This window comes from Mesoplodon densirostris, chromosome 4, assembly GCF_025265405.1.
Source record: "Mesoplodon densirostris isolate mMesDen1 chromosome 4, mMesDen1 primary haplotype, whole genome shotgun sequence".
Taxonomy (NCBI): domain Eukaryota; kingdom Metazoa; phylum Chordata; class Mammalia; order Artiodactyla; family Ziphiidae; genus Mesoplodon; species Mesoplodon densirostris.
In genome coordinates this window covers 67,451,498-68,532,550 of record NC_082664.1, presented here as the reverse complement: position 1 = coordinate 68,532,550, position 1,081,053 = coordinate 67,451,498, and the positions used below count along the sequence as shown (strand labels likewise).

General features: G+C 39.1%; 3 protein-coding genes and 2 non-coding genes across 9 annotated transcripts in view; 4 read left to right on the top strand and 1 right to left on the bottom strand.

The window, feature by feature from the left end:
• The first annotated feature begins 202,380 nt into the window (after positions 1-202,380).
• ARHGAP5 (Rho GTPase activating protein 5) lies at positions 202,381-273,984 on the top strand. Of its 3 annotated transcripts, none has more exons than XM_060096328.1 (7): positions 202,381-202,464; positions 215,479-219,366; positions 236,538-236,685; positions 260,345-260,422; positions 263,237-263,368; positions 265,167-265,272; positions 270,575-273,984. In XM_060096328.1, exons 2-7 carry the CDS (start codon positions 215,647-215,649, stop codon positions 270,900-270,902), a joined length of 4,512 nt encoding a protein of 1,503 aa, XP_059952311.1. In that variant the 5' UTR covers positions 202,381-202,464; positions 215,479-215,646; the 3' UTR covers positions 270,903-273,984. The 3 variants fall into 3 exon arrangements, with proteins under 3 accessions (XP_059952311.1, XP_059952312.1, XP_059952310.1); XM_060096329.1 differs by lacking the exon at positions 202,381-202,464 and adding an exon at positions 202,673-202,838 and having other exon boundaries at positions 236,541-236,685; XM_060096327.1 differs by lacking the exon at positions 202,381-202,464 and adding an exon at positions 202,673-202,838.
• Positions 273,985-300,718: 26,734 nt separating this feature from the next.
• Positions 300,719-300,825, top strand: LOC132489891 (U6 spliceosomal RNA). The gene has a single exon (XR_009532259.1). It is a non-coding gene; the product is annotated as a U6 spliceosomal RNA (small nuclear RNA).
• Positions 300,826-301,896: 1,071 nt separating this feature from the next.
• On the bottom strand, positions 301,897-302,003 carry LOC132489880 (U6 spliceosomal RNA). The gene has a single exon (XR_009532248.1). It is a non-coding gene; the product is annotated as a U6 spliceosomal RNA (small nuclear RNA).
• Positions 302,004-406,601: 104,598 nt separating this feature from the next.
• AKAP6 (A-kinase anchoring protein 6) lies at positions 406,602-905,777 on the top strand. Of its 2 annotated transcripts, none has more exons than XM_060096326.1 (15): positions 406,602-406,648; positions 408,388-408,599; positions 523,511-523,868; positions 620,466-620,717; positions 630,429-632,192; positions 654,393-654,515; positions 676,354-676,450; positions 677,568-677,731; positions 763,007-763,155; positions 778,369-778,489; positions 812,372-812,518; positions 815,576-815,800; positions 848,465-848,680; positions 896,114-899,604; positions 904,573-905,777. In XM_060096326.1, exons 3-14 carry the CDS (start codon positions 523,545-523,547, stop codon positions 899,561-899,563), a joined length of 7,032 nt encoding a protein of 2,343 aa, XP_059952309.1. In that variant the 5' UTR covers positions 406,602-406,648; positions 408,388-408,599; positions 523,511-523,544; the 3' UTR covers positions 899,564-899,604; positions 904,573-905,777. The 2 variants fall into 2 exon arrangements, with proteins under 2 accessions (XP_059952309.1, XP_059952308.1); XM_060096325.1 differs by having other exon boundaries at positions 677,565-677,731.
• A 134,440-nt stretch (positions 905,778-1,040,217) lies between these two features.
• NPAS3 (neuronal PAS domain protein 3) overlaps positions 1,040,218-1,081,053 on the top strand; it is an 873,929-nt gene continuing 833,093 nt past the window's right edge. For both annotated transcript variants that reach the window (XM_060098177.1, XM_060098176.1), the window contains exon 1: positions 1,040,218-1,040,288. In XM_060098177.1, the coding sequence (XP_059954160.1) occupies positions 1,040,218-1,040,288 (71 nt within the window). The remainder of the gene's footprint in view (positions 1,040,289-1,081,053) is intronic.

The window sequence follows — 1,081,053 nt, the reverse complement described above, 5'->3', positions numbered from 1 at the left end:
CCTTGTCAGTTCTATGTGTTGCAGATATCTTTCCCCCTCTATGACTTGCCTTTCACTCTCTTAATGGTATCTTTTGATAAACAAAGGATCTTAATCTTAATGTATTCAAATTTATCATTATTTTCCTTTATCATTGTTGATTTTTTTATATATACCTCAAAGTCATGAAGATATTACCCTATATTAACTTGTAGAAGCAATTGAGTTGTTTTGCCTTTTATGTTTTGTTCTGCTGTCCATGTGGAATTGGCCTTTTGGTTATTAGGTAAGGTGGGTGTAAGTTTCTCACCAGGTGCACATCTAATTGTCGCTTGTGAGACTATGTTTCCCTCCACTATTCTGCAGTATGCTATCTCTGTTGTAACTTAAGTGTTTGTGTTTCTGTGGGTCTGTTTCTGGGCTTTGTATTCTTTTCCATTGGTGTATTTGTCTGTCTTTGCACCAATAACTCACTGTCTTGTTTATCATCACCTTGATGTTCTTCAAGAATATTTTGGAAATTCTTGATTTTTTACATTTCCATATAAATTTTAGGGCCAGCTTGTGAAGTTCAAAAACAACAACAACAAAGTACTGGAGAGTTTCAAGTTTGCTTAGGATGGAGAAGACTGGAAAGAACATCATACCCACCCTTACAATAAGAAAAAACTGTATGATCTACAAAATCATAACTTTTAATTAAACTGACCAGAGAACCTAAGTTACAGTGCAACGTAGTAGCCTGAAATGTAAGGAAAGACAGAGCCCTCCAAGGAGAGACAGGATGTAAGGATTTCCCCACCTTTGGCAGAGCACAGACGAAAGACATCAAGCTCCCTACAAACAGGTAAGACAAATTCAGTGAAAAATTTTAACACATTGCTAAAAGTTGAGTGTGGATAACAGGAGAATCTAGAACCCCTGGAAGCTACTAACAGAAGGGGAGTTTACACCCACCTTTAGACTTTTCTCTATGGACTTCACTGGGTACCTAAGAGAAGATTTGAGCATGGGGTAGGGTACTGAAAAAAGCCTTTCTTAGTGTATAGGCCTGGAGGAGGAGAGCAGTTGCTTCTGTGAGAAAAACAGAGCCCTGCCTGACCTCCCTTCCCTGTGGAACAAATACTGTAAGTCACTGGGGGAGGGCAACAAATCTTGTTGTTATCAGATGAAGACCCATTATGACTGGGGAGAGGAAACAGAAAAACCCTCTATTCCTAGAGGAATAGGAAGAGAAAGACATCCTGGCCCCAGGGACCATTAAAAATATCCTATCCTTGGGGAGGAGGAGGACCACCAAGAAAGCCCAATGACCAAGGCTTAGGGACACAGGATTTGCCCAAAGCTGAGACTGAGCCAGGACAACTAAGAACCCACTGCCCCACAGCAAGCTAGGAAGCACTAAGTATCAAGCAACAGCAGTCTACTATTGGAGGAGGGAGCAAAACTGTGAATAGAGAAGGTCAAAAGCTAAGGGTAGAGCAGGAACAATAAGAAAAAATCCTTTGGCAACCCCATCCTTCAACTTAAGCACAAGGTAATACCAGAGAGATCTGAAGCCAGTGGTGCACTTTAACCATAACAACAACAAAACCTAAATAAGATCAACTCCTGATGAAATTGACTCAGTGCTGCACCTTAAGTTTCTAGCAAAATAAGAGGCATGCCCATTTTCTGCTATTTACCTCAGTCTTTACTGTCCTACTCGTGATAACCAGTATTTAATGAAAGAATTATAAAACATAAAAAGCAACAAAAATAAATCCCCTACTTGATAGACAAAACATTTAACAAAACCAGACACAGAGATGACTCAGATGTTGGTACTATCAAATAAGGACTTTTAAATGGCTAATTAGTATGTTAAAGGGGCTAATGGAAAAAGTGAACAACAAGCTTAATTAGATGAGGAATTTCACAGAGAGATGGAAACTATAAGAACAAGTAAAATAGAAATGCTAGAAATTTAAAAACACAGTAACAGGGAAGAAGAATACCTTTGGGCTCGTTAGTAAACTTGACACAAATGAAGAAAGTGTTGATGAACTTGGAAGATAGGTAAACAGGAAGTACCCAAATTGAAGTACGAAGAGTATAAACAGTTTAAAACACGCATACACACAAATAAGAGCTGGGGATAAATTGTATCTCATAAGGAGAAGAGGAAGAGAGGGACCTTGGGACAGAAAAAATATTTAAAGAGATAACTGCTAAATATTCTCTAAATAAAATAAAATTTATTAAACTAGGGAATTAACAAAACTCAGAAAGTTCCAAGTGGGATTTTAAAAACCTAGATATATCATATTAAAACTGCTGGAGGGCTTCCCTGGTGGCGCAGTGGTTGAGAGTCTGCCTGCCGATACAGGGGACACAGGTTCATGCCCTGGTCCGGGAAGATCCTACGTGCCACAGAGCGGCTGAGCCCGTGAGCCATGGCCACCGAGCCTGTGTGTCTGGAGCCTGTGCTCCACAACGGGAGAGGCCACAACAGTGAGAGGCCTGCATACCACAAAAAAAAAAACTGCTGGAAAAACAAGGGTGAGAAAATCTTGAAGGCAGTCAGTGAAAACAATTCACACTTTTTTCAGACAAAAGCTAAGAGAATTCATTAATAGCAGACTTTGCTACAATAAATGCTATATAGGAAGTTCTTCAAGCAGAAGGAACAGAATACCAGATAGAAATTTTGATCTGTACAAAGAAATGAAGATCTCTGAAAATGGTTAAAAATAAATATAAAAAAATACTTATTGACTTGTTTCTGATCATTCTAAAAGACAGTTGACTGCCTACTACTACTAACATTTTTAAAAATTAGGTTAAATAATAAGCCAGTAGTAGAGATAAAATGGAATCCTAAGTACATAATCCAAAAGCAAGCAGAAATTGAAGTATAAAAGGAATGAAGAACAGAATGAATAGAAAACAGCAAGATGAGGATTTTAATCCAAACATATTGATAATTACAATGAATATAAATGTTCAAAACAGACTGATCAGAGATTGTCAGAGTGGATAGAAGAGTGAGACCCAGCTCTGTACTGTCTAAAAAAAATTCATTCTAAATATAAAGACACAAATAGATTAAAAAGAGTAGCTAGAAAAGATATACAGTGTGAACATTCATCAGAAGAAAGGTGGAGTGGCTATAGTAGTATCAGGTATGGCAGATTTCAGAATAAGTAACATTACCAGAAATGAAGGATGCTCACTAAAAAAGAAATAACTTTAATGTAATAAATCACCAAAGGAAATGTATGTTGTAGTTGTAAATTGACAGAGTAAACTCCAGTCCCACATGCCATCACTGGCAAAATCTACCCAACATTTAAAGAAGAAATAATGCCAGTTCTACATGAACTCTTCCAAAATATAGAAGAGGAGGGAGCACCTCCCAACTCATTTTTTGAAGCCAGCATTATCCTGTTACCCAAACCAGACAAAGATAGTACACGAAAACCACAAATACTCCTCGTGGGCATAGATACAGAAATCCTCAGCAAAATATTATTTAATTGAATCCAGCATTATATAGAAAGGGTAAAGCATTGTGACCAAGGGGGTCATTTTCCTGGGAATGCAAGGTTGGTTCAACATTTGAAAATCAATCAGTATAAGCAGCAGATTAAATAAAAAAAGAAACTGAAGAAGGACAGACCAAGGAAGAAACACCATATGTTTCTCTAAAAGATGTAGAAAAAGCTTATGACAAAATAAACATTTAGGATAAAAATTCTCAGCAACATAGGAATAAAAGAGAACTTTTCACTCTTATAGAAGGCATCTACAAAAAATTTGTGCTTAACATCTTAACTAATGGTGAAAGACTGCTTTCCTCCTAAGAAAGGGAACAAGGCAAGGTTCTCCAGGCTCACCACTTTTATTCAATATTGTACTGGAGGTCTTATCAGTGGAATAGAAAAAGAAATAAAAGCATACATATTGGAAAGGAAGCAATAAAGCTGTGTCTTTTCACAAGTAACATGATTGTCTATGGAGAAAATCTCCCAAAATATACACAAAAGTAACTAGAACTAATAAGTAAATTTAGTAGAGTTGTAGTTTCCAAAGTCAATATACAAAAATGAATTTTATTTTTATATATTAGCAGTGAACAATTGGAATTTGAAATGAAAATATTATAATTTATAATAGCACAAAACATTTAATATTTAAATATAAATCTAATAAGATATGTGCAAGATCTGCTATGCTGACATACAAAACACTAATGAAAGAAATCAAAGAAAACTTAAATAAATGGTGGGAGATATCATGTTTATTATTTGGAAGACTCAGTATTGTTAAGATATCTATTCTCCCCAAATTGATCTATATCCAATGCAATCCCAATCAAAATCCCAGGAGACTCGTTTGTTGAAACTGACAACTTGATTCTAAAATTTATATGGAACTAAAGAGGGTCTAGGAGAGCCAAAACAATTTCCAAAAAAGAAAAAGTCAGAGGACTTACACTACTTGATTTAAGATTTATAAAGCTACAGTAGTCAAGACAGTGTGGTATTGATGTAAGATAGATAGATCCATGGAACAGAATAAAGTGTTCAGAAATAGACATATACAGATATGACAACTTGATTTTCAAGAAAAGTACCAAGGCAATTCAATGAGGAATAGATCATCTTTTCAGCAATTGTGTTCAGTTAGACATCTTTTTACAAAGAAATGAACCTTGCCTTGTACCTTACACATCTACAAAAATAAAATCAAAATGGATCATATACCGAAATGTAAAATCTAAAGCTATGAAACTTCTAAAAGGAAAACATAGGAGAAAAATCTTCATGATCTTGAGTTAGGCAGATTGCTTAATTAGGGCACAGAAAATCGCTATAAATCTATAAAAGAAAAAGTTAATAAGTTGTACTTCAGAAATTTAAAACAGCTGTTGGAAGAACATAATTAAGAAAATTAAAAGGAAATTTACAGACTAGGAGAAAATATTTGTAAAACATATCTGACAATTTATATCTAAACTATATAAAGAACTCTTACAACCCATTAATAAGAAGATAAAAACTCCAATTTTAAAATGGGCAAATAATGTGACTAGAGACTTTACCAAAGAAGATATACCATTGAAAAGTAGCATGGGGCTTCCCTGGTGGCGTAATGGTTGAGAGTCTGCCTGCCAATGCAGGGGACACGGGTTCGAGCCCTGGTTTGGGAAGGTCCCACATGCCGCGGAGCAACTGGGCCCGTGAGCCACAACTGCTGAGCCTGCGCGTCTGGAGCCTGTGCTCCGCAGCAAGAGAGGCCGAGATGGTGAGAGGCCCACACACTGTGATGAGGAGTGGCCCCCGCTCGCCACAACTAGAGAAAGCCCTCACACAGAAATGAAGACCCAACGCAGCCAAAAATAAATAAATAAATAAATTTAAATTAAAAAAAAAAAAGAAAAGTAGCATGAAAAATACTCAACACCTTTAGTCATTAGGGAAATGCAAACAAGACAAAACAAAAAACCCACAATGAGATACCACTACACAGCTATAAAAATGGCTACAATGAAAAAGACTGACCACACCAAGTGTCGATGATGATGTGAATCCACTGGAACTTTCATACACTGTTGGTGGGAATGTAAAATAGTACATTTACATTTGGAAGACAGTCTGGCACATTCTTAAGAAGTTAAAGATGCACTTATCGAACTCTTCTGCTCCTAGATATTTATCCAAGAGAAACAAATATATATCTACATGAAGACTTACATACAACTATTCCTAGCGGCTTTATTTTATATTATCCAAATGCTGGAAAGAACTCACATGTCCACCAAGAGGTGAATGGATAAACCAAATTGTCTGTAACTGCAATAGAATACTTCTTAGCAATAAAGTGGACTGAATTATTAAATCTTAAAATGAATTATTAAATCTTGAGAGTGAATTATTAACTCTTAAAATAATAGTGCTGAATGAATGAGGCAGACAAAAAGGGTACAACCTGTGTGATTCTATGTACATACAATTATAGAAAATGCATACTTTACTAGACAAAGTAGATCAGTGGTTGCCTGGAGATGGGTACTGGGAGAGAAAGGGTATGGAGAGAGAGAGAGAGATTAAAAAGGAAATGAGGAAACTTTGGGAAGTAATGGAATGGTCATTAAGTTGATTATGGTGAAGTTTTCACAGGTATATACCTAGATCAAAATTCATCAAGTTGTGCACTTTAAATATGTTCAGTTTATTGTGCATCAGTTATACTTCAATAAGGTTATTAAAAAAAGAATGATGTATTCACGAATTGCTTTCTGATATTGGATTATACTTTCCAGAATAGTATTTTTATAAGAAGATAACCCTTTTTAAATGCCTGAAATGTCACAGTTTCCATGTATAGTTGTTTTCAGATCCCTTTTTCAAAGTCTCTCTTCGTTTTTTTAACTAAAGATACCTTTTTGAACAACTAGATGAGTATTGTCTCTTCCTTGTGCCAGTCTGAGTGACTACTGATGTTTGGAGTTCGGATGGAAACTTGAAGCATAATCAGTTCAATTATTTGCTTTCTTTTCTTACTTTTGCCACGTCTGCTTGTATGACCTGAAGCAGCACATTGTTTTCACATTTAAATCTATTTTTAAATAATTTGGCTTAAAGTCTATATAGAGTATAGTATAGAATTTGGTCATAGACCACTTTTCTAATCAGAAACTCTTATTTGAATAATAACATTTAAACCCAACCTTCAGTTTAAAGTATATCAATGCTTTAAAAACCTTGTTAAAGTCTGAAATTAGATGGCCTATATAAATATTGATGTGCCATACTTTCAACTTATTAATTGAAAAGTAGCTGACTTTTATTCCCAGGAATGTCAGGTTTATAACAACAGATAACTTGATTAATACATAAAGGATGTTTAAAACAAAAAAAAATCCTTTAATTTAAAAAGAAGACAAAAAGTGGTTGTGTTTTTGAAGATTTTTGCAAACTACTTTCCTACTCTTTATTATTTTTAATCTTTTGTAGATATTTTAAAGTTCTGTAGTTGTTATTTTTTGTTTTAGCTCATTTATACCCCATGCCTTTAGTAATTTTAATACTGTAGGTTAGTTTGGATCTCTACAATAACATCAGTTGTCTTGTACAAATTGAATGTATCAAGCAATAATGATTTTTTTGTTGTTATTTATTTTGAAATATAAAATAAGAACAATAAATTATCTTTAACTGTATCTGTTTCAAGCATTAAAAAAAACATTTTGTAGAATATGGGTGTTGCAGCTGTTGAACTGTTGTTTAAACATTATTTCTCACACTGTGCCTAATGGATTTAATTATGGTTCACACAGTTGTTTCTTTATCATCTCTTCAGATGGAGGACTATACAGATACATCGTAAACCACCATGAGAATGTGTTATTAGGCTGTCTTTGCGGATGAAAGTATTTTCTAATTATGTTGTAAAAGTTCCTTGCAAATAAATTCCATTAATTACTGGCTTTCTCTTGTAGTTCACTAATCTAGTTACTCACCGAGATCAAGTACAAAAGAAAGCCAACATATTCAAACTAAAAGGCCTTATTGTGACTGGACCCAAAGGTCAACAATAGTGATTAGTCTAAAATCCATTTAACATTGAGAAGAACCAATCAAAAAGATTTCTTCAACTGTTTCCCAGCCCATACTGTCCATAGGGAGTTTCTACTTTAATTGAGGACACTAAACTATCACAAAGTAAATACTAAAATGAATAAGAGCCAGAGCTCTAAGTACATTAGTAGTTTTAGGGAAATAGGTTGGAGAAAGAAGATCTGGAATCAGATTTGAAGAATAGGGGATTAAATAGGAGGAAATAATATGAGCAAAGAAATGGGTGTAAGTGGGCGGAATATAGTGTCTCCTGGGGAGCTGTGGGAAAACTAGCCTACTTAGAGATGTAGTTTCATATTTGGATGTCATGGGTAATAGGATAATAGGATGGGAAAAACTGATCAGATTACAGAGAGCCTTGAATGACATGAAGTGCAGTTCGACCTTGACACAACAAGCAGTCATAAGATTTTAAAAATATATTTTTATCTATAATACATGCCTTCCAGACAAAATTTTAAAGGTATAAAAAGACATTCCATGAAAAATAATTCTCCCTTTTAATAGAGCCTAACAAACTGATTTCAAAATTTACGTGAAGAGTAAAGATCCAAAAATAGCTAAGAAACTCCTGAAGAAGAAGAAAAATAAGCAGGAAGACGAGGAGGCCAACTTGTCCTACCAGATATCAAGACACTATAAACTGACAGTAATTAAGATAGTGTTAATAAAAGATAGAAAATTGACAAATAGGGCTTCCTTGGTGGCACAGTGGTTGAGAGTCCGCCTGCCGATGCAGGGGCACGGGTTCGTGCCCCGGTCTGGGAAGATCCCACGTGCCGCGGAGCGGCTGGGCCCGTGAGCCATGGCCGCTGAGCCTGTGCGTCCGGAGCCTGTGCTCCGCAAAGGGAGAGGCCACAGCAGTGAGAGGCCCGCGTACCGCAAGAAAAAAAAAAAAAAGAAAATTGACAAATAAAGAACCTAGAAGCAGTGTGTGCATATTTGAATATTTGATTTACGACAGAATGGGTATTGCAGATCATTGGGGAAACAGTGCTGGGACAGAAAAAATTGGATCCCTACCTTATGCCGTATAAAAATCAATTTTAAAAGTAAAAATTTTAAATTTTGCAGAAAATATAGGACTTTGTGACCTTAGGAGTGTAGAATCTCTTAAACAAGATACAAAAGGTACTAATCATAAAAGAAAAGATGGATAAATTTGGCATTACATTAAAATTAAGAATGTCTCTTTGGTAAAGGACGTCATATAGAAATTAAAGAGAGAACTGTAAACTGAGAGAATATATTGCAGTGCCTATAACTAGTTATTCCTAAGAATTCAAGAATTCCTACAAATCAGTAAGAAAATTTTTAAAGGATAGCTTAATTGAAAACTAGACAATAGAAACAAAACAGGCATTTCACAGAAGAGAAAACATGAATGGCCAGTAAACATAAGAGAAGCTGCTCAGTCCCAGTAGTAATGAGGAAAATGCAAATCAAAACCAATGAGAGGCCACTTACACTCACTGGATTGTAAAATTTAAGAAGTCTTATAAACCAGGTATTAGAAGGGACATATCCTAGACGTTGGTGGTAAAATGGTAAACAACCACTTTGAAGAACACTTTGTTATAATATTACAGTCACATAACCTACTACTCTGTTCTTGGTATTTCCTAGAGGATTTCTTGCACATGTGCACCAGAAGACATATAAGCATGTTCATAGCAGCACTGTTTGGAGTAGCAAAAACCTGCAAATAACCCAAATGTCTGGCAATAGAAGAATGGATAAATTCATTGTAGTGTAGTCACACAGTAGAATATTCTGCAGCAATGATAATGAATGAACTACAGCTACTTTTTAAAAATGGATGAATCTTAGAAACATAATGTGCAAAAATGGCAAGTTACAGAAGACTATTTACAGTATGGAGATCCTATTTCAGCAACACCTTTGCAAAGACATCTTATAAAGCTCAAAAACAAGCAAAACCAACTAATTTCTGATTTAGCCATATAAACATATATGATAAAATTTTCTTAGAAACTCATAGGAACGATAAACATTAAAATCAGGGAAGAGGTACTTTTAGGGTGAGAGGGGAGTGAGGCATGAAAGGAACACAAAGGTAAATACAGTGTTGGTAAACTAGTTTTTTTTTTTTAACTTGGGAGGATGAGTGGAGTCACTGATATTGTTTTGTTTCTTGTACATATTCACTTGTACATATTCTTTTGTGTGTATGATGTAACCTTAAAAATATCATTTGTAGAAAAAAATGTATTTCCTCCTTCTACTTAATCAACCACCCATTTCCCTTCTACAGAGCCTTGTTAAATAAGTTGTGGAACATCCCTATAGCGGAGTATCATGCAGCTTTTGAAAGAGAATAAAGCACCTCCCTATGTTCTGAAATGGAATGATCCCTGGGTTATGTTGTTAAAAGAAAAAGTGTACGTGGAAAGCTACAACCTGCGTTAAAACATACACACATGCATACGTGTTTGTGCATGCGTGTGTCAGCTATCTCAGTCAGGTAACGAAGAAACTGGCTCTCATAAGTTCTTGACTCTGGAAGTGACTTATGGAAGCCATGTTTTTAAAAGGTTGATCCAGCCACATGTAGGAAATGAGGGCCGTGGTGATGGGCTGGGGGTACGAGGGAGAGGAATTCAGTAACAAAATCTGGGAAAATAGGGAGACTAGCTGGAAAACCAACACAGGAAGAGCTCCCTAAGGGAACCAGGGCTGGAGAAGGGTGATGGAAGAGCACGAGGAAGTGAAATGTGTATTTTGGCACCGTGAATGATTTAGCAGTTCATTCTGCTTAGTTGCTGTTGCCAAAACCCAACAGTCTAAAAAGTCATGTGAAACTACATTTTTAATCTATTGAATGCAACTTATTTTATTATGCTATTTATGACCTGTTAAATTCAAGGTGTGGTCATGGAATGTCACAGCCCAAATGGATGGTCTTAAGAAGATTTTGTGGAATCACCTTTTACATTAAAGCCACAGAGGGAGAAATCTCAATAAAGTCTGAAGTTCTTCCTGATTTACTCTGTATAAACTATATTTTGATCTTTCATCCTGAGAAGGACTTAATTGATAAGTCTATGGTGGGATTATACAAATGTTTGCCTACTAATGTGCCCTTTGTAGCAATGGCAAAAATACCCTCCTAACTGGATATTCTAAGAAAAAGTACTTTTAAGGCAGAAAGTATTATATTATTCTCTTGATACCTATAATTAAATTTAATGAAAATGTTATAAACTTTTTCTTCTACCCAATCGCATTATATGAATTTTTGCATATGTATCATATGTACCCACAGTTATGAATAGATTTTTCTCAAATTGCCCCATCCATGATTGGCATGCCCATATTTTTACTAATTTTTAGTGGAACCTGCTGGCAATCTAAAATAAAATTGTCCTATCCACTTTTTCTTCTTCCCCTCTTCTTATGCTTCTTTTCTTCTGCACTTCTTGCCGTCATTACTCTTCTTACACTTGCTGTTTTAGCCAAAATGAAGCCAGGAGCTAGTTGTGTGTAGACATATTGATTGTAGTGTTGTGTGTGTGACTCTCTGCTGTCCTGTTTTCCTGAACCTCAGATGGAGTCATCACTCTCACCAGTACAAATCAATTACTTCTTGTTGAAGTATCTGAGTCTTTGAACATCTGTTGTCCTTTACATCATTGATGGGACTCAGAAGAGATTCACTTGAAGTTTTTTTCTCTCACACCACAGGTATTTTCTAAAACTTGTGTTATTTTCTGTGGCCCAGAGATTGTTTCATTTTCCTGCAAGAGGAAGAAAAAAAGGGATCTAAGTGCTTCCTGTGATTGCATAAAGTTTATTTTAGGAACAAGAATCTGTGCTCTTTTTTTTCTATTACGCCCAATTTTCCTTGCTGAAGAATTTATAGGGAATGTTGAGTGATGTTTGCTCCCTTTTTGCACCAAGGAAATGTTTCTTTTACTGATTAGAAAGTTTTAAAATAAATATCCTATGACCCTCTAGTTAAAATGTTTTGTGGAGGGAAAAAACATTGTTCTAAGTCTATCTCTTTACTCTTTAATTAGCGTTCAGACTATTGCTTGAAACAGTTAACATTATTTAGTCTCCCTCTGCACTAACCAATTTTTATAAATAGTATGCATAAAATCACCAATAAACAAAAATATCAAAACTTTTTATTAGTTTATGCCTTTTTATGGTGAGGAGAGAGTTTTTACTGTCTTGAATTAGTGAGTAATTGTTTTCTGTTGAACCGGGAGGATTTCTTATCCTTCCTAGGGAGGAATTTTCATATAAACAAGCTTTTTGTATTTATCTAAAGCTTCCAATTAACTACATTTTACAATGAATATAAAAAATGAAGATTCATAATAACCACCTCCTGTTAGTAAAGAATAGGACACAGGAGCTATTTAGTCAAGTTGCCTTTTTATAAAATGAAATATTGAAAGGATGGGAAAATATGCCATCTAAGTGTTTAGGCTGGAACCTGTATAATCCACTTTTATTTCTGAATGATGGCTTTATTGCCATGCTTTTGGGAATGCTTTAGTGTCCTGAGCCTTTAGAAACAAGTGTGTATGTGACTTGCTTGTACATTTTCTGAGACCATATTTTCCAAATGCAGAATAGCTGCTGCCACTTCAGTTTTGGTTTCACTTCACAACTCTGTTAATAAAACTCCTTGTTGCAAGCTAATTTTCCTTTACAATTCATAGCAACCCTAACATGCTACTATTTTAAACAATAAATGAAGGAGATATCAGTTCCCATGTAAATAAGAACGTTAGTCACCATCTCCAAAACTGGTTTGAGGAAGAAGGAGAGGGTAGATTTCCTGATGATGTGAGAGACCTAACTGGGAATAATTCCTTTTGGTAGTCAATTTATCTGTGCAGGAAAGTAGCTTACCAACATGAATTTCTTTCTCTTTATTTTTTCATATATTGGTAAACCTAAGGTACCCATTTCCTTGGGTTGAAGAAATTGGTTTGGAAAGTTCAATAAATTTGCCTAGGTAAGATTGTTAAAGAAAAATAAACCCAAAGAAACTCAGGAATCATGATAAGCTTTTATTAGCTGGAACAGTCCATAGTATTAAGTGGATATCAACTGATGGAGGTAAGATTCTACTCACATTGCCCTACATTACCCATCAGAATTTCTTTGCTTTACTGTCTGGAATACTAGATATGAATTTGAAGGGAAATTGTAATTGAAACAACTATACCAGATAAATTAGAATAACCATGACATTCTTGTTGAATTAAATATTAGTCAAGGTATAATTTTGACTCATTTCTTTTATTCATTTACTATTACCCTCCTCTGAAAGATTTATTTTAGAGCTTTAAGGAAATATTTGCTTTCTCCCAACTCCATTGCTCTTTTTAAAGAATAAAGATTGGGGGAAGCCCTCGAGAGAAGTAGGCATCTGGGAGGAATAAGGAGTTTGCCTCTTGATTCCCCACTGTGGAGGGTAGTGGGGAGGAAGTGTGGAGTGCTTGAATTGATTAAGTTTGCTAGGCCATCTGGTCATCAGGAAAAGGCTATGTTTTCAATTTCACAGTGAATGAGGAGTTTATTAAAGAAGGAGAGCATTTAGTTTAAGAAAGCAAGGAATCATATTTTGTGTCTGCCACTAAGAGCTTCAGCTTGCTTAATGTAAAAAGAAGGGTCACCCGTGGACAACTCTGCTCATCAGTGTGACTCTGTAATGATGCTGTTGTCTGTATTACTAGGGAGAACTTGAAGACAATGGTTTGGGAAGATGAGCAAACGTGCAAAGGTGGCCACTTGGAATAGAGTTATTCCAGTCCCCTAAGGTCTCTCCCCACCATCATACAGTCTTTATGGAGGGAAGAAAATGAGCCAAAGGGGTGAATTTTTCTCAGACCAAAGAAAGAAATCAGAGCTCCTGGTTCCTTAAAGTTTACTGCCAGAGTCTCTGATCCAGGTATCAGTTGGAAAGCCATGAATCAAGTGTAATTGATTAACATCCATCCACTCTTCTATTTATTAAACTACTTTATGCTTTAAAAGTTAAAACCAGGCTCATGTTTTATTTACCACTTTTTGGATGAAGTACTAAGTTCAAGAGAGGCTGTAAGGGGGGAAATCAAGAATAGGAAAAGAAATCAGGCAGAAAGCATGTCTCTGCACTAAACATTGAGATTTGAAATCTGGCAATGGGCAAGGGCCTGCAGATAATGAAGAGCTTAGAGGTGAGTCCATCTGTTGCCACCTGTTATCATCTTTGCAAGTAATTAATACAGTTCTCTGATGCTACCTGAATTATCAATAAATCTTGAAAGCTCAAATCCTGGGATGTGATTTGGATTGATCAGCCTGAAAGTTTCTTTGTTTTGTTTTGTTTTTTTTGCGGTACGTGGGCCTCTCACTGTTGTGGCCTCTCCCGTTGCGGAGCACAGGCTCCGGATGTGCAGGCTCAGCGGCCATGGCTCACGGGCCCAGCTGCTCTGCGGCATGTGGGATCTTCCCAGACTGGGGCACGAACCCTTGTTCTCTGCATCGGCAGGTGGACTCTCAACCACTGCGCCACCAGGGAAGCCCCAGCCTGAAAGTTTTTAAAGGATTTGTGGAACTTGCAGTTCCACAGAAAAGTGCAGTTTGTTTCATTCAAGGTACAGCTAATTACTGAGTATAGGAAGAAATTTTCCTGACCTTTTAAGAGACTGTTGCCCAGATGATCTTGAGTTTATTAGGCATGCTTGTCAAGGTGAGAATTCTTTTTGATTTCATTTGAAGCTGCCAGTATGAATGGGGTGGGGGGAGGGCGAGGAGTGGATTGCCCTTCCAAGAAGGGCAAGAAGAATGGAATGTGCAAAGGCTTGAAGACTGAGAGTTTAGTCTTCCACACCACGGATGAGAAAGTCAGGGTGGCTGAGGCTGGGCTGGCCTGGGGCTGAGCAGAGGTGAGCCAGCAAGGGGCAAAGGGCCAGGTCATGAAGGGCTTCCTGCCATTCCCTAGAGGTGATAAGGAGCCATTGGAATGTGAGCAGGCAGCCCTCCCTGTCTGCTGGCACCCCGGCTCGCAGTCTTCTCTCTCCATTCTCCCACACTCATTGAGTGCACTGCCTCAGCGTGCATGTGGGCAGACAGCCCACAGACGCACCTGCACCTCATTCTCTGCCTCCACTCTCCTGACTTTGTTCTCATTCAGATCTGCTCTGCATCTGAACTCTGAAACTCCCCTCACTGTGAATTTAGTAATTTACCATTCTTCCTCTTCCCACATTCTGTTACCTTTACTGAACTTGGCTCACATGATGATGGAGGCTGGCAAGTCCAAAATCTGTAGGGTGGGCTGGTAGGCTGGAAACCCATGGAAAACTCTGATGTTGCAGTTCAAGTCCAAAGGCTGTGTATTGGCAGAATTCCTTCTTGCTTGGGGGAGGTCAGTCTTTTGTTCTATTAAGGCCTTCAGCTGATTGGCTAAGGCCCACCCACATTATATAGGGCAATCTGCTTTACTTAAAGTTTACTGATTTAAATGTTAATCTCATCTGAAAACACCCTCACAGAAATATTTGACCAAATAAACGGGCACCGTGGCTCAGCCAAGTTGAAACAGAAATAACCCTCACACCTTCTTTTCTTCTCCAATCTAGACCTACACAGTAAATGTTCATTTGCTTCTCCCTCACTCCCTTATCTTGTATAACCACTGTACCCTACTTTGTTCATGGCAAAGCTTTTATCACTTCTGCAGTTGGCTCCCTCTCCTCCTGAAACTGCTCAGCAGCACTATAGGAAACCACACACTCAAGTGTAAGGCTGCTACAATAAATGTGTGGTTTCCAGCTTCAACGGGGTCCCCGGGGTTGCTGGGTGCTGCTTGTGTGTCCCTGGTCAACCCCCTTTCCATTCCCACAGAGGCTATTTCAGACATCTACAGTTCTGGGGAATCTCTTACCTATCCCAGTCTCTCTTCCTCTGCAGATGAGCTTACCTGTTACAACCCAGTGGAATCGTGGATTTTGAGCATGAACCACCTCACCTTGCTGCTCTGCTCCGTGTCTGAACCATCTGAACGGTCTTGGCTTGCCCAGTAACAGAATACTGGGAGCAGGTAAAGATCCCAACAGGCATTCACACTTTGTTCTCAGAATCCATCCAGAGCAACTCTGCCTCTTCTCACTTTTGACTTTCCTGGTGCTTTGACTCCCTGCCCCACATCTCCATTCTCTAACTCTCATTTTCCAGCTTGTCTCTTTAACCAGTGGCTTAGTTTGAACTCAACTTGCTGGCTTTGACCTTCACACTTCTCACGGTCACGTGTTCTGGTGGCTGCTGTATTCAGGGAGGAAGGAGGTGGCAGTGGCTGGAGAGGCCTGCATTCAATTCCTATACCTGGGGCTCCGCTAGACAGCACAGTAACCAGAACTGCAGAGTCTCTCAGGACTTTGGTGGCGCCACATGGAACATGACATCCTGTAGTTCTCACTACTAGTCTCTCAGCAGCCAGCCAATACTTGGAGCAATTGTCAGTCTCCAAGGGGACTTCCTGACAGCTTCTGGTGTACCAGTGTAACAAGAAGCCATTGAAAAAAAGTATGTCAGTACAGAGGGTCTCTGTGGAGGGGGACATGCAGTTTGGATCTCCTCCAGACACACATGCTCCACCCATATAGGCCGGAAATGGTTAGCTCACTACCTAGGACTCTTTGAAGGACAGAGAGCATTACCACCTCCTCCTGACTTCCCCGGCCTCCTCACGGTGGTCCATTCCATCTTTCAACTTGCCTCACTTGCTAAATGTCCACTTTCAACTACTATATCTGACCCAACAACTCAGGGTGGTAAATCAAATAGGATTTAGAAATGGTAGGACATGGTGTCTAGATGTGCTCGGGCAGATGGCACCAGTCATGGAAAGATGGCAGTAGGAAGAGGAACAGGGTATTTTAGGAGGAGGATGATAACTGGTTTTGGCCATGTTAAGTCTCAGGTGCCTTTGGAGCATGTGTAACCATTGTAATGTCTTGAGGGGTTTTTATTAGGCCTTGATCATACAGCCTGACTTAATCCCTTCCCTCGAGGCTACGTGAGTTCACATTTCATCTTATAGGTTGATAAAGCGAAAGGAACAGTACTGATCACCTAATCCCAGTCATTTAAACGAGGGGATTTACTATGTGTAACTGAAAAGACCCTGTTACAGCAGGAATTACATACACACATCAGAGATAGGTCCCAGCTTGTGGCAGTGACAGCCATCTCTCAGATTTTGTCCTGTAATCTCTCGTCATCTTTGCCCAGCAGTTGGTGGTCTGAGGTTCATCCCTAATGAAGAGACTCAGGTGCTAGTGAGCCAATAGTGAAGTATTGGAATACACCTCTGTAGTTACTGCTACCCATTTTATTCTTTGGGTCAAATACATAGCTTCTGCAGAACTGTTAAGTAAGGTTTCTCAAAAAGACCTCTGCATGTATAGTCATCAGTTAATCTAAGCAAGTAATAAAATTGCTCCTTCAAATGCTAGCCAGCAAGCGGAGAATGTAGTGAGGACAGCTCCTAACTGCACTGCTAGCATCTGGGAGGATCAGAATTGTCATCTGCTATTTGCAACATTGATTGGCATCAGAAACAGGCATGGAAGAAAACATTTGCTGATACAATCTCCTGAGTCTATCTCTAGATGGAGAAGCCGGCTCATTTCCCGTATAGAGGCCCACTCTTAAAAGGCCATTTCAGTGGTTGAGAGTCCGCCTGCCGATGCAGGGGACACGGGTTCGTGCCCCGGTCCGGGAAGATCCCACATGCCGTGGAGTGGCTGGGCCCATCAGCCATGGCCGCTGAGCCTGAGCATCCGGAGCCTGTGCTCCGCAACGGGAGAGGCCACAACAGTGAGAGGCCCGCGTACCGAAAAAAAAAAAAAAAAAAAGGCCATTTCATGAATTCATGATGGCAAATGTGTGTGTGTGTGTGTGTGTGTGCGGGTGTGTGTATGTGGGTGAGAAGACCTTGCAGACCTCTTTACCATCAGAATGATAGTGTCAGGAAGTCAGCTCTGTGTCCAGCCTGGAGCTCAGAAAGGAGACTGGGCTTCAGATAGAGCTTTGGGAGTCATTACACACAGGTGGAGGTTGGAGCATTTTTTTCTTTCTTAGGTACCTTTTGTATTCTTCAGCTCCCAAATTCCTTAATTTCAATATTAGAAATTTATATTCTCCTTAACTGTGCAAAGATTCAGCAGACATGTGACTCTTTAAGGAGTATTGAGTTTTTCTTCCATTATCACAGTTGTGAACAACCACTGCTGTAGGGTATAAGTAACCTTTTTAAGTGGAAAAATAAAGGGAGGGAACATTGTCAACTTTTAAAAGAGGAATCTTTTTAAACTATTTTTATTAATTTCAGAAAGATTAGAGAGGTATCTAAATGTCTCACAAGAAGGAATCCTTGAAAAGTTTGCAGTCACCAAGAGAGTCAATAGAATGCAGAGAAAAATGGACAAGTCAATTGTCCTACTTTTTAAATACTAAAGTAAATCTAAAGGCGCACCCAAGTACAGAATTACAGAGAACTAAATGAATGACTGAATGGATGAATGTATGAGTCGGTAAGTTCTCCTTGAGAGTAAATTAAGCTCTTTGGGATGTCTCTTATCTTTCTCAACCTACTTACAAATGAATGGATGTTGCTTCTTTAGTGCCCGAGGGTCTTCCCTTACTTCTAATCCCAAGGTAAAAAATGATAGGTCCAATATCCCTATTAATTCATTAGCTAATGCTGCATTATTTCATCAAGTGCCACCAAGGAACTGCTGTCAGTCACCCAGTTTTCTTTTTTCTTTTTCTCTAATGTATAGAGCTGCTCTAGATAATATATGCTTTTCATCAGATTATACTGATCTGCAAGAGAGGTAGTGTCCCTGGGCCAGGAGACCAAACTTTCAAGGTTGGTGGCAGTAGATCTTACAATGATGAAACCAAATATGTTTTGCTGAGAATATTGATAAAACCATTCATTTTTACTGAGGGCTCTTCACACTGATAGATGGTCAAATACAAGAAGCAAAATAAATATGGATGATCCTGGCATTACTGCTGCTGGCACTTTTTTATTACTTTAATATTTTTCTGTAGAGTCACTAGGTGTGTATGGGTGCCAAACTGCGTTTAATTTTCCTGTGCCTCCCAGAATTGCACTTGTTAGTTTTATGTACTAATTCTTAAAGGAAAAGATATTTTTCTATATGAAGATGTGGTGCTTCAACTAGATAATGACTGCTGCTTTCTAAATACATTAGTTTAATGAGATAGGCAGATTAATTGAAATTTGGAATTATTGAAACCTTCTTAAAATTTTTATAATTTCCTGCCTTAATAAATTATATTCAGTATAGTCTTTTTATTTTCCTTTATTAATCTGGATTTTTATCTTGCTTCAGGGTATAAAGGATCATTTATACTTCTATTAAAAAATATATATATATTATATATATATATATATGTATATACATACACAGAGGGAGAAAGTAATTTCCCTCTCTTTGTTTTCAGGGTCTAGCCCCAGAATTGCATTTAAAACAATAGCTAAAATCCTTTTTTGTCCATTTGTTTTCTTCTGGTTGTCTCTTTTTTTTTTTTTTTTTTTTTTGCGATACGCGGGCCTCTCACTGCTGTGGCCTCTCCCCGTTGCGGAGCACAGGCTCCGGACGCGCAGGCTCAGCGGCCATGGCTCACGGGCCCAGCCGCTCCGCGGCATGTGGGATCTTCCCGGACCGGGGCACGAACCCATGTCCCCTGCATTGGCAGGCGGACTCTCAACCACTGCGCCACCAGGGAAGCCCTGGTTGTCTCTTTAATCCAAGGGCTAACTGAGTACTGCCCCAAATTCAGTTTCAGTGGGAATTTAGTTATTTAAAAGGTTTTAAAATCACTGTTGATCCTTTTTTCAAATTTCAGTTGGAAGTCGTACATTTTAATAAGATATGCTTACATTGCTGACTAAGCCAAGCAAATGATTGTCCCCTGAGTTCTAGAAAGCAAGTATTTTTAAGCAAAATCCTAAATTAGATTACCTTAGATTTGCATTTATCTGCTGGTGGAATGCTATAATCATCTCCAGTCTTTCTCCTAACTCTTCATTCATTGTTCAGGCAATGAATATTTATCGAGTGTCTACAGCCTGTCAGACAGCATGTGAGATGCTGGGGAACACATAGATGACAATCCACAATCTTGCTTTCAGTGTACTTACAAAGCTAGTGGGACTTCAGGCAGGGATTTCTCTTCAGCATCACTGGCTGATAGAATCAAGGCTAGATTTCAAGTTGATTGTTCTCGGTCAATAAAACAAAATTTTAGCAGCCTTCCTGAAAATTTCAAATTCTCTGGCTGCAAAAGTTTACAGGAGGCTTCAACAGACGATGGAATGAGATCAATGGTTTTCAAACTCTAGCTTGCCTGGAATCACTGGAGGGTTTGTTAAAACACACATTGCTGGGCCCTACCCCAGAGGTTCTGATTCAGTAGGTCTGGAGTTGGAGGGAGGGGGGTGGTTTGCATTTCTAAGAAGTCCCCAAGTGATGCAGATGATGCTGGTTTGGGGGCTACACTTTGAGAACCACTGGTCTAAAGTATTTTCTTCCTTAATAGGCTATCCTTCTGGTGATGACCTTGACGTTAATAGTAATAAAGATAGAATAGCTCACACTTAGTGAGTTCTTGTGTGTGTCAGGTATTTTGCCCTTTACATCCATCATTACATTCATTTCTCACACAACTTAATGAAATAGTTGTGATCACTACCCTCATTCTATAGATGAGGAAACAAATATTTGGAAAAGTTAATTAATTTGCCCCATGTCACAGAGCTAGTAAGTGACCAAGGCCAGGATTTGAACTTAAATCTTTCTGACACACGTCTATGTTCCAGCTGCCATGCTCTTCTGCCTTCCTGTGATGGCCACCACACCTGGGCAGTGACAGTGCAGTCATAATCCCCTTGGGAGACACCAAAGAGACATCTGTCAGATCTGTCTCCACGTGTGCCTGCACCTCGGGGACTCTGAGCAGACAGCTCTGTGAGCTGTCATGGGAAAGAGATAGCAAAACTTCCTTTAGTCATTTATTCTAGTGGCTAATAAGCTTTTTTGCAATGGGAAATTTTCTTTTTAATTGGATGAAATGTTTCCATTTTACAGATTTTAAAAGTCTTTAAATCACCAAGAATTAGATAACCGTAGCACAGTAGTACACTCAATTGAATTGACCACAGCTCTAGATGAAACAGCATTTGACAGTGAGGGCTAGAACAAGGTTCGCTTTTTCCAGAAAGTCATGCACCCCCTTTCCAATCCTCATGCACTTACAACCTATTTCAAAAGGTGTCTGTGAAATTAGTTTGAGCTTTCCTAACCTGTCTGAGTTAAAGTACTTTTTGCATATCTCCTGACTTAAAAATAATAATTATCCAGTATTATTAATTAATAGTTCTCTCGAGGAGGGTCCAGTGATATTTCCCACGCAGTAAGGAGAATCCAAGAATGTGCTGGTGGTTCATCAGCCTACTGGGAAGGGCCACCTTGCTTCCTGCTTGCTTCCCCAACATTGTAGAGGAATTCCTCCCATCTCCTAACCTCACATCAGGCTCTTCTCCCACCCACAGAGGGTGGAGAGCCCTTTCAGGTGGGCTATTATTATAATAATATGATATTATTATTATAAAACACAGATACAGAAAACAACATAAAACAATTGTATGACAGTTATTCTGAGGTGAACATTCTTGTCAAGTCAATAAATAGGACTTTGTCGCCCACTGTGATGGTTAATTTTATGTGTCACCTTGACTGGGCTAAGGGATGTCCAGATAGCTGGTAAAACATGATGTATTTCTGAGTGTGTCTGTGAGGAGGGTGCCTCTGAAAGAAATTAGTATTTGAATCAGTAGACTGAGTGAAGAAGATTGCCCTTACCAATGCTCATTTTAAAAATCTGATGTGTCTTTAAGTCTTTTTCAACTTACAGATTGCCTTTCTATCCCTTTCTTTTCCTTCAAATTTATGTATTCCAGGCCATAAGACCTTTAGAGTTTCCCCCAATCTGGCATCATCCAGTCCATTCAGAGCCTGAATAGAACAAAAAGGCAGAGGAAGGACAACTTTGCTCTCTGCTTAAGCTGAGACATCCATCTTCTCCTGCCCTCAGACGTTGGAGCTCCTGATTCTTAGGCTTTGGGACTCAGACTAGGACTTATACCATCAGTCCCCAGATTCTCAGGCCTTCAGACTCACGCTGGATTACACCAGTGGCTTTTCTGTTCTCCAGCTTGCAGATGGCAGATCATGGGACTTCTCGGCCTCCACAATCACGTGAGTCAATTCCTGTTATCAATCTATAGATAGATAAATAGATAGATAGATAGATAGATAGATTTGTATGTATGTATCTATAAATATCTTGTTGGTTCTGTTTTCTGAAGAACCCTGACTAAAACACCCACCCAGAAGTCCCACCTTCCCCACAAAAGTAACCATATCCTGACTTTATTATAATCACTTCGCTGCATTTTTTAGTGTTCTCCTGCATATGTGCATCTTTAGCACTATAGTTTAGTCTTGCTTATTTAAAAAATTCAGTGTGTCTTTAAGTCTCTTTTAACTTATAGATTTCCTCTCTGTCCCTTTCTTTTCCTTAAAATCCGTGTGGAAGAATCCAGGCCATTTGATCTTTAGAGTTTCCCCAAATCTGGATTGTGCTGATTGCAGTCTCTTGGTGCGGTGCAACATGTTCCCATGTCCTCTGTATTTCCTGAAAATTGACAACTGGATCCAGACCCTGGATCAGACTCACTTTGGAAAGATTTTAGGTGGTATTTGGTAAGATCATAGAAGGCACGTGATATCTGGTTGTCTCTCTTTTAATGATAGGAACAACTTTGATGCTTAATGTGTACATCCTTTAACTCATTAGATTTGCAAAATGATGCTATTTTAATTCTATCCTTTCTTTCCATTTATTAGTTGGAATACATTTATAAAGAGATTCTTCATTATTATTGATTAATCAATGGTATAGTTCATGTAGGGAAAGAAAGATAAATGTGTGTTTCTTTCCCTTCATTTACTAATTCTCATGAATTAGTTCCCTGTCATACCTCAAAGTTGACCAATTCATTTTTTAAGAGATCATTTAAGAACTTATGGATTTAAACATAATTATTTGCTTAAATACATTGCATTTATTATTACTGAAACTCAAATTATCACATCTATATCAAATCATCACATTATACCTGGAATTTACCATTTCTCTAATGAGCCCAAGGTTCTTTTAGTGAGGAATTACATTTTAAAACCATATCTAGTGCTAGGGATGCTCAGTCTTTGTGTCTAGGCCTTTTCAGTGAACACAGCTAGGAAAGGTATGTGTCTGTAGATACATATATACATCTATGCATATATTTTGCATCTACTTTCCCCCATTTTTTCATAGTTGCACTTTGTCTACAGTGTTTCTTAGCCCTCACACAGTATTCGTTCCACAGGTAAAATATACTATATGTAATGTCCACCGTCAGTCCTTATATCAGTGCCGTGCTAGCCATCTTGGTTGTCCGAAGCTCATTCTCAGGAAAGGGTCTTAGGAATAGTATTCCCTGAGTCCTTGCATGTTGCTAAGTTTGTCTGTGCCCTTTATATTTGAAAATGAGTTTTGCTGGATATTAAATCCTTGATTCATACTTTCTTTCTTTGACTATTTTACTCTACTTCCTTCTGGGAAAAAGCATTGCTATGGGGGAAAAAAAAAACTAATGCCAATTTCATTTTCTTTCCCTTATAATTCACGTATTATTTTTTCTAGGTGCCCAAACAATTTTCACTTCCTGTTCATTCCCTCCCCTTCCAGATACGGCCTCATATTGGGTTGATCATTTGGGGTTGATATTCTCAGGTACATAGTGTTTTTTTTTTTCCGTATGTATTTCAAATATATATTTTTTTATTTTAGGAGTTTTTTTTCTTGAGTTATAGTTTTTAGTATTTGTTCTTTGAATCTGGCTTCTCTTCTGCAGGGACTCTTACCTATACATTCAGTACCCCTTGTATATCTTTAATATTTCTCATTTTCTGTTGAACTCTTCAGAGTTTCCCACAATCTGGCATCATCCAGATTCTTTTTGCTTTTTAAAATGTTTCTCCTGGGCCTCCCTGGTGGCGCAGTGGTTGGGAGTCCGCCTGCCGATGCAGGGGATGCGGGTTCGTGCCCCGGTCTGGGAGGATCCCATGTGCCGCGGAGCGGCTGGGCCCGTGAGCCATGGCCGCTGGGCCTGCGCATCCGGAGCCTGTGCTCCGCGACGGGAGAGGCCACAACAGTGAGAGGCCCGCATACCGCAAAAAGAAAAAAAAAATAAAATAAAATGTTTCTCCTAAGCACATTTTGTTTCTCTTAGGGCGTGATTGTGTATTTGCTCTTATATTCCTTCTAGTTTACTCTTCATTTCTGAAATGATTTTCTCTTTTGTTTCTAATTTGTGTGAGTTCTCTCACCTCATTTCTGAGTTTTTCTAACTTTGATTTTTTTTTCAAGTCTTCTATCATCTTCTTAATGTCTTTGAACTCATTGTAAAAGTATTAGGTTACAATTTTGTTCTATCAATATATTGTGGACATGTCTTTCTGGCTTGCTTTCTTTGCCTGTGGGATGCTATTGAGTTCATTATTTTCTTTTTCCTTATGATAATTTGTATGGTATCTACCTTGATATTTTTCTATAGCTCATTTTTAGTGAAATTGGTTTTTCTCAACTTTAGAATGAGGCGGGGGCTCAGCAAAGTGTTTCTTACTTCATAGAGCCCCTCTTTTGTTGATTTTGTGCAGTGTTCAAGTATGTAGCAGCTTGTTCTCTCAGCTTTCTTGGCTCTGTTTCCCTCCCTTACTTTGGTCTGAACTTTGTCTTTCCTTTGTCTCTGTTGTCCCTATTCTGCTCAATTTTGATTGCCCTCCCAGCAGCTCCTCCCTAGTATGGGTCCCGTCTTAGAAGGGAGCCCTGATTTCACAGGGGCCCCTTCTGTCCTTACTTCAGGCCCCTTGCACTCACTTGCTATTAGTGAAGGTAAAACCTCCCAGTTTCAGCTGCTGTTCTCAAATTCGTCCTCCATATTTTCCAGTGATACCTATAGACTATATTGTGGTTTTTCTGTTCTTGGGTCCATAAGTCAGAAGCCCCATTGCTTCCCTCTTCTTCCTCCTGCACAGATGGGCTACTATGCAGGTCTTACTAGTGTTGGTTTGTCTCCACCCATTTATATTTTGGGGTTCATGGGGATACTTTGTTATCTCGTTTTGTTTTAAATGTTGTCCATGGTTGTTTGGTTTTGCTGTTTTCCAGAATCCTGCCCTACCAAGGAGCTCTTGATCAATTTTTCCCCAGTTTCCTTCTCCCTGGGAGCAAGGAGAATCATTTTAACCTCCCTGATGAAGATATTTAAAAGCTTTTGATGGAGGACTCTCTCTTCTCCTCAAGCCCTCTTTATTCTCCCTGGGCAGGTTTCAGTAGGATAGAGGGGAAAACAGGTATGCTTTATAGCTTCACAGTGTGACAGGATACTTGGAACATTTTTCCTGTCTTGCTCTCCATAGGACTGAACCAAAAGGTGACTGAGAGCAGAATGTTTCAGAGATGAAAGCTGTTTCTGTTCCAATTGAAGCTTTAGTGACTCATTCTTAAATAGGAGGAACTCATTTAAAATACAGCTTTTCAGGGGCTGATATTATGCTTCCAGGCAGAGCCAGGCACCACTAGGGGAAACCAGCACTGTGACCAGAGAAGCATTTTTAATGCTTGCATTCACATGGTGAAAATTGGAGAGGTCTACGATTTTAACCCTATTCTGAAGACCAGTTTTGTGAGTATAAAATCGCAGCAGCCCACCCAAGGTGGCTTTCCTCACTCTTGCTTCTGGAAGAAGGCAGTTGTATGACTATGTCAGCTCTCCTTCCTCCCTGCCTGGCCGGCCCCGTGCCCTCCCTGGGTCAGTGAAGGACCGTCGACTCTCCAGGCTCTGCAGTTTTTCTGTGCAGGTGCTGGGCATCCTTGGAAGTCCAAGCGCTGTCCTGCTTGGGGCCATCGCTCACAGCTTGGGCTCCTTGTGAGTTTCAGACCAGGCAGAGGCCCCCTTTGATTGGCATTTCTTTTATTAGCTGGGAACCTGCAAACAATCAGCCCTTCTACCGCATGCCAGCATTCGGTGTTTGGCTGGAAAGTGTCTCTTGGTGACCTTTATTTGCATTGGCCTGTAGATAATAGTAAGTTTCCTTAGTGAGCAGGAGGTGGGAGGAGGTAAAGGGCATATGTGAAGCCTAAGCATTTACTATGAGGACTTAAGTATAGGATGTGCAGCCCGCACTGGCAACCTCAGTTCCGCTGCCCTTTACGAAGGGGACAGTGACTGTATCATTAACCCCACCCTGGCCAAGCACCACCGCAGGGGTCCTTACAAGTTGAAAGAATCTAGAGATCATACAGCCAGTGTCCTTCAAAGGTCCCTATATCAGGAGGCCACACCTGGTAACCGTGGAAGAGAGAAAGCTTTGCTGTATAGGAGAGGTTGCCAACTGGCAGCCTGCAGATGAGTTTTGTTTGGGCTTCAGAGAATTAAAAAAATTTTTTTAATTAGTTGTCATCATTTAAATATCAGGAGACTTCATGTTTGTTTGTTTGATTTTTTAAGTCAATTGCTGACTTCTCTTAGAGAAACCAGAGATCTGGCCGCAATTGGCCGGAACTGAGTGGCAGCTGCCCTAACACGGGGGGCCTGGGAGCATCTTGTTGCCATAGTCCCCTCTCTCTCCTCCACCATCGTTTTTGCTCTTTCTTCTGGATTATTCTCATCAGAATACAAACCTAATGTTATCTCTCTGTTTAAAAAGCCTGTTCTTGACTCCACTTCTCCTGCTGCTGCTCCCTCCCATTTCTTTCCCCCTCTTTGCAGCACAAACTCCTCAAAAAAGTTGCTCACACTCATACTCTCCATCCCCTGCTCCCATTCCCTCTGCCAAGCTCTGCAGTCAAGCCCTGGGCCTTCAGTCTCCACCACAACGCAGCAAGGTCACCAATGACACCATGTCTCATGTTTCCTCCAAGTCAACCCATGAGCCTCCTGTGATGCTGGCCCTCGGTTCCTCTCTCCCTCCAGTGCTCACTCTGCTCACCTGCCCTCCAGGTTCTACAACCCTTGAGCTTTCCTTTCCCTACAGCCTCTTTGCTAGGACAGACTTAGGTCTCTGCCCACGGATCTCACCTCCCTCCACACCCCGCTCATGATTGCCTTCAGCGCCGTGGCTTTAAAAAGCATCTATGTGCTGAGTCCTAAGTGTGTGTCTCCAGCTCAGGCCTTGGCCTGAACTGCAGTCGTAGATGCCCTGCCTCCCTGACCCCTTGTCTTGAGGTCTCATAGATGTCTCTTACTGGCACTTCCACACTGAGCTCTGGTCTTTCTTCTTTGCCAGCTATCTTCCATGTACCTCTCCATGTTCACTCTTCACCTTCCCCCCCTCTCTCCTGCTCTCTGCCCTGTGAGAGTGACTTGTATGGCTATACCATTCTCTGGCTTCTAGTTGGGTTCTACCAAGGCAATCACAGCAAGAGATCAGGGCAGAGAGTTGAGTGACATCAGGGTGTTTATTCCTCAGGGTCACACAGGGCTGGGTACACCCCTCTATCAAAAGCAAGTCAACACACTAATTCAAAAAGATATAGGCACCCCAGTGTTCACAGCGTTATTTACAATAGCCAAGATATGGAAGCAACCTAAATGCCCATAGACAGATGAATAGATAAAGAAGATGTTTTATATATACATATACATATACACACACAATGGAATATTACTCAGCAGTAAAAAAGAATGAAATCTCGCCATTTGTGACAACATGAGTGGACCTGGAGAGTATTATGCTTAGTGAAGTAAGTCAGACAAAGACAAGTACTATATGTGTTCACTGTATGTGGCATCTAAAAAACAAATCAAATGAAAAAATATAACAAAACACAAACAGACTCACAGATAACTAGTGGTTACCAGAGGAGAAAGGGGTGGGGGTGGGAAAAACAGGTGAAGGGCCTTAAGAGGTGAAGACTACCCATTATAAAATAAGTACATCACAGGGATGTAATGTACAGCACGGGGAATATAGTTAACATTTTATAATAACTTGGTATGGTATGTAATCTATAAAAATACTGAATCACTCTTTATATATCTGAAACTAATATAATATTCTAAGACAATATTTTAAGTTAACATTACTTCAGTTTTTAAACTAAGTAAGTCAACACAGACATTTCCACATGATTCTGTCCTTTCTGGCTCTTGTAACTGACGCCTTCAGGCCTAGGGCCAGTCACCGCCCCACTGTTTACTAGGCATAGAGCATCATACTATCGCTGTGTGTTCCCTATACCCTGCCCACACCTTTGTAAACAGTCCCTCCATTAAGCCCTCCGTGAATTACTCTAATTTGAGTATGCCATCTGTTTCCTGCTGGGACCTTGATTGTACCTCCTATTGTTGCCCTTTTTATTTGAAGACGATGTTAATGAGAGTGACCATCCTTTGTGTGAAGACAGAAAGGCAGACGTGTGTCGATTATTTTATTTTATTATTTTTTTAACATCTTTATTGGAGTATAATTATTTTACAGTGGTGCATTACTTTCTGCTTTATAACAAAGTGAATCAGCTATACATATACATATATCCCTATATCTCTTCCCTCTTGCATCTCCCTCCCACCCTCCCTATCCCAGCCCTCTACGTCGTCACAGAGCATTGAATTGATCTCCCTGTGCTATGCAGCTGCTTCCCACTAGCTATCTATTTTACATTTGGTGGTATATATATGTCCAAGCCACTCTCTCACTTCATCCCAGCTTACCCTTTCCCCTCCCCATGTCCTCAAGTCCATTCTCTATGTCTGCGTCTTTATTCCTGTCCTGCCTCTAGGTTCTTCAGAACCTCTTTTGTTCTGTTTTGTTTAGATTCCATATATATGTGTTAGCATACAGTATTTGATTTTCTCTTTCTGACTTCCTTAACTCTTATGACAGACTTTAGATCCATCCACCTCACTACAAATAACTCAATTTCGTTTCTTTTTATGGCTGAGTAATATTCCATTGTATATATGTGCCACATCTTCTTTATCCATTCAACTGTTGATGTACACTTAGGTTGCTTCCATATCCTGGCTATTGTAAATAGAGCTGCAGTGAACATTGTGGTACATGACTTTTTTTTTTTTTTTTGTGATACGCGGGCCTCTCACTGTTGTGGCCTCTCCCATTGCAGAGCACAGGCTCCGGGTGCGCAGGCTCAGCAACCATGGCTCACTGGCCCAGCCGCTCCGCGGCATGTGAGATCTTCCCAGACCTGGGCACGAACCCGTGTCCCCTGCATCGGCAGGCGGACGCTCAACCACTGCACCACCAGGGAAGCCTACTCTCTTTGAATTATGGTTTTCTCAGGGTATATGACCAGTAGTGGGATTGCTGGGTCGTATGGTAGTTCTATTATTAGTTTTTTGAGGAACCTCCGTACTGTTCTCCATAGTGGCTGTATCAATTTACATTCCCACCAACAGTGCAAGAGGGTTCCCTTTTCTCCACACCCTCTCCAGCACTTACTGTTTGTAAATTTTATGATGATGGCCATTCTGACTTGTGTGAGGTGATAGCTCATTGTAGTTTTGATTTGCATTTCTCGAATGATTAGTGATGTTCAGCATCTTTTCATGTGTTTGTTGGCAATCTGTATATCTTCTTTGGAGAAATGTCTACTTAGGTCTTCTGACCATTTTTGAATTGGGTTGCTTGTTTTTCTGATATTTATTGTTTGTTTTTTTGATATTGAGCTGCATGAGCTGCTTGTAAATTTTGGAAATTAATCCTTTGTCAGTTGCTTCATTTATAAATATTTTCTCCCATTCTGAGGGATGTCTTTTCGTCTTGTTTATGGTTTTGTTTGCTGTGCAAAAGCTTTTAAGTTTCATTAGGTCCTATTTGTTTATTTTTGTTTTTATTTCCATTTCTCTAGGAGGTGGGTCATAAAGGATCTGGCTGTGATTTATGTCGTAGAGTGTTCTGCCTATGTTCTCCTCTAAGAATTTTATACTGTCTGACCTTACATTTAGGTCTGTACTCCATTTTGAGTTTATTTTTGTGTATGGTGTTAGGGAGTGTTCTAATTTCATTCTTTTACATGTAGCTGTCCAGTTTTCCCAGCACCACTTATTGAAGAGGATGTCTTTTCTCCATTGTATATTCTTGCCTCCTTTATCAAAGATAAGGTGACCATATATGCATGCGTTTATCTCTGGGCTTTCTATCCTGTTCCATTGATCTATATTTCTGTTTTTGTGCCAGTACCATACTGTCCTGATTACTGTAGCTTTGTAGTATAATCTGAAGTCCAGGAGCCTAATTGCTCCAGTTCCATTTTTCTTTCTCAATATTGCTTTGGCTATTCGGGGTCTTTTGTGTTTCCATGCAAATTGTGAAATTTTTTGTTCTAGTACTGTGGAAAATGCCATTGGAAGTTTGATAGGGATTACACTGAATCTGTAGATTGCTTTGGTAGTATAGACATTTTCACGATGTTGATTCTTCCAATCCAAGAACATGGTATATCTCTCCATCTGTTTGTACCAACTTTATTTCATCAGTGTCTTACAGTTTTCTGCATACAGGTCTTTTGTCTCCTTAGGTAGGTTTATTCCTAGGTATTTTATTCTTTTTGTTGCAATGGTAAATGAGAGTGTTTCCTTAATTTCTGTTTCAGATTTTTCATCATTAGTGTATAGGAATGCAAGAGTTTTCTGTGCATTAATTTTGTATTCTGCTACTTTACCAAATTCATTGATTAGCTCTCATAGTTTTCTGGTAGCATCTTTAGGATTCTCTATGTATAGTATCATGTCATCTGCAAAGTGTGATGGCGTTACTTCTTCTTTTCCGATTTGGATTCCTCTTATTTCTTTTTCTTCTCTGATTGCTGTAGCTAAAGTTTCCAAAACTATGTTGAATAATAGTGGTGAGGGTGGACAACCTTATCTTGTTCCTGATCTTAGTGGAAATGGTTTCAGTTTTTCACCACTGAGAATGATGTTGGCTGTGGGTTTGTCATATATGGCCTTTATTATGTTGAGGTAGGTTCCCTCTATGCCTACTTCCTGGAGAGATTTTATCATAAATGGGTGTTGAATTTTCTTAAAAGCTTTTTCTGCATCTATTGAGATGAGCATATGGTTTTTCTCCTCCAATTTGTTAATATGGTGTATCACATTGATTAATTTGCGTATATTGAAGAATCCTTGCATTCCTGGGATAACCCCCACATGATCATGGTGTATGATCCTTTAAGTGTGCTGCTGGATCTGTTTGCTAGTATTTTATTGAGGATTTTTGCATCTATGTTCATCAGTGATATTGGCCTGTAGTTTTCTTTCTTTGTGACATTGTTGTCTGGTTTGGGTATCAGGATGATGGTGGCCTTGTAGAATGAGTTTAGGAGTGTTCTTCCCTCTGCTATATTTTGGAAGAGTTTGAGAATGATGGATGTTAGCTCTTTTCTAAATGTTTCATAGAATTCGCCTGTGAAGCCATCTGGTCCTGGGCTTTTGTATGTTAGAAGATTTTTAATCACCATTTCTATTTCAGTGCTTGTCATTCATCTGCTTATATTTTCTATTTCTTCCTGGTTCAGTGTTGGAAGGTTTTGCTTTTCTAAGAATTTGTCCATTTCTAACAGGTTGTCCATTTTACTGGCATAGAGTTGCTTGTAGTAATCTCTCATGATCTTTTGTATTTCTGCAGTTTCAGTTGTTACGTCTCCTTTTTCATTTCTAATTCTGTTGATTTTAGTCTTTTCCCTTATTTTCTTGATGAGTCTGGCTAATGGTTTATCAATTTTGTTTATCTTCTCAAAGAACCAGCTTTTATGTTTATTGATCTTTGCTGTTTTTTCCTTTATTTCTTTTTATTTCTGATCTGATATTTATGATTTCTTTCCTTCTGCTAACTTTGGGGTTTTTTTGTTCTTCTTTCTCTAATTGCTTTAGGTGTAAGGTTAGGTTGTTTATCTGAGATTTTTCTTGTTTCTTGAGGTAGGATTGTATTGCCATAAACTTCCCTCTTATAACTGCTTTTGATGCATCCCATAAGTCTTGGGTCATTGTGTGTTCATTGTCATTTGTTTCTAGGTATTTTTTGATGTCCTCTTTGATTTCTTCAGTGACCTCTTGGTTATTAATTAGTGTATTGTTTAGCCTCCATGTGTTTGTATTTTTTACATATTTTTTCCTATAATTGATATCTAGTCTCATAGCATTGTGGTCAGAAAAGATACTTGATACGATTTCAATTTTCTTACATTTACCAAGGCTTGATTTGTGACCCAAGATATGATCTATGCTGGAGAATGTTCCATGAGCACTTGAGAAGAAAGTGTGTTCTGTTGTTTTTGGATGGAATGTCCTATAAATATCAGTTAAGTCCATCTTGTTTAATGTGTCATTTAAACCTTGTGTTTCCTTATTTATTTTCATTTTGGATGATGTGTCCATTGGTGAAAGTGGGTGTTAAAATCCCCTACTATGATTGTGTTACTGTCCATTTCCCCTTTTATGGCTGTTAGCATTTTCCTTATGTATTGAGGTGCTCCTATGTTGGGTACATAAATATTTACAATTGTTATATCTTCTTCTTGGATTGATCCCTTGATCATTATGCAGTGTCTTTCTTTGTCTCTTGTAATAGTCTTTGTCTGATATGAGAATTGCTCCTCCAGCTTTCTTTTGATTTCCATTTACATGGAATATCTTTTTCCATCCCCTTGCTTTCAGTCTGTATGTGTCCCTACGTCTGAAGTGGGTCTCTTGTAGACAGCATATATACAGGTCTTGTTTTTGTATCCATTCAGCCAGTCTGTATCTTTTGTGGGAGCATTTAATCCATTTACATTTAAGGTAATATCGATATGTATGTTCCTATATACCATTTTCTTAATTGTTTTGGGTTTGTTATTGTAGGTCTTTTCCTTCTCTTGTGTTTCCTGCCTAGAGAAGTTCCTTTAGCATTTGTTGTAAAGCTGGTTTAGTGGTGCTGAATTCTCTTAGCTTTTGCTTGTCTGTAAAGGTTTTAATTTCTCTGTTGAATCTGAATGAGATCCTTGCTGGGTAGAGTAATCTTAGTTGAAGTTTTTTCTCTTTCATCACTTTAAATATGTCCTGCCACTCCCTTCTGACTTGCAGAGTTTCTGCTGAAAGATCAGCTATTAACCTTGTGGGGGGTTCCCTTGTATGTGATTTGTTGTTTTTCTCTTGCCTCTTTTAATATTTTTTCTTTGTGTTTAATTTTTGATAGTTTGATTAATATGTGTGCCTCAGTGTGTTTCTCCTTGGATTTATCCTGTATGGGACTCTCTGCGCTTCCTGGACTTGATTGACTACTTCCTTTCCCATATTAGGGGAGTCTTCAACTATAATCTATTCAAATATTTTCTCAATCCCTTTCTTTTTCTCTTCTTCTTCTTGGACCCCTGTAATTCGAATGTTGGTGCATTTAATGTTGTCCCAGAGGTCTCTGAGCCTGTCCTCAATTCTTTTCATTCTTTTTTCTTTATTCTGCTCTGTGGTAGTTATTTCCCCTATATTATCTTCCAGGTCACTTATCCATTCCTCTCCCTCAGTTATTCTGCTATTGATTCCTTCTAGACAATTTTTTTTTTTTTTTGCGGTACGCGGACCTCTCACTGTTGTGGCCTCTCTCGTTGCAGAGCACAGGCTCCGGATGTGCAGGCTTAGTGGCCATGGCTCACGGGCCCAGCTGCTCTGTGGCATGTGGGATCTTCCCGGACCAGGGCACGAACCCGTGTCCCCCACATTGGCAGGCGGACTCTCAACCAGTGCGCCACCAGGGAAGCCCTAGGGAATTTTTAATTTCATTTATTGTGTTGTTCATCATTGTTTGTTTGCTCTTTAGTTCTTTTAGACCCTTGTTAAACGTTTCTTGTATTTTCTCCTTTCTATTTCCAAGATTTTGGATCATGTTTACTATCATTCCTCTGAATTCTTTTTCAGGTAGACTGCCTATTTCCTCTTCATTTGTTTGGTCTGATGGGTTTTTACCTTGCTCCTTCACCTGCTGTGTGTTTCTCTGTCTTCCCATTTTTCTTAACTTACTGTGTTTGGGGTCTCCTTTTGCAGGCTGCAGATTCATAGTTCTCTTTGTTTTTGGTGTCTGCCCCCAGTGGCTAAGGTTGGTTCAGTGGGTTTTGTAGGCCTCCTGGTGGAGGGTCTTGTGCCTGTGTTCTGGTGGATGAGGCTGGATCTTATTTTTCTGGTGGGCAGAACCACATCCGGTCGTGTGTCTTGGGGTGTCTGTGACCTTTTCATGATTTTAGGCAGCCTCTGGTGATGGGTGGGGTTGTGGTCCTGTCTTGTTAGTTGTTTTGCATAGAGTGTCCAGCACTGTAGCTTGCTGGTCGTTGAGTGGATCTGGGTCTTAGCGTTGAAATGGAGATCTCTAGGAGAGCTTTTGCTGTTTGATATTATGTGGAGCCGGGAGGTCTCTGGTGGACCAGTGTCCTGAACTTGGCTCTCCCGCCTCAGAGGCACAGGCCTGACACCCGGCCAGAGCAGGAAGACCCTATCAGCCACATGGCTCAGAAGAAAAGGGAGAAAAAAAGAAAGAAAGAAAGAAAAAAAAGAAAATAAACTTATTAAAATAAAAAATAAAAAAATTATTAAAAATAAAAAAAGTTTAAAGTAATTTTAAAAAAATAAAGAAAGAGAGAAGAGCAGGATTTCTCTCGTGGTGCAGTGGTTAAGAATCCACCTGCCAATGCAGGGGACATGGGTTCGAGCCCTGGACTGGGAAGACCCCACTTGATGCAGAGCAACTAAGCCTGTGCGCCACAACTACTGAAGCCCACGTGCCTAGAGCCCGTGCTCCACTACAAGAGAAGCCACTGCAATGAGAAGCCTGAGCACCGCAATGAAGAGTAGCCCCTGCTCGCTGCAACTAGAGAAAGCCCGCCTGCAGCATCAAAGACCCAATACAACCAAAAAATTAATTAATTAATTAATTAATTTAAAAGAATAAAAGAAAGAAAGAAGAGAGCAACCAAACCAAAAAACAAATCCGCCAATGATAACAAGCATTAAAAACTATACTAGGGCCTCCCTGGTGGCGCAAGTGGTTGAGAGTCCGCCTGCCGATGCAGGGGATACGGGTTCGTGCCCCGGTCTGGGAGGATCCCATATGCCGCGGAGCGGCTGGGCCCGTGAGCCATGGCCGCTGAGCCTGCGCGTCCGGAGCCTGCGCGTCCGGAGCCTGTGCTCCGCAACGGGGGAGGCCACAACAGTGAGAGGCCCGCATACCGCAAAAAAAAAAAAAAAAAAAAAAAAAAAACTATACTAAAGGGCTTCCCTGGTGGCACAGTGGTTGAGAGTCCGCCTGCTGATGCAGGGGACACGGGTTCGTGCCCCGGTCTGGGAAGATCCCACATGCCACGGAGCCATGACTGCTGGGCCTGCGCGTCCGGAGCCTGTGCTCTGCAAGGGGCAGACAAGAACCCTAGGACAAATGGTAAAAGCAAAGCTATACAGACTAAATCACACAAAGAAGCATATATATACACACTCACAAAAAGAGAATAAGGAAAAAAATATATATATATATATCTTTTGGGAAGTCTGAGGTGTTCTGCCAGCGTTCAGAAGGTGTTCTGTAGGAGTTGTTCCCCATGTAGACGTAATTCTGATGTATTTGTGGGGAGGAAGGTGATCTCCACATCTTACTTCGCCACCATCTTGAAGGTCGAGTTCATGTCCATTATTTTAATGTTACACTTTGATGGAAGCCTGAGTGGGAAGCAGAGCAACACAGTCATTCCAATAAATATCTGTGACTAGTCCTTCACCCAAGAGGATAGATAACAATTCAGAAGTAAATGCAAATGAGATAAAAGAGCATTTATCTTAGAAAATGACTCTGCTGCACACTCCAAGCCAGTTGCAGACTTACGTGGTCCATACCATCTGTGAGAATATAAAATTATGATTCATGGAAACCTTCCAGGAAGGCTGAAACCTACATTCCTACACATATCCAAACATTTTGCCAAGATACCATGTAGTGTAGAAATATTGCATCTTCTTGACCTGAAGAGTGGGCATTGATTTAGCTGCTAGAGACAGAGGAAGCTAGAATCATTATTAATTTATCTATAGACACTGACCAAAGCCATTCAATAAACAAGAGTCCAATGCAAGGATTATGTTTTATTGGTGCCATTGTTTACTCTTTTTTTAAAATTTATTTATTTTTGGTTGTGTTTAGTCTTCATTTCTGTGTGAGGGCTTTCTCTAGTTTTGGCAAGCAGGGGCCACTCTTCATTGCGGTGCACGGGCCTCTCACTATCGCGGCCTCTCTTGTTGTGGAGCACAGGCTCCAGACACGCAGGCTCAGTAGTTGTGGCTCATGGGCCTAGTTGCTCCGCGGCATGTGGGATCTTCCCAGACCAGGGCTCGAACCTGTGTCCCCTGCATTAGCAGGCAGATTCTCAACCACTGTGCCACCAGGGAAGCCCCCCATTGTTTACTCTTGGTGTTAATGCTATCTATATGCTCAGCAAAATCTCAATAAAGCAGGCTCCTAGCTTGTTAATGTTTCATGTTCTTTTTGCATCTGATTGAGTATAAAAGGAGGGACTACAGTAGCTCATCTACTGGTGATGGTTGGGACAACAGGAGAAGAGGAGACTTCCCTTGATGTGGAATTCTGAGATAGGCAGAGATCTTATCTCTAATCTCACATCCACTTCCTGTCCCTTTCCCCCCTCTCAGAACTCTTTTTGCCTCTAACTCTCACAGTTTAAATATAGCCCTGTGTTTTCTTTCTGCAAATAAAACAATTTGATAAATATATTAACATGAAGCATTCAGAGAAGAGACGTATGAACTTTTCCGAGTGCATTTTTGTTTTAAAACTACAAGAAAAACAAAAGAAATAGCAAAGGTAAAACATAGATCAAGATGAAATAAGTATCAGTTATTATTTCATTTGTGGGATCAAAAGCTATTTTTAAGGGCCCAGGTAAAGGAAAATGAAAGCAGAAAGGGAAAATAATCAGAGAGGCAAAGATTTACATACAAGAGGTTGATTCTACAATTATTTATTCTAGTAGAAATGACAAAAATGTGTTACAATAAAGAATGGTTAAAGTGTGATATATCCAGGTAATAGTTAAATAAATTGTTGTATGCCCATAAGCACCCATCAAATATCATCTTTTCAAAGTATATTTGAATACTGGGAAACTGTTTAAGATGAAATGTTAGGTGAAAAAAGCAACTATATGTTTAGTATTGTTCCCAATTTGATTATATATGTGTGTGTATTATATATATGTACTCCTATAATAATAGATAAAGAACTAGGAGGGAGTATGCCAAAATGCTAGCAGTGATTATCTGTGAATGACAGGATTTATAGATGATCAATATTTAGTTCTTTATAAGTTCTGTATTTTATAGATTTTTTTTGCAGTAAACAAAAAAATATATAAACATATAATTATAACTGGGAAAGTTACTCTTTAAAGGAGAGGACATTGATTTATAGAAAGGAATGGTGGAATTTCAGGCAGCAAGGAATGGGCATCTTACTGTGTGTGAGAGCCTTCTATTATATCATACATAACAGACAACAATAAGTAACAACAGGTTTCATAGAATAATAATAATGAACCTTTATTGTGTACTTACCATTTGCCAGGCACTGTGCATTGGCATACCTTATATTCATTGTTTGTCTTTCAAACCTCTTAACAGCACTATGAAGGTAGGTACTAGAATTATCCTGAAGAGACAAGTGAGGTTTAGAGAAGTTAAGTATATTGGTTAGAGTATAACAAACAGCTGTAACATAAACCTGAAGCCTCATTGGATTAACAAAAAGGAAGTTGATCCCTTAATCAAGGAAAGGTTATTTCTGAATCATGTAAAATCTCATTGGCAGCCTCAGCTGAGGGTGGGGTGGAGTTCCCACTCCATCCTTGGCTTCCAAGGTTGCCCTGGATATTCATATCAGGCCAGCAGCCAGGGTGATTGAGGCAATGGAGGACTCTGCAGTTTTTCTGTTTTTTTTTTTTTTTTTTTGCGGTACGCGGGCCTCTCACTGCTGTGGCCTCTCCCGTTGCGGAGCACAGGCTCCAGACGCGCAGGCCCAGCGACCATGGCTCATGGGCCCAGCCACTCCGAGGCATGTGGGATCTTCCCGGACCGGGGCACGAACCCGTGTCCCCTGCATCGGCAGGCGGACTCTCAACCACTGCACCACCAGGGAAGCCCAGGACTCTGCAGTTTTTGTGGGCCAGAATTTCCACCTACATTTCAGTGGCCAGAACTCAATCACATGGTCACCTGCATCCCCAGGAGGAAAGGGAAAGGAGTGTGGAGAACGGCCCACTAATTTCTGCCATGTGATATATCTTCCTGGGAGTCACATGCCAAGTAAGTGGCACAGCAGAATTTGAATACAGTTGATCCCATTCCAAAGCTGACATCTTAACCACAGAGCCATACATTCATACTACAGAGGACTTGAAGTTTAAAAGCAGTCTCTCATAGGCATAGGCTTTATAGAGCAGTGGAATCACTGTCTCTGGAAATGAGATATTCAACTTTATATTTTTTACTTACTTTAGGAGATTTTATTTTGCTTTTTAAAAGTTAGACTCAAAATGATAAGAGAGGTTGAGGTATGGCCAATGCTAAATACCCAAGAGTGGGACAAATATCCAAGAATTATAGATAGGATGAGCTATGTGCAATACTTTCAACGGCAATAAGGTAGATTTTAAAAGAGTGTGAAGCAAGGAGAACAGATTGTTATAAACTTATGACGAAGGAAATGAAAAATTGCCTAATGCATACTCTATCAAGAACAGTCTTTAAATAAGAAAGAGCAGGACAAACATAATTGAGAGGGCATTGGAACTGAGATGCAAAACAACAATGACCAGCAGTTCGTTGTTCTATAAAATGAGTTCCAGGACATCTGTTTCATGGAGATGGACAAGGTGCACACATTTGCCTCCCATTACTCCCAAGAACCAACCAAAATGAAAGTACAGACCTACCAAAAAGAATGAACCCATGACAGGGAAGGGAATGGAACCAGGGAAGAGTTGACAGATGAGAGGCAGGGAAAGGTGATGGCCTAGCACCAGTCTCAGGGATGAGGGCGCCCTCTGCCCAGTAGAGAAGGCACTGGGTTGAGAGTCAGCAGGTCCTATGGAAGCAGGTGTAAGCAGTTGCGGGTTGGGGGCAGGAGGTGGTATATCTATTGAAGGTCTATCTATTGAAGAATCTATTAATGTAAAATTCAAAATGTACCTGACACAAGGTAGAATGTGGAAGGGACTAGGAAAGATGGGAAGTCAAGACAGGATGTAAATTTTTATGTAAAAAGAAATAGAGGTTTGAATATTATTTAATGTTACAGTGGTTACTGTTAGAAAAAGTAAAAAAATATAAAGCCTTAGAAAGAGAGGAGAGAAATGGGATAGTATAAGCAAAATCCTTATCTTTCATATCAGAGTCAATAAAATTGCTTTAGTTGAGAAATTAAGAAATAGAAATAATTCTTAATTTTATCCAACAAATTATCCAGAAGAGGTAAAATAACTTCCAAAAGAAAAATATTAAGAAAGTTTGCCCTTTGGGTAGTGCCACTGACAGGTGGAAAGGGGAACAGTAGGTTTTAAAGTCTTCTGCACTATTTGACTTATTCATCTATTATCTTCATGGAAAGTAAAAATCTGTTCAACTCTCTAAATTCCCTTGCTTACTCATACATAATATTTTCCCAGAGAGCCTATTAGAATGTAGATTTCTGCTCTGTTTCCAGATATTATAATTTAGCAGGAGGTTCTGATACAGGAGGTCCATGGATCGTACGTTAGCAACCATGGCTCTAGGCTGTGAGAAATTATATCCAGTGTCCATGCCAATATCACAGGTATGAGAGCTGAACCAGTATTCTCTGCTCTCCCTTTCACCACACTTCTTGTGAAATGTGGTGTTCATGTCTAGTTACTCACTTCCTGGAGATGAAAGTGTCTTCAGGGAGGGGTTTGCTAATCTGCACCCACAGATGAGGCTGAGAAGATGCTGACACCTCGGTGACTTCCCACTTGTCTGTGCCCCCTAGAGAGTCATGCCACTGCACATGACCACAGAGACACTTTAGTCATTTACAGTGAGAAGGTGACTACCACTCAGGCTAGATACTCTGGCCTGACCAGCCCACTTTCCTCTTATGGAGAAAGCAGTTACAGAACCAAAATAGATCTAGAAAGTTGCTTGGTAGATGTGGAATCAGCGTGTATTGGATGAGTAGAATGTTTAATAGAATACAACTCTCATGGCCCACCTAGTAGACCAGCACTTCCCAACCCTAGCTGCACATTACATTCACGAAAAGGAGCTTTTCAAAGTACCAACACAGGCTCCACCCTAGACCAATGAATCAGAATCTCTGAAGGTGGGGTCCAGGCATTGATGTTTATGTTAAGCTCCCCAGGAGATTGTAACTACTGCCAAAGTTGAGAATCATGATGCACAAGAGTCACAGAGCATTGCTGCCAAGTTGCCTTAGAACTCCCTTCCCCCTGATCCACATGGGAGACAAACTAACATGTGTTCCAGGGAAAGACCTAAATGCCTGTAGCTCCACTTTGGTGATTTCCCTTTGGTCCATGACTAGTCCCTTAGCATAACACATCCAGAAACTCAATATTGTCTGTAATGCAAGTAAAACCTTGCTTTATGTGTGTTAATTCATTTAATCATCATAGCAACCCTCTGAAGTAGGTGCTGTAATTATCCACATTTCATAGATGTGGAAACTGAGGAAACAGAGAGGTTAAGTAACTTGCCTAAGGTCACAGTGTTGTTAGATGGGAGAGCTGGGATGTGAACCCTGGTGGCCTGGCCCACAGTCTGGACTCTTAATCTTTCTGTTATATTTCTTTAAAACCCCCCAACTTCTACGTGCTTCCCATTTTGGCTGATGGCCTTGATTATCACTTCACTGGGAAAACCAAAGCAATCAGAAGAGGCCTTCCTCCACTTGATTCTGCAGCCACACCTGCCAGCCTACTGCATACATGACCAGCCTCTCCATTTGTGCAGTAGATCCCATCTCCTCTTGCCAACTCAAGGACATGGTTCCAGCACTTAAACCACTCTCTACTTACCATCAATTATTTTTTCAGTTGGATCTTTCTCACTAGCTGTACACATGTTAGCTGTCATACATATGCTGTTACATCTTTCATGGAAAAAAGAAAATCCCTTCCTTGGTCACATAGTTCCCTCCAGCTGCCACCCAATTTTTCTTCTCTCACCCAATTTTACAGCAGAGCTCCTCAGAAGAGTCATCTGTATTTGTCTTCACCTCTCCTGTTCTGTTCCAGTCAGACTTTAGAGCCCTCCCCACCCCCAGCATACACACGTACCCATGGGAGTCGTGCTTATCTTGTGGTTTCTACACTGCCATCTCCAGTGGTCCACTCTGAGTCTGATCCTTCCCCACTTACCAGCAGGGTATGTCAGCATTAGTAACCTCACCTGGAAACTTCTAGGCCCCCACTCTGTCTCAGGTCTTCTCCACGTTATGGACCATCTACTCCTTTTCAGTCTCATTTGCTGATTCCCCTCACCCCTCCGTTTTCTAAAGCACTGGCATGCCCTTGGCCTGTGTCACTCCATAGGTGACCTTATTCAGTACATTGACGATCCTCAGATTTATATTTCTAAACATCTTCATGACCATGGGGTAGGGAAAAATTCTGAAACAGAACATAAAATGGGCTAGTCAAAATGGGAAAGTGGATTAAGTCAAACTGTATTAAAATATAGACTGTAAATCAAAAAACACTATTCAGAGAATGAAAAGGAAAGCCACAGAGAGAAAGGTATTTATAATGGATATATCTGACAAAGGACCTGTATCTATAGTATATGAATAACTATTACAAACAATAAGGAAAGGATAAATAAAGCAGTAGGAAAATGAGCAAAGGCTTGAACAGCCCAGATATCTCCCCTAAATTCCAAACTTGAGTATACAACTGCATATTCATGATCTCCATTGACCAGGCCTCTTAAATTTAACCCATCCAAAACGCTTCCTGCTTCCTCCCCTCCCTCTCAACCTGCTCCTCCACCAATAAATGGCAACTCCAGGAGCCAGTTGTACAGGGCAAAACCTTTGGAGTCATCCTCTGTCATTCTCTTTCTCTTCTATCCCATCTCCAATCTGTATTAGTTCTCTATTGCTGTGCAACAAGTTATACCTTAATTTTGGAAGGCTGGGAATCTGGGCACAGGTTAGCTGGGTCTCCAGGATCAGAGTCTATAACGAGGCTATAGTCAAGGTGCTGCCAGGGCTGCAGTCATCTCAAGGCTTGACTGTGGAGGCCCACTTCCAATCTCAGTCCCGTGGCTGTTGGCAGGCCTCCAGTCCTCACTGGCTGTTAGCTGGAGATGACAGTTTCTTGCCACATGGGCCTCTCCAAGGGAAAATCGCAATATGCATCTGGATTTCCCCCAAGTTAGCCAGAGAGGGAGAGGGAGAGAGGGCAGCTAGACAGAAGTCACATTTTGTAACCTAGTCTTGAAACTGACATACCATCACTTTTGCCATATTCTTTTCATTAGAAGTAAGTCACTAGGTCCAGTCCACACTCAAGGGGAAGTGAGGATCATTGGGGGCCATCATAGAGGCTGCCAACCACACAATCCAACAGCAAGTTCTGCTCTTTCTACTTCCAAATATGTGCAGGATCCAAGTACTTCTCACCACCTCCGTTGCTGGCACCCTGGTCCACCTGGCTTATTGCAATAGCCTCTTAAATGGTATCTTTCCTCCCTAACGCCTACTACACACAGACTGTTTGACACACAGTAGTGAGAGTGAGCCTTTGAAAAGATAGTGAGATCATGTTAATCCTCTGCTAAAAAAAATCCCTGATGTTCCATAAGGACCTACATGCTCGGCTCCTGCCCCAACCTTTTCCCCTACTGCTCCCTGCTTCGCTCATTCTGCTCCAGACACACTGGCCTTCTTGATGGTCTTTGAACACACTAAGCGTGTACTACCTTAGACCCTTTGCGTGGGTGTGTTTTCTCTTAGATATCTGCAAGGCTGTGTAAATGTCACCTTTCCTTTGAGGCCTTCCCCGAACTCCCTGTATAAAATAGCAACACGCATACCTCCCCACTCCTTTACTCCCTATACCCCTTAACCGGCTTTTATTCTATTCCATAGCACTTACCATCAGTCTTGTTTTGTTTGTTTATTTTCTGTCTCCAGTAGAATTTATTGGCGTGTAATAGGAACTCTATAAATATTTATTAAATACATATGTACATACATGCATACCTTCGATCAGGTTATTCCAAATTCTTGCTCTTCCTATAGCTGGTACTGAACACTTTTTTTTTTTTTTTTTTTTTTTTGCGGTACGCGGGCCTCTCACTGTTGTGGCCTCTCCTGTTGCGGAGCACAGGCTCCGGACACGCAGGCTTAGCGGCCATGGCTCACGGGCCCAGCCGCTCCGTGGCATGTGGGATCTTCCCGGACTGGGGCACGAACCCGTGTCCCCTGCATCGGCAGGCGGGCTCTCAACCACTGCGCCGCCAGGGAAGCCCCTGAACACTTTTGTGTATGTGTGGCACCATTTGCATAGTTAACCTCATCTCAGTTGTGCTGAATTCATCATTTAACTCTACTACAAGTGGAAGGGGTGAGTAGGAATGTGGAAGAGGGTAGGAGGAGAGATTGGCTGCTACATCCCTAGCCCTCCACAGCCCCTTCCAACCCACTGGTTCTTCATCCTCTTGTAAAAACCCTTCCTCCCCTGAGCCTCACGGTACCTGTTCATACTTCTGCCTTCTTGCTGTCATTTCCAGATTCTGTGTTCATCTGAGACCCTAGCCCAGCACCTCCATTCAAACCCAGGGTTCTTGCTCTACCTTTGAAATCCTAAGCTCTGGAATATCAATGTTTGACCCCAACCTTCTACTTTTTCAGTTTATTCCCCGTCTATTTGCCCTTGAAACACACCGAGACCTCCACCCTACGCTCCTCCATTTTCAGCCAAACAATTGTCCCCTTTTGGCTTTATGTCCTCTATCCAGCCTAAACATTTGATTCATCACCTCATTCTGTATAAAGAAGGTGGAGTGTAGTGGTGGAAAACACAGGCTCTGGAGATGCAGACATAGGCTCAAAGCCTGGTTTCACCACATGCTAAATCATGTGATCTTGGGCAAATTAATTAGTATGTCTGAAGCCTACTTTCCTTAAATGAGAATAATAGCTTCCTTATAGGGAGGTTGTGAGGATCGTAGGAGTTTTAAAGAAGCTCCTAGACAGAACAAGAAATGGAAACAATGACTATTGATGACCATTTTTTAATGAGTTAATATTTAGAAATGTTTAGAAGAGTGCCTGGCACATAGTAATTACTATTTAGTGTTTGTTAAATAAATTAATATTTATTTCTATTTCTATCCCATATCGTTCATTTTCTTACCTTTCCCTCACTCGCAGAACGTCCCAGTTTCTGTTGCTCTAACCTGAGTTCTGTTCAGTCATATTGCACACCTGGCAAAATGAGAGCAAAGTCCTGGGCTCCAGCCTCAGCTGTGGCCCAGGGTAGCTCCTAAGTCCCTTCACTGTCCCTTAGCAACGCCCTCTCTCCTTTGCTCAGCAGCTACCTCGGCTCTTCTTTCTCAGATCCAGAGCTCTCCCTTACCATGTCTTCTCTCACATTGAATAGATGTTCTTACCTCCTACTGGGCAGGGGAAAATAGAGGTCTGGTGCCAACAACGTCAACTGTTTGACCCCCTCAGCAATAACTTTCCTTTATTTATACTCGTCCTTACCTCTTACCTTCTACCTGAGGGCTCTGTCTTGTCTGGGCTCCTTGGGAATGCCACACACTCTGCATCTTCGACCTTTTCCTCTCCTCTGCCTGGTTGCTCATCCTGTAGGTGTGGAGTCAGTAAAGCACAGTGATTATGCATGTAACCCTGTACCCAGAACACTCAGGTATGGATCCTGGAGCTGCTGTTGTGACCCTGGACCTGCTGTTGTGATCCTGGACAAGTCATTTAACCTCATCCTTGTTTAGTTTCCTCCTCTGGAAAGCACTGAGAATAATGGTACCTATCACATTGGGTAGTTGAAAGGAATTCATGCATGTGAAACACTTAGAGCAGCGCCTTGCGTACAGCAACTTCGCAATAATTGTATGCTATTCTAAGTCATTCCAATCTAAAAAAGCACATGAAACTTTCGTATTTATGTCTTCCCCTAGCAACTGCCTTTCCTTTCCTCCCATCACATTGAAGTCTCTTGAAAAAAATGTAGCCTTCGATATTTTCTCCCTTATTCTATTGCTTACATTTCCCCCTCTGTTAAAATGCATTGCCCAATTCTCCCATTAAAATGCTTTTGCTTAGGCCTTGCAAAAACGTGTGTGTGTGTGTGTGTGTGTGTGTGTGTGTGTGTGTGTGCGCTTATATTGACCAGTATGAGACATCTGACACTAGACCGCTTCTCCCTTCTTCATATCTCTCTCTTGGCCTTCCAAGGCACCATTTTCTTTTCATTCTCTTATCTCTCTGGCCCAATCTTCTCCTTTTTCCATTCTTGTCTTATAAATAGTTGTTGTCCCTGGGCCTCTATCATCAGCCCTACCTCCTTTTCAGGCTACACATTCTTCTGCAATCCTTCTACCTAAGTCTTCAGTGTTCACTTACATGGAAGGACTCTCAAACTGATTTACAAACTCATCTATCCCAAAGCCTCCTTATAATTTTACTTAGTTGTACTATGGGCTTCTTAAATTTACCATATCCAAACTTAAACTCTTCATCTCCCCCACCAAACACACTCCCCTTTTCTTATTCCATATCTAAGTAAATGGCACCATCATCTACCTGTTGCCAAAGCCAGAAAATGGAGTATCACCCTCGACAACACCCTGATATTAGATGGCCTTATAGTCTCAGAGATTTTGCTTTCTTGTTACTTCTAAAATCTGTCCCCATCACTCCACTCCTGCTTCCTCTTAGCTAATCTCTCAGTGTTCAATATTTCTTGCCAGGATTATTGCAATTCCCTCCTGTTGAAGTCTCCTCTCTTTACTCTCTAGCTGTGCCAATCTACACTTCACAATTCTACAGAGATTTTTTTTTTTCTTTTTTTGCTGTACGTGGGCCTGTCACTGGTGTGGCCTCTCCTGTTGCAGAGCACAGGCTCTGGACTCAGGCTCAGCGGCCATGGCTCACAGGCCCAGCCACTCCACGGCATGTGGGATCTTCCCGGACCGGGGCACGAACCCGTGTCCCCTGCATCGGCAGGCAGACTCTCAACCACTGTGCCACCAAGGAAGCCCTGCAGAGATTTTTTTTAACATACAAATCTGCTTATATTATTCCTTTGCTTACAATTTCCAGTAACTCTTATGAACAAAACTCAGATTGCTTAGCCTGACGTAAGGCTGTCATGAATGTGCCTCTGCCTGCCCTTCTATCTTTACCTCCCAGATTTCCCCTTTGTGAATCTTATGCAGTTCTCTGAACACATCATTCTCTCTCTTCCTTACCTTCCTGGCTTTGCTGAGAATGTCTTTTCCTGGTTCTCATCCTTTAAGATTATACTCATCCTTTAAGATTCATCCAAGCTTTATCTTCTCCTGGAAGCCTTTCCTGACCAGCTCCAGCCTATGTGAAGTATCTCTTTGATTCAATTAGGAATTAGTTGTAGCTAACGATCTATTCAGCTAGCTTTAAAAAAGGAAGAGGGGGGTAACAGGTGCTCATAAAATGATTGGAAGGGTTAGAGGAGCAGGCTCTAGGCTGAGTTTCCAGGGGTGACTCCAAAATTATCACTGCAGAACTGGCCCACCAAGGGATCACTGCCTCTGCGAAGATCTATGTCAGTTGGAAGCTGGTACCCAGGAAGCTGGGGACTGCCACTAAAAAATAAAAAAGCCTCCACACCCATGTTTGTATAAATGATGGCAGCAGTAACATGTAACCTCTACATCAGGTACACCTGTGTTCCAAGTCGTTCAGTCTTTGCTTTTGTTTGGCAAAGGCTAAGTCCATGTAAGGAAATAGAGCAACAAGGAAGCTGGGAGACGTAGTCCTTAGCTTTCCAGTCTCTAATGCACAGTAAGGCGTACTGGAAGGAGGGTGGAATAGAGTAGAGGGAGGCAGCTTGTATATCTGCCTCTCATTCCTTTATGCCCTCATACCATCATGTATACATTCTGTAGACATACTTACTACTCGTGTTCTACTTAACTGACTACCAGTCTGTCTCTGAACAGGCTGTCACCTTCTTGAAGGCAAAAAACTATTCTCGTTCATCTCTAAATTGTGCCCAGCACATAGTAGGTTCTCGGTAAATGTTTGTTAACTGAATGAGTGAATAAGAAGCTTTAGCTTTATCTTAGAAGTCTCCTTTAATCCACCAGCCAACAGCTCCTACTAATTCTGTCTCCAAAATGTCCTTCCAACAAGCTCTTCTCATCTCACCCAGTGCAACAACCTCAGTATTAATTTCTACCACTTTGTTCTGTTCTGTGGTGTAAACTCCCTATCACCATTGTACTTACCTTTCTAAAATGCAGATCTTTTCATATCATTCCCCAGTCTAAAAGCTTCCAATGGCCTTTCCTTTAAGAAAAGTACAAATTCCTTAGCATAGCATTCAAAGCCTTCCTCCCTCTGTCCACAGTCTGTTTTCTAGCTTTGGTTCACAACACTCCCTTACACACACTCTCTGTGCTAATCACTCCCTCAGTGCAGCCAATGCCAAGCTTCCGTCCTTTGCTCTAGCTGCTCAATCCTGTTCACCCTTCACCATCTAGCTCAGGTGCCACTTACTTTAGGGAAGTTTTCCATTACCTACTTTTTATACCTTCACCCTCCACATCTGACCAGCAGATTATATTCAGATTACCTTCTCTGAAGTTCTAGAGCCGTGGTTGTTTACACTGTGTTGCATAGGGCTCTGGAGCTCCACAGGGTGGGGGTGTTTCTAGGGCCTCTGAAGGGAGCAGAAGGAGGCTAAGCCCTCATCTCACTTCACCCTCAGCAGCTCTGCTCAGTCTGACCCACGTATAGTGTTTCATATAAGACTTTGTTGAGAAAAGGTTTACATTGCTATGGGGAAAAAAATCCCCCAAACTTTAAAAGGCAGTTTCTAAAGGACTTTATACTGTGGGTATGGCAGTCATCCTAATGAATTAAGTTTAATTACGTGTGTGCCTGGCCCTGCATCCTGCTCATTTTTGAATCCCCTATGTTCTTAACCTGATAGAGGCAGCCAGTAAGACTGAAGAGATAAGGCTTAGAGAAGACGTTATGGTGGACACCAACTTCATGCAGAGCTGTAAGAGAGAAGAAGGTTAGACTTCTACTTCCTCAGAAAAACAAAAAGTGAAAACCGAAGGGGAATATTAGAGAGATGGAAGTTTTAGATCTGTATGAATAATTGCCAATTTGACCTAAGCAGCGATGGACTACCTTGCAAAAGCCTCTCTGCCAGGAATGGCATAGAAGTGCTCTCAGAGTGAGGATGGTCATCCCACTAGAAGACCTTGCAGGCCCCCTTGACTTCTGGGCCTCCCTGATCTGTTTTGTGTTCCCACTGAGAATACAGATGGCTCGGTGTCTGCATTTTTTGAGACTGTAATATCAGCAGTATTTTTTTTTAAGTTGTAAATGAATTGGTTTGACACTTTTATATTATCAAATTGATTGCTGTCTGTTTCTGACTAAAGAAAGTCCCCTAAGGCCATTTTAGAAAGGCAGCCCCGGAACTGGTGTCAGGTGGGAGAGCCAATGCTGTGGCTGAAGCAATGCTGTTGGCATCTTCTGGCCACAGATTTGCTAGGGCAGCACATTTAGAGGAAAATTTATAGCTTCTGCTCCTGAGTAGTAAATGGAAATTCACTTGACTGAGGTAATGGATTGTAGGGGTTCTGTAATTGTCTCTGTGGGTGGCCAGCAGCCGTTTGTCAGCAGCATTAGGAGTCAAGGGTTTACTTTGCTGCCTATTTTATGTTATACTTTTATTGCAGTTTGATTGAGTTTCCCCACTTGGAGGTTGGGTAATGGTACATTTTATTCCCAGAACAACTAACTTTTTACTAGAAAACAAGAAGATTACTTATTATTTCCACGCCTTGAGATCTTTTGTGTGGTGTGTTTTGGAACATATTGGCAAGCGAGATGAACAAAGACCCTGGGACTGCCATGGTTCTCAGAAAATTTTGACACAGAAACTTACAAACGTGGAAAGAATTTGTTTGCTCACTTAACTGGACCAAATACCTATCGTTTCTAGGAATGTTTTGTAAGACGGAAAAGTACTAGATGTAGTTTGATAATTCTGTTTTATTAATATTATTCTAATTAATTCTTGAAACCCTGGCTAATGTCCTCAGGGAAGAATAGTTAGCACAAATAATTAATTGCACTTCTTTTTACCTTTCTATTTCCAGAGGTGGTTGTTTAAGTACAGGCTTATGGCATAATATTTTTCTTTAATAAGGAGAAGTGTTTGATTTCATAAACCTCATAAGGAAAGACTCAAAAAATAAGCTTTGAAGAACATATCTTCATATCAAGACAGGATATCTCCTTGATCAGTTACTCTTGTGAACAGAAGACTAAGAAGTAAAAATCTGTGAATTATATTATAGATATCAGCTGACACTGATATTAATACTAAACAAGGGCTGGCTTACAGCACAGTACAATTTGTGATAATCACCGTATTTTCTTCTATAGCTTAATTGATCCTATATCCTTTAGCCTCTTGTACATATATGCACATGCTCCATGCCTGCTTTCTGATTCTGTTGGCACCATGTTACCTCCAGTTGATAATGGGGCAAAGGAGAAATAACCGTATTTGAAATGCTAGCTGCTGACATGCATATTCTCTCACATCAAACCATTGTCCTGTAGCTAAAGATCCTCTTTGAAATTCTGGCAAACTCATAAAGTGTCTTATTTTCTTAAATCTGATGCTACGTTAACAAGATAGTTTAGCTATTCATCATTTTCAACATGGTGAATAAGAAAGGAATTTATATAATTGTCCATGGCTGAAACTAACAGGATTAAAAACCCAGATAGTTAAGTGTTAAAAGCATATGGCCTGTTTTCACGACTAATCACTTGAGATATGTAAATGGTGTCACCGTAGAAGCAGAAGAAGGAAATATAAAAATATGTGATAATAATTCTATTCAGAGACAGAATAACCAATTATGTTACACAGGATCAGCTCTAAAAGGATCAAGGAACTCCTTGTGTATGGCTAAGGATCAAACAGTGCTTTATTTTATGGACTCAAACAAATAGGTTCAGAAACCAAAGTCCAGGATTAAAAGGACTGTCGTAAGGGATGCAAAATGCTTAGCACAGACACAATCTTTGATGCAAATGTCACAGTTCTAAAAATCGCCTGATAGTGCTGGGCAGCCTTTGAAATTTGGTTCATATGTCGAGCTTGTCAATACATTACCCATTCTGCCAGAGGCTTAAAATTGGTTCTTTTCTTGGTTCATTTGGGGTGGGGGGAGGGAATGCAAAATTTGTTGCTCATTCATTATACATACAAGGCAACATCTGTTCCCTGCTCATTTTTTTGTCTGCATTTCTGCCTTCAGAGTATGTTAAATAACCACAGAAATGAACTTTGTGGTTGAAACTTGCTAACCCAAAGGTGAAAATAGATAGGTAGGCCCATTACCCAGGCTGATGTTCAGCTGGGATGCACCAGCTGTTAAAATGCTAAACCCTTTGGTGTTGGTTGGTCAATAGCTACAATCCTGACAGCACCCCCTGCAAGTACTTTCTGCCCTGGCTGCCCCAGCCCCTCCCTTGGGATGCTCTAGGCCTTTCCATAATCCAGCAACTAAAGGGATAATGCCTGGTTCAGCAGGGCCTCCAGGACCTTGCTGGAGCACCACGTTAAAAGTTTTGAGTAGTTGGGCTTTCCTGGTGGTGCAGTGGTTGAGAGTCCGCCTGCCAATGCAGGGGACACGGGTTCATGCCCCAGTCTGGGAAGATCCCACATGCCACAGAGCGGCTAGGCCCGTGAGCCATGGCTGCTGAGCCTGCGCGTCCGGAGCCTGTGCTCCACAACGGGAGAGGCCGCGACGGTGAGAGGCCCGCGTACCGCAAAAAAAAAAAAAAAAAAAAAAAAAAGTTTTGAGTAACATCTCTGCATAGTAAGTCTTTGGAAAGCAGATTTTCAAAATAAGACTGCAGTGTTTCTCCCCGCCCCCATATTGAGCAATATAATATTACCCAGTTAGGGTCCATTGTCCAGTTAGCAAGAAAGAGATGGCACACCAAATTAAAATAATCTGTTGAGAGTCTATTTATAAGGGAGCTATTTACAGAGATGTGGGTGTGTGTTGGGGCAGGGTGCAGAGGTCGTGTGGTAACCCAGGACTAGAAGCAGCAAAACTGCCCTCACCCTGGGCCCTAATGGGTGGAGGAGGGGTGGCCAAAATACAGATAGAGAAAGGTGCCTTGAAAGAAGTGACCTTAGGTCAGGGACACAGTCAACCTGAAGGGGTCCTGAAGACAGAGATTCTGATTTGCCAGGGACAGCTTGAACAGGGGCCCATCTCCTGCGAGTTCCCCATTGGCAGAAGCCAACCGGAAGCTGGGAAGCACAAGAGCCCATTGACACGGTCTATAGGTTGTGCGCCTGGGGCGACAGTCAGACTGGAGAGGGTGGTGAGTGGATCTGGAGGAAAGACAACCCAGCCCGCTGTCAATCACCGTCCTTCTGCGGAATTTCTCAAAATAGTTCTCATCCCACAGCAAGTGCTCTTTACAAGGAGAAAGACTTAGCTTGTTTATTTAAATTTATTACATTAGATCAGGAAAGGTATCTCTTTTTGTTGTTAACTGACTTCATGCTCCATGGTAATGCTTAGTGCCACATCAAAGCCACAACTCTCAGGTGGATTTTTCACAATAGATCAGGTTTACACAAAATTTCAATATTAGAATGATAAAAAGCAAATAGGTGTGCAACTGTTCATCAGAGATTCTTGAAAATAAAGTGACAGAAACTCTAACAGGTGTAATTGCTCCTGACCTAGGGCAGGTAATTGTTTATTCTCAGTAAGATTCAGCTGATCCTTGTGACGTCTTCAAGTGTGCAAACACAACTCTCTTAGCAACTCTGTGGGCGAAAACATACTATCTTTCTTAGAGAGGTCACAGTTTTCTCTGAGCAAACTGACTCATGTTCTTTCCCCATGTAAGAACAGATCCATATTATCTACATATTAAAAGATCAAAAGATAGATTATAGGACAAAGAGAAACTGTACTTTTTTTTTTTTTTTTTGCCTTTGTTCCTTTCCAGCTTCACCTCTAGAATGTTGAGTACACAGTGGTCTTGGTAGGAATTGGATTTGCACTGCTTGCTATATGCTTCCAGGGTCCCACTGTTATTGCCACATCTACCCGCTTGGTACTTTCAGACTTGAGCAAGCATTAAGGTGGTGGAGCACATGCATGATTAGCCAGCGGTGGGAGAAATGACTGCCAAGGTGTGAGACAGCAAAAATCCTACTGCCCTGAGGACATAGTCAACTAGGAAGTGTTACCACTGCCTAATCCATGTGGGACCCCTGGCCGCACTGGGTTGCCTGGACCAGCTACTCCCAGGAGTAACATCCTTATCCCCACAGTTGGTGACACAGAATAGCTGAGGTCTAGATTCCCTTAGGCAAATTGCTTACCCTCTTGCATGATCATATATGACTTCAGAGGACTTTTGTGAGGACCATTCAGCATGGTGGTGGCCTGCCCCAGCCAGAGGAGCCACTGTTCTTTTAACCAACAACCTGAATGGCCATTTCTACCCCTTTGTCAACTGTAGCTTCTGCGCTCATGATGATGTCGGCCCACCTTGGCACTGAATTAAGGAAATTATAATGTCCTCACCTCCTAAGGATATAATCTAATACAACAATATCTGAACAGCTTTGTATCTGGAGACGTATTCTATCCAAAGAGGAGCAGAAAGAAAGTGAGTTTTAAAGTTCTCTGAACATTGGGGTTTTTTTGTTTTTTGTTTTAAATGATATGCATCAAGTAGGCAGCAAGAAACTTGGATAGTGAAAAAAAATGATTAAGTCCAAGTTCATTTATTAAGTGCCTACTGAATGCTCAGCACTGTTCCAGGTGCTGAAACAGTGATAGACTATGTCTACCTTGGCCTCAAGAAGCACATGGTCTGATAGGAGAGTACATTTAGACTTAGGAACACTAGGGGTAGAGAGTACAGAGGGTTTAGCTGCTAGAGGGAGAGTGGAAACAGGGAAGGTGTCTTAGAAGAGGTGACATCTGAGCTGGACTTTGAAGGATAAATCCTAAGCAGAGGAAACAACCTAGGCAAAGGCATGGGGTGTGATCAACAGCATGGTAGGTTTGGAGAAGGCATAGTGGGAGGGTCTGGATGGGTGGAGGGCCTGGTGCCAGGAGCCTGGACTTTATCCAGTACACAATGGGGAGCCATTGTAGGACCTTAAACCAGGCAGGGACATGGTCAGATTGGCATTTTATAACCATCAGCCTTGTGTAGGTGTGAGGGATGAACTAAATATTTCTGTTCCAGACATCTGTATTGGACCTTAGCATATATTAAATGGCTTTCTAATTTTTGCTTTAATTTAAATTAACAATGAAATTAATTGTGTATCAGTCAGGGTCCAGTCAGGAGACAGAAACCACATCTGTTATTTTAAGAGAGAGAATTTTAATATACAGAATTATTAACTAAGTGTTGCAGGACTGAGAAGACTAAGACTACATTAGAGTGTCTTGGGGGTGGTCACTGAAGGAAGTAGCTACCAGCCCAAAGCTTAGAGGAACAAGGGAAGGGGTCAGAATTATTAAAACCTAAAAGCTTTTGATGGTGGTGGTCATGCATTATGAGGCCAGTTCTGTGAGTACTGGAAAAACTGCAAGCTAGAATCAACTCCTGCTACTGGAATGAATTGCCACTGCCAGGGTGAAGAAGTGAGGCTGGGGAGGCGCTGAGAACTGGGAGGCAAGCAGAAAGCAAACAGGAAAAAGCAGCCTCCTTCCTTCTCCAGCCTTGCCGTCTCCATCTAGCGCACTCCTGGTGTGTTTCCCGCCACCTGCAGGGCCTAATAGGGAGCAGCAAGCCATAGGGTCCCAGCCCAGAACCACCAGGCAGAGCACCAAAAGTTGAGTTTCTAGCTTAGTAACTAGCACAGTGGCCATTCCCAGAGTAAACCCCAGTGGACGCCAGGAAAGAGGACAGACATCCTAGAAGCTAAAGATTTCCTAAAACATTCGCAGGTCATCAGTCACCTTTCAGGCTTATTTTCATCGTTACCAGTGAGTTCTGTTTGCTGTCTTTGTGACCTAATTCACATTTTCTTTACTGTCTTAGGATTTTACTTTTCATCTGACATCCCCCACCCTGAGTCTATTATCCTATAGACCGTGGAACTTTAGGGAGAAGGTGTGAGTGGGCCCAGGCCCCTCAGAAGGTGGGCCTACAGCCTCGTGCCCATCTTCTCAGTCATCTTGCATCATCTGAAGCATTTATGTCACTGATAAAAAAATCATGCTTCCTTTGGTCCCTTCACTAATGTCCCTTTGCTCAGGGCCCTGATCTTTGTAGGCATTTATACTCGTTTATAGAATTGGAATCAGGAGTCCCGATCACGTGAATTGTAAGCATTTGATTTTGTACTGCTGGTATTTTTCTCCAATGGATTTCTACGTGTAAGCCTTACCTTACCCACTAGATGACAGTCTTCTCGAGGGCAGATCTGTGTGTTAGGTGCGCCTGGATTTGGAGTCCACAGAATTAAGTGCACATCCCAGCTCTGACACTTATTAAGTAATTTAAGCAAGTTATTTAATCTCTCTCAACCTTTGTTGCTTCTTCTGCAAAATAGGTGATAGTATCTATTCTTACTGGGTTGTGATGGTGAAATGAAGTGGTATCATAACATAGAATCTGGTATTTAATAGATGTTTAATAACTTACTTCCTTTCTCCTCCCTTTATCTTATATAACTATTTTAACATATCTCATTATGCTAGGAATGCAGTAACACTGGTGACCTGACTTAACCGAAATAGAGAAGTTGTGGAATCCTTTTAGGAGAGAATCTGAAATATCTTTATACAATTTCCCTCCTTTCCAGGCATCTAGAACATTGAGTATCCCAATAACAATTAAAAATATTTATAATGACTGGAAGTTATTTCTAGAGAGGAAGGTCGTCTTCAGTGTGTGTGGATGTGAGCGGCCGGATACAGTGTCAGAACAATAGCTATTCATTGTGTCGGTTTCAAAGCTGGCACCGGCAAGCTAGTGTTCTGGTGTTATTCCCACACAAATAAATCTCAAGCAAAATTTCCATGGCCCAATGCATTGGTGTAAACAGCTCATTGCAAGAGCTTTTTACATCTATCCCCATGTCACTCATTTAAACATTCAGTGCTTCTCAGAGAGTCTTGTAAGCACAGCTTACAAATTAATGACTTTTTTTGTTTAAACAAATGTTCATCAACCCCTACCCTCAGGATTGTGTTTTGTTGCTGAGTACACATGGTAAACAGCTTGGTTCCTTCCACCAGAGCTGTCAATGGGAGATTCAGCCATCAGATAACCCAGGCTGAAGGAAAGTCCTTTAAAGGTGCTGAAGCGATAACAGGCTGACCGAGGCCTGCAGGCGGCCAGAGGTCCTGACTCCTGGGCCAAAGAATAATGACAGGCTTTTTATTTTTAAGTAGTGGTTAGTATTTGATAGCACTTAATATTTGCAGTGACCTTTACAGCTATTGTTATTAGTTATTCCTCCCATTGGCTCTGAACTAAATGACAAAATTATTTTTACTCAAGTCCGCCAACCCCCTCTCCTTCCACTCCAGTCACAAGATCTGTGTGGTTCTCAGCACGTTGTGCAGACCTTCGTTTAGGTGTCAGCTCCATTTCCTCATGAACAACGATCTCAGTGATAAAGAACATTTTGAAACAACCTAAAATGCCGTGCATTTTAATATACTCGTGTAAGTCGGATCATGTCACTTCTCTGCTTTCAACCCCACAGCAGTTCCTCAGCTCACTTGGTATCGAAGCCGACGTTTTGACAATGGCCTGGAAGACCTGCCACCCCTCCGCCACTGACTGGGCCTCACCTCTTCCCCTTCACCCTTTCCCTAACCTGCTCCAGTCATGGGGGTCTCTTTGCAGTTCCTCCAACCAGGCAGGCTCTTGTCCTGGGCTTTTGCATTGGTTGTATCCTCTGCCTCAAATGTTTCTCCTTCAGATATCTACATGGCTGACTGTCTCACCTCCTTCAAGTCTCTGCTTAGATGTCAAAGAGGTCTCCCCTGCCAGCCTAATTTAAAACTGCAACTATGATCAAGTACTTAAAGCCTTTTAATATACTATATAATTTACTCAGCTATAATGTTTACTATTTTCTCTACCCCCATAAGACTGTAAAATCCACGCAGGCAGGGATCTTTGTCTATTTAGTTCACTGCTATGTACCAAGCACCTAGAACAATGCACATAGAAGGCATGTAATAAATACTTGGTGAATGAACAAATACTACTCCTCTGAAGACCATTGTAATGCAATTTGACCTACGGACTTAGAATGCATCTCAACATGTGGCTTATCTTTATATTCCTTAGCAATATAGTTCCTATGCTTATTTTCCACTCATAACAAACAATTCATTTTGATAGCAATTCTGTAGAGATAAATGAAACACACAGATTCTTAAGGTTGCAAGGAAGTGTAAAATCTCAGTGTTGCAACAAGGAAAGGAGTTTATGGGTATTCTAGCCCAAACACTCATCTATTCTAATCCCATCAGCTCTTGTGCCATGCTGTATTACACTCTCTTTCCATGTTTATAAGGGGATAGAAGGATATAGGGGTTAAAAGTATAGGCTCTGCGATTGGGAAGCCCTATCGTCTAATTCTTGTTCCGTCAACGTCTACTGCGTGAACAAGGTATTTTAGCCTCTCCCCCCCTCAGTCCCCTCATCTGTAAAATGGTGATAAAAAGTAGTCTCCATCTCATGGAGTTTTATGAGGATTAATGAGCTAAGGCATAGAAAGATATTGGCTTATAATAAGTGTTAAATAAATAGTAGCTACTAGTACTAATTCTGATTTTTTTTAAGATTTATTTTATTATTTATTTAATTTATTTTTGGCTGCGTTGGGTCTTAGTTGCGGCACACAGGATCTTCGTTGAGGCCTGAGGGATCTTTCGTTGCAGTGCGTGGACTCTTCGTTGCAGCACGCGGGCTTCTCTCTAGTTGTGGCTTACAGGCTCCAGGGTGTGTGGGCTCTGTAGTTGTGCTGTGCAAGTTCCAGAGCAGTGGGCTCTGTAGTTTGTGGCACACGGGCTTTCTAGTTGAGGCGCGTGAGCTCGGTAGTTCCGGTGCGCGGGCTTAGTTGCCCTGGGATCTTAGTTCCCTGACCAGGGATCGAACCCGCGTCCCCTGCATTGTAAGGCGGATTCTTTACCACTGGACCACCAGGGAAATCCCAATTCTGATTTTTAGAAAGTTCTTAATGTTGAGCTTAATCAAGTCTTATTGAATAAATACAACTGATTTAACCTATTTTACCAGCTTGGCATGGGGATTAAATATAATAGATATATCTTTTTCCCCCTGTTAGTTGCCGGAATATCTTCCTGCTCACACCAGTAGGAAGTCCAAAATATCTCTCTTAACCCCTGCACTTCCTACCTCTTCTAAACATATAAGAACACCAAGAACACTCTTCATTCATTCCACAAGGGTCCCGGTTCCAAATGCAGGCAGAGAAAAACCTGGGGAGTCTGCGTGGTCTGTTGGTGTTGCTGCCTCTCACCAGGTGGTGACAATGAACTCTGGCTATGCACGGTCCAGCACCACTGCCCACTGCTGCGGGCATTCTCTTCTCACCCTAGAGCCTTTGTGTGGTATGTGTGCTTGGGCTCCAAGGTGGCAGCTCTTTTAGTTCATAGTCTCAGTCATTGTTCTCAGGTCGCTCCCACATCAGAAGGGTGTCTAGTTGCAGCCACGGGCTGTGTTGGAACAAGCCCCCCACACCCCTGCAGGAGTTACCCTGCAGCCCTGCTGGTAAGCCAAGACCATATCAGACTAGACTGCTCCTTTTCTCACAGTGCGTTTCCCTTTGAGATCTTTGGTTCCTTTCCTCTCAAAGGATTTCTTACGGGGTCTATCCTAACCCATGAGGGAGATTCTAATAACATCTCCTCCCAGGAGGCTCCTGACCTTTGTGCAGTTGCTCCACCTCTCAGAGATCAGCTCTGCATAACAAGGGGTGTTGCTCGAAGGGGCAGGCTTTGTCAGGCCACAGGTAGCTTTACTAGACTCTCCCTCCAGGCCAGTGGGGCACGGCATCTTACAGCATTGAAAATAAGAGTGACCACTTAATGACTCTTTACCTGAACCAGGAGAATCTGTATTTACTTTGGCAGAAAGTAACTGACATTACCTAGCTAACTAATTTCAGGCTGCGCCTTACCAAACGCCCTGTTACACTTATGTTCACTGGGTCTGGTTCTACTTCTTTAAGTCAGTACAAGCCTCCCCCTCCTTCCCTTTGACAGACTTCACCCCCTAGAAAGTAACTAGGATTCTTCTCCACTGGTTCCCCAACTTACGGGGTGATTTTAGGCATATTTTCTTAACAATAATATCTGATCTTTATTGAGCTTACTAAATGCTAAGCACTGTGCTAAGTACTCTGATGTATTAACTAATTTAGTCTTTGAACAATCCCTTGAAGTAGGTGTCATACCCCTCTTCTGTAGATGAGGAAATTGAGGCTTAGGAAGACTGAGTAGCATGCCCAAGGTCACACAGCTGCTAGAATTTGAACCCAGGCTGTCTGGCTCCAGAGTCCACAGTGATGCAATGCTGCTTCCCTAATTCAACTTCACAGAACCGTGGTTCTACAAAACAGAGATAATGCTCATCTTGGAATATCATGGTAAGGATCAGATGTGATAAAGTATGAAAAAGGGATTAGTGCAGTGGTTCCATTAGTGCTCAAAAGATGTTCATTTGCCACCTTTTCCCTCCAGTCAAATTGAGCATCTCATATCTTAACTACTTCACATTTTTAAAGTGCCTGACACAGAATGGGTGCTCAGTGGGCGGTAACCCCTCCTGCCATTACAGTCTGTGGTTTGAAGCCCCCTCCCTATCCTGAGTGCTCCTCTAGCTCATTTAGATCTTAGACTGTGGCACCCAGAACTACACATGATACACCAGGTGGGCTTGGATAAAGCAGAGTGCAAGGGACAGTCTGCTCCCACGGAGAGCGAGGTCCCTATCAGGCGGTCCCTAAATTATGTCATATTACCTGAAGTTATTCCTTTTTTTAATTCGTCATTTACACTGTCAACAAGTATTGAAATTGCTGGCAGTCAGATCCTGGACATCTCTTTACTTAGGCTGTAACGGATCCACACCTCACTTGGCCTGTCCCTGGGTAATTGATTTTTTCTTTTCCAAAAATGTCCTCTTTTTCTTTCTGATTTCTTAAATACTACATGTTTGTTGGAAAAATGCAGAAAACCACAAAGAAGAAAATTAAAGTCACCATGAATAGCACGATCCAGAGATAACCACTATTCATTCTTGCATATACATCTTCCCAGCATATGTATATGTGTGTATTTCTTTTTTACAAAATTAGGGTCATACTATTCAAAATATATTTTCAGTCTGCCACTTCTCACCATTTCCTCCCAACTAAGCCACCATCGTCTTTTTCTTAAAATACCACATAGGGGCTTCCCTGGTGGCGCAGTGGTTGAGAGTCCGCCTGCCGTTGCAGGGGACATGGGTTCGTGCCCCGGTCCGGGAAGATCCCACATGCCACGGAGCGGCTGGGCCCGTGAGCCATGGCCGCTGAGCCTGCGCGTCCGGAGCCTGTGCTCCGCAACGGAAGAGGCCACAGCAGTGAGAGGCCCGCGTACCGCAAAAAAAATAAAAATAAAAAATAAAATACCACAAAACTGAGGACTTCCCTGATGACGCAGCGGTTAAGAATCCACCTGCCAATGCAGGGGACACAGGTTCGATCCCTGGTCCGGGAAGATCCCACATGACATGGGGCATCTAAGCCCATGCGCCACAACTACTGAGCCCGCGTGCCACAACTACTGAAGCCCGTGTGCACCTAGAGCCCGTGCTCTGCAACAAGAGAAGCCACGGCAATGAGAAGCCTGCGCACTGCAACTTAGAGCAGCCCCCGCTCGCTGCAACTAGAGAAAGCCCGCGCACAACAAAGACCCAACGCAGTCAAAAATAAAAAATTAAATTAAAAAATTACCACTAAACTATTAAATTATTATTGCCCAAAATAGGTTCCCCTACTTCCTTTCCTACCCCCCTACAGTCTGTTCTCCAAAAAGTAGCCAATGTGACCCCTTAAAATCTTAACTCTCTCCTGCTCACAATCTCCAGTGGCTTCCCATGTCACATAAAATAAAGCCCCAGAGCTTCCCTTGGCTGGAAGGACCCTGCATGGCGAGGCCTCTCCAACCCCATTTCCTTCTCCTCTCCACATTGCACACTGTGCTCCAGCCTCATGTGCTTCCTTCCAATCCAAGCCCTTTCCTGCTTTAGGGCCTTTGCTCTTCCCAGGGCTGCATGGCTCCAGCCTCTCATTTCAGTCCCTGATTAGTACCATCCCTCAGAGACCACCTTCCCCAAAAAGTACCTCGGCCTCCATCACCTCATCTCCCTAACCCTGATTCATTTTCTTCATTGCCTTAATTATTCTTCTTCATGACGTTCATGGCCATGATATTCCGTCATACATATGTACTATCAATTCCCTATTGTTAGACTTTTAGGCTGTTTTCCTTATTTGGCATTAACATTTATTATTAATATTTTCTCTTCATAGCTTTCATTTTATAAGATTCCACCATTTCAGCCAGACAAGATAGTTGGGCCCTTGATAACTTCTCTAATCAGGTACTCTTCTAAATGCTTTAATACATACTAATTTAATCTACCTCATCTAGTGAGGTTGATACAGTTATTCCCCCCATTTTCCAGAGGGGAAAATTGAGTCAGAGAGTATAAGTAACTCTGTAAACATCACACAGCTAACAAGGGGTGGAACTAGGATCCAAACACAGGCTCTTTGCTTCCTCAGCTGCCCTCTCAACCCCTCTTCCACCCCACCACTGCCTCCTGGTCTTTCTCCCAGCAGATGTCAGCAAACTTCCTTTGTTCTGCAAGCCAAGACCCCTGTCTGTATAGAGAGGCACTGAAGACCAAGTTCTGTGACATTAAAATCCCTCTACAGATGGATGCTAACCTGTTCTCCAGTCCTCTCTGAGGATTATAGTTGAGCCACTCTGAGTTCTTACTTGTACTGTCACAGAGTCTGTACTTTTCTACCTGGTTCACAAAGAGATTGTGAAGCCTTGTTTGTTACCATTTCCTAAGTGGATAATGTCTGTGGCACAGAGTTACCATTTGAGGAACCCTGTGAGAGGGATGAGGTTGGTGTGACCAGCATTCATCTTCCTGGGTCAACACAAGGCATCGAATCTGTGCTAGAATTTTGCTAACAGTCTCTGGTACTTATATTGAAACATTTGCCCCTCTGCAAGTTTCTGGAAGTTCTTCCATGCTTCATAAACTCATATATTATCATAGTGCCATTTTTCAGATATTATAATCATGAACTCGTGTTCTTTGAGCATCCTGGGGCTGTACATCTTGCCATCCCTGTTGCAGTACATATTTGGGAGCACTTAGAGATGCTGCCGAGTCAGAATTCATCGGAGCCTGGAGACTTAAATACGGTGGCAGGTACTCTCCTCCTATCTCCTCACTATCTCAGACTTTAATTTCCCCTTGGCCATGTTTGTGTTCTTCATTCTGACTCACAGATCATTCTTCTTGATAGAGAAGATGGAAACAAACTAGGAACTGAGTAATTCTGTATTCACTATATTATGTCTAAGTTAATGGTGTCATCTGCCCCAAGCAGTAGGCGAGCCCTTCTCTTGTTCTTTTTCTTGTTCTAAAGCGTTGCTGTTCTGTGTGCATTAATCCCAAACCCAGCCTTCCACTTCCCTGACTTGATTCTTTCATTTTATGCCATTCCTTTGTGTCTGCTCTTGGCTGCAAATTCCTCCTTCCTGCCTTTGTAAGTGTCCTTGTAAATACAAACTGATTGGAGACACAGTGATTTCTTTGGATAACTCCCTCTCTTCTTCCTCTCCAGAATTAGGTATGAATAGATAATCAGAATTATATTATGTGGAGCCTTCAATCTTTTCAGAATCAAGCTCTATATGATTAGAGTCTCTGACCATGGGATCAAAAAGCATCTAGCCTAGTGCCTTACACATAGGAGGCCTGCAAGAGTGGTAACAGCACAGTAATGGCCACCCTTTGAGTGTTTACCATGATTCAGGCACTGTGCTTTACATATCTTATCTCATTTAATTCCCATAATTGACATATGAGGTAGGTCTTGTTATTCATGATTATAGTGAGGAACCTGAGCTACGGGGAGGTGACATTTGCACAGCTGTGGGGGCAGAGCTGTGAGCCTGACTCAGGTATGTACAGATGCCTGAGTGTGTACTTTAACCTCCACATTATGCTGCCCTCTGGCTTTGTTAAGTCCATAGAACCACACCTTCTTTTCGCCGGACTTGTGGAGTTCTGCTTTCCTACAGTCACAGGAACATTAGCCGCTCATATTCCCTTCTTCGGCTCTTACAAATCATGTGATGGCAAGGCCCCTTTCTCTCCAAGTGCCAGTCAGCTCCATTCTGTCATCCATTTAGTTCTCCCTCATTGGCCAAAAATAGGTCCAAGCAGCAGCTCTCGTCACCGTATCTTTGTCTTTCTATGATATGAGCTTGTCAGCAGAGCAAGGCTTGAGTGAATTAAATGCTCTGCTTCTGGCAGAGTGGGGCTCCTAACAGACTTCTGGATGGCTCTTCCATCATTCCTCAGCCTGCAGGGAACAGGCCCTGATGAGGGAATGACAGGTGTGCCTGGCCAGGTGGGCCTGAGGGGAACCGACCCTGCATCTTGCTGCCTCCTCACTGAACTTTTCATGCTCTGGGAATATTACATCAGTTTGAAGGGTTTTCTTCAACTATGATTTACATGCCACCTACTCTCAAAAAGAATGTGTGAAGTGGTTTACAATAAAACATGTCACAAATAGAGTTAAAACACATTTTTAAAAGTAGAGGCAGTCAGAGAGAGGTCAGAAATCACTCGGTTTGAATCCCTGACAAGAAGTTTTATGCCACATGAATATATTTGATTAATTCCCGATACAACTGTCTAGGTGTGTGGGGATGGGGAAGGAACTCTGCAGATGGGGAAAACCTAGAACCTCAAGGGCCTGTTCTATACACACAGTCAAAATCAAACGGCATCATGCCTAGTGATGTCCATGGAAATACTCATTAATACCACCTCGTCTCAGGAAGCCTCAGGGGAAGGCAGCAGGGGGGCAATTGCATGGGTTAATCCTAAATTTAGAGTAGCTAATCTGCCCAAGGGTCATAGCCAAGATAATTCATCATTGTCGTTGACCAAGGACCACAATAAATGTGTCTTTAAATTTTAATACCTAATTCACATATTACACGGATAGAAATCACACTATCTGTTTATCTCTCTGTTATTATCTTTAAGCAGAGAATTGGTATGAATCATAAAGGAACCTTTTAAAATTACCACACTTCTTCAAGGGAAGCTCATGCTATGGCTTATCTGCTGAACAAGATTTCCAGTAGAGAATGGATGAGAGAGGAATGAATGAATGAATGAATGAGTGCCCACATGGACCCACAACACCATGAATCAGTCTCATACTGGCTGTGCCACAAAGAGTTCATTCATTAAGGCTGGGCGTGTCCCCTGGCAGTTCTTCCCATTGTGACAGAGGCTGGCACAAGGGGAGTTGTGAATCAGACTGGCGGGCAGCACTGTGACGCAGGACATTGTAGGACAGGGCAAGGAGCTCAGGTACCTTGCTGACCCCCTCCAGACACACACCTTCAACCACCTTGATAGTTTTACTGTGATCAAGTTCATTCTACAGCCAGATGGAAACATAGAGAAGGATCATTGGCAGTGGAGGGTGAATTCATGAATTTCTGTGCCATCAGAGGTGTGACAGCACTCAAAGCTACCAAATGAACCTGAGACCCCTGGTGGGCCTTTTCCTGGTCCCCTACAATTCTATAGGGGCATTTCTATAGTTCACTAAATGGAATCAGTATGCTTAGACAACCTAGAAACTGAGTGCTGGCCAGGTTTGGTTAAAAACCAAAACAGGCTGAACAATGAAATATCAGGCAACAGATCTAACTAAAACTATTATTTTAGTTCTTTCTGTTTCCCTAACGTGAAGATTCTAAGTATAGAGTTATTTATGGGAGAGGTAGTGGTTATTTGTTGTAAGCAAATACTGATACTCTCCTGGGTACAGGAAGTCATTACAAATGGGGATAATTAGACAGGGGAAATGACATTGATAAGTCTGGGTGTGGCTATTTTTTTGTCAGCTTGATGGAATTTGGTGAGTAATAATTTTTAAAAGTATCTTGTAAGTTTGGATGAAAATATATAATGTAAAAACCTTTAGAGTATTATAGCAAAACCAATCTTCACAAGTGATTGTGTAAATTTACTTGATTTACCTAGTGTTCGTTGACTACCTAGTTGTTCATCCATCCATCCATCTATTCATCCACCCATCCTTCCACCATTCACTCATTCAACACTTACAATGGGCTGATTTGTGTCCCCCCAAAATTTATATGTTGAAGTCCTAACTTCCAATATCTCAGAATGTGACTGTATTTGGAGATATGGTCTTTAAAGAGCTAATTAATTTAAAATGAGATTATTAGGGTGGGCCCTAATCCAATATGACCTGTGTCCTTTTAAAAAGAAGAAATTTAGGGGCTTCCCTGGTGGCGCAGTGGTTGAGAATCTGCCTGCCAATGCAGGAGACATGGGTTCGAGCCCTGGTCTGGGAAGATCCCACATGCCACGGAGCAACTAGGCCCGTGAGCCACAATTACTGAGCCTGTGCGTCTGAAGCCTGTGCTCTGCAACAAGAGAGGCTGCGATAGAGGCCCACGCACCGCAATGAAGAGTGGCCCCCACTTGCCACAACTACAGAAAGCCCTCGCACAGAAACGAAGACCCAACACAGCCATAAATAAATAAACAAAATGACGGAGGAATTATGTTTAAAAAAAAATTAAAAAAAAATAAAATAAAAAGAAGAAATTTAGACAGAAATGTACAAAGGGAAGATCATGTGAAGACACAAGGAGAAGGTGGTCACCTGCAGGCAGAGGAGAGAGGCCTCAGAAGAAACCAACCATGCTGACACCTTGATCTCAGATCTCTAACCTCCAAAATTGTGAGAAAATACATTTCTGTTGTTTAAATCACATATTTCTGTTGTTTAAGTACTACTTTGTGGCAGTTGGTTATGGTAACCCTAGCAAACTACTACGAGCATCTATAATATACCAGGGCCCTGTGCTAGACATGAATAAGATACCTTTTCTGCCTTCAAAGAGCTCCCAGCCTGCTAGGTGCAAAACACTGCTAACTGTTAGGGAAACTATAAGGCTACAGTGATGAATCAGATACTTAGTTTTGTGAGATGTTAACATTCTATAAACCAAAGCTCTTGCTCCCATCAGTCTGACTATTGGGGCTACTAATTGGCATGCACCTTCATTTTATTTTGAATTCTGACAAAAAAATTTCCAGGGTGAGGGGTCAGCTGGGAGTTAAGTGAAATTTATATCAGCCACAGGAACTAAATACCTGCAAAGGTATGGAAGGTTGTTGTGTTTTTTTTTTACATTCACGTGGGATCATTTAGGTATAAAACAATCTTCAGACCATTTCTGCTGCTTTAAACATGTCAGAAAGCTCATTTTCACAGTAAAATCCTATCTTCCTGGCAGATCTATTTACTCCCAGCTCCCAGGGCTTTAGCTGATCTCCAGAGTAAGCAGAGGCTACAACAGTGACAGCTGGCACCCTGGTTCACTCAGATTCTGTTTGTGCAGTTACTGTTTACATGGAGCCTCTAACGTAGGGAACAAATCATGACTCAGACCAACGTGGCGGACACAGAGCAGGATTTGGAATAGAACACAGTCACACATTTTAACAAGCAGCATGAACAAAACTGTAGAAACATGGAGTTTTTAGAGCTTTAAGGACTTCGGATGTTGTCCAGTCTAAAAAAGAAAATTCCTTGTTTTATAGAATTGGAGTGAGAGACACAGGTGAAGTGTTAAGTGACTTACCTACAGTCAAAAGACTAGCTAGTATCAGCAGTCATGACAAAGTAGTAGTTAATATGTTCTTGTAAGTATTTGTGTATGTGTGTGTGTGTGTGTGTGTATATAATTCAAATTTTCTTGAATAAAAGTGCTTAGGAAAAAAAAAAAAAAAGACTACCTAGTAGCAAAAATGGGATGAAAACCCTTGTCTCTTGCTCCAAGCCCAGATGTCTTTTCTGCTACTGTACGTTCAGGTTTGGGAAATTATGCTCCACAGCTGATCACTTCACAGACACCATGTCTGTGATTCAGGTGCATTGTTGTCGAATAGCGCTAGCTAGTCCTTGGTTTTGGTCTGAGCAGCTGGGAGTCCTGTTGGTGTGGGAAACCGAGTCAGGCAAGTATAGCCCTCTTTTCTATTCAAAAATAGAGCTGTTTTTTAACATAACACATGTGAAAGAAATGGGAAGAAGAAACAAATGCTTATTAGGCACCAACTGTGTGGCAGGCCCCATGCCGGCGCTTCACAGCATCCTTGAGGCAGGTATGGTTATCCCCATATTAAGAGCTCACGGTACCAATGGACAGTTCCAGGATTTGTTCTGTTCCACAGCCTGCAATTCTCCCGCTATTCTACACTGCCTTGCTCGTCATGATCAATAAATGTTATAAGGGTAAACTAAGTTATATTAAGATGTAAAGACACACAAACAGAGTAATATCTGTTAACCTTCAGCTTTTCTCAATCAGTCACTGTTACTACAGCACTGGTTCAAACTCCAGGCTAAAATAGAAACACCATTGAAGCTCATTTAGAACTTCCCTTGGCCAGAAATTTGCCCAGAGTTATATAACTTTGGGGCAGCTTTGCATCAAGAGCCATTGCTGGAAGCTTTCACTTAACCCTTATAAGGGAGGAGATTCACCATCTGCATGGGGCCTCTTCTCTTGCTTAGCAGGTCTGGCTTCTTTCTCAGCAGAGATGCAGATGCCTTCTATGAAGATCATTTTTTTAATCCAGAAAAGTCCTTGGGTACCATGTCCTGCTCTCATGATCAGAAATCTGACTGCCTAGGTCTACTGTATATTATTTTTTCTTTCATAGACACATGGCAGAAAGGCAACAGGGATATACAGTGAGTGTGTCAGTCTGGCTCACTTAGATTCTGTTTATGTAGTGAATGCTGACATACCAGGCACCGTGTGTTCTCCCAGTCACCATATTAAGTCTTTTCTGTAGATGGTCTCCATTAAAACTCAGAAAATGTTATGTTGCACTGACCTATTTTGCAGAGGTGTAAACTCACTTAGGAAGATCAAACACCCAGCCAGGTTCACACTGCCATCAAGAAGCAGAGCTGAGCTTCGAAACCAGACTGTCTGTGAAAAGCCCTGAAATTCCTTTTTATTTATTTTTTTAACATCTTTATTGGAGTATAATTGCTTTACAATGGTATATTAGTTTCTGCTTTATAACAAAGTGAATCAGCTATACATATACATATATCCCCATATCTCCTCCCTCTTGCGTCTCCCTCCCTCCCGCCCTCCCTATCCCACTCCTCTAGGTGGTCACAAAGCACTGAGCTGATCTCCCTGTGATATGCGGCTGCTTCCCTCTAGCTATCTGTTTTACATTTGGTAGTATATCTAAGTCCATGCCACTCTCTCACTTTGTCCCAGCTTACCCTTCCCCCTCCCTGTGTCCTCAAGTCAATTCTCTATGTCTGCATCTTTATTCCTGTCCTGCCCCTAGGTTCTTCAGAACCTTTTTTTTTTTCTTAGATTCCATATGTATGTGTTAGCATATGCTATTTATTTTTCTCTTTCTGACTCACTTCACTCTGTATGGCAGTCTCTAGGTCCATCCACCTCACTACAAATAACTCAATTTTGTTTCTTTTTATGGGTGAGTAATATTCCATTGTATATATGTGCCACATCTTCTTTATCCATTCATCTGTCCATGGACACTTAGATTGCTTCCATATCCTGGCTACTGTAAATAGAGCTGCAATGAACATTGTGGTACATGACTCTTTTTGAATTATGGTTTTCTCAGGGTATATGCCCAGTAGTGGGATTGCTGGGTCGTATGGTAGTTCTATTTTTAGTTTTTTAAGGAACCTCCATACTGTTCTCCATAGTGGCTGTATCAATTTACATTCCCACCAACAGTGCAAGAGGGTTCCCTTTTCTCCACACCCTCTCCAGCATTTTTTGTTTGTAAATTTTTTGATGATGGCCATTCTTACTTGTGTGAGGTGATATCTCATTGTAGTTTTGATTTGCATTTCTCTAATGAATAGTGATGTTGAGCATCCTTTCATGTGTTTGTTGACAATCAGTATATCTTTTTTGGAGAAATGTCTATTTAGGTCTTCTGCCTATTTTTGGATTGGGTTGTTTGGTTTTTTGATATTGAGCTGCATGAGCTGCTTGTAAACTTTGGAGATTACTCCTTTGTCAGTTACTTCATTTGCAAATATTTTCTCCCATTCTGAGGGTTGTCTTTTCGTCGTGTTTATGGTTTCCTTTGCTGTGCAAAAGCTTTTAAGTTTCATTAGGTCCCATTTGTTTATTTTTGTTTTTATTTCCATTTCTCTAGGAGGTGGGTCAAAAGGTTCTGGCTGTGATTTATGTCATAGAGTGTTCTGCCTATGTTTTCCTCTAAGAGTTTGATAGTGTCTGGCCTTACGTTTAGGTCTTTGATCCATTGTGAGTTTATTTTTGTGTATGGTGTTAGGGAGTGTTCTAATTTCATTGTTTTACATTTAGCTGTCCAGTTTTCCCAGCACCACTTATCGAAGAGGCTGTCTTTTCTCCATTGTATATTCTTGCCTCCTTTATCAAAGATAAGGTGACCATATGTATGTGGGTTTATCTCTGGGCTTTCTATCCTGTTCCATTGATCTATATTTCTGATTTTGTGCCAGTACCATACTGTCTTGATTACCGTAGCTTTGTAGTATAGTCTGAAGTCAGGGAGCCTGATTCCTCCATCTCCATTTTTCTTTCTCAAGATTGCTTTGGCTATTCGGGGTCTTTTGTGTTTCCATACAAATTGTGAAATTTTTTTTTCTAGTTCTGTGAAAATGCCATTGGTAGTTTGATAGGGATTGCATTGAATCTGTAGATTGCTTTGGGTAGTATAGACATTTTCACAATGCTGATTCTTCCAATCCAAGAACATGGTATATCTCTCCATCTGTTTGCATCATCTTTAATTTCTTTCATCAGTGTCTTATAGTTTTCTGCATACAGGTCTTTTGTCTCCTTAGGTAGGTTTATTCCTAGGTATTTTACTCTTTTTTTTCAGTGGTAAGTGGGAGTGTTTCCTTAATTTCTATTTCAGGTTTTTCATCATTAATGTATAGGAATGCCAGAGATTTCTGTGCATTAAATTTGTATCCTGCTACTTTAACAAATTCATTGATTAGCTCTAATAGTTTTCTGGTAGCATCTTTAGGATTCCCTATGTATAGTATCATGTCATCTGGAATCAGTGACAGCTTTACTTCTTCTTTTCCAATTTGGATTCCTTTTATTTCTTTTTCTTCTCTGATTGCTGTGGCTAAAACTTCCAAAACTATGTTGAATAATAGTGGTGAGAGTGGACAACCTTATCTTGTTCCTGATCTTAGTGGAAATGGTTTCAGTTTTTCACCATTGAGAACGATGTTGTCTGTGTGTTTGTCATATATGGCCTTTATTATGTTGAGGTAAGTTCCCTCTGTGCCTACTTTCTGGAGGGTTTTTATCATAAATGGGTGTTGAATTTTGTCAAAAGCTTTTTCTGCATCTATTGAAATGATCATATGGTTTTTCTCCTTCAATTTGTTAATATGGTTTATCAACTGATTGGTTTGCATTTATTGAAGAATTCTTGCATTCCTGCAAAGCCCTGAACTTTCAAACCACTGTGCATGCTGCCTCCTGACTCTCTGTTTCTTTGCACATTTCTCTAGCCAGGAGATTTTCTCCCCCTGACCATTTATTTTCCATATTTCTTGCTCTTGGAACAGATAATTTTCAAGGTCCCTTTGAGTGTTGAAATTCCATGACTGATTAAAGTTATAATTTATGTAGTTTGATTCATTTGCACTAATGCCTGGGTTCATTTATTACATTAATTCCTCTACTAAAGGTTCCAACAGCTTTTCAGTTGACTTACAGATCTCCTGATGCTATAGAACTCATGCTGCTTTTCCCAGAATAACTTTTAAAACCTGAATTTTAAAAATGTAAGGTTTAAAAACATATCCAAAAGGATTTTATCATGCACGCAACACATCGATTTTCCATATGGACCAAAATAGTCATTTTAAGCCCCGTTCTCTTGGTTGTCTTCCCCTAGTCTCACAGATGCAGTGCTAATTGCTTGCAGCTTCGGGCTCTTTTTAACATGAGGTAACAATTTGAGCGTCTTGGGCTTGAGTGCCGCATTCGTTAGACATGCCAGGCCTGGAACTGGCCTTGGCTCGTCAGGCTGCTGAATCTGCACAGAGGTCAGCTCCTCTGAACTTCAAGGAGCTTCCCGGAGAACCTCCTGTTGTGCTCCTCTCAGACACGGTATGAGAGCCAGTGGTGTCACTGGTTCTGCAGGTAGGGCATCTCTTATTCGGACCTGGCAGCTTTTGGTGATGGCCCTTTTAGACCAGCTCCAGCATCTAAGTCCTTCTAGTCAAGCTGTGCTTGTAGAGAATGTTTCTGGACGGGGACGTTTATTCACAGACCTACTGGCTGGACTTGCTCCAGTGTCTGAGTGGCTCTTCGCAGCCAAAGGCACACCCCACTTGGGACACATGTAAGATTCATTCTGACTGGATTGAGAAAGCAAGGAAGACGGAAAAGAAAGGAAATGACAGGATTCTACAGTCACATCTGTAATGAGGGAGCGTCAGGGCATAACTTGGGAGAATTTCTAGATCTTGTTTTGTTTGTATCTTATCTGTAGTTCTGGTCATTGGAGTCAGACAAGCCTGGCTCCAACCAAGCTCTGCTATTGATGGCTGTGCAGTAATGAAGACATCATTTGACCCCCAAGCCTCAGTTTCCTCATCTGTAAATTGGGATGATCGTACCTCCCCCGTGTGTATGTTTTGAGGACAACATGTAATGATGCTGCTAAAGCTCCCAGGCACCCTGTGCTCCACTGTGCAGCCAGTGCACAGGCAGCAACTACATGACGCTGTTTTTACTCCCCTCCTCCCCTCCCCTACACAGGACACATGCTAGAAAAATAAAGTTCATGCAAACTAGCATTTTAGGAGCACTTACACAGGTGTGTGCCATGCGGTGCATGTGTGCTTGATGAGGTTTCCGTAAATCTAACTTTAAAATCATATTTTAGATATACTTAGGGAGTTACAGAAAGGTACCCCAGGGTAGGCTGCTTTAGAAAGACAATAATAACTTTATGAATTAATTTGGGCTTTTTACATATCGTATTTTCACCAAATTAGACAACCCCCTCCCCACCTCATAGCTCCCTAGAGGAACAAAAGCACATCCCTCCTGGGGATGCACAGTCCCTCCTTCTGGGGTTTTCTCCTAAAGATCACCCCATTCAATGAAGCTGTCAGGGGCTTGCTACTCTTCCCTTTTGATAAGGAGACGTAGACCCAGGTCCTAGGCTGGCTAAGACATGAGCAAGAATGTTGAAGTTGGAGAGTCAAGACGAGTCTGTGTCGGAGGCTTAGCAGAGGGCAAGGAAGCTGCCTGAGGCCACCTGACTCAGGATGGTCCTCGCCTTGCCCCACAGATCATATTCCTAGTAGATCCATGTGAAGATTAGAACTGTACCCGGCACAAAGTAAGTGATGCTTGTTAACCATCATTATTACTGCTACTACTATTATTACAGCGCTTGTTACGAGGCTCTCGGGTATTTGGCTTGGGTTGTCTTTCCGAAATGGTCTTCAGTCTTACAGAATCGAGGGGTGGATTTGGAACCAATAGTTTCACAGCATATGAAGGAGCAATTTGACAGCCTTGGGATTGATTCCACAAGTCATGTGAGACCCTCTGTGTCCTCCTTACTCTCCCTAAATAGCCAGGACTAGCTGAGCCCTGGCTGGGCTGTTCAGGTTTACCTGCACGATTGCCGTCTCCTGAGCTGGGTGGAAGCGCCTCATTGTGTATTCATCGGATGGGCTGATGGAAATGGGATGCAGCCAGACTGCTAAGACCACACTGTCCTGCATTTAGGCCACAGAAATCTGATTCCAAGAATGTACATCTTGGTTGGCCTCGGATAGCCGGTCCCCTGTCGTCCCCGCCGGCGGGCTGCCGCCCACGCCCCCCGGGGCGTGGCGCAGCGCACGCCGCCGCACGTTGGGACCGGGGTCCGGTGCGGAGAGCCCTTCGTCCTGGGACACGGGGTGCGGCCGGAAAGGCAGCCGCCCCCTCGCCCGTCACGCACCACACGTTCGTGGGGAACCTGGTGCTAAACCATTCGTAGACGACCCGATTCTGGGTCAGAGTTTCGTACGTAACAGAGCAGCTCCCTCGCTGCGATCTATTGAAAGTCAGCCCTCGACACAAGGGTTTGAAAAAAGAGGAAAAATTTAAAAAAGAAAAAAAAAAAAAAAGGAAAAACAAGAATGTACATCTTGCATTGCAATCTAGATGTCCAGAGGAAAGTTTTGGACAAAATAACCCAGACCCGTGTCTTGGTAATTTAAAGCCTGGGTGAAATGGGGCACAGAGAACCCAGAGGAGCTGGCTGGGGAGATGTGGAAGATTCGAGGTGCCAGACGGTCGGCTTCTCTCCAAATGTTTACCACCCTGGTGCCATGGGGCTGTGGGTAGCCCATGTGCTCATTCTCTCCCCTTCTCTCCCCCTCCCTCCTTCTCTCCCCCTCTCTCCTTTTCTCTCCCCTCCTCCTCAGATTTTCCATAGGTTGGAGAAACCGAGGAACCTACTGACCCAGAGGGAGGGTGATGAGACAAATGAAACAGAGGAATCAGACTGACCCTTCCTTGGCTGAGGATACCATGAAGTTTAAGGGCTGGCCCTGGACTTTGAACCCCAGCCTCACCCACCTCTGCCTGGGTGTGCCTTTCTTCCCTGGAAGCCTTGGTCCTCTGGATAGAGAATGGCATGAGGCCTAGGGCCAAATCTCCAGGAAGCAGGAAGACTGTGGCTGCCCCTGATTCAGACAGAGCCCACGAGAACAAGGGCTGCTCTTTCCTCTTGGGCTCATGCCCCACCGCCACCCTGCCCTGTGGTACCCAGGCTGCCTGTACTGCTTGGATGCCACAGACTTGCCGGGGGCCTCCTAAGAGACCTCAGAGGCTTGCAGCTGGTGGGGCCGTTAGTCAGCGTGTCTCTGAGTTCACCTCTCAGAGGAGAAAGCATATGCTGCTGGGGCCAACGGCGGTCCTCACTGATGTGTCCGCTGCCCAGGCAGTAGTTGTTCGGTCTGGCATTGCTTTCTCTTCTTCCTAAAGCAGAATATCACACGGAGTCCTGAGCCCTGAGCCCAGTCTAGCCTCTGGGACAGAAGAATTTGTGCTTTTGTAAACCCACAATACTGCAGGTACTGCACAGGGAAGTGTTTCTCCAATTCCTACCCTCCCCCAACAACTATGTATCAAACCAGAGGAACGACCTTACGGTGAAAGGAAGGTGTCTTGTGACTGTCATTGCTCCACTTCCTGGGGCCAGCAGCCTGTGGATGGATGACACCAGAGGCCAAGAGGGTGGCGAGTTCCAGACGTGGACACCAATCATGTGGGGCAGGGGGGCAGGCACACCCTCAAAGCCCCGACTTCTCTCCTGTGTCCCCCGACCCACCCCAGCACGCTGCTACTGGGCTCCCAGATGCTGGCCAACCCCCATGGCTCAGTTGCCCCCAGCCACACTTAGGACCCCTTTCCAGGGGTCCTCTTGGACCTATTCCAGGGGCACATGGCAAAGGAAGGCCTTTCATCCAGGGATCTCACACTCACCAAAGGCTTCAAATTTGGATTTAAGAAATTTTATCTTCAAAGATATGCTAATAGGACTAAAAGAAGGAAATGATCATCGGCTTTAAAGTTCTGCCAGACTTTGGTACCATGCCCATGAATTTTAAAAATAAATTCTGCTATTTTATTGTGAACAGGATGATCACACTGCCTTGTGTGTGTGTTTTAAATTTTACACGTGTCACAAGCCTTCATTTATTAAATGTAAATTTCTAAAATATATCACAATTGTTGAAACCCTATTTGGACATGTCTGTTTTCACATGCCTGGAGCCTCAGAGGATGAAAGCATCCCGGGCCTCTCTTGACCATCATCCACTCTCCTCTTGGTGGACTGTGGGAAAAGCTGTTCCCCTTCCACATTGTCATTTTAACCTCAGAAAATCTAAGGTGCATCTCCCTGTTTCGTTACAGCAGCTGACCTATAATGGAAGAGGCCTTCAAGGTTTAGGCATGTACAGTTCAGCCCCTTTCTCACTCCATTTTAAACACTGTTTTCTTCTGTACAGTAAGGCTGCCTTACTCACCTGCTTACCAGCTCTGGGGGAATGGCTGGTAATCTTGAATCCCTTACCCTTAGACGACGGGGTTCAACCATGGCTGCACATTGGAATCAAGGCTGGGGGAATTCAAAAAACTGATGCCTGAGTCCCACCCCTAGAGATTCTGATTTACTTGACATTGGATGTGATCTGGGCATTGGAAATTTTAAATCCTCCCCAGGTGATTTTAATATATTGCCAAGTTTCAGAAACACTACCCTAGGACATGCAAGTATTAGCATGCATCAGAATAACGTGGAGGAAGGTTTGTTAAAAATCAGGTTGCTAGACCCCATCCCCACAGTTTCTGAATCAGTTTCTGGATTGTGCCTGATAGTTTGCATTTCTAACAAGTTCCCAGGTGAAGCGATGCTGCTAGTTCAAGGACTGCATTTTGAGAACCACTATCCTAAAAGAAAGCAAGCCAGGGAGATGGGCTGGGAGGGAAATGTGAGTGAATGCACAAAGATCCAGCTCTTTCTTATCCTCAGACTCTGCTGTTGGCTTCAGAGGCGGGAAACCCTAAGCACCATAGCTGCTGCTGTGCAGAAAACCCATGTGGGGTTGAGCTGAGTCCAGAAAGCCTGAGTCTCGGTTGGATAAAGCATGGACCTGCAACAGAGAGTCTGGAGGTCTGGATCAGCTCTGTCCAATGAGAATATCATGCAAGCCACAAATGTGAGTCACATACATACTTTCATATTTTCTACCCACATTAAAAAATTAGATATGAATTTTAACTATGTATGTATTTAACCTAATTATTCCAAAATCTTATCATTTTGACATGTCATCAACATAATTATTAGTGAGATAATTTACATTCTTTTTTTCACCCCAAGTCTTTGGAACCAGGTATGTGTTTTACAGGAGCACATCTCAGTTCGAACTAGCCACCTTTCAGTGGCCACATGTGGACAGTGCAGGTCTGGATACACCAAGTACTGGGGCCATCAGCTTCTGAAGAAGGGCTGATGCTTGGAGGTCAGCAGGCGGACCCCTCCTTCCCACCCCTCCTAGAGCCCATGGAATCTGTTCTCCGCATCTGAGAATCTTCCTGTGTTCACCATCAGTGCTTCTGGAGAGCGTGAGAGGTGAAGAGGGCCAGATCAGGTCTGCAGGGCTTGTTTCTTCATGTCTGTGTGTCTGAGGTCAGACTCTAAGAGGCTTTCACAGCCACCTCTCCCCGTTTCCAGACTTAAGCGTCGACAGATACGAGCAGAGCCCCTGGGTGTTGGTGGGAGAAGCTGAGGCTTTGGTTAGGGAGAAATGGGTGTCTGAATTAGACTGAGGACGAGAGCGAAGGGAGAGCTGTGGTTGGCCTGAACAGCCATGAGTGTTCGTTTGAATGCTGCAAGCAGGCGTGAGCTGACAGCTCCAGTGCTTTCACTGGCCAGGGAGCCCAGAGCACTGTGGGTTTTTACAGCACTGGGTCGACAGCCATTGTGCTCTTCCCGTGGCATGCCGCCCTCTGTCCAGCTGCAGTCATTAACCATGCTAGTACTGAGTGCCTACTGCCTGTGCCAGTATACCAGGAAGCCAGTAGAGTGTAGTTATTGGGATCACATGTTTTGGAGTCAGGCAGGCCTGAGTTCGAATCCCCACTTTTGCAGTATGATCTTAGGAAGTTTTTAAATCTCTAAACCATAGTTTCTTCATTTGCAAAATGGGGATAATAACACCCATACCTGAGAAATCTTGTGAGGATTAAGTGAGGTGATATATGTAATTTCTGAGCTCAGATCCTGGCTCACAGGCACTCAGTGAACGGCGGCGGTCGGGACGAGGTGAAGTGAGCAAGGTGCACCGTAGCTCTCATCACCATCACCATTGTTGCTCTTGAGTTATTACACCATAGTCGGTGCCCCAAGAATTACCAAGCTGCACAAGGCCTGGTCCTTTCTCACCAGGGGCAGAGGGTCTGTAAGGGGAGAGAAGATGTACAGATGAGTCGAAGATGAGCTAGGTGTGATGAGTGCCTTGAGAGAGGAAGGAGGAATCACTTCCACCCAAGGGATTTAGAGACTGTGCCCTTGAAGAATGGACGAGAAGTCTACTGGCAGAGATTGAGGGGAAGGACAGTTTATGGGGAGAATGGCTTGCTCAAGAGCCCCAAAGGTGAAGGACTGTGCTCAGGGAGTACTGAATGGTTGTGACACTGGTGCATGGAGACAGCTAAAAGGGGTTTGTAAGAGGCTGGTTGCAGCCCATTTGTACGGGACTTGTGTGCCAGGCTAAGGAGTTTGGACTGTGTTTGGTAAAAAATAGAAAGCCATAGACGGCAGCCCAGGAGGGAATGACAAGAGTAATGATGAATACTTTTTCCTTTGGAAACAGAGGGGTTTTGAGAGTCAGAGTTTACTGACACTGCCCCATCAAAATTGAACACAAACTTTCATGCCTTGAGACACAGGTAACTTGTCAATCATGTTATCCATTACCACCCCTTCCCAATCCCACTCCCCAAAGGAACCCTTGTTACCAGTGTGGTGGGTAGCCTTCCAGACTTTCCTCTGTACAAAGACAACATATAGAGACTAAAAAGATTTTAACCAAAATTGGAGCATACTATACTTACTGTTCTGCCATTTACTTTTTTATTGTAACTAACTCCCCATTCCCCCTCCTCCAGCCTCTAGTAACTACCACTCTTCTTCCTATTTTTACAACTTTGGCCACTCTAGTTACCTCATATAGATGGAATCATACATTATTTGTTCTTTTGTGACTGGCTTATCTCATTGAGCGTAATGTCTTCAAGGTTTCTCTATGTTATACTATAGAATGTGTCAGAATTTCCTTCCTTTTTAAGGCTGAATAATATCCCATTGCATGTATATACTACTTTCTGTTTGTCCATTCATCCATTATTGAACACTTGGGTTGCTTTCACCTTCTGGCTCTTGTCTGCTATGTACTTTTAAAATAATATATTGTGGGCATGTTTCCCTGTGAGTTCCTATAGAGCCAGCTCATTCTTCAAGGCTGCCTAATATTCCATTGTATGGAAGTGACTAGTCTAGAATCACAATCAGCTAGTGGTGTAGTGGGGATTTGAAAACAGTTCTTTCTGGCTCCAAAGGCTGAGCACTTTTCACCACTCCAGGAGACATGATGGATGTGCACGTTTTGAGCCACCGCATGGCCTGCATGGTGTTAGGCAAGTATAAAATAATGTGATACAAGTTGATTGAGTTCTGAGAGGATTCTGACAAATGAAGTGATGGGAGTGGGTAGAGGCCAGATCTAGCCCTGAATTAGGAGTCTTCCCACAACAGAGTTATGGCCAATGACACTCAGATTGATTTTCCATTGCTGGAAGGAAGAGAAGGAAGTAAAAGTGATCAGAGAACATAAATAACTTTTAATAAAGCCAGGCAAGACTCTGTGTCTTCCCAAGACACAATTATGGCCAATTCTCGATCAACGCTGACTTGGGTCCCTCTCAGAGTAGCTCTGGAACAGTAACAAATAGTAGCACATTTAAGCCAGAAAGGGCCTTGGAATTCATCTGGCCCAACCCTTTGTTCTAGGAGAGGAGAAAACTGGAGCCTGAGAGATGGGCCCCACTACATGCCTGCACCTCAAGGTTGTGGCTGCTGCCTAAGCAAAGTGGTAAGATGCTCCAGAGTGTGTCCCATCCCAATTTTATTGACTCATACTCACCCTGTTGTTGCTGGAAACTTGTGCATTATTTTTGTTGTTCATTTCTCCCGTACACATGCAGGCTGCCAGGCTTTATTAAAAGTTATTTATGTTCTCTGATCGCTTCTACTCCCTTCTCTTCCTTCCAGCAATGGAAAATCAATCCGAGTGTCATTAAGAGGATATTCCCTGAAGAAGATTGCTGGCGACAGTGGATCTGTCACCCAACTTACTTCTTTTCACTGAGCAACTGGAATTTATTCCACAGGGGATGAGCCCCAGTGTTATTTCACTGTCTGAATTCAGGCAGGCCTCGCGCTGACTTACCAAGTTTTCATCCCATTGTCTCACTGTCACTGGCTGATCTGATCTCTGCACTGATTAATTAGTTTCAAATCCCTTCATATTGGTCTAGTAAAATTGGCTGGTTTAATTCGTGATGGGAAATCCTGAGAATGTTTCATTTCGACTCTGATGAGGGGCACCTTTTTATAATGTCCTGTTGGAGACATCCCTTGGGAGAGAGACATTGTCCTCCATGCAGTCTCCTGAATTACACAGAGCAGACGCCGAAACGGTGGTGAGACTCTCCCTGCTGCCAGGTCTGGGTGCTTTTACAACAAGCACTTCTGCCTGTTAATGGGGCAGTTTATCGTGTCCTCTCACCACATGCAACTTGGACCACCATCTTTCCTCTAGAGGTTGTCTGAGCTGCTTCTAAGCATCAACACCTAGCCTGTCCGGGTGGGGCCTGCTTGCTGTCCACCCCTGCCGTCCGGGGCCAGAACAGAGCCACGGCCACTTCACCAGCCCCAGTGGCATGCTGCTTGATTTATAAATACCTTCTTTTTTTCTACTGGCTGTGATTCCCCCCAGGAGAGGTTGGAGTAAAAGTCCCAAAGTTGAATATTTTCTGTTCTGTCACAAAGAGAAATGGATGAGCAGATATAAGTGGCCTTAAAGGGGAGAAGAGAATTCAGCTAAGAGCCAACCCCATCCTGGATACAGGACTGACTCATGGCACTCAGCAAGATGCCTTCCGTGGTGTGGTCACTCACTGGCTGGAATTAAATTCTAACAGCTGCTTTCCCAATCAGCAGCCACGAGGATGCAAGGAGCTTGTTTATTTAACACGATCAGACCACTGTGTCCAGCTAATCTCTACTTGCCTATATCCCCTAAGATAGCTTTCACAAAAATGTGTAAGCACATTCTAATAATCTTCTTGAAGTCCCTTAAAATCCCCCTGCGAGGCCTGCCCCAATGGCCAGGCAGTGGCTGAGTCGCCCCGTGGTGGAAGGGTTCTCGTACATCTCCGTTAGGCAAGGCAAGAGCTGCAGCCCAGCCAGAAATGAGCTTCCCCCACAGAGCAGCCTCCCTGCGAGGCAGGGCCCTGGGAGCTGCTGTGCAAGTTGCAGCATTTGGCTCATTCATTTGTCTTCATTAATGTTGCTTATAGCAAGGCCTTTGTCACATATACGATTATGGGAGATTCAATTCTCCTGAATGTGTAAACACAGAGCACCAGTGAGAGGCTCCAGGCAGGCAGCAGCCTGAAAAGGAGCTTTTCTGCTATTGGAGGGATGACATATGCTTTCGGTCCCTAGGGATGGGGGCCACACTGGAGGACTGGGTCTTAAATATCAGGGACTGGGTCTTGCTCCTCGGTCCTTGGCCCCAGGGGCCCACCTCTGCCCACCCGTCACCTCGCATGACCTCATGTCCTTATCCATTCCTCCCTCCCCTCAGCCACATTCACCAAGTCCACTCAGGTTTCCACCTTAACATCTCTTTACTCAATCCCTTTCTCTTTCCTCCTCCAGGGTCCTGTCCTCATCTAAGGCCACCGTCGTCTCATGGCTGGATTCCTGTGACAGCCTCTTAATCATACTGCCTACCTCTAATCTTGTCCCACTCTCCTCCATTCTCACCCTGCTGCTGTCCTCATCTTTCTGAAATGCAAGTCAGTTTGGGCCACTCTGCTTCTCTGGGAGAAGGCCAAACTGCTTCACCTGGTCTGCAAGCCTCTTCAGAACAAGGCCCCTGGAACCTTCCAGGCTTCAACCCCATCCCCTTTTTGGGTTATACTTTGTTCCAAGGTTCCAAAACAATTCTACCTTGTGCATAATATCTTCGGGCTTTTACCTAAAGCAATTTTTTAGGTTTTTTAAAAAAATTATTTTTATTAAGGTATAATTGACATATAACATTAGCTTCAGGTGTACAACCTAATGATTCAATATTTGTATACACTGTTAAATAATCACCACAGTAAGTCTAGTTACCATCTGTCACCATACAAAGTTACAAAAAAGTGTTTTCTTGCTGCGAGAACTTTGAAGATTTAGTCTCTTAGCAACCTTCAAATAAGCAGTACAATATTATTAACTATAATCACCATGCTGTACATTACATCAACATGACTTACTTATTTTTAGCTTTTAATTCACTTACTCTGCCATTTCTCAGATTAAGCCAGGAGAACATGGGGAGCTGGATTAAATAAAATGTCCAAATCACTGCTTTACTAAGTATCATTCTTCTCCAGGGATTGATGTTTCTGTTCTGAGCTGTCATACTCAGGCCACTTTAGGTGCAAGAAAGAGAACAATCGAGTTACCAGAGGAAAAAAGGGGGAATTTATTAAAGGATATACATGAGGGAACCCAGCGAAATCTGGCTTCGGGAAGGGTAGAAACAAGACAGCCCTATGGCCCTGCCAGTCTTTCTCTGTCTCTCTGTCTCTGTGTCTGTCTCTCTTTCTGTCTTTCTCATCAGCTTCACCTCTCTCCATTCTCTTTACTTTCTCTTGACCAGCTTACTCATCTTGTACACAACCCAAAATGTCACCCACATGCCAGGGTCTCCATGGGCTTCCAACTTTAGCACCCACCACCCACTACAACTTCCTTTTATTGGAGAGGGCACGGGCTGGCCCTGAGTCATCTCTCTGAGCCGGGCTGCAGCGGTCCTGGGTCCTGGTGAGCCTGGGGATTGGTTGTCCTTGGCTCAGAACTCTTTCCCGCAATTCTTCCCCATAGCTTTGACCCAGGGCAGGAGGTTACAAGGGTATCCTGCTTTCTCTGTCAGGGGCAGGGAGCAGAGGCAGATTACCAATGGGAGGCTGTATTAATTTATTACATTAACTGTATTACTAACAAAGTACCATAAAAAAGTAATAAAGGAGGCTGTGTTAGTAACAAAGTACCACAAACTGGGTGGCTTAAACAATAAAAATCTATTGTCTCAGTTCTGGAGGCTAGAAGTCTGAGATCAAAGGGTTGACAGTGTTGGTTCCTTCTGTGAGGGAAGGATCTGTTCCATGCTATTCTCCTAGTTTCTGGTAGCCTTGAGCATCCCTGGCTTGTATATTGCATTCTCCCTGTGTCTTCACATCATCTGCCTTCTGTACATGTCTGTCTCTGTGTCTTAAGTCTTCCCTTTTATAAGGACACGAGTTATATTGGATTAGGGTCCACCCTAATGACCTCATCTTAATTTGACCTTCTACAAAGACCCTATGTCCAAATAAGGTCACATTCACAGGTACTGGGGGTTAGGACTTCAACATCTTTGGGGGGGGGGGCATAATTCAACCCATAACAGAGGCTAAGGGCAGGGCCAAGAAATATCCCTACTGTTCCTCTCAAGGGCCCCCTCAGGAGCTCCCTGGTGAGCCCACTTTGCCAGTCTTCCAGATACAACTAGACACTGGAGTAGAGAGAGACATTAGGTGCAAATTGAGGCCCATGCTACAGACAGGAAAAGCCTTGTAAACCCCAAGTAAACACCTTCTACAGGTAAACAATGCCCCACTGAACCCTGGTCAGGAATATAGCTTTTTGGTTTTGTAAGACCTATAGGGAAAGGTTATTTATAACCTGGATAGGTTGGTAGCTCTGATGGCAACTGTTAACCTGGTCAATAATAAGTACAACAGTAATGCTAATACTGTATACCATGTGTGGTGCCTTAGAATTGTCAAAGTGTTTCCATATCCATTATTTTATTTGTTCCTCACAACAACTGTGCGAAGTAGGAAAAAGCAGATTTTCTTTTCTTTTTTTTTTTACAGCTTTATTGGAGTATAATTGCTTCACAATGGTGTGTTAGTTTCTGCTTTATAACAAAGTGAATCAGTTATACATATACATCTGTTCCCATATCTCTTCCATCTTGCATCTCCCTCCCTCCCAACATCCCTATCCCACCCCTCTAGGTGGTCACAAACCACCTAGCTGATCTCCCTGTGCTATGCGGCTGCTTCCCACTAGCTATCTATTTTACATTTCGTAGTGTATATATGTTCATGCCACTCTCTCGCTTTGTCACAGCTTACCCTTCCCCCTCCCCATATCCTCAAGTCCATTCTCAAGTAGGTCTGTGTCTTTATTCCTTAGATTTTCTTTTGTTTCATTTTATTTTACTTTTTTATTGAGGAATAATTGACATATAACAGTATATTAGTTTCAGGTGTACAAGATGATTTGATATTTGTATATACTGTGAAATGATCACCAGCATGGGTCTGGTTAACACCCATCACCATACTTAGTTACAAAAATGTTTTTCTTGTGATGAGAACTTTTAAGATCTACTCTCTTAGCAACTTTCAAATATGCAGTACAGTATTATTAACTATGGTTTCCACGCTGTACGTCCCCATGAATTATTTATTTTATAACCATAGGTTGGTACCTTTTGACCCCTTTTACCCATTTTGCCCACCCCCAGCCTCTGTCTCTGGCAACCACCAATCTGTTCTCTGTACCTATGAGCTTCTTTTTTTCTTTTTTTTTTTTTTTTGCAGTACGCGGGCCTCTCACTGTTGTGGCCTCTCCCGTTGCGGAGCACAGGCTCCGGACGCGCAGGCTCAGCGGCCATTGCTCATGGGCCCAGCCGCTCCGTGGCATGTGGGATCTTCCCGGACCGGGGCACGAACCCATGTCCCCTGCATCGGCAGGCGGACTCTCAACCACTGCACCACCAGGGAAGCCCCTTTTTTTTCTTAAAGATCATATGGTATTTATCTTTCTCTCCTGAAGTCTTTAACTTAGCATAATGCCCCCAAAGTTCATCCATGTTGTTGCAAACGGCAAGATTTCGTTCTTTTTATGGCTGAATAATATTCTGTTCTGAGTAAATCACATTGTATTTATCCATTTACCCACTGATGGACACTTAGCTTGTTTCCATATCTTGGCTATTGTGAATAATGCTTCAATGAACATGAGGTTGCATAAATCTTTTTGAGTTAATGTTTTCATTTTCTTCAGATAAATACCCAGGAGTGGAAGCGCTGGGTTTATATGGTAGTTCTATTTTTAACTTTTTGAGGAATCTCCATACTGTTTTCCATAGTGGCTGCCCCAACTTACATTCCCACCAGCAGTAAACAAGAATTCCCTTTTCTCTACATCCTTGCCAACACTTGTTACCTTTTGTCTTTTTGATAATACCCGTTCTGACAGGTGTGAGGTGATAGCTCATTGTGGTTTTGATTTGCATTTCCCTGATTATTAGTGATGTTGAGCATCATTTTATGTACCAGTGCAGATTTTGGTTATATTATTTCTTTGTGCCTCAGTTTCCTCATCTGTGAAATGAAGATAGCAATAGCTGCTCGAAGGATCATTGCGAGAGTTAAATGCATTAATAAATTTGAGCACTGGTACCCTGTAAACATGATATAATGGATGATGTTTTCATCACCATCATTCATATCACAGTCAGAGAAAGGAGACATGGAGGGTAAGAGTCTCAGCTAAGACTCTCAAACCCACTACCAAGCCAGGGCTGTCCCTCACAGCTCAGGGGCAAGAGGATCAAATGGGTACCTCTGTTAACCCAGAAAGAAGATGCCTCTGCATTCCCACCACCTCTTTCCATCATACCCTAGAGTTACTTTGCTAGAGGCTCATATAATGTCACTTCTTTTAACTGTATTTTCATTTATTTTATTTCCTGTCAGAGCTGTTTTGTTGTTACCCAAATTAAGAAAGCATAAAGAAAATATATTTTAGGTTAAAATAACATGCAACTCTTTAGTTATGCCTATAATATCCAAAGGGCATGCAGTGCAATTCTTTGACAGAAAGAGAAAGGGGAAAGGAAAATCATACACCACATGTACACACACACACATATTAGAAGACATGTGGGATCTGGAAGATTGTACAAAATTTATCTTTAGTTTCGGTCTAAAAACTGTCTAGCCCTTTCTATCAAGCCCTCCTCTCTCATTTCCATCCATCCACATCTCCGGGTCCCAACTGTTGGAGACTTGTTTTTCTCTCTCTCCCCTTTTTGCAGCCTCTCGGCTTCATCCTGGGATGTCTTAAGTTGGGCTCCTCAGAGGCTGCTGCTGAGATAAGGATCATGTGAAAGAGATTTATTAGGAAGCATTCCCAGGAAAAATTGGCAGGGAGGTCGATCAGGAAGGGAGGTATAGGAAAATATCAAGCGAAGTCCCACAGAGTTGCTCTTGGAGAGAGAGGAGGTCATACTTCAGAGCTGTCTTCATCAGGAAGGGATGGGCAAGGCACTGGAATATTTTCCACCTAATCAACTGTCATTGGTTGTTAAGTCCTACCCGTCCCCCTTTCCCTCCCCAGGACAGAAATTCCCCATCACTTCCAGCTGTCTGTGTGCAGTCCTGAGGGTGGGCCTTTACATGAGAAGCAGGTGCTTGCTGTTGGGAATGAAGGCACAGCTGGTGTGTATGAAGATGATAGAGAGATCTGAGGGGAAAGGGGGCAGCTCCATTGGGCGGTTCCTGACTCCATCCTGTAAGAGACTGCATGAAGTCCCTCCTGAGCCGGGCTGAGGCAGCTTTAAATCCTTGAGTGGAAAGTCTGCAGAACGATCACCTTTCTGTTGCTTGTGTGCACTGTCTCTTTGGAGAAAGCTTTGATGTTTCATGCTACACAGGGTCTGGTTTTTTATTTGTTTTACTAAACTCAGTGAAGGTAAAGAAATGCCATGAGAGAAGGTGGGAGAAAATCCCACCAGTCCGCAAACATGTTTTAGTTCCATGTTACTGATTTTTAAATGAAAATAAGAGACCCCGTGGCCCTGGGGTCTCAGCTGTCCTTGGACGTGTTCCCGATTCAATGTCAGGTGCCCCCTGTAATCGAAGACTCACTCCACATCTTTTTTTTTTCTCTTTGTCTTCGTCACTCTTCCTTTTCTGTCCAAAACTGGGCTTGGTTTCTTTATTTCCTTCTCCTTTTTTCTTCTTTGAAAGCTATGGCTTTGCTAGTAAGGGGGAGATGCTGAGAATGGTGGGTTGAACCCCCAGTCTAGATCCTTTTTGGGATCAGAGTTTTGAGGTGAGGAGAGTTGTGAGGTAACCCTCCATGGCACGGATGAAAGGAAACAGGGAGGAACGTAGAGAGCGTGCTGTCCGAACTCCCCGTGTCAGAGGTAATTTCAGAAAAGGCATTCTGGGCTTCCCTGGTGGCGCAGTGGTTGAGAGTCCGCCTGCCGATGCAGGGGACACGGGTTCGTGCCCCGGTCTGGGAAGATCCCACATGCCGTGGAGCGGCTGGGCCCGTGAGCCATGGCCGCTGAGCCTGCGAGTCCGGAGCCTGTGCTCCGCAGCGGGAGAGGCCACGGCAGTGAGAGGCCCGCGTACCGCAAAACAAAAAAAAAAAAAAAAAAAAAGGAAAAGAAAAGACATTCTCCCTAATGAGGGAAGTTGGGTTTCTGGCCTACAGGTGGAGGGTGAGGTGCTTGGCTGGGGCGGGGCGAGTCGGGGGCTGCTGGCAGCTGGCGCCTGAGGCAGGGAACTGAGCCACTCACCTCCAGTGCCTCTTGGCAGAAAGGCAAGGTACTTCCTAATGGAGACTGATGAAGCCGGAACTCTGAGAGATAATGAACTGAAACAGGATTCCTCGCTGAAATGAAAGTCAGGACTGGTGATAATAAACGCAGCTGTCTCTATTGAGCCTAGAAGCTGCACTCTGCGTGGAACTTTGTGAAATGAGGCCTTCCTTGTAGAACAACGAGGAGCGGACTCCATGTTTAAATTGCTGTTAAACTGAGCTAAGCAAAGTCAAGCCATAGCCTTCCAACTCAACAGATTAGTCCTGCAAGCAAGGTGCTTGGAAATGTCTAAGAGGCCTGAAGCCTTCTCAAATCTCCTGGCAACCTTTGAAAAGAAACAGTTGTAAAATTCCTCCTGCCAGGTAGGAGCTTAAGCATCTCAAGGGTAACCTGCGACTATTGTCCAAGGTTTTTCTCTGAATGGAGGGACATCCTCAAGTCGGAAATTTGTGATATTATGGGTAAACAAAAGAAGACAGAACCCTCTGGTGCAAGAACTTTGGAACTCTAGAGAGACATTTTCCCGGGCTGGGAAGTATCAACAAAATATCCCAGACTTTGGGACACAGTAAAGAAGGAACTGAAGGAATGTTTATTCCATAACAAGGTCGGATAACAAGTCTACTGCTCCTGAACTCCCAGTATGACTCCCAACATCACTAGCTTTCCTACTGTGCTGAATGGAAAGAGTTGGGTCTGGATCAGAGAGATGTGCTCCTGAGGTAGGATATTTTATTGATTTTTAAACTGATATTTATCTGTATAACACTTGATATATGCATTGTCGTTCACTAAATTTTTAACTTCTGCCCTACATGACTGCCCATAGTATGTAGTCTGTACTTCAGGAAATTTTGTGTAGGTTGGATTTTTTAAATCAATCATAATTTTGATGGTTTAAGGCAATAATAACACCATACATCTATAAATCACTTCTACAGTTTACAGGGCATTTTAGTATATTTGGTATCAACTGCCACAACATCTTTGTGAGGAAGTGTTGTCATCTCCATCTTCCAGATGCAGGAACTAAGATTCATGAGGGTGCAGGGACACACTCAACCTTCCAGTGCTTCCTGGCTTCTGTTCAGGAGTCAGTTCTCCTTACTGCAAATCTTATATTCTTTTTTAAAATTCAGTACTCACTAATTAAATTAATTCCCTTGTAGAATAAATGCTCATTATGCCAGGTTAATTTTTCTGTTTAATATGTATAAGGTCAACAAATGTTTCTTTTTATTTATCATATTATTGTAAAGTGAGGTATACCTGTAGTGGGTCAGCATTGAATGAGTATCAACTAAGACTGAAAGAAGGATTACTTTCCCCATGTTGTGGGTAAGAGAATGAAACAACAGTAAGGTTAAGTGAATTTCCTAAAGTCTTGGTGAAATGGTAGTATCAGTACTGAGTGTTTCAGGTCTCCTGGTCAGCCCATAAAACACCCCTATATCTTCTATTCTTGCTTTGATAGACCAGTTATTTGCAATACCCATAAGAACACTTCCAGTAGAAGCATAATACGTGACCTTACACAAGACTCAAGGGCAGATCCATATGTCTGTGCTTTGAAGGTTACCCAGTTTAACAGAACAATTTTAAGAAAAAGAATACAAAATTAGTAAGGGACTCTGAAGATTAAGCTTCATGAGCTTCACAGTAAATCCACCTCTGCCAATAGCTGGTGGGAATGCTCCAGGCTCTCACCACACTCCACCTCCCAGAGTTATACTATCCCCATGAGCAGGAATGAATTGATTTTTATCTCCCATCATTGGTGAGGACACATCCTAGAAAGATGAGGTAAAGCCCCAATTGAGGACAAAGATATTGAGAGCAGCTGGCCATTTGAAATGCATTCAGGTCTCCAAGGCCAGATAAATTACTTTCCAGGGAACCAAAACAATTGAAATATGTGATTAAGGAACAACTTTTTAACAGTTTTTGAACAAGTTACCAAGGAATGAATAGCCACAGGTCAGAGGGAGAAATTGGTACCCCCAAATTTCAGAGGTGGACTCTGCAAACTGCAGACTGGTGATCTTAACATTAGCCACTGGCAAATTTCTAGAATGGGTTATCTAACAAATAGTTTGTTAAAATGTATACAGGGGAGACATGATTACCAGGTTCTACGATGGATTTAGTAAAAAGAAATCATCACAAATCAAGTTCATTTCCACTTTTTAAACTGAAATATTAAACCCAAAGATCAGGGGAATATGTTTGGGTCTTAGAAGGCTTTTTGACAGGCTTTTTCATGATATTTTTTCAAACAAGTTGGAGAAATGTGGATTGAACTATGAAATAGTTAAATAGATTAGTTTGGTTGACCAATAGAGTGAGATGAATTAGTGCTGAAGTGAAAGAATTGCCCATTTCTTTTCAGCTCTTGTTCAATGGGGATACAAAGATGAATAAGACAGGGCTACTGCCTTCAAGACTTCAGCAGAGGAAAATGATTTATAAGCAACTAGCTATGATCATTCTGGAGAGGGCTGTACCAAGGATATATACAGGAAATGGGATGACTGAAGTAGAATCACTGGGGTGGTGGGTGGGAGAGCTCTATGGCAGTTAGCAATGTCAACTGATACAGAGACCATCTTGCAAATTAGTGAGGATTTCAACTGGAGAGGAGATAACTTGGGGAAGGTCATTGAACTAAACGACTTTCAGGTTCTCTTCAAAGGCTAAGGTTCTGAGTTTGTTCATGATTAAATCATAACAGCTGGTCTCAGCACAGCCAAGCCTGGCCAAAGCTCTTAGCTTACGTCTCCACAGCCAGACTGTGGGGCAGGGGAAGCAGAGCTGCTGAGGTAGGTACCAGAGTCAGCTCGGAAACCACATTTATGCTAGGAGCAAAGGACAGGGAAAGAAAGCTTGTTAGCTTGTTCAGATTATTGGGATCCGCCTGAAAGGGAACATATTTGTCTATTTAAAAAATTACAAGCTAGGGCTTCCCTGGTGGCTCAGTGGTTGAGAGTCCGCCTGCCAATGCAGGGGACACGGGTTCGTGCCCCAGTCCGGGAAGATCCCACATGCCGCAGAGCAGCTGAGCCCGTGAGCCATGGCCGCTGAGCCTGCATGTCCGGAGCCTGTGCTCCGCAACGGGAGAGGCCACAATGGTGAGAGGCCCGCGTACCGCAAAAAAAAAAAAAAAAAAAAAAAAAAAATTATAAGCTAAAGGGTCCGGGAATTAAAGGAGGCTTGTGGTCTAGCAAACGAAAGCTGGCAATAGCAGGGGGAAACCCTCCACTCAGAGAGATTGAATTTATGCTAAAGAGTGCAGAAAACCTCCACATTCTCCTCATTTCAAAGCTTTTTCATGCCACTGAAAAGACTGATTCTGCTTTTCGAAAGAACAGTGTGGGTTATTTATTAATGTTCATAAGAAATATTTCTGTAATGCTACCTCAGGGTTTGAAACCAATCTGGCTGGATGAGCCACATCTGAAGTCTAAAAATCCTAGTAATGTCAGCCTTGTTTCCTGTGCAGAGCATGGTTTAAAATGAAATATTAAGTCATTGAGTCATCTAAGTAAGTACCTGGAAACGATTCACATCTGACTGGGAAGAATTTATTAGAAAAACACATCCCAGTCCCCCAGCACAGGAGCCCACAGCTCACCATGCACAGTTGTCAACAGCAGAGTTCTGTTAGGTTCTCTCACTGGCAGCTGTCCTGGCCTAAATCTAAACTCTGACCAGGAATCTTCTCCACACCCCAAAGTCACCGTAACAAGATAGCCACCCCTCCTCAAAATCGTTTATAAATGTCTCTCCCTAGGGGCTCACCCTTTCTCAGATTGACACCCTCCTCTAAGGACAAAAACTGGGCATGTGGTATGAGCAAAGCCCTTTTCACCAGGCGGTCCCTAATTACGCACGGCCTTTCTCCAGCGCATTCAGCGGCAAAGACCAGCCAGACAATGAACCCATGTTCAGGGCTCTGGATAATGCCGGGCATTTAATGCGGTTGAATATTGCAGCCAGGGCCTTCCTGTTTCCAAACCAGTCAATAGAGGTGCGGGGCCCTGAGTGTGTTTCCCAGCCTTTTGCCATCCAGTGGAAAACAAAGAGGAGTTTGATGTCTGTGCCCTGAATACTTAGCACAAGATGCTGAGGTCCAGCCATCCCTCTGCACGGCAGTGGAAGGCTGTGGTGCTTGGACAGATCAGGGTAGAGCTCAGTTTGCTAGGCAGCACCACGCGCTGTACTCACAGGTCCACAGAGAGGGTGGTCTCAATGTGACTGAAAGGATCTTTGGTCACAAAATAGTATCTATTTTCCCACATAAGTACACAAACATTATACTTCTTTCAGGAACAAAAATATTAGTTGAATTTACCCGTCCATTTTCATACCCTGGCATTCCATGTTTTATTGGTAAAAACCACCTGTGTTCTTTGAAAATTTAATGAAACAATATTAAATAAATAATCCAGAAGTAGCATAATAAAATGCCAGTACATCCAGGCTGTGACTCTGTTCTGAGAGATGGGTGATGTGTAAATCTTGCTTTCTTTCTATTCAAGGAACTACCCTGCTAGTCTGAACATGTGAAAATCTAGCTGGGATGGGCCTTAGACCTTTGGCTCTTGGTAATAGAAAGAGAATACAGATTTGTACATAGGCAGTCTCTTCATTTTATCCATAATAGCTTGGCAGTCAGATCATTCCCACATTTTGGATGAAAATGGAATGCTATGAATAGCAATAAACTGCGTGAAACCAATGGGCTGGAGTGTTCTGTAAGAGGGAGCTCAATCCATCCCTCTCCCATCCCCCTCCCTCCCCACCTTCCATTTGTAAGAAACACTATCCCAAACATCTCAGGCAGCTAAGAATGAAAAGCTACAGAGATGCTATAAAGTATGTATGCTTGTGCTCCTCCCCAGACCATGTCTAGCAAGTACAAAGGACTTGTGTGTTCTTGGCTAGGAATATATAGATGGATGGATAGAATCGATAGATCAGTAGATACAGACAGATAATTACGTTATCATTTAATAACTATTTATGGCATAGGGGCCGTTTAAGTAAATAGAGGAAAGCCAAGGTGACAATCCTAGAAATGATCAAGCTACGTTAAATCTTTCAGTTCTTTGAAAATACTCGTCTTTCATTCTCCCTAGCACCCATAACCAGCTAACTCAAGGTCTTATTTTAAGAAACACCAACGATGTGACGCATTCCATGATCTCCCAAGCCTAGGAGAAGAGTTGCCCTCGTTCTGTACCCTGTAGCATGCTACTCTCTCCCCGTCAGAGGGTCTTCACTGCCAGTCTGTGTTGTAACTGCTTGTTTAACTATGTTTCCCACTGGCCTATTAGTTCCCCATCTTTCTCACACTTTGATCTCCAGCGCAGATCGTGACACACAGTAGGTATTCAATAGGCATTTGTTGAATGAATGATCTCACTGTAATTCAGGGTCACCCTACTTTGTAGAGCCAACAGGTATGAATTGTGCCCCTTTTATGTGTGAACTCCATGCTCTGTCCTGGTTCTCCTGAGGTCATTGAAGGATATGAGCAGTGGCCCTGCTCTCAAATCCCTTGCAGATGAGCCAGACAAATGAGACAATCAGAAGCTCATCAAGAGCCTCTTTGAGCTGCTGATTTCAGCTGAAATTCAGAGGAGCGAGAGAGCATGGGGGCCTAGGAAGTCCTGTAAGGCAAGGAGTGAAGGGGACTGCAGCTGGGCTGGAAGGAGGGGGGGACTTTGATTAGGCAGAGAGGGTGAGGCAGGCACTGCGGAAAGGAGGAGTAAGAAATGGAGGTGGGGATGAGTCTGGCATGAACAGGAAACAGGGAGGAGGCTGGCTTAGCTGGAACAGAAGGTCCAGATTCTCCACGAGCTGTAGAAGCTGGAGCTGGATTATGGAGGATTTGGAAAGCCAGGCAGGGGGGTCTGAGCTCTAGATACTGCATGACAGGATATTGATGTAAAACTTGGAGTGGGAATTTCGTGATAGAAAAAGTCGTGAAGGAAGAAAGTCTTCTGGTCATGGCAAGGAAAACCTGAAGGGGAGAGAACTGTGCTGAGAAGGCCACACTGTAGCCATTGCAATTACCCAAGAATGAGATGACATGGCCTGGGCTAGGGTGATGCAGGAATATGGGAAGAGGGGAAAAGGAAAACATTTTGGAGAAAGGAATGGCAGGCTGGCCTCAGCTAGAGGCATCTTATGCTTTTCAAAAGCCACAGGTCTGATTCTTCTGAAGGTACAAGTGGCTGCACCCTGGGAACCAGTGGCCAGGGACTGGATGGCCGATGAGGAGGAAGGAGATGGCTTTGGGGGTCATCCTGCTGTGCTGGCGCCCCTCATGGAGGTTGCCAGCCAACCTTCCCTCCCCCGGGGCTGTGCTCCTGTGCAGCTCTTACTCACTGCCCCGGCAAGCACAGGAGGGTAACCTTCTTCTCTCCGCACCACGCTTCTGTCTTCCAGGCGGGAGTTCAAGGACAGCTACCTTGCAGAGCTTCGAGTGCCTCCAGGACAAAGAACCCAGGCTGTACTGGAGGCTTAGCTGAGGGCAGGACTGTACCAGGGGTCGCTGGGGAAGAATTCGTTTTTAAAAATATGCCAGCCTTTGACTGCCTTCTCTAAGGCCTCAGGGTTCTGCTTTCACACTTCCCTCTAATGGCTTTTCATCGTGGTCTTGACAACCGTCACATGAACGTATTACGTGAAAAGAAAAGGTGCCACTTTTCCGGAATGTGCTCAGGAGGAGTAGCCGTTTCCCTTGTGTCCCCACTCGCAGCGAAGCTCTTGGTCTGGAGAGAACTCAGGGCCTGGTTGCCATGATTTATCATCCTGGTGTCTTTCCCGGAGAGCCTCCCTGCTCCCCCAGTTCAGTTTTTCATCATCATTTCGGGGCTGTTTGCTCAGCCTTTACTATTGCTGTTGCAATTGTGTTTTGGACCTGACCTCCTGGCAAGCCGTGGGCTTGGCTGAGGGAGCTGGCAGAGGCTGAGCCCAAGCTCCTGAGGGTGGGAGGAGACAGAGACACAGGTGTGTGTTTTCTGAGCCAAGAAGGGGATTCATTGAGCAACCAGCTTTGGTGCTCTTCTGGAGCATTCTCCGGTGACCAGGGTCCTCTGTGGTGTGGCTCCCTGCTTCACCTCTCCTTAATTCCATCTCCCCCTTCAGACTTCCATGCTTTTGTCACCTCCCCAAAAGATGATTATAATTCTCTCCAAATGGTGCTTCGTTTGAAATAAACTCAAAAGCAGCCCTGAGGGCAGGACACAGCTGCCTGCTTCCATTTAGGAGCCAGGGCCCTGGGAGCCAGAGTCCACTCGATCTCCTCCCCGCCGCCCCCTTCACCCCTGGCCTGAGCCTACGGGCTGGCGAGGCAGCAGAGAGATGGAGAAGAGGAAAGAGCTTTGGCCTGGACGTCTGGACATCCCGGAGTCCAGAACCATCTCTAATCACCTTCTCCTGTGCTGCCTACTTTATAAGAACAAAACCACCAGCCTCTGTCTTGACCTAGGAGGGATGGATTTAGCTTTACTGATCATGTATTATGTGTCAAGCTATTTACATACCCTGTTAATCCTCAGGACAGCCCTTAAGAAGTAAATAGTTGTATCCTAAATTTATGGTTGCTCAGAGAGTGAAAATAACTACCTAAGGCTGCACAGCTATTAAGTGCTAAAGCTGGAATCGAGGTCTTCCTAACTTCTCTTATTCCCCACTGCCTCTGAGAATGGGTGGGCCAGCCTGTACACTGGCTCTTTCTGATCCGTACTCAAGCATCCATATTAGAAGGCTGTTATTGACATAAAAAAATATATATACCTTTTGAGTCTCTTCAATGTAAAGCAAGAAAATGCTTCTAGCTTCTCAGAGGGAAAATGCCATAGAAAACTCAACTTAGGTTCATAGTGGTTCTTGTCCACCTCTCTTCAGGGCTATTTTGATAACCTTATGCTATGAACCATGGGCATCATGTTTTCTACTGTCAGCTCAGTCAAGTCTTGAACCAGAGGAGCCTGAAGGCTGATCCTAGCTGTCTCCCGTGTGTCAGAGAACTCATCATGCAGCCTTGTCTGGGTTCCAGTTCCTCCACCTCAAAGGAGAAACTGAAACCCATGCCCTACAGAGCTTTGCTGTGAAGATAGATGCAAACATTTCAGGTTTACAAAGGTGCCACTGACAAACAAAAAGCTATACCCAGGTAATTTTCTGTTGTCCCCTCCTGGGAAGACAGGAAAAGAGAAATTTTTCCTTTACCAGCTTCCCTTTACTTCTGAAACAAATCCTTCCTTCCTTGTCCCCATGTCACCCCTAACCCAGGAGCAGAAGCAGTTTGCTCCATCAAATTGTATAACACTAGCATTTTCCACATGGGCAGGCGATCTTGGGGTACAAGCAGCTTATAGCACAGGCATGTCTTCTGGGCAGACTCAGTTATTCATGGGGCCTGGTGCAGAATTAATGCTGTTTCCTTCCTCCTTCAATAAACTGGCTGCTCTTCTGGACTCATGCTTTGGGATAACAGACTTTGCCAGGTGATTTGACTTCTTAGCTTAGCCTCTTGGGCCTCTTGGGAAACAGGACCTTTTTCTGTCTGGGTCTCGGATCCAGCCCCAGGACATTCCTTGAGTTAGGCTGAGACTGTTCTACACGCACCCAACAACCTACATAGAAGGCTTGAGCCACACCACAGATCTCAGCCATCTGTTGGGGCTCCTCCCGGGCCCTGTTCTCATCTTCCTTAAATGACCTCACACTCTTTCACCGCCCTGTCCTTCCTACGCTCCAGCTCAGCCATAACTAATGGCTTATATTATGTCTATCAACACCCACCACCCAGTAATGACCGCATGAAATACAGTGTTGACAAAGATTCTGAAGTTAAGCCTCAGTTTGGTGGGAAAGAATAGCCTAGACTTGATTAGCGGTGTATGTGACGGGCACAGGAGGAAGGGGGTCAACATGCATGTGAGGTACTTGCTGTCTCTGCACCAGCATTTTAAGAGCTTGTTTCCCTGGCCTCACATCAAGTGTTTTTGCTTTGCTTTGTTTTATTCTTTATTCAGCTCACATATTTTCCCCTTGGATGTGCAGTACCATTTTTTTCCCCTGATAAGAGTAGCATATTTAAAAGCACACATTTACATTTTATCATAATTGCCCTCCTCAATGCAGTGATTCTTGGAGAAAGGGTACTCTTTTTGCCATTGAGTTCTGTAGAAAATTTTGCTCCTAGTAGTTCCCTCCTATTTCCTTGAGAAGTTAGAAAAAAAAAATGGGAACATATATTTTATGGAGACAGGTACTAGAAATTTATTCACTCACTAAATAAGTCTTTATTGAGTGGTAATTATGGGCCAGAACTTCTAGGCACTAGGATACAAAAAGGAAAATGACACCGACTCTCTCTGCAAGAAGCTCACATTCTGGCCTGGAAAAGCCACATGTTAACAACTGACTATAAACAGATCACAAAGCCTTGCCGCCTCTTCTAAGGGAAGCCGCCATGATGTTCCTGGAACTGGAGAATTGTTCTCACCATCTTTCATTTTCTAAATGGGTTAAGCTGTTGAAGAAGGAAGTTCAGAAGGAAGAACTAACCTCCTCCACGTTGTTATCTATCAGTGAGTCAGTTCCCAGTGTCAAAGTTCCCGTGGTGCCTTTAAAACAGTCTTAGGCAAAAACTGCCGAACTGGGCTAATAAATCTGAGTGAGGTAGCAACCAGCTATTTGGCAGTAGTCCTCAGAACCACCCTGTTCAGCCTGTACAGATTCCGGTGCTCAGGAGTTGGCTGCCCATCCTGCATCCTGAATCAGCTCTGCCCTGGGCTTGAGATCTTCAGGCTGTGCCTCCTACTCCCAGTGTAACCTCACAACCCGGGGCTTCAGATTTCAGACCTCTTCCTAGAACAGCACTTGATGTTTCCTCATGTGAAGTCCCGTGGCTGATGCCACTGCCCATCTTCAGTGCTGCCTTTTCAGACCAAGCCTGACCTCCTGTCACTGACCTGGCATGCCCCAAATTCCATTTCCGCTAAGAGTCATTGCACCAGAATGGGTCACCCATGTAGCTGCTAAATGGTGCTAGAGCATGGGATAGGCCTGAATTAGTTTGGCGATATCCAGGTATTTCACATTTGCTTTCATTGTGATTCTGGGCTGAATTTCAGAGCTCATCAACATGTTTGGCAATCCAGAGACTCAGCCTTGGCCTGGAGAAGGCTGAAGCCATCTGTTCTTTTAAGTGATAGAAAGGATGAGACTGAATTAGTTAGAACCAGGATAACACAGGGAATGCTTTCTGAAGAGCATGACCGGGTAGACATTTTGCTTTGTGTGCTTATGCAGAAATACATAAAACTGTGGAACGCAATTATCAGAAAACTCTTGTCAGAGACAGAAACTGAGTTAGTGGTTGCCAGGGGTTGAGGGATAGAGGATAGGGAAGAATGGCTAACGGTTACAGAGTTTTGGGGAGAGGTGGTAAAAATGTTCTCAAATTAGATAGTGGTAATAATTGCACAATTCCGTGAATACACTAAAACCCACTGAATTGTATACTTTAAAAGGGTGAATTTCATGGTTTGTGAAGTATATCTCAATAAAGTTGTTATTTAAAAAAAGAAATCTATGATGTGTAGCAAAGACAACAACCAATAACCTGGTATACATTTAACAAACACTTGCTCAGCATCTACTATATGCATCAAGCTTTGTCTGAAGCATGAGAGGCATTCAGAAATTAGACAAACAAGGAGTTTGTAGCTACAAGCAACCCATAGATGCAACTGAAACTCCTCCTTGCCCACATCTAGGGCTCACCTGGATATTGGTAGCCTAGAGTCAGGTGTAGATACCCGTCCAGCCACAGTGGTCACCTTTGGACTTTCTACCAAGGAAAGACTGCCTGTCTTGGCAACCCTGAAGCCCTTTCATCTCCAGGGAGTGTTTCACTGATGAGCTGGCTTATCTCACTCATTTGTTAGTAATCACAGGAACAGAACAGTTTGTAATGAATTTTTATCTTTCCCTATGCTTGTGGGAGTCATCCAGGCCTTTTTCTAGGACTCCATAATCAGAGCCCCAGAGCTAATACAAGAAGGAGAATGCTAATACAAGACGTCCTCCCAAGTGGGTGCACTCCTGCAAGGTGGGATTGCCTGGCAGTTCCAAGTCCTTAGTAGGCCACTGTACCCAATTTTCATCCTCACCTTGAGAGGCTAAGTCCGTGGAGTGGCAGTCATGCTCCTGGACAAAGATGAGGCCCTACCTCCACTTCCTCTCTGGGAGACCATGTCTGCCTTGGCAGGGACATAATGTTATTTATGTGAGATCATTCTCAGCCATGGTACCCAACCACACCTCCATCCACGACCAAAATTAAAAGAGCTTGGAAGCAATCTTCCTGTCCTCCACAGCTTACATTTTCTAACTTCCAGAAATGTCCAACATCTGGCCCTCGGCCTTCCCTCCAAACCAGAGCAAGGCCAGGCCTTGACTGACCCCGCCTCTGCCCTCCCCATACCAAATACAACCCACTGTCCAACACCCACCTCTTTCCTGTGGAGCAAAACCAATTATAACCAGATGAGAATTTCCATTTGTGCCAGTGAGCTCCCAGACAGGAGAAGAAAGGGACAACTTTAGAAAGATGTCACCTAGTATGGAGACAGTTACGAGTTCACATTCTGGGAGCCAACTGGCTGTAAACTGAGCCTAGACTCCTGCTCTGAGATACATGCGTACATCCCTCAGGGATGGGAAAGCTATGCAGACAAGCACAGCCCTAGTGGTGTACTTGGAAACTCTAGGAACAGAGAGGAGGGGGCCTGTGGGATGACAGAAGGACTCAGGGCATCTAGAAACTAGACACTTCCAGTCTGGGGCTGTCTGGGGAGTTGGGTGGGGCTCATTACTTCTTCTTTAAGGACTTGGACTAGGTGGGAAAGCTTACTTGGCAGAGGAGATAGAAATACGAAAGTTCATTTTTATTTTTGATGAAGTGAAACTTCAGCTTAAAAAAATTCTGTCGTGACCAGAGCCCTTCTCACAGATAAACACAGAAAAGCACCGTTGGCTATTGCCATCTACCCTCAGGAACTGTGCCTTCAAAACACACTAAGGGGCAGTTTGAAGGTCATGAACAGGTCCCGTCCAGCTGTCTCATAGGAGAAGAAAACAGGAGAGCAGAAGGCGAAGAGTTTAAAATAAGGGGGCTCTTAAATAGAGCCATAAAACTGGGTGGCAAACCTAGTCCAAGGGTTAAAAACAAGCTTTTCCTCCAAAGTTTCTATGGCAACTAGATAAAATCTACAGCAAGAGTGTACTTAATGAAATATTCCTTCTAGATCAACATGTAGCAATAGCTAGTGAAGGCCGACTTTGTGCAGGGATCCAACACAGGTTACATTTTTAGCTGCTTCTGTTTTTTTCCGGCAAGAATTAGGTATGGAGTTTGGTGAGACTCCATTTGCTATACGCCCTGATATCTCTTTCTCACAGCACAGAGTCTAGAAAGCGGGGGCAGATACGCTGGTGTGGATCCAAATCACTTGGACTGGAGAGAAACCTTCTCCCTCCCTCCTTCCCCGCCCCCACCAGCAGTTTGGATTCCTTTGACACACACTCACAGTGTTAATTTGGACATTTAGCATAAATGCTCGTGACTGACTAATTTTATCTGTACATAAAGAATAAACACAGTCTGGTGAGGTTAGTTGGGGGCTACTTATGTTGTACATGATGAAGAAGCAATGAGAATGCTTGGACTTGGAGGCCTTGAAATGGTATTTTAACCTGGTCAGTTATTAGCAGTGGGACTTTAGGCAGATTATTTACCCTGTGTCCCAATCTCCCATAAAATGGACCTGAGGGAAGTGCCCACCCAAAAGCTGGTTTGAGGATTAAAAGAGGTTAAAATGTATAAATGTGCCTAGCAGCAACTGGTATAGAGTAGGTTTTCAATGACAGCTTATTGAATCTAATTAAATTTCTTTGGCTACAAATCACTTTAGGGTTCCAGAGGAGCTCCACTATGTTTCTCACCAAAAAGATTGAATCCTAAATCCTTTCTATTAAGGTGGCTTCTCAGAGAACAATTTTGAGATATGAGATTATTCTAAAAATGGAACACATAATTGGATAATAATAAAAGTGGCTAACACTATTGACACTAATTTTGTATTAGGCATTGTTCAAAGCATGGTATATGCATTTGCTTGCAATCCTCACAGAACACTATGTGGTAGGCAATAGTATTATCTGTTTAATTGATGAGGAAATCGAGGCACAGAGAAGTTAAATTCTGGATAAAGTCCTAGATTATTTAAGTTACCACCACTATGACCATTGCTGTCAACACTAACATCTCATGAGCCTGACATTGTGCCAAACACTTTATGTGTATTATTTCATCACATCCTCATAACTTGGTATGACCACCTTACAGATGAGGACAATAAGCCTGTTATACTAAGTAATTAGTCCAAGATCACAAAGCTAGTATGTGTTGTAGTCACCGTTCAACATAAGCCATCATGCCATCTGTAAATAAAGACAGTGTTGTTTTTTCTTTTCAGATCTTTATGCTTTCCATTTCTTTTTCTTGCTTTATTGCACTGGTTATGACTTCTTTGTTCAATGATGACTAGAAATTGTAAGAGTGGACACTTTACCTTGTTCCCATCTTAGGGGGAAAGCAGCCAGTATTTCACTGCTAAGTATATTTGCTGTAGGTTTTTATAGATGCTGTTTATTCCACTCTGGAAAATTCCCTTCTAGTTCTCATTTTTTGAGAATTTTTACCACAAATGAATGTGGAATGTCAAATGCTTTTGTTCCTCTATTAAGATGGTGATATGGCTTTTCTCTTTTATTCTGTTAAAATGATGAATTTCAATGATTGATTTTCAAATATTATGCTAACTTTCAATCTGGAATAAACCCCACTTGGTCATGATGTATTATCCTTTTTGTATTGCTGCGTTTGATTTGCTAGCATTTTATTATGAATTTTTGTGTCTATAATTCATGAGCTATATTGGTCTGTAATTTTCTTTTCCTGCATGTTATTGTCAAGTATTAGTATCAAGGTTCTTCTGGCCTCAAAAAGGAGTTGAGGAGTATATGCATTAGGGTTCCAGCAGAAAAGAATCTAGTAGGGTAAATATATGTGTATATACATATGTATGTGTGAGTGTGTGTGTGTGAGGAAAGAAAGAAAGAAAGAAAGAAAGAAAAAAGAGAAAAGAAGGAAGAAAGAAAGATGGCTATATTGCAAGTATTGGCTTATACTTATTGGGTGCTGGGTAGTCAAGTCCAAAATTTGTAAGACAGGCCATAAAGAAGGGCAGGTTGGAAACATCTGGGCAGGAGTTGAAGTTTCAGCCCACAAGTAGAATTTTTTCTTCTTCAGGGAAACCTCAGTTCTGCTCTTAAGGTCTTTGTAGCTGATTGGGTCAGGCCTATCCAAATTAGTGAAGATAATCTCCTTAAAATCAGCTGATCATAGCTGTTGATCACATCTACAAAATACCTTCAGAGTAACACCTAGATTAGTGTTTGATTGAATAACTGGGGACTATTGCCTAGTAGAGTTCACATAAAACAGATCATCACAGTCTATCCCTTATCAATGTGACGCTCATATATATCTCCTTAAACTATACTTAATTTCCAAATAAAGACAATAACAAAGCCCTACTTTTGCCTAACGTGATACAACTATCCTGTATATAACCAAAAATGCACTGATCCTTTCTCCAAAAGAGGATGAAAAGGTCTTGGGTGATGTTCACTCTTCTCCCTGATAATCCTATAATTTAAATACTGTTATGTAAAGTTCACTATTAATATATCTATGTTAGATGATATGGGGATAAGAGAGGGGAGAAAACAAACAAAAATATATACACACATATACATAAACATGTTTAATAAAATAAGCAAGAAATACTCATAACAATTATAGACCTCATTTCTGTAACTGGTCACGTGGTTATAGCTGGTATTTATAATTAGCTTCTTACACTACATTTCCATATTCCTTTTGTTTGCAGCAAGCACCTTAGCTGATTGTGGTTCCTTACCTCATAGTGTGATCCAAATCTTCATTCCTGAAGGGTCTGTCTGGACCATTAGCAGTCCTGCTTGAATTGGATTGTTCTAGTTTTCCACTGACTTCAATCATACAGCATGGTAGTACTAAGAGACACCCTGAGGGATTCTTATATTCCAGAAATTCTCTTCCTTATATCCATTGTGTAGTACCAGCCCAGTTTCCCCTTGATAATCAGGATCAATAACTCTAGCCAATATAGTAACCCTCTTCTTTGCCTTTTGACTCAGAGGCATGAGGAGTCCAAAGTGGCTGAATGGCAGTTATACCTTCCAGTTCAATAGAATCATTGTTGTGTCTCCTGGTAAAAGCATTTCTCCCTTTGGAACAAAGATCAACAGACCAACAAAGCATTAAATCACAGGGATGGGAAGCAAACATTTTACACTGGTGGATCACTAGAGGTAATAGTGAGTGGTGCTACTCCCATTTCCACCCCTTGGTTCTTAGACTCATGAATTCTGACTATGGGAGAAACGGCACCACATACTCTATGCTGATTTAAAGCATACATAGCCTCTTGGAGGATATTGCCATAGTCCTGCAAGGTATTGCCACCTAGCCGTCACTGTGACTAAGTTTTCAAAAGGCCATTCCACCACTCTGTCAAGGCAGCTGCTTCAGGATGATGACATAGTTTGACCAGTGAAATCCATGAGCATGGGCCCATTGCCACATAGCCCATCACTGGGAAGTGAGTCGCTTGATCAGAAGCAATGCGGTGTGGAATACCATGATGATGGATAAGACATCCCATAAGTCCGTGGATGGTAGTTTTGGCAGAAGCATTGCACAGAGGTAAAGCAAATCCATTTCCAGAGTAAGTACCTATTCCAGTAAGAACAAAGAACTGCCCCTTCCATGATGGAGGTGGTTCATTGTAATCAACTTGCCATCAGATAGCCAGCTAATTAGCCTGGGGAATGGTGCCATATCAAGAACTCAGCACTGCTGCTGGCCGATTGGGTCTTCAACAGTAATTGTATTCAGGTGGGCCTTGGTGAATGGAAGTTCATGTTGCTGATCCTGTGCATAATCTCCTTCATTGCTACCATAGCCACTTTATTCATGAGCTCTTTGGAGAATGGCAGGAGTGGCTGGAAAAAGAGGATGACATGTATTGCAGAAAGGGTTATTCTATCCACTTGATTATTAAAAAATCCTCCTTGCTTAGGTCACCCTTTGGTGAGCATCCACATGGAACACAAATATATTCACTTTATTTGCCCATTCAGAGAAATCTATCTACATACCTCTTTCTCAGACTTTATTGTCACCAATTTTCCATTCATGTTACTTTCAAGTCCTTACCCATGCAGCCAAACCATTGGCCTCAGAACATGAATTACCATAGACTTGTACCTCTGACCATTTTTCCTTCCAAACAAAATGAGCAACAAAGTGCACTGCTTGAAGTTCTGCCCACTGGAAGGATTTCCCTTCACCACTGTCCCTCAGGGATATCCCAAAAAGAGGCTGTAGTGTTGCAACTATCCACTTTTGAGTGACACCTGCATATAGTGCAGAACTAACTGTAAACTAGGCATGAGTCTTCTCTTTCTCAGCCAACTTATTGTAGGGAACTCCCCATGAAGTCATAGGTATGGGCTAGGGGAGAGAAGGTAATGTGGCAGGAGTGGGGACCATGAGTATTTGTGCCACTTCTTCATATAAATTACTTGTGCCTTCAGGATCTACTCAAACCCAATCTTGTATATACCACTTCCATTTGATAATGTAGTGCTTCTGTGCAAACCCAACCTTGGTAGGTCAGACAACACCCAGTTCACGATGGGAAGCTCAGATTGCATAGTAACTTGGTGGCCCATAGTAAGACCAGTGTGATGTCTTCTGGAAGGGAAAGGTGATCAAGGTACTGTGGACTAAATTATGACACAGGACTGGAGAGTTGCTATACCACTGAGGTAGGACAGTGAAGGTGTATTGTTGGCTTTGCCCCTGAAAGCAAACTGTTTCTGGTGTTCTTTACTTAACAGGGTTTGAGAAACAGGCATTTGCCAGATCAATGGCTGCCTATCAGGTGCCAGGGGGAGTGTTACATTTGCTCAAACAATGAAACTACATCTGGAACAGCAGATGCAATTGGAGTCAGCACTTGGTTAACTTTACAATAATCAGTTGTCATTCTCTAAGATCCATTTGGGGGTTATACTTCCTGCTCTGTTCTTTTCCCACAGGATTGCCTTGGCAATTCTGGGCCTTTTATGATACCATATGAATTTTGGGATTATTTGTTCTAGTTCTGTGAAAAATCTCATGGGTAGTTTGATAGGGATTGCATTAAATCTGTAGATTGCTTTAGGTAGTATGGCCATTTTAACAATATTAATTCTTCCAATCCAAGAGCATAGAATATCTTTCCATTTCTTTGAATCATTTTCAAATTCCTTTATCAATGTTTTATAGTTCTCAACATATAAGTCTTTGACTTCCTTGGTCAGGTTTATTCCTAAGTATTTTTTATGTGATTTTAAAAGGGATTGTTTTGTTACTTTCCCTTTCTGATATTTCATTGTTAGTGTAAAGAAATGCAACTCATTTCTGTATGTTAATCTTGTATCCTGCTACTTTGCTGAATTCGTTTATCAGTTCTAGTAGTTTTTGTGTTGAGTCTTTAGGGTGTTCTATGTATAGTATCATGTCATCTGTATGTAACGACAATTTTAGCTCTTCTCTTCCAATTTGGATACCTTTTATTTCTTTTTCTTTTCTGATTGCTATAGCTAGGACCTCCAATACTCCATATGCTCTTGAAGAGAATGTGTATTCTCAGTTGTTGAGTGTGGTGTTTTCTAAATGGCAACTGCATCTAGTGAGTTGATAATCTTGTTTAAATCTTCCTTGTCCACTCTGATTTTTTAAATTGTTTTATCAATTGCTGAGAGAAGGGTATCAAAATCCCCAACTATGACTGTCTATTTCTCCCTTTAGTTCTGCCAGTTGTTATTTCATAAATTTTGAAGTTCTGTAATTAGGTAAGTATACATTTAGAGTTTTTTTTTTTTTTTTTTTTTTTGCTGTACGCGGGCCTCTCACTGCTGTGGCCTCTCCCGTTGCGGAGCACAGGCTCCGGACACACAGGCTCCGCGGCCATGGCTCGCGGGCCCAGCCGCTCCGCGGCATATGGGATCCTCCGGGATCGGGGCACGAACCCGTGTCCCCTGCATCGGCAGGCGGACTCTCAACCACTGCGCCACCAGGGAGGCCCACATTTAGAGTTTTTATGTCTTCCTGATTTCTCCTTAAGAAATATCCTTTTAAAAAATCTGTGATAATACTCTTTACTTTGTCTGATATTAATAAATCACAGCAGTTTTCTTTTGCTTACTGTTTCCATAGTATATCTTTTTCCAACATTTCACTTTAAGTTATCTCTGTGTTTATATGTATCAAGTGGATGTCTTCTTGACAATATTTAGTTGGGTCTCACTTTTTAATCTCTCCTTTTTAATTGGAATATTAGTTCATTTACATTAATATGATTATTAGTTTCAAGTATATCATCTCATTTTTTTTTCTAGTTGCCAAATCTGTTTTTTGTTCCCCCTTTCCTGACTTCTTTTGGATTAAAGAAATACTTTTTTTAGTATGTTAGACCACATGATTGTCTCATAGATCACTGAGTTTTGTTCATTTTTTAACCTATCTTTTATCTCCAGAATGGATAATTTCTATTTGTCTTTCTTCAAGTTTACTAATAATTTTCATTTCATATATTTGTACTTGTCAGTTTTAGAATTTCCATTTTATTCTTTTCTGTATTTTTCATCTCTGCAGAGATTTCCCATCTGTGCACTCATTTTAACCATCTTTTAAGTCCTTTAACATATTTGTAGTAGCTCTTTTAAAGTACTTGTCTAATAATTCCAACATCTAGAATATCTTGGGTTTTTTTTCCTTTTTTTCTCTCTATTTCTTTAGTTTAGGTCATATTTATCTTTTTCTTTGCATGCCTGGTAAATTTTTGTTGTAGCCTGGACATTATGGATGATACATTATAGAGACTCTGGATTATGTGCTGAGTGTTGGGTGTAAAGAGTGTTGAGTTTTGTTCTTATGGGTAGTTAAGTCACTGGTAGATACTTTTTCGTTCTGTCAGACTCAGTTTTGTTTTTTGTTAGGGGAGGACTGTTTTGGTTTTGAAGTTAGTCCTTACTCTATGATATGATTCTTACTCTTAAAGTTCTTATTTCTCAAGTAGGAACTGTAATCCTAAAGCACAGTCTTTCTCAGGTCTCAACTGAATTCTACTACAGCCCCACCCATACCAAGGACCCATGGTGAATCCCCACACAGACTTTTGGGACCTCCCTTTGCACAGGTTTTTCTCTAGCATCTGATCTCACACACTGTAACTGTTTCAGCAGCCTGGAATTGTAATCTCTGCCTTATCTGCTCATTCTGCTTTGTCTCCATCTCCTCATATTATGGCAGAAGTATGCCCAGGGCAGAAAACTGGGGCAATTCTGGGGTTCATTTCATGCTTCCCTTCTCTCAAGAATTGCAGAATTGGGCTTCCCTGGTGGCGCAGTGGTTGAGAGTCCGCCTGCCGATGCAGGGGACGCGGGTTCGTGCCCCGGTCCGGGAAGATCCCACATGCCGCGGAGTGGCTGGGTCCGTGAGCCGTGGCCGCTGAGCCTGCGCGTCCGGAGCCTGTGCTCCGCAATGGGAGAGGCCACAACAGTGAGAGGCCCGCATACCGCAAAAAAAAAAAAAAAAAAAGAATTGCAGAATTACAAGAATTATAGTCCTATGCTCCCTATTGTTCTTTGCCTGAAAACAGTTGTCTCATATGTCTTGTTCATTGTTATAGTTTATTGCAGTAGGAAGACAAGCCAGGTATCAGTTACTCTGTCATTGTTCGATGCTGAAGTCTCTGAACACATCATCTTAAAACCATTTTGAAATATGGAATGCTTGTATGTGATGTTTGCCAATGAGAAGACCAAGCTTTGGTAAAGAAAAATATGGCTATTTTCTATCTCTTTTAAATGAATATTCATCCATCCAATGGCTTAGAAGTATTTACACTTTTTACTTGGTGTGTACCAAATAAAAGATAAAATCGGGCTTCCCTGGTGGTGCAGTGGTTGAGAGTCCACCTGCCGATGCAGGGGACACGGGTTCGTGCCCCCGTCCGGGAGGATCCCACATGCCGCAGAGCGGCTGGGCCCGTGAGCCATGGCCGCTGAGCCTGTGCGTCCGGAGCCTGTGCTCCATGATGGGAGAGGCCACAACAGTGAGAGGCCCGCGTACCGCAGAAAAAAAAAAAAAAGATAAAATCAGTTCAACCAATATTTTTGCTAACCCACATATAGGGAGGGCCCTGAGAGGTGGAAGACAAAAAAAAAACCCAGAGCCCTAATGTCAAGAAACTTTTACTGTACTAGGAAAGACAAGTTAAATATGAAGACAAGGCTGAATACAATTACATACTAAGACTTGTTGGAACAAATAGGTGAGACAAGTCTGATTTAACTTCCCCTTCTAGCTGCAGGAGCACCTCAGCATCACACATGCTTCCTCCCCCACAACTAACCTAAGGGTATCAATCTACAGATAGTGCTTCGCCAGTGAGATTTCCCTCTGAGGATCTGAATTAAGAGACTCAGCGATTGCAGTCAAATGGTGCTCTATGAAACTCTATGGAATTATGTTTACTTTCACTCCATCCTGGCTGATCCCCAAGTGGGTATTTTACGCCTCTAAGATGTAGAATCATTGAGGGTAGCACCAGCACTAAATGAAAATCAGAATACTAGGTTTAATTCCAGCTTAGCTAATTCCCTTGTGGCCTCCCAGCACCTTGCCTCGCTCTCCCTGTCTGTATAGAGAATGAATATTGAAGGTCTTAGTCCTTGTTTCATATCAGACTATCGTTATAAGAATTAATGAGATCCTGTTCATAAGAGGATTTAATATCTGCATTGTGGTAAAATATCAGATTGTAAATCCACCCAGCAATTGTTGCCGTAATAATTATAGTAAGCAATAGAGAATCTGAAGAGAGAAGTGGTTTTCTACTTTTGCTGTAATTGTGAGGAAGGTTGGGAAGTGAGAAGGAGGGGGTAGAGAAATAAAAGCTAGCCTCACTTTGACTTAGATGGCATCTGACTCCCCCTTGGAGGTATATGGAGATAAGAAGAGTCTCAGAAGGAGTAATTTCCTAATCCTTTACTCTGCATCCCCACAGCCTTCTCAATGTCCTCTTTGAGAGAGCTGAAAACATCTCTGTCCTTAACTAAAGCTTTCCTATTTGTTGGGATGAATGGTGACATTTGGTGTAATGGTAGCGCAGGTCAGATTGAATAATTGCTTTGCTGTAAAGGGATCCTGCAGTAGAAGGCAGAGCTGTAAGAAACACAAGACAGGAACAGTATTAAATTTGCAATGACCAATGAAATTAGGGCTCATTTTGCATGTTTTGGATGATTCGTGTTAATGTACAGGCAGCGTTCTGACATACATTGGCAGAAGTATCAGGCAAGCCTGCATGAGGTGATAATGTTCCCCATGAAGGAAAAAGTAGGGGCCAGAAGGCAACCAACTATCATAAAAGTAATTAATTGTTTTACTTTATAATGGTCTGGCAAGGTTGCCTTTAAAAAAAATGAATCAGGGCTTCCCTGGTGGCGCAGTGGTTGAGAGTCCACCTGCCGATGCAAGGGACACGGGTTCGTGCCCTGGTCCGGGAAGATCCCACATGGCGCGGAGCGACTGGGCCCGTGAGCCATGGCCGCTGAGCCTGCGCGTCCAGAGCCTGTGCTCCGCAACAGGAGAGGCCACAGCAGTGAGAGGCCCGCGTACGGCAAAAAAAAAAAAAAAAGAAAAATGAATCATACAAATGGGACCATGATGTCACACAGGCTGTCCACTGAGACACAAGAAACTAGTTCCTGCTATAAATTATGATAATGAGTTAGTTTTTTAAATGTTTTATGAGGTTAAGAAGTGAAACGTCAAATTATTTTTCCTCCATATCTCATTGCTTTGAATGCCTTTCAGAAGACAGAGGGTAACATTTCCTTTCAAAAATTCCTTCCAAGTTTACTGCCTGTTGCTTTACCAATCAGGTCTTTCTCCAAGGATGGTTTTAGTGCATGATTTTCATGACTCAGCTTAAAATGAACAAGACCCCATTGTTAGCTTTCTTGTTTTTGGACCAGCATTATTGACAAGATCTGCATAACTCTTGGGAAAAGGTCTGTTGTCTAACCAAGCTACTATGGAAACCTGATCCAGGCCATTTAGAAGCCTAATGCCTTTTCCTCTTGAATTTGTGAAAAATTTTGAGGCTGGTAAAACTTCACTCAGAAAATATTCATCAGGGCAGAGGGGTACAGCTTGTTCATTACACTTTGCTTTTCATCTTAAATCAGCTTTGCAAATAGACTCACTGGCCCAGGGTGAGAGACGGGCAGCGCTGCCCAAAGGGTCATTGTAAAAAAGCATGCAGCTTTCACTTATTTTATTCCTTATGTTCTGACTGGGCAGGAGCAGAGAGAAGCAAGGGCTTGGCTTCTTTTTTTTTTTTTTTAAAGCACACCTACATAATTGATAGCTGGAAAAAAAATGTAGATACCTACTTTATATCAATAATTAGCTCTATATGTAAGAAAAAGAGTTGAAACTTTACCTTAAACTTCCAGGTTCTAAAGAGGAGCCCAGAAATGTAGTCTATATCCTGCTCTCTCAGGAGAATCTTCCTCTTCCCACCCCCTTTCTCTGGGTATCACCTGAGAAGGGAAAGAACACACTGGAAGCCAACACCAGGAGTGCCCCAGCTGTGGCTGGTCAAGGACTTTCCTCAATAAATTCTTCAGGCTATTTCCTTTCCCTGTCTATTGCTGAGTGTCCTGAGGCCTTAAAAGGGTGGAGGGAGGCTTTACTTTCAGTATCTTTAGGTATAAATCTCATCTCTGTGCAACAAGGCTTGCAAAATTTATAATGTGGTTATTCATCATTATTTATGATTCATATACACTTGAACTTTATGACAACCCTGACCACAGTCATCTCTCCTGGAACATGGGCCAGAGGGAGAGAGCCATGGGAATGTTTCATGTGAACACTAACAGGATTCCTCACAATGTGACAACCAGGAACCGAGTATCTGTGAGTAACAGTCTCCTTCTTGGGATGTGAGATGCGGGATGAGCCCATGCTGTGCCGGGCAGGGTACAGAACCTGAGGAGGTCGGAGCCATTTCATATTCTCCTTTCCTCGTCCTCAGAGCTGATAATATAATCGCACCATTATCTGAGGTAAATGGGATAACTCAATGCACAGAGTCTGCCCCTAATTCTTGCCAATATTTCAAGCTCTTTTTCCTGCCAGATCTTTTATACAGGCTGGAAATTCAGTGCTATTGAGGTTTATGTTTCCCCTACCCTTTTGCTCAAGTTCTGCGATCTTATCAATAATACTGGTGCACAAACAAAGCGAGGGAAAGGGAAAAAAAAAGCAGGAGTTTGAACAGTCCAATGCTGGATTATCTGCCCTCGGTGAGGTCATTCCTGGCCCAGAGGGTATAGCTGAAGTTGGGGTGTGGTTTGGGCTCCCTCAGATTCCCCTGGGGAGAGTTTCTCCCGCAGTTCCCTTTATAGAATCTAAGATACTGGCACAGAGACTTCAAGAAGGTGGTCAGCTTCCTGGCAGATTCAATGAGAGGTAGATTCTGAGATGGGTGGAAAGACTGTTGGATTATGACATATTAGATTATTAATTGGTTCAATCAAAAACTTTTATTGAGTACCTACTATGGGCTGGCCACTGTTCCAGATGCTTAGAATACATTGCTGAACAAAAATGACAAAAAATCCTGCCCCCATGGAGCTTACATTCCAGTGGAAATAAAACCAATAAAAATAGGCAGAATCAATCATCTTTAATGATAAAGATAAGGGGGACTGGAAGCATTGAAGGGTGCAGTTCTGATTTTAAACAGTATTAGTTAGCTAGAGTGACCAGGATAGATCTCATTGAGAAGTGAAGTGTTTTTTTTTTTGTTTGTTTTTTTGCAGCACGCGGGCCTCTCACTGTTGTGGCCTCTCCCGTTGCGGAGCACAGGCTCCGGACTCGCAGGCTCAGCGGCCATGGCTCACGGGCCCAGCCGCTCCGCGGCATGTGGGATCTTCCCGGACCGGGGCACGAACCCGTGTCCCTTGCATCGGCAGGTGGACTCTCAACCACTGCGCCACCAGGGAAGCCCCCAAGAAGTGAAGTTTTGAGGAGAGTTGAAGGCGGGGAGGGAGTTCTCCATGGGGCTATTGGAAGGAAGAGCATCCAGATGGAAGGGACAGATCAGAGGAAGGCCCTTGGGCAGGAGCCTGTTGGTGCATTTGAGGACAGCAAAAGGCCTTGTAGCTGGAGCAGAGTGAGCAAGGGGGAGAGGAGTAGGAGAAAAGGTCAAAAGCAGTGGGGTGGGGCAGAGCAAGTAGCGACTTGCAGGCCATTGGAAGGACTTGGGCTTTACTCTGCATAAGGTGGGCAGCCACTGGACAGAGGAGTGATATAATCTGACCTTGTGCAAGGATAACGCTGGTTACTGTACTAAGAACAGGCTATAGGAGAACGAAGGAGGAAGCAGAGACTGTTGCAGTCATCAAGGTGAGAGATGATGGTGGTTCAGCCCAGAGCGCTAGGAATGGCAGAGTGAAGAGAGAGAGAGAAAGGGAGGATTCTGGATATATTTGGCTATAAAGGTAAAGCCAAAAAGACCTCCTAATGGGTAGGAGAGTGAGTGAGTGGCTTCTAGTTCTTGGAATAAGTATTATGATAAACATGAGCAGAAGAAAAATCTCAGTGCCCAGTGAGAGTCCCCCAAGACTTGGTTGGCCCTGGGAGCAGCAGTAGTAGTAACAGCAGCAGCTCGTGGTTGGTCTGGCTCTGCTTGGTCCTGACCCCTCTTGGACTTCTGGCCTGTCTTTTCCCTTTCTTTCATTGGCTACTCCACCCCAGACACCTTCAGGGTGATAGGCCAAAATAATATTAAATGTGCACTCTGCAGTTTATTCAAGTATTTATCCTGCAAATACATACTTAGCACCTGTTCTGTGCCAATTACTGTGCCAGATGCTGAGGATAAGAGACTCACAGTCATGCCTTAGTTTACTCAGCCAGACTGGGATCTCAGCTCAGTGCCTGCTCATCCAATTCCTCCCAAAGATCCTTTGGGATAAGGACTGTTTTTGTCTCTGTTTTACAGATAAGGAAAGTGGAGCTTAGAAAGGTTAAGCTCACCCTTAGTTAGGGGTGAGCTATTATTTGACCTAGGTGTGTCTGACTTAGATGGTTACTTACAGCCTCTATGTTCTAAAGCAGAAGCTGGCAAACTTTTTCTGTAAAGGGCCAGAAAATAAATATTTTAGGCTTTGTGGATCATGTTGTCTTTGTCACAACTACTCTGCCATTGTAGTGAGAAAGCAGCCATAGACAGTATGTAAACCAGCGGTCCCCAAACTTTTGAAACCAGGGACTGGTATCGTGGAAGACAGTTTTTCCATGGGGACGGCAGGGGGATGGTTCAGGCAGTAACGTGAGCGATGGGGAGAGATGGGGAGCAGCAGATGAAGCTTCACTCGTGCTGTGCGGCCCGGCTCCTAACAGGCCAGACGGGTACTTCCTCGGCCCTGATGCAAATGATCGAGCATGGCTGTGTTAGATAAAACTTTACTTATGGACACTGAAATCTGAATTTCATATTGTTTTCATGTCATGAAATATTATTTTTCTGTTGATTTTTTCCGACCGTTTGAAAATGTAAACCCCATTCTTAGCTCACAGGTCATTAAAAAACAGGCAGCAAGCTGGATTTGGCCCATGGACCATAGCTGTCTACTCATACTCTGAAAGAGAAAGTCCCCTAAAATTGTGGAATTTTCCACACACAATGTGTCCATTCGATTTTGATCCTCATAATTCTGAGATTCAGAGCAGGGGAAACTGAGGCCCACAGGGGCTATTACTTGCTGAGGGCCACAGAGCAGTGGTGACTGGCCCTGGGTCTGCTGAATGCATTCATGGGCTTCTAGAAGGGTCACTGTCCCATTGCTTATGGCTGCCTGCTTTCCATAGAAGGCTGAGGGTAGCAGTCTCCCAGGAACATCATCAGGGTCCATGCAGGCCTCAGTCTACTTAGCTTAGGGTTCTCAGTAGTAAAATCTTGAGATCAGAAAGGAAAACAAATCCTGGGCTTGACAAGAGACTTAAAAAGGACATGAGAGAGATTAATTACACACCTTTCAAGAGCTTAGCCTCCAGCATCTGAGCCAAACAGAATGATTGTCACCTGCCAGTCCCTTTGCTGTGAATTTAGTTGTCTCAGTTTGTTCCCTCTCCAAGTTCAAGCAGTCCTCCCTACTGGTAAGAGAAGCAAACTCCCTAATACAGCATTTCTGGTCTCTGCCCAGGACCTGCCACACAGGATGCCCTTGTCAGATCTAGAATCTGCCCAAGACAAAAAAAAAAAAAAAAAAAGCTTGTGTGACTTTTGATTCCACATGAACTGTAACGTCTTTAACACGTGTCATGATTTTTAAGACATTTTTGGGTAAAACTAACTGATTAAAAATCAATCAAATAAAAAATTGAAATGAACCTCCTACTGCCTTTAAAGGGGAATGTAGGAGGTAAAAGAGCATTCTTGGAGAAGGAGGAGGATAGTATTTGGGAGGTCAATGGCCTGATCCTTCTAGAAGCTGTCCCTCGAGTGATTTCTGCTGAATGGGGAGTAGATCAGACAATACCTGCATTACATTGTACATGAGTGGAGCTGGGGAGGGCATTGGCTCAACCAGTAGAAAAGCCAGAGAGTTAGGAACTATTGACCTGGCTTGAAAAGATGATCTGAGATCATCGGACTCCTCTATGGGTAAACTGTGACCGAGAGAGTTGATGGAGGTAAGGCAGTAAACTCAGACCCAGAGCTGTCACGTGGCCCAGTACAAGCTGAAGTGATGATGAAATCAGGAATCTCTGAGGAGGGGAGAAGTGAAGCGTGGTCGTGATGGAGTGCTGGAGTCAAGGTCTTCCCAGCCCTGCCATTGAGGTCCTGGCCACCTGCTCCAGTTCTTGCCTCCAGGACACCCAGCCCCAACAAGTAACCTACCAACATTCCTATTGTTGGGTTTCTGTAAGACTCCTTCTTATTAAGGCAAATCCCCTTTACTTGAGATTGCTTGAGTGAGTGTCTGTTCCTATCAACCAGAGGAGTGATACCTAAAACACATGTTCATCTATTTGCTCATTCACTCAATCAATATTTATTTTTAAGTTCTGGGGATCCAGCAATGAGCAAGACGAAGCTGCTGCTCCTGTGGGCTCATGTTCTAGTTGGGGTCGGGGAGGGATAAAGAGGCTAAACAGATAAACAAGTGGATATATACTATATCAGATGCTGGTAATTACAACGGAAGAATGTGGAGGAAATGACAGAAGTCCTCACTGATAAGGTAACATCTGAGTGGAGACCTTAGGAGGTGGGAGAGCCAGTCCCACAAATATCTAGGGGGAGCATTCCAGGCCCAGAGTACAGTGAATGCAAAGGAAGCACATGTTTGGTGTGTCTGAGTATCAGCCACGGGACTCGAGTGGCTGGGCTGAGTGAGTGAGGGTGAGAGCTGCAGAAGATGGATCAGAGTTTCCGATTATTATTATTCATTCAATAATCTTTGCTGAACTCTACTATGTGCTAGGTCTCCTGAAAGTTCTAGAATTAGGAATTAGGGCACAAATGTCTTTTGTCTTCAAAGGCTCCCAGTTTCACTCCAGCCATCTGACACTAAAATAATCTGCAGCTTGTATTTTCCACACTCGAAAATGAAACAAATATATTAGGAGAGATAAAGCGGTCAAGTAATTTGCTTACTTCCTCGGACGAGTATAACGCGTGGGAAAAGATACCGAACTGCAGGGTTGAAACAAGGCTTTAAAGTTTTATTCATCTACTTCTGCCCCTGCCTCCACGGCGTGGGGTGGGGGGGGGCGGTGGTGTGCTCCCAAGCTGCCCCAGAAATGCAGCCCCCTCTCCTGAGCTTTGGAGAGATTCCAATGAGGACTTTCCAAAGCTGTCTTTGGAAATGCCTTCTGCAAACCCAACACTGAACTTGTGCAGTGCTGCATGAAAACATAAAGGCTTTCCCCACAAGGTACTGCTGCTACCAAAAATGTTACCAGGTGACCCAATTCCTTCATTCAAATGTTATTTTTAGTGAATGTCAGATAAAGGAAGAGTATCATTATGAAGCCGAGAACAAATCCCCTGCACATGCCTCCTCTTTTCATCTGTACCACCCATGGAGGATAAGAGTGACACCTGGCCAGTCTCTCTCTCTCTCAAGATGATATCTGACCAGATCCCAAAGTAGTCATGCTTCAGCCGAAAGATGAGTCTGCCTTTTCTCTTCCAAAGAAAATCAAAACTGTCCCCCATTTAAGTTCCTAAATGCATAATAACTCTGCTAAGTAACAGACTTGAATATAATTTACCATTTCCCAGAGACAGAAATAACATTAATAACTATCATTTGGATACATCTGCTCCTCAGATTTACAATCAATCTAAAAGATTGTATATTTGTTTCTGTGTCTTCTATGAAAAGTCTAAATGTTGACCTGTGCTTCCTTAAAGAAAATACATGAAAATGAAGTATTACTAAATCTCCCATCCTGCTCTCATTATAGACAAATCACTATCACTCTTGTGTTTGCTGTACTGCTGTGGGTGGCTCTGTGTGTGTGTGCATGTGTGTGTATGTATATATTTGTGTGTGCAGTTGTGTGTGTTGGGTGTGTGTGTGTGTGTGTGTGTGTGTGTGTGTGTGTGTGATGGTGTATGTGTGTAGGGTTTGGACAATCCACATTAGAAATCTGCCTTCTGTTTGTCCCAGTGAATTTCCATTTTCTATTCCTTTCTTCTTGCAAGCCAAGAAAGGCAAAAAAGAAAGTTTGCTCAATTGTCAGAAACACAGATTCTTGCCATCTGTTTACTAGGGTACAAAAAATGGAATTGCTCAAGATAACAATTAGGAATTGATGAGGGCAATTGGTTTCTTTGGATGAAGTGCAGTGCTAATGTGACCAGGGCACAGGTTCAATCCCTTATGGACCACCTCGAGTCACACACAGATGAGACCTGGCTTCACAGTGTTTCTTCCTCCTGAACCTTGACCAGTTGTCCTTTCAGTGTTCACTGTTGCCCACAAATAGGAAACCACATGCAGTGAGTAGAGCTCCATGAAAATTACTACAGAGGAAATAGCTCAAAGAGCTGGCCCTGCCAATGGGAAATACCATCTATATGACATAATGACTAAATGACAGAATATTGCCAACACTTGGTGCTTATGTAAATGTTAAGAGCTCAACATCTGTACACTGATGTCTGTTTTTTCAGTATGATTAATTTCTTTATAAAACCAGTAGAGCCTAATGATTAAGATCTTGAGCTCCAGAGTCAAAGAATTTTTTTTTTGCATTTTTTAAAAATTTAGTTTTTATTTTATGTTGGGGTATAGTTGATTTACAATGTTGTGTTAGTTTCAGGTATACAGCAAAGTGACTCAGTTATGCATATACATGTATCCATTCTTTTTCAGAGTCTTTTCCCATATAGGTTATTACAGAAAATTGAATAGAGTTCCCTGTGCCATACAGTAGGTCCTTGTTGATTATGTATTTTATATATAGTAGTATGTCTATGTTAATCTCATTTTATATATAGTAGTGTGTCTATGTTAATCTCAAACTCTTAGTTTATCCCTTCCCCCAGCCTTTCCTTTTTGGTAACCATAAGTTTGTTTCTGAAGTCTGTAAGTCTGTTTCTGTTTTATAAATAAGTTCATTTGTACCATTCTTTTTAGATTCCACATATAAGTGATATATGATTTTTGTCTTTCTCTGACTTACTTCACTTAGTATGATAATCTCTAGGTCCATCCATGTTGCTGCAAATGGCATTTTTAATTCAAAATTCTCCTTCACCTTTTACTAGCTGTGTCATCTTGGACAAATTAATGAACCTCTCTAAGCCTCAATTTACTATCTGTTAAATAGAGGTTAAATAGTAGCCAGCTCATTATTAACAGGATTATATGAGATGCATATAATACACTTGGCATACTGTCCCCCACAATCAGCATTCAGGAGCCGTTAGCTGTTGTTATCAGTATTATTTGTGTCTACAGATAATAATGATAGTGCCTACTTCATCAGGCTGTTGCAAGCATTAAATGAGATAATCCAGGTAAAGAGCTTAGCACAGTGCCTAATTCATAGTAAGGTCTCAATAAATGGAGGCCTCCATAATAGTGATAATGATGACAATGACCAGAGAGGTGAAGTGACTACCTCAAATTTACATAGTTGGTTAGTGGGTGAGTGGGAAATAGAATCTGAGTGCAGTGTCAGTTATGCACTATGCCTCTATATTAAAATGTGAGCTAAGGGGACTTCCCTGGTGGTCCAGTGGCTAAGGCTCCACATTCCCAATGCAGGGGACCCAAGTTCGATCCCTGGTCAGGGAACTAGATCCCACATGACACAACTAAGAGTTCACATGCCACAACTAAGAGTCCACATGACACAACTAAGAGTCCACATGCCACAACGAAGATCCCACGTGCCGCAACTAAGACCTGGTGCAGCTAAATAAATAAATAAATAAATAAATAATTTTTAAAATGTGAGCTAAGAACTGGTAATGAATATAATTCTTCCTGAACCTTAATTTCTGTCACCTTAGCACCAGTAGACAGCTTCTTAATATTTGAAAATGTTGTTTCTCTTTACTTTGAGGAATCCACGTTTTTCTAGAACCACATTTCAAACAAAAGTCTCTTGTCCCATCTTTCATATTATGAATTAATCAGCTTTTCAATTTTCAATAAATTCAATGGCCATTTTTCATAGAGAAAGAGTTTATCACTTCTGGAGAACAGTAGAGAACAACAAAGTCAGGCTAAGACGAGATTCAAAATGACAAATTCCTATGTATCATAGAAATCCAGAGTCACTTACAAATAGCAGAAATGGCAGATTGTAAACACGCCAGTGTGAAATCCTCAAATGCCAAGGGTCTACCCTCCCCATTCATTTCCCAAGATCTTGTTTTAGGAAAAATCTTTGGAGAATTTGGAGAAAAGCCTGAAATAGTTTCAAAGAACATTAGCTTTAAACTGTCTCTTGGTATGCAAGTTTCTTACAAGTTCAGATTTAATCAAACTCATTTTAAAAAATTTAAATAAAAAGATATGATAAAGAACACCTATTATCATAGTCGGTGGTAAAGAAAGAGTTGTTTTAATCTCACTAATCCATCATGATAGTTGAGATAGTTGAAGCTGGGAAAAGCACATTTCTTCAGTGACCTGAAAGATTTTTCTTTTCTTCAACAAATCTCATTTGGAATTTTAGATTTCATCATAATTTCTTATATTTAATTATTATTACTTTAGATTCAGACCAATTAATTATTACTTCAGATTCAAGCATTTTTCAAAAGCTATTCTACCTATACTAAGCTGGGTCTTATAGGAGGGCAAGAATAGATTTCATAGGTGGTAAATCTGGGCCTAAATGTCTCTGAGTATTATGGGAATAGACATATTTCTCATTTTGTTCTCAGCAGAAACTTTCTCTCATGTTTCATGATAATGAAAATTATTCAAGGCATTATAAAGAATGGGAGAGGAGGATAATGGGAAGGGTTGAATGAGAAATCAAGACTTGAGTGGTATCAGATACCAATGAAGTATGTAGCCCGATGGTTGTTTCTTACTATGATTAGATGTCATGGGAGATCAAAATGAAACCCATTCCTCATGTGCACGGTGCACCCCACACTATCCAAACTTTCCTAGAGTTTGGGTAGAGGAGGAGGTGGGAGGTGACACCCCTGCTCTTGATTCCTGTTTCCAGTGGAGTAGTTTATGGGTCATCTGAGCACCTACGTGTGTATTTCTTACTCACTTGGTACTTTCCCACACATGAAACTCAGCACCTTTCACTGCTTGGCACAAAGCAAGTAAAACAACAAAAAGGCCTTACTTGTGACCCTTGTGTGTACAGCAGACTTTATATAAATATGGGGAGATGAAGGGATTTTATAACCCTGAAACATAACTTCAAATTGAATTTAATACACCCCTGAGCTTAAACATCTCTGCTCCTGCCTCCTGAAATGTTTAACCCTCTCCTCTTCCCTCTCTCCCCTCTTAAAAGCTAATTTCTTCCATTTGCTATGTATAACCATTTAGCTTTTCCTTTGTTCTGCCTTGCCCTTCCAGATGCTGTATTTAGTCTGTGTAAATGGTCCATCAGTGTTTTTTATGCATTCATTTTTTTCCAACAAATATTTATTGAGCACCTATTATGTGCCCACCACTGAGCTTAGGCCCTGGGTATCCAAAGAGAAGTAAAAGAGATATAGTTCCTATCCTCATGGAACTTAGCAGTCAGTTCTCTACACAAAAGGAATTCTGGTAGCAAACGTTCTGATAGTAATTCTTTTTAAATCTCACTACATTATAAATTGGCATCTGAACTTCCTAATTCATCATGTCACCCAATATTCTGTAATCGTGATTATAATTTGGAAATGTGTTAAACCCTCGTGGGAACATGGCAGTGGGCTATTCATGTCCCAAGTAAGTTTTAGTACTTTAAAGTCAACAAAAGGCGAACAGGTCCAGAGAGATATTTAAGATGCTAAATCCACTCCTCTGCCACTCCTCTTTCTCCTCCTTCTCTTCCTCCTCCTTCTCACCTCGTCCAGTCTCTGCGCTCCCACTCCGGAACCCACAGCCTTCCCCAGACCATGCCAGGGCCTCGGACCCCGCACCCTGAGAGTCTTTCTTAATGGATGTGGTGGCTCGAAGCACCACGACCCAGAGGAGCAGGTTGAAAAAATCCGATAGCAGCACCACTCTGACAAGCTTCATCCTCAGACAGGAGGAAGACAAAATGTAAAAAGCCAACATCTGCTTCCAGGTCAGCTGAGGGCCGGACACCAGAGAGGCGGTGCACCAGCCCTGAGTGACAGGCGGAGCCCCAACAACGTTGGAACAGCCCTGGGACTGAGTGGAGGTGAACAACAGGCTCAGGGAGTTTTGGGCTGTGCCTGGGTTCACAACCAGCAAGTGCCTGAGGCATCACTTCATCCAGTTCTTCTAACTTTAAACGCTTCTGCTCTCTCAAGTGTCGGATGCCTGCCACAACCATGTGGCTGACAGGGTCTTGGTGCTACGGCCGGGTGTCAGGCTTGAGCCTCTGAGGTGGGAGATCCAAGTTCAAGACATTGGACCACCAGAGACCTCCAGGCCCCACATAATATCATTGGCAAGAGCTCTACCAGAGATCTCCATCTCAACGCTAAGATCCAGCTCCACTCAATGAGCAGCGAGCTCCATTGCTGGACACCCCATGCCAAACAACTAGCAAGACAGGAACACAACCCCACCCATTAGCAGACTGGCTGCCTAAAAACATAATAAGGTCACAGACACCCCAAAACACACCACTGGACACGGTCCTGCCCACCAGAAAGACATGATCCAGCCTCATCGAACACAACACAGACACCAGTCCTGTCCACCAGGAAGCCTACACAACCCACTGAACCAAACTTACCCACTGGGGACAGATACCAAAACAACGGGAACTACGAACCTGCAGCCTGCAAAAAGGAGACCCCAAACACAGTAAGTTAAGCAAAATGAGAAGAGAGAAAAATATGCAGCAGATGAAGGAGCAATGGAAAAACATTCTCCAGGATAGATCATATATTGGGTCACAAATCAAGCCTTGGTAAATTTAAGAAAATTGAAATTGTATCAAGTATCTTTTCTGACCACAATGCTATGAGACTAGATATCAATTACAGGAAAAAAAACTGTGAAAAATACAAATACATGGAGGCTAAACAATACGCTACTAAATAACCAAGAGATCGCTAAGAAATCAAAGAGGAAATCAAACAATACCTAGAAAAAAATGACAATGAAAACACGATGACCCAAAACATATGGGATGCAGCAAAAGCAGTTCTAAGAGGGAAGTTTATAGCAATACAATCCTACCTCAAGAAACAAGAAAAATCTCAAATAATCAACCTAACCTTACACCTAAAGCAATTAGAGAAAGAAGAACAAAACAACCCCAAAGTTAGCAGAAGGAAAGAAATCATAAAGATCAGTTGTAAATGAGAAAGAAATGATGGCAAAGATCAATAAAACTAAAAGCTGTTACTTTGAGAAGATAACCAAAATTGATAAACCATCAGCCAGAATCATCAAGAAAAGAAGAGAGAAGACTCAAATCAACAGAATTAGAAATGAAAAAGAAGAAGTAACAACTGACACTGCAGAAATACAAAGGAACATGAGAGATTACTACAAGCAACTATATGCCAATACAATGGACAACCTGGAAGAAATGGACAAATTCTTAGAAAAGCACAACCTTCCAACACTGAAGCAGGAAGAAAGAGAAAATATAAACAGACCAATCACAAGCATTGAAATTGCAACTGTGATTAAAAATTTTCCAACATACAAAAGCCCAGGACCAGATGGATTCACAGGCACATTCTATCAAACATTTAGAGAAGAGCTAACACGTATCCATCTCAAGCTCTTTCAAAATATAACAGAGGGAGGAACACTCCCAAACTCATTCTATGAGGCCACCATCACCCTGATACCAAGACCAGACAAAGATGTCATAAAGAAAGAAAACTACAGGCCAATATCACTGATGAACATAGATGCAAAAATACTAGCAAACAGAATCCAGCAGCACATTAAAAGGATCATACACCATGATCACATGAGGTTTATCCCAGGAATGCAAGGATTCTTCAGTATACACAAATCAATCAATGTAATATACCATATTAACACACCGAAGGATAAAAACTATATGATCATCTCAACAGATGCAGAAAAAGCTTTCGACAAAATTCAACACCCATTTATGATAAAAACCCTGAAGAAAGTAGGCATAGAGGGAATTAACCTCAACATAATAAAGGCCATATATGACAAACCCACAGCCAACATCATTCTCAATGGAAAAACTAAAACCATTTCCACTAAGATCAGGAACAAGACAAGGTTGCCTACTCTCACCATTATTATTCAACATAGTTTTGGAAGTTTTAGCCACAGAAGTCAGAGATGAAAAAGAAATAAAAGGAATCCAAATTGGAAAAGAAGAAGTAAAGCTGTCACTGTTTGCAGATGACATGATACTATACATAGAGAATCCTAACGATGCTACCAGAAAACTACTAGAGCTAATCAGTGAATTTGTTAAAGTAGCAGGATACAAAATTAATGCACAGAAATCTCTTGACTTCCTATACACTAATGATGAAAAATCTGAAACAGAAATTAAGGAAACACTCCCACTTACCACTGAAACAAAAAGAATAAAATACCTAGGAATAAACCTACCTAAGGAGTCAAAGGACCTGTATGCAGAAAACTGTAAGACATTGATGAAAGAAATTAAAGATAATGCAAACAGATGGAGAGATATACCATGTTCTTGGATTGGAGGAATCAACATTGTGATAATGACTATACTACCCAAAGCAATCTACGGATTCAATGCAATCCCTATCAAATTACCAATGGCATTTTTCACAGAACTAGAACAAAAAATTTCAGAATTTGTATGGAAACACAAAAGACCCCGAATAGCCAAAGCAATCTTGAGAAGGAAAAATGGAGCTGGAGGAATCAGGCTCCCTGATCTCAGACTACACTACAAAGCTACAGTAATCAAGACAGTATGGTACTGGCACGAAGTCAGAAATATAGATCAGTGGAACAGGATAGAAAGCCCAGAGATAAACCCATGCACATATGGTTACCTTATCTTTGATAAAGGATGCAAGAATATACAATGGAAAAAAAACAGCCTCTTCAATAAGCAGTGCTGGGAAAACTGGACAGCTACATGTAAAAGAGTGAAATTAGAACACTCCCTAACACCATACAGAAAATAAACTCAAAATGGATTAAAGACCTTAATGTAAGGCCAGACACTATCAAACTCTTAGAGGAAAACGTAGGCAGAACACTCTATGACATAAATCACAGCAAGATCCTTTTTGACCCGCCTCCTATAGAAATGGAAATAAAAACAAAAATAAACAAATGGGACCTAATGAAACTTAAAAGCTTTTGCACAACAAAGGAAACCATAAATAAGACAAAAAGACAACCCTCAGAATGGGAGAAAATATTTGCAAATGAAGCAACTGACAAAGGGTTAATATCCAATATATACAAGCAGCTCATGCAGCTCAATATCAAATATCAACCAACCCAATCCAAAAATGGGTGGAAGACCTAAATAGACATTTCTCTAAAGTAGACATACAGATTGCCAACAAACACATGAAAAGATGCTGAACATCACTAATCATTAGAGAAATGCAAATCAAAACTACAATGAGGTATCACCTCACAGCAGTCAGAATGGCCAGCATCAAAAAATTTACAAACAATAAATGCTGGAGAGGGTGTGGAGAAAAGGGAACCCTCCTGCACTGTTGGTGGGGATGTAAATTGATACAGCCACTATGGAGAACAGTATGGAGGTTCCTTAAAAAACTAAAAATAGAACTACCATATGACCCAGCAGTCCCACTACTGGGCATATACCCTGAGCAAACCGTAATTCAAAAAGAGTCATGTACCACAATGTTCACTGCTGCACTGTTTACAGTAACCAGGACATGGAAGCAACCTAAATGTCCATTGACAGATGAGTGGATAAAGATGTGACCCATATACACAATGGAATATTACCCAGCTGTAAAAAGGATTGAAATTGAGTTATTTGTAATGAGGTGGATGGACCTAGAGTCGGTCATACAGAGTGAAGTAAGTCAGAAAGAGAAAAACCAATACCGGATGCTAACGCACATATATAGAATCTAAAAAAACGGTACTGATGCACCTAGTGGCAGGGCAGGAAAAAAGACACAGACGTAGAGAACGGACTTGAGGACATGGTGGAGGAAGGGGAAGCTGGGACGAAGTGAGAGAGTAGCACTGACATATATACACCACCAAATGTAAAATAGATAGCTAGTGGGAAGCTGCTGCATAGCTTTGTGACCACCTAGGGGGGTGGAATAGGGAAGGTGGGAAGGAGGCTCAAGAGGGAGGGATTATGGGGATATATGTATACATATAGCTGATTCACTTTGTTGTACAGCAGAAACTAATACAACATTGTAAAGCAATTATACTCCAATAAAGATATTTTTTAAATAAGTTAAAAAAAAATAAAAGATGCTAGATCCAGAGGAGATTATTATGAACCCTCCCTAATGGCCTGGATACAGCCATAGCTGACCTCAGAGCCATCATGAAGATGGAGCAGGAGAAAGAGCCCTGTCATCACTGCCTGCCTTCTTCTTTGGAAAAATAGATACAAGGGAAGTACCCAGGATGTTCCTAACAGTGTGGGTCAAAATAAACAATGGATTGTGGATGCATGAAAACAGCATTCTTTAAACATGTTTAGTCCTCAAATTAGAGATCCCTGGGACGTATGAGAGTGCAAACAAGTGTGAGGGCCAAGAGTTTGAATTAGCTCAAGGGAGCCCTTTTTCTTCTCTTACAAGTGCCATGCAGGTGCAACTGAAAGCATCCAACTGGGGACAGCTAAAGACATGCAAAATCAGAGTCTAAGCCAGGAGACTCTGGTCCTTGGGGCTGGAAAGAAAGGCAGCAGTCAATGGGCAGATTGTGCTGCCTTCTTATCAGGCCTCAGAAGCTAAATAGTGCAAGACTTGTCCAATATGCAGATGGTGAAAGAGCAGATTCTTGTTTTCTACCAATGGCCTCATAACTACCATCAAGTGAGAAGCAATAGCAACGGGCAGACGGTCGGGATTTATTTAGAGCAAGAGGGGTGGGATGGCTCCTTTGGGGCCAGGCATCACACAACCAGCCCATACAGCAGCATGCCTGGGTCAGCCCCGCCCAAAAGGACCCAGCTGCTGGCCAGCCTCAGGACACAGATGTGGTAGGTAGTTTTGTTAAATACAGCAGCTTGTGCTTCTCGAATGTTTCTGCTCAGGCATCCTACCTGCCAGAGCACAGGCATGCTACTCCCTGGAAGCCTGGCCTTGAGCAAAATCCTCACGGACGTTGGAAGAATTTGTTTCACTCTCTCCTTTTATGTTAAAATTATATTAGAATATTATACTCTACTCATATCTTGCTTTTTTGAAATAGAAAACTATTTAAATTACTAGTTAAGTTGCTTTACATGTCCCAACCCCCAAATCTTTGGGGAAAACATTTGTATTCTGGGAAGATGGATTTGTTTATCCCTTGGCTACCAGTAGCAGGCACATGGCTACCTATTTCCCGGAAGAAGGAAGGTGTATATTCTGGTTTGAGAAATAGAGCAGAGTGGAAATGAGTAGCAATGCTGCATATGCTGAGAGAGGGATGACATTGCTTCAAGGTCATCCCTCTGCACTGCCACCACCACCCCTGTTCCTCCTTTCCATCCTATGTCCTCATGTTGGTGTCATTTGAAAGTCAGTTCCTGCCAATTCTCAGTCATTTAAGTATGATAAACAGCCAAATAGCCACGTCCTTAAGAGACTGAAAAGCTGTGCATTATTTAAACCCGCTTGTCTCGGTCTTTCACAGACAGAATCAACACAGCCTCTGTCCTCTCTGGGTAAAACTGCAAGAAATGTTCTGAGAACAGAGATGATCAACAATGTTGGGTCATTAACTTCTTCCTTTTTCATTTGGAGTGGAAATAATGGGCATAAAAGAAGATGTGTAATTTCCATCTTTCCTAAAATAGGATAGAAGCTGAGATGAAAGTAAAGGAAAATCTAATCCCTTCTCAACTTCATAATATGGCCACTTTGGCACAGGTAATCCATGTGAGAGAGAATTGAGAGATTGCAGTTCTACCTAAAAATACAGGTCTCCAGAGTAAAACAGAATGTGGAGGTAAGTATCCAGGTAAAATTCTAGCCTGTTCCTGAATTAATCTAGATTCAGACGCAAGTGAGATTTTGCCTGAACTGCCCATGGCAATTGAGATTGTGAGAGGTTGCCCCAAAACAAGAATGTGAATACAACTGTTTGAGACATACCAAGGCCAGAAGAATAATTGAGCAATTCCTTGAAAAACTCGGTGGCAGAAGAAAGGAATCATGACTGTGTTCCGCATTCCATTACTTTTCTCCTCTCTAGTTGGCAATGCCACTTGACCCACCCAGCAAAATGTGGGAGACATTCCACCAAGAAAGAGAGACTACATCTGCATGTGGTAAACATCCCAAGGAAATCACAGTATCTGCTAAAGCTGACGAAAAATGGCTGTTCTTTAACCTAGAGATTTGTCTGCAGCTGAGTGCTAGGCTCTCTCACTTTTTTAAATGAAGCGAGAGATCTCATGGCTCAGGATGGGATTATTTCAGTTTGAAATGTGTCCCACCAGGGGTGGGGCTAGCAGATGAAAATGGTGTCATGAATAGCTGACTTGCCAAAATCCACAGAAAATGAGAACCGGGCAATCAAACTTGAAATCACTTCTGAAATTCCAGCCTTAAAACTGAGAAGAGAGACTTCATACCCTGTGTTTTGGAAGTTGCCAATGGGACACTGTATTATCAGGAATTGGAGGTATAAAGGAGGCTCCCAGCCCATGCAGCCTCTTCAGGACAGAGTGGGTAGGGGGCTAGTAACACTTAACACTGTAAAGGTAGCTCTACCAATCCTCACCCAAAAGGTAGCTGGGCAGGTATCAACTTTCCTTTTTCCCTTTTGAAACCAAGCTTTTACTTTCAGAGAGAATTTCCAAGGTAACCAAATAGATTCTACTCACCTAATTTGACATTATACCCAGGAAAACTCTGGGCTGAAAACCTAGAGCTGCTGATCAAGATTGTGAGGGGTCTGTTCTGAGAGCAGCACTGTTCTAAGTGTGTGTGCAAGAGATATGCCAGCCCAGCAGGCCAGTGAGTCAAAACAAGTTATGGGGTCTTAAAAACCCCTGGCAAATATTTTATGATATTGCTTATATGTAGAATCTAAAAAAAAAAAAAAAAAAACGGATACAAATGAACTTGTATACAAAACAGAAATAGATCTACAGACATAGGGGAAAAAAAAGTTATGGTTACCAAGGGGGGAAGGAAGGAGGGATAAATTAAGAGTTTGGGATTAACATATGCACACTACATATATAAAATAGATAACCAACAAGGACTTACTGTATAGCACAGGGAACTCTACTCAGTATTTTGTAATAACTTATAAGGGAAAAGAATGTGAAAAGAATATATGTATAACTGAATCGCTTTGCTGTACACCTGGAACTAACACAACATTGTAAATCACCTATACTTCAATTAAAACGAATTAAAAAAAACCCACTGGCTGGACCAAGGAGAGAAGACTGGGCTGCCTGCTCCAGCTCGCATCCCCTTAGACAGGGCTTGGGCAGCATTGTGAATGGAAGAGCTCCCGCTGCCCCCAGCCCCGCTTCCAGAGGGAGTCATATGATGAACAAATTCCCACCGGCTTGTTAATGATTCAGTGTGTGGTTTGTTGCCTTCTCCCAGGAGACAAGGGCAAGGAATCTCTAATGATGGAATTCCACAGATGCTGTTGAGCTGGGAGGGCATGTTGGCTGGGGATGGGGCCTTTTCCTCTCCCCTTGGTCCCCACCACCTTCTCTGAGTATGGGGTCAGCCCACACTCTCAGCTCCAACCTTCTGTTCTGACTTGGGGCTGGCCGTCTGTTTCCCTGACCCCAGGGAATGCCAGTCTTGCCTGCTGAGTGTCTGTCCTGTATGAAAGAATCCTGTGAGTCTTTGCAAAGGTAAACAGTTACGTAAGGAAAGATAGACTTACTTTAGTCCTAGATCTTATTGAGTGGAGCCTGCAATACCACATGGGGTATTAAAAAATAATGTGGGGATTTGTGCCGTCTCTTCTCTGTTTGTTCTTCTGAGTCATGCTCTAGTTTAAGCAGCAAGAAAGATGATGACCTTTCTCTTCACTCTAAATTAAAGAGCAACTGATACCTAATGGAAAATTTTGAGAAAGTTGTCACTATGAAGCAATTAAATGGCCAGAGAATTTCCTGCAAGGCTTTTTTTGGGGGGGAAGAAAGAGAATTTCAGGGTGAGACACCTGGTGTTGGAGGATGAATCAGGAGGTCCAGGGAAGTGTTAGAACCACAGGGGGACCAACAACAAGCTCCCCTTTGTGGCTGTGGTTCTCGGAAATTCCTTGAGATTTTTCTGGACTTTTACCTTGAAGACATGAAGGATACTTTGGACGGTGGGCGGGACAAGAAAGTTCAAGTTCAGACACGGGAGGTTTTTCCTGGCTGTGCTGATAACTTGCTGGGGAAAGGCACATTCCGGTTTCTTCCCTCATGTGGAGGTGATCATTCGTGCCCTATATGAGTCTTATAAAACTGTTTGGAAGAGTATGTGGTCAATTTGGGGGTGATAATCTAGGCTAAACGCTAAAGAAATATGCAGTTAATTCCCAATCTGTAATTGTTTTATTGTGATTCTCTTCCCTGTGCCTGGTTCATGATGCTGCGCACGAGGATGTGTTAGGAAAAGGCAGCAGAAGCAGGTCTCATTGTCTATTTAGTTCTTGTTCAAAGCCTTCCTGGAGAGGAGGGGGAGGAGACGGCTAATGAATAACCTAAGAGGAAAGAGTATCAAGGAATGTACTGTCCAGAAGATGGGTGCTAATTAATCTCCTCCGCTGAAGCTGCAGAGAGAGGGAAAAGGAAACTTGTATTAAAGCAAGAGAGATACAGGTTAGACATAATGAAGAACTTGCTGTTAATGAGTATTTTAAGTTGCTGAGCAGGGCAAATAAAACCATAATCTTGGCCTTGGCCAATATAGAAAACAATGAAGGGACTTCCTGACAGCCCAGTGGTTAGGACTCTGTGCTTTCACTGCTGAAAAAAGGCAATGAAGTGGGCCAGATTTCCCACAAGGAAAGAGTTCATATCTTCTGAACAAGTTAAGTCTGCTTTCTGGCATAAGCAGGCTTCCTTTCCTCACAAACAGCACTCTAACCTGTGGGCTTGGCAATTTTAGGGTCTCTCCCTTTTTGGAAATGAGAGCCTTTCTTATCACTGTGAAAGTGAACTTACAGTTTCAGGAAAACTATAGATTTTTTAACTGGGAGGGTTTTTTCTTCCTCCCTCCCTCTCTCTTTCTTTCTTGCTATCTTAAATGTTGTATTCAGTCCGTTATACCACCACAGACACAGACTCTTCCCAGGGGGCTATTTCTGCCTCCCACTTATGGAGACTACCAGGTCATATCACTTGCTTTCCATTAACTCAGAGCTCTCAGAAGCTGCTATTACGCCATTAACTGCTTTACTAGATGCCAACTCCCAAGTCTTCCTCCTCTTCCCTCCAGTCTGGCTACTTCACTGCACTTCCTTCCTCCTATATGCTCCACTGTCCTGCCTGCTTCGCTACATCTTCCTTTTTTTTACCCTTTCTCTCTTCTCCTGAGAGCAAGCGAGCTTCTTTCTTTCTTTCTTCCTTTCTTCCTTCCTTCCTTTCTTTCTTTCTTTCTTTCTTTCTTTCTTTCTTTCTTTCTTTCTTTCTTTCCTTCCTTCTTTCCTTCTTTCTCGCTTTTCTTTCTTTCTTTCTTTTCCTCCCTTTCTTCTCTTCTTCCTTTCTTCCTTTCCCTTTCTAAAACATGCTTACTGTACCTTCCAGAGTCATGATTGGAATAACTAGATTGCTTCTGGAATCTACAATAGGAAGCTTGGCTGAAAATCACTCCTGTGAGGTCCAGGAAAGCCAGAACAGGCACTCAGATTTGTTTATTCATTCAACAGATACTTACTGAGCAGCTACTATGTGCCACATCCCTGAGATTAAAGCTCTCGGCAATCTTTAAACTGAGAGATAGTCTTGCTCATCTGACACATAGGCTTAGTCGAAGATTAGAAGATAAAAAGCCCTTGTGTTATTCCCCAGCTCTGTGTTCATAATCAGTGATTATTGCTACAAAAAAAGTGCAACCAGAGCCTTTTACAAATGTTGCAAACATCCCAATGGCCATACTGGTTTGCCTTGGAATGTCACTAGGATTATGTGTGGTAATTAGTTTCCTTTTTCCCAGCCAAAGACCCCTTCAGCATAGCAGTGTCTGGCCCTTTCAAACTCTTTGAGCAACCGGTTTCTAGATCATTGTAATCAATTGTTTCCTATGGGCAAACCCTTCTCAATAATGAGCTCATCCTCCTATCAGGGGAAAATACAGCAGCACAATTAATATTGGGGGATAAAAATCGATTACTGTTTTCTGAGTAATGAGCCCTGAGTCCTGGTTTAAAGCTGAATATGCAGTGCAAGAACAAAATATAATTCTTTTCATGAGAACTGACAGACTTTACTTCAAACCAACTATACTTCATGAAAGCTCTGATAAGAGTCTGCAAAGCAGCACAGAAATCTTGCAGCTGTGGGATCTCGGAGAGAAGGAAAGAATCCTTATATTGTTCAAGTATGACACAATGAGTTTGTTATGGAGTCACTCCATCCCAGATATATTCGGATTCAATGCATTAATTCTCCTCGTCTGCCACCAGGGTTCAGCTAATGGTGAAGGGGAGGCAGCATCCAATTCTCTTACCTGCTTTAGGCTGTAAGTCATTGAGCAACAGAGTTGGAGCTGGGGGGAGGTGCAGAAGCATAAGAAGGGTAAATTCCCTCTGAATAAGAGTGTGGGACTAGGAACAACAGTTTGGGCCAATCACATCCGGCCAAGATATGGAGGAAGAAAAGGGACTGGAGGCTGGACAGGCCTCCTTAGAGGTGGAGGAGGTGACCACCCTTTGTGACTGTATTAGTGACCCTGCCTCTGGACTAGGGATTGGGGGTCAGAGGTCGCTCAGAGAACATCTCCTCCAGGAAGTCTTCTGCAATTCCTCAGGCCAAGTTAGGTGACTTCTCTGTGCTCCCCAGGTATCGTTTACAAACTCCTTTATAGTTCTTACTACCTTCTACTGAAATTGTCTACATTTTCACAGTGGTTGCGCCATGGACTTTGGAGAAAGGCTGTTTGGCTCTTTCACCAATTAGCTGTGTGACGTTGGGCAAGTCACTTAACCTACCTGATGCTTGGCTTCCTCATGCATAAAGATTAGAGGTAATAACACTTCATAGGAAAGATGTAGTAAGTTAGTAAAGGACCTGGCATATACTAATCATTATCATCATTATCATTAATAATATCATCTTTCTCACTTTATCAGAAGTTTCATGTTCAGGGTTTGTATACTAAGAGCTCAGCACATAGGACACTCTCAGTAAAAATCTGTTTGATGGATTTCACAGCAATCTGCCAGCATCTAGTAAGAGGCTAGATGTGCCTCTCATGGGATGGTGATTAAGCCTGGAGAGAACTAAGAGTCAACAGTGACACAGAGGGGGTCACTTGCTGTTCTATATCTTTGCAGTGGTCGAGAAGTGATAGGAATGGCCTTTGCAATGAGGGTTAGGATAGGAAGGACTTCCTGCTGAGGAGGTAGTATGCTAAATCCAGAGAATCTTGCACCAGGTACAAGCTCTCTGCCACACTTCAGGTGTGTCCATTTAGAAGGGAGTGACTATCGGAGCATGTGTCCCAGGAAAAGGTCCTTAATAAAGAGCCCAGCATCATGAATGTAGGAAATGGAGCTGTGGGTAACTTTGTACCCTTCTCCATCTCTACTGCCTTTTTTTTTTTTTTTTTTTTTTTTTGGTATGCGGGCTTCTCACTGTTGTGGCCTCTCCCATTGCGGAGCACGGGCTCCGGACGCGCAGGCTCAGTGGCCATGGCTCACGGGCCCAGCCGCTCTGCGGCATGTGGGATCTTCCCGGACCGGGGCACAAACCCGTGTCCCCTGCATCGGCCTCCAAGGTCAGTGGGGGTCCTCTGGTCCCCTGTGCTGCCCACAGTGTGCCTGTGTGTGGCGTGTACTCCTACAGCGTTCACACTTAGCAAGAATTACTGAAGGGCACTCCCAAGGGAGGAGTCCTCTGTATAAACAGTCAGATTTCCTTACATCTGGGATGTACAGGTGTGATCATGTCTAAGGTGAACAAACTAGATAACTTCTCAGGCTCTTTTGCAGCCCTTTGGGTAAAGAAAATAATCTGTGTGGATGTGCGTGCGTGCATGTGTGTGTGTGTGTGTGTGTGTGAGAGAGAGAGAGAGAGAGAGACAGAAAAAGACAGAGACAGAGACACAGAGAGATAGAGAGACAAGCGGGTAAGAGGCAAAAAAGAAAATCATGGCATTTGTAACCAAATTGTTTCTACAATATTTTCTCGCTTAAATTAGCATAGCTAGTGAAATGAGGAGGTGCTGCTGACTTGGAGATATTTCAGACAGCAGTGTTTCCACCAATTGATCAGAAATGTCATTAAGAAAGAGAATGGGGCTTCCCTAGTGGCGCAGTGGTTGAGAGTCCGCCTGCTGATGCAGGGGACATGGGTTCATGCCCCGGTCCAGGAAGATCCTACATGCCGCGGAGCAGCAGGGCCCGTGAGCCATGGCCGCTGAGCCTGCGCGTCCAGAGCCTGTGCTCCGCAACGGGAGACGCCACAGCAGTGAGAGGCCCGCGTACCGCAAAAAAAAAAGGAAAGAAAATAAACAGAATGACTAGAGTCTGGTGGTATAATTACTGCTTTCAGCAGCCTTTTTCGAAGAGAGGGACTGGCTCACCTCTGGAACAGGGGACTTCAAAATTAAAGGGGGAGATGTTCATGTGACACGGTGACAAAAGTACAGCTAAGGAGAGGGCATGGTAACTGAGCAGGGAATAGAGGGGAAAAACGCCTAATGGGAGTTAGGACATCTGGGTCCTAGTCCAGAATCTGCTACTAACTAATGTGTGACCTTGGGCAAGTCACTTTATTTCTTCAGACTTTAGTTTTTTAATTTGGTGGGTCTCTTCCAGCCCTAACATTCTAACTTATTAAAGCATGAGTATGTACATGTGAAGTAGCAAATAAGACAGAGCTCTACTCTTTATATATTCTTGCACATTGGAATTCTGATGCTGCGTTAGTCCATGTTTATCAATGTCTAGACAAATATTCAAATGGGTTATATATTGATTCTCTTTCAAAGTTTCTTACAATGAAAATTGCTCTATCATCAAAAAAAGTACAGTTCCCCAGCTCATGGCATTATTTCAAGTAATTATTTCTACGTTTAATTCTTTCATCCAGTTATTTAATAAGCATTTTTAACACCAACTGTGTGCCTGATGCTGTCCAAAGGAAGATGACAACAAGATTCCTGCACTTAAGAAGCCACCACAAAATGACGGCCCAGTAAAACATTAGCAGCATCTTGGAATATGTCTCAGGACCTGACCTGCCCACAAATTTTGAAGTGATTATTTACATGAGTATTTCAGCTGAAGACAGCTAGTCCAGGGTGTGCCTACCTGCAGCATCAATACTGTGTCAGCCAGGTTTGAATTGACTAACTTGAATCGTGGCTGGCATACAATGCCACTTCCTTTGTCCAAGGAACAAATGGAAGCTTAAAGAGGAAGTTCCCACCCAAAGTCTGAGAAGACAGGGTCTGGAATCCTGATAGCTTTACAGGGGATGATGGACTTTGCCTTGATCTGGGATCATCCAGAGTTCCAGCTCCTGACAGGTGGCGATAGTGGGTGATGACTGGAGCCCTGGCATGGAGGATGTCCACTGCACGTTTTCCTGTAAACACTTCTCTGCTTCCCTGAGGCGTTTATCAGGCTTCATGGTCTCTGTGTATTGCAGAAGAGCTCAAATATTTTAACTCAAGGGGTACCAAAAACCAACAAGGAAGTGATCAGCAAAGGGAGCATGATGGCAGAGGATGCTATGCAGGTACAAGCTTTGTAAATATTTAATAGGAGTTTTTTTTTTTACGGCTTCCAACTTAAACCTTTAAATCACTAACCTGATAGTGTGTGCATAGGAGATGTTTGCTCTTTCTCCTTTCCTAAGGATTAGGGAGCCCTAAGGGATGGGCAAGAGCTAAGGGTCAGATATGACTAGTGAGAGGAATTGGACAAACAGTATCTCCCAGCCCTCAGTAGTCCTGGTTCACAAGAATCTTCAGGAACCTCCTAGGCAAAGAATTTGAAGTGAGTCCTTTAGCAAACTGGAGGAAAGGGATTTGGAAGAGAAAGATGTATCAAATACTAAAGTGCAAGAGCTGTACAGTCCCTGGGAGAAAACCTCTCCTTAGGGGAGGAAAAATTCTGGCACAGCAAGCTGGACTTAGCAAGAGAACTTAAGGATCAAAGAGTAATGACTCTTGGTTGAGCACAGAGGCCATTATTTGAAGCCACCCTGGCCCAATTATCTCGGTGTTGTATGCTAGCCCTAGAGAGAAGAATAAATAAAACTGGAAAAGCAGTGTCACCAAAGTGTAACACTACAAAGCCCAGACAACTCCACTGCAGAGTGAGGCCTCTCCCCCAACAGAGCTTAACACAAGGAAGGACACCATCTCCTTTCTGTGTGGCCAGGGCACTTGGCAATGCTCTGCCCCCCAAGCAGAACATCGGCATTGGCAGGGCTGTTAGACTGCAGTGGCAGTGGCTGCCAAAGTTGGGACGCGATGCAGAGGCGTGGTCGTCACAGTGAGCACTGCCCGATGGAGTCTCAAACACATCTGAGACATTCCCCAGATTCCCAAGAACACCTACAGGGTGAGGGGCTCTGGAGAGGGAATAATGCAAATGGAGCCCTACACAAGCTAGTAAAATTCCATATTAAGGACAAAATTGGTTCATTGATTCCTGTAGCCTGGAAACAGTCGGGTCACACTTCTTTGGAAATGTGCTTTTGAGGAGTGTATCAAACACATCATGTTCTACTTCAGTTATTCTCAGCCTCACCTGCTTGTTGCAGCTGCTTCAGAAGTAGCCAGCTCTGCATGGACTCCAATGGGCTTCACACAGCTGCCACCTGACACTGTCTACCCTCATGACTGCACTGTAAGCTCTTCACATTCCTGGTGCTTCCCTATTGACACAAGGTATGGGACCCCCACCCCCCAGGTGCCCAAGCATGAGCAACAACCTAGAAGTGCAAGAGAGTTAACAATCCCATGGGTCATACCTTTGACCAGTGGGAAATGGGAGTTCTCCACCAACGGTGGAGAAATTCTTCCGTCTTTCTCTCCCATCCCAACACAACATACAATCTTTGAGGTAAAGTTTATGCATATTCTTGGAGGATGGTCCCATCAGATGGAGCAAGGAGGTGTGGAGAAGAGACACATAGCTGGACCTATGTGACTGGGCACAAAGTGTGCAGATCTTTGTGTCTCATATTAATGATCACCAAAGAGTATCCACCACAGAGGAGGATTTCAATAACCAGGAGGACCGCTGATTTATCCTGTGGATATAAGCCAGTGTCTCTCATCAGCTACCCAGTGCTTGAGCAGTGATCCCATAGACAGTGTGGCCAAGGTAGGAAGGAGCCTATGCATGGGCCCAAAGTATGGGCTCCCCCTTACCAAGGCTGCTCAAGGCTTCTTGGCAGAAGCAGAGACCAGTGTTGATTCCTTGCTATGACCCCATTCTTCAGTGAGGCAGCTGGCTACGTCATGGCAGGGCAATCATATTGGTCCCTTCTACCCTGATGGGCGGCACTTCAGGACTGATACCTACTCTGCATACGGGTTTGTTTTCCCTTCCCGTCGTGCCTCCACCAATATAACCATCTGAGGCCTTTCAGAATGCCTGATATATTGATGTAGTAGCCCTTACAACATTGTATAAGACCAAGAGACCCATTTTACAGCAACAGCAAAAGAGGTGTGACAATAGGCACCTAACTACAGGGTCTACCATGTACCCTGTCATCCAGAGGCAGCCAGTCTCATAGAATGGTGGAATAGGCTAGTAAAATCTCAGCTAAGTTGTCACCTTGGGGAAAACACCCTGCAAAGTTGGAGTACTTTCCTCTGGGCACACAATATATGTGTTGAACCAGCAGCCAATATATGGTGTTATGTTCCCAGTAGTTAGAACACATGGGTCTGCAAAGGAGGCATGGCCTGTCTTATCAGTTCCAGAAACCTTAGTGAATCTATTTTATGTTCCCACAAACAGAATTGTCCAAGTTTAGAGGCCCTGGTATTCGGAGGTTTCCCTTGAACTTGAACGGCAGCTACAACTGGCTCACTTCGGGCCCCTTACGCTGGTGGATCAGCAAGCAAAGGAAGAGGAGCTGTGGTTGTCCTGTGCAGTGTGAACAGGGAAGAGTACTTCTGAAACCCACAGGATTCATGAAGATGTATTTTGTTGCATCCATAGAAAATGGGTAATGACAGCAATCACAGCCCAAGGGCAAAGCAATAAAGACCTCAGATCCCTTGGGAGTGTAGATCTTGATTATGCTACTAGGCAAGCAATGCAGATCAGTGGCAAAGTGCTGGCCAATGTGATAGAAATCTAAAACGGGAGGTGGAAGAGGGGGATGGTGAATGTCAATTATAGCCTCAGGACCAGCTGCAACTGTAGTACTACATCTTATATCATTAACCCTCTTGCTTTAGAGCTTTTTGAAAATTTCAACTGCCACCACCTTGAGGGAAATTCTGTGACTGATTAGATTTAGACCTCCCCTTCAGGGAAGAAAAATGAGAGCATCTTGCTCTTAGGAAAACGGAGGTTCCAGAGTAAACTAAGTGAGCCAGATGACAGAGGGCACAGCAGGCTGCTTGGTACAGGGGTGGGCTGTACTAGACCATTCTTATCCACCACTTTAGATTTCTCAGCTCCAGCTGTCAAGCAGTGTCACAAAGGCACAACCTGACAACACTTTGCCTCACGTGCAAGCTGTACACCATTTGCCTGTTACTCTGGGACTTCTTTGATACCAAGACATAGACATAGAAATTCACAGCAACCTTCACACCTGTACACCTGAGTGTGCAGGAGAATTGACTCTATGGAGTGAAACTTTTGACCAATGGACTGTGAGAGCAGGGGATAAATTCTTCCCCTACTCTTCCCTAGAGGTACATTGCTGAGACATCGTTTACATGGCTCCATGGAAGATGGTCCTGTGATATCAAACAATCAGTTGTGTGCTCAGTGGTCGTCAGCTCAGTACACAGCTGGTCTGTGTACTTGTATACTGTGTACTTCATTGTATGGGTTCTATCTCCTTTTCTGCCTCACTTCCCTTGTCCTTCACTCCTGATCCTTCGTGTACCCTCCCTAATAATATAGTAGCACATGAACCCTTGCCTCAGGCTCTGCTTTCTAAAGAAACCAGGCTAAGAAAGTGTATCTGATGATAGAAAAATACATAAATATACAAAAGAAATCATCCTCCTCCATGGAGGAAAGATAAGTCAAAATTTAAGCCCAACCATAGATGAACAGTCCACTGTACCAAGTGTCCCCAGTGGGGCTGAGATTTAGACTTGAGTCCTTGGTGTCAGGTAGCAAGAGCTATAGAAGAGCAGTTTATAAGCCTTTTTAAATTGCCATGGGGTACTTCCATTGGAGTTTCAGGATATTTTTATATAGAATTCAAGAGCAGCAAACACTAATATCAGATTTGGGTTGGCCCAGGGTAACCTTGTAAGAAGGTGAAATTGATCTTCAATGCCTCTGCAGATATATTTTCAGCATCTTGCACTCATGTCCTAAAACCTTCAGTGCTTATGTTTTCTTTTCTCTCTCCCTTATCCGAACATTTTTAGCTACATATTATTTGGAAGTGGTCACTTAAGATTTGCAGTTGAATGTTAATAACTAATAGAGTTTAATCTGGTAGTCCTCCTAGCACCCCAGGAGGTTTATATAGAACAATCCCTAAACTCAGAAGACCACGTTTGTAATGGTAGAATTTCTGGCATCAATACTTGGCTGCTATAGATAGATTTGAGGGTTCCTTAAAAAAATCACATATACAATTCTTACTTTTCATTTTGTCTAGGACTTAGTCCAAGCTATTTTCTTTCTGTGTCCTTTCAGATAATGATCTTTAACTATTAGAAGAAAGGGCAAGAAAATTAAAAAAGCAAAGCAAAACCTTGACTCAGGGGCTTCCCTGGTGGCGCAGTGGTTGAGAGTCCGCCTGCTGATGCAGGGGATGCGGGTTCGTGCCCCGGTCTGGGAGGATCCCACATGCTGCGGAGCGTCTGGGCCTGTGAGCCATGGCCGCTGGGCCTGTGCATCCGGAGCCTGTGCTCTGCAATGGGAGAGGCCACAACAGTGAGAGGCCCACGTAAAAAAAAAAATAAATAAAAATAAATAAATAAATTAATTAATTAAAAAAAAAAAAACCTTGACTCAGTTTTTTACCACAATACTATTATAAGCTGTTTAATAATAAAGTTGAAAGTTAAAAAATTTTACATGAACGTGCTTATACCTACCACCTAGATTTCTTCCATTAATATTTCACTATACTTGCCTTATGACATGTCTACATATCTATCCATCCCTCTACCCAACCCAATAATCCATTTTATTTTTTTGATGCATTTCAAAGTAAATTGCAGGCACTCTTCCCTCTAAATACTTCCCTGGCTTGATTACCTTCTTAAATAGTCTGCAGGTCAGGACAAAGCAAAGAATTCAGCAACTGCTGCTTAAAAACTCATTCATTACTTTGGGAATCAAGGCAAAGTGATATACATGAATGGAATGAATTCAGTTCCTCCTCCTATTGTGCTTCTAGCAAGGAGATGACTAAAGCCGTGAATGTGCGTTTCCTGGAAACTTAAAGTCCTGACTTGTCATCTTTGTAGTAAGAAAGAGCCATCAAACAGTTCTTACATAGCCACATGCCATAGTAAAACCAGCTCTCAACTGTTTATTTTAAAGACTCAAATCATTTTGCAGTGTCTTTGTGTTTATAGGTAAAAGTGTTTGAAGCTATAAATCAGACCTTGAACTAAGTACAAAGTTTGAGTCAGACCAACATAAGTTGTCTGATTGCATTCCTGACCCACACAGATACTCTTTGTGGATAAAAACAAGTTGCCCCATCACAATCCTTTCTAAATTCATCTTCCTGAAAAGGCACCAGCCACTGGGTTGGTGGCTTCTCCACAAAGTGTTCCTTTACAGCTTCAGGCCCAGGGCTCTCCCATGGCCACCTGGCACAGCTCTACTTATTACCACACAGTTGAGCACTTAACTGTTTAACTATCAGTTGTTTAACTATGGGATGATCGTGTCTCACTTCCTGTGTCTAAGTTCTTGGAAGATAAGAAACCTGTCTTCTGAATCTTCTGCATTCCTAGGGGGTTGGCATAGTGCTAGGCACACACCTAGGACTATAGATCTTAAAGCCTTCAGATAGATATATAGATATAGATTTTCTTTTTTCATCTCATTAAACTCCATGCATAGTAGACTGCTTGGCCTACTTGCTTCCAAAAAACTGGCTCTGAGTACTTTCAAAGTGCTTCCCCGGGATACATGATCACGGCAATTAATATCGGCCAGAATACTTTCCAACAAGTCCGCAGGCAGTCATCATGAGCAGGGACTTAGAGACAGGGTTTTTCTGTGTCGGAGCCAGAATTCAGAAATGCTCTGCTTTTCTTGTTTAAAAGAGACCCAGGGTTTTTCTTTTCAACACCGACTTGCACTGACCTCTTTTTCTGGCTTCTCAGTAAAAGGATTAAGGACTCAGGAAGCACTGGGGGTGGGGGGGATGCCTTGTTTAGCTGGAGAGGGGGCTTAGGTAATTCTGACAGTGTGGAGTGGAAAAGCCATGAAGGAGCTTCCTCTATGGCTGGCAGTTCTACAAACCCAGGTCCCTGTCCAACGCTGGGTCATCCCAAGATGTGCATGGCAGTACGTCTGTTACGTGTACATTGCATCAAACTATTCCCTCAAGTAAGCACATCCTGGGAGTTAGCAGGACACAGGGTGCTGAAGCACTGGGGCAATTCATCAACTCATACCTTAACAACCTAAATCATTTCTGTTGGCTTCTGGAGGGTCCAGTATCTTCTAAGAATGTAGCCCATGGCAATGTGTTGATCCTTACACATAACACCTTGTGGGTTTAGCTAAAAAACAAATACCCTCATATGCTTAAAAAATGAAAACAGATTCCAGCAATAGATGAATGTGCTTTTCTTTCTTCTAAATTTCCCCAGAGAAACTTCCTTCTCATTCTGACTTTTATGTGATAGAAAAATCATCTATAAATGCACTGGAAATATTGAAAATAATTTCACTGAGGCCCCATGATAGGTGACAGAAACTGAGTCTTACGGCTTGTTCCTGACCTGAGCTGGATTTAATTCCAGAACACAGGTGGGCTACAAAGTGACCCACTTTTCATTATCCTTGCTTTTACTGTGATTTTGCAGTAGTTTCAGCGATGTACAAGCTGAAAGAAATCCTTAGGGGCTTATCATCAAAGTTGGATATAGAAACAGAGATGTAAGGCACCCAGCAAGAAACTGATTATCTAGAGAAGAGTGAGTCCCAGAGCTTCTACTTCTGTATTTCTTCCTTCCTCTGTCATTCTACAATATCATTGCCTTCAGTGTTTTTCATAATAGTCTTCCCAGGAGTGGTCTGGAAAACAAGGAAGCATGGAGAACAAACTTTGCCAGAAGAAACATAACCACACTGAGGGAGAAAAGGTGGGGCAGCTTTATAGTGATCTTGGCAAAGAAGCACCATGTGATATTCAGAGGCCGCTCAGTTCTCCCCACCATGTCCACACATGGGGTGGTCTTGAATTCCCATCAGAGCCTACACGCCATGGTGCCTAAAGATTGAAGAGACCCGTAGGCCACCTCAGACACAGCCTGTGAGTTGCCAGATTGGGACCCCTGCAACTTATTAAGATGTTTGCATGCAGTGGCCAGCCCTGCAGGAGCCAGGAGTGCCTGTGTATTTTACAGCTCTGATCTTGCTCAGATGAAGTAGAGTAATGGGTTAATAACTCCCCCTCCCCATTTAAACCCTAATTCCCTCACAGGAGGCTGTTATCAAGCCCACAGTCAATTTAAGAGAGCTCCCAGAGAGGATTCAAGAGAGTCAGTCTCAGACTGTCAGGAAGGACTATCCTAAAAGATTTCCACCAGAGGAGGAAGCAGTACATGGTGAACAAAGCCAGAAGAACAGCTGGAAGCAGAGATGGTAGGGCTTAAACCCTGGATTAAATAGTGACAGTATTAGATGGAATTGTTCAGTAGATAGTCACAGAAAATCCACTATGAGAATGTCTATTGTTTACGTAAGAAAACCTTGAGCTAAGCTTTCCAGGTTTGTGTCAGCATCTTCAGAACTCAAGGGTTCTGAGTCAGTCTTTGCAATTCTTTTGACCTCCCCCTCAGGATCACAAAATGGTTGCCGTAACTCCAGGCATTGTGACCTCACAAAGCAATTTCCAAAGGCAGCTAGCAGAAATGTTCTTCGTGTGCCTTCTGTCATTTATTAATTATAATCATAACCAACATTTTTAAACATTTACTATATTTCAGGGACTATCCTAAGTAATTTCTATGTGTTAACTCCTTTAATTCTACAGCAGTTAAGAAAAACCAAAACAAAACAAACCAAAGCACAAGAAAAACCAAAGAGAGTACAATTAACTTTATCAGGGTCACACAGATAAGACGTAGTAGAGCTGGGACTCACCCTCTGACAGTTTGTCTCCAGAGCCCTTACAGTGTCAAACTAGCTCCCAATAAGGGAAGAAGAGATTTTCCAGAATCCCCTCAGCAACCTTACCTTATGCGCCATGGTTTAGACCTGGGTCACATGACCACCCTGGCTGCAAGGGAGGCTGGGAATACAAGTATCTGCCTACTTCAACCCATAGCAAGATGGGGGCTGTGAAGGTCAGTTACATAGCCAACCAAAAGTGTCTGCCATGGTTGCAAAAGGAACAATGGCCTTTGTCATAGGGGAAAGATCCTAGTGCCCTAAGGGTGTAGGTGAAAGCCTGAGGTCACAGGGTCATTTGGTTTACTGCCGCTGGGGAAGAAAAACAAGCTTCTGGTCAAGACCAGCCAGAAATAACAAAAATGCCAGCAGCCTGGTAGTCTTATCTTTCAACCAATCACTGGAGTGTCTGTGCATGAGCAGTTCTTATTAAATTATTCATCCTGATTTAATGGGGAGGAAATCAGATGCCACAGGTATGGCTCTTCCTGCTTGTTAAATGGCTTTAAAACAAACTTCCAGATATTGGTCGCCTTGGGGGAAAGCAGCAGGAGGACAAATCAGCTGTATTTTAAGCTAATTACCAAAGTGCTACACTAGTACCTGTCAAAGAAGGACATTTGTTCCGGTGTCAGTGGTCATAAAATAAAAATCTGGAAAGAAAAAGAGAGTAGTACATAAGCAATATGCTTTACATGTACTTTAAAAAAGCCTCTCAAATGCAAGATGTAGTCACATGCCAAGTGTTATTGTACCTGCTTGTAAACTTGCGTAGAATCTCATTTTAATAAGCTTGAAGAGACTTCCAAATTGCTATGTTAGATCCAAATCTCATTAAACTTGAACCCTATTGTTATAATATACTAAAATACACTCTATTGTTTCCTGGATTTAAAATTCACTTGCACAAAGCAAATGTTAGCTATACAATTCATTTGCAAATGACATGTGGGTGGAGGGGAAGAGATGGGTGCCAAAGGACTTGCGTGCCTTGTGCCAACCCGTTAGAGCCAGAGAAGGTAAATGATGCTACATCTTTCTGCAATGACTGAGGTTGAATGCAGCACAACATCTTAATGAAATATGACATGTGTTTCAAATGTTAGGTGGTTATGTTTCACAGTTTTATAAATTGTGGTTGTTCGGTTTTGCCTCAATTTTTCTTTCTCTTTTTTGGTCATGAGCTCATTGTATTGGTACTAACAGCTAAAAAAGGATGTAAAATGAGCAAGGTTTTAAAGTGCTGTTATCTATTCAGAAAATAATTAGAGGTTCACTAAATACAGTCTGTAACTAGAAGATGCTGAGAGCTCACAAAGCAAACCTCCCCTCTTTTTTCTCCCTGGCCCTGCAGAGAACCATCACCTCCACTGTCCCTCATCTCCCTGAGCCTTAGTTTTCTCATCTGCAAAATAGGGAACTGAATTCAATGATCTCTTGGATTTTTGAAGTGCTGAGGTTGTAAAGTTCTATGATTCTGCACACCCTGGGTCAAGATTTAACAGAGACACCAAATTTGATAAATGTCACTAAGCCACAACTGACATGCTTTTTCATATGCTGCTAAGAATATTTAACCGAGTAATAAGGGATACAGTCAATCACACTGTAATAATTTTATATGGTGACAGATGGTTACCAGACTTGTTGTGATGATCATTTCATAATATATTTGATTGTCAGATCGCTATGTTGTACACCTGAAACTAACATAATATTGTATATTAACTATACTTCAATAAAAAGAATGTTTAACAATGCAAACAAAACACTATATGAAAAGGAAATATCTTCATTCAAAAAATAGATGATTAAGAGGATACATATTTCTAAATGCTTTGTTGCACTGGGGTTTTTTCCTCCACACCATTCCCTGTAGGCACACTGACAAATAATGCTAATACACAAAGCACACTTAAGGCATGGAAATAGCCTTGTTCAGTTGGATGTTAAAATGGCATTCTCGGGCCTCCCTGGTGGCGCAGTGGTTAAGAGTCCGCCTGCTGATGCAGGGGATACGGGTTCATGCCCCGGTCTGGGAGGATCCCACATGCCGCGGAGCGGCTGGGCCCGTGAGCCATGGCCGCTGGGCCTGCGCATCCGGAGCCTGTGCTCCGCAACGGGAGAGGCCACAACAGTGAGAGGCCCGCATACCGCAAAAAGAAAAAAAAAAAAAAAAAAAGGGCATTCTCCTTACATTTTGCTTTATGAATGGAAGGTTAATGAAATTGTGCATGTTTCAGTTTTCACTCTGCAGGTTATTCTGTAATAAGGATGAGACTGTCTTACCTTTAATCTAGTGTTTTATTAAATTAAATGCATTTCAAAGGAAGGGCCATTTTATTCTGCTATTCTGTCTTATATATTCACAAGCAAGAGGGCATGCTAAATGCTTTCTCTGTTGGTTCTTTTAGGAGTCTCCTGTTTCCAGTGAATGTGATATAAGCCCATATTTAGCACATAGAAGAAAAGTAATATTAATTTCTTTAAATCAAAGGTCTTTAAACTGAGTCAGGAGTGTCCTTTTGGATTTTTATGATTTGTTCTCATCTCACCTAAAAAAAAGAAGACTTAAACATAGGAATCATTGGGACTTCCCTGGTGGTGCAGTGGTTAAGAATCCACCTGCCAGGGGCTTCCCTGGTGGCGCAGTGGTTGGGGGTCTGCCTGCTGGTGCAGGGGACGTGGGTTCGAGCCCTGGTCTGGGAGGATCCCACATGCCGCGGAGCAGCTGGACCCGTGGGCCACAACTGCTGAGCCTGCGCGTCTGGAGCCTGTGCTCCGCAACGGGAGGGGCCGCGGCGGTGGGAGGCCTGCGCACCACGATGGGGAGTGGACCCCGCTCGCCACGGCTGGAGAGAGCCCTCGTGCAGAAACGGAGACCCAACACAGCCAAAGATAAATAAATAAATAAATAAAATGTGACACCTTTATTAAAAAAAAAAAGAATCCGCCTGCCAATGCAGGGGACACGGGTTTGCTCCCTGGTCCGGGAAGATCCCACATGCTGTGGAGCAACTGGACCCATGTGCCATAGCTGCTGAGCCTGTGCTCTGGAGCCCACGAGCCACAACTGCTGAGTCCACGTGCCACAACTACTGAAGCCTGCGCACCCTGGAGCCCGTGATCTGCAACAGGAGAAGCCACTGCAGTGAGAAGCCCACGCACCACAGCGATGAGTAACCCCCGCTCGCCACAGCTAGAGAAAGCCTGCGTGCAGCAATGAAGACCCAATGCAACCAAAAATAAATAAATAAATGAAAATAAGAAACATATGAATGGTTAACTCAATGGTTCCCGACTAAGGGCTTAACATATCCTTTAAGTCAGTGGTTCTCAGCTGCGGGGTTATTATTGTTGGTGGAACAATATTCGATTTTCATGACTGACCATGCATTGCAAGGTATCTGGCATTCCTGTCTCCCACCCACTAAATGCCAGAAGCACCCTCCTACCATTTCGACAACCATACTTGCTCCCCACACATTACCTAATGCCAACTCCTCTGAAACAGTCCAAAGTAGAAGTGTCCCTCTGCAGAAAGGAGGTCTGGTAATAAGAAGTTAGTTTCCAAAAGCCCAGAGAGGGTCTGTATCCACATGTGGAGAATGTGACATTTCATCATTTCAGTCCTTGTCTCCAGTTGACATACCTTGGTGACTTCATTGCTCCCCAGATGATGACACATATATTAAGAGAAAAAGCATAAGAGAGGATGTTTGAGAATCATATGACTTATAAAACATCGTACACTTTTCCTCGATCTTAAATAAGAATCGAAGCTGGCAACATGTAACTTTATAGAAGATGTAGACTTATTTCTCTTTCATACTCTATGAAGTAGACTGCATGTGGTCCACTGTAAAATGAGAAGTAAAGATCTTGCATAATGAGAAACACAACAAGAGAATAAGTGGATTTTGTTTCCATATTTCAGATTCCTCTGTGGTGTCAGCATTTTGAATTCCAACAAAATTCAACATTTCTGGGTATTGCGTGCTAAATGAGAAGGATCCTCTCTTGGGCCCTGGGAATGTAAAAGATGAATCAGACATGTTCTCTGCTTTTGAGGCTCACAGCTGTGCCTGGGAGACTGACTCTTGGAAAACCAGGATGTAAAATAATAAACACCACCATAGAAGTGTGTTTACATGCTATCGGAATCAGGAAAAGGAGTCGCTGATTTCACCCAGGCATAGGGGTGTGGTGGTGGTGAGAGAAGGCGGAGACTGGCAGCTCCAGGGAAAGCTTCAGAGAAAAGGGGTCAGGTGAGTGGGCCTTGAAGGAGAAATGGGCATTTGCCAGGTGGTGATGAGGTAGGGAACAGAATTGCTAGCAGAGAACAGCATATACGTGGTCACAAAAGTGTGAAAGAGAATGGAGAAAATCCAGCGTGTTGAGGCCTTAGTGGAAGGATGGTGGAGGGGACGGTATCAGCATCTAGAAGGCCTGATATACCAGGCTAAGAAGTTGGAGCTTAACTCATAGGTAGAAAGAAAGCAATTTAGATTTTTAAGCAGGAAAGTAAAATAATCAGATTTATATGGGGACAGAACTCTAATGGCAGTACAGAAGATGGATAAATGTAGACAAACTTCAACCAGGGATACCAGTTAAGTGAATTGTCTGAATACTTCACTATTAAGCATTCATTCATAAGATTTGAGAAACCAAGTTAATCCACAGCAAATTGAAGGCAAATAATAAATTTGAAGATTTTCACCAGGGAAAATGTTCATGATTTGCCCTATTTTCATACTCTGAGTGCTGGCTCCAACCACAGTTTCTTCCTTTCTAAACAAGGAAGCATGAAACATTTTCTTACACCAGGCCACCATGTTTGTATGATATATTCCCACTGCCAAAGACATAGATGACTGAGTCAGAGATTCACTGTAGGCACCATAAAAAGCCATTGATAGCCTAGGTGGACTGGCTCTGGGTTCTGACCAGTGATGGGTGCCCTTTATTGGGTAAGGGGTACCTAACAGATCCTCTCAGGCTGTCTGAACACAGACATAGACAGAGACTTGCAGAAAACACAATGGTAAAGAAGCCAAGATACATAGAGAACAGCTCACACAAGTAGTGAGGAAGAAGAAACCAGGAGGTGCTGAGAAGAACAGAGAGACCATCAGAAGCAGCAGGAAAGAAAGATGCGGGACCAGTGAGGAGGTGAGCCTTGTGGGTGGGGCAGCCAAAGTCCCTCCTGAGAGGTACTCCTGAGCTTCCAGGAATACTGCCCCCAATTCGAGTCCTTTTCATCACCCATGTGATGTTCTAGCTCAGGTTTTTTCCTGCTCTTTCATGTTTCCTTGTATCTCTTTAAAAAATTCAAATGAACTGAAATAACTTGTATATGTCTCTGTTTCTTTCAAACTGAAGGAAACTTTCACATCTTACTGAGTGAGATGGTGGCATTTTTTCCACAGTTAACAATGAAAACACCGTTTGCTGATGGCTCACTAAGTGCTGGGCACTGTGACAGGAGTTGTGCGTGCATGACCTTGCTTGAACCCCATGACAAACCTGTGAGACAGATTCTTCCATTATCCCCATTTTACAGAGGAGGAAAGCATCTCAAAGGTGACGTAGAGTGTTCTGCCTTTGTTTTCCTCTAAGAGTTTGATAGTTTCTGACCTTACATTTAGGTCTTTAATCCATTTTGAGCTTATTTTTGTGTATGGTGTTAGGGAGTGATCTAATCTCATACTTTTACATGTACCTGTCCAGAAGCAGCCGCATAGCACAGGGAGATCAGCTCGGTGCTTTGTGACCACCTAGAGGGGTGGGATAGGGAGGGTGGGAGGGAGGGAGACGCAAGAGGGAAGAGATATGGGAACGTATGTATATGTATAACTGATTCACTTTGTTATAAAGCAGAAACTAACACACCATTGTAAAGCAATTATACTCCAATAAAGATGTAAAAATAAATAAATAAATAAATAAATAAATAAATGCTATCAACTTTCTCACATTAAAAAAAAAAAGTGACATAATGTGCCCCTGTGTACATGGCTAGTGAGTGGTAGAACTGGGGTCTGGATTCAGGTCTGTTGGGCTCTAGAACTGGCATTCTTGACAACTGTACCTCTGTGGCAGAGATGGCTGGCTGCCCCCGCCAATTTATATTCCACATTTCCTAACCTCCTTGTCCGGGGGGGGGGGCGGAGCCATGTGACTCGTTCTTGCCCGTGGAGTATGAACTTTGGTTCTGAGTGTCACCTGTGGGCAGAGAGAGCCTTCTGCACACTCTCCTCTTCTGCCAGCTGAATGCAGATGACAGACGGGGCTCCAGGGAACAACAGAGCCACAGTGTGGAAGAGCCCAGGTCGCTAAGTCATAACATGGAAGAAAATTGCTGAACCGAAACCCTTGTATTGTATTATTGCATAAACAGGAAATAAACTGAGACTTTGGGATCTGTTGGTTTCCCCAGTCTAACAGCCGTGCTGCCTCGCCTTCTTGCCTTAGGGGTCAAGAGCGGGGCGGTAAGCTTAAAGCTTGAACCTCTCGTGCCCTGGTAGGTTAACCAGTGTTGCTAAAGGAGCGTGGTAACAACCTCAGATTGCACTGCTTTCCCACACCAAGAGAAGCTCCCTCTTTTTATTCAGCATAACAGGAAAACCAGAAGGTGTCAAAAACACGGAGTATGTTTGTAAACACATTGTTCTTACGACTTCTCAAAATCCTTGAAAACTCAGGAAGAAAAAAACAACAGGGCTTTGAGCCTTGGAGCACCTCTCATCTGTTAGAGGCCTCCATTCTAGTCCAACTTACATTTAGATGTCACTCCCTCTTTTACACTTCCGCCTGCTAGATCGCAGCCACCTTTGATGTGAAACCTGGCACCTGTTTGATGAGCTCACAAGAGACGACACAGCTGTTTTCAATAGTAAGCAAAAGCGTACCGGACCTGGGGGAGTTCGCTGGTGGAGCGGTGGTTAAGAATCCGCCTGCCAATGCAGGGGACACAGGTTCGAGCCCTGGTCCGGGAAGATCCCACATGCTGCAGAGAAACTAAGGCCATGCACCACAACTACTGAGCCAGCACTCTAGAGCCCACAAGCCACAGTACTGAAGCCCACGCACCTACAGCCCGTGCTCCGCAACAAGAGAAGCCACTGCAATGAGAAGCCCGTGCACTGCAACGAAGACTAGCCCCCACTTGCCGCAACTAGAGAAAGCCCGCATGCAGCAATGAAGACCCAACGCAGCCAAAAATAAATAAATAAGCTAATTAATTAATTAAAGAAAAAAAGTAACACACCTGGGAAGAGGCAGCATGACTGGAAAGGAGGAAAGCTAGGAATGTGGAGAGTTCGCCTGTACTCCTATCCAGTTGTGGACTATGCCACTGATATGGGCGCCTGGGATCCACCCCACAGGGACACTCAAGGGAGACATACAGACCACACCTCAGAGTTATCTGTCTGGGCGGGTGGAAAGGGAAAGCACTTACCCATGAGTGACCATCCCCCATTGGTCAAGGGTTGCTCAGTGGGGTGTTAATCCCTGAGAACTTCCAGGTTACACATTCCTGGGGCCAGTTCCAATAGGTATACCACCCTCAGGTGTCAAAAGCAGCCTCACTGAGAGAAGAGAGGCTATGAGGTGGGGCACCAGCAGTGTCTGATACAGACCTCAGTGTTAGACAATGCAGGTGGGATTTGAATCCAATACCTTCTAATTCCAGAGTACAATGTCACTGCCCACACACTGGCCTAGGGGAGAGAATGCAGGCCTGGAACTTGTAACATTTGCTTCTAGTTTTGGAATTGCTGCTCCTGGCTACTTCACTTAGGCAAACCCTTTAATATCTAGACCTCAGTTTCTTTACGTCTAAAATAGGGATACTGGGGCTTCCCTGGTGGTGCAGTGGTTGAGAGTCCGCCTGCCGATGCAGGGGACACGGGTTCGTGCCCCGGTCCAGGAAGATCCCACATGCCGCGGAGCAGCCGTGAGCCATGGCCGCTGAGCCTGCACGTCCGGAGCCTGTGCTCTGCAACAGGAGAGGCCACAACAGCGAGAGGCCTGCGTACCACAAAAAAAAAAATTAAAAAAAAAAAAAAAGGGATACTAAACTAATTCATTATTTCCCAAAGTGTGTTCAATGTTACAATAATGTTGCAGAATATTAATTAACAGGTATAGTTGAGAAGAGGGGGTTTTGCGGCCAAATAAGATTGGTAAATGGAGCCAAACAAAGTTATACAAATTTCTTCCCCGAAGGCTATTTCAGAGTCTTTACAATATATATTACACAAGCTTCTTTATTTGAGAAACATTTCAGAGAACTAGGTTGGTTTTTATGCTGATATTTATTGAGTACTTACTATTTGCCAGGAATCATGCCAAGAACTTCTCTTGTGTTCTTTCAGCCATTCATTTCTTCAGAACAACGTTGGCGAGCTCCTGCTATGTGACCACATTGTTCCTGGTACTGGAGATACCTCCATGAACAAGCTAAAGTCCCTGATTTTTACTTGGGAGTAAGGTAAAGAGAAGACAGAGAACAGGTAACCAAATATGTGAACAAAAAAATCGGCATGCCTCTTCACATATTCTCAACTAGTGCAACAGGGACTATTTTTATCGTGTCCATTTTATAAATAATGAGACCAAGGATTAGAGAAGGTCACATTTAAAATCATAGGGGTGGAAATGCCAGAACTAGGACTATATCTGCATTAAAGTCTGCTTTAAAAATGTTGTTGGCATCAGGTGAACAGCACTGGATCAATCAGTATTCTGAGTCCAATACACTCCTTGTCATAATCCACATACAGATCATGCCCATACCCACTGAGGTTGCCACCACTGTGCTGTGTGGTCTTGTCCACCATCCTGAAGGTCAGTGTTCTGCAAAACACCATTTTGAGAAACAATGCACCAGATAGTCTGGAAGGAGAACCTCTGACCCTAAAGAGATGAGAAGCAGCAAAAGATTTTGCTCATATACCCAAGTAGAGATTTGGAACTCAAGTGAATGAGAAGTGACAGTTTTGCAAAATACTGCATAGTGTCTTGTGAGTTATGCCTTTCAACAGTTCTGAATAGACTTACGTTATTATTCTCTTCTTACCGTAACAAATTTTTTCTCTATAAGAAGTAAATGATGTTTGTGGAAGTTCTTGTGTCTTTAATAATCTAAGGAGTGACTTGTCGGTGATAAGCTGATTTAAAAAGCATATACTTTCTCTTGACACTTTTCTCTGAAGAAAATAAAAAATCCAGGGCCTGATTAATGATCCTTTGGTCTGTGATATCACTAACAGAAAAAATAAAATAGGGAAAGGAGGATTGTATTTTCTGTGCATGGCCTAGTGAAATGGTCAGGATTGTTGAATGTTAGATACAACGAAATATCCTTTGAAGATATGAACTGTTCATATGTAGATAACATTTCCTTAAATGCTTTGCTATTTTTACCATTGAAAGACCCCTCTTAAAGCTCAATGTAGATCTAATCTGACTTTAAAACTTCCCATATGAAAAGAGCTTCAGAGAGTTATAATTTATATAAAATCCCCTCAGTAGATGGAAACATCACTTATACACAGCATTATGTTTAAACAATTAAGTGACCAGATTTGAAAAATGAAAAAAAGGAAACATTGTTCTTCCTGGAGATTTGCACAGTAAAGAGTTACAAACATAAAAACAACACAGGATAATCTTAGAATGATGAGACCTCAGTCATCTGAGGCCTTTAGGCCACATCCCCACTGGATCTGAAAACTGTAGCAAAATAGTTTCCTCTGCTTCCACTGGTTGACATTCAGCTGGGCCATTTTCTTTGGATGTGCATTAGGGAAAAGAACGGGAATAGGAAAAGGTACAAGAGAGTCAATGCAGTGATCATTCACCATACAGCATGTGGTTTTAAAAGTATATCATCTTGGGCTTCCCTGGTGGCGCAGTGGTTGGGAGTCCACCTGCTGATGCAGGGGACACGGGTTCGTGCCCCGGTCTGGGAAGATCCCACATTCCGCGGAGCGGCTGGGCCCGTGAGCCATGGCTGCTGAGCCTGCGCATCCGGAGCCTGTGCTCCGCAACGGGAGAGGCCCCAGCAGTGAGAGGCCCGCGTACCACAAAAAAAAAAAAAAAAGTATATCATCTTATTTAACAAGGTTGAGGCAGGGATCACAGATCTTTGACTTCTGACAGAGACACAGTGAAGGTGACTTAGAATGGGTTAGAGGCTGTGCTGGGAGAATGTCAAAAGCCCCAACATTTTTATGTTGGGGCAAGCCTCAAAACCTAGTTCTCCACTTCCATATAAGAAAATATGGTCATCTGTGTCCAACCTTCCTAGAATAACCAAGGCTTTCATCAAATGTGAAGTAATTATATAATATTCAAGTAGATGATCAAGGGAAATGCATCCACTGTTCTAAACAGGTCATAGCAGAAAACTAATTACAGATGATTGAAAAAAGAAAAGGGCAGGGTGTGTGGATAATGAGACAGAAAAACACATTACAAAGCAAAGTCCATCTCATCTGGTCCTTGAAATTTGATTCAGGATTCCTGAGTCCTCGTTAAGAGGAAGTAAGTGTTAAAGCTGTAATTCTCATCTAGCACAGAAGGAGTCCATTTGCCACCTCTACAAGAATTCTTTGGATACTCATGCAAAGTCAGAAAGAAGAGGACAAACCTTTGCAAAGGAAACACTTGCCTATCTTACTAGAATAAAATCAGAATTAGAACTGCTTTCTAGCAATGACTGGGATAGTAAAGTTCTGGTGTTCTCTCTTTTAGAGGGGATTTAGCCCAACTAGTCCTCCTGCGCTTTGATCCTTTCTACCTCATCATCACCAAGCTTAGATAACCCCAGGGTCAGAAACCTACCTCTGGTCTGACACAGCCTACATTTTTATGAGGATGACACAAACAGAACACGACCTACTCTGAAAGTCCAAAGGTGGTCATTAGAAGGAACTACTCATGATAGGTATGGGTGGCTAATTTTTTCCCTTCATTAATTCATCAAACCTATGCTGAGCAACTTCCATGTCTCTACTAGGCCTTGGGAACACCAAAGCGAATTACACCTTGTTTTTTGAGAGCTTTCAGTTTAGTGTGTGTGTGTGTGTGTGTGTGTGTGTGTGTGTGTGTGTGTGTGTGATAGATAGGATAGATCAGTCACAGGAAACTACAGTATGGTAGTTAATGGGGGAGATACATGGTCTAGGAGCACAGAGAAGAGATGCTTAAGAAAACCTTGGGAAGTTAGTGACACCTTCTACAAGTTGGCAAACAATAATCATTAAAAGGGGATTATGAAAATTGAGTAAAACTTTCCCATATGCGTGCTCTTCTCTTGGTATCCAAGCACACAGAAACCCCTTTTATTTTTTTAAATTTTATTGAAGTATAGTTGATTTACAATGTTGTGTTTAATTTTTGCTGTACAGAAAAATGACTCAGTTATACATATATATATTCTTTTTCATATTCTTTTCCATTACGGTTTATCATAGGATATTGAATATAGTTCCCTGTGCCATACAGTAGGACCTTGTTTATCCATCCTATATATGGTAGTTTGCATCTGCTAATCCCAAACTCCCAATCCTTCCTTCCCCTAGTTGATCATCCCTTGGCAACCACAAGTCTGTTCTCTATGTTTGTGAGTCTGTTTTTCTTTTTAATAAATTTATTTATTTTATTTATTTATCTTTGGCTGTGTCGGGTCTTTGTTGCTGTGCATGGGCTTACTCTAGTTGCGGCAAGCGGGGTCTACTCTTCGTGGCAGTGCGCAGGCTTCTCATTGTGGTGGCTTCTCTTTTTGCGGAGCACAGGCTCTAGACGCGCAGGCTTCAGCAGTTGTGGCTCATGGGCTCTGGTGCACAGGCTCAGTAGTTGTGGCGCTTGGGCTTAGCTGCTCCTTGGCATGTGAGGTCTTCCTGGACCAGGGCTTAAATCCATGTCCCCTGCATTGGCAGGCAGATTCTTAACCACTGTGCCACCAGGGAAGCCCTGTGAGTCTGTTTTTGTTTGGTAAGTGTGTTCATTTGTGTCATATTTTTCCACATATAAGTGATAACATATAGTATTTGTCTTTCTGACTTAACTTCACTTAGTATTATAAGCTCTAGGTCCATCCATGTTGCTGCAAATGGCATTATTTCATTCTTTTTTATGGCTGAGTAATATTCCATTGTGTATATATACCACATCTTCTTTATGCATTCATCTGTCAATGGACATTTAGGTTGATTCCTTGTCTTAGCTATTGTAAATAGTGCTGTTATGAACATAGGGGTGAATGTATCTTTTCAAATTATAGTTTTGTCTGGGTATATGCCCAGGAGTGGGATTGCTGGATCATATGACAGCTCTATTTTTAGTTTTTTGAGGAACCTCCATACTGTTTTCCATAGTGGTTGCACCAGTTTACATTCCCAGCAACAGTGTAAGAGGGTTCCCTTTTCTCCACACCCTCTCCAGCATTTATTATTTGTACTTTTTAATGATGGCCATTCTGACTGGTGTGAGGTGGTACCTCGTTGCTGTTTTGATTTGCATTTCTCTAATAATTAGCCATGATGAGCATTTTTTCATGTACCTACTGGCCATCTGTATGTCTTCTTTGGAGAAATGTCTATTTAGGTCTTCTGCCCATTTTTTGATTGGATTGTTTGTTTTTTGTTATCGAATTGTAGGAGCTGTTTGTATATTTTAGAAATTAAGTCCTTGTTGGTTGCATCATTTGCAAATATTTTCTCCCAGTCCATAGCTTCTCTTTTCGTTTTGTTTATGCTTTCCTTTGCTATGCAAAAGCTTATAAGTTGATTAGGTCCCATTTGTTTATTTTTGCTTTTATTCCTATTGCCTTGGGAGATGAAACCACTTTCAGAAGTCTACCATATTTCTTTTCCCTGAATGCTGTCACCTTGTGCTGTGGTGGGTTGAACAGCTCTGAGGACCTATTGGTGCCCTGTTAATAGAATGAATGTTTGTGTTCCCTCAAAATTTATATGTTGAAGCTGTACCCCACATTGTGATGGTACTAGGAGGTGGGGCCTTTGGAAGGCTATTAGGATTAGATGAGGTCCTAAGGATGGAGCTTTCATGAATGGGATTAGTGCCCTTAGAAGAGTCATAAGAGAGACGGCTTCGTCTACTCTCAGCCATGGGAGGATACCGCGAGAAGGTAGCTGTCTGCAACATGGAAGAGATTTCTCACGAGAATCTGACCATGCCCACACCCTGATCCTGGACTTGCAGCTTCCAGAACAGTGAGAAATAAATTTCTGTTGTGTATAAGCCCCCCAGTCTCTGGTATTTTGTTATAGCAGCTTGAGCTGAATATGACATGACCCCTTGCTTACCTTCATTTAGTCTTACAGGTCACGTTGGTCACATGCTGTCTGAATCCTTTTCCAGGCTTGGTACAAAGGCAGTGCTGGGCACAGGTCCAGATGAAGAGCTTGGCCTTCATCATTGTATTTTAACCAAAGCACAGTGTCAGCTTTGTCTCTTTTATTATGCTGATAGCCTGCACTAATCAAATTTAACATTTTGCCCTTCTATTCATTTTCTATAGCTATCATTCCTTTGATACTTCATTACTTACTTTTTCAGAGGAAATAGTTTTTGTCCAATGTGACAGGGGTATGCTGGAGAAGAAGCTGATTGCAAAAGATTTATCTAAGTAGAGAGTCACATAAAATCAGTTCAATAAAAAATTGTGTCTATTATGTGCCAAGTATAGGCAACTTAAATTTGGGGTATATAACTTGACATATATGCAAATAAATTAGTGGATGGATGGATGGATGGATGGATATGGTTGGAAGAACAGTCAAACTGATAAGGCAGGTGCCTCTGTCCCCTAGAATATCACCAAAAGGAAAACAGTTCACACTCCTAGTGGGATATATGCCATAATTACAGTTGCCATGCTGTCTAAACCAAGACTGCCAAGTGCTGGCATCCTTGTGTAGATAAACTGACAGAATATTTGAAACTGAGATTGCCAGAGAGCTAGAACTTAAGTTCACTCTACGTATAACATAAGACAAAAATAAAATCTTAAAAGAACAAATCAATTCTGACCAGGAAAAGAGGGATGTTTACACAAAGGAGTTGATATATGGGTTGGCTCTGAGGGGCGAGCAGGGTTATTCCATCAGGTAACCAAGAAGGGCAAAGTACTGAGGCAAAAAGAACACTGTGCAAAGGGCACAGGGCTGGGTAAGCTGTTATCCAGTGTGCCCGGATGGTTGGGGTTCTGCCCTGAGGTGCTGGGAGATGGAGCCTGAGAGAGGAACTAGGGTTGCTGGTGAAGGGGTTTTTTGCTCCATAGGAAATGAGGAGACAGAGATGAAGTGACACTTTAAACCTAAAATGGGAAGGAGGGCAAGGGAGTCTGACCACACATATTGAGCTCCAGAAGGCCAAAAACCATGTCTCCTACCTAGTTCAAAAGAATTCCACCAGTAAACATTAGAGCTTAAAGGAAGATTAGAAGTGTCCATCGACAGATGAATGGATAAAGAAGATGTGGCACATACATACAATTGAATATTACTCAGTCATAAAAAGAAATGAAACTGAATTATTTGTAGTGAGGTGGATTGACCTAGAGACTGTCATACAGAGTGAAGTAAGTCAGAAAGAGAAAAATAAATACCGTATGCTAACACATATATATGGAATCTAAAAAAAAAAAAGGTTCTGAAGAACATAGGGGCAGGACAGGAATAAAGACACAGATGTAGAGAATGGACTTGAGGATACAGGGAGAGGGAAGGGTAAACTGGGACGAAGTGAGAGAGTGGCATGGACTTATATACACTACCAAATGTAAAATAGATAGCTAGTGGGAAGCAGCCGCATAGCACAGAGAGATCAGCTCCATGCTCTGTGACCACCTAGAGGGGTGGGATAGGGAGGGTGGGAGGGAGACACAAGAGGGAGGAGATATGGGGATATATGTATATGTATAGCTGACTCATTTTGTTATAAAGCAGAAACTAACACACTGTAGTAAAGCAATTATACTCCAATAAATATGTTTAAAAAATAATACAATAAAATAAAATAATGAATCAAAAAAAGGAAGATTAGAAGAGCTCTAGCATCTAGTCCACCAGCCCTCATCTCCAAATGAGAAAACCCAGTGACTTAAATGACTCACGTAACTACTCAAATGACTGATTTACTACTTAGTGATAAAATCAAATTTCTGCTTTGCCCTCACTATCTCTGGCTTTAGGCAAATTACTTAACCTTTCCAAGTCTTAGTTTCCTCACCCATAAATGCATGGTTGTTGTGATTATTCAGTGATAATACATGTAAAGTGCTTAGTAACATGCCTGATATGTAGGAAGAACTCAATATTAACAGAAATTATTATGAACAACAAAAATAATAACTACAATATTATCAAAGTTCCCTGATTCTGTCCAATGCTCATTGGCCAGTAGGGCCCAATGCTGGCTGATCGTCTTAATCACCTGGGGTGTTTTAGACAGTTATAAATTTTCTGGCCTACCCCAAGCCTACTGAATATGAATCTTGAGATGGTTGGGGAACCTGAGCTTTTGAAAAGCTCCCTAAATGTTTCTGACAATAAGACTAGGATTAGAAACAATTGTCCATATTTACTGCTGTTCAAATGCTGCTTTATTTTCTTAGTCTCAGATAAGAATATGGAATTATCTTTCATGGTTCAGTCCTTTAAAGGTAGGTGTAGGAGCAGGGGGTTGGGGGAGGGGTATTGCACATAATGCTGTGTTCCCAGGAGGATAGAAACACACATCTCTGCTCCCAAGAAAGGAGGGATTGGACTGCAAGGTTGGAAATGGGATATTTATCACTGGTGGAAATGATTAATTATGCCCAGTTTTGCACATACATTAGCATGCCTCCTAATATAACATATGCAAATACAACTTTAATAGCATGAGTTGTTTGCCAATGTTGAATGCTAACTGTAAATAATTTCTATTTTTTGTAGTGTTTAGGAAACTTCAATATGGCACTTGCTGGCAGACAGTTGCTGTCTCCTGGATTTAGCAACATATTAAGTAATCATTACAGAAACATTTTTTCACTTAGTACTAACAAAAGAAGTCTAGACAATTTGTGGTTGTCTATGGAAACAGAAGATAGGTAAAGCAGAAATAACTTAAATTTATGAAAAAAATTTAAAATATGGCCTATAGTTTCCATTTTTTTCCCCTCACTAAGTTTTGGCTAGTACAGAGTAAAATAGGCCATTAGACATTTCACCCCTTCTTTTAGGATCCTAGTTAGTTTTTCTGATGTCATCAACAGCCAACATAAGGTGGGCAATAGAATAGAGAGAGAAAATACCCAGGCGCCCTGCTAGCCAGTACTTGGAAATATTAAGCCCTGAATAACTACCTATTAATGTCCCCCTCTCCCTGACTTCCTCTCCCCCATGCCATCCCCCAACACCCAGTGCATTGTTCTTAGTCTGTATAGGAATCATAGAAACGCTTGTTTGACCTGCAGATTCCTGGGACCCCACTTTCAGAGTTTTTGATACAGTATATCTAGGGGGTGGGCCTAGAAATCTGCAATAATAACAATACCCTCCCTCCCCAACCAGCCCTGTGATTTTGATGTAGATGGTCCTCAGGACATACTTCGATAAACACTGTCCTGGGTGACGTAGAGCCTTGAAACTACGTAGCTCCTGGGCCAGCAGTGCCAACATCACCTGGGAGTTCATTAGAAATGAAGAATCTCTGGACCCAGTCCAGGCCTCCTCAGTCAGAATCTGCATTTCAACAAGATCCCAAGGTGATTCATAGGCACATTTAAGTTTAAAAAGCATTGTTGTAGAGGAGGCATCTTCTTCCTTCTTCGTATGTATGAACCTCTTTGTTTTACTGAGTCTTCCTCTCCTAAATTACCTGGGATTGCTGGGTTCTCAGGGTGGATGCCCAGACCTACTGAGTCAGAAACTCTGCGGGGAGGGCCCAGCAGTGTGTGTTCTAGCAAGCCCTCTGGTCGAGGTCCAGGTGATTTTGATGCATGCCAAATTTCGAGAGCCACTGGCATAGTTGATGTTATTGGTCTACATTTTAAAATGAAGTTCACTGGAATACACAGTGTCTTCAGTCGTGTATAACAAATAGGCCCGTGTCACCTGAGGTAGAGCACATCTCACAGACTTTTTTTTTTTTTTTTTTTTTGCCATATGTGGGCCTCTCACTGTTGTGGCCTCTCCCGTTGCGGAGCACAGGCTCCGGACGCACAGGACCAGCGGCCATGGCTCACGGACCCAGCCGCTCCGCGGCATGTGGGATCTTCCCAGACCGGGGCACGAACCCGTGTCCCCTGCATCAGCAGGCGGACTCTCAACCACTGCGCCACCAGGGAAGCCCCCATCTCACAGACTTTTGCTTTGCATTGTCAATACCCCAGAATCAGTCAATCCTGCAGTGTCTCCTACCTCCTGCTTCACTTGTGAAGAGGATGCTTCAACTAACGCAAGTGTTGGAGGCGATCATCTCCTGTAGTAATTAGTGAAATGCTGGGATCTGCAAGCACCCTGGGCAGCTAAGCAGTATAATGGTATCAGGGGATGAGTCGCTCAGACCCTTTGAGTTTCAAATAAAAAATTACTCCCTGATCCAAATACCTTGGGGATTACAAATTAGTATTCTCCACTTTCTGGTGACTGACTCAACTTGGAACAACCTGAGTAAAAATACCAAGGTTAAATGATGCTCAAAATAGAGACCCTGAACGTGACGTGGGGGCATGATGTGGAGGAAAGGTCAGGGATAATATGATTGGACCACAGAGCAAGTCAATTTAAGTTGAATACGTCCACCTTCCTTTCACTCTTGTTTGGACTTTCCAACAGGTATACTCAATGCCTAACCTAATATCAACTAGCTCTGAATTAGAGGCTTTTGTTTCTCTCTCAGCTTCTAGCTCTATGTCATCTGTCTTGGGCTCTCTCTCTGTCTCTCTGTCTCTCTCCATGTCTCTGGGTCTCTTCCTCTGTCTGTATCTCTTCATCACACTCTCTTTCTTTCTGTCTCTGACTCTCGCTACCTTCCCATCTCAATCTCTTTAATGAAAAGATGGAGCACACCTCCCAGGGGATTGTGGGAGCGGGAGGGAATTTCAATATGAGCAAAAGCAAAGAGGCTGCCAATAGGTTTTTGTTGATACTGTTGATTATTTTTTCTGATGTTGGAGAGCTGCATGTTATCCTGATATCTCTGCTCCTTTTTTTTTTTTAATTTGCAAGTGTTTGCTATAGATTATTATCATGCCATTTCTCCATGGGACTAGAGTACTAGTTTATCAAAATGTCAGCATAAAGACCAAAAGTCAAGCAAATTTGCTGCAGTAAGGAGAGGCTGTAAATTTGCTGTCAGTTAAGAAATCCTCTCAAATTCAAAGTGCAAGTCTAGCTGAAAGCATTTTTTAATAATTGTGACTGAATGAATGTGAGGTTAACCCAGTGTGTGCGCACTTTGATCTTGTGCCTTGTTAAATTTCTCAGTTTTAATAATAGGGGCCATTATTTATGCTATGATTCCAGGAGCTATGCTATCAGGGAATGACAAAAATATAAAATCAGTTTCATTTTGCTAATTCATTTGTTGAAACTCATATCTATCCCCCTTTTATTCTTTTTGAATGTTAATAACGATGCACCCAGGAATAACTTTCTTCTTCAAGTCTTAATTACAGTTTGAGTGAAATAGTGAACCGTTTTAACATTGAAAATATTTGGCAAATAAGCCTGACAAGAGAAATTTTTATAAAAGTTCTCATTGTATCCTGGATATAAGCACAAAGAGATGAAGCATGTGGAGAAAGACCTTTACCTCCTTGGAATTTTAAGTCTTTCTGTAATACACAAAGCAGTCACAGAATAGCAGTCCCCAACCTTTTTGGCACCAGGGACCAGTTTCGCGGAAGACAACTTTTCCAGGGCCGGGGGTGGTGTGGAGTTCAGGCGGTAATGCGAGCCGTCGGGAGTGATGGGGAGTGGCAGATGAAGCCTTGCTTTGCGGCCCGGTTTGTAACAGGCCATGGACTGGTACCGGTCCGCAGCCCAGAGGTTGGAGACCCCTGTCGTAGAAGACCAGAAAAAAAAAAAGACTTCCTCAAATCTAATTATCAAAAAGCAATTCATCTTGCTTAAGTATTTCAATGAACACATCCCTGAAACCACTTTCTCAGTTTGCTCTCCCGTCTGATGTGTGGATTTGTGTGTGTGTGTGTGTGTGTGTGTGTGTGATCATTTGGAGAAACCTCTTCGCATATGGTGGAAAAAATGCTGTTTTGTTAATTTTATGTTTTATTTCTTAATAGCCTACTTCTCTGCAGCAGCTTTAGTAGAATGGTTTAAGCTCAGTCTGACTTTTTTGAGAGTCATTTACTCTGTGACAGTGACTCAGCTGGGTTAGAGCCAAGATGTTTACATGATTGAGGTGTGTGCATCGGCTTCAACTTTTGCCGCTTTTGCAGAGAGCTTACAAATTGTAGGCACTCAGAAGAGGTGGCATCATTAGTGGGCACAAAATGCCCTAAGGGTATGGGAGTGATTTAGAACTCTAGGATTCAATGGAGAGAAAGTAGGCTAGGGGCTCAGGTGTCTGAGGGAACTGGATCCAGTAGTAGTGCTGAAGTGTGACCCTGGTTATATCACTTGACCTTAATTCTTTACCTTTAAAATAAGGTGAATACATGCATTTTTCCTTTTATTGAAATGCTGCAAGTTATCAGGGCAGTATTTGTCAAGCACGAGGAAGTCTTTTCACTTTAAGACAATTATTTTAGGTAATGATTTGCAAAATATTACTTAAAACAGTCAGCTTTAATCTAAGATTCTGTGAAAATTGCATGTGTCACAGAGGACATCAGCTCATAACCAAAGGGGTCATTGGCAGAATAGCTATTTGATTTCCCTCAAAAGGGAGAGATGAGCAGGCTCTTTGGAAATTTGGTCTTTTGAACCAAAAGTTGAAATTGTATAAGTTGTATAAATAACTGAATCAACCATTATTTTGTAGCCGAGGTCAAAAGATCATGCCTACATTAGTATTCCCATCAAATGTGCATACCCTTGGTAAATCAATAAAGCAAAACATAAGTGCTCAACTGAATTTTTCCTATGTAATCACTGTGTTATGCACTGCTGGGTTTCCAGAACCTTAGCTATAGTCCTTACCCTCCAAAGGTTTAGATTTCAGACCTGCACTCTTTAATAGAACTTTCCATGATGATGGAAATGCTCTCTACCTTTTTGGATGGGCATTTTAATCAAAGAGAAAATTAATGCCCATAAAATCATCAGTGACCACACATAAGGAGGTTTATAAAGAAATGTTGTCTTGGACGGAGGGAAACTTGAGCTGAGCCTTGTTGGCTAGGGTAAGACAGAGATGGAAAAGAGAAGAGTGGATGTTCTGGACTAAAGGGATAATAAACCAGTGACCTAGAAACAAGAAGAGCCTGACGCTGTTACTGAATAGTTAGGAGATCACCTTGATGGGAGCTGAAGGTTCCTGCTAGACCTGAAGGGGAAAGCACACTGGAAGGGGTGGGAGAGAGGGCACAGAGGGAACACCTATTCTGTACTGGGCACCTTTACATGTGTAATATAATTTAATCCACACAACCAACTGATGAATAGTTGCTGCTATTATCCTTATTTAATGTCAGGGAAAAGACTCAGGGAAGTTAAACAATTTCCCCCAAGATCACCAGCTACAGTAGTGAGCCAAGCTTCAGAACCCAGGCAGGTTTCCTCCAGATGCCATACTTTTTAACCGCCTCACTCCACCGCAGTGATTGAGAATTTGTTTCTGGGATCATCACACTTCTTTCTCTATTAGCATGTGACAATGGGCATCTATAAATTGAGGACATTTAAGACTGTTGTGCTAGGATTACGTAAGATATTTCATGTAGAGCACCTAGCAGTTCCTGGCATATAATAAGGGCTCAGTAAACCTTTGCCCAATCTTATTATGTCAGCAATAGACTCGAAAGGCAGCAAAGAAATTAGGGTTTGCTTGAGTAGGCATTAGGCAACCACTGCGTCTTCTTGAACTGAGTGTTGACATGTTGAAACTATTATAAAGGACAAAGGACAGAAGGGAAGGAGGCCTGGAATGAAGGAGGCCTCCAAGAGGCAGTTGCAGTCAACTAGATCTGGAGGCTCACATTCAACAGATGAAAGGAATGCAATTTTATTCTTCCCCTAGAAACAAAAATAATATATACTTATTGGGGATAATTTAAAAATTTTAGAGGACAAGAAAGCAAATTAAAATCACCCATAATACCACATCTAAGAGATAATCACCATCAGTATTTTGGCATATATCCTTCCAGGTTTTTATGTTTGTGCTTGTGTGTGTTAATTCATTTTTTAAGTTTACCGTATTCACCTACAGTAAAATTCACACTTTTGGTGTAATGTGGAGTTTTGACAGACACACACTGTCCTGTTACCACCAGCACAATTAAATTACAAAACAGTTCTAACAACCTCAAAAAAATTCCTTTTGTTGCCCTTATAGTCAACCTCTCCTCTTACTCCCGTCCCCAGCCCCTGGTGACCACTGATCTGTTTTCTCTTCCTATAATTTTGCCTTTTCCGGAATGTCATGTAAGCAGGCTTGTACAGGATGTAGTCTTTTGAGTCTGGCTTCTTTCACTTAGCATAAGGCATTTGAGATTCATCCATGTTGTGTGAATGAACAGTTCATTTCTTTTTATTATTGAGTAAGATTTTATTGTATAGATAGATGTACCACAGTTTGTTTCCATTCACCAGAGGTACATTTGAGTTGTCTCCAGTTTTCAGCAATTTGAATAAAGCCAATTGGAAATAAGTTTTCATTTCTCTTGCATGAATACCTAAGAATGGGATTGTTAGATCATATGTTAGGTAAAGGTTTAATTTTATAAGAAAATACCAAACTGTTTTCCAGACTGGGGATGAGAAATTTCCAATCCACACAAATTAACTCTTCTAATTAGCTGATAACCTTTGAAAAGGACTATTTGCATCTTTGATGAAATATGAAGAGAAAACTGCTGTAAATTTTGAAAGCCATTATAAAGGCTGAGGCAAAGGAATGGTCCTAGAATCCTGAAGTCAAGCTACTCCTCAGGAATCTGGGGAATCGAAAATTTCTATCTTATGATAGTAACAGTAAATAACTTTAACATACAATAGAGTTCTCTGATGTTTGTAAAGAAAGTTCTCTTTCTTCAATTAAAAAATACTTGTGTAGATAGCTATAGATGCAGATTTACACATGCATATACATAGGTTTGAGAAGAGAGAGTCAACAACCTTTTGATAAATTTTATTCTGAAGCATTTTTTATTTTGAGATGTTTTTTCCCTGGATAAGTAAGTTTTTCATTTAAAAAAATAGAAATGTGAGTGTTTTCGACCCTAGAAACATGCATTCAAGAGTAATACACACTAAGTACCCACTTTAGTCTTATTTTTAGAATTCCAAGAATCTGCTTTTCTTCCAAGTTTTATTTTGGAAAATGCAATCTAGTTACTCTTCAGATGCTCATTAAAAAAAATGTCATTCATTGCTTTATTTTATATGTGAGTCAGAGCTCAAGATAATGGTAAATCTTGCCCGGAGGCCTCAGGGATACTAAGCATGAAGTTTGGGAGGAATTTGGTTTTTGTTGGTGTCCTTCTTTCCCAGTCTGGGGTTCAGATGAGACTGTGTCTTTCAAAATGTTTGCACGAGAGGATGAACTTCAATGTTTGCATCGTTTCCCCTGTTTTACACTCTCCTCGCATAGACCACAGCTGAGAGTTTTAGAGAAAAGGCGCTTTCGGCAAGTGCAAAGTGGGATTGTCATGTTGCTACTGGAGCTGTCTGTGAGAGCCAAGAAAATAGGACAGAATAAAAAGGAAGTAAAATAAGTCATAGTGAAACCCTCTCCCTCAGAGGAAGGAAAGCAAACGTTGAAATATTGCTTTTTCCTGGCTGCTTATTAAAGGGGAAATTTGCCTACTGTGTTGGAAGAGTCCTTTATTCATCGTTCTGTTGATGTGAAGCTTCCAACTTGAGGTTTGTTTTTGTATGCACAGCCCATTCTGTTTCTTAAGGTGAACTCTACTGACAGTGAGTATTGAACAGATTCAACGTTTCTCTGATTACAAAAGATGTTGTTTTGTTTTCATCCTTCAATAATTTAAACTAGTCCAATTCTCTGAAACAGTTCAGTTTAAACATTTGCGGCAAAGTCCCTTCAAATTTCTGAAATATATGAAATCATTATTTATATGAGAGTGGAAGTCTTATTTTCAATACAGATCAGTTTGTTTGAAATAAATGCTATTTGGTTATCTTGTGAAACTTACATAATTTTGTCACTTTCAGAAATGTTTAGGTACAGGGTATTGTAAATTAATTAATATAAAAACCTCGAGTTTATAGATATAGAATTTTAGTGCCACATTATGCAATTAAATACCCGATGTTCTATTTTCTTAAGTCCAAGTCATTGGTCTAAACTACAATTATATAATTTCTGTTATGATTGCTGGTGATTGGTATGATTCAACTAATTATTGTCTAAACAATGGAAGTTGGCTGGGACTCAAACTGCAACAAATGCTTTTTTATATGAGAAGAGCAAGGAAACTTAATACTTTTTCCTTTTGTCATTCATTATGTTAGGCTGCAACTAATCATAAATATTGTACTGGAGGGTGTAGAAAGCTTTCCTTATTTTTCAGGATCATCTTTCTTGAGTGGGATGGAAGGTAACCCTCCAGAGAAAAATAAATGATTATGTTTAGGGAAACATCACATTGACTGACTAATTGGAAGGATAGTTTTGCAATTGCAATGCTGACTAATTGGAAGGATAGTTTTGCAATTGCAATACAAGGAAAAATCCCACAGGAAACAGTCTGAAGCCTGTGACTTTTACAGTCAATGCTCTTCTTAGACAGAGCAAACATTCCTTTTAATGGCATGAAAATCCATTTAAATTGAAAGTACCATCTGCCCAACCTTATTATCTGACCACAGGGTCAAGAGTAACCATTGACAGATAAGGAAATAATAAAATAATAAAATGTCATGAAATATGGAATGAACTTGGGTCTAAATAATAAGAGTGCGATTACAAATTAGGGGGCTGCCTTTTGAAAAGGCACTTGTACTTTGGGGCAACTTAATATATTACATCATTTATTAAAACCTTCTTAGCCTTTCCAACCTTTTCCAGTAATTTCTTTGTCTATTTTGACCACAAGCTTTGAATGAATTGGTGATGAGAGAACTTGGTCATTGTCACTTTCCAGAGGCATAGAGAGTTGTGTGAGTACAGATAATACAGAACCGCCACAGCTGAGAATAGAAAAGCTAGGGAAGAAAATAGTGTGCACGATTTAGCTGTGCACCCAAAGATGTTAGGAATTGCACAGGGTTCTTGGAATTCCTTAGCATCTCTACTAGAGCTGAGGAACCCCCTGGTCTCTGGAGGCGAGGGGTATACTGTAAAAGTCTACTGCTGAGGAGGCACTGTGGGGACATCCCAGGGGCTCAGGGTGGGCAACAAGTTTTTTCCACAAACCTCAAGGCAATGAGGTTTTCCCAGTCAAAGTGACAGGATTGAGAATTCCATCTGTCTTCTGGTCACTTCCCACAAATTCTAGGTAGAGAGTTGCCCCTTCTTCCCCAACCCCTTGCAAAGTGCTTTATAACTTGGAATATGTTCACAGAGGCTATTAACGCCATTTCCCCACATGTTGTATCCTCAATGTCAGAAAATTCCTATTGAAAAGAATAATAGATTGGATAGGGTAAATCTTCCATGCTAGTATCACATTCTAAAATTAATGGTATGACTTCTGAAGTACTAAATGAAATAAATTCCTTATTTAAATCTCATTTGAACGTTTTATGCTGCTCACCTTAGAGACTGTCTCATTTCCTTGGCAACTAAGGACAAGTAGGCAGAGACAAGCTGACCGTTGTGGAGCTGGACCTTCTGGAAACAAAAGAGACCTTCTGGAAGGCCATAAAGCACACCGTTTAAACATGTCAGGTCTGGAACCCAGTTGCCTGGCTTAAATTCTTATTCTGCCACTACTAGCTATGAATCCTCAAGCAAGTTGCTTAACTTCTGTGGATCTCAGTTTCCTCATTGGTGCAATGGAATATATAATTATACCTACCTCAAAGGATTACTGTGAGGATTCATCAAAATCATTCATGTCAAACACTTATAAATTTTAGCTGCCATTATTATGAATTCATTTCTTCTACCTCGATATTCCTTCATCTGGCATTTCACACACCAGGATTATTCAGAATTATTATTGAGAATGCTTTAGCCTACCAAAATTTTAAATGCCTAAACAACAATCCTAGAGAAAGTTATTTATTCTTTAGATACAGTATAGACAAATTTCCAAAAAGCCCTGATCTCTGGGTTTCCTCAACACTGATAGAATATCCTTAGACCACAGTTACACCCAAAGTTATTTAAGTGAGCCCAGAACCTCTAAAAAATTAGGCAAATGCAAAATTTGCAGGCCAAGTAGCATTCCAATGATTCTGAACATCATGATTATAGAAGTTTCTGATCCACTGGGGGCACACTCTTCTCATTTGTCTCAGTAGCGAGAGCTCTGTAGTTCCACCACCCCCTTTTTAGCTCACAGAACTATTTCTTCATTTTTGAAGATGCAGTAAAATGTGAAGGGGGAAGGTGCTTGAGCACCTGCATAGCCTGGTGCCCACCTGGTCTTTGATGGTTTGTCAGGGGTTTCGTTCTGGAGTTCATATTTTGAGTTATGTGTGGATTAGAGGTTATTGGCTGGAATTTTTTCTAAGCCAGAAAAAATAGTTACTTTGGTTTTTTAGGTCATAGCAGTCATGAATGTTATTAAAGATTAGTATGGAGTATAAAAAAATTGTTTTCCTTAGAATTCTTGACCTAAAAAAGTAACCTTTTTATTTTAACCTCTGAGCTTACCTTGCAATACAAGTAAATAGACTGCAGCAATATTATACTCCTTAGCTGCAGCAGCAAACATTTCATCTTTCTAGGATGCTGCAAAATCAGAAACTGAAGAAGTCAAAGTCAATTTATGAACTCTCCAAGATCTTATTAAGGAAAGAGCTAGAAAATAGATAGAAAACGTATATTTATCCTTATAGTACATGTAAAATAATCTCAGTACACTTCCCTAAGTGCCTCTACTATGCTATGTAGGCTATGTAAGATTATGAATGCATTGAGTTTACTTAATATGATGCTTTTGGGAATGTGGTATAATTGAAAGCTTCAGAGATAAAACTAGCATCAACTGAGTTGAAAAGTTCCTTTTTAAATAAGAGCTGTTAAATTATACTGCAAAATGCTGGAGAAAATATTACACACTATCTAAATGTGAAATTAATGTCTCCCTTAACATTGCTATAAGTAGTGCATCTCAACTTAGTTCATAATTGAGAGAATTGTTTCCTTTGTTTCTGGTGATTCAGATTTCCCACGTAATAATATATCTTTTCCTTGTCTCTTTCTGTAACCAAATTCTGCTGCTAGAGTAGTCTGTTTGAACAAGAAAATTAGTGCCTTAGGAAGGTGTTAATAAGTCACAGAGCTGAGAGGAATATTTCAAGGTAAATATATTACACAATTTTCTGAAAGTGAGCAAGTTTGCTTCATGATTTTCCTCACTGACTTAGAACCATAGCTCTTTCACCGTGGTCTTCCTTCTCTTTTGTAACTTGTGGCTTCATTTGAGTGACTTATTTCACTTGTTAGGTTTATCTCCATGGACACTAACCATCCAATAAGCCATACTTTGGGCATTTAAAAACAAGATATAAATCAGCACTTCTCAACCTGTGTTTTCAATATCCAAGGGTGTGTTGATGTAAATCAAGGGTTATCTTTAGTTCTTTAAAAGCTAACTCAAAATAGCTTTGGACTTCAAGATGCCACTGAAAACTAGAATGAATGATTGTGCAACAGCTTGTTTTCTAAGATATGAAATACAGTTGACCCTCAAACAACATGGGGGTTTGGGGCCCCATTCTCTGCTCAGTGGAAAATCCTCCTATAACTTTACAGTTGACCCTCTGTGTCTGTGGATCTGTACCCACAGATTCAACTGTGGATCATTTAGTACTACAGTAGTTACTATTGAAAAAATCCACATATAAGTGGACTGGCACAGTTCTAACTCATGTTGTTCAAGGGTCTACTGTATATATGCTTAAAGAATTCTTAGTATAGCTATAACTACTTGATTGAAGAAATCAGTTGCTAAGCAAACAACTGAATGGTCTTAAAAATATAACTTGTGGGCCTCCCTGGTGGCGCAGTGGTTGAGAGTCCGCCTGCCGATGCAGGGGATATGGGTTCGTGCCCCGGTCTGGGAGGATCCCATATGCCGCGGAGCAGCTGGGCCCGTGAGCCATGGCCGCTGGGCCTGCGCATCCGGAGCCTGTGCTCCGCAACGGGAGAGGCCACAACAGTGAGAGGCCCGCATACCGCAAAAAGAAAAAAAAAATATATATATATATATATATATATATAACTTGTACTTGCTTCCATTTTTGGATTCCCATTCCCTTCCCTCAAATCCATAATATTTGGAGGCACTGTGTTGATATTATAAAACTTATAGAGAAACTAGACTCTGCTTATTAGATTTCACCATTGAAATGTTTAGGATCTAGAGGTCATTATCATTTTAAAAATTGGCTTTCTTCAGCCAAATAAAATCATAGATGCATGATCTTAGAAACTCCTCATTTGTAAAGGAGCAAAGGCCCACAACATTCAAAGGAATTGTTTGAGTTTACCCAACTAGTTAGCAACAGAGTTCTACCAAGAACCTAGGACCCTTCCCACCAATATTTTATTTTTTTCCCAATATACCAGACTACTATCTCATTGGCACATATCCATACATTTTAGAATAAAGTGAGTGACAAGGCAAGGGAATAAGAACTTGAGAATTAGAAATTTGGTGTAGGGTCTATGACATTGTGTCTCAAAGTATAATCTGATGATCACCTGTATTAATTACTTGGATGCCTGTTTAAAATGTAGATTCCTGGACCCTACCCCAGACCTACTGAATTTCAATCTTCCAGGGTGGAACCCAGGAATATGCAACTTAAACAAGCTCTCTAGGTAATTTTTCCATACCCTAATGATATCCTACCTGTTTCACTAGAATGTTATTTTAAATGTTTTAAAGTGTCATAATAACATAAAGATTCCCATTTGAGAAATATGTAAAATTTTGCAGTGGATTCTAAGGAGTGGTGCAGAGGAGACAGGGTGAAAGGGAAGGGCCTTGAGTTTGGGTTTCAGTCCAGGCTCTTCCACGTTTCTATGTGAGCCTGGGCAGGGCACTTAACTCTCTGAGTTTCCAACTTTTCTTCTTTAAAATAAGAATAATGCCACCCTTGCAGGATTGCTGAGAGATAATGGATAGAAAATACCTGGCAGATACTGGGCCTAGCATAGTAGAGGCATGCAGCTATTAATTACTGTCATTACCTAAGCTAATATAGCTGTTTTTTTCCATGCCTCTTCCCTTCCCATGCAAAGTAGAAATATATTGAATTCGACATTGTTTTAGACTTAGCTACCATCTGTGGATTACTTCTGTCCTTCACTCCTCCTCCTGTCCTCTGTGGCTTCCTGCCTACCTCTTGGCCATTTCACTGTCCACAGTCACCTCCACCAAGAGGAAAGGGAAAAAAAAGAAATTCAATTCAAAACACCTATTTTCCTTATATGTTATTACTTTTACTAAAAGGTTTGGTTTGAGTGAAAGAGGCTGAATCACTGGCCAAAATAACATTTTTTTAGTTTTTTTGAGACTTGAGTTTATATATTTTTTAGATAGTTTCTGTTCCTGCTCTTGTAATGGATAAGTGGTAGTCATCTACTTGACATGCCCTCATTTGAAAACAGTGATTTTAGTCAACATTGCATGATAAAGGGATATTTCTAAATGAATCATCTGAATCTTGTTTCCTTCCTTACATTTTAGGGAAACTGAGAAGATTTGGTTTAGTGAAACTCATTAAGATCCTACTGAGAAGGAAACCGAGTATGAAGTAGGTCAAATTCAATCTCCTAGTCATGCCCTTCAGGCACTGCTGACACGAGTCTCTAGCATGGCAGAGGTGGATTGCATGTGGATGGATTCCTAGATCACAGAGCTGCTCAGTCAGTATAGCTCATACCTAATGAGAAGGTGCCTGCACAGGGCAGGCAGCCAGGAACCTAGAGTTTCATGTAAAATGCCCTCGGTTCCTTCAGATCTTCAGGTTTTTCCTCATGAAAAGTTCTTGGTGATAGGCATCTGTTGGTTGGAAAGGAGAGCCACAGTCTCAGCTGCAAGAACTGTGAGCCTCCAGAGGTGGTAAAACCCAAAGCGTCACACAAAGGTGAGTGTAGCAATATGGAATTTTTTTCTTAACCATGCTGGTGTGTAGTCAGACTCTGGCAGGAGGGTGGGGGTGGGGTGTGGCTGTCTGGAGGCCTGGTCTTTTCTTCTTCCCACTCTTTACCTATTGCCAGTCCTGGGTCCTGACAGGGTGTCCGATACTGGCCCTCAGGTGGACCAGTGATATGGCTGACATGTGTGGCATGAGTGGTCCACTACAATAGCATCTTCTTGAGGGTAGGTATTTTTTTGTTTTGTTTTGTTTTTTGTTTTTAATTAGTTTCTTTTTGTAATTTTAATTTTATTCGAGTACAGTTGATTTACAGTGTTGTGTTAGTTTCAGGTGTACAGCAAAGTGATTCACTTATACAAATATATACATTCTTTTCCATTATGCTTAATCACAAGATATTGAATATAGTTCCTTGTGCTGTATGTAGGACCTTGTTGTTTATCCACCCTATATATAATAGTTTGCATCTGCTAATCCCAAATTCTCAACCCATCCCCCCCACTCCCCCTTCCCCTTGGCAACCACAAGTCTGTTTTCTATGTCTGTGAGTCTGTTTGTGTTTCATAAGTAAATTCATTTGTATCATATTTTAGATTCCACATATAAGTGATATCATATAGTATTTGTCTTTCTGCTTCTGACTTACTTCAGTTAGTATAATCTCTAAGTCCATCCATGTTGCTGCAAATGACTTCGTTTCATTCTTTTTTATGCCTGAATAGTATTCCATTGTATATATGTACTGCTTTTCTTTAGCCACTCGTCTATTGATGGACATTTAGATTGTTTCTATGTCGTGGCTATTGAGGGTAGATATTTTTGACTGCTTTTTTCACTGCTCTAATCCCAGCACCTAGAACCAGGTCTGGCATAGAGTAGGCACTTAATAAATATTAATTAAATAAATGCATGAATTAATCATCAGGGTTAATAAATGTTGAAGGAAAAGAATGGGGGTGGGGGCCTTCAAGATGGCAGAGGAGTAAGAAATGGAGATCACCCTCCTCCCCACAAATACATCAAAAATACATCTACATGTGGAACAACTCCTACAGAACACCTACTGAATGCTGGCAGAAGACCTCAGACCTCCCAAAAGGCAAGAAAATCCCCATGTACCTGGGTAGGGCAAAAGAAAAAAGAAAAAAGAAAGACAGAAGAATAGGGACGGTTACCTGCACTTCTGGGAGTGAGCTGTGAAGGAGAGAAAGTTTCCACAGACTAGGAAGCCCCTTCACTGGGGGTTAGGGGGGGAAGCTTCGGACCCATGGAGGAGAGAACAGCAACAGGGGTGCAGAGAGCAAAGCGGAGAGATTCCCACACAGAGGATCGGTGCCAACCAGCACTCACCAGCCTGAGAGGCTTGTCTGCTCACCCATTGGGGCAGGGGGATGCTGGGAGCTGAGGCTAGGGCTTCAGAGATCAGATCCCAGGGAGAGGACTGGGGTTGACTGCATGAACACAGCCTGAAGGGGGCTAATGCACCACAGCTCACAGGGAGGGAGTCCAGGAAAAACTCTGGACCTGCCTAAGAAGAAAGAGACCATTGTTTTGGGGTGCATGAGGAGAGGGGATTCAGAGCACCCCATAAACGAGCTCCAGAGATGGGTGCAAGCTGCGGCTATCTACTCGGACCCCAGAGACAGGCATGAAGTGCTAAGGCTGCTTCTGCAGCCACCAAGAAGCCTGTGTGCAAGCACAGGTCACCACCCACACACCCGCCCCAGGAACTTATTCAGCCCACCACTGCCAGGGTCCTGTGACCCAAGGACAACTTCCCCAGGAGAACACACAGCTTGCAATGTCACGCTGGCCTCTGCCGCCACAGGCTCGCTCCACATTCCCATTATAACTACCGTACCCCTCCTTCCCCCTGGCCTGAGTGAGCCAGAGCCCCCTAATCAACGGATGCTTTAACCCCATCCTGTCTGGGAAGGAAGAGAAGCCTGAGGGCAACCTACACACAGAGATGGGGCCAAAACCAAAGCTGAACCCAAGGGGCTGTGCGAACAAAGAAGAGAAAGGGAAATTTCTCTGTGCAGCCTCAGGAGCAGCAGATTAAATCCCCATGATAAACTTGAGGTATGCTGCATCTGTGGAATACCTGAATAGACAATGAATCAACCCATAATTGAGGCTGTGGAATTTGTGAGCAACTGTAGACTTGGAGTTTGCTGTCTGAAGCTGACTTGTTTCTGGTTCTTGTTTTCTTAGTATAGTTTTTAGTGCTTGTTATCATTTGTGGATTCGTTTATTGGTTTAGTTGCTTTCTTCTTTTTCGTTTTTATTACTTTTTTATTTTAATGCTGTTTTCTTTTTAATTTTAATTGTTTTATTTTATTTTACTTTTTAATTTTTTTTCTCCCTTTTCTTCTGAGCCATGTGGATGACAGGGTCTTGGTGCTCTGCCCTGGTGTCAGGCCTGAGCCTGTGAGGTGGGAGAGATGAGTTCAAGACACTGGACCACCAGAGACCTCCTGGGCCCACATAATATCAATCAGCAAGAGCTCTTCCAGAGATCTCCATCTCAACGCTAAGATCCAGATCCACCCAACAGCCAGCTAGCTCCAGTGCTGGATGCCCCATGCTAAACAACAAGCAAGATAGGAACACAACACCACCAATTAGCAGAGAGGCTGCCTAAAATCATAATAAGTTCACAGACACCCGAAAACACACCACCAGATGGAGCCCTGCCCACCAGAAAGACAAGATCCAGTCCCACCCACCAGAACACAGGCACCAGTCCCCTCCACCAGGAAGCCTACAGAAGCCACTGAATCAACCTTATCCACTGGGGGCAGACACCAAAAACAAGGGGAACTACAAACCTGCAGTCTGCGAAAACGAGACCCCAAACATGGTAAGTTAAGCAAAACGAGAAGACACAGAAATACGTGGCAGATGAAGGAGCAAGGTAAAAACCCACCAGACCAAACAAGTGAAGAGGAAATAGGCAGTCTACCTGAAAAAGAATTCAGAGTGATGGTAGTAAAGATGATCCAAAATCTTGGAAATAGAATGGAGAAAGTACATAAAACGTTTAACAAGGACCTAGAAAAACTAAAGAGCAAACAAACAATGATGAACAACACAATAAATGTGATTAAAAATACTCTAGAAGGAATCAATAGCAGAATAAATGAGGCAGAATGTATAAGTGACCTGGATGATAAAACAGTAGAAATAACTACTGCAGAGCAGAATAAAGAAAAAAGAATGAAAAGAATTGAAAACAGACTCAGAGACCTTTGGGACAACATTAAACACACCAACATTCGAATTATAGGGGTCCCAGAAGAAGAAGAGAAAAAGAAAGGATCTGAGAAAATATTTGAAGAGATTATAGTCAAAAAGCTCCCTAACATGGGAAAAGAAGTAATGAAGCACAGAGAGTCCCATATAGGATAAATCCAAGGAGAAACATGCCAAGAGACATATTAATCAAACTATCAAAACTTAAATACAAATAAAAAATATTAAAAGCAGTAAGAGAAAAGCAACAAATAACATACACAGGAATCCCCATAAGGTTAACAGCTGATCTTTCAGCAGAAACTCTGCAAGCCAGAAGGGAGGGGCAGGACATATTTAAAGTGATGAAAGAGAAAAAACTACAATCAAGATTGCTCTACCCAGCAAGGATCTAATTCATATTTGACAGAGAAATTAAAACCTTTACAGACAAGCAAAAGTTAAGAGAATTCAGCACCACCAAACCAGCTTTACAAGAAATGCTAAAGGAACTTCTCTAGGCAGGAAACATAAGAGAAGGAAAAGACCTACAAAAACAAACCCAAAACAATTAAGAAAATGTTAATAGGAACATACATATCAATAATTACCTTAAATGTAAATGGCTTAAATGTTCCAACTAAAAGACATAGACCAGCTGAATAGATACAAAAACAAGACCCATATACGTGCTATCTACAAGAGACCCACTTCAGACCTAGGGATACATACAGACTGAAAGTGAAGGGATGCAAAAAGATATTCCATGCAAATGGAAATCAAAAGAAAGATGGAGTAGCAATTCTCATATCAGACAAAACTGACTTTAAAATAAAGACTAGGGGCTTCCCTGGTGGCACAGTGGTTGAGAGTCTGCCTGCCGATGCAGGGGACACGGGTTCGTGCCCCGGTCCAGGAAGATCCCACATGCCGCGGAGCGGCTAGACCCGTGAGCCATGGCCGCTGAGCCAGCGCGTCCGGAGCCTGTGCTCCGCAATGGAAGAGGCCACAACAGTGAGAGGCCCGTGTACTGCAAAAAAAAAAAATAAAATAAAATAAAATAAAGACTATTACAGGAGACAAAGAAGGACACTACATAATGATCAAAGGATCGATCCAAGAAGAAGATATAACAATTGTAATTATTTATGCACCCAAGATAGGAGCACCTCAATACATAAGGCAAATGCTAATAGCCATAAAAGGGGAAATCGACAGTAAGACAATCATAGTAGGGGACTTTAACACCCTACTTTCACCAATGGACAGATCATCCAAAATGAAAATTAAATAAGGAAACACAAGCTTTAAATGACACATTAAACAAGATGGACTTTATTGATGTTTATAGGACATACCATCCCAAAACAACAGAATACACTTTCTATGAAAGTGCTCATGGAACAGGCTCCAGGATAGATCATATCTTGGGTCACAAATCAAGCCTTGGTAAATTTAAGAAAATTGAAATCATATCAAGTATCTTTTCCAACCACAACGCACTGAGACTAGATATTTTTTCCTGTAAAAAAAACTGTAAAAAAAATACAAACACGTGGAGGCTAAACAATATGCTACTAAATAAACAAGATATCACTGAAGAAATCAAAGAGGAAATAAAAAAATACCTAGAAACAAATGACAATGAAAACACGATGACCCAAGACCTATGGGATGCAGCAAAAGCAGTTCTAAGAGGGAAGTTTATAGCAATACAATCCTACCTCAAGAAACAAGAAAAAGCTCAAATAATCAACCTAACCTTACACCTAAAGCAATTAGAGAAAGAAGAACAAAAAACCCCCAAAGTTAGCAGAAGGAAAGAAATCATAAAGATCAGATCAGAAATAAATGAAAAAGGAATGAGGGAAATGATGGCAAAGATCAATAAAACTAAAAGCTGATTCTTTGGAAGATAAAGAAAATTGATAAACCATTAGCCAGACTCATCAAGAAAGAAAGGGAGAAGACTCAAATCAACAGAATTAGAAATGAAAAAGAAGTAACACCTGACCCTGCAGAAATACAAAGGATCATGAGAGATTACTACAAGCAACTATATGCCAATAAAATGGACAACCTGGAAGAAATGGACAAATTCGTAGAAAAGCACAACCTTCAGAGATTGAACCAGGAAGAAATAGAAAATATAAACAGACCAATCAGAAGTACTGAAATTGAGACTGTGATTAAAAATCTTCCAACAAACAAAAGCCCAGGAGCAGATGGCTTCACAGGCGAATTCTATCAAACATTTAAAGAAGGGCTACACTCATCCTTCTCAAACTCTTCCAAAATATAACAGAGCGAGGAACACTCCCAAACTCATTCTACAAAGCCACCATCACCCTGATACCAAAACCACACAAAGATATCACAAAAAAAAAGAAAGCTAGAGGCCAGTATCACTGATGAACATAGATGCAAAAATCTTCAACAACAGACTAGCAAACAGAATCCAACAGCACATTAAAAGGATCATACACCGTGATCAAGTGGGGTTTATCCCAGGAATGCAAGGATTCTTCAATATCCACAAATCAATCTGGGTGATATACCATATTAACAAACTGAAGAGTAAAAACCATATGATCATCTCAATAGAGGCAGAGAAAGCTTTTGACAAAATTCAACACCAATTTATGACAAAAACCCTGCAGAAGGTAAGCATAGAGGAAACTTTCCTCAACATAATAAAGGCCATATATGACAAACCCACAGCCAACATCATTCTCAATGGTGAAAAACTGAAACCATTTCCTCTAAAATCAGGACCAAGACAAGGATGTCCGCTCTCAACAATATTATTATTCAACATAGTTTTGGAAGTTTTAGCCACATCAATCAGAGAAGAAAAAGAAATAAAAGGAATCCAAATCGGAAAAGAAGAAGTAAAGCTGTCACTGTTTGCAGGTGACATGATACTATACATAGAGAATCCTAAAGATGCTACCAGAAAACTACTAGAGCTAATCAATGAATTTGGTAAAGTAGCAGGATACAAAATTAATGCACAGAGATCTCTTGCATTCCTATACATTAATGATGAAAACTCTGAAAGAGAAATTAAGGAAACACTCTCATTTACCATTGCAACAAAAAGAATAAAATACCTAGGAATAAACTTACATAAGGAGACAAAAGACCTGTGTGCAGAAAACTATAGGACACTGATGTAAGAAATTAAAGGTGATACAAACAGATGGAGAGATATACCATGTTCTTGGATTGGAAGAATCAACATTGTGATAATGATTATACTACCCAAAGCAATCTATAGATTCAATGAAATCCCTATCAAACTACCACCGGCATTTTACCAGAACTAGAACAAAAAATTTCAGAATTTGTATGGAAACACAAAAGACCCCAAATAGCCAAAGTGATCTTGAGAAACAAAAATGGAGCTGGAGGAATCAGGCTCCCGGACTTCAGACTATACCACAAAGCTACAGTAATCAAGACGGTATGGCACTGACACAAAATCAGAAATATAGATCAATGGAACAGGATAGAAAGCCCAGAGATAAACCTATGCACATATGGTCACCTTATCTTTGATAAAGGACACAAGAATATACAATGGAGAAAAGACAGCCTCTTCAATAAGTGGTACTGGGAAATGTAGACAGCTACATGTAAAAGAATGAAATTACAACACTCCCTATCACCATACACAAAAATAAACTTAAAATGGATTAAAGACCTAAATGTAAGGCCCGGCACTATAAAACTCTTAGAGGAGAACATAGGCAGAACACTCTATGACATAAATCACAGCAAGATCCTTTTTGACCCACGTCCTAGAGAAATGGAAATAAAAACAAAAATAAAGAAATGGGACCTAATGAAACTTAAAAGCTTTTGCACAGCAAAGGAAACCGTAAACAAGATGAAAAGACAACCCTCAGAATGGGAGAAAATATTTTCAAAGGAAGCAACTGCCAAAGGATTAATCTCCAAAATATACAAGCAGCTCATGCAGCTCAATGTCACAAAAACCAAACACCCCTACAGATGAACCAGTTTGCAGAGCAGAAATAGAGACACAGATGTATAGAACAAGTGTATGGACACCAAGGCAGGAAAGTGGCGTGGGGGGAAGGGTGGTGGTGGTGGTGGTGTGATGAATTGGGAGATTGGGATTGACATATATACACTAATATGTAAATTGATAACTAATAAGAACCTGCTGTATAAAAAAATTAATTAAATTAAAAAAAAAAGCAACCCAATCCAAAAATGGGCAGAAGACCTTAATAGACACTTCTCCAAAGTAGACATACAGATTGCCAACAAACACATGAAAAGATGCTCAACATCACTAATCATTAGAGAAATGCAAATCAAAACTACAATGCGGTATCACCTCACACCAGTCAGAATGGCCATCATCAAAATATCTATAATCAATAAATGCTGGAGAGGGTGTGGAGAAAAGGGAACCCTCTTGCACTGTTGGTGGGAATGTAAATTGATACAGCCACTATGGAGAACAGTATGGAGGTTCCTTAAAAAACTAAAAGTAGAACTACCATATAACCCAGCAATCTCACTACTGGGCATATACCCTAAGAAAACCATAATTCAAAAAAGTCATGTACCACAATATTCATTGCAGCACTATTTACAATAGTCAGGACATGGAAGCAACCTAAGTGTCCATCAACAGGTGAATGGATAAAGAAATCGTGGCACATATGTACAATGGAATATTACTCAGCCATAGAAAGAAACGAAATTGAGTTATTTGTAGTGAGGTGGATGGACCTAGAGTCTGTCATACAGAGTGAAGCAAGTCAGAAAGAGAAAAACAAATACCGTATGCTAACACATATATATGGAATCTAAAAAAAGATTTTAAAATTGTTCTGATGAACTTAGGGGCAGGGCAGGAATAAAGACACAGATGTAGAGAATGGACTTGAGGACATGGGGACAGGGAAGGGTAAGCTGGGATGAGGTGAAAGAGTATCATTGACATATATACACTACCAAATGTAAAATAGATAGCTAGTGGGAAGCAGCTGCATAGCACAGGGAGATCAGCTCAGTGCTTTGTGACCGCCTAGAGGGGTGGGATAAGGAGGAAGGGAGGGATACATAAGAGGGAGGGGACATGGGGATATATGTATACGTATAGCTGATTCACTTTGTTATACAGCAGAAACTAACACAAAATTTTAAACAATTATACTCTAATAAAGATGTTTAAAAAATAAAAAAATAAAAATAAAAATATGTTAAAAAAAAAAGAAAAGAAGAATAAGGTGGAAAAATGGAAGAGGGAAATTGTGAGATGATGACTGGCCTGGTTGAGTCAATCTGATCATCTAAAGAGTGTCCTTTGCAGAAGAAAGAAGATACTTCTTTGGTCAAAGGCCCATGAGATTCCTGCTACTGCTAGATCCTCCAAAGTTTTAGGGTCTACCCCTGATAGTATTAATGCTGATGATTGTGTGGATTGGAAAAGATAATGATAATAATGATGATGAATAACAATAACAGCAGCAACTGACATTATATAGCACTTACACCATGTGGATTATATTTCCCAATCCATTTGTAAACAGTGAATGATAATAAAAGTATAATGGCATTTTGCCGCAGCAGTGTGAGAGCTTAGTATAATATGGTATCAAGTCCATTTAGTCACTGGAATGCAATGATACAAACAGGTCCTAAGGGCAGCAGGCAAGCCTAGTTTCTCTAAAGAGACACTTTGTACGTGTATGTATGTGTGGGTGGGTGCATGCATGTATGTGCATCTAAATACACACAGCCTACTCAAAATCATTTTAGTAATAACCTTGATTCTGGAAGTTGGGTTGCTAGGTAAAGCTAAGTATAATTTTTACCTTAAGGCCACATCCTTTTATTCAGAGGATGGTTTTCTGGGAAGTTTCCAAAACCATAAATGCAAATGAACAAGCGTCTCTAGAAATTTCCCTTTTAGGTGAATGGCAGTATGCCCACAAACGTGATGCACCGAGTGTACTTTTTTTTTTTTTTTTTTTCTTTTTTTTGCGGTATGCGGGCCTCTCACTGTTGTGGCCTCTCCCGTTGCGGAGCACAGGCTCTGGACGCGCAGGCCCAGCGGCCATGGCTCACGGGCCCAGCCGCCCCGCGGCATGCGGGATTCTCCCGGACCGGGGCATGAACCCGTGTCCCTTGCATCAGCAGGCAGACTCAACCGCTGCGCCACCAGGGAAGCCCCAGAGCGTAGTTTTAAAAGGAGCCCCTAACCTGGTCTGTATTTTATAGATCTGCTCTGTGATCTTTATTTTGTCATCTTTGTTTGCTGCTTTAACACTTTGGCTCTCGAAGGTACTTTAGTTAAATTCAGTGAAGGCAAACCGAAATGAATGGAACCATTAAATAGATTGTAGTGTCCTTCAGTGTGTCCTTTGTGAAAGGCCAAGAAGACAGGCTTGGGTGGTTTGGATTCCAGCTTTGCCAGTGGTCACTTGAATGATGTTAGGTAACTTTCTTAATAATCAGAGTTCTCCACAAAATAGAGAAAGAATTAACCTCTGAGGGTTGTTGTGAGGATCAAGTGAATAATACATAAAAAATGCTTAACATAATAACATCGTATGTGTAAGGTGTATATATACTTACTTCCCTTATTACCTGCTCTTATCAACCCCCTCAGCATCCTGCACAGTGTTGGCTGCTTGGATACCTAAACATCCACAGAACTAGAGTAAATTAAGAAAAAACCCAGTTTTTCCTCCTGTCTCTTTCTCCTTTATGTTCACACAGAACACTTCACTTCTGGTCACCAAAATGGTCACCAAATGCATGGAGTGTTTTTCCCCACAACGAGGAATTCTCTGCTGTGACACTCAATTCTGGCACTGTCTTCCTGGAGATAGTGTCGTATCCCACAGGTTAAGGGCTCAGTCCCACAAGACAGCTCTCATCTCATTTCAGATGCCAGGCGCAAATAGTCGGTCCCCAGCTTCTGTGGGGCTTGGCTACGAATCAGAGGTTCCCACTACTTCCATCTTGGCTTTGATTATTAATTTGCTAGAGCAGCTCACAGAACTCAGGCAAACACCTATTTACATTTACCAGTTTATTAAAGGATACAGATGAACAGTCAGATGAAGAGATATATAGGGCAAGGTCTGGGAGTGTCCCAGATGCAGGAGCTTCTGTCCCTGTGTTGCTGGGTGCATCACCCTCCTAGCATGGATGTGTTTGCCAACCTGAAAGCTCTCTGAACCTCATACTACTGGGATTTTATGGAGGCTTCCTCATGTAGGCCTGATCAATCATTAACTCCATTTCCAGTCCCTCTCCCGTCTCTAGAGAAGTGGAGGTAGGAGCAGGGCTAAAAATTCCATTTCTAATCATGGCTTGGTCTTTCTGGTGATCAGCCCCCATCCAGAAGCCCACCTGGAGTCACCTCATTAGATCAAAAGATGCTCCTAGTTCTCTTATCACTTAAGAATTTATAAAGGTTTTAGGAGCTTTGTGTCAGAGACTGGGGATGAAGTCCAAATATATATTTCTTATTATAAATCACAGTATCACATGGAGCCTCAGGGCAGCCCCTTCTTTCCCTCATAGACTGTTGCAGTTACAGCTAGACATTGTACTTCCAGCCCACCCTCTGCATTGCCACAAGCATTATCTTAAAGACACACACACACACACACACAATTTTATTCTACTTCCTTCTTAGTTTTCTGCTGCCTTCAGGATAGAGCCTAAGCTTCTTGTTGAAGCATGCAAACCCTGCTCGTCTAGCTGTAGGTCTGTTGACTCATTTCTTGCAGATCCTGAACTGTTTCTTCAACCTTTCCATGCCCTTTTACATCTCTGTGTCTTTGCATATTTTTTTTCCAGCCTAAAATGCCCTTCCACTCTTCTCTACCCAGTGAATATCCACTATGTCTTCTTTCAAGGTAGAGCTCAAATGTTATCTCCTCTGTAAAGCCTCTCTGGACTGCCTGAAGCCAAGTCGGTCACTCCCCTTTATGCCTTTCTGACTCCCACAGTTCTTTAGGTATATCTTTATTTTAGCAGTGTCATGCAGTAATTAAAATTCAAACACACTTAGCAATGCCACTTTCTGGATGTGTGACTGGGGGCTCTGTTAGCCTTGTTGTTTTCACTTGTACGATGGAGACAATATTAGTACCTATCAGACAGAGTTACTGTAAGTATTAAATGAGATAATCCATGTAAACCACATAGTACAGTTCCTAGAACATGGTCTTTACAGGGCTATCCTTGTTAGGCTGTGAGCTACTTCATTTTTGTATCCCTAGTACCTAGCACAAAGTCTGGATCACAGTAGGTATTTAATATATGTTTGTTGGAAGAAAAGGAGGAAGCAAACAAGGTACCTTTCATCTCTATTAACAGAAAACAGAAAGTGTTAAACTGTATTTATGAGGAAGGCTCATTAGCTGTTCTTTCCTTCAACCTTCAGCCAATACTTGGATCTTCAGTTTTACCAGCTATTAAATGCCTGCTTCCTCCCCTCCCCCAGAAAGCTTACAAAATATAATATGTAAAAATTACACAGCCTTAATTAAGTCTTCTAGGTACGTCTTAGCTATAGAAACTGCTCCAATACTGTCCCCAAAAAGGGAAGAGAAATTAAGAATGCATTTAAACTGTGAAATTAAGGAAACTTGGTAAAACGGAGGTCAGATAAGCCATTCGTAGCATTTCTAGAGTCCTCCATTTTCTGTATATAGTGTCAATACTTTTGTTTTCAGAAAACTTCACTCTCCCAATTATCAATCCTTTTTAAATTAATTGTTAATAAAATGATACTGTTGTCTTCCTTTACTTAAAATTCGAAACATAATTTTTAAAAACAAATGCCAATTGAAGACGCGGGAAGGGGGAAGGGTAAGCTGGGATGAAGTGAGAGAGTGGCATGGACTTATATACACTACCAAATGTAAAATAGATAGCTAGTGGGAAGCAGCTGCATAGCACAGGGAGATCAGCTCGGTGCTTTGTGACCATCTCGAGGGGTGGGATAGGGAGGGTGGGAGGGAGACACAAGAGGGAGGAGATATGGGAACATATGTACATGTATAACTGATTCACTTTGTTATAAAGCAGAAACTAACACACCATTGTAAAGCAGTTATACTCCAATAAAGATGTTTAAAAAAAAGCCAAGTTTCACTGTAATGAGGTATAGCAGCCCATTTCTTTCTGTCTGTCTAAAAGTGAGCTTTGGCAGTGGGTGGCAAGATTTTTGGGTTCTAGTTCAGGGACAGGTATTAATAAGTGAGTTAATCTGGCCAAGTTTATAATTTACCATCTTAACAGCACTGCTGGTTATTTCTTAGATGCTTTGACATTTTTAATATTTTTTAATTTTTCTGCAACTCAAGTTCCTCGTTTGCAAAAAGAAAGTAAAAATACCTATGGGAAGATATGAAGGTTAAATGAATAATGTAGATAAAACATCTAACATGGTTCTTTGCATGTAGTAGATGCCTGATAAATGTTATTTTCTTCTTCGTCAGGATTTTGTTTACAGCACCACGTTTTATTCAGACTAACCTACTTAACATATGGTTTACCTCACTATACTGTAAACTCATTCGTGGCAGGAATTATGTCATACTTATCTTTGGATTCCTAGCACCCAGCACACTACTTAACACATAAGAGGTGTTGAATACATAATTATGGAAGGCAGGAAGGAAGGATGGGAGGAAAAAAAGAAAGAAGAAAGGGAGGAGAAGGTGAGAGATGGAGGGAACTCAATACTAGGTAGAGTTGAGTACCATGGAACAAAAACCCCTATATAATTATTCAAGTTATTGTGTTTTAAATATTTGTTTTATCATACTAATTGTAAAAAGTCTAAGAAATTACCAGCACTATAAAAAATACTTGAATGCTACTTCATACTTTGAAATGAAAAAAAAATATATGTATCTCCTTTTGTTTTATGCCAATGTTCATGAACAATCATTACTGAATGAATTGATTGTCAAAAGTGTAACAAATGTGAGGTGGGCTGTGATTTTGATGTCACGTGTCACTTAGGCCAGCAAAATAAGAGTGTCACCATGTTTCAAGGCTCTTATGTGGCACTTAGAAAACTCTGCAGTTTGCCATCACTTGTTCTGTGACCTAGTCAAGGTGATTTATCACAGGTAAAAAGCATATGTTTTGTGCCTTTTTAGTGATGTGCTTGGCACATCCTAAGAACTGATACAATCTGTATAGTATAAAGTTGTAGTGCATACCAATCAGGGATGTTATGCTTTGGGCTTACATAATTCACTGTTTGAAAATACCTTATCTGAAGAAAACAAAAGAACAAGAATCTGCTACCAAGATAGTTTTCAGTCTTCTCAAATAGACTTCTAGTACCCCTTCTCTAGTGTGTGCTATGGCCCCTAACTTTCTTTATTTTAGACTTTTTGTTGCTGTTGCTATTCTTTTCTCTTGGTTGACAGTTGATACATACTGTTTTCTTTTTAGTTTTTTAAAAAGTTTTAATCATAAAATGTAAACAACATAAAAGTGTAAGTAACGAATTCCTCTTTGCCGTGTCCTTACCCCCCTTCCCTTGCACTCCATCCACTTTCTTCCACAGGTACACATCTTTCCAAACCTTTACCGTATATTAAATGTATAGATATGTGTACATATACATACACATATATTTTTCACACAAATGAGATCCAGCCATATATATGTATGTGTGTGTATATATATATATATATATATATATATATATATATATATATATATATAAAATTAAGTGACATGCTTTTTTCATTTAATATCTTAGACACCTTTTCATGTTAGTACATATAAATACATCTCATTCTAATGGCTGCATGGTATTCCATGCCATGGTTCTAACATAATTGATTTATCTATTCTTCTTTTAATCAAAATACATTTGTTTTCCCTCTTTTGCAATATAAATAGTATAGCAATTGACATTCTTGTCTATTTATCTTTCCATGGGGTAGAGTCCTAGAAGTAGAATTGCTGTGTTAAAGGGCACACCATTTTTCTGAGTGCCACTTAGAACAGTCTATTGCAACATTTAGTAACCATTGCTATTTGTTTTTTCTTTCCTGTTTTATAGAGGTTGGAAATCTACTCTGGTTTAACTGATCCTTCAAATACATTGAGATGTCAGCATAAAGAAGCTTTTGCTTCTTAAACAGAAGGGGGAAAGGAAAGATTGTGCCTCTTATGTTAATTTAATCAGGAAGCTTTAATGATGTCTTAATGTTTGGGTTTTCACCATAACAAAGTTTCTTTTAAAGTTGAGTTCAGTTTGTTTTACCTTATTGTTTTATCTTATGCCACATCCAAGAGGAGTTTAACCATTTAAATTGGTAGTCACTTAAAAAAGTTATCTCCCCACAGCATGGATTTGAGGGGGGCAGGCAAATATGGAGTGAAGTGCTTCTCATTAGATTATACAATTGCAATCCAGTTCTACTGAAGCCCTGCAAAATTATTGCTGCCAAATTTAATGTACATTTTCTGTTTTTTGGTTTTGGGGGAACAAAGGCTTTCATTATTTCTTTTGTATTGCAGAAAGGGAAGAATATAAGAATTCTGAAATTTTAAGTGTTGAAAATGAGAAATGTAGGCTACAGCTATACGGATCGTGTTTTGAGCTATCTTTTTAAAACGTTATGGAGATTTCTAAGAATGGGGTTATATCACAGCCCCTCAAATGGGAAGTTATGAATAACACTCACAGAGGACTGAGGAACTAGGGCCATAGAGTTTTGGGAAGCTATTGGATGATGGTGTTTTGGGGCTGTTTGGTCATGCCTCCTGGACTCCCTTCTAGAATCTCCTGATACCCTCCTCCACCTATCCTGACTGCTGTGGTCACAAGTGAAATGATTTTCTTTATCATCTTATTGTTAAGCTTCTGCTACAGCTTCAAAAATCAGAAAATTTTAAAGTGGAAAAGGAGTCCTTGGAGACCACTGACTTCTTTCTCTTGTCCTGAAGCAATAAAACTGAGCTGCATTCTAGTGTAATCACAGGTCATCTGTCTTTCCAAATGATTCCTATTGAATTTCTTTCACTTTTTTTTTAACTAAAAAAAAAAAAAAGTGATGACTAATAAGAACAGAATGAGCAAATCAAACATCTGCCTCTCCATGGCCTCAGCACATGTGCCCATTCCTTGGCCTTTCCCTACTCCGTTCAACATTGCAGTTCCTCCTCCTCATTCAGACTCTGGTTGGTTATCACTTCCTTGGTGATGGAAGCCATCCTTTGTATACCCTCACTCCCAGTGGAGAGCATTCTTCTAACATGCTTATCACTATAATCCAATATTTTTCTCCTGTTTGTCTCTCCCATTAAACAGTGAGAATAGATTTGTCTTTATCTTCATATCTCCAGCACCAAGCACAACATCCAGCACTCAGTATATGTTGGTTAAATGAATGGACGAATGAACAACTGACTGAATAAACCAATTTGATAAACAGTCCTTTCTTAGATGTCATAAATATATTTCAATCTAGAGGAAGAAGGATGGATTAGAGATCCCCCTCTACTTTCTGAGTCCGTAAAAGCTATAGTCATTTTACTTAGATGCTTTAAAATATTTGTGTGTGGATGATAATCACCTACTTTGGAGAATGACTAGTGCATGATTTGGTGTTTGTTAATGTGCCAAAAGCCATCATGACAGCAATTGTTCATCCATCATTTGGTAATTTGCTGGATTCTTACTTAGCCCATGGAAAGGATTCCAGAGCTTTGTTGTAGAGACCTCTGATCGTCTGGACTGGGCCAAACTGATTTATAAAAATCTGAAATTTTCAGGGGCATATGTACCAAGAAACATTCCAAAATTTGTGTGTGATTGTGTTTAGATTTGATTGCCTTTTAAAAATTTGTCAGATGATGGCCAAAATGACAAGACCTGTATCAAAACAAAATACGCTGTGAAAACTGCTAAACAGTGGCATTTGGGAAACATGGTTAAGTGTGTGTGCTTTCGTAAAAGTGATTAAAGTGAATCAGGATTAGCAAAAGTTTAGGGTTCAAGATTAGCATAGAAATTAATTTCTGAACAAGCAGGTTGTCTTGTTTCATTTCATTGCTTCCTGTGTGATTATGTAAAGCTGAAATTAATTTCTGAACAGTTCTTTAGCCATGAAACTATGCTAGTATTTCTCAACTTTTTATTTGTGTCTGTGTCTAGATTCCCATTTTGTGTCCTCCCATCATGCAGTGGCTAATCAAGGGCCTAGCTATACCCTTGTGAATTTCTGACTAGTTGCTTCTGACCCTACCTATCTCATGTAGCACTTTTCAGTTTGTATCTGAACCATTCCTTAATCAGTGTGTTTCTGAGGAAGATCTTTATCCCGCCAAGAACCTGGGATAACTTCGTGAAGAGATTGCTCACCAGCCTAGAATTTGCAAGTGCTTAATAAGGGTGTAAAGCTTGCTTAAGGTTGGAGAGTTAGTTCCCATGAATGCATCTATACCCACACAGCAGAGTGACTCTGAAGGGGGCCAACCCCTAATAGGGGCCTGCAGTGTGGACCAGCCATCCCACTTTATTCAGGAATGAGAAGGATAAAAAGAGGAAGAGTTGTGGTGACAAAAGTCTTAATGCCATACTCCTTAGCCCTATAGAAGTTTTCTGGGTTTAAGGTCCTTCTGTTTTAGGCTCTATTTTTCACTGCCAGCTAAACCGCTGAAACTTTATCATGCTTATCTTGACATGACCTCTTAGATTCTTACTCAGTATAATTCTTTATACCTGGGTGAAATGTAAACATACTAAATCCTCTTTAAACTGGTACTGGTTTGTTCTGGACAGTAGTGCTATTGCCCTAAGTTAAAAGCTACTCTTCTTCCCAGTACATTAGGTACTTAGTTACTCTTAAAACATTGGCTATCCCAAGTTTCTTGGAGTAGAAATCTCTTTATTTCTAGGCTCCCAGTATTTTAAAATAAAAATATTTCCTGTAATTAGACTTTAAAATGCTGGAACAGTTATGCATAAAAGTTATTCCTGTGACTACCTAAAACATCCACTAAGAGTTCAAAATGATTAAGAAGAGGAAGAGATGTGTGCTTGGCATTTAAATATCATATGTTTGTGTATAAAGTCATATTAGTTTTATACATATACTCACTTTAGGAAAAAACATGGTCAGAAGAATAAAATAGGGCTTCCCTGGTGGCACACTGGTTGAGAATCCGCCTACCAATGCAGGGGACATGGGTTTGAGCCCTGGTCCGGGAAGATCCCACATGCTGTGAAGCAGCTGAGCCCGTGAGCCACAACTACTGAGCCTGAGCTCTAGAGCCTGTGAGACACAATTACCGAAGCCGGAGTGCCTAGAGCCTATGCTCCACAACAAGAAAAGCCACCGCAATGAGAAGCCCACGCACCACAACAAAGAGTAGCCCACACTCACCACAACTAGAGAAAGCCCGCATGCAGCAAGGAAGACCCAACGCACCCCAAAATAAATTAATTAATTTAAAAAAAAGAAAAGTAAAATAAATGTTAAAGATAATGCTACAATCACATTATTGAAGAAAAGTGAACATTAAATAGATCTATAAACATTAAAATTAAAATGTGATTTGATATTTTAAAATTAAAAAGTATTATCATTTGTTGAAATTTACTAGGAACAGCACTTACAATTTCACTAACTCATTCACTCAAAATTTTCCTGAAATGCTATTTACATAAGCAATAATAATATTAATATTAGCCATTTTAAGGTATAGTTCAACTTCAACATTTAAAAAGCATGCACAAACCCTGATAGAGTAGCTTCACAGTCTATTAATCAATTACAGTCAAATAGCACAAACCAGAAAAATACTGAGTTAATAGTTATCAGCAATTAGGATAGTGATAGCTTTGGAGAAGAAAATTTCCTACAGTAATTATTTCCATAACTTACTCATTGCTGTGAAGAGAGCATTAACACATACTTTTAGCATTCTTTGCAGAAATTATCTTCTAAAGACAGCTCTGTTCTAAACTATGTCACTGACATACTATGTGATTCTTTGGACAGATTTCAATGTTTCCATCTACAATACATGGATAAATATGTTGAAACCTAATTTTGAAGATCCACTGACTAAATGGAATATAAAAAATAAAGCAATGTTTGAAAATAGGCATGCTGGATATTTTTAATGGGTTTACTGAACATAAAAGTGCAGGAATATTGAGAAATTTTTGGTAAGAACAACTTCCCTAGCATGAAAAGCATATTAATATTGCCACATGTTGACATTTACAGCCACATATGACATTTAAATGCAGTTGCATATGGTTGCTAAATCAAGGATCTGATATCATCAAAGTTTTAAAGCTCAAAGGATTCTTAAAGAGCAGCTAGTCCAAGCTCCTTATTTATTTATTTATTTTGTGGTATGCGGGCCTCTCACTGTTGTGGCCTCTCCCGTTGCGGAGCACAGGCTCCGGACGCGCAGGCTTAGCGGCCATGGCTCACGGGCCCAGCCGCTCCGCGGCATGCGGGATCCTCCCGGTACGGGGCACGAACCCATGTCTCCTGCATCGGCAGGCGGACTCTCAACCACTGCGCCACCAGGGAAGCCCCAAGCTCCTTATTTTATAGATGAGGAAATTAGGTTCAGAATGGAAAACGCACTTGCTGATGTTTTCACAGAGTGACTGCACATCCAGATCTCCCCTGCTCCAGTTGTTATTTCCCTCAGAGGGCTGACTTTTGTTGGGACCTTTGAAGGTGCATACCAGTGTCTGGAAGCTTAACATATAGTGTCCCACAGGTACAATTTTTCAAATGCACATAAATCCCACTGGGATTAACAAAATACATTCATTTTTAAATAATAAGAAAATTCATGATAGTTTTTTTTTTGCTGTTGTCATTTTGTATTTGTCTCATCAATAGATTCTCAAAATACAAAATATCACATGGAAGCCACTGAAAAATTTTGAAGAGAATATGAAAATTTTGGGAACCATGACACAGTATCCCTTCTCCTATCTATTTATTAAAATTTTGAATTGCTGGAAAGGATAATGATTTATTCATTTGTTATGATGATGATAATGATGATGATGATGATGATGAACTGGGGGAACAGAGGCCCAGATATACTGATGCAAAGATGAGCCTGAAACCAAGGGCTCAGATAAGCATGCTGATATTGGTATGTACCCTGTGCCACTGGAGCATTATTTACCATGCACTCACACCAAGTGAAAGGCAACCTCCTTGTTTTATAGGCATGTTAAGACACACAGAACATTTGATTTTAATGGCATTTTTCACTTGACATAAGTAGTATCATAATAATATCCACCTAGTCCTTTGTCCTGACTTACTAGCAATACTCCTGATTCTGGTTTTCAAGCATCTCTGGAGAAGCCCAAAAACCCCTAAGGTATCTAGCACTGTCAGGTCTTCCTTCTTTTTAACCTTACGGCAGTGTAAGCTCATTCCCTTTTGTTCATTCTTCACTGCTTCATTTATATGCTTAAAAATAGTTTTCCTTTTCTCAAGCAAAGGAATTCAAGTTACTTCAGCTCTTACGGAGTTTATTTTCCATAAATTAGCACACTCAGAAGTACTTGTATTAAATTGCGCTCTGTTGAGGAGACAGTGAGTAGCACATCACTAGAGCAAAACACTCTGCCATGAGTCTGCACACAAGCAGGGTTCAGGAAAACATTCTGAGGCTTTCCCAGGAGAAAGGAGGATCCAGAACACAGCCCTTATTACAATTCCACAAACCAACTGTGCATTTGTAGTCAGAATGTTCTCAGAGTCTCCTCTATTATATTCTCTGCGTTCCATGTTTGTTTTGATGTATGCACCTCATCCCCATTAACTTTAATGAGTTTTACCCTCAATCAAGAGACTGACCCTTGTATGTGGGGAGTTACCATTCTCTGTATTTCTCAGGAAACAAGATGCCACAGGGGTAATCTTACATGGGAAGATAACCAAGGTCTTCCTTAAGGCCTCCTCTCCATAGCAGAATCTGTCTCTGTTTCTCTTTGCATTTAAGGGCTCGGAGTCTAAATACACTTTTGCATTTAAAAGAAAAACTAAGATTTTTAGGTTAAAAGTTTGGCAACCCAGAAAAACCTAGTTTTTGTTTAAACAATTTGAGAAATAACACACATTGCTAAAGAATTGTGACTATTATTTGTGTTGAATCAACTAATACATGTACAAAATGTTGATATTTTTAATTCTTGGATTTTCAAAATTTATTTAAAAGGGTTAAAGTTTAATTATGTTTATTATTTTTCTATACTACTATTACTACTGCTCTTGCTGCTACTACTATTAATATTACCAAGAGGACTTGCTGAATAAGAATTCTGTGTTTTGCTTGTCTTAAAACATCTCCCTTTATCACTTTTCTTGGAATGTCCTGCTAAAAGTTTAGTTACACTGAAGGAAATGGAAACAGTATACGAAGGAGGGATGGCTTTTATGAAATGGAATTTGCGGAATGCCCTCATTTTGGATGAGTTGCAGACTCAAATTCCATAGAAACCCAAATAAAAACAGTTATATGCCAGTTAAAACAAGACTTCACTTGGTCTTGGAATGGCCTCTATGTCATTTGGTGGTATGGCACTAACCTAAAAACTGCAAAAAAAAAACCAACAAACCCATGAGACTACAAATTTGACAGTAGAAGAGAAAAATGGGTTAGAGTACCTCTAATGATCAGAATCTGAAAATACTGTAATTGCAAAAGTAATTTGAACAAGTTGGTTGTTTAGTTAGATTAAGGTGAAATTATTGTCCATTCAAACTTGTCATTCTATAGAAGGTTTTATCTATCTATCTATCATCTAACAATCTATCTATTTATCTGTCTATACTTGTCATGTTTAAAAGGAAAAATTGTAAATGATGAAGTTATTATAGAATAACAGAAATTGAAAGACTTATTTGATCTTCACAGATGTAATATATGGACCTAGTTCTCAGTAAAGATCCAATCCTAGGACATGAAAATGAGTTCAGTGCAGGCAGGGGCCATGCCTTTCATGTTTATATTTCTGGTTTGAGCACAGTCTTTGGCACATAGTTGGTACAAATTGATAGTTGTTGAATGAGAGAGTATATCAAAATAATATTCCAAAGAGATGGTCTACTTAAGTTTCAAAACTCTTGTTGATTGTATTCTGTCTGCCAGACAGTGTAATTTTAAGGAACGTTGTGAATGAGAAGACATGATTAGTATGTGCAGCATTAAAAAAAGAATCCTCTTTTTAAAAAGTCCAATAAAGTATATGGATAGATAAGAAAGTATATAAAATGAATATGCAAGAAGTATAATGATAAGTATATTTTTTAGAAAATTACCCAGAGATAGCCACTGTTCATATTTTTATATATTTCCTTTCAGGCTATTTAAGTATTCATATGCTTTTTATATTTGAACAAACTTGGAATCATATTGAATTTCCAAAATATGTCAAACTCCACATATATCTCATATATAAAATAACCCAGAGTAAACTAAAAATAATTACCCTATAACCAGCTTACACTTAATATATATCACTTTCAAACAATGAGTTCTCAACAAATTTAAACTAAAAGCAAAAACTAAATAAGATTTAGACCAATGTAACAGGACTAGGGGGACTAAGGAGATTTCTAGTTGTCAGCACTCCTAGAGTGTTTCCCCTTTGTGTGAAGACTTTCCATTTTCAAATGAGGGCATTTTACTTTAGCAGCTTATAGAGTATTTATTCTCAATATCTTAGGAGAGTTTGATAGGCAAGCATTCCCTCTAAGCTGCAGGTGTACATAGTGGCATCTGATTTCTGAAAACACCTTGGCAAATACCTATTATTGTGATGATTTAGCTAAAAATACTTACCTGAAAGATGGGCTGTGGTAGCCAATTACAGCAAGTTAACTGATGAGATGACTGGGGAGGGTGAAGAGTTTTACCCTCAGGTAAATTCAAAGAATTGTCAGCAGCCTTTTCCAATACAAGGTGAACATACAGAATGCTGTCAAAGCCAGAGCTCTTTTATTAGAATTAGGGTGACACTTGGGATGCTTACTACAGTAGCATGAACCCACAGGCCACACTGTAGATGTACACATAGTAAATCAAAAGAGAGTATCCAAACTGCAGTAGCCTCTTTTCTTTCTAATCCCTAAATTGCTGTGGCACATGATTTCTTTGAGGCCAAGAAGTTGCCTTGCACTGCAAAATATTAAAAGGCATGGCAGTATTTCAAGGTATCAAATGAAAAGATCACTTTGAAGTGCTTTAAAATTGTATTCCCTTGGCTTAAAAGAGTTAACTCACTTTCAAAAACACTTACAACTGAAAGTGAATTAGGCACCAAGGAGAAGAAGGTTAGCTGTAGTAACTCACTTTTGATCAAAATGCCTCAAAAGTTCTGCCCAAGGCTCATGCTATTGAGATAGAGATCCCAGTTGCCATGGATCAGGAAGCATATGGCTCAGAGTTTAATAGTCCTTCACCCAGATTTTCTGATAGAATGTGTGTACTGTTTCTACAACAAAATCAAATAGGATAACTGGCATGAAGCCATCCTGTATAAACAATGAGGAAGGGGAAGAAAAGTCTAAACAACAGCTATGTATTGCCAATTAAGCAAACTGATTGTAAGAATACCCTAGAAGAGAAAATATTTTATTCAATGATATTGTATCTTTTACAACATTTTGCAAGCTGGGAGAAAGAAGCATTACAAACATGCAAGGAAGTATTGGGAAATATTAATAAAGTCATTGTTGCATTAAGAAAAAGTCTTGGGGCTTCCCTGGTGGCGCAGTGGTTGGGAGTCCACCTGCCGATGCAGGGGACACGGGTTCGTGCCCCGGTCCGGGCAGATCCCACATGCCGTGGAGCGGCTGGGCCCGTGAGCCATGGCCGCTGAGCCTGCACGTCCGGAGCCTGTGCTCCACAACGGGAGAGGCCACAACAGTGAGAGGCCGGCATACCGCAAAAAAAAAAAAAAAAAAAAAAAAAAGAAAAAGTCTTAAGGATTTTTATGGGGAAAATTCAATCAGAGAATTTAAGATCCAGGGAGGCCCAACTCAATTGTAAGACTCACAACCCGATTTTAAAATAGGCAAAAGATTTTAATAGATATCTTATCAGAGGAGAGATACCAATGGCTAAAAAGCACATAAATAGATGCTCAACATCATTTGTCATTAGGGAAATGTGAATTCAAACTAGAATAAGATACTATTTCTTACCCATTAGAATGGCTATAATAAAAATGACAGACAATAACAAGTATTGGCCAGATTGTGGAGAAACTAGAACCCTCATACACTGCTGACAGAAATGTAAAATGGTACAACCACTTTGGAAAATATTTGGCATTTTCTTATAACATTAAACATAAATTTATTATATGACCCATCAATTTTACCCATAGGTATCTACCAAAGAGGAATGGAAACATATCCTTGCCAACATTTGTGTGTTCATAGCAGCATTATCCATGGTAGCCAAAAAAGTGCAAACAATCTAAATGCTAACTGGTGAATAGATAAATAAATGTGGTATATCCATACAATAGACTACTATTCAGCAATGAAGAGGAAGGGATTACTGATGCATGCTAAAATATGAATGAACCTCAAAAATATTATAAGTCAAAAAAGCCAGATACATGAGACCACATATTGTATGATTCCATTTATATTAAATGTCCAGAATAGGCAAATCCTTAGAGGTAAAAACAAGATTAGTGGTTGTCTGGGGCTGAATGTGGAAACAAGACTGATTGTAAATGGGCACAAGGGAGAAAAAACATGGGTGAGACCATGAGCACCTGAATAGATTACTAAATAGGATTGTGAGGACCCAGGATTGGCTACTGGATGCCCAGGATGGTACTGCTGATTGGGGGGTGGGGGACAGAATGATGAATAAATTGTGGGAGTATAAAGAACTATAAGCTTAGAAACTACAAAGCAACCTTTTGTCAAAGAAGGTTCAGAGAAGCTGACCTTATAACAGGAATGTGGCTGGCTTGTTCTAGGAAACCCGGAGGTCCAAACCTAATGAAATAGATTTTAGAGATGGGTTTCGGAGGAATGTAATTAATTTAGTTTCATCAGGATGAAGTTTTTTTTTGTTTTCTCTTTGTGGGGAGGGATGAGGTACGGGACCCAGACAAAACCCACAGGGAAGCTGAGAGTAACAACTTTGTCCTGGGTGTGATGGTGGGTGTAAATTAAGTGTGAAACAGGAAGAAGTGAAGCCTGGTCTATAGGCTAACCCTGCAAAATAATTTCAAACTCAATAATGTTAAAGTGACAAAGGGACAATTTTATGGATATGGAAACTTCAGAGAGATTCAATTACTTCTGAAGGTCACACAGAAAGCAGAACCTGAGATAACAAATTCAAGTCTCCTCATCCCCAGTTTGGTGGCCTTTCCACTACAGACTAATTTGTGCCCCAGCACTCCTTTGTACTATAGTTAAGACCATCTTTACCTTTCCTTTAAACTGGTAATCGATTGTACTGTGCTGAGGATATAGTGGAGGAGGAACTCTGCAAGATAAATGTCTGACTTAGAAAAGCAACCCTCATTTCCTTAGGGGTGATAGGAAGAAAAGGTAGCCTAAGTGTCAGCAAATCCACATGGGAAACCATCCAAATGGAACACATTTTATCATAAACCTTGTGCTCCAAAGGGAAATACCAGAGCATGTGGAAAGATCAGTTCAGCTTTATCAGCATTAGAGAAGCTACCTATTGTCTATACCTGAAAGCTTTTGAGCAGTCTTAGTGTAGAAATAGAGCTTAAAAATAGAATCTGTGCCATGAGACCATCAACAATAGAGGCAATGGTATTGGCAGATTTACATAATTTAAAATAAGTCATTAGGGACTTCTCTGGTGGCGCAGTGGTTAAGAATCCACCTGCCAATGCAGGGGACATGGGTTTGAGCCCTGGTCCAGGAAGATCCCACGTGCCGTGGAGCAACTAAGCCTGTGCACCACAACTACTGAGCCTGCACTCTAGAGCCCACGAGCCACAACTACTGAGCCCCTGTGCCACAACTACTGAAGCCAGAGCACCCAGAGCCCATGTTCTACAACAAGAGAAGCCACCGCAATGAGAAGCTTATGCACTGCAACGAAGAGTAGCCCCTGCTCGCCTCAACTAGAGAATGCCTGCGTGCAGCAACGAAGACCCAATGCAGCCAAAAATAAATAAATAATTTTAAAAATAAAATTAAAAAATAAGTCATTAAATATAATAAAATGTATGTTCTTTGCTTGATTTGGTCTGTAAGAACTTTAAAAAAAATTCATCAAAGACAATACAATCTAGTAGTGGAAATAATAGGTTTGCCTAGACCATTTCATTCCCTTACATCAGAGACTGCTGCAGACAGAAAGAGACAATGCCCAAGGTAGCTTGTAAAAAGCCCAAGAGAAAGTTAAGGGAGAAGGAAAAGAAGATGGAGAATCAAAAAATAAAAAGAAAGGAAGAAGGAGGAAACATCTAAAGTAAGAGTAAGAGGGGGAAAAGAGTGAAGAAAAGAAAAGGGAAGAATAAAACAAAAAACAAGTAGGTATATATATTAGGCAGTTCAATTGCTTCAAGACAGTTTACCTTATTCTGCTTTATACATTGCCTTTTTCTCAATTTTCAACACCAGTATAATCCAAACTTTTATTGCACAAGAAATAATAGGTTCATTTAAAAAAGTTTTAATTGCAGAAAAAGCAAAAAGAATAAAATAAACATTAGCTGTAATATCACCATGTAGATTAAATCTCTAGTAACATGTTAGTCAATAATATCGCCATCTTGTTTTCAAAACATTTTTTTTTATAAAAATAGAACTGTGCTTCCTTCCTCGCTTTGTAGCCTGATTTTTTTCACAGAAAATAAATGAATATCTTTCTACCTCAATAAATACATACTTTCAAAGTATTTTAGGACTTCCCTGTTAGTCCAGTGGTTAAGATTCCACACTCCCAATGCACGGGGCACGTGTTCGATTCTTGGTCAGGGAAAGATTCCACATGCCACACAACGTGGCCAGAAAAATAAATAAATAAAGGGTGTTGAAAAATATTTTAAATATTTGCCTCCATTTAAATTTAATTTTAAAGAATTTGATTTATAGGACACATAGAGCTTTTACAAATTTATGAATTTTTGCTTTTACTTTTTTATCATGTTTGTAAAATCTCAGAATTCTTTTTTTTTTAATTTTTTTTATTTTTGGCTGTGTTGGGTCTTCGTTTCTGTGCGTGGACTTTCTTCTAGTTGCGGCGGGCAGGGGCCACTCTTCATCACGGTGCGCGGGCCTCTCACTGTCGTGGCCTCTCTTGCTGTGGAGTACAAGCTCCAGACGCGCAGGCTCAGTAGTTGTGGCTCAGGGGCCTAGTTGCTCTGCGGCATGTGGGATCTTCCCCGATGAGGGCTCGAACCCGTGTCCCCTGCATTAGCAGGCAGATTCTCAACCACTGCGCCACCAGGAAAGCCCTCAGAATTCTTAATGTAAACACTTTTGGGAGAAAGAATAGAAAAGAGTTACTTAACGTCTACTTTTAAGAGAACCAAAGCTAGAAATAATAAAGTATATGCTAGAACCCTGTGCTGGGCTGTGCTGAAGAGAGATGGGAAGACTATTTGGGGAAAGATGAGTATTGTTATTCCTCACTATGTAATAGGTGTGTATGAAAGAAGCTGTGCATCCATCAGAAAAATCACATTGTTATTTGTGAAGCTTTTTGAAGAAAATGTAGAAGCATGGATTGGTGAGACAAACATTTGCCATCTATTGCAGTTTATAATAATAGAGGAAAATGACAAAGCCTTAATTGTGAAATAATTATACACCTTATCATTGATTTCAGAAACTGCTAGCTGAATTTCTTTAGAATGTTCTCTGATGTTTCAGATCCATGGTTACTTGTTGCTAGTAACTCACATTTACCTACCAGAGAGATGTAATATGGAGAAATGTGGGTTGTACTTAGGGAAGGACATCTAACTCAACTTTCACAGGCTAATTCAGCAATTTCTTTAAATGATTTGTACTTTCCAAAGTAACTATCTCAGCTGTATTTCAAAATATAATCCAAAGCCTCCACAGAAATCCATAAAACCTAGAGTGTTTCATATTATTACTATCAAACATTTATTGAGCTTTCTACTAGTTGTATTCTAGTTATTGTATAGGACCAAACATTCATTTGTGATCCCTACCTAGAGGGGCTTACAATCTAAATTTGGCCTAAAGAGAGTGGGAATAAGGGATATTCACAAAAATTATGTGTATGGTTAAATAGTCAAGCAATACAAGTTCCTGTTTCCCATTGTAAAGATTTACAAATTACAGTGGCAACAATCTCAAAGAGAGAATTCAGTTAGCAACCTTTGCAGTTATTTTTTATCTTTATGGGGTTAACCTTATTGGGGTTGATTAAATTCAAGCTGCGATCTTTCATGAAAACTCAATGGAGGGTCCAGATGGTCCAACATTACCTCCTTTTGTGAGAGGAAATAACTTGAAAATTTTTGTCTAATTAAAGTATTTGTGCTGGTTATTCCTTTAAAAGGAGTCTGCATTACAAATAATCTTTATAAAATACTAATTAGTCAAAGCTAGAGCTCTGATTTCACTCTTTCAGTTATGTCTGAGAACCAGAGAAGCATGAACATGACATTTTGAAACTAGACTCTGATACCATCTTTGGGATTTCAGTCTGAAAATACAATTCTGAAAAATCAACAGAACAAGGTTCTGTGGAACAAAATGCCAGGAAGGTCAATGCATTACTTTCCTACTGTTCTAGTCCCATGCTCACAATTACCTTAACTCTTGTCAAAATATTTTCTATGGTCACAGCCAAGACATAATTAGCACCTTTTCTTCATGCTGAAAATATCATTGGTAGCCATAAAACAAATTTGGAGAAAGCTTTTCAGCACCTCAACTCAGCAAATGGCTACTATGGTTATATTGTGGTCATTGGTTATTGGTATTTGCCTGCTAGTGGAAGAAACACTCCATCTTACTCTGCCTTCCTTCCTTCTAATAGCCCTAACTGTATGAGATACAGAGAAAGAGAAAAGTCTAGGGAGAAGGTGGGGATTAGGTGGGTATGGAAATAAGTTGTGACATTCTGTAGGAAATTAGGCAAGAAACAACATTACCATGCTTTGGTTATTTAGTTATTTGCCTTTGTTATTTTCCAACTTCTTTGGGTATTTTTTCTGTAATCAGGTTGATATTCTGAGACAGTTTGTTCTCCAAAAGCCTGTCTTATGTCAGACAGGCAAAAAGTGTGGGTCAATTTTGTCATGAATGGAAAGGCCCTTTATTTGGCTTTTCCTATGCTCTTGGTTCAGCCTACAAAAGCCAAAGTAGTTATGATCAGAGATTTCCAGCAGGGGGTGTACCTGCTTCTATAGGGTAAGTTCATTGAAGCCAAATGACATCAAGCATCTCAATATAGTATGTAGTGTTACCACTGATGGTAGAAGGTGGAATTTTGATAACATTTTTTATGGCTGTCATCTCTTTTGATCCTAAAAAGACCATGCATATTAATACTTTATTAGGATGTGTTAAAGAACTAGAAACTTGTGGAGAATATTTAAACTAAAAACCTAAAATGCCTGACTGAAATCTTATTCTGCTAATTTTTAAAAAGTAAATGAAGAACAAAGCTTTGGGTGATTTTAATTATCCAGTACAGCAGAACAAGTGCTTAAATTTTTTTTTAAGATAAGAAGAGTAGTTGATTTGAGAGGGGTTGGTAATATTTACTCTATCTCTCCTGTGTGTGTGTGTGTGTGTGTGTGTGTGTGTGTAAATGATAAATTACTTATTTTCTCAAAGTTTTTGTTTTGGGTGGGGAGGGTTGGTGTTTAAAGCAATTTCTCTGAAGGCATGGTTCCTGATCAGTTTTAAAATATGCCATGTTGTCCTTGGGTTTTGTTTTATTTTCTGCTGTTTATGCCTTTTATTTATATATCTGTAAGCATTTTTAACCCTAGAACTTTTGCCCCTAATTCCTATTTTCAGATTTTTATGTGTACAGAAAACTGTATGCTTTCTTTTTTGAGAGGAGGCAGGTACTAACATAAAAATGATACAAATTTGTTAGTTATTAAGCAGTTTACCAGTATATTAGTGTTAATAAGAAGCAAAGTTGTAAAGTTCCAGACCCCTTAAATCAAGATGGATGATGCAGGAGGACTAAGAAGTAAAAACAATGCCAGCGGGCCTCCCTGGTGGCGCAAGTGGTTGAGAGTCCGCCTGCCGATGCAGGGGATACGGGTTCGTTCCCCGGTCTGGGAGGATCCCATATGCCGCGGAGCGGCTGGGCCCGTGAGCCTGCGCGTCCGGAGCCTGCGCGTCCGGAGCCTGTGCTCCGCAACGGGGGAGGCCACAACAGTGAGAGGCCCGCATACCGCAAAAAAAAAAAAAAAAAAAAAAAACAATGCCAGCTATGAAAATTATCTTTTGAAAACCATGACTTTTTTCCCCTTACACTTTCTAGTGTCTTCGTTATGAGAAAATGAGATTTTAAAAGTCATTTTTTTCCTCCTGTATTATGTCCTGATTCTTCAGTATCATGTCCTGTTTTAAAGAAAACAGTATTATGTAAAGAAAGTAACACCTTTAAAAGCCCTGATTTGACTTTGGTTTATATTGATACATGTCCATGGTTATGAAATTTCTGATTATTTAGGAAACAATTTTTAAAATATCTTTAGGACACCCTATAGTACTTAACATTTCAACCTCAAAATTATGGCTTTGAATTGGCTTCTTGTACTTTTAAGGACTTTTAGTACAAAGGTCAAAAAATGCATTTAAATGCATGAACTTTCCAACCTATACAAGTGGTGTGGCTATGTAAGGCATTAGTACCATGTTTTGATGGATCCACTCTCCGAAATTTCCTCCTCTCCTCTTTTTTCTTCCTTTTCTCTGTATTTTCTTTCATTGCAAGTTTTCTTTAGTGTCCTTTTTCTCTGCCTATAGTTTGTAACTGAAAGAAATAAGTACCTATGTACCTTACTTATCTGGTACCATTCAGATGCGAGGGAGTGACTGGAGTAATTTTAGTCACACCTTTTAAACTTAGGGAGGAAGAGACATATAGAGAAATTAAACATCCCTTCTGTTTTTGTCTATTAAGTTTACCTTAGAGAAATATGGAGAATAGAGGGGCAGGGGTGTGGAAGAAATGAACAGAATTTCTGCTGGAATATTGTGACAGATTTACTGACAAATATTTTCTAACAGATTTTTACCAAAAGGCAGTTTTTGTTTTTCTTTACTGACAGACCGGAAACGTACTTCTGGTTGGAAGCAGCTGCATCATTATAACACTAAAAAGCAACCTTGGCTAACTTCAGTACCTTATGTAACATAAGAAATACAGAATAATTTTAATTTAAAAGACTTTTTTATTTATATGTTAACTTTACTGATGACGAACTGTTTTCAATGCAGGAAATCTATCCCCAAAGAGAAATTCTCCCCCACATTACTTCTTTCTTTTAAACTTAACAACAAATTGGGGTAGATTTATGTTTTTGCTCATTCATTCTTTCATCTGCTGGCAGCTATTTTAAGACCTCTGTGTAAGACGGATTCTGATGACCTTGGGAAAGTCACAAGACCTGTTTCTTCAATGGTAAAAGAAAAGGCATTCTTCCACCGTCCTTTCTCCACCATTCAATGCCAATGCCCAGATGAGAGATACACCGAAAGCTCAGTGTACCCCCAAACTTGTGAGATTTCCACAAGTCTCAAAAAATATTTAATATATTTAAGTCAGTGTAATAAAAGCCGGGTGGCCGATGGTTCCTAAGGTTGGGCTGGTAGTGATGTGAGCAGGGGTCTTCTGGGCCACCCCAAAATCCGCCCCATGTCTTGGCATCTCGCTCAACTTCCATAAGAACGGACTAAACCGAGGGCCTGCCTCCGTCCCTGTGCGGTGTCGACGGCGAAATGGATTCTTCTTGCTCCCATGGAGTTTTTGCCTTCTGGGTGAGTATGGCACCAGGTCCTGGGCGGGTGATGTCTGTAGTTCGCCAGCGATCCCAGGCAGAAAACTGGCTGCACACACAGGAGCATACAGGCAAGTATGTCCCTGAGAACGAGCTTGGGCGCATATTTTCATCTCTTGAATTCTTTAACGCTCTGGGACCATAGGCTGATTTATCGAGAATCATTCAGTGCCCATGCGATGTTCTGCAACGGCTAACACAATATCAGGTTCCTTTTCAGTATTGTGGTTTGCTCTCAGTTACGGCCAGAAACCGGAACAGAAGGAAAGGGAGAAAGCAGGAAAGGTTTGGAGACGACCGTGCTCAGGGCGGCATGGTCTGCAGCTTCTAAAGCGTGGAGGATGGGACGGAGAAGGAGCAGAATACGGAGAAAGGGGAAAGCAGAGGAAAAACACTCACGCCAATGGGTAAAAGGGAAAAGGTGAGAAGGAATGGAGTAAGAGAGGGAACCAATGGGTGGGAGGGGCGGAGGAAGAGGGGGGAGGGGCAGAAGCCAATGGGGGAGCCGGGACGCGAGCGAGGACGCGGCCCCGCGCGCTCGCTCCCTCCCTCCTTCTCGGGCGCTCGCGCCTTCCCAGGCTCCCGGGAGACGAGGGCAGGGGCGGGGCCCAGCCGGGCTCGCGGCGCGGGAGGCGTCGCGAGGTGAGGGCGGCGGGGGCGGGGGATTGTGGGGAGGGCGCTGTGGCTGCGCGCGCGCGCGCCCCGTCGAGGTTGCGCCGCCGCTCCGCCCCCGGCCGGGTGTGTGGCAGCGCGCGCGCGCGCGCGCGTTCCGGCGGTGCGCGCCGGGAGGGATGCTGAGGTAAAGTTCGGGAGAGAGGGAGAGATCCGTCAGCGCGAGGGAGCCCGAGTGGCCGCCATTACTGAGCCCGGCGCGGCGGAGGGCGCAGGGGAAGGGGGGAGGGACGGGGCCGCCGCTGGTGGAGGGGAGGGAGGGAGGGTGGGTTACCCGGCCGCGGGAGCCGTAGGGCTTGAGGTTTCGGGGCGTGTGTGTTGGGGAGGGCGGGGGGAGGTGGCTGAAGGGACGCGGCGCACGGTGAGCGCGCCGGGAAAGAGAGACGAGCAGAGAGTGGAGGAGGAGGCGGCGGCGGGAGCGCTCCCCAGGAATGTCGCTGCCGCCGCCACCGCCGGGGCCGCTGCCGTTGAGGAGGAGATGGAGGAGACCGACGGTGTTAGGTAGGACCTTGCGACTCCCCGCTCCTCCGGGCCTGCCGGCTCGCCCCCTCCCCGCCGGGAACCCTCCAGCCGCCCGCTGCCCTCTGTCCCGCTCGGTCGCCGCCGCCGGTTGTAACCAGTTCAAGGGGCTGAGGCCCCGCAGCCGCCGAGGGGAGCCTGGCGCCGCGCTCGGTCCTCGCAGGCCGGGGCGGGAGTGGCTGCCGCGGGGAGGATACGGGCGGCGTGAAGGGCAGAGAGGCCGTGGGGGGGGGCGGTTTCTCCACAGGTGACGGGGCAGGGGTCGGCGGAGGCCTGGTGGCGGCCGGGGATCGCGCGGGCCCCGCCGGGTGTCCGCTCTCGTCCGCCGCCCTCACTTGCTCTGGTCTCGGGTGGTGCGTGGGGGAGGAAGGTGGCCGTGTCTGTTGCCCGGGTGGCTGCTGTTAACGAGTTCCACCTGGAAGGGGGAGAGGGGGTGGGCGCATATTCTCGGAGACACAGTCCTCGTTGCAAACTTGAGCGTCTTTCTGGGGGATCAGCCCTTTCACTTTTCTCCCCTAGCTCCCCCACTCCTCCCTGGGTTCTGTTCACCAATTTCCCGTCTGCTCCTAAAGCTCGGGGTAGGACATGAGAAGTTACGCTGCGCAACCAAAACACAAGAGTCCTAAGGGTTGACTGCGACTGGGTGAGCCTTTGATACTGAGTTCTCGCTAGAATAACCTCTAGATTCTCCCTGTTTCCACTAAAGAAAAGTATAGGGGTGGGGGTGGGGAGCTGCGCGGGAGCGCGCGCGCACTTATCCACACATAAATACACTCACTCCTTCACACCCTCCCTCTCCAGCGTTACTAGAAATGCAAGTGAGGTGGACGCTCTGGGTGCAGCTGAGGCTGAAAGGTGCTCGGAAGTCAAGGCAAACTATCAGGACGTTTAGTAAAATTTCGAGAAAGTTGTAGGGGAGAACCTTATGCTTTTACAATATGATAGAAATCCAGTCTGGGCCCATGCTGAATATATAGGAATTTAAATGTTCAAATTTAGGCCAAAATAGGCATGCAGATGGTGTGTACGCGCGTTTTTAACTTTAAATTCCCAACGATAATTTGCTTTTGCCTTTGTGATTGGTAGGAAACGACATCATTCTTTAAAAAGTGTTCAGGTATAAAACAGTGAAATACATCGCAATATTTACTGATTTTTGCTTATGCTGTCTTCTACAGGTGTTGGGTGGGGGGCGGGGTTTGTCGACTCCACTTAAATCCAAAACCAGTATTCAATTTGAATAGTATATTAGGGAGTGTTTATTTACATTGATGTTCTCCTTCCTTTCAGGGCATATTTCTCTAAGTCTCCATTTAAGATGGTTCTTTTAACAAAAATGTGATCTAGATTCAACTCTTAAGAAAAATATTTAGTTAAGTAAGATATGTTAACAAAATCTGTTTGGAAATGTTTTGCTGTCAATTCCAGTTTATTTGACTTTAATGTGATAAAACTGTACTCTTCCTTAGTATTTTTAGATAGACATACTGACCATATAGGTAACCTGCTAGACAGTTTCCAGATTAAGGTTTTGCTTCCATTTTAAATTGCTTTCTCATTTTTGGCTTTTTTCATGTGTTCTTTGTAATTGACTCACATTTCTTGTATCTGTAGTATCAATAGATCAGAGGAAGAGACTGGTAAATGCAGATCACCAAAAGCTTGCATAGGCCTTGGAGCATATGACTAAACATACATGACTGAAAAGCTGGGAATACCTGTGCATTTAACTTTCAAGAAATAGCACTATTGATCAGATGGACTTAAAGCAAAAATTAGAGCAATACAGGTGACTAGATAACAATCGATTTGGTTGTCATGTGTAGGCTACATTTTTTTTTTAACCCACCTCAGCATGTCTTATTTTACCATTCTTTGTATGTTAATTGTAAGAGCACTGGGGAATGGGGTGTGTTACACTTGGATATGAAAAAGAATTGTCACAGAATCTGATATCTTTTATCAATTTTTTAGCACCCCTCCCCCACATTTAAATTACTTTAGCCATTTAGAAATTGTATTTCAAAATTAATCTCTTACTTCTGTCACATGGTACTTATCCTAAATGTTTTCAAACCATGCCCCCACCCCTATCTTTTTATGTTTGAAAGGCAGATTTAAATCTGCACACTTGCTCTTTGGGAGAAAATTATTTTGACCTTGAAAGTTAAGATTTTTTAAGGAATAAAATACTGTACTTGCATTCTTTTTTTGGAATTGAAGTTGTGGCACAGCTTAGAATAATAGTTTTGTAACTCACTTTTAAATTGAAAAAATTATTTCTCAAGAAGAGCTTACTAAACTTTTACTTTTTCATCATTAGCAGGACTTAAGGTAAGTGTTGCCTTTAGTATTCACTTCTTAAATATGAAATGGCATAATAGAGATTTTCTTGATAGCTACAGAATGTTTTAATTTTCACAACTTCAGTTTCCATAGATATTATTTTTTAGACTATTTATTTGGGCTGATTTTTTCTTTGCCCACCAAGGAAGGATACAGGTAATATAGTTCACTCAAGAAACGCTGTATAGTGTTCTGTTTTAGTAATGTCTTATGTTCCTAAAGGATGTTTGTAAAATACATTTGAAGTACACCAAGGGAATTCGGCTTTTTAAAGAACTGTGAAGAAACTTTATAAAGTGATCCATTATTTGGTGACTTGAGTAATCAAGCTCCTATTTGTTTACGTGAAGGTTGTTGATAATTTTCTCAAACTCGGAAAATTAAGAAAAAATAGTTCAGTGCTAAGAATTTTAAGTATGAACTTTAATTGGTTTTCAAATTCTGTTCCTTGGATCCCTTATGGATTTTTGCTGGATGTCTTGAGACTTCCTCTGATACCCCACCCTTCAAAACCAGGGCAGCCTTTATTTTTGTCTATTAAATATATTGTATCGATACTTAAATATAAAAAATTCCTTTGAAAAAAGAAATCATCTGCATTAGGAATTTTTTTGAAAGCCTCCAGTTTGTATTCATTAATTCAGATTATCTTTTTTGGCACTTACTATGTGCCTGGCCTTGGGGGTACCAAGATAAGTTAGTAGTAACTTTACCAGGAATAAATAGTTACAAGTACTAAGAGATGCGGAAAAGAGAACCACTGTTTCTGTCAGGGCCTCTTTGGGAAACCTTTACAGAAGAAGCATTTGAATTTGGATGTTTTGACGGCAAATAGGAGTTTGAATGTAAGAGAGACAAAAAAGGTTTTTGTTTTTGTTTTCACTGTATTTTGGAGGTTGACCGCAATTCCTTAGATTTGCAGTCAGATAAAATAGGTTGTTAATATTTGGTCATGTCTGTGTTTTACTCCTTAGAATTAGACTGTTGGGAAAAATTATGCATAACTTTGTAATTTTAGGGTTAAAATATGACTGGTATGTTCCATTTGGTTAGATTCTCAAGCTTTTCATCATAAAGAGTTAATGGAAAGGTGAACTTTTATTTTTCTAGCTTCGTATTCGCTTTAGTCTATTTTATTATCCCTGACCAGTATTTTATGGAGCAGCTAGGCACTGTGAGTGATACAAGGAAATATAAAATATTGCTCCCTTAAAAGAGCTTACAGCTTTGGTGGGGAGTAAGCTTGACAATTTAGGAATAGTTAAATGCCAGTTAAAAATAAAGTAGAAGAGCCATATACAAGGTAGTACCTATTGATTTAAAAATTGGTGTAAAGGAATTTAGATAAAGGAGATGTCATTTGGAAGTTGCCTAGGATTGGGATGAGTGAGAAAAAAAAAGACATTTAAGTTAATGACACTGTGGACCCAAAACACAGGGGAAGTTTGGATGAATTGACAGGTGAGGGGAAAATATAAGGTAAAAATGTAAGAGCATCAGTTTGTATGTTGTGAGCCAAATTGAAGGATTGGGGGAAAGTGTTAACACAAGGTTAATAGGAGGAGTAATTGGGAAATAAACAAATTACATCTGCATTACTGTCCTTGTTATTGTATTTGGCATTGTCAAACAACCTTGGAAAACTCATTCCTTGGCTTCTGTTAAGGTATATAGTTTGTTCATTTTCTTTCTAGTGATGCAATATTGTGATCCAGTATTTTGCGTTTCTTTCTATACTTGCCTTTCCAGAGTCAGGATAATGTATCTCTTTTTATTTGCTCCTTTATTTTTATTTTGGTTGATTACTAAAGAGAAGGTAGAAAATTAACATTCCTATGATCTGGGAAACTGAGATCCAGATTTCTACTCTTCTCTGTAAGTTTGTAAATCTTTGGATGCTTGTTACAAAGGGTATTAAATCAAATGGTCTCTTAAATAATTTTCTAAAGTTTATGATCTTGAAATTGATGTTACTGATCTTGACTTTGCCTCATTTCATTTCTGTATTTTCATTTGTCTTGGTAATACTGTTACCTGAAACTCAAGTGATAGCACCATCTGTTGCTGAGGCTGATTAGTTTTTCTTTAAGAAACATTGACTCATTTGTCTTTATTTCTTTTATCTAGCAGCCAGTCACCAAGATCTTTGTCTTGGACTGCTGTTTTCAGTTCTGTGATAGTTCAGGTGCTTTCAAGCCTCTAGTATATGTCCATCTCTTGGGCATTGTGCCCTACCAAATCCAGTTTTGTATTCTACGTCTAATCTGGAATGGCTTCTTATTGCTCGTTACAAAGTCTAACTCGTGTTTGCCCTTGAAGACCTTCTATAGATCTTATATCTTCAGAAATAAATAAGAAATAAGTTTCTACTTTCCAACATGGCAGCTGTGTTCAACCACTCCACCCTAATCACACACCAGGAAGAACTTCTTTTTAAAATCCAAATTCAGTCTGTTTTCAGAGTTTACTCAGATCCTTTAATCTGTTGCAGCGGTCTGCAGATTATAGCCTCTGGGCCAAATCCAGCCTGCTGCCTGTTTTCATTTAATGGCTTTTTACATTTTGAAATGGTTGAGGAAACAGTTAAAAGAATAATATTTTGGTATATGTGAAAATTATATGGAATTCAAATTCATTGTCCATAAATAATCAATGATCATTTTTGTAAGTATTGTCAATGGCTGTAATATTTACTGTCTGGCCTTTTACAGAAAAAGTTTTCCAAGCCCTGACCTATACCAATTTTGTACTGATTTTTCATTTCTTTGAATTCCTATTACATTTATCAGTTCCGTAGTATAGCATACTGCCTATGACTCCTCAGCTATGGTACTATATATAAAGCTTCTTAAAAATAGTGGGGAAAGTGTTTTTCAGTCTTCTAAAAAAAAAAAAAAATCCATACCTCCTTTTTAGTCTATACCCCTTTTTGAGATTCTTATTTGACCACCTAATGTTCCCATAATTAAGAATACTGTTAAACTTAATACAGTTTGTTTTCCCTCCTGTGTAGCATTACAATAACAGACGTTAAATTATGCCCTCTCCCCCTGCTTTTCAGTTCTTCAAAGTGAGAAGAAAGGACTCAGACCCTGGAAGGGAGCATATTCATAGCCTGGCTTAGTGGACTTCCCTATACATACCTTTGTACCCTCAAAACTTCTGACATATGGGCTTCCCTGGTGGCGCAGTGGTTGAGAGTCCGCCTGCCGCTGCAGGGGACACGGGTTCGTGCCCAGTGTGGGAAGATCCCACATGCCGCGGAGCGGCTGGGCCCGTGAGCCATGGCCGCTGAGCCTGCGCGTCCGGAGCCTGTGCTCCGCAACGGGAGAGGCCACGACAGTGAGAGGCCCGAGTACCGCAAAAAAACAAAACAAACAAAAAAAACTTCTGACATAAAGCTAAGCAAATAGTAGCTAAGCACAGTATGTACTTAATGGGTTGCTTACATAGGTTGATGTAAATGAGGTTACTGTTGGTTCTTCTGTTTTCATCACAGAATAAGGAAGTGGACTAGGAAGAGTTTAGAATAACTTTGACACCACGTCCTCAGAGACAGCATGTTGTTAGAGGAAAGTGTGGATTAAAAACAGGATAGGCAGTTAATCTATCTAGGGAATAGTTTACATCATTGCTTTTCAAATATTTTCTACAGTGAAACTTTTTCAAACAATAAATCCTTGAAATATCAAAAGATAAAAATGGATAAAAGCAGAATTACCTTTGCTGAGTAGGTTTTGGGGAGATCTCAGAGTACTGCCTACTGAGATCCTTCTGGAAGGTACCCTTCAGGCTTAATGTTTATAAACCCATAATTTGTTAATGGGCAGACTAAAGATCTTGGAAAAAATACTGGACTTTTTATATTAGAATATTCTGCGGTGCTAAACCTTATGGACCCATAATAGTGTGTGATTTTTGTTAATTGTGACTACGAATATGACTTCAAGGTTGTCCAGTGGTTTGGGATCCGAGTCTGGAGATTGATTCATTCAGTCATCAAATACTTGGGCACCCACTGTGTGTCAGGCACTGATCTGAGTGCTAGGAATATGGTAAAAAACAAAACAAAATCTCCATCCTAGCAGTTTACCCTGAATCTTACCAAGATATGCTTCAATAAAGACTAATTCATAGGAATGATGACTTTAGCATTCCTTTCAGCCTTAAGATAGTGTGCTTATGTGGTACAAACCTTGGTCAAAGAAAACATGGAATATGATTGACTCTCCTACAGGTGTTAACATTGTTTACTTAGCTATCTTTTATATGTTAAAATGACTTTTCCATTTCCTCTTCTAATTTTTACGGCATGTATTTGTCATTGAGAATTAGCAACATTAAGAAAAGTATATTTTAAGGCAATATCATGCCATATTCATCTTTTAGTATACAGTTGATGTTTTTATTCTCAAACTATTCTAGATAAGTTTACCTAAGATTGTGGAATATATGATCACCTTTGGGCTTGAATCTGCATCTGTCTTGAATATTTGTTTATTTAAGGGATATTTTCTCTATTTGACTTAAAGAAGATGGAGCACATAATTACAGAGCTGCTTCTGCGTAATTAGGTCTTTGAAATGTTTTCTGTAGTAAATAGTTGTGATTTAAAAAAATTTTTAGGTGTCAAAAATAAAAATTAGATGATTATTCTGGCTGAGTACAGGCATACATTTTATTGTGCTTCGCAGATACTGTGTTTTTGCTCATTCACGGTTTTTGGCAACCCTGTGTAGAGCAAGTCTATAGATGCCATTTTTCCAACAGCATTATTTTTTAATTGAGATATGTACCTTGTTTTTTTAGACATAATGGTATCGCACACTTAGCAGACTACAGTATAGTGTAAACATAACTTTCATATGCACTGAGAAACCTGAAAATTCATGTGACTTACGTTATTGTGATACTTGCTTTCTTGTGGTGGTCTGCAACCAAACCTGCAATATCTCCGAGGTATGCCTGTACAGTATTATAGATTATAGTTAGTCTTTATTCTGATGGCTTAATTTTTGACAAAAAATTTTGGGACCTTGAATATATGTATATTTTCTCCATAAATAGCTTTAGAAAATCTTTTAGATTAATAAATCATGGCACCTATTTAGTAAACCTAACATGCTTTACCTTTGTTTTTTTAAACCAAAGATTTAAGAACATTTGATTTTAATATTTATTAGCATTCATGCATTTGTTGAATAGCTACTATGTGGGAAGGACTGTTCTGGGCTCTTGGGAGCCCAGATGATAGAATGAACAGATTTGTGCCTTTGTGCATCTTTATTAAACCTGGAGTGGGGCAGGGAGAGGGATAGAGTTAATGACAGATAATAAAGAAGTAAGTTGTATAGTAAGTTAGGAGGGTAAGCAAAGGGGAATTTGGGGAGTATTAGGAAAAGTAAGTGCAAAGGTAGGAATATGTTTAGCTTGTTGAGCAGCAGTTCAGGGTTTCTCACTGTGACTGGAATAGAATGAGAATGGAGAGAATAGTATGAGAGTAGGTCAGAGAGTAAGATAGGGCTGGAGAAGGTAGATCTTGTAGAAAGCCATTTAAAGGACTTGGCTTTTACTTTTAGGAGCCACTGGAGAGTTTTGAGCAAAAGAAAGGAAGGGTCTGACTTACGTTTTAAAAGAATTACTCTGGCTGCTCTATGAACAGACTTGGGAAGGGGAGCAGGAGTGGAAGCAGAGAAATTAGTTTAGAAGCCTTTGGAATAATCCAGAGCCAGAGATGACAGTGGAATGAGATCAGAATTATAGCAATAAAGGTAGTGAAAAGCAATAAATTCTGGATGTATTTTGAAGATAGGGCCAGCAAGAATTTCCTGACACAGTATGGTAACTTAAAAGTGTGAAGTAGTTTTTAAAATATACTTTTTATTGATTAATGAGTGCAACAGTTTTGTGAAAAGGTACAAAACAAAATTTAGTTTAAGTCCAGAATTACTAAGAATCTTTTCAGATTCCTAGATCCCTTATAGAACTTAAAAACATTTTTTTTTTGCGGAAAACTACTTCATGTTATTAAAACTCCATTAAAAGGAGCATGTTACGTTTGAATGGCTTAAAATAGCTCAGAAAACTTAGTTGTAGAGATAGCTTCATTGCAGCAGACAACTGTAGGACAGTTCCACTCAAAAATTGTACCTTGTCATTAATTTATGTAAGAATGCTTAATCTAAATATTTCCTTGAAGTGAAAGTTTATAGGATAATCTTAAAGGCAGGATGAGAAACTGCATTGCAAACTATTAAAAGCAGCGCTACTGCTTAAGAAAGTAAAGATTGGTCATCAAGAGACTCATCTTAACCCTGTAACTTTGAGTAGGTCATTGTTTTTATCTTTGTTTTTTCATGAGCAAAAATCAGCATGATAGTAGATATTAGAGAAAACGAGGTATTTTTAGTTATATGAAAATAGTTGTATCAAAAATAGAAAAGATATGTCTGGATTGACATAGTCAAATATTACCATTAAAAATGTTTGAAAGGAATTTTCAAATTAAATCAAACAGCCTGCCTATAGACACTGGCCATTAGCTTATTAGTGGGAACTCAAAACAAAAAAAAAAACAGAAGGCATTCTTTTTTTCTCAGCACAGAAGAAAAATTACGTTGGTTAGTTAATGAGGGCAGTTTTGACTTGGATAGTGAGGGCCAGTGGATAATTCATGTATGTATAAACTATCCAAGTGTCTGAAAGTAAATTTCTTTATAACCTATTACAGCCAATCTCATGAGAGCTGTCTTTCTCCCTTGAGGTGGTAATAGCATACGCACTCAAACAAATGGCGAATTTTGAGGGCAGGATGGCAACACTTTTTTTTTTCTGGTCTAGGATTTCTGAAACATTTTGAAAATCTGAAAACACTTTTATAAACTTTAGTTTCTGAGTTAAGTAAACCTGTAAATCAAATAAAGAAGACACTGCTCTGATGAAGAGTTGGAGAGAGCAACTATTTATTTGCCCAGTGTTCTTTTCCACCTCTAGATGAAAGAATTTTCCCACCAGAATTTGAAAATCACTGTATGGTGACTCATGACATAAACTCTGGATCTGACTTCAGAATACCAGCAGGTAGCCTGCCTGAGAGCATCGTTAGAAAAAAGAATGTGGATGTTCCTCACTGTGTCTAATTGGTAGTTTACTGGGAATTTGGTTTGTTAACCAGAAATGTCACACAAAGCTACCTTATTTTTAATTTAAACTTCAGTATTTGTAATTCAGAGACTGCCACTAACAAATTAATTAGGATGTGTTGAAGCCTTAATATTAAAAATTATCCTCAATATAATAGAGGGTTTTTTTGGTCAGATAAAAAGCCTTCCAGTTTTCAATGATGAAAGAGTGAAGACTTCATGCCTCCACTCATCTTCATTTACTTTTAAGGCCTTTTTCTTTCTGAAACTTTAAAAATTGATTTTGTGATAGTGTTTTTATTTCTACTTTTTTTTTTTTTTTTTTTTTTTTTTTGCGGTACGCGGGCCTCTCACTGTTGTGGCCTCTCCTGTTGTGGAGCACAGGCTCCGGATGCGCAGGCTCAGCGGCCATGGCTCACGGGCCCAGCCGCTCCGCAGCACGTGGGATCTTCCCGGACCGGGGCACAAACCCGTGTCCCCTGCCTCGGCAGGTGGACTCTCAACCACTGCGCCACCAGGGAAGCCCTATTTCTACTCTTATACTCTATAACTTTAGATAGAAAAGTATCTCAGTCTTTTGAGGTTTATGCTCTAGGAGAGCATGAATGATTCTTTTCATATGTTTCGATAAGTATATGTAAAAAATATTAACAAAGATGTGACCATTATGACAAGGATTAGATTTGTAGTTGAAATTTTTCTGCAATATTCAGGTCCATATGATGTTGAATTGTTACCTTTCTATTAACAGCTTTGTGTCTCTTAAGCTGGAAAGCAGGGGACAGTCTTAAACTTCTTTGAATTGCTCTTAGTTTTCAGAATAGATGTTTGTCTACCAAAGAGTTAATAAAGAGCTATATGTAGTTCCAGTGTTTGTACTGTTTAATGTAAAAATTCCCCAGAGTAATCACTGGTTATGTTTTCTTTTGATGTACATTTAAAAGGATATCTTCTGCAATTTTTTGCTTGCTTAGTAAGAAAGAAGGATAGACCTTATATTCCACTGTTTTCAATTTTTTTCTTAATTGTTAGTTATGAATCACTATGCTATTTTCACAAACTAATTTCCCTTTTATAAATTTGTTATCCAGTTAGTTCACTGTTGTCTTTCCAGTAAATATCCATTAAGTAGCCCAATTGTTCTTTTATGCGGTTTAGGTAAAGAATGTTAAACTTGCTAAGTGCAAATATTCAGTTTGATCACATTAAGATTTTTAAAAATTTTTACTTAATGAAAGAGAGTTAAGAGCATTGGGTGGGACTGCCCTAATTTCTTATACTGCTAGTTGTTGTATATACTGCTGCCAGATAAATATTTGTAAGTCACCAGTCTGATCACATCATTTTTAATAAATCTTCAACAGCTTCCTTGGTTCTAAGAATCAAATTTTAAGAACAGAACTTAGTATTTATTAAGCATTTTTTTCTTTGCTAGGCACTTAACATTAAAGAAAAAATTAGTTCTTAAATTTGTATAGATAGGCAGCCCCATTTTATAGATGGGGGAACCATGTCTCGAGGTTTAGAGCTTTACTATTGTCATAAACTAGTAAATACTAGGAGTTGAATTTGAAATCAGTTCTATTTACTCATGGTTTTCTACTACTTATGTTGCTCTTTCAACATGGCAATATTTTATTTATTACCGAATTGAAGCTAATAAATATTTTGCTTGAATATCAGATGGCTGATATTGTTAAAATTAATATTTGGTTGAGGCTGATAGGAGAAACTTAGAGAATATGAGAATAAATTTGAAATTTTATTTTAAAATATTATTATACTAGAAATATTAGAATTTTAAATTTCAAGAATAATTTCTCTTTACCATTAGTTGTTAGTATAGCAGATGTGCAACACAACCTAAATAGATGTTTACTTGCAATTTTGAGGGTAGTGGAGAAGCCACATATTGGGGGCAGGTAGTGGTTCTTTTCTTACCTTTCTTTTATTTTTTTCCTCATGGTCTTTTTATTCTTTTATTTTGTCTGGATTGAAGATAATTTTCACATATGTTGATGTACATGACTGGATATTTTCCTTGTGAAATTTTGATGTGGTAGAAATGATGCATTGCTTTGCCGTCAACCTCAAAAGAATGTGAAGAATCTCCAAATAAAACCTTCATAAGAGACTGACTGAGTCATTGCTTCCACACAAATAACCTAAATTAAATTACATGCAATTCTTAAAGTTTATTTGATGTTGTTGGTATATCAAATAATTCTAAAAGATTTTCTCAAATATATAATAGTAAAATTCTTTAGCTTTGTGCTACTCAAAATGTGATCTCTGAGCTCTTTGTAAATACTCAGAGGGAATAAATGCAGAAATCAAAAACATTGAGAAACAATTTGACAGTAATTTTGTGTCTCTTGAATCTAATAAGAAACTGGGACCTAGATTTTTTAAACATTTCATTCATTGTATTTTTAAAAATTGACTTACAGATATGAAATAAAAGTTGGTCCTTAGATCGTTTGAGAAGCATTGATCTAGTTAAACGCTGTCATTATTTGTATTAACTTCATTTATTTCTATTTCCTTGTTTAAGTATATGAATATCCTTAACTGGTTTTAGATATAAAATTTGATAGATTTCACAGGAGTATGTTGAAACTCTTGAAAATTTTTTTTAATTCTAAAATCTTGCTAAATTCATATGAAATTCCATTTTAGGGAATAAGTTTTGAGGAACCATGTTATAGAAAGCAGATAGTTTTTTTAAGTTGTGAGAGAGTTGTTAACGCAACTAGTATGTTTTAGTTATCGTCAAACATAGCCAGCCTCCAGCCAGAAAAGGCAGGAAAATGAGGGAGGGGAAAGGACTAGTTGTTTCCTCAAACTCATAGGAAGAAGTAGAAACAAAATGCACATTTGGTTAAGAGGGTTTTATTTTAAAGTTTGTAAGATCACATTAAAATTTGTATTTAGTTTTTTTAGTTGTTAGATTTACCTTAAATTTTGAGGTCATCTTGCATTTATAACAGTAAATCATAAACTGTCTTTGCTGATTTCTTAAAATACATGTAACATTGTTAACTTGTCTGGTGCTTTGTTATGAACATCTTTAATATGTATATAATTTGACATGTGTAATTCATGATTAAGATTTGTCTTTTTTCTCTTTCTAGGAAGATGATCCATATGATCTTGAAGACCTTTCTGCACAGAAATGAGGGAAATACAAAGAACCAAATATAGTTCTGAAATTCGGGATCTGTATTTTGAGATGATTTTATTTTCAGAATGAGAAGTATATCTGGTTATCTTTATGAATGTAGAGACATGACAAGAGAGTTATGATGGCAAAAAACAAAGAGCCTCGCCCCCCATCCTATACCATCAGTGTAGTTGGACTCTCTGGGACTGAAAAAGACAAAGGTAACTGTGGAGTTGGAAAGTCTTGTTTGTGCAATAGATTTGTACGCTCAAAAGCAGATGAATATTATCCAGAGCATACTTCTGTGCTTAGCACCATTGACTTTGGAGGACGAGTAGTAAACAATGATCACTTTTTGTACTGGGGTGACATAACACAAAGTGGTGAAGATGGAGTAGAATGCAAAATTCACGTCATTGAACAAACTGAGTTCATTGATGACCAGACTTTCTTGCCTCATCGGAGTACGAATTTGCAACCATATATAAAACGTGCAGCTGCCTCTAAATTGCAGTCAGCAGAAAAACTAATGTACATTTGCACTGATCAACTAGGCTTGGAGCAAGACTTTGAACAGAAGCAAATGCCTGAAGGGAAGCTCAATGTAGATGGATTTTTATTGTGCATTGACGTAAGTCAGGGATGCAATAGGAAGTTTGATGATCAACTTAAATTTGTAAATAACCTTTTTGTCCAACTATCAAAATCAAAAAAACCTGTAATAATAGCAGCAACTAAATGTGATGAATGTGTGGATCATTATCTTAGAGAAGTTCAGGCATTTGCTTCAAACAAAAAGAACCTTCTTGTAGTGGAAACATCTGCACGATTTAATGTCAACATTGAGACATGTTTCACTGCACTGGTACAAATGCTGGATAAAACTCGTGGCAAGCCTAAAATTATTCCCTATCTGGATGCTTATAAAACGCAGAGACAACTTGTTGTCACAGCAACAGATAAGTTTGAAAAACTTGTGCAGACTGTGAGAGATTATCATGCAACTTGGAAAACTGTTAGTAACAAATTGAAAAATCATCCTGATTATGAGGAATACATCAATTTAGAGGGAACAAGAAAGGCCAGAAATACATTCTCAAAACATATAGAACAACTTAAACAGGAACATATAAGAAAAAGAAGAGAAGAATATATAAATACTTTACCAAGAGCTTTTAACACTCTTTTGCCAAACCTAGAAGAGATTGAACATTTGAATTGGTCAGAAGCTTTGAAGTTAATGGAAAAGAGAGCAGATTTTCAGTTATGTTTTGTGGTGCTAGAAAAAACACCTTGGGATGAAACTGACCATATAGACAAAATTAATGATAGACGGATCCCATTTGACCTCCTGAGCACTTTAGAAGCTGAAAAAGTCTATCAGAACCACGTACAACATCTAATATCAGAGAAGAGGAGAGTAGAAATGAAGGAAAAATTCAAGAAGACTTTGGAAAAAATTCAGTTTATTTCACCTGGGCAGCCATGGGAGGAAGTTATGTGCTTTGTTATGGAGGATGAAGCCTTCAAATATATCACTGAGGCAGATAGCAAAGAGGTGTATGGTAGGCATCAGCGAGAAATAGTTGAAAAAGCCAAAGAAGAGTTTCAGGAAATGCTTTTTGAACATTCTGAACTTTTTTATGATTTAGATCTTAATGCAACACCTAGTTCAGATAAAATGAGTGAAATTCATACAGTTTTGAGTGAAGAACCTAGATACAAAGCTTTACAGAAACTTGCACCTGATAGGGAGTCTCTTCTACTTAAGCATATAGGATTTGTTTATCATCCCACTAAAGAAACATGTCTTAGTGGCCAAAACTGTACAGACATTAAAGTAGAGCAGTTACTTGCCAGCAGTCTTTTGCAGTTGGATCATGGCCGCTTACGGTTGTATCATGATAGTACCAATATAGATAAAGTTAACCTTTTCATTTTAGGGAAGGATGGCCTTTCCCAAGAACTAGCAAATGAGATAAGGACACAATCCACTGATGATGAGTATGCCTTAGATGGAAAAATTTATGAACTTGATCTTCGGCCCGTTGATGCCAAGTCGCCTTACTTTTTGAGTCAGTTATGGACTGCTGCCTTTAAACCACATGGGTGCTTCTGTGTATTTAATTCCATTGAGTCACTGAATTTTATTGGGGAATTTATTGGAAAAATAAGAACGGAAGCTTCTCAGATCAGAAAAGATAAGTATATGGCTAACCTTCCATTTACATTAATTCTGGCTAATCAGAGAGATTCTATTAGTAAGAATCTACCAATTCTCAGGCACCAAGGGCAACAGTTGGCAAACAAGTTACAATGTCCTTTTGTAGATGTACCTGCTGGTACATATCCTCGTAAATTTAATGAAACCCAAATAAAGCAAGCTCTAAGAGGAGTATTAGAATCAGTTAAACATAATTTAGATGTGGTGAGCCCAGTTCCCACCAATAAGGATGTATCAGAAGCTGACTTGAGAATTGTCATGTGTGCCATGTGTGGTGATCCATTTAGTGTGGATCTGATTCTTTCACCCTTCCTTGATTCTCATTCTTGCAGTGCTGCTCAAGCTGGACAGAATAATTCCCTAATGCTTGATAAAATCATTGGTGAAAAAAGGAGGCGAATACAGATCACAATATTATCATACCATTCCTCAATTGGAGTAAGGAAAGATGAACTGGTTCATGGGTATATATTAGTTTATTCTGCCAAACGGAAAGCATCAATGGGAATGCTTCGAGCATTTCTGTCAGAAGTTCAAGACACCATTCCTGTACAGCTGGTGGCAGTTACTGACAGCCAAGCAGACTTTTTTGAAAATGAAGCCATCAAAGAGTTAATGACTGAAGGAGAACACATTGCAACTGAGATCACTGCTAAATTTACAGCACTATATTCTTTATCTCAGTATCATCGGCAAACTGAGGTCTTTACACTGTTTTTCAGTGATGTTCTAGAGAAAAAAAATATGATAGAAAATTCCTATTTGTCTGATAATACAAGGGAATCAACCCATCAAAGTGAAGATGTTTTCCTGCCATCTCCCAGAGACTGTTTTCCCTATAACAACTACCCTGATTCAGATGATGATACAGAAGCACCACCTCCTTATAGTCCAATTGGGGATGATGTACAGTTGCTTCCAACACCTAGTGACCGTTCCAGATATAGATTAGATTTGGAAGGAAATGAATATCCTATTCACAGCACACCAAACTGTCATGACCATGAACGCAACCATAAAGTGCCTCCACCTATTAAACCTAAACCAGTTGTACCTAAGACAAATGTGAAAAAGTTGGATCCAAACCTTTTAAAAACAATTGAAGCTGGTATTGGTAAAAATCCAAGAAAACAGACCTCCCGGGTGCCTTTGGCACATCCTGAAGATATGGATCCTTCAGATAACTATTCAGAACCCATTGACACAGTTTTCAAACAGAAGGGCTATTCTGATGAGATATATGTTGTCCCAGATGATAGTCAGAATCGCATTATTAAAATTCGAAACTCATTTGTGAATAACACCCAAGGAGATGAAGAAAATGGATTTTCTGATAGAATCTCAAAAAGTCATGGGGAACGGAGACCTTCAAAATACAAATACAAATCTAAAACCCTATTCAGTAAAGCCAAGTCATACTACAGAAGAACTCATTCAGATGCAAGTGATGATGAAGCTTTCACCACTTCTAAAACAAAAAGAAAAGGAAGACATCGTGGAAGTGAAGAAGATCCACTTCTTTCTCCTGTTGAAACTTGGAAAGGTGGTATTGATAATCCTGCTATCACTTCAGACCAGGAGTTAGATGATAAGAAAATGAAGAAGAAAACCCACAAAGTAAAAGAAGATAAAAAGGTAAGTTTAATTTATGGTTCATAATGTTTCTAAAGATGTTTGCTTTTGACTTTTTAAAAATTATTATTTTTTAAGAGAATGGATTTGACATCAATGAGAACTTAGGCTGCCTGTGTCATTCAGTAAATATAATTGACAGCTCTTTTAAATTTTCTGAGTATTTTGTGAGGGCAGATTATTTTTTGTTACTTATTACATTTTATTGTGCTTTATCTTATTTAGAGTGGAAGTTTGATTTCATATTCTTCAGCATAAAAGTTCTAGCTGAATATGTGTATTCTCTCTGCAGAAACTCAGATATAAAGTGATTTTGTTCATTTTTTTCTGTTTGTCTGTAAGCATCCCATTTGTCTGTTTTTCCCTTTTGATCTACCAGTTTTGCAATATTAATTTGATACATTGACATAGCTTGTTTTATTGTGCTTTGCTTTTTGCGCTTCTCAGATACTGCATTTTTTACAAATTGAAGGTTTTTAGCAACCCTGCAACAAGCAAGTCTTCATCAGCACCATTTTTCCAATGGCATTTGCTTAATTCTTACTTGCTTCCATGTTACATTTTGGTAATTCTTAGAATATTCCAAACTTTTAAATTAATATATTTGTTACGGTGATCAGTGATCTTTGATGTTGCTGTTGCAAAAAGATTACAGCTCACTGTAGGCTCAGATGATGGTTAACGTTTTGTAGACTAGAAAATTATAGACAAAGATCTGGCAAGATGGATCAAATAAAAAGAGAAGGCATAAATCCTGAGAATGAAAATGGGAATATAATTACAGATAGATCAGATTAATAAGATAGTAGAGAATACTATCAACAATTTTATGTCAACAAATTTGAAAGTTAAACTCCTTGACAAGAAAGCTTAGAATAATCCTGTAACTATTAAATAAATTATGAAGTAGTAGTTACATCTTGCCACAAAAATACCAGGCCCAGGTAATTTTACAGGGAACTTTTTAAGGAACAGATCATTCCAGTGTTCTACAAATCCAGAAAATAGAATAGGAGAATACATTCTTTAATTCATTCTCTGAAGTTATCTATTCTTAATTCCAGAACCAGTCAAGGGTAATATTAGAAAAGAAAATTATAGTCCCATTTTACTTATGAGTGCACATGCAAAAATTCTAAATAAAGTTCAGGTCTACAGACCCTTAACTGCAATTTTGAAATCCAATAACCTCTGAGAACCAAAAGTTTGTTTAGAACTTGGCAGCATAATCTGATTTACCCTGTTCTTGGTGGGAAAACCTGACTTGAACTAATGTGTGAGGCTACATATAAGCATTGTCTTATTTAGAGTGAATATCCATATAGTTCACTGCAAATGTATTAATGTATTTGCATACAGGTACTGACCCACAGTTTGTTGGGGTTGTTACCTAATACACGTTTTTTGTACTGTACAGTAGGGATGATGACTAAAATTTTCTGAATTCTAAAATATCTTACCCTAAGGGTTTTACATAAGGGATTGTGAATGTAAAATACCAAAAAAAAAAAAAATCCAACAATGTATATAAAAAGCACTTGATAAAATTTAATTCATGAGAAAGCTACTAAATTATGAACAGATGAGAACTTACTTGAGAAAAGATATCTATATATATGCAAACAAGTGAAATCTGCAATAAGCATCATCCTAATTAGGGAAATGGATTCCCTTTTCAACCAGGAACAAGACAGAATGTACACACCATCACCACTTCCAGTTGGTATTATACAGAGATCCTAGTTAAAGCGGTAAGTTAAAAAAAATTAAAAGGATGAGTATTGGAAAGGAAGAAACAAAATTGTCACTCTTGGCTGATGATATGATTGCTTATGTAAAAGCCAAAAAGGATCTACAGATAAATTATTAGTATTAATAAAAGAGCAAAACAGCTCCATATAAGATCAGTAATCGTCAGTTGCATCTCTATACGTCAGCAGTAAACAACTAGAAAAAATAATCAGAGAAGACACCATTTATAAAAGCATGGCAGATTATCAAGTGCCTGGGAGTAATTGTAACATCATGTGCAAACCTCCGTGTGGAAAAGTATAAAACTTTATTGTGGGCTTCCCTGGTGGTGCAGTGGTTGAGAGTCCGCCTGCCGATGCAGGGGACACGGGTTCGTGCCCCGGTCCGGGAGGATCCCACATGCCGCGGAGCGGCTGGGCCCGTGAGCCGTGGCCACTGAGCCTGCGCGTCCGGAGGCTGTGCTCCGCAGCAGGAGAGGCCACAACAGGGAGAGGCCCGTGTACCGCAAAAAACAAACAAACAAACAAACAAAAAAACTTTATTGTAAGACATTAAAGAAGATCAAAATAAATGGGGTAACTATTGCCTTCCTATCCATGAATATGGCTTATCATAAAGAAGTTATTGTTGTTCAGACTTATCTCTAGATTCAGTGTTTCATTCAAAGTGTCAAAGCTCAGATCTGCTGTAAAAAAAGGCAGGCATGGACAATATGTAAATGAATGAGTATGGCTTCTTTTTATTTATTTTTGGCTGCGTTGGGTCTTTGTTGCTGCGTGCGGGCTTTTCTCTAGTTGTGGTGAGCGGGGGCTTCTCTTGTTGCGGAGCATGGGCTCTAGGCATGCGGGCTCTAGAGCGCAGGCTCAGTGGTTGTGGCACAGAGGCTTAGTTGCTCCGCGGGATGTGGGATCTTCCCAGGCCAGGGCACGAACCCGTGTCCCCTGCATCCGCAGGCAGATTCTTAGCCACTGCGCCACCAGGGAAGCCCAGTGTGGCTATTTTTAAAAACAGGCAGCAGGGTGGATTGGTCCCCTAGGCCATAGTTTGCTGATACCTGATCTATGGGAGAGAATAATACAAAGAGAGATTTGAGACTAGGGACTAGATGCAGATCTTTTTAGCACTGTTAGGAATTTTTGTTATTTAGCCTAAGAGTAAATTGAAATTAACAAGAGTTAGTGGATCTGAAATCACTGGGTTTCAGTATGGAGTGTGGGTTGAGTGATACAGAAGACCAGTAGGCATTTACAGTAGTCTAAGCGAATCATGATAAAAGCTTTGAATAGTTGGAGTGGGGAGGGAGAGTGGTGGCAATGGATAGAATGGGATGGATTTGAGAAATACTTAAAATACATAAGATTTGATAATATATTGAATATGTGGGGAAAGAGTAAAGATGATGAAAGAGATAGGAAAGATATCTCCTTGGTTTCTAGCTTGTGCAGCTTAATCAGTGATGATGCTGTTCCTGATGTAGAGCATTGGACATTTGCCAGGTTTGGAGTGGAGGGATGGAAATTAAAACTTTTAGAGTTCAAGTGGAGATGTCAAATAGGCAGTTAGATATATAGGTCCTCAGAGAAGAGGTCTGAGTTGGAGATATGTATTTAGGAGACAATGAAGTAGAGATGGCAGTAGATGAAATGACCTAGGGAGTGAATACAGAGGAGTGCCTAACACAACCTAGACCAATGTTGAATGGCCAAGGAGCAGAGAGGATCCTTAAAGGTAGGGAGAGTCAAAATAGACGACTTACCCTTTCTTAGCTCATTCCCTCACCTGTAAATTAGGAATGATAATGTTTCCCTTGGAATTGTGGTAGAAATTGGAACTGTGTGTCTCAAGTGTCTGACATACAGCAGTGCTCAATAAATGCTATTATAGTATGCTTCAGGCCTGAAATATCCCAGTATACTCTGTCTGTATTTCAGAATAGTCCTTTGACCCATTTGTTGGATTAGTCTCCTGACTCATTTTTAAATTAAATACTCCTGTGATTTCTGATCCTGAATTTATGTACTTCTTTTTTTGTTTGTTTTCCTCTCTAAGAGAAAAGTTCATTCTCTTTACCTTCATTCTTTGATTCCAACATGGGAGCTATAGTCTAGGAATATTTTCTCAGGTTCCTTGACATTGGAAAATTATAACTTTTGGGCATTAGTGGCATCTAAGGAAGGCTCAAAGATCTGTTTCTCTTAATGTGGGCTTTAGTTGTCATTCCTGCCAAGCAGAGAAGCCTTTATGCTTAATTATCTTTTGTTCTATACCCCCAAATGAGTTTAATATTAGTTGTGGGAACAAAACCTCTAAGACGTTTCTTGATTTGCAAGGATTTTCTTAAGTCATGACCCGTTATAGACATAAATATTTCTATGTAAAGGAAATCTTGCAAAACAATACCTACTTTATAAGTTATTTTGATTTTCTAGTCTATTGCAGTGAAAAAAGAGGTGCTGGTTGTGACCTACTGAATTGACTTCATAACTTAACAGGTGCTTGAAAAATAGTGCTTAAGAGAATGAACTGAATGAGAAAATTTGAGTTGTATTGATAAAATTGACAGTTTTAAACATCCATTCAATGAAGTGAGGTATACTTGTGTTTAAGCTAGTTTGTTTTTTCTTCAGTATCCATTTCAGCGCTGTCAGCTTGATTCAGATAGTAAATAGTAGAATACGTTGAATTTTGTGGTGCATTAGAATAAGCTGGTATTCTAATGATTTTTCTTTTTGAGCTTTTCTTTAAAATTGTTTTCCTGTCTTATTTCCAGGTCATGAATCTTTTCATTCTCTTATTTATATTAGCAACTACCAACTCCTATTTTACTCTCAAATGTTCCATCCAGTCCTTATTATTTTCTCTGTATTTTATTGGTCCCTTCTTATTAAACCCCTCTATCAGATAGTATCTTAGAAGATTCTGCTGCTTTAGCCATTATACTAGGGTTTGGAGCCTGTTTAGGGAAGAATACCAAAATAGGTATGTTTTCTTCAAAAAACTGAAGAGATATCTATGTGTATATATTGAGTCGAATATGTTAATTTAGTATTAGTAGATAGTGAACTGATACCAAGCTATTAATAGGGTAGATCCTTTAGAGTATAGTAAATCTTAAGTTTAGAATTATTTGACTTCTGACTTCTAGAACCTACAGTCTTTATTAAGTAAAATGCCTTTTGAAAACACTGTCAGCCAAACAGTGGTGACCAGAATTTTCTCTTGATTTATAGATTGTTCATTCCAGATACAAAACTAATGAAATATATGAAAGTATGTCTGTGTTGAACTGCTGTTTCTCTGTATCAAAATGTATAAGTTGTAGGGTAAGTTTGCTTTTTATTTTTAGTGTATATCACTTAACCTCTTGACAGTCACTTAACTGTCAGTGTTCACATCTGAGGTTCTTGAAAGAGTTATAATTAAGGCTAAATAAAAATTGGATGCTTAAAGAGCTTACTGTAGGAAGAGCAATACTTAGAGATCAGATACAGAGAGTAGTTTGTACTTTGTTTAATGAGTTAAGTCATTTAACAAAGTCTTGAACTGCTCGATAGTTTCAGGTTTTCTATTTTTCACCTATTTTGGGGGGAGTACCTTGGTTAGATTTCTGGGCGGTTGATAATAGGGTGCCCATTATATATGTTATTACCTTGCAGACACTTCCTTAGGGGAGAGAGTGAGGGTCACTTTTATAAAGGAAGTATGATCAGAAGAATGAGAAAACTGTTTTCCCAGATTCCTCAACCAGCATCTTTTCCAGCCATGAGTTGGGTCTTATATCCATTCCTGACCAGTAAAGTCTGGCCAGGGGTGGAGAATTATGCTGTTGAATGTAGGCCTGAGCCTTTAGAGCTCTGGGTGAGGTTGGCTTCCCCCAAATTAGGGTAATTTCTAAGGGATGAAAACTGCAGTGTCTAATGCAGGCTAGATTTATATGTTGTTTATAGTTGATCTCCATGGCCTAGCATAGTATGTTGTACTATGATCAGTTGAAGTCAGCTTTGTTTTTGTAGTGGTAATGAAAGAACCATTTATGGGTTTTTAAAAATAATTACATTTATTTTGACTCAAGGAAACTGTTGTTTTATTCAACAAGCATCTTACTGAATGCCTTCTATGCCTGAACACTGTCCAAAGCTAAGGATACAGGGATGACTTGGTCATGGGCTCTGCTCTCAGGAATTCAGTCTAGTACATTTGATTTTGGTGAAAATTAAACATATTTTATATTTTCATCAAGGTTAGTAAAACTGGTTCTTTCATATCTCTCATTTCATTTGGAAAGCATTTACTTAGGAGTCTTAGTAACGATTTTTATTGCTTTCATATTGATTGATTAGTTCTAAGGTGTTTCTGAAATTTCTCATAAAGTTAAAATTGGTTTCTTTAGTAGCATTTCTGGTGCTGGTGACATCAATTTATGGTATGACGTAAGTGTGGATATATAATGTGAGTATTTCTGCCTACATTTCACTATTTGCTGTTTCTTTGAATTTGTTCTGTGCTGTTGGGTTGACCATGATCTGTTACTCTTCAAATTCAGAATGAAGTGTAATGAGATGGTTAGTTTTTAAAGCATATTTTGACTGATGTGTTCTAATAAGACTCAATTTAAATGATTGTGTCAGTGGTATGCTTGTTTTCACTAATTTAAAAGCAAATGTAAATGTCTTCAGTGTGGCTTTCTATTCAAACTTTGTGTTTTTTCTTAGCTTTCATAACAACATGTTGAATGTTTAGCAAAAACTGGCATAGCACAAATTATTGAAATACTCTTCTGCAGCACATTCATTATATTAATTGTTAGACTATATTTAGTTAATATATCAAGGAGGCACTTTACCTCTATAACATAGAATACTGTGTTCTTACTATAATTTTATATCAATGGGCAATTGTTACTATTCCAAGACTTATAAGTGAGTTGATAGGGTTGTCAATTTTATGTGCTCCAAAAATTTATATACTACAAATCATCCCATTCAAACCTAGAAGAGTTATTTCCACAGTAGGTATAGTTTTATGATTTTCAGCTCTGTAATGTTTTTTTGTCATCTCAGCTGATGGGTTGAAAGAGTCCTCAATAGGGCTTAATCTATGACTGTGTTAAGAGAAACCTCAACAGAAGGAGGACTGCTTTTTAAAAGTAGTAATATCTGATGTTTACAGTTCTTACAACAGAATATAAGGGTGTGACAAAAGTGATCTTGAGTTAGTATCTAACTTTGTCCATATAAAGGTATACCTTGCATATGTTCGTGTATGTGTGTGTAGTTGTTTTGAACTTTTTGGAAATTGTTCTTAGCCTTTGAAAATTTGAGGAAAGGTTTGGATATTTTTCCTGGAAAAATGCGTGGTCACAAAATTTTAGTGGCATTTTAAGGGTATCATATACACTTTCTAAAGTATATATGGACTCTAGAACCTCTGTTGATGTAAGAGAAGAGAAGAACACACTTGAATTTGTCTCATTCTTTACTGATGCTCTGATTGGCAATCTTTAGAGTGACAGAAAGAACCTAACAGATGACATGGGAAGCAAAGGGAGAAATATGGTTTTAAGAATGAAATGCTGGGTATAATATAAAACTTATTTTGATTTGAATACACTTGAAAAAATATTTTTAGGGAAGTTGGGAAGAAATCTACTCATCCTTAACTTGAATAGCTAGGTGTTTTGCTAGGACCCTCTCCAGGTGACTCCAGGTTTAATTTTTTGTTAGTAAAGTTGTTAATGGCATTAATGAAGTACCTGCCAGGTAGATAATATATGTTGAAATGCTTTATAGGAAGGTATCATCTTAGAGATGAATCAGTGCAAGAATCAGTTTGTCTGATACATGTATACAAGAACCCAGACCACATTTATTTGCTCTCAGTTATTTTCTCTTCCCTCTTTTCACCTAGTGTTAGGTTAAAGGGTCTGAAAGAGCATTCACAACATCCAGCACCTAACAGCTTTTAGAGAATTAAAAAAAAAAAAAAAAAAAAAAAAGGATTAAGTAGACCTTCATGGAGTACTGACTCTAAAGACTTCTTTCTTATGTTGATATGTTATGCTATGGTGTAACACTTATTCTTCCCACATAAAGTAATCACTTTATAGTAGTTTTACTGCTTTGTAGTTTAATAAGTTTTGTTTTTCTTACTACATTGTAAGCTTTTTGAAGGCAGTTATGATTATCATTCATCTTTGTGTACCATACCGTAGTGATTCTCTATCTTTTTTTATATATATATAAATTTATTTATTTATTTTTGGCTGCGTTGGATCTTCGCCGCTGCACGCGGACCCCCACCCCCCCGCCCGCCGGCCGCCGCGAGCAGGGGCCACCCTTCACTGCAGTGCACGGGCCTCTCACCACGGTGGCCCCTCCCGCTGCGGAGCATGGGCTCCAGGCCCACGGGCCCCAGCAGCTATGGCACGCAGGCTCAGCAGCTGTGACCCCCGGGCTCAAGAGCGCAGGCTCAGGAGTTGTGGCGCAGGGGCCCAGCCGCTCCACGGCACGCGGGACCCCCCCCGGACCAGGGCTCGAACCTGCGTCCCCCGCATTGACAAGCGGACTCCCAACCACTGCGCCACCAGGGAAGTTCCTGATTCTCTATCTTGAATTATGTATTGACTTTTTTTTTTAAAGTTAAAGTCTCAGACTTCCCAGGGCTATATCTGTAGCCATCTCCCAAACTTGAGTTCTTAGTCCTTGATTTTATTAGCCTAGCGTAATGGTTCTCAACCAGGGTCAATTTTGACCTGCAGGGAGCACCTGACAATACCTGGAGACATTTTTGGCTGTCACAACTCAGGTGGGGAATTGCTACTGGTATCTGTTGGATTGAGGCCAAGGATGCTGCTAAACACCCTGCAATTCAAAATGTCAATAATACTGAAAAAAAAAGTTGAGAAACCCCGTGTAGCCAAATGTGGTCTTTAATGAAATTCCTGTGAGATTCTAGAAGTCAGTCATACAAGGCTTGTTTGTACTTGCTCATTAGGAAAGGCAGGTTTTTCCTCACAGGTCATAGATATTTCTTCCCTATCCTCACCATGATTGGGTAAGAATGTATTTTCAGGAAGGAGGTACTGTGGGTCAAAGCTACATGCTCTTGCTATTTATCTTGTCTGATCTTTATTCTGCTGTAAGACATGTTTCCATTTCATTGTCACAGTCTTAGTCGAGGTTATCATAACTTCTTACTTGGATTATTGCAATGACCTTTTTAAAAAAAATCATTTTAATTTGAGGTAATTGTAGATGGACATACCATTGTAAGAAATAATACAGAGAGATTCCATGCACCCTTTGCCCAGTTTCCCGCAAAGGTAACATCTAGCAAAACTAGTAAAATATCACAAACGGGGTATTAACATTAATGTGACCCACAGATTCTTTAGATTCTCCCAGGTTTGCTTGTACTTGTGAGTGTGCACACACGCATGTGTGTGTGTACTCTGCAGTTTTTCACACGTGTAGCTTTGTGTATCCTATCCTGCACAATACCTAGCATGATGTTACGCACATGGTAAATGCTCAGTTCTTACACACTGTTGAAAGTACATTACCTTATATCCAAATGAATTCACATAGAGTTGGCTATTTAATTCTTGTAGTTTTATGATAAGAATCATTATTTTGTCTGAATCCTGATTTTATTAGGTTCAGATGCTTAAGCTTAGGTATGTCTATATAATGACTCCAGTAGGAAAAAAAAAATAGGTATAATGAAACTGTTTGCACAACTGGTAAATAAACTAACAGTATTTTGTATGTTTATTAACAGAAATCTTATATGGTAAAGGCTTTCTCTGGTTCCTGTTTATAATTTTGTTTGCTGCTGTTAGTGTTGACTGAGCACCTACCATGTGCCAAGTTATAGTTACTAAAAAGGAAAAGTGGACAGTTTCTAGAGTATTTTGGAAGTCATACCAACAGGGCTTCTTATGCATTCGCTGTGGAGAGTAAGGGAAAATCAAGGCTGATTCCTAAATTTATGGTTTAAGCAACTGGGTAGATTTAGATTTACTGAGATAGTGAAGAAGGTTAAGGGTGAAAGGTTTCAGACCAGAGAGACTCAAGACATCTGTTTTGTGCTTTTTATATTATGTTTAAAATATCTATGTTGACATCCCAGTGGAAGTATAAAAGTTAGATTATGAATCTGGTATTCAGAGGAAGACTTATCAGGTTATTAAAAGGATTGAAAGTTATGAGTTTAGATAAATTCACGTAAGGGCAGAGAATAGCTAGAGAAGAAGGGAGGGGCTCAGAAGTGAGTTTGGGTAGACCAGGAAGACTTGTTGGCAGGTGAAACCGATCCCACTACTGGGCATATACCCTGAGAAAACCATAATTCAAAAAGAGTCATGTACTACAACGTTTGTTGCAGCTCTATTTACAATAGCCAGGACATGGAAGCAACCTAAGTATCCATTGACAGATGAATGGATAAAGAAGATGTGGCACATATATACGATGGAACATTACTCAGCCATAAAAAGAAACGAAATTGGGTTATTTGTAGTGAGGTGGATGGACCTAGAGACTGTCATACAGAGTGAAGTAAGCCAGAAAGAGAAAAACAAATACCGTATGCTAACACATATATATGGAATCTAAAAAAAAAAAAAAAAAAAAAAAAAGGGTTATGAAGAACCTAGGGGCAGGATGACAGGAATAAAGACACAGACATAGAGAATGGACTTGAGGACATGGGGAGGGGGAAGGGTAAGATGGGACAAAGTGAGAGAGTGGCATGGACTTATATATACTACCAGATGTAAAATAGATAGCTAGTGGGAAGCAGCCACATAGCCCAGGGAGATCAGCTCCGTGCTTTGTGACCATCTAGAGGGGTGAGATAGGGAGGGTGGGAGGGAGACACAAGAGGGAGGAGATATGGGGGGATATATATGTATATGTATAGCTGATTCACTTTGTTACAAAGCAGAAACTAACACACCATTGTAAAGCAATTATACTCCAATGAAGATGTTAAAAAAGGAAGAAGGAAAAAAGAAGAAAGAAAGAAAGAAAAATGAATCCCTGGTGAGAAAAGAGGAAAAATTGGTAGAGTAGTGACATGGGAGCCAAGAGAGCAAGTGTTTAAGGAGGAAGTGATCAAGAAAGAATGTTGCTGAGAGCTCAAGAGGAATGAAAAGTTTCTTTTTGATTTGATAGTGTGGAAGTATCTGATCTTGACAAGCAGTTTAGTGGAATGGGAGAGAAAGCCAGATGGAAGCAGGGTGAAGAATGAATGGGATGTGAAAAGTAGAGATAGATGTAGATGATATCTTCAAGAAGTGTTTCTATGAAAGGGAGCAAGATTTGGGTCAGTAGCTAGAGTTCAATATGGGATCAAAAGAGGGTTTTGTTTTCATGTTTGTTTTTAAAAATGAGAGATATTTGTATGTTCATAAGAATGACCCAGGAAAGGGACAGATTGATGCTATGAAAGAAGAGGTGATGGGATGTTGGCTTGTATGAACAGGGGATACTACAGTCATAGGAAGGAAAAGATGAATCAGGGTAGAGATACATAGGTGGGTTGGTTGTAGGTATAAATGAAGAAAAGGGAATTCCTATGTGTCTTTTCCAATGAAATGTGAGTTGACATTAGGAAGAGAGAGGGTAGGTAGTGCTTGTAGTTACATGAGTTTCTTTAATTGCACAACTTCTCAGAATTTTTTAGCATGCTGTGATATGTTGACAATCTCTTGAGTGGGACAGAGTATATAGGGACCAGAGAAAACTCAGATTGGAAGCCATTGGGGAGAAATTTGATTTCCTATTTCTTTCCATTTTGAAAAGAGGATTAAAGTTTATATATCATAGACATAAATTTTTAAATTAATTAATCTGTTTTTGGCTGTGTTGGGTCTTCATTGCTGCATGCAGGCTTTCTCTAGTTGCGGCAAGCGGGGACTACTCTTTGTTGTGGTGCGTGGGCTTCTCATTGTGGTGGCTTCTCTTGTTGCGGAGCACAGGCTGTAAGCACACGGGCTTCAGTAGCTATGGCATGCGGGCTCAGTAGTTGTAGCTCGCAGGCTCCAGAGCGCAGGCTCAGTAGTTGTGGTGCATGGGCTTAGTTGATCCGCGTCATGTGGGATCTTCCCAGACCAGGGCTTGAACCCATGTCCCCTGCATTGACAGGTGGATTCTTAACCACTGTGCCACCAGGGAAGCCCAATCCATTTACATTTATTTTTTAATTTGCTTTTTTCTTGTTATCTATTTTTATTCCTCATCAGCAAAAAAAAAAGAGAGAGAAATAAAGGAACTACTAGTTATCCTTTTCCCTTGTAGATTATTACAAAACATTGAGTATAGTTCCCTGTGCTATACAGTAGGTCCTTGTTGGTTATCTATTTTATATATAGTAGTGTGTATATGTTGATCCCAAGCTCCTAATTTATCCCTCCATGCCCCGTCTCTACCCAATGATGTTTCATTATGTGTTTAGGATTTCTAAGAAGGCAGTTCGAGAGTGCTGTAATTTAAATATTAACTATTACATATTTGAGAACTTTTAAAAATCTGTAGTTGCTTGTTACACACATTTGGATGACATACTGGCTAAATGAAGAATCTTTGCCAAATCTTTTTCCCATGAACATTCACATAGAAGAGTTTTCTGACTTCCCAAGTTTTCGTGAGAACTTTGAGGCTAGCCTGATATTTTCCCTCCTTTGTTGGTCATTGGTTTCTTCTGCCTAGATGCTTTTAAGATTTTTGAAGCTTACTGAGTTCAGCAGCATATGTCTGTAACTTGATGGTTTACTCCTATTGTTTATCTTTCCTGGTGCGTGGTGAGATCATTCAATCTACAAATTAAATTCATTATTTCAGAAGAGACCTCGACTATCTTTGCACTTTTCTCTTTCTCACAAGCAGAATTCCAGAGCATTGGAGTATGTTAATGAACAAAGCAGATAAAAATCCGTGCCCTTGTGTGGAGCTTAAATTGTAGCAGGCATACACCAAATAATAATGATGATGATGATGATATATGAGAAAATTTATATAGTGTTGTGGGTAGGAAAAGCAGTGTAAGGGGGATTAGAAGTACTGGGAAGTAGTTAGAGAAAGACAGGCCATAGATTACAATTTTTAATAGTCAATGTAGGCCTCATTGAGAAGGTAAAGGGAACAGCCAATGCAAAAGTCCTAAGTTTGGAGCATGTGTCACATGCTAAAAAAGCAAGTAAGCTGTGTAAATTACTTGCACAAGGAAGGAAGGGGAGTAAAATGATGGAGAAAGTAGAGGAAAATGAGGTCAGAATATATAGAAGCCGAGTTCAAAGCATGCTAGATTATATACGGCCTTGAAGGCTGTTATTTTGTGGGTCACTATCATTCTTGGTGCTTTATTGAGAACAGTATGTAGAGAATGGTGGTAGAAGCAGGGAGGATTGATTGAGTAGTCAACGTAGTAATCTACATATGTGAAATGGTGATAGCTGTATGGACCAGGGAATTAGCAGTGAAGGTGGTTAAGATCTTATAGATTTGGAAGTAGGGTGTAAGAAAATAAGAGGGATCAAAAAATGACTCCAAGATTTTAACCTGGCAGCTGAAAGGATGGAATTGCCAGCAACTGAGATGTAGAAGGCTGAAGATGGAGCTCATTTTAAGGAAATCATCAGGAGTTCAGTTTTGCACATTAAGAAAGAAATATCTCTTAGACATTCAAGTGAAGAGTCAGGTAGAAGGTTTCAGATGAGTCTGGAGTTCAGGAGAAAGAGCTCAGCTGGCGGTATTAATTTGGGTTAGCAGCATATGGATGACATTACCAAGAGGGTGATTATAGATACTGAGAAGAAAAGGCAGGGACTGAGGCCTGGGGTATTCACAGTATTACAAGGTTGCCGAGGAGGCACAAGCTAAGGAGACTAATAAGGGGAGAACAAGTGAGATAATAGAGGTCGTCTCCTGAAGTCCACTAAAGAGAGTGACTGCTGAAAAGTTAAGTAAGATGAGAGCTGAGAACTGACTATTGCAAAACAGTCATTCGTGAACTTAATAAGAGCAGATTTAGTGGAGTCATGAGAGTGATAAACTAGTATAAGTACATATAAGAGGGAATGGAAGGAGAGGAATTGGAGACAGCTAGTATAGATGATTTATGTAGAGTTCTGCAAAAGGGAGTAGAATTCTGGAGCAGTAGCTAGCAGAGAGAAGAAGATTAAGACTTCTTTTAAAAATGGGAACAAAAGTATTTTTTGGCGTGTGTCAAAGAAATGATACAGTAGAAAAGAGAACTCTGATGATCTTTTCCACTTTATTCTGATGTTTTCAATCATATTTAATCTTTTATTAAAGAGGTATTCATTTCTTTAATGGTTTTTTTTCTTCACTTTACATTTTGCCTCTGGTTGTCTCATTTCTTCTTTAATCTTTTATTTCAAGAATCCCATAATAAATTTAATAGAGAAATCCAAAATTTCTTGTTTCCTGGTTTTATTCTTTGAAAGCCTCCTCAACTGTTTTTTGCTACTTAAGTTTTCTGCAGTTTGTTGGTTACATATGAGGCAATTGAGGTATTGGTTTTTCCAGTGTTATTGATTGTATCGATAGTATTTATTGAATATTTGAGGATGTTGCTTAGATGCTCTCCTTTGTTGTGTTGCTGATATTGCGGAAGTGGAAGAGCAGATTCTGTAAAGAGCTATTTATATGCCTTTTCCTGGTCCTGTTTACTTATACTAATGATAGTTTTTAATATCCACTGGACACTTAACTGATAACATTGTTTATATTATTTGTGAAGTAGAATGTTTATTTTACTGGATATGCTTTTGCAGACATGAGATTTGCCTAAGTGGCCAGGAAGAAAAGACCATGGGTATTTGCATTTAAGCAGAAATTAAGATTTGTATGAATGTAGTAATGAATCAGAAGTTGGATTATCATAAATCAGATCCTGTTTTCCTGCTGGCATAATTATTTATTGGGACCTGCCATTTCTGACTATTGGTTCATCAAAAGCTATAGATATAAATGACCAAATAACCATATGCCTCATCTTTTTCTTGCATTTCAGAGAACCTTGATGGAATTTTATAGCAGTTGTAATCATCTAGCCTTAGTTTAATTTATGAAATAGATTTTAAATTATATAAGTTAATTTGAATTGGTATAAATTTGTAGCTATAGATTAGCAACTCTTAACTAAGGGTTGTATGTTAGAATAATGTAGAGTTTTTCAAAATTCACATTTTTAAAGAACTCCCTGAAGTGATTCTTATGCTTAAGAACTATCACTTATAGAAAAAAAGTTATATATGTTTTTATTCATCATAAAAGCTAATATAGGAATGTCTAATTCAAAACTATTTTCCTACATAGAGTTTTCTTTTGCACCAGTGTAAATTAGTAGGAAAATTGGTAAAGTCACATAAGCTTTTTATGCTTTTTTCCCCCATATATGTGAACTATAACTTGACTGTCAGGGCAGTTATATGTTAGTAAATTATCCCTTTATACTTTGCCAGAAATTCCATGCTATAAGCCACTTAGCATTTCATTGCCTCAGATTACTGGTGTAATCTGATCTTGGAGTAACTGCAGAATTAAATAACTTGCCCTTGTAACTTTATGGACTTTGGGGGATGGATATTCCCTGAGCATAAGCCAGAGAAATCTACCCCCAATTTTAGTGAAGTATTCAGAGCTTAGTTTGGTTCCTAAAGGGTAATATGAAAAGAGAATTTCTTAAGAGTTGATTGGAACAGTTAGGACTAGCTAGCTTACTTTTCTTACAACTTTGTTTTTTAGGTGTCATTGCAGATTAAGATCTTTTATTCCTGTTGCTCCTGCCATAGGCTAGGCATTGCTGTTTTCATTAATTTGCTTAAGTGTAATCTTTTTCACCACTGTATTATCTCTCTAAACAAAACGTCCATCTTTGCCTCAGTTTTCACTTTTGTAACCAAATGGTGCAGCTAGTAGTTTGCAGGCTGGAAAGCACCTTAGTGCCCCTGAGAAAGAAGAGGACCCAGTCGCTGTATCCCTACCTCAGCTTTGAAATTACAATTTCTTCATTTCTACTTTCTTGCACATTGTTCTGTTTTGGTGGTGGTGGTAGTGGAAGGATTGTTTAAGGAGTAAGGAAGGATCCACACTACTTGACTTGGTGGGCTAGGTCTTGAGCCAGACCAAGTATTCCAATGCTTTGTTGGTAACATTTCAGACAACTAGTTATATTGTATGTAATCTGTACCTACCAGAGTTTATGTAATCTGTATCATCAGAGTGATAATATATGAAGACTTAGAAGTTGGATTTCATGAGATCTGGAAGTTTGCTAGGTAGAGCAGCCTGAAATTGAAATGAAGAAAGGACTTGATTGATTATGCAAGGTTGCATAACTTGGAACTTGGAAGAACACATTGAAAGATCAGTCCATCCAAAGAAGAGACTCCTCTGGGAAGAACTGGAAATTAAAATGAGGACTGTTGCTTTAAGCATTGAAAGCTCTGCCTGTGTTCCCTCCCCTGCCCCCACACACACTTTTCTGATTAGAAATGGTATGTTTTTATGTGATTTGTAAGTCAGTAACAATACTTATGACAAATATAAATACACCCTACTTTAAGGAAGACTGACTCAGAATCTCCTTAAGGGTTGAATTCCAGGCAGTATTTCCTTAGGTTTTTGAAATGTTCGCTCCCTGGTTAAGAACCCATTTACTCCCAATGCAATATTGAAATTAAACTTTGAAAATTCTTACATAATTTTGTTTTTTTATTATTGTGAAAATGTTTTGTTCATTACTTATAAAAATCATCTTTTTGGGGGTGCTTAATAAAACATTTTTAATAGACTAAATTAACATCTCCTTTCCCACTAGGATGTTATTTTCTTTTATAAAAATTACCTTAATATTTAAGAACTAGAGTCAATAGATAGGAAGAAAATGGGGAAATGATGGGGTTAAAACTCCTGGAGTTGCATAGCTTCATTGTATAATCAATAATTAAAGCTATGTTATATTCTTACTAATATAACTGTGCACAAAAATCTCACTTGGAACTTCCCCAAAGACCAAATAACAAATGCACCAATCAACAGACCACACTGAAACTGAATTGAGCATTGCTTACTCCTAGTTTCTCCTTTTCACTTGGCACTGAAAAATGATCTTTTCTAATTTCCCTACCTATCCAGTTTTCTATTATTTTCCAAAGGGAAAAGTTTCTTCTATTCAGCCATTTTTTTGTCTGTTCACTTTTGTCTCTTTCTCTTGGTCACGTTGCTGCTTCTAGCAGAATTTATTTAATGAACCGGTATTGATGGGCATTTAGGTTGGATATGGCTTTTAAATGTATCTTTTGATACAAAATGTTTATTTACATTGCTTAATACTAATGTTTTTCTGAAGGAAATTAATTTTAATAGTTTTAACTTGAATATGTTTTCTTATAGCAGAAAAAGAAAACTAAGAACTTCAACCCACCAACACGTAGAAATTGGGAAAGTAATTACTTTGGGATGCCCCTCCAGGATCTGGTTACAGCTGAGAAGCCCATACCACTATTTGTTGAAAAATGTGTGGAATTTATTGAAGATACAGGTAGGATAGAAGTATCATTGCAAGAGGTTTGATATAAAGTTTCACTTTTGCTACACCAATAGTTTGTCAAATGTTCCTGATTCAAGCTAAAATTTGAAAGAGGTGTATCGTTCTCATTAGGATTGATTATCTTGAGTATTAATTCTAGATGTAACCATCTGATATTTGAAAGCAGTTTTGTTGTTAGCCAGTCATGCTTTGGTTGGACTTCTCTTTATTAAATGGCTAAGTCAAATACTAAAATGTTAAACTTACCTTATTCTGGAATTTAGAATAACTCAGTTATTAAATTAAGCTACTGTTTAATCATAGATATGATTTAAATCAGTAATTTGAATATTTGCAACATTTTAAGTCTAATTCTATTTTTTAACTCATTTTACACGTGAATTTTTCTTTTAAAAATTCATAGCAATATTTGTGAATGTGCAAGAGGTAGCTTGTTTGTGATGTTACTATTTATTCAGCAGCACTAGCTTAATATGGTTTGTATGGTTTGAGTTGTATTTGTAAGGAGTGTGTAGATATCCCACTGTTTTAAAAACAAGCCTGCTCTTATGTTTACTTTGTCTGATGAAACTATTACTGAGGGTTGGACTAGTCAGAGTTGGGTTATAAAGGCAGAAGAATATTATGTTTATGTGCATTTAAAATGAATACAAGTTAACCATGAAACTTCAGTGATTTGAATGGACTCCAAAATTTAATGGTTTGAAAACATGAGCTAATTTCATTTTAGCTTTATTTATTCTTAATGACCTTTTTTGATAAACAAGTATTGTTTAAAGAATAAACAAGTTAGGATGCCCATGTCCTATCTAAAAAATCAAGCTCATTTTTACTTAGGTGTATGTACGCCATACCATTTAATCTGGACTGTCAGCTAAGTTCTATACGTACATATTAGGTTGTCTGGTGAGAAGTGCTAACTTTCAGTTTTAATAACAAGTGGAATATGGGGCAATACCTGTTATCCACTGGTATTAGAGTTGAAATAGCCTATCTTCTCCTTTAAGTTAATAAATTTTAATTTATAGAGCCTGTATTTGGATATGCCTTTAATCATTTGTTTTTTCCTTCAACAGAAGTATTAGGCAAATTTCTTTATGTATTTCTGTCCATCTTTAGCATAGTAGAAATGCAGAGGTTCTTATAATATTAGCTATCTGCTTTGAGGTTAAAGAAATCTCATTTTCTCTAGTAATATAATTAGGCCTTGTGGATATGACTGAGCAATTCAAAAAGACTTTTCTTTAGTGATTAGAAAATAGCAATAAAGAAATAATGGATTGCATTTTGTACATTTATTTTTATAATTAAAAAGTCCCACTTCTTGAATATTTTCATTGTAGTTGAGTGATTTGGCTTGAGGAAAATAAATTCCAAGTGTAAGATAAAATGAAAATTCTAGTTCAATTCTTAGCAACATTTGAGTTAGTTCAGTCAACTGGCAGGTAATTTATATATTTAAGTGCTTTGTTAGAAGTATACTTAGGTACCATAAGACCATAAGAATACTTATATAAAGATTAAAGCTAGTTCTTTTGATGTAGTAGTATGTATTATTTTGTTACTGATTAATGCTAATCCATTTTAGCAGAAATTCTCAGTTGTCTAAGAATTGAATATCAGATTCTCATTATGGACTGGAGCAGCCATCTCCATATTTAAGGTTTAACTTGTAACGTAAATATAATCAACACCCTTGTTTAGAGGACTAACCTTCTTTTAAACAACCCTGAAGAAAATATGGTGGAAGTTTTAAAAATCAGCTTTACTGTCATAACTTACATGCAATAAAATTTACCAATTTTAATTATACAGTATGAGTTTTAATAACTCTATAGTCATATAAACACCACCACAATCAAGATATAGAACATTTTTATCACCTCAGAAAGCATCTAGTCTTTTGTCAGGTATGTTAGCTCTTAGTTTTTTGTAGATATTCTTTATCAGGTTGAAAAGTATCCTTCTATTCTATTTCTTTAAAGAAAGCACTGGATCTTTTATTTTTATTTTTATTTTTTAAGATATTTATTTATTTATTTATGTCTGCATTGGGTCTTAGTTGAGGCATGTGGAGTCTTCGTTGAGGCACGCGGGATCTTTCTCGTTGCGGTGCTCGGGCTCTTCGTTGTGGTACTTGGGCTTCTCTCTAGTTGTGGCGTGCGGGTTCCAGAGCGCCAGGACTCTTTAGTTTGCAGCATGCTGGCTCTAGTTGGGGCACATGAGCTCAGTAGTTGTGGCATGTGGGTTTTAGTTGCCCTGCGGCATGTGGGATCTTAGTTCCCTGACCAGGGATTGAACCCGCGTCCCCTGCATTGGAAGGTGGATTCTTTACCACTGGACCACCAGGAAAGTCCCAATCCTTCTATTCTTAGTTTGCTGCATTTTTATCCAAAACGGATGTTGATTTTGTCATGTGGCTTTTCTGCTTCTGTTGATATGATCCTAGAGTTCTTATTAAAGTCTGTTTATGTGGTGAATTATATTAATTGATTTTTTTTGAGGTTTTTTTTTTTTTTTTTTTTTTTTTTTTGGCTGTGGGGTCTTCATTGGGTCTTCGTTGCTGTGCACGGGCTTAGGCTCTAGGCACGCAGGCTTCAGTAGTTGTGACTCATGGGCTCTAGAGCGCAGGCTCAGTAGTTGTGGTGCACGGGCTTAGTTGATCCGCGGCATGTGGGATCTTCCCGGCCAGGGCACGAACCCGTGTCCCCTGTATTGGCGGGTGGAATCTTGACCACTGTGCCACCAGGGAAACCCCATTAATTGATTTTTAAATGTTGATCTTTAAACTCACCTTGTGTTCCCGGGTTAGTCATACACCTCTTGGTCATAATGTTTTATCGCTGGATCCAGTTTGCTAAAATGTTAAAGATTTCTGCATTCTAAGAAATATTGGTCTATAGTTTTCTTTTCTTACAGTGTCTTTGGTTTTGCTATCAGGGTAAACCTGGCATCATAGACTGAAGTCTATTTTCTGGAAAAGTTTGTATAGAATGGTAATATTTCTTTATTAAATTTCTGTAGAATTCACCCGGGAAACTATTTGGACCTGGAATCTTGCTTGTGAGGAGGCTTTTAACTATACATTAAATTCCTTTAATAGATACAGGGCTGTACAGATTTTCAGTTTCTTCAGTAAGCATTGATTGTTTGTGTCTTTCAAGAAGTTTGTCCATTTCATTCAAGTTGGCAGAAGTGGTTTATAAAATTCCTTATCATACTTTTAATGTCTGTAGCATCTGTCTTCTCTTTTGTTTTTGGCATTACTGATTTCTTTTTTTGTCCTCTTGAGAGAGGTTTATCAATTTTATTGATCTTTCAAAAAACCAACTTTTGGTTTTATTGATTTTCTTCTCGTCCTTTTCTAAATTCATTGAATTCTTTTTTTCTGTTTTCCTTCTTTCTGCTTTCATTTTGTTTATTTATGGTTTCTTAAAATGGAAGCTAGATAATGATTTTGACCAGTCTTCTACTATAATGTTAAATGTTTAAAAATTTCCTGTAAACATTATTTTAGCTGTGTGTCACTGATCTTGATATGTTTCCATTTTCATTCAGTTCAAAATACTTTGTAATTTTCCTTTTGACTTTTTAATTTAACTCATTGATTATTAAAAGTGTTTTATTTCTAAATGTTTTCCAGATATCTTTCTGTTATTCATTTCTAGTTTAATTCTGTTGTAGTTGGAAAACAGTTTGATTTCAGTGTAAGTTTATTGAGACTTGTTATTTATAGCCCAGAATGTGTCTATTCTGAAGAATGTTCCATGGAGCCTTCAGCAGAATGTTTTTTAAGCCATTGGGTGAAGGGTTCTATAAATGTCAGGTCAGGTTCTTGAGAGTATTCGACAAGTCTTGTCTATCCTTACTGGTTTTCTTGTTGACTTGTTTTTTTAATTGAGTACTATTGAAATCTGAAATCATGATTGAGATTTGTCTGTTTCTCCTTTCAGTTTTGTTAGTTTTTGCTTCATGTGTTTTGAAATTCTTTTAGTTGCACATACATTTAGGATTATGTCTTTTTTTGTGAACTGACCTATTATTATTATGAAGCATTCTCCTTGTTCTGAAGCCTCATTCGTCTAAAATTAACATAGCCAATGGTATTTTCTTTTGAATAGTGTCTATGTGGTATATCGTTTTTCATCCTTTCATTTGTATCTTTATATTTAACATAGTTTCTTGTGGATAGCATATCTGAATCTGACAATCCACTTCTTTTAAGCGGAGCGTTTATTAGATCATTGGCTTTTCATGTAATAATCAATATAACTGGTTTAAAATCTGCCATCTTGTTTTTATTTTCTTTTTGTCTCATGTGAACATTATTCCTTTTCTCTTCTTTTCCTGCCTTCTTTTGGATTAACTGAATATTTTTTATTCTATTTTAACTCTAATGTCAGGGTTATTAGTTATATTTATCTGTTAGGATTTTTTAGTGGTGCTCTAGAATTTGAAATAATAAAAAGTTCAGAAAGTTAAAAAGGCATCAGTTATCACTTTTATACCATCCTAGTGACTTTGCTTTTTAAATGAATGGACAACGATGTACAGTTTTCACTATGTGGCCACTGGTTTAAAAGATGCTGACTTTGTTTTTTCATTCATTTTTACGGGAAAAGGGGACTTGTACATAAGGTCAGTCCTGCTCCTTCAGAATCATGTTAAATGTGGCTAACAGTGTAGGTACAGAACTGTAGTTAATTGTGCATTTGTGATTTTTATCACTCTGTTTGTTTGATCACAGTTCATCTTCAGGCAGCATTACACCACCATGATATGTAGCTTAAGAACCTTGGAGCAGTTCATTTAACCCTCCTATCCCTTGTTCTTTTGTTGTACATTTTAATTTTACAATATGTTTTAAACATCACAGTATATGTTCATAATTTTTGCTTTACACAGATAATTATCCTTATTTTTGAAAGATATCACATACTCTACAATTCACCCATTTAAATTGTACAATCCAGTGGTATATTTGTATATTCATAGAATTGTGCAGCCATTGGCAATTTCAGTTTTAGAGCATTTTCATCACTCCCAAAATAAACCCCACCCATTAAGCAGTCAGTCCTTCTTCTCCACACCCACCCCCCCTTAACTTTCTGTCTCTATAGATTTACCTGTTCTGGTCTTTTATGACTGGCTTCTTTGCTTTAACATAGTGTTTTATAACATCAGTGTTAGCATCTATCAGTACTTCATTCATTTTTATTGTTGAATAATTTTCCATTGATGAACATTTGTGTTGTTTGCCACTTTTTGACTATTGTGAATATTGCTGCTGTGAACCCTCCTGTAAAAGTTTTGTGTGGACACGTTTTTCACTTCTTTTGAGTATATATACCTAAGAGTGGAATTTCTAGATCATATGGTAGCTCTATGTTTAACCTTTTGAGGAATTTACCAGACTGTCTTCCAAAGTGGCTGCACCATTTTACATTCCCACCAGCAATATGCAAGAGTTCCAGTTTCTCCACATCTTTGCTAACACTTATTTTCTGATTTTTTGATTATAGCCATCCTAGTGGGTATGAAATGGTATCTCATATGGTTTTGATTTTCATTTCCCTGATGACAAATGATGTTGAACATATTTTCAGGTGTTTATTGGCCATTTGTATATCTTCTTTGGAGAAGTATATATTCAGATACTTTACCATTTTTAAATTGAGTTGTTTGTCTTACTGTTGAGTTTAAGAGCTCTTTATATATCCTGGATACAAGTTGCTTTCAATATGACTTGCAAAAAATTTTTCCCCAGATTCCTTGTTGGTATCGTTTGAAGCACAAAAGTTGAAAATTTTGATGAAATCCAGTTTTTAAAAAAATTTTGTTACTGTGCACATGGTATCATATCTAAGAAGGTTTTGCCAAACCCAAGATCACAAAGATTTATTCCTATATATTCTTCTACGAGTTTTTTGGTTTTAGCTCTTTCATTGAGGTCTGTGATCCATTTTGAGTTAATTTTTGCATATGGCACAAAGAAGGATTCCAGCTTGATTCGTTCGCTTCTACGTATCCATTGTCCAAGCACCACTTATTGAATTGCCTTGGCATTCTTTTTGAAAATCAGTTGACTGTAAATATGAGTACTTCTGCACTTCCACATTTATTCCATTGATCTATATGCCTATCCATTTTTTAAAAATATTTATTTGGTTGCACTGGGTCTTAGTTGTGGCAGGTGGGCTCCTTAGTTGTGGCTCATTGGCTCCTCAGTTGCAGTATGCTGGCTTCTCAGTTGTGGCATGCGAAATCTTAGTTGCAGCATGCATGTGGGATCTAGTTCCCTGACCAGGGATTGAACCTGGGCCCCCTGCATTGGGAGCATGGAGTCTTAACCACTGCACCACCAGGGAAGTCCCTATGCCTATCCTTTTTTGCCAGTACCACTTTGTTTTCATTATTTTAGCTTTCTAGTAAGTTTTGAAATTGAGAAGTGTAGTCCATCAACTTTGTTCTTCTGATAGTTCTAGGCTGTTGATGGATTTCTTTTTTCTTTTCAGCTTTTTTATTTTTTATTTATTTATTTTATTTATTTTTGGCTGCGTTAGGTCTAAGTTGCTATGCGCGGGCTTTCTCTAGTTGTGGCAAGCGGGGGCTACTCTTCATTGCAGTGTGCGAGCTTCTCATTGCAGTGGCTTCTCTTGTTGCGGATCATGGGCTCTAGACGCGCGGGCTTCAGTAATTGTGGCACATGGGCTCAGTAGTTGTGGCTTGCGGGCTCTAGAGTGCAGGCTCAGTAGTTGTGGCACACGGGCTTAATTGCTCTGTGGCATGTGGGATCTTCCTGGACCAGGGTGTGAACCCGTATCCCCTGCATTGGCAGGCGGGTAACCACTGCACCACCAGGGAAGCTCTTCTTTTCAGCTTTTTAAAGACTGCTTCTTGTCTTCTGCATGATATTTAAAAGGAAATCTGCTGCTATTCTTAGCAGTATTCCTCTGTATATGATGTGTTCCCCTTTCTCCCTCGATTCCCAGCTGCTTTTAATATTATTCTCTCTAGTTTTTAGCAACTTTATTAAAAATGTATTTTAGTGTGTGCTTTAAAAAAAAAACACTTCTGCTTGAGGTTTCTGGAGCTTCTTAGATCTCATGGTTTATAATTTTCAAATTTGCGGCCATTATTGAAATATTTTTTCCTGTTCTATTTCCCAGTTATGGACTCCAGTTACATGGTGTTAGACATCTTAAAATTGTTCCACAGCTTACTGAGACTTTTCATTTTTTTAAACCTTTTTTTCTTTCAGTGTTTCATTTCACCTAGACTGTGTATCTATTGCTATATCTTCTAGTTCACTGATTTTTTTTTTTTTCCCTGTATGGTCAAATCTAGAAGTTCCATGTTAAGTCTCTTTTTTATTTGTTTCATTTATCAATATCATGTTGATATTTTCTTTTACATCTTTAAATATACTTATAAAATTTATAATAGCTGTTTTAAGGCCCTTGTTTTATGGATTCTGTCATATTTTATTTCTCGATCTGTTTATGTTTCTGTTGGCTTTTCTCCTGATTATGGGCTGTATTTTTCTGCTTCTTTGGCTGGCGGTTTTGATTTCACATCAGACATTTTGAATTTTTCATTTTGCGCGGTGAATTTTCTAGTGTTCCTTTAAAGAGTGTTGGATTTGTTTTTTCATGTGTTAATAAGCCTTTTGTGTATCAGTCTGGTCCTTTCTAGGCTTGCTTGTAAGTTTATTTTGGCAGAGCCACGGCAGCTTTTATTCTAGTATTTATTTAGACCTACTTTAAGGTGTGAAGACTTCACTTAGTGCCCTGCATATTAGAGGGTCTTAAATCAGCTATACTTCAATTAAAAAAAGAAAACAATACTTAAAAAAAAAAAGTCTTTTGAGAATGGAACTTGGACTAGTGTCAGCCCCTGTCCTCAGAAAGTTTCCTCTCACACACTTGCAGTATTCAGCCAAAGACTCCAGTGTCTTTTCTGCATATCTCTGAGGCTCTTTCTCTATATATCTCTCCCTCTTTTTTTGGTACTCTACCTCACAAATTCTAGACATCTCATCCTTTCTGAACTCCTGTCTCCATATTCTCAACTCTGGTGGGCCATTATGATTCCACCTCTCTGCACTGCTATCTCAAATCTGTTTCCAGGCACTAAATCGGGGCATTCAGACATTTTAATTTATTTGCTTCTTTTTCCTTACAGATTAGTTTTGAGCTGCCTATAGTTCAGTGTCTGAAAACTGTTGTTTCATATAAATTTTACAGTTTTTAGTTGAAGTTGTGCTAAGTTCCAGTTAGGAAATGACCCTTGAAATATTAGTATACGTTTTAAGTAGACAGAAAGTGTGGTGGAGAGAGATTGAAAAGAAAGCGTAATAGTCCTGTCTCAGAAACTATTTAGGATAGATAAGGAGTTGAAATAGTCTCAAAAATGCCTCTCAGATTCTATATTAGGGTGACTATAGGTGGTACACCATTAATGAAAACAGGAATTATGGTATGAAAAGCAGATTTGACAGTTTGATAATAGATTCATATTATGTACATCTTAAATCTTAAGGTGCCTGTAGGGCAGTGGTCCCCAACTTTTTTGGCCCCAGGGATCGGTTTTGTAGAAGACAATTTTTCCACAGACTGGCAGGGGCACGGGGCCTCTCCCATTGCAGAGCACAGGCTCTGGAGGCGCAGGCTCAGCAGCCATGGCTCACGGGCCCAGCCGCTCCATGGCATGTGGGATCTTCCCGGACCGGGGCACGAACCCGTGTCCCCTGCATCGGCAGATGGACTCTCAATCACTGTGCCACCAGGGAAGCCCAGTTATTTGGTCTTAAGATGTGACTTTGGTAATTGTCATTGTATAGATATTAATGTAAACTATGTGCTGATGAAATTCAGGGTGAGCATAGAGAGTGAGAAGAAAAGGTCACACAAAAGAATGGAGCCCTAAAACAGTAAGAAGAAAATTTTTAATAAGAAGGAAGCATGGTTATCAGCTTTGAAGTTACAGGGGTTAGATGACTGAGAATACTTTTTTTTTTTTTACATTTTTATTCAGGTGAAATTCATATATTATAAAATTAACCATTTTAAAGTATACAGTTCAGTGACATGTAGTACATTTACCATGTTGTTGTACAACCACTGCTTCATCTAGTTCCAAAGATTTTCATCACCCCAAAGAAAACTATACCAATTAAGTGGTTATTCCCTTCCCTTTTCCCCCCTTGCTCCATCCTCTGCAACTATAAACTTACTTTCTGTCTTTATGGATTTACTTATTCTGGATAGTTCATATAAATGGAATCACACAATGTGTGACCTTTTGTCTGGCTTCTGTCATTTCGCATAATGTTTTTGAGATTCATCTGTTGTAACGTGTCATTGTATGGATACATACCACATTTTGTTTATTTGTTCAGTTGGTGGGCATTTGGTTTGTTTCCACCCTTTTGCTGTTGTGAACAGTGCAGAAGTGAACATTCATGTACAAATATTTGTTTAATACCTGTTTTCAGTTATTTTGGGTACATACTTAGGAGTGAAATGGTGGGTTGTATGGTAATTCTATATTTAACTTTTTGAGGAAATGTCAAACTGTTTTCTACATTTTACATTTCCATCAGCAATGTATAAGGGTTCAAATTTGTCCACATCCTCCTCAACACATGTTATATTCTGTGTGTGTGTGTGTGTGTGTGTGTGTGTGTGTGTTTTATTTATTTTTATTTTTTTATACAGCAGGTTCTTATTAGTTATCTATTTTATACATATTAGTGTATATATGTCAATCCCAATCTCCCAATTCATCCCACCACCACCACTCCCCCACTTTCCCCCCTTGGTGTCTATACATTTGTTCTCTAAATCTGTGTCTCTATTTCTGCCTTGCAAACTTGTTCATCTGTACCATTTTTCTAGATTCCACATATATGTGTTAATATATGATATTTGTTTTTCTGTTTCTGGCTCACTTCACTCTGTATGACGGTCTCTAGGTCCATCCACATCTCTACAAATGACCCAGTTTCATTCCTTTTTATGGCTGAGTAATATTCCATTGTATACATGTGCCACATCTTCTTTATCCATTCATCTGTCGATGGGCATTTAAGTTGCTTCCATGTCGTGGCTATTGTAAATAGTGCTGCAGTGAACATTGGGGTGCATGTATCTTTTTGAATTACGGTTTTCTCTGGGTATATGCCCAGTAGTGGGATTGCTGGGCTCATGTGGTAATTCTATTTTTAATTTTTTAAGGAACCTCCATACTGTTCTCCATAGTGGCTGTATCAATTTACATTCCCACCAACAGTGCAAGAGGGTTCCCTTTGCTCCACACCCTCTCCAGCATTTATTGTTTGTAGATTTTTTGATGATGGCCATTCTGACCGGTGTGAGGTGATACCTCATTGTAGTTTTGATTTGCATTTCTCTAATAATTAGTGGTGTTGAGCAGCTTTTCATGTGCCTGTTGGCCATCTATATGTCTTCTTTGGAGAAATGTCTATTTAGGTCTTCTGCCCATTTTTGGATTGGGTTGTTTGTTTTTTTAATATTGAGCTGCATGAGCTGTTTATATATTTTGGAGATTAATCCTTTGTCCATTGATTCGTTTGCAAATATTTTCTCCCACCCATTCTGAGGGTTGTCTTTTTGTTTTGTTTATAGTTTCCTTTGCTGTGCAAAAACTTTTTAAGTTTCACTAAGTCCCGTTTGTTTATTTTTGTTTTCATTTCCGTTACTCTAGGAGGTGGGTCAAAAAGAATCTTGCTGTGATTTATGTCAAAGAGTTTTCTTCCTATGTTTTCCTCTAAGAGTTTTATAGTGTCCAGTCTTACACTTAGGTCTTTAGTCCATTTTGAACTTATTTTTGTGTATGGTGTTAGGGAGTGTTCTAAATTCATTCTTTTACATGTAGCTGTCCTGTGTGTGTGTTTTAATTCTAGCCATCCTATTATTCCTTTTTGATAGGGATTGCATTTTGATCTGTAGATGACTTTGGTAATATTTCCATCTTAACAGTATTAAGTCTTCCAATCCATGAACACTAGATGTCTTTCCATTTATTTAGGTCTTCTTTAATTTCTCTCAACACTGTTTTATAGTTTTCACTGTACAAGTCTTGCGTTTCCTTGGCTAAGTTTATTCCTAGGTATTTTATTCTTTTGGATGCTGTTATAAACGGAATTATTTTCTTAATTTCATGTTCGGAATGTTTGTTTCTACTATATAGAACTGATTTTTGTGGGATTATCTTTTATCCTGCAACTTTGCTGAAGTTTTTTTTATTAGCTTATTAGTTTTTTTGGTGTGTGGGTGTATTTGGGATTTTGTCTGTATATAAGGTCATATCCATTGTGAATAGGGATAGCTTTACTTCTTCCTTTGAAATTTGGTTGCATTTTATCTCTTTGTCTTGCTCTGGCTTGAACTTCCAGTGTAATGTTGAAAAGCTGTGGTGAAAGCAGGCATTGCTGGTATTCCTTACTTTAGAGAAAAACTTTCATTCTTTCACCATTATGTTAGCTCTGAGTTTTTCATAAATGCTCTTTATCGCATCGTGGAAGTTCCCTTCTGTATTAGTTTCCTGGAGTTGCCATAATGAAGTCCCACAGACTGAGTAGTTTAAAACAACAGAAATTTATTTGCCAACAGTCTAAAGGCTGGAAATCTGAAATCAAGATGTCAGCTGGGTCACACTTCATCTGAGACTCTGGGTAGAATCTTTCCTTGCCTCTTTCTGGCTTCTGGTGGTGGCGGTCAATCCTTGGTGTTCCTTGGCTTGCAGCAGTGTTAACTCCAGTCTCAGCCTTTGGGGTTCTCCCTGTGTCTCTGTCTTCTAAGAAAGACACTAGTCATTGTATTAAGGACTCACCCTACTCCAGTATGATGTCATCTTATCTTAGCTGATTACATCTGTGATGACCCTGTTTCCAAATAAGTTCCCCTTCTGAGGTCTTAGGGGGTTGTGACATCAACATATCTTTTGGGGAGACAGAGTCAACCCATAAAACCTTTTATTCCTAGTTAAGTATTTTTTATCATGAAAAGGGTGTTGGATTTTGTGAAATGGTTTTTCTTTCTCAATTGAGATGATCATGTGGGGTTTTTTTCTTTCATTCTATTGATGTGGTGAGTTGCATTGATTGTTTTTTTCTTATGTTGAACCACTTTTGCATTCCTGTGATAAATCTCACTTGCTCATGGTATGTAATCTTTTTAATGCTGTTGCATTCAGTTTACTAGTGTTTTGTTAAAGTTTTTTGCATCTGTATTCATAAAGGATATTGGTCCATAGTTTTCTTTTATTTGGTGTCTGTCTGGCTTTAGTATGGGGTAATACCTCATACTGTGAGCTAGGAAGTGTTTCTTCCTTTATCCTTTTATCCTTTAGAATGATATTTTAATGAAAGTTTTCTCTGGTATTAAAAACGTGCTATCTTCAGAATCTTTTGAAGCATTCCTATGTTAGAGACTTTCTAAATTTTTTTCTAGATTTTATAGTTTTTCAATTTCCTGCTTTGTTGTCAGTGTACCTCCTTCTGCTTATAATCTTATTTTGCTTTTCCAGTTTGCAACTTCTAATCTGCTGTGAGTCAGGAAAACATATGGCAGAGTTAGTTGTGTTTTTGGTTAGGTTAAATAGAATGTGTGGAAAAACAGGAGGTATTCCTCCTATAAAGGAAATAATATATTTTAGTGCAAGGGCTTTGTACATCTTTTTGGCTATTTATAATCCTTTTTGTTTCCATTATTTTCAATTATGACAGGTTAGGTGAGCCGATGACCAAGTTCCAGATAGGGGAATAATTTCTTTACCTATGTATCCTAAAATTTATACTTGCATGTAGATGTAGTTAATCTGGAATGCCCCCACTATTACAAATGAATTATAAAGAAATAAACTATCTGTATAGCTTAGAGGTTATTTTTTCTGCTAAGACTCTGTTAGAAGGATGAATGTCTCAGTAAGTTTCTTTAAATATTGGTCTAAAAATTATGTTGTTCCAACACACCAATGATGGATGAAATAAATGAAGTGAAATGGGTAAAACAAATCTTTGTTTTATTGCTAAAATAAAGGTCAGTATAACTTTCTTTTTATTTAAATATATAATTTTCTTTTTATTTTATTTAAAAGCATTCCCACTTGCTTTTTTGAAGAACTGCTACTAATTTTCATTATTCTGACACTTTTTCACTAAATGTCATTACCTAATGTCTTCTGTACTTCCTTGTCTTACCTATATATATCTCAATCCATTTTTATATTCACTCCTTTGCATACCTTCTCAACCCCCACCATGTTATTCTCTTGGCAAACCTCAACTTTGGTTAAACTAACTCCCTGTCTACTCTGTGGTTGGACCAGAAAGTAGATTATAGCTGTAGAAAAACAAAAACCATGCATTTCATGTTAAATATGTGACCACAAATCTGAAGTAACTATCCCATATTTTCTTTATTTCTTCACATTTTGAAAACTTTTGAACCTTCAGAAATGTTGCAAGAATAGTATGATTGAGCATCCATATACCTTTCATCTAGATATACCAGTTTGGATGGGGGGCTGGGTTGCCACATTTCTCCCCAACTTTTTTTTTTTTCCCCCCAAACCATTTGAAAGTTACAGACATCATGGCACTTTGCTCTTAAATCTTTTTGGCATGTGTCTCTTAAGAACAAGGACATTTTCTCCACATAACCACAGTATAAATACCACCTTCGGGAAATATAACATTGATAAAATACTGTTATTTAGTATTTTATTTATAATAAAATTTCCTTCATTGTCCCAGTAATGCCCTCTTACAACTTTTTTGTTCTTTCACTTTAGGGTCCAGTCAAGGATCGTGCATTGCATTTCTTGTTATGTTTCTTTAGTTTTCTTTAATCTAGAATAGTTCCTTACCCTTACGTATGTTTTCCTGACACATTCTTTGAAAATTTTAAGTCACTTTTTGCAGAATGTTCCTGAATTTTGTCTGATTCCTGGTCAGATTTAAGGTAAACATTTTTGGCTGGAATTCTACACAGGGCTGTTGTGTCTTTCTTAATGCATCACACTAGGAGACATATTATTTCCTAAAGGACTTTTTATGTTGCTTTTGAAATTCTAGGCTTTTAATAACCTTATCCGTGTCAGATAATGCTAAAAGTTGGTATCATTGGCATCTGAATTTAATGATTCAAGTGTGACTTGTTTATTCTTTTTTTTTTTTTTTTTTTTTTTTTGCGGTATGCGGGCCTCTCACTGTTGTGGCCTCCCCCGTTGCGGAGCACAGGCTCCGGACGCGCAGGCTCCAGACGCGCAGGCTCAGCGGCCATGGCTCACGGGCCCAGCCGCTCCGCGGCATATGGGATCCTCCCAGACCGGGGCACGAACCCGTATCCCCTGCATCGGCAGGCGGACTCTCAACCACTTGCGCCACCAGGGAGGCCCTATTCTTGATCTAGCAAAGAGGAATTATAAATTAGACCTTAAAGCCTTTCTTTAGATAATTTTAGTATGCCTATATCTAGCAGAAATTCCTTAAGATTTTTTAGTATGTTAATGTTACCTTTTGTGTTTTCCAGTTTTGAAATAAATTTTTATCTGTTAGCAAGAACATTTTCTTCTTTGAAGTAGTTGGTCATTGGGTTACAGCCAATGCTTTGTTTTGTTTTGTTTTTTAAACACTACAGCCATTAGACCATAATCTCTAAGAGAGGAGGGACCCCCAGCTTCTAAAACTAGGAGGACATGTGAATAAATCCTTTTTTAATAAATGTTTAAAAAATGAACCCTACTTATTTTTAATAATCCTAAGTGTGTGTCCTTGTGCCAGTAGTTATACATGAATGATATCTCTTTAAGTCTTTATTTAACAAACTAGAATTAACATTTATTATTTTTTCCTACAAAAATGCCTGACCTTTGCAAAAGATGAGAGAATGGAGGCATTTGTGCTACAATGTGACTTTTATAATTTACATTTATATCAATTGACTAATTTGTATTGTGCTGAGCTGTTATATCATTAAAAACCCAGGTTTTACATTGTGATAATAGTGGATGATGAAGGTGATACACAATATGCAAGATGCTCTGTGGTTATGACAGGGAAAGAAAGGCTATTCTCAGGAGAAAGCTATGTCAAATACTTTGTTTTTAAGTTAGATTGAAACATATGGAATTGTCATTTTTTGTTATTGACAACCAGGTGATTATACCTGTAGCTCTTTTGTGTTTTTAATGGTGAAATTCCGGCAGGAAAATGAATGTGGTGCAAGTCTGAAGAAACACTCTAGCCCTTATTCTTTTTATCCCCAAGGTGAAATAATTAGTAATGTATTCAGCTTTTACTGAATGCTTCCTATTTGTGTAGTAAACTTTCGGTATGCTATAAAATAAGTGTGTTGTTTATTCATTTAATTTTTTTAAAGTATTTATTTGTTTATTTAGCCGTGCCGTGTGGCTTATGGGATCTTAGTTCCCCAACCAGGGATTGAACCCTTGTCCCCTGCAGTGGAAGCATGGAGCTCTAACCACTGGAATGCCAGGGAATTCCCTGTAGTTTATTCATTTAATTTTCACACCTCTGTGGCATGGGTGTGCATTTACTATCTCTGTTTTACAGAGCAAGAAACTGAGGCCCAGAGAAATTAAGTAATTTGTCTGAGGTCACACAATTGGATTCTAGTCCAGGCTCCACTACGATTATCGCTTACAGGTGATTTTTGATAGCCAGGGTTTTTTTTGTTTGTTTGTTTTGATTTGTTTTAAGGAAAGGAACTATCTATTTCATTACAGCAGGAAAAAAAAGTACAGATGAGTCCATAAGGAATAGAACTGAAAAAAATCACCTGTGATTTCATGAGCAAGAGATAAGTTTTTCTTCTTCTAAATGTTTACACATTTAAACATATAGCTTTTTCAAAGAGGGAAAATTCAACATGGTTTTGTAATATTTTTAATACATGAGCAAAACTTCATTCCATTTGATAAGATACTTTGGAATTATTTTTTATGACCTATATTTCATATCTAACATCTTGATAATTATGGTTCAGTAATTCCTTATTTCTGAATATGTCTTGATACAGTCAATAATGGCAGTTATCCTTTTGTTTACATCTATGCTCGCATTTTTTTTTCTAGGAAAAATGACTAGACATGAAATTGCTATGCCCAACCCCAGTGATAGAAATCATGCAGAGAGAGGAAATCACCTAGCATAAAACAAATGAGGTAGCATGTCAAAAATATTTCCTTTTGTATATTGAATGAGACACACTAATGACCCTGGCTTGCCCAGTTTCTGATTTTAGCAAGTCACTTCACTTTTCTAAGTCTGTTTCCTTATCATTAACATAAGGCCTCTTGTCCGTTATTTTGAACATGGAATGAAAACAATGCATGTCATGTTTACGTTATGTATTTTTAAGCATTATATGTAAAGAAAGTAACAAAATGAAAGATTGGAACACTGTTGTTGCTTTTTCTTAGATATTAAAGAGATACATATATCTCTCTTTAATATAACTTCCCCCCCATATTTAAAAATACTGTTTTTGATTGAGGAAAAAAAATACTGCCTTTAGCCTTCTTATTTCTGTAGCATTCTTGTCCCTGAAGTGTCACTTATCATTGCTAAAAGACTCTCGCTCCATTGATGTTACTTCATCCTTATAAGCTTTGATGTATCTATATATGTCTATATCTTTTTATTAAAAGAAGTTTTAGGTTTATAACAAAATCAAGAGGGAGGTTTAGAGATTTCCCATATACCCCCTATCCCCCCACACATGAAACCCTCCTCACCCCCAATTACCAACATCACTCACCAGAATAGTATGTTTTTTGCTAAGGATGAACCTGCATTGACACATGATAATCACCCAAAGTTCATAGTGTACATTAGTGTTCACTCTTGATGTTGTACATTCTGTTGGTTTGGACATATGTATAATGACATATCCATCATTATAATAGCATACAGAGTATTTTCATTGCCCTAAAAATCTTCTGTGCTCTGCCTATTCATCTCTCCCCACCTCCCCCACTCCTGGCAACCATTGATCTTTTTAGTGTTTTCATAGTTTTACCTTTTCCACAATGTCATATAGTTGTAATCATACAGTATGTACGCTTTTCAGATTGGCTTCTTTCATATAGTAATACGCATTTAAGTTTCCTCCATGTCTTTTCATGGTTTAATAACTCATTTCTTTTTTGGCATTGAGAAATATTCCATTGCCTGGATATACCACAGTTTAATTATCCATTCACCTCCTGAAGAACAGCCTGTATGCTTCCAAGTTTGGGCAGTTATGCTATAAACATAGCTATAGCTATAAAATAAATGTTGTAAACATTTGTGTGCAGATTCTTGTGTAGATATGTTTCTACTTCCTTTGGGTAAAATAACAGGATGATTGCTGGATGGTATGGTAAGAGTACATTTAGTTTAGTTTTTTTGTTGTTGTTGTTGTTTTTGTCCACACTGCACAGCTTGTAGGGTCGAACCCAGGCCCCTGGCGGTAGAAGTGTGGAGAGTACATTTAGTTTTGTTAAGAAACTACCAAGCTGTCTTCCAAAGTGTACCATTTTGCTTTCCCACCAGCATTGAATGAGAGTTCCTGTTCTCCACATCCTTGTCAGCAATTGGTGTTGTCAGTGTTCTGGATTTTGGCCATTCTAATAGTGGTATCTCATTGTTGTTTTAACTTGCAATTCCCTAGTCACGTGTGATGTGGAGCATCTTTTTATATGTTTATTTGCCATCTGTAGATCTTCTTTGATAAGGTATCTGTTTTTGCCCCATTTTACAATGGAGTTGTTTTCTTATTACTGAGTTTTAAGAGTTCTTGGTATATTTTGGGTAACAGTCCTTTATCAGATGTGTGTTTTGTAAATATTTACTCCCAGTCTGTGACTAGTCTTCTAATTCTCTTGATGTTGTCTTTCACAGAGCAGAAGTTTTTAATTTTAACAAAGTCCAGCTTATCAATATTTTTTTCACAGATTGTGTCTTTATCTAAAAAGGCATCATCATAGCCAAGGTCATCTAGGTTTTTTACTGTGTTGTCTTCTAGGAATTTTATAGTTATCCATTTTACATTTAAGTTTGTGATCCATCTTGAGTTCATTTTATACATATATATATATATATATATATATATAATTTATATATATAATATATAATTTATTAGGCTGCGTCGAGTCTTAGTTGCAGCATGCAGGATCTTTTCGTTGCGGTGCGCATGCTCGCTCTTCGTTGCGGCGTGCAGGCTTCTCTCTAGTTGTGGTACACAGGCTCAGTAGTTACAGCATGCAGGCTCCAGAGTACACGGGCTCAGTAGTTGAGGTGTGTGGGCTTAGTTGCCCCACGGTGTGTGGGATCTTAGTTCCCCAACCAGGGATCAAACCTGCGTCCCCTGCATTGGAAGGCAGATTCTTAACCACTAGACCACCAGGGAAGTCCCCAGTTTGAGTTCATTTTGTCAGGGGTGAAGGTCTGTGTCTAGGTTCATTCTTTTTCATATGAATGTCCTATTTTTCTAGCACCATTTGTTGAAGAGACTCTTTTTGCTCTGTTCTTATTGCCTTTGCTCCTGTGTCAAAGATTAGTTGACTATTAATGGGTGTTTATTTCTGGGCTCTCTTTTCCATTGATCTATTGAATATTTGCCTCTTTTTTCCTCAATACCATATTGTCTTGATTACTGTAGCTTTATAGTAAATCTTAAAGTCATGTAACATCAATCCTCCAACTTTGTTCTCTTTAAATATTGTCTTGGCTTTAAGTCTTATCCTCTCTATATAAACTCTAGAATCAGTTTGTTGATAACCATAGAATTATTTCCTGGGAATTTGATTGGGGTTGCATTGAATCTGTAGATCAGGTTGGGAAGAACTGACAACCTGACTATTTTGTCTTCCTATCCATGAACATGTTATATCTCTCCATTTACAGTTAGTTGACCCTTGAACAACGTGGGTTTGAACTGCATGGGTCCACTTATACCTGGATATTTTTCTAAAGTAAATACTATAGTACTACACAATCCATGGTTGGTTGAATCCGTGGATATGGAGCAACAGTGGATACAGAGGGCCAACTATAAGTTATACATGGATGAACTACTGCATTGTTCAAGGGTCAGTTGTATTTAGTTCTTTGATTTCATTCATCAGTTTTGTAGTTTTTCTTATATAGATCTTGTACATATTTGTTAGAAAAGTTTCATTTTGGGACATGCTAATATAAGTGGAATTGTGTTTTTAATTTCAAGGTCCACTTATTCCTTGGTATATAAGGGAAGAAGTTGATTTTTGTATCCTGCAACCTTGCTATAATCACTTACTAGTTCAAGGATTTTTTTGGCAGATAGATTTTCTACATAGACAATCATGTCATCTGTGAAAAATGATAGTTTTATGTCTTCTTTCCTAATTTGTATACCTTTGATTTCTTTTTATTGCTTTAACAAGTACAAGAACTTCCAGTACTTTCAACCAGATGTTGAAAGGTATGGTGAGAGGGGACATCCTAGCCTTGTACCTGATCGTAGTGGGAAAGCTTTGAGTTTCTTTGGGTACTAGACCCTTATTAGATAAATGATTTGCAAATATTTTCTCCCATCTTATAGATTGTCTTTCTTGATAATGTCCTTTGATGCCCAAAAGTTTTAAATATTGTTGAAATCCAATTTATTTTTATTTTGTTTCTCATGTGTTGGTGCTGTATCTAAGAATCCATTGCCAAACCCGCTGACCTGAAAATGTACTCCTGTGTTTTTTTCTAAGAGTTTTATGGTGTCAACTCTTACATTTAGTAAGTATTGTCATCAGCAATTAGGACTAATTTTACTTAATTCTTTTATGCTTTGGATTCCTTTTATTTCTTTTTCTTGCCTAATCTAGCTAGAACTCCAGAACAGTGTTTATTAGAAGTAATGAAAGCAAACATCTTTGTTGATTCTGGTTTTCTACCTTTTTATTTTGTTTTCTACTTTTTATTTTGTTTATATCCATTTTACTTTTTATTATTTCCTTTGTTCTATGTAGCTCTCTTTGAGTTTATCCTGTTTTCAGTTCATTGAACTTCATGTATAGATTTGTAGGTTTCTTTTTCATATTTGGAAGTTTTCAGCCATTATTTTTTCAGATACTCTTCTTTCTCCTTTTCCCCTCTGGGAAAGTTTTTATGCTCGTGTTGGTATGCTTGATGGAGTCCCAGAAGTTTCTGTTCATTTTTCTTCATTCTTTCCTCTTTCTGCTCCCTAGACTGGATGATCTCAATTAACCAGTCTTTAAGTTCATTGTTTCTTCTGCCTGCTAAAATCTGCTATTAAACCTCTATAGTTTATTTTTCATTTTAGTTATTATACTTTTCAGCTCCAGATTTTCTCTTTAGTTCTTCTAATAATTTCTCTGTATTTATTGATAGTCTTCATTTGTTAAGTCATCACTCTCTTGGTTTTCTTTAGTTCTTTGTTCATGGTTTCCTGTAGCTCTTTGTGCACCTTTAAAGATTGATTTAAAGTCTTTGTCTAGTAAGTGCAGTGTCTGGGTTTCCTCATGGACAGTTTCTATTAATTTCTTTTTTTTCTACAATGGGCCATACTGTTCTGCTTCTTTCCATGCCTCTTAATTTTTTTGTTGAAAATAAGAGGTTTTGAATATTTTAACATAGTGAAACATAGGCAAGCCCTTGTGCTCCTTCTTCTGGTAACCACCAGACAGGTCAACATATGCAACTACAGTTCTTTGAGAATAAGATCTGTGTTGCTCCCTCTGGCACTTGAAACCTAAACCCAGAATGCAGGCTGCCTTCCTTATGGTCGTTGCCAGTCTAGAGTGGCAACGGGAATGGTAGGTCGGCAGCTTAAAGCTTCTTTCTTCAGCAAGCCTTCTAATGGTGGTTGTAATTTTTTTACTAGATTCCAGAGGTTCTGCAGAAGTTGATTCTGATACTTTTTGGCTGCTCATTAGTTGCTTTTATGGGGGAACCAAGCCCCAAAATTCCTTTCTCTATCTCTTTTGCTGATGTCACTTCCCATGGACATATTAATCTAATTTGTGGATTATCTACACACCTTACTTCTCCTTTACCATTTGTAATCTGTTTTATGACTTCAGTGAAACTCTTGTTTTGTATCTATTAGCAACTCAAAGAGAACTTAGACCATTTTAGAACTTCAGATATCAAGAGTTCTGTGTAGTGTAAGGATTAGTTACCTTTCTAATGAAAGAAAAAAGGGTGATGATACTTGGTTCAAACATATTTTAAATTTAGTTTTGGAATATTGGGATAGATTTTTAATACCTATATTACTTGGAGGCCCAGGATAGATACTTTGGGTGATATAAGTCAAAGTTAAACTTGGATAATTCACATCTAGATAATTGAGTTGGCTTCTTCTTTTTTTTTTTTTTTTTTTTTTTTTTGAAGTCACTCAGTTATTAGTGAATGGAAGGCAAGATTTTTATCATGGATGATTAAGCACCTTATAATTTTCATTTAGCAAATAAATGCTTAGCACTATGTCAGGGTTTCTCAACCTCAGCATTATTGACATTTTGGACATTTTAAATTCTTTATTAGGCAGACACTTCAGGATCTAATCTAGGTGCACTGCTTTTAGTAATCATGTCTTTTTTAACACCTTTAGTTGGGGAGAGTTGCTCAGCTTCTTTTGTTTTTCTTGACTTTGAGACTATCAGACTTTCAGCCACTAGTTTTAGCTTCCGTTGATGATTTTTTTTTAGTCTCTCATTTTTTGTATGTTTATTGGTTGGCATTTTACTGTACAAATGAACTTTTTCTTTCTCCTTCAATTTGAGGTTGCTGTTTCCTCATTATTAGATTCAAATTATGCATTTTTTTAGAAATACCACCAAAGTAATGTTGTATCCTTCTAAGTGCATCATATCTGTTGGGATAGGATGTTATTTTGTCCCACTGTAGATGATAATAATTTTGGTTATTTGGTGGTGTCTGCCATGCTTCACTGAAGTTAAAACTTTGGATTTAATAACTTTGACACTTTTGTCAGTGGATTTTTGCTACCTTTATGATCATGAATTTCTGAATATAAAAAATTAGAATTAACATACTGTCCCATACAAGCGCCTTGACATTTGTCCAGGAATAAATTTGACAAATTCTACGTTTCTGTTGATTCTTTTTTTCTCCTTGGGATCAGAACAATAACAGTGCCTTATCAAATTGAGTCTCTCCCAGAAGTGCTTTCAGAAACTTCCCATTGAACATAGAGATAGGTTTTCGGCTGATGACACAAAATTAGATCTTTTGTTATTGTCCCACAAATCCCTGAGGCTCATCATTTTTTTTTAGTCTAATTTCTTTATGTTCTTTAGATTGGGTAATTTCTACTGATTTGTCTTCAAGTTCACTTATTCATTATCATTACTCTGTCATCACTTTTCTATTATTGATCCCATTCAGTGAATTTGTTGTTTCTGTTACTGTATTTCTAGTTCTAAAATTTCCAGTTAGTCCCTCCTTATATTTCTGTTTCTTTGCTAAAACTTTCTCTTGGGAAGTTTGTTTCAAGTGTGTTTTTAATTGTTCACTGAAGTATTTTATGATGCTTTAAAATCCTTGTCAGATAATTCCACAACTGATATCTTTGTATTGGTGTCTGTTAATTGTTTTTTCTCATTCAGGTTGAGACTTTCTTGGTTCTTGGAATGATGAATGATTTTAGTTTTATTATTATTGTATTCTAGACATTTTGGATAGTATGCTGTGAAACATTGGATCTTATTTAAATCTATTTTAGCAGGCCTCCTCTGACACTGCACCAGCAGGGGAGGTGCAGCTGCCACATTACTACAAAGTGGGGCTGGAAGATTGGACTCCCCTCCCCACTTGATCTCTACCAGCCTCTGTTGACTACCGTGGTGAAGAGGGGTAGGGTACCTCTTACCTCAAGGTGGTAGTAGAAGTTCAGACTTGCCGTTCAATCCTTGCTGACACTCTAGAGAGGGGAAGGGGCACCTTTGTTACTGCTGGCAGAGGTAGAATTCTAGTCTCCCTACTTGGTTCCACTGATGTGGATGAGGAGTGGCTTCCATGGTGTTTGGCTGGAGTAGGGCAGTAACAGTAAAAAATGCTTTTGCTTCTTAGTCTGCACCTTTCCCAATCCTTTCACTAGAGAGAACTGGCTTTTCTTGTTGGTTTTCTGAGTGGTGTTTTGTTTTCATTTTTATTTTTTGCCTGGGCTCATTGGTATTTCTGGGTTGCAGGCTTCTCTGTTGCCTGGACTAAGATATGTAAGAAGCAAAAGGAAAACCCAGGGAACTCACTGTCTTGTTGTTCTTCAAATTCTGTGGTTGCTATTCAAATTCACTTTCTCTCCACCTTTCAGAGTCTTTTGAGTTTTTTAATATATTGCACTCAGGAATTTTAGCTGTATTTAGTGGACTAGGAAGAAATGTATCTTATTTTACATGGAACTGGGTAGCCTAAATGGTTTAAAATTAAAGTAGTCCATTAAGAACTTACTTTAAATGAAATGCTCAAGAATATTTTATTCTTAAAAATATTTTACCACCATATTTTCTAAGTCACTAAAATGTACATAAGGTTAAGTATATTCTTTGTTGTAGCCATATATTCATGTGTAAAAGTCTATTTATTTCTTTATTCTTTTAGGATTATGTACTGAAGGACTGTACCGTGTTAGTGGGAACAAAACTGATCAAGACAATATTCAAAAGCAGTTTGATCAAGGTAAGAAGATAATTATAGATATATTTATATATATATTTGATCAAGGTAAGAAGATATATAGATATATATAGATAGATAGATATATTTGATCAAGGTAAGAAGATAATTATAGAAGATAAAATAAAATCATTGTTTTACTATTTCCCTCATTGAAATTTCATATGAAAACCTCCTAAGAATATGGATGTTTAGGGAAGAAAGTTTTGAAGTAGTATTTGAAGTATTTAATGGAACAGATACCACAGTCAACAAATGGGAGAGCTATAAATCCATTACCAGAATTAGAGAAGCAATAAATTGAGTTATGATGCATCATTATCTTTGTATATCACAGATTGCACCTATTTAAAGTTGCGATTTAAAAGGTTTTTTTTTCCTTCATGATACTGGGCCAACTAACTAACCATTAGGAATTTTTAAAAAGCTGAATTTCCTACTCATATTAAAGGAAATCTGTATGAGATCAAAGGTTTAAATGCAAAAAATGAAAACTAAGTTCTAGGGAGAAAAACGAGTGAATATATTTATAACCTTGGAGTAGGGAGAGGCCTAAACTTGACATGAAACCTAGAAAGCATGAAAAAGATGATAAACTAGACTGCCTAACAATGTAAAACTTCTGTATGAAATAGTGTATAAAGCAAACAGAATCAGGAGACAAACTGTAAACTTGGTGTGGCTGTGGAATTTCTTTGCTAGATTAAGCAATTCATATCAGAAGAAAGCAACCAACAAATATATGAAAATATGCTCAGCCTCTGTCAGTTATAAAGAAATAAAAATTAAAACAAAAAAGGTTGTATTTATTTTATTATGTGAGTGGTAACGATTGTTGGTAGGGTGTAGGCAGGCAGGTATGTTGTATGCTGTTGGTTATGGGTGCTTCAGGTAGCTTTGCTGGAGAAATTCCATTTGTAAATACATATGTTACAAAAGTCTTTGTGTAAGCATACCAAGATATTTATTGCAGCATTGTTTGTATTTTGTTTTAAAGGTAGGGGGACCAATCCTGTTTACAAGTAGAATACTAGATAGCCGTATAAAATAATGAAGATTATATGTGTTGAAATGGTAAAATGTTGAGTGGTAAATGGTAAAGTTGAGTGGTGGTGGGGTGTTTGTGTGTGTGCCTTGCTTTGAAAGACTATTGCATGGTATTTCATTAAAAAAAAATTGTTAGAACTGTTTAGACTTTAGCAAATTGGTACAGTTTCACTTCAGGTAATGAAGGAAGAGTAGTTGTCAGTACCAGGGCCTCTTGAATTAGAGTTTCTGGTTTTGTTTTCTGGTTCTGCCACTTACTGTCTTTGTGGCCTAGGGAGGTTAACCTTTCTAAATCTCAGCTTTTTCATATCTAGAATGGGAGTGATAAGAGTAACTGAGGAATAATGAGATAATGCATATGACGAGTCTTCTGTGCCAGGCACCATGTTAAATGTTCACTGGGTAGCTGTTATTACAAGGAATATAGCCTGCCTAAGGACCTAAGCTTTAGTACATAAAAGTTGTTATCATAACATCTTTATAATATTTTTAAATGAAATAAATCTAAATGTTCAGTAATAGAATATTATGTAAAGTTTTATATCTGGGAGCATGTTTTATAGCCATTAGAATTGTTTATGTAGGGCAAAATGTAAGGATTGATGATTCTTGGTTAAGGATATATGTGAGTTCTTTGTATTTTTATTATTCTTGCAAATTTTCTGCAAGTTTGAAATTACAGTGAAATGTTACCTGCCCCCCAAAAAAGTTTTTAAAAGTTGCTTGTGAAATTTTTATTAACCTTGGATAATGCCTTAAAAATTAAATCCAATATAAAATCTATCTATCTATCTATCTATATATATATTTTTTTAATGAGCAGAAAAGGGCTGAAAGGAAACATGCTAAAGTATAAACAGTGATTATCTCTTGGTTATAGGAGTAATTTTTTTATTTATCATAAATATTCATTGTATTTATAATAAGGAAAATGTGACTTTTTAAATAGCAAATTAACCTTATGATATACCTTTAATATGTTACATTCTTATTTTTTAAGTCAGAACTTCACTGATAAGTGTTTAAAGTGTTTTATATTAAAATTTTTAAAGTATAAGTTATAAGTTCCCCACCAGGGAACTAGTGGATTTACACTACAGATTACAATATATATTGGCTTGCAGTATAATATTGTAGAAAAAACACACAAAAGTAGTCCTGTGATGTGAGAATGATAATGTATTTTGAAACAATAAAATTGTGTTCACCTTTTACCCCTTTTATGTCCAGTTAAGCATACTCCATGAGGTATAGTGATTTTGTTTTTTCTTTCAGTTTTATTGAGATATAATGGACATACAGTACTGTATAAGGTGTACAACTTAATGATTTGGCTTACATATATCATGAAATGATTACCACAGTAAGTTTAGTGAACATCCATCATCCATCAAAACTTGAATATATATGCATGATTCCTATCTTTTGTCTTTCTGCTTCCTTATGGCCTCTTTTAAATAGTTTATGTGAACAAAATGTTTCAAAAGAAGAGAGATGTCAGTAGTATTGCTCATATACTGACAAGCCTAATAGCATTTTTTATTGTCACAGAAAATGCTTCTTACTTGGTTTTCTCTTTCCTTTTCTATAGTTTGTCAGGCAAACTTATATTAAAACAATGGGGGAGGGATGAATCAGCCTGTGAAGAAAGGTGGTCCATGAGAAGACTTAAATGTCTTTGGATCTACAAGTACCCATTTAGCTTACTTCTCCTGTAATAAATTTAAATTTATTATAGTTTTTAATTTTTATTTTTATTTTGTCTTATAGATCATAATATCAGTCTAGTATCAATGGAAGTAACAGTAAATGCTGTAGCTGGAGCTCTTAAAGCTTTCTTTGCAGATCTACCAGATCCTTTAATTCCATATTCTCTTCATCCAGAGCTATTGGAAGCAGCAAGTAAGTAAAAGCCTCCTTTTTTTTTTTTTTGAGAGGGATGATGATAGTGGGGTTTGTACATTGATTGCTTTGTGTTAAAATCAGTCATGCACTAGAATATGTAGCTAATAAAAATTCAGCTTCTAGAACTGTTTATTAAAGCTCTTTCCCTTTAAATAAATAGTTTTAGCTAGGCTCCCAGACGACTAGGTGCTCCTAGAAGTTAGATCATTATATTAGAAGTTGGAGATTTGTGTTTTTAATTCAAACTCAAAGGCATTATAAGAAAAAGAAATTAAGACTTCAAATGAATGTGTCTGTAATGTACTTTAGTAACATACTAACTTCTGTATGGTCTGTACACATGTGTAAATAAATTTTTTTTAAGTCAAAGAAATTAACTTTGGCCTCATGTCTTAATTCAGTTTTTGGAAAAGTAAGACAGGAAAATGGGTACTCATTCAGTATTGATTCCTACTTGGCATCATCATTCATCCAGATGTTTCTATGAAGCAAATACTCATTTGTTATCTGTAAAATGAGACCAAAGGTCTATTTGAGTATTAGGTAACCTAGTGCTTAATCCACATTGTGTTCTCAATGGCTAAATTTAATGTAGTTTCTAAATATTTCTCTTTAATATTTCCTTTTGATTACAAGTCTTCAAGCTCTGTAGCGTGAGACTACTTATAATACTGATTGTTAAAGTTCTCAGTTAATTTTCTTTTCATCGAAATCCACTTCAGTATATTGTCACAAGATACAGTTGCCTTATACATTCTCTCTTATGAAAACTGGGAAAATAGTCCAATTGATAGCTTAGATTTTCTTACTTTTTGGCCATGATCAATAGCCTCAGAACTTTCCTACTTAGGAAATATTGAGGGCTGATTTAGAAGTAATATGTGGCAAATGAGAAATTTGTTAGTACTTGGTCTACTACCATGAGTTGGTTGGCAGACTGGCCTCCTCCAGAGGAATCCATTGTTATTTTAGAAGAATGAACTGAATGAGGAAGAGCAGCAGTAAGGCGCTCTCTCCTCTCCCATTTACAGCAGAGCCACATTTCAGTTATCCTGTTTCATAATTTGTGTAAATTTGGAAAGTAACTGAGCTAAATGCTTGTACTGCTTGTGCTACTTGTGAAGAACAATGTTTTATAAGCTAAGTGGATTATAAATAAGTATAATGCTTTAAATCAGGTGTTGTCAAACTGGCCTGTGGGCCAAATTTAGCGTGCCATCAGTTTTCGGAAGGCTTGCAAGCTAATAATGTTTTTTTACATTTTTAAATGGTTGAAAAAATATTAAAAGAAAATTTTATGAAATATTAAAATTATATGAATTCAGATTTTTAAAGTTCTATTGGATCACAGCCACTCTTGTTACATATTGTCTGTGGCCACTTTTGTACAACTGCAGAGTTGAGTAGTTTTCACCCACAAAGCTTAAAATACTTACTCTCTGTAGCATGACTATTAAGAGCCTAACAGATTTTTAAGTAATTAGTTAATTCTAAATCAGTATCTAGTTATATAAGTTGCTTAAAGAAATTACTAATATACCATTTCCTATTTTACCACCCCCAGGTTACTTTGATCTTCAGTTATTAGCTTTACTTGGGAAAAGGCTATTGTAAATAGATGGTAGTCCGTTTATTAGCAGGTTCTTTACAACATTTTCTTTGTTTTTCTTTCCCTCTCCTGATATGCTTTATATACATTCTTGATTGTCTCACACAATAAGCATAACAGGAAGCTTTATCAATATTTTTTAATGTTTGTATTTCACACAAATTCCTCGCTACTTTAATTTTACAGAAATCCTGGATAAAACAGAACGTCTTCATACACTGAAAGAAATTGTTAAGAAATTTCATCCTGTTAACTATGATGTATTCAGATACGTAATAACACATCTAAACAGGTATTTTTATTTTTCGTTTTTGCAAATAAAATGCACTACGGATTTCAAACACGTAACTATAAATTGGGTAATCATAAAATAGAGAAAGAGAGACTAATTTAAACATACAGTTCAATTTTGGTTCTCTAAATTATTTTTTCTGTATTTTTAAAATAGATTTTTCATCAACTTGTTTAAAGAAAGGTATATGACCCTTTTAGTATCTAACATTATTATATAAATAGTAAGTGTGGTGAATACTTTTTTTTTGTCACTGCTATTCTTTAACAATTCTCTTCTATAGAATCTTAGAATTTTAGTTATGAAATGACACTTAGATAATTAACCAGATCACCCTATTTGAAGTTGGAAAGATTGAGGTTTAAAGAGAGAAATCATACGCTCAAGTGACACATCTTATGACTAGAATCCAAGTTTTATTAAGTGGTTTAATTGCCTCTTCTTCTGTACTGTGTCTCTTTTGTGTATCTTGCTTGTTTTGTTTGGATATTCTTCATAGTGAAATTGTATTAGAAACTTGAATTCATATTACTATCCACCTTGACTGTTACTGAAATGCAGGACATTAATCCCATATCAAAAGCCTTAAATATGTTAAGCTTCAAGTTTATACTTTTTTCTATAAAGATACTCTTCCCAATACCATTTCTTAAATGAAAGGCAATATTAATATTGTATAATAGCGTAAAGCTCAAGACTGTGGAGTTAAATAGGCTTGGTTTTGAAACATTTTTAGTTCTGTGGCTTTGGACAAATACTTCACCCTGCCTAAGTCTTGATTTTTCTCAACTATAAGAATGAGAAGAATAACAGCTCACAAAGTTGTTATTGAGACTGAATAGAATTATTAGTATTTGTACTACTTTTTTCAAAAATCTACTCTTCACAGTATTTTCTACTAACATTTTAACAAACTGAGGTTTGGTTTTTTTAGCTAACAATGTCAGTGTCCAAAACAAGTACATTTCAATCTGTACCTCTTAAAAGAGAGTATTCAGCAGTGTTTAAAGTTTTTTTGTTGTTATCAATGTAGCATAAAATTATATTAGCACTTCTAGTCATTCTTCCCTGGAGTCTCCCTCTGTGAGAAAATACCAACATACATAGTATTGCAGTATAATTAGTGGAATTTCCTCTTTTGAAAATTACCATGCAACGTGGTTCATGATTTAACAGATGGGTACAGGGTACTACAGGAGACCTTACCCAATATGGAATGTAGGGATGGTATATGAACATATTATTGTATTGCCTGATTAAAGTGCTGAAACAAAAATTGGACTTTATTAAAAACAATAGGGAAAAGAGACAAAGGGAAGAGCATATGCAAAGAATCACAGTGCTAGCCCACCATCAATGTTATATTAAGACACTTAACTGTGTTTGACTCCAGTGATACAACAGTTAATGACACAGGCATATTTGGTGTGTTGAGGAACAGCAAAGAGGCCTGTGTGGTTTGAGCAGAGTGAAGGATAAGGCAGTACTACTCAGAGTGTAGCCTACTGATTAGCTTTAGTCCTCAAAATATTTTACTGACAAGGAGGTTGCTTTCATGTCTATCACTAAGTGCACTGTTGAGTTCAGCTGACATTTATGGGGGGTGGGGTGGGGAGCAAGACTTTGTCAAAGAAAAAAACATTGCATGATTGTTACTCTGAATGGTATGGGGAGCCACTAGAGAGTAGAACAGAGAAATAGTATAATCAGACTTAAATTTTAGAACAAACACTCAACTATTGATTATAATGGATGTACTCTTTGTGCCAGGTAGTCTTGTAAACGCTATACAGACATAGCAGTAAATAAAATAATCACATTTCATGGAACTTTACATTTCAGTATAGGAAATAAATGATAAATATATATTGGGTGATTGACAGATTGCAAAAATTAATCCATGGAGCTGTTCTTTGGATGTATTTTCTCTCACCTTCCATATTCAGTGAGTTATTGTGTCAAATTAGTTTTTTCTCCTGATTATTTTTCCTTTTCATTCCTCTGCCACTGCTTTAGTTTAAATTTGATCATTTCTCATTTAGGAAACTCTAGTTTATCATTGAGCTCTCTCTTTGCCTATTTTTCTTCTTGATTCTCCCTTAATCCTGATGCCAGAATGATCTTTCTAAAAGCTCTTTGTGTAAAGATCACTTATATCCTAAAGGAAAAAAAATCTAAATTGTTTATCATTAAGTGGCCTAGTTCTAACTTACTCTGTTAAATCTCCTTTCCTTTTCCACCGTGCAACACCAAGTGCCACTGTATTAAACTAATAGGACTTAACCGAAAGTATCAATTTGTGCCTGGTCCCTTATCACATCTTAACATGACTGCCTCAGTCTTTCTCAAAATTCAGTCCTCAAACCAGCAGCATCAGCATCACCTGGGAACTTGTTAGGAATGCAAATTATCAGGCCCCACCCCAGACATAATTATCAATCTGTGTTTTAACAGGCCCTCCAGGAGGTTCTGATACACACTGAGAATCACTGGGTTGGGGGGCGGTGTTTGTTCGTTTGTTTTTTATCGAAGTATGGTTGATTTACAATGTCATGTTAGTTTTCAGGTGTACAGCAAAGTGATTCAGTTATATATATTCTTTTTTTAGATTCTTTTCCATTATAGGTTATTAAAAGCTATTGAATATAGTTCCTGTGCTATACAGTATTGTTTATTTTATATATAGTAGTGTGTATCTGTTAATCCCAAACTCCTCATTTATCCCTCATCCGCCCTTTCCCTTTTGGTAACCATAGGTTTGTTTTCTGTGTCTGTGAATCTGTTTCTGTTTTGTAAATAAGTTCATTTGTATCTTTTTTTTTTTAGATTCCACATATAAGTGATATCATATGGTATTTATCTTTCTCTTTCTGCTTTACTTTGCTTAATATGATAATCTCTAGGTCCATCCATATAGCTGCAGATGGCATTATTTCATTCTTTTTTGTGGCTGAGCAATATACCATTGTGTGTGTGTGTGTGTGTGTGTGTGTGTGTGTGTGTGTGTGTGTATATATATATATATATATATATACACACACACCATATTTTCCATGTCTTAGCTATTGTAAGTAGTGCTGCCATGAACATTGGGGTGCATATATCATTTCAAATTAGAGCTTTCGTCTTTTCTGGATATATGCCCAGGAGTGGGATTGCTGGATCATATAGCAACTCTATTTTTAGTTTTTTAAGAAACCTCCATACTGTTCTCCATAGTGGCTGCACCAATTTACATTCCCAACAACAGTGTAGGAGGGTTCCCTTTTCTCCACAGCCTCTGCAGCATTTATTATTTGTAGACTTTTTTTTTTTTTTTTTTTTTTTTGCATTACGTGGGCTTCTCACTTCTGTGGCCTCTCCCGTTGCGGAGCACAGGCTCTGGACATGCAGGCCCAGCAGCCATGGCTCACGGGCCTAGCCGCTCCGCGGCATGTGGGATCTTCCCAGACCGGGGCACGAACCCGTGTCCCCTGCATCGGCAGGCGGACTCTCAACCACTGCGCCACCAGGGAAGCCCCTATTTGTAGACTTTTTGATGGTGGCCATTCTGAGCAGTCTGTGATGGTATCTCGTTATAGTTTTGATTTGCATTTCTCTAATAATTAGTGATGTTGAACATCTTTTTATGTGCCTGTTGGCCATCTATATGTCTTCTTTGGAGAAATGTCTGTTTAGGTCTTCTGCCCATTTTTTGATTAGGTTGTTTGTTTGTTTTTTGATACTGAGCTGTTTGTGTATTCGGAAATTAACCCCTTGTCAGTCACATCGTTTGCAAATATTTTTTCTCCGTAGGTTGTCTTTTCATTTTGTTTATGGTTTCCTTTGCTGTGCAAAAACTTATAAGTTTGATTTGGTCCCAGTTGTTTATTTTTGCTTTTATTTCTGTTGCCTTGGGAGACTGACCTGAGAAAACATTGCTATGATTTATGTCAGAGAATGTTTTGCCTATGTTCGTTAGGAGTTTTATGGTGTCATGTCTTATATTTAAATTTTTAAGCCATTTCGAATTCATTTTTGTATACAGTGTGAGAGAGTGTTCTAACTTCATTGATTTACATACTGCTGTCCAACTTTTCCAACATCATTTGCTGAAGAGACTGTCTTTTCTCCATTGTATATTCTTGCCTCCTTTGTCAAAGATTAATTGAGCATAGGTGTGTGGGTTTGTTTCTGGGCTGTCTGTTGTGTTCCAGTGATCCATATGTCTGATTTTGTGCCAGTACCACGCTGTTTTGATTACTATAGCTTTGTAGTATTTGAGAACCACTGTTTTGACTAAATTACTCTTTCTTCCTACTGTTTTACTAACACCCATCACCCTTGGCTCAACCCAAACATTACCTCTTCAAGGACCCTGACCACCCTCATCTAACTGATTTACTACCTTTCCTTTGTACTTTTTGACTCAACAATTAGACTTGATGCCCATATTCATGTCTTTCAAATCTATAGGTATTTTCAGAACCTATACTTGACTACCACATAGACACCCCTGACTGGGCCCCGGTTGATTTTTTTCTAATTTAGTCTCTTAACAAATAGTAATAACTTTTACCACAGAACACATGTTTTTAGAGCACTTATTTTACCTCAGATGAGCAACTCCTGTGTTTGGGGATGTGGGTCATTTGGTTTAGATTTAAAATTTTTTGATATACAAATTCAAATAAAAAATTTTCCTGCTACCTTGCATATTGGGCTGTTTCTTCATGTGTGAATGAGAGGATTGGATAAAATACCTAAAATTTCCTCCCAATTTAATAATTTTGAGTTAAAATTCAAGATTTGCTTCTTATGTTTCTTGCTTATTACAGACAATGGTAGTAGTGCTTGCTCATATTTAAAAGACTGGATGCAAAATAGTTAATATATGGTCATTTGTAAATTATTTATTGTCAGATTAAAAGAATTTTAAGGTAGAATGTGCTCTGTGAACTGTTGTCATTGAAATTAAATTTGTAACGATATACAAGGTAGTTAATGATTAAAAAGATTGTTTTTTGGAATACTAGAAACTTGAGTTTTTCGAAAGTTGAAAAGTCTCCCGGTTGGAGGATATAATTTTTCCAAAGTAAAAACCATCTTTGGTTCTCATAAGGAATGGATTTTACTGCTTTTTTCTGTTATTAGAATATAGTTGAACATGGAATGCACAAGCAGGAAAATGTTTTAAATTTGAAGTTAAAATTTTTAAAAAAGGTAAAACCAAATCATCTGAAATAATATCCAGCTCTCAGATTCTTTAATTGCGATGAGTTTTGACTGGTTTCTAATTGTTTTTTTCCTATCATAATTTCAGGGTCAGTCAGCATAATAAAGTCAACCTAATGACAGCAGACAACTTATCCATCTGTTTTTGGCCAACTTTGATGAGACCTGATTTTGAAAATCGAGAGTTTCTGTCTACCACCAAGATCCATCAATCTGTTGTTGAAACATTCATTCAACAGTGTCAGTTTTTCTTCTACAATGGAGAAATTGTGGAAACTGCGAACACTGTGGCTCCCCCACCACCTTCAAACCCAGGACAGTTGGTGGAACCAATGGTACCGCTTCAGTTACCACCACCATTGCAACCTCAGCTGATACAACCACAGTTACAGACGGATCCTCTTGGTATTATATAAGTAGGAAGTGATTGCAGACTGCCTGAAATTGGACAAAAGCAAATCTAGGCATGCATGTTTCAGGGTTCAGTAGTATACTTCATGTTTCTTACAGATAATTCACATTCAAAATAATGAGACATTTTCTCTTTGAACTATATGGTATTCCTTATTCATTTACATTACAAATCTAAGACCATGTGATAAGCATGACTGGAGAGGTTTAATTTTTATAAACAAAAATAGCTATAAAATACAAAGCTGCTGTTGCATGCAACCTTATTGCAATCAGTATATCATTCCTGTGGCATTTTCTGTCACATTATATTGTGAATAAAATTTTTCTATAGAAATTAAATGATTTAAAAAGTCACGTATATGAAACATTTAATGCTTTCCAGCCTGCTTTATGGCTGGTTTTGTTATTTGATGTGCTAATTTGAGCAACTTAGTTTACTTTTATCAGTCTATATAGATAACTAAAAGCCCAGTTAAGTATTTTATAATTTCAGGCTACTTATGCCATGCTTGGGATGTTGTTTGAAAGAAAGAAAAATACACTTAACATATTTCTGCACCTTCATTTTCTAAGTAAACCTGTGGATGATTTGATGGGGGTAAACGGATATATTTCTTGTACACACATACCAAGGACATGCTTGTGGCTAAAGTGAGTTGATAATGTTGTGCAAAGGATAGTTGTCACCAACTCATTTCTTTATAGTCCATGATGAAACAAACATCTTGTATACTGTTAATTCTGTAAACAGATGCATGTTCAAAAGATCTATTATGGTCTTGTAATCTTAATCTAATATATTTTAGATATTTTAATTTTTTCCCTCTTGGGAAATACATTTAGTATAGTGTAGAAAATACTTCATGACATTTTCATATAAGGTTATATAACTTTTCATACATAAACATGAAATTTGTTGTAGAAAATTCTTTAAACCAAACATTTTAATCTAGGACTTCAATTTAATCTGTCCCTTGAATCTATTTTTATGTGGCCCTTAAAAACATATCCAAAAATCCATTGCTAATATAGCAATAAGAATACTTTGGGTACTGACAGCCTCTTTGGAGTATGTATATATAAAGTTGCATACTTGTATTCATATTCTTTTCTGTGATATGTTGTACTAAAATCCAAAGTGGCTTTTGCACCATTTTTTAAACCAATTTTTTCCTTTGATGTTGGTACCATATTTGCTGTAAATGACTGCTGCTTTGGAGGTTAAACATTTCGTTAGTGAAGTTACAACCAGAACACGAAATTATAGATAAAATTTTCAGAATAAGTGGCATAGGTAAATTTTGTTAGGCTTTATTCAAAATTTGTTCATTATCAAACCATGCCGGGTTTTTTCCCAGAAAGGGAAAAAATGTTTTTTTTGTTGCTAGGTTATATTTTGTGTAGTAAAGAAAAAATTATTTGGTCCACATTGTAATCTTCATACTGCAATTTTAAGGTTGTCTTATGTGTACTGTAGTAAATAGATGATTTTGAGATTTGAGGCTCCTAAGAGTTTGATTTGCTCCATTTTTTCCTAAAATAAATATTGTCTTTCCCACCTGTTATGTCCTAGGTATTGTACTTCTAATTTTAACTTCAGAATCAAGATGTTGACATGAACCAGGCTGCTGTTGAAGTACATGTATATTATAAATTATCTTATTTGTGTTATACTCTTACATGTTATTATCTTTTCTAAGAAAACAAAGTCCCTATTATTCCTATTGCAAAGCACACAGGAATTAAGAAAGTACAGTAATTTTTAAAAAGAAAAATCTGGTAAATGTAGTATTCTTAACTTGTTCTATATTACTTATACCTACTGTCTATATAGCTTTAATTTATAGCTGTCAGTTTAACATCGGCATGTCTGGCAAAGAAAATTAAACTTTAAGAGTTTTATAAACTGTTTCTAGGTTGCTAAAGAATTTATTTTTCTACTATATATGGTATAGACAAAGCTCAAAACTATGTACAGGAAAAAAGCCTGACTATTTCTTTTGGAAGTAGGCTGAAAAGAGAATTTTCAGAACTGTTCATGTCTTCAGTTCATTTGGTCATAACTTTGCTATTGTAATATGTGAATCCCAGTTTATTTAAGCTATTCTCTTTTATACTGTGTTAATTTAACTTTCATGTGCATTTAGTACAACTTTTGTTATTGAAACTAGCATTTACCATTTTCCACATTTATTACCTTACACCTTCCCAAAAATTATCTCCACTTTTCTATGCATTCTATAATTGATTTGAAAAGCTTCATAGTGGGTCATTTAAAATTCTACTTTTGGTTCACTTAACAGATAGGTTACAGTTAATTGAAAATTAAAATACAGTTTAAAGCTCAGTCTGTTACACTGAATTGATTGCGTTTGTTTTTGCCAAGGGTTTAGATATGTTTTTAAATATTAGAAAAATAATGCTAAAAACAAAATAATATGATTAAACTTTTTTCTGGTAAGTTACTGGAAGGTTTCACTGTTTAGGGAACTATCATATATGAAACTTCTTAAAGGATGAAAAGAATATTAGGTAGTCTCGTAATTATGCGTAAACATTAAGGCATTCATTATATTTTACAGTTTTAAATAAAATTCCATCTACACACATGTTGCCATCGTTTCATTTAAGCTTCAGTGCTTGTAGTTATTACAGTATTGTACTTAACAGTATCTAGATTAGCAGTATAAAGAAGCATAGTGGAATTCTCAAATTTTCAGTAGATTTATGGGAAGTCAAATTCTATTCAACAGACACTTATTAGGATATACAATTAATTTTAGAACAAAATTCCAGGCACAATATATTTTCATTTGAAATGGTATTTGTTAGTAGTGCTTATTTTTCCCAACATTTACAATGTAAATAATGTAGGTAGCAGCAATCTAACTTAGCCAAAAAGCAGCTTTTATTTTCCATACTGTATGTAAATAATGTAGACTTTTCTTTTTGAGGTACTGCAATTTAATTTCTAATATCTCTTAGATAGGAACAAAAAGGAACAATTGGAATAAGAACTTAGGCCTTAGCTTCCATGTGATTTTTAGTTTTTTATACAGTAATAATTGTGATGCTATTTGTCAACTGGATATAAATATATATATATAATTTTAAAAAGTCAAAAGTGCTTTGTTTCTTCGTTTATAATTAACGTAATTTTGTGCTTCACCAACAGGATGCTGCAGTAAATTAAATATCAGTGAAGCTTCTTCTGTATGAAGAATGCTGTGAATAAAACATTAAGAAGCTGTGTAATTTTAAGTTATAGTTGCCTCTAATTTTACCATTTTATTAGTAAAAATCAACTAATATTTTTTCATAAAATAGGAAAATGTTTTTAAAATTATGAAAATTTTATTAGGGAAGTGTTTTATTGAGCTTTTACTGTACCATGAGAGGAGATCTAAAATTTATTCTGGATGTATACATACAGATGAAAATTAATTTTAAAATGTTTAGGAAAACAGGATTGCACAGATTTCTAAGACTCAAATGTTACCTGGAATTCCGAGCTGTGGCTAGACATATTTTGAGCCACTGGAAATATTTTGAAGCCTATTCTAGTTTATAACAGAGGTGCTAACATTGAACAACATAATATTTTTATTTTCTTCATGGTTTATGAATATTAAGTCAAACTTCTATAGGTATATGTTGTCAGACTCTATGGATCTGGTGAGGTCGGTTTGACCTGAATCATTGTATTTGTTTATCTTGAGTTTAATCCTTTTAATTAAGTACCTTAATTCTTAGGCTGAACAATTTCTGATTTGTTTCAGAACTTTATGGGACACTTAAAATTTTTTATTGTGTCTGAACTGTTAAAGTTCTTAGCGTTTTCAATTTATCAAATGTCTGAAAATAAAATTTTCTAAGGTTTAATAAGAGAAGGAACTACTCTTCAAAATTGATTTCTTATGGTAGGATCTGTGTGTAGTTGAGAAGACTGTACAAGCATTAATGACATCTCATATCCAATATCCAGTCGTTAGATGTGATCCAAGTACCATGATCTTTTTTTGTGTGTGTGTGGTACGCAGGCCTCTCACTGTTGTGGCCTCTCCCGTTGCGGAGCACAGGCTCCGGACGCACAGGCTCAGCGGCCATGGCTCACGGGCCTAGCCGCTCCACGGCATGTGGGATCTTCCCAGACCAGGGCACGAACCCGCGTCCCCTGCATCGGCAGGCAGACTCTGAACCACTGCGCCACCAGGGAAGCCCACCATAATCTTTTTAAAGCAGTTAAAAATCTACTAACTAAGGAACTTTGGGAATATCCACTCTTCAGTTGGTCCTCATCATCATCCTATAAGCATGAGTCCATTTTTTTTCCCTTACAATATTAGTTTTAACTCTTGGAGTGTGTTGGGGGGTTGGCACTGGGTGGGAAGGATCCACAGTTCTCACATCGTTTAAGTCTTAAAGTGTTCAATATTAGTCTTCTGTAGAAATTTTGCAGGCAGTAGGAATGATTTTGAAAAGCTAATCAATGGTAGTCAAAGGTAGGATTTCAGTTATAACTAAGTTTAATGTATAAAAATATAAACCTTGAAATTAATGCAGTGCTGGAAGTTCTGGTTTAGTTATTTTTTACTCATCATTAGAAGAGTGCCAAGACCTGCAGTATACACACTTCTGCTGTAAGTAGTTGTCAAGGAATTTGTACTTTAGAAACGACCTAAATACTTGTTTATTCCCACAGTATAGTTTTTCTATTCAGCTTTATTTGCCTCATAAAATTTATTCATAAATTTATTATGAACTATTTAATAATGGCTTTCTTGTTCTAATAGTTTGTCTGATAGTTAAGATTCCCTTAGTGTTAAAACCTATTTTTTCAAATTTCTATTTTGTGTTAAATCTTATTCCAGCACAAGTGATGTTGGATTAGCAATTGATATATTTACTAATTGCTTTACTAATCATCAAAATTAGTTTTAGTTATGTATCTGTACTCACCAGATCATTTTCTTTTTTTTCTGTTATCTATTTTATACATAGTATCAATAATGTATATATTACTGATATATATATATCACCCCCCCCGGATCATTTTCTTATGACCTTGAACTAAATGTTCTGTCCTAACTATTTAGTATTTTTTAGGTCCTTACCAGTTTTTAAACTACCTTACCAGTTTCAAATTTGGAGCTCTTAGTTTTCCTTATCTTTAGATTCTTGGTATTTCATTTTATCCAAATAAATGTCTTTGTAGGCTTAGTTGCTCCATGGCATGTGGTATCTTCCCGGACCAGGGCGTGAAACGTGTCCCCTGCATTGGCAGGCGGATTCTTAATCACTGCATCACCAGGCAAGTCCCTATCCAATTCTTTATTGCAAAATGGCTTGTAAGTTACTTTAAAATCCACTTAGATAATTATGAACATGGTGAGCAAACTTTTTGGTGAAAGGACAGACAGGGTCTTAGACTTTGTAGGTCATGCAGTCTCTGGCACTACTCAACTCTGCTGTGGTGCAAAAATAACCAGAACAATATAGAAATAACACGACTGCATTCTAATAAAACTGTGTTTATAAAAAAAAGAGGCTGCAGGCTGGATTTGGTCCACAGAGCCGAGTTGATTGATCCCTGCCTCAGATGGTTAGTAGAATTAGTATCTTCCAAGTTTTATCCATGTGGAATAATGTATGATAGAGTAACACAAAGTAAAATTTTATGAAGGGTGAAGACCGTTGCCCGCTGTTCATGCTGCCTTTTTTCCTAAAGGGGATCATCTTTTTTTTAGTTTTAAGTAATGAGAGCTATGTGGAATAGTTTTTTGAAAGATCATAATAAATTATTAAAACGTTGCATCTAGAAGGTAGGAATGGTGATATAATTTTATACATCAGAACTGAATTGCTTTCACAACTTTATTTCTCTTAAGGATAACAAAGTAATATTTTTTGAGGGCAGTAATTGCCATCTCCACACACTATATATTAATCATGATCATATAGTAAGTATGTCAATAAGTTGTTGTATAGGTTAATGAAGTGGTTAATATCTTTAAAGTGCTAACCCTAAAATAAAATCATGTCCACAATGGATCTAGAATTATGTGACCATCATTTAATGGATGATCTCTTCAAACTGTAGGTCTCTACTTCTGAAATCTTTTTGGTTGTTTTTAGTCTATATTCAAGTGCTATATGAAGCTTATAATGGCAAATCCTAATAGATTCATAAGTTCAAACAAGTTCCTTCAGGTAAAAATAACCTTTCTCAAGTTTTAAAAATGTGCTGGCTTTTGAGTGTTTTTCTGTTTATAGCAGTGGTTTCCATACATCAGAATCACATGTGGGAGCTTTTTAAGAATCAGGCTATCCAGAAGCTAGCCAACTATACAAATCTCTGAAGTGCAAGTGTAAGAGATTTATTCCCAGTCATGTGCTTTTGTATTCCATCTAGGGAGGACAAAATGGAGTTTCCAGAAGAAAAATTTCATATGGTAAGGGTTAATTACATAGAAAAAGCCTTGGTATTCAAATTTAAACTCAACTATATCATGTAGGCTTGATAGTTACTGAGCAATTTCATAATCATCCATTGTAATAATCTAGTCAAAACTAAGCTTTGGGCTTCCCTGGTGGCGCAGTGGTTGAGAGTCCGCCTGCCGATGCAGGGGACACGGGTTCGTGCCCTGGTCTGGGAAGATCCCACATGCTGTGGAGCGGCTGGGCCCGTGAGCCATGGCCGCTGAGCCTGTGCTCCCGGAGCCTGTGCTCCGCAACGGGAGAGGCCACAACAGTGAGAGGCCTGCGTACAGCAAAAAAAAAAACAAAACCAAAAAAACAAAACAAAACTAAGCTTTTTAATGGCAGAGATCTGGGCTTGTTAGTAAGGAAATTTTAATGTTATTTCCTAGAAAATTCAAGTATTTACAATTCCTTCTTCCCCTTTTTGTGAATAAAAGGGTTCTATCAAAGAAATAGAGAGGAAAAATTATAGGGAATAGGACAAGGAATTGGAGGAAAAAGTAATTTGCACTGTAGAACGTTTTTTAGTGTTCTAACTGTATACATCCTGAATTTTCCAGTCATCATTTTCATTTTTATACCACTTTAATATTTGCCTTACAAACGATGTAGAGGTTCTATTTTCAATGGGATGTAGTAAGTCACAGCAGGTAAAACTACACCATCTAACAACATATAAAAGCAAGATAATTTTCGAAGGCCATATTTTTAAAGGCATCAATGTGATATGGAAATGACTAACTATAAAATAGACTTCAGTCTCACAGAGGGGAGAACTATTCAGAGGTTAGTGGAAGATCAAAAAACTTTTTTTTTTTTTTTTTTTAATTTCCCTGATTTCTTTTGCAGTATCAGGGCATAGTCTGGGGATCTGGATTTGGCCCAGGCAGAGGGCCACGTTAAGGGAAAAAGAAGCCAGCTATGCTTTTAATGATTGCATAGGGCTGGAGTTACAAAATTGGAGGTTTGAAAGAATAGCCAGTCTTCCTGTCAAGATATTAATTAAATGTTGTAGCTTAGAAAGGCTAAAAAAGCTAAGCGGAAAATTTCTGACAGGCAGAGCTGAATCCCTTGCAGATGTAATAAGAAATATAGTAAGTGGGTTTTTTTGAGAATTCTGTAGGAGGTAGCTGAGCAGCTGAGCAATACTTCTGATGGTCTCCTGTAGGCATAGGTGGGTTTTGAGTTTGGGGGTAATTTACACAGCAATAGATACTAGAACAATTGCACATCAAAGTTCATAGTGGGGGTATACTTTGTGAATGCGGTGATTGTGCATTTCCTTCACTTCCAAGTCACAATTCCAAGTGTAACAAAATTCACACAGTGAAATCATATATGTGTACTGAGTGAGAAAGCACTAAGTGCTAGAGTAAATCTCAGTAAATGTCAGAAAACTCCCTGTAATGAAAAATTATATTTGTACCAGATAAGAGAGAGCCTTTGTAAAGAAATCTTTAAAATACATGTCAGAGAACCTGTACTAGACAGAAATTTTATGAGTGTGCTGACTGTGGTAGCTCCTCTAGGAAATATCACAGAAGCAGTGGAATCCAGTGGCTGCTGGACTCACAAGGGAAAGAAACTGTGTGTGTGTGTGTGTGTGTGTAAGAAGGCTTTTCCAAACAGTGTTTGAATATGACCAGAGTAGTCATGCTTGAGTCACCGTTAACGCAGTGACTGTGGGAGGGGCCTTGGAATCAGTTCTAGTGTATATCAGAATTTATAAATGAAAGAAAATCTGTTTCTTCAAAGTGAGAAAGTCTCACAGAATCAGGTGAAATTGCACATTACAGATTTTATATAGCCTAGAAACTATATAAATATATTTGTGAGAGGAACTCTGAGGAGAACAAAATGAAGGATGCATTGAGGAAAGGGCATCTCATTTCACTTAAGTAATAATTCATAATGAGGGAAATCCTACCAGTTTGAAGTATTAGGGTGTGGACCAGCAAACTTACAAAGGGCCAGATGGTAAATATTTTAAGCTTTGTAGGCCAAGAAGCTAAAATCAAAAATCTTATATAGATAACTTAAGAGAAAACAAATGTCCACAATATTTCTACTGACAAAAATTAAGGTCATTGCATCGCAAATCATTTCCAATTGAAGTTTGGAAATTCCACAATTGCACAAATATATTTTTAGATATAGAAATTTCCCTTGCAATTTCATAAAAGTCCGAAAAATCCTGCTGGAATTATAGTGTAAGTTGGGAAAGTACATCCAGTGCAAATTTGGAAATGAAAGATTCACTTCTTGTTTTAACTTCTGATAGTACTGAAAGTGTATAAAGCAGCTTGACATTACTTTTTTTTTTTTTTTTTTTTTTTTTTTTTTTTCGGTATGCGGGCCTCTCACTGTTGTGGCCTCCCCCGTTGCGGAGCACAGGCTCCGGACGCGCAGGCTCCGGACGCGCAGGCTCAGCGGCCATGGCTCACGGGCCAAGCTGCTCCGCGGCATATGGGATCCTCCCAGACCGGGGCACGAACCCGTATCCCCTGCATCGGCAGGCGGACTCTCAACCACTTGCGCCACCAGGGAGGCCCCTTGACATTACTTTTGATTCAAACAATGTTAATTGTCATCGAAATGACTACTGCAGCATAGATTTTGCATGTAAGAGCTATTTTGCCACCCTCCACAAGAGAAAGAAAAGCATTTTATGTGAACATAACACTCAAGTGGAATTTAGTATATGTGCTGCCGAAGCGAGCACTCTCAAGTGGAATTTAAAGGGAAAAAAAAAAAGTTATACAAGTTTGTTTCGTTTTGTTTTACCAGTTCCCACATATCTTCACCCTTATCAAGCCACCTTTTTTCTTACAAAAAGTCAGGTTCCTATATAGTTAGAATATAAATGGCTTCAGTAACAAGAAGGGATTTCCATTTATAATAATGCCAGGTAAGGTCATTTGGACCAACTCTTCAACTTAGGACACTTAGAAAGAAAAAAATGGACAAAATTATTTCAAAAAAATCAATTTGAAGGCCATCAAAAAAACCTAACAAGATAGTGAAGATTTGTAGCCAGGAGTCTGGAAGGAAAAGATGCCTAGATAGATAAACCTGTGTTTGGAATCACTTCCCCCTTGGTTGTTTTTGAGAATTCTGTAGGAGGTAGCTGAGCAACTGAGCAATACTTCTGATGGCCTCCTGTAGGCATAGGTGGGCAGAAGTTGGAGTTCAAGACCTCAATGTATTTCACAAACAGTTGCAAATTTGGTGTCAATTACAAAATAAGGCGTGTGGAGATAAGGCAACATGAATTAAAAGTAACAGAAACACAGAATTTAAAATATGCTAACTGAGCCCAAGGAGATAAAAGTCAAGATGGAGATTGCAGCAGATAACTGGGAAAGTACAGAAAAGTACCAAATGGAAGTTAGAGAACCAAAAAGTATATTAATTGAATTTAAGAACTCAAAGGATGGGCTTACAGCAGATTAGACACAGCTGACAATAGAATTCGTGAAAGACTGGTCATAAGAAAATAGGATAAAACGAGAACTGAAAGAATAAAAATACAGAGAAGAGAGTTTTGTGATAAATTTAATGAACTTCCCAGAAAGAGGGCAGAAAGAGAAAGGTAGAAGCATTATATGAATGGATAATGGCTGAGATCTTTGCACAGCTATCTGAGAGCAAGCAACTGATTCAAGGTTTGTGAATTAATCCCATGCAAGAAAGAAAAATCCATACTTAAGCATATCATAATAAAGCTGCTGAAAACTGGACAAAAAATTATAAAATTATAAAATTTATAAAATTATAAAAGCAACCAGAGAAAAAGAATCACCTTTGAAAGTACTGCTTAGACTAAAATCTGCTTTCTTAATCAAAATATTAGAAGCCAAACAACAGTGAAATTATCTTTACCTAAAATTCAGTAACAAAAAAATTTAGCCTTTAAGGAATCTCCAATGGAATGCTGATATGTAGGAAAGAGTGAAAAGAATGAAAAGCAATGAAAAATACCTTGGTAAGTCTAATGTTAACAATCATAGTAAAAAAGTATAACATCAAAGTCAATAGAAGGGGGAAAATGGAATAATAAAAAATGCTTAATAAAAAAGGGAGAAAAAGAAGAAAGAATAAAGAGACAAATAGAACACAAATGTATTATGGTACATTTAGACCCAAATATATTAATAAGTACATTGAATTAATAAAAATGTTCTAAATGATATGAGAATCAGACTGGATTAAAAAAATGACAAAATCGCAAGCATTTACAAGGGCCCCACCAAAAGTCATAAGGATCAGAAATATTAAAAGGAAAAAGATTATAAACAACTGATATCTATTAAAATGAATCTGTAACTTCAAAGTTCATGACACACATAGGCCTACATGGCTTTGCTGGTGAAATTCACCAAATAAGGAGAAATAACACAAATCTTATATAAAGTCTTTTTCAGAACTGAAAAGGAGGAAATACTTTAACTGATTTTATGAGGCCAACATAATCTTGATAATTAAATTCAACAAGGACATAATTATGGGGCAATCTCATGAATATAAATGCAAAAATCTTAAGTATTTGTATTTAGCAAGATATTAAGAGGAAGAAATAGAGTTGGTTCAACTTTCAAAAATCAGTGACTAATTTGCATTTATGGAATAAGAAAAATATATGGTTGTGTCAAAAGATAAAACATTTTATAAAAATATATTATGCAAATACTAATAGCTGGTATTGCCACGCTATTATCAGACAGTAAAATATAAGGCAAAAAACATTACTAGAGAGAGAGAACATTTAATAATGATGAAGGGTTTATTCAGCAAGAAGAGAGAGCAATTCTAAATTTGGAAGTACCTAATAACATAGCATTAAAATAAATAAAGCAAAAAAGAAATACAAGGAGAGAGAGAAAAGTTTACAATCCAAGTAGGAGATTAGCACCTCTCTTTCATAACTGATGGAACAAGCAAATAAAAAAAATATCTGAAGGTATCAAAGATTTGAACATGGTAAGCAAACATGACATAATGGACCTATATTACACATGGCACCTAATAACTAGATATTTACATGAAGTTGTTACAAAATTGAATATATGCTAAACCACAAAGGAAATCTCAATAAATTTCAAAGGATTAAAATCACACAGTTTGTTCTCCAGTTACATTAGAATTAAGGTAAAAATCATTAACAATAAGATAAGAAAATCTCCAAATGTTTGGAAATTAAGCATATACTTCTAAAAAGTTCATGGGTGAGAAAGAAATTGAAATGCAACAAATATTTTGAACTAAAAGATAATAAAAATAACATCAAATCTGGTGGGATGTTAATTGTGGGAGGTTGCTTAGGGCCATGCTTAGAGGGAGATTTATGACTTTGAATGCGTATATTATAAACAGGATTTATAGCTTTCAATGCATGTATTAGGAAACCTAAATTATCAGTAGGGAAGAAGAGTAAAAAGAAGTAGAAAACACAGAGTAAAGCCACAACTCATATCTTTGTTTGCTTTTTTTTAATCTTTCCCCAATGAAATTTTTTTAAATTTTATTTTATTGAAGTATAGTTGATTTACAGTGTTGTGTTAGTTTCAGGTATACAACAAAGTGATTCAGATATATAGATATATAGTTATAGATATATTCTTTTTCAGATTCTTTTCTCTTATAGGTTATTACAAAATATTGAGTGTAGTTCCCTACGCTATACAGTAGGTCCTTGTTGGTTAACTATTTTATATACAGTAGTGTGTGTATGTGAATCGCAACTCATATCTTTGAAAAGACAAATATGCAGAGTTACCTATTTTTTTAGGTATGTGATGGGAAAAGACAACATGTGGCATTTATGGTATCATTCCCCAACAGAAGAATCACAACAGAGTTTCTTAGGATTTTGAAGCAATCCATGTCATCTGCAGCAGAGAACTGCATACTTTTCAGAAAGCTCTTGGCATGCTTATGGGCCATGGAAAAGACAGAAAGCATGATCATGGACTATTAAGTGACCATGTGGCCAGAACTATTTAAGATGAGGTAGGTTCTGTCAAATCCATCAAGTCATCCTGAGGTCAGACGGACCCAGCAGGAATCTATCATAAAATGGAAGTGGTACATCTGTGATTGGGCCTTAGTGGGGCTGGAGGACCCAATTAAGTTGCACAAGCAAGTCATTGTGATCCCCATCTCATCAACTTGTGTTGCCCTAGTGCCTGTTTCTCAGTTCAAAACCATGTGCATATGGCAGCCATGGAAGTGCACTGCTCAAATCTTTCAAGAATTGCCTCTAGGATTGCACTCAGCTGACAGTCCTAAGCTGCAGCACTTTCAGAATCCACTGCAGCATTTAAATTCAAGACATACTATCTCTGGGTACCTATAGCCAATGACCAAGTACTGGTGGGGTTGGACAGATATTAGTATCTAAATATTCCTGCATTCACCAAGATCCTGTGACTTTGCATTCATCAAGACCATCAGGAATGTTCTTGTGAGAGGAGCACCAAGTATCACTAAAGAGTATAGTGGTGGCTCCTCTCATCTACAGGCTGGAGATGATGGTAGGAAAGGTAGTCACAGAACTGAGCTAATTAATAGCAACAGGAATGATGGCATCCCAAAGCAGGTGGCACACTAAACTGCAAGAAGTCACAAGGCCATAATTACAATGACCTGCAAGGTTGGAGGGGTAGTCTCAGAGGCTTGACCAGGGAATTGTGGAGAAGGCTAATAGAACATTTCACCTCCAGGGGCAAAACAGATGGACATTCAATGAGGATGCTGTTTAACATCTAAAAAACATTTTTTTAACCAAGTATGGAGAAACAAGTGGCCAAAGGCAGCCAGTCCCAAAAAGTTGAAATCCCTTGCTTAGTTCCCTGACCTGTATTCACAACCAGAACCAACTGACTAAAAAGGCGAACAGGTCTCCAGGAGGAAACATCTCAGCTAGTATATATTATAAGATCTCCTGTCTTTTCCCAAAACGACTGAGGCCCTTTACTCAGATGATTGTACACTGGGGAAAGAGGAGAACCTTGCATTTCAAAGAATATTAGACACAGGGTCTGAGTTGACGTTTGATACCTAGAGACCCAAAGCATCATCACCACCCCTTTGTTAGAAATTCACTAGTCTGTCCTCCGAAGAAACCAGATGGATCCTGGAGAATGACTGTAGACTATCATAAATTCAACCAAAGGGTGTTATGTAACATTACATAACAGATGTAATGTTAGGCATGATATCATTGATAGAGTATATTAAAAATATACATGTCATGTGGCCATTGATTTGGCAAGTGTAAGAATATATTCCAATTGAGAAAGAGAATCAGAAACAGTTTGCTTTCATGAGGAGCAGATGATATTGATTTACAGTTTTACCTCAGAACTCTGTCAATTCTCTTAACATCTGTTATAATACATTGTGAAGAGATGAAAGTGTCTGGGCATCCCATGATCCATTAGACTGATGTCACACTGATTACGCAGGTAGAGTCCTTGATGAGACAATGCACTCCAGAAGAGGGAGATAAGCCTTTTAAAGATCAGCGAGCTGACACTTCAGTAGAATTTTTAGGGGTCCAGCGGTCAGGCACGTGCCAGTATATTCCCCCCAAAGTAAGAGAAATTTGCTGCATCTTGCATCCCCTTCTACAAATAGGGAAGTACAGCACCTGGTAGGCCTCTTCTGGCTCTGAGTGCAACACATTCTACAGCAGGATTTTTCAACCTTGGCACTATTAGCACTTTGGACCAATTAATTCTTTGTGTAGGGAGCTATATTGTGCATTGCAGGATGTTTAGCAGTATCCCTGGCCTCTACCCAAGTTGATGCCAATAGCACTCCCCCTACTCCAGTCATGAAAATAAAAAATGTCTACAGACTTAGCAAATGTTCCCTGGGGAGCAAAATCATCCCTGATTTAGAACCATTGTTATATACCTAGGAATTCTGCTGTCCCATGTACCAAGTGACAGGGAAAGCTGCCAGATTTCAGGGTAGTCCAGAATACAAAAGAGCCCAGCAGAAGGTACAAGCTTTGGTAGAAGCAAATATACTATACTATCCAGTAGACCCTCTGGTCTTGGAGGTGACAATAGTGGAAATGTAGAGTTTGTTGAAAGTCCTAAAGGGACAATCACAGTGCAGACCCTTGGGGTTCTGGAGCAAGGCCATGCCATCTAGAGTGGAAATTCCTATATCTTTTGAAACACAGCTTCTGGCACATTCCTGGGCTCTGGTGGAGAAAGGAATATTTGACTGTGGACACCAAGTGTCCACACTCTGTTGTAGGGAGGAAGGTGGGACACTAAGGGAAATACTGGATCACCATATGACAAAGGAGGAAGAAACCTTAAAGAACCTCAACATTTCACCATTGAGGAAGCTGAGTCCAGAGACATAACTTTGCCTAAAGTCATCACGAGGTTAGTGGAAACCAAGTTAGGAGTCTTCTACTCCATGTAAGTGAGTATCTCACTTCATAAATTGAAAATGATTGCATTTTCCCTGTGGAATATTCTTACACACAATTCTTGGGTTGTTTAGTACTGTGGCTACAGTGCATTACAGGTTAAAGAGAATTTTGTGGGCCAGTTTGATGTCTTTCTCTTACAGAATGCATTCTGAGTCCCCAAAAACTGACTTACAAAACAAACTTGAACACTGGGAACTGCTTGGTATGTGTGTGAGGTATGTTGTGGGCTCTCAGGTTTTAGAACAATAAGAGGGAATCTTTCCCCCTACTCCTGCCCCTGCCCCATATACTGGGCAACAAACCTTTCTGCCAGGTTACATGGAGCAGCAGTTTTCAATTCTCATTTTGACCAAGACCCAGAGTAAGAAATATTTTTCACATCATGACCCACTCTGTGTATGTGCACACATACACACTCACACATACAACACAGATATGAAAGTTTCCCAAACAGAACTTGCCCTTACCATATATAATGCTTTCAAATATTTCCTCTGTTTTTTTAGTATTGATCATAACCAGCTAATCATAGCTACAATCCTACTGAGCAGGTAATTTCACAGCCCAGTAATAAGCTAGGTCCCAAAGTTAAAACAAAAACAAAAAACACCAATGTTGAGAGTTGTAGGCCTAAAAATTCTAGACTCTAAATATAACTTGATAATAATATGTACTCAAAGATTAATTTTTGGGGACTTCCCTGGTGGCACAGTGGTTAAGATTCCACAATCCCAATGCGGGGGTCCAGGTTCGATCACTGGTCAGGGAACTAGATCCCACATGTATGCCCAACTAAGAGTTCACATGCTGCAACTAAGACCCGGTGCAACAAAATAAAATTTTAAAAAAAATTAATTTGTCAAATATAAACACTTATTGGAAGTTGGCTGTTTGGATGGAAAATACATTTCTCATTGGGAAATATATCTTTTAAGGTATAAAGCAGGCCAGTCCACAAAACTTTCTTTCCATAAATGTATACACAGGAATAGGACACCAATTGGGCAGCATCTTGGGGTGGGCAGTCAGCCACTTCACTGATGCCCTTATGTCTTCTACAGCCATTTCAAAAACAGGACATTCTCTTTTATAATATAACAGACAAAAAAAAAATGCTAACCAGCCCCTTGGAAATTATGATAACCCAAAATGCAAAATTTCTTGAAATGGATTTTTTTGGTCCACACAATAGGATTATTAAGTACGTGATGTTTAGAACTTCCTAAGCCAGATTCTAGGAGAAGCATTTTCATTGTGTATGAGTTATACCCACTTAGAAACATGTTATCCCTAACACTGAGTAGGAACAGGGACAAGAACTACATAATAGAGCACCTAGAGGCTCTACAATAAACACTTTCTATACAACACTGTCTGTATTGGGCTTAGTAATTCTATGAACAATATTTTTATTCGGCAGCTGAGGAAACTGAGATGCAGATACTTTAAATGTAATTTTCTCAAGACCATGCAAGCTTTATGGTGGATTTGAACCCTGGTTGTTCTGACTTCAAAGCCCATGTTCTGCACAGTCTCATCTGCTTCTTAGTCATTTGATTTGTTGATTGGGAAGAAGTGGCCATCCTTTGACAGTCGGTCCTTTGAAGAAGTCCATAGTGCTATGAGTTCTTACTGCACCAGGAAGTGTCAGGTAAGCCTGAAAAGCTGACTTTGCTCCAGTTTTGATCAAGTTGGAAAAAACTGAACTCCTAAGTCAGTGCTGTATCGCCTGAAACTTGAATTTCTGAGATTAGACATAATAATATAAAGAAAGTTAGGGAATTCCCTGGCGGTCCAGCATGCTTTCACTGCTGTGGGCCCAGATTTGATCCCTGATGGGGGAACTAAGATCCTGTAAGCTGCATGGTGCAGCCAAAAAAATAAATAAATAAAAATAAAAATAAAAATAAATAAAAATAAGGTCAGAATTGTAAAAATATTTTTTAAAAAAGAAAGAAAATTAACAATGGTTTCAATAAGAACTCTAACATAATTTCAAACCTTGCATTTTCTTCCACTGTTGATAGGGTACTGATGTTTAGGCATTTCCCACCCCACTCCCACCCCCAAGTAATATTTAATATGTCTCTCACTATACCATCAGAGGCTTAGCATGAAATATGAGAGTTCAGACAATCCTTCCTTTTCTGGTCAGGAGGAATCCAAACAATCTTGGGAGGATCATCTAAAAGATCACCTCTCTTTGGTGTGAGCCTGAAATTTTTTAGTGAATTTTCAATTTGCACCATTCCATAACCACATCAATCTAATATGATTGACAATATTTTTCTACGACCTTGTCTTGTTCATCTAAACTTTCAAATTTATTGACACTAGTTGTTCATGTTTATTACCCTTTTAATTCCTGCTGTATCTGTAATATCCCTTCCTCTACATTTTAAACATTGCTTATTTGTACCTCTTCTCTTTTTGTATTGATTAGTCTTGCCGAAGTTTGTTAATTTTATTAGTTTTTTTTCCCCAAAAATCAACTTTTTGTTTTATTGGTTCTTTCAAAAATAGGGTCTTTGTTTTTTATTTCATTAAATTCTGCTTTTATCTTTATCATTTTCTTCTGGGTTTATTGTGTTGTTTTTATAATTTCTCAGATTGCTTACCTAGATCATTAGTTTTGGAGTTTTTTCATTCCTTCAATGCACATTTAAAGCTATAGGTTTTCCTATATGTAGTACATTAACTGTATTCTACAAATTTTGATATAGTGTAGAGTTTTTATCATTGTTTATTTTGAAATATTTCCTAATTTCTGTGTATTAGAAGCATTTTTAATATTGTATATACAGAAGATTTATAGTTATGTTTTTGTATGATTTCTAATTTAATTGAAGTTTTTAGAGATCATAGTCTTTCTAAAATTTTTCTTGTCTTGTCATAAAATATGAATTTTATTTCATCATAATGAAAGTCAACAAATTGTCCTCTGATTTTTTTAACTAAGAGAAACCGTTGATGAAAAGAACTTCAGTTGGGGCAGTTCAAAAATGGGATCCCAGCTGGTGCAGCTCACACATGGTAGAATCCTAGAAATCATAGTCTTTCTAAAAACACTTTGAAATTAGTTGAGATCTATTTTATGGAGAGTACGTGATCAGTTTTCTTTCCATAGGCACTTGGAGAGAAAAGGTGAAGTCTCTAATTCTTGGGTACAATTCGTGTTCTATACCTGCCCTAAATTACACTAAGCTTAGTAAATTGTTATGCTTTCGATCCTTAATATTTTTACTGATTTTTTTTGGTCTGTTGCTCTCAATTACTAAGATAAGTGTGTTAAAATCTTTCATATGATGTAGAATTTGCCAGTTTTTCCTTACGTTCTGTCAATTCTTGCTTTAGATAATGTGAAGTTCTTTTTTATGTTCATAAATATTCATGATTATTAAACTTTCTTGGTGAATATCATCATCATTGTATAATGTCTCTTTTATCCCTGTTTATGCTTTTTGCCTTAACATCTATTTTGTTCATTATTAATACAACTCTGCTGCTTTCTTTGTGTTAGCATTTACTGAGTATGTCTTTTTTTGATCCTTTACTTTCAATCATTGTGTTGAAACTTCATCTCAAACTTTAAATATTTCTCCTGTAAATGGCATAGGGATGGACTTCTCTTTTTTTTTTTTTTTTTAACAAATTAATTAACATGCTTGGCTTTACTTTCAGCCTTAATTTCTACTACACTTTTTTTTTTTTTTTTTTTTTTTTTGCGGTACGCGGGCCTCTCACTGCTGTGGCCTCTCCCGCCGCGGAGCACAGGCTCTGGACGCGCAGGCCCAGAGGCCATGGCTCACAGGCCCAGCCGCTCCACGGCATGTGGGATCCTCCTGGACCAGGGCACAAACCTGCATCCCCTGCATCGGCAGGTGGACCCTCAGCCACTGCACCACCAGGGAAGCCCAGATGGACTTCTTTTTAACTTAGGGCAACAGTTTTGTATTTCAGTTGGAAAGTTCTATATACTTTTTGTAATCATTTATATACTCGAATTTCTTTTTGTCATCTTATTTTGTGTTTTCCATCTGTTCCACTTTCTCTTCCTCCTTTGTTTCTATTTGTTTCTTGCCTTCTTTTGGCTTTGACTGAGTATTTCTTCTAGCCTCAGACAAGAATGTGACCTCAAACAAGTCTTTTCATATCTTTGGGTCCAATAGAAGAAGTTCTATCTGGTGAACAGTGTGCCACCTGTTTGAAAACAGTGATATGAAACACCCTAAAAATGCAAGAAGGTACATATTTTTTGTTTGTTTGAGACACACACACACGCACACACACACCTCACTTTAAGCCTTGTCCATTGTGAAATATAACACACATACATAAAAAGTGCATAAAATAGTAATGTATACCTTAATCATCATAAAATCAAACCATGTAGCCACTACTCAGATCCAGAACACTGGCAGCTCCCAGAAAACCCCTGAATGCTCCCCACCCGTCCACCTATGATAATTGCTTCCTTGCCTTCCTTTTCAAGGTAATTGTTAGTCTTTTTTTTTTTTCTTGGCAGCCCCACACAGGGCGATTTCAGTTCCCCAACCAGCAGTGAGAGCTCTGAGTCCTAACCACTGGACCACCAGGGAACTCCCCTTCAAGGTAATGTTTTTATTTGTTTGTTTCAAGATATTATTCTTGATGAAATTTACTGTGACCAAAGTTCTTACAGCGTTTTGACTCAAAGGTCTTTGGAATGTCTGTGGGCTCAGAGAGAAGGGGATTGGGAAATTCCTTACTAGATTGTTGTTGAGAACTCTCCTTTCTCCTGAAAGGGAAACTCAGGCTTAGGCTGTGCCTTGAATGGCAATATCAGCTGCCCAGCTGCCCCACTTCCAGCCTGTACTGTGCGGTGGGTGCTGTTTTGGGCATTGTATATATTTACATCATTTCATCCTTGAAACAGACTTGTGAGAAAACTGAAGTAGTCTCTAAGGTCAAAGAGCCAAAGAGAAAGATAAAGGAAAGAAAAGTTGTACTTAATTCCTAAATATTCAAGACTATTATTTTATTTACATTTTTTCCCAAGGTAAAATGTACAAGGCATGGCCCCAAGTGACTGATTTGAATTTACCTCTTTAAAATATTTGCATAATTGCCATTTACTTTATCTATGGAGAACTTGAAAAAATAAATTTCCGTGGATCAAAGCATTTTGAACACACTTAGGGCTCACCAAAATTCTTATGAATTATTAAAAATGTATCATGTGTACCTATAGTCAGCTGTACTGTAAATTGCAGCTAATCAATGTTTAGTTGACAAAAGGTGGAATAGTTTGGCTGATTTACTCCTTGGGCTCCTCCTGTTTCACTGGAAAACTCCTCTAAACATGCATGTCACAAACTAATTTCAAGACAAAAGCAAAGCCTCAGCTGAATGGTGAAAACAGATAGCCCCATCCAAAATAGATAACCCACCTTCCCAGGTAAGACTGGGAAGACTGCCTGTCTGAAGGAAACAGCCATCAATCTAAGTGAATGTTCCAGAAAGACACTTCTAAAAATAAAAGCAGCCTCTCTACAGGAGAAAAGAAATATCACTAGACATTTTTACTGTGGTTTTATTTCATTAAATTGCTGAGTGTAAGCTGAGTTACAAGAAGTAAAATTCAATATATAGTTTCCAAGTTCTTCCTCTGTTTAAGGCACTATGTGGTGGGCGCCAGAGGAGGCAAAAAGGAATGATCTGCTATCCTCACTATTGAGGAGGTTATAATCTAAGGAGGGGTAAACAGCAAGATAACATTATATGAGCAATGTGTGATAAGACTTATGAGAAAGAAGCAGAGGGGAAATGAACCAAGTTATTTTAGTACCTTTCATAGGCCAGGCATGTTTCATACATCAGCTTATTTTAATCTTGCAATAAGGTAATGAGGTTGGTATTATTCCTAATTCGAGGAACTGTGGGAAAGTACAACCAAACAACTAACCCAGGATCACACTAGTAAATGGCACAGCTGAGATTCAAATCCAGATATGCCTGCCCCCAAACTTGTGTTCCTAACAACCCCACAGGCCTTAACCATGTGATGGATAGAAAAGAGGTCCTTACTGACCATGACTCTCAGAATTAGAAAGGAGCCAGGAGGATAAAACATATTAGGGTGACTTCAAACACCATTTATGTATGCCCTCCAATACATGATTGTATGATTTGGCATTGTTTTCTTAGCCTAGAATGTAAAACACTTCGGATAGAAGGCATGGAGTGAGATTTGATCGCAGGCATTCTTCTGTCTCCGCCATCAACCTCACTCTGCTCAAAAAGATAAAACAAATTGAATTTTATTATTTATTCATGTGAACACTAACACTGTGGATATATTTTCATAAAATAAGAAAAAAAAACATCCTCAGCCTCACCATATAAATTGTAGGAGTCCATTTTCACTCTTATTACTATTTATCATTTTGATTCTTAATTGTCTTTTGTTCAGGTGACTATGCAGCCCCAGTTGTCCTTCTCTTTAATTGCTTGCTTTCGCTTGAATACCTGCTTCATGGTTTCTCAATAGCTATCATCATCGTTATCATCATTATTTTGAAAGGTGAATGAACATAAATGTCGATTTTCATCATGTGTAGACTCCACTGACAATCAGCAAAAGTTTTTCTTTCATATGAATTGTGTAGCTTAGAGGGGATGCTAGAAGATTAGCCCAAAATGGACAGTTCAGCACTCTCTGGTTTAATTTCAGTTCTGCCAGTGAGCCACTGGGCAGACCACAGTGCCCTTTGGCACGGTCTCTGTTTCTAAGCAGGTGACATTAAAGATGCTTGTCACCCATTGTTTTCCCTGAAGTGCTAATAGGGTTTACTAATGAAATAAAACACCATTTCTCAAAATGATACAAAGCATCATAGAAACTAAAATTATAGGAAATAATTTCACCCACATTTTGGCTTGCACAGGCCTACCTGACTTTGGGAAAGTTGTTTTTATGACAAGGGTTGATCTACCGTAGTTGAGACTAATACAATTTTAGCTTTTCATCAATGTCAAACAAAGCTAAAACACCAATGGCTAGAATCTCTTTCTGTTCCTCCACTGATGAGAACCAAAATAAACTTTAAGACATCAAAAGCAACAATACTATGGTGTGGTAACAGATGCTTAAACTGGTGAAATCCTGTGGCTCAACTGCATGACTCTAGAACAATTCCAGTGAACTAGTTGCTAAGACTTTGGAGTCTGAAACTTTAATTCCCTATACTGTACATGTTATATGAATGAGGGCTTGGTATGTAGTATGATTTTCATGGGTCATTTCAAGCCAGTAGGTTTTAGAAATCCCCAGTCGCTTACTAGTATACCTTCTTAAATATTCAAGCCTTGAGGAGAAAGTGGGAGTTTCCAGTGAAACTGAGGGATGATAGTGGATCTTAACAGTGTGGTATTCTTTACTTAAATGCACAGTCCATATGCTTTTAATTTGTGTGTAATGATTTGGTGAATTGTCAATCTGTCCTTTTTTAAGAGTGTGTGAGAAAATGTACATAAATGTGCAACAGTGAAATAGGCCTTCATGTTCTCATGTTTTGAAAATGTGTTTTCTTCATAGAGTGAGAGCAAAAGTATTTGAGAATTGATATTTGAAATCATAACAGAACTAAATGTGACATGCAGTTTGACAGGCAAATATGTGATTCACACACCCTGCCTCAGAAATGAGTAAAATGTGGTCAAATATTTCATTTTCCTCATTGCATTTATCACCATCTGAAATTACCCCATTTGTTTATTTGAATACTTTTAAAATCTCTGTCTCTTCCACACTCAAGTGAAACTCCATGGTCACTGCTCTACCCCTGGTGCCTAGAACATTACCTGCCACACAATAGGTTCTCAATAACTATTTATTAAATAAAGGAATTAACGTAAGTTGAAAGGTATTCAGTGCACTACTTTAGAAGTATATTTATCTATTTCTTTTTTTTTAAATTTATTTATTTATTTTTGGCTGTGTTGGGTCTTCCTTGCTGCATGTGGGTTTTCTCTAATAGTTGCAGTAAGCAGGGGCTACTCTTTGTTGTGGTGCGCGGGCTTCTCATTGTGGTGGCTTCGTTTGTTGCGGAGCATGGGCTCTAGGTGCGCGGGCTTCAGTAGTTGTGGCACACGGGCTCCAGAGCGCAGGATCAGTAGTTGTGGCGCATGGGTTTAGTTGCTCCGTGGCATGTGGGATCTTCCTGGACCAGGGCTCAAACTTGTGTGTCCTGCATTCGCAAGCGGATTCTTAACCACTGCACCACCAGGGAAGTGCCGAAAGTATACCTATTAATTTCTTAATTCATCTTGATGAGGCCACCACAAAGGCAGTATCTACCAGCTTTACTAAGTGCCTTGTTATTAGATGGGATCAATATATGTCTAGTAAGGGAGTATAGATAAAGTTCCAGGATCACTGGTTAAAAACAGCAAACCCGGGCTTCTCTGGTGGCGCAGTGGTTGAGAGTCCGCCTGCCGACGCAGGGGACACGGACTCGTGCCCCGGTCCGGGAAGAGCCCACATGCCGCAGAGCTGCTAGGCCCGTGAGCCATGGCCGCTGAGCCTGCGCGTCCGGAGCCTGTGCTCCGCAACGGGAGAGGCCACAACAGTGAGAAGCCCACGTACCGCAAAAAAACAAAAAAAACAGCAAACCCTTCGGCATTGGATTTCAGCAACAATTCTTTTGTTCTTGCTGCTTTCTTCTTTTTAATGGAAACATGCTTTTTTATTGCAGTATAATTGATAATGGTGAGATGCACACGTTTCATGTGTATAGTTGATATGTTTTGACAAATGTATACACCCATATAACCCACATACTGATCAAGCTATAGAACTTTACATCATTTCAGAAAGTTCCCCTGTACCACATTTAGTCCATTCCCCATTTCCCTCTCCCCTCTAAGCAATGGCTGTTCTGATTTCTATTACTATTAGGTTAGCATTGCTTGTTCTTAAACTTTATATGAAAGAAATCACACAAATGTATTCTTTTATGTTTGGCTTCTTTTGTACAATTTACCTGTAAAATTCATCCAGGCTGCTATGCATATCAGTGATATGATCCTTTTTATTGCTGAGCAGTATTCCATTGTATTTAATATACTACAATTTATCCAGTTTCCTGTTGATGGAAAACATTTGGGCTGTTTCCAGTTTGGAACTATTATGAGTAAAGCAGTTGCAAACTTTCTTATACAAATCTTTGTGGACATATGTCTTAATTTCTCATGGACAAATACATAGAAGTGGAATTGATGGTTCACAGTGTCAGTGTATGTTTATCTTTATATGAAACTGCCAAGCAGTTCTTTGAAAGTTGTATCATTTTATACTCCCACCAACAATGTATGAGAGTTCTTAGTTGCTCCACATAATTGCCAATATTTCATATTATCAATCTTTTACATTTTAGCCATTCTAATAGGTATGAAATAGTATTCATTGTGTATTAACTAACAGTTCGCTGATGATTAATGATGTTGAGCATCTTTTATTTGCTAATTAGCCATTTGTATATCTATTTTTGTGAAGTGTCTGTTTAAGTCTTTTGGCCACATTTTAGTTGGGTTGTTCTTTTTATTGTTGAGTTGTAAGAGTTCCTGATTTATTCTAGATACATGTCCTTTTCCTGATATCTCATTGTTAAATTTTCCTGAATATTTTCTCCCAGCCTCTAGATTACCTGTTTTTTTTTTTAATGGTGTCTTTTTATGAGCAAAAGTTTTTAATTTTGATGAAGCCCAGTTATCAACTTTTTTTTTTTTTTTTTTTTTTCGGTATGCGGGCCTCTCACTGCCGTGGCCTCCCCCGTTGCGGAGCACAGGCTCCGGACGCACAGGCCCAGCGGCCATGGCTCACGGGCCCAGCCGCTCCGCGGCATATGGGATCCTCCCAGACCAGGGCACGAACCCGTATCCCCTGCATCGGCAGGCGGATTCTCAACCACTGCGCCACAAGGGAGGCCCTATCAACTTTTTAATGGTTTCTGCTTTCTGTGTCCTATCTTAGAAAGCTTTGCGAACCTTAAGGTTGCAAAACTATTTTCCTATTTCCTTTAGAATCTCCATCTCTAATTAATTTAGAGATGTGTTTAACAAATGTGTGTTTAACAAAAAAACCCCTGCGTTTTACCTACCTTTTTAGGAGCTCTCAGAAATGCTAGAACTCTATGTGACTCTACTGAGGTTCATTAATGAAAAATATTTGATTAAAACAAAAGCTTACTACCTAAAACAGAAAGCTGATTTTAGTTGATAAAACATGCATTCAAATAATTGAGTTATTATTTATTTTATTCAATTATTTTTCAAAAACTGAATTTTATTTTATTTTGCTTAATTTTTTTTAAAGAACTGACCACTAAAGGCAATTCTGAATCGCTTATTTTAACGGAGGACAACATGGGCACAAATCCTGGCTTGGGCCATTTTATTATTGTTTTTTATGGTCACAGGCTTTTTTTCTTCTGTTTTTTTTTTCTTGACCACAACAATTATATTACCTTTAATTCATAAGTTACCTTCAGTGGTCTAAAAAATATAACCCAGAACACTTTGGAAGATAAAAATAAGCTGGGTTGAGACAATTTTTTTCCTTCATAAGCTAGAAACAGAATACCTAGAGTTGACTGAAGTTTTTCCTCTTATTATGATCTAGGTATTGATTGCCCAAGAATTTTAAAATAGTTTATAAATATTTTCCTGGTTAAAGCTATATTAGGATTCCTCTAATGTTAAATAAAATTACAGAATAAGAAGGAACGTGGATTTGGATTCTGAGGAAACTGAATTTGAATTCTGGCTTCCCCCAGTCCAATATTATTACCCATATGAATTTACCCAAGGCACATAATTCCTTTGAGCATCAATTTCCTCAGCTGTAGAATGGGATAATACCTACCCCTCAGAATAATTGCAAACATTAAATGCAATCTTGTATGTAAAATGCCTTCCAAGTAGTTGGTGCTCAATAACTATGATCCCCTCCTTTTCTATTTCTAATTCTTGAGTTGTCCTCTCAAGAAAAGAACACATATAAAGCTACACAAACTCCAGAAAGTAGATTTTTCTATATCAGCCTATACAGTGTTTCTCAAACTAGGATCTAGAACCTCTTGGAGACTTCAGACAGATTCTCAGGGGTCAGAGGCTTTTCTACAGGATTTTCAAAAGAAACTGTTTATATTTGGATGATTATCCTAAAATATTAAAATAAGCAGAGTCTGAAACTTCTGAATAAGTTATCTTTAGCTTATAACTAAGCATTGCCATAAGATTTCAATATGAATTTGCATTTACCTTTGCCATTTCAGCTTACTGAACTAAGGGACCATCAATGTGTCAGTGCTGTTTGGTTGGCATGTCCTACTATCTAAATGGCAGCAATGGCCAGTGTCTGCTATTATACTCATGTTGTCTGTGAAGGCAAAATTTCTACTTCCTAGTAATAACATACATATGAATAACATTTTCAATGATGAAGACTTTAGTTTCTTATCTTTTTAATAAATCAATACTTTGATTTCTCATCAAGAAAATGACACACCACTGAGTACTTACTATTTTGTAGAGGCTAATGAGAAATGAACAGAGGTAGACTGAATAATATAAATGATACACTTGCACCAAGAGAAAGCCAAATGCTTTCAGGACATTCTATACAAATAAAGATTTAATGGTAATTTGAATATTCTAAATTGAAAACAGAGTGGAAGCAATCATGATAAAATCTGATTTATGATCCATTTTGAAATGGTGTAAATGAGGCATTTTCAGTATCTAATTGTCTCTGTGAAATTCTGCATTCTCAAGCCTCATTCATGGTAAACATGGCGCTGAGCCTGTTGAAAACCCACAAGGCTTGTGATGCTTGTGTCAGACTTGTTTCTCTGTAGGAACCTGTCTGCCTTGTTTTGGGGGTGAGAGGGTAATTTTGATTATACAGCCTCTCTGTTAATCCTTTTCTCTCTTGCCAACAATTGTTGAAATATTGTCCAAATGGAGTCCCAAGCAGATATAAACAAAACACTGTGAGAAACCTAGTTCCTTCTTTGCCTTCAACAGTCTATGAGCTCAGGGCTGAAACGGAAAAAAAAAAAGTTTAAAAAGTATTTCTAGGAGTTTAAAACTAACTTCACATAATCTTGTTCTAAATTTCAGCAAAATTTGATTATGCATTTAGTGCTGATTTCAATTATACTGTTATGCCAACTCCATGTTGAAATAAGTAATACAGCTTTACAGAGTCATCAAGCAAGGATTGCTCACTGCAGAATGTTAATTAGGAGGCCTAATTTTCCGAAACTACCTTATTTCATAGAGTCTCAGCTCCCATCTATTGTGTGCTGTGTCCTGATTTCAAAAATGCTACAATATCAAAAAAGTATGTTCCAGTATCTATATAATTTGGTAGTAAACAAAGGTTCAGTTTTTCAGAACATACTTATGTGAACTGGCATTCTCTGCATTAGTCAAAACACAGAAACAAATTAAGTATAGAACTGAACCTGAGGCTACATCTTTCCACTATCAAATCCAACAGTGGTTATTCAGTTTCAGCCAAACACATTATCACTGCAATAAATTTGAATTGTATTGATTTGCAGTTGTGTGTTTAATTTGTAAATCTGCTTTGGTTTTAGAGTATGTAACAGCTATAAGCATGAGTTTATACCCAGTTTTATGTTTACACATATTTAAATAACAATATAATAGAAGTAATTTTGGGAATACTGGGAGCCTAGAGAGAATTTATTGTTTTAAAGGGGGTCGTGCATATATCACCTGTGAGAAATTCTGCTCTAGTTCTTTAACAGCTCATTGTTCAAAAGTGCCACGACTCTAAAACCATGCGTTTTTGCTATTTCTGTACACACCTGATAATTTAAAGCCATTATAAAGATTTTTCCTCCAAAGGATTTGATCTTTAGTCAACTTTCAAATCTTTTTTTCTGTCTGTGGTAAACATTTTTCCTCTTTTCAGAATATAAACATTTTTCCTTTTCCTGGCTTAAACATGGTCGTCCAGAAGTGTAGCTGACTGAAGGAGCTTACAACTTGTTAGACATCAAGCTCATGTCCCTGGAACTCTGACCATCCTTCCAACTATAGATTCCTCTAATCATGTATCCTTTAATAAAATGGTTGTAGGGTTTCTAAAGAGAGTAAGAACATGAAGGGGTTTTGATATATTTCTTCAAATCATAAAATTGAACATCAATTTACTATTTCTTAATAGCTTTGAAGTCAGAAATGCTTATTGGAAAGACAGGCTATTAGAAGAAATACATCAAAGCATATTTTATTTGTAATTGGGCAATTTAACTCAACAGGCTGTCATTTTTTGCCTAATTTGGGGGGGTGGGAAGAGCAGTATATTTTATTACTTTTCAAAAGCTGTGAAAGTAAAGAATTATAGCTATAAACACTGAAAAAGAAAGGTTGAGCAATAATCCCTATAGGCTTTCTGTTCCTTTCTCTATTTTTGTTTCAGCAATACCAGAAACTCTTACATGGTTTCACACTACTTTCTTTTTGTACATCATAAAATTGGATACCAATTTTAAAACTTCTCAAAATTACTTATCTTTCACAGGTTTTTACTTCAAACTATTCTGTTGTGGAAAGGATAGGACGACCATAGGAAGGAGAAAAAAGAAACAAAACTTCACTTATTCTATAAATATGCCATATTCCTTGTTAAGGGTGCCATTTTAACACAACGCAGGCAAACCTATGCCCTTCACTTTACTTCAGTATATGGAGGCTTTCACCTTTGGCCCTCAGTTCACTATGTGTAAGGCTGTAACTTGAGCAGCAGTTAATATCAGAATGTTTTAACACTAACATTCCAGTATTTCTTGCAGGTAGATCTGTCCTGCATGTTTGTAGCGTAATAGGGCTAGGGTTAGGGTGTGGGGAAGTATACTTAAGTACAAGAATGATTCTCCAGTTCAGCTCTAACAGTTTAATTCTTCGAATCCATCTCTCAGGCCGAACAGGTGCGCTTCAGCATGTTCTTCAGTGTTCCAGTGGGTTGGAGGCCAGGCTCGAAGGCGGCCTAAGGGATGACACCTGTGAAGGGCGTGGTCACCCATGCTGGCTCCTCCCCCATCCCAATGACGCCTGCGCAGAATGGACTCAGGTCGAGACACTGGTGCAAATACTCGAAGAGCCCAGGGCGTCCTAGAATGTGGTGCTGACGGTCAGATCTGAGTGGTCAGTCGTTGGGAGTAATCCCCCGGAGAGCTGGACGCTGGGCTCCGCCATTTCAACAAAGCCTCTGGAACTGGCACAAGGCTCCTATGTCATGGGTGAAATATCGGTGACACGTTCCATATTTTGCTGGGAGGACCCGAGCTCGATCCAGAACCCTTGTGACCCAGCGTCCTGGTTGGTGGCCCAGCAAGCCAACCGATTCGCAAACCTTAGAGAGACTTGGGAGAGGCGCCGCTTGTTCCAGGCAGGCCGCCAGGGTCGCCTCAATCGCGCCAGCCGGGTGGCCCACTCCGCATCGCGGCCGCCTCAGAGAGCGCGTGTCCAGCTCGCTAGCCGGGTCCTCGAAGGCGCCGCACTCGCCACTCCCGGCATGCTCCGCGAGCCTGCGGGAGGACCCACAGCCCGGGACCTGGGGCCCGCGATGGGGCCCCTTACCCAAGGTGCCCCGGGCGCTCATTTGCATGTCCCTCCGAAAGGTGAACTTAACATGCCTCGCGGTTTAGCAGTCATAGCACCAAAAGTGCGAGCCTGCTCAGTGGTTGCGAGGCATCAGATTTCCCTAAATGTTCGGCTGTCGCTGGGAAGACGCGCAATTCAGTCACCGTAAATGAAAGAAGTGAGAAACTCCCGTGCCTTATATAAGCTGTGGACGAAAGTAGCACTGTGCTCGCTTCGGCAGCACATATACTAAAATTGGAACGATACAGAGAAGATTAGCATGGCCCCTGCGCAAGGATGACACGCAAATTCGTGAAGCGTTCCATATTTTGTGCCCTTCCACACCATCCGGACACCCTTTGTTCATCAGCTCCAAAGGAAAAGCTATGGGTCAGAAGCACAACGTCTGGCACTTAATGCTGAAATTAAGTGATTTTCACTATAGTGAAAATAGTGAAAATCATTTAGTGATTTTTCACTATAAAAATATTCGTGTAAGGCAATGTGTGAAACGTGAATGAAGCCGAGTTGTACACCTGGGAATTTATGTGCAAATATGTCGTTTCTACGTATCTTGGAAATGAGAAAATGTCAACTTGCATTTCCTTCATAGAACTTGAAAGTTCTGAAATCGCCTTATTTATGGTCTGTCTCCCTTAACAACACAAACTCCAGAGGCCCAGGTGGGTTTAGCTCTTATTCACTAAAGACTGACACATGAATCCCTCGATGAGTCCTTACCAAATCATTTCTAAATTATTAAATCACTGAATTATTGGGAAGTTAATGAATCCTTGCTAAAGGAAGTAAGCAACAGCAGTGCACAAATCTTGGGCCTACTTTGTGACATTCTTTGGTCGTTTTAGGCCGGAGTTCGTACGCTCTCAGACTGAGCTACACAAAAGCAGGTACTGTTACCAAGGAGTGGTTGTACCGGATGAGATCAATGTTGGCCGGTGCCTGTGGATCCTAGAGCTCCAGCACCAGGTGAAAACTGGCTAGAAGCAGCAAGCCCATTCTGATCTGCTTTCCTAAGAAGTCATTTTTATCTGACTTCTAAGGAGCACTCAAAATGCCGCTTTACCTAAATCGGGTGGATTCTGTGATGGGAAATTTAAGAGAAAAGTTAATTGCCCAAACCAAAAGCAGATTTTAACCAATAGTAACAAGCATTCGACTGCAGACAGCAAGGTTATCTAGGTAATTTAATAATAGAAATGAGACAGACAGGTCGGCCACGGGCATGCCGGGAGGCCATCGTGCTAGAATCGACCCTCGGAGGAAAGAGTATCCGGTGGGAGAGCCATGCAGGCGGCCTGAGAGCAGGCTTCCAGAGCTGCCTCTCAAAACCGCACTGTTCTTTGTGTTAATCAGCCAAGGGGTCGGAACGGTGTGGAAGGGCACAAAATATGGAACGCTTCACGAATTTGCGTGTCATCCTTGCGCAGGGGCCATGCTAATCTTCTCTGTATCGTTCCAATTTTAGTATATGTGCTGCCGAAGCGAGCACAGTAGTCGTTTCGCTCACAGCTTATATAAAGCACGGCGCCTCTTGCCTCTTACACTTACGGTGACTGAACTGAGCGTCTTCCCGGGGATCTCCGAACGTTTAGGAACTTTGATGTCGAGCCCCACTCATGAGGCTCGCACATTTGGTGCTGTAGTCGCTAGACTGCGAGATGTGTCGGGTTCATCTGTAGGAGCGCTATGCAAATGAGCGCCCGGGGCACCTTGGGTAACTAGCCCCGTCGCGGGTCCCAGGTCCGGGGCGTTGGGTCCTCCCGCTGGGGCGCTCGGCCCGCGGAGCATGCCGGGAGTGGCGAGCGCGGCGGACTACCCTGCGCGCGGCGCACTGCCTTAGGCGCGGCGCCCTCGAGGACCCGGCGAGCGAGCGGGACCCGCGCGGTGCGTGAGGCGGCCGTGGTGCGGGGTGAGCCGCCCGGGTGGTGCCGCACTTCAGAGCACGTCCTTTCCCACTTAAACTTCCTTTGACGAGTACTTGGAAAAAAAAAAAAAAAAAGTAATCACCCAGCCATTATCACACCTCGAAGAGTTAAGGTAATTCCTTAATGTCACCTAATATTCACTCTACGTTCCAATTTCCTTGATTGTTTTAAAGATGCCTTTTATTGGTGGTTTGTCGTAAGGATCCAAACGAGGTTCAGTCCTCCCACATGGTGTTTGGTTGCTATGCCTCTTAGGTCTCTATTAATCTCCTAAAGCCCCTCTCCACACCCACCCTCCCCCCACCGCCATTTTTCTTCACGCTCTTGATTTGTTTGGGAAACCGGATACTTGCACCATGAAACGTCACATTTATTTCATTTGGCTCATGTATTACTGATGATGTCGTTTAACTTGTTTCTCTATCCTCCATGTTTCTTGAAAGTTTGTAGTTAGATCTAAAGCCATAATTAGGTCCTGGTTTAATTTATTTCTTAAGCTTTAGAGGCCCATTGGTAGGGCCTATCCTTCCTATTGCATCTCAACATAAGGCAGGTAATGTCCGGCTGCACCAGTGGGTTCAGGTGAGGTCAGTAGCCTGATCCCTCCATTATCAAGTTTCCCATACATCTTTCACTTAATGATTTTAGAATACACTGATGAACGTTGCCCAGGTAGAGGGTCTGGCGGTCTGTTTGTTGGTTTGTTTTTAACCCTTGGCTCATGAGCTATAAGGATGTAAACCCAAGACCCTTGGTGTCCAACTTCTGTACCCCAAGGAAGAAATTGAGAGAAAAAGACCAGGAAAAGAAATGAAGGAAGAGTGTCATTGGTCGTTCAGTCCTTTCCGTGGTTTGGTTACATGAGCTAACAAATTGCCTTTCTTGCTTTAGGCTGGATTGGAGCCCAGTTTCTGTCTCCTCACTGCTAAGAGGCTCTTATGGAGCCAGCAACGGGTCTCCAGACACCACCTCCCTCACACAGTCTGCTTTTCTTTAGCTACACTTTTCTTGTGTAGAATCAATTGGGTAAGAAAAATAGCCCCACCCACCCATATCACTATTTGAAAGCAGGCTGTTTCTTTTATTTTATTTTTTTTCCTTTTTGCGGTATGTGGGCCTCTCACTGTTGTGGCCTCTCCCGTTGCGGAGCACAGGCTCCGGATGCGCAGGCCCAGCGGCCATGGCTCACGGGCCCAGCCGCTCCGCGGCATATGGGATCCTCCCAGACCGGGGCACGAACCCGTATCCCCTGCATCGGCAGGCGGACTCTTAACCACTTGCGCCACCAGGGAGGCCCCAGGCTGTTTCTTTTCTGGACATTTTCTGAATGTTTTCTGTCAGGCTATACATTTATTGAAGGCCTCACCCAGGAGGACAGTTGCTGGGGTGTTCAAATTAACATCTTAGATTTCCTTACTCTGTTCTCTCCTTTCTGTTACACAGCTGTCTTCCCCCCACCCCCAAACTCTTGTGTTCGCCTACTCTTCTCCTCCTGTTTCTTCTTTATCCTGTCCCTCCTCCCAGCTACATCGAATACCTCACTAACTGAGCATATTTACCCAGTTCACCTTATGCCTTTGTAATCACCCTCATGTTTTCACACTACGCATTTGCAGCATTGAAACCCTATTGGCTTCTGCCAAACTACAGAATATTTAAGATCCCATATTTAGATTTTGACGAAAACAATTCTTGTTCTTATCACCGGTTAAGTATGTGTAAGTCTCCAGTTGCTTTTTTACGGGGAGATAGTGATCTTTAAACATATCTTTTGGAAGTCATATAGGAAGGTTCTGAGGAAGGTGGCTTTTTAGTTAGATAATCTTTTGTATCTTAAGATCTCACATGAGGAGTCTCACTAGGCATTTTTTAATAAACAGACTTTAGAAAAGGTTGATTTAAAGGATTTTTCTCAATTTATCCGATTTTTTAACAAGAAAAAAAGCATTTTATTTTTATATTCTGGAACATTTGGACTCAGTTACCAATAAATGCTGTCATCATAATAATTCTAACTATTTACATTAACAGTGGAATAAAACAATCATCTACGTTTTCTTAGTGGTATGTAAAACTATGGAGCATCTTACAATCAGTGGCATTATAGATCCAAAGAGATGGAAAATCTCATTTTTCAGAGAAGGAAACTGAGGCTGAGGTAAGTGTGTAGTGATTTCCCTGGGCAGTACTGGCACTGGTCCTGCCATCTTCTGAGGCCAAATTCATTTCTCTTTCTACTGTACCACTTGTAGTATTACTAGGTCATACTCTTTGCAATAGCTTAGAAAAGAATAAAGACTTCAAGCCTGTCATTTTACAGCCACATTTCTGAGTCCTGCTCATTTTACTGCAACAACAGGATAGCACACACTGATAAGCGGAAAATCTACCTTATTCTTTTTCTTTTTATTCACAGAAAGGGAACACTCAGTGATGTGACTCAGTTGAAACAGGCAAAACCCACAAGTCATTTCCTCTTTAGGAATTTTTCTCTAATTAAAAAGAAGAGGAAGCTCAACCAAAATGCTCACATCCTCTTGAGCAGGGAACAGATGAGTCACTTAGAACCACAGTATCAGTGACCAGCTTTACCTGGTGTGAAATTGGTGAACTTCAGCTGGGGAACAGAGGTTATCAACCTGGGCTGCAGTTTGTAGTCACCATGAGAGCTTTTTAAAATACCAGTGCCAGAGCCCTCCCATGAAGGTTCTGATTTAATTGTTCTCTATTTCTCTGAGTCTCTCTACTGAAGAAGCTCGTTGGAGTTCCCCACTAGCCCCCTTCCTTTGCTATTCCTTCCCTTTTATGGCCATTCCCCCTTCCCTCCTGTTGCACCCATTGACTCCCCAGGACACCTCCTAAATATCCCACCTAGAAAGAACTCCAAGGACCTTTCAGAACTTACTAGTCCTGGGTTTCATCTTTTCAGGGCTCTTCTGGCTAACTCCATAAACTAAAAGGTAATAGAGCAGGGTTTCCCAAACTTGCCTAGAGATAGATTCCCAGAGGATTGGCCAGTGCCAAGGCAAAGGATGATACAGCATATCTCCCAGATGACCTATCTGTGTCTTAAAGGCTACTTTTACTGAAATGAGAAAGTCACTGTGGTAAGGCTGGTGTGAGATATTTTTGTGCATGGAGCCCTTGCATAGCAACCAGCTCCTTTAATTTGTAGTAGCAGATAATCTCATGTTTTGTTTTATGGGGGGAGTGGGAAGGGGGAAGAGGGGAAAGCATGCACAAGAGACTTATCAGAGATGAGCTTCCTTAATTTCTTGTCCTTATTACAGATTTACTTATATTCACATACATCCCTGTTTCTTCTGTTTTCATGGGAGAGGTGTCTCTTATATGGGAAAAATTTGTGCCCAGGTGGACAACTGCATTATCTAGAATCTAGACAATCCCCCAGGGTTATCTGATTAGGGTTATCTGATTCCAAATCTATGGAAACTATCTTAAAACTCTGTAAATCGTAGATAACTGATAGCAACACAAAATAATTCTTGTTTATAGACATGCAAAATCTGTCCTTACCAATAGAGGTTCAGTTGACTTCTCTCTACCACTGTGGAAGAAGCTTGTTTTGCTTCCATTTGCAGATTCATTTTAACATTCCTTTACTCTATATAAGTTTGTGGTTTTTGATTTCTCCTTTGAGCTGGTTACAATGTCTACCTTGTTTCTTCATTGATTAATACATTCAATACAATCTTTAACACATGTTCATTTTATATCTGTATGAGAGGCATGGTTTTTACCTTTTTTTTTTTTTCCCAAATGTCTTTTAACAGTTTGGAGGTCTTCTACTGAGTTGCCCAATGGATTCACCTAACAAAACTAGGTATAGTTCTGACCAGAGAAATGCAGCTCATGGGTTGCTTAACACCCAGACACATCTTTTTTTTTTTTTTTGCTCTCAAAATGACAACAACTTCACTTTGCTCTCTGTTTTTCTAGTTTTAATATTGTTCTCTATTAATTTTGTGGTTTGTCTTTGTTGTGCTTACAGCAATGTCATTGCCCACTCTTGGTAGCAACGATTAGGAATTTGGTGTTATGTTCTGACCAGAACATGTGAACGGATTAATGATTTGTAGAGATCTTTTCTCTGTTGGGTGAGAGACAACAGAGAAACTAGTTTGTTTGTCTTGTTTGTTTGCTTATTCATTTATCTGGGCTCAAATAAATTAAGAATGTTGTATTCCACGAAGAAGGAGAACAGCTCTTTGATATCTGAACCAGTAAATTTTTTGTGCTTCTGTGTTTACTCTTGACTCATGACTGAAATTTTAAAACTGAAACTATAAACTCTGTGTCTGTATGTCTCTATGTCTGTAATTCAGAAAGGTCTTTATGTCTCATTGTATGGATGTGTAACGCTTTCCTGAATCCAGATGGTATTATTAGATTATAAAATTTCCTAAATTAAAGAAGTCCTGTTCTGATTGACTTATGAGATAAATAAGTGCTTATTTAAATATAATATTCCTGTAATTCTCAGACAATAAGGAAGTGGAATTTCTGAGATTTAAAATGTGCCAGATTGAAAAACTATTTTAAAAGAAATCAGCTCAGAATCATTTACAGAATTCAAGTTCACATAATTTAGGTAAATCCTTGGCAAACTAGACTTTTTTAATGGTAAGATCCGTGAGGCAGTGTATCAGGATGGACTTCAGACATTTCTTTAACAGAAAGAAGGTCAGGCTCCTCTTCTGAGAGCAGAGCAGGAAGAAACAAGAATGAGAGCAGATGCAGGTGTGCTTTCAGGGGTGTGTATGGAGTGGAAAGATACAGGGAGATGCTTGATGGATTTCAAGTCTGATGGATTCTCTTTTTAAGAATCTAGGAGGTGAGGGAGCCTGCTGAGGATGAAGGGCTAGGTTTGGGTAGAAGGCCTGGGGAGGGTAGCAAAGGCTTAGGAAAGTATTTCACAAAGTGGAGGAGCTAAGTCACTGATGTACTTGGAGGCGATTTTTGTGGGTACATAGGCAGAGTTGTTTTTAAAAGTTTAATAGTTATGAGTTTATTTTAATGCAGAGGTTTTTTTTTCATTTTAATAGTTTTGTTTTTAAATGTGAATTGGGAAAAAACAATTAGCACATCAAACCTAATATTTTATGGATATTACTTATAAAGCAAAAGTACTGTTTAAAAATTAAGGTAGGGCTTCCTTGGTGGCACAGTGGTTGAGAGTCCGCCTGCCGATGCAGGGGACACGGGTTCGTGCCCCGGTCCGGGAAGATCCCACATGCCGCGGAGCGGCTGGGCCCGTGAGCCATGGCTGCTGAGCCTGCGCGTCCTGAGCCTGTGTTCCGCAACTGGAGAGGCCACAACAGTGAGAGGCCCGCGTACTGAAAAAAAAAAAAAAAAAAATTAAGTTAATTTGAAGAAAGGGATTCAGTTACTATTACCTCAGGTGCTACTTTGATATGGCAAAAATCCCAAAGGTGGTACTCAAAAATTTGGGAAAGTTTGATATAAATAAGATATCCAATAGGGCACTTGGGAAAAGAGGAGCACTGTGGATGAAAAGACTGGTGAGTCGTTCTGAGACCCTAGCCACCTGAAATCACAGCTTTTAGCACTGGCTCAGGCCATAATTCTTCCCTGAAAAGCCCTCGTGCTTTCATGGGGATGTTGCCAGTAACCGCTGAAAAAATAGGATTTGTCAGAATCAAGATAAGCAACAAACTGAAGAGTAAAACAGTGCATTCTTTTTTTTTGTTTGTTTGTTTAAAACAACAAATTTGGATTAAGAGTGCTGCTTAAAGGAGCTCCAGAGATGGGCGCGAGCCGCGACTAACAGCGCAAACCCCAGGGACGGGCATGAGACGCTAAGGCTGCTGCTGCCGCCACCAAGAAGCCTGTGTGAGAGCACAGGTCACTATCCACACCTCCCCTCCTGGGAGTCTGTGCAGCCCGCCACTGCCAGGGTCCCGGGATCCAGGGACAACTTCCCCTGGAGAACGCACGGCGCGCCTCAGGCTGGTGCAACGTCACGCCGGCCTCTGCCGCTGCAGGCTCGCCCCGCACTCCATGCCCCTCCCTCTCCCCCGGCCTGAGTGAGCCAGAGCCCCTGAATCAGCGGCTCCTTTAACCCCTTCCTGTCTGAGTGAAGAACAGAAGCCCTCCGGCGACCTACACGCAGGAGCGGGTCCAAATCGAAAGCTGAACCCCGGGAGCTGTGTGAACTAAGAAGAGAAAGGGAAATCTCTCCCAGAAGCCTCAGGAGCAGTGGATTAAATCGTCACAATCAACTTGATGTACCCTGCATCGGTGGAGTACCTGAATAGACAACGAATCATCCCAAATTGAGGAGGTGGACTTTGAGAGCAAGATTTATTATTTTTTCCCCTTTTCCTTTTTTGTGAGTGTGTATGTGTATGCTTCTGTGTGAGATTTTGTCTGTATAGCTTTGCTTTCACCGTTTGTCCTAGGGTTCTGTCCATCCGGTTTTTTTTACTTCTTTTTTTTTTTTTTTTTTGCGGTACGTGGGCCTCTCACTGTTGTGGCCTCTCCCGTTGAGCACAGGCTCACCGGCCATGGCTCACGGGCCCAGCCTCTCCGCGGCATGTGGGATCTTCCCAGACTGGGCAAGAACCCGTGTCCCCTGCATCGGCAGGCGGACTCTCAACCACTGGGCCACCAGGGAAGCCCTTTTTTTACTTAAAAAAATTTTTTTTTTCTTAATAATTTTTATTTTAATAACTTTATTTTATTTTATCTTACTTTATTTTATCCTCTTTCTTTCTATCTTTCTTTCTTTTTCTTCCTTCCTTCCTTCCTTCTTTTTCTCCCTTTTATTCTGAGCTGTGTGGATGAAAACTGTTGGTGCTGCAGCCAGGAGTCAGTGCTGTGCCTCTGAGGTGGGAGAGCCAACTTCAGGACACTGGTCCACAAGAGACCTCCCAGCTCCACGTAATATCAAACGGCGAAAATCTCCCAGAGATCTCCGTCTCAACACCAACAGCCAGCTTTACTCAACGACCAGCAAGCTACAGTGCTGGACACCCTATGCCAAACAACTAGCAAGACAGGAGCACAACCTCACCCATTAGCAGAGAGGCTGCCTAAAATCATAATAAGGCCACAGACACCCCAAAACACACCACCAGACGTGGACCTGCCCACCAGAAAGACAAGATCCAGCCTCATCCACCATAACACAGGCACCAGTACCCTCCACCAGGAAGCCTACACAACCCACTGAACCAACTTTAGTTTAGCTACTGGGGACAGACACCAAAAACAATGGGAACTACGAACCTGCAGCCTGCAAAAAAGAGACCCCAAACACAGTAAGATAAGCAAAATGAGAAGACAGAAGAGCACACAGCAGATGAAGGAGCAAGGTAAAAACCCACCAGACCTAACAAATGAAGAGGAAATAGGCAGTCTACCTGAAAAAAAATTCAGAATAATGATAGTAAAGATGATCCAAAATCTTGGAAATAGAAGAGGGAAAATGCAAGAAACATTTAACAAGGACCTAGAAGAACTAAAGAGGAAACAAGCAATGATGAACAACACAATAAGTGAAATTAAAAATACTCTAGAAGGGATCAAAGCAGAATAACTGAGACAGAAGAACGGACAAGTGACCTGGAAGATAAAATAGTAGAAATAAGTACTTCAGAGCAGAATAAAGAAAAAAGAATGAAAAGAACTGAGGACAGTCTCAGAGACCTCTGGGACAGCATTAAACGCACCAACATTCGAATTATAGAGGCCCCAGAAGAAGAAGTGAAAAAGGTACTGAGAACATATTTGAAGAGATTATAGTTGAAAACTTCCCTAATATGGGAAAGGAAATAGTTAATCAAGTCCAGGAAGCACAGAGAGTCCCATACAGGATAAATCCAAGGAGAAACACGCCAAGACACATATTAATCAAACTGTCAAAAACTAAATACAAAGAAAACATATTAAAAGCAGCAAGGGAAAAACAACAAATAACACACAAGGGAATCCCCATAAGGGGATTCACCTTTTCAGCTTCTAGAGGTCACCTGTATTTTGTGGCCTGTGGCCCCTTCCATCTTCAAAGCCAGCAATGCCATCTGAGTCCTTCTGCTGCCATCTCTCTGATTCTCTCCTGCCTCCTTATTCTCCCAGTCGATTCTAGTATTCAGAAATTCCTGCCCATCTTGTTGGGCTTAATGTATATGGGAGAGGAGAGGACAACATATATAATTATGATAGGTCATAGCACAGTCATAAACTCTTGCTATGGAAACAGGTGAGAGTTGCTAACCAGGAGAGCTAGAGAAGATACTTTTGAGGTGACATTTCACCAGGTGGGCAGGGTTGATGACAAGCCAAGGGAAGTCACACCATGAAAGCTCAGAGGTGTGGAAGGGCGTGATGAGTAGAGGGTGTATGAGATGATCCAAAAGGCCTAACTCAGATGAACTCTTCCTAGCCTTGATGGCTGAATGTTTTTCTAGTCACTAGAACACTGCATTTTTACTCAAATTCTAAAACATCCTTTTTAAACTGTGATACCGTTTCTAGGAGGACTAAGGCAAGAAGCTGTTATCATTGCTTGGGTTTATTTTTAACCCAATCTGTGGGTTAAAAATAACTGAGTGTGGGTCCAGAATAGAGGAGGGAACTTTCCATAAGAGCAGCCAAGTATCTGGCACCTGTGGTTGCCTCTGTGGAGTGTTCTAAGGGGATGTCCTGGGAAAGCAGAGGCCACTGATTAATTAGGGAGGGAAATGAGCGGTTTCTCAGACAGGCTGACTCAATGAGGACCATTCACATATTCATTCATTAAATATCTGTGTCTAGTCTCATGAATGTAGGAAATTCATTTAGTGGTCCACCTAATCCTTTACTTTCTATGTCTAATAAATTTCAGAACTCATCAGTGGAAGATGATGATGATGTTTTTATCGAACCTGTACAGCCTCCCAACCTTTTGCACTAGTGATAGCTGATCAAAGAACTGTAACATTTATATCATCAAAAAATTAGGAGCTGCAATGAAATGATTCCACAATCCTTCCTTCCTCAGAAGAATTGGCTTCTCAGAAGGGACGTGTGAGACAATTGTCATTGGTGATGAAGAGGACATGGAAACAAATCAAGGGTGAGAGAAAAATTCCTCCAATATTATTGAATGGAGACCTCCTGAAACTAAAACTAGAACCCATGATGTGGATTTCTCCACTTCCAGTTTTTCAAGAAGACCAAGACTGCAGTAGGACCTTTTAATCCTGGTAGAATGAATGTGGCAGGAGACTATTTCAAAATGTAGATTCTGAAACTCATCATAATCCTGATTCTTGGATCTCCCAGTCAGCATCATTTCCCTGTAATCAGAATCAGCCAGGGGTAGAGTCTTTATCACCAGTAGCCTTGCTTCCTAAACAGATTTTCCAGTCTTCTGCCCACTAAACCAGTTAAAGTCTCTTGCGCAAACTGCAAAAAAAGAAGGGATAGATTAATAAAAATAACTATGTCTTCTCTGATTTATCAGTATTACATATAATGCAAGTATACATTTTTTTTTATACTTGGGTATGTTTTTTCTAAACTTATACATGTTTACAGGTCAGGTAAGCTAGCATTACATTATTTAATGCTTTGCTTATGAAAAATGTAAATTTGTGTTTGACCAAATTAAATCCTTATTCTGATGTACTTTGTTTAATTAGTAATTATATCAGCTTAAAGATAAATTTCCAAGATCTAGGTAAGTTAAATCTTGGATTGGCATTAGATTGGGTTAATTAATGGAAAATCATTGGATACCTAGATCATTTGCAAGTAAGATCGAACACTAAAGTATTAATTATTAAGCATAATAAATTTATAATAAATTAAAATTTTATATACCTTAGCTTCTTATTTTTATATACTACAGAAAAACTATATCTTTGGTTCATGTTAATGAACACATTCATTTCTACCAGTTTGAGAAGTTGTATATGGAATATTAGTGACTGTAGAAAGTTGTGTTATGTGAATTCATGAGCTCTGCTAGTCTGATAAAGTGCTGGGGTGTGACAGTTCACATTATCCACGCCCCCAATCTTCTATGCAAAATAGAAGTTATTTTGGTTAAAAGTTATAATTATTATAAATGGTTGAGACTACACTGAGAAGCAATAGTTTCAGAGAATTATAACTGTGTACATGCTTCTGTGTTTTCAGGAAAAGGCTAGTTTTGTCCTAAAGTAGCAGCATGAAGTTTTTCGTAATATTACCTTGTTTTTCTTTTAATCTCTCTAGTATCTGTAATGAGGTCTCCTCTTTTGTTCCTGATGTTGGTAACTTGTGTTTTCTCCCTTATTTTCTTGATTTGTCTGGCTAGAATTTTATTAATTTTGTTTTATTTTGCCAAAAACTCACACCAGTTTTGGTTTCATTGTTTTTTCATTTCTATGTTAATTTCTACTCTTTATTTCCTTCCTTATATTTACTTTAGCTTTAATATACTCTTCTTTTTCTTGTTTCTTATAATGGAAATTTGGATTATTAATTTTAGACCTTCTTTTCTAATAGAAGCATTTAGATTTACTTCTAGGCAATTTTAGCTGCTGTAGCTGTACCCCACACATTTTTTTTCTTTTTTCTTTTTTTTTTTTAAATTAGTTTCTGCTTTATAACAAAGTGAATCAGTCATACATATACATCTGTTCCCACATCCCTTCCCTCATGCATCTCCCTCCCTCCCACCCTCCCCATCTTTTTTTTTTTTTTTTGGTACGTGGGCCTCTCACTGTTGTGGCCTCTCCCGTTGCGGAGCACAGGCTCCGGACGTGCAGGCTCAGCGGCCATGGCTCATGGGCCCAGCTGCTCCGCGGCATGTGGGATCTTCCCGGACCGGGGCATGAACCCGTGTCCCCTGCATCGGCAGGCGGACTCTCAACCACTGCGCCACCAGGGAAGCCCACACATTTTTTTTTGAATTAAAAAAATTTTATTTAAGTATAGTTGATTTACAATGTTGTGTTAATTTCTGCCGTACAGCAAAGTGACTCAGTTATACACATATATATTCTTTTTCATATTCTTTTCCATTATGGTTTATCACAGGGTATTGTATATAGTTCCCTGTGTTATACAGTAGTTATATCCATACACTATACAAGTGTATGGATAATCCATACAAGTTATTGTAATCCATACAAGTTATTGTTTATCCATCCTATATATACTAGTTTGCATCTGCTAATCCCAAACTCCCCATCCTTCCCTTCCCCACCCCTCCCCCTCCCCCTTGGTAACCATAAGTCTGTTCTCTTTGTCTGTGGGTCTGTTTCATAGATTTGTTCATCTGTGTTGTATTTTAGATTCTACATATAAGTGATATCATATGCTATTTGTCTTTCTCTTTCTGACTTACTTTGCTTAGTGTGATAATCTCTAGGTCTATCCATGTTGCTGAAAATGGCATTATTTCATTCTCTTTTATGGCTAATAGCCCACTGTGTATATACACCACATCTTTATCCATTCATCTGTCAATGGACATTTTGGTTGTTTCTGTGTCTTGGCTATTGTAAATAGTGTTTCTGTGAACATAGCAGTGCATTTATCTTTTTGAGTTATAGTTTTGTCTGGGTATATGCCCAGGAGTGGGATTGCTGGATCATATGGAAACTCTATTTTTAGCTTTTTGAGGAACCTCCATACTGTTTTCCATAATGGCTGCATCAATTTACATTCCACTAATAGTGTAAGAGGGTTCCCTTTTCTCCACACCCTCTCCACCATTTAGTATTTGTAGACTTTTTGATGATGGCCATTCTGATTGGTGTGAGGTGATACCTCACTGTAGTTTTTTTTTTTTTTTTTTTTTTTTTGCGGTACGCGGGCCTCTCACTGTTGTGGCCTCTCCCATTGTGGAGCACAGGCTCCAGATGCGCACGCTCAGCGGCCATGGCTCACAGGCCCAGCCGCTCTGCGGCATGTGGGATCTTCCTGGACTGGGGCACGAACCCCTGTCCCTTGCATCGGAAGGCAGACTCTCAACCACTGCGCCACCAGGGAAGCCCTCACTGTAGTTTTAATTTGCATTTCTCTAATAATTAGTGATGATGAACATCTTTTCATGCACCTCTTGGCCATCTGTATGTCTTCTTTGGAACAGTGTCTGTTTAGGTCTTCTGCCCATTTTTTGATTGGGTTTGTATTTTTGTTACTGAGTTGTTTGAGCCGTTTGTATATTTTGGAAATTAAGCCCTATCAGTTGCATTGTTTGCAGGTCTTTTCTTCCATTCTGTAGGTTGTCTTTTCATTTTGTTTATGGTTTCCTTTGCTGTGCAAGAGCTTGTGAGTTTGATTAGGTCCCAGTTGTTTTTTTTCACTTTTATTTCTGTTGCTTTGGGAGACTGACCTGAGAAGACATTGCTACGATTTATGTCAGAGAATGTTGTGCCTATGTTTTCTTCTAGGTGCATTTATCTTTTTGAATTATAGTTTTTTTTTTAAATTTTATTTATTTATTTATTTATGGCTGTGTTGGTCTTCGTTTCTGTGTGAGGGCTTTCTCTAGTTGCGGCAAGTGGGGGCCACTCTTCATCGCGGTGCGTGGGCCTCTCACTATCGTGGCCTCTCTTGTTGCGGAGCACAGGCTCCAGATGCGCAGGCTCAGTAATTGTGGCTCACGAGCCTAGTTGCTCCGCGGCATGTGGGATCTTCCCAGACCAGGGCTCGAACCCATGTCCCTTGCATTGGCAGGCAGATTCTTGACCACTGCACCACCAGGGAAAGCCCTGAATTATAGTTTTGTGTCTATAAGACACATACAGTGTCTTATAGACACTATATATAAGACATATGGTGTCATGTCATATTTAAGTCTTTAAGCCATTTTGAGTTCATTTTTTTGTATGATTTGAGTGTCGTAACTTCATTGATTTACGTGTGGCTGTCCAACTTTTCCAACAGCACTTGCTGAAGAGACTGTCTTTTCCCCATTGTATATTCTTGCCTCCTTTGTTGAAGATTAATTGACCATGGGTGTGTGGATTTATTTCTGGGCTCTCTATTCTGTTTCATTGATACCACGCTGTTTTGATTACTGTAGCTTTCTAGTATTCTCTAAAGTCTAGGAGGGTTTTGCCTCCTGCTTTGTTCTTTTCCCTCAAGGATCGCTTTGGCAATTCTGGGTCTTTTACGGTTCCATATAAATTTTAAGATTACTTGTTCTAGTTCTATGAAAAATGTCATGTGTAATTTGATAGGGATCACATTAAATCTGTAGGTTGCTTTGGGTAGTATGGCTATTATAGCAACATTAATTCCTCCAATCCAAGAGTATGTTTACCCCACACATTTTAATGTGCTGTGTTTATATTTTCATTTAGTTAAAAATATTTACTTTACTTTTTATCTTTTTTTTTCTTTGTCATATGGATCATTTAGATGCTTACTTTTAGTTTCCAAATATTTGGGGGATTTTCTAGGTATCTTTGTATTATTATTATTGTTTTTTGTGGTACGCGGGCCTCTCACTGTTGTGGACTCTCCTGTTGCGGAGCACAGGCTCCGGACGCGCAGGCTCAGCGGCCATGGCTCATGGGCCTAGCCGCTCTGTGGCATGTGGGATCTTCCCGGACCGGGGCACGAACCCATGTCCCCTGCATCGGCAGGCGGACTCTCAACCACTGCACCACCAGGGAAGCCCCTTTGTATTATTTTTTAATTTAACTCCCTTGAGGTATGGTTTCAATTATTTTAAATTTATTGAGACTTGTTCTACAGCCCAGGTTCTATGCCTAGTGAATGTTCCATGTGGGCAGAAAAAGAATGTGCAGTTGTTGGCTGTATTGTTCTATAAATGTTAATAGGTCAAGTTAGTTGATAATGTTGTTCAAATCATGTATATCCTTGGGACTTCCCTGGTGGCACAGTGGTTAAGAATCTGCCTGCCAATGCAGTGGACACGGTTTTGAGCCCCGGTCCAGGAAGATCCCACATGCTGAGGGGCAACTAAGCCTGTGTGCCACAACTACTGAGCCCATGTGCCACAACTACTGAAGCCCATGCATCTAGAGCCTGTGCTATGCAACAAGGGAAGCCACCGCAATGAGAAGCCCGCCCACCACAACAAAGAGTAGCCCCCACTCACCACAACTAGAGAAAGCCTGCGTACAGCAACGAAGACCCAATGCAACCAAAAATAAATAAATAAATGAATTAATTTAAAAAATGTTTTATAAAAAAAGAATCATGTATATCCTTACTGATTTTTTATACTTCTTCCATCAATTATTGAGTCAGGACTGTTGAGGTCTCTAGCTATAAATATGGAGTTTTCTACTTGGTCTTTCAGTTCCAACAGTTTTTGCTTCATATATTTTGAAGCAAATGTTGTTAGCTATATACACATTTAGGATTGCTATGTCTTCCTGAGGAATTGATCCTGTTACCATTATGAAATGTTCCTCAGTGATCACAACTAGTAAAATTACTCTAGTGGATTTTTGTTGATTTATAGAAACATTTAAAATGGACACACAACTTGTGTTTTGTGAAAGCCACATCCCCTGTATCCTGCTTCAGTTTTTTCCATGGCATCTGTGTCCATTATACAATTTATTTGTTTGTTTTTTTCTATCTTCCCCCACTAGAATAAAACTTCCAAAGAGTAGGACTTCATTTGTTTTGCTCACTGCTGTATCCCAACTACCTGTCACAAAGTCTGACCTCAATAAATACTTTCTGAATGAATTAATGTATAAAAAAGCTGCAACAGCTATGAGCAGATAATATTCCCATGACTCTATCCCATTTACTCCATGGTAAGAAGGCCTCTGCTCACACAGGGGCTATTTCAGAAATAACCTCTACACTCCTGTGTGCTCTCATACTGCCCTTCAGCACAACTAGTGCCACAAAACAGTGTTGCTTTGGGTTCTTAGGGTCTCAGGGAGACGTTAGTAAGGTAATTCTTTGTTTTAATTTGCTCTTTGTATCTTTAGTCCTGAATCATTCCAGAATGGTGATTCCAGAATGACAGACACCCAGACTCTGCCCCCCACACCCTGGACCTGTATTATATGCCTCCAGTCACTCCTTCAGGAGGTCATTCAGGCCCTCATGTAAGGTGGACTTTTGGGGTAACCTCACTGCTTCCAGGAGTGGCTCTATATATCCCTGGATTGTAGGGTGAGTAGGAGTTTGGTTCTTATACCAAGACCCCAACTGTATAAAGCATTTACATTTCACACCTCCTTAGCCACACCGTGGTTTCACTTCCCCCACCGACTCTGTTCCTTCACGCAGCTGAAGGGTTTTGTTTTCCCAGGAAATTTAGGCTTCAAGTTCATGAGGAAAACTGAGCCTACCCTGATTGAAGTATTTGATAATGTAAACTGCAGATAAAACATCAATCAAGTATTCCTCTCATATTTACTTCTGAAGAGAAAAAAAACCCTTTTTAAATTAATTGTGTGTTTCATGTATCATAAAAAGATCCCTGAGCCTGATGGTCAGAGTTCAAATCCCAGCTCCATCCCTTGGACATACACCTACCTGTGAAGGGAGAAAATAATAGTGTCTGCTCTGCTCGCCTCTGAGGGTTGATGGAAGAATCTATGAGAAATGCTTGGGAAAGTGCCTTGTGCATTGCAAAGCTCTGCAGGTGTGTAAATTGCTGTCGTTGCCATGAGAAGCTTTTTTAACTTTAAGCTTTGCAGTGATTGAATATTTTTTGCTCATTAATTCAAGAAGAGCATTTGGGTATTTGGATCAGAGGCCTTCACTACATCCTGAACTGCACCTGCCTGCAACTCTTAAACTGGGAGGAATACAACCCAATATCCATTGGCTGTTACCTTGGAAACTAGGACAATTTAAAAACACTGGAAAGGAAATACTATAACTGGGAGGAGAAGCACACTTGGGGCCAATCACCTTTTTTCTTCCAAAGCTTAAAATATTAGACACCTGTGTAAACATTTCTTAATCATTTTTTTAAACCCTTAAGTTATTGTTAAAATACATGATGAAAATGAGAGACATAAGATCTTTTCTTACTTTGGGGAAGTTAAGACTTAAAAGTCCTACTACTTGTATCTACTGTGTACCTACTATTAGCCTATTGGTTTTTCTTACTGTCTAGGATGCTATCAGCAGGCTCAAGCTGTATTCTTTTTTTTTTTTTTTTTGTATGCGGGCCTCTCACTTTTGTGGCCTCTCCCGTTGCGGAGCACAGGCTCCAGACGCACAGGCTCAGCGGACATGGCTCATGGGCCTAGCCGCTCCGCAGCATGTGGGATCTTCCTGGACCGGGGCACGAACCCATGTCCCCTGCATCGGCAGGTGGACTCTCAACAACTGCGCCACCAGGGAAGCCCCTCAAGCTGTATTCTTGGTCAGCTATAGGAGTCCCAATGTAATTATCTAGGACTACAGAGGACAGAAAAAACCATCCAAGCACCCAGTAGAACTTTCTCCACAAACTCCCTCATCCTTGTGATAATGTATAATTCTGGTTCCTGCTAAGCTCACAAACTCCTTTCTTTGTGTATCCTTTGTTGGCTACTCTTTGTGACCCATAACTGTTGAGACCTCCTCCCCCCTGCCCCCTTCCCCCTATGCTTTAGTGCTTGGATCCTGCTTTCCTCTTCAATAACTTTGGGTAAGCTCAGCCACTTGGAGTTTGGTCTACAGAGTATACATATCTTATCTCTGGTTCAATGGGGGGACACTCCAGTGCCCTCAGTACCTCCCTCCTCTAAATTCATTTAATCCAGATTCCTGGGATTGTGGTTTTAGTAGGTCTGGAGGGGAGCCCTGAAATCTGCATTTTAATAGGCACACAGGGGATTCTGATGCAGGGCTCTAAGGGCTACTGTTTGAGTATCACTGTATTCAAATGCTGGCCTGATTTTTATCTTTGATCTTTATCTTTCATCATAAATTTAATGAGCCTAAAACTAACCTCCACGAATAGATACAGGTTTCTCTTGCCTGTCATCATGCCTGCACCAGTTTTGTAAATGTGATCAGTGTAATCTTTGTTCTTCCATCTTCCCTTCTTTCCTCCTCCCTCCTCCTCCTTCCTTTTTTTCCTCAATCTTCCAGTCATTCCCTGTCTGGTTGGCTCCTCCTCCCCAGTCTTCATTCACATTAAATCTCATTCTTAGGGCCATTCCTGTAAATCCCCACCCTCATCAACTCACGCATGGACTATCCAGGTCTTCTAGCCTCTCTCTTTCTGATCTAATCCTTCTTTCACGTTTTCACCATGTCACTTAGCTGTTCAAGACTAAGTAGTATTCCCTGTTTGCCATGTCAGAACTGAACTTCTCTCCCTAGTATTTTATGTTTTCCTCGTTACTCCAAAATTATGTATTTTTATTTTCTGAACTAGTGCCTCAGTCCATTATTTAGACACAATTTCTTTTCTCTTGCCTTTGAATGTGTAGTCTCAAAATATATTCATTGCAAACTTCCATGGACATAGAATTTATTTGTTAGAGAGGCATTTTGATATACTGACTGCATATTATAAATTCCTTCCCATAGGCGAGGTCTAGAGAGGAAACCAAGTGGACTGGTGGACTGATTGAATGAGAACGTTACATTCCTCTATTTTACGGCAGAGTTAAATTTCATTTTTGTGGTTTCCTTAGATTAAATGAATTCTCTAGTGCAGTGAACTTTGAACTTTTAAAGGGAGTAGATTACCTTTTAGTAGGTTGTCTATTGGTAAAATTTTCCTAAAGCTGTTCAGCCAAGATTTTAAGTCAATATATAGATGGTTTTGTACACCTTAAAAACTATTTTCTGTCCTGAGGAGCTGTATATTTAGTTAAACTGAATCTACTAAGACAAAGCTCTGACATGTTTTGAAAAATAGAAACAAGTACTCAGAAAATCAGGAGAGGTAGCTGGTCACTCTCATAACAGGTTTTTTTGTTCTTATTCTAGTGCTTTGATGTCTCTGGTACCCATGCAGAAGCTTATGTTGGAAACGGTTTAAGTACTTGATAAATCACAAATGTTCCTTTTCAGGGCGCTTATCATTGAGGTTGGCCACTGTCCAACACCTTGAGAAAGACTTAACAGTTCTCAACCTCTTTTTACCACAACATAACATCCCTAAGCGATCCCCCTCTTTCTGACAGTAACAGAGGTGTACTGAATTAGTTCTCAGAAGATCTCTCCTTTTCTCCTCTCTGGGTAACGTATTATTTGAAAAAGTTCCTCAGGTGGTTCTGAAACCCCCACCCATTCTGCATTGGGAGTCACAGCTTTCAGATCTCCTAATCGCTCCTTCTTTAATATAACTAAAATTTATTGGCTTGATTTATCAGTTTCTGAAAGATGTGTGCTGAAATTTGCCTCTGAATTTATAGTTGTGAAGAAGTTTTCATTGTAGTTCTGTCACATTTGCTTTATATAATTAGGTGCTTACAAGTTCAAGATTGTTTCATCTTCCTGGGGTGTTTTCTTTTTCTCCTTATGTAGTATATTACTTTATCCCTGTTAATGTTGATGCATTACCTTTTTTTTTTAATTTTTTTTTTGCAGTACGCGGGCCTCTCACTGTTGTGGCCTCTCCCATTGCGGAGCACAGGCTCCGGACGCGCAGGCTCAGCGGCCATGGCTCACGGGCCCAGCCGCTCCGTGGCATATGGGATCTTCCCGGACTGGGGCACGAACCCGCGTCCCCTGCATCGGCAGGCGGACTTTCAACCACTGCGCCACCAGGGAAGCCCGATGCATTACCTTTTATATTGTCTGATATTAATATTGCTATGTATTCTTTCTTTTGGTTAGTATTTGCTTGACATATCTTTATCCATTTCCTTATTTGCAAACCTTTGGTGAGATTTTTAAAAAGTATGTTTTCTGGTAAATAGCATTATTTGAATCTTTAAAAAGTGACTTGCTCTCGGGCTTCCCTGGTGGCGCAGTGGTTGAGAGCCCGCCTGCTGAGGCAGGGGACACGGTTTCGTGCCCCGGACCGGGAAGATCCCACATGCCGCGGAGTGGCTGGGCCCGTGAGCCATGGCCACTGAGCCTGCGCATCCAGAGCCTGTGCCCCGCAATGGGAGAGGCCACAACAGTGAGAGGCCTGCGTACCACACACACACAAAAAAAAATTGGCTTGCTCTCATCCTATTTTTTAATAAATGGGTTTAATTCAGAGGTCAGCAATCTTTTCCTATAAAGGACCAGACAGTAAATATTTTTGGCTCTGTGACCCATATAGTCTCTGCTGTAACTACTCAGAAATAGCCACTGACAATACATAAATCAATGCACAGGGCCAGATTTGGCCTGCCAGGTGTAGTTTGCCAACCCTTGGGCTTAGTCCATTTACATTTTTGTGATTGATAATATACCTACATTATTTCTGTCAAATTATTTTATGTTTTCTGTTTACCATCTTTATTACTTAGGGTAGTGCCAACTGAGGTTACAGATGAACCTGGAAATCTCAGTGGCTTAAAATAATAGAAGTATGTATTTTGTTATGTAAAAATCCAATCAGTGGCACAGAGGGTATGGTCTGCCCCACACAGTCATTCAGGAATCGAGGTTTCTTCCATCTTGTGGTGCTGCCACTCCCAACATGTAGGTTCCAAGATCACCCTAGAAAGGGAAAGAAAGGGTTAGGCTGCTTCTTAACCACATCAGCCTGAAAGTTATTTATATCACTACTACTCACGTTTTGTTGATGAGAACTAGACATATGGTCCTACCTAGAAGCAAGAGGGGCCTGGGAAATGTAGTTCTTGGCCTGACAGGCACTTCACAGCAGCAGTTCCTCACTATGGTAGAGGATCACAAATCTTTGGCAGACATCTGGACACTTCTGCTGCAGCCACCCTTTTTCTTTGCTGCTTTTTTTTTTCTTTTCTGCTTTCTGTGTGGTTGATTTTTTTTTCTATTTTCCTTTATTCCCTTTGTTGCTTGCAATATATATGATGCATTACTTTTATTTTAGTGGTTGTCCTTACAGTTGTAACATATATACATAATTTAAAAAATTTCTATAAAGCCTATGTTTATTAAGTATATCTCTTCTCTTCTGGATAAGAAAATAATTTCTTTGTTCCTCTCTTCCCCCTGTACCTACACTGCACATATCTTTCTTCATAATTACTGTCTAGGGTTTTATTTAAACCTACCCCCCCAAATAGTTATTATTTTTCTGGGCAAGGATTAAATATACAGTTATTATATTTTTATCAGTTTCTATATACATTCTTCAGTTTTTTGTTTGTTTTTTTCAGTGAGTCTCTAGGTAGTAAGCTCCCCTAGTGTATTAGTTTTTTAAGGAACCTCCATACTGTTCTCCACAGTGGCTGCATCAATTTACATTCCCACCAACAGTGCAAGAGGATTCCCTTTTCTCCACACCCTCTCCAGCATTTATTGTGTGTAGATTTTTTGATAATGGCCATTCTGACTGCTGTGAGGTGATACCTCATTGTAGTTTTGATTTGCATTTCTCTAATGATTAGTGTTGTTGAGCATCCTTTCATGTGTTTGTTGGCAATCTGTATATCTTCTTTGGAGAAATGTCTATTTAGGTCTTCTGCCCATATTTGGATTGGGTTGTTTGATTTTTTGACATTGAGCTGCATGAGCTGCTTGTAAATTTTGGAGATTAATCCTTTGTCAGTTGCTTCATTTGCAAATATTTTCTCCTATTCTAAGGGTTGTCTTTTGGTCTTGTTTATGGTTTCCTTTGCTGTGCAAAAGGTTTTAAGTTTCATTAGGTCCCATTTGTTTATTTTTGTTTTTATTTCCATTTCTCTAGGAGGTGGGTCCAAAAGGATCTTGCTGTGATATATGTCATAGAGTATTCTGCCTATACTTTCCTCTAAGACGTGTATAGTGTCTGGCCATACATTTAGGTTTTTGATCCATTTTGAGTTTATTTTTGTGTATGGTGTTAGGGAGTGTTCTAATTTCATTCTTTTACATGTAGCTGTCCAGTTTTCCCAGCACCACTTATTGAAAGGCTGTCTTTACTCCATTGTATATTCTTGCTTCCTTTATCAAAAATAAGGTGACCATATGTGTGTGGGTTTATCTCTGGGCTTTCTATCCTGTTCCATTGATCTATATTTCTGTTTTTGTACCAGTACCACACTGTCTTGATTACTGTAGCTTTGTGGTGTAGTCTGAAGTCCAGGAGCCTGATTCCTCCAGCTCTGTTTTTCTTTCTCAAGATTGCTTTGGCTATTCGGGGTCTTTTGTGTTTCCATATAAATTGTGAAATTTTTTGTTCTAATTCTGTGAAAAATGCCATTGGTAGTTTGATAGGAATTGCATTGAATCTATAGATTGCTTTGGGTAATAGAGTCATTTTCACAATGTTGATTCTTCCAATCCAAGAACATGGTATATCTCTCCATCTGTTTGTATCATCTTTAATTTCTTTCATCAGTGTCTTATAGTTTTCTACATACAGGTCTTTTGTCTCCTTAGGTAGGTTTATTCCTAGATATTTTATTCTTTTTGTTGCAATGGTAAATGGCAGTGTTTCCTTAATTGGTACTTTACCAAATTCATTGATTAGTTCTAGTAGTTTTCTGGTAGCATCTTTAGGATTGTCTATGTATATAGTACCATGTCATCTGCAAAAAGTGACAGTTTTACTTCTCCCTTTCCGATTCGGATTCCTTTTATTTCTTTTTCATCTCTGACTGCTGTGGCTAAAACTTCCAAAACTATGTTGAATAATAGTGGTGAGACTGGATAACCTTGTCTTGTTCCTGATTTTAGAGGAAATGGTTTCAGTTTTTCACCATTGAGAATGATGTTGGCTGTGGGTTTGTCATATATAGCCTTTATTATGTTGAGGTAAGTTCCCTCTATGCCTACCTTCTGGAGGCTTTTTATCATAAATGGGTGTTGAATTTTGTCAAAAGCTTTTTCTGCATCTATTGAGATGATCATACAGTTTTTCTCCTTCAATCTGTTAATATGGTTTATCACATTGATTGATTTGCGTATATTGGAGGATCCTTGCATTCCTGGGATAAACCCCACTTGATCATAGTGTATAATCCTTTTAATGTGCTGTTGGATACTGTTTGCTAGTATTTTGTTGAGGATTTTTGCATCTATGTTCATCAGTGATATTGGTCTGTAGTTTTTTTTTACGACATCTTTGTCTGCTTTTTGTATCAAGGTGATGGTGGCCTCGTAGAATGAGTTTGGGAGTGTTCCTCCCTCTGCTATATTTTGGAAGAGTTTGAGAAGGATAGGTGTTAGCTCTTTTCTAAATGTTTGATAGAATTCGCCTGTGAAGCCATCGGGTCCTGGACTTTGGTTTGTTGGAAGATTTTTAATCACAGTTTCAATTTCAGTGCTTGTGATTGGTCTGTTCATATTTTATATATCTTCCTGGTTCAGTCTCAGAAGGTTGTGCTTTTCTACGAATTTGTCCATTTCTTCCAGGTTGTCCATTTTATTGGCATATAGTTGCTTGTAGTAATCTCTCATGATCCTTCGTATTTCTGTAGTGTCAGTTGTTACTTCTCCTTTTTCATTTCTAATTCTATTGATTTGAGTCTTCTCCCTATTTTTCTTGATGAGTCTGGCTAATGGTTTATCAATTTTGTTTATCTTCTCAAAGAACCAGCTTTTAGTTTTATTGATCTTTGCTATCATTTCCTTCATTTCTTTTTTATTTATTTCTGATCTGATCTTTATGATTTCTTTCCTTCTGCTAACTTTGTGAGTTTTTTTATTCTTCTTTCTCTAATTGCTTTAGGTGTAAGGTTAGGTTGTTTATTTGAGATGTTTCTTGTTTCTTGAGGAAGGATTGTATTGCTATACACTTCCCTCTTAGAACTGCTTTTGCTGCATCCCATAGGTTTTGGGTCGTCGTGTTTTCAGTGTCATTTGTTTCTAGGTATTTTTTGATTTCCTCTTTGAGTTCTTCAGTAATTCTTGGTTATTAAGTAGTGTATTGTTTAGCTTCTGTGTGTTTGTATTTTTTACAAATTTTTTCCTGTAATTGATATCTGGTCTCATAGCATTGTGGTCGGAAAAGATACTTGATACGATTTCAATTTTCTTAAATTTACCAAGGCTTGATTTGTGACCCAAGATATGATCTGTCCTGGAGAATGTTCCATGAGCACTTGAGAAGAAAGTGTATTTCTTGTTTGGGGATGGAATGTCCTATAAATATCAATTAAGTCCATCTTGTTTAATGTATCATTTAAAGCTTGTGTTTCCTTATTTATTTTCATTTTGGATGATCTGTCCATTGGTGAAAGTGGGGTGTTAAAGTCCCCTACTATGATTGTATTACTGTCGATTTCCCCTTTAATGGTGGTTAGCATTTGCCTTATGTATTGAGGTGCTCCTATGTTGGGTGCATAAATATTTCCAATTCTTATATCTTCTTCTTGGATTGTCCCTTGATCATTATGTAGTGTCCTTCTTTGTCCTCTGTAATAGTCTTTGTTTTGAGGTCTATTTTGTCTGATATGAGAATTGCTCCTCCAGCTTTCTTTTGATTTCCATTTGCATGGAATATCTTTTTGCATCCCCTCACTTTCAGTCTGTATGTGTCCCTAGGTCTGAAGTGGGTCTCTTGTAGACAGCATATATATGGGCCTTGTTTTTCTATCCATTCAGCCAGTCTATATCTTTTGGTAGGAGCATGTAATCCATTTACATTTAAGGTAATTATTGATATGTGTGTTTCTATTACTATTTTCAGAATTGTTTTGGGTTTGTTATTGTAGGTCTTTTCCTTCTCTTGTGTTTCCTGCCTAGAGAAGTTCCTTTAGCATTTGTTGTACAACTGCTTTGGTGGTGCTGAATTCTCTTAGCTTTTGCTTGTCTGTAAACGTTTTAATTTCTCCATCAAATCTGAATGAGATCCTCGCCTGGTAGAGTAATCTTGGTTGTTGTTTTTCCCTTTTATCACTTTAAATATGTCTTGCCACTCCCTTCTGGCTTGCAGAGTTTCTTCTGAAAGATCAGCTTTTAACCTTATGGGGATTCCCTTGTATGTTATTTGTTGTTTTTCCCTTGCTGCTCTTAATATTTTTCCTTTGTATTTAATTTTTGATAGTTTGATTAATATGTGTCTTGGCATGTTTCTCCTTGGATTTATCCTATATGGGACTCTCTGCGCTTCCTGGACTTTATTGACTATTTCCTTTTCCATATTAGGGAAGTTTTCTACCATAATTTCTTCAAATATTTTCTCAGTCCTTTTCTCTTTTTCTTCTTCTTCTGGGACCCCTATAATTCAGATGTTTGTGTGTTTAATGTTGTCCCAGAGGTCTCTAAGACTGTCCTCACTTCTCTTCATTCTTTTTTCTTTATTTTGCTCTGCAGTAGTTATTTCCACTATATTATCTTCCAGGTCACTTATCCATTCTTTTGCCTAAGTTATTCTGCTATTGATTTCTTCTAAAGAATTTAAAATTTCATTTATTGTGTTGTTCGTCATTGTTTGTTTGCTATTTAGTTCTTCTAGGTCCTTTTTAAACATTTCTTGTGTTTTCTCCATTCTATTTCCAAGGTTTTGGATCATCTTTACTATCATTACTCTGAATTCTTTTTCAGGTAGACTATGTATTTCTTCTTCGTTTGTTTGGTCTGGTGAGTTTTTACCTTGCTCCTTCTACTTCTCTGTCTTTCTCTGTCTTCTCATTTTGCTTAACTTACTGTGTTTGGGCTCTCCTTTTCGCGGGCTGCAGGTTCGTAGTTCCCGTTGCTTTTGGTATCTTCCCCCAGTGGCTAAGGTTGGTTCAGTGGGTTGTGTAGGCTTCGTTATGGAGGGAACTAGTGCCTTTGTTCTGTTGGATGAGGCTGGATCTTGTCTTTCTGGTGGGCAGGACCATGTCCAGTGGTGTGTTTTGGGGTGTCTGTGACCTTATTATGATTTTAGGCAGCCACTCTGCTAATGGCTGGGGTTGTGTTCCTGTCTTGCTAGTTGTTTGGCATAGGGTGTCCAGCACTGTAGCTTGCTGGTCGTTGAGTGGAACTGGGTGTTAGCGTTGAGATAGAGATCTGTGGGAGAGCCTTCGCTATTTGATATTACATGGAGCCGGGAGGTGTCTGGTGGACCAATGTCCTGAACTCAGCTCTCCCACCTCAGAGGTATAGGCCTGACACCTGGCCAGAGCACCTAGACCCTGTCAGCCACATGGCTCAGAAGAAAAGGGAGAAAAAAAGAAAGAAAGAAAAAAGAAATAAAAAGAAATAAAGTTAGTAAAAAAATATATTAAAAGGTAATAGCAAAAAAGGAAAAGAAAGAAGGAAGAGAGCAACCAAACTAAAAAACAAATCCACCAATGATAACAAGCACTAGAAACTATATTAAAAAAAAAAACAAAACGGACAGACAGAAGCCTAGGAGAAATGGTAAAAGCAAAGCTATACAGACAAAATCACACAAAGACGCATACACATATGCACTCACAAAAAGAGAAAAAGGAAAAATATATATATATCTATATATTAAAAAAAAGGAAGAGAGCAAACAAATCAATAAACAAATCTACCAATAATAATAAACTCTAAATACTAAACTAAGATAAATGTAAAACCCGAAACCAGTCAGTCGCATACAGCAAACCCCAAGTTTACAGTTGCTCCCAAAGTCCACTGCCTCAATTTTGGGATGATTCGTTGTCTATTCAGGTATTCCACAGATGCAGGGTACATCAAGTTGATTGTGGAGCTTTAATCCGCTGCTCCTGAGGCTGCTGGGAGAGATTTCCCTTTCTCTTCTTTGTTCACACAGCTCCCGGGGTTCAGCCTTGGATTTGGACCCGTCTCTGCGTGTAGATCGCCTGAGGGCGTCTGTTCTTCGCTCAGACAGGACGGGGTTAAAGGAGCAGCTAATTTGGTGGCTCTGGCTCACTCAGGCCGGGGGGAGGGAGGGGTACGTAATGCTGGTCGAGCCTGTGGCGGCAGAGGCTGGCGTAACATTGCACCAGCCTGAGGCGTGCCGTGCGTTGTCCCGGGGAAGTTGTCCCTTGATCCCGGGACCCTGGCAGTGGCGGGCTGCACAGGCTCCCAGGAGGGGAGGTGTGGATAGTGACCTGTGCTTGCACACAGGCTTTTTGGTGGCGGCAGCAGCAGCCTTAGCGTCTTGTGCCCGTCTCTGGGGTCTGTGCTGATAGCCCTGGCTTGTGCCCGTCTCTGGAGCTCTTTTAAGCAGCGTTCTTATTCCCCTCTTCTTGCGCACCAGGAAACAAAGAGGCAAGAAAAATTCTCTTGCCTCTCTGGCAGCTCCAGCCTTTTCCCGGACTCCCTCCTGGCTAGCTGTGGTGCACTAGCCCCTTCAGTCTGTGTTCACGCCGCCAACCCCAGACCTCTTCCTGGGATCTAAGCTCCGAAGCCCGAGCCTCAGCTCCCAGCCTCGCAGACAAGCCTCTCGGGCTGGTGAGTGCTGGTCGGCACCGATCCTCTGTGCGGGAATCTCTCCGCTTTGCCCTCCGCACCCCTGTTGCTGTGCTCTCCTCCGCGGCTCCGAAGCTTTTCCCCCTCCGCCACCCGTGTCTCTGCCCGCGAAGGGGCTTCCTAGTGTGTGGAAACCTTTCCTCCTTCACGGCTCCCTCCCACTGGTGCAGGTCCCGTCCCTATTCTTTGTCTCTGTTTTTTCTTTTTTCTTTTGCCCTACCCAGGTGTGTGGGGGAGTTTCTTGACTTTTGGGAGGTCTGAGGTCTTCTGCCAGCGTTCAGTGGGTGTCCTGTAGGAGGTGTTCCACATGTAAATGTATTTCTGATGTATTTGTGGGGAGGAAGGTGATCTCCATGTCTTACTCCTCTACTGTCGTGAAGGTCACCCCTTAAAACATTCTTTTTATATTTTATCTGTTGCTTTATGTTTGGAGTAGTGGTGAGAGGGTTGTGGTCCAATTCTTCTTCTTTTAGGAATCAATCCCCCCTATTTGAGACCTTTCCCCTATTCCTTTTGATTTCTTCATTGTGATAATACTGCTTGGTCCATTTTCTGTACCTCACATCCCTGTTGGATCCCCAAATGCACTCTTAGCAAGCAGGCATGAATTGTTCTAGATAAATTTCCTCTGAGACAGATGGTGGTTAGTGAGCCTGATGACGGGAGTGGGTTGGGTCTCAGTGGCTGTGTCAGAGTGAGGTTAGGACATGGCTGGCTTGAGTGTAAGTCCTGGCAGGGCCACCATATTTCTTTCACCCTTGCTCCTCCTAACATCTCTGTCCTTAGCCTGGCATAGACCGATGTCCCAACATGCAGAAGGGTGTGAGAAGCCTGACCCAGACATGACACCTGCCATCTTTTCTGACACTCTGCCTTGAACCTAATTATTTCTAACCCCTGAGCTATGGAATGGGACGGCTCTGTGTTGCTATGCGTTGTGCACTGTACCTGAGCACAAATCATGCCCACGTTTCACCCAAGCTGTGCACCCACAGGTCTCTATCTACTCAGAGTGAGGGAGGGCCTTCTCATTTACACAAAGATGTCAGTTAGACTATGTTGGCCATACAAGGACTCCTGTATAGCCTCTCTCTGGGCTTCTTGTCATCACCTCAGATAAGATGCTCAGGCTCTAAACTCCTTGTTTATCACCCTTATAGACAAGAGTATTGATGAACCCCATCCTGGGGATGCTTTCCTACTAGGGTATGGTGAAGGGAGGGCCAGGGCCTGGTGCCAAGTTGTTGTGTCACCTGACTGGCAGCTGGAAGAAACTCCAGAGGCTGGGCTTTTTTCTCATATTTCAGTATAGACCTGGCAGGTGAGGTACCATCTTCCCCTTTTATCTGGGTTAGACCTCATTTTATCCAACAAGTGACACCCTCAGACTGCCAAGGGGCCAAGGCAGTTCCTGGCCTTTGTTCCCTCCAGGGGCCAGCTTTTTGTGCACACTGCCACTGACCCCCTGGGCCTGGATCTAATCCTGTCTCCCTCTGCACCCCACCCTCCCTCGCCCCAGTTGGGCAGTAGTTTCTGGCCATAAAGCTATTAGAAATTGGCACCAGCAAATGGGTCGCTGGAAACCCAGCCCTTGGTACAAGGAAAGCCATGGTAAACATCACCTTGCAGTGCTGCTGAGATACTCAATATTAAGTAATGTTATAGCCTGACTCCATTTCAAGGGACCCTTCTGCGCTAGTGCCTAAGGTAGCATAGAAGCATTTGTCTTCCAGAGCCAAAAGTGTGCTTCCTTTAGCTTTTTTGTGTTTTGCTTTTTTGTTTGCTTTTTTTGACTGGTCTTTAGCATTCTTGCTACTTTTGCCAGAACTTACTAAAGAATTCCTTCAGGGAAGTTTAGGAGATGACAGAAGGAAGGAGAGGTTCATTTGTAATAGCAGGAAGAGCAGTAATTATGAAAAGCACAGAGGAAGCTAGAGAAAGAAAATCAAGGAAAAGAGACTGGGAACAAGTCCAATCCGAGGGATTCATGTTGTGGTTGGTAGATTTGGGTTGGGAGTCTCTTTCACAGGAGTGCCTTGTGCCAGCCACTGTCCCTGAACCCAGTTAGTAGGGACAGGGGAACAGGATTCAGGGACCATGAAGAATCTGTCTTACAACCAGGGTGCAGGAGCATGGTAGTCAGCCTAGCAAAGCTAATGTTTAGAATTATGGAGGCTTTTGATGCACTTTTCTTCTAGGAAGCATTTTACTAGGCCAGACAGAGTTTACCAATGCAGGGGACAGGAGAGCTGCATTGCTGTTTGGAGCAGGACAGTTCTTCCTTGTGTCCCCTTGTGTGGGGCACTGTTTTCAGCTAGGCACTGAGAGCATTTGAAAGGCTACAGATGTCGTCCGTGATTGTTACGAAGAAAATACCAACCATGGACCCTTGAATACAACAGAGCAGTTGTAGGTACAATTCCTAGAGAATTAAATGGGCATGGGTTCCAACATCATGGAATTTATCAAGTTATCTGTAAGACAGAATCTCAGGTGGCTGTTTCCACTCAGATCAGAGAAATCAAAGGTAGAGATATGAATGTCTTTGGTACCATGGGAGAGATGTAGGAATTACACGTAAGAAACTAGGGAGCAGAGAATGTGTTCTTATGATGGCAGCATTCAGAGTGCAGGAAGGGGAAGTTTGTAGGTGGATTATAGACTGTAATGAGGATGGAACTTGAGACCCACTAGAAAACTTTGTTCCCATGAATGTGGCCGTTTGGGATGCTGAGAAGGCAGAGTCTGGGAGAACTTTCCCACATTATGCTCATGGTTTATTCCACATTTGTTTCCCTTTCCTATCTACTTATACATTCATTCCTTCTGTCCTACCCCTACCATTTTACCGTGTATTCACAGTAATCTTTCCTATCATCATCAAGAGAGCTTCGGCAGTGCTGCCTTCTCTAAGGCATCTTTCTCACCCACTGGAAAAAATAGAGTTCCTGTAATGTGCTGGGGTTTGTGCAGTTCGCATGCATCATCTCATTTCATGGTCCCAGCAAATCCATGAAGTAGTTATGAGAAAACTTTCTGGAAATCTCCAAGTGGGGTTTAAGATCCCTGGGTCTGACTACGTAAAGGTGTTTCCATCCCATAGGCACAGAGGGTGTTAGTGAATTGTGAGCACTGTTTTTAAACCATATTGACAAGGGTTGCTACAAGACGATTTTACAAAATCTTCTCTCGCTAGGGGAAAATGAGTAACACATGCTTTATTTAGGCTCCTTTTAGTAAGCAAACATGTCTGGGAGTCAGGTTTGAATCAATGAGTGTCAATAGCAAGTCAGGGAATGTTGGTACCTTTCTAGGCAGGTGTAATGAAATAACATTCCTTGCCAAGGAGGAGCAGGGGTTGAGATTGTTGTAGTATTGAATCCACTGAACAACATACACTGGCTCAGGAGAGACATGAAAGGCTGAGCAATTGATTTCTCAGTAGTGGACCTGAGCTGGCCAATTTGTAGCAAACTTGGTTATGCAAAATATATTTTCCAGCTAAAGACAGATGGACCCTTTGATGTGAGATGTTTTGCTGTGCTCAGAGAGCTCATAGCCAAGGCACAGCCAGGCACGGTGAGCAGAGTCAGTTCATTTACCAGAAATCACCCTGATGAAGTTATGGAATCCAGAGCATATGGATTACAGGGAAAGATAGGGGCAGTAAGGGAGCATAGAGATCCTAGGCCTTCTGTTAGGGGTGTTAGAAGATAACTAGTGGGATGTGGGAGTAGGAGATGGAGTTGAACATTTGATGCCCTTCATGTGGGGCTGATTGGAGAAAGAAATTCTCCCTGACCAAATGATTAAGCCGTAGATTCATAGAGCTTGAGTGATAGGTGGAGCATAAGCAAATAAGCCTCTCATTATGCAGTTGAGAAACTGAGTCCCCAAGAGATTTGTCCAAGGCCACGCAGCTAGGAACGAATAGAATGGGATTCCAATCCATGTCTTCAGACTCTAACTTTACGTCCTGTTATATAGAGTTAATTTATTTTTTAAGGCTCCTGATTCAGTCTGATATGGCCAAATGAGTCTCTTGCTTCTTTTTATGAAGACAGAGACTATAGATCTGCTATTATTTCCTTATTAGCAGCAATGTCAGAAGCTCATAAGAAGTTTACACCACAGATAACAAACTCCCACTCATGGTCTGAGAGAAAGATTGAAAAAAATTACACAATAAATATCAAAATCCCAAACTCATTAATGGGTCCTTCTTACTAACATTCCTTTTCCCTACTACTTCTTTTTATTTTTATGATGGTTTTGGGCTTCCAGGAGTGAATGATGATGTATCTTGAACAAAATAGAATTTGTTCTTGAATCCTGCTGGTGTAAATGCTAAGCTAAATAAATGGAAATAGATAGAAGTCTCAGGAATAAATCAGACTCCTTGCTTAAAAAGCAAGCATGTAATTCAGCCCTTTCTTTTTGGTAGGTAAGAAAAAGCCACAGGACTAGAAGTCCATCTCCTTGTCCATATGTAGGCCCTCACTCAAGCTTTTTGTTCATTTATCCATTTGTAGCAATACAGGGTTTTCTTCCTCCCTTGCTTCCTTCTTTCCTTGTCTCCATTATCACTCATTCTTGGGAGGGGTCTTTGGAAAGTCAGAAAAAAAATAGAGACTTTGTCAGCACAAAAATATATTGAAGTCGTGCTATGAAAGGTTGTGAATATTAGCAAGGAAGGATATGTTAGAGGTGGTGTTCCTCTGAGACTCTGAAGGACTTAAAATAATCAGAACTCACAGGACACAGAGAGGCTGACTCATACTCCCCACCCCAGGGGTAGAGCCAGGACTCATGAAGGAAAAACAGGGATGGAAGAAATAAGGGAAACATGGGCGAAGAGATAAAACGGGAGACCAGAGAAAAAAGGGCCTCACAGGGCTTCCCTGGTGGCGCAGCGGTTGAGAGTCCACCTGCCGATGCAGGGGACACGGGTTTGTGCCCTGGTCCGGGAGGATCCCACATGCCGCGGAGCGGTTGGGCCTGTGAGCCATGGCCGCTGAGCCTGCGCGTCCGGAGCCTGTGCTCCACAACGGGAGAGGCCACAACAGTGAGAGGCCCGCGTACCGCAAAAAAAAAAAAAAAAAAAAGGGCCTCACAGAGTCTACCAAAGCCAGGCTCTGCAAGGACTGAGGAGTGACTTGGTTGAAAAAATAAAGGACCCCAGGTGTATTTGTGATCATCTAATCAATGGAAAACATTCATTTTGGTGACAGACTATATACCTAAAGTAAAATATAATTTGCTGTCCAAACTGATACTCTTTTGCAAGTAAAAGGGGCCATTACTGATTATGCAGATACAACAGGTATAGTCTGGGATTATCAGGCAAATCAGGACATACGGTTACAGACTCTACCTCTACCCCTTCCAGACCTCATGGGCATAGCTAAGAGGTTAGACTTTCACTCGTTCAAAGCACAATCATTAAGCCCTGCTGTGTCCGGCATCGTGCTTGGCACTGAGGGTACAGAGTTGAGCTCTTCTGCTTCTGCAACAGATGAGTAGTTCTTTCTGTGGCTGAGACCTTCATGACTAAAGATCAAGGCAGAACCTTCACAGTCCAGTTAACCAGTCATGATGCTTCTCAGCGGGGCTTGTGTATGTGGCTCCCACCTGGTCTCCGGCGTGGTGACGGCTGCACACCCTGAAGCTTGGAGTGAGTGGTGTGGTTTTGCTCTGCCTCTGCCCTGCATATGCTGCTTTTAATCAGATGAGCGCTTAATCCTGTAGCGAGTCTTATTACGCCCTTTGCCCTTTCCCATTCCATCTGTTACATGTCTCATTGTCTATCCTCCAAATGGAATAAGCTGTATTTTTTCTCAGACTTATTTTCTTTCCGTGTTTGATGTCTTTCAGAAATAGGCCTGGAGCCAAGAATTACAATCAAGCTGAAGTGGGTCTGACTGAGGATTTTCAGTACCTTGAGTTACCTTCTCTAATGCTGCACTTCTCTTACCAGCAAAGCCTCCCACTTTGATGGCTTTTAATGCAGGGTACTGGGGAGCTCTGCAGTTGGTTTCACAGATCTTCCTCTTAGGACTGCCATTACTGTCTCCCCAGGGTGTAAAAGCCCCTTGGGGCACCCAGTTATGGTGGCATCCAGTTGGATCAGTAGGTCTGTGTTCCAGCCATGCTGCAGAGCCCAGATAATCTGCGGATGGATGGATCATAATCTTGTCTCAGTGGGCCTTTCTAATCCTTTTGATCTCTTTGGCTATTTGCTATCTTACTGACCAAATCATTCATATACATCAAAACATGCTCAACTTGAAAATAGACCTCAGGGCCTCTGTCCTGGGATTAGTAAAAGAATATAGACAACTCTTCCTCAAGGAGCATATTTCTGTTTATTGTAGTTTCTCTCCTTGGCAGGTATGATAAGGTTTTACTCTGGAAGAATGAAAAATATTTAAAAGGTGTTGATGGTATGGCAAGTTCCAAATTTGGTTCTCTTTCAGCAAGCACAGCCCCATACACCTGGGCTCTGTCTCTCTTTTATATTATTTATTTTTGTGTCTGTGTGTTTCCCCCAATTTTAAGGTCATTTGAGGGGAGGCTTCTTGTCTCTCATCTTTCAAGCCCTTCTTCACCCTACCCTACCCCATCCTAGTGCTAAATCCCTTGTTTTCCATATGGAAGGCAATTGATAAATGTTTCCAAACTCAATAAATATTTCTGGCTTGTAAATCAGTAATTTCCTTATTTGATACTTCTTTAGACTGAAAGGCTTACTGATAGGTTCTTAGATGGAATGCAGGGGTTAACGTCCTTTGAGTAATAAGGCCAGACCAGAGATGTGGAAAATATGAAAGTCATTCCATGTGCAATCCTATGGGGGAGATTTTGCTACCCCAGATGCAGAATCTTCAGAGTTCTAGGGATGCAAATAAAACATGAGGTTGATGCCGCATCCAGTCTTTTTCGACTCTCCTGTTTACTGCTGTTGCTGTCTGACAGACACTCAAACTTACTTTGCAATAGATGGAAGGAAAGGTGTTTTAGACCTAGGAACACAGGTAAACTAAGGCCCAGGACCTGCCTTAAAAGTAGCATCCAGAATCCTTGGTTGGTTCCCAAACCAAATTAGGCTAGTACACGCCCCACCTTGAACTAGACAGGAATCAATCCAGCCTAAAAAACCAAAAGGAATAAGACACAGGGCAAACGGCCACTTGGTTCTCTACATTCTGTTCCTAATTATTGAGTGTTTCAACCCAGGTATAGCATGCTCCCTGTCCTATTTGACACTTTCTTGTTGCTTCTCTCTATTAATAGTCATTCGGCTTCTGGTCAGCCAAGGATAATTATGCTTCATTACCACCCCTGGGTAAAACTCTGGTTGCCAGAAATTCTCTTTGTGTTGTATTTGAGAACAATCCAAATTTCTGCCTCATCGAGGGGGGTTGGAGGGGTGGGTCAGGACTGTCCATTATGAACAAATGATGAAAGTTTAAGGCACTAGGAATCTTCACATGAGTTTCCAAGTAGAGAAGTATGGAAAATGTATTATAGTAACTTTCTGTGTTTTGAAAGTGGACCCCCTCTTGTTCAGGGCTGGGTGGTGAGAAACCTGAGAGAGTATCTCCCATTTATGTAGTGACAGCCATGAATTTGGAAGGCAGAGAGGTGCCATCCAGGGCCAACCACACGTGGACATGCAGTGCATGCCCTGCACAAAGCCTGCCTCCAGTCAGTCAGGAGGAGGGTGCGACTTTTTGGTCACTTGTCTGCCCACAGAGGGGATGCCTTTTTGAAATTTTAGTAATACTAAGCCTTCTAGTCATCTACCTACCAAGAAGAAGGAAAACTATCACTAAGATTGTGTCTCCATCATAAAATCACGTTCTAGCTCGGCAGAGACATAGAATATAGTCTTTTGATTTTAGATAGTGTTCTTTGCCTAGCTCCATCATTTTGCTGTGTGTGTGCTCAGGGGCAATCCAAAATGCTATCTATTAAATTTCTTCAGGATGGCTCTTCTCTCTACTCCTTTCCTGAGCTCCAGTATTTTAAACTTAAAACTCCTGTCCTGACTGATGCAACACCACACATAGCTACTAAATGCTGGATTTCAGGCTCCTGGGAATCCCTGGTGATCAATGCCAATTAGAGTGCCATAAGCCACAGCTGAAAAAGCCAACAGAAACTTCGAGCTTTCTAATCTAGGCATAAACAGCCGGGTAATGCTTCTTTGAAGTTCAGAGATTGGGAGACGGTATGTGGGCCCTGGATTGGGAGAGAAGGGGGTGAAATATTCTGGTAAAAGTGAATATAGGCACAAGCCAGTTGTGTCACGAACAGATAGTTTCTTAGCATGCCTTGAACTTAAGTTCGAGGAAAGGAACTACATTTCAGGAACTTGAACTTTTAAACTCAGGGTTAAGAGAAGCAATGAGATTGCAAGTTCCATAGACATGGGTTATGTCTTACTTATTAAGTGTCTTTGCAGCTGCTACGGTAGTATTTTACCCTTGGTGGGCACTCAATAAATGTTTATTTAATTGGATTGAGTTTTCTGCAGATAAGGAGGAAATTGATTGATAGCCCCGATTTGGGTATTTTTCAGTCCCTTTTCTCTGTACAATTCTGTGATTCTAGGAAGGCCAGCAGGCAAGAGAACAGCAGGTTTGAAGGTCTGAAAGAGATTCTGTGGGGCTGGAACATGAAATGTGAAGGAATTCTGGTGAGAGATGCGGCTGGAGAGGTATGTGGAGACCAAGTTATGCAGGATATCTTCAGTTGGTTAAGGCATTTGAACTTCATCCTGAAAGCAGAATTTTCAGGAGGATTTTTAGTGAAAAGCATGACATGCTTAGATATACATATCAGAAAGATCACTGGGCTCAGCATAAGGAATGGATTGGAAGAGCTCAAGTAGGGTCAGGAGACCAGTTGGGAGACTTATCTCAACTTTGGGAAATAATGATTTTTACCTGAACTAGGCTGGTGGTTGTGAGAGTAGAGAAAAGTGGATGGATTCCAGAGAGGATAATGACAGTGCTTGACACTGATTGGATGTGAGGGACCTGGGGTGGGGAGGAGCAAGGAGTGAAGGGTGAGTCCTGGGTCTCTTATGTGGGCAATGATAGAAGACGGTGCCGTTAACAAGAGAAGAGAGAAAGAGAAATGGCTGTGAGGAGGTGGTAGAGAGAGAAGATGATGAGTTCAGTTTTCTGCCGATTGAGTTTGAGGTGCTTGTGGGACATCACAGAGATGTTGGCAGTTTCATGAACGGGGCTGAAGTTCTGAAGAGAGAGATCAGTTGAAGTACAGGTTTGGGAATATATGCCGTGTCCATGGGAGTAGATGAGTTTGTTCAGGGAAATACCAATATTTAGGGCTTGGCAGAGGGATACATAAAGCAACCTAACCAGGAGTGGTCAGAGAGACACAGGGAGGTGTGCATAGGGGAAGAGAGAATTTAAAGAGAGAGGAAAGGTCCAACTTCCTTACTTTTAAGTCATCCAATCTCTAGGTTCCCAAATATTTCAAATTACTTTTGGCCAGTAGGCCCTAGATTAGAAAAAAATGCATATCCAGCCACTCCTGTGTGAATGATGTAGCCTAAGGTCATTGGCCTATTTTATTTAAATATATCTAGGTTCTGCTCCCTCTGAGGATTTTACCTAATGCTAAAGAGAAAGAGAGGAAGTCCTCATCATACACTGTACAACCACACTAAAAGTAGCCAGCAGGGAAATTGACCTATAAATACTCTGAGCACATTAAGGTAAGTACATTTTTAAAAACGGTGTGTCTTTTGGCTATGGTCTAATGTGATGATCGGTGGAAATGGAACTGAAGAGTGACAGGATATATTAATGGAAGGTAGCACACAGTCTTTCGGCCTTAGAAAGAGCAATGGGCTATATCTGTTCCCAGAGGGAAAGTTTGATGAGTAATGATCCTGATATACGTTTTAGACATTCTGATGATGACATAATGGGTACTGCGTTTACTCTTTGGACAGCAGATTCTCCTCTGCTATAGTCGGGTCTATGACTTCAAGTCTGTTTAGAGGGCCACCTGAGGGTACAATGGAAGCATCACGACACCTATATACCTGTTCTAGACAGTGGGTGCTGTAAAAGGCATGCTGTAAGAGGCTGTAAGTGGGTGCTGTCACATCAGGGCTTGCTTCCCCTGCAGAGGGAAGAGCGCCAATCCAAGGTCTCGCAGGCGCGCTTTCCCAAAACTTCCCACCCCCCAGGTTGCTGATTAAGAGCTGATGGTTCACATTTAGATGCCCTTGCACCTCCACTCCCTTTCTAACCATACAAAATTTGAGTCAAGCTTGAACCTTGCTAAGAAAACAGATTTGCCCTTTTTAGTCTTAGCAGCACTGGAGTCTAAAGAGAGACTATGTGGGAAGGCAGATCCTTAGTTCCCTCTTCTCCAGGCTGTTGGAGGAATTTCAGACCTCTGCTTGCCAAAGCACTTTTATGGAGTTCAGATTTTTTTTGTGTGTGTGTGGGGTGAGGGAATGCCTTCAGTGACTCACTCCCCTCCCGTCTCTGAGCCTCAGTTTTTTCCTCCTAACAGAGGGGTCTGCATTAGGGGATCCTAGAGGGCCCCAAGGCCTAGCCTGTGTCCCCACCAGCTGTCTCCACCAGCAGAGAGCTTGTTCTCAGAGAGGCCCTTTCCTGGTGAGCTAAACTGGCCCGAAAGGACTGCTCTATATTTGGACAAGGCAAGTCACAATATGTCAGTTTGCAGAAAGGGAGCTTGTTTGGAGTGGGAACGCCACGGGAAGGGCTTCTAAGCTGAAAATGCACACACCCTGTGGGATGGGGGGAAGACAGAGAACCCCAGTTGCTCTAAGGGGTCTAGAAATCAGAATGGTTAGAGTTTGCCTGGCCCCGCCAGTGCTTTGCTTGATTCCCTGGCCTCTTCATTTTGTGTTCACCTGTGAAGAGGCCCCTGGCTGAGAGAAGGGTGTCGGAGGTGGATGAACCTAGCTCTGTCCCTTAGTCGTTGTATGATCGTGAGTTGTTGGACTTTCTGCACCTTATTTTCTTTATCTGTTAAATGGGGATGCTTTATAGACCTGGATGAGGAATAAATGAGATGACATACATAAAACAGCCGTACAGAGTCTGGCATGGGGGGCAGTTACCTCCTTCCGTCCCCAGTCCTCTTCCTCTTTTACCTTTGCTCACATTATTTCCCCCACCTGGACCATTCTCTCCACCTCTCCAAATTTAACTCACTTTCAGTGCTCAGCAAGATCTTTCTGCCTGTCGGAGTGCTCGAGTTCTCCTGCTGCCCCAATCACGTATTACCTGACTTCACATTCTGGTAACTGCCTTCTTTCTTGATACTGTTTTGCTGATTTTTCCCATCTAAACTGCTGCTCCCTGAGGGAAGAAATTTGTCAAATAACAGTTATCTTTCTATAATATCTGGTAAGATGTTGGGGACATAAGCAATATTTGAATGAATGAATACAGAAAGAACTAAGTTACACGGAGAATGCGGTGGGGGGCAGTGTGTACTGTGGTTAAGGCCTGGATGCTGGAATTAGCCTGCCTGGGTTTGAATCCTAGTGTTGCCAGTTATGAGCTTTGCAAATTTAAGAGTTGTTGCATCTCTCTGTCAGTTTTCTCCCTGCATAAAGGTAGTGGCAAATATAGTTCTTCTCTCCTAGGGTTGTTGTAAAGATTAAGGTTAGATTTGGAGAGTGTTTAGATCAGCGCCTGGCACACGGTACTATATAAAGACCACCATTATTATTATTATTATTATTATTATTATTATTATTATTTTTGCGGTATGCGGGCCTCTCACTGCTGTGGTCTCTCCCTTTGTGGAGCACAGGCTCCGGACGCACAGGCTCAGCGGCCATGGCTCACGGGCCCAGCCGCTCTGCGGCACGTGGGATCCTCCCGGACCAGGGCACGAACCCGCGTCGCCTACGTCGGCAGGCGGACTCTCAACCACTGTGCCACCAGGGAAGCCCCCACCATTATTATTTTAAAGAACATGAGTTTAGGATTAGACAGGCCTGAGTTCAAAGGCTGCTCTACTGCTTACTAATTATGTGACCTTGGACAGAAGTTATTCAGTTTCTCTGTGCTCCAATTTCCTTATCTGTAAAATAGGGATGATACACCTGCCTAATAAGTTGTTGTGAAGACAAAATCAAGAGCCTAGAACACAGTATATGCCTGAGAACTGGTGGCTATTAGAAGCCTGCTTTAGTCTTCTAGAAGCAAGAGTTTGAGGTGACTGCATGAAGAGTCATTGCGGTGGCCTGGGCCCCATTTAGGAAACTGAAAACCTGGGGCTTGCCTTGACTGGGAAGAACTGAGAGAAGAGTTGAAACAGGGGTTGTGGGTGCATTGTAGGAAGGGATAGGGAAGCCACTTTGTGCTGGTTGCTAAGCTGTATCACCAAAATCCTGACCAAATTAGGCCATTACAGATACATTTGGAAGGAGCTAGAGTCTTTTGCCTGAGTGAAATTCCGATACAAGTCCATGCATGTCACCTTTCTGCATATCTTTGATTATGTAAGGTGTTTCTCGTGTTTTGTCCTTACGTAGCCGGCTGTGTTACTGTCATGGTGATGCCACAGGCGTGGGTGAGTGGGGACACGCCATCCTCTGCTGGCCAAGCGGATCTGTGATTCTTGTTGTCCGGGAAGGTAAAATTTGCCAGTTCAGAGCTTGTGTAACTGAGGGGTACCATTTAGCCTCTTCTGACCCCAAGTTGGGACTCTGAGAGTCCTAATTTCTACAGTTTAGTCTATTGATTCTCACTCCCCAGATCTTATTTGGTGTGCTGAGTGATGGTTTAGGGCCTTAGGAAGTCTATCTCCCCTTAACTTCTGCCAGAAGTGAGAGGCTGACTGTTCTGTGCTGTTCAGGGCAGAGCGATCTGAGTGGTTTCAGTCAGGAACCCCACTAGGTCCACTGGCCTTGAAGGGAGGTGTGGGAGAGGAAAAAAAGCAAAGAAGAGGCAGGCAGGGAGGCCTCGGCATTGCTGGCTTCTTCCCCAGATGGCTTTGCTGTGTCCACACCATAGGACTAAGGGTTTGAACCTCTCTTCCAGCACCATCTGGATATAAGTTTAGACTTTTCACGATGCTGGCTTCTCACATCCCTTTCTTCTCTGTCCCTCTATTGCTTCTTTGTTTGAAGTTAATGCTAAATTCTGCAATGCAATAAATCCTTTGGTAAGGAGATGTAACACATTTATACCTCAGGATTACAGATTTGCTACCTATTTGCTATATTATCTCACCATCTCATCAACATCTTGTGGCTTCAGTGTTAGCAGTGCCAACAACTGGTTTTAAATATCAAGATAAAAGTACCCACTTCCTTTTTTTTCATTACCTCAAAGTTCTTTATGATTACAGTCTTGTTTTTACTCTCTTCTGGTGGGAGGACTCTCGATTAACTTCATTTTGCCGAATAAAATTCAGATATGGGGAAGTTCAAAGAAGGCGGTAAGTTACATTCAGGTGGTGGGCCTGGATACCCCAGCTCAGTGGTACTCAACCTGACCGTACACCTGCGGATTTTAAAAAGGTACTCTGCTCTGGACCCACCCCAAGCGGATTAAGAATGATAGTCCATTGAGGCGGCAAGGGTGGTTTAATCTTTTCAGGTCAATCTGATGGGTAAGCGTGGTTGACATCTCTGCTGCATTTACTAAGGAAGCAAGACTTTCACTGTTTGGATTAGGAAATCACAGGAATGACTGTGAAGCAAATTTAAAACGTAGCTGACAATGTAAAGTTAAAACTTGCTTCTGCTATTACTTTTCAAACTAGTTAGCATTTTGCATATGAAGGTTTTTGGTTAACTATAGATTCACGGCTCTGTCTTTGGGTTTTTCATTTTAAAGAGTAAAACTTCAGGGTAGGACTGGAGGTACTCACCCATTGTTCATCAGTACCTTAAATCATGAATATGTGGGTGTTACCCACCTGTGTTCTCTCTCTTTGCTTTATGATCGTGTTAAATAACGTAAGTGATTTCCAATGAGGTTAAGCAGAGTCCCTTCAGGGGCCTCTCCAGTCACTTTTTCAGAGTATGCGTTTTCAAACTATACCCCACGTCTCATCCCCCAGCCTCCTCCTCAGTCTGATCTGTTCCCTGCGGTAGACAGCCTCGGTAACTAATGGGAGTATATCTTTTGGGTATGTGAGGGCAGAAGTTAGGTTAAGGGCTACTTTCTTAGAAGTTACCCCAGCACTCTATTAAGTATGGTATATTTATCCTCGTCTTTAGAGCTTTATGTGGAAATGTCAAGCTAGTTATTGCAAAAGACCTGGTACTGGAAATTCCTTGCATTTAATGTGAAAGTGTGATGCAGCTGTAGTTGGGATGGTGTCTTTTTTAGGGATGGAGTTCAGAGCAAAAGGAAAATGTTCTGTGTAAGACTTGCCCTAAAAAGGCACCTCTGACTGGCTGAGTCCCTCTTGAACCACTTTGGGATCCTTCAAGTTTCTAGCTTGGCTGGGTTGCTTTTGGAGCCAAGGAGAGTTCTAGTCATTAGCATTAGTGAATTGTTGCTCATTAGCATTTGTGTGGAGTACCCAAATCACTGCAACAAAAGTGTGAAACCCCAGCTGGTGGTGGGGGGAGGGTGAGCTTGATTGTTTCTTCTTGGATTAATACCAGAGTTATTTCCCTTGGTGCAGATCCATTCTTCCCTGTGTGGGAATGTTTAACGTTCATACTGTTAGGTGAGAGTCTCATTCAGAGAACTTTAAAAAAAATACCCGTTTTTCTCAGTTTATCTTAAAAAACCCACAAACCCAACGAAAGTATACTTTCTCTGTACGATGACTTGTTCAGAAATTTGAGAAGGCCTTCTGCTGCGTGAGAGAGCTTTTCCTGCAATGCAGGTCCACCAGTTATTCAAGCAAAGAGTTAACCGAGGCCAGGGAGGCTTCTCTGGCAGCCTGCAAGCTTTGTGCAGTAGCCAAGCTGGGGGCTGAGAGAGACTGATATTCATTTGTTTGCGTATGAAGCTTTCATTCCCAAAGTCTTAGACATCACATACCAGGAAAGATGATTGTGAAAAGCACGGGCAAACTCAAGTGTTTCCTGGCTGTTCTGGTTGCCTTTGATACATCTCATCCTGCCTGACAGTGTTTGCCGCTTGGTTGTCCAAACAGAATTGTCTTCTTCAGTGGTGAGTGAGAATTAATTATTCACATCCAGTCGTCATCATAAATACTCTTATGTGAACCTGTGTCCCTAAATGAGTCTTACAGTAAAATCTTTAGTTTGGAAATCTTCAGTCCTCCCATTTTATTGTACCATGTGTAAGCTTCACCCTGGAATTGCATAGTTTGATGAGGTGTAATGGTCTTTGGTTCTGAGAAACTGTGCAGCGTGGTTGTGCAGAGAGGCCCAGCTAGGAATGTCTCCCAAGAGTCTGAGAGCTGTCACTTCCTTTTTCTCCACGGCTCCAAGTTCCCTGGGCCTGGATATAGCAACAGCACCCTCTAGTGTGTGATAGGGTGAGGATGGGCTCCTGCTTAATAAGGTGAGGTGCTTTGGCTTCACTGAGTGAGGTGTGGGAAACAAGGGGCTTGGCATTTATTGAACAGTACAGCTGAGCCTAAATACGCAAAAGCAGCATGTCTTCTAGGTTTTGACAGCTGAGAAAGGAAGTTAGAGACAGCAGGAAGATAGGGTTTTAGATTATTTTACAAAGATGTGAAAGCTAAGGAGAGCCAAAGGAGGGAATCCGGAGGTCACTGGGGAAAGGAACTGTTCCTATGAACAGTTTGCTGTTCTTCCAAAGAATTCAAAGCTTGTCCATGTGCACGGGGAGGAGGATGGATAGGGCCTGGCCACAGAGACCTTCCATTGCTGACTGAGACTGGGCCTGCAGAGGGGCCAGAGCTTTTTTTAGAAAACTGAAATTCCAAACACTCCAAGCAGTGGTTTAAAGGCTACTAAAATGTAAATGACTGATAGGTATTACCTGACAACAGAGTTTTGATTAAAGGAACTAGACTTAAGTATAACAGGGAGCAAAAACTGGGTAGAGGTGGACTGAGTGTAGAGAGAATGGAAGAGGGATGCTTCCATCCTTCATTTTGTTCATCTAGCAAATATTTATTGTTGAGCTGCTATTCAGTGACAGCTTCTGTTGTAGGTACTGGGTATGAGTTCACACTAGGTGTAAATAAAAGAGAGTCCCTGCCCTCATGGAGCTTGTGTTCTTTACAGTTGCCAAGGGGTTCCATAGCTCAGTCCTCCATGCTTACATTTTTATAGTGTGGTCTGTTTACAAGCAGAATGTGATTTGAGGACATGGAAAGTACCCACTGCTCAAAATTGCGTCTGCTCCACCTGGTCTTTCCTGCAATTTCCAAACCAAAACCCCTTGTTCAACAAAGATCTGTTTTCTGAGAGAAGTAACGATGAAGTCAGACACTTTGTCCCCACGCTTATTGTCTGGTGAAAATGAACGATCTGATGAGACCTGGAGGGTCGGGGGTAACTCTGGCACCAGCAAATTGTGGCCTGGGGGAGTGTATTTTTCAGAGCCAAGGTTTCCTCATCAGTGGAAGCAGCTGTATTAATTCCTGTGTCAGATCCTTTCTGGATCTAACATTCTATTTTGCATGGCAGGTAGCATCCTGGAAAGCACAGAGTGTGGTACATCCCTGGGAACACTGGGTAATTGTGTTCTGGGGGCAGGACCAGATTAGACACTGTAAAAAAAAAAAAAAAGGAGGAGAGCATGGAGAAGGAGCATGATTTGACAACCAAATTTAGTCTATTTAAAAAATGTTTCTAGGGCATATATTCCTGGGTCCAATTTCTGACTAGAAGTTGCCTGCAAGGGAGGGTGGTAGTGTAGGTATGGTTGTTGCAGATTTTTTGGAAGCTCAATTACTGGTACTTTTGAGGATGCTAATGAGTTTTGAAAATTATCTACAAAACTCATGGCCATAGATCTGACCCCTGAGCTGCAGCTGCTGCTATAAAGAGCTTTGTGGTGAAGATGTTCTTGTGGTGTGGAGTGCTTTCCTTTTAACTGCAGATGGAGTACCACAAACTGATATTCTTTGAATCCTAGAGAGCAAGTGACCTACTTACTTACTATTGTGTCTGAAATATTCAGTTAGAGCATATTTTAGGAAAACCGTTTTCAGCTTGGAACATGGTTTTGCTTTTGTGAAAACACACACCAGTAGAGGCACAAGATTAGTTTTCTTGGCTGTTCTGACCCACTGTGTCAGGAATAACTTTGGATACTGTATGACTTCTCTCATTGGAAAGAGGCAATGTAAAATCCATGGGCTTCTTTAGTAAAGACTGTTCATAACTATACCTTTATAGGCTCGTGTGATGAAGATTAATGAAAGCTTTCGGTTGAGAATGAAAAAATGCACGAGTTATTTGCTAGGCTCTCTAACATCTCGAAGATGTTGATCCTGGTCTTTGCAGTTTATTGGTCAGGCTTTCTTTACCTTGTGGCTTTTCCCTTTGGAAAGAGTTTCAGCCTCTCTGTGAAGTACTGTGTAAATAGGTTTCTGGGTGGAGTGTGGGTGGGACTTTTTTTGCAAACTTTCTTCTTTCAAGACTTTTAAAGAAATCATACCCGGGACCAATTGAGAGGCAGAAACCTTGGGTGGCTTTGGAGTTTTCTATGTGTGTGTTCTGCCATCTGCTGGGAAAGGATCATCAATCTTGGAAAGCTGACCGGCAGTGTGGAAGACGGTGTGCACTCCTGGTCCCTCCATCCCTCTCTCAGGGCTGGGCAGAGTACACAGCAAAGCTTGTAAAATGCCACGATGTACTTGGTTTTCTGTTGGATCACCTTAACTCACAACCAGAGTTATCTCACAGGGATTCCCTACCAGTCTGCTGAGCTCAGGTCCAAGTTGCTTTGGGAGCCTCCATCACAGTATCATCTGGCCTCATTCTTCTGGGTATACAGTATGTTGATTGGGATTACCTTGAAGTAGTTTTCATTGGTTTAAAGTGGAAACAAAACAAAACATTCAATCCAAGTCCGGGGCAGGGTGGCTGCCTTCGTAGTGATGTTAGTATAAGAGGGCTAACTGATCTATTCAGGAAAGATCAGCCCTTTTTCTCTGAGATCATAATCTCCCTCCTTTTTGGTGTTAAAATGCCCTTTTACAAAATGATAGTAATAGATGAGCATTATCATGTTAAGCATATATTTGCATGGCAAAAGTAAAAGTTAGCAACTGTGAGTCAGTTTCCTAATTCTTGTAAAAAACATTTTCTTGTCTGTGAAATCCCTAAGTCTGGGTTTGCTACTCCCTGTGGTCTCACCTTTTCCTTCATGTGACAACTCGAGTAGAAAAGTAGGGTCAACAATCCTCAGTTGTAGCTTCCATATTTTCCCTGGCAAATCCTCCGTGGATTTTTCTGTGCTATGACCCACATAGAAACACAAAAATAATAGTCTGGTAGAATGAGGATAATGTCTCCTTACTAACTGGGTCACTGCTTTATAGATGGATTTTGGTCTGTAGTAAATGCTTGGCCTGGTTTCGCACCCCTTTGCATCATTTTCTTCCTCTGGAGTTCTTGATGGAATGTGACCTTCCTGTCTGGATGTGTCTGTGGGACTCCCATGGGGAAGACTTAAGATTTTTGGCAGGCGGACCCTCAAGGCAACTGGGACAGGATGTGAAAGGCCAGCATCCTTGTTTCTTCTTAAAATTTCTCAGAGGCTTATAATCCTTTCGAAAGATTTTAAAATGGTAATATGACATTTTGATATCTAAGATTAGTTAAAAGTTTCTAGTAACTGAAGTAATGAAACTGACTTTCTTCTTTATTAAGGGTTATACTTACAGAAACATATGATTTTTTCCCCAAATGTTTTAAGGACTAATTCAAATAAAATAATAAAGATTAAAGAAAAAAATACAACTGGAGTTACTCTGATTGAGGTAGGTTTGGTATTTGGCTCTGTGGAACCTGAATTGAAAATTGCTATTGTATAAAAACTGAATTGAAATTTATTTCCGAGAAGATAATTAGCTAAGAGGGCAGATATTTGAGATCTGAGTAGGTGGAGGCTGGGAAGATAAGTTTGTACTGAAGCCAGAGCACATGGTGTCTTCATTGGAAATATCAATAGATGTTCCCAGAGAATAAATGTTCTTGTATATTTATCTAATGATAACAAGGGCTTCTGAATGAGCAAGGACATTCAAGATTGCAGGGTATGAGTTTCATATGGGCACACGCAGAGGCTTGTGACCTAAAGGCCATGTGAAGAAGGTGGAAAAATTCTCCCCAGTTAAATTTTCATGGGCCAGATTGTTAGAAACATGTCCAAGAAGTGATTTCATAAAACTTTTGAAACTTGGCTTAAAACCCTGGCAGATCTGTATCATCTGGTAAATATTTAGGACTTTGTGTATATTATTTTCAAGGAATGGCAATAAACTATAGAAAAAAAATTCTTCAGCAAAAACAAAACACTGCAGGAATGTTAGCGTTTGAATCAGAATTTTTTTTTTTCAAGACTGGGGGTGGGGTGGGGGAGAGGGAAAGAGGTCTTATTTCTGATAGAATTAGGTCAGTTTAAATTCTCTTTCATTGAAGGTGACTATCAATGTTTACTATGATTTGCTTGTTAACTTAGCAACACTGGGCATATGATAGCTTTATTTTTTATCACTGGTAGTTTTTTGTTTTTATTTTTATTTATTTATTTTTAAAAATGTTCTTGCCTGAAAGAGCTTATGAGATTTCACCATTACCTGCACCTTAAAATCTCAGTTTGTAACTCAACAGCAATTGAAAATGTGAATTTTCCTATCTAGTAGGAGAATTAAAAAGCAGAAATGTAGAGTTCAGGAATAATACTCCCAAAAGGGAACAATCAAACATCAAGGCCATGTTCTAGTTTCCTCAGGTCATGGCCTTCTGTTAACGATACCATCTTATATTTCTTTTCCAATGGGATTCACATCTGTTTGTCTTTCACATATCTCCTAAGGCAAATGGCTATAATAATCATGCCCCTATTATATAATTTGGGAAACAGAGTCACAGATGAGGAATTACTTTCCTGTCTCTCTTTTCCTCGATACATTGTTCTATTGTAGTGAGGAAAACACGGATGTCAACCAGTTATATATGCCAAGCACTTTACATGTATTATCTCATTATTTCCTATGAGGTAGGTGTATTTCTATTTTTTTTCCTTCAAATGAGGAAATAGTGGCTTATAGAGATTGAAAAACTTGCTAGAATTTATATAGCAAGTATGTGGCAGAATGGGGAACAGAAACCATTACACCATACTGCCTCTCCAGTAATATGCTACAGAGAAAGCAGCTTCCATAGCCCAGTTGAACCCAGCTGTCTATTCCCAGGCTCCCAGCCTGGTACCTTTCTTCATGTCCAGCATTCAGTGAATCAAGGAGTTGATTTAGACCTCCCGGGAAAGGGGTCTGGAGAGGCAACAACGTCCTGCTCTCTAGCTTAGAGTTAGCTGTCACTGATAAGACCTCTCTAAGATGTTTTAAAACAACATGATAAAGACGTAGTAAATGAATATATGTTCTATGCAAAGACTCATGAAACAGCAGCTCAGTAATTGCCCAAGGCCTAAGCAGGCAAGCAGGAGGCCTCAAACTGGACATGCCTCCCCAGTGTGTAGGCAGACATCTTCTCACAGGCTGTATTCCCATCCTGGCCTCTTCCCTTTTCTGTTGACTTGGGCAGAGTCCCAACTTTTCCTTACAAAAGATCAAAACTAAGACTTCTTGGCTGTCCAGATCAGATCGTCACTAAGGTTTGGCCGTCTCTCAGAAAAGACAGGCTGGGTTGGCCTGAACTTTCCTCACTTGGCATTCCAGGGAGTTCATACTCCACTGAAGGACCTTAAAACCAACAACTGTCTCCTTCATACCGTAGTAATGGCTTTGACTCAAAAACTGAATGTAGCTGATGCCAAATAAATGGCAACTCAGACGATGCTATCCAGACTCGGCAGCTTTTAACCCATTTATCTTTAGAAACCTAACCCTTCTCTTTCAGACCCAGGCCTGTAGAAATGAAATTCTATTTGGGTATAAAGTTTATTCTAAAACTAGCTTTTTGGACTGCTACTGCTTTTGGATACTAATGGCCATCTTTGTTACTTTTTTGATTATGAATTTTCTAGAAGGAATAATTTTGTACAACACAAATACTCTGGACCCTGTTTGTGCAGAATTCACTTTAAGGGAAGGTACCTTAAATGCCTGACTGTACACTATGTTAAAAGGAGAAAAGACATCTAAGCACTACATTTCTTCCTTTTTTCTTAGTTCTGTGAGCCTGTGAGACTTAACTCTTCAATTTCTCCCATGCCTCGAAAATTCAAATCTCAGGGACTTCCCTGGTGGTCCAGTGGTTAAGAATCCACCTTCCAATGCAGGGGACACGGGTTTGATCCCTGGTTGGGAAACTAAGATCCCACATGCCATGGGGCAACTAAGCCTGCGTGCTGTAACTACTGAGCCTGCATGCTCTGGAGCCCGTGTGCCGCAACTACTGAGCCCGCGTGCTCTGGAGCCAGCGTGCCACAAGAAGAGAGCCCACGTGCTGCAACTACTGAGCCTATGTGCTCTGGAGCCCACGTGCCACAACTAGAGAGAGGCCCGTGCGTCACAACGAGAGAGGAGCCCGTGGGCTACAACGAAAGATCCTGCGTGCCGCAACAAAGATCCTGCGTGCCGCAACTAAGACCCAATGCAGCCAAAATAAATAAAATAAATTAAAAACAAAAAAAGAAAGCAAGCATTAAAGTTTCTTTAAAAAAAAATCAAATATCTCATCTACCCACCACAACAAAATATCACAAGTGCTTTGGGAATTTCAGAGGAGGAAGGGTGTGGTCAGAATGCTGCCTTCTTTTTCCTAACACAGTCAAACAGCATCTGCTCACTTTCTAATTCACTACAGAAAAACTGACCTTTCATTTTAGCCTCTGCATATTAAGAACATGATTCCTAACATTCCATTCATTACAACAGAAGCTCATTATTGTAAATATCTGGCCTCAGATGTTCATTATAATGCTGTGTTTCCTCTTCTGTTTTCAGAGAGGGAGGTAGTGTCACTTACATCTGGCATATGGGAAAAGGTTAAATAAACAGGGACTCATCAACCAGTTCAGCCCTGGCCCCAAGCAGCAGGTGGTTCTTTTGCTCTCTCACTAAACAGGGACTTATACAGGAAACAGCCCTTGAGGAAGGCAGGTTAAGTAACTTAGCAGTTTTGCAAGCAACATGCATGTAAACCAGAGGATAATCCTTTCATGCCCCAAACATCTTATAAAATAGTGGTGGAACCAGATGTACAGGGGATCCCAAACATGCAGTTTCTGCACTGCAAACATGGTCCAGTCATGAGCTGTAGAAGTGTAGTTGATGATGCCTTGCTTATGTCTTAAACTGAAGAGAATGAGGGGCTCTGCATTTAACAGGTTACATATGCTATCAAAGAAAACTGTACCCCTTGGCAAAGCGCATCTTCTTTGGAGAACAGGACCTCTAACCCTACAGAGCCGAGAGTGATAAGGATGGAAAACACAAAATCCCCCCGTGGGTCATTGAGAATGATGGAAAAGTGGGGCCACTCCTGCTTCCATGCCTTTGTTCGCAGACTCATGAATTCTTCCTATTGGGACACAGCACCATATAGATTCAATACTTACACTACATCCTTGGAAGATGGCACTCCATCCTTGCAGAGAATTGCTTCCAAGGTGGTATTTCAGCTATACCTTCAACAGGGCATTCCAACGCTCTGTCATGCCAGTGACTTCTGTATGGTGCGGTGTGTGATATGACCAGTATATTCCATGGTCATGGGCCTGCTGCACATGTCCTTCATTGTGCAATGGGTTCCTGGTCATATACTGTGTTTTGTGGCCTTCCATGTCTGTGGGATAGGCACACTGTGATCCCTGATAGTGGTGCTGCTTGAGACTCTGCAGATAGTAAAGGCAACCCCATACTCAGAATAGGCGTCTACTCCTATAAGAATGAATCATTGGCCCTTGAAGGAGTATAGTCAGCTTGCTGCCAAGTGGCTAGTTGTTCTCCTCAAGGAATAGTGCTATATAGGATGCTCAGCTTTCATCTCTGAGGTTGAAAGTTCAGAGATGGCAGTAGCTAGATTGGCCTTGATAAATGGGGATCATGTTGTTGGGCCCAGGTATACTCTGCCATTGTGGGCCTGTGCCATCTTGTTAGTTCAGCATGGTTGATGGCAAAGGCTGACTCATGTCAGCTGGCCAAGTCATTTTGCCTATTTAATTGCTCAGTGCCTATTCCGTGGTGGCACTTATGGCATTAACATGATACAAAAATCTTCACACTTCATTCTCACAACTATATGTCCTTTTACCTGTATATTTTTGTCTCTGATCTTCTGGTATCTTTTCCTTGCAGGTCCCTGACCAGTCAGCTGTCCCTCTAGCCTTGCCAGTCACTGCAATAATTTTGTTCTCCTGGCTTCTGTGCTGCCACCAGGGCTCAATTGCTTTGGGGTCCCATCAACCCCATCGCTATCAATAAGCCAAGCTTTGTGACTGCTTCTCTCACCATAGGCTCTGGCTTGCAGAGTAGAGCCACTACTGAAGTTCTTAGTGAAGCTGGTTCTCCTCTTCCTAGCAAATTCCTGATGGCCTTGGTAAATGAAGCATCCTCTTGGCTCTCCTAAGAAATATAATCCTCTGGTGAGTCTGTGGCATCACATAATGCATCCATTCCAGTATGCCAGCTTCCCCCAGCCTCTTTATCCCTTCTTCTACTGCTTGCTGTGGCAACTCAAGCATTTCCACTTTCTTTACAATAGGCTATAGTTTTCTCCAGGCTTCTAGGAGCCGCCTAACCGCAAGTTTGCTCCTTTGCTGGCGTCCTTGCCAGGATGTTAAATCCCATGTCCCAAGAGAATGCCCCGAGGCAATTTATTCTTGCTTACACAGTCTTACATTCCTCCTCCTTTGATTAAGCACCCGTAAAATCCAGCCACAGAGGTCCTTCCCCGGACTGTCGGGACATGCTAATTCTGGCAGCTCTTTGCTCTCTTATCAGCCTCAGCACGTCACCACAGATTATGCCGGAATTTATCTCTAGTTATCAGTTTGGCAGGCAGGGGACAAGTGCGACTACTCCTGAAGGTGGCATGTACTTCCTGTGGCAGAGAGGCTTCTGTAGTGTCTTTCTTCATGGGGGATGTGCTAGCTTCTAACACGGAGTGGTGGGCTCTGCAGGCTCTGAGGGTTTAGGAGAGCATGTAGAGCCATAAGCCTCTGGGGCTTTAACCCAGGTTCCCCCATATGGGTCTCAGGTTTTTCTAATTAGGATTTTTGCATAATAGACCTGCCTTGGCTAAGCATTTAAATATTTCTGGAGCTTTGGACTATTCAGCCATGTGTTTGCTCCTCAGTTGTGTCTGTTCTCTCATTATGGGAGAGAAGGGTCTCTTTGTAAACTACCAAAAAGGTTTTCTGATTGTTATACTCAACTGTACTTATACTTTGTTAGAAGGTGCTCTCAAGTTGTTCATTATCCCTCTGCAGGACAATACAATTTAGTAATAACCAACTGACTCTACTGTCCTTTTATACATTGTTCCCCCCTTACCTTTCAAATGCCTGCATCTTATCAGCAAGGGCATTCCCCTCCAATGGGATGTGTTCCCACATCTCTACCAGTAACATCTTCAGCAGCTGGCCCACCACCTTGTGCCAGGGACTGTCCGTGCCCTGCAAACCACCTGGGGTATGCTTTTCTTTTTTTTTTTTTTGTATGGTACGCAGGCCTCTCACTGCCGTGGCCTCTGCCGTTGCGGAGCACAGGCTCCGGACGCGCAGGCTCAGCGGCCATGGCTCACGGGGCCCAGCCGCTCCGTGGCATGTGGGATCTTCCCGGACCGGGGCACGAACCCGCGTCCCCTGCATCGGCAGGCGGACTCTCAACCACTGTGCCACCAGGGAAGCCCTATGCTCTTCTTTAGATGAGGGGTGGATGATCCAGTCTAAAACTCTCACCTTACTGCCTGCTTCCTCAGCCCACTTCTGCTACCGATTGTGTCAGTTCATGTTCTCTGGATGTAGATGCCAAAATGGAATTAGAAGTGCAAGGGATTTATAGAGGGAGACACCCGTGAAGGATAAAGGGGAGTAAGAGCCAGAGTAGAAGGGAGAGCCTTTGGATGGCACTGTAAATCTGAAACCAGTGAAAGAAGGGAGGGAAGAAAGGAGGAAAGGGTAGGAAGAGCCTGAGACTCAGCACAGCTCTGGGAAAGCCTTAGGGGGCAGGTAAGGAACCAGAGCAAAGATTGCTCTTAGAGGCATCCTGCCCGGGCTGGAGTGGGCCTGCCCTAGTGCCCTGCTGTGCACAGTCACTGGCTGAGAGCAATTCAGGCAGTCTGTGGCCTTGGCTTGAATGCTGCCTCAAAGCCTGGAGGTGTATCTGCTGGAGACTGGCAGCTAACCCCATGCTGCACAGCAGGGAGATCTGAACAGTGCACCTCATGGCTGCCATCTCCACTTCTCTGTCTGTAGTCTTCCCTATCTTCATGGCAACATATCCTGTTCTTAGGCCAAAATCATGGACTTATCCTTTATTCTTTTCTCTTTTACGTTCTCCACAATCTGTCAGGATAACCTGGGGCCAGACCTTCATATCTTAACTAGAATCTGACCACCTCTCATTACCTTCTCATTACATTCATTACCTCTCATTGACGTGAAGAGACACAGGGAGAAGACAGCTGTCCGCAAGCCAAGGAACACCTGAAGCTACCACAAGCTAAGAGCGAGGCCTGGAACAGATCCTTGCCTAGGCCCTTCAGAGGGAGCGTGGCCCTGCCAACACCTTGATCCCAGACTTCTGGCCTCCAGAACTATGAGACAATGAATTTCTGTTGGTTAAACCACCCAGTTAGTGGTACTTTGTTTGTGGCAGCCCTAACAAACGAATACAAATACCATCTCTCATTTGGATTACTGCAAGAGCCTCCCTGTTGATCTGTTTGCTTCAGCCTCTTTTAACAGAGTAGTAAGAAGGATCTTACTTAATGTAAATCAGATTATGTCACTCCTCAGTTCAGAAATCATCCAGAGGATTTCTATTTTAGAGTAAAATCCAAAGTCTTTACACAGGCCCACATTACATGTGCTTCCCCTTGCCCACTCTGCTCTAGGTACCTACCTTTAGTTTTCAAGCAGGCCAGGCTCTCTCCCGCATAACGGCCTTTGCTAAAGCTGTTTCCTCAGACTGCCCTTCCTGCAAAGGACAAGGCTCATTCTCTCACTTCTTCCAAGTCTTTGTTCAGTTGTCACCTTCTTTAGGAAGCTTACCTTGACCACGTTGCTTAAAATCACAATCACTCCCTCTGTACACCTGATCCCCTTTAACCTGCTCTATTTTGTTCTTTTTCCATAGCACTTATCAACTAACATAGGATATTGATTATTTTAATTATTTATTACCTGTCTCCCTCCACTAGAATGTAGGCTATGAGGGAAAGGAATTTTTGTTTGTATCCCAAGCAAAATAACAGTGCCTGGTTCCTGGAAGATGCTTAATGTTTGCTGGATAAGGAAATGGGCTTTCCAGGATAGGAAACAGAATAAAATATTAAACCTGATAGACTGGTAGCACAACAAATCCCTCCACAATTTAATACGTGGCTTGCATCTTGTACCGAGAACTGACCTATCTCTATCCATCTAAGATGTATCAAAAGGATCCTGTGTCAGGCGCAAGATCAAAAAGGAGTAATGTTTGGTCTGTGCCTTCAAGGACTCAAGAGTCTAGTGGCTGGAGGCAAGCAAATGTGTGCCCTAGATTATCTTTTTGTCATCTCTCTTCTCTTTTTTCTTTTTTTTAAATATATAGTAGAAGTAAGGCAAAGGGTACTAGTGAGTGATGACAGCCTGGTAGATTTATTTTGCTTCATGTAGTCCAAACAGGCTTTCTTTGAGGGGAACTTGAACCTTATTTCAGGTATCACAGTAGCATTAAAATCTTCCCTCTCCCACCCTGTGTCTAACAAAACAGTATAGATTTCACATAAAAAAGATGTCATTATCTGGACTATAATGATTAACCTATTTTAAAATGCAGAGACATTTCTATTAATGAAAAATTATGATCATTATGCAAGTTTCTGACTAATCCTAATTGCTTCCAGGCCAATTTCATGAAACCTTGTAAATAAAAAGTGCCGCTGGCACCGTTATGCAAAAAGAAGCCTTTAAACATGATTTATTTAAGTCTGGTTAATGCAGTGAAAGATAAAAATAAATTAATAATCTGTTCATAATCTTAGGTAAAAAAATAGGCACTTATAGTCCTATTCAAAACTTTAATTCTCTGAAGTGTCTTTTTATGATCTGTCAAAAGATAAAATATTTTAAAAGTGTGTTTCATTTTTTATTATTATTTATTTACTTTTTTATTGAGGTATAGTTGATTTATAGTATTATATTAGTTTCATGTATATAACCTAGTGATTCAAAATTTTAAAGAATTTTTAAGAAGCAAAATTTTGAGAAGCTTTGCATTTTAATTGAATTATTTTTCTTGAAGGAATATTTTTAGTAGTTCTCGATGTCCTGTCTTTGATGTGACTTAAAAGTCTTGAGTGATTCCTCAAGGAAAAAGCAGTGTTTTTGTGTGTATGTATATTTTTCTGTTCGTCATTTCCTCCTTTATTCAATGTTTCTTGAGTGACTACTAATCTGTAATAATCTAGACCAGTACATAGTATTCACTCAATTTTATGGAGATCAGAGTTCTCAGATCTTTCCTGAACTGGGCAGAAATAAAAAGAATTGTCTACTTTATATTAATTGCAGTGACTTTAAAGGAAATAGTTTTTGTATCTCTTTTGGCTTAAAATTCTTAGTCTGCAAGAGGGAAAAAGCCTTGTACATAATTGAATGAGGAAAAGAGTAAACAATGTCAAGAGTTCAAGGTTTAAGAAAAACACCTATATTTCCACCTCTAAATGACAATTATTATTTGATTTAAAATATCAATTTCTCTATTTGTATTCATTTCTGTTTTTTTCCCAAAAGAAGAATTGTTACTTTCTTCCTTAATGTGAAAATTTTCATTGATGTTCTTTCCCTCTCTTCAAGATAATTTCTGAAAGCATTTTCTTCGTGTATATTTCCTCCTCTTATTTTGTGACATTTCCATGTTTTCTATTTTCTAATTAGCTTTTCTATGTGCAAACTGTATTTGTTCACTTTTAAATTGTTTATTACCTATATAGTTATTTTCATTTTTCAACTGCTATACCATTTTTTTAACCATTTTTTTTTAAGAAAATAGTTTGGGTATATTGATTTGGGATGGAATACATTACAATTTTTTCATTTAAATGAATGGAAAAAGTTTTTAAACTTAATGGCTTTTCAGTTTGCAGTCTGTTTTTTAGGAATGAACAGAAGTTCCTAACAGGTATCAGTGTATCAATTTGTGGATCAATATAAAGCATGTCTGTGGAGTAGATTTGGCCAGCAGAATACTAGTTAGTGACATTCAATGAAGAATGGCTGCAAAAGTACTGTAAAAATGTTAGCGTGCTGAACAAGCTATGGGGGTTATTATTCTAGGCCTTTCAGTGTGCAGGGTGGAGGGTGGTGCTTTTTTCTTTTTAACATCTTTATTGGAGTATAATTGCTTTACAATGTTGTGTTAAAATCCTCAACAAAATACTAGCAAACAGAATCCAACAGCACATTAAAAGGATCATATACCATGATCAAGTGGGGTTTATCCCAGGAATGCAAGGATTCTTCAATATACACAAATCAATCAGTGTGATACACCATATTAACAAATTGAAGGATAAAAACCATATGATAATCTTAATAGATTCAGAAAAAGCTTGTGACAAAATTCAACACCCATTTATGATAAAAACTCTCCAGAAAGTGGGCCTCACATAATAAAGGCCATATATGACAAACCCACAGGCAACGTCATTCTCAATGGTGAAACACTGAAACCATTTCCTCTAAGACCAGGAACAAGACAAGGGTGCCTACTGTCACCACTATTATTCAACATAGTTTTGGAAGTTTTAGCCACGGCAGTCAGAGAAGAAAAAGAATTAAAAGGAATCCAAATCGGAAAAGAAGAAAAGCTGTCACTGTTTGTAGATGACATTATACTATACATAGAGAATCCTAAAGATGCTACCAGAAAACTACTAGAGCTAATCAATGAATTTGGTAAAGTAGCAGGATACAAAATTAATGCACAGAAATCTCTTGCATTCCTATACAATAATGACAAAAAATCTGAAAGAGAAATTAAGGAAACACTGCCATTTACCATCGCAACAAAAGGAATAAAATACCTAGGAATAAACCTACCTAAGGAGATAAAAGACCTGTATGCAGAAAACTATAAGACACTGATGAAAGAGATTAAAGACAATACAAACAGATGGAGAGAGATACCATGTTCTTGGATTGGAAGAATCAACATTGTGAATATGACTCTACTACCCAAAGCAATCTACAGGTTCAATGCAGTCCCTTTCAAACTACCAATGGCATTTTTCACAGATCTAACTAGCTTTTAAAAAGCTCTAGAAACTCACCTCAAAATCCCTTGAGTAAATCAAGTTATTCTCAGATTATTGCCCTAGTCCCTTGCCTTTTTTTTTTTTTTTTTTCTTCTTTGGCCTTTTTCTTCAAAGATATCATCCTATTTTTATCTCTCTTTCTTCTGAAATATAGCTAACCTACTTCTTTTTTGAAATTTTCTGGATCTCATTGATTTTCTGGATTTGAGAAGTCTTTTAATAGATTTCAGAGTGCTGTCCCATTCATGTTATGAGTCTAAGAAAGGTATTCTTTACTCTAAGAAACTTTCTTCTTTCACATTTATGGATGTTCCCTTTATTTCAGTTCCATCTTGTTTTCCCTTCACTTTTTTGTCTTCTTCCTGGAAGACGCAAAAACTTCCTCTTACTGAATTATCATTGGTTTATTGGTAGAGTGATTCCAAGACAAAATGTCAGATTTTTCCTTTCATGTTAGGGAGATACTCCCAACATCTCTTCCTCTCTGGTCCTCTGGTAGGTTCATTTTCATAAATGCTATTTTCTAGTTTTCCTTTAAGAGTATATAAACAGTCAATTCTGTGATTTTCCAAAGTTTGCCTCATCTTTTAAGGGCACCAGATGGCTTACTCCATATTCTCATGTTAGACTCACTTACTTATGTACCATATTCAAAATGTCAAAACCAAGTGGTCTTGAATTGTTTACTTTTGTTATTTTAATTTATCTGTATTAGACAACTTACCTCCTTCCAGTTAAACTCAAACTCTTAGGCTTCCCCGAATGTTTAATTAAAATTTTTTCTCCAGGTCCTTTTCCAGCCTTTTAGCACATCAAGACATTACAGTTAAGTTTATGGAATTCTCTTCTCTAGCTAAGTTGAGGGCTTTGGTGGTGTCTCTTTTCCATGAAAGGCTAGTCCAGTCTCAGACTCCTCAGTTTCAACTTTAATAAAAATTGTTCCAGGGGACTCCCCTGGTGGTCCAGTGGTAAAGAATCCACCTTCCAATTCAGGGAATGCAGGTTCGATCCCTGGTCAGGGAACTAAGATGGGGCAACTAAGCCCACGTGCCACAACTACTGAGCTTGCACGCCTCATCAAGAGAGCCCACATGCCACAAACTACAGAGCCCACACGCCCTGGAGCCTGTGCGCCACAACTAGAGAGAAAACCCGCACACTGCAACTAGAGAGAAACCCGAGCAGACTGCACGCTGTAACGAAGACAATCCCACATGCCTCAACTAATATCCCATGTGCCGCAACTAAGACCCGCTGCAGCCAAAAGGAAAAAAAAAAAAGAAAAAAAGGAAAATAAATAAATAAAATAACTAAATATTAAAAAAAAAATTGTTCCAAAACACAAATGCTACCCCCCTTCCTCTCTCCTTTCTGTTTGTTAAATTCAGGAGTTGTCTGCTCATTTTGACACCGTTTGATTGAAAAACCAGTTCTTGGGAATAAAAGTTTTTATTCACCATAATGTTTAGGGGTCAAATTATCAGTCAAAATGTGACCAAAAAACATAATGCTCCATCTTCTCATGTTCTTAGCTTTTTCCTTCTTTATAGGATTTATCCTTTAGTATGCTTTTTATTCCCGAAAACTGGCTTGAGAGTCCCTCACAAAAAAGGATTCATCTTATTATTTTTTGAAGTGTGAATCAACTTGTTCTCATTTCAAAAGGATCTTTTCTCCTCACTTTGAGTGATAAAGGTTCAAAAAAATAATTTCTCTGCACACTAAAAAGTTGTCTTTAGAAATGTAAATGAAAACCACAGTGAGCTTCCACTTCATACCCACGGGGATGACCCAGGCTGGTGGGGAGGGTGTAATGGGTATGAGGCTTCTTTTGGGGATGATGAAAATATTCTCAAACTGTGGTGATGGTTGTGTGTATCTGAATATGTTAAAAACCATTGAAGTGTGTATTTTAAATGAGTGTATTGTATGGTATATGAATTATATCCCAATAAAATTATTTACTTTTCAGTGATCAATACCACTTTCTCATGAAATGCTTACATATGAGAAATGTTCTTGTGTCTTCTCACCTTAAATTGTTCTCTTTCGCTTAGAAGTCAGGCTCATTCCTCTGGCTAATAATTGCATCTGACAGAATCCTGTCATTGTTTTTGCTTCTTCCTTTATTAGCCAGACTACTTCCAGTTTAAAGAAAATTTTGCCCTCAACAACCACTAGGGTTCCCTAAGGTATGATTCATAAAGGAAAGGCAGGACAGGTGCTTGATTCTTTCTTTCTGTTTATCAGCTTTACAGATAGTAAGTGGTTCCCTAGCGTGCAACAAGGACCAGTGCTTTTTAGGGTCATTATGAACTTAGGGATTTAAATGCATGTGATATATTCTAATCCATTGCAGGCATTATCCTTATTGGTGCTTAAATTCTCCCATATTTGCCCAGTAGGAGCATTCATGTTGACTCCTGGGTCTTCTAGATACAACTCGAGTAATGTTTGATGACTTCTTTATTTTCTGGTGTAAAAAATAGCTCTTGGCTCCTCTTTTACATTTTCTGTTCCAGACATGAATCTACCATTTCTCCAAGAAGCCCTGGGGTATTTTAGAGACCACTACCTGGATGCTATGGGTGCTTATTGCTTCTGGTTTCGTCATTATTTCTAGGTCTTTTCAGTAGACAGATACAAGAAATGTATATATATATTTTTTCTTGCGGTACACGGGCCCTCACTGTTGTGGCCTCTCCCGTTGTGGAGCACAGGCTCCGGACGCGCAGGCTCAGCGGCCATGGCTCACAGGCCCAGCCGCTCCGCAGCATGTGGGATCCTCCCGGTCCAGGGCACAAACCCGTGTCCCCTGCATCGGCAGGTGGACTCTCAACCACTGCGCCACCAGGGAAGCCCAAGAAATATAACATAAAATAAATTATGAATTCATACTGATACTTCTAATTCAAAAAAGAGGGTTTTTACTTAATTTCATTGATCTTAATCCATACCTTTCTTCTACATCAAAATCTCTTCTTAACACCAATTACTCACTTTCCTTATCCCCCACTAAACACACAGTAGTCCAAGTGTAGCATTATTAATGCTACTCTAATAATGTGATTAGTTGAAAATGTTAGAATTGTTTGAAGTTCTTTTTTGTAATGAGGGTATATGCCAAAAGAATGAATAACCAGACACATTACTGTGATTTCAAGTCACTTGGCATGATTTATTTCTGGTAGTTATACCACCAACTAGACACACATTTAGGTTCTTTTTTTTTTTTTTGCTTTTTATTATTAAGGATATTTTATACTTCTTTTAATAAGGTATAATGTATATACTGTAAAATTTATCCTCTTTAATGTATAGTTCTGCATATTTTGATGAAAGCATAAAATCATGTACCCTGCACTAAAACCAAGATACAGAACAGTCTTATCATCCCCCCAAATTGCCCCAAGCTCTGTTATGGTCAGCCCCCACTCCAGTTCCCAGCAATTTGAATCTGTTTTTTTGTCCATGTAGTTTTGCTTTTATTCAGAATGTCATATGAATGGAGTCATATAGTATATAGCTTTTTGAGTATGGATTCAGCATAAAAGTATTGCTTTTTAAAATTTAATTTTGTTTTATAATGATATAAAATATTTACATGATTCCACAGTCTAATCAACAAAAGTATATGTAAAGAAATTTGGCTTTTATCCTGTCCTATTCACTTTATGCCTTTCCTCCCTCTATAGATAGACATTTTTTTAACATAAATTTATTTATTTATTTATTTATGGCTGCGTTGGGTCTTCATCGTTGGGCTTTCATCATTGGGTCTTCGTTGCTGCATGCGGGCTTTCCCTAGTTGCAGCGAGCGGGGGCTACTCTTAGTTGTGGTGTGCGGGCTTATTGTGGTGGCTTCTCTTTGTTGTAGAGCACGGGCTCTAGGTGCACAGGCTTCAGTAGTTGTGGCACGCGGGCTCAGTAGTTGTGGCTTGCGGGCTCTAGAGCACAGGCTCAGTAGTTGTGGCTCATGGGCTTAGTTGATCCGTGGTATGTGGGATCTTCCTGGACCAGGGATCGAATCCATGTCCCCTGCACTGGCAGGTGGATTCTTAACCACTGTGCCACCAGGGAAGTCCCTAGATAGCCATTTTTTATTTTTTGATATCTATCTGTCTACCAATCTCATATTTCCCTCTCCCTTCTTAAACAGTTAACATAATATGCACACTTTGCTCAGGTGGGGCATTTTAGTTTAAATTAATTTCAAGGACTCAGAATTAAAAGGGCTTAAGGATAATAATATATTTGACTAGTCTCTAGTTTTAAATTGGAATTGTATTATAGGTTTGATAAAAAGTAGTAAATCACCCTTTTTTTTCTTTCTTCCCTCCCTTTTTTTACCCCCAAATTTTGTTAGGGCCAGTGATGTGTCTGCTGCTATGGATTTGGAGGGTGGTATTTGTGCTGCAGTTTAGGGTTGGCTAGGATTTCCCCAGCCCTCTATGTCAAAGTGGGTCTTGTGCAAGCTTATGCAGCAAAGAGCAACAGTTATTACTGAGTAGCTACTTGTGCCAGGCATATTCTAGATCTGGGGGTTAAGGCCGGAAACAAGTCACTTTCTCTGACTTAGGATCTTACAGTTCTCTGAGAAAGGAAGACAAAGGGTGAGGAATGTTTGCCCTGTGTAAGAGATGGGAGAAGCTGGGGGTTCCTATCTCCTGTGGGGTGGCCAAAGCTTGTCATAAGAGTAGCCAAATGAGGCAGCCACCTACCTTAAGGCCCTCTTTTGCCTTCAAATACCTCACTACCAGGCCTGGTCGAAATTTCCATATCTGCAAAACTCATTCCTTGGGGCTACCATTATCTTCAGAAACTTTTGTTTAAATGTAAAAGGAAGGGGCAGCACAGTACTATATTAGATCTCCTTCCATTCTTGCTCAGGGTGTTTAATAGATTTCTAGAAGGTGGAAGGGCCCCGAGGAGTATAAATAGAAAGAGTATGGGGAGGACAGCCAGGCGTTAGATTGTAATGAAGCTTAGTTAGCTAACATACAGAATGACAGATAAAATGATCTCGATAGGTTGGGAGGATGGGCCAGGTAGCAACAGGATAAAGTAATATATGGATAAAAGTACATTTCGAATTCTTCATTACAGAGCTAAACATACACACCTGGCCCAGGAGTTGGAGAAGCTTGGGAAGATCCAGGGGAAAGTAGAGCAAGTTGCAGGCCCAGCTGCTTCCTCATGCAAACGAGGTGAGTGAGCAAAAATAAGCAGCAACCTGTGTGAGCTGCAGTATGGTTGCTGCATCATTTCTGCCCAGCAAATCTCCCACAAGAGTATTTCTTGTGGCTGACCCTCATCAGAAATATATAGGAAAGGGAATTCTGGAAAATGTGGTTCAGCTTAGTTAAGCTGACACATTAAAAAGACACCACAGATATGTACTATTGTGATTCCGTGGTGGCAAGTAACAGACTCCAGTCAAGATTAGCTAAGGAAAAAATAACTTGCAAAATACCATGAGTGACTCACGTAACACCGAGCAAGAATGTAGCCAGGCCTCTGGAGGGCCTAGGATCAGGTGTGTCTTGCCATAGGCCTGTTTCCTCTGCCCCTTTGACCTTTGGCAAGTACAATATGGTCAGCCTACAGGTTCTAAGCTACATCATGGTAACTGGATGAGGCATCCCAAGAGATTCAGCCTGTTTCTCTGTCTTTCCCTTCTTTCTTCTTCACTATTTCAATTCAGATATTGGTAAATGGACTTTGATTGGTCCAGCTTAGACTTCATGCCTGTTCTTGATCCAATCAGGATAACAGAGTCACACTATACAAAGTGGCTTCAAGACCAGGACCTGCCACTGTGAGGGAAGCAGACAGTTAAGGCGAGTTCACTCATCAGCCAAATTTGTTCTAAAATTTGTCCCTAAGCAAGGTGTGATACCACAGGAGATGCCTAGAGCTCCCTGTGGTTCTGGGTAGTGCTGTGCATCTTTGTTTTCCTCCTTTCTAGTCTTTTCGCTTTTCCCCCTTGCACCACTCAGAGCTCTGATACCCCAGTCCCTCCAGGCCTAGGAAAGCAATCAATGTGTGACTTCCTCACTCCCATTCTGAACTAGAACTATATGCATTTTTAGAGAAATAGGAAAGGGCAATGTAGTATTTAACCTAAGGGAATTAAGGGTAATGCCTGGACCCAAAACAACAACAACAACAGAACCCAACCAACCAAACAAAACTCCAAAAACCTTTTTAGTAACCAGCCACTCACTTTGATTCTGAGTCAGACAAGCCTTGGATTTTGGAGAAACCAAAGGGGCAAAATAAGGCATGGAGACTGGGCCAGCAAGAAATCAGCATTGTCATTTGGTTTAGTCCAGATGGCAGTCCTGAAAAGGGTCCTAACATTGAGGCAAATACAAAGATACTATTCACCCTCATCACCACCAAATACTGCTTGTTAAGCAGTTCATTGTTTTGTCTTTACTGAAAGATTGCGTGGAATGATGAATAGCTAGAAATGTTATGACCACTGCTTGGAAACCACCTGAGGAGTAACAAAATAAATTCTGTTCCTCTCTGTGAGTTGTGGAAAGACTAGGGTGAAAAGAACCAATTGTATTATCTGGACACTAATTCTTACTGATAATTCTGAGTGATAATTGTACTGCTAGTGTTTTCAGGCCTGTTTCTACAGGCCGGATATGCCTATTAAAGCATTAACAACATGAGCAAGCTGTGAAGTAGATGAATTTTGCAGTCTGTGTCCTATGCCTCCAAACCCAACTCACTCAAGTGAGTTAAGTGCCTCCTGTATGGTAAGCATTGTACTACTTTCTAAAACTCTCACTTAAAAAATAAACCCATAAAGCCTTAGATTTAGATGAGATTTTAGAAGAGAATGAGACCCACTCTATCTAGGACTCTCTTCCAGTGACATCAAGTGCTGTACATGCAAAGGCAACACCCTCCATCAGTGATCGTCTCTGAATGATAAAAAGCTCTTCCATATATTGTGATGAAACTTGATTCCTCTGTTTCTACCCATGCATTCTAATGTGTCCCATAGAGAACAGTCTCATTCCCACTTACACATCCCAGCCTCGTAAGGTTTGTAGTCTTCAAGTCTCCTCTAAGGTGAGCATCCTCAGGGTTCTTGGCTGTTTCTGTTCTATCACGTGAATGCTCTAGTTGCAACTGTTCCTCTTTGAACATGATGCTGGAACAGGACATGGCAATCCGTAAGTGACAAGTTCAGTAGGAGTGTTACACTGGGCTAGTAACATGCTCTGCATTTGTTTTACTAATTATTTTGAACATACTGGGTTTGAGTTAACTAAAACTCCAGGGGGAAGCCAGAGTTCTCCTACTCCTGCCATTGATTTCTTGAGTTCAAGTGTATTAGCATTATAGTCAAAGAGGGCTCTATTAATTTCTTATTGCTGCTTATTAGCACAAATTTGTTATCTTACAGTTCTGTAGGTCACATGTGCCACCTGAGTCTCACTTGGCTAAAATTAAGATGTTAGCAGGGCTTCTTTGCCTTCTGGAGGCTCTCGTGGAAAATCCATTTCTCTGCCTTTCCAGCAACTAGAGACTGCTCACTTTCCTTGGACTCTGGCCCCCTTCCTCCATCTTCAAAGTCAGCAACGTTCCATCTCTGTGCCTTTATTCCATAGTCACATCTCCCTTCAACTCGCCTCTTCTGCCTGCCTCTTTCATTTCTAAGAACTCTTGGAATTACATTGGGCCCACCAGGATAAACCAGGATAATCTATTTTAAGGGTTAGCAATTTTAACTCTATCTGCAACCTTAATTCCCCTTTGCCATGTAACCTAACATATTTACAGGTTCTGAGGATTAGGATATGGACATATTTGGAGGGCATTATCCTGCCTACCATAAGGGCTACAGCAGCTCCAGAAACCATCTTCCAGCAAAACAACATCCAAAGATGTGAGAAGGGTCATCTCTTTTGCATGTCCCCTTGTAAGAAGGAGGGGGGAAATTTCCTAAAACCTCTTTGCACCCAACATATTTCCCTCATCAACTGGCCAGAATTACGTCACATGCCCACTCCTACCCCAGTCACTGGGAAGGAAAATAACTGACCACGATTGGCTTGGGCTACTCAAGATGCATCCTCTGGGGCCGAGGAAGGCCCAGCCTCCCAGGAGGCAAGCAGGCCTCTGACGCCTGAATCAAATTGGGTTTCTGCTAACAAGAAAGAGATAGAAAATGGCTTTTGGGTGTTCTTTATCCTATAATGTCACCATGTAATGGCTTTTAGTTATGACCTAGTTAACTGAAGTGGGGGGGATGTTTTAAAATCATTTTTGCCTTTTCCCTTCTATGTTGAAGAGAGCACAGAGAAAAGCAAGAGAAGTATCAACATATTAAGTATATGGGTGTGTATCTGTAAGGGTTCATCAGATATATATATCCCCAGCTCCCACAATAATATAAGGTCTCATACCTGTAACAAATCCCTTCATATATGTACGTATATATATATGTACACATACAGACACACAGGGATTTATTGTAGGGGTGTGACCTTATGTAACTGTGGGAGCTGGTCAAGCAGTCTCTATAATGCTGTCATCTTCACATTTGAAGTTGGAGCTTGTGGACACAGAGCAGGCAGGGAAGGGAAGATGGCTGTAAAGTAGCCAGTGCAGGAGAGCAAGAGCAAACTGGAACCATAAGCATAAGTGGGATCCCACAAGGATGGACTGAACCCATTTGAATTCTGATTGTCTCTTTTTTTTTTTTTTTTTTGGCGGTACGCGGGCCTCTCACTGTTGTGGCCTCTTCCGTTGCGGAGCACAGGCTCCGGACACGCAGGCCCAGCAGCCATGGCTCACGGGCCCAGCCGCTCCGCGGCACGTGGGATCTTCCCGGACTGAGGCACGAACCCGTGTCCCCTGCATCGGCAGGCGGACTCTCAACCACTGCGCCACCAGGGAAGCCCTGATTGTCTGTTTCTTTAACATGGACTGAATCTTACTTGGATTCCAGTATTTAATCTACTCAGGATTTGTTGCTACTACTGACTTTTCTTCCCTACATTTGAACTTTTTCCCATTTAGGAACACTGGCAAATTTAAACATTAGAATAGGTAATGTGCATCGATTAGAGGCCTGTATTTTAAGGGCTTTGTTTTCTGGCAGCAGAAAGGGGAAAAGGGTAGTATATTTCAGGTATTATGTCAGGTGGTTCCCTTTGTTTTACCTTTCCTTTGCTGTGCTTATGAGTGATTTAAAAACAAACTCTCTGAGACATTTGTTTCTCTTCAATAAGCAGGAGCCATATATTATCCTTTAACAGTCCTGGTTACAGTTCATTTTAGGTTTGGCATTTCTTTTTGGTCACTGGATTGAAAGGTTAGAGAGGAGTTTTGATATCCTCAGTATAAATTCTCTTGGTAAATGCCAATTATAGTATTTAAGGCTAAGTGGCTATATACTTAACTAGCAGTAATGGTCTCATGAGATAAATAATAGTAAAAAATGGAAAATTATGTTTTGTAACTTTATTAACTGTTGTTGTTTATTAATAACAGTACCATGTATAGCTTAGGAAGAATTTTGCATAAATTATTCATGTTTGAATTAAAGGGAAGATAATCAAATTTACTGAATCCTCAGAATTTGTCTGGTGCATGTATGTGTTCTCATCTCACTAATTCACACTACAGCCCTGTGGGGGAGTAACTCCATGTACAGTGGAGGAAACCGTGCCTTAGAGTGGTCATTTATTTATCTCAAGTTCTCTGAATTGTAAATGGTGGAGCCAGGATTTGAACACAGTTCTATGTGATTCTGAAGCCCATTTTTGTTGTTGTTGTTTAATTAAAAAATTAAGACTGATCTAGTAAGCTTAGGTTTCCTTCATAAAGTTTGTTATTAACATACCGTAAGATATACACTTGAACACACTGATTTAAAATTACATGAAACAGCAGGATGTCTGTATGTGTGTATATACACACACATATGCACATGTGGACTCATGCTTATACATTTTCCTGTTAGGTAGAGTGATTATCTAATCTGACTCTACATTAAGAATAATAATTCTACGTTAAAAGGGCATGGTGAAAAAACGGTGCTTTTCTTTCTTTTTTCCTTTTTCCTTTTTTAAAAGGGAATTACTTATAAGGTGTGTATTTACATACATGAACTATTATATTGGCATTTTATGGTGATATTGTCTGATGATGGCATTATTGCAACCATTATTATCAGCATTCTCATATAATTCTTTTTTTTAATTAACTTATTTTATTTATATATATTATTTGTTTTTGGCTGCGTTGGGTCTTCATTGCTGCCCGTGGGTTTTCTGTAGTTGCGGCAAGTGGGAGCTACTCTTCGTAGTGGTGCACAGGCTTCTCATTACAGTGGCTTCTCTTGTTGCGGAGCACAGGCTCTAGGCATGAAGGCTTCAGTAGTTGTGGTGCGTGGGCTCAGTAGTTGTGGCTTGCAGGCTCTAGAGAGCAAGCTCAGTAGTTGCAGCACGTGGGCTTAGTTGCCCTGCAGCATGTGGGATCTTCCCGGACCAGGGATCGAACCCGTGTCCCCAGCATTGGCAGGTGGATTCTTAACCACTACACCACCAGACAAGTCCCAGCATTCTCGTATAATTCTTATTTCAACTCCAGAGAGCTTCTTAATTCTTTGTATCATATTTAGAATTTGAGAATGAAGAAAAGAACTGACTACCCAAATCATCTTTTTCAAAATTAGTCTATTCACTCTTAGAGGTTTCCTTTCCTTGTCCTCTTTGATTTTTTGTTCTGTTGTCTTCAATTACACAGGCCTTTGATACAATCAGTAGTCATTAATTTTGAATCACACTTAACAAAATTTAACTTGTAGATAGAAGAAGTAAATATTTTAAGGCCATATGAATTCATATTGCTATTTTTCAAACATGTCCATAAAACATGTTACTTTATTCTGTTTCCCTCTTATTCAGACACAAGCTAGCACTTTTTATATTCTACAAAGACTGAAGCATGTTTAGTTAAGAATGGACATGCCGGGGCCTCCCTGGTGGCGCAGTGGTTGAGAGTCCGCCTGCCGATGCAGGGGATACGGGTTCGTGCCCCGGTCTGGGAGGATCCCATATGCCGCGGAGCGGCTGGGCCCGTGAGCCATGGCCGCTGGGCCTGCGCATCCGGAGCCTGTGCTCCGCAACGGGGGAGGCCACAACAGTGAGAGGCCCGCATACCGCAAAAAGAAAAAAAAAAAAAAAAGAATGGACATGCCCATTTCTTCTTCCCTTTTGACATTTGTCTCCAGTGACGTCAAAAGCTCCCATGCCGACCTCTGTTAGTCACACACACCAATTTGGGATTGAATTCAGGCTAGTGTGTATTGGGGAATGGGGTTCAACAGTGACTTAGGAAAGTGAGGATACAGACCTGCTTCATTGTTTATGGGGCAAGGGAAGTTGGGGAGACAGAAAGAGATGGATTTTAGGTGAGTTGCAGAATTGTGACCCCAAAAGCAGCAGTTTGGGGGGTAACTCTTTTGGTTTCTCTTCTCCATCTGTTACATGCAAGGACAGAGGTACCATTGATACCCCAATCCAGTGTTCAGGGCAGGGACATCTAGCATCTACTTAAGAGAAGTGTGTGTCAGGCCAGGGACTTTCCTCACTCCACCCCTTCATGCCATGAGGACTGTGGCACTGGGTATTAGACTCTTTCCTTATAGACCCTGTTTCATTTCTAGTTTCCAAACTACCCAGGACTGACTTTCTTGTAGAAACATGAAGAGATTCAAGATTTTTACTTTAAAAGAAGTTAATGTTGTACAATTGTGTATAATTTCCAGGATTGGAAATTGAATGTAAAATTGTTCAAATGACTTGTCTGTTCACAGCTTTGTCTATCTTCGGTGAATTCTTTGCCAACTATTTCCATAGCCACACTCCTAGATTTTGAAAACAGTTAATTTATCTAGGCAGGAACTTTTCTGGTAGCTTTGTTTCATGGCCAAATCATTCAAACAACTCGCCTTAAATTTGTTTTGGAAGCTTATTTATAATGAACAACAACAACAAAAAAGTTACAACTTGGCAACGTCTATTAAAATCTACTAAAATAAAAAAAATACAGTAAACTAGAATATCTAGTAATCACTATATCAGGAATTTATTCTACTAAAATACTCTGAAAAGTATGCAGTGATACTACTCAGTAAAAGATTGGTGAAATAAAGGCATAAACTTAAAATGGAACACTATTCAGCTGTTAAAGCAAATGAGATAGATCTATCTCAGCAACTGGAACTACAGCAACTGTAAAAAAGCAAGAGACAAAGAGTGTATAATACGATCAAATTTTCATCTTAAATATCTACATTTATGTACAAATAGCACACAGGTACCTTTGTATGTCTATAAGAAAGCTAAATAAAAACACTAAATTGTTATCCTCTGGGGAGATAGGTCTATGGGCCACATTTTCTTTTTTTGTTTTGTATTTCAAAACTGTTTCAATTTTTAATAATTATCACGTGTTCCTTTTGAAATAGAAAACATACTTTAAAAATACCCTGTTTCTTTCCTCTTCACCCCTTCAAAACAAGTCAGGAGGCCCAGTCAGGGCAAGTATTGAGTCTGTGATCCTAAGAGACCTGATGTATGAAGACTTGGGCCTCCCTTCTCAGTATGATATTTTGTCTCAAAAGTCTTATCCTGACCGAACCAGCAAGCCTAATTAAAAATGGAAAATTCATGGAAGGATAGGCCTCCCTGCACACCCCAGGGGAGCCATTCTTTCCTGGCTCCCTCTGGATCCTTCCAGTTCATTAGGTAAGAAGGAGTTAGAGGAGATGTCTCTGGCCACAGCTGCTGCCTTCTCGAGTGTCACTCTGATCTGGTGAGCAAAACCCCCCGTGGGAAGCAGCAGGCTCTCAGCAGCCTGCCAGCCCAGCCCGCTGGCTGCCTCCGAAGCAGGCCTGCTGGCTAGGCCTGCCCTCCCTCCACCTACCCCCTCCTTCCTCTAAGCCACTGTGGTACGGATAATCATTAGGAAACAAGGGAATTGAGGGGCTTTATTCGTCCAGGTGGGTGTGCCAGGAGTGTGGCACTCAGACCTTGGGGATTTACTGTGGATACCCCAGACCTGAGATCTTGGAGATGACCAGAGCCAGTGGCCATATTTGGGTGAGGAACCCTGTGTGCCCCCTGGCAACTGTACTCTGTACTCTGAGGGATGTTTAGGAAAGAGAACTGTTCTTTGCTGCTCTTCCCTGTGAACCTGAGGCCCCCTTTGTGGGGATGCTCTCGCCCTCACTGTGGCCCAGGAGAAACCCAAGGAAGGACACAAGACTGAGGACAAGAATCTCATTAATTCGAAGGTGGCAGGCAGGATGAGTCACATAGCAGATAATGACATCAGGAATATCTGGAGCCGGTTCTGCTGTGGCGGCAGCCCACCTGACAATGGAAATGGAGTAGGAAGATAGCGAGAGTCCAGCGGAAGACAGAAAGTTCTGCCCAGAAGGGTCCTTCTCTGCTCCTTAATTCCAGAACTGTGTTTCCATAGATCACGTTCCATCAAAGAAAATCGCAGTTTGGTCATTTCCTGACCATTTACACTAGAGTTTCTGTAGTCTTGGTTCTCTGCCTTCTCTTCCTTCCCCCTTTTACTGATATGATTATATTGACCACAGGGCGGGCAAAACCAAACTAGTTCTATGGAAATAGCCCCTTTTTCCATCTGAGGCCTAATCATTCAACTTTTTTATATCCTAGTAAATTTTTTGCTTTCATTTTTTAATACGAAATCTTGCATATCTTGATTACTTAGATAATTTTAGTGCTTTTCTTGTGTCATTGTAAAATGAAGTATTTTCACATCATATCTGTGTGTAGCTAATTATTCAGGTAGGGCAATCTCTGTATTTAGATAGACATAAATTACACTAAAGAAATTACTGTCAGATTTTTAATTTTCTTTCAAGTCCAGGAATTTGCTGCTTGTGGTAGAACCCACTGGAACTCACTAATAAATGTGTTCTTTCCTTCCCGGGCACAAAGCTAGACCTCATTTCTCAACCTCTTATGCTCCTCCTTCAGGCCTGACCTATAAAAGTCTCCTATCGCCAAGCCCTATTCTCTTCTCCATTTGTCTGCTGAATGGAGAGATTCAAAGACTAAAGAAGATCAGAATAACAAGATGGAAGAACCTGAGTTCTTCCTGAGTTTATTTAGAACCTGAGTCCTAAATAACTTTGTGGAGCAGAGTCCCTCTAATGACCCACATTGGACTGCGCTATGAACAAAAAGTCAACTTTTTATGTTCTAAGCCACTGAGTTTTTAAATTTAATTTAATTTTTTTTTTGCTACAGCAGTGTCTCTTCTAATATCTTATTTAAATGAGCTACTTTAAAAAGAGTTCAGAGGTGCTTTCAGTCTACTTTAACTTATTTCCATGATAGGAAATACTGTAGGAGTATTAATATTCTATGTTGTTAGGTCTCCATTTATAGGCAGAGCTAGTTCATGGCATCAGTAACTCTTTAAAGCAAGTTTTGTTTCTTTTTTTTAAATAGCAATATCCTATGAAATATTTATGGGCAAGCCCTCAGACACTGTTTACATTGGAGTGCTGTTAGTTTCAAGGACAAAAAATTGACTTTCCATGTAGCAAGACTAAACACAAATTAAAATACTCACTTTCTTCAACTGCAACATAGTGGCTGGAGGTGAGGGAGCATTGTTGTTAAGTCATTTCTAAGATGCCTTCCAGATACAATGTTCTGATCCTCTAAGTTTGCTTGTAACAGAAACTGACTAACTTTTAGTAAAAGAAAAAAAATTTATTGAATAGATTTGCCTAGCTCACACAATAACAGAAAATTAGATCTCACAAGTATAGAAGCCATGGGATCTCAGTCGGAGTAGCTCATGGAAAGTCTCTTTAGCGGCCATCGGAATGATTCAGCTCCATTCATCTTCTATCTGTTCCTCCCTTGCCCAATATTCTGTTTCCTGGTGGAGAGGGTCAGATGTAGATTGTTTACATGCCTGCCTCTCAGCCAGGATAGGGTGTCAAGACTGAGAGACCCAGGAGTACCACAAGGAGGGTCAAAGAAGAGCACACCCAAAAGAAAGGCAGGACTCTGAAATACCCCTTTAGAAACACAAAAGGTGGTAGCAGGAAAAGTAGAAGGTTAGATGGCTGTCACTCTCTTTTGCCTGATTGTGTCCTCTGGAGGATCTGGGTCCTCTTTCTTGTCTAATAAATATCTGAAAAGATGATGCCAGGTCAACATATAGAACTTTTACAACTAAAGGCATTATTTTTGTAACTAAATGATTGAGTTACCAATCATTAGAATAGTAGTAGGCATTATCACCTAAAAGCCTAAAATATTTTACTTTATTTAGTTGCTTATAATATGAATGAGACTCTTGGGCGTCTATTCTGAAAATGTGAGGTATAATCATTAGAAGCACGTGGCACTGTGGGTAATGGCAGTTTTTAATACTGTGCTTAAATTAGCAACATTAACAGGGTACAGCCAAATTGAATATTGTATCTTCAGATTGACAGCAACTTTTAAAGTAATTACTTCATTTTAGTAAGAAGTAACATTTGGGCTCATTAGCATCTGAGGTCAAAAGGACAGTGAGTAAATCATGTGAAGCTTGGTTATTGATCCTCGAATCACTGGGCTCTTAATCCAGAGCATCGCTAGCTCCTTGTCTGGGTTACATGTGCTCTGTGAAATGCAGTTACACTCATTTTAAAAAATTCTATTTGGAAATAATGTTAGACTTACAGAAGAGTTTCAATGATAGTACAGAGAGTTCCCATATACCCTTCACCTAGCTTCCTCTAATGTTAACACTTTATGTGTCCGTAGTTACAGTCATTATTTGTGGTTAAACATGAACACAGTCATTTAGACTTAACAGAGACAGATTGATGCATTTAAAAACATGGGGTTTTGGATTCTAACTTGGATTTAGGTGCTGTATCACACTTACTAGCTACTAGACAATGTCAGACAAGTTACTTGTCTGTAAAAAAATGGGGTGCCTTCTTTCTTACAAGGTCCTTGTGGGCATAAAAATGGAATCATAAAGTTTTAGTACATGGTAGATCCTTAATAAATGTTCATTTCTTCCTGCATCTCTCATCAATCTTTTTGCCCCTCTCTAAACCTTCCTTCTCCTCTTTCTTTGTTCATATCATTGGATAATGTCACTTTTTTCCTGGCTTTGTTTTCTGCTTTTGTGTCTGTCCCCAAACAGACTGCCTTCCCAATCCTCCAGTTCTGGCATTTTCTGGTGCTGGGGGAGGAGATGGCCTTTTTGACCTTAGTATTGACCAGCCTCTTGCCAATTTAGCTTTAACACTCACCAAGCTGAATTCGAAGTACAAAATGTTTCCACATCACTAACAAGGACATGGAGAAATTATAAGGAAAAGAATGAAACCAACTTCCTGTTGCAAAATGTTTGTGAATGTATTGTGTGTGTGTGTGAGTGTGTATAGATGTGTAGGGGGGCAATCAGACAATCAGACAACAATATAAACTCTGAAAAACAACTCAAACTCCCCTTCACTTTAACACTAGAAGGGATTCCTAGTATGTGAAGTTCAACACCCTGGATCCAAATAATCTATTTTAGCCAAGTGGGACTCAGATTCTTAAAGGGCTAATCTACTCTCGTCATTTACTCTGATGAATGCCCACAGGGAAGGGAAACAGTACAACACTGGCACCATTTCACCTCTCAAAAAAATCTGCTTAAAACCAGCTGCTTGGTAGCCATATGACAGACGCTCCACCCTGAGGAGGGGGCTCCCCTCAGGGACCCAGGAGAGGCACGGGTGATTATGCTGTATGCCTGCTTCTAAGCCTAATGGGCAGGCTGGGAGGGAGAGATGGAGCCCTTAACATCTTGGAGGTGACACCCTCTCAGCCATAAGTGCTCCAAACAGGATTTAGTCTCAGCTCAGCAGCTGTCCCATGGATGCAACCTTTTTTTGCCATATGGGGGAGCCGTATTTGGCATGGACTCGGGATCCTCAGGCTGGTAGAAACCCCATTATCCGTGTGAGAGTGTGGGTCAGAGGCCTAATTTGCGAGTGAGGGAGAGAGAGGGGAATAGGCACTGTCACTCTCTAGTTGCCTCTCTCTCTTTTTTTTTTTTTTTTTTTTGTTTAAATTTTAATTCCAGGGCTGTTGTTTTGGTCTCCAGCCCACAATAGGAGAGGGGCATGAGTGTTCCTTTGTCACCATCAGGGACTATAATAAGGAAAAAACAATAATTAGTGTTGGGCTGGCAAGGAGTTTCTCCAAGAGGAAATGCTTGCCCATGGTGGGTTTGTTCGGAAGTCTAGCATGGGTCATTGGCAGGATCACAAAGTGAAAACATGACCATTTGGTAAAGCAAATGGAAGCCAGATGTGAGGCAAGTAGCATTTCTGTAGCAGCTACACACTGGGATTTGTAGCAGCGCAGGAAGCTCAAAGGCTGAGGTCCGGCAGTGTTCTTGCTTGTGGCGGCTGTGGCTGGGACATAGGAGCAGGGGCGCCTGGGACATAGGACCAGGGGCGCCTTCTTTTTTTTTTTTTTTTTTGCGGTACGCGGGCCTCTCACTGTTGTGGCCTCTCCCGTTGCAGAGCACAGGCTCCAAACGCGCAGGCTCAGCGGCCATGGCTCACGGGCCCAGCCGCTCCGCGGCATGTGGGATCTTCCCGGATCGGGGCACGAACCCGTGTCCCCTGCCTCGGCAGGCGGACTCTCAACCACTGCGCCACCAGGGAAGGGGGGCGCCTTCTTTTACTGAGTGATGTGGGGAGGGAGTGGGCAGAAGAGGGATGATCAGTGCCTAACTTGTTATGGTTAAGGATTGAATCATTAGCAAAAAACGTATTGGATAGTTGAGCTTTGCAGAGGTAGCAGAAACATAATCATTTTGACTAAGAGATCAGTGTTAGGAATATTCAAGTTTGTGGAAATATGATATGCAGTCTTTCAGAAGAAAAACACTAACATGTCATATCAGTACAACTATGTGACCTAGTAGAAAAATGGTTGACAAACAAGAAACCTGATTTATTGTCTAGGTTCTTTGGCTGATTTGCTTCAGTTTCTTTTATGTATCAATGGGAATGATAATAATGGTTAATACCTTATAATGATTAGCCAGGTACTTTCTAAACACATATAGGTACTGTTAATGTCCTCTTCATTTTATCATTAAGGAGCTGTGACCTGAGTTAAAGAACATAGCTAGTAACACAGAGTCACCATTTTGATCCTGACTCCAGAGCCTATACGTACAACTTACACACCATACTGTCTACTCTATTTACCCCATAGGGTTTGGCAGTGATGAAATTAGGTAATTGAAAGGAACAGACTAGTTTTGAGATGGCTGATAGAATGGAAAAAGCCTACACTTTGGAGCCTGGTAAAAGTGGATTTGAATCCTCTTATCACCTTGTGACTAGCTGCAAATGACTTAATCTTAATTTTGGGTTCTGTCATTTTAATTGGGAATGGTAATGACTATTTTGCTGATTGTTGGAAGGTTAGAGATGATGTATATGAAGTGTTCAATTTGTAGTAGGAACTCAAAACTTGGTAGCTATCATTGTTTGCTCCTATATTAGTCTTGAGAACCAGGACCATGCACATATTTTTACATCCTGCTTTTGTTATAATGGGGCTGAGAACAAAGCTGTCACTCAGCTATCAATAACAAAGGCTTGGGCTTCCCTGGTGGCACAGTGGTTGAGAGTCCGTCTGCCGATGCAGGGGGCACGGGTTCGTGCCCCGGTCTGGGAAGATCCCACATGCCGCGGAGCAGCTGGGCCCGTGAGCATGGCCGCTGAGCCTGCACGTCTGGAGCCTGTGCTCCACAACAGGAGAGGCCACAACAGTGAGAGGCCCGCGTACCGCAAAAAAAATAAATAAATAAATAAATAACAAAGGCTTTTGTTTACTTGGGGCTTACCATGGGCTAGGTGCTATTCTAGGTTCTCTACATATATTAACTGATGTCACCACCACAAGGTGAAGAAGTTACTCTTGGTGCCCTAATTTTGCAGATGAGGAAGTAACTTGTTCAGAGTCACACAGTTTGTAAGTGACAGAGTTGGGTTTTGAAACCAGGAGTCTGGTTCTTAATTACTATGCTATTAGTTATAGCGTCATAAGATCATAGAGTTGGAGGAAGAGATAGAGGTTTTATAGTTCAACCTTATGCCCCACAGTGTGAAATACTTGCTTGATATTTCTGAGAGATGCTTATTCAGCCTCTGCTTGTTTATCTTCAGTAATAAGGTGTTCCACGGCCCAAGGAGGCAACCCTTTCATTTGCTGGGCAACTCTTTGTGAGCGCTTTGTAACGTTAAACTGAAACCAGCTTTACCTTTTCTTTCTCCATTGATCTTCTAGTTTTTGAGTACGAGAACAAGGTTAGCTCACTCTTCAGCATGACACCTCTTTGGTATTTGAAAACCACTATGTCCTCTTTTGCAAGCCAGCAACTTCAGTTTCCCTCAATGGTGACTCATTGGCCAACTCGTCCTAGTTGGCCCTCTGACTGTTTCTTTTTATGTGTGGTAGAATAAAACATGACAGTTACTGTCCGTCAACAGTACATTATTATTTTCTTAAGTAAAGATTGCATTAGCTTTTTGCACAACCTTCTCACACAGTTTGCTCCTACTGGCTTTAGGTAACTGTAACCTCCTGTTTATTAGTCTGCTCAGGCTGCTATAGCAAAATATCATAGACTAGGTGGCTTAAACAACAGAAATTTATTTTCTTACGATTCTGGGGGCTAGAAGTTCAAAATAAAGGTTCTGGCTGATTTGGTTTCCGGCGAGAACTCTTTTCCTGGCTTGTAGACAGACGCCTTCTCACTGTGTCTTCACATGGCCTTTCCTTGGTGCTTGTGTGTGTGGGGAGAGAGCAAGAGCTCGATGTCTCTACCTCTTTTATAAGTCCCATCGGATTAGGACCCACCCTTATGACCTCATTTAACCTTTATTACCTCCTGATAGGCCCTAACTCCAAATGCAGTCATATTGGGGAGGGGGGTGATTAGGGCTTCAACATACAGATTTTGGGGGACACAGTTCAGTCCATAGCATCCTATGACCACAGGGTGTAGCTGTGTGCTGGAGACCTGTGATGGAGAACTGATGGAAGGGCCATGGCCACTTAATCTTGGCTGCAGGGCAGTGTGGAAAGAGTCAAAACTGCCCTTCTGTCTTCAGGGCTTGTACTCTCTGTCTCCGTAATTCCACTGAGCCACTGAGGTTTCCTTTTCTTGGTTTTGAGTAGCTGTGATATGACAAAGTGGTAAAAGAAAGGGAGACAGCTGAAATCTGTTATTGCATCAATAACTGAGTTTCAAGCCCAGGGATTTCCCCCTCTATCTCATATTGGGCATTTTGCCTTCCTGCCATAGGAAACAGATGCAGGGAGGGCAGGTTGTAAGCCGGAGCCCTTAATCATAGGTCAAAGGAAGCTCTCTCAGGACCTTCATTGCTGATAGAATGACTGTGGAGACCTGCCAGAGAAATTCCAGCAGCCTTATAGAGAGGCTTAAGGTAGGGAGACCCACTGCTCCTGGGACCCAGCCTACTTCAGCCTGGAGGAGAGTAAGGACAGGGCAAGCAGGGCATGTCCATTAGGATTCTCTAGATTGCAAGCACTAGAAAAGCCAACCTAAAGTGCCTTAAGTAAGATGAGAAAGTATTAGTTCACATAAAGTACACAGGCAGGCTGAGCTTACAGTGTGGTCTGATCCAGTGCTCACATATTATCACCATGATCATTCTCTAGGCTTGCTTCGTTTGGGTGTCAGCTTTACTGGCTCACTTTGTGGTTTTATATACTCTCACTACCAATTCCAGAGGAAGACTAAACATGTTTCCTTGGCTCTGACTGGTTGATGTGCCATTCTGGAAGTAATCAGTGTAGCCACAGGGGTGGGATACGTTGTTTTTTAAAGCCAGTCAGGGACTCCCCTGTAGCTAGGGTTGGATTCAATTCCATGGAAACCACATGACTGGAGAATAGTGGAGGGTGGTTTCCCAAAGGTAATTTTGGATCCTCTTTCCCAAAGGAAAAGAAGCTTAAGAGACAAAAACTTTGGATATCTCAGAACTTTTGGAAATGGCTGTTGGGCAGAAACAACAGCTGTTAATTAGAGAGCATTTCTGACATGGTCGCCAAAACAAACCTTCACTCAGTTTTACTGGAATGTCCCAGAGAATTGTAATAAAGTGTCATCTTTTCTTCATACTCTTATTACAGCAACTTTATGTTTTTATATGCTGGAGGTTAGGACTATAGTCCTTTCAAATTTTCTCCCATTTATTTTTTATTTTTATTAATATTTTTAACATCTTTATTGGAGTATAATTGCTTTACAATGGTGTGTTAGTTTCTGCTTTGTAACAAAGTGAATCACTTATACATATACATATGTTCCCATATCTCTTCCCTCTTGCGTCTACCTCCCTCCAACCCTCCCTATCCCACCCCTCTAGGTGGTCACAAAGCACTGAGCTGATCTCCCTGTGCTGTGCGGCTGCTTCCCACTAGCTATCTATTTTACGTTTGGTAGTGTATATATGTCCATGACACTCTCTCACTTCTCCCAGCTTACCCTTCCCCTCCCCGTATCCTCAAGTCCATTCTCTAGTAGGTCTGTGTCTTTTTCCCGTCTTGCCCCTAGTTTCTTCATGACCTTTTTTTTTCTTAGATTCCATATATATGTGTTAGCATACGGTATTTGTTTTTCTCTTTCTGACTTACTTCACTCTGTAGGACAGACTCGAGGTCCATCCACCTCACTACAAATAACTCAATTTCTTTTCTTTTATGGCTGAGTAATATTCCATTGTATATATGTGCCACATCTTCTTTATCCATTCATCTGTTGATGGACATTTAGGTTGCTTTCATGTCCTGGCTATTGTAAAGAGAGCTGCAGTGAACATTGTGGTACATAACTTTTTATGAATTATGGTTTTCTCAGGGTATATGCCCAATAGTGGGATTGCTGGGTCACATGGTAGTTCTAGTTTTAGTTTTTTAAGGAACCTCCATACTGTTCTCCATAGTGGCTGTATCAATTTATATTCCCACCAACAGTGCAAGAGGGTTCCCTTTTCTCCACACCTTCTCCAGCAGTTATTCTTTGTAGATTTTTTGATGATGGCCATTCTCATTCCTGTGAGGTGATACCTCATTGTACTTTTGATTTGCATTTCTCTAATGATTAATGATGTTGAGCATTCTTTCATGTGTTTGTTGGCAGTCTGTATATTTTCTTTGGAGAAACGTCTATATAGGTCTTCTGCCCATTTTTGGATTGGGTTGTTTTTTTGATATTGATCTGCATGAGCTGCTTATAAATTTTGGAGATTAATCCTTTGTCAGTTGCTTCATTTGCAAATATTTTCTCCCATTCTGAGGGTTGTCTTTTGGTCTTGTTTATGGTTTCCTTTGCTGTGCAAAAGGTTTTAAGTTTCATTAGGTCCCATTTATTTATTTTTGTTTTTATTTCCATTTCTCTAGGAGGTGGGTCCAAAAGGATCTTTCTGTGATTTGTGTCATAGAGTGTTCTGCCTATGTTTTCCTCTAAGAGTTTCATAGTGTCTGACCTTACATTTAGGTCTTTAATCCATTTTGAGTTTACTTTTGTGTATGGTGTTAGGGAGTGTTCTAATTTCATACTTTTACCAGTACCTGTCCAGTTATCCAGCACCACTTATTGAAGAGGCTGTCCTTTCTCCACTGTACATTCCTGCCTCCTTTATCAAAGATAAGGTGACCATATGTGCGTGGGTTTATCTCTGGGCTTTCTATCCTGTTCCATTGATCTATATTTCTGTTTTTGTGCCAGTACCATACTGTCTTGATTACTGTAGCTTTGTAGTATAGTCCGAAGTCAGGGAGACTGATTCCTACAGCTCCGTTTTTCTTCCTCAAGATTGTTTTGGCTAATCGGGGTTTTTTGTGTTTCCATACAAATTGTGAAATTTTTTGTTCTAGTTCTGTGAAAAATGCCAGTGGTAGTTTGATAGGGATTGCATTGAATCTGTAGATTGCTTTGGGTAGTAGCGTCATTTTCACAATGTTGATTCTTCAATCCAAGAGCATGGTATATCTCTCCATCTATTTGTATCATCTTTAATTTCTTTCATCAGTGTCCTATAGTTTTCTGCATACAGGTCTTTTGTCTCCTTAGGTACGTTTATTCCTAGATATTTTATTCTTTTTGTTGCAATGGTAAATGGGAGTGTTTTCTTAATTTCACTTTCAGATTTTTCATCATTAGTGTATAGGAATGCTAGAGATTTCTGTGCTTAATTTTGTATCTTGCTACTTTACCATATTCATTGATTAGCTCTAGTAGTTTTCTGGTAGCATCTTTAGGATTCTCTATGTATGGTATTATGTCATCTGCAAACAGTGACAGCTTTACTTCTTCTTTTCCGATTTGGATTCCTTTTAATTCCTTTTCTTCTCTGATTGCTGTGGCTAAAACTTCCAAAACTATGTTGAATAATATTGGTGAGACTGGACAACCTTGTCTTGTTCCTGATCTTAGTGGAAATGGTTTGTTTTTCACCATTGAAGATGATGTTGGCTGTGGGTTTGTCATATATGGCCTTTATTATGTTGAGGAAAATTCCTTCTATGTGTACCTTCTGCAGGGTTTTTATCATAAATGGGTGTTGAATTTTGTCAAAAGCTTTCTCTGCATCTATTGAGATGATCATATGGTTTTTCTCCTTCAATTTGTTAATATGGTGTATCACATTGTTTGATTTGCATATATTGAAGAATCCTTGTATTCCTGGGATAAACCCCACTTGATCATGGTGTATGATCCTTTTAATGTGCTGTTGGATTCTGTTTGCTAGTATTTTGTTGAGGATTTTTGTATCTATGTTCATCAGTGATATTGGCATGTAGTTTTCTTTCTTTGTGACATTGTTTTCAGGTTTTGGTATCAGAGTGATGGTGGCCTCGTAGAATGAGTTTGGGAGTGTTCCTCCCTCTGCTATACTTTGGAAGAGTTTGAGAAGGATAGGTGTTAGCTCTTCTCTAAATGTTTAATAGAATTCGCCTGTGAAGCCATCTGGTCCTGGGCTGTTGTTTGTTGGAAGATTTTTTTATCACAGTTTCAATTTCAGTGCTTGTGATTGGCCTGTTCATATTTTCTATTTCTTCCTGGTTCAGTCTCGGAAGGTTGTGCATTTCTAAGAATTTGTCCATTTCTTCCAGGTTGTCCATTTTATGTCATAGAGTTGCTTCTAGTAATCTCTCATGATCCTTTGTATTTCTGTAGTGTCAGTTGTTACTTCTCCTTTTTCATTTCTAATTCTATTGATTTGAGTCTTCTCCCTATTTTTCTTGATGAGTCTGGCTAATGGTTTATCAATTTTGTTTATCTTCTCAAAGAACCAGCTTTTAGTTTTATTGATCTTTGCTATCATTTCCTTCATTTCTTTTTCATTTATTTCTGATCTGATCTTTATGATTTCTTTCCTTCTGCTAACTTTGGGGTTTCTTTGTTCTTCTTTCTCTAATTGCTTTAGGTGTAAGGTTAGGTTGTTTATTTGAGATGTTTCTTGTTTCTTGAGGAAGGATTGTACTGCTATAAACTTCCCTCTTAGAACTGCTTTTGCTGTATCCCATAGGTTTTGGGTCATCCTGTTTTCATTGTCATTTTTTTCTAGGTATTTTTTGATTTCCTTTTTGATTTCTTCAGTGATATCTTGGTTATTAATTAGTGTATTGTTTAGCCTCCATGTGTTTGTGTTTTTTACAGTTTTTTTCCTGTAATTGATATCTAGTTTCATAGCGTTGTGGTCAGAAAAGATCCTTGATACGATTTCAATTTTCTTAAATTTACCAAGGCTAGATTTGTGACCCAAGATTTGATCTATCCTGGAGAATGTTCCATGAGCACTTGAGAAAAATGTGTATTCTGTTGTTTTTGGATGGAATGTCCTATAAATATCAATTAAGTCCATCTTGTTTAATGTATCATTTAAAGCTTGTGTTTCCTTATTTATTTTCATTTTGGTTGATTTGTCCATTGGTGAAAGTGGGGTGTTAAAGTCCCCTACTATTCTTGTGTTACTCTTGATTTCCCCTTTTATGGCTGTTAGTATTTGCCTTATGTATTGAGGTGCTCCTATGTTGGGTGCATAAATATTTACAATTGTTATATCTTCTTCTTGGATCGATCCCTTGATCATTATGTAGTGTCCTTCTTTGTCTCTTCTAATAGTCTTTATTTTAAAGTCTATTTTGTCTGATATGAGAATTGTTACTCCAGCTTTCTTTTGGTTTCCATTTGCATGGAATATCTTTTTCCATCCCCTCACTTTCAGTCTGTATGTGTCCCTAGGTCTGAAGTGGGTCTCTTGTAGACAGCATATATACGGGTTTTGGTTTTGTATCCATTCAGCCAGTCTGTGTTTGGTTGGAGCATTAAATCCATTTACATTTAAGCTATTTATCGATATGTATGTTCCTATTACCATTTTCTTAATTGTTTTGGGTTTGTTACTGTAGGTCTTTGCCTTCTCTTGTGTTTCCTGACTAGAGAAGTTCCTTTAACATTTGTTGTCAAGCTGATTTGGTGGTGCTGAATTCTCTTAGCTTTTGCTTGTCTGTAAAGGTTTTAATGTCTCCATTAAATCTGAATGAGATCCTTGCTGGGTAAAGTAATCTTGGTTTTAGGTTTTTCTCCTTCATCATATTAAATATGTCCTGCCACTCCCTTCTGGCTTGCAGAGTTTCTGCTGAAAGATCAGCTGTTAACCTTATGGGGATTCCCTTGTGTCTTATTTGTTGTTTTTCCCTTGCTGCTTTTAATATGTTTTCTTTGTATTTAAGTTTTGCTAGTTTGATTAATATGTGTCTTGGCATGTTTCTCCTTGAAATTATCCTGTATGGGACTCTCTGTGCTTCCTGGACTTGATTAACTATTTCCTTTCCCATATTAGGGAAGTTTTCAACTATCATGTCTTCAAATATTTTCTCAGTCCCTTTCTTTTTCTCTTCTTCTTCTGGGACCCCTATAATTCAAATGTTGGTGCGTTTAATGTTGTCCCAGAGGTCTCTGAGACTGTTCTCAGTTCTCTTCATTCTTTTTTCTTTATTCTGCTTTGCAGTAGTTATTTCCACTGTTTTATCTTCCAGGTCACTTATCCCTTCTTCTGCCTCAGTTATTCTGCTAATGATCCTTTCTAGAGAATTTTTAATTTCATTTATTGTGTTGTTCATCATTGCTTGTTTCATCTTTAGTTCTTCTAGGTCCTTGTTAAACGTTTCTTGTATTTTCTCCATTCTATTTCTAAGATTCTGGATCATCTTTACTATCATTATTCTGAATTCTTTTTCAGGTAGACTGCCTATTTCCTCTTCATTTGTTAGGTCTGGTGGATTTTTGCCTTGCTCCTTCATCTGCTGTGTGTTTTTCTGTCTTCTCATTTTGCTTAAGTTACTGTGTTTGCGGTCTCCTTTTCGCAGGCTGCAGGTTCATAGTTCCTGTTGTTTTTGGTGTCTGTCTCCAGTGTCTAAGGCTGGTTCAGTGGGTTGTGTAGGCTTCCTAGTGGAGGGTACTGGTGCCTGTGTTATGGTGGATGAGGCTGGATCTTGTCTTTCTAGTGGGCAGGTCCATGTTTGGTGGTGTGTTTTGGGGTGTCTGTGGCCTTATTATGATTTTAGGCAGCCTCTCTACTAATGGATGGGGCTGTGTTCCTGTCTTTCTAGTTGTTTGGCATAGGGCGTCCAGCACTGTAGCTTGCTGGTCGTTGAGTGAAGCCGGGTCTTAGTGTTGAGATGGAGATCTCTGGGAGATTTTCATATTTTACATGGAGCTGGGAGGTGTCTTGTGGACCAATGTCCTGAACTTGGCTCTCCCACCTCAGAGGCACAGCCCTGACGCCTGGCTGGAGCACGAAGAGCCTTTCATCCACACGGCTCAGAATAAAAGGGAGAACAAATAGAAAGAAAGAAAGAAGATAAAGTAAAATAAAATAAAATAAAGTAAAATGAAATAAAGTTATTAAAATAAAGACTAAAAAATAATAATTATTATTATGTTTTTAACATCTTTATTGGAGTATAATTGCTTTACAATGGTGTGTTAGTTTCCGCTTTATAACAAAGTGAATCAGTTATACATATACATATGTTCCCATATCTCTTCCCTCTTGCGTCTACCTCCCTCCTACCCTCCCTATCCCACCCCTCCATGTGGTCACAAAGCACCGAGCTGATCTCCCCATGCTATGCGGCTGCTTCCCACTAGCTATCTATTTTACGTTTGGTAGTGTATATATGTCCATGCCACTCTCTCACTTCTCCCAGCTTACCCTTCCCCCTCCGCATATCCTCAGTCCATTCTGTAGTAGGTCTGTGTCTTTATTCCCATCTTGCTCCTAGGTTCTTCATGACCTTTTTTTTTTCTTTGATTCCATATATATGTGTTAGCCTATGGTATTTGTTTTTCTCTTTCTGACTTACTTCACTCTGTATGACAGACTCGAGGTCCATCCACCTCACTACAAATAACTCAATTTCGTTTCTTTTTATGGCCGAGTAATATTCCATTGCATATATGTGCCACATCTTCTTTATCCATTCATCTGTCGATGGACACTTAGGTTGCTTCCATGTCCTGGCTATTGTAAATAGAGTTGCAGTGAACATTGTGGTACATGACTCTTTTTGAATTATGGTTTTCTCAGGGTATATGCCCAGTAGTGGGATTGCTGGGTCACATGGTAGTTCTATTTTTAGTTTTTTAAGGAACCTCCATACAGTTTTCCATAGTGGCTGTATCAATTTACATTCCCATCAGCAGTGCAAGAGGGTTCCCTTTTCTCCACACCCTCTTCAGCATAAGTAAAAAACAAACAAACAAACAAAAACGGACAGACAGAACCCTAGGACAAATGGTAAATCCAAGCTATACAGACAAAATCCCACACAGAAGCATATACATACACACTCACAAAAAGAGAAAAAGGGAAAAAAGTATATATATCTTTGTTCCCAAAGTCCACCTCCTCGATTTGGGATGATTCGTTGTCTATCTAGGTGTTCCACAGATGCAGGGTATATCAAGTTGATGGTGGAGGTTTAATCCGCTGCTCCTGAGGCTGCTGGGAGAGATTTCCCTTTCTCTTCTTCGTTCGCACAGCTCCTGGGGTTCAGCTTTGTATTTGGACCCGCCTCTGCGTGTAGGTCGCCTGAGGGCATCTGTTCTTCGCTCAGACAGGACGGGGTTAAAGGAGCAGCTGCTTCGGGGACTCTGGCTCACTCAGGCCGGTGGGAGGGAGGGGTACCGATGTGGGGCGAGCCTGTGGCGTCCGAGGCCGTCTTGACGTTGCACCAGCCTGAGGCGCGCCGCGTGTTCTCCCGGGGAAGTTGTCCCTGTATCACGGGACCCTGCCAGTGGCGGGCTGCATAGGCTCCCGGGAGGGGAGGTGGGGATAGTGACCTGTGCTCGCACACAGGCTTCTTGGTGGCTGCAGCAGCAGCCTTACCGTCCCATGCCCGTCTCTGGGGTCCGCGCTGATAGCCGCAGCTCGTGCCAGTCTCTGGAGCTTGTTTAAGCTGTGCTGTTAATCCCCTCTCCTCATGCAGCAGGAAACAAAGAGGCAAGAAAAAGTCTCTTGCCTCTTTGGCAGCACCAGACCTTTTCCTGGTCTCCCTCCCGGCTAGTCGTGGCGTACTAGCCCCCTGCAGGCTGTGTTCACGCCGCCAGTCCTTTCCCTGCGCTCCGACCGAAGCCTGAGCCTCAGCTCCCATCCCCTACCCGTCCCGGCGGGTGAGCAGACAAGCCTCTTGGGCTGGTGAGTGCTGGTCGGCACCGATCCTCTGTGCGGGAAGCTATCCGCTTTGCCCTCTGCGCCCCTGTTGCTGCACTCTCCTCCGCGGCTCCGAAGCTTCCCCGCTCCGCCACCCTCAGTCTCTGCCCGAGAAGGGGCTTCCTAGTGTGTGGAAACCTTTCCTCCTTCACAGCTCCCTCAGCGAGGTGCAGGTCCCATCCCTATCCTTTTGTCTCTGTTTATCCTTTTTTCTTTTGCCCTACCCAGGTACGTGGGGAGTTTCTTGCCTTTTGGGAGGTCTGAGGTCTTCTGCCAGCGTTCAGTAGGTGTTCTGTCGGAGCTGTTCCACATGTAGATGTATTTCTGATGTATTTGTGGGGAGGAAGGTGATCTCCATGTCTTACTCTTCCACCATCTTGAAGCTCCTCCCTCCCCCATTTTTTTTTGAGATTTCCCCCATGTTACTGTCATTTGTGTCCATCCATATGAAAACAAATACTTGTAGAGTGTCTACTGTGTGCCAGGGGATGCTAAATGCTGGGGATGTGCAGTGAACAAGAGAGAGAAGGTTGCTGCCCTCATGGGGCTTTCAGTCTAGTGTTCCAGTCTCCTCATCAAGCCTGTCCATTGCATTATGTGGTACAGGCATCTCTTATCTCCCTCAGGCCATGGCTGCCCTCACTACTGCACCAGCCTTGCCCTATTCTTGGGTACAAAGATCAGGATCTCCCCTTAATTCTGCACAGCATGGGAGAGACTGCTGAATGCTGTCATATGTATAGGATGGCACTTGTTACAATTGTCATGAATTACCTATATATTTATTTGTTTAATATCTTCCTATCTAGACTAATTATAAAGGTAGTGTCTGTGTCTACCTTATTTGTCATTGTTTTCCCTTGCCTAGCACAGTTTACAGAGCATATTAGGCATTCAAATACCTTGAGAGATCTGCTAGACTGTCAGGTTTAATAAGACTATTTAAGGTGAAGGAATAATGAAACAAACAAACAAAATTACAAAAAGTATCCTAAAAGTTACTAGGTATCTGTCTTGGTCGGCTCAGGCTGCCATAACAAGATATCATAGATTTAGTGGCTTAAACAACAGAAATTTGTTTTCTCACAACTCTGGAGGCTAAATCCAAGATCAAGGTGCTGACCAATTCAGTTCCTGATGAGAGCTCTCTTCCTGACTTGTAGATGGCTGCCTTCTTGCTATGTCCTCACATGGCGGAGAGAGAGAGAGACAGAGAGAGAGAGAGACAGAGAGAGACAGAGAGAGACAGAGAGAGACAGAGAGAGAATGTGCTTGCACTCTCTGGTTTTTCTTCTTATAAGAACACTGATCCTGTTTGATTAGGGTCACACCCTTATGACTTCATTTAACTATAATTACCTCCTTATAGGCCCTATCTGCAAATATAGTCACATCGAGGGTTCAGGCTTCAACATGGATTTTGGGGGGGGACACAATTCAATTCAGAGCAGTGTTGTTATCTTCAAAGTACATAGCTCCAGGATACCTTCAGGGACCTTTCAGTGTACACCTGCCTAGTTTTCTGGACGCTTCTATGTGGCAGAGGCCAGCTAACCATACACTGGAGTGCTCTACTTGTAAGAATCTAAGCAAACCACTCCCAAGGCCCAAAAAGAGAACAAAGTTCCTCCCCTCCCAGTCTATGGTTGGCTTTCTCTGTCCCTATTTTTTGTCCAAGTCTCTGTCTCATCCTAGTATTGGGAATATCCACTCCCTTTAGATGAACCTTTTTTTCAGTCCATAGCTCCCTTATGACAAAAAGGAAAAAAAAATTTCTAAAGACTGCTCAAGCTCAACCAAAAGTGAAAACCTTCTCTACCAAAAAGAATACTTATGTTGTAAATTTGAAACACCTACATTTAGGTTATTTCACATTGTTCTCCAAGGAAAATTGGGAGATGTAACCAAGGTACATTTAGATGTTTTTTTCAAAACAAAGGTTCTGCCCACTCTGAAGGGAATTCAGGTCCCTGTATCTGGGCAAATAGAAGTATTTCCAGCACTTAGATGGCAGCCTCTCTTCCACTACCTCTTCCCTTCAGATTTTACCCATCAAGGCTTGGAAAATTTCAGGAGTGGCCAGAACTCTCATTATACTTACACTGAGTCTGGTACTAAATCACACAGTGCAATATTTTAGTCTTTGAAGCTAGACCTCTGTATCTCTGAACCTTGATGGCTAGAGTAAAGGAAAACTCCTATTCTAAAACTTCCAGAAATGTGTTTTCTCTGTATGTAATGGGTGGAAGCAGGAATAATATATGGAGCATAGTTTTTCTTTTTTCTGAAAGTCCTCTAGTTCAGATAGCTGTAACTAAAAAACCAACTCCGGGTTGCATGAAATAGCCTTGATTACTGGTAAAGTCAACCAGGTTGACCCTGGAACAATGAGGGGGTTAGAGGCACTGACCCTCAGCACTCGAAAATCTACTATAACTATAGTTGGTCCTCCATATCTGCAGTTCCACATCCATGGATTCAACCAACTATGGATCATGCAGTACTAAAGTACATATTTAGTGGAAAAAATCTGCGTGTAAGTGGGCCTGTTTAGTTCCAGCCCATGTTGTTCAGGGGTCCACTGTACTTCAGGCTGAGTGATGTTTTCTTTAATAACAGAAAATAATGTTTCTTGAAGAAAAGGACAAATTTTTGAAAGTGCTTTTTTTTTTTTTCACTGCTATCCTCATTGATTGATTTGTCTAGAATTTCTGCGGAGAATACTTGACATGACTAATAAGTGCTCTAAAGTTCATTTAAGAAATCATCTAGGGGGCTTCCCTGGTGGCACAGTGGTTGAGAGTCTGCCTGCTGATTCAGGGGACACGGGTTCGTGCCCCGGTCTGGGAAGATCCCACATGCTGCGGAGCGGCTAGGCCCGTGAATCATGGCCGCTGGGCCTGCACGTCCGGAGCCTGTGCTCCGCAATGGGAGAGGCCACAACAGTGAGAGGCCCGCGTACCGCAAAAAAAAAAAAAAAAAAAGAAAAAAAAGAAATCACCTAGGGGCTTCCCTGGTGGCGCGGTCGTTAAGAATCTGCTTGCTAATGCAGGGAACACAGGTTTGAGCCCGGGTCCGGGAAGATCCCACATGCCGTGGTAGAACTAAGCCCACGCACCACAACTACTGAGCCTGTGCTCTAGAGCCTATGAGCCACAACTACTGAAGCCCGCGCGCCTGGAGCCCATGCTCCGCAACAAGAGAAGCCACTGCAGTGAGAAGCCCTCGCACTGCAATGAAGAGTAGCCCCCTGCTCACGACAACTAGAGAAAGCCTGCAGCAACGGAAGACCCAATGCAGCCAAAAAAAAAAAAAAAAATTATAAATAAATAAATAAATAAATAAAATCTATTAAAAAAAAAAAAAAAAAGAAACCACCTAGACCATTAGCAGCTTAAAAACAAGAAATAAGAGTAAAATATAATTTTCAAATGGTGGAGTTCTGGATATTATCTTTTTGGTAATAATAGTAAAGATAACATTTATATAGTGCTTTAGAGTTTACAAAACATTTGCTAGGTTACCATTACGTCTGTTTTAGGGCTGAGCACTCTGCTTAAGCCCAAGCTGGTAACTCTGAATCTCATCGTTCAAATAACTAGTGGGTATTTGTGGTGGAGGTGGGAGCATAGTTTTGGTTTTTCCCACCTCCAGCGCTGCCTCTGCTTGTGCTAGGTCACTCCATTCTCTCTGCCCTGCGACTACCTGCCCCAAGCATTTCTAGAGCTTCTGCTGCCTCTGGGACCAAAAAAGGATGAGGGAGTCTTTGCCACCAATGAAGAAACAGCTGACTGTGAGATAACAATGTTACTTGATTGAACACAAAATTATTAGCTCAGTCCTTGTACTTCTGTATTCATCCTGGCTCACCATCAGCCACTTGGTGGATATTTGCTAGTACACACCCGTTTGATGCCACCAGATTCTGTATTTTTCCACTACCTAGCTGAGGGCTGCTGTTGGCAAATGCTGAGCTTGGCAAGTTAGGAATCTAGAGTCAAGAAATCCGTTCCTGGGTGAGCCAAGGGAAATTTCAAGACCTGTAAGCCCAGACCGGCCTTGGAGATGTGGTGATGAGATAGGTGATGGATTTTAAACCATGGACACTTTCTTCCAGTACCATTCCTGGAATTACTGCCCACATGCATCCCCTGCAGAGCAGAAGAGAACCTAAGCTTTCTACCCCTGGGGCTCTCTGCTCAGAAGGCTCTGAGCAAAATTGCTTCTCCCCTTGGCATTCAGCCAAATGGAACCTTCTTTGTGACCTCTGATTTCCTATCACTGAGGAAAGAGGAAAATGCTGGGTTATGGAGAGCTCATTAGGCCTCTACAGAAAAAGGCTCCTGACTTGTTTGTTCTCAAAGGGCAGATTGTTGTCCTTCATTCCCACGTTAATAAAAATACTGTCTAGTAGTGGTAAGTGAGAGTCTTCCTGATATATCTTATTTTAATTCCTTTGAGTTATTCCATTAGGATGTTTATTTCTTGTTGTGTTGTCATTTTGATGTGCTGTGTTTCTTTGGCTGTACCGAGTCTGTATACATGTATTTGGATAGGTGTGCTTGTGTCTTCATACATGTATTTGCTAACCAGAGAATGTGTTTTCCCCTTTGGAATTGCTCTTATTGGAAGGATGTTTCTTTATATGTGGTTCTTGGTCAAGCTTTGCCCGCTTTTGGCTCTTTTGTAATTGTTTTCTTTTTAAATATATACCATGTATATATTATTAAATAAACTTAAATAAACTTCCTCCCCCATGTTCCCCAAGGGAAGCCAAGCATTAAAAACAAGGGCAAAAAGGAGGAAATTCCAATGCATCTATGCTTTTGGTTACTTTATCAAACAATACTTAAAATCTTCACCACAGAAAGAAAACCTAGATTGTGAGGATGGATGGGGGAATCCATCTGGTGTTTTAAGTTTATTTTCTTGGCTTCACTGTGGTCGCTCTCCCAACCTCTTTGTCCTTTCCCCCAAAGTACCTGGGACAGACTTGGGCCTCTCTTTCAGGTAGTTATCTAAGCCTTTCTGCTCATTCCCTGATACCTGAAAAACTGACTTCGAATCTGCAGGACTGGAGCCTCTTAAGATGTTGGGGTTTTGAGAGTCAGAGCAGAAGGTTCTAACCAAGGCTGAAGTTTGAGAGCACAGGTGCCTAGGATTCTTTCTCCTGAAGTATTGAATGAATCAGGCTCACCACTGTTCAGAATTCTCCCAGCTTCTTTCTTTAGCATCTTCCCCATTTAACAGTAGCATAGAGTTGCTGCATCTTATAACAGATGACAATTTACAGGACTAGTATGATGAAACCTGTATTTAACATCCATTAGCATTTGAGCTTCCTCAGCTTGCAGGGTTTGCTTAATTTCTTTTGACTCAATGCCTAAAAATCAGTGCTTATTTGCATGGGAGACTTTATCTTCTTAGTATGGGTCTAGATGATCCACAGTAGAAGAAGGCATAGGCTGGGACAGCATTGCAGTGATTACTATTGCTGCCCTTACTACTATTGCTCTATTATTGTTGCTGCTACCTGCTGCTCTAACAGTGATCTAGCTGATGCTGCTGTGGCTGATTTTGCTTCTACTAGTATTGCTTCTTCTGCTGCTGCTACTAGTCACCATTCACATATTCAGTTCTATGCCAGATGCTGTAGGGATTTTTAAAAATTCATTATCAAAGCCTTGAAGATGTTTATAGTCTACATAAGATTAACCTGAGAAATAATGGCTGGCAAACAAGCACAACATTTACCATTTATTTAGCATTAATATGTGCCAGATGCTTTCTATAATTAGCTCATTTAGTTATTTTGACTATTCTAACAGATAGGTCTTACTATTAACTCTTTCCAAGAGATGAGAACATTATGTTTAGAGAGGGCAAGTAACTTGCCCATGATCACACAGTTAGTGAATGACAGACCTGGGATTTTTTTTTTTTTTTTTTTTTTCTTTTTGTGGTATGTGGGCCTCTCACTGTTGTGGCCTCTCCCGTTGCGGAGCACAGGCTCCGGATGCGCAGGCCCAGCGGCCATGGCTCACGGGCCCAGCCGTTCCGCGGCATATGGGATCCTCCCAGACCGGGGCACGAACCCGTATCCCCTGCATCGGCAGGCGGACTCTTAACCACTGCGCCACCAGGGAGGCCCCAGACCTGGGATTTAAACCTAGGTCTGTTGGGTTCTAAAACCTTTGCCATTTTCACTGGGCTGGCCTGTAGACTTTAAATACAGAAAGCACATTCCCCGTTCTTTTTTTCTTTTTTTTTTTTTTTTTTTTGCGGTACGTGGGCCTCTCACCGTTGTGGTCTCTCCCGCTGCGGAGCAGAGGCTCCGGACGCGCAGGATTAGCGGCCATGGCTCACGGGCCCAGCCGCTCCATGGCATGTGGGATCCTCCTGGACCGGGGCACGAACCCGTCTTCCCTGCATCGGCAGGCGGACTCTCAACCACTGTGCCAGCAGGGAAGCCCATTCCCCATTATTATCTCAGGGAATTTCACAGTAGTCCCCAGAAATGGCAGGGCATGTATCGTGACAAAAACTGAAACACAGAGAAGATGAATGACCCTCAGAGCTAGTTACCAGGACTGAAACTCAAGGCTCCCAATTCCCAGCCCTGTGTTCTGCTTCTCTCTGGAGCCACAGTGTGTTTTACTGACTCTCTTTATAAAGCAACCCTTCAAATTAGCACAGACCCAAAGCCTGAAAATTAGGCCAGGGAAACAAGAGTTCTAGCAGTTATTGAGCTTGTACATCCTTGTAGCCTTGCCATGCCATGTACCTTGTGCAGCCACACTCTTTGATCAGTAGCATTGTCTTTAAGCAGCTTTGTTCCTTGAGCAGCATAGGCACTATAATGTGGAAATAAACACCTGGGCTGTTCATATTTTCTATTTCTTCAGTCTTGGGAGCTTGTGTCTTTCTAAGAATTTGCTCATTTCTTCTAGGGGGTCCATTTTGTTGGCATATATATATGCTTGTTGTAGTAGTCTCTTATGATCCTTTGTATTTCTGTGGTGTCCATTGTAACTTCTCCTTTTCATTTCGAATTTTATTCATTTGCACCCTCTCCCTTTTTTTCATGATGAGTCTGGCTAAAGGTTTATCAATTTTGTTTATCTTTTCAAAGAACCAGCTTTTAGTTTCATTGATCCTTTCTATTGTTTTCTTCATCTCTATTTCATTAATTTCTGATCTTATCTTTATGATTTCTTTCCTTGTACTAACTTTGAGTTGTGTTTGTACTTCTTTCTCTAGTTGCTTTAGGTGTAAGGCTAGGTTGCTAATTTGAGATTTTTCTTGTTTCCTGAGGTAGGATTGTATTTCTGTAAACTTCCCTCTTAAAACTGCTTTTGCTGCATCCCATAGGTTTTGGATTGTTGTGCTTTATTTTCATTTGTTTCTAGGTAATTTTTGATTTCATCTTGATTTCTTCAGCGGTCCATTGGTTGTTTAATAGCATATTGTTTATAGCCTCCACGTGTTTGTATATTTTACAGGTTTTTTTCTTGTTGTTGATTTCTAATCTCATAGTGTTGTGGTTGGAATAGACGCTTGATATGATTTCAATTTTCTTAAATTTACCGATGCTCACTTTGTGGCCCAGCATGTGATCTATCCTGGAGAATGTTCCATGTGCGCTTGAGAAGAATGTGTATTTTGCTGCTTTTGGATGGAATGCTTTATAAATATCAATTAAGTCCATCTGCTCTAATGTGTCATTTCAGGCCTGTGTTTCCTTATTGATTTTCTGTCTGGGTGATCTGTCCATTGATGAAAGTGGAATGTTAAAGTCCCCTGCTATTATTGTGTTACTGTCAATTTCCCCTTTTATGGCTGTTAGCATTTGCCTTATGTATTGAAGTGCTCCTATGTTGGGTGCATATATATTTATGATTGTTATATCTTCCTCTTGGATTGATCCTTTGATCATTATGTAGTATTCTTCTTTGTCTCTTGTAACAGTCTTTATTTATTTTAAAGTCTATTTTGTCTGATGTGAGTATTGCTACTCCAGCTTTCTTTTGAGTTCCATTTGCATGGGATAACTTTTTCCATCCCCTCACTTTCAGTCTGTATGTGTCCCTAGATCTGAAGTGTGTCTCTTGTAGACAGCATATATATGGGTCTTGTTTTTGTATCCATTCAGCCCACCTGTGTCTTTTGGTTGGGGCATTTAATCTGTTTATGTTTAAGGTAATTATCAATCTGTATGTTCTTATTGCCATTTTGTTAATTGTTTTGGATTTGTTTTTATAGGTCTTTTTTCTTAAAAAATAAAATTAGTATCTTACCATATACCAAATAGGGTATTTGACCAATAATCAGTGACAATATAAATGTCCATCAACAGGAAAATGGATTAATGAATTTTGGGCTTCTCATGAAATGAAATACTTTACAGCAGTTAAAATGAATGTCCTAGAGCTATTTCTGTCTACCTGGATAGATATAAAAAATGTAATGTTGAGCAAAAACCCCCAACTTTATGCAGGGCCACCATTATATAAACTTTAAAACCAAATTTACAATACTGCATAATGTATATGGATGCATCAATATCTAGTAAACTTGTGGAAACATGCATAGGAATAATAAAAACTGAGTTTGTAATAGAAAAATGTCTGAGCTAGTGGCTGAATAGTTTAGATCTGGGTATTGCTTTGATCAACAAGAATTTATTGAAAACTTAATACATGCCCATGAGTGTCAGATTGTACCAACAAAGTTTTGTTAGGCAAGACTTTTGCAATTGGTAGCCTCTAAAATGTGAGGGGTCAATTGGAAGCTCTTTAAGGCATAGTCTCCTCTTCATGATTTATACACAGCTAATTTATATTGTGGATTATTGGAGTGAGCATGGTCTCTCTTTTCCACTGCTGACTGAATTCTGGGTTGCTGCTGGGGAACCACGTGGTCAAGGCAAGATGCCTGGAAAGGTCTGTTAATGAGGGAACGTTTGTGTTCCAGAGATAAATATAAACATTTTGGGGATTATATTCAATATGCTGTGTCTTGGAGGTTAAGAGTACAGGCTCTGTCCAAAATATACAAACAGCTCATACAACTCAATAACAAAAAAGCAAACAACCCAATCAGAAAAGGGGCAGAAGACCTAAATAGACATTTCTCCAAAGAAGACATACAGATGGCCAATAAGCACATGAAAAGATGCTCAACATCGCTAATTATTAGAGAAATGCAAACCATAACTACAATGAGGTACCACCTTACACCAGTTAGAATGGCCATGATCAAAAATCTACAAATAACAAGTGCTGGAGAGGGTGTGGAGAAAAGGGAACCCTCCTGCACTGTTGATGGCAATGTAAATTGGTATAGCCACTATGGAGAACAGTATGGAGGTTCCTCAAAAAACTAAAAATAGAGTTGCCATCTGATCCAGCAATCCTCTCCTGGGCATATATCCAGAGAAAAATAATTATATTATTTTCATATAATTTGAAAAGATATATGCACCCCAGTGTTCATAGCAGCACTATTTACAATAGCCAAGACATGGAAGTAACCTAAATGTCCATTGACGGATGAATGCATAAAGAAGATGTGGTATATATACACAATGGAATATTACTCAGCCATAAAAAAAGAATGAAATAATGCCATTTGCATCAACATGGATGGACCTAGAGATAAATATACTAAGTGAAGTAAGTCAGAAAGAGAAAGACAAATACCATATGATATTACATATATGTGGAATCTAAAATATGATGCAAATGAACTTATTTACGAATAGAGACAGACTCACAGATATAGAAAACAAACTTATGGTTACCAAAGAGGAAAGGGGAGGGAGAGAGATAAATTGGGAGTATGGGATTAACAGATACATATTATGTAAGTAAAATCAGTAAACAATAAGGATTTACTGTGTAGCACAGGGAACTATATTCAATATCCTGTAATAAACCATAATGGAAAAGAATATGAAAAATAATATATATATATATGTATAGCTGAATCACTTTGCTGTATGCCAGAAACTAACACAACATTGTAAATCAACTATACTTTAATTAAAAGAAAAAAGAGTACAGGCTCTGTAGTCAGTCCACCCACCTGGATTCAAATCCTGGTTCTGCCACTTACAGCAGCAAGATCTTGAGCAACTCTTGGCGCCTCTGTTCCTTATCTGCAAAATGAGACTCAGTACCTTTCTCACAGGATTATTTAATGATTAAATGAATTAATACATACCCTAACCATGCCTCTCACATAGTTAGCTATTATAAGAATAAGTATTATAATTTTTTCTCTCATTTATTCTTCCTTATTTCCCAAAAAGTAACTCATATTTGTCTAAAATATTTGTATCCCTTACTCTGTATACCTTTGCTGTATATATGTTTCCTTAGTAATTTAAGCTGAGAGTGTATTTTTATTTATTTATTTATTAAATACTTATTTATTTAGCTGCACCAGGTCTTAGTTGTAGCATGTGGGAGCTTTGTTGCCATGTGCAGGATCTTCGTTGTGTCATGCGGGATCTTTAGCTGTGGCATGTGAACTCTTAGTTGCAGCATGTAGGATCTAGTTCCTCGACCAGGGATCAAACCCAGGCTCCCTGCATTGGGACCGCGGAGTCTTAGCCCCTGGACCACCAGGGAAGTCCGAGAGTGTATTTTTAAAAGATAGCTTTTAGATACAAAAAAAAAAGGGGGAGAACTATACCAGTTTAGAGATTAATAAAAGAGCCCGTTTCTAAGAATTCCAGATGAGGACGTATTATAAAACTCTTAGAAGGATAGCATTTAGAATATGCCTCTTCCTAGTTTAAAATTCTGAGTGGCTCCACATCCCCCTCACCCCCTAGACTGAGCCCTCTTTAAGGCACATTCAAGATCCTTTCATTCTACTTCTCTCATCTTGCATACTCCCCCTCACCTTCTGTAAGTCAAGTGAACAAGTAAAGTGTGGATCAGAACGAATATGTCACCCTTAGTAGAAAAACTCAAAAGTTCCTGTTCTAGCCACAGGAAGTGCATAGCAATCCTTCATGTACATTAATTATATACTTATACTTCACATAGTGCAGCAAAGTTACTCTTAATTATTCACATATGAATTTTTTAGTTCAGCAGTTCTCAATCCTGACTGATCATTAGAATAACCTGGGGGGCTTTGAAAAATACATGTAACATCTCAAATATTATAGTAGTATTTTTCTCCTCATTTAACAGTCCACAGTGGGTGTTTCAGTCGAAGAGCAGTTTTCTTCAACTGATGCTGCAGGGTGGTGCATCCTGGGCACACAGGGGTTCCACCTCAGTCTCTCTACCTGGTACCATCTGGTTTGCCGGAACTTTCTTCCCTTCCTCATCAGAGTTTCCCTCTTCTAAGTTCCGTTTCTCCATAGAAATGGAATCTGGCTAATCTGATTAATTTGAGCTAATAATAATATTTTACATTTTATAAACACCATACATTGTTAGTATCAATGAAAATGTTAATTAACATCTACTGAGTGTCTGGTATATGCCAAGTACCATGCTAGACACTTCAATTCACACTAGAATGTCAGCTCCCCAAAGACAGAGAGTCTGGTCTGTTTGTTGACTGATGCATGCCAAGCACCTAGAATGGTGCTCACTAAATATTGGTTGAAAAAATGAATAGATAATCTTAATAATAACATTGAAAGGCAGAATTATTATCCCCATTTCCCAGAGGAAAAATGTGGAGCTTAGATAAATGCTTTGCCCAAGGACATACACTTAGGTGGGAGCAGAGCCTAGAAGAATTCAGGCTCCAAAGCCTACATTCCTTCGCACCTTTTCCCTTCCTCTGTGCCGCTTTCCCTTCCTGTTGCTTCTCCCCTTCCACTTTCCCCCATTTCCCTTGCTCTTTTCCTCCCCTCGTTTTTTCATTCCTCCTCCCCTTTTCCCTGCCCTTTTTTCTCTTCCTCATTCCCCTGTCCCTTTACTTACCTCTCTCCCTCTTTCTTTTCCTCTTTTTCTTCCTTCTCTTTTCCCTTCCAACATTTTTTTCCCCTTTCCCTTTACTCATTTCCTCCTTTCCCTCTTTCTTTCTTATAACACTTACAAATACGGCATTTGCTTCCTAGATTCTCATAGCATTGTTAGGTAAGCAGAGCAGTTACTCCTCATTTTGCAGTTGAGGACTCTGAGAGAGGTTAATGCCTTGCCCGATTTCCTGTGGCTGTTAGTGGTGGGGCTTCAACCTATTTGTCTTCCCACTCGTCTGCTTAGTGCCTGTCCCACAGCACGCACTGCCTTGCGGGTATCAGTGGCTGGGATGGCAGATGGTGATACCTCTCCTCCAAGACACTCATTAGCTTCCAACTGAGTGGAGTGGATTCTGAGGTAATTTAGGAACCAAAGCAGGTTTGTGAGGGAGACCATGAGGCAGGTGGGACTTAGACTCTCCTCAGGTCCCACCGTCTGCGTGACAGTTACTCATAAGGCTGTCTCCTAGTAAGGAGACTCCAAAGCTGATTTCAAAGCCCACCAATACATGGGAGCCCACACAGCATCAGAAACAGTGCCTCAGAATGGTGCCACTTTGGTGGGGGTGGGGGAGGGGTGGTGGTATTTACTTATTTTAAATCACCACTTGAAGTCCCAGATAGATAAATGGTGCTGGCTCATTTTTACTGTGACACATCATCTTTTTGTTCAGTCTGGCTCATCTCTTGTACTATTCGTGATACTCTGCAGCACACCACTAACATTTTAAAACCTGAATGGCACATTATTAAAGTGCTGACCAACTACAGCAGGTACTATCTACAGTTATGCCACACTTCTTGGGTGTTTTAAGACATTAAGCCAAGGGCCAGCACACCAACTAAAACAGGTCCTGAAGTATTTTGATCTTATATTAGTTAGGAAACATACAAGATATGGTTGTCTTTTTTCTTGTTGGCTAAATTCCATACAAGATCTGGGTGTCTTTTTTCTTGTTGTTGTTATTTTCTCCCTCTATCCCCCAGCTTTATCAAGGTATAGTTGACAAATAAAATTGTAATATATTTAATTTGTACAATATGATGACTTGCTATACATATACATTGTGAAATGATTACCACAATCAACTTAATTAACACATCTATCACTTCACATGGTCACTGGGTTTTTGGTTTCTTTGGTGAGAATGCATAAGGTCTATTGATACACTCTCAGCAGATTTCAAATATACAATACAGAATTATCAACTATAATCACCATGCTGTACATTACATCCTCAGAACTTACTCATCTTATAATTGAAAGTGTGTACGCTTTGATCAACATCTTCCCCAAGGCCCTGGCAACCACCATTCTGTTCTCTGTTCTATGAGTTAAAATTTGTTTTTTCAGATTCCACTTACACCATACAGTATTTGTCTCTTTCTCAGGCTTATTACATTTAGCATGATGCCCTCCAGGTTCATCCATGTTGTTACAAATGGCAGTATTTCCTTCTTTTTCATGGCTGAATGTATTTTATATATATACACACACACACACACTTATATATGGAATGGGAGATATAAATCCCATATATAGATATCTTCCACAGATTATATATGTCTTCCACATTTTCTTTATCCTTTCATCTTTTGATGGACACTTAGGTTGTTTGTATATTTTGGCTATTGTGAGTAATGCTGAAATGAACATTGGAGGGCAGATATCTCTTTGAGGTAGTGATTTCATTTCCTTCGGATATATACCCAGAAGTAGGATTTATGGATCATACGGTAGTTCTATTTTTAATTTTTTGAGGAACCTCCATACTGTTTTCCATAGTGGCAGTCAGTACCAGTTTACATTCCCACCAACAGTGTATAAGGGCTCCCTTTTCTCCACATTCTGGACAATATTTGTTATCCATTGTCTTTTTGATAACAGACATCCTAGTAGGTGTGAAGTGATATCTCATTGTGGTTTTGATTTACATTTTCCTGATTAGTGAGGTTGAATATCTTTCATGTACCTTTTGGCCATTTGTATATATTCTTTGGAAAAGTGTCTATTTAGATCCTTTGCCCATTTTTAAATTGGATTGTTTTTTTGCTATGAGTTGTAAGAATTCTTTTATATTTTGGATATTAAACCTTTATTGGATATGTGGTTTGCAAATATTTTCTTCTTTTCCTTTGCTATGCAGAAACTTTTTAGTTTGATATAGTCTCATTTATTTTTGCTTTTGTTGTCTGTGCTTTTGATGTTGTATCCAGAAAATTACTGCCAAGACCAATATCAAGGAGATTTTCCCCTATATTTTCTTCTGAGAATTTTATGGTTTCAGGTCTTTTCCTTAAGTCTTCAATCCATTTTGAATTTATTTTTGTGTATGATGTAAGATAAGGGCACAATTTCATTCTTCTGCATGTGGATATCCAGTTTTCCCAGCTCCACTTACTGAAGAGGCGATCTTTTCCCATTTTGTGTTCTTGGTGCCTTTGTTGAAAGTTAGCTGACCACATATGCATGGGTTTGTTTTGGGGCTCTCTATTCTATTCCATTGATCTATGTGTTTATTTTTATGCCAGTACCACATTGTTTTGCTTTCTATAGCCTTGTATGATAGTTTGAAATCAGGAAGTGTGATGCCTCCAGCTTTGTTCTTCTTGCTCAGGATTGCTTTAGTTATTTGTGATCTTTTTTGGTTCCATGCAAATTTTAGGGTTGTTTTTTCTATTTCTGTAAAAAATGCACTGGCATTTTGATAGGGATTAAATTGAATCTGAAAATTGCTTTGAGTAGTACGGACATTTTAACAATGTTATTTATTCTAATCCATGAACATGGGCTACCTTTCCATTTATGTGTGTCTGCTTTAATTTCTTTCATCAGTGTTTTATAATTTTCAGTGTACTGATCTCTCACCTTCCTGGGTTAAATTTACTACTAAGTATTTTATTCTTTTTGACTCCATTGCAAATAGGATTGTTTTCTTAATTTATCTTTTGTTGTAGGTATATAGAAACACAACTTAGTTTTGAGGAGCTGGTATCTTAATCTGTTTGGGCTGCTATAACAGAAATACCATAGACTGGGTAGCTTATAAAAAACAGATATTAATTTCACACAGTTGTGGAGTCTGGGAAGTCCAAGATCAAGGGGCTGGAAGATTCTGTGTTTGGTGAGAACCCACTTTTTGGTTCATAGACAATGTTCTTTGCTTTGTCCTCATATGGTAAAAGAGGTCAAGGGAGCATTTTGGGGCCTCTTTTGTAAGGGCGCTAATCCCATTTATGAGCGATCCACCTTCATCACCTGGTCACGTCTCAAAAGTTCCATTTCCTGATACCATTACCTTGGGGGTTAGGATTTCAGCATGTGAATTCTGGGGGAATACACATATTCAGTCCATAGCACCGAGCAAACACTATAAACATAGAGCTAGGTAAAGCAATGCTTTTATTACTTGACTTTATTGTTTTGTATGTTATCTCAGTGTATTTATTATGGTATATGTTCTTTTTGTGACATGTATACTTACGAATATTTTAGATTTACTTTTATGTTTGTGTCTGTGTAATCTTTTTCAAAAGAATTCCATGAAGCAATAATATTTTGTATTATGGTGAAATGTTTTTACAATAAATACATTTTGATAGAATGTTTAAACCAGCAGTAAATTAGTACATTTAAAAGTAAAATGTTATCACTGGCTAGAATAAGAGGGAAATATTGGTATTATGTGCAAAAACTCATTCTCACCTATGTTTTTAAATCTATATGTGTATGTGTTTATATGCATGTATATTTGTGTTTGACTGGTGGTTTGGGAGTTTCTAATTGCATGTCTTTAGCTGGCCAGGATCAAGTCTCTGAGTTTGACAAACTCATGTAAAGAAGCATTTACTAGGCAATGTACACAACAAGTGTTTGCTACACAAACTACTCTGCTCTGGAAGACTTAGTCTTTGCCCTGAAGATGCTTGAAGTTGTTTCCATGATAGACATGCATCCAGTTAATGGAATATAAGGCAGCCTGATATAACGACTCAGTTAGATGTAAAGTAAAATGGATACTTGTAATCGGCTGAACATTTCAGCTCTCTTGTTTGTTTCATAGCACTCTAGCCAATGAAGATAACTTTACCAATGGTGTGTAACTCTGTACTTTATATAGAGCTGATTTTTAAGAGTACATTTGCTAAATTGGATTATTCACTTAAAAAAATGTTTGTACCTTGTAAAACAAATCTCTTTTATCAGAGCTACTTGTAACTTTGATTTAGTGAGCCCTTTAACGTATTATTTACTGTAGGAATTTTACATATGAAGGTATGATGTAATTTGTTTCTTTTCCATAGAAAAGAATCACTTTTTCTAACTAAAGTTATCTCGGGAAACTCCATCTTTCTAGAATGCATTATGCTTCTGCAGGGTTAGTTATTTTAATGTAAATGAGGATTAGTTATTTTATTCATGATTTTTCTCAGGTAAGGGGAGGAATCTAGTTTTTTAAAAGACCGTGTGGGCTGAAAATGCTATGTTAATTAAAAGACTCAGTTGTAAATAACTTGAAACGGGTATCAGGATCACTATTCCTTCTGTCTCTGATGACACATATTAAATGTTTGCTGGCTTACGTTATCATTTTTGGTCAGATTTTCTTAGTAGCAAGTTACTTTTTGTTATTTTAGGCAGCAAAAGGAAGGGGAAAAGATTTACACATGTAAGCCTTAGTAAAATCTTATAACATTTCAAACTCTGCTGTGATAAGGAGAAAGCTGTTAGGAAATTTTTATTTGCCTGGAATGGAAACGACGTTACTTTAACAAAAAAGAAATTAAGAAGGACTTGTTAGGGGATTACTTATGCCTAGGAGTGCGCTAAAGGTTATGGGGGAATCAAAAGTAGCACAAGACCTTGGTAGTACCCTAAAGAGCTGTTTACTTGAGTAGATAAGATTAAGACCTATGAAAAAATTGAGTACTACAACAGGAAAGCCCAGAAATGCCACTGCAAAATTTAAACAGCACATAAACCCTCATCATATGTTGGTTCTGACATATATAGGTATTTCCTTTACCTATATAACTCAGCACAACTGGACTTCCACCAGCACATTAAAGCCACTTGGTTTTATGTCAAATGTTTTTGTTTGGCGTTAAATCTAGTGAAGCAGCAAACCATATTAACTCTAAAGTTGGGCAAGAGAAAATCTTAAATTCAGAAGATGACAGGGAGACCTTTGAACAGGTTGGGGCCAGTTTCTTTGGCGAAAATCACCCCAAGGTTTGCTTCAGGTTCCAAATCGAGGTGTTCATTCAGGAACTAATCTATCCTCCCTGGGCTTTTGGAGGCTTTTTGGCCTTTGCTGATGGGAATTTTGCCTGGGAAAGGACAGAGGAATGGGGCTTAAGCTGATTGGAGTCACTGTCAAGTCTGGGAATGTCCAGGAGAAAAGATGAATAATGCATTGCACCTTCCTTGTGAGGGGGTCTTGCCAGCTCTGGCCCTGACCCTAACCCTTTGAGGGGTCTCACTGTTCAGTCTCATGCACCATTCCAGAGCCCAAGTTTTTTTTTTTTTTCCTTCCAAGTATGCTTCATGCTAATGGTGCCACTTTATGCCTTACACAGTTTCTTCAATGATTGGATCAGTTAGGGCTCTGTTTACTGTGACTGAAACCCCAAAACATACTGGCTGAAGCAGAAAAGGGGCTTTTTGGCTCTTATAACCTACAGAGTCAGAGTAGGGCTGATTTCTGGCCCAAGCAGTGTCATCAGAACTCAGTTTCTTTTCTCTCAACTCAGCTCAGCCCTCCCTCTGTTGGCTTAGACAGGTTCTTCACTCATGAATACAAAATGGATGAGCTACTTCAGATTTGACACCCTTTCAAAACCAGGAGCCACAGTGATTTCTTTACAATGTCTCACTGTATCTTATTGGCTTCAGTGGGGTCTCATATCATCTCTGAACTAATTTCTGTATGTCTGGGGATGGAACAAGCTTATTGGCTTAAGACTGAGTGGCATTCTGCATTCCTTGGTTGGATTCCCACCCAAAGCATATAAGTTAGAATGTGGAAGAGGTAATGTCTGAGAGGAAATAATAAATCCAAACATTAGCTAACTACAATAATAACTGAGCTTATTATTAATATTATGGTTGCAACTTCTATTCTGATCACCCATGATTAATAATAATATCTGCACGGTTATCTAAAAAAAGTAGAAGGGATGGTGTGCGTTTGACAACAGTAAGAGCCACACATGACCACTGTAATTTGGTGTCCAAATATTTTTGGCCAACACATGTTCTTAGAAAGTATATAGTGTACTGATTAAAACAGCATCTACAGCCAGCATGGGTATATGGTCATGTAGGCCTGTGGTTAGAGTGCTTGAGTACTTGTATATTTTGTGAATGAAGGTCAATTTTGAAGCCGGAATTCCAGAAGTGGACATTGTTGGTAAAGGATTAACTAAACCCCTTCTCCTTCTGCATAAGATTTCGACCTTTGGTTAATTCTGTAGCTCTGTTCTCCTGGAAACCTGAAAATAATAAAATGTCAACAGTATAGCCAAGTAACATTGCTTAGGGTAGAAATGACCCTTGGCTAGTAAGAATGGCCACCTGGAAGTAGGAGAGTTTCCTTGGTATGGCCCTGACTCTGTTCTCCAAGAGGAGCTGTTTATCCATTCTGCCCATGGCCCTGGCTCTGTCCCCTGGGAGGACCCCTTGTCCATTACCTTCCCTGAAGTGAGTAGTGAGGGGTAAGCCCGCATTGGTAGCTGTGCAGACTTTGTAAGCCATTTCCTAACCATCTTATTCCAGAGTCCAGAATCTTACTGGACCTACAGGCGAGAGCTAAATAGCCTCCCCTGACTGGGGTGAGTGGGCTGTTAACGACAATATTAACAAAGGTTCAATGTTTCTGACACTTTTGGTTTCCAAATGCTTTTGTAAACATTAGCGCATGCAGTCCTCAAAACAACACCACAAATTGAGGATTTGGGGGTAGTGAGAAAGGCCATTGGGAAATGCAAGGTGAATTACTACAGCCCCATTCACACAGCAAGAAAATACTTCATGACTTGCTTCTGCTTTATGGGTCCACTTTTTAAGCCAATCCAGGCCATTTTGGGGGCCAGTAATTCAGCCACTTCAGGTTGTTAAAAGTCTGACTTGGCCTCAGATTTGATGAGACATCCATCCTTTCCCACCAAACCAATGACTTTTTTCTGGCAAAGGAAACTCATACTGAGAAGCCATATTCAAGTCTGGAACACCTGATCCCACCCTCTTCTCTCCCTTTTATAGAACCGTGGATTTCAGTTATGGAAAGGCTGATAATATTGTCATAGAGCCATGACTTTCACTCCATCTTCCCCAGTGGCTGAGGGTTTCATCAGAGTGCCTTCAGAGGTCAGATCATAGCAGGTGAGATGGGGGATGGGGTTGAGAAGAGCTTGTCAAACTTGGCTCTGGGCTTCTTATACCCTCTCAACCAGGGCAGCCCAGCTTTGGTCTGTATCATTAGAAGATAGGGTTCCACTACTAACAAAAAACTTGAAAACCATGGTTATTAGCTAAATCCATCATCTCTGCAGATGGAAAACTTGAGGCCCAGAGAGGTTAATTGATTGACCTGATGTTACACAGATGCTCACTTGAGGAACTGGCATTAACACTTGGGTTTCCTGAATCCCAGATCGGTGCTCTTTGCACTGGAGTGGCTGCCTGTTACTTCCCTTGGTGTGGCATGTGGCCTAAGATAAAGGGTGGGAGTCAGGCTCTACCCATGACTGAGAGCATGGATGACTTGAGCAGGCAGGTTCACATCTTGCTCTTGGCCTCCCAATTCCTCATTAGGTGAAGCAAGAATAATCCTGGCTTTGCATCAGGGAGGGGATGCTCTGTGCATAGCTGATGGTGCACCCTGCTAGGATCTTGGCATCTTTCAGGCATTTTATCAGCGCCTATTTACCAAGCCACTGCCTGAATTCCTTCTGCTATTTCATCTCCCCATCCCCCATGCTGCTGGTTAACAATGCCATTTAAAATCTCAAGTAGGAGGGGACGACATAATTGTCTCATCAGATTTGGGGGTTTTAGAATGTTGTTCTTCCCCAGAGTTGTGCAGATAGAGTGGATGTATGTCGGTCAGCTTGATTCTCTCTCTATCCATGGTCTGAGAGTATTAAATATGCAAGAGATGGCTGCTTTGTCCATGTCTCCTTCTCCCCAGTTCGCATCACATAATGTTTGTTTCTGCTCAGGAGTGGAAAGAAATGATTGCTTTAGATTTGCTTTTCTTTTAGGAACTACAGAAATACCTCACTATGTCTTATCTAAATGTGGCTTTTCACGCAGTTTCAGCTTTTGTGGGGGGAGGGGTGTGAGTAATTTTCTCCTGTGTGTCTCATTGCCCCATAGAGAGGAAAACAGAACCCCGATGTTTGGAATGCCAATGATTTAGGAAGTTTCTAGCAGGTCTGCCATTTGTTCCAGCTACAAGGTTTGGTCCCAGAAAAAGACTCTTGCCTTTTGTCCCTGAGTGGTAGGGGTTCTCTGCATGTCAAGGGAAGGGGCCCGAGAAGTTGAAGGTGATGTGGTGTGCCTCCTAGATTCTAAACCTCCTTCCATGTGCCTATCCAATGCTCAAGTGAGAGCTGGGGCTAGTCTGCATGAGAAGGTTCTGTGTCACGTGTCATGTGTCTGGGTTGGTGTCCATCAGTGGAAATGATTAGGATAGACTTTGTTGGTAGGAGTTTGTCCATATTCTGAGAATTAAAGCCTATTTTCTTTAGAATTAGAGTCACTTTCTCAGCTGTTTATATTCCATTTTTAATTTTTTTTTCTGTTCTTTTGGTCTTTGACAAATGAGAAAAATTCTTTTTAGTAACTTTTAAAAAAAGTAATTGAAATGCTGTCCAGAGAGGAAAAAGTAATCAAATTGCCTAACAGAGAAACATTGTCCATTTGAGTTTTTATTTGTTTTAGCACCAAATCTCATTCCATCCCCCCACTTTTTCTAAGTGTGTAACAGCAAAGTAGGAGGTAATTTTTATTTTTTCCAAAATGACTTCAGGGAAATCCCTTTTAAACCTATGGATTTTAGCCCAATGAGGGATCCTCTTCCTTTGATCTAAATTTTGCATATTGTCTGTTTCTTACAGGGCTTCCGTATTGTCTCAGGCTCCACTGGAAATGCAGCAAGGATTCCTAGCACATCCCAGTTGCCATAGCAACAGCAGTCTTTCCCATAATGAGCTGCATCATCTGAACTGATGTCACAGCATCATGCAGCAGGTCAAACAAGGCATCTCCTAGTATTGCATCCTACAGATGTGCTGTAAACATCAAAAGAAGGCGGTGGGAGCAGGAGATGGTGAGTGTTAAATGTCTGGGCCTTAATTTTATGGCTGTTTTCTTGGTTAGTCGGTGTCTGCTAAGGCGGTGATGGGGGGATGTTGTCTGCTTAAAATGGACTAGGGAAAGAAGGGCTGTTTTACCTAAATCTGTTTTCAGGCTGCTGGGTTAAGACAAAGGCCTATAAGAGTCACAGAGGGATCAAAATATGTGGAATTATTCTTGTTCTATCTCTGCCTGTTATTTTTAGTGTTCTTATGGAATTTTTCATAAACATAAGATATTTTTCTATTGCAAAACCCCAAATAGGCTCTAAATTGAGCAGTTCACAGTATTTAAAGATTGTAAAGATATCTATTTCTTTTTTATGGGGAGAGCTCATTGGTCCCCTATTTGTTCTTGTGATTTATGAAATATTAGGTGATTTACAGTATGAAATTCAGTATTTACCTCGGTTGGGTTTCAGTTTCTTCATGGCAAGGAATGAATGCTGAATAAGCATTTGACATAACCCTGATGTGAAAGGGGATCTCTTGAATGTTCAAGACAGAATTTTTTAAAAACATAGAGACCCAAACAAAATGAAATTACTTGAGCCTATTGATTTATATGATAGTCCTTCGACCCGTGTCCTTCATAATTAGTTGAAAGACTGCCACAGTATTTTTTCATCTCTAGCTAGTCCTCAAAATAGCTGGAGTTATCTGCAGGCTGACTTGTAACAAGTCTCCTCTCTGCGGCAGTTGCAGTGAAGGGTAACCCTATGGAGAGCCTCTGCAAGTGGCAGTGGTGTTGCTACCTCTTGCTTAACTTTAACCAGAATCTGATAAGATGAATAAATAGCAGAGTCCTCAGTGATTGTGGCAAATACAGATCTCTGGGCTCAATCATAACCTCAACTCAATTCTGAAACTCTATGTAAACACGTATGGTGCTTATTTCAACTCCTAGCTCTGTCTTTAGGCCTCTTCATTATTTTTTTTTTTCCTAAAAAATATGACCTGACATTATCAGATAAGGAGCAGTGAGTTGCCTTTTGTTTTGGGCAATGGATTTCCCCGGTGCTGCTGATTGCTACTAAGGGAAGGAAAGGAGGAGGCGCATGTCAGTCCAATTGATCAGTGTGTCCACTTGGGATCAGGGAGTGGTCTTTGGCTCAGTGCTGCCAAGCTGATAGTTTTTATTTGAAAAGTCGTACAGGAATGAATGGCAACCCTTGAGTTCCTCTTCTTTGAGGCTGTTTATTGAGCCTAAAAGAGATGTATCACAGGAAGCAGGAAAAGCAATACCTCTTGCTAGCTTGGAGTGATTTGTTTTTTTTGTTGTTTTGTGGCTTTTTTTGCACAGAGTCGAGCCTATTGGTCCCATTAGGTGCTAGCTGGGATGAAAGACCTTGGATTTAATTAGTTTGTTTATACACATCACACACATGCTGCTCTTGGTCCTTTAAGTTTATGTGCCTGACATGCAGCTGTTTGGGATGGGAGAGGTCAGCTCAGCCTGGCTGGCTTTATCGCAGGCACTTAGGAGCATGGTTTCATTGCCTGCTTTTTTTATGTCGTAAAATGTGAACAGAAAGCTCTGCTGGGACTTCTGGGTGTGAATACAGCTAAGTCAGAAGCTCTAAGGTGACAGGGAGGAGTGCTAGATGGTGATGGGGGAGGGGAAAGTGCATCTAGTGGCTAGATTATGGGTCTGGAGAAAATCACTCAGTGGCCATTGGAATTCATTTAAAGTATTACTTGCAAGGAAAAGCAATGAAGAAAGACTTGCTTTGGTAACATAAATTGCTAGGAATAAAAATAACCAAAGGCAGCATTTTAAGGAGTTTCCTATTTGCTTAATTTTTGTTTCTTTTGTCTAACAGTGCTCTCAGCTGCTTCATCATGGGTGATTTGTACCATTACTGGAAGTCGCAGAAGCCAGATTCCTTAAAGGCAATGATAGGAAAAGTGGAGTCATGCTTTGAGGGTGGGGAAGGCGCTGGAGGGTGTGGGCTGACGCAGTTATTTGGTAGAATCTCCTTCTAGTTTAGAGGGCCTGTGATCTCTCCTCACGTCTGCAAATGTTCAAAATGCTTTTGCAGTTCCCCAACTTTATGCTTTTGTGCTCTTTTTGCTCTAGGAGAACAAAGCCCTAGTAACGGGAGCTGTCATCCTGGGTGCTCGGTTTCTTTGCAGAGAGCCACAGCCTGTGCTGCTCTCTGATTAGCTGTGTCTTAATTACTGGCTAAGGCTATTTCAGTTGTCTTAGTTTAATATATCCCCAAGGGGTGGATGGGGTGTGCGTGTGTCTGGGGGAAGGGAGAGATTGCTCTATGGCTGCATTTTGTGGTGTTTCACTGAAACTTTCTAGAATTTAGAGAATTTTGTTTCACAGTGATTAGTGAAAGATCATTAAGATCATATTTATTGTGTGGCCAAGATTAGACCATGGAAGCCTGACAAGAAACTAACTTCCTCCATGCTTTTGGTTATGGCTTTCTTCACTGAATTACAAAGGTACAAAGAAGTTAATTCTTTGTAGATAACTAGGCCATGGTGGGGTGATAAAAAGAAAAATCATAGTAACAACCACAGCTCTTATTTATTCAATTCTTATTATGTATTGGCACTGGACTAAACATTGTATGTAACTTATTCAGCCCTTATAATGACATTATGAGATAGAGAGTAACAATCTCATTTTATAGGATTAAGTTATTATTATTTACATTTTACAGAAACTAAGTTTTAGCCAGGTTACAAATTTGGCTAAGGTCACATAGTTAATAAGTTATTAGACCAGGATTCCAAATCAATGTGATTTGACTGTGATGCCCACCTGCTTACCCACAGTCATCTTAGTTTTATAACATCTTAACTGTGTATACCATAAGAGCAGTCATCTTTACTCTATCAAACTCACCCCACCCTTCTCACTGTAATTGGAAAATCAGATTTCACACATAGAATGAAATCTCATGTACAGCACTAAGATCCATTTTACTACAGGGATGAGCATGAATCTTGGTCAGATCCTACTCTGATCCCAGAGATTAAAGTAATGCAGACTTGATGCTCAGACCTTTTGCCAGTACCCTTGCTTGACATATCTTTCTAGCGGGATCTGAGTATGGGAAATGCTACACGAATGAGTGTGGGCCTGATGGAGTTATAATAAAAGCAGGTCTTACCTGAGTCAGTAATGATTCAAGTCTGTTGTACCTGTCTTACCAGCTACGTATGTAGTGCTCTGCTAACTTGAAGACGTTTGAATTCCTTGCCAACACCAGCAAGGAATAGACGAGTAGACTTCTCTTACAGTCAGGAAGGTGTAATCCATCTCATGGGTTAGGAAGATAAAAGAGAGTTATTTTGCTGAGTATTATCAGTGGCTGAATCTAAATGCTGCCTACCTCTGACAAAGTACAAGAATGACCGTCTTGTGCAACATCCTGGAAGCCTTGTGTTTGAGGAGGGCTGCTATAGTCATCTCTGCATCATCTTGCCCATCCCCAGCTATCCACGCCCAGTGTCATTATTGGGCCGTAAGGGCTGTTCTTTGTTTGACTGTGGGACTAATGCACACACTGACAGCACATTGATATTGATTCCGGTATGATGAATACTTAGAAACATTATTCTACAGAGCTCATTAGCCATTACTAGGTTCTGGGAAGAAGTCAATCTTTGTCCCAGCCTGTTTCAAGGAGGTCCAAGCTCGTGTCTGCATGAGCTACAGGAATTAGAGGCTGACCAGAAAGCAACGGAGTTGCTGGGTGCAGTGACCACAGGAGTTAGGTTCTATTTAGGGAATAAAAAAGCCAGTGGAAGTTAGGGAAGTTGGTAGTCCTGCTACATGTCTCAGGTTTCCTTCTATTTCCAATCCTAGAATCAGGGAATGATAACTTGTTTTGATCCTATGTATTGAATTCAGTTTAACACCTATTTATTGAGTATCTACTATGTGCCAGGCAATGTCAGGAACATAGCAGTGGAACAAGACATGCAGATCTCTTACCCCACTGCATTCTAGCGGCAGGGGTGGTGGTGTGGAGATAAAAATAAACAGATAAATTTACAGTGGAATAATTTATTCTCTTTGATACTGTAATACTATTTCCATTTACTTCTATTCCAGAGATACACCCATTATCTCTGCACATATGCATATATGGTCTACATGTGGAGGTAAAATCGCTGCATTGAATAACAGGTTTGGTTTTTTTCTTGCTTTTTTTTTTTTCTTTTTTTTGCGGTACGTGGGCCTCTCACTGCTGTGGCCTCTCCCGTTGCAGACGTGCAGGCTCAGCGGCCATGGCTCACGGGCCCAGCCGCTCCGCGGCACGTGGGATCCTCCCGGACCAGGGCACAAACCCATGTCCCCTGCATAGGCAGGCGGACTCTCAACCACTGCGCCACCGGGGAAGCCCCTTACTTTTTTATATAACATTCATTTTTATTTAACAGCTACCTTCATTAGATATTCATTGAAAAGAGGTTCACTGTAAGCAAGAGATAAGTGCGGGAAAGAGGTTGAGCATCTAGAATTTTCTTATATCAAACTTTCAATACAAATTAAAAAATAAAAACTATTTTGTTCCAGTCAGCAAAGAAAAATAAACTGTGGGCACATCAGACTAGGAAAGAGGAAATACAATGTTAAATGAAAATGAAAAAAAAAGGGGAGCGGTGTGAACTAGCAGAATAGTTCAGTCCAAACTTTTTAAAGATCCTGGAGTTGTTTTCATTTTTCTACCTTGACAGGCTTAAGCCCTGTGATTTTTGCTTGATTTCCATAGAGCATCTCCATCACTTTGGCTTTGGTGGAGTCAAGTAGCTTTGGTTTTTTTCTTCTTGAGTTTGGATTAGAATCTGCTGGGTGTGAACAAAGCCAATTTGGTGATTAGCATTTTGTTGGTATTAAGCTATTCTGAAAAGTATAATTGTAATTAAACAAAAGGCACATGTCTGTCTCAATTGACATAAACCTGACATACGGAAATATGAAATGTATATGACAGATCAGTTTAAGGAGTTTTTTTCATTTTTATGAAAGATTTTTTTTTTTTTTTTTTGGTATGCGTGCCTCTCACTGTTGTGGCCCCTCCCGTTGCGGAGCACAGGCTCTGGATGCGCAGGCCCAGCCACTTCACGGCATGTGGGATCCTCCTGGACCAGGGCACGAACCAGTGTCCCCTGCATCGGCAGGCGGACTCTCAACCACTGCGCCACCAGGGAAGCCCTGAAAGATATTTTTAATCTTTAAAAACTGTCCAGTAAGCCCTCTAAATGGAACATTCCAGCTAGCCTGCTGGTAGAGGTATGTGCCAGTCACCTCCGGCTACAAGCAGCCTGTTTATTCACCCTAGTATGCCTTACAAACATCACTTTAAATGGGAAGCATTTGTCTAAACAATCATATTAACTAATGTATTCAAAACTATGATTGTGGGACTTCCCTGGTGGTCCAGTGGTAGAGTCTGTCTTACAATGCAGGGGACGTGGGTTCGATCCCTGGTTGGGGAACTAAGATCCCACATGTTGTGGGGCAACTAAGCCCGTGATCTGCAACTACCGAGCCCACGTGCTCTGGAGCCTGTGTGCCACAACTACGGAGCCCATGCGCCGCATCTAGAGAGAAGCCCATGTGCCACAATGAAGACCTGACATAGCCAAAAAATTAAATAAATACATAAACATGAACAAAAAACAAAACTATGATTATTATTTTTTAAATGTTATTTATTTATTTTCCTTATTTGTTTTTGTTTTTTGGCTGCCTTGGGTCTTAGTTGCAGCACTCGGGATCTTTGTTGAGGCATGCTGGATCTTTTTGTTACAGAGCGTGGTCTGCTCGGGTTTCTCTCTAGTTGCGACGGCGTGCGGACTTCTCTCTAGTTGTGGCGTGTGGGTTTTCTCTCTGTAGTTGTGGCGTGTGGGCTCCAGGGCACGTGGGCTCTGTAGTTTGCGGCATGCGGTGCATTTTGAGGTGCATAAGCTCAATAGTTGTGGCACGTGGGCTTAGTTGCCCTGCAACATGTGGGATCTTAGTTCCCTGACCAGGGATCAAACCTGCGTCTCCTGCATTGGAAGATGGATTCTTTACCACTGGACCACCAGGGAAGCCCCTCAAAACTATGACTGTATTTTCATGAAATTTTTTATCCTTGACACGCGTGTGTGAAGGATGTCTGACTTGTGACAATCACTTGTGGATTGACTGTTCCTCTTTGATGGCAATTGCACATACCCAACTCTATAGATGGACCATGAATGGGAAAGTTTTTCAGGGGAGTATCACTTTTTATAGGACTTTGGCTATAGCAACAGACTTCTAGGTATTTCGAATTAATAGGGCTGAAGATTTCACTTCCACAAGCACATAACTATCAACAGCTGAATCCTCCAGTTGGTTTTAAGACTTGGTGAAGACAAAGGAGAGACTTTTTCCCTTGTAAGCCACCAGCCATGTTTTTCTCTGTTCTTTAGCTGTAGGCCATGCTCCAAACTCTTCCAGCCATCTTGCATTTGTTTGCTTTGAGTCACAAGGGGAAGTGGGAAGAGAATGCAGAACCTTTAGAGCAGGGTCTCAAACTGGGTGATTCCTGAGCTTGTTTTGTATAGCTGCAGGGCAGGCTTCGTGGGCTGGCAACCTATGTTGCAGCATAGGGCCCTGCGCTGAGAGGGGTCCACACTTGGTTTAATGCTCTGCTATTGCCAGCTTGCAATTCTTAGTAATTTTTGAGCAAGGGGTTCTTCATTTTTATTTTACACTGGACCCTGCAAGTTACCTAGCCAGTTCTGTATGGCCCTTTTGATATAAAAAATTGACACACAAATCTGAGTTTTAAGCTTCTCTTTAAGAATTAGATGATGTGGCTCACTTGGCAAGAGTTGACTGCCTTAGATGGAGCAGTATTCTCCAGTTCATCACGGTCTCCCCGCTACTCCCATCCATTTACCCCCACTGCTGCTGCTTGAACCCTGTGGGTATTTGAGTTTGAGACTGCTATTCTGGAATAATTCAACTGGCAATTATAGAGCTTAAAAAACACAGAAGGACCATTGTCAAACAACCCAGAGAAAAGATGCCATGCATAGTAATTTAGAAGCATCCATGGTAATTCACCACCACGCACAGTAGTTCAGTGGCATTTCTTTTATAGGCAATGGGGGGACATATTACATTGTACCTGAAGATATTTGATAGGTCAGGCTTATTTGTCACCACCACTGCTTTCAGGGGAGAAATCAAATGTTCTTTGCAAAGCAAGCTAATTAACCATCCTGTTGGTTCATTGTTTGTCTTAATTTTCCCACCCTTTGTTTACTACTTGATTACTTTTATCCCCTGCTTTGTTTAACTTTATTTAAATTACACAACATTTTTATGCTGACTGGGTATTTTTTTAGCACTGTTTTTTTCCCTCTATTCTTTCTTTCCAGGAGGCTAGGGGCCTATAATTTGAGATTATATTACTGTAGGAAGAGTTCACTTTTTTTTAGTTAAAAAGGGAATTGCAGTCAATATTTATAATGAACCCTTCTCCAGCAATGCTAATGTTAATGTTCATAAGTCCAGATCTGCCATTACTACTTATAATAATGAGATGCTGGTGACAGACTCCTGGACCTTATAGTAGGTGAAGCATTCTCACCCATCATGTCACAGTGAAAAGATACTGTATTAATCTACAGATGTGCAGAGAAATGTTAGAGAATTAACATGAATGATGGTATTTGCTGCACTGGAAAAAGGTTAATTTTTTTTTTTTTTTTTGGCTGTGTGACAGTAAACAAGGACCTGACAAATCCATGAGGGGCTTTTGTCACATCTTAGAGATGGAGTCTTCTCTAAGGATCAAGCCCCAAGGACTCACAGCTTTACTCTGTACCCTGTAACAATCCTAATGCCCACTATGTCCACCACTGTACAAGCTGTAAAGCCAGCTGTTTCAGATAATTTCATCAGCAGTCAACAATCAACAGATGTGTCAAATGTCTACCATGTGCAAGATCATGTGCTGAAGAGACACTTTATAAATTAGGACAGCCAAAGGCAAGCACATGTATATTACTTGGAGAGCTTGTCATAGATTTAACACTGTTGTCTGGGCTCTGCTTATAGACAATTCTGATTAGTTCTTCCCTTGCTCTAGAGGTACTCTGAGATGGGGCTCCAGGTATATCTGGGGCTGCCATCTCATCTTCTATTCTTTTCATTCAATTCCTTGATTTAAATGTTTTTTCTTAAATAACTCATTACTTTTTCTGGCCCACTCAAAATCTTTGTTTCCCACCCACTCTCAGCTTTTTCAGTTCTTAGTGCTCATCCTTTGTTTCTATCCCACCAGTCTCCAATCACTGAAACCTTCTGGGATAGCTGTGAATCCACCAAAATCCTCCCCACCAGCAGCCCCCCAGGCCCCCATCTTCCCTGCTACTGTTTATTCCCATTATATTAGCATAAAAATAGCCCATCTAAAACCAAATGACACTTCAGCTCCCCTTGTGAAGTAATCTGCTTACATTTAGCTTTAAATATTTAATTCAAATATTGCACTGTATTTAACCTGTTTTTTGTTTTGCTGTGAATTAAAAGAGAAGGAGTGTAAAACGCATATTAGTCACTCTTCCAGGCAATCTATGTGGGGCATCAACTAGAAATTACCAAAATAACAGGGCCTTATGTGGTAGAAGGATACATGCAAAATTAAAACAGGTGTACAAATGTAGTTAAAAATTTTTGTCCTTCAGTGTTCTTACTACATTGCATTTTCAATTAAAAATAAATAAAAATGGGGGGAGGGGATGGTGAGAAGGTAGGCATCACAGCAAGGCTCCAGAGAGAAACACATTTCTTCAGCCTTGGCTAGGAGTGGCACGCAGCTTATAGAACACTGAGAATATCTATCTCAGAAGAGCAGCTGCTTGAAAAGAAAGGACAGACCTGAAAATAATGGTAAAAAATAAAAACAACCACAAAACAGGCATGATTGCTCAGAGAACTAATAAAGAATCAGAGTGGTGAATTAAAATATTACAGTTTTCACTAATTTATTATTAAATAATTGATAACATGATTTTTAAGCATTTGAATTTTGACTAAACTGAAAATGAATACGCTAAGAGGCAGAGGACCAAGAAAAAGATAACGTAACGAGCTTAAGAAGAGACATGTTTCACCATGTTATTTTTTACTTAGAGGGTTTTTCCTTTTGGTCCTTGCTCTGGTTAGTATTATTAGTTTTTTTTGTTGTGAAGGTGAATAAACCCATATATTTTGTTTTAATTTAAAAAAATATTTTCTTTAAGAAAATAACAAAAATCATGGTCTCTGGCATGATGTTTTTTTCTGGTTCTCAGATGCTAAATCTTAACTCCATCCTTTTGTAATTACTACTTATGCTTAATACCCAAATACGAAGTAGTAAAATGAGTGCTGTCAACCAATTTGAGGGGAAAACAAAATGCTCCTTTTCAGAGATACTCTAGAATCTCAAGTGGTGGTGGAAAGGCCACATTACCAATTTAAAGTGAATTTTTGCAATGGCTTGTACCAAATGAGAGATCTCTATTCTGGATTTTGGAATCCTAAAATCCAACAATGTACACATATGTATGTAGACTGATATTCTCTGTGCAGGAGATTAGTGGTGGGGGAGCTGGGCAGGGGTGGATGGTCCCAAGAAGGGAGCAATAGCTTGCTTCCCTTTTGACTCGTTTGATCTCCTGACACCCTAAACCTAAACAGTAAACAAGAACAGAGCCTGGCAGGGTGGGTTTTGGAGCCGGGCATATTTACATTTGAATCAGCTCTAACATAAGATGATAAGATCTGTGATTTTGTCTTAGAGTGTCATTTTCCCCATATGTAAAATGAGGAGAATATCCATTTTACAGAATGACATGAAGTATTTTTATGTAAAGTTACTAGCACAGAGCAGGCATTTGATAAATAAAAGTTATTATTATTTCACTATCCACAGGTAGTGGGGTAAGATTATTACTCCCCCAAGAAGAAATTTAATTTCTCAACTTCAACCCTGAAACCAATGAAATACTTTTTTTTTTTAAAGATGTTGGGGGTAGGAGTTTATTAATTAATTAATTAATTTTTGCTGTGTTGGGTCTTCGTTTCTGTGCGAGGGCTTTCTCTAGTTGTGGCAAGCAGGGGCCACTCTTCATCGCGGTGCGCGGGCCTCTCACTATCGCGGCCTCTCTTGTTGCAGAGCACAAGCTCCAGACGCGCAGGCTCAGTAGTTGTGGCTCACGGGCCTAATTGCTCCGCGGCATGTGGGATCCTCCCAGACCAGGGCTCGAACCCGTGTCCCCTGCATTAGCAGGCAGATTCTCAACCACTGTGCCACCAGGGAAGCCCCTGAAATACTTTTCAGAGCTTTTATTAATGGAAAGAAAACCCCTTTAATATATTTTAAATGCTATAATATATTTTAAAGGCACATATATTATCTCACATAATTTCTTTTTCCTGCTTAATTTTTCTCCATGGCATTTATCATCATCTGCAAACTACACATTTTACCATATTGTTTGTCTCCCCTTAGTACAAAGCAAGTTGCACGAGGGCAGAGATTATTGTCTATTTTTTTTAACATCTTTATTGGAGTATAATTGCTTTACAATGGTGTGTTAGTTTCTGCTTTATAACAAAGTGAATCAGTTATACATATACATATGTTCCCATATGTCTTCTCTCTTGCGTCTCCCTCCCACCCTCCCTATCCCACCCCTCTAGGTGGTCACAAAGCACCAAGCTGATCTCCCTGTGCTATGCGGCTGCTTCCCACTAGCTATCTGTTTTACATTTGGTAGTGTATATATGTCCATGCCACTCTCTCACTTTGTCACAGCTTACCCTTCCCCCTCCCCATATCCTCAAATCCATTCTCTAGTAGGTCTGTGTCTTTCTTCCCGTCTTACCCCTAGTTTCTTCATGACCTTTTTTTTTCTTAGATTCCATATATATGTGTTAGCATACGGTATTTGTTTTTCTCTTTCTGACTTACTTCACTCTGTATGACAGACTCTAGGTCCATCCACCTCACTACAAATATCTCAATTTCATTTCTTTTTATGGGTGAGTAATATTCCATTGTATATATGTGCCACATCTTCTTTATCCATTCATCTGATGATAGACACTTAGGTTGCTTCCATCTCCTGGCTATTGTAAGAGCTGCAATGAACATTTTGGTACATGACTCTTTTTGAATTATGGTTTTCTCAGGGTATATGCCCAGTAGTGGGATTGCTGGGTCATATGGTAGTTCTATTTGTAGTTTTTTAAGGAACTTCCATACTGTTCTCCATAGTGGCTGTATCAATTTACATTCCCACCAACAGTGCAAGAGTGTTCCCTTTTCTCCACACCCTCTCCAGCATTTATTGTTTCTAGATTTTTTGATGATGGCCATTCTGACCGGTGTGAGATGATATCTCATTGTAGTTTTGACTTGCATTTCTCTAATGATAAATGATGTTGAGCATTCTTTCATGTGTTTGTTGGCAATCTGTATATCTTCTTTGGAGAAATGTCTATTTAGGTCTTCTGCCCATTTTTGGATTGGGTTGTTTGTTTTTTTGATATTGAACTGCATGAGCTGCTTGTAATCTTGGAGATTAATCCTTTGTCAGTTGCTTCATTTGCAAATATTTTCTCCCATTCTGAGGGTTGTCTTTTGGTCTTGTTTATGGTTTCCTTTGCTGTGCACAAGCTTTTAAGTTTCATTAGGTCCCATTTGTTTATTTTTGTTTTTATTTCCATTTCTCTAGGAGGTGGGTCAAAAAACATCTTTCTGTGATTTGTGTCATAGAGTGTTCTGCCTATGTTTTCCTGTAAGAGTTTGATAGTATCTGGCCTTAACATTTAGGTCTTTAATCCATTTTGAGTTTATTTTTGTGTATGGTGTTAGGGAGTGTTCTAATTTCATTCTTTTACATGTAGCTGTCCAGTTTTCCCAGCACCACTTATTGAAGAGGCTGTCTTTTCTCCACTGTATATTCTTGCCTCCTTTCTATTTTGTTCATTGATGTTTCCTTAGCTCCTAGAATAGTGCCTGGCATGTGGTGGTGCTCAGTAAATTCTTGTTGCACGAATGAACGAATCCACATAACCCTTTGAGAGAGGCAACTTGATTGTATTCAGTATGTAGAAAATGAATTCTCTTTTTCAGTGATGCTTTTCAAGTTTCTGAACACCTTTGAGTGATTCTTGCTATTCCAGATAGCATGTCAATAAGCCCTTCTGGCTGATGGTTAAGCCATCATACTCCATCCAGTATTCTAAATTCTTCCATTGAAAGCAGGGATATTGACCAGGCAGCTCTGATGGGCTTCTCCTCTCCATGGGGTTTCTAAGAGGGAGCTGGAGTTTCCTTGGTCATTTGAAAGATACATTCATTCTTCTACCAGTGGTTGTCTCTTTCTATCTCTTTAGTGAATTTGAGACTCCTTCAGGATCACTTATTTATTCTCCTTGAAATCATGAATTCTGAGCTGTAAATCTCAGATTGATTGATGGATTGGTGGGTTTCAAAGGAATCTTCAAGGAAAGTACCAGATAGGGAGAATGATAAGCCATGGCAGTCAACCCTTTCCTATTGCTATAAAAATGCTCTAATGAGAAATAAAGCAAAGCACAGGCACATAACAATACACTTGCTTGGCCAGAAGAACATACCACTTCATAAATGAAGGAAATAATTAAGATAGCCGATTTCTGCTATATATTTTGAATTAGAGGCAAACTATCTTTTAACAGTGGATATCTATAGCTGAATTTTGTACCAAAGACATATTCTAAATGTCATGCTTTTGAACTGTTTCTCAGCCAACAGGTGTGAGATTTTTTTCTTGAAATTCAAACCATTTTGACAGCATCCTATTTTTAGAATGCCTTCCTCTTTTAAAAGGCAAAACAACATCCAAAAGCAATTAGAAAAACATCTTGAGAGAAGGCAGTGTTCTTGTTATACCATAATAATAATGGGCTAAATAAGAAAAGGTAATGCTGTTAAATTTATAGTTCACAGTGTTTTTATTAATTTTATTTTTCTAAATTTTATTTATTTTTGGCTGCGTTGGGTCTTTGTTGCTGCGCAAGGGCTTTCTCTAGTTGCGGTGAGTGGGGGCTCCTCTTCGTTACGGTGTGTGGGCTTCTCATTGCAGTGGCTTCTCCTGTTGTGGAGCATGGGCTCTAGGTGTGTGGACTTCAGTAGTTGTGGCACACGGGCTCGGTAGTTGTGGCTTGCAGGCTCTAGAGCACAGGCTCAGTAGTTGTGGCACATGGGCTTAGTTGCTCTGCGGCATGTGGGATCTTCCCGGACCAGAGCTTGAACCTGTGTTCCCTGCATTGGCAGGTGGTTTCTTAACTACTGCGCCACCAGGGAAGTCCTATATAGTGTTTTTATTTTATGGTTATGAAACATATTTAATATATTTACTTTTAGCAACCTCATCATGCTACAGGATAAAAATTATGCCTTATGAAAGTTTCCTTACATCTGCAGTACATGCCATGGCCAGTTGCAGTACACAGGGACATTATTGTGTTCATATAGCATGCTATTTTGATCTATTTCAAAGAGCCCTGGACTGGAAGTCAGGAACCTGAGTTTTAACTCCTGCTAATATAATCTTCCTGAACTGTAGTTTCCTCCACAGTAAAACAAAAGGGTTAAAATAACTGATTTTTGTTTCCTTTTATCTCTAATATTTTATGCCTCACTTAAAGGGTTCTCCCTTTCAATTGTTCAGCTTTGTCATTTTTCCAAAATGATATTCCATTAGAATATTTTAAATTTGCTTAATGCCCTCATATAGATGAAAACATATTTTAGTTTATACACCATTTAAATTTCACACTTGTGTGTTTCATTAGCTTGTGTTTCACAGTACTCTTGGTGGTTAACCTATAGTCGATACATAAGGTTTCACTTAAACTAACAAATTACTGTCTTTCACAACAAACTTAAAAATTTTTTTTCCAGTTTTATTGAGAAATAATTGATATACATCTCTGTATTAGTTTAAGACATAGAACATGATGGTTTGATTTGTATATATTGTGAAATAATCACTACAGTATATTTAGCTAACATCTGTCTTCTCATATAGATACAATAAAAAAAGAAGAAGAAAGGAAAAAAATTTTCTCCTTGTGATGAGAACGCCTAGGATTTACTCTCTTAACTTTCCTATATATCATACAGCAATGTTGGCTATAGTTGTCATGTTGTACATTACATCCCTGGTACTTATTTGCCTAATAACTGGATGTTTGTACCTTTTGACCACCTTCCTCCAATTCCCTCTCTTCTTACCCCCCTCACAACAAACTTTTAAACAGTTCCCTTATCTTGCGAATTCAAATATTTTCTATTTATTCTTTCTCCCTTTTAGCCATAACATGTATTTTCTGTTAATGAGTTGAGTGACATATTTGGTGCTCCTCTACCCTTTCTATTGGGTGTGGAATTTCTTTAGAAACTCACACTGCTGCTCCAGACATTCCCCCCAAATACCTGTGTATGTGCTTTTATAAGGTCAAACCATATGGAATTCCCATTTTTGTAGGTCAAAAATGGCCAAATATTTACAGTTTCATGTGGTTCAACCTAATACTTTGTTAATTATCATAACAATATCTTTAGTATTTTTATAATGCAGTGATGAAATCAGTCCCTAAATGAGTTAGGGAAGTAGTGCAAAGAGCATGCAGGGGCTTTAATGAAAGACAGATCAGGGACTGAATTCTGCTTTTCTGCTACCAACGATGTGCCTTGGGCAAGTTGCTCAACTTTGCTGAGCTTCCATTTCATTTGTAAAATGGAAATGCCGATGCCTGCCTCATGGGCTTGCTGAGCAGAATGCTCATGGCTCCTAGAATGGTGCCTGATACATGCTTCAAACTCAGTAATGGTCATGATGTTGTTACTAGTAACCATCGTTGTACTCCCTCAATGATAAATATCTAAATGTTTAGCTAGAAAAACAAACAAATTGACCTAAATAGATTAAATGAGAAATGGTTACAAGAAGGAGCAGATTCCTGGGAAGAAGAGTCCTATCTTCTAGGGCCATGTAGACTTTTAACAAGATTTCCAAGGGACATTTTAGGGGAGAATGAGAAGGTTGTCTTTCATGTCATCCTCAAATAACTATTTCTGGAGCAATAATGCCATAATTCATGTGGCATCTGCAAATTTCAAATGTTTTCCTTTTTATATTTTGTTTTTTGAGAGTAACAGTAACAAAGTTCTCTTATGGAAACTATGGACTGTAAAATTGTATTTATTTATAACAAATAGATTTAAAATTTTATTTGTAAAATTCTTTGAGCCAAAAAAAGTCACAGAGTTTAAATGTTCACTAGTATTACATATGTTTTAATGCCCACTAGGTAAGTGAGTTTAATGTTTTATTTAGCCTAAAACAACTCCCATGAGACGGTGAGTCTGGTCCCAGAGCAGAAGGGACAATCTTTAACTCTCCTCCTTTCCTCTGAATGATCCTGTGCTTGTCGATGGCTTCTCCTGTAGCCATGTGCTGATGACTCATGAATTCAGATTTTTACCCTCTGATTATTTTCCCTGAGATTCAGACTTATATTTCTCCTGCCTTCTGTTTGTGTTCTCCCAAATCTTCCTTGAGTACCTTCACTCTGCACAGCTAAAATCTCATTCTCTTCCCCATTCCAAACTTGTTCCTCTTTCTGAACTCCCTGTCTAGAATAAAGCCTTTTCTTCAATCCCATCCCTCAGGGCAGAGACTGGGTGTCATCCTTAGCCTTCTGTTTCACCTCTCCCCTCACCCAAGTTCTGCTGAGTCACCAAATCCTTCTGAGTCACCAAGTCCTGTAGAGTTTCTAACTCTATGCGATTTGGTGAAAATGATCTTAGGGTCACCCCAAATATATATATATATTTTTTTGCGGTATGCGGGCCTCTCACTGTTGTGACCTCTCCTGTTGCAGAGCACAGGGTCCGGACACGCAGGCTCAGCGGCCATGGCTCACGGGCCTAGCCACTCCGCGGCATGTGGGATCTTCCCGGACCGGGGCACGAACCCGTGTCCCCTGCATCGGCAGGTGGACTCTCAACCACTGCGCCACCAGGGAAGCCCCCAAATAAGTTTTTATTGTCTAATAGACTTAGGTCATGCTTCCCCACCTCCTGGCTTCCCTTTTCTAAACTATAGACCTGATATTTTTAGACTTTCTTTCATGGAAGGCCTTTCCATCCCCATGATCTTTCTAGCTGTGCTCTGAACCTTTTCCAGCTCTGTGAAAGCCTATGTCCAGGACAACCTCAGGTATCCAGTATGGCTGGTGTGCTGTGGTGAAGAGGGGGAGAAAATGCACAGTGTGAGCACTGGATGGGGACTCTAACAAATAAGAAATGTGCTATTGTAGATGAAAAAAGTGTGTTATTTTTTTTTCACTTTGGAATAAAAATTTATCTGATCAGAGGGTTTCAAAAATTGATACATAAAGTTACTATATCCTGACTCAAGAGGATTACACACTGCTGACTTTAGCACCAGAATGTATTTCTTTTTTGCAGGCGTGATTCTCATTTGTCTTTTGAACTAATTCCAATGGACAGGAGCCAGTTGTTTTTTTTTAAATTTTTTTCTTATTAGTCATCCATTTTATACACATCAGTGTATACATGTCAATCCCAATCTCCCAGTTCATCACACTGCCACCCCCACCCCCTGCCGCTTTCCCCCCTTGGTGTCCATATGTTTGTTCTCCACTTCTGTGTCTCAATTTTTGCTTCACTTCACTCTGTATGACAGTCTCTAGATGCATCCACATCTCTACAAATGACCCAATTTCGTTCCTTTTTATGGCTGAGTAATATTCCATTGTATATATGTACCACATCTTCTTTATCCATTTGTCCATTGATGGGCATTTAGTTTGCTTCCGTGTCCTGGCTATTGTAAATAGTGCTGCAATGAACATTGGGGGTGCATGTGTCTTTTTGAATTATGGTTTTCTCTGAGTATATGCCCAGTAGTGGGGTTGCTGGGTCATATGGTAATTCTATTATTAGTTCTTTAAGGAACCTCCATACTGTTCTCCATAGTGGCTGTATCAATTTACATTCCCACCAAAGTGCAAGAGGGTTCCCTTTTCTCCACCCTCTCCAGGAGCCAGTTTTAACTCTGTGGCTCACAACACTGGCATTGTTCACAGTAATATTCACAAGAGAGCAAATCAGCAACCATTTTTCCCATTGAAGACAACTATTTCCCATGAGGAAGGCAGGTGGCATGTTGGTGAGCTGTGCTTGGGGTCAGTTAGATCTTCTGAGTTCAGGTCCCAGTCATATACTAGCTCTGTGCCTAAGGAAAGTTGCCCTTCTGGGCTCTGTTTTTCTTCATAGTACCTACCTTGTCAAGTATTGTATAGTTTAGGCACAATGTGTAGTTTAGGCACAAGGCATCTAGCACAGTGCCTGAGATACTGAAGACTCTCAGGAGTGTTTAGTGGGGGCTGGAGCTATTCATAATGTAAAAGTATGACTAACTGGTGGCCAGCCTTGCTGCCTGACCTTGTTTTAGGAGAATTTCTGTTCCAGTCCCAGACCTGTGAGATTTCAGTGGTCAAAGGAGTCTTGTATCAGCATCTTATCCAACTACCCTGCTTCTTCCCTGAATTGGACAGGAACAACCATATCATATGACTGATATTTATACAGATCTTCCTCAACTTATGATGGGGTTACCCATTGTAAGTTGAAAATATTGTAAATCAAAAAAGAATTTAATACATATAACCTACTGAACATCATAGCTTGGCCTAGCCCACCTTAAATGTGCTCAGAATACTTACATTAGCCTACAGTTGGACAAAATCTTCTAACACAAAGCCCATTTTATATTCAAGTATTGAATATCTCATGTAATTTATTGAATACTGTACTGAAAGTAGTACAGTAGAATACTGTACTGAATTCAGTACAGTAGAATACTGTACTGAAAAGCAGAATGTTGACTGAGTATAGAATGGTTTTAAGTTTATCAGTTGTTTATCCTCTTGATAGTGTGGATGACAAAGCTGCTGCTGCTCACCATCAGAGAGAGTGTCATACTGCATATCACTAGCCCAGGAAAAGATCAAAATTCAAAATTTGATGTATAGTTTCTACTGAATGCGTATGCCTTTGCACCATTATAAAGTTGAAAAATCATAAGTTGAACCATCATAACTTAGGGACAGTCTGTATATCAAATTTTATTTTCCTTATGCTTCCTTTCTACACTAATTTGGGGAAAATGTTTCCATAGAAAATTGTTTTGGGCCCAGTGAATAATAACATTTACTGTTAAACTCTCATAATCTTGTCAAGGGAAATTCCACACTTTAAAATGTGCATTTACTTTTCTAATACAGATTCAGTTCACACAATCTGTTGCACCCTCAGGTATTAAAATACTCTAAATACTCAATATTAAATGTTGATTTCACACTTTTCCCACAGACATTGAATAAGTAAGCAGACACAGAGATTATGCATCCACTCTCAGGGGACACGATTGCCTAGAGAGGTTTTCCCAGTACAGGTAAAGCTTTGCCTTGGAAATGATTATGTGATTTAGCAGTGAGGGGTTAATATTCCTTACACTGTCAGATGTGGTGTAGGCTGGAGCTTTTCAGCTTGAGTTGCCTCCATCACTGAGCTCCAGACACGTCTGGGCATGTCTGCTGAATGTCTCCCCTATGTTGCTGATGATTTAGTGGTCTGTTCCATCAGTGGACAGAGTGTATTGGCACTAGGGTCAGAAGAGATTTCTGAAGAGAACTCATCCTAAGAGAAATGGAGTCTGCCATGATAAGCTCTAATTTCCAAAGGGTGAAGTGACTCTGAGCCCAGTTTGAGGTGGGACACAAGTTATCCTCTCTTGGGCACTCCCTGGACTCAGGGCTGCGACCTGTAAAAACTGGGGAGGGGCAAGTGTAGTGTACATAAGAGCTATTCAACTAAAGAATCTGTATCTGATTTGAGCATAAGACCACTGCTTCAGCAGCCTTAGGCAGAGTATATTGTGTAAGAGGGAGAAAGGTGTGTTCCCATCTATCTACAGATGCTCTAACCAGAGGTTTACAAATTCTTTTGATTGACAGCCTTATGTGTTATAAAATGTCTAAGCTCTCACTTGTATTAATATGTATTTTATAAAACATACACAAAAGTAAAAATTAAAAAGGATGAGACAGAAATTAAGCAGAAATCTTAAATTTTCTTCATATTTCCAAAGGTTTGTCTTGCATCTCCCATGGGGTGAGCCCCCAACCTGTAGATTATTGCCTAGAGCATCAGTGAGAGGGGCCTGCTTAGTGCCTGGAAATATCAGCTCTTCCTGGCAAATGTGCCCATGCTGTAACGAGTGTGCACACACATTTCATGCTGAAACATCATGAAATTCTACCCAGTGCTCTTTTTTCAGGGAACTAGACTCTGGTGAGGCAGGTAAGAGAAAGAAACTGGTAAATGTAAGACATTACCAATAATGTGACTCCATCTGTACCCCTGAGCTGGCCAGCCCTGGAGAATCTTGGGTTGTACAAATCAAAAACATTTCTGAGACAGTATGTTTGTACTGGATTTTAGAGTTTACAGTCAGCTTTTTTACACGTAACTCCTCAACAACTCTGTAGGATATGAAGGATGGAAATTGAGAATTTCCTTAAACCAATTTGATCACACCCAATTCTCAGGTTCTTTTTGGAAATCATAGTAGCTACCTAAGAAGTTTGAACTGATAATTAACTACTCTTCCACAACCTTTACCAAGTTGTAATGAATGCAAGCCTCAGACCAAAATTTACCACGCATACAGGTATTTATTAGACAAACATTTATTAGCAAAGTAGGCACAAAATATTTCATACAATCCGTTTGATAGGATTAATGAAGTTCCAGCTCTATTTCCTTTTAGGTGCTCCAACTGTATAGTAAAAGCTTTACTTGAGGTAGGATTCTGTGCCCTTTAGTAAGCATCACACAGTCAGAAATTCTTCTGAACCAGTGGTTGAAGACAAAGACAGATTAGGGATTGAGCCTCAGACAACATCACTAGGGGCACATCTGAGGATTCTTATTCTTTTCTTCCCGAAAGTGTTTCTACAGTATTTTAACTAACTCACATGTCTTGAATACCTTTAGTTTTTCCAAGGGAAATCCATTTCTAACTTTCAGCTTTCTAAATGACAAAGCAGTGATTATTGATTGAGGTAGGAGTGAGGCTACCCCCTTTGTGATATAATGCTGGCTGGCACATACCCGCCACCCTCGACTATATTTACCAGATATTACTTTAGCTGACTAAGTCTAGAAATGAAGCTTAAATTAATTGTCATATGTATATCACACAGATTATACTGAAGTATTTTAAAGTAAATTATAGATTTTGTTAACACTGGGTTACCACCTTACGTTGAAGCTTATAGTCTATGATTTGCTTGAAGTCTCTTTGCTGGTGAGGGGTGAGTCGGAAACTGAACCCAGGTGTAAATGATTCTCAATCCTGCTCTCTCTTTGTAATACCGATGCATCTGACTGTATGCACTTCCAGTGCTGGCCTCCTGGGATTGAAGCCTTCTGACCCGTGGCTACTTTTCAGTAAAGTCTAAAGTTTAGTTAATAGTCATAACCCAATGTTAGAAAGTAAGGAATTGCTTCTGCTGCTGACCTGGTCCCTCCTGTACTTCTTCCTGAGGAGGGGAAAGATAATCCCCACCAGAATTATTAGGCTTTGCTTCCATTCCCAAAAGGTGGCTTTGGTTGCTTTGGTTCTTATAACTCTTTTCCTCAAGGATATTGGGATATGTTTTCCGGGGCCTGGAGGACATTTGTGTGAAGCCACATGGTGCCTGAGGGCCATGACCCAAGGGCAGGGGCTGCTCTGGACAGTGAGATAGAGATGGACTGAGCAGTTTAAGGACCTGGAAGAGACAGCTGGGCGGGATCATGTTGGGAGCAAAAGCAAGAAGTTCAAGGTAGGCCAGACCAGAAATATTCTAGACAGGAGCCAGGGGATTTTACAGGTTGCAGCCTATGGTAGGGATCAATTAGCCTTGCTCAGAAGAATATAGACCTGGGTTAGACCAAGAAAAAAAAAATTAGTACATTCTGAGATACCAAGAGCAAAAAGCAGTTATCCAAAAGCTAACAGAAACCCAGAATGTTTAGGAAGAAGATTGTGGATGCTGAAAAACTGAGAAGAGTTTTTTCTTGTTGGGAAACTTCTGCTTCCTTTTATCTCCTAGCATTCCTCCTGCAATGCTTTTACCCTGCACTCTATGAGGCTTCTGATATATCCTAAAGCAGGGTGAATTTTCCACAGTACTTCCCACCCAGCAACTCTGCAGGGCCCAGGTAATGCCCTGAAAGGTGCGAGTGACTATATATATATATATATATATTTTTTTTTTTTTTTTTTTTTTTTTTTTTTTTTTTTTGCTGTACGCGGGCCTCTCACTGTTGTGGCCTCTCCCATTGCGGAGCACAGGCTCTGGACGCGCAGGCCCAGCGGCCATGGCTTACGGGCCCAGCTGCTCCGCGGCACGTGGGACCTTCCCGGACCAGGGCAGGAACCCGCGTCCCCTGCATCGGCAGGCAGACTCTCAACCACTGCGCCACCAGGGAAGCCCCGACCCTATATTTTTTAATCATTCCTATTCCTGTGTCCTGAGCCTGCCCATTGGTCTCAGGATCTGTGTCTCCCAGGACGCCTCTCTGATTCTCATGACCAGAGGACACCTAGTGGCCACTCTAACTGGCCGGAGTACTTAAGGTAGAGGTTCCCTTTAAGTCACCCCCTTAGAACTCTTGCTATTGGTTATTTAATTCATAAAAGGGACTCTCTAGTACCTGTTGCTCAATAAGAATGATGGCATTTGTGGTTTGACACAACAGGAATTGTTTGAAGGGATTTTTACAGATCTGTTGGACAATAGCCATTTCCATTCCAATGACATTGCAGTATTTCTGAACAACAGTTATTTGGGGCAGGAATTCAGAACTGCACTCTATAGATCCAAAGTGAGTTTGACTTGTATATGGGAGCGATTCTTTTTTAACTGCCCTTGAAATGTTTCATTTAAACTTAAAAATTAAGGGACATCTTTTTCCACAGAAGTCTTTCGATTTTATGGCTCTGTGTAGATGCTAGGATAGGAAAGAAAAAATGTCTTATGGTCAAAGAATGTAGAATCCTGGGCCAGGGGTGGAGGAGTGTCTATTTCTTGGCCTTACGTGTTCCTGAGTCTCAGAAATGTAGAAAGATTGGTAGGCCTATTGGTGCTTGATCTAATGACTAATGGGATATGATTTTAGTTTAGGATTTGGAAGTTCCAAATTTATTAAAAATGTACGTAATAGTAATAATAATAATAACAATGACAATAATGGCTTTCTTCTGTTTATTGGGTGCTAATTATGTGTCAGGCTCTATGTTAAGAAGTGCTTCACATATGCTAACTTATTAAATCTTCAACAAATTTATTAAAAGGTAGTTGAAAGGACACATTCAGTGCCCAGAGCTTGGTTTCTAAACACGCTTCTTCAATAAAAGGAATAATTTTCTAAGGCTAGGACAGGGAAAAGTTTAAGATGAGTGTGAACATCATGTAGTATGAGGAAGTAAGGAAGTGCTCACAAAACAAAAGCAAAAGGATGGGGCATGTTAGGGGCACAGGAGGCAAGCTGCAAGAGCTTTTTTTTTTTGGTCGAGACGCACAGCTTGCAGGATCTTAGTTCCCTCATCAGGGGTTGAACCGGGGCCCCTGGCAGTGAAAGCACCGAGTTCTAACCACCGGAACCATCAGGGAATTCCCGAAAGAGCTTCTAATAGCCAAATTTGGAACACTCTGAGCAATAAAATAAATAAATCAGATAGTATTGAGTTATAATCCAAAGTATAAAATAAATATACATGAATGTATGTTAATATAAATAAATGATTGAATAAATAAACAAACGTGAAAAGAGGCATGTCTTCCTTACTGAAGAATTCAAAATAATGTACATTAATACTACTATCTCTAGGAGTAAGAGCTTAACCCACCCCCCACCCCCCACTTAGGGTGGCCTAGACTTGATGGCTCACTTCCAAGGAACAGAGTATAGAAAAAGAAAAATATGCAGTAAATTTACAGGGGAGAAGTCTGGCAAACACCACTATAGGCAAGTGATGAAGTAACCTTTGCCAGTGATATCATGCCAAAGTCATGTACCCCTGATACTGATGTGATGATAAGGGCACTTTATCTCCATGATAGTCTATCCAAAAACCCATAACCCCATTCTAACCATGAGAGAAACATCAGACAACCCAGATTGGGGGACATTCTATAGAGCAGCTGGCTTGTCTTCTTCAAGACTGTCAAGGTCATGAAAAACAAGGAAAGCCTAGGAAACTGTTACAGACCAGAGGAGACCAAGGAGATATGACAACTAAATGCAATGTGGTACTCTAGATTGGGTCCTGGAACAGAAGAGGACATTAACGGAAAAACTGGTGAAATCCACATAAAGTCTGGATTTTCATTAATAGTAATGTACCAAGATCAGCTTTATAGTTTTTACACACGTACCTTGATAACGTAAGATGTTAAGAAAGGAGGAAACAGTGTGTGGTTGTTGTGGGAACGCTCTGTACTATCTTTGCAGCTTTTCCGTAAATCTAAAATTTTTCCAAAATAAAAAGTTTACTAAGATAGATAAATGAATGAATAAATAGGTGAATAAATAGTCAAAAGTTTAAAGAAATACAGGCTTATTTTTTTTTTAAATCGGAGTATTGTAGAAAATGAAAAGTAAAAATTCCTCCCCTCTCTGAGTAGGAACTCCAAGCCCACTCCATCGCAATCCCAGAGGTAAATATAGTTTAACAATCTGGTATAAATTTTTCCAGATGTCTGCTGTGATCTATACGTGCGTACTTTAAAAATGTGTAACTGGAATCTTGCTTTTCATTCTGTCCCATGATTTATTTTTTCTCTACTAAATACAAAACCATGGAATTAGCTTCAAGACAGAATGTAATGATTTTCCGGGTGACTTTTAAATATTCATGAGAGTATTGCTTCCACAGAGGCATTAGCTATCAAGTCTACATCTTACCTAATTTTAAAGCCTTTTAGATGTACTTCTTGTAGATATCTTAGGCCTTTCTAAATTTTAGTCATATTACCCAAGATTATTACCTGCTCTGCTCTAAAAATAGTATTTGGTAATCATGGACTTTTAAGAAACAAAGACTAAGAAAATAAAGTTATTAATGATTTAAAAAAATAGAAATAGGAAAGATGTTGCTAGTTGACCACATTTATGTCATAACTGTAGACGGATGCTAACTGAAGTTGTTAATGATAGAAATTGAATATATTCCTGTATATATGTGTGTATGTGTGTGTGTGTGTAATTTTAAAGCATTACTTTACTGCTGCCTCGGGTAGGATAAGAATAATAATCTCTGAGCTCAGAGCCAGAGAAATTACTGATCCGAATAAGCTTTTCTTTATTTTTACCCTTCTTCTTAACACAGCCAGAGCTGGGACTTGAGCATGGTTCTGTCTTAGCATCTTGCTGCTCTGCCTCCACCCCCACTGGGTAGACTTGCTGTAGAAGCTGTAGAGGGTTACACAGCCATGGGCAGTGGTTCCTGTGCAACCTCGGGGAACTGTGTGTGTGTGTGTGGGGGGGGTGTAGGGGAGTCTTCAGCATGCTCCTCAGGCCTTTTCTCCTATCATATGTCTGTCCCATTTCCAGCCCACATTGTAACAGTCCTTCACTGGTCAGCCTCACTGTGCCATTCCCAACCTCCCATTTCTTAACTAATGGCTGCTATATCCTGCAGAGAAAAGAGAAGATTAATGATGGGAATCTCTCCCATGTCCTACCTGCTTAATACAAATCTATAAGCTGGTACCCCCCCTTTTACCTACTTTCTCTTCCTACTTTTACAGGAAGGGGCAAAATATTGTTAAAAGCATGGATTTTGGAGTCAGAAAGAAATCTACCTGTTCTCTGCTCTGCCACTGTAGCTGTGTGACCTTGAGCACTTTACTTAAAGCTTTCCACACTCAATTCCCCATTCTCTGAAATGGGCATAATTACAGTACCCATTTGGTAGTATTAGAAGATAATGCAGGAGAAGCCTCTTTAGCCTGGTGTCTGGCACAGTAAGTACCTGGCGTGATAAATGGCAATAGTAACTTCTTTCTCTTCAGAAGAAATCCATCTTCCGGGGCTCACCCAGATCTTAAACTGCCCCTATTGCTCTGACTCCTTCCTCTATCTATAAATGTGGTCAAGTCGCTTCTAGGTTAAAAGTAAACAAGAACCAAAAAACCCCTCCTTTGATCCTGCTTTTAGTTTCTACTGTTCTATTTCCCTTTTCTCACTGACATGCTTTTTAACAAAGACGGATACCCTGCTTCACTTTACTTCGGCTCCTGGCCTAAAGTATTCTGGATCCCATGCCCCTTACACAGAAACTGTTCTCACTCAGGTCACCAGTGAGACCCTTGGAAGTGGACATTGGCTTTTGCTCACCTTGCGTGCTTTCCCCTTCTGGTACTGGTGTGCCATCTTGGGAACTGCCTTCCTCTGTGGACCTTGGTGTAACTGTCAGTTCAGGTGCCCTGCTCTCTCCCAGCCCGAGGAGTGGACACAAGACCCCAAGCCAGGCCAAACGGGTAAGCAAATCAGGGGAATTGTAGATGGTGGCATTTCCTGCCTGCTACCCTGATCCCCCTGGACATTCTTGTTCCCTGTCTTTTCTATGGACAAATTCTTCAATTTTTCCTTGGAGTCTGTGATCTTCCTCATATTCTTTCAATGCATTTCTTTTTGCTGACATGAGATAGTTGGTTCTATTTCTTACAGCAAAATAACCCAAACTGATACAGGTTCTTTGAAGCGTCTTTGGTACCTCATATATAGTTAATGCCTCCCACCTCCTTTCGTCCTTGAACCTAGCATATGTCCCCAGTAAAGTTCATATTACTTTACTAGTTTGGAATACATGATTTACAATCATGTATCCATATATTTCTCTTTTCCACTAAAATGTGAAGTTCTTGAGGAAAAGGGCCATATTTTATTCGTTTATGTATTTCCAGATCCTAGCATTGTAAGAGCTCTTAGCATATAGTCATTGTTCCCAACAAATATATGTTGACATATGTAGTGTCACTAAAAAAATAAAAATACCACTATGTGATTCACCCAAGGAGTAAGTTTGTTTTAGGGGATGAGAGCAAATTAATGAGTCTCTCCCATTATAAATTTAGGACAAAATTTTAGCCTCACTCTGTAACATAATTGGACCTCTCTAGTGGAGAAACTAGGTCACGGTACAGTTGTAGTGCTGGGAAAGTGAAATTTTTAGGCATTTAAAAAGCTGGTATGAGTTTCTGTATATAAAAGCTCAGCCAACCATGTCTGTTTTAAGATACTATTTTAGCTAGATATATTATTGTTTTGTATGAAATTGTTCTTTTTCCCCATATCTATAAATGTTTATCTGAGTTGAGGTTAGATTTACTGCAAGTGAAAACTCTTAGAGAAATAGCCAGAAAGTCAGAAATATTTGTGAGTCCTTACTGTGGACTGGTGTTTTAAGAATTTAGAGACAGAATTACTGGTTGGAGAACAGTCTTACAGCATGAAATAAAATCATAGCTGCTGCTAGCCCATATGGCACCTTTATGCAATTTAGAAAAAGATATCCCTTCCTCAAAACACTTTACTTCCACATTTAGGGAACTGTCATCATATAGTGATTTTTATGGAATAGGGTGCTTTCCTGCCATCTTCCAGAAAACCACACTAATAAATATGCAAATCTTGATATTTGTGATGTGAAGGGCCCCCCTAGAAGTGGTGCCCTTGTTTAATGCGCAGCCTGCATTGTGGTATATATAGCAGCCTTAGCTATGGGATTTTATTTAGCAGTTTCTCCTTGTATGCAGTTTTGCTACCAATTACTTATTGTTCAAAAGATGTTGAAAGTTTGCAGATGAAAAACAAAAAGTCTCAGCTATACTTCACTGAGGGGGAGAAGAAGCTGACTTTGGGCATAGCCAGGTGACTCTCAGACCATTTTCTCCTACAGAACTGAATCAGAGCACCGAAGAGCGCTATATTTAGACTGTTGCTTACCTGGCTTGGAAAGTATCATAGCCTCAAGGGTTCTGAAACATCCTGTGCATTAGCTATGGCTCCACAAAGGGTATACCTTCAGTTGCCAACTTCCTGTTCTAGAACTCTGAGACAGATTTCCAAGTATAAATTTTAGGTTTATGGTAAAGCACCACAAATTATGGCCACCATTTGATCTTTGCCACTTCTTACACTCCCTTGCTGTAGAATTTAGAATTCCTGTTCTTAGGCAAATCCTGCAGTTAATGCTCAACATATGAAGCCAGGGAACTATTTGTTCCTTGAATAAAAATGAACATTTGCTTATTTTCTCATAAAGAATGAAGTTTTGGATCTAAAATAATTTGGATATACTTTGTATCCTGTGTTTTTTCCCTCTAGGTTTGTTCTCTGACATGTGTTTTGGGTAGGGGCCTGGGATGCAGTGAGCCACAGCAGTTTACTTTAGGTATATTCTGGCTTTTAACCTCCCAAGAGGACCAGCATAACAGGACAACCATGGTCCCAATAAAGCTGGAAAGTGAACAGAACATTTTAAGGATAGGTACAGGCTGTAGGAGAGCCTGTTTACTTTGGAGCTGGAGTGATGGGTGGGGTTCCCAAGGGGACAGTGGAAAGGGAGAAAAGCTGTGAGATGTGAGTGAGATGGGGAGATGCCTGGGCCAGTTTGTAAAGCCCACTGGGTAAGGATCAATGATCATACAGGCTGTATTTTCAGTGGTGACCAGGGATGGTAGAAATTTGAAGTGTCCTGGGACTGATTGGTCTCAGAGCTCTGATTTAACATTGCATCAGAGCAGACACCTGCTGAGGCCCCAGGTGCAGAGAAGGTCTAGAAAAACAGCAGCTGGCAGGCCAGTCCTGAAGGTAGGGTTGGCTCAGGGACTGTCCCTGGATGGATGGAGGCTTCCTTCCTGCCAGTAGCTCCGCTGACACTCACTGGATTCTAAGTGCTGGGTGGGATTAAAAGGGCCCTTGCCTCCATAGAGCTGCTAAGAGGAGAGACACATAACAACTATAAAAAAAGCAAGAATGAACTGAATGCTGCAACAGAGTCTCTGAACAGACAAAATCCTAAAGGAATGCAGCATAAAGAGCAATTTACCCTCCTGAGAGGAGCTTTCTCCAAGAAGGTGGCCTTACCGTTTTTTTTGTTTTTGGACCGTGCCATGCAGCATGTGGGATCTCAGTTCCCCAGCCAGGGATCAAACCCATACCCCCTGCGTTGGAAGCACGGAATCTTAACCACTGGACCGCCAGGGAAGTCCAAGAAGGTGGTCTTTAAAAATGAACATCTTTCTATTTGTTTCTGATTTTTCAAGGAAAACATGCTCGTTTTAGAAAAATGGAAGTATAAAATACATACAAGAATAAGAAAAAGAAAAGGTGTACTTTAAAAAACTTTTTATTTTGAAATAAACCTAGATTTATAAGAGTAGCAAAGATAGTACAAATGTCCCCATATAACTTTTACCCAGCTTCCTCTAGTGTTACCCTCTGACATAACCATGATACATTTATCAAGACCAAGAAATTAACATTGATACACTACTATTAACCAAACACTTCTTTTCCTCCAGATTTTCCTGTTTTTTCCTTAAATGCCCCTTTTCCAGGATCTGATCCAAGACCCCACATTGCATTAAGTCATCACATCTCTTTAGTCTCCTCTAGTCTGTGACAGTTTCTCTGTCTTTGCTTGTCTTTTGTGACCTTGATACTTTTGAAGACTAGTCGTCAGGTATTTTCTAAAATGTCCCTCAGTTTTAGTCTGGCTGGTGTTTTCACCTGAATAAAACTAAGATTATGAATTTTGGGGAGAATACCACAGAAGTGATGTCCCCTTCTCATCATGTAAATCAGATTATCAGGTTATCTCATGATAACCGCACAACTGATTGCTGGTGATTTTAACTTTGATCACATGGTTAAGGTCGTGGTTGCCGGTAAAGTTACTGTTTTTTTCTTTCCAAGCTCTATGCCTCAGAAACAAGTCTCTAAGCTGAGCCACACTCAAGGTGAAGGGACTTGAGCTTCATCTCTTGGAGGGAGGTCTGTCAGAGGATCTGTGGGCATCTGTTAAAAGCATCACAGTCATTAGTAAATTTGGGAGGTGCTATTTTGAGGCTGTGCTAATATCGGTTTTCTCCTGAATGGTTTCCCCACTGATTTTAGCATTCATCAATGGATCTTGCCTGTAGCAATTATTACTGTGGTATTATAATGGTGATTTTCTATTTCCCTACATTTATTGAGGCTGACATCTTTTTTTTTTTTTTTTGCTTTATAACAAATTTAATCAGTTATACATATACATATGTTCCCATATCCCCTCCCTTTTGCGTCTCCCTCCCACCCTCCCTATCCCACCCCTCCAGGCGGTCACAAAGCACCGAGCTGATCTCCCTGTGCTATGCGGCTGCTTCCCACTAGCTATCTACCTTACGTTTGGTAGTGTATATATGTCCATGCCGCTCTTTCACTTTGTCACAGCTTACCCTTCCCCCTCCCCATATCCTCAAGTCCATTCTCTAGTAGGTCTGTGTCTTTATTCCTGTCTTACCCCTATGTTCTTCATGACATTTTTTTTTCTTAAATTCCATATATATGTGTCAGCATACAGTATTTGTCTTTCTCTTTCTGACTTACTTCACTCTGTATGACAGACTCTAGGTCCATCCACCTCATTACAAATAGCTCAATTTTGTTTCTTTTTATGGCTGAGTAATATTCCATTGTATATATGTGCCACATCTTCTTTACCCATTCATCCGATGATGGACACTTAGGTTGTTTCCATCTCCGGGCTATTGTAAATAGGGCTGCTATGAACATTTTGGTACATGTCTCTTTTTGAATTATGGTTTTCTCAGGGTATATGCCCAGTAGTGGGATTGCTGGGTCATATGGTAGTTCTATTTGTAGTTTTTTAAGGAACCTCCATACCGTTCTCTATAGTGGCTGTACCAATTCACATTCCCACCAGCAGTAATTGGAGTTTTTGGTAAGGAACGTCACTCTTGCCTTTATTTCATTATTCAAGCATTCATTTATATCAGTATAGACTAATGGATGTTTATTTTATACTTTAGGTTATAATTCAATACTATGGTTATTTGTTACATTGTTCAAATTGTTTCAGCTTTGGCCATTGAATATATATTTTTGAGAAGCTGGGGAAGGTCATCACAGGCTGAGAACAGTGTGAGTAATGATCTGGTAGGGAAAGAACCTGGTGGGATCAGGGAATGGAGGTTAGGCTCTGCTCTACATGGCAGAGGATGAAGGGAATTGGGGTGAGAAACACCAGCCAGGAGGCCAGTGAGGCCAGCACTGGAAAGAAGGCAGGAAACAGACTAGTTGGCAGCTATTTCAAAGTACAGTAACTAATGAATCGCTGGACCTTTGAAAGGCACGCCATCTAGAGTTTTGTTTTGGATTCTGCTGGGTAAAGTGTGATGTGAGAGACTAATTAGTTTTCTTCATTGTTTCTGAAATCTTTCTCCTTCCTGTAGGGGATATTTCCAACTGCCGTTGTAATAAGGATTGGGTTCTTATTGGTTTTTATTAAGTTTTACACTTTATATGGCTCAATCTCAACAGAGACCAGGGCTCACTTAAGCTACAGGGAAAACCATTTGATTTCTGCTTGTACATGTGTTATCTTTGATGGCTCTTTCCCATTCATTAGGGCCAGTGGGGCGCTGCTGTACTTCAGTGCTTCGAAAAGTTCGATTCCTTCTGGCCAGACTTGTCTTTGAATTTCACATCAGTAGGGGGCTTTGCTGTTGGCTGGCTGTAGGAACTTGGGCAAGTGTTTTCTCTCTGAGGTTACCTTTCTTCAGCACTGAAAAGGAAATAATTTGCTTACCTTACAGGTTTGTTGTGAGAGATAGATAAGATGCTTGATTTAAAAAAAAAATCACCAGCATAGTGCTTGGCCTGTTGTACTCAGTAAATGCTCTGAGAATCAGACTAGAATTGAGAGGGTCCTTGAGGGATTATCTAGTCCATCCCTCTGCCTGGGGACCAGTGTGTGCCCCCAGCATTCAGGTTAAAGTTTCGTATTTTCTTTTCTAATATTTCTAGACATGTGGACTCTACAGTCATCTTCAGCAGTGGCGAAAACATTTATTAATAACCTCCTATATGTTGTATTATATGGCTTGTGTGCATTACAAAGATGAATTAGATATGTCTTGGGCACCAACAAGTTACAATATTGTAGGGGACAGAGCCGTGTAGACAGTATTAAAATTCAGTACATTAAGTGCTATACTAGGGGTATGAACAAAGTAATGTGTGGGTGCAGTGTGAGAGAAACGAATGAATTCTGGCAGACTTGAGAAAAGCTTCAGGGAGAAGTTGATATTTGAGCTGGGCTTCTATCCCAAATAGGAACTTGCCAGGAAAAGGTATGTGTGTGCATATGCTTGTGTGTGTGTGTGTGTGTGTGTGTGTGTGTGTGTGTGTTTGGGGAAGAGAGGGAATAGACAGGTGATGGTGGTGTTCCAGGTAGGGTGGAGAGCACATGCAAAGACATGGAAGCAGGAACAAACATGGCATGTACCAGTTTAATGTGACCCAAGCGTAAAGGGAGTAGATGGCTGGTTGGGGCAGGTCAATCACAGAGAGGTAGGAAATGGGACTGGAGAGGTGAGTTGGAACCATGCTAAGGAATTGATTTTATCCTATTGAATAGAGAAGTTAGACCTGTGTTTTAAAAAATCACTTTTGCAACAGCTTGAAAGGTCAGTCAGTGGTGGGAGGGCTGAAAGTGATGAGCAGGTTGCTGTCATAGGCCAGGTAAGAAAAGACAAGGGCTGGGATGAGGCTGTGACCATGGGGTTGCAGAGCAGAAGAGGGGAAGCCAGTGACTCAGAAGTGTACGTCAGGACTTCGGTGGAGTAGGGCAAGAGAGAAAAGGATGAACCACAGGTGGTCCTGAGGTTTGTAGTGTGATGGCTGAATGGATGGAATATTATCTGAGGTATGGACTGTATAACAGTTTTACTTGTTTACTGCTAGATGCCATGCTCTTCTGGGCACTGGACTTACCGAGAGAAAATGTCATCCCCTGTCTTGAGTAATTTACCATCCTAGTGAATAGACAGAAACACAAAAATCATCAACCAACCAACCAACCAACCAACCAAACCCTACAAGTAATAGGTTGATTATATGCTATGTGCTGTGCGAACACAGGAAAGCAAGCATTTAAGGCTACCTTGGGGAGTAGAGAAAGATTTCACAAGGGAGGTACCATTTGAGCTTCTACTAAGAGGATGAATAGATGGTTGCTAGGATGATAGGAGGGAGGAACATCTGGTAGGTAAAAAGTAATGAGAGAGGATTGCAGTGGAGACAGATGGCTTGCCCGTTAGATTGTAAGTGGGGTGAGGGCAGGGGCCATGTCCTTTTTGTTCAACATCATATCTCAAATCTGAGTGGTAGAGAAAATAGGAACTGGAGGAAGGGTGGTAGCAGGAAGTCTCTTTACCATGGGCTGAGGATGTAGAGGTAATGAATCTGGATTGTTCTTTGGGAAAAAAGCTGAGGAGGAAAAGGAAGGTGTGAGAACGGAGGTGGCAAGTTTTGAGAGAAATAAACTGATGTGGAGAAATGAAGTAGATTTGGACCAGTTTAGTTCAGTCCTCTCTAGGATTCTTCTAGATATTGATGCAGAGAGGCCTTCACTGTAAGCTCCCTCGGTCCCCCTTGCTTCTTTTTTTTTTTTTTGCGGTATGCGGGCCTCTCACTGTTGTGGCCTCCCCCGTTGCGGAGCACAGGCTCCGGACGCGCAGGCTCCGGACGCGCAGGCTCAGCGGCCATGGCTCACGGGCCCAGCCGCTCCGCGGCATATGGGATCCTCCCAGACCGGGGCACGAACCCGTATCCCCTGCATCGGCAGGCGGACTCTCAACCACTTGCGCCACCAGGGAGGCCCCCCCTTGCTTCTTAACACAATCAGGGCCCTTGGAAAATCTGATTGGATTGTAGGCTATGGATGCTGCCTGGTGGGCAGGACAGAGTGGTGTACCCCATCTGCTGAAGGGTGGGTGATGGGGGTGGTGGGGAGGAGTGGGATTGTCTAAGTAACTGCTTATCTCCTTTGGCTAAGGTAAGTAGCCATAATTTCTTCTGATCTTTCACACGGGAGGTATTTTCAGCTTTTTATTCATTTGGACCATGTCCCCTGCTCTCCATTCCAACACTTCCCATTTCCTATCTTACCCCCACCTCCCAATGAAGTATAGAAATTTCAAAGGAAAAGAGATAAGATTTTCACTTCAAAGAAAAAGTGAAAAGGGGGCTTTTTGAATCATTTCCCTCAATTTATATTTCAGAAGTCCCAATTGGGAAGATGACTTTTCTAGATGATAATCAATGACACAAACAACAAATTATGACAGGCACATTGGTGTCCCAGATTGTTTCCCATTCATTTGTTTCTAAGTGGTAGATTTAGGTTGCCAGAGATGCTCGGACTCTGGCATCAGGTGTTTAAATTATAAGTAGAATTAATGGTAGAATTATAAGGAATAATAGAACCAGGGAACAGCTTAGAAATCATCTAGATTCTAGGACAAACTCCATACTTCACAGATGCAGACACTCAAAATGTCCAAGTCACGTGCTCCCGTTATCGCAGGAGCCCAGCTAGGCTTGCCTCAAGTCTCCGGGCTGGACTCCCTGCCCGCCTGGCATGTGGCTCTGCTGCGGGTGACTGGATGCAGCGCTGCATTCCCCTTCCCTGATTGCTTCCAGCTGCTCTGATCTCTCCCTTGATTGTGGAAGCTACAACGTGGCAGTACCTGAGTCAAATGAGTCATCTCAGGACGGTAGAGTGGGTTATCTAATGATGAAGTCATGGGACAGTAGGGAGAGAGATTCTCTAGGTGCTAGTCTTCTGCAGTTCAGTAGGCATTTCCATGCTGCTTCTTCCTCCTGGGACCTAGTCTTTGCCTTTTGTAGAGCACTCACATGCACACTGCCATCAAGAGGGTCTAATGTTTCACCAGGACTTACTGATGACCCCAGGACCTGTTGAGCCTTCTTTTGAAACCGGCCATATAATGTCCACCTTTTATGGTCAGTTAACCCTCTTGACTACTGATTCCAGTCCTTTCCCACCTCCTCTGAACAGCTTCCTCCAGCTGCCCTGGCCCTCATGGACTCTACTCTCTTCTGTGATCTCCCGTGGGGGCTACTCCTGGGGCACCTGTACCCAGGCCAACTGTCAGGAGGGCCTCTGGGCCATCAGTAATCCTCCTGGTCAGCCTTTCCCCTGTCTTCTCAGAACCAGTCCAAACTTTTGCCTCATGCCCCCCAGCTCCGCCAAGAAGTGGTTGATCATTGGGTAAGAACCCCTCAGCTTCCACACCCAGGCTTGCCTACCACTATTTGCACTCACTGTTTCCTCCTTCCTCGGGGGAGAGGTGTCCCTGCCCTGTCTGCAGTTAGTCTACCCCTTCCCCCTTCCTGGGGTCCTTGCCCACTGATCATCCCCTGCCTATTTCCTCTATCTTCAAACCTCTCTTTCTTTGTTGTCTCTTCCCCTTAGGACAACAGTCCCCAACCTTTTTGGCACCAGGGACCAGTTTTGTGAAAGACAATTTTTCCACGGACCGGGGGTAGGGGGAAATGGTTTCGGGATGATTCAAGCACATTACATTTATTGTGCACTTTATTTCTATTATTATTACATTGTAATATATAATGAAATAATTATACAGCTCACCATAATGCAGATCAGTGGGAGCCCTGAGCTTGTTTATCTGCAACTAGATGGTCCCACCTGGGGGTATTGGGAGACAGTGACACCTGAAGTGGGTTGCTTATGTCCAGTCTAATTCGTAAGATGCAGCTTAATTGTCACTTGCCACTCGCTGGTAGGGTTTTGATATGAGTCTGCAAGCAATTGATTTATTATGGTCTCTGTGCAGTCAAACCTCTCTGCTAATGATAATCTGTATTTACAGCCGCTCCCCAGCGCTAGCATCACAGTCTCAGCTCCACCTCAGATCATCAGGCATTAGATTCTCCTAAGGAACGTGCAACCTAGATCTCTTGCCTGTGCAGTTCACAGCAGGGTTTATGCTCCTATGAGAATCTAATGCTGCCACTGATCTGACAGGAGGTGGAGCTCAGGTGGTAATGTGAGCAACGGGGAGCGGCTGTAAATGCAGAAGCTTCGCTTGCTCACCCACCACTCACCTCCTGCTGTGCAGCCTGATTCCTAACAGGCCATGGACTGGTACCGGTGGGTTGGGGACCTCTGCCTTAGGATATAAATACCCTCAAAGTCTCTCCCATTAAAAGAAACAGACATGAGCAAAACCACACACAACAAACAACGGTCCATTGGTCCTGGTCTCCCCCTGCCATCCTACCCTTCCTTGATTGCCCCCCTCATGAAGAGCTACCTCTGCTCAGCCTTTATGCCATCACCCCACATCCTGCTCCTGCCCACTTGCAGTGGCCTGATGACTGATCACCAGACTTCGTTATTTTATTTGCTAACAAGTCTTTCTTTAGTTAAAACACAGCACTTGAACTAACCTTGATGCCAGGGGTCCCCAGGAGTTAATTCTTTGTGGGGCAGTCCCTTCTGGGGTCAGAATCCTCTCTGGATGCGTTGTCAGACTGTGGGCTGATAGTCTGTGGCCGATTGTGACTGTGGGTGGAGTAGGGGGATGGCTGTGATCCTTGGCAGATACTCTCTGACTTCAGTCCAAGGTCTTTAGAAAACCACTGTGAGAGCAAGACAATCTGTCCTGAGAATGAAGCCCTTTAACTTTTAGAATGTTGACTTTAACTGGCATCACATATTTTATCTCTTGCTCTGTTTCTTTTCTAACTAGAGAGTGATATCTTTCTCTCTTTACATTTGGATTAGAAAATGCTGCGTGTGTGGGGGGTGGGGTGGTGTGCTGGGGAGTAGTGGTGGCAAAACTGTAGCAAGCATTTCTATTTACATTTAGTCTGTTTAGTCAAAATGTCAATTATGAACATTGAGGTGTTTAACTCTCAAATTTGTCCCCTAGGAGAAAGAAAGGCTTGTGCAAGGTCATAGCGCAACTCAGAGGAGGCCAGGGGAAAGAAGTTCCAAGGCACACACCAGGGTGCTTTACAAACCAGCCTGACCTCCCTGAGTTCCGGAATAGGTCCTTGAAATGGGCCTGCATGGTAGCCAAACATAAGGGCATTCTAAAATTCCCTGCAGTGGGCTGCTCCAACTCAAACCATGAATAATTCAGAAGATCTTTTGGAAGGCCTCCTGGGAACAGCGGTCCCACTCCCCTGGGACAGGCTCTTTTAAATGAGAAGGCCTATCTACTTCTTCTGACTTGCAGCTGGGAATTTCTTTCCTGTCCCACTAAGTCCACAGATCAACAGGGCCTCCAAAACAGAGATCAGTGTCATCAGTTTGTCACCTGGAGTCTTATCTCAGAGCCTGATAAGACATGCATGTTTACACCAGTGACTTGAAGGTTGGGTTAAGGATATGAAGTGGTCAAAAGTATTATGTTCATGGAATTAAGTGGTCGAAAACTCCATCTCCTTGCTTGTTTGTTTTTTAAATTATTAATTACTCAGGAGCTATGAACACAAGTGTTATTAGTTATTATTTATTATGAAGATCAGATTTTTCTTTCTCTTTCCCTTGAACTAAAGTGAACAGCTTTTTCTTTTTCTTGTGTTTATTAAAAGTTGACTACTGATTCCAATATCTTCCTGTATATTTTTGTTGTATTTTTAAACAGGAATGGATTACCATCAACCATTTAATTTTCTCCTCAATGACTGTACTACCTTTAGTATCCTGCTCTTAAACCTTGCTTCTTATCCTACTTGAGCAAGCCTGTTTTTCTTCACAGGTGTGTAGAGTGGGGACAGGGATGAATTCCCAGCCAGCTGAGTGAGGTATGCATAGGAGTCTTTTGGGGACTTCCCTTCTAATCTGACCAACCTGCTTTAACTACTTCAATCTCTACTATTTTTTTCTTTGCTACTTATGACTAAAAATAATCTAGTCCAATCTCACACCCCCCGCCAAGTCACAATTTGCCTATAAGGAATGCCTCACAGACAACACATTTATTTTCAGGTAGCTTTGACTGCTAAAAAAGCCCAAGCCTCTTGTTCTCTAATTCCTTTCATTGATCCTAGCAGGGACATACAAAACATGTTTAATATTTCTTCGTGAAGGCAGTTCTCATTTCTTTGTTTCCTCTTTCCCTCTCTTTTCTAGGCTGAACTGTCTCAGTTTCTGTGTTGTAGTCTGTTAACGTCCCTGATTGCTTTCCTCTGAGCAGGCAGGGGCTATGTTTATATTAACAAATGGTATGCAGGACTAAACCTCATCCACTGCAGTGTGAGGCAGACTGTCATCCCATTTTATCTTTATACTGTACGTTTAACTAATTCAACAGTAATTTATTAGCTGCCTCTCATGTGGTAGATATTGTATTAGGTGCCTGGGTGCCAAGAATATGTATAAATGCTATCCGGAAGCAAACAGATTAGGAAAGAAGGAGAGAGGGAGAGAGCAGGCAAAAATACTTAACTGGAAAGTAAATATGATGAGTATTAGCTTAGGAGAAGTACAGAGAGGTGTGGGCATAAATAGTTGGGGGACATTTCGTAACCAGAGGGTTAGGGAGGGCCTCCTAGAGGAAAGGCTTTAAAGCAGGGCCCTAAAGGAATTGGGCTAGAGATTAGGGGGAAGAGAGAGTTAGAGCTGGCGGAAGGAGGGGAATGTACCAGGCAGAAGGAAGAACGTATGCAAAGGCCTAGAGGTGAGAAGGAACTGAAAGTAGTAAAATCTGACTGAAGGTTAGACTATAAAGAAGAGAAGGCAGAGCTGAAGTAGGAGATAGAGGTAGTGCCCACACTGTGGGTTCCTTAAAAGCTAATCAGTCAGCACATGTTTGAGTATATACTATGTGCCAGGCACTTTTCTGGTCCCTGGGGTCATGGCAGTAGAGAAAACAGACCAAAAAAAAAAATCCCTTCCCTCATGATATGTACAGTTTAGTGGTAATAAGAAGTTAAAAAGCCTTACCAAAGAATTTGGACTTTAAGGGCAAGGGGAAGCCACTGAAAGGGTTAAGTGGAGGAGTGATGTGGTTAGAATTATGCTGTTTTAAAGTTAGGCATATGATTTCACCCACTGGGGGGCACTTTTGAGAATGAAAGTAATTATTAATAATTATGATAGAACAATAGGTGTAAACTGGGCAAAGCAAGCAAGAAAGATAGGCACCCTTTTAAAATATGGGCAAAAGACCAGAGAGAAGCAAGACTAAAGGCAGAGATTGGCTATTGCGGGGACCAAGGTGAAAGATAGCCAGGACTGGTACCAAGATGTGCAGTGAGGTGGAAGGAAGTGCATGGGTGAGAAGCACTTAGAGGGAGAGACCTGTTGTCCAGAACAGGCAAAGCACAGGAAATGCAGGGTGGCACCAAAAGCCTTCTTCCAAACTGATTAGAACTCAGAAACCAGTAACCGTTAGATAAGGTCATTAGATCTGTTACTGATCTCCTGTTGTCCTGTTATCTTGTCTACATCTTGACCAACTGAGTCAGAATTCTTGATGGAGTCTATATAGGTATACACATCTATTATTTTTTTCTGAACTGTTTGTTCAGTAAAACTGTTTAAAAACAAATAATTTAAGGGATGGTTAGCCTCATAGAACTTGTTCATAGTGAATGGCCTCTTGATCCTGAGATTGTTGCTTCCTTTTGTTTCAAGTGTTGGCTTATAGTTAGTGCACTAAGTTAATCAGGGTTCTCCAAAGAAACAGAACTGATAGGAGGTGTGTGTGTGTGTGTGTGTGTGTATATATATATACACACACACACACACATATATATGCATACATATAAATATACATATATAGATATACATATCTATATATAGATAATTCTTATAGGAATTGGCTCACACAGCTACAGAAGCTGAGAAGTCCCACGATCTGGTGTGTACAAGCAGGAGGAATAGGAAAGCTGATGGTGTGACTCAGTCTAGGTCCTAAGGCTTGAGAATTGGGGAGTCAGTGGTGTAAGTGGCAGTCTGAGTCCAAATGTCCTTGAAACAGGAGCACTAATGTCTGAGGGCAGGAGAAGATGAATGTCCCAGCTCAATCAGAGAGAGCAGTTTCACCCTCCCTCTACCTTTTTGTTCTATTCAGTTCCTCAACAGATTGGATGATGTCCACCCATATTGCTAAGGACAATTTTTTTTGCTCGGTCTACTGATTCAAATGCTAATATCTTCCAGATACACTGTCACAGATATACCTGGAAAAAATGTTTTACTAGCTATCTGGGCATTCCTTAGCCCAGTCAAGTTGACACATAAAATTAACCATCACATGCACAATACATGTATAAGATTAAATTAAAGAATCTTTTCCTTGATAGGGAGAGAACAATTCATTTTAAGCACCAAGTTTATCTGTTTAGTGGTTGACTTGCTCCAAATATAAATAACAATTCTTTTAGTTGTTCTCAATCCCTTTTTTCTTTTTCTTTAGGTGTATAAGTTCCCTTTAAATCATAACTCCCTAGAGCAGCTTAACATCAGGCCATTACATGACCATTATTTCTAAGCCAGTATGTTTTGCTCCACTTTGGCCACAGAGAATGTGATGCATGGCATTTTCAGGACAAGGTCAGAAGTTCTGAAATATTGCTATCCATCAAGAGAGGAACTAGTAAAAGACTGAAAGACTGTGGAAAAATCAGCACAAACCAGAAACTGCTGTTAGAGAAGCAAGTTGGTACTTACCCTCAGGGGAGAAGCATCCCTTTCATGCAGAAGGGAGGGACTTTCTTGGTCCCTGACCACCATAACTTCGTGGCTGTAAAAATTGTTGCTGAACATGCTAAATATGCAAAATGCTATTTAACTGCTTAATTACTAGAAGTGAACCCAAATAATGACTGAGTTTGATTTCCTACAGACTAGAACTGCTGCTCCCATGCATGACCATTAGCAGAGTTCTGCAGTGTCTCTAATTGCACAGTCCTGAGGCTTAGCCATAAATAACTTACTGATCGATCAGGGAGGAAACCACAGGCCCTATTAGTGCTGGTGAAATGGAAGGTCTAACTTGCGGAAAGAAATCTTTTACTTTACTGTTAAATGATGGGGGGAAAGGAAGATAGTCTCTTAAAGCTAAAATATATTACTCTTATAAAGGCTCTCAAATTGTAAACAAACGAGTAAGTGGTTAAAGGTCTGTTTGGGGTTTGTATTTTCTAGGTTTACTGGCATGCAGAGACTGGGGCAGGTTTTATTACCGGAGGGACCTGCTTCATCCTCTGTGTGCAATCCATTCTGTGACTGCATCCCTTTTCCTTGTGCAAGAGGAGTGACTCATGATGATTCCTGGTTTTAGTTTCAGTGAATTCCTGAAGGTGCAAAACTGAGTCAACAAATCGTCTCATTTAACTTCACTCTGGTTTATTTCTTTTGAGGGGATATATTTGCTAGTTTAAATATTAATATTGAAAAGTAGATTATACATTAAACTATGGCGAGAACTCCAGAAACATGAAAATTAACTAAGTCCTAGGAAAAAATGCTCATCTTGTTTTCTATGACCTAAAAGATGTCATAAGCAAGACACATGAGCCATAATCCCTGCCTCTCCTTCCTTCCTGTCAACACAATGTTTACTGAGCACTGACTTCATTCCTGGCACTATAGTATGTCCTGGGAATAGAGAATCCACCCCCCCACCCCCCTTGTTGTTGCCTCTCCTTGAGGGGGTGACTAACAAACAAATTGCCTTAAGGGAGGATGCATGTGTGCCTGAGGTGGCCAGCATGCTGGGGGAGCGGCTAACAGCCTGGGAAGCAGGGGAGGCTTGTTATGCAAATTAAAATTGTCAGCATTTTGTAAATGCTGTTTATTAACATTTTTCTTTTACTTTTGATGGGTCCTTTGTGGATTTCTGTGATGGTGGAGGAGTTCTGAGTCACTATTGAAGATTTCTGTAAAGAAATACAGCATTGCCAGGCAGAGGAGGGGGCGTTTTAATTCAGTGAACCTTTGCACAGTACAAATTTAGTGGATCAGATGTAGTGTTTGTAATGGGTAAACAGTACTAGTCATCCAAATCAAATGCCATCACAGTGAACCCAGAAACTGTCACATTCTTTTCACTAGAGTAAAACTTCTTTATAATAAATGCATTTGTTAAAAATCATGTTTTTGGTTTTTGGACACTAGAGACAAAGTAGAGGAAATGGCAAGACTCAGATTTTTGGAATCAAGCATTTACTTGTTACATTGACAAGAATTTTCCTGAACACAGTGGAAGGAGGGGTTGGGCATGCCCCAAACAAGATTTTGTGTAGTTTGGGGGCTGTTTCTTATGAGAACACAGAATGATTAGAGGGAAGTGAAATGAGAGGTTGGCATGTTATTACTAATTGTTGCCTGTTAAGTTTTAGGGGAAGATAAGAATGTTAGATGCAAACTTTGGTAAAAATTCTGAGGGACTTTTCTTTTTCTTTTTAATTAATTAATTAATTTATTTTATTAGTTTCTGCTTTATAACAAAGTGAATCAGTCATACATACACATCTGTTCCCCCATCCCTTCCCTCTTGCATCTCCCTCCCTCCCACCCTCCCTATCCCACCCCTCCAGGCGGTCACAAAGCACCGAGCTGATCTCCCTGTGCTATGCAGCTGCTTCCCACTATCTATCTACCTTACGTTTGGTACTGTATATATGTCCATGCCTCTCTATCGCTTTGTCACAGCTTACCCTTCCCCCTCCCCATATCCTCAAGTCCATTCTCAAGTAGGTCTGTGTCTTTATTCCTGTTGTACCCCTAGGTTCTTCATGACATTTTTTTCCTTAAATTCCATATATATGTGTTAGCATACGGTATTTGTCTTTCTCTTTCTGAGTTACTTCACTCTGTATGACAGACTCTAGGTCTATCCACCTCGTTACAAATAGCTCAGTTTCGTTTCTTTTTATGGCTGAGTAATATTCCATTGTATATATGTGCCACATCTTCTTTATCCATTCATCCGATGATGGACACTTAGGTTGTTTCCATCTCCGGGCTATTGTGAATAGAGCTGCAATGAACATTTTGGTACATGTCTCTTTTTGAATTATGGTTTTCTCAGGGTATATGCCTAGTAGTGGGATTGCTGGGTCATATGGTAGTTCTATTTTTAGTTTTTTAAGGAACCTCCATACTGTTCTCCATAATGGCTGTACCAATTCACATTCCCACCAGCAGTGCAAGAGTGTTCCCTTTTCTCCACACCCTCTCCAGCATTTATTGTTTCTAGATTTCTTTTTTTTTTTTTTTTTTTTTTTTTTTTTGCGGTACGCGTGCCTCTCACTGTTGTGGCCTCTCCCGTTGCGGAGCGCAGGCTCCGGATGCGCAGGCTCAGTGGCCATGGCTCACGGGCCCAGCCGCTCCGCGGCATGTGGGATCTTCCCAGACCGGGGCACGAACCCATGTCCCCTGCATCGGCAGGCGGACTCTCAACCACTGCGCCACCAGGGAAGCCCTAGATTTCTTGATGATGGCCATTCTGACTGGTGTGAGATGATATCTCATTGTAGTTTTGATTTGCATTTCTCTAATGATTAATGATGTTGAGCATTCTTTCATGTGTTTGTTGGCAGTCTGTATATCTTCTTTGGAGAAATGCCTATTTAAGTCTTCTGCCCATTTTTGGATTGGGTTGTTTGTTTTTTTGCTATTGAGCTGCATGAGCTGCTTATAAATTTTGGAGATTAATCCTTTGTCAGTTGTTTCATTTGCAAATATTTTCTCCCATTCTGAGGGTTGTCTTTTGGTCTTGTTTATGGTTTCCTTTGCTGTGCAAAAGCTTTGAAGTTTCATTAGGTCCCATTTGTTTATCTTTGTTTTTATTTCCATTTCTCTAGGAGGTGGGTCCAAAAGGATCTTGCTGTGATTTACGTCATAGAGTGTTCTGCCTATGTTTTCCTCTAAGAGTTTGATAGTTTCTGGCCTTACATTTAGGTCTTTAATCCATTTTGAGCTTATTTTTGTGTATGGTGTTAGGGAATGATCTAATCTCATACTTTTACATGTCCCTGTCCAGTTTTCCCAGCACCACTTATTGAAGAGGCTGTCCTTTCTCCACTGTACATTCCTGCCTCCTTTATCAAAGATAAGTTGACTATATGTTCGTGGGTTTATCTCTGGGCTTTCTATCCTGTTCCATTGATCTATCTTTCTGTTTTTGTGCCAGTACCACACTGTCTTGATTACTGTAGCTTTGTAGTATAGTCTGAAGTCAGGGAGCCTGATTCCTCCAGCTCCGTTTTTCGTTCTCAAGATTGCTTTGGCTATTTGGGGTCTTTTGTTTTTCCAAACAAATTTTGAAATTTTTTGTTCTAGTTCTGTGAAAAATGCCAGTGGTAGTTTTATAGGGATTGCATTGAATCTGTAGATTGCTTTGGGTAGTAGAGTCATTTTCACAATATTGATTCTTCCAATCCAGGAGCATGGTATGTCTCTCCATCTATTTGTATCATCTGTAATTTCTTTCATCAGTGTCTTATAATTTTCTGCATACACGTCTTTTGTCTCCTTAGGTAGGTTTATTCCTAGATATTTTATTCTTTTTGTTGCAGTGGTAAATGGGAGTGTTTTCTTGATTTCACTTTCAGATTTTTCATCATTAGTGTACAGGAATGCCAGAGATTTCTGTGCATTAATTTTGTATCCTGCTACTTTACCACATTCATTGATTAGCTCTAGTAGTTTTCTGGTAGCATCTTTAGGATTCTCTATGTATAGTATCATGTCATTTGCAAACAGTGACAGCTTTACTTCTTCTTTTCCAATTTGCATTCCTTTTATTTCCTTTTCTACTCTGATTGCTGTGGCTAAAACTTCCAAAACTAAGTTGAATAAGAGTGGTGAGAGTGGGCAGCCTTGTCTTGTTCCTGATCTTAGTGGAAATGGTTTCAGTTTTTCACCATTGAGGATGATGTTGGCTGTGGGTTTGTCATATATGGCCTTTATTATGTTGAGGAAAGTTCCCTCTGAGGGACTTTTCAATGTTTCAGTGTCTGATGGTTCTAGTTCTTTATAATACAAAATTTCATTTAAACCTTAAGGGTTAGTTGTTGTTGTTGTTAGCACTTCTAGAAACAGAGCAAGCATCAGCTAGTTGTAAGTGTGTGTCTCCTCTCTTGCATGTTGAGGTAAAAGTCTTTATAGGAGGAAAAAAAACCTTATTCCTTAATTATAGAAAATAGACTTGAAATGTGTGCAACCCATCTGAATTAAGATCGAACAGCTATATATCCTGGTATCATAGTTATTCCTGGTTAAAGATGAGGGGTGATGAGAACAGCTGTTTAATGGAACAGAGGACAGAGAGATTGCTACTGCGTGAGGTGAAAGGCTGGGAGAGAGCAATTTACAACTTCGTATAAGAAGTAACACACTTCTTAGTTTGGTGCTCAGTTTAACTCAGAGACATGTTTTGAGGGCCTATGCTGTTGGGACATGTGTTGGGACTATGCTGGATATCGTGTATACAAAGATTGAGAGACATAGTCCATCCAGAAGCTCCTAGTATGGGTAGGAAAAACACCAACCACAGCTCAACCGTAACTTATTGATACAGGGACCAGTTAATTTTGTCTAGGAGGTCATCTGAGAGGAGATGCTTGTGCTAAGAACAATTAGACATTTGCTAGTTAGAGAAATAATGGAAGGGTCTTCCAGACAAAGAGAAAAGGATGATAAAACCTTGGCCACAGAAGAGTCTATAAGGCATTAGGGCCTTTGACTCATTTGTCTAGAACATAGGGTACAAATCAGGGGGAAGAATGGGAGTCTGGAGTGGTAGATAGGAACCCAGTTGTGATGGGCCCACCTAAGATGTTTGGATGCTATCCTCTACATCAGGGGTCCTCAATCCCCAGGCTGTGGACAGGTACTGGTCAGCGGCCTGTTAGGAGCTGGGCTGCACAGCAGGAGGTGAGCGTCAGGTGAGAGAGCGCAGCTTCATCTGCCGCTCCCCACTGCTCCCCATTGCTCGCATTACCACCTGAACCATTCCCCCACCCCGCCAACCAAGTCTGTGGAAAACTTGTCTTCCCTGAAACCGGTTCCTGGTGCCAAAAATGTTGGGGACTGCTGCAGATGACAGGGAGCCTTCATGATCCTCTGGCCACCAACATTTTATTATGAACAGTTTTAAGACATACAGCAAAGTTGAAAGAATTCTACAATGAGCACCTGTATAACTATCATTCAGATTGGTACTATAAACATTTTACTATACTTGTTTAATCACCTATCTATCCAACCATCCATCCCTTTGGAATCCATCAATCCATTTTATTTTTATGCATTTCAAAACAAATTACAGATTTCAGTACATTCCTCTCTGAATATTTCAACATGAATATCACTAACTAGAATTTGTTGTTTAAGGCATTTAATGTAAAATTATATTCTTTATAGGTTTTAAAGTATGAGAATAAGATAATCAATTTTGTATTTATGAAATATAATGTGAAGAATCAATTGGAAGAGGGAAACAAATTAGAAACCTGCTTCAAAAATCTAAATGAGAGATGCTAAGAATGTGATGAAAGCCTGTAGTAGAAATGGAGAGGTACCAGTTAATTCAAGGGCCAGTCCAGAAGTGGCGTCAATGGATCAGTTGATCAGCTGAATGTAGGGAGGGGAGGAGTGGAGGGCAAAGGCTGGGTTGGGGAAGTATAAAAAGTGAAAGAGGGATCCAAGGTTTTCTAGTCTGGATAACTGGGTGTTTGATGATGGGATGTGTAATACAGAGGGGAAAAGAGGTTTGGAAGTAGAACAAAAGATAAGTTGAGGCCATCTCTCAAGGAGAGCATTCAGAATAAGTAGAGAACAGGGGCTAAGGTGACCACTCTGGGGAAAGCCAATATTTAAGGAACAAGAGGAAAATGCTGAGCCCACACCAGAGGCAGAGAGGAATAGTCAAAAGGCTAGGAAGGAAATCAAGCCTCAGGTAGATAGACAGACAGACAGACAAAGGTTTATTATGTGTTCACTATGTTCCAGGGTTCCTAAGTGGTTTATATTCATGGACTCATTGAATCCTCATAACAGCCCTATTTTATAGATGAGGAAATAGGGGAACTCAGGGACAGAAATGTCAAGTAATTTGCTGAAGGTTTTGCAGTTAGTAAGTGGCAGAGCCAGTTTTGAACCAAAGTCATTCAGATTTGTCTTATCATGGTGACCAAGGAAAGGGGGAATTTCCAGGAGAGTGTAGTCAGAGAGTCACGGTCCTCCATGATCTGAACCCTAACCTACATTTCCAACTTTGTCTTCTAATTACTCTTCACTTACTCGAGACTGGTCAACTTGAAATGCTCCATGTCTTTGACACAAGCTCAAACTCTTCTAGAGCTTCCCAAAGTGTTTTGTAGACCACTAGTTCCATGAGATGCTCTGTGAAAAAAAGTGTCTTGTGGTCAAATAAGTTTGAGAGATGCTGCCAACTTTATTATCTTGGAATTCTTCGAGTTATGTTAGCCCATCAAAGGTATTGGGAAGTCCTGCAGTAAAGAACCTATTCTAACTTTGTCTATCAGTGTCTCCCAAACGTATTTGAACTTATTTGACCTTGGGACCCATCCCTCTTTTCCTCATAGAAAATCTGTAAACTCCCCTCAGAACTAGAATTCTGAAACCCTCCTAGTGAAACAAGACTTTACTTTTCCTCAGTGGTTTTAAGTGAGATACATGACGTAGCTTTATCTGCCTCTCACTCTTGATGGCCATGGAACACATTCTCCCCTGAAACATCATTATTTGTGCCCTGCACTCCTCCCAGTGCCCCAGGGGAATGGCGTCCTGGTCTATTTCATCTTAGGATCTTACGTGGGACCTAGCACAGTGCCTTTCATACATTGTTCCATCAAAGTCTATTTGTGGATAAATAAAATGCACAAAACTCAGAGGAAATTAGTACTTTTTCTCTTAAAATAAAAGTTTTCTTTTAAAAGGACTTTTCTGTTCAAAACATGGATGCAAATTTGGAGTCAAACCAGGCTTTTCTTTGAGAATAAGGAGAATGTATGTTTCGAGTTTCAGTTTTCATTTGAGCTGTTTGCTCTTGGGTTCAGTTGAGGAATAAACTGAGGAAAGTAACATTTTGCTCATTTCAGTCCTAACTGCATAATGAGTATACCGTGAGGTCTTTGGAACCATCACTTTTCTTGAGCAGTATCTGGTCTTGTCAGACTTAGATTTCTTAGTTAAATCAGTGTGTACCTATACCCTTTGAACTTCCTTACTGGTTTGATGTATTATTTCTCTTGTTGTTGGTAATCATAATCATAGTGTTGCTGATAATCATAATTATTGTTTTAGAATGAGTCTGAGATTTTTTTTATGGAGAAGACAAACCCTACTTGGAGTATATTTTTATTTTCAGAGTCTCTTTAATGCCACAAAGAGCAAGTTTTTTGAATTTGCGTATGTTCATGTGGTGATGGTACCTTGATAATCATCATTCAGAGAAACAACAGGCCCAGGGGCCACTTTACAGAAAGTTGTAAATTTATTATAGTAAATGATTTGAACTTTAGGAGAGGCGGAGAGACCCAAGAATCAGATCTGGCTCTGTATGATAAAAGAACATTGTGCTATCAAGAATAATTCTCATCATTTTCCATAGTGACATTATGATATGCAATTAAAATGGCAATATTTTACATGGAGTGACAAAATTGTATTGTCATGACCACCATTATCATAGAGGGAGAAAACTAACATTTAGCATCACTGTTAATAATACTGAAATATTTAGGTCAAGCTTTAGAATTTTTTTAAAGAATGAACTATTATGATGTCATCAAAATGGAAAGTGTTGCAAAGGGAAGAAAACACACTTTTGGCTGAATGCACAGGGAATGCTGATGGTATTCATTAAGCATGAAATAATAAGAGGAACAAAATGTCCATCTCCATCCCCTCCCCTATGAAATATCTTTTGTGTTTTCAGTGCTCCCTTTGAAGTCAATATATCTTTGCTTTAATCCATTTTTAAAGCTTCCTTTGAAATCAGTGGGAGCTCATGCCTGGAAGAGAGGAAAGTGGCTGAGGATTGGATGCCTGCTGGGGAAGAGGGACCAGCCTAATCGTCACTGGAAAATAATATTTATTGATTGTCCTCATGTGCATGGTCTGTTAGGCTCCACACTAAAGTGACTTTGAAACTGGTCTGATCCATTTCTAATATTACAAAACTAATAAGATGACCGAAAACAGTTACTTCTTTTTAGGGTAGGGTTTTTGTTGCAAATGATTGGAGAAAAATGAATATTTTAAATGGAAATAATTCTTTTATCTTGACACTCTCACAAACACTGTTTCACCTAAGTGACTTTTCCAGATAACTGAAACTAATAATTGTCTAATAGAGTAATTCCTTCAAGGACAATTGAAGAGTGTAGGATTATTTTCTCCTCTATGCAATTACTTCAGACTGCTTGGCTTTAAAAAGAATTCTCATTAAAAACTTTGGAGCAACGTAAAAGTAATTTATTTCTCATTCTTCCTGCCTCTTCCTTTACTGCTGCCAGTTGTCCTCTGTAATATAGGTCATGTGTTCTCTGTTTCTATTCTGCTGTCTTACTTTTACATGGAGTTTCCTGAAGAAGGGCCTGGAGGCGTGAAGTAGCTCTATACCTTTCCTACAGGGTGAAACATAAAGATGGACCCTTCTCTCATTTCCTTTTTCTCTCCCCTTGTCTTTTCCTGCTCTTCATTTTCTGTCCCTCCTCTCCTTGGACCACCTGCCTCTTTTCCTTTCCCTTGTGATCCACCCCCATGATGTCAGCCCCATCTATGAGCAAGGGCGGGGGGCCTCTGTCAGTGTCTGGCCTGTGTACTTTGGTCACAGGCTTGAGCTTTGCATCTCCGATTGGATCTTGACCTGGATGCCTCTCGGGGCCTCAAACTCAATACTTCAAAGCTGAGCTCAGCAACTCCTGCCAATATCTTCATTTTCAGTCTCTGTGAGTGGTATCACCTTCCAGCTAGCCTCAGTCTAGCCTGAAAATCTGTCAGTTGCCCTTGACAGTGTCTCCTCCCAATCCCTCCACCTCTAATTATTTAGCAAATCCTGTCATGTCTGCCTTGGGAGTCCAGGATCTGCTCCTTCTCCACTCCTCCCTGCCACTATCTCATCTGGTCCCTCAACACATCTTGCCAATGACAACAACTGCCTTCTCTCTGGTCACTTCCTTCTGCAAACTTGTCTTCACATGGTTGCAACTTTTCTTCCTCAAGTTGGATGCTGGCCATGTCATTCTCAGACTTAAGAACCACCCCCCGCCCCTTTGCCTCAGCTGAGCATGTAAAGTCTTTTGTAATCTGTCCTGACTCTCTAGCTCCTTTTCGTGTAGTAAGCCCATTGCTCCTGCCACTGAAAAGGCTTCTTGATTCACTTGGCTAATGTCTGCATATCCTTCAAGAGTAGGTGGAGTGTCTTTTCTATGAAGCCTTCCCCAGTGTCTTCAGACAGTCTCTTCCTCCTTCTTTGGGTTCCCACCCTCTCTTCTTTCGAGGTGACCTGTGATGATCTGTTTTCATGTGTCTCCTGCTCCAGAATGAAAGTTCCTGGAGAGTGCAGTTTATAATTTGTTTCTCTGTCGATTCTCATCCCAATGCCTACCTCAGATCAGGTACAAATCAATAAATACTTGGTGAGTGAAGATTCTGAGAAGTCTTTTTCACTTACATTTGGGCTTGAAGTTATTTTATGCTATTGAAGATGCTGGTTCAGACATTAAAATAATAAAACATTTTAACAGATTCTCCCTTCAAGAGGCATATGTTAGAGAATATATAAAATTTTTTATCTCTTAGAAGGGAAGACAGTGCCCATACACTGAGTATGGTCCAGCAGAAGGACAGAAAGTTCGGGTCCATAGGGATGTCCTTAAAACCCTTGTACCATCTCCAGAGTAACCTGTTGCTGGAGTCCTTGTTACATGAGAAAAGTAAGCCCCTATCATTAAAACCACTTTTAGTCAGGTATAGAGAGAAGTCATCTGCTTCAGAGTTTCCACTCTCAAGATTTCTGAGAAGATTTCAGCTAGGAGCCTCTAGTGAGAGAGTTTTTTCTTGGTGTTTTCAGCAAGACCTATAAATCAAACACACAAATCCTCAAAATCTTATTTAAAAAAAATGATAGTACAGTGGGAGAAACATCCAGCCAAAGTACCTAACTTATGGTAAAAATGAGAAACCGGGCCTCCCTGGTGGCGCAAGTGGTTGAGAGTCCGCCTGCCGATGCAGGGGATACGGGTTCGTGCCCCGGTCTGGGAGGATCCCATATGCCGCGGAGCGGCTGGGCCCGTGAGCCATGGCCGCTGAGCCTGCGCGTCCGGAGCCTGCGCGTCCGGAGCCTGTGCTCCGCGACGGGGGAGGCCACAACAGTGAGAGGCCCGCATACCGCAAAAGGAAAAAAAAAAAAAAAAATGAGAAACCTTTTTTTCTTTTAAAGAAACATAGAAAATATAAATAAGGTCCCCTTACTTGGAGAAATTTGGTTTTTATTTCAGCGATGTTTCTGAGCAATGGTAGAGATAGAAAATTGTCTAACAATTTAACAATTGAGTGAGAGCATCTGACTTTATTAAATAAATATATAAAGTAGAAGTCTGTTTCAGTTTCATTGTTTGGGCAATTAAAGGAGAGGGAAAATAGGTAAGAGTGATCTGGGGGCAGAGCACAGCCTGCATTAGAGGAAGGGCTGGGAGGATGGAGCGAGTCCAAGAGAAGAGGAGGTTGTTCCCCCCGTTCCCCCCATAACCTTCTCTTTGAGGTCTCTACTTCATCGTCCCTCCCTCCTTTCTAACTTACCTCATCTGGCCCAGACCATCCTCCAACAGCATGTCTATCCAAGGCACTTCAAGTTCTTCTCTCGCTTTCTAATCACTCTCTTTCCCCAGCCTCTGCCTCCAGACCCTTACCTGCCCAGCGTCTATGGTCCCACTTGCTGTGGGATCTCATCTCCTCCCTCCTTTCCGTAGGTGGATGAAATTTCTGCCTGCTCATCTGCAGCTCAGCAGAGTCCTAACTTACCTTTTGGTAAGTTAGGTAGGGCCCTCTGGGCCTCAGTATCCTCTTCTGTGAAAAGAGAATTAGTAACACATAACTGACAAGATTGTGAGTTGCCCAGCAGGTCCTCAACAAACATTCATTTCCCTTCCCTGCTTTGCTTTTTGCTGCTCTTCCCACTTTTTGCTGCTTCACTTCTGCTCTGCTGATACCAGTGCTTTCCAGTCTTCTCACCAACTAAGCCGTCAGCTGGGAATTTGTCTCTGGAATTCTGCCTGAAGTCTATGCCTGAGTCTGAGAGTAAGGGTTTCAGAGGGAGGCTCTGAGGTACGGACATCTCTGCACCAGCTGCAGAGTCAGACATCACAGATTCAGGTCCTTGTCCCACCATGTACTACTGTATGAGCTTTGGGAAGGTTGCATATTCTCTTGGTGGCCTAGTTTCCTCATTTGTAATTTGGGGATAATAATTATTTCTGTTTCTAGGGTTATAGGAAGGATTAAATGAGCTACTTCATGAAAAGTGTTCAGTGTAATACTCAGCACATTGTAAATGCTTACTAAATGTTATAGGTAACCTCAATGTAGAAAATTGTACTGTGCCTTGTGACCAATGGCATGATGTCCTCAATGCTCCAGCTTCATTATCTCATCTCAGAAGGAAAGCATGGCGGGATTCAAGTGGCAGTTACCAGGGCACATCCAGAGCAGGCCCTTGGTAGATGCTTGATGGGGTCCACTGTCTGTGGTGGGTGTGGGAGTGTGCACCAGCTTTGTTTTGTATGGGAAGGAAGCTGTATCAATAGGGAAGCAACTTCTGCATGGATTCTGACCTAAAGCCTCCTTCACTACACAGAACTCACCACCTCTCTGGGCTACAAGCAGCAAGTGTCCGTATATTGCTGATGGGAATCACCTGATGGGGGTGGAGATTACTTTTAACCTATTTCTGGGTGAGCTTAATCAGCATAAATTAGTATTCATGCATGAAAGACTTCATCATGAATCTTATGCCCAAACATAGCTCAGTAACTTTACTAGCTTTCTGATCGTCAGCTGTGTTGCTCTGCTCATGCCATCTGTGAGTGTGCAAAAGAGAGGGAGAGAGAGGAAAGAGGTAGAAAGGAGAAGCGTTGGGGTGGGCAGGATGAGGGCAAGGGGATGGGGCTGGGGAGAGATTGAGAGAGAATATTTATTTGAAGGTTTCACCTTCTGCTGGATTACATTCATATATAATTGGGGAGTTGGCCCCATAATTCAACCATGTCACTGAAAATGAAGATGATACATTTCAACTGCATTTTTAAAGACAGAAATATATATGCTAGACTTTTAGATATACCACAGGAGGAATTTGGCTATATTCCAGAATGTCATTAAAGTGCAGAAAATATCTCTAGAATTCTGGCATCAGAGCTGGAAAAGATCTCAACTTAGCTTTTCATTTCCCAGAATCAGAAACTGAAGTATAATGATGCTAAGAGACTTTGCCAGAGCTCACCAGCTGATCAGAGGCAGAGCAGGAACTAGACACAATTCTGCTGACTGGTATTCTGAGGGCTTTCTGCTGCACCCCGGACAAGTGTGCATACATAAAATGCCAGAAAACTAACAATACCTGAGAGCCTACAGAAAAAAAAAAAAGGAATGGTTGGAATTGAGTTGGAAGCGAAGGCAGGAGAGGCTGCCCTGTTCTGCAGTAGGAACAAGACTGAGGTGAAGATTTTGAGGGAGGGGGGCTCCCTCAGGCAGCCTGTGATGGAGCAGGGTAGAGTCTTAGTCAAGCAGAGGACTCTAGTGAGAAGAGATACTATCTTCCGCAGAGAAGAGACCTTTGTGGTGACCAAAGGAATGCTAAGTGTACATGGCTGATATCCTTCATATCTTGACTCGTCTGGCTAATGGGAGAGAGAGAGCTGGAGAACACCAGGCATCTCGATGAGGGTGGTTGAAGGAACTGCAGAGAAAGAAAATGCTGGAGGTGCCTGAGATTTATCATTTTGACTCTCCAGTCTTACCTAGTGTTAGTTCTTTGCTTGCCAGCTGTTTGTAGATTTTTAGGGCAGTTATATTTTTAGGGCAGCAGCTTCCACACAGACTTTAATGGGGATGTTGTCATTGATTGACACCAACAAAAGTATGATTCACAAAGTAAAATGCACCCATGTTACAGACCTAAGAACAACCTATGTAAATATTTGGAGAAAGTTCTTCCTGGCATCTGTCTATGCATATTTACATGTACAAACACACACATTTATTTTTATACAAATGTGATCAAACTGTACATCTTGTTTTGTAGTTTGCTTTTATAATGTTTTAAATCATTTTTATTGAATTTACGGATTGAAGAGGCAGGTGAAAATCCTTCTTCAAACTTAAACTTTACTTTTATTTTTTTTAATCAACTTTATTGAAGCATAATTTACATAAATAAAATACATTCATTTAAAATATACAGTTCAATGAGTTTTGATAAATATAAAGAACTCTTACAATTCAATAATAAGAAAACAAACAACCCAATAAAAATGGGCAAAGAAAGGACACTTTATAAAAGAAGATATTTCTCCATTTAATTCCATCAATTTTGGCTTCTCATAAATTGAAACTCTGTTAGTTTGAAATTATACAGGATTGTTATATCATCTTCATGAATTGACTCCTTTTTCATTATCATAGTCCCTTTTGCTCCTTGGCATTATTCCTTCTTCTGAAGTCCACTTTGATACTGAAATAGACTCTATTAATTTCTTGTGGTATATCTTTTTCATTCTTGTGATTTTAGCCTGTTTCTATGTTTTATTTTGACAGTATGTAGTTGGGTCTTGGTTTTAAATCTTTGCCTTTTAATTGGACTGTTTAACCAATTTATATTCACTGTAATTATTAATATGGTTGTATTTAAGGTTTCTATCTTCATACTTGTTTTTTTATTTTTCAGTTTGAAACAAGATTTTATTTATTTATTTATCTATTAAAAAAATTTTCTTTTTGCGGTATGCGGGCCTCTCACTGTTGTGGCCTCTCCCGTTGTGGAGCACAGGCTCTGGACACGCAGGCTCAGTGGCCATGGCTCACGGACCCAGCCGCTCCATGGCATGTGGGATCTTCACAGACTGGAGCACGAACCCGTGTCCCCCGCATCGGCAGACGGACTCTCAACCACTGTGCCACCAGGGAAGCCCGAATTTTTTTTCTTTTTAAACATCTTTATTGTAGTATAATTGCTTGACAATGGTGTGTTCGTTTCTGCTTTATAACAAAGTGAATCAGCTATACATATATATACATCCCCATATGCCCTCTCTCTTGCTTCTCCCTCCCCTCCTCCCTATCCTACCCCTCTAGGTGGTCACAATGCACCGAGCTGATCTCCCTGTGCTATGCAGCTGCTTCCCACTAGCTATCTGTTTTACATTTGGTAGTATATATTGGTCCATGCCACTCTCTCAGTTCGTCCCAGCTTACCCTTCCCCCCACCCCGTGTCCTCAAGTCCATTCTCTACATCTGCATCTTTATTCCTGTCCTGTCCCTAGGTTCTTCAGAACCATTTTTTTTTATTTTTTTTTTTTTTACTTTCCATATATGTGTTAGCATACGGTATTTGTTTTTCTCTTTCTGACTTACTTCACTCTGTATGACAGACTCTAGGCCCATCCATCTCACTACAAATAACTCAATTTCATTTCTTCTTCTGGCTGAGAAATATTCCACTGTATATATGTGCCACATCTTCTTTATCCATTTATCTGTTGATGGACACTTAGGTTGCTTCCATGTCCTGGCTATTGTAAATAGAGCTGCAGTGAACATTGTGGTACATGACTCTTTTTACATTATGGTTTTCTCAGGGTATATGCCCAGTAGTGGGATTGCTGGGTCGTATGGTAGTTCTATTTTTAGTTTTTTAAGGAACCTCCATACTGTTCTCCATAGTGGCTGTATCAATTTACATTCCCACCAACAGTGCAAGAGGGTTCCCTGTTCTTCACACCCTCTCCAGCATTTATTGTAGATTTTTTGATGATGGCCATTCTGACTGGTGTGAGGTGATACCTCATTGTAGTTTTGATTTGCATTTCTCTAATGGTTAGTGATGTTGAGCATTCTGATGTTGAGCATTCTTTCATGTGTTTGTTGGCTATCTGTATATCTTCTTTGGATAAATTTTTGTTTAGGTCTTCTGCCCATTTTTGGATTGGGTTATTTGTTTTTTTTTTTGATATTGATCTGCATGAGCTGCTTGTAAATTTTGGAGATTAATCCTTTGTCAGTTGCTACTTTTGCAAATATTTTCTCCCATTCTGAGGGTTGTCTTTTCATCTTGTTTATCTTTTCCTATGCTGTGCAAAAGTTTTTAAGGGTCATTAGGCCCCATTTGTTTATTTTTGTTTTTGTTTCCATTTCTCTAGGTGGTGGGTCAGAAAGGATCTTGCTCTGATTTATGTCATAGAGTGGTCTGCCTATGTTTTCCTCTAAGAGTTTGATAGTATCTGGCCTTACATTTACATCTTTAATCCATTTAGAGGTTATTTTTGTGCATGGTGTTAGGGAGTTTTTTTTTTTTTTGCGGTACGCAGGCCTCTCACTGTTGTGGCCTCTCCCATTGCGGAGCACAGGCTCAGGACGCACAGGCTCAGCAGCCATGGCTCACGGGTGCAGCCGCTCCACAGCATGTGGGATCTTCCCGGACCGGGGCACAAACCCGTGTCCCCTGCATTGGCAGGCGGACTCTCAACCACTGCACCACCAGGGAAGCCCAGGGAGTGTTCTAAATTCATTCTTTTACGTGTAGCTGTCCAGTTTTCCCAGCACCACTTATTGAAGGGGCTGTCTTTTCTCCATTGTATATTCTTGCCCCCTTTATCAAAAATAAGGTGACCATATGTGCGTGGGTTTATCTCTGGGCTTTCTATCCTCTTCCATTGATGTATATTTCCGTTTTTTTTTGCCAGTACCATACCGTCTTGATTATTGTAGCTTTGTAGTATAGTCTGAAGTCAGGGAGCCTGATTCCTCCAGTTCAATTTTTCTTTCTCAAGATTGCTTTGGCTATTTGGGGTCTTCTGTGTTGCCATACAAATTGTGAAATTTTTTGTTCTAGTTCTGTGAAAAATGCCAGTGGTAGTTTGATAGGAACTGCATTGAATCTATAGATTGCTTTGGGTAGTAGAGTCATTTTCACAATGTTGATTCTTCCAATCCAAGAACATGGTATATCTCTCCATCTGTTTGTATCATCTTTAATTTCTTTCATCAGTGTCTTATAGTTTTCTGCATATGGGTCTTTTGCCTCCTTAGGTAGGTTTATTCCCAGCTATTTTATTCTTTTTGTTGTAATGGTAAATGGGAGTGTTTCCTTAATTTCACTTTCAGATTTTTCATCATTAGTGTATAGGAATGCAAGAGATTTCTGTGCATTAATTTTTTTTTTTTTTGTGGTATGCGGGCCTCTCACTGTTGTGGCCTCCCCCGTTGCGGAGCACAGGCTCCGGATGCGCAGGCTCCGGATGCGCAGGCCCAGCGGCCATGGCTCACGGGCCCAGCCGCTCCACGGCATATGGGATCCTCCCAGACCGGGGCACGAACCCGTATCCCCTGCATCGGCAGGCGGACTCTCAACCACTGCGCCACCAGGGAGGCCCTGTGCATTAATTTTGTATCCTGCTACATTACCAAATTCATTGATTAGCTCTAGTAGTTTTCTGGTAGTGTCTTTAGGATTCTCTATGTATAGTATCATATTATCTGCAAACAGTGACAGCTTGACTTCTTCTTTTCCAATTTGGATTCCTTTTATTGCTTTTTCTTCTCTGATTGCTGTGGCTAAAACTTCCAAAACTATGTTGAATAATAGTGGTGAGAGTGGGCAACCTTCTCTTGTACCTGACCTTAGTGGAAATGATTTCAGTTTTTCACCATTGAGAATGATGTTGGCTGTGGGTTTGTCATATATGGCCTTTATTATGTTGAGGTCAGTTCCTTCTATGCCTACTTACTGGAGGGTTTTTATCATAAATGGGTATTGAATATTGTTACAAGCTTTTTCTGCATCTGTTGAGATGATCATATGGTTCTTCTCCTTCAGTTTGTTAATATGGTGTATCACATTGATGGATTTGTGTATATTGAAGAATTCTTGCATTCCTGGGATAAACCCCACTTGATCATGGTGTATGATCCTTTTAATGTGCTGTTGGATTCTGTTTGCTAGTATTTTGTTGAGGATTTTTGTATCTATGTTCATCAGCGATATTGGCCTATAGTTTTCTTTCTTCGTGACATCTTTGTTTGGTTTTGGTATCAGGGTGATGGTGGCCTCATAGAATGAGTTTGGGAGTGTTCCTCCCTCTACTATATTTTGGAAGAGTTTGAGAAGGATAGGTGTTAGCTCTTCTCTAAATGTTTGATAAAATTCTCCTGTGAAGCCATCTGGTCCTGGGCTTTTGATCGTTGGAAAATTTTTAATCACAGTCTCAGTTTCAGTGCTTGTGATTGGTCTGTTTATATTTTCTGTTTTTTCCTGGTTCAGTCTTGGAAGCTTGTGCTTTTCTAAGAATTGTCCATTTCTTCCAAGTTGTCCATTTTATTGGCATATAGTTGCTTGTAGTAATCTCTCATGATCCTTTGTATTTCTGTAGTGTCAGTTGTTACTTTTCCTTTTTCATTTCTAATTCTCTTGATCTGAGTCTCCTCCCTTTTTTTCTTGATGATTCTGGCTAATGGTTTATCAATTTGGTTTATCTTCTCAAAGAACCAGCTTTTAGTTTTATTGATCTTTGCTATTGTTCCCTTCATTTCTTTTTCATTTATTTCTGATCTGATCTTTATGATTTCTTTCCTTCTGCTAACTTTGGGTTTTTTTTCTTCTTCTTTCTCTAATTGCTTTAGGTGTAAGGTTAGGTTATTTATTTGAGACGTTTCTTGTTTCTTGAGGTAGGATTGTATTGCTATACACTTCCCTCTTAGAACTGCTTTTGCTGCATTCCATAGGTTTTGGGTCATCGTGTTTTCATTGTCATTTGTTTCTAGGTATTTTTTGATTTCCTTTTCGATTTCTTCAAAATCTCTTGGTTATTAAGTAGTGTACTGTTTAGCCTCCATGTATTTGTATTTTTTACAGTTTTTTTCCCTGTAATTGATATCTAGTCTATAGCGTTGTGCTCGGAAAAGATACTTGATATGATTTCAATTTTCTTAAAATTACCAAGGCTTGATTTGTGACCCAAGATATGATATTTCCTGGAGAATGTTCCATGAGCACTTGAGAAGAAAGTGTATTCTGTTGTTCGTGGATGGAATGTCCTATCAATATCAGTAAAGTCCATCTTGTTTAATGTGTCATTTAAAGCTTGTGTTTCCTTATTTATTTTCATTTTGGGTGATTTGTCCATTGGTGAAAGTGGGGTGTTAAATTCCCCCACTATTATTGTGTTACTGTCAATTTCCCCTTTTATGGCTGTTAGCATGTGCCTTATGTATTGAGGTGCTCCTATGTTGGCTGCATAAATATTTACAATTGTTTTATCTTCTCCTGGATTGATCCCTTGATCACTATGTGGTGTCCTTCTTTGTCACTTGTAATAGTCTTTATCTTAAAGTCTATTTTGTCTGATATGAGAATTGCTACTCCAGCTTTCTTTTGATTTCCATTTGCATGTAATATCTTTTTCCGTCCCCTCACTTTCAGTCTGTATGTGTCCATAGGTCTGAAGTGGGTCTCTTGTAGACAGCATATATACGGGTTTTGTTTTTGTATCCATTCAGCCAGTCTGTGTTTGGTTGGAGCATTAAATCCATTTACATTTAAGCTATTTATCAATATGTATGTTCCTATTACCATTTTCTTAATTGTTTTGGGTTTGTTACTGTAGGTCTTTTCTTTCTCTTGTGTTTCCTGCCTAGAGAAGTTCTTTTAACATTTGTTGTAAAGCTGGTTTGGTGGTGCTGAATTCTCTTAGCTTTTGCTTGTCTGTAAAGGTTTTAATTTCTGCCTCGAATCTGAATGAGATCCTTGCTGGGTAGAGTAATCTTGGTTGTAGGTTTTTCTTCTTCATCACTTTAAATATGTCTTACCTATCCCTTCTGGGTTGAAGAGTTTCTGCTGAAAATCAGCTGTTAGCCTTATGAGGATTCTCTTGTATGTTATTTGTTGTTTTTCCCTTGCTGCTTTTAATATTTTTTCTTTAAATTTAATTTTTGATAGTTTGTTTAATATGTATCTTGGTGTGTTTCTCCTTGGTATCCTGTATGGGAGACTCTGTGCCTCCTGGACTTGATTAACTATTTCCTTTCCCATATTAGGGAAGTTTTCAACTATACTGTCTTCAAATATTTTCTCAGACCCTTTCTTTTTCTTCTGCGACCCCTATAATTTGAATGTCGGTGCGTTTAATGTTGTTCCAGGCGTCTCTGAGACTGTTCTCATTTCTTTTCATTCTTTTTTCTTTATTCTGCTCTACGATAGTTATTTCCACTGTTTTATCTTCCAGGTCACTTCTCCGTTTTTCTGCCTCAGTTATTCTGCTTTTATTCCTTCTAGAGAATTTTTAATTTCATGTATTGTGTTGTTCATCATTGTTTGTTTTCTCTTTAGTTTGTCTAGGTCCTTGTTAAACGTTTCTTGTATTTTCTCCATTCTATTTCTAAGATTTTGGATCATCTGTACTATCATTACTCTGAATTCTTTTTCAAGTAGATTGCCTATTTCCTCTTCACTTGGTTGGTCTGGTGGGTTTTTACTGTGCTCCTTCACTTGCTGTGTGTTTCTCTGTCTTCTCATTTTGCTTAACTTACTGTGTTTGGGGTCTCCTTTTTGCAGGCTGCAGGTTCATAGTTCCCGTTGCTTTTAGTGTTTGACCCCATTGGCTAAGATTGGTTCAGTGAGTTGTGCAGGCTTCCTGGTGGTGGGGACTGGTGCCTGTGTTCTGGAGGAGGAGGCTGGATCTTGTCTTTCTGGTGGGCAGGATCGCATCCGGTGGTGTGTTTTGGGGGTGTCTATGACCTTATTATGAGTTTAGGCAGCCTCTCTGCTAATGGGTGGGGTTATGTTCCTGTCTTTCTAGTTGTTTGGCATAGGTTGTTCAGCACTGTAGCTTGCTGGTTGTTGAGTGGAACTGGGTCTTAGTGTTGAGATGGAGATCTCTGGGAGAGCTTTCGCCATTTAATATTATGTGGCGCTGGGAGGTCTCTGGTGGACCAGTGTCCTGAACTTGCCTCTCCCACCTCACAGGCCTGAAACCCGGCTGGAGCACCAAGACCCTGTCAGCCAGCCACACGGCTCAGAAGAGAAGGGAGGAAAAAAAGAAAGAAAGAAAGAAAGTAAAAGATAAAAGAAAATAAAGTTATTAAAATAAAAAGTAAAAAATAAAAAAGTTATTAATAATAAAAAATTTAAAAATAATTAAAAAAGAAAAAGAAAGAAGAGAGAAAAAGAAATCCACCAATGACAACTAGCACTAAAAACTAACTATACTAAAAAAAAAACACCAAAACCAAACAAATGGACAGACAGAACCCTAGGACTAATGGTAAAAGCAAATCTATACAGACAAAATCACACAAAGAAGCATACGCATACACACTCATAAAAAGAGAAAAAGGAAAAAAACATATATCGTTTCTCCCAAAGTCCACCATCCCAGTTTGGGCTGATTTGTTGTCTATTCAGGTATTCCACAGATGCAGGGTACATCAAGTTGATTGTGGGGATTTAATCCGCTGCTCCTGAGGCTGCTGGGAGAGATTTCCCTTTCTCTTCTTTGTTCGCACAGCTCCTGGCGTTCAGCTTTGGATTTGGCCCCGCCTCTGCGTGTAGGTCGCCGGAGGGCGTCTGTTCCCGCACAGACAGGACGGGGTTAAAGGAGCAGCTGATTAGGGGGCTCTGGCTCACTCAGGCCGGGGGAGGGAGGGGTACGGATGCGGGGCGAGCCTGCGGAGGCCGGCATGACAGTGCAACAAACTGAGGTGCGCCATGTGTTTTTCTGGGGAAGTTGTCCCTGGATCACGGGACCCTGGCAGTGGCGGGCTGCACAGGCTCCCAGGAGGGGAGGTGTGGATAGTGACCTGAGCTTGCACACAGGCTTCTTGGTGGCTGCAGCAGCAGCCTTAGCATTTCACACCCATCTCTGGTGTCCATGCTGATAGCCGTGGCTCACTCCCATCTCTGGAGCTCGTTTAGGCGGTGCTCTGAATCTCCTCGGCACCCAGAAACAATGGTCTCTTGCCTCTTAGGCAGGTCCAGACTTTTTCCCAGACTCCCTCCTGGCTAGCTGTGGTGCACTAGCCCCCTTTAGGCTGTGTTCACGTGCCCAACCCCAGTCCTCTCCCTGGGGTCTGACCTCCGAAGCCTGAGCCTCAGCTCCCAGCCCCCACCCGTCCTGGCAGCTGAGCAGACAAGCCTCTCGGGCTGGTGAGTGCTGGTCGGCACCGATCCTCCATGTGGGAATCTCTCCGCTTTGCCCTCTGCACCCCCTGTTGCTGCTCTCTCCTCCGTGGCTCCTAAGCTTCTCCCTGCCATCCCCCTGTCTCCACCAGTGAAGGGGCTTCCTCGCATGTGGAAACTTTTCCTCTTTCACAGCTCCCTCCCATACGTGCAGGTCCCGTTTTGTCTCTGTTTTTTCTTTTTTTTCTTTTGCCCTACTCAGGTACATGGGGAGTTTCTTACCTTTTGGGAAGTCTGAGGTCTTCTGCCAGCATTCAGTAGGTGTTCTGTAGGAGTTGTTCCACATGTAGATGTATTTCTGATGTATTTGTGAGGAGGAAGGTGATCTCCACGTCTCAATCCTCCCCCCATCTTGAAGGTCTCCCATATTTATTTTTCTATTTGCTCTAATTATTCTTTTTTTTAATTGAAATATAGTTCACATACAGTATTGTGTTAGTTTCAGGTGTACCGTGTAGTGATTTGACATTTGCGTGCATTATGAAATGATCACCATGATAAGTCTATGTTCTATTTATCCTTTGTTACTTTTTCCCTATTTTCCTGCCTTCTTTTGGGTAGAGTATTTATTATTTTAATATTATTATTTAATGTTATTTAGTAGTGAATATTTATTATTTACCACCTCTATCTCTTCTATGTTTGCTATACTGCTTTATTGCTCTAAAGTTTACAATATACATCTTTAACTTACCACAGTTTATCTTCAGAAAATATTATAGTAGTTCATGTGTAATGTAAGATTCAACAACCTTCAGTTTCTCCCCTCTGACCTTTATGCTATTGTTCTTATACATGTTGCTTCTGTATATGTTGTAAATCGCCAAATACATTGTTACTATTTTTCTTTAAGCAGTCAATTATTTCTTAAAGACGTTTTTAAATGGGAAAAATACCTTCTATATATGTATATATGTGTGTATATATATATACACATATATATACACACATATTTGCCATTTTTAATACTCTTTGTTTCTTTGTATAGATCCACATTTCTATTGAGTTATTTACCTTTCACCTAAAGAACTTCCTTTAACATTTCTTATAGTACAAGGTTGCTGGTGATAAATTTTCTCAGCTTTTAGTTGTTTAAAAAAATTTTTTAATGCCACTAAAAAAAATTATTATTATTATTTTTTTTTTTTCTTTTTGCGGTATGCGGGCCTCTCACTGTTGTGGCCTCTCCCGTTGCGGAGCACAGGCTCCGGACGCACAGGCCCAGCGGCCATGGCTCACGGGCCCAGCCGCTCCGCGGCATATGGGATCCTCCCAGACCGGGGCACGAACCCGTATCCCCTGCATCGGCAGGCGGACTCTCAACCACTGCGCCACCAGGGAGGCCCAAAATTATTATTTTTGAAAGATATTTTCACTGGTTGTAGAATTCTGGGTTGATGATGTTCTTTTACACACTAAAAGTGTTATTTAGCTGTCTTCTGCCTTGCAGATTTCTTATAAGAAGCCTATGACCATTTTTTATTTGTTTCTTATTATATAAAGTATCTTTCTTTCCTCTGATTGATTTTAAGATTATTGTTAAAATCCATGTATACATGGATTTTCATCAATTTGATTATCATGTGCCTTTGTGTTTATCCTGCTTGGAGTTCATCGAGTATTTGGGATTTGTGGGTATATATTTTCTGTAAGAGAGAGAAAATTATCATGATGTCATTATTTTTTATTGTGTTCCAGTCATTATGAAACTTATGTTGTGTGTGCTGGATTTTTTTGTATTGTTTGAAGAGTGTTGAACTTTTTCTAGAAGAAGTTAGAGGATTTGCAAATCATTTCAACATTTTAGAGTTTTATTCATAAGCTATTATAGTGCTGGTCTAGAACAGCCTTTACCAAATAGGTAGTTTAGTCCTATTACCAGGGTATGACTCTTTTGGAATCTCCTGAATGCCCTGTATATTCAAGAAAGTTTCTGTACTCTGGCTAGTGGAAGATAGAATAATTTGCAGTTCTATGTGAGCTTTGGGAATTGTTCAGCTTACATCTCTCTTTAATTGTTGTTTCCTAGGAAGTTGACTGACCTTGTGGGGTTTCATCCTATGCATACACAGATTGCATTCAACTAAAAACTCAGGGAGTTCCTATTCATATTTCTGGAGCTCTTTCTCCTTGTAGTTTTCTCTTCTTTTGTATTCTGCCCTGCGAATTTAAGCTGCCATGTCCTCTCCAAATTCCCATTTCTGTCTCCTTAATTCAGTGAGAGACCATCAGCTCTCTTTGGGTTCCCTCTCCCTGCAGTATGGTCTAGAATTTGCCCCCAAGCAGAAATCTGGGCTTACTATAGGGCTGATTATCATTTATTTCCCTTTTTCCAAGAGTCAGAGTCATGTTGATGCTTGCGGGCCAATGGCTATAAACCAGGGCTGAGATGAGGTTGAGGAAAGGTACCAAGGGTACAGAATTTAAGAAGGTACTCTCAGGGCCATGAAAGTGCCTCCTAAAATTTTGAACCCTAAGCATCTTTCCTGCCTCACTCTAGTCCCAGCTCTGATGAGAACAGTTGTCTTATATATTTTATCCAGTTTTCTTGTTATGTATGCTGGGAAAGTAATTCTGAGCTCTGCCAATCCCTCATTGCCCAAAGTGCAAGTCTCCTGTCATCTGCATATTTAACTCAACAATGTGTCATGGACATCATTTTACATCAGAGAATTTAGATATTTACCGCTCTTTAAAATAATTGCCTTGTATTTCATTGTGTGGATAGATTTGAGAAATTATGGAAATTAAAGCTCATTTCTTAAAAAATCTCCTTATATCAGATGTGACATTAATGTATTGCTGAAAATAAAATATGTGAGTATACATAGTTTTTTTCATTTAGAAATATGCTTTGTACTGAGTATGTTAACTAAGAAGCAAGAATAACAGATGGTTTTTCTGTACACCTCTTGATTTGTTTCCTGGATGTGTTGTTAATTCACAGTAGTGGCCTGGAATAAAACTTTTCACTGTAGCAATGTTCAGCATTACATTCTGGAGGGTGGGGTAACCTTAATGATGAATCAAAACCACAGTTTTAAGAGATTGATAAGACATAAAAATTACTATCTTTAGGATGTCACTTAGCTGTTTTTCTTTCTCATTTAAAAAAATTTTAACAGAGGTAAAGGTGAAATAAAAACACTAAGGTCTATCTAGTATTTAAAACAAATATAAACGGAGGCTAGACTGTCTGATATATATTATCCTCTTTTCAGATTAACAACAAACTAGGTATCCAAAAATCATAGTTTGTTCTAACAACTATAAAAGAAATATAGTTTCCTTTTAACTGTCATTTGTAGCTTTCATGGTGCCTTTTAATTTCTGAACCAGATATAGAAATTTTATCATTATCATTATAATAATTATTAGAAATTATGTAAACCCAATAAAAAATACCAGAAGGCTATATGGGGAAATGATAAAACATTCATTTGTTTAGATGGTAGCATTTGGGCTGGTATTTCTTTCTTTTCTATTTTATTCTGTAGTTTCCACACTTTTAGAGTAGAAAAGTACATTTCTATATCAAAATTCAATGCAAAACAAAATGGTAGCAAGTTGGATCCAACAATGTATAAGAAGGATTATACACAATGACCAAATGGGATTTATCTCAGGTATGCATGGCTGGTTGAACATTTGAAAATCAATTAATGTAGTCCATCACACTAACAGGCTAAAGAAGAAAAATCATATCATATGATTTTTCTTAATAGATGATCATATTAATAGATGCAGAAAAAGTATTTGACAAAATGCAACACTCATTTATGATATTAAAAACTCTTGGTGAACTAGGAATAGAGGGGAGCTTCCTCAATTTGATAAAGAACATCTACTAAAAACCTATACCCACATTGTAATGGTGATGGACTAGAAGCCTTCCTGCTAAGATCAGGAACAAGACAAGGATGTCTCCTCTTATCACTCCTTTTCAACATTGTAGTAGAAGTCCTAGCTAATGCAATAATGCAAGAAAAGGATAGAATAGGCATGCTGAAAGGGAAGTAAGAAATAAAGTAGTCTTTGTTCATGGGTGCTATGATTGTCTATGTAGAAAATCTGAAATGATTTCTTGGAGCTAATAAGTGATTATAGCAAGGTTGCAAACTACAAGATTAATATACAAATGTCCATAAATTTCTTATATACCAGCAGTGAACAAGTGGAATTTGAAAATAAAAATAAAATATTGTTTATATTAAGCACCCCCAAAATGAAATTATTACACATAACTCTAACAAAATATGTACAAGATCTGTATGAGAACAAAGAAGAACTAAATAAATGGAGAGGTCCCATGTACATGGATAGGAAGACCCAATTTTGTCAAGATGTCAGTTCTTCCCAACTTGATCTGTATACACAGTGCAATCCCAATCAGAATCCCAGCAAGTTATTTTGTAGATATTAATAAACTGATTCTAAAGTTTATATGGAGAGACAAAAGACCCAGAATAGCCAAAACAATATTGAAGGAGAAGAACAAAAGAGAACTGACACTACCTGATTTCAAGACTTACTAAAAAGACCTACTGTAATCAGGACAGTGTGGTATTGGTGAAAGAATAGACAAGTGGATCAATGGAACAGATAGAGACTCCAGAAACAGACCCACACAAATATAATCAACTGATCTTTGACAAAGGAGCAAAGGCAATACAGTGGAGCAAAGATATTCTTTTCAACAGATGGTGCTGAAACAACTGGACATCCACATGCAAAAAAAAATGAATCTAAACACAGAACTTACACTTTTCACAAAGGTTAACTCAAAAATGGATCATAGACCTGAGAGGTGGCTTCTGGTGCAACTCAGAATAAACTTCGCCCAGAGCTTAAAAAAAAAAAAAAAAAAAAAAAGATCATAGACCTAAAAGTAAAATGTGAAACTATAAAACTCCTAAAAGGTAGCATAGGAGAAAACCTAAATGACCTTGGGTATGGGGATTATTTTTTAGATACAACACTGAAGGTACAATTCATGAAAGAATTGATAAGCTGGACTTTATTATAATTAAAAACTTCTGCTCTACAAGAGAATGAGAAGATAAACTACAGTCTAGGAAAAATATTCACAAAAGACATTTCTGATAAAGGACTGTTATCTAAAATATACAAAGAACTCTTAAAACTCAACAATAAGAAATGAGTGACAAAGTGAGAGAGTGGCATGGACATATATACACTACCAAATGTAAAATAGATAGCTAGTGGGAAGCAGCCACATAGCACAGGGAGATCAGCTCGGTGCTTTGTGACCAACTAGAGGGGTGGGATAGGGAGGGTGGGAGGGAGGGAGACACGAGAGGGAAGAGATATGGGAACATATGTATATGTATAACTGATTCACTTTGTTATAAAGCAGAAACTAACATACCATTGTAAAGCAATTATACTCCAATAAAGATGTAAAAAAAAAAAGAAATGAATAACCCAATTTAAAAATGGACAAAAGACTTGAACAGACATGTCACAAAAGAAAATATACAGGTGGCAAATAAGCATATGAAAAGATGCCCAACATCATCATATGTAACCAGGGAACTGCAAATTAAAACAATAGTAAGATATCACTACGTACCTGTTAGAATGGCCAAAATCCAGAATGCTGACAACACTGCTAAATACTGATGAAAATATGGAGCAACAGGAACTCTCATTTGTTGCTGGTGGGAATGCAAAATGGTACAGCCACTTTGGAAAACAGTTTGGCAGTTTGTTAGAAAACTAAACTTACTCTTACCATATGATCTAGCAATTGGCTCCTTGATACTTACTAAAAAGAGCTGACAACTTAAATCCACACAAAAACTGGCATATGGATGTATATTACAGCTTTATTAATAAGTGACAAAACTTGGAAGCAACCAAAATGTCCTTTAGTAGATGAATGGATAAATAAATTATGATACATACAGACAGTGGATTATTCAGTGCTAAAAAGAAATGAGCTATCAAGCCGTGAAAAAATATGAAGAACCTTAAATGCATATTACTAAGTGAAATAAGCCAATCGTATGATTCCAACTATATGACATTCTAGAAAAGGCAAAACTGAAAGGATCTCAGTGGTTGCCAAGGGTTAGTGGGGAAGAAGGTATGAATAGGTGGAGCATAGAGGATTTTTAGGGCAGTGAAACTATACTGTATGATAGTATAATTGTGGATACATGTCATTATACATTTGTCAAGCTGGTAGAATGTGCATAACTAAGAGTAAAGCCTAATGTAAACTATGGACTTTGGCTGATAAAGATGTGACAGTGTAGCTTCATTGGTTGTAACAAATGTACCACTCTGGTGCAAGATTTTGGTACTTGAGGAGATTGTATATATGTGGGAAATCTCTACCTTTAGCTCAATTTTGCTGTGAACCTAAAACCTAAAATAAAGTCTATTAAAAATTCAGTGTAACACTGCATAACATTTCTAAGTATTATAAGGCTAAGTGTAAGAGTCTTTGCTTAGTTTCTCTAGAAAGCAGAGCCTAAAACAAGAATTTAAGTGCTTTATGTGAAGGTGCAAACCCAGGTGGTGAGGATTGAGAGTAAAAGGGAAATGAAGCAAGGAAAAATGCCAAGCCGTGTGAAGCAAAGCATTATTGTATTGGCTAGCACTTAACAGTGAGGAACAGGTCACTCAGCAGGCAGGTGTCCTTAAAGACTCCTCCAGAAGAGATGCAAGAAAGACCTGACCTTTCAAGTATTCCATTGAATCTGAAAGTGAAGGAGCAACCCAGTGCCACTAACCAAGAGAAAGAAAAAAGGAGGTGGTTAAGGGAATATGGAGACATGTAAGTTTTGAGTATCTTTGCCAATGCATTAAGCAAGAAAGAATGAGGAAAATGCAGGAAGAAATGGCATCAAAAAGTCAGGAAGGGCAGTAGGCAACTGTTTCAAGGACGCATGATGGAACAGGACATTAATGCTGGAGTTATACCTGGATTTAAATCCATGTTCCATCATGTAGCAGTTGTGTGATCCAGGGGGAAATTAGATCACCTTTATAAGCATGTTTTCTTCATCTCTGAAAATGAAGTGAATTATCACTTCATAGGGTAGTTTTAAGAAATAAATATATTAACTTAATGAAATTGCCTGGCACTTAGTATACATTACTTTCCTCTATTCCAATTCTGTTATTTCATTTCACAAAAGTCCATCATGCCAGTTTTTCCCCAGAATTTGTTTCTAGGGAGATTGGGGCATTTGAGAGGGAAGGACTCGATGTTGTTCCCCAACTTTATTGGGAAATGACCCAGTAAATTTGAATTCTCCATAGCTTCTTTTATTCTCAGCCTGGTTAATGCCAAGGGGAAGTTTCCTAATTTTACCATATCATTGGAAAAAAAGACCAACATGCCTCCTCTTGAAAAGTGAGTCATTTATTCTCAGATTATTTTCTTTAGGTCCAATGTTACAGTCTCTTGACAAAATGGTTTTTTTTGGGGGAGGGCTTAATTAGCTTGTTTGTTAGCTTTTCTCTGATAGTAAGCCATGAGTAACATAGCTAAATATGGTTCAAAGCTAGAACATTTGGTGTTTTACTGCCTTGGAAAGTGCAGCTGCAGTTTTATCATCAGTGAAGATAGTTTTCTTTAGTAGTCCAGCATGAGGTTCAGCATTGTCAAAGATAGCTAACTTTACTAGGTGGCCGTTTCTAAATGCTGTGGAGTCTTATTAATGCATAACATCTATTTTCATTTATTCCTAATTTATACCTGAATTATAGTTTATTTTTTACTTTCAGTGGTTAGCTGTTTGCTTTCCTTATGCTTTTTCTCTTATTTGTTGCAAAGTAGTTTGACACTCATTTGGTTCTCAAGTCTTTTCATTTTCATTTTGGAGATGGAAGAATTTTATATACAGGAAAACGGCATCATGGAGAATCTTAGAGCCTACATTCTCAATAGAGGCACTGTGACACCCCTGCCCCAGGGGGCGAAAATTGGTTCTTGAAAGGTAAAAAAAAAATCGTATTCTTTTGATATTTAAAGCACAGATATACCTAGAGTACATGTAGAGTATATCTGTGGTAGTAAAATTTTATGAGGGGTGATTACAAAAATATGTCTAAAACAGCACCTGAGGGGTGTTGATAATGAAAAACAGGTTGAGAAACACTGATCTAGAGCCAGAAAAGATAATTTTTAAGAGATAAAACTGTGGTATGAACTGAGGGATTCAGAAAAACTGCCTCTGTTAACACTGTGTTATCTATCTTAGTGATCATCACACCATGGAAAAAGCTGACCATGTGTAAGTTTGGTTATTATTTACATCTTTCCTTTTGCTTTCTAACCTGTTAATGTTTCTTTTGTTTTTGTTTTCTTTCTAGCCTATTAGTTCTTAAACTTAGTATTCATTATTTTCCAGTGATGATTAAATTATATAAAAAGATCAGAGTTGGGATCCATTGAGTTGTTGGGTAAAGTTTGGAGTTTAGAATTGCCTGTTATATTACATTCCAACACAAATGAGTGCTTTCTCCTTTTCGCTTATTTCTCAGGCCTATAATATTTCATTAGTTAAAAAAAAAAAATTAGAACCATTGGTAACCATCTGTTGTGTCTTTAACCATTCTTTTGAACAGGACTCTCTCATTCTGAATCTCCAGGGCATTTTTTACCTCACTTTACTGTCATATGGCCTCGCTTTATAGCCTTTTCCTTAGTTCTATATTACTGTATTTCTTAGCTTCCTAGCTGTATTGTCTTAGGTCCATAGTAACTGGCATTTGGAAGGTGCTCAACAAATATTCAATAATACTTCATTAATTTACCAGATAGTTAAAATATAACACAAAAGAGAGATAGTAGAAATGATGACATTATTTAACATTTATGTGGAATATTTTTCTAGGTGAGATGCTTTACTGTAGGTGAGTGAGGAGCAGTTCTGTGCAGTAAAAGGAGGAATCCTGCCAGGTTTAGGTATGCTTATCTCTGCAACTGGTGTTTTTAGAAACATTTTCCTCTAGGAAATATTAGTTCAAATATTCCAGAATTTGAACAAGCTGTCATATAATTTTCCTCCATCCTTCTGGAGAAAATTTCATCCCCCAAACAAAAGACTTAAACCGTAATCTCTGTGAACTGCTATAGAATGGTTTCCTTTATATAATAAGTGAAAAAAGCAAAGTGTAAATGACCATCTATAGTATGGTGCCTTTCATGTAAGAAAGACAGGCAAAAAAGAAAATATTCATTTATGAAAGAAGAAATACAGGGTGGATAAACCAGAAACAAATGAAACTGGTTATATAGAGAGGGAGGGAGGGAAAAAGTGTGTGTGTTTTGGGAGGCATAGGGAGAATGGAAATGGAGTAGATGAAGTGGGGATTGACTTCTCTGAATATACCTTTTTCTATAGTTCTGATTCTTAGAACCATGTTAATGTTTTATTTACTCAAAAAATCATCCAGTACATGGGGAAACTCAAAATAGAATATAAATAATAACAAACAAACCTAACAGTTACACATGAATAATATAACCAGAGTGAATGGGATGGAGAAGGAGAGAATTAATCTAAGCAACTGTGGAAAACCGGTTTTGACTATACATTGTAAGGTAACAGACTAAAAGGACTGCACACAAATAATGCGCTCTGTTAACAGCTTGTTTTTTCACAGGGGTGCAGGTTAGCAATTTTAAATCATCAATGGATGCTAAAACTAGTAGACAGAAGTACTTGCATAATCTCAAAGTATCTCTCCACGAAATACTTATTAATTTCAAAGAGAAAAATAGTAGCTTTATAGTGGAGAAACCCAGTAGACACCCTTTAACCAAATGATCAAAGTTAACGTCATCAATAATTGTTGACCTATTGACATCATGTCTCCTACTATCATACATTGAGAAAGGTACAATATCAAATCTATGGTATTCTTGCCAAAAATGCATATCCTGAATTTAATAATGAGCAAACATCAAACAAACCCAAACTGAGGGGCATTCTGCAGACTAACAGGCCAATATTGTCATGGTCATAAAAGAAAAAGACTTAAGAACCACTCCAGGTTGGAGGAGACTCAGGAAACATGACAGATAAATGCATTGTATGATCTTGAAATGGACCTAGACTGGAAAAAGGACATCAGTGGGGCAAATGGCAAAATTTGAATCAGGTTAATTGAATCAGTTAATAAAATTTTATCAATGTTTATTTTCTGATTTTGACAATTGTACTGTGGTTATATAAGATGTTAACATTTGGGGAAATGAAGGGAAGAGTTTACTGGAATTCCTTGTACTATTTTGAAACTCTTTTATAAATTAAAAGTTAAAGTTAAAATTTTTAAATTTAAATTTAAGAAACTAAAAAGAAAATTGTAGCAAGGAGAGACTTAAGGACAAATATGGTTTCTAGTTCTCTTCTTGGCTATTGTTATTTCTGGGTATGACTAATAATGAAAAAAAGGAAGAAAGTGCTCTTTAAAAATAAGGTACATTCATAAACACTTGAGATTTGTCATGTATTTAAAATTTTAACTGGCAGAGTGGAATATATGTTTGTTTGTTTGTTTGTTTGTTTTTCTGGTATGCGGGCCTCTCACTGCTGTGGCCTCTCCCGTTGCGGAGCACAGGCTCCGGACGCGCAGGCTCAGCGGCCATGGCTTACGGGCCCAGCTGCTCCGCGGCATGTGGGATCTTCCCGGACCGGGGCACGAACCCGTGTCCCCTGCATTGTTAGGCGGACTCTCAACCACTGCGCCACCAGGGAAGCCCCAGAGTGGAATATATGAATAAATAATAGAATGAGGTGTGGAAATTAAGTGGAAAGGAAATTTTTTAAAGAGAAAAGAAATCCTGTAGAAAATGTCTACCTTTAACCAGGTTCCTCAGGTTTCAATGACTGCATATTTAAAATCAATAATAACCACCAAGCACTCTCATCTACAGTCATGTTAAATGATTATACTTAACACAGGTGCATGAATTCTGCTTATTCAAGTATGAAACTGACAGTTGGTAGTATAACATTTATTAAAGTGATCTTTGAGCAGTAGATGAAATTGAAAGCCATTTGATAGTGGAATTTCAAGAGTGTTTCTGATGCTCTTCTTCTGAGATCATTTTCTACTATTATCATCAAGAAAGTTTACTGAGCATTCATGTTGTGTTGTGTGCCACCCACAAAGGATACAGTCTTTGCTTGCTTGAGGCAAATATTCTAAACTTCCAAAGATTTAGGAGTCCAAAGGAGTCTGGCAAATATGTTATAACATTAGGGAGATAAGGGTCCAAAACTGGGACCGTGGGGTGGTCTTATAGTTCTACAGAGTGAGATGGAATGTCAGAGTCAGAGTTTCAAAAAGAATAAAATAAAAAATGTTGTAGGACAGGAAATGTGGGGTCACTGATGCATGATAGCAAACAGACTAAAAAACAATCAAGGTGACCTACTCTTGGAGAATTTATATTAACATCACCCAGTAGTTCTCTTTCCTTCTCTCTTCTCTACACCTGAATGCAAACACATACACATACACACAGATACCCCTGAACTTGGCTGCACCGTATTTATTTGTTGCATGTGTCTCTTTTTGCTGGGGTGACTTTTGGTTCTAGTCAACTGAAACATGGAGTTTTCTTCTGTTTAGTTGGAGAAGCAGGTCCTGTAGATATGGCTTTATTTTTATTTAAAGTGTCTATATTTGCCATTCTTAGAAACTAAAGGAAAAGGAGGAAAAAGACCCCTGTCTCTGAAAAGTTGTGAGGCAGAATGACTTGCACATGTGAAAAATCAGGTGTCTGCTGGATAGCATCATTCATTATAGAGTGGACCCTGGTACAAGTTAGGGCCACTTTAGTTTCCTTTCCACGGCCTTGGTTACCACAAGTTAGGAGTTGACTTAAGGAATTAAGTAGTAACGGCATTAACCTAGAGCTGCTCTCCTCACCTTTTCCAAGCAGGCACTCAGACAGATCCAGTTCATACCTACTATATACAATCATAGGAAACCCAGGCATATGTTCTGTCCCCATTAGGCTAAATATAACTCCATTCCCTTTCTTCTCCACCTCTGAAAGCACATGAAAAATGATAGTAACAGGCTTATAGTGATAACTGTGAACCTGCTCTCATTTATTAAGTGGTGAATCATTTGCATATTCTAGTATTTTATTATTAGTAGCAAGTTACTTTCAAAATATCTCAAAGCTGTTGTGTTTTGAGGCTCCACACTGAAGTGGAGCATTCTGCCCTGGGCAGGTCTGCTGCTTTGTTATACAGATGAAATGCTGTGTTATCTATGTTAACTTCTAAGGGTTGGCCAGAAACTTAACTTTCTTCCCCTTATTTATCTTTTAGAACCTTCCTGGAGTATCACTTCCATCCTTCATATGTCAGGTGGATTTCATTGCTTTGGTGTGTAGTACATTTACAGTGTGGGCACATGTCTATTACTGTCCACTGCATCCTGCATTGTGTTCATTTGTTCACATATCTGTCTCTCCATTTCACTGTGGGTCCTAGAGATGAGGACCCACCCTCATTGTATCCCCTTTGCTTAACACTGTGCCTGGCTTAGAGTTGCTGCTCTAAGTAATGTCTAGTAAGCTATGGAAATAGCTCCAGGTTACATTATTTGTGAGTCAAATATGTCATTAATCATCTATTTATACAATGTGTATTCATATCACATTGGGGAAATGGCCAGAAGAGCTCAGCTATGTTATAGAAAATTGTATTATTAGGATTGGGAGAAGAAACAAAAAGCAAATAGTTTCTGTTTTTCACTCAGCTCCTGAGTTTGCCTGTGAGATTTGATAAATTTCCCTCCAGACTAATTACCATTCAATGCTAAGGGCTGGAGTTTGTGGTCTTGGCTTGCCAGCCTCATGATATTTAGCTTTAACTGCCACGTGGAGAACAGATAATTTCCCTTACTAAGAGGATGTTCTTGGAAATGAGTTGAAACCTATCAGTCATTCCTCCTTTCTCCTCCCTAGCTGAACCTTGATTTCTTTTTGACATCCACCCTCTACAGGGGGGTGGGGGGAGCTGACCCTACCCCCAGACGCAGTAATGGGCCTGATTGGTCAATCCTATCCTTCCTGCCAGTAATTGGTTCAGGAATGACTTCATGTTGCAGTTTGGATCCGTGATGAAAGAGAAGAAAGGTGTGTTGGAGACTTCTGGGAAAGCTTTCCCTCACTCTTTTGGGAGTTGCCAGAGGTGAGCCCTCTCTCTTCCACGAGAGGTTTTTGGGTACCGATGTGAGAGTGGGCTGCCACGCCATCTCACTGACAGCCTCAGAGGAGGGCAGAATTAATAGAATTCTGGGGAAACCAGGCCAGGGCTGGTGGATTAGATCAACCAGGGAACCTGCCCTATGTTAGTTTTCCAGTTACATGAGCCAATAAATGTTCTCATTGTTTAAGCTAGTTTGATAAGTGTCTGCTGTGACTTGCAGCCAAAAGTGTTATAACTTGTTAACAAAACAAAACTCTCTAGTTTTGAAAAGGTGGAAAGTGAAAACAATGCAAGACAGTTTGGCAGGAAGGAGAGCTTTAAAAAAGTAGTTCCTTTAGACCAGTGCTCCTCAAACTTGAACATACATTAGAACCACCTGAAGAACTTGTTAAAACTGCTGCGATTCAGTCCCAGAGCTTCTGATTCCTTAGCTCTGGGTGAAGCCTGAGGATTTTCGTTTCTAACAAGTTCCCCAATGGTGCTGATGCTTCTGGTTCAGCGACCACACTTAGAGAATCACTACCTTAGACTTCCAAGTATTCTGCCTTTTCTGCCAGGATATCCGAGAGTCGGGGGCAGGGCCGTGGTGCCAAGAAATGAGCTCCAGCTGTTTCTTGGGGGAGCCACCAAGTGCCTCAAAGCAGGTAAATCCACATAATGGGACAACTTACAATTGTAGTTGTCTTTTCACCTGTTTTTTTCCTTCCAGTTTTATTGAGATATAATTGAAATATAGCACTGTATAAGTTTAAGGTACAGCATAATGATTTGACTTACATACATCATGAAATGATTATCACAATAACTTTAATTAACATCGTTCATCTCATATAGGTACAAAATTAAAGAAATAGAAAAATATATTTTTCCGTGTGATGAGATGATTGTCTTCCTAAATGAACCATATACTTCATGTGGAGAGGGTTTGTGACTTAAGTATGTTTGTTCCCCAGAGGATTTAACACACAGCTCTGAACAGGCTGTAGGCACTCAATAACGCTTGATTTAACTTACTGGAAGGAAAGCGCTATCTGCCAAGTGTTTGTGGTTGGATGTTTTAAGAGGAGAGTATGTACAATACAAAGCTAAAACTAACCCAGGATAATGATTATGTAAATAAGAGCTCACCTAGTTGCTAAGAAACTAGCAACTTGTCCTTTAGGGAAACAGCAGCTCCGAGGTCTCCTCTTTTGAAGCCTTGGGCTTCTGAACAGGAAAACTAATCACCTGTCACTTTCTACTTTTCACACTAACCACAGAATAAATCTCAGATACTGCTCTACTAGTTTAGCAGTGTTTCTTGTGCCTTCAAATATTTACTCCCTCTGTAGACACATCTACTCCCAGTTTATAATAAAGGAGACCTTTGTGTTGCAGACAGATAACAAACTCTGACTTTGTAAGAGAAGAGAACCTTCCTGCTCTTTCCATTGCTTGCATTCAAATAACTGTTTCTTAAATAAGGAACATAATTGGTGATTGTGCAAGGGCCAGGAGTACTTCTCTGCTTTCTTTCCAAGCAGCAAACGGTGGTCCCAAATGCAGTGAGGCTCTGCCTCTCTCCTGTGATGGAAGGAAATCTGCTGTGGGCAGGTGTGAAGCCTTCTCCCTGGCAGGGAGGGAGTCGCTCCCTCCTCCAAGCCTCTGTTTAAAACAGGTGTTTGTTCTCCCTGAGGCAGGGTCAGGCAAGGGCTTCTTGGCTTTAAGTAGCCTTTTGCGGTTCTTTTGGCGTCAGGTTTTGCCAAGTGATTCACACATTCTGGAGATGCAGGGAGGAATGTGAAGGAGCCGCCTTTCCCTTAGCCAGAAATGGATTAAGACAGAAACATCAAATTTGATGAACATGGTTTGACGCAAACCCTGTGCTTTCCAGCTATCCACTTGATATATACAGGCCTCTCCCATGGTTTCAGGCTTCTGCTAGGCCTGGCCAGCAGAAGGGGTGTGGCAATCTTTGTGAATAAGTAAGTTTATGATGATTACTAAACTGCAGGCCTTCACAACAGTGTTTCTCCAACACTGAAATTGAATTTGTATTTGGTACAGATTGATGGTACTCTGCAACTTGTATTTTTCCCTTTTTATATTTCTACAAGTTATTAGAAATAAATTTTAAAGGAAATGCTCCTCATTTAGGGAGGCAGAGAAAAAGGCTATAAGTTTGATAAAGAAGACTCACTCTGATAAAAAGAGGTTTGAGTTTAATATGGTCCTTTTGAAATGTTTGCCTTTGTTGTGAAATACCATAAATATAAAATTAAGTTCTAAGTTTAAACTCTGATAAAGAATTCTGCAGAGCAAGGATTTCACAAAGCTTTTCATCAAACGTTCCCTCCATATTCTCACAAACATCATTACCAATCATTTAACTATTGCTCAGCTTCTCACCCTGTTACAGCAGGGGACAAGGATGAATCTCTCCATGTCATGGTAGGCATAGACATTGGATACCATTTTGGTGATTTTAGTGATTCCCTGCTTAGATCCTCAAATTACAAAATGCTTTATGGGGCGATGAGATTAACCTTAAGCTTCCCTAGCTTCTCTAACAACTTCTATTGCAACCCAGGATGATTTCTGAACGAGGTCATACATTTCTTATTAAGAATGATAAGAGGTTGGAAATTTCCCTATTGTATATCTTTTTCAAATCTGCTTGGTTCTTTTATTTTTTGATAGTACCTTTTTCCTTTCTCATATTTTTAAGTCTTTCTCAACATTTTTTTTTTTTTTGCGGTTCGCGGGCCTCTCCCGTTGCGGAGCACAGGCTCCGGACGCACAGGCTCAGCGGCCATGGCTCACGGGCCCAGCCGCTCCGCGGCATGTGGGATCTTCCCAGACTGGGGCACGAGCCCGTGTCCCCTGCATCGGCAGGTGGACTCTCAACCACTGTGCCACCAGGGAAGCCCTTTCTTGACTTTTAAAAATAATTTAGGGCCTCCCTGGTGGCGCAGTGGTTAAGAGTCCGCCTGCCGATGCAGGGGATACGGGTTCGTGCCCCGGTCTGGGAGGATCCCATATGCCGCGGAGCGGCTGGGCCCGTGAGCCATGGCCGCTGGGCCTGCGCATCCGGAGCCTGTGCTCCGCAACGGGAGAGGCCACAACAGTGAGAGGCCCACATACCGCAAAAAGAAAAAAAAAAAAATAATAATAATAATAATTTAAAACCTCCGGTCCTGATAATTCTATTATGTGAAGTTCATATTTGTTGTTTCTGCTGACTTTCAGCCATGGTGACATGTTCCTTCAGGTTTTATGATTTAGGATTGTGAACTCTTGTCTGTGAGAACCCCGTGTGACCTGAGATGAGGATGTGTCTTTACAAAGAGGCTTCCTGTGTTCTTCAGCCAGGATCTCAGGGGCAGTGACAATCTGGAAACCAATTTTTATGTTACTTTCTCTGCCTGGGATTTATCATCCTTGCAGGTAGTGTAAACCCATACCTCAAACCCACATGAGGGCAGACCTGTTGTTACAAATTATCAGGGGAGATTTTTTTTTTCCCCTTAGAGTTCAGCCTGAGGTAGAGGAGGTTCCTTGTCCTCCCTCTGTAGATAGATCTGTTTTTTAGTCCACCTGTTCTCAGAGAGTATAGCCCTTCTAGGGCCCTGGCTCAACATAAGAATCTTAGTTCTATCACCCCATCTTGTGGCCTCCTCATGTATCATTTACATACAAGCCCCTTTGTTCTTGAGAATGGCAATGACCTCTATCTAGAGTAACAAACTTGAGTACCCGTTTTTAAGATTTCTCTTTATTTTGGGACTTTGGGGGTTTCCTCTCCATTTCTGAGAGAAAAAAGTATCTGTTGTATTTCTGGGCCACCTTTTCAGGCTTGGTTGACTCTGGACTCTAAGAAGCAGTTAGGAACCCTCCTCAGGGAAGCCTCACAACCTGGAAATTCCTTAGAATTCCCGGACCCTAGAAAGACTGTAGATTTGAGGATATTTCTCTGGTCAGTCTTCATTTTTTTTTTTTTTTTTTTTTCTTTTTGCGGTATGCGGGCCTCTCACTGTTGTGGCCTCTCCCGTTGCGGAGCACAGGCTCCGGATGCGCAGGCCCAGCGGCCATGGCTCACGGGCCCAGCTGCTCCGCGGCATATGGGATCCTCCCAGACCGGGGCACGAACCCGTATCCCCTGCATCGGCAGGCGGACTCTTAACCACTGCGCCACCAGGGAGGCCCTCAGTCTTCATTTAAATGTGAATATCAAGGAGTTTAGAGCCTCCCTAGAATATAGAGGTATGGACTTGGGCAGCCTCTGTCTTTCAGCTCTGGCATAATGGAATGAAAACTAGATTTAGAATCAGAAGACCTAAGTTCAGATCTTGACTTTGCTATGTAAAATTGGATGAGTTAACTTAAATTGCCTGAGCTTCCATTTCTTCATCTGTAAAATGGAGACAGTAATACCTGACAGAGATGCTGTGTAGAGGTAAAGGGTATAGTGAAGGTAAAAAAAAAAAGTTGGAGTGGAGCAAGCATTCACAAATACTAGTTGAATATAACTCTTTGGTCATCTTAATGGTTGTGGTCTGCCTCAATTGCTGATTCCTCCACCAGTGTCCTGGTCATTGTGGTTGGGAATCAAACACCCATTCTACTCTAGTCTAAACCAGTGGTTCACAAACTTAGGTGCATCTGAATCACCTGGAATTCTTGTTAAAACACAGATTGCTGTGCCCCAACTCAGGAGATTCTGATTCAGTAAGTCTGGAGCTAGTCCTAACAGTTGCATCCTTTCCAGGTACCACTGATGGTCCGGGGACTGCACTTTGACAACCACTCATGGTAATCCTGTTCTTCCCACTGGTGCTTGGTTTAGGAAGGGGCACGTGATCTAAATCTGCTGGAAGAGATGTAAGGGGAAGTCTGCTTCAAGCTTCCAGGAAAGATTCCCTCAATCCTGAGAAAAAGACACAGGAAAGGCTGGTCCTATTTTTCCTCTGGCCACTGTGTCAGGACATGATGTCTAGAATTACTATAGGCATCTTGCTTTCATCCTGAGGATGAAGCCAATCTAGGGTAGAGGGCAGAGCCAAGAGAATCCCAGGGCAGCAGAGCTGGAATCCTGATAGCTCCTCCTTGGCTAGGTACTACCCTGCTTCTGTTATTTATTATGTGTGGTATTGTATAAATGGAAAAAACTTAAAAATTTTAAATACAGTTTGAGTCAGAGTTTTCTGGTTGTTTACAACACCAAGTATTCTAAGTGATGAAGCCATTGTGTTAGTTTGTTAGGTCTTATTCTTGCTACCCCCAGCTATAGAGTGTCAAAGTATGAGTTCATTTAAAATTATGCTTTCAGTTCTTTTTTTGATCTACTAGTTTACTGTGATACTTTTTTCTCCACTTTACCTCACCCTCCCACCCTCCAATTTTACCCAGTCCTCTGGGGATATACTGTAACACTGTCAAAACTATGAATCTCTTGAAAGGAGGCAACTGCTCCAAACCTGCATCTCCTTTGCACATGTAGGACTGCGGTATCCATTTGTGGTTGAATGCACAATGACAGTCTTACTGGATGTCTTCTTCCTTGTATTCTATTTCTATACATTGTTATTTTTTGGCAAGCCTAGGTAATTAGTAACTTAACCTGTCTCCTTTCAGACTTTTTTCTAATTTCTAGAATTCCCCAATCAAATCAACATTGACTCTACCAGAATTTCAAATATACCCTGTCCTTCTATGTGGAATTTTTGCTGGAAAGAATTGCAGCAAGAATCAAGGCCATGTGATGCAAATTCCTGAATCCTGAATCATGACCAGGGTTGCAAAGAAAAGAAAAAGGGAGCTGTCTAGGGAGCTGAGTCAGCTCAGCACCTCCACATGGCGTCTGAGAAAAGGAACAGTAATTTTTCCCCCCTTCTTTTTAATCCTAGTTTGGACAGCTTCTTTATTCAGAACATCAAGGGCTGTTCAAGTTGAATGAAAAGAGTAGGGGCTCATGGGATTGCTAATGAGTTAGAAAGCCACCTCAGAATCAAAATAAATTGCTATCTGTTGGCTTCTCTGGCCACAAGGGGATGAGTTAATAGCTGCAAGCCAATTTCTATTGACAAGTATCCTTATCCTGGTGAACAGTGTGATGCACCGTCTAGTTGGCTTCTGAGAGGAAAGGCCAAGGGCTACCAGTTGTGTGCTGTCCTCCTAGCAGATAGCTGGGCCGAGGTGAGCACATTGGTACTGATGTGGCAGGAGGCACAGTATCTGGTAGGAAAATAAGGTTCTTCACAATTATAGCTAAAACATAATATTTCTCATAAAAGTAATTTTCTTAGCCTACAAATTCAAGCAGGTGTTAAAAGGAAGAATTCTATTATTTTCTGATATCAAATGCCATTTCTCACTTCCTCTCAAGTCATAATCATTTCTCTATACCACATCATATTCCAAGTCTTCTTTTAAAGCCTTGCCTGACAACCCAGGCTAGAAGTAATATTCTTTCTTCTGAGTCCCTAGAGAAGTAATGACCATACTCTTATCTTATCTTATCCTGTCTTATTTTGCAAACTTGACTATGCAGCTCTTTGAAGGCAAGGATATAGAATGTCTTTTCTTATATTCTCCACACAAGATTCAGCACAGTGCTTTGAAAGTAGAAGTCACCTAGTAAATATTGGTTTTTTGGTTGATTCTTTTTTTTAAAAAAAAATGCATTATACAGCAATGTAGACATAGAATTCATCTAAGAAGAGAGTTTTCTCACCTAGGGTCTATGCATGGGCATCAGGGCTTCTGCAAACTCCCTGAAATGGAATGCAAAGTAAATGTTTTCTGGGGAGAGGGACCATAGCTGTCAACAGATTCACAAAGGGATTCTTGATTCCCTCCTAAATAATGAGAATTACTGATCTAGTTTATTCATTTTCCTTTCTCCTGACAAAACTAGGTCTTAATGTCATGTCTATGACTTCACAAATGTTATGGTAGTAAGAGTTCTCTTGGGATACCTCAGTTCCCATTTTTAGTTGTTGTTCCTGAAAGAGAAGCAGAAATTAAATGGAATTCATGTACTGTGATAAGCTGATTTTATTTTTTTTAATTGCACACCAATAAAAGGATTGTTTTCCCAAGTTCTAGTAGAGATGGTATGTCTTGGTGGTTAGATGTATAGGCGCTAAGCCACATGGCGTACACTTGAATCCCAGCTCTGTCAGTTACTAGCTGTGTCACCTTGGACAAATCACTTAAACTCTCTGAATCTCAGTTTCTTCATCTGTAAAATGGGAATAGTAATAGTGATCTAATTCCTGAGATTGCTTTGAAGATTAAGTGAGTGAATGCATGTAAAACATTTAAAACAGTGCCTTGCACACATAGTAAGCATGATGTATTAGCTGTTTTTATTGCTATTGTTGCTGTTGTTCAACTCTACCTCTCATTTTCATCAATTCAGATTAGTTATGGTAATTGTGTCTTCAGTGGCCCTCTCCACCACCAGATTCTCTCCTGAGTAATCACGTTAAAGTCAGATCAGATTGATGAATTGCTTTGCAGAAATCATGTTTTACTCTTTACTAGGTAGAATTCTATTTTCCTGCTTGAGTTTGCTTGGCACTCTGAGGTCAAGTCCTCACACTATGAGAGTATTTCAGTCATGGTAAACATTATAAGGCAGATAATAGAGATCCTTTGAATTTCAATGAATGTGCCTTTTCTCCCATAAATTTTTTTGAAAATTATTAACAAAAATGTTCTTCATTCTAAGAAAAACTTACTGTAGAGTCTTTTAGTCATGATTTTAAGTGCTGTTAACTTAGAAATGGATGAAATGAAATGCAGAGGATGTGGACAGATTAAAGGCAGTACTGCCTGGAATTAATTCTTCCCGATAGCTTTAAGATTAGCCCTTTTAAAATGATGAAAGATTTTGATTAATCCCAGAATGTATAAATTTAATTTTTAGAGATGGTATGACTGGTGAGTTCTTAGTTCCCACTGTTAGGAGAAGCAGAAAAATAATAAAGTGATTTTTGTGGAGGGAGGGGTTGTGCTAAATGAGGCAGTTTGTCCAGTGTTATTTTTATGAGGTGACTGGTAAATATTTGAGAAGGGAGGTGATATATAGAGGCTGTGCTGCAGCGATTCCTCAGCTAAGTGCACATCTACTTTTCCCTGAATAGTGAAACTGTAATTAAACAACTGATATCAACTATTCCATTCCCAGGATCCTAAGACCCTATGGAATTAGAATATACATAGTTAAGGAGGAGAAAAATTTCCATTTGAGGTTTAGGATAATGAAGAATTGTGATGGAAATTGGGGTTATAAGGAATAAGAGTACATATTAGTTAGGGTCTTAGCAGGAAATAGGTGATTTCTACAAACTGGGTAATTTTCAGAGAGTTTAAATAAAACTAAATTTAAAAGGCATGGACAGGGTATAGGGAAATGACAAGGGATAGTATAGCATCCTCAGGCTACTAAGGGATGAGAGCAGTGCCTGTCCACCCCTGGGTCTGAATTGATAAAATGAGCAGATAATAATCATAATCCAGAGGGAAGGAGAGGGAGAGGGAGAGAATGAGTGGTGGGTGGGGAGAGAGAATGACTTTGGCCAAAGACAAAGGATGGTGGGAATGTAAACTGGTATAGCCATTATGGAAAACAGTATGGAGGTTCCTTAAAAAAAAAACTAAAGAGAGAACTTCCATGTGATCCAGCAGTCCCACTTCTGATATATATCTGAAGGAAATGACATCACTATAGCTGTACCCCTATGTCATTGCAGCGTTATTTACAATAGCCAAGATATGGAAACAGACTAAATGGCCATCTGTGGATGAATGGATAAAGAAATGTGGTATATTGGAATACTATACAACGGATTATTATCCAGCCATGTAAAAGAAGAAAATCCTGTCATTTGTGACAACCTGGATGATTCTAGAGGACATTATACTAAGTGAAGTAAGCCAGACACAGAAAGACAAATACCGTATAATCTTACTTGTAAGCGGTATCTAAAAAAACTTAACTCAGAAAAAGAGTAGAACTGTGGTTGTCAGGGCCAGGGAGGTAGGGAAATGGGGAGATGTTGGTCAAATATATAGTACTAAGTTTCAGTTATGCAAGGTGAATAAGTTCTCGAGATCTGATGTACAGCATGGTGACTATAGTTAATACTGTATCATATACTTGAGAGTTGCTAAGAGAATAGATCTTAAGTGTTCTCACCACACACACACACACACACACACACAAAGTAAATATGTGAGGTGATGGGTAGATAAATTTGCTTGATTGGAGAAATCATTTCACAGTGTATACATATTTCAAAACATCATGTTGTGCACCTTAAATATATACAGTGCTTGTTTGTCAATCACACTTCAATACAGCTTGGGAAAAAAGTTAAAGGATGTTGCCAGACTGGGGCAAGCCTGCAAGGAAGGAAATTGATGAATACCCCAATCTCATTCTTCTGCTTTCCTAATCCCCACCAGTGGTCCTGTAAGAACCCAATCAGAAGCCAGAGAGCAAGGGAGACTGTTTCCGTGCTCCAAAGAGGTAATGGTGTACCTAGCATTTTTGACACCCAGAACAGATAATTTTTAATACCCTTACCCTTGCCCATATAGGACAAAAATTATTTTCAATAATAATCATGCAAATAATCAGTCATAATTATCATTTTATTGATTCACCCTTACATTTTATGATACATACAGTTAACAATTAAAAAGAATAAATTACAATTTAAAGTTATTTAAATTCAGTAAAATAGTTCATGTATGATCTTAAGTTTGCATTTATCAAACAAAACATTACAGTTGCACTCTGTTCTACTGCTTTAAATTTTAAACATGAATTAAAAATTCCATGTGACCACACAGAATGGTAGAATTGATGTAACTCAAGTTTTGGTTTTCCTCTCGACAATCACTTTTTCTAATCTACTGTTTGAACAAGAGATAGGTAGTACTCTGGGGGCTTGAGGCAAGAATGCTCTTGTAGCACACACCACTGATTCTAGACCCCTAGAATTTAACTCTGGAAAGAAGTGCCTGTAGCTGGGTCTCTGTATGTCGAGGCTGACAGTATGACTGGAGGCTAATTGAATTAGCTTCCATGTCGAGTACGATGTTTAGTAAAGTCAGAGAGAGAGAGAGAAATAGAGAGAGAGAGGGAAAGGGAGAGGAAATTTAAGGCCTATCTACATATTATTAAAACTGTAGCAATTCTTGGTTTTAGATATTTAGCCATGTGTTAATAAAATGCTGATTGACTTTTGGTTGGTTTATTCTTACTTTCAAATTCTCCAATTCTCCACCAACAATTCACCCCCTTATTGCCTATACCGGGGAGCAGGATAGGAAGTGGATCCAGAGTGGCAGCAGGAAGGCATCTTGCCCAGGACATTAAGGTATGAATCGAGAGCTTTCTAAGCCAGAGGTAGTGAACCCTTACATCCATGCTGTTTCTCTCCAATTGGTTTTCTATTCCTTGTGTGTCTACATGAGATTGTCAGGCGTGTTAGTCTCCTATCACAGATTTTGTGACAGCTGTGTATTTGAGGTGAGTGGCTGAGTGGAGTGATTATAACAAAATGGAGGAAGGACCCGATCTCAGGTGGCCTCGGCCTGCAGCGGCTTGAAGCAGGGTTTCAGTTCCTGGCCAGTGATTGAGGTTGGGTCGTGTCAGTGAGAGCACCAAATCCTAGCCACTAGACCAGTGGTCAGTGACAAGGCTCTGGCCCTACAGCTTTGCAGAAAAAGAATTCCCACAAAGACGGAAAGTAGTAAAACAGTAAAGTATTTATTAGGAGAAAAAAAAGAGTACGATACATGTGGATAGACACACGGGCGGGCTCAGAGAGAGCTGTGACCTCGTGGCAGTTTGAATCACTTTTATGGGGCATATCTTCTGGGTTTCCTTTGGCCAGTCATTTTGATTTGCCTGGTTCAAAGTCCGTATTTGGTATATCTCAGATCTTCCCATGTGTGCGCACGCATCTCTTAACCAAGATGGATTCCACCGAAGAGGCCTATGGTGGTTAGCGTCGTTTAGCATCACTCCCCTTTTGACCTCCAAGGAGTCTTTCTGTGCATGTGTAGTCGGGGAGGTCTCCTGACTTCAAGAATGAGAAATATGTGATCTCTTATCTTCTGTCTGGGCAGGGCCCAGCCTCCTCTCTCAATTGTCCTGCTATTTTCATCTCGGAGTATGGTCCACAGAGAATAAATCTCTAATTGCTTTACCCTGGGGGCGCCCATCTACTTCCTGCCTCAGACCCATTATTCTGTATAACAAGTAAAAACCTTAGAAACTCTTCTCTTTTTGCTGCAAGACTGCTTCCAAGAGCCTTTGGAAGATGCTTTTCTGGGCTTTGTATGATCATATCTGCATATTCTTCTCTGGGAGTCTCCATCCCTCACCCAAGTGCCTCGCATTTATCTGCCTTCCTCTTCTTCCTGCTTCTGCAGATTGCTGTTTCCTTTCGCTCTCTTGGCTTTCTTCTCCCCACCCCCTTCTTGGCTACCTCTGTTTCCTTCTTCTTTCTTCACTGGACCAGACCTGAATTTGTCCTGGGAACTTTTAGTAATCTATGGAAAGGTTGTAAAAGGCTTCACGTCCGATGTTCAGTTGCTTAGTAACTCAAAGAACCTCCTGCCAAGTTTATGTTCAGAGAATTAGACAAACCGTCCAGCCCCCGCTGTTTTCGGGCCTGGGCAGCATCAGTTCACCAGCTTAGCTATGTGTGAAGAGATCACCACACAGGCACAGAGAAGAACCTCAGCCACCACAGAGCACAGAGGGTAGGAGCAGAGGTTGAGCCCACCTCGCCAGGCCTGAAGAGGCACCTGGGGAGGCTGCAACATTGTGGAGTAAGAAAAACTAAATAATCACTGCATGTCAAGGAGGTGGTTTGAGATTCAGTTTCTCTACTTCTTCTTTTATTCTACTTTATAATCTATCATTCTCATTTTACTTCCTAGTAGTTTTCAGGAAGCCCATAGTTTTAGATTTAGAGACCCTCTAATAAATGGTACCAGGTAACCTTAGAGCAATGGCAACCTCCACAGAAACACAAAAAACAAACAAACAAAATCTAGGATTCTGGGTTGTGAGATACCAACCTGGAGGAAACAAAGCTTCCATAGTGGTAGGTAGGATGAATCTGGGTAAAATATTTGTTTTAATGCCTATTAGGAGCTGAGGCACCAGCAACACCCCAAGGTCCTAACAAGAATTCCTTGCTGGACTGCAGATGATACCTACTGTCTGATGATGTGCAGAAAAGTGCTAGAAGAGTGGGCCTCTTCTGGCTGGTGTCAGGAACCTCTGCTACCAGCGTAAATCACTGGCCTTGTAACTCCCCCAAACTGTAACACAGAGGAGGAGGTAAAGCTTCTCAGAAGAGAGGAGCTGCCACAGCATGAGTAAAAAGTAGTATCTGGCACACCATGGTTAGCTGCGGGGTAGGGGAGCAGACTGTCTGGCTGGGAGCCAGGATTAATCAAGTGGATATGAACAGGGAAGGAGGGGGAAAGAACAAAAGTCTATTGAAAGGTATGATAAAAAATTTAATGAGTCTTCCACTGTTGCATTATCTTGTAAAAGTCATTGCATCATTTGCAAATTTAACTTTGAAATGATTGACTTGAATTGGGCTGGAGATTTAAAAATTTACAAAAAAGGAAATGGTCTCAGATTAGCAAAAGTATTTATACTAGAACATTTTCAGCATTCAGGGTAACAGACAGGATGGATTTTGGTGATGGTTTTAACTGTTGGGAGCTCATTGGATTTTCACTTAGGTGAATGAGAAGTCTCTCTAAAGATAAGAATGAGAACTTGGGTGTCTGCTGTACAGTTTTTCCTAAGATTACAAGTAAATTGAGTGTGACGATTTTAGCCTCTTTCATAATCAGGGATATTAATTATACTCTGCTATAGTTTAAAGTATCTCCAGATAGGTGTATGTAGGGGAGGAAGATGACATTTGTGCCTTTACTCCCATGGCCTTAGAGTAGGAATAAGGATCACTCCTTGGTGAATGGATATTGGTGAAGGGTAGAAGCTCATGTCCATGTGTCCATGGAGAGAGGATGATGCTGGTGAAAGGCTGCATGATTAGTTGATACAACCAATCTTACACAGAGTCCTTCCTTTTTTTTTTTTTTTTTTGCGGTATGCGGGCCTCTCACTGTTGCGGCCTCTCCCGTTGCGGAGCACAGGCTCCAGACGCGCAGACTCAACGGCCATGGCTCACGGGCCCAGCCGCTCCGTGGCATGTGGGCTCTTCCCGGACCGGGGCACGAACCCGTGTCCCCTGCATCGGCAGGCGGACTCTCAACCACTGTGCCACCAGGGAAGCCCGAGTCCTTCCCTTCTGAAAATGCTAACTACCTAGGTGACTTTGGGTGGGTTTGAAAGGAGTTAGGTACAGGTGGGAAGGGCTTTGGTGGCATGGGTGTGCTGTCAGATGTCTTAGGAAGCTTGTTCTACTTCATTTCCTGACACTGCTGAGGCTTAGGGATATTTGGGTGCTTCAAAATACATGGATGAGGGAGGAGCCCAGAACTTTTGAACTGAAACTGATGAATTAGAGAGAAAAATACTTTTTTCTTTAAAGGTTAGACCTTTAAAAGAAGGTTATAAAAGTAGATTTGGGTAGCTTTCTCATTGATTCACAACTGAACCATCTTCTTAAAAAAACAGCAGCGCTTTATGCTTGATCATGTTCCAGGAATCTTGATGTGGTGATTCTTTCCTGGGATAAGAGGTTGACAGATGGCTCCTGAGGTTCCTTTCTACTTTGAAATTGTATGGTTCTCATAAAAGTGTTTTTCTTTCTTTTTTAAAAAAATTTATTTTATTGAAGAATAGTTGTGTTAATTTCTGCTGTACAGCAAAGTGACTCAGTTATACTGTACCCATATATATACATTCTAAAAGGATTTTTCTTACATGCACAGTGTACTTCACATACTGATATAGCGTAATAGCAAAGGTTTTCTTCCTCTGTTAATTTGAAACTGACATTAAAAGTAGTTAACAATGTGAAAGGTAATAACATTCCACATGTTTAAACTGATATTAGATGCACATACATCTCTTAAAGGCAGCCGGAACCTCAGAGGTATCCTCAGGAGAATTCACCTGACTTTCTCACCTCTCTTGATCATGTATGATGAGATTTTTAGATGATGATGATGATGATTAAGCTAATAAATGTTCCTTGAGTGAGAAAGAACAAACTGTTTAGAATTTTGTAAAATAAAGTAAACCTCAGTTCATCTCTCATAGATAATATTAATAGTTTTTGTTTTTAATTTTTAAATTTTGGGGGGAGGGATACATTTAACTTTAGATGGTGTTTTTTTAGAAAGTTTTTTTACATTTAGGTCTTGTAAAGAACAAAATAATTTTGGTTGAGAAGAATCAAACTACACTATGCTTCCTAAATGGTTAATTAATTCAAAAACAGATTACAAGAGTATCTATATTCACCCATACATAGTTTCAAAATATTTAAGGTGATTTGAAGCTCTGGGTATGTGGGAGGGGCATGTCAACTGTGAGTCTCAATTAAGGCAGTGGTTCTCCACTAGGAATGATTTTTGCCCCTAGGAAACATTTGGCACTATCTAAAGACATTTTGATTGTCATCACTGGAGAGGTGGGAGTGCTATTGGCATCTGGTGGTGAACATCCTACAATGCACAGTTCAGCTCTTTTTTTTTTTTTTTTTTTTGGCTGCGTTGAGTCTTCGTTGCTGTGCACGGGCTTTTCCATAGGTGCGGCACGCGGGCCCTAGAGCGCGTGGGCTTCAGTAGCGGCGCATGGGCTCAGGAGTTGTGGCACACAGACTCTAGGGTGCACAGGCTTCAGTAGTTGTGGTGCGTGGGCTCAGTAGTTGTGGCACACGGGCTTAGTTGCTCCACGGCATGTGGGATCTTCCTGGACCAGGGATCGAACCCATGTCCCCTGCATTGGCGGCAGATTTTTAACCACTGCCACCTGGGAAGTCCCAGGTCAGCTCTTTATAATAAAGAATTATCTGGCCCCAAATGTCAAGAGTATCAAGGTTGAAGAATCATGCTACAGGGTGATGTGAGCTGTTTACTGATGGAATATCCTCCCTCAACAGTATCTTTCAGTCTTTCCTTTGGATCTGATCAGATTCCAACCTCCTGACTAGAGGGTTAAGGCCATGCTGATAGCATTCTTGGATCTGAGTGGAAGAATAGATGAGATCTAAACATTAAATAAGTATATGTTGACCTAATTCTTCAGCGTAGGGTATGGTACCTCTGCCTTCAATTGTGTTTGTATCCTCTAGTCCAGAGACTCTTCATTTTACTCTCTCTAGAGAGAGGCAGACTCCCAACAGAGGGAATCTGGGGTTCTAGCAGCTTCTTAAATGGCAAGTATAGGATTGATTGCCTTGTTTACAATGAAAACCTCCAGATTCAAGATTAAGACAAACAAAAGTGCATTGTCTACACCTACTCTCAGCCCATCCTACCATCTTTTTTCTTTAATCAAAGGCATTTGTATTCGTTAAGAAATACAGGACCAGACTAAGTAAGGCAGGTTGCCATTTTATACACAGTGTCTCCTGGATTTCTACTGTGGAGGCTATCTAGAGGGCCTTAGGATTGGATATACTGCTTTAAATTGCCTGTCTTTCTTTTTAACAGCTTCTTGTCCTGATCACCCAAAGGTATCATGTAAGGATAGCATTAAGCAAGTAAGGGATAGTCATAGGGGCCCAAAATAAAAGTTTCAGGGGAAACCATTCTTAAATCTTGTAATTATACAGCCACAGGATGGGGAAATTTCATAGTTATTGAACCACAAATTTCTCCCTTGCTTTCTGCTCCAACTCATCCCCAAACATAACTCAAAGTGAAGTGCCCTGCCAGTGTGCTTTCTGCTGAATTCGCCACAACTCTTGATGAGAGAAGGAGCTCTTCAAGTGTTTCCTCATTGACTGATGGATGAATCCAAGCTACAAAAACATTGTTGGATTTCTGTGTCTTTATGGAGCACATTCTCATTGTCACAGTTTGGGGTTTACCTTTATTGATTTTGTCACAGGCAGAAGGATGAGCCCCAACTAGAAACCTAATTGACATGTATCTGCAGAGGATCAGAGGGAAACCTAGACACTGAGCATAAAAAAACGCCAGAAGTTAGTCATAGATTTGGCTAACCAGAATCTAGAATGTCAGATTAAGGGTCCCGGTCTGAAACTAAGAAAATATCAAAAGGGACATACACCTATCAAATGCAGAATGAGAGATTCAGAGTTGAAATTAAAAGGTAAATAAAATAGAAAACTAAGCAGGACTTGTAGTCTTTTCTTCTTTTAATACTGGTAGATTGCAGTTGGGTCAGGCTGGGCAGACAGAGGAAGGGACTGCTGAAGTCAAAGGACAAAAGGCTTCTTGCTTTTGACTACATGAGGTCTGGAATCCACACTCTTTGTATACAAAGAATATTTGAAGTTTTCCAGAGTAGTGTTCCCCAAAGTGTGTCCCAAGGAGCACAAGTTCTGTTAATGCAGAAAAATGTTTGGAAAATACTGGATTAAACAAAATTAAGTTTCTTTCCGAAGACTCCCAGGAGCTAATGTGTGCTGTGTATCTCCCCTAGGGGAAGTGTGTAAACAGTGTTTCCCAGATGTATTCAACCTCTGAACCCTTTCTTACAAGGACTTTACAGGACCAGTATTACGTAGACCATGTTTTGGGAAATCATGTTCTGGTCACTATCTCTGTTCATATAGAATCTCTATGTCTTCTGTTCAGAACATTTGTTCTGCTGGCTGTCAGAGCTTACCTTGTCAAATTTTGCCACTGAACGAATATATTGATATATTTTATCCTTATTCTCTAGGCATTGTTTATGAAGATGACACAAAGCATTGAGGAAAAACTGAAGCCCTTTTACTTTATAGCCAAGTTACAAATGAGAGTGACAAAATGAACTTCTGGTAGTTTAGATCTCTAATTAATCTTACTCTAGGGAGCAGATGACCTTGAATAACTTACCAGACTAATCCACTCACTATGTTAAACTTGCCTCTGTTCAGATAATTAAATTTGGATTATGTTGAGTTTGAAGCAGAAGTAATTATTTTATGTATTTTTAACCCCTCTCCCCAGTTGAATTTTGAATGGAGGTAATTGATCCAATTACACCCTAAGAATGAGATTTTAAGATATTTTTCTCTGTAAATATTTCATGGACACAGAAATATCTGGTGATACTGGAAAAAGAAATAAAGACAAGAAGACAAAGGGGTTCAATCTGCATGATGTTGAATTCTTTGGGAGGTGTAATGCAATATATGGGTGTAGAAGACTCTCTGTTAGCCATCGGATGATGTCATCCTACAGTGTTATTGTATGCAATACACAAGCCTTTCCTAAGGTTTTTAGGGTGATGATATTTTTGCACATGTGCTTATCCCAGTGCCTTAACTGAGCAGATACTCAAGTGTTTAAGAATTACCATTGTTATTTTAAGACTTTTGATTACTTTTAGAATAATAAAAAACAATGTTATTTAATTCAAATGACTGTTTCATAGTGTGGTCCCAAGATGCTATTTTAAAATGTTCTGCCCTCATAAAGATAATTATTTTAAATTTCATGGTAAAAGTATGCATGATCACAGAGATCATGTTATAATATAAACCTTGTTATATTTAAATATATATATAAATCTTGTTATATTAAAAGAAGTTTAAATATATAAGTGTAAATGTAAAAGGTTATAAGAACCCTGGTAATGATAGTCAGATACCTTTTTTGTGTGTGTGTACTATAGACTGAGAAACCTAGTTTAAAAGTATAGGGGAGAGGGGCTTCCCTGGTGGTGCAGTGGTTAAGGATCTGCCTGCAAATGCAGGGGATGCAGGTTTGAGCCCTGGTCCGGGAAGATCCCACATGCCGTGGAGTGGCTAGGCCCATGAGCCATGGCCGCTGAGCCTGTGCATCCGGAGCCTGTGCTCAGCAACGGGAGAGGCCACAACAGTGAGAGGCCCGCGTACCGCAAAAAAACAAAACAAAACAAAAAAAAGTATAGGGGAGAGGCGCAAGAGGGAGCGGATATGGGGATATACGTATGCATATAGCTGATTCACTTTGTTATACAGCAGAAACTAACACAACACTGTAAAGCAATTATATTCCAATAAAGATGTTTTTAAAAAAAAGTACAGAGACATGACCAGGTAGGAGATACTCTCATCTGTGCCCTGGAGATCCTGAAAGGGCCTTAGACTAGGCATTAGTCCCTTGCCAGCCACAATCCATGAGCAGGCCTGTTGGCATAGGAACCAGGCAGGAGAAACTCTCATCTGCATCCTAGGAGAACCTGAAAGGGCCTTATATGTGGCTTTAGCTTCCTCACAGCCACAGTCTGCCAGTCTGCCAACAGTCCTGAGGCTGTAGGGTCCCAGCAGGAGACATTCCCATCTGTGCCCTCAGAGATCCTGAAAGGGCCCTTTACTCCAGTCCCTTCACAGCCTCAGTCTGCTAGCAGTTTTGCTGGCACAGAGATCAGGCAACAAACACTTCTGTCTGAACTCTTGGAGATCCTGAAAGGGCCCTATACTTGGTTCCAGGCCCTCCCAGCCACAGTCCATGAGCAGTTAAGCTGGCACAGGGACCAGGTGGGAGACATGTCTGTGCTTCAGGAGATCCTGAAAGGGCCCTACACTTGGCTTTATCCCCTCTAGTCACAGTCAGGGGCCAGTCCAGCCTGCTTAGGGACCTGGTGGGAGACACACTGATCCATGCCTCCAGAGGCAGGTCTGCAGACTTCAGCCTTGGCTGTGGAAACTGAAACAGTCCTGGGGCTTGCTTTCAGCCTCTCTCAGCCATGGTCCAGGGTCAGTGTTGCCCACACAGGGACCCATCCAGTGACCAGGCAGCAGTCGTCCCGGACACTACACCTGCCACACACCTGGAAATAGATCCACTGTCTGAAGACCCCACTGTGGACCCTGAAGTGGACACTTATCCCAGCACCACCTTACTGAATAAGGCACTAGAGGCAGTTTAGCCACCTGGGCACCAGGCATGATCCATATCCATCTGAGACCCTGACAACAAGCCTGCCAACCATAGATCTCACTACATACCCAGCAACAACCTCATAACCAGCTCCAACCCAGCATAACTGTGATTCCATAGGTAATCCCATCAACCCGAGGAACAGACAGGAGAAGGTATTTTCTTGCTGAAACCAGTCTGTAAAGCCTGGAAGAGGTGTTTGCTCCTTTAAATGCACAAAAAACAATGCAAAGCTACATGGATCATGAAGTCAGGCAATATGACACCACCAAAGGAAACCAAAAAAGCTCCAACCACAGAGAAATGAAGATCTATAATTTGCCTGACAAATAATTGAAAATAATCATCTTAAAAAACAATGAAATGCAGGAGAACACAAATAGACAACTAAACAATCTCAGGAAAACAATGCATGAACAAAATGAGCTTAATAAAGAAATAGAAACCATAAAAAAGAATGAAACGGGAATCCTAGAGCTGAACAATGCAATGACAGAACTGAAAAATTCAGTGAGAGCTTCAGCAGCAGACTTGATCGTGCAGAAGAAAGAATCAGTGAACTAGAAGACAGGTCATTTAAAATTAGCCAGTTAGAAAACTTTTGTTTCACTTATATATGTATACATATTAGATAAGTGTGTGTTCGTTGGGTTGTGATATAAAATGTATTTTTTAGATCAAAAAAGTTTTCAGGCCATTGTAGTTAAGTTATACTAGCAAATAAAGGCACAATTAACCTCAAAAAAATTAGCCAGTTAGAGGAACAAAAAGGAGAAGAGATGAAAAAGACTGAAGAAAATCTACCTGAATTATGGACATCATCAAATGAATGAACATTTGCATCATGGGAGTCCCAGAAGAAAAAGAGAGAGAAAGGTCAGAAAGATTAAAGAAAGACATAACAGCTGAAAAATTTCCAGATCTTAGGAAAGATATGAACACTCAGTTACAGGAAGCTCCAAGGATCCCAGGTGAGATCAACCCAAAGATTACTTTGAGACACATTACAATTGAATGTTAAAAGTCAAAGAAAGGAGAGGATTTTGAAAGCAGCAAGAGAAAAATGACTTGTCACATACAAGGGAAACCCCATAAGGTTATCAGTGGATTTCTCTACAGAACTGTGCATTTCAGGAGGGAGTGAGATGATGTATTCAAAGTGCTAAAAGAAAAAAATCCTACCAACCAAGAATACTATATCCCTTTTGCCTTGTAGGCAAAAACTGTCCTTCAGAAATGAAGGAGAAATAAAGACATTCCTCAACAAACAAAAGCTAAGGGAGTTCATCACCACTAGACCTGCTTACAAGAGATGCTAAAGGTAGTTCTTCAAGCTGAAATGAAAGGGCACTAAATAACAACATGAAAATGTATAAAATTCACTGATGAAGTTAAATATATAGTCAAATTCAGAATACCTATTAATGTGATGGTGGTGTGTGAAGCACTTTTATGTCTCTAGTATAAAAGTTAAATAACATTAAAGATAACTATAGCTACAATAATTAGTAATGGATGTACAACATAAAAAGATGTAAAGTGTGACATCAGTAGCATGTCTGGCTAAAGGTTTATCAATTTTTTTTTAATCCTTTCTTAGAATCAGATCTTAGTTTCATTGGTCTTTTCTATTGTTTTTTTAGTCTCTATTTTATTCATTTCCACTATCTTTATTATTTCTTTCCATCTACTAACTCTGGGTTTTCTTTATTCTTTTTCTAATTCCTTTAGGTGTAAGGTTAGATTTTTTTATATGAGATTTTTCTTGTTTCCTGATGTAAGCTTGTGTTGTTATAAACTTCTCTCTTAGCTTTTGCTGAGTCCCAAGATTTTGGGTTGTTGTGTTTCCATTTTCACTTTTCTCCAAGTATTTTTTGATTTTCTTCTTTGATTTCCATTGGTTGTTTAGTAGCATGTTCTTTAGCCTCCACTTGTTTCTGGTTTTGCAGTCTTTTCTTCCAGTTTATTTCTAGTCACATATTATCGTGGTTGGAAAAGATGCTTAATATGATTTCAATCTTCTTAAATTTACTGAGACTTGTCTTGTGGCCTAGCATGTTATCTATCCTGGAAAATGTTCCACGTACACTTGAAAAGAATGTGTATTCTGCTGTTTTGGATAAAGTGTTCTGTATATATTTATTAATTACATCCGGTCTAATGTGTCATTTAAGGCTAGTGTTTCCTTATTGATTTTCTATCTGGATGATTTGTCCATCAATTTAAGTGGGGTGTTAAAGTCCCCTACTATCATTGTATTACTGTCAATTTCTCCCTTTATGTTTGTGGATATTTGCTTTATGTATATAAGTACTATGTTGGGTGCATATATATTTATAATTGCTATATCTTCCTGTTGTTTGATTCCTTTATTATTATGTAATGTCTTTCTTTGTCTCTTTTTGCAAAGTCTCAGACTTTGTTTTAAAGTCTGTTTTGTCTTATATACGTATTGTTACCCCAGCTTTCTATTCCTTTCCATTTGCATGGAATACCTTTTCCATCCCCTCACTTTCAGTCTGTGTGTTTCTTTAGATCTGAAGTGAGTCTTTTATAGGCAACATATATATGGGTTTTGTTTTTTTTATCCATTCAGCCACTCTGTCATTTACATTTAAAGTAATTATTGATGATTATGTGCTTCCTGTTATTTTATTAATTGATTTCTGGTTGTTTTTGTAGTTCTTTTTGTTCCTTTCTTCTTTTGCTGTCTTCCCTTGTGATTTGATGACTGTCTTAATGGTATGCTTGGATTCCTTTCTCTTTTGTGTTGTGTGTGTGTGTGTGTGTGTGTGTGTGTGTGTATTATAGGTTTTTGGTTTGTGGTTACCATGAGGTTCATATATATGATTATTTAAAATTGATGATCTTTCAAGTTTGAACACATTCTAACCATCCTACAGTTTTACTACCATCTCCATGTTTAATGTTTTTGACATCATATTTTACGTCTTTTTATTTGTGTATGCCTTAGCTACTTACTGTGGATATAGTGATTTTACTATTTTTGTGTTTTAACCTTTCTACTAGCTTTATAACTGGTTGATCTAGTACTTTTACTGTATGTTTGCCTTTACCAGTGAGATTTTTCCTTTCACAATATTCTTTTCTTTTCCATTTAGAGAAGTCCCTTTAACATGTCTTGTAAAGCCAGGTTAGTGGTGCTAAATTCTTTTAGCTTTTGCTTTTCTGTAAAACTCTTTATATTTTCTTCAAATCTGAATGATAAGCTTTCCAGGTAGGTTTTAGGTTTTTTCCTTTCATTTTGAATATATTGTACCACTCCCTTCTGGCCTGCAAAGTTTCTGCTGAAAAGCCAGCTGATAGTATTATGGAAGTTTCATTGTGTATAGCTAGTTGCATTTCTCTTGCTGCTTTCAAGATTCTTTCTTTATCTTTAATTTTTGCCATTTTAATTTGAATGTATCTTGGTGTGGACCTCTTTGAGTTGATCTTGTTTGGGACTCTGTATGCTTCCTGGACCTGGATGTCTGTTTTCCTTCCCAGGCTAGGGAAGTTTTCAGCTATTTCTTCAAAGAAGTTCTCTGTCCCTTTCTTTCTCTCTTCTCCTTCTGGGACCCCTATGATATGAATGTTAGTATGTTTGATGCTGTCCCAGAGGTCTCTTAAACTATCCTCATTTTTTGAAATTCCTTTTGCTTTTTTCTGTTCAGCTTGGGTGGTTTCCACTATCCTGTCTTCCAGATTGCTGATCTATTCCTCTATATCATCTAATCTACTGTTGATTTCTTTTAGTGTATATTTTTATTTCAGTTATTGTATTCTTCAGCACTGTTCTTTATATTTTCTAACTCTGTTGAAATTCTCACTTGTTCATCTATTCTTCTCCCAAGTTTGGTAAGCGTCTTTATATGATCATTACCTTGCACACTTTATTGGATAGATTGCTTATCTCCACTTTATTTAGTTTTTTTTCTGAGGTTATGTCTCATTTCTTTGTTTGGAACATAGTCCTCTGTCTCTTCATTTTGCTCAATTCTCTGTGTTTATTTCAAGGTGTTAGGTAAGTTGGTTACATTTCTCAATCTTGGAGAAGTGGCCTCATGTAGGAGATGTCCTATGGGGCCCAGAAGCACTCCCCTCTGGTCACCAGAGCTATACACTCTAGTGTTGCCCTCAATGTGGGATGAGTTTGCCTTTCTATTGTGTTGGGGCTGATTACTGTGGGTGCACTGGTAGGCCAAGCTGGCCCCTGGGCCGATTGGCTGCAAGGTCATGCCTCATGTGGTGGCTTCAGGGTAGGCTTCCTGTGCAGTGGGCTGTGTGGCCTGGGTGTGGGTGGGGCTGGGTCCCTTTGTGGCTGTCTGTGCAGCCCAGAGGGACTAGGGCCCATTGTTGGCCTGCTGGAGGGTGGGGCTAGGTCCCGCTGCAGCTATATTCATGTCCTTGGGGGCTAGGGGCTGGTGCTTGCTCACTGGAGGGCAGACTTGAGTCCCCATGTGGCTGTCTGCACAGCCTTGGAGGGGGGCCAAGACTGGGGCTGGTGCTAGTCCACTGGTGAGTTGAGTTGTGTCCCTGGTGCTATAGGCTAGAGAGAGGATTCCAAAATGGCACTTGCCAGTGCTGTGTTATTGTGGTAGAACAGACTCCCCAGAATGGCTGCTCTAAGAGTCTCTGTCTTAAGGGGGAGTCCCAGTTGCCTCCTGCCTCTCCAGAGGGCTCTCCAAGATCAGCAAGTGGATTGACCCAGACTCTTTTCAGACTATTGCCTCTGTGATGGGACTCAGAGCGTGTGAGATATCGTGTGTGCCCTTTAAGAGCGGAGTCTTTGTTTCCTGTAGCCCTCTTGCTTTCCCAAACAAATCCCACTGGTTTTCAAAGCTAGATGTCCTGACTTTGTCTTCCCAGTGCAGGAGCCCTGGCTTGGGGAGCCTGATGTGAGGTTTGGACCTCTACATGAGGACTCACTGGGGGTCTCTACAATTATGATGTTCCTCCCGTTTGTGGGTAGCTGACCCAGGTGTCTGAGTCCTGGCTATACTGTGTCTGCTACCCATCTTATGGTTCCTTCTTTATGTCTTTGGTTGTAGAAGATCTTTTCTGCTAGTCTTCAGGTTGTTCTCATAGTTGCTTTATAAGTAGCTGTGATTTTGGTGTGTCTGTTGAAGGAGGTGAGTTCAGGGTCTTCCTACTCTACCATCTTGGCCACCTCTCTAATATTAATAAAATGTCCATATTACTCAAAGCCATATATAGATTTAGTGTGATCTCTATTAAAATTCCAATGGTATTTTTCACAAAAATAGAAAAAAAACTATCCTAAAATTTTTATGGAACCACAAAAGGCTCTGAACAGTCAAAGCAATCTTGAGAAAGAAGAACAAAGATGGAGGCATCACAGGTCCTCATTTCAAACTATACTACAAAGATATAGTAATCAAAACAGCATGGTACTGGCATAAAAACAAACACATAAACCAATGGAATAGAGCATAGAACTTACAAATAAAACCATGTATGTATGCTCAACTCATATTTGACAAAGGAGCCAGGAATTCTCAATTGGGAAGAGAGAGTTTTTGCAGTGTATGAAATAGGAGAAAATATTTGCAAACCGTATATTAGATAAGGAGTTAACATCCAAAATATGTAAGAAACTTATACAACTTGATAACAACCCACCCCCTGCAAATAGTCCAATTTAAAAAATGGGCAGAGGACCTGAATAGAAATTTTTCCAAAGAGATAAACAAATGGCCAATGGGTACAAGAAAAGTTGCTCAATGTTACTAATCATCAGGGAAATACAAATCAGAACCACAGTGAGGTATCACTTCACACTTATTAGAATAACTATTCTCAAAGAGACAAGTGGCAACAGGTGCTGGTGAGGAGGTGGAGAAAAGGGAACTCTTGTGCACTGTTGATGGGAATATAAATTGGTGTAGCTACTATGGAAAACAGTATGAAGGTTCCTCAAAAAATTAAAAATAGAGCTACCATATGATCCAGCAATCCCACTTCTGTGTATATATCTAAAGAAAATGAAATCACAATCTTGAAGAGATATCTGTACCCCCATGTTTATTGAAACACTGTTCACAATAGCCAGGATATGAGAAAAATCTGTGTTTATCAACAGACAAATGGATAAATAAAAGGTGACATATATATATATATAAAATCCATGAAAAAAGAAATACTGCCATTTGTGACATGGATGGACCTGAGGGCTAAGTGATAAAAGTCAGACAGGGAAAGGCAAATACTGTATGATTTTACTTTTATGTGGAATCTAAAATAAAGCCAAGCTCATAGAAATGGAAAGTAGAATGGTGGTTGTTAGAGAGAAAATCTTCCAGTTATAAGATGATTAGTTTCTGGGAATCTATTGGACAGCCTTGTGACTATAGTTAATAATACTGTATCTTAAGTGATCTCACCACAGACACACAAAATCATAATTATGTGAGTTGATGGATGTGTTAACTAACCTTATGTGGTAATCATTTTGCAATATTTGTGTGTATCAAATCATCACATGCACTTAATTGTACACAATTTTATACATCAATTATATCTCAATAAAGCTGGTAAAAAAGGAAAAAAATGGAAAAAAAGTACAGACTTAAAGTATGTTCAAGATTAGTTTTTCTCCAACCGATTTCTCTTTATAGTTCAGTTGAGAAGTAAGTACACACAGAAGCTACTAGTTCTTCCTTTTCTGGACCTGAAGTTCCTGGAAGGTGGATGGTAAACAAGTGTTGACTCACTTGTTTTCCATAGCACAAGGAAAGTGTCAAAGTGAGATGCTCATTAAATTCCTTTTTTCCTTAAACTATGGTATACATAAAACTGTCAGGCCAATATATTCCTCTGCTTCCTTATAAATCCGTCTAAACCTGTTTTCTTCATGTTATTTTGTGCATTATGGTGGAAGCAGAGAAAAACCATATTCTCTCAGCTGCTTGTGTTACATTATTTAAAAAATGAAACAAAACTCTCACCTTGTAGACTCCAGTTTAATTAAAGGGTCATTCCAAATACTCTTATTTTAAAAATTGTCAGCTACATATTGAAGAAATATTCTTGATTGTTCATTTTCAAGCGTATGAAGTAACATTTCTTGTTGAAGAAATTCATTCAAAAGACGTTAAATATCCAGATCAAGGAATCATATGGAACTATTAAGAATGAGAGGATCAGGGCAAAGGGCACAATGAATAGAAGCTATGACAAGCAGAAGTTGTCTGAGGTTCATTTGTATTTGGCTGCAAATGACTAAGTAAGACCCAGAATAGCTGTGTCATGTGATGTATGATATGATTGTGAAGCATTAATTGAAAAATTATAAACGGATGATTTTCTGAGCCTATTGGAGAAGGAACTACTGTTTCTGAGTGTCATATCAATTTTAACTATTGGTAAGGAAGATATGAAAAATTAAAATAAAAATCTTAGTCAGCTTTAATGCATCTGAATCACTCTTGGATGACTGCCAGGTGCTCATGTGCTTGATGATAAAGTCTTATCCAAGACTTACCTAAGGAGAGCAAGAAGTGAAAGCCTCAGAAATGATGACCTCTCTGGGAAACTGCTGCTCCCTTCCCACACCACAGCTAGACTTGGTTGGTGGTAAGTGATAAAATCTAATGGCTGGAGGGTTTTTTATTTCAACTTAAGCTTTAGCTGTCTTACAGAGGGGAGAGAGTATGGGTTGATCTGTTATAGTATTCATCATTTTGTCCCTCTTACCCCTATGATTTAGAGGAGCCACCTAAATTTAAAATATAAAATATTTTTTTCTGTATGCTGAAAGGCAGATCTGTCAAAGCATTTGGTAATATTCAATCTAACAATTTTTAGGGTTGGTGAAGGATCTGCTAGGTTCTTTTTAGAGGCTTTTAAGTCATTAGCTCTTACTCAGCACTTTCTATTATTGCTATTTATTTTCTTAGGCAAGAGAATAAATAATTTATTAAGAAAAAGACAAAAATTCAATGAATGTGAACTTATGCTAAGCTAGTTCATGCCCCATGCTTTTATTGTCTACCAGCATATACGGAACAAAAATAAATATGGGCTTGTACTATGTATCTACTTTTCATTAGAAAATATATATATTTTATTTTTCCTTGAAGGTCCATGATGTACAATTTTTATTTATTATAGGAATTATTTTTTAAAACACCAATTCATGTTGGAGCAAGTCATACTTTATCAGACACCCACCTTCAAGTTAGATGACTGGATGGGCAGAAACGCTTGACAGTATCTAATGAACTTGATTCAAAAATTTTAAAGCAAAACGATTGTGAAATATTTGAAATAAATAGATTCTACCTTGCTGAAATTGTTTCTTTGAAAAGTAAATATAGTACCAGACCTTTAATTATTCTTTCTGTAGACGAGCATTCAGAGGGAGGATCTCTGATCACATCAGACCTTTGGATATTAAGAGCCTTTGCTGTCTCCATTAGTATTTTTAAATCTGACATCAGAATCTTCTAAAGAAAATCTTTTTTTGCATGTCTGGGAGGTTAGGGTGAGTAGGAAATAATAGTGAATAGGAAATAATGCTTTTGAAAATCCTGGTCTTTATGAGAGTTCATCATCCGTAAAATGCTTTCTGTTTATGAAAGAACAGCAGTGTGGGTAGTTATTTGATGTGTTCTCAAGTTGCAGCATGAGTAGCACAAACAAATGTAATATTAGTTGAAAGATTTGGCTTAAGTTCATTATTTTGTATTTCAGTCTGATTCAGTTGTCTTCAGAAATAAAAGTTATTCACTCCAGAACAAATCTACTCATGGGACAAACAATGAAATAACCTGTAAACTCGGTCACTTAATCACCTGTGGCTTTCATCATATCAGATTTAGTTCATAGGAAGACTTATTTCTTAAAGGAATTATTGGACTGACACAAATACAACCTTATTATTGAACTGAATCATAGTAAGCATTTCGTATTTAAAAATATAGTGTTTAAACAAGTGGGTAGGTACAAGTTTAAATTTAGCATTTTAACTGAGTGCCCCATCCAGTCTGGTGACATTCTCTACCCAAAACAAAACAAAACAAAAATAATCATTTTCATAGTCAAATAAGTTTGGGAACTAAGGCACCAAATATTCCTACCCCTTATTTGGAGATTCTCAATGTATCTGAGAGTATTAAAACCCTGTCCTGCAATTAAGAAACACTTTCATTTTTTAATCTAGATATTTTAGTTATGTGTTTATACACAAATAGTTGAGAGTCAAGTAGTTTTGGGATTTTAGACAAACAACAGCCCTTAGACCTTCTTTTCCATTTCCCATCCTCCAGAGGCAACCATTTTTCATCTGTTAGCTGATTCTTTGGTAACTACTTTCATCTTAAAACAACAAAATGGTATGGCTACCTCCTGAGTATTTTTTCTGTTTTTTTAATCTATTGACTTCTCACTATGAAAGATGGGAGTTTATTTAGCTTGTTCCCCGATCCCATCTCTCTCTCTCTCTCTCTCTTACTTTTCTCTCGCAGGGGCACACGTGCACATGTGTGCACACTCACAATTCTTACCCCCCCAGTTCTTCCTGTAAAATTATGTTGTGATTTGGATTATACCAACATCTAGTGTTTATATTAAGAATATGTAAATGCAATTTTTAGCTAAACCACATAGAATAATATAATTCCTATTCTATTTTTGTATACCTTTTAACTTTTTTCTAGAGTTTATTGTTGTTATTTGCTTAGTTTTCTATGTGTTTAATTCAACCCCAGTTCTCCACTAGATCAATAAATCTCTTCTTGGTATGTTCATTTGCATCAGGTTTTCTTTCAGTGTCATCTGTTTCAAGAAGTCTTTCTGAGAGCCTTGTGACCTGTTCCAATCTGGGCTGGATGCCTTCCTTGCCTAGGTATATGGCTGGCATCCTTAGATTTCTCTTCCTCACCACCCTGGGGTGCTAGATCTCCTGTTTGCTGTGTCTCCTGACTTCCTCTTTCTTGGTTTACTCTTTTTTTTGGTAGAGTATCTACCAAAGAGACTCTGGTATCTCTTGAGAAAATGTCTGGAAAATAGTCTCTTATTCTATCCTCACATTTGATTTTTTATCAAACTATATTATTCTCAGTATTCAATTATATGCTAGAGTTCTTTTTCCTTACTTTTTTTTTTTTTTTCTTTTTGCGGTATGTGGGCCTCTCACTGTTGTGGCCTCTCCCGTTGCGGAGCACAGGCTCCGGATGCGCAGGCCCAGCGGCCATGGCTCACGGGCCCAGCCGCTCCGCGGCATATGGGATCCTCCCAGACCGGGGCACGAACCCGTATCCCCTGCATCGGCAGGCGGACTCTTAACCACTTGCGCCACCAGGGAGGCCCTTTTTCCTTACTTTTTAAAATTAAAAAAAAAAAAAAAAAAGTTTTGGCCATGCCTTGTGGCATGCAGGGATCTTACTTCCTTCATCAGGGATCAATCCCATGCCCCCTGCAGTGGAAAGACTGCCAGGGAAGTCCCCTCTTTTTCCTTCTTGAGGAAAACAATTGTCTTTTAGCTTCCAATGTTGCTCTTATGGAAGATCACACTCCTGTGTGTCTCTTCCGCTCTCGGTACTCTTCTTCACTTTTGGCATTTCTGATCACCAAATGTGTGGTGGTTTTTCCCACACCAAGCGACTCAGTGATACCAGCTTGGTGTCCTATAATTTAACTGTCTGCCTGAAAATAGTGTCAGATCCCACCTGTTAAGGGCTCAGTCCCACAGGACTGTCCCCCTCCCCCTACCCACTTCAGGTACCAATTGCAAATCCAGATTGTTTCCTGTGGATATGACTGACTGGCTGTAAATCACCCCCCTCCTCAGGTTCAATTAATTTATTAGAGCTACTCACAGAACTGAGGAAAACAGGTTACTTACTAGATTACCAGTTTGTTACAAAGGATATTAAAGGATACGAATGAATAATCAGATAAAGAGATATATAGGTCAGGGTCCAGAAGGGTCCTGAGCATAGAAGCTTCTGTTTGTGGAGTTTGGGGCATACCACCTACCCAGCATGTGGATGCATTCTTGTTCACCAATCTTGTGGCTCTCCACAGCCTGTCCTTTTGGGTTTTTATGGAGGCTTTATTGCACAGGCATGATTAATTAAATCATTGGCATTGGTGACTGATTCAACCTCCAGCCTCACTCTTCTCCCCAGAGGTTGGGGAGTGGGACCAAAAGTTCCAACCTCCTAATCAGGGTTGGCTTCCTGGGCAATCAGCCCCCGTCCTTTCTGGAAGTCACCTCATTAACATAAACTCAGGTGTGATTGAAAGGGGCTTATAAGAATAACAAGACTCCTTTCACCATTATTGCTCTGGAGCTATTTCAGGATCTAAGGACAAAAGAACAAATACTATAACAAAAGATGCTTTCATTGCTTTTGTGCTTTGGACTTTCCAAGAGTTTTAGGAGCTCTGTGCCAGAAAGGGGACAAAGACCAAATATATATTTTTATTATAAATCACAGTATCACAGTTACTGTTGAGAAATCCAAAGCAATCTAATTTATAATTCTTTGTATATACCTCTGCTTCTAACCCAAATCTTATTTTCCTAATATTCTGGGATTTCAATAAAGTGCCTTAGTGTGAGTCTATTTTCATACACTAGATGGGTCTTTTTAAAGTAGAGACTCATGTCCTTCATTTCTCAAAAGATCTTATTAATGATATTTTCCTTTCTCTTCCCTTTTGCCTTCAGGGACTCCTGTTCTTCAGGTGTTGGACCTCCTGGATTGGTCACTAATTATCTTTCTCTCCTCATTTTCGTCTATTTATCTTTTTCTTTACTTTCTGTGAGATTTCCTCAACTTTATTTTCAGCCATTGTATTGAGATTTCCCTTTTTGCTATCATGTTTTTATTTTGCTGAATTTTTTTTTTGTTCTATAAATATTTCTTTTAAAAAATAAAATTCTGTTCATGGATACAAAAGCTTATCTCTGATAATTTTTCTTTTTCACCAAAATCATCTCCTTGCATAATCTTTCCTCCAGGTTGAGGTTTTTTGTTTGCTTCCTTTGGGCCTGTTATCCAAATTAGAGTTTTCCCTTAATCTCTGCTAATCCTTGACTGCCTGATCATATTTAAGAGTAGGAGACTAGAAAGCTGATTGAATGCTCTGAGTGTGTGGGTAGGCCTATTGACTGAATGTCATTGTAGGGTGATCTGGATGTGCCAATTTTCAGTATCATGTCTTCTTGGACTGATCAGATCTCCTTGGGGGGTTGGTTTCTAGTCTGCTAACTAGAGGATAAAGGCTTTGGAGAGTCAAGTTGTGGAAGAGAACTGGGGGTGGTCTCAGCACTCAGAATGCCTATGTTAACTTAATTCACCTATTTTCAAGGTACCTCTATACTCAACTGCCCAGAGTCCCTAGGTCCAGAGACCCTTTGATTCTTTCTGGAGAATAAACCTCTAGAATTGGAGTGGGTGCACCTACCCAGCAACACAGAGTAAGGAAAAACCTAGAATTCTAACTGCTTCTAAACATTTTTAAATTAGAATTAATCTTCTTTCTCAATGTATCATTGCCCCTTTACCCAGAGTTAGGCCAAACTTGAGGTTAAGGGTACAGTCCTCCAAGACTGTCTGGTTTGCCCAAGACTTCTGACACCAGCTGCAAGTTCAGGGGTCTCCAGGGCTGTCCTCACATGAGACTAGCTAATGATAAATTTGGAGGTTCTCACAGATTCCTTCAGATTTGATAATTTGATAGATCAACTCACGGAGCTCAGGAAAGTGCTGTACTTATAATTGTAGTTTTATTATACCAAAAGGGTACAAATCAGAAGCAGCCAAAGGAAGAAACACATAGGGTGAAATCTGGGACTGAGAAGTTTCCCAACACAAAGCTTCCATGTCCTTAGGGATGCATTACCTCTTGCCCTTGGTGTGTGACAATACTCATGGGGTATTGCCAACTTTGGAAGTTTGCTTGAGCTTCAGTGTCCTAGTTCTTATTGGGGCTTCATTACTTAGACATGAATGATTGAATCTTTGCCCATGTGGTTGCTCAAAGCCCCAACCCTCTAATTACATGAATGGTCTTTCTGTCTGGCTAGCCCCCATCATGCATCACCTTGTTAGTACAGACTATTAGGTGTCATCTGAGGGGCCCACCATGAACAACAACAATAATCCTATCACTCAGGACATTCTGGAAGTTTAGAGGTTACCTCTTAGGAGTTGGAACAAAGGCCAGACTTTTTTTTGGGGTAAAGTTAATTTTTCACTACATACTTTTCCATCTCCAGTTGCAGAGGTATCTGGTTCCAGCAATTTCAAAAATACTTAAAGAATTCTGAAGTAAAATCAGGTTGGTTCTTTGCTCTCTGTGCCTTTGGTTTAGGATTTTGTTTTCTTGGGTTGGCTAAGGCATTTATCACTTGTTCATCTGATTTTCAGCTTCCAAAAATATTACTATTTTTCCTCCCATTCTTGAGTGTTTATACTTAAGAAAAAACAAAAACAAACTTCAAACTATAACCACTCTGCAGTAGTGTTAGTGAGGTTTCTGAAGGGAGCCAAATTAGACACATATATTCAGTTGGCTGTCTCTTCCCAGAAGTTGCCTAGCACTCTCTCAATTTATTTGTCAGTGGCAACTTTTTGTAGAATACCTATTAATACCTGGTAAATAAACACTGCATTAGCAAACACTTCTATATTGCTTCATTAGTAGAGGTAACCAACTAATTTAGGCTTCAGAATCTTTAAAGACAACTTTTCTTTTAGGGCTCATTTCCTTTCTACTTTACATATTGAGGGCACAAAAGATAAATAGCCCCTTAACACTTATTGACTGGGGATGAGAATATTGGGATAGAGGAGGATCTTTTAACTTCAGTGTTGTCTATTTTTACAATGTTTGAATTAATATATATTACTTTTTAATTAATTAAAACTTTTTAGAGCAAGAAAAAACATGAAAACATTGCATAAAATGATCCTAAAATTTTTTTCCACTTCAAATCTATGATGCTAGGGTTAATGGAGAGCTAAAAATGGAGAACTCTTTTTATATTTAATGGAGTAGGTAGAACAGAGCACAGCACTCCTTTAATCACTCTGATCTAAAAGTCAGACTTCTAGATCTGTATCAGGCTTTCTTTCTGTTTTTTTATGGGCTATAAAGAAGTTTTTAGCCTTACATTTTATATTGATGAAGTCTGCCTGGAAAAGAAGATGTTGATTCTCTCATAATGCTGATTTCTCATTTCATTTTCTTGGTAAATAAGAGTTTGTATATTGATTTTTCTGTCTCATTCTAGCAAACAACTGTAATTTTATTTCTCTTCTTTTGCAATCTTTTTAGAGTTCCTGATGCCTGTGAGACTCATTCCAACCTCCATAGAATGGTGTTCAAAGCCCTCTTATAACATGGCTGCAACTTACCTTATAGCCTTATCTGCTTCTGGTTCCCATCAAGCTCCCAATTCCTCTCAACACTGAATTATTTGCTGATTCTCCCAACTTCTTGGTATCTTTGTCCATGTATTTCTCCCAGCCTGGAATTTTTTTCCCCATCTCCCTTCTCTTTCTGCCCATCTAAATTATAGCCATTTTTACAAGCTCATCTCAAAATTTGTTTCCTTCTTCAGTAAAGGTTCTTATCTTTCCTCCATCCAGGATTAATGCCATTCCGCTGGGGCCTTACAGGGCTTTGTTTGCCCACATCCTGCCTATGTAATAGGTATCAGTAGATGCGTGTGTGTGTGTGTGTGTGTGTGTGTGTGTGTGTGTGTTAGGGGAGAGTGGAGGGAGGGAAATTGTCCCCATTAAATTATAATTTCCTTGAAAGTAAATCTGATGAGTCATATATATACATAATGCCTTATATATAGTTGATTCTCAGTAATGTCAGTTGATTTGAAATGAATCTTGTTCCATTTTCTTTGTATCAATAGCATTGACAAAAGTAACAACTGTATAAATTATGTATTAGTTTTACAAATCCAGTTCTTCCCAAGACATTTTCTTGAATGACAGAAAGGTGGCTGCCTAATGCTCAAAGGTGATTATTAGCAACCTGGGGTGGGGGTAAGAAATGTGAATGCTCATTAGCGTCACTGAGTCCAGATCCACACATTCATGACCCCAGGCACCATTTGCAGCTGATGAGTGTTCATATTTCTTACCCCCACCCCAAGTGGGGTGATGCAGCCAAATGAGTCTCTGAGTGACAGGAGCTGACCACTGTAGTGGTGGAAGGAAGACATGGGAGGTGTGATGACTGAGTTAATCTGGGTGTCCACTCCACAGAAGGATCTGAATAATGCAGGGTGGGGGAGTGCATAGTAGGAGGACGGACGGCTTGAGCAAGGAAGATGATTGATGAAGTGTGTTATGGGTGACAGAAGACCCTATGCTCTGGGCAAGGGAGTTAGCAGTGATTTAGGAGAGACCCAGGAGAGGGTGCATGGTCTATGTGTGATTAACTAGATGTAATCAGCCATTTGCCCGAGGGGACAGCCATACAAAAGGATATAGTAAAGGGGAAAAGTGTTGGGGGGAACATCAGTGATAACACCAAGGTCTTTTAAATTGTAGAAATCTGTCTGGGCCCCTGTATTTACATGCTGTTTTCACTCCCTTCTCTGCTCCCCAAGCCTGTGCACTTAAACCTTGAGATTTTTCTTCTCACTGACATCCACTTGCAGGCTGCTCTGTTATGGCAGGAGGATTAGAAAGTGAGCCTAATCTGGGGTTACCACAGTGATCTCACTTATCAGTGTTACTCCAGATGAGTGCTGGGGGGCGTAGGGCTGGGAGGACAAGAGGGCCAAGGAGAAGGAGGAATCAGTGATTATGGAGACTTCCTTAGAGCATCTTACAAAAGCCACTCACTCTTTTTTCCCTTAAGTACAAATTTAATATTTTGTAGGAATTCTTTGGCTCTCTTCTTAAAAAGCTTAAAGCCATTTAAAGTTTCCCAACCCTTGACCTCACAAGAGGCCAGAGAGTAAGACAGGCAGCAAGATTTAAAACTAGGTGATGAATTAGAGCCTCATTCATCTGGGTAGACTGCAACATTTAATTAAGCAATTTATTAAGCTTGTTTTTGTGGGGTTTTTTGTAGAGCCCGATTCTAGAGTCCTGGAATCGGATATAGGGTTCACCTCTTGAGTTCATTTAGTTTTCCTTAATGCAGTCAAAGCATGAGAGCTAGCCAGAGACAAAATTCAAAACATTCCAGTGGAACTTTTCTTTCCCTTTCAAAATTCAGTCTCTGTGAACAGGTTCTGTGAAGAATGATTATGAGAATATGAAAGAAAAAAAAGAAGCAAGAGAAAAAAGCACTTAGTGATGCCTAACTTAATTTTCTCTACCCCAGTTTTGTAATGTGTCCTTTGTAGCAAGCAGATCCGTTAATTTGGCCTGAATTATGCTTTAGTCTCTCATTTTGGGGGCAGTAAGCAGAGCACAGAAAGATTGAGAGTAAGTATTTAGGTTTGGGGGTGATTCACATGATGATAAGACTACCTCTCAAACTATACACATGAAGATGCTCTTGTTTGGAAAGAACAGTTTCTTCCTAAGAAAAGAGAGAGGGCTTGAATGCATTTAGCTCAGATTGACTTTGTCAGCTGGTTATGTTACTATAGTACTATTAATTTATTTATACATTTTAAAATTTATCTTGCTTTAGGATTTGCTCAGTTTTGGGGTATACAGTCTTGGTTCTTCTGAACTGTGCCTGACTGTGCTCTGTCTACCCAAACACTCTTTTCCATAGTGATCCTTGTTTTGGCAACTGTCTCCTTTTTCTCAACTCACTTATCACCGCTGCAAAAGCCCAGCCTATAACCTCACAAGCCTGGAGCTTATAGATTAGCTTCCAAATAGGGACAGTGTAGTAGCCCTCTCTTTGCAAGAGATTTAGGCCACTAAGGGCATTTGAAGCTGGTGCCTTACAGACTCACCAGTGTCCTGCTGGCATGAAGCAGCCCTGATACCGGCCTTTATCTTGTTTGGCTACAAGAAGAGAACCCGAGGTGGGGAGAGGAGGAGGAGCCAGGCACTTAATCCTGAAGGACCTTTAGGGACAAAAGCATTTACAGTGAGTACAGTCAGCTGATTTCCAGCTTTTCTGTCCTTTTATTTAAGAGAGACAATCACAAGAGGGAGAAAGAGGGGGCAGTTTTGATGGGTGTGTAGCTGCATTTTTTGCTTCCTAGTTTGGTCGAAGAACACGGTCCTGATTTAAATGTCTTATTCAAATTGAATGTATTCTGCTAACGTCAGGTTTCGACTGAAAATTTGTGGATTGTCAGGGAGGTAGCAGCACCAGCCCTTGTTTAATACGCAAAAGCCATGATGCGTTTCTTCTGTTTCTGTAGGATGATAAACAGTGGTGAGAAGAGCCTTACCACAATTTTTTTTTTAAAAAAACCTTTAAAATCTTTACTGCTTTTGGCTTTTGCACTTTAAATGTTGAATCTTCTTTGGGTTTGTGGAAAGGAAAGGATTTGATCTATGTTATTTTTAACAGCAGCTGGGTTAAAGGTGGTATTATCTCTAATGCTGGAGACGTGGCCACAGATAAGCATTTGATGGGGGCAGAGGGGTGAGTGGGGAACAGGAGGTCACTGGGTTCCAAAAAGCTAGTTGATCACTCCTCTCATGCAGCTTTGCAGCCAGAGATATAACTGCATGGGTATCTGTATATACTTGAATCAGTGCTTCATTTGCATCGTCAGAAGTTGTTGTCTGCTGGCCTTTTTTTTTTTTTTCAAATTTCTCTGTGACTAGAAAGGAATCTTATTGCATGGATCCTTGCATAAAAAAAATAGAAAACTTAGAATTTAGAAGAATATATAGAGTTGTGTTGAATTTCCTACTATTTGTTTGCATTCAAATGGAGTAATTAATTTGATGGGAAAGCAAGCTTGAATAGTCACGATAAGGGCAGGAAAAATACACACAAAGATTGTTATTGTAGATCTCTACAATATGAGGCAGTTTTCCTTTAAAGTATAAATTTATCTTGGAAATCAGATGTACTTTTGTGAAAATCAGAAATAACAGGTTGGTTATCCATGGGTGGTACATCTAAATGTGAACTATTGAAATTGAAAATTAAATGTTTATAGTAATTAGTTTCCATGAAAATGGGTAATTAATCAATTTTATGCCACTTCCTGGGCTTGCTATGCTGTTTTGACACATACGGTATTCCTTCCCCAGGGACAAAGCTGTATGTGAAGAAAAGTAAATAGAGAGAAGTTGAAATAAAACTTGAGTAAAGCGTTGCTTTGCTTCACTGTTTTGGGTTATGGAAATTCTCTTGTTTACAGTCTGATCAGCTAAATATGGAAACATCACATGCAGGTTGAAATTTTGTAGATGCAGGTAACTTTTGCCTTGGCAGCTTGAATATAAGGTTTCCTTGCCCTTTACTCATGTGTGATGCACACCAGCTACATTTTTGTTTAATGTTTTTATTTTATTCTATTTGTCCTCTGCATATATAACCACATCTGTGTTATCAGTCTTAAGTGCAAACTCCCAGAGGGAAGAATCTCCCATATTTATTCCTCTGGAAAGAATTAGCAACATATAATGTGTAAATAATGATTTACAAAATATGTTTGCATGGTAATAATTTATTTCTTTCCATTAAGTAGGACAAATATTGATGCTGTTTGCCTGCTTTGGTGAAATGGAGGTCCATCATTTAGTATCTACATAGCTCTCAGTATAGGTAGGATGCTTCTAATAGCTTAGAAATCTCTGGATAAATAACCCTAGAGCTTAGAAATCTCTGGATAAATAACCCTAGGTAATTACAGATTCTTATGGTCAGATGGAATCTTATTGATCATTTAGTACAATTTTGTCATTTTACAGATGAGGAAACTGAGACCCGCAAATGTGGAGCATCTTGCTCCAAACCACACAAAACTGCACTGTGCCTGCCTGCTGCACAGCCTGATAGTATATATAGAAATGTATGTTGGGATATAAATTACATTGAGCCAATTCTTTGATATGTCCTTTAGTTTACAGTAAGATATGTATTTCAGAGGAGGCCTTGCCTCGATTTAGGGGTTTCAGAGAAAACACAATGACCAAGCACTGTTTTTCAGTTGTACAGGGCTCTTTGGTAGGGGCTTGGAGGTGAGCGAGTGTATGGGTGAAGGTGAAACATTTCATTTTACACTGCCCTGGCACTTAGTTTTCTGGTTTGATTGAGTCTGGTTTCTTAGAAGAGGGAACCACTGTGACGCCAGTGACTTCTTCATTGCTAGTTCTTTGACCTTGCACTAAAAACCTTTATTAACCTTTGTGTATCAGATTCCTTCTCTGGGACAGTGATTCTAAATAGTGATTCACCACCCCAGAAGGCAGTGAATTGATTAAAATTTTTAAAGTGCTTTTGGAAATCAGAATCAGAGACTGAGACTGGGGTATAGTTTATTAAGAAGTAGTGTGGTAGCTCACTCTTCCTGGAGTTTCATCCCTCCCAGTGAAATTTTGATATCTTCTAATTGGTTTCAAAATAGTCAAGTCTAGTATTATTGTTATTTTAAAGGCTGTATGAAAGGGTGGTTAAAAATGTGGGGGTGTAGTGGTAGAGAGTCCGCCTGCCGATGCAGGGGACACGGGTTCGTGCCCCGGTCCGGGAAGATCCCGCATGCCGCGGAGCGGCTAGGCCCGTGAGCCATGGCTGCTGAGCCTGCGCGTCCGGAGCCTGTGCTCTGCAATGGGAGAGGCCACAACAGTGAGAGGCCTGTGTACAGCAAAAAAATAAATAAATAAATAAATAAATAAATAAAGTGGGGCGTGGATTTCTCCCTCTTGCAATCAGGTGTAGAAAGCTGTTGAAGCCTAAAACCATTCTCTAAGGCAGGTACCGTAGTGATAAACTTACCTTATGACATAATATTTTGCTCTTTGCAAATAACTTTGTTTTCAAAAATTCATCTGTAAACCCCCTTATCACCTAATTTAAAAATAAAATGCTCAAGAAATTGGGGGAGAGGCAGTATGCTACAGCATTAGAAGGTTTCTGAAATAATATATCATGAGAATAACTTATTCTTAAGGCTTTTGTCAATTCAACAAGTCTTTTTATTCCCTGTGCTCATTCCTGTATGGAAGGTTACATATTCCTAGTCAAACTGGGAGCTTTCTTGACTTTGCCCTTCCACATTTGTAGGTAAAATAATTTTGGTTTTGTTATTAAGTTAATCTTAAAAATATAAAGAAATATAGCTACTTTCTGACAATCACATTTAATTTCATATTTTGATCAGCTGCCTTTCATCTTTGGAGGAATGGGGCTATAAACTAACTTGAATGTATAGAACTAGAAAAAGACTTAGAAAAGGAAAAGAAACCCATTGCCTTGAGTAGAAGAAGTTTCTCCTGAAACTAAAAATAATGTCTACTTAAAGTGTTCAAAGTACAAGATCCTAAAGGTTGTTATTTTATATCAGACTGGTTACAGAAGAAAGATAAATTACATAGCTAGATCATTAGTAAACTAATCAACTTTATCTTAAAAAGAAACCGTACACTTCATTGGTCAGAACTTAGCCACATGACCACAGTGAGCGCCGATGGAGATAGGGAATGTAGTTTTAAATTCTTGGCAGGAATATGCACAACTGAAAATCAGGAATTTGTTATTAAGGAATGAGGTGAGAATGGATGTTGGGATAGGCAGTACCACACCGTTTTGTATTCCTATTGAACCAGTATAGGTAGGACGCTTCCAATAGCTTAGAAATCGCTGGATAAATGCTGGGTCTTGGGTCTAGTTGGTAGAAACTCAAAACACCTCTTTCTGTTTTTGTTACGAGCTATGGTTTCTTAATTTAGAAACTTGGCTTAATTTAGAAATCTTGTTTCTTCTGCGAAGTACCATTCCTTTATTTGGGAATCTTGTCTGACTTTTGCTTTCTTTTTTCCTCTTGCCTTTCAGCTGTTTTGGAAAGAAGTAAGGCTTAGACTTCTCCATGTTAACCATGAGCGTGACACTTTCCCCTCTGAGGTCACAGGACCTGGATCCCATGGCTACTGATGCTTCACCCATGGCCATCAACTTGACACCCACTGTGGAGCAGGGTGAGGGAGAAGAGGCAATGAAAGACATGGATTCTGACCAGCAGTATGAAAAGCCACCCCCACTGCATACAGGGGCCGACTGGAAGATTGTCCTCCACTTACCTGAAATTGAGACCTGGCTCCGGATGACCTCAGAGAGGGTCCGAGACCTAACCTATTCAGTCCAGCAGGACTCGGACAGCAAGCATGTGGATGTGCATCTAGTTCAACTAAAGGTAAGGAAGGTCTCTGGGCTCAGGTCCATTCCAGACAGAAGTCTAAAGGTGGCTGTGGCGCCTAGAGCCTGAGTTCTGTAATTCTCAAGGAGAAAGCATCCGAGAAGAAAAACAGAATAACAGGTTTGAAACCATTATTTTTGTAGATAAACATGGGTGGAATTCTTTCCTGGTTTTACTTTGTGGGCTAAACATCTAGAATAAAACTGACCTCAGGGGATAATGCGGAGAAGCGAGGAAAAATGGGGGGTGGCATTTTTGTGCAATGTCATAGAAATCAGTAGTAAAGAATAAAAATATTACAAAAGGCTTAATAAAGACTCTCCTAGGTAAAAAATCAAACTGAGCAGTGATTGTATATGTATGTGATTACTAACTTCTGTTGAAATTGATGCTGCCTTTGTGGCAAACAGTGGGTTCTGGCATGATGGAGAAGGGTGGTGTACAATGCATCATGCAGAACAAAGGTGCTTTTATAACAGCTCATCTAAAGTTTAGACATTAAAAAAATGTGTGTGACTTTTAGAGAGCCCTTAAAAAGCCTGACCGTTGATAATAATGAGACGGAGATGCTAGTAAAGAGGGCTATTAATAGAGATTTTGGCCTAGGGACCCCAAAATACCGTGAATCTTGCCCTGCCATAGCCACTCCTCTCTTCTGGGTCCCTGAGGGAAATACATGCTCAGGTCAATGGTGGGTAAAGCAGGGCAGATTTATAACCAATTAGGACATTGGCCCCAAACCCCAATGTTAATTTCTGGTTAGTTAGATGAGATCCTAAGGAGAATTCCTCTACCTCAGCTGGTTCATTTTAAATGATCTGAAACCAGACAGATTCTTGCATCTTAATACTTAAATGACTTATAAGATGCAGCCATCAGCGTGAGAGGAAAGGACAATTAAGAGAGCTTTATGTGCCCCAAAGCCTAGAGCAGAGCTGGCTTAGCCTTCCCAGGCTGGTTCAGCAGATCCTGGGCCCAGCTGCCCCATGAGAGAGAGTGTCCAAGAAAGGGAAGGAGGGGGTTGGAGAGAGAGAGAAAAAACAAAAGGGCCAGAATGCCAAGGTGGCTGGGCTTCTCCCAGGTTGAGCAGGGCTGGGTGGCCTCCTTTCTTTGGGTTCTTGGGAAGGAGCAAGCATGAAAGGTATCAGAGGTGGCTAGGAGCCCGCTTTAACGGAATGCCAGCCCGACTGGTTTCCCCACCGTGGCAGCAGGGAGTGGTGTCTCTCAGTTCCTGCAACACAGTCCCTTTAATCAGAGGAGCAGCTCTCCAGCTCCTCCAGGCCACAGTGAGATGGGAGTCAGGGGGCTCCGCAGCACTCCACCCCCTCCTCCGTTCCCTCTAATGTTGCACTTACTTATGTGGCTCCCAAAAGGAAATAATAGGATTGGGTTTGCAAGGAAAGATGACTGTTGCTCTCTAAAATCTTTCAGATTTACACAGAAAAGGTGGTAAACGATAAAGGAGAATGGGGGGAATGGAAATATCTTTAGAAGATTCCACTAAAAATGCTAAGGGCACCTGAAAACAGTGTGTCAACTAACTTCATTTAATTACATCAGTAGTACTTAAGTGAAAACTTAAATTTTAATTCCAAATAGGAATGTAAAAGTTTTTGTACAGTCAACCAGGATTATGTTTAGTGTTGAGAAATCCCCTGTAGGGCAATTTGCTTCTTTTTCTCATTGGAACTGCCTATCACCTTCTCACTTTACTCAAAAGGCATCTCACTGCCTCTTTTCAGCTCTGTCCCACAGTGTGGTCTGTTCTCCCCTGTTGAGAAAGGAGCCCCAGGAGGACAGGAAGTCAGCATAGTAGTCACATAGTAGTTAATCAATAGCAGTTAAAGGGATGAAGTGAAATTGTCTTATGTTAATTTAATTCTAGGATTTCTATCATTCCTTTTTTTGATGCTTATTTCATCAAGTGACTTAACCAACATTCTCTGAATGTTTTAGAATATTCTATAATAATAGAGCCCTTCCACATTGAGGCCAAAGTCGACAAACTCCGGTCAGTGAGCTATGGCCTTGTTAACACAAGGGCTTAGTTTTGGCCTCCTAATCTGCTTATTTAAGTTTTCCCTTTATTTGTGTAACATTTTTAAATTTAACCAAATAAGTACTTTGAAACACTAAAAAAAAAGATTTTAAATACATGTCAGTTCTTCAGATTTCCACACTGATCCACAAGAATAAAGGAAAACTGGGTCACAGAATTTTATATGTGGAATCAAAACAACAACAAAACAACCTTGTAGAAGCAGCTCTTAAGTTAGGTGTATGGAAAAGCAGAGGGGCAGGCCCAGCCGGGGAAAGGCCAGCTATCTCCTGTGGGGCATCCCTGCTTGGCTCCATGCCTTGGTGAATTATTCAGTTTATTAATTTACTATGAAAAATAACCATCGCAGGGATGGGAATGCCATGGTTTTAAGGACCATCTAGGCGCACGTAATTTCTAAATTTATATATCCATCCCAGTGTTCTCCCAGGAGCCCCAACTGCCTAAGAGACATCTTGTATCTCTAGTGAGCATCTCAAACTGATATGCCCATTGAAAAGCTCTGAATGCTTCCCCGACCCCGTCTTCCCAATTTCAGTAAAAGGCACCACTTTTTTGCCAAGCCTAAGTGTGATTCCATGCCCCACATATATGTCTGTTAACAAGTCCTGGGCATCCATCTCCAAAATATGCCCTAAATCCATTCACTTCTCCCCTATACTACTGCTGCCCCCCTAGTCAAGCCACATCACTGCTTGCCTGGGCTACTTTTAGAGCCTCTTCTACTACCCTGCAGTTTATTCTCTACACAGCAGCCAATGGGATCTTTCAAAAATGTAAATCCAGTCATGTAACTCCCTTGCTTCCTGTTGGCTTACGATAAAACCCAAACCTCTTTCTGTGGTTCTGCCCCTGCCTGCTTCTCTTGCCGTGTCTCCTGTTACTTTCCCCTTGTTTATAAAGCTCCAAGCGGATTGAAAGTTCGAAAGGAATGTTAGTCTAGTTCTTGCCTCACAGCTTTTCCTGTTTCCTGTGCCTAGCTCTAGCTTTGCCTCGCAGATTCTGGATCCTCATCAAGCAGTCGGCCAGAGGCGCAGCCAAGTTCTAATATCTGGAGGCACAAACCTGGGAGAAGGTTGAGCAGGGGTTGGGAGCGAGGAGGGGCCTGTGCTCTGCTCCGTGAAAGGCAAGCACAAAAAAAGGAGCTACCCTTACCTAACTCGTCTACACGCCTCAGACTCCCTTTCACATTGCTTGTTCTAAATCTTGTCATCACAGTTTTCTCTGTCATCCTGTTGATGTAGAACTTAAAAAAATTAGTTGAGAAATGCTTTTGGAAAATGCTCAGGGTGGGCTCCCCCCTCTGGTTTTATATTTAATGTCACTTTCTCAAAGACGCTATTCCTAATCCCTACTCTTAAAACACCCATCTCCTCCCCCAGCAATCATCTAGTCCATTATTCAGCTCAGTTAATGGCAAAAATTCTTCAATGCTATTACCATATTTGAAAAAAGGTCTGTCAGTTACTCAAAAGTTAAACATATATATTCCATAAGCTCAGAAATTCCATTCCTAGGTATTTACCCAAGAAAAAGAAAGCATATGTTCATAGAGACTTGTTTAAGAATTTTCATATCAGCTTTATAAATAATAGCAAAAAACTGTCTGAAGCTCAGGTATCCATCAAGAGGAAAATAAATAAGAAAGTTGTGTTATATTTGTACAAATGGATTGCTATTTAGTAATAAAACAGCACAAATTGCAGATATCTGCAACAACATGGGTGAAACTCAAAACAAAATGTATGCAAAAGAGTACATACATCCTGTATCATTCCATTTATATCAGGTTCTAGAACAGGGAAAACTAATCTGAGGCTAAAAAGAACCAGAACAATGTGATGAGAGCAAGGAAAAGCAACATAAAAGAATTTGGGGGAGGTGACGGAAATATTTTATGCCTTGATAGATTTTTTAAAAATTTTATTTATTTTTTATACAGCAGGTTCTTATTAATTATCTATTTTATACATATTAGTGTATATATGTCAACCCCAATCTCCCAGTTCTTCCCCCCATCCCCCACTTTCCCCCCTTGGTGTCCATACGTTTGTTCTCTACATCTGTGTCTTTGTTTCTGCCTTGCAAACTGGTTCATCTGTGCCATTTTTCTGGATTCCACATACATGCATTAATATACGATATTTGTTTTTCTCTTTCTGACTTACTTCACTCTGTAAGACAGTCTCTAGGTCCATGTCTCTACAAACGACCCAATTTTGTTCCTTTTTGTGGCTGAGTAATATTCCATTGTATATATGTACCACATCTTCTTTATACATTCGTCTGTCGATGGGCATTTAGGTTGCTTCCATGACCTGGCTATTGTAAATAGTGCTTCAGTGAACATTGGGGTGCATGTGTCTTTTTGAATTATGGTTTTCTCTGGGTATATGCCCAGTAGTGGGACTGCTGGGTCGTATGGTAATTCTATTTTTAGTTTTTTAAGCAACCTCCATACTGTTCTCCATAGTGGCTGTTATCAATTTGCAATCCCACCAACAGTGCAAGAGGGTTCCCTTTTCTCCACGCCCTCTCCAGCATTTGTTGTTTGTAGATTTTCTGATGATGCCTATTCTAACTGGTGTGAGGTGATACCTCATTGTAGTTTTGATTTGCATTTCTCTAATAATTAGTGATGTTGAGCATCTTTTCATGTGCCTCTTGGCCATCTGTATGTCTTCTTTGGAGAAATGTCTATTTAGGTCTTCTGCCCATTTTTTGATTGGCTTGTTTGTTTTTTTAATATTCAGCTGCATGAGCTGTTTATATATTTTGGAGATTATTCCTTTGTCTGTTGATTTGTTTGAAAATATTTTCTCCCATTCTGAGGGTTGTCTTTTTGTCTTGTTTATAGTTTCATTTACTGTAATGGTTCTTATCACTAGCTTTAATTTCCTTATTTATTTATTTGTATCAGCTCCAAGGACCTCAAATGTCTGATTTTCCACTGTATCCCTGTTGCCTAGGGCAAGGGCTGGGCATTTGGTGGAAACCAGTTCATATCTGTGGTTGGATAGATGAGTCCAAATCTGTATGGTCAGTGCCTTATCTCCCCATAGGCAGGCTTGCACTGGAATTCACAGGAGGAAGTCTTCATGGTGAGGATTGAATTAGGACAATGGTGTTGGATGAATCAGGCCCAAGTGCATTTGGGACATTACTCTCCCGTTAGGGAGAGTCTGCAAGTGATTCAGAATCTTGGACATCTTGTCTGGGGAGTCTGCCTGGGAGAGTCTATTCTGCCTAGGTAGCTGTACTGGTCTTCCTCCCACCCCACTTTCTGTTTGACTCCTTCTTTGGCAAGGATTTTGGTCAATGAGCTAGAGGGCCTGGGACTGCTCTTTTTCTTTAAAGGTAACTTTGTTTATCTTCTGGTCATTGTGTTGATCTTAAAGTTTGTTTATCAGAGACTATTCTTACCAACCTTATTTCCAAGTTCTTAGGGGAAGTTTTATTGTAACCCCCAGGATGAACTACAAACCACTATTGTAAAGTTCCCAAAATTGGGATGGGGGTTGGTGATTGTTCTAGAGAGTGAATAAATAAAAACATTTCAGTTTAAGATTAAAATATGGAAACAATGCGATATATTACACTGTGTAGTTTTTTCCATTATTTTTTAAATAGAAAATGTAATCCACATATTTTGCTTCTTAGCTTCCAGATATTCTTTAGGAATAAGTATGAGAAGCCAGCTGAACCATTTTTAGAAACTTTCCTTCTCCTCCTCCCCCTTGTCCTTTGGATTCAGAGGCTGTGCTGTGCAGGAAAACCAGACCAAGAACCTAAAAGGGTTTGACTTTAACTGCAACTTCTGGTCTGGATGAATGTATTTGGGTGCTAAATAGGCAAATTAGATACCCATGCTTCCTGATTAACAGTCTTCTTAGAGAGAATATTATTTGTATTCCTGGAAACATGATAGCAGGAAAGAGGCAAGACTTAGACTAAAAGATGTGGCTGGATGACAAATAGAAGTCTTGAAGTGACTTTGCTGGAATCAGCTCCCCAAATAACCCCCTTGAGATAAATTCCACTCTCCATGTGAAATTTGTGTCTGTATCTTCGATTTGCGCCTGATTCTCAAAGATAGAACGTTGAACAGAGACTCTGTTTACAAGACATTCTGACTGGGCTGTACCCAGACTGAGATGTGCCTGACATCTGGAGTTAAATCCAGATACCCAGTGACTCACATGGGGTCTGAAGGGCTTCCTGGGGAAAAGGCTTGAATCCTCTCCACGGTTGGAGTTGTCACATCAGATGTACCTGACGGACTGAGGACTATGGAAGTCCTGGGATGATGGAGCTCTTGAAAGAGGGTTCACCTTCATCCTGGGGCAAGGAGTCTGCCTCAGAGCAGAGGGGAGGGGAGTAGTGGTGTGTGGTAAAGTGTGTTCCCGGTTCTGGAACCCATCTTGAGCAGCCACCTGGGCAGTGTGGGTACCCAGTGAAGGGAAAGGGCTGTGGGTGTAACTCGGGGGACCTGTCTCAGCTGTCTCTCCCCCTGGACTTCTCCCCTCCCCTTGTTCCATAAGTAGGAGGGAAAGAATGTTCTCTGTCTCCCACTGCTGGAGCGTAACAAGCTCTGCCTGCAGTGGCAGAGGAGGTACCAAACTGGCAACTGTAGAGTCCAGGGTCTGGCTGGCTGTGACAGTGAGCAAGAACTGGGGTTGATCCTTGGGTACATCCAAAACTCACCCTAGGAGTTTCAGAAATTCTCGATAATGGGGACTCTGAGTGGAACTAAACTTCTGACATCAACAGTTTGGGGCTTGGAGGATCTGATCTTAATGTTAAGAAACTGTGTGCTAAAGCCTGGAACGTTCAATTTATAACATCTTTGAGTAGTTTTCAATTTGTAACGTATCTTAGGTTAAATAAGTACCAGTTTAGGATCAAATACCAAATATCTTTGTTTCTGGGAAAGAGTAAATATTTTCCTCTTTGCTCTTTAGATGGCTGTTTTTCAAGAAGTAGCTCTCCGTGGTTAGTGGTTAGTTGTTGTGAAATCAATTTGATGAACTAAAGAGCTAAAACAGTAAAATAGAATTACATGAAGTAAGGATAAATACTATTTTGTGAAACTTGGTTTTAGTTATATACATACATACATATATATATATATATATATATATATGATTCGTCATGATGTAAAATTTATGTCTTTCTCTTCTGAGTCAAGCCAGAACATTTTGATAGTTACTGCTTTAGACCGCTCTCAACTTTCCTCAATATCTTTGATATGTATTTTAATTTTGGAACGTACTATGCAAGTAAGTGTAACTTGGTCCAGTTTTTGCAACATGATTTTTTTGTATTTATATGGGATCACATGACAACCCCCCACAGTATATTCCAAATCCCAGAAAACTGGAAAATGAAGCCGATTTCTCTGTTGGTGGGTATGAGGATGTTAAATTTTTTTATTTTCCCAAAGCCCAGATTTGTGGCTGGAATCTCTTTTTTAGCTGCTCTGTCTTCCTCAGGGTGTATCTTCTCAGGGAATCTGAATACTAGCTGTTAAGTGTCCTGGGAGTATGGGTCAGTACGGTGATTAACAGTGGAAAAGTTTTTCCTATTATTAATGCCTAGGTTGTGTAAGAATATTTGGTATCATGGACCAATAAAAATGGATGAAATAAAAAGAATGTTTAATGTTTGGAAGGCTAATTGTAGATATGTAAGAGAAACAATTATGTGAAAAAAATCGATCTTAATTACTGAGTAATAATCTCTCCACCCCTCCCCCTCCCCCCACACACACTCCAAGTGCTAAATAAATACTTTTTGATTGTTGAATGATTAATATATTTTCATTATGATTTTGGGAGATGATCTAAAAATCTCAAATCAGGCACATGTTTAAAAATATTTACGTGTGATTAAGACTTGGTTAAGACTTGGGAAGGGTGACATGGAAAAAATAACTTTGGTAGTTTATGACACATATTTTGGAAGATCTTTGGGTATGCATGAACCTTAGCCACATGTGCTAATGTATTTAGAGCTCAGGATGGGAGCATTAATTTTCAAGGTGGCCCAACAAGTCTACTAGATTGTCCAGCTGTGTAGTTTTTAAATAACAATAATAGCATGGAAAATGAGGATTATCATAGACATCACAATTTGAAGGAAACCATGAAAACAGGGTTTAGAGAAAAGTAATAATATTATTAAAGAATTTGAAAATGAGTTCAATGAGAAAAGTCTGAAGAAAACAGCATTTTGATTAGAGAAGTGTTATTGGGATTCATTGCTTTAAAAATGGTTTTAAAATAATGTCAGCATGAACTATCACTGAGCAACAGTAGCCATCAGTTTTTATGATCTCAGGGAGTTAGATATTTCTAGGGGCAACCCCCAGAGGTAGGATATGAGTTAACTCTTCCCTTGCCTAGAGAGTTTTTAGTTCAGTAGCATTCACTGAATGCCTGATATGTTCCAATGTCCTCACATCCTTCTACAGGTGTGAGAAATTTTATTGGCTATAAAGTATAAGATAATAGTTCTGCTCTTCTTATATTAGATGGTTAAGATGAATTGATGTGAGGGTGGGAGTGCTTTTTTTTTTCTTAATTAAGGAGAAGATCCAACCTATGTGTATTTTAATTCATCACAAATAGGAATGTGAGGTTTTGGAAGTGTGGACGTAAATGAAACCCTAAAGTCCCTTTGAGTAGGGCTGTAGAGAGATGTTCCGTTTCCCTCCATTACTCTACTTTGCCCACTCTCTTCACATCAAAATTTTACATCTCAAAAGAGGGAAACGTGATCTAATTAAAGTGAAATTGTACTAAGGTGTGAATTACTAGAATCCTAACATGGAAGAGGGTGGAGCAAGAGATGAATACCTTTAGTGAAAAATGTTAACAAATCAATTGATTTCCAGGTATGGCATGTGTAGAGATAGTGGTTCTCATCCTTGACTACACAGTAGAATCTCCTGGGAAGCTTTAGAAAGCCCATTTCCCAGGCCCTGTTGTAGACCAGCTACATCAGAATCTGGGTTTGGACTTAGGCATCAGTACTTTTAACTCCACAGGTGATTCCAGTGCACAGCTAGAGCTGACAGCCACTGAAAGGAGACATTTTTGAGCAGAGGGCTTTTGGATACATCTTGCTTATTCCATGCATTTTTCCTTTCCTTCCAAAATGACAGCAAGGGATATAAAGTCACTTATTTAGGAGCAAAGGCTGCTACATGACTCTTTTGAACTTTTTCAGTTTCCCAAATGACCTTATAAATAAGTAAAAATTGTGGGAAGGGAGTAAGTCCATGCCAGACACCAGCCTATATGTTTTAGATGTTCTATCTTATGTTACTCTTTTAAAATTCTTACATACAAAAGAAAAACCAAATCCAGAAAAAGTAAATGTTTCTCTCACTTAATTCTCACAACAACTTTTTGAACTAGAAATTATTCTACAGAGAGGTCCAGGCTCAGGGCTGCCCACCTATAGTTGTGCAGGTTATATATGAATGGAACCTTCTGAGGTTGTGCAGTTTACCTGCACGGCTTTCTGTGGCTGCCTTGTATAGGCCTGGGAAATAGCCTGAGCAAAGGGTGCTTTGAATATGAGAGACGAAAGGACCTTTTCCCCTGGAGTCAAGGAATGAAGAATGATGTATATCACTGAGCTTAGAGGAGACACATTTTGAAGGACCACAGATACTTTAAATGCCTCAGAGGAGTCTGGGCTGGATCCAATAGTTATAAAGACATCTACAAACAAAGGAATAACATGGTAAAAGCCTGGGTCTTAGCATGAATTTGTGGTATGTGCATGGTAATCTGAGAAGGAGGGAGATGTGAGACAGTTATGAGGATGTTCAGTAAATGACATAGAGTGGCTAGGCTTGGCTGATGGAAATGGGAAGCAAGAAAAAGCCATCAGACCAGGCTGTTGAGGCAAACACAGAGAGGCCTCTGGGGATTCAGAGGCAACTGGTTCTCTATGGCTTCATTTGCCCTCCTCAGCCTCAAATGGAACTGATATGGCTATTGTCACTTGGTTTTAAGGCTGAGGGCTGTATTTCTTTGCGTAAATGTGAATAGGATAAAAAGGAACAGAAAAGAGATTTCTCCTATGTTCATTTTAGCAGGATGGCTGTTATTCGTGGGCTTTTAGTATAAGCTCCTTCTATTGTTCTGTGATACCTGAACCACCAATTTTATTCATTTTTTGAATGAGGTAAATTTGCCAAAATCATCATTTAATGGACAAGGAATATGTGAAATGAAAATGGAAAGTGATCTACTCTTCTCCCAAGGAGGAGGGAATGGGTATAACATCCACTGGAGAACTGGTTCACGAGGAGGGAACTGGCCTGAATGAAATTACGAAGAAAGTCTTCAGTGCGCGTTGTAGTTTTCCCTCTTCCCAGAAAACTAATTTCTATCAGAAGATCCTATAAAGGAATTCAAACAATAGTGTTAAGAATGACTGCAACTCAAACTTTTGCTGCTGCAAAGGGAATTAATATTATCACATTGGCCGAAGGAATCCACCTCTGTAATTGTGGGAGTCAGGTATTAGTGACAAGATGGGGAGAGAGTCCTCCAAATAACACCACATAGGAGACTACCTCTTTTATGTGTATGTCTGTGTCCCCATCCTAGAAATAGCAGGAGTGAAATGTTGTTTTAAAAAATATTTTAACTGCAGTGTTTACCTCCCTTAGCTTCCAGCTGCCCTCCCAGATAAAGTCCAAATGGGCATGGCCTGCAGGCTCCTTCACAACCTAGACCCAGCTGGCCTGTTGTTCCTTCGACATTTCCTTTCCTGCACCTCTAAAAAGCCAGGCCCTTTCAGAAATTCGTGCCTGGAAACATGGTTTCTCTATCCCTGGGATATCACCTCATTCTTTACCCCAAACTTCTGTTTCTGGGAAAATTGCTATACATCCCCCAAATCACAGCTAAAATGTTACCTGCCTGGTGAAATTATCTCAAATTCGGTCAGTCCTTCTGGGGATTCTCCCCATATTTTCATATGATGCCTACTGTAGCATGGTGGTAGACACAGCATCCAATTTGAGTTATTACTACTTTAGTTGTTATGAGGAATCCTGTTTTATTCTATTCCATAACTGTGTATCTCTGATGACACATTTGTGTGACTTTGAAATCAGGACAGAAGAAAACAATCAGCATAAAATACATTTCCTTTGATTATTTTGTTGATCGATTACAACCCGATAAACTTAGGCTTGTGAATAATTAGCAGATCTTCCTCAGGGAAAGTTAGTTCACATTTATGCTGGAAATGTGAGGGCATGCATGTTTCTATGTCTGCCACAAGATCATAAATAAGAATAAATATTTCATAACTGTTTAATGTGGTTACCCTAAAATTCAGTACATCTTTTTTCTTAACATCTTTATTGGAGTATAATTGCTTTACATTGTTGTGTTAGTTTCTGCTGTATAACAAAGTGAATCAGCTATACATATACATATATTCCCATATCCCCTCCCTCTTGCGTCTCCCTCCCACACTCCCTATCCCACCTCTCTAGGTGGTCACAAAGCACCGAGCTGATCTCCCTGTGCTATGTGGCTGCTTCCCACTAGCTATCTATTTTACATTTGGTAGTGTATATATGTCCATGCCACTCTCTCACTTTGTCCCAGCTTACCTTTCCCCCTCCCTCTGTCCTCAAGTCCATTCTCTACGTCTGCGTCTTTATTCCTGTCCTGCTCCTAGGTTCTTCAGAACCACTTTCTTTTTTTTTTTAGATCCCATATATATGTGTTAGCATATGGTATTTGTTTTTCTCTTTCTGACTTGCTTCACTCTGTATGACAGACTCTAGGTCCATCCACCTCACTAAAAATAACTCAATTTCATTTCTTTTTATGGCTGAGTAATATTCCATTGTATATATGTGCCACATCTTCTTTATCCATTCATCTGTCGATGCACACTTAGGTTGCTTCCATGTCCTGGCTATTGTAAATAGTGCTGCAATGAACACTGTGGTACATAACTCTTTTGGAATTATGGTTTTCTCAGGGTATATGCCCAGTAGTGGGATTGCTGGGTCATATGCTAATTCTGTTTTTAGTTTCTTAAGGAACATCCATACTGTTCTCCATAGTGGCTGTATCAATTTACATTCCCACCAGCAGTGCAAGAGGGTTCCCTTTTCTCCACACCCTCTCCAGCATTTACTGTTTGTAGATATTTTGATGATGGCCATTCTGACTGGTGTGAGGTGATACCTTATTGTAGTTTTGATTTGCATTTCTCTAATGATTAGTGATGTTGAGAATCCTTTCATGTGTTTGATGGCAATCTGTATATCTTCTTTGGAAAAATGTCTATTTAGGTCTTCTGCCCATTTTTGGATTGAGTTGTATGTTTTTTTGATATTGAACTGCATTAGCTGCTTGTAAACTTTGGAGATTACTCCTTTGTCAGTTACTTCATTTGCAAATATTTTTTCCCATTCTGAGGATTGTCTTTTCGTCTTGTTTATGGTCTTCTTTGCTGTGCAAAAGCTTTGAAGTTTCATTAGGTCCCATTTGTTTATTTTTGTCTTTATTTCCCTTTCTCTAGGAGGTGGGTCAAAAAGGATCTTGCTGTGATTTGTGTCAAAGAGTGTTCTACCTATGTTTTCCTCTAAGAGTTTTATACTGTCTGGCCTTATATTTAGGTCTTTAATCCATTTTGAGTTTGTTTTTGTGCATGGTGTTAGGGAGTGTTCTAATTTCATTCTTTTACATGTAGCTGTCCAGTTTTCCCAGCACCACTTATTGAAGAGGCTGTCTTTTTTCCATTGTATATTCTTGCCTCCTTTATCAAAGATAAGGTGACCATATGTGCATGGGTTTATCTCTGGGCTTTCTATCCTGTTCCATTGATTTATATTTCTGATTTTGTGCCAGTACCATACTGTCTTGATTACCGTGGCTTTGTAGTATAGTCTGAAGTCAGGGAGCCTGATTCTTCCAGCTCTGTCTTTCTTTCTCAAGAGTGCTTTGGCTGTTTGGGGTCTTTTGTATTTCTACACAAATTGTGAAATTTTTTGTTCTAGGTCTGTGAAAAATGCCTTCGGCAGTTTGATAGGGATTGCATTGAATCTGTAGATTGCTTTGGGTAGTATAGTCATTTTCACAATGTTGATTCTTCCAATCCAAGAACATGGTATATCTCTCCATCTGTTTGTATCATCTTTTATTTCTTTTATCAGTGTCTTATAGTTTTCTGCATACAGGTCTTTTGTCTCCTTACATGGATTTATTCCTAGGTATTTATTCTTTTTGTTGCAGTGGTAAATGGCAGTGTTTCCTTAATTTCTCTTTCAAATTTTTCATCATTAGTGTGTAAGAGTGCAAGAGATTTCTGTGCATTAATGTTGTATCCTGCTACTTTACTAAATTCATTGATTACCTCTAGTAGTTTTCTGGTAGCATCTTTAGGATTCTCTATGTGTAGTACCAAGTTATCTGTAAACAGTGACAGTTTCATTTCTTCTTTTCTGATTTGGATTCCTTTTATTTCTTTTTCTTCTCTGATTGCTGTGGCTAAAACTTCCAAAACTATGTTGAATAATAGTGGTGAGAGTGGGCAACTTTGTCTTGTTCCTGATCTTTGTGGAAATGGTTCCAGTTTTTCACCATTGAGAACAATGTTGGCTGTGAGTTTGTCATATATGGCCTTTATTATGTTGAAGGAAGTTCCCTCTACGCCTGCTCTCTGGAGAGTTTTTATCATTAGTGGGTGTTGAATTTTGTCAAAAGCTTTTTCTGCATCTATTGAGATGATCATATGGTTTTTCTTCTTCAATTTGTTAATATGGTGTATCACTTTGATTGATTTGCATATATTGAAGAATCCTTGCATTCCTGGGATAAACCCCACTTGATCATGGTGTATGATCCTTTTAATGTGCTGTTGGATTCTGTTTGCTAGTATTTTGTTGAGGATTTTTGCATCTATGTTCATCAGTGATATTGGCCTGTAGTTTTCTTTTTTAGTGACATCTTTGTCTGCTTTTTGTATCAGGGTGATGGTGGCCCTGTAGAATGAGTTAGGGAGTGTTCCTCCCTCTGCTATATTTTGGAAGAGTTTGAGAAGGATAGGTGTTAGCTCTTCTCTAAATGTTTGATAGAATTCGCCTGTGAAGCCATCTGGTCCTGGGCTTTAGTTTGTTGGAAGATTTTTAATCACAGTTTCAATTTCAGTGCTTGTGATTGGTCTGTTTATATTTTCTATTTCTTCCTGGTTCAGTCTCGGAAGGTTGTGCTTTTCTGAGAATTTGTCCATTTCTTCCAAGTTGTCCATTTTATTGGCATATAGTTGCTTGTAGTAATCTCTCATGATCCTTGTATTTCTGCAGTGTCACTTGTTACTTCTTCTTTTTCATTTCTAATTCTGTTGATTCGAGTCTTCTCCCTATTTTTCTTGATGAGTCTGGCTAATGGTTTATCAATTTTGTTTATCTTCTTAAAGAACCACCTTTTAGTTTTATTGATCTTTCCTATCATTTCCTTCATTTCTTTTTCATTTATTTCTGATCTGATCTTTATGATTTCTTTCCTTCTTCTAACTTTGGGTTTGTTTTGTTCTTCTTTCTGTAATTGCTTTAGGTGTAAGGTTAAGTTGTTTGTTTGAGATTTTTCTTGTTTCTTGAGTAGGACTGTATTGTTATAAACTTCCCTCTTAGAACTTCTTTTGCTTCATCACATAGGTTTTGGGCCGTTGTGTTTTCATTGTCATTTGTTTCTAGGTATTTTTCGAATTCCTCTTTGATTTCTTCAGTGATCTCTTGGTTATTAACTAGCATATTGTTTAGCCTCCATGTGTTTGTATTTTTTACAGTGTATTTCCTGTGATTGATATCTAGTCTATAGCGTTGTGGTTGAAAAGACACTTGATACGATTTCAATTTTCTTAAGTTTACCAAGGCTTGATTTGTGACCCAAGATATGATGTATCCTGGAGAATTTTCCATGAGCACTTGTGAAGAAAGTGTATTCTGTTGTTTTTGGATGGAATGTCCTATAAATATCAATTAAGTCCATCTTGTTTAATGTATCATTTAAAGCTTGTGTTTCCTTATTTATTTTCATTTTGGTTGATTTGTCCATTGGTGAAAGTGGGGTGTTAAAGTTCCCTACTATTCTTGTGTTACTGTTGATTTCCCCGTGTATGTTAGCATCTGCCTTATGTATTGAGGTGCTCCTATGTTGGGTGCATAAATATTTACAATTGTTATATCTTCTTCTTGGATCGATCCCTTGATCATTATGTAGTGTCCTTCTTTGTCTCTTGTATTAGTGTTTATTTTAAAGTCTATTTTGTCTGATATGAGAATTGCTCCTCCAGCTTTCTTTTGGTTTCCTTTTACACGGAATATCTTTTTCCATCCCCTCACTTTCAGACTGCATGTGTCCCTAGGTCTGAAGTGGGTCTCTTGTAGAGAGCACATATATGGGTCTTGTTTTTGTATCCATTCAGCCAGTCTATGTCTTTGTTTGGAGCATTTAATCCATTTACATTTAAGGTAATTATCAATATGTGTGTTCCCATTACCATTTCCTTAATTGTTTTGGTTTTGTTATTGTAGGTCTTTTCCTTCTCTTGTGCTTCCTGCCTAGAGAAGTTCCTTTAGCACTTGTTGTAAAGCTGGTTTGGTGGTGTTGAATTCTCTTAGCTTTTGCTTGTCTGTAAAGGTTTTAATTTCTCCATCAAATCTGAATGAGATCCTTGCTGGGAAGAGTAATCTTGGTTGTAGTTTCTTCCATTTCATCACTTTAAATATGTCCTGCCACTCCCTTCTGGTTTGCAGAGTTTCTGCTGAAAGATCAGCTGTTAACCTTATGGGGATTCCCTTGTATGTTATTTGTTATTTTCCCTTGCTGCTTTTAATATGTTTTCTTTGTATTTAATTTTTGATAGTTTTATTAATATGTGTCTTAGTGTGTTTTTCCTTGGATTTATCCTTTATGGTACTCTCTGTGCTTCCTGTACTTGATTGAATATTTTCTTTCCCATATTAGGGAAGTTTTCAACTATAATGTCTTCAAATATTTTCTCAGTCCCTTTCTTTTTTCTTCTTCTTCTGGGACCCCTATAATTTGAATGTTGGTGCATTTAATGTTGTCCCAGAGGTCTCTGAGACTGTCCTCAATTCTTTTCCTTCTTTCTTCTTTATTCTGCTCTGCGATAGTTATTTCCCCTGTTTTATCTTCCAGGTCACTTCTCCGTTCTTCTGCCTCAGTTAATCTGCTATTGATTTCTTTTAGAGATTTTTAAATTTCATTCATTGTGTTGTTCATCCTTGTTTGTTTGCTCTTTAGTTCTTCTAGGTCCTTGTTAAACGTTTTTTGTATTTTTTCTATTCTATTTCCAAGATTTTGGATCATCTTTACTATCATTACTCTGAATTCTTTTTCAGGTAGACTGCCTATTTTCTCTTCATTTGTTTGGTCTGGTGGGTTTTTACCTTGCTCCTTCATTTGCTGTGTATTTCTGTGTCTTCTCATTTTGCTTAACTTACTGTGTTTGGGGTCTCCTTTTTGCTGGCTGTAGGTTCATAGTTCCCGGTGTTTTTGGTGTCTGTCCCCAGTGGGTAAGGTTGGTTCATTGGGTTGTTTAGGCTTCCTGGTGGAGGGGACTGGTGCCTGTGTTCTGGTGGATGAGGCTGGATCTTGTGTTTCTGGTGGGCAGGACTGCGTCCGGAGGTGTGTTTTGTGGCATTTGTGGATTTTTTATGATTTTAGGCAGCCTTTCTTCTAATGGGTGGGGTTGTGTTCCTGTCTTGCTAGTTGTTTGTTATGGGGTGTCCACCCCTGGAGTGCTGGTCGTTGAGTGGAGGTGGGTCTTAACGTTGAGACGGAGATCTCTGGGAGAGCTCTTGCTGATTGATATTACGTGGGGCTGGGAGGTCTCTGGTGGTCCAATGTCCTGAACTTGGCTCTCCCACCTCAGAGGCTGAGGCCTGACACCTGGCCGGAGCACCAAGCCTCTGTCAGACACATGGCTGTGACAAGTTTCATGAGCCATTAGAAGGGATTTTCCATCCTCTGCAATATCTTGCTAGTACTCCCCTTGGTGCTCTGTGGCATAATCAGGAGAAAACTCCGAGCTCCTGGCTTCTCCCTAGGGAGGAAAAGACTGAAGTATTCATGCAACTTTCAGACTTTTGGCGGAGGTACACGAGCGGCTCAATACATGTTTTAAAATGCAATTCCATAAATGTGTTGCAGGTTTCCAGAAGAAATGTATTGAAGCTTAAAGCACAAGGCTTAATAAAGAGTATGTATTTATTTAATAGAATTTTATGGTCTCTGTTTTAATTTTATAAATCAAATGTGGTAATTTTTATTTATCATCAAACTTGGGTTCTGTTGTTTGTTTTATTTTGATTTTTATAGATTTATTAGTCAAATATAGTAAAAAAAAAATCTTATTCCAAACTGAAGCTATTTAAGAAGATGAGTATGTTTTCCTTATATCATGACCCCAGCTAGACATTACAGCACAAATTCTAGACTCATAACTATTCTCATTCACAACTAACTTAAAGCCAGTGACCCAAAGCCTAGCACACATCTCCTCTCTCAGCTGTAAAGCCTTCCTGGATGATCCCAGTCCTCCCTGCTCTCTTGATCCATGATTTAGCACCAGTGTTTGATATCTTGTGTTCTTATTTGCTTTTTCATATGTTGTTCTCTAATATTCTCAAACAAGTTTAAAAGCTTTTTCCCCCTTTTTATTTCATTAAAAAAATTTTTTTTTTACAGTAGGTCCTTGTTGGTTATCTATTTTAAATATAGCAGTGTATACATGTCAATCCCAAACTCCCAATCTACCCCCCCCCAAAAAAAAGCTTTTTAAGGGAAAGTTCTCCTACTTTTTTGTATAAAACTGCAAACATTTTTGGTCAGCTGATTGACTGAATCCTCATATTATCATTTTAAACTTTCCCTACTGCTCTGAGTGGCATTAGCATGCCAGGGAAAACATAACTTCCTGAGGATATTTCAGTGAAATAGTAAAATGTATTTATAAGCATTTTAAGGTTCGTATAATTGTTCATGGTAGTTTTGGGGTTAGGTCTTGGCCAGAAACAAGCAGAATTTTGTTGGAATTAACTCAGAGCAAAGTTTGACATTTTTCTTAATAAGAATGAGGTGATGAGTAACCTTAATTAAATCCCCTTGAAAGACAAGATACTCTGGTTAATAAAACCCAAAGTTTGGGCCAGATTAAATTTGTAAGTCCTACTCAAATCCTTTACCAGTTCAGTTCTTCTAAATCTCCATTGTAACACATATTCATGTTTGAAAGGAAGTGGAATTATGAACCAATTTCATCTTTGACTACTTGGCAGTTTAATGTTCCTTTACACCCATTCTGTGTCCAAGTGAGAGCTGGTATGGAAATGTGCTCACTCGTGACCTTCTCTCTAACAGTTCCTAGTGGAAATCTTGGTTTCAAAGGTTAAAACAGGTACAATGACATATTTAAATCTATCAGAAATCTACCCAAGCACACTGCTTTTTCTGTAGTAAGGAGAGCAGAGGGGGAAGAACTAGAATCGAAATGCACTGACATCTTGATTAATGATGCCCAGGACCAAAGGTCCTCTTGCAAGGGAGGAAAAACATCTGTAAATCAGGTGAAGCTGAGTGGTTTTGTTTGTAGTTGGATAACAGCAGTATGTCAGTGGCAGCTTCTGTTTGTTCTTGGCTGCCTGGAGTAGGACCAAAATCCAGTGTCCAAGTTCTGTCTCTAACCTTATGATATGGCAACACCTCTCTTTTCTGGGTCGCATCTTCTTCATTTATAAAATGAGGGAACCATAGGGCTCCTTCCAGCCATAACATTTTGCAAGGATAACTAGGTATACCCTAAGCAAACTGTAAATTCTGCCAAGTTTGTGGCTTTGATCCTCAGTCTCCTCTTTCTGCATCTGGATAAGAAAACTTCCTTCCTCTTAAAGTTCCTCTAATCCTTTTCTCTGCTAGTAATAATACTAACCAGCTACCTAGCATTTATGCTTTGCTTTCCTCAAAGTGATTTGTATGTATTATCTCAGTTAATCCTTACAATAATACTTGGACCTCTGGTGAGGGAAGTGAGGTACAGAGAGGTTAATTGACTTGCCTAAGGTCACACAGCTAGAAAGTGGTAGAGCTAGGAATAAAAACTAGGTCTTTCTAATTCTAAAGTCTGTGTTAACCTTTTTTAGATTAGTAATTTCTTTGAGAATGTTCTGAAAACGATAAGTCATCTTCACAAGGCATTGCACACACATGCCTATAATATTTTGCATACTATTTCAAGACACCTTTGAAACCCATTCATGGGGACTCCAAGTTAATTCCTGTAGTATACTATATAATGCTGCTTTTTCAGTTCACTTTTTCCTAATTTCAAAATGGGAAGATTCTGAAAGAGAAAGAGATATATTAAAAATGCATACTTGAGGGCTTCCCTGGTGGCGCAGTGGTTGAGAGTCCGCCTGCCTATGCAGGGGACACGGGTTCATGCCCCGGTCCAGGAAGATCCCATATGCTGCAGAGCGGCTGGGCCCGTGAGCCATGGCCGCTGAGCCTGCACGTCCGGAGCCTGTGCTCCGCAACGGGAGAGGCCACAACAGTGAGAGGCCCACGTACCGCGCAAAAAAAAAAAAAAAAAAAAAAAAAAAAGTAGAATAAGGGGAAGATCCAATCAATTGAGGACCTTAATTAGTTATAGTTTTATTGTTAAGAATGCTACAATTTGGGCCAATTTGTTCTTTAAGAAGGCTTTTTAAAACCCCAGATGTAGAAAAAAAAAGCCTTCTACATGAATATGTTTATTATAGCTTATTTATAATAGCAGAATATTAAGAAAAACACAAATCGGGAAAGTGGTTTCATTATTATATTTCATCTACCTAATAACCTGGTAGTGGAAGAAATTAATTGACTTGAGGGAAAATGTTGCTTTAGTTTGCAAATAGATTGGAATTTGGAAATACCTGTGAACGAACAAACATCCTTCCTGCTTCATGCAGGTCTTAAAAGTCAAGTTAGCCTTTAGCTAGTTTGCATGATTCCCTAAGACTAAGCTTTTTACTGGCTGGCATTTGAGAAAATAAGGTATTTTGTTGCTTCATTACATTTCGATATAATCAAAACTTGTAAGTAGAAAGCATGAACTTCCTAATCACTACAGATCTATTCAATGAGTCGAATAATTTATCATCCTTTCAAAAATCTGGCCCTGCTTTCAGTGCTCCAGCTTTTATTTTCTGCAGTCTTCCATTTATCACTCTTTCTTTCCGGTCTATTCACCAGAGCTAGCACAAAGGATATAGCTTTCTTGGCATAAAGCTATTTATTTGCTGGTATGTGAAGTATCTAGGAAACTTGCCAAATTAGCACAATCATGCCCAGGTTTGGAAACCATGCATATAAAACATGGATTGGGATCTCACTCTGCAAGAAGAGCAGCTCTTTTGATAAACCTGCTGTGAACTAATTTATTCCTATATTTTATGGTTGTTTCTTAAGTACAGGTTGGTTGATCTGTTGTTGCTATTGATGTTTAAACAAAACATTTAATATTTTTTCTGATTATAAAGCAACACACAGTCATAAAATAAATATCAGTGTCTGCTGTGCTGTCTGAATCAATAGCCACTAGCCAAATATGGATATTTAAACTTAAATTAATTAAAATTAAATAAAACTTTTAAAAATTCAGTTCCTTAGCCACACTTTAAGTGTAGTTGGTGGCAACTGTATTTGACAGCACAGACGAACATTTCCATAATTGCAGAAGTTCTATTGGACAGTGCTGATTGATGTTTTAACCTCTATTTCCTCCACTCCTTTTCTTTAATTCATGGGTAAGTTGTGGCCTTATTTCCATTTAATTAACTATATAGCTCTTTGCAATCTTGTTTAATGTTGTGTAGTAATCCATTGCCTGGATGTGCCTTAACTTATTTGCCTAGTCTGCTATTGATGTACATATAGGTTGCTTCAATTTTTTCACTGTTATAAAGAGTGTTGTGATTATTATCTTTGAGCATATATCTTTTTGTACTCATATAAAAAATATTTAAGATTGGTCCATATTGCAGAGCTGCCCTCCAGAGACTGCATTAATAAGTATTCCCTTGGTTCATTATGAGAGACGCATTCATATCTACTGGGGCAAGTCACTGAACTTCTCTTAAGTCTCATTTAATTTTCCTATTCAAGATATGAATAATAATACTTACCACTTAACTCACTAGATAGTTTTTAGAGATGAAATAATATTTATGAATACTTTAAACAAATAAAAGGAAAGTGCTACTGTCATGTATGATATTCATATTATTAAAACATCTATTGGTTGTAAGGATGGAAGTCAAGAGACCCTTAATCCTCTACAATCTAGTTTAACACCTAAGTAAGGACTAATGATGGTGGTAGTGGTGGAGAGAACATGACTTGGAAGACTTCATCATGGGAAAGGGACCCCTGGCTTCAGAAACATTTTTTTTTTGTAGGCATAAATACATAAATACAAAGGTCGGATTTTCTATACAAGGACATTTAGAGAAGTGGAGTAATTTTTGTTTTAACCTTACAATGTGATGAAACCTGAGAGATCATGCAATCCCACTCCTCATTCTACAAATGAGAAAGCGGAGGTCCAGGGAAGTTAAGTGAGTTCTCAGATTCACACAGCTAACAAGGGGCAGAATCTGGGTGAGGCCCTGTTCTTCTGATCCTCCACCCAGCATCCTTTACTCTACATCCTTAAGCTCTAAATGACAAGTCAGGTGGTGGCAGGATTTATACTGTCTGTCAGATGAAGTTTAAGCCAGTGTTACAATCCGGTTTGATAAATAGTATTTATCTAGGAGTTTATTTTGAAGTAAATGCTTGTATAGGCTGACAAGCCATTTAAAAGTCAGGTTGCCAAATGCTAATTATTAACTATTTCAAATTCTTGTAGTGATAATAGAATTTTTCAAACTGACTCTAAGCCAAATTACAAATCAAATCTTTTTCTTGTGAATGGCGTCCAAGTTAGGCAACGTTCTTAGAAGTGAAGGTTCTTTGAGTTTGGTGAAGCTGTCAGTCTCTGTCTTTAGCTCATCTCTGAAACTTGAACTTAATACCTTAATTTACTTTATGACTTTGCATAAGAAACTGTAAGGACGGACAGCTTCAAGTTATGCATAAGGTTTTCATCAGCCTGCAAAACTAACCAGATGGCCACGGCCTTCCCGCAGTTTGAATATGCCCTCAAAGTCATTTTCTTGAGTGTTTATGTGTGATTGCCTTCCTCGGGATCTCTCTTTTCACTGGCATTTTTTGAACGTCCAGTGGCTGCTAGCAAAAAATAACTTGGAGAAATTAAGGTTGCTGGACTTCCTTCTATTTCATCTGGGTCTTCTAAGACACGTAAGAGATCTTAAGTTTAGAAAGGGCATACGCCTTCCAGTGAGTCATGTGCTAGATATCAACTCTTTGAGAATGCTTTTCTCCTTCTGTAGGAACCAAAGACTTGCAAGGTTTCTGGTCAGAGCACAGCTTCTTATGTGGCCAGCTCTGATACCTATACCACAAGGATTTCCACTCATGGCAATACTTGGTCTTGTACTTGCTGATGTAAAGCAGTTGAAAATGAGGTGACACAATGTAAGGACCAATGGTTTGCTGGGGCAGACCAAAAGGAAGATAAATTATAGTGAAAACTTGATCTTTTTATGAGATGAAAAGATGCAGATAATGCACATTTTTAGATGTTTAAGGAGTTGTTTTTTATTTCACATTTCTTTTTTACAATATAGTTAAAAAGGCATATAATTATAGATTTGGAATGATAGAGTTATTTCCCCAACATAAATCCTTTCTTGTATTAAATTGTTTTCTTTCTTTTATTCATTTAAAAATTTGGTTGTGTGTTTTTCTTGAATATACAGCAATTGGATGGTGTGTTTTTCTTGAACTTGTAGCAGCTGAATGATGTTAATATGAGAATTATCCATTGGAAGAGGGTCTCAGTGTGTTTGCCAAGTTGTCATCAGACATGGTTTACTCAAAGTCCCAAGAAGTACTTCCTTGACAATAAATTTCCTTCTCCTCCCCTTTTTATTGAAGCAAAATTTGTTCGCTCCAAAATCTTCTTTTGTGATATTGACACTGGGAAAAAACAATGGTAAGCCTTATAATCCCTGTCCCTTTTATTGCCTTTAGAGTGACTCTGGTCTGTTTTTATCAGTGCTGTCCTATTTTTAAATTACATGACATTTGTAACTTGCCCCAAACCTACTTTGGAAGTACATGAAGTATAAATCCCAAACAAAGATTGAGTTACTGTCCATCTGCCTATATAAAATGGGTTGGTGGGGGAAGGTGATTGGTCAAAGCAGGACAATCTGGAGCAGCCACATTGATGAGAGGAAGGGATAGAGGAAGGGATTTTGTTGTTGCCTTTGCCTCATCATTTTTTAAGGGCTGAAGTTTTGTGGGGTTTTGGTTTGTTGTTTTAAGTGGTGGAACAGCATATGTAGAAAAGGGCAGAAATACATGTATTTCAAAAATTTACAAGGGGGTAAGGATTAACATTTTTTTTAAGATGTGATAAATGCATGCGACTATTTGATTATAAAGCAGATACAATAATAGTGCTAAGGACAATAGGATCCATGGAAATTGGTCTAGATATTATCACAATGCCTTATATGAAAAGCAGCATTCAATGGTTTCATTTTAATGCTGAGCAGTCTTTGAATGACATAGTATTTAATTTAGCAAATCTTTCAAAATGAAGAAAAAAGAGAAATATTGTCTTCACAGAAATGTAGTTCAGTTTTGACTTTAGAAAGAACAGAAAGCAGAGAACAAAATTCTTTTTACAAAAACCAAAACCCAGGGCCTCCCTGGTGGCGCAAGTGGTTGGGAGTCCGCCTGCCGATGCAGGGGATGCGGGTTCGTGCCCCGGTCTGGGAGGATCCCATATGCCGCGGAGCGGCTGGGCCCGTGAGCCGTGGCCGCTGGGCCTGCGCGTCCGGAGCCTGTGCTCCGCAACGGGAGAGGCCGCGGCAGTGAGAGGCCCACATACCGCAAAAAAAAAAAAAAAAAAAAAAAAAAAAAAAAACCCAAAATACAGAGGAAAAAACTATCATACACTGTAAGCAAATCACCAAATACAACTGTTTTCAGAAATAAACTTTCAAGATTTTTTTGTTTCATTATCAAACAACAAAAATAAGTAGCTGGTAGCAGTACTTATAAAATAATGTTCTCAAATTGAAAGAAATAATTTTGATAGATGTGAAATCTAAATCAACCAAGATTATATTATAGTTAAAAATGGCTTGTCAGGGCTTCCCTGGTGGCGCAGTGGTTGAGAATCCGCCTGCCAATGCAGGGGACGCGGGTTCGTGCCCCGGTCTGGGAAGATCCCACATGCCGCAGAGCAGCTGGGCCCGTGAGCCATGGCCGCTGAGCCTGCGCGTCCGGAGCCTGTGCTCCGCAACGGGAGAGGCCACAACAGTGAGAGGCCCGCGTACCGCAAAAAAAAAAAAAAAAATGGCTTGTCAAATGGCTGAGTCAAAATATCTATTTCAAGGGACTTCCCTGGTCCCTACGCTCCCAATGCTAGGGGCCTGGGTTCAATCCCTGGTCGGGAACTAGATCCCCAAAGCATGCCGCAACTGAGAGTCTGCATGCCGCAACTAAAGATCCCACAGGCCACAATGAAGATCCTGCGTGCCGCAACTAAGAGTCGGTGCAGCCTAAATAAATTTAAAAAAGAAAAAAGTTATCTATTTCAAAATAGGTACCTTAAATTGTCATGTATTTGCCGGTGGCAGACAGGGCTGGTCATGACAAGAGTTAGAGAATTGGACCATGTTCATGGACCTCAAATATAACTCTTAATGGACTTGCTACTTCTTTAGTGCTAATAATTATATGCATTTTAAGCAAAGAAAGATATTGTCTTACCCAAGAGGAGGGAGTAATACATATTAGGAGAAATAATTTTAATATGAAAAAAATCAATAATCTTTAACCTATGATATTGAAAAAAAATGATAGTCTTCAAACTACTTTGGAAACTTCAAAAAGCTTAATAGATATTATACATTTATCCATGATATGGTTTCAGAGACTGACATTTTTTTACTGCTTTCTGTCTGAAGTTCTATCAACCCATGAGGTAACTAACATCTCTTATCTCATATTGGTTAGGGAGCTCTGAGAAGCAGTTGTATTTGTCATTGAATAAATGGAAAAATAATTTCTAAATAACTTTAATTTTTCCAACAGGCACAGTCTTTCAGAACATGGGGTTTATGGTGGGAAAGGATTGGCTATAGTGAGATAGCTCACAGAAGAGGTTTCTTGGTGAAGACTGGGTTGAGGGACCATTGAATTAATCTACAGAATAGGGCCTTATCATCTACTGAGTAGGACCTGAGGAAATGTAATATAGAATATGCAGGTTTTGATCAAATGGGGGAGGGGATGGGCCTGAAACTTCCCTGCCAGTGAGCATTTTTAGCAATATCAGATGAAGTCATGAAGATTCCAAACTTCATCTGCTTCACATTTTGGCCCTCAAATGGCCTTGGTGTAGAGTGGAGGCAGCTCGAAATTCGAAACTTGTCTATACTGCAAATATGGTAAAATACCCCTTCCCCTCATTCTTAGCACTAGGCCAGGGCAGGCAAAACTCCAAAATCCCAAACTACTTATTAATCTAGGATCAACTTTAGGACTTCAGCACAGTACTAGATGAGAGTGAAACCAAACAGAAAGATACTTGTGTGATGACTATACTGGAAATTCTTTCCTGTGTGCTGCAGGGGCTGACATTCTGATGAAGTTCAGACGCCTGGTGAAGCTGCAAAGACAGGGCCCGGTCTCTGGACCACATGCTTCTTGTCTACATCATAAACATGCATTTCTGAATTGTTCCTGTTGACATTTTCATCTCTGTTCAGAGACCATAAACCTTAATTATATAATGGGACCCAAATTACAACAAAATAGAAAATTTAAATGTTTCCCTTATGTTCAGTTGCCTGAAACCTTCCTTTCCCAACTTTTCAACGCTGACCTGGTCATTATTTTAGAAAATCACAATAATTTACTTTGCGAGGTAGGGATTCCATCCATTTTGCTACAGATATTCACCAGTGATCAAAGTCACATCTTGTTCAATCTGCCTCCTTGATAGCAAGTTAGTGTTAATGAAAACCCGTGGCAGATATATGTTAGTGTATAAAAGAAAGTTAACTTGTTCAAGATGACAATTCTTTTACTACCCTAAAGCTGTATTAACAGTTAAAAGTGTATCAAATTTGTTTTCGTTTTCTAAAAGGAATCTAAAGCAGAGAAAAGTCTACTTAGAAAAGACAGTTCTTCAGATTAGTATAATGAATCTTCGTTTCAGTTATGTACATCTTCGTATATAGGTTGATAATTAGGAGCTTAGAGTTGTAATATTGCCCTACTGTTAACTTGAAGCTTATAAATTTCAGGTGTATCACTTTCTTCTTCAGTAAAGTAAGGATAAATACTGACTTCATAAAATTCATAGACAATAGTAAAGTTAGCTACTCTCGACAGTTGATGGAAGCTGTATAATTATCTGCGTTGCTGACGACATACTTAGTTTTGTATACTCTTGGATTAGGAAATTTTCCTATATTATATGTAATTGCAAATGCCCTTAAAAGTGTTATTAATAGCCACAATAGTAATAAAGAAAATGAGCAACAGACAAGGTTGATTACCATACAAAATTATTATTAAAAAAAGAGAGATGGGGGCCTCCCTGGTGGCGCAGTGGTTGAGAGTCCGCCTGCCGATGCAGGGGATACGGGTTCGTGCCCTGGTCCGGGAGGATCCCATATGCCGTGGAGCGGCTGGGCCCGTGAGCCATGGCTGCTGAGCCTGCGCATCCGGAGCCTGTGCTCCACAACGGGAAAGGCCACAACAGTGAGAGGCCCGCGTACCACAAAAAAAAAAAAAAAGAGAGATGAAGGAGCAGAAAACAAAACAAAGAAACAAATATAACAAAATAGCAACAGATACAGAGAACAAGCTAGTGGTTGCCAGAGGAGAGAGTGGGGGTGGGGATGGGCAAATTTGGTGAAGGGGATTAGGAAGTACAAACTACCAGTTATAAAATAAATAAGTCACAGGAGTATAATGTATAGCACAGGGAATATAGTCAATAATATAATAATAACTTTGTATGGTGAGCAATCTGTAGAGATATTGAATCACTATGTTGTACATCTGAAACAAATATAATATTGTTAAGTCAACTATACTTCAATTAAAAAAAAAAGATAGGAGAATAAGGAGCAGAATAACATCTTTGCTGACAGTGAAAGCATGCCAGAAAGATATGCCCACAAAACATGAAACTGATACCTAATATTTCCAACTGAGCCAAGAGCAATTAAGAAAATAATAGAAGCTATGAAAGAAAAACATGAATCAGAATTACAAAACTCAGAAGTTTGACTATTGAAGAGAAGGAAGATTTTAACAGAGGTAAAAAACTCAGGAAAGAATTAGAAATAAAGGAAAAATAATTTCAGGAATAAAGACTTTAAAGAAGGAACACAAGGGCAAATAAACACAACAGCTAATACCTTAAGAAATATGGAATATGGAAAGGAGGAAAGACATTCCTAATAGCCCCCAAACAGAAATAACCCAAATACCCATTAACTGGTGAATAAAGAAATTTTCATTTATCCAGAAAGAAATAGTACTTACCAATAAAAAAATGAACTAATTGTACATGTATCAACATGAGTAAATCTCAAAAGTATTATGCTACATGGAATAAGTCAGACACAAAAAAGGCTACATGCTGTGCAATTCCATTTAAATGACATTCTAGAAAAGACAAAATATAGGGAGTGAAAACAGATCAGTGGTTTGGGAGTTTATGTATGTGGGGAAGGGGGAAGTGATTGACTGCAAAGAGGCATGAGAAAACTTTTGGGGAGATGGGAATGTTCTATATGTTGGAAACGCTCCCAGTTACATTTGCCAAAGCTTGCCAAACTGTATATATAGCTGGCCTTGAACAATACGGGTTTGAACTGAGCAGGTCCACTTATTTGCAGATATTTTTCACTAGTAAATGCTCCAGTACTACACCAACCATGGTTGGTTGAATCCGAGGATGCAGAGGAACTGTGGTTATGGAGGGCTGACTGTAAGTTTTAACCCCCTTGTAGTTCAAGGGTCAACTGTCCTTAAAAAAGATTAATGTAATTGTATGTAAATTACAACTCAGTAAAAATAAAGAAATAAAGAGTTAAAAAGGATTTGAGAAAGAGTAATAGATACAGGTAGATTGCCAAGCAGATTAAACATGCACAGTAAGAATCTCCAAGGAAGAAAATTAAAACATTTGAATAGAATGAATATTAACATCTCTATTTCATGAAAACTTCCTTGAAATAAATTTTAAAATGATTTAAAATTATGTATTGGAAAGGAACTACACATATGAGGGGAAAGAACTCTACCCAGAAAATGAAAAGCCATTGGACTATAAGAAGGAGGAAAAAAATCCTATGGTCATCCAGGCTAAACAACCAAGTCATTAATAAGGGAAAGAATGTGATTGTCACTAGATTTTTGTCAGCTGATTTTTAAATTTTTTTTTGCCAGAAGACAGTGGAGTAACATGTCTAGGATACTTGGGGAAAGAAGGATTCAGCCAAACAGAACTTCAAGTATAAAGACCACAGATAAATTTGCAAGAAATCAGGGTATGTTATTTCCTGAGTAGTTACTAAGGAATCTACTGGAGAATATGTGTTAGGTAATCAGAATGACTGGACAAAGGTCCATGTAAGAACTGCTGGCAGTGATTTTCACTGGCTGATAAAAATCACAAAAAGAAAGACAACCATATGTAACTCTTTACAAAGCTGTACAATACCATACATAAATTAGTCTTGCCAAATGAAGAAAAAAAAGAAAGAAAGAAAAAAACCGGAATATGATCAAGACTTTAGATCTGACTGTCAATTTCCAGGAAACATGGGGGAGAGGGGGATGTGTTAAATAATACCATGGGGTTGCAATCAGCAAAACCCAGACTATGTGAAATGTGAAGCTCTACAGATAACGCTACTTCTTCAACAGAATTTCCAAGACAGGGAGGGAGATGGAGAGAGAAAACCTATAGATTAATAGAGGTATTAGAGCCATATTAACCAATCAGTGTTGGAACTTGCTTGGATCCTGATTCAAAATTCAAGGCATACAAACAAGATATATATAAGACAATTGAGGAAATATGGACACTGATTGGATACTTTATAATATTAAGGAATTAATTTTTCAGGGTAAAATAATGGTGTGGTAGTTAGGTTTAAAAAGAGGGGTCCTTGTCTTTTAGCAATAAAAGGCAGTCCTTATGAGGTAGGAACCCAAACAATAGCATTTAGAATCTAGGAAGACATGATTTTTCTATTCAGCCACTAATATGAGAGGAACCCTAGTGCCTTGAACAAAGTAGGCACCCCATTAATATTTACAGATGATGTCAATGAAGAGGAAATGAAATGACATACTCAGAAGAGTTAGTTTCATGACAAAAATATTTCCTACTCTGTGCCTTTTGAGGGGTTGGACTCAGTTTTCATCCCTGTCTGCCGTGCTTTCCATATCTAGGAAACGAATACGTCACAGCCTTGTCAGACAATGCCTTGCCCTTTTGTGGACTGAAGGTCAGCTTACCCCATCAGTGTAGCACAGAAACACTAGATTGGGCATTCCTCGAGGGCAGGGACTTCGTTGATTAAAGTTTACATCTCTGTGCTTAGGCATCCTGTAATTATGGTGTGTTGCAGGATGTCATCTCTCTTGTTCGGATGGAGGTCTCTGCTAGGTCACACACCTGTGTTACCATGACTTAAGGCAAAACCTGTAGAACAGGACTTTTGTTTATGGTATGTTTTGTTGTCCTCCCATCTCCCATCTTTGTTGCTCCATTCTGTCTTCATGGTACTCCACACCCTCATGTTGTTTTCCCTGATCAAAGCCCTCCCATAATCACAACAACCTCTAGAGACTTGCCAATCCCCAAGTGCCCTGCATTCTGATTGGACTTGTCCTCTGCTCTAAGAATCCTAAACCACCTTCATCAACATCATTATTTCTAGGATACTGATCTGAGATTTGTTTAAAGTGACTTGTAATAAGATGTGAATAATAGGCAGGTTTAGTACAAATTAATCTCTGTTTAGTGGAATGTGTAAAACAGATTGTCCTAAACTCTATAGTGCCGCTGCTGGAAGAGGTATTAGTTAAGCCTCTACTAGAAAATTTGCTGATCCTTCTAAAGGACTGCTTTGTCACTCCTTCCTGCCTCATGGGGTTTACCATGAGAACTGGTGCAGCTTTGGGGAAGTACTCTCCTGTTCTGCCATGAGACCTAGTGCCTGGAAATCATTTTTAGCCATTGTCGGTAAAGTTCATCAACTTTCTTTGAAGCAGGCCTATGAAACTAATCCAGGAAATCAATAGAGGGTTTTGTGTTGCCCTTAAAAATCTCTAAGGGAAGAGATTTTCACAACTTCCTTTGTATGCCAATGTATCACAAACTTTGTGACCACGAAGATTCTCTCATGTAATTTAAGAACAATTAAAAAACATATGCATACAAATGTTCATAAATAACTATTAGGTTATGTGACATATTAAACTATCAGTAGATTGCTATAGTGTTCCCTAGAAGTAGAAAACTTTTGAAACATGTCCATTAATCTGTATAAGAAGCTCAAGATCAATTTTGAACTCGATCTGTAAGAAAGTAAGCAAGATTTAATGATAAATCATTAAGAATTGAATCCTGGCAGGGGAAGGGACTTGCTGTACATTTACAGTTTACTTGTATTGTAGCACCACCTAGCGTCAACAGAGAAACCAGTTCTCTGCAGCTTTTTGAGCTTTCCTTGCCTTGCTATTTAGCAGAAACAGATGCCTAAAGCATACTCTTGGTCTGTCAGCCAAAGAAATGCTGCTCAAAGATGTCTCTGAGTTATGAAATACAGATTGCATCGTATGTTTCTGAAATGAAGGATTATGCCTTCAGTTACCTAATGATCAGAATGGACATATTTACTGACATGCATATATGACATTTTAACTCTTTTAAGCCTAATGTCTATCTTTTTATTTCCTAAGAAAATAGCCTGTAGATGTTGGGAAATTATTGATTTGCTTTAACTTCTGTTGCTCTTTCAACAAACAAATCTTTGAATAGTGCAACATCAATTCCTGCAAATATATTAATACCATATTAGGTCCAGGGTTAGTACTTTGCACCGCCACTCCCTTCCTGCTACTCCTGACAGAATCTTCACCACTAAAAAGGCTACAAAACATCAGCTGGAGTACTGACGTTTAGAGCTTTGCTACCCAAAGTGTGGTCTGTGGACTGGAAGCTTAGTCAGTGCCTGGGAACCTGCTAGACGTGCAGAATCTCTCCTCCTGCCCCAGACCTACTGAATCAGAGCCTGCAGCTTGGCAAGATCCCCAAGTGACCCGTATGCTCTTTAAAAATTAAGCACTGTTTTAGAGACTTAACTCCCGCCTGCCTGCCCCCGACCCCCGTGAGAGATTGTGAATCAAAGCAAGACTAAGGACTTTCATTATAGTTTTGGATTTACAATATTTTGTTTTTGGAGAAAGTTACATGATTTTCTTATCTGACTCATGATTTATTCCATAGAAATTGTATCATTGCTGTTGTTGGGACTCACATCAGCAACTGAACAAAGAAGGCATAGTTCTTTCCTACCAAATTCTTCAGCTTCATCTCTTGGGAAACATAATTAGGGAGCCATTTAAAGCAGCTGAGAGGAAAATTGCCCTCTCTGAAATTGGAGGGCATGTAAACGCTAACAAAATATTTAAGTTTGCTGTGATAGAAAGATTCATAGTTTGAACAGACAGTAGGAGGTGAGGCTTAAATAATTGCTGACAATTGATGTAGAAAGGAACACTTAGAAATTGCATTATTAAAGTTGAAAATTTTAAAGCTTGATTTTTCTTAAGCGTTTAAATAGTGCAACATCAGTTCCTGTATCAATTCCAACTATCAAGTAATTTTATACTGGAAACTTATCTAGTAAGTTTAGTATAAAAATAAGATAACTTTTTGGTTAATGTTCAATTAGCTCTTAAGTTTAGCAAATTATATCTTTCACAAATTCAGTTAAATTTCCTAAAACATTTTAACCTATCAATCTGACACCTTAAATGAATAATAGCATAGACTTAGAAGCTTAACTAAGCCAATCTTTCTATGCACTTAGGCAAATTAGAAAATATAATAAACCAAACTTATAACCATAATAAACTAGATCCTTTTATATTAAAAATTAATCAAATTTTAAATTTTATTAAAATCACAGCAGGTATGAAACACTTCAAATTAAAACCTTAAGGCAATATTATATTGCAGATTCTTTAAAAGATTTCAAACACTTTAAATAGGGCTTCCCTGGTGGCGCAGTGGTTGAGAGTCTGCCTGCCACTGCAGGGGACACGGGTTTGTGCCTCGGTCCGGGAAGATTCCATATGCCATGGAGCGGCTGAAAAAACTTTAAATAATAAATAGATATTATCTCGATAATTACAAAACTTAGTACTAAATCTAGCACAAAGTACCATGACATGTTATCATCCCTATACTCATTTCTACATTTTCCTAGTGTTTCGTAGCCACACACATAAAGGAAGCAGAAGTTATTTGATCCATGACCAGTTTTTCAATCCAGTTATGGACACGTATAGTACAGTAACACACTGGTCCAGAATGCAAACCCTGGGGGCTACTTTGGAAACCATAGATTAGCATGCTGAACCTTCTCATACATAGTTTAAATCTTCCCTGCCAGTGGGGCAATCCAAATCCATGGCCATCAGCTGGGATTTAGTTTCACAAGCCAGTGCATCACTTGTCCCTGAGGTATATTCTATCTTTATTCAATTTTTCTTGTAAACTCTTTCAACATTCTCTCACCCAGTTGGGGTAGATAGAATTGTGTACCCCCTACCAGGGCTGCAGCTAACACCCTCATTGCACAATTAACGTTAATTGAAACCTGCACCCCCATCCAGGGTATAAACTGTCTTTATAGTTTCTTATCTGTTTCATCTGCCTCCATTTTACCGTCATTCTATTGATCTTGCTGACTGGAGTTTGGCCAAGAATGAAACACTGGACATTGCCTTGCTGGACTCCACTGAGCATGCACGTGTGTCATGCATTCTGGGTTATGACGTGTGCTGGCACAATTATTGTGAATAAACCAAGAAAAATAGTCCTAATGAGATTTCTTTCAGACTTCAATATGTGGAGGCTAAGGGGGTTGTTTCTTAAAAGAAACCAGAGTTGGTTTTTTTTTTGCGGTAAGCAGGCCTCTCACTGTTGTGGCCTCTCCCATTGCGGAGCACAGGCTCCGGATGCGCAGGCCCAGTGGCCATGGCTCACAGGCCCAGCCGCTCTGCGGCATGTGGGATCTTCCCGGACTGGGGCACGAACCTGTGTCCCCTGCATCGGCAGGCGGGCTCTCAACCGCTGCACCACCAGGGAAGCCCGAAACCAGCGTTCTGAGAATGTACTTGTCCTAGTAGGTTGGGTTCCTAGGAAGCAGATTCTGAGGCTCTGAGATTTGCATGTTGGAGGCTTATTGGAATGAACCATTGGGAAAACACCTGAGGGAGGTGAGAGACATCAAATCAAGCAGAGGGAGGAGGTGAACCTCAGTGCAGCTGCAGTAGAGGCCTTAGTCATCCCTGTGGGGAACTCCATAGAACTGTACCCACTCCTTCCCTGCCACACTTTATACCTCCCCGCCACGGAGCAGACATTGGATGTGGAAAGCTCCCAGGAAAGGGTGTGACCTTGGGTGAGGCAGCTGAGGGCAATTCCCAGAGGGTCTCAGCTGAAAGCAATAAGCAGCCAACGCTCCTTGCAGCTGGGGGCATAAGTGCCTTAATCAGAAGTGGTAGGGGAGTATAAATGCTTCCCACAGCTTTTCTCTGTTGTTGTTGTTATTATTAAAGGGCTTGGCCCAGAAAAGATCATGGTCTTTAGCCATGGAACTTAATTCTAGGAGAGGCAATGTAACAGCAGACTGATCTCCATAATGCAAATGAAAACGCCCCCCCTTTGCTGAGAGGCATTGTGGAGAACTCATGAAAACATGGCAGTGATGTTGGCAGGGAGACGGCAACGAAGTTCTCTGAACCAACTGTCTCCTGCAGCTGTGAAAAGACACACAGCCTGGCTGCCAACTGTTGGGCTCACTGTGCTTTGGCTGAATTTAGTTCCTTCTTATGTCAACTTGCAATTTTGTGTTGAAGAAAATTGGTCTGGTCTGCCACCATCTTCATCTCTTAGCAACTGAGAGAGGCTGAAACAACAGCTGGGTAATTTGATACTGGAAACTTAAGGGTTGTGAAATGGAATATAATGGCTGTTGTATTAAAGGGAAAAAAAGATAGAAAATGATGTAACTAATGCATAGAAATGTTGGGAATACCACATGGGCTACAAAGAGTGAAAATCTAGTTTAAACTGGTTGGACTATTCCTCTCTCAGAATGATTAAAGTTGAGTCCAGAAGCACTCCCAAACACCTATATTTGCCTAAATATAAATTCCTGTGAAATGTTGGAACTGCAATGTGAAAAACAGTTTCTATATTCTGCATTTATTTTCTCTAAGGTTGACCTACTGCTTTTTTTACCACAAGTTTTGAAACAATATTTCCAGTATAACATAGATGACAGTTTAGAGTTATATTATATTTTGCTTTTGGTGGGCAATGGGATGAGGACCAGGTGGAGATGGCAGATAATGAGGGGTAGTGCTCAGAGGCAGTGATGTGCTGGAAGCCTGCTTTATAGACTGTTCACACTGTCTCCAGGGTGCACACATAACAGGTAATAATGGAATTATGAGTTTGAAAACTAGAAAATGAAAAGCCAAGCACAATTGTTGATAACAAGTTGTTTTCCCTCTTCCCTGGGGCCAGTAAAGAGACCATCTGATTTTCAAATTAGTAAAGCCAGAATATACAGTGTTTGCTCTCAGAATAAGTCCAATGTCATACTTAATGAAAATTCCGAAGCAGAAAGAGAGAAAGCAAGGGAATGGGGGAAGAAGAGATTTAAATGCCTAATTAATGGGGCAATCTGCTTTCTGCTTATGTTCCTATAGGTTCATAATTCAAGCATTTTGCCATTGTTTAGTAAACCTGCCTGCACAAGGTTCATTGAAGGGGTGTGTATTATAGGTGAGGGGACTGAAAATCTAGCGCTCTACATGGTAGGTAACTGCCTGGTCTTGTTTCTCAGAATAACTTGTTCATCCACCACATGTACAGCTTTCATCCCAGCGCAGGGGGCAGAAAGTCATTGTTTTCTTTGTTTGGTTAGTGGTTTACTTCTTTGTTACCTTCTCTACAGTTGGGTCATGGGTCTACTGCTGCTGGCAACATGAGCAGCCTTGTCTTTTTCCATCACCACTAAAAGAATTTAATTCCTTCCACGTGAAGTGGTTCCAGTTCCTCAACAAGTGTTTGGTTTTGTGATACGACAACTTTGAAAAGGTGAAGGTGAAAAGGTGAAAAATTGGTTGAGAAATACATCCCTTCTTCTTATTCATCCACTTCCTTACCTCCCAGCTCCCCCAAAACCACTTCCATCCAGTTTACAACAAATGAAGCGGAACCATATGAAATTGCTTTTTTTGTAGGTCAAAGCCAGTTAAATATAGGTAATTTCACATGTTTCAACTTCTGCATATACAAACAAGTTCTCTGGTTAAAAATATACTGACTGTGAATATCGTCCTTAGAATTCTCTGAGGAGAGAAAAAAGGCTTCAGGGTAAACAAACTGACAGACAAACTTACTTGTAAAGAACTAAATTCCAGATGGGGCTGGCTTCTAGTTCACAAACAGAAAAGAAATAGGAATTGCATCTTGCAGGAAACTAGTGCTTCTCCCTGAGGGAGATGAGGATCGAAGTTCTCTATGAGGGATATGTTTCCAGTTTACTTGTTCTTGCATTTAGCTTAAAAATTCTGCTTGGTATTTGCATGTCACTCATTTTCCAAAATTTGTTCTGATTCCAGATCTCTGTTACATTTCTATAAATTTGTTTATATGTTCTTTGATTTGGAAGATAGGAAGTATATTGGTTCTTTTAGATGAAAACTAACTTTCCATTCATTTGGGAAAGAATTGTGCATTTGTTCACTTCCACAGCTCTGGAACATGCATTCTCAGCCTTATATTTTTATTCGAGACATAGGAAGTATATTTGTTTACATTTTCTCTCGGAAAATGAAGCCAGAGCTACAGCCTGTTGAACATTATACAAAGGAATAGAAATCTCAGTGTAGTATTCTTTTATACTTTACCTTTAATGGTCCATGAATGTATAATTCATCATAGTGAACTTTTGTTCAGCCCTTACTATATGTCAGATACTATGCATGTACTATCACATTTAATCCTCATCCTATGACATGGGTCCTAGTCCTAACTTAACAAATGAGGGAATTGAGGTACCAAGGTTAAGTTTCTCTCCCAAGGAATTGAAATTGTTAATAGCAATGCTAAGACTGACTTTCAGGCTATCTCTAGACCTACTCTCTTAATTTACTATACCATTCTGCCCTCACACTGACTGCACTGACTCAGACGTCCCCCCAGTTCATCATTTTTAGTGAATACTTTTGATGTTGGTTCGTATTTTGAAGGTGACATTTGGACCAGGTGTCTTGAAGGACTGATGGCAGGTGCATATTGACTATTCTTTGAGGAGCAAAGCTTTAAAGGAAGCATCTTGATGAATTTCCTCAGTGGGCGATTCAAGGAAAACCAGCTTCTGTTTGCAGCACTCGCTTACAACCACTTGCTCACCTGAATCCTTACATCATAATCTGTGAGCCGAGTCTGCAGCCAGAAATCATTTTTAGCTCTTTCAACTAGCCATAAAAATGTTTTAAGCCCACTTTTAACTGCACGGTATTGTAATTATTATCTACTTTGTGTCTTTAGATTGTACTATTCCTATGCTGAAACAAAAGTTCAATATATTGTTCTTAAACATATTTATATGCTGTATTTCCTGGTATCTTATATGATATTTATCAATTCAACAAATACTGCGAGCCTACCATATGTCAGACATTTTTCTTGGCATAACAATGAACAAAACTTGACCAAAATTCTGACCTCGAACACTGAACATTCTTGCAGTGATTAGTTTTTAAAAGGGTTATCAACGGAAGGCGAGGGAAGGAGGGTGGATCTATAGAATCAACTCCTTAGATAGGGTTGAGAGGTCTGGGGAAAAATGCATGGCGCCTCCTTATTCAGGAGCCCCTAAAACCAGCTTCAGATTCTACTCAGACAAGAGCAAACAACAAAATGGGGGCTGGAAGAGGTTTCAGTTGAGCTCCCCCTGTGTAAATTACCTCGAAGATGCATTGTATTAAGATACTTGCATAGCAGTCTAAGTCTCCTACTGGATTTTAGCCTTATTTCCTATACATAGAACTTAATCTAGCCATGTCTTAATTGTGCAGATAAAGATTAAAACCCTTCGATGTTGGACCGCAAGTTGAGGATCATTCTGAATCACAGAGTTAAAAATAATAAAGAGAGAGAAAAAATATTCCATAAGTAGAAGCAGCTGAAAAAGGAAGTTGAGGGTGGGGTTCACAGTTCTCCCGAGGAGTGGCTGAGGCTGGCTGGTTGAAGCTCAGCTCCAAGGCAACTTGGCTTCCATATGTGTGTGAGTGTCTGTCCTGACAAACTAATTTAGTGCCACAATTCAAGACAAGTGTGTATCACAGACTTGCAAGAATGCCTTGTGGCATATTTACTATTTTGGTTCCCAAACTCAGAATTTAGCCAGATCTTTTCAGTAATGAAGATTTTTATTTATAGAGCTCTTGCTACATATGAAAGACCATTTAGAGTGGTGGTTAAGAGAGTTGATTCTTGGAGCCCAACTGTCTGGGTTCAAATTCCAGCCCCACCTCTTACACAGCTACAAAAGGCAGTTCACAGTGCCTCATTTTTCTTTTCTGATGGTCATAATAATAGCGTCTACCTCATAAGACTGTAATGAACATAAATTAAATAGTATCTGTGAAATGCTTAGAATGATGCCTGGCCATTATAAGCACCATATAAATGTAGCTAGTATGATGAGAGTTTTAGATTTTTCAGTCAATAGGCATGCCTGGCTGGGGTTTAGCATCCACAGTGAATCTTTCACATAGCTGGGCATGACAGATCTAGTGGGCATCAGCCCTAAAAGCCAGAAGCAAACATGAGACTCAGAGCAAAGACATTTACTGAGCATTGCCATGTATGGAGTTTTGAGTTTTCATATTTAATGATTAAGAGCCAACATCAGTGAATGTTGTTGCCAAGAAGCATCTCTCTCTCACACACACACACACACACACAAGCACACACACATACACACCCATGTGCCTGCAAGCCAAGTTCCTATGTGATTGCTATCAAATGTGCCAAGAAGACATCACACTCAGATCTGTGAAACCAAGGGATAGATGTCAGGAAGATGAAGGTCCTTCTGCTAAACAGATGGCTGAACAGTTAAGTAAGTGAATTGTGAGGAGGAAAATTCCAGCCCCCACATGGAGTCAAGACGTGAAGCAGCAGCAGCTAATAGACCATGGCGACAAGGATTAAAGATGAACTGAATGTCCTCAGAGGGAAAGACAACTGAGATAGAAGACACATCAGAGGAGACCTGTGCCGTCAGAAAACACAAAAATGTAATTTGATGCCAGAAAGAGATAATTAGCATGTGGAAAACCGGATTTAGCCTGAAGTATATGTCTGCTCAAGGTGCAGGTCAGGGAAAGAAAATGAACATCTCAGGGTAGGTTTTATGGGGAGCTCCCAGGAAACACAAACTCCATTGTGATGACTGTGTATGAAGAAAGATGATTATGGCTCTTTTAGAGAGAGAATAGTTGGATTAAGAAAGAGAATAAGATAGCGTGAACAAGTCTCCTTGGTACTAATGGAGTTCACCATTCACCAAAAGAATTCCTGATTTCTACTATGTTGTCTTTGGTTCAGAATAAACTTAGTATACAGGAAGAAGGAACTAGTCTCAAGTTAGAGAGCGTTGAAGAAAATATATTGGGAGGAGAGGAGAGGATGGGGCTGCCCACTCCTATTTCCATGAGAATTTGACATGTTAAAGGATGCCCCAAGGACATGGGGAAAATGCCTTCTGAGAAAGAATTCCATTGGGTTTAGATTTAGGAACATGTAGCTTATATCAGGCAAACATCCACTTCCCACTTTGATTTATTTTTAGCATCACATACAATTGCTTTTAAAAATCACTTCTATTGGGGCTTCCCTGGTGGCGCAGTGGATGAGGCCGCCTGCCGATGCAGGGGACGCAGTTTCGTGCCCCGGTCCGGGAAGATCCCACATGCCTCGGAGCAGCTGGCCCCGTGAGCCATGGCCGCTGGGCATGCGCGTCCGGAGCCTGTGCTCCGCAACAGGAGAGGCCACAACAGTGAGAGGCCCACGTACCAAAAAAAAAAAAAAAAAAGTTACTTCTATTATTTCCCCCTGATTATATGAATAATACATATTCTTATAAAAATGAGAAGAAAATAAAAGTCATCTGTGGCCCACTAGAGATACCCACTATAATTTTGATGTATTTCCCTTTCCCAGTTTTTATTTACATGTGTTCAAAAATTGGACTCAGAATCCATCACAATTTTATACATTGTTTCTTTAACTTAATATTATATCCTGAACATTTTCTGTATCATATAGATGGGCCCATATGTTTAGCTTTTCTCACAACTCTTGTGCTCAGGGGTTTCTAGAGTTCTTTACCTTCCTCATGCTGGCACTGTGGCCGTTTAGGCCTTGTGAGGCCAGTTTGGGATTTGCAGGGTGTCTTGAGCTGTGAGAGGAAAAAACAATCTTTCTGCAAATGTAAGAGAATTGGACCTTGGTGTTGGGGTTTGTGTCTCTTAACAGTCTTCCTTTGAGGAGCATATTCTGACTAAATGTATAGTCGCATTTCAACAGATTCAGACAAGGGATGGGCAGCTGTTGGCTGAGAGAAATATTGGTCATTATATCAGATGTTTAAAAGAAAGAAGCAGTTGATCATAGCCCCCACTAAGAGAACATTGGAGTCATCTTCTAAGAGGACAAAATTCACAACTGACCTGATAGTAAATTCTCCTGTGTGGGCTCTTGCATTAATGAAAGATCTGTATTAAGCCCTGAAGTCTTGTGATTGAAATAATAGCACAATATGCAGAATCCAAAGGGCTCTCCTCTTAAACATTTGTGTCCTGTTCATAGTCAGGGTGCCTATTCATAGTTGGTCATGCTTTCTGACATTGGATTTCTTTCCATGATTTGTAGATATTTGTGTGAAGTGACTCACATATCTATTATGAAGGAAGGAAGAAATGGTTTCATGATTTAGTATAAACCAGTGTGGAGCCCAAATATTTTAAAAAATCTATTTTCATTTATCGTTTGTTTGAACTTAAGTGTCACTGTGGTAGGCATGGTTTGGTATGTAAAGCAATGCAACACATTCTCTCAGGAGCCAGAGTTCAGTACACTTTTACTCAATCAGCCCAGGTCTAATTCTTCTTATTCCCCCTCAGCCCCTACCCCATCTACTCATGCCTGAAGACCCCAGTGACCCAGAAAAGTATCTAGTTGGTCTTCTTGTTGCTTCAGCACACAGAGGATTAATTCATATTTATAGATTCATATATGGTAAAGATACTTTTAAAATATGAAAAATATATGTTTCCTGATATACAAGATTGTTGTAAAAAAATAAAACAACAGATAAGTGAGAATTCTCCTTTCATATTTATTTGAGATAACCTCTGTTGACAACTTGGTATATATTTTTCTAGACTTTTAGTCCATATTTATATTTGTACTTATATAATTTTAAAAAACATTACTGGTTACTATTATTTAACCAACTCTCTTACCTCACAAAATATTTTAGGATCTCTTTCTGTGTCAATATTATAAATATCTACTTTATTGTTCCACTTTGTTTATTGATTGATTTGTGATTAGGTAATGCATGCAAAGGTACAAAATGGTAAACACTGATGCCTCCCTCCTACCCTTATTATCTGGCCTTAAGTTTCTGCTCTTCAGGGGCAATCATTGCTATCAATTTAATATAGATTCTTCCAAAACAAATATAAGCTGCATTAGTCCCTTCAGTACACAAACAAGCAGTAACATAGCACAGCCTGAAACAGGAAGAACTCTTCCTTGACTTGTACATTCCCTTTCAGCCACTACCTCATTTCTTTGCTCGCCTTACAGCAGTAATCCTTGAAAAATTGTCTTCAATTACTGTTTCCAATTCCTCTTCTCCAGTCCTTTGATGAACTCACTGAAATCTCCATTTTCATGCTACATTTAAGCTATGTAGGGCTATAACGGCCTGGGCCCCCCCCCCCACCCATTTCCCTACTTGGGACAATTTGAAGAGCATTCTCAGTTTCAGAGTTCCATTTGGGGTGGACTGATGCATTAGTTGAGACTGCTTTACAGCCCAACTTGCCCAACCCCTGCCTCCTTCCTTCCCCTTCCTCAAGAGTTCATCCCAAGAGCACTCCCTAAAAAACTTCTTGGATACTAATCTTCGTTGTGGAGTCTGCTTCCCAGGACACCATCCTGTAACACTCTCCAGTGGTTTTCCATCTCAGAATAAAAGCCTTAAGTCCTCACAATGGCAACATGTGTCCTTCCCTCCACACCACCAACCTTTCTGGCTACACCTCCTACACTCTCCCGCTTGTTCAGTTCTAATTAGTTTTCCCCTAGATACACTAAGCATACTTAGCACTCCTAAGCCTTTGCACTTGCTCTTCTGACTTCTTGGGATGCACTTCCCCCAGATGCCCTCCTGTCTCAACCCTCATTTCCTCGATGTCTCTGTTCAAATACCACTTTATCAGAAATTCTTTCCTGACCACCTTATATAAAGCAGTGTCCCCACTACCACCTAAGTGCTCTCTATTCCCCCTATTTTGTTTTTCTCTTCCTTCAAAGCACTTACTACTAACACACATACACTATATAGTTTTTCTCATTGTCTGTCTTTTTCTGGTTTGTCCTCTGATATTTTCCAAGGGCCTAGAAAAGTGCTTGGCACAGAAAATATGTTCAAGTAGTGTTTATGGATGAATGAATTATTCATTTTCTTTTTCATGCAAATGTTGCAACCTTTACAAAAGTGTTTTGCACGTATGAGAACAATACATATCTTGGAGAACATTCCAAATCAGAATAACGCCTGCATAGTTTTGCACTATATGTATAAACAATTTATTTAATCAGTCCTCTATTAATGGACATTTATGTTATTTGCAGTACTGAAATGAATATCTTCATAATGTCATCTTCTATTATGTGAGTATATCTGCTGGAAAAGAATCTCTAGAATTATAATTTGCTGGTCAAAGGGTATAAAATTTTTATTGGTAATTTTGATAGATAGTACCAAGTCATTTTCTATAAATCTTATACAATTTATATTCTCACCAGCAAGATATGAGCATGCCTCTTTCAACACATACTAACTCTTTGATTATGCTAACCTGATAAATGAAAATGGTATTTCACTGGAGCTTTAATTTTCAATTCCCTTATAATGAGTGAGGTTGAATATCTTTTTATATATTTAAAAGACAATTGTATTTCTTTTCGTATAATCTTCCTACTAATACCTTTTCTATAAACTTTGTTGGGTTGTTGATCTTTTATTTGTTGATTTATAGATAATGTGAATATTTGTGAATACTCTTCTTGGCTTTCCATTTATCTTTTAAAAAATATTTATTTATTTATTTGGCTGCATCAGGTCTTAGTTGTGGCACATGGGATCTTTGTTGAGGCATACAGAATCTTTCACTGCGGCGCATGAGCTTCTCTCTAGTTGTGCCATGCGGGTTTTCTCTCTCTAGTTGTGGTGCATGGACTCCAGAGCCCATGGGCGCTATAGTTTGCAACACGTGGGCTCTCTCCTTGAGGTCCGTGATCTCAGTAGTTGTGGTACACGGGCTTAATTGCCCCCCATCATGTGGGATTTTAGTTCCCCGAGCAGGGAACAAACCTGCATCCCCTGCATTGGAATTTACTACTGGACCACCAGGGATGTCCCTTCCATTTATCTTTTAACTTTATTTATAGTGTTTTATTTTCATATAGAAGTATAATTTCTTTTTATAGTGGAATATATCAAATTTTTTCTCTTATAGGTTTTGTGTCATATTTAAGTCTTCCTCACTTTGAGACTGTAAATAATTTTTCCATGTACTTTCCTTCAATACTTTTAAATTTTGATTTTTAAAATTTTAAATCTTTATTCTTTGAGAATTTATATTGACGTACATCTTAAAAACAGGGGCATAAAAGTTTTTTTAACCAAAGATTAAAGGTTACCTTGGGGCACTAAGGTAACCTTTGATTATTTGTTGAATAAATGATCTTTTCCCCACTTACACCATCTTCATCACATTTCTGGTTCTAGCTTTATATTTCCATTCATCTATTTATTCATGTATAAGTACTACATTGCTTTATATAGTATAGTTTTATGTTTCATTTGTTATCTGGTTGTTTTTGTCTCTACCTCCAACTAAAAGAAAAGTTCTGAAAAGAATGATATTTTCAAAAATTTGCTGCCTTTCTAGCTTATTTTTCCACTTAAAATTTATAATCAGCTTGTCTGGTACCAAATAAATTTCTGGTTTTTTTAAATTAGGCTTATGTTACATTAGAGATGAATTTAGGAAGAATTGACATCTTCATAATCTTGAGTCTTCTTATCCAGTAACATAGTATCTTCTCATAGTTTCTTTATCCATTCAAGTCATCCTATATTCCTATCAGTATCTATTTCCTTTTTAAAATTGCTGTAGTTATATATATATATATATATATATATATATATATATATATATATATATATATATGTATGTATGTTTTTGATTTGAAAAACTTTAAAGCAAACATTTGACTTATTACTACCTACCTTAAACAACAAAAGTAGAACTTTGCCAGTAACTTAGAAACATCCCACATACTCCCTCTGATCTCAGCCCCTTCATCCCTTCAGAAGTACCCAACATTCTGACTTTATGATAGTCATGTCATTGCTTTATAGTTTTGCTGCCATGTAAGCATCTCTAAATAATATAGTTTAGTTTTGCCTGCTTTTGAGCTTAAAATAGTCATTCTAGATATATTCTTTTGTATCTAACTTCCTTTGCTCAAAATATGTCTATGAGATTTATCCATGAATGTTGCCTTTTTTGTGAAATTTTTTTCCCTGAATTGAGATCTTTATGTGATTTTTTAAAATTTCTTTTTCAAACATTAAAGCAACATTGCTTTCCTGGAATGAATCAAACTTGGTCATGATATATTATTCTTTTTTATGTATTGCTGGATTCATTGGTGAGGACTGGCCTATTCCTGATTTACTGTACTCCTCTGGAGTGGTCCTTTAGAGGTTCCCCCTGAAAGCCTGATTTTTGTGTTTGTTTTGGTGTTGTGTTTTTTTTTTTTTTTTTTTTTAATGAGGGCTCCTTCTCCTTGCTGCGTTCTGAGCTCCAGTTTTTGTCCCTCCAGCACTGAAAACTGCTAGAAGTTCAGCCCACCTTCTCAACCTCTTAGCTCTGCTTACAACTCTGCAAAGGGCTTTAAGGGGAAAATGGTGCCAGATATCGTCTCTCTCTGAATTTCCATTCTCTGTGGGATCTTAGTTTCTCAAATCCCTGCTGCCTTCGTAATTCTCTTATGCCTTCAAACTGATACTTTTTTGTTCAGCTTATCTAGTTATTCTCAGTGAGATGGTTGGTCTACATAAGCTAGTCTGCCATAACTAGAAGTAGAAATCAAGAAATGATAAAAATGGAAGTTTAAGATACAAAGTATAATGGTATTATCAGGGAATGGTAATTATGATTTATGTCCATGCCTCTGGGAGCCACAAAGGTAGTATGAACTAGCTCAAATACCAAGAATATAATTTAGTGTCCCATGGGATGTGAAGGTGATCTGGCTGTGACATCTGTCACTCCACTGATCTCAGGCTCATTCTGCTCATCTCAAGGCTAGGTGACATCTCCTTTCTGCATAAATACTTCATGTGCATCCCATTAGATACCTCCTCCTGGTTTACTTAGTTACCAATGCCAGGAAACAAGGAGTTACCCATGCTCAACATCTCTGCTTCTTTACCCACAATGTCCAACTGGTTACCAAATAATGTCTATTATATCTCTCTATTTTTTCTACAATATGTTCACTCTTTTCCATCCCCACTGTCTTTGCTTAGGTCCAACTATCATAATTTTTTGTCTGAGTTATTGAAAAGACCTCTATTCTCACTCCCCTTTCGAAATAAGGAGTGATCCTTCTAAAATACAAATCTCACCCAAGCTTTTGCTGCTATGTTTAAAATCCAACAATAGCTCTCTGTAACCCATAAGATAAAATTATATGTATTATACTTATCCTCCCCGCCCCCCTCCCCACTACAGCAAATACTGAAGGCAGGGACTGTGTGCTGTAGGATACTCATAGATCTCCGTCCTTATATAGGGGCTGCCCCTTTCTAGCATATGACTGGAACAAGTGACAACCTCTCTGGACCATGGTTTCCTCCTCTACAATAAGAGGAAATTGAACCAGAAGATTTCCAACCCCAATGATTTTGTGATTCTGAATCATTGCTTTAAAATGTATTAGGGCTTCCCTGGTGGCGCAGTGGTTGAGAGTCCGCCTGCCGATGCAGGGGACACGGGTTCGTGCCCCGGTCCGGGAAGATCCCACATGCCGCGGAGCGGCTGGGCCCGTGAGCCATGGCCGCTGAGCCTGCACGTCCGGAGCCTGTGCTCCGCAACGGGAGAGGCCACAGCAGTGAGAGGCCCACGTACAACAACAACAACAACAAAAAAAAAATGTATTAAGTGTGCTTTTAAAAATAAAGCTTATGTTTATAGCTACATCCATATCTAGGTTGTAAATACTACATAAAGAGTAAGATCAAACATCAATCATGCAATTTTTATGCAACAACAATTGATTTTATCTACATGGATTCATGACTCAAATGGGAAACTAAACCATGACTCAATTGAATTGTTTTAATTGAAGTCCTCTACCACAAAAGGCCCGCAGAAGCCCCTCAGGATCAAGGTGCACTGAAAGCCATTATCCTAGACATCCCTTCCTCTGGGCTGGCCTGCAGTGTGACAAATTATCTTGTCCTCTGGTTCCATCTCTTGCCTCTCTGCTCACTCCCACCCTTGCATGCTGGGCTCTTCTCATACTGACATGTTTTCTGCTCCCTTAACAAAAGTACCTCATACTCTGCTGCTTCCAGGTCTTCTCATAGGATGCTTTCTTTCTTTGAATGCTTCCCCACAGAATCCATGTCTGACTCTCTCTTACTTGTTCTTTGGGAAAAAGCTTTACCTCACCTCTTTTTTTTTTTTAAGATTTATTTTTTATTTATTTTATTTATTTTTGGCTGGGTTGGGTCTTAGTTGCGGCATGTGGGACCTTTCATTGCGGCGTGCGAGCTCTTTGTTGTGGTGCGTGGGCTTCTCTCTAGCTGTGGCATGCGGGTTTTCTCTCTCTAGTTGTGGTGTGCGGGTTCCAGAGTGTGTGGGCTCTGTAGTTTGCGGCACGCTGGCTCTAGTTGAGGCACGTGAGCTCGGTAGTTGTGGTGCGTGGGCTTAGCTGCCCCGCGGCATGTGGGATCTTAGTTCCCTGACCAGGGATCGAACCCGCGTCCCCTGAATTGGAAAGTGGATTCTTTACCACTGGACCACAAGGGAAGTCCCCTCACCTCTTTTTCTTTTTTTGAAGGTACAATATTTTATTTTATTCATTTATTAAAAAATTTTTTTCCATTAAAAAAAATTATTTTATATTAGAGTATAGCTGATTAACAATGTTGTGTTAGTTTCAGGTGTACAGCAGAGTGATTCATTTATACATATACATGTATCTATTCTTTTTCAAGTTCTTTTTCCATTTAGGTTATTACAAGGTATTGAGCAGAGTTCCCTGTGTTATACAGTAGGTCCTTGTTGGTTATCTATTTTAAATATAAAGGTATGTAGATGTCAGTCCTAAACTTCCAATCAATCCCTCCCCCGCCCCCCATAACCATAAGTTTGTTCTCTAAATCTGTTTCTGTTTCGTAAATAAGTTCATTTGTATCATTTTTTTTTTAGATTCTGCACATAAGTGATCTCATATGATATTTGTCTTTCTCTATCTGACTTACTTCACTTAGTATGATAATCTCCAGGTCCATCCATTTTTCTGCAAATGGCATTATTTTATTATTCTTTATGGCTGAATAGTATGCTATTGTATATATATACCACATCTTCTCTATCCGTTCATCCGTCAGTGGACATTTAGGTGGCTTCCATGTCTTGGCTATTGTAAACACTGCTTCAGTGAACATTGGGGTGCATGTATCTTTCTGAATTATGGTTTTCTCCAGATATATGCCCAGGAGTGGGATTGCTGGATCATATGGTAGCTCTATTTTTAGTTTTTCTAGGAACCCCCATACTGTTTTCCATAGTGACTGTACCAATTTACATTCCCACCAACAGTGTAGAAGGGTTCCCTTTTCTCCACACTTTCTTCAGCATTTATTGTTTGTAGACTTTTTGATGATGGCCATTCTGACTGCTGTGAGGTGATATCTCATTGTAGTTTTGATTTGCATTATTTGTATTTCTCTAATAATTAGCAATGTTGAGCATTTTTTCATGTGCCTCTTGGCCATCTGTATGTCTTCTTTGGAGAAATGTCTATTTAGGTCTTCTGCCCATTTTTGGATTGGGTTGTTTGTGTTTTTGATATTGAGCTGCATGACCTGTTTGTAAATTTTGGAGATTAATCGCTTGTCAGTTGCATTGTTTACAAATATTTTCTCCCTTTCTATGGGTTGTCTTTTCATTTTGTTTATGGTTTCCTTTGCTGTGCAAAAACTTCTGAGTTTAATTAAGTCCCATTTGTTTATTTTGGTTTTTGTTTCCATTACTTTAGGAGATGGATCCAAAAAATATTGCTGCAACTTATGTCAAAGATCATCCTGCCTATATATCTTCCTCTATGGGTTTTATAGTATCTGGTCTTACATTTAGGTCTTTAATCCATTTTGAGTTTATTTTTGTGTATGGTGTTAAAGAATGTTCTAATTTCATTTTTTTACACGTAGCTGTCCAGTTTTCCCAGCAACATTTATTGAAGAGACTGTCTTTTCTCCATTGTATATTATTGCCTCCTTTGTCATAGATTAATTGACCTTAGGTGTGTGGGTTTATTTCTGGGTTTTCTATCCTGTTCCATTGCTCTTTATTTCTGTTTTTGTGCCAGTGCCATACTGTTTTGATTACTGTAGCTTTGTAGTATAGTCTACAAAGGAAGTCGTAGTATAGTCTACAAAGGAGGAAGTCAGGGAGCCTGATTCCTCCAGCTCTGCTTTTCTTTCTCAAGATTGCGTTGGCTATTTGGGGTCTTTTGTGTCTCCATACAAATTTTAAGATTTTTTGGTTCTAATTCTGTGAAAAATGCCCTTGGTAATTTGATAGGGATTGCATTGAATCTGTAGATTGCCTTGGGTAGTATAGTCATTTTGACAATATGGATTCTTCTGATCCAAGAACATGGTATCCCTTTCCATCTGTTTGTGTCATCTTCGATTTCTTTCACCAGTGTCTTATACTTTTCTGAGTACAGGCCTTTTCCCCTCTTAGGGAGGTTTATTCCTAGGTATTTTATTCTTTTTGATGTGATGATAAATGGAATTGTTATTTTAATTTCTCTTTCTGAACTTTTGTTGTTAGTGTATAGAAATACAACAGATTTCTTTGTATTTATTTTGTATCCTGCAACTTTAAAGGTTCAATATTTTAAATTAACTTCATGAGATACATTTTTAAAATACTCTGTCTTTATTTTGGTTTTCTAATCAGTAACTAAAAAGTAGCCTGTTAAAGTTTTCACTACTATACTGTTTCTGCCCATCTTTTCTTCATATATTTCCAATTGTCACTTTTTATAATTTGAAGCAGTATTTCATTTCCTTAAGTGCTTTTTCTTTTTTTTTTGGTTTGTTAATTAATTAATTTTAATTTTTGAATTGTATTTTATTTATTTTTTTATACATCAGTTTCTTATTAATTTTATCAATTTCATCAATTTTATACATATTAGTGTATACATGTCAATCCTAATCACCCAATTCATCACACCACCACCCCCAAACCCCCGCCCCTTTCCCCCCTTGGTGTCCAAATGTTTGTTCTCTACATCTGTGTCTCAATTTCTGTCCTGCAAACCGGTTCATCTGTACCATTTTTCCAGGTTGCACATATACACGTTAATTTACGATATTTGTTTTTCTCTTTCTGACTTACTTCACTCTGTATGATACTCTCTAGATCCATCCACGTCTCAACAAATGACCCGATTTTGTTCCTTTTTATGGCTGAGTAATATTCCATTGTATAAATGTACCACATCTTGTTTATCCATTCATCTGTCAATGGGCATTTAAGTTGCTTCCATGACCTGGCTATTGTAAATAGTGCTGCAATGAACACTGGGATGCATGTGTCTTTTTGAATTATGGTTTTCTCTGGGTATATGCCCAGTAGTGGGACTGCTGGATCATATGGTAATTCTATTTTTAGTTTTTTAAGGAACCTCCATACTGTTCTCCATAGTGGCTGTATCAATTTACATTCCCACCAACAGTGCAAGAGGGTTCCCTTTTCTCCACACCCTCTCCAGCATTTGTTGTTTGTAGATTTTCTGATGATGCCCATTCTAACTGGTGTGCGGTGATACCTTGTAGTTTTGATTTGCATTTCTCTAATAATTAATGATGTTGAGCAGCTTTTCATGTGCTTTTTGACCATCTGTATGTCTTCTTTGGAGAAATGTCTATTTAGGTCTTCTGCCCATTTTTGGATTGGGTTGTTTGTTTTTTTAATATTCAGCTGCATGAGCTGTTTATATATTTTTGAGATTAATCCTTTGTCTGTTGATCCGTTTGCAAATATTTCCTCCCATTCTGAGGGTTGTCTTTTCGTCTTGTTTATGGTTTCCTTTGCTGTGCAAAAGCTTTGAAATTTCATTAGGTCCCATTTGTTTACTTTTGTTTTATTTCCATTACTCTAGGAGGTGGATCAAAAAAGATCTTTCTGTGATTTATGCCAAAGAGTGTTCTTCCTCTGTTTTCCTCTAAGAGTTTTATAGTGTCTGATCTTACATTTAGGTCTCTAATCCATTTTGAGTTTACTTTTGTGTATGGTGTTAGGGAGTGTTCTAATGTTATTCTTTTACATGTAGCTGTCCAGTTTTCCCAGCACCACTTATTGAAGAGACTGTCTTTTCTCCATTGTATATCCTTGCCTCCTTTGTCATAGATTAGTTGACCATAGGTGCATGGGCTTATCTCTGGGCTATCTTGTTCCATTGATCTATGTTTCTGTTTTTGTGCGAGTACCATACTGTCTTGATTACTGTAGCTTTGTAACATAGTCTGAAGTCAGGGAGTCTGATTCCTCCAACTCCGTTTTTTTCCCTCAAGACTGCTTTGGCTATTCGGGGTCTTTTGTGTCTCCATACAAATTTTAAGATTTTTTGTTCTAGTTCCATAAAAAATACCATTGGTAATTTGATAGGGATTGCATTGAATCTGTAGATTGCTTGGGTAGTACAGTCATTTTCACAACATTGATTCTTCCAAACCAAGAACATGGTATACCTCTCCATCTGTTTCTGTCATCTTTAATTTCTTTCACCAGTGTCTTATAGTTTTCTGCATACAGGTCTTTTGTCTCCTTAGGTAGGTTTATTCCTAGGTATTTTATTCTTTTTGTTGCAACAGTAAATGGCAGTGTTTCCTTAATTACTCTTTCATGTTTTTCATCATTAGTGCATAAGAATGCAAGAGATTTCTGTGCTTTAATTTTGTATCCTGCTAGTTCACCAAATTCATTGATTAGCTCTAGTAGTTTTCTGGTGGCATCTTTAGGATTCTCTATGTATAGTATTATGTCATCTGCAAACAGTGACAGTTTTACTTCTTCTCTTCCATTTTTTATTCCTTTTATTTCTTTTTCTTCTCTGATTGCTGTGGCTAAGACTTCCAAAACAATGTTGAATAAGAGTGGTGAGAGTGGACATCCTTGTCTTGTTCCTGATCTTAGAGGAAATGCTTTCAGTTTTTCACCAGTGAGAATGATGTTTGCTGTGGGTTTGTCATATATGGCCTTTATTAATGTTGAGGTAGGTTCCCTCTCTGCCCACTTTCTGGAGAGTTTTTATCATAAATGGGTGTTGAATTTTGTCAAAAGCTTTTTCTGCATCTATTGAGATGATCATATGGTTTTTCTTCTTTAGTTTGTTAATATGGTGTATCACATTGATTGATTTGCATATATTGAAGAATCCTTGCATCCCTGGGATAAATCCCACTTGATCATGGTGTATGATCCTTTTAATGTGTTGTTGGATTCTGTTTGCTAGTATTTTGTTGAGGATTTTTGCATCTATATTCATCAGTGATATTGGTCTGTAATTTTCTTTTTTTGTAGTATCTTTGGCTGGTTTTGGTATCAGGGTGATGGTGGCCTCATTGAATGAGTTTGGGAGTATTCCTTCCTCTGCAATTTTTTGGAAGAGTTTGAGAAGGATGGGTGTTAGCTCTTCTCTAAATGTTTGATAGAATTCACCTGTGAAGCCATCTGGTCCTGGTCTTTTGTTTGTTGGATGATTTTTAATCACAGTTTCAATTTCATTACTTGTGATTGATCTGTTCATATTTTCTATTTCTTCCTGGTTCAGTCTTGGAAGGTTACCCCTTTCTAAGAATTTGTCCATTTCTTCCAGGTTGTCCATTTTATTGGCATAGAGTTGCTTGTAGTAGTCTCTTAGGATACTTTGTATTTCTGCGGTGTCTGTTGCAACTTCTTTTTCATTTCTAATTTTATTGATTTGAGTCCTCTCCCTCTTTTTCTTGATTAGTCTGGCTAATGGTTTATCAATTGTATTTATCTTTTCAAAGAACCAGCCTTTAGTTTTATTGATCTTTGCTATTGTGTTCTTTGTTTCTATTTCATTTATTTCTGCTTTGTTCTTTTTGATTTCTTTTCTTCTGATAACTATGGTCTTTGTTTGTTCTTCTTCCTCTAGTTCCTTTAGGTGTAAGGTTAGATTGTTTAGTTGAGATTTTTCTTTTTTCTTGAGGTAGGCTTGTATAGCTATAAACTTCCCTCTTATAACTGCTTTTGCTGCATCCCGTAGGTTTTGGATCGTCGTGTTTTCATTGTCATTTGTCTCTGGGTATTTTTTATTTTCCTCTTTGATTTCTTCAGTAATCTCTTGGTTATTTAGTAACGTCTTGTTTAGCCTCCATGTGTTTGGGTTTTTTACGTTTTTTCCCCTGTAATTCATTTCTAATCTCTTAGCCTTGTGGTCAGAAAATATGTTTGATATGATTTCAATTTTCTTAAATTTACTGAGGCTTGATTTTTGACCCAAGATGTGATCTATCCTGGCAAATGTTCTGTGTGCACTTGAGAAGAAAGTGTAATCTGCTGTTTTTGCATGGAATGTCCTATAAATATCAATTAAATCTATCTTGTCTGTTTGTCATTTAAAGCTTGTGTTTCCTTTTTAATTTTCTATTTGGATGATCTGTCCATGGGTGTAAGTGAGGTGTTAAAGTCCCCCACTATTATTGTGTTACTGTCACTTTCCTCTTTTATAGCTCTTAGCAGTTGCCTTATGTATTGAGGTGCTCCTATGTTGGGTGCATATATATTTATAATTGTTATATCTTCTTGGATTGATCCCTTGATCATTATATAGTGTCCTTCCTTGTCTCTTGTAACATTCTTTATTTTAAAGTCTATTTTATCTGATATGAGTATTGCTACTCCAGCTTTCTTTTGATTTCCATTTGCATGGAATATCTTTTTCCATCCCCTCACTTTCAGTCTGTATGTGTCCCTAGGTCTGACGTGGGTCTCTTGTAGACAGCATATATATGAATCTTGTTTTTGTATCCATTCAGCATGCCTGTGTCTTTTGGTTGGAGCATTTAATCCATTCACTTTTAAGGTAATTATCGATATGTATGTTCCTATGACCATTTTCTTAATTGTTTTGGGTTTGTCTTTGTAGGTCCTTGTCTTCCCTTCTGTTTCCCACTTAGAGAAGTTCCTTTAGCGTTTGTTGTAAAGCTGGTTTGGTGGTACTGAGTTCTCTTAGCTTTTGCTTCTCTGTAAAGCATTTGATTTCTCCATCGTATCTGAATGAGATCCTTGCCGGGTAGAGGAATCTTTGTTGTAGGTTCTTCCCTTTCATCACTTTAAGTATATCATGCTACTCCCTTTGGCTTGTAGAGTTTCTGCTGAGAAATCAGCTGTTAACCTTATGGGAGTTCCCTTGTATGTAATTTGTCATTTTTCCCTTGCTGCTTTCAATAATTTTTCTTTGTCTTTAATTTTTGCCAATTTGATTACTATGTGTCCTGGCATGTTTCTCCTTGGATTTATCCTGTATGAGGCTCTCTGTGCTTCCTGGACTTGGGTGACTATTTCCTTTCCCATGTAAGGGAAGTTTTCGATTATTATCTCTTCAAATATTTTCTGTGGTCCTTTCTCTCTCTCTTCTCCTTCTGGGACCCCCTATAATGTGAATGTTGTTGTGTTTAATGTTGTCCCAGAGGTCTCTTAGGCTGTCTTCATTTCTTTTCATTCTTTTTTCTTTATTCTGTTCCGCAGCAGTGAATTCCACCATTCTGCCTTCCAGGTCACTTATCCGTTCTTCTGCCTCAGTTATTCTGCTTTTGTTTCCTTCTAGTGTAGTTTTCATTTCAGTTATTGTATTGTTCATCTCTGTTTGTTTGTTCTTTAATTCTTCTAGGTCTTTATTAAACATTTCTTGCATCTTCTTGATCTTTGCCTCCATTCTTTTTCTGTGGTCCTGGATCATTTTCACTATCATTATTCTGAATTCTTTTTCTGGAAGGTTGCCTATCTCTACTTCATTTAGTTGTTTTTCCGGGGTTTTATCTTGTTCCTTCATCTAGTACATAGCCCTCTGCCTTTTCATCTTGTCTATCTTTTTGTGAATGTGGTTTTTGTTCCACAGGCTGTAGGATTGTAGTTCTTCTTGCTTCTGCTGTCTGCCCTCTGGTGGATGAGGCTATCTAAGAGGCTTGTGTAAGTTTCCTGATGGGAGGGACTGGTGGTGGGTAGAACTGACTGTTGCTCTGGTGGGCAGAGGTCAGTGAAACTTTTATCCATTTGACTGCTGAGGGGTGGGGCTGGGATCCCTCCCTGTTGCTCATTTGGCCTGAGGCAACCCAACACTGGAGCCTACCTGGGCTCTTTGGTGGGGCTGATGGCAGACTCTTGGAGGGCTCATGCCAAGTACTTCCCAGAACTTCTGCTGCCAGTGTCCTTGTCCCCACGGTGAGCCACGGCCACCCCCCGCCTCTGCAGGAGACCCTCCAACACTAGCAGGTAGGTCTGGTTCAGTCTCCCCTCGGGTCACTGCTCCTTCCCCTGGGTCCCAATGCACATACTACTTTGTGTGGGCCCTCCAAGAGTGGAGTTTCTGTTTCCCCCAGTCCTGTCAAAATCCTGCAATCAAATCCCACTATCCTTCAAAGTCTGATTCTCTAGGAATTCCTCCTCCCGTTGCCGGAACCCCAGGTTGGAAAGCCTGATGTGGGGCTCAGAACCTTCACCCCAGTGGGTGGACTTCTGTGGTATAAGTGTTTTCCAGTCTGTGAGTCACCCACCCAGCAGTTATGGGATTTGATTTTACTGTGATTGTGCCCCTCCTACTGTCTCATTGTGGCTTCTCCTTTGTCTTTCAATGTGGAGTATCTTTTTTGGTGAGTTCCAGTATCTTCCTGTCGATGATTGTCCAGCAGCTAGTTGTGATTCTGGTGTTTTTGCAAGAGGGAGTGAGAGCACGTCCTTCTACTCCACCATCTTGGTTCAGCCCCTCACCTCTTTTAACTGGCTTCTCTATCTTATTCTGACTATGGTGCCCCTCCTCACCTTCCTGTTCTCATGACACCCTCTGCAGGTACCATCTCTGTGCTTCTCAAACAACATTGTGATTATCTACTTATCTATTTCTCTAAATTCTAAGTTCAATGAGGATAGAGGCTATGTTCTTTTCGTTTTTAAATTTCTGAGAGCTGAGCACAGAACTTAATATATAATGTATATTGAACAAATTTATTTTTAAATGAATGAATATATTTCTCAATGAGAGCCATTAAAGAAATACATTTCCCTTATCTCATTTTAGAAGAACCTCTTTTTTTATAGCTTTGTTGAATGTCTCTATTGGCTGATCTATCTATCTATCTATAACTTGTGGTGTGTGCTAGACTTATGGAAAGTTATGTATGGATGCTTCTTAAACTCACTGAGAAGTATGTAAATTCTCAGATAAGTATAGATTTCCAGACCAATATTAAAACTTGGTTCTGGTCAGAAAATCTCTTGATTTTGTCATCTTTCTTCTTTTGTGTGGGCAAGAGCTGACAGCTATTTAAATGAGAATTAAAAATAGGACCCTGTGAAGTACATGTTCTTTTTTTGCTGCCAGGATATAACTGACCACAGAACTGGGGTTATATATCTCTCTCTCTTAAAAAAAAAATGCCACAGGCTGTGCTATCAAGTTCTAGAAAAAAATCAGCAATGAAAAAATAACTCCTAAGAGATATTCCAGTGGTACAAATACTTTTCATTACTCCTAATAGAAAATATGTTTTTTTCCTCATTCTTGAAAGATATTCAAAGAATTTGAAGATTAAAGTGCCACCAGTTTATAGCCATTATAGTCTGTGATTCATCCACGTCGTGAGTTGGCTTTGACTGCTGGATGTGTCTTCCCTTTTTGTATCATCATCACAAATGGAAGAACTTCAGATTGTGGGAAGTTTGAGCTGGGGTGTTAGAGAAAAAAGGGTAATTCCATGTCAGAGAGGGAACTGTGTGAAAGCCTTTTGGCTTTGGGAAGGTGGATTCTTATTTATCATTGGCGCTAACTGACTAGAGCAGGCCTGGCTTAAGACTGGAACTGGGAACGGGCTCTAAGAACACTTTTACTAAAGATGTGACGTGTGGTTATTCATTTGTTTGCTCCTTCATCAGACAGTCATCCGGTTTTATCGCGAAGTCTATGATACATCTATTGTGCTACCTCAGAGCTGCTGGTCACCCTGAACTAACAATATCTCAGGAGAGTGGGAATACAGTGGGAATGGCCTGTTGAACCCAGAAGCAGGCCATGTGTGCTCCAGTGATTCTAGAACATCCCCCAATTTGTTCATTCAGCAGACATTCATTGACATCTGCTAAGGGCCCAGTGCTGATTTAAGCCTGCTCTGCAAAGATGAACATGGCACATCGAGTGCCAAGTAGAGTTCCCTGTTTGGGGTGCTAGGAAGAGGTAACAGGACCATTAAAGAAAGCACTGAGGAGGGGGCATTAAGCTAGCTAAGGGGAATCATGTAGCTTCCAGAGGAGGTGACCACTGAGCTGACTAGCAAGGAGTTTGAGAGAGCAGTAACCAAGGAAAGAGATGAGACCTTTAGACTTTACCCATTTTGTTGTTCTCTCTTTAGGGAGGCCATGGCTAACCATTCCTAACAGATTTATCAACTCTTTTATTTAAACATCTCTTAGAATGAGGTTTGACTCATTCTTTCTACAAGTAGTTCTCAGCAAATCTCCAACTGAGGAAGTTCTTCCTTATGTCTAATTTATAGCCACCCCTTCCTGGGAGTTCAAGTTCTCTCTTTGAGTTCTGACTTCTGTGGAAACCATGAGAAGGGTGTTGATGAGGAAGTTGAAAGGTTTGTGAATTTATCCCATGTTCCCCTGGGAGTCAGAATGTTCAGTGCTACATGGAGGGGCTCACTGGTAAGGTACACAGTGCAGTTTCCTGCTACTGTTTTCTTCTTTTGGTTATTTCTCCCATGAGACAGTGTCTGCAAAACAGTCATATTAGCCAGTAGGTGGAGTACTTTATTAGAAATAGGAGGACCTAGTAGGTACGTATTAGTTTGTAGAGGGGAACTAACTTTCATAATTATGAGAAATGTTTATAGAGTATTTTGTATTTCTAGCTTTCTCTATGAGAGCCTGGAAGGGAATCAATAATCTTGATTAGATAGATTCTGGGTAGTTTACTTTTACTGGGACTTCCTGTGGAATGACACACCATGTGACTAAATACTGCCGGTCAGAACTTAAAACTATTTCATAAAAAAGCTGTCCAAGTCGCTTGCATGCCTCTGTTGAATTCTTATTATTCATGATGGGTCTAAGCTCTCTGTGGGTATTAAATATAGGTGTATAATTTCGGTGTTTCTCCTCAGCTAAAGTCAAAATACATGTAGTGGGGTGTTGAGGAAGTGCGACACACAGATTGTGAGCTTCTCGAATGAGCTTTCTATTGTAACCAAGCAGCTTGACACATTAGACTCCCCTTCGCCATCAGCTTACATTCTCTGAGAACTTAGGTCAGTGCCTAAAATAACCCTGCTCATTGTGAGGGGCACATGTGGACTGAAATTCCAGTTAGCAGTCTGGGAGCTGGGGACTGAGGATTTGAAAGCTTACTATAGTTAACAGTTCAAAACACGCCTCTAGGCATTTAGGCCCAAAGCATGTAAGTGTTCAGGTATGGAAAGAAAGTTATATGATGTGTTTTATACTCTCAGTTTGTAAAGCTGGTTGCCAGTGACAGCTGGTTAAAGACCAAGTCTAGAGTTATAAGATCTGGGCTTTCGGTGCCCTGCTTTCAATCTGTTGGTCAGTGGTGGAGTAACTGACAGAAGCGGATGCCTTGGCTGAGGGACATGAAACTTCCGCAGCCTGTGTAGGACCCCACGGTGCTTTGGATCTCTTCTTGCAGTGCAGTTCAGGTAGGCTGTTGTTTACGTGGAATTTTTTTTTATCAGTTGGACAGAGATCATAAAACTGTTGAGTTCCAGAGTTGGACATGGGATCTCAAATGCCTCTTCTGCACAAGGTGTGTCTGTATTGGTGGGCACATTATTTCACTCCCTTCCTTGACATTTTGCAAATGAAAGTCTTCATTTTCTTACTCAGGTGCATGAAAATTCTAGGACATAAGGGAGATTGATGGAGTTCAGACAAGGTACAATTTATCTGGCATGTGGTGAAATGCCTCTTTAAAATTTACCTTCCTCTTTTCTGTTTTATTTCTCTTATCCTAGCTCCAAAAGACAGGCTTTATATTTGTGAGAAACAATGGGAGAAAATGTTAAGCCTCTTAGTGTAATTTTCATATATTTTAAAAACCACTTAAGAGGGTCTAGGTTTTTATCTTTAGACTAAGATGAAAATCAACACTACTCTTATCCAAATAACCTCACTTAGCCTTCTGTCTGTGCTCTGTATCAGTGTAACTAACATAAAATGCTGCAGTATTTTGCTCTTCTTGCTCCAATGTTGACCTATATTATAAAGTATCGAATTTAGTTTTGGCTTCCAGATATCTGGCACATAAAATAAGTATGTAAATGCTGTAAGTGATGCTTTGGAACTTCTGCCTGGGTGGGTTATTTAATCCAGCAGTTATTCAGATTTAAACGTATACCTCATATCATATGACAGACGTATTTCTGAAAGATATGTGCAAACAGGTTCTGTAATTGGAATAATTTAACACATACTTCAAAAGCTGATCATTTTTAAGGAATCTATGTATAAAATGAATAAGAAGTTATAACAAACTATGTTTAGATGGTTCTTTTTGTGCATCAGGTTCATAAACTGAGATACACTGATATTGCATGAACTTGGATAAATTTCTCAGGAGCAAAAACTGTCCTTTCATTATCAAGGAACATACAGGTGTATATATATGATCACATGAAGCCTTTTGGGTATCCCTAGAAGGATGTCTGTGGGGTTGGATTTGGGGGTGGCCTATTGGATATATTGGATATTAAATTGTAACCTTGGTGGGTAAAGATTTTCTAGAGACAAGGGTCATGGTCTGAGACTTAAGAAATTAAAAAAAATAATAGTCGAAAAGAGTATTATCCTGCTTTTTGTGCATTATGTCTATTTAATAACCTTGAGAAGCTGCAATATTATTATTGCTTTTCTAACATTTATATCTATTGTAGTCTCAGGAATTATTACCTTGAACAATATGTAAGTGCCAGTATTTGATAATTTTGGACCTGTAAAAATGGCACTTTTGTGTGGCTTATTCTAAGTGATTTATGAACATTAACTCATTTTAATGAAAGTTTAGCCTTAAATCCCCAACAATAGTAGCAAGAGTGAAATATTCTCCTAAAGTATGAGAGCTATCTTGTTAAAAACATGCTCATCAAGGTTACTTCCTGTGAATACATCCAGTATGTCTGTGTTATATCGTTCTTTCAATTCTTAACTTCTCTGTTTGGTCTTCTAAAAAGAACTTACTGTTTCTGCTAAGTGCTCCCTGCAGTGTTTGTCAAGCCTGGTGACTGTGGGCATACATCCTCAGTGGCTGAGAGTTGATATTTAGCAGGGATATCTTTGAGAAGGTTCATCCTTGGTAGCTTATCAATGACCAAATATATATTATAGTTTTAGGGTTTCTCTACATATACTATCTCAGTGCTCTTCTTTTTCTGACTTCCTATGGTGGAATCTGAGGTCATTGATTTGAGTCTTTTCTTCAGTTTTCATATAGGTGTTTAGTGCTATAAATTTTTTCCTAAGTACTACTTTAGCAGCAGCATAAGAATTTTTATAGGTTGTATATTTATTTTTATCCATTTAAAAATGCTTTCTAATTTACTTTTTGATTTCTTCTTTGACTCATGAATTATTTAGAAGTGTATTATTTATTTCTCAAATATATGGGGATTTTCCAGAGGTCTTTTTGTTATTGTTTTTAGTATTCTAATTTAACTTCATTGTAGCCAAAGAGCATAATTTTTATGGCTTAAATCTTTTAAAACTTACTGAGACTTGTTTTCTAATATGATCTATCTTGGTAAACATTCTATGGGCACTTGAAAAGAATGTGTATCCTGCTCTTGTTTGAGAAAGATTTGTAAAATGTCAATTCTGTCAAGTTGGTTGCTAGTGTTGTTCAAATCTTCTCTGTGTATGTATCCTTACTGATTTTATAGCTATTGGTTCTATCAATTATTGAGAGAGGGGTGTTGAAATATCCAGTTATAATTGTGATCTATTACTCGTTGCAGTTTTATCAATTTTTGCTTTATGTATTTTGAGGTACTCTCATTAGATGCATTGACATTTAGGATTGTTATGTCCCCTTGATGAACTTATCCCTTTATCATTATGATTCTTTATCTCTGGTAATATTCTTTGCTCTGAAATTTACTTTTTCTGATATTAATATAGTGACCCCAGCTTTGTTTTAAAGGCTTTTCTCTTTTAGGGACTTGCTGTCTAAGGTATTTATGCAAAAATAAACAGTATAACTATTTTACTTATTAATATATTTATTTTATTAATTACGGTACAAGTAGAATTCACTAACAGCTTTCAGATGTCCTTCTACAATTCCGTTTTCACAGTAGCAGGGTTTCTATAGCCATCCCTCCTCCACTGTTATGTGACTGTCATTTTACAGTAAGTAGCCTTCTTTCTATATAATGCATGATATTAATATGTTTAACATGTACCATAAAATGAGCACTGGCCAATCATAACTGATGTCAGCTATAAGCTATAAGCAAACTAAGGTGTGGCCTTAGTGCTGGATGCTGCCTGAATATCAGTCCTGAATATATAACAACTGATGACCCTTGAATTAGGTGCTGGAATCATTTTTCCAGTCATGCCTATAATATTCTACCTTCTTTTTTTTTAACATCTTTATTGGAGTATAATTGCTTTACAATGGTGTGTTAGTTTCTGCTTTATAGCAAAGTGAATGAGCTATACATATACATATATCCCATATCTCTTCCTTCTTGCATCTCCCTCCCTCCCACCCTGCCTATACCACCCCTCTAGGTGGTCACAAAGCACCGAGCTGATCCCCCTGTGCTATGTGGCTGCTTCCCACTAGCTATTGGTTTTACATTTGGTAGTGTATATATGTCCATGCCACTCTCTCACTTTGTCCCAGCTTACCCTTCCCCCTCCCCATGTCCTCAAGTCCATTCTCTTGCAGGTCTGTGTCTTTATTCCCATCCTGCCCCTAGGTTCTTCAAGACCACTTTTTGTTTTTTTTTTTAGGTTCCATATATATGTGTTACCATACGGTATTTGTTTTTCTCTTTCTGACTTACTTCACTCTGTATGACAGCCTCTAGGTCCATCCACCTCACTACGAATAACTCAATTTCATATCTTTTTATGGCTGAGTAATATTCCATTGTATATATGTGCCACATCTTCTTTATCCATTCATCTGTTGATAGACAATGTAGGTACTTGCATGCCCTGGCTATTGTAAATAGAGCTGAGAAAAAGATGTCACAAAGAAAGAAAACTACAGGCCAATTACCACTGATGAACATAGATGCAAAAATCCTCAACAAAATACTAGCAAGCAGAATCCAGTAGCACATTAAAGGGATCATACACCATGATCAAGTGGGGTTTATCCCAGGAATGCAAGGATTCTTCAGTATACACAAATCAATCAATGTGATACACCATATTAACAAATTGAAGAAGAAAAACCATATGATCATCTCAATAGATGCAGAAAAAGCTGTTGACAGAATTCAACACCCATTTATGATAAAAACCCTCCAGAAAGTAGGCATAGAGGAAACTTACCTCAACATAATAAAGGCCATATATGACAAACCCACAGCCAACATCATCCTCAATGGTGAAAAACTGAAACCATTTCCACTAAGATCAGGAACAAGACAAGGCTGCCCACTTTCACCACTCTTATTCAACATAGTTTTGGAAGTTTTAGCCACAGCAGTCAGAGACAAAAAAGAAATAAAAGAATCCAAATAGGAAAAGAAGAAGTAAAGCTGTCACTGTTTGCAGATGACATGATACTATACATAGAGAATCCTAAAGATGCTAGAAAACTACTAGAAACTACCAGAAAACTACTAGAGCTAATCAATGAATCCGGTAAAGTAGCAGGATACAAAATTAATGCACAGAAATCTCTTGCATTCCTGTACATTAATGATGAAAAATCTGAAAGTGAAATGAAGGAAACACTCCCATTTACGATTGCAACAAAAAGAATAAAATACCTAGGAATAAACCTACCTAAAGAGACAAAAGACCTGTATGCAGAAAACTATAAGACACTGATGAAAGAAATTAAAGATGATACAAATAGATGGAGAGATATACCATGTTCTTGGATTGGAAGAATCAACATTGTGAAAACAACTATACTACCCAAAGCAATCTACAGATTCAATGCAATCTCTATCAAACTACCACTGGCATTTTTCACAGAACTAGAACAAAAAGTTTCACAATTTGGATGGAAACACAAAAGACCCCGAATAGCCAAAGCAATCTTGAGGAAGAAAAACGGAGCTGGAGGTATCAGGCTCCCTGACTTCAGACTATACTACAAAGCTACAATAATCAAGACAGTATGGTACTGGCACAAAAACAGAAATATAGATCAGTGGAACAGGATAGAAAGACCAGAGATAAATGCAGCACATATGGTCACCTTATTTTTGATAAAGGAGGCAAGGATATACAATGGAGAAAAGACAGCCTCTTCAATAAGTGGTGCTGGAAAAACTAGACAGCTACATGTAAAAGAATGAAATTAGAACACTCCCTAACACCATACACAAAAATAAACTCAAAATGGATTAAAGACCTAAATGTAAGGCCACACACTATAAAAGTCTTAGAGGAAAATGTAGGCAGAACACTCTATGACATAAATCACAGCAAGATCCTTTTTGACCCACCTCTTAGAGAAATAGAAATATTCTACCTTCTGTTGATACTTTTTGTTTGTTTGGTTTTGTTTTTTTGACCTTGCTGCGTGGCTTGTAGGATCTTAGTTCCCCAACCAGGGATTGAACCCATGCTCTCGGCAGTGAAAACACGGAGTCGTAACCACTGCCAGGGAATTCCCTGTAGATACTTTTTATTAAAAAAGAATCTTTTTCTGTTTAGAATCCCTAGAGCTATTCAGTAATCAAGTTAACATGTATATCAACATATTAAGGCATAACTTCTTTATATAAGGGAAAATTCCATAAGGGAACTTTTTTTTAACTTTTATTTTAGATTTTAGCTTAAGTTTCAGGTAGCAAATACTTGTTCATTAATTTACCACTTATTTATTGAGGCCCTCCCATATGTCAGCCAATGGGAATTGGAGGATGAATGACACTATGTGGTCCCTGCCCTTAAGAAGCTAGTGCAGTCAGGAAGAGAGGCCTATTGCATGTTCTAGCACACCTAGGCTGTGGTGCAGCAGCGTGTGGCCATTGGAGTGTAAGAGGGCACCCTCTGGTCTCATAGGATCTCTTAGGATAGAAGAGCCCAAAATAAATTAATTCACCTATTTCCAAAGAGGTAGCAACTATTTTATAATATATATCCTACTTCCTTCTTCCAGAGATTTTTACCATTTACCTTGTAATCAGTGTATCTTCAATGATTACATTTTTTGTCCATGTCCAGGTTTTTACTAGAGCTCTTACTCTGCTTACTATACTTCATGTCGCATATATTACCTAATGGAGTGCCTTACACAGTCTTGGAGCTCAATGAATATTTGTTGAATGAATGAGTATTTACCTCTGTGTATGGAAGATATAGGAAGAAATTGGAACTTTTGTTCAGCGCTGTCATGAGCTGGGTGTTACCTAAAGGAAGTGATTATCACCAGAAGGCACTCCATGTCAGCACTTGGTGAGAAAGGTGTCTTCAGGGACCAGGAATGAGCTATCATGATATGCCTATGGGACTGAAATCAGAGCAACAAAATGACTTTGTGTGTAGAGCTGTTAGCGTACTGAGGACAGAGTTCAGAGAAAAGCAGCTTACAGAAGCTCAGACCCCAGGTGGGATTTACCTCTGTTCCCTTCCATACAGTATATATAGCATCTGCAATTTGGCCATGGGAATAAATTAGCTTCAGTCACCATCTAGGCCAGGGCAGCTCCAAGGCCCTGGGGTCAGGAGGTCAGCCTGGTTTGGTTGTATTACCGGCAAAGATGTTTAGAGGCTCTGAATTACCAACTTAATAATAGTTGGTAGTTAAATAGTTCTACATATCTTCCCTCCTTTTCTTTTTTTGTGAAAACATTTTGGAAACTGTTAAGCAAACCCAGTTTATAAATGACAGAAATTTCTAAAGCTGGGTGATGGACACATGAGTGTTCATTTTATTATTATTCTTTATACTTTACATATAAATTATATATTCTTCTATTTTTAGAACATTTCTTGTGATAGAAAACACACAGGATAGGAAAAAATCTTTTAAACTTAATGTCATATGAGAAAAGCAAGATGAGAATACACACTATATGATTACATTTATATAAAAATCAGAAACAGGATAAACTAAACTGTTTATTTAGGTGCCCATACTAACTAGGTAAAATGATAAAAAAAGAAGGAAGAAATGGTTAAAATAAAGTAATAGGCTTAATCACCTCTAGACAAAGGGTATATGAGGAACATCTTGGCTGTTAGCAATGTTCAGTTTCTTCAGCACAGTGATGGTTACATGTATTCACTTTGTGATTATTAGTTAAAATTTAAATTTATGATTTATAAATTTTATCTTTGCAAGCTGTATTTCACAACACAAAAGTTTAAAACACTTGAGAAAAATAAAACTTAGTGCAATAAAAGGAGAGAGAGAGAAGGAATTTTCATTCTTAATCACTCATTTAGACCTCTCATTCTTTATACAATTAGGAAGCTGCCCCTTGCTCAGCTTTTAGATGATGTTTGATTTTGATCTTACACACTCAGGTCTGTGTATATTATAATGTGACCTGTTCAGAAGATGAATGTGGTAGATAATGCAAAGCCTTGATATTGATGCTTAGAATAGAACTTGGATAACATTTTTTGATACAGTAGTAGTAATTAAATAAATATCACTATTAATATATTACATGAAGCTTGAGATATTACTATATGTTTATTATCATTTTTAATTATATATTTGATATTATCACATTTATTATCAAACTAAAAATGACATTGAGTTTTACATATTTCAAATGTTAAAGTTTTTCAAACATTAATCAAAAAGAGAGACTAGACACAGTCTTTGTTACATGGTTTTTAATCTGAAAAATCTCACAATTGCAGTTAATTAATCCTCACTCATACCAAATACCTATTATTAAAAGTAGAACTTATTGAATAAATTTATATGTACATGATAAAAAATTAAAGCTTTTCAGTAAGAATTTGTATGAACTGGAACAGTGTATCTATATATAGCTATTATTTATAACAGTTTAACTGTAATTGACATGTCCAAGAAGTACCTGAGGCTCTGATTTTGCTCCTTTTCTTTAGTACCTTTGTGCTTGGTTCACTTATAAAAGATCTTTATGTTCAAAGAAAAAGAGACAAAAAGAGGGAGGGAAAAAATCACTAACATGGTTTATCAGCTTGAACTGTGGAATTATCAACAGGAAATATAAACAGATTATTCTTAGCAATGATCTCGCTTACAAAAGACTTGTGTGGGCTTTGTGAAGAAGTAGTCGCCCACATACATCCCGTGACCTGACCATTTGGCAGATTGCTACAAAGCATTTACTTGGTAAGATTTTTTGTTGTTATTATGTGAAAATGAATATTGCAATATGTCTGAAGGAAAGAAGAAAAATATCATACTCAACCAGTGGCTGTTTCCTGCACTTGTGACACTGAACTTCTCTCAAGCCTCTGGTAGGAAGGAGAGCACGCTCAGCGTCCAGGGTGCACAGGTGCCGATGGTTAAAATTGCATTCCTGTAATGAATCTACTCAGGATTGGTATGGTGGTGTCATTGTGGGGTGCCTGTACTAGTTAGAATGGTGAAGCTTTGGATGGGCAAATAGAACTGAGCAGTTCTGTACTTTAGTGCTGATCACCACCTATGTGGAGAAGTCTCTATATCCCCCAACTTTTATCCCTTCCTCTACCAGCTTTGCCAAATGTTTTCCAGAGTCTGAATGTATAATGGTCATAACCACGTCATCTCATAAGATACTCTTCCCCCATCCCTTTTACCCTTGGTGTGAACAAATATCTTTCCTTTAGCTCAGCTGGAGCAGGTATGCATACAGGGGACATAGGTTGAACTCCCAAAGGAACAAGGGTTGAGCCCTGCAGTTTCTTCTTGCAAAAGCATTCTGGACTGGTGATGGCACAGCACTGTAGTGGAGCAGTTCTGCTCTTTGCAGTCATTCAGGGATCAAGGCTCCTAACATCTGGAGCAGCGTTGTCCAGTAAAAATATAATGTGGGCCACAAATGTGAATCATGTATGTGATTTTAAATTTTCTAGTAGCCACATTTAAAAAATAGGCAAAATAAATTTTAATAATATTATTTTATTTAACCCAGTTTGTCCAAAATATGATTCTAACATGCAATCATTATAAAAATTATTAATAAGCTATTTAAAACTTTTTTATACTAAGTCTTCAAAATCTGGCATGTATTTTATATTTACAGTACGTCTCAGTTTGGAGTAGCCACATTTCAAGTGCTACCATATTGGACAGTGCAGTTCTTGAGACTTTGCCATTTTTCTATGACCTCAGATTTCTCCACTGGATCTTTTGAATCCAGCCAGAAGACAAGGAAGAGAGGTCCTAGAGTATCCCAAAGGAAGTTTTGGGGATTAGGCCTGGCAACAAAGTATCACTTCCACCCACATTCCATTGGCCAGTACTCAGTCATATGACCCCACCTAACTCCCTGGGGCACCTGGGAAATTAGCCCTGTGCCCAAGAGGAAAAGGAAATGGGTTTAGTGAGCATATAGCAGAGTCTCTACCATAGCAAATAGGGTGTTGTTATCCACATTTTACAAATCAGGAAACTGATGTCCAAGCAGACTGAATGATGGGCTAGTTAATGAGGAAATATAAGTAGAATGCAGGTCCCTAGAGTGATGTTTCTTCAATCAGACTGCCCAACCTTCGTTTATTTATCCCTCAACCTACCCTTTAATTCTGTCCATGTAGATACAGTTCTTGCAGAAAACCTGATGTCTTCAATATTTTGTCTCATCAGTTCTCCTAGGCTGCTCTATGACTTAATGACAGTATCCTATTACTGCTGTTTTGGAAGATGACAGGCACCCCAGTATATGAAGCAAATATGTCTTATTACTGAATGGTTCAACTAATCGTACTATTCTGAGCACTGCATTATCATTTTGAGTGGGCCTTTTCCTTCCTACTGAAGTTCCTCATTCAAAGCAGAGGATTATTAAGGTCCTCATCAAGCTGTTTCAATCAATGTATAAATTGCATTTTATGTTATAATGAGCAGTCTGTTCAATTGAAGTTTTCAGCTTTTTAGAAGTGCTTAGAAGAATAGTAACAGAAGTGCTCTTAATGGTGAAACTGTTGAATTGAAGTGCTTGAATAAGCCGCTTTATTTCTTAGATGGAAGGGGATATTTTAGATGAAGAAAAGAGGTAATATTCCTCAAAACAGACTAGTAGTAAAGAGTGATGGCTCTCCATGGACTGCTGATTATAGCACGAGTCCCTTAGGTAAGGTTTTATTGAAGATAATATAATTAGACCACTGACTGCCCTTTAGCTTTAAATTACCTATAGCAAACTAGTTTGGAGTTTTTGGTGTTGCCTTAAATTTTTGAATATGAAATACATTCACAGGCTTCAAAATTTTTTAAATATTAAAATATATATATTGCAAGGTGCCCCTTGCATCCTCCAGTGCAGAGGGTTGGCCCTTCTGCCAAGCTTCTCCCTTCCCTACCCCAACCAGGTAGGTACTCATTCTTATCTGTTTCTTATAGATCCTTCCTGAGTTTGTATATGCATTTATAAGCAAATATGAATATATATTCTTTCTTCTGTGTTATTCTATACACACTATTCCAAACCTTGCTTTTTAAACTTAATGGAGGTCTTTCTGTGTCAGAATATAGAGATCCTTTTTATCATCACCATTCTTTTTGTATAGCTGTGTAGTATTCTACTGGATGAATGTACCATAATTTACTTAACTAGTCACCTATTAATGGACATTTAGTCTGTTTCCGATATTTTGGTATTATAAATTGTATTATAATAAATAGGCTTGAACATGAGTCATTTCACAAATAGTGTAAATATATTAGAGACGTAAATTCTTAGAAGTAGGATTCTAAGTCAATGTGTGTATGCATTTGGAATTTGATAGAAATAGCCAAAGAGCTCTCTACAGTGGTTGCAGTAATTTACCCTCTAACCAGGAATATATGAGTGTCTATTTCCTACACCTTTGCTAATAGTTTGTGTTATCAAATTTTTGAATTTTTGCCTCGTAGCTGAGAAATGATATTTTGGTGTAGTTTAAATTTATATTTCTCTTACTCTGAAAAAGGTTGAGCAACTTTTCATATGTTTAGGACCATTTGTATTACTTTTTCTATGAACTGTGCTCATTTCCTTTGCTTATTTTTCAGCTGTGTTGTTGGTCTTTTCTTTATTGATTTGTAGGGGCTCTGTGTTGATTAGGGGTATAAGCCCTGGGTTATGAGCCACAATATTTTTTTTCTGGTTTGTCATTTGTCATTGACTATGCTTCAGGTGTACTTTTTCACCATTATGCAGAACCTTTCTTTTTTCATTTTAGACAAGTTTATCTTTCTTTTAATAGCTCTGGATTTTGAATCCAGAAGGGCTTACTCATTCCAAGGTTATAAGTAATTTAGTTATTTTTTCCTAGTAATTTTTACATTTTTATTTCTTTACATTTAAATCTTTGATACATTTGGGATTTATTCAGGCATATGGTGGATCCAGCTTAAACTTTTTAGATATTTATCTAGTTGTTACTTTTTTCCTCACTTTTTTGAGATGCCCCATTTATCACATGCTCAAATACCCATGTGTATTTGGGTCTACTCCTGGACTTGTTTTGTCCATTTCTATATGACAGTATTACACAGTTTTAATTACTGAGACTTTATAACATATTTTGATATTTATTAGGCTAGTCTGCCCTTATTGTGGTTTTTTTAGGTTTTCTCTGGTTATTCCTGTTTATCCAGTTTTATGTGAGAATCAGACTGCCTGTTTTCAACCCCAACCTTTAACTCCTCCCCCACAATAAAAAGGGCAATCTGTTGTTATTTGTATTGGGACTTGTATCACATTTACAAAATAACTTAGAGAGGGCTGCTATTTAATGATGTGGAATCCAAGGACATATTTTGTTGCTCCACTTGTTTATCTTTTTTAAAAAAAATCGTCATTAGTGTTTTAAAGTTTTCTTCATTTAGGTCTTCTACATTTTTCTTAAGTTCATTACAAGGCACTTTATCTTCGTTGTTGCTATATTGTTAATGAAATCTTCAGTTATAGCTTCCAAGAGCTTACTATTTGCAAATATGATAGCTATTGACTTCTAGGTATTAGTTTTTTACTCTACTCACTGATAGAATTTTCTTGTTTGTTGCAACTTTCCAGGTATGTAATCATATCATCTTTGAATAGTAGTAGGCTTACCTTCTCCTTCCCAATAGTCACTTTCCTGGTTCTGTTGGCTTTCTCCAAGTTATTTTGTGGCAAGAAACAACTCTCAGATCTTTTTTATAAGTATAGTTGATTTACAATATTATATTAGTTTCAGGTGTACAGCATAGTGATTCAGTATTTTTACAGATTATGCTCCATTAAAAGTTATTACAAGATAATTGCTATAATTCCCTATGCTATACAGTATATCCTTGTTGCTTATCTATTTTTACATAGTAGTTGTATCTCTTAATCCCATACCCCTGATTTGCCCCTCCCCACTTCCCTTTCCCTTTTGGTAACCAATAGTTTGTTTTCTACATATGTCAGTCTGTTTCTGTTTTACATATATACTAATTTGTATTACTTATTAGATTCTACACATAAGTAATATCATGCAACACTTGCCTTTCTCTGTCTGACTCATTTTACTAAGCATAATATTCTCTAGGTCCATCCATGTTGCTGCAAATGGCAGACTTTCATTCTTTTTTTTATGGTTGAGTAATAAACCACTGTATATATATACCACATCTGCTTTATTCATTTGTCCGTTGATGGGCATTTGGGTTGCTTCCATATCTTGGCTATCATAAATCAACTCCCAGATCTTCATGGTTTACAACAATGTGTGAACTCACATTACATGTCCATCATTACATGTCCATCACAGACTGGGCTTCAGCTCTGCTTCATGTCTTTATCATCTGAGATCAGGCTGGGAGTGGCTCTTTTGGTGATATTCAGGTCTCCTGAAATCAGAAAGGAAAGAGTGATGAGAGAGTCACTCTATGGTTATTAAAATTCTAACTACTTCATTTTGGCTCACATTTCATTGGCCAAAACAAAAGTCATATGACCAAGCCTGTTATCAATGGGGTGAGGAAGTATAATCCTTTCACAGAGAAGAGCATTAACTATTAGAAATCAGTAATACAATCTACTATAACTTCTCATTTATTTTTCCAGATAAGCAGTGAATTTTGAATAATATAATCGTAACTCTTAGAGTCTACTAGCCCCAAATACTTAATCTGTATAGACCTATAATTGTCATTGCTGTATCAGTTAGCTCTTGCTGCATGAGAAGCCACTCCACAATTCAGTGCCATATGGCAGCAAGCATTTATCTAGCTCATGTGTCTGTTGGTTGGCTAGTGGTGACCAATGTAGGCCTGGCTTAGCATGGGAGGTTCTGTCATCTTCCTTAGCCAGTAGGTTAGCCAAAGCAGAGCTGAGATTAGTGTGAGGCAAGTGAGGGAATTGCCTCAGGCACAAAATTTCAGAGGGTGACAAAGAAACTTAGTAATCAAGATAAATAATATTTTAATGAAATATTTTAAATAACCAAAATCAATGTAGACAAATCATGATGAACAGAATATCAAAATTTTAAATAAAGATGTGATCAATAACACTGCTGTGTCAATAACACTGATCCTGTACTTAGGAACAATTATTGAAAAAGTATATTAATTGAGTATTATGTACAAGGCATTCTGATACATGCATAATGTATATGCATATCTTATTTATGAGTTATATGTAAATATGAATGATTCCATTTAGTTGCTCAGTCATAAGGAATTTGTATCAAATGTACTCATTTTCACAATCATAGTCCAATAATATGCACAGTTGTTTGAGAATCCATTTTTTAGAATCTCCTTTAGAGACATCTGCATACTTCTTTGAAAGTCCTTAGTGGTGTCTAATTCTCAAACTTTTTATAGTAAATTTGATTTTTGGAAACAGGCAAAAGTTATTTAGGGCCAAGTGTAAGGTGAGTAAGCTGGGTTACTAAGCTGGGTATTATTGGTCAAAATAAGAAATGAATGTGAAGACATGACATTCATTTTACTGTGCAATTTGTGAACTTGTCCTGAAGGCTGTTCTGAAAGTGGAATTTTAGAAATTTCTATTTTAACTGTACTGTTGAAAAAGGCAGATAGCTCCACAGAGTGACGACTTTGAGAGAAAACATTACTTTTGGATGTATAAACTCTAGCATTAATCCTCCTCCATATCAATGACTTGAAGGAATGTCCTAAAGTCCTGACGAATGGAAGGGAATATAATTGTCGGAAACTTAATAGAATTATCCTAAGAACATTGAATCAGCTTTGTAGATAGAGTGTAAAACAAAAGTCATAGTTCTATTTGTTCTGCCATGGTGTAGAAAGTGAAAATAAAAATAGACTGCAACGATTATGGTAAATGCTCTACTATGAAGATACCAGCTCCTACCACATCCACATAACCTGCACTTCCTCCCCCAACCCCTCCAGAATTTCAGTCATGCCATGGCTGTAAGATCTGGCCTTGATTTTGTGTGCATATGTGGGTATCTAGACATATGTAGATTTGTTGGCCAATAGTGGGGGATGGTCCATTCACACATCAATAAATCTGTGAATGGATCAATTATCCATTCCCTGATTCAGAAATACATAAAGAGACATTAGATCCCAAACTTGTGTATCAATATTTCGATAACAAATAACAGTTTTATGGCATATGTAATGGCCATATATGTATATCTCATTTTAATTCTTCAGTCTAAAGGAAGTTCCCTATCTCTTTTCCTGTGTGCATATATCATTATACACACAGCCCCCCACACATACTTCTTAGGAAGACCTTAAGGAAAAGAAAAAAATTGTCTATGCGTGGTGCCTAAAAAGCAGTACTTCCCCTGAGTTATGGTATTGGTATAAGAATAGACAGTGGTGACTCGAATAAGGTAAATTAACTGTATTACAGGGTTTTGTTTGTTCTTTGGCATAATAGTAACTATAGTAAAATTTTTTGACCATCTTCTTTCCATCTTGGTCGGTATTGTGATTATCTATCCAGTAATTTCTCATTACTTGTCAAAAATATTAATCAGGGGATCATACCATAGCAAATCTCAATTTGGGCATTTGTAGAATTACTTATAGAAAAGTAATCAGATTTGTTCCAAAATTTGTAGTCTAATGCTTTGCACAAGGCGCTATTGTGAATACTAAAATAAGTAAGGCACAGTTGTTCCCCTCGAAGGTCTTACCATCCAGTGCCTCAAAGTATAAAAAATAATCTTGCCTTGAAGGTGGAAGTCTTTTGCAGAAATTAGCAAACCAGAAACACTGGCCTTAAATTAAGTTCCACATTTAAAATAAGGAAGGGTGAAAGGAAGCATCAAGATGTAATGCCTAGGGCCTCCCTGGTGGCGCAAGTGGTTAAGAGTCCGCCTGCCGATGCAGGGGATACGGGTTCGTGCCCCGGTCTGGGAGGATCCCATATGCCGCGGAGCGGCTGGGCCCGTGAGCCATGGCCGCTGGGCCTGCGCATCCGGAGCCTGTGCTCTGCAACGGGAGAGGCCACAACAGTGAGAGGCCCACATACCGCAAAAAGAAAAAAAAAAAAGATGTAATGCCTCGGTGGCTGTGCTTATTAAGTGGCCTGCTTCCAGCATCAGAATGTATTTGGCTGGCTCAGCACATTGTATGGTGTTTTTTCCATTTCCACCATTCTTTTCCTTCTTACACATGCAGTAAGCTACTTCACTCAGCTGTGAAATATTTCCCATTGCGAGGCAATGTATAATTAAGTGCTGGAATGAGTGGGGCAGGCACGTGCTATTCGAGATCAGAGGACTAAGAATTGAGCTTGGCCTGGGAAAAGAATTGTGGAGGAGGCAGGGCTTGAACTGGGCCTTGAAAAAGATTAGATCAGGCACAGAAGCCAGACAGGAGGAGAGTTTAGGCAATAGTAATACTCTGAGCAAAAGGCAAGAGCCAGGCGAGTCAGGCTTATTTCAGAACAGTCTGAAAACTGTCTCCTCTGAAGTGAGGATCTGGGTAGGAGATGAAGCTGGCAAGGTAGCCTGGGACACAGCTGACATGGCCTGAAGGAACAAGCCGTGGCCTGCCAAAGACCTGGGTTCTACCACTGGCCAGCCATGTGTCCTTGGCAGGTCATTGAAACCTGTAAGCTTCAGTTACCTCAAATGTGAAATGATGGTTTCAGACTGAAAAATCTCTATGGTAGCTTCCCATTTTTAAAGTATTCTGTGATTATTTTATGGCGGTCCCTGATAAACTAGAATAAAGACTTATGAATTTATCCTTGCATTGCAGAGACTTTAAGGTTGTTCTGAGCAAGGGAATCACATGATGAAAGGGGGAATTCATCACATAATTAAAGGGGCATGTATTGGTATTTAACTCAGTAAAGGAATTAGGGAACGTGCCTTAGGAAAGGTGGTTAGACATATTAGAAGAAGGAAACCAGCTTGAGGGCTTTGCCAATGGTTCAGACAGGAGCAGGGCCATTGAAATAGGAATCAAAGGAAGAGGACAGACAAGTGTCATTGCTTATTCATTCTTTATTGATCTTTAGAAACTGTACTAGGTTCTGGAGATCCAGTGACAAGTAAGACAGGAAAGGTTCCTATTCTCATGGAACTTAATATTCTACCAAAAGGAAAAATCAGAATTTAGTGATTGACCAATAGGATATTTGTGCTGTTAAGAGAATGACACTCCAAGGCCAACATCCAGCTACAAAGGATTGATTCAAACAATACTCTGTTTTCATAAAAGGGAATGCTGTGCAGCCATAAAGAATTATGAAACATATTTATTGACATGAAAGAATATTCATGTTATGCCACTGAGTGAAAAACAGCACAAAAATAGAATACAATCTAGAAAGTTATGCACTACTTTGTATGAAGAGTAGGTTATTGGAGATTTATTTAATCTTCGTTCAGTGATTATTTACTTATTGAGAGCCTACTATGTGCCAGGCGTTGTTTTGGGACCTAGGGATAAATGGTCAATGAGACAGACATGGTCCCTGATTAATTATTTTGTCTTAGCTTTTCTAACTTTTTTGCAGTAAACTTCTGTTGAACAATAATTTTTTTTTTAAGTTTTAAAAAATCCTTTAATTGGCCATTTGTGTGGTATATAAGTGTATTTTATGACTCCTTGGCTGTATAAGTGAAGTGCAGGTTGCGCTGTTACAAATGACACTGTCCTGGCCTGTGTCTCATCGAGGCGCTTACACAAGAGGGGAGGTGGCTCCAGGACACCAGCCTCTTGCTTGGGCTGGATCAGGGCACTGCCTGCTCGTCGGTGGCTGGAGTGGTCACAACTCCCAGACTCAGTCTGGCTCCAAGGCAACTAGAGTCCTGCTGATGAGATGTGCAACTCTGCTGGCTTTTTATAGTCCATCTGAGGGCTGGTCATTCCAGCCTTGGTGTCAGTTTACACTTGCTGTATGTTACTTGACACTCTTTTATTCTCACTGAGGTTGCCTCTCCCGGAAATCTTTGTCATTCCATAAGCCCTAGCAGCTGACCTCCCACAGTTTGAAAAACAAGATGTATTCTGGCTACATTTAAAGGAAGTTTTAGGGTGAGTTCATGGGTCAGGACTTGGCTGTAATATCTTTGTGGGCAGAACACCCTGAGGGGGATCTGGCACTGGTCATCACCTCGGTTCCGGGGCCCTCACACAAAAGGCTTTGTGTTAGTTTTTCCCTCCTTCTGCCCAGCTCTTCTCCCATGACTACTGCTAACCATGTCTTTCTGCTGCAATGCACTTATTGCCTCCTATTTTTAAAAGACAGGATCTTTGTGTATATGCTGAAGAACAAACAAGCAGGCAAAAAGACCACCAAATGATTATTTTTTGAAAAATATTCCATGTTCCTTACGCTAAATTGTAATATAAATAAACATATGGATACATATAAAGAAAAAATTACCTACAATCCTGTTTCCCAGAGATATTTTGATACTTATTTTACATTCTGCTCACATAGTTGTTGTCAGCTTTTGTTCTGCCCCTTTCATAGCCTATTTATAGACCTTAAGCTGTATCCATGCTAATATTTCCACCTAAGACTGACCTGTTCTATAGAGAACGAATGCTATTATAATTAGGTGCTTAGCTGCTTTTTCCAACATCAAGATGGCCTTTTTGCTCTCATCATATGATGACAGAATGTTTGTCAATTTCAGGGAAGCATCTGTTTATTTTCTCATGTCAGCCCCCGATGAAGGAAATCACTGGAGTCAAGCTGACCTGTCAAATCCTCATTCTTTGTTGCTCTGTGATGAAACCCCAGGGGCATTTTGATATAGAGGGCTCCTCGGGGGTCACTGGTGATCTTGACCTTTGTACCAACCTGTGGGAGAAAGGAGGAAAAGAGGTCCCTCTGGATCACATCTTCCTGCACATACCTTCTACCCTCTGCTTGGAGTGTGAGAACCTTCTTGATGTTTGTGTGAGCAAACCTGGAGAACAAATCCTCTATAGAGTATAAGTAGACAAACACCGTGGACAAAGTTTAATTATAGAATCCACTTTTCACTAGTTGCAGAGATAAATTTTCCTTAGGAATTTCCTTGTTGTCAATGTTCTCCCTCTGATTTCAATTCAGCCATTTCCAGTCTAGGTAGGCCTCTCTGCACCTGACTTTCTCAGTTAAACTTTGGTTCTGCTTTGCACTCAAAGTCTGAATTATTGCCAAGAAGATGTCGTGCAATTCCAAAGAAGCAGGATCTTCCATGTTAGGTTGTTCTAGGTCCTTAGTTCACTCTACTCACAGAAACCATCTACTGCCACCCTCTTGTGTTAACTATTGATAATTCCTTTATGTCTCAAATTTCCCACACCAGGTCTTTTTCTTCAGCCATCCACTTCTGGTCACACACCTCCTCCTTCCATAGAGCTGAACTGAGTGCTTGAATGCAGCAACTATATCATTTTAAGTGTCTTATTTATCTTTCTCCCTCCTGTCCTTTTTCAAACTTTAACAGTAAACTTTACTATTTGTAAGCTACCTTCCTCTCTCCCCCTTTTTTGGGCAAAGGTAAGACCTAAATCATGGAGAAACAATCTAAGTTACCTTATCCTTGTAAATCTCTCTTATAGTCTTTCCTTACTCTTATTTTCTGATCTCCAAGTCATTTGCCCCTTTTATTTTATTTCTTTAATTTTATTACTCATTATTAATTTACTTGTACACACCAGAATTTTCACTAGACATTCACAAGACGGTTTCTGTCTGCAATTTGGTAGGGGTAGAGGGGCTTAAGAGTTAGGATACTAGAGGGAGGAGCTTTTTAATCATGGATTAAATGTTGAAAGGAGTACCCTGAGGTTTGGTTGGTCTTTGTGCTTGCTCAGAGCTCATTTACTGGTCCTGCTTTTCCTTTTGTGTGCTTTCTGCTCCTTGTGAGATATGAATAGAATTCTGTGTGTGTGTAGTCAGAAAAAAGAAAGTTCTTCCTCACTAAGTTTACAGTCAAACTAAGTAAGCAGTGAGGTTAAAATGATTTTATAGGTAAAATTAATCTGGAAGTTTGGAAAGTGCAATTGAAATTGAATTTATTTCTCAATTGGTTGCTGATTTCAAAAGTAAAGTACAATGTCCTTTGAGGAGCCTGAATCAGTGTTATAAGACTATTTGAATGGATCCTTCGTCTTTCATTTTGGTGTGTCATTGGGACATTAATAATGGATGGTTTCTGTACTTGGTGGTCAGATATGTTATTTTGATCCATTTTTATTTCCCAAAGGGCCTCTGGAAAAGGGCAATGAGGGTAGATTTAAAACCACATTATTGGAATTCAGTAACTTTCATCTTGCTTCGTATGTCTAGTTCTTGCTGAAGAGTAGTTCTGACACAGAGTCAGTCAAGCATGACAGAGCAGGCAAAATACCAAAATGGATTTTCTTAACTAAGATATAAGCTGAATTCTATGTTTTCATTTAGGCTTTGATGCTCAGCATTAAATTTTTCAGAAAATGTGCTAGATGTATGCTTTTTGCTCTTTGTGGTTCTGTGGATGTAGGGATGAGCATAGGAATAAAACAAATCCACCAGTACAAGTTATTTACATTTATGGAAATAAATAAAAGTTTATATAAATCGATCAGCAAAAATTGTGTATTTCAATAATTCCTAAGCAATTGTGAAGAACTGTTACTTTAGTTATGTAAAGTATACCCCCAAGGGAGCGCTGAGTTCTCTTTAGATGTCTTCACTTCTCCAGTAATTACTCAAAGGCTGTAGTAGCTTGAAAAAGTGGAAGATTCTGAATCCTAGGATATTGAGGTCACTCCTGGAGATAAACACGGTCTTACTTTGTCAAGTAATGGAATCTTTCCCCAGAAACATCCCTCCCTTATGGGTTTATATGAAAATATAGAAGAGGGTTAATGATCTATGCAGTCATGCTCTGGGACAAATCAATCAATCAAATTAGGAGAGAGGATGAGTAATACATACATTCTCACTCATTTCAGGTGATTAATGTCTTTCCCTCACCTGTATCTTTATATCAATTCTGTTAAACTTTAAAAAAGGCAATCAAAATGAAAACAGAGCTGAAAGTCTTAATAACCACTGATTAATGATATGTTATTTATCTGTTAGTACTTGGCTAGTAACACCTGGCCATCTGACATAGAGCCCTAAGAGAATGCTGATAGGATATCTGTGAATGAAGTGACAGGTCTATCCCTACACAAAAAGAATGCCAGGCGTCTGGGATCCTGTTGCTCTGACATTGATCTTCTTCAGTAAATGATTTTGACTCTATTGATATTGTACTCTACATATTACTTACTCTGCATAACTGTGCATTCCTTGACATGTTGCCATAGAAACTAACTTCTTCATTGTTGTTTACTTTTTACTTCTTTTTTTTCACAAAAGAAATGAATCTCTAGTGGAGAAAAACAGTACATTAAAAATCATTTGCAATGCTGCCACCTAGAGAGTATACTATGAACAGCTTTAACATATTTTTCAGTTCTTTCCCTATGAGTATACATAACTATAATTTTTAATAGAACTCCTATATAACTTAGTTTTTCTCAGTTAACAATATATCTCAAACATCGACACGCATATTGTAGTATCTGTCTATTTTTTCATTGTATGGAACACCACATCATGTTAAACCAGTCTCCTCTCTTTTGATCTTTTGGTTGTTAGATTTTCTTCACAATTTAAAAAACAACTCTGTGATAGCATTTCAGTAGGTAAATGCATTCCTGCCTTAGGAGAGTTTCCTGGAAATGAAATTATTGGGTCCGTGGGAGGCAGTGGGAGTTTTTCAGAAGGTTAATTGATGACCTGCGTTCCCATCTACCTTACATAAAAGGGTAGTATTGGCTTCAGAATATGGATTTGTTGTTATCTCATTCACAGGGTGTTAACCATGGCCCCTAAAATTAGTTCTTCACAGGACTCTAATCCTATGAGGTTTCATTTCCTGTTCCGGACTCTCAGATGTGAGATCTAAAAACTTGTGTCTATAATGTTAGCTTCCAACAGGCATGCTGTAGGTGTTTAAATACAAATCAACAGCCAAGCTAGTTGCTGTGGATATATTTATGTGGGGGAGGAAGACATAGAAACACATCCTTAGAAGCTGTGCCATGTTCTTAGTGATCTAAATATATAAAGAGTGCATCTAAGAAAGAGGTTGACCTTTCCAAGGTCACATCATGAGTCAGCAATGAAATCCCAAATAGGACTTTCATCCTCTTAACTTCTTTCTCCCAGTATGAAGAGCATTTATGAATAGGTCAAGAGAAAGCATTTACAGATGAACTTATAAGACCATTTATAACTTGAAATGCTCCAAAATTTCAAGAGAGTTACTAGAAAATTTCCATCTCAGGTAAATAAATCTAAGTTGCTAAAAATTTTGATAAATTTTTAGAAAATAAAATCTTAAGTGACTGGAATGAAGAGGTAGTAGTGGGTGGTATAGGCAGATGGGAATGAGCCTCAAAGGAATATGTGTACACGCACAGGCGTGTGTGTGTGTGTGTGTGTGTGTGTGTGTGTGTGTGTTTGCAGGAATGGGGGAATAGGAAAGTGGAAGAATAATGGCCTGAGTCTATCATGGTGACTAAGGAAAACACAACCAAAGGGGCTCCTCAGGACATTAACCCTGGGGTGGAAGTGTAGGGGTCTTAGCTCTCATTTTTAATTAATTATAGATCTTTCCTCCTCAGCCTGCTGGTATGGATCAGTGCTGTTATTTCAAATCTTATGGGAGGGTCACCTGCAGAACCCAGAGAGATACTTTTCAATGTCCCCAGGACTGGAACTCAGGTCTCCTGATTCGTAGTCTAGTGCTTGTTCTACTACTAGAAGGAAGTAGCAGTCATGTTACAAGGATTTTCAGAGATACACAAAAACTTCTGGGTAATGAAAATTCAGGCTATGTATTATGGGAGGGCTACACAAAATAAAAGAAAAAGAAAACAAAAGAAAATTTTAGAGCTTGATGGTGGTGGATGGAACACCATCCAGCTTGGTGGATGGTATTCCATCTACCACTTTATTGCAGATGAGGAAACTGAGACTCAGTGATCTACTGGGACAAGGATAACCTGGACACAGCAAGACCAAGAACTAAGACCTTCTAATATTCATCCTGGTGCAGAGTAATCTAGATACATATTATGATTCATTTTTTCTTTCTCATGATCATCTTACAAGCTCCTATTTCATGGTTCGTGAATTAAGTATCACTAACATCAGCATGTATTAAGAATCTATTTGCTTGTGGTACTATACTCTGTAAAGCAAAATAGACAAATGCAGTGCTTGCCACACAAGAATTTTCTAAGGCAGACAGACCTCATAGAAATAGACAGAAATAACCTATAGATCACTGAACAAACAAAGCAAATATGTGAAGTGCACAACTTTGGCCATGTGAGATGGAAAATGAAGAGATCTTCACAGTCCATGGCTTAAAGAGAAGATCCATCTTCATCTCTGGTCAGCCCTAAACTAATAAGTAATAAGAATCACCCTATGCTCTGTAGGTGTTGTACTGGAAAGGAAAAGAAATAGTGCTTTATCTGGCAAACCCAGCACTCAAGTTCATGTAATGGTGCAGTCTCTTTGGAATATTGTTGATTACCACTTTCATTGATTTTTGTCCTTTTGCATATTCTGTGATGATCTGCAAAGATTAGAAGGGTCTGCTGAGGCAGGAAGTCTCTTAAGGCATGCCTTCTAAAAGCAAAGTCTTGTCCCTCCTTGTAGGAAAACTAATGGTCATGTGGTTATATTTTTATTGAGGCTTTTTTTCCCTTCGAAAAGGACCTTGATTAATGTGGGAACCTACAAAACCCACAAATGTTTATTTAAACTGTATAATATGAACAATCATGAATGTGAGACTAGGGTATAAGTTCTGTTCTCTCAAAGACCAGTTAAAGACAAACCAAAGGTGACCCAGCTCTCTTCTGTGGTAACAAAAGCCACCTTGACCAGATTTTTTTTTCTTTTTTTTTTGTTCCTATTAGTTTTAATTTTGTTGGTTTGGACACTTGACCAGATCTTTTACATGCCTATCTTAGTCATTTGCTTCAGGGCCAGTATTAATAGTAGTATTAGCATTAGTATTCTGAAACTGTCATATGTATAATGTGAGATAAAACAAATGAGTAATTATGGGATTCTCTAATTGCATCACCCCCTGTGTTCTTGAGAATCAGAATTCTTGGTGTGGAAGAAAGGAGATAGAGATGTCATATAGAAGATATTAGGTTAAAACCCTGTGGTCATGAATTTGAATTGGAAATATCAGTTATGAACTCATAAAGTGTTTTTTTAAAAATATACATATCTACTAGCTCTGTTAATTAAAAAAAAAAAAGCCTAGAAACAATCACTAACCTAGAAATAATGAGCATCCCTACTGTCCAGATGGTAGTCTGAAAAAACTTTTCTCATTAAAGGAAACCAAGGCTTATTAGAAAAATAGCTGATTTCAAGTCTGGAAATATACAAGATGAGCAAGGAAGCTATCAAAGTCTACTTAGAATAGCCAACCTGAAGTCAAATTGAAGGGGATACTACTGGCCAAAGATGGGCAGTTTGCCCTTCAATAAGGTTGAGAATTGCTATGGATCAAAATCCATCGAATATGTTTAAATCCATGAGTACAACATGATATTAAAAACCGACTGGTTGGTTACCTTCTGAATGTAACAGAGAACCAGTACATTGTCTTGAAAACCAATTCATTATCTTGAAAACTGGTAAAGAAAAGGAAAGAATCAAGCATATATCTTGACTTTCCTTTATGAATTATATCACTGTAACCAAATTTTCCATAAAGAGAAGCATCTTCTATTCCAGCTAGTAAATGAAAACAAATTGATAGAATATCATCATTTTACAATCCCCAATACATTAACAGTTTTAGGTACAGAGCATCAACTGTCAAAATAGTTGATAGCATCAACAATCAAAAAAGAGCAAAAACCAAAGTTAAATTCCTCTTGATGAAAGAACACAATACTACTGATGGTTTAGTCAAGGACATTGTACCTTAAACTAATCAGGCCTTAGGATCCAGCTGCCAGTTTGTAGGAAGAGGACCAACACACTGACTGTTTTCACATGGCTGCAACCAACAAATCCAAGTTATGGGAAACTCTGCAAGTCTAATGCCCTAGGACTTTCAACAGGTGAATTGTATGAAAAAAAACAAAAGGAATAGAGATGGACTCTGTAGACTTAAAAAGACTTACAGACACAGCAAGTGAAAATATGGGCAACAGTAAATTTTAGTACCAGGCGTGCATACTTGGGTGATAAAACCGTAAAGAGATGCAGGAAAGTGATTGCTCTTCAAGTCAGGATAGTGATCACTTTTTTGAGGCTTGGAGGGTCTGTGATGGGGAGGGGGCACATGGAGGCACTTCTGGGGTGGCTGGCAAAGTTCTAATTTTTGACCTGGATAGTTGTTTGCCTTATCATAATTCATTAAGCTATATATTTTCATGTGTGATATTTTGTATCTGTTTTATTATATTTAAAAAGTGTAAAAAATCAGAAAAAAAAGCATGTTAGAGAAACCTGCAAACCTGATGCTACCCTAGAGATTATCACAACACTGTAAGCAGTAGATAAATAAGGTTGTGGAAAATTGTGTTCTGGAACACAGAGAATGTAAATTCTCTGGTAGAGACATCTGTGTAATGTCAGTGGCAGACTGCCTTTCAAGTTGCTGGGTTTTGTTCTTAGGGTTGTGTAGCAACAGGCTTGCATGTAGCTCCTGTTTCTAGACAGATGACCCATCTCTGGCTCAGTGTTTTTCAATTGTGGTTGGTGCTTAGAACACAGGCATAATGACCACTGCATGCTTAAGAAAATGCAGATTTCTTCATCCCATCTCTCTTCAAAAGGAGCAGTCCTGGAATCTGCATGATTAACACATGATTATACTGCACACTTCAGTATAAAAACCGCCACTGACTTCTCTGTCAATTTCTACCTGAAATCAGTTCTATAAAGATGTCCTGGGGAAAGTACAGACCTTCCGAGCAATTTCCAGATGAGCTATCGAGTGTTGAGGCCATAGCTGTGATTTTCACTAGTGAATGAACTTATATTTTGAACCTTTATCTAGAACACTGAATATGAATGTGACTAAGCATAGCTCAGTTAGAAAAAATGGTTTTTCCAGTGTGCAATAGCAATTATCAATTTTCCTCTTGTCTTTTTGCTCAGGATTTTTTCCCTCTTGAATAAGTCAGAGCCTGGGATTAAGAATTTAAAGTGGAATCTTCATCAGTGAACTCTCTGACGCTTTTAAAATAACAATTTTAAACCAAAAAAATTTCAGTAATGGAAAGCAGAAGAATCCTGATTTGGATATGGCCAGGTATGGCCAAGCAGAACTTTTAATTGGTTCTTTCTCAATTTAAGGCAAAGGAGGCTTTCAGATCATGGAAGCAGAAGTGTGCAGGCTTTCAAGTCTGTATTAAGCATCTTCATCCTCCTCTTTCTGCAATCTCTTTCACTCTCCCAAATCCATGTGCTTTCTTCATCACCTCTCCTAATCAAAACAGCAGGTGATGTCAGTTACTTACATTTGCAGATTGCATACTGATTAGTGTGGATATACTTGGAAGAGGAAGCTAAACTAGTACTTGCTTTTTAAGGATTTTACATTGATTTCTGAAATACAGTATTTTATCCAATTGAATCCAATTCTACAGGCATCCTTTGGACACTGCCCACATGTATGGTGGTGTCCTAGCAGTGCAGACGAGTAAGATACATTTCCTGCTTCCAGAAAGGTGCAATCTAGTGAGGGAGGTAGATGAGTACCAGCTAACAATAACAGAAAAATCACTTCTGCATAAATAATCTCATTTCAGTCCTCATACTTGCAGAATTTTAGTAATTAAAAGGATAACCACTCTTTATAATCATAAAGTTCTTCAAACTTTGGAGAGAAGTACTATGATGATCATAAAAGTCTCAGCATCCCTCCCACCAGTCTTCATCACAGTCATTCTCAATATGACAAAGAAGAAACTAGGACCATTAGAAAGTGAAGAGGAATAGGACTTCCCTGGTGGTCCAGTGGTAAAGAGTCCGCCTTCCAATGCAGGGGACGTGGGTTTGATCCCTGGTCAGGGAACTAAGATCCCACATGCCACGGGGCAACTAAGCCCATGCGCCACAACTACTGAGCCCATGTGCCTCAACTAGAGAGACCACGTACGGCAAACTACAGAGCCCACGCGATCTGGAGCCTGCGTGCCACAACTAGAAAGAGAAAACCTGCACGCTGCAACTAGAGAGAAGTCCATGCGCTGCAACGAAGAGACCACGCGCCACAACAAAAAGATCTTGCATGCTGCAATGAAGATCCCACATGCCACAATAACGACCGGTTGCAACCAAAAATAAAAATAAGTAAATAAAATAAATATTTTAAAAATACAGCTATAATTAAAAGAAAAAAAGAAAAGTGTAGAGGAAGGGAAAAAAGAGGGGGTAGTCTACTTTTGGGGAGATAAAAATACCTTGTCATAGGAACATCTATTAATCTGTCTTTTGGAGAAAGTACAGTTTTGAAAGTCAACTGAAGGTGACATCAATACTCTACAATATTTTTTATATGAGGTTGCAAGTTTTAGTTCACATGGTTCACTTGCAAGTTTTTTTAAACAAGTAACTGCTATTCCCTTGATCTGTATTTTAAAATACAAAGTACATGTATTAGGTGAGAATCTCTTTTCAGCTTTTTCTAATGAACACACACATATGGTGAGCATATGGGTAAAAGACACTTTAATCATTCATTTCTACAATTGCTAGTAAACAAAATGAGCAGTCATGATGACGTGGTATTTTGCAGTAAGACTAAATTATGTACACAAAGTACATCTTATATTTACTTATCTCTTGCTTACTGACTTTAGAACATAAAAACTCTTTATTTTAAATGTAATGGTATCCTCTGGATAAGATAAGGGCTCAAGGTTTTTGAAACTCTGATAGGGAAAAAGATGGAAGCGGGAGTGAGGAGACCTATCCTTTAAAAGTAGACTTTAATTCATGTTTGTTTTAGAAAAACCATCTGAATGTGTCCTGCAGTTATACAAATGTAACTCAAGAGTGTTTCAATTCTACGAGGCCACCATCACCTTGATACCAAAACCAGGCAAGGATGTCACAAAGAAAGAAAACTACAGGCCAATATCACTGATGAACATAGATGCAAAAATCCTCAACAAAATACTAGCAAACAGAATCCAATAGCACATTAAAAGGATCATACACCATGATCAAGTGGGGTTTATTCCAGGAATGCAAGGATTCTTCAATATATGCAAATCAATCAATGTGATAAACCATATTAACAAATTGAAGAAGAAAAACCATATGATCATCTCAATAGATGCAGAGAAAGCTTTCGACAAAATTCAACACCCATTTATGATAAAAACCCTGCAGAAAGTAGGCACAGAGGGAACTTTCCTCAACATAATAAAGGCCATATATGACAAACCCACAGCCAACATCATCCTCAATGGTGAAAAACTGAAAACATTTCCACTAAGATCAGGAACAAGACAAGGCTGCCCACTTTCACCACTCTTATTCAACTTAGTTTTGGAAGCTTTAGCCACAGCAATCAGAGAAGAAAAGGAAATAAAAGGAATCCAGATTGGAAAAGAAGAAGTAAAGCTGTCACTGTTTGCAGATGACATGATACTATACATAGAGAATCCTAAAGATGCTACCAAAAAACTACTAGAGCTAATCAATGAATTTGGTAAAGTAGCAGGATACAAAATTAATGCACAGAAATCTCTGGCATTCCTGTACACTAATGATGAAAAATCTGAAAGTGAAATCAAGAAAACACTCCCATTTACCATTGCAACAAAAAGAATAAAATATCTAGGAATAAAGCTACCTAAGGAGACAAAAGACGTGTATGCAGAAAATTATAAGACACTGATGAAAGAAATTAAAGATGATACAAATAGATGGAGAGATATACCACGCTCCTGGATTGGAAGAATCAATATTGTGAAAATGACTCTACTACCCAAAGCAATCTACAGATTCAATGCAATCCCTATCAAACTACCACTGGCATTTTTCACAGAACTAGAACAAAACATTTCAAAATTTGTTTGGAAACACAAAAGACCCCAAATAGCCAAAGCAATCTTGAGAACGAAAAACGGAGCTGGAGGAATCAGGCTCCCTGACTTCAGACTATACTACAAAGCTACAGTAATCAAGACAGTGTGGTACTGGCACAAAAATAGAAAGATAGATCAATGGAACAGGATAGAAAGCCCAGAGATAAACCCACGCACATATGGTCAACTTATCTTTGATAAAGGAGGCAGGAATGTACAGTGGAGAAAGGACAGCCTCTTCAATAAGTGGTGCTGGGAAAACTGGACAGGGACATGTAAAAGTATGAGATTAGATCATTCCCTAACACCATACACAAAAATAAGCTCAAAATGGATTAAAGACCTAAATGTAAGGCCAGAAACTATCAAACTCTTAGAGGAAAACATAGGCAGAACACTCTATGACATAAATCACAGCAAGATCCTTTTGGACCCACCTCCTAGAGAAATGGAAATAAAAACAAAGATAAACAAATAGGACCTAATGAAACTTCAAAGCTTTTGCACAGCAAAGGAAACCATAAACAAGACAAAAAGACAACCCTCAGAATGGGAGAAAATATTTGCAAATGAAACAACTGACAAAGGATTAATCTCCAAAATTTATAAGCAGCTCATGCAGCTCAATAGCAAAAAAACAAACAACCCAATCCAAAAATGGGCAGAAGACTTAAATAGGCATTTCTCCAAAGAAGATATACAGACTGCCAACAAACACATGAAAGAATGCTCACATCATTAATCATTAGAGAAATGCAAATCAAAACTACAATGAGATATCATCTCACACCAGTCAGAATGGCCATCATCAAGAAATCTAGAAACAATAAATGCTGGAGAGGGTGTGGAGAAAAGGGAACACTTGCACTGCTGGTGGGAATGTGAATTGGTACAGCCACTATGGAGAACAGTATGGAGGTTCCTTAAAAAACTAAAAATAGAACTACCATATGACCCAGCAATCCCACTACTAGGCATATACCCTGAGAAAACCATAATTCAAAAAGAGACATGTACCAAAATGTTCATTGCAGCTCTATTCACAATAGCTCGGAGATGGAAACAACCTAAGTGTCCATCATCGGATGAATGGATAAAGAAGATGTGGCACATATATACAATGGAATATTACTCAGCCATAAAAAGAAACGAAACTGAGCTATTTGTAACGAGGTGGATAGACCTAGAGTCTGTCATACAGAGTGAAGTAACTCAGAAAGAGAAAGACAAATACCGTATGCTAACACATATATATGGAATTTAAGGAAAAAAATGTCATGAAGAACCTAGGGGTACAACAGGAATAAAGACACAGACCTACTTGAGAATGGACTTGAGGATATGGGGAGGGGGAAGGGTAAGCTGTGACAAAGCGAAAGAGAGGCATGGACATATATACAGTACCAAACATAAGGTAAATAGATAGTGGGAAGCAGCTGCATAGCACAGGGAGATCAGCTCGGTGCTTTGTGACTGCCTGGAGGGGTGGGATAGGGAGGGTGGGAGGGAGGGAGATGCAAGAGGGAAGGGATGTGGGAACAGATGTATATGTATGACTGATTCACTTTGTTATAAAGCAGAAACTAATAAAAAATAAATAAATAAATAAATAAAATCTCTTGAGACTTGGGGGAAAAAAAGAGTGTTTCGAGAGAAACAGTGAAATTATTTGGGGGAAGAGAAAGAAACATTATTTGGGTAGTAGAAGAATGCAGAAATGACTGTTGATGTCTGTTTGTCCCATGGAGAGGCAGTTTGTAGGTACTGGAGTGATTTGCTATGTTTTCTCACTTGGAGGTTGCACGTAGGGAAGCAAGAAACAAGAGAGAAGTGGGAGCGGCTGCATTTGTGGGACTTAGTGAAACTGGGGTGCCCAGTGTTGCTTTAGGACCTGGGCGAGAAAGTTGCTGGAAGGGCAGGTTTCCCTCCACATTCTCATGGAGCCCTTGGAGACTGGTAATTTGGGGCACTTTGGCAGAATGTTGATCCACAGATACTTGTAATTTCATGAGGAAACCTTCAAGATGTTTTGAGAATGGTTGGAAATGGGCATGGTGGCCTAATGATGAGGCAGCAAACAGATCCCCTCCCAGGGACAGTTAGCAGGAGCTGGGACAGTCATACTTAGAGTTATTAGAGTAAGCAGTCAGAGCGCTCACGGGAAGGACACCTCACTTCTATCTCACTCTGGTGAAAACTGGACATACTGGTTAAATACATAACAGGTATCTTTTTTTTTTTTTTTGCGGTACGTGGGCCTCTCACAGCTGTGGCCTCTCCCATTGCGGAGCACAGGCTCTGTATGCGCAGGCTCATGGGCCTAGCACTCCGCGACATGTGGGATCTTCCTGGACCGGGGCACGAACCCGTGTCCCCTGCATCGGCAGGTGGACTCTCAACCACTGCGCCACCAGGGAAGACCATATAACAGGTATCTTAAAAGCCCTATATCTGTCTAGAAGAAATAAGATACAACTGGAAAATACATACACAAAAATCTTACCAAAAAAAGACACCTCTCTCACATAAACATACAACTAAATTAAAGGAAAAATACTGACCCAACCAGCTGGAGTTTATTTGTAAACAGTCTCAGGTCCTCAGTGTTTGTATCAGCTGCTAGGTAACCAGAGAAGAGTCCTGTTTCAGTGACAGGCAGCAGCAGCTGCAATTTTGAGACCACAAGGTGTCATGAAGGTTGAGTGAAGTGGGCAGTTGGCAACATAATGTATTCAGTGCATTTTGTGCTGTGAGTAATACTGAATGCCACAGGGGCTACTGTGCTTTATGTGAATTAAACAAGAAAATAACATCACTTTCCCACATTAATGCAGTAATACCTATGGGAAAACTTTTCATGCAACTTTTGAATATACATTGTTTCCACTGTCTTTTGCTTTAATTCACTTTGAGATGGGCTCCAGATGAGCCTCATTTTCCTTTATACTTGCCAGAAACTAATGTGGAAGCTACAGAATCAGAGATGATGATAGTAGTGCCATGACCTTAAGGGCTGTGCTATTTGTCATTTCCAAGAATATGAAGGGAATGTGTGACCCCAAATTAATTTTTACATGCATTTTACTAAGAGACTATAAACTGGCTTCCTTTTGTTTCATTAGTTTTAAAATTATCATACAGCAAAATTGTGGGGGGTTTTGATGTACTGTTCTACAAGTTTTAACCCATGTGTAGATTTCTATTACGTTCTCCATAATCAGAATTCAGAACAGTTCCATCAGCCCAAAAAACTCCCTCATGCTATCAGTTGATAGTCATTCCCTCTCCACCCCCAATCCCTGGCAACCACTGATATATTCTTCATTGCTGTAGTTTTGTCTTTTGAGAATGTTGTATAAATGGAATTATACAGTGTATACCCTTTTGAGACTAGCTTCTTTCACTTAGCCTACTGCTTTTGAGGTTTATCCAAATTGTTGCATGTATCAATAGTTCTTCTTTTCCCTGATTGATGTGTATTGTATAGATGTACTGTAGTTTGTTTATCCATTTATCCACTGAAGGACATTTAGGTTTTGGTTTTTATGAATAGAGCGTCTTTTCATTTTTGTGTGTACCTGAGTTATCATTTCTCTCGGATAAACACCCAGGAGTGGGATTGCTGGGTCAGATTGTAAGTGTATGTCTAACTTCATAAGAAACTGCTAAACTGTTTTCAAGTATGACTGTACCATTTTGCATTCTCATCATCAGTGTAGGAGAGTTCCAACTGCTCTGGAACTCCTCAGCACTTGGTATTGTCAGCAATTTTTTATTCTAATCAGTCTAGTAAGTATAAACTGGTATCTCACTATGGTTTTAGTTTGCATTTCCCTAATGGCTAATGAGGCTGAAGATTGTTTCATGTGCTTATTTACCAACATTATATCCACTTAGGTAAAGTGTTTGTTCAAGTCTTTTGCCTATTTTAGAATTGGGTTGGTTGTTTTCTACTGTTGAGTTTTGAGAATTCTCTATATGTTCTGGATATAAATCCTTTGTGGGGTAAGTAATTTGCAAATATTTTTCTCAATCTGTAGTTTATCTTTTCCTTTTCTTAAAAATATCTTTCGGGCCTCCCTGGTGGCGCAAGTGGTTGAGAGTCCGCCTGCCAATGCAGGGGATACGGGTTCGTGCCCCGGTCTGGGAGGATCCCATATGCCGCGGAGCGGCTGGGCCCGTGAGCCATGGCCGCTGAGCCTGCGCGTCCGGAGCCTGCGCGTCCGGAGCCTGCGCGTCCGGAGCCTGCGCTCCGCAACGGGGGAGGCCACAACAGTGAGAGGCCCGCATACCGCAAAAAAAAAAAAATATCTTTCATGAGCCAAAGTTTTAAATTTTGATGAAGTCAAAATTTGTTCTTTTATGGACGGTGTGTAATATGCCGTGCCTAAGAAATTGGTGCTAAACCCCAGGTCCACAGTTATGGAGGCAACATTGACACCTGCTACTTCCTGGAATGTTCTTCTCTGTCTCATCCTCCTGGTTGTCTTCTTCAAGACCCAAACTTTACTTCCTTTGAAAAGCTCTTGTGCCCCTTTCCTCTTTGCCCCTGTGGACACAATAATTTCCTCCTCATCTGTGAACCTTTTGTGAACACTTAACTTTCCTGACTATAATTTCTAATTATATGCCCCCTCCCACCAGGCAGGGAACTCCAGGGGACCAAACCCTGGCATTATTCACCTTTGTTTCCCCAGCACATGGGTTAGTACATAGTAGGTACTCAATACATTCACTGAAAAAAACAGAAGTAATTAATTCCTAAAGACATTATCCTTCTATCCTTAATTGTGCTGGGGACAATTTGAGTAGCTATAAAAAATGTTATTGCTTTAAGGACATTTAAAAACTATCTTCAATTTAAAATTAAAGTTTGTTATTCTTTGAGACATCTGTTGATTTAGTCATTTCAATGAGCTTGCTGGAGAACATCTTTTCTCAGAGGAAAGGATATAAGAGAATGAATGAAATTCATGTTAGAATTATGGGAGATTTTAAGTAGCTAAAGCAGGTGATACCAATTGATGATATTGAAAAATAAACTAAGAAATTTTATCTACTGAAATTAAGTTTTTGTTCATTATTAGTCTGTTAAAGTAAGATCCATATCATCAAAATTCTTGACTGTCCAATTTAATGGTAGCCACTTATTATACAAAGAGGTCCTGAGGAACCAGTCCTCTACTTGGGGAAAACATTCACATGCTGAAATAAATCCTCTGGGAATGAAGCTACCTTCTGATGATATAAAATCTTCATTAATTATGTGAAACAGCCTCCTGTTGCCAAATAATAATATTCATAGGAAGTTAGATTTTTACCTTTCCTTTGTCTGTAACAGAACAAGATAATGGGACCAACTCCAGGTGAGCTTCTGAAGGTAAACAGTTTGTCTTGGTATCCTTGGCCCCTCTCTCTGGATCTGCCTTTCCTCCACCTCTACATTCTCAGAGTCCTCCAGCTCTCTGTGGACTTGGTTTACAAGGAGTGCGAGCTGCCTTTAAGGGCGATAGACTGAATCTAGAGTGCTAAGAGTGTGAGAAGTCTGGGCTGGTGGATCTGTCCATGGTTGCATCATTCCAGATGATGCATACTTGGGAATCAGGAGAGGAGTCTAGAAGTCAGAGAAGAAAGGTCTAACACAGACAACATTGGGGAGAGGGACTGGAACTGTTGGAAATAGTGACCAGAATTAGGTGTGAGCAGGAGAAATGGGATAATTTCAGGCTATGACTATGAAATCAGAGCCTGGAATACATTGCTTTATAGAAGATGGACCAGTGGACCTAACCATTTTTCTCATGGATGCTGGAAAGGGCTCCTTGGCTGTCACTCATAGAATCTTTAGCATCCTCATCCCTTTCTTGACCTTACCTCTTCTGTAGACATTCAATTTTCTGCCTACTAACACCCTCTATCAAAATAGGAAAGAATCTGAAATCAAACATTAACATTTTTTGGGCAATTACACTTCACTATGAATCTTAGTCACTGTATCAGCATAACTAGTCATTACCATGTTAAGTGTTTTAAACCTCCAACTATGAATGAAAGATTTTATTTCCTGTTAATACTCTTAGTAAACAGATAGGGAGAAATATTTTTGCTTATAGGTTCTTCAGATATATATTATGTATCTCCAGTCCCAAAGGGATCGTTTCTTTTCATACTCCTAAAAAACTGTGAATTTATTCTAAAGTTACCACTTTGTTTCCACCAAGTAGCACTGAAGTGCTCCAAAGTTTGTTATACACTGAGCAGTTCAGCCATGTGAGTTGAGTCCAGTTTGCAGTTGCTATCTGCTCAAATTAAACATCCGGTAGAAGCTGAAACGCCAGCGATTCCTTACATGCATCAGTTGGGCTCCAATCCAACTCCACACCCAAGCTTCTACTTCATCTTATTAATCTAGTGCCCACAGGGCCTCCAACAAGTCAGATCTCTCAGTGCCTTTTAATTCCAAACAATCTCTGCTGGGAGGAAGCCATTCAGCAAATCATTTTTTAAAGTTTCTGATACCTGGTTATCTGACTGAATGTCCGTAATCTTCAGCTTGTTTCATATAACATCCAACAAACTGGCAGTAGTTAAGGGCCAAAGCACCAGAAGCTTCAGACTGAATATTTTAAAAAATATTTGTTTGACATTTATATAGAGGGACAGGGAAAAGCAGATCTTCTGTGATTAAAACCTAGATATAGATTCAGAATTAGTTACCTTTCTCTAAACAAACATCTCATCAAGTGTTCAAAGCACAGTCCCCGTTTAGAGGGAGAGGGAGTATATACACTCACACACTTGAACATACAACCTACACATTTATCTGTAGTTCTTTTTTTTTTTTTTTTCTTTTTGCAGTATGCGGGCCTCTCACTGTTGTGGCCTCTCCCGTTGCGGAGCACAGGCTCCGGATGCGCAGGCCCAGCGGCCATGGCTCACGGGCCCAGCCGCTCCGCGGCATATGGGATCCTCCCAGATCGGGGCACGAACCCGTATCCCCTGCATCGGCAGGCGGACTCTCAACCACTGCGCCACCAGGGAGTCCCTATCTGTAGTTCTTGTTCTATAATTTGTGCGTGCATGTAATTTTGTCAAGCCAGACAACCAGTGGCAAAGTAGAGGGCATAAAAGTAATTAAATAAATTAATAGACTCCAGAAAATTGCACCATGCTATGCATTTAGTTTTAGAATTTCAGCAGATCCTTCGTGTGCATATTGCCAAAATACTCAACAGAGTGAGGTCAGCACTTGCGGGGAGGGTGTTTCTTTCTCCTCAGGGCCCATCTGCTTCTGTGGGAACAGGGCTAATTCACATTTCACAGTTACTAAGGAGGAGCGTATAAAAACCTAAGTTAACTGGCACCATTGATGCTTTAGTGCCCCTTACACATAGTTTCCCCTGGATGGTTGCCTGACATCTTGACCCATGAACTGGCTCTGACTAGATTCCTGCATCTATTATGAAGGAGCCAAATGTGTGTAAATAGAGTGGATGACATGTGCTTTGGCATGAAGTTTTCATGGTACCAAGGCTATACATATAACTTTCTGTATTGGGGGATGAGCGTAGGATGGTGTAGAAATGCCTATTTAGCTCTTCTGAGCAGGTGGCAGAGGGTTACTCAAACCTTTTTCTCTCTTAGGTATGTCATTTTTCTGCATAGCTAGATTGCAGTGGGGCCTAAGAGACAGAGACTCACAAATTCTGAGTCATGGAATCAAGAGTGTGAGGCAGTTGAGCACACTGCCGAGAGAGTGGTTGAAGTAACCACTGTGGAAGCTGTGCTAGGAGACGGGGTGTATGAGGAAAGCGGCTGGAGGGGATGGTGGCCTGGAGGGGGCTGAAAAGCACCTGTAGTGGGGGAATGGGAGTAAAAAAGTCTGTCAAAGAGAGGTTGGGGGCACAAGGGACTTTCTGTTATTGTTCCCCAGGTGAAGTGACGACCAGGTCCAGAGTGGAGCGATGGCAGAGGGTCATCCCGGTAGAATGGCGTGAAGGTCTTAGGAGTAGTGAAGTAAAGGAAATCCGAGGCTAGAGTGTTGGCTGGCTCCTCAGTGTGACTGCTGAAATTACCTAAGATAATGGTGTGCTCAGCATGGAGAGGAAAACCATGAACCAGATGCATTCTTCAGTGCAGAGGAGTGAGAGAGAAGAATGTAGATAACAGTAGTAAGGGAGGATGACAGGAAGGCTTAGCAGACAGTAGGCACCTACGAAGAAAGAAGGCAAAAGAGTAATGATCAGAAAGTGACAAAAAAGCACTGAGGTCTGCCCTTCCCCCATCAGCTCCCCTCCTTCCTCCACCCTTCCCCATCTCTCAGCTGAGGCCTGGGAGAATGAGCAGCTTCCCCTGGGAGAGCAGTGGAGGAAGCAGAAGCCTTGGGCAAAGTCAAGTTTGGGTAGGAACAGGAGGTAGAGGTAGCATTCGTGAAGAGGTTAGGGCACGTTTTTACAATGGATTGGGGATATTAGCCAGGAGAGTACTGAGAATTTGGAAGAGGTCAGCAGTGGGAGGAAGGGCATTTTCCAAGGCAACACAGTACTACATAGAAATGAGCATCCTAATAGGACAAAGCATGGAGGGCATTTGCTTTGGGGTGGTGGTTGAGGCATCAGGAATAAAATGCATGGGGTAAATGGAGTAGATGTCCAAACAAGCATCAGCTAAGACCCCAGGCTACATAGAATACCTGATGGTAGTTAGAGGCCTGCTCTTTTCTGCCTAAGGTCAGCAGAGACTAGCTAATCTGGCTGTGATTGGTTCTTATGTACTGGTTAATAGGGTATTATAATTTTTGCCCCAAGTCTCTATTGGACTGCATAAGCCCATGGGCCATATTTTTTTCTAAGAAATTTACCTAATCAGAACTCCAAAGTCTATTTAGTTTAAACTTTTAATCTGGTTCAAGTTATTATCACCAATTTATTACCAGTTAGGTCTTGGATTTCAAGAACTAATGTTGGAGCATGTATTGGAATTGTACAATAATTTTTGTTCAGAATTCAGCACAACTTTCTATCATTATTCAATAGTTTTTTTGGCTTATTATTACACATTGTCAAATACAGGCTACATTTTAGTTTTTCTTTGAAAACAAGTAATTGAACTGTATGAAATCAGAAGGTTATGTTTCCAGCATAGAATGACTGTTTTGATACTCAAGATAGGGCTCAGAACTCAAAGGCTGTCTTAAAATTTTAGCTTTAACAAAAATCATAAATAAAAGCTGCACTTAAAAGAAATCACTGATACATAACTAAAAGTGAGTAACTGAGCACTTTTTGCTGACATCTGCATCATTTTGATGCTTAATGGATTCCAATTGCTCAAGTAAGTATTACCAGTGATGCTGCCCATTTCATGCTGCTGGCCTCTGACAGCACAATGAAAATGTGGGAACTTGTAAGGACAAGTGACACATCAGATAAAATCTGCCTACCTAATAGTATGTGAGGAGGACATTGAAACTTTGATATAGTAATGGTTTTATTTTAAATGTCTGAGTCTTAAAAACCAAACCAAACTGTACTTTGTTTTTGTTCACTCTTGGGGTTTCTCTGGTTTTCCTTCTTAAGAGTGATTTTGTTTGCAAAGTGTGGATATCCATTAAGAATTTAAATATTAAATTGTGTCCCTGTGGGAAAGTGACAATTATCCCTTACCTTGAAGATCCCATGGCTCACTGAGAATGGCTAGGAGTTCCAGTGCAGCACACATTCTAGCCCATTTTTCTTCATGCTACATGTCTGGAGGATGCTTCTATCCTAAGATATTATGTGTTCGGTGGAGCTCACCAGTAGCAAAGAGAAGAGCCATTGGCTCCCTTTCCTAAATCCCAAACTAACAGTAAATAAAGAGAACAGAGAGCAGATTTGTGAGGTAACCTCTCACCTTGGATGAACTTTCAATGTGAGTATCTGAAAAATAGTAGGATTTTCGTGGCTTAGAAAGAGATCAACTTACCTGTGTGCACTGAAGGCCCAGTGCCCAGGAATATGGCCTGTGACTCTATCTGAACTGAAACAAAGGCCAGCTATCCAACATGTGCTCACCTGACCTGTTGGCCCTGATCATTGGTGTCAGGTGAAGGAGTGACCTTTCTACCATCCTCTTCCCAGGTTAAGGCAAAGGAGTCATCGTATATTTGCTTTTCTTTATTGCAGGACATTTGTGAAGATATTTCTGATCATGTTGAGCAAATCCATGCCCTCCTTGAAACGGAGTTCTCCCTGAAGCTGCTATCCTACTCCGTCAACGTGATTGTGGACATCCACGCGGTGCAGCTCCTCTGGCACCAGCTCCGCGTCTCAGTGCTGGTTCTGCGGGAGCGCATTCTGCAAGGTCTGCAGGACGCCAATGGCAACTACACCAGACAGACGGACATTCTGCAAGCTTTCTCTGAAGAGACAAAGGAGGTGGGTGTTTTCCTTGAAGCCAAATAGTGCATTGTCAGGTGTGATTATTTGAGGATGTTTTCAGTTCAGAGGTGTGGGATAGGAATTCTTTATAGGTAAATAAGCAGGTCCTAAGCCAGGTGTTGAATCTAGCTATAGTGACTAGAGGCTAGGGCACTTCTAATGTGAATGAAGCTAAAAACCAGAGTTCATTCACACCCGGTAGTTTGCACAGATACCACCCGTAGCTGTTGGTGCTAACCTGGTTTCCTGTTCCTCGTTCAATTATTTGATAAATATTCATTGAGTGCTTATATGGGCCAGGCACTAGGTGCTAAGAGTGTAATAGTGATCAAAACATGGCCTTTGCCTTCAAAGAGCTGAGACTAGTGGGGAGTGGAGGCAAGTGGACAGACATTAAGACCAGACTGTGATCTGCGTGATCTACATGCAGATACAATGGTCTACATGATGCCACTGGAGGACAGAGAAGGGGCACCTAATTCAGACAGGGAAGCCTTTACAGGAGGAGTGAGTCTAACCTGAGACCTGAAGGAGAAGCAGGATTAGACTGATGAACAGAGGTAGGAACTGTCCTAGACAGAAGGAATGGCATGATCAAAGATCCAGAGGTAAGAGAGAGAATGGCAGCCTCAGAGAGGAAAAAATTCAAGGGACCAGGAAGCAGGATTTGAAGTAATATGTAAGCAGAGGTTAGATCATGAAGATGAAAAGCCATATTAAAAAGTCATATTGGGGCCTCCCTGGTGGCGCAAGTGGTTGAGAGTCTGCCTGCCGATGCAGGGGATACGGGTTTGTGCCCCGGTCTGGGAGGATCCCATATGCCGCGGAGCGGCTGGGCCCGTGAGCCATGGCCGCTGAGCATGCGCGTCCGGAGCCTGCGTGTCCGGAGCCTGTGCTCCGCAACGGGGGAGGCCACAACAGTGAGAGGCCCGCATACCGCAAAAAAAAAAAAAAAAAAAAAAAAAAAAAAAAAAAGTCATATTAAGAGAAGTGGACTTTATTTTGAGGATAACAGAAGAGTTTGTTCAGGGAATTGATGCAATTCAATTCATGGTTTAGAAAAATCATTCTGGTTTCAGTGAGTCATATGGACTTTAGAATTTTGCACAACCAGTATATTTAGATTTTTTTGTACTCATAGTAAGCATAGTTTAAAGAGTTTGTTGCTGTTAATCTTGATTCATAGCTTAAGAATGAACACTGTAAAGTTAAGTCCAAGTGAACTTTCCTATTCCCAAATAAAACTGACATATATGTCAGAGCGAGAGAGAAAGAGAGAGAGGGAGAGGCATTGTGCTAGCTAAGTAGGGGCTATATATACGTGTGTGTGGATGGATGGATGGATAGATAAATAGATAGATAGATAGATAGATAGATACCATGTATAGATACATAGAGTGTGTGTGTATGTATATAGTCCCTTGGCTCTTGAAACCCAGTTTAGTGCTCTACTGTTGATTTTGTGGAAAATATGTATTATACAAGTTTAGAAGGCATTTATATAAATGTGGATTAAAAGGCCTTATAAAGAGTGTTGCATCTCATTAAGTTATTAATGTTTCAGTGGCTCCAACATTATCAACAGCACAAAACAAATCTGGGCTGCTTCTCATAAATGATTTATATTTGTTGATTATTGTTTTTGTAATAATGATGCTCTTGCTGTGGCAAATTCCCTGCAGGCCCTGGAAGTTTCTGGGAATGAAAATCTACTGGGCTCACTTCTAACTTTAGGTCACAGTCTTTGTTTTCATTTAGCTTTTCCTAATATTGTGGCAATGAGGGAGGTGATACAGATTTTGGTAGAGTTCCTTTTAAAATTGTAGAATGAGTATGTAGGTGTGTGAGATAGTCCTCAGGTGCCATCCATCCCAAGTGGGATCCCTAGAAGGTCCCTGATTGGGACCCTTGTGGTTATGGGAAAATACACAGAATCCCAAACTAGTCAACTCTGCCCTAAATCTGGTGTTTAGGAGGAGGTGTATGCTAATGAGGTGGGAGATCAGAGATGGGGAAGGTTTGTCTAAACTCTGAAGAGACAGTACTTTAGATATCTACCTGGTATTTCCAATCTGTACATTCTTTTTTTGTTTCTACCCATGTGTTCTCCTGGCTCTGTCCAAAATCCAGTATTGATCAGTCATCAGATCTGCCCACTTCCAACCACTTAGCGGCGGCATTAGAAATCATTGAGTCAAACCAACTCATATTACATATTTATTTATTCATTCAATAAACATTTACTGATCACAACTCTGATTAGAGCTGGGGATAAGAAAGTGCTCTAGGGTTTATTGTTATTGTTGTTATTGTTGCTTTGTGAAATATGTTCATCATGTGTTTATTTGAACTTGTATTATTCACAAAGTGGTAGCCCAAGAAAGATGAAAAGCCATTGAGACTAACTAATTGTTACTGGCCACTATTTTCACAGCTATGTAGCGAGTTTATATTAAGTAGTACCCATCATGGGTCTCACAATGTGAGCTCAACAATTACTTACAGATTAGATTGAAAGCAATTTAGTGCATTTTCATGTTTGAAGTCAGTCTTTAGTCCTGTTGTAGAGATGCAGGAATACGTTGTATGACGGGTAAAGGAACAGTGGATTCTCAACCATCTGCTTTGTGGACATTTCTCTGTGAATTGAAGCACTGTCTCCATTACCATCTTTCCTGAAGCAATGGATTCCTGATCCTATTTGTTAGTGTTATTTGTTTCTGTCAGCACACTGGAACTGGGGAAAGTAGGAAGAGAATTAGGATAAAATTCTCAGCTTTATCAGAATAAATTCAGCTGTGAAAGATTTATAGAATGAAGAGGGAGATGGCGTAAAACATGCTGATAAACTAGAATAGTAAATGTCCTTCCAGTGAAGGTAAATTCATTTTTCTCTTTTTGGAAGTCAGTTGAGTTTCATAGTCCATTAGATAATAGGTTTGGAAGTCAAGAAAGTGTCAAGTTCTCTTTCTGTCTGTACAAAAACAAAGTGAGTTTTATTCCTTTACTTAAATATGGAACAGACCATATCTTGTAAACAAATTGGCAAATGCCTTACTGAAACAAAACCAGCTGAACAAACAAAAAATACTTTAGGGCAAAGCTCCACTTTGTGTAAAAAATGTGTTATACTGAAATTTTCTATATTTCAGATACTGTGATAAGCAATTTATATTTATTGTTTTATTTAGTAAGGAGAGTAATGGGTATTAAAAGTAGTTCCATTTCGATATTACTCATCCATAAAAAAGAATGAAAGATTGCCATTTGCAGCAACATGGATGGACCTAGAGATTATCATACTAATGAATTAAGTCAGACAGAGAAGGACAAATACTATATGATTATCACTTATATGTGGAATTTAAAAAATAATATAAATGAATTTATTCACAAAACAGAAACAGACTCAGAGACATAGAAAACAAACTTATGGTTACCAAAGGGGAAAGGGAGGGAGGAGGGATGAATTAGGAGTATGGGATTAACAGATACAAACCACTGTATATAAATTAGATAAAACAAGGATTTACTGTATAGCACAGGGAAGTATATTCAGTATCTTGTAATAATCTATAATGGAAAAGAAACTGAAAAAATATATATGTAACTGAATCACTTTGCTGTACACCTGAAAATAACACAATATTGTAAATCAGCTATACGTCAATTTAAAAAAATAGTTCCTGGCTTCCCTGGTGGTGCAATGGTTAAGAATCCGCCTGCCAATGTAGGGGACACGGGTTCGAGCCCTGGTCCAGGAAGGTCCCACATGCCGCGGAGCAGCTAAGCCCGTGCACCACAACTACTGAGCCTGCTCTCTAGAGCCCGTGAGCCACAGCTCCTGAGTCCATGCGCCTAGAGCCTGTGCTCCACAGCAAGAGAAGCCACCGCAATGAGAAGCCCGTGCACCGCCATGAATAGTAGCTCCTGCTCGCCACAACCAGAGAAAGCCCGAGCGCAGCAACGAAGACCCAACTTAGCCAAAAATAAATAAAATAAATAAATTTTTAAAAGTTCCATTTTATAGATAGAAAAACTGAATTTAAGAGAGGCCAAGTGAATGCTTAAGGGCATAAACCTAAGAATAATTAAATAAAACAAGCAAAACCAGCTCTTAACTGATCTCTTTGGTAAAAATAATAATAATTGTTTCCTTCTTCCTTTCCTTCCTCTTTCCTTTCTACCTCCCCTAAATATTTATTGATTTCTTACTCTTTATAAGGCACTAGGCATTCAAAGATGAATAACACATGCTATTAAATGTTAGGAATCACTGTCATAATTTTGTTAGATCCTCAAACAGTTCTGGGAGGTTGGCAGGGCAAGTGCTATTATCCTTATTTTACAGATGATATTATTGTATCCGTCTTACAGGTAAGAAGACTGAGGCTGAGAGAGGTAGTCACACAGGTAGTGATAACTGTTAATAGTAGTAACACAATAGCGAACATTGATTAAGAACTTACCATATGCCAGATGGTGTGGTAAGCACTTTACCTAAATGATACTCACCCTCTCAGTGGGAACACATTGGTCCTTCCAGAGTACTCACATCATTGCACTTTGTGTGTTCTTCCACGAGCACTTATCACAGGGCAATTTATATTACGACAAAGTGTGTGCTAGATTTGAACTTCGTGATTGTTGACACCAGATTATAATCATCTCTGTATCTCCCACAGCACCTAGTATCGCTGTATATAAAAGTCGATGACTTGAACTGAAGTAAATAATGCAGATAATAGCTGCTTTAAGTGTGGAAGAGGGAGATATCACTGTAGGTTGGTTGACTGGGATTGATCATGGAGTTTAGTTATTTGACTCATAATTTCAGCCTGTAGAAAATGGAAATTGTCAAGAATTATTACTATAGTATAAATAAAAATATTGAAAGACTTTGTCTATTTTCCCTTTTCCCATCAGAAACTAAACTTTGCCTTGCTTCCCATTTCCCTATCATTGCTTGTTCCTCTTAGTCCACTGCTGCTGTCTGGAAGGCAGTCAGAATCAGAGCACCAACATGGGAGTGCTGAAAGGAATCTGAGCAAGGGCCTCGACCTTGTGGTCTGAGGACTCTGGGGGGCTGTAGCCTTCTTGTACAAGGTCTATGAATTTATATGTTAGTAATTGAAGCATAACAAACACCATGTAGTGAAATTAGGGGAGGAAGGGAAGAGAGAGGCATACAAAATTTTTTGCCGTAACCATAATTAAAACAATGAAATTCTGTTTTCAACTCTTCTGAGTAAGGTCACTAAATCAGGGCACAAAGTCAACTCTGAAATGGCAGTGGACACTAATATAAACCTTGGGGGCATTTCAGTAGGGAGATCTTCAAATCTCTAAATTAGAAGTATCAAATCTCATGTTCCGCTGGTGACAGAATTCACTGTTAAACAAAGAAAGATCTGAGAAGGCATTTGGAATTAGAACTTCACTTAACTTATTTATGGGCAAGGAGCAAAGCAAAATTTCTTGTTTCAAATTAGGGAGGAAAAAGGGTTTCCTTGATGTCTGAGACAATATTGAAGCCAGCAGTAAAGTGAATAAATTGCTCATCAATAAAGTGAATAAGTTACCATCTCCATAAAACATAACCTTCATCTGAGAAACTGCTTCATAACATATTAAATGGGGGCCTGTTTGAGTTTGGACATTGCTAGGCTGCCATGATGCAGCTAAAAGCACTACAAAATCAAATGTGGTATTTCTAAAATAAAAAGGCCAGTAAAAACAACATGCACTCTTCCCCCACCTCCATATCCACCTGTGACTTTATTACTTACATGCATTAGAAAACTATCTGGGAAGGTGGTCCAGTAGAAAGCAGTGGGACTAAAATATTAGTATTACTAAGCAATATTTTAAGAAATGAAACTCATTATTTATCGGCTCTGAGAAACTTCAGAGAACTTTATGTTTTTTAAATTGCCTCTGCACTGTGAAATGTAGAAAAATACTTTTGAGGAGTGCTCTTAAATAATAGCCAACTGTGTTAAAATATATGGGTAGATGCTTGCCACTTGGTCTTTAGGATATGAAATGCATATGCTATGTGCTGTTTTTTGTTTTTCAGGGAGGGATTTTTTTTTCACATTAAAAAATGCAGTATGAATTAAAACTAGTTACCCTTGAATGACAGTCAGCCATGCACAGCAGTAGTTGGCCTTATTGGGAACAGAACGGGAGAGGGCTCCCTTTGGAGCATTAAGTGTTTTTGAGTATGGTATTTTCTTTTCCAAACGAAGGACTGGCTAGGGAAGGGATCTTCAGGGGAAGACTTAATTAGGAAAAGGCATCCATACCCTATTATCTAGATGTCTCATGCCATATGTTCAGCTAACATCATTTATTGAGTACCTGTTATTTTTGAACAAGACAGTATCCCCTGGTCTTAATGTTCTGTGACCACCAAAATTGGGATCAAATACTTTCCCACGGTTATGGTATTCCTTGCCTGTCCAGAAGCAGGTAGCTGACATTTTCATGGGTCTAATTTTTACCTGAACTCTCACATCTCTTTTTTTCTATTCATCATAGGAACATTTTTCCTTAATGCCTCTTTGACCTCACTTAAGTAGGTACAGTGCTGTAACTTTGTGATAAAAATGATTAAAAATAATGTAAATTTCAAATAGTTAATAATTTAAATACTAATTTATGGGATAGCTTTGGAGCTTAATCGCTATTTATAGTACTATTTTTGTAAAGGAGTAAGTTCTGAACATTGAACAACCAAATAAAAAAAATTTTAGTAAATACAACCTGATTTTAAATTGGAATTTCCTCTATTATCCTCTTGAAAATTGCATGAACTGTGACTTTTGTTTGACTGGCTCATTCCTTGGTGTTTTGGGCTTCTGACTTTTTTCTTTAAAGATCCTGTTCCAGATATGAAGCATAAAAGCCAAACAATTCTAGTTTAGACCATTTTTTGTTGATATTGGCAGTTAATATTGGTTTCCTACTTTGTGCAGTATATTTTAGCATAGGGACACCTCTCATTTTGATGAAACTTCCCCCCTTGTTATATTTGATTAGTAAAAAAATACATAATAAGTCATAAGAGTAAGCATTCATTGAGTACCCATCCATGTGCCAGACTTGTGTCTTACATATTCTGTCTTCTTTAAGCCTCACAACAGCCCTATGGCATGGCTTATTGTTTCATTTTTACAGATGAGGGAAATGAGGCTTAGTGATATCAAGCTACTGGTTCCTGATCACATGAATAATTAGTGCTTGAGCTAGAATTTAACTCTGAGGTTTGGGCTTTTAATTACTGGAATCAATGAAAACTATATAATCAGAGGAATAAACTTCATGAAGGCATAGAGATACATTCCAAAATGTCTTCATTCATTCATTCATTCAACAGATGTATCTTTGAATTCTGTGTAGCTCACTATGCTAAGTGTTGCAGGTATCCTGGAAAGTCAGCCATTTTCTATGTGATTTATACTCTTATGGTGCTTACAAACTATTGGGATAAACAGATTAATCAAATAATCACAATAATATGTATTTAAAGCTTTAGATAAATATTTAAAGGAAAAAAACATAGTTTTGGGTTTTTTTTGCTGTACACGGGTCTCTCCCTGTTGTGGCCTCTCCCGTTGCGGAGCACAGGCTCCAGATGCGCAGGCTCAGCGGCCATGGCTCACGGGCCCAGCCGCTCCACGGCATGTGGGATCTTCCCGGACCGGGGCACGAACCTGTGTCCCCTGCATTGGCAGGCGGACTCTCAACCACTGTGCCACCAGGGAAGCCCAAAACAGCGTAGTTTTATGAGCACTTATAAGAAAAGATTCTGACTTAGGTGGGTGTTTGGAATCTTGCAGAAGTGAAGCTTGATCTGAGGTCTGAGGGGTGAGTAAAAATTAACTAGTTAAGGGTTTTATAGGTGGGAAGCTTTCTTGGCAGTGGAAATAGCATGTGCAAAGGCTCTGGGGCAGGAGGAACACATTCAAAAACTGGAAGGATGATACCGTAGCCGGGTACAGCCAGCGAGGGGAGAGTGGCTTGAGAGAGGCCTCTTCATATCTGTTCTTAAAGGGTTTGGGTTTTAACCTAGCAGCAGGAAGTTAATAAAGGATTTTAAGCAGAGAAGTAATAGCTTCAAGACTTGAAATTTGTAAAGGTTACTCTGGTGGCAATGTGCAGGACAAACTGGAGGAGAGGGTATGTCCGTTTAAAATAACATCCAGTGAATCAGAGAAAATTATGGCACAGGGGTCAAATTATGGGTCAGACAGCCTTTGTTTAAGGCTTAGCTCAGCCTTAGTCCCGAGGCTATGTCCTAGTTATGCACCTTCTTTTGGCTCAGGCTCCACTTACGTAAAACAGGGACAATCGTACAGACCCCAGAAGAAAATTGTTTTGAGGATTAAGTGAAAAAGTAGTAGTGGTAATCAACCACCCCCATTTATAAGATGAGGACATTGAGGCCTAGAAAGGTAAAATGAGGTTTTTCATCATTATTATTTATCTGGATGTTGTGGAATAAGAGTGAAGGGAGTAGGAGGTAAAGGCAAGGTAAAGGTCTGAAGGGAGAGAACAAAGCAAAACAATTGACCCCCAAAACTTGATGTAAGGTCCTGGAAAGGCCAGATCTTGGGATAACCTGGTTGAAATGATACAGGGTCCTGCTCACCCCATTCCTCCTCCAGGAGAGCAGAGATCAGGGGATATAGCCACCCTTTACATTTCAGTTTTCTTCCTTCATCTCCTGAGGGCCTCAATTAGACCAGCTATCCTTCAGCCTGGTAGGCATGAAGGATTCCAGGGGCCCTTCTGCCCCGAACAGATCATCAAGTAAAAGTCTCCCCATTTGTTGTGTGATACCAGCACCTGCATTAGTAATGAGAAAAGAACCTGAATTATACAACTAAAGATTAAAAAATTAAAAACACTTACTTATAATACTATTTTTTAGCATAGGGGAATTTCAAATCAGCCTACCTTGAAGGAAGGTGGGCACTTGGCATCTAGCACACACAAATGGAAATGGGGGTGGGGGTGGAGGGTAGGGGAGAGTGCACACAGAGGGCGGGGATGGGGGCTAAGATGATACACTTTTGACTCATTAATTTTCTCCAGGATTTCCTCTGTTTACCTTTAAAAGGTGGGGACAAACAGAAGTTGGCCTTGAACTATTTTTGTTATGTATGCAAATTCAATATTTCATCTTCTTGTGATTTGTGAATATATATTTAACACAACAGACTTACTATAATTAATTATTCTACTTTAAAATATTTACTGAGCATCTACTATGAGCTCACCACTGTGGTAGGTGATGGAGTGATAAGCAAAAGAGACATCCATGGAGATTTTACTCTCATATTATTTTGTTTTCAGAAATGTTGTTACTTAAGGCATCACTTAAGAAATGCTTACTAAATGAAAAATATACCATTTTAAAATAGAAAGTTAGGGTAAGAATGGTTATTTTTGGCTTGGCCTTGACCATTTCTATCAAGGCTCTGTTCTCCAGATTAAAGAAAAATCCTTAAATATTTAAGAACAGGATACTATATAAAGCAATATGATAATTAATTGAATATGCCTTTCTGTATCTCAAACCAGAAGCAATTGAGATTGATGCATTTTTGACCTTTATAGTGGCCTCTGCTGAGATTTCATGTGAGCAGCAGTTGAATATAATGTTGCATTTACTGAAACCATTTCCGTTGTCTGTTTCAGGACCGGCTTGATGCTCTAACAGAAGTGGATGACTCAGGACAGTTAACTATCAAATGCTCTCAGAATTACTTGTCTCTGGATTGTGGCATTACTGCTTTCGAACTGTCTGACTACAGTCCAAGTGAGGATTTGCTCAGTGGCCTGGGTGATATGGCCTCTAGCCAGGTCAAAACCAAACCCTTTGACTCTTGGAGCTACAGTGAAATGGAAAAGGAGTTCCCTGAGCTTATCCGAAGTGTTGGGTTACTTACGGTGGCTCCTGATGCGGTCCCTTCCAACTGCAGCGAAGCAGTTAGTGAGGAGGTGTCTCAGGTGTCTCTTTCAGCAGATGACAGAGGTGGATGTGAGGAAAACAGTGCGGCCACAGCGGAGGAGCAGCCAGGCTTAACGCGGGGGCCGTCATCTTCAGGGGAAGCTCTGACAAATGCTGGACAACCCTCTCTGGAGACTGTGAAGCAAGCATCTGATTCCTCTTCCCAACTTGGGGCAAAGAATCAACAGCCTCTTCCTTGTGAAAATGCAACCCCCAAGCGATCCATCAGAGATTGCTTTAATTATAACGAGGACTCTCCCACACAGCCCACGTTGCCCAAAAGAGGGCTTTTCCTTAAAGAGGAGACTTTTAAGAATAATCTGAAAGGCACTAGTGGAAAGAAGCAGGTGGTTGATCTCAAGCCTGAGATGAGCAGGAGCACCCCTTCCCTGGCGGACCCTCGTGACAGAGCTAAACTTTGCCTGGTGTTACAGTCTTCTTACCCCAACGGACCTTCTACTGCCAGCTGCTCATATGAGTGTTTGCACAAGGTGGGGGATGGGAATCTTGAAAACACAGTCACAAGTCACATTAAGGAGATCTCCTCCAGCCTGGGGAGGCTGAATGACCATAAAGAGAAACTTCAACTTAAAAAGCCTCACAAGACCGTAGAAGAGGTGCCTTCATGCCAGACACCTAAACGGGACCCCAGTTCAGGCAAGCAAGCCAAAACCACTAAGGGCTCAGTAGTGCCGAATGGAATTCCTTCTAGCACTTCCAAGGCCATAGAGGGGCCAGAAACAGATTCTGCTTCCATGTCCTCACTTGAGCCATATAACCAGAGTAGTTGGAATGCGAAATTGCCAGTGCAGTCAGAAACATCCAGTTCACCACCTTTTAGTCAAAGCAGTGAGTCCTCTGCTGGCTCAGACAACGTCATGTCTCCGGTACCCCTTCTTTCAGAACACAAAAGCAAAAAAAGCTACACCTCCTCCCCAAGTCACGTCACCAGGAACGGTCAGGTTGTGGAGGCCTGGTATGGCTCTGATGAGTACCTAGCACTGCCCTCTCACCTTAAGCAGACAGAAGTATTAGCTTTGAAGTTGGAAAACCTAACAAAGCTTCTGCCTCAGAAACCCAGGGGAGAAACCATTCAGAATATTGATGACTGGGAACTGTCTGAAATGAATTCAGATTCTGAGATCTATCCAACATACCATGTCAAGAAGAAGCATACAAGGCTAGGCAGGGTGTCTCCAAGCTCATCCAGTGATATAGCCTCTTCGCTCGGGGAGAGCATTGAATCTGGCCCCCTCAGTGACCTTCCTTCCGACGAGGAGTTGTGCGTGCCTCTCTCTGGCATGAAAAAATACATTGATGAGAAGTCAGAGAGAGCTTCATCCTCTGAGAAAAATGAGAGCCATTCCACTACAAAGTCTGCTTTAATTCAGAAACTGATGCAAGATATTCAACACCAAGACAACTATGAAGCCATATGGGAAAAAATAGAGGTAAGGGTGGTCTTCTTAATCTGAATGATTTCTTACCTGATTTTTGGAAGTATTGCTGGGAAAAGGTGAACTCTTCCCCACCCCATGATAAAATGTGTTGCTATTTTTGATAAACATAACCGATTCCCTAAAGAAAGAAAAGAAAAAACACACAATGATCACTGAGTTGTAACACTGGCATTACTAGGAACTGCCCTTGTCCGTGCATTAGCTTGATGTGTCCCTGCTGGTATACATCTCTCTGTTGATATTGCTCAAACCTAACATGGCTCCTGATGAGTGGTGGACCCCCTTGAACAGAATACAAAATAAGGTAGAACAGTAGCTGTGCACATGCCAGTACCTCAGGAATACATGGATGGAAAGTTCCAGTTACCCTCAGTGCTTTTTTGATTTGTTGGTTCTAACCCCAGAATAGCTCTCACATCTCCAATATTAACTTCTTGTAGAAAAAGACCAGATATTTCTAATTTATCAGGAATTTTTTTCTTCAGTCTTCCTCCTCTGGCTAATAACCATGCTACCTATACTGTGTACCATCTATGGGCTCTGAGATTGGGGAGTTGATATTTTGGGTAAATCTGTACTTTTAGAACCAATTGTTATGTGATGAAATCTTTAAGGACAGACATCAAAATTCTCAGAATTCAGCTCCTTAATGTAAGCTGTGATTTAAGATACTGGATGAAAGTATAGTACATATGGACAGAATGACCTGGAAGAAGAAAATGAAGGTACATAAAACAAAGAGGGTAAAGCTAACAGCAATATATAATAATCGTAACATATGTTAATAATTGTTTACTAAGTATTTATGTGTCCAACCCTCACAACAACCCTAATATTAACCCCATTTTACGTAGAGGAGACTGAGGCTGAGAGAGACCAGGCAGTCTGCTCTACAACACATACTGTTAACTAAATGCTCCCATGCCTCTCCATTAGGAAGTGACTAGTACATACTACATGTAAATACTGTAGTATTGTAGAGAAGAAATAATATCAGTAGAGCTAGGATTTGCCTGGGAAGTTCTTGTGAAATAATAAACCTTCATTGGGGCTTTGAAGGATGTGCCAGGATTTAGAGAGAAGGAAGGTGGGCATTTCAGGTAGAAGGAGCAAAAACCAAAACGCAGAGGTGGGTATTGGGAATGAGCATGGTATTGGGGTCCACAGCTGTCTTGACTGGAAGGTCAGTGAGCAGAGAGCAATAAAAGTTTCCATACATTTAATAGACCTGGTAGCTGCAAGGCCCTGATGGCCAGACCAAGGCAGTTAGGATTTGTTTACCAGGCATCCATGGTAACTTCTCTGAAAGGGACTGAGAATCGTTATACAACTAACAATAACTCATGTTCCTTGGGCTCTTATTTTGTGCTGGTTCTGTGCTAAGGGCTTTACATGCCTTATTCTACTTAAGTCCTGGGAGGTAAGAACTTTTCAGATGAAGATGCTAAGGCAGATTGTGGTTAGGAAACTTGCTCAAGGCCTCACAGCTAGTGAGTGCAGAGCCAGGATTTGAACCCAGAGCCGGCACACTTAAAACAGTGTGTGCCATGGCCTCCAATAGCCTTTCTGGAAGGCCTAATTGGCAATAACAGGAAAGACGGTCATGGCAGCCATGGCGGTGACCAGTGCAGAGATGCCTGTGGCAGCCAGTGTTAGGGGCTGCTGTGATGGGGGATGGGCGAATGGGGGGCGCTGTTGATAAAGTGAATGGGATCCAGGAAACTGGTTCCAGCCCTTGCTCAGTCATTAAAGCCAGGAGTGGCCCACAGCTAATGCTGCTCCATTCTGGGCCTCGTTTCTTTTTTGTAAATAGAGATGTTTTAAGCAGATGATGGCTATTATACCAACTTCCAATGGAAGCATCCTTTTATTCCATAGTTGTACAAAGATGAAGCTAAGTTTTCAGTCTCTAGGGACTGGTGTAGTTTTGTTTGTTGTTTTTTTGTGTGTGTGTGTGGTACACGGGCCTCACACTGCTGTGGCCTCTCCCGTTGTGGAGCACAGGCTCTGGATGCGCAGGCTCAGTGGCCATGGCTCACGGGCCCAGCTGCTCCACGGCATGTGGGATCTTCCTGGACCGGGGCACGAACCCGTGTCCCCTGCATCGGCAGGTGGACTCTCAACCACTGCGCCACCAGGGAAGCCCTGTAGTTTTAATAGAAGGAAACATTTGGATGGGTAGCTGCTTGAGGTGGAGGTGAGGCAGGTAATTTTTAAAAATGCATGCACTGATATTGAGTATACGATGAAACTTTTAAGAGGAAATGTAGGCCATTGGAAATACTGTCTTAGAGTTGGGATATGAAATGAAGCCTAAAAGGGCATTAAGCCCCTTCCTCAGCCCAACTTCCTTTCAATGCTTCAGGCAGGGGTGACTACAAATCCCCATGTTAGTTGACCTTGGGTATCACATTCTAGCTTTGACCTCCTCCATATAGTGACCCAGAAAACGTATTCAACCAGGAAAATATAACATAATAAGAGAGGGTATTATTTAACATCTTCCTTGTATCAGGCAAATACTTGGCACTTTACCTGAAGTAGTGCTCTCATAAGATTCTCAAAACAACCCTACAAGGTAGGTTTTATTATCTTACATTGACCACTTCTCTTCCTCTCCAGTGCTCCCGCTCTGGTCCTAGCCACCATCACTTCCTGCCTGGATTACTGAGGTAGTCTCCTAACTGGTTTCCCTGCTTCCATTCTGCTCCCCTTACAGTCTATTCCCAACAAAGCAGCCAGAGTGATCCTTTTAAAACATAAATCAGGGATTTCCCTGGTGGTCCAGTGGTTAAGGATCCACCTTCCAATGCAGGGAATGCAGGTTCGATCTCTGTTCGGCTGTGGGGGGCGACTAAGATCCCACATGCCGCGGGGCAGCTAAGCCTGCACGCCACAACTACTGAGCCCGCGTGCTTCGATTAGAGGGCCCGCAAGCTGCAAACTACAGAGCCCACACATTCTGGAGCCCGTGCGCCACAACTAAGACCCAACACAGCCAAAAAAAAACAAAAACATAAATCAGATCATGTCACCCCTCTGCTCAAAACTCTGCAACAGCTCCCATGGCATTCAGAGGTCCTACATGGACTGGTCCCCTGATTTCCTCTCTGACTCATTTCCAACTGCTCTTCCCCATGCTCACTTCACTCCATTCCCCCTGGACCCTTTGCCGTTCCTGGAACAAGCTGGGTGCACCCCTGCCTTTCAGACCTTTGTCAGCTCCCTCTGGCTGCACATTCTCTGTCAGATACATTTTTTTTCTAATTCCTCCACCTCTTCTGAGACTTGGTCAAATAATAATTTATTAGGGAAGGTTACCTTGACCACCTTTTAAAAAGTGTGACCTAACTTCTTTTTCTTTTCTTCTATGGCTTTCACCATACTCTGTAATTTTATATAATTCTCTTATTTAGCATGTGTATTATTATTAATTTTTGTCTCCCCTTGCTAGACTGGGAGATCTGTGAAGGCAGACATTTTTATCTGTTTAGCTTGCTAATGAATCTCATGTACCTAGAACATTGCCTGCTACATAGTAGGTGCTCAATAAAGGTTGTTGAATGAAAGAATGAATGAGTCCCCATTTTGGAGTGGAGGAGTTCAGGGAGATGAAATCACCTCTCCTAAGCTGCACAGCTAATAAGTCATAGAGCCATGCTTCAAGCCCTATCTGCTTTGCTCTTCCCACTAGATAAAGTCTTGGGAATAGAAGAATTCCCTGAGAGACTGAGGATAGATGGAGAAGAGAAGAGGAGGACAACTGACTTTCAAGTTTTAGCCCAGTTACGAGGCAGGAGTAAGGAAGAGGCCTAGTTGTGGGGACCAGGAAAGAACAGGATTCTCAGGTATTAAGTAAATGAAGGGAGAAGAGATGTTTAGTATGATGAACACTAGCTTCATTCTTTGCAAAATGGAGATCAAGAAGAATAAGGATAAAGAAAAAAAATAACCTTTAGATTTGTTTTAAAGAGTCAGTGAGGACCTTAGAACTCATCCTGGAAGACATGGCTCCATTAGGTTGGACTCATTGGTACCAAGTTAATGGATGCATGACGTAGCTGATTCCTTTTCTCCCCAGAGATATAAATGTCTTCAAATGCTAGATTATGGTGTCCCAGCTATAGTTCAGTGACTCAGCTGTTTGTTAGCATTTTATCTCAGAGACATCTATAACCCAATTTAAAAACTTCTTTGGTGCCAGCTAAGAATGTCCTTGCACATAAATTATTTCAGATTCATTGCAGCAAATATTTGTCTGAGTGCTTGATCTTTGTAACTAGGCTATGTAAAATTGCAGTCTAGTCTGTGGTAGCAGCACAAAGGCAGTCACCCTTGCTGCTGCCTAGAGGTAGAGCTGGGATGTGGTCAGTAATACCAGGTTAATGGGAATATAGAAGAGGTTTGGTCCCGGGATTAACTTGGCACTGATTTCTGCATTTCTTTTTCCAAGAGGTAAAATGGTCCAGATAGGATCCATCCTATCTTTCACCCTCATTTCGACCATATGTTGACACATCAATGATACCACACTGATGATGGCAGTCATTAAAGAAATATCATGTTGTCCTGTGTTCTCTTTTCCTTCTTCTTCCATTGTGGTAAAAAAACATAACATAAAATTTGCCTCCTAACCATTTTTAAGTGTACAGTTCAGTAGTAAGTGTATTCATATTGTTGTGAAACAGATCTCCAGAACTTTTTCATCTTGCAAATCTGAAACTCCATACCAATTAAACAACTGCCCTTTTCCCCTCTCCTCCAGCCCCTGTTAGGCACAATTCTACTTTTTGTTTCTATGAATTTGACTACTTTAGATGCATCATATAATTGGAATCATATAGTATTTGTCTTTTTGTGACTGGTTTGTTTCACTTAGCATAATGTCCTCAAGATTCATCCATGTTGTAACATATGACAGGATTTCCTTCCTTTTTAAGGGTGAATAATTCCACTGTATGTATATACCACATTTTTGTTTACCCATTCATCTGTGGAGGGATATTTGACTTGCTTCCACTTCTTGGCTATTGTGAATAATGCTGTTATGAACATAGGTGTGCAAATACCTCTTCAAGACCCTGCTTTCAATTCTGTGGGTATATACCCAGAAATTGGATAGGATTGCTGCTGGACCATATGGTAGTTGTACTTTTAATTTTTTGAGAAATCACCATACCATTTTCCGTCATGGTTGCTCCATTTTACAATCCCAACAACAGTGCACAAGAGTTTCAGTTTCTCCATATCCTCATCAGCAACTGTTATTTTCTGTTTTTTTTTTTTTTTTTTTTAAGATAGTAACCATCCTAATGGGTGTGAGGTAATATCTCATTATGCTTTATTGGAGTATAATTGCTTTACAATGGTGTGTTAGTTTCTGCTATATAACAAAGTGAATCAGCTATACGTATACATATATCCCCATATCCCCTCCCTCTTGCATTTCCCTCCCACCCTCCCTATCCCACCCTTCGAGGGGGTCACAGAGCACGGAGCTGATTTCCCTATGATATGCGGCTGTTTCCCACTAGCTATCTATTTTACATTTGGATTTGGTAGTGTACATATGTCAATGCTACTCTCTCACTTTGTCCCAGCTTACCCTTTCCCCTCCCCATGTCCTCAAGTACATTCTCTACGTCTGCGTCTTTATTCCTGTCCTGCTCCTAGGTTCTTCAGAACCACTTTCTTTTTTAGATTCCATATATATGTGTTAGCATAAGGTATTTGTTTTTCTCTTTCTGACTTACTTCACTCTGTATAACAGTCTCTAGGTCCATCCACCTCACTACAAATAACTCAATTTCGTTTCTTTTTATGGCTGAGTACTATTCCATTGTATATATGTGCCATATCTTCTTTAACCATTCATCTGTCGAGGGACACTTAGGTTGCTTCCATGTCCTGGCTATTGTCAATAGAGCTGCAGTGAACATTGTGGTACATCACTCTTTTGAATTATCTCATTATGATTTTGATTTGCGTTTCTCTGATGATTAGTGATGTTGAACATCTTTACATATGCTTGTTGGCCATTTGTATATCCTCTTTGGAAGAATGTCTATTCAAGTATGTTGTCCACTTTTTAAATTGGGTTATTTGATTTTTTGTTGTTGAGTTGTAGGAGTTCTTTATATTCTGGATCTTAACCTTTTATTATATATTTGATTTGCAAACGTTTTCTCCCATTCCTTTTCGCTCTTTTGATTGGGCCCTTTGACGCACAAAATTTTTAAAGGATGATGTGGCCCCATTTGTCTATTTTTGCTTTTGTTGGCTGTGCTTTTGGTGTCATATCCAAGAAATCATTGCCAAGACCCATGTCATGAGGCTTTTATTTTATGTTTTCTTTTAGGAGTTTTACAGTTCAAGTCTTAGGTTTAAGTCTTTGAGTTATTTTTTATTTTGTCTCAGTGTGATTACCTCTCGTGCTTTAAAGATCTCACCCCTAGCTTTTTCGTGTGGTAGGACACAACTTCAAGAGACAAGATTCGTCTTTAGGAAGACACTTGGGAGTCACTCTTTTTAAAAAGTCCTGTCTGCCATTCTTTACTTGATTTGAAACACAGCTGTATTTTTCTTTATTTGTCCCCAGAGTAACTTATAATCAAGATCTGCTGTAAATTTAATTTTCACCTGCCTTTGATGTTTCTTTTATACCAACCACATAGCAGTTTTCCTAGAGTTGGTGGAGTGGTAGTCTGCACTTTGGTGTTTATAATGATCTCTTAAGAGCATCCTATCAGATAGGAAGCATTTTAAGGTTATTGGATTCCACTGTTCTTCACTGGCATTTCGTTTTGTATGTGCCTTTCCCTTATGCTAACCTTTTCCCTCACAGTTGCTAGTCTTCCTCCTATATCTGAATTCTCTCTCTTCCTTATATCTTCTCTCCTATTCTTTTTCGTTACTATTCTTCTGGAATATATAGTTTTCACTCTCTGGCACCTATTTTCCCTTTTAATTTCCTTCCCCAAGAGTATCTTCTACTTTCTTCCTCTGATGTTGTCCTAGAGATTCTCAGATTCCAAATATGAGAGGACTATGAGTTGGCTCTTCATCACCATTCGAGCTTGAACCCTTGATCTTCTCAGTACATTTCTTAGTCTTAGAAATATGTATCCAGAGGGTTGAGGAACTGTTTAGATGCAAGAATAAACAATTCAGTTTAAATATCAAGGAAGAAGCCACATTTTTAAAGAGTTGGGAAGGCTCAGCTTTGTAATTAAAATTGGAAGATTCAGGAGTCCTAAAAGATCACAAATTGAACATGAATTGATAGTACAGATTATTATTCAACAAGCGGTGTTAGTAGCAGAATGCTGTAGGAATCTGAATATTCTTCTTTATGCTATGAACAATCTAAAATTTTGTTTTAAATTCTGGACTTAGAATTTGAAAGAGGTAGGACAACATAATTCTAGGCTCTGTTTATTAAAGAAGATAATATTTGATAAGTCTCAAGTGGAAAGTTAGACAATGGGAGAGCGAGGAAGGAAGATAACAAGTGTACCTAGACCAAGCATCACAGAAGGTGGACTACTTGAGCTGGACCTTGAATAATGAGTAGAATTTAGAAGAGATGAGAAGGCAGAATGTTAGTGACAGAAGCTTTGGTATAAGCTAAGGTTGAGGGCAAGAATGTTTAAGGTATATTTGGGAAATAGTAAAGGGTGTAGGCTAAACTGCTATAAACAAAGAGATCCCCAAATACAATAAGATAGAAGGCTTTTTCTTTCTCACATAACAAGAGGTAGGCAGACAATCCAGGGAAGATAGAGGCCATCTAGGGATTCAGGTGCTTTCTCCCTGTTGCTCTTGTACTGTGGTGCACCAATGCTGTATCTGTGTTCCATCTCACCAGAAGGGGAACGTGGAGAGCACCCAGCTTTCTTCTCACAGAGAGGACTTGGAAGTTGTACACATTTCTTCTGTTCACATCCCATTGGTCCAGACTTTGTCATATGGCATCACCTAACTGCAAAGGAGTCTGGGAAATTAGCCTCTAGACTATGAACTTTAGGAGGGAGATGTTCTCTTAAACCAATTGCTGGTTAGAATAGAGTTAGTTGAAGGGAAGGGGAATATAAAGTTAGAAAGAAAGGACCAAAATATGAACTTTGAATTCCAAGTGTTTACATAGCACAGACACAAAATAAATACCTGTCTAATGAATGCATGAATAAATGAATAAGTGAGTGAGTGAATGTATTATTCAGATTGAACTTTTTCCTTTAGACCAGGAGTTACAAACTAAAATGACTCTAAGAGGGGCAGACAGATAATATAAATGAGTCATACAGCCGGGTGGAAGTGGGGAGTGAAAGAGACTGAGTAACGGAGGGTAAGTGCCAGGTCTAGAGGGCAGCCAACTGCTCAGTTCCAAGTGATTGTTGCACGGGAGTGTGGGCGCTGTGTGGCAAGATCTTGCAATTTTTAAAAAGAAATAGCAAATCTGGGGCTTCCCTGGTGGCGCAGTGGTTGGGAGTCCGCCTGCCGATGCAGGGGACACGGCTTTGTGCCCCGGTCCGGGAGGATCCTGCATGCCGCGGAGCGGCTGGGCCTGTGAGCCATGGCCGCTGGGCCTGCGCGTCCGGAGCCTGTGCTCCGCAATGGGAGAGGCCACAACAGTGAGAGGCCCGCGTACCGCAAAAAAAAAAAAAAGAAATAGCAAATCTGGGTTGTATGTGACATCTCCCAATTTGTTAATTTTTGGTCTGAACATTTAAAAACGGGCCAAATAAAACACATCCATAGGATAGGTTTAGCCTTCAAGTCACTAATTTGCAATCTTTCTGAAGAGGAGACATTACTTAAAATTTTTGGCTCAGGTGGTTGGTAGTTTAAGGTTAATCTGGCCATGGTGTGCTGGATACAGCTCTAGGGAAGTGGTTCTTGATTGTGGCTGCACAGTATAATCACTGGGGTACTTTGAAAAAAAATTCCAACTTCAGCCTCCACCCAGAGCTATTAAATCAGACTCTTGAGGGATAGGTATTTTTTAAAGCTCCTTCATGCATTTCTGATGTACAGTCAAGGTTGGTAGCTAATGCTCTAAGACTAATTTTGAAGGTTATTGCTAAAAGGGTCTGAACTGTGGTTTTGGAAGCCAACTAAGGAAAATAAAGAAACAGAGGTGGGCTTCCCTGGTGGCACAGTGGTTGAGAGTCCGCCTGCCGATGCAGGGGATTCGGGTTCGTGTCCCGGTCTGGGAAGATCCCACATGCCACGGAGTCGCTGGGCCCGTGAGCCATGGCCGCTGAGCCTGCGCGTCTGGAGCCTGTGCTCCGCAACGGAAGAGGCCACAACAGTGAGAGGCCTGCGTACTGCAAAAAAAAAAAAAAAAAAAAAAGAAAGAAAGAAAAAAAAAAAAGAAACAGAGGTGGGAGATGTTATAAAAGACAAATCAATACAATTTTGTGGCTTTTAAAAAATGAGATAGTGGAGGAAGGGGGTCAAAAGAGTTGAGATTTCAAGCTGAGATTTGGGGCAGGGAGATGTAAGGACTTTAATAAATGGTTCCAAGGGACATAAGAAATTAAGATACACAGTTGATGAACAGGGCAAAGGTAAATGTTATCTTATATGCAAATGCTGTGGCCAAATCCAAGTTGAGAATTCTCAATAACATTAAAAAATAAAGCTACACAGTTCTTTTTAAGGGTAATATTGTATATATTTGTGTATAATTTATTTGTTGCAATGCCAGGAAGAAAACTGAATTAACATTACTAATGGATTTGTTGGGACAGTTGTCAAGGTCATTGCTCAAGGTTGCTGGAGAAGAACCATAGGGATCCAAAGCAAATACCTTCCTGGTTAACCCAGTAGGAATGTTTCAATCCTGCGTCAGTTTGGTTTCTGCAGAGCTTTAGCTGGGTCTCGAGCCTTTATCAGTGGTGATTTAGCACCACCGTGAGGCTGCATCCAGTCAGTGCGTCTCGTTTTTACCTTCTGAAATGTATGCGGAAGGTGCAGTTTTTTGTTTGCAGTTTTAAACATTAAGATGAAAATAATTCTTTGTTATTTTCTTGGTGTGAAAAAGCTATGATTAAATTACATTTTGCTGTGTCAAGATGATGAAAGTTTCTAACTGCATTTGACAGCAAATATTTCTATGATGATGAAAATCAAAAGAGGAATAAACTTAGTGTTGTATTTTTAAATTCAACTAAAATTATTATTAGGATATTAGTGAATTCTTCTTTATCCTTAAGCCTAGAGTAATGACTCTGTATTAGCTGTAGGATGTTTTAGAAAGGTAGCAATTAAAAAAACAAACAAAACCTTGACATATATTGCCTACTTATAACATGTCAGGCAAAAGATGCTAAAAGAGTTTTATTCATTTAACACATTTAATTCTCAAGAAAAAAAATCCTTCTTTGATGAAGACACTTTTATTATATCCTCATTTTACCAGTGAGGACAGAGATATTATACATAGAGAAGTTAGTTATTTACTTAAGGGTACAAGACTTAAAAGCAGGAACTTTGGGCTCAATTCACAGCCACCTACTGTTTAATTATGAAAGCTAGAATAAGTTGCTGAAAGTTTACTGTTTAAATCTCCTAGTCTTTAAAATGGGATATTAATTATGTTTGTTACGCCATTACACAGATTATTGTATGAAATTACAAAGAGCAGCAGTTCGTTGTAAACTCTAAAGGCTACATACATACTAGTCTTATCACTATTGTGACTTTTCCTATGAATTCAGGGAATAGCATCAACAATAATAGAAAGAACTAGAATAAGAATCTTAATTCTGCCCCTGTGTAGCATTGTGACCTTGGAAACTTAACTCCCAAGCCTCAGTTTCGAAAAATAAACATTAGTAAAGAAATTGAATTGGCTGACCTCTTAAGATACATCTCAGTTCTGAAATTTTATAAGAGACTAAGAGGCATAACTAAGAGATGCAGCCAGTTCTCTGCAAAATATTCACTGGAATATATCACTTCAACATGGAATTTCTTTCTGTTGCCTGGAATTCTGGGTGAATCTCCCTTAGAAGACTGTAATGGTGAGTGAGTGTGAAGCTATGGCATTAGTGAGCCTGGAGGTATGCAGCTATCCATGCTGCCTTCCCAGCACTGTAATGTGAGAAGAACCAGACATCCTAGAGGAATTTGGGGCCTGGCTAGTGCTTGCTAGATGCCAGGAGACCATGGACAATGGTGAACGGCAAACAAGTGAGTAACCCAGTAAGAATTAGATATGGATTGAGGTCAGCTAAATGGAGCAGATGGGAAACATTCATCTTGGCAGATTTGCCGTTGTGATGTCTTAAAATTAACTGTCAGCACTGCTGTTTGTGCTCTGTTCTGACAATATGGGGGCAGATCATTCCAAGAGTGTGGATTCTGCGTCCGGCTCACTCATGATGTCAGATCATGTCTGAGGCTCTTGGTCTCATTCTATAAAGATGATTGGCGTGAGATTTGCATGGTGAATAAGCAACTTTACCCAGGAAAGGTGCTGCCTGCATGCTGAGGCCCAGGTGCTTTCCATCTTTCAGGTAGATGAGGTTCTGTGTATTATCCCCTATGTTATCTTGAGCAAGTGACTTGATCTCTCTTGCCCCAGTTTCCTCCCTTGCAAAATAGGGTTAAAAGTGTATCTTCCACATAGAGTTTTTTTTGTTTTGTTTTTTGTTTTTGGACCATTAAATGTGTTAAAATGTGTAAAGAGCTCATAATAGTACCTGGCATGTAGTAAGCGTTCAATAAATGTTAGCTCTTGTGGTTGTTATTATTATTACTATTATGGGAGGGGAGGGGCGAGGCCTCCGCAGCTCTTTGTATGTAGATGGCTCTGGCCTTTTGGGATCAAATGCTACCACCCTATTTTCTCCTCCTACCTTCAGGCATCTTGGTCATTATGAAGCTTCAACCTTCTACTCACCCCCAACCCACAATGGTTAAGGCCGCCTGTCCTCCTTCCTGGGACCTGTGATAGTCGCCCTAGACTCCTGCACCCCTCTTCCCTGTGAGACTCTGGGCCTTCTGCCTTGACAGATGATTCTTATGTTGTGTTAGAGAGAATTCTTCTCTAACTGGCCCAATAATTTTAGTTAATGCACTTCTCTGACGTCTTAGAAAGTTTATGTAGGGGAATTTATGCTATGAATGTGTGTTCAGATAAACACAAACAACCTTCTAGTTTATAATATTGTCACACAACAACTTATAAATAATATGTACTTATTTGTGTATAATTTGTATTTATACATATTTATAATACATATTTATAATTATGTACTTATAAATAGTAGTTCCCACAGCACTCTAACCAGAGGAATCTCATTACAACGTATTATGGGAAGAAAAAGGAAGGGACTACAATAAGTTTACAATTGCCCCTGAGACCCCTGACTACTAAAGATGGAAAAATTAAGCAAGTGTGTTGAAAAGGTAGCACTAGGTTGGGATCATTTGCTGGGAGAGGAGCCCTGAAGCTGGGTTCTGAAGGATAGATATGGTGAGAGGATAGAAGACATTGGGAAGGTATATGGAAGTCACCAAAGATCAGTTCCCTGTGTAACTAAAAGAGAACAGGTAAATCATCTGAACATCTCTGGCTTTGAAGGAGGCTCTATACGCAAGAACCACAGATGGTAACAGTAAGAAAGGCATGAGACATTGTCCAACTTAATTCCCTCAGTTTACAACTAGAACATGCCTCTCTCAGGAGTGCTTCCTATTAGCACATCCTATTTTCTGGTTATACCAGATTTTGCGAGCTTGTCACAAAGGGGCAGCAAGTACTTTTTTTTTTTTCAAGATCAACATGAATATGTTCCTAGTGCCCCTCAGCTGTTGGCTTTTTATCTTTGTTGCCCTGATGGACTTCGAAGCAGATTTCCCTTCTCTGAATTTGGTGTATGTTTCACAGTTTAATTTAGGGACACATCCGGTGTCAAGAACCACTGAGACAGACACAGGATGAGGGACTGGGGTGAATAAAATTGAGTGCTTTGCACTGTGGGGCCTCAATCTGTAGAAGACCCAGCGGATATGCCCCTACACACTGTTCCTAGGTTCTCTCCGTGCCCATGGTCTCCAGTACCACCTGTATGTTGCTTTCTCCAACCTAGATCTTGCTCCACACCTCAGAAGCCAAACTCATGCTATCTAATACCCTGTTTATTATATACCTGCAAATTACTTCTTCCTTCTGAATATCTTATTGCTTCTTTCAGAGAATAGTACCTCCAACGAAAATTGAAAGCTGGCAGTCATCTCAAATTGTAACAAATTTCTCAAATTTTTTAATCCATCACATTCAACTGGTCCTGTCCATTTTAACTTCTGTCTCTCTCTGTAGTCTTGCATGTTCCCTCCATGTCCACTGCTGCTACTCAGTCTAGCCCTCATCGACTTTTTCATGGAGTAGTGTAGCAGCCTCTTTACTGGCTTTTCTGATCTCAGCCTGACACCTGGCAATCCACTCTCCACACTGCAGTCAGAGCAAGTCTTCTTAGATGCTAATCAGATTCTCCCTCTCTTCTGCTTCAGACCTGCAGTGACCACCCCCATCGTTCTTAGGATAAAGTCCTAACTCCGGAGCGAGGTGTATGTGCCTGGCTCTTGGCCAGACTCTCCAACCTCATTTCTCAGTTTCCCTATTTGCCTCCAGAGTGTTAGCCATCGGCTACTTAGATTTCTCAGAATGAACTGTTCTCTACTGGATTTTATCTGCCAAGGATGTTCTCTGTTCCTTTCAGTGCCCTCTATTCTTTTTCAGCTGGTCCAGTGCCACCCAATCTAGTTACTATACCCAATTAGGTAAACCAACAGTACTCAGGAATTTTACATTATTCTTTAAAACTCTAATTCTGTCCTTTTTTTTTGAACTCTAGAAATTTTGTTCAAAAGATGTCCACGGGGCTTCCCTGGTGGCGCAGTGGTTGAGAGTCCACCTGCCGATGCAGGGGACACGGGTTCGTGCCCTGGTCTGGGAAGATCCCACATGCCGCGGAGTGGCTAGGCCCATGAGCCATGGCCGCTGAGCCTGCGCGTCCGGAGCCTGTGCTCCGCAATGGGAGAGGCCACAGCAGTGAGAGGCCCGCATACCGCAAAAAAAAAAAAAAAAGATGTCCATGAAAACTTTAAAGTGAACAATTAGAGTTCTATACTTAAGGACACAGCACCTGAGTTCTTCTGCCTCAGCTACCAACTGGCTGCCTGTTACCAATCAAGTAGTTAACCTTTCTGAGCCTCGGTTTCCACACCTGTAAGATGGGGGCATTGAACTAGATGGGATGTAAGGGCCTTTTGAAAATCAGGTCTTTGCTTCTAATCTGCATGGGAATGCTTCTCCTTTTAAAGCAGATGTATTTAGTAAATGCTGTTTTCTATCTTCTTGGCTCCAATGATAGTGCAGTGGCTGAGCTGTTACCCTTTACTGACTCACGGCCCTGAACTTCTCTGGTAGAAAGTTGGTTATTTTCTTGCTCATTCAATGTGATAAACTCTCCGCATTGAATTCCATTTTTTTCATAAAAGTATAACTTTGTTATTACTGAGGAACTGTATGTCCCCTAGAAAAAAATTAGAATATTTAGATAAATAAGACTCAACAATCACAAGTAATGTTTTTAATACTTTCAGTATCTACACACACTCCCATCTTGCTACATGCATTCTTGTTCCAGTTATTAGATTTACAAGGAGGTTTTACTAATCAGGAAAGTATTTATATCTAAACACAAGATTATAACAACATTTCAGCTCTGTACTTCAGTGTCAAGGAGACAGCCCTTTTCATTAAAACTGTATGGACAAGTGAGGAAATGTTGTTTGTTAAAAAGTGATTGATTAGCTCCAACAATCAATTGTTGGGGGAGATTTTGAGCTATAGAAAAAAGAGAGAAGGAAGAGGAGAGGAGAGGAAGGGAGGGGAGTGAAAGAAAGGAGAGAGGAGTGAAGAACAAGGGAGTGAAGGGACTGGGGGAGAGGAAAGAGAAGGAAAAGGCAAAAGAGAACAGTAGTCAAGAAAGAAAGGAGAAAAGGAAGACGGAAAAGAGCGCAGAGTAGGGAGAATTACCTAGAACACAGGCGGCTGTGATGGGAACGTGGAAGTCGTGTGGCACAGGCTGGGCTTCTCACAGAGGCTTGGGAAGTAAGAATGGACAACAGTGCATGTTTCTGTCCTTTGTTTTTCTCTGTGAACCTCAGGGTGAGTCTGCTTAGAAAGACGGTGTGGTGTAGCAGTTCAGAGCTTGAGCCCTGGAACAAAACTACTTAATAGCTATTTAATGGCTTTATGACCTTGAATAAATTGTATAACTCTTCTATGCTTCAGCCTCTTCCTCTGTACAGTAGAGAAATTTGTGAAGATTAAAGGACTACATAAATTATCAGAAGAATAGTTGGTAGATAGTCAGCACCCAAATGTTTAGTACTGTTATTTACAATACTGGATATAAAATACCTATAAGTAAACTATTAAATGATCATCATCCTAAATTCTAAAGTGTGAGCATCTTAGGTCCTTGTTTGGGATTTAGAGGGAGATGAAGATGATCTGATATGCTCATCCAGTGCCTCTGGAGGATTGGGGGTGCTTGAAACAAGGTCTTACACAGAGCCAGTGAGCAAAGCTATGTGGGAGAATCCCCAGCTTCACTGCTGACAGCCGTTGAGTATTTGAGCTTGTCTGTGCTTCAGTTTTCTCCTCTGTAAAATGGAGAGTGTGGGAATCTTACAGCATAGAGTAGTTGTAAGTATTAAATAAGTGCCTGACATATCATTGGTACTCAGTTAATATTATTATTAGTTCCAGTTTATTCCCAATTCTTTTATTCATTCCTATTTTTATTAGACTTTGATGATATACATTCCAAACTTGTTTTTCCCTTAAAATGGTCGATTATTTCTTCTTAGAAATCAATAGGGAGCAACTGAAGTCAAAGCCTCTGGATTTGTTGGAGGAAATCCTTTCCCATTATGAGAGTCAGGGATCTTTCTGGGCTCTTCTTTTCCCAGTTGAAACCACTGTCATTAGTGTTTGAAGAAATTGGGGATTCAGCTCAATTTATCCCTTCCACATGATACTGAGTTCAGAATAGAACTTCCTACCTGGTCAGTTTTAGATAATACCATTCGATGCCCTTTTTATTCTCTCTTTCCAACTGACAGCCTTTATTCTGGGATAATTTTATCAGAAATATTTTAAAATTCTAAAGACATTCCATTCAACCTTTAGAAGAGAAGCTAAATATTTCATAAGACATTTCAGTATTTGAGTTTTCTTGTGGCAACAGAGTTAAAACTGCCTTAAACCATTTCATTTTCTCTTCAGTCTTTCTTCTAAGAGTACACACCATACCCTCCCTTCTGTCAATTACTTGTACTGCGTTGCATTTTATAGGTAAGGATGTGGGTAAATGTGTGAGTTGGTTGAGTCCAAAGTACCACTTTTAACTCGCTTTGATTTTATCTTGAGCCTCTGTCTTGGTGGCACATTAAGTACACTGATATGTGGTTAGGAAAGGTAAATTACATTTGAGTGCTATTGTGTAAAAAGCTTAATTAGTCGTTTCATATAGGAATTAGGTGTATAAGAATTAAGCAAAAATGGAAGATTAAATATATATGTTGGTAGATGTACATAAAATCTCAATGCATAAGTTTGCTTCTAAGGGGAGTTCTAATTTTACCAGCTGTCAGAGCCTAAATTAAGCTTCCTTGTGGGTAGGGTAAGAGGATTGCAATTACTCATTGGTAACCATTACTAATGTAAAGGCTGGCTCCAAAGCATGTGTCCTGTTTCGAAAAATTAAGCCAGATTATTCTTAAACTTGTAGCTGTTTAATAGAGAAATGTGATCCCCTTCGGACTTGCTGGTGGAATAAGGAGGTAGGGAAATCTTTGCTAACCTGCAGGTTCAGATGCTGCCCCTGCCACACCGCCTCATGTGATGATCTGAGACAGAAGTCATGACTCCCTCCTCTGCACCCCCAGAGTGGTTGGTGCCACCTCTCATATTGTGGCTGTGAGAAGACTTTTCTCTCCATTTTCCCTGGACACCTAGCAGAGTGCTGTATGCTTAGTGAGTAACCAAAAGTTTTGAGTGAATGACATAAAAGATCAAATTGGAACCTGTTAATTAGGAATGGTTTTTAAAAATCATTTATCAAGCCAGTCTTTAAAATATAATTTCTCTTGAAATCCTCACATAAACCCCAAATGGATATCCCTGTCCCTGTCTTGTAGATGAAGAAACTGAAGTTCAGAGACATCAAGTAGCTCATTTAGTTTATACTGTTAGTAAGAGGTGGATGGAGCCTGGAATCAAATTCAGTTTCGTCTGGTTGTAGCAGCTATTCTCTTATCATTATCCACACTGGTTGATGATAAGCATGTTTTATTCTCTTTTACTATACCCTCTTCTGCTGCCACAATTAGTCCTCATTTAAATGTTTTTCAAGTTCTAATTTCTGCCAGGGACTTAGACAAATTGTTAGATCAGCTGGCCCAACTAGATCATTTGAGTCTCATAAAGACCCTGTGAGGTGGGTACTACTGTCACCCCATTTTACAGATGAGAAGACTGAGGCCCTGAGAAGTAAGGAGACATGCCCAGTGCCATGTGCCCAATACCTGGCACATAGTGAATGTTGTATGAGGATTACTTATTGTTTCATCTAGCATTGTTCAGATGAGGTCATTCACTGAATCCTTTAATCTTGGAATACTAAGAAAGGGGCAAATACTTTTTTTGAATGGTTTAAAAAGTTCAACAGCAGAGGCTGCCCTTTTTTATTTTCAAAAATACAGTGAAAATAGTTCACTTGATGATATTCAGCAGGTCCCTCTCTGAAGGCAGCTGACTTGATCTGGACTAGGTCAGATTTCACATTTGATTTCTCTGTCCACTGAGAAATGTACATCCTTCGGGGGCTGAACACACACATGTTCACACACACAGCCAAACAACAAATACTGAGAGGACATTAGCAGTTGAGCCCATTGGCTAAACTATCTCCTGAGAACCAGGGACCATCTCCTCTGTGATTAAACTGAGTCAAACTCATCTGTAATTAAGGCACTGTTAGAATAGGCTTGCTTAAGCATGTAACTGCCTTAAAGTTTTGGTTTAAATTTTCTATAAATTGGAAATGAAATTTACAGAGATTTTTGCTTGCTTTAAAAAAAAAGTTTTTGTTGTGTCTAACCTTATCACCCATCCCCTTTCAGAAAAATTAATAGAAAATAGTGAATGTGAAGGGGGAAGGACTTAGAACATAGAGAGTTTTATCTCAGCGGTAAGAATGTGGGAGTGGCAAGAAATGTTTCTTCGCCCTCATCTGGGTCAGATAATGTGTCTCTAGGAGAGCTGTTTCTAGAGGACACCGTGGTACCATGAGAGGAATAGACTTTGGAATGAGATATGGGTTCAGATCCCAACGCTGCCAGTGAGCTAGTCACCTTCTTTGAGCCTCAGTTTTCTCATCTGTAAAATGACCATAATCAGTACCACTTCACAGAATTGTGTTGACAAGTGTCTACTTCCTGTTGTATACTTCCCCTTTTAGAGGAATAGTTTTCAATTTCAATTTGTTCTAAAAATCATGTAATTCTATAAAAAATTACCCCTGGGCTTTTAACTCCATAAGGCAGGGACCATGTCTTGTTTCCTACTATGTCACTGTTTCCTGGTCCCATGTCTGATACAAGGAAGGCCCTCCTTTTTGTCCCAGCTGCACATGACAGCTTTGTCAAAGGGCAACAGTAATCACCCACACAGTTTCTAGTTAACCAGACTAGGTTTGTCATAGAAGAGAAATAGTTAGGAAAATAAAAGAAATAATGAGTATTCTTCTTTAAATTGAAGCATAGTTGATTTACAACACTGTGTTAGTTTCAGGTGTACAACAAAATGATTCAGATACATATATATATATATTTTTTCAGATTATTTTCCATTATAGGATATTACAGGATATTGAATATAGTTCCCTGTGCTATACAGTAAATCCTTATTGTTTATTTTATATATGGTAGTGTGCATCTGTTAATCCTGTACTCCTAAGTTATCCCTGCCCCCCAATTTATGCCTCCCCCCTTTCCCCTTTGGTAACTATAAGTTTGTTTCCTTTGTCTGTGAATCTGTTTCTGTTTTGTACATAGATTCATTTGTGCTATTTTTTAGATTCCATATATAAGTGATATAATATTTGTCCTTGTCTGGTTTACTTCACTTACTATGATTATCTCTAGGTCTACCCATGTTGCTGCAAATGGCAATATTTCATTCTTTTTCATGGCTGAGTAGTATTCCATTGTGTGTGTGTGTGTGTGTGTGTGTGTGTGTGTGTGTGTATACCACTTCCTTATCCATTCATCTGTCGTTGGACACTTAGGTTGCTTCCATGTCTTTGTAAATAGTGCTGCCATGAACACTGGGGTGCATACATCTTTTCGAATTAGAGTTCTCTCTTTTTTTTTCTTTTTTGGATATATGCCCAGGAGTGGAATTGCTGGATCATATTGATATTTTTTAGCTCTTTTTTTAGTTTTTAAAGGAACCTCCCTACTGTTTTCCATAATGGCTGCGCCAGTTTACATTCCCACTGATAGTGCAGGAGGGTTCAATAATGGGTACTTAACCTGTTATGAGAGTGTAGCTGTTTGCAAGACTAACTTTATATTTTCCTTGCAAATATAATCTTCAAATGTATGTTAACCAGCTGAGGGCTCTAGCAAATTATTTTTCACAAACCTGAAAGTGTACCTTTACGTACGCTTGCACTGTGCTTCTTAGTCTTTAAAGAGACTGATGCTTTAGAAAGTTTAAGAGTAAGATTCTTTAAAAGCACCTCATTAAGGAACTTTCAAAATGCAAATGATTTGATTCCTCCAGCAAATGATTTGGAAGTGGGAAGTGTGCTGTCAACTGATGGTAGTAACAGGCTAACGGCTGTTCCATTTTCTCCCAAGTTGGATGACCAAGGTTTCTTCCAGGCGTTGAATCCTGGCTTGACTCCAATCATCAGGCTCTCAGAACATGTATCAAATATGAGTATGGCAAGGGGCCCACCGAGGAGGAAACAATTAAGGGGGTAGCCCAAGAGGACTGGGACCTGTGGACTGGTCACCCTCAGTGTGCCCCTGGAGAGCTCGGCAGGGAGTCAGAGAAAGGTAATGGAAGAGGTGCAAAAAGGGACGAGAAGGACACCAGTGGTAGAAAGTGACAGGAGAGAGACTGAACAGATGAGATACAGGAGTCTGAATGACGAAGGCTAAAATGTGGCCTTTCAAAGGTTTGTAATTCAGCCTGTAGCAGTGAGTCGAACGTGTGTAAAATGTGCTTTTTATGTAGTACAGCATTGAATTGTGCCGTGAAGAAAATGTGATTTTTATAGTTGTCTTTGACTCTTCAGGTAAGTACGTGTGAACTCAGAATATTAGAGAAACAAACAGACAGGTCAAATACTAAAAACAGAAACAAATTTGGGTATAGACAGAATTCTGATACGGACAGAGTACATTTCACAGGAAAATCCGGGAGCGTGTCCCAACTCTTTATTGCTTATAAAACTTTTTCTAATGATTAAAATTACCTGAATTCAGTAGACCAGTGCTTAGACATGCTTTATGTTCAGCTGAAATTTTTACTTCAGTGATATTTATCATTTTATTCCCAGTTATGTCCAACAGTGTGCTTTACACAGAGTAAGTGCTTAATAAATATTTGTTAAAAGAATGAATGAGTGACCAGTATATCTCTTGTACTAGGATTTGATTTATGTTACAAAATAAGTAAAATTTTGTATTTTTTTCTCATTTTCCTATGTTGTTACTTATGTCAGCCTCATTTTCCTTCATTCACACCACAAAGCCTCTAGCAGAGCTTCTGAAAATGAGCATCAAATATTCATTGTCTGCGTCCAAATGTGAATTCTGCACATTGCATGGTTGGGTATATAGAGTGGAGACTACTTGGTTTCTCTAGGAATAGCTGTCTCATGATATGGGGATAGTAGTCAGTACACTGTCCACTACACAGAACACTGGTGACAGTACACACAGAAGGGGGCTGGGAGAGGTGGAGAAATAGCAGGTGACAAAGGTATCAAGAATCGGATGGACTACCGTTTCACTTGCTTTCATGATTTCTGTTTATATTTTTGTGGCTACACATGCAAGCAGGAGGGGAGGTGGAAAGCTAAGATTCCCCCTGATAGGGAGGAGTGTTTAGCTTTTTATTACAAGTTGACTCACAAGTTGAGCATTAAAATATTAACCAAAATTAATCAAAAGGTAAATCTGAAAAATGGGTTAAGTTCAATAGGGAAATAGCTCTCAAGCCATCTCAATGAGTTCAAATGTAGAAGCCTGTCCTTTCTCCTTTCGACCTCCAGGTGGTGCTGTTTACCCAGCCATGGCAAGCAGGTGCCCAGCCCCGTTTCCTTCCCCTAAGGTTCACAGCTGGGCTTTCATTTTTTCAAAATATTTTCAGTTTCCACAGATGTGTTCTCTTAAATGGTCAATAAATTTTTATAACCACTATTTTAAAACTTTCAAGATTTTTGTGAATTGTGTTTCTTAGCCAAGAATATTTTTTTTTATGTCCAGGACACACCCAGAGTTAGGCGTTTACATTTGTTCATTGGTCCTCTACCTTTCCTTGCTTCTTAGAACCCAGATTCAGTCACAGACATTTGGGCTGTTAGTAGAACTCATCACTCATCCAAGTCCCTTTAAACACTTTTGTAATTTAAAAATAGATTTCTATTTCAGTTAAGGCACCTCAACTCCATGGGCTTCTGAGTAAAGAACACCATCTTTATAGGAGTACTTTTATCCCCCAGAGCCAATGAGTGTTCCTAGCAGACCTGACCTGATTTTTTGGTGAGGGGGCGCTTGCCAGACACCCAGAAATGTTTTGATGATTTGAGGTCACCTTTCCAATGACACCCTGCAGTCCAATCCAAGTTCCTCAAAAAAAGTGTTCCTAGGAAAGAACTAAGAGGGAGTCATGGACAGTTTCTTTCCATTTTAATAGATTTCAGTGACAAGAATGGTGGGAATTTTGTTGTACAACGTGGACATAGGATGGGAGTGCAATGGTATCAATTTTACCATCGACAAGGTTTGGAATTTTTAAGATTGGCTTTAAAAAAATAACCAGTTAACATGCTTTTCTTGTCCTTTTTTCCTCTTTTCTGTCACAAGGGGTTTGTAAACAAGCTGGATGAATTTATTCAATGGTTAAACGAAGCCATGGAAACCACTGAGAATTGGACACCTCCCAAAGCAGAGACGGATGGCCTTAAATTGTACCTGGAGACACACTTGGTAGGCAAGATTGTGCTGCTCTTGCTGTTAGTTAGGGAAGGATTTTAATGTGCTACTTGTTTGTTTATGGAGAATATCAGTTTTACTTATCAGAAGTCATTATATGCTAATAAACCAAGTTTTAATGGGGTAAACTGCAGAAGCTGAAAATTAACAGGCATTTCAAGTAATACTATGAAATCTAAATCCTCCATATTTCAAGCTATTTTTTCAAAACTTTTTCCAGAAAGGTAAGTAATTATTTTTAAAAATACCTTAGAAAATTTTACTAGACCTTTGCTCTCTAAAGTGACAATTGAAGGTTTTCCTCTTCTTAAAAAAAAAAAAAAAGAAAGAGGTAATTTTGATGACCATTCTAAGTTTTCTAGAATTCTTGTAAAATTAATGAACCTCTCATTATCAAGAGAGTCTACTTTATCTGTTCTACATTGGGTTATTTTAATAAAATATTTAAAACGATGATCTCCATCATTTTTGCTGCTATGTGGGTTTTTCAGCATATAATTAATACAACTGTCATTACACTGGTCCCTGTGCACAGGGAAATCCATGGAGAGGAAGTAGAAAACACTTGGATGAATATGCTTCTGAATATGTTAGAAGCAAGAATTATAGACTGGGGGACATTTGATGAACCTCATGAGGTTTTTACTGAATGCTTCAAATGGCCGATATCAATTATGAAGGGGTGGAAACCAAGTAGTGGAGTGTGATAAAGCGTGAAGAAAAAGCACGTTGTCATAGGAAATGAAAATTCAAGCTTTAAGGATCTCATCTTTATTCCTTTCACTGATAGCATAAAATCGACAAAGGCAATGAACACGAATCCTTGGGTACCCGACTGTGGGGCTGATTTTCTGCCCCTCTTACATACTCAGAATTTGGATTGAGTAAACAGTGTGTGGGAGTCCTGCATGTATGTTAGTTCACAGGGTTCCAGAACTGTTCCCTGTGATATTAAGTGAGAGAAGGAGAGAGAGGGAGAAGAGAGAAGGAGAGAAGAGGGGGAAGACAGAGAGGATGTTTTAGTTTTTTGCTGTTTGCATTTTGCAATGTATTTTATATCATTGCAAGAAAAACAGCCTCAAAATCCTATTGCTGAATGCAAATAGTCTTGTGAAAGATTAAAAAAGAAAATCACAAAACTGGTAGAGGATGCTTCTGTTTTTAGAGACCTGGGTTGATGGTGTGTAAATATGCCAGTGACCCTAACCACCTCTCTTGTACGTGGGTTTTTAAATACTGCCCTTAGTATTCAATTCCCTGTTGAGTAGAGCCTTGATTTTTTTTTAAAGAGGGCATTTCATAATAGCAAGATAAAGATATTCAGTGCTTTATAATGTAAATTGTATTAATTAGAATGTCAACTTTTCACTGGCATTGTTCTGACAGAAATTCTAATCTGTGTTTAAACAGGAGTATATGAACTTTATTTCACATTAAGTGTGCTGTCTTAATTTCTCTTGGTTTAATATTTTATGGAAAACACACATTTAGTTTTTGAGGTCCCAGAGGGCATGGGGACACAAAGGGCACTTTAACGCTAGACTATTTATTGAAATGAAAGCCAGGCTAGGAGAATATGAACCAAGGTCTCTCCTCTCTTTGGGAGTTGAGTGACACAACCTCTTTGTAACCAACGTGCACTCCTGGTCTCAAATCCGTACTACAGAATTCTTTACTTAGCATCCCTGTGTTGGCCTCTGTCTCATTCTAGCCCAACACTATCCACTAGAGCTTTCTGTGATGATGGAATATTCTATATTGCACATCCAATGTGCAATAACTAACCACACCTATCTACTGAGCACTTGAAATGTGGCTAGAGTAACTGAGGAAATGAATTTCTAACTCTGATTAACTTACGTTTGCATTTAAATTGCCACATGTGGCTTGTGACGACTGTATTCTAGTCCTGTAAATTGTGGAACTCTTTACAGAAGTAATGAATGGCAAGTATCCAGTACCTGCCTCATAATGACATTCTCATTCAAAATGTGAAAATCATTATCCCCTTTGCTGTGGATCTCTACCTCAGATCCACAACAAACAGCCCTTCTTGAAATGTTTATCTCTTAAAGAATAACCTTATTCCCGCCTAATGGTCAACACTTTCTTGAATGAATTTTCTCCACCATCATGTCTGTATTAGTTGGACTAGAGATAACATGGGAACATCTTTACCTCTGCTTTGCGAATAGTGAGGGACTGTAATCTCCAGATTTTTTTTTTTTTTTTTTTTTTTGCGGTACGTGGGCCTCTCACTGTTGTGGCCTCTCCCGTTGCGGAGCACAGGCTCCGGACGCGCAGGCTCAGCGGCCATGGCTCACGGGCCCAGCCGCTCCGTGGCATGTGGGATCTTCCCGGACCAGGGCATGAACCCGTGTCCTCTGCATCGGCAGGCGGGCTCTCAACCACTGTGCCACCAGGGAAGCCCTGTAATCTCCAGATAATTTCAGGGGCTGAAATTATGAATAATACTGTTTAACAGTTACTGAAGACCTACTGGGTGTGGATTACCATTGAATGATACTTAAAGACAATTATTGAGTCACTCTTTTACTGCATGCTGTGTCTGCTAGTCTAGATACAGCCTGTTGTTTAAACATCTTTCAAACTCTGAGTTACTGTCTATATGAGCACAATGTCTGTCTACATATCTCCTGAGCAATATTGTCATTTATATTTTTTATTGTATTTCCTTACTGTGGTGCTGAGTTAATATTAGGTTATTCTTCTCAAAAGAAGGCATAAAGGGCTTCCCTGGTGGTGCAGTGGTTGAGAGTCCGCCTGCCGATGCAGGGGACACGGGTTCGTGCCCCGGTCCAGGAGGATCCCACATGCCGCAGAGCGGCTGGGTGCGTGAGCCATGGCCACTGAGCCCGCGTGTCCGGAGCCTGTGCTCCACAACGGGAGAGGACACAACAGTGAGAGGCCAGCGTACAGCAAAAAAAAAATTAAATAAATAAAAGAAGGCAAAAAATATCTACCTTTCCATAAAGAAAGTATACAACTAAGTCTAGAGATTTATATTTCTTAGTTCACACTGTATAAGTCATTACTGCTCCTTAATGAGTGGGCAAGAGGTATTTATTTGCAAGATTATCTAGTATGTAGACTTAGCTACATGAGTTTCATTACACATCTCTATAGAGTCTATAATTTAAACATTAAACCAACAGATGTACAAGCCTCTGAGTCCGGTGTCTCCCCTGAGTTAATAATGTGTTAGAATAGTTGGCACCCTGCAATATTTATTATAAACAAAAGCAAATAAACAATAACAAAAGTTGTACATTTATATTTTGATACTTAATTCAATTCTTTTCCATAACAGTAACCAGGGGTTTTCACCAACACAAATCAATTAAACCTTCACAATACCTTTATGAGAGATATGAAGGAGCTTTATTCTAACTGTAAGAAATACTGTGAAATTGCAATGATACATCAATGATTTTCCATGATAATTAATCATCTGCTTGCAACCTGGCTGCTCCTTCAAAAATACAATTCCTATCTTTTTAGAAAATGACATTTGCAGGAAAATGTTTGAATTTTGCAAGTATTGAGCATATTGGACATTGCTCTTTGAAAACCACTTTTAAAATAGCATTGTATACATATCTTCTTGAATGGATTCCCTTCTTCTTCACTTCTGTCCACTTTTTTTTTTTTGTTTGTTTTTTTGTTTTTTGTTTTTTGCTGTACGTGGGCCTCTCACTGCTGTGGCCTCTCCCGTTGCGGAGCACAGGCTCCGGACACACAGGCTCCGCGGCCATGGCTCGCGGGCCCAGCCGCTCCGCGGCATGTGGGATCTTCCGGGATCGGGGCACGAACCCTAGTCCCCTGCATCGGCAGGCGGACTCTCAACCACTGCGCCACCAGGGAAGCCCCTGTCCACTTTTTTAACAGCTTCGTTGAGGTATAATTGGCATACTAAATTGTATATACTTAATGTAAACAATTTTGCATGTTTTGACAAATGACAAATGTATACACCCATGAAACCATCACCACAGTCAAGGTGGTGAACATACCCATCACCTCCAAAAGCCTCTTCATGACCCTTTGTAATTGCTCCCTCCCTTCCCTCTCAGCCTTTCCTTCATCCCTAAATAATCAAGGGTCTACTTTCTGTCACTGTTAGATTGTACTTTCTAGAATTTTGCATAAATGGAATCAAACAACATGTTCTCTTTCTCTCTCTTTTTTTTTTCTTTTTTGGTCTGGTTTCTTTCACCCAGCATACTTATTTTGATGTTGTATGTTCCAATTGTTCATTCATTTTTATTGCTGAATAGTATTCCATTGCATAGTTATAACACAATTTGTTTACCCATTCAACCGATGGTGGACACTAAGGTTGTTTCCCTCACCACCATTTTTATTGGCTAAAGAAGCAAAAGTCACCAAAAGATACATGTAAGTAGAAGCATCATAAATAGTTCTTTGTGGGCTATTTAGATTTTTTTCCTTTGAAAGAATTTATATTATCTTCAGAGTTAGACTGCTGAAGAGTAAAGCAGCAGAGCATGACAGCAACTTCTCCCTCAAGAGATTACATTTCATGTCCGTTTGCTTCCGAAAAGATAACTGTCATCTCCCAAATAGTTTTTATACATGCCTAATTCACAAAATGGTACCACATCATATGCAATCAATTGCAGGAAAACAAAGCAGAAGTTTTTTTAAAAATCTGTAGCCAATCAGAGTATCTAGTAGGAGAAAGCAAAGTCAAATGGACACCAGACATCTGTGCGATAATTAGGAAAAAGAGCCAAGCATAAAGGCCTGGCTTAAACTTGGGAGATAAATTTGCATAGGTAGCACCATGTCATGTTGGGCAAACATTAACCAACCACATAGAAATAGCCTTGGAAAAACAATATTCTTAATTCAATTTGATAAATGAGAAAATGGGGGTAATGGTGATGATGAATTCATATATGTTAAGCACCTGCGAGTGCCAGGCAGTTGTTTATGTGTTAGGAATACATGATGAATGAGTTTCGCTTCTTTCTTCTAGGGATTTGCAATCTAAGGGAGATGACCATAGATTAAATATATTCATCTGTGGACCCATAAATGATGAATGTAATAAAATTTTGAGCAGTAAATTTCTTGTAGGATAAGCAAAGTACTGTTTGGAGCACAGAGCAAAGTTTTATTGGTTCTTCCTCAGAGTAGGGAAGGCTCAGAGAGGTAATTTGACGTAGACCTCACAAGCCATATATGATTTGTTGGATAAAGAGGGAAGGAGAGGAGATGGGAGGACATTTTATGGGCAAGTAAGGGAGGTGGGGTGAGCCATCTGGTGTGGCTGAGGCTAAGTTGTGTCCTGCAGGTTAGGGCTGGGTGGTAAAAGAGATTGAATGTCCTTTTAATGGATTGAACTTTTCTCTGGGGGCAATGGGGACTCATTGAAGGTTTGATTTTATTTTAAAACAGGAGAGTGACAAGAATCAACTAAATCCCATGGGGGAAGGGTCAGCTTGCCATAGATTAACTGGATAAGTCCATGGCTTAAATGAGAGAATAACAATGGGCATAATGGAAAATGGATATGAGTATAACAATCTGCCCTTGAAGGGTCTGAAATTTTTTCCTCATTCCTTATTGTGTCATTACTCTAAGTACTTATAAAAACAGACTGAACTAAACTAATAATACGACTGGCTAACAAAAGCTCAGTACAGATGTTTTCCTGCCTTTACCATCTATATTTAGGTATTTGTATCATTTTTTTAAAAATAGCTTTCATTTGTATCATAAGAAAAACAATATACTTCTCACAAAGTTTTTAGTCATACCAGAAAATTTCCCAAAATACATTCAGCTGTGTTTCTTTTGCTTGCCCTTCTGTGTCTACCTGTGTTCCATTTCTCATTGATTGAAGTGAAGAGATGACAGGCTCTCCGTTTTCCCACTTCCTGGTGCCCAGCTCTCCCTGCCTACCCTCCTCTGCTGAGAGGACAGGCAGCTCTGGTCCAAGAAAGCTGAGCTTCACAACACGAGCAGCTACCACATGCCTGTACTCTTCAGTTAACAACAGACACTTGATTACGCTTCAAAAGCCTGAGCTGTCTCAGTTTGGCTGCCACCTCCCCTCAGCCTTGCTGAGTAGGGCTGGTGACCTCATAGAAGCTTTGAAGTTCCATTTGCTTGTCCCCCTTGATTCCTGTCAGTTTAAAGTGAGTAGCTGAGAGTTTAGCAGGCAGAAGCATTACTTCTGTTTGAGGGATTTGAGATACTCGACTCCCAGCCTTGAGTTACTTACTTTGGTAGCTTGTGGATCTTGTGGATGGAAAGATCTGCTGGAAATTTATAGCACTTAGGCATTTTGAGGTTGATGCCTGGGGACAGGAGGCTCATTTTGGACATGTGAAAGTCCTGGACCACATTCTTTTGCTCATATAACTTATTCTATGCATCGAGGAGACAAATAGTGTTGTCTTCCTTTTCAGTTAAAAAGGATCCCTGAACTGTTCCAAGCACCTGGGAACGTACTTTTTGCCTGACTCAGTTTAGGGACTCTTGTTCCCATCATTTTAAAAATTGCTGTCGGAGATTGGTTCAAGGTGGCGGAGTAGAAGGATGTGCGCTAACTCCCTCTTGCGAGAGCACTGGAATCACAACTAACAGCTGAACAATCATCGACAGGAAGACACTGGAACTCACCAAAAAAGATACCCCACATCCAGAGACAAAGGAGAAGCCACAATGAGACGGTAGAAGGGGCGCAATCACAATAAAATAAAATCCCATAACTGCTGGATGAGTGACTCACAAACTGGAGAACACTTATACCACAGAAGTCCACCCACTGGAGTGAAGATTCTGAGCCCCACATCAGACTTCCCAACCTGGGGGTCCGGCAATGGGAGGAAGAATTCCTAGAGAATCAGACTTTGAAGGATAGTGGGATTTGATTGCAGGACTTCTACAGGACTGGGGGAAACAGAGACTCCACTCTTGGAGGGCACACACCAAGTAGTGTGTGCATCGGGATCCAGGGGAAGGAGCAGTGACCCGAGGGGAGACTGAACCAGCCCTACCTGCTAGTGCTGGAGGGTCTCCTGCAGAGGCGAGGGCGGCTGTGGCTCACTGTGAGGACAAGGACACTGGCAACCGAAGTTCTGGGAAGTACTCCTTGGCATGAGCCCTCCCAGAGTCTGCCATTAGCCCCACCAAAGAGCTGGGTAGCCTCCAGCATTGGGTCGCCTCAGTCCAAACAACTAACATGGAGGGAACCCAGCCCCACCCATCAGCAGAGAAGCAGATTAAAGTTTTACTGAGCTCTGCCCACCAGAGCAACACCCAGCTCTGCCCACCACCAGTCCCTTCCATCAGGAAACTTACACAAGCCTCTTAGATAGCCTCATCCACCAGAGGGAAGACAGCAGAAGCAAGAAGAACTACAATCCTGCAACCTGTGGAACAAAAAACACATTCACAGAAAGATAGACAAGATGAAAAGGCAGAGGGCTACGTACCAGATGAAGGAACAAGATAAAACCCCAGAAAAACAACTAAATGAAGTGGAGATAGGCAACCTTCCAGAAAAAGACTTCAGAATAATGATAGTGAAAATGATCCAGGACCTCGGAAAAAGAATGGAGGCAAAGATTGAGAAGATGCAAGAAATGTTTAACACAGACCTAGAAGAATTAAAAAAGAAACACTAGAAGAATTAAAGAACAAAAAAACAGAGGTGAACAGTACAGTAACTGAAATGAAAAATACACTAGAAAGAATTAATAGCAGAATAACTGAGGCAGAAGAACGGATAAGTGACCTGGAAGACAGAATGGTGGAATTTCTGCCACAGAACAGAATAAAGAAAAAAGAATGAAAATAAATGACGACAGCCTAAGAGACCTCTGGGACAATATTAAACACAACATTCACATTATAGGGGGTCCCAGAAGGAGAAGAGAGAGAGAAAGGAACTGAGAAAATATTTGAAGAGATTTTAGTCGAAAACTTCCCAAACAAGGGAAAGGAAATAGCCACCCAAGTCCAGGAAGCGCAGAGAGTCCCAGGCAGGATAAATCAAAGGAGAAACATGCCGAGGCACATAGTAATCAAATTGACAAAAATTAAAGACAAAGAAAAATTATTGAAAGCAACAAGGGAAAAATGACAACATACAAGGGAACTCCCATAAGGTTAACAGCTGATTTCTCAGCAGAAACTCTACAAGCCAGAAGGGAGTGGCATGATATATTTGAAGTGATGAAAGGGAAGAACCTACAACCAAGATTACTCTACCCGGTAAGGATCTCATTCAGATTTGACGGAGAAATCAAAAGCTTTACAGACAAGCAAAAGCTAAGAGATTTCAGCAACACCAAACCAGCTCTACAACAAATGCTAAAGGAACTTCTCTGAGTGGGAAACACAAGAGAAGAAAAGGACCTACAAAAACAAACCCAAAACAATTAAGAAAATGGTCATAGGAACATACATATCGATAATTACCTTAAACGTGAATGGATTAAATGCTCCAACCAAAAGACACAGGCTCGCTGAATGGATACAAAAACAAGACCCATATATACGCTGTCTACAAGAGACCCACTTCAGACCTAGGAACACATACAGACTGAAAGTGAGGGGATGGAAAAAGTTATTCCATGCAAATGGAAATCAAAGGAAAGCTGGAGTAGCAATACTCATATCAGATAAAATAGACTTTAAAATAAAAAATGTTACAAGAGACAAGGAAGGACACTACATAATGATCAAAGAATCAATCCAAGAAGAAGATATAACAATTATAAATATATATGCACCCAACATAGGAACACCTCAATACATAAGGCAACTGCTAACAGCTATAAAAGAGGAAATCGACAGTAGCACAGCAATAGTGGAGGACTTTAACACCTCACTTACACCAATAGACATATCATCCAGAAAGAAAATAAGGAAACAGAAGCTTTAAATGGCACATTAAACAAGATGGACTTTATTGATATTTATAGGACATTCCATCTAAAAACAGCAGATTAATCTTTCTTCTCAAGTGCAAACAGAACATTCTCCAGGATAGATCACATCTTGGGTCACAAAGCAAGCCCTAGTAAATTTAAGAACATTGAAATCATATCAAGCATCTTTTCTGACCACAACACTATGAGATTAGAAATCAATTACAGGGAAAAAAACGTAAAAAGCACAAACACATGGAGGCTAAACAATGTGTTACCACATAACCAAGAGATAGCTGAAGAAATCAAAGAGTAAATTAAAAAATGTCTAGAGACAAATGACAATGAAAACACGACGATCCAAAACCTACAGGATGCAGCAAAAGCAGTTCTAAGAGGGAAGTTTATAGCTATACAAGCCTACCTCAGGAAAAAAGAAAAATCTAAAATAAAAATCTAACCTTACACCTAAAGGAACTAGAGAAAGAAGAACAAACAAAACCCAAAGTTAGTAGAAGGAATGAAATCATAAAGATCAGAGTGGAAATAAATGAAATATAAACAAAGAAAACAATAGCAAAGAACAATAAAACAAAAAGCTGGTTCTTTGAGAAGATAAACAAAATCGATAAACCATTAGCCAGACTCATCAAGAAAAAGAGGGAGAGGACTCAAATCAATAAAATTAGGAATGAAAAAGGAGACGTTACAACAGACACAGCAGAAATACAAAGCATCCTAAGAGACTACTACAGGCAACTCTATGCCAATAAAATGGACAACCTGGGTGAAATGGACAAATTCTTAGAAATGGGTAACCTTCCAAGACTGAACCAGGAAGAAATAGAAAATATGAACAGACCAATCACAAGTAATGAAATTGAGACTGTGATTAAAAATCTTCCAACAAACAAAAGCCCAAGACCAGATGGCTTCACAGGTGAATTCTATCAAACATTAGAGAAGAGCTAACACCCATCCTTCTCAAACTCTTCCAAAAAATTGTAGAGGAAGGAACAGTCCCAAACTCATTCTATGAGGCCACCATCACCCTGATACCAAAACCAGACAAAGATACTACAAAAAAAGAAAATTAATGACCAATATCACTGATGAACGTAGATGCAAAAATCCTCAACAAAATAGTAGCAAACAGAATCCAATAACACGTTAAAAGGATCATACACCATGATCAAGTGGGATTTATCCCAGGGATGCGAGGATTCTTCAATATACACAAATCAATTAATGTGATACACCATATTAACAATTTGATCATCTCAATCGATGCAGAAAGAACTGTTGACAAAATTCAACACCCATTTATGATTAAAACTCTCCAGAAAGTGGGCATATAGGGAACCTACCTCTATGTAATAAAGGCCATATATGACAAACTCACAGCAAACATCATTCTCAATGGTGAAAAACTGAAACCATTTTCTCTAAGATCAGGAACAAGACAAGGATGTCTACTCTCACCACTGTTATGCAACATAATTTTGGAATTCCTAGCCACGGCAATCAGAGAAGAAAAAGAAATAAAAGTATACAAATTGGAAAAGAAGAAGTAAAACTGTCACTGTGTGCAGATGACATGATACTATACATAGAGAATCCTAAAGATGCTACCAGAAAACTACTAGAGCTAATCAATGAATTTGGTGAACTAGCAGGATACAAAGTTAATGCACAGAAATCTCTTGCATTCCTATACACTAATGATGAAAAATATGAAAGAGAAATTAAGGAAACACTGCCATTTACTGTTTCAACAAAAAGAATAAAATACCTAGGAATAAACCTACCTAAGGAGACAAAAGACCTGTATGCAGAAAACTATAAGACACTGGTGAAAGAAATTAAAGATGATAGAAACAGATTGAGAGGTATACCATGTTCTTGGATTGGAAGAATCAATATTGTGAAAATGACTATATTACCCAAAGCAATCTACAGATTCAATGCAATCCCTATCAAATTACCAATGGCATTTTTCACAGAACTAGAAGAAAAAAATCTTAAAATTTGTATGGAGACACAAAATACCCCGAATAGCCAAAGCTGTCTTTAGGGAAAAAAACGGAGCTGGAGGAATCAGACTCCCTGACTTAAGACTATACTACAAAGCTACAGTAATCCAGACAATATGGTACTGGCACAAAAACAGAAATATGGGTCAATGGAAGAGGATAAAAAGTCCAGATATAAACCCACATATCTCGTCACCTAATCTATGACAAAAGAGGCAAGGATATACAATGGAGAAAAGACAGTCTCCTCAATAAGTGGTGCTTGGAAAACTGGACAGCTACATGTAAAAGAATGAAATTAGAACACTCCCTAACACCATACACAAAAGTAAGCTCAAAATGGACTTGAGAACAAAATGTAAGACTGGACACTATAAAATACTTAGAGGAAAACACAGTAAGAACACTCTTTGACATAAATCACAGCAAGATCTTTTTCAATCCACCTCCTAGAGTAATGGGAATAAAAACAAAAATAAACAAATGAGACCTAATGAAACTTAAAAGCTTTTGCAAAGCAAAGGAAACTACAAACAAGACAAAAAGACAACCCTCAGAATGGGAGAAAATATTTGCAAATGTATCAACTGACAAAGGTTTAATCTCCAAAATATATAAACAGTCCATGCAGCTCAATATTAAAAAAACAAATAACCCAATGAAAAAATGGGCAGAAGACATAAGTAGACATTTCTTCAAAGAAGACATACAGGTAGCCAAGAAGCACATGAAAACGTGTTCAACATCACTAATTATTAGAGAAATGCTAATCAAAACTACAGTGAGATATCAGCTCACACCAGTTAGGATGGGCATCATCAGAAAATCTACAAACAACAAATGCTGGAGAGGGTGTGGAGAAAAGGGAACCCTCTTGCACTGTTGGTGGGAACATAAATTGATACAGCCACCATAGAGAACAGTGTGGAGGTTCCTTAAAAAACTAAAAGTAGATTTACCTTATGACCCAGCAATCCCACTCCTGGGTATATACCCTGCGAAAACCATAATTCAAAAAGACACATGTTCCACAGTATTCATTGCAGCACTATTTACAATAGCCAGGTCATGGAAGCAACCTAAATGCCCATCAACAGACGAATGGATAAAGAAGATGTGGTACATATATACAATTGAATATTACTTAGCCATAAAAAGGAACGAAATTGGGTCATCTGTAGAGACGTGGATAGATCTAGGGACTGCTGTATGGAGTGAAGTAAGTCAGAAAGAGAAAAACAAATATCGTATATTAATGCACATATGTGGAGCCTAGAAAAATGGTACAGATGAACCAGTTTGCAGGGCAGAAATAGAGACACTGATGTAGAGAACAAACGTATGGACACCAAGGGGGGAAAGTGGTGGTGGTGTGATGAATTGGGAGATTGGGATTGACATGTATACACTAATATGCATAAAATGGATAACTAATAAGAACCTGCTGTATAAAAAAAATAAAATAATTTTAAAAAGATAAAAATTGCTGTCATCCAGACATTTTACTGATTTATTACTTTATTCTTTTTCTTTAGAATGTGATGACTGTTTTAAAGTAGAATGACAGAGAAATACTGGATTTATTGAGCACTTGCTATTTAGGGTGGTGGTATGCTAAGCACTGAAGAGACAGTTTGCAGACTGCCTTGTACTATGAGGGTTTATGCACTATCGAAGGACACCATGTATGGACAAGAGCCAGTGCGTGACCTAACTCACTTGAGCCAGGATGCTGTCACCCACTATCTGTCTCCCTGTGTAGACCCATGTGCAGATCTTACTTATCTACTGTGTTACATGGAATTTTGGAATCTTGAAGCAATTCACCTGGCATAAATGATATTAAGATAAAAGTTTCAGGCCTGAAACAGATCTTTACTCTAGCCAGAAAAATGCCTGTCGTATCTACTGAAGGTTGTTGTGAAGATCACATAAACCTGTTGTAAGTGAGGATGCTTTGTTCATTTTGGAGGAGTTTTGTGCACCCCTCGGAGACCCTGAGAACAGGTGGTGTGAGAATCTCGGGTGTTCCTAGAGAGGTTGAATCTCTCCCCACCTACCCTGCCCTAATGATTCACCTGTGACTGTCACCTCCTTGAGGGACTGCTTGTGTCTTTTTGGTGTCTGCTCTGACCTCTGCCCTGCACATGCATAATAAGTACTAAACAAATCTGTTAAATGAAAAAATGAGCACTTGTAAAAGCAATGTTATGACCATTACAGCAGCAAATTATAGCTAATATTATAAATCATCAAACAATAACTGAGAATGTCTGCAAGGTAAATTATTTCCTCTACAGTTTCCAAATCAAAATGAACTCTGGTCACAGAGCTTTCGGGGTATTGTCTGGTATATTTGTGAAAAGAAAAACACCTATAGAGGGAAAAAATAGGATAGTTTCTTCTGCTTTCAGGGTGTAATTCATCCCCTTTGGCAAAAAACACATAGAAAATAAAATGTTAACTCAGATATTAGAAAGGCTAAGAAAATTCCACAGGTTAACATTACTATTTCAAAAGATGAAGACTGTATGACTACACAGGATGTTAATGACTTGACATTACGAAATTTATTAAACTTATTTTTAAAGCAATTTGGTTCCCCCTCTCAAATGTATGAAGCATCTGGGAGTTGGAATAGATCTTCCCCAGGCTGCCAAACAAATTTTTAATGAAACTGGAGTCCTTCAGGGATTGTCCTAAATCCACATAATATTCTTAGGTCTTGGTGTTTGCACTGGGACCTGTATATTAACAGATGTACGTGTGAATAATATACTTATATCCATCCATCACCTTGGTGACTCCACATCTGTAGGGGCTGCTGCACATCAATTATTCCACCACAGCGGGTAGAGAGATATTTGGGCCAGCATTGACCTCTTTTTCAATTAGGGCCTCAGAGCAGTGTGTTCTGGAAGTCACATGGTCCCTTTAGACAGAACCTCTGCAAATCCATTTGGCCTAATGTGGCCATGCTGGGAAGTCAATGTGATTACCTGTGCCAGGTGTGGAGGTAGCATCCAGAAAAGCAAATGAAAATTTGGTCACTAAGAGGCACCATCAACGTTCAGGCTCTCTCCCATCTATCTAATCCTTGAATAAGATATTAGCATGTCTATCAAAAAAAGAATGCCAGCCTTAGTAAAATATATTTACCTTCCACAAAAAAATGCAACTGCTTGTTTGAAAGAAATTGTGATTTGGTTGAGGAGCTAAATTCACTTTCGAATGCTTGGAAATGTTTTTATTATCTGCGGTTTCAGGAAAAAAAATTTCCTCAGGAAGAGCAAGGATTTTTGTCTTTATATCTTACTGCCTTTTTTTAAAAAAGGAAAATAATGTTTTTATAATGCTTTGCTTTTTGTTCATGAACTTGGAACATCTTTCTCAAGAGTACATAGTGCTTTTCATTTTTTAAAGCTTCTGATATTATACGTGGTGGTGTGGTGTGTTGCATATTGTCGTAACTAATAAATCAATGACAAATGTAGCCACTTCATTTTGTTGGGGAGATATATAATTGTGGTGGTGGCTGATCATTTATTTAATTATGTGGTAAGCACCATATGATGAGAGGGTAAAGTTAAATGGATGATTTGGGCTATCTCAGCCAGGGTACAGTTTACATGGCAATTACACCAGGATCATCTAAGTGTAATTGGCAAGTAATTTTGTAAGCGAAGGAACATGACAGCTCATTTACATGGTGTTCAATGAGTAAAATTTGGGGACATTTATCAACCACTTCCAAGTGAAGAGTGATTGCACCAATATAGCCCAAAATACTATAGGCAGCATTTTGAAAGCTTCGTGGAAGGTTTTTGGTACGAATCTTCATTCATTTGCTTCTTGAACATTTATTAGGTGTGTGCTGTGTGCCAGGCACTGTGCTAGGCATTGAAGATACAAGCACAGATGAAAAGTGAAGTTCTACTTTCAACTCATGGGTGGGAAGCAGACCATCATCAATAGTTATACAACAGTGTAGTAAGTAGAGGTTCGAGCTCTGCAGTTACTGTGGATGCTGAGGAGGGGAAACCAGGAGGCTGGAAGATGGTCAGGGAAAACTTGCTAGCAAGGGTGACACCTGAGATGAATTTTAAAGGATGAGTAGGGCTGAGCCAGGGGAGGGGAAAGAGGACGTTTCAGGCAGAGGTGCAAGCAAGAGCAGAATCTTAGATGAGCAAGATGACTGGTGTGAGCTGGTACATTTCAAGGCAGACCTGGGACCCAAGAGGCAGACTTGAGTGGGATCCCAGAGGCTCTGTAGGTCATGCTGGAGGCTGGACCTTATCCTGCAACCTGGGGAAGCCATCGGAGGCATTTAACAAGAGTTGTTTTGTAGACAGAACATTCTGTGTAATAAAATGTTTTTATTGAGCTATTGCAATATGCCAGGCTCTGTTCTACAGGTATCAAGGCATTTCATCCTCACAGCAACCCCATGAGATAGGCACTAACGTATCCCTCTTTTTACCTATGAAGAAACTGAGTACAAAGAGATTGCCCTGAGCTACACAGGGGGTGATGGAGGAGCCAGGATTTGAACCCAGCTTGTCCAGCTCCAGAGCCCATGCTTGTCCCCAGCACCCACACCATGTCATTAGTCCCCTTGATATAATCAACTGCAACCCCCTGTTTTTAAGATACACATTCCCCACCTCCTGTCCCTGCCGCTAGACTGTGAGCTCTATGAGGCCAGGAACTATATTTATCTTGCTCACAGCCACATCCCTCAAGTTTAGGATGATGCCTGCACCTTCATAGGCATGCCACAAATAAAGAAAAAAATGTAGTTTTGAGGGGGTCATGACTGGAGGCTGTTGAAGTCAGCCTGGCAAGGGATGATGATGAGGGCCTGAATCTAAGGCAGTGTTAGTCGATACAGAGAGGTGAGGATAGAGAAATAAATTGTCAGGGCTTGGTGATTGACTGGACGTGTGGATTTTGTTGGCATATTCTCACAGTGTTTCTGATCTCCAACTCCTACGCTGGAGAGATGACTTGGCAAAAGAATCCGAAGCTGAGGGAAGCTTGTGCTCCTATTCACAAAGCTCTCAAATTCCTGAGAAGAAACGTTGCGGACTCAGGATGAGAAGTTAGAAGAAACTTCCCTGGAGATAGTTAAAAATAGAATGAACACATCTGCCTGGGATGTGGAGGGACAGAGCTGCCCTAGGGTAGATGGATAGTTAGATGGCCTTTGGGATTCTTCCCGCTTTGAAAATTTTCTGCTTTAGAATAAAAATTCTCCTGAGCCACCTGTCCTTAACTGTGTGGCTTAACGATAAAATCGAAGTGTCCAAGAAATGGAAAATATTGAGTCCAAATGCCTGGATTGTAGATAAGGAAACAAGCCCAGAAGGGTTAGATGACTTGTCCAAGGGCACACAAAAGGAAGACTCAGATCACTGGTCTCTCAGTCCCCTGTTCCCTGGACTCTCAGAGAGCAGCATCTGTGTTTGGGTGCCCCCCTGGGCTGGGTGGTGGCCCAAAAGCAAAGAGAACCTGGTATCTGTACTTGAGGAGTTCAGAGAGCCTCAACAGTAAGTGCCACTTGTCACCTAAAAATGTCATAAAGTACCACTTGCTACACAGAACATTTGGAAAATAGAGAAAATGAATTTAAAAGTCTATAATGATTTTTCTTTAGCCCCACTCATTGCCAAGCACTGCTTCAATGCTTTACAATCATTATCTCTAATTCTTACAACTTGGAAGTTAGATAGTATTACTTTTCATTTTATGTTTCAGAAAGCTAAAGCCCTGAGAATTCATTCCATAAGAACAGGCTAAGTCCTACCCTGCACAAGTGGTGTTAACCTTTTGTTGCATTTCCCTATAGTCTTCTTTTTCTACACACTGGGACTAACCATTTACATAGTTACAGTTTAATCATGGATACAATTTGAACTTTCATTTTTTGGCTTGTAATGTGTTCTATCTATTTTTCATGTGATTTCATAGTCTTCATTTTAATGGCTGTATAATGTCTTATCAAGTTTTTCGGAGGTCCTTAAACAAAAATGTTTACTCATGAGAATCTTTCCATTTTGGGCACATGTGGCATTTGGAAGGTATATTTTATACTTTGAGTACCATTTGACCATCCTCTATGGATGGCATTGGGCAGAGCAGGAGAGAAACTGCCAGGCTGTGCACAGACGATCGTGGCTTTCTTCCCCACCAAGAGCCCCTCTGGGAATGCAGGATGGTGCTGGGCACAGCTCAGATGGAGCCCGGCTGGAGATGGCCTAAGGCAGATAGCAGGTGACTTTTCGAGCCTCTGCTTTTCTGACTGAACACATATGCCTCCTCCTGCCCTTGTGAAAAAGCAAGTTTTCATTTTCTTAGGGTAGTAAAAATCTTTTGTGGGAAGAAAAAGTGTCATCAAGTGTCTTATTCATCAGCATATATAGCATCTCTTTAAAATGACAGTGGGAGTAAAAGTTCATCAGTTCAATATGTCTTTCACATTTGGAGACTCCTGACTAATAAACCTCTGGTATTTATCATCAGAACAGCCAAAGAACTAAAATCTGGCACATGCTGTTCTCACGCACTGAGAAAAACTTAAAAAGACAGAAGATTTTCTCCATTTTTCCTTCTTCCATTCATTTAGAAGAAAAAACATACCTTTTTTTAATTAAAAAAAAATATGAGCATACAGAAACATCTGGCCTCCATTACCATAGCAGCCTCCTAAATGGCCTCCTTGTCTGCCCTTCTAAAGTCAACTCTGTATAAAAGCCAGAAAGATGTTTCTAGAACTGTACCGGTCACCCTCCCATGTTGTTGACCTCTTCTTCCATGACTCTTATGTCTCTTGGAGTTAAATACCATGTGTAGCTGCAGCTCCCACATCCCCTGCTTCCACCTTGTCCCAGCCATACCAAGCTGCTTCTGGCTCCTCTATTCCTGCTGTGGTAAAGCGTGTCTCCAGCCCCACATGCAAGTCAGTCCTTTCTTCACAAGTTCCCTGCCAGCCTCTGCAGAACCTGGTTCCCAGTTTGAGCTCCCACAGCATCTATCTAGCACTATCACGCTCATACGGAATATAGCCTACAATCTTATTTTTACTTGGCCTGCATGATACTTTAATTTTAAAAAATTAAATCTCATTGGGCATGCATATCACTGTTCAGTTTAAGGCCCTGCCACTCTCTGTTATACATCAAACCCCAATTACATATTTATTCTGTGCTGGGTCATATAAGGCTACTTGCTTTTGATCTCTTTTACCCAACAGACTATAAGCGGTGTGTGCTGGAATTGGGTATTGTTAATTTTTGTATCTATAGGCCTGGCAGAGACTGCTCAATAAATATCTGTTGTATTAATTTATGCTTTTTTTAAAAGCATAAATTATGTTGGGAAAGATGCAGTAACTCTTTTTGGCCTCTCTGTTCACAAACATTATAAAATTCATGGACCTCCATGGACCTGGCAGACACTAACAGTATTCCATGGGGATGGCAGAAAGTCTATGTTCATGATGTGATTCTGCTAAAACCTAGACATTTTGGATCTTTAAGCCTCTGAATGTGATTATGGTCTTTCCCACTATTTCCTGTACCAGGAGATTCATATCAATTCTTATGATCCCTCATGAGTAACTATCTTCATGTTTGTCATAGTTTTGTGCATCAAGGTGTACATTTCCTTGGTTTCATTTCATATCCACATGATCTCCATACTTCCATCAAACTGGGATCTTGAATGGAATAGGATAAGATGTAGTTTTTTATCTACTTAGTAAGGTGTGATCATGATTAAAGTACAATCAGTGTGCTTACCTGACAAGGAGTAATGCACCCATATCTATAGATGCTGGTGAGGCTAGGAATACCCATTGGTCAACCTGTGAAGTATCATCTTTTTGATAATCTAGTCCTTTGTCTCAGCCACTGTATTTTTCATTTCCTTAGTTATTCTCATCTAGATGTTCAGTTTCATGCAGCTGTAAAGACACTAAAAAAAGATGGGGTGTCTCACAGGTCCAAGATTACTCATATTTATGGAATTTCACATAATCATCAATGATGTAGATCTGTGGTACCTGTCTATGGCCATGTTGTTGCCATAAATTAAATCTCCAGAGAATGCCCTGCATTTTCAGGGACTGCTATGGATGTTGCAGAGGGACTATATGCCATAAGACATTGCTGAGGAAACATGTTAGTAGCACAAGAATGGAAATGTGTCCAGGTATCAAGTTCAAAAAAAAAAAAAAAAAAAGAAAAGAAAAGAAAAAACTCTTTCGCCTAAGCTTCCTTCCCTAGGGAAGAAGTGGGGGCAGAATGGGGAGAGTTTATTATAGAATCCTTTAGCAGCCAGAAATTTCATTGACAATTCTGTTAATGTGCCTGCTTGCCTGCCTTCTCAAGAGGCCCATTGTGAATTCCTTACTTGATATTATTAATGGTTAATGGATGCACCTGAAAATTAAGCAATATTGTACCATTTGGGTAATAGTTATATTAAATGGTTCTTTCCTATAGCATAAAGCTTATCTTTTTTGTAATAATGAATACTTCATCTTTTCCAATGTCCTAATCAAATGCTTCCACATCATCCTGAGGCAGAACCAGATCCAGCTGCATCTATTCTATGCGATTGGCTTCAATTATGTAAAATTGTCCAACCTACCCACAGGTCCTAAGGTTCTCTTTTGCTGAGACATAGGCCTGATGCACATCTTCGGAAGCTCATGATTACCAACCATTCAGCACTAGTCTGTTGTAAGTAAACAGAGAATCAAAGAGAACACTAGGCTAATTTTACAGTTATGAGGAAATCTCTAGAATAGATTTCTTCCTAAATGTTGGCATTCTCGGGTTGATCTCAAGTATTTTTCTTTTCCATGTCCCTTCTCCCTGAAACACAAACATGTACCTCAATCAGCATGGCATTGCTTCAGAGTTGATGATTTCCACTGCAGTGGCAAAAAGTAAATAACAGTCGTGTTTTGGCTATAAATAATAATTATTTAATTTTTAATAGCTATTATATCGTTTGAATTGACCAAAAGCATCAGGCTTCTGATACATTGCCATACTTTATTTTATTTAACCAAATACCTGTAGCTGAAAGAGGGCAATACAAGAAATAGTGAACAACCCTTGGGGAAACCAGTAAGTCTCTTTCTGCCATATTATGCTGAAACTTTACTGTTTCTTATGCTTCTAGTAAGATAAAATGATTCATCATTTTGGAGTAATTTTTTTTAGTCAAAATTCTTATCTTTATACTTCAAGTTCTGATCTGCCTGTCCCTATCTCCTTCATTTTCAGCTTATTTTGACTGTTGTGCTTTTTCTTTTGAGCTTTAAAAGACCCCTTTTTTCCACTAAGAAAAAGACTCACCAATGAACATCCAAGGTGATTGAGGATGCCCTTTGATGTTCAGGGGCCATGCCTTATACCCCTTAAATTGCTATTACCCTGTCCAGTGTACAGAATAGGCATAATACATGGTTTCTGAATGAATGAATGAGTGAAAGAATGGAAAAATTAATATCTAATTTCATAATTTATGGTTGTTTAACCTCTTTCATCCAAATTACATTCCAGCTGAGACTATCAGCTTGAATTTCTGTCAAATATTCTTATTACTAAGTTCAGTGTATAGCACATGCAGCCATTGCTCAGTGAGTGTTTAGCGAGAGCAAAGTATATTGTATACTTTGGAGCCCTATTATGGAGAAACCGAAATGTGGCACACAGTCTTTCAAAATCCATACTTTTTCAAATTAGTCAAGCCAAGGAATGGATTTTCACCCTGAAGACTAACCATTGATTCAACAGATTGGTCACTATGATTACTCTCCATTGGACCTCCTGTGTTTGGAACACCTTATAACATTCCAGAGACGGAAAAATCTTTGGAAAACCATCTGTGTTTCTTGAAATATTTAAATGGAAACCTTCCCCTTGAGAGAGTCCTATTGATCCAGTTCAGCAGATATCCACTATTCCCGCAAACATTTATTGAACACCTTGTATGTGACATGAGTTGGAAATAAATGTGAAACTGGCAATTCTTTCGATTGTAGTTCTTTCTTGCTTATAGTTTGGTAGGCAAGTGTAGGAATAAAGCAGAATTCAGTATGATAAATTCTACAATAGAAGCAGGTATAAGGAGCAGAGGAAGCCGAGAGAGGGGAGTAATTAATTCTGTGTAAGGCATTAGGGAAGGCTTCCTGAAAGAAATGGCTCTGAGCTGGAATTCATCCATAACAGTCTTTGTCTTTTGGATGACTATCATGAGTGAAAAATGCCCCTCATGTACTTGATGTATTCATTTATAACTCAATGTCATATTGTAAGGAATAAACTTAAAATTCAAACATTTGAAAAACATTGGACTCCTCACTACAGCACCTGAATCCACCTCAATATCCTGTGGTTTGTGTGATATCTAAGAAACAGCTGAATCAAACCCCACTATATTAATGGATTTACATATGTGCATATAAGGCTAATATAATTTATGTTGCCAATCTTTTTATGGTTTCATAAATAGTGCTATCAGTAACATTTCTAAAAAGTGACAAAATGAGCTCATATGTGCTGGTAGGAATTCAATAGAACACTGCTACTCTTGATATAGCCTACGGGATGTGACTTTTCATAAAAACCTAATGAATTTCTAGATTTGTCAGCTGTTTCCAAACAGATGCACTCTGCTAATCTAATGGAAACATTCTGAGCCCAGATCGCAAATATCAATAGCTTTTAGTATTGCAAATTAGTTTGTCTATTGGGTAAATTGGACTGTGTGGCTCTTGATAAAAAGTCGCAAGTAATTTTGTACGGATGTTTTAACTGCCTTGCCAGGCTTTGATGCTCGTATTTTTCCTTGCAGAGTTTTAAGTTGAATGTAGACAGTCATTGTGCTCTCAAGGAAGCTGTGGAGGAGGAAGGACTCCAACTTCTCGAGCTTATTGCATCTCACAAAGCAGGTAAATCCTCCTGAAATATTGCAAGTCTTTATGTCTCCAGACTATTAAGAATGAAGAAGCATTGCTGTAAATTACTGCATATATTCACTTCCTTATGTATTATTAATATTTACATTATCAGATTGACCTTCAAGATTTATAAATGTTTCATATACTGCATACAATGCTGTGATACTTGTAAGATGAAATACTGCCTCCAAATGGTCTGTTCATTTGGGGCTTGCTGTTCGCCTGAGTTTCAATTGAAATCACATTCCTGAAAACTTCACTGACATGCTTTTTGATGGAGGTGCTCTGGAAATAACATTAAGATAATGAATGAGAATTGTGCATATAGTTATAATGCATATGCATTCAGGTACTTATAGATATCATTACAGATATAAGGCAGGCAGTCTAGAGATACCTGCTTATTTCCCTGCCCGTTCACACACATGAACGTTTTGCATGTTCTTTGCTGGTCATTGCATTAGCAGAGTTTTGGCCTTAGACCAATTCTTACTCCAGTATTAATGTATTTATGAGGAACAGATTATAAATAAAAAATAGTTTTGTCATTTGGTTATACTTATCCTGGTAGTAAAAGACCATAAGACAGGATGAATTACAGTTTGGCACTTGTTTTGAGCTTACCACAGCTAAATAAGAAAAGAGCAGCATTAATCTGATGTGCTAATACTAAAGACTGCTGTCTTAAATCTGGCCCATTTACTATAGTTCGGGCTGAATTAACTTTACCTATTTCCATACATTTTCTGATCATTATAAAGTCTCCACACAGATACACACAGGGCCTTTTATTTGGAATGTGAAGCTATAGTGTTAATAATTTTTATGTATCGTGATTTTTTGTTCCATATACATTTTTTTAGTCAATATATTAAATCTAAGTCGATTCCAAACCGTGCATCTATGTGGTTATCCCATTTTTGTGTACTTATGCCTTCTGTCAAGTCAAAAATCCCCAACCTCTGTTTTGAGTGGCAGGTGATGGTAATGGTTGCTTAAAATTATGTTTATTGTTAGAAATATCCATCTAATTTGCTAAATGAAAAACAATAATGGGTAAAAATGCAGTTGAGTTCGTAACTTGTGCTTTCTCCTCCTTTTGGAGAAGGACTTAAGGACATGCTGCGGATGATAGCAAGTCAATGGAAGGAGCTGCAGAGGCAAATCAAACGGCAACACAGCTGGATTCTCAGGGCTCTGGATACCATCAAAGCTGCGATTCTGGCTACTGATGTGTCTGTGGAGGGTGAGGAAGGGACGGGAAGCCCCAAGGTAAGTGGCTTGAAGTTTGTCTTATTTCCTCTTATTTCTGTCTTCTTTTGAACTAGGCACCACTGAAGTTTTCTTTCTACCCCTAAGGCTTTTCGTTTTTACTGTGTAAACTTTATATATCTCTCTCTCTATAGGTATGTATAAACAAAATGAAATGGTTAAGTTTAAAACAATAAAAAAGCCTACAACTTTCAAGTTTTCCAGGAAGGGGTCTTTTTGTGAAAAGTGGCAGAGTAGGAGGGGGAAAGTACTTTAGCGGTAGGAGAAAGGGGGACATAAAACATTTAGTAAACAAAACATAAAGCATCTTTAACATGAATAATCAGAATGGTTTTAAATTGTTTTGTTGCAACTATAAATCACTATAATCAGTGCAATCACTCAGCTCTGACATCCATTAGCCGCTTGGTTACAGCAAATTAACAAAGAAGAGAGAAAGTGATTCATTATCTCATTCCTGTTAATGACTATCAGATGCATTGCCTAATTAGGGGATGGTCATTGTAGTGGGAAGAAGGTCATATGCTTTGCTACAAATCTTTTTGCTCTGAGTGTAAGTTCTCCATAATGGTGCATGCACCGAATGCATGTACTTTAAGAATGAATATTGACATGTTTTGGTTATCTACTTTAGTTTTACAAAATAATCCGTAAAGCATATGCAGTTAAATTTTAAATGAGGTACCTTCTGATACAGTGCACCACTGTTCTAAAGGTATCTTTGGACTCATGAGGTGGAAGATAATGGACTCATGAAGTAGAAGATAATTTTATTAATTTGATATTTTCTTGCAATCTCTCTTTTCTTTTGTATTTGTTCTTTTGTGAAAGTTGATGCAGAAAACCAGTCTCATAATAGACTAAGCATGGAAACATACTGTAACATGGGGGGAAACAGATTTAAGAGTTCATGGCTTCTATTCCTGGCATGGACAAAGTAATTAAATCATCATCAAGTCACATTTATTCAGTCCCCATGTGGATTGGCATTGGGCTAAATGGATACAGAGCAAGTTAAACAAACTCTCTGCCCTCTGAGCCTCACATTCTCAAGTGCAGGCAAGGAGAAACCCAATCTGCCCTGCAGTGGTGAGGCCATGCAGCCAGTGAAAAACTTAGGTGGTTTATAGCTTTGGAATCTCGAACAACAACCTTGAACTTATTTGTTGGAAACAGAGGGTGGAATGATGAGCTCAGTTCCCTTTAAAGAAGGTTCCATGGAGGAGGTCACATTTCAGGAAATACTTGAAGGAAGGAAGAGAGGTGGCTTGGCACATGCACACATATTTTAGGAAGTGACGTGATGAAAGGATCAAAGCTGGAACTAATCATAGGGAATGGAGAGTGTCTTCAGCAGACTTCTCAGGGCAGAAGTGGAGCCCTTTCAAGGAGCAGACTGCAGGAAGAAGTTGATTGGGCTAATACTTTGGCTGGGGTAGCGGGCAGTGATGATGAGAAAGGACACAACTAAAAACTTTGTTGTGTTTTATTTATTTAACAAAAATGAACTGAGTGCTTACTTTTTAAAAGCTATCCTGTATTGGATGCATTCCACATGCCAGACACGGTTCTACAGTACTTCTGTGTATTCTCTCATTTAATTCTCACAACAGTCTATTTAAACCTTATAAATAAGGCAGTGCTATTCTAATTTCCAGTGGAAAAAATGAAGGCACAGAGAAGTTAAGTAACTGGCTTACGGTCACACAGGTAGTAGGTAGCAGAGCTAGGATTTGAATCTGAGCCCTTTGGCCCCCGAGGCCATTTTCAACACCACCTAGAGCACTGCCTGTTACTGGCACTGCTCAAGGTGGGGCATGGTGGTGAACAGTCAGCCTCAGTACCTGTCTCACGGAGCTTGTGGTGAAGTGGGGTAACAGACTTAAATCTAACAACCATGCTTTTATAAACCATGATGGGCTGTGAAAGAAAAGAAAAGGAAGCAACCAGAGGTTGGGCTGGGAGAAGCGATTTAGATCAGGGCATCAGGGAGTGCTTCTTTGAGGAAGTGGCATTCTGTGAGCAGGCTGTGCAGCTAGAGGGGAGGTGGGGAGTGTGCAAGGGAGCCTGAGTGGCTGTGGGCACAAAGGGGAAGGTTTGGGAGTGAGCAGGGAAATGACATCATTGATCTGCAGCCTAAAAACTTGTCCTTGTCTTTGGTGTGGAGCGTGGGTGGGTGAGTGCAGTGAGCCTGGGTGAGGGTGGGGAGGCACCAAAGTGGAGCTGCAGAGATGGTGCAGTCACCTGCATTAATAGAAGGCCTGTGTTGAAAACGAGTGGCTCTATTCACCAGGGCCAGTTTGAACTGGACACTTTTAAATGAGCTCATTTTGTCGGGAGATACTGAGATGAAGTAAAGAGGATAACTGAGCCAAATGGGGAGAAAGTATTATTAAATGAGAGACAATGTCAACATTTCTCAAAAAGAGGACCACCTTCCCCAGGCTCCGCCTCAAATGAATCAGAGTCTCCTGGGAAGGGCCCCAGAATCTGCATTCCACAGGCTCCCAGAAAACCACCGTCATAGGCTCTAAGAAGGCCCTTTTCCTACAGTGCTATACGATCCTCACATAATGGGGATCCTCACACAATGTGAAAGAATGTCTGTCTTGTTGTTACTTATAATACCAAGCAATTGGTATCAACCAAAATGTTTAAAACAGGGCCTGTTTAATTAAATTATGCTACATCTTATCGTAATGAAAGGTTACATAACCATTAAAAATAATGTTTTAGAAGAGAATTTTTAAACATTGGAAGAGACCTATAAGATGCAATTATATATTTTAAGATATCTTTGAATTTTCTAAGTCTCTACAATGAGTAAGAATTATTTTAACCAGAAAAATAAAGAATATATATAAAATGCAAGAATTACAAAGTGATTTAAAAGGTAGAATATATGCCATTGATCTGAAGGGACTTGAGATGTGAATTTAGATATTAGGAGGAAAAATAGATACATCTGATTCTTAATGATTTGGGTGTCTCGGTTCTAAACAAAACAAAACAACAACAGCAACAAAAACCCTCTCTGTTTGAATCATCTCCAAAGTGAAAATGTCTTTCTTGAGTCACATCTGTCTACAAAGAATAGCATAAGTAGTTTTTCTGGTTAATAGTATTACTGTTCCAAAGCATTTCATGTCACACTATGTGCACAGTGTGGTGCATCTAAAAGCAGCCTCGAGGAGAGGCTTCTGTGGGCGTCTACAGATGTAGAACCTGAGGGAGGTGTGAGAGTCTAAGGCTTGGATGTGACAGAGCTGGCCACACCCCAGGCCTTCGCCTCCCAGCTAGTTCTCTCTTCCCCAGTTTGGGTTGAATTTTCTTAGGACAGATGAACTCATCCATAGTCAAGGGTGAAGGTAAAATCAACTTAAGACAAAGAAAATATATTTCTAAATTTAAGCTTAGGAAACTGAGGAGAAATCAGAATGGTCATTCCTTCTATTTGCTTAATGTTTATGAACTGCCTTCCTTAGTCCCTTGGGCAAGCACGAGGAATAACAGGAGGGGCTCAGACTATGAATGTCAGACTGTCTGAGCTCAACTCCTGACACTTACCTAGCAATGACTTAACTTCTCTGTGCCTCAGCTCCCTCATTTGTATGACGGAGGCAATGCTAACATCCACCTCAAGGAACTGTGATGCAGAATAAGGAGTGCCTGGCACATAGTAAGTCTGAGATGAGGGTAAACATGCAAGACTTCATACTCTAGTGGTGGAGACAACAGACAAATAATTCTAATAGAATCTGACAAATACTCTAGTAGAGGTAGGTGCAAAGTTCTATGAGTACAAGGAGAAGGAAATAACTACCCCCAAGTGGGAGTATCAAGGAGAGACTTGCAGAGGAGTTGATGTTCTAAATGGAGGGTGGAGGGAAGGATTTCTGCCTGGGTGAAGTTGATGGGCACAGAGAACAGATCTGGGATCTTCTGGACCATGATTAGGCCAGTTTGCTGCAATCTACCCAAGGCTCACGATGTGACAAAAAATGACCCTTAATGATCAGTGATGTGAGCAGTAATTCCTCGTATGTCTCTAATTCCTTGTATGTCTCTAACTGACACTATCCAAGCCGAGTGAGGTCCCTAAACAGAATGTATCTAATCTGTCCTGTTTAAACAGAATTTTTTCTTTCCATATTGCACCAAATAGAGCAAGTGTAAACCCTGGAGTTCACCAAGACTGAAAGCTGGATTCAACTTTTTATCTATCATGTCGACCCTTTTTCTGTGACGTGACCTTGTGCAGGTCATGTACAAATTGTGCCATGAAATGCATCTCCTAGCACAGCAGTTATGATCATCTATTTCATCTTAGTCCTAAACGAGGAACTAAAATTAAAACATAATAAAAAAATAACTCCAGAATTCATCTTAGGTTTACTTCAGAAGCTACTGGGAACTTGAGAAGCATAATAGAAAATCTAAGGAATATATCTAGGGGGTATTTTTCTTTTTTACCTTGTTTGAGAGACTGCAGAAAAGGACTTGGTCTTAGAAATCTTATAAAGAAGGAGGATAGGAGGGAATTCAAAGACTCTGGGAAACTTCTCCCCTAGGACTCGGCAGCATGCCTTATTTGTTGTATTTCATTTTAAAAAAAAGTGTTTTCCCAGGATTGTGAGATCTTTTATACATGGAAATAGAAAACAAAATTCACCAATTCTAGAAATAGAGCTTCGGTATGCATATCCAAGGATTGAAAGTATGCTTGTAATTATATATTTTATTTTAAGATAGATTGGTGAAAGTTTATCACCTTAAACTAGGCTTTTTCAGTATGTTAAACTTCTGAATGGTGTATAGCTGGACAGATTTCAAAACACAGTGAATATCTAACTCCTAACAAAGGGTGCATTCTTTTTTTGACCTCTCAATGCAAAAAACAAAAATCCTGAAAGGAAAAAAGCATTCTTAAATTTTGCACATTGCCTCCTTTAAAATGTTCTTATCCTCTGTTTTTACTTTTTACCTATAGAGCTTGCCATCATTACAGATGTCTTAGAATCAAGGCCAGGATTTCCCCACATGACATCTCAAACTTTGCATCATAGAAAGCACACAACAATGGTTCTTTTGTCCTCTTTAAGGAAATCTATACATTTCCAAAATAAAGAATATTTGAAGACTTGATTGTAAATTCAGAGAACTTTATAGCTACTAGAAGGGTGACCTAGCCTGGGTTCCAACCAAGATCTTCACTTCCTGAGTGAAAGGAGATAGAGGGTTTAGCTGCTTTGAACTCTAGGGTTGTGCTTATTTTATCTGGCTTCTCTGAGGTTCTTAGATTGAAGTCATCATCCCTTTGGAAATGGATATCAGACTGTGAAGGTCACCAATGTTATCTATTCAACAATAGCACAAGAACAACTGATGCACTTTGTTATAAAACAGAAACTAACACACCATTGTAAAGCAATTATACTCCAATAAAGATGTAAAAAAAAAAAAAAAAGAACAAGCTTAAGGACATTTCTTAAATATGTTTGCTCAGGCCTACGAATGACAGTTTCAGATATTGGCTGAGAAGGGACGTTTGTGGGTACTCTAACTTGAGTATGTCACTGACCACCTAGCCTTTCACTGAATGTCAAGAGTGGGCAAGTCTAATACTAACACATATTTTCTGTTTGTTTGCCAGACACCCAAGTCTTAACCTAGTATTTATGCTAATGAGTTATGGGTAACTTTCTTTAACTGAAGGGGGAGAAAGAGGCTGATTTAGGGAGGACTTTATATGATAATTTTCTCTGTGTTATATAGTATCTCTTGGGTAATAGTGCAGCTGGATATTATTATCCTGGAACGGAATTTGATCCTGATTCTTCCAAAGCATTGGTGAGACAAAGCATTGTCTCTGCATTCTTTTCTTTTCTGGCTCAAATGCTTTTGTAGTTGCATGTTGTTTAATATAGGATCTTCAGAAACAGCTTTAAGATATTGAATGGGAATTGCATTTATATATGGTTAGTCCCACATACACTTGGCACTGACATATATAAAGAATTACTTAAGATACTTTTCTCTTTTCCTCATGCAAAAAAAAAAAAGGAGCACAGGTATATGTTGTCAAAGGAACCAGAAATGATATCATAAGGTTAAACTGGGCCTAAAGTAGTAGAAACAAAGACAACAGGCAAAGGCCTGGCCATTATTTATTGAGTGCTGACAGAGAGCTCTGCCCAGTGTCGGGTCAGACATGAGGGAAGACACGCTTTTCTGCTCAGTGGGCTTATCATCTCAGTGTAAGCACACAGTGTAACATCTTGTCTAATGTAGATTGGGCTATCTTAGATCTAGAATAATAGATCACCTAAGATTTAGATTATCTTAATTAGAATGTTGGCAGATTGAAATGGAATGGAGTTCTTGATGCAAGCAAATGAGTAGTAAATGCATTACCAATTCCACCTCTTCCTTGCAGAATTCTTCCTAAAAGCCAGTATCCAGTTCCTTTCCTGCTGAACTATATAAACAGTACTGAAATGCAGTACCTAAGGAGAGCTCTTTCTTCTACTGTGGATTCTTCAGTAGTCCTTTTTTTAATAGAAAGGCAATTTTTCTTCAAAAGTATTTGTGAAAGACAGAAACAAAAGTGAGTTATTTTTTTGAAGATCAGTTGTGGTTACTAAATTTGTGATGGAATCGAATAAAAGATAGTTCTTCTAATCTCCTTGAGGCACTTAAATTTGCATATTATCAGATGTGTGGGTGGGCCCAAGATGAGGAATTTTTTTAGTAGTCTGCCACTGTAACTAGGTGACTGAAAAAATGATTGAGATGATATAACATATATTAGGTCAAAGGACAGCTAATGGTCAGCCCTATTATGGTCTATATGATGTATAAAACCATGGCTTATCTTGATTTTTCGTACTGTGTTTCCATTGCTGGATGATTCTGGGAGTGAAATTCTTTGGTGTCTCTAATCAACACAGGGAAATGTCATTGGCAAGAGCAGGTAGCCTATTTTTTTTTCCCTATTTAGTCAAATAGTGCCTAATCTCTGAATCCATAACAACTAGAGTTGCAGAGATGCATGGTATTAGATACAAAGTTACATTCTACAGAAAGCAACACTCTTTTATTGGCAGAACTCACATTTTGTAACTCAGCCTGATCTATTTTGAAGATAAAATATAGTTAAACACATTAGGGGTACTTTTTGGTCTATAGTGGAGGTCAACATTTTTTTTTAAATCTATAAGTATTTAAGCACAAAACAGAAGGCAAGATACAGAATTGCTTCTAAAAACCACTTTAAAATTAATAAGTAAATTATTTGAAAGTGTGGAACAATTGCCTCAGTGTGTGATTTACACTTTTTCCCCGGAATGTGTTGTTTCTGGCAGGGGAACGTCTGAGCTGGGAGAGCCTGCTAAAGGGATTACGTTGCTCTGGCTCTTGTGTTTATTGAGTCACCTAGGACTTCTTATAAAACAGCAGTTTTCAAATGTACACACACCTGCACTCGACACCCTGAATACTCCAAAAGTTTGTTTAACTGTTCTCACACCCAGAGTATCTCTCCCATCCGGTGAGGTCAAAAAGCATTGAGATGTCCACATTCTGGTTTTTCCTTCTCCTCGGAAATTACTTGGAATATAGCCATTTATGTGGTTCTGACGCTAACAGAGACAGAGATATTTTTTCAGTGTACTGTAGTGCTCTTTGCCACCAGGCCTCACAGAACATCACCAGTCTTACCTCCCAGTGTGCCAAAATGAAGGTTAACGTTTCTCAGGAAACATTAACTAGATTAGAGGTCCTGCTGGGCCAGAGTCCAGGGATCCATCTCACTGCAGCTTCCAGGCCATTTTGCGTTGGATGGGAGTGGTGACTTCTCATCTTTGTACTTATCTGGCCTGCAGAGGCCAACACTGGTTTAGCATTGCCCCCTGCAGGGCTAAGCAAGGCCATGGATCTTTCTGTGTGAGAAAGGGGAGAGGGAAAAAGGAAGCCTAAAGCAAGAGGCTAAGACAAAGGAAAAGAGAGAGGGAAAGAAAAGAGAGAGAAGGAACAGAAAGAGAAAGATAAAAGAAGTAAGTATGTATCCAGTGAAGCTCATCTGCCTAAGTTGCTTGATGAACATTAATGCTTTCATGTCTCTTGCTCTTTCTATCTTATTCTTTCCTTTCTCTAGCTCTGGAACTCAACGCCAGAAAAACTGTCTTTATTTTTAACATCTTAGACATTATTGTCTAACCATTGTGTGTGTGTGTGTTTAACATATTCTATTAATGGGGTTAGCATAGTTAGCAGGCTTACTATGGTCTAGGTTTGTATCAAGCCTTTTACCTGGATCGTCTCATTCATTCTTCCCAACAGTATAGCAGTTGTAGCTTCTGTTGTCATTTTTACTTTACTGATAGAAAACGTAGGCTCCAAACACATATTAGGTATTCAGGCTTATTCAAAGTCTTTTTAAAATCCGTATGTGACAGCGTAAAGGCCAGATTCCTTACCCTGTCATTTGACTCCACCTGCTTAGTCAAGATTCATGTCACTGTTTAATTTCGTTAATGTTCTAGTTAATTCACCATCTTCCAAATGCCTTTTCCCTTTCTTTTCTCTTTGCTTTTGCTCAGGGTTTTTCCCATTCCCTCTACTTACACTGCTCTTATCCATCCTTAAAATCAATAGATATTGAATATGTAACTACATTGTGATGTCATAGCTCTGGACAGGACACTGTTCCTCTCCATGCTCACTGCCCAGCAGTAGAGAAAGACACACACATATATAATTCTAAATTAAGGCAGACTGTGTGATGAATACTATAATAAGAGATTGGAACGTAAGAAATAGGGAAATTGGAAGGGACATTATTTCAATCTGATGGTGCCTGGGAAAGCTCTTTGCTCTAAGAAAAGATGGATTTTTGTGGAGGTCTCTAATATTCTGACAAATTGTTACTAGGAAGATATTGAAGGGAGAGCATTCCAGGTAGAGGAAATAACATGGTAAAAAGCATGGAAAAAGGAAAATATGAGGGACATCTAGAGAATGGTGAACAGCGAATAGTTTGGATCTTTTGAACATAGAGTGTCCATGTGTTTATGGGAAGGGATGAGGACCTAGTGGAAAATAAAGCCTGAAAAGCTTTGAGCTATGTACTGGAGAGGTCTGAATATCAGCTGAAGAGTTTGTGTTTTCTTAGTATGCCTTTAGCGTTTTTAATCAGTGGTCCCCAACATTTTGGCACCAGGGACCGGTTTCATGGAAGACAATTTTTCCACAGACAGGGGGAGGAGGGGGATGGTTCAGGCAGTAATGTGAGCAAGGGTTCAGGTGGTAATGAGAGTGATGGGGAGCAACAGATGAAGCTTCTGTGTGGCCCGGCTCCTAACAGTCCATGGACTGGTACCGGTCTGTGGCCCAGGGGTTGGGGACCCCTGTTTTAATGATTGGATTTAGCCACAGAAAACAGATGGCAAAAGTAGGATGAGAGCGGAAGGACTGACAATGAATTAGGAAACTAGTATAATAACTAAAGGCAGCTAAAGTCAAGCAGTGGCCGTGATAATAGAAAGAAAAAAATAGAAGCGATATTATAGAAGAAGAAATATTAGGATTTGGCATCGAGGGAATGGAGGTCTGAGGGAATAGTTAATGATGACTCAAAGGAATTGAGCATGAACAGTTAGGAGAATGGTGTTACTATTAACTGAGGTAGGACAGATGTCTAATTAATAAGAATATCTGGATGTATAACCTGGACAGAGATATTTTTGTAACCTCTGCAGGTGATTCCAAAGTGCAGGCAAGTTTGAGAACAATGATTTAGAGATGGGAGAAGCCAAAAAATTATCTGTATAGTTATGTGCAACACTCAGTTGAAAATGTAAGCCCGAAGCTTGGAGCGGGGATTAATGCTGAGGTTACAGGTTTGACAGTACACATAGATTTTTAAAAAAAATTTTATTGGAGTATAGCTGATTTACAATGTTGTGTTAGTTTCAGGTGTACAGCAAAGTGAGTCAGTTATACATATACATATATCCACTCTTTTTTAGATTCTATTCCCATGTAGGTCATTACAGAGTATTGAGTAGAGTTCCCTGTGCTGCACAGTAGGTTCTTATTAGTTATCTATTTTATATATAGTAGTGTGTATATGCCAATCCCAATTTCCCAATTTATCCCTCCCCTGCCTTTACCCCCTTAAGTTTGTTTTCCATATCTGTGACTCTATTTCTGTTTTGTAAATAGGTTCACTTGTACCAGTTTTTTAGATTCCATCTATAGGTGATATAGATGTCTTTCTTTGTCTGACTTTTTGTCTTTCCTTGTCTGACTTACTTCACTCAGTATGACAATCTCTAGGTCCATCCATATTGCTGCAAATGACATTATTTCGTTCTTTTTTATGACTGAGTAATATTCCATTGTATATATGTACCACATCTTCTTTATCCATTCCTCTATTGATGGACATTTAGGTTGCTTCCATGTCCTGGCTATTGTAAATAGTGCTGCAATGAACACTGGGTTGCATGTATCTTTTCAAATTATGGTTTTCTCTGGCTATATGCCCAGGAGTGGGATTGCTGGGTCATATGGTAGTTCTATTTTTAGTTTTTTAAGGAACCTCTATAGTGTTCTCCGTAGTGGCTGTACCAATTTCCATTTCCACCAACAGTGTAAGAGGGATCCCTTTTCTCCACATCCTCTCCAGCATTTGTTGTTTGTAGATTTTTTGATGATGGCCATTCTGACTGGTGTGAGGTCATACCTCGCTGTAGTTTTGATTTGTATTTCTCTAATAATTAGTGATGTTGACCATCTTTTCATGTGCTTTTTGGCCACCTATGTCTTCCTTGGAGAAATGTCTATTTAGGTCTTCTGCCCATTTTTTGATTGGGTTTTTTGTTTTTTTGATATTGAGCTGCATAAGCTGTTTGTATATTTTGGAGATTAATCCCTTGTCAATTGCTTCATTTGCAAATATTTTCCCATTCTGAGGGTTGTCTTTTCGTTTTGTTTGTGGTTTCATTTGCTGTGCAAAAGCTTTTAAGTTTCATTAGATCCCATTTGTTCATTTTTGTTTTTATTTTCATTACTCTAGGAGGTGGATCAAAAAAGATCTTGCTGTGATTTATGTCAAAGAGTGTTCTGCCTATGTTTTCCTCTAAGAGTTTTATAGTATCCAGCCTTACATTTAGGTCTTTAATCCACTTTGTTTATTTTTGTGTATGGTATTAGGGAGTGTTCTAATTTCATTCTTTTACATGTAGCTGTCCAGGTTTCTCAGCACCACTTATTAAAGAGACTGTCTTTTCTCCATTGTATATTCTTTCCACCTTTGTCATAGATTAGGTGACCATAGGTGCGTGGGTTTATCTCTGGGCTTTCTATCCTGTTCCATTGATCTATATTTCTGTTTTTGTGCCAGTAGCATATTGTCTTGATTACTATAGCTTTGTAATATAATCTGAAGTCAGGGAGCCTGATTCCTCCAGCTCTGTTTTTCTTTCTCAGTATTGCTTTAGCTATTTCGGGTCTTTTGTGTTTCCATACATATTGTAAGATTTTTTTTGTTCTAATGTTCTGTGAAAAATGTCACTGGTAATTTGATAGGGAAGTCCACATAGATTTAATAGCTGTAGCCCTGGAAGTTGATATTGACAAGAAAAGCCTATTGTGTGAGAATGAAGGAGAAGTATGATAGAACCTTGAGGGATGTCTAGGGTAACTGAGAGCAAGGACTGGGGATTAAGTGAGAATATACATGCTCAATAGTGAAACTCCCAGCTCTTGCCTCCCAGAATGCTGTTAACCAGTGGATAGTAGGGGTGTAGTTAAAAGGAAATTTTCATGGGGTAGGGGTGACCTTAGCATGTTTATAGGTTAGAAAATAGGACTAGTTAAAAACGGATGGTTGAAGAAGATAGTTGCAAGAAGGATGAGAAGGAAGATGAATTGGCACAATGATTCAGATGTTGGAGAGGAAGTGAGTCAGGTGGAGCTGTGAATTTCAGGAAGGGAGGGTATGTCTTATGAGATAGGAGAGAAAGAAAGAATATTGAATGGTAAGCAATGGTAAAGAGGGAAGGAAGCCAAAGGATTTAGAACAAAGGCAAAGTCAATGTGCTTAGTCAGTGAGGCAATTATATGAATAGAGAGAGGGTTGAGAGTGAGGAGGGACTGGAGAACAAGAGTGGGATACAAATCCCACCTTCTCAATAGAGATTTCCTGCAACTTTCCAGTCCTAGGTGATTGCTATCCCTTCTAAACTATATTGTATTTACTATTTGTACCATACATTTGGTGATTAATCACACACAGCCTTGTGACTCATTTCCATTTTTGTCTTGAGCTCTCATTTATACCTTTTGTAAGTTAACTTTTAAGGTGATTATACTCCGTGACTAAAAAGTCCTCAGGGCAGCAACTACATCCTAAACTTCTTTGTTTTGCTCACTTTAAACTTTATTTGAGCTAAAAGTATATATTTTAAAATTTTTAATTGGTTGATATAATATTATTATTAAAGTTAAAGACAGCACTCCACTTTATCTTCTCATCTTTTTATCTTAGCTGTGTAAATAATGGCACAACCCTATCTTACCATCTGATCTTCCTCTCTACAGTTCTCTCCCATTTCCTTTGCCTCTTGCTTTTTACTGTAAATAAAACAGTCTTTAAAAGAGCTGTTTCACCTATTTCTCCCCAAATAACTAGTAATTTATATGATAAAGAAGAAAAAAGTGTGATTTTATTTACTTTTTTTTTTTTTTTTTGTATTTCCTTGAATCACTTAGTTAATTGTTTTAATAGGCTGTTAGTTTTTTTTGGTTTTTTTTTTTTTTTGGTTTCTATTTGAACAGACTTGCTGAAAAAATATATTCTGAGTTGCTTTGAAAAAGATTAAAAGCATCTAATGTGACTTAGCAGCTGACCAGCACACTGGTTGATGAAATATATAGTCTTTGCTCGAAAGCTCTCTAACAAGATTAGGTGAGATTGAACCTGAGAAGGTAAAGGTTTCTAAATTGACATAAACTCAAAAGACAGAACTAAATCATACTAATATTTGAATCTCTAACAAAGTCTAATCTTTGACATATTATATTTGGTACACTATAATCTGTGTACATACACATCCTTCTAGTAAATGATGAATGAGGTTTAGCTAACATAATGTAGTTTATTATATTCTTTTATACTCTTCTAGACCTTTGTAGGAAATTTAAGGTTGGAGAGGTCTGCTTTGTAAAATGTCCCAGATCACTTCTCTGGAACAGAGTCTCTATAGAACACACATGCATGCGTTTTTCCAAAACAGCTTGGTCAAATGTATTTCCCTACTGTCATTCATTTGATGCCTTGTCTGGCTGCCATTAGATAGATAGGGGGAAATATTGAATTTCACTGGATAGTTCCGTCTGGCTAAAACCGGTAAAACCAATACTTTCTGATGGGAATTTTTGGTCCAGTTGTGAAACCAGAAAGAAATTAGTAAAGTTTCATCAGCATATTTGACCTTCAGTACTTATCTGAACCTTCTCAGATTCATCCATAATTTGAGGGCTATGCTTTTTGAATTATGTAGAATTTTGAAAAACTCTGTCTCAGATTTTTTCTCCTTTTCAGTCCCTCATCCCCAAAGCTTTTATTTATTTCCTATCTGAAAGTAACTAATAACCACATGATGTAAACTTGCCATTCTAATGCTGAGCAGGCTCAATAGTATCAGTGAAATTGACTCTTGTAGGACAATGCCTACCAGCTTAATGTGTTGGAATTTTTCCCATTACTTAAGACTTCAGAGGTTCCAGAACCTGGCCTGTTGTATACTTAACAAGTGCTTTATACTGACCCACTTTTCTGATCACACACTGTTTCTCCTCTTTGCAAACTCTTCTGAGAATTACATATTTATAAAATAGCAGCTTGGGCTTCCCTGGTGGCGCAGTGGTTGAGAGTCCGCCTGCCGATGCAGGGGACACGGGTTCGTGCCCTGGTTCGGGAGGATCCCACATGCCGCGGAGCGGCTGGGTCCGTGCGCCATGGCCGCTGAGCCTGCGCATCCGGAGCCTGTGCTCCGCAACGGGAGAGGCCACAGCAGTGAGAAGCCCACGTACCACCAAAAAAAAAAAAAAAAAAAAAATAGCAGCTTTCTGGACCCCACTGCCCGTTCTCATTAATGAAGTTCTTGTGTCACGAGTTTTTTCTTTCAAGTAAATTAGATTAACATGACAACAGAAAACAAAATGTATTTTTTCAAATTATCATTAAATAGTGCTAATAATAATGTTGCATTTTAGAATGAAATTAAATCATCTCATTTCCGAATAATTGAGAATTTTATAACTGTTACTGTAAATCAGTAATTGAAAATTTCCCCCCTTTTTTGGGGGGGGTTGAAGGCTAAGAATTATTAACTGTGTAATACAGAACAAAGAGAACAGTGATGTGAACAAAGATATCACTGGATAAAGGTAAACTTGATGTTCTGAGTGTTTTTTCTTCCCTTGTAATTACTTTTGTATTTTATCCAATTGTGAAGTAGTTTTCAGTTGTATTCCTGCTTCAGACCTTTGACAAATATCATCTTCTGTTGTTATCTGCAGATTTCTTTTGGTCTCAGTTGTACACAAAAAGCTTAATGACTATTCTCCTTTGGCTAACGCACAAAAGGAAATCAAGTAAAAGAGCTTGAAGATAGAATTTCTTTGGAAATCTTGCGTTTTAAGCAGTCACTGTCTTACAACAGCTTCTTTCAGTGAATACCTGGAAATGGAAACTCCTGTTGTGTGTACTTTTCCTAGGCAATCAATAGTTCTCTCTCTTCCTGTAAATGGGAAAACTGGATATTAGGAAGTATAGGCACACTTCTCCTCCTAAAAGGGAAGTGGGTTGGGGATGTTACACTAATGATACAATCATCAGCAGCAGCATCAAACAATGGTTATTAAAGTCATCAAACAACGACTACATGATGACTTTAGCCACAGTCACTTTATTGAAATTATCCTCATTGGTGTTCACTCATGACTTCTTGGTTATCACATAAAACAGTCCCTGAGCCTCAGCTCCCTAATTTATAAACAAAACATTTGATCCTGATTAGTGGTTTTAATTGATAAATTATTAGCCAATAATTTTTTTCAAAATAAATGTTATTCATAATCCCAATATAGAAAACAAACCAAAGTGAAATTTCTTGCTTGACTCAGAACCTGGAGGCTTTGTCCCCTGCTTGCTACCACCTGGACCTTCTATAGCCCTCCCTGTCCCCAACCTCTGCAGAGCTCGCAGGTTCCATAGGACGAAGTTCTGAAACTAGCCTCCCAATTTGACCTTCTTGTTGGTGCCTCTTTTCCATTTGCACCGTGACTGTCCTACACAGGATGCTTCAGTGGTTTTCCATTGCCTGCCTATAAAGTTCCTTCCTTTGAGCGTTGTTCCTTTGAGTCTCTTGTCTTCCTTTGCAACATGGGCCTACTTCTAGCCTCCAGAACTGCTCAACTTGTCCTTCTTTCTATGCTCTTCTCATTCTGCTCCTTATATCTTTGCCCATCTCTAACTGTTCAGTCCTTTTCACTCTCACCCAATACCATCTAAGTCAAATGACTCTCAATTTTCTCAACGTTCCTATAGCATTTGTACCTCAATTATAGCACATATCACATTCTGTCTTTGAATTTTCTATTAAAGGTGTCCCTCAGGCTGTTTGCTGTCAGAAGGTAGGGAACTATTTCTTGTTAATCGTTCTGTACACTGCAGTGCTCAACATATGTCCTTTAAAGTCTACTTTCAAAAATGCTTGTCAGTGAACAAAACATTTACAACAGAAATCAAAGTCCTTCAATTATGTGGGTATTCTTTAGATTATTTATTTCTGTTAGTCCCTTATTCTGTTAGTCTGTTAGTCCCAGTTTTGTAAACTGATCTATATTCTCTGAGGTTATGTAGATTAAATTGATTAAATTTAATCGATATGATGGAATCTAGGCCAGTTATATAAAAACTAAAGTGAAGTATCTTTTTAATGCAAAATGTTTTATAGCTTTTCATTTCATAGTAAAAAGAAAAAGGAAAAACAAAGCAACCTACTATGTGTTTGGAAATTTGCCTTTTCTTGACATGTTTTTTTTCTTGACATTTTAAATAGGGTTATTTATGAGTTAGTTAGCTCACTGACATCCTAGACATACCAGTTATATATTAATAAGTGTGGCATCTGTACTAACACTATAATTTTTAATTTTCATTTAAATAATTGTTATTGAGCTCCCAGGGAGGACAATGAAATATGTAACTTCAATAAAGTATATCTTTTTGTATTTACTTTTCTGTTTCCTGTAAGTTCTATAAGATTATCATCCCTTAATAGAATATGTCTGAGAATTCAATTAAGTTTAATGAAAGTTACAAAAGCTGGTAAAGGAGAGAATGTACCACTGTACAACTATTTAGTTTCTATTACTTCATTTTAGTTACTTAGTGCTTCATAATTTTATTAATAGTTTTGGGATAAGGAAAGGTATGCTGATTTGGTAAAGTTTATATTGATATTTCAAACAAACTGTAATAAGAATATGTCCTATGATATAGTAGTGATAGTATAGTGATTAATATGCTTTGGAGGAAAAAGCCCAAATAAATTTAGTAGGTTTTTTTCCCCAAGACTAATATTATCAATTATTTTCATAACTGGGGAAGAACTGACATTGAGACTAGAAATACTAATGGAGACAAATAGATATATTTCAGAATTAGAAATCTGAGGGCTTGATATAAGTCCATATATCCATAAACCACAGACAAATGGAAGGTACTTTCCCCAGGGATCATTAATTCAGAGAATCCCTTCTCTGCACCTGTGTGATCATCTGCAAAGGAGGAGTGATAACGCTACCTCCCTCCCTCACAGGCTTGTTGATGAGATCAGATGAGATATATGGAAGTACTGTCAGAGTTGGATGGTTGACTAATTCATACGTATTAGCTAAGAAGACCAGAGACATTTTGTACCCTTCTAGACTCTTATAGTTGCAGCCAGGGTAGGAGTCTGACTCCCTGTTCTCTTGCAATGGTGGGTGCGTGGGGCTGGGGCCTCACTGGGTTACAGTGAGGAGCTTTGAGTGGGACATGGAATGGAGGAGAGTCACCTCAATCAGGGAGGAGGTGAACAAGTAAACCAAAGACAGTCGTAAGCAAGGACTAAATCCACAAGTGGAGTCAGAAGGAATGGATGTGAAAAGGAAAACAGGAAGTCATACCTGAAAATAGCCACTTTGAGGCACCAATACTCAGAGCCAGATGCTTCACAATAGGGACCCTGGGTGGTACCAGAGGCAGTGGTGGTTGGAGCCGTTAAGGTGCCAGAAAAATCAGTCCTAGCACAGGCCATGCCTTCCACACACCATCCCGTGGTTCCTGGAATTTCTCTTCAGTGCAGAAATACCGGCCCTATAGACCCCACAGATTCAGTGTGTGACATCTTCATACTTTTGAACTCTAGCATAATACCCTTAGGTGACTAAATCCTGAGATTTAGTGATACAGGATCTGAACTCTTGAGTTATGATTTTATGTTTGTTATTGGAAATAATTAGTATGATATCTTGTCAAGTGTCTTTGATGTTAAGATTATATTAATATGTATCTAGAGCTCTAGAGTAAATTGCTTCTATGACTTATATTCATTATTTACTCTTGGTAGGTCTAGTATTCATAGGGTAACATTTAAAACATGCCAACCAGGGCTTCCCTGGTGGCGCAGTGGTTGAGAGTCCGCCTGCCGATGCAGGGGACACGGGTTTGTGCCCCGGTCCGGGAAGATCCCACATGCCGTGGAGTGGCTGGGCCCGTGAGCCATGGCCGCTGAGCCTGCGCGTCCGGAGCCTGTGCTCCGCAACGGGAGAGGCCACAACAGTGAGAGGCCCGCGTACCATACAAAAAAACCCAAAAAACAAAAAACATGCCAACTGGCATTGAGCACTAATTTAGCTGCTGATCCCTTTCCGCTTCCCACATCCCCTGACTCTTTGCCCATTAATTCTGTGGGACTCAGTTTAAATCAGGAAAGGAAAAAGTGTTACATTAAATGAGTGTAGTCAGGGAGAGGCTCTGGTTCTTATGGCTTTGCCCTTAGGAGCCTCAGTAAATTCCTTTCTGCAAAGTATTTGACTCTTGCGGCTTAACTACCAGTGATGCCTCAGCGGGGTTAGCCCTGGAGATGAGAGAACTATGACCACAGTTGCAGACAGAGAAGACTCAAAAGAGGGTTAGATCAGGAAGTTATTTCCAAGTAGCTTCACCTGTTTCAGCATATGTGGCCTGGTCTTTAAACTCCAGCCCATAAAGCAGTATTTCCTGTCCTAATCATTTTCATATCTTGGTCTGCTAACAAGCATGGAGCAGTAAGTGGGCTTCACTGTCTGTCTGCATCTGACTGCCCCGACTGTGTTAATCATCATCTGCTCGTAGAAGCATGGAAACCCTGGGAGATTAGTGCTTGGCAGAGTCAGTAAATTGGTCGGTTTGTGCAAAATTTTGGGAGAAGAGAGTGGAGCGGCAAGGTGAGTTGACTTTGGAAATATGAGTAGAAGTGGTGCTGAAAGTGCAGAGGGACAGCCTCCTACCTAATTGTATTGTGCTTTTCTAAAAAAGAAATTGAGGTATAGTTGATGTACATAATTGTTTTGTAATTTTGAATAAAAAGATCTTTAAGTACAAGCTATTTTAGTTCTTTTCAGGGCTAGTAGGAAGCTATTTCATCTAGTGTGAATGAAAAGCAAGCCTTTGGGTTTATGAGTCCAGGGCCCCATACAATTGCAGAGAGTATTGGAAGATACTTGTGTTAGTGGCCATAAATGACGACGAAGCACAGGACTAATGGGACAGATGAAAATACGCTGTTCAAGAAAAATAGGCTCCTTTTCATAAAACACATGACATTCCTGCATCCTGCATCTACCATAATATAAGGACCCCATTAACAGAAAAGAAATGAAAAATAAGGAGTCAGCATGCTTGTTACCTAAACCCATCTTAACATTTAAAAATGCTTAAATTGTCTTTCCTAAAAAGAAATTACAGCCATTGAGTGGCCGTTTTGGCTACTTGGCAAGATCTGTAATTCAAATGGTTCAGGACTTAATTCTTAGGGAATTTTGTTCACTTTTCCTATGTAAAAGGGTCACAGCATTTTATATATTACAGAAAATATGAGATGAGTAAGGCCAGAACAAATAGGCAGGGAAAAATAAGAAAACATACCTCTTTCTCTGTTTCATAAAACTGTGGTAGAGTACTAAGTAAGACAAACAACCTTATAATTAGAAAGAAAATTATAAGAAGTTATTTTTATTCTAAAATTCACATTAATGGCTTTATCTGCAGCAGTTATTACCAATTGCGATCAACTTGTCGGCACAAACAAGCTTAAAATTTATTTCATATTCTGTAGTCCTAATAATTTTTTTGAAAAAGGGTGGCATTCAAATGGTGTAATTAAAACAAGTAGAATAATAAACGTATTTATGAAGGGTTGTATATGTATTTGTTTTAAGTTGAACAGGTAATTTTTAGTGATTTTGTGAGTCATACAGTGAATAATTAAAATAAATTTAAATTCAAATATTAACATTTCAATTTCCAATTTGGTGAACATAAGCAAATTATTTATAAGTTTGTTTTCAATTCCTGCAAAGCTTATTAAAATTAACTTTTCCTCCATTTAAGTAAACTTCCTTCCTACTGTGAAACAGTTTCATTTATTGCTATTTGTAAACTGCCTAGGATAGATGCAGAGTGGATTGGGCTTGAAACTCCTTGAACAGTTTCTTTTGAAATAACACTACATACGTTAAGCTCAATTACACATCCAAACAGCCACAGCTCACTTTTGGTAATTTATTCATTGATTTAACATAGTACCCAGAAGAGCCATGCCTGCTGTCATTTTTGTAATATATTATGTTTTAAATATACTCATGCTCACCCATGCACACCATTAAGGTGTGCATAAACCTGTGTTTTTCTCTCTTGACAGCTATAAATGTTTGTTATTATTACACAAAACATATGTTCATGTTGTTTTTGTCTAAATTATTCTATCTGGGGCTATAAAGTTTTAATGTTATTAGTTGCCCTTAGAATTTTAATGTTTCACTGCTGTAACCTTCTTAGGATTTCTGTGCAATTAAATAGAAACTATTTCACTGCAGCCTTGAAGAACAATATATTTTACAAAAAAAACCCAAAAAACAAAAACCTTCTTGTTCCATTTTCTTTCAGTGTAATAAAAACGTTTGGTTGACAGGTTTTATTTTTGGTCTATGGAAACCTCACCTGTGATCATACCTGAGCCCCAGCTGTGTGCAGAACATAGACCATTGCTTGTCCTGCCCCTGGTATCTGCTGGAAAGACATGAGTTAAGCACTGTTTCAACCAAAGGGACATTTCACCAGCCCTTCAGGGGTCATTCCAGGTGTTATTTAGTTGGGCCTGCTTCCACTTGGGCCTGGCTTTGGTCTAATATGTACAGAGACCAATAGGGATGAAATGAGAAGTCCGTTATAATACCAGGTATGTGTCTAACTTGGTTTGTTTCGCCAGCATGGATCAAGGAGCATTTTATTTACAAATCAGTGGAGACACTCACATTCGGTTGAGTCATAGAGATGCTTTTCTGTTATGTCTCATCTCCTTTCTATCCCCAATCACTATACTTGGTCTAGGCCTCATTTTCCAGCCAAACTGATCTTGAAATCTAATTTCCCACAGACAGAATCAGTGAATTGCAAGTAATTTGTATTTTACAGATGAGGTTCTAAGGGTATCCTGACTTGTTTGCCTGTAATTCTATGGTATTAACTTGGTGGTGCCCAACCCACCCCAAGTCTCCCCGCCCAGTGCTGGGGATGAGTAATGTCACTGACTTTTAATTAACTCTGAGGCTCAATTTTATGTCTGTGAACCAGTCATTGTACTTCCATTGTCCTCTTCCTAAAATACATGTTGGATCACATCAAACTTCAGCTCAAAAGCCTTGCCACGTGTAAATCTGAACTCCTTAACAAGGCATTCAGAATTGTCCTTGATCCAGCACCAAATCACTTCTCCAGGCTCATTGGCCCTTAGTTCTGTTGCATAGCCCATACCTCAGCCCTGCTTTTCCAGCACCACACTCAACCATAGGTGCAAGACTGTTTCCTTGGAGTGTTCTTCTTTGCTTTCTGTCCATTCAGACTCTATTTCTCCAAAGTTCAGCTAAAATACTGCTTCATCTGTTAGGCTCTTCCTAATTTTCCCCCAGTCAAAATTAATCACATCTGCTACATTTCTTCAGCATGTTGCTTCTGTGTGATTTCTCATATATTCCATTCTGTCTTATTATTGTTCACTAGATTATAAACTCCTTGAGGGCAGGAACTATACCTCTTTCATCTTTGTTTTCTTACCAATACCTTGCATAGTATATAATAGGTACTGCTTTGTTGGTGAATGGAGGAACAATATTTCTTTTTTCTTTTCTTTTTTTTTACCCTGAACTAATTGGAAATCGCTGAACTATTAGGCTGATATTAACTGAAGTTTTATTCAATTTCCCTGCCTTTGTTCAGGCTTTATGGACATGAATATAGACCTAAAGTCTGACAGACTTATAGACAAAGGGATTATATATCTCCTCAGAGCGACACACTACATTAGCAGAAAAATCCTCGTTAATAAATTCTTTTGCTTACATCTGAAAGTACCATCAGATGCTTAGTTCATCTTCTGTCCTCTGAGGAATCAAAGATTACCTGGCCATCATTCTTTGAATAATCTCCTGCTGCAGTAAAAAACTCAATGCAAAAGTCAGAGAAACACAATACATGAATTTTGAACGAAGAGTATCATATATATCAGCACTACTTGACTTCAATTTGAAGTCCAGTTTGACTTGGAATAAAATTAGTTATTTAGTACTCTGTATTTGGTACTATTTTAGTTTTCTAGTTTGTGAGTTTGAGTTGCCACAAAAATTGGATTTGTTTTCTGCCAACTTGATCCATTCTTATTTAAGGGGTAAAGTTTCAGAGCATTATAAGGAGCTTATTATTTTTCCTTAAACAGTGCCCCTAAAATAACCTACATTATGGAATGAGAATTTCTCAACGTTCTCAGGAGCTGAACCTACTAAGACGTTATTTTAACAGAAAATTGGGTTAGTGTCCCTTCTCTTTCTTCTCTGGTACTACCCCCTGGTTAATGGCAGTCTCTGGAAGAAGGAAAACAGGAGATGAAGTTCTTCAAGGATTTGTGGAAGTCTCTCTTGTTAAATCACCCTTTTGGACTTCTCTTCTTTTTTATCTCCCACATTTTCCAGTTTAACACCATTTGCAAAGCCCAGTTGGAAAGAGACTTAGAAAGCCACATTTAACTGTTTTTTAAGTCTTCATTTTTTTTCTTCTTTAGAGTGATCTCAAATCGTAGAGATTAAGGTTCTTAACAGGCAGCCATCACTCCTCACGAATAGTAGACCTCCTCTAACTTACACCATTTTAATTACATTTGAAGTTTTTACCAATTATATGGTGAACCTCTGCAGGGCAAAGGGAGGTGGACGGATTGGTGTGGAGCCTGAGCAGCTTTCTCTTTTAGAAACAGAAACATCTATAATGGAAAAACACAACATTTGTCAAAGAATGGAGATATGCTAAGTCAAGGTGCTTGGTTACCCAATAATCCCCCATAGAGAGCTCATCACTGCTAAGTCACTGACTGTGTTACCAGAGGTTTCTCAGTGAGGAAAGGATCAGGCAGTCAGTTATCTGGTGGGTATTAAGAGGACATTAATGCTACTGAGAATAGAACTCTAACTTTTTATTGAAGTTTTTAGTTAAATGATATTAACTTCAAGTTTTAACTGAGGTGCAACCATCCAGATTCTACAGCCAGGCTCCACGAAGTAATGAACATAAAATTACATGTTCTTCTGATAGGTTGATGGGTCTTTATTAGAATTTCAAGGACCTCCACAGAGCTGTTATTAGACACAAACTGCTCTAAAGTCTTCTATGAGAATTAGGGCTGGCTGATTGATTCCAGGAAATAATTTCGACCTGGACCACTGAAAAGAAAAAAAGGTGGAGGGAAGGAATGATATAAGGAAAGAAGTGTTTTGTTTGTTTTTGCCTTTTTTTTTTTTTTAATTGAAAGGGTCTATTTATATGGCTAGGTTTGGATGCATTTGCCAAGCCTTTAAAACACAATACACATCTCCCTTCTTTCCTCTCTTTATTTATTCCTTCGATTTCTCCCTTTATCTCCAACTACATGGGAATAGAAACCCGCCCCCAACGGAGTTTTTTCTTCCTGCAAATTTTAAGGAAAGCTCATCTCTCTTGAGAATTCCATACATCTGTGTGTCACTGGTTCTATCAGGGTAGCAGTACCTGTGAGAAGTCAGAATAAAATAAACACTTTATTAAAATATTTAAGTTGAGCCAAACAAAAGTAAAAATTAATGCCAGAACTTTGCCATCCGTGATTTATAAATAAGCTGTCTTCTAAATAAAAACTTCAACTACCTGCAGTTCAGATCTCATGGAGAAATGGGAGGGATGTGCAGTTTGAGGAGGAAATCTGCTATTACTCCTTCTCTAGGAACAAAAGAGAGAGATGGCAATTTCAAGGTTCATAATTTTACCTCTTTGAGCCAAGAAGGAAAGAGCTATGGGTAGTGAACAATTTCATAAACAAAATCATCCATACCTAAAACCCTTTGTTTCGTTGTTATCATAAACTTTGTGAAGGTTTGGTATTAAGTTGGTTGGCTGCCATTTTACAGCAAAGAAATTTGCTAAAGGAATTGATAATAGCCTTTTCTTCCTTTGGAAAGGATTTAAACTACTTTACATTTTTGGTAGATAGCCAGTGTTTTGTCATTTAGACATGTCACATTACTATGAAAGCATCATGCATCATAACACAGCATAACTATGTGATTTGCTGAAGTGCTAGTTTCTTGAAAAAAAAAAGAAAAAAGAGAGAAAGAAATGAAAAAAGGCAGGCATATATATATTTATATAGTTTATATAATATATAAATGTAATATTTTATATTTTATATATATATATAATTTTTTTTTCATTGTGAAAGCCATACAGCATAATTTTTCCCCAGGAGCCAGTAGAAGTAAGCTCTTTTTAAAAATTTTTATTTTTATTTTTTAAATTAATTTTTATTGAAGTATAGTTGATTTACAATGTTGTGTTAGTTTCTGCTGTACAGCAAAGTGAATCAGTTATACATATACATATATCCCTTCTTTTTTAGATTCTTTTCCCATATAGGTCATTACAGAGTATTGAGTAGAGTACTGAATAGAGTACTAAAAATGTAAAGTAATTTAAATCCTTTCCAAAGGAAGATAAGGCTATTATCAATTCCTTTAGCAAATTTCTTTGCTGTAAAATGGCAGCCAAGCAACTTAATACCAAATCCTTGCCTACCTATACAGTAGGTTCTTATTAGTTATCTATTTTATATATAGTAGTGTGTGTATGTCAATCCCAATCTCCCAGTTTATCCCCAGCCCCACTTACCCCCTGGTAACCATAAATTTGTTTTCTACATCTGTGACTCTATTTCTGTTTTGTAAATAAGTTTATTTGTACGATTTTTATTTTAGATTCCACATATAAACGGTATCATGTGATATTTGTCTTTCTCTGTCCGACTTACTAGAAGTAAACTCTGAAACTAGTCCCATGTCTCTGGATGCCCAGGTGTAAGTGGGCTTCTTTTGTAAATATGAGAAGACAATCTTAAGCTTTTTTTCTAATCAGAGAACATTCATGTAAGGTTATGACATGTTCCAGTGTAGCTAGTTGCCTGTGAGCATTCATTTACCAGGAAGCTGGAAGGGCTAGACCCCAGATTTTTAAACACAACCAAACTTCTTCAGTGACTTGAAATTGTCTTTTTAAGAATGGTAATACTGTGCCATATTACACTGAACAACCACAGTATTAGTTTGGAATGACCTATGCGTGAGAGGGAAAGAAAACTGCTTCCCAATAGCTAGGTGATTATGACCATTTCGTTGTGATTCCTGGAGATTTATTATTCTAATATGTGGATTTTTCTTCTCCTGTGTATAAACCAAGGCTATAGTTCTCATCTGCCTCCTTATGTCTCCATTAAATAAAGTTGTCAAAATATAACAAGTAAATTTTTTACTTGAAGATCTCACCTCATTTTAAACTTGGGTTTTGAGAAGATCTTGTTTCATAGGCCCATTTAATTTACTTCAAACCATCTTTAAACTGAAATTAGAAATAAGATTCCAGATGAGAATATAAGCAAGCAGATTATTGTATTGCTCAACATTTAGGAAATGAAAGATTTTTTTTTCAACTCTAAAAAGAATATAATGGAAATTACCTCATGTTGCTACTATGGAAAAGAAAAGCAATATAATGCATTACTTGTAGAATTTGATGAAAAACCTGTAAATGCAATGGAGTTGGGTATCAGCATTGATTTTATTTTCCAAGACATATTTGTAATAATTTAGTTCAGGGAAAAAGGCTAGATGGTTTTGGACCAGAGAGAAAATATTCCTATCAAAGGGAATGTGTTACCTGCTAGGACTCAGATGCAAGCAATAACACCAACAGAAGTGAAATTATAACCTGATAATGTACGCCTCAAATATTCTTTGAAATTTAAAGTAAAAGGTAAGCCCTTCTATGTAGAACGCATAAAGTCTGCTTAACAGTATAACCCTTTCTTGATTCAAAGGGGCTATTTCTTTAAATGTTCTAGACAATTTATTATTCCTTCTGATATTAATAGTAATAGATGTTCATTGAAGAAAACATGGAAACTACAATAAACAATAAAAAAGATATAAAGTGATAACTACCTTACCATTGAATTGTAAGGATGGCTAACATTTTTACATATAATATTTCCTTCTAGTCTTTTTTCTATTTCCAGAAATTTTGGTGAATTTTTAAAAATTCACAGATTATATAGAGATTTAAATTAGATCAAGAGGGGCTTCCCTGGTGGCTCAGTGGTTAAGAATCCGCCTGCCAAGGCAGGGGACATGGGTTCAAGCCCTGGTCCGGGAAGATCCCACATGCCGTGGAGCAGCTAAGCCTGTGCACCATAACTCCTGAGCCTGTGCTCTAGAGCCCGTGAGCCACAACTACTGAGCCCTCGTGCCACAACTACTGAAGCCTGCGTGCCTAGAGCCCATGCTCCACAACAAGAGAAGCCACCGCAATGAGAAGCCTGCTCACCACAACAAAGAATAACCCCTGCTCACTGCAACTAGAGGAAGCCTGCACACAGTAATGAAGACCCAACGCAGCCAAAAATAAATAAATAAAATAAATAAAAATTTAAAAAAATAAAATAAATTAGATCAAGATATTTTAAATACGGTTTCCATGACTCATTTTCCACAAATGGCACTTCATTTTGTTTGAGAGGTTTGTTCTCATATCTATTTTACTAAAATCTCACATTGTGCGTGAAATACCCCATCTATTGTTTACCATGTTATTTTAAGAAAATTATTCTTTGTGCACCCTATGTTTGTGTGTAAGATTAGGATTAGCACCACTTCCGTGCTTATGCAAATGAACTCATGATGTTTTAATGACAGGTTTTATATTTACCAATTTTCCACTTTTCAGAATGCCTTCTTGGATAGTTTATGATTTCATGATTGGATTTCATGATTGATTAGTTTATGATTTTTTAAGATTGAGATTGGTTAGATTTTAAATAGGTTTTACAAATGTAGCAAAACAGAGTTAGTAAACACTATATATTACAGTTGTACAGTTGTACAAAACTAGGAGAAATACATTTATTGATCTCCTGAGAGCAGTAATTGCAGCAAGAAGAGATGGGATCCTGTTCATATTTTTCCAGTGCTTCAAAGTTTGTAGCTATGATTGAAGCCAGCCCTCCAGCATTTCACAATAAGATGCAACTCAAGACTATTTGAGCTACTGTATAGAAAGTAACCTTAGAATAAGCAGTTGAAGTTGCCACATAAATGAGATGTTTCAAATGATTTAAAAATTTACAGCAGCATTTTGATTGTCAATTTAGGTAAAGGTCTTTAGAAAGCAAATATAATATACTCTAGATGTGGTTATGCTGTGAGTTGTCAATGTTCTTTTATAAACATGGTTACATGTAATAGATCATTATAATACAAAAGAAGACTTCTTAGACCTTGATGACATTCTAATAACATTCTGTAGTATTTAGGAAATGGCATTTTAGACGATGGGGAGTGAGACAACTTTCTCTTCCTAACGTTAGAATTTTCAGCGTTATATTCATTCCTCCCCTCCCCCCAACCTGCATGCCCAGGACCTAAAAAGGTTTGTTTAAAAAAAGAGGGGGGGCTTCCCTGGTGGCGCAGTGGTTGAGAGTCCGTCTGCTGATGCAGGGGACGCCGGTTCGTGCCCCGGTCCGGGAGGATCCCACATGCCGCGGAGCGGCTGGGCCCGTGGGCCATGGCCGCTGGGCCTGCGCGTCCGGAGCCTGTGCTCCACGGCGGGGGAGGCCACAGCAGTGAGAGGCCCGCGTACCGCAAAAAAAAAAAAAAAAAAAAAAAAAGAGGGGGAGGATGGGAATTGACGTGATGGAACATCTGTTTTGCTATGAACTATGGACTATACTTTTTCCTTCTTGTCCTGGTAAACAACGATAAATAATTATTGAGCATCTTATGCAAAAAATATATTGAATTCTCTTTAAATCCCTTTAAATAAAAGTTTAGGAGATTTTGCTATATAAGAGAAGCTTAACTGCTAGAATGATCAATCAATTTATTTTTCCATTTACAAATATTTATTAAGTACTTAATATCTACTGCACATCCCAATATGTTGTCCTCCCTAGACTTTCAAATTGCATGTTCTGGGAAAACTTGGGCTCCCCTTAAAAGATTTGGTAGGATTTGCAAGAAAGGAGAGAGACAGACCATTTTCTAATGGAATGTCAGGCAAAATTGATTTTTAATGGGAATGTTCTGGTATCAGCAAACTTTATGCTCAGGTGAAGTGATGAATTTGCAGAGACATGCATCTCTGTTTAAGAATTCAAACAGGAAAGCTTGATGTGCAGCTAGGAAGGGGAATCAAAGAACCAGGCTTTGGGGGCTTCCCTGGTGGCGCAGTGGTTGAGAGTCCGCCTGCCGATGCAGGGGACACGGGTTCGTGCCCCGATCCCGGAAGATCCCACATGCCGCGGAGCGGCTGGGCCCGCGAGCCATGGCCGCGGAGCCTGTGTGTCCGGAGCCAGTGCTCCGCAACGGGAGAGGCCACAGCAGTGAGAGGCCCGCGTACAGCAAAAAAAAAAAAAAAAAAAAAAAGAACCGGGCTTTGAACCAGGTAAACAGTGACCTTTTGGAATGACCTTGGAAGCTATAAATGATCAGTGGGGACAAGAGACTTGACTGAGAAAACCAAATAGTGTAAAGCTAAGGTTCAGACTTAAGTTTTATAGGTTTAAAAAATTCCAAAGAAAGGCTTGGAAATGACTCATTCTAAGAATATCATGACATCATTTTTATTTGATTTAATGATCTGCATATTTGGGGTGACTTGTTTAGCGCTGTTAAATAGAAATTCAACTGAGTAAATGTAAAGGTCAAATTGGTTTATTAAATGATTCATTTAATAAATTGGGCAGCATCCTATCTAGCAAACAGAAAGGAGCTCCACCAAGGTATAGAAAAGAAAAGGTCTTTAAGAGTGGAAAGGGGGCAAAAAAAGAAAATATTAGCAAAGAATGCATTGCTTCAGGGAAGGTTGCCCTCCTAAGTGGTACAGCAAGGCCTATTGGGTGGATTACCTCACTAGTGCTGACCGGATAATTCCTGTCTGACTGGTTAAAGGTTACATTCCTGGGGGGAGTTGAAAACGCAGCTAGGTTAGGTATTAAGTCTTGGTTTGCTGACGTGGGGTTTAGCACAAGTGACTCCATTTTGGGCCTGCTGTCTCCTTTTTAACAGCACCAAAATGTATTTAGGTTAGTTCATTTTTAACTATCACTCATTTGCATCACATATATTTTGTACACAACTGGAGTCGTTTATTAGGTCAGCAGCCTCAGAGTCAGTAGGTAGAATCGTCTTAATTATAATGCCACCTAGGATAGAGAATCAAGACAGTATAGACACATGTTAACTGGGTCCTTTCTCTGTTTACCTTTCTAATTTAATTTAATTGTAATTGTAATGAGACAGAGTATAAAGGATTCGTATCCACCCCATCAATTCATATAAACTGTCTTTGATTCATTTTTCAGTCTTTGACAGATTTTAGGCACAGGCTGATAAAATCATACAGCATAAGACTTTTACATCTGCAAATATGGAAATAGAACAGCAGTTGTTCTCCTTAGGACAGAGCCCTCTATCTGGGGAGAACAAGAGATTTCACCCGCTTCTGCGAAGTTTACTCATTTCAGTCTGTTGCTTTAATTTACAGCGACAGCATCTGTAAAGAGCACAGGCTTCCTCTGGTAGATTGCATTATTGTTCCCACGATTCACTCCCCTTTCCTGTAAGAGGCTTATACACCCTGCCTTCTACCATGTGACTTGCAGGCCTCCTGTGGAGGAGGATGCACCCCTGTCCCATCGACACTGAGCTTGAGCTTGGCTGTGTGACTTGCCTTTGACAAAGGTAAGTGAGCAGATGTTTTAAGAGCCATTGCATATCTTCGTCAGCTCTCTGGCTGTTTTCCTCTGCCACAAGAATAGCATGTCCAAATAGGGGCTGCTCTTTCAGCCTGGATCCAGGAATGAAGAAGACAGATGGGGAAAACTCACAACTCACTCACAGCCATCCTTAGCAGACATGTAACTTAAGTGAGAAGTAAACATTGGTTTTTGTAAGCCAAAACATTTGGTGGTTGTTACTAAAGCAAACCTTACCAAGTACAATTACCAAAGGCCTGACCAAGTGTTCCTCCATCCTCATCAAACCAGTCTGCAGGTCTCTGCAACTCTAAGTCTTCCGCCAGCACTGCTGTCTTGCTCACAGACCTTCCATGGCTCCTTGTTTCAAATTCAAACTTTTCTATTTCTAAGGCAGCCTACAATCTAATTCATATATCCAACATTTTCTGCATTTACTCCACATAGCCTCCATCACTAGTTGGGTCAGTTTCTTCATTGTCCCCCAACCTCCACACATATGTTTAGGGCACCCACCATCAACTGACAGGGTGACCTTAAACAAGATACTCAGGCTATCTTAAGTTTCAACTTCCTTATCTACAAAGTGGGGACAATCAAAGTACCCAACTCATGGGTCTGTAGAAATAGCAATGTTAAGCTTGTAAAGTGATCACTGGGGTCCCTGTCACATAGTAAATGCCCAATAAATGTTAACTGGCTTTATGTAGTTTCCTTCACCTGGAATGCTTTTCTGACTTCTCATTTACCTCAATCACTTCTAACCAAACTTCAGGTTTGAGTTCAAAGCCTACTTTCTCTATGAAGTCTTCCCTGACAGATTTTTTTTGGTACTGTCTTTTACTTGCTCACTATTGTTTCTTCCTGGTTTTAAGCTTTTTGAAAATAGCGATGAGTTAAACCTGCTTTGAATCCTTCTATAGGCTGAGGACATCATGGCTGTCCAACTTAATTGATTGATAGTAATTCCCTTGAGGTTATTCATCTTGACAGCTAGTTATTTGGGGGTGAGGTGGGGGGTAGAGTTAGTATAGCAATGGCCATAGCTTTAATGCATTACTACTTTCAGACCATTCTGAAAATAGTTGACATCTGGCATATCATCCAGTTCTCTTCCTAAATACACCCAAACTTGAAAGAGTCATGTAGCCATAGCAATAGGTTTGGTGTTGAGATAAAAACATGTCAAGAATTCAGAGCTAAAAGAAGTGAGACCCAGGCACTAGGGTTAGTTTTCAATACAGAGCTCAAGAGTGACCTCAACACTACTGAATTTAATCAGAGGAGTTTTGAAAGGGAAGATCATTTCTAGCTCAATGAAGTGTATGTCTGCCAAGGTTAAGTTGTCTTGTATTATTTGGGACTCACTGCCGAGTGCTTTATTAATTGTTTTCAGGTTGGAAAATCAAGTTACAGCCTTTCCAGGAAACTCTAGGAGTCGATTTATTTTAGTGGGGGAATAGGGGCATGGAAAACTAGCTTGCCAATTCTATACAACTGTGAAGAACAAGGAATTATAGAAAGCTTGCTGTATGAGTCGTGATCAGAGTAAAAGTCTTTGCTGTAAGGCTTAAAGTATGTATAAAGTTATATACAAAAATAAGTAACCGGGGCTCTGTGTTTGGATGTTTTATTGTCCACTTTAATTTGTATCATTCACTACAAAAAAATCACATAAAGCAAGTACATCCTCAGTCCATCTCTAATTATTAAATTGAAAGTAATTTTAGAAAGTACTACCCTCAACTCTATTATTAATTTAGCTTTGGCTAAGAAGCTGTCTTGAAGCTGGGAGCTAGTGTTATAGCTAAGCTAGATGAATGAATTAAAACAGAATAGGATTGAAGGACACCGGTAGAAATAGACAAGGGTTACATTCACGGTATTGATAATTATAGTGGGGGGAAAGAATGTCAAGCGTTTTTATGGGAAAATGATTTTGTTTCACTGGTCATATTTTACTAAGCACATAAAGAATGTTGAAAGTTAGTGATTAATTATAGTAGTTAATTTTTTTAAAGTGTGGATACATATGTGAAGGTTGTAGGAAAATATATGTTAAGCCAAATAAAGGTAGAAGAGGAGATTACTTCAAAAAACAGGGTGTTATGAAGCCATGTTTATTAGCTTTTGTGAGAACAATGTGGTACCATTCAATTTATTCATTGCTTTATGTTAGATAGTTCTCAAGAGATCTGGAATCTACTACTAAGCTTACTGATTTACATGCAAATAGTGTTCTTCTAGCTCAGTTATATATGTATAACTAGTGTTTGTAAGGACTTTGCACTTACTTTAAAAATTATTTAAAATAAAGGTGTCCTGGTATCTGTTAGACATTTTAACCCCAAAATCTATATACCTTTAAAAATAACGGACTTTGAAATGTAGTAAATGGTGCATGTGCTGAAATATCTATACACATATAACATAATTGCTGGCAATCAAATGACTTGCCCATCAAAACAAGCAAATGATACCTGTTTTACTCTAAACTCATGGACACTGTCTTCATTAGGAGTGTGAATTTATCAAAACATCATTTGTTGCACTTGGAAAATGATAAAAAATATTTCCTTAGGTGTATGACAGATTTTGAAAAACATTCTTCCGGTGTGTGAGTTCAGATCAGGACAGCTAACTTAGAAAGAAGATACTGAGAAGTAAATGTTTGAGTTCCTGTATATTGATAGGCACTGTGAGTGGCACTGGTGGTTCAAAGTTGAGAAAATCACAGTCCTGCTAGCCCAGCAGGAGACCATAGTTGAGTGTGGGAGTGACACGTAACCGTGCTGTGAGTGCAATACAATAAGTCATGGTAATGGAGCAGGGCACCTACACTAGGCATCACAAAGACTTTTTGGGTGGACTGTGCTGAGTTTTAAAGAATGAATAAAAATGAATCTGATGCGGGCTTCCCTGGTGGCGCAGTGGTTGAGAATCTGCCTGCTAATGCAGGGGACATGGGTTCGAGCCCTGGTCTGGGAAGATCCCACATGCCACAGAACAACTGGGCCCGTGAGCCACAGCTACTGAGCCTGCGCATCTGGAGCCTGTGCTCCAGCAACAAAAGAGACCTCGATAGTGAGAGGCCCGCGCACCACGATGAAGAGTGATCCCCCGCTTGCCACAACTAGAGAAAGCCCTCGCACAGAAGTGAAGAACCAACATAGCCAAAAATAAATAAATAAACAAATGTGGGTTTAAAAAAAAATTTAAAAAAAAACAGGAAATAATAACAGTCCTTTAAAAAAAAATGAATCTGATGGAAGTGTACTTCAGGGAGTGTCCGCAGTGTGACACTGTCAGGGAAAAATAAGTGATTCCACCTGGGTATGGGAGGACGAGGAATGGCATGAGTAGAGTGCCAGGGAGGCTGGCCAGGGGCAGACTGTGAGCAGACTTGTGGAATAAGTGTGCCCCCTGAGCTTTAGTCTGACAGTTAAGGGGCAGCTGTGGAGGTATTTAAGCAAGGGGGCATCACTGCTATATTTAAAACAGATAACCAACAAGGACCTCCTGTATAGCACAGGGAACTCTGTTCAATACTGTGTAATAACCTAAATGGGAAAAGAATTTGAAAAAGAATAGATACATGTATATTTATAACTGAATCACTTTGCTGTACACAACAAAACACAACATTGTTAATCAATTATACTCCAATATAAAATAAAATTTTTTTTAAAAAGCAAAAAAAGCCAGGGGGTGACATGATCAGCTGCAAAATTTAGAGGGGTCTCTAGCAGCAATGGAGAGCATGGATGGAAGACACAAAATGGAGCCAGGGAAAGTACTGAGGAGGGGAGCCTCTTGATGAGCTGGAGCAAGGCAGTATCAGTGGGGAAAGAGAGGAAAGGATGGATCCAAGAGACGTTAAGGAGGTGGAAGGATGTTGGCTTAGCCTATCATCTCTAGTGATAGTTTCCATCTCTATAAAATGGGAATAATGGTAGTACTGTGTACTCCATAGCATTCTTGTGAGGAGTAAATGTAAAGCACTTAGCACAGGCCCTGGCACATAGCATAAGTTCAGTGAATGTTAGCTTATGACACATCATAATACATCAGCATAATTTGGTAACTGATGGGAGAGAAGGGGGAGCATAAGCAACTGCTGGCTTTTGATGAGGCAATGTGTGAAGAGCAGTGTATTCTGAGATAGATAATTGTGGAAGAGGCACCGATTCTGAAGGACAGAAGCCAGATTACACTGGGTTCAAGAACAAATTCAAGGTGAAGAAATGTAGAGGAGACTACTCTAACAAGATATTTGGGAGGGGAAAGAAAAAAACAAGATCATAGCCAAAGGGAGATGTTACATAAAGATTTCTTTTGTTGTTTTATGTTTTGGGGGAGTTATTTGTAACATATGTACAAGTATGTCCATTTGAGTCAAGAGTCAGGAAACAGTGGTAAGGGGATGACTGATATAATGATTAGGTTGGAAAAAAAACCAGGAAGATGAAAGAGAGCTGATATATGGGCATGGATTACAATTATTTAAGACATGTCTGGAAAAAGTAAATGCATTAACAGTTGAGGGTGAGAGGGGAGGGGAGAGAGAAAGCACTAGGGGAATCAGAGAGATTGTGGTCAGAGAGTGGAACATGGCAGTTTACATTCACATCCTAGATATGGCAAGAATATGGTTATGGGAGTGGATTGCAGAATGGTTAGGTTATCAGAATCAAAAAAGCCAAGGAACTGGACTATGGGAAGAGCTACCCTCACAGACATTGGAATTGTCCGAAGCAGCTGGAGATGGTGGGGAAATAAAGATCCTGAGCCTGGTGCCACAATCCTCACCCAAAGGGTGGGAAAAATCCAGGAGTAATGAGCCACCCGGAGAGATCCAGCATGAGTCTCCAGGGACATTTTTAAATTAGGGTAAAGGAGCAGTGATCTGGAAAAGGCTGTAGGGAATAGGAAGACTGTCTTGTGCACATTGTGGTTAGTGGAACGGAGAAGCTGAGCAGCCCCCACTGAGGAAAAGGCTGGTGGGGACGTCAAGAGGAAAATGAGTTGGGAGCAGAATTGGGGTAAGAGTAAGTGAAGAGACAGAAAAGGAGTCTCTCCTTTGAGTAAAGAATGGCAAGCATAAGAAGCATGGTAGGATCCACTTGTCCCAAACTTCCATTCTGACACAGGCAGAGGCACTGGAGGGTGGCCTCCAGTGTGTTCAACTCTGTTTTATAGCCTTCGCTTTGTTTCCTTTTCTCTTCTGCATCCAACGTTTTGACTGTTTCACTGTGTATTAATGTTTTAGCCAGATAATTGAGGGAGAGAGATAGTGAGAAGGAATGAAAATCTAATCATAGATGATGGCATATTGTGATGAAACCTTAACGATTGCTGAGTTTTTTGTGAAATAACTGCTGCAAATAGTTGATATTATATCTAATGGCCTGAGCCAAGCAAAATGGTATCATCAATGGAAAGACCACCATTTGTATCCATCTCCTTTTCCCCCCTCTCTTTTCCTCTTCTCTCTCTCTTTAATTGTTTTTCTGCTCCCTCCATTTAAAACATATGTATTGTGTTTTAACTAGGAAAGCACTGTGCTTGGTTGTTGGTTGGATAAAGTGTTGGAGGTGGCATACCATGAACAAAACTTGGTTTCTACTCCTAAGGTCATTATAGGTGAGGAAAGGGACTGATAATATACAAAATTATAACTATAATACCAGCAAAAAACATGGACTAAAATCAGAGAATACATGATACCTTATGGAAATATAGAGGAAGGAGCAATAAAGAATATGAAATGCTTTATGAATTTATGTGCCTCAGTGGGGATTTTGGTCCTGATACAGCAATAACACTGTCTAAATTTCAGTCTAGATGGTTTCATATATATAGGATTTACTTTGGTTCTCTGCCGTCAGCATGGATAACTGACATACGTGCAATATATAATAGTATTTAAATGCTATTGCCATTGAACGGTTCAAAATAAATTAATGTTATGATCCACTGAGGCTTACCAATAAGCCCTGAAGATGATTAAAGGGACTGTTGGTGACCCAGAAATATCTAAGTTGTTTTTGCATATGTATACATGATCTTATGACTTGTGGCTAATCATTTTTGTGCTCATAGAACAGAGATATTTACTCTTGGAGAAAAGGTTTCAAGTATATATCAGATTTTTACAGAGAGGATGCTGCATCCATCTTCATTTATCTCAAGAGTAGAACTAATTTCTATACAACAATAATCATTCCAATGAAAAGTGAAAATCACTCATTCATTCACTTGTCAAATGTTCATTGAGTGTCTTCCATGTGCTAGAAATCACACTAAGTTTTGGGGAAAATGATAGCAAAACCAGATAGGATTTGTCCCCTCATGAGGCTTGAGGAAGATGGGATGTAGTCAAATATTTGCAGAGATAAAAATAAAATTGCACCCGTGAAAAAAATAGCACAAGGGAGAAGTCTAGAGTGTTAGGAGAACTTGCAGTTGTTTTGATCTAGTCAGGGAGGTCGGACACGTGTTCACCAAGGTAGCAAAATGGAATGGAGATCTAAGTAATGATTAGATACTAAATAGGTAAAGGTGCGGTGGAGTGAGAAACTGAAAATCTTTTATGGCTGAGAGAGTATTGGTGATTATGCTCCATAGTGGCTGGAGCAGAGAGTGCAAAGAGGGCCATGGTGTGTGTATGTTGGTGAGGGTGGGGGACTGGGGGTGGGATTTGGGAGGGAAGGAGCAGCCAGACTGCTCAGGCCTTGTAGTTCTTCTTTGCTGTGAAGGCAAAAGATACAGCAAGTAAACTTAATTTTATTCATGTCATTTACCTTAATGTAGATATATCTCAAGGCAAATGTCTTTTCTAAGAATAAAATGGAGAAGACATTATTGTCATGAGAGAATATTTTAATAAAATGTAAAGGCAGTAATAGTCTATTTTTTCTTTCCAGTAAAGACAAGATAGCTTACCTTTTCTTCACTCAAAATTAATGTATAAATAAGAGGAAAAATAAGGTCTCTAGCTCCTATCTTGTTTATCCTAATCAGGATTAGCTTTATCCTAATCAACAATCTTATATTCAACCTTAATGATATTTCATTAGCTTCTCAGAACCACCTTTCCTGTCTAGGTCTAATTATATCTAATGTAATGTATCTCAACTCACTATATTAAATCATTTCTTAAAAAACATTTTAAAATCACTCCAGAGCTTTGATTTAGGCCTTAGGGAGGAATGAACCCTCTTATTTCTTTTTGGGGGTCCATGACCTTCCAGTTTTCTCCTCAACATATCTTCTTTATTATCCTCATGTCTAATCTAGGGAGATGAAAAGAAATAATTTTATTTTTAACAATTCATAATTGTCTACATAAATAAAATGCAAACATAAGCATATGTTCTAATCAATCCTTAAAATTAATGAGTTTTTCTGTATGCTTCACATTGTGAATAGAGACCAACTATCTCTTACCTATGCTCACATTAGCCCTCACAGGTAACCTTTGATTGATTCAGAGTCTTAAACACATCTAGTGGTATATTTTAATATCCTATCATTCCCCAAAGAGATCAGAGTTCTAAAACATGAATGCTAAGCTTCAAAGAATGTGATTTAGAAACAACACAGAAACACTACCTCAGAGAATCTGTGTAGTAATGGCATAGGACTCTTTGTTACAGAAAAATACAAACAAAAAAATGTACAAACAAAAACGTAGAAACAAACAGAAGTGTACAAACAGAAATCTAAAGATGTGAAATAACGAGGAATCATTAGCTGCTGCCATTTTCCTTTGATGACTTTTTGGTGGCATGTTTCCATAAACTATTGCCACTGGATGTTCCACCCAGAGAATCCCCAGCTTTCTTTGAAGGCATGTCGCGGATACCATGTTTAGTGGGGACGCAGGAGAAATAGATGACTGCTCTTCCACTCCCTGGGGGGTTCTTTTGAATTTGTCCTTCACTAAAAATAATGTTTTGAGGGGCTTCCCTGGTGGCGCAGTGGTTGAGAGTCCGCCTCCCGATGCAGGGGACACGGGTTCATGCCCCGGTCCGGGAAGATCCCACATGCCGCGGAGCGACTGGGCCCGTGAGCCATGGCCGCTGAGCCTGTGTGTCCGGAGCCTGTGCTCTGCAATGGGAGAGGCCACGTCAGTGAGAGGCCCACGTATCACAAAAAAAAACAAAACAAAACAAAATAATGTTTTGAGACTAATAAAGAAAAATATGCCCATCTCCTCTCTGTGACGGTAATGAGTAATCAGGTAATATAATTTGATTAAATCTGGCATGCTCCGTGTATAGAAGGGTAGATCTGAGTGCAAAAAGAAGAATACAAATTATATAAATGGAAGAAGTGGAAGATGTAATAATATACTCTACAATAAAGAAAATCTGAAAGCTAGGATGTTCAGGCAAAGAGAAAGAGAACTTCTGTCTTCTGGGTGAAAAACTAAAGGACTTATATTAACCAAGCCTGCTCGACTTGACCTTTGGGGTTATTTCTAAGATTAATGGACAAAAACGATGACCTCCACAGGACAAACCTCAAAGACTCCTGATGGAGATTGGTTAAATTCAGTGTGGTCCCTACATTTCACTCTGTGAGAAATAACGGAGAGCTACAATTAGAACTTGAGTAAAGGGGAATTTATTTAAGGAGACTAAAAATGGTGTAATCCATAGGTTCATGCTCGATAAAATTGTAAATAACAGGGTGCAAGCGTTCCATTAAAGAAAGCGAGGAACATTTTGTTTTTAGGGTATTGCATTTTAACCTGGCAAGAGAGAGAGAGAGAGAAAAAAAGCCAGTGTTCTTACGCTGAAAGTTGTTTTTGAAAATGTTCTTAGTAGCTGAAGATTTGGAAATGGCAAATCAGCAAATGAATGAAGGTATCTTTAAGGAGAAAGACTGTTAACATTGTTTTTTCAGAAATGCAATATCATTTACTGAGAGGAACAGAAATGATTAATGTAGTCTTTTTGTTCATGGAAGCTATTCCACAAGATAAAAAGCTAGTAATCTAATAACTAGCATATCAGTATTATTTTATTTGCTTTTTCCTGTTTGCAAAATAACTTCGGTGCTATCTTGTTATTGCTGTTATACTTGGCTAGTTATACATCTCCGATAAGAGAACATAATTAATGTGAAAAATTATACTGAAGTGGCTGTGTTTATTTTGTGTCACTTTAGCAATGCCCCCTTCAGGAGTGCTATTCTTATTTTCCACTTGCATTCAATAATACGCTTGCAGCCAGTGGCATTGTAGTTACACAGTTTTTGTCAAAACAATTTTATCTCTAATAGATTTTTATCTGCATTGACTGAAAACTTCTGTTTCAGTTTAAAACTTTAATGTAATTTCTTGCATATCTATTTCAGGCAATAGAAAAACTTTTGAACTTATATATACTTGGCAGCTATACATGTTTTCTTTCACAAAGTTGATTTATTTTTTTAAATAGGGGGAAAATGTCCTTAAAATTAGGCATCTCAGTTTTCAATGGGCTTTGAGGAAAGCAACAAATTTTAACATAGTTTATTCTATTCATTCACCACAGAAAGAAGCATTTAAGAATTACTCCAAATGCTGTGACCTTCAAATGATTAGAACTGGTTACAAATATAAATGAATTCCCCACAAACATTAAATGAACCCCCAAGAAACCTTATTTGAGAATATGTAGAGATGTATTTTCATTTCAATGCACAAGGATTTACATGTGTGGCTCCCTATTAGCATTACTCAGGTAAATCCCATTAAAAAATTCATATGCCTCTGTGTGTATAAATTTATACATGAAGCACAGTTAAAGTATATCAGTGTTAATACTGTGCCATGGGAATACAGTATGACGAGGAAATTGGAAATACAATTAAAGTTCACATAGTATTAGAATTTTTTCACTAGGATAAAAAAGTTTTTATGACAATATAAGAGGATAAATCGAGACTTGCTAGTACAACTAGAACCAATGTGTACATTTCAGTATAACTCTGAAACACATAGAATAAGGAAGATTAATGCTCTGAATCTCTTGAAAGGGACTATCTTATCAATGTGTTACCCTAATGACTGTTCCTAATCTTCTAACCCTGAAAGGAGAAAGTAGGAACCAATGGTGAAACCCACCTACAAGGATGCATATTATGTAAAGAAAGGTGTGTCCTGTTTGCCTCCCTCCACTCTTTTGTTTTTCTTTCGTTCTTCATTTTCTTTCTACATTCTCTTTTGATCTGCTTTTCTTCTCCCCCCGCCCCCGCTTCTTTTTCTCCTCCTGATTTATGAGCATGAGAATGTTTCCTTTTTTTAAAACATTTTTTTGCTGTTGAAGAAAGGTTACAGTGTTGCCTTTTGCCAACTATGTGTCATGGGGGGGAAACATAAAGGCAAGAGACATGTCCTTTAAGAAAATGGACATTTGAGCTGTAATGGACTTGGTACTTAGTCTTGATTCTCTGCCCAGACTAAAGCCATCTGAAGTAGAAATGAAAAATGCATGTTTCTCCATCTTCAGTTAGGATTCAATACGTAGGCTTAAATATACTCATAATGCTGACTTTGGTTATTTGCCTCTTTCCTCTATTTCTCATAGATATATTCACCTGACATATTGAAATATTAATGAACCCTACATTAATAGATGCTCATATATGTACACATATAGAGAGAGCACACAATTTTGACTTACGAAAGGTACTCAGTTGCAGACCCTTGAGGATGTGACATTTGCTAGAGTAGATCATTTCCAACAGATCATTTGATGTTAAATGGTCTGATTTAGTTTGGTGATCTATTTGCCACAGAAGGATACAGAGGCATTGTAAGCCCAACATCTACAGAGATCTTAGTGCAGGTGGAGTTGGGATTGCACTTCAGCAATTTGAAGAGGTGGTAAGGATGGGAAGTTGCTACCCTCCAAAGCCTGTCAAATAATGTCCAGAGAAGTGGCTTTCTCTGTGAGGGTCATTTCTTCCTCCTATCAAGTGTTTCCAAGCCAACATCAGAGAGGAAAGCTGTCAGTAATTTGTAACCTGGCAGGGTTTTATCTGGTGACCTTGGAGCAAAGAAACTGTAACGGGCTGGTTTCTGGAGACATTCATTTGATCTCTCTGTAAATACTGCCCAAGGGGTTTTGTTTCCAGGATGTTCCCAAGAGTTCTACTGGCCTAGGAGCTAAAAAGGGTTTTAAATACTTGAACTATTTTTCTACTTTTCTATAAAGTGACACAAAGTCTATATAACAAAGCCTTGGATTGCTTTTAAGTTCCGTATGGTATTTTGGGAACCAAGATTTTTTTAATCCCATAGCTTCTCTCTGCCTCTGTTTCCTTTGCTCCATTCTTTATACTCACCAACTCTCACATACTGAAACATTGATATTTCTCCACACATATAAATTCTTTTTTAGCTTCCTCACTTAATCTCTCCAATTTCTTCCACAAAGAGTGCAGGAGTTCTTCATATGATTACTCAATAAAATTCCCTTTTGTTTTTGTCAAGAGAGGGCTACTTTTTTTAAAGGAAAAACTGCCATGTCATGATTCTTCTGGTCTTTGACTAACAGGTGAGTTTACTGTAATCAGTGGATCATTCATGCACAAGAGTTACAAACCAGCCACCTCTCAGTTACAGGTTTATTTCTGTGACAAACCTAAATCTTTTGTTATCATCTTTGCTGTGAAACATGCTTCAGTATGTTGTTTAGGATGGTGCTATTATCCAGCTAAAGACAAATAGTATTTATATTTGATAGTGACCTAATCTCAAAAGGTTAGGCTCTACTCAAATTCTGACTCTGTGCATAGAAAAATTGTCATTAAATAAAATCCCACTTAGTTATTTTTATGTATAGTATCAGAGAAAACTATTTCATTCTAATAGGTGCATACTTAAAAGAACAAGGTAGCACTGAGGAATTTTTCAACCTTGAATATTTTATTTAAATTCCATTAAGCTATCAGGAATGTTTGCTGCATTTCCTTTCCCATCATTGCAGATTGCTAATATATTCGTGGGTAAGCAGACAATCTTTTTTATAACTGGTCTCCTCCTACCTTGTATGCTTCTTGATGGCAGTCTAGTGTGGGTGACAAAGAAGCTCACTCCTGTGTTGATGAGCTCCCAAGCCTCAAACAGGGCTGTGCTGAATTCAAGTTAATCTGGCAAGAGATGCAGGAGGATGGTAAGGGAAGCAGACACTGTTTATGTATAATTCTTGGGAACCTGGCAGGAGGATCAGAGCATGGCAGGGAAAAGGAGTCTTCAAAAATATCACACAAGGCTCAATAACACTTTTTTAATGGGAAATTCCTGTTTTGGTTCTAATTTTATGCTTAGATGCTTTTAATTTGATCCACATTTAATTTTCCATTCCTTGGAGAAGGCATTGATTATACAAGAAGCTATCTGCTCTACTGCTAACAAAAGAGGATTGGTTTCAGGGGCTACCATGATGGCATTGTATTTTAATTGTGCCCACTTGGAAACGTTGATGCACACATCTTTGGAATCACTCTATCAACCCTAGGCACACTCTTCTGGTTGTGATGGCCTAAAAGCTTTGTTAAAGTCACAGTTCTAAAGAAAAATGGGTCAAGATGTGTCTTGAAAAAGCAGAAAAAAAGCCAAGATTGGACATTTGAGTTATAAATCATTGTAAAGGATCATAAAGAGCTAAATGGCAGTTGTACATGTGAGAACACATATAATAGATATATTTACATGTATTGGGATTTCCCAAAACCCAATCACTTTGACACTGTAATGTGTCAATGATGGCATCCACTGCTGGTATGACAAGTTCCAGAGAAATTCAGATAGAGATTCTGGGTTTAGGCTAAGCAACTGCATGGTAGCACTTATTTTTGTTAGAAATCTGAAGCTGCATACAAAATCTACTAGAAGCATTATTTCAGAAAATTCAAGTCTTCTACTTTTTAAAAATTAGGCTACCATTATTTCTGAAATTCTAATGGCTGAACTAGCAACAGTAAAGATGTCCAGGTATCAATGAAATACATTTCATAAATTAGCTTATCATTGCACTGATTTAGCATGCCTAGCAGGTGAGAGACAAAAACATGTGTTATCTTCCCTAGGGAACCTTCAGTGAATGTCATTCTGGCTTCATATGTCTTTCTTCTCTCCCCTTCTTGAACTGATATAAAATTCTAATGTGTGCCCCCTAGTTCCATCTTCACTGAAACCTAGCAAAACCGCTGAAGGTAAGATAGTGGCAATGGTGCATGAAAAGAGGGAAAAGGAATACAGTGATTCATAGCATACTTGAAGAAAGTTGCAATTGTTAACAGCACTACTTTTGTATGTAGACAAATTAAAATATGTCATATTAGTGATACAAATAAAGTTATTCATCTTGGCCAGTTCTTAAAGTTCACGGGAAAGGCACTAAAACTATATTGGCAACTTGAAAATATTTCTGTATGTGTCTGAGGGCATACCAAGTCACCCTCTCCCAAAACAGTAGTCAAAAAAGTAGATGTACGTGCTAGGATTATCAGTAATCTTGACAAGTGGTTGTTGTTTAAATACCGGAAATGGTAGGTGTTATGAAAAACCCTGCTCCTATTATTATGAAAATGAAACAGGACACTTTTCAAGTATAGTAGCTCAGGCCAACATCTCTTATCTCTCTGTCTTTGTTCTTCTATGCAAATTGAACCACTGATACAGTTATCATTTTACAAGTGGTATTCATTGGTTTTTACATCTACAGATGCCAGGGCTTTCATGAAGGCATAATCCTTTTCCTTAGGCATTATTCCCATTTGCTAGAAGAGAAAACTGAGGTATAAGACCAAATATGTTTCCTTTTACTGGTAAGGAAAATAGGCTCATGGAATCCTGCTTACTTTCACTTTTTCTAGTCCTCTTTTTTAATGAAAATGTATAAACCTTTTTCCTTTTTCCTTATCTTTTGCTTAGGAAGCCTGAGCAGACTTTAAATATCATCCTTAGTTTTAAAAAATTATTATTATTTTACTGAAGTATAGTTGCTGTACAATATTATGTTACAGGTGTGCAATAGAGTGGTTCACAATTTTTAAAGGTTATACTCTATTTATAGTTATTATAAAATATTTGCTATATTCCCCATGTTATACAATATATACCTTTAGCTTATTTTATATCTAATAGCTTATACCTCTTACTCCCCTACCCCTATATTGCCCCTCCCCACTTCCCTCTCCCCACTGGTAACCACTAGTTTGTTCTCTATATCTGTGAGTCTGCTTCTTTTTTGTTATATTCACTAGTTCTATTTTTTAGATTCCACATGTAAATGATATCATACAGTATTTATCTTTCTCTATCTGATTTATTTCACCTCACATAATGCGCTCCAAGTCCATCCATGTTGCTGCAAATGGCATTCATTCTTTTTTATGGCTGAGTACTGTTCCATTGTATATATACCATATCTTCTTTATCCATTCATCTGTTGATGGACACTTAGGTTGCTTCCATGTCTTGTCTATTGTAAATAATGCTGCTATGAACATTGGGGTGCATGTATCTTTTTGAATTAATGTTTTTGTGTTTTTCAGATAAATAGCCAGGAGTGGAATTGCTGGGCCATATGGTAGTTCTATTTTTAGTTTTTTCAGAAACCTCCTACTGTTTTCCACAGTGGCTGCACCAATTTACATTCCTACCAATAGTGTATGAGGATTCCCTTTTCTCCAAATCTACCCCAACACTTGTTATTTGTGTTCTTCTTTTTTTTTTTTTTTTTTTTTTTTTTGCGGTATGCGGGCCTCTCACTGTTGTGGCCCCTCCCGTTGCGGAGCACAGGCTCCGGACACACAGGCTCAGTGGCCATGGCTCACGGGCCCAGCCGCTCCGCGGCATGTGGGATCTTCCCGGACCGGGGCACGAACCCGTGTCCCCTGCATCGGCAGGCGGACTCCCAACCGCTGCGCCACCAGGGAAGCCCTATTTGTGTTCTTTTTGATGATAGCCATTCTCACAGGTGTGGGGTGGTATCTCTTTGTGGTTTTGATTTGCATTTCCCTGATGATTAGCAATGTTGAGCATATTTTCATGTGCTTGTTGTCCATCTGCGTTTCCTCTTTGGAAAAATGTCTATTCAGTTCTTCTGCCCATTTTTTAATCAGGTTGTTTGGTTTTTTTTTTTTTTTTTTTTTTTTTGTGGTACGCGGGCCTCCCACCGTTGCGGCCTCTCCCGTTGCGGAGCACAGGCTCCGGACGCGCAGGCTCAGCGGCCATGGGTCACAGGCCTATCCACTCCGCAGCATGTGGGATCTTCCCGGACCAGGGCACGAACCCGTGTCCCCTGCATCGGCAGGCGGACTCACAACCACTGCGCCACCAGGGAAGCCCTGTTTGGTTTTTTTTATGTTGAGTTGTATGAGCTATTTATATATTTTGGATATTAACCCCTTACCTGTCATATCATTTGCAAATATTTTCTCGCATTCAGTAAGTTGAATGAAGCTGTCTGGTAAAAGCTTTAGCCAAGATTTTGTTCTGATAATAAGAGAGAATGAAGATATATCAATGACTTGTAACAATCTTTGAGAAAATCCACACAGTTTAAATTAGGCTGCTAAAATCTGGCTAATAGATGTTGGCACCACTAGTATAATTTAGGTATATGAGTGCTAAAAGTTACTATTCTTTTTAGCAATTGAAGCTCTGAACTTCCTGTCAGTGGAGCATTAGCCACCACCATCTACGCTGCCCAGCTCTATGAAATATACCTTTTTATTCAGAGCACAAACATATTCAAAAGCCCTTCTGGAATTAACTGAAGAATTCAAAGAATTATATTATCAGTATGACTATACTTGCCTTTTTCCATCAAAAGAGAAACTATGCAAGTATGCCCTGAGAAGATATACCTGTAAGCTATAAAATAAATTTAAAAAAACACCAAAATAGTGATATATGAAAGTGTGCCAAAATGGGAATTAGTCTAGAGTCTTTAGATCACTATTTCTCCGTTTACTGTCTTTCCATTTAAAATAATGCAAATGGCTACTTCAGTTCTTGAAGCTTCAGCAGTCATGAACATGAGAATTTCATGTGTTCTCATTTCTGTGACTTCAGCAAGCTAGGACTATGCATTAAGGCCCAAACTTAGCTAGAGGAGAATTTAGGAAGAGTTGTTTAAAAGGCAGACATTTTAGAAAATATGTTGATTTGAGCTGGTTTTGGTTTGAAAGCTACAACAAAATATCTCAGTCTTGAGTAAGATTTGGTTTCCATTAGTTACTTCTTTGGTTGTGGTTTTCTTATGAATTACTATTCACCTATGTAGAAATTAGTTTTTTAGCACTGTTTCATAAATAATAATGGTGATCATTTTTAGAATTCCCTTTTTGAGGAACAGATAGGAGTACATTTCCTTTTGGTCAAGTGCCTTAAGCAAGAAGGATTGGGCCTTCCTTTCCTGTTTATTACGCTTCCCACTTTGTCATTATCAGGTCTGATGTTTAGCAAAAACGGTTTCCAGTTGCCTGGATGTGCTTTGACAGAACTGACAGTAGAAACTGTATCTTAACGTACTTGAATCAGTGCTGTAGAAAAGCACCCAAGCATGCTGAAGACAGCTTTTATGAGGTACATTTTGTCAGTGTAAACACTGTGAAATCCAGCACATTTGGAAGAGCATACTCTGTATTTGTTAGAATGAATGAATCACTAATAGATTAAAGAGCACAGCCAAATAAACCTAGACTCGTCATAAGCATATGTGGCCTAATATTCAAATGTAGGAAATCCAATTAAGCTCCAGCTCTCCTTAGTTTTTCATTCATGAGGCAGTATCTCTACCAAAAAAAAAGCAAATAACTAAAAAGTTTCTTTTACCAAAAAAAAAGGCATTGCATTTTTAAAATATAAGTTTGAAGTTAGTCTTCCACAGATAGCCAATTTAATTATGCTAAAAATGACATTTTTAATTAAACACCAAGGTAAGCATAAATGGATTTCAAAATAATTAATCAAACATCAAAAAATTGAAACCTTTTTCTGCTTGAGCAGCAGAAATGAAAGAACCAGTCTTTGGGTCTCATAGAGATTCAATCTAATTTAATTCTCTGTCTTCTCTAAATAAACATTCCTAAAACCTTTTTTTCATCTGGGGGAATAAGGATGAGAGGGGTAATCAATATTTCTAGCATTTTAATTAAAACCGTTAGTGGAATAAATCCATTTAATTATCAGTTAATGAAATACAAGGTCATTTACCTGACAGGAACTTTGAGGGTGGATTACTAGCTGGAATAAAGCAGAAGAACCCAATGTCACAGCCATTTAACTTCTGCCAAATTTAAGGTTAAAATCCTTTTAGACTGTTTAACCTATTCTGTACCATTTTTCTATTACATATGCCAATTGGCAGGAGAAATGCATGTTAAAACTTATTTTGCATTTAATTGTGCTGAAAAGTTTTCATTAAATTTCTACAAATATCTTTATATTTCTAAGACATTAACTGAAAGGCGACAATAGATTCCAGTGTAATTTTATTTTTATTTTGTGCTTACTACTTATACAGTTAAAGAGACATTTGTTTTTTTCTTACTGCAAGTCAGGCATTATTTCTGCTTTTTTATAAAAATGAAATAATTAAATATAAGTTTTAGCAGTCTGAAAATTTAGGATGCAAATACAGAACAAATATGCAATAGTAAAGAAATCACTTTAAATAATTTATGGTAAATTTTATACAACACCTTTTTAAAGGGAGTTATTTATTTATTTTTGACTGCATTGCGGTGCGTGGGCTTCTCATTGCAGTGGCTTCTCTTGTTGCGGAGCATGGGCTCTAGGCACACGGGCTTCAGTAGTTGTGGCATGCGGGCTCAGTAGTTGTGGCTTGGGGGCTCTAGAGCGCAGGCTCAGTAGTTGTGGAGCACAGGCTTAGTTGCTCCACGGCCTGTGGGATCTTCCTGGACCAGGCATCAAACCCATGTCCCCTGCATTGGCAGGCGGATTCTTAACCACTGCGCCACCAGGGAAGCCCACAACACCTTTCTGAAGTGACCTGGATTTCATAAGAATGATATAAAAAGGTAAGAGCTGGTTGGTCACTAAGCTAGTTTTGCAGAATGGTTTGGTAAATGATTTTCAGCTGGTTTAACAAATGAAGAGAAGGCAGAAAATGTGTTGTAGAGAAAACTTCCTGGTCTTTAATGGAGACACAGGGTTTCTCTAAGCAGCACACAGTGCTCACATTGTATATAGATCACTTTTAAAAGTAGGCCTTAAGAGGGGCTCTTGTTCTCTCTTACTTTAACATAGATGCTGAACTAATTATGTAGGGTTTGGGATTTTATTTGAATTTTGTAGATCTGAGTTTGTCTCATAGCCATAAATTTCAGAGTTAGAGTTTAAAAAGATAACTTATTATTGGTGTCTCATTCTTCTTTTCTCAAATGAAACTCCCTAAATGTTAAAGTCGTGTGCAATGCAAACAAGTATAAGCAGTTTACTCTGCGGTAGTTCATCCTGAGGCAGCTTAGCTGTGTACTGTGCAAGAAGCCCAACACAATTTAGAGTAGTTTGCCTTTTAAGGACATACTGGTGACCTATTCTAACTTCTAAATGCTACATGTTACATGTTTGGCCTCAATTTAGGTATTCTACCATTGAAAATGTAATTACCATGTTTGGCCATTTTTTTCCCCTCCTCTTTCTGTTGTTAATCTATAAATATGGCTTGTGTTTCAATTTCCTCATCTATGTAATAGGAATGATGATATTTATCTTTAAGAACATAATGAAATTGTTGAGTAGTCAGTAACAGGTGTGTATTTGTTCATTTGCTCTTTCTGGTCTCTGTGTTAGCAAAACTAGAGCAAATGAAAGATTGCCTCATTTTTTTGTTTATGGTCATGATATGTTCAAGAGAAAAATGCAAGAATTGATTTCTATCATTTCATGTTCATGCAAGTTGAATGAGTGGCAACATATAGGTTTCTGACCATTAAAAACCTGTGCAGACTCATAGTAACAAATTAGAAGACCCATGTCTTGGGCCATTTGGGTTCTTCTGCCATGTGCACAAGTCTAATTGGAAACCATTGTACCTTAAACTCTTACTAATTGCTCAAACTTAAAGTCATTATTTCAGACCATTATTAAAAATCAGTTTTTTCCCTATAAAATGCCCATAATTTTTAGCAGCTATATATCTGCTGTGTAATTTCCTCTTTTAAATAATGTCATGCTCAATTTAATATTGGTATGTCATTTGCAAGTGGCTGGGGGACTTTGCGAGGCCATTACAAACTCTGGTTTCACAAAAGTTGGACTCTGAAGCCTGCACCACTGACATTCTGGGTCTGTTTTCCTGACACTGTCCTACAACATATTTTTCATACCCTAAAGGCTCCCCTAGGGGATGTTCTATCATGGAATGAAATGGCTTTGACTAAAATGAGAATTTTCTCCTCTATGAGAAAGTGAATTAGGAAGAACCCAATCACAAATGCAACAAACCAATTAAATCAAAACAAAACACACAATTTTGTGGGCTTATTACTTAAGAGTGAGACATATCACACTATAGTATTTTAGGAAGCTGCCTTGTACAGTTAGAAATATTATTAAGTAGCTATTTTTATACAATAAAAAAGGATACAAAAGAATCATATTCTAAGGACTTCTATAAATTAACAAAATAACATATGTAGGACTTGTAGTCTCAATCTTATTTATTACTTAAATTTTGGTTGTAAAATATTTTGATGATGAAAATGCAAACTGAGAGTTGAATTCAGGGCTTCCCTGGTGGCGCAGTGGTTAAGAATCCACCTGCCAACGCAGGGGACACAGTTTCGCGCCCTGGTCCAGGAAGATCCCACGTGCCACAAAGCAACTAAGCCCATGCGCCACAACTACTGAGCCTGTGCTCTAGAGCCCATGAGCCACAACTACTGAAGCCTGCACATGCCTGGAGCCCGTGCTCTGCAACAAGAGAAGCCACCACAATGAGAAGTCTGTGCACTGCAATGAAGAGTAGCCCTGCTCACTGCAGCTAGAGAAAGCCAGTGTTCAGCAACAAAGACCCAACTCAGCCATAAATAAATAAATAAATAAATTTATTTATTTATTTATTTTTAAAAAAGAGTTGAATTCAGAAAAATTCATCAACACAAATACTGTATCGATGGGTAAAATTGATTATCGAAATAGAAATAACTATCAGGAAAAGCATGAATATGCAGCAGATTAAGAAACAGTTAACTGTTAGAGATTTCTATCTCATCAGAAAATGAGTTTTATTGGAATACTTTAATTTGAATTAAGATATAAAGTCCATTTTTGTAATAAAATATTTTATAAATTGGTAAGCATAAAAACCACTATGGTTTTACCATAAAGCTTAATTTTAATGTTCAATTAAGAACAGAATTCAAGTTTTAATTCATTTTATATATTGTAAAATATTCACCTATGATTCTTCTTGATTTTTAGGAGATCCCTACGAATTCCTTGAAGGGACAGAGTATCTCACTGATTCTGCCATATTTTGCCACAGAAACACATACTCTTTATCTGAATGATGTTATTTGTTCTCTGAGGAGAGAGAAAGGGAGAGAGAGGGCAGAAGGTAGAGAGAGAGAGTTAGTGGTTATGAAACCAAGCTACTCAGATTGGGACTTGAACCCACGGTCTTTTGAGATCACACAGCTGGTCTTAGGACTTAATAAAGCTCAGGTTCTTGATGTCTAGGGGCAGAAAGAATTCAGTGAGAGACAAAGTGCTGAGTAAGAAGTAGATTTATTTAGAGGGAAACACACTCCACAGACAGAGTGTGGGCCATCTCAGAAGGCGAGAGGCCCTGAAATATGGGATGGTTAGTTTTTATGGACTGGGTAATTTCATAGGCTAATGAGTGGGAGGATTATTCCAACTATTTTGGGGAAGGGGTGGAGATTTCCAGGAATTGGGCCACCACCCACTTTTTGATCTTTGATGGCTGGCCTTGGAACTGTCATGGCGCTGGTGGGTATGTCACTTAGCATGCTAATGTATTACAATGAGCATATAATGAGGCTCAGTGTCCACTGGAAGTCAAATCTTCCACCATCTTGGACCTAGGTGGTTCTAACCAGTTTTTGTCATGTCCTATGTCTATGTCATTCTTTTAAATGTTGTACCCTGCTCCCTTCCCTCCTGTTTCAGTTATAATTGGGTGAGATCCTTTATTATCACCCTTTCTTTTCTCATCAATTACCTTCTACCCTGATGATACTATTCAATTCAATGGTAATGCCTATTCATTCATATATTTTCATTTTTGAGAGGAAAGGGAAAAGATGGGAGAGAAGAAGAAAGAGAAAGGAAAGGAAAAAAAGAAAAATAGTCAGTAAAACTAAAAATTGTTCCCTAAAGTAATTGTCTATCATTCAGAAATATGTGGGGGATAAATACAAAGTAATATTTAGTTTTAAAAGCCAGAGTGATGCTGCTATGTTAATTTATACCGTGTGGATGGATGGATGTCAGAAGTAATCATACTTTGTATTTTCAGTGTCTTTACTGTTTGTCTTTCACTTATCTCTAGTTTAGACAATATTGATATTTCTGGGTTACTTTTATTTTATTTTTTTTTATTTTTTATTTTTTCGGTATGCGGGCCTCTCACTGTTGTGGCCTCCCCCGTTGCGGAGCACAGGCTCCGGACGCGCAGGCTCCGGACGCGCAGGCTCAGCGGCCATGGCTCACGGGCCCAGCCGCTCCGCAGCATATGGGATCCTCCCAGACCGGGGCACGAACCCGTATCCCCTGCATCGGCAGGCGGACTCTCAACCACTTGCGCCACCAGGGAGGCCCTGGGTTACTTTTAAGGAATGGTAGATAGAGCTGACACTTTGAGGATTGTATACAACTGTATATCTGTATACCTTCTACTCAGTACAATACTACAGATTGCAACTGTGGGAGAGCAGAATATGCCACCCCAGTGTGCCACTTTGGCATGTGGATTGTTTTGAGCAGAAGGCCATTAAGACCCAACAGACTCAGAAAAACTTCTCCCTTATCTGCCTGAAAGAATTTAGAAGGAGGCCAGTACCAGGAAGCCAGCTCTTACCAGAGATAACTTTTTATATCAGAAAGACTTGTCTGCATGGCATGGTAAACATTTGTTTACCAAACATTTGAACTCATCTTCCTGTGAATTGTCTTCCTCCCCTTTGAAGCCCCAAGACCCTACCCGCTTCTCCTTACCTCAGGATGGTATTTAAGCCTCAATGCCTGACTGCCTTTGAGTCTCATGTCTTTGTGGGGCTCCTGTATGTACATAATTAAATTTGTTTTCCTCCTGTTAATCTGTCTTATGTCAATTTAATTATTAGGCCAACCAAAGAACCTAGAAAGAGAAAAGGGAAAAATTTTCCTCCCCAACACAATAAACACATCATTACTGTTCAGAGTTAGGGGTAGATAGTAAAGCACTTTTACTTTTGTGTAGTTTTCCTCAATAGTAGCTATTATTCTGAAACTATTTTTCAGAAATTGAGTATTATAAAAAAGTTGAAGTCAACTCCAACTGTACCAGCCTATGATGCTGCTAATTTAACTTCTTTCACCTCAGTACTTACCTAGTCACTAACATTCTATTATTCTTCTTCTACCTTGGTGACATCTGTGACCTATGTGAATCTATATCTGGTTCTCATGTGGATTGTGGGTGAAAAATGTTAACTATAACTCAAACTAAAGGATAAACCCTATACCATATTTGAATAATTTATTATTGTATCTTTTAGTAAATCTTTTTATTATTCATTTATTTGATTTTAAGGTATTCTTTATTTTTCTAGATTTATTCAGATATAATTGACATACAAAATTGTATAAGTTTAAGGTGTACAACATAATGTTTTCATATATGTACATATTGCAAAATGATTACCACAATAATATTAGTTAACATCCATCACCTTACATGGTTACAAAGGTTTTTTTCTTTGTGATAAGATTGTTAAAGATCTACTCCTTTAGCAACTTTCAAATATACAGTACAGTATTGTTAACCATAGCCATCATGTTGTACATTACATTTCCAGGACTCAATCTTTTAAAATGTTGATATCAAGCTTTCAGGTAACTCTGATGTGCGAGGCAAGGTTCTAAAAGCTTTGGGAGATTCCTTGACTATAAGAAGATTGTGATTTAATTGGGAAAAGAAGACTTACACACCTGAGCAAATAGATCTTTACCAGTGCAGGGTGGCCAGTGATACATAATGGAAGAATAGAGGCACAAGATTTGGAATTGGGGAGGTGTTAGTGTTGATGTGGACCATTTTTAAAGTCTTTATTAAATTTGTTACAATGCTGCTTCTGCTTTATGTTTTGGTTTTCTGGCCACAAGGTATGTGGGATCTTAGCTCCCTGACCAGGGATCAAACCCTCACCCCCTGCATTGGAACGTGAAGTCTTAACCACGGGACCTCCAGGGAAGTCCCAGAGGACTTTTTGGTTTTATCTAAGTGAGAGAGAAGACTAAAGAAAGTGTTTCATGGAGGAGAAATGTTGCTTGCAAAGACTCAGGAGTAGAAAGCTTCTAGTTAGGAGCCATGATGAATAGACAAATGGCCTGGGGAAGAAGATTGTGTAGAAGGTAATGGGAGATAAGAGTGAAAAAGGAGATTAGGGTCAAAATGGGGAAGACCTTTTCTGCCCTCCTAACCTTTTTGTCTAGGAGGGTGAGTTGAACCTATTTTCCCAGATTTGTGGTGATCATGTCTTACGGAGTATAATCAGAAATCTAAAGAAAGTCAATGTATGTTAAATCTATCTCTTTTAAGATTAGTCTGTTTCTCTCAAGATAAACCTCTTTTAATTATTTCTGTGAAAATCATGAGGAGTTGGTTGATATGAAACATGATAAAGATTCAGCCATCTACTGGTGAAGTAAACGTAATAAAAGTAGAGTGGAGCTAACTTTGATTTTTTTTTTTTTAAGAAATGTATTTGAAAACTCCATGCTTAAAATGTGTTTATGAAGCAATATCTATATCTACAGCAGAGATGACTATAAAAATATGTTCAAAGTGAACACAAATATTTCTATTTTTATGTGACTTTTATTATCTGCCCATCAAATTTTGTAAATTGTCAAAAGTGACTCAATTTTAACAAATCTTTCCCCTAAAAACTTATTTTTTTCTTCCACATTAATCTATTTGGAAGTTACACAGCTAGATATGGGATTATTTTGCTTATTTTCAGGACCATCTCCTGTAATATGATAAGTAGGGGACTGTGGTTTCTCTCTCTCAGTGGTTCTCCAGATTTACTCTGAGTAAGCATTACCTGGATGTGTTGGTTAAAAATGACCCACCCCCAGAAAATAGGATTCATTTCCTCCTAACTGGGCCTCAGAATCTGCATTTTAGTGAGCCCACAGGCTGATTTTGAAGCTGGTGGTCTAAGAAACATTACTTCAGAGTGAGGAGAAAGAATCGATTCAGTGGAGAGTGAATTTTCACTGTTAGGCCTTTGTCTTAAATGTTGATATGCAGTTAAACAAATGGCTCAGTGCTGGATGCAATGGGTCCACTCTTGGAACACTGGAGGACTTCTCTAGGAAAGACCTCGGAACTTAAAACCAGGAAGGATGTTTGTGAAGATCTGTCACACATTTCTAAATCAGGGTTCTGTGCTTATGTCTCTCCTGCTTGTACCTTTCCTGCGTGAAAGCCCAAGTGAATTTAATGGGAAGAGCATAGGTACTACTGATATATGGCCACCCTGTATAAGGAATTTTGTCATAATCTCCAGAACAGAGGAAGAATTTGATAAAGGCTTTTCAAATTCACTTAAACAGAATTGAGAGGTGCCCTTACACCTGTTTCCAGGCACTGCCCTCAGCACCAATCCAGGGAGGACACCCGGCTCCTGCATGGTCTCCCGGGAGCCCAGACCCTGATTTACCATAGGAGAAGGGGGCAAGGAATTCACTGTAACAGCTTGGAGAACAGCTTGGAGAACCCAAGAAACATTCATTGCCCAATTTGTCAGCTGAAAAGGAGCTCAGAGAGTGAAGGGTAAAAATACTGACTTCTGCTGACACTGTGTGGTAGGCTGTGGTGAAGTGGCCGATGGTGGGAACAGACCCAACTCTCTCTGAAGTCACTGGGAACAAGCAATTTCAACGTTAGTAACTGCTTAAGACAGCAGATGAGCCTACAAATCTAATAGTGGAGGCCGCTGCTTTTTCTCTCATTGCGCCAACTTTTACCACAATGGCTGTGCTTTCTGGTATTTTCAGTTTCAGATTTGAATGTAAGCTCATGAGGGACACTTTTGTCATGGTCACTTGGGCTTTTCTGTCTAAAATACTGCCTTACACACAGTAGGAGATCAGTAGGGACAGTTATTTTAATTTTGTGCAATATTATTCATGTTTTTCTTAATGCTTAATCAGGATATGATTGCTTTTTCTGTAAATGTGGGTTTTAAAAGGCTTGTAATGTTTTTACTATAATTTTAGTATGTCTTGGGACAAAAGAATACAATGGTGTGTCACGTGGGTACCATTTATTCCATATAAAGATGAAGCTGTTTTCATTAAAATAAAAAAATAGGTAATGTAGAATATTAACGGAATATTAATAGTACTTGAAAATTGGCACATCTACTTGATCATAGTAAAGAAATAACATGAACATCAATTTTGTGTTTTACAAAAATATGTTCTTAGTAAGTAATTATTGGTGGTTTAGTACATGGTAGGTTGACAATAAAGAACTATTCCAATGCATGTGGCTCTTTAAGATAAAACAAGGCAAGATAGGTTGTTTTAAAAATGAAATTTTTGCTAGTTTGAAACCTTAGGTATTAGACGACATTGCACCTGATGCTTTCTTTGGTCCCTGGAAAGGATAAGAAGAGGTTAGGAGGTAGTCACATTGTTAACTCTATTATAGTCATTTGTTTATTTAATATAAGGCAGATAACAGTCTATGGGGATTCTTTTAAGTCAAAGTCTTCTGCCCTCCAAATGATCATTGAAAGATTATAATGTAATTCATGTTTAAAATGTGAATGCTGTTGGCTCTATATTTTCTAAAGAACATTCTTTTTCATTTTGATAGAGTTTTCACTCATATTATATATATCTCCCTGTTTAATATTTTAAATTTGGTGTGTACTTCAAAAGTGATTGCTGTTTTGTGATTTACAGCCTTGGAGAAAAATAACATAGTAGTCATAACTTTGCAGTTTTTTGTGATGCACCAAGATCAGATTTTTTAATGTTAGTTAATGCTTTGCTAATTAAAGTGTGCATGTTAATTAAAGCAGAGGCTAATGTTAATTACCTATATTAATGGAATCTCATGTAGCACCTGCCTGAAGCAATGGGTTCAGTTTTCAAAATATCTCAATTAAGGCTGAAACTTTTGATTTGCATCTAGTAGGGTTTCAATTAACTGCATTGAAAACTTAAATAACACTCTTAGGGGTGCAGAATATCAGTGATTATATGAAGTACAGTGGAGTTTGGTAGGTTCATTTCTGAAGGCTCTTTTTAGCCTAACTGTATTTATTTCTTGTCTGCTGGTCAAAATTCTGTTCAACCACTAAGACCCAGTGGAAATACCATCTCTTCCATGTATTTCCAATGTACTATTAGCTCCTTTTTGTTGCTCTTATTTCTTTTATGCCATCCTGCCTTGCATTATAATTACCTGTGACAATCTGTGTCTTTTGCTAACTAGAAACTCCTTAAAGGCCTTATCTCCATCCCTTACAAGGCTCAGCACACCTGATAAGATGCTAGGATGTTTTCTAAGTTGAAGATACTCTTTGAGTGTTTGCAAAACAACTAAATACCTTTATTGACTGAAGTGGAAATGAGTGAATTTTTAACTTTCAGCCAGACAATTGCACTGTTGCTACATTTATGACTGCTTCAGGTAAAGCATGAAGTTGCTGTTTGGGATCTTATTGCTTTGTCAAATAAAAGATCCATGGCTTTGTTAATTTCAGTTAAATATGAGCTGAAATGGGGAAGAGGCTTCTTGTTCAATATAAAATAGTCAGTGTTATGAGATCAGAGGACTTGTGTTTATGCTGGCAGGGATGATGTGAACACCCTCTTTTAGTCCCAGGTTTATAATCTGACCATTTTGCATGCAGATCTGGCTTGTGACCCCATAAGCACAAATATTGAATACTTTAAATAAACTATAAATTTAAGAGAGCCATAGAAGGCTTGTGTTATCTTGGAAGATAACGTGTTATCATGTAGTGGGCCGAAATTTTAAATTAATGAATTAAAGATATAGATAGATGCCTGTAGACAGGTACATTGTAATTAGTATGCATGTCATTTCTCCGAAACTTAGTGTTATGTTTGCTGGAGTCCCAGTAACAACCATTCCCAATGGTCTTGGGAAAGGATTATGAGCTAATGGTGCTAACCTTTTTGACATCTAGTATAATCATGGTTTCAGAAAAATAGTTTCCATTACTCTACATAATTGAAGGGAGCAGTAATCTCCTCAAGAAGTATACACAAATAGATCCCACACTGATTTACAGGCTCTGGAAATAAGCACCAGTTACTGCTGTTCCTTGGCAGACTTTGACTCTAACTGACTGTCGATCTCAGAGGACCAGGATTTGTCTTCATTCAGCTGTGGAGAATATCAAATGAGCATAACATTTCCATGTGTAAGGTATAACCGGAAAGGTGACAAAAAGGCACGTAACTGCTTACCGTCCTGCTGATTTAAAAAAAATTTTTAAGGGAAAAGTAATAGTACTTTTTGGGCAAGAAGATGTCAGGTGTCATCTTGATGGCAGGACATATGATTGCTGGAAATGAGAAGTGAATGTGTCCATTAATGAAGAGTGATACAGGCTTAGAGGTGATAGTGAGTGCTTACATACTTCATGTCACAATTGGCTCAGTTGCAGCTGAGATAAATACAACAACTATTTGGAGAAATGTGACAACTATGCAGATCAGATTTCTCATGATGAGGCAATGGGCCAGGTCTTTACAAGTCTAAGAGTAAAGTCACCAAAGCATCTAATCTCCATTGTGGCACCATTAAGGTGGCAGATGGCAGAGCATTAGCAGAAAGACATTGGGAACAGCTGGGAAACATCTGGTAGGAAGTGACGACCTGAAGGGTATACTGGGCTTTTCCTAATTGTGAGGCAATCACTCAAAAAGCCTGGAAAGAAATGTCAATGTTTTGGTGGTGGGAGAAAGGAGTTGGCTGGAAGACTAGCTTCCAGCCCAGGGGTTTGAGGGGATTCTGAAAATAAGTGATTTTAGCGCCTGGTAAAAAGCTTACAGGGAAAAAAAGATTATAGAAAATAAACCTGCTTTTCCTCAAGCACTAAATAAGAACATACTTTTTAGAGGTGTCAGTGAGGCTTACATGAACCTGGAATCCACTTTAGGAAGATAGTTGATTCATCACCACCTTGTGAATAATATTTAAAACATACGATTTTGAGGGTATATGGAAAGGTTATGTGTTCGCAGAGAATGTGGAAACACTAATTAAACTGTAGTGAGGAAGGTGAACTATTTAATGACCTAATTCACCATACATCTTTCTTAATTTACTATCTCATGATTTTTCTAGAACCTACATGAAATATAAAAAGGCATTTGGGCTATTTCTGTCACTGTATTTCTTCTTCTTTTTTTTTTTTTCACTCTAGCCATTTGTCCTGACTGTCTATGTCTCAATGCTCACTCTCCCACTTTCTCACAAAGATCACCTAACTTTTCATAATTGCTAGCTTTCAAGACTCACCATAAAACAATAAATGCTCAAGAGGGTGTGGAGAAAAGGTAACCCTATTGTACTGTTGATGGGAATGTAAATTGATACAGCCACTATGGAGAACAGTATGGAGGTTCCTTAAAAAACTAAAAATAGAACTACCATACGACCCAGCAATCCCACTACTGGGCATATACCCTGAGAAAACCATAATTCAAAAAGAGTCATGTACCACAATGTTCATTGCAACTCTATTTATAATAGCCAGGACATGGAAGCAACCTAAGTGTCCATCGACAGATGAATGGATAAAGAAGATGTGGCACATATATGCAATGGAATATTACTCGGCCATAAAAAGAAACGAAATTGAGTTATTTATAGTGAGGTGGATGGACCTAGAGACTGTCATACAGAGTGAAGTAAGTCAGAAAGAGAAAAACAAATACCGTACGCTAACACGTATATATAGAATCTAAAAAAAAAAAAAGGTTCTGAAGAACCTAGGGGCAGGACAGGAATAAAGACACAAACGTAGAGAATGGACTTGAGGACATGGGGAGGGTAAGGGTAAGCTAGGATGAAGGGAGAGAGTGGCATGGACATATATACACTACCAAATGTAAAATAGATAGCTAGTGGGAAGCTGCCACATAGCACAGGGAGATCAGCTCGGTGCTTTGTGACCACCTAGAGGGGTGGAATAGGGAAGGTGGGAGGGAGGCTCAAGAGGGAGGGAATATGGCGATGTATGTATAAGTATAGCTGATTCACTTTGTTATAAAGCAGAAACTAACACACCATTGTAAAGCAATTATACTCCAATAAAGATGTTAAAAAAAAAGTCACTATAGAGAGACTGACGTTTCATCCGGAGAACTTATTATTTTCTACAGAATAGAACAGTGAGGACAACATGCCCTAGGGGACCGATAACTAGAATTGGGGGAGGCAAAGGCCACTGATGCTGCAAGACTAGGACAGATTATCTCATAGGTTACCAGATAAGTCCTTAATTGCTCCATGAAGCCAGTGTTGGTATGTGCAAGCCTCCATGTGTTGGGAAAGAAAGAGAAGTCTGAGTAGGTGCCAAGGGATCCATGACCAGCAGGGAGCAAGAGGTCAGAAGGGAACAGGGATAATGTCTCCAAAAAGGAATAGCAGGGGGACAAAATGAATGTAGGAAAGTCAAGAGCTCAACATGTGCTGCAACCCTGGCCCTAAATTTCTAAGTTATCACAGGACCCCTCTGAACACTTCATATCAATACATCATGATAATGATAACAGGTTGTTACTAGTTGGGGATCAGTCATCAAAATTGGCAAGAAAAATTCCTTGCAGTGAGGCTGCATTGCTCACAATATGCAGGGTGTGTGAAGGGAAGGAGTGACAAGGTGGTCAAGAGGGGAGCTGTACCAGGGCCAGGTAATCAGAGTGTGCAGGCACTGCAGTGGTGCACAGCCACTAAAGTTGCATAATCAGTATCATTTCTGGAGGTAAAGGAGCAGAGAGTTTTGACTGAGTCCAAGAATCACAGGCTCAATTACAAGGCTCAATTACATTGAGCCTTGCAGAAATTTACTGATGTGCATACCTTACGCAAGGTATCTTTGTGCCACACCCCAGCTGTTTTAGTTGCCTTAGTCAGAGACTGGTTAGGGATTGGAAATCATGGTTGCAGGACTGCTGGCTAGAGAGGATACCTGGGATAGTTAGTAGAAGAAACACTAGACTTAGAGCCAGAAACCCCTGGCTCTTCCTCTCGTTAGCTATGTGATTTTGGACAATCTAATTTATTTGATCTCTGGCGTCTGCATCTGTTCAGTGGGGATAATAATACCTGAGCTACCTGAGCATGGTGCAAGATTGTTATAATTGCCAAATGAAGAAATATATGTGAAATCACATAACCATGAAAGTATAAATGTATTATCAGTGTATCAGTATCCTGTCAGCAAGTGATTCCTGATTGAGCACAACATTATTCTCAATGACGGTTTAAGCATTTATCCAGATAGCCAGTGAATAGTGAACTGATATAGGTGAGAGATAGTAAACCCAGGTTTACCACATATAATAAACCTGTTAATTTGCATACTGGTTCAAGTAACAGGACAAAATCAATATTTGTTTCATAGAAGAATAGATTATTTGGGATGGAACTGTTAAAATAATCTAATTATATAAAATATAAAATTTTATATTTCTTTTTTTTTTTTTTTTTTTGCGGTACACGGGCCTCTCACTGTTGTGGCCTTTCCCGTTGCGGAGCACAGGCTCCGGACGTGCAGGCTCAGTGGCCATGGCTCATGGGCCCAGCCACTCCGTGGCATGTGGGATCTTCCCGGACCGAGGCACGAACCCGTGTCCCCTGCATCAGCAGGTGGACTCCCAACCACCGCGCCACCAGGGAAGCCCCCTATTTCTTTTTAAATATCCAATAAAATAGTGGAAAGTTTCATTATGTATATAGGATTCTGACTAAAAGCAAGATGTTTATCATTAGAAAAATACAGTTCTCTCTTAGGGATGGTTCTCAAGCTTCAAAGTAACACATTAAAGACAGCAGTGCATTTAATGCTAATGTAAAATGACTTTGCTCCTCACTGTCATCTTTTATTTCAACATGTTTCTTTCTATTTCAGAACTCCACAAAAATATTTGAAAACCATATATATGATAAAGGGTTAATATCTAAAATATATAAGGAACTTATACAACTCAACAGCAAAAACGAAAAGAAAGACCAACCACAAATAACCTAATTAAAAACTGGGCAAAGACCTGACAGACATTTTTCCAAAGATGATATGTGAAAGGCAAGCAGGTACATGAAAAGATGGTCAACATCACTAGTCATTTATTAGAGAAATGCAAATTAAAACAACGATGAGATATCATCTTACACTTGTTAGAATTGCCATCAAAAAGACAAGATAACAGGGCTTCCCTGGTGATGCAGTGGTTGAGAGTCCGCCTGCCGATGCAGGGGACACAGGTTTGTGCCCCGGTCTGGGAAGATCCCACATGCCGTGGAGCGGCTGGGCCCATGAGCCATGGCCACTGAGCCTGTGCGTCCAGAGCCTGTGCTCCGCAACGGGAGAGGCCACAACAGTGAGAGGCCCGCATACCACACACACAAAAAAAAGACAAGATAACAAATGCTGGCATGGATGTGGAGAAAAGGGAACCCCTGTGCACTGTTGGTGGGATTGTAAATTGGTACAGCCACTATGGAGAACAGTATGGAGGAGCCTCAAAAAGTTAAATATATAGCTATCATATGATCTAGCAATCCCACTTCTGGGAATATATCCAGAGGAAATGAAAACACCAACCTGAAAAGGTACCTGCACACCCATGTTCATAGCAGCATTATTTACAATAGTCAAGACATGGAAACAACCTAAGTGTCCATCAGTGGATGAATGGATAAAGAAGTTCTACAAAATAGAATATTATTCAACCATAAAAATGAGGAAATTCTACCATTTGTGACAAAATGGATGGACATTAAAGGCATTATGCTAAGGGAAATAAGTCAGAGAGAGAAAGACAAATACTGTACTATCTTACTTATACATGTAATAAAAAAAAACTCATAAAAAAAGAGATCAGACATGTGGTTCCAGAGGCACAGGGTGGGGGGAGGGGGAATTGGAGGAAGGTGGTCAAAAAGGTACAAGTTTTCAGTTATAAGATAAATAAGAACTAGAGACATAATGTACAACATGATGACTATAGTTAATACAGCTGTATGATATATAGAGAAGTTATGAGAATGACTCCTGAGAGTCTCATCACAAGGAAAGTTTTTTTTCTTTTCTTTTTTCTTCTCTTTTTTTTTTTTTTTTTTGTGGTACGCGGGCCTCTCACTGTTGTGGCCTCTCCCGTTTGCGGAGCACAGGCTCTGAACGCGCAGGCTCAGCGGCCATGGCTCACAGGCCCAACCGCTCCGCTGCATGTGGGATCTTCCCAGACCGGGGCACGAACCCGTGTTCCCTGCATCAGCAGGCGGACTCTCAACCACTGTGCCACCAGGGAAGCCCTTTTCTTTTATTTTTATTGTATCTATAGGAGATGATGGATGTTGGCTGAACCTATTGCAATAATCGTTTCACAGTATGTATGTAAATCAAACCATCATGTTATACTCCTTAAACTTATACTGTGATGGAAGTCAATTATTTCTCAATAAAACTGGAAAAACAACTCCAGTCAAATTGAAGTCCCAGAAGCCTTTAAATACCAATTTGAAGGAACAGGTGAATCATTATGTGAAATGTTTTATGTTCTAGATTTGTCTGATTACTTCCTCATGGTGTCTTGTAACTTTTCCCCCTAGCCCCTATTTCCTATAACCTATAAATTTGGTCCAGAGGCTTCCTTGGATTCAGGTTAAATGGTTTTGGCATGTATACTTCATATGGCATCTCATCAAGTTGTATTATCCACTCTCTGTGATGCTAAAGTGGTGACAGCCAAATACCTTCTTCATAGACATCAAATTGTCCTTATAATTAGCAGGTAATCTGTAGGACAGTGTTTTGACATCATGTGAATATTTAGTTCTTCATCAAAGCTTTGCTTAATGGTTTTAGAATCCATTGATGATTCTTGTTGGAATCAATGATTTCTTTGGGGATTGTGAAAAGCTGGCTTTCTAATTCTGTTATTTCCTTCCATTTTTTTTTTTTTTTTTTTGCGGTACGCGGGCCTCTCACTGTTGCGGCCTCTCCCATTGAGGAGCACAGGCCCCGGACGCGCAGGCTCAGTGGCCATGGCTCACAGGCCCAGCCACTCCGCGGCATGTGAGATCTTCCTGGACCTGGGCACAAACCCGTGTCCCCTGCATTGGCAGGCAGACTCTCAACCACTGCGCCACCAGGGAAGCCCTCCTTCCATATTTTTAACTGGCATTTCTTTTCTGTAGAGCTTCCTCATATCAACCTCAGATGAACTACAGTTTCTGTTTTAAAAAGCAAGTGAAATGCTTTTTACTTACCAATTTTGTGGTAATAGTCATCTTAAGTAGTGACACTTTTTCTTTTCTCTTAGTTCAACTAAGTATTTTATCTCAGGGTTAAAGTATCATAAGACCTGCTAAAATTAAGCATCATCACTTTAAATTAAAATGTGTAACACAGAGGCTTCATTGCTCCCACAAGTTTTCTTGTTTGCAATTCTTGGACAATCCCAATCTATTTTAAACTGAAGGAATCTCAGGAGACTTTCGTGAAAGCATCAGTTTTAAGGATATTCATCCTGCCACAGCTCAGGAAGTCTTTAAGTGCCACCACTTATATCTTACCACTCAGATTGGCAACCTGAGGTGTTTGCAGCACTGGCCAAGGATCTCTGCTTTCTACCAGGACATTGCCTCTCCTTCAAGCTTCCTTGAAGGATTGTTCATGAGCCTTCACTCAACAACCCATTCATTTATTCATTCATTCATTCAATCAACACACAATTTTCTGACATTGAGGATACAATTATGAAGAGGAAAGATAAGGTCTCTGCCCTTGTGGAATTTACATTTCACTGGGATATGGATCAGAAAAAGCAAGTGTGTAAATAAGCAAAAAAAAATCATTTAGTCCAATAACTATAATTGTAAGATATAGTAAATTTAGGAAGAAAATAAATACGACCTGAGAAAGAGAATAATAGGAGATACCTACCTGCAGTGAGATGATCAGGGAAGGAAGTAATATTTAAATAGAATTAAAGGATATGAAGATGATAGCCATATGAAGAAGGAAGGAGGAAAATTCTAGCATGGGAAGGAGCTAGTGTTCATTCAAGGAATTGAAAGAAGCTTAGTATAGCTGGAATGTGTGGGCGAGCGTGAGAGCAGCTTGGAAGGAATGACAGGACAGCAAAGGCCAGAAACAGCAGGCCCTTGAAGACTCTGATACCCAAGGGAAAATATGTCTACACCACACTGGTTGAGGCTAGGTCAGATCTTTCCTTTAAATAGATTTTGAACATAATATCTAATATCTACTATTGTGTTATCGATAAGGGGGAGATACAGAATAATGGAAATATAAAATAATAATAGAGCAGTCTGTTGTAATTTGTCAGCCGTGGACAGAGCTATGTTTAGAAATTCTTTTTATAACTAGTCTTTTGGCTTAGGAGATAACAATAGTTCATTTTTTTCACTCTGGTCCTAATAATCAGAGAAAGAGTTAAGCAAAAGTGAGGAGAAAGAAGGAGGATAAAATTTTGCTTAATTTATCCCTTACTTAGAACAGCGGTATGCCTGATGGGTAGGAATCAAGCCTTTGAAGAGGAAATAAAAATGTGTATTTGTATTTTTTTTCAGTCTCTTCCAGATAAAATAGCAATAAGCTAGTGAGTATTTTCAGAAACATCTAAGCAGCAAGCCCACCTTTATAAGCTGTAAGCAGCAGTGGTGATCAATCTATGTAGTAATAAAGATGATATAAATGCATGGGAGCTACTGTTGCAAAGTTTTGTGCAAGTGTGTGTGTGTGTGTGTGTGTGTGTGTGTGCATGTGAGTGTGTGGCTCTGTCACAGATTTACCAGAAAATAGCCCCAGTAGCTCTTTTTAAAACTTGTAGAAAGGAGGGAAGAATTATTGGATATTGTCTTAGTCTGTTTGGACTTCTGTAACAGAATGCCATAGACTGGGTGGCTTCTAAGCATCAGAAATTTATTTCTCACAGTTTTGGAGGCTGGAAAGTCCAAGATCAAGGTGCTGGTAGATTCAGGGTCTGGTGAGGGCCCACTTCCTGGTTCACCGTGGCTCACATGTCAGAAGGGCGAGAGAGCTCTCGGTTTCTTTTATAAGGACACTAATCCAATTCATGAGGACTCCACCCTCATGACTTAATCACCTACCAAAGGCCCCACCTCCTAACACCAGCACATTGAGGGTTAGGTTTCAACATATGAATTTGGGGGGTGGACACAAATACTTTAGTCTATAACAAATTGAGTTTAATTTGGATTCTAGAGTTTCATTTTTAAGCATATTACAACTTCAGCCTATGAAAGAATTTTGTTTAAGTCAAGATTTTATTTAAGAACATTCCATTTTGGATTTGTAATAACCATTCTTCACACTCATCATACACACTTGCTTTTTTCCCTTGCTCTTCCACTTGCCTTTATTCTCCTCATACTACTTTCCTCCTGTTGGGTCTCCTTCCCTGTTGACAAGATAAGCTAATTTCTGAGGCTCTGAGGTCTTTTCTGGCTGCGCAAATTGGGGCACCAAAGGAAACCCAGCTTCACGTGATTTCCTCCTGCCTGATACCCAGACCCCTGGGAGCAGGGCCAGGATGATTCTTAGGTCGAGATGACGGAGGTGGACACTCAAGACTTGGGAGTCTTTTGCAGGCTCTCCTCACCGCTGCTGCGAAAATAGATTTCTATCCATTAGCCTTTCTTAAAATTATCTTGTAGATCAATGTATTTCAATCTTTAAGTGAAGAATATTGAAATTCATGAACTTAGAGATGGGTACTATGTTCATGTTAATGGCTGTGAATATTTGATATGTACTAGTACATTAGATACCTTTCTAATTCAATAGCTAACAAGAGTAGGGATGGGGATCATGGACAAAAGTAGTGAGAGTTTTTTTATGGAGGCTTTTTTTTTTAACATCTTTATTGGAATATAATTGCTTTACAATGGTGTGTTACTTTCTGCTTTATAGCAAAGTGAATCAGTTATACATATACATATGTTCCCATATCTCTTCCCTCTTGCGTCTCCCTCCCTCCCACCCTCCCTATACCACCCCTCTAGGTGGTCAAAAACCACCAAGCTGATCTCCCAGTGCAATGTGGCTGCTTCCCACTAGCTGCCTATTTTATGTTTGGTAGTGTATATATCTCCATGCCACTCTCTCACTTTGTCATAGCTTACCCTTCCCCCTCCCCATATCCTCAAGTCCATTCTCTAGTGGGTCTGTGTCTTTATTCCCATCTTACCCCTAGGTTCTTCATGACCTTTTTTTTTTTTTCTTAGATTCCATATATATGTGTTAGCATACAGTATTTCTTTTTCTCTTTCTGACTTACTTCACTCTGTATGACAGACTCTAGGTCCATCTACCTCACTACAAATAACTCAATTTCATTTCCTTTTATGGCTGAGTAATATTCCATTGTATATATGTGCCACATCTTCTTTATCCATTCATCTGTCGATGGACACTTAGGTTGCTTCCATGTCCTGGCTATTATAAATAGAGCTGCGGTGAACATTGTGGTACATGACTCTTTTTGAATTATGGTTTTCTCAGGGTATATGCCCAGTAGTGGGATTGCTGGGTCGTATGGTAGTTCTATTTTTAGTTTTTTAAGGAACCTCCATACTGTTCTCCATAGTGGCTGTATCAATTTACATTCCCACCAACAGTGCAAGAGTGTTCCCTTTTCTCCACACCCTCTCCAGCATTTATTGTTTCTAGATTTTTTGATGATGGCCATTCTGACCGGTGTGAGATGCTATCTCATTGTGGTTTTGATTTGCATTTCTCTAATGATTAATGATGTTGACATTCTTTCATGTGTTTGTTGGCAATCTGTATATCTTCTTTGGAGAAATGTCTATTTAGGTCTTCTGCCCATTTTTGGATTGGGTTGTTTGTTTTTTTGTTATTGAGCTGCTTGTAAATTTTGGAGATTAATCCTTTGTCAGCTGCTTCATTTGCAAATATTTTCTCCCATTCTGGGGGTTGTCTTTTGGTCTTGTTTATGGTTTCCTTTGCTGTGCAAAAGCTTTTAAGTTTCATTAGGTCCCATTTGTTTATTTTTGTTTTTATTTCCATTTCTCTAGGAGGTGGATCATAAAGGATCTGGCTGTGATTTATGTCATAGAGTGTTCTGCCTATGTTTTCCTCAAGAGTTTAATAGTCTCTGGCCTTACATTTACGTCTTTAATCCATTTTGAGTTTATTTTTGTGTATGGTGTTAGGGAGTGATCGAATTTCATACCTTTACATGTACCTGTCCAGTTTTCCCAGCACCACTTATTGAAGAGGCTGTCTTTTCTCCACTGTACATTCTTGCCTCCTTTATCAAAGATAAGGTGACCATATGTGCGTGGGTTTATCTCTGGGCTTTCTATCCTGTTCCATTGATCTATATTTCTGTATGTGTGCCAGTACCATACTGTCTTGATTACTGTAGCTTTGTAGTATAGTCTGAAGTCAGGGAGCCTGATTCCTCCAGCTCCATTTTTCGTTCTCAAGATTGCTTTGGCTATTCGGGGTCTTTTGTGTTTCCAAACATATTGTGAAATTTTTTGTTCTAGTTCTGTGAAAAATGCCAGTGGTAGTTTCATAGGGATTGCATTGAATCTGTAGATTGCTTTGGGTGGTAGAGTCATTTTCACAATGTTGATTCTTCCAATCCAAGAACATGGTATATCTCTCCATGTATTTGTATCATCTTTAATTTCTTTCATCACTGTCTTATAATTTTCTGCATACAGGTCTTTTGTCTCCTTAGGTAGGTTTATTCCTAGATATTTTATTCTTTTTGTTGCAATGGTAAATGGGAGTGTTTTCTTAATTTAACTTTCAGATTTTTCATCATTAGTGTATAGGAATGCAAGAGATTTCTGTGCATTAATGTTGTATCCTGCTACTTTACCAAATTCATTGATTAGCTCTAGTAGTTTTCTGGTAGCATCTTTAGGATTCTCTGTGTATAGTATCATGTCATCTGCAAACAGTGACAGCTTTACTTCTGCTTTTCTGATTTGGGTTCCTTTTATTTCTTTTTCTTCTCTGATTGCTGTGGCTAAAACTTCCAAAACTGTGTTGAATAAGAGTGGTGATAGTGGGCAACCTTGTCTTGTTCCTGATCTTAGTGGAAATGCTTTCAGTTTTTCACCATTGAGGATGATGTTGGCTGTGGGTTTATCATATATGGTCTTTATTATGTTGAGGAAAGTTCCCTCTATGCCTACTTTCTGGAGGGTTTTTTATCATAAATGGGTGTTGAATTTTGTTGAAAGCTTTCTCTCCATCTATTGAGATGATCATATGGTTTTTCTCCTTCAATTTGTTAATATGGTGTATCATGTTGATTGATTTGCATATATTGAAGAATCCTTGCATTCCTGGAATAAACCCCACTTGAACGTGATGTATGATTCTTTTAATGTGCTGTTGTATTCTGTTTGCTAGTATTTTGTTGAGGATTTTTGCATCTATGTTCATCAGTGATATTGGGCTGTAGTTTTCTTTCTTTGTGACATCTTTGTCTGGTTTTGGTATCAGGGTGATGGTGGCCTCGTAGAATAAGTTGGGGAGTGTTCCTCCCTCTGCTATATTTTGGAAGAGTTTGAGAAGGGTAAGTGTTAGCTCTTCTCTAAATGTTTGATAGAATTCGCCTGTGAAGCCATCTGGTCCTGGGCTGTTGTTTGTTGGAAGATTTTTAACCACAGTTTCAATTTCAGTGCTTGTGATTGGTCTGTTCATATTTTCTATTTCTTCCTGGTTCAGTCTCGGCAGGTTGTGCATTTCTAAGAATTTGTCCATTTCTTCCAGGTTGTCCATTTTATTGGCATAGAGTTGCTTGTAGTAATCTCTCATGATCGTTTGTATTTCTGCAGTGTCACTTGTTACTTCTCCTTTTACATTTCCAATTCTATTGATTTGAGCCTTCTCCCTTTTTTTCTTGATGAGTCTGGCTAATGGTTTATCAATTTTGTTTATCTTCTCAAAGAACTAGCTTTTAGTTTTACTGATCTTTGCTATCATTTCCTTCATTTCTTTTTCACTTATTTCTGATCTGACCTTTATGATTTCTTTCCTTCTGCTAACTTTGGGGTTTTATTGTTCTTCTTTCTCTAATTGCTTTAGGTGCAAGGTTAGGTTGTTTATTCGAGATGTTTCCTGTTTCTTAAGGTACGATTGTATTGCTATAAACTTCCCTCTTAGAACTGCTTTTGCTGCATCCCATAGGTTTTGGGTCATTGTGTCTCCATTGTCATTTGTTTCTAGGTATTTTTTGATTTCCTCTTTGAATTCTTCAATGATCACTTGGTTATTAAGTAGTGTATTGTTTAGCCTCCATGTGTTTGTATTGTTTACAGATCTTTTCCTGTAATTGATATCTAGTCTCATAGCGTTGTGGTCGGAAAAGATACTTGATGTGATTTCAATTTTCTTAAATTCACCAAGGCTTGATTTGTGACCCACGATATGATCTAGCCTGGAGAATGTTCCATGAGCACTTGAGAAAAATGTGTATTCTGTTGTTTTTGGATGGAATGTCCTATAAATATCAATTAAGTCCATCTTGTTTAATGTATCATTTAAAGCTTGTGTTTCCTTATTTATTTTCATTTTGGATGATGTGTCCATTGATGAAAGTGGGGTGTTAAAGTTCCCTACTATGATTTTGTTACTTTTGATTTCCCCTTTTATGGCTGTTAGTATTGACTTATGTATTGAGGTGCTCCTATGTTGGGTGCATAAATATTTACAATTGTTATACTTTCTTGGATCGATTCCTTGATCATTATGTAGTGTCCTTCTTTGTCTCTTCTAATAGTCTTTATTTTAAAGTCTGTTTTGTCTGATAATGAGAATTGCTACTCCAGCTTTCTTTTGATTTCCATTTGCATGTAATATCTTTTTCTGTCCCCTCACTTTCAGTCTGTATGTGTCCCTAGGTCTGAAGTGGGTCTCTTGTAGACAGCATATATACGGGTCTTGTTTTTGTATCCATTCAGCCAGTCTGTGTCTTTTGGTGGGAGCATTTAATCCATTTATATTTAAGATAATTATCAATATGTATGTTCCTATTCCCATTTTCTTAAATGTTTTGGGTTTGTTATTGTAGGCGTTTTCCTTCTCTTGTGTTTCTTGCCTAGAGAAGTTCCTTTAACATTTTTTTTAAAGGTGGTTTGGTGGTGCTGAACTCTCTCAGCTTTTGCTTGTCTGTAAAGGTTTTAATTTCTCCATCAAATCTGAATGAGATCCTTGCTGGGTAGATTAATCTTGGTTGTAGGTTTTTCTCCTTCATCACTTTAAATATATCCTGCCACTCCCTTCTGGCTTGCAGAGTTTCTGCTGAAAGATCAGCTGTTAACCTTATGGGGATTCCCTTGTGTGTTATTTGTTGTTTTTCCCTTGCTGCTTTTAATATGTTTTCTTTATATTTAATTTTTGATAGTTTGATTAGTATGTGTCTTGGCGTGTTTATCCTTGGATTTATCCTGTATGGGACTCACTGTGCTTCCAGGACTTGATTAACTATTTCCTTTCCCATATTAGGGAAGTTTTCAACTATAATCTCTTCAAGTATTTTCTCAGTCCCTTTTTCACTTCTTCTTCTGGGGCCTCTATAATTTTAATGTTGGTGTGTTTAATGTTGTCCCAGAGGTCTCTGAGACTGTCCTCAGTTCTTTTCATTCTTTTTTCTTTATTCTGCTCTGCAGTAGTTATTTCCACTGTTTTATCTTCCAGGTCACTTATCCATTCTTCTCCCTCTGTTATCCTGCTATTGATCCTTCTAGAGTATTTTTAATTTCATTTATTGTGTTGTTCATCTTTGCTGGTTTCCTCTTTAGTTCTTCTAGGTCCTTGTTAAATGTTTGTTGTATTTTCTCTATTCTATTTCCAAGATTTTGGATCATCTTTACTATCATTATTCTGAATTCTTTTTTAGGTAGACTGCCTATTTCCTCTTCATTTGTTAGGTCTGGTGTGTTTTTACCTCTCTCCTTCATCTGCTGTGTGTTATTCTGTCTTCTCATTTTGCTTATCTTACTGTGTTTGGGGTCCCCTTTTCACAGTCTGCAGGTTCGTAGTTCCCGTTGTTTTTGGTGTCTGTCCCCAGTGGCTAAGGTTGGTTCAGTGGGTTGTGTAGGCTTCCTGGTGGAGGAGACTAGTGCCTGTGTTTTGGTGGATGAGGCTGGATCTTGTCTCTCTGGTAGGCAGGTCCACATCTGGTGGTGTGTTTTGGGGTGTCTGTGGCCTTATTGTTATTTTAGGCAGCCTCTCTGCTAATGGATGGGGCTGTGTTCCTGTCTTGCTAGTTGTTTGGCATACGGTGTCCAGCACTGTAGCTTGCTGGTCGTTGAGTGAAGCTGGGTGTTGGTGTTGAGACGGAGATCTCTGGGAGATTTTCGCCATTTGGTATTTCATGGAGCTGGGAGGTCTCTTGTGGACCAATGTCCTAAACTTGGCTCTCCCACCTCAGAGGCACAGCACTGACTCCTGGCTGGAGCACCAAGAGCCTTTCATCCACATGGCTCAGAATAAAAGGGAGAAAAAATAGAAAGAAAGAAAAAAGAGGATAAAATAAAATAAAGTAAGATAAAATAAAATAACATTATTAAAATGAAAAATAATTATTAAGAAAAATTTTTAAAGTTAAAAAAAAAACAGACGGACAGAACCCTAGGACAAATGGTGAAAGCAAAGCTATACAGACAAAATCTCACACAGAAGCATACATATACACACTCACAAAAAGAGGAAAAGGGGAAATAATATATCTTGCTCCCAAAGTCCACCTCCTCAATTTGAGATGATTCGTTGTCTATTCAGTTATTCCACAGATGCAGGGTACATCAAGTTGATTGTGGAGCTTTAATCCGCTGCTTCTGAGGCTGCTGGGAGAATTTTCCCTTTCTCTTCTTTGATCGCACAGCTCCCGGGGTTCAGCTTTGGATTTAGACCCGTCTCTGCGTGTAGGTCGCAGGAGGTTGTCTGTTCTTCGCTCAAACAGGATGGGCTTAAAGGAGCAGCTGATTCGGGGCTCTGGCTCACTCAGGCTCGGGGGAGGAAGGGGCATGGAGTGCGGGGCGAGCCTGCAGCGGCAGAGGCCTGCATGACGTTGCAGCAGCCTGATGCACCCCGTGCGTTCTCCCGGGGAAGTTGTCCCTGGATCACGGGACCCTGGCAGTGGCCGGCTGCACAGCTTCCCGGGAGGGGAGGTGTGGATAGTGACCTGTACTCGCACACAGGCTTTTTGGTGGCTGCAGCAGCAGCCTTAGCATCTCATGTCCGTCTCGGGTACGCGCTGTTAGCCGCGGCTCGCGCCCGTCTCTGGAGCTCCTTTAAGCAGCACTCTTAATCCCCTCTCCTCGTGCACCAGGAAACAAAGAGGCAAGAAAAAGTCTCTTGCCTCTTCAGCAGGTCCTGACTTTTTCCCGGACTCCCTCCCGCCTAGCCGAGACGCACTAGCCCCCTTCAGGACGTGTTCACGCAGCCAATCCCAGTCCTCTCCCTGCGATCCAACCGAAGCCCGAGCCTCAGCTCCCAGCCCCCGCCCACCCCGGCGGGTGAGCAGACAAGCCTCTCTGGCTGGTGAGTGCTGGTCGGCACCGATCCTCTGTGCGGGAATCTCTCTGCCTTGCCCTCCGCACCCCTGTTGCTGCGCTCTCCTCCGAGGCTCCAAAGCTCCCCCGCCGAGGCTCTGAAGCTTCCCCCTCCGCCACCCACAGTCTCCACCCGCAAAGGGGCTTCCTAGTGTGTGGAAACCTTTCCTCCTTCACAGCTCCCTCCCACTGGTGCAGGTCCCGTCCCTATTCTTTTGTCTCTGTTTTTTCTTTTTTGCCCTACCCAGGTACGTGGGGAGTTTCTTGCCTTTTGGGGGGTCTGAGGTCTTCTGCCAGCATTCAGTAGGTGTTCTGTAGGAGTTGTTCCACATGTAGATGTATTTCTGATGTATTTGTGAGGAGGAAGGTGATCTCCGCGTCTTACTCTTCCACCATCTTCCTCCCTTCCGTTTATGGAGGCTCTTACATATGGCTTTGAGATTTACTCCAATGTTCTTTTTTTTTTTTTTTTTCCTTTTTGCGGTATGCGGGCCTCTCACTGTTGTGGCCTCCCCCGTTGCGGAGCACAGGCTCCGGATGCGCAGGCCCAGCGGCCATGGCTCACGGGCCCAGCCGCTCCGCGGCATATGGGATCCTTCCAGACCGGGGCACGAACCCGTATCCCCTGCATCGGCAGGCGGACTCTCAACCACTGTGCCACCAGGGAGGCCCTACTCCAATGTTCTTATTCAGCATTTGGGGTCCTTGCCTTACTCATGATAAGCATCCTCTGCTTTTATTAGAATTTCCTAATTAAACACTATTATCTGCCTTTACATTTTTATTATGACTTTAGTAAATTGATTAATAACCAATATATTGAAAAGCAAAGCGTTTTCCCTAGAAAATTATTTTTATATTTCCTACAAATATGGTTTTAAATAAAATATCTAAGTTTTTAAATGACTTCTGGTTTTCTTTCCTTTCTTCATCTTCAAATATTTCTCATTTATCAGTGAATCACATCTCAGTATAATATCTAGATAAAATGTGTTTTCTCTCCTTTTAAATACTTTTATATTCTCATCTGTTTTTATGGCATGTTACTGCATGTCTCCAGAGGCACACAGCATTTTTATTTTCAAGTAAATTTATATTAGTTACAGTCTCCAGCTGTTTTAGATATAGGATCATTTCCTGTCGGTACTGTTTCCAGGACAATTCTTTTTTTCCCTCGCAAAAATGAAAAATGTAATTTAACAAAGACATCCTATAATTGCCTTCATATCTAGCAAGGTATCTAGCAATCTAAATACTTATTTTATTTAAAACATCTGTCTACATAATATCTAGTGATTGTCCAGGGCTAGATCATCCTTGGGAAAAGCAGCTGCTGCCATTTTTATTTAATTTATAAGGCACCACCAAAAATGTCTCCTTAATATTGAATCTTCTGCCACTATGTCATATGTGAGATTTTTTTAAAAATGAGAATAGCTTACCCTTTTGGTGTTTGCAGTTAGTCTTTTTCAAATTAGGAAAGACTATTCTTTTAAAAATCACTATGGAAACATTCTGCAAGAATAGTAAGCTTTTGTTACATATATCAAGGTATCATAATAAAAATGGTGACATGCTAGTCTACTCATATAACTAGACTTACATTGGAATCACATTTTATTTATTATTTATTTATTTTTAAGATTTTTTTTGATGTGGACCATTTTTAAAGTCTTTATTGAATTTGTTACAGTATTGCTTCTGTTTTATGTTTTGGTTTTTTGGCCACGAGGCATGTGGGATCTTAGCTCCCCAACCAGGGATCGAACCCGCACCCCCTGCTTTGGAAGGCGAAGTCTTAACCACTGGACCGCCACGGAAGTCCCTGGAATCACATTTTAATTGTCAAGTTTTTTTAGACTTATTTGTAGTGCATTTTCTTTTTATTTGTAATGAAAATGTAAAGTTTTTTTTATTGTGAAGTTGGTCTGCTGATTAGAGCAACTAGTCGATGTGTTCTTGTTATTTTTCAGAAAATGCACGAGAAAGATGACAGCTTCTATAAAAGCTCTTTGTCTTGGGGGTGATACTGAATATTACTTGTAGAGGAACCAATTGGAAACTCTATTTATTGTGCAAGATCCTTGGAGCCTAAGATAAAGTGTTTAACTTTTAATAGATTGTATCAATTGAGGCTCAACCAAATGCCAAAATCAACAGACACCCAGGCTCACAATAGTGTGTCTAAATGAGAAAGTTTACCTTTTCCAGGGATGTAATCAAAATATTCCTTTTTGGAACACTAAGAGTATGAAAGGGAAATGATTATGGTTCCCTACTGACATACTGTTATGATTGACAGGAAAAACCAACATGCATGCCACCTGAGACATCTTGTTCAGGAACTTTCTGGAGGGTAGTAAATTGGTGTTGGCACAAACACAAAAAAATAAAATGACTTGATTCAGCACTTTTCAATTCTAAATCCCCAAACACTAAAGAAAGAAGTAAATATGCATCAAATGATCAAAATTTATATTGATTTTTATTCTACATTAGCAGCTCAAAGTCAAGACTCTTGACAGGGTGGATGTCGGTTTGAATGATTCTCTTTGAAATGAGGATACAGGCACTGAGCTGAGTGCTACCGTGCATTCCTGAACCATAGGCCCTGATTATTAGAACCCTAGGAGGCTAAATTTTTAAAAGAACAGTATAAAGGCAGACTTGTTCGGTTCTGTTTTGATAGCTAAATTGTTATTATTAGTATGTAAAGTAATTCTTGTTGTTCCTGCTTCATTCCTTCCTTTCTATCACCATCTAAGGACAACTATTTTATAGAATTTCAAAGGAACTGGAGTGCTCATTGTAGTCATAGAGTTAATAGCAGCATTTGCCAACATAATTGTACTTGGGAAGGAACTGCCAGTCCTGCAGGGCAAGAGAAACTAAGATTGTATCTTCACATTATACATCTTTAATTTTTAGTTTCTGCCAGAAAGTACATAAGGATTTGCTGTAGTGGAATTTGGAAGATGGGAATAAGGATACAGCTGAAGAATATAAACACAGACTTGATGCCTGTGTCATCGTGCAGAGATTTGCTAAGGAAACAGTAATGGAGAAACATCGAAATTCTAATCATCCCCTCCAGTCCACACAGTGTAATCACATTCCCTTCCCACCCTAGTTCATGACATAAGATGCTGAATTTTTAATCACTTTAACTACTTCCATTGCAAAGAGGAGGAGGGTGGTGGTGGATAAGGCTATCCACAAATGCGATTGTGTGATATATTTGTTCTTTATGTTTGTTAGGTGGAGGCGTTATTGTCGTTGTTTTTAATAAACATCTCATCTATCATTAACATGGAGGAAGGAAACATTTTTCTTTACACACAAATGCAGAAGAAATAATGAAAATAGCATTCATGTTAATTTTTCTGCTTTGTTTAAATGCTTACCATTTAACAAATATCATTAAGGACATAGCTTTAAAATTGAATTTCTTAAACATTACAGTGAATGGTTTTAATGGTTTGCAAATAGCACCAAGTCAATAGAAATAAAGATGACCTTTTAAAGATATATTTTTTACTTAAATTAGTTATCTTTTGCAGTTGTCCTGAGTTAATTATCCATGAATATAAATATAAGTAAACCTTGGGAACCTAAGGCTAGTTTTTCTGGGGCTGCCAATATGGTCAGAGAAGTTTTATATCCTAATGTACAGATCAGTATATACAGTAATCTTTGCTAAGTATAATATTGAAATAGCTTTGAGATTCTTGTTAAATTTTTAATGTATATTTAACTTTAAATGGGAAAATATTTATATATTTAAATACTTTTATAACTTTCTTATCCATTGATAAAAAGAATATTCTAACGAACTTACTGTTTCTTTGACAACATTTTCAAAGTGTGATATTGGTCATATCCTTGAATAAATATTGTAGCTCCTATTATGCAACATAATTTTCTGTAATTCTAGGTTTAGGTTCCCTAAGGACAGGCACCATGTCTGACCCAGATTTGTATCTTGTACAATGTCTTACATATAAGAGACTTCCAAAATATGTTTGTCAAATGAAGAAATGAAGACCTTTAATCAGCTTTACTCCGAAGAGACACATTGCTCCTTAGTCCTATGACTCCCTGCTCCAACTCTGTAGGAGAAGGAGGCTTTGTTACTCCATTCAGTTGTGCACACAGGGCTGAAGAGAGACTCTCATCCTTTATAATGCCAAATATTCTTTGTACTTAGTTAGAATGTAGCTAATCATGGATGTGTGATAAATGTCTTCAGAGAGTTCATTTCTAGACAAAGGAAAGGCACTTTGAATTCAGTTCCAAAGATGAGTTATTTCAGGAAACTATGAACCTCCAACAGTGATGGCAAAAGCAACAACGCACAAAATAACTGGGATCTTGGGGGAAGAAAACACTGTAGAGGTGACAACGCTAAATCCTGGAGTGAGTATGAGGAATTCTGCCAAACAAAAGCATGGAGATTTCCAAGTGTAGATTCTAATCAACCCTGAAAGTCCTTGTCAGAGCCTGTGGGGATCTAGAGACTGAAGGTGTTTCCAGAAGGATGAAGCCAGTTGGGCTAGTTGCATGAGAAGGATACTATGGGGAGGCGAGAGGGGAGGCATAGTAAATATTTGTCTAAGGAATAAGAGAAAAAGGCATGTGATTAGAGACAGTGCATCAAAGGGTAAAAAAACAAAACAAAATAAAACTAGTAAAAGTAGGAAGATACTCCCAAATGACAAAATTATTGTCAGAAAAAGTACAGTTCCCCTCCATTGTATTGATGGATCCCTATGGTCTTCCTGAATTGGTGTGGATTCTTCCAAACTGTGACATTGCTAATGTTTCTTCCAAAAGCTCAAATGACTCTTTTTTAATGGGAAATCAGATTTTATTAAACTAAAACAAGTTCTTACCCAGAAGACTTAAAACTTCATTTTGAAATGGATTGTACAACTTACTGCATGATGACAATAGCTGAAATTTTCATTCTGTAAGTGTGAGACCATCGTGGTTAGTTTCTAATATAATATGTGACGTATAGGATCACTCTATTAGCTGAATAAAATATTACCAAATGACTCAAAATGAGCTTTTCTTTTCTTCTTCCTTTTTTTCCTAGATAAAAGTAAACAAGTTGTATATTACAATAATTTTCTGTCAAAGAAAAAAATAGTCTCCTTTCTAAGAGAAAATGAAGCCAACTATTTTAAAAATCAAGCTGAGGCTACAGCCTTCAAACTATCTGTTTTATTTCTTTGTAGACTTTAAACGATTTTAGATTTTCAAACTCAGTAAAATCTATTCAGCTAATTTGTATAGAGTGCCTATCACATACTGTGTGCTGTGCTGGGCGCTGGAGATGCAGCAATGAATACATAGATAAAAGTCCCTGTCCTCATGTGGCTTCCAGTCCACTGGGGGAAGATGGACAATACAAAATAAGTTACATATTTTAGCTACACATGGTGAATATGTATAAAGGATGATAAGGATTGATGGGGATGGGGGTCAGTTGAAGTATTAAGTAGAAGATCAAATAAGACCTGAATAAGAAGATGACATTTTCAGACAAGACCTGAGGGAGGTTAGGGACCAAGCTAGCATGCAAACAAGACCAAATGCCCCTAGAGCATGCCCACAAGCCATGCTGGAGCATGTCCGGATAGGTTGAAGACTGAGGACTCAACTGGGGAATTTGGACAACAGCCTAGTTGGAGTGTATTCAAGAGAAAATAGGAGAGGGATTGGACATAGTGAGTATAGATAATACATGTAAAAGTGACTTTGCTGTAATGGAGAACAGAGAAATGGGGCTTTAGCCAGAGGATAGATTGGTATCAACTGATGACTAGAGATTATTTTTCCTTTTTTTTTTTTTTACCATGGGAGAAACAGCATCTGGGGGTGGGGTAGTAATGTGCTAATGAGAATAATTATAGTAGAGAGGAAAAACTTAATGAAGGGGAGAAGGGTGGTTTGCTGCTGGGGTGATAATCTTTGCATAGATAAGAGGGGGTCTAGTGCCTAAGTAGAGGGGATTGGTCTTGGATAGAAATACGGACTGTTTCCACAGAAACAGGAGAGAAAGCAGAGGATGTGGACCCAGATGCAAGTGGGTGGGTAGATGTGGTGGGAAGCTATGAAGTACAATATGAATGAGCAGGCAGACTTGCAATGGCATGAGTTAAGAAAGAGTAAAATTAATTATTTAACATTCTCAGGATACTTAACCCAACAAAGGATGCTGTGACATGCAGTGATAATGAAATAATTGATATTTCTTAACTAAATCAGTGCTTTTTAGGGCAAGGATAAGGCATATGTCTATATGTGATTATAAAAGTAAGTATGTGTTTAATCCTTAAAGACTGTTAGAATAACTGGAACTTACCTCCCCACCACCAAATTTTTCATGGGCTAACTATTTTGTCGTTAGACACAATATCAGAGGCAGGTAGATGGTTGAGTAATTATTCAGGCCCTGGAGAAGACCGTTGAATTTGGATCACCACATACCAAGCCAAATTTAAATAAAATATTTTAGAACACTGTCTTGTGTTCTGATTAAATTATTAATTTGTAGTCTAAATTTGAAGGAGTATCTGTAGTGATTTAAGCTATAGGTGCATACAAAATAAAAGGGGAAAACATACTAACAATGATAAGCAGCAAAGCAATTGTATTAAACCTCAGATGAGAAGGCACTGTTTCTAACTTTATTATGTGTATTAGTCTGCTAGGGTGGCAATAACAAACTACCACAGACTAGGTGGCTTAAACAACAGATTAATTTATTTATTTCTTACAGTTCTGGAGGCTGGAAGTCCCAGATCAACATGTTGGCAGGTTTGGCAGGTTGGATTTCTGGTGAGGCCTCTCTCCTTGCTTGCAGATGACTGGCTACCTTCTCATTGTGTCCTCACATGGCCTTTTCTCTGTGGGACGGCTCTGCATCTTCTTATAAGGACACCAGTCCTGTTGGATTAGGGCCACACCCTTGTGATCTATTTAACCTATTTAAAGACCCTGTCTCCAAATACAGTCACACTGGGGTTTAAGGCTTCAACATACAAATTGAAAAGTTATGACATTATGTGTCCTGAGTCTATAACATTATGTTAAACGTTTACTAGAGAGATATGAGTTAATAGAATCTCATAGGCATTCCCCCTGTTTGGGATGCTGGGCTTCTGGCCTCTTGGAAGCTGTTGATTCCCTTCTCAATGCAATGTTCTCAAAGTACACCAGGAGGTAGGAACTTTATGAGCATGTTTGGACTAATCCATCAGACAGCTATGTTCCCATGACAGAAAAAGGAGATGGAGGAAGATAATGCCATCACAGAAACAATGTCATCTTTTGTTGGCAGGTCATTGGATAGGGTTCCGATTCCCTAACCTGACATCCTCCATAGCCTATCCCCTTCTACTTTAGCCTCTTCATCCAAATGCCCCCAAAACTCCAGCCACCATTCTCTGAACATGCCACATCCTTTCATAACTCTGGGCCTCTGAACAAAATGAGGTACTCTGCCTATGCCTATAAAGATACCCATCTGCTTCTTTACCTGACAAAGTCATAGCCATACTCCCAGATCTGGCTCAAATGCCACCTCTATCAAGCCTTTACTGCCTACTTCTCACCTTCAGGCAATTAGTTGTTTTATTTCCCATCTTCCCCCACAATCATTTCACTTGGCACACTTGTAGGTATCTGTTGGCATGGCTCTTTCCTCCACTACACTGCAATCCCTTGAGAAAAGGGGCTATGTTTTGTTATTCTTTGTACCCACAGTCCCTAGTGCAGTTCCTGACACATGATAAAGGCTCAGTGAATATATGAGTAATAAATTATTTACTGAGCCCCTATCATGTTCCAGATACTGCCAAGGTGCTGGGAATACAAAATGGCTGAGGAGAGAGACAGACAGTGTCCCTGTATGGAGCCTAGAGTCTGGAGGCAAAGACAGAAAAAGTGTAAGCCAGCAAATGTAAGAATTTTAAGTTGTGATATGTGCTGTGAAGGAAATGAACACTTCCGAAATGGAGAAAGATAGAGTGGATCTACCTTTGATAGGGTGGTGAGGGAAGGCCTCTCTGAGAAGTAACATGTCAGCTGAGAGCTAAAGGATGAGAAGATGTTAGCAAGAGAATGTTCCAGAGAAAGGGAACAGTATATGCAAAGGTCCTGAGACAGGAAAGAGCTGTTTAAAGAACTGGGAGAAGGCAAGCATGACGGTGCATAGTGATCAAGAGGGAGACAAGTAGGAAAGGAGGTCTGAGACAGGCAGGAACCAAACCTAATGAGCCATGAAAGAAGTTTGTGTTTTAGATCTGATTGCAGTATGAAACCAGCTCAGTTTTATAGAGACCACTCTGGTACTGTAAGGGAAGAGATTAGAGGGACAAGAATAGGTGAGGGGAGATACATATTAGAAGATAATTGCTGTACTACAGGGGAGAGATGATGAAGGCTTGGACCAGTCTGGCAGCAGTGCAGACTGTGAAGACAGACTGGAGAGACATTTTGAAAGAGGAATCAACAGAATTTAGGGAGTAACTGGCTGTGGAAAATGAAGAAGAGGAGTCATGGAAGACTCAAGTTTCTGACCTAAGCAACAGATGGTGCCATTTATTTAACGGGAAAGTCCTAAGAACAAAGTTTCGGGGCACACGATAAGGATGAGAATGGAGAGTGTTTTAAACAGTGTTTAAACAGTGTTTTAAAGTAAATTCAATTAGCAATGTCAGGTGATTGATTGGGTAGGTAGTTATGGCACTCAGAGGAGAGAATAGGAGGCCATTACTACGTAGATGGCATTGAAAACCATGGAAGAGAGTATAAAAGAAAAGAGATCCAGAATTAAGCCCTGAAATAACAACAACCAGTGATCCCAGATGCAATTCAAAAAGATCAATGAACTATCTATAAAATAGATTTGGGGATGGTGGAGAAAGAGGGAGGGAGAGTGTTTGAGAATCCATTGCATTAGGTCAGCTAAGGTGTAATACAGGCCTAGATTAGAATAAGTGAGAACTGATTCTTTTTCTCTTCTCATCATACACCATCTCCCATGGCATTCTCATTTCCTCTCCTAATGTCAACCATAGCCTCTGGGTTTATATTTCAGTCTTAATATTTCCACTTGCTTGCTGAACATCTCATTTGGGGAATCACACCAGTACGTCAAACCAAAAGACTCAATTCCAGCTCATTTGTTCCCTTCACCTGTACTGCTGTTTTTATATTCCTACTCCCATTGACGGCACCTACCAGAAAGTAAGAGGTGGATCTGTCACTGAGTCTGTTCCCTCTTGTTCCTTTTTATTTTCCTTAATAGGTTGCTAAATCCCATTGATTACGATCAATCCCACTGATTGATTAGTAGGATCAGTAATATTATTTAATGTCTTAGTTTCCATTTGTAAAATGTAGTCACTTTTAAAAGTATCCACAATTGTCATAGATGCTAAGAAATGAAATTCTTTTAATCAAAGATTCAGTGTTACTATTTTTTTAAGAACTATAGTTTCTTCAAATCTTTTTCTTAAAAATTTACCTTTGGACTAAGATACAGTATGAGAAAAAGTTAAGACAGTTTGCAGAGAGATTTAGACTGGCAAAGTCATTCAACCTTAGCAGAAGAAGCAACTTTGGTTCTATTTTTATCATCACGTTTAGGAATGAATCACTGAAAGCAGAGATAGAAATAGAGATGGATAAGAAAAGACCTGGGCCATCTAATTCATCTCCTTGTTAGTACAGGGAAGTTTCCTATGTCAAATGCCTTTGAGATATTGTGCAATAAAAGTCTTAGATTAACGACATTTCAATCACTTTTGTAAGGTGGCTAATTATTTTTCAAGTTGCTCTCAGCATTGTTCTCTGAGCTCCTTTCCATGTATCCCTGTCATGAGAGGTGTTTCCCTCTGTGCACAGAAATGGCCTAGGATCTCAAAGGGATGAACTTCAATTATTCTTCTATAGTAGTGATGAGTCTGTATTAAGTTGGCCTCCCTCTTGATGATGCTTTTTGTGACCAGTGGCACACATTTGTGAAATCTTTACCCAGAACAAGCAGTGGTCTAATTTGCTACCTTAGGGTGGTTAAAAATTAATGGGAACCTGTAGGGATCAGACATGCCCCTTGGCATCTGATGGTGTAGATTCAATATTTTAATGGGGTTACCAATAGAATACTTTGTGTGGGATGTCCTCCTCAGTATCCCTATAGCGTTGAGGAGGGGAGGGGTGTGGGGGGGTAGCATTTGGAAAGATTGTTTTTAGGTTCTTTTTTAAAATTATTATTACTGTTATTTTACTTAAGTAGAGTTGATTTACCATGTTGTGGCAATCTCTGCTGTACAGCAAAGTGACTCAGTTATGCACACACAGACGTTCTTTTTTTATATTCTTTTCTATTATGGTTCAGGATATTGAATATAGTTCCCTGTGCTATACAGTAGGACCTTGTTGTTTATCAATTCTAAATGTAATAGTTTGCATCTACTAACTCCAAACTCCCAGTCCATCCCTCTCCCTCCCCCTCCCCCCCCCTTGGCAACCACAAGTCTGTTCTCTATGTCTATGAGTCTGTTTCCGTTTTGTAGATAGGTTCATTGTGCCATATTTTAGTGATATCATATGGTATTTCTATTTCTCTTTCTGATTTACTTCACTTAGTATGATAATCTCTAGTTGCATTAAATTCTTTGACTATTGTTCAGTATCTCTCAGTTATCTCCTATTTAGTTACCTAAGAATATTGTATGCTCTTTTGAAAGATATATTCTGTTGTTTTTTTCTAATCATTGACTCCCTCTATTCAGTTTCATGTACCTCCCCCCAACTGTTAAAAAATATTCTTAGGTCTGTAGGTATCATTTCTCCAAATTCTATGATATCTGCAAACCTCTGAGTTGGCACTCTTCTGTGTTGCCATTAATATGCTCCATACCTTCTCTTTCACTATCTATTAATAAATATGCCAAATAACACTAAATCTAGTATTTCCTTTGTGCTTTTCCATCAGCCATACCCCTCTTCCCATACTGAATGTACTCCATGTAACATTATCCTTTGTTTATACTGTTTGACATAACTCTTAATCCAGTTGAGTCTATTCTTATTCAAGCCAATTTGGGCAAGAAGAGTTTACATGAACCAATACATAGATTGCAGTTCTTCATTGATTTCTGAAACTTCAGTTATATGAGTATAGTAATTTTAGCATTTTTAAAGTTCTTCCTCAGTATCTAGAACATTCATAATTAACTGCTTGTGGAAAACAACAAAATACGAACTCTAGAGTGGTTTGAGATCTTACATTTCATAAGCTATCCGTTTCCTTTACAGAGTCCTGATTTGCCCTTTTAAGCAGCTGCTACTTTGCAACACTCTCTCTTTTTCTCCATGGTTGAGTCTATAAAACCAGAGACCAGGCAAAAGGCCTTGGTTGGCACTGGACACAAAGAGTAGGAGGTCATGCCTGACTTTGCTTTTCCTACATGTTGTAGAATTCTGGCAACTACCCAACAGCTCACCCAGATCTGTTTTTTTGTAGGAGAATATATAATTAAATTATAAAGAAGTAGAAGTGTTCAGGCTATTGAGAAATGTTAACGGACGTGTTGGATTTAGTGAAGCGTGCCAAAAGAAAATAAGAGCTCCTTTGGTCCACAGTGCACATAACTCATCATTGCCCTTTCCCTTCACCATAGGCAAGCATGCCACCAAGAAGACTTCATTCCCCGTCTCATCTGGTGTTCTAGGGAACTCTAAAGCCACAGGGATCACAACAGCTGCAATAAATAAAGCATCTATTCAATACATTTCCATGCCAAATATTATTCAGCATTCTTTTGGCCTTGGTTTGATAGAAAACAGCATGGTGAACTTACTACCTCTCCCTGTACTACAGTGAGCCCCAAGTATCTATGAAAGATTTAACAATTCAAGCCTGCATGTAAGCAAAATCACTGTTCTCTCTATTTTAACATTATTAAGACAAAATACAGAGAACCAAAAAAAAAATGTAATACAGGAAGTCCGTTGTCACTATTGGAAAGGTATTGAATTAATACTAGGCTTTTTTATTCTCCTCGGGGAAGATAATGAGAAGCATTCAGAGTATGTGTCCATGCAAATGTATGGGTCGGAGGGGGAATCTTTAAAAAAATAAATGTTACATATGTGGCAATACGAGGAAGAATATTATTAAGGAATTTCACAGAATTTTTATGTAAAGTCTCATCATACAGTATTATGATCTCAGGGATATTTTGTGATATTTACTGAGTCTTCTGAGAATTCATTTATTCAGGTCATATTTTAAGGAGGAACTTATAAGATTCAAATCTAAAATATAATTCTGTAATATGCCCAGCTGATCCCATTAAATCCAACCTGAAAAGGAGCAGTATAATGATGTGAACAATTCCCATTCTTTGAGTTGTTACACCTCACTTGAAATGCATTCCTTCTGGATTAAAACAGCAATTCCTGTTTTTTTCTCTCTCCAGGCTGAGGTTCAACTATGCTACCTGGAAGCACAAAGAGATGCTGTTGAGCAGATGTCCCTCAAGCTGTACAGCGAGCAGTATACCAGCAGCAGCAAGAGGAAAGAAGAGTTTGCTGATATGTCAAAAGTTCATTCAGTAGGAGGCAATGGGTAGGGAACTATTCTTTTTGTTGTTTTATTCTCACTAATCTCTACTTTTTCAGTGATGTTCCACTGGTAGGTGTTAGGCAGGCATTTCATCCCTAGATAAAAAGAGAAGCGCAATAGACGAGGCATTTATGTTCTTTTCCATTCATTTCAGAATTGAAGACTGTGGATTTTATCAGTGTGTCATCTCAACCAGAACTTCCTAACTTTGTTATTATTGTTTTCAAAACAGCCTTGTGACTTTATGAGTATTTCTGTCACTACACTGTGCCTGTAAGTTTTTTCAGTGTATTTCCCCCTCTTTAAACTTCACCGTTTATTTTATTTTATTTTATTTTTTTAATTTTTATTTATTTATTTATTTATTTATGGCTGTGTTGACTCTTCGTTTCTGTGCGAGGGCTTTCTCTAGTTGCGGCAAGCGGGGGCCACTCCTCATCGCAGTGCGCAGGCCTCTGACTATCGCGGCCTTTCCCGTTGTGGAGCACAGGCTCCAGACGCGCAGGCTCAGCAATTGTGGCTCACGGGGCTAGCTGCTCCGCGGCATGCGGGATCCTTCCAGACCAGGGCTCGAACCCGTGTCCCCTGCATTGGCAGGCAGACTCTCAACCACTGCGCCACCAGGGAAGCCCCACCGTTTATTTTAAAGTCTATAGAAGCAACTTTTAAATACCAGAACCTCACTGGAAACTTGGTAGAACATAATTTTTCTGAAAAATATAGATATTTAATAATTGTTTAGGGACTATGAGCTAACCAGTTTGTCACATAAAGTCAACTGGAATAATGGACTAGCGCTTATTGTCTATGGTATGTGAAAAGACCCAGCAATTTCAATGACCCACCAACAATTTCATTCAGCCTGAGACTAATGGACTAATGGCTGTCTTTATATTGTACTAACTACCCATGCTATTGAATAGTTAAGTCATGCATTCAAATATTTCCAAATTACTTTAAAGTTATGCGAACATTGTGTGTGTGTATATATAAATATGTATGTATATATAATACATGTATAGAATTTTTTAAAAACGTATATTTAAAAAATTTTTTTCTGGCTCAATTTAAATATTTAGTAGGTGATTATTAAAGAGTAAAAGAGTATAATGAAATTTAATTATTTCATAGTTTTAATGACTTGATAATAATTATACTCATAAAAATGGAAACAGTAACCTATTTCGCTTTTATACTTGAGCCAGACAACACGGCAGAGAAACTGTTCCCCCAAGTTCTATTAGATGTTAATAGCACAGTATAAATCTATGGGGTGTAACTCTAACCAAAATATTCCTTGAAAAGGCAGGAGGAAAGAAGTAAGTGCTTATGGTTCTGACGTGACTTAAAATCCAAATTCAAATTTGGGGGATAAATTAAGAACACAGGTTACAAATTCTGTCTTGTGATATAACCCAAGGTCTAAGAATGCAAGAAAAGAATCAGAGTCATAATTCTTTTTTAGGAAATGGGAGAGGACTTTTGAAATTTTAAAATTTACCTATCTATATAATTTGTTGCTCTATTAAGATATTTTTTATACATAGACATGTTATACATATATTTGATTCGTCTTATACGATTCAGAAGACATTTATTCACAAGAGGACAAGCATAGCAGCAAATAAGAAAGAAAAGGTTAAATCTTGGAGCATGAACAATAAGCTGTTTTGAGGCCTTAACGTGCTTTAATTTTTCTAAATGCCTAAATAGTCTCTGGTGTACCCACAACCACAAACTTTAGGTCACATTTTCATGTTTTCTAAAAGCGCTGGGGGTTGAGCAGGCACCATGTGCTTCTGACCTCGGATTCCAAGGGCCCAACCTGAGTACTTACTCTGGGCTCCACAAATCATAAATCTGCCCTGGAAATTGCTTAGTTAACAACAAGCATTGTTCTGTAAAGTGGGAGTACGTGAACTTGCCTGATATCCTTTGTTTATGCTCCTTAGGGTGCTGAAGGCTGTGCATTGTGCAGAAATTTAACAGTATGCTAAAGAAAAGGCAGCTATTTAATACTAAGGACAAAAAGCATATCCTCCTTTCTATTTTCTGTATATATACAGAAAACCGTTGTTTGAGAAATGTATGTGGGTGAGGTTATCTGGGGTGTCCTGCCCCTAAGACTCTTTGCTCCCACAGTTGAATCCTTAATTCTGAAGCCTTAAGAACACAGCCTTGTAAAATTATCTGCTCCAATGATACATAAACTTCATTAACCGTTCACTTTGTTACATAGAATGAGCATTGTTTCTGATAAGCAATTGTGGGAATAGTGTGGGCTTTCTAGGGTCTTCATTCCATATGCAGATAGATATCCAATCTACTAAAGAGAACATTAAGTTAGTGATACAATTTGTATATTTTCATTTCCTCCCCGTGCCTACATGCATGTGAAGAAGAGTATGTAGTTGAAAAATGTATAAGATTACTCCAGGGAAGACTCAGCTGCTAGACTGAATGGAGATCTTAAATTTCTAAGAATTTTGCATAACCAAAGTATTGTTTAGAAATGAGTTTATAACCTTTCTGGCTTGATGAAAAGGTGTGTGTCAAGGTGATTTAACACAGCTTATATACAGCTGTGAAATGTGTGTTTAGCAGTCTTGAATATGTGCGGTGGGAAGATTTCCCCAAAAGTATGTGAACCTGTGTGAGCTGTAGTAACAGAGTGTGCCCCTCTGTGGGAGACTCTGGGCACTGGCTCCTGCATCACAAAGTGGGAAACCATGGCTTCCTGTAGGGACATAACAAATGCGTGAATCACTGGTGATTCTCAGTGGGAGCAGGTTGTTACTTTTGATTCTGGCTGATTTAAATGAAAGCTTATAGATTGTTTTGTTTCTTTCATCCAGTCAATATCCACTGAAGACCTACTAAGTGCATGGCATGATGTTCTGAGGAGAGTTTGTCAAGAACACTTATAATTTGTGTACTTTGTAAAGTATAACCATCTCTTTTTGTAACACCTCTTTCTATCAAGGAGTTATCTGATTTCAATTTTGTAAATGAATTTCAAAATCTTGTTTAATTCATTAAGTAGCATCCGTGTCAAGACTTAGTGTAGATTAAAAACCATGTCTTTTGTTCAGCTTATAAATGATAGCACTGGGAGGCAGAAAGGCGGGGTGACTGGCTTGTCCAGCACCTCAACTCAGAGTCCTGGGTCACGATGCAGTGGACAACCCATGAAGTCACACTTTGCCCTCCCTCTGAGAATTTCATTCAGACCCTTGATAAACATTTTCCCCCCTAAAACACATGTTATGCATATTCCATACTGTATAAAATTTAAATTATGATATCTTCCTACTATGGAAAAATGGAAGAGTCTTAAGGCAATTTCATTAAAGCCACAAGGAAGTTTGGGCAAAAACATTGCAAAGCAGGCGGTAAGTGAAAACAAAATTGACTTCATTCATTAATTTGATGAATATTATTAAATACCTCCTATATGAAGTGCAGAGATGAAATGGTCCCTGCCCTTGAGGGACTCACAGTTTGGTAGGAGGAGCCAGATCTGTAAACAACATGTAGTAAAGGATCACAAGTGCTGAGTTAGAAATCTGCTTGGAGTCAGGATCAGGGCTCAAGGAAGGCGAAGCTCAGTGCTGACTGCGGTAGGGGGAGCTGGAGCAGATCAGGAAAGACAGCAGAAAGAGAGGACTCTGGAGATGATTTTCGAAAGACGCCTAGGTCAGAGGAAGAGTTTTCCAATTTAATCTGAACAAACATTTATTGAGCACTTACAAAGATAGACCATAGTCCCTACCTTCATGAAACAGTCTAGCAAGAGAGTGCAGCATTAAGCCAGTATTTGCCTGTGCAATGAGGAAGAAGGGGAAGCAGAGGGTGCCAGGGAAGCTCAGAGCAAACAATGTGGACTCCATGAGGCAGGGTTGTGCCTGTCATGTTCACCACACTCAGCCCTGCACCCTGGAATGTGCTAGGTGCTCGGTGAACGCATTGATGCATAAATGAATAACTAAAACGGATCTGGGGGTCTGAGAGAGGGAGCAAAGGTCTGGAATCATTAGACTACCTGCTGTTCCATATGACTGGAGAGGAGGGTAGAAAGTTGGAGGGGGGTGGTGAAAAATAAGGCTTAGGAAGAAAGTGAAGTCCAGATCCTAAAGTTAATCACTGAGTTTATGGTTCTTAACCAGGATAGTCCATCAGGATTACCTATGCAGCTTTTAAGCCAAAAAATGCCTGCCTGTCTCACCTCCCTAAAAATTCTGACTCAGTAGGCAGGAGTGGCCCAAGATGTATTTGATGCCCTCTTCCAGTTGAGAACCATTGCCCTAGTGGTTTTCAAAGTGTGGTCTCTGGACCAACAGCATTAGTGTCTCCTGGGAATTTGTTAGACATGCAAATTCTGGGTCCCACTCCACATGTACAAAATTGGAAAGTCTGGGGGTGGAGACCAGTAATGGAAAAAGTGGAGACTGGATTGGAGGCTAAAGCCAGAAAGAGTCGATAAACCTTGGATGAGGGGAATGAGGGAGAAAAAAGAACCACTCTGATGCTCCAGTTGCTGGCTCAAGGGGGAGAAGGAAACTAGGAGGATTTGGATTCAAATGATTTTCGTGTCATTCAACAGTTAATAACTCTTGAGCAACTAGGAAGTGCAGACTCTACTAGGCACTGGGGATGTAGAGACAGTGGGACCCAAAGGGTGGCAGGGGCATGTCAGTCAGGAACGCCTGCTAGGAGAAGTGTCATGGGGGATGGCCCGGGTCAGAAGTGACAGCCAGAGTGTCTCCCACAAAGGAGACAGTGTGTACACACAGCTGGAACCAGCCAAGGATCCCAGCAAGACCAGACTGGCAATTTTCAAACAGTATTCTGTCAGCAGTTGGGAGAATACGTTGCCATGGGCAATACTAGACAGCGATCCGTTAAGAGGCTATTCCAGTTATCCACGTGAGAAATAGTTAGGGCCTGAGCTAATAAGACAGCAGGAATGGAAACTGAAAGAAGGAAGTTGAAGACAGGCCCTGGTCACTGAGTGGATGGGGGGCATTTAAGACAGCTCCTCCCCTGCAGGGGAGGAGCCGGGGGGCGGGGAGAAGCTGAGTGTTTGGGACATAGTCCTTTTTATGATCTGCGTAACATCTAAGTAGAAATGCCCAGGAAGCAGGTCTGGAGCTCAGGAATGTCTTGGGCTCCTCAACCATCAACACGGACAGTATGGTAACTATGAGGTGGTAGAGGCTGAAAGAGCTAGGAGCTTACCTTGTGGTAGTCTATCCCATAAAATCTACCCCAGGTAGACATAACAGTATCTCTAAGAATGCTCGTTTTAAAAGATATGGCTAATAGGAACGTTTTTCTTTCAGTTAGACTCTTTCAGGCTCTATTATAGAAGTCTTCTAAAATAAAAACTACACCGTTGAAAATTCCATGTGATATCTTGATTAGCAGGAATTGAGGACTACAGTTGACTATTATTTTCTGTCTTAAAGCTGCAGGCAACATGTCCTGATCCTAGATATTAGAATGCATTAGGTCTGCTCTGATTGCTTCCAAATGCACAATAAAATTTATTTTTAGGGATAGTCATACATTCACTCTAGTCTAATTTCTTAAAGGAGGAGAGAGAGCATACATGATTAAAAATTAAAGATTGGAATTCAAGTTGGCACTCTGCTACTTTTTAGCTGTGTGACCTTGATTGGGACACTTAACCTCCTCAATATGCAATATCTCAGTCTGTAAAATAGTAATATTTTATTATTCCGATTATTATTGTTATTTTATTATTCCTATTATTAAGTAGGCTGATTATTATCCCAGTCTACTTCCCATGCTTTTTGCAGCATAGAACTACAATAATCAATAAGAAAATGTCTAAAATACCTGGAATGTAATAGCTATGTGAAAAATTAGTTAATGAAATATGCATCAGAGCAACTACTATGTTGCAGGGAGTTGTATGAGGTGCTAGGAATGGAAAAAATACATATGACTTAATCTCTACTGTCTAGTGAGGGAGAAAGACAGAGACACTCAGATACAACCTTATGAAATGATGGTCAAAATTCCAGATAGACAGTATTATGGGGAGACTTAGGAAGCTTGCCTAATCCAGCCTGGCTAGAAGGAGTCAGGGAGGTTTATGGGAGGAGGGAACATCTGAGCTGTCTTAAAAGATGCATAGATACTAGCCATTAGGAAAAGGTTGGGTAGAATGAGGGTGAGGATTTCAGGTGTGTATGTAGGTGTGTGTGTGTGTGTGTGTGTGTGTGTGTTTGTGTGCATGCATGTGTGAGTGTGCATGCACGCACATATTAAGGGTTACCATAAATAATAATTTGAAGCAGAAGGGCATGGAGATGTTTCCTGACTCTGCTTACTGGGAACAGGAGGGAATCCCAAGGGAGCTCTTAGAGACTTCTGTTCTTGTGGTAAAGTTCTAGAAAATACCTCAGTCTCAGTCATATGCCAGGCTTCCTCTGGTTGTAGGGGAATTTGGGCAATGTCTACAGATGGATATGTAGTTAAGGTTTATGCTCTGTGTGTAAGAATACAAGAGTATTCACCCTGTAAGGTTTTAGCATAAATTTTACTTCCAAATGCAAACAATATATATAGGTTATTTCCAAGCACAACAGGCTGAACTCAGTGAACTTTAATTAGACAAAAGGCTAAACGTTCAGCAGGAAAGATGAGTCCATTTTCCTTTAGGAAGAGAAGTATCCCTGGATCAGTGTGAAAACATACACAGATATATATATATATATATATACATACACCATATATAAAAAACACTCCCAAAGAGGAATGATATTGACAGATGAAAACAAATATATCACTATTTAAAACATTGCTTGATTAAAGATCAAATTTGACTCTAAATTAATTATGCAATAAGATACACTGAATGACTGTAACTACCTGAGAAGCGATATAATCACCCCTGGATTTCACTGCAGCAGGGTGAACTTTCTAGTTTTCTGTTGAGCAAAAGGCCAAAAATATCTCTGTGCAGTGGGATGAACATTCATGCTCACTCATATTCTCTCTCTCTCACACACGCACACACAAAGACACACACACACACACAATGACAATTTGGAATTTCTGCTCAATGGGTGTTTTTGGAACATTGCTACATAAATGTTTTCTTTTTGGTACACACCAGCCATAAAATGAAGTACTATCTCTTACGTGTGCCAATGTTGAGAACACTTTTGCAGATATATCACTAGACAGCCCAAAGAGACCTTATGTCCACCCTGCATTTCTATTTTCTTCCCCTGATTCTTCCCCTGTCTTAAACTAATGAACAGCTGCTCAGTGTTCAGTTCCGGTTCTTTTTGCACCTTCTCTTGTGCTGTGGTGTTATTGAACAGTAAGATCTCAACACAGCCTGTAGTCAAAGGAGCCAAAAGGGCCTGACTACCTTCTGAAAAACTGATATTCTAGGTACTATGTGATTATTAAAATAGGTCTTTCTGGGCTGAAAAAAAAAAATCTCACCAGTATAAATGTATTCATTTGGGATCATGATATTATATCCTTCTAATGTGCAAATATATTAAACTAATTTTAGACCTAGACAGTCTTCCACTTCAGTAATCTAATGCCATCCATGCCAGGAGCCAACAAAGGGTAAACCAGAGAGGTAGTGGCATAATTTCTGGGGAAGTAGTATTTCAAAGTTAACAAAGTTAACGGTAAAGTCAACAATTATATATATATATCCTTTCCATCTTAATAATGTTCAAACAATTTCTGTACTGCTTTGGAGAGTTTATGGGGTCTGTTGAAGAAGGAGAGAGGTATGAGGGAACCTAAGACAAATCTAATCTACCTCATTTTAATGTGCAGAGCTTAATTATTTTCTTCAAAATTTATTCCTTTATGCATTCCCCCACGTCTTTCACAAAGGATTTAAGTCAACTTACAAAAATATTTACAATAAAATAGAATAAATATTTGACTGAAGTAAGTTAAGCAAAAGTAAAATATGTGTAAGAAAACAAACAAATGCATATTCTATGCATGTCCTCAAGAAGGGCAATGATTTGGCTCTAAGCTTTCCACATCCAAAGAAAAGGGTGAAATCTCTTCCATCAGAAAATTCATAGTGTCCTAAGATTAAAAATAATATATAAAGCTGGGGAAACACAGCTGCTTATGCCATTGAGTCCTGAGAGGAATTTCTCCTGTAGTTCTTCAAGGAGAAGATAGGCATCTGTGAGACTACATCCCTATAAGAGAAAACAAATTCCCAAGGCAGTTTTTTGATGTAGGCTGCAGAAGTGATGGCAAAGCACAATTCACTAAGAGCCGTTCTACAAGTAACCAGAACCCTTTAGTCTGAGCATAGCACTCTGTGGCCAGGGTCAGCCTTGATGGAGGAGATAGACAAAGTCACTTTGGGAGAGGTCTCCATATTAAGTCTGCCACCAGGTTTTTGTTAGGGATTGGGTGGCTGAGAGTTATTTCTAGGTTATTTACCTCCTACCCTAACCCTGAGGGTAAATATTCTCTGTTGCTTGTTAAATCTTTGAAAAACAGGGAGGCCTAGGGTGGAGTAGACCTTTTACCAAAGGCTGAGCTGCCCAATGCTCACCAGTGTGCCAGTAGCAAGTCTGGATCCAGCCCCCTCTAACACGCAGACAATGACATAGGAAGGTTTATATCTTTTTTTTTTTTTTTTTTTTTTTAAACAACATCATCTCTTGCTTTGTCTTTGGACGTATGGGTTCTCCCATTTGTGTTAGAATCACTACTGATTCTAAATTCTTCAGAATGTTTTCAAGCTTTTTGGCTAGAACTTAGTCCAGTGTATTATCTGAAAATTTAGAGAAAGATTTGACTTCCTGACAGCCTAACAGAATCCTCTAAATATGTCTAGAAATTTACATTAGTATTTCTAATTTTATGGCTAATCCTGGAGGTTAGAATTTTTTTGCTTTATGGCTTTTATTTTAATAGCAAGTGTTTATGGACAGACTGTCCATGAGACCATGAGAAAGTGGGGCCAGTCATTAACAAATCTGTAGGGTTGATCTTATTTTTCTTAGACATTTTCATATGTACATGGGTATATATGAGAATTGAGAAAATTACTGCTGGAAAGAACTCCATATTCCTTTTTATTTATTAATGGCAAAGGCAGGCTGCTTTTCTCATGAGGAAGTGGCTCATGAATTTTCATTCAAAATAGTAAATTAGTGTCCACACTTTAATATGTTTAGAGTGGAAAGGGATTCTACATGCAACTGTGCATATCAGATTTCATGTCTGGAAAGCTAAATTTTATTCTTTAATGATATTATGATTGGGCTAGGTGCCACTCTTGTATCTCCCTTCTGTGCTTATGTGACACATGGAATAGAGGATGATGGGAAATTCTAATCTATTATTAGTATTTTACTTCAGTAATATTCTTAAACTATTTTTTTACAAGATTTTGTTACCATTACCTTTAGTGTCATTTTTGAAAACCAGAGGCAAACTTCCTTGAGCAAATAAAGTGAACAGTGAACACATAATGAATATTTGGGGAAAGAATCAATATGCTAAAGAAGCTAGGAAAATTGGATCATTTAACAGAAGTTCCAACATAGACAAGCTGGTATCTCAGGAACCTGTCTTGTGTTTTTGGATGTGTTGGTGTGAAATGAACCATTAAGTTTACAAAAGATGGATTCTTAAATGCTCCAAAATATGTATTACTCAGCCTTAGGTAGGAAAACTTCCAGGGCTTTTTAGTATTATTTTTTCTTCAACTAATAGTTGCTCTATTTTGATGATTTCTTCATTTGGTGTCTGGTTTAATCAAAATTCCTTAGTGGACCAAGCTGGAACCTCATATATTCACACACACCTCCCATTGATTTCACTTGGGTGAAACTTTATCTTTTAAGCAAAGTTTAAGTTGAAATGTTGAGTTAATGATGCTCACTTTAAATACCAAAGGCTGAATGCATTTATGTATTCAAACACTTAGCTGGTCAAACATAACTCCCACCAGGGTTTAGAGGAAGGATCATTTCTTAGACTGTGCCAGCCTCACAAATAATACATTGCTATCCAATCTGCAGAAAAAATGATACTGAACAGGCTTGTTAGTATTTTATTTCTATGGTGAAAGGCCCTGGAATCTTTTTTTAACCTTAAAAAGAGAGAAAATGGTGGACAAGATGTTGGGAAATACTTTTAGCAATTACCATAGTAGTTAGCCCAAATTTAGAAATAAACTCTAAAGAAAAATTTGCACATTTATTTTTCCATAGCCTTTTCTCTGTCTCTATTAGAATTTCTGACCATGAAATAAACACATAATTCTGTATTTGTCTAACAAAATCTGACTTTGATTTAGAAGACTTTCTCCTCATACCATGATGAAACTTTTAAAGCTCCGAAACTGGTTATATCATACCTACAATAGAATGTCCAACTCTTTAGTTGTGAACCCTTCAGGTATATGGCAATTTAAAGGAAAAATATCCGGAAGAATAGCAGTTTGGTCATGTGTTTGATTTATAACATCTTCTTAGAGTATTATACAAGTCTGCCTCGTAACATTTTCATAGAGAGTATAACATATTCATAGAGTACTGAAAAGGTGTGCTTTGAGACCTTTTAACATCTAGGAGATTATATATTTGAGTGAATGAGTTGACATGAACCCAAGCACATTTACAAAGAAAAGTTTATAAGGAATATCCCTCCAAAAGAGTAATTCCTGTACTTGTAGCCTTTATAAGATTCTGAACTACTTGCCACAATTTGTCACCTCTCTCTCCCTTTTAAAAAGAGGGCGTTTGTCACCAGGACTTCAAAAAAAATACCTGGTTCTGAATTCAGTTGATTGAATCAGCATATTCTTCAAAGGGATGTAGAACTGTTAACTAGTTCTATGCTACCCCTGATAAATTTACTCATCTATGATCTTTTTTGTTTTCCTGTATAGTAGCTGGCATTTTCCCTGGAAAACATCTTTTATAAAATTACTAGTATACAGCACACCTTTGCAGGTAATAAACATAAGAAAGTAAGCTACTTCCTTTACCCAAGGATTTTCCTAATATAATGAGCACGTTAAATTATAGTCATTTCAGAAGGTTTCAAAAAAACCAACAAAGAAATTCTAGTAATTTATTTCTGATTTGCTACAAAGTTATGTATTTGATTTCACTAATTTTGGAAAACTGTCAGGTTTTTTTCTAAGCTGTGAATTAACACATGGCAAAGAATCTGAAATCAGGCACAAATGCTTAAAAAATGTTTTTGTCTTCAGTATTAGGACCTTATGAGAATTTGTTGTTTAGAAAACACTAGCGCCAATTCTACACTTAATGAAACAAACTATAGAACCAAAGCATTTGCCATATTTAACAAACTCAAGCCTAAATATTCTCAGCTAGGATGAAAATAGACTAGACTGGAGGAAGTGTATCTGTGTTAGGTTCATTCACCACTCGCTGGTCCCCAGTGTAGACCATCCGAGAATGAGCCTGAGGTACATTTAACTAGAAGAAATGGCTTTTGTTCTAAGTTCTTTGATAGGGAGAATAATAGGAGAGAACAGCTCAATGGATATAAAGACATGTTAAAGAGCTAGTAAAAAAATTCCATGATTGTGAACATTTTATCATCCCATATGCAGTTTTCATCTATTTAAAAACTACTCATAAATCTCCTTTAATTTTTAATATAGAAGCAGGATGTGAGAGGAATGGGAAGGCAACTCACATTAATTGAGAATATACTGCATATAATCATTTCAAGTAAGCAAATGTACCATTGTACACTGAAGGCAAAATCTCACCTTCAGAATGAATGAAGTCTGTCTATATTGCACTGGTTGGTATTGGCATTTGGGGATGAGATATTATCTCTATTACATACTGCTCTTCTGAAGTCATTCTGGTCCTACTAAAAGTTTTTGGTTTCATTATCTACATTCATTCATCATCATTTCCCAGGTACTATCCTGGGCATTAGGGATACAAAGATCAATTCATACCTTGCCCTTGAATTGTTTAGTCATAATCAAAGTTTCTTTTTAAATCATACACGTATAGAAAAGAAAACAGGCTTCCTTATTATCTCTTACTGATTGATAATTTATGAGACTTCCTAAATACAAACTTCCCTGGTACAGCAAGGGAAAAAAACCTGGTTTTAAGATCAGAGTTGAGGCTCTTACACAAAATGCTTGTAGCCTCTCCTAACAAATTAACCTTCTCTTTAGGGAACAACTTCTTGGGATAAATGCTGTTTTTCAGATTTCCTATCCCTCTCCCTTCTTTTGTGCAGGATGACATCTGAGCATATAGCGGGCTTACATGACCTTGTGATCCTGGGGTACGGTGAGGCCCCCAGGCTTAATGTGGCCCCTGGGTGCAGGCTGGGTGCGTTCAGTGAAATGGGTCTTGCCCCTGACATTATGAGGTTGCTCCCCACAGAGGGCTATGGCTGTGCTGTTATCTCTTGGCTTGGTCAGGAGGTATTTCCTGCTGACTAAGCCTCATCTCAGCCTTCACTGGCCCAGCCAACTCCCTGAGGTCTGGCTTCAGAGGCCACCCTGGCTCTCCTTGCAGTGGGGGTGGGGTGGTCATTGTGTCTCTGTTGCCATGGCAACACCTCTGTCAAGCTCACCAGCTGAACTCCAAGAAACCTCATGGAAGGATGAGAGAAGAGTCTCCTCATGGGGGATGAGAGAACAGGGTAGCAAAGGGAGTCCTGACCACAGCTCTCTGACTACAACATCCCCACTTCAGGTTATTGTGAGGACATTGTTTAAGGCAATCTCCCAGACTTCCTAGCAGGAAACAGAGCTGACATCCTGGTGCTTTTGGCTTTCCCTTCAGGTCTTAGGCCAAGAGAGGGGCGGACACACATTTGAGCACCTGCTCCTCTTACCTTTATTTTGTTCTTAGTCTCCAAATCCGCTGAGATGGAAGGGGTGAGTTTTTTCCTTCCTTTACCCTTTGCTTTTATTATTCCCCTGGATATTATCTCCTGTATGCAAGTATTAGGATCATACTCTCCTAATTTGGGGGATGGCATTCCACCTTTCCCCTGTCTTTACGGTCAAAATGTGGGAGGGTGCGAGGAGAGAAAAACAATGAACATAATTCAGGAGGTATTTCTAAATGACTGTGCCCGTCGTGTGAGCAAATGCTTGTTAGTCATTCCTTATTAGTCACTCATAGAGTGAATAAAGAAAGCCTGATGGTTTATGTGTCCCTGTTGCAGTGGTTTTGGCTTGTTTGTTAGTATTTTGAAATGGGATACTATTTCAGATTTCACACGTATGCTGTAAGTCCTTGCTACTCCAAGTGAGACCCAGGACCAGCAGCGTTGCTAGTTGCCAGCACTCATTAGAAACACAGAATCTCAGCCCCACCCTAGAAGTACTGAGTCAGTATCTGCATTTCAACAAGCTCCTCAGCTATGCCGTGTGCACATTAGAGTTTGAAAAGTACTGCTCTAGACCACCTTAGCCTTACTAAAGGTTTTGGCTACATCACCTATACCCATCATTGGCATTCAGTAAGCATTTATTATATTATATTATATTAATTATTTATTGTTAATTAATTATTTATTTATATTTATTTATATTATTTATTATTATTATTATTATTATTTATTTATTTATTTATTTTTATTATATTATATTTATTATATTATATTATATATATTATATTATTATATTATATTATATTATTATTATATTATATTTATTATATTATTTATAATTATTTTATATTTATTTATAATTTATTTATTTATTTATTTATATGTATTTATTTATAATTATTTATAATTATAATTATATATTATTTATAATTATTATTATAATATATTATATTTATTATATTAATTAATTCTATGTGTTAGCCAGTGATAATCCTTGTCCTGGGCACTTATGGTTCTAATCAAGAAGCTTTATAATTATGGTAAAGTAATTAAAATAAACTAGACAATTCTAGATCTCGTCTCCTTCATCACCAGACACACCTTAATTTTTTTTGACAAATCTATTAATATTAAATTGTAAGTTATGAAAAGTGGATATTCATTTTCTTGGAAAGCAGTCATTTCATGTATAGAGACAGGAACAAGGTGGTAATAAAATGCTCACTTGATAAATTCAGATTCATACCTGAGGCTGCTGCTTCATTAGTGCTGATAGGGTTTTGCTCAGTTAGAGTTTGACAAGACTCTAGGATTTCTTTTAGGGGGATGATTTTGGGGGGAAGGACACAGTCATAGTTTTTCATTCTGTGCTTTCATTTTCTGATCACAGTGTTTTAGAAGAATCTGAGCTTTACTTATTCACCAAGCTTTCAAGAGAGAATCACATTAATCCTTTTAAGCTCCTTATTCTAATGATTTATTTTGTTGAAAACCACAGTGATCCTCCTTTGAATTTTAATGATTGCTGGCTATTCAGAGATTCATTGTTTTGACTTCCTGTCCTTACCTTTGTTTCCTACATGTCTGTGGGGAACACCTGTCTCATACTGTATCTGCCCCTGGTTCTCACTGGCTTACCAGAGTCACTCAAGCCTATCCCTGAGTGTTAAGCTGAAATGCTGGCTACTCATCCATGACAATATATGTAGGATATATGTTTGCAGAGATAGGCAGGTAGACAGCAGAGGGACAGATAAATGATTGAGTCATTTCCCAGTGAAAATAATATTTTGGATATGATAGTACATTGTGATCATTTTAGAGAAATTAGTTGAATTAGTATTCTTAATCATGAATGTATTGGGATGCAATATCTGTGGAAAATCTAGTCATAGAGAAAGGGGTTTGAATGTTGAGAGTGCTGTTTTTACCCCAAGTTCTTGACTGTGTAACCTTCACAAGGCACTGACCCTCCATTTCTCATTCTGTTAAATATGGCAATGCTCTTTTTCAAGGACATAGTAGTAATCATTTTGTTCAAATGCTGCAAATCCTCAGAAAGGGTGAACAAATGGAAATAGCCATGGTATGTCTCAGGTATGAGCATCAGAATTACATGTTACGTTTTCAAAATCTAAGAAATGGCTATGTCACAAGCTTGAGTTCCTGTTTTGCCCTCTGTTTAACCACACAGAGAATTTTTCCTTCTCTTTTTACAGGTATCACCTAGGAACATCATAGGTTTTCAAGAATATATTATTGTAATATGAGATTTTAACAACTACACTGTATTTATGCATAATACATTTTGTGCCTTATCTTCAGGCTTCTGGACTTTGATTCAGAATATCAGGAGCTCTGGGATTGGCTGATTGACATGGAGTCCCTCGTGATGGACAGTCACGACCTGATGATGTCAGAGGAGCAGCAGCAGCATCTTTACAAGGTTAGAGCTACCCTTCTTGTCTTTACCTTGCTGTGGAAGATCTGATTAGCCTGACAAGTCTTTCTCTCAGGATATCTTTTGCGTTCATTGTATGTATCATGGTGTCTATTAGAATTCCCTTCCCTGTCCCCAAACTCATTTCCATCCCTTGTGTGCTGACAGGCTGCATGGACATCATAATTGCAAGAAAGTTCCCTTTATCACATTCTATTTGGTGTAATTCTATAGAAGGACAAAGATTTATCTTCAAGATGAATAGCAATAAATGAAACTGCATTAATAAGTAGACTAAAACAAAATGAAGGATAAATGGATTGGTAACATTTAACAAAATGTGTTTTGATTGGAGCACTCAGGTGGATTCTATCCACCCCTCAGACCTTTCCAGAGATAAAAGAAATTTGCCTTCTGTTTGGCTTGCTGCTTCCGGGGTACAGGCCTTGTCCAATTTAATGTTTATTGGTGTTACGTAGTGCAGACGTTGTCAAATTAAGTCAATATATTTGCATGTGATTTAAGAAAACTGGCTTTGTACTCACATATTGATTGTAGGCAGTCCATCTAATAACTATCTATATTGTTTTCCATGTCTGTTAATTCACCCCTAGCTTAATGTGTTTTACCAATTCTATTTAAATAGTCTTAGAAGTTCTTACAAAACAACCATGTGATTTTGACAGAAAAAAATGGTTGTAAGATTCAGTGTCTGAAAAAGCAGTTGGGGAGGGTAGAGGGACTTTCCACTGAAATATCAGACTGCAGTAAATCTTCCTCATTTAGGCAATTTTTATTGGAGTAATTCTGACAGTTGTCATCCTTGAATTGCTTTGAGCATATGGCATATTTCAAAGAGCAGATTGTGAATCATAAAAAATAAAATTAATAACTAACCACAGAATCAGCAATAGTATAATGACAAGAAACAACTACCCTCTAGCTTTTTAAAATTTCTTATAGAATAAGAAGTACATTCAAGGTCAAATAAAAGTTGTCTTCTTTCTTCTCCAATTTTTATCCTTTTAAGTTACCTTTCTTTAATATATTATTTTAAATTTTACCTCCTCTAAAGAGAGATTTATTTTCAAGGGTCTGGTAGACTTTAATTAGTGTCTCTCGGGGATCATCTTAGTTAAGAGAAGATATAAGCTCCCTAGGGACTCAGCAAATGGTGATATTTTACTCCCTAAAGAATTCTGTCCAACATTAATCAAGTTTGTTGACTACTAGCTGTTTCCTATATGGATAGCTGTCCACATTACCCACAAAGCTACCATCTTCTGGCCTCACATATTGTTAGAATAACAATTTCAACCTAATGTAACCAAAGCCAGGTGATTTCGCATTTCATGCCGGGATCAAGAATTATGTGTGAAAAGTGCCTATAAATCTATATTAATTTAATGGTACAAAAATATTTGTTTCATTCCTAAGACCTAAGCATTAAAAGTCCAGCCAAAAAAGAAAAAAAAATACTAAAGTTATCTAATCATAAGCCATTATCTCAGATTTTATTTCATCCATGATGCCAAATAACATTTCTTTTCTTCTTGATGCATTTTGTATTTTGCACATAAACCACTATTTTTTTTAGAAACAGTGCTATTCTTTGTCAAAATCACATTCATATAATTTACATCACAATTAATAGGAAAACATTGAACAAAAAGTGCAGTCTTCCTTTACTTGTGGTTTCCTTGTAAGTGCTCTGCCTGAGAATTCCCATTCTGGCATATTGCAGGCCATTATTCCACCCAGTCAGTACTTCTGGATTATAGTATTTTTCCAAACATTTTTATACTGGGACTCTTCATTTGTGACTCATGTCCTCTGTTTCTTCTTTCAGATGCTCAGCATATCTAAGCTCACTAGACTAGCACTGATTTTGCATTAGGCTTGTAAACAAATTGAAGATTATGTTAGAAACCAAGGACAGTGCTATAGGTTTGTAGAGTGTCTCTCTTTATATAAGCTCCCAAATTATTCCAGAGGTTTAGAAACCTCCAAAGCAATCCTGAGGATATTGATGAAGGAGTCATTTAGAACTTGGGGTGGCTCCTGAATTAGAAAACCTGAGGGAAGAAAATTAATTTCAGGTCTTTGCCAAGAATCCCCAGGGATTCTTAGGTTAGGTCAACATTTTCAGAGTCCCATTTCTCTGTTCTAATCTGCTTTTCTAGGAATCAACAAAACTAACGCCTTGGGAGAGGGAGGTTTGGAGCCGGTTGATCACAGAGACCCCTAAAGGACTAAAGCTTTTCAGTTGGTCCCTGGCCTTTCTAGGCTTTCGATACCATTTGAGTCTACCTTAATCATCTTTAATCTTAAAATTTGTTGGCCCTAAAAATTACCAATGCTTCATCAGCATTTTTCACCAAGGGCACCATTGACATTTGGGACAAAGCAATTTTTTATTAGTTTGTGCAACCTTTCCTTCCACTACAGGACATTTGTTATTCATGTTCCTCTAGTCATTGTGACAACTCAGTTGGACACCCAACTCATTTCACAGCATTTTCAATCTATATCAACTTATCTACATCATCTTCATTTCTTAAAATGCTTGTATAACAGCAAGAAAAATGCTTTGCCCTTGTATTCTTTGTTATTAAGCAAAGCACCTTACATGGTTGATATTGAACTAATAGCTGTTGAGTTAAAACAATTAAGGATGGGGTTGAAGCTCATGATCCCTGCTATTAATGTAAACAATGAGGGTGAAAAACTTTTAAGAGAGACCTTCAACTGAGTGATGGTAAAATTCCAGGAACTGTAGATCAGGACAGAATCATTATTCCTGTTATCACAGAATCTGAAACTTTTGTTCTCCTTTCCCTGGGGTGGGGCTCTCTCTGTTTCGTCATTCAGCTGATTTCCTGGCATGGATAGGCATGCCCCGACCCCAGTTCTGCATTACTCAGTCCTAGGTTGATGCCTGAAAATCACCTTTGGAAATGTTAGGTTAGAGAAAAGATAGTAAGAGGGTCGTCAGTGAGTGTGAAGATTTTTTAGCATTTTCAACGTTAGACACCACCTTTCCTGACCTTACCTGTTTATTTTATATTCTTGTCTCTGCTAGAAAATCATGTGACCTTAACTCCTAGATATGGAACTTCTGATAAAGACCCCAGACTATTCATTCAGCAGACCTCCTGAGTGGAGCACCTGTTATGATATCTTGGTTACCCCAAACCAGCAAAATATTCAAGGAACTTTTAAAGGAAGAGAATTAGGTTTAACAGGCAAAGAATACATAGATACAACCTCACATAATTTAGAACCTTAATATTACAGTGGGCTGTAAAGTGGATTATCTGTTTAAAACATTTCTTGTTATTTTCAGATTGTTAGGAATTTAAGATTCGTTTTCTGATTAGTTTTAAACTGCAGGGCCATTAGAACAACATGATTCTTATTAAAAAGTAACCACTCCCTTAAATATGTTTTCTTCTTTGTTTGGAGACAGTGAGACATACTGCCAGTGTCTTTCCTTCCCCCTTCTAGGTCTGGATCAGCCTCAGAATGGGGACCTTCTGAAGCTATTTTCTAATAAACATTGGCAGTATCATCAGCTTAGAAAACACAAATGTAGTCTTTTCTCGTTTTTTTCTTCCTCAATCTGAGAATCAGCTCCAAGGAGAATTTACTCCCACTCTCTCATTTTCTTTCTCTTCATTCCTGCTACCTTCCTAAGTAGGACAATTTAATTTGTCAGAAGTAACACCATGATTTTTGAAAGTTCAGCTCCTATTTGGACTAGCGTTACGAAGCCAGAATTCATAATCACAGGGAGCTGTCTGCATGTGCATTAACTATTAATGGAGAAATATTTAAAACCCACTTGCAAAGGAAAAGCTTCATATTTTCATATCTGCAGATCAAAGGTGGCATTTTTCTTGGGTTCAGGGAAGCTCAAGACACCTCCTCCTCCATCCTATATATTTTATAGACTAAGTGACCTGGAAGCATCTCCATGATGGGAGAGCTGGAGGCCAGGCGGCGGCTGTTGCTGCCGCCTTGCCCTCTGCAGCAGGCGCAGCTGGTTCTGGAGTGCCGTGAGGCTGTGCCCTGTCATGGGCTTCTTTCCTTGCCACAGGGAACTGCTGTTCTCTGCCACCTGCAGAGCACAGGTGACAGAGCCCCTAGCCATCCTGGATTGGTGTGGGGTTTCAAGGGTTAAGTTCAAGGGCCAAATTCAGAAGTTGTAGGCTGGTGATTATTGTTATAATTAAACGAGCTGTTTTCAGGTCGTGTGAGGCTCACTAAAACACCACATTTATAGATTTGTTCCTCGAGTGAATGGCTTAGCTCCTCCTCATCAATAAAATATTAGATTATATTACTTCTCAGAGGTTAAAAATAACCCTTCCAGCTTAAAAAAAAAATAACAGTATTAACACTCACTTCAACCAAGACCTGTATCCTTGCAGGGAATTTACACTGAAGATGCTATACTTAATTTAGAGGGTTGGTTACTCATGTTTTCTGCTTTTATGGGTAAAATGCAAGTGTCCTCTATCTTTCTCCATTGGCATATCTGTAAAAATATATCCTGTGTGAAAAAGGAAAAGAACCATTCATTCTATATGATACAATGCTCACTCAACATATTAATTGCATTTTTATTTTGTTATTGGTTTGAGGTTGTAAGAACTTATAAGAATTCACAGGGGAATAATAAAAATATTTTTAATATGTAAGTACAGATCAGAACTGGGCAAATATATGTAAGCTGGATTCTATTTCTGTGAGAAGAGTTAATATGTAGGCACATAGACTATAAGGTCCTATACAATTACTAAAAGTTTATTCTGGGTTTCCTGGTAGTGAAAGCAAAGAGGGAAATGTGGTCAAATGCTAAATTTACATTTTCCACGAGAAAAAACATTATACTTCCTTTGGAGAAATTGTTTATTTTGATACTTAGAAATGAAGATATTTTCTTTTAGGATTTTTTTATATAAGGGGTTAGAATGGTATAGTAGAGAAATGCCTAACCACAATATTTCTTACAAGTAGATTTCTGAACTTAATACTTCTGACAAATGAGTTAGTTATTTTTTCTCTGATTCTATTGCCAGGTAATGTTTAGAGATTTTGAGCATAGCTCTCGCCCATAGGTAGCTCTTTTCAATGATAGTGTGACCAGATGGAATTAATGAAAGGACATTGTTATTATATATTGGAAAAGAAGAGGTTATTAGTAAAATGAGAAAGAAACATAAACATTGAAGAGATGGAAAAGCAGTTGAAATTAGTTAATTCAAAGTTAACCAAAGAAAACAAGAATAAAGGAGTAAATTAAAATCATGGGTAGATGAATGAATAAATAAGAAAATGCTAAAAAATCAAATACAAACAAATTTTTAAACCAAAACATTGAAAGAAGAATTGTTTCAGGAAGAAAAGCCATATACAAGAAAGGGCTAAATTTTAAAGGAGAAAATGTTACTTTAGAGAATTTGGGTATGTATTATAAGACAAGCATTATGACTTTTAAAAGAAACATGTATGGAATGGGATAAGAAATTCTGGGGAATAAGAAATACAGTGTAAAAGAAGAAAAATGGGACATAGTTGACTTGTTATTTTATAACTATTGATGCCAAAATGATGCCAAACGATGCCATAGCTATGAACCAATCATAGAAAACAGATTAATCATGCTATTCCTATGTTTTATAAATTCAACCCTCTACAATAGTTCTCTTTCATTTTGTTCTGGACTACATTGATCTAAATAATTTCAGATGTGACTTGATACCTTTGTGACTGAACTTGAGCTCTTAAAAATGTAATGGTAGGCTGGTCCATAGTCCAGGTCATAGTAGCTAGGATTAAAATAGAAGAAAATCCATGAACTTTTAAAAAAAATTTACAAGAATAGAAGTACATGTCAAAAAATTAAATTCTGTTAATTAGGCCTTATATTGGAATTTCAGTACCAAAATTTTCTTCCTTGATTGTTCAAAATGAAGCAACTTACTAGTTATTGAAGCAGTCAAGGTAAAAATGTACCAGATATATCAGGCACAAGAACCTAATGATAATTTTTTACCTCTTTCCCAGTAGATTATTTGTAGAGCTTAATTGTATGTCAGATTAAAACTCCATTAAGATAAGAAGAATATGCTTAAAATCATTATAATATTTCAAAAAACATTATCTAATCTTTTTAAAAGTGATCAGAATGGAAAAACCTAGGCCACCTCCACTGCTATCTAGAAGTGAATTTGTTGTTCCATTTTTATTAAAGTTCAAAAAGTACTTAGATTAGCTGTCATATTAATTTGAGCTTTGATTAATCAATGTTTTCTTTGAATACTTGAATATATGTGTATGTTTTTTTTCTTTCCTTTTCTTTTCTTTTTTGAGAAAGGGCAAAACTTATCCTGAAAATGTTTAGAAGAAAAAGTAGATGGATGTGGTTTCTGAACAATATATGAAACACTATTTATGCTAGAGCTTATAATACCTATTTTCATTGCTTTTTTAAAAGGAAAAAAAAAAGAAGGATGTTAAGAGAATAGTATGCCAAGAAATAGCTGGCTCTGTGTGCAGAGGGGCAAGGAAGGGAAGCCCCGCCAGCAGTTTTTGTCTCTGGCGGGTGAGCCACTGGCCGGAAGGTGCGTTGGCTCTCTGGGCAGCCTCTGCTGTATTGTGCTGCTCCCTCTCTCCCTGGCCTGGCCTGCTCTGGCCTAGAGTGGATCAAACAAGCCGTGGGGAAAGTTCCCCTCATTTGCATCACTTCTAGACAGCCCTGTCTTACTCTTTGCTGACAGGAAATCACTGTCTTTGTCACCTTTTCTCAGGGCCCTCCTTTTGGCAGAGATGGGCCATGTGACCACGCTTAATCACAACAACAGGGCTGGCTCAGGACTCAATGACATGTTTTCCTCAGCACTTCAGTAAATGGGGTAGAGGAGTCAGTAGGAAATGACTACATTAATTTTAGAGAGAAAAGATAATTAACACTTGAAGGACTAATGCTACAACCTATGGAATTATTATTCAAATTGAAGTTAATTCATCAAAAACTTGTGAAAACTGTCTTCCCTAATGCAACTGTTTTAAAAAAAATAAACCTTGAATAGTAAGATTTGGGCATGTTGGAGGGAGAGTGGGAAGAAGGCGGGGGAGAGAGGGGCTTTGGGTGGAGAGTGGAGAGAGAAGAGGGGATAAAGGGAAAGGGAAATCATAGCAGGCATTAGCTATGTTTGAAAAAGCAACTTAAATGGGCTAAAACTTCAACATTTGGGACTGAAGGCTGGAGCATGTAAAACGCTTACTTAGATGATATGAATAGGACACTGGCAAACAAAAGCAGCAGTGTGCTCCTAGAAAACTGTGCTTAAAGGAGTTTCCTTGGCAACAGAAATGCAGTTCCAAAAGTAGACAGAACTTTCCTCAGAAAACATACTATTAATAACAACCTTCCGGAACAACTTGGAGCAATTTGACAACTTGGCAATAATAATGCCAAGTGTTCTGCAAATTAATCTAACACATAACTGTTATGTTTCCCTTGCCCATAATTTTGCTGGACTCTACCTAGAACTCATTGCTTTTCAGTGGCACAAGTGTGAAAATTATTTCTAAATGTTGTCATGGAAAAAAGAAAACCAAAAGAAGCGCTAGTGGCCAACAGTGGCCAGTGATTGTGTTCAGCCTTTTGGAACCTACCAGAGAACTTGGTTTAATGAGATGAGTTTATTCCAATTAAAGCTATTACATTTAATATCTCATTCCAACAGAGATACTTTCACAAACAAAACTTGGTAAAGGGTTAACAGCCTGAGATTTGCTGTGATGTGAAGCACATCTTGAGGCCATTGGTTATATAAATGTAACACTTCACTAGATACGTGCTGGGTGTTATTTTTAAAAGCATCATCATTTCTTGTCAGCCCAGAGAATGAACTAATCTTGGATCTGCTTGGCCAATGGGAATCATTTGAATTCTCCTGAAGGCTATACATTTGCCAGCCAAGAAAGAAAGAATGTTCCCCTATTCTAACCTTTCTTGAGTCCTTGGATCTAAAGGTTAAAAGTAATCAATATCTCATTGTGCTACTTGGTTTCATGGTAATAAGTAATAACCATCATGTTAAAATCCAAATGATTACAGATAGCACTTAAATGAGTTGACCTGTTTGGGAGATTTTATTAATTGCAATCAGGATAATCATTAGAGTTTGCTAATAAAAATTTGGATTAAATTGTGAAAATTTCAGCCTTTAGCTTTTGAAAAATGACTTTTACTTAATTAGATGTGAATGTGCAGTGTTTCCTTCCCATGTTAAGCTGAGATATTTGGCTTTAACTCTACATATTTGTAAATTTCTTTCTGGTTTTTATAAAATAAATTAGAGGAACATTTAAGTTCCTTACAAGAAAGGGCATTTGGTTCACTGCCACCTTTGGCTCCTGAACTGCTCAACACTATATAGATATGTTTCAGATCAGTGACTTAATGGAAATGTCCCTCACCTACTTTTTAGCATTTCCTTTTTTTTTTTTTTTTTAATGTTGAGCCTTCTTTTAATTTATTTATTTTTATTTTTTGGCTGTGTTGGGTCTTAGTTTCTGTGCAAGGGCTTTCTCTAGTTGTGGCAAGTGGGGGCCACTCTTCATTGTGGTGCGTGGGCCTCTCACTGTCGTGGCCTCTCTTGTTGCGGAGCACAGGCTCCAGACGCGCAGGCTCAGTAGTTGTGGCTCACGGGCCCAGCCGCTCCGCGGCATGTGGGATCTTCCCAGACCAGGGCTCGAACTCATGCCCCTTGCATTAGCAGGCAGATTCTCAACCACTGCGCCACCAGGGAAGCCCAGCATTTCCTATTTTTAAATTACTTATTTGTAGTGGTTATATTCATATGTAAGCTAATCTGGTTTGAAGCTAGAAAAAAAGTTATGTGTGATTCAACTTTACAGACAACCATGATAAGAACTGGGGGTTATTTATTTTGTCAAAAATAAGTACCAGAGTTTAAAGATGAAAACCAAGTATTGTCATTGACAAAGGGGTCTTAATATAAAAGGATAAATGTTAGGTTTAATATTTCATGTAATTACATCAGGAAGGCATTTGTTATCATAACTGTAACTACAAGGAAGTGTATAAGATATATATGCTATTGAATCCAAATATTTCACCTTTATTATCATTCTAGTTTTTACAGTTTGTTAGGATTTCATGCATATATTCCTAAAGCAGGGAGGTGGGGCTAGAAGGGTGCATAAATAATGTTTTAGTTATTTCAAAGGGAGTCCGGGTACCTGTTCAGAATAGGCTGGTGAGCCCTGGCTGGGGGTGGGGCAGGGGGCAGGCAAAGCTCAACCATAGCACTTTTACAGGTAAACTCACTAACCTCCTTCCTTTCTGTCCTTGTTTTACTACTATGTCTAACTTTAAATCCTATCCTTAAGATTCATTTCTTTGTGGTAAAAAAAGAGTGTACTCTACCGGATGCAGATAATCTATAGGCAGGGGGAGAATAATATTGAATTAAATGCCAATTTTAACATCTAGTTTAAATGGAAAGACACTGAGAAGAGAAGATGGAGTGGGGAGTGGGGAGAGGGAAGAAATCCAGAAAAGGGACCAAGGACGCAGATGTTACCTACTTCACCATTTGATAAGAAGGGAAGTATTTGTGTGTGTGTGTGTGTGTTATGAGATAGGAGTAGGATAGAGGGACAAAAAAACTAATATTGGACAAATCTTAGTATTTGACTATGCCAGTGCCCTATGTACATTATTGTATTTAATGATCATGGATTATTTTCCCCACTTCATGTACTCTGAGCCTGAAATACAGTTAAGTGGCTAGCCTGAAAGACACAGAACTAGTTTCTCAGTCAGATTAGGCTAGGGTTTGCTGAGATAACAAACAACCGCCAAATCTCAAAGGTTTAAACCTGCAAAGATTTATTTCTCATGTACTTATACTACATGTCCATCACAAGTTGGCTGTGAGCTATCCTTCACATTGCTATTACTCCAGGAATCATGCTCATGGACCAGCCACCCTCTTAAAGATTCCCTCAATGTGGCAAAGAGAAGAGAGACTTCTGGAGGGTCTCACTCTAGTCACTAAATCTTCTACTTGGAAGAAACACATGTCACTTCCTCTGAATAATTGGCCCAAATGAATCGCATGGCTCCACCTTACTCCAAACTGAATGGGGAAATGCATTCCTACTATATGCTGGAAGGCAGAAAACTAGAAATATTTGTTGAGCTGCACCAATAACTACCACAAGAAATAAGTAAATAAGTCAGGGTTTGATCCTTGCCTGCTCAGTGTTGCCCCATATCCTCTTCTCTACAACAGGTAAAATTCTTGCAAGAACATTATTTCCGCCCTCTTCATGAACTTTTTGTGCTAAGATAGAAAGAAGAAAGTCCTAAATATTTAGATGGTACATCTGCAGAGAAAACATGATGGGTTTGGGCTGGTTCTTTAGCCACTCATCAACCTTTCTTAAGCACCTCAGCACCCTGGGGAAGTGTTGCCATAACAGGAGCCTCCTGTTATATTCTGTCAGATTCAGGAAAGCCAAGGCTGAAAATATTTATGTCATTTTGGGAGATGCACTAAAGGCAGCATTGCCTGAGGAAGATTCAACCTCATGGATTCTGTTATTGCCAGAGGGAGTCATTGAAGAAGTGTCCCCATGGAGAGATGCTCTAGAGGAATATCATTTACAGAAAAATCACCTTCCAGTCCTGTCAAGGAAGCAAATGCATTTCTCAGAAACAAGGGCATTCCAAGCATATTTTTAATAAAGTGGGCATTTGTGAAGCTCATACATTCTTAAAATAGACACTTCTGTGACACTCTGTCCCTAAGGAGGCGCACTGGGAAGCTAAGAGGGAAGAGTGGTCTTGCTGCTGAACCTTGATTCATTTACCTAAGACACAACACACACACACACATACACACACACACACATTTTCTTTTTCTAAAGCTAGGAAAGAGTCAACCAGACTAAAATCCTTATTGCTTTTGGGGTTGATTTCAATTTTTCTTTCAAACTTTCTCAGACCACAACTTTCTCCAATAGGATATCTATATACCCCTGAAACTCGTCTGAATTTACTACTTCGGCTGCTTCTTAAGTGGTTGATTCCATATGCTCATAGACATTTGCATAAAGCTTTGTGATTTGTGATATTCCCCTTGTCACCTCATTTTAGCCATTGAAAACTAGGAAGTCTGTGGAAGAGGTACACACACACATATTTATGCATACATTTATGTGTGTTTACACATATGCACACATATACAAAGTATTAACATGTTGAATTAAAAGAATCTTTCATCAAGATTGAATCTGGATGAAGTCAGATTCCTTGGACCAGACATGCTGGCTGTCCCAAGACGTTTAAATCATGCATATATAAGTAACTATACAAACTCCTTTCATATCTGCCAAGTTTCAGTCTGGAGCTCATTTCTATGTTATAAATTTTGGCATACTGGATTTTGCTACCTTCATTACAATAGAATTATTCCTTTCAATACTCACAGGTGCCTCCCTGAGAGAACCCTCCTTGAGAATAATTTAGCCATGAGTACTTTGTTATTAATAAAATGCATATTTTTAAATAATATGATAGATTTAAACTTTGTGGACTAAATTTGAGAATGAATGATTATAATTTTTGTTAGATTTCACATTCCAAGGGCAGGATTCATGTCTGTGTTGTTTATTGATATAGCTCCAGTGCTTAGCACAGTACCTGGCACAGTATAGAAACTCAATAATTATATGGTGAGAAACATTTTTCCAATAAGGCTTATTTAATAATCTATTAATTAGATCCTATTAATCAGAGCTATGCTATCAACTCATTACTTTTTCAAGAAAACAATCCTATTTTCATGCTGTGGTAATTGAGTCTAAAAATTCATGGCTTCCTCTTACATTATATATAAAAAGAAAAACAGGGCTTCCCTGGTGGCGCAGTGGTTGAGAGTCCGCCTGCCGATGCAGGGGACACGGGTTCGTGCCCCGATCCCGGAAGATCCCACATGCCGCGGAGCGGCTGGGCCCGCGAGCCATGGCCGCGGAGCCTGTGTGTCCGGAGCCTGTGCTCCGCAACGGGAGAGGCCACAGCAGTGAGAGGCCCGCGTACAGCAAAAAAAAAAAAAAAAAAAAAAAAAAAAAAAAGAAAAACAAAAATTTCTCTCCTTGAAAAACCAATGTGCATTAAGGATAGTTCTTAATACTCAGAGTACTCAGATTTGGCCAGATTGATATCAGGGGAAAAAACAAGGTGATAGGGAAAAAAAGAGGGAGGGAGGAAGGGAAGGACAGTGACATCCATGTCTGAGACAAATGGTACAAAAATGTACAACTAATCACCATAATTCTATGGCTAGTTTCCAACCTTTCAAACCGTAGTATTCACTGATGTATTCTTGATTATGTAGACAATCTCAGTAGGATTGTTTATACATGTGAGGATAACATGAACCGTGCAAATGCGAAGCCTAATAATAGAATAATAAGTATAGGTAAACATGAACAGTCATTTGAAATGTGAAGTATATCAGCACAATTTGTTCTTGTACCATAGTTACCAGGAGATTTTACTGACACTTTCATTGTAGAAAATCTGGTTTGACTTCAGATGAGTGTGTGTCTAAAAATTTAATCATGAAGGGGTGAGAAAAATAATAGGAGATTTGGACTTGGGCTGGCTCTTTAATCCAAGTCCGTCATGATGAGGGTGAAGAGGGGAGAGAGTCTAAAAGACTGACTCATCTTTCCAAAGCGATAGCAAGCCAATTCAGAATATGAAATTTAAAAAACTAAATTTCACTTCTATAATGTCAAGGAAAAGCTGAAATGTAATTTTGAAACTTACTCCCACTCTTGGATTTAAAAATTTTATACTCTTCATTATTTAAAAAAATAATCCTCACATATGGTCATTTATACTTTTAGTGATTAATTGTAAGCTTTAATGATTTTAAGCAATAAAGAAAAGGTTAAAAGATGAGCCATTTAAAATTAGAATTTGATAAAGATTTGTGATAAATTCACTTCTTGCCCCTCTTTGTGTCTACTTTGGCACCCTTTTGGGTTTACTGTCTTCCCATTGAACTTTGTCCTTCCTCCTCAGCTTTCCTCAGCTGGGACATGCTGAGATTTGAAATAATCATGAGGAACATGTCTCTCTGTATGGTTGTTCTCTCCTCTTCTTCACTCTCTTCAGGCTGGTGATACTAAAGACCCATTCCTTGAATCTCTGGTTTTCTTATAAGCCACGAACAAAAATCCTCACGTTCCTGAAGACTCAAATATAAATGAATCTCTAGAGTTGAGCTAATTGAATTTTTTCTCTACAACAAGGGAGTATAGCACAAGAGCTCAGATTTAGCTAGTATTTTATAACCAGTGTTTTGATGATAGTTTAAGAGGCTCCATCCATCCAAGTTTGGGTTAGAAAAGGAAATAAAGTATAGAAACACTGTCAGAGCCTTTTCTGTTTACAAAAAGATCCAGGGATACCATGAATAATGCCAGAAATTTCATGTGACAGCCAGCTCTTGCAGGATTTTTGAGCTCACCAAGTTCAGGAAATAGTTACAGAAAGCTGCCTGGAGCTCAAAGATTTTTTAAAAAATTAACTGAAGTAAATAATTGTGTTCCCTGTCCATTGTCCACACTGCTGCTCAGACATGTGCCCTCCTGGGGTGGACATCTCCCCAGAGTTAGGTAATATTTGCCACTCAATAAATACTTTCTGAATTGAATCACCTACTTAACAAGTGTTTTCTCCTGAATCTTCCAAAGTGAATCCCTTAGAGGTTTTGTACAGTTATTTACCCATGGGAAGTGAGAATTTTACCTGGAGTTTCAGGACTGCAAGTGACCTCCAAACGACCTTCATTTCATTTCCTCTCTTTCAGAGATTGTTTTTTATCCATTCCAGAAAGGAGGGAATTTGTCCTCCATTAAAGACCTTTCCAGAGGGAATTCACAACCTTCCATTAAAATGTTTAACAATTCTCACTGCCCTGAAAGTCTTCTTATATCTAGTGTAAATCCCTTCTGTTGTTAGGTTTAATTGTCAAATCAGCCAGAATTCATGCTCCATAATTAAATCTCTTCTATTTTCTAATATCGTCACATATCTGAATCTTTTGCAGTTTTCTTTTCAAGTGAAAAAATCTTTTAAATATCCTTTATTTCAGTTTTGTCTACACTCCATCTAACTGAAACCACTTCAGTCCTCTTTTGTAGGAGAAAATATGCTAATATTGAGAGACTGCTGGTAAATTCATGTATTTGAGGGGTTTTAATGAGCTCTGTGGATTTCTGCATCAGGTATTTCAACTTTCTCTTATTAACAGTTAATAAAATAGTTCATGGTTAGTTTGGAAGAGGAATGTGGTCTGTCTGAGATGGTATGACTTAACAGTGTATACCTGGGGGAAAAAAGAGTTTAAAAAGAAAAAGAAAATAAGATAAAAATGGACCCCAAAAATCCTCTTGCCATTTAGGGACAGAGCTGCTTCTTCTCCCAGTGGATGTGTAATATATTATTTATGTAAGAGTGAGCATCATGTTTTTGTCTCACATTCCATTTGGAACATATATGGTATGACAGTTTCTTTGGCTTATTGTTGTATATGTGGCTATCTATTTTTAATACATTGCTTTTGTCTTTTTTCTGTGCTTGCTTGCATCTGTTGTTATGAAAACTGACATAAAGCTGTTAAACATAAAAGAAGTGATGGAGAAAGAGATGGTAAGAGACAACATTTCAAGGGAACGTGAGGTAGAGAAACAGGAGCAAAGTCACCATGGAGGGAAACCAAAAGCAGCCTCTGCAGGATGAATGAGAGGGAGGGTCAGAACAGGTGTCAGCAATCACAGAGAAAAATGGTCAGGAGGCTACATAAAGCATTTCTAAGTTAGAGGGAGCAGAGTACATTTTACACCAAATTATTTAAACTTTTTAAGCTGCAGTTTTTAAACCTGTGAAATGGGGATAGCACCTACCCTGAAAGGTTGTTAGGACTCATTGAGGTATGTAAGGGGTTCAGCCCTGTGCTTATAGTAAATAGTATGCGCTCAATACATAGTACAGAATCAGGGGTTTACAAACTACAGCCTGAAGGTCAAATCCAGACTGTAGCCTGTTTTTTTTCAAATAAAGTTTTATTGGAACACAGCCAGGCACATTCATTATGAATTGTTTGTGGCTGTTTTTACACTAAAATAGCAGAATTGAGTAGTTTCAGCAGTGACAATATGGCTCACAGGCCTAAACTATTTACATGCTCACATGCCTAAACTATTTACAGTTGACCCTTGGACAGTGTGGGTTTGAACTGCATGGGTCTACTTATACGTGGATGTTTTTCAGTAAATAAGTACTACAGTACTACATGATCCACAGTTGGTTGAATTCATCGTTGCTGAATCTTAGGTGAGAGGGTCCACTGTAAAGTTAAACTTGGAATTTTGACTGTGTGTGGGTCGGTGCCCCTAACCCCCGAGTTGTTCAAGGGTCACCTCTACTATCTGGCTCTTCACAGAAAAAGTTTGCCAGTCCCTGGTATAAATAATAACTATTATGGCAACATTTTAGGAATATACGTTATTCTACAGACTTGAATGATTTTCCAATTCAATTTTCTCTCTGTTGTATTGCAATAATACATGTTGACTATCAGCTTTTTGCCCAAGGTTCTACTTTTTCTTTTTTAACAACCCAAAATCTGCCTATTTTGCTTGCTTTTCAACGTAATATTAAATGGTTAATTGGTTCATTTCACCACCAGGTGGCCTCCTATACTCTAGCGTGCTTGTGGGACCCAAAGGAAAGCAGAGAGTGGCTCTAACACACTTCTTTCAACTTTGGCTGTTATTCTGCTTTTATTAGTATTTCTCTGGCGCTGGACTGCTCTGAAATCATTCTATGAACCCTAAATTTCGTGTCTGACCCTGAAACAGAAATTTACACTGACCTTTTTAGAAAATGAATTATCAATCAGACTTAGAAACAGTAAAAACAAAATAAAAGTATTTAGCTGCACACTCTCACATACACACATACAACAAAGTGGAGTTTTTTAAAAAGTTTGGCTATTACTCCAAGAGCTTTACCACAACTCAGTCACACTCTCATATGCATACTATCAGGATTAACTGATCTTGAGGCTTCCTCAGGAAAAGGAAAAGGCCACTGTCACTCAGATCTCCACGTATTAAATTCTCTTGAGGATGTGAATGGACTTCATTTCAGTGCCTCAGTTTCTTTATGTTATTTTATAATCTAGATCCTCTTTTGAGTGTTCTTTGATCTTATTTTTAAGCTTCACTAAAGACCAGTGATAAGAAAAAAAGATTGGAAAGCCCTGTGATAAAGCACAAGGAGGCCGGATTCTCCCTAGGCTCTGACACTCATGCTCTCAGGTTTCATTTTCTTCATCTGTAAAGTGAGGGGGATGGACTAGGTAGCTCCAAGGTCCATTCCAACTTCAATATTCTCTCTTTGGTTAAAAAGCAAAGATTGTTCTAATTAGTAATTGATTTTGCTTATAGGCAATCTGGCAAAAATCAGGATTTTAGGAACAATTTCAAAGCTAAGGAAACAATACATATTTGAATTAATATAATTTTTTTTGGAAAACTACCATAACAGCGGTAATTTCTAACTTTTTTAAAATAAATTTATTTATTTTATTTATTTAGTTTTGGCTGCACTGGGTCTTCATTGCTGTGAGTGGGCTTTCTCTAGTTGCAGTGAGCGGGGTTACTCTTCGTTGTGGTGCACAGTCTTCTCATTGTGGTGGCTTCTCTTGTTGCGGAGCTTGGGCACGCGGGCTTCAGTAGTTGTGGCACACGGGCTCAGTAGTTGTGGCTCACGGGCTCTAGAGCACAGGCTCAGTAGTTGTGGTGCACGGGCCTAGTTGCTCCACGGCATGTGGGATCTTCCCAAACCAGGGCTTGAACCTATGTCCCCTGCATCAGCAGGCGGGTTCTTAACCACTGCGCCACTAGGGTATCCCAACAGTGGTAATTTCTAAATGCCATGTTATTTTTAGTTCATCTCAGATAGTAGTCATAAATACATATTTTATGAGCCTTCTTGGACCCTTTCCTTTCCATTTTACTTTTATTCAGTAGTAGATAACTATTCTTTTTTTCAGATTTATATAAAATTTCATTTGTTTTTAAATGAATTTTTATTGGAGTAGAGTTGATTTACAATGTTGCATTAGTTTCTGCTTACAGCAAATTGAATCAGTTACACATATACATATGTCCACTCTTTTTTACATAACTATTCAATCAGGTTCTCAACAGTGTCCTTTGCTAAATCTGTCATGGAAGTTCAGCTTTCTCTTTGACATCTTATTTTCCACATATTTTAATTTCCCTACCGTTTTCTTTAGGCAGAGTTACCAAATGTTCCTCAGATTTCTTGACAGCGTAGAATAGTTATATTTACTTATATTTCCATTGAAAATGGGTCACTTCACATCATATGAACAACCTGTTCTTACCTTCTGCTTGTGTTACGGTATGTACACCCCTGGTTTGTATTTCATTCGTCACATTGGATGTCATGGCAAATATGGCTAAAGGCATTTAGCTGTCTATGACGAAAAGACCAGAATGGTCTCTAGGGTATTTTGGTAGAGAATAGGCTCACATTTGAATTCAAAGTCAACCCTGAGAGACCTAGTGACAGACGATCACTCTAATTCCAAATTCCCTACTGGGGCTACTTCTCTGGAGAGCTATCTGGTTAAAGGCAGATTCATATTTACTTGGGGAAAAATTGATTTCAAGTTTTTTCTACTTTCCAAACTGTACTAATTAGTATCAAGCCCCACTAATAATTTATGAAATTTGCATCACTTTCTGTGTGCCTACGCACAATGATATTTCCTACCTTAATTCTCTTTTCTCACATATATTTTTAAAATTACATATGTCCATATGTTCTAATACATGTATTAGGAATTAATGGTTGAATAATTCCACCCTTACTTTAAAAAGTAGGGAAGAGTAAGGAATGATGCTGTCTAACTATGAAGTTGAGGTAATAAGCATTTGTTAGGTATTACTATATTCTATGGAGAACAAACTAAAAGGAAGGTTATCCTTTTCCATAGTAATTTATAATCCATTTAGAAAAATAAAACCAAAAAACATGAAATTACAGCCAAGATAGCACATTTGTGTGGTATAAAAAAAGTGCTGGTCTTAGAACACCTTTGTAGAAGAAATGAAATTTGAACTGGACCTTGCTAGATAGAATTTTAATAAGTCGAATGGAGATAGGTGCATTGCAGAAGAATGCAATATGGGAAAACCCCTCAGATTTGGGAATTAGTTTGACATGCTCCTAGGCCTTTACCAAAATCAGGAAGACACACTGGGGAAGAGTAACAAACCAATGGCAAATCACAATAGCTCTCAGCCATGTGTCCAGTGGAAGTCAATAAAAGGCAAAGTTTTTTTTCCTACTGAATTTTGATTCCTAGATTCAGTGTTTTATTTAGTGAAGGGAAGTTTTACATAATTATACAAACTAGGGGCATAAAAGAGATGAGAAAAGTTATGCCAAAGGTTATTTTTTTAAGCATGCAGCATTTGGATCAAGTGTGAACAAACACTTGAATATAGTGCTCATTATTAATAGGAATTGTCTAGGACATTGCATATATTAGCACATTCAGTCCTCAGAGCAACCTTATGAAAGAAGTATTAATATTATCCCCCGATGAGCAACTAAGGCGTAGGGAGTCACACAGCTAGTAAGCAATGCAAGCAGAGTTTAAAAATGGGCAATCTGATTCCAGGCATATATTTTCTTTTTTTTTTGGCCTAACTCTTTGAAACTCATTAGTTCACAAATTAAAATGTTTGGCGTGGGTCCTTTTCTGTTTCCATGTTTATAGAACTCGGTAATTAAATGGTCATGTGTGTATAGATTTTGAGAAGTAGTATTACTGGGTAATATCAACATGTTCCCTCCTCCCTTCATTAAGGGTAGAGAAAAATAGTAATGCTTTGTTGATATATTTCCTAAAAGATCAGGGAAAAAAATATATATATAGTACCTTTTCAATGACTCCCCTCCAATGTGTTATAGTACCTTATTTCTAAGACATATAAGAAAAATGAATGGGAAATTTGCATTCTTACTTGCAAATGGGTAACATGCCAAAAAAATCTTATTACAAAAGTCATGTTATTAAAAGTAGAGTGGGAGTGGTTGGGAGTCTGCCTGCCGATGCAGGGGACACGGGTTCGTGCCCCGGTCTGGGAGGATCCCACATGCCGCGGAGCGGCTTGGCCCATGAGCCATGGCCGTTGAGCCTGCGTGTCCGGAGCCTGTGCTCCGCAGCGGGAGAGGCCACAACAGTGAGAGACCCACATACCGCACACACACACAAAAAATAATAATAATAATAAAAATAAAAGTAGAGACTTTTTTTTTAATGATGCATTTTCCACAGAGATTTGAAATTTTGTAGAAACATGACCTATTTACTTCTTAAAATATATCTGTGGTGGGTAAGTGGCAAGTATATCATTGTCCCTGTCTTAAATGGAACAGATTTTACACAGAAATATGAAATGGCATCCCTTGGACCATGTAGCAAGCCACCAATATAGCAAAGGCAGAAGTAACAGTCAGGGGGAAGATGGTGCCCAGTGAAGGGGCTCCCTATCGATGGTGCTTAGATAAAATCCTCGAAATCACAAATTTTAGTACCTATTTATTCTTGAAAAGTTATCCTTTATTATGGATGTAAGCTGTACTAAATGGCCACATCCTGGTACTTCTGCCTCTTTTTGTTCTCATCTCCTCTTAGTGAATTTTTGCAGCCCTTACACAATTTTTTTAAGCCATCATTATCATATTCTTTCATCTGATTATTTCAGGGAAGTCATTCACTGAAGACCTTCTCTCCAGTTGTGATTTCCTTCCTCTTCTGCAGTACTTTTATTTTTAGGTAGTTGTTGTGGTTTATTCTCTGCAGACTAGTTATTGTTTCCCCTATCTGTTTAAACCTTTATAATTTTCCCTATTTGCTTATTACTTTCTCTCCATCCATCTATGCATTTCCTTCATTTTGTTCTCTAAATCTTCTCTCCATCCTCTTCCTTACTTTTATCACTTGTGTGATTGGATACACATACATACACATACACACAAACACAGTATGTTTCTCTTTGATGCGCTGTTTTAGTAAACTTACTTGAATGTTTATGGTAGACTCCCTTACATAACTGGAAAAATAAATGGTTAAAAGCAGTTGTCACAACCAAGGTTTGCTCTTTATAGTCTCAGTTTATACTAATAAATTTTTACCTGTACCCCAGAGCTCCTGGGTGACAGGTATGACTAACAGTAAGAACTCTCCTATCTGCCCTTTTAGCCTCAGCCTCATGCTGTTGAAGATGTATGGAGGTTTGGAAGACGAGCCTACACCGAAGTGAATCTGGCTGTAGAAGCTATACGGGTGGGGTTCTTAACTGTGTTTTGACTACTCTAAAGTCACTTTGGATGGCATTCTTGGCTTTATTTACATTATACTCCCAGGGCCCACCAATTTCTTCAGACTTCTGGACTGATATCTAAAGACGCATTTTCAAGAATAACAGAACGGCCTAGCAAACTAAGCTGAAATTCTTCCAGAAAAAAATCTGTTTCTGGCTTTTAGCATGGTCTTATTGACCTTGGGCAAGTCACTCAACGTCTGTGTATCAATTTTTAACCCGTAAGACAGAAGTGATATTACTAACTTTCCCCATGGGTTTGCCACGTAGGAGAACAAAAAAGAGAAAAATCCATTGAAATGACAGTCAAGCTTTTTGAGGCTGAAGCAAGACACAGTACTTAAAGCTTAAAGCCTAAAATCTTTAAAGTTTATTTTCTTAAAAGCTCTCTCTGGTAAATATGGACATGTACCCCAAAGAAACATAAAAGAGAGGCTAGAACAGAAAGGTTTTTAAGTCTATAGCAGTCTCATGTTAGAACTAGAAATTGGAGCCAGCCTCTTGCATTCTGATCAAATATTATTGCTGTGAGAAAACACTGAACTCATAAAAGGTGTCCTTAAATATTTAAAGAGCTGCTGTCACCTTCCTCTTTTCTTTGATACATTTTATAGGAGCTTTTCTTATATTAACCATTCCTGGCCATGGGAAACAATTAAATTTGTTCACTGTTTCTAAAAATTCTATACAGGATGCTTTAACCAAATAAGTTTTACTGAGCATTAAATTCAAAGAGAAATAAGGCAATCACCTGCTACCCATTTCTGTGTACTATATAATTTTACCTGGCATATATTTCAACAGCCTGATACAGGCTCACCTGGTCTTTTAGGAGAAATTCAAATGAATAAATATTTTCCCACTACCTTCTATATCTAAACCATAATGCTTAGAGTTATAGCAGATAAAGGGTCAACAAAACATGGTCCCTGACCTTATATACTCCATTGCAGGAGCTTATATCCTAATTCTGAAACAACATTCATCCTCATCTGATGTGAAGGCACCCAGAGTACTCTCAAAAAGTGGCCTAAGAGATCAAATATTTTATTATACATGGACTCAGGCAGTCACCAAGAAAAACCTCACGGCATTATGGATCTATTAAGATTATAGGTGTTAAAACCCTTTGAAAGGTTAAAAACTCCCAACCAAAGAAAAGTCATGATGTGAATACATAAAGGTACGATGGCGTTTCTCTTGTGTTTTCAGAGCAGACAACCCTGGAAATGCTTTGATTGGCTCTGTCTCAGCACCTTCATGGTGAGTTCTGGACATGCTTCTCAGTGCTGGAGTCCATGGTCCCTAGGGAATGCCCATTTGCACTAAACTTGAAAAGATTGTTTTTGATGATGACACTATGGGGGACAGTGCTTTCAGCCTCCATTTAGGCCACTGATTTTCGCAGATTTTCAGTTACCATGTTCGGCAGTAATATCTTTTTGATACACTACAATGCCTACAGTGTTCTACTTCTCATTTTTCTTGTCATCCTCAAAGAGAAAGCAGGATACTCTCTTTGGAGAAACATTATCAACAGAGTTAACCTAAGAAATATATAGTTTCTTCCTTATGAGATTAATTTGGCATTATTTTTGAGGTGAGCAACATCTTGGCAACTGCTTTGGTTTAAAACTCTATGTGATTTGGGAAAAGCACGTTTCAGAATGTTTAATTCAGTGATACAAAAGGCACTAATGAAATATGCATGTATGAATTTTATATCATATTAGTTCCCTCTTTCTTGAAATCTGAATAAAAGCCAAACATCTGGATTACGTTTGAAAAGCCTGAATTTCCAATTTTCAGAGAGATTCAATCTATTTTGACATTGCACACTTAGCCTTAACATTTACAGTGTGTTATTAACATTACTTGCAATTGTAAAAAAAAAAGTCCAGATTTAAACAAACTTAGTCCCTCCTAATGCTAAAAATATATCTATATTTGAAATGGCTGCTGCTGCACAACTGTACACATCCATGCTTTAGGCTTCATCAGCATTTCTATTATAAATGCATTGAACGGGCCTGTAATTCAGCTATAAAGATATGGGGTAAGCTTTGATATATAAATTCTCCCATGATTGTATATTAAAACAACAAAAAGCAGTTCATGTATCACTTAGTTTGAGAAACTATTCATTGACTCCGTGTTTTCTGAAGGCCTCAAATGTTCAAGATACTCCATGGTTGACCAAAAAGGCATGCCCTCATCCTTTGAGAGTTTATTCTTCAAATTTATGACAAATGACAAGATTTCTATTTTTATAAATGTTTGGGTATATTTTGGCAGCTGAACTAAAGGCAAGTGAATACTTATGGTCATAATTTAGAGAAGTAAATATGGATGCTAATGCTTTATCTCATTTCATTATCATAGTTTTTTTTAAGACAGAGCTGGTCAATTGAGTTTTAGGAGATGAGGCAAGAAATTCTATGTGCAACAAGAGATCAAGGGCAACAGAAGAATGTGACGTTGTATTTGAAGTTTGCATAACAGTAAGCCTCAGTGGGCTTTAATTTATTACACTTAAATATTTACTGGATTTCTTGTCGCATATATTAGGTGAATCTTATTCTTTTGTGACATACAGAGAACAGCTTACAGTCAAGGACTTCCCTTTTCTCTTCTTATTTTGCTTTATTAAAAAAATTAGTCCATTTAATTATATAGTAGTATCCAATTAAACAAAAATAAATGTGTTTGAAGGCGTTTGTTTAGGTTGGGAGATGGGAAACAAAAGAAATGGTACTTTTAAATTAGAAACTTTTTTAAAGGAGAAAACTGAGTTTCATTACATTAACTGCTGCTCCTCATGTCTTTTTTCTTTTTTTTTTCCATTCTACACTGCATACTCTAACAGATATTACATAATTGCATAACTATTCTTACTATGTGCTGACATGACATTACAACAGCCCTGATAGGGTATATCATAATGAAACTGTAATTAGAACAGTCATGATGTATTATGGCAATGATCCACATCGTCACTGAAGTGCATTGGAATGAACAGAAAACCCATTGAGATGTGCAGATTTTCGACCTAATACAGCAGAACCACGAAGTTTCATAGCATGTAGGAGAAATTGCCATTATGCCCACACTGCTGGCAGCAAGAGTTATAACACATTTCCTAGATATCTGCTAGAGAAATTTCTGATATATATCAATGGAAGAAAATTTTTGAGAGTGGTATTTGTGAAGTTTGTCTTTAAAATATCTACAGGAAGGACTTCTTGAAATATGGGCCTAACTTCATAAATTGTATAGTGGAAGTTTCCTATATCCTAAAAATATTTAGTCAAAAAAAGGACCCAAAAGGTTTCCTTAAGTTAAGGAATTCATCAAATATGCCTCTAAAGTAGGACAGATTGAAGATGATTTGAGAATTTTTCAGTCAACCTTGCCTTTTCTTTTTGTTCTCTGTATTTGAGCTTAGATTGTATAGCTTACATTTTATGTGGTTGTGTCTTTGCTCCACTGTTGTTCTCCTGGGTTTCTCTGCATGAGTATCTTATATCTGAGTCTCTTTCCAGCAAGTGACAGCTTCTCCTTAACTTGCTGTTTTTCAGTCTTGGCATTTCTTCTGCACATAATAACATGATTGTTATGGATGATCTGGTGAATGTGGGCCCAAAGAAGCTCAACTTTCTAAAATAGAGAGGAATTCTAGACTATCTTCTAGACCAATCCTCATTCAGTGCCTCATTATCCCATAAAATATCCCAAATGGGTAGACTTCTGGTCTCTGCCTGAATAACTCTGGTGAGTGAGAACTCACTATCGCCCAAGCTTTCTTTCTTCTTGTGCTTCAGTCTTTGATCCCAGGCTTGACCTCTGAGGTCAGATGAAACAAATTAATGTTTTTTATTTAGTCCTCTAAATATTCCAAATCTACTAACATGTTCTTCCCTCTCTTCTGTCATCTTCAACTCTTACTTACCTCTCGGCTGAATATCTATCTCCGGCTTCTTCAACAGCTTGCTCCCTGGATAAGTGTTTAATCTTCTCCCTTCCTTAAGTGCTCTCCTTTGGATATTTAATACATTGCTTAGGTCCCTATTGGAACATGGAACCCAGTGAGAACCAGGACTACAGGTTTGGGCCTAGTAAACCACAGTCAAGCTGACCTATCTGCTACCTTTCTTTTTTTTGAGCCTGGATTTGTCTCAGTTCAGTCCCGAATCATATTTCTTTTTTTTTTTTTAACATTCCTTCCACTGTCTGTTGACTCATTGAAAAGACAGTTGAAACCTAGTCACCTCCATTCTTTGTGCAGTTTCTGTATTTCTGTTTTTTTTGTATGAGGGGAGGGGATGGTTATTAACTCTGTCTGGCTTGATATTTGTCCTATCTCCTTCTTTGGTTTCATCTACTATGCCAGCATGTTGTGTTCTCTTTGGAGTCTAGTATCATCGTCTAAAATAGACACTGCAAAATAGTTGCCTGCAAATTCAGATCTAACTCAGAGACATAGGTTGACGTGTACAGTGTTAAAAAGTTTTAATTCAACATATAAAAATTATAAGATTTCACATAAAAATATACATTCTGTCTTCTCTTCAGATGTGTACCTGGCCATACAGAAGCCATATCGAAGCCATATTTCCACACAGGAACAGTTGGCAGAGCTGAGTAGAGAAACTTGTGCTCTCCTATCCTCCGTAATCCACACTACTTCCTCTTATTTCCCCTTGACTGGAATCAAATGTTAGTTATCATCACATTTATGCATTTTCTTTTAGTAGAGAAAAATATTAATAGTTCTCTTTTTCTATGACCCTAGCAATAGTTAGAGTATGAAAGATAGAAGATGACTTATCTATACTCAACTCCTGTACATTAGATGCCAGGTAGTGGGGTGCTGGACCTGGTTAGTTCTAGCTTTTGAGAGCTGATTGTCAAATATTCAGGAATTTTGCCATCAGTAGCAACCATTGGTAGCTTGGAAACCACCATGATGGAAATATTTTCACCAGGGAAATCACTCCCCCAGGGAGCCAGTTTACTAGTATACCACTACCTGTAGGTGCTTGAGTTTATGATATCTGAGCTAAAATATTTATTCTTCTTTATTGATAAATGAGATTAGTATAATCTGGCAATCTAATCAACATGCCATATACAAATATGTTCACTAATAAAAATACTGAATAAGACTAAACCAAAAAAAGGGCCCTATGGCATGACATATCTATTAAGCAGTGATCTTTACAAATGGCTGTTCAACAGGTTCTTAGCAAAATTCCTTGTACTTCTGTACTTCTAAGTGATTGCATCCTTCTGCTCACTTTATGTTTATGAAAATCTAATAGAAGCATATATACCTGATCCAGGAATTCACATCCTTGCTGTAGGGATTTAAGTCATTAGATTTGGGGTGTATGTTCTTAGTAATTTAATTATGTTTAAAGTCTGGTTAGTGTACTAAATAACTGGTATTGCTCCAAAATTGCATTGAGAAGGTAATAGGATTGAATTTCTGCACAAGTTGACACTCAATTAAAATTTCCGTATATCCAATGAGTTAGCCAGTCCTTGGCTGGGGAGCTAGAACAAATGCCTTCCTCCTTAAGCCGATCACTTCAAAACACGCAAAATTTACAATAAAGTCAAATCAAGACTCAGTGCATCAACTAAAATTTGAGTTTGGCTTATCAAATATGGACCAAAAGCAAGGAAGAGACTAGAGAGCATTCACAATATTTCTTTCTTAAATTCTTCTATTTTTTATTGACACTGGAGGAAAAATAACACATTAAAACCTCCTTACTGAATTACTGTCCTAAACCAATAGATCCATGGGGCTTGTTCAGCTAAAAGCCACAACAGACTTTGTAATGCAATGATGTAATCTTGGCTTTGTGTCATTTATATTCAACCTAAAAAAACCAATTTTCCTGAATAGACAGGCTGACAACAATATTGTTCGGTGTGGGTTTTTATTTGGATTCTTTCCAAATGGTTCACATGCCTTCACCGTAACACATCATGCCTGCTTACATCTTTTTTTTTTTTTGCCTGAATTCCAAAGTTTTCCCCTTTTACTAGCTCTCTATTTTTCTTTTAAGGTCTCAGTTATGTTTGTAAAACTAACCAGCTCCACCACAAAATTAGGATGTATCTTGCAGAGTGCATTCATTTTACTTTTTGCATATTTTTCCCGAGGTCATGTCAAGGTTAGTTTGAATTCCATCCTACATTAAGACTTCTTTCACAGCTATTTAGCTCGGCAACCCACTCCCCGCTGGGGTCTGCCCCTTGGGCACGTCAAAGCTTCAGACCTGACAAATCACACGCAGATGAAGCTGTACAGTTTTTTAAACAGTTTCATCAGTAACTTTTTTTCCTTTTTCACTATCCTTATTCATGTTGAGATTTTTTTTCTCTGAATTACCATTTCAGGAATGTCGATTTCTATTTGAGACAGTTTGTTTTTACATCAGACTTTCAAACAAGCAATATCAGTTATTTTATAGTAAATCATACCAATAACCTTCTATTCACCGAGACTGCAGACCGAAAGACCTACAGACCATTCTTGACTAGTATAACTCTAATTCCATTATTAAAATCTATTTGTAGCAGGAAGCTTAGTGTTGTGAAAGGTGGCTGTATCACAGAGTCTACGGGAATCAGAAAAAAATGTCATCCATAAAAATGCATCCAGTTTATAACATATTATAGGTTGAGCCTGGAAATGTTTCTCAAATGATCAGCAGTATGCTCTTATCAGTATTTTAGCAAATTGTGACTAACGGTGCAACTCCATTTCCTGTTTAATTGATGAACTTAAAATGCTTGGTTGCTAATGAGTGTATTAGCAAACAATGTTCCCTTCACAGGCTTAAATAGATCAGGATTTTTTAAAAGCAGCTTACTGTCCTTATTTTCATATAAAGAAAAATATTGACTGCCACAAAATTGCTAGATCAACTGAAGAAGTGGTGTAATTATTGCTGTGTAGTCATTTTGGCAATGTCAAACAACCAGATTATAGTTTTCTAGTTCTCATGCTAGAAAATAGTTATTTTCTTTTGCAAACCATGGGCTTTTCATTACACTTTTATTCAGGACAGACAACACCTGAAGATCTTAACTGCAGACCAAGTAGAAAACTTAGAAATAAGAGGGAAAATATGTATATTTGAATGATTCTCCTCTACGCGATCCTCTTTTACACTTAGCTCAGTATGAAAGTACCCATGGAAGGGTCTATAAAAGGTGGCTGGTTGAAACTAATTAAAGACAGGTCTAAATAGAAAAAGAAAAGGAAGGGGGATCAAAGGAATTACATTAGGTGTCAGGACATTGTTTGGAGATATTTCATTTAGATTTTTGTAATTATATTCAGGGAAAAAGCTAAATTCTAAAAATATCCATTTTGTGCCATAATTTCATATTTACGTTATTTTTGCAATAAGATACATGTCAACAGGCAAACATCTTGAAATCATTTTGGCATTGGCGCATTAACACATTATGGTGAAAAGAGAGGCTTGTGCTTTTCACGCAGCGCATTTCAGTCTTCAATTAATGTGAAAGCACTACAATGCCTATGCAACTTCTCTTGCCTAGTGGTGTACCATTTATCATTGCAGTTTTACATTGACCTTGACACCCACTTCATTAGAATAAAGATTGTCTACCATTTAGGTTACATTGTTCCTCTGCACAGAGACCCCATGCAAATTTCTGTTCAGATAGAAGAGCTGCGAGGCTGTCAGAGGTCATCTGCATTAAATGATTGCAGCTATTTTCCAACTGCTTCTTTTCATTCTACTCAATTCAGGCTAGGAGGATCAATCAAGTCCTCTGCCTGAAACAGTGGGACTGCTGGGAATATAACTGTTTTTGGTAGTAGTGGATATGCCCTAAACAGTATTAAATATTTAATATAAACTCATTAAAGGCCATGCAAAGACTTCAGAAAGACATCAAATTTATAGAAAAATCTAAGGGGCTAGAGGACCTTTTAAGAAATAAATAGAAGAATAATAATCAATTTTATAATTTCAGAGTATGATTACAGTAGTTCTTAAACTTAGTAAATCTTTTCTGTAGGAGACTTTTTTCTCACCCTAGACCTGGGTAGGGAAGGGACAAGACGGGCAGATTTGGTGTTCTTATGCAGTATTTTACTTAAAATTGGCATTGAAAAGTTTTAAGTCATGGTTGTTTTTTATTTTTGTTCTAAAACAGTGAATTTTGCTCTGGGTATTTATTTTAAAAGCCTTAGGTATTTGTTATGTAAAAGGAATGATTGGAGAAATAAGTTGCCAGGTTTCCTACTTAAGTTTTCTGAGTGATATAATTGGAATTAAATTATTAATGGGGGATACTTTAAAAAAGATTGTTTTATGATCTTCTATTAGGGAATTTGCAATTCATTTTAATATTTGTAGTTTGATTTATATTAAAGGTAATGCAATCTATATCCAATTAACAATACATGGCCAATGTAATGTGATTTCCAGATCATGCAAATGAAATAAGCTAGAAGAGGGGGGAAAACTCAATTCTTAACCTCAGATGTAATTTGCTATGTGAGTTCTGGCAATTTTAAATGACATTGCACTTTTTAATTTTTCCGAAGGCTCAGCAGCAGATTTATCCCAATCAAGAAAGCCTATTATCAATTTACAAGGACAATTGTAGGAGTCTTTATAATTTCTCTGTGCAGTTATTCGCCATAAATTGCTAATGGTAAAATACAAGGAGTTTGCAAGAAATAAAGACTTTTGACAAAACAATAAGACAAACTTATTGTTTGTCTTGGGCTCGAACCCTCTTCTTCAATCTTGAACATCTTCCCTAAGTGTTGGTGATATTGGCTCCATGTGAAACATCACATGCACTGTGAGATGCTGGACGCTGGTGCTCTGAAAAAGGGGGCAGTGCAAGAACTGCTGCAAAGGGGACACTGGCCTCTAGCAGATTCCTGCACTCAGCATGTACAGCTGAGCTGTGGACCCTGGACTTTCATATAAAAAGGCTCTTTGTTCACCACTGAATGGCATTAGGCATGGACTTGCTGAGGGGCCACCATGAAGCCTCGCATGAGGAGGGCAAACACTAGCCCGAAAACACAATACGGGAGTCATAGACGGATACATCCCTGCATTTTTGTGCAAAAATGCATATTTTCACGCATAATTTTACCAGTGGTTTGGTGTTTTGGTGTGTTCCTAGCATAAGCTTTCTTGTTGATAGACTATAATACATTTTATTTTCTCAGTGTATTTTCTCTACCTGTTGTGTGTTTATGGGAAAGGGGATTATGCTGGATATACAGGTGTTTATGGTATTACTTTGCACTGGGAAAGATAATCAAACTGTAATTATAATAACTAGATCATTTTCCTTGCTTTTACTCTTCCTCATATAAAATCACATGAAGCCCAGTTAAAAAACAGTGTAAGATGTAAATACTCAAACCCTGAAGATACAGCATCTGACAGCCCTATTCTAATAATCAAGAAAATTCTTTGGTTTAATTCTTGTGTTTTTCGTAGCCAAAACTTCACTCTCCGCTCAGCAATGTCTGGTCTCTTTTCAGCATAACCAACAGAAGCACCATACAAAAGTCTTACAATGGATGTCTTAATCTCTCTGTGTGCTTTTTAGAGCATTATTTTGAATTCCATCATGCTGCCTTTTTTCTTTCCTCTTCTGAAGTTTTATTACAACAGCAGAATTCCCAGGGAGCTTTGGGGGCAAGGTTCACATAATATAGCCCTGAAGTTTTGCTTAGGTGGAATCCATCCCCCAATCCTGGCCATCTTTTGATGATCTTTGTATTTCAAAAAGATTCACTGGGTAGAGTCTTGTAGCATTAGCTGTATGTAGTTTATTTTTTATTTTTTTACTTACTAGACGGTGAGCATCGACATCCCTTTCATGACGCTTTCTTTCTCTGACCTCACAGTGACAAGGCATCTCGTTCTTTAACATTGAGGGAGGCAGAAAAATGCTTGAGTTGCTCAATGTGTGCCTTCTATACCAGTTTCAAAATGGCTTATTCTTCTGGTTTCCATGGTGACAATTAACACTGTTTCAAGGCATTGTTCCAGTCTCCATTTGGGCAGAATTTTCGGTGTGATTTTTAACAAAAAAAAAAAAAAAAAAAAAGGAAAAAAAAGGTTTGGGGGGAAAAATCCCTTTAGCATAACTGTCAAAAAAGTTATCTCAATCAAGTCTTCATGCATTTCTAATTTTATTTACTTCAGAAGTCCTGTTTTGGCCAACTTTGTTTTATAATTCAATTTTAGTATTTGTGCTTTTAAAAAGGAAGCACTGAATAAGAATTTTCTAAAAACTTCTTTAATTCTTAGCTTTAAAAATGAGCTAATGTTTGTGGTTATTTTTAATTCAGTTTTTAAAGGTTTCTTTATATATCTCTATATACACACAGGAGTGACATTTAGAATAGGAGTGGCCTGTGTCTTTAATTTAGATCATTCACATATCTATTAGGAGGCTTCATTAGTCAAAATTGAATTGGCCAAGCAAATACACTTAATAATGTAAATACGCCCTTTCAATAGAATATATTTTATTTTTGACTAGACAGGCCCACAGCAGGTGCTGTGGGGAAATTAAATACTGGATGTTTATTTACCTTAGCACTCAAGAAAAGCCATCTGACTTTAACTTTGTTAATCTCGTTTTTGACTATTGAAGAGTAGTCTATATCATAACATCCCTAGACTACAGGGCACAATGGGGCAACCTCTGCTCACTTACTGCTGTGGACGGAATGAATATGAAGGCTAAATTATTTTCTCACCACAGGCTAAAGTAGCCCTACTTGATAGAATGACCGAGAACTAATAGAGCTGGCAGTTGATTGTCCCTCTCTAATGCTTCTGAAAATGTTGGAGAGAGAAAAGCAAAAACATACTAACATCAACAAAAATATATCCCTCTGGCATGATGACATATACAGCTTGAGGCCCTAAATTATATCAGATTCAACCTTCAGAGTGCTTCAAAAATTAAAATAAATATTTTCATCTTAAATTACATGACATTCTATTACCTCTCATGCACATACCAATATATCTAACAATTAGCTGTATTCTCTTAGCTTTTATAGTTTGAAGGCATTGTCCATCAATCACATCTTTCATCGGTCTGTTTATACAGTAGGTTACATGGTGACAAAGACAGAGAGCATACTTAAAGACAAGTTTTTTAATGTAATAACCTTTTATAATAGCTGTTGCAGTGACTACCGGTACTAGATTTCACAGAGAAAATTATTTTATTATGTCTAAAATTAAATTAATTGTTTTTTATATTTTTATTATTACAAGACTATGATGTTTATGGGACACATCTAAACTGTTGTCTTTCTTGACTGATCTGCTGTGTAGGAGCTGTTCAAAGTTGGGGTAACGAGGGGGGTGAGCTTGTTACAAGTGAAAGTGATAACTGGTCGAGGCTGATCCCGGGTGGCACAGCTGGAGGACCCACTCTGTCAATTAACGCACATGACATAAGCAAAAGATTTGAATAGGATTCTTCTGCTTGCTTGAAATGCTAGTTCCCCCAATATTATGTCAAAGAAGTCTTACCAAATTAATTATGTAAATCTTTGTCAGCCATATCATCTTTAGATGGGACTCTGATTACATAAAGCAGATTGCCCTCTCCTCCAATCATTACTCTGATAAATAAAACACTATTTAGGTTTCTAGAATACGTGTTTGAGTGTTAAGTCCAGAAAACTCGAGTGGACAGCGTGTTTTATAAATGTTGGAGTAATGTGGTCTTGGTAATTGCCTGCCATTAGAAAATACAATCAGAATTCCCATGTATCACAGGCCAAATTCTGAAAGAGCTCTAAAGCAACCCTTGATTCTTTTCGTTATGCATATTCATGTAATTTTGGATACTCTGACACCCTGATCAACATTCATTAATACTACGAAATGCTTTAAATCACCTCATTTAAAACATTTTGTTCTGTGATCCACAAATAAGGAACATTTGGAGAAGTTTACATAATACAAATGATGTGCATGTTTAGTGTAAATGAAAGATTAAAATATGAAACTAAAAGTATGCAAACATATGCAGGAAAATGCTGAGGGCCTATTAACTGAAACAGGGATTTTACACCTTCTTTTCCTTTAAGCTGCTTCCAATTGTATTTTAGTTTGGGATCTTCATAGTATCATGTTTTCAAGGTGAATAAAATCACCCAAGTGCTTGCGCATGTTTTGAACGTGCTGATTTCCTACTTTGCCCAGACAAAAGCATTTCTTATTAGATCTGGTAAGGTGCTCATCTTAGCTCAGTTAGGACAATGGTGTATTATTACCAAGGACCCCAGTAACCTAACTTTTATGCATTGAAGAAAGAAGTTTAGGGATTGCCAGTATACATTTGGAAATGTGCTAAAGTTGTAAAATATGTTTAATACTCTAACCAGAATCTAGTTTTTCTATTCAGAGTTGTTTTTAGGTGCACATTTTAAAAATACATCCATAGTCATATATAGTTGTCCATAATATAGGACTTTCTAACTATGAAGTTATCCAAATAGAGTTATTTGAAGAGAATCACCCTAGTTAACTGTCACATTAAATAGCACTTATTATCACCAGCAAAACATCCTTTAGGAAACACCCACTTGGCAGTTTGTTAGAATACAATGTATATTGCCGGAAGAGAGCTCTGTAATCGATTGTGATGTTTGGGACATTTTACAACAATCAATAAGGAAGCGTAGATTTGTAACCATTCTCAAAACAGTGTTTTTTTGTTTTTTCCTCTCTATATGTACCTCTTCTCCAAGCCCACACAGAATTTTTAAGTAAAAGAAAAATGAAAAAAAAAAGTTAACAGAATTTAGGGGACTTATAGGATAAGGAGGAAGTTACACACTTTTTAGGGATCATTTTATTTGTACCACTCTGAGACCAGTCCTCTGGGAGGCAGAGATGAGTGATGGGCAGTACTCTGGAGCCAAATGTTGGCCAAAACTAATTTTGATATTAAATCCCTCTAGACCAGGTATGTTCCTATTTGGAGTATTTTAAGATAAAGATCAAATGTGTGTACAAACTTTCATTTGGAAAGACATAAATCGTAGTCAACTAAATGGAATACCTTGGATGTTTGTGTATATGTGAGAAATTTGTATATTTTTAACTGTTTTCAGCAATTTTTCTCAACAACTCAAATTTCTTGGTTTAGCCTCCCCATTAATTTTATTGGAAACACAAACTTTTAACACCCATGAGCCTCACTAACTCTGTGCTCAAAGATTTTCTAAGAACACCTCTTTCCCTAATGGTATCTTTTTTTCTCTTCCCGATTTAGCGATACAGTGTGGAAATGTCCATCAGGGACCTGAAAAAGACGGAGCTGCTTAGTAAGGTTGAAGCTTTGAAGAAAGGTGGCGTTTTACTACCAAATGATCTCCTTGAAAAAGTGGATTCAATTAATGAAAAATGGGAACTGCTTGGGGTATTTGCATTTTTATTACTGTTTGTAGGTTATGTGTACATTTTTTGTGAAGCACCCTGTCTGATTTCTAATTTGAGGCACAAATATCTCTCTCTTTCAATTCACTACCTACATTTCAAACAAGCGATTCATGCTATTATGGGGGAAGAACACAGCTTTTCCTCTTCTGTTGTTTTTTTTTTTTACTCTGAACTTGTCTTCTCTCAGATTTTTAATAATTTTGGTTCTTTAATACGTAAAAAAGTAAGTAAAATATGCCATGTATTAGGGGTATGCACCAAGTCGACTATAATACAGTATATCTGATATACACTGACTGTCATGCTTGAATGAATGTTAATAGAATTTATTCTGAAGGTACATGTTAGAGACATCCGCTGCTTAACTATTTACTGTACCCTTCAGATGAAAAGTGGAGTTGTCACTATAGCTTTCAAGTCACACTAAAGCCACAAAAACAAAGAGGCAAACTTGACCCAAATCTGAATTGCAGAATTAAATCGGCCTCTGTTTTGTGCCTCAATTTCCAGCTCACTTTTAACAAAAGCCAAAAAAAAAAAAAAAAAAGTTTCATGTAATTCATTTCACGCAATGATGGGCTGGGTCTCAGCCAAAGACTGAGATGCAAGAATCTGGCAAAAAGGCAATATAGAGATTCTGTTACCCAGAGACCAGGATGGCACTGTGCAGGAGACAGTACTGTCCTTTTGTTGGAAGACAGCTGAGAGAGAGAGGTTAAACTGTATTTTTTCATCAACTTCTCTCCTAAATTGCCTTCACTTCAAATCAAGGGTAAGCTAAATTTGTCAATTACTTAAATGATTAATTATAACAGCTAAGTATGGGTGGTGTCAGTTATGGAGCATGATTTTGCATGCCTTCCCTTTCCTGCCTTTTAATTTTTAAAGAAATAATACTCCAAAAATATTTTGAATAAAAAGCTCTCCATGTACCTTGATGACTTGGAGGAATGCCAGTGTTCAGTTTATGCCATGCTTAATCTAGGTGATTAAAAAACTGCAAGTTTAAATCCTTGCTTTCTCATTTAAATTCACCACACTCTGCAATCGTGCAAAGTAACTTAAAACGTTAAAAGTTTTTACTCTGACCTATTGTTACATTACTTTTCAATAGTAATTAATGGCTTTCATTTTATAATATGGTGATTTAAATCAGAACCTACTAAATTCTACAGAATTCATTGATCTCATACAGGAGAAATGTGGTTAGTGTCTGACATTTTAAAAGACTGTTTACTATATAGATGAGAGCAGCAACTTTATATGCTTGATAGATAAAGCGATAGTCTGCCTATGCTGTATTTTCACATATCTATTTCTAATTAGGTAATTAATTAACAATAATCTTTTTGGAAAATTGTTGGAAGTATGTCATGTATATAGCTCCCTAAACAAAAATTTTAAATCAAGATAACATTAAAAAAAGAAACAGAATATTTAGCTATCCTTTATGAGCCAGATACCTTAAAAATGGTTGTCATTTTAACAAAAATATCATTCGAATGCAGTATGCAGAGTTTTGTAATGATTTCTGGGAAGAGAAGGCTGCTGGGAAGATTTTAACAAAACCTGTGCTACACTACCACCACCAGGCATACTGCTTTAATTGGCATGATTACATTTTAATTGGCATGAAAAAAATTTAAAGACAAGGATTTTAACTTCTAACAATAGTAAAATAGAGGGATATGGTTTTTAATATTACTTTCATCTAAGGTGAACAGTGTGGAATGGAAATACATTAGAATGAAATGTCAGTGGTGCGTACAGTTTAATCTGTGAAATTTTGTCCCCTGTGCTGCATATTACTCTGTCTCAATTGCATATTAAACAACCCTATCAAGGCAGGCATTGGCATCTGCTGTGCTGACACAAATTGTGAATTAAATGAAATTGATGTCCTCTGTCGTATATTTATGAAGATGGACCATTCTCTGAAGTATTCTGTTTATGAAGAATTTATGATTGCAAACTGTTCCAGAACAAAAAAGTGGCAATAAATTCTTTTTTGTGACCCTACCCTCCAAGGGCATTGATTTCACCTCCTGCTGCTACTTTTGTTACAGCATAAAAACAATAGCTAAATCTGGATTCCACTGAGGGTCTTCAAATTATCAATATTTGCACCATGAAAATACAAGGGTGTTGCCAAGAGAGGCTATTTTTCTCCTAAAGATAACTATTTACAGAACACTACACAGCAGATGAATGTTTGTTGACTTAATTTTACTTGTGTTTTAAAGCCTATTTTTGTAGCTTTAATTCATCATTATAGATTAACTCATCCTGATTCTCCAAAGAGAGTGTTTTCCACCAAAAAAAAAAAAAAAAAAAAAAGCCTTTCCTGACTATACCTTCATGCCATAGTGGTTCATCTAAGCAGGCTTCTAGCATAGTGGATTGGGGCTTATTTTAACACATATTTTAGAAAGTCTAGCATCCACAAATGCAAAGTGGGAAGAATTGAAGGGTTGAACAATTTCTAGGTCAGGTAAAATCAACAGCACCAAGGAGGCTACCCCTTCTTAACAGTCCTGTGTCATAAGGTTTAGGGAATTGTACTTCACAAAACAAAAAAAAAACAACAAAAAAAAGGAATTTAATTCTCCATGCACAGTCTACTCTTGGCTTCCTTAGTATATTGATTAAACTCAAACTTCTACCTCCTGAAAATTTTATGCAGAGAATTTTTACTGTAAACTCCTGTCATGAGAATTGAAATGAGTTTTTATCAGTAACCATGGTGAACTTTTGGGTCAAAGCTCCTTTCTGTTAGAGGAAATTAGAAGTGAATGACGTCTTCGTAAGCCTCCAGTGGTAGTCAGAACAACACCCATGGCTCGAGAATCGAATCCTAAATGGAACATTGAGCTAATCTGAACTGAATGTCAGTTGTGAGGTGGGAGGTGCAGCAGACACCTTCCAGGTGGCTCTTGTCACCAGCCAAACTGTGATACGTATTTGGTACCTACACTAATCAATGTTTTTGTTTTTTGCTGTTGGTGTTTTTGTTTTTGTTTTTAATCTGATGCATTAGAAAACCCTAGGAGAGAAGATCCAGGACACAATGGCAGGGCACAGTGGGTCGGGTGCACGTGACCTGCTCTCTCCTGAAAGCGGAAGCCTGGTAAGGCAGCTGGAGGTCAGGATCAAAGAACTGAAAGGGTGGCTAAGAGATACAGAGCTTTTCATCTTCAATTCCTGTCTGAGACAAGAAAAGGAAGGAACAATGAATGCTGAGAAACAACTGCAATACTTTAAGGTAATAAAAAACAATCAAAGTTTATAAAAAGCTTTCTTTATGGTAGGGATAAAATATTTATCAAGTACGTAAAGTATTATACCCATGTATCTATGTATCACTGTGCACTTAAATGTTTCCTTGAATTTATAGGCACCCTCCACATTTCTTATATGCCAACCACTGTGTGTGTATAAAGATGAACATTAAGCATATCAAATACACATTGTATAGGGGAAATCTCTGCTGCTTGTGTGTTTTGTGCAATGCCTGTTGAAGGAGGGGGCTTTGATAAATTAAAAGCAGACCAGCAAACACTAAAGATTACTGAGGACTTTGAAAGGCAGACCTAAATGTTCTATAAATAATGTGGCTAAAAATACTTCCATAAATTGATATGATAAAAACACATGATTTAATATAAGACCATTAATGCTAACAAAAAGAAACATAATTTTTACATATGAGAGAACCAACTATTTATGGAAGGAAGAAATAAAATAAAAGTGTTTCCTACATTAGAGGTATTTTCCACTATAGAAAAATGTCAAACTTAGCAACATGGCTGTGTACATGTTCATTGTATGATCATGAAGAAGAAGTGTTCCCCTCATTTGTTCCCATGGTTTACTCAATATCTTTTCAAAAGCAGTTTAAAATTGAAATCTTTGTTCTCATTGGCCACACTAGCCTGTACTGCTTGAACCCTCCTGTAAATGCAGTGATTATTTGAACTCTGGCTGGTGTCAGCCTAAGGGGTTGCAAACATGAATTTGCTGGCTTAACAGGTCTGAAAGAGGAGAAAGGGGAGAATCAAGAAGGAAAGAACTTCTTGAGACCAAGCAACTATTCCTTCCCAAAGCCTTCTAGGACCAGGTTTTATTCATCTCACATTCTGCTCTGCAGTCTTCCAGCAATCTACATATCAGAGAATGTAGTCACATGTACTTCACCTTCCCTCTGCCAGACAGACAGGCCCCCCTTGCTCACCTGCATAACCCAAGAGGAGGCCCCCTCCAAGGTAAGACCACAGTACTTCTCAGTAAACTGTCTGCATTACACATCTACACATTGTTTTACTTGAACTCCTTGTCTACCACTGAGTTGAAGTTAAAACCAGAAGTTAAAAAGTCTCTTGCCAAGGCAAATGGGTTTCACTATCTAAAATCTAACATCCAGATGATTTGTTACTTGACCTCCTCTTGTTTCACTCTAACCCCCCATTGCAGGGAGATGGAGTCTTCAGATATTTCCCTCTGTGTTGTTTGAACTTAACAGGTACCATATAAAACATCCCGGTCATCAGTAGGCTAGATGTTGTGAAATTTATTTTCTCTCTATAGTATCTATATTGCAGCTTTAGTGAACTGGTTAATGGCCCCAGTCAGTTGTGTGACCTTGGTCATATTTCTTGTATGATCCCTGGTGCCTCAGTTTCTTCATCTATAAAATGGGATGCTAGTAATATTTATCTTATGCGGTTATGAGTTCATACATGTAAATCATTATTTCTACTTTTTGTAATGGTGCATTCATAAAGGATAGAAATCTCAACATTATAAGCCCAAAGATGTTACATAATAATTGGGTGCTGCCAAATGACATTAGCTTTATGCTTTAGGCTTATACAGTGTCATCAACATTATCTTCAGCTAGGTCCTTGTAACAAATTTAAAAGAGATTAAGAGACACAGAGAGAGACAGAGAGAAATCTCTAGGCTTCCAAATCATTGAATAATTCCTAAGAGTTCTAGTCGTTTGCTAACAAATACTTTGTAGCCACTAGGGAATATTCACTACCCCTAATTCATTACTTACCATGTACATCTTAGTGCCTGAAAATAATCATAGAATTTTTCTTTCAAAAGTACCAGAGATTATCACATGCTCTTTGCTCTTTTATTTCTTCAAAGACATTTTTTCCTTAGAGCATGTTTATGTTTTCAGTATCACCATTCATTAAACTCACTACATTTATGCCTGACTCTTATTTATTTAGCTATTTTTAAAGTAAGATAATAAATAGAGACTTTCCTACTCCAAACAACAGGCAGGATCTTGATGGTGATGTACACCTCATCATGTGTTTTTCCCAGCCCTATTCCATCCCCTGCAATCCTTACCTAAGATAATCATGATCCTGAATCCCATGTTCTTTATTTCCTTGCATTCCTCTAGGAAGAAGGAATATTTTTAATTTTAGTTGTTTTTAACCTTATTAAAAGGTAATCATGCTGTATGTTATCTTTAGGACTTCTTTTTCATTTAACATCATAATGCCAAGATTCATTCATCTCATTGCGTATGGCTGTAATTCACTTACTTTGACATTGTGTAATATTCCTTTGTGAGTATATACATATAATGCTAATAGCAACTTATGAGGTTGGTATTAGGATCCCAATTTTGCAGATATGGAAACAGGCACATGGAGGTTAAGTTTTGTGTGTCCAAGGCCACATATAATGAGTGGTAGAATTAGGTTTTAAATCCAGAACTGTCTGACTCTAAAGCCCATTCTCTGAACTACTATGCAAAATTGGTATTTATTGGTATTTACTGGATGCCCTTACATGCCAGGTGACTCAAAGGGAAGAGCAGGACAGAGCTAAATATCATTGTTTCTTTGTGGAAGGTTTATTAGTCACAATCTTCAGCAATTTGGCCAGAATAGCAAATGGCTGTAGCTATTAAAGATCTGGGGAGGTGAAAATATTTGTGTTTTCATTTTACATTTTTGTACAATATCAGTGTAAATTTCTTTGCCATGTGTCACTTTTTATTTTATTATTTTATTTTTTTAACATCTTTATTGGAGTATAATTGCTTTACAGTGGTGTGTTATGTGTCACTTTTTAAATTGGAAACTTTTTAAACTTTTTGAGAATATGGAGCCCTGATGATTTTTCTGAATGACCTGAAACTGTAGTCCCTTCTAAAGTTTTGGCCTTGAGGAGTTTGATCGGATAAGCTAAGTGGATCTAGCATGACAGCACTTTTTTTTTTTTTTTAAAGAAAGCTTTCTGTGTGTCAGTTGAAGTAAACGTCTTTCCTAGCCAGAATTATGAATATTTCTGAGCTGTTTACTCTTTAGTGCTTAGTATATGATTAGTTAAGTGTTCTGTATATTACCACATTCATTGGAAGAATGAAACCAAATGTTTGTAACACAATAATATTGTAATATAATGTTTATAACATGTCAAAAATCATAACTGGTAATAGGCATATGCAGAATAAAAACTTTTTACTCGCCACAAATCCAGAAAACAGATAACATCTGCCTTTCTAAGTGATAAAACCACTGAAATAAGAGAGTTATTAAAGAACCTTTATGTGTCAGAAACTCTATGCCATGTTCTGCCTCTTGTGGGTTCCCAAATGTCTTCTGCTGTCATTGGTCACACAGAACACAGAAGACAGGCTTTATCCACAGGGTTTAGCTTTATGATTCTCCATTCTCTAAAATCTCAGGCTTTTCATAGAATGAATTTCTTTAGATGACACCCAGAGTAATGATAGATAAGCTACAGTGCACTACCCAGGAGAACAGGGAGGGAGGGTGCTGCATATAAAAAGGAAAATCTGTCACTTTATAGACACAACTGTTTCCTTCTCAGAGTTTGGTCTGGGATGAGAGAAAGGACCAGGATCTTAAGTTTTCAGAAAAAGAGAAAAAGCAATTGTGGAAAATATTCTTTTTCTCTAAGACAGTAATGTGATAAGTGTGGGATTAGACGAGGCAAAATTCTACCTAAGGAAGAGTTAAAGCCCAGGATGGGAGAAACACGAAGGTGTGAACCTAAGAGCCCTGGGACAGAAATGCAAAAGTGTCCAAGAGTGAACACACCATGACAACAAAACTCAGAGAGCACATCAGAGATTTAATGAGGCCAGCTGGCAAAGGGCCCCTTAGAGCTGTGTACGGGCAGCTTCAATGCAATTGGCTGGAAAGCATTACTTTTTAATGATGATCCTTCAGAGAGAAAAGAAAATAATTACTTAATCATATGTTCCTTGTATCCCATAACAAAATTCATTATTCTGAAGACTCAAATTGGGGAGAAATTATCGGTTACCAGCTAAAGGAGACTGCCACACTGGACTGGGCCCAGAACCAGCCTGGGAAGGACAAGTTTAGACCAGCCAAGAGGCTCTATCATAAGAAGAATGAATGGGATAGATTTGGTAACCTTCACAATGACTAATGTACCAAATCTGCTTACCAATTTAAATTTGACCAAACACTGATTGGTTCAAAATGATGGAGTAGAAGGACATGCACTCACTCCCTCTTGTGAGAGCACTGGAATCACAGCTAAGTGTTGAACAATCATTGACAGGAAGACACTGCAACTCACCAAAAAAGATACCCCACATCTGAAGACAAAGGAGAAGTCACAATGAGATGGTAGGAGTGGCGCAATCACGATAAAATCAAATCCCGTAACCGCTAGGTGGGTGACTCACAAACTGGAGAACAATTATACCACAGAAGTCCACCCACAGGAGTGAAGCTTCTGAGCCCCATGTCAGGCTTCCCAACTTGGGGGCCCGGCAACAGGAGGGGGAATTCCCAGAGAATCAGACTTTGAAGGCTAGTGGAATTTGATTGCAGGACTTCGGCAGGACTGGGGGAAATAGAGACTCCACTCTTGAAGGGCACACACAAAGTAGTATGCGCATTGGGACCCAGGGGAAGGAGCAGCGACCCCACAGGAGACGGGACCAGACTTACCTGCTACTGTTGGAGGGTCTCCTGCAGAGGTGGGGAGAGGCTGTGGCTCACCATGGGGGCAAGGACACTGGCAACGGGAGTTCTGGGAAGTACTCCATGGTGTGAGCCCTCCTGGAGTCCACCATTAGCCTCACCAAAGAGCCTGTAGCCTCCAGTGCTGGGTCGCCTCAGGCCAAATAACCAACAGGGAGGGAACTCAGTGCCACCCATCAGCAGACAAGCAGATTAAAGTTTTACTGAGCTCTGCCCACCAGAGCAACACCCAGCTCTGCCCACCACCAGTCCCTTCCATCAGGAAACTTACACAAGCCTCTTAGATAGCCTCATCCACCAGAGGGCAGACAGCAGAAGCAAGAAGAACTACAATCCTGCAACCTGTGGAACAAAAAACACATTCACAGAAAGATAGACAAGATGAAAAGGCAGAGGGCTACGTACCAGATGAAGGAACAAGATAAAACCACAGAAAAACAACTAAATAAAGTGGAGATAGGCAATCTTCCAGAAAAAGACTTCAGAATAATGATAGTGAAAATGATCCAGGACCTCGGAAAAAGAATGGAGGCAAAGATTGAGAAGATGCAAGAAATGTTTAACAAAGACCTGGAAGAATTAAAGAACAAACAAACAGAGATGAACAATACAATAACTGAAATGAAAAATACACTAGAAGGAATCAATAGCAGAATAACTGAGGCAGAAGAACAGATAAGTGACCTGGAAGACAGAATGGTGCAATTCACTGCCATGGAACAGAATAAAGAAAAAAGAATGAAAAAAAATGAAGACAGCCTAAGAGACCTCTGGAACAACATTAAACGCACCAACATTCGCATTATAGGGGTCCCAGAAGGAGAAAAGAGAGCAAAAGGACCCAAGAAAATATTTGAAGAGATTATAATCAAAAACTTCCCTAACATGTGAAAGGAAATAGCCACCCAAGTCCAGGAAACTCAGAGAGTCCCAGGCAGGACAAACGCAAGAACAAACATGCCAAGACACATAGTAATCAAATTGACAAAGAAAAAAAAAGACAAAGAAAAATTATTAAAAGCAACAAGGGAAAAATGACAAAGAGCATACAACGGAACTCCCATAAGGTTAACAGCTAATTTCTCAGCAGAAACTCTACAAGCCAGAAAGGAGTGGCATGATATATTTAAAGTGATGCAAAGGAAGAACCTACAACCAAGATTATTCTACCCAGCCAGGATCTTATTCAGATTCGACGGAGAAATCAAAAGCTTTACAGACAAGCAAAAGCTAAGAGAATTCAGCACCACCAAACCAGCTCTACAACAAATGCTAAAGAAACTTCTCTAAGTGGGAAACACAAGAGAAGAAAAGGACCTACAAAAACAAACCCAAAACAATTAAAAAAACGGTAATGGGAACATACGTATCGATAATTACCTTAAATGTGAATGGATTAAATGCTCCAACCAAAACACACAGGCTCGCTAAATGGATACAGACACAAGATCCATATATATGCTGTCTACAAGAGACTCACTTCAGACCTAGGGGCACATATAGACTGAAAGTGAGGGGATGGAAAAAGATATTCCATGCAAATGGAAATCAAAAGAAAGCTGGAATAGCAATACTCATATCAGATAAAATAGACTTTAAAATAAAGAAGGTTACAAGAGACAAGGAAGGGCAGTACATAATTAACAAGGGATAAATCCAAGAAGAAGACATAACAATTATAAGTATATATGCACCCAACATAGGAGCACCTCAATACATAAGGCAACTGCTAACAGCTATAAGAGAGGAAATCGACAGTAACACAATAATAGTGGGGGACTTTAACACCTCACTTATACCAATGGACAGATCATCCAGACAGAAAATTAATAAGGAAACACAAGCTTTAAATGACACGATAGACCAGATAGATTTAATTGATATTTATAGGACATTCCATCTGAAAACAGCAGATTACACTTTCTTCTCATATGCACACAGAACATTCTCCAGGATAGATCACATCTTGGGTCACAAATCAAGGCTCAGTAAATTTAGAAAATTGAAATCATATCAAGCATCTTTTCTGACCCCAACGCTATGAGATTAGATATCAATTACAGGGCAAAATACATAAAAAACACAAATGCATGGAGGCTAAACAATACATTACTAAATAACCAAGAGATCACTGAAGAAAACAAAGAGGAAATCAGAAAATACCTAGAGACCAATAACAATGAAAAGATGATGATCCAAAGCCTATGGGATGCAGCAAAAGCAGTTCTAAGAGGGAAGTTTATAGCAATACAGTCCTACCTCAAGAAACAAGAAAACTGTCAAATAAACAATCTAACCTTACACCTAAAGGAACTAGAGAAAGAAAAACAAACAAAACCCAAAGTTAGCAGAAGGAAAGAAATCATAAAGATCAGAGCAGAAATAAATGAAATAGAAACAAAGAAAACGATAGCAAAGATCAATAAAAGTAAAAGTTGATTCTTTGAGAAGATAAAATTGATAAACCTTTAGCCCGACTCATCAAGAAAAGGAGGGAGAGGATTCAAATCAATAATATTAGAAATGAAAAAGAAGAAGTAACAATGGACACCACAGAAATACAAAGCATCATAAGAGACTACTACAAGCAACTCCATGCCAATAAAATGGACAACCTGGAAGAAATGGACAAATTCTTAGAAAAGTATAACTTTCCAAGACTGAACCAGGAAGAAATAGAAAATATGAACAGACCATTCACAAGTAATGAAATGGAAACTGTGATTTAAAATGTTCCAACAAACAAAAGTCCAGGACCAGATGGCTTCACAGGTGAATTCTATCAAACATTTAGAGAAGAGCTAACACCCATCCTTCTCAAACTCTTCCAAAAATTGCAGAGGAAGGAACACTCCCAAACTCATTCTATGAGACCACCATAACCCTGATACCAAAACCAGACAAAGATACTACAAAACAATAAAATTACAGACCAATATCACTGATGAATATAGATGCAAAAATCCTCAACAAAATACTAGCAAACAGAATCCAACAACACATTAAAAGGATCATACGCCATGATCAAGTGAGATTTATCCCAGGGATGCAAGGATTTTTCAATATACACAAATCAATCAATGTGATCCACCATATTAACAAATTGAAGAATAAAAACCATGTGATCATCTCAATAGATGCAGAAAAAGCTTTTGGCAAAATTCAACACCGATTTATGAGAAAAACTCTCCAGAAAGTGGGCATAGAGGGAACCTACCTCAACATAATAAAGGCCATATACGACACACCCACAGCCAACATCATTCTCAATGGTGAAAAACTGAAAACATTTCCTCTATGAACAAGACAAGGGTGTCCACTCTCGCCATGATGATTCAACATAGTTTTGGAAGTCCTAACCATGGCAATCAGAGTAGAAAAAGAAATAAAAGGAATACAAATTGGAAAAGAAGAAGTGAAAATGTCACTGTTTGCAGATGACATGATACTATACAAAGAGAATGCTAAAGATGCCACCAGAAAACTACTAGAGCTAATCAATGAATTCGGTGAATTAGCTGGATACAAAATTAATGCACAGAAATCTATTGCATTCCTATACACTAACAATGAAAGATCAGAAAGAGAAATTAAGGAAACAATCCCATTCACCATTACAACAAAAAGAATAAAATACCTAGGTATAAACCTACCTAAGGAGGTAAAGGACCTGTGCCCAGAAAACTATGAGACATTGATGAAAGGAATCAAAGGTGTCAGAAACAGATGGAGAAATACACCATGTTCTTGCATTGAAAGTATCAATATTGTGAAACTGACTATACTACCCAAAGCAATTTACAGATTCATTGCAATCCCTATCAAATTTTTTTACAGAACTGGGACAAGAAATCTTAAAATTTGTATGGAGACACAAAAGACCCTGAATAGCAAAAGCAATCTTGAGGGAAAAAAACAGATGGAGGAATCAGACTTCTTGACTTCAGACTGTACTACAAAGCTACAGTAATCAAGACAATATGGTACTGACACAAAAACAGAAATATACGTTAGTGGAACAAGATAGAGAGCCCAGAGATAAACCCATGCACCTGTGGTCAACTAATCAATGACAAAGGAGGCAAGGATGGACAATGGAGAAAAGACAGTCTCTTCAATAAGTGGTGCTGGGAAAACTGGACAGCTACATGTAAAAGGATGAAATTAGAACACTTCCTAACACCATACACAAAAATAAACTCAAAATGGATTAAAGACATAAATATAAACTGAACACTATAAAACTCTTAGAGGAAAACATAGGAAGAACAAACACTCTTTGACATAAATCACAGCAAGATCTTTTTTGACCCACCTCCTAGAGTAATGGAAATAAAAACAAAAATAAACAAATGGGACCTAATGAAACTAAAAGCTTTTGCACATCAAAGGAAACCATAAACAAGATGAAAAGACAACACTCAGAATGGGAGAAAATATTTGCAAATGAATTCAATAGACGAAGGATTCATCTCCAAAATATATAAACAGCCCTTGCAGCTCAATATTAAAAAAACAAACAATCCAATCAAAAATTGGGCAGAAGACCTAAATAGACATTTATCCAAAGAAGACATACAGATGGCCAAGAGGCACATGAAAAGCTGCTCAACATCACTAATTAGTAGAGAAATGCAAATCAAAACTCCAATGGGTTATCACCTCACACCGGTCAGAATCGGCATCATCAGAAAATCTACAAAAAACAAATACCAGAGAGGGTGTGGAGAAAAGGGAACCCTCCTGTACTGTTGGTGGGAATGTAAATTCATACAGCCACTACGGAGAACAGTATGGAGGTTCCTTCAAAAACTAAAAATAGAATTACCATATGACCCAGCAATCCCACTACTGGGCATATACCCAGAGAAAACCATAATTCAAAAAGACACATGCACCCCAGTGTTCACTGCAGCAGTATTTACAATAGCCAGGTCATGGAAACAACCTAAATGCCCATTGACAGATGAATGGATAAAGAAGATGTGGTATATATATACAATGGAACATTACTCAGCCATTAAAAGGAACGATATTGGGTTATTTGTAGACACATGGATGGACCTAGAGACGGATATACAGAGTGAAGTAAATCAGAAAAAGAAAAACAAATATCATATATTAACACATATATGTGAAATCTAGAAAAATGGTACAGATGAACCAGTTAGCAAGGCAGAAATAGAGTCACAGATGTGGCTATGGACAAACTATGGACACCAAGGGAGGAAAGCGGGGGGTGGGGCATGGGGATGAATTGGGAGATTGGGGTTGACATATATACATTAATATGTATAAAATAGATAACTAATAAGTACCTGCTGTATTAAAAAAATTAAATTAAAAAAAAAAGAAATTTGACCAAGCACTTTTTGCATGTTATTATATTTAAACCTTACCCTAATTATATAAGTTGAAAATTGTGGTCACCTTCTTTTTTTTTTTTTTTTTTTTTTTTTTCTTTTTGCTGTATGCGGGCCTCTCACTGTTGTGGCCTCTCCCGTTGCGGAGCACAGGCTCCGGATGCGCAGGCCCAGCGGCCATGGCTCACGGGCCCAGCCGCTCCGCGGCATATGGGATCCTCCCAGACCGGGGCACGAACCCGTATCCCCTGCATCGGCAGGCGGACTCTTAACCACTGCGCCACCAGGGAGGCCCTGTGGTCACCTTCTTATATGTGTTTTTATTTATTTTCATGAATGAAGAACTTGAGATATGGAAAGTTAATGTGACTTGTTTGAATTCACACAGCAACCAGCAGCAGAGACAGAGCGAAACCATAGTCTTTGGGTTGAAATTTTAGTATTCTCCCATTCTGTCATTTGCTGACCCTTTGGTAAACATTGAAACCTTGTTTTACTCTAAATCAACGGTTGGCAACATTTTCTATAAAAAGCAGGTAATACAATCTCTGTCGCAGTTATTCAGCTCTGCTGTTATAGTGTAAAAGCAGCCACAGAGAATATGTAAATGAATAAATATTGTGTGTTTAATAAAACTAATTTACAGAACTATTTACAAGAGCCGGCAGTGGCTAGCAGACCTTAGTTTTCTGACCCTGCTCTAGATTACAAAAATTATCATAAACATGGGAATGGGTACCATCTACATCTCCTTTAAGGAAAGGAGGCCATGCAAGAATTGCATTAGGAGGAAGAAAACATTCTTTTAATAATTGTAATAGTGACAACCAGTACTTATTGAGTGCTCATTAGATGTGAGTCACAGTTTCTAAGTTTCTCTATTCACTTATTTAATCCTCATCACCATCTTGAGGCAGCTGGTTTATTATCCCCTACTTATGGATGAGAAAACTGAGGCAGGGAAAATTGAAGTTACTGAAGTTCATACAGTTAATAAGTGATAGAGCCGATAGTCAGGTCTAGAAAGTCTTTCAGAATCTGCCACTACTTTGTAGACTCAGTAGTCCTTGGGTCAAAGATCTATTTTCTGGAAAGAGAAAAAGATGTTAACTCATAACTTACTCTATTGTTCCTCATCCCTTTTCTGATTCCTTGGATAGCCATCTAGAGGACGTTGGGTTGTAACCTCCTCAGGAGCTTCCCAGGTATAACCTGAAACCAACCGTCACAAACAGAGGGCAGGAAGAGACTGAAGAAAGAGGCAGACCACTCCAGATTGGTAGGTGGCAGGTTTAATAGGAAAGGGAACTTAGGAGGCTTGTCATGGGCAGACACAAGACAAGAAATTTCCCCACCTCCAGAATCTTAAAGGTTTATATAGAGGCCTGAACTGGGTTCAGTCATGTACACAGTCCAGATAGTCTCACCACCACACTGTTATCTCAAGGCTGTATCCTTGGGGCAGCTTCTGATGGCAGGGAAGGCAAGCAGAACACACATTCCAAGGACAGGGGAGGAGAAGAGGAGTCCAGTTGCCCGGGTTCAGCTTGAAGGTCAAACTGATAGTCATATCTTCTTGGTGACCACCACCCCCCTCAATAGAGGAAGTCAGCAAGTCAATGTTTTAAACCTTGGACATTAAAAATTTTAGAGTAGGGTCTTTAACAGGATTTCAAATTAACTATGAGGTATGCAGCATTACTAAGTAATTACTCTGAAAGGGAATATCACTGATATACTTTTACAAAATAGATAAATAAAAGAGCTAAACACAGTTCACATGCTTTAAGAAGTATTTTCCCAAATCTCACTGTGTGATTTCCAGAAATAAAAATAGAACCAATCTAGCCAAGACATTTAGAGGGAATTTCCCATGTCCACTATAATCAATCTCAAATGGCACCATAAATAATCACATGTCCTATGTCCTTCAAAACCTGCATTTTTAAGGAGATAAGGTTGAAAGACAGAAGAGAATATGTTGGAAGTTTTGAGATATGAGAGAGGAGGCCATGGTTCCTACAGGTCCAGGATCATCTCTGCTGCTGTGTCCTGGAGCCATACAAACTTGGTAATGATGCTGTTGGCAAAGCTGCAAACAAAGAATTACAGTAATTCAATCTGGCTGTAACAAAAGCGTGTAAAATGCTTTCAAAATCAACAGATATCAGACAGGATTTAATCCTTTCAATGTGTCTTAAATACATTTTTTTAAAAAGCTATTATATTAACCATGTATGTTCATCAAAAAGTAAGTACTGAAATCAGCTTTTATTAGATATTTTCCCCACTGTATATAAAAAAATCCATTGCCTAACACTTCTTTGGAAGTAATTTTGAGTAATTGGATACAATCTAGAGCTGCCTTGTAAAGAAAAAAACTGGCTGGGTTAAGGTTGAAATTCAAAGATAGATTTAAATAAATGTTATTCACAGTACCATCTGGGGGTAGTGGGAAGACCCACAGGAAATTTTTATAGGCAGTCCCGTTGTAAGCCTTCTAAAGTAAAAGAAAATGGAGTAACAAAGGCCTAATTCTTTCTGAGTACACCTTTTTCTAGAAGATGCTGAATGATTCCTGAAGTGGGGCAATCTGCCCCTGAATTGAGGATTCATAGAGGTAGCCATATGCTCATGTCATATGTGTCGTTTGTATTACTGCTCTCAGGTAAACCAGATTCATGGAAGTTAAAGGCTGCACTGCTAATCTAGAAAGATGACAGAGAGAGGTCACCCATCCTTACTTCACTGCTGCCTCAAAAACCAGACAGAACTGCATTTAGGCTCTGAAACCACAGTGATGAATATTTCTATTCTTACTTGATTTCTTAACATTATTTAAATGTTATTTTAATTGATAATAAGCTCAAATTAGGAAGAAACTGGGAGTACGGAATTGCAAAGATGTCTCCATGCTCTTCATGTAGATTGAAGCAGTGAATCTGATCCACCATAATGTAGAAGCTTAAGCCTGTAGGTTCAAGACGCTTGAGTTTATCCTGTCTCTACCTATTTCTAATCCATGATTTTTCTTAAAGCCCCAGGTTTCTCATCATAAAAATAGGCATAGTAATAACACTTACCTCATAGAGTGGCTATGAGTATTAAATGAGATAATATATATGACAGCTCCTTAAAATGGAGCCTACCTAGTGAGAACTCAGCATTATAATGCTATCAGCATTATAATTACTATAGCATAAGCTTGTCCTTTTAAAAAAGCATTTATTTGTAACACAGTAGGGCAAATGGATAAAGTAAATGATAAATAGTAATCAGGGAAAATTCCATGGGCTTCAATTACTTCAGGATTAGTTGTAGGATCTTTAAGAACTGAACTATCTGTTAGTTGGATCATTGGCCTATTACTACCTAGGTCAGACCACAAGAGAATTGTTTTCCTCTCAAGACTAGAAAAAAAGGAGATAGTAGACCTCCTAAGTTTGCCCTTTGACCTGTGGATTGGACAGCTTTTCTGGGGTGCAGAAAACTAGGTACCAGATTATCAAAGTGGGTCTCCACATTAGGCTGCTTTACAGCTTTTGAGCAAGGTGGTAACACTTGGAGGACATTTTCTTCCCTACTTTCTGTCTCCCTGACTCTCTTTTGTAAACACCCCTTTATAGCTTCATCATATTTCTCACAGATTATTGCTCTATACAGATACATGTATACCACACACACACACACATGCACACACACACAAAATTAGACCATAAATTAAGGAAACAAACAAATCTTTTTTTTCAGTGTTCATATTGAATTGTCTGTCATTTTTCTGTAATTTTACCACATCATTCTTTTATATTTAACTAATTAATGGTATTTATTGAATATCTCTCACTAGGTTCTGTTAGTTGGCAACATTATGATCTAGGATTTTCAGCTGTGTAATCTCAGCAAATAATTTCTCTTCTCTTTGCCTGATATTTTTTATTTGTAAATTTAGACTCTTGGATTGACAGAATTCAACTCTAGCATTCTGTGATTCTGTACTAGCCATCTTTTTCTATCAGTAAATGTATTCAATTGTAGATGCTGTTTAATTCCTCTAAACAATACTTTTGGTTTGGCACAAAATTTCTGGTATATAATCAACTTTATATGCCAGGATTCATGTTTACTTCATTGAAAATGATGCTTCAGAAGGACAAAGGCATCTTTTGAACCAAAGTTGCAATGTTGTTGCCTTTGGCACCATGATAGCTTTCTCTTCATACCCATTTCCTTTCTAACATTATAGTGTCTTTATAATTTGAATAGAGATGTTGTATAAAATGTAAATGAAAAGGTCTTCCTAGCTATGAATTTCAGTCAGGATGGTGGCACAGGTAACATGTTTTGTTTCATCAGGACTTGGTTGATTTAAAAGTAGAAAGAAATATGCCAGTTAATTATTGGTGCAGCTAATATTATTATTATTTTATTAATATAATCCCATTCTTTCTCATACTTTCAATAGTTTCTTTTGACATTTGCATTTATTTTATAAGAATATGAAAAATAATTCAGAATTAATTCTTTATATATTTTTTATTCCTCAACATAATTTTTTATACCATGGTTTTCCATTTAAAAAAATTATTCTTACTACTGACTATTGGATTGTCTTCTAATAATTTTTATAGAAAAAGTACTTTCCTGGTATATTCTCCAAATCATTGCATGTCTGAAAATGTATTTTTTTTTTTTTTTTTTTCGGTATGCGGGCCTCTCACTGTTGTGGCCTCCCCCGTTGCGGAGCACAGGCTCCGGACGCGCAGGCTCAGCGGCCATGGCTCACGGGCCCAGCCGCTCCGCGGCATATGGGATCCTCCCAGACCGGGGCACGAACCCGTATCCCCTGCATTGGCAGGCGGACTCTCAACCACTTGCGCCACCAGGGAGGCCCTGAAAATGTATTATTTCTTGACCTCACATATAAACAATAGCTTGCTGAACAGAAAACTTTGTTATGGGGAGTATAACCTTTTGCCATCAAAACTGCTAATGATTCTTTTGGCATTTGGAGATGCCAAAAAAGAAGTCTAATTTTTGTTGCCACATAGAACTTTGTTTTTCATTTGTGTGTGACTGGGTGTTAGTCTCTTTATTTCTTTTGCTGGGAACTTGGTGAGTCCTAATTGATTTTGAGAACTTAAACCCTGCTTTAGATCAGGAAAGTTTTTCGTACTATTTGATTATCATAAGTTCTTTATATGTTTAGTTCCCTCCTTTTGAAAGTCCTATTCAATACATATTGATGAGCCTATATTGACACATCATACACCCAGCATCCATAGTTTATGTTACCCTTCACTCTTGGTTTGTACATTCTGTGGGTTTGGACAAATGTATAATGACGTGTCCATCATCATGCCTAGTATTTCACTGACCTAAAAATCCTCTGTACTCTGCCTATTCATTCATCATCCCGCACTCACCACCCCAACCCCTGGCAACTTCTGGTCTTTTTACTCCCCATAGTTTTGCCTTTTCCAGAATGTCATGTGTTTGGAATTATAGTATGTAGCCCTTTCAGATTGGCTTCTATCACTTAGTAATATGCATTTAAGATTCCTCCACATCTTTTCATGGCTTAATAAGTCATTTCTTTTTAACACTGAGTAATATTCCACTGTCTGGAGGTACCACAGTTTACTAATTCATTCACCTACTAAAAGACATCTTGGTTGCTTCCAAGTTTCGGTAATTATGAATTAAGCTGCTATAAATATCCATATGCAGGTTCTTGTGTGAACATAACTTTTCAACTCCTTTGGGTAAATACCAAGGAGTGCGATTGCTGGATTATATGGTAAGAGTGTGTTCAGTTTTGTGAAATTCCCAAACTGTCTCCCAAAGTGTTGGTACCATTTTGCATTCCTACCAGCAATGAATGAGACCTCCTGTTTCTCCCTAACCTTGCCAGCATTTGGTGTTGTGTGTTCCAAATTTTGGCCATTCTAATAGGTGCATAGTGATATTTCATTGTTATTTTAAGTATATAAACTTGTTAAGACTAGGAACTATATATTTTTTAAAATTTTTATTGAAGTATAGTTGATTTACAATGCTGTTCTAATTTCAGGTGTACAGCAAAGTGATTCAGTTACGTATATATATATATATATATATATACTATATATATAGTATATATATATATATATACTATATATATAGTATATATATATATATTCTTTTTCAGATTCTTTTCCCTTATAGGTTATTACAAAATATTGAGTATAGTTCCCTGTGCCATACAGTGGGTCCTTGTTGGTTATCTATTTTATATATAGTAGTATGTATCTGTTAATCCCAAACTCCTAATTTATCCCTCCCCCCATTTCCCCTTTGGTAACCATAAGATTGTTTTCTATGTTTGTGAGTCTGTTTCTGTTTTGTAAATAAGTTCATTTGTATCATTTTTTTAGATTCCACATATAAACGATATCATATGATATTTGTCTTTGTCTGGCTTACTTCACTTAGTATGATAATCTCTAGGTCCATCCAGGAGTAGGAACTATCTTGAAGTTGTCATTTTTTGCACGCCCTTCACAGTAACAAAGACAATGCCTTAGAGTTGCTAGATACTAAAGAAGTACTTAGCAGATTGTAGAATTTCATCACAAGATGGTATTTGAGGTCATTTGGCTAGCTCAACCTCCTTATTCCAAAGAAGAGAAAACCAAGTCTCTGATAAATTAAGTGACTCACCCAGGACCATACAACCAGAGCCAGATGGCAGCCCATATCTCCTGAATCCTAACCCAGGCTATAGTCCAATAATACCAAACCGATGATTTTATGTGAGTCATCACTGATGCCTTTGCAATTTTCACATCTTGATTTTTCCTCTATAAAATAGAGATAATAAGCCTATCATTTGATGAATAGAAATTAAAATTGATCATCACAAGGGACATTGTGATCAATAGGAAATGTAGAAATGCTTACTAATACTATGAAGTACTATTTTAAACAGTGTTAAAAATAGATATGACAACAAACCAAGGCTCTTCTGGCATTGGAACTCAGAGCCTAACCATGCTGACCCTGCATCTTCTCATTTCAGGGGTCTTACTCTCAGGAGTTCAACTCAGTATGGAATTTGCTATCATTTTTCACCTTGTGTTTATGTTGTACCTCCATATGAGGAGCTTAAGGAGCTTTACAGACATTAGCTCATTAATCCTCCCAAAAACCTCTCTAAGGTAGGGCAGAGGCATAAATTATTATTCCTATCTGGAAAAAAAATGGCCTAACTTATCTCTCTTAATTTTACTGATACTCTAAACCATTGATTAAATCCTAACTTATACCCTGTACACTTAAAATATAATATTTTCTTCCCCAAGGATATTTTTCTTTCTTTTTCAATGTAATGTCATGAAGATAAGTGTGAAACCAGAATGACAGGTCTGGTGTTAGAAGCTCATTTGCGAAGCACAGGACAGGCGATAGGTTCCTCCTTCCCCATATGCTCTCCTCATTTTCTAAAAAATATCCTTTATTGCCCCTCAGTCATGACAGGAGAAGTGACTTTTAGGATTTGGAGGGACGTTTCAAGACCAATTCACTCCTTTATCTGTAAGCCAAGACCACCAGCAAGAGAACCAATGGATCCATTCAACCATGCCATACTAACTCTCTATAAAACACTGGTGCAACAGACTTCAAAGCTTTACAAAAGCAGCAATAGAAGTTAAATTTTCAGTCTTGTGTGCTTTGCTTAGGCATGTGGTTCTCACTATAAAGATATTTGGAGTTAGACTTTGAGGATGTTAGAACATGACCAAGACATGAGAAGAATCTGAGGCCAAGCAAGGTTGTTTCATGTAAACGATTGCAACAACACACTTGTCCAGTTAGAGCAGTTACCCACAGTTCAGGCCAGTGAAAAGGAAAATGAATAAGAATGATAAAGATAAAGTGAAACTAGTACCCTATCACTCCTCAAAGTTTATCAGAGAGGGTAAGAATCATCTTGCAACTGATTTGAGAGATATTCCATGTTTTATTATTTTTTAAAAGACCATCTCAGACCGCCATATGATATTTTTCCTGTCTCATAACAAAATAAAGTTATGTAATAATCTGATGCCAGAAGATGGTAAAGGCTAAAGAATCATTGCATTTTAGAGAAGGGGTATTGAGGGCACATAAATGTTACATCATTTACTTGAGATCACGTAACTAATTATTGCCAAACTAGGTAAAGGCCCTAAGTTGTGTTTCTTTCCCTCCCTCAATCCAAGTTGCTTCTCAGATGTTCAATTAAAATACCTTTATGCTTAGATGACTTATGTTCTACCTTGCTGCCAGATGAAGGAGTTTAACGAGAGGACTTCCCCCCAGTGTATTGAATCTTGTTTTGGGGAACAGGCAGGAGAGGGGTGCGGCGTCTTTTCTCAAAAGAAAAGAAAACATGTTCTTCTAAAAGGAAAATTAGCTTTTTCAAGAAACTGCTCTCAAAAATTTCTCCTGGACCTCTGCTTTGTTTAAGCTATGGGAGTGTTTAAAGAATGAAGTTCTTATTACATTTCCTTTTCACAAGGTTGTGGAATATTGCTTTGAGCTAAGTAATCATCAGAGCAATTTACCAGTTGGCTAATATTTAGTCAGCATCTCTCTACTACCTGATATAACAGTTAAAGAGTGTTCTGCCGTTATATATTAGTTAAACTTCTAAGAGAAGTTTACTAACCTGAGAGTGTGGTTAGTATTACTGCACATCTGGGAATACTGAAAACTAGCAAAAAAGGAGTTGAATTGCCCTGGGCTTCCACCCCAAAAGCAAAGGAAAGAGCTAAGAAGCAAATTCCCAATGGTCCAGACCCACAGGAAAATGTCCTGTTTATTTTAGGTGCTATGAAAATAAAATCAGAAATATGAAGTTTATAGAGCTGGCTATACCTCAGCCTCTTCCAGGTCAGGGAAGAATAAATGAAAAAAACAGAAGCGTCTTTCTAATATTGACTTTCTGTCCTTAGTATCATTTTCCTCTTTTTTAGTGGTGTTATTCCCCACAGCCTAACTTTCTTCCTGCATTCTTGCTGTGTCCCTAGAGTTCTTGAATTCATTTACTTCCCATCTGTAGGATTCTTGAATAACAGTAATACTTCCCTAAAATACCAATTCCTAGCTGTTATACTTCAAGTAACGCTATGAGCTTTGTGATGAGTTCCAGGAGTGGCTTCATAGGAAATAACAAGTAAGTTAGCCAGAGATAAGTCTGGAAAAATACGGTTTGATGGAGGAGGCGGGTGAAGAATAGTCAACTGTGTATGGATGAGAGAGTTAGAAAATACCACGCAGCAGAGTTGAGTGATTCATGAAACAAATTAGTCCAACAATCTGTCCTCTCCTCTGTGTTCCACATTATCCCTGGGAATTCCTTTTGTGTCATCCTGGCTCCCGTGTTCTCTTGCTTTCCTTCTTAATGCTATTTCATCTCCCAGGTGTTGTCTTTATGATGGTTCTTCTTTCATCTGAACTCACAGATGAGTTCAGGTAGTTGGGATCCACAAATAATCCAGAGAAGAAAATCACCTTCATTCATTCTCCAGAATTACTTGTTTTTAAAAAATATTTATTTATTTTTGGCTGCATTGGGTTTTAGCTGCGGCATGTGGGATCTTTCATTGTGGCGTGCGGTGGTCTTTGTTGTGGCACGCAGGCTTCTCTCTCTAGTTGTGGCGTGTGGGCTCAGTAGTTGCCGTGTGTGGGCTTAGTTGCCCCGCAGTGGCATGTGGGATCTTAGTTTCCCAAGCAGGGATTGAACCTGTGTCCCCTGCACTGGAAGCTGATTCTTAACCACTGGACCACCAGGGAAGTCCCCTCCAGAATTACTTTGAATGGAATCAGTAAGAGTTAAAAAGCACAGTGGGTATTGTAAAAAGATTTCAAAATATAATAATTTAAAAATAAATGGCAATTAATGCCTCATCTGCTTATGAAAAGACTGATTGTGGGATTTTAAGAAAAGGTATAGTATAATGGCTAAGTTGCATTTATATCCAGCACCCTTTCCCCCTTATTGCTAAAAGTTACCTTTCTGTAATTGCAGACTAGTTTAGCATCTTAACAATAATGGACATGTTTTTAAAGTGCATTCTTTATTCCAGGGAGACTCTGTAATAGATACCAGCATTTTAGTAATGATACAAGCAATCTGTAAGCTATTACAGTTTTCTTTAGAGTATCGTAGTCTTCATATTGTTTTGTATGTCTGGAATTTTAATCGTGTTTTTAATTTAGAAAAGGAAGTATATAACATATTACTAATTACATGTGAATATGAACTAAGCACATGACCACTGAGCTTGATTCTTAAAAACAAACATGTTTAAAAGTACTTAACCTAGTGTAGGGTAAGTCACAAAGAAATTAAAGAATGCCACACAGGGCTAACAGCAGCTTTCATGGAATAACACAGTGAGGGTCTTCATTTTTAGAATGGTTATTAATTTTGGTCTACAGCTAAAAAGTAGCTAAGAGGAATAGAAATACTCCTTTCCAAATATAATTAATGTTTTTTGAACAGATGAAGGTACAAAAGAATTAAAACATAAATATGAGTGTATTAAAAGAATGTTTAGTTTTTCCCTTGATGACACCATTCATTGAAGAGTGTCCAAGAATTTGTAGTATTAGTAGTCCTGGTGGCCCTTAATGATTCAACTTGATCGGTGAGGATACTAGATTGCAAGAACAAGTAAGATCTTTTTCTAGGTCAAAGGTCAGGCTAATTAGGCCTGGAGGTAAAGATGACACCTCACTTATCTGCTGCCTAGGTGAACAGAGGGTAGATGATTTTTCTTAAAAAATGAAAGTGTTCGCTGAAACTATTTTGATTTTAAATGGTTAAAATAAATCATTTAGTGTTAGAATCTAGATTTATACTGTCATGTACAATTTAAAAAGTATTTTGGCACACATCCCAGACCCTCTTCAAGGAGCTGATAGAGATGTGCTTGGTGAATCAATTCAGGGGCCTTTACTGCTATTTTTAAAATCCAGCTTTTACATTAAATAAACCAGTTTGTTATTTTGCAAGAAGTTATAATCTACTTAGAACTGTCATTCTCTGTTTCTGACTTGCAGTTAGATGGTATTTCCAAAATGTCAGACCTAGATTCTGCTTCTACCGTCACCATAATACAATGTGACAGCCAAGATATTATATCAGTACCTTTTCCATAATTAGCAATAAGGATCCTGCCAAGGGTTAACTAGAAAAGTTTCATAAATGTTTTTCTACAAATGGTCCTGAAGGCAGTATTACGCTTTTAAAATCTGCTAATGTAGCAAAGACTCATGACAACCAGGAGACAAATCTGTGAGCAAAACTGTTTGGAGAGAATAGTTTTGTACTGTATGATGTATGGTATGTAAATGAGCTTATTAGGACTCTCATCTATTTTATTATTGGTGACCAATTTGATAGAGGCATTTAAAAAACAATATTTCTGCCTGACTCCTAGAAATGAAGAAGATACATTGATATAATTGAGAGCAAATGATTGCATGTCGTGCCATTTAATCATGTCGTTTTTCAATTGCTATTTTTTGCACTTCACTGCATGCTTATAGAATATTTAGCTCCAATATAGATTAAGTCCCAGAGTTTGCAACTGAGCTGAGTTCCTATATTGGCTGACATCTTTTAAGTTTGGAATCAGGTAAAATATGAAGATGTCTTTTGTCCATATTTTCTTTAAAATATGCAAGTTGTCATTCCTACCTCACTTGAGGTGTTTTAATTTTTTTGGCTGTTTTGAATTACTCCTTCACAATTCCAGGTTGGAAACTCTTTTTCCTTTTTTTTTTTCATATTTTTTAAAGTTTTATTTTTATTTTATTTATTTATTTTTTGGCCATGCCGCGTGGCTTGTGGGGTCTTAGTTCCCTGACCGGAGATTGAACCAGACCCTCAGCAGTGGACGCATGGAGTCCTAACCACTGGACCACCAGGGAATTCCCTAAAGTTCACTTTTAATAGAATCATTTTTCTGATATTCACTTCCATTTTGGTTTGGGGCTAGATTTATTTCTTTTTCTTTTTTTTGACTAGATTTATTTCTGACATCATGTCTGTTAAATTCATGTTTGCCAAAAGAGCCAAAGTTGCCTGCTCAGCCCATTCCTTATCTGTGATGACCACCATCTCCTCTACCAGAACAAGATGGCTCACACAGGTCAACACACAACAGGTTGTTCACCATTCTTTTCAGTGGGGTTTTCAGGAAAATATAGATATGTGTGTGCATATTTAGAAAAAGGGTATCTTGCTTTAATACTTCCAATTTCGTTTCCCTGTTTCCTTTTTTTTCTCTTCCTATCAAAACTTTTAATCTTGCTAGGTCATTTTATTTTTTATTTATTTATTTTTTAAAATTTTTTCTTATTTGTAACATACACTATACACTAGGTATAGTTAAGTTAAACACATAATTGGCTCAAGAATGGAGATGTCAGGACCAAATCTGCTGATCCCTTGCTGGAAACTTTGATAATCATTTGCCTAATGAATGTTTCTTACTTTTGTTAAATCTCTTCATTATTATTTATATGATTTACGTCTTTCTCAGAAAAGAGATTATCTCCCACTGTCTGCTAGAATATGAGGTCCTTGAGGGCAGAAAGTTTTGTTTTGTTCACTGATGTATCTCCAACACTGAGAACAGTGCCCATTATAAAGATGTTTAATAAATATTTGTTCAATTAATTAATTAGTATTTTTTCCACCTCTGCTATCATTAACTACCCTGGGCTTAAGAATTGCATAGGTTATAAATTCTTATCATATTTGCAGGCTTAGGAATGGGTATAAGATAGACCCCTGACAGGTATATGGAAGAAGTTGTTGGCTCTCTGATCAACAGTAACTTTATGGCTGTGACCACTTCTGGTTAGAACTCAGGGGCAGAGGTGGTCTGAAAATGTCAAAAATTTCCAAGCTTCTTCAGCTCTCTTATGAAAGGCAACGTACCATAGTGTTTTCATGAATTGACTCTGGGTTCAGGTTGCATGGGTTAAAATCCTTTGCTGCTTATTTGCTGTTACTTAACCTCTCTGTGTCTCCATTATCTCATTTGTAAAATAGGTAGATGACAGCAATGTATGTCTCAGAGTGCTGTTGTGAGGATTAAATGAGTCCATACATATAAAGTACCTAAAAAATGCATAGCACACAGGAATACACAAAAAAATTTGTCATTAGTGTAGGAGATTAGTGAAAAATAACTAAGAAAATACTACTAAGAAAAGAGCTCTAGCAAGTTATGGCTCAATGATTGTTGGTTATTATTTTGCATTCAAGTAAATCTTGATTATTTGAAGCAAACATAGCATTATTTTTATTTTGTTTTGGTTCAGATACATATAGTCAACTCAGAATCATCTTTGGTAAAGTCTGTGAAGTCTATCTGACATGTCAGGTCTCTCATTCTTGCACAGATACTAACAACACAATAGATTACAATTTCATAAGATATGTCTAAATATATATGAAACTCATCACTGCAATAATTACACTTAACTAACATTCTTCAACTCCCACATTTTCTTCAACTCCTTTTCCAGGCATGCTCTTATATATATACTTTTCTGTTACGTTTTATGATGTCTCTAGAAGTTAGGACAGCTATACTTAAAAAGGAACTGTATTTTTTTATCATATAGCAGAATGTTTTATCCGTTGACTGAGATTTATAGGTCTGTAGTTGTAACTGTATCCCAGGAAATTTTATAGCCATTACTTTAAAAATAAATAAATAAAAGTTCTACATTTGCATTTGTAAGTGTATTAATCAGTGTATTGATCCATGGTTGCAGAACCATGGTGACTGACTGGATGGTATTGGTAATATCGAGTCTGTTGTCATAACACACTCTAAAGGAATGGAAAATTATCTGATTATATCATCAGTTTTGTGGTTGACAATATATACCTGCCCTTAACTGAGAGATTTAAAAAAATAACAACTTTATTGAGATATAATTCACATACCATAAAATCTAATTTCAAAATGTTTTTACCACCCTGAAAAGAAACCGTTTACCTCTCAGCAGTCACTCCCTATATCCCCCGACTGCAACCCCTGGCACCTACTAATATACTTTCTGTTTCTATGCATTTGCCTATTCTGGCCATTTCATATAAATGAACTCATACAACACGTGGCCTTTGTGTCCAGCTTATTTCACTTAGCATAATGTTTTCATCCATGCTGTGGTATGTATCAGTACTTCATTCCTTTTTATTGCCAAAAAATATCCCATTGTATGGATATACTGGTTTTTTTAAATCTATTTCTCTATTAATGGATGTTTGGGTCATTTGCACCTTTTGGCTATCATGAATCATGTGGTTATGAATTTGTCTACAGGTTTTTGTGTGGCCATATGTTTTCAGTTCTTTTGGGTATATACCTAGGAGAGAAACTCCTGGACCATATGGTAATTCTGTTTAACTTTTTGAGGAAATGTACTGTTTTCCAAAGTGAGTACATCATTTTGAAATCCCACCAGCAACAGATGAGGGTTCCAGTTTCTCTGTCTCCTCGCCAACATATATTGATATTTTCTGGTATATTTATTTATGTTTTATTTCCAGCCTCACACCACTGCCACCCCCCAACACAGAGATAAATTTGCATATAAGTTCCATGAGAGCAGAAATCTTGTTGCCCACCGTTATATCCCTACCAGTGAGAACAGTGCCTGGAACATAGGAGGCACTTTCAAGTACATTTAGATGGATAGGTGGATAATTGAATTATTATTAACATAATATTCCACTTGAAATTCCTTGCTTTTTAAAATGTTGCAAAAGTTATGGTTTCTTGGGCATTCCCTGGTGGTCCAGTGGTTAGGACCGTGTGCTTTCACTGCTGAGGGCATGGGTTTGATCCTGCAAGCCGAGTGGCGTGGCCAAAAAAAAGGAAATCTGTGGTTTCTTGACCTTTTCTTATGTGAATCTCCCAACTGTAATGCCTGTCCTTCTTCCCCTCCACTTTTTCAAACTTCAGCAACTTTTATGGCCTAATTCTAGTCCTATGAATCTTTATCTACTCCAGCTAGTAATGTCAATGCCCATAATTTAGCATGTATATCATGCTAAAGTCAATGCCCATAATTTAGCATGTATATCAATTGCACATTACTTTTGGGTCACAGCCTCACTATTCACATGGCACATTCACCTCACTTACCTCATTTAAAACCTACAACAACCTGATGGGTTAGGTCTTATCAAAAACCTTTGCCTTGTATTGATAGCTCTCATTTTGAGTAGCCAGAGGCTTCTCTTTACAGCCAGATTACAAGCCCTTAAGATCAGGTACCACATCATATTATATGCCTCTTATCCACCAGTGCCATTCCTGTAATGAAAATTACGGTGTTTGGCACATAATTGATACCCAATAAATGTTTATTGCTATAAGAAATATCATTCATGTGATCTTTGCCAACCTTGCCCCCAAATTATGATTCCGAACCAACCAGTCAAAAGCATCTTCTGGAGAATCATAGAGGTACCAGTATAGCCTCTCATTTTTCCCACCTGCTATACATTCTTCTCAGACCATGGCTGTAGGCAGTAGCATTACCTGATGCCCTTGTACCTTCCAAACAGTCATCAAGGTTTTGATTACTATGTAAACTCCCTGAGAGCAAAGCTTCTATTTAATTTAGCACAATGCCAAATATGTTAGAGTCATTAATTAGTAAATGACTTACTTGATAAAAATAACCAAAAGGAGTAAAATCCCCAAATACAGTACTCAATCAGCATTCTTTTTTTAAATTTAATTTAATTTATTTTATACAGCAGATTCTTATTAGTTACCTATTTTATACATATTAGGGTATATATGTCAATCCCAATCTCCCAATTCATCCCACCACCAACCCCCCTCCACTTTCCCCCCTTGGTGTCCATACATTTGTTCTCTACATCTGTGTCTCTATTTCTGCCCTGCAAGTCGGTTCATCTGTACCATTTTTCTAGGTTCCACATATATGCGTTAATATACAATATTTGTTTTTCTCTTGCTGACTTACTTCACTCTGTATGACAGTCTCTAGATCCATCCACGTCTCTACAAATGACCCAATTTCATTCCTTTTTATGGCTGAGTAATATTCCATTGTATATATGTACCACATCTTCTTTATCCATTCGTCGGTCAATGGGCATTTAGGTTGCTTCCATGACCTGGCTATTGTAAATAGTGCTGCAAGGAACATTGGGGTGCATGTGTCTTTTTGAATTATGGTTTTCTCTGGATATATGCCCAGTAGTGCGATTGCTGTGTCGAATGGTAGTTCTATTTTTAGTTTTTTAAGGAACCTCCAGGCTGTTCTCCATAGTGGCTGTATCAATTTACATTCCCACCAACAGTGCAAGAGGGTTCCCTTTTCTCCACACCCTCTCCAGCATTTGTTGTTTGTAGATTTTCTGATGATGCCCATTCTAACTGGTGTGAGGTGGTACCTCATTGTAGTTTTGATTTGCATTTCTCTAATAATTAGTGATGTTGAGCAGCTTTTCATATACTTCTCGGCCATCTGTATGTCTTCTTTGGAGTAATGTCTATTTAGGTCTTCTGCCCATTTTTTTATTGGGTTGTTTTTTTTTTTTGATATTGAGCTGCATGAGCTCAGCATTCTTAATTATATTAACATTCTGGAGATCATCAAACAAATACTAATAATATAAAGTTATCACTGGCTGAAAAGACCTATTCATTGATTGATTCATTAATTTTTTTAGCCATTCAATAACAATTAAAAAATAATTGGGGGTGGGAGGAATTGGGCGATTGGGATTGATACATATACACTATCGATACTATGTATAAAATAGGTAACTAATGAGAACATACTGTATAGCACAGGGAACTCTACTTAATGCACTGTGGTGACCTAACTGGGAAGGAAATCCAAAAAAAGAGGGGATATATGTATATGTATAGCTGATTCATTTTGCTGTACAGTAGAAACTAACATAACATTGTAAAGCAACTGTATTCCAATAAAAATTAATTAAAAAATAATTGATCACCAATGGGTGTGGTCTTTAGGCTCTTGGCTACAAGTGTGACTCCAGAATCAGAACTTACAACTTCTATTTTTATACTTCTAAAAAACTACTCAACTAGATTAATTTTCTTATCTGGAAAACTAAGTTCCTCTGTTTTCTGTAGAGCAATGTTCTCAAACTTTAACATGCATTTTAATCACCTGTAGGGCTGGTTGAACCATGACTCATTGGGGCCCACCCCAGAGTTGCTGATTCACAAGATATGGAGTGGCACCAGGGAATTCTTGTTTCTAACAAGTTTCCAGATAATGCTAATACTGCTTGGCCCAGGGAACACACTGAGAAATTTTGCTCTAGAAAATTTGGTCACAGGTAGCAGACTAAGAGAAGACAATTGCTCACCTCATGTAATTAGAATGGTAAAATACAGAAAATGCAAAAAAGAAGAAAAGCACATGAAAAAGTGTAGAAAACCCTTGCAACAAAGAGATGGAGCTGTCTGCTTTTATATGATCCTATTTAAACTAGAAGAATGTGCCTATCTTTTCACTTCTCTCTTTTCTCTCTGTATATTTCCTCACGCCAACTACATTGAAGGCAGGTACATATCACATACATATACAGATTGAAGTTTCTTTGTTGTGCTTGCCACATAGAAGGCATATTCAGTAGATAGTGTTTAAACAATTGATTCATCTAGAAGGTAAAGTCATGTTTGACTTTATAAATGGAATTGCTTCATAAATAATTTTTTATTTTGACACATTACCTAAAGTCCCACCACTTTGTTTCTATTGACCGACCTAATGATGTTACATTAACTGCTAAATAAAATTATGTAAGAGATATGGAGACAAATTTCTTTGGAGTTTCTCAGCTAGATTTAATTTTTTTCTCTCTGCGTTTACCATATACTTGGTTTGGGTATTTTTTGAATTTCATTTTCCTCCTCATGTGTTTTTTCTCTATTTAGTTCTTACATTTTATTTATTGTGCATTTTGGTTCTTGGTCTAATTGTAGTTCTTTAATTGTAGGCTTATTTATATCCTTTTGTAATAGGAGATGACAGTATTATTTAATGTCAAGAATATGGGTGTACATTTGACTCTTGAACAACATGTGTTTGAACTGTACAGGTCCACTTATACTCGGAGTTTTTTTCAACAGTAAATACTACTATGCTCTGTGATGAGTGGGTTGGTTAAATTTGCAGATGTGGAACCCTGGATACAGAGGAACCCTGGGCTGGACATAAATTGTAATCAGATTTTTGATTGTGCTGGGGGTTGGTACCCCTAACCCCGCCATTGTTTAAGGGTCAACTGTACAAGTAAATATAATCATTCTATGCAATATGTGTGCATAAATACATAAATTTTATGTATAATGAAGAATAAATTACCAATATTGGAAGCCTTACGTTCAGTGGTGTTAAACTGAAGCCAGTGGCAGGAATGATGTTACATCACATTTGGCTCCATAATATGAGTGGTTTCAACAGTCAGAGAAGTTCATAAAGCAAGTCAGGAGAGGAGAAAAACCCCACATAAACCAAAAACGCCCCTTTGTATCACCACTGGTGAATTGAAAATCAGATTGATCATTTATAAGTATAAAGTAAAAATCTTCCATCTGTTGGCAGCTCTCTTACAACATGTCCAAAAAGATATGTTTAAAGGGTTGGAGATTTGTAAAGGAAAAAACAAATTAGAAATTTTGATTTTCACTTTTATATACTTCTCAACTTTTATAGCAAATATGCTTTTTGAGTAACATGAGGAAGTTGAGTAGAGGTATAAAATAACCAAATTATATAGGTCATTAGAGACTTAAAAGTAGAACACCGAACTATATTCTAACAATTGGATTCTGAAGTGATACTAAGACAATGACCTACATACTAACAGAGGTAGCTTTGTAGGAAAAAATTCCTAAAGATTACCAAATAATAATGATACTAAATGTATAACAAAATACAAAAATAATGATAAATAAATACATAACTAAATACAAAAGCATTTGGAATATCTTTCTCTTAGATATATTGATAATTAGTTCTCCTTTCTTTTTACACTTTCTTTCCCACTCCTTTTCTTTCTACTTTTCTGGGAAGGCAACATGACTGTGCTTGGGAACCAACATGATCTCATTGGCTATCAAGGACAATGCTTCAAAACTGGCAAAAATGAAAAACCTTATAAACTTTTCTGTTCCTTACTTTTCCATCTGCTTTACTCTCTCTTTTCTCCAACACACTGGGTACTCCCAGGGTCCCAGGCTACTTGCTACTGAACTTGGACCATCTGGCTCACACTGTTTCCCTGAAGATTTCACGACTCCTCCGATAGCAACCTGCACAAACTTCTGTTAGCACCTGCCTCTCTGTATTATTCTTGGTACTGTATAGTCCACCAACAATAGACTCTCAGCTCCTTGAGAGAGGGAGCAGTAACTTGCTCCTTTTTGAAGCCTCCATGCCTGAAACAGTGCCTGGCAGATGCAAGGTGCAATACACATTGAGGAGGTCTGGGAGGCAGGGATGAGTCTGTCTTATTTCTGTGCCTTACTTAGATTGCTTAGCTTGGGTTTCTGTTCTGTTCTCTGAAAATGTAAGCCAAAAATAGTTATAATAATCATTTTGTTCCTATGTAGTTATATTTAACATTTCTCTATGCATAGTGTATCATGGAAATAATGTGAACTCTACTGATTCTAAGAAACATTACCAGCAAATGCACTGATTTTATTTAGTATGTGTTTGTGATTATAAATAAGCATGTACATTTTAATGGTTGTCCTGGAAACACATTTATGTAAAAGAATGTTATCAATTATATCACTTAGATGTAAAAAAGTACTGAAAAATATGTTGGCCATGTAAAATTCTCAATGTTCCTCTCCTTTTAAAAGTAGTGTTATTTCCGAAGTGTGCATATAGAATAAATTGATCTAGAGTGTACACTAAGTTCTTTGAATATCTAAAACTTTTTAAACTGCAGAATTGTGGAGATCTGAAAATCAGATATTGAGTGTCAACAGTGTCAACAGTTTTTAAAAACAGCTAACACAGTTTTAAAACCCATAGACTGTCATTAAGATGTGGGGTGGGGATCATCTGGATACTTAAATACTGGATACATTCTAGATACTAATAAACAGTTATGGCCAATCACCTTTATGAAAATTTCCCCTAGCAACCTCACATGTCCTGTTTCAGAACTTTGAAAATGCCTGTGAGGTGAATGAAGCCCATTTGGGCTGCTTTGTGAATATCACCTAATGTGGCTGTGCTAAGTCCACACATACCTTTAGTGTCATCCATGGCAAATTCTCATTTAGCTAAGAAACATAGGGACTTTTTGTTGGCTGGAGAAATGCAGTCATTATTTTAGTCAACTTAAAATGGAGTTTTGCAAGATCCAGTTTTGTGGCATGGAAGCATGTCTTGATTTTTCTAGCCCTTTATTTTTAACAATTTAATGACAAAACACAGACAAAAAACCCAAAATCTTCAACATGTATATTCATAGAACTCATTTGAATCAATCCCAGTTGGCTGTATTATTATCTTGAAATGTTTAATATTGGGCCAAAAAATGACAGATTATTAAGTGGGCTTGATAGTTTGACTTGCTCAACAGTTGTTCTAGCGCAAGAGAGCAAATTATTGAAGGGTGTGTGTGTGTGTGTGTGTGTGTGTGTGTGTGTGTGTGTGTGTGAGAGAGAGAGAGAGAGAAAGAGAGAAGGAGAGAGAGAATGCATGTGGGGAGGGTCAGTTAGCAAGATTGGGAGAGGTAATGGAAACAATGCCTATTGCTTTGGTAGACCCTCAAGTTTTATCTTTGAATGTGTAGGGGTTTCTCATTCAGCATTGAACTAATGAATAGCATCAGTAAAGAAATTTGTCAGACCTGGTGGTTCTATCAGGAGTTATATAGGAAAATAGTAATGATCCCTAGGAAAGTAAATAAGGGTAGGTTCAAGAAATATAACAAAAAATGCTATACTGGTATAAACTGAATAATAAAATTCCTAGTCATATTTTGCTGTAAATAGAGGTATGGGAATTTGTCATTCACCTTATTTAAAATTCAAAAATATTAGGGCTTCCCTGGTGGCGCAGTGGTTGAGAGTCCGCCTGCCGATGCAGGGGACACGGGTTCGTGCCCTGGTTTGGGAAGATCCCACATGCCGCGGAGCAGCTGGGTCCGTGCGCCATGGCCACTGAGCCTGCGCATCCGGAGCCTGTGTTCCGCAACGGGAGAGGCCACAGCAGTGAGAAGCCCGCGTACCACAAAAAAAAAAAAAAAAAAAAAAAAAATTAAAAGTACGGGGTTCTCTCATTACAGAAATAATAGAATTCCAGCTATTACTGAGTTAGGGTTGTTTAAATGGCTATAGCATGTATTATATCAATAAGTGGAACATCTGTATGAGACATCCACCTGCTGATCTACTACCACTCTGCACATTTCAATGAACTGCACTTAATCATTTTAAGACTTCTTCTAATGAAGACTTATCTAGATTAACATTTTAAGCACAAATACTTTTAGGCATTAAAACTCTAGCACTAAATGAAATTGCATTGTCTTGTTTATCCTTGTTGATTAATAAGCAATCTGTTGACTGTTAGAACAGTCCAATTGTGGCAGTAGAAGGAGATTAGTAATTCAGTGATGTTTGTGGATATAATCATCGTTTCTCCCAAAGGCTTTGAATTAGAGTATCACTTACACACTGTCCGTAGGCAAAGAAAAGATATAATATTTTTAGACATGTGTGCCCACTATTTTGCTTGAATTGTTCAGCTTAGGGTCACTGCAGCAATACAGATGCTTCTGGGGGCAAAATCTTACTTTGATGCATGCATATCCCTCTTAAATAGTGTGAAGGTCTATTAAAAGAAACACAGCAACTAACAAATAATGCATTAATAATCCATTATCCTAATTTCTGTTTTCAGAACATTATTGCTTTGTTAATCAAGTTTCGGAAGAGAAATGTTGCTTATTGTTTTTTTCAAACAATAGCTGTTATATATCAATTTTTTTGCAATCTTATTTAACTTATTTACAGCCTAGAAAAGTAAACTTCTGGCTCCAAAGAATCTAGGAGTAAATTTGGAAATACTCCATTTCCTTTTGGAGGACTTTTCTGTCTTTTGTGTTTCCTGTGACCTTGAATCAAAGCATGTCAACCTGTTTGGCATAAATGCTTTATTTCATTAAGTTAATCACCTAGATATCAAAGTGGGACCCAACATTTTAGATGTAGAAATCAGTTTTTTTTTTTTAAAAAAGGAAGAGGAATGAGATACAGCTAAATTCATTGGCATCAGTTGGGTGTCTGTAGAAGATCTCTAATCCAAAGGCAACTCCAGAGTCCTTCTTGTCCTATTGTTCGCAGCTGAGCGTATCACTACAATTTAAAATTATGGTGGAAGAGGGTGTTTTATGTTTTAGGGAAATCTGCCCTAGAAACACTAATGGATTGGTCCCTCTTTCTGTCACAGTCCCTCTGTTGTGAAATAAAGCAGCGACGTCGTGGAGTGGCCTCCATCCTGCGATTATGCCAACATCTTCTGGATGACCGGGAGACCTGCAATCTGAACGCGGACCACCAGCCCATGCAGCTGATCATTGTAAATCTTGAAAGAAGGTGGGAAGCCATTGTCATGCAAGCCGTCCAGTGGCAAACTCGGCTACAAAAGAAGATGGGAAAGGAACCTGTGAGTGATGATTTCTTTTTTAAAGCATAATGCTCTCTCATTTTTCTTAGAAAAAAGAAATTCTTTCAGGGCTTGGAAAATGTGTTCATCTTACAAGTGGTTTTGCTAACTAAATCTCTAACTGCTAAAAGAAACTGCTTTTATCATACAACAGAGATTCATTTGCCTACCGATAAGATGCATTTTAGTCTCATTGTCTTTTAAAAAATTCATATGGAGACTTTGCTTAACCTTACCAAACTAAGGTTTGGTAAACATCACCAACAATATCATTAATCATACAAAACCCCATGAAGATTTTGCTAGGGGGTGGTTTACCACTCTCGGAGCATATGGAGCAATGTGTATGCTTTACAGACAAGGCAACAAAGTATACAGTTTACCTTTTCTTTACATGATATGAATTAACACCATCCACGTGTAAAACAATCTCCGTTGCTCCTGCTTAGAGCTCCTTCCAATACAGTTGCATTGCTGAGAACTAGCAAGTTTCCTTAATGCAGTGAGAGAGTTTTAATGCAGTGCTCGAGGTAGAGGTTGGGACCCCGTTTAAGAATTTTCCAAATTGACTGTAAATTCAAGCTGTTGCTAGATGAAGGAAATATATATATATATATATATATATATAACTAGAGTTGTTTTATTATAATGTAGAATACACACTTGTCCAGAAAACCTTAAGGGAGAGGATTTATTGATAAAAAGATTACATTCCCCAAATGACCTTGAAGCTAGTGTCTGTTAGTTGAAGGCCTAATTCTCATGTTTGACTTACATAAATGAAATACACACACACATACATACATACATACAATGGAAATTTTTTTCTTGTATATTTATATTATCAGTTCTATGTCTTTGGAAAGTTCAAGATTCAAAATTGTAAAATCAAGTATAATAATCCTGCCACTGAAAAACAGCCTTCTCCTATGAATTCTAATTTTAACAAAACCTAAATATTTAGGTTATCTGATGTGTTTGGCATTGGGGACTGGGAACAGAAGGGACAATGAAGCAGTAAGCCTTCTCACTCTTTTTGCATCTGTAGTTATGTTGAGTCTAGGGGGTGATTTTATCCTCAGTAGTTCACTTTAATTGTTTTGCGCTGAAGTCATTAAATTTCTTAAGACTTCCAAGTTATTACCAGTAATCAGATTCTATATAATTGGATGTCTTTTCTTGAAATGACCTATTTGTTGTGAAGCTATTTAGCTAGAGTCCTTCCTTTTCTTTCTTTTTCTCTCTTCCTTCCTTCCTTTCTTTCTTTCTTTCTTTTTCTCTGAGTGTTTGAAAGCATAGAAGAGGTTATTTTTTATTCTATAGTTTGAAACATCTAAGCATAGTAGTGGTGATAATAAAATTTACACAAAAACCAACTGCACCTGGAGAAGCTCTTAACATTTTGGAAGCATTCAAGCTGCTTTGGAGGAAACAAAACTGTGTTTCTTCGGAGATTTATTTGAAATCATGATGAGGGATGCAGAACTGGATCTCTGCAGACTAGCTGTAGACATTTTTATCCTACTTCTGTGGTAAAGGGGTAAGCTTTAGCTTTGAAACCCTGGCTGCTTCTTAGAGGCTCAAGCTACTACAGAGAGGTAGATAAAAACTGAAGATGAACAGAGCACCCCCTTTTCTTTAGGCTGGCTGCTGAATGTTAGGTTTTCTGGGATGGAGGTAGCAAATAAGGTCCTCTGGGCTAATCAAGATTGAAAATCACTCGAGAAAGGGATAGAAGAGTAGCGAGTGGCACTAATGCCAGCAATACAATGAACACCATGTACCTCATTACGTTGGAGATATTTCTTGCTCTGATCTCTGTTGGTTGGGTAAAGAGTCCAAGTTGCTTTGATGGGCAAACAAGTATTTTACCAATGTGGGAAGCTGCCTTTGTAGAGACTCAGAAGCCTCTAAGTGGTCTGTTTGCTTTTTTATCCTATGTCCCCACCCCCATGCCATCCCCTTCTTGTGTACAGGGACTCTCACTGCTATATTTCCAGGGCCTGAGACATTCCTGCATATAGTAGATGTTTAATAGACATTTGCTAAATGAATGAATACAAGCTTTCAATTGATAAACTTTTTTTCATTCTGGCATTTGATTTGGAATTACTATTTCTATATTAATTCTCAATGTTCATATTCTCACAAAATGGCTTTGAGTGTTATGTTCCTATTTGAATATTTCACCTTCATGAGATCACCAAGGAGATGCCTTTTAACCTTTCTTCTTGCCTAGTAGGGTCAGTTTTTCCAAGTTTTAAAGTATGATATGAAGTCCTCCATGGTATACTCTCTTTTCTTCAAATTATTTCTGAAGGAAATTCTCTATGAGGTATTGAATAAAGTCATTCTGAAAGTGTGAGCTAGGTTCTGGCACTTAGAATTAGAAGCTCTAATTCTATCTCCGTGTTGTAGAATTTTCTTAGTCACTTTGGAAATAGCTTGTATAAGAGATGTCACCTAATCATCTATCCAGTACTCCTCATTTTTCATGTTACATCTGTTTGTGTGATGATTTAATTACTGTTGGTCTTCTTCACTAGTCTGAAGAAGGCAGCCACACGCCAGTTTCTGCTCACCTTTACATTCCTAAAAGCCCTACATAGTATGCAGGACTTAACAGGTACTCCATAGTATTTGTTAAATAAGTGAATTTTCTCTAAGTGATGCTCTATAGTAATCAGTGTTAGAGATTTAAAGGTAAACAAGATATCCTCCTTCTCCTCAAAAAGTATAGTTAATACAAACATGCAAATAACTATGATGCTAGGTCTATTGAGGTAATTATGGGCTTCAAGCTTACAGTTAATACTGACAAAAATATGGAAACTCTTCCCATAGTATTCAGGGGAATTCAGATAAATGTACAAATATCAATTAAGCAAGCTTCTCTATTTCTCCTAACTAGGTAAATAATGAATCTCTCTCTCTCTTTTTTAACTGGAAGAAAGCAAGAGATCTTATATTAAATTCTGGGGGTTAAAACAGACAAAACCCAAAAGCGTCTTTCTCCCTTATCATCAAGATTTGAAACTGCATAATTATTTGACACTACACCTTGTTCTTTCTACATTCAAGCTCCTTTCCCAGACTTATTTGGTTTATTTTTGTGTTACCTGTAAAAAATGATCTCTGTCTATACTTTTTACACTTTAATTCTAATTTTCGTGTGAATCATATATTTTTATTTCTAGTCTCCTGCCTTCTTTCTATGATTCAGGCTCCACATTTTGGCTGGCAATACCATGTGCCTGAATTACCTTAGATCGTCCCACTTGCCAAAATAGCGTTCTGAATTTGTGATGTGTTAATTATAGAGAACCAGGATTTTTTCTATTAAAAGTTTGAATCTCACTTCCTACAATAGATGCAAATTAAAATATATGAGACAACCATGGAAACACCAAGAATCAATACCAATAATTTATACATCTACTCAGATTAATCATTAGCAAGGAGAAGGTAACTTATTGATGAAGGCTATAGACCTTCTTCCTCTAAAAATACATGGGCAGACTTCCACTTCCAGCCAGGATTGAGTAAAGAACCAGGACCATTCTACCTGAAACAATTTAAAAGCTGGGTAAAATCACAATTTTAAGACCTTGGATACCAGGCAATGAAGAGATGTGAAATGACTGAAGTGATACTATGATTACTCAAATTTCTGCCTAGACAGAGTTTTCAGGTCACAGTGTGCAAAGAGGAAATCCATGCAGAGCCTAGCATTATCCCTGGGTTGAGGGGACAGGTCTGGGAGTCTGAGGAGGACAAGGCAGCTAAAGTTGCTATAAGGCTTAGTACCAGAGAGGAGAGAGCTGCACAGAGAGATGACTCTAGAGCTATGCAGAGGGATCCTTTTAAATCTTCAGCAGAAGAAACCACCTGAAAAAGTAGAGGGAACAATCCCTGGAGCTCATACACAGCTGGGAATAGTTCCTTTTCCCATCAGTCACAGTAGAATCCTTATTATTCACAGGGCATGTGACACAGTATCAAGAACAGTGTTGCCTTAGTAATGGGACAAAATTAGATTAAATGCTACCCTAGTCTTGCCCAAAAAGCTTAAAAGCAAGACCTGAAAGGATCAAACCCTTTCAAAGTTATTTAACTATATCCCAGTACAAAACTCAAGAATGCTTATAAGCATCTAAGTATCCAGCATCCAGCAAGGTAAAATTTATAGTGTCTGGCATCCAGTCAAAAGCTTCCAGTGTGCAAAGAAGAAGTAAAATATCTTTGAAAATGAGGAGAAAATTCAATTAATAGAAACAAATCCAGAAATGACATATTATAGATTTAATAGACAAGAACATTAAAAGTTTTTTTTCTTGCATTGCATATGTTCAAGAAACTAGAAAGTACATTGAGCTTATTTAGTAGAGACATTGAAGATATCTGTCTAAAATCAAACTTCTACAGATGAAAACTATAATGACTGAGATAAAAAATACCCTGGATGGTATTAACAACCAAGCAGACAGTGTGGAAGCAACAATTCATAAACGTGAAAACATAGTGATAGAAACTGTCAAAAATGAAACAAAGAGGAAAAAAAAAAGACAAAAACAAAAGCATAGCATTAGTGAGCTCTGAGATAACTTCAAGCAGCCTAATGTATATGTAATTGGAACTCCTGAGAAAAGGGCAGAGGGAGAAACAATTTTTGAAGAAATAATGGCCCAAATTTTCCAAATTTGATGAAAAGTATAAACCCACAGATCCAGAATGTCAACAAACCTTAAGCACAAGAAACATGAAAAAACTACACCAAGGGGTATTCTGTTCAAATTGATTAAAACCAGTAGTAAGAGTATCTTTAGAGTATCTAGAGGAAAAAGATACATTATATACAGAAGAATAAGAAGGAAGAGTTATAGCATACTTTTTTCAGAAATAATACAAGTCAGAATATAGTGGAACAACATCTTTAAAGTATTGGAAGAAAATAACCCAGAATTCTATACACAGAGAAAATACTATTCAAAAAGGAAAACAAAAATAAATGGTTTTCAGATATCAAAACTTAAAAAAAACCATCAGCAGCAGAACTGCAAGAAATGTTAAGGGAAACCCTTATAGGAAAAAAGAAAATGTTATTAGTGGAAGCCTGAGTCTGCACAGAGAAATGAAAAGCACTAGAAATACTTACTGTGTGGGTTAATATGAACTGTCTTTTTTCATCTTATTTACATCTCTTTAAATGATAATAGGTTGTTTAAAGCAAGATAATAACAATGTATTATGGGATTTATAACATATGTAGAAGTAGAACATATGACAAAAATATCACAAAGGCCAGGAAATGGAACTATACTATTGTATGGTTCGTATATTAAGTATAGTATCACTTAAAGATATATAGAATCACTTAAAGATGGATAAGTGGTATAGAATTACTTAAAGATAAATAAGATAAAATACATACTATGATTCTTTAAAAACACAAGAAGCTATAACAAATAGGCCAACAAAGGAAAGGAAATCATTTTAAAATATCACACACAATGCAGAAAAAGAGGAAAAATAAGAATAAAGAACAGATGTAATAGATAGGAAACTGAACCAAATGCATCAATAATTCTGTTAAGCATAAATGGACTAAAAACCCCAATTAAAAGGCAGTAATTAACAGATTGCATTAAAAAAGCAAGACTGAACTATATGTTGCCATTTTAATTATAAAGAAAAATTAAGTTAAACGTAAAAGGATGGAAAAATATATATTAAGCTAATGCAATCAAAAGAGAGTTGGAGTGTCCATATTAATATTCAACAAATTAGAGTTCAGAGCAAAGAATATTACAAGGTATAAAGAAAAATATTTCTTAGTGATAAAGTGCTAATTAATCAAGAGGACACACCATTACTAAATGTTTGTGCTGTAGTAACAAAACTTACAAATTCATAAATCAAATACTGATACAATTACAAGAAGATAAGAATATACAATTTGGGGCAGAGATTCCAATACTTTTCTCAATAATCGATAGTACAAGTAGACAGAAAATCAGTAAGGATATAAAAAACGTGAATCACACCATAAATCAACTTGACCTAATTGACATTTAAAACACTCCACCGAACAACAGGAGAATATACATCCTTTTCAAGTGTTGACAGAACATCTACCAAAATTGACTCTCTTCTGAGCCACAGAGCAAGTCTCAAACTTAAAAAACATTCTTATTACACCCTGTTCTCTGACTATAATGGAATTAGTTTAGAAATAAATATTAGAAATATATTGGAAAAGTCCTCAAATATAAGGAAACTAAATAACACACTTATCTACAACTCCTGGGACCAAGAAGAAATGAAAAAGGGAAATTAGAGATTATTTTGAACTGAATAGAAATAGAAAAAATATTAAAATTTGTACCGACACAAATTTGCCACCAAAATAATAATCTTGGTTTTCACATTTATGCAACTAGAGAAAGACAAATTAAACACAAAGTAAGTAGAAGAAAGTAAATAATAAAGTTTAGAGCAGAAGTCATTGAAATTAAAAACAGAAAAAACAATAGAAAAAAGTTAATGAGGAAGAAAGCTGGGTGTTTTTTGTTTTGAGATCAATGAAACTAATAAAGCTCTAGCAAGACCGATCAGGGAAAAAGGAGAAAAGAAACAAATAATGATTATCAGGAGTAAGAGATAGACATCACTACAGATTCTACTAATATAAAAGAATGTAAAGGAAATACTATGAATAATTTTATGCCATTAAATTCAATTATTTAAATAAAATATACAAATTCCTTAAAAGTTGTAAACAGTAGACATTTACTCAAAAGGAAATACACAACCTGAATAGCTCCATATCTGCTAAATAAATTAAATCATTAGCTTAAAATTTCCCTACAAAGAAAACTCCAGGCCTAGACAGCTTTGTGGGTAAAGTCTCCCAAATAGTTAAGGAAGAAATTATACTAATTTTATGCAAAATCTTCCAGAAAATTGAAAAGGAAGAAATTCTTCCCAACTCAGCATTACTCAAAGACATTACAAGAAAACTACTGACCAGTATCCCTCATGAATATAGATAAACAGATTCTTAACCAAATTTTATCAAATAATCAACGGTATATAAAATAGATAACACATTATGACCATGTGAGGTCTAGAAATGCAAAATTAGTTTGAAAAGAAATCAGTGTGATTCACCACAAAGAGAAAGGAAAACTACGTTCCAGGGTATGCAGAAAAAGCATTTGCCAAAATCCTACATCCTTCCTGATAAAAGCTCAGAAACCTAAGAATAAAGTAGGAACTTCCTCAACTTAATAAAGGACATATACAAATAATCTACAGGTAACATCATACTTAGTGGTAAAACACTGAACGCTTTTCTTCTAACATAAGAAGAACATGGTAAGAAGGATGTCCATTTTCACCATTTCTATTCAGCATTGCACTGGAAGTTTTAGTGAGTGAAATAAAGCAAGAAAAAGGAATTAAAGACATGCTGCTTGGAAATTAAGAAGCACAGTTATCTTACTCATAAACTCTATGGTCATCTATATAGAAAATGCTATGGAATCTCCAAAAAAGATCCTAGAGCTAATAAAGGATTTAACAAGGCTGTAGGATACAAGATCAATATATAAATATCAGTTGTATTTTTATGTACTATCAATTAACAATCAGAAATTGAAATTAAAAACAATATCATTTACAATAGCAGCAAAAAAATGAAATGTTTAGGGATATATCTAATAAAAATATGGAAGACCTATATGCTGAAAACAAAAGATTGCTACAAAATATTACTGAAATTATATAAGTGAGTGATGAACACTATACTATATACTATATGCTATACTGTGTTCATAGATCAGAAAGCACAATATTATTATTATTATTTATTTTAATTTTACTAGAGTATTGTTGATTTACAGTGCTGTGTTAGTTTCAGGTGTACAGCAAAGTGATTCAGTTATATGTACACATATATTCATTCTTTTTTAGATTCTTTTCTCATACAGTTTATCACAGAATATTGAGTAGAGTTTCCTGTGCTATACAGTAGGTCCTTTTTGGTTATCTATCTTATATATAGTAGTGTATGTACGTTCATCCCACCTCCTGATTTATCCCTCCTCCACCACGTTTCCCCTCTGGTAACCATAACTTTGTTTTCGATATCTGTAAGTCTGTTTCTGTTTTGTAAATAAGTTCATTTGTATCATTTTTAAAATTAGATTCCACATATGAGTGATAACATATGATATTTATCTTTGTCTGACTTACTTCACTTAGTATGATAATCTCTAGGTCTCTCCATGTTGCTGCAGATGACATTATTTCATTCTTTTTTATGGCTAATATTCCACTCTATATATGTACCACATCTTCTTTATCCATTCCTCTGTCGGTGGACATTTAGCTTGCTTCCATGTCTTTGCTATTATAAATAGTGCTACAGTGAACACTGGGGTGCATTATCTTTTTGGATTATGTTTTTCTCCAGATACATGCCCAGGAGTGGGATTGCTGGATCATATGGTAGTTCTATTTTTAGTTTTTTAAGGAACCTCCATACTGTTCTCCATAATGGTTGTACCAATTTACATTCACACCAACAGTGTAGGAGGGTTCCCTTTTTGCCACACCCTCTCCAGCATTTATTGTTTGTAGACTTTTTGATGATGGCCATTCTGACCAGTTTGAGATGATACCTCATTGTAGTTTTGATTGCATTTCTCTGATAATTAGTGAGGTTGGGCATCTTTTCATGTGCTCTTTGGCCATCTGTATGTCTTCTTTAGAGAAATGTCTATTTAGGTCTTCTGCCCATTTTTTGATTGGCTTTTTTTTTTTTGACATAGAGCTGCATGAGCTGTTTGTATATTTTGGAGATTAATCCCTTATCGGTCACTTCATTTGCACTTTCTCCCATTCTGTGGGTTGTCTTTTCGTTTTGCTTGTGGTTTCCTTTGCTGTGCAGAAGCTTTTAAGTTTAATTAGGTCCCATTTATTTATTTTTGTTTTTATTTTCATTACTCTGGTAGGTGGATCAAAAAAGATATTGCTGCAATTTATGTCAAAGAATGTTCTGCCTATGTTTTCCTCTAAGAGTTTTATAGTGTCTGGCCTTACATTTAGGTCTTTAATCCATTTTGAGTTTATTTTTGTGTATGGTTTTAGAGAATGTTCTAATCTCATTTTTTTACATGTAGCTGTCCCATTTTCCCAGCACCACTTATTGAAGAGACTGTCTTTTCTCCATTGTATATGCTTGCCTTCTTTGTCGTAGATTAATTGACCATAGGTGCATGGGTTTATTTCTGGGCTTTCTATCCTGTTCCATTGATCAGTGTTTCTGTGTTTGTGCCAGTACCATACTGTTTTGATTACTGTAGTTTTGTAGTATAGTCTGAAATTAGGGAATCTGATTCCTCCAGCAACATTTTTCTTTCTCAGAATTGCTTTGGCTATTTGGGGTCTTTTGTATTTATAAATAGATTTAATTTTTTTTTTTTTGCTCTAGTTCTGTGAAAAATGCCACTGGTAATTTGATAGGGATTGCATTGAATCTGTAGATTGCCTTGGGTAGTATAGTCATTTTGACAATATTGATTCTTCCAATCCACGAACATAGTATATCTTTCCATCTGTATGTGTCATCTTCAATTTCTTTCATCAGTGTATAAGAGTATAGGTCTTTTGTCTCCTTATGTAGGTTTAGTCCAGGTATTTTATTCTTTATGATGTGATGGTAAATAGAATTGTTTCCTTAAGCACAATAATATTCAGATATCAATTCTCCCCAGATTTATCTATAAAGTCAATGTAATACAAATGAAAATCCCAGTTATGTTTTTGGTAGAAATTTATAAGCTGATTCTAAAATTCACATGGAAATGCAAAGAAACTGGAATAGCCAAAACAGTTTTATTTTATTTTATTTTATTTTAAATTTATTTAAATTTATTTTAAATTTTTATTTTATTTTGGAGCATAGTTGATTAACAATGTTGTGTTAGTTTCAGGTATACAGCAAAGTGATTCAGTTATACATATACTTGTATCTATTCTTTTTCAAATTCTTCTCCCATTTAGGTTATTACAGAATACTGAGCAGAGTTCCCTGTGCTATACACTTGGTCCTCGTTGGTTATCTATTTTAAATGTAGTCCAAAAAAATTTTTTTTAAGATAAATAAAGTTGGAGGACTTACATCTCCTAATTTCAAGGCTTGCAATAAAGCTATAGTAGTCAAGAGAATATGGCATTAGTGTCAAAGCCAAGAAATAGATCAGGATAGATATTTCAGAACTAGAGCTCCACATAAATGGTTAATTGGTTTTTGACAAAGGTGCAAAGGCAATTCCAAGGATAGTCTTTCAACAAATAATCCTGGACTAACTGAATATCCATATGCACAAATATGAAATTGAACAATATATTGCACCATATACAAAAATGAGTCCAAATGGGTCAGAAACCTAAATGTAAGATGTAAAAATTTAGAAAAAATATTATAGGGTAAAATCTTTCTGACCACTGGAAGAATCATAAAACATAAAGAGGAAGCTTTTTGGAGTGATAGATATATCCATGATCTTGATAGTATGATGGTTTTGTGTGTGTATTCATATGTCAAAACATATAAAATTGTACATTTTAAGTCATGCAGTTTATTTTATGCCACTTATTTCTCAATAAAATGGTTTAAAAAACACATGGGTGGGGCTTCCCTGGTGGCGCAGTGGTTGAGAGTCCGCCTGCTGATGCAGGGGACACAGGTTCGTGCCTCAGTCCGGGAAGATCCCACATGCTGCAGAGTGGCTAGGCCCGTGAGCCATGGCCGCTGAGCCTGCGCGTCCGGAGCCTGTGCTCTGCAACAGGAGAGGCCACAACAGTGAGAGGCCCACGTGCTGCAAAAAAGCAAACAAACAAACACATGGGCAGATACAGAATTTTACATGTAATTACAAATGGGTGGATAGATTACCTTGAAGCCTGACAGTGAGAATCCTTGCCTGGGAGTAAGTAAATAAAAATAAGCAATCATTTTCTGAAGAACCAAAATAATAATAATAATAGTAATTATAATAGCTAACACAGCACTTAATATGTGTCAGGCACTTTTCTAAGTGATTTACATTTTAAGTCATTTAAAACTTTTGATAACCATATGATATATGTAGTATTATTCTCTTAATTTTACACATTGAGGCAAAGAAGATTTCAGCAACTTGTCCAAAGTAACCCAGCTAGTTTGTAACTGATCTGGCATTCAGATATAGGCATTTTGGCATTTTCACTCCAGGGTCAGTGTGCTGAATCAACATCCTAAATTGTCTCTCTAAGATGAAGCCTCCTTTAATGATAAGGGTGGTGTGTATGCCACCACTTTTCTTTTCAAATCAAGTATAGTAATAGGACTTTGATAAATACAAATTGAGCCTAGTAGATTTTGAAATTAAGTAATCCCATTTTTCCAATACAGTTTAGGAAATCATGGATCAAATTTCTTCATTATCATAGGTGATATCTAAAGAAGTTTTCATTGTGAAAAATCAACCATATCCAAGTGGGCTAAGAAAAGCGATACTTTTTAAAAATAAGAACCTTAAGAAAGAGGAGTAAATAAGCATTTTCCCATTCAAAGTACTAGAAAAACTAGAAAAGAGAATCGGGGCTGCCATGTGTGTTGGTTGACCACTGATAGCTCATTAACACTTATTTAAGCATTTCCTCTAGGTATTTGAGCTTCTTATTAAATTTACACATTCTTCACAGAAACTCCTGACATTCATGGAATTTGTCTCAAGAAAGCCAGTTTTCCAGAAGTGATTTGTATGTATCACAAATCAAATTTCTTTTTTCAAGTGCTGTCTCAATAAACTTCTCTCTACCAGACAGGTTCAGTCTAATATAGATCCGTTCCCTCAGGGGAATTCACAAAGTTGCTAACACAAGAAAGTTTTATATATCTTAAGGCAATGTATTTCTCAGTTTATTTTCTCGTGTTAATTTTGTTTGTTTGATTGTCTGGCAAAGATCCCTCTAAAAAGCAAAGTAGTATAAGGATTACTCACTATGAGGACAGGACTGTTTGTTATTTGCTAGCAGTATTGAACGTGTACCATGTCCTGGTCACTGGGTTACCATTTTTCATACATTATCTCATTTAATATTCATAACAACTTGAAGAAACTAAATTTTTGAAAGATTAAGTAAATTGTGCAAGGTCATAGAGCTAGTAAGTGGAGGAAGAAGATCTGGATCCATGCATACCTGATTTTAGGCCTTTCAGCTCTTAAAGGGTCTATCGATATAATTTTTTATTGAAGTATAGTTCATTTACAATATTGTGTTAGTTCCAGGTGTACATCAAAGTGATTCAGGTATATTCTTTTTCAGATTCTTTTCCCTGTTAGGTTATTACAAAATGTTGAGTACAGTTCCCTGAGTTCCCTGTGCTATACAGTAGGTGCTCGTTGGTTATCTGTTTTATATATAGTAGTGTGTACATGTTAATCCCAACTTCCTAATTTATCACCCCCCCCACCTTTCCCTTTGGTAACCATAAATTTGTTATAGTCAACACTTTTTACTCCAAAAATACTTCTAAAAGTATTAGAATGATTTTATGTAAAACTCTTTTGAGTTTGCTGTTGAATCCAAAGATAAAAATGAAGGGAAAAATTGTCTGACATTTAGTACATGTATGAGGCTTAGATGGAAAAGTATTTTCAAAGTGTTGCAAATATAAGGCTCTTTGGGTGTTGATTTGGCAGTAAAGTTTGGGATTCTGTCATAAATATATCTGTTCTGCCAGTCTTTAAAAGATCTTTGTACATGGGCTTCCCTGGTGGCACAGTGGTTGAGAGTCCGCCTGCCGATGCAGGGGACACGGGTTCGTGCCCCGGTCCGGGAGAATCCCACATGCCGTGGAGCGGCTGGGCCCGTGAGCCATGGCCGCTGAGCCTGTGCGTCCGGAGCCTGCGCTCCGCAACAGGAGAGGCCACAGCAGTGAGAGGCCTGCGTACCACAAAAAAAAAAAAAAAAAAAACAACTTTGTACAGTACAGCTCCTCCTTTTACCAACTCAGTTTCTTCTATCATCTGCAGCATATGGATGGATGCTATACCTATTTGAAAATACTCAAAATAAATCAAGACAAATTAATAAGTGAAAGGACAGAAGATGTTCTTTGGTTTTCATAAATCTGAGAGTGTGATTATTTTTTTAAAAAAAGAAAACCTGGTGAAGACATAGGGATCATTCTCAGTAAATGAAACTCGTTTGACAAAGTGTCAAAGTGTATTTATTGATGATGTCCCCAAATAATGTCCTAATTCACTCCTAGATTTATTGTGGAGAAATATCCAGGAGTCATTCATAATACCTGAGGACACCACTAGCATTGAATGGGTGGATGTGGGATGACAACAGCTAGGCACAGAGCAATCTATGGCTTGTCTCCCACAAACACCAGTAGTGTCCCATTAGGAAACACTATATGCTGTAACCATTTCAGGGTGCTCTTACCATCACCTTCATGCTGGGGACAGTTCTCTGTAAAATACTATTATGCTTATATGGTATGTCTGTAAAGTACTCAGTATAGCTATGCTTAGCTCTTTTCAAAACCCAAACCTTTATCTAAAGAGGAAGAAAACTTTTGTCTTTTCTATCTCAGTTTCATCTCCTGTCTAACTCATCATATAAGGCCTCTGAATGGTCCCATCAGTATTTTCTTACCTAGAAGAAGTTGTTATCAATAGCAAATAAATCATTCTTGCTTTCCATACAAGTGTTTTGAAAAGAAGTAACCTAGGGCCTCCCTGGTGGCGCAAGTGGTTGAGAGTCCGCCTGCCGATGCAGGGGATACAGGTTCGTGCCCCAGTCTGGGAGGATCCCATATGCCGCGGAGCGGCCGGGCCCGTGAGCCATGGCCGCTGAGCCTGCGCGTCCGGAGCCTGCGCGTCCGGAGCCTGTGCTCCGCAACGGGGGAGGCCACAACAGTGAGAGGCCCGCATACCGCAAAAAATAAAAATAAAAAAATAAAAAATAAAAAGAAGTAACCTGGATTCCTTTGAAATACCTTTATTTCAGCAAGGGTGCCTTTGAATTCTTAGTGTATTTAGAGTTTTAAGTTTTTATTCTTCACAAAAATATTTTTTTCCCTTTGCCATGTCACTCCAGAGCTCTAGCATTGAAAACAGAACCTTGTGTTCAGAAAACCCCTGCATATTTATTGGCCTTGAAAGTATGCAACACATCTAGCCACATAATTGAAAATAATAAGGCCACGATAAATGGGATGGCCCCAGGGTAAAACACCCAAGGGATTCAATTGGTGTCGCTTTGCATCAATGTCCATGCATCATGGTAATTGAGGTAACATAACCAATTACCACATTTTAATTAGAGTTCTAAGAACTTGAGAAAATTTGCAATGATGAGACAGCTCACTTTAAAAAGAAAAAAAGCAAAGAAAGAAAGAATGAAAGAAAATTGGGGGGGGGGGAAATCCCACATATTTTGTTACCCAAGCTTGTTTCTTTCAAGAAGAGGTTACATAACATGATGTTTTGTGAGTCTTCTTTATTTCTAAAGCTTTTTCTATCTCTCAATCTTATTATTTGGTGATGCATTTTGAGATACCAAGTATTTTAAAATGCCGTTTTGTGACTAAAGTAATAGCATTCTCACCCTATTATGACTAATGATTTTAGAAATTTATGACCAAAGAAATTCTCTAGAATATGCCTTGGCTTATAATTTCATTTCCCATCTAAGTGTTTCTCACCATCATGATTTAGGGATTTATTCTAAGTTTTAAGTCAGTGTCTGAACACAGTGACACATTATTAAATTACATATTTCTCTGGCTCTGGTTGCTAAACAAAAATAGACCTAGATTCCACCCCCCTCAAAATTAAAAGCAGAAAGAATTACAGCATTTAGAAAATAATTTTGACTTGTGGCAATTATTTTTATAACGGTAGAGTTTAAGTGAAAAACCTCCTGTAAAATTTTAGTGCTGCTACATAATCAAGTAATTATGTAATTACTTATACTTAATTACTTACAAGAGAGATGGTTGTTAAAAAATCTTTATACATGTCAAAAACAACTTTCTTCCTTTAGAGTATTTCTAGCCAAGCTTCAAATACCAAATCTCTTTTAAAAGTAGTTTCCAATAGATTTATTTTTCTTTCATATATCCCATACCATTTTTCTTCAATGTATGAAAGTGCATTATACACAGCTCTACATGTCCTCTCTCCTGTTTCCACTCATAATAGCCAAAAAAAAGGAAGGAAGACAGGGAAAGAGGGGCAGAGGGAGGGTGGAAAGGGAAAGGGGGAAAGGAAGAAAGAAGGAAAGAAACAATTTTAAATTACAGTTGAAGGTCTTGAGGTTAAATATAAGAAACGTGTCCTTAGGGCTTCCCTGGTGGCGCAGTGGTTGAGAGTCCGCCTGCTGATGCGGGGGACACGGGTTCGTGCCCCGGTCCGGGAGGATCCCATATGCTGCAGAGCGGCTGGGCCCTTGAGCCATGGCCGCTGAGCCTGCGCGTCTGGAGCCTGTGCTCTGCGACGGGAGAGGCCACAATGGTGAGAGGCCCACGTACCGCAAAAAAAAAAAAAAAAAAAAGAAAGAAACATGTCCTTAATGTGAGCATTTCCAGTAGACATAGTAAATTTTCAAGAGAAGTTGAGGAATTTTCTTTCCTTGAGTATTACAATAGAATGTGGTGACTAAGAGCTTGGGCCAGACTTTGCCACTTAGTTTCTCTGTGATTGTGGCAAATTATTTAACTTTTCTATGCCTCAGCTTCTTCATATGTGAGATGGAGATAACAGTAATACCTACCTTGGGTTTGATAAGGTTTAAATTAATTAATAGGTGAAAAGTTCTTTGAACAACTGCTGCCACAGGGTCAATAAATGTTAGCTGCTATTATTGTTTATGTTATTGTAGGAACCAAGTCTTATTTATCTTTTAATTATCTAGAAATTAATACATTGTGTGGCATACTAGGCAATTAATATATTTTTGCTTAATAAACACATGAACAAATGACAGAGAAGTGAGTAGTTGAGGAAATCCTGAATTAAGTGATAGATTCCATGGTTGGCATAACCACTCATGCTTATCTTCCTCCTTTTCATTCAGAATTGACCAAAGCATTATTTTGTTCTTTTTATGGCTGAGTAATATTCCATTGTGTATATATACCACATCCTCTTTATCCATTCCTCCCTCAATGGACATTTAGGTTGCTCCCATGTCTGGTGACTGTAAATAATGCTGCCATTTGCAGCAACATGGATGGGCCTAGAGACTCTCATATGGAGTGAAGTAAGTCAGAAAGACAGATATCATATGATAACACTTATCTGTGGAATCTAAAAAAATGGTACAGATGAACCTATTTACAAAACAGAAATAGGGTCACAGATGTAGAAAACAAACTATGGTTACCAAGGGGAAAAGTGGTGGGAGGGATAAATTGGGAGATTGGGATTGACATATCCACACTACTATACATAAAATAGATAACTAATAAGAACCTACTGTATAGCACAGGGAACTCTACTCAATATTCTGTAATGACCTATATGGAAAAAGAATCTAAAAAAGAGTGGGTATATGTATGTGTATAACTGATTCACTTTGCTGTACAGCAGAAACTAACACAACATGTAATCAACTGTACTCCAATAAAAATTAAAAGAAAAAGAATTGGCCAAAGCTAAACCAGTTGAATTAATTAGCCACACTCCTCTTAGCACTGGTTGATTTAGTTGATTTTCTCTATTATTCTGTTTTCAGTTTCATTGATTTTTGTTCTAATTTTTACTATCTCTTTTTTCCTGCTTGTTTTAGAGTTAAATTGCTCTTTTTTTCTCAGTTTCCTAAAGTAGGAGCTTAGGTTACTGATTTTTAGATCTTTCTTCTTTTCTAATATAGGCATTTAATGCTATAAATTTCCCTCTAAGCACTACTCTTGCTGTATCTCAGAAATCTTGATAAATTATATTTTCATTTTTATTTAGTTTAAAATATTTTAAGGGACTTCCCTGGTGGTGCAGTGGTTAAGACTTCACCTTCCAATTCAGGGGTGTGGGTTCAACCCCTGGTCGTGGAGCTAAGATCCCACATGCCTTGTGGCCAAAAAGCCAAAACATAAAACAGAAGCAATATTGTAACAAATTCAGTAAAGACTTTAAAAAATGGTCCACATCAAAAATAAAATCTTTAAAAAAATAAATTAAAAAATATTTTAAACTTTCTCTTGATACTTCTTTAACTGTGCGTTATTTAGACGTTTGTTGTTTAACCTCCAAATATTTGGGAATTTTTCAGCTGTTATTGATCTAGTTTAATTCCATTGTGGTCTGAGAACATACATTGTGTGATTTCTATTCTTTTAAATTTGTTAAGGTGTGTTTTGTGGCTCAGAATGTGGTCTGTCTTGGTAAATGTTCCATGTGAGTTTGAGAAGAATATGTATTCTGCCGTTGTTGAATAAAATATTCTATAAATGTCCATTAAGATCAAGTTGATTAAAGTGAGAGAGTGACATGGACATATATACACTACCAAATGTAAAATCTTTAGTTAGTGGGAAGCAGCCGCATAGCACAGGGAGATCAGCTCGGTGCTTTGTGACCACCTAGAGGGGTGGGATAGAGAGGGTGGGAGCGAGGGAGACACAAGAGGGAAGAGATATGGGGATATATGTATATGTATAGCTGATTCACTTTGTTATAAAGCAGAAACTAACACACCATTGTAAAGCAATTATACTCCAATAAAGATGTTAAAACAAAAAGATCAAGTTGATTGATAGTGTTATTCAAGTCAACTATTTCCTTACTAGTTTTCTGCCTGATTGATATATCACTTACTGAAAGAATGTTGATTAATCTATCAGTTACCAAAAGAGCTAAGATCAGAAGTCCTCAGCACTAGTTGAAATCCAGCCATAATAATGGATTTTCTGTTTCTCCTTGCAGTTCTGTCAGTTTTTGCCTCATGTATTTTGATATCCTCTTGTTGGATACATACATGTTTGGGATTATTGTCTTCTTGAAGAATTGATCCCTTTATTATTATACTGCCCCTTTTTATCCCTGATAATTTTCCTTGTTTTTTGAGTCTGCTTTGTCTGAAATATATATAGCTACTCCAGCTTTCTTTTTTGTTGTTGTTGTTGTGTTGGAAGTCATTTCAATTTTTTTAAATTTTATTTTAAAATTTTTATTCCAGCTTTCTTTTGATTAATGTTAGTATGGTATATCTTTATCCATTCTTTTAACTGTTCTGAGTCTTTGCATTTAAAGTGAGGTTCTATAGACAACATATAGTTGGAGCTTATTCTTTTATCTATGCTGAAAATCTCTAGCTTTTAATTGCATTATTTAGATCATCCACATTTAAAGTGATTATTAATATAGTTGGATTAATATCTATCATGTTTGGTTTTTTCCCTTTGTTTTCCTAGAAATGCCTGAACTCTATAATTGAAATTGTTATTGGTATTGATTTCATTGTATATATAATTACATGTTATATACATATTATATAGTGTAATGTTATATATGCTATAGTGTATATAACAAATATGTTATATTATTTTGCTGTAATTAATGATAATATTCAACAAGTGTTTAAAATTCGAATTTCCAACAAATATTTACAAGATAGCCATAAGCTAACTTTTGTTAAAAATCTCCTTCCAAGTCTGTACGGCTTTCTTTTCTTCTGTCCTCTTAAATACTACAGGTAATGACTGGTTGAGAACAGCATAAATTTATATCATTTCTTTTAAGGAATAGTAAATTATCCAAAAATGGGAATGAAATAATGCTTATAAATTATTTGTATCCTATATATAAAGATAGAACACAATATAGAACACAAAATTAAAATGTATATCATGCTCAACATAAAGATTCTAAAAGAATTTTGTTGAAGTATAGAAGTAATTCATTTGTTAACAGAAGTCATAATATTTTTTTATTCAAACAGAAAGTCACAAAAATTATAATCATCCTCATCAGTTCACTCAGTCCCATGTAATTAATATTTTTTTCATCTTGATCTTTTGTTAGCACTTTTATGAATTCATCAGTTTTCCATTAGAGTTCTCAAAATGCTTATTCATTCAGTTCAGAGGTATAGTCAGTTACCAGAAACCTATGCTTGAGTCTTTTCCATGAATTCCTTGAAGATGAAACCTTTTTATAGGAACATTTTTGCAAAAGCATCAGAGTACACCCAGAACTGTCTGTAAATGACAAAAGACTTAAAAATGACCACGGTTAAAGATTTGATGACAGTTCATAGTAATGCAATTGACAAGGAAATTTAGTTATTTCTGAGATGAACATTTTAAAATAACAACTAGAATTATGACTTATAACATTGTACCAGAACATATAATATTTTTAGGAATTTCATGTAATGTCTGAAACATTTATATTAACATATTTCCATACAAATATCCCACAGAACGTTTAGTATTGGTTGTTTTTATGATTTTTTTTTACTTTTATTTATTTTTTTATACAGCAAGTTCTTATTAGTTATCTATTTTATAAATATTAGGGTATATATGTCAATCCCAATCTCCCAATTCATCCTACCACCCCCCCTCCACTTTCCCCCCTTGGTGTCCATACGTTTGTTCTCTACACCTGTGTCTCTATTTCTGCCCTGCAAGTCGGTTCATCTGTACCATTTTTCTAGGTTCCACGTATATGTGTTAATATACGATATTTGTTTTTCTCTTGCTGACTTACTTCACTCTGTATGACAGTCTCTAGATCCATCCACGTCTCTACAAATGACCCAATTTCATTCCTTTTTATGGCTGAGTAATATTTCATTGTATATATGTACCACATCTTCTTTATCCATTCATCAGTCGATGGGCATTTAGGTTGCTTCCACGACCTGGCTATTGTAAATAGTGCTGCAATGAACACTGGGGTGCATGCGTCTTTTTGAAGTATGGTTTTCTCTGGGTATATGCCCAGTAGTGGGATTGCTGGATCCTATGGTAATTCTATTTTTTAGTTTTGTAAGGAATTTCCATACTGTTCTTAATAGTGGCTGTATCAATTTACATTCCCACCAACAGTGTAAGAGGGTTTCCTTTTCTCCACACCCTCTTCAGCATTTGTTGTTTGTAGATTTTCTGATGATGCCCATTCTAACTGGTGTTAGGTGATACCTCATTGTAGTTTTGTTTTGCATTTCTCTAAAAATTAGTGATGTTGAGCAGCTTTTCATGTGCTTCTCGGCCATCTGTATGTCTTCTTTAGAGAAATGTCTATTTAGGTCTTCTGCCCATTTTTGGATTGGGTAGTTTGTTTCTTTAATATTGAGCTGCATGAGCTGTTTATATATTTTGGAGATTAATCCTTTGTCCATTGATTCGTTTGCAAATATTTTCTCCCATTCTGAGCATTGTCTTTTTGTCTTGTTTATGGTTTCCTTTGCTGTGGAAAAGCTTTGAAGTTTCATTAGGTCCCATTTGTTTATTTTTGTTTTTATTTCCATTACTCTAGGAGGTGGATCAAAAAAGATCTTGCTGTGATTTATGTCAAAGAGTGTTCTTCCTATGTTTTCCTCTAAGAGTTTTATACTGTGTGGTCTTACATTTAGGTCTCAAATCCATTTTGAGTTTATTTTTGTGTATGGTGTTAGGGAGTGTTCTAATTTCATTCTTTTACATGTAGCTGTCCAGGTTTCCCAGCACCACTTATTGAAGACTGTCTTTTCTCCATTGTATATCCTTGCCTCCTTTGTCATAGATTAGTTGACCATAGGTGCGTGGTTTTATCTCTGGGCTTCCTATCTTGTTCCATTGATCTGTGATTCTGTTTTGTACCAGTACCATATTGTCTTTATTACTGTAGCTTTGTAGTATAGTCTGAAGTCAGGGAGTCTGATTCCCTCCACTCGATTTTTTTCCCTCAAGACTGCTTTGGCTATTTGGGGTCTTTTGTGTCTCCATACAAATTTTAAGATTTTTTTGTTCTAGTTCCGTAAAAAATACCATTGGTAATTTGATAGGGATTGCATTGAATCTGTAGAGTGCTTTGGATAGTATAGTCATTTTCACAATATTGATTGTTCCAATCCAAGAACATGGTATATCTCTCCATCTGTTGGTATCATCTTTAATTTCTTTCATCAGTGTCTTATACTTTTCTGCATACAGGTCTTTTGTCTCCCTAGGTAGGTTTATTCCTAGGTATTTTATTCTTTTTGTTACAATGGTAAATGGGAGTGTTTCCTTAATTTTTCTTTCAGATTTTTCATCATTAGCATATAGGAATGCAAGAGATTTCTGGGCATTAATTTTGTACCCTGCAACTTTACCTAATTCATTGATTAGCTTTAGTAGTTTTCTGGTGGCATTTTTAGGATTCTCTATAGTATCATGTCATCTGCAAACAGTGACAATTTTACTTGCTCTTTTCCAATTTGTATTCCTTTTATTTCTTTTTCTTTTCTGATTTCTGTGGCTAGGACTTCCAAAACTATGTTGAATAATGGTTGTGAGAGTGGACATCCTTGTCTTGTTCCTGATCTTAGAGGAAATGCTTTCAGGTTGTCACCGTTGAGAATGATGTTTGCTGTGGGTTTGTTGTATATGGCCTTTATTATTTTGAGGTAGGTTCCCTCTATGCCCACTTTCTGGAGAGTTTTTATCATAAATTGATGTTGAATTTTGTCAAAAGCTTTTTCTGCATCTACTGAAATGATCTTATGGTTTTTATTCGGCAATTTGTTTATATGGTATATGACACTGATTGATTTGTGTATATTGAAGAATCCTTGCATCCCTGGGATAAATCCCACGTGATCATGGTGTATGATCCTTTTAATATGTTGTTGGATTCTGTTTGCTACTATTGTGTTCAGGATTTTTGCATCTATATTCATCAGTGATTTTGGTCTGTAATTTTATTGTTTTGTAGTATCTTTGTCTGGTTTTGGTATCAGGGGTGATGGTGGCCTCATAGAATGAGTTTGGGAGTGTTCCTTCCTCTGCAATTTTTGGAAGAGTTTGAGAAGGATGGGTGTTAGCTTTTCTCTAAATATTTGATAGAATTCACCTGTGAAGCCATCTGGTCCTGGACTTTTGTTTGTTGGAACATTTTAAATCACAGTTTCAATTTCATTACTTGTGCTTGGTCTGTTCATATTTTCTGTTTCTTCCTGGTTCAGCCTTCAAAGGTTATACCTTTCTAAGAATTTGTCCATTTCTTCCAGGTTGTCCATGTTATTGGCATAGAGTTGCTTGTAATACTCTCTTATGATGCTTTGTATTTCTGTGGTGTCTGTTGTAACTTCTTTTTCATTCCTAATTTTATTGATTTGAGTCCTCTCCCTCTTTTTCTTGATGACTCTGGCTAATGGTTTATCAATTTTGTTTATCTTCTCAAAGAACCAGCTTTTAGTTTTATTGATCTTTTGTTTTGTTTTGTTTTTTTTTGTTGTTTTGTTTTTTGTTATTGATCTTTTGTTTTTTGCTATTGTTTTGTTTCTATTTCATTTATTTCTGCTCTGATCTTTATGATTTCTTTCCTTCTACTAACTTTGGGTTTTGTTTGTTCTTCTTTCTCTAGTTCCTTTAGGTGTAAGGTTAGATCGTTTATTTGAGATTTTTCTTGTTTCCTGAGGTAAGCTTGTATAGCTATAAACTTCCCTCTTAGAACTGCTTTTGCTGCATCCCATAGGTTTTGGATCATCATGTTTTCATTGTCATTTGTCTCTAGGTATTTTTTGATTTCCTCTTTGATTTCTTCAGTGATCTCTTGGTTATTTAGTAATGTATTGTTTAGCCTCCATATGTTTGGGTTTTTTGCATTTTTCCCCTGTAATTCATTTCTAATCTCTTAGCCTTGTGGTCAGAAATGACGCATGATATGATTTCAGTTTTCTTAAATTTACTGAGTCTTTATTTGTGACCCAAGATGTGATGTATCCTGGAGAATGTTCCATGCACACTTGAGAAGAAAGTGTAATCTGCTGTTTTTGGATGGAATGTCCTATAAATATCAATTAAATCTATCTGGTCTATTGTGTCATTTAAAGCTTCTGTTTCCTTAGTTATTTTCATTTTGAATGATCTGTCCATTGGTGTAATTGAGGTGTTAAAGTCCCCCACTATTATTGTGTTACTGTCGATTTCCTCTCTTATAGCTGTTAGCAGTTGCCTTATGTATTGAGGTGCTCCTATGTTGGGTGCATATATATTTATAATCGTTATATCTACTTCTTGGATTGATCCCTTGATCATTATTAGTGTCCTTCCTTGTCTCTTGTAACATTATTTATTTTAAAGTTTATTTTATGTGATATGAGTATTGCTACTCCAGCTTTCTTTTGATTTCCATTTGTGTGGAATATCTTTTTCCATCCCTTCTTTCAGTTTGTCTATGTCCCTAGGTCTGAAGTGGATCTCCTGTAGACAGCATATATATGGGTCTTGTTTTTGTATCTATTCAGCAAGCTTGTATCTTTTGGTTGGAGCATTTAATCCAATTACCATAAGGTAATTATCGATAGGTATGTTCCTATTACCATTTTCTTAATTGTTTTGTGTTTGTTTTTGTAGGTCCTTTTCTTCTCTTGTGTTTCCCACTTAGAGAAGTTCCTTTAGCATTTGTTATAGAGCTGGGTGGTGGTGCTGAATTCTCTTAGCTTTTGCTTGTCTGTAAAGCTTTTGATTTCTCCATCGAATCTGAATGAGATCCTTGCCGGGTAGAGTAATCTTGGTTGTAGGTTCTTCCCTTTCATCACTTTAAGTATATCAAGCCACTCCCTTTTGGCATGTAGAGTTTCTGCTGAGAAATCAGCTGTTACCTTATGGGAGTTCCCTTGTATGTAATTCGTCATTTTTCCCTTGCTGCTTTCAATAATTTTTATTTGTCTTTAATTTTTGCCAATTTGGTTATTATGTGTCTCAGCATGTTTCTCCTTGTTTTTATCCTGTATGGGACTTGCCACGCTTCCTGGACTTGGGTGGCTATTTCCTTTCCCATGTTAGGGAAGTTTTTTTTGTTTTGTTTTGTTTTTTTGCGGTATGTAGGCCCCTCACTGCTGTGGCCTCTCCCACTGCAGACCACAGTCTCCAGACGCGCAGGCTCAGTGGCCATGACCCACATGCCCAGCCGCTCCATGGCATGTGGGATCCTCCCGGACAGGGGCACGAACCCACGTCCCCTGCATCGGCAGGCGGACTCTCAACCACTGCGCCACCAGGGAAGCCCCCATGTTAGGGAAGTTTTTGACTATAATCTCTTCAGATATTTTCTCGGGTCCTTTCTCTCTCTCTTCTCCTTCTGGGACCCCCTATAATGTGAACGTTGTGTTTAATATTGTCCCAGAGGTCTCTTAGGCTGTCTTCATTTCTTTTCATTCTTTTTTCTTTATTCTGTTCCGCAGCAGTGAATTCCACCATTCTGTCTTCCAGGTCACTTATACATTCTTCTGCCTCAGTTATTCTGCTATTGATTCCTTCTAGTGTATTTTTCATTTCAGTTATTGTATTGTTCATCTCTGTTTGTTTGTTCTTTAATTCTTCTAGGTCTTTGTTAAACATTTCTTGCATCTTCTCTATCTTTGCCTCCATTCTTTTTCCTAGGTCCTGGATCATCTTCACTACCATTATTCTGAATTCATTTTCTGGAAGGTTGCCTATCTCCACTTCATTTAGTTGGTTTTCTTGGGTCTTATCTTGTTCCTTCATCTGGTACATAGCCCTCTGAATTTTTATCTTGTCTATCTTTCTGTGAATGTGGTTTTTGTTCCACAGGCTGCATATTGTAGTTCTTCTTGCTTCTGCTCTCTGCCCTCTGGTGGATGAGGCTATCTATGAGGCTTGTGTAAGTTTCCTGATGGGAGGGACTGGTGGTGGGTAGAGCTGAGTGTTGCTCTGGTGGGCAGAGCTCAGTAAAACTTTAATCTGCTTGACTGCTGATGGTTGAGGCTGGGTTCCCTCCCTGTTGGTTGTTTGGCATGAGGCAACCCAACACTGGAGCCTACCTGGACTCTTTGATGGGGCTACTGACAGACTCTGGGAGGGCTCACACCAAGGGGTACTTCCCAGAACTTCTGCTGCCAGTGTCCTTGTCCCCACGGTGAGCCACAGCCACCCCCCGCCTCTGCAGGAGACCCTCCAACACTAGCAGATAGGTCTGGTTCAGTCTCCCCTGGGGTCACTGCTCCTTCCTCTGGGTCCTGATGCGCACACTACTTTGTGTGTGCCCTCCAAGAGTGGAGTCTCTGTTTCCTCCAGTCCTGTTGAAGTCCTGCAATCAAATCCCACTAGGCTTCAAAGTCTGATTCTCTAGGAATTCCTCCTCCCATTGCCGGACCCCCAGGTTGGGAAGCCTGATGTGGGGCTCAGAACCTTCACTCCAGTGGGTGGACTTCTGTAGTATAAGTGTTCTCCAGTCTGTGAGTCACCCACCCAGCAGTTATGGGATTTGATCTTACTGTGATTGCGACCCTCCTACCGTCTCATTGTGGCTTCTCCTTTTCTTTTTTTTTTTTTTTTTGTGGTATGCGGGCCTCTCACTGCCGTTGCCTCTCCTGCTGCAGAGCACAGGCTCCAGACGCACAGGCCCAGCAGCCATGACCCACAGGCCCAGCCGCTCCACAGTACACGGGATCCTCCTGGACCGGGGCATGAACCCGCGTCCCCTGCATCAGCAGGCGGACTCCCCACCACTGCACCACCAGGGATGCCCTGTGGCTTCTCCTTTGTCTTTTGATGTGGGGTATCTTTTTTGGTGAGTTCCAGGGTATTCCTGTCGATGATTGTCCAGCGGATAGTTGTGATTCTAGTGTTCTCACAAGAGGGAGTGAGAGCATGTCCTTCTACTCCGCCATCTTGGTTCCTCCTATATCTATCATGTTTGTAATGATTTTCTGTTCATTACATTTGTTTTTTTGTTTCTTTTCCCTCCTCTTTTTCTGCTTTCTTTGATTTTAATGCAACATTTTCTGTGATTCCACTTTGTCTTCTCTTTTAGCATATCAATTATACTTCTTCCTGAAAAATTTTTAGTCATTGTCCTAGAGCTTGCAATATAAGCCCGCCTTCAAATAATACTATATCATTTTACATATATAGTACAGATAACTTACAATAGGATATTCTTAATTCTTCCTTTTCATCCCTATTACATTACCGTGAATCATTTCTCAAAACATTGTTACTATTACTACTTTAAATAAACAGTATATTTTAGATCAATTAAGAGTAAGAAAAATGTAAGATTTTATTTTACCTTTAATTTTTCCTTCTTCAATGCTTTTTCCTTTATACAGATCCAAGTTTCTTACCAATATATTTGTCCTTCTTCCTGAAGAACTTCTTTCAATATTTCTTGCAGGGCAGGTCTGCTGACAGCGAATCCCTCAGTTTTTGTTTATCTGAGAAAGTCTTTATTTCTCCTTCACTTTTGAAGAAGTTTTGGGATATAGAATTATAGGTTAGTGATTTTTATTTTTTGATAATTTATATATTTCACTACAATTTCTTCTTGCTTGCATGGTTTCTGATGAGAAGTCTGCTGTAATTCTTGTCATTGTTCCCCTATAAGTGAGATTTTTACCCACTCTGACTTCTTTCAAGATTTTCTTTCTATTTGGTTTTTCTGCAGTTTGAATATGGTATGCCTAGGTGTATATTTTTTAGTGTTTATCCTGCTTCCTGGCTCATTGTTTTAGTGTCTCATTAATTTGAGAGTATTCTCAGCCTACTTCAAATATTCTTGGCCTCCATTCTCTCTGTCTTCTCTTTCTGGTATTCCAATTATGCATATATTGTACCCTTTGAAATTGTCCCAAAATTCTTGAATGTCTGATTCTTATCACTTTTTCTCTTTGCATTTCAGTTTGAAATTTTTTGTTGACTTATCTTCAAATCTATCAAAGGCATTCTTCACTTGTCTTTTACAGTTTTTTTAAATATCTAACATTACATTTTTATTCATTCTTAGAGCTTCTATCTCTCCGCTTACATTACCCATGTATTCTTACATGTCATTTGCTTTTTCCATTAGAGCCCTTAATATTTTAAGCATAGTTATTAAAAATTTTCTGTCCATTAGCCCCCAAATATGTGTCATATCTTTCTGATTCTGATGCTTGTTTTGTCTCTTCATATTGGTTCTATTTCTTTCCTTTTAGCATGCCTTGTAATTTTGTTGTTGTTAAAGCTAGACATGACATATCAGGTGATAGAAATTGAAGTTAGTAAGGTTGAGGTTTTATGCTAATCTTATTAGGAGTTGAGGTGTATTTCATGTTTCCCATAGCTGTAATTCTTTTATGCTGAGCTTCAAATTCCTTTGGTGTCCTTGTTTTTGTCTCCTGTATTGCCTTTGAGTTTTCCTATGAATTCTTCCTCAGACATCTTGCAGCTCTTTTAGCTCTGATCTACTATTATTGTACTGGAACCCTTGTATAGTGATAATGATTGGGGGAGGAGAAGTGTTCTATAATTTTAAGATTATCTCTCAGTTTTAATGGGCCTATGCCCTTGGGCTGTGACCTTCGTAAATGTTTCTTAGCTTCCTCACCTTCTTAGGTGAGACAGGAAGGCTACAAGGAGTGAAGTCAGAGAGATGCCCTTCCCTCAGTTGGGATAAGGCTCTGGTAAAGATCTTTTTTCCCAGCAAAGTAGGCCTTTGTAATGGAGAATGTTTTGGATATATTTCACAATGGTTACTCTTCCGCTCCCCCTGTCAGAATCACAAGGGAATCATTCTTGGCTCATTACTGTGAGAACCTCTTGGGGTTCCTGGAGGTAAAACCCATGAAAATGTGTCCCACCACCCCCACCCCCTAAGACTATGGTCCCTAGGAGTCTTTCACTCTCAAGCTGACCACATGCAGCCTTCAACAAGTCACTGAAATTACTATTTAATAGTTGCTACCAATTTATGGCTCCAGTGACTTCAGCTCCAGATGATCAGATCTTATCTATGATTCTCTGGATTCACCTGTGTCTACAGATTTCAGGGTAACAGTGTGCCCTGCAACCTCAGTTCTCTGATGGGTCCAAGAAAAGTCATTGAGTTTCCATTTGCTTAGCTTTTCCTTCTTTTGAAGACAGGAGTGACAACTTCCAAAGCTCTTTACCTGTAGGAGCTAAAATAGAAGTCCTCAGCACTGGTGGAAATGAAGGGTTCTAGTCCAAGCTAGGACTTTAAAGCCTGATCCAAGGCTGCAGGATGTAAATCCAGGAGAAATCTAAGATACAGGATCAGGATCAAGCAGGGCTAAGCATCCAGTTCTTAGAAAGCATCAATCCAAAAGGGCCTGGGCAAGAGGTTGAAACACAGATTGAAGCAGAGGGGCTGCAAGCAGAGAGGGCCCAAGGGCAATGAGAATGATTCCCAAAGGAGTGAAGACCTTTTCAATTGAGAATCTGAAGAAACAGAACTGTTAATGGTGGAAGTGGGTTTGAGCTAGAATGTAAACTCCCATTTACCTTAGTAATTTTTGTGTGACAAAATTGATGAAAGGACACACTCTCCTTTTTCTGTTCTCGCTGCCCTAACACTAATCTACTCCTATTGCCACAGCCTAGTGGCTAGAGTAGACTCCCTTGCTGGTGTGCTTACTTCCAAGTAGCACCTCCATTCTACACAATGTACCACTGTCGGGCTTCGGTGACTGAAATGCTGTTATAATGATGTTATTCCACTGAATAAGGATATGTTGTAGCTCCATTTTGCTTGTAAGTCAAAGTTCATAATCTTCCAAGACTACATAGGCTGGTCCCACTCTGACTACTGCCAACCTAAATAAGGAGGTAAACTGAGGCAAGCTTGAATTACTAGAAATTGAGTTTATTTGTGAATAGCAGAGAAATTGCAATTCAGGAAAGGCATGCTGTAGCAAGCTACAGGCAGGTCCATTGAGGGTTTGGGGCAGGCTCTATTTATGTGCAGGGAGCCAGAGTCCAAGCAGTAAGTCCATTGGCTTGAGGACGGGGAGAAATTCTTGGTGGATATTCATTGGTCAGGAGGTAAGTCTCGATCCTCTGTAAATTGGGCATTTACAGGGAAGTTAATCTCTCCGTTATTAAGTTCTGTTCTTCTGAAGAACTGTGCATGAGATTTTCCATTTTATATCCTCCAGTTCCATTTTAGATTGAAGTCCTTTCAGACTACGTAAACCTTTGCCCCAATAATTGTCCATCCAGTTAGTTTTAAATATCAAAAAAGAAAAAAGGTGGGCAAAGGACATGATTAAGTGATTCACAAAGTAATAAATACAAATGGTTACTAAACCATTGAATAGATAACCAATCTAAGTAGTAATGAAAGAAATGCAGAGTAACACAGTTTGTCAGTTGTTATTTTTTCACTGTCAGAAAGAGGGAAAATTTATGACAAATTCCACTGGTAGAGGGGTGAGAATGGGTTGCCAACTGGCATAATCTTTAGCTATTTATCAATAGCCTAAAAAGTGTTCATGCCCTTTGGCCTAGTTTTTATCCTTCTCGAATTTGCTTTCAGAAGATAACCTGAGCTCTTTATCAGAACATGCCTATCATGTTTTATTTACAAAACCAAACATAATGGGAAACAATAGGGATTTTGAATAATATATATTTTAAGTAAACATTTTAGTAAATTGACGGAATATTTAAAACCATTAAAAAATAATGATTTTTCAGAAATTTTTTCATGGCTTCTTGGTCTTTCTTTCTAAATGGCTCTGAAGTCCATCCAGTTTTCCCTAACTGTATACCACCTTAGTCCAAGCTACTAGCCTCTCTCATAAAGTGTTTAGGATACTATTACCTGGCACAGAGAAAGTGTTCAATAAGTGTTTGTTGTTATTATTCTTACTCTACCTGTATCACTGCAGTAGCCTCAACCATTGGTTTCCGCATACCAACTTTTGCCCCCTTTCCAGTTCGTTCTCTACACTGTAGCCTGTGTAATCTTTTAAAAATGCTAATCTGATGCCACCTTGCCTGCTTCTCCAGAACAGTCACATATCCTCTCCCTGTAGATCAGACCCACCTTCTGCCGTCAGGCCCTCAAATGCAGCATGCTCCCCCCTGCCTAAGTGCCTTGTTCCTTCTGCCTTCACCACCCATACCAGGAGTTCCCTCCCAGAAAATTTGTATTATCCTTCAGAAAACAGCTCAAGAACCACTTCTTCAGGCAACTTTTTCTTGACCTCCTAGAGTAGATCAAGACCACCTCTTCTATTTTAGCACAGATTGTGATCTCACTCACTAGGTCTGAAAACTAAATCTTGTCTGTCTGATTCAGTACTGAACATTCAGTAAATATGTGTTGACTAAATTTGCCGAATACATTTTTATTGGATGAATGAATGAAGTTGTTGAATAAGTTCATAATAACTTGCTTTAGTATGCTTATTTTTTTTCTTTCTACACTAGTCAGCCATTAATTCAGTCTTCGTTTACCTACCACTCTGGCTTCTCATATGTTTATGGCTTTCTTAACCAGAAAAACCTCTAATTATATTTATCCTCATGTATAACTGCCCTCCCATGTTTGCTGAATCAGTTAGAGATGAATTAAAATATTGAAATCCTTATCCCTCCTGGTGTGGGGAGGAGGGCAGGGTGGGGCCTGGGAGGAGTCCAAGCCATTTATTTGCCTTTTGCAGTGAGCAACCTCTCCTTCCTTCCCAGTATGTAAGTCTATATTAGCATTTTCTTTAGGTCATATCTTGAAAAAGATTGGGAAGCCAGGTCTAGAAATAATAGGTATTAAGCCTCAATACCAACCCGCTGATCACGAAGCAATAGTCACATTTAAATTTTGATTGAAGAGAAAACATCTAAGTGGAAATGACACTGGGGTGAAATAATTGTCTTATCCCACTATAGAAAGATCAGATTTACTCTGATTTTCTTTTTTATACAGGGCTAATATTTTAGGTCTGTTGTTTCACTTGAATTACGCTTATGATTTTTTTTTACGTATAAATGACTAAGTTTGCTGAATATCAAAGAAAAGATTCTATGTTTAGTTATCCAGTGGGTTAAAATTGAAACACCAATATTGAAAAAGCTAATTTTTGCATAGAGGAGTGTAGTAGTGCAAAATAGTACGAGCAGGCCCATAGGCCTAAAGTCAGAGTAACTAAAGGTGTTTTAATATAGATTAAATATTTTCCCAAGCCATAATACCATCAGTGTATCACTCCTGATTATGCAAGTTTTGGATTCTGAATATTTAACCTATTTGCCAATATGGTTTGTTGTCTGATTCCATTGGGTCATAGTATTGGGAGGAACTGAACCTATTGGCAGATAATCATCAAGTGCCCCTTGAGTACCTGCTCTGTGCTCAGCATTGTTCTGAGATTTGTCTATACAGAAGTAGTTCAGGACATGACCTTCAGTCTCAAGGAGTTTGCAAGCTATATGGAATGATATAGTAAGATAATATTGACATAGATGAGACAATAATTATTCCAAGCTGTGTTTGGGCTGAAAATGACAGTACCAGTTAGAAAACTAAATGCAAAGCTACAAGATACTTGAGAGGTGAGTCTGTGCTCAGTTCACTTTTATATCTGCTCAGTGCTTGGGCAGTACTATGTAGTAAGTATTTAATGAACATTTGTTGAAGAAATAAACAAATGTTAATACTAAATCGTGTGGTTCTATTACTAGTGTAAGAATCAAATGAGAGGGAAATCACTGAGGGCTGAGTATTCAGAGGAATCTTTATAGAGGAGTTTCAGACTGAATTTTGAGATATTTGGTGAGGGCAATAGAAACCACATTCTTTCATTCAATCAAAAAATATTTATTGAATACCTACTGTGAACATAGGCATGGTAACATACATGAGCAGGGAATATTCTTGAGGCAGTTACTATAGTGAAGGTCAGCTTTGGAGGAACATTAAATTAAATTTCAGTCATTTTTATATGACCAGATTAAGGAATGCCTTAGAAGTCAGTCAGGGGACTTCCCTGGAAGTGCAGTGGTTAAGACTGCGTTTCCAATGCAGGGGGCACGGGTTCGATCCCTGGTTGGGGAATTAAGATCCCGCATGCCATGCAGAGCAGCCAAAAAAAAAAGGGTCAGAATAATTTGAAGAGAAAATGACCATTTCAAGTTGTTTGTTTGTTTATTTGTTTTGTTTTGTTTTAGTGAGAGGAGTAATGCAATGAAAGGATTTATTTTAGGAAGCTTGGTTTGAAAGTGGTATGTAGGATTATCCTGAACATGTTGTTGTTTCTTCTGTTTTTAAAAAAGTCTAGGGATAGAGTTTTTGCAAACTGTCATTGGGGTCTATGAGAATGTTCTGTTGCCCTTTTAATAAAAAATCCTTTTGGTATATCTTACCTACTTTTTCCTGTTGCAATGTAATTCCATTTCTTGAGTTTGGAGTTCTGGAAATAGAGAACTTTTTCATTGTTCTAGTCATAGTAACTTCCAAAATGCTATAGAAAATAAGTCCCAATATAGCCTTTTCCTCACCTGGTAAAATAACTCCAGCTCCCTTGACTGTTCTGAAGTGGTTTGTTTCTTCAGCGTTAAAACACATTCCTTGACTGTTAAACTCTAATGATATCTAACTAGATTCTCTCACATGGCCCTGATTTCTCCCTTTGTTTTTACACTTAGGCAAGAGTAGGGGTAGTGACAATTACTTCTAAAGATTAAAGAGCTAGACGCTCCTAAAATAATCCCATTTCAAGAGCAGTTTTTGCAGGTAAAGAAAAGTCAACCCTGTCCAATGCAGGATAAAGCATTTTTTATTTGGTGGAAGCTCAAATATTTTACATTCTCTTTATTCCTCACTGTATCACCATCATCATTGGTTATGTTACTTTCTTAGCTCTTTATATAGCTCTTGTCATCCCCAAGGACTAGAAAAAGACTTACAGCAATAAACATCCAGAGAGATGTCCCTTCTTCCTTAGGACACCTGTACATCTCGATATGGACAAGAAGGGTCAACTGACATGCAAGAAGAAAGATAAGTTAGCTGAGAACTCTAGGCAAGTCCTGTCCACTGGATAGTGTTTCCTGATGGAGCTTTAATGGGCCCAAATGGCCTGCTGAACCTCTCTAACCAAGGATTCCATTCATGGAACTTAAACTGTCAGTTAAGGAGCACAGTGCTCAACTGAAATTGTCAAGGGTGGAGAAAAGGCTAGATAGGAATTCAGGTGTCTTTGTATATTAGAGGTTGTTCTTGTGAGATCACTAACCCACCTCATCCAAATTGATGCACATTAAAATGGGTTTGTTACAAAACAAAAGGACAGAATATTAGGGGATCCAAAATAACCCACTCCCTTCTGCTCTTTTCTTGTTTTACAGTCTGAAAGAACCCACTTCAAATAAGGAAGGGAGTCCAATTTTCAAAAAACAATTCTTCCTTTTTTTTTTTTCTTTTTTTCTTTCTGAGTGACACTCATACAGTAGCAGTGGTAAAATAAACAACAATGTGTTGGATTTTGTTTCTCTTTATCTATATGACATTTGTGTCATCACCGTAGCTCTAATCCATATTCAGGTCTTCATGTTTGGTGTGCAGTAATATGTAAATTATCTCGCCAGCTGCATGGAGCAGTGTTTGTTTATTCTATTTCTTTTGGCACTGCACAGAACTGAATTTCTGCCAAAATGGGGCTGCTTCAGGGAGCACTAATGCTCCAGGAGGAAGTTTTGAAAGGAAACGCACATCATAAGTCTTCACTCTGTGAAGAAGCAAAATCAAAACAAACTTTCTGTTTACTAAAATATCGGTATTATGAATATAAAATAATGTGTTTGTTAAAATATAATGAGCACGCTGCCTATCTCCAGGACGCCTGGTGTACGTGGGCTTTGGAATGAGGACACAATGCTGAGAAAGCTAGTGTATTTTTATTCTTGGAAAGGAAGTAGGTGAAATGAAATAGACAGAGACAACATCTAGAAGTTTAAGGGGAAAGAAATATTTTAACATGCATATTAATCTCTGGAAACACATGGCATTTACATGCATTTACATGTGGACAGCTGTGGCGTTTTAAGTGTTAAAAAATTTCATTAATGATGCATAGAGCTATCTACTTCTGTTGGCAGGCCTTTCAGTCTTCAATCTGACACTTCCTTTTTTATCCAGCAAGCTAATTTCCCCTCTTTTGTGAGGAGTAACTGTTTTCACACTACTGCTTACCCAGCAAGCCTCCTTATTGTTTCATGGTTAATTATCTTCTCCAGCTTCACCTTCCCCAGCAAAGGAAGCAGGGCTATGCCTCCCCAGGATTAATGAAAGCTGGGTTTTATGGGTACACTGTGTAAATAAATGCAAGGTCTGATCAGACAACATAATAAATGACTTCCTAAAGTTTATGGAGTCAGAGCTCATCTAGTGGTTTTACTGAATAATGAGGGAAAATGGTTAATTTTGTGGGAGGGGGGACTTTAATTTTGGAGAAAAAAACCAAACTCTTTGTTACCTTAGTATAGAACCTATCCGTAGATAAACATGAGGGATCTCTGTTTATCTAAGTGTTCCCCATTCTTCCTAATCACAGCAATGATATCTGCCAGGAGAATGTCTTGTGTGGAGTAGGCCTTTGAAAAACATTGTTGATTTGGTAGGAGGTGGAGGTCACCTGGCTTTATATTTTCCTGATTACTTGCCATTTATTAAGAAAAAAAAAAAAGTAGCCAAGCTTTCTGTAGTCAAAGTATGCCTCAGTCTGCACTGACTGCAAGCAAAGCAGAGATGTCACAAATGCTACCGTGGTCGCGTGCCTGGAGTAGTAAATTGAGCAGGTCTGGCCCAGGTCATTAGCTCCACTGGCCATCAGTGTCTTGCCTCTCTGGACTGTAAGCTCAGTATATTCTCTTAGTTGCCAGCTCAAGGGCCCATATCTGAAGAGTTCAGGGTTTGAAATTATTTTTGGTTATTTGTTACATTGAAAAAGGATTTCAAGGGATTAAGGTGACCCTAAGCCTCTAATATTATTTTTTTTTATTTTTTAATTTACAAAATGAATTCACATTTTGAGATTGTTTTTCCTCTAGAATGAAATTTTTTTAACGTCTTTATTGGAGTATAATTCCTTTACATTGTTGTGTTAGTTGCTGCTGTATAACAAAGTGAATCAGCTGTATGTATACATATATCCCCATATCCTCTTGCGTCTCCCTCCCACCCTCCCTATCCCACCACTGTAGGTAGACACAAAGCACTGAGCTGATCTCCCTGTGCTATGCAGCTGCTTCCCACTAGCTGTCTGTTTTACATTTGGTAGTGTATATATGTCCATGCTACTCTCTCACTTTTAGATTCATATATATGTGTTAGCATACAGTATTTGTTTTTCTCTTTCTGACTTACTTCACTCTGTATGACAGACTCTAGGTCCATCCACCTCACTACAAATAACTCAATTTCATTTCTTTTTATGGCTGAGTAATATTCCATTGTATATATGTGCCACATCTTCTTTATCCATTCATCTGTCGATGGACGCTTAGGTTGCTTCCATGTCCTGGCTATTATAAATAGAGCTGCGGTGAACATTGTGGTACATGACTCTTTTTGAATTATGGTTTTCTCAGGGTATATGCCCAGTAGTGGGATTGCTGGGTGGTATGGTAGTTCTATTTTTAGTTTTTTGAGGAACCTCCATACTGTTCTCCATAGTGGGTGTATCAATTTACATTACCACCAACAGTGCAAGAGGGTTCCTTTTTCTCCATACCCTCTCCAGCATTTATTGTTTGTAGGTTTTTTTGATGATGGCCATTCTGACCGGTGTGAGATGATACCTCATTGTGGTTTTGATTTGCATTTCTCTAATGATTAATGATGTTGAGCATCCTTTCATGTGTTTGTTGGTAATCTGTATATCTTCTTTGGAGAAATGTCTTTTTAGGTCTTCTGCCCATTTTTGGATTGGAGTGTTTGCTTTTTTGATATTGAGCTGCATGAGCTGCTTGTATATTGTGGAGATTAATCCTTTATCAGTTGCTTTATTTGCAAATATTTTCTCCCATAGAATGAAATTTACATTTCTTTGATTTGGGAACATTTGATTTGGGTTACAGTTTGAATTAAGGTCCCAACATTTAAAACTCTCAAGAGCCTCCTTCATGACAGCCCAGGACCAGAGCTTCTATTCCAATGAAGACTGAGTTTTTAAATATAATCAGAGCTCAGAATCATTACTGTTTTTCCCTTGAGATCTCAAAAAAAGAAAATCCCTGAAGGATTCTACATTTTTTTAAAAAATTTATTTATTTCATTTATTTTTATTTTTGGCTATATTGTGTCTTAATTGCTGTGCACGGGCTTTCTCTAGTTGCGGCGAGTGGGGCTACTCTTCGTTGCGGTGCATGGGCTTCTTATTGCAGTGGCTTCTCTTGTTGCGGAGCATGGGCTCTAGGTGCTTGGGCTTCAGTAGTTGTGGCATGCGGGCTCAGTAGTTGTGGCTTGTGGGCTCTAGAGCACAGGCTCAGTAGTTGTGGCGCACAGGCTTAGTTGCTCCGTGGCATGTGGGATCCTCCAGGACCAGGGCTCAAACCCGTGTCCCCCCACACCAGCAGGCGGACTCCCAACCACTGTGCCACCAGGGAAGCCCAGGGATTCTACATTTTTAACATGTCTAAGGACTCTAGGAATCAGAAGTATAAAATCTCTTGGAAACTTACTTCAAATACATTTACTGCCTTCTAGGAAAATTCATCCTGAAATTTCAAGCAAATTTTCTAGCCTAAAGTGTAACTTGTATATTCTTCAGTCATTTTTATGGAAGGAACGGTATAGCTCTAGGGAGCTATTCTAGCAATTCTGAGGTTTTTCAGTTCTCCTTAAGTCTAAAAGCAGTTGTCTTTAAAGGAGGCTATTAAAACAAAAATGTAAATCAAATCAAGTCAGATGTATAAACAAAGGTTAAGCCATTTAAGAAAACAAATCATAACTGACTTCCTTGTTAATCATGTTAAACATTGGGCCAATCAGATAATAAACTGAGAAAAGCAAGAAACAAGTTTGGTTGACTGGCACAAGTAAGATGGAAAAGAGATTAAAATATGTACCATTTTTGGTCATTCCAACATTTTTCTTGTTATTTTCTGTGAATGGTGAGTTGTAATCACACTATTAGAATTGAATGGAAACAAACGAAACTAATCCCATACCCCTATTTATCTGAGAGGAGCAAACCATTAAAAACAGCAGTAGCTGGAACTTCTCTGGTGGCACAGTGATTAAGAATCTGCCTGCCAATGCAGGGAACATGGGTTCGAGCCCTGGTCTGCGAAGATCCCACATGCTGCAGAGCAACTAAGACTGCACCACAACTACTGAGCCTGCGCATTAGAGCCTGCGAGCCACAACTACTGAGCCCGCGCACCACAGCTACTGAAGCCTGCCTGCTCAGAGCCCGTGCTCCACAACAAGAGAAGCCACCACAATGAGAAGACTGCGCATTGCAATGAAGAGTAGCCCCCACTCGCTGCAACTAGAGAAAGCCTGCGCACAGCAACGAAGACCCAACACAGCCAAAAAATAAATTAAATAAATAAATAATAAATTTAAAAAAAGAAAACAGCAATAGCACAATGTTGGTTCTTAATGTGGACCTTTAGAGAGTGAAAAGACACAACAATTCTCTCAACTACTGGGTTGGCCATAAAGTTCGTTCGGGTTTTTCCACAAAATGTTACCAAAAATCTGAACGAACTTTTTGGCCAACCCAATGATATGTACTTCACAAAGGACACTGATCCTGGATGTGAGTGAACTTTGTCAGCTGATATTTGGTTTTGCAGGCAGACTTCAGCGTGTTAGCAAAGCTCTCCTTGTACATGAAGCTACCTCAGAATTATGCCACAAATCTGTGTTCTTAAAATTCAGTCTGAAAGTTGGGAAACTAAGTCTATGTCAGTAAAACTTCACTTGTTTACAAGACTGTTTACCTCCTCTTTACTACAAATATGCTTTGTAGGTTTTAAAAAATTGTAGGTTTTATTAATGGGAGCTCCTTATCATAAAGGGAGGAACAAGAGTATACTTTTCACTAAGGCAAAGGTGAGGCAAAAATTACATCCCAAGGCACAAAACTCAAATGTTATGTCAACTTTTGACAGTCAAAAGGCAAACACCAAACAGAATAATGACAGAAGAATGGGGCCAGATGTTATCATTAGGGGAAAAAATCGTTTATGCAACTTAGCATGTGGGTCTGTTGTCATTCAAATAGTTTTACCATGTGGTAGAATGTAGAAAATGCCACCATTTTACTGCGGTTGGGTTTTTTACAACTTTATTGAGTTTATTTTTCTTTTGTACTTCATTTTATTGGTTTCAGTTCTACACAGTACTGAAGAGGTCAGATAAAGAAATTCCTTTTATTTAAAAATCTCTTCCCAAGTTGTTGTTTTTTTAAATTCATTTTTAAGTAATCCTAAATGTAGATACTTTCTTGCAACTCTGGGGAAAATTTTCTGGAAAACAGAATATTGACTAAAAACAGAAAAATAAGCCAATTTTCCTATTCAGTCTGTTCTGAATACAACAAAATTTCAATGTTTACACATAAAGCAATATTTAAGATAAAATAATTTATTTTCCAGTGGAAGTAGATTATTTCTCTAGTTATAATACTTTTAATGAAACATTCAGAGTTGGGTGGGAAAACAACTTTTTCCTACAGTGGATGCTTAACAAATAATGATTTATACAATAATTAATTTGTTTAAAAAATAGCTTGATGCAAGGCACTCATCTTTTGCCACCTAGCTTTAATATACCAACACCGAGGTTACTACACCTAAGAGTTATTTAGACATTTTGACAGTAATTAAATTTCTTTAATTTATTGGCACAGACATGTTGCCTCTTAGTCAAAATAGTACTGTGACACTGAAGTTACAGAAAGGGCAGAAAGAAGTGCTTATAATTTGTGTTTCCTTCTTTCTTCTATGGAATTCCTCCTTACAGCCTCACAATCACCCTGTTTATAGAACCTTAAATTTCTTGGCAACCTGTTCTTCACACAAAAAAATCAAACTTAAAAAGTATTAAATAGGATTTTTTTGGTTTTTTGTTTTCAAATGGATACAGAGTCAGGATGGGTTACTGTGTCTGAAGTTGAGGGAAGAGATGTTAGAACAATTGAAGAGTTTCCTGTACATTCTATGGCCTCCATGGTTTCTCCACTTGCACTCTCCTTCCACGACTGGTGCTAGAAGACAAGAAAGGCGGTGAATAGCACCTGGTAGGACCAGGCTCTCAATTTCAACTGCAGCTTTACTGTGGAACCTGGATTCCTTCAGGTTACTCTCAAGCACATCCTGTGCTCCTTTCCTCACCCACCAGCCTCTAGGACCTGCCCTTTCCAAAGCAACAAATGACTTTCTTCTTGCTAATTCACTGGCTTTCCCTCACCTCCCATTCTTCTTATCTTCTCTGCTTCTATAACACCCTTAACCACCTGCTACTTTAAAAGGATTCTTCTCTCAGTTCTCAGAATTGCATACCAGTCCTACTTGGATATTCTTCCTGTGTTTCTTTTGCTGGTTGCTCCTCCTTCCCTTGAAGGTACCCCCAAGGCTCTGTCCCATCTGCCTTTGCTTCTTACTCTTCCCTCTTCTTGCAGTGTCCCCCTCCTCCAACCCTTTCTCTGAATGCCTTTCTCCTCAATGTAGCCTATACAACCCTCAAAATAATAGACAATCAGGCCTCATGTGGCTAAACCTATAGTAGGAGAGTCTGTAGGGTGAAAAGAAGCAACATAGAACTGTGGGACACAGTGTCATTTAACAGTCGGCTTGAGTGGATTTTACAAGGAGGCTTAGCATCAAGGTAATCAAAGGAGGAGAAAATATCAAGAAAAATGGAGTCAAATGCTGTGGAGGAATCAAGTAAAATAAGGGCAAAGGAGAATCAGTTGGACTGGGCTGTCAGAAGGTCACTGTTGACCCTGCCAAAGGGTTCAGCAAATAAGGGCTCTGGTAATCACACTCTTTCTCTCTCCTCAAGAGACTGTTGCATCGAAATGAGTGAAGTTGAACTAAGAGAAGTATTATACACAGGATGGTCTTTCCTTCAACATTTCTGGGAATGATGAGCATGCATTCAGACCAAACAAAGAAGCCTGTAATAAAAAATTAGCTTTATTGATAATATATGTACAGTGATGTAAATGAGTTCAGAAATATCTGTTGTAATATTTTTGTAAGCAAGTTCCTCAACAGAGCGAGGATGTCCTGTTATGTTTGATGATGTTACAGGTTCAGAAACTCAGTAGGACGGAGGACTACTATTTGCTTGGGTTTTTTTGGGTTTTTTGTTTTTTGGCTTTTTTTTCTTTTTGAGGTGAAATTAACATAACATAAAATAAATCGTTTAAAGTGAGCAATTCAGTGGCATTTAGTACATTCACAATGTTACATAACTGTCACCTCTATCTAATTCCAAAACATTTTCTAATTCCAAAACATTTTCATTGCCCCAAAAGGAAACCCCGCACCCATTAAGGAATCGCTCCCCATTCTCCCCTCCTACAAGTCTCCGGCAACCACCAATTTTTTTTTTTTTTTTTTTTTTGCGGTACGCGGGCCTCTCACCGTTGTGGCCTCTCCCGTTGCGGAGCACAGGCTCCGGACGCGCAGGTTAAGCGGCCATGGCTCACGGGCCCAGCCGCTCCGCGGCATGTGGGATCTTCCCAGACCGGGGCACGAACCTGTGTCCCCTGCATCGGCAGGTGGACTCTCAACCACTGCACCACCAGGGAAGCCCTAGCAACCACCAATTTTGATTCTGTCTCTATGGATTTACCTAGTCTGGCTATTTTGTATAAACGGAATTATACAATTTATGGCTTTTGGTGTCTGACTTCTTTCACCTAGCATAATGTTTTTGAGGCTACTAGTTCTTATAACTGAGCAGTAGCACCAGTTATACAGTCAAAAATTCTCCATGTGGTTTTGTCATGGCAAAAAAACCTCAGGACCTTTCCCCAGAGTTCTTCAACAATTTATGAGACCACAGACAAGTCTTTCTTTGCTCATTAAATAATTTTTTGAGAACCTGCTCCCTGCCAGGCACGGTTTTAGTTGCCAGGGCACTAGTGGAGACAGGACAGAAGGGCCCTTGCCCTCATAAAGTTTACAGCTGGGAGGAAAACCCCTGATTCTCAACACTGAGCTCTCCTTCGTCCCTGGTTCCTGTTGAAAGCTAAGGCAATTTTTGCTATTGTAAAACTTACTTTAAAACAACATCTAGGGCTTCCCTGGTGGCGCAGTGGTTGAGAGTCCACCTGCCGATGCAGGGGAAACGGGTTCGTGCCCCGGTCTGGGAAGATCCCACATGCCGCGGAGCGGCTGGGCCCGTGAGCCATGGCCGCTGAGCCTGCGCTTCCGGAGCCTGTGCTCCGCAACGGGGGAGGCCACAACAGTGAGAGGCCCGCGTACCACAAAAAAAAAAAAAAAAAAAAAAAAAAAAAAATCTAATGGATTTTTCATTTTCAGCTAATTCAGAAATATCTGTGTAGCCAAGACTAGGAAATATGTCCACGTCAGTACTCATTTTAGTGGGATTTGTGAGATGACTTTGGGTTTTACTTGTCTGTTTTGAGTTTCTGATCAGCTTTGTTATTGTAAAAGAGCATTCACTAGAACAGTTTTTGATCATTAGTGTGAGATAGAATTTCAAAGCTTTTTCTGAGCGGAGACAAGTTACTTTAACATTATTGTCAATCTGATAGATAGTGAGCAGGATTTGATTGCTCTAATGTGTCAGTTGTGATAGAATTTCACAGACAATGGACCTGCCTTTTGAAAAAAAAGATTATTTTCAGGAAATAGAAAGTGCTTGAGCTATGGGCCCTGCTGAGGGCTGGACAGGCTTCTTTCCTCATCTGGCTATTATTCCTAAGGGATAAGCCCAGTGAAGACATGCAAAGACAAACCCACACCCCATTTGCAGTGCAATGGGAGTGAGTTAGGGGCCTAACTGATGTTGATTTCATTGGATTCCATGCATGTGGTTGCACTAAAGAGCTTAGGCAACAAACCACCAGTCTTAATGCAAACCTTGATAAGGTTATTTAACAGTCAGCTGCACTATCTTCCTCTCTCTTTACAGGCAGTATATGCTGATAGCTGCAGTCCTTGTACCACTACTGTGTGTCAGGCCCTTCCCATAGGACTTTATAGACATCTTATCATTTAAAGCTCCCAACAGTCTCTAAGGTAGACACAATGTGCTCTGATTATCTTGAATAGATAAATGGTGGAACTGAGGCACACAGATGTTAAATAACTCATCCACGATCATACCGCTAACCTGTGAAGGGGGGGATATCCAGGATTCAAACCCAGATCTGTTTGCCCCAAATCCCAAAATGGTTGATAAACAGTGAACATTTTTGCTTTTTATCCTATTTTGCTTTTCATCTATATTTTTTCTTGCTAACTCTGAATCTGTTCTCTGCCCAACAAGCGACAAAGTACTACAAACTCTGAATTCTCATAAAAGCTGTCTTTCTATTTATTAAGGACTAGCTCTTTCTTATGTTTGTTGATGTTGTTTTTAAAAAGTTTCTACCTCAGTCTAATTTAGGAAAATAATTATGCATCTAATGATCAGACACTTTGGCTTTTGCATTTGGAGGGGTGGGAAAATATTGCATCAAAAAAGCAGAGTGAGTAGATGAAGGGGTGGAATATCCCCTCATTTAAATGGATTCCCCCACCCTGATCTATATATTATTTTCTCCCTGTTTCCATCACTGCCTCAGGCTTCCCTGTGTTCTGCTTTTTGCCCTAGGGTAAATATGCTTATCTTTATTCAATTATGGTTAATGCTGTTTATGTTTTTGTTATTTTTATTTATTGTATGTTTTTGTTGTATTCTACTTTTCCACAGATAAAACTTTCCTCCCAGGGCTTTGCAAGTGGTGTTGCTTAATAAATTCCTGGATCTAGAATAAACAGGGGAACACAGATTGCAAGACCTCCTAATGGTTTTGGCCATTCTGAGTACCAGAAGTTTGACTGGAACATTCAGTTCATCCTAGTCTTTTTGAGATACTTTAGTTTTTCAAAAGTTGCAACTTTTTAAAGGAAATTAAAGGAATTCAGAGGTAGCTATATCAGAACTCTGTTGGGCTTTTGTTTTATAAAATGTCAGGTTCCTTCGTCTCCACTCTTTAGCTGATAATGTGTTTCTCATTGCTTATAAAAATCTACCCCGCACCATAACCTAAAATATTATGAAAATACTAGAAATGCAATCCTGGGATACCTAACTCAAAGTCAAGTACAAGTACAGAAGGAAATTAATTTAGATATGTATTACTTGCTGCAACTGGAATATTGGTTCTTTCATCATCATCATCATCATCATCATATTTCTCTAGCCACTTTTTAGTTACTTTCTCTGTATATATTACACTAATATAAATAACCTGCCTCCAAGAATAAAAAATAAAGTAACACCAATTAATTCCACTTGGTCTTGAGCAGATCTGTAAAGATGTGTGTGTGTATGTGTGTGTGTGTGTGCGTGTGTGTGTGTTTCTAATTCTTTATATAGAGCCCTTGGTTTAGGCCAAAATTCTGCACCAGTGAAACAAGTTTGTAAATGAAAGGACTTTGCAAAAATGAATTTAATTCAGAATTATCTCTGGAAAGCCAGACTCTCTATTGAAACCTCGTGTACTACTCACCATCCTTTTGGCTTCACAAATATTCTTAGATTTTTTTCTAAATCCATGCTTGATTTATAACTTTATCAAAGACAGGAACATTTGTGACTTTTTAAAAAGTACCAGACAATTCCTCTAGAGAAAAAACAACAACAAAAAATGCTTAACTGGCTTGAGGATTATTGGCTATTTTGGGCTATCATCAAAGAGAGCATTTGACCAAATAATTTTCCAGCCAGTTAACATCACTCTGTACATATGTCTTTTTTTTTTTTTTCCAAAGACAACTTTTTTTGTTATATAAATATTGTAATGTCCTTCCTCTTGGAAACTTTTCCTATTTTTTGCCCCCAAGGTATGTTTTATGTTTGAAGTTAAATCTTGGAGAAATGGAGATTTTATTGAAAATATTGACAGAATTTAATTCACAACAGAAAAAAGTGAATGAGAGCAGAGTGAGTAGCACTTCTTTAATATGTAAACTTTAAAGTCTAAATTGAAGGATTTTCTAATGGATCTTGTCAGATATTCCCTGCAGGTGACATAAAAATTTTTTGGAAGTTATAATAAATTTAAGAGATTTATAGGAAGAAAGAATTAAGAAGGGTAAAGGACAATATTACATATGAAGTTTAATCTTCTCCTATGGAAATTTTCCACTCTAACTACTTTATTGAGCAAAAGATTTGTCCTTTTAGATGCTGCTGCAAGTTTTATACTTTTGTAGGCTTGCATTTGTAAAGCCATAAAGGCAGCATTGGGTCAGAAAATGACTGTGTCGTGGAAGGCAAGTCCGAATTACAGGCATCACTTGGGCTAAGCTCCCAGCGCACATCCAGATGGCAAGGTTCCTGCAGCTAGTGTGAGGCCCCCGGTATGGGACTCTCATGGGAAATCTGTGCTTCTAAATGTTAAAGTCAACCAGAAAGTTACAGAGAGAACTCCTTTGAAAGACGAGTTCAATTAGTTATTAGCATTCTCAGAGTACAGTGTCTCCAAGATAGTATTTGAAATTAATATACTATTTGATTAGATGTGATTGATTGTTTCTACAGCTGAAGATTTTAACATTCATTAGCCGTACTAACTGGTCATTAGTACTTCCTTTATCAGCAAGCAAATAATAAACAGAAATTCTAATAAAAATTCATCACGGTGAACATACTCCATACCTAAGTGAGCGTGGTGACGGCCAGTGTACTCGATTAACTGCTGTAACGTTGGCAGGGAAGATTCTGTTATAAGATTTAAGAATATCCCTTAATTAATGTTTACTTTGTATCTGGACTCTTTTAAACTTAAGTAGGCTATACAGATAATCTCTTACATATCCAGTATAATAAAGTACTAATGGTTATTTTATACTTAATGTGTTTGTGTGGTATCCTTCAACTATTAGTTTCAGGAAGGACTGAAGACTTCTTAGGAAAGTTCTGTGAATGTGTTGCTGGTAAAGCCTTTTTCCCACTCCTGAGGAAGAAAAGCATCATGGCCTGTTTTTCAACCAGACTGTTAAAATAATTCTGAATTGTAATGCAAATATGCTCACCTGTTAATACTGTGGGACACCTCTCTCTACCTACCATGTCATGAATCCCTTGTGGTTTTTATAATTTTTAAAAATTTTATTTATTTAATTTATTTATTTTTGGCTGCATTGGGTCTTCGCTGCTTTACGCAGGCTTTCTCTAATTGTGGTGAGCGGGGACTACCCTTTGTTGTGGTGCGTGGGCTTCTCATTGCAGTGGCTTCTCTTGTTGCGGAGCACAGGCTCGAGGCGCGTGGGCTTCAGTAGTTGTGGCACATGGGCTCAGTAGTTGTGGCTTGCGGTCTCTAGAGCGCAGGCTCAATAGTTGTGGCGCACGGGCTTAGTTGCTCCGCATCATGTGGGATCTTCCCGGACTAGGGCTCAAACCCGTGTTCCCCACACCGGCAGGCAGATTCTCAACCACTGAGCCATGAGGGAAGCCCTCCCTTGTGATTTTAAGAGCAAATTGAAAGGAATGATGAGAAGGGTTCTCCCTTCATGAATTAACTCAAGGCCACTCTAGAGCAATTCTCCATGTGCACTGAGAATTATGGCTGCTTTATTCTGACTGCTTCCTCAGCCCTTCACAAGCATGGCCCATTTAGTACTCAGAATTATCTCCAAAGATAGATAGTGCTCACCCCCTTGAAAAAGTGACATGAGGAGACTGCTGCTTGGAAAGGTTAAGCAATTTGCCCAAGGCCATGCAGCTAGTTAGCAGCAGGTCAGCACTTCAGCCACTCTGCATCGTTCTAGGGTCCCGTTCATCCACCTGGTTACCCTGAATAAGCATAAGCTGAACCGCAGGGTTCTGTTTGAGTTTCTGTTTGTAGGTGAGCCTGTCAGGGCCTGCAGTACCTATATCACCTCTCTTGGCTCTAGCATGAATCCAGACAGCTGGCCAGCAAGTGAGGATGGTGGAGGAATACAGAGTCCAGGAGCCCATTCAGCTTCTATGTCCCAGAATGTGTCAAGCTCCACCAAGCAGGATTAAAATCAAGAAGTCCAGGGAAAGATCAAGGTCCCAACTGTTCAGGCAGAGAGCAGCATAAGAGAATCTGGGCTACTTCATCCTTGGAGTCAGGAAGTCCTCAGATAGCTGTTATTGTAGGGCTGCAGGTGGGCTGGAGGGGGAGGTTAGTGCCTGTTAGAAATAAGGAGGCAATAGTGAGAGAAGTTAACAAGGATCAAAGTGGAATCTCTGTCATAGAGAGGGACTGGGGAAGAGAGGGACTGAGAGAACTGTGATTAAGAAGCTGCCCTGCAGCACTGGGGCCCGAGATGCAAGGTCCAGAAAGATTTAGGTAAGGAAACCAGTCGGAGGCTGCTCACCTTGGGTCTGATTGGGAACAGAGCCAAATTCTGAAGAAGAAGAACCCTGAAAGGGAAGACAGTGGAAAAGATAGACATGTGAGAGCCTCTGGCCTGTGAATGGCTCTACAGGTAGATACAGCTCTATTCTCTTTTCCCAGGCAGAAGCTGCTTCAAGTGGAGAACCCAGAAATAGAAGCAGGAGGGGGTTCACCATATGTGGCTGCAGATAGTACTCCATTATGAACTCCAGAACTGAGATAATATCAGAGTGAATATTCCCTAAAAGATGTCATAAGCTATACTCTTTTTACCTTTATTTACCTGACAGTTTTATCTTCACCCAATCCAAGGTTAAAAATGTATTGATAGAAGAATCAATAGGAAATGGCTAATTCCATATATTACAATTTGACTGTAATAATCTTACATTTTAATCTATGCTATTGCCCTCAGTGACAAATTACTATTGATAGAAAAGCATTTTTCAATAATTTTGGATGTTATTCCAGAGAGGAACAGAGCTGATAATTATGCTATCTTTCAAATTCATGCTTGGGGCAAATTTCTTTCCTGACTCTTCCAAGAGATTTTTTTTTTTTTTTTTTTTTTTTTTTTTGCGGTATGCGGGCCTCTCACTGTCGTGGCCTCCCCCGTTGCGGAGCACAGGCTCCGGACGCGCAGGCTCCGGACGCGCAGGCTCAGCGGCCATGGCTCACGGGCCCAGCCGCTCCGCGGCATATGGGATCCTCCCAGACCGGGGCACGAACCCGTATCCCCTGCATCGGCAGGCGGACTCTCAACCACTTGCGCCACCAGGGAGGCCCTTCCAAGAGATTTTGAATGGATAAAATTTTCATGCTTGCGTTCCCTAATTCTTCTTCTTTTTTTTCCCTTCTCCTACACAGGAGACTTTGAATGTGATTGATCCTGGCTTGATGGACCTAAATGGGACAAGTGAGGATGCCCTGGAATGGGATGAAACTGACATAAGTAACAAGTTAATTAGTTTGAATGAAGAATCGAATGACCTTGATCAAGAATCCCAACCTGTCTTGCCTTCCTTAAAGCTTGAAGAGACAGGTAGTGAGGACCCTGGTTATGAAGAAGAGGCAGGTGACCACGGGGCATCTCAGTGTGCATCGAGTATCACTGCCCCGTCCAGTCCACACATTTACCAAGTATACAGCCTCCACAATGTTGAGCTCTATGAAGACAACCACATCCCATTCTTGAAAAACAATCCGAACTTCACTAGCACAGCACAGTCTAGTGTTTTAACTAAGAGTCTCAGTAAAGACTCTTCATTTTCATCTGCCAAATCTTTGCCAGATCTTCTAGGGAGTTCCAATTTGGTGAAGCCCTGCCCATGCCACGGAGGAGACATGAGTCAAAATTCAGGCAGTGAGAGTGGAATTGTCAGTGAAGGAGACACTGAAACCACTACCAACTCTGAAATGTGCTTGCACAATGTGGTGGATGGGTCCCCAAGTAACCCTGAAACTGAACATCTGGACCCACAAATGGGAGATGCAGTTAACGTGTTAAAGCAAAAGTTTAAAGATGAGGAGGAACAAGTTAAGCTTCCAAATAGCTCTCAGTTATCCATTTCACTAAAGCAAAAGTTTAAAGATGAGGAGGAACAAATTAAGCTTCCAAATAGCTCTCAGTTATCCATTTCACCAGTCGGTTGTGTAAATGGAAAAGTTGGAGATTTAAACAGTGTTACCAAACACACCCCTGATTGTTTGGGAGAAGAATTACAAGGAAAACATGATGTGCTTACATTTTATGATTACTCATACCTCCAAGGCTCAAAACTCAAATTACCAATGATAATGAAACAGTCACAGAGTGAAAAAGCACATGTGGAGGATCCCCTGCTTCATGGTTTTTATTTTGATAAAAAATCCTGCAAATCTAAACATCAGGCTACAGAGTTACAACCAGATGCACCTCCCCATGAAAGGATTTTGGCAAGTGCATCTCATGAAATGGATCGCAATTCATATAAAAGTGGTGATGTAGAGAAGACATTCAGTGGCATGCAGAATGCCAAACAGCTCTCCCTTTTATCTCATAGTTCCTCTATTGAGTCTCTTTCTCCAGGGGGTGATTTATTTGCATTGGGCATCTTTAAAAATGGCAGTGACGGCCTCCAGCGAAGCACTTCTTTAGAAAGTTGGTTGACATCCTATAAAAGCAATGAAGATCTTTTTAGCTGTCACAGCTCTGGGGACATAAGCGTGAGCAGTGGCTCAGTTGGTGAACTGAGTAAAAGAACATTAGATCTCCTGAATCGTTTGGAGAATATCCAGAGCCCTTCGGAGCAAAAGATAAAGCGAAGTGTTTCCGATATCACTCTTCAAAGCTGTTCCCAAAAGATGTCTTTTCCTGGCCAGCTGTCATTGGACATAGCATCTTCTATCAATGAAGACTCGCCAGCATCTCTTACAGAACTTAGCAGCAGTGATGAGCTCTCTCTTTGCTCAGAGGATATTGTGTTACACAAGAACAAGATCCCGGAATCAAATGCATCATTCAGGAAGCGCCTGCCTCGTTCGGTGGCCGATGAAAGTGATGTCAACGTCAGCATGATCGTGAATGTCTCTTGCACCTCTGCCTGCACTGATGATGAAGATGACAGTGACCTCCTCTCCAGCTCGACGCTCACCTTGACAGAAGAAGAACTATGCATCAAAGATGAGGATGACGACTCCAGTATTGCAACAGATGATGAAATTTATGAAGAGTGCAACTTGATGTCAGGGCTGGACTATATAAAGAATGAGCTGCAGACCTGGATTAGACCGAAGTTTTCCTTGACAAGAGATAAGAGAAGGTGTAATCTTAGTGATGAAATAAAGGGCAGTAAGGATGTAAGTAGTAGTGAGATGAACAATTCCTCTGACACCCTGAACATTGAGGCCCTTCTAAATGGCTCCATAAAACATCTCTCCGAAAATAATGGAAATAGTAAGAATTTACCCCACACCTGTGAGTTAGGGACGAAGGGTGAAAATAAGAAAAATATTTTCAAAGTTAATAAAGATCCATATGTGGCAGACATGGAAAATGGCAATATTGAAAGTATTCCAGAAAGGCAGAAGGACAAACTGAATGAGATTTCAAAGGAATCAGAAAATCTTGGTCCAACTGGGAAAAGGATTTCAGAGAGTGAGCATTGTAAGTGCAAAGCATTTATGGATAGCTCAGATGATTCAAATATTGCTGGAAAGGAATTTGTTCCCCAGATGGTTAGACATGTTCCAAAGAAATGTCAAAATCACCACCATGTTGAAAATCAAAGCGCTGCTTCTACTCCCACTGAGAAGTCTTGTCCAGAACTGCCTTCAGAAACCAGTGTTATCAATAGACAGGACTCTGAGGTACTGAAATCTTCATCCAATGATGCACCAAATATGGCTGGAAAATCTGCTGGTTGCTGCCTAGCACTTGAACAAAGCGAAACAGAGGAAAATGTTTCTATCAGTGACAACGTTTCCTGTTGCAACTGTGACCCAGATGTTTTCCATCAAAAAGATGCCGAAGATTGTTCAGTGCACGACTTTGTTAAGGAAATCATTGACATGGCTTCAACAGCCCTAAAATGTAAATCTCAACCTGAAAATGAGGCAGCTGCTCCTACTTCATTAACTCAAATCAAGGAGAAGGTGTTGGAACATTCTCACCGGCCCATCCAGCTGAGAAAGGGGGACTTTTATTCATACTTATCTCTCTCATCTCATGACAGTGATTGCGGGGAGGTCACCAATTACATAGAAGAGAAGAGCAGCACTCCACTGCCACCAGACATGACTGACTCTGGCTCAGAAGACAAGGAAGACACCGAATGCTTCTTCGAGGCCTGTGTTGAGGAGGACCCTGATGAATACCAGTCCTGTTTCTCCAGCGCTCTTCCAAATGAACCTGCAGTTCCCAGTGAAGCTCCAGTGCTACTGCAATCAGCAGCAGGCTCTTCCAAGTTCAGTGATGCTTCTCTCCTCGTCGATGATGCAGACATGATGGCTCTTTCAGGTCCTCCCCCTCCAAAAAGAGGTGATGTAGGAAAGGAAGTGGATGGTTTACCCCAAGCTTGTAATGTCTATGGAGAAAGCTCAGAGTTAACTACTCCTTCAAGGCTGAACGGTGAAAAGGAGAGTTTAGAAAACCCAGGTGAGTCTGGAAGACCAGAAGAACATGATGCTTCTTCAGCCCAATCTAGAGTTCCGGGATTCTCCTCGAAGGCAAAGCAGCCAAAAGACATGGCTGCATTGCATCCCAACCCCAAAACTTTAACCTGTGAAGAAAATCTTCTGAACCTTCATGAAGAACGACATAGAAATATGCATAGGTAGAATGTAACCCTCTCCAAGCATGAAAATCATCTCATTGAAAGGTACGTATAGTCCTCATGTTTTAATATATATATATATATTTGATATATTTTAACATATATTTAATATATACATACTTAAAATATGAATTTTAGTCAACAAAGCTATGGTAGGAGAAAAGACTAGTCAGGATAGCTGGTCATGGCAGATATTTACCTGAATAAGACATTTAGATGAAAGAAATACTCCCAACAATGCAAGTAACTATGAAGCAAAAGGGGGAGAAAACAGTCACAACTGACATTTTTAGTAACATTACCTTTATTACATCGTTATGGCAAGAAGAATAAAAAATTTGAGGAAGTAGTCCAATAATGTAGGGTCTCAGATTCTTCCATTAAGGGAGGAAAAGAGGTTCGGAAAATTGCAATTATACCCTCTGATCAGAATGCATGCACAGTGACAGTGCTCCCCGCTTCAGCTTCTGTGCACAGAGATGCCCGCTTCCTTCAGTGCCTGGAGATGAACAATGATTAGGTTAAAGGCTGCATCTCCTGATCTGAGCCTTCCTTTTACGCTTCTGTCTAATGTAACTATCATCACATTTGCTTCCCCGGTGGAAGGCTGTGCTGTCACAGCTCCTAATCATGACCAAGTCTGAGGATTCAAATAGGAGGGGAAAGTTGATGTTAAAGAAGAGGCTTTTATTTATCCACACAGAGACTGAGAACAGGCTCAGAAAGCAAATGCAGAGAGAATACGTGACAAGTTAATGGTGTTTTGATAAGAACAGAATTTTTGAATTTTGCCTGAAGGTGACAGGCTGATTTCCATCCAATTTTTTTAAGAAAGTCATTCTACTCTTCATGTTTAATAAGACAGCTATTGATTGATAATTCTGATATGATGATACAGCTCTTAAAGTGACATAAAAATTCTGTTATTTCCCGTTTCTAAGCCCCAATGATGAATATACTTTCTCAATCAAGTTTAAAGAAGAAAATTTCAGTTTCTGAATGTGAGAGTGGTATTTCACCGAAGTGTGAGGTACTGAATGCCATCTCCACCGGTACTCCAGAAGCTTAATGCAGTAACCTAAACTCGTGCTATAGGAAATGAATTACAGAAGCAATCTACCCTAATTTGTTAACTTATTCAAATAACAGTTATTACACTTAACTATGCTAAAGATTATCTTTTTTGTGGCAGATTGTTTATTTTTTGATGAGCCTAATTACTGATTTTCTAAAAGTAATTTACATTTATTACAAATACATCTTTTAAAATGTGACAGATAAATGTTGTTCCCATAATGTATTATGAAAAAAGTTACTATTTAAAAACACATTATTTAATTTGAAAGATGAATGGCAAACATCATTACTTTTTTTCCTGCAACACCTGTGCCCTCAGCTCATTAAAATGTGTGATTCTGTGTAGAGCTGCTAGAAATGGGGAGTGGGGGGGGGAATCTATACCATATATATACCCTAAAAATAAACTCAGTATGCAAAATTGAAGAAAAGCATCCTACTTACTAATATAGCTCAACTAATCTGCTGTGTCTCAGACTCTATTTACAATTGGTTGCAAGGGAGAACAAAAGTAGGAGAGAGAGAAATGTATTTTCTGTGAAACATGTCCACCCTATAACCACATTCTCTATCAGTATGCTATAAAACTGACCATTAAGGAAGAACAACTGCGATTCCATAAGCTGCTTCAAAACAAGTTCTATTAGAACCAATTGTACCGCCGGCTCTGCTAACCTCCGCAAAAGGGCTGGTAGAGCCTGGCTGATTTTTGTTTTCTGAAAGGGGATCAAGGCTTGAAAGCAACACCACTCTGAGCACGACATCATGTGACTGTGACCCTCTAGTCACCGGTCATGCTGAGATCCGGTCTCAAGAAGCTCTGGCACTGGAGAAGCCTATGGGGTGCACTCCTCCCTTTTTGATGCTCCGGGGATTTCTTCTCTCCCCTACACAGATATAGAATTGGAATGAAATGTAATGACTCACAGCTCCATCTTTAGACTCAGGGATGGGAATATGCTGATGGATCTGTGTAATCCTCACATTTTACAGGCATGGACAGTGTAAAACTATCAGCCAGCCCACTTTCCAGTTAGCAATATTTTGTGGAACCCTGTGGTTCGATGCCTGGCTGATCTCAGGCAGTGGGAGAAGCAGCCTGATTTTACTTCTGCAGAACTCACATCGCCCCCCAGTGACTTGTTATCAGCCTAAGGCCATTTAGGTAGCCATATGTACTGGGCCTATTCAGTTTTTTCAGTATTATGTAGACAAACATCTGGATGCCTAAACTTTTCACCAGTCATTAACACTGGGCACCTGGTGTAAATATTTACATATTGTTAAAATACTACCAACCAGGACAAGTTATTTTATCTCAAAATGTTGACATGCCTTCTGTGTTAAATGTCAGGAATACATAGTAAAATTATTTGGTAAATAAGAGGTTTCATGTCTATAAAAGCTTAACTGTGGTCATTGTTCTTCCTATAAGAAAAAGCTTTACTTTTTTAAGCCATTTGAAAACCATCAGTTGGGGTGCTCTTTTTATCAGGAAAATAAAGTTCACCAAATTCAGTTTGCTTTTTTTCCCCAGAAATAAGTTCTCAGATGATGAAATTATTGTAATGCCTTCTAGAAGAGCTATAACTTAGAATAGCAGTTACAGTCTGCAACAGTAACAAACTTTTTTTTTTCAAAATTTTTGAAACACGTTTTTCATTTACTGTGTTCTAATTAAAAACCCACTGAAACTGAGAAATTTTAACATGATCTAACACAGTATGCATTTGCACTGATTTCCGGGTACACTGCTGTGCTTTTCACCATTTTCATATATGTGTCATGTTTCTCCAAAAATAGAGAGGTCAGTTACAGCAAATCACATCAAAGGAAAGGTAACTGGATAGATCCAGATATTTGTGCCTAATTTGGAGGAAGCATATAATGTTTTTCTGGGGAGCCTCCTAGGACCTGCCTAAGAGATGGACTTCGCACTCATCTTTTTGCTGTGTTCTGATAGTTATTTCTTCATAATCCTCATGATAAGCCTCTGATCTTTGGTGAATGATTTAACCCTAAACTTCAGGCTGGATAAATCCTGTGGTACGAAAATTGAACTCCTCACATTCAGCCAGTGTGTACACTGTTTTCCTTTTGGTTTGCTCTGCTCTTCGGGCTTGTTTTAGTGTGTGGGGGACTGTATTTACTTAGGATGTATATATTTCCTTCAGAACTTTTTAGCTGTATTGCCTTTCCTACTTTATTGGTCTGCAAAGAGTTGGCCTATAGATTTTAGATTTGAGGCAATCACTTGTATTCGTACATGCTCAGGTATACACATATGCAGTAAAAAACGCTGCTGCTCAGTTTTTACAAACTGGGAAAGCTGTAAAAGCAAACGTTTCTCATGTACACAACACATTCTTATTCTATTAATTTGATTGACATTAAGTGTTTAATGTGACCCAAAGCTGACCAAGCAAGTTTAAGAAACTACTCTTGGTGATAGAGTATTAATTTTTCACTAAACAACATAGGTGTAGTCTTATCATATTTACCTTTAAAATCACTTTAATAAATCAAGGTCTTAGTGGATGTGAAGTGTTTTTTAATTATCTAGCACTTCTGAATAACGAGCCCTGCCATGCCAAATAACAAATATTTTGTTGGGCATCACCCATCTCTCTCTCTCTCTCTCTCTCTCTCACACACACACACACAGGCACACACACAGGCACACACACAGCCCAGATCTTTGTCTCAACCAGTTTGTCCTGCCCCTTTCCACGTGGGCCAAGTTGAAAGTCTTGATTATGCAGAGGAATTTAAATACCATCATTTAGTGAGACTGTATTTGCCTCACCTAAGGATTCCCTACTCAGTGGCCAGATTTCAAATGAGTCGTGTCCTCAGCCTTTGAACAATGCACCATGCTTTCTTGAGTTACTGTGTTATTTTACTGTACCAAATTTCATCCCATCTGTTCCTGTCTGTCTCTCCCTGTTCTTGATAATTTGCCTTCTCTCCCCAACATCCTGTGGCTCCAGCCAAACCACATTTGCTCAAGTTTTTCTGGCTCCTAAACAGGTTGCAAGATTATAGAGAAAGAGAGAGCAAGACAGAAAGAATGAGAACATTTACTTCTAGAAGGACAGTAAAGCAACCTGACATCAGACATCAGACTTCAGAACTCAGTTTAAACCCATACAAGCAAAAGCCTGCTATATTTGAGAGCTGGTCAGAGGACCTAACGTAATTGTACCCTGCATTGCCTAAACCTGGAATTTAATTGTTCCTCACACTCGACAGGTTGCTTTTAGCTACTCAGAAATATGAAGAACCAATTGAGTTTGTAACAAATTTCTATCTGAGCCATCAGATGTACAGAAATAATTGAATCATTCTCATTTGCACAATGCTGTCTGTGCTTTAAATGAAATGCATTCCTATTTGAGCTAGAAGCCCCAGTTGTATCCTTTTATAGGCAAGGGACTGAAGCATTTGGGATTATCACAGTTATGAATATTTCCCCATTATAAAATAATGGAATTGTTCAATTCCACTGTCACACATACAGTGATTGAAGGAAAGGTTAAACCCGAGGGTCAAGGCTCCCGGTTTGTGAATCACTGTTGATACTTTGCTGCATCACTTGGCATTGGCAGCCTCACGTTTTCATATTGATTTGAGGCTTCTTGAGTGTTCAAAACTGAGTTCACAAGCAAAAGAGTAGGTGAGATCCAGAGAAAAGATCAAACTTGATGATTTTTCTTTTCTTTAAAACCATGTCTTTTTAAAATATATATATATTTTTCACATTGATTCTGAAACTTTTGGGCTATTAAAATCACTATATTTTATGTATCCTTTTATTTCAGAACATTAGCAAGTAGTTCTAAATGGCAGCCCTCATTGTTCTTCAAAGGGGCTCAGTTTTGCAAATGAAACAGACACTTCTGAAATCTTTTCTTGTCACTTTTGTGTTTCTTGTAGGTAAGCCTGGCTGCAACTCAGGGGTGGCCTCATATTTCCGCCCTGGGCTGGTCTCTGGTTCCATCGTGTCACTGCCATTTGTTACATTGACCTCTCCCAAGATGAATCATTCTTCCGAATGCGGTTGTCCACATGAGCCTTGTGATCTGGATGTGTGCACTGGTTCTCTTTAGGTGGTTGTCTTTGAAGTTCAGCAAAGCTGCTTGTTCTCCCATGGATTCCTGTCCCAAGCTACCTCTACCGACCCCACCTCTCCAGAGAGACTTTTCAGTTTGCCTTCTCCCCTCCCCATCTACTCTCTAAAATTCTGGAGTTCACCAAATTGATGGTCCATTAAATTCACCTGTCTGGAATGACCCCCCCCCCCCCGCTGGTACTTGACCAATTTCACGTTTCAGTCTCAATTTTTTTTTATGGTATGATGCCTGTGTTCATGGAAAGAGGTTTACGTAAAAGGCCAACATTTGATTTGATTGCAGCATAGAGAAGAAACACTGGCCCTTCTTTCAAAATTAAGCAACTTTTAAAAGCGCCATTTTATTTATTTCCTTTTAAAAACAATAATCTATGCAGCACTTCAGGAAACAACTATATGGTGTTGTATATTATAAACTGGTGACATTCTACTATTAAATTATGTACAACATTTTTGTTTTTTATGCTTCTTGAGGTGGCAATGAGAAAAAAGTTTTTTAAAAAAGTGTGCCTTGCTGTAATTCTTATACCATTTATTAAAAAGCTGCTTTCATGGTAAAATTACGTTGGTTTGAAAGGAGGAAATAGCAAGGTTAAGATGTGTGAATAATTTCTGTATATATGTATAACCAAGTACAAACACTGATGTATAATGACAGTATAAAATGCTTTCATTTTTGTGATGTCTAGTGATGTGGAAAATATAAGCCTTAAATCCATTAGATTGCATGGTAATTAAAATTGGCATAATAAACATAGTTTATTGGGGGAAAAGGAAAATTAGTGATCTCTTCTACCTGTGTTCTTTACCAAATTATTGCATCTGGTTCTGGAAAAATGTGACATGTAGCAGCTTCCAAAACACCCATATTGTATAAGAGACTTAAAATTACATAAACTACACATGATGCTGTCACAAGTTCCAAAATCTTTCTGGTAACTCTAAAGATCTTGGAACACAAACGATTAAATGCCAGTTCCCCTAAACCAATAAAAATTTATCCTAGATATTTCATTTCTACTTATCATTAATGGTTTAGTGTTGGGTTTCAGGATACCTAGTATCTCTTGTATTTATTTTATATAATTATTTTGAATGGGTTTGATGGAAAGATGGTAGAGAAGTATACAAAAGTTGATTATTTTTTGATTTAGACTATAGATTTCAGGTGTATTTATTTTGTGTAAAAGAAATTAGCTAAGAAATATTCCATTTAGTCTTTACTGCTCTTGTTAAATGTAGTTTTGAATTTATATCCTAATACCTACTAAAGTGCCTGACACATAGTAGGTACTGAATAAAAATTTGCTGAATTGAAGTATTGAAGTAGGTAATATGGATGACATTTATCTATTCATTTTGAGAAACCTACACTAAAACACTTAAGAACAAATAGAAAAATGATGCAATGCAATATAAAACCATACAATATATAATCAGTTTATATCAAATTTCAAAAAGAAACAATGTAGATTCAGATAGTCACAGTAATGACAATCATTCATTCAACTGATAATTCATTAACATCTTTTACCTGCAAGGCATTGTTCTAGATGCAGGGGATGCAATGATGAACAAACAAAAACCCTGCCCTCCGGAGGCTTACCTACATTATGGACGAGGTGAACACACAGTGAGATTCAGTAGTTGTCCTGTACATGAGGAAGAGAACAAAGCAGTGAAAGAGGCGCAAAGACAGAAACAGCAATGAAGGACAAGGAGGAAAAAAAGGGTTAAAAGAGAGCCGGAAATTAGACAGTAGATAGTGCAGCTTTATTGCAGGGATAGTAGGAGAAACAGTAAATTGTGAGACTTAATGAAAGCTCTTTTAAAATGTTAGGTTGGAGCTTTTGTATGTGTAATATGCTAAGTAGTAAGGAAACTTTGTATCGTCTTTGTTTTGCACCTGATTTTATTTATTATTAGAACTTTATTAGTACCACACCAAGAACATTTAAAAAATAATAGCCTATAGTTCTGCCACTTAATAACTATTTGTATTGTTATGCTTCTTCTAATCTTTTCCATACATATTTCTAAATTGATGAATCATTCTAGGCTTTTTCATGGGTAGCAATTTGTTCAAAAGGGGTTTTAGGCAGACATCTAGCTGCAATATTCAAAACGATTACAGGGGAAAGAGATTAGAGGTAAATGCCTCGTTAGGGGGCAGCTGTAGAAAATAAGCTAAGCTCGAGATGATCTCAAGAGTACACAGGGTTAGCAGCCCAGACCACAGAGAAGGAACAAATCCTGGAGTCTCTGAAATACCTAAGAGCAGTCTGGATCTCCGCTGAGGTACGGTATTACTTTATATACTGAGACAACCTAAATTTTCCTTGGGTAGTAATTAACAATGCCAAGTCTAAGTCTATTGGTAAAACATTTGAAGAGCAAACTGACCGAGATGTTCTATTTACCTGTTGTGTGCTCGTTTGAGGTATTGAAAATATGTGTTTTTTAATTATCTGCTTAGTATTAACACCAAATTTGTAGCATGACTTTCCGGTTTATTGAACAGTGCTTTTTCAGGCTGGAAGTGATGGCATAGCCTCAATCCTTCACTCTAGGTAGGCACGACCCCCCTGCCCCCCTCCAGGCAGCCTTGAAAACGGTCCCACCAACTCTGCCTACACACTTTGTGACAGTGGTTCACTGTCCATCAAGGCAAGCTGTCCCACCGCTGGATGCGTCTCTTTGTTAGAAAGTTATTTCTTAGGCTGCTAAAATCTGCACAGTTCTGCCTTCCCCTCGCCTTTAATTTTGCTCAGTGGTCCTAGTCCTGTCCTGATGAGCCGCTCAGAGTATTTCTGCTCCTTTCTCCTGGCAACCCTGAAGAGACCAGTTAGTCATCCTCTCCCAGCTGCTGTGATTTCTGTTCTTCAGTTCCCTCCACCACCCTTCATTTGTCATGATTTTCAGATCCATTTAAACCTGACTGAATGTTAAGAGGCAGTATCCTTGAAACTGAGGAACTGTCTTGCTCATCATACGTGTAGAAAAATATCCGAACATTTAAGTGGTAAGTTTTCTCTCAAAATATATCCAAGATATATGTTTATTCTATTATTGTAAATTTCAATAAATAAATAAATAAGTAAATAAATAAGAATTCATTACTTCCTTCAGTGGCCCAGTCCAGTGCTGGAGTCATGTTGAATCCTTTCCTTACGTCAGATCTGAACCTAACCTGTTTCCATATAAAGCAGGGTCCCCCTGCTCCATTTATTCATCCAGTCATTCAACATTTATTCATTGACTGGCTACTCGTGTGAGGCAATGTGTTTGGCATTAGAGATACAAAGGCAACTAAAACACGGTTTCTGCCTACAAAGGGTTTACAGTTTTTTGTGAAAGTACCTTTCATGTCCTTGAATAGGGTAATTTCTCCAAATTAAAAGATGACTCATTTATTTTGTTTCCTATCTTGTTTCCCTACGTTTTCAAAAATCTAGTGAGCAAACAATATGCAGAATTACCTGCATTTGACTACTAGAAGTGGTTTTTGTATTTGTAAGTTTTAATTGCAGAAAAAATATATTTCAGATCTCTGGTCACTGAATAAATATGCATCTTATGCAACAACAGAACAATCTAATTTCAGGGCTTTTGAGAAGCTTAGTTTAATAACTTTGTTGTGTTTGATTAGCCCAACTCAGGTTTTACCAATGCTGTAATTTTCCTGAGAACAAATTAGATGTAAATATCAAAACACACTGAAATGATCCAGCTATTTCTTACAAGTCAGATTGTTTTACTTTCTAAATGGAATTGGTATTATTTTTAGAATTTTAACAAATACTTAATTTTTCAAGGACCATATAATCCTTATCTTTCAAATTTTTCTAACTTGAACCAACTAAATTTACAACTGTCTCTTTTTTTCTATATATTCTTTGTCCAATTTTTATTTTGAATATTTTCAGGCCTATAAAAGTTGAATGAGTAGTACAGTAATATTTGCATACTCATCACTCAGATTTATTTATTCCTGATATTTTACCACATTTGTTTCATCTTCCCCCCACACACACACACACTTTTGTGTGATCAAACCATTTGAAATTAAATTGCAGATCTGTAAATGCTTCAGCATGTATCACCTAAGAGCAGGGCACTATTCTACAAGTCCACTGCACCATTCTCACACCCAAGAAACTTAACATTGATACAATAATACCTGATAACAAATACTCAAATGAATTTCTCCAAATGCCCTAATAGTGTCCTTTTACAGTTGTTTTTTGCTTTAATCAGGATCCAAGCAAAGGTCACACATTGCTTTTAGTTTTCCTATCTTTTTAATCTTGAACAGTTTCCCTGTGCTTTCATTCTTTCTTTCTTTGGTCGTTCATAACTGACATTTCTGAAGAGCCCAGTCCAGTTTTACAGAATGACCCACAGTCTGGATGTGTTCAGTTTTCTCCTTATTCAACTCAGGGTAAACTTTTTTGTCAAAAGAGAGTACATAGGTGATGTTATGTTCAATAGCTACTCTTTAATGAAGGGCGAATGATCCACTGACATTCTTCATGTGTCTGGAAGCTCCCTGCCTACTCTTACAGCTCATGCTTCATTAGACTAAGGCAGGGGTCAGCAAACTACAGTTTGTGAGCTAAATCAGGCCCACTGCCTGTTTGGCCTATGAGCTAAGAATGGTTTTTAAATTTTTAAATGGTTGAAAAAAATCAAAAGTGTTTCATAATGTGAAAATTACATGAAATTCAAATTTTAGTGTCCATGAATAAAGTTTTATTGGAACACAGCCACACACATTTGTTTACATATTGTCTATGGCTGCTTTTGCACTATAATTGCAAAATTAAGTAGTTGTGATGGAGACCATATGGCCTGCAAAGCCTAAGGTATTTACTATTTGGCCTGTTACAGAAAACATTTTCTCATCCCTGGTCTACAGTACCCTAAATTCTGACACCATTTTCTTAGAGGTAGATAGATTTTCATTTGCAAAATCAATGTAAGTTATTAGCACCTGAAATAGTTATTTTTTGCTTTCTAGATTTTATTGAGTTCTCGATTTCAGTTTCATATGTCCTTAGTAAAATGAAGTGTGCTTTGCTTCATAAACTTAAAGATTGTTCTACATCCATAGTTGGTTTGAGGATTTAAATTTGGTTCACTTATTACAGGCTGGGTTTGATTTAAAGGGTTACTCAATTACAGACTAAGTCATTAAGTTCAATCAAAACCATCAGGAAAATTGACACAACCTAAACTCACTTCGATTCACCAGTAAACTGGAATCCCTTTTCTGAATGTTTTTCTGAAGTCGTCCGAAGAAATTTAAAACCAATCCATTTCAGAGTCAGGATTTTCAAATTTATTTTTCAACCCAAACAAAGGTGAAACCATTATCAAAGACTGTTTAAGATACACTTGCATTTCCTAAGGGCTGGTCATAAATAACAATCTGAATTTACCAAAGAAGTAATTACTCACCACAGACCCTGCTGTGGTCATACGTAGACACTCTTATTGAATAGATGTTCAAAGGTAACAGTCTTTCTTTACCTTTTTTTCTTTAAAAGAACATCCATTTTTTATTTTTATTTTTTTATAAATTTATTTATTTTTGGATGCATGGGGTCTTCATTGCTGCGCACGGGCTTTCTCTAGTTGTGGCAAGCGAGGGCTACTCTTGCACTGTGTGGGCTTCTCATTGCAGTGGCTTCTCTTGTTGTGGAGCACAGGCTCTAGGCACGTGGGCTTCAGTAGTTGTGGCACATGGGCTCAGTAGTTGTGGCTCACGGGCTCTAGAGCACAGGCTCGGTAGTTGTGGTGCACAGGCTTAGTTGCTCCACGGCATGTGGGATCTTTCTGGAACAGGGCTCGAACCCATGTCCCCTACATTGGCAGGTGGATTCTTAACCACTGTGCCACCAGGGAAGTCCCTTTACTTTTTTTCTTAATTCACTTTTGACAGCACTGCCATCTCCCACTGCCATGTACCTAGAGAGGGGACACTCAAAGACAGTGGTCTTTTAGCCACTTTCTCCTCCTTAAAAAGCAACCACTGCCTTGCATATAGCAACAGCCTCTTAATTTGAGACTTGTCATGTATTTGCATTTCCAGAGTAAAAATAACAAGTGACAGATGCAAGTCAGGCCCACAATATTAAGGATTCTGCGGCAAAGGCCTTTTGGCCAATGCCTTGAGACTATTCTAATCCTTGACTAATGGGCCCTCACCAAAGCAGAAAATATGAGGACTGTTTGTACTTGTGTTTTGAAGTAAACCAGGGCATGCAACTTCAAAGCAACTTTTCTCAGTCTCTTTTCTGTTGCAACACACACAACATGGAAGGTGTTCCCATGTGTGAGACACTTCCAACTTTTGCCAAGCATTGATTAGCAATTTCTAGTCAGGAAAGGCTGTGCCCCCTTCTCCCCAACTCATGAAGGGGATCTTAATCAGCTGAGTGGGGTGACATTAATCTATGTATAGCTAATTCTTTGAAGACAATCTAATTCATACTTAAACAAAAAGTGATTCCTAAATATTGGTACTTTATTATTGGTTACAAATCCCTTGTGACGTCATGTTTAAGAACCACTGATATGGAGGCTTGCACTCTCTTGCTTGAAAGGAAGTGCCCCCAAACCTGGGAAAGGAGTTCCAAAGAACCAGAGAATCAACACCCCTGTGTGTGGATGTACAGCTCCAGATGCTCCACAGCCACAAAGAACTTGTGCTTTCTGGTGAGTACGCTTTTCAAAAAATGTGAATATAAGAGAAGCAGATGTAAAATGCAAAAAAACTTGGCCTCAAACTTATATTGGTGAAATGGCTTATTTTGATGATTTAGCCTAAGTAGCTTCACTCCTTGTTAACTACAGAGGCATAAGATATGGAACATCAAGATTTTCCAGATGCTCACAAAACATTTTGTGTCTCTACCACATAAGCTGCCGTGTTCATCAACTTTATAGACTGTAGCGTTGTTCTTTCTCCTCCTTGACCTATTTTATGTGGGAAATTTGGACTAGTATCACCAGATGTAAAATTTGGTATTTTTTCCACACCATCAAGACACATAATAATGGATTTTATTCATTTAATAAAAAGTATTATTAATTCCATGATTTAATAAGAACTATACTAAAGTTATTAAAACATTTATTTGTCCTTGCACTTAGCCTTCCATTAAAAAAAAATCCCACCTCCCTATAAAAAAATGGGCCATTACTGGCATAAAACAAATATTATTCAGCAAAATTTATCCAAGGACTAAAATGATTTAAGGCATTAGGAACATAAAAATGCATAAGATCCTCTTTAAATCCCTATATTCCCTAACCACTGGTTTATAAAAAAATACTCTAAGGTTTATAGAATTAGTCTGGTTCTATTTGTTGATCAAGTTACTTATACTGTCAGCAATTCAAAACAAATAATTCCCTCTGTGTGTGCATGTTTGCTTGCTTGCAAGTATGTTTCATTTATTTTAAAGTGTCTTTTTATATAGAAATCCAAGTTGCTGAATTTTATCTTGTCATTAAAATGGTGTGAAAATCAAATCAGTCTTCATATAGGTTCTCTCATACTTGCCAATCTCAAATGACTGATGATGCTTACAGCAAGGTTTTATAAAATGCAAACTCCTTAACTTTTCAGAAACAGGTCCTTTTTAACATGTATACCATTTGCCCCTCTTCTAGTACTTTGTTCAGTGTTCTAAGTCTAGGATTATTCTCTTATAATATACTAATGATACAAACTATATGGAAAAATATTTTATAGAATGTAAAATTATGAATTATTTAAAGGCTAAGAGGCATTTTTCAACGTGAATGAAATATTTAATTGCTATATTTAAAAAATAAAAGATTACAGATTCTGATTGGTTCAGAACGATTGAACATCAGAATATTCTTCTTCTTAACCAAAGGGTCTGATTACTTAAGTTATGTATGACTTCCTGGCAACTTAAACATTTTTTTTAAAAATGTGATCTTTGATGATTCAGCATCATAATGATTACCAATTATTGTCCAGTATGGTAAATGCATAAATTATAGGGAGTCAGGCTAAGTCAGTAAACACACTCTGATTATTATTTTTTAAATCAATCTAAATAATAACAAAATAAGTCATTATCACTTGAGTGCCCACTATGTGCCAGGCACTGTGCTAATTTTATGCCTGTTTTACAATAAGAAAATTGAGGACTGGAGAGGTAAGTGAGGGGCTGTACCCCGCAGACCTGCAAGCCCTGTACTTGCCCAGCCTCAACACCAAGGGAAGAGCCCGGTGTCATTGAGAGAGACATAAATGGTTTAATGGGTGGGGGAGCTTACACATCTAAAGCAAAATCCTGTAGCAACATCCCACTGCGTGCAGCAGGCGGTGGGCAGGGTATGGCAGTAATCTTCGCTACCAGGGGAAGAGGGAGAGTACCAGTTATAGGGGGAAATGACATCAAGTTGGGTCATCGGTTGCCAGGGAAACCCCAGAGGGGCGCACCCCTCACAGCCCCTTTGATAAACCAACATAGTGGAGATAGTCCTTATCTAAAAATTAGAATAATTGCTAGCTGGGGCCAATGGCAAGTACACAGGCATTTCCTGATTAGGCTCTACGATTGAGAAGGAAGGTCAGTCAGGTGAGTAAGGTATAGGTGAGGCAGGGACTGGTGGAGCAAGGGAGGTACAGAGAGCAAAGAGAACGGCCAACTTGGGTGTCCTGACCATACAGCAGGCTAGTTATTACTTGTTTCCTTTTCATAAAAGCAGAGTGTGTGTGGAGGAAAAAAGCTGTTTCAGAAACTCATTTCCCATCTAGATAAATAAGGATTTATTTTACAGAGTTCACTTAACATCCATACGTATATTACTAAATTTCCTGTCTATATTATATATTGAACATATGACTCATGCCAAAACTGAAGAAAGGACTTTTCATTTTTAAAAGTATTTCTTATAAAAATTCTATATGAAGAAATGATAGCTAAATTAGCACTTGAAAAAGGCAAAAGAAAATTATATACTGTATATAATTATGCCTCATTATGACCTCTGCACATTTTTTGGAAAAGTTAGGCATGAAAAACAGACACAACAGGAACACCTTAAAGGTCAGAGCCTGATGAAAGAAAAATGCAATAGTTAATTATGAAGGATGAGATTAATGTTCTAGTAGGAATGTACATTTTTGCTTGAGAATACTTAAAATATGGAATTTCCTTTTCATGTATTTTGTTTCATATCTGAAAGAGGTGATGGAGAGAGAAAATTCAAAGTATAAGTATAAATTAAATTTTAATTTAATGAAATGAAAATGTGGGCTTTTTATCTGATTTTTCTTCACTTAGGTCTTTTTGCCCCTAAAGGTAGTAGTTTTAAGAGTAAATACTGAGGTCTCAGTTTGTAAAAAATTTATCTCAAAATTTCTCATTATCTTCAAAAGATATTTTCTAAGATGGCAGAATCCTTGGATCATATTTGCTGAGTTTCACACTGGCAACACACCTAACTATACACATTTTCCCCCCACATGTTTATAGGAGTATAATTGCTTTACAATATTGTGTTAGTTTCTGCTGTACAACAAAGTGAATCAGCTATATGTATACATATATCCCGATATCCCCTCCATCTTGAGCCTCCCTCCCATCCTCCCTATCCCATCCCTCCAGGTCATCACAAAACATCAAATTGATCTCCCTGTGCTATGCAGCAGCTTCCCACTAGCCATCCATTTTACATTCGGTGGTGTATATATGTCAATGCTATTCTCTCACTTCATTCCAGTTTCCCCTTCCCCCACTGTGTCCTCAAGTCCGTTCTCTACGTCTGCATCTTTATTCCTATCCTGCCACTAGGTTCATCAGTACCGCTCTTTCAGATTATATATATATGCGTTAGCATACGGTATTTGTTTTTCTCTTTCTGACTTACTTGACTCTGTATGACAGACTCTAGGTCCATCCACCTCACTACAAATAACTCAATTTCCTTCCTTTTTATGGCTGAGTAATATTCCATTGTGTATATATGCCATATCTTCTTTATCCATTCATCTGTCAATGGACACTTAGGTTGCTTCCATGTCCTAGCTATTGTAAATTGTGCTGCAATGAACATTGTGGTACATGACTCTTTTTTTTTTTTTTTTGCGGTACGTGGGCCTCTCACTGTTGTGGCCTCTCCTGTTGCGGAGCACAGGCTCTGGACGCGCAGGCCCAGCAACCATGGCTCACGGGCCCAGCTGCTCCGTGGCACATGGGATCCTCCCAGACTGGGGCACGAACCTGTGTCCCCTGCATCAGCAGGTGGACTCTCAACCACCGTGCCACTAGGGAAGCCCTACATGACTCTTTTTGAATTATGGTTTTCTCAGGGCATATGCCCAGTAGTGGGATTGCTGGCTTGACTGGGAGTTCTATTTTTAGTTCTTTAAGTAACTTCCATACTGTTCTTCATAGTGGCTGTATCAATTTACATTCCCACCATAGTGCAGGAGGGTTCCCTTTTCTACACACCCTCTCCAGCATTTATCGTTTCTAGATTTTTTGATTTTGGCCATTCTAACTGGTGGGAGGTGATACCTCATTGTAGTTTTGATTTTCATTTTTCTAATGATTAGTGATGTTGAGTATCCTTTCATGTATTTGTTGGCCACCTTGTATGTCTTCTTTGGAGAAATGTCTATTTAGGTCTTCTATGCATTTTTGTTTGTTTTTTTGATATTGAGCTGCATGAGTTGCTTGTATGTTTTGGAGATTAATTCTTTGTCAGTTGCTTCATTTGCAAATATTTTCTCCCATTCTGAGGGTTGTCTTTTGGTCTTGTTTATGGTTTCCTTTACCGTGCCAAAGCTTTTAAGTTTCATTAGGTCCCATTTGTTTATTTTTGTTTTTATTTCCATTCCTCTAGGAGGTGGGTCAGAAAGGATTTGCTGTGACTTATGTCATAGGGTATTCTGCCTATGTTTTCCCCTAAGAGTTTTATAGTGTCTGGCCTTACATTTAGGTCTTTAATCCATTTTGAGTTTACTTCTGTGTATGGTGTTAGGGAGTGTTCTAATTTCATTCTTTTACATGTAGCTGTCCAGTTTTCCCAGCACCACTTATTGAAGAAGCGGTCTTTTCTCCATTGTATATTCTTGCTTCCTTTGTCAAAGATAAGGTGACCATATGTGCATGGGTTTATCTCTGTGCTTTCTATCCTGTTCCATTGATCTATATTTCTGTTTTTGTGCCAGTACCATACTTTCTTGATTACTGTAGCTTTCCAGTATAGTCTGAAGTCAGGGAGTCTGATTCTTCCAGCTCCATTTTTCTTTCTCAAGATTGCTTTGGCTATTCAGGGTCTTTTGTGTTTCCATACAAATTGTAAAATTTCTTGTTCTAGTTCTGTGAAAAATGCCATTGGTAGTTTGATAGGGATTGTATTGAACCTGTAGATCGCTTTGGGTAGTATAGTTATTTTCATAATATTGATTCTTCTAATCCAGGAGCATGGTATATCTCTCCATCTGTTTATGTCATCTTTGATTTCTTTCATCAGTGTTTTATGGTTTTCTGAGTACAGGTCTTTTGTCTCCTTAGGTAGGTTTAATCCTTGGTATTTTATTCTTTTTGTTGTGATGGTAAATGGGATTGTTTCCTTAATTTCTCTTTCTGATCTTTTGTTGTTAGTGTATAGGAATGCAAGAGATTTCTGTGCAAAGAGATTTTTGTATCTTGCAAACTTACCAAATTCATTGATTAGTTCTAGTAGTTTTCTGGTGGCATCTTTAGGATTTTCTATGTATAGGATCATGTCATCTGCAAACAGTGACAGTTTTACTTATTCTTTTCCAATCTGTTTTCCTTTTATTTATTTTTCTTCTCTGATTGCCATGGCTACAACTTCCAATACTATGTTGAATAATAGTGGCAAGGGTGGACCTCATTGTCTTATTTCTGATTTTAGGAAATGCTTTCAGTTTTTCACCGCTGAGAATGATTGCTATGGGTTTGTCATATATGACTTTTATTATGTTGAAGTAGGTTCCCTCTGTGCCCACTTTCTTAAGAGTTTTTATCATAAATTGGTGTTGAATTTTGTCAAAAGCTTTTTCTGCATCTATTGAGATGATCATATGGTTTCTATTCTTTAATTTGTTAATATGCTATATTACATTGATTGATTTGCATATATTGAAGAATCTTTACATCCCTGGGATAAATACCAGTTGATCATGGTGTATGATCTTTTTAATGTGTCGTTGGATTCTGCTTGCTAGTATTTTGTTGAGGATTTTTGCAGCTACATTCATCAGTGATATTGTTCTGTAATTTTCTTTCTTTGTGATATCCTTTAACTGGTTTTGGTATCAGGATGATGGTGACCTCATAGAATGAGTTTGGGAGTGTTCCTCCCTCTGCAGTTTTTTGGAAGAGTTTGAGAATGATAGGTATTAACTCTTCTCTAATTGTTTGACAGAATTCGCCTGTGAAGCCTTCTGGTCCTGGACTTTTGTTTGTTGGAAGATTTTTAATTACAATTTCAATTGCATTACCTGTGATTCATCTGCTTATATTTTCTAATTCTTCCTGGTTCAATCTTGGAAAGTTGTACTTTTCCAAGAATTTGTCCATTTCTTTCTTCCAGGTTGTCCATTTTATTGGCATATAGTTGCTTGTTGTAGTCTCTTATGATCCTTTGTGCTTCTGCAGTGTCAGTTGTGATTTCTCCTTTTTCATTTCTAATTTTAGTGATTTGTGTTCTCTCCCTTTTTTTCTTGATGTGTCTGTCTGAGGGTTTATCGATTTTGTTTATCTTCTCACAGAACTAGCTTTTAGCTTTATTGATCTTTGCTATTGTTTTCTTTGTTTCTATTTCATTTATTTCTTCTCTAATCTTTACAATTTCTTTCCTTCTACTAACTTTGGGGTTTTGTTTTTTTTCTAGTTGCTTTAGGTGTAAGGTTAGATTGTTTATTTGAGATTTTTCTTGCTTCTTGATATGAGTTTGAATTGCTATAAACGTCCCTCTTAGAACTGCTTTTGCTGCATCCCATATGTTTTGGATCATCTTGTTTTTGTTGTCAACTGTTTCTAGGTATTTTTTAAAATTTCTTCTTTGATTTCTTCAGTGATCTCTTGGTTATTTAGAAGCACACTATTTAGCTTCCATGTATTTGCTTTTTTTACTGTTTTTTTCCTGTGATTGATTTCTAATCTCATAGAGCTTTGGTTGGAAAAGATGCTTGAAAAGATTTCAATTTTCTTAAATTTTACACAGCTTGATTTGGGACCCAAGATATGATCTATTCTGGAGAACGTTCCATGTGCACTTGAGAAGAAAGTGTATTCTTCCGCTTTCGGGTGGAATATCCTAAATATCAATTAGGTCTATCTGGTCTATTGTGTCATTTAAAGCTTGTGTTTATTTATTTTCTGTCTGGATGATCTGTCTGTTGGTATAAGTAGGGTGTTAAAGTCCTCCACTATTATTGTGTTACTGTAAATTTCTCCTTTATGGCTGTTAGCAGTTGCCTTATGTATTGAGATGCTCCTATGTTGGGTGCACAAATATTTATAATTATTACGTTTTCTTCTTGGATTTATCCATTAATCATTATGTAGTGTCCTTCTTTGCTTCTTGTAATAGTCTTTATTTTCAAGTCTATTTTGTCTGATACGAGAATTGCTACTCCAGCTTTCTTTTGATTTCCATTTGCATGGAATATCTTTTTCCATCCCCTCACTTTCAGTCTGTATGTGTCCGTAGGTCTGAAGTGGGCTTCCTGTAGACAGCGTATATAAGTGTCTTGTTTTTGTATCCATTCAGCCAGTCTGTGTCTTTTGGTTGGAGCATTTAATCCATTCACATTCAAGGTGATTATTGATATGTATGTTCCTATTACCATTTTCTTAATTGTTTTGGGTTTGTTTTTCTGAGTCTTTTTCTTCTCTTGTGTTTCACCCTTAGAGAAGTTCCTTTAGCATTTGTTGTAAAGCTGGTTTGGTGGTACTGAATTCTATTAGCTTTTGCTTGTCTGTAAAGCTTTTGATTTCTCTGTAGAATCTAAATGAGATCCTTTCTGGGTAGAGTAATCTGGGTTGTAGGTTTTTCCCTTTCATCACTTTAAGTATATCTTGCCACTCCCTTCCGGCCTGTAAAGTTTCTGCTGAGAAATCAGCTGATAACTTTATGGGGATTCCCTTGTATGTTATTTTTTGCTTTTCCCTTGCTGCTTTTAATATTTTTTCCTTGAATTTATTTTTTGTTCGTTTGATTAATATGTGTCTTGGTGTGTCTCCTCTAGGGTTTATCCTGTATGGGACTCTGCAGTTCCTGGACTTAAGTGGCTCTTTCCTTTCCCGTGTTAGGGAAGTTTTCAACTATAATCTCTTCAAATATTTTCTCAGACACTTTCTTTTTCTCTTCTTCTTCTGATAGCCCTATAATTCGAATGTTGGTACATTTAATGTTGTCCCAGAGGTCTCTGAGACTGTCCTCAAATCTTTTCATTCTTTTCTCTTTATCCTGCTCCATGGTAGTTATTTCCACCATTTTATCTTCCAGCTAACTTATCCATTCTTCTGCCTCAGTTATCCTGATATTGATTCCTTCTAGAGTATTTTTAATTTCAGTTATTGGTGGTTCATCACTGTTTGTTTGCTCTTTAGTTCTTCTAGTCCTTGTTAAATGTTTCTTGTATTTTCTCCATTCTGTTTCTGAGGTTTTGGATCATCTTTACTATCATTACTCTGAATTCTTTTTCAGGTAGGTTGCCTATTTCATCTTCATTTATTTGGTCTTGAAGGTTTTTACCTTGCTCCTTCGTCTGTAACATTTTTTGTCATTTCATTTTTTTTTTGATGGGTGAGGCTGTATTCCTGTCTTACTTGTTGTTTGGCCTGAGGCATCCAGCACTGGAATTTGCAGGCAGTTAGGTAGAGCCAGGTCTTGGTGCCAAGATGAGGACCTCCGAGAGGCCTCACTCCAATGAATATTCCCTGAGGTTCTCTGTTAGCCCAGTGGTTTGGACTCGGTGCTCCCAGCACAGGAGCTCAGGCCTGACCCCCAGCATGGAAACCAAGATCCCACAAGCTGTGATGTGGCAAAAGAAAATAAAAAATGTAGCAGTACAATAACAAAGCATAAAAAATAAAATTAGAAAGATAAATAATATATTAGGAAAAAATATATATAATTGAAACAACTGCAACAAGGTAAAACAAAACCACAACAGAAAAAAGAAAGAAGAAAAACAAAAAGAGAACAAGCCAAAAGGAACAGAACAATAACAAAGTATAAAGAATAAAATAAAATTAGAAAAATTAAAGATTTATTAGAAAAAATAAAAATATAAATGAATCAACAACAACAAGGTAAAACAAAACCCCAACCTAAAAGAAGACCAAAAAAAGGCCAGAAAAGCCTTAGCTATGGGGGGTAGAGCTTAGACAGGGGGTGGAACTTAGGCTGGGGTGGGCTTTAGTGTGGGATGGGGCCTAGGCTTAGGATCTGCATGGAAGGGGAGAGGCAGCATGTCCAGAGCGGGACCTCCAGAGTGTGGAGTTCAGAGTTTAAAGGTAAGGCCCTGGATGAGGGTGTGTGGGTGGGGTTTAGGCCCAGCAATGTTGGAGGGCTTCTCCCAATGCCGCGTGTAGAGGTGGGGCCCTTGGTGAGGGTGTAGGGGTGGGGCTTGGGTTCTGCACAGCAGGAGGGAGGCTCTAAGGGCAGAGGATTAGGCCAGGGATTCCAACAGGCTTCATGGTGCCCAAGAGGGCAGGGAAAGTGCTGGCCATGCTCCCTTCCATTTCTCTGCACCCCCACTCACCCAGGGTCTCCCTCATCACTGCTGGACCCCTAACCATGGGTGGGTCCTGCTGGGTGTAGGAACTCCTGCCCTCCCCCAGCTGCCCCTCAGGGCTGCCATTCCTGTAGGTCCAGCCTTTACTTTTGCTCCCCCTTCCCTCCCTCCCATTCCATCAGGACCCACGCAGCTGGAGGGGGCCTCACTGGTAGAGGATCAGGCACGGGATCTCAGCAGGCTCCCTGTGGCCCAAGTAGGCAGGGGAAATGCTGACCATGCTCCCTTTTGATCCTCTGCCCTCCCAATGACTCCCCCTTTCCCCCTGCATGGCATGGGACCCCTTCCCCTCCCCCAGCCACCCATCAGGGGTGCCAGTCTTGTCCCGCCTCCACTTTTCCTCCCCCTTCACTACCCCACACGTCCTACCCTGTCACTGGGGGTTCCTCCCATCCCCTTAGGTGCCCACGGTCCCCCACCCATGCTTGGTAGGTGCCCTAGTTGTGCAGAGACACGAATTCAGTGTCTCCTAGTCCGCCATCTTGACTCCGCCCCTATACACATTTAAAATAACAACAAATGACAACTTTTAAAGTTTTATTAGGAAATAAGTTCAGATTTACAAATTATTACAAAAATAAAAATAGTGCAATAGTGTACCTATTGTTAATATAGGTACACTACATTGTTAATAGTGTATCTATTGTTAATATCTCAGCCCATTTGCTTTATCTTTCTACCTACCCAACCATATGGATTTTTTTCTGAGCCATTTGAAGATAAATTATATGCATCACAGCCTTTTATCCCTAAATATTTTATTATATATTTCTTTACAAGGATATAGGTGTGTTCTCTTAAATAACCATAGTGCATTTGTCAACCTGATAAATTTACATTGATATATTTATGGATATAAATATAAACTATATGAAGTCTATTTATTTGATCTACCTTTCACATTCCAATTTTGTAAATTTCCTTAATAATACCCCTTATCGCACTTTTCCCCTCTTCAGTACATAATTTAAGTCTTGAATTTAGTTGTCATGTCTCTTTAATCTCCTTCAATCTGGAAACATTTTCCCAGCCTTTCTTTGTCTTTTTATGACATTGGAGATTTTGAAGAATAAATTCCCCCTTTTTAAAATAGATTATTCTGGGACCTCTCTGGCAGTCCAGTGGTTAGGACTTCACCTTCTAATGCAGGGGGTGCAGGTTTGATCCCTGGTCAGGGAGCTAAGATCCCACATGCCTCATGGCCAAAAAACCAAAACATAAAGCAGAAGCAATGTTGTAACAAATTCAATAAAGAGTTTTTAAAAAATGGTCCACATCAAAAAAATCTTTAAAAAAATAAAATAAAATAGATTATTCCTCATTTTGTGTTTGATCTTTCCTTGTGATTGGATTAAAATTATGCATTCTCAACAAGAATATTGCATAGGTGATTTTCTGTCCTTCTCAGGGTATCATATGTAGAGACACACAGTGTTCGTCTGCCCCCCCATTAGTGATGTTAATTTTGGTCATTTTATGGAGAAACACTTTAAAACCATGCAAATATCCTGCATCTCCTCAAAAACTTCCCTTTATTTAGCATGCATTGATAATTTTTGTCTGGTCCAATCCTTACCAAGATGGTTGCAAAATTGTGATTTTCCAACTCTACCACTCTCTTCACACTTACCAGGTGGCCCTTGGTATTTCACCACAATAAAATCTCTCCCTTCTCCCCTACTTATCTATTTATCATAAGTATGAATTCATGAATTTCTTTTTTCCCAATTATTTCTAATTCATTACTATACTCAGATTATTTTGGTATAGAAATTGTCCCAGGTTTGGCTAGTGGGAACCTCTTCAATCTAGCTCTTCAATTCTTATGACATCTTTTAAACAATCCCTTACTTTCTGGTATAACAAGGTGTTCCAGTCTTACCTTGTACCTACCTGCCCAAATTCTTTATCAGCCATTTCTCTGCAGAGCCTTGGTTCTTTTTAGTAGGGGTTGGCATTAGAGACCAAGATCTAGAGTGCTAGGTGTGCTTAGGGCTACTGAGGTGTTTTTGCTTTTTTGACTCTTCAGCCAGCAAAGATAGGAAATACACAAGTGTGTATATACATATATGTACATGTATATGTGCAAAGGCATATTCATATGTACAGATGTATACATGCACATACAAACATGCATATGCATATACATAGACTTATTTTAGAAATCAGGAGTTTGTACCAGTTCCTCCAATTTCAATCCATCCCACAGATTCTTTCTTGACTTCTCCCATTCCATATTCGTATTTCTCTTCTTCCACCATGACAACCCTGGATACCCACAACATTAACACATTTACTCATTTGCTGAATAATATAATACATTTAAAATGGTTTCAGAATTGCATCAGAACTATTATAATAAACAAATCTGCTAAAAAGAGTTCAGAATTCATTTGCAGTTTCCCCATCCCCACAATCTCTTTCCCACACCCCCAACTCTGCTCAAGACAGGGTGTATGGTCAAATACTGTATTCTAAAGTTATGTTGTTACTAAGTTATCGGTTCCTTTCTCATCCTCCCTTCCTCCCTCCCTTCATTTCTTCCTTCTTTCTTTCCCTTTTTCTTTATTATTTCCCTTCCATTATGACATTCATTTAGAACAAAATTAAGTTCATTGTTTCCATTTCCTTTGTTTTAGGTTATTTTCTTCTTCCCTCCAATTCTTATTAACTTAATTGTATTTTGGTATATGTAGAATATTAACATGCTTTCCAAAGTCAAAACTACACAAAAGATATATTCAAACACTGTCACTACTTCCTCTAGCTCATCAACCTCGATTCCCCTCAGGCCTTGTAAGTCCAAAGTTCCAGTGTCTTCTGGCTTATTTTTCCTCTGCTTCTTTCTGTAGTAATAAGCAGATATATGAATATGTTTTTATTTTCCTTTCTTTCTAGCACAAAATGTGGCATACCACCTGTGTCTTTTGCCTTTGATTTTTTTCATTTAATAATATCCTCTGGAGGTCACTCCATATCAATTCTTGAGATCTTTCTCATTCTTTTTTTTAACTATATGGCACTCACTGAAGTCACAACTTTTTTGAAGCTCTTTTGTAAATGCAAAAGGAGATTTGGAGTCCATTCCATGTCCATATTGTGTGAAAGGATTAATGATGAGAAACTGTTTTTAAATAAGGTGTTGGCATATTGTTTTCTAAGAGCAACTGTGGTTTGAGTCCATGTTCTCACGCTTCCCTTGATTTTCCTCTAGCAGTTATCTTTATCCTCCTGCCTCTTAGTTACACTCCATGCCATCCTTTCCCCCACCAACAAATGGTGGCTTTATCAAGGCCTAGAAACATTCTTAAATATGTGCTGTTATCAAAAACTTTCTCTCAAGAGTGTCACCTCTGTTTGTACACTGCACAAAAAGGGGTCAGTCAGGATGAAATCATCCAATATTCTGCTGGCCAAGTCACGCCAGCACACACGTGGGAATATGTCTACGCAGAGCAAGTGTCAAATTGTCCTAATTTTTCAAAAAGCACCATAGAGTCTAACAGCAGCTTCCTCCTCCATCCTTCTTCCTGATCATGTGACCATCATATCTCTCCATCCTACACTATCTGAATTCTAGTTTTATGCTAGTCTGCCCCTCCCATTTGTTCTCCCTCTGCAGTCTTATTTCTGCCCCCTCCACTCTACTGAAGTGGCTCAACTACAATTCCTCGGGAAATTATAATCCTACCAGACAGCAAAGGAGCATCTGGCAGTTGAAACCTTTCTTGAAAGCCATTTTTCTTTTGACTTCTGAAGCCCGCAATTCTCTCTTCTACCTCCTACATTTTGACACGTGTCTCTTTCCTCCCTTCTCACTGGAGGTCTTTCTCCAGGTGTCCTTCTTAGCCTACCTTTCTTTTCACTCTATAGTTCCTGTGTTATTTTCTACTTCTATGATTTCAACGCACCTCTAGGTGTAACATTCCAGCATTTCATCACTGAGCTTGGCTTTTCTCAGGAATTCTAGATCTAGGTCCATTTATCCAACTGTCTTTTCACCTAATAGTTTTCTTAGGACTTCATACTTTAAAACCCAAACTTGTAATTTTTTACTCTTTTATATGATTGTCTATCTCACATAATGACATTAACTTTTCCCACTTGTTCAACATTCAGATTCTGGAATATCTCTGATCTCTCTCTCTCTCTCTCTCTATCTATCTTTAACGCCCCCAAATGTGACTAGAAAAGACCTGGTGTTCCTTCTTCCCCACATTTTGAAATTTTGTTTAAATACTTTCCATTCCCACTGCCACCCTGTTGCCAAGACTCCCCATGACTCACACATGGTTCATAGCAATAATTTTCCAATTCCTTTTTCATTCTTGGTTCAGGCATAGGGCTTATCACTTTGCCTCACACATTTCATTTAATCAAGTCTTTTATGAATATCTAAATTTGTGTCTTACTAGAGCTGTAGACAATGCTTGTGAAATATAAGATGTATCCTTCTTCTGAAGGAAAGTTAGTAACTTTGTAATTCTCAATCCTTAGTCTGGAGAAGACTCACTGAAGAAGCTTGTGAAAATGAAAATTCCCAGTCCCCACATTTATTCTGATCCAGTAGACCTGGGGTAAAGCCTAAGTGTCTGTATAACACAGGCATCAGGTTATTCTTCTGCAGGTATTACATGGACCATGCTTTCTTAGTCATTCCTCCAAACAATCCCTAACTCACTACCCAATCTATGTTTCATATGTATTTATACACTGCCTACTTTCAAAAGTGATATGTGATATGAGACAGTTTATATAAAATCACAATTAAGTGGAAAATCATTAATATAATAAAAGACATGAGCCAAGAAATAAAAATAGTGAGGAAATAATTATTTGAAAGTCCAGATTAAGGGAAAGTACTGAATCTAAGCATAAAAATTTACTCTGAGCTTTTCAGCAATCAAAGTAAACAAGAAAATGTGACCAGTGAGAGTGTTCCTTATCTAATAAAAGGAAGTAACTTTTTTCCTGCACCTGAGCTTTGGGAGGAGGAATTTTCCCAATGAGTCTTTATTTGGGGACCATTGAATAACATAATAGATACTATAATTTAAGTCTACTTTTTAAAAAAAGTCTGCATAGAGCTACTTCTTACAATAAGCTTAGATGAAAACTGAGGGCACAACATGGCTGTATTTTGGAGAATCTTGAAAATGACTGATTGGTGGATCCCTGTGGCAATACCTTCTAAGTATCAATAGTCTCAGCCAGGCTTTTGACAGGGATGAATAATACACAATTCAAATTTGAGATTACTATCTTGTTCTACTCACAGATAGTCCACATTTCTGACTGAAAAAAAGATCAGATGTGTAGATGACAAAGATGTTGTTGCCTGTGAAAATAAAAAGGCTTGTCTGATATTTTTATCTTAATGGAGAGTCACTTCACCTCTGTACAACAGAGAGCCAAATGAGCACTTTCAAACAGATCAAGGGAAATTCTCACAAAGCAATTCAGTGTCTGCACAAATTGATAGAAACGTCAGAACTCTGTACCATAAGGCACAAAGGAGATGGCCTGTCTTAGAAGGTTTTGAGCATAAGAAGTACCAAAGATCTGTCTTGACCACAGAAGATCCTTAACATGACCCCTGTAAAAGGTTTAATTTTGAGACCAACTGCATACCAAGGGTTAACCAGGTAAATCACAAATTTGATCCTTAGGAATTATGTACAGCAGTCGGTTGAGCAGACTAGTTTAATATTATCCATTTAGATGTCAAAGCATGCCTGCCATAATTGATCATTTTGGTTTTAGGAGAATTAATATTTAGAAGCTTCTCCTGACATAAGTTGGCCAGTAGGCTGAATTGCTTGTCAAAGCCACTTCTGTAACCATAGAGGAAGGCATGTCATCAACACATGAGAAGTACTTGTCTTGCTGTGGCCGGGTCATCTAAAGACAACCAATTTGTTCAGTTATAAAATTAAAAGGAGGGCACTTGGGATCCAGCCCTGTTTTATGCCATTTAAAATGGACATTTCATCTGTCAAAAAGAAGGCTCATCCTAGCCACGTTAATTTGTGCCATACTGTCCAGCAGTAATGGCCCTGAGAGAGAATTATAAGCCTTGAATCTATGTTGAGATCATACACTTAGGCCTCTTTATGGATTCAGTGACCAGTGATAAATCAATAAGTTCCATGAAAAGTCTTAAAATACTCCTAATTGAAAGACTGCATTTTACCTTCAGAAATATATGCTGCATGCTGATTTCTCCTCTCCCTTTCCGTTGTCCTAAACTATTTTCCCAACTTACCCTCATGACTCTTCTTATACACTCCCTTGTATAATAGTTATTTTAACATTTGTCTCATAGCCCCAATTAGCCTTCTGTTTTATTGGGTCATCTAAAGCTTTGAACTGTCATTCTCTAAATTTATAAATGCTCTATGTCTTTGCTAAATAAAAGAATGAATGACTGGTGTGTGAATGACTAAATGGGTCATATTTCCTACTCTGGTTATGATCAAAGTTCCCAAGCATAAAATTTGGTGACACAGAAGTAAGAGACAAAAAGTCAAAGAACACAATGAATGTGATCTGTGTCCTTTAGCTCAAGAGGTTGTTTTGGCTTTCTGCTAAGGAAATTTGGAATTGTATCACTCCAGATTTTCAAAGTACAGATTATTGGAAATGGATGGGCTCCATCAGCACTTGTCATGAAGTGACAGATCTTGTCACATTGGCCAAGTCATTGTAATGTTCCAGTTGGATTCCTCTAATGTTCTTTTCCTAAGGAAAATCCAAGGAACACCTAAACAGTCTGATCATGAAGACTGTAAATTCCTTAAATTTCTCATTTCTGTCCTGGCCCCTCCTATGTGTTCACAATCTTGTATTTAGCCTCCAAAAGGTTTTCAGTTGATTGATAATGTTTGTGTGTAGATGCCAGCTCTTTTTCAGACCATCACACAACCAAGTCATTATTTCCTATATTTTTCACCTCATGGCACATACGAAGTGATGACATCCTACTCTGGAGTAAATAGAGGAGGTTGTCCATGGTGATGGGCCACCATGGGGGCTGAGGGGGCCCAACCTCAGACAACAGTGACACCACAGGCTGGTGTCGGACAGAACTAAGTTTGGAAAGCTCTGGTCTTCAGTATACAAAATTAAATCTTGGAGTAGAATATGGTTATCAGGTCCGGCTTTTCATTCCTAGGAATTAGATTTAATTACTCTAAACATCCAAGATAGTGATTATTTATCTTATGTTTGAAGATATCTAGAGGTTGTTGACAGACTGTCCTGAGGTGGGAACGTCCGTCGTTTGTGGACAGAAGTCCTTATGTTGTCCACTTTGCTGTCTACTCTCTACAGTCAGCTCCCTTCTCATATATGAAAATAACACTCTCATAAAAGCTATCCTTCAAAACCTTGACCAAATAACTTATCAGTCTCTTTTCAGGTAAATAAGGCCAATCCTTTCTATCTTTTATCCCAGGGTTGGTTTCCTATTTCCTCACTCAATGTTTTATTTTATTCTTTATTCTCTAAATTCACTGTGATTTCTCCACATATTTTGAAAAATACAAAAGTCAAAACTTGGCAAATTATTCTATAAAAGTCTGGCCATCCCTACCTGTGTGCCTATGGACTTACTCACCTCTTACTCTGTTCCACTGGCATTCTCTTGCATTATTCCAGTTAGTCCACTGATAGCATTTACACTTGTTCTTAACAAACAGATGAGAGAATGTGGACAAGGGACTCAAATAATAAAACTCTAAATATTAATATTAATCATAACTATTATTGAGTTAAGCACTGTAGTTAGTAGTGCCTGACAAATGTTAACTTATTTGGTTCTCACAATAACCTAACTAGTAGATATATTAGCATTCCTATTTTATAGATGAAGAAACTGAGGTTCAGGAACATTAGGTATCTTGTCCAGGGTTGGTCTTGGATTCAAGCAGTTTAGTTGTCTGACTACCGCCACTTAAGAACAGTAGTTTAGAATAATAATGAGCAAACCAATTTTACCTGTGTACATTATTTTGGTTCTTTTGTAGTTACCCTGATGCAGAAGCCAATTCACACTAAAAGGTGACTTCTATTGTACCTTCAAATTTTATCAATTCCCTACTTAGGAGGAGCAAGCACAACTTTAAAAGACTTAATGCTCCTCAAAATATGCTTCTAAATATATTTTTCCTAATCCATTATGATAATTTTTTATTAAGGTACACCTGACATATAACATTATACTAGTTTCAGGTGTGCAAAATAATGATTCAACATTTGTATATATTGTGAAATGATCACCACAATCTGTCACTGTGCATACCATACAATTTGTGTACAATTTTTTTTCTTTATGAAATGTTTAAGATCTACTTTCTCAGCAACTTTCACATGTGCAATACAATATTAGCTATAGTCACCATGCTGTACATTACATTCCCATGACTTATTTATTTTATAACTGAAACTTTGTACCTTTTGACCCCCTTTATTCTTTCTGCCCACGCCCATCCCTTGCTGCTCCCCCCTGGTAACCACCAATCTGTTTTCTGTATCTATGAACTAGCTTTTGTTTTTGTTTTTGTTTGGTTTTAGATTACACAACCACATATAAGTGACATCAGACAATATTTGTCTTTCTCTGACTTATTTCTCTTTCATTTCACTTTCATTCTTTTTTATGGCTGAATAATATTCCAGTGTGTGTGTGTGTATCACATTTATCTATTCATCTATCAGTAGACACTTAGGTTATTTCCATATCATGGCTATTGTAAATAATGCTGCAGTGAGCATGGGGGTACAGATATCTATCCAAGTTAGTGTTTTTGTTTTTCTTCAGATAAATATGCAGAAGTGGATTTGCTAGATCATATGATAGTTCTATTTTTTTTTTGAGGAACCTCCATACTATTTTCCATGGTGACTGCATCAATTTACATTCCCATCAACAGCACACAGGTGTTCCCCTTTCCTCACATTCTTACCCTTTGCTATTTCTTGTCTTTTTGATAATAGACATTCTAGGAGGTATGAGGTAATAGATAATCATGTTGCTTCAAGAAAAAAACATCTTATTTATTAAGCAGATAGTTATATAGCACTCACTATGTGTCCAAATACTCGTCTAGGTGCTTTACAAATATAACACATATAAGTCTATGAAGTAGATACTACTTTAAATATGGAGAAGCTGAAAACAGAGAAGTTAAATAATTGCCCAAAGTCCGAGAAATAGTATGGAAGTAGAACTGGGATCTGAACCACAGCACCAAGCACTGAATCACTCTAAGTTCTCTATTGTTTGCTGAGCAATGTGTTATTTATAGGATGTATGATGACTGTTTTAACTCTATTACTGAATTTAAAACCATCAAGTGTGTGTTTGTTGGTAGGTGTGTGTAGGTGATCATATGCATACTGATATGCCTTTAGGGAGGGAGACGCAAGAGGGAAGAGATATGGGAACATATGTATATGTATAACTGATTCACTTTGTTATAAAGCAGAAACTAACACACCATTGTAAAGCAATTATAGTCCAATAAAGATGTTAAAAAAAATCTAAATGGAAATGAAAACAAGCCCTCTTATCTCGAGATAGCTTTATTTTTGGTAACATAGTCCAAGAAACCTATGGTCAAATACACATACAAAGCTCAAGTTTCAAAGCTTCTGATGCTGTGACATAAACGAGAAGTCACCAAAATTCCTCCCCGAGTTTGGTATACCCGAGGTTTCCAGTGGATCCAGAGCCCAGACAGGGCTGAGAGCCCTGCCAGTTATCCTGGACGTCCCCATCCTCAAGACAAACTGAGGGGCCTCGAAAATATTTCAACCTTGTACCTTGTACCCATGTGAGCCTCAAGTCTGACTCTTCTTTTATCATTGGAGAGGATATTATTCAACTATGACATATCTGTCAATTTTTAATGACATAAATACATCGCATAAATACATCACAATTATTTTACATCATCAGATGCTGGTCATTGCATATCTCATAAAGGCTGTTCAATTCGATTTAAACGAGGAATTTTATCACCTGATACCCTCTACCTGGTTAATTTTAAATAATGTAATTTGGAAGATATTTGGGAGTTCTTTTTTATCTAATTTCCCTATAAGAGACTTGGGCCATTTTGACCTTTGTTGAAATCAGCATATATTTCAATTTGGGGAAAGAAAAGAAAGAATGTCCCTTCTTATAGCTTATGTTTGATGTGTACAATTGCACCTGAAATAAGACACTAACAGATACCAACTAGAATTTTAAAAGATACTGTATACGAGTATAGGTATTGCATAAGCAAGCAGTAAAACCTATAGGCAACACTGCTAGAAAGGAGATAAGTTTGATGTGCTTTGGATGCACACCAACCACAGTAGAGGAAGAACTTTGGGCTTTGGAGTCACAGGGCCTCAGTTCTTCGAATCCCCACTCTGTCACCCACTATCTATATGTCTTTAGGCAAATTACTAATCCTTTCAGAGCTTCAGATCCCTCAACTGTATAATGAGGATGTAAATAATTGGCAAGGTTGCTTTGAATATGAGAGATAATGTATTAATTAGCCCAGTTCCTGGATCTTGGCTCTTTGTAGGTATATGTATATATATATGTATATCTATATATATGTATATCTATATATATATAAATGATGTTCTTTATTACAAAGATCTATACTCATTTAAAATTTTGACATGAGAATTTAACAAAGGGAAGAAAGAAATGCTTTTGGCATCATCAAAAATGGCAAAAAGAAGGTTTTGCCTCCCTTTTGGGGGCTCAAAACCTGGACGCTCTGAGGTGAATTGTCTAATATTGGGTGACCAACACATACTAATCCAACATACTGCATGCAGTGATGCTGGACCAAATGTTTGCTCTATCACCCTGGTTTATTGTGAGATACTTTATTTGAAACAAAAACAAAAAAACACAGCTTCAATTACTAACTAGGTTTCCATGATGCAGACAAACTTACTCAAAGTAGGACCATTTTGCACAGACTTAGAGCTCTACAAAGTGCCACAGGCAGCATGTATAGTCTACATACACTTTCCCAGATGCGGCAAACTGTGATAAATTATATCTCGACAAAGAAACTAGTCTTATTCAAAGCAAGTTTGGAAACAATATTTCAGGAGTCTAACCCTTCTTTAATCATATACTTTGATGGAAGAATATTCTTATGCACATCAGCTCAGCTCAATTCCTTCCAGAAGGACTGACATCTTAAACTGCACTAAACAATGAATCACCTTGTCAAATAAAGTGCAAAATGGAAAACCTGTTACCAAACTCATCTGATATAATGACATTTACAACAACATGTTTGAGGTGATAAACCGACAATAATAATTATATTTCCTTTAGACTTTGATTGTACTCTGAAAGTTCGATGCAATCATACTTTCTTCCTTCAAGAAAATTTTACACCCCGACATTTAATTTCTGAAACTTCAAACCTTCTATGAACATGCAAATCACAGTTGGCATTAAAAGAAGCACTCTCAGCTCTCCTTCAGGAGCCTGGAATAATGATGATGATGATGATGCAAACAATAGCTAAGTATAGGAGACTCTTCCTGTAATTCAAGGTTGATGGAAGCATTTCAGTTCAGAAATGACAAACAGAGCACTTTCCTCTCCCTAACAACAAGATTTTGCTGGTGGACTTTCTTGGGGAGAATAAAAGCAGAAGCAAGGTCATGCAAAACACCAGATTGCAGCTGCATACGTGGAGCTTTTGCACACAGTAGACACTTAATTACGATTAAATGAATAACCATTTCTGGAAAATTTTCATGTAATATTCTGAGCGCTCAGGAGACTGGGTCATTCCTCTAAGGGTGAGGTTTTAATTACCCTCACAGAGCAGGCCGGGTCTGGGAACGCAGAGCCTTACAGACTTCTCCTGGCTCCCTCTGCTGCCCTATGACCCTGCTTGGTGAACGGACTTACGCACCAGCTCCTGGGCAAACGCCTCTCTTCCCTCTGGGGAGGGGGTGGCCAAGCATTGGATCCTCTCGTACATTCCTAAATTCTCATTGCAGTTGGGTTCAAAGCCTCACTAGCATGCTCACTAGCAGACTCCATCTACTTTGCTATTTGTCAGTAGCTCTGGCCAAAGGTTCAGTAGGAAAAATACTAAAACTTTGGACTAAAGTGAGATTTAATATACTGTTTGCAGATACCAGTTATCCATGTTCTATCTGTCTTGGAAACTCCCCAGAGAATCAGGCACAGGCTGTAATCTTTTCTCAGAATATTTGTGATTAGAAACTCTATTTATGACCCAACAGTTTAAAGATTAAGAGAAACAAAAAACTAAATCACATGTACAAAAATGGGACTTTTATTTCTAGACACAACTGTTTTAGGTCCTCTACTGAACATATAAATTGTATATTTTATATGTCTAGGAAGTTTTAATCTTACATAAATGTTAACATATGAATACGTTAACATATAAATATGTTATATACATCTTTTCTTCTCTACGATCCCTCAGATTTTATATGGCTTCCCATGATAGAGACAATAAACTCTAAGACTCCAGACCTAAATTAACTAAATTATAAATGTGTTTATTAGGTTACTTGTTTGAAATACTTTGTCTAAAGCTGCATCAATTATTAGATTGCAAACTCCCAATGGTCTGTGTCTTGTTCTAATGCTAGCATCATGCTTTCCAAAATAGTAGCACCCAACAAGTTGGTTAATATTGAAATGAATATAGATATTTAAATAAAGGATACCCTGGATTTTTTTTTAATACCAAAAGGCAGGGAGATTTCTAAGGCAGCTGGCCTCACGCCAGACCATAATAATTTAACCATAACCATAACCATAATAATTTTACAGCTCATATTTGTTAAATGAATAAGTGAGGAATGACAAGGGGATGTTTAATATATGGAATATGAGACAGTCTCACAATATAGAACTCAAGGGAAGATGATCCTATTGATAAATGAACAAATCGGGGTGCTCTGAGGGTTTAGGCAGCAACAATGACAGCTATGATCAGTCATGACAGGAACTTCATATATATCTCTAATGCATACACTGTCTCTAATGCTTTGCAAGATGTTTATTATGAAACCCATTGCACAGAAGATGATCAGCAACTTTCCTGAGGTCAAAGAGCCACGATGGGGCTGAGCCAAGATTTGAAGGCAGGCCAGTCCCTTCTGAGACCTATTGTTTTCCCACTCCCCTGTGCTGTCCTGTTGTCACCTGAAGTCCACAGAACCAGTGAGAGTGGGGGCAGGGCGGGTGGAGAAAGGATATCAAGCTTACAGCCTTTCAGGCTCATTACAGGGGATGGAGATTTGATGTAGTGAGGTCAGTGAGGAGAGGATACTACGATTCTGTTGATTCTAAAAATGAAACTTTTCTACGTAGGCACATATATGACTCTAGCCATTTAAAAAAAAATTATTTTGACCCAAAGTGTAGAAGAACATTTGCTCATTCTTTGAAAACAATAAGAGGTGATTGGTGGCCACATGCTGAAATGGTTATCTTCTCTCTGCTCTACACATCATTATTTTTTGTTTGTTTTTTGGGGTTTTTTTTGCTGTACGCGGACCTCGCACTGTTGTGGCCTCTCCCGTTGTGGAGCACAGGCTCAGCAGCCATGGCTCACGGGCCCAGCCGCTCCGCGGCATGTGGGATCTTCCCGGACCAGGGCACGAACCTGTGTCCCTTGCATCGGCAGGCAGACTCTCAACCACTGCGCCGCCAGGGAAGCCCTACACATCATTATTCGTGAAATCATTGAGAGGGGAAAAATGATAGACTCCATATTGTGCAGGATACTGCTGCATTCAAATAGCTTTGTCCCTTTCTTAAGAAATCAGGCAGGGGGCCTCCCTGGTGGCGCAGTGGTTGAGAGTCCGCCTGCCGATGCAGGGGATACGGGTTCGTGCCCCGGTCTGGGAGGATCCCATATGCCGCGGAGCGGCTGGGCCCGTGAGCCATGGCCGCTGGGCCTGCGCATCCGGAGCCTGTGCTCCGCAACGGGAGAGGCCACAACAGTGAGAGGCCCGCATACCGCAAAAAAAAAAAAAAAAAAAAAAAAAAAAGAAATCAGGCAGGAAAACTGGCTAACTGGAGGGCCAGCAAGTCCATGAAGTCCACATAATGAATTCCAGGGGGAAGGACACATCTGGGCTCACAATCTAGTAAATGACTATGGCAGTGAAGAAATCAGGAGGTTGTCTTCTCATGCTCTGTGTCCACAGGAGAAAGAGCCTCATGTAGTCTGCCAATGTCACCCACATAGGGTCTGGGCTAATGTCTGTATTAATTTTACTTTTCGCTGGAATTGCTGTTCAGCATTTTTCTTTGGAATGAATCACTGCTTTACAAAATGAAAAATCTATAAACTGCAGCAAGGGCTCTATGACAATTAGTGCCATATGCTCTTTTTTAATCCTCTTTTGGAAGCGGAATTTTTCATGGTTCAGATACTGTTCCAATAATTAATTTGAAAATTTGCCATATTTTTCAGAATTAGTGTTCTGCATTTTCCTCCAGGGAAGAAGATGAGGAACTGCAAAGCCTTAGAGCAACCTGGTTGAAACCACAAGTTAAATGATAGCAATGGTAATCATACTTTTCTGTGTCTCTCTCCGGGCCAGTAAAGTTCAACACGCTGTCCCTCAGCAGCCTCTGCTTGTGGAGTTCAGCCACTGGGAAGTGATGTGACCATCAGGTGTCAGCAGTGGGCACGAATTTGGGAAAAATCATGTCCAGAATGCTCACAGGTGCTTGTCAATTTTATAACTGCTCATTGAATCTATCGAAGTCCAAGCTCAAGTCAATTCACTAATATAGCAAACATTCTTCAGGCACCTGCTATGTGTTAGGCTGGATGCTAAACACTGAAGATACAAAAATTTCTCAATTCAGAACCCTGGAAGTCAACCCTGCTTAATAATTTGCCCCCATCTACTACTATTCAACCCTTTGGCTGGTGCTATTTATTCTGTGTACAAAAAATCTATTACTTTCCAAATTTCTTTTGCAAGGGTCAAGCCACCATCATCCCTTGCCTCTACTACTGTATATTATCCATCCATCCACCCCGCAAGCATTCATTGGACTCCTGGTATGCACCAGGCACTTTTGGGTGCAGGGAACATACCATTGGACAAGACAGAATCCCTATTCTCATGGAGCAGCATTCCAAAGAAGGGATACAGATAATTTTTAAAAAGAAGGAAAAACCAGTTAGTGATTAATATACTACTACTAATAAAACAGGGTTCTCTTTTGGAGGCAATGGTGGTAAGCAGAGATGCATTCAATTTTGGTTTGGGTCTTCATATTCAGTCAAAATCTGCTATTTGTCTTTGACCTCAGCCTTTGGATGGCAAAATACCCAAATGCCTATTTCAAGGTCATTTTTGGCATCCCTAAACTTGTCAATAATTAATGATTGGGTAATCATGTAGGTTTCCAGCATTACTAATGAAAGTGACATTAGTAATAAAAACAAAATATGTCATTAAGATTCATTGTTAATACCTCAGTATTTATTTTCAACTATAGATAAGCATTATAGACATAATTTGGAATGAAATCTACTTTATGCTTTAAATTCTACAAAGACTCAGTTGAAATAAAAATTTATATTTATTATCACTATAACTGTAGAGTAGCTGCTACGCTATATGATGATTAAAAAAGCTGATAATTTTACTTATGTACAAATGCAGTTGTGAGTAACTTTTTTTTTTTTTTTTTCTTTTCTTTTTGCGGTATGCGGGCCTCTCACTGTTGTGGCCTCTCCCGTTGCGGAGCACAGGCTCCGGACGCGCAGGCCCAGCGGCCATGGCTCACGGGCCCGGCCGCTCCGTGGCATATGGGATCCCCCCAGACCGGGGCACGAACCCGTATCCCCTGCATCGGCAGGCGGACTCTCAACCACTGCGCCACCAGGGAGGCCCGTGAGTAACTTTTAACCAGTTAAATAAATAAAGAAATAGATTGGCAGATAAACAAACAAAACCCTTTAAGATGTATATTTAACTTTCAGTTATCAAACTCCATTTAGGCTATAATTTTGAGAAAATATCCTCCTTGGGAATCATTTGCATCTTGTTAAGATGAATTAAAAGCAGAATGCCAAACTTTATACCTCAACATTTCCTAATGAGGCGCAACTTTAAAAAGCATGTTTTACAACACCCATGGTAAACCACTGCGTCTGTTCATACTGCAGACTACAGAGGGCATGAAAACAAGACGACGCCGCCAGAGAAAAAGCAGGAAACCCCGAACTATCTTCTCCTCTACTGAAGTTAATAGGCAGTAGGGTTACAGTGACTGCGCGAGCTGTCAAGTGGTTGACAGTGCTGAGAAATAGTTTCTGTCCTTCAGTTTGAAAGTTTCAAAATCCACTACTAAAATTTTCCATGACAAGATTGTAGAAATAATTACATCTATGTATTCAAATATTAGACTTATTTTTTAAATCAGGCATCATTTTTTTTTCTTAACATCTTTATTGGAGTATAATTGCTTTACAATGGTGTATTAGTTTCTGCTTTATAACAAAGTGAATCAGTTATACATATACATATGTTCCCATATCTCTTCCCTCTTGCGTCTCCCTCCCTCTCACCCTCCCGATCCCACCCCTCTAGGTGGTCACAAAGCACCGAACTGATCTTCCTGATCTTCCTGTGCTATGTGGCTGCTTCCCACTAGCTATCTATTTTACGTTTGGTAGTGTATATGTGTCCATGCCACACTCTCACTTTGTCACAGCTTACCCTTCCCCCTCCCCATATCCTCAAGTCCATTATCTAGTAGGTCTGTGTCTTTATTCCCGTCTTACCCCTAGCTTCTTCATAACAATTTTTTTCCTTAGATTCCATATATATGTGTTAGCATACGGTATTTGTTTTTCTCTTTCTGACTTACTTCACTCCGTATGACAGACTCTAGGTCCATCCACCTCACTGCAAATAACTCAATTTCGTTTCTTTCTATGGCTGAGTAATATTCCATTGTATATATGTGCCACATCTTCTTTATCCATTCATCCGAAGATAGACACTAAAGTTGCTTCCATCTCCTGGCTATTGTAAATAGAGCTGCAATGAACATTTTAGTACATGACTCTTTTTGAATTATGGCTTTCTCCAGGTATATGCCCAGTAGTGGGATTGCTGGGTCATATGGTAGTTCTATTTGTAGTTTTTTAAGGAACCTCCATACTGTTCTCCATAGTGGCTGTACCAATTCACATTCCCACCAGCAGTGCAAGAGGGTTCCCTTTTCTCCACACCCTCTCCAGCATTTATTGTTTCTAGATTTTTTGATGATGGCCATTCTGACTGGTGTGAGATGGTATCTCACTGTAGTTTTGAATTGCATTTCTCTAATGATTAATGATGTTGAGCATTCTTTCATGTGTTTGTTGGCAATCTGTATATCTTCTTTGGAGAAATGTCTATTTAGGTCTTCTGCCCATTTTTGGATTGGGTTATTTGTTTTTTTGTTATTGAGCTGCATGGGCTGCTTGTAAATTTTGGAGATTAATCCTTTGTCAGTTGCTTCATTTGCAAATATTTTCTGCCATTCTGAGGGTTGTCTTTTGGTCTTGTTTATGGTTTCCTTTGCTGTGCAAAAGCTTTTAAGTTTCATTAGGTCTCATTTGTTTATTTTTGTTTTTATTTCCATTTCTCTAGGAGGTTCGTCAAAAAGGATCTTGCTGTGATTTATGTCATAGAGTGTTCTGCCTATGTTTACCTCTAAGAGTTTGATAGTTTCTGGCCTTACATTTAGGTCTTTAATCCATTTTGAGCTTATTTTTGTGTATGGTGTTAGGGAGTGTTCTAATCTCATACTTTTACATGTACCTGTCCAGTTATCCCAGCACCACTTATTGAAGAGGCTGTCCTTTCTCCACTGTACATTCCTGCCTCCTTTATCAAAGATAAGGTGACCATATGTTCATGGGTTTATCTCTGGGCTTTCTATCCTGTTCCATTGATCTATATTTCTGTTTTTGTGCCAATACCATACTGTCTTGATTACTGTAGCTTTCTAGTATAGTCTGAAGTCAGGGAGCCTGATTCCTCCAGCTCTGTTTTTCATTCTCAAGATTGCTTTGGCTATTCAGGGTCTTCTGTGTTTCCATACAAATTGTGAAAATTTTTGTTCTAGTTCTGTGAAAAATGCCAGTGGTAGTTTGATAGGGATTGCATTGAATCTGTAGATTGCTGTGGGTAGTAGAGTCATTTTCACAATGTTGATTCTTCCAATCCAAGAAAATGGTATATCTCTCCATCTATTTGTATCGTCTTTAATTTCTTTCATCAGTGTCTTATAATAATTTTCTTCATACAGGTCTTTTGTCTCCTTAGGTAGGTTTATTCCTAGATATTTTATTAATTTTGTGACAATGGTAAATGGGAGTGTTTTGTTAATTTCACTTTCAGATTTTTCACCATTACTGTATAGGAATGCAAGAGATTTCTGTGCATTAATTTTATATCCTGCTACTTTACCAAATTCATTGATTAGCTCTAGTAGTTTTCTGGTAGCATCTTTAGGATTCTCTCTGTATAGTATCATGTCATCTGCAAACAGTGACATCTTTACTTCTTCTTTTCCAATTTGGATTCCTTTTATTTCCTTTTCTTCTTTGATTGCTGTGACTAAAACTTCCAAAACTATGTTGAATAAGAGTGGTGAGAGTGGGCAAACTTGTCTTGTTCCTGATCTTAGTGGAAATGTTTTCAGTTTTTCACCATTAAGGATGATGTTGGCTGTGGGTTTGTCATATATGGCCTTTATTATGTAGAGCAAAGTTCCCTCTATGCCTACTTTCTGGAGGGTTTTTTATCATAAATGGGTGTTGAATTTTGTTGAAAGATTTCTCTGCATCTATTGAGATGATCATATGGTTTTTCTCCTTCAATTTGTTAACATGGTGTATCACATTGATTGATTTGTGTATATTGAAGAACCCTTGCATTCCTGGAATAAACCCCACTTGATCATGGTGTATGATCCTTTTAATGTGCTGTTGGATTCTGTTTGCTAGTATTTTGTTGAGCATTTTTGCATTTATGTTCCTCAGTGATATTGGCCTGTAGTTTTCTTTCTTTGTGACGTCTTTGTCTGGTTTTGGTATCAGGGTGATGGCCTTGTAGAATGAGTTTGGGAGTGTTCCTCCCTCTGCTATATTTTGGAAGAGTTTGAGAAGGATAGGTGTTAGCTCTTCTCTAAATGTTTGATAGAATTCGCCTGTGAAGCCATCTGGTCCTGGGCTTTTGTTTGTTGGAAGATTTTTTTTATCACAGTTTCAATTTCAGTGCTTGTGATTGGTCTGTTCATATTTTCTATTTCTTCCTGATTCAGTCTTGGCAGGTTGTGCATTTCTAAGAATTTGTCCATTTCTTCCAGGTTGTCCATTTTATTGGCATAGAGTTGCTTGTAGTTATCTCTCATGATCCTTTGTCTTTCTGCAGTGTCAGTTGTTACTTCTCCTTTTTCATTTCTAGTTCTATTGATTTGAGCCTTCTCCCTTTTTTTCTTGATGAATCTGGCTAATGGTTTATCAATTTTGTTTAACTTCTCAAAGAACCAGCTTTTAGTTTTATTGATCTTTGCTATTGTTTCCTTCATTCCTTTTTCATTTATTTCTGATCTGATCTTTATGATTTCTTTCCTTCTGCTAACTTTGGGGGTTTTTTGTTCTTCTTTCTCTAATTGCTTTAGGTGCAAGGTTAGGTTGTTTATTCGAGATGTTTCCTGTTTCTTAACATAGGATTGTATTGCTATAAACTTCCCTCTTAGAACTGCTTTTGCTGCATTCCATAGGTTTTGGGTCGTTGTGTCTCCATTGTCATTAGTTTTTAGGTATTTTTTGATTTCCTCTTTGATTTCTTCAGTGATCACTTGGTTATTAAGTAGTGTAGTGTATTGTTTAGCCTCCATGTGTTTGTATTTTTTACAGATCTTTTCCTGTAATTGATATCTAATCTCATAGCGTCGTGGTCGGAAAAGATACTTGATAGAATTTCAATTTTCTTAAATTTACCTTGTGACCCAAGGTTTGATCTATCCTGGAGAGGCATCCTTTTTACAATGAACTAAATATTGAATTTGACACTTAACAATTCAGCATTGATCCATAAAGTTTATTAGGTGTGCATCCAGCAAGAAGTAAGAAAGGCCTCTCCAAGAAAGGGACTATGCACTGTGACCCAAAGTACAAGACTGAGCCATTCAGACAGTGATCTGAGTGAGGAGCATTCCAGGCAGAGAAAATAAATGGTGCAAAAGCCCAGCTTATCACACAGAGAGGAAGAAAGAAGTGGCTGAAGAACAGGAGGCAAAACACAACATTTTATACTCCAATAAAAATTAAGAAAAAAAAAAAAAGACCAGGAGGCAGTAGGGAAAGGAGCACAGCTGAGGACTGAGAGAGGCAGGCAGGAGCCAGATGCTGGTGGTTCTCTTCCACTTTTGTTCCCTCCTCCACTGTCTCGACTCCCAGGCCCCATTCATTCCACCCTCAGCATCCTGCAGAATGGTCTTTTTGCAATGTAGTTGTGTGCTATCACTCTGCTTAGCATCCTGCCATGGTTTTCCACAGCATTCGGAATGCTGCCCAAACTCCTTGCCAAACCTCCAAGACCTGGCCCCTGCAGAGTTTTCTAGGCAGATCTCAGGACTGTATTCCCTTTGCTCATTTATTTCCAAACCCCTTCTCTCTGCTCATCCACCTACCAATCTATGTTAAATGTGGCCTGTTGCCCATGCTATTCCACTTACCAGGATGCCCTTTTCTTCAGCTCTTTGCATGATGTGCAACTCCTTTCTCAGGCCTTCTCTAACAACAACCACCAAAATTGGGTCTCCCTCTCCCCATCTCATGCTGATATCTCCCATTAGCTATTTTCCCCCTTAAATTTCTTTTCTTGTTTATTGACTCTCTTCTGCATGGGACTGAAAGCTACATGAGGGTTGGTGCCATGTTCATTTTCTTTGCCGTTGTAGCAACAGCACCCACCATGATGCCTGGCAATGGTAGGCCTTCAATTAATGTCCATTAAATAGACAAAATAAAAATAAAAATAACAGTGATCCTTTAAGTTACAACACAGTAGGGGAATTTTAAAAACACAAAAACAAACAAACATAACAGTAACACATGAAATGAATATCTCTCACTATTAACTATTCACTATATGCCACACATATAGTGTGCTCAATGATTTTTTTTTTCATTTATTACCCACAGCAAATTTATGAGCAAGACATTACTCTCCCTGTGTATTTCCTTGCCCAAAGTCATAGCTGGTAAATTGTGGAACAAAGGCCAGTCATGGAAGGCCTTGAATTCCATTCTCAGAAAGAAGACTATTTAATTGGCATCTGGGAGGCACTGAAAGTGTTGTGAGCAAAGTAAAATAAATCTTAAAATATTTTATTAGTAGGAGTATTCATTCCCTGAATTATACTAGACCATCGTACTTTTAATACTCTGAAAGCTAAAGGGAGACGGTGTTCCATTTAGCTCCCAGGCTTTGCCTGAGGACTCAATTTCTGATTCCATTCCTTCAATTAAAGAGAATTGGGGTAACTTTTAGAATGGGAAATGCTCCTCTGACACACAAATAACCACAAGGACAATTAAAATGATAAAATCTTAGACCAAATGTGAAATAAAGTGAAACATTTCTTCTGAGTGCTTATAATTATTTTTAGACATCAAATCATGTACTGTGCAAAAATTCATGAATTCTAACTTTCAAGAAAGAAAATAGCACAATCACAATAAGCCCTACCTAAATGTGTTTTTAAATACATTATTATTTATACCAACTTTTTTATATGAAATATTTTCACTGTGCCTGGTTTGGGTCAATCCTGTTAAACAAAACAAAAACCATGCAAAATTTATTTTTCCATGTGGCTAGGTATATTCCCAGGTCTTGAAGAAACAGATTATGTACTTATGTTCTTCTTTCTTCAAAACTATGAATAGAAAGTCAGGGACAAAAAAAATGTATCCTTGGGCAACACAGTAATTTGCAAAAGGCTACACCATGAAACAAGCATTTTTTCCAAGAGTTAAAAATAATAAGCGAGCACACAAGCACACAAAAAAATTAAATTTCATGCTGTAAGTGCTGATTTGAAAATTTTAAAGAAAGGTACAATTCAAATATAGTTATATGACTTTTTTCCCTTAAAAATCCACTTGGTTACTTTCATATGTCATTAAATATTGTTCACATTTTGTATAATTTATAATTCTTCAACAAAAAGTTATGTCATTATTTCTTTAGCAAAATTTTTTTGTAGCAAAACTTTTTTGAAGATTTTTTTTTTAGTATCTCAGCTTCAGTAATGTAAAAAAATAACTCACTAGGATGAAAATCTTTTTTCGATAATTAGCTTTATTAAGGTATAATGTACTTAAAATAAAATAATCCATTTAAAGTTTATACGTCAAGGAGTTTTGAAAAATGTATGTGTGCAGCTAGTATTACAATTAAGGTATAGAATACTTCAAAGAGAATGTCCCTTTGTGTCCCCCACTTCCCTGGCCTGAGCAACCTTTGATCTGTCACTATAGATAAGTTGTGCCTATTCTAGAGTTTCAGATAAATAGAATCACACAGTAAGTATACTTTTAGATCTGGCTTTTTTCACTCAGCGTAATGTTTTTGATATCTATCCATGTTGCTTGTGTGACAGAAGTTCTTTGCTTTTTATTGCTGAGGAGTATTCTGTTGTATGGATTAACTACAATTTGTTTTTCTTTCTTCCACTGAGATGTTTGGCTTGCTTTAGATTATGCCTATTTTGAAGAAAACTGCTATGAACACTTGCGTTCAAGTTTTCCTGTGAAGATGCTTTCATTTCTCTTGACCAAATACCTAAGTGTGGGATTTCTGGGTTACATGATAAGTGAATGCTTAACTTTTAAAGAAACTTTTAAAGTTAACTTTTAACTTTTAATGCAAACTCTTTTTCCAAAATGGTACCCCACTGAACATTCCCACCAACAGTGTAGCAGTGTTCCACTTGATTCAAATCCTTGTCAACACTTGGTATGGCCAATCTTTTTAATATTAGCCATACTAATGTGTATGTAGTGGCATCACACTGTGGTTTTAGTTTGCATCGTCCTACTGACTCATGATATTGAGCTTTTTCATATGCTTATTTGCCATCTGTATATCTTCTTTGGTGAAGTGTCTCTTCCAATCTTTTGTCTAATTTTTAAATGTGTTGTTTGTTGTCTTCTCATTGAGATTTGAAACTTTATATATAAATCCCAAATAAAAGTCCTTTTATCAGATATATTTAATACAAATATTTTCTTCCATTTTGTGTCCTTACATTTTTAATAGTGTATTTTGAATATCAAAAGTATTTTAATTACTGAAATTTAATTTATGGTTTTTTTCTTTTATGACTCGTGCTTTTTGTGTCGGGAAATTTCTTGGGAAATTCCTTGGGAAATTTTCTTACAAACAGCTTTTCAATAAACTTTGCTAACTTACTAAATGAAAATAAATAATATGTTGCTATTTTCCTGAGATTAAGATATACTTAAACTCTATTACTTCATAAGGCTGTGTGGGGATAAATGAGATCCACATAAAGCAATTAGTCCAGTGACTCTGCATGTTATTGTTCATACATGTTAGTTTTTATTATCATTGTGTTTACCAGAAACTTGCCTTTCTTCTCTTATAAATTCCTTTGCACACAAAATTTTAAGAACTTTATAATCAGGGAACAACCTTCTTTTTCCATTTTCATTGCCAAATTTTTTCCCACATAGTACCTTTTCATCTTTTTAATTTTTCTCATTACATTTCTTCTGCGATTTTTTTCCCCCACAGGTTTTCAGATCTGAAAAGTTCTTCATCATCCAGAATACATTCTGGATACAAAAATGTAATATATGGTACAACTGGCACCACATTATGATTGGGGAAAAGAAATCAGTAAGTTATTTGGGTACTACTTGTACTTTAAAATTTAGAAATTCATATCACATCATAATTCAAAATAAATTCTAGGTGAAGTAAAGATCTAATTTTAGCAATGGGGCAAAAGTGAGATAAGCAGGAACATAGCATCCATCACCTTTGCCACATTCTATTGGCTAGAAGCATGTCACAGGTCTCAGCCACACTGGGGGCCAAAAAGGGTGTGGCTCAGTGCAGGGATCAAATTAGGGCATGTCCACCACCACTATTCATACATGTTAAAAAAGAATGAATCTCAAAATCATTATGCTGAGTGAACGAGTGAAAAAAAACAGACAAAAAGAGAGCACATCCTTTGATTATATTTACAAAAATTACAGAATATGCAAACTAATCTATAGTGATATGTTCCTCCCCAAGTAATACAACACAGAAATTCAGGGGAGTTTACACCTTGTGGAAAGAATCTTTGGCCAACAGGTGATGGAATCATTGGATAAATGCAACTCCTTTTTATCTTGCATCACTCCACTCGAACCTCACCTCTGCTCCCAAGGATTGTATCTTTTTTTTACTGAGGTATAGTTGATTTATAATATTATATTAGTTTCAGGCATACAACATAGTGATTCAAATTTTTATAGATTATACTCCATTTAAAGTTATTATAGGGGCCTCCCTGGTGGCGCAAGTGGTTGAGAGTCCGCCTGCCGATGCAGGGGATACGGGTTCGTGCCCCGGTCTGGGAGGATCCCATATGCCGCGGAGCGGCTGGGCCCGTGAGCCATGGCCGCTGAGCCTGCGCGTCTGGAGCCTGCGCGTCCGGAGCCTGTGCTCCGCAACGGGGGAGGCCACAACAGTGAGAGGCCCGCATACCGCAAAAAAAAAAAAAGTTATTATAAAATAATGGCTATATTCTCTGTGCTGTAAAATATATCCTTGTAGTTTATTTATTTTATGCATAGTAGTTTCTACCTCTTAATCCCCTATTCCTATCTTGCCCCTACCCACTTCCCTCTCCCCACTGGAAACCACTAGTTTGTTTGCTGTCTGTGAGTCTGTTTCTGTTTTGTTGTATTCATTCATTTGTTTTATTTTTAGCTTCCACACAAAAGTGATAATATATAGTATTTTTCTTTGTCTGACTTGTTTCACTAAGCATAATACCCTCCAGGTCCATCCATGTTGTTACAAATGGCAAAATTTCATTCTTTTAAATGACTGAGTAGTATTCCATTATATATATGTACCATATCTTCTTTATCCATTCCTCTGTTGCTGTACACTTATGTTGCTTCCATATCTTGGGTGTTGTAAATAATGCTGCTATGAACATTGGGGTGCATGTATATTTTTGCATTAGTGTTTTTTTTTTCGTTGTATATATGCCCAGGAGTGGAATTGCTAGGTCATATGGTAGTTCTATTTTTAGCTTTTTCAGGAACTTCCATACTGTTTTCCACAGTGGCTGCACAAATTTACATTCCGACCAACAGTGTATGAGGGTTCCCTTTTCTTCATATTCTTGCCACCATTTGTTATTTGTGCTTTTTTTTCATGATGGCCATTCTGACAAGTGTGAGGTGATATCTCATTGTGGTTTTGAGTTGCATTTCTCTGATAATTAGCAATGTTGAGTACCTTTTTCTTGTTCCTGTTGGCCTTCTACATGACTTCCATGGAAAAAATGTCTTTTTGGGTCTTCAGACCATTTTTTAATTGGGTTGTATTTTTTTTATTGAGTTGTATGAGTTGTTTACATGTTTTGGATATTAACCCTTTATCAGTCATATCATTTGCAAATATTTTCTTCAATTCAGTAGGTTGTCTTTTCATTTTGTCAATGGTTTCCTTTGCTGTGCAAAAGCTTTTAAGTTTAATTAACTCCCATTTGTTTATTTTTGTTTTGTTTCCTTTGTCTTAGGAGATAGACCCAAAACAATATTACTACAGTTTATGTCAAAGAGTGTTCTGCCTATATTTTCTTCTAGGATTTTTATGGTTCTCAGTCTTACATTTAGACCTTTAGTCTGTTTTGAGTTTATTTTTATACATGGTGTGAGGGAATGTTCTAATCTCATTCTTTTACATGTAGCTGTCCAGTTGTCCCAGCACCACTTGTTGAAGAGAATGTGTTTTCCCCATTGCACAATCTGGTCTCCTTTGTCATAGATTAGTTGACCATAAGAGTTTGGGTTTGTTTCTGGGCTCTCTTCTGTTCCATTGATTTTCTGGGCTTTTGTTTGTTGGAAGATTTTTAATCACAGTTTCAATTTCAGTGCTTGTGATTGGTCTGTTCATATTTTCTATTTCTTCCTGGTTCAGTCTCAGAAGGTTCTGCTTTTTTACAAATTTGTCCATTTCTTCCAGGTTGTCCATTTTATTGGCATAGAGTTGCTTGTAGTAATCTCTCATGATCCTTTGTCTTTCTGCAGTGTCAGTTTTTACTTCTCCTTTTTCATTTCTAATTCTAGACTTGAGTCTACCCCTTTATTTCTTGATGAGTCTGGCTAATGGTTTATCAATTTTTTTTATCTTCTCAAAGAACCAGCTTTTACTTTTATTGATCTTTGCTATTGTTTACTTCATTTCTTTTTCATTTATTTCTGATCTGATCTTTATGATTTCTTTCCTTCTACTAACTTTGGGTGGGTTTTGTTCTTCTTTCTCTAATTGCTTTAAATGTAAGGTTAGGTTGTTTATTTGAGATGTTTCTTGAGGTAGGATTGTATTGTTATAAACTTCCCTCTTAGAACTGCTTTTGCTGCATCCCATAGGTTTTGGGTCATCGTGTTTTCATTGTCATTTTTTTCTAGGTATATTTTGATTTCCTCTTTGATTTCTTCAGTGATCTCTTGGTTATCTAGTAGTGTATTGTTTAGCCTCCATGTGTTTCTATTTTTTACAGATATTTTCCTGTAATTGATATCTAATCTCATAGCATTGTGGTCAGAAAAGATACTTGTTACAATTTCAATTTTTTTTAATTTACTAAGTCTTGATTTGTGACCTAAGATATGATCTATCCTGGAGAGTGTTCCATGAGACTTGAGGAGAAAGTGTATTCTGTTGTTTTTGGATGGAATGTCCTATATATATCAATTAAGTCCACCTTGTTTAATGTATCATTTAAAGTTTGTGTTTCCTTATTTATTTTCATTTTGAATGATCTGTCCATTGGTGAAAGTGGGGTGTTAAAGTCCCCTGCTATGATAGTGTTACTGTTGATTTCCCCTTTTATGGCTGTTAGTATTTGCCTTATATATTGAGGTGCTCCTATGTTGGTTGCATAAATATTTACAATTGTTATATCTTCTTTTATAATAAATTTTATAGTTTTGTAACAAATTTTATAATAATATAAATATTATAAATATAATAATATAACATATAATTTTATAATAAATGAATGTTGAATTTTGTCAAAAGCTTTTTCTGCATCTATTGAAATGATTATATCATTTTTAAAATTTTCAATTTGTTAATCTTGAGTATCACATTGATTGATTTGTGGATATTGAACTATCCTTGCATCCCTGGGATAAATCCGACCTGATCATGGTGTATGCTCCTTTTAATGCATTGTTGAATTTGATTTGCTAATATTTTGTTGAGGATGATTACATCTACCTTATCAGTGATATTGGCTGGTAATTTTCTTTTTTTGTGATGTCTTTGTCTGGTTTTGTTATCAGAGTGATGGTGGCCTTGTAGAATGAGTTCAGAAGCATTACTTCCTTTTCAATTTTTTTGGAGTAGTTTGAGAAGGATAGGTTTTAACTGTTCTCTAAATGTTTGGTAGAATTCACCTGTGAAGCCATCCTGTCCTGGACTTTTGTTTATTGGGATGTTTTGAAATTACTGATTCAATTTCACTACTGGTAATTGGTCTGTTCATATTTTTTATTTCTTCCTTGTTCAGTTTTGGGAGATTGTACATTTCTAGGAATTTGTACATTTCTACTATGTTGTCTCTTTTATTGGCATATAGTTGTTTGTAGTAATTTCTCATGATCCTTTATATTTCTGTGGTGTTGGTTGTAACGTCTCCTTTTTTCATTTCTGATTTTATTGATTTGGGTCCTCTCTCTTTTTATCCTGCTGATTCTGGCTAAGGGTTTTTCAATTTTGTTTTCTTTTCAAAGAACCAGCTCTTAATTTCATTGATCTTTTCTATTGTCTCTCTAGTCTATATTTCATTTATTTCTGCTCTGATCTTTTTTTACTTCTTTCCTTCTACTAAAGGAAAAGGGTATGTTCTTTTTTCTAGTTACTTTAGATATAAGATTAGATTGTTTACTTGAAACTTTTCTTGTTTCCTGAGGTAGACTTGAATTGCTAGAAATTTTCCTTTTAGAACTGCTTTGGCTATGTCCCATAGATTTTGGATCATTGTGTTTTCATTTTCATTTGTCTCCAGGTGTTTCTTGGTTTCTTCTTTGATTTCTTCAGTGACCCATTTGTTGTTTAGTAACATATTGTTTAGGCTCCATGTGTTTGTGTTTTCTGCAGTTTTTTTCCTTGTAGTTGATTTCTAGTCTCATAGTATTGTGGTTAGAAAAGATGCTTGATATGATTTCATTTTTCTTAAATTTATTGAGACTTGTTTTGTGGCCTAGCATGTGATCTCTCTTGGAGACTGTTCCATGTGCACTTGAAAATAATGTGTATTCTGCTGCTTTTGGATTGGATGGTCTATATATATCTATTAAGGCCATTTTGTCTACTGTGTCATTTATAGCCAGTGTTTCCTTATTTATTTTCTGTCTGGATGATCTGTCTATTGATGTAAGTCAGTGTTAATGTTCCCTACTATTATGTGGTACTGTCAATTTCTCCCTTTATACTGTTAGTATTTGCTTCATGTATTTAGATGCTCCTGTGTTGAGTGTATATATATTTACAATTGTTATATCTTCTTGGATTAATCCCTTGATCATTATGTAGTGTCCTTGTTTGTCTCTTGTAACAGTCTTTGTTTTAAAGTCTCTTTTGTCTGATAATAAGTATTACTACTCTGGCTTTTTTGTTGTTTTTTTTTTTTCCATTCACATGGAATACATTTTTTTTTCTATACTCTCATTTTCAGTTGTGTATGCCTTTAAATTTGAAGTGAGTCTTTTGTAGGCAGCATGTATATGTGTCTTTTTTTGTGTCTGTTCAACCATTCTATGTCTTTTGATTGGAGCATTCAGTCCATTTACATTTAAAGTAATTATTGGTAGGTAGGTATTTATTGCCATTTTGCTAATGGTTTTGCAGTTGTTTTTGTAGTTCATTTGTGTTCATTTCTTCTTTTGCTCTCTTCCCTTTGATTTGGTTGCTATCTTTAGTGTTATGTTTGGATTTCTTTCTTTTTTGTGTGTATGTATATATTATAGATTTTTGGTTTGTGGTTACCATGAGGTTTATATATAGCAATATAAATATATATATATAATTATTATACCTTGTTTATCCCTTAAGTCTGAATATAATTTAACAACACTGCATATTTACTCCCCATCCCAAAAACGTTTAATGTTTTTGACATCATATTTTTCCTTTTTTTGTTTTGTGTATTCCTTAACTACTTATTGTTGATAAGGATGATTTTACTACTTTTGCATTTTCACCTTCTTAGTAACTTTATACATGGTTGACCTACTACATTTACTGTATATTTGCCTTTACCAATGAGATTTTTCTTTTTGTAATTTTCATGTTTATAGGTGTAACCTTTTCTTTACCACTTAGGAAAGTCCCTCTCACATTTCTTGTAAAGCCAGTTTCATGGTGCTGAACTATTTTTGCTTTTGCTTGTCTGTAAAACTCTTAATCTCTCCTTTAAATCTGAATGGTAACCTTGCTGGGTAGAGTATTCTTGGTTGTAGGTTTTCCCTTTCAATTTTAATTATATCATGCCACTCCCTTCTGGCCTGCAGAGTTTTTGCTAAAAATTCATCTGAGAGTCTTATGTGGGTTCCCTTGTATGTAACTAGTTGCTTTTCCTCTCTGCTTTTGATATTCTCTCTGTATATTTAATTTTTTCCATTTTATTTACTATGTGTCTTTGGTGTGGACCTCTTTAGGTTGATCCTAGTTGGGACTCTTTGTGCTTCCTGGACCTGGATGTCTGTTTCCTTTCCTAGGTTAGGGAAGTTTTCAGCTATTATGTCTTAAATATGTTTTCTGACCCCTCTTTTCCTTCAGGGGCCCCTATAATGTGAATGTTAGTACACTTAATATTTTCCCAGAGGTCTCTTAAACTGCCCTCATTTCTTTTTATTCTTGTTTTCTTTTTTCTGTTCATCTTCAGTAGTTTCCACTACTCTGTCCTCTGGCTCACTGATTCGTTCCTCTGGATCATTTTATCTACTGTTGATTCCTTCTACTGTATTTTTTTTTTTTTTTTTTTTTTGCGCTATGTGGGCCTCTCACTGTTGTGGCCTCTCCCGTTGCAGAGCACAGGCTCCGGACGCGCAGGCTCAGTGGCCATGGCTCACGGGCCCAGCCGCTCTGCGGCATGTGGGATCTTCCCAGACCGGGGCACGAACCCATGTCCCCTGCATCGGCAGGCAGACTCTCAACCACTGCGCCACCAAGGAAGCCCTCTACTGTATTTTCAATTTCACTAATTGTATTCTTTAGCTCTGTTTGGTTCTTCTTTATATTTTCTAACTCTATGTTAAAACTTCTAACTTCTCATACTGTTCATCCATTCTTTTCCCAAGTTTTTTGATCATCTTGGTGATCATTACCTTGCACTCTTTATCAGGTAGGTTGCCTATCATCTCTACACTTAGTTCTTCTGGGGTTTTATTTGGTTCTTTTGTTTGGAAAATGTTCCACTGTCTCCTCATTTTTCCTAATTTTCTGTTTTTATTTCTATGTGTCTGGTCAGTTGGTTATGTTTCCTTGGAGTGTGTTCTTATGTAGGAGACATCCTATGCATCCCAGCACCATGCTTCCCTCTGATCACTAGAGCTACTTGCCCCCTATATGGTCTGCATAGATTCTTCAGTTGTGGCAGGCTGACTACTCTGGGTGGTCTGGTAGGTGTGGCTGGCCCCTGGTCCAGTTGATTGCCAGATCCTGCCTTGTGTGGATCTTGCTAGCCACTGGTTGGTGGGACCAGGTCACAGTGTGCCTGACTGGTGAACCACATAGGGTCCTATGGCTTGTGCTGGCTCACTGGTGGGCAAGCCAAGTTCTGGGGTGTGTTGTGGGGTTGCAGTTTCCCAGCTTGGCCTGATGGTTGAAGCTCGTTCCTTACTCAGCTGGCTGGGGTTCCAGGATGTCCCAAAGCTGGTACTGACCCATTGGTAAGGGGGTTGGATCCCAGGGCAGCTGGCTGAGGAGTTCAAGATATTTTAGAGCTTGTGTTGGTATGATAGTGGGCAGGGCCAGGGCCCAGTGTGTCCCAGGGTTAGCGCCAGCTCACTGGTGATGGAGCTGGGTCTGGGGTCTCTGGTTGTATGGCCTTAGGCGTTCTTTCTGAAGCTCATGTCAGCCTGCTGGTGGGTGAGGCTGCATCCTAGGTCCACTCTCTGACAGGCCCAAAGTCTCCCAGAGATGAAATTGGCCACTGGTGGTCAGGGCCAGAGCCTGGAAGGTCCTATGGCTGGTGCCAGGCTTCTGGTGTTGGCTGGGTCCTGCCACAACAGGCTACAGGGCTGCAGTGGTCCTGGGGCTGGTGTCTGCTCACTGGTGGGCAGGTCTGGGGCCCAGGGTCTCTGTATGTAGTGCATTGGGATACTAAGGTCTGGCACCCATGCACTGATGTTTGGGGCTGGGTCCTTGGCCCTCTGGTGGATGGAGCCATGTCCAGGGGTGACTTCAGGCTCTAGGGGTCTGAAGCCAGCCTGCCTTCTGGTGAGTGTAGTTGTGTCCCTGCCTGGCTAATTGCTTGGCCAAAGGGATCCCAGTACTAGTGTCTACAGGCTGGTGGGATGGGCCAAGGCTGGGTCCCAAGGCTAGTAAGGTACAGGGAGGATTCCAAAATGGCAGCAGTGTCTGTGTCCCCAGGATGACATCCAGTTGCTTCCTGCTTCACTGGAAACTCTCCAAGATCAGCAGGTGGGTCTGACCCAGGCTCCTTTCAAATTACTGCTTCTTCCCTGAGTCCCAGAGCATGTGAGATTTTGTGTACTTCCTTTAAGAGTGGAGTCCTTATTTCACACAGTCCTTAGGCTCTCCAGAAAGTAAACCCTGCTGGCCTTCAAAGCCAAATACCCTGGGGGCTTGTCTTCCTGGTGTAGGTCCCCTGGGCTTAGGAGCTCAATGTGGGGCTCAGACCCCTTACTCCTCAGGGAGAACCTCCAAAATTGTAATTATTCTTCCATTTGTGGGTCACCAACCTGAAGTTATATATCTTGACTATACCATGTGATTCTGCCCCTCTTACCCATCTCGTTTGGTTCCTTCTTTATAGCTTTAGTTGTAGAAGAGCTTTTCTAATAGATTCCAGTCTTTCTCACCAACAATTACTCTTGAAGTAGTTGTAATTTTGGTTGGCCCATGAGAGGAGGTGACCCCAGTGTCTTCCTACTCCACCATCTTTCCAAGAGTCAGAATTGTACTTTTTTTTTCTTTTTTTTTTTTTTTTTGCGGTATGCGGGCCTCTCACTGCTGTGGCCTCCCCCGTCGCGGAGCACAGGCTCCGGACGCGCAGGCTCCGGACGCGCAGGCCCAGCGGCCATGGCTCACGGGCCCAGCCGCTCCGCGGCATATGGGATCCTCCCAGACCGGGGCACGAACCCGTATCCCCTGCACCGGCAGGCGGACTCCCAACCACTTGCGCCACCAGGGAGGCCCCAGAATTGTACTTTTTAATAAAGGATTTGTACATAGGCATTCTGCCTGGGGTTTTACTTTCTGGGGTACCCAGGTTAAGACACAATTACAAAGAGAATGTCTTCATACTATTATTATCCATATAAAGACATTCTTAAACTGCTCTGTTACTACTTGCAGATCTTAATAAGCTAGAAGTTGACATAGTCTCCAGTCACCCCTCTCTGGCTACTTGGAGAATGGTGGGAAATATGTAGAAGGGAGCATGAGAAAAAATATCAAGGTAAAATCTGATGCTGGCATAATCTTTCCCTAGTTGGCATCACCTTTCAGGTGTAGCCACCACTGTGTGTATATTTTCTTCAATCCTTTTTTCTTTCTTATCTTGTTTTCACAAAACAAACAAAAAATAAGCTAAAACTAGAATGTTTTTGTTAAGACATAGTAACATCTTCCTCAATGTCTTAGGATATCACAAAACCACAGATCCTCAGGTCACTATATTTGGCTTCCTTTCTTGCTGATGCCTAAAGGACATGGAAAATATTTGAGGATTAAAAATACTCAGCCAACTACATATGACAAATGAGCCCAAGTGCCAGTCTCCAGAAGCAGCAAACATAATGGTGTGGTGTCACAAAGATTAGAGACAAACCTCGATCTTCATTAGAATCAGCCAAACTAAAACTCTGAGAATAGATTACAGTTCAGTACCAACACCCTAAAAATATTGGAAGCTTCCTGCATGCTGTGACTGGAGTCATCAAAATCTGTTTGTCCTCTAAACTCTATTTCACTGACTTGCTAAGTTTCTTGAAATTCTCTGGGGTTGCTTCTTTAGTTTAATACAGATCTGCAGGAAGACCTTGTTAAAATTGCAATGTGTTATATTGTAGTGCTCAAACCTTAATCCAAACCCACTTGTTGATCATATTAGAATAGATTTGTTTACCAGTTTATGAGAGAACTTAACTCTAAAGAAATAGCATACAGGAAAAGAAAATTTTCTGGAAAAAGATTTGATAAAAATTTCAGAAAATCTGGAAAGTGAGATGGCAGTGAGTAGATTAGAATAAGCTAGATTGGTGTAACAAATAGACCCCCAAAGCTTAGCAGCATCAGAACAAAGAGCATTCCTTGCTTACAAAATAGTCCACATCGCTCTACAGTCTTCCAGGGTCCTGGGCTGACAGAGGCAATGCCATCTTTACCATGTGGCTTCAAAGGCTAACCCTGAGGGTTGCATCCCAATTGGGCAGAAAAGGAAAATAGCAGAGGGAAGCACACTTGGGAGGGTCATGATCCAGGTTTTAAGTTATACTACTTCCTACCCTCACTGGGCAGAAGCTAATCACATGGCTCCACCCAACCTCAGGGAGGCTGGACACTGTGGTCTAGCCGAGCGCTCAGGACGTTTTGGTGAACAGTTAACAACCTACAAGGAGACGGGCCTGAGTGGGGATTGGTTTCCAGGGTTAGGTGTTTTTGAGGCAACTAGAGTAACCTGGGGAAATTGGATGGAAAGTGTGGAAGTTGAATATTAGCTATCTATTATTCTGTAACACATTATTACAAAACGCAAAGCCTTAAAACAATCGTAAAATTTGTTTATTGTTTCTGTGGATCAGGAATTCTGGCCCCACTTGGCTAGGCAGTTCTGGCTTAGGGTCTCCCATGAGGTTCATTCCGAAATTGATTGGGGCCATAGTCATCTGCAGGCTCAGCTGGGATTGGAGGATCCACTTCCAAGGTGGCTCACCCGCATGGCTGCCAAGTTGGTGCTGGCTGTTGGTGGGAGGATTCAGTTCCTCTTCACAGGAGCCTCTCCATAGGGCCCATTGATTGTCTTCATGATATCATTACAGGCTTCCTCCAGAAAGAATGAGCTAAAAGAACATGGCCTTTGATGACCTAGCCTAGGAAGTCACCTCTGTCATATTCTTTTGGTCACACAGACCACTCATGATTCAATATGGGAGGATATGCATAAAGGCACGAATATTGGGAGGCAAAGATCTTAGGGGGCAATCTTGGAGGCTGGCAAAAATCAACTTGAAATAATCTACAGTCAACTATCCTATCCATTAATTAGCACCTCACTGATGAACTGTATATATTAGCTGCACACACTAAAAGCAGACTAAGTTAATCTGATTCATAGCCTGTATATTCACATTTCTTTGGTATCAATCACTTGACACCTGAAACAAATCACGTAACAGTCTCTGAAGTAAGCATCAGGAAAGGTTTCCTTGCTCTCTGTTTTAAGTTCTCATTCTCACTCTCCAATGAACTTACTACACCATCATAGCTCTCCTACGTGTCCCTAACCACTTACCCAGAAATATACTTCTTAGATTTTAATCTGGAAGCCTCATATTTGTAATTCCCAGGATTCTTTCTCCTGTAATCCCCATACATCATTAAGAACTTAAACTAAGAAATAAAGGAAATAGAGAGCAAGTCTTGTCTTTCTGTTTTCTCCCTGGAGTTTTTATTATGAAAAATCTGGACTTTCTAAGGGGAAAACTGACACCTGAGAAGCTGGTTTACCCTGACTGTGGTCAGGTGCTGGATTTCCTAACAATATGGCTTTGTTGTGTTTAGTGTTGGTTATACCCCTTGCATGTAGAGTGATTAACTAGGAATAAATAAGATCCAACATTGGCATGGTGCCCAGTGACAGTAACTCAATCTAGTACCATATAGGATATATCCAGTCACAAGCAAGCTCAAAAACAGTCTGCCAAGAACAAAAATAAACTTTATGCATCTCAAAATGCTAATTTGTAACTGATAACCTGAACTTTCTGAATCTCTGGATGCACTGAAACGTTTTTTATCTCTGGACCTACATATGGGGAGGTGGTTTAAAACCAGTGGTACCTGGATAAATTAATGAAGCAGGAAGAATTTTATTCTCTTTCCACCAATTGATCCACCTTAGCAAGATAATGTTTCCCAGAATTCAGTAAATTGAAGCTATGAAAGCATAACTCTGTGTAAACAAAAGAGTAATCCATAAACAAAACATGCACAACAGGAGAAACCACTATGACATCAAACTTGACAGGCTTAGCTGCCAGGCAGGCCACTGAGGCCTTCGGGAGATTGCCTTTTCTGCCCCTTTCTGGACATGGATATGGACATGAATGTCTGTGGGTGGCATCTCCTGAGTCTTTCAGACAGTTGGTGGTGGCAACTTATTATCGTTGCCCTAATACCATTTTCACAGTGGAAAATACTCTCGGTGTTATTTATATTGCTTGGGTAGAAAAAAGGGAATATTTCTGAAACTATAAGTGATGACCACACAACGTGACAGTGATGAATGTGTAGTGCAGAAAGGGATGCTTCTCTCAGAGGCCTCTCTGCCTGAACTTCAGAAAATGGGAACCGCCTAAAGAGAAACTCAGATTGTCATTTTTTTTTTTTTTTTTTTTTTGCTGATAAGAAGAAAAATATTTATCAAATCTGGATCAAATTAAAGTTTTTGTAGCTTCAAAGAAAACACTGAGCCAAAATATTTAGGTTTCCCTTTTGAGTTTAGGATTATTTGCTAAGAATAATGTCTCCATCATAACCTTTCCTTCAAGTATAAAAATGATGCTTCCTGAAAGCTACAGGGTCTTTTCTTTAGTGCTTACCTCCAGCACGATTTACTTTTCTGGTCATTTCTAATTGCATAGAATTCACATAAATATTTCTTTAGAATTTCCTAGTGTTGTTCATATGTAAATATATGTAAATTTTATTTATATGCTCTTGAAAATGTATTTAGCAGATGGTAAAGGAAACCAAATTTTAAGATATTAGGTTCCTCCTGAAACTAAAAATTAAGATTTACATTCCCTTGACAAACAGGACTATAGCAATGTTTAACTGTTTAACTATTACCATTGTATAATTTCAGCAATTTCTTTAGGAGTATATTTGGAAAATGGCAGGGTAGACAACAGTAAATGTAAATTTGATACCCTCCCTTGAAAGTTTTTTTTTTTTACCCCAACATTTAGCCATCAGCATACTGTAAATTGGTTTTAAAAGACTTCTTTGGAATAAGGTAAATCCTTATTCCAAAGTTTTGGAATTTTGTAATTGGGTAATTGCAGGATGCCTGATTCCTTCTAGTCCTTGACTATTAGGACAAAAGAATGGGAGTAGTTTCCTTGATGTACTCAGGATAAAGTTTCGAAACAAAGAGCAACAGAATCTGTCAGAAACAATTTGCTCTCTTATCTCTGTAGACTGTAAAAGATACCTGAATCAGACTTATGATGTCTAAATCACAGAAAGAACCCCTGTACTTTTCCAAACGTGCCACCCTATCTCTCAATTTTCTCATCTTTTCCTTTGCACATATAACTCTTCCCTTGCCTAGAACAGAGAGGCTTTGCTGGTTTCCATGGTTAGCCACTGCTGGTCCTATCAAACTAGATGGTATCTCCCTTGAGCGGTTTATACATTTGCACACCACTTAGCATATGTCTCCATGACAGCAATTATCTTTTGGGGTTTTCTTTGTTTTCATGGTCTTCCCCACAAGACTGAAAGATCACTGAGGGCAGGAATTGTCAGCAGAGAATTTTGAGTGCCCAAGCTCAACTCAGCACAGCAGGTAGCATGTAATCAATACCACTGGATGAAGAAATAAATAGACACATTTTATATTCTCCAAGTGTGCTTTATTAGGTTACCTCTGTTCAAGAAAAAAGACCATATTTTGGAATTTTATGAGTTTCTTCATATATTGTTTTTTTTCTTTCTTCCAGTTTTATTGAGATATAATTGACAATCAGCACTCTATATAAGTTTAAGGTGTACAGAATAATAATTTGACTTACATATATCATGAAATAATTACCACAGTAAGTTTACTGAATGTCCATAATCTCATATAGATACAAAATTAAAGAAATAGAAAAATTATTTTCCTTGTGTTGAGAACTCTTAGGATTTAACCTCTTAACAATTTTCATATATAACATACAGCAGTGTTAATTACATTTATCATGTTGTATATTATATTCCTAGTATTTATTTCTCTTATAACTGGAAGTTTATTACTTTTGACTACTTTCATCAAATTCCCCATCTCCCCACCCCCTTCCTCTGGTAACCAGAAAGCTGATCTCTTTTTCGATGAGTTTGTTTATTTGGTTTTGTAGTATAATCGACAGCATTATGTTAGTTCCTGGTGTAGAACAGAGTGATTTTAAATTTTTATACATTTCAAAATGATCACCACAGTAAGTCTAGTTACCATCTGTCAGCATATAAAGGTATTACATAATTATTGACAAAATTTCCCACACTGAACATTTCACCTCTGAGTCATTTATTTTGTAACTGGAAGTTTAAAACTGAAAATCTCCCTCGCCTACTTTTCTTCTCCCTGTAAACGCCCTCCCCTCTGGCAACCACTTGTTTGTTCTCTGTATCTATAACTCTGTTTTTGTTTTGTTATGTTTATTCATTTGTTTTTTTTCTAGATTACACATATAAGTGAAATCATATGGTATTTGTCTATCTCCCTCTGATTTATTTCACTTAGCATAATACCCTCTATGTCGATCCATGTCATTGCAAATGGCAAAATTTCATTCTTTTATATGACTGAGTAGTATTCCATTGTGTATGTGTACCACATCTTTATCCATTCATTTGTTGATGAGCACTTATGTCGTTCCATACCTTGGCTATTGTAAATAATGCTGCAATGAACACAGGGGTGCATATATGTTTTCTAATTAATGTTTTCATTTTCTTCAGATAAATACCCAAGACTGGAACTGCTGGATCATATTGTAGTTCTATTTTTAGTTTTTTGAGGAAGCTCCATACTGTTTTCCATAGAGGCTGTACCAATTTATATTCTCACCAACAAGGTACAGGTGTTCCCTTTTCTATACATCCTCACCAACATTTGTTATTTGTTGTCTTTTTGATGATAGCCATTCTGACAGGTGTGAGGTAATACCTCATTGTGATTTGGTTTGCATTTCCCTGATGATTAGTGATGCTGAACATCTTTTCATGTGCCTGTTGGTCATCTGTATGTCTTCTTTGGAAAAATATCTATTCAGGATCTCTGCCCATTTTAAAATGTTTTAATCAGGTTGTTTTTTTCTTTTTTTGATGTTGAGTTGTATGAGTTCTTTAAATATTTTGGATATTGATGCTTCATTGCATATATTGTTGACAAATATCTTGTCCCATTCAGTAAGCAGCCTTTCCATTTTGTTTATGGTTTCCTTCATGGTGCAAAACTTTTAAGTTTGACATAGACCCTTTCTTTATTTTGCTTTGTTTCCCTTGTACCCAAGGAGACTTATAAAAAATGTTGGTAAGACCAGTATCAAAGAACATACTATGTTTTCTTCTATAAGTTTTATGGTTTAAGGTCTTGCATTTAAGTCTAAGCCATTTTGAGTTTACTTTTGTATATAGTGTGAGAAAGTAATCCAATTTGATTCTTTTGCATGTAGCTGTCCAGCTGTCCAATACCATTTATCGAAGAGGCTGTTTTTTGCCTCCTTTGTCCTAGATTATTTGCCCATATAAGTGTGGATTCATTTCTGGGCTCTACTCTATTCCATTGATCTATGTGTCTGTTTTTGTGCCAGTACCATACACACTGTTTTCATTACTGTAGCTTTGTAGTATTGTCTGAAGTCAGGGAGCATGATTCCTCCAGCTGTGTTCCTCTTTCTCAAAGTTGTTTTTGCTATTCTGGGTCTTTTGGTTTTCCATGCAAAATTTAAAATTATTTGTTCTAGTCCTATGAAAAATGCCATTGGAATTTTGATAGTGATTGCACTGAATCTATAGATTGCCTTGGGTAGTATGCTCATTTTAACAATATTAATTCTTCTAATCTATTAGCATGGTATGTCTCTCCATTTGTTTATATCATCTTCAACTTCTTTCATCTATGTCTTACAGTTTTCTAAGTACAGGTTTTCCCTCCTTAGATTTATTCCTAGATATTTACTCTTTTTGATACAATTATAAATGGGATTCTTTTCTGAATTTCTCTTTCTGATAGTATGTTGTTAGTGTATAGAAATTCAACAGATTTCTGTATATTAATTTTGTATCCAGCAACTTTACCAAATTCATTGATGAATTCTACTGTTACTTTTGGTGGGGTCTTAAGGATTTTCTACATACAGTATCATGTCATTTGCAAACAGTGACAGTTTTACTTCTTCCTTTCCAATTTGATTTCCTTTTATTTCTTTTCCTTGTCTGATTGCTGTGGCTAGGACTTCCAATAATATGTTAAATAAAAGTGGTACGAGTGGGCATCCCTGTCTTGTTCCTGATCTTAGGGGAAATGCTTTAAAATTTTCACTGTTGAGAATGATGTTAGCTGTGGGCTTGTCATATATAACCTTTATTATGTTGAGATATGTTCCCTCTATACCCACTTTGGACAGTTTTAAACATAAGTGGATGTTGAATTCTGTCAAAAGCTTTTTGTGCCTCTACTGAGATGATCATATGACTTTTATCTTCAATGTGTTAATGTGGAGTATCACATTGCTCAACTTGTAGATGTTGAACCATCCTTGCTTCTCCAGGATAAATCCCACTTGATCATGGTGTATGATCCTGTTAATGTATTGTTGAATTCAATTTGCTAATATTTTGTTGAGGATTATTGCGTCTAAATTCATTAGTGATATTGGCCTATAATTTTCTTTTTTTATGATATCTTTGTCTGATTTTGGTATCAGAGTCATGCTTGCCACATAAACTGAGATTGGAAGTATTCTTTCCACTGCAATTTTTTGGAATAGTTTCAGAATGATAGGTGTTAACTCTTCTCTAAATGTTTGATAGAATTTACCTGTGAAGCCATCTGCTCCTGGGCTTTTGTCTCTTGGGAGTTGGTTTGGTTTTTGTTGTTGGTGGTGGTGGTGGTTTTTTTTTTTTTTTTTTTTTGCGGTATGCGGGCCTCTCACTGTTGTGGCCTCTCCCATTGCGGAGCACAGGCTCCGGACGTACAGGCTCAGTGGCCATGGCTCATGGGCCCAGCTGCTCTGCGGCATGTGGGATCCTCCCGGACTGGGGCACGAACCCACGTCCCCTACATTGGCAGGTGGACTCTCAACCACTGCGCCACCAGGGAAGCCCTGTTGTTGTTTTTTTTTTTTGCGGTATGCGGGCCTCTCACTGCCGTGGCCTCTCCCGTTGCAGAGCACAGGCTCCGGACGCGCAGGCCCAGTGGCCACGGCCCATGGGCCCAGCCGCTCCGCGGCACGCGGGATCCTCCCAGACCGGGGCACGAACCCGCCTCCCCCGCATCAGCAGGCGGACTCCCAACCACTGCGCCACCAGGGAAGCCCCCTGTTGTTGTTTTTTTAACTGATCAATTTCATTACTAGTAATTGGTCTGTTCATACTTTCTATTTCTTCCTGATTCAGTCTTGGGAGATTGTACATTTCTAACTATTTAACTATTTGTCCATTTCTTCAAGGATATCTGTTTTATTGACGTATAACTGTTCATAGTAATAGCTTAAAATCCTTTATATTTCTGTGGTGTCAATTCTTAACTACTTTTTCATTTCTGGTTTTATTTATCTTTTTATTTTTTCCTTGATGAGTCTGGCTAAAAGTTTATGAATTTTGTATATCTTTTCAAAGAACCAGCTCTTAGTTTCATTGCTCTTTTTTAGGTGTTTTTTTCTTTTAGTTTCTCATTTATTTATTTATTTATTTATTTATTTATTTATTTATGTGCTCTGATCTTTATTATTTCTTTCCTTCTACTAATTTTAGGTTTTATTTGTTATTCTGTTTCTAGTTCTTTTAGGTGCGAGGTTGGGTTTTTAGTTTAATTTTTTCTTGTTTCCTTAAGTAGACTTGTATTACTATGAACTTTCCTCTTAGAACTCCTTTTGCTGTGTCCCATAGATTTTGGATAGTTGTTTCATTTTCATTTTTCTCCAGGTATTTCTTGATTATTTTTATATTTCTTCAGTAACCCACTGATTGTTTAGTAGCATATTGTTTACCCTCCATGTGTTTCCTTGCTGTATTTTTTTTTTCCTTTTAGTTTGTTTCTACTCTCATCACACTATAGTTGGAAAAGATGATTGATATGATTTGTCTTCTGATTTTTTATTTATCTTTTAACAACTTTATTGCAGTATAATTGCTTTACAATGGTGTGTTAGTTTCTGCTTTATAACAAACTGAATCAGCTATACATATATACATGTACCCCCATATCTCCTCCCTTTTGTATCTCCCTCCCACCCCTCTAGGTGGTCACAAAGCACCAAGCTGATCTCCCTGTGCTATGCAACTGCTTCCCACTAGCTATCTATTTTACATTTGGTAGTATATATAAGTCCATGCCACTCTCTCAGTTCATCCCAGCTTACCCTTCCACCTCCCCGTATCCTCAAGTCTGCTCCCTATGTCTGCATCTTTATTCCTGTCCAGCCCCTAGGTTCTTCAGAACTTTCTTTTTTTCTTAGATTCCATGTATATGTGTTAGCATACGGTATTTATTTTTCTCTTTCTGATGTACTTCACTCTGTATGACAGACTCTATGTCCATCCACCTCACTACAAGTTACTCAGTTTCGTTTCTTTTTATGGCTGAGTAATGTTCCACTGTATATATGTGCCACCTCTTCTTTATCCATTCATCTGTTGATAGACACTTAGGTTGCTTCCATGTCCTGGCTACTGTAAATAGAGCTGCAATGAACATTATGGTACATGACTTTTTGAATTATGGTTTTCTCAGGGTATATGGCCAGTAGTGGGATCTTTTTGTCTTATGGTAGTTCTCCATAGTAGTTTTATCAATTTACATTCCCACCATAGTGCAGGAGGGTTCCCTTTTTGATGCACCCTCTCCAGCATTTATAGTTTGTAGATTTTTTGATGATGTCCATTCTGACTGGTGGGAGGTGAAACCTCACTGTGGTTTTGATTTGCATTTCTCTAATGATTAGTGATGTTGAGTATCTTTTCATGTATTTGTTGGCCATCTTGTATGTTCTTTGGAGAAATGTCTATTTAGGTCTTCCACCCATTTCTGTTTGTTTTTTTTGATATTGAGCTGCATGAGCAGCTTGTATATTTTGGAGATTAATCCTTTGTCAGTTGCTTCATTTGCAAATATTTTCTCCCATTCTAAGGCTTGTCATTTCCTCTTGTTTATGGTTTCCTTTACTGGGCAAAAGCTTTTGCTGTGCAAAAGCATTTACATTTCATTAGGTCGCATTTGTTTATTTTTGTTTTTATTTCCATTTCTCTAGGAGGTGGGTCAAAAGGATCTTGTTGTGATTCATGTCATGGAGTATTCTGCCTATGTTTTCCTCTAAGAGTTTTATAGTGTCTGGCCTTACATTTAGGTCTTTAATCCATTTTAAGTTTACTTTTATGTATGGTGTTAGAGAGTGTTCTAATATCATTCTTTTACATGTAGCTGTCCAGTTTTCCCAGCACCACTTATTGAAGAGGCTGTCTTCTCCATTGTATATTCTTGCCTCCTTTATCACATTAAGGTGACCATATGTGAATGGGTTTATCTCTGGGCTTTCAATCCTGTTCCATTGATCTATATTTCTGTTTTTGTGCCAGTACCATACTGTCTTGATTACTGTAGCTTTCTAGTACAGTCTGAAGTCCGGAAGCCTGATTCCTCTAGCTCTGTTTTTCTTTCACAAGATTGCTCTGGCTATTCAGGGTCTTTTGTTTTTCCATACAAATTGTGAAATTTTTTGTTCTAGTTCTATGAAAAATGCCATTGGTAGTTTGATAGGGATTGCACTGAATCTGTATATCACTTTGAATAGTATAGTCTTTTTCACAATGTTGATTCTTCCAATCCAAGAACATGGTATATCTCTCCATCTGTGTGTATCATCTTTAATTTCTTTCATCAGTTTCTTATAGTTTTCTGCATACAGGTCTTTTGTCTCCTTAGGTAGGTTTACTCCCAGGTATTTTATTCTTTTTTTGCAACATTAAATGTCAGTGTTTCCTTAATTTCTCTTTCAGATTTTTCATCATTAGTGTATAGGAATGCAAGAAATTTCTGTGCATTATTTGTATCCTGCTACTTTACCAAATTCATTGATTAGCTCTAGTAGTTTTCTGGTAGCATCTTTAGGATTATCTATATACAGTATCATGTCATCTGCAAACAGTGACAGCTTTACTTCTTCTTTTCCCATTTGGATTCCTTTTATTTTTTTCTTCTCTGATTGCTGTGGCTAAAACATCCAAAACTATGTGGAATAATAGTGATGAGAGTGGGTGACCTTGTCTTGTTCCTGATCTTAGTGGAAACGGTTTCAGTTTTCACCATTGAGAACATTGTTGGCTGTGGGTTTGTCATATATGGTCTTTATTATGTTGAGGTAAGTTCCCTCTATGCCTGCTTTCTGGAGGGTTTTTATCATAAATTGATGTTGAATTTTGTCAAAAGTTTTTCTGCATCTACTGAGATGATCATATGGTTTTTATCCTTCAATTTGTTAATATGGTTATCACATTGATTGATCTGTGTATATTGAAGAGTCCTTGCATTTCTGGGATAAACTGCACTTGATGATGGTGTATGATCTTCTTAATGTGCTGTTGGATTCTGTTTGCTAGTATTTTGTTCAGTATTTTTGTATCTATGTTCATCAGTGATATTGGCCTGTAGTTTTCTTTCTTTGTGACATCTTTTTCTGTTTTTCGTATCAGGGTGATGGTGGCCTCGTACAATGAGTTTGGGGGTGTTCCTCCCTCTGCTATATTTTGGAAGAGTTTGAGAAGGATAAGTGTTAGCTCTTCTCTAAATGTGTGATAGAATTCGCCTGTGAAGCCATCTGGTCCTGGGCTTTTGTTTGTTGGAAGATTTTTAATCACAGTCTCAATTTCAGTGTTTGTGATTTGTCTGTTTATATTTTCTATTTCTTCCTGGTTCAGTCCTGTAAGGTTGTGCTTTTCTAAGATTTTGTCCATTTCTTCCAGGTTGTCCATTTTACTGGCATATAGTTGATTGTAGTAGTCTCTCATGATCTTTGTATTTCTGCAGTGTCAGTTGTTACTTCTCCTTTTTCATTTCTAATTCTATTGATTTGAGTCTTCTCCCTTTCTTTCTTGATGAGTCTGGCTACTGGTTTATCAATTTTGTTTATCCTCTCAAAGAACCAGCTTTTAGTTTTATTGATCTTTGCTATTGTTTCCTTCATTTTTTCATTTATTTCTGATCTGATCTTTGTGATTTCATTCCTTCTGCTAACTTTGGGGGAGTTTTGTTCCTCTTTCTCTAATTGCTTTACGTGTAAGGTTAGGTTGTTATTTTGATATGTTTCTTGAGGTAGGATTGTATTGCTATAAATTTCTCTCTTAGAACTGCTTTTGGTGAATTCCATCGGTTTTGTGTTTTCATTGTCATTTGTTTCTAGGTATTTTTAGATTTCCTCTTTGATTTCTTCAGCGATCTCTTGGTTATTAAGTAGTGTATAGTTTAGCCTCCATGTGTTTGTATGTTTTATAGTTTTCTTCCTGTAATTGATATCTAGGCTCATAATATTGTAGTCGGAAAAGATACTTGATACAATTTCATTTTCTTACATTTACCAAGGCTTGATTTGTGACCCAAGATGTGATCTATCCTGGAGAATGTTCTATGAGCACTTGAGAAGAAAGTGTATTCTGTTGTTTTTGGATGGAATATCCTATAAGTATCAATTAAGTCCATCTTGTTTAAGGTATCATTTAAAGCTTGTGCTCCCATATTAATTTTCATTTTGGATGACCTGTCCATTGGTGAAAGTGGGGTGTTAAAGTTCCCTACTATGATTGTGTTACTGTTGATTTCCCCTTTTATGGCTGTTAGCATTTGCCTTATGTATTGAGGTGCTCCTATGTTGGGTGCATAAATATTTACAATTGTTATATCTTCTTCTTGGATTGATCTCTTGATTATAATGTAGTGTACTTCTTTGTTTCATGTAATAGTCTTTATTTTTAAGTCTATTTTGTCTGATACAAGAATTGCTACTTCAGCTTTCTTTTGGTTTCCATTTGCATGGAATATCTTTTTCCATCCCCTCACTTTCAGTCTGTATGTGTCCCTAAGTCTGAAGTGGGTCTCTTGTAGACAGCATATATATGGGTCTTGTTTTTTTACCCATTCAGCCAGTCTATGTCTTTTGGTTGGAGCATTTAATCCATTTACATTTAAGGTAATTATCAATATGTATGTTCCTATTACCATTTTCTTAATTGTTTTGGGTTTGTTATTGTAGGTGTTTTCCTTCTCTTGTGTTTCCTGCCTAGAGAAGTTCCTTTAGTGTTTGTTGTAAAGCTGGTTTTGTGGTGCTGAATTCTCTTAGCTTTTGCTTCTCTGTAAAGGTTTTAATTTCTCTGTCGAATCTGAATGAGATCCTTGCTGGGTAGAGTAATCTTGGTTGTTGTTTTTCCCTTTCATCATTTTAAATATGTCTTGCCACTCCCTTCTGGCTTGCAGAGTTTCTACTGAAAGATCAGCTGTTAACCTTATGGGGATTCTCTTTTATGTTATTTGTTGTTTTTCCCTTTCTGCTCTTAATATGTTTTTTTGTAGTTAATTTTTGATAGTTTGATTAATATGTGTCTTGGTGTGTTTCTCCCTAGATTTATCCTGTATGGGACTCTCTGCACTTCCTGGACTTGCTTGACTGTTTCCCTTCTCATGTTGGGGAAGTTTTCAACTGTAATTTCTTTAAATGTCTTCTCAGACTCTTTCTTTTTGTCTTCTTCTTCTGGAACCCCTATAATTCGAATGTTGTTGCATTTAATGTCCCAGAGGTCTCTGAGACTGTCCTCAGTTCTTTTCATTCTATTTTCTCTATTCTGCTCTGCAGCAGTTATTTCCACTATTTTATTCCCCAGGTCACTTATCTGTTCTTCTGCTTCTGTTAATCTGCCTTTGATTCCTTCTAGAGATTTTAAAATTTCATTTATTGTGCTGTTCATCATTGTTTGTTTGCTCTTTAGTTCTTCTAGTTCCTTGTTAAATATTTCTGTTATTTTCTCCATTCTATTTCCAAGATTTTGGATCATCTTTACCATCATTACTCTGAATTCATTTTCAGGTAGACTGCCTATTTCCTCTTCATTTGTTTGGTCTGGTGGGTTATTACCTTGCTCCTTCATCTGCTGCATACTTCTCTATCCTCTCATTTTGTTTACCTTACTGTGTTTGGGGTCTCCTTTTTGCAGGCTGCAGGTTCGTAGTTCCCATTGTTTTTGGTGTCTTCCCCCAGTGGGTGAGGATTGTTCATTGGCTTGTGTAGGCTTCCTGCTGGAGGTGACTTGTACCTGTGTTCTGGTGGGTGGGACTGGATCTTGTCTTTCTGGTGGGCAGGGCCGCATCCAGTGGTGTGTTTTGGGGTGTCTGTGAACTTAGTATGATTTTAGGCAGCCACTCTGCTAATGGGTTTGGTTGTGTTCCTGTCTTGCTAGTTGTTTGGCATGGGGCGTCCAGCACTGGAGCTTGCTGGCCGTTGGGTGGAGCTGGGTCTTAGCATTGAGGTGGAGATCTCTGGGAGAGCTTTCTCCGATTGATATTCTGTGGGACCAGGAGGTCTCTGGTGGTCCAATGTCCTGAACTTGACTCTCCCACCTTAGAGGCTCAGGCCCAACACCCACCTGTAGCACCAAGGCCCTGTCAGCCACACGGCTCAGAAGAAAAGGGAGAAAAAAAGAAAGAAAAAGTAATAATAAATAAATAAATTATTAAAGTAAAAAAATTAAAAGAAAAAAAAGAAGAGAGAGCAACCAAAGCAATAAACAAATCCACCAACGATACCAAGTGCTAAAAACTAAACTAAGATAAATGTAAAAATCAGAAACAAATCAGTCTCAGAGAGCAGACTCCAAGACTACAGTTGCGCCCAAAGTTTACCACCTCAATTTTGGGATGATTCGTTGTCTATTCAGGTATTCCACAGATGCAGGGTACATCAAGTTGATGGTGGGGATTTAATCCGTTGCTCCTGAGGCTGCACAGAGAAATTTCCCTTTCTCTTGTTTGTTCACACAACTCCTGGAGTTCAGCTTTGCTTTTGGCCCCGCCTTTTCATGTACGTAGCCCTCAGATATCTGTTCCCGCCCAGACAGGAGGGGGTTAAAGTAGTGGCTGATTAGTGGGCTCTTGCTCATTCAGGCTTGGGGGATGGAGGGGATAAGGTAGTTATAATTGGAATGTGGGGTGAGCCTGTGGCTGTGGAGGCTGGGGTGACGTTACAACAGCCTGAGGCACGCCGTGTGTTCTCCTGGGGAACTTGTCCCTGCATCACGGGACCCTGGCAGTGGCGGGCTGCGCAGGCTCCTGGGGGGTTGTGGATAACGACCTGTGCTTGCACACAGGACTCTTGGTGTCTGCAGCAGCAGCCTTAGCGTTTCATGCCCATCTCTGGGGTCTGTGCTGGCAGCTGTGGCTCATACCTATCTCTGGGGCTCATTTAGGTGGTGTTCTGCCTTCTGTGGGCAGGCAGGGAAGGAATCCCCTCTCCTCGAGCGCCCCAAAACAATGGTCTCTTGGCTGTTAGGCAGGTGCAGACTTTTTCCTGGACTCCCTCCCGGCTAGCTGTGGCTCACTAGCCTCCTTCAGGCTGTGTTCACGCACCCAACCCCAGTCCTCTCCCTGGGATCTGACCTCCGAAGCCCGAACCTCATCTCTCAGCCCCCTACCGCCCCGGCGGGTGAGCAGACAAGCCTCTCAGGCTGGTGAGTGCTGGTCGGCACCAATCCTCTGTCCGGAAATCTCTGCGCTTTGCCCTCTGCACCCCTGTTGCTGAACTCTCCTCCATGGCTCCGAAGATTCCCCCCTGTCTCTGCCAGTGAAGGGGCTTCCTAGTGTGTGGAGACTTTTCCTCCTTCACAGCTTCCTCCCAGAGATGCAGGTCCTGTCCCTATTCTTTTTTCTCTGTTTTTCCTTTTTTCTTTTGCCCTACATAGGTACATGGGAATTTTCTTGCCTTTTGGGAAGTCTGAGGTCTTCTGCCAGGATTCAGTAGGTGTTCTGTAGGAGTTGTTCCACATGTAGATGTATTTTTTTTTTTTTTTTTTGCAGTACGCAGGCCTCACCATTGTGGCCTCTCCCATTGTGGAGCACAGGCTCAGCGGCCATGGCTCATGGGCCTAGCCACTCTGCGGCATGTGGGATCCTCCCGGACTGGGGCACGAACCCATGTCCCTTGCATCGGCAGGCAGACTCTCAACCACTGCGCCACCAGGGAAGCCCATGTAGATGTGTTTTTGATGTATTTGTGGGGAGGAAGGTGATCTCCACGTCTTACTCCTCTGCCATCTTGAAGGTTTCTCCCCAGAATTCTTTTGCAGGCTGCTACCTGCAAGCTCCAGTTATTCAATTTAATTATCAATTAAGGTCACAGGATTTGGCAAGGAAACTGACAAGAGAAAAATGGGAATAGATCATTTAAAGTTGACTTTTTTCATAAAAATCATGGTAGTTCTGAGAAGTGAAGAAATGACTTATAAAAAAATAACATGGTATCTTTAAAAGAGAGCAGAGGGCTCAAGGGAAAAACTAAGAAAAATAACTTTAAAAGAATAGATGTTCAAAATATTTGTTTATTTTGTTATATAAACAGTTAAAAATCCTTCAGAAAATATAAACTTGTACCTAGGATTTCATTAAAACCATAACACTAATAGACTATAGGTATTTGAAGTGAATTTGTGCTTGTGTTAGATTGAGATGCATAGAGTCACTTATAAACACTTTAATTTCTAGAAATGAACACATATTACCTAAGATTTTTCTAGTTGAACCATACTCTTGAGGAATGACAAAGTTAGGCTCCATTTTACTTCATTAAGAAAAACAGACTCCTACTTCATATCTTTCTTTTGAAAGCTACCTGCTGTCAGCCATATCCTTGTGTAGGCAAAAGTTTCTTATTTGTAAAATTCAGGCTTTCCATGAGTTTAGCCAAAAAGGAATAAAGTAATTATATCATATTGTTTATATGATTCATTAAAAATATGGATAGCCAGAAAGATGGCTAGTCAGACAGATTATTATACTGGCTGAATCCTTAAGGAACCTGAGATTAAGAACATGACCAGAAAGCACTAGGGAGGTATACACCAGAGAGCAGGAGACAGTTAAAGGAAAAGAGAATATACTGCATTGCTGGGCTCAGAATGGAAAGGGCTGGCTTTTTACAGGCTACTCCATTGCTAGAAAGCTCTTGCAGCAAAGGAAACTTAAAAATGTATTATCCAGTACAACCTGCATCTTGAAGAAAGTGATTAATGCAATTTGGTGAGTCTATAACAGAGCCATAATGTAGTGTTGAAAGGGGCCTGCTGAGGCAAGATGTAGTGTTGAAAATGTGCTGTTAGAGAGGTTACCAAAGTGAGGTTTAAAAAAAGTAGTCCTGGTCAGTGATTAAGCTAACATTAACACCTTTTCCTACTTGCAAAGACTCCAATTTTCCCCAAGAGGCTCTGGTTCTTTAATCTTTTTCTTCTTGTTTTTTTTTCTTGGTTTGGATATTTCATTTTCTGCTAGGGATTTTGGGAACAAGGATGAAGGAGGGAAGAAAATCTTGGGGGAAACAGAGGCAGGAAGTTGGATCCTTTTCTTTCAGTAATCATTTCTCCTTCTTCTTTAAACTGGAAATATCCTGTACATCATATCCTATCATGTGTCATGGTTCAGGATAGGGCAGATATGGCACAGCTAATGTCTGTAGAATGGGACAGACTAGGAGGAAAAGGACTTTGGAATTAGACTGCCCGTTGGGGACGTGCGGTTCTGGAGGGGAACTCTGCTGCATGTGTAGGTAACGAGTTAGCCTGGCCAGTAGAGCAGGTTTCCAAAAGTTTAGGCAACAAATAGGTGGTACTTCCAGTAAGAAGTTGGTGTTGGAGGGGGCATTCAGTATGAAGCCTGTTGGAAGCCTGGTAAAAATGAGACAATGGGAAATCCTGAATGCCAGTTCGAAACTTATATGGTAGATGGTGGGAAGCCTCTTAGGAGGGAGTGGCAGGGCCCCAGACACTGGCCTGAGGATAAAGAACATGACTTAAGCCCATGGTAGAGAAACTTGCATGAAACGACCCTTGCCCCAAGGGATTTTATTTTCCTGGCACTGATAAGATTCCTGTTTGGATAGTGGCTAAGTTGTTAACAGAGAAGAAAAACAAGGAAATGCACGAATTGTTGATTCTTCCAAAGTGGGTAGCAAAAAAGCAGTAGCAGGTTGACACTGCAAACTCTCATCTCAATGTAACAGCACACAATTCCCTTGACAAGAGACAAAGCAACTGCTAGGTTTAATGTGTCTTTACATGAGCAAATGATCTCGCATAGTAATACCGCACCGTGCTGACAATCCTTTATGAATACAGCAGTGTAACGCGGACAGTTAGCTAACAACAGAGCTGCCTGCCCAGATAGAAGGTTTGGAGCTACACGGGAGGCACATATTCAGCTCAAGGTAATTCTGGGAAAATGTGGAAAGCCTGACATCTGGACTGTCATGCAAAGCAGATACATTTTGAAGCACAAGAGAAATACCGTCTGAGAGGTCCTAGTGAGGCTTCCAAATTGTCATCAAGAACTTGTTAAATTTTCATAATTTTAATGTGGAAGCAAAAAAGATTGCTTTAGAGAAGTAGTGGGAGGGACCAGTACTTGAGATGGATGCATTTATTCATTTACTGAATATTTCTTGACTACTTTCTGTAGTCCATGTACTGTGCTAGGTGGCAGAGATATGGACATGAATAAGACAGTCCCTGACCACAAGAGAGTTATTATCTAAATTTGGAGGGGGAAATAAGCCAACAATTACAGTGTGCTGTGGCAATAAGTAGGAATTAAGTAAAGTTTGCTATGGGAGCTGAGCTAAAGAGCATCTAACTCTGTATGCATGTGTGTGCATGTGTGTATATGCATTTATGAATGGTGGTGTTGGTCAAAGAAAGTTTCCAGGAGAAGGGGATATTTGAATTAGGTATTATAGGGTAAGTAAGGATGTATCAGAGGAATGGGTGAGTGGGTAGATAGGTGAGCATTCCTGTTGGAGGTAAGGATATATACAAAAGCTCAGATTCGTAAAAGGGACACTTACGGAGTACATGGTGTACATTGTGCTGGGAGATATGGTGGAGACATGGAAATCAAGAACTGCCAGCCAAATACCTTAGTCAGTAGCACCTTTTTGGGGTCTTTGTAAAGTTTTTCTTTCATGGCAAGACAGAATCAGCTTATATATCAAGTGTTTGCTGATACAAAAATGATTAGACCTTAGAGGAAGTTGTAGGAGAAGATTAAGAGATTTCCTTCTCTGAAAGATGTGGTGTAGAAAGTAAGGAAACTAATAAAGAGTTCTTTCATCTCTGGGATTTCTCTTTGTTTCCAAAACTGACTAAAAGGAGTTGGGAAAGATTAATGAAGGGGAAGGACACTGCATGGGATGCAATTGCAAAATGGTGCAAACACTGTGGGATCTTATATAGGGGTGCTTTAATATCAAGATGATGATTGTGGCATAATGGACTAAGATTATTTAATAACCCTAAAGCATCTAAACTACTTACAGTAAATTCTAACATGCTATCCTTGCAACTTTTAGAAACAGGATGCACTCGGTTCAGGAAACTGCACTGCAGAAAGCCCAGATCATTACGGACATTTGGTTGGTCTTCAGCAATGTGTCTTGATTCCCAGTACTCCCCCATCTTATAGATTGTCTTCTGCCACTTGTGACCTGGAGGGCTCTGGTCCAGCCTGTGTATGGTAGCCCATTCATTAGTGGTGTCCAGGTTCATGTCTAGTTCTCTGTTAAACCCAACTACTTGTGTGCTAACTTTATCAAGTTTTTGCTTTGACATTTACATCCTACAAATTACATGCAAACCTTAAGCAGATATTTTGAGATATAAATGTATATCATGTATGGTTTTCAAAGCACATTTCTCCATCTCTTCTTTACTTGTCACATTCCATCGATAACAGGAGAACCAGTGCTACCAGAGATGACAGCAGGGCTGGCTCAAGTGAGAATGCCACTCAAAGTCATCTCCATCTGGAAACATGGGAAAACATAGGTAATTTCATGGAATTATCAAATGCTGGAGTTAGTAAGGACATTGAAAATCATCCAGTTCCTCATCTTCAATTGGCAGATGGGGAAACTGAGGTCCTTGCTCAGAGCCCTGCAATGATAATGGACTAGAGTTTTAAATGCTAGGCCAACACTTCCTTCTCAGCTGTACTGTTTTGCCTTTCATACTTACGAATACTTCTTTTCTATTATGGGTCAGCTATTTTAGAAAACATTTTGAAAATATAAATGCCATAAAAATGTGTTGTTTAAACAAAATTTGTGTAAGTTACATTGAATTAGGACTGCAAACCTTACACTTATTAAAACCTCACATATTTGGTTACATTTTTCACACAAAGCTCCCAAAGTCCAACAGCCTCTGCATATGGAGTTTTTTTTCACCTCACATGATCCCATGTGAAAGCGAGCAACCTGGCTAGCAACTCATCATGGTAACTTGGTTGGCAAAGGCAATCGAGCAAATCTGTGTCATTACTTACGTAAGCACGTCGCTTGTGTACTCTTCATATCACCAGTATCCACTGAATATCTTTTTCCATCACTTTCAGTCTGTATGTGTCCCTAGGTCTGAAGTGGGTCTCTTGTAGACAGCATATATACGGGTCTTGTTTTTGTATCCATTCAGCCAGTCTATGTCTTTTGGTTGGAGCATTTAATCCATTTACATTTAAGTTAATTGTCGATATGTATGTTCCTATTACCATTTTCTTAATTGTTTTTGGTTTGTTATTGTAGTCTTTTCCTTCTCCTGTGTTTCCTGCCTAGAGAATTTCCTTTAGCATTTGTTGTAAAGATGGTTTAGTGGTGCTGAATTATCTTAGCTTTTGCTTCTCTGTAAAGGTTTTAATTTCTCCGTCAAATCTGAATGAGATCCTTGCTGGGTAGAGCAATCTTGGTTGTAGGTTTTTCCCTTTCCTCACTTTAAATATGTCCTGCCATTCCTTTCTGGCTCGCAGAGTTTCTACTGAAAGATCAGCTGTTAACCTTATGGGGATTCCCTTGTATGTTATTTGTTGTTTTTCCCTTACTGCTTTTAATATTTTTTCTTTGTATTTAATTTTTGATAGTTTGATTAATATGTGTCTTTGCGTGTTTCTCCTTGGATTTATCCTGTATGTGACTCTCTGCACTTCCAGGGCTTGACTGACTATTTCATTTCCCATATTAGGGAAGTTTTCAACTATTATCTCTTCAAATATTTTCTCAGTCCCTTTCTTTTTCTCTTCTTCTTCTGGGAACCCTATAATTCGAATGTTGGTGTGTTTAATGTTGTCCCAGAGGTCTCTGAGACTGTCCTCAATTCTTTTCATTCTTTTATCTTCATTCTTCTCTGCAGTAGTTAGTTCCACTATTTTATCTTCCAGGTCACTTATCAGTTCTTCTGCCTCAGTTATTCTGCTATTGATTCCTTCTAGAGAATTTTTAATTTCATGTATTGTGTTGTTTATCATTGTTTGTTTGCTCTTTAGTTCTTCAAGGTCCTTGTTAAACGTTTCTTGTATTTTCTCCATTCTCTTTCCAAGATTTTGGATCCTTAATATCATTACTCTGAACTCTTTTTCAGGTAGATTGACTATTTCATCTTCATTTGTTTTGGTCTGGGTTTTTACCTTTTTCCTTCATCTGCTGTGTTTCTCTGTCTTTTCATTTTGCTTAACTTACTGTGTTTGGGGTCTCCTTTTTGCAGGTTGAAGGTTTGTAGTTCCATTTGTTTTTGGTGTCTGCCCCCAGTCGCTAAGGATGGTTCAGTGGGTTGTGTAGGCTTCCTGGTGGAGGGGACTTGTGCCTGTTTTCTGGTGGATGAGGCTGGATGTTGTCTTTCTGGTGGGCAGGTCTATGTCTGGTGGTGTGTTTGGGGGTGTTTTTGACCTTGTTATGATTTTAGGCAGCCTCTCTGCTAATGGGTGCAGTTGTTTTCCTGTCTTGCTAGTTTTTTGACATAGGGTGTCCAACACTGTATCTTGCTGTTCGTTGAGTGGAGCTGGGTCTTAGCATTGAGATGGAGCTCTCTGGGAGAGCTTTTGCTTGTTTGATATTACATGGAGCTGGGAGGTCTCTGTTGGACCAATGTCATGAACTTAGCTCTCCCACCTCAGAGGCAAAGGCCTGACACCCAGCTAGAGCACCAAGACCCTGTCAGCCACATGGCTCAGAAGAAAAGGGAGAAAGAAAGAAAGAAGAAAGAAAGAAAGAAAGATAGAAGGAAGGAAAGAAAGAAAGAAAGAAAGAAGGAAGGAAGGAAGGAAGAAAGAAAGAAAGAAAAGAAAGTAAAATAAAAAATAATTATTAAAAATTACAAAGTAATTAAAAAAAGAAATCAAAAAAGAAAGAAAGGAAGAAGAGAGCACCCAAACCAAAAAACAAATCCACCAATGATAACAAGCTCTAAAAACGATACTAAAAAAACAAAAACAAAAAATGGACAGACAGAACTCTAGGACAAATGGTAAAAGCAAAGCTCTACAGAGAAAATCACACAAAGAAGCATACACACACACACTCACAAAAAGAAAAAAAGGAAAAAAAAAATATCACTGCTCCCAAAGTCCACCACCTCAATTTTGGGATGATTTGTTGTCTCTTTAGGTATTCCACAGATGCAGGGTACATCAAGTTGATTGTGTAGATTTAATCCACTGCTCTTGAGGTTGCTGGGAGAGATTTCCCTTTCTCTTCTTTGTTCACACAGCTCCTGGGGTTCAGCTTTGGATTTGGCCCCGCCTCTTCATGTAGGTCGCCTGAGGGCATCTGTTCTTCGCTCACACAGGACAGGGTTAAAGGAGCAGCTGATTAAGGGGCTCTGGCTCACTCAGGCCAGGGGGATGGAGGAGTATGGAATGCGGGGCGAGCCTGTGGCTGCAGAGGCTGGCGTGACGTTCCAACCACCTGAGACTCACCGTGTGTTCTCCCGGGGAAGTCGTCGCTGGATCACGGGGCCCTGGCAGTGACGGGCTGCACAGGCTCCTGGGAGGGGAGGTGTGGATAGTGACCTGTGCTTGCACACAGACTTCTTGGTGGCTTCAGCAGCAGCATTAGCGTTTCATGCCTGTCTCTGGTCCATGCTGATGGCGGTGTCCCCCCCCACTCTGGAGCTCGAATAGGCAGTGCTCTGAATCCCCTCTCCTTGTGCACCCCAAAACAATGGTCTCTTGTCTCTTAGGCAGTTCCAGACTTTTTCCCGGACTCCCTCCCATCTAGCTGTGGCGCACTAACCCCTTCAGGCTGTGTTCATGCAGACAACCCCAGTCCTCTCCCTGTGCTCCGACCGAAGCCCGAGCCTCAGCTCCCAGCCCCCACTCGTCCCGGCAGGTGAGCAGGCAAGCCTCTCAAGCTGGTGAGTGCTGGTCGGCACCAATCCTCTGTGCAGGAATCTCTCCGCTTTGCCCTCTGTACCCCTTTTGCTGCGCTCTCCTCCGTGACTTCGAAGCTTCCCCCTGCCACCCACTGTCTCTGCCAGTGAAGGGGCTTCCTAGTGTGTAGAAACTTTTCCTCCTTCACAGCTCCCTCTCACTGGTGCAGGTCCCGTCTCTATTCTTTTGTCTCTGTTTTTTCTTTTTTCTTTTGCAATACCCCGGTACATGGGAAGTTTCTCGCCTTTTGGGAGGTCTGAGGTCTTCTGCCAGTGTTCAGTAGGTGTTCTGTAGGAGTTGTTCCACATGTAGATGTATTTCTGATGTATTTATGGGGAGGAAGCTGATCTCCACATCTTACTCTTCCGACATCTTGAAGGTCTCCCCCGTTCTGTTCTTTTTGGATGGAATGTTCTATATATATCTATTAAGTAAATCTGATCCAATGTGTCATTTAAGGCCAGTGTTTCCCTGTCGATTTTTAAAAAATAAATTTATTTATTTATTTGTTTTTTGCTGTGTTGGGTCTTTGTTGCTGCGTGTGGGCTTTCTCTAGTTGTGGCAAGCGGGGTTCCTCTTCACTGCAGTGCACAGGCTTCTCACTGTGGTGGTTTCTCTTGTTGAGGAGCACAGGCTCTTGGTGCACAGGCTTCCATAGTTCTGGCACTTGGGCTCAGTAGTTGTGGCTCGCAGGCTGTAGAGTTCAGGCTCAGTAGTTGTGGTGCACGGGCTTAGTTGCTCTGCGGCATGTGGGACCTGCCTGGACCAAGGCTCGAACCCATATCCCCTGCATTGGCAGGCAGATTCTTAACCATTGCACCACAAGGGATGTCCTTCCCCAACAATTTTTGTCTGGATGGTCTGCCCATTGATGTAAGTGGGTAAAGTCCCCTACTATTATTGGAGACTTTACTGTCAGCTTCTCCCTTTATGTCTGTTAATATTTGCTTTATATTTAGGTGCTACTATGTTGTGTACATATATATTACAATTGTTATATCTTCTTCTTGGATTAATCCCTTGTTAATTCTGTAATGTCCTTTTTTCTCTCTTATTACAGTCTTTGTTTTAATGTCTATTTTTCTGACATAATTATTGCTACCTTGGCTTTCTTTTGATTTCCATTTGCAATGAATACTTTTTTCCAGCCCCTCACTTTCAGTCTAGGTGTGTCTTTATATCTGAAGTGAATCTCATATAGGCAGCACATATATGGGTCTTGTTTTAGTATCCATTACAGACACTCTTTGTCTTTTGATGGGAGCATTTAGTCCATTTACATTTAAAGTAATTGTTGATAGGCGTGTATTTATTGCCATTTTGTTAATGGTTTGCAGATCTCTTGTTCATTTCTTCTTCTTTTGCTCTCTTCCCTTTGATTTGATGACTATCTTTAATGTTATATTTGGATTCATTTCTCTTTTGTGTGTGTGTATTTACTATAGATTTTTGGTTTGTGGTTACCATGATACATACATACATACATACATACATACACACACAGACACACACAGACACACACACAATTATTTTAAGTTGCTGATCTCTTAAGTTCAAATGCATTTTAACAACTCTACATTTTTACTCCCTTCCCCCACACTTAATGTTTTTGACATCATATTTTACATCTTTTTGTTTTGTGTATTCCTTAACTACTATTTATATAGATGATTTTACTACTTTTGTGTTTTCACATTCCTAGTAGCTTTATAAGTAGTTGATCTACTACCTTTGCTTTATATTTCCACTGAGATTCTTTTTTTTTTTTTTTTTTTTTTTTTGCGGTATGCAGGCCTTTCACTGCTGTGGCTTCTCCCATTATGGAGCACAGGCTCCAGACGCGCAGGCTCAGCGGCCATGGCTCACGGGCCCAGCGGCACTGCAGCACATGGGATCTTCCCGGACCGGGGCACAAACCCATGTCCCCTGCATAGGCAGGCAGACTCTCAACCACTGCGCCACCAGGGAAGCCCTCCACTGAGATTCTTTTTCTTTTGTAATTTTCATATTTCTAGCTGTGGCCTTTTCTTTTCCATTTAGAAAAGTCCCTTGAACATTCCTTGTACAGCTGATTTTATGATACTGAATTGTTTTAGCTTTTGCTTGTCTGTAAAACTCTTGATATCTCCTTCAGGTCTAAATTATAGCCTTGCCACGTAGAGTTGTAAGTTGTTTCCTTCCATAACTTTAAATATATCATCCCACTCTCTTCTGGCCTGCAGAGTTTCTGCTGAAAAGTCAGTGGAGACTCTTATGGGGGTTCCCTTTTATGTAACTAGTTACTTTTCCCTTGCTGCTTCTAATATTCTCTCTTTATCATTAATTTTTGCCATTTTAATTAAAACATGTCTTGGTGTGGACCTCCTTGGTTTGATCCTGTTTGGGACTCTTTGTGCCTCCTGGACCTGGATATCTGTTTACTTTCCCAGGTTAAGGAAGTTTTCAGCAATTATGTCTTCAAATATGATCTCTCCCCACTCCCTCTCCTTCTGTGTCACTTCTAATGCAAACTTGATGTCCCAGAGGCCTTTTAAATTGTTCTCATTTCTTCCTGTTCTTTATTCTGTTCAGCTTCAATGATTTCTTCTACACTGTCTTCCAGTTTGCTGATCTCTTCCTCTTTATCATCTAATTTACTGTTGATTCCTTCTAGTGTGTTTTTCATTTGTTAATATATTCTTTTAGCTCTGTTTGGTTCTTTATATTCTAACTGTTTGAAACTTCTAGCTTCTCATTGTGTTCATTCATTCTTCTCCCAACTTTGTTGAGCTTCTTTATGATTGTTACCTTGAACTCTTTAGCAGGTCGATTGCTTATCTCCACTTCACTTAGTTGTTCTTCTGGAGTTTTATCTTGTTTTTTTGTTTGGAACTTATTCTGCTGTTTTGCCCAATTTTCTGGTTTTATTTCCACATATTTGGTAAGTTAGTTATGTTTTTTTGATCTTGGAGAATTGGCCTTTTGTAGGGGACATCCTATGGAGCCCAGCAGTGCACTTCCCTCTGGTCACCAGAGCTATATATGCTCTAGGCATGCCCTCTATCTGGGCTGCATGGGCCCTTCTGTTGTGGTGGGCTGACTACTGTGGGCACACTGGTAATTGTGGCTTGTCCCTAGCCTGGTTGGTTGCCAGGCCCTGCCTAGTATTGAGGCTGCTGGCTGCTGGTGGCCAGGCCTGAGTCACAAGGTGGCTGACTTCAGTGCCTTGCAGGGTCCCAGGGCTTGTGATAGCCCACTGGTAGGTGGAGCCAGGTTCCAAGCTGGCCTGTGATGGGCCTGGGGGGTCCCATAACTAGTTTCAACTTTGAAATGAATCATAGAACAAAATATAAGCACTAACTACACAAATTCTATACAAAAACAGAAGAAAAATATTAGTGGCTTTGACTTATGCAAAGGTTTCTTAAATAAGACATAAAGAGTAAGAAATATAAAAGAAAACATTGATAAAATGAACTTCATCAAATTTAAAAGCCTTTGCTCTTTGAAAGATAGTTAATAAAATTAAGGTAAGTCATAGACTAAGAGAAAATATTTGCAATATATATCTGATGTAAAAAGTGTTGTATTCAGAATATATAAAGAACTTCTGACAACTAAGAAACAAGAAGACCTAATTTAAAGAGGAGAGGGTTGTGAAGGTGCAAAAGACTTAAATAGATACTTCACAAGAGAAGATATACAGATGCAAATAAGTACATGTAAAGGTTTGTTAGGCATCAGGAAAATACAAATTAAAACGACCGTGAGATACCAATTCACAATCACTATAATTGCTAAAATTGAAAGATCTGACAATACCAAATACTGGCAAAGGTGTATAATAACTGGAACTCTCACATAGTACTGGTGAAAATATAAAATGTTTGGCAATTTCTTAAATAGACATCCACCTTATAGCCAAATATTTCTATTTCTAATTATCTGCCCAAGATAAATGAAAATATTTTTTTCCACAAAATGACTTGTTTTTAGCAGCTTTACTTATAATAAACAAGTCTGAAAACAACCTAAATATTCAACAGGAAAATGGAAAAACAAATTGTATAGTAATACAATAAAATAGTATATATTAAAAAGAAGTGAAATATTCACACACACAACATGATGAAACTCAAACACATGTTTAGTGAAATAAATCCGATATAAAAGAGAACTGATTTTATGATTCCATTTATGTGAAGTTCAAGATTAACCAAAACTGTTTTATGGTGATAAATACCTAAAACAGCCATTGCTCCTGGTAGGTTCAGAATTGAGTACTAAGAGGGATAGGGAACCTTTTCAAGATGATGGAAGTTTTCTTCTGATGGACATGGAGATATGCTGCCCCTGTAAGATTGACCTTGTTGCCTCAGCAGCTGGGAGTGTTGTCAATGAAGATTGTTCAGCTGTCAGCCCTTTATAGGATTGCCTCAGCTGTAGAGACCCACTCATCACAGGTCATTCCCTTCTGGGGATGATCCACAACCAATGATTAATCAAAACAGAAATTAAATGTCTGGCCCTGTGGTCCAACATGAAACAAGTCCGTTGGGCCATCCCAGCTTCACAGCTCCCCATAGGGTGGTCTGAGGCTATTGGGCCTGCTTTGCAGAAGAAAAACAGTATGGCATGGTTGCATTATTTTTGAAAAAGACTATTCTGTCCCCATTGAATTGTCTTGATACCTTTGTCAAAAATCAATTAAACATACACTTAAGAGTTCATTTCTGTACTCTCAATTCTATTCCATTTATCAATGTATCTATCCTTATGCCATTGTTGTATTGTTTTGATTATGGTAGTTTTGTAGTAAGGTTTGAAACCACTGTGAGACTTCCAATATTTTTCTTCTCTTTCAAGATTGTTTTTGGTGATTAGTGTCTTGCATTTTATACAAATTTTAATGTCATTGCCAATTTCTCAAAAAGTAATATGTGGCTGAGATTTTGACTGAGATTACATTGAATCCATAGGTAAATTTGGGGAATATTGCTATCTTAAGAGTATTGTCTTCCAATCAGTGAACATGGATGTCTTTCCATTTATTTAGGTTTTCTTTCAATATTTCATAGTTTTCAATGTATACATCTTGCATTTTTTTCTGTTAAATTAATTTCTAAATATCTTATTCTTCTTGATGTTATTGTAAATTGAATTGTTTTCTTAATTTAGTTTTCAAAATTTATTGCCAATATATAGAAATATTGATTTTTATATATTTATCTCATATTACAACTTTGCTGAATTCTTTTATTAGTTCTAACAGTTTGTGTGTGTGTGTATTCTTTGGGATTTTCTATATGCAAGGTCATGACATCTTTGAATAGAGCTTGTTTTACTTCTTCCTTTTTAATCTGGATGTTCTTCCTTTCTCCTTCCCTCCCTTCCTTCCTTCCTTCCTCCCCTCCTTCCTTCTTTCCTTTCTTTCTTGACTAATTTTCCTGGCTAGGACTTCCAGTAAAATGTTGAATAGAAGTAACAAGAGCAGACATTCTTGTCTTGTTTTTGATTTTGGGGGAAAACATTCAATCTTTCACCATTAAGTATGATGTTATCTGTGGATTTTTTTTTTTGATGTGGACCATTTTTAAAGTCTTTATTAAATTTGTTACAATATTCCTTCTGCTTTTTATGTTTTGGTTTTTTGGCTGTGAGGCATGTGAAATCTCAGCTCCCTGACCAGGGATCAAACCTGTACCCCTTGCACTGGAAGGTGAAGTCTTAACCACTGGACCACCAGGGAAGTCCCCATTTACTTTCTTTTTTTTTTAAATTAATTAATTTATTTGGTTGCGCCAGGTCTTAGTTGCAGCAGGAGGGCTCCTTAGTTGCAGCTCCAGGGCTCCTTAGTTGCGACTCGTGAGCTTCTTAGTTGCAGCACACAGGCTCCTTAGTTGTGGCATGAGAACTCTTAGTTGTGGCAGGCATGTTGGATCTAGTTCCCTCACCAGGGATCGAACCTTGTCCCCCTGCATCGGGAGTGCAGAGTCTTATCCACTGTGCCACCAGTGCTAAAGCGAATAGTTTACTATTAATCCATGTGGATTTTTTTTTTTTTTTTTTTGCGGTACTTAGACCTCTCAGTGTTGTGGTCTCTCCCGTTGCGGAGCACAGGCTCCAGACGCGCAGGCTCAAGCGGCCGTGGCTCACGGGCCCAGCCGTTCCGCGGCATGTGGGATCTTCCTGGACCAGGGCACAAACCTGTGTCCCCTGCATTGGCAGGCGAACTCTCAACCACTGTGCCACCAGGGAAGCCCCCATGTGGATTTTTAACAGCTGGCCTTTGTCAGGCTGAGGAAGTTCCCTTCTATTCTTAGTTTGTTGAATTTTTTATCATGAAAGGGAGTTGGATTTTGTCAAATGCTGATACTGAATTTATTGAGATGATCTTATGATTTTTGCCCATGACTCTATTAATATGATGCATTATATTGATTGATATTTATATGTTAAAGCAACCTTGCATTTCTGGGATAAATGCCACTTGACTATGGTGTATAATCCTTTTATACACTGCTGAGTTCAGTTTGCTAGTATTTTCCTGAAGATTTTTGCATTTATATCCATAAAGAATATTGGTCTACAGTTTTCATTTCTTATGATGTCTTTGTCTAGTTTTGGTATCAGGGTAATGCTGGTCTCAGAATGAGTGAGGAAGTGTTCCCTCCTACTCAATTTTTTGGAAGACTTTGTGAAGGGTTTGTCTTAATTCTTCCCTACATTTGGAGGAATTCACAGTGAAGCTATCTGAACCTTCTCTGTGGGAAGTTTTATTATTATTACTAATTTGATCTCTTTACTTGCTATAGTTCTATTGAAAATTTCTATTTCTTCTTGAGTCAGTTTTGGTAGTTTGTATCTTTCTAGGAATTTGTTCATTTCATCTGGATTACATAATTTGTTGGCATACAATTGTTCATATTATTCCCTATAATTCTTTTTATTTTTATAAGTTTGATAGTGATGTATCCTCTTTCATTCTTATATTTAGTAATTTGACTCTTCTCTCTTTTTAGTATTGCCAAACCAAATATTAATCAAAAAAGCAAAGTGAATAATGATTCACAAATACTATGCTATCAATGTTAAATTCAAAACCACACAACTATTTTAAAAACTTTATTGATAATATTTATAGTAAAAGTCTTAAAATCTTCAGGATACTGGTTTCCTCTGTGGAAGGAAGGGGAGGAATAGGAGATTCAAATATATCTGTAGTTTAGACCTTTAAAAAGATACTTTTAACATTTATTAAATAAAGATGGTAGATAAAGTAAAATTATCTTATTCTCTGGGTCATTATGTATATTAGACATATTTTATAATTAATTTTAAAATTGGATCATATTAGTCCCTTGCTTAAGACTTTTCAGTGGCTTCCCATGCCACTTAATACAATTCAGACTCTCTATCTCAGGTCTTCCATGATCAGACTCTTACCTCTAACACCCTGCCTCATGCTGTTCTCCTCTTTGCTTGTTAAAGCAGAGCCAGCCTGGCTGGCCATACTTTTTCAACTCAGGATTCCTCAGCCTCCCTCTTTTCTGGGCACTTCTGTCTCATTCAGCTTAAATGTCATCTTAATGCGGCCATTTCTGCATATTCACCATCCCTGAACATTTCTTCTCTTTTTGTTACAGAATCGTTCTCATTCCATTTCTTGTCTGTCTTCCTCATTGTGCTGTAAGCTCTAGCCGGGAACTAGTTTGCACAGTACTCTGTTCCTAGCCTGTAGCATGATGACTGTCATATACATGTGCTCACTGGATATGGTCCAGTGTAATATAAAGATTGTGAATCTGTAACCATAACTTTAGTGTCTTAGATATGTCACATATCTTCATTTTCTTTAAATCAAATTAAACTCAACCTTAAGGCCAAACCCTGCATGGATGGTGGGAAATGCAGCATTAATCAACATAGACGGTTGGATGGGGGGAGGGTATGCTTACCAGCATTCTCTGCTTTGGGACCCCCAAGTCACCACTTGCGGCCCCACTCCACTCTCATGTAAGGTCTTCTACATCCTTTGGCCCCAAACAATGCTCATGTTTGCAGGCACTGCCATCTCTTCCCTTCCACTCTAGGACACCTAAAATAATTTCTTCAGTGATAAGAAACTTTTGCAAAAGACAGTAAGAGAGTTCACTTCAAATTCTTCCCTGAGGCAAGGGTAGTTACATAATGAAGGTGATAAGAGAGAAATAAATGTAAGAGGGAAAGACATAAATTAATATCTCAGTGAACTGTTTTTCCATGGGGAAAAAGAAATGACTAAATAAATGAATGAGTGTGACATCATTGCTAAAGCTAATAGTTTACTATTATTGCAGCCGTTGGTTGTCTCCACCACCATTACATTTACATATCTACTTTTCCCATGATCTTTCAAAGACTTCCTCTTGCTCTTAGTGTAAAGACCAAAAACCTTAACAAGGCATGCAATGTACTCCATGATCTAATCCTGAGATTTTTCTCCAGCTGCACTCCCCCCTAACTCTAAGGCAATAGTTCTGAATTCCAGCTGTGCATTAGAATCACCTGGGGAACTTTAAAAAATATATACCATAGGTCACTCTCATCCCAGAATGATTGTATCTAAATCTCTGAGGTAGTGTCCAAGCCCTGGTATATTTTTAAAGCTCCCCAAGTCAGGGTTGGTACTCAGAGCTGGGAACCATTCCTACGTTCTCTAGCTACAGTGGCCTTTTTTCTACTTACTGCAAAATAAAATGATTCTTCCCAATTTTTCAAACTAGGTTGGCAAAATGGCATTCATGTCTAGCTTTTTCCATCATGGATGACTGCCAGTAATCTTCATACCTCAATCCAGCTATTTTCCTCAGGGAAGTCTTCCCTGAGCCACCAAATGAGGTCAGACCTCCTGTTCTATGCTCTCAGTGAACCCAATGCATTTGCTTTAGAGCACTTATCATGGTTTGTAATTATTCTTTTGTGTGACTTTCAAAAAATTAATGTCTGTCTCCCATGTTAGATTGTAAGACTCATGAGGGCAGAGAATACTGTGGAATTTCTTCATAATTCTATCCAGAGCTTAGGGCATTTTAGGGAAGTAAACATTTGTGGAATGAGCACTTGAATGAATGAATTAATATAGAAATCTGTGAACATTATACTTGGAGTATATGATCAAGTATATAGTATATAATAAAGACAAGAAATGACAGTCTTTTTTCTTTTCCTTTTTTTCTTTCTTTTTTTCTGATAGAGTTTGGAAGATCTTGAAAATACTTCCATAGATGATAAGTTAACAAGCCTAGTTTTAAAATAGCTTGTTTGTGATTTTTAACATCTACACCAAACAGCATTAGTGAATAGTTTCAAAATTAATGAGAAATAGTTGATATTTTAATTATTTTAATTTAATTTTCCAACTTGAATAAAGAAAACTGAGTCTTGTGGAAAAAAACAGAATATCTTGGCATGGCACTGAATGAAGAAACAAATAACTTCCAAAGCCTTACAGACTACAATATTTGAAGCTAGGTGCAAAAGTCATCTCTACAACACCAAAAACATGTCAAAACAAAATTAGAGTATCCTCTCCAGGAATTTTTTAGGAGATAGAAACAGATTCTGGATTCTATAACATCTTGTCTTGATCATTTATTTACTCAAAAACAAACAAACCCTCAGTTCAGATGCACTGTGGGTTTTCAGTGAAATCCTGCTTAATTTGAGGCATTTCTTTTAAAATTTTATAGAGTTGTCCCAAAAAATTCTTGATTAAAAAAACTATAGAATTTTACACCAATAACTTTTTTCATCTTTCTTTAAAATGTGTTAGTATTAAGGGACTATAGTTTATCATTTAAACTCGAAGTATGAAATATATTTAGTTTTACTTCTCAAAGTTTAAGAAACTGCTTAGATGATAAAATCATAATTTATAGGTTGAGTCAGTATTTAGTTCTTAGGATGTTTTTTTATCTTTAGCCATACAATTGCCTTCATATGTGACTTCCCTAATTGTAATGCCTGTGGTGGTTATATTAGAATATATAAGATACTACTTCGGTTTCTTTTAAAGATTATGTCTGGGTATCTCTGCTCTATCCTGTGCAGATGTAAGTATATATGTCACTATTTCACATTCAAGGATAAGTAATAGTCACAAAGTCCTTAAGCAGCTGTTTCTAATGTTCTGCTCTGTGAGTTGTGTAGATTAGCGGCACCCAGTTCAGAAGGGAGGCAAAGGCTCTCACGGAGCTCAAAACACTTGCCTCCATCACGCAGGCTCTTGATAACATTTCTTAAACTGTCATGACCGATTTCCCCCTTCAGCTGACTGTGGAAATGGTTGACCTGTTTGCATTTATAGAGGACTTTTTTTTTTTTTTTTGCAGTATGCAGTCCTCTCACTGTTGTGGCCTCTCCCGTTGCGGAGCACAGGCTCCGGACGCGCAGGCTCAGCGGCCATGGCTCACGGGCCCAGCCGCTCCGAGGCATGTGGGATCTTCCCAGACCGGGGCACAAACCCGTGTCCCCTGCATCGGCAGGCGGACTCTCAACCACTGCACCACCAGGGAAGCCCCTATAGAGGTCTTTAAAAGCAATATTTATGAAGCAAATGTCATTGAGTATCTGCTGTATGCCGGACACCACGTGGAGCCCTGGAAAAACAAAGGTAAATAAATGTATCCAACAAATCCTGTTTTCAGCAAAGAATAGTTATTTGCATCACTTAACTGTTGGGATTTTTGTTGTCAAGGAGTTTGTCTTTACCTACATGGCCCATTTTTAATAGAAGGAAGATAATTACGTTTGTTGGCCACCCATTAAGTGTCAGGTATTTCATATACATTAACCAATTCAATTCTATGCCTCAGAACAAGTCTCTGGGATAAGAGTTATTTTAGCTTCATTTTTCAGATGGAAAAACAGAGGCTCAAGGTTTTAATCACTTGCCTGTGAATGAGTGGCAGAACGTTACCATGCTAACTGGGGAAAAGTCTCTGGAAACTAAGAACTCAGTGGAAATGGCAGAAGATGGGTCTACATCTCTCTTGCTGAAGGGTTGCTCATTAGAGGATCAAAGCAAGATGTCACTAAGAATATAGGAGGGAGGTGGGAACAGCAGCACAAGGGGAGAAATAGATGCTTATGCAAATGGCAGTGGGGTAAGCTTGAAAATGAGACCACCCTTCTCAGGTGCTACACATTAGCGAATTGCTCTCCACCCTCCCCTGTGAGTCTGTGAGCTTTAACGCCAGCAGTTCTTTTGTATTAAAAGCAAGACACCCATTCTTCTGTTCTTTGTACAGAGTCACTTAACAATGAAGCGATGCAAATATTTGTATCCAGGTGCTAGGCACAGTGTATTTCAATCTACCACCCGAGGGTAGTAGCTTATGAGGTACCTTTAATGGTACCGAGCATGTTTCCCCAATCTATATTCACATCAGTTCCATTTTCAAGTGAGTCAAATGGGAAGCTGAAGTTAGCCAGTCAGAGCTTAACACCTCTGATTTATGGTCAGAAGTATCTTAATAGGATCATTCATTTTCCTTCGCTCGTTCAGAACATCTGATGTTACAAGTTTCTAGAAATGTTCGTGTATACTCTGGTTCTGCAAAAATATAATCTTTATCTCCAAAAGTGACCTTCAAATGAGCAGGAAATGAAAGCCAGCCGTTCTTTCTCAGTCACCTTGCCTTGCTTTATTGATGTGTCATAATAGAAATCTTGAGAGCCAGAAATCTCAGAATTATTATGATATTTAATCTTTTTGGGGTAAGTGTAAATGTGAAGGTGTAGGATGGGAAGCATTAGTTTAGGCCTGGCTTTATGAAGTGTCTCTTTCTTGCCCTTTTTCTCCTTGTTCGGTTGCTTTAGAGAGGATGTCTCTTCTGCAATCCGCAGTGTCTGGGCTTTCGTGAACTTGGTCTTCTACTTTTTATATCTTCATAAGTGACTTGATTTATGAAATTGGTGGCAACAACTCTGAGCATCCGACCCGGACCCACACTCCCCTTCCCTGTGCTGTCCCCTCCCCCTCCCCTCCTTCCTCATCTGAGCAGCTCAGCACTGGTTCCTTTGTTTCTATTGCATATTTTACAAATATGTGTAGACAAACGTAACTGCAGTCTGTTATTAGTTTCCGTTCGCTCAGAAAAATGTCTAAACACATGCTTTAGTTAGTGTGAGGCTGTGCGTGTCAGGACACAGAGTTCTAAGCCCAGAGCGTTCAACTTTCTAAGTAGCAGGGGCTTGTCGATCAATGATCTTGCTCCAAAGCTAAAATCTTGCTGTTATTCTACGTCTTGAGCCTGAGCTCCCCATGCCAGACCATCAGAATATGTACAACACATATCCCTAGAATTAGTACTCTAAAATATTCTTTTGTTGGGATGAACTCTTAGTAATGGATCAGTTGCTTATCTGGGGTAATCATTTATTCTCCTGAAGCAGAAATGATCGCTGACTACTTGATCTAAATGCATCTGAAGGGTAACAAAAAATTAGGGTGAATTGGTGAATTTACAGTGCTGCTCTAGTCAATATAAACATAACCCTTCTCACATCATGATTTCTGTCTTAGCCCCAAGATCACCCCAAAACACTTGGTTTTAACTGTGCACTGAACTTGTCTGAGACTACCAGATATATATATATATATATATATATATATATATATATATATATATATATATATTAATGTATCAATCACCTCAAACATACTTTAGAAAAAAAGTGTTGACTTTATGTTAATTGCTAAATTACTAAATTCTCATTGCAAAAAAATCAAATATAGTAATGTACAAAATGAAAAGTAAAGGCTGCTTCTTAGGGTTTGATTTGTGTCCTTCCAAGTCTTTTATAGAAAAGTAGATGTATAGATATGATATTCAAATATATTTAATAAATATATAACAAAGCTATATTTCTATCCTAATATTTGTAATATGTCCTCAGCTTTATAGTTTCCAACCCTTTCCTGAAGGCTGTAGACTGTGGCTAAAACACCAGAGGCCTGTCTTGAAACTGGGGAGCTGACATCTTAGCTATACAATTGGTCCAAACTGAATGGATTGAACATCTGACACATTACATTTTAAGGTCTCAGGGAGATATTTCATGATCAGATTGAACAGACCACATGTTCTTTCCTTTAGGGAGGCCATAAAATTCCCAGATTATGGGAGCAGATCTTGTGCTCAAGTATGCAATTCTCTATTTTAAGCTTGATTTTTCTTTTATTAAGATCTGTCAATGGTACTTTGGTTAAGTTCCCTCCTGTGGCCAAAGACTCCTTCCCTACATATTTGTTTTTAGAATCATGTGGTTTTTAAGAAGATGGACTTGCCATCTAAGAGACTGTACTAAGAGGCATTCTTTTGTTGCTGAAAAGATCTAGCTGAGTTAATGACATTTTTAACAGAAACAGATGAGGCCAAAATGTTTGTGATAGCTCAAAAATAATCATAAAGCCAATGGGAAGTTTCTGCAGAGTAGAAAAATACCTCTTCTAACTCGTAAGAAACTGAAAAGAAAAGAAGCTCATTCAGTATTTTACTGACAAACAAGGGAAGAAGGTAGGGGAGGTAGAATCCCTCATACACTAGTATGGTATAAAAGTCAAGTCCAAGAGGAAGAACAAATTCTGGATTTTTTTTTTTTTTCAGATAAATTTTACCAACTGAAAGGTGAGTCATGAATGAAAGTGTTTGAGTTTTATTTTCTACTGGCAGCCCCTTTAGGTTAGATGTTTTGTCCCACAAAGTAGGATTTCAAAATCTTTGTTCCTCTGAGTATACAGTTGTCCCATCCAGCTCACTCTGTCAGTCTCTTTTGCTGGTTAGAAACCTGTGGTACAAAATAGCCACACGACAGCTTTTTTTTTTTTATTGTCTCTTTTCCATTTAATTTCTATCAACGGCATCAGGATCAGCTGCTTGCCTTTCCATTGTTAATGTCCACTAGAATTGGTCAAGTTCCTCGCTTTCCCATAAATAGGGACATAACAGGAATCCAGTCTAGTTTCGCTTTCTCTTTTCTTCTCTCTTCAAAATCAGAGTCAATAGTCAGCAGTTCGCGCTCACATAAATCTTGTTATTGTTTATACCAACTCACCCTTTCTAATGCTATTAGAACCACAGTGGACAGAGACCCCAGAGATTGGCTCATCTTAAAGCTTTAAAACTGCACCACTTTTATGACAACAGTAAAGCCTTGAGCTGTCACTTTACCCCTACGACTGTTACTCACAGTGATTACTGGCATTTCTTTCTTGCTCATTCCCTCCTGCTCCCATCTCCCGCTTGATTGTTTGGAAAAAGGTATTTGGAACAAATAAGGTAAAGGACTAATAAATAGCAATTCTTAGTTGAGCTGTATAAAACTCTGTGGTTGCCTAGAGAGAACTTGTATCTGTTTGTTGTATATACATATACCTTCCTGAGAACTCAGCCCATTTTTCTGATGGATTTTTTTTTTAATGTTGCTGATTTATTTATTTATTTATTTATTTTAACATCTTTATTGGAGTTTAATTGCTTTACAATGGTGTGTTAGTTTCTGCTTTATAGCAAAGTGAGTCAGCTCTACATATACATATATCCCCATATCTCCTCCCTCTTGCGTCTCCCTCCCACCCTCCCTATCCCACTCCTTTAAGTGGTCACAAAGCACGGAGCTGATATCCATGTGCTATGTGGCTGCTTCCCACTAGCTATCTATTTTACATTTGGTAGTGTATATGTGTCCATGCCACTCTCTCACTTCGTCCCAGCTTACCCTTCCCCCCGCCCTTGTCCTCAAGTCCATTCTCTACATCTGCATCTTTATTCCTGTCCTGCCCCTCTGTTCTTCAGAACCTTTTTTTTTTTTTTTTTTTTTAGATTCCATATATATGTGTTAGCATACGGTATTTGTTTTCCTCTTTCTGACTTACTTCACTCTGTATGACAGACTCTAGGTCCATCCACCTCACTACAGATAACTCAATTTCATTTCTTCTTATGGCTGAGTAATATTCCATTGTATATATGTGTCACATCTTTATCCATTCATCTGTCGATGGACGCTCAGTTTGCTGCCATGTCCTGGCTATTGTAAATAGAGCTGCAATGAACATTGTGGTACATGCCTCTTTTTGAATTATGGTTTTCTCAGGGTATGCAAATCAAAACTATGGTGAGGTATCACCTCACACCAGTCAGAATGGCCATCATCAAAGAATCTACAAACCATAAATGCTGGAGAGGGTGTGGAGAAAAGGAAACCCTCTTGCACTGTTGGTGGGAATGTAAATTGATACAGCCATTATGGAGAACAGTATGGAGGTTCCTTAAAAAACTAAAATTAGAACTACCATTCGACCCAGCAATCCCACTACTGGGCATATACCCTTTCTGGTGGGCTTTAAGGGAGCTCTGAGAACAAGAGGGATGAAGAAAAATATGGCCTTCTTCACCTTAATGAGGAACTGTCTGTGTCCAGCCATGATCCTGCTAGGGCCACATGTCAGTTCAAGGCTGAACTCTGCTGAACTCGACTGCTTCCAGGCCGGGAGGTTCAGGCAAAGTATTAGCTTCTTTGGCATTCAGTTTCCTCCGTGGAAACATCACATGTGCCCCACAGAGCTGCTGTGAGGATCAAATGAAATGATGTATGTGGATGGGTATTATAAACTTGTGATCATATCATAAATACTCAAGCTTATAAACTTATTGATTAAAAGAAAGGGAAAGAAAGGTTTGGATGTGCAAAAGAACTAGAATTCACCTGCTCAGGCATTTAAAATTCACAGTCAAATGGCCCATCAGTTTTTGAATTTAAAGACTGATATTTTAGAGTGTACCTCTACAAAACTGGAACTTCAATTTTCTTTCTTTCTTTTTTTTTTTTTTTTTTTTTTTGGTTTTCACAGTTTTGTAGAGTCATAAGGTATTGTTATCCTCATTTTACAAATGAGGACACTGGTACAGAAAAGTTATGTCACTTGCCCCAGGCCCCTTCTTACTTGGAATCAAAAGCTTTCTGATTTTGACAGCCTAGATATCTGTCTCACAGCCTCCAGAGAAAGGAGAAGATTTATGTGGGAAGTTCATCCTCAGAAAGGTTACATGTTCTCTAATGTATGTTCATTTCGCATTAACACTTTGCTCCATCCCAGAACTATATTAACTGTATCTTACATTTTATTCTGCATTTCCCTAATAATATAAATCTGTTTTTAAATATCTCATTGCAAAAATGCACTGAGAAGCATGGTTAATAAATAGAGAAAATAGGGCAGAGAAACTTCCTAAGTGCCTAAGTCAGCCACATATTTTCGTGCTGAAAGCTCCCTCTTTCCATTTTCTTTTTCTTCTCTACAAGCATAAAATGTGCAAAACACATAGAGGTTTATTTGAACACTGTGGAATGGTGAAGGTGGTGTTAGAACTGATCCTTTCCGTTGAGTCATGGAAGAATGGAGAGTTAAAATCTACTGTCTTGCTTACCCAGAAGGATTTTTTTTTAATGTTCATATTTAAAAATGCACTTGGATCAATGCTTTGGCTCATTCTTTGACAAGTAAGTTTATGTATGAACAAAATAACAGTGTGCAGGATGAAATGAATAATCTGTAAAGTGGATATGTCTGGAAATTTCTAGGCATTTTGGTCTCTGAACCTTTTGAGGAAATTACTTAGCCTAACTTCAGTTTCTCAACCAATATGGCAAAAATTGACCACGGAAGAATAATCCCAGAAGCTCCCAATTTACGAGTGGGTTAGGACTAAGAGTTAGTACACAAGTCAATTGCTTGAAATTTGAAATTTACTTTTTTCCTGGCAGTATTTCTTTGAAACACAATTTGGTTCCCCAGCTAGTCTGCAAAAACTTCACCCATAGTGAATCAGGGAACTCTAGTGTTATTCCAGGAGCAAAAATCACTCTTACCTCTCACACATCTCCCTGTCCTGGTGGCATCAGAATCAGAGGAAACAGATTCAAAGGACGATGACTGCTTCACGGAACAGGTGAATGGAGATTTCTGAGGTCTAGAGACTTCTCTCTTGGCTATGTTTGTCGGACAAAGTATTCCTCTAAATAAATTGCTCCCAGACAGGGGAACGAAGGGGTGGTGCCCTTAAGAACTATGGGTTTGGGTTGTGCTTCCTCCAAAACTTTTCCTGCATGTATATTTCCTTTAAAAAATTATTGAAGTATAGTTGATTTACAATGTTGTGTTTAATATCTACTGTATAGCAAAGTGACTCAATTATACCTGCATATATGTTTTTCATGTTCTTTTCCATTATGGCTTGTCATAGGATATTGAATATAGCTTCCTGTGCTCTATGGTAGGACCTTGTTGTTTATCCACCCTGTATATAGTAGTTTGAATCTGCTAACCCCAAACTCCCAATCTGCATATATAATAGATTTCTTAAGTCTAGAATTTATTACTTGAGGAATCACTGCTGGGATGACTAATCCCCTTGCACACAGGGTATGTGTGTGCAAGTGAACGTGTTGAAGACTCATCTGCACAAAACCTGTCTCGGTGATTTTGTCCCTCATCAAGTTATTATTTCCAAAACAGAAGTAATGTCTTAGGACTTTAAAATGGCCATTAAAAAGCTATTTGTAAGCTATACAATCAAAAAAGCATCAAATTTGAGTTGGGAAATAAACTTTCCTCTTTCATTTTAGATACAAAAATTATACCATGTAGTATCTTCTAGAAACTTCTTTGTATTTAAAGAAAGGTAAACATAGTCACAATTTAACTTAGACGTTATGAAGATTTACATTCAGCAGGTGGTTCCTAAGAGAGGACAAATTAAAATTTGCTGGTCTCCAAATGGATATGTAAAGTTAAACATTGGTTTCATGTAAACTTTTAGTAAAAAACTAAAACTTTAAGGACCAGCCCAAATATCTGAGTGAAAGTAAAGCCTTACATTCAACCCTAACACCCTCTTTTGATCAAAGACCATGGATATGATATCCTAAACTAAGAAGGAAATTGATGTATATGGTAGTAATAGCAGAATGAGCGAATCCTATTATTAGGTGATTAACCCATGCTAGACTTGGAATATATGCCATTACACCTCTGTTATCTGCCCTCTTAGCTTGCTAGCAAGGGCAGGCTGGGCTCTTCTCAGTCTCTGGGATGACTTCGGAGGAGGTGGGGGAGGGAGAGCACACATGGCCACATATGAAGTGGTCTTATCCCAGCCTTCCGATCTTTGTGTTTCAGAGTATTAACCAGATTACAGGTCATAATCTGTAAAAGCTCCCCTGCTAGTGCCCTGCTTGACTTCTTTCCAGATGAAATCGCTTCAAACAAATCCTGGATCACAAAGAATACTCTATTTTGTGTCTGGAGCCAAAGAGGAAAATAAAATGCATATAGAAAGACAAGTATCTGCCAAGGGTAAAGAGCTAGATTGATGAGGTTCTGCATTTATCACCTCTGGAAAAAAAATTGTTCCTGTAAAAGAAGCCAACTGCAACATTTAGGATGAAGTAATTCATCTAGTCATTCTTCTTCCATCTGAACTTTTCATTTCCTTGTGGTTTTTTATGGATGCCCAGTTTAAATGTGTCTAGATAAGGACATGACTTATTTATTGACACTAAGAGCTTTTTATAAATTTAATATAATTTATGGATTTTTAATAATCCCCCTAATAGTTTCTTTACATGAGTTACTACTTTTTTAAAAGCCAAATTTCATTTTCTTTATGACAGCAAATGAGTGAAAAAGAAAATTAGGGTTTAAATAAAAAGTTATCCCACTTGGCAGTCCAAACCCATCCTTCGGCTCATAAAACACTACTGATGGGGACACCCTATTATTTTTAAGGGTTCGTGAAGTGGACAGAATTCAATTGTTCTCATTTGTTCTCTCAGCATACAGACAGGATATTTATGGGAAAGCACTCTCAAAACAAACAAACAAAAAACAAACAAACAAAACCCCATCCTCCCCCTAAAAAACAAACAAATCTTCTCACTGGGAAGGTCTGGGGTAAAACAATTGTAATCAAGCTTGCTTGCTAAATGCCCTCAATTTTTCAGGAGCAATTTCCCCTATCTTTTACAAAGCCTTTCCCCCCCACCCCCCCAGAGGATAACTTTCTAATACAATAGATGTTTAGTATCCTTTAGTTTTTCATTTGTAAAACTGTTTAGAACTTGTTTCTCAGGCAAATAACCTGGTGACATCTTTAAAATAATTCCAACAGGACTAGCCTACAACAAAAGGCCATTGGTCTCTAGCTAAATATTCCCTAGACTAGGAAGTGTATTCTTCCTTCCCTGTACATCTCTTAGCTGCACACCACAGATGCCCACACGGGGATGCTTCTCTGTGTGTTAACTCTCATCTATCACAGCCCTTCCTGGTCCCTACCTCCTATGTCGATACGTTCCTATCAGTGAGATAATTCAGAAGACCTCATTCCTCCCCTAGTCACCTTTAGGTAGAGCTTTGAGCCTCATCTGGCTCTGATCACTTGTGGCACTGAAGCCAGCAAGCACCATAAATGAGGGCGAGTGAGGGAGCTACCACTCTACAATGAGATTCCCTCTCCCCCCGATTAGAACTCCTGGGTCCTTCCCTTGCTGGGACCTGCCTGCATCTCCAGGCCGTGGACAGTTTCCCCAAGACTTCAGTCCATGATTCCTTAGAACTGTTCTTTGGGTTCTACCTCCCCTGTTCTGATAAAATCTGTGCCGTGTAAAGTTCACTTTTTAATAATAGTTTTATTGAGGCATAGTTTACATACAATACAATTCACTCATGTGAGGTGTACAGCTTGATAAGCATTGGTATATATGCAGTCATGTAACCTCCACCAAGATATAGAACAATTCCATCACTCTAAAAAGTTCTCTTGTGCCTCTTTGTAGGAGAGGCCTTCTTATGCCCAGCCCTAGGCAACTACTGACTACTTTCTGTCATTATAGTTTTGTCTTTTCTAGAATTTCATATAGGAATTACACGTATGCACTCTATTGTGTTTGAATATTTCACTTAGCCTAATGCTTTTTAGATTGATCCGTATAGCTAAATGTTGTTAATATTTCTTTCCAATTTTTTCACTAAGTATCTACCACAATATATTTATCTATTTTTAAAAAATAAATTTATTTATTTTTGGCTGCACTGGGTCTTCGTTGCTGTGCGCGGGCTTTCTCTAGTTGCAGCAAGTGGGGGCTACTCTTCGTTGCGGTGCATGTGCGTCTCATTGCAGTGGCTTCTCTTGTTGCAGAGCACGGGCTCCAGGGCACGTGGGCTTCAGTAGTTGTGGTGCACGGGCTCAGTAGTTGTGGCTCACAGGCTCTAGAGTGCAGGCTCAGTAGTTGTGGTGCATGGGCTTAGTTGCTTCATGGCATGTGGGATCTTCCCGGACCAGGGCTCGAACCCATGTCCCCTGCATTGACAGGCAGACTCTCAACCACTGCGCCACCAGGGAAGTCCCTATATTTATCTATTGACCAGTTGAGAGATTCATATAGATTTTGCTTCACATCTTCCATCTCTCCTGAAACTGATTTGGAAGTGAATTTCTTGAGTTTCAAGGTGACTGCTTCAAAAACTTTACTTAAACATATATGCATTTAAATATAATAGAAAAGGTCCAAAGAAGCAGAGGGAAGAATATTTCATTGTACCAACAGTCTGTGGGAAATGAGGAATTATTCCAGTGTGGGAGATTAATGCCATATTGGAAAGGTGGAAAGTTCCTTCAACATCTGAAAGAACAAAAACACTGAATAGTCATGTCTCTCCTGCTGTCTGTCCTGATTCCCACATCTGTTTGAGATAAAGTTACTTAATTTTCCCCTCCTGACTTATCTGTTTCTTCTAATGGCCACTTAGATTACAGGTAAAACACTATTGATAAGGAACTTCCACAGTTATTTAAACATGTTAAGTCCCATGACAGTTCTTTCACATGTGGCCTTAGTATTTACTCTTTTTCCTATCTACATCAGTGTTGACATTTAAAAATCTGATGAAAAATTATTTGAAAAGAATTGCAATTTGACTGAGCTCACAAGTCAATCTGATAAAAACTGGTTGATCTGAGTTGATATAATCAAAAGTTATGACTTCTGTAGTGTTTTTCAAAATTTAATGTGCATAAAATCACCAGAGGTAACTTGACAAACACGAGGTTCCTAAGCCTCACCTTTCTGGATTCTGATTAAGAAGCTTGGGGTACACAGTTTAACAATCTGCGTTTTCTAAGCATTCCAGATGATTCTGAAGCAAATGGTATGTAGATCTCCTTTGACATGTGCTAGAATGCAAAAGGCTGACATAAAAGGCTGGTCAGACTGGTTATTTGGCAAACTACACATGCTAGTAAGGACTCTTTCAGTTGCAAGTGACAGGAACCTAAATCAAACTGACTTAAACAAAGCAGATGTATATTGACTCATATAATTGGAAAGTGCGGGAGTAGAACAGGCTTCAGTAAAGATCTGTCTCTCTTCTGGCTTTCAAAGGATGTCATCAGAATTTGAGTTCTTTCTTCATCTTTTGGATTTGTTTTCCTTTTGTTGCTTCCTTCAGAAAGAACCTTTGTAAAAGTTGGCGAGATGGCCACCCATAGTTCTGTGCTTATACGCCATCTCAGTAACTTCATTGGAAAGACAAAAGTCCCATGACTGAGTCTCACTGGAAAGTTTTATCACATTCCCATCTCCAAAACATTCAGAATGTTCTAAATGGCCAGGCCAGAGTCAGGTGCTCCCCTCACCTTCCCAAGTGAGTGAGTGTATGTGTGTGTGTAAGTACGTGTTTGTGTGTTAGGAGATGGAGGGCATGGATCAGCTGCAATTAAATCCCATGAACTGACTGTAGGGTAGGGGTGATTCCCTCCTTCACCAACCAAAAAATCAATGTGTCAGCTATAGAAAGCAGCCCAAGTCTGCTATATTACACATTTCACATAAACAGATGCCAGTAAAGTACTATATTTTTATCTGACTAGCTGTGTATATAGATAATCTTAGATTTAAACTCCTAGGGACAGAGTACAAAAACCAGCTTCTTTGATATGGGGCTTAGTAAGCACATGCCAATACATGCTTAACAGATACATTTTCATGTCTAATATCAGCATTGTTATAACCAATTAGCTTTGGAAGAGCCTACTATTCAGGAAAGGAGGGAGGGTACCCAACAAGACTGTTTCTGTGGATTAGACTTTCTTGGATGGTTAGGATGACGTTTTTTGAAATGTGCTTTGAAATCCATCACTTAAACTGCCATTACTAACTATGATGATGGGGTGAAGAATTATATTTGAGGAAAAAATCTGTTAAAACTACCTCACCATTGAGAGGTGAGACGTAAAGTAGGAGGAATTAAAAAACAAATAGCAGAAATAATTGACAAAACTTGGATAAAGAAGAGGAATTTTAAAAGCTGTGTATACGAATGTAGCCATGACTATAAGAGTGAGATGATTCTCGTGTGCAAAAATGTGGGCAGGGAAGAGGAGAGGTATGGTCCAGTTGGGTAATCACAACTTGGCTCTGCATTAGAAAGACCAGACCTAGAATAGCTATGGGCAAGAGGCCTACAAATGTAAGCACTTTTATCAGTAATGTTACATTGTGAAATAATTCCACAAAGGGTCATCTGTGAAGAAATTTAAGGCTAGGGTGAGCAGTACACAAAAGAAAAAACAAAACAAAACAGTGACATAAAAGAGCGGCAGGAAATGGGGAGCCCATGACCTGAAAGGTCTCTTTTGATCTCACTTTTCTATGATTCCAAAACAAATGTGTCTCCTTTGTGAATTCTTTCTAAGCAATAACAATTTGAGGTTCAGTTGAAAGTCAAACATGTCGGCCGCTCTCCTGGGCCTGCCGTCTGATATGGGGCTGGTGAATCCTTATGGCTTGTGACTCAGCAGGTTCAGGAAGTAACAACAGATGTCTTTTCTCTGTTTGTTATAACTCATGACCAATGTCTCTTATAACCTAGAATTTTAACCCAAAATGTCTAAAAATGACGAACCTCAGCTCAGAATAGACAAAATATTTTATGATTTATTTGTTCAAATTTCAAAAGTTCAAGGAATATGGCAAAATTTGGTGGTAATATGGCAAAAAATTTCTCCAAGAATCTAGCAGTCTATCAGAATTGTGTGTGTAATTTTTAAAAATTACACAATTATATATACATATAGATTTTTTAACTTTCCCTAATGGACAGTACATGATATTATTGTGTATGGAAATAGTTTGTTTGTTTCTTGACATTTTCTCTGAGATGAATTGACCATGTATCCTACTTAGAGAAAAGCAAGTTCAATGAAGCTATAGTGACTTAGCCACCACGAAGGAGATAAAAGACATGAATGTGAGTTGAAGTGACTTTAAGGGCTAGATATAGGATGACATCAGCATGTTGGCAAGAAACAGAGATACACAGCAAGGCTAGACTGTCTGATGTTCTATCCAGAGTGGAACAAATGAAGAGGAAGACAAATGCAAAGCTACAGAAATAAATACAGCTGTCTAAAATACGCCCCTTGTGGTTATTAGTATATTTATTTTCTAGTAAAGAGGAAATTAACATATGTGATTCATATATCACCTCCCTTTTTTCTTTACATGCTTTCGTCTCTATCAACTCTGCTCTAGCTCTGATCTGCCACCCATTCCAAGAGGATCCTTTGGAAACTTGTGTCCTGTAATAAACTCCTTCTGCATCTTTCAGGGCTCCTTCCTCCTCACCTAACTGAAACTTGACCTTTACGTGACCATGAAACCTTTCTTACTGTCCACTTAATAGATAAGGGTCTTAGGTTAACCTAGGAAAGCAGGTCTGCAGCAAGGGCTTGCATTCAGTTAGTATATTTGAAGAAGCAACCCCAGGAAACAGGATGGGGAACCTGGAGGAGTGAACCCAGGAAGGAGAGAAAGTCAGTCCAAAGATGTGTTATCAGACCTGTCACTGCTGTGGACAACAGGAGGCCCATCCATCTGGGATGCTCTGAGGAGCCTTCTGGAAATCACCTCAGAATTATTTGCATGACAGATGGAAGAGGGGAGCATGTATCTACCAGCGAAGTGTTGGACAAGTACTGTCCGAATCGGTGTTAACTCCTTCTGTTTTAGATTGCACGTATGTGAAGGCTACATTTTATTGTCAGGCCCTGGGATAGAAGGTAAGAGCTGAGTGTATTCTAGAGCTGAGGTGTTGTCAGGTCACCTGTGTGTGCAGTAACCAGTGACCAAAGGGGACATGAAAAGATACACGTGACATTTTCTATGCAAGAGGCAACCAATTCCTTAATCACTGCTGCATCTAGTTCATTATCCTCCTAACTTTACCCAGTCAACAGTCCTCTTCCGGAATCCATGACCTCTCCCCAAACCTCTCTCTCCCTCACCTCCAGCTTCTGGTCACCCAGATGCTGCCCAATCTCCCCAATGATAGTGGCACTGAAGCCTCCACCATCCTCTACAACCTGTGTCTGTCACCATTTTTCTTGGCTTCAGTGTAGATGGTGATGACCCAATAACTCCCTGGCCTCACAAACCCTCATCTTCAGGCATCACTCAACTTCAGTTGGTCCCGGCACAGCCTCATCTGTGGCTACACTATCACCCAGACCCTCCACACTTGTACACCTTGAATTGAATACAGGAATTAAAAAAAATATGAAACCTATTCACTTCCTCATTCCTTCTGCTCTTCTCTTTGTTCTCACTGTGTCCTCAAATTCTTCCCTTCTTCCCAGCCCATATCCAGGCGATTCTGGTTTTATTTGCTTTCTTACCCAGGGTGGACTTCTTGAAAAGAACAATCCTGTCAATAACACATGAGATGTCACCTTAAAATCCTATGCCTCTTTTACGTACTGTCACCTTTCTTGGTTCTGCATCCTTGGTTCTTACCAAAGTTTGCTGGAGGAAATTCTCAGGGCCATGATAACAGACTCAGCTACAAATTCACACTATTTCATCTCTGCTTAAATAGCAATCTTATGCTCGAGGTTTCAACCTTGGGAAGTGTTCAGGGCCTCTATAATCAAGCTTCTCACATGCCCACACATGCCTTGGTCGTTTCCCTAACGTAGGAGGAGTCTGTTACTTAGAATATCTTTCTGCCTCCTTTGGACTGTCCACATTCTACTCATTCTCTACACATTACATTGGTGTGTGTTACCCTTTCCTTTCTCTAGATACCTATTGTATATGTTATCTGCAGTATATTTGGTTATACACACTTTTTATTATTTTTAATTATTTCTCTTCTGTTTGGGACTTTAACGAGGGAGTATGCTCCTTAGGAGCAAGGACTTTATCTGATACATATATTGTCCCAACAATGGTGACCACCCATTAAGCACTTACTACAAATACCCATGGACTTCATTTCAGTGAGTCAGAGCTTTTCACTGGAAAAAGGAACCTACACGTGCTCACTTGAATCTCAAATAGTATAAACTAGCTCTTCAAAATTCATAATCAAAATGAATTGGCATAATTAGCATCATCTTTTTATTTTTCTCTGAATACTGGTTGTGAATGACCTAGCTTCATGGGTATATTGGACCGTGGGAATCATCCCTCAGTTTACAGTTTCAACTAAGCACAATGCCAAAGTGTTGATCTAAAACTATGTGGATGATGAAATATAAATGTAGCTTGTGTCTACACATCATAAACACTTACATTAAAATATGAAAATATAAAAATCTGGAAACATAAAGGTTTGACTGCTTTTAAATGTTTTTGAAGAGATGTTGACAGAAATAATTTTGGAATTTAAATATTTGTTTGGAATTTATACAAATCGGAGCTAAAACATAAGAATTTAACTTACAAGTTTTGTTTGTGAATGTTGAGGAGTCATTAGAATAAAAAATAATTTAAGCAAATAACACTGCAAGTCTCTCTTAAAAACACATTTGATAAACATTGATCTAGCCCAGCCTCCAGCCCCATGCCAGAATTCTCTCTAACAACCATGTCAACCTACGCTTCAATGATAGGAGGTGCAGGTTGATAGGAAGCTCAACAGCTCTTAAGGCAACCCACTACATTTGGAGACAGACTTCATTTTTTCAGAATTTCTTCATCACTTTATTTTATAGGAGTCACACAAGTTCAGATATCTAGGGGCCAGGCACATGCATAAATGTGTATGGCAGACCAGGTGTGTCAATAGGGAGCGGTGGGGACTGTGGTGAGTGGAATGCACTGCCCTGCTCTTGCTGGATGCTGCTAGAGGAGTGAGGGGCCGATGCTGCCAGATCTTCCTGTGACTCAAAAGATGCTGAAAATCTAGATATATATATATGAAGTCTTGTGGCTTTTCAACACAAGTAACTAAGTAAAAATGTTAGATAAAATACTCTGGAGGAGGGTGGTAAATTAAAAAAATATATTTGTGGGCTAAACCTGGCTTGAAGCCTTTCAGTTTTTTAACTTCTAAGTCCTGTCTTACATTTTCACCTCTGGAAAAAATGTATTAAATTTCTACTCTTTTACTTTAAAAAAGAAAAAAGTAAATCAGATATTTAAGACCAACTATTGTTCTCTATACTTACCCCAGTCTTTTTAAAATTCTTTGAGTCTTTTGAACCCAAAATACATTTAGGTTGAAAAATAAATTACATGTATCTTTATCGAGAGAGTCATGATTTAGAGGGTTCCTTAATGCAAAATATTGATTTCTATTATGATTGTTTTCCTTAGTTTCGGTCCATTGGTAAATTTCCTTTGTAAACCAGGCCTGGTATCCTCTAGGTCTCCCAGCTTTATGTCATAAGCAAATTAGATAAGCATAGCTTCTCTGTCCTCATTTAGAGCATTGATTAAAACTAAGTTTAGCTTTCCTGGACCAAGATAACTGTCCCATGATAGGCCACTAGTCCCACTGCCCTGACCCCAACCAGCTGGCATACATCACTCAGTAATCTCTAAATCTCTGGGAAATATAACCACCCTTTTCAAGATGTCAAGGTGGAGTTTATCAAATATTCTGTTAAAATTTTAAAATACATTGCGTACATTATCTTCCTTATTTGCCAACTCAAATTCCACTTAAAAAGGAGCCTAGATCAGTACCATTGTGTTGCACAACTCAGGGGATTTTGTTCATTAAAAAAAAGATACTAATGAACTTATTTACAAAACAGAAACAGATTCACAGACATAGGAAACAAATTTATGGTTACCAAAGGGGAAAGGTTGGGGGGAGGGATAAATTAGGAGTTTGGGGATTAACCTATCTATACACACTATTATATATAAAATAGATAACAAGGACCTACTGTATAACACAAGGAACTCTACTCAATATTCTGTAGTAACCTATATCAGAAAAGAATCTGAAAAAGAATAGATATATGTATATGTATAATTAAATCACTTTGCTGTACACCTGAAACTAGCACAACATTGTTAATCAACTATACTCCAATATAAAATTAAAAAAAAAAGACAACTCTAAGCATAACTCATAGAACACAATGCGGCTGGTGCCCCCTGGAGTTGTGCATCCACCATAGCCCTTAGTGAGGTTAATTTGGTAATAAATCCCTTGTGGCATCAGTGCATATATGATAGCTCTTGGTAATCATGTTCATGGCCCAGGCTTTAAACAATAACAGAAACAAGGATTACAAAACCCTGATTAACAATTTGCTGGCATCAGACATACTTCAGTATACTTTCCTTTGATAAATATTTTGGTAACATTTGAACTTATACAAGAAATTATAATTTGGTCACATAATCAGTTTTTAATCTTAGTAAATGCTATGTAAGCCAGAGAAAATCTAAATATCTCTGGCATTCCATATATATTATTCACTTACACTTATAAAACATATCTATTGTAGTCAAGATTACCTATTAAAGCAGAGGTGGATGAATACTTTTGTAAAGGGCCAGATAGTAAATACTTTAGGCAGTGCAGGGCACGTACAGTCTCTGTCACATATTCTTTTTCTAGCAGTTACAAATGTTTTAATAGCTGGTAATTTAATAAATAGTAAGTATTGCCTCACTGCTTTATTTTGGCTTTTTTTCTTCTGTTTATTTTTGGTACTATCTCCATACACTGCCCTAAGAAGTTTTAGCTATTTAGTATTTTTTAGATCCTTACAATAACCCACGGAAATAGGCTTTACTATTGTCTCCGTGGTTTAGATTGGGAAATCAAAGCATAGCAGGGGTTAAGTAACTTGCCCAAGTTTTCAAGGTGATTTTGCTCTTACAAAGAAATTCTTAAAATTGTATCTTACATACGTTCAAGGGTGGAAATAAGTACAAAATGTATATAGGGAATTGTGATTTATTTCTATATAAGGTAAAATGGCCTCAGCCTTTTCCATTTTTTTCTTTACACCACAGAGTGCAACTGCAGATGTGCGTTTCCACTATATTTTGGAATGATAAACTGATATGAAAATATTTTAAATAGCATGCCAAAAATGTCTTCCCTGTGCACAAAATGGACAAAGTCCAAATGTTAGTTTAAATTTCATATTATCTACCAATCTTCCCAGAAGAGCCTGAAAGATTTTATTGTTTAAGTCACGTAGTTCTTCTGAATAATCTTTCCTTTGTAAACATTTGGCAATCCAAACTCTGGATTTTTCCACTTAATGTTCAAAGGAAGCTCATTTTTAAGATCAGTTTTAGTCAGAGTATCTGTCACCTTCCTTTTTAACCTTTATTTTGCCATTGCTTTCTGGTGCTGGTCATTATTGGACTTGCAGCTTTAAACTGCTATTCATTTTCTTCTTTAACACCGCAGTTTTCTATTCACCAAGATTTGCATTCCCTCCATGTTTTTTCTAAAACCAAAAATTAGTGGTCTTTTAAAATAAAAGCTATAATTTTTACATGAACCTTGTTTCTTCTTTTAATTGGTGTTCTGCTTTTAATTGGACAATGGTGGAGGGCTGGTGATGGGTGTTATTTATTTTGAGAATCCTGCTTCACTGAAGTTGTTGTGAAGTAAAAGCTTGAAATGAAAACACTCCTGAAGGCCTCTGACAGGGGTGAGTAAGAAGAAAGGAGACGGAGAAGGAAGAAGAAGAGGAAGAAACATGGGAGGGAGCGGGGATAGCACTGGAATGTCCTCATCAAGTCAGAAATTAGAAGCCAGTCAGAAGCAGGTGACCAAAGGGTTTCTTCAAGTTTAAATATAAAGCCATGTTCAGGTGCATAGAGATCCAAGTTGCTAAAAAATTCCGCCCCCCCCACCAGCCCAGCTAAATAACAGAATGTTTCCTTCAACAGGTGTATGATGCACATTCAAGAGGAAAACCTACAGCTAAGATAAAGTGATCATGTTGAAACCCCTTTCAGACAAACAAGTAAGTGTTCACATTTCTTACCCTTTTCTAGTTTTCCTCTCAGTGGGCTAATATGTAGCCACCTCTGTCATCATTAATTGTGTTCTTTTTTTTATTGCTATAATTTTAAAAATTGAAGTATAATTGATTTACAACTATACTTCAGGTGTACAGCAAAGTGATTCAGCTATATATATACATATAAACACACACACACATATATATTCTTTTTCAGATTATTTTACATTATAGGTTATTACAAGATATTGACTATAGTTCCCTGTGCTATACAGTACGCCCTTGTTGTTTATCTATTTTATGTATAGTAGTTTGTATCTGTTAATCCCCAACTCCTAATTTATCCGTCCCCGCTTTCCCCTTTGGTAACTGTAAATTTGTTTTCTATGTCTGTGAGTCTGTTTCTGTTTTGCAAATAAGTTTATTTGTATATTTTAGATTCCACATATAAGTGATATCATATGATATTTGTCTTTGTCTGATTTACTTCACTTAATATGATAATCTCTAGGTCCATCCATGTTGCTGCAAATGCATTATTTCATTCTTTTTGATGGCTGAGTAATATTCCATTGTATATATACCATGTCTTCTTTATTGCTCTACCTGTCGATGGACGTTTAGATTGCCTCCATGTCTTGGCTATGTAAATAGTGCTGCTATGAACACTGGGGTCCATGTATCTTTTTGAATTAGAGTTTTTGTCTTTTCTGGATACATGCCCAAGAGGGGGATTGCTGGATCATCTTGAATGCATTGTAGTTAAATTACCTCCTGAAAGAAACTTAAAATGATGCTTTGAAGGAGGGTTCCCTTACCTAGAGATGGTTTGTAAATATAAAGCAGTATAAGGAAAGAAATTATATGGGATTTAAAACCTAAGTTCTTTTTATTTTAATTTGGACAAAGAAAATGGGCTAGAGAATTAGAAGATTTAGGTACTATTATATTCAATCCACAAAGTTTAATTTACTTAACATATTTTAAGCATTCTTTCAAACTTGACAAACAACAGTTCCAATCTTAGTTCTCTAATTTTACACAAACCACAGTTGAAAAAAAACATACTAAATATCTCTGAAAATGTCAATTAAAAGGCTTACATTGTTTTTGCATCACCACAAATATCCAGTATTTGAAACTGTCACAAGTTTTCCAACATTCCCCCCACCCACACTTTCCATGGATTTAAACTTCTGACACTGTTACATTTTTTAATTACCTAATTTTTAGTATTGGTTTTCCTGCCCCAATGTTTCAATTAATAAAACTGTGTTATTTTTAGCATGGCTATCTAATTAATAGGACATACTTTTACCAGATTACAATAATTAGAAAGCATCATTTAGAGAAGAATCATCATTAATTTTCTATAGTGTAATACATCATGGTGAAAGTAGAATAAAGTATACAAGGAGATCAGACCATGGGATATTTTTATATGGTGTTTTCAAATCAACTCTTTTATAAAAATGATTTACTTGCCAATTCACTCAAGAACCTAGTTGGTTATGGTTTTTATGCTTTTATTTTCAGGGACAAATATTTCATGTCCCCTTAGATGGTATTTATTCAGAAAGTTTCATATGCGGGGCCCTGAGCAGAGTGTTCTCAAACTGTTCACTGGAAATGCTGTATGGAGCTGAGCACTTGTGCACTAGGAAACACTGCTGGTCACAACCAGTGGGGGAAAACCCGATGCTCTTCCACATCACAGCAAACCATTTATTGTAGAGAAAAGAGTGACCTAGTCAGAAAGACATGCTGTTGTAGAAATGTAGACAGATATTTATTTAGAAGGTAAATAAATACATAGGTATATCGAGAAATAAATATTTGCATATAGAGTATGTTAATAACTGCTGGGTAGTGGAAGAGTTTTAAAACTCTTATTGAAGTACAGTGTGCATGCAAAAACTGTAGGCGTAGAACCCCTACAACTTTTTACAAACGATACTTGTATAATCCACATCCAGATCAAGGGACAGAATATTATCAGCATTCCTTAAACTATTCACCTTCCACCTTGAGGGTAACCCCTTCCTATTTTCTAACAGCATGGAGTAGTTTTGCCTGCTTTGGAATTTTATATAAATGGAAACACTCTGTATGTACTATTTTGTGTCTGACTTCTTTTGCTCAGCCTTTTGTTGGTGAGATTTAGCCACATTGTATGTAGTCGTAATTCTTTCATTCTCATTCTGTCTTTGCATATGCCTTGATTTATTTATCCATTCTGTTGTTGATGGGTTTTGGGGAAATTTCTAGTTTAGGGTTCTGTTTTGGAGAAACCTATGGTTCTCCTGCTGTATCTTTTTCTTTCACTTCTGACACGTGCGGTCACCAGATGTGTGGGATTTTTCTCCACACCAAGCAACTCCCTATGACACCAGCTGGATATCCTGCAATTAAACTCAATTCTGGCACTATCTCCCTGGAGATAGTGAGAGATCCCACAGGTGAAGGGCTCTGTCCCATAATGCTGCCTCTCACTTCAGATGCCAATCACAAGTACTAGGTCCCCAGGTTACCCATAGCTTTTGTCCAACTTGGCTGCAAATCGGAGGTTCTCATCACTTCCTTCCCCTGGGATTTGATTATTTGCTAGAATAGCTCACAGAACTCAGGAAAACACTTACCAGTTTATTAAAAGATATGACAAAAGATACAGATAAAAAGCCAAATGAAGAGATATATATAGGACGAGATCTAGGAAGGTCCCAAGAACAGGAGCTTCTGTCCCAAGGGAGTTGGGGTATGTCACTCTCCCTGTTAGTAGACAAGTTCACCCACCTGAAAGCTCTCCAAAACCTGTACTATTGGGATTTTTATGGAGGCTTCATCACACAGTTAATGTTCAATCATCAACTCCATTTCCAGCCCCTCTGCCCTCTTTAGAGAAGAGGAGGACAGAGCTGAAAACTCCAAGCTTCTAATCATGGCTTGGTCTTCCTGGTGACCAGCTCCCATCCAGAAGCCGTCAAGGAGCTCACCCTGAGTGCCTCACTAAAACACAAGGTGTACCTAGTGCTCTTATCACTTGAGAAATTACAAGGGTTTTAGGAGCTCTGTGACAAGAACCAGGGACAAAGATCAATAAATATATTTTCTATTATCTCACAGGTTCATATGAATAATGCTGCATAAACATGCTTGTGCATGACTTTTGGTTAATAGATGTGTTTCTATCGGGTACTTGCTTGAGGAAGAGATGCTTGGTCACAGGGTGCGCGTGTTCTTTGGACAGTGCTGGTCTTCCAACATGGTTGAGCAGTCTACAATCTCACTGGCAGCAGTTGAGAGCTGTTGCACAGAGCTGCTGATCTTACCTGTCCTTTACATTTTAACCGTTCCAGAGAATATGTAGTAACATCACACTGTTTTAATTTGCATTTTCCTGATGACCACTGTGATAAATGTAAAAGTACCTTGCCAGCATAATCAAATCCTCATAACAATTTGTACTGATGAGGAAACTGGGCTTCAGCAGATTTGTGATTTACTCAAGTTCACTCAGCTTGGATGTGGTGAACCAGGATTAAAACACTAGGTTTTGCTCATTAGTGAAGCACATAATAATAGACTTTTAGAGTCAGAAGGGAGTTTTGAGATTAGCCTATCCAAAAGTTTTTCACAGATGAAGTAATTGTAGTCCAGAGGGTTGACTGTGTTCATTACTTCAGAGATCATATTACATTTGGGGGTTTTGTCTGGTGGGGTACAATGGCCTAGAGGTCTGAATTCAATTCACTACCTACCAGCTGTGTGGCTGAGACAAGTCACCTGCTTTCTCTAGGCATCTATATTTTTTCAAATTTTTATTGGAGTGAAGTTAATTTACAATGTTGTATTAGTTTCAGGTATACAGTAGAGAGTCAGTTATACATATACATATATCCACTCTTTTTTAGAATCTTTTCTCATATAGGTCATTACAGAGTATTAAGTAGAGTTCCCTGTGCTACGCAGTAGGTTCTTATTAGCTATTTATTTTATATATCTTAGTATGTATATGTCAGTCCCAATCTCCCAGTTTACCCGCCCCCCCCCACTTCTCCCCTGGTAACCATAAGTTTGTTTTCTACATATGTGGCTCTATTTCTGTTTTGTAAACATGTTCATTTGTACCATTTTTTTAGATTCCTCATATCAGCAAAGACATATGATATTTTTCTTTCTCTGACTTACGTCACTCAGTATGACAATCTCTAGGTCCATCTATGTTGCTGCAAATGGCATTATTTCATTCTTTTTTATAGCTGAGTAATATTCTATTGTATATATGTACAACATCTTCTTTATTCACTCCTCTGTCGATGGACATTTTGGTTGCTTCCATGTCTTGGCTATTGTAAATAGTGCTGCAATGAGCACTGGTGTGCATGTATCCTTTTGAATTATGGTTTTCTCCAGATATATGCCCAGGAGTGGTATTGCTAGATCATATGGTAACTCTATTTTTAGTTTTTTAAGGAACTCCCATACTGTTCTCCATAATGGTTGTACCAATTTACGTTCCCACCAACACTGTAGGAGGGTTCCCTTTCTCCACACCCTCAGCAACATATATTGTTTGTAGGTTTTTTCATGATGGCCATTCTGACCAGTGTGAGGTGATACCTCATTGTAGATTTGATTTGCATTTCTCTAATAATAATTAGTGATGTTGAGCATCTTCTCATGTGCTTTTTGGCCATCTGTATGTCTTTGGAGAGATGTCTATTTAGGACTTCTGCCCAATTTTTGATTGGGTTGTTTGTTTTTTTTGATATTGAACTGAATGGGCTGTTTGTATAATTTGGAGATTAATCCCTTGTCGGCCGCTTCATTTGCAAATATTTTCTCCCATATTGTGGCTTGTGTTTTCATTTTGTTTATGGTTTCCTTTGCTGGGCAAAAGCTTTTAAGTTTAATTAGGTTGCACTTGTTTATTTTCGTTTTTATTTTCATTACTCTAGGAGGTGGATCAAAAAAGGTATTGCTGTGATTTATGTCAGAGAGTGTTCTGCTCATGTTTTCCTCTAAGAGTTTTATTGTATCCGACCTTACATTTAGGTCTTTAATCCAGTTTGAATTTATTTTTGTGTATGGTGTTAGAGTGTTCTAATTTCATCCTTTTACATGTAGCTGTCCAGTTTTCCCAGCACCACTTATTGAAGAGACTGTCTTTTCTCCATTGTATATTCTTACCTCCTTTGCCATAGATTAGTTGACCATGGGTGTGTGGGCTTATCTCTAGACTTTCTACCCTGTTCCATTGATCTATATTTCTGTTTTTGTGCCAGTACCAAACTGTTTTGATTACTTTAGCTTTGTAGTATAGTCTGAAGTCAGGGAGTCTGATTCCTCCACCTTCATTTTTCTTTCTCACGATTGCTTTGGCTATTTGGAGTCCTTTGTGTTTCCATACAAATTGTAAAATTTTTTGTTCTAATTTTGTGAAAAATGCCATTGGTAATTTGATTACTGTTTAGCCTCCATGTCTCTGTGGGTTTTTTTTTTTACAGTGTTTTTCCTGTAATTTATTTCTAATCTCATTGTGTTGTGGTTGGAAAAGATGCTTGATTGATTTCAATTTTCTTAAATTTACCGAGGTTTGCTTTGTGGTCCAAGATGTTATCTATCCTGGAGAATGTTCCATGTACATTTGAGAAGAAAGTGTATTCTGATGCTTTTGGATGCCCTATAAATATCAGTTAAGTTCATCTGGTCTAATGTGTCATTTAAGGCTTGTGTTTCCTTATTAATTTTGTGTCTGGATGATCTGTTCATTGGTGTAAGTGGGGAGTTAAAATCCCCCGCTATTATTGTGTTAATATTTCCCCTTTTATGGCTGTTAGCTTTTGCCTTATATATTGAGGTTCTCCTATTTTAGGTGCATATATATTTATATTATAGTTATATTATATTTATATATATTTATTTTTATATCTTCTTGGATTGATCCCTTGATCATTATGTTTTGTCCTTCCTTGTCACTTATAATAGTTTTTATTTTAAAGTCTATTTTTTCTGATATGAGTATTGCTACTCCAGCTTTCTTTTAATTTCCATTTTCATGGAATATCTTTTTCCATCCCCTCACTTTCACTCTGTACATGTCCCTAGGTCTGACGTGGGTATCTTGTAGACAGCATGTTATGTGGGTCTTGTTTTTGTATCCATTCAACCAGTCTTTGTCTATTGGTTGGAGCATTTAGTCCATTTACATTTAAGGTAATTACTGATAGGTATATTCCTATTGCCATTTTTTAAATTGTTTTGGATTTGTTTTGGTCAGGCTTATTTCTTCCATTCTTCTTTTGTTCTCTTTTCTTGTGATTTGTTGCTTATATTTAGGGTTGCGTTTGGGTTGATTTTCTTTTATGTGTGTGTATCTATTGTAATTTTTTGGTTTGAAGTTCCCATGATGTTTTGACATAGCGGTCTGTATTATGTACCAAGTTGTTTTAAGTTGCTGGTCTCTTAATTTCAAATGCAGTTTACATTTCCTGCAATTGTCTTCTCTTCATGTTTGTGGTGTTGATATAATATTTATGTGTAGATGATATCCTACTATTATTTTATTTTTTAATTTTTTAAAACATCTTTATTGGGGCTTCCCTGGTGGCGCAGTGGTTGACAGTCCGCCTGCCGATGCAGGGGACATGGGTCCGTGCCCCAGTCTGGGGAGATCCCACATGCCTCGGAGCGGCTGGGCCCGTGAGCCATGGCCGCTGAGCCTGCGCGTCCGGAGCCTGTGCTCCACAACGGGAGAGGCCACAACAGTGAGAGGCCCACATACAGCCAAAAAAAAAAAAAAAAAGCTATAAAAAAAAAACATCTTTATTGGAGTATAATTGCTTTACAATGGTGTGTTAGTTTCTGCTTTATAACAAAGTGAATCCGCTATACATATACATATATCCCCATATTTCCTTCCTCTTGTGTTTCTCTCCCACCCTCCCTATCCCACCCCTCTAGGTGGTTAAAAAGTACCAAGCTGATCTCCCTGTGCTATGTGGCTGCTTCCTACTAGCTATCTATTTTACATTTGGTAGTGTATATATGTCCATGCCACTCTCTCACTTTGTCTTAGCTTACCCTTTCCCTTTCCCATGTCCTCATGTCCATTCTCTACATCTGTGTCTTTATTCCTGTCCTGTCCCTAGGTTCTTCAGAACCTTTTTCTTTTTTCTTAGATTCCATATATATGTGTTAGCATATGGTATTTGTTTTTCTCTTTCTGACTTACTTCACTCTGTATGACAGACTCTAGGTCATCCACCTCACTACAGATAACTCAGTTTCATTTCTTTTTATGGCTGAGTAATATTCCATTGTATATATGTGCCACATCTTCTTTATCCATTCATCTGTCAATGGACACTTATGTTGATTCCATGTCTTGTTTATTGTAAATAGAGCTGCAATGACCATTGTTGTACATGACTCTCTTTGAATTACGGTTTTCTCCAGGTATATGCCCAGTAGTGGGATTGCTGGGCCGTATGGTAGATGGTAGTTCTATTTTTAGTTTTTTAAGGAACCTCCATACTGTTCTCCATAGTGGCTGTACCAATTTTCATTCCCACCAACAGTGCAAGAGGGTTCCCTTTTCTCCATAGCCTCTCCAGCATTTATTGTTTGTAGATTTTTTGATTATGGGCATTCTGACTGGTGTGAGGTGATACCTCATTGTAGTTTTGATTTGCATTTCTCTAATGATTAGTGATGTTGAATATCCTTTCATGTGTTTGTTGACAATCTGTATATCTTCTTTGGAGAAATGTCTATTTAGGTCTTCTGCCCATTTTTGGATTGGGTTGCTTGTTTTTTTGAGATTGAGCTTCATGAGCTGCTTGTGTATTTTTGAGATTAATCTTTGTCAGCTGTTTTGTTTGCAAATATTTTCTCCCATTCTGAGAGTTGTCTTTTCGTCTTGTTTATGGTTTCCTCTGCTGTGCAAAAGCTTTTAAGTTTCATTAGGTCCCATTTGTTTATTTTTGTTTTTATTTCCATTTCTCTAGGAGGTGGGTCAAAAAGGATCTTGCTGTGATTTATGTCATAGAGTGTTCTACCTATGTTTTCCTCTAAGACTTTTATAGTGTCTGGCCTTACATTTAGGTCTTTAATCCACTTTGAGTTTATTTTTGTGTATGGTGTTAGGGAGTGTTCTAATTTCATTCTTTTACATGTAGCTGTCCAGTTTTCCCAGCACCACTTATTGAAGAGGCTGTCTTTTCTCCATTGTATATTCTTGCCTCCTTTATCAAAAATAAGGTGACCATATGTGCGTGGGTTTATCTCTGGACTTTCTATCCTGTTCCATTGATCTATAATTCTGTTTTTGTGTCAGTACCATACTGTCTTGTTTACTGTAGCTTTGTAGTATAGTCTGAAATCAGGGAGCCTGATTCCTCCAGCTCCCTACTATTACTTTATATTTGCATTTACTAGTGAGCTTTACCATTTGGGATTTTCTTGTTTCCAGTTGTGGCCCTTTTCCCCCTCTGTCTAGAGAAGTTTCTTTAGCATTTGTTGTAAATGTGGTTTTTTTGGTGCTGAATTCTCTTAGGTTTTGCTTGTCTGTAAAGCTTTTGATTTCTCCATCAAATCTGAATGAAAGCCTTGCTGGGTAGAGTATTCTTGGTTGTAGGTTTTTCCCTTTCATCACTTTAAATATATAGTGCCACTCTCTTCTGGCCTGCAGATTTTCTGCTGAAAAATCAGCTGATAAGCTTATGGGGATTCCCTTGTATGTTATTTGTTGCTTTTCATATTTTTTCTTTGTCTTCAATTTTTGTCAGTTTGATTAATATATGTCTCATCATGTTCCTCCTTGGGTTTATCATGACTGGAACTCTGCACTTCCTTGACTTGAGTGACTGTTTCCTTCCCCATGTTAGGGAAGTTTTCAGCTATAATTTCTTGAAGTATTTTTTCAGGCCCTTTCCCTTCCTCTTCTTCTTCTGGGACCTCTATAATGCAAATGATGGTGGATTTAATGTTGTCCCAGAGATATCTGGGACTGTCCTCATTTCTTTTCTTTTTCTTTATTCTGTCATGTGACAGTGATTTCCACCACTGTGTCTTTCGGCTCACTTCTGCATTCTTCTGCCTCTGTTATTCTGCTATTGATTCTTTCTAGTTTATTTTTCATTTTAGTTATTGTGTTGTTCATCTTTGTTCTTTAAATATTCTACCTCTTTGTTAAACATTTCTCGTATCTTCTTGGTCTGTGCCTCCATTCTTTTTCTGAGATTTTGAATCATCCTTACTATCATTACTCTGAATTCTTTTCTGAACAGATTGCCTATTTCCTCATCATTTAGTTGTTCTTGTGGGTTTTTATCTTGTTCCTTAGTCTACAACATATTTCTCTGTCATCTCACTTTGTCTAACTTTATGTATTGTGGTCTCCTTTATGCAGGCTGCAGGATCATAGTTCCTCTTGATTCTGGTGTCTGCCCCCTGGTGGGTGAGGTTGGAACAGGGGCTTGTATAGGCTTCCTGGTTATTAGGGACTGGTGCCTCTGTTGGGTGGAGCTGGGTCTTGTCCCTCTGGTGGGCAGGGCCATGTCAAGGGGTGTGTATTGATGTGATTCTGAGCTCTGTATGACTTTAGGCAGCCTGTCTTCTGATGGGTGTGGCTGTGTTCCTTTCTTTTTGGTTGTTTGTCCTGAGGCTTTCCAGCACTGGAGCCTGCAGGTTGTTGGGTGGGGCCAGGTCTTGGTGCTGAAATGGGGACCTCTGGGAAAGCTCATGCTAAGCAGTATTCCCTGGGGCCTCCACTACTGGTGTCTTTTCCCCCACAGTGAGCTATACCCAACATTTGCCTCTTCAGAAGACCCTCCAAGAACCCTAGGTAGGTCTAGCCCATGTTCCTATGGAAGTACAGCTTTTTTCTGGGTTCCAGTGCACATGAGAGCTTGTGTGCATTCTCCAAGAGTGGAGTCTCTGTTTCTCCCAGCCCTGTGGAGCTCCGGCACTCAGGCCCCACTGGTATTCAAGGCTAAATGCTCTGGGGGTTCTTCCTACTGATGCCAGACACTTAGACTGTCTTGGAGGACTATTTTTATGTGGGAATTTCCCTCTGTAGCCTGTGTGGGTTTAATATCTTTTGGTGCAAGTGCTGTTTTTAGTACAGATGTCTGCCACCTCTTTCCTCAGTGTATGCTGACCGATATCCTCTTGATAGGATGTGTGACTGATATTATGGTGACAAGAGCCTGCACTGGATACTAAGCAAGATATTTGCTCCATGGTTGTCACTGCCCTGTCAGGGACAGTGTCTGCTCCCTAGTTGTTGGAGTAGAGGCCCCCAGCTCTGGTTTTTAGCTGTGTTTCTGATCTGTCGTGCGAAGTATGTGGGATTGGAGCACTCCCACTGTGAGAGAAGCCACTGAGTATTTCTCCTGTGGAGCTGTTCATCTGTGGGTTGCTCTGTTGTGTCCCCTTTCACCCATTATGTGGGCTCACAAATTACACTGTTTTTGGCACTGCCCTTGGCCCCACCTTAACTGTGGGTATGCCAGCAATTGGCCCAGGTGTCTCTCAGGCATTGTTTTCACCAGCCTCTCTCCCCGTGCACTGGCTCCTGCCTCCCTGGGCAATAGGAATGTCTCCTGCCCCATCCCCGTCAGGGTGGGCTCTCCCTTCCCTGGCCACTGCCACCTCCTCCACGCCCCCTCCCTGCTGGGGTGAGCTCATATGCTCTGGGGGAGCCTCGAGAACAGACACCTGTGGGTGGCCCACATGCAGAGGTGGGTCTGAAACCACAGCTGAGCCCCAGGGGCCATGCAACTAAGGAAGAAGAGCAGAAATCTCTCCTCACAGCTGTGCAAATCATGGATTTACACCCTTGTGACCAACATTGTAAACTCAGCACATGCAGAACATCTGAATGGACAGTGCATGCTCCTGCAGCTGAGATGGATCTAGTTTTAGCAGCTGTGGTCTTTGTGGGCATGTACATATGGAGGCTGGGCCAGGCCAGAGTCTGAGCTGCCTCCATAGTGCCCACAATGGGTCCAGTTCCATGATTACTGCAATCCTGGAACCTGACCTCAGTGGATCTACACTAGTGGCATGGTGTAAACAACGCCTGAGAGTCACCTGGGCCAACTGCTGGCATACCCACAGTTAAGGTGGGGCTGAGGGCAGTGCCAACAACAGTGTAATTTGTGAGCCTGCACACTGGGCAAAAGGGGACACAACAGAGCACACCCACAAATGAACAGCTCCACATCCTCCTACTCCTCTGCCATCTTGATTCCCCTCCATCTGTTCTTTAATGAGGGCTCTATGGGCTCAAAAATGTTTTTTTAATTTAATTTTTATCTTATAGTTGATTTCCAATGTTGTGTTAGTTTCAGGTGTACAGCAGAGTGATTCAGTTATACATATACATATATCTATTCTTTTTCAGATTCTTTTCCCATCTATATGCAGAATATTTAAAAAAAATTTTTAGTGAATAATCTTTTTAAAAATTTTTATTTATTTATTTATTTTTGACTGCGTTGGGTCTTTGTTGCTGTGTGTGGGCTTTCTCTCGTTGTGGCAAGTGGGGGCTGCTCTTTTTGCGGTGTGTGGGCTTCTCATTGCGGTAGCTTCTCTTGTTGAGGAGCATGGGCTCTAGGCGAGCAGGCTTCAGTAGCTGTGACACGTGGGTTCAGTAGTTGTGGCTTGCAGGCTCTAGAGCACAGGCTCAGTAGTTGTGGTGTATGGGTTTAGTTGCTCCGTGGCATGTGAGATCTTCCCGGACCAGGGCTTGAACCCATGTTCCCTGCATTGGCAGGCGGATTCTTAACCACTGCACAACCAGGGAAGCCCCATATGCAGAATACTGAGTAGAGTTTCCTGTGCTACACAGTAGGTCCTTGTTGGTTAATCTATTTCATATATAGTAGTGTGTATATGTTCAGAAATGTTTTCTTGTGTGTTTATAGCCACCCAGAAGACAATTATGATAAAAACCTCAGTTTTCTGTGGTTACAGCTGGCATGGCCTTGAATGGTCCTCAAGCAGCCTGTCCTCCCTCTGTGCCATGATTGCTTTTCCTCAACTGGGCTCAGCTGCCCTCAGTTTTCGATCGATATTCCAGTGGTTTACTGGGTAGCTCCACCTGGATACCTACAGGCACCTCAACTTAACATGTCCCAACCCAAACATGTCCCCGCCTCTGCTCCACCAACTCCTGTCTCCAGTCCTATTTGTAAACCTGTTTCTTTTCCCTGTTTCCTCCTTTATTTGAAATTAATGTCACTGACCTCCACCTTTCATCTAAGCTACATTCCTGTCTCCTTTACTCCACTGCATTATCCCTAGTTCAAGAGCTCATCATCATGCCTCTTTCTATTGGAACAGTTTTTCCAAAAGGGTCCATAGCGTTAGTATCTTTTTCCACTAATGCACCCTCCACAATCTTGCAGACTTTATCTTTCTGTATTATGATATGGTCATGCTATAATCTTGCTAAAATAAAATAAAAATGTCTTTAGTGACTCTCTATGAACAATGAAGTAAAATCTAAATTCCATGGCTTGGCCTTCAAGGTCTTTAAAATCTGGCACCTGCCTACTTTGTACACCTGAATGTAATTTCTTGTTGCTCATTTTGCTTTGCTGCTTCACTTACATGCCCCACTGCAGACCCTGTCTGCTCTCTAACCACGCTTCATTCCTGGCCTGAAACATGCATGTTCCACTTCATCTACTAGAAACTGCTGACCTGGAGTGCCCTTTCCTTCTACACCTGTTAAATTTCTACTGATTTCCTCATTTGTAAGTCTTCTTTTTTTTTTTTTAACATCTTTATTGGAGTATAATTGCTTTACAATGGTGTGTTAGTTTCTGCCTTATAACAAAGTGAATCAGTTATACATATACATATGTCCCCATATCTCTTCCCTCTTGCATCTCCCTCCCTCCCACCCTCTCTATCCCACCCCTCTAGGTGGTTACAAAGCACTGAGCTGATCTCCCTGTGCTATGTGGCTGCTTCCCACTACTTCCCACTATTTTACGTTTGGTAGTGTATATATGTCCGTGCCACTCTCTCACCTTGTCACAGCTTACCCTTCCCCCTCCCCATATCCTCAAGTCCGTTCTCTAGTAGGTCTGTGTCTTTATTCCCGTCTTGCCTCTAGGTTCTTCATGACCTTTTTTTTTTTCTTAGATTCCTTATATATGTGTTAGCATATGGTATTTGTTTTTCTCTTTCTGACTTACTTCACTCTGTATGACAGACTCTAGGTCCAACCACCTCACTACAAATAACTCAATTTCATTTCTTTTTATGGCTGAGTAATATTCCATTGTATATATGTGCCACATCTTCTTTATCCATTCATCTGTCGATGCACACTTAGGTTGCTTCCATGTCCTGGCTATTATAAATAGAGCTGCAATGAACATTTTGGTACGTGACTCTTTGAATTATGGTTTTCTCAGGGTATATGCCCAGTAGTGGAATTGCTGGGTCATATGGTAGTTCTATTTTTAGTTTTTTAAGGAACCTCCATACTGTTCTCCATAGTGGCTGTATCAATTTACATTCTCACCAACAGTGCAAGAGGGTACCCTTTTCTCCACACCCTCTCCAGCATTTATTGTTTGCAGATTTTTTGATGATGACCATTCTGACTGGTGTGAGGTGATACCTCATTGTAGTTTTGATTTGCATTTCTGTAATGATTAGTGATGTTGAGCATCCTTTCATGTGTTTGTTGGCAGTCTGTATATCTTCTTTGGAGAAATGTCTATTTAGGTCTTCTGCCCATTTTTGGATTGGGTTGTTTGTTTTCTTGATATTGAGCTGCATGAGCTGCTTGTAAATTTTGGAGATTAATCCTTTGTCAGCTGCTTCATTTGCAAATAATTTCTCCCATTCTGAAGGTTGTCTATTGGTCTTGTTTATGGTTTCCTTTGCTGTGCAAAAGCTTTTAAGTTTCATTAGGTTCCATGTGTTTATTTTTGTCTTTATTTCCATTTCTCTAGGAGGTGGGTCAAAAAGGATCTTGCTGTGATTTATGTCAGAGTGTTCTTCCTATGTTTTCCTCTAAGAATTTGATAGTGTCTGGCCTTACATTTAGGTTTTTAATCCATTTTGAGTTTATTATTGTGTATGGTGTTAGGGAGTGTTCTAATTTCATACTTTTACATGTACCTGCCCAGTTTTCCCAGCACCACTTATTGAAGAGGCTGTCTTTTCTCCACTGTATATTCTTGCCTGTGAGGCTTCTTTTATCTTACCTTTCCTTTGCCCTTCTCATCTCTGCTTTCACCTCAGTCATCATAAAGCTCTACTGCAGCACTTCTCACATGGTACCCTGGTCATTTGTTTCTGTCTCTAACTTCACTACTTTTTGGAGATCTTCAAGCATCAGGGTTGGGTCCATCCATCTCCGTACCTCCAGTGCTGATTGAACATAGATGCTCAGTGAATATGACTGGAGTGTACTAATGAATTTACTGAATCTGAGGAGGCAAAACAACAGACTTTCCTTAGTAGCAAAATACCAAGATACAACTTTCCTCCTTTCTCATTAATATGCTCGAGTTTCATTTCTTTGCTTTTCTCTTCATCAATATTTTGTTAACTAGGTGTTTGCAAGGATGGCACTTTTACATACACTTTAAGTGCATCTATTTGCAATTATGACATCTTGAATCTGAAGATTTGCATGGGGCTCCTTGAGGCTTTAAATTGAATATTATAGATGAAATTTCTGAAATCAAATTTATCTTAAAAAATAGAAGCCCAGAGAGTTGCCAAGTGGAGTGTGTATAATGGAGCGCACTCTCTTCAAATGTGGTCTGCTCCTCTCTGTTTCCATTTTGCGGTGTGTAAAACTGATCCACTAAGCTAATTATATGATGGTGAGCATGTGATCAAGCATAATGTTGCTTTTAGAAAAATCTGGAACATATGAAAAAAAATCCAAACACATTTTAAAATTAAAATAATATAATGCCTAGGTAAAACAAATAAAAACCTACAAATAAATCTCTGAAACAGAAAGCCCCAGATTGTTTATAAGCCCTTTTCTAGAAAATAAAAAATTATAAAAGAATCAGTTACTCATAAATGTCGAAATGCTTCACCTTTTCCTTAAGGTATTTTATGTAGACATGATCATCACTCAAAAATTTAGCTTTTAATTTAACCTTTAAAACTTAAGAATGCTGATTTTTTAAAATGCTGCTATAAGAATACATTATCATAACGAGGAAGTGGCACTGTCAAGACAAAAGAGTCTCCATGATGTTCTTTACAATAATAATTTACAATAATTAGGTAAATAACAGTGGAGTAGAAAAAGTTCATTTGAATTTTCCAAAATGGTTTTCCTCTTACAACATTCCAGATTTTTCACAAGTTGTAAATAAGTTTTAAAAGACAGGAATGTGCTGAAAGGAGAATTTTCAGGCCAATCACAAAAGGAAAAATTAATAAGGATTAAACATTTCTCACACTTTGTTCAAAAGTGTGTATTTTGATTTTGTTCTCACTTAAGTAGTGCTAAATTATAATATGAAGCCCACACTAGTAACTACTCTTCAATAGCCACATTATCCAGGATTACTGGCATCAAATACTAAATTAGCAGTAGCTGTTATTATTTATAAATTAATTTTTTCTCTTTCTCTGAGTTCTATGAATTACACTGTGTAGCCTCCCTTTTCTGAAGGGACATAGGGTGTCACAGTGTAAATAATTGTGGCCTAGAAACTGAAGACTTAGAGTCAACATGTGATTTGCCACCAAGTGGTTCTGTGACCTCTGATGAGTCACTCAACTTTTGCTGACATTGGATTGGATTGGAACCAGACTCTGTGTGAGGTTGTTTCTAATTCTTATATTAAATGATCCTTCTTGGGCCCATATTAAAGAGGATTATGCCTTAAAACATATCACAGTTCAGTCCTTTCTCTACCATTTTTGTATTAAGACTCATCTAGTTGAAAGTGACTAAATCCATCTCAAACAGCCTCAAGCCAAAGAGACAATTTATTGGTTCATAAAACTGAAAAGTCTAGGAGTGGATCTAGGTCTCAAAGTCTGGGGGGGCTTCAAGGGCTCCAAAGGTGTCATCAAAATCCAGTTTCTCAAATTCTTCTTCTCAGCTCTGCTTTCCTTTGCCTTGGCTTCCCTCTTGGTTAGGCTGTCTTCATGAGGTATTCTCTGGCAACTCCAGACTTACCGCATCTTTACAGCAAGCAACACCAGTGGGGGAAAAAAGCATATTTTTAACAAAGGTCCCGAGTGGCCAAGTCTGAGTCGTGCCCTCTCTTGGAAGTGATGGGGGTCGGTGAAGATGGGGATGGTGGGGTATTTTCACATCAACAGAGAGGGGTGGTTCCTCAGAGGAAAACTGGTGTAAAGTTTGCATAAAAAAGGAAAGGGATGCTGAACAGACAAAAATAGCAGGTGTCCCCTGGCAACTTTGCAACATGGCCCACTTCTTTGTGATGTGCATGGCTTTCCCTTTTTCTACACTGCCAACTCTTCAGATAGCAAGAACCATATTTATTCACTCTGTATTTCCTATCAAACCTACCACTGTTCTTTGAAATGAGAAGTGTTTGTTAATAAAATAACTGTGGCAGCTATGGAAGTGGGACTCAGAGTGCGGTGAGCTGACAGCCAGCCTCCAGTTGCAGTGACTTGAGGATCCACCACAGCATTTGCGCCTAGGCCAGGCTGGGACTGGGTGACCCTTTGCAATGACCAAACATGGCAGGGGTCTAGGGCCTGGCCATTTCTGCCCGATGCTATACTCTATGGGTCGTTTTTTGTTTGGAGCTCCCCACTGGGTTGGCCAATGCTTTGTTAGGTCTGTATGGCAGTCTGAGGTTCTTCCAGTTTGCTTCCTCCCACTTTCCTTTCATACTTTCAGACCTGCAACTCGTCTAAAGGTTTTCTCTGTCCAATCTTGCTTCCTTCCCCTTTACCTTTCACAGGTATTACCTCTCCCAGTAGACCTTTTGCATTCCTAACTCTACCTCAGCAGCTGTCTTCTGGGGGACCCAAACTGATGAGGAGATAGGCTTTGGGCCTAGATTATTCAGCACTCCTCTGGCAATGAGGACCCCCATCTTGGTGGTAAGCAGAGCACACATAGTCCCTGCCACAAGGTGGTGATTCCATTGCTAAAAACTTCACAGGTGTTGCTGTGGAGGGGGACACCCTGATTGCAACAATGATTGAGGACTTTGAAAAGTGCTGCATGGGAGATAGGTGGAGAATAATGTATATAAGGACAATGTATTTGGCTGCTGTTATTAGATTGAATTGAAACACTAGAGAAAAACAATGAAAAGCTAATGGCAATTAACAGATCAAAAATCAAGTGAGAAGTCCTGGGGACCTCTTTAGCAGCTTCAAAAGCAGTCTTTATCTTCTGCAGGAGGTAAGCAGAAAAAGCCAGTAACCAACTTCAGACTTAGAATCCTTGAGCTTCAGATGATTGAATGCTCAGTGGAGACAGACCTAATGAGCAGGGCACTAACTGGGAGAATCAGGAAGTTTGACATATGGGATAGGGAAGCATCAGAGTAGATAACCCTAAAGATTTTGGCTCCCCAGATTCCTCTGAACGTTCAGAGCCTGTGTTGGGTGCCTGGTCATCCCTACGTGGGAAGACACTGCCTGGGCTTCTTCCCAGGAAGGCAATGGGGGCTTCCCCTCAAGATCTGCCTCTACCACTTCTGGCTGCCATGTTGGTAACTAGGATCAAGTCTCAGTGTAACCCAGCTAGGGATGTGCTGAGCCTGAGAATTGAGAAATCAATCATATCCTAAATTAGCCAGCATATTCCAGCAGAAGCTGGGGAAGTGCCCCTGGGGATTAGATTTTGAAGGTGCTTGACAAAGGGGGCCAGAACATAATACTGGATAAAGGAGACTTTATTGACTTAGAGGTACTCTGGAATATAGGATTTCGCCTTGGCAAGGACCTCAGTACATGATATGCAGCCTTTGATTTGCCAAATGTGTTTGTTACTTTCTATCCTAATCAAGAAAAGTGCACAGAAATAGTTCTCTTTGGTCCACATGGTATAGCTAACAGTATACATTCACGATTTTGCCCCAGGGCTATGTAAACTGTCATAATATTGTCCTAAGAGATCTGGACCATTCAATATCCTTCAGAATAACACATTTGTCCATTGCATTGATCATATTATGTAAATCTGGCAGGTTGAGTTAGAGGTGGCTAGCATACTTAAAGCCTTGGTAAGATACATGTCCTCCAGAGGACAGGAACTAAACCATATGAAGATTCAGGGGCCTGTCATATCAGTAAAATTTTAGGGACTCAGCAATCATAGAATCATAGACATGCTGGGACATCCCCTCCAAAGTAAAAAAGAAAAAAACCCCAAAACCCCCCAAAACCCAAATTGCTGCATCTTTTAAATCTTACAACAAAGAAAGAAGCACAATGCCTGGTAAGTTTCTTGGGGTTCTGGAAGCAACACATTCCACACTTAGGAATACTGCTTCAGCCCAAATACCAGGGGCAGGGCTCTGTGGCAGCTCCAGGCTGCATGAACAAGCCCTGCTGCTTGGACTATGTGATCAGGCATATTTTATGATTTTGAAGATGTCAGTGTGGAAAAGATACAGTGGAATTTATGGAATACCCCAGTTGGAGAATCTCAATGCACGCCCCTGGGGTTCTGAAAGAAGTCCAAGCTTTCTGTGGCAAAGAGAAACACGCTTTTGAAAAACCATGAGGAGCAGTTAGGGTGATGACTGAGGGCAAGGGAAATTTAGAGGGAGAGTGGGAAGAGGCGCAGTGAGGCACACCAGCTGCAAGAGGGCTGTAGTTCTTCTCAGGAAGAAAGACCCACTGGAGGCCTGGAGGGCTGCTCCTGATTGCAGACATGGATCTCTATGGCACAGGAGTGGCCTGTGGGCACCACAGAAGTGTGCCGCTTGGACCTCCCTTCAGGAAAGAACTTGCCATTCAGCTGTGAGATGGCCGACGGCCTCCAGGGGCAATGCTTACATAGAATGTCACAGCTTTTGAGCCAAGACCACACTCTTCCCTGGTGGTCCTCAGAGTGACTGAGCATGGTAGGCCTGCCAGGACCTGACCTCTTCTGCCCAATGTGGAATTCCTCTGACACACAACTGACTCCCCAGGGTTTCACAATCTGAGACACTCCCTCCCCAATTCTTCCTCCCACTTTCTTTTCACAAATCTCAGATTTATATCCTAGTCTGAAGACTTTGCCAAATCCTGCTTCCTCTTTCTTTATCTTTCCTGGGCATTATGACCCATCGCCACCCAACACACAACTTCTAAAACCTCTTGCACTCGTATCTTCATCTCTGCATTTCATTCCTAGTTGCAATATCTAAATAACTTGATTCTGATTTTGGCTAAAGTCTACATTGCCCACCTGCTTCAGGAGCACTTGAACTTTCTTTCAACTTATTTCATGGAAACTGTTCACCTGTGCCCTGTTACACCAGAAATTTTGCTACAATCACTGTCACTTTAGCCTCATTTCTCAAAACTATAGTGCAAGCCATAGCTTTGTGATCAACAGACTGGGGTAATGATTTAAACTTCAGGAGTCCTTTCTTTACTACTTTTTACATTTGAATGAAAATAAAATTTAGGTCTTCGCTACATTCCTGTTATATCCTGCAACAGGTCTCTGTCAAAGGAGTTTTTGATTAGATGGTGAGGAGGGCATCCATACCACAGGAGGGCATGTGTACATGTGAGAAATATGAATACTTTGAATGCCAAGCATAGTTTTCCATTCTTATATCATGTGTTTTCCATGCTATTCTCGAGTTAAAGTCTCCAAACTTATTTGGAATTATTTGTTGGTCTTTTCCGTCTCAGCAGTACCTCTGGAAGAACTTTGAAGATGTTTTATTTCACTGATATTTAAGGAACACTGATCTTAGAAAAGCTCTGGTTTCCTTTTTCTTACCCTCTTATTTTTCCCCCATGGGTTTTAGTCTTCTCCGTAACTTTTATTAAGCTATCTTTGAGTTCAGAAGGCTGCAAGAATTTTTCTTTTAAAAAGGAAAGCTTGCCTACCAGCCAGTTTTATATTTTTCCCCAAGCACTCAACAGTCTAATCTTTTTCCCATTTAAAATGAGAAAGAGTTTAGCAAGAAATTGACTTGATGTTAGGACAGGAGCTTTGGGAAGCTCTAATCTCTATGACAGCTTTAACAAACCAATCCCGCTCGCCGACCTCCTACATTTTGAATAGGACCTGTTCCTTCCAGCCCTCCAGGTAGGATAGTAAGCCTCTAAAGCGCGTTTGTGAGGGCTCTGCATTCACTCTTTCTTTTGGTTTTCTCTTCCGTACTTTCGGGAGCTTGAGTCTTTGCAACATATTCCCTAGTCTTTTAGAAGTAGAAGAACTTAGAAAGGAAATGAGACTTTGGTTTGCCTTTGAAATATTTACTCAAGTTTCACTATCTGCACAGCCCCCAAAGTGGTGATTTTGGGAAATGTTTGGAATTGCTGAGTCTTTAAAGGAATGCTTTGTTTTCTATTTTTACATAAAGAAACAAATGACATAAATTTTTTATGCTAAGGAGAGAGACTTTTGCCTCAGAAAAAGATAGCTTTATAATGATCTGTAATATTGTTTATTGGTTACCAATAATTATCCATGCCAGTGGTCCTCAAACTTTTAGGACATCATAGTCACCTGGGGGGCATAGGCCCCAGTCTCAGAATTTTTTATTCAATAGGTGAGAATCAAAAATTTGCATTTCTAACAGGTTCCCATGATGATGATGCTGGTCTGGGGACCATACATTGAGAACCGTTGATCTATACCATTGCTATCATTACCCAATAGGAAAAAAAATCCCTAAAATTTCTGTGAGCATTCCTAATTGAACTAGAGTATTGTGACCATTTTATATCATTACTGAATGAACTTAGAAGGGGAAGTTTAAAAAATTCTGATTTATTTTAGGACAATTAATTATTAAAATATAAAAACTGTCAGTTATCTTCTCTGATTGGTGGTATTTCATTCCTTTGTTTCTTACGTGAAAAATATATACAGCCAATAATATATACTTGTAAAACAATAACGCCGCTAAAAAATATAAGCTATTTTCGTTGTCTTTATTATTTTTTTTTTTTGCGGTACGCGGGCCTCTCACTGTTGTGGGCTCTCCCGTTGCGGAGCACAGGCTTTGGACGCGCAGACTCAGCGGCCATGGCTCATGGGCCCAGCCCCTCCACGGCATGTGGGATCTTCCCGGACTGGGGCACGAACCCATGTCCCCTGCATTGGCAGGCGGACTCTCAACCACTGCGCCACCAGGGAAGCCCTCAGGGCAGCCCTCATTGTCTTTATTTTTATTTTTCTTTAGTTGTTCCAAGTATTTACTGGAGTCTGTTGCAATTAATGGATTTTTTCCATCTATTAATGTGGGGCTAATAATATGTACTTTTTAGGGTTGTTATGAGGTTTAAAGAAGAGAGTGTGTATAAAATGCCTAACGTAGTACCTGACTACTAACAGATGACCAAGAAACATCAATTTTTAATTTTCACTTCTTTACCCATTTTAACACCACTAATTATTTGTGGGTACTTTAAAATACATGTATTCTAGCCTGAAAAATCAGAGAAATAAGAGAAGAGAGGTACAAATTATTTTAATGTGGGATTATTTTCCATTAGATATTACAGGCTTTTTTTGTTTGTTTGTTATCAAAATAGGAATAACTCCTCCCATGCAGACTAGGTATGTTATTTTAGACTATTAATGCAAACTCAATTTTTTTGATTCATACTATCCCCAAACCCATGTAACACCATCAATAATAGCTTCCACCTAGAATTGTGTTTGCATGTCAGTACTAGGCTAAACACTTTATATTGCTTACTTTATTTCATCCTTATAACAACCCTATTAAGTTGTCGTTTCTGACTTTTACAGATGTTAGTTCATTGCTATCTCCTCTTACCTATAGTGAAACCTCCACATGAGCAGTGGCTTTGTTTTAGGTCCTGCTGTAGCCCTGCTGCTTAAAAGAGTACTTGGCATATAATAGGTGTTCAAGGAGTATTTGTTGAAATAAATCCATGCATCATTAAAAGGAAATGAATGAAAGGAACTCTTCCCTGAGAGGCTAAGTAATTTGCCTCAAGTCCCTGGCCAGGTTAAAATCCAGGCACTGGATTTCAAGTTTTCCCTTTCCTGACCCCTAACATACAATGTAGAATAGGAGTTTCCTAAACTGTTATTAAAATATCTGAGCTTCTCTATAATTTTCAAATGGTAACAACAGTGCATGTAATATTGAAATGTGCTTGAAAAGAAACCTGGAGTTACAAGTTTAAAAGAAGCTCAAGTTGAAGGTAAGAGAGTCTTTGGTAGAGAATGGTTGAGGGAGCAAGTTATTCTATGGATATAACTTGTCTCTGCAGAACCAGATGGAAAATGTTAAGTCACCCAAGATCACAAATAGAAGAATGTCTCATTCTCAAACTGCTGAATGCCTGCAGCCATTCCTTCAGTGAAAGGGGTGGTTGAGGTTTTCTAGAGTCCATGTTCCCACTATAAGCAATCTTGAGTATTGATACTTCTCCCTCATATTCTGAATATGGGTCAAAGGAACAATAGTTGACCACATTAGTATTGAGTAAGTAATATCTGCAGGTTTCGCTGGGTTTAGTTCTATGTTATAAATACGTTTAAAATTATACCTCACAATACAAGATTTCTTATTGCACTGAAGTTCCAAAAAATTTGTCTTCTTCCTTTAAAAAAAAAAAGAAAAAATGCAATCACATTTTACTCGTATATCCCAAACATTTACACAAGAGAGAAATAAACCCCTATTTTATGTCAGCAGTTATTAATTTGGGTTGTTGTTACACAAAGCTGAAGTGATTTCATATACGGTATGCTTTACTTTGGTAAGTTCAATATTTCTTTTTAGAAAAAGTTAAAAACAAAAAGTCATAATAGGGACTTCCCTGGTGGCTCAGTGGTTAAGAATCTGCCTGCCAATGCAGGGGACACGGGTTCGAGCCCTGGTCCATGAAGATCCCGCGGAGCAACTAAGCCCGTGCACCACAACTACTGAGCCTGTGCTACTGAGCCTGCATGCCGCAACAAAGAGAAGTCCCCACTGGTGGCAACTAGAGAAAGCCCACGTGCAGCAACAAAGACCCAATGTAGCCAAAAATAAAAATAAATAAAATTTAAAAAGTCATAATAAACCAAGATCTTTGACATCAAGGCACTTTCCAAGTGAAAATGCTTCTTATCATTCTCCAAAATAAAACAAAATAAGATTGGCAAAACTTTGAAATTTGGTTTAGATTTCCCCTCATATATAATAACTTATAATTCTCAAAGAATCTTCCTCAAGTTTATAGTTTTCTTTGACTACGACTACACAAATCACTTTTTAAGAGGGATCATTTCTCGGTCAAAATAAGTAAAATTAAAACAGAGTTATGTTGGTATCTTACCTTTGTGCAAAGATACATGGATGACATTTCTCTGATACAAATCCTTTCTTGATTCCCCTGAGACAAAAACACTGAAAAGCTGTCTCTGTAAATAAGTCAGCCAAGAAGCTTCTTCTTCTACAACTTCCATCAAATATGTATCTTACAGTTGAGATATAATTCTTGAGCCAGATTATTTTAAATTCCATAATAAATGATTAATTCTTCAGTAGTTTATCATCTCTTTGAGATATGCCTTTGATTATGAATACTAATAACAAGTAGTGATTTAACTTCAAAAGATTGTTACTCTCCTCCTATTTGGTCTGCGTCTTGAGCAGCTGTCCAGGGTACTTAAACAAAATTAATTAGTGTAAATAGTTAAATTACAGATCTTTCCCTTTTTCTTGTGGTTTGTGGGTTTTGAGACACTGAAGATGCTTTGCACAATAACTCAGTTTGTTTTTCCATTTTGAACAAGATTTTAAAATCCTGCAGCCTAAGAATAATGATAAATGATATAGAAAATATTTGTGGTTACCTGTGAAGCTGTGTTAGAAAGATTGTACAACACTTCTTTGAAAATGATGTTATGGTATTTTGCTCATGGAATAGAGATAATATGATTAAATATTATGTCTACATAGAATATGAACTTAAAGGTCACTGACTACAGCTCTTTATCTGAATTCTTAGAAGGTAGTCATTTTGTTCCAAGTTAGGGAGGCTCAGCACCTCCAGAGGTGGCCCTCTTCAGGTTCTGAACAATGGAAAACCTCTTTCTGCTATGGAACTTAATCTAGCTCCTTCTGAGTTTCATCTTTCCATCCTTCTGAAGTATCATTCTGATTTCTGTATTCCCATCTTTTACTTGGAGAACAGAGGGAAAATTAAGTTCCTGGGCCCAGGTCTTCAACATTAAGTGCTGGAATTGCTTTGTTAGAAGCTATACCCACTTCCTGGATAACAATATAAGAAAACAAAGTATCTATTTCTGAGTTCTGCATGAAATCAAAATTCCAGGTACAACATTCGTAATAATCTATTCATGATTTGATAGCAAACCAACACATAATTGCAAAGTGTATTTTCACTCTTTAAAAAAATACAGCAAAAAGGAAGTTTAAACTTTTCCTCTTACTTATTGGTCATAATAATAACTTAGACACATACTCTTTTGTTGTTGTTGTTGTTGTTGTTGTTGTTGCGGTACATGGGCCTCTCACTGTTGTGGCCTCTCCCGTTGAGGAGCACAGGCTCCGGATGTGCAGGCTCAGCGGCCATGGCTCAGGGGCCCAGCCGCTCCGTGGCATGTGGGATCTTCCCGGACCGGGGCACGAACCCGGGTCCCCTGCATTGGCAGGTGGACTCTCAACCACTGCACCACCAGGGAAGCCCAGACACATACTCTTAAGACAGCAGTTCTCAAAGTGTGGGTTGAGGATGTTTTCAGGGTGTCCATGAAGTCAAAACTATTTTAATATACTATAGTAATGCTAATAATATAATAATATTAAAACATTATTTGCCTTTTTCATTGGGGATGTTTCACTGTGGATGCTGATGGTACAAAAGCAATGGTGAGTAAAACTGCTCAGGCATCAGCATGAATCAAGACAGTAGCACCAAACTACACTAGTAGTCACTGTATCCTCCCCTGCCACACATTCACAGTAAAAAGCTGCCAGGTTCATTTGAGAACAGCCTTGATGAAGCAGGGAGATTGATTAATTTATTACATCTGGACCCTTGAACACATATCTTTAAATATCCTTTGTGGTGAAATGGGAAGTACTCATAAAACACTTTTGCTACATATCTGTAAGTATCTCAAAAAAATACTCTTGCCATTGTTTTCGTTGCAAGCTGAACTAGCCACTTTTTTCATGGAACACTATTTGAAAGAATAACTGACAAACTATGGGTATTCAGATGTGAGTATTTGACAGACATTTTCTTGAAAATGAATGAAGTGTGTCTGTCACTTTGAAGATCCAACTGACGGTATTTAGCTACCAATAATAATATTTGAGATTCCAAGCGATAATTAGAATTTTAGGAAACTTGTACCTGCCATTGTGAGCTTGACAACTTCCCAGTATGTAGAGACTTTACTGAACAGAGTGGTAGAGATACTAGCAATTGTGATTTTTACTGATATTGTATAATAAAATGTGTTAACCTTTGGAAGAGCTGCGTAATCCAGTTAGTTAATGTTTTAAAAATTATCACTGCATATGATATAAAGCCATGTATGGACAAAAAAATCTACAGGCCAATGGATTTCAGTGATTAGAGTGTGAAAACTTTCTTAATTGATTCCAGATTCCACATTACAGCTAACTTTTAAGAAATTACTACTTACGAGTGTTGGTATAATAACAGCAAAGAAGAATACCTACAATTATATGTAAAGGCTATTAAAATTTAACTTAACTCTTTTCTAACCTTGTATCTATGTGAGCCTAGATTTTCTTCACCAAAACAACTTACTGTAACAGACTGAATGCAGAAAAGATATGGGAATCTTGTTGTCTTCTATTAAGCCAGATATTAAAGAAAACAAAAAAATATAAAACAATATCACTATTTCTTATTTGTTTGGAAAAAATAGTGTTAAAACAGTTTAGAAAATAGTGTTTAAAATAAAAAGTGTTATTATGTTAACATGTAATGAGTTTGTTATTTTTTAAATGAACTAATAAGAAATTTTTGCATATATGTTAATTTTGACTACATTAAATATTGATAGATGTGATGTACATAACCCAAAGCTCTTTGAATGGCCTCCAAACATTTAAGAGTTAAAGGAGACCTGAGACAAAAATGTTTGTGAATCGTTGTGCCAAGGAATACTCTGGTAAAAGATTCAGTTATCCTTACCCTCATTAACTTCAAAAGATTGGAAATAAAACCCATATACTTGTTTCCAATAATAACCAATACAATAGTCGATCTGTTATCTACTATTTTATTTTATGCCTCTACATGTCTATTTAAAAATCTTTACTATATTTAATTTTCTTTAATCAAAGATTGTTTATTTATAATATGAAGGTTGATAACAATACCAACCAGATATATTTCTTGTAACAAGGAAGATGGGTAGGATACTGCATTGCACACCTTTTTTTTCAGTTTTCTTTATAAATATTTTTTAAAATTTTATAATGGGGTATAGTTGGTTTACAATGTTGTGTTAGTTTCAGGTGTACAGTAAAGTTATTCAGTTATACATATACATACCCCTCTCCTTTTTCATATTCTTTTCCTATATGTTATTATAGAGTATTGAGTAGAGTTCCCTGTGCTATACAGTAGGTCCTTGCTGCTTATCTATTTTATATATAGCAGTGTGTTTATATTAATACCAACCTCCTAATTTTTCCCTCCCCCAACACCTTTCCCCTTTGGTAACCATAAGTTTGTTTTCTAAGGCTGTGAGTCTGTTTCTGTTTTGTAATTAAGTTCATTTGTATCATTTTTTAGAATCCACATATGTGATATCATATGATATTTGTCTTTGTCTGTCTGACTTAGTTCACTTAGTATGATAATCTCTAGGTCATATACATCTTGCATATGATTAATGTCAGAAGTTTACTGCCCTTCTGTGTAAAGCTGAACTTCAAGCCTCTAGAAGAGTGCACTGGACTTTAGGAAACACTTGCAGTAATTTTATCTGGTGTCTTTCTTGACTTTGATCAACAAAGTTAGTCACTTAGAACTGCAAATGTATTGTTGTAGAATTTAAAATAAATAACTTTAGACTTGTCAACATTCATAAATAGAGCATGTAAATATTTCATAACTTATCTGGGTAACCATCAAGACCTTTCCCATCTCCAAGGAAGAGAACTTGGGAGAGAACTTAAGAGACCGTCCTTATGGTGATGACTACCTTTCATTGAGTAATTAACATGAGTCAGGCACTGTACTAAGTACTTTACACACTTCATACCACTTAAACCCTACAACAATCCTTTGAGAACTACATATATTACTAGTTTTACAAAGAAAGGAACAGAGGCTTGGTGAAAATAAACAAATTGCTTGAAGTCACCCATCTTGTAAATGGTAGAACTGTAGTCAAACCCAGAGTACATGATTCTTACCCCAAGCTCCTGACCACATTTTATTTCTCTTCTCATCTGGTTCAAACCCCAACCTCCCATGCCACTTTCGTACTTTTTATGTAAATCTGTTGTTGCCCTTAGGACACTTTATTGCAATTGCAATAATTGCAACTGCAATTTCTTTATATATTTACTTCTGCTTATAAACCCTTGACTCCCTGAAGGAAGGAACTGCGCCTGAATCCCCATCAGGCAGGGCAAATCCATTTTTGCTGACCTGAATTAACACCAGGTTAGGTTGTGGAAGCTGAGAGAGCTTAAAGAACTTGCCCTTGACCACTCAATCAGTGTGTAGCAAAGTTGGGATCTGAATCTAGACCTCCCAACTCAACCCTCTATCTTAAACACTGCAGGTCAGTGGTTCTCAAATATGGTGCCTGGACAAATGGCATCAGTATCATCTAGCAATTTGTTAGAAATGCAGATTATTAGCCCCACCCCAGACCTACTGAATAAAATCTTGTAAAGGTAAGACTCAGAAATTTGTGCTTTAATAAGCCCTTCTTGTGATCTGATGCATGCTAAAGTTTGAGAATCACTCCTCTAGGTGAAAAGACAAAACAGTTTAATAAAAACAGAATGTTTGACACAGCATGGAGTGTAATAAAACTGTTTGATTTGCTATGTGATTAGGTTTATAAAATATCCTATCCTATTGAAACTGAAAAATTCAAGTAAAAACTCATCTATGGTTGTTTTCATTTTGAAAAAAATCAGTCCAAAGCAATGTCACTCCTTCAATCAAGCATGCACTGAATTAATAACTTTGCAATTAATAAGAAAATTAAGTGAAGAAAAGATTCCATTGGCTATTTAAGTATGCCTACTTGGAGGAATCCAGACAAACAGAAATAAAATTTCCAGTTAGCACTAGGTATAATTTTCACTGAAATAAAAAGTAGCATGGGCTGCTGGATCTGAGATGCAAGTCACAACTCACATCTTAGTGGGTCTTTTCAAGTTCTAATTATGCTGACAGTCATAGAAGAAGCAAACTGGAACCAACATTTTGAGACTCCTTTATCATCACAGGTAGATTTAAAATTGTCTCCTAAAAATTAGAGATATTTCAACCCCCAAATCAAATTCTCTACCATGAAAAAATAGGCAAGAGCAATTTTTGAGATTGTTGTTTAAAGACAAATTAGTCTTTTAAATATGTTGAGACAATTTAGGTTTTTTGCATGTAACTCTAAGTTTAGCTTTAGTTAGATTCTATTGATTTGCACATGCTTTGGAATAATATTACACGATGTGTGAATATTTTATCAAAAAAAATAAAACCGTATGGATCTGAGACCCTTCCCCACTCACTAATTTTTTTTTAAAACAATTCCTCCTCTCCTACTGCCTGCTGCTGACTTTAGAAAATAGCTAAAGGATTTTCTTCTCTTTTAACTAAACCTCTTCTGTTTCTAGCTATATATTTATAAAGTCTTCTGAGAATTAGTTTAGCATAATAGCTTGAGATATTCAGTATTTGACATAGGTAGTAGTAATATGAAAAAATCCTCAGTACTCTCCTTATATATTATAAATGGACATACATATATTATAAATAATGATTTATTAGGTATTCTCTCTTAATTCCTTAGTTTCTCTTCTGGAATATTGAGAAAGACATTATTGTGAAGTTCACATCATTTTTTTCTCCCCTGACATTGTAGCTTTGCTTTTGAATGGACTAGGGGACATATTAATCGCATGGCAAAGTTAGCAGTAAGAGCTTGAATTCAATTTGGATTGAGGAGCAAAGATGGAAAATTGTTTAAATCAAATATTAAACCCCTCTACAGAATGTAAAATCTCCTTCCCATGATATGCAGAGACCTTAATTTTAGCTCATGGCTTTTCCTACAATGAAGACTCATCTCTCAGATTATTGTAAATGATCTCACATGTTTTTTTTTTTGGGGGGGGTGCTGTGTTGGGTTTTCGTTGCTGCGCGTGGGCTTTCTCTAGTTGCAGCGAACTGGGGCTACTCTTCGTTGCGGTGCACGGGCTTCTCATTGCGGTGGCTTCTCGTTGAGCAGCACGGGCTCTAGAGTGTGTGGGCTTCAGTAGCTGTGGCACGTGGGCTCAGTAGTTGTGGCTCGCCGGCTCTAGAGGACAGGCTCAGTAGTTGTGCCTCGTGGGCTCTAGAGCACAGGCTCAGTAGTTGTGGCGCACGGGCTTAGTTGCTCCGTGGCATGTGGGATCTTCCCGGACCAGTGCTCGAACCCATGTCCCCTGCATTGGCAGGCAGATTCTTAACCACTGTGCCACCAGGAAAGTCCTCACATGGGCTTTTCTTAATGGAAAAAAAAAAAAACCCTCTCATTAAAGCATGATCCCTTCAATAAAACACTCAACTTTTCAGAGTAAAGCATTTCTTACCTTATTCATTACATACAGTATTTTCATTCTGTTTATTTTGTTTTGCTTTATCTTATTCTGATCTCTGTGTACTATTTATTTTCCTCTTAAACACCTGACCAAAGTAAAGCAAAAATTAGGTACAATAAAGCTTTGTAGCTCCTCTCTCCTGCCATCGGCAGCTTCTGACAGCCAATCATGAAAATTCAAAGTCAAACCATTTAACTCTAAGTCAATGGAAATGAATTTCCGGAGAATAGATATTTATATCATATGAGCAACAGGCACAGTTGTACAATGACGGCAAGGATAAAGATGTAAATATATAACTGTGGTGGCTGTGTGTGTATTGTATGTATGTTTTCAGAGTTAAGACATCATAAAAACCTTTTCCATATCTCTACATAACCTAATATGTAGGTTTTAGGTGGGGGGAGAAGGATATACAATAAGAAAGTATACAGTTTAATGTTAACTGGAGCCCTTTTGGTTGGATGAGTGCCAAAGCAACTTTCAAAATATTTCAAAACGGCTGCCAGCATGTAAAGATTTTAACTGAAAGAGTAGAGTAATGAAATCTGAATTACTAATGAGGGAATAAACTTATATTTTGCTTAAGGTCCTTAATGAACATGGAGATAAGAAGATGCAATAAGGAATTTGTCTGTCATGCATGCAAACCAAACTTCCAAATTTTTACATGTAAAGACAAAATACTGAAACAGACTTATCACATACATTCTAAGGTAACCTACTGTGCAAGTCTTCTTTGAGTAGTCTGTTTATTTCTATTTTAGAAGAGAAAGTTTCTGGAGGGCAGGAGCCATATTAATTCTCTTAAATATGGACAGTTGAAAGCTTGGAACTTTGAAGTTGGATGTGCTCATTAAACTCTATTTTAATAGTATCAAGTATAATTGAAGTAGCTTAAGCATATCTAGTTTCAAATGTCTAACAGCAGGTCTCACATCTTCTTTCGAGTGGGCTAGGTTTGCCCTTTGGGCTTCCAAGAAAAACTTGCCCTCCAAAAAAGAAGAGAAGCAGGATCACATATTTCCAGACCAACTAGTCTGTAAAATAAGTAGTCAATAAAATATAATAGCTGGTCTTTTCTATTCATAGAATCAATATTAAAACAGTTAAAGAAGAAGGGTGATACTGTCTATAAATGTAACTGGTGGATTGTGCAGAAAATACTCTAAAAGGAAAAAATAATTTTCAAAAAATCCTGCTTTTTTGGGCAAAAGAGCATTTTATCCGCCTCTGGCATCATTTAGCACACGAGGGACTGCCTCTGGATCCACCAGATCTAACCTGAAACATGGCATTACATATTGGAGTCAAAGTACACATGGTAGAAGCAGCCACTTGCTGGAAACCTCCACCAACTGGTTGACCTAGATATCAAATGCCAGGCACAGGCACCAGCCCACAACGGGCCAATAATTCAGACATGCTATTTTATAGAAATCCACTCTCTGCATATAGGTTCACTTTAAGCCTCATTGGTCAGCCGTTAACTGGGCTTCCTTTGGCCTACAGTACTGCTGGCCTTGACCTATGCGGTCAGAGAAGGAGAACTTTTCCCAACCCCTAGAACATTCCTGACCTGGCTATAATTAGCACAAACTCCCATTTCTTTCTACAGGAAAGCTTGCGCAGAGCCAAGAGTTGGTATTTGAGATCTCTTCAGACTCAGCCCTGAGGATGAGAGGTGGGGAGGGGAGAGCTCTGAGACCCGAGTCAAACCGCAAGGCCTGGCCTGGCCACATCTGTGACCTGACCCCTCCACGGTGGCTTTCCACCTACCCATGTGCCCCTACCCTCTCAACACCCCCTACCCTCGCCGGTTCAGTGACTTTGCGTTTGGCCACTGAACAAGTATTAATATCTCTTAATGAAATGCCTTTGAACTAGAAAAAGACCCCTTCCTAGGAAGGAGGCAGTCAGGACCTCAGTTAGATCTTCAACTAACTCGTGGGATCCCTAGCACATGCCACAGATGCTCATTACGATTCTTTTTACGTGCAACATGTGGGGGACGAAGCAGTTTCATATCTCCTGGTATTATCTGCCGTCCAAAGCATTTTCTTTGAGAGGAAAATGGAAACGCAGCTGCGCCGTGGGCCCGGCCAGCCAGAGCTGGGGCTCCCTCCCTCTGGCTCCCTGCGGCTGCCGGGCGCGGGCGGCTTCTCCGGAAACTGACTCGGGTTAGGGGAGCGCAGAGGTTGCTCAGCCAGAGCGGGACGCCGCCGGGGCGCGGACCGGCCTTTGTGCGGCTTGGCTGTTTTCCGGGAGCCACGAGGGTGGAAGGGGACACCCAGTTCTGTGGCGAGGGTAGGCGTCTGGCCCCCAGACCTTGTGCCGGGACGCCGGGCTGGTTAGTCTCTACCGCTCTCGTCCTCGGCAACTTCTGGCCAATCGGCCCTGCCCCTCTGGGTCCCAGCGGCCGGCTGCGCCCCAGGCTCAAAGGGTTAAGCAGGTGCCTCGCCCGGCGAGGCGCTATTGGCAGAGGGTCGGGCGGCGCGGCTGCGGCCACCACGCTCCGCCGAGCCCAAGTTGGTTTCGCGCGGCGGGCGCGGCGGCCAGTTGTCCCCCAGCTGCCAGGCCCGGGCCTCTGCGCGCGGGGAGAGGAAGAGACGAGAGAACGAGATGGGGAAACCAACAGGAGCACCAGCCAAGCTTGTTGGGGGCGGTGGCGCGCAAGAGGAGGGGAGCCCGAGCCCCGCGTCGCGTAAGGGCTGCACCTTCCTCCCGGCAACTCAGGTCCAGTGTCGCCACCCGGAAGAAAGAGGGAGGAAGTGGGGCCACTGGGGGTCCTGGGCAGGGGGTAGGGGTAATCATTCACTCCCATTGGCCCCACCCATTATGCAGGCTAGAAGGAGTGCAAGTTGTCAGTAAAAGGGCGCGCCCAAACCACAGCATCCCTCCTCATCCCCTAAAGAAACACCGATGTAACAATGTGGAGAAGTAACTGGAAGACACGAGGAAATAAATGCACGTGTTTTCTCTTTTTGTTTCCCTGGTGGTTGGAATTTGCAGAGTTCGCCCCAGTTGTGGCTGCTAATTTATTCGTTTCATCGTTCGAAAGGGGCGTATAGAGATGGGTCATCAGGGGCACACCCGAATCCCTCCAGCTGGACCTGCAGTCCCCACCTCACAAGTTTGTCCAAGACCAACATGCCAGCCCACCAGAAGCTAGGAGAGTCCCTTCTTATAAAGGGAACAAACTCTCCATTGCACAAAAGCGCCTCCCCCCCCTTCTCCTTTGCACACCATCCCTCCTCGATAAGCATCAAGTTCTCCAGTAGTCCAACTTGCAGTTGGCAACCCTCGCGCTGCCTAGTGTACAGAAGACGGGCAGAGAGGGGTCCCGGCCCGGAGGGGAGGCTCTGCGCCCCCATTCCTGCACACGCGGGCTGGAGTCCAGGTTACAGGGAGCCGCGGGAGGTGCGAGCCTGCTTGGATGGTGGTTATTTCTCTAGAGAAAAGAGGGAAGAGCGCGCGCCTGTCTTACACTTGGAGTCGGAAGTGCGCGGTGTGTGTGTGCGTGTTTGTGTTGAGGGGGCGGGAAAGAAAGGCACCCTCCGCTGCCCGTCATCCCCTTGCACCAGCCAAGTCCTCTCTAAGCCTCCCGGTGCATCCTTCCTCCGCCACCCCCTCCCCTTCTTCCCTCAGCTGGGCTCGCGCAGCGCAGTCGGAGCAGCCAGTGAGAGCAACATCCTGGAAAGAGGGGGGAGCACCACCGCCCCCAAAAAGGGAAAAAAGGACCCACCCTGACACGTTTTGCTGTTTGCAAGTCCCTCGCACGCCCCCCCGCACCTCCTCCTTGCGCTTGCGGCCCCCCCAGCCCGCTGCGCGCACATCAAAGCGCCTCTCCGCCGCGCACAGTGGCCGCGGCTCACTAATGGGATTGCAGGCTAGTGCCTGGCTCCGCTGCTGCCGCCGCCGCTGCTCGCGCTGCTGCTGCTGCTGCCGCCGCTGCCCGAGCCCCAGCCCGAGCCCCCGCCAGCCCGAGCCCAGAGCCGCCGCGCCCGGGGGCCGAAGCCGCGGCGATGATCCGAATCTTTCCGGATTTCAGCGTGCAGGTGACGGCCGCGGCAGCCGGCGGGGCGGCCGCGGGGGTGCCGGCCGGCGCGGGCATGGGGAGGGCCGGCGCCGCGGCCAACGGCACCCCGCAGAACGTCCAGGGCATCACCTCCTACCAGCAGCGGTGAGTAGTCCCGCCTGGGCTGGGATAGTGCCCCCGCTCCGGGGTGCTGGGGTGGGACTCACTTTGCCTCCTGTTTTATGCGTTACAACACACATGCACATCGCCAGGGCTCACTTTGCTTGCCCCTCGTTCTACAGATAAGACAGGAAAAAATAATTCACAATTCGGATTGAGAGGCACTCCAGTGTACTGGCGAAGTCAAATCAACCTTTGCCTTCCGCCTGGCCCCAAATCTAGAGTCTCAGCCCCGCGTAGCCAAGGAGTTACAGCGAAGTCTGAGGCACAGAACAAGGTGCTTTTGCAAAGTTTGGGATCCTCGTCCCTTTACAGCGGAATTTTCTCAATGCTTCTGCCGGGTGCGGACCCGCGCTGACGGGCGGCCAGGGGGGCAATTGATCACCTGAGCCTGATTGATCATTTGTTTCCAAACAGAATGGGAACAGTTTTCACGTGTAGCCGTACACTTGCAATTCTACATAATAGTGTTATCATGTCACCTGTTACTACAGGGAAATACAGCATGAAATCCGAGTCTCCTCGGCGCTGTTAAGTATTCATCTTAAACGTATTATAATGCAAATGCGTAAGATTCAGAGATGCAAGTTAGGAAGCAAATTTTACAAAGTTAGGTTAGGTGGGAAGAAGGAAGTTTTAAAGTATTTATTGTTTGCATTTCCTCCAAACATTTATGGATTAAAAAAATATGGTTGTGACATTGAAATAGTAAACATTCTTTGATTCAGTTAGGAAAGAAAGGGGAAAAAAATTACCACCACCACCAACAGCCCTAGAACCCTGAAGTTTTTCCTTAAGGACAACTTGAGATGTTGCAAGATTTTATCAAAAATGTAATCCACAAAAATGTGCTGAGAAATACAATGTAGTATGAAAGGTAAGCTTCCCATTTGTGGGGCTCAGTTTTATAGAAGATGGGAGGAAAAAAGGACACATGAAAGTGTGAAATTAAATATTTGTGTTTCCCAGATTGCATATGATTAAACATCTGAGAGCTTTGCCAATGGCATTTAACTTAAAATATACACAATGCATAATTCAAATAACAGCTCCTATTCTTACCTTGTATTTCAAACTTCATTGATTTGAGAACCTTTGATTTGAACCAACAGTGTTTAAACTGAAAAGGTTAAGATAATCTATCATTGCCATATTTTGTGCCTTCTAACCAGTGGCTCAGCAACCAGAGCAGGTTTTGCATAACACACTGAATGTTTTCCAAGTTGATGGCCAGTATTGCAGATATTCTGTAGAAGACTTCATTATATGTTCTGAGTATTGTCAGAAGTTTAGAAAAAAGAGTCTTGAAAATAAGTCAAAAAGAAGCTATTCCTTGTCAAAGAGATTTTTTATTTAAATTATTCTAGTCTTGTTTTACTTCAGTGATTACAAGAACCTTTAATACAAAAGATCTGGGAATCTTTCCAACATAAAGGACCAGGAAAGAATTAGATTTTTCCTTTTCATGGTTCAGGTATGGTTTTGTGGTTGTTGTTTTTTTTTTTTTTGTCACTTATAAAACATTTAAATGACAATAGAATCCAGTGATCACTTTAACTAGGAAGTGCAGGCAATAGTCACAATAGTGTGGTCTCTGAAGTAGGGAGTCAAGGGTCAGAAATGTCAGATGGCCTTTGGATGATTTCAGGGACCTCCAGGGAACTTCAACTAACCCTTAAGATACGAATTGGGCATAAGAGGTGGTCATGAAATTTCAGCCTTTATGTTTACTCTCTGAGTGTTGGTGTCTTTCATCATAAAGATCTTCCCAGGGCCAATTTCCCTGCAAGTCAGGAGCATGCAGGGGTAATTCTCCATGGTCCCGCACTCAAACGCCGAAAGCTGTACCGATGCTTCCAACTTCATCTTTGAATTTGGGCCACTTTATCAAGTCTGAATCCCACTGCAGTTCTAAAGACTAAAGCTTTAAAAATAATCAACTCTAAACTCTAGCCTTTGGGATGTATTGTTCCCTTCTTCTCTTTTTATGTTCTGTCATATTGACAGAAGAGAAGGTGCTAGCTGTGAAAAATGTAGCTCTTGGTTTCGTTACTCAGATATGATGACACCTGTTACTGCCTTTAATTTTAGTTAATTTGGGGACAGGGGAGCGAGTATGTGGGGCAAGAAGATTATTGGCAGGGTCTGAGTCACAAGTCCCCTGTCCTCTGGAATTTTATTGGGAATGTGGGCCACCTACTTGTTAGGCTGAAGGGGCTGTGAAGGGCAGACTTAGTTTCCACCTCAAGACCTGGATCTATTAGAGAGAATGGCGACATCATTTCCCCCCCCCCAAAATTTGTTTTTGCATTAACTTATTTTGGGGAGTCTGATGAGGGAGTGACGGGGTGGGGGGTTTTCAAGCAAAGAGTGGCCTGTTGGAAGAACACAAGCTTCTCTCATTTGTCATCTTTGGGTAGAAATGCCCTAAGCTGGCCGTCCTGGAGCCAAAACTTCCAGCAGGCAACTTTTTCCCCTCCCTTCCAGCCCCTGTCTATCTTGTACTCAACACTCTCCACTTCATTTTTCAGTCACTCTCATCTTCTCCTACCTGTAGAGTGTACTCCAAAGAGAACTCAAACACCATCATGCAGATTAAACACGTCTGTCACGAAAAACACTCATGTTTTCCAAGTTTCTAACTCTCAGCCCCACTGTACTGGAATGGTAGAACTGAATGGGACCCCTTTGCACGTCTATTTTTTTCTTAAGTTTAAAGTAAAATGCAGCGCCTCTCATAGGATTGATGTTTTCCGTCTGGCTCTTTCATTTATTCAAAGTGGGAATGCTTTAAGAGTCCTTTCTACTTTCCTGGGTGACACATGACTGACCCAAGTCTCTGCCTACAAAACTGCCCACACCCAGCAGAGCGGTTTAGTGGAGAAAACGCTCTGATCAGGGGCTCCCCAGGCAATAGGATTCCAGCACTGGCCCTGCACTGAGTGGCCCTTTCCCTAAGCCTCGCTGAGCTGTAAAATAAGGAGGCGACTGGGCTGGATCCCCGAGGCCCGCAGTCTGGTTGGGTCCCAGGTTCTAAGATCCAAGTCGAGAGAAGCGTTTTATCTAACTGCGTTTAAGCTACTGGGGATTCACTTGTGAACCCCGGGGTCTGCAGACTTGCAAGTGCGTGAATAATGCAGCTGCTCCGGCTTTGCAACGCTGCTGAGAGCGCCCGAGCCACAAGGTGCCTGTGCCGCCGCTGCACCCGCTCACGGGGCCCTCGGGGCCGCTCCGCCCGCACACCCCCACGCGCTGTCCCCGGAGGCGCGTCCGGACGCCGTCCTGTGAAGCCCGCTCCCGTGGCCTCCCAGCTCCTCTCTCTGTTTCTTTCCTCCTGGCCGCGATACTCCAGAGAAGGGAAGTGTTCGAAACTGCAACTGAGTGGCGTTGTTGCGCCGGCAGAGGAGCTTCCCAGTCCCCGAACGCGAGAAAGTGGGGGGGGGGGGGAGAGAGAGAGACGGAGGGAGAGAGACAGAGAGAGAGAGAGAGAGAGAGAGAGAGAGACGGAGGGAGAGAGACAGAGAGAGAGAGACAGACACGGAGGGAGAGAAACAGAGAGAGAGAGACGGAGGGAGAGAGACAGAGAGAGAGACACGGAGGGAGAGAGGGGGAGAGAGAGGGAGAGAGAGCGGGGGGAGACACGGAGGGAGAGAGAGGGGGGAGAGAGAGAGAGAGGGAGAAAGGGGGGGAGGGAGGGAGAGAGAGAGACGGAGGGAGAGAGGGGGAGAGAGAGAGAGAGGGAGAGAGAAAGGGGGGGTGTCTGTGTGCGAGAGAGCGCTCTGGAGCAAAGCAGCTGGAAAATGCCCAGAAATACTTTCACAGCGGTCAAGCTGGAAACCCCCTGCGCGTCCTCCCTGTCCCCGCCCCTCCCGACCTAGGTCCCCCCCGCCCCCCGCCGGGAGGGTGTGTACCCCACCTGCCACCGGGCCAGCTCTGGGTGGCTGTGTTGGGGTGACTGCGGGGGGTGTGGCGGCGCGCGAGGCGAGAACCCGGAGGCGGCGGGGCCCTGGGCCTGGCTGCCCGCGGGGCCGCGCGGCCGCCTCCCCCCCCGCGCCGCCGCCTCCCCCGCCTCCTCCGCCGCCGCCGGTCGCCTGTCTCCGCGCTGAGCATGTCTCGGGAGCCGGAGCGGCCCGGGCCGCGGGGGCTCTGCGGCGCATGGACGGCGGCGGCGCCCGGAGAGCAGGGGGAGGAGAAGGCGCAAGCGGCGGAGGAGGCGGCGACCTGCGGCGAGAGGCACCGGCGGCGCGAGGGGACGGCCGGCCGCCGGCGAGGCTCCGGCCCCACTACTTTTCCGTAGCCTCTCCGCCTCAGCAGCACGGCCGCCACCGCAGCCGCCGCCGCCGCCGCCGCCGCCACGGCCAAGGCCACGGCCGCCGCCCGCCTGGCCGCCGCTGAGCGCCGCGCACGCCCGCACTCACTCCCGCCACCCCACGCACACGCACACCCCCCCGCCCTCCCCACGCCCCCCGCCCCAGGAGGGGGGAGAGAGGCAAAAAGTAAGAGAGGAAAAAAAATAGCAGGAAGATGGCGCCCACCAAGCCCAGCTTTCAGCAGGATCCTTCCAGGCGAGAACGGTAACACTTTTCTGTTTATTGAACCTGCCGCCGGGGCGGCTGCTGCCGCCGCTGCCGCCGCCGCCGCCGCCGCCTCCGCCGCCGCCGCCGCCAAGGTGGTGGGGCCCGCTCCGCAGCCCGCCTCCTGGGCCGCGAGCCCGCGGGGACCTGGTCGGCGGGCTGGCGGCTCCGCGCTCGCTCGCGGTCCCCGCGCGCATTGTCCGCCCGCGGCGGCTGCGGCAGCGGCGGCGGCGCCAGGCTCTCCGAGCGGTCGCACCTCCTCGGCTCGGCGAATGGAGTGACTCGCTGACAGAAAAAAAAAAGGAAAAAAAAAAAAAAAGAATGAAAGAATGAAAAAGCAAAAAAGAAAAGAAAAAGAAAGAGAAACAAACAGAAAAGAAGGGGCTGCTGTGTGAGTGGGAGCAGCGGAGCGGGTGGGGGGGCCGGGGGATCCCCGGGGCCGCCGCAGGTCCCTTGGCAGCTGCTCTCTAGGAAGGAATGAGGCTGGGGAGGGGGAGGGAAGGCAGGCGAGAAGGGGGAGGAGGAGAGGAGAGGAGGAGGAGGCCGGGGGCGGGGAGCGCGGAGCTCGCGCCAGGCCCGGACGGTGTCGCCGAGGGGCTGTCTCCGCGCGGAGCAGCTAGGCCGGGCCGGGCGGAGAGAGGCGCGCGGCCGCCGCCTCCCTGCCGCACAGTTTGCGCCCCCAGCCTCGGCAACTTGTGGGTCTCCTGCTTTGCCTTCTGTTCTCCTCTCCTGTCCTCCTCTCCACTCCCTTGCCCCCCAGAGAAAATAAGGAAAAGAAAGAAGAAAACCCTCCAATCCAAATCAGCAAGCCAACATCGAGATCCAAAATGTGCCAACAGTTGGAGCATCTCTTCCCCGTTAGTTACTGTTTGGGGATCTGTGTTTAAAAAAGTTCCTGGTGAGAATTGCCTAGCCAGGCAAGGAGCTCAGCCGAGCATGTCTGTTTGAAGTTAGTTAAACCAAAGCCAAAGGGAAAGGGAGTTGGTATTCAAAATTTCCTTAACCGTCCTACGTGGATGGCATTGTTAGATTTCGGAGTAACTAAGCACCCCTCCGCCCCACGTGGTTTTCCCTCCTGCTGTCCACCCAGCCTACTTTGTTTGGAATCCTATTTGCTATTAATTGGCAGCGTTAATGACATTAATTGCATATAGCATATTGGTTTGAGCAAAGTGAATCTCTCTCTCTCCGAGGAGAAAATGCTCAGTAGGAAGTATGAAATGTTACCCATTGAATCGTGAGGAAAACAAATGCGGTTAGATATGTGCACCCCCTGTCCCCCCTCCCCCACGCCCCCAAGCAGCGATGTTTACTTTCCTCACAGGCTTAAGTGAACTTGAAAAGAAGATGAGGGCAGTCCGCAGTAGCAAGACTTAATTATTATTACGTGGGCAGTTTTATTTTTGGTACAACATAGCATTTAACCTATAGTTTACATCAAGAGGCGGTAGGGAGATATTATTAAACAAGCTATTCCTTTAAAAAGCTTCAGTTGCACTGTTGCTCGTTTCCTCCATACAGTAGGGACCGCAGAATTGTCAGGATTAAGGAAATAATTTTAAGTAGGTACTTAAGTGATTCATTCTAAACTCTAGCTAATTTCTATATAAATCATGTACCTGAGAGTAAATCATACACAGTCCAGTTTTTAAAGATGTTAAAAGTGGGTAGCATTAACTATCTGACAACGCAAAGCTAAAACGAACATTTAGTCTTAGTGTTTTATGAGAATTCACATATTAAGTACTTCACACTTGTAGGTAGAAAAATTATGTCTCAGAGCATCGTGCAAGGCTTTTAATAATTACTTCTTATTTAATATGGATGAATACTTTTTGAAATCAGAAGTTTGTAATTGATTTCCTCCATTCTTTCCTTCCTCTTTGCCTCCTTCATCCCCAGTTCTGCTGGTAGTAAGTGTATTTACTGGGATGGCCCCAGTAATCTCTCTAGCAGAGGCCTATTTGTGTGCCATTTTGGGAATTTCTCTGAGATGGGAATCTTGAAGATAGAATTAATTTCTAGAGGAAACTTCATAGCCTGTGCATGAGCGCGTTCTTTATCACCTGTCTCCATTTGGCATTCGAAGAAGGTAAATCAAAGTGCGCGATTTGTTATTCTGCTCCACTTGAGAGCTGAACTAAATAACACTTGGTCTGAAATTCTGATTGAAGTTGTAGGAGGATATACTGTATTTAATTTAATGCCCTTTAATAGCATCTTCTTGTTCAGCTCGGATGCTGTCATTTTAAAGGTTGGATCTGAGAAGGTTTAACCTGTAGGGAGAGGGAGTAGTACTAAGGAGGTGGGCCAGAAGGAGCGATACAGAGGAAAGGAAGGAAGGACTTATAAAGCTAAATGTTTTCAAACAGGAATAACCACAGACTTGGCCCATTATCCAGACAGTTGTTTTATGCCCCGAGGGTTCACTTTGTTATCAGGGTTTTAAATGTTCTTAACACTTTAAGTGTAAACATTACACATGTTAGTTGATTTGGTTTTGTAATGAGAAATGGGAAGTCAGATGGTTGGTTCAGGAGGGGTGTTTTTCATAGTTACTTGCTTCAGCTAAGTAGTCATTTTACCTTTGTGTGCACTTTGTGCCTGAACTTGCTGGTTAGTAGTATGATTTCTCTGTAACAGTTGAACACAAATATGTTTATAAAAGATGGCTTTCTGTGGGCATGCTTCAAGTGATCTCCTCCCTTTTACTTAAAAAATGGTTTCCAAATCATTGATTTCATAAAGGCATTTACAGACACTGTTCTTGACTGCTTTTCAAATATACCAGTGATCAAAAACTTGAAAAAATACATCTTTTGAATTGTCCTGTTGTTTATTTATGACATATCTGACCTGAGTTTAATAATACAGTACAAAAGTCATTTCCTTCTAATAATGTTTACAGAGTAAGTTTTGGAAAGAGAAGCTTTTTCTTGATAATGTCTTACGTTATTATTTAGTATTCCTTAAATTTCTCTGACTCATACACACAGAAAGTGTCTCTTTGGAGCCTGAAAGAACAAGTTGAAAACCTTGTGCATTTAAACAAAACAAAAAACAAAACAAAACTCCAATAGGCTGCAAATTATATAGCACTACCACAGAGTGTTTCCACTATGTGGATGTGTAACCAAGAAAATTAGACAGACAGAAGTGTCAGGCATGCGATATGCCCATGCTGGTTTGCAAAGTATATTCCATTTGCACAGGGCTTTTGGTTTAAAAAGTAAAGGTGGTGGTGGAGACTTTTTTGGAGGTATTTCTTCCTACAGTGTAAGCTTAAACACAGAGTGATAAATGATGATGTGCGTTGTCTAACACTTGCTTATATATAAATAGCTCCACAAGATTGCTTAAATGATAATCGAAAATATGAAATAAGATGGCCTTCATATCACAAGGCCAAGGGTCTACAAATGGAAAAACTGAAATAATGAAATATTTCCAAGGCAACAGACTGTCAACAAGAACTGTAATGCATGGGCATATCATAGAACCACCAGAGAGGATATTAGATTGTATAGCTCGGGAGCCAGGAGTTATAATGACCTTCGTTACGTAGGACCCTCCCACATTACAACATCCTTTCGTATTTCCAATTTCTGATTTATAAATTGAGAGACACAAAGCTACTTCAAATCTGTAATATGCCAATTACTAGATTTGATTTGTTACAATGAGCAAACTCGAATCCAACATTATTTGATGCTTTTGGTTTAAAAAAAAAGTTACTGAGTTATTTTTTTAGCACCTAGTGGTATTATGAGTAAAGTTTTAGTCCCTGTGTCTTTAAAATATTCTTAAAAATATGACTTTTTTGACTAAAAGTTATGGGAAATTAATGTCTTGTTCAGCAATGAATTGGTAAGAATTATATTGCAATTTAAATATAATCTACAGATTGTAACAGCTTGATATTTTTGGCAATATGAAGTTTGAGTTTTCCCCAAAATTATTCTACACAATGGTTGCCCCTACCTACAATAGATCTATTTTATGGGAATGCCAGAATTTCCATGAACCCCTCAACTCTTTTACTCTGGCCCACTGGCATGTTAAAATTGCATCTGTTTGAAACTAGACCTGATGTCCAGGGTCCCCTGCTCTGTGGTGAGGTTTTCTATGATGGTGTATCTGTACTGTATATGCTTTTGTAAAGCAGAACTTTTGGGGGAGGATTTAGGCAGTTTAGCTTTTATTTAGTTATTTTTTAAGCTGTTGAGCTTTAAATTTTGTGGGGTATTTGCAGGGGATATGTCACAGAGATTTCTGAATCATTCCTGGTAATGTTTTTCTCTGTAAACTTCCTTAAGTGCTTTATTATTATTACTAATGACTCTTAGATAGTCTATTTTTCTTTTCCTATTTTTTCCTGCAATTCTAGTGATCCTCTTTCCTATGCAGAATGCCACTCACTAAATTTAAAGAAAATTAAGCACATGTGAGAACAGAACTAGCCCCTCCCCTGTTATGTTTATATGGCTACTTTTTCTATATTATAGCGTTTCATCTCTTGAATTAACTTTAAAAAAATTCTGCATTGCTGTTGGCTTAGAATCTAACTTCAAGTGCTTTATCAACATTTCTTAACTGCATACAATGGGTAAGGCTGAAACCTAGTGTAAGGGTTAGTATGTTGAAAATTTTAGTTCATTTGATTAAATATTAATTTAAAAATTTAAATGCTTCCAAAGTTGCTCATAATGGAATATGTGAAACTTTAAAAATTTAAATCTATACTATGATTAGCTAAGGACTTCCTGAATTTATGGGAAAATTCAGTTATGTTTGCTTTGCATTTAATGTTAGTATTTTCACAGTAAATAGTGCCTTTTTTTTTTTTTTCCCTCATTGGGCAGTGTAATAAACCAACTGTAACTGAATGGTATTTTTTACTGCACTGGGCCCCATTAGTGTGAATAGGATGTTTGCACTAGTAAGTTTGATAGAACTGTACATAGAATAATTTGTAGTAATATTAGTAATAGAACAGTGCATAAGCAGGACATGGCTTAGTAAGAGGAAGGTGACTGCTACTATATCTGAAATTACTAGGGCAGTGACAAGATTAAGCAACACTTGAAGTTGTCTGTATACATGTCTAAAGCGTAATGTTTTGGTGAATTAATTGGAATACTAGTGATCTCGTGTACAAAATCATGAGAGGCAAGATGAAAATCGCACATTACTGTTGTCCAAACTGCTTGTGGGCCCCGACTATAATTATTGATTGGTTTGTTTATTCAGCTTTATTTATCCAACCTCTGCAATGGACCATCATGACTTGTGCGGGGGATAGTGGTGCATAATACACCCTGTAAGAGCAGTTGCTCTAGTTATAGACTTGTCTTTATATTGGATATATGAAATATTATCAAGGGCCAGAAAACACCCTTTTCTGGAAGAGTAGGAAGTACAGAATTCATAGACCTATAAATAAGGCTCCTTATCTGCTTTGACTTCTGTTAGCTTAGTGTTCTGCGGGGACAGGTATTCAGCCTGTAAAATATTGTAAGTAATGACTATAAAATGATTAGAGGTTCTTGGGAGAAAGAAAGAAAAGATGCTATATAATGTAAATGAAATTATAGCAAAAAGTTTTAAAGATCTTTGGTGGGATTTTAAAATGAAAATAGATCACATATGATCATAATAAAGATTTATTGGACATTACATGTTTCAGGCCCTGTGTTAAATACTTCGTAGTAATTTTCTCATTGGTTTCCCCACTGCCCTACAAGGGAAGTGCTAATATCCCCATTTATGGATGAGAAAACAGAGACTTATTGTTCCCAAAGAACGTAGTAGAGTTAGAGATTGAAATCAGGTTTGTCTCTAGAAATGTACCTTAACTGCAGTGTGGAGGGCCCTACATTTTTGAATTTTCTAGAGTCGAGGATTTCTGAGCCGATGCCAGAAAGTTCCTATGGCAGAAAGACTGTGTGTGCTGTGACTAGTGCACTAGATCTCTGCTTCTTAGTCCTTCCTCAGATGTTTGGAGAAGTTCAGAAATACCGTGTTTATAAAGTTAGAGGAAGAATCAAGAAATTATTCTCACTCTACCTTTTAACATTCCGGTAGTTTTGTGGGCAAGTTCCACAGCTCTCTATACTTTGGGGCAGATTTTTTACTGAATGGTTTCAGAAGAATCAGTTTGCCATGTACATAGGCCTCTTTGGTCTTAGACTGTGAAGTATTCAGTGACCTCTTCCGCTCGTGTTATTCTTGCCTCAGAGTGTGCCACAGTTTAATCTAAAGATTACAGTTGAGATGTTTTTATTTTGGGATAGTTTTGCCACTGAATGGGTAGAAACAACCTCATAGGCTTTCTGAATAACACACTCTAGTTCCTATATTTCTGGATGTTGTCTTCTGAGATATATAAGGACTCTTGTATATCTCAAAAGTTGGCTTCTTGCCAAATTATCTGGCATTATAATAATGACAGCAAGCGTTTTTATAGCACTGTGTACCAGGTACTGTTCTAAGGGCTTTACGTATATTAATTAACTCATTTAATTAAAAACATGTTAAAAATGGACCACAATAAATACACAAGTGATAAGTTATCGTTACTGAGTTCCCCCCACCCTCCTCCCAGACGCTCACACACTTGCCGCATCTTCAAGAAGGGAAAGTCTTGGTAACATTTTAATTCCTCTAATGCCAGGGATCACAGGGGTTGGTCTGGTGTGTAACAGTTCTTTGACAAAAGCTATACTTCAGGAAACTTTGTAGCATCTGACTCTATCACTGCTCATTGTAGAATATATGCTAGATTTGAGGTAATAGACAAGCATGCCGCATTTATCTTCCCGTTTTTAGATCTAATACTGTCAACCAAATAGCTTCCTTAAAAAAAAAAATGTATAGTAGGAATTTCAGGGCTTGAAAGGACTAGATAAGCAGCGCTTGAGTATTTGTGGTTGAAAGCTGAGTATTTTGTTTGTGTAACTTAATTAAATATTCACTTTTACATTCAGAAAATTTCTTGTTTACATAAAGAATAGGTTGCCTTGTGAAATGTTGGAAAGGGCTCATTTAGAGAGATGTTTTGCTAAAATATGGAAGATAAAAAGCTACAGTCAATAGGAAGTATAAGTGAAAAATAGGCTACAAAATTTCAAACAGCATTCAGATCATCTTAAAAGAAATTATATCTGATTACAGTATTTTATTATCATCAGTATGCTAATGCAGAATTAAAGAGCTCTGACTTGGGTACCGAGGTTGTATATAACATTAAAACTTAAATATTTATCACATATTTTGGAAAGTAGTACCACATAGCATTTTAAGACCACTTTATGGAATCACAGGTCATTTCACTAATATCTGATTACTTCTGATAGACTGGGGCTTTCTTCATTTGTAAGATTTATTTTAAAAATTTTATTACAAAGAAAAGTGCAATAGTGGGTTAAGGATCATCTTTAGTGAATATAGCTGAAATCAGTTATCCTCCCCCCAACCCAACTATGACTTCCTTTCTGCTATTGTAACACTGCAGAAAAGGGTACTAGTTCTAAACTTCTTTCAGAAGCACTTTACTCATAAAGACTGCAGTATTTTGGTAGGAGCAAGTGGAATGATTGAAACTGTTTGCAGAACCTCTCTCTCTGGTCCTAGAAAAAGGAGATATCAATGAATAAGGATTTTTTAGTAGCTAATATGTATTGCACTGATTGAGGGAGCATTTTTCCCTACAAAAATAATTCATTCCTCAAAATCTATTTCTTAAAAACATATCCATTCTATTCGTATATATGAATGGGATGATTTTTATTTATTGTAGGAGATTTCTTTATGTTGTATACATGATTTATATATAAGCCAAACATATATTTATATATAGTCTTTACAATGTAACATATATAAAATATAAACCAGATATACCATGTTTGTATAGATCTACCTGAAATGGGAAAATGTTACAAAGGTATCTTGAACATATTATAAATGTCTTACTTTAGATCAAGTTAAATTTAAATATATGCAGTGGATTGGTGACTTTTTTGTTTCCCTAATGCTTTAAGGAAAAGTAGGCTCATCATTTTTTTTTGCAGATTTTTATTGTTCTGTGTAAATGTAATTTGTTAATCCTGTGAAATTTGTCATAGATAAATTTGCTTGGATTATCTTGTCACCACCGTATCTGCATTCTTTTGTTCATTGCTTATTCATAATTTAACAGTCTGGCAGTGAGCCTTTTTGGGATGCTCACAAAAGATATATGACCTCTACCAGCTGCTACTATAACCTGCAGAATGCACAGCAAGACATTAGAAACGTGAGGATTCCTCTACTGATTAAAGTGCTCTTCATTTAAACAGTCTGTTCATAAGAATCTCAGGAATCTCTTGCTACCAGCAGTTTTGATTTTTTTTCTTCCTAACAAAATTAGTTCTAACAATTGAATCTTCATTTGGTATGAATTTTTCAGATTATCCAAAGGAAGTTAATTCCTTGAATGCTGTTTCTTCTTTATAACTAAATACTTAGATGTTTTATATTTGGGGGTATTAAAGTTATTCAGAAATGGTTTTATTGGACAAGAAAAAATGGAGAGTGGAGTAAATATCTCACATCCTAATCTTAGAAGAAATGGTTGGATTAACCCTACTTGAATCCAAGCACTTTACAGTTCATACTGTAAACATCCCATATTATGTAGTATGTAGCAGACATTAAAAATAGAATGTAACTTGAAGTGTAACCACATCTTTAGGTTTTCATTATTCTGAATTAGTTTAACATATGAATTTATTCTCATCAACCCCCACCCCCCACCCCCCCCACCTCTCTCAAGAAATCCGCAGATCAGTTTATGAGTAATGGCTAGTTTTGCCTCTCTTCTGTGCAGGCATATGATTACAGTTCAAAATAATTCATTGCTAATCCATGCAGTATTGGTTCATCTCCATCACTCTGTTCTGTGATTAGAGCCTCAGGCCTGCTGCCTTGCTTTCTGCCCTGATTTTCTTTAACTGCAACCCTTGTTTTAATATAGTTCTGTAGTCACCACTCTCCTACTCTCCCCTCTCCATTCCTCATATATATCGATTGCAGTAGATTAATATTTATTTGAAGCTATTTTTCAGACTTTGTGAAAAATGTATTCATTTCTTACTGTGAATCTTCACCTAAAGGGAAAATGGAGAGGGAAGATGTAGGACTCAGGTATGCAACTCTTCTTATAGAGTAAAGCTATTGCTTTTACCAATCTTCATTCTCTGCTTTGGTCAATGTTTGTTCTTTATACACAAATCAGGAAGTTGAGTTTCCTTGAAAAAAATTTTAGGCAGATTAAGCTACAATGCTGACAGTTTATCTCTAGTTTGTAACAGTTCTAAAATGGCTTTCTGTATTTTGGAAGTACATACTGCAGTCACCACAATATACATTGATCAGCTTGCATTTTCAGGCAGGGGCACAAAGCTATCATTTTCCTTAACATCAAAATTTGCCAATTTTACCAGAAAGTCATCTAACAGATTTTTAAAAGACTTTGTTTCAGATCTTAGTAGTCCTGTGTTCCTTTTAATAATTACTTTCGTCTCATTGTAGCTGTGTGTTTGAAAGTGTAGGTCAATGAGGATGATTGCATTCAGAATTTCATGATCTGTGTAGTGGAACAAATTGAAAGCAAAGCCTGTATCAATCACTGTGAAGGGAGGGTTAATTGTTACCGCTTCTCAAGCCTCTGGACAGATAAACCAGTAATGAAATACTTATTGCTCTGATATGTGAATGCTAAAGGATGAGACAATGGAAACAGAAGCAGTCTTCGGAGATAACCAAAAAAGCAAAGAAAAAAGAATAAACTGGATGAAAGTATAGAACTGTGTACTGCATTAACTCTCTTAAAAGTAATATTGTTTTTAGCCTCCTACCCATCTTTTTTTCTGGCAGGTTAGGGCAGTATCATATATCAGGTTGCTAAAGCCAAATAAGAATATAAATGGAAAACTCTCTTTGTGTAAAAAAAAAAAAAAAAAAAAAAAGAAAGTATAGTTCTATGCTTTGTATGAATTCCGTATATTTTATAAAAATAATGTTTGAATTACTATTTAAGTTTTTCTGTTTTTAAAAATTAGTGATGTTACATATGTTACATTTGTTAAATATTATACATGTATAAATGGCTTAAATTCTAAAAAGGATTGTTTTATCTTTTGGAATTATCCGGTCATTATAGACCAAAGCATAGAGGAAGTTGTGAAATACATAAAGAAATAGTAAAATAAGAATTAGTGTTGCCAAGAAATCATGAGATAAGAGTAAACACATTTAACCATTTCTTCCATATGAACTTAACATTTAAACATCTGTTGGTTACTTATATGTTGAAATATATGCAAAAATATTTAGCCAAATTGAAGTCTTAGGCCCATGACAATCATCTCAACACAGTGGGTAGTTCTGAAAATTAATGAGAATGATAATACTGTAAAGACTGTTCCAGAGTTTGCCCAAATTCATTATCTAAGACTCTTGTTAAGAACATCTCAAAGAATTTTAACCAGGAAAATATATTAATGGTTCAAAAGCATTTTCAAGACCCTGAATTATAAAAGTATAATGGAATTATATATGCAAGAGTTATAGTTAGCAACAGAGATAGCAGAAGGTATTATGAAGGCATATTTTTCCATAACCTGTACTGCTCTTGCACATGGTTTCATCCGAGGGTTTAATCTCATACATTATTATTTTGTTTTTAGGACAAGGAATTGGGATCATTTAAAAAATAAAATGGGGGAATTCCCTGGCGGTCCAATGGTTGGGACTCTGCAATTTCTCTGCCGAGGGCCCGGGTTCCATCCCTGGTCAGGGAACTACGATCTCACAAGCCATGTGGATGGCCAAAATAAAAAAATAAATTTTTTTTTCCCCATTAATGTAGGGAAGCCTATAGCTATAAAAAGTTAAATATATCTTTTATCAGTCACTTCATATTTGATACAAACAACTACTAACAAGATAGAACATTCTTAGCAAAAAGAAAGAACTGTCTTACACCTTTGTGTTTATCTTCAGAAGGTTAAGAACTTCCCAAGGCCCATTTCTGCATAGTATTGATATGGCTACAGAGCAACTTAAATGATTTGGGGCATAGCACTTTTTATGACAGTAGCACCGTCCCCTAGTTAATGTGGTTTTGTATATTGTAAAAGATAACTATAATAAGAATGCTATAACATCCCTGGATCAGGATATTTAAACTGCTGTTCAAATATGCTAGGACGTAAGTCAGTAGAGAGCCCTAAAAGTCAAGCTGTGCAAAGGGCTGTCAGTTTCTGTGTACAATAAAGGGCAGGCAAAAAGCAGGAAGAGTTTCATTACTCAATAATAAATGTGTTCTTAAGACAGGAGCCCGTGGATATATCGAGATTGTCATGGCAATACATTATGAATTACCATTGGCTACTTGCCTGTTGGGTTCTAGTAGAACAGCAGGTAATGGCATAAGTCCTGGTCACCAGTGTCAGTCTTTCATTGTCTTTGTAGGAAGTTGTACTTTACATAGGTCCTTAAACCGTTTACAGCCTCAGTTTCTTTATTTGTATATTGAGTTGCTAACATTTCCTTCCAGTTACAAAATTATGTGACTACATGATTTGAATTGCATGACTATATGATACAAAGTAATGAGTTGAAGTATTTGTGGATTTTTTTTCTGATGGTATTAACATTTACATATATTCTTTATTTATAAAACTATTAAAGTTTTCAGATCAAATGTGATGCTTTTCAAGCAGGTTTCAATCAATAAAATATAGGATACCTAAGTATTTTTCTTCTATGAAAACATCTTTGACAGGAAACTTCTTATTGCAGGAATGTCGAGAGGGACATTGCAGAGGAAACAATAGGCTGTATTAAGTTATATTTAAAAGTGACATATTATGCACATGACTCAATGTAACACTGAAGAAAAACACAAAAAGTGTTCAGTGATAAATACATTTGTTGGTTAAATTCAATCAAGACAGTAGAACAACTCGGGAAATATTTTAAAACCAGATGATATACCATAAAGGAGGAAGTTAATGTAATATTTGATGGACAGGTGAATGCTTAGGGGAATAACTAATCTCTGAAAATTTTGTGTGTTCCTAAAACATTTATAAAAGAATAAATTTCTGTAGTGAGATATATGCCCAAACTACAACAATTATTTATTTCTTTTTAACCTTGTTTTTCAAAGGAGCTTTCTTCTAATTCCTCTCCCTTACTTGTAAAGTTGAACTGATTTAGTGTTTGTAGTGTAGACAGATTTAAATATTTATGATTGGATAAGATTTCTTGCTTCTAATAGGCTAATGACTTTTAAAATAGATGTGTCGTCACTTATTTATTGTTTTCTTTGATTAATGATATTAATAGATACTGCAAGGAGGTAATTAACTTTTTTCCTAATTTCTATATATATGCAGATTATCTAAATCTGTATTCTATATATTATCTGTAGATTAAGAGTATTTTATCCCCAAACCTATTTTATACTTGTCAGTGATAATTTAACACCACTGATCAAAATATTTTCTCTGAAAACACTCTATTCCTCAAAAGGTAATTTTCCATTTTTTACTGTGAAAACACTTAGGAAAAGAAAAAAGCATGGTATGGTGTAGACTGGACTTCTGTAACTCCTGTCTCTCCCTTTCACTCATCAAAACCCTTTTTTCAAAGCTGATTTTGGCTAGCTGTTAGGAGATAATCTGAATAGAACAATTTATAGTTAGGAATAAAGCTTATTTTCATTTTTAAAATGAACCAATAATAATAAACAAATTTTTAATTAATAGAACACAGAGAATCTTTAGTGTGTTCTTGCCTGTCTCTCCATATCACACGTATATACCCCTTCCCAAGAGATATATTAGTCAACACTTTGAAATACCTCTTCCGAAAATTTAACATCTCATCGTGATGTTGTTTTAGAAATAAGGTGTTAATTTTCTCACATTATTGAGTGTAAACATGGCTAAATGTCATGAGCTGGGTTAAATACATGTATTGTACATATTTTCCTTGGTAACCATTTTCTTCTTCTGTCTAGTTAAAAGTCTCTCACTGTGATAAAGAGCTAGCACCAAGAGAAGAGATTTAGAATTGGGTGGTATCTTGTGACACCAAGGTTGGAAGTGTCCACTCAGTGCTGAAATAGAATTTAAATGTGGAATTTATAGATGGCTATAGTGTTCTTTGTAGAAAGGAGTCTGCAGCAGATGTTTAGATTTGGGTTGAACCAAACAACAATAGACTTAGCAAGATCCATCCCATTCCCACTTCTTCTGAAGTTCATTTACCAAGTCTTCTTCCAAGGGCAAACATTACCATCTAGCTATATTTTGCTGTTACTCGCTTGTTAGCAGCATTTGCTCTATACATGGTCAAAAAGACTTTTGATAGGCCCTGATTGAGTGTGGCCTCTCCTAACTTAAGCAGGAATCTTTAACCCATGGTCCACGTTATAGCAGTAGGTGAATGGGCTTCAGAGGATCCAAGAATCTCCCGAAATGGCATATTCATACGTTTTCATCAGTTACACACAGGAGTATATTTTCCCTGAAAACCTGTCTCAAGAATTTTGAAGACTCTGAGACTTTACCCTACTTGCAAGCTAATGGCCTACTACAGTTTAATGGATGATGGTAGAAGATGCAAAACCCCTGATTCAGAGATGAAGAAAAGTTTAATACAGCATTAGCAATAGCCAGGGTATCAGCATTTAGTTCCGTGAGCCCCAGTTCCTACAGGATGATACAAAGAAGACTAGATAATACCTGCACATGCAGCAGCTTGGGTTATAAGAAGAGCTCCGATCTTAGGGAACCTAAACCTTTTAGAGCTGTCTTCCCTTTCCTATGAAGGGAGGAATGCTAGCTCTATCCTCCAAGGCTGTTCTCCATACAAACAAACATTAATAGATAGTTTGGAGCAAGGGACGGTTAGTACCTTGCCTGCAAGATGTGCAGAAAATGCAAGAAAACTCATGGAGACTTGTCTCTCAACAATTTGAATCACTGTTATGGGGATTTTTATAGAAGGGATGAGAGGATCTAGTGCTGAAATAGTCCTATAGTTTAGAGATTCTTTGAGCTTAATGCAAAACAAAGTCAATGATTTGGAGAGAAAATGACCAAGGTTCCAAATATGTAATCTTTCCAAAATTGCATATGATGCAGTATCTGAAGCTTATGTAGGTTTAGTTGATTCGGTAGTGGATGCATCCTTATGATGTTAATACATTCACATTCTCATGACATATTATATCACAGTAGATATCTCTCCTGTTTTGTAAGCATGCTCTCTTCCTGGTTTGCTCTATTTATCCATAAATTTTAACTTGCTGAGAGTTCACATCGTGCCTTTGCATTATATCGTTTAAGTTTCTCTGTCACACAATAAGATAGGCTTTGCCAATATCTCCAGTTTATAGATAAGGTCACAGTTAGTGAGGATTTGAAACTGGGCTCAAACCTTAGTTTCTGTTGACTTAGTATATGGTAGAGATGACATCCTTTTACCATACTAGCTTCCTTCTGACTCTTGTGGATTTATTTTCTGTTTTCAATCTTTATTATGGGGCTTCTCCATTTTCTCACATCACCTTCCTTCATCATAATGTTTTTCCCTTTTCTATACCACCCCACATGGATCCAACTGATGATATAGGTCCCATCTTATATATCGCCTTTAATACATTCCATTGACTTGTAGGTATTGAGTCTTTTTGCATCCCCAAATTATACTAGATATAACCTTTCTTATCTTCTGATTTCATGGTAACTATCTCTGTAAAGCTAATGATTACAATTGCAACATAAACAGATCAGTCAAAAGTTTGCAGATCATACCTAGCATTATGCTAAGGTATTACATTAAAGACTGTTATGAGAAGATTATGATCTTGTTTAGCAAGTTATAATCTGTAGTTCTATTTCCTGCATGGTTTTTGTAACATTCAAATGTGAATAGATTTACATTTTGTGAGTTATGGTGGCATGGGTCATAATATATTCCTGTCCTTTGCATAGCATGGTACTTTTCTATATACTATAATTTGTTGATGTATCTCACTTAAAAGCCTTGCTTAAAATAACCTGTGGCTTCTAGTTAATTCAGATCCAGCTATAAATTAGGAGTTTACCTCCGATCAGTGCCCAATGACTTGGCGCTTTGTTTTCTCCCTTTCTAGTGTTTTAGTCCAGTTTTTATCCCAATAGGATTTAACAATACCATTCTAATATAATTTAATGCAAATTCATTATCAGTACATGGTCTAACTAATGAGACCACTCAGATCCAAATATTCTCTATTGGATACATTCCCTAGTTATTCTCTGCAATGGGGATTTTTTTTAAACATCTTTATTGAATTATAATTACTTTACACTGGTGTGTTAGTTTCTGCTTTATAACAAAGTGAATCAGCTATACATATACATATATCCCCATATGTCCTCCCTCTTGTGTCTCCCTCCCACCCTCCCTATCCCAGCCCTCTAGGTGGTCACAAAGCACCGAGCTGATCTCCCTGTGCTATGCGGCTGTTTCCCACTAGCTATCTATTTTACATTTGGTAGTATATATAAGTCCATGCCACTCTCTCACTTCGTCCCAGCTTACCCTTCCCCGTCCCCCTATCCTCAAGTCCATTCTCTACATCTATGTCTTTATTCCTGTCCTGCCCCTAGGTTTTTCAGAACCATTTTTTTTCTAGATTCCATATATATGTGTTAGCATACAGTATTTGTTTTTCTCTTTGACTTACTTCACTCTGTATGACAGACTCTAGGTCCATCCACCTCACTACAAATAACTCAGTTTCGTTTTTTTTATGGCTGAGTAATATTCCATTGTATATATGTGCCACATCTTCTTTATCCATATAAATGTCAATCAAATATCTGGAGATCATGCTAAAACATCAAACTGGAAGGTGCTCTTGAGGACGTGACAGTGGGACATAGAGATTGTCTACCTGTTGGCAAGCAAATCATAATTCATCATCAGAATCTATTTTTAAAATTCTAAGTATTCATAACCAGAATAGAGTACTGTTAACCAAAATAATGGATGGTAAAGAAATAAGTTATAGTCTCTTCTGTACTTGTCTTTCTATGTAGATTGTGACCTCTTTGGAAGGGAAGAAATTACTCTCCTTCATTTTGCATGCCCAGTGGTGAAACACGTTCCTGGAACAGAGCTAGGGAATGAAGTTATGAATGAATTTCAGTTCTAATTATGCCTTTTTTGTATTTGTGTTTCATTCCAAAAATCCTCCTTATCTGTCAGAAATCTATAAACACCCTTTGCATACTGCATGACCACTGATGTAAAAAAGAAATTATTAGGGAAAATTAAACATTCTATAATTATAAAATTTTTACCAATGCTTAGAAATTTCTAGTGCATTCTGGGTTTCAGAGTTGAATTACTACATTATCTGTTCTAGATTCCCTGTAACTCTATAGAGAATAGTCTTAGGTTCATGATGTGTCAGGACTCTCTATTAAGCAGAGGACCAAGAAAATCAATTAGAACCAAATATGCCGTTGATAGTTTCTTTACCTCCAAATGATAGCACCAAATGGATGAATTCTGAAGCAATGGAATATTTCCAATTAGAATCATATTAAACCTATTTGATAGTCAATTATAGTTCTATAAAATTTGAATTTCATTAATTCTATATTTCACAAAATTGTACCTATAATAATTTAAGTTGATTAGACTAAAATTAAAAAATTCAATCATGTAAAATAGAACAGATTACAAAGAGAGCTGACATTTTTCCAGGCATCTCTTCTCTAGTAGCACAGTTTATCCATCGCATGGCCATGTGTACATAGTACCTATAACAAAAATCTTTGCACAGAAAATCACATATAAGGATACAGTGAAGGAAACCATGATTAATTTAGCTTTTTACCATGATTGATTAATAGTGGTGAAGGTTGTTACTTTCATTCAAACCAGTAGAGCGATAAAATTTGATAAACTTGCTTGAACTTAATATATATAAAGAAATGAAATAATTAATGACTCTAGGGAAAGAATGGATCAGTAGTTCAAATATACTTATTCCTTTCTCTCTTTACTCTGAACATTGCTCACTTTCTCCAAAGTTTATTATCTGTAGTCACTAAATTTTGTCTTCAGTGCTTATCAGGCATATTCAGATATATTGATGTATATCTTGAATAATTTTAGGAATAAAATTTAGCTAGAAATTTATTAATGTATGCATAAAGAATCACATCTAATTCCCTGGAACCAAAATAACATCTGATAACTTGATGTATACACCTAAATATGTCCATACACACACACACACACACACACATATGATACACATGGCGACAGAGCTCTGCCCTATGACACAGTTAGAAATTCTATTCAGTGTTAATAATGAAAACTCAATCTAATGGGCAAAAGCTTTCTATTTGCCCGATGAGAGCACTGAGTTCCAGAAACGAATATAACCATGCATGGCTATTTGGTCTGGTGCCCCAGTGTGATGATGATTTGATTTATTTTGTCCAGATCTACTCTGGCTTCCCAACTCCAGATAAAAGTGGTCTTCTATATCCAATATCTATTTAGAAAGATTGCTCTCTTTCTGAAAAACACGGACCATCTCTGGACTGTGCTTTTCCACCTGGAAAATATGAGCAACTACACCTACGTCTTACAGTTTTAATAATAATATGTTAACAATTACTGCTTATTGCATTATTATTTTGTGTCACAGTGATAAGCTCTTTAGCACATTAACTTTCTCAGCATTTGAATTTGTTAATCTGTAACTCATTTTTGATATCTTTAAGTGTTGCTCATTATAAGCATTTATTTTCTGTTCCAGGCATTTATTTTACATGTGCGTCGTCTCTTAGAAATTATGAAAGCCGCAAAAGTTTCGGTTTGGTTGACTGAGTCACTCTTTTATCCTTCTGGCTCTCACTTTGGAGAATGTATGCTGCTTAATCTCGAATTTGGTGGTAAAATCAAAGGAAGCATTATAAGCTTGTGGAAGTTCTCATTTTCTCTTAGTTTTATAGGTTAGGACATTTTGTAGCCTAAATGTAGAAACTCTTGCTTTTTAATTGTTGCTGTTATACTCCCTGCTCCCCACCCCAACTCAGTACAGGAAAGCTTCAGTGTAGCTTTCACATTTGACCACTCTTTCTAAGCTCACTCAGCGTTTCCTTAAATATACTTCATCAATTCCCTTAAAGTCGGACCTTTCCAAGTGCCACCTAAAGGTTTGTTTTTCTTTTTGAAAAAACCTGTGACCCCTATTCTCTACTTTGATTTTTTTCTTGTTTTCTTATGAATTCTTTAAAATGAAAGCTCTCCTCTCCCCAAATAACTGAATGCTTCCAGAAGTGTTAATATCCTCTTTCTCACTCCATGAACTTACCGTGACCTTCAGTTTTTCTTAGCCAACTATAGTCAGCTTCCTTGTATATCTCCACACTGGAGGTGACCTATTACCTATAGACACTTTCAGTCTTTATCTCCATAATCTCTTGGCAGCATCTGACACTTCTGATCACTCCTTCCTTTCAGTGACACTCTGTTCCCTTGTCTTGCATGATGCCATGCTTTTCTGGTATTCCCCCCAGCTCTCTGTTGTTCAAGGTTCTGGCCTGATTTCTACACACCTCATTCTCTTCTCCCTACAGGAGCCTACCACTTATTTCCATGGCTCATAAAAGCAAATAAAGATGCTGACAACACCGCACCTGTTCATTTTCGACCAGTATCTCTCCTGATCTCTAAACCCACATATACAGCTGTCTATTGGCCATAGCCATTCAGATGTCCCTTGGGCACTTCAAAATCAAAGGGACCCCACATTTAACTATACAGTACTTGCACACAGTATGTGCTCAGTTGTATGCCAAATGAGTGAGTGATAAGTAAATACATGGGCAGGAAATGTAGTCCTAGAACAGGCTCACAGCAGTGTGTTGTTGGTGATACTGCTATCTTGTTCTGTCACACTACTGGCAAATGTACTGCTGTCTGCTTTGACCATTGAAATCTGGCCTATCTTTCTGATCTTTCTTTTGACCTCCTGGTTTCTGAACACTCTACTTATTTTGATCAACTCTTAAACTTGTTTACTTATGCCTTGATGTTTCTGTTCCTAAACTTTTGCTTTACTTCTTATTCCCCAGAAACCACAAATCCTTTATTTCTAGATCTGGCTCAACTTTTGATAGGAGATGCCGGGTATTTACTAGGGTGTGTGTGTGTGTGTGTGTGTGTGTGTGTGTGTGTGCGTGTGTGTGTGTGTATTTGCATGCTTTAACAGTAAATCAAATAAAGACTCCAAAGATGAGTAATGACCTTAAGTCTAGTAATGTTAAGTTTGGACAATTGAAATAAGCTAACCCTTCAGAAGAACTATATTTTCATTTACAGGAGTAAATACTTCATGTACCATGATTGTATTGTCATTTTGCCATTTTTAGACTTCTTTTCTTTTGTGAAAACTGCAGTTTGCATGAATTGTGTTCAAGTCTCTGGCAGACACAGACTTAATTATGACTGTGATAGTAGAGGAGACAACCCGTTCAGTGAGAGCCCCAGGAATATGCACATGGTGCTTGGTTTAGAAGCCTTGGGCAGGCTTCATTTCCTTAATAACAGCATCACCACTTTTTGTTGAAATCCCTGATTATCTTCAGGTGTACAGAGGTGAAAACCCTATTTTCTGACTTCACCAAGTAGTAAGTATGAATGTAGTACTATTATCTATAGTCTTTCTTGGATGAAGTATACTCCACAAAAAGGGGATATGCTGACTGAAGCCAGGTAGCTTATGAAAGGGACACCCCATGTACATAAGGGATACCCCATGTCTAATGTTTTATGTCAGTTTTCACTTGCATTTTGTGTGAGTAATGATTAATTGTTGAATTAGGTAGAATCTGTAGCTCTTTCTATCCTTCCAATTATGTATCAGGGGGCTTTGGAAGGGAAGGGGATACTGGTTATAAGATAATAATCAAACACATGGAAGAACTTTAAAATGGAAATCATCCAAGAAGATTTCCTTACTTTTATGTTTTCTTTATATTTAAATAGGGTTTTTTTTTTTTCATTGACTTAAATATCCTTTACAGTCATTAACAAACTCATGTAATGAGTTTGGAGAGAAGCAGGAAAGACAATGTTTATTACAGTAGCCATGGAGAAGACATAACTTATTATATGGTTATATCCTTGAATATTTCCTGGAACAGGAGAAAAGTAAAAGTAAAATCCTGCATTAACATGTAAAGAATCTGTTCAAATACAAATGGAAACTAAAGGGATATCTCTTCCTTTGCCCCAGAGGTAGTTGGCTGAGGCAGCTTCTCAGACAAATCACCAAGAACACCACAGTGGAATGTCAAATTATAGACGTTTTCTTTTTTGGGGGGTGGGGTGGGGTAAGCAGCTATTCTATGCACTATTATAGCTTTTATTAATTCAAAAATAATAAAATGATTTTCCTCATTACCCTGTCAGCTAGTCAAAGCAGCCATACATTTGTTTGAGTTTTTAAACATTATTTTGGTCCTTTACTATAGAATATAATCTTTGCTTATCCATGAATTTTATTCACACAAAATGTATACTTATGTGTTTAATGTAGAATTAGGAAAAAGCAGAGGACTTATGTAAAATGTAATAGCGATCCTTTAAGAAATAGTAGGAGAGGAAAACCTGTAGTAAGAGGGTTTCATTTAATCCTAAGAACCCCGACAGCAGTATATTTTGTGTCAGTTTGTTGTGTTTCCCCCAGCATGTTTTGAGTGAGTGTGTTTAAACATACTCACCAAACTCTGGAAGTATTTAGTGAAAGTTTGTGTTGCTTAATTCCCCACATAAATGGTAATTTCATGGCAGTTCTTGAAATAAACATTTTTAAACTTGAAATTGTTTGTTACTATTTCCATTACAGAAACAAATACTTAAAACCCAAAGTAATATTTTACCAGTAATTTGAAACCTAATAACATTTCTCTGAAAAATGTGAATTCATATCTGATTGTAGTGATGCCATTTTATGTTGGTTCTGCTCTCTTTCACACTTAATCTGTATAACATGTTGTGATAAATTGCTCCGTGTCTCAAATTGAGGATGCCCCTGGGTTATTCATAGTGTGAGGATTGTCTGATACCTTATATGGCCACACCCTCCATCTTCAGCATCATCGTGATGAAAGCAACATGTGTTGAACTCTTTCTGTGTCTCAGGCCATGTGTTAAGAGCATTAAACACATTATCTCCTTTAATTTCCACAGAAACCCTCTAAGGAAGAGATCATACCCCCATTTTATGGGTGAGGAACTATGTCTTCTCTGCTAATCAGCTGTGGTCTTATTTAAATTCTTTTAGAAAGCTACATTTTAGTGGTAAATAAAAAGTAAAAGAATAAAGAAAATGGTTCAGAAGTTCAAATACAGAACAGCATATGATATTCAGTTATCAAAGTGTAACATAAGTTAAAATCCTCTTAAGTAAATAATCAAACACAAATATGAAACCCCTCACATAATTTTCATTTGCAGTTATGGAGTCAAAAGAAGCAATTAGAAGAAAAAAGAAAGCTTTTTTTAAAACAAATATTTTGGTACAGTGGTGTGTTGCTTCCTAATGTCATTGAGAATCTGTGTGACTCTATTTGAGATTAGGGCCTTACTGTGTTAAAGGGAGGGAGAGGACAGGATGGTAATGAAATATTTTGAAGGGCTTCCTACCTGTAAAGGAGGATGTCCCCCAAAATGAGTTGGTTAATTAATGTTGGTTTGAATTGAAACATATAAAGACTGATATTTATTATTGAAGTTGTTAAAAATGAATTTTGAAATTATTAAGCACTACTGATTTATTTCAAACTGCAAGTAATAACATCAGCATAAAGTTAGAACTAGACAGAGCATTTAATAAATGATTAATAAATGATGAAAAATGTTATCTTAAGAAGAGTTTGTATTTATAAATGGAACTGTTTTAAATGCAAGCATTAACAAGAGATAGATTACCAGCATTATATGACATCTAAAAGTATACTAAAGTTTAGGAATTTATATCACAATTTTAAAGTACATATATCCTTCTAGTTCAAGATTTCTTCATCTCCTTCCCTTCTGAAAACTATTTATTGTTTAAATGGGTACCATCCAGTGAATTTTCTCATTGTTAGTGATGATAGGTGATGATCCTGAAGAAAGTCTAGATAGAATTTAATGATAAAAACGACACTTTCGGGCTTCCCTGGTGGTGCAGTGGTTGAGAGTCTGCCTGCCGATGCAGGGGACACGGGTTCGTGCCCCGGTCCGGGAGGATCCCATGTGCCGCAGAGCGGCTGGGCCCGTGAGCCATGGCCACTGAGCCTGCGCGTCCGGAGCCTGTGCTCCGCAACGGGAGAGGCCACAACAGTGAGAGGCCCGCATACCGCAAAACAACAACAACAACAACAAAATGACACTTTCTGGGGCTAAAGAAGTTGCTTTAAAAATGCAGGCAGTTCTGAATGCAAATAGATAATGGCAAAACAGGTCTTTTCTGTATTTTCTGTAATAAACCCCATGTTAGCTATCTTTTAGATTTTAAATACAGAGTAACATTTGATAAGAGGAGCTTTGCCAAACGGAGAGAAGACAACAGATAAGGACGTTAAACTGAAATAATGAGCTGCTAAAAAGGATAATGGTTCAGGCTGTTCCAAAGCAACTTGTGGGGGAAAAAAAGAAGAGAGAAACTTTGAAACTGGGTTCTTCAGCTTTTTTGAAGAATGGTCTCCTTTTACCTCAAGTGCTGACTGCAGGGAGAGGGCATCGAGTGGGTATGACTTGTATAGCTGACACTGAGGAGGGTGTACTGAATCCCTAAGCACACTTAAGGATGTGGTGGCCCGCAGCTTCCAGCCAGCCCATCTCCTTCCCTGGGAAGAACCATTTAAGAGACAGAAGCAGTCATTAGTGCTGTGATCAACTCTGAAGTTAGAAGAGAGCTCCCCATTTTGATGTTTAAATTAATTTTATGTTTGAAATTAATATTCAGTGTGTAGCTAGAACTTAGTACATGATTCAGTGAGATAATGCATGGAAAATGCTTTGTAGATTATAAAGTTCTGTATAATAAATACCAAGTAATGAGAAAATTGCATGGCATAAAAAATCCTAGTATTTAGGACTTCTGTTATTGTTACAGAAAAAAGAAAAACAGACTGGGGAGGAGCTATGGTTTGGGGGGTCTGAGATGCCATTCATTAATGGAAGATGCAGTTTTTCACTGTATATTCTTCCTCGATATACCTGAAAATTGTGTTCAAACAATAGTTATTTTGCCTTCACTAAAATGTGAGTTCCAAAGTGATCACACTTATAAAAATAATGATGGAATATGGACAAAACAATATTGTCCCCAACTGGAAAATTTTTTTCAGCTTTTCGTTTTACTTTTTTTTCAACACTAAAAAATGACAAACACTCATTGATTTATTCTAGACTCTGTGCATTATTCATTTCATATTCAACCCTATGAGACAGGTGTTATTGTTGCCATTTTATAAATGAGCATGCAGCAGTACAGAGAGGTTAAGTAAATTGCCTAAGGTCACACAGCTAGTAAATTTTATAGTCAGGATTCCAGCCCAGGTCCCCTGGATTCCAGATCCCAGGTTCCTGTCTGATATACCAGATATTTTATAGTAAATGTGCTGAACTTCTCCCTGCACCCCATTATTCTGACCATTTATTTAAGTTAAAAAATGCAGTTGGGGCTTCCCTGGTGGCTCAGTGGTTGAGAGTCCGCCTGCCGATGCGGGGGACACAGGTTCGTGCCCTGGTCTGGGAAGATCCCACATGCCGCGGAGCGGTTGGGCCCGTGAGCCATGGCCGCTGAGCCTGCGCGTCCGGAGCCTGTGCTCCTCAACGGGAGAGGCCACAACAGTGAGAGGCCCGCGTACCGCAAAAAAAAAAAAAAAAAAAAAAAAAAAAAAAAGCAGTTGTTACATATGTATGTATATTGTGTTGTAAATAGAAGAGAAGGAAATATCTCAATGAAGACATTTAAAATTCCATATGAGTAGAGGAAATCCTGAAGATTTCATGGGAGCATCTGTTGTAAATCAGGTAACCTATTTATTCTGCCAGAGAAGGAATTTGTACATTTAAAAAGGTGTAATTAGGGCTTCCCTGGTGGCACAGCGGTTAAGAATCCATCTGCCAATGTAGGGGACACGGGTTCTATCCCTGGTCTGGGAAGATGCCACATGCCGTGGAGCAACTAAGCCCGTGTGCCATAATTACTGAGCCTGCACTCTATAGCCCACGAGCCAAAACTACTGAAGCCTGCGCGCCTAGAGCTCATGCTCCACAACAAGAGAAGCCACCGCAATGAGAATTCTGCGGACCACAACAAAGAGTAGCCCCCGCTCGCCGCAACTAGAGAAAACCCGCACTCAGCAATGAAGACCCAACGCAACCAAAACCAAAATAAATAAATAAATTTATATTAAAAAAAAGTGTAATTAGAGAAGCATAAAGAAATGGCAGTTGTGAAAATCTAACTATTTTAAAAAATTTTAATATATGTGCCATATAATGTAAATGTATATAAAATGTTTTGATTTGAATCATTGGTGTTAAAATTCTTAGGATGATCCAGGTTGGAGTCCTATATATGTATTAAACTGTATTATGTCAATGAATTTACCAGTTTTATACTTGGAATATAATTATGGATTACATGGTTCCTAAATCCAATAATAAAGTATAAAAATGGTACATTTTCAAGTTTTAAATCACATTACTTTTCATAACCAGTACACTTATATAACAACGTTTATTATCTAACGCAGTTTCTGAGGGACAGGAATCTTGGAGTGTTTACCTGGATGGTTCTGACTCAGGGTCTCTCATGAGATTGCAGTCAAATGCTGGCTAGAGTCTCACTTCCAAGGTGGCTCAGCTCACATGGTTGTTGGCAAATCTCAGTTCCTTGCTGGATATTGCTGGAAGTCTCATTTCCTCACCTAGACCTCTCCCTAGGCTGCCTCAGTGTCCTTACAGTGGCAACTGGCTTACATGAGATTGAGTGATGAGAGAGAGAGGGTCTGAGGAGAGACCCTAAATGGAAGCTGCAGTCTTTTAGACCCTAAACTTGGAAGTGTCATATCATATTCTCTTGGTCACAGAGACCAACCCTGCTACAGTGTGGAATTAACTACACAAAGTGAAATGCAAGGAGGTGAGGGATTACTGGGAACCATCCTGGAGGCTGATTCCACAACAACTATTTCATTAGGAAAAAAAATGTACCAATAAGGTCCTAAAGATTTTTTTAAATTCAAGTGTAGTTGATGTACAATATTATATGTTACAGGTATACAATATAGTGATTCACAGTTTTTAAAGGTTATAGTTATTATAAAATATTGGCTGAATTTCTCATGTTGTATAATATATCCTTGTAGCTTATTTTATACCTAATAGTTTGTACCTCTAATCTCCTACCCCTATATTGCCCGTCCCACTTCCCTCTCCCCACTGGTAACCACTAGTTTGCTCTCTATATCTGTGAGTCTGCTTCTTTTTTGTTGTGTTCATTAGTTTGTTGTATTTTTTAGGTTCCACATATAAGTGATATTGTATAGTATTTGTCTTAAAGCTTTTATGAGATGGTATTGCCCATGTTGTGTCCCCAAAAAAGTCTGAACCACATTTTCTTCCTACCTTGGTGATTTTGTTGAATTGAATGTGTAGGTTTAGATGGAATTTGTTATATCAGACTAAAAAAAACATTTTTATAATGGAAGAACTATAGGTGTTGGATTTTGATGTCTGCTTTCTCATTTCCCACTGTGCCACTTCTGAATCGCAGCTTTCTTATCTGTAAAATAAGATTAATATTAGCCTTGTAAACTTGCAGATCCTAGTTGCAAAAATTGTATTCTGGTAATGAAAAATAAATGGTAGATAGTGGAATTAGTAGATGTGTAGACAAAAAAGTGTTTATTTTCAGAAACATTTATAAAGAAAAGATGCATTAGAAATTAATTAATTCTTGTGCCCTGCCATAATTTCAAAAAGAATATCAGGTGGGATTGCCTCTTATAACTAAATATGTAAAAGGAAATTCATGTTACTAATAACTTAATATAATGAGGCTAATTGAGAAGAGCAAAGAGACACAGGCACGTAGGCTGAATGAGACATGAAATTAAAACTGTTTTTAGAGGGCATTTGCAATAGTGGGAACTAAAATTTTGAAAGACGTTTAGATATCTGGCTATTAATAAAAATGATTTTATAAACCTGGGAAAGACATTTTAAAACACAGGTTAAAAGGAATCAAAAGTCATCAGTGGTATAACAGCAGAACTTGATTTTGATTCTCTTCTATCAATTTGTCCTAGGTTAGAAATAGATTAACATCTAAACGTTCTCAGTTTTTGAGGAAAGGCAAAATATGCGTCCTCACAGTTTTGTTGCTGCCTTCGGCTGCTTCTCTTACCCTCAAGCTCCATGACTTCTTTAATTATCCAGCCCAGAGACCTAACCTAATATGTCTGTCTTGATTCTTGTGTAGAGTTTCATGGTTTTTTTCTTACCTTTGCAAAAGGAATGGGATTTATTTTGACTTTTTATTGTTAATTAAAATTAATAATAAAAAATAAAATAATAAAATTAATTTCCTTTAGAATAGTCCATACAACATATGTATATACAGTTTAAAAATAATTATAAAAAATAATTACCTTACTGTATTCGTTTTCTAGGGCTGTTGTAACAAAGCACCACACACTGGGTGGCTTAAGCAACAGAGCTTTATTGTCTCACCCTTCTAGAGGATAGAAGTCCAAGATCAAGGTGAAGGCAGGGTTGGTTCCTTCTGAGGATAGTGCGGGAGAATGCATTTCCCACCTCTCTCCTCCTCTGGTGGTTTGCTGGAAATCTTAGGCATTCCTTGGCTTGTTGATGTATCACCCCCATCTCTGCCTTCATCTTCACATGGTGTTCTCCCCAGTTTTTCCTTTTTATAATTATACTAGTCATATTGAATTGGGGCCTATCCTAATGACCATAGCTATATCTGTAAAGACCCTGTTTCCAAATAAGGTCACATTCTGAGGTGCTGGGGGTTAGGACTTGAATATAACACCTACCCAGGGTAAGACAGATACTATTACCATCACAGAATGGCCACCCAGAAGTGTGCACTCCCCCTCCTCCCTGTGGTAATTATAATTTGGACTTCTGTGAAAATGATTTCTGTTTTTCTTTATAGGCTTATCATTTGTGCAACATCTTTAACAAAATATATGGCTTTTAAGACATCTTTCATGAAATGGATCAGTTTTAAAAAATAGGACTGAAAATTATTTTCCAGGTATAATGTTATCTTCAATTCCTAGGGGCAATATTTATTAAATATTTAATAAATAATATTTGTTAAAAATGCCTACTTTTACAGGTGAAAATAACTTAAAAATAATAGTTATAACTTTCAGCAGGAAAAATAGAAGAAATAATATCTGTTACTTCTCCATTAAAATGAGGTCCATTTCGGATCACATTTTAATTTTTTTGTGTAGATTGCCTCATCAATTGATGACGAATATCCATGTAAACTTTTCTGGAATGTAATTTATTTCCTCAATTTGTTCCTATTGTAATGAAATTTATGATCGTGTTTTCCAGACTTTTCATTACCAAGGATCCAAAGTATTATGTTCATTCCAGACCCGTTTAGAAATATTTTAATCTTGTAAACAGCACTTATTAGGATGTATTCAGGTCTTGCCATTCTTTATTAGTTACTGATAGATGTCTACCAGTGGGACCCTTGGTCAGCCTGAGATATGCTGTGTAGTAAACACTGACCGTGTAATACTAGTTAAAATCAAAGAAACTTGATGTTTTAGTTATGTTGTTCAGCCGTATTTAAGAACAAATGTAAGACTTTCCTCAGATTTAAAAAAAATATTGAAAATAGTTTATGTCCATTACTGCCTTAGAAGATTCCTAAAGATCATGGTTACTCAGTGAAACACACACACACACACACACACACACACACACACGTACACACGCATGCGTGCATAGACTTTGCTGAAGTCTGCAGCAGGAAAGAACAGTTAAACTCCTTACAATCACATTTTTGTTTTAATTAGTCTTCAACCCCTTAAGTATGGATGGTTCCCAAATTTCAAATGACTCATAATAAATCCAACAGGTTGCCCCTGTTCACCCATTGCTCTCTCCCTTGTTAAACTCCCTGCTGTGTCTACTGTAGGAAAAAGGGTAAAAAGCAACACTTTGCCACATAGTAGATCCCTCATATTTCTTTGTTGAATAAAATACATTTTTAGAAGGGCCCTTGAGAACTGTGAGTCCAGGAATGGGAAAGAGAAGTGATAGAAGGATTAGGATAGAGAAGCTCACCCCCAAAGTCGGCTCATTCCAGACTTGTTTCAAGAAAGCCTCCCCCACATGATGGAAAACTGCTGCCCTGATTTACCTGAAATGCTCACCTCATGTTGATGGGTGATGGGATGGTGATGGGATAGGGTAGCACACACTCTCTTTTTACAAGGCAGATACTTCCAGAAAGCACTCTTGCAAATTAGTGTGATCACATTGCCTTCTTTATTCTACCTGAAGTAAAGAGAGTTTTGCTTGGGGAGTTAGAGCGGGAAAGGTAATGGTTTTGATGATGGCTAGGGACCCTTCTGTGATACAAGAAGGGGAGTGGTTATTAAGATTTGAATAAAGGCACTTTCAGCTCGGTATGTAGGTAAGAGAAGACTCTAAAGGAAGGAAAGATTCTAAGAACACGTTCATCTATTTGGAGTTTTTGCCTTGAGCTAACTCCAAACCCAAACGAGGAGTGGGGTAGCGTGGGGTTGATTTAAATTTTTTTTTAATTTCATTTTTCACTGACTTAGTGTTCATGCTGGGAATATTTGATCCATAATTCTGCCACATTAAGGTTACACAGGCATCTGAGGCTGATCAGACATCTAACCATAATCTAAAAAGTGATTTGTTTGAAAAAGTATTCCAGGTTTCCTATAAAAATATACTTTTAGAATTTCATTTGTTTGTGAGTTTGAAATTGCTTACAAATGAAAATCTGTTTTAGTTCTACAAGTATATCTTGAATTTTGAACGTCATTTCTATAGCAGGGATACCCAGATTAAGTAACCCTTTCAAGTGCTGACATCTGAAATAGGCCATAGGGCATAATTTAAGTGAACATGTATTTTCTACAATAAATTACTTTATTTGAAGTCACAAACTATATCAAATGGATTTCTGCTCCTTTGGCATATAATATGTTGCCTTGCACATAGATTAATAGATTAATGTTGAGGAATGAATGAGTGAATGGTTATATACAGATAGAGTATATAAATAGAATCTACATAGGAGCCATTTCCATAAGGAGATTTGTGAGTCTGATTATTGTTGTCTAAGTGACAAAGGAGGTTATCATTCATTATCAATAAATTCATTCAATAAATATTAAACTAAATACATATGATTGCTAGTCACTCTGCTGAGTGCTTTGTGGGGAGCCAAGATGAATGAAACAGGACCTCCACCCTCAAGAACTTCACCTTCCAGTGGGAAAAAAATCATAATAATAACACATAAAAACATGATGAGACTTTATACAGATAAAGTGCTTTACTAGTTCAGAAGAGTAAGAAGAATTCAGATATTTGGTGATGTTTGTACTCGATTTTGGAAATTAATGAAGAAAAAGAAGGTACATATGAGCAAGGGATATTTTCTACTGAAGACAACAGAAAAATTGACTAATGATGACTTAAACAAAGATTAATTTTTTTTTTAAAGATAATGACAAGTACAGAGGTAGGTGACTATTTGTGTTGGTTTAACAGCCTAACGAAGGCAGAGCTGGTTTCACCTTTGCTCCTCTTGGTTTCTTTTCCATGATTAGAAGGTAGCTACTGCAGCTCCACCATGGCTGCATTCAAGACAGAAAGGGTGAGGGCTTGTGGAGGGACAGCCACCTTCATGCTTTTTATCAGAAAAGCAAAGAAAGGTTTTCCCAGAAGCGCCAAGCTTCCATCTCAGTGATCAGATCAGTGCCACATGGCCACCCTTATTTATCACAATATCATCCAAATTATACAGGAAGGAAGGTATTTTAAAAAGTTAAAACCAAACAAAACCCAGATATAACACAAAAGGACAAACTAAAGAAGTTTTAAAAAGTATTTCTAATGAGAGTAAATAGAGAAGGATGTTTGATCAATAAAATAATGTCAGAATTTAGTAGGTAATCAATCATGATCTCTATATTTGTCTATAGTTAGAGGATGATACTGGTAGAATAGTTTTCCACTGTACCATACTAGCAAAATTTGACATAGAAGTCTGTAACAAGCACTTGAAAAATTAAAGACTTCTAACAGATGGGGGTATTTAAATAAAGAACCTTTTGCCTCCAGACCAAGTCTTTTAATATCACCAGCCTAGAGAGCTTGTATCAACAGCTGGGTGATTCCTTGTCTTCTTTTGAGAAAATATGGTTGTTTCTTTTTCTTTCAGTTTCTAGAAGGGTCTTATTTCCATTATTTCTTTCAAATGGTCATGGTCACCTTTGTTGTTGTTGTCAACAGCGGAGATTTACAAAGGAGCATCTTTGCTGTCTTTAAATCACTGAACCAGTGTGATGGAGCAAAAATATATACACCATATCTCAGTATATTCATATCATGTCAGTTTTAATTTTTAAACTTTGGTAATATTTTTAGTGGAGGAATGCAAAGTACTTTATAGGAAAGGAAGACTAAAAATTCAACAGATCATGGAGGGTTGATACCAACAAATTAGCTCTGCAGTTTTGACAGCATTTCTACCTCTTAAAAGTGATTTTCTTTCTTGGAGTTTTTTCTTGCTGTTATGGTGGCTGTGATGGTAGTGGTGGTGGTTCTGTTTGTGTGTGTTTTGCCAGAATCACTCTAACCTTAGGCTTTTCCTTCTGACCTCCTTGGGGACCACAAACAGGAAGGAGCAAAGGCAGTCAGCTCCTGGGGATTGAGGCACATCAGGGCTTTCAAACATTAGCGTGCATAAAACTTCTTTGGAGAGCTTGATAAACATGAAGGCTTACAGGCCTACTGATTAAATCAGGCAGGAATGGAGACTGGGAATCTCCAGGTACCTCAGACAGTTCTGATGTAGGTGGCCCCTGGACTCCACTTTAAGAAACATTCATGTAGACAGTAAGTGAGGTGGTAGGGGGCAAGTGAGAAGACAGCTCTCACACTAGGTCTTCGTGTGTCTCACTTGTTCCTTGTCTCTGAAATCAGGGTCTCCAGTGGGATGTGCTCACTCCAGGTGGTTTGCAGAAAGACCTATTTTGGTTCAGGAAGAAAATAATGAAACTTTGATTTATATTCCTTTTTAAACTTTGCCTTTAAAATTTTACTTCTTGTCTCTGGTTTGTAATATACATGCAATATTAGTACAGTTGTACATATTTATAAATGGTACATGCATGCTAAAGGCCGATTCTAGAAAATGTTTTACTGATAGTGGTGCATAATCAAAGAAGTTTGGAGATTGCTGCTTTAAATGATTTACCACGCCCAAATCCATACCTCTTTCCTGTTCTTTCCAAGAGTTTATTGTTCCTTAATCATTTTTCATTTAGATATCAACATTAGTCAATGCTTCTTTTGTTAGTATATACATATACACAGACCATACCTGAAGACTGAGAGGAGGAAAGGGCTTTGCAATCTATGTCAGGGAGAAATATCTGTGTACTATGGTTAATTATCTGATCTGACACCTTTATTTAAACAGCCCCCACCGAAGAGTGAAAAGAGAAGAATCAAGGTAACTTCCATCTATCAGGTTATGGCCATCACTTCAAGCATTTATAGTTCTGTCTAGTCACAGCACACTCAGAGACTCAAGAGTGGATGAGTGTAAATGTGGATTTTCTAGAGACACGACTCATTCTTTGTCCTTGATCCTTGAGTTAGCTCCTTCTCTTCTGTTCTCAGAAGACTCTTTTCTATCAAGTACATCTCTCCAAGTTTAAAAAAAAAAGTCACTGTTTTCACAGCATAAAATTTATTTTAAAGATATTTTTAGATTACAACAGCTAAAAACACCGATTATCACCATAATTATATATATAGCCTGTTAGGTCAACTTTTCATTTCCCTTATTTGGGGCAGGCATCAAGATTTTGCCTCCTCATATTTTCTGTGCTTTACAACAGACTGTAGGCTCCAAAGATGGACATGATTTTCTAACTCAGGTTCCTCTAGTTGGTATTTCTAGATTTAAGACCATGATTACTTTTTTATAAGTTTTGTCTCTGACACACACACACACACACACACACACACTCTGTCTCTCTCTCTCTCTCTCTCTCTCTTTCACACACACACACCCCTAATCTATTTAGTCAACTGAATTGTCAATAGAGGAGAAAAAAACACACAAAATTGCTGGCTTGAAAAACTTCAACAGTTTGTGTCAATATTGTCATTCTTTTAGTAGCCACACAGCACAGGCAGTGTCTGGAGATCTGAAATCTATTTTGGGGTCTCATTTAAAAAATGTATCTCTTCTTTTAGTGCTGTTTTTCCTGGTATTTCTCGAAAGTATTATTGTACGGGTCTGGGTGAATTGGAGAGGAATGGTAAAATAGTTATAATATTGTATTAATAAATACAATTAGACACTAATAATATTTATTGAGGCCACATGTGCCAGGCACTGTGCTAGGTACTTTGTTATATCAGTTAATCTTTACAATAACCATTTGAGTTGGGTGCTATTGTTATTATCGCATTTACAGATGATGAAATGGAGAATTGGGGAGGTGATAAGACTTGCTAAGAGTCACTCAGCTCGTACATTGAAGAAGAGGCTCTGTGCAAGGCTCTGTTCTTGAGCAGGGTGCGTATATTCTGCTTTGACTCTTGTAAGATGGGGAGTTAGAAGTTGAGGTGGGCACAGACCACTTTGGGGAAAACAAACATGTCTTACCCTACTCCGAAGGAAAAGCACAAATACATAGCTGGGGCCAGGGCCATGCCTTGTACAGCTCACAGAGCATGATTTCCCTTGTAACTGAAGCAAATGATGCCCCCCCAGAGTTGTGCAAAGTGGTGATCCTGCCAGGAGCTTCTGTCTCATATATAGGAAGTTGGAAGGGGTCATGGAGTTTGTGTATATAAATCTTAGCTATGTATAGATCTGGGCAATAGAATGCGGGGTAGAAGGAGGGCCCCCCCAGACTCTTCATGGAGGGAACTGGGTCTCTGGCATTGGATGGGTTCACTAGATGTCTAGGTTCCAATCCCTCAGAAATGTTCTATTTTCACTTTTGAAACCTGTTTTTAATCCTTCGATCCAATATTGTTAATATTTCTGTATTTCACTTTATTGTAAAGCGGAAATGATAATAATTTTGTGTACTAGAGAAATGTTGGATGGATTAAGGAGAAGAGGTCTGTAAATGGTTGGTTATTTTTTTTTCCCTAAGTGTCAGGCAATGACAGCATTCAGTTTTAGATTGATGTCTTCCTCAGTCTCTAAGGTGACAACCTTTCCGAATTGTTTAGGTGTGATTTTGGAAAGCTGAGAGGTCAAGAATCCTGTCTGTCCTCTCGTGTTTGTATCCCCCATGCCTGGAATATCATAAGGACTTAATAAATAATTGCTGAGTGATTTAAAGTCGCTCAAATATTTCTGAGCCTCAGTTTTTTCCTTATCTATAACATTGGGGATTATAGTGTGAATTTCATAGGGTCCTTAGGAGATTACACTGGATAACATCTTAAAGAGCTTAGTATAGTGTGTAGGAACACAATAAATGTTTGCTAATAACAATATTAGTTATTATTCTGCTTACTGCTGTTTGTCTCTAAAACATCTGGCTCTGCCACTTAAAACCTGTGTGCCCTCCAGCAAACTAGTTGCGCTGTCCAAGTCCCAGTTTCTTATTCTGTAAAATGGGGATGCTAATGCCCACTTCACTGTTTGCTGTGTAGTTAAGATTCAGAACTAACAGTTATTTAGTGAATATTATGTGCATCACTGAATTAGACACGTTTTCTCAACGATTACCTTGCAAAAATTTCTTGAGGTAGGTACTATTGTTTTCATTTTACAATTTAGAACACTAGGGCTCAGAGAGTAAAGGTTTCAGCCGAAAGTCAGATGAGTAGTAAGGAGTCAGTGTCTCTCTGATACCACTCTCCTGTATTGCACAATCTCCTGTACTTCACATCTTCACAATATTTAAGGCCATTTAAAAAGACCATACATGTCTGTGGGCCATTATTTGTGACATCTCCTTCCTTGGGTCTGAGGGCTGCAATATATCAAGGCACCCTAGCATAATTTGCTCTATTTAGGTATTTAAATACATCATGGTTTTAAAGGCACCCTAACATAATTTGCTCTGCTTTAGGTATTTAAATATAACATTTGAGGGAATCACATTTTCCCCCAAATTCTCATTTTTTAAACTTTTTTTCCACCAGTCTAAAAATACTGGTTCCTGAATTTCTCAGGTCAAGAAAGAGTAAAACTATATAACCAAAGTTCGAATGAGGTTCTTTTTGTGTTACATTGCCCAATTTGTGGGCTTTGAGATGGTTATTAAGTGAAAGCTGCTACTAAACCAGGAGGTGAGTTTAGGTTTAGTATCATACCAATTGACTTGTCAGAAACTTATTTTTTAAGAAAAGAAATGACATTATGTCCATTCTAAAGCAGCTAAATAGAGTTTCTGTGAGTGTTAAAGTTTTGCCAGAGGATCATGGTTTTGAACATATCACATATCCAGAGACCTGGACGCTAAGACTAAGTACTTTATCACTATGTTTTTCCCTGGGGTGTCTTAATTAAAAGACAATTTGAGAAACAAGAAGAATCCATTCCTAGCTTGAAATATTGTTTCTTGGACAGATCTTTCCTTGCTGAAAGTCATCCCAAAGTTGTTTGGAGTGTCAGGTTTAGAGTTAATTGGGTTTTCCTATCTAGTGAGAAGAGGTGGCTCTTTTATTTTGGTCTGTTGTTCCCATGGTTGTGAGCTTTGGAAAGGTTTGACTCAGAAACCATGAGATACTAACACAAGCACTGTATTTTTGAATTAGTATTGATTGACAGGTCTCTATTCAATGTAAACAGCTTGAAGGGAGAACTGCAGTGATAAGAATCGGAATTTGCATTTAAGAACACTCTCCTATATGACACAATGATTGTTTCACATTAATCAAAATAAAAAGGGGGATATTAATTTTTTTGTAATGAGCTGTAAATTAGAATACATTGGGAATAATTAAATTGTATTTTTTTTTGTTTAGCTTTTTCTTCTCAGATGCTACCATTTCAAAAGAGCACAGTTCATGTGAAAGTCTGAATAAAATTCACAGAGTAGCATCAAGGACCTCTGAGCCCAGAAAAACTGAGTTTGGCAGTGCTAATTTGTATTAAAGTTGTTGTTGCATGACAGCCGGAAAAAGATTTAATGCTTGCCACCTGAATCAAGGCACGGAACATTGGTTTCTATAACTGCCATGAATTTGAATCAAGGCCAGTATCTCTAAATTTGAAATAAACTGATACTCTGTCTTGAAAGAAGATACAGGCCACTTATGTTGTGGAAGGTATTTAGAAAATAGTATTTCAATTTAATTTTTTAGCAATATATATATATATATATATATATATATATATATATATATATATACACACATACATAAACACACACATATTTTCAAATTGTTCACCTCTTCGGCATTGTGGCCTGTAGTGGTTCTTGCTGTTAGAGGTTCACACAGGAGAACTAAGAAATGCCTGCAGCCATTTACTATCCACTTTCAGCCAGGAGTTAGCAGTGAGTTTGTACCAGGTTCCAGGTTTGGCGTTTTTCTTACCACAGAGGAGCTGCTCGCTTCATCAGAAAGTCATTATCCCTCTTGGATGTCACTCTGGTTCAAAGTATTACAGTATTGCTTTAGGAATTTAGATTTTATCCCAGCCACCCCTGCTGTGGTAAAACCTTAGAGCCACCAGATGCAAAATCCATTCACATGCCTAGCACAATAAAAATGATGATGATGACAATAATTCATATTTT

Bases quoted from the DNA above. Each gene is read 5' to 3' on its own strand.
- ARHGAP5 (XM_060096328.1), top strand. From the start codon at position 215,647: ATGATGGCAAAAAACAAAGAGCCTCGCCCCCCATCCTATACCATCAGT. The intron at 236,686-260,344 runs GTAGGATAGAAG...TTATTCTTTTAG, and splicing joins GGAATTTATTGAAGATACAG to GATTATGTACTGAAGGACTG. The intron at 260,423-263,236 runs GTAAGAAGATAA...TTTGTCTTATAG, and splicing joins TCAAAAGCAGTTTGATCAAG to ATCATAATATCAGTCTAGTA.
- AKAP6 (XM_060096325.1), top strand. From the start codon at position 523,545: ATGTTAACCATGAGCGTGACACTTTCCCCTCTGAGGTCACAGGACCTG. The intron at 763,156-778,368 runs GTAGGGAACTAT...CCTTATCTTCAG, and splicing joins CATTCAGTAGGAGGCAATGG to GCTTCTGGACTTTGATTCAG. The intron at 778,490-812,371 runs GTTAGAGCTACC...TTCCCGATTTAG, and splicing joins AGCAGCAGCATCTTTACAAG to CGATACAGTGTGGAAATGTC.